Below are 1,153,433 nucleotides of genomic sequence, written 5' to 3' on the forward strand. Positions count from 1 at the left end.
TTAAAATATTCAGTATTCAATACAGTACATGTGGAGCGCATGTCTGCCCAGTGCTTCGGGAGTCAAACAGCGAAACTAGGATTTTTATTATTGTACATACAGTACTGTACCTTAGAACGCAAACTTGCGTCAATGCCGGCGCTGACATAAACGCGGACATTATAGTGATTTATTATGACCATCAAGTGGCAATGGGCCCTGTTAAAGAGACTGGTTTCTGTATATCAAACTGACTGCGCGTTTAAACCGCAAAATTGCGTCAATGTCTGCGCGTGCCCAGTGGTTGGATTTTAATCACTATGGAATGTGTGCCCCATGTCCAGTGGAGCCAAGCCATACATTAAGTAGCGCTATTTTATGGCGCATGCCCAGTTGTCTGTATTGCTAACAGTACTGTTGAATTTTCACACTAGTGCCATTCTGCACTGTCCGAGACTTACAGTACCGCACAGTATACACAATAGTAAATTCATTACTACATAAGGTGCTACAGTAGTGGACTAACAGCAGTTTGTAGGGCAGATGCAGAGCGCAAACTTGCATCAATGAAAATGCTGTCCTAGACTTGGTAACATTAGTAATTTAATATGTTTAGTAACTGATAGTTGACTGTGTATAAGAGAGGGGTCTCTATAGTACAAACTGACTCGGCGTTTAAACCGCAAAATTGCATCAATGTCAGCACAGTTTGCGTTGTGGTAACTTATAGCCAGTTCTGATGGTTTACGGTACAAATAGGATCTCTGATGCGTGCCCAGTGGCGGGGTTGCAATGCATTGCCAGTGGTGCTGCGCCATAGCCATACCCTTGTAGCACTATGGCTATGTACTGTACGCCATGGCGTACAGTATGGAATATCATACTGTACAGTACCGGGTTATGATTCACACACAGTGAAAGTGTGTTATTATTATTACACTGACTGTGTAATAATAATATTAAAAATAAAAAGTGTAACCTTGACTGTCTAATAAGCTTCCTGGTTTCGAACCCGGGTTGTACAGACGTCTGCAATGTAGAAGTTCGTTTTCTTACCTCTATGCTACAGACGCCTGAGTACTGTACTTCATCGTATGGTACTGTAGATGTCACATAAAGTACTGTAGAGGACTAGGAGAGACTTGTGAGCAAGGGCTTAGGTGATCCGTCTTGCGTACACTTCTCTCCTTATGTTCGAGACCTTTATAATTTAATTTATTTTTTTAATGTTCACTATAGTACTGTAGTTCAGTCTTGTTATCCAACCCTTACAAAAATCAATCTATTGTACTGTAGATGTGCCCAGCTACAGTACTGTAGTTTGTTGCTCCATACGGTACGCCATACAGTATACCGCATTGCTAGTTGCGCGCTACACTGGCGTATTGAGTCTCATAGCACTGTGCATGCCCAGTTGTCTGTATTATACGGTACTTACAGTACAACTGTAGTTGTAAGTATAATACGGTAGACATTGTAGTGATTCCCTGACTCTAGGAACTACAGTACAGTAGATGCAGTAGTCTAGGGGGCTAATGCCTAGCCCTACTGCATCTACCATTTTCTTGTCCCGCTGGTTAGAGACCTTTAAAGTACATACTGTATACGGTAATTTTATTTTGTTTTAAATCTTCACTAATACATTATCCAGAAATTCTGGTATTTCTATGCCACAGTACTTTGACCAAAAAGTCTAACCTTGTTAATAAAAAATAAAAAGTGTAACCTTTCAAGCTTCGAACCCGCAAAAGGGTTGTACAGGCAGCGTAATGTATTGGTTTGATTATTTACCATTACACTACAGCCGCCTGCAATACCAAGTTTGCACCTGGCTTGAGTGTTTCCTACAATACTGTACGTCATCGTATCTCAGGCGCATGCCCAGATCTACGTATACCCATTTAGCGCTTTTTTTTTTTTTTACTAAACTCAGTACATTTTATATATTAGGGGGTAAATGTACTAAGATGGTAGTGTTATTAAGTGATGTTGCCCATAGCAACCAATCTGATTCCAGGTATTACTGTACAGTATCTTCTAGAAGGTGCTACTGTAGATAAATGCTAAGTACAGTAGAATCTGATTGGATGCTATGGGCAACATACAGTACAGTAACTTCTTAAATAGAACTCCCATCTTAGTAAATTTACCCCTACAAGTTTCACTTTTTCCCCCCAATTTTTTTTCTTCCGCCCCCCAAAATGAAAGTGAATTTTTAGTGTGTTCTGACTTTTTTTTAAAAAAAAGTTACGCAGTTTACAGTACCTTTAGGGGACGTTGAAGGCTTCCCGCAACATTGCACCCCAATTCACCAAATTTTTCCGCCTGCTATTCATACAGTAGGCGAAACTTTTTAACATACTGTCTTACTGTACATTGCATTGACTTCCCGCCTACAGTAGGCAGAAAAGCTTTCAAATTGAATACAGCGATAATTTTACACCTGGCAAAATGACATAATCTCCGAAACTTTTTTTAGCCAATCCCGTGTTTTTGCTCCAATGGGTGAAAAAGTGCCAACCAATGTTCTCCCAACTGTCATCTCACAGGCTGTGTTTGAAAAATGACAGTTGGGAGCTGATTGACTGACACCTTATCACTTTTTTATCACTTCTCACTGTCTAACACTGCTTAGTACAGTAAATAGACCCCCTTGGAGCGAAAATACCAGATCGGCTAAAAAAAGTAAATAGACCACCCCTAAATTTAAAACGTCCCTCAGTGTATACAGTACTGTATGTCTACTGTACTGTATTCTACTGTAAGTGCCGGGCAGCTGTGAAATCACTGTGATGGGCAACAGGGATACTGTACAGTATATGACTGTGGGCGTCAACCCCCATCGGCTGGCGCGCCCCTGGTGAGTGAAATCCTGGCAAATAGGACGATACACCCCTGCATCTGTGTGTTATTGACTTTTTTTACCTTTTTAATGACAGATGCACGTGTTGGGTCTCAGGCGCACTTAAAGACTGAATTACATACAGTACAAACACCAATTGTATAAATTAATGACAATTTTTATTTAACCTACAGTAACATGCTTTACAGAGAGGGGGGGGGGGACTTGTTTAGCTTTCCACTCCTGTAGTCCTCTACTGTCACACGCTTCTTTCTTCTGCCGCTGGCATGTCCTGGAGTTCCAAGCTGGACACGGACATGACTACTGTACAGTACCTACAGTAGGAGGAAAGAGATGACGTGAGAACAGTCCTTCCTCAATGCCGACCGATACGCCCTACTGGACCGAGGACTGCACAAAAAGAGTTGGCTTTTAATTTAAAATCATCACTGGCACTTTTGGCCTCAGATTCAGAGTTTCACCTATACCAGGTGCAGACTCTACCGTGCATCAGAGTACAAGGTCCACTGTACGCCCTGAAGAAAGGAGGATAGGCAGAGACAAACAGACAGTAAAAGACAGACACACAGGTTCTCACCGGAGATGCTCTTGATCTTCATACTGCTTGATCCCACACACCCTGTACTGTAGGAGAGAGAATCCGCTGTTCAGGGCCCTTCCCTGCTCTAACAGTGTCACACTAATCCACTTCTCCACATTAATATATGCCCTAACTAACCAGACTAACAATTTTATGAATAAATACAGTAATTTGTATTATACTGTAATTAAGCCTGGTGGTGAAATACTGTAAGCAGTGCCCCTAGGCCCACAGCCCATAATATAACCATTAAAAAAAAAATACATGAAACAAGACAGTATTTGGGTGCCCCAGATGGAGGTGAACACCAGCTGTCTGAATACGATAACAAAGCACTAACATTACCAAAAATCTCACCTTATCCTGATGTCAGAGGGACCGCCGCTCCTACCATACAGTAGATGTACAGTAGAAGCCTGTCTTTCAATTCACGGTGCACCCACTACTGTACAGTACTGTATGTCTGCAACTATGGATGTGGATGTTGAAGCAGCCACTACTACTGTACTGTATATGAACTAAAGGAACCTGAAAACTTGAAACATCTGCATTACAAACGGCAACATCAAGCGCAGTAGCAGAAAGTGGCAGCTGCAGCACAATCTGTGACGATGCCAATGAGTGCCTTGGAACAGGGGTCAATGTACAGTAAAAGTAGGTAGAAGGAAAAGAGGAAAAGTATGAAGTACAGTACATAAGGCACAGTAAGGGAAAGTTATTGTAGACAAAGAGCTTATAAAATAAATTAGGAGAATACTGTATAATGTAGGGACAGAAAGCACAACCACAATACTGTACATACAGTATGGACACAGTGTACAGTACTTAGCAGTCCGGATCACAAACTGAAAAGAGGAAGTTAAACCCCTCCTCCACATTACAAATTATATACAGTACAGTATAAGCTACATAGCAGTTGCTTGACCGTTTCTTTCGATGACAACTGGTAAGACTCTATGGAGATGATCAATATAATTGTTACACTGAGCACGTGTCAATACTGTTCTCCAAAACTTCATTATCCCATCCAAAAGTTCCTGTTTAGTTGTTGGTTTCACATCAGACCTGATGAACCTCTTCAACTGTGCCCAGACCATTTCAATGGGATTCATGTCCGGTGACCTACAGGTAAGTAAAAAAAAAATATTCAGTCACAGTACTGTACTTTAGTAAAAAGTGTACTAGAATAATTACTGCTTGGTACTGTACATACTTTTTGGTACAATAAACAGTTAATACAGTACTATAGGACAATACTCACTCTGGTGGTGTGCGTTCCCAATTTATCCATCTCTCTTCCATGAATTTTGCTGAAGCCGAATGTTTGGGATCATTATCCTCGAATAATCGATGTCCTGATGGGAAGCATTTTCTCACAAATGGCACCATAGAGCAATCTACTATTTTTTCTTGAAAGAAGGTCTTATCCATGATGCCTAAAGAGATGAGAAATTGTCAGTAACAAGCGTACACTGTACAGGACTGTAAATAATTTTTAGAACAAACATTACCATACTGTAACTTTTGTAATCATTGCCACTGTCATTTGAGGAGGCTGCAGAAGGTGGTGGTGCTGGTGGTCGTGGAGGTAGGACTGTGGAAAAAGAACACTGTACTGTCAGTTTCCCTCAAAACCATTTTTAAACAAATAAACTGTACAAATTTTGTCCAGAGTCTCCATAACACCAAAAACAAACACACAAATGAGAGAGAGAGAGAAAGAGAATAGTGTAGAGTAGTGTGTACTGTACTTACTCCAAAAATTCACCCCACTGGGCCCGGCTGCTGCCAGTGGTGGTGGTGGTGGTGGTGGTGTCGGCGGTGGTGGCGCTGCCAGGGCAGGGGGAGCTTCTCGCCCTGTGGGGAAAAATACATGGCATCATTAAGGAGAATTTGAAAACAAGAGTTCAGACCTCTATTCCAAATTGGAGAGGGATTATGGTACAGTACTGTAGATGGCCTTAGGGAATTAGCTATTGATTAAAATACAAACCAATACAGTATACTGTACTACAAAAACTACTGTAGTCTGTGAAGCTGGCATTGGGCCCAACATAAAACTTCACACATACTGTAGGCTATGTGGGTGGCACTGTCGCCACCCCACGAGCTGTACAAGATGGCACATGCGCATGACACTGGAGCCCGAACCCAGCGGAGGACCCCGCTGAGGACTTTGCGAGACCTTGCCGGAGGGGTACGTATGGTATGAATAAATACAGTACCAGTGGAATTTTCCTTTGTATCACAGTGATACCAAACGAAATTTCCCCCTGGTATTTCCGTTCGTTTGTAAATGGGGCACAGAGTGAGAAGTGAAAAGATACCAGCCAATCAGCTCCCAGATTTCATTTTTCAAACACAGCCTGTGAGATGACAGTTGGGAGCTGATTGGAGACCCCTGAATCTGTCCATGACGTACAGTAATAATGTCAGACTTAAAGGGGGCAGGGCCAGCACAGAAAAATAGTGTGTACAGTACTGTAGGTTAACATAGATTTGGTCGACAGAGATTAGAATGGTGGATCAATCAACTTGCCGTTTGTTACTGTAGGTTTATTAATCAAACAAGCCATGTCGACCAATAGTGTGTAACCCTTTAGTCCATGTACAGTACTGTAGATTTAATCAGCCTGTCAATCAAATGTCTGCCAGTCATGTCAGTATGTGGTAACAACTGTCAGTCATCGTCAGATACTGTAGTATTCAACACCCTACAGTGCAGTGTACAGTAATGTAGAGTACTGTATGTCAGAGTCGTGCATTGTACTGTATTAATTATTGTACAGTATACTGTAATTCATGTGATTATACAGCAATGCTGTACTTACTTCGAATTATTCGCCTACGTATTCGCTCTAGGCGAGGCCTGTCCCTCCGAAGCAGGTCACTCCACCTGCGCTGCAGTGAGCGAACTCAGCGACGAACGACATATAGGCTATAGATTTCATTGCTCGCGGCTCTGTAGGCGAGCTCTTTGACTTGGTTTGTGGGGAACGCTTGGTCCCGCCACTTAACCAACACAAAGAGCTCGCCGGACGAGTAGCGTCTTGCCCTCAGAGAAGCCATTTTGACTAGCCAGTGACGCACGTCGCACATCGCACGACGCACGACGCACATTGACACTAATTCACTCGTTATGGCAGGCGTCTGTGGTGCACTGTAATGTAGTCATAACCGTAGTGGCAAAGTAGTGTGGGCATCACGGGATTGAAAAGTTTCTAAAGTCATGAAATCACTATCACTACATTGTCACAAGTTTGTGGTGTAATGCTATACACAGCACCGTCAGCCCTGTCTCTCATTCTAGACAGTAGATTCACTAGCAGTTTCTGCAGTTATGAAATCACTATTCTGTGGTGCTAAATTGTACGGCAACTTGAATATTCTGTACAGGCACATTCATAGCGGCACACTAGTTGTCCTAGCAGACGGGGGATGGTGTCCTTGGCAATTGTGACAATTCGTAGCATTTTTCAGGACACTAGGGCAGAGCTAACTGCTTACAGTAAATGGATTAACAAAGCTTCCTTTATTATGGTAATGTGAGGCTCTTTGCTTGCTTTGGGGGAAGGGACCTGATGCACTGTGTATGACTGTCGGCCCACTGGGCATGCGCCAGAAATCCCATCGCAACCCTCCTACTGGGCATGCGCCCGCCAGAGATGGAAATGCAACAGAATACAATACTGTACCGACTGCAGTAATACAGCCAACTGCGCATGCTCAGTGATAGCATAGCGCTACATGGCGTATGGCTTGGCGCCACAGATCCCATTGTACCCCCCTCCATTTGTAATCCATCGCAGATGGCTGACAGCGACCATAGCGCCAACCGTGTAATACAGAGAGCACTCTCTCATACAGATCCCACTACTACCGTACTTAGTGTGCAAGGTTGGAGCAGCATCACCAATATCATAAGTTTGCGATGCAACGCTATTTTGCGCTTCAAACGCACAGTCAGCTTTGAACACAGAGCGCTCTTTCACAGACGGAAACCACTCTCAGACACAGTCCAAGGGACGTAGCCATAGTGAACTCGGCTGAGACCGCATATGCGTTGTCGCATGTTTGCGTTTTGCGTTTTGGTCGCGCAGTTTGTGATGCAGAGCCCTGTCTCACATTCTAGACAGTAGATTCACTAGCAGTTTCTGCAGTTATGTACATACTGTACGCCATGCAGTAGTTTCACTATAGTGTTAGTGACAAAAAAAAATATACGGTACGGGATATTCTTTTCCAGGGATCGAACCCGGGAACATAATTCTACCAAAGTGATCACCTAACCACTAGCCCACACGACAGCTACAGTGAACCACAGAGAGTGGCCTCATCCTTGTGCACTCCTCCCGCTGCTGTTTTTTAATAAAAATTAAAAAAAAATTGTCATACTGTAATGCATCCCATATCAGTGAAAGCTGTGCGTGCATCTCATTAATCTACAGTATCGGTTATACCATGACAACAACTCTATATATATATATATATATATATATATATATATACCGTATGTATAATACAGTATGTGCAGTGATTTGCATCCTGTTATAAGATGTTACGTACGGTACAGTACTACAGTGTATACTGTATATGTATATTATGCGACATTAAAAATACAGTATGGGTTGTGCGTACATGAAAATGCTGTGAATGTGATATCCACCCAATTTACTGTAAGTTTAACATTATGGCATTCTATACAAGGCATTCAGTACAGTGGAGCACTCACCACCCAGCGGTTAAGCACTATATTACATGCAATTACAAAAGTGGAGCACTCGCCACCCAGCGGTTAAGCACTGTATTACATACCATAGCCACGGTATTCCACAAGTCCATGGCGCGACTCAGAGGCCTGAACGCCACGCCACAAGTCCATGGCGCGACTCATGCCACACCATGAGCAACAAAATAGCTGGGCAGATCTGTAGTGAAGCAATTTACTTTTGTAATTTACAATCTGTGTAACAATGGTGGGAATCATAATGATTAGATTGTAACATGTGTGCTTAAATTAAATACTTATACAAATACACAGGAGTGCAATTGGCACCACAGACGGTGTATTGGTTAGCATTACTTCCTCACAGCACTGAGGTCGTGGATTCAATTCCCACTTTGGCTCTAACTGTGTGGAGTTTGTATATTCTCCCTGTGCTTGCGTGGGTTTCCTCCGGGTACTCCGATTTCCTCCCACACTCCAAAAATATACTGGTAGGTTAATTGGCTCCCAACACAAATTATCCCTAGTGTGTATGTGTGTGTGAGCATGTGATAGGGAATATAGATTGAAAGCTCCACTGGGGCAGGGACTGATGTGATTGGCCAAATATTCTCTGTAAAGCGCTGTGGAATATGTGTGCACTATATAAATAACTGGTAATTAATAAATAAATAAAATTATTTGCTCTGAAATCTAGAAACATTGTGGCTGTCTGTTATTCTGCTGTATTATCTGTCTGACATCAAAGTGCAAATCTAAATCATGTTGTTTATGAAAGTGCAAAATGGTGGGGATGCCTATCTTTACTAATATGAACCATTTTTTTTCATGCAGGAGTGTGGATTTAAATTATGGATGCTGTGAGTATCATTGTACACCTATTTATGCATCTACACACACACTGGAGATTTCATTTTGGGGGATTCAAATATTAAAAGATATTTAAGGGCAGTGAAGGCACATTTAGGTAGGGGTGCCAAGTGTGGGGGGCAGGTGAGTTTTAAATAATATGGGTGCAAGGTGTGCGGTGCGGGGCTCCTCTGGACCCAGAGGCCCGTGTGCCCCGCACACCCTGCACTCATTATAGATACGCCGCTTGTGGGGGGGAGGGCAGATATTAATTACCCTGCCCAGGCCTCTTGGAGGGGCCCAGGCCAACTGCTGAGGGGGAAAAATGTCACCCTTTGCAGGCAGCACCCCCTCCTTGTGCCAGGCATTGTATTTTCTATTCATTTTTTTCAGACAGTGGCATGGACACCTCTCCCATTTTTGGTCATGCTCCCTCCAGTACTCGGGCCCCGCAGCTGTCTCAACTGACCTGCATTTAGACATGCATTTCATGCTTGGCTTAGTACTACAGAGTAATTTTATCCATACAAAAAGGCATTATTTATACATTATTGACGTGGTGGAAATCAGGTTTTGGCTTATATTTATTTGGATACCTTTAAAAAAACTGCTGTGCACTTCGTGGGTCAGAATTAGGGGTGGGTGTAAATCCTTTTGTGCAACTTAAAAATATGGCTGGTGCTGGTGCAAAAGCATTTTGTTTTGCCCATGTGCACAGTTTACACCTATAATTTGAGTTGAATGTATCTAATATTTGCAATGCCTTGCAATTGCAGAAGTATATCAGTGGTGTTCACATGTAAATTCAGTACAGTAAGAGACAGTGGAGACAACAATGCACCTCAGAGATGCATTTAATTTTGTATTTGCACCAATTTCAAAGTTACATCTTTAAACAGGTTTATCTTTACACATGACAAAGGCAAGGTTTGGAAGTGATGGTGATGATGCATTTTTGTGCTGGACATGGCCATAAGCTACATACATAGAAAGTTGAATATATCTATAGAAAGTACTAGTCAAAATATTTGCACAGCTGCAGAAATGTGATTGTACGGGTGTTACAATTTGATGTTTAGCTCAGGTCCTATTTGGCCAATGACTTATCTTGTTATATTTAAACAAATACAAAGGTGACTTATAAATGGGGCTAAAACACACAGTATTTTAGGCTAAAAATTAAATAGTTTAAATTAATGAAGGGGTATTCCTAAAGCGGTTGTAGAATGTACTTAAAGGGATGTTTCTACTATTTCCAACATATACATTTCCAGCCGAACCAATAAACCCGCAAACAGCTGTGCAGATTGGTTTTAATTACCTATTTAAAAAGCACTGACAGTTTGCAGCACTGTACATTCAGGGGATTATAACCCAAATACTATGACATTAAACGAAGGTAAATATGGCAATGCCCAAATGCATTTACAATCAATACATTTCAGTTTTGCACAAGGTAGATAAATTTGTAATTTGTGCAACTAGAAATGTATTGTGCACCTGCATATTTTGCAGTTAGTAGATGATTTGAAAACCTTTCATACAGATACATCTAGTCTCCTTGAGCGTTAAACAGCCCTTCTAGTCGCACCATGCTGTGGTGTGACTCTGTAGCATCTTTTCTTGTGATTTTTTACCTTCAAATACATCTTATGCACACAGTGATGCGAATAGTTAGCACAAGCAGCTTCTGCTGAGTAAAATGATATGCAGCATGCCTGTATTCTGTGAGCGACTGCGGGTGTATCTGCATGCGAAACGCTACGTTACAGTGTCAACGGCTGTAACACTGTAACATAGGAGCTGCTTGTGCTAAATATTCGCATTGCTGTGCGAATAAGTCGCATTTGAAGGTAAACAGTTGCATGACAAGATGCTCAGCGTTACCAAGTGACACGGAGCTCCCGCGTTATGTGTAGCACGACTTGTAGCGCACGGAGCATAGATGTATGTAGACACATCTGTAGCACAGACTTCTCTCCATTACCTGAATTAATGCACATCATTGAATTACTAATATATTTATAGTGCTTTAAATGTATGTCTGTTTGTGAAGAGTTCCTAACGTGTTCACACTGCGCATTCTCTGTAACTGTGTGCACATGAGCATGGGCAATACAGAGCAGTACACATTTTGATTGTCTCTATATCTACCACTGAAATGGCATAATTGTGCTATAACTGGTGTGGTGAGAGGGGTTGTCTCTCACCTGAATTGCCCACATTCCTGTGGGATCAGCTCACTCCAGGGGAAGCTAGAGTGAAACCTGTGCGTTCTCCATTAACAGTGGAGGTGTGGAATTCCAGGTTTTCACATTTACACAAACCCAACTGGAATAATCACTGGAGCACAGGAGGGATTTAAAACTCTCACACACCTGATGCTCCTTGCTTCTGATGCCGAACAAGCTGGCCAGGCGATAGGCCAGGGTGCCAGGAATTAGAAGGTCCACAGATATTGTAACTGCTGACTGTTAAGCACAAGGAGTGCTGGGACATTTACTTTTATGTCTATTTGCTTATTTTCTGTTATGTGCTTGTGTGTATCCAGGCCTATACTCACGTATGCTAAGGTGCAGTGTTTGCTGCCATTAAAAAGACACTGCTTCACCAAGTACCTGCCTGCCTGGAGTCCTCATTTCTATAACCCGTGTTACACTGGGTAGTGTTTGGCTGTTCTTACATAGGCCATGTGCAGTGAAGGTGTGTTGACACAGGTGTGAGGGGGGTGTCAGGGATGCTGCAAATTGGGGGAAGCAGTTTGCAGCTGTGTCAGGGGACAGAAGGGTAACGTGTGTGTGTGTGGGGTGGTCTGGGGTGCTGCGAATGGGTTGAAAAGTTTGGAGCTGTGTAAAGGGAGAGAGAGCAAGAGAGGGGAACAGGTGGGGGGGAGGTAGGGGGTTGGGTGGTGCCGCGAATGGAGGGAGGGGTTTGGAGCTGTATGAGGGTAAAGAGACCAGAAGAGGAAGGAGCCGGGTACAACACCACTAGTAACAGCAGTGCAGAGATAGAGATTGTGGTGGTGGCTAGTTCCGCCCCCAGGGCATCCTGCACTCTGTGCGGCGGCAACATCCTAGTTGCAGCCTGCTTATGGGATTGCAGTTGCGGCCTGAGACTCACTCTGAAAATGGTCGCGACCCATTGCTGCCTGCAAATGGTCCCTGCCTGACAATCATTTTGCAAATAAATATTTATTGCGACCGCCATCGCAGGACCATCGCGGCACATATGCAGTGTGACGTGTACGCATGCACAGAATAAAACATTGGCCATTTGTGAAAACGTCAGCATTTCGACTATCTCTGATTTAGGCCCAGTGATAATAGTGTGCAAAGTATGAACAGTGTTGCAATGCTTGCTTGACATTTTTTGTTTCTTTCTTCTCCCGAACATGGAAATATCCTGTTTTTATGAATGGGGGTAGATCAGAGATGTTACCAAAATAAATTGTTAGTGCCAGGTAATGTATCAATATATCCTCTTTAAAAATAGTTCTAACCATATAAATACATTACATGTGTAATGATACTAAACCAAAAAGTAAACACTTTACCTGTGCAGTAAACCATCACTGTAATGTTTCATCTATTGATTTGTTTGTTTACATACCATTCATTTTTTTAATTAATTAAGATGCTTAAGGGATAACAGTTTAAAATAAATAAGGATGCGTTCTGTAAAAAAGCAATTTGGAAAGCAATCAAAGAGATGTTTCATTAATAGACATTAATCAGTTGACTAATTAAGAAAAATTAAGAATGAAGTTTACCTGATGGACAGATCTTGTTTCAAATAAAAAGAAAAATGTATTTCTAAAGGCAATAGGTAAATATAAATATATTTTGTCACTATATTTTATATATATAAATATATATATATATACTCATACATATACACATGGGATGCAGTCAAGAAGGCGGCGGTCGAAATGGCGATCGCCGGCTTCCTGACAGTCAAATCCCAGCAGGGGACTATTGACAGGCATCAAAATCTCAACGCCTGTCATTATACCTACCCCGGGAGCCCGATGCCCGGCTTACCGTGCGAAGGTAGGTCGGGCGCCAGGTGCGGACAGCCGCGGGGGGGGTTAGATTAGTGGCTCCTGGGGGGGAGTTGGGGGGGAATGTGTGATTGAATTGTGTGTTAAAAAAATTACATAAGTTGGAGACAAAGATGGAAAGGATCCATAAAAGGAACATCTAGAAAGAAAAACAAATTTTCAATTTGTTGAGTACTTTGACCACCTTCGAAGAGAGGGTACTAAACAAGGGTCTATCATTTGTGCCCACCAATACACACAATTCATTTGAGTGGCAAGCGGCTATCCATAATATGGGCAGAAAAAGGAGATTAAAGGAATCTTATAAAATTCAGAGATATCATCAGTTATGGAAGAAAAACTGCATCCTGTTTCAAATAAATATATAAAATCTAGTTTTGCTCCACAGTCATCTAATTCTTCTATTATTGGATGATTCCGTGGAGAGATACATTAAGACTCCGACAAGGGTCTTTTCCAACCTAACTAAGGAGGAATTTCAAGCTGTAAAGAACTTCAGTGATGATAAATCAGTTTATTATACGTCCCACCGATAAGGGTGACAGAATATTGGTCCAGGATTTGGCGCAATGCAAAAAAGAAATTTAACAACAATTGACGAATGTGGACACATACGGAGAATATTAAGGGAGAACCCAACAAATAAATATTTCAAAGAGTTGGAGATTGCAACATTGCAAGCCTTGCTGCATGATAAAGCAGTTATCCAACTTCTAAATACTGTACCAGAAGTACACAAAAATGTAGACAATCCTCTTGGCAGACCAATCATTTCTGCCAGGGGATCATTATTCCAACCGGTGACAGAATTTCTGGATGCACTGTTACACCCTCACATGACAAGTCAGCCTACGTATCTAAAAGATACAACTACTTTCTGAAACCATTTGGCACAGTTTATTAACTTAAAGGAGAATGTCATATTTTGTACCATGGACATTTGCTCTTTATATACATCCATCCCCCATGATGAAGGCCTCGCCGCAGTTTGTGTGTTTCTGAGAAATTTACAGGAAGCATTTGATCTGAATTAGGATTTATTCCTACAGTTGTTAAGACTAGTTTTAATGAGGAGCTACTATTGGTATGATGAAGCTTCTACAGGCAGAAAGTCGGAAGCGCAATGGGGTCCATTGTAATGCCAAAATCTATATGTTCGAGCAAGAGAAAGTCTTTTTCTTTAACAATGAGGAATTCAATAAACATTCATCTTCATGATATGGGACGGGGAAGCATCATTATTTACGTCAATGATGGATAATATGAACAAACTGTCAACACCTATCAAATTCACGTATACATATAGCCATTCTTTGATGAATTTTTTGGACATGACGGTGAAGTTGCAAAGAGGCCAATTAACTATGTTGGTATATCACAAAGATACAGATAGGAATTCTTTGTTGGGCGCAAGTAGTCATCAGCCAAAGGCCCTAAAAAATGGATTGCCATAGTCTCAGATGTTGCAAGTGGCAAGCATTACCAGTGATCCATTAGAACTACCTGGGCCATTCGACAAGGTAGTGGATAAATTTAAACAAAGAGGCTACAGTTACAAATTATTGAGTGAGGTAAAAGAGAAGGATCTAAGAATGGACAGAGCAAGTCTGTTACAACCCTCTAGGCACCAGAAAAAGAGAAGTTCATCAGGACCACCAGATTCTCTACCTCTAGTCCCATCACACCAGGAGCACAGAAAGAGACGTCTTCTTTGGAGTGCAGCAAACTCAGACACAGCCCAGACAGTATACTATTTTTTGAACAAATAATCTTGCAATTACACTGTCTGTAGTCTCGACCCTCATACACAAGTAACAATATAAATTATATACTGCAGTGTAGATAGATTATATATTCTTGTGAAAAAAACAAGTGCAAGAAGTTCATGTTAACAAACATAGACAAGAGCCTGTTTACAGCACTGGATTGCGGGTGCTACTACAATATGTCAGTCTGACAAACAAACACACAGTAGCTTGTTTGCAGTGCACTGGATTGCAGTACTAGCTGCTAGTGTGTCTTGACTGAGATGCCTTCAGTCAGGACAATATTAAGGACCACATGGGCCTGGGGCTGAAAATGTTCAAGTGCCTATTAGAGAAACTGTGACCAGTGCTGTGTGGGTTTGGCCAGTGCCTGCATCAGCCTCAATGTCTCCCTAAATATGTAAAACAAATAAAAATGTTATAATTTTATGAGGAAAATACAATTTTTAAAATGTATGATTTATGGCTGACTGTGTGACCAGCAGGTGGCAGGTTATCATCATGCTGTCATGATGATGAGCCTATTTTTATGTGGAGGCCTTTAGCTGTAGCTCCATCCCCTCATTGTTAATCTCACCCTGCCTGCAGTCACTCTTCCCACCTACTCCATGTACCTTCTACAAGTCTCTCTAACGTAATTCTAATGGCATCCTAATAGCATCTTTTGAAGTGCAACTACAGCCCACACCCTCTCCCTACTTTCTGTGTGAATGGCGCCTGATAAGGAGGGAGGGACTCCTATATGTAATCAAAACAAGTGATACCCGAGATTTCCAGGAAAATTATGTTTTGCCTCATTTTGAGAGCCGAATTTGGCGGGAAGACCTAAGCCAGAACTCGATTCTAATCGGTAACCCCAAGTTCGGGTGTTTTCGGATTTCTGCAAAACCAAACCACTCATCTCTAATCAGAATTAATTGGGACACACTGAATGGTCAGAGCATGGGTACTAACCATCCAGTCACATAGTAAATCCTGGGTTTGTATTATTCACGTTAACATCACATCAATAGTGAGCTCATATTCTATTGCTGTCTAAAGTCAGTGTTCCTGTCAGATTCCAGTTGGTTTTGGCTTTAGTAAAATCAGCAGATTGCAAACCTACCGGGAACCCGCCCCAAAACCGACGATTAGTAAATATACCCCTAAGTGTCAATATAATTCAGGGAATTTAATATTGATGATCGAGGGTATGATGATCGAGGGTTTCTTATGAGGGTAAGGTAGTTTATGATCTTAAAGGAGTTCATTTTGAGGGGTTCTTTTGATAAGAGAGAGAGGAAATTATTGAGGTTTAATAATTATAAATGGAATTCATTATGATGTGGAGATTAATGATGGAATGAATCAGTTAATTCTGTTCAACTGGTTGTTAAGGTGAGGCTGAAGAAAGTATTGATTATGAGGAGAAGTTAATTATGAGGGGATTAATAACTATAAGGGGCTTAATTATTATGATGAGGGTAAATTGATGCTGGGAAATTTGATGTTGATTAATTAATTGACAGGCACCTTTTAAAAAAAGTATTATGCGTATTTTTACACATAAGACAAATTGAAGAATAAAAATGGTCATCCTGCACTTTTCCCACTGCTGCTGGAGAAAAATTGGTGACAATTTGCAACTCAGAGAAGGCAACATGGTACAGGTGACATGTATGGCAGAGAAGAGTCAGCAGGGTGGCTGAGGACCTGTACAGGCAGCTGCAAGCGAATGAAGCTGCTGGGCAGTGGAGAGCCTGACTGCCAATGTATGGATGCGAGGATACGGTTGATGTATGGATGAAGGGGCAGCTCTGTCATTCCTGGGCTAGTGACCAGCAGGTAAGATGTGTGGAGAAGAAGATAATGACTCTGTAATGCCAAGGAGTATTTAGGGAACATTTTATTTTCTGTACGAGTACACTGACTGATCCACTCTCATGTACCACTGCGCTTTACTGCACTCTATGCGTTAGTACAACATGCAACTGGTAGTAAGGGTCAGCTGTCCTTTGAGTAGCCTGTGGTGGGGGCAATTTATATATATATATATTTATATTGATATATATATATATATATATATATATAATTATATATATATATATATATATATTATATATATATTAGGGGTGTGCATCGGCCACTTTTCGTGTTTTGGATCTGGATCTTTCTTCGTGTTTTGAATCTGGAATGGTTTTGCCAAAACCACCCTTCCGTGTTTGGGTTCTGGGTTTTGTGTTTTTTATCTGTATTCTTTTTGGAAAAAAGCATAAAAACAGCTAAAAATCACAAAATTTGTGGGTTTTTCTGTTCCTATGCTATTATTAACCTCAATAACATTAATTTCCACTCATTTCCAGTCTATTCTGAACATCTCACAATATTGTTTTTAGGCCAAAAGGTTGCACCAAGGTAGCTGGATGACTATGCTAAGCGACACAAGTGGGTGGACAAACACGTGGCCCATCTAGGAGTGACACTGCAGTGGCAGACAGGATGGCAGTTTGAAAAACTAGGCCCCAAACAGTACATAATGCAAAGAAAAAAAAGAAGTGTAAGATGGAATTGTCCTTGGGTCCTCCCACCCACCCTTATGTTGTATAAACAGGAAATGCACACTTTAACAAACCAATCATTTCAGCACCAGGGTCTGCCACACGACTGTGGCTGAAATGATTGTTTTTTTTGGCCCCCACAAAACAAGCTGCCAATTAATCTGTCCCTGCACAAACTGGCTCTACGGAGGCAAGATGTCGTCCTCATCCACCTCATCTACCGATTCCTCACCCTCTTCAGTGTTGTGTAAATCCTCATCCACACCGAGTATTAATTAGTCCCCGCTGGAATCCACCACCACAGGTCCCTCTGTACTTTCTGGAGGCTGGTCTCCCTGGAAGAATTAATAATTCATTTTGATGAACATCATCTTCCCCACATTTTGTGGAAGCAACCTCTTACGCCTTTCACTGAAAAGGTTCCCAGCTGCACTGATCACTCTTTCGGAGTACACACTGGAGGGGGGGCAACTTAGGTAAAATAGAGCCAGTTTGTACAGAGGCCTCCAAGTTGCCTATTTTTCCTGCCTGTACAGGTACGGACTGTCTGACATGCCTACTTGGATGCTGTCACCGGTGTAATCCTCCACCATTCTGTCAATGGTGACAGTATCATATGCAGTGACAGTAGACATGTCAGAAATTGTTGCCAGGTCCTTCAGTTAGGACCAGATGTCCAAACTTGGTCCTGTCTGCCCTGCATCACCGCCAGTGGGTTGCTTAGGATACCTAAGTTGTTTCCTGGCAGCCCCAGTTGCCAGGAAAATGAAGAAGAAGCTGTTGACGTGTCACGTGTCACGTTCCGCTTCAGCTGAGTGTTTTCACCAGCAGGTCTTTGCACCTCTGCAGGCTTGTGTCAGCCGGAAAGAGAGACACCATGTAGGCTTTAAACCTACGATTGAGCATGGTGGCCAAAATGTAGTGGTCTGATTTCAACAGATTGACCACCCTCGAATCCTGGCAAAGCGAATGAAGGGATTCATCCACAAGTCCCACATACCAAGTGGAATCGCTCTGTCTTAGCTCCTCCTTCACTTTCTCCAGCTGCTTCTGCAAAAGCCTGATGAGGGGAATGACCTGACTCAAGCTGGTAGTGTCTGAACTGACTTCACGTGTGGCAAGTTCGAAGGGCTGGAGAACCTTGCACAACATGGAAATCATTCTCCACTACGCTTGAGTCAGGAGCATACCCCCTCCTTTGCCTATGTCATAGGTGGATGTATAGGCTTGAATGGCCTTTTGTTGCTCCTCCATCCTCTGAAGCATATAGAGGGTTGAGTTCCACCGCGTCACAACCTCTTGCTTTAGGTGATGGCAGGGCAGGTTCAAGAGTGTTTGCTGGTACTCCAGTCTTCGGCACGCAGTCGCTGAATGGTAAAAGTGGCCCGAAATTTTTTTTGCCACCCAAAAAGTCTCCTGCACGCCTTCTGCACCACCAAATTTATTGTCTGAGCAAAACATGGGACGTGCTGGAATTTGCCCAGATGTAATGCCCGCACAATATTGGTGACATTGTCAGATATCACAAATCCCCAGGAGAGTCTAAGTGGGGTAAGCCATTGGGCGATGATTTCCCTCAGCTTCTCTAAGAGGTTGTCGGTGGTGTGCCTCTTACTGAAACCGGTGATACACAGTGTAGCCTGCCTTGGAATGAGCTGGCGTTTCTGAGATGCTGCTACTGGTGACGCTGCTGTTGTTGCTGCATACGGCGATACATCTACCCAGTGGGATGCCACAGTCATATAGTCCTTAGTCTGCCCTGTTCTACTTGTCCACATGTCCGTGGTTAAGTGGACATTGGGTACAACCGCATTTTTAGGGACACTGAGGACACTTTTTCTGACCTCTCTGTACATTCTCGGAATCGCCTGCCTAGTGAAGTGGAATGAGATTTGGTACCAGGGACACACTACCTCCATCAATTGTCTAAATCCCATTGCACTAATGGTGGATATCGGATGCACGTCTAACACCAACATAGCTGTCAAGACCTCAGTTATCCGCTTTGCTTCAGTATGACTGCTGTCGTACTTCATCCTCCTCGCTAAGGACTGTTGGAGGGTCAATTGCTTAGTAAAAGAAGTAGTGGTGTTCCTACTTCCTCTTTGGGATGATGAATGACTCCCAACAGCAACAGCAGCAGCGGCAGCAGTAGGCATAGCCTGCAGGATCCTCCCGAGGAATCCTGGATAGGAGAGTCAGTCATGCCAGTGACATGGCATGCAGGACTACTTCCGATCCTGACTGAGGTGGAAATTAACGAGGAGGGAGTTGACGGTGTGGTTTGCAGGCGCTTGGATACAATAGGACAAAGGGATTTGGTGTCCCTGGACTGCTTACGGTCTTGGCCACAGTTTCTGAGCTTGACAGTAATGTTCTATGAACGTGCTGCAGGTGACGTATAAGGGAGGATGTTCCTAGGTGGTTAACATCCCTACCCCTACTTATTCCACCTTTACATATGGTACATATGACAAGACAGTTGTCCGGATTTGGATAGAAAAATTTCCAGACCGAAGAGGTGGAATGTTTGGTCTTCTACCCAGGCATGACCGTGATAGGCTTTTTCATCCAATGGACAACATCAGTCTCCCTTGGTGCCTGATTTAAACAAACCACCTCACCATCAGAATCCTCCTCGTCAACTTCGTCCTCAGCGCCAGTTACACCAATATCCTCATCCTGTTGTACTTCAACAGTGACATCTTCAATTTGAATATCAGCATGTGGACTGTGGGTGCTCCTTCCAGCACTTGCAGAGGGCATGCAAGGTGGAAGGAGCCACCTCTTCCCGTCCAGTGTTGGGAAAGTCAGGCATCGCAACCGTCGCCACACTTGGACTCTCCATGGGGATTTGTGATATCTTCTTAGAATTAGAAAGCACAGTTCTTAGCTGTGCATTTGTCAGCTTAAATTGTTTGCTTTTTGTAGTGGAAGGAGGGCTTCCATTGTCATGTGAAGCTGAACCACTAGTCATGAACATAGGGGAGGACCTTAGCCGTTCTTCCCACTCTGTGTCGTAAATGGCATATTGGCAAGTTTACGTTTCTCCTCAGATGATTTCAATTTATTTTTTAAGAACTTTGCCATTTGGGATTTTATATGCCCTCTACTATGACATTGGGCAGCGGCTTTGGCAGACAACGTTGATGGCATTTCATTGTCTATGTCATGACTAGTGGCAGCAGCTTCAGCACTAGGAGGAAGTGGTTCTTGGCTTTTCCCTATTTTATTTTTATCGGACAAATTTTTGTCCTCCATATATGTGATATTGATGCACGTGCGGCTAAGGCGCACGCAAACACAGAAAAAGATTTTTTCTTTTTGGAACGCACTTTGGGGGTTACACCACCCTTCAACAGATGAGCCAGCCGGCCCTTTACTTATGACACAGGCGCACGCTTGGCGCTACTTTGTTGATGCACGTGCGGCTACAGTGCACACAAGTCACAAACACAGAAAAAGATTTAGAAATTTTTTTTTGAGCGCACTTTGGGGGTTACACCACCCTTCAACAGATGAGCCAGCCGGCCCTTTACTTATGACACAGGCGCACGCTTGGCACTACTTTGTTGATGCACGTGCGGCTACAATGCATACTAGTCACAAACACAGAAAAAAAATATTTTTTTTCAGGCACTTTGGGGGTTACACCACCCTTCAACAGACGAGCCAGCTGGCCCTTTACTTATGACACAGGCACATGCTTGGCGCTACTTTGTTGGTGCACGTGCGGCTACAGTACACACAAGTCACAAACACAGAAAAAAAAAAATTTGCACTTGGGGGGAGCACCCCTGATGGACAGAGCACCCCCTGGACAACACTACAGCATCCCTTTAGTACTACAGCCTTTATGGAACACTGCACAACACAGCCCAGCCAGCCCCTATGGACTTTGGAGTGGACACAGCCCCTATGGACAACAGACTGCACAACACAGCCCAGCCAGCCCCTATGGATTTTGGAGTGGACACAGGGCCTGAATCAGACCCGCTCGCAAGCACATAGCACTTGCAAGCAGGTCGATAGTGTGTCAGTGCGCATGCGCGGCATGCGCGAGCCCCGAAGTGAGCGCAAAAAGCACTCGTTCCGTGGCTCACTACAAAAGGGACAGCTGTCAATGTTGATCGACAGCTCGCCCCATTTTGTAGGCATGGCGGGGGGGTGGCTTCACAAACGGAGGCGTTCCCAAGCGAACGCCTACCATTTGTGGACGGCCCCAGTGACATCACCAGTGATGTCAATGGGAGAGCTTCCAGCTCTATTAGAGCCGGAAGCTCTCTGGGGCTTGCGGCATCGAGACCCTACCGCAAGGGTCTCGACGCAAGCCCGATGGTCGCGATGGTCTTGACCATCGCGACCATCATCCTGGCCGCTTGCAATAGCTGTGGGTGGTCACCCACAGCTATGCGAGCGGCAAGGAGGTCGCACCAAAAAAAATTTATAGCGAGCGCTCTTTCAGAGCGTCCGTCTCTGAATAAGGCCCAGAGCCCCTATGGACAACAGACTGCACAACACAGCCCAGCCAGGCCCTATGGACTTTGGAGTGGACACAGCCCCTATGGACGACAACAGCAGCACAACTCCCACCCTCCCATTTCACTGTCCACAGCCGGAGTGAAAATTGGCGCCGACGCGGGGACCTTTTATTGAATCCAAATCCTGCGAGAATCCGACAGCGGGATGATGACGTTTTGCCTCGATTTCAGATCCGAGTCAGGCGGGAAAACTCGAACCTGACGGATCCGGATCGGATCGGGGGGGGGTTCAGATTTCAGAAATCCGAACAATAACAATGTGTTTTTGTGTGCATGTGCGAACGCTCTGTCCACAGCTTTGCCTGATGTGCTAGTTATTATGATGAGGGTTAATTATGATAGTAGTAGAAGTGCAACACTGACAAGACTGTAAGAAAGCCTGATGAAGAGGGGATGTAGGGTTGGAAGAGACAGAATTTGTAGAAAGAGATTAATGAGGAAAGGAACAGTGAGATGAAGTAGAATGAGGACTGGTGTCTAAGGAAAATTGTAGGGGATTGAAAAAAGTTATATTATGAATGACCACAAACTCCCTGTGGCCCCCTCAAAGAATATAGTGACAGCTACACAGGTCCATAGAGAGCTGGCCCAGGACCCATTACTATCGTGGAGGGGGAGTGGCCTAACCTCTGGAGGCATGGCCATGCCCCCTTCAGCCCGGCACAAATCAGGAGGAGGTGGCAGATCAGTGAACACTCCACCCCACATGCAGAGGAGAGCAGACTTACGCTGCTTCTCAGCGACAGCAGTCTCCTTGGTCTCCCATTGTAGCCCAGCACACAACAGCATGTTCTGGGCTGCTGACATTTAAGAAGGAGGGGGGTCGGCTTTGAACCCAGGCCCCCACCAGGCTCCTCCAAAAAACCCAGGCCCTGGTAATTAGTACCCACTCCCCTCCTCTCTGCGCTCTGACTGTGCAGACAATAGCAAAGACTCTGGCACAATGACAGACTCTTTGCTTCTTCTGCTGGCAACCTGGTAAGACCCTGCACCTGTTATAGATATTCAACTGACCTACATGTTGCATTGTACTAACCTACTCCCTTCCCTAGCTGGTGTCCCAGCAGTATATAAGCAGTATAATATATACAGTCAGGTGCATAAATATTGGGACATTGACAGAATTTTCATATTTTGGCCTCTATTCACCACCACAATGGTTTTGAAATGAAACAAACAAGATGTGCTTTAACTGCAGACTTTCAGATTTAATTTGAGGGTAATTACATCCAAATCAGGTGAATGGTGTATGAATTACAACGGTTTCTATATGTGCCTCCCACTTTTTAAGGGGCCAAAAGTAATGGGACTATCAACTCAAAAGCTATTTCATGGACAGGTGTGGGCTATTCCCTCGTTATTTCATTATCAATTAAGCAGGTAAAAGGTCTAGAGTTGATTCTAGATGTGACATTTGCATTTGGAATCAGTTGCTGTCGACTCTCAATATGAGATCCAAAGAGCTGTCACTATCAGTGAAGCAAGCCATCATTAGGCTGGAAAATCAAAACAAACCCGTCAGAGAGATAGCAAAAACATTAGGTGTGACCAAATCAACTGTTTGGAACATTCTTAAAAAGAAAGAACACACCGGAGAGCTCAGCAACACCAAAAGACCCGGAAGACCACGGAAAACAACTGTGGTGGATGACAATAGAATTATTTCCCTGGTGAAGAAAAACCCCTTCACAACAGTTGGCCAAATCAAGAACACTCTCCAGGAGGTAGGTGTATATGTGTCAAAGTCAACAATCAAGAGAAGACTTCTCAAGAGTGAATATAGAGGGTTCACCACAAGATGTAAACCATTGGTGAGCCACAAAAACAGGAAGACCAGATTAGAGTTTGCCAAACAACATCTAAAAAAGCCATTACAGTTCTGGGACAACATCCTATGGACAGATGAGACAAAGAGCAACTTGTACCAGAGAGATGGGAAGAGAAGAGTATGGAGAAGGAAAGGAACTGCTCATGATCCAAAACATACCACCTCATCAGTGAAGCATGGTGGTGGTAGTGTCATGGCGTGGCCATGTATGGCTGCCAATGGAACTGGTTCCCTTGTATTTATTGATGATGTGACTGCTAACAAAAGCAGCAGAATGAATTCTGAAGTGCTTTGGGCAATATTATATGCTCATACTCAGTCATATGCTTCAGAACTCATTGGACGGCTCTTCACAGTGCAGATGGACAATAACCCGAAGCATACTGCAAGAGTAACCAAAGAGTTTTTTAAGGCTAAAAAGTGAAATGTTATGCAATGGCCAAGTCAATCCCCTATCATGAATCCGATTGAGCATGCATTTCACTCGATGAAGACAAAACTGAAGGGAAAATGCCCCAAGTACAAGCAGGAACTGAAGACATTTGCAGTAGAGGCCTGGCAGAGCATCACCAGGAATTATACCCAGCGTCTGGTGATGTCTATGCGTTCCAGACTTCAGGCGGTAATTGCCTGCAAAGGATTTGCAACAAAGTATTAAAAAGTGAAAGTTAGATTTAGGATTGTTTAGTTTGTCCCATTACTTTTGGTCCCTTAAAAAGTGGGAGGCACATATAGAAACCGTTGTAATTCCTACACAGTTCACCTGATTTGGATGTAATTACCCTCAAATTAAATCTGAAAGTCTGCAGTTAAATCACATCTTGCTTGTTTCATTTCAAAACCACAGTGGTGGTGAATAGAGGCCAAAATATGAAAATTCTGTCAATGTCACAATATTTATGCACCTGACTGTAACTTATATAAAATGTTGGTTATCATTAAAATTTTACTAATTTCAATTAATATAGTTTATGGATTTCTTTTTGAATTTTTACATTTATGGGTAGTGCCTTATCCACTGACTAGAGCCAGGCAACACTTCAAGTAAAAGACAGTGGTGAGCTACAGTGGTGCCTGTATAGCTAACGAGTACCTTTGTTTTTTATACAAATCATCAAAAAATAATTTAAACAGTGCTGCATTAAAAAATGTTTTATTTCAACAATAATTTTGTTTTGTAGTGCGTCTGTACTAGCAGAGCTATCTAAGGCTGATGTTACCAGAACAGGGATTACTCTCTTGATGCTTGATATATAGGTTTCCTCAATGGTGCTTATTGCTAGTGGTAACCCATTATTATAAAGATTAATGCATACAAGTCCTTTTGTCTGCAAAACACATGCATTTTCTTCAACAAAAGGTTTTTTTGCCCTTTGAAAAGTCAGCTTGTGTTCTGTACCTAAAACCACTTCTTAAGAATGGGCCACTGCTGCCCCCAAACTAAAATGTGCTAAACATTCCCTGCACGTAACTGTTACTCAAAGAAGACCATTATACACCAAATAAAGGTATGTATTAAAAGAAGAAAAATGAAGTAGATAAAATTAAGATGTAAGGTTATAAGATAGAATACATATTAAAAATAAGGGATAATATGCAAAACAAAAAAACCCAAAACATTTTATTACTAGATTTAAAAAATAACATTATCATTATAGTGTACCATACTGTAATATGCAGTGCACTGTATAGAATATTATAATCAGTCACATAACTCCCTGCCCTGTTGGAGCTTACAGTCCAATTATTTACAGTACCAAACAAATACCCTCACTAGGGTTCTGAATCTCCAGATAGGACAGACCTCTTATCATTGCGCTAATAGAATGTCTAGACAAAGTTTTGCAGCACTAAAAGTAAAGCATCACTTTGGAATTTTTATTTTTTTCTTAAAGTGGCTAATTATAAAAGTGAAAAGTATTCCCCCAGCCCTCAGAATGAAATCAGCAATAAGATTTAAAAAACTACATGGTGGTAGATAATTCAGCGATCTCAGTTGCATATATATGCAAAAAAATGTCTAAGCCTCCAGATCACGTCACGGCTTCTCTGATATTGGAGGTCCCTAATACTTGGTCAAAGTCTGGGGTGCAGAACCCCAAAAAGCTGGGGAAGCCCAGCCACTCCAGGGAAGAACACCAGTGAAAGACTATAGTGTTAATAATTGTTAATAAGAATAAAATAAAATAATATATAGATAAAAATATATATGCTAAGAGAAAAAAATATAATTTGAAGGTGTTAAACTGCTAAATAATGTGTTAAAGTGTGCCATCCCAGAGTAGCCCAGCCACATCAACCTCAGGGGGCACCGCACCGCAAACTCATCCCCAAAACTGATAACTATATCCAATATGGGTCATGTAATTGCCCAATATAAGGTCACATGATAATGGCACATACCAATATATGTGAATTGAGAGCCAGCTTACCTTGGAGTCACCCATAAGTCCTCCTAATGGCACTACAAGAACCAGCATGCCCTCCAAACGCTGGTCCCATCTATGCTTCTCAGAACACCAATACATGTTGGTAGCTGCTCCATCACTTCAGTAATATCACTCAGATGCATGTAAGGGAGGGGTTATTCTATACAAGAAACAGCAAAAAATTATTCCCCCAGCACTCAGAATGAAATCAGCAATAAGATTTGAAAAACTACATGGTGGTAGATAATTCAGAGAAATCAGTTGCATATATTTGCAAAAATATGGCTAAGCCTCCAAGCCACGTCACGGCTTCTCTGATCCTGGAGGTCCCTAATACTTGGTCAAAGCCTCATGTTTTTTTCTTAATATCAGCAATCTCCGTACCATGCAGGGAGAGTTTACGTCTACAATACCTTGAAAAAGACAGATGTCATGGTCTCAAATATGGTGCCCAGAGCTGTTATTTCAGATTTGATCTTGTCCACAGCCTTTTTAAGATCTTGTTGAAAAGTGACTTTTTTCCCATCCACCAAAGTGGTGAGAACTGTTTGTATGTTAGGGTCCAACTCCATCTCTGTGAAGGAGACAGGGCGAGGTGAGTCAATTGCTCTGCAGGTGGCACCTGCTGTATGGATTTAAATGAAAATAGTTGGCATAGTGGTGGCAGCAGATTTCTTAGATTTATGAGACATGACAGGCAGAGATCTTGCACAACAAAATAAAGAAATTAAAAAAAATAATTGTCACAGACACAAATACAGGTAGGGAATCAGTGGCACGAATTCACTAGTAAACATCAAAGAGAAGGGCTCATGGTGGAATGGGACTAGGGCAGTATCACAGACACCATTAAGTGAAAAATATTGGTCACACAGATTACGCAGTCCCAGACAGGTAGCCAGGCCAATGCACCGCTGCACTACAGAGGAAGTCTTACAGGCCTACAGGGAAATCGGAGCTGCAACTGAGCCACCAGTGGCCTACAAAGTCAAGCAAAGAAGGCAAGGAGTCAGCGGCACCAACCAATTGGAAAATGCCAGCCGGGCTTCACACTAACCAATGGGGGAAGTGGTGGGCATTTTGAACCTACGAATGCAGCTCCATGAGAGAGAAGAGGAGAGGTAACTCATCGACGTCCAAACAAGGGAGGAAGCAGCCACAGATGTTGTTCATGGGTGCCAAGGTGAAATCCCGCTGCTCAACCATCACCTCCAGAGCAGGGCAGGGCACAACAGGTCCCGTGGGCACCAACAGAGGGGCAATGTAAGGCCATTGAAGGATTCCTGATAGAGTTGGAGGTAATTAGAGAGTCCCAGTCTTAAGCATGGGAAAGCCCCCAGTGGAGAAGGCACTCATCTGTGTCTAGAGGTGCGCTTGGGTAAGTTAGTCCAGGAGCTCACCCGAAGCCAGCAGATGCGGTGTTGATCTCCCACACTGGAGAATCAACAAAGCTGCTGGGCCAAAAGATAGCAGAGGCTACCACGTGGATGATCATCAGGGCTTCACTCCCAGGGACAGGAGGAAGGTCGGAGTCCAGAAGAAGTGCCTAGCAGGCACTCCAAGCACAAGACCAGCTGATGAAGGAGCAGCAAACAGGAGGTCAGTTGATACACAGCAGAAAACAGCTCAGCATGATGGAGCAGTGTGAAGGCAGGCCTACAAACTTAGGCTGCTAAGTCACGCCCCAACTGCTGTATTTATTAAAGTAAATAAAATCTTTATATTTATATGTATATAAGAGCGCAGCAAGGATGCAAGCATATGGTAATGAAATAAATCGTCATGTGAATTTTTCGAATACCGGGTGGCATTCCTGGCCACCTGGAAAGCTGGACAATTCTCCCGGAGGCTTGGGCCACCCTGCCACGGTCGCCCACTTCCCCTGAGAAGTGGGTGGCACAGGCAGCCGATGATGCGATTAAATGCAAATTGTGTCATCAGCCACCCACTTCACAATGCCAGTAATCTATGCATTGCATAGCAGCGGGTGGGGCTATGATGATATGATTGCATCATCATGCTCCCATGCCCACCCACCTCCACCTAGCCCCGCCCCCAGACCTATCCACCTCAGCTGAGTCCTATCCCCTGCAGTGCCAACCTGGCTGCCTCCTCTGGGAGGTTGGCAAGTATTCAGCATATGTGTGTGTATACCATACCACTATACTGTACTGCATGGAGAATCGTAGAAAGAAGATGTGTGGTGTACTGTATAATATATACCCATAGCATGGCTTCAGCAATTTCAGAGCACTGAAATACACTCTGTGCTTCTGAGAACATTTTAATCTCAATAACAACTAACAATGGTCATACTTACATACTTTTAAAGTCTCCTCTCCAGGAGATGCCTGAAGAGGAGATGCAGCATACCATTTTAGGGGACGGATTTGAGTCATTTTAAGCCCGCCCCCCCCTATGGATCGGAGATTTCCAGTATTATCTCACCATCCTGCCAATTTCACTAGGAGTTAGGCGGATGCGGGAGATTCAAACAACTCTTCCATGGGTGCGGGCTCTACCAGAAAAATTAGGAGTCTTCTGCACCTCCCTGGAGAGCAGGCAAGTATGCATCATAGAGCTGATGCAATACGTAATGGTTCCTGGGCAGCCATATTGCACATGCACAAGATCTCAGGACCTCATTCAGAGTCGGTCGTTGTGGCCGCACGGTCGTACGCATACAATGTTTTTCTTTCTGCGCCTGCGCACGGCTAGCAGTGCGCATGTGCGTACGAGCTCTACCGATCAAAAATACTGTCGGTCGTAGGGCTTCCGACACGGAAGTGGATTGCTAAAGTTGATTGACAGGAAAGACCTTTGTGGGAGTATACGGGGGTGGTGGTCTGCAAGCGGAGGCGTTCTTCAGCGTTTCCAGGCGTTTTAGGGGAGTGCATAAATTACCTGCTTCGTACGACCAAGAATTGCGGATGCATGAAAACGCCACTCTACGAACAGGATAATCATCCAGGCTAAGGTAGGAAAGGAGCGTCCGTAAGCCACAACAGTACAATCGTTAATCTGATGTTACCTGCGATGTTTCGATTTGGAACCACACAAACCAAGCAGCAAAGATTGCTGCATTGTAACTATTAACACTGCTAATTACCTTGTAACTCATTTCACTTGCGTGTGCATTAGGGAATTCGTAACACAAATGTTTATTTGTGCTTTTTAAAAATTTTTTTGCTAAAACAGTTTTTAAAACATCTAGCATTGTGTTTTGCGTAGCAGCCTTTTCAGATACCACACTTTTTAAACCTTGTATACATTGATATAGTTAAAGACAGATATTTTTGGTATTACATTTTTTTATTATTTTGAAACTTGCCTTTCATCACAATGTAAATAATATTTGTTTAGGCAACATTTGCATATAATTAAAATAATTTTTTTTAATAAAAAAAAATATATATATTTTATTTTAAAAAAAAAAGAGCTTGAGACATTGGTGACAAGAAATATGGGGACTGGACAACAGGTGAGGGAGGAGATATCCAGGGCTACTTGCGTCATTTGGGCTGGCTCGGAGGAAGAGGTAAGCTACGGACGGCTGACTGGCGTGTAACACGCCGACTGGCCTGGCCAGAGGTAGATGGGATTTCCTCTGGCCTAGGCATAGGGCTCTCCATACTTTCGGGGGTGGCTGTTGGGCTGCCAGAGGTGGTGGTCCTGGGAGGAAGGGAGTCTCGCTCCATCATGGCAGTTGGGTTGACCTGCTCCTGGGTATTGGCCAAACGATCTAGGGCCCCAGCAATGGTCTCCAGGGCCACCGCCACCCTCACCAGAGTGGTCTCCATCCTCAGAAGAACACATGTGTTCTCCTGAGTTTGGGAGACCAACCTGGTGAGGAGAGGCACTGCTCGGTCTGATGGTTGCCCTGGAGTAGACTCCACAGGGTCCCCAGATGGAGTACTTGGATCCTCCCCTGCAGAGTCTCCATCTGTGCTGGACCCAGACCTGACCTCAGGAGCAGGCACTACCGCCTCTGAGTCTGTAATTTAAAAAAAAAAAATGTTATTTGTTTTGCCCAAAAAAAAAAACATAGACGTTTGAGCTTTATACTTTTTGTCTAACAAAATAAAATTACCTTCTTGCACATGTGGAGCATTGAAGTCGGCCATGTCAGTGTCCATAGTGGACACGCCGACTATCTCCTCTTCCATCACACATCCCTAAGCCAACGTCTCCAACCTTGTCAAGGCCAGCTCCTCAGGGATGGGACTACCACCTGTCCCCGCAGCATGGTCCACCCTACTCCGTAGCTTCCTCTTCAGTTGGTACTTGAAATCCGTCCAGCTGTCAATGTTATTTTGGATATTTTAAGTGTTACTTTATTTAAATAAGATCAAGCTTTGGACTTAAGTACACTCACAATATCATTTTCTTACCGTTTTTTAATGACTTTCTGTGTTCTGTAGGTTGTCCCCACAGCATTAACAGCCCTGGATATCTCCTCCCAAATCCTGTCTTTGGCTCCAGCACCCATATTTCTTGGTGCATTGACTAGGTTCTCCATTGTCATGGTCACCAATGTCTCAAGCTCGATCCGTTTCTTGGCCTTGGCCTGCTTGGGGCCGCTTCCTCCTCCTCTACTGGTGGACTTTGATTCCCAGCACCTACAACAATTTTTAAAATAGTAAAAAATGTTGACATTTTTTAAGGGAAATATGACCAGTTCTTGTGTTGTGTAAAAAATGTGATTTGCACTTATCTGGCTCAGTTGGCCTCTGCTCACCATGCTCCTCACTTGACATTCTGGTAACCTGTGAGAGAGCATGAAGAATAATGCTTGTGCAGACTTTTTTATAGATGTGATCGCATCCCTGGATTGGTCACCAGTGCATCCTTATTTCCCTAACTACAAATGCACACCTTTCCTGCATTCCGTAATCACTGCGTGGGTTGTGCTAGATGTGAGCGCATCCCTGGATTGGTTACCCGTGCATTCTTATTTCCCTAACTACAAATGCACACCTTTCCTGCATTCCGTAATTACTGCGTGGGTTGTGCTAGATGTGATCGCATCCCTGGATTGGTTACCCGTGCATCCTTATTTCCCTAACTACAAATGCACACCTTTCCTGCATTCCGTAATTACTGCGTGGGTTGTGCTAGATGTGATCGCATCCCTGGATTGGTTACCCGTGCATCCTTATTTCCCTAACTACAAATGCACACCTTTCCTGCATTCCGTAATTACTGCGTGGGTTGTGCTAGATGTGATCGCATCCCTGGATTGGTTACCCGTGCATCCTTATTTCCCTAACTACAAATGCACACCTTTCCTGCATTCCGTAATTACTGCGTGGGTTGTGCTAGATGTGAGCGCATCCCTGGATTGATTACCCATGCATCCTTATTTCCCTAACTACAAATGCACACCTTTCCTGCATGTTTCAATAATTGGGGTTTGGTTTCTTTATTTAAGGCAAAGCCAAATGTTCCCTTACTTGTGGGTTGTAGTTGGAGTGTTTGGTGGTGCAGGAGGTTTTTGATAGTAGTTAAATTGTTTGAAGTTGTTTGAGAGGTGCTTGTGTGTGTTGATTGAGAGGTGCTTGTGTGTGTTGTTTGAGAGGTGCTTGTGTGTGTTGATTGAGAGGTGCTTGTGTGTGTTGTTTGAGAGGTGCTTGTGTGTGTTGTTTGACAGGTGCTTGTGTGTGTTGTTTGAGAGGTGCTTGTATGTGTGTTGATTGAGAGGTGCTTGTGTGTGTTGTTTGAGAGGTGCTTGTGTGTGTTGATTGAGAGTTGCTTGTGTGTGTTGATTGAGAGGTGCTTGTGTGTGTTGTTTGAGAGGTGCTTGTGTGAGTTGTTTGAGAGGTGCTTGTGTGTGTTGATTGAGAGGTGCTTGTGTGTGTTGTTTGAGAGGTGCTTGTGTGAGTTGTTTGAGAGGTGCTTGTGTGAGTTGTTTGAGAGGTGCTTGTGTGTGTTGTTTGAGAGGTGCTTGTGTGAGTTGTTTGAGAGGTGCTTGTGTGTGTTGATTGAGAGGTGCTTGTGTGTGTTGATTGAGTAGTGCTTGTGTGTGTTGATTGAGAGGTGCTTGTGTGTGTTGTTTGAGAGGTGCCTGTGTGAGTTGTTTGAGAGGTGCTTGTGTGAGTTGTTTGAGAGGTGCTTGTGTGAGTTGTTTGCGTTTTTTTCTTTTTTTGTTTTTATTTTGGTTTTGGGGGTTTTTTTTTGTTCTTTTTTTTGGTGGTTGTTTTTTGTGTGCTCCTTTATTTTTGGGTGGTGTTTTTTTTGTTTAATTTATTTTTGGTGTTTGTTTTTTGTGTTCCTTTATTTTTGTAGGTTTTTTTTTTGGTTCATTTCTTTTTGGTGGTTGTTTTTTGTGTTCCTTTATTTTGGGTGGGGTTTTTTTTGTTTACTTTCTTTTGGGTGGTGGTTTTTTGTTTTTTTACTTTTTTTGGTGGTGATGGTTTTTGTGTTCTTTATTTTGGGATTTTGTTTTTTTTATTGTTTTGTTTTTGGTGGTGGTATTTGTTTGTCAAATTTGATTGGTTCTGACATTTAACAAAACCCGTTAATTGTTGTGCTTGAGCCGGTTACTTGTTCGGTTTGGTTGGACGGGCTTTTGTCTCCTTTAAAACTCCAACATTATTTGAAGTCTCAAGTAAGTGTGCCAGCCTACTGCATTTACTTTTTTTTGGGGATCAACAATCCTAAAAAAATTAAATTTTTTGGTACTAATTTTTTTTTTTTTTTTAATTTATTAAAGGTGTTTAACTGTACATTTTGGACTTGAATCAGGTAAGTGTCTATTTATTCAAACCTACACTTATTTTTACATTTATTTTTAAAATAATTAAAAACATTACTTTTAATATTGTTTATTGATCTATTTGGTAAATTTGTACATTTAACAACAATTCATATTTGCGATTGTAAAAATTAAGCATGGTTTTAACAATAATAGTAGTAATATTGGTTTTTAGTCCAAAAATCTAAATAATTTTTTTATTCCCTCTAATTTTAAAAACGTACAACAAATACACATGTACAGTAGTGATTTCCGAAGATGGCACTGCCCGACCCTGTAAGAATATGCAACATTATTATAAAGCTAAGTATTTTTGCACAAATATTAAAAAAACACTCTGCAGAACCAATTTAAAATATAATTTTAACTTTACAGAGCGATGTTGGACAGCTAATAGTGGCCATGTTGCCCCCCACCAACCTTCCTCAGCCTCCTCCTGGGTGTAGGCATAGGAGGCGTGCAAGTGCCAAGATATATAGAACACGTGTCACCCTTTTTGGAATGCCTGATGATGTGGTTGTAACCACTTATTGCCTGCCTCCGAATATTATCCTAGACACTCTTTCAATAATAAAGAATGGTCTAGAAAGTCAGATTAACATTCCTACAGCAATCTCACCACTTACACAGTTGTTGGCGGTGTTACATTTCTGCACCTTAGGCTCCTTCCAAACCACTGTGGGGCTGGTGGATGGCCTCTCCCAGCCCTCATTTTCACGGATCCTGAGGCGTGTGCTAGATGCATTTTTCAATCATCTAGCACAGTTTATTAGTATGCCTTTGGATACGGAAGCCCTTGATGTGGTAAAGCAGAAGTTTTTTGAAATTGCAGGCTTTCCACACGTCATAGGGGTAGTGGATGGCACTCACATAGCACTTCAGCCCCCTGCATGCAGGGAACAAATATATAGGAACCGAAAACATTACCATTACCTAAATGTAATGGTGCTATGTGATGCCTCCCTCCAGATCCTCTCCCTGAATGCCAAATTCCCAGGCTGCAGCCATGATGTGTATGTGATCCAGCATTCAGGGATTTGGCCAAAATTAAGCACACTGCAAGCTGGTGACGCATGGATTCTTGGTAAGTAAAAATCCAGTATGTATTTCTAGTAATAGTGTAAACAGGTTCTCATGGTAAATGTATGTATCTTTTGGTGTCCCATTTCCATCAGGTGACAGTGGATATCCTCGCACGCCCTGGCTGCTGACTCCTTATTTGACTCCCACACCAGGGCCCCAAACTCACTATAATGCCATGTTTATTGCCACCAGGCAGGTGGTGGAGCGCTCTATCGGCCTTTTAAAGGGCCGGTTCCGGTGTCTCCATCACTCTGGTTGTGCACTCATGTACTCACTGGATATGGTTTCTCGCATTGTGGTCCTGTGTGGGATTTTACACAACATTGCAATAAGGAGTCGAGTACCCATGCAGCCAGAGGAGGCCTTGCCAGAGGATGGCCCCCCGGAGGAAGGTGTTGTGATGCTGTCGGGGGGGGCCAGACGCGATTATGTTGTTTCTCGTTTTTTTAGGTAGGCATATTTACATTTTTAATTAAAAAAAACACTTTTTGCAAATGTATTTTAATGTGTACCTTTTTCTTTTGTTTTCTTTTCCTACCAACCAAATCACAACACTTTCCAAAACCTGCAAAAAAAATGGAACCCATTGGCAATACCCTGTATGTCTAACACATTTTGCACGGATATCCCCCAACATGTTTAGTTAATTTGCCTTTTGTTTTAGTAATTTGTATGTTTCCCATTCAAAAATCTGTTTGTTCTTTACTATAGTTTTTTATGTTTGACTAAGCCAGATATTTTATTTGCCCACAACATGAGGACATTTGTTATGAAATTATTTTTACCAGTAAAAGCCTGTTGGCAACATGTTTGTTATTTAATAAATGTTTTCAATTAAATACAAATGTTGATTTTTGTTTAGAGGTGGATAATGTATGCAAACCCATAATTAAAAAATATACAACATTACTGCAAATGTTCTTAAGGTTTACTAATACATTTTTTAAGTTCTTACACTATGGAAAGGCACCCACCTTTGTTCACAAATTTGTTTACATGCATAATTACACCCTTTAATGTATGGCAAAAAAGAGGACAAAAACTTTATTTATTTTTTTTTGTGTCAGAAAAATGAAAAAATATGAAAACAAAAAAACTAAGCATCCTCCAAACACCCCGCTATTCGTTGGAGGCAGCAGTAGGCCTGCATTAAAAATCCTGAGGTCTCTCTGAGGTCCTCCCGAATTTCCCTCAGGATGTGGGTTAGATCTGTGGAAAATAAAAAAAAAATTGAGGATTAAATACTTCATTAAAATTATAAACATTTGAAAATTACACATTATTCAATGTACCAAAAAGTGTTTAAACACAATGATGTTACGGTGTGTTTGAAAGTATCAGCCACACAACATTATTAATAGGTTTCTAATTTTATGTTGTTAAACTAATTGAAAACCCTAACTATGTGGCATAAGTCAAAAACCACTATGATGATGTTACAAATAATGGGAGGTGTATTCTTAAGTCATGATGGCCATATCCTTAAAACACAATGCACGTATTCACTTCTAGAATGTTGTGGATAAACCTAAAATACAATGTGTTTGTTTGCTATGGAAAACATCACTTTGCCTAAGTACATTAGTACATTTTAAACACAGTGGTCACAACATCAACAAGGGTAGTCTGGTTCCTAGCACCTTGCCAAGTTTAGTGACATGTTTTTTAACATTGTAAAATACTAATCCGAATGTAATCATTATTTCCTAAAAATACAAAACATTTATAATAAACCACTAAACCTATATTTTTGGGGTCCACAATAAAAAAAAGGCACAGCTACAAAACCTAAGGTCGTAATTCTGAAAAATAGCATCACTGCGCTATGATTTGGAACCCCATACAGAAAATGTTTAAACAAAAATAGGTCATAAATTTGTACAAAAACATGGATAACAACAGCACCCAAATATAAAAAATTTTATAAAAAAAACATACCCTCAGAGTGCTCCGACAGCAACAGATGTGGGCAGAGATCCTTCCGGTGAAGGCGAATATTCGGGAGTGGGGGAATGGTTGACGGAGAAATGGTGCAGGAAAGATCCAAGGGAGTGGAGATTTGAGACATTTGGGATGAGTGGGCAGGGGAGGGAGGAATACTTGGGGAGGATTGGAAGAGGGAGGGAGGGTTACTGGGGGAGTATGGTGGTGGGGAGGGAGGGCTGGGTTGAGGAGATGCAGGTGAGGGCTGCAAGTTTACAACAGCATGTCTTTGCCTTCTGCGTGCCCTTCTCTGTCTCCGCTGTGCTTCTAAAATGTAAACATAAAATGCAAAAAAAAATTAGTTTAGAATTTTGGCTACACAATACAAGTACACTTTACACATTCTGGACAATAGGGACAACATACAGGAGGGTTTTTTAACATTGACTAAATACATTTTTAACAGTCCACTAATTATTACTTTAAAACAAACGCATACTTACATCTGCATATTTGTGCCCGCAAATTCATGAGGAGCGCAGGCGACCGGCGGCGCAGGTCCGACCAGTGCCTCTCTAATTGGGCAATATTGCGCATGTACCCCGCTGATCGGAGGGCTCGCCTCACCTCCGCATAGGCCGCCCGCTTTATGCGGTTGGAAATGGGCGGCACAGCGTGGGTAATCCGCCTGTCCAGGATGTTTACCAGGACAAGCAACTCTCTCCTGGTAAAGGCTGCGGCTCTCATGATGGCAATGGCCGATTTTACAGAAAACATGAAATATACATGGGGTACAAAAAATATGATTGGCTAAAATATTTACACTTTCCTCAAAAAAAACACTATTGGCCAATCCTTTAATCATGTGTCCCGAAAAATAAGGTCACATTTGATTGGCTACAACACGCAGTGTGCAATTGCAAACATAAGAGTGCAAATGATCCTAACGCAAAATGCACATGCATTTATAAAGTTAACACAATTAGCAAACCTACATTCACAGTTAATACACCTTACTTTGTTTTTAAAATTGTGCGAAAAAAAAAAAGGAGAAAACAACCACGAAATGAACAATAAAGTTTCTTGACATATCATAAAAAACTCGTTTTAAAGAACAGCAAAAGTTAAACACTTAATTAGATAATTGACAACAAGCTAATAACAAGCTGATTGATAGTCCATGTAAACATGACGTGACCATCAAAACAGCACACACGGCCGCAAACATCACAACATAATTAGCATACAGCGACTGACAGCGCCTGACTACAATTGACTCGTTCGTTCGTTCAGATTAGTCGGTAGCTAGAGGAGGTGCAGTGCTAACGAATGGGCGTCACTTTGTTTACGATCGCCCGGCCGTACGATCGGATTTTGCGGTCGTTGGTCGTACGACCGTGCGGCCGCAACGACCGACTCTGAATGAGGTCCTCAATGCCTGTGAACTGCACAAGTCGGGTCCTTTTAGAGGCAGTACAAACTGTAAGTGAGTGTAGCGCCATCCTCAGATGATGCTATGTGTTATCAGTCAAGCGAAGCCAGCTTTTTCTGCAGTCGCAACAGGATTTATTTACAAAGTGAGTGACAGGTGGTCAGCATTTGGGGGAGGTGACAGGGGTGGCTAGAAACCAGCAGGCGTGTCCGGGCCGTTTCCTGGGTGAGTCTCCCTTACTTTCTGGGCAAGTAGGAAAGTATGTCAATGGTACATTATGAGAACTCACTGTTTACATGAATAAAATTTACAAGAATGTGAACATATAGTACTTATAGTATAGTTTGTGTATGATTAGTGAGCTACAATTCAACACAGTAAGGCAGGATCCAAATATTTACACTATATTATACATTTACAGCCACTGCTTTTATTTTGTAGACATCTTTAGCCAAAATTTGTGTCAGTAGCATACTGTGATAAAGGCGATCAAATTTGCCTTTACAACCTGCATTGCCCCAGTCAACAGAGCTGCTGCTAGAGAATGACCTGTTGGCCATTTTAGCAGTGTTATTCTTTCTGCATATGGCTGTACTGACGTTATATGATGCATATGGCTGTACTGACGTTATATGATGCATATGGCAAAGCAGTCCCTGGGGTTGCTAATTGTAACATTATGGGATGTGATACCAGGAATATGAGCTCTTACATTTATATCCAGATGTTTTCTCATTGTTGCCAGGGCCAGTGTCACTCTTCAGTGAGAGATACTAGAAGATCACACTGTACAACAGCCTTTGATCACTCAAGAGCTAATTCCTAAAGACATATTATTATATTAGTCAAGCATTTTAGTGACAAAACTTATAAAACCCATTGGAACACACTATAAACACACATTAGTAATACTTGGATGTAGTTAATTTGCCAGCAGCCGGGAGGGTTAGGTTGAGGGTGCGGGAATGGGGGGTTAAGGTTAAGCACCACCAGGGGGAGGTTAGGGTTAGGCACCACTATTCAGCCGCCGGTATTTCATACCCAACCCGTAATACTAGTATTATGTGGATAAAAGAGAATTCAGAACAGGAGTGTGTGAGCATAAAGTTCATTCAAAATTACTTTAGTGCAGTATTATCTAAGCTATACAGTATGTCAGACAACTGTGTTCCTGTTTAAAATAGAACTTAGATAAATAGTGCTCAAATGGTGTTTAAACAAAATGGGGTCTATGCAGGGTTCAATGCAGCTTGGCCGCAGTTGCCTCCGCATTGCACTCACAAACCTGATCTAGAGTTGTACACATCTCTGCTGGTGGACAGTCCCTCTCTGTATGCTTTGTTTCATAGCCACGAACATTATCAGTGCACAGTTGTACTAACCCTATCCTTGGTGCAAAAGAAGCATTGAAAACTAATGTATTTACAAGACGTTCAACTTTTCATAGCCCAAAATTCCACCAACATGCCCTCACAGAACATAGCCTCTGTGATAATGTCCAGTTACAGCCCAGTGCTGCCTCCTCAGCCGCAGGTAGAGATGCGACTGAAATGTGTACAACTCTGCATCACCAGCAGTAGCAGATTTTATCTAGCAGCTGCAGGGAAGTACTGCACAGTAAAACCCAACACCCCAATAGCAAGCTGTCTGGCAGTGGCTTCCCTTTGGAAGTGCTCCTTGCTAATCAGAGAAGCAGTCCACGGGGAGGTGTTTTCTCCCCCTGGGACCGCCAGCCAGGACTGCAATTAGCAGGGAGCACTTCCACTGGGAAGCCACTCCTCTGCTATAATGGCAGCCCTATCTGACTTCTAGGGGCTGAAGCCAATTTGGGGACATGTGCGGCATCGTGATCCCGCGCATGCGCACAAGCCAGCTACACAGACTGCCAGAGAGCCCAGAATACCCAGAAGTAACAGATAGTTGCCAAACCTTATCACCTATACTTGTTTATGCTTGGTACCAGCGTCTGTGCAGTGTGAAAACATGCAAGATATGATTCACAAATGGATAAAGCAGGTCCAGATGCACAGGGGCGTAGAGAGCCACGCGGGGCCCCGGTAAAGAGGGGGCGTGGCCTAATTGCAGAAGGCGTGGTCACGCCCCCTTGAAAAAAAAGTTGTGTTTTGCAGCGCCGCGAAGCTGTGAGCCCCTCAGCCCGGTGCAAAGCCAGTGGGGGGCGCGATCAGTGTGATCGCTCTCCCCTTCAGGCATAGGAGATTGCTGTGGCTGCTGCTTAGCAGCCGCAAGCAATCTCTCACTGCAGCCCAGCAGCTGCTGCAGAGGGAGGGAGGGAGGAAGTGAGGGGGGGCGGCGCCAGACCCGGGCCCCCACCGGGCCCCTCTGGAAGCCTGGGCCCGGGTAAACTGTACCCACCCACCCCCTCTCGGCGCCCCTGCAGATGCATTATATGAGTATCAATAGAATTAGTTAGATACCTCAGCCACAGACTGTAATATTTATTATAATTCCTCTAATCACAAATGGACATCATGCTCTTGGAGAAAAAGTTAATAAACAGTCATTTTTGTGGTAGTTTTAATACTGTCGCATATAGCTGGTGATTATATTCTATCCATGCCATCCACTCTGCAAAAAGATTTTAGCAGTCCTGGGCTGATTAATAAAGATTGAGGGGCTTCTTCATCATCGATAAATGGCCCAGTAACCATGCGGAAATGCTAGTTTCCGCATATTTAGGTTACCGGGCCATTCATCATCAGGAGTCCCAAATGGACCACCTGATAACCAGCAAACTATGAAAACTGAAAGTTTTCTGAGTTTGCTTGCAAGAACAAGCGCCATCTTCAGATGGCGCTTGTTCTCGGATCCCCAATCCTTCCTACGGGAAGGAATTCCGGGGTTGTGAAGAGGGAGCCGAGCGGATCCCTCCACCTCCTTCTCATTACCTCCCCGGTGGCTTTGCGCATGCGTGACCTCAGGTCACACATGCGTAGCCACAACGACAGGGAGGAGGTAAGTAACGTAACTAATAACTACTTCTCCCCGCACTGGAGCAATGATGAATTGCTCTGGTGCAAAATTTCTACCGCTGCGAGTTGGATACTTAAGTATTCCTCTATCCTTCTCAGCGAGATCATTATTTAATCATCGGGGGCCATAAGGCCTCCAATGATGAAAAGGCCATTGAGTCTTTTGGATATATTTACTTAAACTTGTAAGATGATAGACAGGATCTGATTGGTTGCTATAGGTAACACCCCTACTTGTCTGTTTTAGAAGCTTTAGTAAATCTACCCCCGTATATTTTTAATCTAGTATTTTAAATGGGGTTTCCAAATGCTTGAGAATTCATAAAAAGCAAAAAGAAATAAATAAAAAGTGGAGATAAGTACAATGTATATATTAATAACATGTTTAGAAAAAAGAAAAAAACAAGAATGAGATATGAAGTAAGCTGTACATTTCAAAACCCACTTTAACCACTTAACTGACTAATATTTTTTCTAAAAATGTCCCCAAAATTTTAATTTTTTAATGATCAAAGTATGTAAATAATAGTTAATTAAACATGATTCGGTATATTTTTTAAAAGTATATGTATAAAAATAATACAGTGTATTAATCAGAAAAACATTTTTATTAAAAGACAAAAGCCAAAAATGTCATATCATAACCAGTACAATCTAAACATGGCAGGTATACCCCCTTCAGCAAAAAAATAAATAAATTGGCGGTAAAAAATCAAAAAAGGAAAAGGGGGACCCAAAAATAGACCCCACCTCAGCCTGTATAAGACAAAGAAATGGCTGTGTCATCCAAAAAAATTTGGGTTTCATACCAAGAGAAGTACTACGAAAGCACAAATGTATTTCTCGTTTTGGGGCCAAAGTAAAGGAGTTTGTAAAACCCTCCCACAACTGGAAAAAAGAAGCCGTCTAGCCAATCCATTTTGGAAGGTAAAAAATGATTTCGCCCGGAACAAAGAAACCGATGGGGGGATCTGCATGGGTCCACATCTGTAATATGCAGCTTTTTACTTTCCCCTCCACCTGAGACAGTTGATGGCATAGTACTCAAAATCGCCCACTCCACCGATAACGGAAGAGAATTAACTAGATAGGTAGATGCAAATCTATTGACCGACGACCAAAATCTACGCGTAAGGGGGCAATCCACATACAATGTATAAAGGTTGCATCAGAAGCCGCACACTTAGGAGAAACACTAGTATCTGACAATCCCATCAAGAACCTGCAGCGGGGAGAAATATATCCATTGTGATAAATTTTATAGAATAAAGGAATGAGCATAACAGGCTTTCCATGGTAACGTGGTGAAATACAGCACACTAAGTAGATAACACTGTAGATATTTTAGTATGATCTATAAGAGTATGCAGGATTTTATAATGAAGAGAAATTGCCCACCCCCCCCCCTCGGTTCCCCTTCCCCCATAGGTCTAGCCAATAATAGATCAAAGGAGGCTAGACCAGTCCTCTGGGGAAAAAGTCTGTATCATAGAACTCACATAGTACTGTGTCTGATATAATGCCAGAGAATGGGATTGAGGTAGCCCATATTTATCCACTAACTCCGCCACTCGATAAGGCCGACAGTTTTCAATGTCAACCAATGCTCGAACGTAAGGAATCCCCCTATCGGGCAACAGTGAGAAAGGTGCAGAAGCCTCCCCATTTTGAAACTCAGGGTTTAAAAGTAATGGGAGAAAGAGAAAATAGTGGCAAATTAAATTCCTTTGCTTTCTGGTAAAGTGCCAAACCCGCCACGCTACCATCAGCAGGGGTTCCTAATTATATCAGATAATTTTTGTTTATGGGAATGGAGGAACACCAATAAGTGCTGATCAGGTAAAAAATACTGATCCAGCTTTAAATCAGTATATAGATTTGTTCTATGCATCCAGTCCCGTAGGTATCTCAAAACTCCAGCATGGCTATACAATTTTAAATGATGTAAGTTAACCCTTCCATTGCTTGTTGGGTGCTTCAGCAAGCCTATTCGAGGACGTTAACTTTTCCAAATAAAGTCCCGAAATGTTTTATAAAAAACTTTTAATCCGCCTGTGAGTGCAGGATTGTCAACATCTGTTAGAGGTAAAGGAGTTTAGGGAAGTAGATCATTTTTAGTAAATGGATCGGTCACAACCCATGATTGTTACCCCTGCTGCTGGGTCTCTTATCATTCCTGTGGCCAGCCGGCTCACGTCCTGAACTCAGTTCATGAGTCCACTGTCATCCCAGTGAGACGCAGGCTTCATTGTTTCCGGCCTGCTAGGCCGCAGCTCACATCCCGCCAACCGCGGAGTACTGTGTCCCAATCACCTGGCCAATCCAGCCAATCTCTATCCAGTCTGAATAAGCCAGGACCATCTGACGCTGCTTATCCAATCCTGGCTAACTCCAGGGTATATATTCCAGCTGCTGGCTCTCAGTCAATGCCAGTACGTTGTCTAGCTCAGTCCTTACTGAGTGAAGCGCAACTGTACTCGTTTTACAGTCATATTGTTATCCTGCTGGTGCAGTTCTGTTGGTGTTTGCTGCACTCTCTCTCCACGCTATTCTACTCCTGTATAATCAGCATCTTCAGTTGCACAGGTAATCCCAGCTTGTTCCAGTGTGTTGTATCTGTGCTACACCTGTGCAAAGCAGGCACCTGTCTGCTCAGGTATATTGCCGTTCCTGCTTCCCTGGTTCCATTCCAGACTATTCCATAGCTACCATTCATTCTGGTGTTCGGTCTGTATCCGGTCCTGTCATCATTAGAGTGCTCCCAGACTATAGAGAAAACCCAGTCCAAGTCTGGTAAATACTTCTGCCAAGATCTGCCACTCAGGTGTCCTGGACTACAGAACCAAGTAAGAAGAGTGCTTTATTATTATCAAGTAACAACCCAGCTCAGCATGGTTAATCTACTGCTACACTTTTCTCTGCTACATACATCATACCATCAAACAACACCGACGTCCCTGGTGGTCTAGTGGGTATGATTCGGCATCTCTCTGCTGAGATCCGGGTTCGATTCCCAGTCAGAGAAGCATCTAACTACATGTCAAGAGGTCTGCCAGCTTTGCATATACACCTTCCACTTCTAACACAGACATATCCACCCGACTCTAGTTCCATAAACAAATACAAGCGTGACAGGATCCTACTTAAATAAGACAACATGAGGTGATGCCATCGGGACAATTCACCCACTACTTCTCGAATAAGCGATCTCATATTAAGATCATATACAGTCAGGTCCATAAATATTGGGACATTGACAGAATTTTCATATTTTGGCCTCTATTCACCACCACAATGGCTTTGAAATGAACCAAACAAGATGTGCTTTAACTGCAGACTTTCAGATTTAATTTGAGGGTAATTACATCCAAATCAGGTGAACGGTGTAGGAATTACAACGGTTTCTATATGTGCCTCCCACTTTTTAAGGGGCCAAAAGTAATGGGACAAACTAAACAATCCTAAATCTAACTTTCACTTTTTAATACTTTGTTGCAAATCCTTTATAGGCAATTACAGCCTGAAGTCTGGAACGCATAGACAACACCAGATACTGGGTTTCAACCCTGGTGATGCTCTGCCAGGCCTCTACTGCAAATGTCTTCAGTTCCTGCTTGTTCTTGGAGCATTTTCCCTTCAGTTTTGTCTTCATCAAGTGAAATGCATGCTCAATCGGATTCAGGTCAGGGGATTGACTTGGCCATTGCATAACATTCCACTTTTTAGCCTTAAAAAACTCTTTGGTTGCTTTTGCAGTATGCTTCGGGTCATTGTCCATCTGCACTGTGAAGAGCCGTCCAATGAGTTCTGAAGCATTTGACTTGAATATGAGCATATAATATTGCCCGAAACACTTCAGAATTCATTCTGTTGCTTTTGTCAGCAGTCACATCATCAATAAATACAAAGGAACCAGTTCCATTGGCAGCCATACATGCCCACGCCATGACACTACCACCACCATGCTTCACTGATGAGGTGGTATGTTTTGGATCATGAGCAGTTCCTTTCCTTCTCTTCTCTTCCCATCACTCTGGTACAAGTTGATCTTTGTCTCATCTGTCCATAGGATGTTGTTCCTGAACTCTAATGGCTTTTTAAGATGTTGTTTGGCAAACTCTAATCTGGTCTTCCTGTTTTTGTGGCTCACCAATGGTTTGCATCTTGTGGTGAACTCTCTATATTCACTCTTGTGAAGTCTTCTCTTGATTGTTGACTTTGACACATATACATCTACCTCCTGGAGAGTGTTCTTGATTTGGCCAACTGTTGTGAAGGGGTTTTTCTTTACCAGGGAAATAATTCTGTTGTCATCCACCACAGTTGTTTTCCGTGGTCTTCCGAGTCTTTTGGTGTTGCTGAGCTCTCCGGTGCGTTCTTTCTTTTTAAGAATGTTCCAAACAGTTGATTTGGCCACACCTAATGTTTTTGCTATCTCTCTGATGGGTTTGTTTTGATGTTTCAGCCTAATGATGGCTTGCTTCACTGATAGTGACAGCTCTTTGGATCTCATATTGAGAGTTGACAGCAACTGATTCCAAATGCAAATGTCACACCTAGAATCAACTCCAGACCTTTTACCTGCAGAATTGATAATGAAATAATGAGGCAATAGCCCACACCTGTCCATGAAATAGCTTTTGAGTTGATAGTCCCATTACTTTTGGCCCCTTAAAATAGGGAGGCACATATTGAAACCGTTGTAATTCCTACACCGTTCACCCAATTTGGATGTAATTACCCTCAAATTAAATCTGAAAGTCTGCAGTTAAAGAACATCTTGTTTGTTTCATTTCAAAACCATTGTGGTGGTGAATAGAGGCCAAAATCTGAAAATTCTGTCAATGTCCCAATATTTATGGACCTGACTGTAAGTCCTCGATACAATGTGGTAATTCGATTCCCAGATATTTAAGAGAAGTAGTAGCCCACACAACAGGATAAGAGTCACCCCATTGTGGCCTCACCACAGGTCCCAAATACAGTGCCTCTGATTATCCAAATTAATACTAAAGCCAGAAACTTCAACATAATCTAACAATTTAGCAATGATTTTGAGTAAAGTCTGTTCTGGATATGAAATATAAAGTAAAAGGTTTTTATCAAAGGCCTGGATTTTTCCTGGGAACCCACCCAAATGCCCTTAAAATCTGGCCAGGAATGGAGAATGCGCAATAATAGGTCAAAAGCTATATAGAATAAGAATGGTAATGGGGCCCTCGTCATTGTAATAATTATCAGGGTAGTGGTTGGCGCGCAGTATAAAAAGTGAAACAAATCAGAAAAAGGTCTACCAAAATCACGTAGTTCAAATGCCTTTTCTGCATCCAAGCTCAAAAGCATTGCCCCCAAAGGGGGTGAGGAAATGGAGTGAGACACAATAGTTGCCAAAGCCGTTCTAACCCCTTTTACCAAAAATCTACCACATGTGAAACCCAACTGATGATGCGTTAGGATACAAGGTAAAAATAGTTGAAGATGGTTGGCCATTATTTTGGTCAATATTTTGAAATCCTGATTCAAAAGTGTAATAGGTCTATAAGATGTAACCAATTCTGGATCTTTGGATGGTTTAGGTATAACTATAGTGTATGCTTTATTAAAATTAGGATAATGGAGATGGCCAACCAATATACTTAGATATAAAGTAGTGAGAAAAGGGACCAACTGTGGCTGTAACATCTTATAACACTCCCCCAAAAATCTATCAGGTCCCGGAGAATTATTATTAGGGAGACAGAAAATTACCTCAGAGATCTCTATCTCTGTAATATCTGGAGTCAAAATTTCCTTCTGGGTAGAAGAAAGTTTTGGAAGCCTCGTCTCAGTCAACAGATCCCAATGTAAGTCAGGAAGTTCCTGAGGGGCCCTATACAAAGATTTATAATAACGCTGAAATGTAGATACGATATCAGGAGTGGATGCCACACAGACTGATGTAGTAGGATTACGTAATGCCCTAATAAACTGGTTGAGGATGTTGCAACTTAGCCATATTAGCCAACAAGCGCCCAGATCTATTGCCCCATCTATAATGGCGATTTGTTTGAATCCGAGCATTGGTCAACAGGAAACTCTCCAGCAAATGATGATGTTGTGTATAAACCTCAAAGTTGCTTTCAGAGGGATCAAGCTCATAGTGCCATGCATACAGCTTATGTTACATAAGCTGTATGCATGGCACTATACAAGGTATCATACTTACTCTGTATTCTAGCCTCTTCCCAGCCTGATAGGCCATAATATGGCTCCTCATCAGCGCTTTTGAAGTTTCCCAAAAGAGGACAGAGTCCTCCCAATGTTCCAGATGGTCATCGACAAATTCCATCCAATTGGAATGAAGAAACTGTTTAAAGTGGTCAGACTGCCCAAGAAAAGACGGGAATCTCCAAAACCCACAGGACAATCCAGAAGACCTAGCCTGAACATTCAAAAAATCGGAGCATGATCTTATATGACTATTCTATGAATATCAGAGGAGAGTACTAAGGGAATCAGTCGGTCATCTACCAGTAGATAATCAATATGGGAGAAACACTTGTGTACCCGAGAGTGATACCTGTCAGTAGGATTGAAAAGTCTCCATACATCACACAAACCATGGAGCAGGATTATGCCCCCCGTTCCTAGATGAGTCAGAGAAGACTAGCGTCCAGAGCAATCAAGTGCCTCATTAGCTACACTATTAAAATCTCCCCCCACCAGCAAGTTCAGTGTGGGACGACCCAAAAATAAATTAGAGAGTACATGGAAAAAATCCAAATTAGGGGAATTAGGGGCATGTACATAAAGGAGGGTGTAAGGCTCACCCTGTATAAGCACATCTAATAAGATTTATTGACCCTCTAGATCACATAATAATGGAATAATCTAGGTGTTTGTGAAACACCACAGCCACACCCCTCTTTTTGGTATTAAAGGAAGGTGAGATACATTCCAGGAGCTGTGCAAGCACATATTATCCAAGGCCGCCCAATGTGTCTCTTGTAAAAATGCCATATCTGACCTCAGCTGTTTAAGATGGGTAGCCACCCTTCTACATTTGATAGGAAAATTCAACCAAGAGTTATGGCCCGTAGAGGATTGGGAAGAATCAGCAACCAAAGTCATTATGCTAACTAACTCTAATCCAAACAGTGAACCTATGCAGATACTGTAAACCACCATGCCATCCACCCATTCCAGCGAGAGGGGTAAGGAAGGGCAAAAAAAGAAAAGGAGAATGCCATCTGCCAAGCACAAACCCTACAATATACACAAATTGAAAATAAAAGAAAAACATTACACAGAAATTTGCTCTAAAAATCTCCATTTTCTAACTTTTTTCTGCAAACATTCAAACAAGGAAACGTGTTTCATACTACAATAAAGTATATTTAAATATTTGATTTAAAAAAATATATACCTAGGCCCCCATTGTAATTGACCACCCCACCCCACATGAAAAATAGGCCCCCAATGTCAAAATATGCCCTGCAATAGCCCTCCTAGTTATGATAGGTACCTGTGGCAGAACCCCACAATCACCCCCAGGGACAATGGGTGCCAAATTTAGTCCTCCCACCTCCCAATGTGTCACTATATATATATATATATATATATATATATAATTATTATTATTTATCAGTCCCCCCTGCTGCTGCTGCTGATCTCTGCACATGCATGTTCCCCTCCTCGCACTTTTACGATCGGCATATGAGTCAGAGTGCCGTTCGCACGGCATTCTGGGGCGCGATTCTGGAAGTGATGTCGGTGGTCACAGACCACTGCATCACTTCCAGGGTGGTCCGAGGAGATGGAGGAGATCTGTTCTGAACTTGTGCAGAATGGATCTCCTCTGCTAAAGCCAGGGGATGGAGCGGGCACACACATGTAGCACTTCTGGCACTGGTCACATTACATGCGACCACTCCAGTTAAGTGGTTAATAAACTACAAATTATCTTGATTTTATATGTGTTTAAATTTAAAACATTACCTGCTCTATTTAATACTCTAAAATGTGTATGAATACAGACCCTTCAACATGACCCGTTCCATTAGGTACAAAACTCTCTCTTAATTTATGATTGCAGCCACCTGTGGTGAAATACCCTTCTCATCAATTACCTAGTTCAACACAGGTGACTGCAATAATAAATTAGGTGGGAATTCCAGGAACAGAGCATTTTGTACTTGATGGAAGGGGTCATGTTGAAGGGTAGGCGAATGTTGTAATTAAATGTTGGCGCTCAAACGAGCCTCATATATGCTAAAGCTGTAGTAAACAGCAATGAATGGAGAAAGTTCAAAAGTATAGAGTCCAAAAGTTGTAGAAAGTATGAGGTCTATATATCAAAGTCAAAAAGCCCAATATCCTTCCGAGGATAAGACTACTCTTGGTGAAGACTATCACCGGCTATCACAAATGATAACCTTTCATTGAGACATTTTCAGTTCTTTCCCTTGCAGGGGGTGTCTATACAGTACTGTATATCATGGACAGTGGCAGTACTCACTATCCTTAAATTAAGGCAAAATCACTAGTAACATCTGACGGTTTGAAACAAATTTTTCATAAATCTAGTACTTGGGGAGTAATATAATGGTAATAGCTGTTGATTTTGTTGAAAATTGCGATTTTCAGTACTTGTTGGCAATTGACATATGCAATAGAGACTACAGTATATCGCTGAAAAACAATTATTTCCATACACAAGTTGCTCTGAATCCCGTTCCTGCCATGGAGGCGTAACCACATAATGGCAAAGGCCCACATATACACAATGGGCCGTGACCATGCCCTCACATATTGACTCCCCCCACCTCTAGTATGTACAATGTCTTGGCACACTGCCTCAATGCCCCAATCCGACAATGTCATGTTCAATGTTTCATGGAAATCTGTATAAGTATATAGGGGCATAAATATAGAATCAATATTGAATAATAAAGTAGAAAAGAAAAGAGGGGCATACCCGAAATAATAATTGTCCGCAGTCACACTCTGCCGGAGCATTGGGTTTACTTTCCAGGTCCATCGGCGATGGTAGTCAGATCTTGGCATTCATACCCTGATTTAGCTGGGCAGACGCTCTGTTCTCCTGTGTCAGTGTCCTACTCTGAGCTGGGTCTGCACTTAGCTCTGTATTGGCGGCACATCAATCTCTCCACAGAAGCATGCATGCGGTTCTCTTCCAGCATTGTGTATGTGGTCAGTGCTTGGCATCAAAATCAAATTCAGTCTCCTATACAAACCCCACGCTGGCATTAGAGCAATGCCAGAGTGCCAGGCTTACTTTCCTGTGCTCCAATGTTACTGTTCCAGACTCTTGTTTCTGACCACTTTCTGTTTGCTCCTTGCGAGCAGCTTTGCAATTCCGTCTGTAGCTGAATAAGGCCCATAGTATCCAATCGTGGGGTACAGTTCACTTCCAAATTCTGGAGAGCTCTTTACAAAAATTTAGAAATTAAAGTAAATCTGTCTTCTGTATACCATCCCTAAAATAATGGTCAAATAGAACAAGTGAATCAAGACTTAGAAAAATTAGTCAGAAAGCATATTACTGCCAACCAAGATGATTGGGTAAATATTCAGCAACTTATTCCCTGTGGCCTATTCTGCATTCTTTATTCAGTATGGTGTCACCCTGTTCTGCTAGAGTTACCAGCTTGTCCATCCATTTCACTTCTTGTTCAAAAACACTTTTTGGGTATTTGGAGCAAAGTTAAGAGAAACCTTATAAGAACCTATTCTCGTCATAAAGTCTTGCAGACAAAAAAAGAAAGAAGGTTCCCATGTTAGGCCCTGGAGCAAGGGGCCCTGGTTCAATGGTGGATGCAGAAGTGCACGCAGCAGCAGCATCTATTGGCTGTCGTCTGTCTTTGACTTTATGCAAATGCTGCTACAAAGTCCTTCCCTTGTGTACATCTGTGCAGCTGAATGTGGAATTTAGGTTCCTACCAGATAGCAGCAGCAGTGAGAGCCATCTCCATCAGGAGAAGCCCATGGATCGGTAAACCCAGTGTACTTACAGGAGTCTGATGAGTGGTAGCCGGTCCCTAACAAATTGGAAGAGGGCACATCAAGCCAAGCGGCCGGGATCGGCTAGTCACGGGTCTGGCCCCAGTGACCAGGATTACTAGAAGCTGCTTCCTGAGAAGAGTGAAGTCGCCCAATGGTATTTCTCTCAGTGGGACCCTGCTCAGCATCCTCCCTCTCAGCTGTACTTTCACCAGTCTAGGTGGGTAAGCATGACTTTGTAACTGATTGTTACTTCCATTACTGAAGGGCTCGCTTTTTTAGGAGGTGGAAGGTTCTCAGAGTTTGGCCAATTCTACTACCAATTTTGTATATATTCTATATAGTTTGTAGTTACTGTTTTTACATGACTATAGTGTTTGCTGTGAAAAATAAAGGTACTGTTGTACCTTCACTATTGTGTCTTTCCTGTGAAATCCAAGGGATTCATAAAGGAACTGGGCTACCGTGTGAGAGCTATAACTGCTGCCTTTCTCAATAGGTGATAATAATGCACACATAAACCTGATATGCTCTTATATATAAACCCCACTCTGGCACTATAACAGTACCAAAGTGACAGGCTCACCTTCCTGTGCTCTACCATTTCTGTTCCAAACCTGCCACTCCAAGTGACATGTACAATGACGCTTTCATGATAATTATGGGCGCTCATTAAACGCCGTTTTGACGCCCAGACACACCTGCGTTTGCACCACCACTCTCCCGTTCACAAGCACCTTCCCGTTACCACCCACAAACGGCACTGTCACTCAAAGTAGCGTCCAGTCTATGTACTGCGAGCACACGATTCCCGAACGCAGTGACTGGTTCGTGCATGCGTATTTTGCCGCATACGCATGTGCAGACGGGCCCATAGCGAGCGAACGTGGCTCAGGGTCCGAGTCTGAATCGGCCCCATAGAGAGTTCCAAAAAACCTGGACTGTTGTCCTGATTCACTAATTACGTAATACAATAATTCTCTCAAATTAGGAAAATCACTCTGGTAATTCCCTGATTCTATCTAGAATGGTCTAGTAGCAAGAGTTAATAAATTAAATAGCATATATCAGTAATTAATCAGGCCACAAAGCGAAAATATCTCAATTCATTATTAAATATGCAGCAATCTGCTGTAATTTCACACCAGCCGTATACATTCGTCCTCCATCCTTCAGCTCCTTAGTGCAGCGTTTATTTAAACCTGAGATAAGAGTAGGTAAAATAAGTTCTCACACTCTGGGTGCAATCGGACGATTGTTGCATTCTGCACATGCATCGCAGTGAGCGTGCATGAACCATCCACTGAGATCGCAGTGACTACGCAGACCCATTGCAGAGTGATTGACAGAAAGTGCCATTTGTGGGAGGTGGTTGGCGAAACGCAGGCGTGTCAATGAGTTTAGACGCCATGGCATGGGCATGCAAAAATTATCCACTGAAATGCCCTAAGCAGCTTGAGTACTCATAGCGTGCGACGAGGTTAGCAATTTCTAAGTAAGGTCAGAGCTTGTGCAAGTGTGTGTGAGGCTGCGATGGTACTCGAAGGTTTTGCAGTCTTGCTAATTATTACAGATATGTGTAAGGTAAAGTAGGCGTCCTTATGTAGTGCTGCGACGGCATAGCGATTGCAATGAATTAGCATACTATCGCAGTGAGACTGCGTGTGTAATCGCTATTGCAATCGCAGTTGCATTCCTTGCTGATTCAGGCTCTCTGTGTGTGCTTAGGGCCTTATTCAGACCCGCTCGCAAGCGGGTCGATGGCCGGGCAGTGCGCACACGCGAGCGAGAAATCACTCGCTCCAGGGCTCGTAACAAAACGGGGCGGCTGTTGATGTTGATCGACAGCTTGCCCCATTTTGTAGGTGGGGAAGGGGGTGGCTGGCCAAACGGAGGCATTCCCGAAGGAACGCCTGCCATTTGAAGGCAGCCCTACCGACATTACTCGTGATGTAGGTTGTGAGCTTCCTGCTCTATTAGAGCAGGAAGCTCACTGGGGCTTGCAGGAAGGAGACCCTACCGCAATGGTCTCGTCGCAAGCCCGATGGTCGCGACCATTGCGACCATCACCTGGCCGCTCGCAAAAGCTGTGGGTGGTCACCAACAGCTTAGTGAGTGGCCAGAAGGCCGGACACAAAAAAAAACACCCTTCAGACCTGCGAGCTGCCTCCAGCCTTAATTCTATACCTCTGTTACACCTGCATTGTGTAGCAGAATTTTTTTTTTTTTTGAGGACAAAACCCACATACTCTTATGTATCACCTTTTTAACACATAATATATGCATCAAATAGTCATGTCATAACAAATTATTAGTACAGATGAGGGAATTCTGTATCTTCAGAGTTCTATTTGACAATAAGGAAAAAATTATTGGGGCAGTTCTTACCCTCTGCTCAACTAACTGTCTCATGTATACATACATACATACATACATACATACATACATTAGGCATCAGCAAAAGCATTTTCTTTGTAAGTCACACATGAGACAGCTTTCATATGCTTTTGAAAAATACTTCAAACTGAAATATTCACAGATGAGGCAAATCTTATATACTATTGTGTACCTTCAATTAATACATTGCCTTATTAATACATTGCATATACACCAATGAATTAAGGACCTGATTCAGAGCCGCTCGCTAGATGCGATCGCTCGCATCTAGCGTATGCCAATTTGTCAAAGTGACGCCATGGGAAGTACTTGCTCGCCAAGGCATAAGCACACCCACTTTGGCGGTGCGAGCGATCGCTCTGTGTATGCAGACACCCACTAGCGTATGTAGAGACGCCCACTAGCACACGTCATCTCCAGGAAGTGTATTAAAACATTGGTACATCGAGCACCATCGGATGCGATCGCAGTGCTTGTGGTTACAAGCACTGCGAGGACTTCAGTGCATACTTGCCTACTTTTGAAAAAGCATTTCAGGGAGATTGTGAAAGCAGCACCTATGAGCGCGTGTTACAGTGGGCGTGTACTGATAAATCTGAGAGGCGTGTCCTAAACCTGACTTACATCCAAATGTAAACCAGCCCAAAAGCAGTTAGTAAGGTCTTTTTGTTGATGAAAACACACTAATACTTTTCAAAAATTCATAGGGATTATTGTGCCTTATAATAACCAATGCAGGGAAATGACACTAATGATCCCATTTGAGTGTATATATCTCTGTTTTTTTAATATAACATCTTCATAATGGGGGTAAGGATGAAATGAGGGAGATTGCTAGACTCTTCAGGGAGATTGCTACTATTTCAGGGAGTCTCCCTGACAATGAGGGAGAGTTGGCAAGTATGCTTCAGTGTAAACACCAGGCATGTGACGTGTACTGTGACGCTGCCTGTTAATTATGCACACCTTAAAAATGGTGTGGAAACACCCAGGCACGCCTGCATTTGCACCTCCACTCACCCGTTATTAGTGTCCTGCCCCTGTTACCACCCACAAATGGCCTCCCTGTCACTCATTTCACTGGGCTGTCTTTGCTGGTTGAGCGAGCGGGCTGCGATCGCACAGAGTAGTTCGCGCATGCGCAGAATGAAGCGTGCGCGTACACATACCATCGGGCCACTTGCGAGTGCACAGCGCTTGCGAGTGGCTCTGAATCAGGTCCTAAATAACATTTAGCATATTTCAACACAGACAGGAAAAAGGTGAATCAGACCACCAACTAATACGTTCCCTTCCTATATTAGTTTGTGCTAATGCAGTGCTGCATGTGATGGGGTAATGAGTAGTGGCAGGGGCAGAACTATGGGAGACAATGGAGGCACCTGCCGCCGGGCTCCAGCTCTGAAGGGGCACCTCCTCCATTGCCTACAACATATTCACCCCACTTATGGCTGTAACTATGTACCCGGAGTGAACCTTCATGGCTGCCCAATACATGGCACCACTTCCCGACAGCTGAGAAGCCACCATACACTAGTGGCGAGCTCCATGTCAGACCATTAGCTGCTTCCCTCTTCTATCTATACCTTGTCTGCATGTGAATTGCATCATTACAGTGTCAGCAGCTGTGATGGGTGGGGGGGCACCAAATTATAGCTTGCCTCTGGGTGTCTGGGATGAACTTACGCCACTGAGTAGTGGTCAGATACTCCTATGTACTATGAGCCGATTCCAGACCCTCGTAGATTATATAAAATATTTGTATCAGGTGTAATTGTAAGAGCCACCTTCAATAGTCTCCAAATTGATTCCTAGATCAATAATCTCCAAAAAGGGCAACACATTATCCATCTAGTACTTGTTTTCATGTCATTCTTTCTCTCACATATCTGTCTTGTGCGGCCATTCTCTCTTTTTTGTCTACATACTTCTTCCAACATATCTGGTTCTGACCAATGGCTTGTCTGACTACTTTTCCTGCACTTGTACTGATTACCCACCTTGTCACAATAAGTGCACACTCTGAGGGCCACGACCTGCGTGTCAGGCATATCAAAACCCAAATATGTTGTGAAGACCACCTCTGTTCTGGGTAACTCCAAACCTAGTTGGCAGTAGTCATTAATTAAATCCCTGAGTTTGCGATACCCGCCTTTATATTTATTACTCAGTGTAACTGATTTTTAAGTACGCGTTAAATATGATGGAACTAATTTACCTAAATGATATATTCATGTGTAACGTGGCAGAGAGAACACAGAAGGTGAAAAGCTATTTTTATTTTCATCTGTGACTAGAAAAATGCTGAGAAATGTTTTTGTATTTAGCTTGGATGCAACAAAGGGTCAGTGTACAGAAAACATCCTAATCAGTATCTTTTGCATGGCTTTTCTTGCTGAACTAAATAAAGATACAGCCATGCAATTCCAAGAATGCATTCTACCCTTTTTATAGATAAATGAACCAATACTACTGTAACACAATAGACTTCAACCGAGGTAGGCAACCCTTGGTACTAGAGATGTGCATCAACCCCATGTTTTGGTTTTAATTCTAATTCATCTTCAGGTTTTGGTTTTACCAAAACCGCCCTCGCGTGTTTTAGTTTTGGATCTGTATTTTATTTTAAAAATAATAAAAACAGCTAAAATCACATAATTTGGGTCTGTTTTTGTTCCTACAGTATTATTAGCCTCAATAACATTCATTTCCAGTCAATTTTGACCACCTCACAGGTCAGATTATTGTTTTCATCTAATTTAGGCCAAAAGGTTGCACCAAAATAGCTGCTTCACTAAGCTAAGCGACAGCAGTGGGCAGCACAAACACGTGGCAGTTCAACTTACAACATGGCACATCTAGGATACAGAGTGTCACTGCAGTGGCAGATACAGTCGGATGGTAGTTTAATAAACCATATGACCCCATATTAGAAGAAGAATGTTTTAATTAATCAAGAACTAGATCAGAGGCCTGATAGAGGTGCAGTATGTATGTAGTTGAAGGCAGGGAAAGGAAGGAGTGATTTGTTTGTAAATGTAATTTTTGATTCTGAAGCAAATTTATCAGGGAGGAGGAGGATCTGACGGGATCCGAGCCCGGGCTTGGGTTTTCACTCCAGGCTCAGATTCCAAATTGAAGCAAAACGTCATCAACCTGGCGGCGGATTTTGCAGATTTTAGATTCTTTCTGCATCTCCTGAGTAGCTGCAGGAAATGGGGCCAATATGCCTGGATGAGTAGCAGGTGATGGGTGGTATTGCAAGATACAAAAGAACATAAACGCCCCATTAAAGTACAGTGATATACTGTATACTGACTGTCAAACACACACATCTTGGCAAAGCCCATAGAAAAGTGGTGGAAGATGGAATTGTCCTTGGGCTCTCCCACCCATGCTTATGTTGTATATTAAAAAGGACCTTCACAGTTTAACAAACCAATCACTTCGGCAACAGTGACTTGTGGCTGAAGTATTTGGTTTGTTTGGGCCCCCACAAAACAAGCTACCAATGGGCAGATGGGCAGCTGACATTGCTGGCAATGATCTCTACAGACTGGCTCTACAGAAGCAAGATGTCATTGCTATTATCATCCTCACCCTCATCAGAATGTACATCATCTTCACACAATATTAATTAATCGCCGCTGGAACCCACCATTACAGGTGCCTCTGTACTTTGACATATTTGCCGGTAAAGGTCTTCTTCGTGGAATTTGTAGTTCATTTTGATGAACATCATCTTTTCCACATTTTGAGGAAGTAGTCTCCTATGCCAATCCAGGCTGTGCTGAAAACACTTTCAGAGTACACACTAGAGGATAGTCAGCTTAAGTAAAGCAAAGCCAATTTGTTCAAGGGCCTCCGAATTGCCTTTTTTCTCAGTTCAACGGGACTGTCTGACATTCCTATCTGTATGCTGTCATTAAAATAATCCTCCACCATTCTTTGAATAGTCACCATATCAGATGGAGTCACGGTAGAGGTGTCACTAATTTTGGGCAATTCTTTTATACCCAACCAGATGTCAAAATGTTGTGTTAACTGTTCTGTATCACCAGTGGGTGTCATGACCCTGCACTGGGATCCTCAGTCGGGGAACTGAGAGCCAGGGCACTAGGGTGAATAGGAAGCAGCAAGCAGGGTGGTTGGATGTACGTCTTCCTCATAAGCTAAATCCTGGTGTTGGCGAGACCTGTCCAGAGGTGCGAAGTCTAACCCACCGGTGGTCTTCACCAGTGACCCCTCCAATTGGTATGTGGGTTTCCCTGCAACCAGTGAACAGGTCACGGCCCTCTGATCAGGTACCTGGGGATTAACGAGGACACTAGGGCCCTCATTCAGACATGTTTGCAAGCACTGAGCACTTGCAACTGGGTCGATGTTTAGGCCCTGCGCACGCACAGCGACTGCACTGCGAGTGCACAAACCCTGGAACAAGAGAGAATTTCTCCCGCTCCGGAGCTCACTACAAAAGGGGCGGCTGTCGATGTTGATCGACAGCTAGACCCGTTTTGTAGGCGTGGCGGGGGGGTGATTTCGCAAACAGAGGTGTTCCTTAAGGAATGCCTGCCGTTTTGTGGGTGGCCGCACTGACATCAGCAGTGATGTCAGTGGGGAGCTTCCTGCTCAATCAGAGCAGGAAGCTCCCTTGGGCTTGCAGTTGCCGAGACCCAACCATAGGGTCTCGTCGCAAGCCCCGATGGTCGTGATGGTCTTGACCATCGCGACCACCAACCTGATCAACCGCTAAAGGAGGCCGCACTTAAAAAAACAAGCGACTGCCCTCATTGAGAGCGAGCGCTCGCATTTTGCGACCGCCTCTGAATGAGGGCCTAAGTGGGCCTAAGTGAGAGGAACGAGGTAATGAGACAGGCAATGGAGGATTATCTCCAGAGATAATAATGGAGAATATTACTGGAGAATAATACTGACTAATATCTCTGGTGAATAGGGCCCCTTCGACAAGCCCGGGCCCGGGTAAATAATACCCGCTCCCCCTCATCTCAACGCCCCTGCACAGTATTACACTGGAAAATCAATACACAAGTGTGTACTGAAAAAGTAGTAACACTGGAGATCTAGATGCTGAATGGTGCTGATATATAACACTGGAGATCCAGACGCAGGGTAGTACTGGTATATAACAAGTGGAATCCAGATGCAGGATAGTATTGGTAAATCACAATGGGGATCCAGATGCAGGATAAATCTAGTATATAACGTTGGGGATCCAGACACAGGAAAGTACTGGTAAATCACATTGGAGAATAACACTGAACACAGTATGGAGCCTAGACTGATACCCCAGCAAACAGTCACTGGAGTAGTGAAGTTGTTCAGGCAACTTCCTATTCCTGGAGTCCAACTCTTATGCTTAGGCAGCTGGTCATTGGAAGAAAGAATCAGCTGTGACTGCAGGACTACCATTGGAGGAAAGTACAGGCAGGTGATACAGATTTCATGGCTGCCCCCATGACAGCAGCCATGGAAAACCCCACAATGGAGCATTGCACAGAGGTCTTAGCAGGCCGGAGATAATACTCAGTGAGCCACCCACTGCTGCACCTGGCGTCTGACTACCTGGGAGATCAGGGGAAGCCGGTGCCGCGGTGAGTAGCAACCAATCCCAGGCCGCATCCTGACAGTAGGTCTGTTGGGAAAGCTGAGTTTTTTCCTGGCAGCTGCAGTTGTTAGAGAAACTAAAGGAGACGTTGTCATGTCACGTGCCGCTTGAGCTGGCAACTTGCTCACCAGGAGCTCTTTGAATCTCTTAATATCTTTGTCTGTCAGAAAGAATGACACGACATATGACTTAAACCTAGGATCAAGCATGGTCACAAATGTATTGATCCGAATTCAAGATGCTGACAACCCTTAGAACCTGGTGAAGCGAATAAAGGACCTGATCTACAAGTCCGACATACATAGCAGAATCACTTAATCTCATCTCCTCCTTCAGTTACTGGAGCTGCTTTTCCAAAAGTCTAATTAGGACAATCACCTGACTCAAGCTTGCAGTGCCTGAACTCACTTCACAGGGTTTTAGCACCTTGCACAACACTGAAAATATTCTCCACTGTGCTGGATTAAGGCACATTCTCCCTATGTGATGGCCCATTATGTAGCTTTGGATGGCTTTTTGCTGTTTCTCCATCCACTGAGCATATAAAGGGTGGAATTTCACCTTGTTACTACCTCTTGCTTCAGCTGGTGGCAGGGCAAATTGAACTGTTGTTGCAGGTGTTGCAATCTTCTACATGCAGCTTCTGAATGCCAAAAATACCCGTAATTTTTAAAAATTCTCCATTACCAAATTGATTGTGTAAGCCCACTTCATCTATCTCTCATATCTCACTAGCAGATCTGATACTAGCATAGCTGTCATGGTGTCAGTGATCCGCTGTGCAACTGGGTGACAGCTGTCATACTTGCTTCTTCTAGCAAAGGATTGTTTGACAGTCAGTTGTTTTTTTGAACTACTACTAATAGTCTTCTTGGTCCCCTTCACGCTCAAGGATCTTCCGAAGAATCCTGGATAGAGGAGGGGTCAGTTAGCTTTATCAAATTGGGTGCAGGACTACTTCCGATCATTATTGAGGATATTAATAATGATGGTGTTGGTAGCAAAGATTGTAGGTGCTTGGATCTTGCAGAAAGAAGGGAGCTAGCTGACGCTGGACTGCTTGTTGTTACCTTTTTAGTATAAGTTTCTGATTTTGCCAGAAACTTTTCATGAACACGCTGCAAATTATGTAACAGACAGGAGGTTCCTAGCAAGGGCGTATCTACCCCTTGGACAGGATGGCCCTTGCCAGTGGCACTGGGCCGAGGGGGTAGGGGCGCTATCTCTTCGATGTCTCTTCGATGTAAATACTGACAGTGCAGGATGTGAGGTATGCCGGGAAGCATAGTCCTAACCGCAGTTCTCTGCTTCCTCATGAGCAGTATGGCTTCCCAGTATCGCTGGGAGATGGACAACTGACACCACACTCTGGACAGAGCCAGGGACTGTGGGACCAGGAGGGAGGCCATGCCAGCTGCAGCTGAGACATGCAGAAGATTAAGTCTCTGTTGACCCACCAGGTGAGTGTGCCAGTAAGTGAGTAGGAGCACACACCCTGCCTGGAGGACCTTCTGAGACTCAGAGTACGAGTGCATGCTGATACTGCAGCATCTGAGATAGCAATCTGCTCTTATTTACTATATATCTTTCAATTACAATAGAAGAGCCTGAATTAATTATGTTTCAGTCACAATTAAAGAATAAATGGGAAAAGCAGATGCAGAATATGTGCACATTGTGACATTGCAGATATGTCCCTGATCCTTTACTATTCAGGTTACCAGGGGCGTATCTACCCCTTGGCCAGAAAGTTACTTGCCACATGCCGCCAGGGGGTAGAATCAGAGCTGTCACCAGGGGGTCTGCCAGGATTTATGTGTATAAGTGGCACTACTTATGGCATTGTGTATAAGGGGCACTACTACTGAGGCATTATGTGCATAAGGGGCACTACTACTGTGTGGCATTATGTGTATAAGAGGCACTACTATTGTGGACATTATGTGTATAAGGGGCACTTCTGTGGACATTATGTGTATAAGGGGCACTACTACTGTGGACATTATGTGTATAAGGGGCACTACTGTGGGCATTGTGTATAAGGGCACTACTACTGTGGCATGTGTATAAGAGGCACTACAACTGTGGCATTATGTGTATAAGGGGCACTACTACTGTGTGGCATTATGTGTATAATGGGCACTACAGTGTGGCATAACATGTATAAAGGGATCTACTGTGTGGCATAAGGTGTATAATGGGTACTACTTTGTGGAATAATATTTGTTCTTAACATTATAAGTACAGCCAGTCCCTTACTGTGCCAGGGGTGCTTGAGCCCCTAGATACATCCCTGGTTCCTAGGTGGTTAAAGTCCCTAACTCTACTTACCTTGGCTTTACAAACACTACAGATGGCAAGACAATTGTTGTTAGAATTTGGGTAAAAATAATTTCACACATAAGAGGTGGATTTTTTTGTCTTATGCCCAGGCATGACAATGGCCTTCATCTTATCATGGGCAAGACCTGCTTCAACTGGTGCCTCCCTTACACAAACAACATCCTCATCATCAACACCCTGTTACAGTCTTCTAGGACACTGTGTAAACCCCCAGAACCACAATGGTGAGGTCTTCTGCCAATAACAGCTACCCGCTGTTCCCTTAGAACTGAATATGTTCACCGGTACTTAGGTGGCCATCTGGACTTAAACCCAGAGTTACAGCGGGTTTACACAGATATCTTAGGAAGACCAGGGTATACATGACACCTATAAGAGGAGTGACAGGAGAACAGAAACTGCTGGTAAGGCTCGGGTAAGGCTAAAGAGTCAGGAGATGGCTATAAGAGCTAGAGTGTGACTAAAGCCGTGATGTGACTTTGTCTGCCATGATGTAGCTGATGGTATTGATGTGGACTGAAGTTACTGTGGTGCATCTAAGTTAGCTGTGATGCGGCTAGTACAGCCAGTGGTATTGGTGCGGCCTGAAGTGACCATGGTGATGCAGCTTGGCTGGTACAGCCAGTGGTATCAATGCGGCCTGGAGTGACCGTGGTCTGGCTAAGTTAGCCATGATGCAGCTGGTACAGCCAGTGGTATTGATGCGGCCTGGAGTGATTGAGTTGCGGCTTAAGTTAGCCATGATGCTGCTGGTACAGCCAGTTGTATTGATGCGGCCTGGAGTGACCGTGGTGCGGCTAAGTTAGCCGTGATGCAGCTGGTACAGCCAGTGGTATCGATGTGGCCTGGAGTGACCATGGTGCATCTAAGTTAGTCATGATGTGGCTGGTACAGCCAGTGGTATTCATGCATCCTGGAGTGACCGTCATGTGGTCTAAGTTAGCCGTGATGTGGCTGGTACAGCCAGTGGTATCGATGCAGCCTGGAGTGACCTTGGTGTGGCTAAGTTAGCTGTGATGTGGCTGGTACAGATAGTGGTATTGATGCGGCCTGAAGTGACCATGGTGCGGCTAAGTAGCTGTGATGGGGCTGGTACAGCCAGTGGTATTGATGCGGCCTGGAGTGACCGAGCTGAAGACACAACAATGCAGAGACAGAATCACACAGCAGGAACCGGAAGGCACATTTGGAGACGCTATAGCCGGCAAGGCCGTGAGGACACTGCTAGGCTTAAAAAAGGTGAAGCACCAATCAGACCCACGGACAATCATCCTGTGTTCCCAGTAACATGTGATGACATCCAATGTCCAGATCACCTAGCAACAGTTGGTGCAGTTCCCGCATGGCAGGCGGAAGTAGTAGGAGAGATCAAGTGTTGAAATGTGACAAATCGCACCGGCAACTTGTAACACACCCTCATCATCAACATCCTCATTAGTGCCGAAGTCAGCTACACAAATATCTCCCTCAACCTGTTGCACTTCCACCATAGCTTCCTCAATTCCTAGGTCAGCATCTTTTTGACTTGTGCTGCTCATTCCCACATTGGTAGAGGGGGCAGAAATGGCGGTAGGAGGCTTCTCTACGAGTATAGTATCAGAAAGGTTAGGCTCACACATAGTACTCATGGACACACTTCTAGAAGATAATAGCTAGAATCTGATTGGCTGCTAGGGGCAACATCACTTTTAAAACTCACTTCTAAAAACTCTCACTTTAGTAAATTTATCCCTTAGACTCTCCTTGGGATTTGTGACGTTTCTGAATGCAGTTTGTTCTAATGCCTTAGGGCCTGATTCAGACCAGCTCGCAAGCGCACAGCCCTCGCAAGCGGGTCGATGGTCCCCCACTGCGCATGTGCTGCCTCCAGGCCGCTCGCATAAGCTGTGGGTGGTCAGCGGGCATAAGCTGTGATGTGAGCGGGCTGGAGAAAAAAAAAATGCCCATCAGACCTGCGAGCTGCCCCCAGCAGCGAGCGGGTCTGAATCAGGCCCTTAGTGTTTTATTTCATCACTGATATACAGTTCTCATTTTTTGGACACCTCTTCTAGACTCAAAGTGAGACACTCTTGCATCATTATGTGAGACAGAAGATGGCTGACTGACAGCTGTTGCAGAACCACTAATCAGGAATACAATTGGCCAATTGTTGCATTTTGCACATGCATTGCAATGTGCGTGCACGAACCAGCCAGTGCGATCAGAATATCGATCGCAGTGGCGATGCAGACCCATCACAGAGTGATTGACAGGAAGTGCCATTTGTGGGTGGTGACAGGGGGGGTGTCGGTCGAATGCAGGCGTGCCAGTGCGTTTCAACACAGTTGCAGGAGCGTGTATAAATTATCCACTGTGATACCAGACGCAGCCTGAGGCCTCATAGCGTGCACTGAAGTAAGCAATTCCTGAGTGAGGTCTGACCTGCCTTAACTGTGCATATGGGTCTGATGTTACCGATTATTTCACTATGTTGCCAAAGTATACGGATGTAAGGGGAAGTGGGTGTCCTTATGTTAGACTGCGCTTGCAATGCGAATGCAAGCATTTTCATATCACTCGCAATGCGAATGCAAACATTTGCATATCAGGCTGCGTTGCGTGTGTATAAGCAGAATAGCAATCCTTGCTGAATCAGGCCCTAAGGATGGTTTGGTTCTAATGGTTTACCCAATGATGGTTACGTTCCAATGTTTACTCATCAATAGTTCTGTTCTGATGTTGGCTTGCTGTAATTGGCTACTATGTAAAGATAAGTACACACTTGTACAATCCTCCAGGAATCCAACTCCTGACCAGACTGTTGATACAATCCTGCTGGAGACCTAGACGCAGATTCTACACCCAATATATAGCTGGATACACACTTGAGCAATCCTCCAGGGATCCAACTCTAGATCAGACTGTTAATACAATACTACTGCAGACCTGGTCGCAGATTCTACACCCAGTCTACTGTATGATTACACAAATGTCCAATTTTGTCACAGATCTCAGATCTGTATCTGCTGAAAGGATTGGGTCACCGTATACACTTCTATATTGGTCTGGTGATTGAAGATCTGGTCTCCTGATTTTTCAGCAAGTTTGAAAATCTTTTGACAAGACCAGACAACAAGGATTGGATGAAATCAGTGGTCTTGTGAGCATACACATTCTACCAATGTCTGACCCACTGATTGGTCTGAGGTTGGATAGGATAAAATCAGACAAGTGTGTACCCATCTTACACAGATGTCCAATTTTGCAGCAGATATTATTTATTTATTACCAGTTATTTATGTATAGCGCACACATATTCCGCAGCACTTTACAGAGAGTATTTGTCCACTCACATCAGTCCCTGCCCCAGTGGAGCTTACATATATTCCCTACAACATGTACACACACACATACACACTAGGGTAAATATTTTTTTGGAGCCAATTAACCTACCAGTATATTTTTGGAGTGTGAAAGGAAAACCGGAGCACCCGGAGGAAACCCACGGAAGCACAGGGAGAATATACAAACTCCACAGTTAGGGCTGTAGCGGGAATCGAACCCACAACCACAGTGCTGTGAGGCAGTAATGATAACCATTACACTGTCTTTGCTGCCCATATATCAGATCTGTATCTTCTAAAACAACCTGCTGAAAGGATTGCATCACCCTACACATTCTTCCAATCTTTGGCTGACCAGCTGCCACTAACAGGCAATTGCGTAGTTACAGTAGCTGCAGGGAGTGTGGCTGGAATGGGACCAGGGCCACCTATGGGGCCCGTCCATCTCCCTGCACAGAGTTACACTGCCATCTCCTGAGCCCTTTCTAATCTCACTAGAGACATCAGCTATCACTGGCCCAGCCAGTTCCGCCTTCATCTTTACCCAATAACGGATTTATTAGTGAATCATAGCCTTCTTATATGCCACGTTGTATCATAAACAATTAGGATTAGAGAGACTATATAATTTTTAAAAATATATATTTTTCCATTTATAATAGTTATGTTAATTACCATTCTTTTAATCCTCTTGTCAGCTAAATAGTCAGATATTAGAACATTTACAATCAAAATGGATTAATTGCAAAATAATTTGCATAGGAAGAGGGGGGGTCTGTGAAAAGTTTGCTATAGGACCCTCATAGGTCTTGCTATGCTCCTGTGTCACAGGCAGGGGTTAAAGTGGGCCAGAACGGGGCAGAACTGCGTTCCGTCACCTCTATTTAAAGACGGAACTAGTTCCGCCTCCTCTGACCCACCTAACCCTGGCGCCGCAGGGAGGCTCCATTTGCTGGGCACCCACTGAGATTTTGTTACCAGTGGGCGCACGGCTCCCTCCCTGCAGCAGCAGCTGGAGACAGGAGCTCACCCATGAGCTTCATCTTCTGGGTCCCACTGTGTGCAGTGCACTATGAGAGAGACATAATGATGGTCTCTCCCATAGTTCAGACTGAGGAACAGCCAGGCGGACCAGACGGCAGCAGACGCAGGAGCAGGGCTTAGGGTAAGTATTCTTTTTTTTGTGTAAGCGGCTTCACAATAGGGGACATTACTACAGGAGGTATTACTCAGGGGGCACTACTACTGGGGGGCATTACTCAGAGGGCACTACCACCAGGGGGGGCATTACTCAGGGGGCACTACTACTGGGGATGTTACTCAGGGAGCACTACTGGGGGCACTGCTACTGGGGGCATTACCCAGGTGGCACTGCTACTGAGGGCATTAGTAAGAGGGGCATTACTACTAGGGGCACTACTAGGCACTATTACATGGGGATTACTAATGGGGACACTATTACATTACTAATGGGGGCATTGCATAGGTGGCACTACATAAGGGGCACCAGTCCTGGGGGCACTGCATAAGGAGCACCACTACTGTGGGACTGCATAAGGGGCACTACTACTGTGGGCACTGCATAAGGGGCTCTACCACTGTGGGCACTGCATAAGGGGCACTACCACTACTGTGGGCACTGCATATGGGGCACTACCACTACTGTGGGCTTTGCATAAGGGGCACTACCACTGTGGGCACTGCATTAAGGGCACTACTACTGTGGGCATTGTGTATAAGGGGCACAAATGTGGGCATTGTGTAAAAGGAGCACTGTGTGTCATACATGAATAAGAGACACTACTATGTGGTGTAATGTGAATCAAGAATGTGCTACAGTGTGGTGTAATTTGTATCAGGAATACTATTATGTAACCACGCCCCTTTCTTTTGAGACCACACCCTTTTTTGGCACACACCATCCCTTTAGTGACATTGCATGGAGGGGGGGCGGAGAGTTCCACTACTTCTCTAGGACCACTTTATGCACTGGACACAGGGATGAATTGGGAGAATTATTAATAACACCATGGTGATACTCAATAAAAGTAAACTTCACTGCTCTCCATTGATAACATTGAATCAAAGAAAAGAAAATACTGGAGATAATGAAAAAGAAATGTATTGTTAAACTTTTACTTTTTGTGCTTACCAACTGGCAAATTCTTTTATTGTAAATTGTATATATAAATTGTTTACACACCCTTATTGACATTGTAGGTTTTTATGATTTAAAGCCTAAATTCAAGATAAATCGTGTCGACTCAAGAGAAACACAAATAGACATTTAGGAAAAATAAATGGATTACACAAACTTACAATACACTGGATGCATAAGTGTTCAGAAAGTTATTTGTAGTTTTTATTTTCTTCCAAAAAAAAAAAAAAATGAGTTTGATTTTTACAAGAATTTTCTTGATTGCAAGATCACATTAATGAGGAAAAAGTCCTGTAATAATTAGAGATGTGCGCCGACCCCCGTGTTTTGGTTTTGAATCTGTATCTCCTCTGGTTTTGGATCTGGATTGGTGTTGCCAAAACTGCCCTTCTGTGTTTTGTTTTTTGGTTTTGAATCTGGATTTTTTTTTAATCATAAAAACAGCTAAAATCACATAAAATGGGCCTGTTTATGTTCCTACAGTATTATTAACCTCAATAACATTTATTTCCACTAATTTCCAGTCAATTTTGACCACCTCACAGCTCACAATATTGATTTTTTTTCATCTAGTTAAGGGCCAAAAGGTTGCATCCAACTAGATAGCCTCCTAGGCGGAATCAAAATTGAGTGATAAATAGAGTTGAGGACTGTGCAAAGATGATGGTTGGGGTACCCCTTGAGGATTGATAATTGATAATTGATACAGTCACTGACTGAAGGAGGAATTGATAGTTGATAATTGGTACAGCCACTGGCTGAAGTAAGAATAGTTGATACTTGATAATTGGTGCAGCCACTGGCTGAATTAAGAGTTGATGGTTGGCGCAACCACTGGCTGAAGTAAGAATAGTTGATACTTGATAATTGGTGCAGCCACAGGCACAACCCATGCGCAGCTATGTTGCTGATAAGTGCAGCTAACGCACGCACACACACAGAAAAAAAAACACTTTATTTTTTTGTACACTGGAGGGGAGCACACCCCTGATGGACAGAGCATCCCCTGGACAACACAGCAGCACTCCTTTATGGACTGCAGTGACACAGGAGCCACTGAAGCCTCCCCTCTTCTGTTTGCAGCACAGCTCCTATAGAGTATAGTGTGGACAACAATAGTTGATACTTGATAATTGGTGCAGCCACAGGCACAACCCATGCGCAGCTATGTTGCTGATAAGTGCAGCTAACGCACGCACACACACAGAAAAAAAAACACTTTATTTTTTTGTACACTGGAGGGGAGCACACCCCTGATGGACAGAGCATCCCCTGGACAACACAGCAGCACTCCTTTATGGACTGCAGTGACACAGGAGCCACTGAAGCCTCCCCTCTTCTGTTTGCAGCACAGCTCCTATAGAGTATAGTGTGGACAACACAGCCCTTATGGAAAACAGCACAGCACAGCCCTGGACAACAGCCAGCCAGCCCCTATGGAATACAGCCAGCCCCTATAGACAACAGCCAGCCCCTACGACAAGTGACAAGAGCAGTCAGCCCCTATGCACAGCAAGTCAGCAACAGCACAGCCGCTATGGACAACAAGAGCACAGCCTCTTCCTTGCTTCCTGTTCACTCTCCACAGCCGGAATGAAAATGGCGGCGAGCACGGAACCTTTTATACAATCCAAAACCCGTGAGAATCCAACAACGGGATGATGACGTTTTGCCTCACTTTCAGATCTGAGTCAGGCGGAAAAACCCGAGCCGGCTTGGATCCGACTCGGATCTGCAAAATTCATGTGGGTTCAGATTGCTGAAAAAACCGCCCTTGCGTTTTTTGGTTTTGTACCTGTATTATTTTTCAAAAATGTATAAAAACTGCTAAAATCACATAATTTGGAAAAAAAATTTGTTCCTACAGTATTATTTGTGAGGTTCTGGTTTTGTTATGGTGAGCTGAAATGATATGCAGGCAGAGGAGATATAATCCAGCAGAGTGTAAGTGGAGGCAAGGTGCAGGGTGATAGCAGACAGGCAGGGGGGAAGGTAAATGGAGGGTGCAAATAAGTCCAGCGGTTTGGAGCAGGCAAGGCAAGCAGGCTAGGTAGCGTTTCCAAGGAGGCAGGTAACGAGCACAGGAACTCTCTCTCAGCTGTCGCTGAGAAACATGTTGCACTGGCAATGAAGGAAGGCTCTGGACCTCCCTAAATACCAAGTGCCACACCGTGACTGGACGGAGAGAGCACATGACCCAACAGGATTGGACAACTGAATCACATGGCCGGAGGCAAGATGGCAGCGTCCATGCCGGGTGGAACGGAAACACCGCCAGGCCTCACCAGCCCAGAGTGACAATGTGCCCACACAGAACCATTCGCAGCCAATGCCCCTCGCCAAACACCAGCACCACCACCAGAAGCCCCCCACCACAGCGACTTCACAGGTATTACCCGTCGACCACCATGCCGAGAAACCTTGGTCGTGACAGTACCCTCCCTTATGGGTGGCCTCAGGACCTAGGCTTCTTAGGATGGGCAGCATGGAACTTCCTGATGAGTGCAGGAGCATGGATGTCTCGGGCATCGGTCCAACAGTGCTCCTCTGGGCCATAACCCTTCCAGTCCAACAGGTACTGCTATCGCCCTCTGCGTACACGAGAATCCAGGGCCTGGGTACCTCAAACTCCACGCCTCTTTCAGTCTGAATACGAGGGGGAACAGGGAGAACTCTGTGGAATTTGTTCAGCACCAGGGGTTTAAGTAGGGAAATATGAAAAGAATTAGGGACTTTCAGATAAGGGGGTAACTGAAGGCGATAAGCCACAGGGTTAATTATTTTGATGATGGAGAAGGGTCCGATAAAACGTGGAGCAACTTTCAGCGATGGAACTCTGATCCGTAGGTTCCGGGTGGACAACCAGACTTGGTCTCCAACTTGCATGCATGGCACCCTCCTATGCTTTTTATCCGCCTGAAGTTTGTAGCGGGAGGACGCCTTCTCCAAGTCAGTACGTACTTGAGTCCAAATAGATGCAAATCTCCGTACAGTATCTTCCATGGGTGGTACATCAAAGACAGGCAGGCTTTGAAATTCAGGAACCCGAGGATGAAGGCCGTAGACAACTTGGAACGGAGTTTGGTTGGAGGCATTATGTGCAAATTCAGCCCATGGTAGCAACACAGATAAATTGTCTTGAGAAGATGACATAAAAATCCTCAGGAAGGTCTCAAGGTCTTGATTAACCCTCTCTGTGGATCCATTGCTTTGCGGGTGATAAGCCATGGAGATGTTCAGTTTTACTTGTAAAACAGAACATAGGGCTCTCCAAAATCTTGCTACAAATTGAGCACCTCGATCAGAAACTATTTTGGTAGGAAGACCATGGAGACGGAATATGTGTTGGATGAACAGGTGAGCCAAGTCAGGAGCAGAAGGCAGTTTCTTTTGAGGTACACAATGGATCATTTTCGAAAATCGGTCTACTATGACCCAGATGGTAGTGTAACCCTGAGAGCTCGGTAGATCCGTTACGAAGTCCATGGAGAGTTGTGTCCATTGATGTGATGGAATAGGTAATGGCAACAACTCACCAGCTGGAGCGTGATGTGAAGATTTATGCTGGGCACAAGAGGTATATGGAGAAATAAACTCTAATACATCAGTCTTCATGGATGGGACCAATAGCCTCTCTTTAAAAAAAGTTCCAGAGTCTTCCAAGTACGTGAGTGGCCTGCAAAGCGAGAGGAATGAGCTCAGGTGAGGAGCTGCTTCCTTAACTCTGGGACCACAAAAGTCTTCCCAGTAGGAGGCTGTAACTGTATGGTGGCGAACACTCTTGACTCCAAGACAGGGGCATTACGTTGGATCTCTGAATTGTCATCACAGAGGAGGGATCTGGACAGAGCATCCGCTTTCTGATTAAGGGCTCCAGACCGGAAGGTCAGAGTGAACTGGAACCGAGCAAAGAATATTGCCCATCGGGCCAGAGGAGGGCTCACACACTGGATATTCTTGAGGAAGATGAGGTTCCTATGGTTAGTGAAGTGATTTAGCCCCTTCCAGCAGGTATCTCCACTCTTTTAATGCCAACTTCACTGCCAAGAGTTCTTGTTCACCTATAGCATAATTTCTTTTGACAGGAGAGAATTTCTTGGAGAAAAACCCACAGGGATGAACTCGATTGTCTTCATAACATTGGGATAGGACTGCTCCCACAGCTTCTGATGATGCATCCACTTCCAATAAAAAAGGCCTATCCAGATCTGGTTGTCGTAGAACTGGAGCAGAAATAAAGGCTTGTTTTAAAAGCTGGAAGGCTGTTTCTGCCTCAGGTGACCATAGGGCAGGATTAGCGCCTTTACGGGTCAGGGCTGTAATGGGAGTCATCAATGATGAGAACCCCTTAATAAAGCGTCTATAGTAGTTGGTGAACCCAAGCAGTTTCTGGATGACTTTCAAGGTTTGAGGTCGGCACCAATCCAAAATCGCCTGCACCTTCTTGGGGTCCATTTTTAGACTGAAGCCAGAGATGACGTAACCAAGGAATGGCACACTGGGTACACTAAAGACACATTTCTCCAATTTGCAATAGAGGTGGTTCTTCCTTCACATGTTTATGATTGTCCACTAAAGAAGACGTATAAATCAGTATATTGTCCAGGTAGACAACAACTGAGACATATAACAAGTCCTGGAAAATGTAATTAACAAAGTCCTGAAATACAACACGGGGCATTGCACAACCCAAAGGGCATCACAAGGTATTCAAAATGTCCATCTCTGGTATTAAAGGCGGTCTTCCATTCATCACCTGCGTGAATACGGATGAGATTATAGGCCCCTCTCAGATCTAACTTTGAGAATATGATTGACCCTTTAACCCTGGACAACAAGAGTACGTACTTGAGTATGTACTCTTGTTGTTAGTGATCAGTGGAAGTGGATTTCGATTCTTGACCGTTATATCGTCAAGGCCCCAGTAGTCTATACAAGGTCTGCAGCCACCGTCCTTCTTGCCGACGAAAAAGAACCCAGCTCCAGCAGGAGAGGTGGAGGGACAAATAAATCCTTTCGCTAGGTTCTCCTGGATGCATTCGGACATAGCTTTGGTCTCTGGCAAGGATAGAGGATAGGTGCGACCACGAGGTAGCATCTTGTCAGGCAACAGATCGATTGGACAATCCCATTCTCTGTGAGGAGGTAGGACATTCGCCTGTTGTTAGGAAAAAACATCAGTGAATATCTGGTACTCCTTAGGAATTGCTGGTGATATTAATGAAACTGTCTTTCTTACAGGTCGTATCTTGGGAAGACAGGATTTCTGACAGTCAGCCCCCCATGAAAGAATTTGCATTGAACACCAGTCTATCCTGGGATTATGCTGGTGTAACCAGGGTAGTCCTAAAATGATTTCTTGGGAAGCCTCAGGAATCACAAAGAACTTTAAAGACTCGGAATGGAGTGCTCCAATACGGACTAGTACTGGTTGAGTTTCTTTGGTGACCACTCCATTAGCTAGAGGCCATCCATCTACAGAGGTCAAGGAAATCACGTGAGTGAGAGATGAACAAGGAATCTGTAGTTTGTCAACTAAGCTGGAGGTCATGAAATTTCCGGCTGCTCCAGAATCTAGTAGAGCAGTAATGAAGACAGCTTCAGGCTTAAGAGCAATAGCTAAGACAATTATGAAATCTTTAGTATTTGGGGACGGGCACATAACTCCTAACTTGATGTCCCCAGGGTCAGTTAGGAACGGGCGTTTCCTGATTTACGGGAGCAGGAGGCCACCAGGTGACCCGAATCTCCAAAATATAGGCAGAGGTTTTTTAATATCCTCTCTGACGTTCCTCTTTCGAGAGATGGGTCTGCTTCCCCTGCATAGGCTCTTCATCTATAGGGGAAGAGGATGGATGGTTAGCAAGGGAGGAAGATGACCTTTGCCGGTCAGAACTATGCTTTTCAGCCTGATGTTCTCTGAAGCGCAGGTCAATCTTGTTGCAGAGTGAAATCATCTCGTTTAAGTTAGTGGGAGGTTCACGGGTGACCAGATCATCCTTTAGTCGGTCCGAAAGTCCATGCCAAAAGGCTGAGGTAAGGGCTTCCTCATTCCACCTGAGCTCTGATGCCAAAATTTGAAACTGTATGGCATATTGGCTGACAGGACGGATTCCTTGTCTCAGGGTCATAGTACTGGACGATGCTGATACGGTGCGTCCAGGTGTATGCCACTTTAGTTCTTGCAGTGGGAAAGTTATCAGGCTGTAAGGTGAAGTGTATATCACACTGATTCAGGAATCCACGACAGAGCTTAGGGTTGCCATCAAATTTGCTTGGCATAGGAAGGTGTAAACGGGGGGATACTCTGTTCCCAGTATTTCCAGGCACAAGAACAGGTGTAGTTGTTGATACCCCAGGGGTGGATAACGAGGTTTGCAGATTATCTTGTTGTTTAGACATCTCCTGTAGAAACTGAGCCATTTGGTGCTGCATAGCTTCCATGTTTTCCAAACGGCCAGCAATATACCGGAATAAATCCACTTCAGACAAATATTCCGTGGCCGGATCCATGGGGCCAGTGCAAACTGTGAGGTTCTGGTTTTGTTGTGGACCCGGGGTGGTGATAGGAGAGGACACAGAAGCAGATTTAAATGAAAATGTGGAACTTTTAATGAATGCTTTAGTAGAGATGAATATGGCAAAAGTAAAAGTCCAGGCAAAGCACTAAAGTGCACTTGGGAACTGTAGTGAAGCAAATGAGAGAATGTCCACATAGTGACAGGCAGGGAACAGTCCAGTATGCAGGTATGGTGAGCTGAAATGATATGCAGGCAGAGGAGATATAATCCAGCAGAGTGTAAGTGGAGGCAAGGTGCAGGGTGACAGCAGACTCAGGCAGGGGGAAGGTAAATGGAGGGTGCAGGTAAGTCCAGCAGTTTGGAGCAGGCAAGGTAAGCAGGCTAGGTAGCATTTCCAAGGAGGCAGGTAACGAGCACAGGAAATCTTTCTCAGCTGTCGCTGAGAAACACGTTGCACTGGCAATGAAGGAAGGCTCTGGACCTCCCTAAATACCAAGTGCCGCACCGTGACTGGACGGAGAGAGCACATGACCCACCAGGATTGGACAACTGAATCACATGGCCGGAGGCAAGATGGCGCCGCCCATGCCGGGCGAAATGGAAACACCGCCAGGCCTCACCAGCCCAGAGTGACAATGTGCCCACACAGAACTACGCGCAGCCAATGCCCCTCACCAAACACCAGCGCCACCGCCAGACGCCCCCCGCCACATCGACCTCACAGGTATTACCCGTCGACCACCATGCCGAGAAACCTTGGTCGTGACATTATTAACCTCAAGAACATTAATTTCCACTTGTTTCCAGTCAATTTTGACCACCTCACAATATGGTTTACATCCGGCTTAGGCCTAAAATTTGCACAAGCTAGCTGGCTGACTAAATTAAGCAGCAGCAGTAGGTGGCACAAACACGTGGCATTTCAACTTCCAACATGGCACATTAGGAAACATAAGTTTTCATTAATCAAGAGGCCTGAGGAAGATGGAGTATGTATGTACTTGTGTTGAAGGCAAGGACAGGAAGGGTTGATTGGTAGTAAAAAATGTTGATTTCGAAAGCAAAATTATGAGGGAGGAGGGGAGAGCATGGGTGAACAATATGTCCCATGTTTTGCCCACAAAATCAACTTGGTGGTTCAGAATATTATATAAGATTAAAGGGGCATGCAGGAGATGCTATCTGTGGCCATTAACATATCTGTACATTTTTGGCATTCGGCAACTGCATGTCAAAGATTGCAGCAACTGTGGCAGTTCAACTTCCAACATGGCACATCAGGAAACAAATGTTTTTATTATTCAAGAGGCCTGAGGGAGTTAGAGTAAGTATGTAGTTGAAGGCAAGGAAAGGAAGATTGGATTAGTAGTAAATTTTGTTTCATTTTTTGATTCCGAAGCAAATTTACGAGGGAGAGGAGGCATTTGCAAAAAATATTTAAATCATTCACATCAGTCCTTGCTCCAGAAGAATCCTTGAGCACTATGCCTGCTGCTGGGAGTAGATTTTCATCTCAGAAGGGGACCAGGAAGACTACTAGTAGAACTTTAAAAAACAAATGACTGTTAAACAATCCTTTGCAAGGGGGAGCAAGTATGACAGCAGTCACCCAGTTGCACAGCAGATCACTGACACCATAACATCTATGCATTTATTAGATGTGCATCCAATATCCACCAATAATGCAGTGAGTTTTAGATAGTTAATTGAGGTCCTGTGTTCCTGCTGCCAAATTCCATCTAGATTCCACTTCACTAGAAAAGCAATTCAAAACCTGTACAGGGACGTTAAAAAAAACGTAATTAGTGGCCTCCAAAATGTCATTGTACCCACTGTCCACTTAACCAAAGATATGTAGAAAAGCTGAACAGAGCAAACACAAGATTACATGACTGTAACAGCCCACTGGGTGGGTGTATTGCCTTCAGCGGTACCAACAGCAGCATAGCATCTAAGAAATAGCAGCTCATTTAGAGGCAGGCTTCTCTGTGTATCACCGGTTTCACTAAGTGGCATACCACTGACAACCTTTTGGAAAAACTCAGGGAAGTCATTGCAAAATGGCTTACCCCGCTTGGACTCTCCTTAGGATTTGTGATTTCTGACAACGCCACCAATATTGTGAGAGCATTACAGTTGGGTGAATTCCAACACGTCCCATGTTTTGCTCACGCAATCAACTTTGTGGTGCAAATGTAAAAGATTACAGGGCCATGCAGGAGATGCTCTCTGTGGCCCAAAAAAATTCTGGACATTTTCACCATTCAGCATGTGAATGTAGAAGATTGCAGCACCTGCAGGAAATGTTGAATTTGCCCTGCCACCATCTGAAACAAGAGGTAGTTACAAGGTGGAACTCCACCATTTATATGCTTCAGCGGATGGAGGAACAGCAAAAATCCAAAGCTACACATCATACTATGACATAGGAAGAGGAGGGGGAATGTACCTTACTCAAGCTCAGTGGAAAATACTTTCCTTGTTGTGAAAAGTGCTGAAACCCTTCGAAGTAGTCATCTGAGAAGTGAGTTCAGACACTGCTAGCTTGAGGTCAGGTAATTCCCCTAGACTGTTGGAAAAGCAGCTTGGGAAACTGAAGGAGCTGAAATGAAGCGATTTTGCTAAGTATATTGGACTTTTAGATCAAGTCCTTTATTCACTTCACCAGGATCCAAGGGTTGTTAGGATCTTCCAATCGGATCAATACATTTTGGCGACTGTGCTGGATCCTAGGTTTAAGTCATATGTTGTGTCTTTCTTCCCAATGGACACAGATATGAAGAGATGCAAAGAGCTGTTGATAAGCAAATTGTCAGCTCAAATGGCACGTGAAGCAGCGATGGTTTCTCCTTCAGTTTCTCCAGCAAGTGCATCTGCCGTGAAAAAGCTAAACTTTCCCAAAAGAGCCCACTGGTGATGCAGATGAGTCAACACTACCAATATTTGACATATGGTCGGGTCAAAAAGAATTGCCTACAATTAATGAGACCTCTACCATGACTCCATCTGATACGGTCACCATACAAAAAATGGTTGAGGACTATTTTACATTTTTTAATGATAGTGTCCAAATAGGCATATCAGACAGTCCGTTTGACTACTAGCAAGAAAAATAAGCAATTTGGAGGCCCTTGCACAAACTGGCTTTGCTTTACTTGAGCTGCCCACCCTCCAGTGTGTACTCAGAAAGAGTTTTCAGTACAGCCAGGAAGCTTGTCAGCGATCGGCGTAGAAGGCTACTTCCTCAAAATGTGGAAAAGATTATGTCCTTCAAAATTAACTACAAATTCTATACCAATTACATCCAAAAATTATAGAGGCACCTGTAATGGTAGATTCCAGCAGGGACAAATTAATATTGTGTAAAGATGATGTACACACTGATGAGGGTGAGGAATCGGATGATGATGGCGATAACATCTTGCCTCTATGTGCATGTAGAGGTCATTGCCAGCAATGTCAGCTGCCAATTGGTAGCTTGTTTTGTGGGGGCCCAAACAAACCAATCGCTTCATGATTGATATTGTTGAGGAAGGTGTTGGTGGTGAAGATGGCAGGTGCTTGGATCTAGCAGAGAGAAGGGAGATAGCTGATGCTGGGCTGCTTGTTGGTACTTTTTAAGCCAAAGTTTCTGAATTTTGAAAATAACTTTTTGGATGGATGTGCTGCAGATGACGTAATAGGGAGGAGGTTACAAGATGGTTAAGGTCCCTACCTCTACTTACTCTGGCTTTACAAAGGGTACAGATGGCTTGACAATTTTTGTCTGGATTTGGGTAGAAATAATTCCACACATAAGTAGTGTTTTTTTTCATCTTGTGCCCATTTTTTGTCTTTTGCGCGCCATTCCTTAACATGGGTAACAACTGTTTCTTCCACTTGTGCCTTATTTACACAAACAACATCCTCATCATCATCCTTATTAGCGTCAGCTACACAAATATCCTGCTTATCCTGGTGCACTTCCACAGAAGCATCCTCGATTTCTATGTTAGCATGTTTACTTGTGCTTACATCATCCTAAGAGGCAGAACCACCAGTCCTAAATAAAGGCCAAGGCGTTAGCCTTTCCTTGCTACTTTGTGTGGTTAAAGGCATATTTCCAATTTTATGGTGTTCTGCAGCTAACTTTCCCTTTGATGTTTTTTTCCTTACCACTGTAAAAGATTGGTTCTTTGATTTTAGATACCGACTTAAGCCCTGTATGCCCTTGGGCTTCGGCTTTAGTAGATGATGTAGATGGACTAGTATTGTCATGACTGGTGGCACTGGCAGCAGCTCCAGTACTAGTATGTGATTCCTGCTCTCCTATCAACTGATTGTTCTCCATATCAACAAACACAAATCAATTTGTAACAATTTTAAATATTACACTGTGGTATCAATGACCTATAGTGTCACAATATTTTTTATGAAGAAAAGAATAACACACTGCGCTACCACTTAGAAGAAAAGAATAACATTTCACTACCACTTACAGTGTCATAATATTTTTTGTGAATAAGCATAACACACTGCGCTATGACTTATAGTGTCACAATACATAGATGATAAACTGCGGTCTGCCCGGGAGTGTAACTGAACAATAACAATGCAGCTAAGTTGCTAACACACACACAAAAAAGAAAAAAAGATACATTTTTTTATTTTTTGAGGAATTATAATTTTATTTCAGTTTTATTTTTTTTACATGGGGAAAAGCATCCCTGGACGAGCAGCCCCTTGATGAACACAGCACCTCTTATATGGACAACAAAGCACCCCTGCGTAGAGCGGACGGATCCCCTGCAGAGTCACAAATATGTGGTTGATAAACTGCAGTCAGGCCAGCAGTGTCATCGAACAATAATAGCATAGCTACTAGCTAGCACACACACACAAAAAAAAATCAAAAAATATATTTTTTCATTTTTTGAGTAATAATAATTATCATCAATTTTAACTTTTTGTTTTTACACTAGGGAAGAGCACCCCTGGATTGACAGAGCACCCCCCCCCCCTGGACAACCCAGCATCCCTTTTATGAACTGCAGCCCTAGACCCTTGATTGACAGAACATCAGTGACACAGCAGCATCTCTTTATGTACTGATTACTGAAGTCCCCCTTAACGTACTGCAGCCCCTTTATGGACAACACAGCAGCAGCCCTTTATGTACTGCAACCCCAGCCCCTTGACAGGACAACAGTGACACAGCATCACCCCTTTATGTACTGATTACTGCAGCCCCCCTTTATGTACTGCAGCCCAAGCCCCTTTATGGACAACACAGCAGCAACCTGCATCCCCCGAGAGTACAACATAGTGACACTGCAGAACGTGCACAGACAGAGCAGCACGTCTGTTCTGTACACTCTCCACAGCCGGAGTGAAAATGGTGCCGATCACTGGGACCTTTATACAATCCAAAACCCGTGAGAATCGGGAGGATGATGCATTTTGCCTCTTTTTCAGTTCCGAGTCAGGCGGGAAAGCCAGAACCAAACTTGGATCTTACTCGAAGTTCAAGTGGGTCTGATTCCCGGAGAACCGGACCCGCTCATCTCTTAATGTATCTTATTTTTAGGCTTTAGGGCCTGATTCATAGTTGTACGCAAATCCGATGGTCTTACACTGTTGACATCTCTCTTCACATTCAAAAGCTACAATCCCTAGGTATTCAGGACACTGTATTATTCAGATTCTCATCCAGCTTCTTAAATCACTCTTTCAGAGTTTACTTCTCTTGCATACCTCTCAACTGTCCCATTTCCAGTAGGACAGTCACATTTTTCGGGCACTTGCCCACTGTCCCACCCGTGGGCTGTAGTGTACCACTGACAGTTGGGAGATTGGGGACACTTAGGCACAGCTGCAACTCTGCAGCAGTACTATGAAGCTGAGTGGATGCCACACGCATGCGCGTGGCATCCATTTAGTGCAGGGAGAGGGCTGGGGGCAGACCAGCAGCTGACGGAGTGCTGGGCTTGCCCATAGCATGATGTAAAAAGGGCTGTGACTTGCAAACATGCCCCCAAAATATACTTCACACAAGGGCGTGGCCTAGGAGCAAATAGGTCACGCCCCCTTTTCAGCACCTGGGCTTTTGGCATGCACAGCGGTCCTGACTTCAACATCCAAAATGTTGGGAAGTATGCACTTGATCCTCAAATTCTCTACTGCCTCATTTGGCGTACTACAAGGCTCAGTTCTAGATACTCTGCTTTTCTCTATCTATACCACCTCTCTTTGGAAACTAATAAGCTCTTCCAGAATCCAGTATTATCTGTATGTTTCATGTCTCAATTTTCCCTTCTGCAATCCATTTGTGTACCAGACCCAGCTTGATGATCATTCTTTGTACCTGCACCAGCCTGCCACATCTGGAGGTATGGCAGACGGATACAGCCTTCCATCTGCAAAAGCCCAAATCCCCTTGCAGGGTTCACTGGTAAAGATCAAAGACTCGCCAAGGAAGCACCAGCCTTCACAAACATTTACTGATGTTATATAAATGTGGCAAGCAGGTCAAGATCTGGTCTAAGCTACAGCCACCTCTAGCTGCTGTTTGCATCCACTGTGATGTCACAATGCAGGTCAAGCCCTATATAAAGGATGCCCAGTTACTGGCAGCCATTTTGTGGTGACATTTTGTCCTACATTGATACTCTCTGAGTAGTTCCTACTTTATTTAAAAAACTTTGGATAATGATTACTGATAAGGACTTTGGGTTACATCTTCCAATAAGGCCCTGAACAGCAACATCTCCAGAAAAAGAATCTGAATAACATCTTCAGGTTATGACAGGGGTGGGGAAATTTTTTTCTGTCGAGGGCCATTTTGATATATATAACATTATTTGCGAGCCTGGTGCAGGCAACGTCCTCTTTGTGTGATGTCACACAGGGCCGGGGTCACAATTGCTGGTGATTACAGCAATGCCCGGAGCATCCTGAGGATGCTACGGGGAGCTGTAAGGGCAGCAGTGTGACCATCTGAAGCGTCCTAAGGATTCTCCAGGCGGCACTGCTGCATAGATTCTGGCCACAGGGCACCATTCTAGGCACCCTGCTAGCCAGATTAGGCTAGCAGAAAAAAACTCTGTGGGCCAGACCAAATGACTCCGAGGGCTTTATACGGCCCCCTGGGCCTGAGGTTTCCCATCCCTGGGTTATAACTATAGAACAAATTTTGTCCTGTCACCCTTACCCCTTCAGACTCCTTCCTCCATTTTATCTGCAGTATTTAATTTAGAAACAGTGGATAAAGCAAATTATTCATCTGATATGACGCTGCATGACTTTTAAGATGGGTACACACTTGACCAATCCTCCAGGGATTTAGGGCCTCATTCAGAGGCGGTCGGAGGATGCAAGCGGTCGCTCAGAAACTGGGTGGCCACTTGCATCCTGACCGCCCGCCTCTGTTGCAGTCGTTAGGCTGTGGGTTAATACCAACAGCTCTAACGACCGCTCGGGTAATGGTCGCGCTGGTCAGAGACCATTGCGACCATCGGGGCTTATGACGAGACCCTAGGGTAGGGTCTCACTTGTCGTAAGCCCCGGAGAGCTTCTGGCTCTGTCAGAGCCGGAAGCTCTCCACTGACATCCCTAGTGATGTCAGTGGGGCCTCCCCCAAACGGCAGGCCTCCATTTGGGCTGCCACCCCCCCGGCCCGCCTTCCAAACGGGGCGAGCTGTCAATCAACATTGACAGCTCGCCCCCTTTGGAAAGAGACCCGCTACAACCAGCGCTGTCGGTCGTAGCGGGTCTCACGCATGCGCACGAGGGAGCCGGCTCCCTCGTGCGCATGCGCACTGGCAAAACATCGAGGCGGCCGTGCGGTCGTAGACCGTACGGCTGCCTCTGAATAAGGTCCTTAATGCTGGGTACACACTTGTCCAATACTCTGGGGATCCAACTTCAGATCAGATTGTTGATGCATTTCTACCGCAGACCTCATAGCAGATTCTAAATCCAAACTATGCGTATACACTTGTCCAATTTTGTAGCAGATATCTGCTGAAACAATCTGATGAAAGGATTGTGTCACCGTACACGCTCTTCCAATCTTTAGCAGACCACTGCCACTCACTGGGATGAATTGGAGAATTGGACAAACTAGACTAAAGGTGCCCATCCACTAGCACAAAAGATTTCGCACACACACAGATCTTCCCCTAGCAGCGGAGCCTCCTCACTTTTTTTCCTTTGTGTTTCCTCTGTGCAAATTTCTTTCACTCCTCAGTGCTGCTATTGAGCTCCAATTTCTGAGTACACCAGATCATCAGAGGTGTCCATCAGAGCTTAAGGCACATCCCCTCACAGTGAGAAGTGCATCCATTAGCTCTATTTCTGTTTTATTGGCTGCTTCGTGGCCCAGCCTCCAGCTCCAGGCAGTGTCTGAGGTGAGGCTGAGCTCTTACTGCCTCATCTCTCCATTTATTTCCAGGGATTGCTGCAATTTTGGTGAATTTTGTCTATAAAAGCAATCAGAATAATACAAAGAAGAAATGTATAAGTTATAAATATCATCTTTGTATTATTCTAATAATTTGGTCAAATCTCAGCAGTCTGATAGGGAGTATGACAGGAGAGCCTCTGCCTCCCCTGCCTGCACGTCCCTGCCGTACACACTTTTCCAATCTTTGGCAGATCGGCTGCCACTCACTGGGATGAATTGGGAGAAGAATTGGACAAACCAGTCTCAGGAGCATACACACTTCTAAATTGGTCTGGTGATTGAAGATCCCGTATTTTTAAAGCAGCAAGCATGTGGCTAAACCAAGCTGGTTATTACATTTAGCCCAAGGTCTCCTGATTTTTCAGCAAGTATCTTCTGACAAAACCAGACAACCAAAATTGGATGAAAACAGAGGTCTTGTGAGCGTAAACACTCTACCATTGTCTGACCAAATGTTTGCTTGAGATTGGATTGGATGAGAATTGGATAAGTGTGTACCCAGTTTAAGAATGGGAATCTACTGCAAAAATATTGGCTTAATTTATATTTCGCAATGGATTTCAAATGATTTCCTAATCAAGGGCCTGATTCAGCAGTGCACGGAAGTGCATTGCTGATCGCAGATTACCTATTATCGGCAATATGCGCAAGTGCAGAACGGGTCCTGCGTGATCACACGCAGGCCCCGGTATGCCTCTGCCTGATTGACAGGCAGGTGTTTACGGGGTGGTGCGGGTACAGCCTATGTTCCTAAAAATGCGGGTGTGCTGTTCACGTTTTTTTTTACGGGAGTGGCAAGGCCAGGATCTGAGTCCATGGATGCAAACGGTGACTGCGGCAGTGGTCCCAGGCAGCGACCTCAGTCGCAGTGTTGGGTTTCTCCATCCGAGAACTGCGACTCTGTAAGGACACAATCGGGGCGCATGCGTGGTGCGACTTAAGACACAGTAAGAAGAAAACATGTCTGACATCAGCAGTGTTTTTATCAGTGTAAATACTGATCAATTTTTCAGCAGTTACATATTGATATTCTGCAACCAATTTTTCGGAATCAGTACAAAATATATTGAAACAATCACTTTTATTTTTGGATTTGCCTCCTGTGGCCAGCCTTTCTCCACCTACTGTAGCAAATCTTCAGTTGGGCATGCAGCGTAGCAACAGCCGCTTGGGTGGTGGGCAGTTGCTTATAGTCTGTGACTGTGTCTATGAAGTGACGGTGACACTCAGCATTACACTGCAGAGAGACTGTCTGGTGATGGCTGAGTGCACTACTGATTAGGCAAGTTCAGGGTCAGTCAGGGCAGTCACGTAGGGGGTCACTGGTCGTGGGCACAGAGCAGTATTTGATAACAACAGCAGCCATCACAGCATTATTAGCAATAGGAGTGAGCTCAGCCAGCCCAGCCAAGATGAGAAGATGTCTTGTGCAGGGCAAAAATGGCCCTGCCCCCGAACATGTGATATCATGACATCACAATGAGAAGGCAGGCTGCTGTAATCAAAAACAGCTGAGTGCCCAGAGCGCCTTAAGGATGATCCAGGCAGAGGCTTTCTAGGCTGCAATGTGCCATTTCAGGCCCTGTGCCCTGGGTGGAAGCCCCACTCTCCCACTGCTAGTTATGGCCCTGGCCTTGCGTAGAAACATCAGAATCCATTAATGATTTGGAACTAGAGATAAGCTGTTCAGTTTTCAGTTCAGCGGACATCTGTGCTGAGATGTCAATGAAACATGGCGCTTTGCCTCCTTCTGAGATTCGGACTTGGCGGGAAGATCCAAGCCAAAACCATGCCGCTCATCTCTATTTGGAACCAATGTTTATGACTAAACAATGTTTTTGTGACTGATGTTAAAAACATTGCGACTACAGAGGTCTTCCTTCAATGTCTCACCCTCAGTCATTACCAATTTTGACATTGTTGCTTGAACTATATGCAATCTTGAAGTCAGGAGACTTGGGTAGAGACCCGAGACACAAAGGGTCTGTTTCAGAGGTGGACGCAGTTGCGACTGCATCTTTTGCTGCAGCCAGAGATGGATTTAAGACTCAGGTCGCCCCTAGGGACAATATTATTGCCCCCCCTTTTTCACAATTGCCCTCAGCCTTCACAGTTATGAGCAGATAAGCATAGTTACAAACCTGCCCAGCAGGTGTGACAGGCAGCTCTGCATAAACATCATGCAGGCTCTTCCTTCTTCATGATGGCCGGGGCTGGCTAGTCCCGAGTTAAAGACTTCCGTCAGATTGCTATTAGGCATGTAGCCCCAACCTCTCCTGCGTGCAAATTACCACCCACAACCCTCCCCCCACTGGTGCTACACCCAGGGCGGGCCCAAAACTAATTTATTTGGTAGGCAAATATATATTTTGGCGACCAGTGGTGGATCACAACCACATAACATATATATATATATATATATATGTGTGTAGACACATATGTACACATGCGTATGTGTAGCCGAAGGAAGGGGCGAGTACAGGGAGAGAGGGGGACGGATCTGTGATACCCCAGAACCTGGGAGTATCATTTAGGTATCATATTATAAATTCATAGGCATATATATATATATTAAAAGGATGGAGGGTATTAATGCAGTGTAGGTGAGAGAAGGGAGGGATTTAGTGCAGGGTGGGTGAGAGGATGGAGGGTATTAATGCAGGGTGGGTGAGAGGAGGGAGGGTATTAATGCAGGGTGGGTGAGACGAGTGAGGGTATTAAAGCAAGGTGGGTGAGAGAAGGGAGGGTATTAATGCAGGGTGGGTGAGAGGAGGGAGGGTTTAATGCAGGGTTGGAGGGTGGGTGAGAGGACGGATGGTATTACTGCAGGGTGGGTGAGAGGAGTGAGGGTATTAATGCAGGGTAGGTGAGAGGAGGGAGGGTATTAATGCAGCGTTGGTGAGAGGAGGGTGACTATTAATGCGGGGTGGGAAAGAGGAGAGGGGATAAGGATACTGACTAGTAAAAAGCTAGTGGCAGGGTAAGAAGTGAACAGGCATACAGGATGGGAGGGCAGAAGAGCAATGCTGGCTGCAGGGACAGAGGTGTGTGTGGGCAGTGCAGTACTAACGCAGGGGGAGATGATGGCATCCAGACTGGCTCCTTCCAGACACCACTGCTCTGTACGCCCTGGATGACAGTTGCTGGTCCCAGTGGTGTGGTAACGTGACCCTGCATGTGCTGTTCCTTCCCCCTCCGGTGATCCTGGATGTTCTCCCCCAGGCACGGCCGTCACTTCCTTAGCACCAGCCCCTTGACTTAAAGGGACTGACACAGGGTGGCAAATGGCGGACAGCAGCGTGTCAGGGCCAACGGCAGCATTGTCTGCCTAATAGATGGCCCTGAGTAATCACCCCCGGCCTGTTCTGCTTGTGTTGTGCCGGGCTGTGGCGTCCTCCAGGTGGCTCCGCCTCCCAGTACATGCTCCGGGGGCCAAGCAGTGCCAAACCTCCTCTGAGTAGAGGAGTCAGTGTCCGGGACAGCCAGGGGGCCAAGTGAGTGACTCACACTGTCACTGAGTCGCCAGACAGCGGCATATCAGCACCCTCTAGAGTGTGGCGCCATACCCAGTCGCGTACACGGCGTAATGGTAGGGCCGGCCCTGGCTACGTCACTGGTGCTACATAAAAAAAAGGATCAGTCACTCTGATGTGGGGGGGGGCCTCAGAGTCAGGGGTCCTGTAGTGCCGCCCCCATCAGGTGGTGTCCCTAGGCACATGCAAAAATCAACACTGTACGCAGCCGCGTCTTTATGCTAATGCCCAGGCCAATGATCCTCCTACTGAGAAGCCCGACGGCTGTGGCGCTAATCCGTTGCTGTGCGTAATAAGACACACCATCAGTCACACCATCAAAGATTGCACCAGCCCTATGGAGGCGCAAAATCTTTGTATGAACATGGCCGTCTTTGTCAGTGCAACAGCATCTTTATATGCCCGAGTCTGTCTAGCCACCCCCGTTACCACCCAGATACACCCAATGAAAATCACTCTCTCTGCTTCCAAATTCATTCTGCGTCACAGAGCGGTAATAACCATCGGCATGCATGCGCAGACTGAAAACATCGGTAGCTCATTTGCGAGATCGACGCTGCAACCTCCTCTGAATCTGGCCCAAAGCATCTGTTTGGGCCCATGTGCCAGTGCATTATTTGATTTATATGGAAATACCATAAATGATGAAAGTTGGAAGAGCCTCAGCCATCTCTAACCATGCAATCGGCACACTTCCAGTTACCTGCAGTATTTCATTATAACTTCCACATGAATTTCTAAGGCAGCAATCATAAACCAAATGATTAGCTTTTGTAACTATTAGATTAAGGACGGTCAGGTAATGTGAGAGGTGATGACACATGTCCTTACTACACTGCTGCAATGAATAGGTACCCTGTACGCGGACAGAGATGCCCCTCATGGATGTGTGACATTCCTCATGCTGCTGAGGCTGCTACTACCGGTACGTGGAGATAAGCAGCAGTTAGCGATCAGCCTGCCAGGCACCATCCCGCAGCGGCCGGGGCAGCCGGTGGCCGCTCACACACAGCACATCACGCGTAGTAGCCGTCCCGGCGCCGCTGAACCCGTTGCAGCTCTGTAAATAGCAGCCGGTGCCTCATCCCACTGTGTCCAAACACTGGAGCACGTCACGGACAGTATTGTTGTTGTTGTTGTTACTAGCCAGAGGCTGGAGCCGGGCAGGTGGGACGGGAACGTGATGTCACCGTGGATGGGCTTCGCCACGTTCTAGCAGCCCTCCCACGGAGGAGGAGAGGGCCGGGCTGTCACCGGGGGCGGGAGAAGGAGGCAGAGCAATGCTGAGCTGATCCCACGTGTGACGAGCTTCTTCCCGGCTCAATAATATTCTCTTAGCGGCTCCTGGCTTAGCTGCTGCTGCCTGTGTGCCTGAGAGGCAGTCACTGACCCACAGTCCCGGTACCGGAGTGCCCCTGCCTGTCTATGAGCCGGACTGCTGTCACTCTCCCCTCACCTCACTTTCCTGCCGCCGCCTCCTCTGTGGATTCATTTTTGGGGTTTTGTTTTTATTGATTTTTTTTTTTTTTTATTTAGTTAATTTTTTTTTAACTCTTTAGAGGGGACATGGAGGCAGATGGGAGCCAGGCCACCTCCGGGAGTCCGAGCGATTCTCAGCACGACCCGGGGTAAGTTGCATGGGATGGTAGATGCCGGTGCCCCGGTGCTCCTGTAGAGGGCAAGTGCAGCAGGGGGCGTGAGGGAGAGGGGGCACGGAGGGGCAGGCAGGGCATCCCCGCTGCTGCTGCCGTGTACCTTGCCTAGTGTTTGGTGCCATAGGAAGCAGGGGCCTCCCCTCTCCTGTGCACCAGCAGCAGCAGCTCACCCTCTCCGCTGTCTCCTATCCCTTCCTCTCAGCTCTCCCTCCTTGTAGCTTTTGTAAGTTACACGTCAAAATGGCCGATCTGACATCTGTGCTGACTTGTGTTCTGTTTTCCTCCCCTTCTAGTAAAATGTTTATCGGCGGCCTGAGCTGGCAGACCTCCCCAGGTAAGGCTGCTCTAATGCCCCTTTGTAGCTCTTTGTTACACGGTGCCAGCTTCCCCCTCTCCCCCTTCCTCTCTCTCCTCTCTGCCTCCCACTTCTCGCTCTCCTTATTTATTTATTTCTCTTTTCTGAGTCCTCTATTCGACCCCTATCGCTATTTGGGGCTCTATAACCGTGGGATGGCTGGGGGTGGGCTGTGCTTACCCATTGCTTATAGCTGTCATGTCTCCTGTTTGTGCACAGATAGCCTCAGAGACTATTTTAGCAAATTTGGAGAAATCCGAGAATGCATGGTGATGAGAGACCCCACCACAAAGCGATCCAGGTAATCTCCCTTTATGTCTTATTCCTGCCATAAGCATCTTTTAACTTCTTAACAGTCTGTTAGATAGATGTACTCTGGAGAAGTGGCCTAAGGGAAAGATGCAGTCTCCAGCTATACCTCTCAGCTGTCAGGCACACACCCCCTCGCCTCACTGCCTTCTCTCCAAATTCTCTCTCTGGCTGCTGCTCATCACCACACATTATTTGCTTTTTAATATGTGCCTCTGACTGTTTTAATGATGTTTGTTAATTATTATTATTTTTCCCCATTATGTCTCAGAGTAAGTGCCAATCAAGGATTCACTTTAGTGGTTTATAATCATCATTCTGGCCATTGCAAAAGTTGTGGTGTTAACATTACATTGATTTCTGTAACATTTTTATTTTTAACAAGTTCTAGTGGTGGTGTTATGGCACCTGAAGTTTTCTTCATGCTTAAAACTATTCCCATGGCATTATATCTTCCTAGATGTATTTTAGGACTACGTTTTTCTAAGATTTTTATTTTAGCATTAGTCTGTTGAAAACAAAACAAACAGTTTTAAAGAACAATTCAGTTGTCATAACTCAGCATATTCTCTGTTCCTCTGCCAGTTTACATACTACTGCTTTGAAAACACAAGAGCCTTTCACCTCTGATGTGGTGATTTTTTTATTTTTTTTATTTTAAACCTTCAAATGATTTATATTTTTTCTTTCTATGTTGTATCTGTGCTCAATGTTTAGCACTCATTGTCGTTTCTCTTGTTCTTTGTCTGATTTCAGAGGCTTCGGCTTTGTTACGTTTGCAGATCCTGCAAGTGTAGATAAAGTATTAGCTCAACCCCACCATGAATTAGATTCCAAGACGGTATGTTGTGCTTTATTATTTTTCAAATGAATGTCTTATTTTTGTCTTTTGTTTGTTTTTCTGCAATGTTGTTGTGCGTACTAGGCACATTTCAGGAACAAGTCCTTTTCCTGGTCCATATTGTTGATATAATGGTCAGGCTAAAGTTTTAGCTATATACCTTGTTCATACTATTCATCACCTGTACATTGCCACTGCTTTTAAATCAGCAATTAGACTTTAGTATTGGAGATCTTGGCTCTCTTGCACATAAATGTCAGATTATAAAACTCGTCTTGACCACTTGCGTTGCTATTCATCCCCCCAATTCCACCCAAAAAATGTAGTTTACTATAGTTTATCAAACCATAATATGGTTTGGGGTTAGGGAGTTAGACTAACATCGTACGTTTTTTATTTTTTCCTTTTCAACGTCATTTAATCAGCATCATTCAATGTTTGCTTTAACTTGTTTGTTGTGTTGTTAAAACCTACAGATCCCACTATGCATAGTCCCAATTTCAATCACTACAACAGGTCTGCCACTGCTGTCTGTGCATCTCGCTTATGTTCTCCTGTGTTTGCAAAGCAAAGGGTAAAAAAAAAACATAGGCTTTTCTGCACACTATTACCCAGTTTAATTATGCTTTAACAAAGCTTGGAAAAGGGACACTGACAAAAGATTTTCTGTTGTGCTGGTACCCTGCTTAATGAGGAGGGAAAGGTGAGCTAATTACACTGATTAGATAAAGGATTTTTTTTAACAACTGTTAAATGTCAGAATTTTAACTATGTATTCATGCAATAGATTTGTCCCAGATACAAAATAGAATCTAAGCACAGAGTGATGCTTATAAAGTAACATGTTTTATTTAGAATAGAAGTAGCACACAAATGACTGATATTTACTGTCCATCGTGGTGACTTTTAATTACTGATAAATGCACATATACACGTATGTATTTTACACCCATAAATGTGTTATCACCATTTTCCCAATAAACAGAAAACTACCTTTCTAGATCTATAATAAAACCTTTATTCTTCTCCAGGTTATACTTGTATACGTTCTAATATTTTCACAACCCTTTATGCTTTTTGTTCATTACATTTAATTTATAGCAAGTGATTTTGTTCTTTTAAATTAAGATGAAAACTTATTTTCTGTCCATAGACAAGATCAATGACCTTTTTTCTCATAAAAAAATAAAATAATAATAATTAAATAAAAATCCCCATTATTGTGAGAAAATTATTGGTAGGTAGTGACCTTTTAAAATTAGGCCCAGATTTACACTCTTACTGGACACTTCACCACAAGTGAAAAGCTAGTCTGAGTAGGTTGAAAAATCTAATGGTATGTTTGCAATTTTCACCACGTTCTTGATTATTGTTAATGTAGCGTTATTTAGTCTTTGACTCGTATTTCAACATTCAGTGCAGGAGGCAGCTCGATTGGTTTTTGCCACGGAGTCACCGCTCTTGTTTACGCTTGCGTTTAAAGCTTTGATTTTAGGTAATGGCCCACAAACCTCAGAAATAGTGTCATAGTATTTTTTTTTCCTAGAGGATATGTAGATACAGTAAGTAGAATTTGTCTGACTAACTCATTTATTACTTCGTAGAAGTATATTGAACTTAATAGTAGCAGGTGTTCAGGAGGTGAGTGATTTCCATGCAAGCATCAAAGACATTATATTTATCTTAATAATGTGTGTATATCATTTTTTTTTTTTTTTTTTTTTAAAGATACCACTACTTTCACAGTGTCCAAATGTGACACCAGACCACTATACTCCCTTTTGCGATTTAACAAAAGTAAAGTGAATGTTATATTTTAAGTCCTCTAATGTAAAGTCAGTTGCTGAGATAGTGAAATGTTTAAAAGTGAATGTCTAAATTACTCCATCTAATTTGCCTGTATGGAAAAATCTCACCTGTTGCATTCCCATTTTATTTTCATATTTACCCACCCCTTCTTGTTAATGTAATGTTGGTGGGAAGGGTATTGAAGTGTCTTGTCTCATGAAAGGAAGAGCAAGGATTAATGGCTCATATTTAAGGTTATATGTAATGTGGCCTGCTAGGTACATTAACACTTTCTAGCACTACAGAAGATTGTCATCTGCACTTTTACACCATGTGGCGGATTTATTTATCAGTAGAACACCACTGTCTTAGGCCTTTTTTGCTGATTACTTGTACTTGAAAAATCCTTCCTCCATGTTTTACTACTGGGATTAAAGTAATACTCCAATTTGTGTTTAAGCAGCACTTTATAAAGCATGTTTTTTTTTTTTTTTTTGAGAAGCAAAGTTGCTAGAGCCAAACGTGTGGCTGAATTTGTTACCCTATATGAAGTAACGGCTCATGTGGGAATAAACTGCACCTGTTGCGCTTATGTTGATCTATTAGAAATTATGGCCACAATATTAAATATATAGCTGTGATTTCCAAGTAAATTGTGGGAGGAAAAACCTATTGCAACAGATTTCTCTGTGGAGCTGCTTAGATTTGTGTTTATCTCAGAAACATTTTGAAGGCTTACACATAGCTCCTTGCCAGCCACAACATTTGCTTATTTCAAGTCCTCTAGGGAAAATCCACTTATTTATTACTAAACTGTTATAGACTGCATGTCGCTTTTTAGCAGAAGGGATTTATGTTTTGAAGCAGGTATTGGCATCCGTATTTGTACATGTTATCAGTGATTAGATGGAAACGGCAGCATTTTGCATTGTAGACAGCACAGAGTTGTGGCTGTGAAGGGATTGAGGGTTTTTACATAGATAAATCTGTAGGGTGAAGGTTTCTATCCAGAATTGTTTGAACATCCCTCTGCAGAATGGTGCTATATGAAGTACATGCAAATAACTTTAAGTTTTTAGCTGTGGGGCTGAAACATCTGTTCAGCACACTGAGCGAGAGAGAAAGCACTTTGTTATCAGAATATCACTGGGTCTCTTGTGTGCTCCGGAGTTCTAATTTTTCAAAACATTTTAATAAAGGAAATCAATGTCATTTCACTTTATAGCGTTTGTAGCAGGCTAGTAACCCCTTTGACTTTGTCAGGGCTGCAGAGCATTACAGTGTACGCTATTATGTCCTTCCAACAGTAATGTGATAAATGTCCATAATACCACCCTTAAATAAGAGCCATTAATCTCAGTGGTGAAAAAAAAAAAGCATGCAAGTCGCTCACTGATTTATTTTTTTATTTTGTCCTTCTCTGTGTTCCATCCCTTTCAGATTGACCCTAAAGTTGCATTTCCCAGAAGAGCGCAGCCCAAGGTAAGTAGAAGGATCAATAATAGGATTTTCGGCACACAGAGAGTCATTGTTACCAAGCAGTTCGTGTTTCAAACAGAGAATTGGAGATGAAAGCTTATAAAGCTGGAGCGCATGGCGTCTTAAGGGTATCAGCATATGGCTGGGAAACTACAGGAGACCTGTGTGGTGTGAGTCTCCACTTTAACTGCCTCCTTACTGGGCCAAAGCATAATTGCAAAATGACGTTTGCTTGAGACAGATGTGTAAATACAATTTGAGATTATCTATGATATATGTGAAAATTTTTGTAAAACTTGCTGTCCTTCAACATGACAGAAAATTTCTATTCATAAAATGTTTCGACATTGTCTTTTCAGGATTGTGTTTGTTTTTTTCTCTTAAATGTAAAACATTGCTGAAACGATGTATGCAAAGGGAAGTGTGATTTTTTTTTTTTTTTTTTTTTGACTGCGGCAGATTAAAACTTCACAGCCAAGCTTCATGTGTAAAATATCACACAATTTTGCTGATTGTGTCTCTGGAATTTAATTGATTTGGTATGTTAATGATGACATATAGCTGGCCTCCTAAATGTTGGTGGCAGAATGCAACGTGGACAGTAGATCTGAAGCCATTCAGTTCTTAATAGGCTTAGTCCTAACAACAGTAACCGTTTCATAGTTACATTTGTGTTTGATCTAGAAAACAATGAATAAGGTGGCCCTACATTTTTTATTTTATTTGTAAATGTCTGGCATAATTTTGTTAATGTCATGCTTTTTGATCCTTATTAAAGTTAAGCATATACTACATTTTTTTGCTGGTCAATTTTGTTGGCCAGCCTGGTTAGTTTCAACTGAATTAGTTGTAATTTGTGTGTGTTTGGCAGAGCGTATTTTGCATCCTGCTGGATCACAATTCTGCCCTTTACCATTTCAGCCTTTTTCATTGACGGACAGGAAATATATGCCCCCTGAGATTCTGATCGTTCTGCCTGCTAGAACCAAATGGCTGAATCTGTGGCCATTTGTTCTTTCATTCATTCAGCCTTTATTGGAATTAATCTTAGTGGTGTGGCCACAATATAATTTTGTGTTAAAGACTTGGCTGCCAGTGCCTGCTGTAACTTTCCAGCTGCCTTTGCAGTGAATAGGTGAAGCCTAATATTTCTGGGTATTGTTCCTTGAATACAAATAAAGTAAATATTTGGCTCTGCATCCTCTTTTGCACTTGTTCAGCAAGTCCTGTAACACAGACATTTGTAAAGAGATCTTGTCCTTAGTATACAGTATTATCCATTTCCATGCCTTAGCTGGAATGTCTCTCCTGGCGGTAGCTTGTTCCATGGTTACACTAGAGCAGTGGTTCACAAACAGGTTGAAATATATAGGTTCAGATAAATGTGTGGAGAAAGTTTTATATAGTTTTAAAATTGTTTAAATTATAGTTGCCTTTTCATATATGCAGAACTAGTTCTCTATTACCCCTAAATTTCTGTGACTGTCTGTCTGTCTCTACAGTAAGGGAATCTATTACCCTTGTTGCAGGGATTACGAGGAGGTTTTTTTTTTTTTTATTATGCTGTATAGTCCAGTGCTAGGACCCCCGAACTGTTCATGTTTTCCTGGCCACCTGTGGATCTTTAGAAAGGACCACATCTTAAAAATGTGACCGTAATGAAAACACCCGTGCACCAGCTAGGTTGTCTGGAAACCATGAACTGTTAGGTGTCCCGAGGACCAAGTTTGAGGAACACTGGTATAGACAATACGTGGTTGGTTAGTACATTTTGTTGCTTGGACAATATTCTAACATTGCTCCTTATCACAGAGTGATCGATGCAAATAGATAATTTTTCCATTTAGTGTGTTACAGCTGTATTGGTTTTTTTTTTTTTTTTTTAATATATTTCATGTTTTATATGCCAGCATAAAGTCTTCTGGACAGCTGTGAATGTTCCCCAATGTCAATGAGAGATTGAATATCCCAAGTACTGGCAGGAGCGTGCTCACTGGGCTCCTGAGACACATCATATTCTTTGTCTGCTTTCACTACATTGACTGTGAATGATCACATGAGCCCATTGTCACAGCAACTTCTGCCAGTATCTAATTTAAATAATGCCAGGGCTTTTATGACCAGAAAGATTCAAAACTTTTTTTCATCAATAATGGTACATGCTTTTATTAATAACTTTACATTGCACTTATGCTATTTCTCGGGCTGTACTACTAAATTTAAACTTTTACTGATCTAGACTATAAATGCCACTTTTTGTTTTCATTCTTGTAGGATAATGTCTGGTTGCAATAAACCATGCATAACTCTACACGGTATCATTTACTGCAATATTGACCTAGTTTTTATAGACTAAAACTCCATACACACGGTCCAACTTAAAAGAACGATCTAAACGATAACGTGATCGTTTATATCGTTCTTTTATCGTTTGATCGTTTATATCGTTCTTTTTTTTTTTCATCCCCTCTAACGACCAAACAATGGTCGATGCACGGGCACGGATGGTCGATATCTATCGACCATCTCCCATGCATGCAGGCCAACCAGGTTAGCCTGTTTCTTTCTAGGGACCAGCTATCGTTGATCGCGGGATCGTTAGGAGTTGGTGCATGTTGCTGGATGTTCAATATCGAACATCCAGCACGCGCAGGACGATCAGACAACGATATCTGATTGTTATCTGATTGATCCGTGTGTACGGGCCATAAGAGTGCCAATACATGCTATAGCGTTCCCGCTAGGCTGTTTTAGCGGGGCGCATGCGCCCGGCATCTGTTCTCCCTGTCAGCAGCGCTTGGGGGCTGCCCGGCATGTCCGTAAGTACCGGGCACGCCCCCAAGAGTGACGAAAAGGGTGACGCGTCTTATAGACATGCCCCCTTTTCAATGGCCACGCCCCCTTTCTGGGTGCGCGCACCTTCCATAGCTCCAACGCCATAAGGGCTCTATTTAATAATGATTTAATTTAGTATCACTGTGTTAATTATGAATATACTGTGTAGTGTTCATTCTAGCACCCTGCACCTGCCACAACCCATTCAGTTCCTCTTTCCTGCCTGGGATGTCTCTCTCTCTGCTCTCGTACTTCTAGCGCACTCTGGTCTGTATCTCAATAGTTTCTTGCAACATCTGAGTGTGCTAGAAGCATCAGAGCAGAGAGCGACACCCCAGGCAGGAAAGAGGAACTGCACAGGTGCAGGGTGCTAGAATGAACACTAACCTGTGGGTATTTGGTAGCACTAACCTGTCCAGTGCGCTGTCTTCCACCTCTGTGATGTCTTCTACCGGTAGCCTAATGCTTGTTGGTGAGAGGTTACTGAGTAATGGGCTCCTGCTTTGTGCTTCAACCTGGCATGGACCTGGCAAAGCTTGGAAAGGCTGTGGTGTATCCCCATTGCTGGCAATGGGGACTGTACCACTTAAACCATCGATAGATGGCATAAGCGATAAAGTCCTAAACATCGGTAAGCTCAGCTTACCTCTGTTCGCTAAATACAGAGTAGATGTTATAACACCTTTTTAAGGGGGAATTAAATTGTTTTGTGGTATTAATTTGTTTGTGGCGGTGGGCGTGAGAGCAGCAGATGCCCATTACTTATCGCGTATGCCAAGCCCGAATACACCGAGATTAGCTGAGTAAAGCGGCTAAACTAAACCCTGTGTGAAACTACTTGGCGTGCTGCCCAAATGCCCAAATTTGGGCAGATTTCTGCTTGCCACCTCAGGAGGGTGCACACAGAGATTATGGCCTCTGAATGGCACAAACCATTGAATAGCTCCTGGACACTTTAGACGGGAGCTGTGGCTGCGCAAAACAAATGAGCTCTATAGGGGTTATGACTCATTCCTTAATGGAGCCCTAAAAGATAGACTTCTTGATTTCTGAATGCAGAGTTCTCAGCAGGGCGGACTTGAGCATTGTATAGTGAATGAGGATGGATCATTGATTTATATGCTTTACAAATGGCAGACCTGTCCTAACTCCTGTCGTAACCACAATGTGAAGAGCCTTAGGATAATGCACACTGATTAAAAAAAAAAAGTTCACATGCACTTGTTTTAGTAGATTCTTTTTGGTCTTTACTCTTGGTATTTGTTTGACTTTTATCCTTTTTCCTTAGTGGGTTCATAGATTTGTGCCATTATTTATATTAAGTTCATACAAAGCACATAATTTATCTCCTTTTTTAATTGGGATAATTTATTGAACTATATAGATGGCGTTCTTTTCCTTGATAGGGCAATTATGTGGTTATCTTACTAATTAATGATATGTAGAAATGGCCGATTTGTCTGAGCACCATCGGCCAGGAATAGGAAAGTTTGTGACTAATGAAATACAATTTTGATGTACTTGCAGTTTATTGGTGGACAGTATTACGGTGTCTTTCTGTTTATGTTGCAGTGATGTTAAAACAGAAGTGTTGTGTATTTTTTTTTTTTTCATTATTACATAGCTGGAAAAACAGTATGTGCGTGTTGAAGGGACGTTAATAAAATGTGGAAAAGGTAGCTTCTGGTGTTTGAATTACAATGTTACAAAATAAAGATGCACAAAACATTTTTCACATTAAATATGCGTTGATCATAATCTAGTGTAATACCGTTTTATGCTTCATTCTTCATCCTAGATCCTACTACAACATTTTGTCTGTCATCGCAATAATATTTAACACTCTGTCTTTTGCGGCAAAAGGCAGGGACTGTATAGTAAGAGTGGCTGTCACTGATTCATAGAAGTACGGCTCTCCTTTATGTAAGTCAGTAGATCAATTCAGTACTGCACATACTATCAGTCTGGTTTTTGTATACCCCTAAAGTATACAGTTCTATAATACATTTTGTAATACCAATCTTGCATAGTAATATCCATCAGTAGTGCCAGGGATATATCTGTGGATGTGAACCAATATCATCCCAAAACTTATTTGGTGTTATCGCTGAACAAAGGATCATTTTAATAAATACAGTTTTCTATGTCAATGCCAATCATTATGTACAATAAAATATTCCCTTTCGTGTGATAACTAGTTAGCCATTAAACCAGAAACTTATCAACCGCATGATGAGACATTCTAATTAGAACATAAGACTAATATGGATCCTAGCTCCGCCCCCGAACTGCTGTTATACTGTTGAGGTACTTTTAGGGCATAAAAAATTGATCCGAACACTCACTATAGCAACATCATCATACTACTTAGGGTTTATTTCAGACCTCTTTAAATGTCAAAGTAATGATCAAATCTGTATTTACAAAGGCATTGCTTTAGGTGTGACACTTGAAACTGAAATCCCCATAAATTTCTATTGGGGATGCAATGCCGCCATATTTATTAACATCCATTGCATTTTGGAGATTGGCACCTGTAGCCTATAATCTACACATTGCATAGTTAGCCAGGAGAGGGTTCCATAGGAACCCCTCGGAAATGGCCACGGTGCATGGTGGTCTGTAGAATGCACATGTGCTGGTGGCAACAGGAGTGAAGAGGCCACGGATGCAGTCAGTACACTCCCATGACATTGCAGGGACGTGCTCCTTTCCGAGCCCCTGTCCCTACATGTGATTTTTGTTACATTCGCCCAATATTGTCACATCCTGCAATACGATCATGGGCGCTAATATGGTGCTCAGATTGCAGTGCAAATGCGATCATTAATAAATGGGCAGCACAGATGGTGTAATGGTTAGCGTTACTGCCTCACAGCACTGAGGTCGGTTCAATTCCCACCACGGCCCTAACTGTGTGGAGTTTGTATATTCTCCCTGTGCGTGGGTTTCGTGCGTGGGTTTCCTCCGGGTGCTTCGGTTTCCTCCCACACTCCAAAAGTATATAGGTAGGTTAATTGGCTCCCAACACAAATTAACCCTAGTGTGTATGTGTGTGCATGTGATAGGGAATATAGATTGTAAGCTCCACTGGGGCAGGGACTGATGTGAATGGCCAAATATTCTCTCTGTAAAGGGCTGCGGAATATGTGTGCGCTATATAAATTTCTGATGATAATAATAAATGGGCCCCTAATTAAACCTGATTTACCCTTGCAGATATAAACAACTACATACATTCGGTACACTTCTGAGCAGTAGACAAAGTTATTTGAGACTATGAAGTGTGGCGTCTTAAAATTCAGCATGCATACATAAGCTTTGGAACATTGATACTCTAAACCATTCCCTCATAATTTGCATAGTCTAGGTGTTTCTGCAGTAACCTCCTAAAATGTTTGTGCCACTCAAATATATAGTTATAGTATTGTCATTGTACCCCAGTGGCTTTCTCATGAGCCTTTTTCTTTTTTTTGCAGGGCTGTAATATGGTTTGTTTAGGCCCCTACCAGTGATATTATCAATAAGATATACTGACATTGTTATTGATAAGTATAATGTGTAAATACTCCCAGCAACAAAAGTTGTTAAACACACTGTAGTGCCCCCAGTTAAACATTATGCCACACAGGAACCCTAGTTCACATATGCCAACGTGCCTACACGCTGGTGATGTAGCTGCGTGTGGGGGCCCCTGGGCAACCGCCCTGGTAATCCTTCACTGCGTTTCGGAATAGATTATGAACTTCAGGTGCTCTCGAAGAAAGTAGTGTTCATGTGGAACAATTTTTAGTATAGTAAATGTGGTGTTCTACTGTATAGATCAAACAGGAATGTGATCTAGTGCCTGTTCTTTATAACACATGATTTCCAAAAGCTGGGTTGACACTCTGAAGCTTAGTGTCGAGAGGTGAGAGTTTTGCAGTCTCTGTTGTGTGATATTGTATTTACAATATAATGTTGCAGCATAATCCTCATCTGAGAAATTTGGGTCATAATGTTGAATTGAGCATGTAACAAAAAATCCTTAATGTGCAAGGTTTCAAAAAAAGTCACAGGTTGTTTTAGATGCATTTGTGCTGTAAGGGAGAAATCCAGCATGCTTCTCTGTTAAAAAAAAATAGATGTAACTAATTGGTTAAACAGCCTGAGGCCCTCTTACCTCTTCCTAAGCTCCAGCTAATATTAATTAGGGAGAGAGAGAAAAAGGGAGGTTGGGTTATTTTTGTGCTGGGCAAGGAGCTTGTGTTTTAGCTACGGATTATGTTGTCGGATTAGTGTTGTATTTGAAACATTTTATTCCTTAAAGTTACAGGTTGCAATTTCAAGGCAATAATGTTGCACCCGTTTTCTGGCATTCTCAATGGACTACATTAATGTTTTCTCGCGTTGATTAATTATTTTACTTAGATGGTCTGATTACATTTTGTGGTTGGATTTTTACTCTTGGTCCCTTTGTCGAAATGTTTCACATTTCATAATGACTTCTTGAATGCTGTCTATTGTAATATGTATGCATTTCTGCTATTTCTGTGAATAACTGCAACTTTTTTATCTCATTGGTTAATTCTAATTAAAATCCTGACTGGGTAATTGCAGCAGACATATATTCACTCCTTTTTAAACCTTGCCTGTCCCCGTTTGTTAACCCCTTAGTACATTGCCAAATAGGTTTAGCTTCTTTAGGCTAGTGCTGAAATCCCGCTGACTGAAAGGATAGAGGACTTTCGGGTGTTTGGATAAAGCAGTGCATATTGCTTTCCCCCACATGTGGATATAAGGGGACTGTAAAACTAGTGCTATTTACCATGTCAGGGCGAGCTCTAAGCATCTGTGATATTTCTAAAATTTATATTAATTTGCAGAGGAATTGGACAGAAGCACACATACTGTATATCCAACCAGATTTTTTTATTTCATTCACTAGAATGAGTTAAGCTAAAATAATAATAATAATAATTTTATTTATATAGCGCTTTTCTCCTAAAGGACTCAAAGTGCTTTACATATATCTGTGTGGTTTGGGTGCGGGATCCAGCTGGTGAAAATACCAACATTCAAAATACAGACAGCGGCATCCCAACAGTGAAAATCCCGACTCTCTTTTTTGTAACTATTATAACCTAATCCTCCCCTCCCGCAGCCTAAATCTAACTCTTCCACTAGTGCCTATCCCCTAAACCTAATACTCACCAACGGGATGTCAGCGGTTGGGGTTCTGGAGTCGGGATTCAGACTGCTGTCGGAAATCTGTCGCTGAAATTATGACCGCTGGGATGCTGACTACATTCTACCTGGGTAGTTGCTACATATTACTGGTTTGTGTAATGAAGCACAGAAAAACTTTACGAAACAAGGACCACTGGGAAAGGATGGGCAAGCAAATAGCTAACTATTTTATAAAAATATATTTTACATTTAAATTACCCCCAAGTAGCAATCTCTATGCAGGTGCGATTTTTCTTTTTTTTTTTTATCTGCAATTCTACCCTTTATAAACGTTGGTGTCAGATAATAAGGGTCATGCATAATTTTAATAAACCCATCTGTCTTTTTGCATAGTGAGAACAGATTAAAAACTAACAGATAAAAAAAACTCCTTGAACCCTCTGTTATAAATCTGGCGCTTCATTGAGTAGCTTTTTTTGGGAAAAAATTTGTTTTGCAGTTCACATTATATAAAAGTACTTTATTTTTCTTTTTACACATTAGATAAAAAGCTTATCAAATTCATATTTTTATTTGATGTAATAATGTTTAACTTCAGTGCTAGCTGTGTTTTGGTTGCCAAATAGCTATCAGATGTTTGGATGAATGGTATATGACCTCAATAAGTTGTGTTTATATCAGGACCGTTATAACAGACTCTGTTTTACTTGTATGTCTGTTAAATACCCTGCTAGCAAATAATTGGAAAGTGAATTTTGCTACCTGAAACCCACGAAAAGTGTACATGCCATGCAATTTTGAAAAATAAAATCAAATTATAGTGTCATTACATGACTAATTGTGATTTCTAGTTATTAAACAGAGATGATTGGTGATGATATGATTAGTTTCCTAAATTATTTAGGCATTATTTAAATAAGCTGTTGTCTGCAGAATCTCCTGTAACACTGAGCTCATCTGACCCTTCAATGCCAACGTACTGAAAGTGGACAGCTTGTTGATGTCACAGGATGTGTCTCATACCGCTTGTATTCCCAAAATTGCGGGTCTGACCCGGAGGTTGGAACAGGGTTCCAAACCGGAGCAGACCCAGAATTTAGCCGGCGCCGACCCAGGATATTCCTGAGTCGGCGCCGTTTACACCGGAGCCGGGTCTACAGTGACCCGGCTCTTCCAGCGTGGAAGTGGACGCTTGGCATGCGGCGCACTCCAAGTCATCGTGACCTGGATCGCGCCGTTTACACTGCAGGGTTTATTCCCGTGTTAAACCCTGCAAGTTATCTGTGTTGGATTGCTGGGTCACTCGACCCAATAATCCAACCCTGTCCCCTTTTACACCAAGGAGCTATCTGGGTTAACCCTGCAATAACCCGGGTTTTAGTTCTGGTGTAAAAGGGGTATTAGAAGCATAGTTGGCATGCTCCTGTGACTACATGGGATGTTCTTTACTATTAATATTCATTGTGAACTGCAAATGTAAATGTCTAGTTAATTATATGTTTACACCGATCAGCCGTAATGTTTAAACCACCTGCATAATACTTTGTAGGTCCCCCTGGTGCCATCAAAATAGCTCTGACCCATCGAGGCATGGACTCCACAAAACCTCTGGAAGGTGTCTTGTGGTATCGGGCACCAAGACGTCAGCGGCAGATCCTTTAAAGCAGGGATGGGGAACCTCAGGCCTGGGGGCCGTATAAAGCCCGCGGAATCATTTGGTCTGGCCCTCTGAGCTTTTTTTCTGCTAGCCTCATCTGGCTAGCAGGGTGCCTAGAATGGCATCTATGCAGCATTGCCGCTTGGAGCATCCTTAGGAAGCTTCAGACGATCACACTGCTCCCCTTACAGTTCCACGGAACATCCTCAGGATACTCCAGGCATTGCTGTAATCACCAGCGATTGTGGCCCCTCCCCGGGTGACATCACATGGAGGGGGCGTGGCCTGCAGAGGTCCAGCAAATAATGTTATATATATATATCAAAATGGCCCTCTGCAGAAAAAAGGCCCTGCTTTAAAGTCTTGTAAGTTGCGAGGTGGGGCCTTCATGGCTCAGACTTGTTTTTCCAGCACATCCCACAGATGCTCGATCGGAGTGAGATCTGTGGAATTTTGGAGTCAACACCTTGAAGGCTTTGTCATGTTCCTCAAATCATTCCTAAACAATTTTTGCAGTTTGGCATGGCACATTATCCTGCTGAAAGAGGCTACTGCCATCCTGGAATACTGTTGCCAAGAAGGGGTGTACTTGGTCTGCAGCAATGTTTAAGAAGGTGTTACATGGCAAAGTAACATCCACATGGATGCTAGGACCCAAGGTTTCCCAGCAGAACATTGCGCAGAGTATTACACTGCCTCCGCCGGACTGCCTTCTTTCCATAGTGCATGCTGGTGTCCAGGGTAGTTGAGAGCTCTGATGGGCTGGGGTACTGGGAGGCGTGACCATATCTTCTCTCCAAAAAAGCTGAAGAAACTACTCTGCAAAATGCACTCAGCACAGGGACAGGGCCACTCCAGGGGAGGGGGCAATCGGTACAACCACCCCCCACCTATAACATTTCTCCTCTCTGACCACTACCGCTGGCAGTGAGTTAAGACTGCTGCAGCAGAAGTCTCTGCTCTTTTACTGCCCGATGTGCCACTGCGCTGCTATACAGGTGTGGCCAGCGGTAGTGGGCAGACCCACTATCCTTGACCCCTCCAACCAACCCAGGCCCAGGTAAGTAGTACCCATACCCCTCTCTGTGCCTCTGCTGTTGCCATATCTTCACCATATAAACAACTCGCACACACCTGCCCGTCTCCTCAGGATGTAAAAGAAAACGTGATTCATTGAACAGGCCATCTTATTTGATTGCTCCATGGTCCAGTTCTGGCACTCACATGCCCATTGTAGGCACTTTCGGTGATCGACAGTGGTCAGCATGGGCACTCTGACTGGTTTGCGGCTACGCAGCAAGCTGCGATTCATTGTGGGTTCTGATATCTTTCTATTATAGTTACCATTAATTTTTCTGCAATTTGTGCCACAGTAGCACTTCTGTGGGATGGGACCAGACGAGCTACCCTTTGCTCCCCGCGCACATCAGTGAACCTTGGGTGCCATGATCTCGTTGCTGGTTTTCCCTTTGTACTTTCTTGGAGCACTTTTGGTAGGTACTAACCACTCCATGTCGGGAACACACCACAATACCTGACAGTTGAAGTTGCCCTGACCCAGTTGTCTAGCCATCACAGTTTGGCCTTCTCAAAATCGCTCAGATCTTTACGCTTGCCCATTTTTCCTGCTTCCAGCACATGAACTTAGTGAACTGAGTGTGCACTTGCTGTCTAATATACCCCACCCATTGACAGGTACGATTGTAATATTACAGACACACACAAACACACACTGGAAAAATACACATTTTTTAGAATTAAAATATTTTAAAATGGATTGATTGTATCAGGACACATAGCATGGTATCTGTACAGGATAGAATGGAAATGTAAAGATGCATTCTGTTTCATGAGAGGAAGAGATTCTTACGAAATGTATCCCCAGTGCATTAAATAAAGTAAATGATTCCCATCAACGACAGGATTACCTTGATCAAGAGGGTTTACTTACTTAATTAACCCAGATGCATATTCTCAATTGGAACCCAGAGTGAGTATGTAAGCATTAACGACGAAGTATGTGCCCAGTCATATTGAGATGAAGATGAAAAGGAGTGGGTGGTGGCCAGGGAGTACAACCAACTTTCTTCTTCAGGGTCCATAGGCTCCACAGGGAAACCTTGGGGTGTAGGTGATGGAACTGAAACCGGGCACCACACAGTTAAAAGCTTTCAGCTCCTGCGATGCATTGGTCCACTCTCCCTATACCCCGCCCCAGAGGCACTTCAGTTGGTAATGAGCCAAAGGCCGGAGGAGGTTAAGAGAGAAGGAAGACTGTTACACTCAAGAAATACACTCACAGAGAAGGAGACGGGAAACCGGTGACCAGCAAGATAGCCCATATAAAGCCAGGTGCGTCAGGGCTGGTGCCCTGTGGACCCTATGGACTTTGAAGAAAGAGAGTTAACAAAGGTAAGTTCTTACCATAACACTAATTTTCTTCTTCAGGGTCCATAGGCTCCACAGGGAGACCTTGGGGATGTCCCAAAGCAGTCCTTTTAAGGGTGGGGACTCTCCTGCGCTGAGAGGAGAATCCGGCGCCCAAAGGAAGCATCCTGAGAGGCAAAGGTACCAAAGGCATAGAACCTTAGAAAGGTTTGAACAGAAGACCACGTGCCCGCCTTACAAAGCTGAACAGCCGAGGCACCACGGTCGAGCTGCTCACCAGGGACATCAGATTAGTTGGTTCCCGGCCGGAGTCAGGTCACCATTACGCGGGATGCCTGCTTAGACAGCCCTTAAGCTATTATTTTTTATGATTTGATTTGTTTTGTTTTATCTTTTCTTCAACTAGAGCGCGCAGCAGCAGACTGTCTGAGGAAGGTCTGCGCTGCTGCTCCGTCACCCTTCCGGTGCTGTGACGCCAGTACCGATCTGGGGATCTCAGCGGGCATTCCGGGGGTCACCACTAGCCAGGGCCCCCGGAGAGGACCTAGACTGCAACCAGACTTTAGATGACAAGTAAGGCCGGTGACCCGCGTGTTAAGGCAGTCGATACCTCTGGTCTCAGGGGACAGAGTGTGGACGCAGGCCCCAGCCGTCGCGATCCTCTAGACCACCAAGAATATTTTGGTGCGGGAAACCAGCGTCCCAGGGGTTAATAAATAGCCTGGGGAGACTGCTTCCCTGTTTAAGCGGCTCCGCCCCTCAGCTCAGGGTGCCTTTCCTCTGAGGTCTGGCTTCTCTGAGCTGTTCTCACCCGGCCATGCCCCCTCTGAGGTCTTTTCTTCATGGTGCAGTCGCAGCTCTCCCAGGACAGCGCTTGGTCCGGTCCCCCTACATACCTCTCCCCAGGGTCAGTGTATGTAGCACTATTTCCTATCAGACACTGAGTCTGTGTAGTTGAGTGTATTGCCAATTTGCAGTAATTCCTGCATTGTATGTGACTTGTTCTAGCGCTGCCTGTCTGTATCTCTTTTTATCTTTATCTTTTCTATCTGTCAGCATATGGCTATACCCTCTCTCTGTTTCATGCACCAATACAGGTGGTGTTAGGGTGGTTCATAATAAATATATATATATTCTCAATATTGTGAGGTCTGTCACATACTGTTGTGTGATGCACTGCACAATATTTAGGCAGCAGGTCCCTGCAGCCTACCCAAGCATAAGACAGGACCAGTATATTGCCTCCCTGCTAGTATGAGTACATGCTCGTGGTTGCATTGTACCCAGTGCCATATTGTGTGTTATCTTACTTTGCAGAGATGTCCGACTAGGGTAATGAACATATTTCTGCACCCATTCTGCAATGCAGATTATGCACTGCAGGTTTCAGTGAGGAGGATTTGGTTTGGTATGGGTTATGTGTGAGGTGTTATAAACCACCGGGTGCCTCAAACCCCCCCCTTGGGTGATCTTTTCTCAGATGCTGGCCTCCATTGCGGGTTGTCTAGTGGTCCCGGCTGCTTTTTCTCCTATGGGGTTACCACAGCAGCCTGTCATTCCCTCGCAGGGACTACCGCTAATTATGCAGACCCATTCTGTGTCACAGCAGACTGTCATTCCCACACCGGGACTACCACAGGGTATACCTCCGCCATGGGTGGATATTTTCTCTACTTCAGTGCAGAGTCTGGCAGCTTCCTCTGTGGCCGTTCAGACCATGTTGCAGAGTGAGAAACCTGTACGGCCAGCTAAGTGTCCTGTGTTGTCATCTCAATCCACATAGCTATCGGAGTCTGAGATGTCATCTGATGACGGAGAAGCAGCTGACTCCTCTAACCCAGACTCCCCTTTGCAAGAGGCGGAGACTAAGTCAACAATTAATATTCCTGCCTTGGTGCATGCGGCCAGATCCGTATTGGATATAAGGGATGACGAGCCAGCCCCTAAATCCAAACTCCCTCTGTTTAAACAGATAAAGGTGACTTCGGCAGTATTCTTTATGTCAGATCAGCTAGTGGATCACATGGCTGCTGCCTGACAATCGCCTGGTAAGAGGTATCAACCTCAGAAACGTTTGGCCTCATGTTAGCAATTTCCTGAGGCTCATTGTAAAACGTGGGAATCACCCCCCTGCAGTGGATTCCCACGTTACACGATTGATTTAGAAGTGCAATGTTACCTATACCTTCCATTTCTGCCTTGAAAGATCCTACAGATAGGAAAGTGGATACTTGCCTAAAATCAATATACTCTCTTTCAGGAGTTGTTGCCCGCCCATCCATGGCTATCTCCTGGGTGGCTGAGGCTATAGAGAGTTGGGCCGATGCACTTGAGGACTCTTTCCCCTCGGAAGCTTCTGGAAAATCAGGTGTCACTGGTTGGCCACATCCGGGATCAGGCTGCATATATATCGGGGAGGACGCTCTGGATGCTAGTCTCTCGAACCTCCTCCTTTTAGGTTCTTTCGTCCCCAAGGAAAATTCAAAGGGCAGTCCTTTCCTAGACAGTCCACTGTCAAGAAGGCCACCAAGCCTAAGAAACAGGCCTGGAGCACAAGACGTCCTGTCTTCAAACCAGAAGATAAACCCTCAGCCTGATGGGGCGGGCCTCCCTCTGGGGGGCCCCAGAGTGGGAGGCCGATTTCTTCAGTTCACCCAGTGCTAGTGTCAAACCACCAAGGACACTTGGGTAAGAGAAGTCTCTCGGGTACGCCCACTCATTTCTTCTAAGACCTCCCGAACAGTTTTTCTGCACAGGTCCTCCTTCAGACAAGAACAAGGCCTTGCAGTTCCAGAAAGACATATGGTCCTTGCTGTAAGCAGGGGCAATTGTATCTGTTCCACTATCTCAACGACGGATTGGTTATTATTCTATTCTCTTTCTGGTTCAGACACCGAATGAGTCTCATCGGCCTATCCTCCACCTCAAATCTCTGAAAAAATTCTTCAGGGTGCCCAGGTTCAGGATGGAAACCTTATGCTCCATCATACTGGCTATGGGATTATATGGTCTTGCTGGACATTCAAGATGCATCCCATAACGCCTTCTCACCAGCGTTATCTACGGTTTGCTATACTGCAGCAACACTTCCAGTTTCGGGCCCGGCCCTTTGGCCTATCTACAGCTCCAAGAGTATTTACCAATATTATGGCTGTCATGGCGGCCTATCTGCGGAGTCAGGGTATCCGGCTACTACCATATCTGGACGACCTCCTCTTGTTGGCGAGTTCTCCAAAAGTGCTTCGCCACCACTTGCAACTGACAATTGCTTTTCTACAGGCGCGTGGGTGGTTAATCAATTGGAAAAAGTCCTCCCTAATTCCCTCAGGGGATGGTTCATTTGGGGGCCCTTCTGGATTCTCACCAGCAGAGAATCTTTCTGACTCCAATAAAGATTTCCACACTACAGAATGAGTACGCAGATGCCTCCGCAGTCGCCGAGTGTCAGTCCACTCGGCGATGCAGGTTCTAGGATCCATGGTGTCCATATTCAACATGGTGGGATATGCTCAGTTTCATTCCAGGCCCCTGCAGGGGCAGATCCTCTCCAGGTGGAGCGGATTACCCCACTGGATCAGGGGTCAGACGATGGTGCTCTCTCCAGAGGTGCGCCCGTCTCTGTCCTGGTGGCTACTGACGTCTCATATAACCAAAGGTCGCCCCTTTTGATTCCCGGACTGGACACTCCTAACAACGTATGCCAGTCTCTGGGGCTGGGGCTCAGTGACCGGTCCACATTTCTTTCAGGGCCGGTGGACAGCGGTCGAGGCATCCCTGCCTATCAACATATTGGAACTTCGGGCTGTGTACAGGGCCCTCATGATGGTAGAGCACATTCTACACAGAATACCCATGCAGGTTCAGTCCAGCAATGCCACCACAGTGGCTTACATCAACCATCAAGGAGGAACTCAAAGTCGGGCAGCAATCACGTTCAAGCAAGACGGAGGCACTGTCCTGCTGGTGGCTCCAGTTTGGCTCAGAAGTCATTGGTACTCAGATCTTCGGAGTCTTTCCATCGACACTCTGTTCCTGCTGCCTCAACGTCCGGACCTGTTGTCTCAGGGTCCTTGCCTTTATTCGGACTTGGATCGTCTGTCTTTGACTATGTGGCTCTTGAGACATCCCTCCTATGGTCCAAGGGATTCTCTAGCTCGGTCATCAACACGATGCTTAGAGCGCGTAAGCCTGTTTCTGCCATGATCTACCACAGAGTGTGGCATACATATTTCCGGTGGTGTTGTACCAGAGATTACGGCCCTCAGGTGTTTCGGATTTCCAGAGTTCTTGCATTCCTTCAAGTTGGATTGGACCTCGTTGAAAGTGCATGTCTCTGCACTGTCAGTGTGGTTCCAACGTAGAATTGCTCTGCTCCCGGATATCCACACCTTCCTCCAAGGTGTCCTCCGTATTCAACCTCCCTTTGTCCCCCCCCCCCCCCAGTGGCTCCTTGGGATTTGGCAGTAGTTCTTCGAGTTCTCCAGGGTCCTCCATTTGAACCACTAGATTCGTTGGAACTTAAGTGGTTAATGGCTAAGACTCTTTCTTCTGGTTATTGCATCTGCTAGGAGGGTGTCAGAATTGAGAGCGCTCTCCTGTCGTTCTCCCTTTCTGATATTTCACCAGGACAGGGCTGTGCTTCGCACTCGCCCTGAGTTCCTTCTTAAAGTTGTTTCTAGTTTCCATATTAATCAGGAGATGGTACCGGTCTTTCAATCACCAGACCTCTCAGCAGGTGAGGCCTCCTTGGATGTGGTCCGCGCCCTCAGGATTTATGTGGACTTCGGAAATCAGACTCCTTATTTGTGCTCTATGGATTTCACAAGAAGGGATGGCCAGCCAACAAACTAACATTGGCTAGATGGCTTTGTATAACTATCTCAGAACTTACATGCTGGCAGACCTACCTGTTCCAACTTCTGTTAATGCTCATTCTACTCGGTCTGTGGGTCCCTCGTGGGCAGCTCGCCGTGGCGCCTCAGCTGCTGAGCTTTGTAAGGCGGCCACGTGGTCTTCTGTTGAGACTTTTCTAGGGTTCTATGCCAATGATACCTTTGCCTTTCAGGATGCTTCCTTTGGGCACCGGATTCTCCTCTCCGCGTAGGAGCGTCCCCACCCTTAAAAGGACTGCTTTGGGGCATCCCCAATGTCTCCCTGTGGAGCCTATGGACCCTGAAGAAGAAAATTAGTGTTATGGTAAGAACTTACCTTTGTTAACTCTCTTTCTTCAAAGTCCATAGGGTCCACAGGGCACCAGCCCTGACGCACCTGGCTTTATATGGGCTATCTTGCTGGTCACCGGTTTCCCGTCTCCTTCTCTGTGAGTGTAACAGTCTTCCTTCTCTCTTAACCTCCTCCGGCCTTTGGCTCATTACCAACTGAAGTGCCTCTGGGGCGGGGTATAGGGAGGGTGGACCAATGCATCGCGGGAGCTGAAAGTTTTTAACTGCGTGGTGTCCGGATTCAGTTCCATCACCTACACCCCAAGGTTTCCCTGTGGACCCTATGGACTTCGAATAAAGTGCGTTAACAAAGGTAAGTTCTTACCATAACTCATTTTTTGGGGGAGAATTTATCAATGCAAACATAATGTTGCTACATTTTTGTTTGTGTGATCAACCCAGGCCACATGTTCACTAAGCAGCACTAAAACATATTTAGAAGTAATCTTTTTGTGGATGTTACTGTTCTTTGTTCACCTCAATCATAATTTTGATGGGTTAGATCACTGCTAGACCTTGTCTCTGTTTGTTTTATATTTTGTTTCTTATATTGGTTTTGGTTGTGTACTGTTACTGCATAATTTTTAACTTTTTGGATCTGCAAAATGCCTGGCTTTCCTTCCTTCCCTTTTTCATTTCTGTACCCCCATTTTTTCTTTTTGTCTTAATTTCTTTTTTTCCATAATAATTTTTATTGAAATTTATCTTTTCAGCACATGGACCGCGACTTTCGTTCTCTTCATTTTATAACTAATCTAGAGTAAACCTGGATTGTCCAATATGAAATGACTGATCTTTTATTGAATTGCAGCTATATGTGTGGTTTATCAGGTTTATAGTGTGATATCATTGTAATTCTTTCTAGTGACACTATGAGCCATATTCAATTTGGCTGCGAAATCGGTGATAATTTATCACCGATGACATTTTCGCATATTTTAATTATCCCCGTATTCAATTACGAAAAGTCTTTGTAAAAGAATGAGGATAAGTTTTCACCACTGAATAGGTGGTGAAAAAAAGTGCATAATTGGGGTTTAGGGGTGCAGGATTAAAAAAAATAGCCTGCACCCTTGGGAATGCCCCCTAAAAACAATCTGTGTAAAAAAAAAAAAAAAAAAAAAAAAAAGTGCTAACATCCTAAAGTACCCAAATAGATTCTAGAGTTGTTCGGGAGTATGCAGCAGGTGTTTTCTTCATTGCGGGGAGTAGCGGCAGGTGCATTTTTGAAGAATTTTTAAAAATGTGCTTGCACCAATTTTCATGTACCCCAAATTTGATGCACCTAGTTTAACAAAAAAAAAAGCCAAGTGCTCTTCTTCACCCCTTCTTCCCAGGCGGAAAAAAACACCTGCCGTGGCTATTTAAATACCATACACAGCTTTTGCAATAGGATTGCATGAAAAACATGGGTGTGCATAGTTGCGATAAGCAATAACAAAAACCCCATGAAGGGTGTGATAACTTACCGTGCATTAAGTTATCGCACCTAATTGAATTCTCTCTATGTTTGGAATGTAAAAAGCTGAACTTATAGGTCAATCCAATTGTACACGATGTACTTGCAGTTGCGAGTCATCACAACTGATTTGCCTAACAGTGCTCGCTGCCCCATAGGGCTCCAGGCAAAATTAAGCGAATTCGGTCTCTGACTGGGTCGCGAAGGGTGCGGTGTCATTGCTAGTGGCTGCATTTTAAACATCTAGTAAAGGCTTAACTTATACAAATCTCTGAATTTGTAATGAAGACATTTAAAAAAAGGTAATGACTCTGTCAATAATCTGATCTCATTCCATTAGTAAGATTTACTGATTTATTTGTTGTAATGTTAAATATGGGAGCCTATTTATCAAGCGCTTTCTTCATAAAATTATGTAAAAACTGCAGTATGTGATTTCACAGTACTCTCCTGCAATAGATTCATTAGCACTGCAATCGCAGTCCCCATTATCAATGGGGACTACGGTCTGACCCCTATGTACCAAACTCCAAAAAGCAAAGCTTTTCAGAGTTTGGCCCTGATGCTGGGAGAGCATCTGGCTGTTTCCGTAAACTGATACTGCGCTCATGTTCAGTGTCAGGTTCCCCAAATGTGAAAGACTCCTCCAATTTGTCGGGGAAGTAACTTGCAGGGACAGTGGTTATTGCTGCTGCTGTCCCTGTGGGTTCAGTTAAGTACTAACCGGGGATTTTTGCATTCAAAATTAAAATGTCAGCAGCGATACAGATTGTTAATAATCGCGGCAGTGCTGTCATTATATATAGGCACCCTAGTTATAACTAGAAAATATAGTATAAAGGAAAATTCTGTCTAATATTAGCACTCACAATATTATTCAACACATCTCAAAAATAAACTTGTTTTGACCTGTTTTTAATTAGCTGCTAAATCCTGCTGAATTAAGGATTTTGAATTCAGCCGTTCATTTATCCCAGCTGAGCAGTAAATGTTCAGTGGTTAAAGCAAAGTACAGTTGTATTTTATTAACTAGATCTGTTAAGGTCTATAGAGATTGATGGCATTTAATTAACGTTTTCAATCCCAAAAGACCATATTCTGTTTATTTGTGGACATCATGAATTGGAATATGTTGAATGTTGCTCTTGACCTACCCATGTCTTCAGGGTGAACTGCAATTGTGACACATGCAACCTTAATGTGATTAAATCTTTGAGCGTGTGGCTTAATACCTAATATATTAAGCCCAGAATGATTGATTTTTTTTTTTTTTTTGTCCAAAGTTCAGTTGAAATAAAGAAACCCTGTAAAAAAAAAAAGAGGCACTTGCTGTTCTTCAGTTTCCACATCATCCAATTGTACATTCTCCATTTAATTATCATTGCCCACTTTTATAATTCTTCTTGTATATAGGGCCTGATTCAGAGATGTACCCTAATGCTGCTGCGTCTGTGTATGCAGCTGCTGGATGAAAATATGCAAATGCTGCAGCCGCCTGTATTGGTATTTAGACGCCCCCCTGCAGCTTTGCAGATGCAAGCATTTGTGTACAAAACCGCAGCGTTGGTATCACAGTTCTGAGTAACCCTAAGGCCACTCAGAACGGCCGCGGGAACTGAGACGCTGGACCCATTTTCACTGTGTGCGGGATCGCAGATGCAGACTGTGGCACACTCACATTATCGCTCCACACCTGCATTCACCATTACCGCCCACACACACTCCCTGACTGTCTATCACACTGCGTGTTAAAATTTGCTACGAGCGGCTACAGTAATGTATCTTTATGCATGCACAATTTAGCAATAATCGCTCAACTGTAATAATATTGGCATTGCATATATGTCTGAATCGGGCTCATATTAGTCTTTTCTCTAAAGGGATGCATTAAGAATGGTGTGTAGACCTATTGGATCTTGGATAGATTGTAGTTACAGCAGCTGGTAGGATGAGGGCATATGAAACAGACAGGGGCATTGGCTTAACAGTATTTTAACGGCTATAAGTCAAAAGCAGATTAATACTGTGTAAAATGTCCTATTCATGGTTTGTCAACTTAAATCTACTGCAGCAGTTCCATCATGAAACAAGATAAACTTTGTTAGTTCAGTAGTATTGTCATATTGTATGACACCATACTACATAAACCTGAACGCAGACACCCATACCCTTATCTTGGGGGTAAAAAGAAAAGCCACACTTTCTCTTTCTTTTTTCTCAGTAGCTTGTTAAATTATGTAATGTACATTTTCTCAAAATATTTGCCTTTCTGTAGAACGGGAGTGGTTTAAGATTAGTGAAAAAGCTTGAGTCTGAGCCCTTACTTTTCTAGATGCCTTTGAGTAGTAGTTCATGATTTGTGTGTGTGTTTTTTTAATAAGACAGGTTGAGTCTCCCATATCCAACATGCTTGGGTATCGGAATTATCCGTATTTTGGAATATTTGCATTCCATAATGAAATGTCTTGGGAATAGGACCCAAATATACACAGAATGCATTTATGTTTTATATACACCTTATACACACAGCCTGAAGGTAAAGTTTATACAATATTTAAAATTGTGTGCCTTAAACAAAGTTTGTGCAGATTGGACCATCAAAAAGTGTGAGACTCAACCTGTATCAATACTACTATGTACTGAAATTTTTAATGCTGAAATATATCTTCCGTATCTTCCATCAATACTGTACGTTGCAATGCTTGGATCATAGGGGCCTGCAGTAATAATTATGGCAGGTCTGCAATAATTAACAATCCCTATTGTTTCAGGTATTCAGCATAATTGTCACAACTAAGGCCCGTAAGCCACGATCGGTGAAAAACTTTCGCTGATGCAATGTTTTCGCCTTTTTCCAAAGTATCATCCTATTCAATTCCAGGACGTTTTCGCATGTGCGAAAACTCCATAGGCAAAAACAGGCGAAAGTTTCTCTACCCAAAGACAGGAGAAAAGATGTGCAAAATCCCTATTATTATGTAAAAATGTGGGGACTTGGTTCAGAACCCTTTGGGCAAATCCCCCCCCCCCATATGGATTAGTTGGGCAAAAAAATATATATACATTTTTGGGATGAAAATGTAAAAAGCCTTTGAAAATGGGTTGTAAGTCTGTCAGGTATTTTGGGGTGCTGTATGGATGGGTCAAGTGTTTTTAGGGTTGCAGGTGGCTGCATCAGGTGTATTTTTAAAAGATTTTTCTAATACATTTTAGAGACACACTTATGGAAGTACCCATTTACATTGCTTTATTTCATTTTTCCACACTTATGCAAATATACATATAACAGCCCTTTGACTCAATATGAGATCCCTAATTATTTTTATTAGGGCTATTAATACACTTCTATATTGATTCCCCGGTCAGTTAAGAATTTTAGGGGGTACAGACTGATTTCCCCAAAACCTGTCCTTTCACTATTCGCTGCATTCGCACATATCCGTTTTCTCCTGTTTTACAATTAAATAGGGCGAAAAGCGGGAGCACACATTGTGTAAGTAGGCGAAAACTTCGCCTCAAAACAAGTGAATGAGGCGAAAACATTGCACTTATTGCCACTAACTGAATCCGGCCCTTAGTCGTAATCAGATGTGGCAATACTGCACTGATTAATTTGATATGCGACACTTGTATATCTGTGTGCGACTGAGTCTGAATCTGTATACAAAGTGGTATGGGTGCAGTTGCCGCAGTTTTTTTCCACGATGTTCCATTGTGCATCATATGTAAATTCAGACTCAGTCGCACCCAGATATACAAGAGTCACATATCAAATTATTCAGTGCAGAATCGTGAAGCGGTTTATCATATCCGATTGTGTGTAAGGTGCACATTCGAGCAAGAAAAAAAACGAGAGACACTAAACCACTCAGAACGGCTCGCCTGAGCCAGGCATCACATGGCATGTTGAGGCTAGGTGTATGAGGACACATCTGTACCTAGTCAAGCTGCCCATTTACTACTAAACACAGGACAGTGTTAAAATTGAGGTAAACAAGCCGCAATCACATCCTCAAAATTAATAATATATCAAGCCTTTTTTTTTACATAAATCGCTCGTTAAAATTCAGTTTCCACACTACTTTGAGTATCAGGCTATGTAGCAACAGCCTAATGCAGGAGATACACAGAAATCTCCTACAAAAGGCTAATTAGCACTGCAGACCACATTACCCATTATTCTCAATGAAAAATGCAGTCTTATTATGTACCAAGCTCCAAAAAAAATTATATTTTCAGATCTTGGTCCAGTAGATTAACATGGGGTTAACCATTGTATGCCAATGGGGGCATTCTCACAGAAAAGTTATCCCTCTTCCGCAGTCTCCGTCCTCTGCTTAAGTATTTCGGAAAAAGGCACTTCATGCATGCATGTGCGGGGTCAAAGTGGTGGAGGAATGTTTCATACATAAGACTCCTTGTTTTGTACAGGGTGGTACTGCAGTTGCTGCATCTGCATACATCAAATTCCAGAGCCACCCACATAACTTTCATACTACTTTTTATTTTATACAGGCCACAATTTATTTTACATATGTTCTCTTTCTACACTCACACAACCTGCTGACCCCAGGTCAAAATAGGGATGGACATTGAAACTGATGGTTAGCAATCATCGATGTTCCCAACTCCATCTAAATACTTTTTCCATCGAATACCGGGTTTGCAATGGTTGCCAGCCATTGGATGCTGCTTCCGATGCCCAACTGATGGCTGACTAAATTCAGCTGCAGATGCCCAGAAGTGGTGTCTGCAGCTCAGTGTACAGTATATGCGCAAAACTCCGGCTGCTTCTGTGCATGCCCACAGAATAACCATCGATGGTTGTACTATCGTATGGTTATGAGAGACAATGGCTAGTAACCATCTCATCTCATTGAATGTTTTGATATCTGAAGCCTGGCAATCATTTGATATCGGCCTTCTGATGTCCATCATTATGTCAAAATGCTGTGTGACTGAATCTTGTAGCCCACCAAGAACCTTTGCAATTAAGAGCGGTATCCAATTAGCCCTGAACTTGTCCGGGCACTAATTGACCCCCGCCATTGGTGGAAAACGAGGATTTTTCGCCGACTATCCCCGATTTTCGCTGATGTTTTTTTTCACCCTATCCTGTTATTTCGGTCTAAATAATAGTATAACTCTCCTGAAAACACAAAGGTGCCGCGATAAACTCACAGACCTATGTGTTTTCGCCCTTTTTCAGGTAAAAAAAACGGCAATTATCGTGTATTCTTTTTTGGGACACATCAGGTCCCCAAAACTTCCCCCAAAACTTTTTTTATTTAATCTTTTATTTTCATTTTTTTTAATTCTTTTTTTTATATTTTTATTTATTTGTAACAATTATAATAACATTGCAGATGTGTTGCATTGGTTTGCACTGCTGGCTTATTTTTCACTATCTGAATAAATGGAGCTGAAGATTACCTTATCCTGTTAGATGTAAAGCTGACCCCCAGATTCCATGTTTTAATGACAGATAAGTTGCTATATTTAGAAGGGGTTTAGGAGTTCCTTGCTGCTCATTTTACAACTTCTATCCCTGTAACTCGTCAGTGCTTGAAGTAACACGTCATCCTTCTGCCAGGCTGGCGTCTTTGTTTATATGAACACATCGCTCTCATTTAAATACTTTGGTGTTTGCTTAGCGAAACCTTCCTGTCACATTTGTTCTTTCTGGATGGTTGGGTGAAATCATGTGCTGCTAAGATATGAGCAATGTGGGCAGCTTTTGTTTTTGTGTTTTTTGCTTTGTGTATGAGGAAAAAATGAAAATAAGATTTTTTTTTTTATAAACAATTAAAATTATGCAGCTTGCTTATTGGAAATGTAGAGCTATAGAAAATGTGCAAATATTATCAGACTCCAATGTGCCCTTGTATCTCATGTGGAGATGAGCCAGCCTACATATCTAATCCCTCCTAGTAGCCGGGTACACTGATTGGGGCTGATGATACAGACTACCACACATTGTAAATATGTATAATAAAGGGCAGTGGGGAATACTACTTTCTTGTTCTTAAGTTTTGTACATACTGTATGTTGGAGTTATTTTTTTATTTTGTGTGGTATTGATATTTGAATATATTTTTCTAGGTTGTCTCTGTAATTTTTTTTATATCCCTATCCAGACTGTGTTTGAACTGGAAGGAAGCGCTAAGCAATTATTCAGTTCACTCTTTGTTTAATAACGATGTGAAAGTACAGTGGGTGAAATTCGTATTCACCAGAATGAGGGAGCATAGCATTAATAGTGCTGATTTGGGAGGGGCAAGCAAGCAGCAAAGAATGCCATTCATGTGTTTATGCTATCCTGCACAATGTACACTACTTATGTATCTGACCCCATCTCTTTTAGATGCTACCTTTAGCAGTAAATGACAGGTTTACAAGGGCAGATAATACCTTTTTTTTATATTTCCTTATGACCCTAGGAGTCTTATCCGAAGAACCATATATTGCGTTACTTGTATCCTCCTAATGACATGTGACAGCAGAGGTGATCTGTCAGTGATAGTCTAGGCCTTCACTTGTTATGGTTCTGTTACCGAAAGTCTATATTAATACTGAAACATTGACCTTGAGCTTCATAGCCTATTTCTCCATCGTTCACAAGTCCCTATGGTGCTGCTGTCGTGTGTGTGTGTGTGTATATGTATGTGTGTGTGTATATATATATATAATTAAATAATTTTTTTTTTCAAGGATCCGGCAGTCTGTGACCCCACTAGTTACTATAGCTGGTGCCCTCACAGATAGAAACACAAAGTAAAAAGGCAATGGTGCGGTACTCGGCGGGCGAAAGAAGGACAACTTGAATTCCTTTCTTATATATTTTGCCGGGTGCCGCACCATTGCTTTTTAATATATATATAATATGTCCAGTTAAACATTTCAGTAGTCTATAAAAAGTATGCATATAATCTGGAAATCTACATGTAGCTGAAAGACTGCAGAACATTTTATTTATGTAAAGATGTTTTCACCAATGAAGTTTGAATTCTCCTCTGGGATACTGGTGTCCTTGAATCACAGGAGGCTTTGTCCTTCTCCAGGCTGCAGAGTTAGGTCAGCAGAATACGGGTTAAGTATGTTGCAATGTCTGATTTGGCACATGCCCATGGAAAGTAGTGAAGGTTATTTGCTTTTGTGCTCTCATACCGACAGTTCACTGTCACCCCCTTCCGCCCTCATAACTGGAGTGGCAGGCACAAAAACTGGCATGTCTACTATTGTATTTTAAGAAAGAAGGTGGAATGGTTTTTCCCATAGTCGCACGCAGGATAATTAGAGAACTCTGGTCCTGCATTGGATCCAAGAAATCATTAGAGTAGCTCAGCTTTGTGTACTGTCTTCTGGCACTTAAAAGTCAGGGGAGTATGGGGAAAAGAGCCAACGTGTTCAGTTGTTAAATATACAATACAGTTGCGCTGATGTGAAATCTCAGTTGCTTTTAACTAGCAGTGAGACTTTTCCACCTATCCATCTAGCACTTTTGTAATAGCCCCACATCACTGCTACTGTTTAGACACAGAGGTCTGGCTCCCTAGGAATAGCAGGCAGTCTACAGGATACGCATGTGGGTGGAGGAAAATAGTTTCATATTCATTAGGTACTTTCTGTTTACACATTTGCAGTGAAGAAGCACACTGTGTAGCTTAAAATCTCATGTGTTTTTCCTTACTGGAAACTATTTCTATGAAGTCATGGTAGAAAAGCAGAGGGATTGGCACCAACTGCATAATAATAATACGACTGACAATTCTCTGTTCTAAGCCCTTTATAACAATGTTGCTGGCAGTGACTTGTCTGGTTGATGCCATGGCAGGGTTAATCGATGTGTTTGCCTTTCATGTTGTAGGGATATGTATTGTCACAGTTGTAGTTACTAATTGGTTAACCCAATGCAAACGGCAGCTGTGTGGTATGCTTTTCCTGGGTTTGCCTGTTAACAAATAGCTACTTGTCTAGAGCATGCAAATGTAAGCAAGCATTTTATCTTGTCCCACTGTAGATGCTTGTGCACAGCAGTTCAGAGGCATTGGGGTCTAATGTGCTTGTTACCCCGCAAATTCAATGTTTTAGTCATTGTAGTGTCGCTTGAACAGATTGATTGCTTTTCCGGTCACTGCACGTTTGGCGTGCTTCATTCAGCCTTCATTTGAGCTGCTGGGAGTGGGAGCTGTGACGTCCTTGGGTATCCGGCTTGGATGGAGATCAACATTAACCCATGCTGTAATGATTACACTAGTCTGCTACTGCAGTGTATACACTACAGCGTGAGCTCTGTAAGGAATGGCATTGCAGGCAGAAGGATGGCAAGTTTATTAACTTAAATAGTGCATCTTAAAATGCACAAACATTTTTTTGTCAATGAAAAATGTGTGGAGACTCCAAATTGTAAACAATATTTGGGGAAACAGATGTGTGGATTGAGTTCTATATATCCAGCACCTCCTCCTTTTATATAGTATTGCATTTTATTTCTGTTTACAGTATCTCTCTATTTGTATAGAATAAGGATGCATCTTACTCTTTGACATACTTTTCATTCATCACCTTTTTTACCTTTCACTTTTCCACCTCCTAGGCTAAGTGTTTTCCTTGTAAAGTGCTCAGCTTTCATCTGCCCTGGAGGGAGAGCACTACAAATGTCTTATCCATTCATGCTGGCCATTCAGATTGACAGGGCTCCTGGTGAAAATGTAACCATGCTACCAGTATAGCTGCATTATACAGACCGAATCATTGCTGTTTGCTCAAAGCACAGCATATGTGCGCCCATTTTTTGTCCAGTAGTGAAGCGGGAATCTACCCTGTCCTCCAAATTAAATATATATATATATATATATATATATATATATATATATATATATATATATATATATATATATATTAATATACCCTTAAACACCCGCACCCCCCCTTCGGAATTCTCTATGGAGATTTCCGGTTTTTTGCAATTCAGCCGTAATATAAGGGCACGTATGTGCCCTTATATTTTATATGTGTGTATATATAATATCATTTATTTTAATCATGTTTTTAGAATTCCTCAGTTTACTGATTTATGGAAACTGATGCGTTAAATGTATGGATCCGTATCTGTGTTTTTTTTTTTTTTCTTGTTTAGATTAAACAAACTCAAACCAGGAAACTTAAATGTCTATGAACGATTGCAATTGTTTCTCTAGTGTTTTTTTAATTTTTTTTTTAAATTAAAAGCTAAAAGGCATGTTCATAGGTGTGTGAAAATGCACATAAATACTACTTTGTATTGAAGAAATAACTGAGGCCCTTTGTGTGACTATAAAAACTGAGGAGAAGGCTTTTCTACATACTGGGGTGATCTATAGACCACCAGGCCAGGAAGAGGAACTGGACAGGAACCTATTGCAGAACATAAATAAAAGGGGAGGTAATAATGATGGGATGCTTTAATCTACCGGATATAAACTGTGAGGGGTCTTTTATTTTATTTTTTTTATTACCAGTTATTTTTATATCGCACATATATTCCGCAGCGCTTTACAGAGAATATTTGGCTATTCACATCAGTCCCTGCCCCAGTGGAGCTTACAATCTATATTCCCTACCACATGCTCACACACACTAGGGCTAAATTTGTTGGTGGCCAATTAGCCTACCAGTATATTTTTGGAGTGTCTTTTGCGAGTTCCTCTAGAAGTAGCGACATTTTGAATTTCTTGCAGGGATTCTCCAGCAATTGATGAGGGAGTCCAGCAAAGATGCAATATTAATCTGAATACTTACAAATGTTAACAGAATATTTGACATAAATGTGGGTGAGAACCTAGGACCCAGTGACCATCAAGCAGTTTGGTTTATTAAAGACAGAGACTGACTCATACCACACAAAAATAAAGGTGTTAGATTTTAGGAAGGCTGACGTTGTGGAGATGGGAACATGTGTAAGTGATTCATTAGCAGATTGGAGAAATTTGGAAGAAGTGCAGTAGAGGAAAAATTTTAAAGTGCAATATTAAATGCAACATTGATTTCTATCAAAAGGGTTAGGAAAAGGAAGCCAGTATGGTTTGTAAAAGAAGCAACAAGTATTGTGAAAGCAAAAAAGATGGCCTTTAGGAAAGGGATGTAGTTTTAATCCTGGCTGTGGGAATTCCGGACACCTGTCAGAATCTCAGCGACAGCGTCCCGACATTAAGTTAGGAGTAGACTCTAGGAGAGGGTTAAGGTTAGGTTGTGGAGGGGGGATGTTAGGTTTAGGCTGAGGGGATGGAGGGTTAGGTTTAGGTTGCTGGGCCGGTTAGGGTTAGGACACTTACCTGCTTGTGTCTGTATCCTAACCCTGTTGAGATGCCGGCATCAGGATTCTGACCGCTGGGATGCTGAGCGTCAGCATCTCGTACCCAACTCTTGGGAAATATAAGCAGACTCAGAATAATGAAGACAAAGAGATATATTTACTAAACTGTGGGTTTTTAGAAGAGCAGATGTTGCCCATAGCAACTAATCAGATTCTACTTATCATTTATCTTGTACCTTCTAGAAGATGTTGGCTAGCATTTAATTGGTTGCTATGGGCAACATCTGCACTTTAGTAAATATACCCCAAAGAGTTGTATCTTGTTAGACAGATGGAGGTTATAAAGGTAACCAGATGTGCAAAGGCACAAGCTGAAGAGGAAAGTGTCTAGCCAGTATGTAATGGGGGTAAAACTTTCTTTTAGGTATGTACAGTATATAAGTGAAAGGAGAAAAACAAAAAGTAGGAATGGAATAAGACTAAAGATAGAGAATGAAAGTCTTGTTGGGGGAGACAATATGTTAGCAGATCATCTTAATAATTATTTTTGCTCAGTATTCACTACAGAAAGAGGGGAAGGGGCCACAATTAAGTTGCAAGTATATTCATGAAAATGAGTTAAATATAAGTACATTTACAGAGGAGAATGTCTTGACAAAACTCAAAGTGAATAAATCAATGGGATACATGCAAGGATACTTGCTGAGCTTAATGGGGTGCTGGTAACACCCTGGTTATTAACGGAATTATTTGACAAGTCACTAGTTACAGGAGTAATTCCAGACTGAAAAAGAGCAGATGTAGTCCCACTGCACAAAAGTGGAAGCAAGGAAAAGGCAAGTTACTACCAGTGAGCCCAGTAGTAGTAGTAGGGAAACTGAAGGAAGCACTATTAAGCTGGGTACACACTACATGATATTTCGAATGATTTGGCAAATTCCGATGCATCGATATGACAAATCGTTCAAAACATGTAGTGTGTACTCCCATATCGCAATCCCGATGCACGCTCCCACCGGTCGTTGGTTGCATCCTCAGATCTTTTGTACATGCAGAAAGTTCTGAGGATGTCGCTAGCAATGCCATGCTGCCGAATGCAGCATGGCCCCCGCTACCCCCCCAGCGTTGCTGTGTCGCTGCCTCCGCCAGGTCTGTCGCTAACTAGGTCGGTACACACTAGACATAGTCTAGTTTGTACCAGCCTTTAAAATAAAATGTTGTCGAATATCTCAAATCCAGCAGTTTACAGGATTCTAAAACGCGTAGGGGAGATCATGTCAAACAAATATTTTTGACTTTTTTTACTGGGTGACTAAAGTAATGGATCAAGGGGGATGTGAGGCATAGGTGTATCTTATCTAGGCTATAGTAAGGCCTTTGACACTGCCCCACATTGCAGACTGTTAAACTCAAAAATGTGGGATTGGATTCTAAGATGGTGGAATGGATAAGATGTTGGTTGCCGGATAGAAAACAGAGTTGTAGTAAATGGAGTGTATTCACAGGATAGAAAGGTTACTAGTGGAGAACGCCAGGGATCTTCACTTTAACCAGTGCTTTTTAATATCTTTATTAGTGACATTGCAAATGGTACTGAAGGGAAAGTATGCTCTTTTTGCAGATTACACAAAGGTATGCAATAGGGTACAAGGAGGGGTAAAACAAATGATTGATGTTTTTGGTAGACTAGAGGAATTTTCAAGACTGTGGTAAGTACAGTTTAATGCCCCCAAAAAATGAAAAATCATGCACTTGGGTCTCAATAACCCAAAGGCTTAATATAGTATTATCAGCACTATAATGGAAACTACTAAGGAGTCACTATTTTAGGTGACTTTGAGGTTTGTAAGCAATGTAACAAGCAATGAGAAAGGCAAGTCAGATGCTTGGTTACATAGGGAGAGGAATCAGTAGCGGGAAGAAAGAAGTAATGATGCCACTGTATAGATCATTGGTACGGCCTCCATCTAGAATACTGGGCTCAGTTCAGGCCACATCTCCAGAAGAATATAAATGCATTAGAGACTGTACAAAGAAGGACAACTAAAATGGTGCTTGGCCTACATCACAAAACTTACCCAGAAAGACTAAAATATCTTAAAATGTATAGTTTGGAGCACAGAAGGGAATGGGGGATATGATAGAAACTTTCAAATATATCAAAGGTTTTAACAAAGTACTGGCTGAGGGAGACATTATTCAAAGGAAGAGAAGTATTAGAACACGAGGATATGTACTGACACTGGAGGGAGGTAGGTTCAAAGAAGATTTAAGGAAAGATTACTTCACAGAAAGGGTAGTGGATAAGTGGAATAGCCTCCCATCAGAGGTGGTAGAGGCTAATACAACAAAGCAATTTAAACATGTTTGGAATAGACCTATGAATATCCTTACAAACAACTAAGGATCAAATAGGATTTGCGGTTACCATAAGGTTAAAAAGGGCAGACTAGTTGGGCCAAGTGGATTTTATCTGCTGTCAAATTCAATTTTTCTATGTACAGAATAAGTAGCATTAATAGATAGCTAAAATGTATTAAATACTTGATATATTTTTGGAGAAAACATACTTCTCTAAAGTTGGCATTTTCACTTTTACTGATAGTATTGATCAGGTTGAGACGCTTTCTAATGACAGGCAAATCTTTTTGTTTTTCATTTTAAATAGCTGGATAGTGCATTAGCTATTGTAATACAGACACAGACAGGACAAATAACATGCTAAACTGAACTAAATCACATTGTGAGCTTTTTTTTCTGTGTATCTATTACACCTGAGATCTGCCAATGATGTGCTACAATTTACTTTAGATTAAACCTTTAGCTTGGCAGTAGGCATAACATTTATTCTTTTATCTTTTGAAGGTTTAGATGGAACTATCCTTAGAAAGTAGTTACGGTTGTTTGCAGTATTCTGTTGTTTCGGGTCACATTCTAGGGGTGTGGATTGAAAGATCTACAGTAAAAAGGTAGACAATGTCTAGATAGACACCAGATGTTAGACAGTCAATAGGTCGACCGGGACAAAAGGTCGATACACGAAAGGTCGACTGGACCAAATGGTCGACACAAAAAAATGGTCGCCATGTGTATTTTTTTTAATTTTATTTATTTATAACCCTAATCTTCAACCTAACCCTCCCTCCTGGTCCCTAACCGTCGGGGTAGGTGCCTGACCCTAACCGTCCCTTCTAGTGCCTAATCCTAACCCTCCTGTTAGTCCCTAACCGTCGGAGTAAGTGCCTAACCCTAGCCCTTAAAGTGGCAAATTTTTTATTCTGTCGACCTTTTGACCCCATCGAACATTTGTACATGTCATCCTTTACTGTGTCTACCTTTTAGCGTGTCGACCAAATCTGCTGTTTGCATTGCATGAACATATTTTTGCTGGTACCAAATGGTTTGGCCCCCTTTTAGTACTTGAAAAACCTAATATGTTTTAGGGTTTTCCCAATGCTTAGCTAAATGATTATATTGCAGGGATTTCAAGTCGACATTCTGCAGTCTTATTTCTCAAACAAAAATTTAAATAATACTTAACGGAATATAAATTTACAGGCTTACCTTGGATTGGAACAAGCCAAGGTAGGCCTGTAAATTTATGTTACTTTAAGTTTTATTTAAATTTTGGTTGAAAAATAAGACTGCAGAATGTGGACTCGAGATCTCCAAAAACAACCACCAAAAATAGTCTTACGATAGTAATATTTTTTATTTGTGCAACTGTATCTTATGTTAAGTCCTCTGAGGTGAGTGTGTCATGTATTTTGCCAGTGCTATTAGCATAACATTGCTTTTTCTTTTCTGGAATTTGTCATTGCTGATCATTCTTCCGTATGTCCTCCTGACATAGTTTACTAGTGAAATATTGACTTAAAATAAGAATGATCCTGGTTGGAAGCTAGTCACAACACAGCAAGGCATCCGAAATTGAAAGTTAACAACACACAGATCAATTCTGCCACTTGACCCAAGGACAATCTGTCTAATATCGTCTGAGATATTCCAGTGCATTTAGACACCTGAAGCTACTGCCATCTATCACCATTGTGTGTAAGCCTGTATGAGTACAGTTCTAATAGGATTTTGTTTTGTCCATATGCCCTGAGCCTCATTTACATAGCAGATTGGATGTACACATAAACTTAATATTTCCTGATCTGCAAATCTAGGTGCTTACCTGTACAAGTACACCATTCTTTCTCCACTCACCTGCAAATGTCAGCTCCTGCACAAATCCTACCATTTTGCTCTGCAAACCAATGAACTCGCTCACCTGAGCACAGTGAGGCTCATAGAACTATATTGCTGTGCTTTGGCCACTTTGCACTCTGTAAATTGCCTCCTTATGTTTTCCACTTCCCTCCCACTGTTTAATCCCTCTAAGTGCACCCATTCCTGCTCACGGTATGACACCTGTGGCAGTAAACCCTGCACCCTTATAGACATATTTGTTTTTTGCTTTATATTAATATTGGGAATGCTAAAATGCTTGGGGTTTCTGCCATGCTCAGACGGAAAGCTGTAATTGAGTTACAAGGAACATTTCAAAGAGAGGCCCTTGCAAGGTTCCTCTTTATTATAATACAGGTTGAGTCTCCCATATTCAAATATTCCGAAATACGGAATATTTTTAGCATGACTGAGAAAGTGAAACCTTTGCTTTCTGATGGTTCAATGTACACAAACTTTGTTTAAAGCACAAAATTATTAAAAATATAGTATAAAATGACCTTCAAGCTATGTGTATAAGGTGTATATAAAACATATATGCATTCTGTGTTTAGATTTGGGTCCCATTCCCAAGATACTTCATTATTTTATGCAAATATTCCAAAATACGGAATATTCTGATATATCCAAAATACCCCTGGTCCCAAGCATTTTGATATGGGAGACTCAACTTGTAATAATAATAATAATTAATAATAACAACAACAAGAAATCACTTGCACTTTCCCACAGAATCCTGTTTTGTACTAACAATGAGGATGGCTTCAAGCTGATACAAGGGAATAAAGGGCAGGATAAACTAATGTACAGTACCAAATAGAGATGCTGAGTGACAGTAATGAGATTTCCATGCAGGTGGAATGGAGATGGTTCCCATTTCTGTTTCCGATCTGTTGGGTTTTCATATATGCTTATTTGTGGAGGAGGAGAGAAAATGTAACTCGCAAATGCCCTCACAGGAAGTTGCTTTGCATGGCATGTTCTAGAGCTGTTTTTTGTTTCTATTAATATTTAACTTACATTATTAAATTGTACGATTTGTATTGGATGAACACCTGGATTGAAACACGTCTGTTGCTTGCCTAGCAATGTGGTGCTCTATAATAATCTAGTAAACCCTAGTTTGTCCATTGTCCCAAGCTTCAAGTTGGTTCTCTTATAGAGGATGTTACAATCTTCACTTTTGTTAAAGAAGGGAAGCCCTGATGTTCACTGGACTTAGGGCCTGATTCAGAGCCGGACTCTCTGACAGAGTGCTCGCTCTGAATCAGGGCCGGCCCTCCTGGCCACTCTCATAGCTGTGGGTGACCACCCACAGCTTATAGCGAGCGGCCATGATGATGGTCGCGGTGGTCAAGACCATCGTGACCATCGGGCATGCGACGAGACCCTTGTGGTAGGGTCTCGTTGCCGCAAGCCCAAGAGTGCTTTCGGCTCAAACAGAGCCGAAAGCACTCCCACTGACGACATCACTTGTGATGTCAGTGGGGCCGGCCCCAGACGGTAGGCATTCCCATGGGAACGCCTCCGTCTGGGCAGCCACGCCCCGGGCCCGCCCACCAAAGGGGGCGTGCTGTCACTCAACATCGACAGCACGCCCCCTTTGGTACGAGACCCGGAGCGACTGTTTGCCCGTCGCTATCCCGGTCTCGTGCATGCGCACGACGGAGCCGGCTCCGTCGTGCACATGCGCACTGGGCCACCATAGACCCGCTTGCGAGCGGGTCTGAATCAGGCCCTTAGACTGTTCTTTGATGTTGGCATATACAGAACATCCCATTCCATGATGTTGGACAGTTTTCTTGCTGCTCCTAATAATACTTCATCTTCAATAGGCCAGCATCTGGAAAATCGCTGATTTCAGTAGAGCAGGGGTTCTCAAACTCTGTCCTCAGGACCCCACACAGGTCACGTTTTGCATGTCACCCAGCAGGTGCACAGGTGTAATCATTACTCACTGAAACATTTCAAAATGTCCACAGGTGGAGTTAATTATTTCACATGATTCAGTGTGGAGACCTGGAAAACCTGCACTGTTTGGGGTCCTGAGGACCGAGTTTGAGAACCTGTGCAGTAGAGGATTTATTAAATTTTAAATATATGCCAAATAGGACATTTGTTATGGAACTCATGGTATAGGTATAATAGGTTGCCTGTATTGAAGTGTTCTGTCCGCCTAAATGGCTTTGTCCTAGAATGTGTGTTAACTTCAAATAATCACCTTGGACTTCAAGATGTTGCTGTATTATCTCTCAAACTGACACTGCAATTTTTGCACACCCAGCATACTTTTTGGTTATTGTGTAATCATTGCAAAAACAAACTAGATGGTATAAGATATTGTTACACAAACTGGGTTAGTGTATTTGTTCCCATTGTCCAAAAGGGGATACAGTACTTACCTCCACATTCTGTTACTTATTTTTGTAAATATAATCTTTAGGAGCTTATATTTGATATCTGTTTTGTGAGGATAATGGATTACACAGATATAATTTTATACAGTTTTTTTTAATATTGAAGCTTCAGCTGATTTTTTTATTTTTTTTTTTAATGCCAGCCCCTCACGGCGACACTTGGATTGAGCTTCATGCACGTTGCCAAATTAGGCAAGATCTGGATGTTTGGTTGTTCCCACTGGGCATTTTGGAAAATATCTACATGCAAGCATATACTATAGTTTGTCTGCTGTCATCTTCCAACTGCATTTACCAACATGTCCAGTAATGATCTGAGTGATTTGGTCTTGGGGACTGTTTTGTTATGACTGCAATATGGGGCCAGTTGTCTGATATCATTTCAGTTATTGTAGCATGGATGACCAGCTTTACTGTTTCCCTGTACTTCAGACAATAGTGCTTTAGTATTGTCACTAAATGATGGTGTTGTCTGTAGGTTACAATGTAGCTGCTGCCTAATTGAATGGTGCAGCAGATATAAAGGAACAATAATGCACACAAATTATGTTTGGAATTTTATTATTAAATTTGTAATGTTCAATGTAAGATGGCACCCTATACTTAAAAACACTGAATAAAAATACAATGTTGTCCTAATTGCTAATTATTTTATTGGTTAGCAGTTGTATAAAATGTTGTTAGCATATATCTTTCTCCAGGAAGTGGGATAATTTGTGTTTGTCACAGTGCTAGTTTGCTGCCCTAACACTTATTGTTATACTGTATATCCAACCCTGCTTTTAATACAGAGTGCATTTTAATATCATTATATAGCATCTAAAATGCTCTTTATTGTCAAAACTCAATACTGATTATCAGTTTTGTTTCTCCAGGAAGAGAGAGACCTGCCTAACAATAGTTCTGTTTATTAGTGATGAACAGTTTCCTATAGCATCACTGAGATTTTGATCTCCTCCTATGTGCAAAGCAAACACTTGCATATACAACTTGTCCCCTGTGAGTTTATTAGAGGAGCCAGATTTAGTCACTAAATGCTGTAGCCATGCGCCCCTTTCTGATCAATCCTACAGCTTGCTACGATGTTCTAGGTGGAACATATCACTCTTATTCCCAGGCCTGGAAACCAAGGTCAACCAGCTGCTGCAGTAATACGTGGAATGAAGTGAAGTCGCTTCATATTACTTGCACCCAAATATTTAATCTTACAGCAACCTCTGTGTCCTAGTTTGTCTAACAAGGCTCAGTTTGATATAAAAGCATGTTATTGCATTTTCTTTCTTTGCATGTATCGCTTGACAGTTAAATACATTTAATTTGCAACACTATAACTTTTATTCTGACTACTGTTACTATTGCATCTTAGCACAATAAATTACTGTGTGTTCACATAAGTTTATTTTGAGCTGCACCTCTATGAATTGAAAATAAGACTGATGTACTGTAGGCAGGGTTTATAAAAAGTACTAAATGTAATAGAAGTAATTTGTTTTATTGTTTGCAACTGCTGTATGCAAGTATTGTTTCCACAGCCAAATTAAGCTTAATCATATCCCTTGCTTAGTTCATTCCATTCATGTGTCTACCTACACTGAGTAATGGCAGCCATTTTGAAGTGTGAGCTTAATGATTCGTAATATGAATACAGCTTATCAATTCACTTGAAACTAGGTGTGCATATAAAAATCTCAACAGCTGTGTTCAAAATTCTCCAGAATGCATTTTACCTCTAATATTCTCTTTTGCATGCGCCACAAAAATAATTTTTTCTAAAGTGGTTTAGAATGGCCCTTTTGTGGCCAGTTTTAGTCTAATTTTCTTACACTACTGAACAGCAGGGGTTGAAATATCTGGTTACCATGGTGGTAGCCATTCCATGGTGATCTTCAATCTGTTGTAGAAACCTACTACAGAACAGCCTGGAGGGGTGAGGATTCAATGAGTTTTTGGCCTCCATGCCAGCCGTCCTAGATCTCACCATGGTCCAGGAGGGAGCTCAGTGATTCTTCCTAGGTATTTAATTTGCCAACAAGTGCTGTTTTAGTATAAAACCCCATCTATGCTACTTTAGGCAGGTGGGCAACATAGTACTGAAAACTACCGGCCTCTGGCACTTCACACAAATCGTGGGAAGACTCGGTAGGCCTCTGCTGGTATGTGATGACCACTGCAGGCACATACCATATCAAAGGTGGGCCTCGCTGGGTATATATCAAATTTAAATATCAAATTTTCAGAGTTGCTTGGTGATTAACTCAGGTGGTCATTTTCTGTTTTGTTGGTACATTCTGGGCAATGCTGGGTAAATGAGAGGTGCTGCTGATACACTTTTGCTAAACATGTTTGGTACTGTTGGTAACTGTTGTACAAACACTCTTGTGTGCATAGCATGATGTAGAAGTGGTTCTAACCACTGGCTACATTTTGAGAAATTTACTAAGGACATACTGTAGGTATCTGTGTTATCACTAATAGCTAGTGTTGTATAATGTATAACCATCATAATTTAAATCGAATGATATGAAAGAATAAAAGTAGGCAAGAATTGGCAGCTTATAGGGCTCTTGTAGATACAAAGTGATCCTGCATACATGGTGATTTAAATGAATAATTCCAAGATAAATATAAGCTTGGCATTATATGTAATGTTGCTATCAAAACCTTCATGAAATATGTTTTGGCGTGTGTGATTTTACATAATAGTGTCATTTTAATGTAGTCTGCCCTGAATTGCAATGCCAAAGCCAATTTTGCTTGATTGAATGACTTGCATCATTTCTGCAGACAAACCTAAGCAGTGTGAAATCTCTGTAATTGTTGTTGCCCAGCTGAAGAGTCTGTCATGGCTTTCTCCTCCCAAACCACACCTGCAGGGATAATGGTATAGCTTGCATGGAGTAATTGTATAATCGTAGTAATAATATGTTTTGACTAATAGTATCTGTGGAGTATTTAAAACCAGTTTCATTTTGTAATACAATGTGCTGCAGATCATACATTAAAAATTGTGTCAAATATCTGCTCCTATCAGTGACTTTCATGTGTGTGTGTTTCAATGTTTTGGTCTCCTTTAGTGTAACTTCTAAGCATGTGTGTTTTGATTGAAATGAGCATCCACATTATATATACATGTGCACAAAGATGGTTGTACATTTAACCATCGTGCTTTACTCTGTAAAATACCCCTTTTACACCGGAGCTAAAACCCGGGTTATTGAAGGGTTAACCCGGGCAACTCCCTGGTGTAAAAGGGGAGAGGGTTGGATCGCCGGGTCGAGTGACCCGGCAGTCCAACCCAGGTAAGTAGAAGGGTTTAACACGGGTGCAGCCCGTGAAACCCTGCTGTGAGAACAGCGCACTCCGGGTCACGATGACCTGGAGTGCGGTGCTAGCCGGCCGATTGGTCCGGCTTCAGTGGCGCTTGGAGATGACAACATCTCCAAGCGTCCACTTTCACGCCGGGAAAGCCGGGTCTATGCAGACCTGACTCCCGGTGTGAACGGCGCCGACTTGGGAATATCCCGAATTGGTGCCGGCTAAATTCCGGGTCTGATCCGAATAGAAACTCTCTTCCAACTCCGGGTCAGACCCGGAATTTTGGTGGAAAAGGGCTATAAATTGGGTGATTGCGACCCTAGTAGAAAGAAGTTGCCTCAATTGGAAACCTAAGCTTTTGCTAGGTGTACAGTCTAAAATGCTTGTTGTGTTGATCAGTGGCTGTCTTTTTTGACAAATACACATGCCGCATTCAGTCTTCTGTGACTACACTTTAGGTTAAGTGATTTGTTAATTTGTGCACTTGTTTCAAATCATTCATAAATTGGATTAAACACTCTTTGTATAACAACCATTAATAATCCTTCTGTCCTGTTAATGGTTGTAATTTAAGTCTCTCTAGGTACCCTGCTAGATGATAACCATTTTCAGTGGTATAGACCAGGCCTGACCTGAGAATATCTGGATATAGTGGAGCTGTAGTATTATGCTTTTTACCCTTTGAATGAGTAGTTTTAATAATTGTTCTTTTGAGGCCCATAAAGGATTTGCATGTTTGCAAGAAGGGTCCACCTACACGAGGATGGCATACCTAGGCATTCATGATAGTGGCACATTTGATTTGTGTTCTTGTCGAGCTATTACAGATGGGGCATGTAAATTTTTCTGCATCAGCCTTGCTGTGACTCCTTGTTTCAAATCTCCCACTGCCTTAGCTCAGGTCCGTGAATACATTACCACGTCATTCAGGCGATTTATAGAGAGATCTGAAACAGCTGCTAGTTTCTTGACCTTCTTTCGGGCTCTTGGCTGCAGTCAGAGCCTACTTACAGGTAATAGGCACGAAGCAGCACTGGTGACATAGTCTGCAAACAGCTGTTTTCTAAACTCTTGCTGGCTTGTTAATTAATTCACTAACTTAAGCTAGGCAGGTGAAGATTTGAAATAGTGGTTCAAATGTAAGCAACACAGTGGTGCCTCTATTATTAACAAGTACCATAAAACTTTTTATAAAGGACATGCACCATATCTGTAGGGATTGTCTGTATAAGTAAATTGCAGGAGACCTAAGACATAAGATTTCATATTGGCTTTATAATATGTCATCTTTTGTCCTTGGCCATGTGTTCTATGCTAAGGATGCTTCGGTGTGCTGTTAAATCAATGTCCCTTGTTTTGTTTGCTTTTCGCTAAGCGGTTCTGACAACTGAAATAATTTAATAGCACTGTTGGAGGTTTAATTCGTTCCCTGTATGAACATGTTCTGGTCTTTGTCTTGAAGGGCTAAAGCAGGGATCCTAACTAAAGTCACTTGGTAACCTGAAAACGGTATTAATTAACCCTGTAATGTGTTAACCATTCACAGTAAATCAAAATAACCTTGGTGTAATGGTTCGCATTACTGCATCACAGCACTGAGGTCTTGGGCTCAGTTCCCACCAAGGCCCTAACCTTGTATGTGTGGATTTTCTCTTCGTATTCCTTGTGAAACTTGTAATTTAGGTGATTACTTTAAAGAGGTATACAGTGTATAGAAGGGATATTTTATTATATTATTTTGCTGCTCCTTTTTGTAAATACTTTGCTGTATTGTTTTGAAATATGTCAGGTTTTACTTCTATATACTATATCATCAATCCTCTATGGCTTATTAATTTGAATACCCAAACTGAAGCAGTGGTGATTTCATACTCTCCTAAAATACATTGATTGTTTTACTTGTGCTGAATATATTACACATATTCAGCACAAGTATCAGATTCTAATGACCCAGTATTGTCTTCTTGTATGCTCTATACCTCTTTCACATAGAGATTTGTTTTGTTGTGTTAAAGGATCTACTCCGGGTCCAAATTGCTGGGACCTTGACCTTGGTCGCTACCAGAGTTAATCCTGGAACTGACCCGGGTAGCCTGCGATGTGAAAGGTGCAACCTGGGAATAATTTGGGATTAAGGTGCACTATGAAAGAAGTATAGGAGCTGTGTCTCGGATACAACCTGTATTCAATAAACTGGGAAAAGCAGGGTCGAAATCCCGGCTTTGCTCTGAAAGTAGTATTAGAGATTATTTATTCAAGGATGTTCTATGCTTGCTGTTTCCATTAATAAAAACATGCAATTTAAAATGTGAACTTTACAATAGTTAAATTGTGCAATGAATTGACAAATGGATGCAAAAATGGATTTGGCATTAGTGCAAGTTATTTTTATTTTTTGAGACGTTTGAGGACAGTCAACAAGAAAAAAAAGTAAAGTAAAGAACAACTCTGCTTTGTGGGGCACTCCTTGTTTCAAATTGATAAAACTTAACTTTTAATTAGTTATTTCACAGGAATCCGTGGTGTTGTGGGGTGCTCATGGAGGGAAACTCCTGATGGGTTCAAGGAATTGGTATGTAATGACTGCTGTCGGGATGCCTCCTGTCAAAATACTGACAGCGGCATCCCGATGGTTGGTATACTTACCCTCCCCCTTCTCCCCCAAATCCTCCCTTCTTGAAGCTTAACCATGACCCTCCCCATTAGTGCCTAAACCTAATCCTTCCCCCCTTAGGGCCTAACCCTAACTCCCTCTCCAGTAGTCCCTAACCCTCCCCCCTAGGGGTGTCTAAACCTAACCTCCCTCCCACCATAAAAAACCATAACCCCGCTATACTACCTAAGTCTACCCCCCCCTTCCCCACGGCTACCAGCTAAGACGCCCCAGATTTACCTTGTTCGGGCTGACGTCTGTCTGTGTTCCGGTGTCTGGCTTAAGATGGGCGTCGGTATTTCGGCGCCTATCTTAAGTCCCATGTTGGTATTCAGACCGGCGGCATGCCGTCCGCTGGTCTGCTAACTACATCCCCTGATGCACATTTCAGCATGAGGGCTTGAACACTAAGGCAAAATGTGCATGAGAGGTCAGGGGGTTCCTGCTGTGTGCACAACAGAACCCCGCCGCACCCCAAATTCCTGCGAGTCTCCTCAAGTACAACCTATTGGTACCTAACTTGTTTTGTACCTTATTGCTCCTGCAGGAGGTGGAACACTTTTTACTTATCTTTCTACATTTTCTACATTGTCCCACTCGTGTTTTTCAGTATACAATGATGTAGGTGTTTTTCCTGTCACTCTGAGCCTAGCATTAGACTACTGTATAATTGAAGAGTGGATGAAGGTATTAAATTCTTCTAAATGTAACATGAGATATTTACAACGTAACATGAGATATTTACATTTAAAGCTGAATTTGACATGAATTGGACATAGCACTTTTATCCACAAATTATCAGTGAATAGACTACCAACATTTAAAATTACATTGTTACTTTGATCCCTAGGTCATAACACCTTCATCCATTAAAAAATTTAATTTTTCAGAAAATTTACGTAACTCCTTCGTCCACTCACCTCTTCAATTGGTTAGAGCAACTTTGTTATTTTTTACAATGGCTCACACTGGGAGAGTAGGAGATATTGATTGCAATATATATCCACATAAGATTCTAATTTAAAAAGTGCTCCTATATTATGCTGAATATGTTATACATCCAATCATGACCTTTCTCTATCAGAAATAATCACAGACCTTCATAGTTTACAAATTGTTGTACGCAACTTTATATGTCACTTTACTTTTCTTTTATGTACATTAAAAGTTAAATATTATTTTATACTACAGGTATAATATTTGCTATAAGTTTGCCCTCAACACAGTGAGTACTCCTGGCTTCTCTCCGTAGTTACATATGTGATTTTTGCCTCGTAAGGAGCACCACCAGTATGTCATACCAGTCTAGTTCTCCTTATTAATCTGGTCTCATACTCTAACATTGTATCATTAAACACTAATATATATGTGTGCTGAGGCATTAAGATTGATTGCCCTTACTGGAGATAAGGGGCCTAGCTTAAACCCTGAAAAACAGCCCCATAGCATTATCCCTCCTCCACCAACATCACAGTTGGTATAATACAGTCAGGCAGGTAACGTTCTCCCGGCATGCCAAACCCAGACTCGCCCATCTGACTGCCAGAGAACCATGATTCGTCACTCCACAGAGCACATTTCCACTGCTTCGCAGTCCAGTGTCTGTGTGCTTTACACCACTCCATCCAACGCTTGACATTGGATTTGGTGATGTGAGGCTTGCATGCAGCTGTTTGGCCATGGAAACCCATTCTATTAAGTTCCCGTCTCACAGTTTTTGTGCTTACATTAATGCCAATGGAAGTTTGGAACTCTTCAGCTATAGAATTAGCAGAGCATTTATGCTCCTTGTGCCTTAGCAGTCATTGACTCCGCTCTGTGATTTTACGTGGTCTTCCGCTTCTTTGCTGTTGTTACTAAACGCTTCCACTTTCTAATAATTTAACTTAAGGTGTCCACCTATTGGACGATTTTTGGCACGATTAGCACGAAAACGATGCATCAGAATGATACAAAAAACGTGCAAATCGTGCAACTTCCAGGAATGATAACTATCCGATGCGCGGTCCCGCAGGTCATTTGCCAGATCTAGGTAAGATCTGAAGATACAACAATCTCCTTAACGACGCTCTATAGGTCGTTAGTCAAATTGCACAGTTTAGCAAGATATTGTCTGTCCAGGAGTGCCGGTGAGTTGCCCAGGGAGTTCAAGGGAAATAGTTTACATCGCATCTTTTGCGAGTCGTCCAGTGTGTGGGGGCTTTTACAGTTGACCGCGGAATATCCAGCAGAGATGAAATTTCACAAACAGTCTTATTGCAAAGGTGACATCCTATCACAGTACCACCCTTGAAGTCACTGAGCTCTCCACCCATTTTGTATTGCAAATGGAGACTGCATGGCTAGGTGCTTGATTTTATACGCGTGTGGCAACGGGTCTGACTAAAACACCTCAATTAAATAATTAACAGGTGTGACCAAACACTTTTGTCAATATAGTGTGTGTATATGTGTGTATATACAGTACCAGTCAAAAGTTTGGACAAACCTTCTAATTCAATGGCCTTTGTTTATTTAAATTATTTTCAACATAGTAGATTAATACTGAAGACATCAAAACTATGAAAGAACACACATGGAATTATGTTGTAAACAAAAAAGTGTTAAACAAAAAAAAATATATTTTATATTTTAGATTCCTCAAAGTAGCCCCTTTTTGCTTTGATGACAGCTTTGCACACTCTTGGCATTCTCTCAATCAGCTTCATGAGGTAGTTTCCTGGAATGGTTTTGAATTAACAGGTGTGCCTTGTCAAGAGTCGATCTGTGGAATACTTGCCTTCTTTATGTGTTTGAGACCAGCAGTTGCGTTGTGCAGAGGTAGGGTTAGTACATAGTGGACATCACTATTTTAATACTGTTTGTAATCCATATTATGGCACCAATCACTCAACTCAGTAAAGAGAAACGACAGTCATTACTTTAAGACATGAAGGTCAGTCGATATGGAAAATTTCAAGAACTTTGATTGTTTTTGCAACTGCACTTGAGGATACATTCAAACTCTATTATGAAACTGGCTCTTAGGACCACCCCAGGAAAGGAAGACCAAGAGTTACCTCTGCTGCAGAGGATAAGTTCATTAGAGTTACCAGCCTCAGAAACCGCTACTTAACAGCACCTCAGATTAGAGACCACATAAAGTCTCCACAGAGTTCAAGTAGCAGACAACTCTCAACATCAACTGTTCAGAGGAGACTGCGTGAATCAGCCTTCATGGTCGTATTGCTGCGAGGAAGCCACTACTGAGGATGAACAAGAAGAAGAGGAGAATTGTTTGGGCTAAGAAACACAAGGAATGGTCATTAGACCAGTGGAAATCTGTACATTGGTCTGATGCGTCCAAATTTTAGATTTTTGGTTCGAACCGCGTGTCTTTGTGAGACGCAGAGAAGGTGAGCGTATGGTTTCTGCATGTGTGGTTCCCACTTTGAAGCATGGAGGAGAATTTGGGATGGTGTGGGGGTGCTTTGCCGGTGACACTGTTGGTGATTTATTAAAAATTCAAGGCACACTTAACCAGCATGGCTACCACAGCATTCTGCAGCGCTATGCCATCCCATCTGGTTTGCGCTTAATGGGACCATCATTTGTTTTTCTATAAGACAATGACCCCAAACACACCTCCAGGCTATGTAAGGGCTACTTGACCAAGAGGGAAAGTGATGGAATGCTGCATCAGATGACCTGGCCTCCACAATAACCCGACCTAAACCCAATTGAGCTGGTTTGGGATGAGTTGGACCGCAGAGTGAAGGAAAAGCAGCCAACAAGTGCTCAGCACCTCTGGGAACTCCTTCAAGACTGTTGAAAAACCGTTCCAGGAGACTACCTCATGAAGCTGATTGAGAGAATGCCAAGAGTGTGCAAAGCAGTCATCCAAGCAAAAGGGGGCTACTTTGTGGAACCTAAAATATAAAACATATTTTGATTTGTTTAACACTTTTTTTTGTTTACAACATGTGTGTTCTGATAGTTTTGATGTCTTCAGTATTAATCTACTATGTTGAAAATAATTTAAATAAACAAAAACCATTGAAGGAGGTGTATCCAAACTTTGGACTGGTACTTATATATATTTTATCCCCCTGGTTCAAAATTTTAATATATTCCAGTACAGGAATACAGCTCCAAAGTTCTACCGTTTCGTTGCTATATATATATATATATAATGTGCAACGAAATGGTGGAACTTTGGCACTGTAATCCTGTACTGGAATCTGGAATATATTAAAAATTTTAACCAGGGGGATAGTTCACTGCACTATGCGTCCTCTTTGGAAAGGATGACAGCTCAGTCTTTTCAGTCGACTGTTTGGTTTGGGCGGTTTCTATTAAAAATGTAGAGAAAAAGGGGGGAAAGGGCAAGCGCCTGATAGTGTTAGTAGTTAAGATAACCAATCAAAATGACTTTACACTCTAATATATATGCGAACCCTGTATACGCTTGTTATGTAAGCGTATCATATAACAACTTGCGGCGATCACCAGACTCCAAATTTAGACGTCTTTCTCCTTTAACTCCTCTGTCCCGGACTCAATATACACCACATTCACAATATTCTGGCACCTTAGTAATGCAATTGATTTGCTACCATAGTGTAGTAAGCATCAACTTAGATTTATTGATAAAATACACATTAAAATTAACACAAGGTAAAAAATAAGGTGCTTATCTTGTAAAGTTATCTGTGGCTGGTCTCCCAGGGTAGGTTTACAGGGGTTCAGGGTGTCAAAAAAGGTAAGCGGAGATGAGGCTGGGGTCCTTTGGAGTCCAATCCCTGTAACTTTTTCAGATTATCAGTCTGTCCCTGATGTTTTTCCTGGAGAGAGTTGGCTACTTTGCTGCCCTTCTTGACACCAGGCCGTCCTCCAAAAGTCTTCATCCTGTGTCATGCCAACAGTTAAGCATTCTGAGACTATTCATGTGTGGGGTTGCTTCTCAGCCAAGGGAGTAGGCTCAGAAGTACAGCATGTCAGGGCGAATTGCAGAGGTCTTCAAAATGAAGGGTCAACACTGCAAATATTGACTCTTTGCATAAACTTAATGTAATTGTCAATAAAAGCCTTTGACAATTATGAAATGCTTGTAATTTTACTTCAGTATACCATAGTAACATCTGACAAAAAGTTCTAAAAACACTGAAGCAGCAAACTTTATGAAAACCAATACTTGTGTCGGAATCAGTATGAAATGCAGCCGGCGGTTCGATTCCCGGCAGCGGCAGCCCGACAGATGAACAGATCCCGGCAGCGGCAGCCCGACAGCGCTGGAAATCCCGATCATCCTCAGATAAGTAATAACTAACCTAACCTAACCCTCCTTAGGGGTGCCTAACCCTAACCTCCTCCCCAAGTGCCTAACCCTAATCCCCCTGTAAGTGCCTAACTCCCTCCTTCCCCGCTGCCTAAACCTAAGTCCCCCGGGGGGGTGCCTAACCCTAAGTCCCCCCCGGGTGTTCTAAACCTAACCCTCCCCCCCGAGGCTGTCTGCTCGCGGCGCCCGGCATCCCTTCGATCGGGATGCCGGGCGCCTGTCTCCCGGCGTCGGGAAAATGACAGGCGTCTAGATATAGACGCCTGTCATTTTAACCCACGCCGGGATAATTACCTTGATTTTAAAGTACCCTTACATGCATATCACACAAGAAAATCTACCCAGATAGTCTTTGTTACTATTGTAATAGTGTGTAATTTTTATTTTTTTGGGGTGATTTTTAATGTAAGATTTTGTTTCGTTTTTTTGTTAACGTTAAGAAATGCTGTAAATGTAATGTACATGACTGGATATGTTTCTTTAATAATGAGGTTTCCTTTTGACTTGAGTCAACATTTTATTTACTGTAGTTGATATCTTAAGCTGGCCACACACTAGACCAACTTGCATCCAACCATCCAACTTGTTGATTGGTTGGAATGAAAATCTGGTAAGGAATAGGAGTAAATGATGATCAGCAATTTGCTCCTAAATGCCAGAAAACAGATGAAAATGGCCGTCAGACAAGTTTGTTAAATGTTTGATCTAAACAATTTGTTCAAACAACAGTTTTTGTCCATTTTCCGGCATTTGGAAGCAAATTGCTGATTGTCATTTGCTTTTATTCCTTACCAGGTTTTCATTCCAACCAATCAACAAGTTGGATGGTTGGCTGCAAGTTGGTCTAGTGTGTAGCCAGCTTTAGTCATTAATGGCTATAGCTATATGCACCATTTGTATGTTTGGACAAACATGGAATGAATTTCACACCATTTTTCCTTGTCCTTGAAATATATAAATTGTATTTTTTAAAGCATTTATTTCAGGTGTATTTAAAATCACATACCTGAGCTTCATTTATGTTTTTTATGATAAATCAATGTAAAACTTTATTTTTACAATGAAATAAAATTTTAGGAAGCTGGACTTTCAGTAACATCTAGATAACAAGGGTACCACCAAATAAATGATGGGACACGTTTAAATTAGCTTCCTATATGTTGTGGAACAGGGTGTTATAAATGTCAAAATACAGTCGAGTCACATTATTATGACCACCAGCTAATAGCCAGAGTAACCGCCGTGTGCAGCACGGACAGCAGCTAGGCGGACTGGGAGTGACTCAATATGGTCCTGGTAGGTTGGCACAGGTATCTGGAGCCATGCTGACTGCAGTGCATCCCACTGCTGCTGGAGGGTGAACGGTGGAGTATCCATAGAGTGAACACAACGATCGAGGTGGTCCCACAGATGCTCACTTGGGTCCATGTCCGGGGAATTAGGGGGCCAGGGAAGTACTTGGAAGTCTTGGTCTTGCTCGTCCAACCACTGTCGGACATTTCTACTTGTGTGGCGTCGCATAGTCTTGCTGGAAGATCCCACCCACCTTAGGGAAAACAATCAGCATGTATGGGTGTCCGTGCTCTGCAAGGATGGATTCATAACCAAATTGGTTGAGGGTACTTTCCACATGGGCCCAGAGAATGCCATAAAAACATTCCCCAGACCATAACGCTGCCACCACCAGCTTTTGTCCTCCCAGCAATGGTTGCAAGGTGTTTGTTCTCCGATGTTTCTTGCCTGAAACGCCAACATTTATCCTTTCGATTAAGCCGAAAACGCGACTCATCAGAGAAGGCAACCCTTCGCCAATTAGCGCAGGTCCAAATATTTTACAGACGGGAAAATTGAAGCCTTTTTCGCCGATGCACATTTGTTGGCATAGGTGCAGTTACCATCTGTTTACTTCGGAGCCCCATTTGCCACAGGGTTTGCTGAACTGTCGTTTTAGACACACGTTTGGTGGCCCCCATGTTAGTTTTGACGTTGATCTGCTCCGTGGTAGCATGTCTGACTTTGACTCGTAGCCAACGTTCACCTCTAGCATCAATTGCATGTGGTGCTCCGCAGTTTCCACGTCTGTTATACTCAGTGGTGCCATTTGTCCAGTCACGATACACCTTCACCACAGTAGCACGCAAACAGTTCACAAACTGCACTGTTTCGCAAATATTACCATCACAGGCCTGAAAGCCAATTATCATCCGTTTTTGCAACTCTCCCCTTTTACCCATGACCGGAACGAGTGATGTGTGCAGACGGCCTATCGCACACCTTATATAGCATTCCCGCTAGGCTGTTTTAGCGGGGCACGGCGCCCTGCCCTCCTTCTGGAGGGCAAAAAGCACCCTGCCCTCCAGGAGGAGGGCAAAAAGCGCCCTGCCCTAACAGCCTGCGGGAGCCGTTCTCACCCGCGGGACGCAGTGTCCCGCGGGTGGACAAACATGCGCCCGGCATCTATTCTCCCTTTCTGCAGCGCTTGGGGGCTGCCCGGCATGTCCGTAAGCGCCGGGCACGCCCCCAAGTATGACGAAAAGGGGATGCGTCTTCTAGACACGCCCTCTTTTCATAACCACGCCCCCTTTTCAGACGCACGTGCGCGCACAAGATTGCCCTCTCTAGCTCCGGCGCCCTGCCTGCCGCCGGAGCTAGAGGGAACACTACTTATATACCCACCAAGCCAGCGCACGGCATGTGGCGTACTTCATGGGCTACGTGCTGCCGGCGTCAAATGTTGGAGGCGGTCATAGTAATGTGACTTGACTGTGTGGTTGTAGCAATAGTGCGTTGTTAGTGAGTGTTTATGCTCATGTGTGTAATAGCATATTGATGTTCTTAAAGTATAATGTAAGGCCTTCTTTAATTGATATTATGATTATTACTTACCTTTAATACGTCATTTTGCTCTGGTATCACTTTCCCAGCAAATTATGACGGGTGCAATGCACAATGTCACAGCATGAAAGATATTAAAAATCTGTTTTGTACGTCACGAGAAGACTCCCTGACAGCCTGCAGGGCTTCAAATGTGCCCTGAAAGTGCACCTGTTATCAAAGCCCACTAGCCATGCTCTCAGTCTTCACTCATGCCCTTTCATCCCAGTTTACCTCCTCTCCCCCCTTCTAGGGCACTGGGTCACTGCTATTGTTGTTTTATGTCACTCAGTTGTATAGATTTTTTTCATCCTGTGTATTGTCTGTTTAAACTTTATACACCTTTGCCATCAAAATCCCTGGTCCGATCCAGTGTTTTGGACTCTGATCAGACCCCGTTTCCACTGCACCCTCGACCTGGGTTTTTCCAAGGTCGGGACAGTTTCCACTGAACTCGGGTCAGCCCTGCAAAACCGGGTGTGGTATAAGATAGACACAGTAATTAGATAGACAATGTCTAGGAAGACACCAGATGTTAAACAGACAATAGGTCTACAGGGACAAAAGGTTAACACACTAAAGGTCGACATGTAAGAAGGTAGACATATACGAATGGTTGACAGGTCAAAAGGTCAACATAAACAATGGTTGATATAAAAAATGGTCGACACATGATTTTTTGTTGTTTGTTTTTAGCACTAAGTGCCTAACCCTCCAGTAAGTGCCTAACCCTAACAATGTATCTATCATTTGTGTCGACCATTTTCATGTCAACCTTTTGACCCTGTCGACCATTTGTACCTGTCAACCTGCTTTCATGACAACCTTTAGTGTGTCGACCTTTTGACTGTCTAACATCTGGTGTCTATCTAGACATAGGCCCGTATTCAATTTGTAGCAAAAAGCCGTTTTCATGTGTTTATGGCGAAACTTTTTCGTGGGTGATGTCATTTTCGCCTGTTTCGCTTTTACCCCGTTTTCAATTTGAAGGACTTTCCGCCTAGGCGGAAAGTCAATGCAATGTACCAGGCGCAAAAGTTTCGCCTATGAATAGCAGGCGGAAAAAAGTGCAGAATTGGTTTTGGGGTGCAACGTTGCGGGAATCCCCATTCAGCCTTCAGACAGTCCCCCAAAGGTAAACTATGTAAATTTAAAAAAAAAAAAACACTTAAGGACCCCCCCAAAAAATTAGTTTGAAAAAAGGGGGCGAAATAAAAAAAGTTGGGGTACAAAGTTAAAAACTAGCGAACTTGACTGGGGGGGTCCCCAAGTATGCCCCAAGTGTTTTTTTTTTTTTTTTTTTATTGCAGGTGCTTGCGGCAGGTGGATTTTTCACGATTTTTACAAAGACACTTTAGCAACTTTTAAATATGCTGACCCCCATTTTCAAGTACCCCAAATTTGCTGGGATAAGTTATTTTCAGAAAAAAATACTCCTGAATACTATTCTGCACCATGTATAGAAAAACGCTATTTAGTAGCTATTGAGCCCGTTTAAAAACCCCAAATACCTTCAGCGAGCCAAATCGGGGGGTATCATAGTGAACCCTCATGTCAGAGCATCTTTTGGGGGGTGTCAGACTGAGTTCCCCAAATCTGACAGCACTTTCCGCCTGTTAGTTTCGCCGGGTGCCATTTTCGCGTACTTTCATATTGAATACGGGGTAAAGCGGGTACGCGTGCGATACTTTTCCGCCTGCCAAACAGGCGAAGTAGGCGGAAAGTCCGGGCCGCAAAAAAGTATCGTGGCTCGGCTCATATTGAATACGACTCATTGTCTATCTAATTACTGTCTATCTACAGTCCGGAACCCTGCAAAACCCATGTATGTCATTAAAAATGCCTTTTTCATGCTCACAAAGATCTGGTCACAGAAGGGAGGGGCAGGGACTGCTCACAGCATTGCAGCAATGATGGCCGACAAGTTACCAGTGTGTAGCCTGGAGTTCCTGACTCTTTGCAGCTTTCTGCTGTTTGATGTAGCCTCTGAGTTCATGATGCAGCTTATGACACTGTGCCATCTAGTGCACTGTTATTTCATGAGGAGGAGGATGCAATTTCTGACAGATGGCTAATATTGTATTGTTTGTGTGTTATTGTTATTTCCCCATACAGCACTACAGACACTTTGTGGCATCATATAAATAAAGGATGATAATAAAATCAGTGTAACAGCAGTGACAGGTGATGTCCTAGCATCAACACCTTGACATTCAGGGACTGGAGATAATTGAGTGGGTTATTTGTAGATATTGCTTGAAAAACAAATGCAGTGTCATTGTTTTTAAATTAAGAATTATTTCAATTGCAATTAAGTAAATAATCAAACATTTTACCTATATTCAGATTATATTTAGAAAAGTCCTTTCAACAATATCCAGCTTTACTTTCTTTTTATTGACGACCCCAAAGTGACTGTGACTCGAGTCTCCAGCTAAAAATGTGGCATACTTTTCCTAGGAGACTGACTGTTAGGGGTGTAATGTCGCTCTGCAATATGTTTACTCGCACCACTGGTCATGTCATTGATAATATTTTTAATCTTGGCCTGTTTATCTCCTAGACATGGGGCTAAAATAAGGATGAAAAATTACCTTTATCTTGACATGAACACCTTAAATCATATAATGCACATGCATAGGTACAGCTTACATTTAACAGTGGTTTGGGGACATCAATCTAACTGAACCATGGTCTCCCATTACACAGTAATCCTTCAAAACCCTGGCTTTGGGCCTAGAAAACAAGTCATTTTAACGTGAATGCTTGGTGTTGGCAACAGTCCTGCACTTGGCAAGCTGGAAAAAAAAAGTAAAATAAAGCCTCAGCCCTTTTCAACGCAGACACTGCACTCAGCGACAAGGTCAGAGGTTTCGCACTTTGCCACACACAAACGCCTTGCGGTGTGGGAACAGTACCTGGCTTGCAATACAGAGAAGCTGCTCTGTCAGCCTTAGAAAAATATTTTTCCTTTTTCTTTTATAACCGTACATCATAAATATTTCTTTATACTTTCTTTATACAGATTTTACAGTTTATCAACCCTCCTCTGGCTTAATCTGTAAACCTTAGTAAGTTGGTAATTCGGAAATGTTGTGCCTGTGTCTCAGACCTGATCTAATTTTAAGTAACCTGATGATGGTCTACTATTTACCCTCTCCTAAATGAAGAATATTTTATATTAAAAAAATGAAAGGTTAATACTAGTGAACACTGAAATACACTTTGGAATTTTGGAACCTCAAGGACAGAGGCCCATTAAATCGTGACGGTTCCAGGAAATTTCCCACTGGGTAAGTAATTTTTTACTAAAGGTTTTTCTCTGTTTACTAATGTTAAAGACTAGTACAAGACTGGTTTTAAGGAGCTATTGAAATGTGTTCCCCTATATCGGAGGTTGGCATCTAAGGTCAGGTGGCATGGCTATGTTGCAAAGAAGCATACTACTGAAAACTTTACTTCTGCACCCCAGTAAGAAGTGCGTGTGACTCTTGTAGTTCACTCCTGCTCTACTGTGCATAAAAATACCTTTTTATTTAACAATATATCTATTTCCCTTATTCTAAAAATATAATGACATGATAAAAAGGAAATAATATGTAGAACATGTTAAAGGGGATGCCATTGGACAATAACAGTATGCCAAAATTATTAAAATGTTTTAAAAAATAAAAATGCTAAAGATAAAGAGTAGGCCAAATTATATTTTATTTTTCTGATTACTGATTTGATCAATTTGGTTTTCACATTACTTAAAATTTAATTAAACACGTCTGAAATGTGCACACAATGTGTAAAAGAAAGCTGTGTAGGGAAAGCGTTCTCTCGGCCTGCACTTTCATTTTATTTCACCTCCTTTCTTCGTTGCCAAGTGTCACTTTTGCTGCAAAGTGGTTTTCTAGCTATTTGGGACACTACATGACTTGTATCTAACCTATTGTTCTAACGTAAGTGCTGTTCTTCGGTTTAACCCTTTGACTGAACATAGAAAAGCTTCTCATTAGATTTGTAACTCCTCAATTGCCAGTATAGGGAAGGTAGGTCATGATGTGCCTTACAACTAAAGAATTTTCTCCCACCGTTCTCGATCTAACCAGTCATGGATGTCAGGCCATTTGTTAAATATGAGAGTCAGCCAGAGGATTTAATGAGAGCATAACGACTAGGGAGAGGGAGTAGAAGCGAAGGCACAAGTAAAGGTTATTCCAACAGAACTGAAATAATCTGTAATGTTTTCCATTGTTGGTGTAGGTGGTCATTGCCATAATAACCATAATCAGTGATCGCACTAATGCCAGTACAGACGGCTGACACATTACAAAACAAAGGTAGTCCGCTATCTCTCCTGCCTTATGCCGGCCATACACTGTGTGATAGGCACGTGCAACGCGACAGGCGATCCAACGTCCAACATATCGGGCAGTCCCCACACATGGTGCATTCGGGTGTCCGACCGCCCGATATACCGACTCCCCCCTCCTTCTCCCGCATAGCGCTGCATGGCATCGCACATTGCATTCCCGTGATCAACTGCACCTGCAGTAAGATCAAGGGGTGCGATGTACGACCCCACGGGTGCACGCTCGGTCCGACATCAGGCCAATACGCGGTGCGATATACCAGCCAAATCTTACCAATCAGTTGGATTGGCTGCTTTATCGCACCGTGTATGGGGACCTGGGTGGTTCAAAGGAAATAGTCCTACCAAAAGATAAATATAGCAAATATGTAGTAGGTGTAATTTTTTTTTTTCTGAGGTGACTTTTTTATTTTAATATAAATCTGAGCTTCAACAAAATGGCATTACTGTACACAGACATGATAAAGAAATAGGAAATATTCTGTCTCTAACTATAAAGTGGTCACATTTCTCGCTTTGTGTCCCAACGAAGTTTCTAGTGTATTGAACAAAACTGTAAAAATTAAGAAGTAACATTAATGCCCACATGTCTGTCCTCTGACAGGACTATATTAGTGCAAGGTCTACATATAATTTCAGATTTGGTCATTGTACACCCACATTGATCTTTTATATTTAACATTTGGGGCCAAATTCAATTGGCTGTTTAATGCTCGGCCGCAACTTTTTGCTATTCAGTAAAAAATGTGTGTTACTGCAACGTGGGTTTTAATGGGAGAAACTGAAGATTTTAGTTCACATCTCCAGGGTAGGTGGAAAGTATGAAAACATCCTTTTAAGGCAAAAATGTCGGGACGCTTTGCAGTACCCCTCCCATTGAATAATAATGTATTTTTAGTGATTTTTAAATAAGAAAATTACGGCCATTAAAGACATCATTTTTCACGTAGTTTTCTCTAAAAAGCAGAAAGGGTTAAATGATTTGGGACATGAATTAAGGTGTTGTATGGACAGGAAATGGGAGTTGCAAGTGTCCACCCCCCCCCCCCCCCCCTTGCCTAACATTTTATATAATTGTATAAACCATACTTTTAAAAACTAGTTTCAGGGAGATGATTGTTGCACTGTTTAGGGGGCTTGTCATGCACTGTCCAAATGGTGTGTCTAGCACCACCTATGGGCATATATGTGTATAATGTATATGGAAATGAGTGTATATGGGTGAGGGATGTATATGGCTGTATACTGTATATGGAGATGAGTGCATATGGGTGAGGGATGTATATGGTTTTATACTGTATATGGAGAAGAGTGCATATGGGTGAGGGATGTATATTGTTTTATACTGTATATGGAGATGAGTGCATATGGCTGCATAATGGATGAGCACTGTGTATGGATGATGGATATACATGGTTATATAATGTCACTGTACAGTTAATGTCCTATGTTTTTGATTGCACAGTATGAACAGCACTACCCATTATATTTCTATAGAAGAGTGCAGCTCCTGGGCCACCTCCTACTAAATCTAGTCCCCACCCTGCCCCAGCCACAGCTTTCACCTTTACTTCTGCAGCCTTCTGTCTGCCCTCCACCACTCTCTAGGATCTGGGACTATCTGCACCAACCAGCGGCTATATTCTACAGGTCATGAATAATATAGCTGTGTATGGCTGATTAGACACACACACAGTCAGACCGACACTGAGCAGGGGCAGGAAGTGTATGCCTGGGACACCCAGCTCTCCTCTGAGACACAGCATAGTGCAATGTACTTACATTACACCTCGCCCTTTGGTGTCAGTTCTGCTGGGCGGCTGCTAGGTGAAAAGTCACAGCAGCTACCGCTAATCACAACCCTCACGGTGGCCAACTTATTAAGACTTAATTAATAATTCAGTACAAAAAAGCCATGAGTCTTGATAGCCTCTTGCTTTAAAATCACTATACAGACATTTTACCACAAAATACTCTAGACCAGGCATGTCAAACTCAAAATCCCAACCGGGACGAATATTCAAGGTCTAAGAATGTGTGGGGAGCAAGAAAAAAAGTCTCAATAATATGCTCCAGACCCCATCTCCACGTGACATAATAATATGCTCCAGATCCTCCTTGTAGTAATATGCTCCACAAACACCAGCCCCACACCCCCAGTAATAATCTGCTTCAGATCTCCTCCCCACATGACCTAATAATATGCTCCAGATCCTCCTTGTAGTAATATGCTCCACAAACATCAGCCCCACACCCCCAGTAATAATCTGCTTCAGATCTCCTCCCCACATGACCTAATAATATGCTCCAGATCCTCCTTGTAGTAATATGCTCCACAAACACCAGCCCCACACCCCCAGTAATAATCTGCTTCAGCCCCCTCCCCCCAATAATATGCTTCAGACCCCCTCCCCACATGACATAATAATATGCTCCAGATCCTCCTTGTAATAATATAGTCCACAAACAGCCCCACACCCCCAGTAATAATCGGATTCATCCCCTCCCCCCCAATAATATGCTTCAGACCTCCTCCCCACAAAATGATATATTCTCCAGCCCCCCCTGCTCACCTCCGAACACATGTGCACTGAACAAGACTGTGCGGGGGCACAGTCTCCAGCCCCTGTCTCCCAGCCTCACTATCCCCCAGCCCATCTCTAAGCTTCACCATTCCCCAGATTCCACAGCCGTGTCTTCAGCTCCAACCCCCCCCCCCCTTACTTTACACTACACTAGTCAGGCAGACAGAGTTTTTAAAGTATAAATGTACTTATTGACTGTCACACTACTGTTATGCAGTCAGAATTGGAGGGACGGCGCTGGCTCCTGTTCTTGATTTCTGTCTGTGTGTACTGTGCAGGACTGCAGGCTGCTGCTGTGTGTGCAGAGAAAGCTGCAGACAGGTTGGAGGTGGGCCACGGACAGACTGGAGGTGGTACCGTCAGAGGTGACTGACTGCTCCGAAAAGGCTTATGGGAGGAGCTGCTGCGTGTGGTCATGCGCCGCAGCTCCCCCGTCGGCCATGTTTTTTAAACTAGTAACACTGTCTGATCGTAGCCGAGCTCCGATCACTGCAGCCAGGCCGGCTGAGCAGGGGTGAATGAAGGGCTCTGGTCTGGGCCGCGTAATATATGTATTTGGGCCCACACTGTCGGGGATAAACATTTAATGTTTATTTGGGCCGTATGTTTGACATGCCTACTCTAGACACTTATATGTGGAAATACACTTGCTGGCTGTCTTTTTCCCATTATTATTAGAGACACCTACAATTAGTTATTTTATGGCCACTAACCGCTTCTATACTCTTCTACAATGTTGTTTGTCACATTTCTAAGGTTCAGAATGATTCCCTACTTTTTCATGCTCTCCACTCAGGTCACATACTGCAGTATTAATGCTCAACAGTCCGTCGATCGCGGTAGCATGCTTGGTGAAAATAAACAGCGAAGTTCCCATTTATTTAACGTGTAACATCCCACTGCAGAACTCATGGCTAATTGAATTCAACCCAAGGAATAGTCATTTGTGGAACAGCACATGTTGTTTAGTTTAGAAAAAATGCATGCAAGACCACAGTCTGGTTTAGTAGACCGTTGATTTGTAAGGTGACTTGACACCGTATTGGTCACAAATTCATCTTGCTCTCCCTAGATACATTGAAATCTGCCTGTTAGCTAGTTGTAACCAGTGTTTGTCCCAGCATAATGTAATAATATGGATACAGGTATAAGTGTCATCTGTCTCTTCTCATGGTTCCTCCCCCCCCCCCCCCCATTTTCACTAACAGTAGGCATTCCCCAAAGTTATGTTCTTGAACCACCCCTGTGCTCCCTATATACATGCTTTTTAGGTGAACTCATCGACTATTTTGCCCTCCAATATTATCTCTATGCTGATGATACTCAGATATACCTTTCCTCCCTTGACATCTTCCCCTCTCTTCACACACACATCTACAACTGTCTCTCCGCTACCTCTTCCTGGATGTCCCTGTGCTTTCTTAAACTTAACTTGTCTATGACTGAGCTGATCATCTTGCCACCATCCTGCATAGCCTTACTTCCTCCAATTTCAGTATCAATTGATGGTACAACTATCTCCTCTAGCCACAAAGTTTGCTGCTTTGGAGTTATCCTGGACTTCTCCCTCTCCTTCAAACCACACATTCAGCACCTCTCGCAGTCCTGCTGTTTCCATCTCAAAAATCTTTCTAGGATTAGACCCTTTCTCAACTTGGATGCTACTAAAACCCTCATCCACTCACTGTTCATCTCCAGATTGGAATACTGTAATCTCCTCCTATCTGGCCTCCCAGACTCCCACCTCTCTCCACTCCAATCTGTCCTCAATGCTGCTGCTCGGCTCATCTTTCTCTCTAAACATTCTACATCTGCCTCCCCTCTCCTTCAAGCCGTACACTGGCGCCCCTTCCCCTTCAGAACCCAATTCAAGGTTCTTACACTCACCAAATCTTCTCCCATTTACATCTCCTGACCTCATCTACCTTCACACTCCCGTCCGTCCACTTCGCTCAACAAGTGCATGCCGTCTCTCCTGCCAACTGATTACTTCCTCACAAATCTCGCCTACAAGATTTTGCCCATGCTGTTCCCTACCTTTGGGACTCTCTCCCTCTACCTATCAGACTCTCCACCTATCTACAATTCTTCAAGCGGGCTCTCAAGACCTACTACTTCATCAAAGCCTTCCAGTTCTCATCCTAACCTACTGCTTCATGCTCATTCCTCCCTGTCTACCCCATCTGTGTCACTTCTGTTTGTTTGCTTCTCCCTTTTAGAATGTAAGCTCTCATGAGCAGGGCCCTCTTCCCTCATGTGCTTCTCCTTGTACTTTCTTCTACTCCTTACTCCCCACAAGGGCATCTAACACTTGATTGCTGACTCCCTGCTGCTTATTTTGAGTGTTATGATCGCTAATGCAGCAATGTGTACAAACCATGTCCTTGTCCTGTATTGTTTTTAACTGTAAATCACTGGTTTCTTGTTCACTTATTTATGTACTTTGTAAGGCGCTGTGGAACACTTGTGGCACCATGCAAAAAAAGGGTAATAATAATAATTGGCGCATACATACAGAAGCAATATAAAATGTTACATGTTGCTAGAAGTACAGCAAACATGTTCACGGATCAGCAGTTATTTGAGATTAATCCGCCTACTCTTAAACATGTATAATGGGGTGTCTTTGTTTTAATTATTTGCTAGCCCATTCCTAATGCTGTGTTTTTTCAAGGGAAATATTGCCTTTTCAATCGTTTTTTTTGGGAAATGAAATATTGCATTTGCTTTTCAGAAGGGTAAAGTGGTGATTTAAATATTCTTTAAGGATACATTTTCATACTTTTGTCTTTTCATATATACATTTTATAATACATATAAACTGGTCTGACTGTAGACACAATTGTTTTTACTGTGAGCCTAACCATTGGTATATTAAATTGCAGTGTGTTTTTCAGAGTACCGTATATACTCGAGTATAAGTCGACCCGAATATAAGCCGAGGTACCTAATTTTACCACAAAAAAATGGGAAAACTTATTGACTCGAGTATAAGCCTAGGGTGGGAAATGCAGCAGCTACTGGTAGTAATCCCCCCTCTGGTACTATCCCCAGTAGTAATCCCCCCCTGGTAGTGCCCCCAGTAGTAATCCCCCCCTGGTAGTGCCCCCAGTAGTAATATCCCCCCCTGGTAGTGCCCCCAGTAGTAATATCCCCCCCTGGTAGTGCCCCCAGTAGTAATACCCCCCTGGTAGTGCCCCCAGTAGCAATATCCCCCCCTGGTAGTGCCCCCAGTATTAACCCCCTCTGGTAGTGCCCCCAGTAGCAACATCCCCCCTGGTAGTGCCCCCAGTATTAATCCCCCCCCCTGGTAGTGCCCCCAGTAGCAATATCCCCCCCTGGTAGTGCCCCCAGTAGCAACATCCCCCCCTGGTAGTGCCCCCAGTAGCAACATCCCCCCCTGGTAGTTGCCCCATTATTAATCCCCCCCCTCTGGTAGTGCCCCCAGTAGCGATATCCCCCCCTGGTAGTACCCCCCCCAGTAGAAAGAAATGTAAAAAAAAAAAAAAACACTTACCTGTAACCCCGCTCCTGGTCCCGACGCTGCTACAGGCTCCTCCGCCGCTTTGCATAATGGGAGAGACGTCGTCATGACGACGTCTCTCCCATTACCCACTGCGGGAGCCGGAATCTGGCTCCCGCAGTGGGAGCAGCAGTAGCCGCTGAGAGTCTGACAGACTCCCAGCGGCTGCTGATTACACCAAACACATAGCTGCCGGCTCCGGCAGCTGTGTGTTTAGCAGTGTGTAGTGCTGACCGAACTCCGTCCGGTCAGCGCTACACACGCGGTGCAGGCTGTGTCACAGTGACACAGTCTGCACCGCGGCCCGCATGGTACGCTACTCAGCAGCGTACCATGCGGGCATGACTCGAGTATAAGCCGAGGGGGTGCTTTTTCAGCACAAAAAATGTGCTGAAAAACTCGGCTTATACTCGAGTATATACGGTAATAATAGTACTATATTTCTACTTCAGGGTCCATAGGGTATCCACAGGATACCTTGGGGGTATAGGTGTGACGTCAGTCGCAGGGCACCAAAGAGTTAAGCTTTCAGCCTCCCAGGATGCACTAGGTCCCCCTCCTATACCCCGCCCCCGGGCCAAGGCACCTCAGTTTAGTTTGGTGCCCGGCCGGAGTCGGGTGCACCTGTTGGAGTGGGGGCTAGAAGAGCCCCTGAAGCTTTTTCTTCATGCAGCTGTGGCTGCACATCTGGATGAACAGCATGGACAGTCAGTCCTGACGTCCATGCTGTCTTCCCTACACCCCGCCGGTACCAGAACGCCGGTACTGATCCGGGGATGCTGGTGGGCGTCTGGGGTCACAGCTAGCGGTGACCCCAGATGCTCCGGACCATGGCCGGATCCAAGGGGGACAGAGGTAAGCAGCGGGGTCCCGCGGTGGGTCCCCGCTGATCACATGGTCCTAAGTCCCCAGGCAGGGGGCTCCCTGGGGACTGGCTGCAGCGTGGAGCCAGGCGACCAACCTGCGCTTCCACTACCCCCTGGGACAGCGGACCGCAGCAGAGCGGTAGCGCTGCGGCGTCCCAGGGGTTAAATGCATGCCAGGGGAGCGCGCCTTCCCTGTCTCACAGCCGGCGTCTCCCCCGCTGCACACAGCCCTCTCTGCACTGTGCTGACTGGTCCTGTGTCAGCGCTCCTCCCCCAGGCCAGCTTCTCTCTGCTCCTCGGCGGCCATCTTCTCTGCAACGCATGGTGAACGCTGCTGGAAGTCTGGAAGGAAGCATCGTGGTCTGGGTCCCCCCGCATACCTCTCCTCCGCTGTGGCTCAGGTCTGTGTATGCAGCGCTGTGTCCTACCAGGCCCTGTGTCTGTGTAGTTGAGTGATCAGCGCTGTTAGTGCAGGAATTGTTATTTCTCTGCATTGTATGTGACTGTGCTAGCGCTGCCTGTAACTTTTCTTCTCTAAACTGTCAGCTTTATTACTGTCCCTGTTCTTTCTGCTAAAGCCCTTGCGGTGCGGTGCTGCAGGGTGGTCTCTCGCCTATTTAATACTTAATTGGTGAGAGAGGTCACATACGTGGTGCCATCATGTCTGAAAGTGATTTTCCCCTCCGGCTACAGTGTACCACGTGCAAAGTACCGTTAGCGGAGGGGGAGGGTAGCGCGGAGGGCCTTTGCCGGCAGTGTTTGTCCATGGCGCGGCCTCTTACGGTTACAGCACCGGTACAGGAGCCGCCCTGGGCTTGTTTCGCTCAGGCGTTAACGGCTTTAGTGGGCCAGTTAGCTCCGCAGCCCGCGTTTACTCCAATGGGTTTGTCCCAGCAGTCTGTGGTGTCGTCACCCATGCAGGGGTTCCCACGACAATTGGTGGTACCCCACAGTCTCCCTATTTCCCCGCTCCCGGGTTCTCAGGAGCCAGCGTGGGTTAACTCCCTGACGAGTTCTGTACAGCACTTGTCGGATGTGTTGCAAGGGGAGTCTGTGATGCGGCCTCATAAAAGGCCGGTGGCGTCTCTGTCCGCTCCTTATGAGGATGACGAAGGGACGTCTGATGATGGGGAGATTCTGGATCCTTACGATCAGGAACCTCTCCATACTAAGGACGCTGATGCTAAGTCCAATGTATATATTCCTGGACTTATTCGGGCGGTCCGATGGTGATTGAGGACGAAGTTCCCCCAGCGGCTAAATCTAAGTATGCCTTTTTCAAAGATGTGAAGGGCGATGCCACAGTCTTTCCTCTTTCGGGTCAGTTGGTGGACCATTTAGAGGAGGCGTGGAAACAACCTGGCAAAAGATACCAGCCGCAGAGACGCCTGGCGGTGGCTTATCCGTTTGCGGATAATTATTTTGCTAAGTGGGAATCCCCTCCACAGGTGGATTCTCACGTGACCCGTCTTGTCCGTAGTGCCACATTGCCGATGCCATCCATGTCCTCCCTTAAGGATGCTACGGACCGCAAGGTAGAAATCTGCCTGAAGTCCGCTTATTCCCTTGCAGGGGGGGCAGCACGGCCGGCTATGGCCATTTGCTGGGTTGCCAGAGCGATGGAGCGCTGGGCGGATTCATTAGAGGCTTCTTTTGAATCCGACTGTCCGGCCGAACAGGCGGAGTTGATTGGCAATCTCCGTGATTCGGCCACCTACATCAACGAGGCGGCTCTAGACATTAGTACTCTGGTGTCTAGAATTTCTTCAGCAGCGGTAGCTGCTCGTCGCACCTTGTGGCTGCGATCCTGGAAGGCGGACGCAGATTCCAAGAAAGGTCTGGAAGCGTTGCTGTTTACCGGAGAAGTTCTCTTCGGTCCGGATCTGGATAAGATTGTGGCCACGCTGGCGGCAGCCAAATCTGCTTGTCTCCCGTCGGCCGCTGCTCCTTCTGGTTCTGGACCATCGTCCTTTCGGTCATCTAGGGCCCAGGGCAGGCCCAAACCACAGTCGTTTCCTCGACAGGCTGGCCCTAAGAAATCGGTCAAGCCCCGGAAACAGGCATGGAGTACCAGACGTCCGGCCCCCAAGCCAGATGACAAGCCTGCGGCCTGACGGTCCGGGTCTCCCCTTGTGGGATCCCAGGGTGGGAGGCCGCCTGCTGCAGTTCTCCCGGTGTTGGTCGTTCACTACGACAGACACTTGGGTTCTGGAGGTGGTCTCCCACGGGTATGCCCTCTCCTTCCGGCACAGACCCCCGGCTCGATTCTTCACCACGGGTCTACCATCAGACCGGAACAAGGCTACGGAGCTGCGGAAGGTATTGCACACTATGCTCCAGGCTGGAGTTGTAGTGCCTGTTCCATTCTCCCAGAGGGGCCAGGGTTTCTATTCAAATCTATTTTTGGTACAGAAACCCAATGGGTCATATCGTCCGATTCTCAACCTCAAAGCACTCAACAAGTCTTTGCGGGTCCCGAAGTTTCGGATGGAGACCCTACGGTCCATCATTCTGACGCTGGAACCTGGGGACTACATGGTGTCATTGGACATACAGGACGCTTACCTGCATGTCCCTATTCTTTTGCGCCATCAAGAGTTCCTTCGGTTTGCAATCCGCAGCGACCACTTCCAGTTTCGGGCGTTACCTTTTGGCCTGGCGACAGCACCACGTGTTTTCACCAAGGTGATGGCGGTCATGGCGGCTTCTCTGCGGCTGCAAGGAGTCCGCATGTTGCCGTACTTGGACGACCTGTTATTGGTGGCAGGATCTCCAGAGCTCCTGTTACACCACTTGGACCTGACCATTGCACTGCTGCAACGGCACGGCTGGCTAATCAACTGGCAGAAGTCCACTCTAATCCCGTCTCGGAGGATTCTGCATCTTGGAGCCTTATTGGACTCGGGACAGCAAAGGATCTTCGTGACGGAGGACAAGATCTCTGCTTTACAGTCAAGGGTGCGCAGTTGTCTGCACAGCCGCCGGGTGTCCTTACACTCGGCGATGAGGTTACTGGGCTCCATGGTGTCGGTGTTCGACATGGTGGAATACGCCCTGTTTCACTCCAGACCTCTGCAGCACCTGATCCTGTCCAAGTGGAACGGGCTGCCTCAGTCTCTGAAGTTCCAGACGATTGTGCTCACCCCGGAAGTTCACCTGTCCCTTGCGTGGTGGTTAAAGACGACCCACCTCAACAAGGGACGTCCGTTCTGGGTTCCAAATTGGGTCCTGTTGACAACGGACGCCAGTCTTCGGGGCTGGGGAGCAGTTTCGGGTCCACACTTGTTCCAGGGCAGGTGGACGCCGACAGAAGCGGAGCTTCCAATAAATATCTTGGAACTCCGTGCGGTCTTCAATGCTCTCCTGCAGGCACAGCGGTTTCTCCAGGGTCACCCGGTGCAGGTCCAGTCGGACAATGCTACCACCGTGGCCTACATAAACAGGCAAGGAGGAACTCGCAGTCGGGCGGCTCTCGTAGAGGTCTCTCGGATCCTGGTTTGGGCGGAGCGCAATCTTCCGGCCATATCAGCGGTCTTCATCCCGGGAGTGCTAAATTGGGAGGCGGACTTTCTAAGTCGCCAGGACGTTCATCCAGGGGAATGGTCCCTGCACCCGGACGTTTTTCAACTACTGGTGGACAGGTGGGGTCTTCCAGAAATCGACCTCATGGCGTCCCGGCACAACAACAAGTTGCCGGTGTACGGGTCTTGCACAAGAGACGAAGGGGCGTCTCTGGTGGATGCTCTGTCCGTCCGGTGGACGTTCAGGTTCGCATACCTGTTCCCTCCGGTCTCCCTTCTTCCACGGGTAATCCGGAAATTCAAACAGGAAGGAGGGACGCTCCTGTTGATAGCTCCCGCGTGGCCCAGACGGCACTGGTTCTCAGACCTTCAGGGTCTGTCCGTGGACAGTCCTCTGCGGTTGCCGCTACGACCGGACCTTCTGTCTCAGGGTCCTTGTCTTCACCCGGACCTGACTCGGCTGTCTTTGGCGGCGTGGCTGTTGAGACGGCCATGCTGAGGTCCCGGGGGTTTTCCAGCTCTGTGGTGCGTACCATGTTACGAGCTCGGAAACCGTCTTCCGCGAGGATATACCATCGCGTGTGGCATACGTTCTTCCAGTGGTGTCGACCGAGAGGTTATGCACCGCGGAAGTTTCGTCTGTCTCGGATTCTCGCCTTCCTGCAAGCGGGACTAGATCATGGGCTTCGCCTTGCTCCTTTGAAGGTACAGGTTTCGGCCCTATCTGTCTGGTTTCACCGTAGGATTGCTACAATCCTGGATGTGCGCACCTTTATGCAAGGTGTTCTCCGTATTCAGTCGCCCTTTGTTCCACCTGTGGCGCCTTGGGATTTGGCTGTGGTCCTGAGGGCTCTCCAAGGACCGCCGTTTGAACCACTGGGCTCAGTGGATATTAAATGGCTAACAGCTAAGACTGTTTTCCTTCTGGCCGTTGCTTCGGCCAGACGTGTTTCTGAGTTAGGGGCTCTTTCTTGTAGACCCCCTTTCTTGGTTTTTCATGGGAACAGGGCAGTGCTCCGCACTCGGCCCGAGTTTCTTCCCAAAGTTGTTTCCCAGTTTCATGTTAACGAGGAAATAGTTGTTCCGGCCTTTAACTCACCGGGTCTTTCCGTGGGTGAGGCTTCTTTGGATGTTGTGCGGGCCTTAAGGACTTATGTTGACCGCACTTCTTCGTTTAGGAAGTCGGACGCTTTGTTGTCCTCTATGGCTTCTGTAAAAAGGGTTGGCCTGCTTCAAAGCAAACTTTGGCAGCCTGGATCCGTATGGCTATTTCTGAAGCTTATCTTCATGAAGGCCTACCGGTCCCTCCTTCTCTGAAGGCTCATTCCACTAGGTCTGTGGGTCCTTCGTGGGCAGCTCGACGTGGTGCCTCGGCAGTTCAGATCTGCAAGGCTGCTACGTGGTCTTCTGTCCATACCTTCGTGAGGTATTACAGGTTTGACACCTTCGCCTCTCAGGATGCTTCCTTCGGGCGGCGGATTCTCCTTTCTGCACAGGAGCGTCCCCACCCTTAAAGGATACTGCTTTGGGACATCCCCAAGGTATCCTGTGGATACCCTATGGACCCTGAAGTAGAAAATATGAGATATGGTAAGAACTTACCCTTGTTATCTCTATTTCTACGAAGTCCATAGGGTTCCACAGGACTCCCGCCCTGTCGCACCTGTGCTGCAGATGGGCTTTGCTCTGGTCACCGGTTTTCCGTCTCCCTCTGGTGAGAATGTGATTCTTGTATGTGTCCAGATCTTTGTTCTCTCTCTTCCTTCTCCTCCTCCGGCCTATGGCTTGGTAACTAACTGAGGTGCCTTGGCCCGGGGGCGGGGTATAGGAGGGGGACCTAGTGCATCCTGGGAGGCTGAAAGCTTAACTCTTTGGTGCCCTGCGACTGACGTCACACCTATACCCCCAAGGTATCCTGTGGAACCCTATGGACTTCGTAGAAATAGAGATAACAAGGGTAAGTTCTTACCATATCTCATATTTTTTGCATTTAATATGAGTATACCCATTGTGAATGGCTACAATTGTCTTTTCAGTATTAATAAAACCTAGTCTAATGCAAGGTATTTGAGTTTTTTTTTACTAATGTAAAAAAAAAAAAGCCTCTTATGTCACGGTCTGCAAGAGCTCTTAGTTTTATGCTGGACAGACTCCCACACACTCTCTCCCACACTCTCTCTCTCCCACACTCTCTCTCTCCCACACTCTCTCTCTCCCACACTCTCTCTCTCCCACACTCTCTCTCTCCCACACTCTCTCTCTCCCACACTCTCTCTCTCCCACTCTCTCTCTCTCCCACACACACTCTCTCTCCCACACACACTCTCTCTCCCACACACACTCTCTCTCCCACACTCACACTCTCTCTCCCACACTCACACACTCTCTCTCCCACACTCACACACTCTCTCTCCCACACTCACACACTCTCTCTCCCACACTCACACACTCTCTCTCCCACACTCACACACTCTCTCTCCCACACACACACACTCTCTCTCCACACACACACACACACACACACACACACACACACACACACTTTCCCAATATCTGAAGTGACGGTGGGCAATTGTCACCAGGCCCAGTAGCAATATTGTACGAAGGATTAACCAAAATTGCTAACATTAGGAAAATTGTGACAAACAAGCCACCAAATACTATTACAATATATACTACTGTACAAGTTGTTCAATTGTTAATCTAGTTTTTGAAAACAGCATTTACATTCCATAAGCCTTATTTTCTATATTTCATAGAGCAAAAAAGGTAATACTGTCTGTAAAAGCTTTTCTAATGGACTTTGAATATATATTTCTTGTATGTGTCATAAACACATTACATGTATTTGGCGGTTGGAGAAATATCTGTCCCATATGAGCAGTACATTTTATTTGCTCCTCTGGGTGCAATTGTTAGGTTTCTTCTATATTTTGCTTGTTTAAGCCCTGACTGTCACTGCAGGCTGATCTGTTCCTCAGGAGCCGTTCTGAAGGTTTTGTAATTGAGTCTTTTACCTTAGCGACAGGATATTATTAACCTTCTGTGAGGCAATTTACCTCATACTTTTGTTGGGGATAAGCTTTTTACGTCGCCTTTTTTTTCTCCTCTTTCCCTTCAAGGAGAAAGTTTTTAAGCATGGGGTGGTTTGACTTCTTTCAGACATGTTTAATAACTTACCAGAAAAACTAGTATTAGTATTTTGATACAGGGTATTGAAAGCAGAAAAAAAAAAGTGTTGTAGTTGGCACAAATCCACAGTGACAACCACAGCAAAATTGTATAAGAAAGAAGGCACTTTTTCCAAATAAGATGAAGTTTATTACTCACGTATACAGTAGTAACCCATGAGTTTGAGAATAGGACGCACAAGCAGCTTCTGACGATTAAAATAATGCAGCTTGCCTATATTCTGTGTGCTTACATCTGCATTCAAAATGCTACATTAGTGTAAGCGGCTGTGACACTGTAATGCTGGCCATACACCTGCACGACCAGCATACGATACGATTCCCCGGAGCTCCCTGCAGTCCCAGCGGTACGATTTGGTGTTCGTCTTTACACACGATCTGTCCTACGATCGATCCGGTGCCTCACGCGCTCATCTGGAAAATGTCATTGAAATGACATGAATGGGCGCACGATGCATCGCATGCACTAAATTTACAGTACGATCTACAGACGACATGGACAATATGGGCTGCACATCTGATCATTCGATCCGATTTAGGAGCTGCGGGAGCGCGCATTGGATCGTATCCTACTAAAAAAAAATACACGATTTTCACAAGATCCATCAAACAACTCATCGAAATCGTGCTGGTGTATGGCCAGCATTACATAGCATTTTGTATGCAGATGCAGTCGCACACAGAATAGGCATGTCACATATCATTTTAATCGCAGAAGCAGCTTGTTCACGAATAAGACTCATTTTAAGGGAAAAAGTTACTATAAGACGCTTAGCGCTACAGAGATGCACAATGGCATGGCGCGGCTAGAAGGGCTATTTAACATGCAAGGAAGCTAGATGTATGTGGACACATCTGTACATATCCTATTAATACAATTACACAAACAGATTATAGTAAACGCATTACACACACAGATATGCACATCATACTAATACTAGTGTTCACTCTAGGTCCGGCGGCAGGCAGGGCGCTGGACCTAGAGGAACGGCACTTCTGCGTGCGCCGAAAAGGGGGTGTGTCTTTATGACCTGTCCCCTTTTCGTAACTCTTGGGGGCACTCAAGGACTTGCCGGGCAGCCACCAAGCGCCTGGTGTGACCTCTGCTCTGCCGTTTTCCCAACCCACGGGACACTGCGGTCCACGGGAGGGGACAGAACCGCAGTCTGTTTCAGTGGGGCACCGCGCTGGAGGCAGGGTCTTTCTGCTCTTCAGAAATAGGGCAGGGCGCGAAGCCCCGCTGAAACTAGCGGGAACGCTACTAATACCATTTATACACATTATATCAATACCATCAAACACTTTATATTAATAGCAGCACAAACACACATACATTATATTAATGTGGGCCTTGTTTAAACCGTGTGGATGTGGTTTATATATAGTGTGTGCTTGTATATAGCCACTATAAACAGTGATATATGAAAAATTGTTAAATCACAGAGCTATAAAAAAAAATGCATTCTTGTCCATGCCACACAGTACAGAAAGCACCCCATTACACCCTGCCCCCCAGACACATTATTCAACATACCACATTATGCCGTCCAACAGTCACATCATGTCCTCCACTGCCACAGCATGCCACCTTGAGGTCAAGCTAGGCTTTTTGTGAACAGGGCTAAGATTCAGCTCTGTGCCCACCCACGCCAGGCTTGTTTGAATGCAGATGGCCACTTTGTAAAGGACAAAATGTTGCTGTGGTTCTGGAGGGTCTACAATTTTAAATGGAGCATGCAAGTTCCAGTGTCTCAAGACTCAAAGGTAATTGCTGCCTGTACTATACCACAGAGATTTGTAGTAACCACCATATAATACATAGACCATTGCAGTGACTACCATAGAATACATAAAACATCACAATGACAACTGCATAAAACAGAGAACTTAACAGTGACTGCTACATAATGCATAGAACATCTCAGTGATAGCATTGATTTGCATTTGATTGGCAATTCTCAATTTCCAAACAATTTTCACAGATTGATATGATTGTAGTTTGTGCTTGAATGGTCAACATTGTTGTTTTGTCATTTATGTTTTGTTAGCTTCTCTAATGTGGTTTTGTTTGCTTGTTGTCACTAAAACAGAAATTCGAAAGTTCCAGGTCTCTTCTGTGCTCCAGTTATCTTCAAAATATTTGTACATTGACCCATTTTGCCTTAGCTGTTTTTTCCACCTCTGCATAGGAAGACTAACTCACTTGTGCTTCTTGGTGGCCCATCCTAGCAAGTGCCCTTCTTGCATGGCGGTTCCATTTTGGTCACGCTCAGCTTGCCATACCCTCTCCATTTGTTTATGATGGACTTGCCAGTGCTTTGGGACATACTAACCATTTGAAATCTAATTATATAATTCCTTGTGGATGGTGAATTTTTTCTGACATTTTTCTTTTTGATCTCATGATGAATCTCCTGTTTGGAAATGCACTAACCAACTGTCATGGACAGGTATTAATTTTGAAATCAATTGAAACACATTCATTATGTAGAGGTGGTCCTCAGTCAGTTTGTTTTGTGACCTCTCAAGATTGTTTACTCTATCATGGTGTGTCTTAAGCTGGATACACACTGGCAGATATATTGGTTGATCAATTGATCGGCCAATATATCATGTGCCGGCCGTTGACTAGCGCATACTAGCGATACGTCTGTGAACGACGTTGTTCATAGATATATCGCGTTTGCTGTGCTGTACAGCCGATGGCAGATCTGCACATCATACTGTGTGTACTGGCGGTCAGCCAACCGCCCGTACACTTGCAGAAGAGGCTGCGGGGAGAGGGGCGCAACACGACCCCTGGACTGGGATACGCGGCCAGGTGACAGATGCTGGTTGTTTAGTTTGTATGAACAACCAACTTCTGCAGATCACTTGATGTGTGTATCCAGCTATACATCTAAATAAACATTCTTTTATACTCATAATTGTTTTTTCTTCTGTCTAAAAAACTGAGTTGTTTTCTTTCCTTTTATTTGACATCTGATCATTTTGTGTTGATTAATGACACATTTTACATTTTCTTACATAATCAAAATAAAATGTATTTATTCTTTAGTTTTTACCAAATGGGATTGATTGATTTTATATGCACTGTATACAGTGTGTCAAATAGCTACTACAAGTTGAGTCTCCCATATTCAAATATTCCGAAATACGGAATATTTTTAGCATGACTGAGAAAGTGAAACCTTTGCTTTCTGATGGTTCAATGTACACAAGCTTTGTTTAAAGCACAAAATTATTAAAATAAAGTATAAAATAACCTTCAGGCTGTGTGTATAAGGTGCCTGTGTACATACATGAAATTCATTTATGTTTCTTAAACTTTTTTTGATACAAAAAATTATAAAAAATAATGTATAAAATGACCAGCAGGCTGTGTGTATAAGGTGTATATAATACATAAATGCATTCTGTGTTTAGATTTTGGTCCCATTCCCAAGATATTTCTTTGATTATGCACATATTCCAAACAACGGAATATTTCGATATCCAAAATACCCCTGGTCCCAAGCATTTTGGATATGGGAGACTCAACCTGTATTTACTTTGGATGCTGTTAGCTGCATCTACCTCCTGTAATTGTAGCGCCTATTGAGATCTGTGGTACACCCTAAACGCTAAATGAATCTGAAAGGCAACATGTTCTATTCTAAATTGTATTTTGCTCTCTGGGAGTTATAAAGGTCAATTTTTATTAAAGTGGTCAATAATCCTAATAGTGACAGGCATTCTAGCAGAGTTCTCTACAGTGGACATTGGAGGAAACTGGGCACGTGATTATCTATTTTGCACTTGGCAGTAATACAAAAAAGTAATGTAAATTAAAATATGTTGTAGTGAGGCAGACTGGATGAGGATTGAATTTACTGTGAAAAACCGCTAATGTTTTTGTGTATACATGTGTAAGCTTTATGACAGATTTGATTCAAACCAACAATTAAGAAAGCAACCCAAATATCTAAACAGTTGCAGATTTAGAACTATTTTTTTTTTTTTTTTTTAAAAGACCATTTTATTGAGTGAATGAGGGACAATTAGCATATCTCCTACGCAGAGCTCTGTAAAAATAAATGACAATGGGAAAAAAAACATGCAAGCACCATAAACTAATAAGGAATATAAACAGTTCACTTATACATTCTAAGGTAGTTTCATCCAATTGTATAGTGTGTAAATAAGAATATAAGAAGGAAAAAGAAAGTAATGCTGGCCATACACCTGCATGATTTTGGGTCGATTGCCCGATTTTCTACGAGTCTTACGATGAATCGTGTAGAAATCATGTATTTTTGGAGTAGGGTACGATCGGATGCTCGCTCCCGCAGCTCCTAAAACGGATCGTATCTGCAGGTTCAGACACATCAATGTACTGTATGAGCTTCACAATAACCAACATAGCGTTGCCACGTCTACCTATGGGACTGAAAAGTAATGAGACTGCCTCTGTTTTTCTATCAGCCCTTGTACAATCTATAAAACAGCTTGTAAGCATTCTTCTTAATGCGTACACCTATAGAACTAGATGCCATGTTGGCATATACATCTTCCCAATTCTTACTATGTAAGGTTTTGCCCAGGTTGACTTCTCAAGCCACCTCATGTGGATCCCTTGTCTCTGAACAAGGTTGCATAAGCTGTGCATACAGTGCGTTGATAAGTCCTATGGTGCCCGTGCCCTGGAGGATTAAAGATTCAGTGGCAGTGAGCGACCTATGAGTGAGCCTCGTCTCAACGTTGAGGGAACATGTCAAATGTGTAAATATTTAAAAAATGAATGGCAGTTTCGGTTTGGCTATCTGTAAATGTGGGAAATACTAAATCACGAGTGAGATTGTTTAGCTATCAAACGTCGCTAACATGCCAATGTTGAAAAGTATTCGGACTACAACCTAGCCGAAAATCAGAAATGTCAAATAAGAGGATTATTGGGCTCGGGAGCAACATGGTAGCAACTGTTATCAAAATCCCATACGTCTAATGTATGAGATATGACGAGATGGTGCAAGGATACTTTAGGCTGGGTCAGCAGAGGGAGCCACAACAAGGAGGAAATATATGTAAACTATTTTTAAGAAATAAAAAAGTAATTTATCTTTTGTCTTCAGGTGGAAGGAAATTGTTCTTGACTTCCACATATATTATGTCAGAATTCTCGGTGGAGGTTATACATAAGTCAAATTACATTTTTTATAATGGATATTTTGACAATCGTCTCACCATATATTAACACTGCCTGAATTATACGTGCGCTTTCCGCTGGAACCTATCTTCTGCAATGTTGGAGTCCATATTGTTATACCGCCCAGGTTTGCCAGGATTAAATGCTGGTGGAAGGGGGTGCGGATAGCTTTTCTGAATCAATGGTTCCTGCCCTTCCAAGTGTGCATTGCTTTGCCACACAAACCAGTGGCAGAACAAAGGTGTCAGTAAGCTAAACAACTTGTTTTGAGCTCTGAAATCTGTTCTATCTTGCCTAAATTGGGAAAGTATTTATTTTTTATTTTTTTCTAGTGGCCTCAGCATCATTGGCCTGTAGTGGTGCAGTGATGTCAACAGGAGATGGACCAGACATAAATCTCGGTTTGCAGCCTTCTAATGCATTGTGCCCTCAATATATATTGATTTGGTATATGATTCTGTAGATGAATGGTATACTTTTTTTTTTTTTTCTTCTTTTTTCTACACGAAAATAGCAGATTTTGTTCGATTGTATATTCTAAACTACTGTTGGAGAAGTCTGTTAAATGGAAAATTACAACTTTTAGAACATTACCCATCCCAATGGGTTGCTTTTTTGTTTTCCCATTTTACATTATCACCATAGTGATTAAGAGTGTCTCCAAACTGTACCTTACGCCTGTGTTTTGCTACAGACCGGATGAGGTTGCAGGTAGCAGCTGTAGTGAATTCAAGAGAGGCCCTTGAGCATTGGGGGCGGGGGGGGGGGGGGGGATTTGCTAGCATTCTCATTATTGTCTGGGGTCACATGATATAGGAGGCAAACATCTTAACCATTGCAGTGTCAAAAGAAGCTGTATTTGTATTTTAAGAAAAATACTGTTCTTAGTCCTTCACAATCAGTAATGCCAGTTTTTTTGTTAGTATGCAGCTAGATTTTACTGATAATTAATTTTATTTCTTGAAGTGCGAACAAGATGCTGTTACATTAAAATGTGTTCTGCTTTTATCTTCAATTCTTTACTAGTAGGAATGGGGTTAACCAGTACATAAGCATTATTCTGTGACATTTTGAGCTCTGATTTCATTGTCTTTCCTGGCATAAATATTGTGTATAGTGATAATTATTAAGCTTCAGAGGGCAAATATTTTAAAGGAACCATTATATCCACTCTAGGGGAAAGCAAGAAATTTGATCTATTATCTATTGTACACCCTCTCTATACACTTTAAGTTTCTCCATGGCAATTCATTTTATTTGTTTTGTAAGCTTCATTCTTTCTGTCATTACAATTACTTAACTGAAATTATAATGAATTGCATCATACTTGTACACATTTACTACTTACTTTGGACATTACACCACATTGTGCTGGTTTAGAGTCTGGTGATTGGAGACATAAACTTGTGGAACTGACATGTTGTCCATTACCACCAACTATTGACCTATCAGATGTGGATAGAGTTTTTCTCACATAGGGCTCTATTTATTAACATTATTTTGACTAAAATAAAGTGAAAAAGGTTGTTTTGACACCCTTTTCACATTATTTTAGTTTCACCTACAGTTACTATAGGGCAATTGGAGTACTCCAACCCCTAAGTATCAGTATTTTTAGTAATCCGATTGCATTTCCCATAATTGTAATGGGAAATGTGATCTAGCTGGTAGTTACTAAAAATAAATTGTGAAAAAAATACCTAGGGAGGCCCTGTGATAATAACGCCATCTGGAGGTGGCGTTATCCAGGGTCTCCCCTGGTTACTGAACACCTGCTCTACTCTAAAAGGCAGAGCAGAGCCGGGAGCCGGCCCCAGTGATCAGATGTGTGGTCTAAACAGACCGCAAGCTGATCACTGGGGAAAAACAAAAAATAGTAAAAATAAAAAATTACCTGACTCCATGGACTGGTGGTCGGGGCTCCGGTGATGTCTTCCCCCTGGTCAGCTGGACTCCCATGCTGCACTGCGGCCTGGTCATCAGGTGATCGGGTCTCAGTGCAGTATGGGATATCACCTGACCAGAGGACATGGAAGACATCACCGGAGGCCTGGATCATGCAGGTAAGTGTAATTAAGGGAGGGGGCAGTCGCGGGGGGGGGAGGAGGGGTCGTGGGGGAGTCCGCGATTGCGGGGGGTGCGACTTAGCACCAGGGGGGGTAGCATTGGTGGCCAGTCGGCGCATGCGTGGGCACTTTGTCACGATATTTTTTGCGAAAATACCGTGACTAGTGTGCGGCGAGGATTCGCAGGGTCAGAGCTTTATCGCAAGCTCTGTCCCTGCAAGGGATTTGTAGTAAATCCCTGTGATATTGCCTGAATTCGCAATACGAATTCAGTCGGTAATTTCACACTACAATCTGCATTACAAATGCGGATTGTAGTAAATAGAGCCCATAGACCGTGTACTTTGTGAATCTAAAAATTGAGCATATTAATCTATGTAGAGTAGTAATTAATTGGGGAATTGTTATATTGTGTGTTGCTGATGTCATCATTGTTTATTTCTAAGGAGTCGCCAAACTCCTTGGGGCAAGACAGTCATGTTATAAATCCTACAAAATACAACATGCACATAGAACAGAACTAGTACACACAAGGTTGACGAAGGAGGTGTAAACATGACACAGGGTAGTGCTTACACTAGAACAGTGATTCTCCACTCCAGTCCACAAGTACCCCCAGCAGATAATCTGTTACGGATTTCTATTTGTGCAAACAGGTGGGGGATTATTACTGACTCAGCAAAACTGATGAACCTGTGCATAATTAAACAAATCAGAAAAACATGACTTGTTGGAGGTACTTGAGCACTGGATTTGAGAACCAATGGTCAAGAGGGAGATAACAATCGTATGAATTGACGAGGAGATTTGACACCATAGGCCTGTACATGTGTGGCCTGTCCACATACACAGGTTTTATTTTCACTTTTGATAACATTTCCATTCAAATAATATAAGGGCATAAATCATTGAACTGATATAATCAGGCAATAAATTTAGGGAGAACTGTAGTTTTTCTATTTTCAACAAAATACATGCTCTATCTTTAAATGTTATGTTATAACTATACATTAAATAGAAATCTTTTTGTGGGAAGTTTTCCTATAATGGTAAATTTACAAGTGATTACTGAACTATTAGCGTCACTTGTGTATTTTGTAGATATAAACTGTTGTAAATATCATTATATACATTGACTTCTAATGTCATCATTTCAGTGTTTATTCGGAAAACTTGTGTATTTGGGAATAATGAAACTGCTACTGTAAATTATACGTATATAAAAAGTGACCTGTACCGCTTGCCCTACAGCCTCATGCATTTATATGGTGACAAGTGTCATGGTAAACAGATGTAAATAAAGGAAGTCTAACTAGTCTGGACAACCTACCAATCGTAATAAAGTGAAAGCGGGTTGCCAGGGAGCGCAGCAACACAAAGAAAATTCCCTTCACATCCTAAAACAACAGCCAGCCTGAGTGACAGATCAGTGCACCAATCCAGAGCCTCTAATCCTGCAGCACCAAGGACACGCCCCCCGGACGACAAACCAATCGTGACACTCAAAAAATGGCTCTATGTTCGTGTGGGACAGCGCATGTCCCTGTGAAACTGGATTGCCCTTTTCACAATTTTTACGGGTAAGCCGCATATGTAGTGACCCAGAGGATCTTTTGGTCCAAATGGATAAAATGGTTTTGAAATGTATGGAAAGGGGGTATGTTAAAGTAAAATTAGAAACTCTAAAAATTAAAGTGATGAATATCCCTCGGAATAAGAGCAAAACTAAAAAAAAGATATTAAATCTATCTGGCCCAATAGATTTACAACTCGTAGTCATGTTATGCTGGGTTCACACTATACAGATATATCTGCAGATGATGGTCATTTATACACACTGAATAGCCATCATCTGTTTCTGGCCAGGCGGGGCAGGGACAGCCTCTTCTGCATGCGTACCCGTGCACACTGGCCGATGGCCAGATATATCTACCATCGGCTCTGCAGCACAGCAGACGCAATATGTCTCTGAACGATGTCGTTCAGACATATCGCTAGCACACACTAGCCGACGGACAGTAGATATATTGGCCGTTCAATTGATTGGTCAATATCTATCAGTGTATACCCAACTTTACTAAAGGGGCCATTAAGCCAATTATCCAAAGTGATCCAGACCTTAAGATGTTGAGAGATAAGAATTTGATGACAGGATTTCAAATAGGGAAGAATATCAGGAGTTTTGTGCTTTGTTTACATCTGGTTACCATGACACTTGTGACGTGGATCACAGGAAGGAGGGGGCAGGGCGCAGCTGCGGTGTGTGATGCAGTGTGACAGGTGTTCCACATGAGGTGATTACTAGGCTTATATAGGTGAGTGTTAGTCTTTTTATATTTGTACCCTGAGGAAAATACATTAAAAGGTATTGAAACGTCGTTATCCATATTGGCATCCTCTACATTGTTTATTTATCCCTGAGTGCCGTCTCAAGTCTATTTATATTTGTGTGTGTGTGTCTAATAATACAGTTCCAAATGATGCAATGGCACTCCGAGATTTGAATAAGTGCAAAACTGTATTAAAGTCATTGCATCATTTGGATATGTATGTATGTGTGTGTGTATATATATATATATATATATATATATATATATATATATTATATATTATTACATGTTGGACAATCTTGATTGGTGGACTCTAAACTTTTTTTGGAATTTTTAGCATTTTGTTCTTTGACAATACCCAAAGAAATTGATGATCGTCTGAGTCCACGAATAAGCATGGGGGAATCTCAGCTTAGATGTATGTCCCGCATTACCTGTGCTGACAACTAGGCCACAGCCTTTGTCTTATTCGTACTCACAGGACCCTATAGAGCTTTTTTTTGGTGAGAGCAGTATAAGAGTGGGGTGGAATTTTGTATAAATATTTTGTTTTTTTTTATTTACTCAGACCGTTATATTGAGCAGGCTTGAGCTGATGTGTGACAGGAAGGCATCTTGGGAAGCAGGAAGCCTCACAGACAAACTGTCATACAGAGAAAATGAGCAGTGTCCCCTAGTAGCATGCACAGGGTAGTGTTGAAGGCTTCTGTCTAGCTGTTGTAGCAAGATTGCGGTGGCAAATGATGTCTGTATTAAAAAAAAAAAAAATTCCAATATGGAGGTAAGCCGCTTCTCATTGAGCAGTGTGTTCAGATGATCTGATGGATATAAAATGGTTTATGGCCACCTCAGTGGATCCAATAACTGTAATTGACAGTTCAGTTCCAGCACAGGAGCACACTGCCAGCATCAATGGCTGATGGTGATTCAAGTCTAAACATATCGAAAGGGAAAGGGATTTCAGTCAGAATAGGTCATCATTCCAGTGTAATCTCTTGTAAAATATGCTGACTGAATTCTTACATGCAATCCTTCTTGTAATGTATAATAGATTTTGAGTGAGAAATAAAATGATGGAGCCAGTGAAATGTGTGGGAAATTTTCCAAAACATAATTTATCTCCAATGTCTCCTAGGAGGCCAATTTAATCTCCATAACTATACAATAAATGTGTTTAAATATATTCTCTGTATTAGTTTGTGAATAACTATATCAATGAATAAATAGGACACTAAGGAATAGATCCACTGCTTGAGCTACATTTGTGTGTATATCTGACAGTGAAGTTTTCCCAACAACGGAGCCCCCAACCTTTTTCTGATTTATGGCAGACTAAATTAAGTGACGTCATGTTCCCCGCTACTGTTTTTCCGTGTTTAACCAGTGGTGTATGCGGTGGGAATGGAGGAATTGTGTGAGTGCAGGAAAGCTGTTCTTAAAATGGAGATAAATTATCTCCGCTTTATATTTAAATGCAAAGCAAATATTTTTTCCACTGTCAGTCTGACTTTGTTTAAATACCATTATTAGCTTAACTTTCTGCTTTTGTAGCTTTGAAAACTCTTCCTGTACCTGACATCTAGCAGTTTTCTAGATGAATTCCATCCATCCCAACTGTTCTAACATAGGTGGAACAGTCCTGATTAGGAGGGACTGCGGGATAGAAGTTGCAGGGGTGAAAGGAAAGCCTAGTGTTCATTATGTACCAGTCACTCTCCCAGTGGGCCAACATTGGGAGGTATGAAATCCTCTAGCAAAATATATTTTTTTGGTGCTGAGTCTTGATGGTCACTGGGATAGGAATATGAGGTTTACTAAATACACCTGGACACTACTTCGGCATCATCTGCCTGGGGAACATTATTTAAACTTATCAGCATAAAAATAAATATTTGTGTCAGTCAATTCAAATCAAAAGATTTAGAGTATACGACATGGCGGTTTTGGCTGATAACTGAAAGTAGAAGTTCTGCAGGAGAGGTGTACGTTATATACATGTGCCTAGAGGCACCATTCAAGCCTGTTTTGCTCCAATAACAGTCAAAAAATATTCTACACAGATGTACATATTCTTTAACCACTTGCCTGGCATGGCCGCATCGTTTGATGGCATGCGACCAGTCAAACGCACACTGGGCGGCTGCCAGAAGATAATCTTCCAACAGCCGCCAATGGCAGAGGGACCTCTGCATCCCTGCACCCTCCCCCAGTGTCTGCTGTGCTGTCAATCACTGCTGATCAGACAGGACCCCCCTGTTTCTTGATGCCTAAAGCTGGCCACACATCTAAAGATTATCTGTCCAACCAGCCAACTAGTTGATTGGTTGGAATGAAAACCTGGTAAGGTATGAAAGCAAATGACAATCAGCAATTTGCTCCCAAACGCCGGAAAATGGACATAAACTGTTGTTTGAACAAATTGTTTAGATCAAACATTTAACAAACTTGTCTGACGGCCATTTTCATCTGTTTTCTGGCATTTAGGGACAAATTGCTGATTGTCATTTACTCCTATTCCTTACCAGGTTTTCAGTCCAACCAATCAACTAGTTGGCTGGTTGAACAGATAATCTTTAGATGTGTGGCCAGCTTAAGAAACTGATGATTTGACATAGTTATATAGTTTTTTTTTTTTTATATATATTTAATGGTATGTATATTTATAACTATGGAATACACTTCAGCTAAATTTAATTGTGCACTATTAATATTGGTGGTTTCAGAACAACATGAAAGGGTCCTTTTTTATTTTTTGTAAGAAGCTGCAGGTTTTTAAACAGTAACAAGTGAACTTTGATCCAGGTTTGGGGCTGTTCATGGTTTATATGGTACTATGCACAACACATTCATCTAACAAACAATAGCTTCAATCAGTATGCAAATAAACAATAACACTCCAAGTATTAACCTGTTATTTCCTATATGGTGACTGTGTAGGCTGTTTGGTTCATATAATTAGGAGAAAAAAAATATACTTTCTTAATGTTTGAGTAACATTTTTTGTTTTATTAATACCACCAATGTTATGGAACGCAAGTAAACTAATTTATATGTATTTTCATAATATTTTGGGATAGTGTTTGTTCCCCTCTCCTCCATTCTGAGAGTGGAGATAATGTTAACTGAGCTCCATTAACACAAGGAACTCCCCTGCTTGTTAGAGGATTGTTAACTGAGCTCCATTAACACAAGGAACTCCCCTGCTTGTTAGAGGATTGTATCCAATTAATCTTTTCTACTGTACACACTATGCAATCTTCGTGTAGATCAGAAGTTCCCAAACTCCGCTATTACTGTCCATGTTGTAAGGATAATCATGCTTGAGCACATGTGGCTCAATTAGTACCTCAGTCAATTTGATTTAACCATGTGGACTCTAGATGGATATCCTTAAAACCTGTACTGTAATGTCGGAGTTTGGGAACCTCCCGTGCAGATTAATCACTGTTCAGGTTTACTACTTCAGAGGAAAGATTGGACCAATATATCTTGTGGTCGTGCGATTGTGTATACACATTACACAATATGCACCACAACGTTCATTAAGTGCAGCACAGCAGATGGTACAATGAAATGAACGACGGTTTGGGCATACACATTATATTGTGTATAATCTATTGTTCCAAACGATGTTTGGATGGTATATTGGATGATAGATCTTATAGTGTGTACCCAGCTTTAGCCCTGAACAATGTGGAGGAGGCAGCAGCCAAAATTGCATCATTGCACACCCTTCTTTGACAAATGTTTCAAACACAAGAGCATAACAACTATCCCATCAGGAGCCGCTTTCACAGCACTTTCCGTGCATTGTGGCGCTGTTTTTTGAGCCTACCCATTGTCTCTGACTACACAGATGCTCTGCTGTGAAGTTTCTCGATCAGCTAAATGTAAATTATTTTTTTAGACCCATCTAAAAAATTCTGCTCTTAAAAGGGGCAATTAAATTCAGTGCGATACCGAATAGCCCCGGGGAGGAGTTCCTGGAGCTATTCAATTGACCGCACTATTAACTCCAACTAGAACCACTAATGCCAGTTAACACGCCTTACGCTGGGTGCTTGGTTGCGGTAACAGTCATGCTCTGACTAAAGTGCTGGCCATAAGGCTATTAGCGCCATGCTGCCAGAAAACCGCATCACAGCCAGCACTTAAGTCTATTTTCTGTGCACACCTTAGGGTGTGAGCAGAAATCCTGTAGTCGTACAGTATCAATTGCATAGATAGATCCGGGAACTCCTTCCTGGGGTGATTCAATTCTTCATTCCGCCGAATTGAATCACCCCCAATCTGACATTTCCTAGGTATCCTGCAATGGCCTTGTGTTAGAAGTGATTATTTAGGGGTACATGCCTTGGACGTTGCATGGCACTGGAACAGCGATTCTGCCACCGGATCACCACTTCTACACCCCCATACATGCAAACTGGAATTTAGGGGACCCGTCATTGCAATTTCTGCAATAGTGACAGCTGCGACCTATACAACTCCAGGGCCGCCTCCTGCCTTTGTAGTTGCTGCAGTTTTCCATGAGTTCTGACTACCACCATATTGCGGTACTACTCCTGGGTCATAGAGAACCAATGTGCGTCTGAGCTTCACAGGGCTTCTCCTAATTACATCTCCCACATCTCCTGCTCCTAGGTTGGACCTTCTCTCTGGAGTGTATGCTGCAGTAGCCTTCTTTCATGGAGCCTACCTCCTGCTCAACTCTGTGGGACTGGAAATGTGCTGTCCTCGGACTGCTCTGGCACCCTTGCCATGTCCTACTTATGTAATCTGTCTTGACTGAATGAGGCCCCCCCTCGATCAACTTCTGATATATATTATTTTCTACAGCATATACCCCCTACCTTGTGGTCATCCTCATTCATAACACCTGCACATTTATTTCACTTTTGCCTCAGGTATCCTATCTCTTCCCCAGAGCACATGTCTGCCTGCTCAGCTTCTGCAATTTCATAACTGCTGTAGATATATTCGCTTAATTTCTTACTATGTCAATCTCTAATGTCCCCTCACTCATCCTCTTCCAGTAAAACAAAGCCACAACGCTCCTGCACTTATAAACGCCGGAGATTGCCGCCTTCGCCTACTTGTGAATTGTTTGGTGGAGACTTCTTGCAGTGACCATATTTAGTGGCTCTCATTGCACTAACGCTAATACTATGGAGTTGATGTTGTGAGGCGAATCAAAGAAACCATGGAATCTATTGTTCAGAAACTTTTGTCTTAATTAAAACACTGGATGCACTAACCTCTGTCCCTGCTGGGATGAGTGTCCCTGCTTAGTGATTCCCAAACAAATGTTCCCACCTGCTATATCAAAAGCTGATACAGCAGTATGCACCAAGGTGTTTACTACATTTGTTTGGCAATCAAAAGAAACCAAAAATAACACTTTCTTGCTTAGTACAAATGAAGGAAAATGGTGGCATGGGTTTTCCTGATATTCAAGCTTTTGCTCAGGCAGCCTCTTTTCTCTATATAGCTGACTGGCTGTTACACCATAGTCATTTCACCAATATTTCTTTAGAGGAAGCTTCATTTTACCCTAATGTTCCAGCAGCTTTACTCCACCTACATATTCATATTGCTTTACATATATGGAAATTGTGTAATCTCTAAATATACAGATCTGTCCTGCTACATCTTTGCCGATCGAGCGCCAAACATGCGCACGCATTGCACCATTCGGTTACCCGCAGCAAAATACTATGGCGCGCACTACGATCGCGTGGCGCCATGTGCTGCGTACGCAGCAAAGATGTAGTAGGACACATCTGTAGCATGGTCCAAAGACTTGTCTGAGTTTGAGTGTAGCTGATCTACTTCACACTGTTAAAATCTGGAAAACCTCTAAATTGCAAGAGGTACACTTTTCAGTAGGACATATGTCTCATAGGCGAAGTGTCAGCCAATGTTTCTGGGGAAGATGGGCATTGTATGAAATGTAATGCTGCGCACGCAGATTACATTCAAAACATGTGGTTATGTCTGAAAATCCAACTAAATTGCAATAAAGTACTTACTTTCATTAACCATACCTTCCATTTACACCTTCTCTTCTACCCCTACCCTTACTCTTTGGTGATTTTAGTAGTTGGTGAACAACCTCCAATGTTTCACATCTCACATTAATAGTCACTAAAAGATTGTAGTTAAAGTTTTTTCTTAGTAAGCGGGATAAGAAAACTGTATCCCTGGTTAGTGAGATCCAAGCAAACCTTTCGGAACTCATATATTTGAACGGAGAGATACTTTTTCTAATATAGAACACAGTGTACAACGTTTATATGGGAAATGGGAGCCTTATATTTTATCGCTGTCCTAACCGGATTAGTAGACCCTTTGAGACGACCACATTATTTGTTATGCCAACTGAAATACGTTCTCTTGTATTGCTTGGTTTGCTCTTTATTTATGTCCCTTCTCCATACACCTGTCTTGCCATGTTATTGAAATGTTCAACTCAGGCATATGGATATTAGCCAAGCTCCTATAATATTTAGGACACTGTGGCCCCTATAGGATTAAAATTTTTTTTTTACATTTTTGGATCTGGTTTTTGTTCCCCCCTTCCCGACTGATCCTTTTGTTAGTATCTATCCCTTTTTTTACTAAAATAATTGTTGGAATTTCAGCCTTTTGGAATGTCTTTTACTCTTCATGCAACACCTGTATGTTTGTTTTTTTTTTAAATGTGATTGTCTGTAGTCGTTCACTTTTTATTCTTTGTACCGATACTGCCATGTTTTGTATTTTGCTATGCCTAAATAAAATGTTCTTTAAAAAAGTGATTGTCTAAAAAGGTGTTGATTTGTGCTGGAAATTGATTTATGCATTGGGAGGGCGATGGGAAGATGTAATGTGTGCTGTTGATCCAAGCAGCACAAATAAAACAATCTGTAAGCTTTCCTGAAAGACAGTGGGTTCTGTATAGTTGGTCAATAAGCTCAATGATGAGGGAGTTTGCTTGTTGTACTTGGTTTGTAGCTGCCACTTTAAAACAAAGCCGCTGGAACTGGTGATGGTTCTGCAGCTTATGTTGGATAATCCCTCTTGGCGGGGGCTTAATGTCAGGGCTTCCTGAACTCTAAACCTTGAGTAGTTCTCTCCTGAGGCCAGAATGTCCTGTATTATTTATCGTTACCTGTAACCTTCTGAGCCTTCCTTGCCTCCTCTTAAAGGCGGAAAGCGTACGCATGACACGGACGGCATTCAGGTGTTCTGTCCTATTTTTATCAGATAGGTAATTTTATTAGTGCTGTTTTTTTTTTTTTTTTTTTCAATTCTTATTTGTTATGTTAGCATGATGAAAGTTTTTTGCACAATAGAGGTTTAGAAAGTTAATGTATGTAATGGAAACACTATTTTGTCAGCCATTGTCTGTAACATGCTGGAAAGAGTCATCCAGTATAATGTCGGGTGCCTGCTACATTACGGTCATATAGCTGGTATTCACTGTAGCTACAAGAAATTTCAAATGGCGTCCCCAGTGTAAAAGCGATACAAGTTGTCTAGCTGTCACATCTGTGGCATGCTGTATGTTATAGTAACAGTCCATACGTTTTCTTTTTCCAAGTGCCGGAAGTAAAGCGAAAACATGTAGTTTAAAGGGATAATATGTAAGACTGAAGTACTGTGTCTGCGGTTTCACCTGTCACAAGGAGATTTTGTTGGACTTACTGTAAGCCTGCCTACCTGTAAGGGAGTGTGTGAGTTAGGTTGAGTTTTACACAATGTCAAACACAACCTCATTCACTTTAATTTTGGTATTTTCCTCTTGTATCTACAATCATACATTTTATATACTGCTGCTTATAGATTATAGGACATAATATTAAAATCTGGTTGTTACCCCGCTCCCATTAACTTCTCGTTCACATGACTTCTAGTAAACATTTACAGTACTACCCTTTCACATTTGGTCCACTGACTCTGCCAGTGCTCCTGTGTTGAGTATGTGTTAGATGTATTTATTTTTTCCCCTTAAATCTCAAACTATATTTTAAATGAGCTACATGCCTGAAACAGGCCTAATACTGCTTTAATAATAATTACATTGACTCTTTTAGGGGCCTATCATCAAGCTTTTTTTCCCCAATAAAATTATATAGAAACTGCAGTTCCTGCATAATTTTTTGTATCTTAAATATATACTAGAAGCCTAATGCAGGAGATTTCACAGAAATTTTCTGCTTAAGGCTAATTAGAGCTGCAGACCACCCCATTATTATCAAAGGAGACTACGGTCTAACCCCTATATACCATTTGATCCCATTGGTTTACACCATCCTCAGATTGAGGCATAAAACTACATGAATGTCAATATGTGAAATGTCGACAATATGGGAATGTCGACATTAGGGGTTAGGAACTAGGGGCAAGTTAGGGTTAGTCTATATGCTGGGGGTTAGGGTTAGGGTTAGTCTATGGGGTGGGGGTTAGGAACTAAAGGGAGGGTTAGGGATAGGGGAATATTACCCAGAACCGCCAATCCTTCAGAGGTCTGCGCTGGAAGTAACACTTGCGTGACCACCAGGACTCAGAAGTCGCTACTTGTGCCGCTGCAGCCATCGGGAGCAGGTAAGTTACCGCTTGTGCTGCCAAGAACAATATATTGACATTGTAACATGTCGATATTTCATCATTGTCAACATGATTAATGTCAACATTATGGCCATGTCATAATTTTCATGTAGACTGTATGACTGTCGTCATATCATACCACACCCATTGAACTTAATATATTCTATTTAAAAGTCTGGTCTCTTCTGAACCCCATTCCCACCCCCAATATTAAATCTTATTAGATTTTGAAATTAAAATGTATTCCTGGAAAAATCAATGGAGTAAAAAAACTAGGTTAATATCCTCCTTCTCTATATACCTCCCCCCACCTCCAGAACTCTTCATCTAATGTCTTTTATTTTTCAATTTATAGGTACTGTTAAAAGACTAATAGATATTAAAGCCTGTAGCAGACAGCCGATCTCAGGGAAGTCTAGCTGGCATTGTAAATAGTTATATGTGTATTAGCAGTTCAGTTTACTGCCGTCAGTTATAACAGCCGTGTTAGGGCAAATACCTTTTACGTTAGCAGTCTGTAGCCCCTTGACTTCAATGTGATGCGGTGGTAAGGGGGGAGGAGCACTCTTATACGAACTGGTGTTAAAGTTTCTATCTGGTATAACAGGCATCTTTTCATACGTGTAATTTGAAAAGTATACGAGTTACAGTATGAGAAGAAGTTTGTAAAAATAAAATATTATTTAAGAATATATAAATATATCATTTAATATGCTCCCAATATCACATCTAATAACATTACAGTACAACGACTGTCCTGCTGATATCCAGGCTGGTAGCAGTTAATGGAGAAATGTAATGGATTGTTAAGTTTTGGCAAGTCCTTCTGAATGAGTCCTGCTTTGCACAAATAAATCATATTGCCATCGAATATCAGTAGCGCTCTCCAGTTATGAGAGGCGTGGTGGATGGCATGTCTGATTCAGGTAACAAGAATGGCTCCTGGACAGAAGGACCCCTTGGGGGAGAGGAGGCCCTTTCCATTTAGTATAACTGAGGGGCACTGTTGAGAAGCAGTTGTCTAATGTGTAAACCCCATTAAGTTGGTCCAGATAACAAATGCCCCAAATAACATACTTCAAATAATAAAACAATAAACACTCATAGTACTGTGTCTCAGATCTATTCTCCCAAATTCTCTATATAATATATTGTGCAGTCTGTAAGCATGAAGTGCATGTGCTCCATTTCCCATAGGTAATAAAGTGCCTTTATGTTGTGGTGATCCCAACAGTGACATTAATATGAAGCATATTTTCTGTCTGTACCTATTACCCTATATTGAGCCAATACTCTCAGTAACAACTTAAGTTTGTGTTTTACTAGCCGGGTATATATGGCATGTATCATTATTATTATTATCCTTTATTTGTATGGCGCCACAGGGATTCTGCATTGCCTTACATATGAGCAAAACAAGAAAACAGTGACTTACAGTACAAAATAATGCAGAATAAGGACATGGTTTATAAACATTATGTATGCAAAGAAGCCAACATGGCAGCTTCCTGTCCTCCAATGGAAAATGTAGGGCAGCAAATTAATCCACATATAGAAATAACTGCATTGATAAATATTTCAGGAACAAAGAAACAAAACAGACAAAAAAATTTTAACCCGATAATTCAAAATGATTCATAACCTCTGTGATCAACTTCATATCCCGTATATATATGTGTTAGCTTTACTTCTTATCTTAAAGACTTATGTTTAAACATAGCATATGTGCGTTTTAAGAACAGAAGGTAATAGCAGAGTGTTGAATGTCAGAAAGTAATTGTTATAGTTCCTGTGTTGCTTAGTCCTCTGCATTTCCATGATCTATAATTACATACTTTAAAAATCACACCTGTATTTAAATTTAGCAATCAGCACAACACTTCTTCAAAATACATTTAGTTTTTTTCTTCATATTATTGACTAAAGCTATAATTTTTTTTAAAGTATTTTATTCTTCACTAAAGAGAAGATTACAATTTTGCAGATTGTAAATGCTCATTGATACGAGATTAACAAAACTTTTTTTTTAAATCTTGGGGGTTTAATAAATCACATTCAACATACAAAATTTAATTTTGTCACTTTTTTCCAATTTATGGTGGGATTCAATTAGCCCCGTTAACTGAACTGGTCCTAATTGATTGCAGGCCAGTATTCAATTAGCCCCGCTTATCCGCGATTTATTTTCGGGGGTCTCCTGAGACCCGAAGAGAAAGCCCCACCAACTGTGCAGTTATCGGGTGATAACTGGCAGTTAACTCACAGGTTCATGAGCTTGTCACGAATCCTGTGCATTAACAACCGATAACTTGTGTTAACGCACGTGTTTAACGTGCGTTAACAAAGCTATTGGGTGAATGCGGGAGGCTAATTGAATAGCCTCGGGCGTTAAAGCTCGAGGCTACCTCCCATTATTACCCGCAGTAATTTTACCACTGGTAATTGAGCTGCGTACAAAAATAGGCGATTCCAGGACAAGATCGGCAAACTCACTTGCCGTTGCTGGCGTCTCTATGCTAATGGAGTTGACCCCTTAAATGACTGCTCGGGACCTATGAGGTAAAAGATCTCATATATATATATATATATATATATATGTATATGTGTATGTATATATGTATGTATATATGTGTGTGTATATATATATATATATATATATATATATATATATATATATATATATATATATATATATATATATATATATATGCCTTCCAAGATGGCACTATATATTCTGAAAATATACAAGACTAGTTGAAATAATCACTAATTGAAAAATGAGACTCCTAGTATACATGATACTGTACATTACAAAAGTTTGAAAATGGATCAGATTATTAATACACAATAGGTCTGTTCACCTAAGCGGTTATGTTTTATTAAATATGCAATGGCTGAAATTTTTACAGTAATCATAATATGTGCCTTAAATATATTTTAATTTATCTACTTCAGAGGCCATTGCAGTGACGTTTTTCTTCTGTAAAACATTATATTCAGTCATTCTGCTTACAGTACAGCTCAGTGGATATTTTGGGTTCCTAAGAGTTTTGACAATGGGTCAATTAGGAACAACGTTAAGGCTAGCTGGACTTCTCTGTTCTAGAGCAGCATATATCATGGGGACTCACTAATACATTTATATGAAGGCTGAAATTCTCATTGCTTTCTTGAATATGTCCCTGGTTGACACTTGGCTGAATTCTTATTATCCGAGGTTCCTTATTCATAGCCTAAAAATATAAGTTGCACATTCTGAAGCAATATTAAACCTGCAGTAGTAATCACATGTGTGGGCTTTCGGTGCCCAAAACATAGTGGGTAGGATGCACTATAATCTATTATGTGGTCCCATCCCCGAAAATGCAGTTTTGTAGCAATTCAATTGTTTGGCTGCCCATTAATTATCAATTAGAGTTTAGTAGCCCAAACCAGGAGGGGATGAGCAGAAATGCTGGCGCCTGTTTTTGATCGCCGCTGGTGCTAACAATTGAATCGGCCCCTAAATGTGAATGAAACCAAATGAAGCAGTACAGCGATGAAACATAAAAGAAATTCTGTCAAGGTTGAGGAAACCTATGTAATGTAACCTCTGAGTGCTAATAACAAATGCATTTAACATATGGTTTTACTATCATTAAACGCTGATGCAACGCCTGCATGTCACCTCTGAAACATTATTCCTTGTGAGTCCGTATCTATCTGCCAATATACTTCTATTGCTGTTTCGTTTTTTCAGAATACTACTTGCTCCATTTCCATGCATCTCGCATTGTAAACTATGACAAATGTAAGTAAAGATCCAGGTCAAGCATGAATTTGACAAGTTTGCATCTGAGATTAGTTTTTTTTCCAGAATAAAAAAAACGTATCGAACGCCAGTGGGTATGTGTCTTATCTATAATCAAAGGCATGGTTATAGTAGGTGCAGAGAGTGCGGTTACTATGGGGCCCTAGCCGCCTCTGAGGCCCGGCCCTCTCTCTTCACAGAGTTACACTGCCATCTCCTGAGCCCCGGCTTTTCTATTCTCACCAGAGTGCTGCTGCAGGGCATCTGGGCCCAGAGCTGATACAAGCTACAGCCATCTCTAGCTGCTGCCTGTATGCATTGTGATGTCACAATGCAGGTCACAGCACTATATAAGGGATGCCCAGCTACTGGAAGCCATTTTGTGTTGACATTTTGTCCTACATTGATACTCTCTGAGTAGTACCTGCTTTATAGAAGCAATTTGGATAACGACTATACTTTGGATTATATCTTCTAATAAGACCTTGAACAACAACATCTTCAAGAGAAATAATCTGAATAACATCTTCAGGTAAGGACTATATGACAGGTTTTGTCCTGTCACCCTTACCCTTCCGACACCTCCCTCAATTTTATCGATGTGCAGCTTTTAATTTTGAAACAGTGGATAAAGCAAATTATTCATCTGATATGACGCTTCATAACTTAAGATGAGCACACACATACCTCTGAGGATCCAACTCCAGACCAGAGTATTGACACAATCCTACTGGAGACCTGGATTCAGATTCAACTCCAAAGATATACCTACACACCTGTCCAATTATGCAGCAGATCTCAGACAGTAGGTGCAGAGAATGGTGCTGCTACGGGGCGCAGGCCGCCTCTGAGTGCTGCTATCTAGCCGGATCCGCCTCCGACTCTCATCACTGATACCCCTTTTACAGCTGTCCAAATAACCCGGGTTATTGCCGTGTCAACCCGGGTCACAGCTCAGTGTTAAAGAGGTCAGGGTTGGATTCCCGGGTCCAGTGACCCGGCAACCAACCCAGGTAGCAAACCGGGTTTAACACGGGAACAACCCAGGTAGCAAACAGGGTTTAACACGGGAACAACCCAGGTAGCAAACAGGGTTTAACACGGGAACAACCCAGGTAGCAAACAGGGTTTAACACGGGAACAACCCAGGTAGCAGACAGGGTTTAACACGGGAACAACCGTGCAGTGTGAACGCTAACACCCTGTGGAGAGCCGGCTCACCTGTGCTTGGAGATGTAATTTCCAAGCACGGGCAGAAGAGAAGCCCGGCAGTAATCCGGGTCCAATCTGCAATGTAAACTGGTCTCAAGCTGTTGTGACATGGCTTAAAAATTGTGTTCACTGACCTGGGTTTTAGGTGTAAAAGGGGTATGACTGTTTATTAGAGAATGATAGCCACCTTCTACCACGTTATATCATGGTTTTAGGATTAGGAAGACTATATAATTTGTTTGAAAATATATTTTTAGTTTTTAATACTTGCTATATGCTAATCGCCCTTCACTGAATCCTGCATGTCCGCTAAATAGGGAGATGGTGCAAATATTAGATTATTTATTGTCACAATGGATAAACTGCTAAATAATTTGTACAAGTAGTGTGGTGGGGAGGGGGCTGTGGAAATTCTGCTATGGGGTCTCCATAGGTCTTGCTACGTCCCTGTCTATAATGTTAGTGACTATGTTTAGTTCTTGTTTGTGCAGTCTGGAAATATCCATAGCTGTTACGATGCAAGTGTTTTTTAGCCTTTTTATTCTGCCGAAATGAAAACAATAAAAACCAATCAGACACAAATAAAATGTGCCAAAAATGCTGCATGCATATTTTTCGTTTGACTTTCTGTGCTCATAAACTAGAGATGTGCGGGTTCGGTTTTACTCGGTTCTTTTCGCCAAAATTATAGCAAGTTCGGATTTATTTTATTGGCTATCCAAAACACTTGACAGCCGATAGCCAATAAAATGCAGTTTTTGAGATCTGAACATAGCCAAGTAAATCTGAGTAAAACCAAACCCGCACATCTCTATCATAAACATGTTTTGGATCAGTGCCTTGCCGGATGTAATACTTACGTCAGTATATTTTCAAACACCCGGTTACCTAGACAACATAGACGCTGAAGGAGAGCCTCGGCGCCGGAGACACTTACGGATTATATGACGTAGGGGATCACTTAATCGGCGCTAAACACAAGATCATTGGCTGAAATAAGATTATCCTGTTCTAAGATACGAGTGAACACACGGGGGGTGGGATAAGACGGATACAGCTGTTTTGTGTTAGGATTGAGTGTTTGCTGCTTGTGATTGATGAAGTGTAGTGTTTAAGAAAGGAAACCTCCAGGACTGCATTCACTTACTCACTTTGCCTTGATAAAAACCCCAGGAAGGGGTGGAAACGCTTTGGGTCATTCTTGTGGAACCTGTCACAGTGGTGGCCAGACCCCTCATTGCTGACTGGAATCTGTGGATATCTATGGAACTCTTCCATATGTACCTTTCCAGAACTTGTGCATAGTTCTGAAAGCCGTTATGGTAATTGTGCTTTTTTCTTCTAATTGAGGATTTTATATGTCATGTGTGTCTAATATGTTGTATGTGTCCATTGATTTTTAAAAGGAAATTACGCTATGTTTTGCTTTCTCTCCATTCTTTTGAGAGACACACCTTCATCTCTGCCTACTGGTGATATGATTAAGAAGATTTGAAGTGACTGAAAAGGCTTGTTATGAACAGAGGATTCACAATCATTGAAGGATAAGACATATAGTAGTTTAAAGAAACTGTGCAATAGGAATTGACTTTCCCTTTTTATTGCTTCACTATTTGAGCGCCGACATGATATCCGTAACCCAATTTGTGTGTAGAAAGTGTTTGATTTGAGGTTGTGGGAGCAACGTCACAGGTTATTTGATCTGTTGGCTGCTATAGCGCAGTGATATATACTCCACGACTTTTTATTTGTTATGTTTTGGATCAGTATTTATTCACCAGTATGCTTTGTACAGGCCACACCTCTTGGGAGCACACTGGATCACTGTATTGCAGGAAAGAAAAGACCTACAGTAGGCCCAAAACGTCTGACCGAATCTGAGCAGAGCATTTAATTATACAATAAATATATTTGTTCGCAGTATACAATACAGTGCTCCTAACTTTGTGGTAGATATTGTTATTTTTTTTTTTCGATTCGAATAACGTTACAGCTTCAAGTCATCAAAAACAAGTTTAACCACTTTAGGCTTTAGCTGACACGGTCGCTTCCCTGTGCCGTTCTGCTGTGTCCCCTAGCTTTTAAAGAGGAAATGCTTTCTGCACATGTGCAAAACGGATATGCTCCTGCTTGTGTGTCCCCCCCTGCAGTGATACTGGGGTCTATGACTGCCAACATCACTGCAGAAATCATGCCCCGGAATTCATGCATATGCATCTCTGGAGCATATGCATCGGGGACAAAAGTGTAAGGAGTAAGGATGTAAATTTAGTTCCCCTCCCTTGAGCATTTTCTGACTTGTCTCTGAAAGTGCAGGGGGAACTGATCAACGGTCCTCCCTGACCCAAGCTCTGCATGTGGGAAATTGTAAGCGGGAATGCCTCATATTTGTGTGAGATGGGGAATACAAACGGTGGGTCTCTGATGGCACTGAGGGAGTGTAATGCCCCATAAAAATAAATTGGAATGGCACTGGAGCATGGAGGATTTTTAGAATAATAATAAAAAAAAATGACACCAGTACCTGGGGTTGGATGGAAGGATGGGGAGTGTGCAAAAACTACCACTCGGTTGGTAGGAGGTAATACTAATGGGAGCACTTTTACACTTGGGGTGAGGGTCTATTGCCAATGGAGGAGGGCGGTAATTTTACAATGGGTATCTATGGATACGGGGCAGTGTGAGACACACCTAATCATGTTTTTTTTCCATCAAAATATATTTTTTTTAAATGTGTTTTTTTTTTTCTTAATTAAATAAACAATCATCAATTAATTAAGCACATTTTGTAAAAAAAATTACAGATAAATGGTTAAAAATTTGTGCTATTTATTATTGCCATGTGAGGAACCAAAATGATCTGCAGTGGGGGAAATGGAGTATACAAGGTAGACCTAATCATTCGGAAATTAGAGCTTTTTATCTAGTTGGTTTAAATGGTAATGTGTTTCTTTTATTTGAGAGGAGTTGCATTTATTTTATTATTTTGCTGACTTATCGGTGTACAACTTTATTTGTTTTAGCATTTAGTCAGTACTCCTACTGAGCATGTGTTTTATAATCTTTGTATGGCCCCTTTAAGGGAGATTTTAGAGTAGAGCGAGACTAGCAGCAGTTCATGAAAGGAGGAAATGAAGCATGTCTGCAAATATTTCAGATCATTTGTTTTTAATCTGTGCTACTGTAAATAACACTGTACTAGCCCACAACATTGTGAGAGGAGCTGGAGATTAAATGTTTTCAGCACCTTTGATCTGCTTAACCTAAAATAAATGAGTTGTACCCCCCACCCCCTGTAACATGCACACCTGAATGCTTCTGCGTCTCATTCCTGTTTTGATTACGGAGAAGAGATTGCCTTGCACAGGTTCCCTGACTACTGCATATAGGAGACTCGCACCTGAGGGGGCTTATAAATGTATGAGGCCTTATCAGCCTTTCGTCTCCTTGTTTTATCTTTGAACCGCATCAGAAGAGTGTTTCCTCTGGTCATTCTTTGGAAATCACTTTTTTGCAGGATAAGGGGATGTGACAGACCAGCTTAATAGAAATATAATTGAAGGTGCAATCTATGAAACCCTGTTAGATAAAAGAAACACAATTCATTTCATGGCACCTATTAGTTTTTTTTTTTTTTATATATAATGGTCTTTGCTTTCATCAGTATTTCATTGCTGCATTTTAAATGTCGACACATCTCTTCCAGTGCTGTCTATACAGAAATAAATTTAGGTTTTATTTTTGTCATGATTCATTTAGGCCTTGTTGACAAAAGTTTTTTTCTTTTGGGGGAGGGGGGGTATAACGTTTTCTTAATTGCTTTTTGTTCACTTACAATTTACATGTGCTTGCAGAAAAAATAGTAATGATGGGCAATGGGATTCTCTATTCCTGGTGTGAACACAAAAGGTCTCTTCGGTCTATTCCTACAGAGGAACATAACAAAATGTTGGTATCTGAAAAGGAATAAACATAAACCCCAAATCATTAAGTTTTGGAAACTGAGGTAGATGAGTGTATTTATGTTAAACTTAAAATACTTGGAAACGTTTTGCAGCAAACGATTTCATGAGACTTTTGTACTGAGTTTTTTGTGTGAAAATGCTTCAAGTTTTTGTAACAAATGAATTTAGTCCTTCATGATCTCTTAGATGAAGTATTGTTTTAAGAGCCAGAACATCAAAGAATAAACTCAATGGGCAAAATTTACTAAGCGGCGGGTTCTAAACTACCGCCGGTTTTGCTATCTGCAGATTCACTAAGGCCAATACCGCCGCAAAATCGCTGTCAAAACACATTTTAGAATAGAACAGGGCTGTCATTTAGAAATTGCTGCAAAACCGCCACCAAACTCCCGGGGTTTAGAACAGAATAGAACCCGCCATCAAACCGCCACCAAACCGCCGGGGTTTAGAACCCGCCGCTTAGTAAATTTTGCCCAATATCTTTGGGGATTTTATATAAAATTATTTTGTGAAATTGGTAATTGGGCTATCTGACCAGATTATCCCAATTAGTTCATATAGAGTTATTTATTTTTTTGCATTGCTCACTCCCCTGGGAAAACCAACCCTGGTGCCAACTGAAATCATGGTTGGGGGACCCCCTCTATGGTTCCAGCCACCTTGGCTGGCAATGCCCAGTGCTGTTTACCCAAAATTGGGGAACCCCCATGTCATTTTTTGACCTGATTTGGGGGTAACAAGCAATGGACCGAAAGCACCAGTTTTGGTGACAAATTAGGCAGGTCCACACACTTTTAGTTATTTGCTTACATTTTTAATGCCCTAAATTTAAAAATGATAAATAATCACACATGCAGATGTTCACATTTTAAACAAGCAAATATTTTTTAAAGTATGTCAAAGTAGGCAGACATTGTCTACCTACTTCTGTGACATCACATGTCGGAGAACAGTTGGATGGTCTGCTGAAAAAGTTGGATAGTTTGATGGAAAAGTTGGTTAGGTATATGGAGCACCGTTTTAGTCACTGCTGATGAAAGAATGTTCTCAAGTTGTATTGAACATGTCCATCTGTCCAATCACATTGCAGTTTCCATACACATGCTTAGCAATATGTTACTCTTAGGAACTCTTTGATAGAAGGGGTTGAGGCACAGGAGATCTACTTTGTGCCAAGTGGCATTACCACTTAGAACCAATTAGCTCCTCCCCCCTCAAGGGTCCCTAACCCCTAATGCAGCTTTTTTGTCCGGGTGTGGTATAACAGATTGACAGTGTATCAATAGGTCGACGCCAGATTGTCGACAGGCAATATGTCGACATGGACTAAGGCTGTCGGGGTCAAATGGTTGACCGTGTCAAAGGGTTGGCACATAAATATTTGACACAGAAAAGGTCAGCACATTTATTTTGTTATTTTATTCTTAACCCTCCACCTAGTACCTAACCCTCTCCCTCCGCAGTCTAACCCTCCGACAAGTGCCTAATCTTAATCTAACCCTCATTCTAATCCTAACCCTAAAAATCATGATCAACCACATGTCGACTTTTTCTGCGTCGACCTTTTGACCCTGTCGACCTATTGCCTGTCGACCATCTAGTGTTGACTTATTGGCTGTCTATACACTGTAGATCTTCCATCCAGTTACGGTTTTACCCCAGACTCAGTGGTTAATCGCTAAGGGGTGTATGTGTGCAGTAGGACCAATCAGATGCCCCACTTCTGCAAATTTAATACAATTTTCAATTGCAAGGACCATAATTAGGTAATATATAGTGTGCTCATCTATAGTAGTCACATTTTTACAGCACATATCTACCAGGGTCCTGGGACTGTTTAATCCAAATGTGCAGTTATGTGCAGTCTTACCTCGTGGATTCTTTGCTAACCAAGCATGAATCTCTGCTAACGGAAAGTAAAAATTATATGCCGTCTAGATTAACGTTCTAGATATTGAGTCAAAGCATTGTTTAAATATGTTCTTACTGCAAAGGCTTTTAGTAAAACCATTCATTCTTCCTTCACCATGATATTTATCATGGTGGGATATGCTCCTTTTTAGTTAATGCATTGGAGCAAATAGTTCTTCAATAAGCTTCTAGCTTGCCTTGATTATTTGTAAAAGCATCTGGCGTCGGAAGTTGATTGCTTCTCCTTGCACATACTCTGTTTTCCTTTGTACAGAATGTGTAATCAGCATAAGGGGAATGGGGGAGAGCTGAATATTTAACAGAGGCATCTCTCTGGTAATTTTAGCCTCTTCTGGGTATATATCTGTATTGGTTAAGAATTTCCAAATAAATTACCTAGGAAACTAGTTAAGTACTTTGTTCTAACAAATATATTATACTGTCCTTGTAAAGGTTTCCACCCAACCTATTAACAATTAGATGAGTGTGCTGTGTTGTTTCTGTAATTTAATGGGAACTAAAGCTCATCCAGTATAATGTATGGTATTTTTAGATGGTACTACTGTTTGTCATTTTTTCCTATGGTGAGCCAAAATACCATGCCAGGACTGTTAGTAAAAATATCCTCATCTTCCGTTAATAGGGTTAATCAGGTCATTCTCTATGAATGTCTGTCAAAGTTAAAACGATTGTACAGTAACCTTACATTTATTTATTTATTTTTTTTTGCATTTCTTTTTAACTTATAATAGTTTGATTTACTGGTTCTAACTTGATGGCACAGCAATATTGTGTATAGCACATAACTATATATTTGTTTCTTAAGCAGGGTACACCTATATACAACTAATTGGCTGATCGGCAAAATAATTGTGTAGTTGTATGCCGAAGCGTTGGCCGATAAACTGCTTCAAACGTTCCTGCAATTGACACATCGGGAGGTCGGGATCTATTCTGCTGTACACGCTATCGCGTTCCCAACCTCCCAATCCCGTTGAAGAAATCTGAAGGGAGCACACACTGAGCTAGAGAATGCTCATCGTGTAGGGGTGCACATCCATCCTTTAAGTGCTCTGCCAGATAAAGGGTTTATCGAATCGACAAATTATATCTTTTAAACTGAACATCCACTATACAATTTTCTGTCAGATATCTGTCCAATCTGGCTGGTTGGAATGACAACCTGGTAATGTATGGGAGCAAATGACAGTCATCCATTTGCTCACAAACACTGGAAAACAGCCAAAAATGGATGTTCAGGCAAATTGGTTAAAAGTAAACGCACAAATTGAACCAATTTGAACAATTTTTTGTTGTCCTTTTTTCAGTGTTTAAAACCATATGATCGACTGTCATTTGCTCCCATACATTACCAGGTTTTCATTCAAACCAGCCAGATTGGACAGATATCTGACAGAAAATTGTATAGTGGATGGCCAGCTTTAGTGTGTACCCAATATTAGGTTTATTTGAGAGAACCATTCAGGGATGACAAATCACAAAGGCCAGTGAGTATCGGGTGCTATGAACCAATACATACAGACCTATTTAAAGTGCAACTTTCAACAATGACCCTGTGTAGTCTGTCCACTCTTTATCGAACTGTATGGCAATTTATTTATTTTTTAAACTAATGGGCACTTGACGCAGAAATTCAAGTGTGGCGTCATTCTGGTGTGCATTGCTGCAGTTGGGCACATTTCTGCTCACAGCCTCCTGAGGAGGCGAGCAGAAACTTGCCATAAATTGGCTGTTTCTGTGCCAAAAGCAGAGCTTTAGACGAGGTTAGCTGCTATACATGGCTAAACCACATTCTTTTTCGGTACGCACACGTGGCTCGGGCTCCCAAGCGGAGCGTCTAAAAAACAGTTGACTCGCCCCCTGTGCGCTAAATTAAATTACATTCAGGGTGAAGCTAATTGCTGTAGCAACGGCAGCCGAATTCACCCCTTCGTAACCCTACCTCGCCCTGGACTCATGTATGCCCAATCTGTCAATCCCGGCCATCGTTCATTGAATCTTCCTATCTGTTGTGCTAGATTGGATGATTCAATGAACGACGAGGTACAGCATCGTGCAGTGTGTACAGCATGCGCTATTGTTACATCACATTGCATTGTTGTAAGGTGTGTACCCAGCTATAGAGGTGGTTTTGGTAATGTAACCACTATCCTTTCTTTAACTGTTGGATGGATACCTTGTGCTGCGTCATCTGGCCACCTGCTCAAAGTCAATGTTGTAGTTTTTTGATGCGTTAAGGGCCTTGCATAGACTGAGGACTGCATCCTACCACGGAGATGGATCTTCAGCAAATGTAGTCTCCAAATGCTCTGGATAACCCAATTAATTATATTCCTGCCGGAGGAAAGTTAACTTATTCGCAAGAACATATGTTATACAGGCATAGTTATAAGGAATGGTTATTTTTTTATAATTTTGAAAGAAAAAAATTAGAATGCTTTTTTTTTTTTTCCCCCTCAAAAAACCCCAAATGTATTTTAAAGTCTTGTGCATTTATCACCAGTTTCTTGTGCGCATATTGTAATGGCGACTGGACAAAGGAGGCAAAGCGCTGTAACCTTATACTAATCTGTGCAAACATGTAAGGGTCAATGATGGCTTCAAAACCAACCCAAGGACCTCGCCAACATTTGCACAGGGTTTCATTGAAAAGATAAGTGATAATACTGCAGCTCGAAGCTGAGGCGCAGAGAAATATTTGATGGGCAAACAATACTGCTAGGTGCTAAAATAAACATTCACAAAGTAAATAAAATCTTCTGACTGTGGTTTACTTTATGGATCGATGAATGTACACTGAATGGATATAAAAGAGAATTTGTGGAGCAATGTCTGTATATTCTCCATGTTACATCCTGTAATTAAATCTAGAAACATTTAGTGCTGTGTCTATGTATAGCTGAGATAATCATCCAGTTATTGCTGAACAACAATGTATCATAAAAAAGCTAATAATATCAAATCTATCCGAATTGCAGGCACTTTTCAGAATTTCATGGGTAGTGTCATGGGTAAAGCTTTTTCCTGTGCGTCGACATCTGGTCTTTTAGTCTATCGAAGGACTCAGACAATGCTACTCCCTGTATGATATGGCTGATGCCGGATACACACTAGACAATGTATGTATGTGGCGATATAGTCTGCGGCGAGACCTGGCAGGGGTGCCGACATTGGTATGTGTATACACACTTACCAATATCGGCCACAGCGTACAACGGCGCAGGGGGGGATCCATACTGCAGCAGCATTAACCCTATCCCCAGATAGAGCTGCATGTTCAGCTGACTGGGGATATCGTTAATGACCCGCGGGAGCACACATCGTTGGTCGTTCAGTGCATACACACTGAACAATGACGTTATCGTTCATAAAAATCGTCTAGTGTATATGCACCTTAACAGGTGGGTCATTCTATATCAAGGGGACCAGGTGTCCCCACCTGACCATCTACAATTTTGATAACATTTTACATGAAGGTTGGCACATATGTAAGACTAGCTCTGTGAAAATGGTAGTTCACAGTATGCTATAGTAGCAAATCTATTGCCCACAAAGTGGGTGTGAGTGCAACTGTCACCAACTCCGCAGTGCACAATTAGCAATCTTCAAAATTGTTTCACTTGACATAGAATGACCCAGCTGGTACTTAATATATAAATACAGAACAAATCAAAAGGTCTGTAGTTTTGCAAAGGACACGTGTTTGTGTGTTAGTAACTACTATTAGCCAGGTATATTAGATTTTGTATCAAAAGAAGCATGGCTCAAAGAATGAGTAGTGATTTGGCAGTAGCTACGTTGCAAATGTCACTGCTTTTGCATGTCAATTCTTCACCGGGCTGTATTGTACATTATATTTGCATATGCTTTTCTTTGCACTTTCTGCTTTTAGAGTTGCATGCTCTAGGTCTCAAATCTGTTAATCACTGCGTTAATCTAAGCATTCATAATAATCTCTTTCACTCATGGATAATAATGCTGTAACTCTCCTCCCCATTATGTTTCTGAGCTATCACAAAGTCTCCACATCTGCTTGGCATGGTCGTACCTTGCACATTCCTAGTGTTCACGTCTCTCTGAGTTCACAGGAAGCAGAATTGATTAGACACTGCATGCATGTGAATGTACAATGTGTGACGATAAATAGGGAAACCTTAGACTGTATGTCACCAACATGTTGAAGATATATGAAAATTTGCATGTCTAAATGTTATAGTTAAAACATGTTGAGCCGAAATTTGCATTATCACATGTGAAAAGTGCATTTTGTAGAGCTGTTCCTATTATAATGCTGGAACATTTTCTGTCCTCTGAAGTTTATGTACAGTCCCACCCATATACAAAGGTATTACATTGAGCAAGATCACGGTCACAGATTTAGAAAATAAAAATGAGGTATAAGAGTCTGGGAAAGCTGTTGATCTGTATAGTGGTTGTCTGCAATGTCTGCTTCACACCTGCTGTGTCTTCAGTACGGAGACGTAAGGGAGCAGTTGCTGTCAGCCTCTAGTGGCCAGGTGTCAAAACTGGAGTCTGCTGATAACTTCTACCTCTATGCAAACACAATGGCATTTGCTCCTACCAGGCATTCTTAATCCAAGAAGATACAATGCACAGTGCTCTGGGAACCCTGGAATGCCAATTTTATGGATTTGTTTGGCAAATTCATTTGTTAACCTGTTCACATGCTTAATGGTCTTCTCACTACATTATGTTTTAAAATACTTTGCTGCTGAAATGGTTACTGTAGAAGAAAACCCATCTTCTCGGCTGGCCAATACTCCCCATTTTCCACAGAATTATTTGTCATGGGTTTAAAGTTACTGCACACTTACACACTATATATGCACCACATTGATTTCTGTTTCCTTTCAGATACCAGGTTGTGATGTTAAGAGAAAACACACAAAACAGAGTGATTATATGAGAGCTGATGCAATTACTAATGAAGAAATCTATATATAAGATGTGTATTTGGTCTATTAGTACAGTGCAGGTACATAGTTAATGTTACCCACTGCATGCTCAAGCAAACTCCAAATGAGTCTTTTGGGAGATGTAACGCACTATACCTGAGCCTAGCTCTCTTGTCACACAGGTGATTACTTTAATAATAGAACAATGCAGCAGATGTGCTCTTTACTTTTTTTTTTCTTATCAAGAAGTTTACATGTATTAGTACAACCCAGTATTTATCATTGCTAAGCAGTGTGACATGGTCAGCTGTAATATTGTGTTAAAATTGCTATATTCGTAAAAATAAGACTGATTACACTACGGTTATAGTAGATGCAGCGAGGCAGTAAGGGAATAGCAGCTTTGCACAAACTGACTTTACCAGTTTTTCAGTTACATGCGGAACTGAGTGTTAGATTCTGTATATCAAGCAATTTTGTATGTAACCCAATATTGAACAACAGTTAGTCATATAATCTGTTCTTCTACAGTGATTAACGCTTAATGGCAAATCCATATGACATGCTTTCCAATCAAGTTGGGTGAGGCTTTAAACATTTACAGCTAGTCTTGTTTTAGGTATTACACAAATTGTTTAGTGTTTAACTGATACATGTTACATTTGTGTTAATCCCATATTGGTCTGTGTATGTAATGTCTATCATAGGGGCTGATTCCATTAGCTGTGAGGTTCTGTAGCTGTGTTTCTTTGCTCACCTACCACAATTTTGATAATAAACAGTCATTCTTGCTTGCATCCTTTGAGTGATGAATATTAGATAGAATATGGTGCTTTGGCATAGACGTGAATGCTGATTGAATTGATCCCAAAAATTACCACCTTTTGATACTTTTGATGTTCTTGCGATTTGCATTCTGACTATATGGCTAAATATTCAGCAAGCATGCCATCTCAAAAGTGCCCTAATTTGCCAGTTCCCATTGATGAGAACGATTTTGTTTTCTGGTGCATGTGAGTATTTTCACGTGGGGGTTACTTTTGGTTCATACTTGTGGAGTCGGCAAGTGCATGTATTGATTTCCCAAACAAGAAATGTGTACATGGTAGTTGTGATAAGGGTGCCACACTCTGACCGATATCCAACTGTACAACTGCTCAACTTGTCTGTTCAACTAAAATGGTACTCCATATACTAAACCAACTTTTTCAGCAGACCAGCCAAACAGACAACTTTCTGTGAAACCTGAATGATTTTGTAATGTCACGGAAGAAGTAGGACCTTGTCTGCCTGCCTCTGCTTGTTTAAAAATAGAGAGAAAAAAAAAAATATGTATTTTTTTAAATGTGTGTGGATAACTCCAATTTGTAATCAGTACTGGTGCTTTGAGACCAGTGCTGGTTACCCCAATATCAGGGGGAAAAATACTGGGTTCTCCATAAATTTTGAGATAACCAGCACTAGGCATTGCCGGCCAGGGCTTCAGGAATCATAGAGGGAGTCCCCCACCATTATTCCAGACAGTTACAGGCCAGTTGGCACCAGGGTAGTCTTTCACAGGAGAGTAGAGCCCACAAAAATGCAAGCGGTTCCCCCCCTGGGCTTAACCAGCCCTTGTGCCAATTGCTTCAGGGCTGGTTATGCCGAGGGGAAAACAACATGCATTTTTGCAAACCTGACACCCGGTAACCCAGTACACTGGGTATGCGGGTAATTAAATAGTTAATATTAGATAAAATGCTATGTCTTTTGAGAACTACAGGTCTCATCATGGCTTGTCACAGCCATCTGGTACTTGTAGAACCACAAATGCCAGCTTTCCCTGGCACCAGGGCCAGCTGACACCTGTAGTTCACCAAAGCAAAAAGACAGGCCGTTTTACTTTAAAAAACATTATAAATGAAAACAAGAATCTCAAGGATTTGACCTGAAATAACCCTGGGACTGCCATGTTTAGTATAGGACCTGAAACTATTGAGGGGTTTCCCGCAGCTTGGGGATCCCCCTCCATGATTTCACAGGCCAATTGATACCATGGCTGATAGGGAGATGGCTTCCACTCGCACATTTTACATGGGCCTGACTCCCCTGGGAAATCCAGCCCTTGGTGCCAACTGGCCTGAAAGTACCAATGCTGGTTACAACTCCACACTTTTTTCGTATAATTATTTAAACTCTTTGTTACAGTGCAGAAGTAGGTAGACAGTGTCCACCTATTTCTCTGACAGACCGTTCAGTTGGGGTAGAGTGCAGAACTTATCCTACACCGAAATTATAGTCTGCCAACTAGTTTTCTGCCTCTAGATGACTCAACCATTTTTGACAGTTTCTGCGCATGGAAGAGCAAATGGCCGATAATTTTTAGCTGCAACACATAATATCGTTTAAACCAGTCAGCTAGGCAGGAGAAAAATAGAGATATGAAAGACCGAATCAAGGGTGAGATCAAAGAACACAGAGGAAGCAGTAAAGCACATAAACCTGTACCATGTGGGTACTATAGTGCAATTAGTGTTCCATTACAAGGAAATGGGCTCTTAGGTGATAACCTGGAAGGATCCCTGAAAAGACAAACAACTGTTCCTGTACTGTACATTCAATGAATTAAATCGAAACATGATTTTTTGAAGTACCCTGTGTGAAACCGTTTGCACAGTTTCCCTAACGTAGACACTTAAGCAGCCCATACACGGTACATTTTTTTGCACAATTTCAATGGATCGTAACAATTTTGCATGTCGTGTGTTGTCTATGTACGTTTACAATGCCGATGCGCGTCCCCGCCGTCTTAGAGCTGGATCGTAGATCTTACGGCAAAACTGTAAGATTGCGATCTATCATGTAGGATGTGATACATATGCATATCGGGATCGTATGCTCGTATGTACAATCGTGTACACCATTTGACCACATCGTATGGAGAATTTCAAGGGAAGAATCTCAAGGAAAATCGTACAACACATTGTTACGTTTCTAAATTGCACTGTGTGTAACCGGCATTACACTTTGTAGAAACTATCTGTGTTGCTATGTAAAATGATGTAGGCTTATTTTTACTTCGCCCTCTGTCTTGATGGTGTGCCAAAATGGGTTTACACCATCACACACTGGATATCATTTCCAGCTCTAGTGGTTAACCTCACTAGGACACTCAGAATTCACTGGCTCAGGAAAAGTGTCCAAGACCAAATTAAATACAAGTTTATTTTTCTGCAGGTTCCAATTGAAAAGGGGAATTCTCAACTCCATATGGATAATGATTTAACATATTCAGTTAGGCTGTTTTATAATCTTGATTCCCTTTAGCTTCTTGCAGCGGTCATGAGTATTGTGTATTAATGGAATTCTGGGGTTTAGCTATTTAAAATATGAAATGTGCTTGTTGATTACATAAGTTAATTTTTAAAGCTGCATACACAGTAACGATTTTCAGATAATCTGACAGAAAATTGTTCATAAAATCGTTGGTAACAAAGTCGGTGTGTGTGTGTGTCTGTATATGAAGCTTAAGGCCCCCATACATCAAAGATTGATTGCAGCAATCGTGCAATTTGCAATCGATTGTGTGTAAAAATCTTTCCCTTTTTCAATCGATTGTGGCAATTCTGCAATCGATTGAAAAAGGGAAAGATTTTTATACACAATCGATTGCAAATTTCACGATTGCTGCAATCAATCTCTGATGTATGGGGGCCTTTAATACCCCTTTCAGACATCTTGAGATTCCCGGGAATTTGGCCTGCCTCAGCCAAATTCCCGGGAAGCCAAGTCTGTCTGAAAGGTACCTACCCGGGAACACGTTCCCAGGTAGCCGCCCCTGCAATCGACCAGGGTTTTTTTTTTTTTTTTTAAGTCCCGGGAAATTACCCTGCCTCTGTCTGAATGGTGCTACCCGGGAATTTAGTACTCCCGGGCAGCACCAAGCAGCTTTGACATGTAGAAGACAGCGCAGAGCGTCCTATAGGACGCTCAGCGCTGCTGCTTTGAGCCGAGAGCGCAGAGCGTCCTATAGGTCGCTCAGCGCTGCTGCTCTGAGTTGGCAGCGCAGAGCGTCCTATAGGACGCTCAGCGTTGCCGCTCACCACCCGTCCACACTCCCGCTGGACCACCACTACTGCCCCTATTGCGAGGGGCAATGCGAGGGGCAGGATGCTAGAAGAGGCGGCCCCGGGTCACTGGGGCGGGGGTTTCACGGGGTCACCAAGCTCGGCTCTTGGAGCCAGGTTGATGGCGCTGCGCTACAGTGGGCCTCCCCTGTCACTGCAGCCCAGGGACCCATTACAGAATGGCAGTACTGGCTCCTGCCTGGCTAGTCCCCCGCTCTCCCCTAGCACATCTCGGGGGACATGTCCGGATTAGGCTGTGGCGCTGACGTGTCAGAGAAGGAAGTGAGAGGTGGGGAATACATCCAGTGTGTATAAAACAGAAATACCCGGCTTGTGTCTGAAAGGGGTCTAACCGGGAATTTCCCGGGTAGACTATGTAGTGTGAAAGGGGGGTCTCCACCAAATACCCGGGATTTTACACAGGGGAAATTCCTGGGTCTGAGCAGGAAATTTCCTGGGTCGTATGTCTGAAAGGGGTATAAGTGTGTTCTTTAGGTGAGAGAATTAGTAAGCCACACCTGTATTCACTGTCAGAACTCCCTGACTTCTGTTAGAGGTTAGTGTATTCTTATAGACTGTCCCTATTAATAAACAGCACTGCTAGTACTTCTTTTTGTCAATTGCTCATGTCTGGTTATTAAAAATGTTGTTTAAATTTAAAAAGAATTCTAGTTTCTAACCCACCAAATTTGATTTAATATGTTGCATGAATTAAAAAGAATAACACTTATTTTTTTTAGAAACAGAGAGGAGTAATGGTGCCTATCCACTAGACGATTAAAATGAGCGAATGAACAATAACGATATTGTTTGATAATCGTTTGAAAATCGTTTGCAGATTGTTTAAAAAATTGGTCTTTTAGACATCTACCATCGTGCAAACATGCTGGTCAACCTGAAGATAACGTCAGGCTCAGCATGTTTGCAGATGATTGACTCTGCCTACACTGACCGACTGCTCATTCAGTGTAGGCACATCACAGACTGACAAACGACTGCACAATTACAATATTGTATTCGTGCAGTGTTTTGCCTGTCTTCTACTGGATAGGCACCTTAATGATGCCCTTCAGTATGGTTTTTGCAGCTATCTATAGGTGGTGATTACATATCTGAATGATGATAGAATGCTTGGTAGCCATATGAAGCACATTGTGCCACCTGCTGGCTATTAGAATGTTCTGCCCCTTAATGAGATTACAGCCATTGCATGTAGAAGTTTTGGATGAAGCATCTACCAGCAGTGGGAATCATTTTGAATCAGTAGCATTTAAAAACATGGCAACAATGTTTTGCATTCTCCCTGTTGATTGACACCGGGACTTTGTTTTGAACAGTTGATTAGAAATGACCTGGCTAATGTAGACAGACTGACTGTTTGCTTTGGTGCTCTTTATAATATACTTGTTTGTTGGCAGGTAGTCTTTATAAAACTGTGTCTTGTCTATTTCTGCTGTGCTTGGATAATTCTCCCGCTTAATCTCAGCATTTAATGAAGTCCTGTCACTGTCCTTCAGCCCCCACAGTAATCCGAGCTTGAAAAAAAGCAATGACTTTGAGGTAACACTGCAGTAGATTTATTTTCTAATGTGGATGTTTTAAAGGAAACCGCATTATTATGGCTTACAGTATGATGAGTTTTGGGCTATCCTTGCATATTAGAGGTTTGTTGCTTTAATATATAACATATGTACACCATGCTGTAAATTTTAATATTGGAAGTTACTGAGAAATTATTTGGCCTGTCATATAAGGTAAGGCCTTCACATTTTTTTTTTCACTTTGGGCTAAGGTATTGAAGCCATGTTAGTGTATAATACAAATGTTTACATAATGCCAATGGTTATGTAAACATTGGCATCAGAACCTTGTGCTACAACCAAAATAAACTGCTATATTTTAATTACCACCTTCTAAAGGCCTGAACTTTCTCTATGGGTTTTTTTTTTAATTTAGCATGAACTTTTTTTTAAATCTATATACAACTCTACCAAGTCCTAAAACTATTCTGTGTACCCATCCCAATTAACAAGTCCATGGCACTATTTGTGCCATACTTTACTTTGTCAGCAGCTGTTTAATTATATCGAGATGCAGTCAGGGTACCGGCGGGCTACTGTGGGTGGACATTGCACCATATTTTTAAATAAGCCCCAGTGAATGTCACATTAGTCTATGCTCCATGAGGTAAAATATAAGTCAGCGGAGCCAATAGAATGAGAATTTATGCTGAACACAAGGCATCAGGAGCTACCCTATGCTGTTCACACGAGTGTCAGTATAAAGAGAGAGTCTGACAAATGGCAGAAAACTGTAAGTGCATCATTTTCCTGCCTTTTTATATGAGCCACGGTTTACACAGCTGATCAAGCGAACAACAGAGGCATGCTGGCACCAGGATCAAATATCTCAATGCCTGCAAGATATTCAGAGCGGTTTATTCCAGTTGCGTCCTGTTTGAATCTTGGTGTGCGAAACTCCTGCAAAATGATCCAGGGGATAGATAGTATGAAGTGGTCAACTGTACGTTTCTTGTGAAGAAAATATGTAAGGTGTGTGCATTGCTGTCTTTTAACTGGAATTGTACCTGGAAAGATGTGTTTTTTTCTTTTTGTCAGGAGCCTGGAGTGTGTATAACTACCTTCTACCCAGAACTAACAATTCTCCTTGCTGCTTCCCAGCATGGCAGTTTACACCCTGTGAGATTATCAGGATGAGATGCAATTCAGAGGTTTTGAGTGAATGCTGCAAAATGATTCTGAAGTACTATAAATTCCAGCTCTTGTACCATGCAAACTTGGTGTTTCTTCACATTGATATTCTACCCTTAGTCCTCTCATGTATTGTCCATTACAAATAGAGGCTTCTTGACCATCTTTTTGCCATTCATGACATTCAGCTGAACTCTCTTGTTCTATTAAATGCTTGTTATTAGAATTGTTTTGCAGAGTGCTTATGTCATCACTCATTAGTATTTTGAAACACTGTGAATAGCTGAAACATGAGTATATTCTTCAAAATATTTTAGAAATATTATAGATTTAAAAATACAGCTACATCTATAATAACATTATCAGCCTCATGTTTTCTTTTTATTTTTTCTCTTTATTTGAAATCAATTGTTTTATCACACCCTATTGAGGTTGGGGTGCAATATGTCGCGCTCATATACACAGAGTTTAGCAGCGTATAAAGGCTAAATCCATCTAAAGTCCTGCTTTGGGCGCCCAAACTGCCGACTTATCGTACATTTCTACTCGCCTGCCTCGGGAGCTGCAAGCAGAAATGTGTGCTCCCGCGGCTGTACAAGCCCAAACAGAGCAACAACTGAATTGCGGATGAAAATAATGGAATTCCCCTCAGTGTGCAGATTTACTATCTCTTCAAAAAATCCTTGCCCTTAAGCCTCCATAGGCAAAAATGTTCACTCAGTGGGGGGGAATATAATTGGTTTTGCACACTCGCATTGCGCCTTATCCCCCGTCTATATTGACGGGCGATATTCATCACTGCACCCCCCTATCCCATGTCAGTAGATAGCAATAACCCTTTAGCTATATGACCACTATATAATGCATAATTCTTGACTACCACATAAAACAGAAAGCATTATTGACACCACATACTACAGACAGCATTAGTGACTGCAGGTGCCGGACTATAGATAGACAGTAAAAAGGTTGACAATGTCTACATAAATACCAGATGTTAGACAGTCAATAGTTTGACACACTAAAGGTACAAATGGTCGACAGGGTCTAAAGGTCGACATGAAAATGGTCACCACATGATTTACTATTTTTTTTGGTTCGGGTTAGGTACTTACCCCAATGGTTAGGGTTAGGCACTTACCCCAACGGATAGGGTTAGGCACCAGGAGGGAGGGTTAGGCACTTACCGGAGGGTTAGGTACTTACTCCAATGGTTAGGGTTAGGCACCAGGAGGGAGGTTTATGCACTTACCGGAGGGTTAGGGATAGGCACTAGAAGGGACGATTAGAGTCAGGCACCAGGAGGGAGGGTTATGCACCAAGGGGAGGGTTAGGGTGAAGATTAGGGGTAAAAAAAATAAATAAATCATGTCAGCAATTTGTATTGACCATTTTTTATTGTCGACTTGTTGACCCCGTCGACCATTTGTACCGGTCGACCTTCGTACATGTCGACCTTTTGTCCCAGTCGACCTATTGACTGTCTATCATCTGGTGCCTAGCTAGACATTGTCTACCTTTTAACTGTCTTTGTTAATCCACAACGAGTGACTGCCATATACTACACACAGCTTTTTTGACTGCCACATACTATAGACAACATTAGTGACCGTCATACACTACTGACAGCATTAGTGACCGTTATATACTACGGACAGCATTAGTGACCGTTATATACTACGGACAGCATTAGTGACCGTTATATACTACGGACAGCATTAGTGATTGCCATATACTACAGACCACATTAGTGACAGACATATACTATAGACAGCAGGTAGATTAAAATGAGAATTGCGGCCCACATGGGGAGGGCAGGGTTAAAACGTGTCATTTTAACCTGCTCCTTCACAGACCTGGGGCCTAATGAAGTGAGAGCCTGGTCCCAATCCCGACGAAGTCAGCTGCATCTCCTCTCCAGGGCTTCTCCTGGAGAGGAAATTTAAAAAGTAGGCAAGTATGAGTAAGTCTGGATGATGGTTAGTATCATCAGAGTGAATTTGAGAAGATGACCCTCTTTGTCATTTTAGGGAATGGAGAGAAGCGTTTGTCAGAAAACTCCTGTGTGCAGTTTATCTCTGTGCAGGCTGCTTCCTCCTCATTGCTCTTGTGTAGACGTCTTAACTTAAGAATCTACCATGAGACTTCCAGTGAACATTTTACTAATTGGATTTGTGCTGTTTCTGTGGCTTAGAGGCTATGCACATTAATTGAGCTCATCTGAAGGGGGATTGCGCAATCCTGCGATTGGATCAGAAATGCCGATCCGCCGGTCGGAAATGCCAACCAGCGACCATTGATGTTTCGCGATTCGTTGCTGGATCGGTGAAATTCTACTTGTGAGATTTTACCGATCTGCCATTCCCCAGAATGTTTTGATTGTGATCTGCATATCTGTGAAATCCAACATGTTTGATTTCAGCAATCCTGCAATGCCGGATTGCGGGATCGCAACATTGCGGCAACCCGTCGCTGATGTATGGGGGCCTTAAGACGTAGGGGTCTATTTACTAATCTTTGGTTGGTACCTAATCTCCGTTCACTTTATCACCTAACAATCAGCCCCTAACTGTCATTTTTCAAACACAGCCTGTGGCATGGCATTTAGGAGCTGATTTGCTGGTACCTTATCTCTGTTCACTTTATCTCCTAACAAAGCTTAGTGAATAGACCCCATAATCTTAATTGTGAGGTTGTTGGCAACATGTACATTAGTGCAAACTGATTCAATGAAAATAAATTATACCCAGTTTATAGGTAGCATTTATTTTGCTATAGCTTTCTACAGTAGTATATGTAATATTTTATGATATCACTACCTTTATATGTACCTATTGTCAGATGTAATATACATGTCAGTATGAACTATATACTGGTAGGTTAATTGGCTCCCAACAAAAATTAACCCTAGTGTGTGTGTGTGTACGCGCGCATGTGATAGGGAACATAGAGTGTAAGCTCCACTGGGGCAGGGACTGATGTGAATGGCCAACTATTCTCTGTAAAGCGCTACGGAATATGTGTGCGCTATATAAATAACTGGTAATAATAATAATGGTAATAATAACTGCATACTACTAGTTCTTGCATCAGCTAGTCAGTATATCATGACCTATTAGAATTTGGCATAAAACGTATTCTATTTTATTTATGTGGCACACATTACGCATCTCTTTACAGTGGATAATCAATCACATAAGTACCTGTCCTAGTGGAACTTACGATCTATATAACCTACCACATGTACACACACACTAGGGTTAAATTTTTTTGTTCTAAGCCAATTAACCTATTAGTATGTTTTTGTGTTGTGGGAGGAAACTATATGTTTTCACCATGTCTGGGTGGGTTTCCTTCAAGTACTACAAACTCCACACAGTGACATCTTGGAATTGGAACAGCAACCCCAGTTCTATGAACAGTTGCATCATCATGCTTGCCACATTTTATCATCTCCTCTTTAGCCGTTACTACATGTTCATACTGCAGATGTAGATGATCACTTATTTCTAAATGGAATTCTAAAGGGCTCTCTTGGTCTTCGTCATGTACTTGTGGCTGATAATTATTATAGTTCATTCAGGACAATTTTTGCATAAGCAGTACAGTGTGTTAGCTGGGTACAGAAGTGTTTCCCATGAGGGACTGACAGTTTATAAACATTCTTATTGTAAAACACCACTTGCAAGTTTATTTGATTTAAAATAAATATGTTGACCAAATGTTGTGTTTCTGAATGTTCCTGATGAATGGGGTTCTGAACAAGTTGTTAATCAGAGTATATCTAGTCACAAACAGTCCCTTGCCTTGAAGAATGTGCATTGTGTGATTGTGTTCTGGTCTTTGGATGGTGTTTGTACAGCAATAGTTATTACTAAAGCCGCCCATATACGGTGCGATATGCACTGTGCGACACAACGGGGGATGCGACGTCCGACATAGGGCCATATTCAATATGGGAGCGAAAAGTCTGTGCTGGACTTTTCGCTCCACATCGGAGGTTAGAGTGGGGATAAAGTATCGGGCGCGTGCCCGCTTATCCCCGTATTCAATTTAAAAGGAGCAAAAACGAGACCCGGCGAAATTGGATCTGCGAAAATAAACGGGAATTTTCAGAAAATGTGCCTGGGACTCCCCTAAAGATGTCCAGACATGGGGGATCACTATGGGTACCCCCATTTTGCCTGCTGAGGGAAGTCGGGGTTCGTAATAGCCGCGGCAGGTGCATATTTGCAGCTATGAAGAAGTGGTGAAGAATAGCACTTATGAATAGTTTTTTTTTTTTTTTTTTTAAATCTATTAAATTTGGGGTACATGAAAATGGGGGTAAGCATATTTTTAAGTCCCTAAAGTGCATTTTGAAAATTCTTCAAAAATGCACCTGCCGCTACCATCTGCATTCTTTTAAACACCTGCCACATACTTGGGAATTCCCCCTGAATTAATTTTGTTAGTTAAAAACGTGTTCCCCATATTTATTTTTTTTTAACCCCAAAATGAAATAAATTTTTTTGGGGTTTCCCTATTTTTTTTTAAAACTTTTTGACACAGTTCATTTTTAGAGGCTATTTCCAGGGGTGCAGGCTTTTTTTTAAGCCTGCCCCCCTAAACACCAATTCTGCACTCTGTTTTCGCCATGTAAAACATGGTGAAAACTTATCACCGGTGAAAAGTCTTTGAATTATCCCCGTTTTCAATCCCAAACATGCGAAAATGACGTCATCGGCGATAATTTATCGCCGATTCCGACTTTTCGCAGGCAAATTGAATACGGCCCATAGTAAGAAACTCCAATATAAAAATCAAAAACATTGAAACTGCAGACGTGTCTCACATTTGCAAGCCGCATGCACCAATACAAGTGGACTGTCTTAAGGTGCCCATACACGGTGCGATATGCCCCAGGTCAGCGCTGCATGGGATCGCACATCACATCCCCTGATCAACTGAACCTGCAGTAAGATCTGGTGGTGCCCATACACTGTGCAATAAAGCAGCTGATCCGACAGATTGGTACGATATCGCTGCTCTATCATACCGTGTATGGGCATATCATCAGACAGAGCGCGCACCCGTGGGGTCATACATCGCACCTCCAGATCTTACTGCAGGTTCAGTTGATCTGGGGATGCGATGTGCGATCCCATGCAGTGCCGACCTGGGGATGTAAGGTGCATATCGCACAGTGTATGGGCACATTAAGACAGTCCACTTGTATTGGTGCATGCGGCTTGCAAATATGAGACACGTCTGCAGTTTCATTGTTTTTGATTTTTATATTGGAGTTTCTTACATGTTAGCTTTGCTTTGAAATGATACTTTAATCCTTAATATTAGATGCGGTGTACTGTACATGTGATTGACTGTAATAACTTTCTCTTAAATTGTAACTTGGATGGATGTTTGAGCAATGCTCCAACCTGTTTTGTAGGAGATGAGAATATGTTGTCATATAGTAATTTCAATGTTTTCACCTTTGTCCTGTCTTGAATAGATGACTCTAATACCATATGGGCCTCTTACAATTTCTGTGATGTTCATTCTAGATTAACTGTTTTAGTTTTTGTTTTACCTATTCATTGTGCTTCTTTTGTGTTTTTACAATTGCTCTTAAACTTTTTTTTATTATGCTCACATTTGTAGTTTTGTGCAAATTGAAATGATAAACTCCTGCATTTTACTTTGTGATTTGTAATTGTGTTTACTACTTACCCGTTAAGAGAAGCTCAGTTTTTCAATGGGAGTCACTACTTGCTAGCTGTTCATTTTGCATAAAGTTTAATAGCTCCGGCTTCTTGTAGATATTTATTACACTGTTTTCTGCTGCTTTTTACATACTTTTCATAAGTTATGTCATCTGCCTGGAACATTGGCAAAATAACTTGTTGGATTGTTTTGTCCTCTCCCCGAAGGTGGTCTTGTGTAAGAAAATGGGGGTGTAAAGACCCATGTGTTGGACATATGAGAATATATCTGTCATACATGGATAGCATGTAAAAATGTTTTTGTTTCCATTTTTAAATCAATTCTAAAATTCACAACACTTTAATGACCTTTTACATCCATTTTCTGCTTTGTAGAATTTCCCCATCTCTGTTTCCTATAGTAGCTGGCCACACAGTCTTACCAGCAAGGCAGGGGGCATGTGCTGTTTTATAATTAACAAATGAGATAAAAGAAGGCAAGCAGTTCTTAATTTTTAATCTAACTAAATTAGATAGCAAAGAGAGCCTTTTCATTTTAGCTCTGGGTGCGTGGAGGTTCCATTCGATATTATGCAAGTTGGGGCCTGTTTGTAATCTTAGAACATGGGACTTTCTTGTTGTTGGTTTTGATTATAAAGATGAAGGTTCACCACACATTGTGCTCTATTTTGTTTAATGTGCATGTCACAACAGACTACAGCGTATTGCAGAGCTACACCGAAAGCAAATTGTCTGGTCCGCGTATGGATGAGAAAAGTCTCTCTCTAATTAGATGGCTCAGAATTCGTTTTAAGATGCTGCTTTTCCATAAATAATAATTGGAGGGACGTAATGAGAATGCAGCCAAGGGGAAGTCTCGGTGGAATGTGACAATGCTGTGCATGTAACCTCAAAGAAGGAAGCTTGATTGAACCATAACTGTGGCAACATGTTGCAGAGATTTTTACTTGATTTTGTTGTGACACTACAATGTAATGTGGCTGGTTCTGGGATGCTGAGTTAGTGGTGAAAGCTTTAAATCATTAAAACATTGGTCGTGGGTTGTACTTTTAAGTGGTTTGATAACTGCAGTTTTTTCTTCATAAGCTTTACATTAAAGCATTGCTCATTTCCCTTTGCTGAATTATGTTAGGATACAGAAGTGATGCTGATATACTCCTTAAACACTGAGCACTAATCTCACCACTTCAGTGGTAATTAGGAGAACTTGTGTATTAGGAATCACACACTGTACATTATTCTGAATATTAGAAGTCACCTCGGAAATCTGCAAACTTTATAAAGCACTCTGCCTGCAACTTTGTGTCTTTATATGGTTATGGAACTCCTTGACCTCTAAGTCCTAAATAATTTTATATGGTAATGGATACTTTATCCAATACGTTGTAGTTTTAAAATCTATCTATTATAGAGATGATCTTTCAAATACTTATTACAATACCGAAATTTAGAATGACCTTTTCAGGGTCCGAGTACTCTTCTTAAATAAACAGTCATTAAAATAAATATTACTTCCATGATACCTCAAAGAAAAATAAGCGGCTTCGGATGAACACGCCAGCCATTCATAGCTGCTGTATAAATGGAGTGCCCATCACCATTTTACCAGCCTCGCTTCTTGTGACTCACAATGGGACGGAGAGTGTGATCAGTGTTCATTCCACTTCATTTCTAGCGTGCCCAAAAAATAACTTGCTTACTGTTCAGAATGGATGCATTGTATGATTTTAATGTTTTGAGTATTTGGTAGTCCTTTTTTTCTTCTTACCAATAAGTTTGGCTATATGTTTTTGTTGCAGCTTTGCAATTGTATTCAGCTGCCACATCCAATTACCTTTTGCACAGAAGCTGAACACGACTTCTTAAGCAAACCAATTAAACTAGATTTTTTTTTCTTAAAACAACAATAAGAGAACAAAGATGAAGGTTCTTGTTATTAATTTGGTCTGAAGGTCTCCTAAGGCTGCATTTACAGTGGAGCAAATTTTGTCACCAACTATTAAAGCGATTTTCTGGCCCCGATTATTCCCTGTTTATATTCAGGAGTGCTTTATTTTAATATTGATTGAGCTGAACTTTTACACTAGTGGCAAAGAGGAAAACTGTACACTAAATTATACTACAACAGGGTTAACAGAGTTACACCTGTCACTTTGCTTGTGCCGAGCATCTTTTTTTATTTTACTTTTTCGGCGACTAAGACGCATCAGGAGACTGCACCGATTATTCTGATATGTGACACTTGTATACCTGTGTGTGACTGAATCTGTCAATGAAGAACAATGGAACTTTGCGTGGGGAAAAGCTGCGGCTGCTGCATAATAGTACTTTGTATACAGATTCATACTCCGTCACACACTGATATACTAGTGTTGCATAAACTTGCTCAGTGCAGTCTCCTGGTGAGTCTTAAGCTGCATACACACGTAAAGATTTTCTGTCCACCCATCCAAATAGTTGATTGGTTGGAATGAAAATCTGGTAAGTTATGAAAGCAAATGACAATCAGCAATTTGCTCCCAAACGCCGGAAAATGGACAAAAACCGTTGTTTGAACAAATTGTTTATATCAAACATTTAACAAACTTGTCTGACGTCCATTTTCATCTGTTCTCTGGCATTTAGGAGCAGATTGCTGATCATCATTTACTCCCATACGTTACCAGATTTTCATTCCAACCAATCTACTAGTTGGCTGGTTGTACAGAAAACCTTTGTGTGTATGCATCCTTAGTCTCATCACATTCGACTAAGATGCATTTTCACCTGAAAAAGATGCAAAAAAAAAAATGCTTGCGCGGAGCAAGCAGAGACGCATGGGAGCTGACGCACCAAGATGGACTATTTGCTACACCTTGAGCAACAGTGTATGAAGACACATCTGTAACGTCTTTGTGTGGGAAGTAAACATCTACTTTGACCTTCTTTATGTATTGCCTCCATGTGGCAGATTTACTAACTCTTGGGTTTTCAAGCTGATTAGTTTTTTTATTTTCTTTTTTTAAAACAAATTTTGTGGTATATCTTAATACAAATACAGAACAAAAGGAACATAATTGTCTATATCAGTAGCTAAAACAGTTGGAAGAGAAGGTAGACCTGGATCCAAAATCGAAGATATGAACCACAGTCCCTATGAACCTCTGCCAATAAAGTTGATTGGGGGGTCTTGAGCATATACACGGGTTTCATACCAAAGCTTACTCCAGAAACATTTCCAGAGTTGTTCCCTAAGTGAGGGTGAAAGGGGTGTCAGTGTAGCTCTTCCCATGCCTCAAAGAAACATTAAGTGAATTTCTCTTTTTGCAGGGAGACCTCCAACCAATCGGCCGATCATAAATGTAAAAAAACACAATTGTAAAATATGCTAAATCAGGTTTGTGTAGCATTTATAAAAATTGCCATTTTAAATTCATTGGTGAAAGCTGCCGATCTTCAGCTGTTTAGAAATCCTGACTGGGAGTAATCTTCCCCCTTGTGTAGCACATTAGTAGTGCTATTTCAGTTTCTGCTATTTAAATGATCTGATTAAGCCATCTTTTTCTCTCCCTCCATCAATTCAGAATTGTTTTTTAGAGAGGTAGGAAAAGGCCTAGTTTTATTAAGGACACCGCAACTACTTGCAATTAGGCTGATTACTCTGATATACAGGCAGTGCAGTTGTACTGCATGAACAGCACCAACTCAATCCTTTATCATTTTTATTATCATTTATATAGCAATAGAATATGTCATCCTTACACCGTTACATTAATATAAATTGTATTCTGACTTTAATGTATACTAATCCAAAATTTAACATAGCTGCTTTCAAATGATCCAACGACCCTAAAACTGATGCAGTATGAAAAATCACTGTCAATTTTATCTATACAACAAGAATTAAACTAACCCCTGCAAGCACATAGGTTTAATTCCACAATATTTCTAATGTCAGGAAACTGCTTTTTACTCTAGTGGATTTACACTGCCCAAGGCACTTAAACTGGAGCGATATCGGCCTGATGAGTCGTTCAGATTTAGGCGTAAACGACTTATCAGCCAGAGCGTTTAGTGTCTACAGCCAATCTGCACGCCTCTGCGGTCGGTAGCGATATTTTCTGGTCAGACGTGCTGCACATGTGACAGCAACAGCTAATAAGAATCAGGCATATTCTTATTGGTTGAGACGTTACTCTGCTTTGCCATCCCTGGCTGTCTGGGCAGGAGAGGCACCAGGCTCTGCTCAGCTGTGCCCAGCTCTGAATGAGAGGAGCATACAATGGGGGAGCCACCACCAGAGGAGAGTGAGGACCTGCCACTGGAGCTACAGCAGGTGAGACAGCGCATGGGGTGGCAGGGTGGTGGTCTCTGGGCATGGCGACATCCCGGCTGCAGCAGCTAACGCTAGATAATGCATGGCACCTCTTCTATATACCAGGGTGTATGTACATGCACCCCTCTTTATACCAGTGTGTAGTCACACAAACCCCTTATCTGTACTAGAGAGGGTATGCATATGTATCCCTTCTCTGTACCTGGGGGTATGCACATACTCCACCTCTATACCAGGTAATATGCACATGCAGTGTTACCAGAAGTCCCCCCCTACCCTTATATCACCATGGGTTATTTGCAACTGCCTTGTCCTGTAATAGATGGGGTACCCTCCAGTACTCCTTATGAGAGAGTTGTGAGCTGCTGCTGGGTGTTCGCAGGGAATCGGTATGAATGGCCGGCGGTTCAAATCCCAACGCCGGCAGACCGACAGCAAGGAAAATCCCGACGGGATTTAGGTAAGTATAACTAACCCTACCCCCCCTAATCCTAATTCTCCCTTAGGGGTGCCTAACCCCCCCATAAGTGCCTAAATCTAACCCCCCCCCATCCCCGCAGCCTAAACCGAAGTCTCCCGGGGGGGTGCCTAACCCTAACCTCCCCCCAGGGGTTTCCTAAACCCCCCTTCCCCTAGCCTAACCCTAAACCCAAGTCTCCTGGGGGGAAGGGGTGGGGGGTTGCCTAACCCTAAGTCCCCCTCTAAGCCCCTAACCTTTGGTATCTGCATAATGTTGAATGCAAAGTGATCTAGATAATGACCGGAAGAACAAATTTTATCTGAACATACTTTATTATGCAGTTGCAGTACTACACTAAACTTAGTTTTTTTTTCACCATGTGACAGACCTTTCCTAACTTGTGAGTGCACTTCTTCCCTTTTGGAATTGTTATGTTTACTCCACCCCCCAAGAGAGAAATGTTAAATGTAATTCTTATAGGTATCTGAAAATCTGTGACTGTATATTTGGTAATGTTGCTAGACGGTCCTACTTCTAAAGCAAACTGTAGATCAGACTCTGTACCTTTAAGAATTCACAGTTTTTTCCAGTACAAAGAAATTTGCAGATGTAATAAATCTGTGCCAGAGGAGAAGTCCTTTCAGCAGTAAAGGATTCATCTGCTGCCAGATTGTATGTTAAGACAATGGGGATGAAAGCTGTACTGCCCCGGAAATGATTAATTATGTCTGGCCAGACTGCACTTTCCTCTATCTATCCATCCTATAAAGGGTGAAACTCAGGGAGGAGAGAGGAAGCAGTAACTATTGATTGTGTATCCTACTAAAGTTCATGAGCGGGTGAGGCAGTGAAACCTTGGCTCCCAGAATACCCAGCTGCCTGTCTGCACCATATATGCTAAATATAACTTCTGCAGCATGACGCAAAAATAATTCTTCAAAAGGGTAAGGCTGTCTATTAGCAGTCTGGCTCTAATGAGATTCGCAAGACATTTTAACATAAAATATGCAGAGACTATTAGCGTCCTACCGGGCCCTTGTTTTGAGCTGAATATAGCAAGAGGTTAGAGAGAGTCATTGGGCTGTGAGGTGCCTTTTAAATGTTCCTCTTTAAACTTTCTGCAAGGTAGTTAGCAACTTTTACAAATCTTTTGAAACTGGTTAAAATTACAAATGTAGCATGCCAAAATCCTCATCTTTCAAGGCCCCTTTCTCGAATAAGATTAAAAAAAAATGCAATTAGCTCAATTTAGTAGGACCCATGTTAATTTTACTCATGGTAGTACATTGTATGGTAAAGTGGCAAATATACACGAATGGTGAGATCTTTAGTTTAGCTTGACACAAGCAGAAATAAATGTAATCTCTAACATATGATGGGCATGTACTGCCAGATAAAATGCCTATCAGACTGACACCTTGCAGACATTAGCAATCAGGTATGTATTACTTTTATTGTGAAATAGACTTCGGATTCAATCCACAAATCCCCCTCCCTGAATATATAGTCAGTGGCTATGACCCCAAAGGGGATGTAGTGTATATCCCTGAGGACGATATACCACCACCGGGCAAAATGCAGACGCCGCTATCCCCCTTACATTCAGGATACCGGCGTTGGAACCCTGACAGCTGGCATCCCAATTGTAAGACACTAGAGCCAGGTAAGTGTTAGTCGCAGAGGGGGGGGGGGTAGGTTTAGGCACCCCCTAGGGAGACTTAGGGTTAGGCACCCCCAGGGAGGGTTAGGGGGGGTAAGGGTTAGGCACCCCCAAGGAGGGATAGGTTTAGAGTGTGGGAAGGGGAGGTTAGGTTTAGGCACCCCCTGGGGGATTTAGAATTATGCACCACCCCCGGAGTTTTAGGGTTAGGTACCACTAAGGGAGGGTTAGGAGGGACGACGACAGGGGTGGGTTAGCCAACTTACCAGCCGGCGTCGGGATTCTGAGGAGTTGAGCTTCCAGGGTCAGGATTTTTACTCTTCAGCTGCTGGTATTTCAAAGGGGTAGAAGACTTTGCTTATCATCTGCTATTAGTGCTCATATTTGAATGAGTCCTATATCCACCAGTCACTAATTAAAACTTCAGGTGTGTTTTTTTTTTTTTTTTTTTAATAAACAGTAAATACATATTTTTTTCTTAACCTTTTTATTCTCTTGCTACTGTAAGTACAGTGATTTCTCATTCAGATGGTAGACAAAATGCACAATTCAGCAGGCTGTCAACTGAGCCGGTAAGACTGTTTAAAGAGATGATGATTGTGTGGGTATTCTTTGACATATAGACATTAGGCTCCAAAGTTGGGTGCCAGCCTTTTTGCCGTTTGTAGTTAGAGTGACCAAATTTAAAACAATATTTTGCAGAAAGCAATCTTCATTTTCACGGTTGTGATAGATTATTTTTTTTTATGTATTTATTTGATATTTACTATGAACGCTTGCAATTGTCTTTAAATAATCATAATGGGTACAGTGAATACTTGGTCATATATTTGATTTATTTAATGTAGCCACTCTTTTATTGGTACTTTGGTGATTCCTTTGTATTTATCACCCAAAGGCAGTGAAGTGATTTTGCAAGAGTTACTTATTGGCTGCAATCCATTATCTGTCATTGTTGTTTGGTCTTGGGATTTCTGAATTAGTATATTACAGCTTTAAATATAAAGCTCTCCTCTTGCGTATTTTAGAGCTTAATCTTCTCTCTGTATTTGTTTGAATTAGAATAGTCAAAGAAAAAACATTTATGAAAATCTCAAGTTGTATATATTAGTGGTGTTTGACATTTTGGGGCAGAAGTATGAAGATCTGGGAAGTGATAAAGTGGAGAGTGATAAACGACCAACCAATCAGCTCCCAAGTGTCATTTTTCAAAAACAGCCTGTACAGTAACATGACAGTTGGGAGCGGAGTGGCTGGTCATTTATCACTCTGCAATTTATCACTTTCCAGAGCTTAGTACATCTGCCCCAATATATTTTACTCTTATCTCTACTTTGTTGTGGCTTAATAACTTTGTTATGTGGGATTGCTTCTTGTTATGGTTCAAAAATGACAGCATAGAAAGCAGTTAAATAAAGGAATTCTTCCTCTGAACCCTTGACACTCTGCGGGAGGCTTTCGGAACAGAATCCATTTCCAATAACTGAGGGATTTCCAGACCAATCCTATAAATCCATATCACTGCAGATCAGCTCTCTGTGTGGTTACTTGTCTGGTCTTTTCAGTCACATGGATGATTGACTTCTCTTTATAGTTGTACGCTGAAAATTCTTCTCCTGTGCAAAATGCAGATCTTTGGAAATATTACATTAACTTGGAAAACAAATATTGTAGGTAGAATGAGAATTAAACTGAAAATGAGCTATTTTCATTAAACTAATAAAACTTAATACAGCATTATCAACTGTATTTGACTGTATATTCATTTAAGAGAGATGGGGGCCATTGTGCAGTCTCCATGCAGGCCCCCCTCTCTCACCAGCGCATGTGTGCAGTAGACTCTGGCATTGTGCTAGAGTCTACTATGCATGTGCAGATCTATGAGAAAATGGGACCAGAGCCATTTACCAGGTGATTTCTGTGGTGTCAGTGGAGAGGTAAGTGTAGTCTATAGGTGCAGAGTGTGCAATGTGGGTCCCCCCATTATAAATACGCCCATGGAGCTCAGCATCTTTCTGTATTCAGCCTTCATTCCTGCTTGTTCGTGATGTCTGTGGTTTAGATGTTTAATAGAACAACCTGTAGCCAATCAGTGAATGGGGGTCTGGAGACCATAGACACAATTATGATGACAATACACTGAGAGATAATCAGGTCTATTAACAACCATTTAAAATGATTATCTTTCAGTATATGGACATGAACGATATCTGCCAATGCTTAAATACTGCAAAAACTGTCTGTGATAACTTGATTTGATTTCCAGCATGTTTGATCTGCCAGACCGTCTTTCAGCAGATATCTTCATATCTTTAAGTGTACGGTACTTCATGATTGGCCGATTCTCCAGATAATTTCCTGATGATCACTTTTGTAGGCAGACAATACTGTATGTAATTCTGTCAATAGTACAAAAGGATTGAATATCTAATAATTAAAAAAGTGGGATCCCCCTAGCCTAATGATTGTTACCCCAATTTCAGAGGAAGAACAGACATGGTGTCCCCATGATTTTAGAGACACCAGCACTAGACTTGGACAGCCAGGGCTGGTGAAAACATCGACTGCAGACTTGCAGTGTGGGCATCTCCAACATGATTTCAACAAGCTCCTGACCATTTGGCACCAGGGCTTAATTTCCTAGGAGGTTCAGGCTTGCAAATATAAAAAAGTGCCTCCCCCCCCCTCTAGGTATTTTCATGCACCCTGTTTTAGGTTGGTGCGAAAACTGTGTAATTTATTGTGTCTTTGGTGCACTGCAGGTGCCAGGGCATACTGGCACTTGGAAAACTATAACACTCATGCCCAGGTAGCCATGGGAAAGCTTCATGTTTATTACTATGAAACTAGTTGTGAAGAAGTTCTGGTTGCTTAGTCTTCATTCGTTTTGAAGACTCTCAAGAGTCAAGTCACTTTTTGGGCGGTGATGAGGGGGGGAGTGGTAATTTATTTTAAATCTTCATATGGATGAACATTTGAAGATTCTTCAGGATCCTTTTGAAGGTTCTAATATCTTAAACAAGGGCTTAAGCTCTTATCTGCTGAAAAATATTAATGAATAGGGTCCCACAACAGCACAGTGTAATGAATGACTAAAAACTGTAATACCAGACATTTCTGTATGAAAGAAACAGCCGCTTGAACACATCAGTTGATATTCCAACCATTCAGAGGTATTCAGTATTTAGCTCTTCCAGGATTAAGAACAGATGTTGCATGTCTAATTTTAAAGTTTTCTTAAATCTTGGTAAATACACTTATACTCCAAAACAGAATATAAAGGAATGGACATGTTGCACACGAGATGTAGTTATAATACCGACAGTCGGGATGCCGGCGTTTAGAATGCCAGCGCTGAAATCCCGACACCTGTCAGAATCCCGGCGCTGGCATTCCAACGGTAAGTACTGGGATTAGGGGAGGGTGAGCGTTAGGCACTGGAGGGGGTTAGGTTTAGGGTGCGGTTTAGTTTAGGCACTGGGGGGGGGGTAGGTTTAGGCAGCCTGGAGGTAGAGGGTTAGGACAAGTGGTTTAGCTGCTTTTGCATTTGGGGCACGACATGTGTAAAAATAATGAGCCAATTACTCGCACCCATTCGACTGGGATTTGGGAGCCCAAACTGCATTTTCAGCAACGTACCCAATAGTTTACATGGGTTTAGCCGCTTGGCCAGTTATTCGCACTCAATTAACACAACAATTGAATATCGCCCCGTCAATTTATACAGGAGATCGGGTGACCATTTCATGGAGTTCTATCTAAGTGATTATTAGATGCCTTTTAAAATATACTACACGGGGGTCTTTGAGAACAAGCTTAGAACACTTTTTTCTGTGCTGTCTTTTTTTTTCAAATAACTGGGGTCTTCCAACATTTTACTATACGGCCATTTTATTAGTCTGTTGAGGGAAGAACATTTCTGCTGAAAAACTTTGATAACATTCATAATCAGTAATACAATGATCCTTTGTGCCATTTGTCACCACAGGTTTTACATTGTAAAGTTTTAGATTGTGGTATTGTAGGTGCTTTCCATTTTTACATTTCAGAATTGCATAATTCTTTTCACTAGGATACAGTTTATGGTATAAAAATGATAATGCCTGCTCTTGGTGGTGCTCCCATATGTTTTTTGGAAGCCATATCACCACATCAGCTGAAAAAGTGCTGAAGTAATTGTTTTCGTTAACCATAGGTCTAGTTTTGTGAGAACATCTAATGTAATAATTGATGTATACATATCATATCTGACAGGCTTGAATTTTGTAACTAACACAGAAAGGCAGATCCAACAAGCCGCATGGTTCTGCAGGAACCTTACGCAAAATATGCAGCTGCACGCATTTCCGGGAATTATGATGGAAGAACCTTTTTGCCTGCATCTCTGGGGGTGCAAGCACAAAGAAGCAAGGTTTGCCGGCAACAAATTCCCATAGAGTAAGGGAGCAGGAAGTAATGATGGAATCTGCCCAATAGACTAATCTCCCTTAGCGTCATTCTTATCTTAAGAAGCCCATACATCAAGCATCTATCGGGACAGTTTCCCCTTAGGCTGATGACTGGGTCGGTGATTGTCAAATTTCAAGTTGGACAGTTTCGATTAGCGGTTTCAGACCTAAAAATGCTTGGAATTGGCGAGTTGGGAAGTTTTAACATGTATTTTGGCAATCACCCGAGAAATTGCAGATCATCAGAGTTTACTGATTGGTGAATCGGATCGGCTTTGGGGATATATGGCCTGCTATACACAGATTGACACTCGTCCGACAATTTTGCCATCGGCGGTAAATGTGAATAGCATTCGATATAAGCTGATGACAAGAACAAATAATATATATATATATATATATATATATATATATATATCCACCCACAGTCAAGTGCATAAATATTGGGACATTGACAGAATTTTCATATTTTGGCCTCTATTCACCACCACAATGGCTTTGAAATGAAACAAACAAGCTGTGCTTTAACTGCAGACTTTCAGATTTAATTTGAGGGTAATTACATCCAAATCAGGTGAACGGTGTAGGAATTACAATGGTTTCTATATGTGCCTCCCACTTTTTAAGGGGCCAAAAGTAATGGGACAAACTAAATAATCCTAAATCTAACTTTCACTTTTTAATACTTTGTTGCAAATCCTTTGCAGGCAATTACAGTCTGAAGTCTGGACCGTATAGACATCACCAGACGCTGGGTTTCATCCCTGGTGATGCTCTGCCAGGCCTCTACTGCAAATGTCTTCAGTTCCTGCTTGTTCTTGGGGCATTTTCCCTTCAGTTTTGTCTTCATCAAGTGAAATACATGCTCAATCGGATTCAGGTCAGGGGATTGACTTGGCCATTGCATAACATTCCACTTTTTAGCCTTAAAACTCTTTGGTTGCTTTGGTGTATATAGTTGTGTGCAGTGAAACACCATTATTTTGCATTCTACTTTTTTTTTTTTCCCTACAAGTTAAAACCATTGACTTCATGGAGGACTTTAAATGATCTTCATGCATTGATAATTCACGTACTTAAAGGTTTGCCTCTATGTGTTGGTGGTCTGTTGTTGTTAGTTATTGAAGACAATACAGTACAAAAACACAAACATTGTTCTTATCATTAAGGAGCAAATTCCCTTTCGTCCAGGGGTGTCAAACTCATGGCCAGTCTATTTTTTTCTTTATATAGAGCTGCAATATTCTGTGTACACACCTAAAGATATATCTGTCCAATCTGTCTGGTGGGATGGAAAATCTGGTAATGTATGGAAGCAAATAATAGAAAATTGCTCCCAAACACTGGAAGACAGACAAGATATTTCTTCCCACCAGTCAGATTGGACAGATATATCTTTAGGTGTGTACGCAGAGATGCATATCAGCAAAATTGGGATAGGAGTGATAGGGATTAAATATCTTACATATATTCTACTTCTGGCGGTTTTAGACATGCTTAAAAATATCAGAAATCTGAAAATCTGTGTAGGAAAAATTACATTTGATAGCTTCATAATATAAATATATATATATATATATATATATATATATATATATATATATATAACACCAGATTTGTATAATTTGTTTATAGATTCTATGTTTCATTGGGGCCTATTCATCAAAATTACAATTTTCACATACTTTTGTAAAAATTAAGTGTCAGAGCTATTCATCAAGTTCCGAAAAAGCATTTTTTTCAGAACTTTTTGGTGTTACAGAACGACACTCTGAGATGGCGTTCAGCCCGCAATAATCTTCACAGGCTGCTGTGTACACTGCAGCTTGTGAAGATTTACAAGGCAGCCACAGCAAAGGGATCTATTCAGATCCCTCCCTGCTGTGTCTGCATTGCCGAGCCCGGGTCACTGCAGACAGCTTGTACAGCCTGCTGTTTACTTACCTTTGACGTCTGTGACTGTCACTGGCTTCCGAGTCCTGTGCTCTTCTGCACGGGTGCCGGCTGCGGCTTTTGCTGCAGGGACGCCGGGGGAAGCTTGCGCGGTGGCTACGAGGGGGGAGTGAGGCACCACCTGCATTGGTCATGATGAGAATAGGTGTTGGATACAGGCGGTGCCAGGGGGTGGAGGGGGCAACGGACTCCAGCGGCCGCTGGGGGAAGGGGGGCAGGCATGGACGGACACAGGTGGAAGTAGTGTTAAACTGCCTAGCAGCAGCGGTGGGGGGGAGGACACCAGTGGCCGTGGGAGTGAAGTGGGGCCGGGACAGACACCAGTGCCAGCGGTTGCAAGGGGGGCCGGGAAGGACACTGGCGGCTGGGAAGTTGAAGGGGAGACATGCAGCAGTGAGGAAATCCTTATGGATACCTCAGCTGCTTGGGGAAAAGTATCACTTTTCCGAAAGCTGACTCCACAAAAAGTGATACTTTTATTAGGGAGGCATGATGAATGCCTCCAAAACATCTTTTAAACTCGCAGCGAGTTTAAAACATAATTATCACTAGTGATAATTATGTTCTGATAAATAGGCCCCATTGTGTTTTAATATTTTATTTTAAAAAGTGGTTGTAAATGGGAGGAAAGCAACAAATATGAGATTGGAAGTTGGTGCCAGCAGAGAAGTAGAGCAGTTTGTGCAATAAAATGGAGATCAGATCTTACTTTCCTGTTATACAGATTCATCCACGCCGGATGGGCCTTCGATGCTGTCAGCATATGGAAATATTTCTAAATATAGTACTCATTTGCTGAATAATACCTCTCGACTGGGACTGCAATGTATTTTCCAGATCCTGTCCCAACATAAATGAATAATTACCAGCAGTTTGGCTTTAGGGGAACAGGTATATAAAAAAGTAGTTGAAATACAAATTTATGTTGTGATATTACTTGCTCTTTAATGTCAGTCCCACAAAAAATGTGTCCCACTTTGAATGGAAGAAATCTGTTTCATGTTTATACACTATTAGACTTGCTTAAAACAAACAAAAGCAAATAAATTTTTTGGCTTGGAGACTTAGGGGGGTATCCAATTAGCCACGATAACAATAAGTTTTCTCCGGAGAAAACGTTTCGGACCCGTCGCACGAATTTGCCGCTTATCGCAGGTATGCGCGCTTTCGTTTATCGTGCATGCTTATTGCCAAACTGGCGATAACACATTTGCATTATTATTCTGGGGTGTTGGGTGAAAATGGGGAAATCAGCCTGTACCCCAAAAAAGGTAAACCAATATTGGGTAACAGTGTTTGGGGTTCTTAAATTGTTTCAATTATGCATTTTTCCTATAACAGTGAAAACATTATAGCTATTTTATTGGCCAGATGTAATGCTATAGTTATATTATGGGTATAAAATGGGGGGGGGTGTATATTTTTGAGTAATTTCTGAAGATGGCGTTACCCACCGGGTCCAAGCTCCGGAATGTATCTGATTCCGGAGCTCGGTACATTTGAAAATGCAGACAAAACTCAGAAAATGCCATTTTCGTAGTTCTGCCCGCATTTCTATGCTTAGTACATCCCGTCCCTAGGCTTATACATTTTCATTGTAAAAAAATTACTATAACAGTATCATGTGCTATGTTTGCCCTAACTCTGACTCTTCAGGCTGGAATCCTTGCACTTTATTCCATTGTAACTGGTCTTATTAATGGCCTTGTGGCTGGTCGTTCTAATGGCAAGTAGGGACACCCATAGGTGTAGCTGTGGGATACAGGAATGAAGGGTTAGCAAGTTCTAGGGAAGTGAACACTGTTCAGATAGTACCAGAAGGCTTGTAAAAATTGCATGCTGTTATATCGGAGGCAGGTAATCTCCATGGAGGCAAAAAAACCTGATCTGTGTTGACTTAGGGTATTTCTTGTGCTGGGAGCTTTTTGCAACAGGAACTTGGCTGTGTTACATGTGAATAATTTTATCCTGAGTCCTTACTAAGGTTTGTTTAGTAGTCTAATTTCAGTTGCTTGTGGCCAAAAGCATTCAGTTATATGATCTGTTTACCATTTGGATGAAGGTGCCCAAGCGCTTCCTTGCATTGAATCCAGCTCAAATTGGTTGCACTGCCACACATGACCTGCATTTTTTCAGGTACTGGATGCCATTGAAAGTAAACCTTGTAAGAGTTTCCCAATTGGCAATGTTGGTAGAAGTCTTGGTCTAAGAACAGACCATCCCTTGCTGTCCAGAACCACTCCCAGATCCCTCCCCTCATGTAGATCAGGGTCTGGGGGACAAACATAATCGTATATCACACAAGTTTCCTTTACATCTGACTGAATAAATGCTATTATAGCATGTGTGTAATGCTGGGTACACTCTCTACAATATTCCAGGCTGAAGAGATGATTTCCGAACGTTCAGCCAGAGAATTGTTTAGTGTGCACGCAGTACCCAGTGGCTGACATTTGTTTGGATCAGCCTTATCTGATCAGAGCTGCATGCACAAAATTTTTCAAAACAATGATCCGATTTCTATATTAGCAAATCAGGTGTTATTCTATGATCTTTCTGTTCATAACGATCATTGACTAGTGGGTACGTAAGTTTTTAGACTGAAATATAATTGAGCAGTGGGTCAGATCACTGCTATACATCTAAAGGCCCCCATACATCAGCAATTGATTGCAGCAATCGTGCAATCTGCAATCGATTGAAAAGGGGAAAGATTTTTATATATAATCGATTGCAGAATTGCCACAATCGATTGAAAAAGGGAGAGATTTTTATACACAATCGATTGCAAATTGCACGATTGCTGCAATCAGTTGCTGATGTATGGGGGGCCTTGAGTTGTGTACCTAGCTTTACAAGTCTGTCCAGTTTTGCATAGCTGATTTGGTGACCTTATTTAAATAAATTATAATATAGTGTCGAACTTGGAAATACATCTGTCCTGTCTTTAATTCTCTTAATTAAAATACACATCATCTGTAGTTGACCTCAGGCAGCTGAAAGTTCACTCAATACGCTTCATTGCATTTCTTGAACCACATTTTTAGCATCCAAAAATAATAAAGCACCTGTGTTTCTAGACTATAATTTACATTTTAAAAGTGGACTGATGTTTTTTTCTTTCCCTGCATTACATGATTTGTGCCTGACTAGGACTTCTCTTATCTAACTTATCGTATTCAAATAAGCATCAACAAAAGGAAGACTTCCTGGAAAATGCTCCTTACATAGTAGCTCTGTGAGTCAATGATTACCCTCCCACTTGGTTTTTAAAACCTAGAACTGAAATGTATATAATCTCTTATGTATCCTGTTTTTAATAAAAAAAATTTTTTTTAATAAAAAAAAATAGTACGATAATTCTCTTCCTGAACATTGCTTCTTTACCCATTATTTGTCCTCCTTTTAATCCTCACAATTTTGGGGTGGCCAGGTGTTTAGGGTTCTGTGTATTGGTGGCCATCACAGGAAGCATTATGTGATTATCGTGACTGCAGTCTTTAGGTTCATATTAGCTGTCAGGTCTTAAGAAGCCATTGCTTTTGCTTTACAGCAACTAAAAGTATATAGGCAGAATATATTTTCAATGTGAGAAGTCCCACCACTTATCGCATGCATATGACAGCTGTTTCTTGCAGTGTGAGGGTTTCCAGGTTTATGATCTGGGAGTCCTTCTGCGCATGCGTAAGCCGCTGGGGACACTGGGAGGAATCCTATTGGTTTCTATTAGGCTACGCCATCTATACATAGCATTGCCTATCGATTACAAGCTCCAGAAAGTTTTGCTTTCCTGAGCTTGATACATATGTGAAATGCAGTCAAACTTCTGTTTTGGAGATTTGACTGCAGTTTTTGGAGATTTTACTGCATTTTGTTGCTAGTACATCCCGCCCTATGTCCTAGTGATGGCAGATGTGTTATCAATGTACATGGTTCATTCATTGATAGGTGAGGCCTAATTATTTCTTCTCCAGGGTCCATAGGCTCCACAGGGAGACCTTGGGGTGTAGGCAATGGGAACCAATCTGGGCACCACGCAGTTAAAGCTTTCAGCTCCCAGAATACATTGGGTCCACTCTCCCTGTACACCGCCCCCGAGCCAGGGGCACCTCAGTTTCATTGGTGCCCGGCCGAAGTCGGGTCACCATTTTGCAGGGGGGCTGTTCAACAGCCCCTAAAAGCTTATTGTCTTTCTTCTACTTTTACAAAGACTGGAGCGCGCAGCAGCAGACTGTCCGTGGGACGTCTGCGCTGCCACTCAGTCACCCCTCCGGTGCCGCGACATGAGTACTGATCTGGGGATCTCGGCAGGCGCCCCGGGGGTCAGCGCTAGCCAGGGACCCAGAGAGGACCCAGACTGCACCCGGACATCAAGGGACAGGTAAGGCGGGTCGCCGCTCATGGTGACCCGCGCGTTATGGCAGTCGATACCTGCGGTCTCGGGACAGACCGGAGGTGCTGAGTGGCTTCCCTGAGCTGCTCTCCTCCAGACACGCCCTCTCTGAGGTTCTCCGGCGGCCATTTTCTCCATAGTGCAGTCGCAATTCTCCCAGGACAACACGTGGTCCGGTCCCCTTGCATACCTGTCCCCAGGGTCAGCGTATGTAGCACTCTTTTCTACCAGACACTGCATCTGTGTAGTTGAGTATAGTGCCGCTTTTCAGCGTCTTTCCTGCATTGTATGTGACTTGTGCTAGCGCTATCTATCTGGGTCTTCTTTATTTTTATCATGGACCTCATGGCCTCTTCACACAATCACAAGTTACCAGTGTACGGGTCCAGAACAAGATATGCCGAAGCAAGCCTGGTGGATGCTTTGTCAGTGAAATGAACCTGCGGTTTGCGTAACTATTTCCTCCAGTCTCCCTGCTTCCTCGAGTTCTTCGGAAGTTCAAGCAAGATGGAGGCACTGTCCTGCTGGTGGTCCAGCTTGGCCCAGACGTCATTGGTACTCAGATCTTCGGAGTCTTTCCATCGACACTCCGTTTCTGCTGCCTCAAAACCTGGATCGTCTGTCTTTGACGTCTCTTGAGACATCCCTCCTAAGGTCCAAGGGATTCTCTAGCTCGGTCATCAACACGATGCTTAGATGGCGTAAACCTGCCTCCGCCAGGATCTACCAGAGTGTTGCATACATATTTCCAGTGATTGTCGTACAAGAGATTATGACCCTCAGGTGTTTCGAAATTTCCAGAATATTGGCATTCCTTCATGCTGGATTGGACCTTGGGCTACGCCTGGCCTCGTTGAAAGTGAATGTCTCTCCACTGTCAGTGTGGTTCCAACGTAGAATTGCTCCACTTCCGGATATCCACACCTTCCTCCTGGGTGTCCTCTGGATTCCACCTCCCTTTTTCCCACCAGTGGCTCCTTGGGATTTGGCAGTAGTTCTTCGGGCCCTCCAGGGTCCTCCATTTGAATCACTAGTTTTGGTGGAACTTAAGTGGTTAACAGCTAAGACTCTTTTTCTTCTAGCTATTGCATCTGCCAGGAGGGTGTCAGAATTGGGAGCGCTCTCCTGTCGTTCTCCCATTCTGATATTTCACCAGGACAGGGCTGTGCTTCGCACTCGCCCCGAGTTCCTTCCTACAGTTGTTTCTAGTTTCCATATTAATCAGGAGATAGTACCGGTCTTTCAATCACCAGACCTCTCGACAGGTGAGGCCTCCTTGGATGTGGTCCGCGCCCTCAATATTTATGTGGACCATACCAGTTCTCTTCGGAAATCAGACTCCTTGTTTGTGCTCTATGGATTTCACAAGAAGGGATGGCCAGCCAATAAACAAACATTGGCTAGATGGCTTTGTATGACTATCTCAAAAGCTTACACGCAGGCATGCCTGCCTGTTCGAACTTCTGTTAAGGCTCATTCTACTCTGTCTGTGGGTCTGTGGGTCTGTTCATCTTTGTAAGGCAGCCATGTGGTCTTCGGTCCACGCCTTTCTAAGGTTCTATGCATTTGATACTTTTGCTTCTCAGTATGCTTCCTTTGGGTGTCGGATTCTCCTCTCAGCACAGGAGCGTCCCCACCCTTAAAAGGACTGCTTTGGGACATCCCCAATGTCTCCCTGTGGAGCCTATGGACCCTGAAGAAGAAAATGAGTGTTATGGTAAGTGTTTGTTAACTCTTTCTTCAAAGTCCATAGGGTCCACAGGGCACCCTCCCTGACGCACCTGGCTTTATATGGGCTATCGTACTGGTAACCAATTTCCCGTCTCCTTCTCTGTGAGTGTGAATTTTGAGTGTTCCAGTCTTCCTTCTCTCTTATCCTCCTCCGGCCTTTGCCTTTTTACCAACTGAGGTGCCTCTGGCTCAGGGGGCGGGGTATAGGGAGAGTGGACCCAATACATCCTGGGAGCTGAAAGCTTTAAATGCGTGGTGTCCGGATTGGTTCCCATCACCTACACCCCAAGGTCTCCCTGTGGACCCTATGGACTTTGAAGAAAGAGAGTTAACAAAGGTAAGTTCTTACCATAACACTCATTTTTACAATTAAAGTCAATGACTTTTGTACCTTTTTGTGCAAATTATCATAAACTGTATTGTACATTATGAAAAAAATATGTAGAGTCACTTTAAGGAGAGCCTTTCATAATAGGCTAAATTTGTTGCTGTGGCACTATATAAGTGTATAAAGTAGATTTTGTCTCTACTCTGCAAAAAGCAATGAAAACAATATGACTGATGGGAATATGTAGAACTTGAAAGTCCTCCTGCATTGTACACTATCCTCTTGAATGCTTCCTTCCCTGATTTTGAGGTTGGAATGAGGAAAGTATAGAATGCATACCGACCTACAAGCAATGGTACTGCATTTGTATTTAGGGTGTGCTTTTTTTCATACTTGCCTACTATTTTTTACGCCTCCAAAAGAACCAGTGTTGCAGCTGGCCTCTGAGGGGGCAGGTCCGGGCGCTTTGTCTCATTGAGCTCCGTCCCTGTCGCGCCATAATCCTATAAAGGGGGAGGGTCTAAGAAGAGGGTGAGAGCCCAAAATTAAATGATTTTCGTAGAATTGTATGATATTGCCCCTGCCCCCTCCTCATGGATGTGCCATTCCTGGTATTATTCCTCCCATCCTGCACACTTCACTATGAAGTGGACGGGATGTGGGAAATCCACCTACTCTTAAGCTGGCCACACACTAGACCAACTTACATCCAACCAGCCAACTTGTTGATTGGTTGGAATGAAAATCTGGTAACGTATGGGAGTAAATGATGATCAGCAATTTGCTCCTAAATGCCAGAAAACAAATTAAAATGGTCATCAGACAAGTTTGTTAAATGTTTGATCTAAACTATTTGTTCAAACAACAGTTTTGGTCCATTTTCCAGTGTTTGGGAGCAAATTGCTGATTGGTTGGAATGAAAATCTGGTAAGGTATGCAATCAGCTAGTTGGCTGGTTGGACAGATAATCTTTAGATGTGTGGCCAGCTTTACTGTGGCCCACAGGACTACCCCAAAAAATTGTGAGTCTCCAGGATGTTCCTGGAGAGTAGCTACGTATGTCTTGTTTTCTATGCTCTCTTGTTAAAGGGTTTTGTTTTTTTTCTTCCTTAATAGTTTGCTAGGCATTAAATAAACCAAATAATTAACACACACGTGACAGAATCTGTTTGTATCATTGTTAAGCTGGGTACACACGTAAAGATTTTCTGTCCAACCATCCAACTAGTTAATTGGTTGGAATGAACATCTGGTAATGTATGGGAGTAACTGATGATCAGCAATTTGCTCCTAAATACCAGAAAACAGATGAAAATGGTCGTTCAGACAAGTTTGTTAAATGTTTGATCGATACAATTTGTTCAAACAACAGTTTTTGTCCTTTTTCCGGCGTTTGGGAGCAAATTGCCGATTGTCATTTGCTTTCATACCTTACCAGATTTTCATTCCAACCAATCAACTAGTTGGATGGTTGGGCAGACATTCTTTACGTGTGTACCCAGCTATAGATTCCACATATGAATCAGGCCCATAGATTGTAAGCTCCGTTGGGGCAGTGATTGTTGTGAATGAATACAGTGCAAAGTGGATTGGAATATGTGGCTGATATATAAATAATTGAAAACAAATAATACAAATAACTGTGCGGCCCATGGTGGGTGGGCTAATTAGAGAGCGACTGATGAACATGATGGATGTTGCTGTATCAAATAAATTACTAAAAACAAAATTGTTAACCACTGTTTTATTTTTAATAATTATTTAGCAAATAGCAAATATTCTCGTTTTATAAGAAACCTGTAGCAATTTGTTGCAGCAGTATTGTGAAATTAGCTCTTGAGTGGCTGCTGTTCATTGCGCGTTCACTGAACCGTGCTGAAAGTATCTTTGTCAGTCAGATTTATGTTTCATCTATAAAAATAGAGTAGATAACTCAAGGGACATTACATCACTAATAGTGAAAAACACCTTCATGATTCCCTGAAAAAACCTGCCTGTTCTGCAATGCAGTACTTTGGTAACCTGCTGTGTCCAATTGTCTTTTAATCATCATTTCATGCTACCTGAAAATTATATGAAAATAGAATTTGGAGAAATGCTATGTAATAGCCACTGCTGTAACTGTTCACAGATACCTAATGAAACGAGCTTAATAACCTTCTGAAGAAACAGCCATGAAGGCTAATTGTCAAAAGCAAATGCATCAGTGTCCAGCACAGAGACACTGTAGACAGCACTGTGATGCTTCATGTAAGAATGCCTCTGGCAGTGCAAGGCCAGTGGAGCTCTGTGTCACACTGCCAGTGACAATGGAAGCGACAAGGTTGTGGTTCTTTTAGTGGATGCCAGGGAACAGAATAAAGCGGCAAGAGCTGTCCTGGCAGTGTCGCCTCAATGCTTTCCTCTGCTTTTGTTTTCCCTTTTTTTAATATGGTGTTATCATTAGTTCATATTCCATAAGTGAGTGAACATAAAATGTCACCGTATAAATAGGATTAGGAAAGTGCATAAAGTCCAGCATATGAACACCTACCTCTTCTGCCACACTGTGCACACAATAAGCAGTTGCATATATTAGTACACAATTTAACATGTACACAACCATAAGGTCACGTGAGGGGCAGGATTTAATAGCCTCACGTTCTATAGTGAGAAGTTTGCTTTACGTCAACATGTATTTTGCAGGATATTTTCATCTGATATCCATGCGGTTCAGTTACAAAAGGCAAGTTGCAGGTACCGCACAATCATCGCACATTCTGCAGTGCGTGACCTATGCAAATTGCATGAAACTGGGGAAATCATCCTGAACCCAGAAAAGTGTATAGTAATGTAATACCCCTTTTACACCAACCGAATAACCCGGGTTATTGCCGGGTCAATCCGGGTCGATGCTCTGTGTGAACGGCTTCCAGAAAAATTTCCCGGGTTGATTTACCCGGGAATCTTACTCTGGTTGAGAGCATGGTTGAACACGGGTTGTTCCCGTGTCATGCGGCAGTGTGAACGGGTGCTACCCGGATTATTTTACCCGGCTACATTCTGCTATTAGCTGATTGGAGCTTCTGGGGCGCTGGCAGATGATGTCATTTGTCAGGGCCCTGCAGAGAGACGCACACGCCTGCCTAACCTCCTGCACACAGCCTGCACCACAGCCTGACCAACTCCCACAAAACGCAGGCTGATACACAGGCTGCCACAGTCAGAACTGCAGCCTGCACCACAGCCACACATGTGCTCCGTCTGCCATCATTGCTGCAATGCTGTAAGCAGTCCCCACCCCTCTCTTTTGCTGCCTTTTGTGACCTCATCTTTGTCAGCCCTTAAAAAAAGTCAATTTTTAATGACCTCTATAGGGAAAAGCAGGGATTACCCGGGTTCAGTGTGAACGGGGCAAACCCGGTAATAACCCGGGTCGAGTTGCAGTGTGAACGGGGTCTGAAGCCGAGTTCGACCCGGGATTGACCAGTGTTCAAATTCCAGGGTCGGACCCGGGATTTTGGTGTAAAAGGGGTATAAGATAGCAGAACAGTGTAGAAGGCTGTTTGTAGCCATTATCTATGTATTGGAAGCAGTTAAATGTCATCAAATGGTTGATTTTTACAACTGGTATAAATAATGTAACAATAATAGCCAGCAATTATATTTATTCAATTAGAAGTGTCTAGAGTATTTTGGGGTACATTAAAGTGTCTCTCCAGGGATTTTATTTAAAGTGTATATATGAGTTAGTAAAATATTAAATAAAATATTGGAAACATTGTAACTCCCTTCTTCAAGTCCATATGCCCATTTCACATTAATAGAACTCTACATACATCATGTAACCCAGTGATTACCAAACTCAGTCCTACATACGGGCAGGCGATTCCCGGTATTATCTCCACATCCTGCTCACTTCACTAGGAAATGGATGTGATGCAGGATATTTGGCCCCTTATCCGGGGGTGTGGGGGGCTGCCTGAGAAATCTGGAGCTTCTCGCACCTTCCGGGAGGGTAGGCAAATATATTTGAGATCAATTCCTAATCGCTCTAATCACAAGAAAGTCACAATATAACATGAATCCGGAAGCAATGAATTCACAAAGTACTTCTATTTTAAATATATAAAGATTGTGCTAGGTGGCCGACTACACACAAGCATTTTCTAAAGCTTTACCCTATTACCTCAGTGACTGGTTCACTGTTCAACATGGCCAAACACATGGGGGGGGCCACATGGTATGAGGTCTGGCTATTTGACACTGAAACTGGGTTTGCTGGGTGAATTAAGGGCTGACACTGACTGTGGATGGTATTGTGTTGGAGGACGATCTCCATCAGTCACTGGGGTAGATGTACGAAGCCTAGAAGCGGTATCAGCGCACGTTATGTGCGCTGATACCGCTTCTCCCCGATGTATAATTGGGGGTCTGGGCGGTAAATGACAGGGGCCCTATGTGCCCCTGTCATTGTCAGCGCTGCTGTCTATAAGATAGCAGCGCCGCGCATAAGGGCCATGTACGAACGGTCATACCGCATGACCGTTCGGCCGGCTGTAGCTGTCGTTATCGACAGCTACAGCCTGGCGCTAGCCTATCCCCACAGCAGTGACAGCGCTGTCCCTGCTGGGGCTGCTGCCGGCTCCAGGGCTGCACGCGGGGATCTTGAGATCTTTGTGAGATCCCGCACGTGCTCAGTGGAGCCGGCCGGAACAGAGACACAGCGCATCAGCACTAGGCTGATGCACTGCTGTCTCTAGCGGGTAGCTCCGGATCGGGGAGTTAACGCTCCCCCTCTCCGGCCGATGAGATGTTCTTACATCTCATCGGTAAAGAGGCGAAGCGGGAAGCGTTATAGCGGCACGGTAAGTGCCTCTATCATACATCTAGTGTTCCCTCTAGCTCCGGCGGTAGGCAGGGCGCCGGAGCTAGAGAGGGCAATCTTGTGCAGGCGCCCGAAAAGGGGGCGTGGTTATGAAAAGGGGGCGTGTCTATAAGACGCGTCCCCTTTTCGTCATACTTGGGGGCGTGCCCGGCGCTTACGGACATGCCGGGCAGCCCCCAAGCGCTGCAGAAAGGGAGAATAGATGCCGGGCGCATGCGCCCGGCGTCTATTCTACGGCAGTGACCGGGTCACCACATGTTTGTCCACCAGCAGGACGCTACGTCCCGCGGGTGAGAACGGCTCCCGCAGGCTGTTAGGGCAGGGCGCTTTTTGCCCTCCTCCTGGAGGGCAGGGTGCTTTTTGCCCTCCTGGAGGGCAGGGCGCCGCGCCCCGCTGAAACAGCCTAGCGGGAACGCTATACATCTACCCCACTGCGTCATTTGGCAATGTGCCTAATAATGAAATTATTGAAATCAATATATTGTTCTCTGGCATTGCATTAATTCTGTTGTCCCATGTGGGTGAGCATAAGGTGTCGGTTGTGGTGGATATCTCTCAAACTGTACTTCCTGTGGTTCTAATAGTTCGTTCTCCTTTATACCTGTTGAGCCACCAAGCTATCCTGTGATTCGTCTTTTTCCTCTTGTATAGATTTCACAGAGAAAATTAGTGTCCAAACAAGTCCTATATCAAAGAGACTTCAAACGACTTTTTCCATTATGTTGCACACTTAGGCCCTCATTCAGTGCCGGACGCTCTGAGCAGAGCGCACGCTCTGAATGAGGGCCATCCTCCATAATTATGGAGCGTCCTCCTGGACGCTCGTATAGCTGTGGGTCACCACCCACAGCCTATACGAGCGTGCAGGTTGATGGCCGCGATGGTCTTGTCCATCGCGACCATCGCCACTGCGAGCCAGGAGCCTGCGGTTGAGTTTCTCAACCGCAAGGCCCGGAGTGATTTTGGCTCTATCAGAGCCAAAATCACTCCCACTGACATCACTAGTGATGTCAGTGGGCCGGCTTCTGACGGTAGGGAACGCCTCCGTCTGGGAGGCACGCCCCCGGCACGCCCACCAAAGGGGGCGTGCTGTCAATCAACATCGACAGCACGCCCCCTTTGATCAGACACAACGAGCGAAGGAAAGTCCTTAGCTCGTCGCGTCTGGCGCATGCGCATGACGGAGCTCCCGCCGTCGTGCGCATGCGCAGTGCACACCATCGACCCACTTGCGAGTGGACAGCCGCTTGCGAGTGGGTCTGAATCAGGCCCTTAATTTTAACAAAATTGAACTTTTAGCAGGAGTCTAATTCTGACAAATGAAATGGGCATTGCATTGTTTGACTTTAAACTTTGTTTAAAGTCATGTTCACATTTTTTTTTATTTAAGTTGCCTTATTGTTGACCTGGACAATTCCAGTGCAGTGGTTTACATTTACAGCTAAATTTGGTTTACTTTGGAGACAGTCTGCCATATCAGAAGCCTACTTTGACCGGTATCCAATTAGCCCGATATTTGTCGGGGGCAAAACAACCCTGGCTTTTTCGCCAATAATTCCTGTTTTTCGCCGATTTTTTTATTTTACCCATATCCTATTATTTCGAACGAAAAAATAGGATATTTCTCCCGAAAACACACAGGTCCGTGAGCTTATCACAAATCCTATGTGTTTTCGCCATTTCAGTGATGAAAAAAACTGCACTTTTCGTGGATTATTTTTCGGACCATCAGGTCGTCGATAAGTGCCGGCGTCAGACGGCACATCTGGGCTGATTGGATAGCCCCACAACAATCCATTAGCAGCGCTGCTAATTGGATACCGCCATTTGTCTGAACTTATTGGCAGTAATCATCTACTTTTCCCTGATAATTTAACAGCTGGGGGCACTATTCCACTGAAGCATATTCATTTATTTTGTCTTTTATATTTTATCCTTTTTTATTTCTTTCAAGTATGCAATCTGACAATAGCCACTGAGGGGTATATTTACTAAAGTGGAGGTTTATAGAAGTGGAAATGTTGCCCATAGCAACCAATCAGATTCTAGCTAATATCTTCTAGAATAGTGATTCCCAACCTCTGTCCTCAAGGCACACTAATGGGGGGTATCCACTTAGCAAGTTCGCCAAGCGATTGCACGATAATAAATCGCAAATCGCGCATGCATCGTGCATGTTTTGGTCAGAAGCGACCAGCGATGCGCGTGCCCGCTGGTCGCTTCTGACATCCGACATCGCCCGTACATGCAGGTCAACCTGACGATCTCGTCAGGTTCAGCATTTGCGGGGATGAGGGATGTGCCGGGACTGAACGACTGAACGAGTGAACGTTCAGTCTAGGCACATCACTAGATATAGAAACGACAGCACGATTGCAATGTCGTAATCGTGCTGTCGTTTCTATATAGTCAAGTGGATACACCCTTAACAGTCCTGGTTTTAGTGATATCTATGATTGTGCTCAGATGGTTAAATTAAAATAACTCTGGTACTAATTAAGTCACTTGAGCTTAAGTATGGCTATCCCTAAAACCTGGACTGTTAGTGTGCCTTGAGGACAGTGGTTGGGAATCCCTGTTCTTGAAGGTGCTAGATGAATGTTAAGTACAATCTGATTGGTTGCTATGGGCAACATCTCCACTTCTATAAACCTGCACTTTAATAAATAAACCCTGAGAGGGGATGCAGTCAGGAAGCCGACGGTCGAAATGCCAATTTCCGGCTTCCAGACTGTCTAATCCTGGCAGGGGTCTAATGACAGGTGCCGAAATCCCGACGCCTGTCATTTTACCTACGCCGGGAGCCCGACGCCCGGCATACCAATCGGGGATGGAGGGTTAGGGGCTTCTGGGGGGGGACTTGGGGAGAGGCACCCCCTATGGAGGGTTGGGGTTAGCTTAGGGGAAGGGGGGTTAGGGTTAGGCACCCCTGGGGGGAGATTAGGGTTAAGCACCCCCCGGGAGACTTGGGTTTAGGCTGCGGGGAATGGGGAGGGGAGTGTAGGGTTAGTGAAGGGAGGGTTAGGGGGTTTAGGGGGTGAGGGTAAGGGGGGCGGGGTTAGGTTAGTGAATATTTCAAATACTTACCTGTCGGGATCTTCACTGCCGGTCTTCCAGCGTCGGTGTTTGAACTGATACCCCTGAGAAACTGTACCTATTACCCTATGTGTAGTGTTTAAATTGGCTGTCAGTGTTTTATCATTTATATTTGTGTGTGTGTGGTGTTTGCTGCAGAAGTTGACAATCAACTGCATCTTGATCTGGAGTGGAGAAATTGTGTTTTCATACTGGTTCATATTCTTTTTACCTACTTCGTTATAAAATTGGAATTTCCATGGGCACGAACATCTGTTACACAGAGAACCCTTTTTTTTCTTCTAGAAGTGTAGCAATGCTGTGCAAGGTACTGTGATATCTGGCAATACAGTCTGTTTTACTGCCATTTGTAGCTTTCGCTACTTGCTAATAATCATTTCTTATTAATACATAATAACTATTGTTTTTTCAACTGCTATCAGGTGTGACTGCTGCATATTATAATTTATAGAAGTGTAAATGACAGGCACTAAATTAAGAGCTGAAGAATAGGATCTTTGTGTGGGAGCGCTGCCTGCTTGTTATCTAATTTATACCCGTTTCATACAGCTGGAGCCTATCTCCCATTCACAATCACATGGACATTTTTATTTTATTTTATAGTGTGGTTGGGTTCCTTGCAATTAAGTTACACCACAAATAGGGAGGGAGAACAGGAGTAGGATTTACAGTTGGAAGCCACAGTTTCCTGTCAGAATCCTTCCCATAGACCCCCCACTGCTGCAGCAGTAAACAAAGGCTAGTCTTTCCTGAACAACCTTTCATTTCCCAGAAAATTGCTGAATAAAATACAGCAGACATCTGTTGCAGGCCAAACAGCATCTGACAGCTAAAGAGGCAATGCCTTGCTGTAGGGTACCATGAGATTTTCGTTACTATTCACCTCCTGCTTGTCCATGGAATTAGAATACTCTGTAACCAATCAAATGTTTACAGCTTCAGAGTATTTCAGCAAATGTGTGGGAGGCAATGATATGTCCACTCATTTGTCTGCTTATTAGTACAGGACTGTATGTGACAAGAGTAGTGTCATGATATGAGGGGGGCTGAAGTGTGAAAAGTTATAGACTAAAGATTTCTAATTGGGAAGAACGGTTTCTCCCAGCAGGGTATGCAGTCGGGATGCTGAAGGTTTAAATGCGGACCGTCGGCATCCCGACTGTCTAATCCCGGCAAAGGTCTAATGGCAGACATTGAGATCCTGACGCCTGTCATATTACCTACACTGGGAGCCCGACGCCCGGCATCCCGATCAAAGGTAAGCCACGCGCTGGAGAGGGTTAGGTTAGGGGCTCCCGGGAGGGACTTAGAGTTAGGCTAGGGGAAGGGGGGTTAAGGTTAGGCAGCCCTAAAGAAGGGTTAGGGGGTGGTTTAGGTTAGTTAGTACTTACCTTTATCGCAGTCGGGATCTTCACTGGTGCCGGGCTTGCGGCGTCTGGATTTGAACCGCCGCACATAGGTCTGGCGGTATTTCATACCGATCCCCTCAGCAGTGCAGGGTGGTAATGTGAAGCAAATGAATGTACCTTTGTGATATGAAGTTCATATATTCACCTTGTTTTCCCAGGAATTTTTACAATTGGTGTCCTTAATGATGACATATTCATTAGGGGGAATTATATTGTTTTCTTGCACCCAATCTCCGCTCTGAAGTGACGGGTAATATTCAATTGTTTGTTCTGACCTAAAAGCACTAGGTTTAGAAGTGGAAAAGGGCTAAACCCGTGCAAAGTCCTGAGAGCACTGAGTTTGGGCACCCAAAAGTTTGATTTTTCACAGATTTCTTCTTGTCATCTCAGGAGGGTACAAGCAGAAATATTGGGCACCTGCAGCTCTCGCGCCCATCGGCACAAGCAATTGAATTGCTCCTGTCACTTTGGACTGGAGCTGCGGGCAGTGCAAAACTTTGAGATTGAAAAAGGAAGGTGAGGAACAGTAGTAGTGCAACTAATGTAAAACAAATCGTCATTTAACTAATACAATGTAAGTTTTAGAATTTCATCCTCTGGTTAGACTGTGCTGACATAAGTTCGAAATGTCCCTGAATATGGTGATTTCCATTGAACTTACTAAAAGTTCTGTGCAGACACATTGTAATGTGCTAATATGTCACTCCCTCAAATAAATACTGCACATTAAGCAATATTTGCTGTATCCTGAAGATGATCGAACAAATTGTATAGGTTGATTAGGCATTCAGGTTATTGGGCCATTTACTGTAGATCTGAGACTAGACTAAAATATATGGACTCTGGCCAGGACTGTGTTAATCAGTGAATGAGACTGGAGGACAGTTTGATTGTTGCTTTTGCGTACCACTGATGCATACATATTTTTTGCTATTTAGTAATCCTACTTGAAATGCAATTGTTACGATTAAACTGACGGTTGACTTTTCTGATGATCTTGCAGATATATTCATACACATTCTTACAATCTACCTTGCGATCCGTGATCCTCATCTTTTAAATGTATTTGCTGGATAGATTGTGACTCGATACACACCCTACAGGTATCTGGTTACGCTGTTGGAGGGGAAACGGTATGATATCCCGGCTGCCGCATGTCCGGGAGTTCGAATTCCGGTAGCGGAAGCCCGACAGCGCTGGAAATCCCGATCATGGTAAGGTAAGTATTGTCTAACCCAACCCCCCTAACCCTCCTTAGGGGTGCCTAACCCTAACTTCCCCCCCTGTCCCTAACCCTCCCGGGGGGGGGTACCTAACCCTAAGTCCCCCCCCGGGTGCCCTAAACCTAGCCCTCACCCCCCCCCCCACCCTGGTGCCTGTCCGCTCTCGGCGCCCGGCATCCCTTCGATCGGCGTCGAGGAAATGACAGGTGTCTAGCCATAGACGCCGGTTATTTATCCCACGCCGGGATAAAGCAGTCAGGAAGCCGGCTGTCGGGAACACGGCAGCCGGCTTCCTGATTGTATACCGTTCTAGGAGCATAGGCTGAAGTATTGTACAGAATGGTTGCTTGCGCGTACACACTTCCAGGTTTGCCCGAAACTGTAACCTCTCATCACAGAAATATTAGGGCGAACATAAAACCATATCCGCAGACTAGACTTGTTTTCTGTGATAAAACATGATCATGGGTGTGTACACACTCATACAATACAGATGTGTCCTCACCCATATGTGGCATGAGATGTCTGGTGTGAGGGAATCGCTAGGTCTCGTGCAACTCTACTACCGCTATCGTCTTTTTTTTTTTTTTTTTTTAAATTTTGCCAAAAATGCATTTTAATCGCAATGCGGTATTACTAGTATGCACCAGGGGACTGCACTGATTAATTGGATATGCAACACTTCTATATCTGTGTGCGATTGAAGGGGAGATGTACTAAGCCTTGGAGAAAGATAAAGTGCCAACCAATCAGCTCCTAACTATCATGTTGCAAGCCTTGTTTGAGAATTGACAGGAGCTGATTGGTCAGTACTTTATCTATCTCCACTTTATTAATCTCAAAGGTTTACTACATCTCCCCCTGAGTTTGAATACGAAGATCAAATAAAACTTTACATGTAAAAAAGCCATGGCTGCTACATCGTAGCACTTTGTATCAGATTCAGACTCATTGGCACACAGATATACAAGATCTCTAACATGCATAGTGGAGCTGGCCAGGAGATAAGAGTGCATTAACACTGGGCAGATGCACTGTGGGTCTTGCACGGGTCGCGGTAGGGGGGAGTTTTCTAACCCCCCACTCCGGTGGCCAAGATGTTACTACATCTCAGCGTTATTGCTTCCTGCTTTGCCTCGCCTGACATGAACTCAATTGTGGTGGAGAGGTCCATTCGCACCCAAGATCCTGCACCTGCAAATATAAGGGAGCTGTGGTAAGCTATACAGACTGCATGGGTCAACATCTCTCCAAAGGTCTTGCATACACTAGTGGAATTTAATCCATGTGAAGTTGCTGCACTTTGCCAAGCTAGAGAAGGTCCTACACAATACTATGCCTCTATCCCATTACTTTTTACACTTCAGTGTGTGTGTGTATACATGTTTATGTATGTATATGTGTGTGTGTGTATATATATATATATATATATATATATATATATATATATATAATATATCTCTTGTAGAAAACATCTGTTCCCCTTACCATAAGTCCCATAGGACCCGGTCGCAAGTCTCGCACTTGTGCGCTCGCCGCAGGGCAGCCAATCACCCCGATGCTGCCGGCAGTGACTGGCTGCTTCAGCGCACACACAGTGGCTGCAGCAGCCAATCACCGCCAGCGGCACCTAGTCCTCCAATCACCGCCGGTGGCATTTATCAACCAATCACGGCCGACTGTGTCTCATCATCCAATCGCCTCCGCCTGTGTTCCACCTGACCTCCGCGCTGCTCCCGTTTTGCCGGATCGTGCATCCTCCTAACTAGTGAATAGATCCCCTTCAGTACAGGTATCCTGACGTCATCCTTCATCCATGTGACTGCAGTATCACTGTATCTGGCAGCAGGTAAATGGTATTTATATTTATTATAGTACAGTAGCAGAGACTGGTGTACCAATGTTATTTTTATACAGGTGAGCATTCTCTAATGCCCTGTAGTGTCCTGTTTGATTATATGGGCAGACTGACGTGTCCTATTATAATAATAGTGGAGCTAACTATTGTAACCCCTTCTGCTCTCCTGTGTAGTCTCCTCTCCCACCCCTGTGCCCCCTGTTCTCCTTTCCCCTTCTGCTCTCCTGTGTACTCTACCCTTCCACCCCTGTTCCCCCCATGTCTGTCCATGTCTTCTCCTTCTCTCCTGTGCCCCCTCTTACTCTATCTCCATGTCCATGTACCCCTTCTACTCTCCTGTGTACTCTCCAGCTTCATTGCGCCCCCTGTTCCCCTCTCACTGTCTGTACCCCTTCTGCTCTCCCGTGGCCCCCCTTATCCGCTCTCCATGTCTGTACCCCTTCTGCTCTCCCATGGCCCTGCTTATCCACTCTCCATGTCCTTACCCCTTCTGCTCTCCCGTGGCCCCTCTTATCTGCTCTCCATGTCTGTACCCCTTCTGCTCTCCCGTGGCCCCTCTTATCTGCTCTCCATGTCTGTACCCCTTCTGCTCTCCCGTGGCCCCCCTTATTCGCTCTCCATGTCTGTACCCCTTCTGCTCTCCCGTGGCCCCTCTTATCCGCTCTCCATGTCTGTACCCCTTCTGCTCTCCTGTGTGCTCTCCCCTCCCAGCCGTGCCGCCTGTTCCCTTCTCCCCATGTCTATATATATCTCTCTATTTCTATATCTTTCTCTATATCTCTCTCTACTTTGTACGGCGCTGCAGAACACTTGTTGCACCATTTAAATAAACTATAATTATAATATCTCGCTATCTTTCTATTGATATCTATAATATAATATAAAAGTTTTTGTCCCAATCTGTTCAATAGCTGTGAAAATATGCTGCTCCTTAAGCTCTCTATTAGTACTCTGCTTCAGATTTGTGTGGTGATAAAAGATTACCTCAAATAAGATCCAGATTAATGTTTATCAAACCTTTTTGTTCTGGAGCTTGTTTGATATTCAAGGAAAGCAGTATTTTTTTATTATTCCCCTTCAATAAATGTAAGCTTATTACAAACCTTTAACCGTTTTCTTTGTTTTTTCTCTTTTTGACCATCAGAGGGATTAGATTATAACAAACACAGCAGAGCACTGTTTTGTAGTTTTTGGTTTTCATGCTTTACTTTTTAAAATGTAGTCTAACGCAGTGACAGATTTTACCTAGGGGCTGCGAGACTGCGTCGTCCCCCCCCCCTCGAGTAAAATCCACCACCCACAGGGACTGCCTAGCAGTGACTGACTTCTCATTGGAAGCACTCACTGCTAATAACAGCCAGACAGGCAGTCCCAGGGGGAGGTGTTTTCTCCCTCTGGCACTGCCAGTCCAGAATGCAATAGCAGATAGAGTGCTTCTCATGGGAAGCCACTCCCCTGCTATTACAGCAGCCCTATCTAGCTTCTAGGGGCTGCAGCTGATGCAGTCCCTAGAAGCCAGCCTATATGCTAGCAGCGCCGGACTTGAGCCACACCCTTTATGTGCCACCCCTCGCTGTCGCCAGACTTAAGCCCCACTTCCTGGTGGCATCAACTGTCAATCACCGAGATGGCAGGGAGGAGGGGGCTATATAGACTGCAGCATATGACATGCAGCCCCCCCCCCCCCCTGTCCAGACATGTAAGGATCCACCACTGGTCTAATGTATTTTCCATAATGGCATGCCAATGTCTTCAGAGTTTTATGCCAAATAATATTTACTTAAACACTTAAATGTCTGTGTTTATAAATATGTATTATATGAAGCACTATACATTATAGGAGAAGGTTAGGCAGCTTTCTATATGCACTCTGTTGCACTTCTAAGTAATCCATCACATCAGTCCCTGCCGCACTGGGGAAACTCACGCAAATGTGGGGAGGACATAAAAACTCCACACACATAGGGTCTTAGAGGGGATCGAATCCAAGACCCCAGTGCTGTGAAGCAGCAAGAGAAAAATTTGTATTATGTAATTTTAATATGTAATGTAATTTCAGTGTAGTAAAGGATTTTGAAATAAGTCTTAATAAATATATATATATATATATATATATATATATATATTTATTTATATATATATATTATATATATATATATTTATTACACACACACACAAATAGTACAGCTATATAGATAAGTGCTTACAGTTGAAAATGCCCTGGAGTTTTACTGTCTTCGGTGTGTGTGTGTATTTTGTTTTAATTTGTTTCTTTAATTATTATTATTTATTCAGACTTGCTGAGGGTGGGATCAGGATACATGGTGCCCTAATTTCAGCTCATTTACATGTTAGAGAGAGCTGAGTAATTGGTGTTTAACCAGAACAAAAGAGGATCTGTTTGCAGAAAGAAAGGGAATTTTTCAAGTAGACCCTAATGCATATACAGGCTTTGTCTTTCCTCTCATTAGGAATTGAATAGGATGGCCTGGTAATTTGAATGTGGAAGGCACTGCTTTGGTTTTGATGCTTTCTGAGCTAATTGGTTTGAAAATTATATTTGATGTGGATCTGAGGGATGTTGGCAAAACGCCTTGTTGAGACATGGGCATCCTGTGCACATATTATTACAAGAGAGGCCGTTGTCATTGCCTGTTTACCTTGTCTATCAATGCTAGAGGATGCTGTGGAGACATAGGCAACCTAAAATACAGGTTCATGCCCTTTACAGTTGGAATGAAAATGTATCCATGGGAGGACATATCATACTATGGTACACACCTGAGCAGTCATTATACCCCTATGTAAGGAATGCTGTAATTCCCTCAGTATATGTCTAGTCTTTTGTGTTATGTCTACAAGTACATTTTCATGTTTGGCACTGACTAAAGAGAATAGCAAAAAGTTATGGTAAGAAACTGCTCTCTTTTTGGAAGTGGTAGATTAGCTCATTCCTCAGATTTTCTTCCATTTTGTTTCAGGCTCTTTAATAAAGTGTTAATATAACCCTACAATTTTATATCTGGTATATATTAAAGTGTTACAATATGATACGTTTTTATTGTACCAGGATGGAGTGACGTTTTAAGATTTCCCTGAAGGAAGGGAGGTATGAAGGGAATAAAATGTTTAGATTTTGTTTTCCAGCTATTCTGGTAGTCTAATTCCACATTTGCAGACATCTGGCAGTAAGATCTAGCAATAGAAACTGCACCTTATGTTGCCTATATTTCATATAGCTGCATCCCTTGTGGACAGCAGACTCCCTTAGGAGGTATTTCTGATTGGTTGCTGTTGGCATCATTAAAGGTGCTAGACGGACATTCTCTACTGAGGCAGTTTGTTAATATATTGATTTGCACATTTATAAAATGCTATTGTAGTATAGTATACAGTAGTCTATTCTGATTTTTTTTTTTTTTTAAAGAAATATTTACTTTCACTTGTAGCAAGGAAATATTGTTTTATGTTTGCTTTACCTGCGTAGTACAATTCAAATGTTTGCATAGTTACTTTCAAAACAAACTTATAATAATTTGCTCTTATTTTATGCAATATTATTGAAAATAGATACATAGATTTGTCGTTGTCACCAGCATACTGTTTTCCTATATTGCACTATATCAGGCCTGGTCAACCTCTGGCTCTCCAGCTGTTCTAAAAGTACCCCATCTTGTCCTCTCACAGTTTTGCTCTTAGAGGATGCTAAAACTGTGACAGGGCATGCTGGGGCTTGTAGTTTCATAACAACTGGAGAGCCACAGGTTGGCCAGGCCCGCACTATATGGATATTGAACAGCAATTTCTTAGAGAATGTCCTAGTCCTCAAATAGTAAAGTTTGGTAATACAGTTAAATGTTGATCTAGCTTCAGAAAAGGAAACTGTTAATCTGCTTGGTTGATGGGTTTTAAGGTGCGTATCCACTACGCAAGCTTACAGAGGGATTGCACGATTACAACATCGTAATCGTGCAAACGCCCAGTAATCGGCCGCAAATCGGGCATTTAAATGTCAAAAACAACCAGAAATGCGCGTGCCCGCTGGTCGTTTTTTACATCTATCATCGCCCGTACATGCTGGTCAACCTAGCACGTCAGGTTCAGCATGTACGGGGATGATGGATGTGCCTACACTGAATGACTGAAATTTCAATGTGGGCACATCACAGACGGAGAAACGACCGCACGATTACAATGTCGTAATCGTGCTCTCGTTTCTCCGTCTATTAGTGGATATGCACCTTTAGTAGGACAGATGGTTGGGGATGATGACTAGTGGTCTGGAGAGCCTATGAGCTCATTGATTTTTGTGACTGGCCCAGAACACCACAGTTAACACTCATCTACTATCAGTGTGTGGTACTGGCAGGGGGAAATAGAAAGAAACAAGTGGGTGAAAATGGCTTTAATGCAACAGCTTTTAACTGCTAGCTGAGATGATGTTTCTGAGGGTGGGGGAATACTAACTCAGGCAGTGTCCAGTAGGTGGGGTGCTACAGGGGATCTCAGGAAAGAAAACCGTAGGAGCGTTGGTTAAAAAAGGCCAAAAAGCAACAGGGGGGGCGAATTCTAAAGGTTAAATACTTTTCAGAATATTTTAACATTTTGTTACCGTGTTAAATACTTAATATGAATTGACTCTTTATCTTATCAAACTGTGCTAAGTCTCTGTGGAGTTTTACCTTTGAAGTGCTTTCTAATTTTTTGCCTACGGTTATAATCATTGGAATTCAAAGCCAACCCTGTTTAAAAGGGCCTTAATGGAGCCCCATGGTCTCCCCTGTGAGCGAAGTGTCCTGTGGCCAAGGATTATGGACTATATCATTATCTAGTCAGTGCAAATACAACATTTAAAATGACTGCTATTCACGTACATATATCTCTTATAGCAAGCCTTTTTTAAATTGAAAATGGTGCAGTCTTCATTTTATGTAAGCTGTTGAATAATGGAAAGATCTACGTGAACATAGAAATGTAGATAAAAAATATATTTTGACTTTTTGGGCATTGCGTGTTACTGTACAGATGTACAGAAACTAGAAAGCCATGAGTTTGGATGAGGCTCTTAAAGGCTTTTTTGTGTCTGTCGTTAGTCTTTCCCGAAACACAGTTTTTATTTCAACAAGAAAAGGGGATACAGAAAAAAAGGGAAAGAGGGGGATGGGGGTAAACAAACCTTGCCAAAAGGCAGGGGCAGGGTTTGCAAAATACACGCTATAGCGCGTTTTTACGCGGTACAAGAAACATGGGACCCAGTTTTTAAAACTATTCGGGTCCCGGAGGACGCACTGGCGCTGTGTGTAGCTCAGTAGCCAATCAGTGTGCAGCAGCGTCCCCTCATCCATTCACGTGGAGCACCATGCTCCCAGCCATTCTCCACACGGCGCCGTCCTCCCAGTCAATCACAGTGCAGCAGCTCCCCCCAGCCAATCACCAGGCGGAGCCATCCCCCATCGCTATGCAGTGGCGTCCTCCCAGCTATTCACAAGGCACTGCTGCCCCAGCCAATCGCTGTGCAGCGGCTCCCACCAGCCAATCACGAGGCAACACCCTCCAAGCCAATCGCTATGCAGCTGCTCCCCCAGCCAATCACTACGCGGCACTGTCTCCCCAGCCAATCACCGTGCAGCGGCGTCCCCCAACCATTCACCGTGCAGCGGGTCCCCTGCCAGAAGTCCGTGGGCGATTTGGCTGAAGCAGCGTTGGTGCCAGGACACTCTAGCAGCCGACACTCCTTCAGCCAGCTGAGCTCTCTATATGCAGGAGGTGGACAGCGCTTGGGGCAGAAGGGACCTGCAGATGGACAACAGTGACCCGGCCAAGGGTTCCCAGCAGAAGCAAAAGAGGTAACCACTAACCCAAGTTTTAGCTACCCTAACCCTCTCCATACCCCCAGCACTGCCTCAAGTATTGACTGCCCCTAACCCACTCCCATATTATGTAATGGGACCCAGAAAAAGTGGTGTAGGACCCCAAATTTTTAAAGTGAGTGGTCCCTGGGACCCACAATTTTTTCTTCTCACTGCGATCACTGCAGGGGTACACCGAAAGTACAGAAGAAAAATAAAACAAATGACAAGATCAATAATACGAGTACAGCAAAATTGGCTATAGAGCCCCAATATGGTAGACAGCAGTAAGGAATATTAATGAGAATCATCAATGGTGCTCAAGCTAATGGGCCTCCCATTGCCACCAGCCGACCTTTTATTAGCCCAATATTCACTTCACCCAAACCACCTAATTAATGGCGAAGTAGCCAAGGATGAATAAGGGTACGCCACGGTATCAAACTCAAAATGTGCATTCACCTTTTGACTCAATAGAATCCAAGGTTGGTACAACAGTAGACCAATGATATTCTAATAGCAACTAAAACATTGATTGCATATGACCCAAGATATACCAATCCCCTGAGGCCACATCATTGTGATATACGTGAAATAAGAACAAGAGTAGATAAGGGATTATTCTAATCTCAGTAACTCTAGCAATTGTCTCAAAACCCTCCTCTTTAGGGCACCTATAGCCAGACATGCCTAAAACACTCAAGATATATTACCTATTTGACCACAGTTCTGCCAAAAAAAGGGATGGCCATATTTTATGAAACCTATAAGATGTCAAATACAGTCTATAGAAGTAAGTCTAAAAAAACATTTTAGCATGGGTAATACATCTGGACGTATAGAAACAAGTGAGAAAAATAGAATGCCGATTGTCCTCCGAAATAGACTGCGAAAGGTTGGCTTTCCACTTCAGCTGGACCTGGAGTTTAACCTGTTTACCAAAGTGTCAATAAATTGTATCACCAAGAGATACCATCCCTATAACCAGCCGAGGTAAGTCTCGCTACAGTACATTGCAGAGTGGCCACTAATATAGGTGGGCCAGACTGTTAGCTCTGTAACCAGGGCCAAAGCTGGAGACATTTTATAAAAATCCTGAGGAGGAATCAGGAGGAAGCTTGAATGTGGAAAATGAGTACCACCTGACATCTCCCTCAGAGAAACTATTGAATTGTAGATTAGGGATCAGGTTAGCCACCTCTACCAAAGAGATGTTAGGGGAGGGTAAACTGAGATCCTTAGAACTGTGCACCACTCTATGCCATGCAGTCAAGTAATTGACACTGCTGTGGAACTACGTAGTTAAAGCTTTATGTCAAAGGCAACCACAATAAATTGTACAAAGCAAATGGATGTGTTAAATCCCATTCAAGTGCAACCCATGGCCTGGGACTCCCAACCTCAAACCAAATATACTTAGTCACTGTAGATTACAACTTAGTAAAGAGGGAGGTAGCATTCTTGGAATGGTGTGGAACAAGTAAAACAGTTTAGGCAAGAATACAATTTTCAGCACGTCGCTGCAGCTCAGTCAGAAACCTTGTGAAGCATCCATTCTGTAATAAGGAGTTTCCAAGAAAATGCTGATAATTACAAGAAACTATCTACTCTTCCTTAGTTGGGAACTGTTTTCCTAGATAACATAGGCCAGTATTTAGCAGCGGTAAATTACTGTGGTTAATTACCTCACCTGGAGCTATCCAATTATCAGGGTTTTAACCAAATCAGTGATGAGCCATTTTTCTCCCGATCGCGGCAGTGAAAATACATAGGTCCGCGACTTTTCGTGGATCCTATGTGTTTTCGTGAGAAAAACAGTTTTTGGAGGTAAAAGACGGAGCTTAATTGGATACCACGAAAAAAATAAATTAGCGAAAAAGACCCAAAAATTGTCAAACACCCCCCCCCCCCCCCCCGGTTTGGCATCCAAAAATATTTCCCTGCTATTTGGATACCGGACGCTCTGAATCAGGGCCCTCCTACCTAAAAATGGAGAGGCCTCCTGGCCGCTTGCATAGCTGTGGGTGACCACCCACAGCTTATGCGAGCGGCCAAAAAGATGGTCGCAATGGTCATGACCATCGCGATCATCGGGCTTGCTATGCTGGTCTCTTGCTATGCTGCATCGCGATCATCGGGCTTGCTATGCTGGTCTCTTGCTATGCTGCATCGCGATCATCGGGCTTGCTATGCTGGTCTCTTGCTATGCTGCATCGCGATCATCGGGCTTGCTATGCTGGTCTCTTGCTATGCTGCATCGCGATCATCGGGCTGTCGCTATGCTGGTCTCGAGCAAGCGCACGGCGGAGCTCCCTCCGTCGTGCGCATGCGCATTAAGGCACCATCGACCCTCTTGCGAGCGCTCAGCGCTCGCAAGCGGGTCTGAATTAGGCCCTAAGACCCTTACTTTGCCACGCATAATTATATGTATAAAAGGACATACTGGAGTACTCCTCCAGGACAGAATGCAAAGATAAGAGAGAGGACTCAGGGCTTGGGAGGCACAGCAATACATCATCCCCAAATAAACAATCTTTATGGGATGAACCATATAATTGGAGGCTTGGATAGAATCTGTAATTCTAATCATCTCTGTCAAGGACTCAATGACTAATTAAAATCAAGCGACAGAGCGGATATTTCTGACGAGTGCAGTTAGAAATAGAGAAAACCTGAGGACAGAAGACCATTACCAAAAATTCTAGCACATTGGTTCAAAATAAGAGCCAATATTGAGGTCGAGAGAATGCATTCTTCCTGGGCTTGGGCCGGGCCGGGCCGGGCCACAATCTGAGCCCCCAACATTTTGCGAGGAAAAAGTAGTAGTGAAGTATCGCAAAGCAGGTCTCCCCTTATTCAGGGAATTTAATCCCTTAACATTCAAGGCTAATAACCCTTTAACTATATTTTAGAAAGCAATGTAAAAATGTTGTACAACAACAATTATGGCAGTACCAATAAGTATGCATATAGTGTACCCAAAAATAGAGCGGGTATAGGGAAGAAACCAACCAGGAAAGAAACACAGAAAATTTGAGAACATTAATAAAATAGCCCCTAAAGGAGCTAGAGAAGGCCGCAAACCGAGGCAACACTAAAGAGCAAGCAGGGTTGGGGCCCCTCTCTCATCACTCAAAACTGATTAATGAACTGTAGAATAAGGAAGTATAAACTAGTTTAGACATGGAAATAAAAACCCCAATAGTTTGTCAACCCAGAGTCTCAACAGTGTCCAGGTATCTTGGTGAACAAAAGAACAACTAATGAACAATCCAGTCTTTGGACAGGATACAAACAAAAGGTTCCACAACCTGAAACACAAATGTTAGCGCAATACACAGAAACAATCAACAAAGCATCACTTTGATCACTCAAGGCCAGCACCGAAGCGTCCAGGGGTTGAGCAGGCTGGAAGTGGAAGTAATGCATGTATCTCTGGTTCGTGACCCAGCTCCAAGCTATGGGCGCACTACAGCCCCTCACTCCCAGCACTTTCTGGAGAACAGGTAGCGGATCAAGGATGGTTCAGACCTGTCTGCTGCCAGCAGCTTCAAAAACAGCAGACCGGCAGCGGGAACACAGCTAAGACACTTTGCTCGTTAGGCCACACCCCAAACAAATTTTTATATTATACATGTGTGGTACTTGTTATGAAATCCTTGGACCAACATTGCCATAGCCTTTAAATTGCAAGCATTTCCAATATTTTAAATACATAGGGCCTGATGCAGTGTAGGTAGCAAAATAGGCCTCCAGAAAACAAAAAAAATAGTGCACAAAAAAATTCTTTATTTCCAGTATGCAGAGCTGTAGACCTCTTGAGATGCGTCCAGTTCTGCATGGGCAATATATTTACCTAGTTTGCATCAAGTCATCATCAGTGTGAATTTGCACCCGATATATAGCAGGTGCAAAAGATACGCATTCTAATAGATGAACAGTACTATTTTTCAGTAGGAACAAGCAGGAACTCCTTTCCTGATCCTCTCATTGACTATGACGTAATGTCTGGGCCAAAATGTATTTTCAATAAGATTAGTGTTATTTTAAAGTCCCTTTTGAGTGTCTTCTTTTCTAAATGCTATATATATGTATGTATGTGTATGTATACGTGTGTGTGTGTGTTTGTAATATATATATATATATATATATATATATATATATAAAATTGTTTTTCTATAGCCCCACCGCCAGTAGTTCCACCCACAGTAAATTAGCCCTGCAAATGTTTATGCACATAATAGCTGTTGTGAATAGAACACTACTAATCTAAATTAGACACCGCCTTCCCAACCCTTTTCTGCCTCTCCATTTGTGAGATATGATGCATTCATAAATACTGTCCACCGAGCAAACGCACTTTCGCATGTGCTCATTTTCTGTGTGAAATACCCCACATTAATCTTATTATATTGCTTTCTATGCATTAGCCCCAAGTCTTTATAGTACTTGGTGCAAGAGGAATATATATTTTCTGGGTACTCGGCAAGTTAAAAGAAGTAGAACAGGATCTTAGTTTGTCTTCATCTCCTCTTTAATTAGTTTAAAAACCAGAAAGCTGTACTTAGTCTCCTAAATGTATTTGTTTTATTTTCTTGTCACTAGATTAAATCCTTATGAACGTTAAAAAAAAAAAAAAACCCCATCAAAGTGTGCTATTGGGGCCCAGCCACTTAGCTTTTGTCACGTGTTTTCTGAGCACATTTAGCCGTTTTTATAACTTATGCCATATGTAGCCAGGTGTTTGGATGATGTATTGTGCAGTAGGGCAGATGGACTCTACAAATCAAACTCTCAAGCTGAAACTGGAGAAGATTGGAAATGGCTAGCTGATGCAAAGTTCATGATATACAATATGCATTAAAAATGTTTCATGCTACCACATATTTACATAGTTGATTCCTTACGAAGCTTTTTCCATGATGGGTGAAATCGCTGCAAAATTCTTTTTTTTTTGTTCTGTAACAGTGGTCCAGAGGGAAAAAAAAAAAGAGAGAGAGAGCTGGCTATTCTTGCCACACAGTTTAATGTTTTTAATGAATAATCAGACACAGCTGTCTACAACAGGTACTGCTGATCTATGTAATCTCTGTAATACAGTTTGGACAGTGAAAGCAAACCTTTTTATTTTGCACATACATACTAACGCACGTCCCGCAGTGTGTTGCCAGAGCTAGAGTGACACTGTCGGCGTGTGTACCTGCCTGTCCATATCCATAAGCTGGGACACGCGTTTCGCCTGCTGTCAAAACACTATTCTATGACCTTTATTTTTTGCCCCATGAGACCTTTCTATAATTTATGACTGTATTGCAATTGCGTTATGTATCGTTTCCATTCCTAATGTGTGGACGTACCATGATTTGAATTTGGGTAATATATATCGTATACATGTGTATGTAAAAATGTTTTACTGCCCAGCATAATTAACCTGTTTGCTGCCCTACATAATCACCTATGTGAAGTATTTGGGATTGATGTGATCAATAATCGTCTCTGTTTTTTGGTTTATCAGGTTGTTACTAACAATTAGTCCTCCTATACACTTCTAAATAGAATCACTTACATTAGTAGTCAGGTTACCATATACTCTCCTGAACCTATTTAATTTGAGATATGTATAATCCGAGTTATGACTGAATGGATGAACTTAGGTTCATAAGAGGGGTTTGTGTTTCAGAATGAAAAGTTCTCTATTATTGCTTTGAAGATTTTCGCTTCACTTTTACATTTCCTCTTTGGACACATCTGAGTAGATGTACACATTGAATACAATGTCCACATAGGTAGGAATCATATTACACCTGGTCTTCATAATTCTTTCTATAGAAACAGAATTTTAACTGACTCGAATAAGTTAAATTTTAATTCATACAATATAATATAATAGTGCCCCAGAAAGAGTCTTCTGCTCTCTCCATTATATGAACACATGACAGCAGATAAGAATTCTTCCCATCAATGTTAGTGATGTTGCTTCCATAGATTTCCATCATAACACACATCTACAATCTCCAAACACCTCTTATTTCTCATATTTACTCATCACATACCACCATATGATGAAAACAGACACTCTTGAAAATAACCCAATAGCAACATTCACTGCATGATCCACAACCAAAAATGTATAACCATATCAAAGAAAATAAGACACATGGATACAGAGGCCACATACAGAGAAGAAACAGCGAGGATGTCCCAAAAAGTACAGTAGTCAAGAGGAAGAGAAAAAAGGTAATGTTAAAGAGAATCTATATAATAAAATATAGTGCTGATACGTTGGTGCATTCCAGACCGAATGTGCACGGCGCACACCAAAACAAAAACGTAAAACATTCTGAGCTCCCCGCAGCCCTGCCCCTCTTCCTCCATAACGTTTAAAAACATAATCCAGGCATACAGTTGGGCCAATGCAATAACATACACAGATCATGGAGCTGGTCGGCGTGCTGGCAGCTGGAAAAACTGAAGACTGACCTGCTGATGTCTTGAAAAAAAATGAAAGGGATAAAGGAGAGAAGAGCAGGAAAAAGGGGAATGAGTGAACAGATGCAGACACAGGGCCAGGAGAGTGAGAGGGGAAACATATTGAGACTGAGGTGGGGCAGGAAGAGAGGAGGCAAGAGAGACAGCGTAGTGGGAGAGAGAGTGAAGGGTGTCAGGAGGGAGAAAGCAAAATAGGAGGTTGAATAGAGAGGGATGGGGAAGAAAGATGGAGGAAGAGGAAAAAAAGGGGGTGATGAAGATGAAAGAATAACGGGAAAAACAGAATCCTGACGGTAAGTATTGGGGTTAGGGGGACGTTAAGGTTAGGATTAAGCAATAGGGGGAGGGTTAGGTTTAGGCTGCGGGGAGGGAGAAGGTTAGTATGCGTATCTGCTTCTGTTGGAATTTCAACCCATTCGGGATGCCAGCGCCGGGATCCAGAGTCCCGGCATCCCATGCCTAACCCAGGAAAACACCCCAAGCAGTGCAGAGGACAACAGCTTGTAGAGCATATTTGTAGAATTTATTATTTTGTCTATACAGAATTTATAAGATTTATATTAGAATACTCCTTCTTTCTTTGGTTATACTACAGCTAATAAAGCATGTATGCAAGTTTAAATCATTTTCAGATTGCCATCCATGTGTGAGATGTTTGAGACTGATGTGAGTTTGAGTTATATATGGTAACAGTGTATACCTGCAAGAGCGTTTCGTGACTGAAGAGAATCTGATTCACTCCCCCCTCTGTTCCCCAATCAGTGTCTACTGAACAGCAGGTTGTTAATGCTGTACAAGTTTAATTAGAGGTATCACTTTTCTGGCTTGTGTTCTATTCTTTTGTTTCTTTTTTTCCCCCTTTAATTGGGCTGCTCTTGTCTTGACAACTTAAGTCTTGTGTATGTAGAATGTGTACACCTTGATTCTTCCTTCTCGCAATAGGGAGCTTTCAGGAAATTTCTTTTATAATACTTCCAAGAGAGTGAGCTGCACAAATTGTATCTGAGCAGTTCTGACAGTGAGGATGCACAGGACATTATAAAGCGCCTCTGTTACAGGATAACAGGTAGAGGTTGCTGATGTTTTGTCCTGAAGGCTACTGTAACTGCCATTTTCATGTAGAAGAATCTGATTAAAGTATTTAATTGTCAGATTCCTGTGAAACAAATATATTTAATAAGATGTAACCTCTTTGTGTGGTCTCCTAAAAGTGCATAACGCAAGCTATGGTGCCCATCCCAGATAAGGGACTAAAACGTATCGCCCTTTATGAGATACCTTTCTTTGTTGTTTTAAATGTGTTGAAATTATATAATTTGTGGATTACTACAACAAATGAGAAGATTTGTAAAATGAGACCGGATACAGTTTTCTTTGCTGTACATGTGAAAAAGTGTTTAATATATTCTTATTTAAATAATATGTGGTGTTCACTGTAGGTGCAGGGTGCTGATCAATGAGGACTGCATATTAAAATTTTGAAGGGCAAAATTTTCTAAGTGATGTATCGCTACAGCTGTGTGTATGTATATATATATATATATATATATATATATATGTGTGTGTGTGTATATATGTGTATATCTATCTCTCTATATCTATCTCGATTTTTATATTTCTATCTATATATTCCTCCATTCAAAATCTTGCATTTGCCCCTAGCAGTATATTAGATCATGTCCGCTATGCTGCCGAGAGTCTGTTCCCAGCAGTGTTGCAGACATGATGTAGTATGCTTCGACCTTGCCGGTCAGTGGAGAGTCCAGAGGCAAGGTAAGGGGCATAGTAGTCACTCTGTGAGGCAGTGGAAATTTACTATATGGGGCCCCCACAAGTGTTAATCCGGCCCTTTGAAAGAGGTAGAGTGCACTTAGGCAAACAGATAATTTAACACTCTCCCTCTTTGGCAAACTAGATCTGAATATTCTGCTGTTGCAGGAACTTTCTTTGCCATGCTAAATGGGCGAAGCAGGTCCTGCCAGATAATGGGATATACATGGCTCATGATGCATCTTCCCCAATATATCTGAACAATAAAACGTATCTGCTGTGCTGCACGTCCAGCTCGATATATATCTGAAAGATGTAGTTCACAGGTATATTATGTTGTTCAGTGCATCTGCAGGTATGTACACACATCGTTTGTAGACTCTGTAGACAGTGTGTACCCAGCATTTGAGACCTAGGAGGATTATATCTTGCTCGACTGAAAGCTGAATACTGAATAGTATAATCCATATGGAATCCTATTAGCTAACATGAAGAGTAGTTGTATAGTTCTCATGAAATAGAACTAATTTGAAAAAAAAAAAATATATATATATTATATAAAAAAAAATATGCAAGAAAGCATGGCTGTTTGTCCTTTATGCATGGCCAGAGTTTTGAACCTAGCTCCACCACACTTAAATTACACAGGTTCCGGGGCTGGCTTAGGTTTTTTTCAGATTGCCACTTTCCACATGTGTGAAAGTTACAAAAGTATCCTTTTAACTTCACAGCCTGCGCAAGTTTCAAACTTTATGAAATGCAAGTTCGTATTAAATCCAGAGTTTGTTCTTTTGAAAGTGACTATATATACAGTATATTAGTTAGCCATCTGTGTTTGCCAGGACTTAACTAAAACTTTGTAGGCAACATAGCAAGATCTTAAAGGCCCCACCCCCAGGCCCCCTCCTCCCCCAAGGTAAAAAAAACCATCCATTTGCCAGCACACAGAGCCCATTCATGTTATGCTACACAGTGCCCATTCAGGTTATGCAAAAACAGTACCCCTGATACACATTATGCCATGCAGTAGTAGTGCCCCTTATACATTATGCCACACAGTAATGCCCTTTACACTACACAGTAATGCCTCTTACACTACACAGTAATGTCCCTTACAAATTACGCTGCATTGTAGTAGTGCCCCATATAACACATTCCACACAATAGTAGTGCCCCATATAACATATTATGCTACACATTAATTCCCCTTACACACTATGCCCCCCCTCCCCCCAGCAACTCACCTCCCTGTGTCCCCCCAGCAGCATCTCACCTCCCCCTTTGTGTCATCAGCAGCCAGCAGTTGTGGATTTGGTGCCGAACTGCCAGCTAATTATAGCTGGCGCAGCAGCAGTCATGGACAGACTGCACCGGTGCAATTTTAATCTGGCGTCGGTTGCAAGCCAATCGGAGCATGTCGACTAGCAGCTAATCGGGAGCTGCCACTGGTGATTGGCTGCCGATCTGCCAGCTCTGATTGTCTCGCGACCAGCTTTGCTGTCTCCACAGCTGGCGCCCCGGCAGGTAGACATGGAATCAGCTGGCGGGCCGGCACCAAATTAACACCACTGATACTCTGGAACCTCCTCAGTGCTCCTGACTGGCCTGGCCCACCTTGTGTTCGTGACTGGTTGCAGGAGGAGTGATGGCCAACAGAAGCAACTCAGAGGTCAGTGCGGGTCAATGGAATAGGGTTATAGGCAAGAACAATGTAAACAAATAAAGGCCGCAGGTGTACTTCAGAGTCTAGTCTTTAACAACGCCAGGTATCCCAGCTTGTTATATATGAACATAAAATCACATCTTAAAATAATCATTACTTTCAATAAAGACAAATAGCACAGGATATAACCTGATATATCCTGTGTTAACACTAATAACTCTGGCTTGTATACAAAGACATGAAACTCATGCAGAAACCACAGATTCCACATGTTTTACTGAAAAAAATATATACACAGTATGCCCCCTTATAGTCTGTTAAAAACTAAGTCCCAGAAATTTTATGAGAAATACGTGAAAATGCTAATTTAAGTTTATGTATACCTAAGAGTAGTCCTTTACATACAGTGGTGCTTGAAAGTTTGCGAACCTTTTAAACATTTTCTATATTTCTGCTGAAATTTGGTCCAAAACTACCTCAGATTTTCACACAAGTCCTAAAAGTAGATAAAGAGAACCAAATCGAAGAAATGAGACAAAAAACTTACACATGCTCTTTTTTTTATTTTTTATTTTTATTTAGGAAAATGATCCAATATCACATATTTGTGAGTGGCAAAAGTAAGTGAACCTTTAGACTTAGCAGATATTTTCAAGGTGAAATTAGAGTCAGGTATTTTAAGTCTATCTGATGACGATCAGGTGTGAGAGTGGACAACCTGTTGTTTTAAAAAAAGAACAGGGATCTTTCAAAGTCTGATGTTAACAACACATGTTTGTGGAAGTGTAGCATGCCACGAGCAAAGAAGATTTCTGAGGACCTCGAAATAAGACTTGTTGATGCTCATCAGGCTGGGAAAGGTTACAAAACCATCTCTAAAGAGTTTGGACTTCACCAATCAACAGTCAGACAGATTGTGTACAAATAGAGGAAATTCCAGACCATTATTACCCTCCGCAGGAGTAGTCGACCAACAAAGATCACGCCCAGAACAAGGCGTCTAATAGTTGGGAGGGCACAAAGGAACTCAAGGTAACCTCTAAGCAACTGAAGGCCTTTCTCACTTTAGCTAATGTTAATGTTCATGAGTTCACCATCAGGAGGACAATGAACAACAATGGTGTGCATGGCAGGATTGCAAGGAGAAAGCCACTGCACTCCAAAAATAACATTGCTGCCCATCTGCAGTTTGCTAAAGATTACCTGGACAAGCCAGAAGACTATTGGAGCAATGTTTTGTGGACAGATGCGTCCAAAATAGAGCTTTTTGGTTTAAATCAGAAGCGTTATGTTTGAAAGGAGAAAGGAGAACACTGCATTCCAGCATAAAAACTTCATACAGTCTGTAAAACATGGTGGTGGTGGTATCATGGTCTGAGCCTGCTTTGCTGTATCTGGCCCAGGATGACTTGCCATCATTGGGGGGAATTCAATTCAATGCGATGATGAATAGCTCCCAAAGCTATTCAATTCACTGAGCTGTTTGGGCTCAAAGGTGCCAGTCGCGCAGCTGTTTGCTGGCTTAGCGCGACACAGCCGCACGGCCGGCACTTTAGTCGGAGAATGACGACACTCGCGACTATACACCCAGGTTAAGTCGCGAGAACCTGAATTCTCTGACTTAACTAATTCCCGACCAGGCAAACAGCGCGGTGTATTGAATGGCTTCGGGAGCTCCCTCCCGCGGCTATTCATCATCGCATTGAATTGAATTCTCCCCCATTGATCGTACAATGAATTCTGAATTATACCAGAATATTCTAAAGCAAAATGTCAGGACATCTGTCCATGAGCTGCATGTTAAGAGAACGTGGGTCATGCAGCAAGACAATAACCCAAAGCGCACAAGTCATTCGAGCAAAGAATGGTTAAAGAAAAATAAATTTTAAGTTTTTTGGAATGGCCAAGTCAAAGTTCTGACCTTAATCCAATCGAAATGTTGTGGAAGGACTTTTGGCGAGCATTTCATTGGAGGAAACCCACCAACATAACAGAGTTGAAGCTGTTTTGTACGGAGCAATGGGGTAGGATTCCTCCAAGCTGATGTATAGGACTAATCAACAAATACCAGAAACGTTTAGAAGCAGTTATTGCTGCACAAGGGAGTTATACCAGATACTGAAGCAAAGGTTCACATACTTTTGCCACTCACAGATATGTGATATTGATTTTTTTTTATTATTTGTTTGATTTGGTTCTCTATCTATTTTTAGGACTTGTGTGAAAATCTGAGGTAGTTTTAGGCCAAATTTCTGCAGAAATATTGAAAATTCTGATGGATTCACAAACTTTCAAGCACTACTGTAGAAGAAATCTAAATGGAGCAATTCACGTCCCTTGGATCTAGTATAAATGCTCTGTAACCAGCAACATTACTCACTGCACCTTTAGGCCTAAATCACCTGCTGAACTTATTTGTTTGTTACTCTCTGATCCTTAATTGTTGGTTGTAATTGTTCATAGAAAAAAATTATCCAGGGAGTCCAAACTTTGACAATTATTGTAGCCACCAAGCCTGACGGGTTTCTCTTCTACTGCAGGATAATTGAAGGCATAAGTGCATTTAAAAGATGATCTATATGGCCATAGTGTTTGAAAACTAGAATTTGTTGTAGTGCAACATTGCAATTTGAATTTGATTTAAATGTCTGCTAAGTGTAGCTGGCTAACCACAGATCTGTGCATTCACTGATACTTAACTGGTTTGAAACCCAGTTAACATTCACTGTATGCGTTTAACATTCACCAACCTGCCTGTTGCACTTTGAGGACTTGGCCTTTGAGCACAAATAAAAGCATAATAAAAATACAAGCCTGTAACATCAAAAGAGAAAATAGACACTATCCATCTCCACTTGAAATCCAAAGTCTCTCTCTCTAGGTAGGAAAGGTCAACAACATTATAAGAGGAAAAACACAAGATTTTAGTCCTAGCCGTTTGCTCTGCCTCAAATTAACTTGTGTAAGAAGAGGTTGTAAGAATGTAATTTCAAAACACCTTCAATAAGTAATTATGAAATCATCAGTATTGGTCTTGTTTTCATTATAAGCGTTTGTGTATGTATATATATTATACTCTGTTAAACTTCAGCTGGACACATTTTACTTACGTACATTATTTTATATTTTGGGCTTTACTGGCTTTTAAGATGAATTGTACATATTAAAAATTTAAAGCACTCATTAAAAGTGGGAAAAAAAAAGAAAAATATTTAAATGCAATTCTCCAGAGCAAGTTTTTCCTACGTTCTGTTTATGATGTCATTGTGTTAATTTACCTTTTTGCCTCATTGCACCATTATTAAGGACCGTTAATCATGGTGATATGTCCAATTTCTTCGCTTTTCTTTAAGCTTACATATATCTATTCTTCCTATAGAAGAAGGGAGCGCCTTTACCAGGAAAGGTCTGGTCAGATATTCTTAAGGCGCGTATCCATTACGCGAGGAAAATAAGCGATTGAACGTTATCATTCAATCGCTCATTAATAGTGCAGTGAATATGCCGGGAACGGCGCTGGTCGTTGTCGGCATTTGTAATCGCCTGAACATGCAGGCCAACCTGTTGATGTCGACAGGTTGTGCATGTTCAGGGATAGGGGAGGGTGCCAGCACTGAACGACATATCGCTCAGTGTGGGCACATTATCCACTGCACAGGATGATGAACGATTACAATGTTGTAATTGTACAGTCCTTCCACTCTCGTGTAGTGGAATACACACCTTTAGAAGCTCAGTTTGTGATCTCTTAGTTTGTACATAAACTGCAGACCCAAAAAACATTTGTCTTTCAGCAGACAAAGCTCATGGTTTAATGAGGCAAGTTCAGACTTCTCACACGGGCCAATGATGCAGCCTTACCAATTAAAGCCATGTCAACTACAAGCCTCCATCTATTATCTTCTCTGAAATTTAGTTTGAAATCTTTGAGCTGCGGGTGTGTGTCACCATAGTTCAATCGCTGAAACACTGTTGCATCCTAGTGTTCAAAAATCATTCTTTTCATGTTCCAGCCTTTGCATTTACCATACGTGAGTTCAGTGGTATTACTGTTTTTCATGTCTAAATATATCCAACCAATCAATCAGGTCTGGCAGCCGTCACTGTTATGGCTGTCAGATTGAGTTAGATCTAGATGTGCTAAAACCTGGTGTCTAGTTTCTGAAGCTTGGAAATGTGCTATGCAAATTAGGTTTGCAAATGTAAAGTGCCAGCTGGTCTGACCCTAGAACAGCTAGTATCCTAGAGCTCATCAGTTCTAAGGGGCGGGAAAATATTTAAAGCAGAATACCAGTCCTTTAAAGCAGATTTATACCATTCATTTATTTTATGGGGGATTATTCAATGACAAGTAATATTTTAAAATTTAGTATATAATATGGACGTATTTTGATGTTTACTAGTTTAATTTCGTTTCAATTTGAAATATATATCAAAAGCTTTTCTTTTTTTTTTTTTATTTCTTTTTTTTAAGTATTACCGCCCAATTAACATTTCTTTAGTATTCTCTGAAAGAGAGCTGAGATTTGTAAGCCAAATAAATGTTCTCCTCCAGCCCTCACGTTAATATATAATGGACACTACACTGTCTGCCATATAAAGGCCACCATCATGATGCCATCATGGCTATCTCAGGTTTTCAAAGTCTCTTGTACTTTCAGGTGTAAGCAACATTAGACAAATATAGCCCAGGCCCCAGCTTTTCACCCCAAGCATTTAAGTTTAGCAAAAAGAAGAGTAGAGGCTGCTTTGTGCCACCCCTCTAATCATCCTAAAGCGGTCAAATGGAATTAAGTAGTAGTTGGTTAGAGATTTGAATTTTTTTGCTGTACACATAATTTTATATATGTCATTTTGTACAGAAAAAGTAATCTCAATGTTTCTGGCAATACTTCAAACTAGTTTCTAGTGCATTGGTACATTTCTTCCTCATGGACATTGGCTCTGCCCACAAATCATGCAGGCACGTGTAGATTGATGCCATAAAAAGGCAGTGGTTTGCTGAGATAAGTTGCAGAATGTGCAGATGAGCAGACCTTAGCTATTTAAAGGAGTAGGTATTTTAGTAAGTGCAATGGTGTGTCTAGTCCGGTGGTACACTGCAAAATCAAGATTTCATTTTGTAAAGTGAGCTTACTGATTGAGAGAGAGTATATAGGCAGCACAATTAAGGAGTCAATGTGTCCTAGACATTTAATGAGAAACACTTTGCACAATGTCCTCACATGCTTTTGATGTCATTTGTACTTTTGCAAGGTACACCCCTGTGGCTTACAGATGGGCCTCTTGAAAGCAGCGGTTGTACCTTGAACTAAACTGGGAGGGCAGTGTAGATGCTCCGCTGCAATAAAAACCACTTTGCGGTGTTTGCTTCATTAATAAGGTCAATGTACACTCTAAAGTTTAAAACTATGTTGATCATCTTAGAGTCAAAAGGCAATAATGGTATGTATGCTCTCTATATAAAATTCATTGGGAAATGGATTTATTTATTGACATTTATATAGTGCCAGCATATTCTGTAGCATGTTACATTTGGAAACAAAACAGTAATAAAATAGTAATAAAACAAGAATGGGTAATTACACAAAGAGGTCAGAGGGTTCGGCTTACAAACGTACAATCTATGGAAAAATGGTAACAGAGTTGCCCAAGTATTACCATGTAGAGGGCTGCTGTTATACTTGTGTTTGTAAGCTTATTACTATTAAAAAAGGAAAAAAATCACCCTATAGGTTTTATAATGTATTGATGGAATCTGAAGCAGTGCTGCATACAGGCAACCAGTTAGGCCAGGGTTGACTGATGGTGGCCAGTGCCGCTTCTGGATCTATAAATTTGGCATCTCATACCTTCTCATAATATTTTACAATTTTTGTTGTATTTGCCCCTGTTTTCATTTGGTTTGGGGAGCATTAAGTGGTGTTCCAGATCACCAACGTGGCACTCTCCCCTCAAGTCAAAATAGTTTTACATTTATATTCTTTACTTTCCTCAAAGTACATCTGTTTTACTTCCAATTTAAGTGAAGAGTAATCTTATTTATAAAAATGGTGGATTTTTAAAGTTATTATGGGATTTATGTCTGCATATTTTCAGTAGTTGTAGATTTGGACTTTAATATGATTTGTCCGGAACAGACTGCTTAGTACAAGCTTCAGCTAGCCCTACATTGCTTCAATCCTCTCCCTCATATTATGTTTTTGTTAAACATATCAAAAGTAATTTCGGCAGCAGTTTGTTATTGTATGAAAGTTGTGACCGGCGTGTTTAAGAATCTTGCTTCATAGCCTGTACTTGGCAGGAATCGTTCCCACGTTAGCCTCTAGAGCGCATAAATAAGTCTAACGCTCAGCATGTGGTCTGTGATTTATAAGTGAGTGAAAGATTTCTAAACTACTACATAAGTTATTTAATATGGAAAATAATGATGTTATAAGAATTGTCTGATAAAACCATAATGAAACACGTCTTGAGATCATAAGCAGTAGGAGGACTTCTTGGTTACATGTTTGTGTGATGATGCACAATACCAGTCTGGATTTTGCACACACTTAAAAAAAACATCTTGTCTGTAGTATTTGTGATCAAAGTGTATTTTGACCATTCACAACTACTCCCCCCTCTCCCCCCTTATATGCGCAACACATACAGGATCAGGTAAATGTGCCGGGTTGAAATATGCTGTTGATTAGGTTTCTGGAGGAAGTCTTGCAAGTTGTGTATGCGTAAATAACCATTCTTTTTTGTGTTGAGTAGTACAGTCCCTACTGTGATACTTTTTAAATAAACTGTGGCTTTCATCTCACATACCTTAATTGCATGATCCACAGTTACTTCCTTAGCTGCTTTCCTCAGATACAGTTTTCTCCCTTTTTTGTTATACAATAGAGAGAATAAGATTTTAGTCCCTTTTAAGCTGCCCATCCACTAGGCGATTAAACCTAGCGATTGAGCGATAACGACCGTCGTTATCCTTCAATCGCTTGGAAATCGTCCACAAATCCTGCAGTAAAAGGCCCTAAACAACCAGCGATGCGCGATTCCGTCGGTCGTTTGCGTCGTCCTGTTTTGCCCGTCAATTAGTCGTTATTGGACATCGTTATCGTTCCATCGTTCATGCATCGGTGCACGTTTTCAAATGCGGAACGACCAACATATATAGATTTAAATAAATATTTCAGCCCACTTTTATTAACAACTGCTTTGAAAATTGTTGGTCTATGGTCTTTGGTCGTTTTGTGCAATCGTTCACAAATCGTTCATGCACATGAACGATAACGATCATCAGGAATTGATGAACGATTTGTGAAGATCTTTTGATCTTTCAGGGACAAGTCTGCTAGTGGATGGTCAGCATTAAAGGCAAACTTTGGGAGACCGCTAATTTGCTTACACAAACTGTACATTTGAAACCACTGCATTATATGCATAATGCACAGGATTGTATTATATATAGTGTCTTGCAAGAGTATGATCTAGTTGTGGAATACACACACATATATACTCTGCACAGCACATATTTACACTGGAACATTTTGAGCGTTCAGACAACTATGAAGAATGGGTTTTGCAAATAGAAGTGGGTGTGGAGCAGACTGTGGTTCATGAAAGATTAAGAGCTTTGATAGCCTTAAGCCAGTCTGGCTATGGACATGTTAAACACATGGCCACAAGCAGAGAAGTAGTGTAATAGCTGTGCGTCAGTCACCAGAACAGGATATTGGTGTTCTGACTGCCTCAGGGTCGCAATGGCCTGTTCTTATTCAGTCATGCAATGCCTATTCAGCCACACTGAGGTACAAACACAAAGGGGTATTTTAGAATTAATTTTGTACAAGTCATCTTAAATTTTAAAAAATGGGAGTCATTAGTCATCAAAGATGGCAGAGTAAAACTGTCACACCTGTCAACTGCACAGAAATGAACTACTTGTTGTCTTTTTCGTAGTAAGGCCTTGTATTCATGGGCGTATTTTTAGAGCAATTAATGCACATTCTCAAAGCTTATTAAATTGATTCTCTAAAGCTGTGTTAAAGCACGGACAGAGTATGATTATGCTCGTAAAATGCATGTAATTAACGTCAGTAGTTTTAAGGTCTTACTTGGCTGAGATGTTTAATATCCTTCCATAGACTCCAATAGAATATTGTCTCAGTAGCTGTCAAATCTTACATTACTTGCTAGGCTTTACAGAGAAAAACTTGAAGTCATGGGAATAACTTTGTTGATTCAGCAAAAGGACTTTTAAAAATCAAATGTCAAAATGGGATGCCGGCCGTCAGAATCCCGACAGTGGAAGGCTGACCCGGGACTAAAGATAGGCGTCGAAATCCCAACGTCTATCTTTAGCCCGATGACGAAATCCCTGGCGGCCGCCATCCCGAACGAAGGTAGGCTGGCATAGTTAGCTCTTAGCCGCTGGAGGGGGTGGCTAGGTTTAGGCATCCCGAGGGGGTAGGGGGGGATTAGGGTTAGTTTCCCCCTGGGGTGAGGGTTAGGCTGTGGGAAGGTGGGGAATTAGCATTAGGCAACCCCCAAGGGCACCCCCGCCAGGCACCCCCAAGGGTTAGGCACCACTAAGGGAGGGTTAGGGGGATTGGGGAGGGTTAGAGTACTTGTGTGCCCCTGTCGGGATATGGCTGCATCGGGCTTCCGGCGTCTGTATGAGAACCGGCGGGTATTCAGTAATCAGTATTTCATGCAGATTCCGTCAAAATAATGTAGTAGGTGATGACAAAATTCTATAAAGTTTGTCATTTTCACACCCAATTTTGTAGTGAAAGGAACCATATTTTTTTTTCCAATATTATATCTGCTGAAAACTCGCTCGTCTTTGTTATTTGTATAAAATATAATTGAATACTTTTAAAGACAACTGAAAAAGTAGACATTTCCGAATCAGATAATGTATGATCTCCTCTTGTTTCTGAAGTACATATAAATAGTAGTATACCTTATGTTTACAGGTCCATTTCAAAGTGGTGCTATATAATCTGTAACTTTTTATTGTATTGTAAGTGGCAGCCCTGTATTTAACTCTTTTTGATTTGCTTGACTGTGCACATCACTGTCGAAAACTGTACCCCATGGAGCAAAAGAGAAATTTTAAAATGTTGGTGATGGATAAGTGTTGCCGTTCCTACTGCACTTTGTGGCCATTGCACACAAATGAATGAGTCCAGCTAGTTGGGTCAGTGCTGGTATACCAGGTGCTTCTTATATGTCCCATCTGCTGCTGAAGGGCAGCCAGTATAGTGCTTGGTAAAGTGGAACTTGTGATATGCCATGCATAATGCAGCCATACATCTAATCACTGATTCCCCGATGCCGATCCAGCCGCCGATTGGCGATTTCTCAGGGGATAGGAAAAATATAATATGTTTTTTTTTTTTTAAAAACCTGACTTGCTGATTCCAATAATTTTTGGGTCAGAATAAGCGAATCGAGATTGTCCAACATGTTGCATTTTGCCAATCAACCGTCCAATGCATTGGCAGAACAGGGAATTTGCCCGGTAGATGCCTGATGTATGGCCAGCTTAACTCTTATTGTTTTGGTCCTTCCCTAAAAATGGTAATTGTGGTGTAAAATGGCTTACTTCCACAACAATACCCTAGTTGGCATCTTTTGGAATAAAAAGGGTTAATTAGTATGGCACATGTAGAATGATGCCATGTTTAAATACTATTTTTTGCAAACTGCAGCATTTCATTAAATGCCTGTTCAATATGTAACGTGCAATTATGTCGTGCTGAATAGAGCAGTGACTTCATTTTGTGTCTGACTGCCCAGGAGGTCTAGCAGTAGGAATCTGTCACAGGCTCACAGCCCCCACCTCAGACATCTTTTCATTCTGCATCTGCCTCTGTTGCTGGGAATAATACTTGTTTTATTTCTATAGAAAATGTAATACTCATGCTGCTTGTTTAAGATGGTCTTTGATGACCAAGTGTTTGGGTGGATTTGAATTTGGCTTTAAAAATAAGGAACTCTGCTGAAAATTATCAGCTAGCAAAATAAATGTTGAATTCTATTCACTCGCACCACTTCAACTTCAGGTACTTAGTGTGGACTTTATGTATTAGGTTTGCATCTGTGAATGGTTCCTATTCTCATCTTTGAGAAATAATTGAGGACTGTTGAACAAATGTATATAGTGATGGTGACCACTTTTTTTTTTTTTTTTGTTTATTTTCTACAAAAAATAGGGTTTTATTGCTTTTCCAAAATGTATTAATAGGCAGTCCACTGATAAATCAGATTGCTCCAATGGCACCTTTGGTTTCTATTAACATCGCCACCAAAGCCAGCTATGGCAGCGAGATACGTTGGCCTGTTACTAAGGGTCTGATTCCGAGACGCACATAGTGCCCATTGCTTGTGCGATCCTGTATACACAGAAGTCTTGCGAAAATATCCTAATTACTCAGCCACCATCTTATGCACAGAGACACCCACCTATGGCATCTCACATCCTCCACTTACATACAAAGCGAAAACATCAGAAACCATATTCACACATCGAACCTCTGAGCAAGCCTATGTTGTCTCAGAACGAATGTCTCGCCTAAGACGCTGGGACTGTGTGTGAATTTGCAGAGACTCACTAAGGCACACCCAGAAAACTGTCGGGACACTCCTGCAGGTTTCTAGCCACCCCTCTTACCTCCCCAAATGCTGACTACCTGTCTTTCACTTTGTGAATAAATTCTCTCTCCGTCCACAGAAAAAGCTAACTTCGCTTGTCCAATAACACATATGGCCGTATTCAATTAGTTTCTCAATCGCACTACTTTTTTGCATGCTGAACTTTTCGCATACATAGCATATTTTAGCTGCAGAAACTTATCGTGCGTGCCTCCGCAATTCGCCGTATTCAATTCTAAAACACGCAAAAACGCAACCTGGCAAAGGCAAACCAGGTGAAAAGTACTGTCAAAATTGGGGAAATCAGCCTGACACCCCCTAAAAGATGCACTAATATTGGGGATCAATGTACATGCCCCCGAATAGCCCTAAGAAAGCTGTTTGGGGTACTTAAGGTGTGTCAATTTCTTTTAATTAGTGTCTTTGCACAAGTGATAAAATAAGTAGTCCTGTCAAATTTGGGGTACTTGATAATGGGTGCAAGCATGGTTTAAAGTCTCTAAAGTAAAGTTTAAAAAAAATGTAAAAACGCACCTGAAGCAAGCACCTGCGATCAAAAAAAACCTCACCCATACTTGCAGACCCCCCAAAAGTCTCTTTCGCTAGTTTTTAAGTTTGTACCCACACTTTGCACTTTTTCACCCCATTTTTCAAAGTAATTTTTTGGGGTGTTACTCTATTTTTTGACGCAGTTATCCTTTGGGGGGTTTTCCCAAGGGTGCAGAGTGGTTTTTACACCTTTGCACTCCTAAATAGCGATTTTGCACTTTTGGAATCCGCGATACTTTATCGCGGATTCCAACTTTTCGCGGGTAATTGAATGTGGCCCATAGTGTCAAGACAGCGCTATGCAATGTGGCTGTCCAGGAGCCATTATATATCGCATCCGATCTATGCTGATGCATACTTGCCTACTCTACCGGAAGGTGTGGGAGACTCACGTTTTTTCGGGATGTCCCCTGCACCCCCACAAGAGTGGGTGTATCTCCCACTTCCTGCCCACTCCCTAGTGACGTAGGCAGGATGGGGAGAGAATACTGGAGATTGTGGGTACCGTATGGGGGGAGTGGGACTCAAAATTAACAGCATTTTGCTGCAATGCAAAGAGCCCGGACCCACCCCCAAAGTGGCCAACTGCATTTGATCTCCGGGTTTCTCGAGAGAGGAGCAACTAAAAGTAGGCAAGTATGTGCTGATGCAATGCAGCCGGGAAGATATCGACGGAAGGGTGAGTTTGCATAACATCTATCCAGTAAATGTCTTTTTAATACATTGCTGTGCTAAGACATCCTGCACTGCTATGCTAAACAGCGAAGCAGAATGTCTCTTAGTAAAGAAATAACCAAGATGTAAATAAATCTCCCCCTAATCAATTGCTTGGCTTCCCTAGTATCTAGAAGCATCGATCTCTGGATCCTGGGATTTAGCCTCAGAAAGCCAAGGCTTTTAATCATTGGATTGGAGGCGCCAATCCTGGGATTTCGAGATTAAACCGCAGCGGCATATCCTCATGCAATTAGTGCAACTGCAGCTATCTTGTTCTTATGGCCCGTGCAGCACTGAGCTCTGCTCCTTTCTTGCCTGATGTCTGTGGTATGTTGAAGAGCCTGACGAGTGAGTGACTGAGAGTGACAGGTGAGGTCTGGGTCAGACTTCAGTGGGGAGGCCATGAATGTCTTTTATTTTTTTTCTTGTGGGGGCCATGAATGTCATTTTAATACCGGAAATCCCAGGATTGTGATTTTTGTTTTTCAATCCTAAATTTCGGGATTACAAAAATGAGGCAGGATTGACTTCCCTACTAGATACATGGCTATAATGTAAAAAGTACTTATTGGGGCTTATGGAACCTCATATAATGACACTCCATGGATATTATCATAGTAAAACATTGCTTATATTTATGTAAGGGGAAAGAATAATCAATGTTTTACCTACCATAATATGTGTGTGCGCAGACTCGCATCACATGAGGCTCAACCGGTACTCGCAATTAATTCAATGTGGCTCAGTGAGTACTGTATATTAGACCACGTCCATTGTATCCACAGTGCAACATGTCAAAGAATCTATTTGGTATGTTAACTGGCTTCTGAAAAAGTGTCCGTATTTAGAATGTTAGCTTCTATGGGTTTGGAACTGTATGTACAGACCTGCTTAATGTGATTGGCACTATATAAATAAATGATGATGATAACATGGATGCTGTGTTTATAGCTAATAATGTCTTTCAAATCGGGCCTCCCTTCAGAACAGGCAGACTGCAATAAATCAGTTATCCATATTAAGCTTTAATAGCAATTACCTTACAAAGCGGCCTTTCACAGCTGGGAATAATCAATTTTCAAAGAATTTATTGCTTTGAATGAGTGGCGTGTTTTAATTAAAGCAATATAGGTCTTCATGCATAAATATATAAATATGGCATTTAAAGATGAATGGGGAATGAATGATGGCATGGAGTTGAATTAGGAATCCAGTGTGGGCTACGTTCTATATACTTTATCACTAGCAAGAATTCCAGTCTCTGTACAGAAGCAACGTATTTTCTGGTGTTTATTACTCTGGGTCCCTTAATCCTTCCACTTTAAACTTGTTCTAGAGATCATGTTGGAATGATCATTTTATTAAAGCTGCAGTAGGGGCATGCTCTAGCACACAGGTTCTCAAACTTGGTTCTCAGGACCCCAAACAGTGCATGTTTTCCATGTGACTTGTGTGGGATTCTGGGGACCGAGTTTGATAACTACTGCTCTAGTACTATCTGACCGTCTGGATATTGTTGGCTCAGAGATCAGAGAGACGTAGATGTTTGTACACTATATTATATGTGTGTATGTGTATGTATGTATGTGTGTATATATATATATATATATATATATATATATAATTATTATGTGTGTGTGTGTATATATACAGTCAGGTGCATAAATATTGGGACATTGACAGAATTTTCATATTTTGTCTTCTATTCACCACCACAATGGCTTTGAAATGAAACAAACAAGATGTGCTTTAACTGCAGACTTTCAGATTTAATTTGAGGGTAATTACATCCAAATCAGGTGAACGGTGTAGGAATTACAACGGTTTCTATATGTGCCTCCCACTTTTTAAGGGGCCAAAAGTAATGGGACTATCAACTCAAAAGCTATTTCATGGACAGGGGTGAGCTATTCCCTCGTTATTTCATTATCAGTTAAGTAGGTAAAAGGTCTGGAGTTGATTCTAGGTGTGACATTTGCATTTGGAATCAGTTGCTGTTGACTCTCAATATGAGATCCAAAGAGCTGTCACTATCAGTGAAGCAAGCCATCATTAGGCTGAAAAATCAAAACAAACCCATCAGAGAGTTAGCAAAAACATTAGGTGTGGCCAAATCAACTGTTTGGAACATTCTTAAAAAGAAAGAACGCACCGGAGAGCTCAGCGACACCAAAAGACCCGGAAGACCATGGAAAACAACTGTGGTGGATGACAGAAGAATTATTTCCCTGGTGAAGAAAAACCTCTTAAGAATAGTTGGCCAAATCAAGAACACTCTCCAGAGGTAGGTGTATATGTGTCAAAGTCACCAATCAGGAGAAGACTTCACAAGAGTGAATAAAGAGGGTTCACCACAAGATGTAAACCATTGGTGAGCCACAAAAACATGAAGACCAGATTAGAGTTTGCCAAACAACATCTAAAAAAGCCATTACAGTTCTGGAACAACATCCTATGGACAGATGAGACAAAGATCAACTTGTACCAGAGTGATGGGAAGAGAAGAGTATGAAGACGGAAAGGAACTGCTCATGATCCAAAACATACTACCTCATCAGTGAAGCATGGTGGTGGTAGTGTCATGGCGTGGGCATGTATGGCTGCCAATGGAACTGGTTCCCTTGTATTTATTGATGATGTGACTGCTGACAAAAGCAGCAGAATGAATTCTGAAGTGTTTCGGGCAATATTATATGCTCATATTTAGTCAAATACTTCAGAACTCATTGGACGGCGCTTCACAGTGCAGATGGACAATGACCCGAAGCAACTGCAAAAGCAACCAAAGAGTTTTTTTTAAGGCTAAAGAGTGGAATGTTATGCAATGGCCAAGTCAATCCCCTGACCAGAATCCGATTGAGCATGCATTTCACTTGATGAAGACAAAACTGAAGGGAAAATGCCCCAAGTACAAGCAGGAACTGAAGACATTTGCAGTAGAGGCCTGGCAGAGCATCACCAGGGATGAAACCCAGCGTCTGGTGATGCCCATGCGTTCCAGACTTCAGGCTGTAATTGCCTGCAAAGGATTTGCAACAAATATTAAAAAGTGAAAGTTAGATTTAGGATTGTTTAGTTTGTCCCATTACTTTTGGCCCCTTAAAAAGTGGGAGGCACATATAGAAACCGTTGTAATTCCTACACCGTTCACCTGATTTGGATGTAATTACCCTCAAATTAAATCTGAAAGTCTGCAGTTAAAGCACATCTTGTTTGTTTCGTTTCAAAGCCATTGTGGTGGTGAATAGAGACCAAAATATGAAAATTCTATCAATGTCCCAATATTTATGCACCTGACTGTATATATAAATATAATATTTTAAAAATGACCGGCACTCCACATACATTATATGAAATACCTGGGTCTCCTCTTTCCCTTGGGAAAGCTGTAGTCTTGCCTTAAATGAGCCATCAAGATAAGCATTTTTAAACTTTTTAAGAAAATTATTGATCTTTGCCTATTTTTTATTCCAATTTTTCTTATGTCATTCTTTTTATGCTGAACATGGTTGTGCAATAGTTTTCTAAAGATTTTATTTGTCATGAACCACTTGAACTTTATTATTACTATTTTGTGTACAGTTTTAATGTGCCTTTTAAACATCTAAGTACACTGCCAGAACTATCTAAGCACTAGTCACCTTACTGCATAGAGGTCTCTTCAAACTATGAGAGATTTCACATTACAGAGGACCTATTTTACTCTATTAAATTCTATTTTTTGTTCTACATACTAATTAATTTCATTCCTTCTTTGTATTGATAATGTCTGAATAAATTGTCTTTGTTTTTACATGTATAATTGTTGAGTAGTCTATATTATTTGGTATTGCACTTTAATTCTTAGAGACGCCCGTCGCTGGACTCATTCACTTTTACCTTTTCCTCATTTAGGACTCACGCCCCAGTCCTTTTCACTAAGATTTAGCCAACACCTATTGATAGTGCGCTCTTTTTTACTATTGTTGTATCATCATCACTTATTAATTTTGTAATCGGCTGGCACCATCACAAATATATATATATATATATATATATATATATATATATATTTATATGTCTCCAAACATATGGGAGTATGAAAAAGGGGTTGTGGCCTCATGTTGCTGCCCCGTTCACTCTAGGAGTGTGCCCAGCATTTCCGAGCTGTTGGGCTGCCCCAATCTCATCCCCTGCTTAGGTGCCGCACATATGTACACTGCATCTATTCAGTATTCACGCACTGCAGTGCAGAGTAGCAGTGAACGAGTGCTCCTCCATCCTCCCCATGGCTGCTGTAACCTGCTACCTGTGGGTGGGACAGGTGCCCTCTGGAATGTAGAATAGATAACCTGCTGCAAGGAGCAGAGGCACTCACGGGGCTTGTAAACAATGTAAAGCTATTGGCTAAGTCAACATTTCAGTTTATTCAACTTTTGTCAGGAAATCACTTATATGCTTAGCTACTATGATAATTTTTCCTGGTGATTCCTCACAATTCTGAAAGGGGATCTGCTGTCCTCCTCTCCTCTGCCATACTGTATTTTACACAAATGCTTTGATTTCGATGGAGGTTTAAAGTGCTTCATGCCCATCATTCAGCTGCATTCTCATGATGAATATTAGTTAACCACACAATATGGCTGTCTGCAATGTGTAGAGGAGACGGGATGGTTTTGATTTTGCAACTTTAGTCAATTCAAATTAGTTTTCAGTGTTCTCCCCAGGCTGTTTTTTTGTGGGTGCACCACCCGGCAAGAATCAGCCTACCACCCGGCACTTTGGGAGCCTGCAAGTGGGGACAGTATCTGGAAGCTGTATAAAAAGGACCAGATCCTACAGACTTTGCAGCTTTTTCATAATCAGGCGACTGGGCCTCTAATAAGAAGATGAGAATTAATATATACAATGTTATTTCAAGTTTAAATCATTATAAGGTCAGGGTTTAAATCATTTTATTGCGAGGGCCCCCACCTGGCTACTTTTTGATACCACCCGGCTGAAAACAGTTTCTGGGGAGAACACTGGTTTTAGTTTTAGAGTCAGGCCTTCTATTTCTCCTCCAAAGGACATCAACCTTGTGTATAGTTGTATGTTTGATGACTTATCTACTTGGTTTCTTTGTGATTTATGCTATAATAAGCATTTTAAATTAGATAGCTGTAAAATCCTGGGAGTGGAAGTACTGTACTTTCATTATCATTTGATTTTTTTTTTCAATTGACAGCTATTGTTTACAGTTCTATTGTAGTTTCCGTAGACTAAAAACACACTTGTATATTTATTATACAATAGATTTTCAAAACACATATTTTTGCTGAGTTAGCCTGCCATATTTAAAAGGGCAATACAGGTTGAGTCTCCCATATCCAAATATTCCGAAATACGGAATTATTTTGGCATGACTGAGATAATGAAACCTTTGATTTTTGATGGTTCAATGTGCACAAACTTTATCTAAGGCACAAATTATTAATAATATAGTATAAAATTACCTTCAGGCTGTGTGTATAAGGTGTATATGAAACATAAATTAATTTCATTTCTGTACACAAACTTAGCATGAGCCACAAAATTATTGAAAATATTGTATAAAATGACCTGCAGGCTGTGTGTGTAAGGTGTATATAACACATAAAAGCATTCTGTGTTTAGATTTGGGTCCTATTCCCAATATATTTCATTATGATATACAAATATTCCAAAATACAGAATAATCCGTTATCCAAAATACCCCTGGTCCCAAGCATTTTCGATATGGGAGACTCAACCTGTAATAGTAAATGCAAAATCAGGCTTGTTTTACATTAAATATTATTGCTCTTTTAAGTCCGGCAGGCAGATTCTGCAAAAGTTTAGTTTTCAAAATCCACTACTTAGTACATATACCCCTAGATTTCAGAATAAAACTGTGCTACATGGAAGCAGTGAGGACTCCGTGTTGTGCCGCTTTGCAGGCATGCTATTATATTGTGTTAGCCATGATACATCCTTAGGCAAAAAAATACACATCTAAGCTTCTACCTTATGCAGATTGTATCCTGTAATGTATCCAGTTGATTACATGATATTACAAGTTTCTAAGGAGTTCAGTGATCTTAAAAAATATCCACACAATATAAAGAGGACAGGATACATTACTTGTTATCATACATTTTGATTACAAAATATGGAATAATTAAGAATGTGTTTATAGTTTTCAGACTGGCTTGGTCTATGGTGCTGTGGTGAAATGGTTTGAGAATTGTATGCACTCTGGATAGAATAGGAACATTAATGTGAAGAGACATTTTGTGCTGTTTGTAAAGCAAAGTCTTCAGAAAGGATTTTGCTAATTCCCTGATTGTGATTAAGTATCACTTTATAGGCTGGCCAATGTCTTTGTAGATCAGACACTCCCCTACAGAACATGCAGAATAACTGTACATTATATTATACAATAATACACCCATACAGTTGTGAAATTAGTTTATATTTGGTAACTTATAACTTTATAACCCACCTACCATCAAGTTATTCTGCATGTTAACCTTTACAGCTGCTTTGATGCTCCTCATTTCAAAAGTGTATTCCTTTACTGACAATTTTATACGAGTATTTTGTTGAATAGTAATTATTCACAAGCAGGGAATCTGTAGAGTTTATATGTAAGACTTTGCAAAATACAAAACCATTATTTCCTCCTTTATTTCCAGTGTTGCTCGCCCCTCTCACAGTGCATAAAGATGCAGACAGAATCAGGCAAGTGTATATGATACCTAAAATAGATAAAAATCAGAAATTGTATGTATTGACCTGTCACGTCCCTTCTCTTTCCTCATTTAGTTTTAAAATCCGTTTAAAACAAAAACAACAACTTTATTTAAAGTAGGCTTATTTAGTATTTTTTTATATCCTAAAAGCACGAAACTAGTCTTAATTTTGATGTATACAAAATCCATAAAGAAAACAGTTTTTTTTTTCTTATGAGATGTTGAAGACTCTCTTGTGTCATTCAGTGGGAATCAGAGCTTGACCAAGACTCCATGGGACCCTAGGCAAAATATCTTATTGGGGTCCCCCAGTCAGATCAACATACTCCTATTACTTTACCCTTACATGCCATTGGACCCCCAACCCCTTGCATACCATTAGACCTTCACACATGACCATAATATACACCCATATGTCATCCGACTTCTCCCCATGCCCAGTCACAAAAACTTGGTCTCTAGCTTCCCCAGCTAACTAGTATTGTATAGTGAGGTATCAGGCAGTGTACCTGTTGCCCTGGAACAATCTGAGCGCCATGTGTGGTGTGTCCAGAGAGAGAGAGGACTTCTCTTTTAAATCATAATATCCAGAAGTCGTTTCTCTTTCTGGTGAGGATTTTTACCCAGCACAACTAAAATCAAATTTCTCAGTTTTCTGTCAAGTGAGGGGCAGATTTATCAAAAAAGTCTATTGTTGTCAGCTATACAGTTGTGTCCTCATACATTTATCCCTTTTGCTGATCAATAACCCCTCCCTGGATCCACTCTTGGCCCTAGGCAGCCCTCTGCACCACCTTGTATATGATCCAGCCCTGGAAATAATAATTGGATAGCGTTTCGCAATCATTTTACCATTAATATTAGCTGTATTCCATGTCCGTCTGATATGCTTCAAAAAGGTGCATTGATTTTCCTTGGGAAATATTATTTCATTTAGTTGATTAAAGTGCAGTGGATTCAGCCATTAGGTTTTAGTAATAATCCTCTGGTCACCTGTTATATTTTCCTGTCCTTATCATGTAATGCTCTTCTATTTACAATTACTTTTAATTTTTTTGTATTTTGTACTTCGTATTTGTCCAATTTAAATTAATGTTGAACAATTAGTTGTTACAGGACTTTACCCGGTTTCTATGAAGTCGCAAATAAGTCTATTTTCAGAGCTCAATTCTGTACAGTTTCCGTGTGTTTATTGTGGTATCATCCTAAAGGTAGCTTGGGGACTGACCTAACGGAAATATATATGGTGACTTTCTGGGTGAGGTATGGCAACATTAGGCAAGGCCAGGTTCAGAAAAGAAAATGACTGAGCTCAGCAGATAGCAGGGTTTGCTAATAGCTTGCACGGAGCGAGGACACAGAATTTGATCTCCCATATACTCTAATTTGCTTACTAGCACAGGAAAATGTAAAGATCTGTTGGGTTATTAATTGTGGTGCTTTATTGCTTATTGCTTTGCCTGTTCATTACACAGAATCCTTTCATCTGCTGCCTTGTGTATGTGCAAAGATAGAGAGACCCAGAACTCACCAAAACAGATCATCTCAAAATGTTCTCAGTACTAATTTCCTACAAACAAACAAGTCCATTTGTCAGTTGGAGTCTTGAATGAGAAGATTGACATGCAGGAGAACAAGTTTATATGTTGTTAGAGCAATTTAAAGTGCACAGTCTGGAATGGTGCTTTTGACCCTTGCATGAGAATTTAGGATTTCCCTATATGGTGATTTCAATTAGCCGTGGTACTACACCGCTGGCTAATTGATCCCCTGGGCTAATTCAATTGACCCCGAAGCCCAAATTTAAAATTAGGGGGTGTGGACTTATCTCGGGAGCCGTGGCCACACCCCCTAGAAAAAAGTAACACAAGTATTAGTAGCACCGTGTGGGCTGAAGAGGGGGGTGCGATCAGGGTGATTGCTCCCCCTCACCCCTGCACAGGGGGAGCGCTGAGCAGCAGCAGTTTCCCTGGTCCCAGTGCGTCGGACCCAGGTCCCTCCATAAAGCCCGGGTTTTTCCCCTGCTTATCATGCTTTTCTTTTCAGGAGCTCAGCAGGTTCCGAAAAAAAATGCCCGATAACTATCTGGTTTAGGGCAGGCGCTGGCATTAACACATAGGATCCGTGAACTTATCACGGATCCTATGTGTATTCGCCCAAAAACAGATTTTTTTTTTTTGGGCGAAAAAGACGGGATCTAATTGAATTGCCCGAAGGCAATTCAAGCGTTAAAATCCTATTTTTCCATTGTCACTCAGATCCTTACATATTTTCCTGCTTCCAGCACATCAACTTCAAGAACGGAGTTTTCACTTGCTGCCTAATATATACCACCCCATGACAGGTGCCAATAAAGTGAGATAATCAATGTTATTCACTTCACCTGTCAGTGGTTTTAATGTTATGGTTGATCTGTGTATATCTCACCATTTGATACACACCACCATATTCCATAGTGCTTTACAATTGCAATTGTTTTTTTTCTATCCTCTTGGAATTAAAATGGTTTTATTCATAAATTACTGCTGGGTTGAAAAATATTATCTTTAAGTAATAAAATACCTTTTATCTTTTTCATCAAATAATGATCAGCTCCACACACTGCTTTAGTGTAGAAAATAAAAAAGGCTACTTATTCTTTCTTAGTAATACCCCTTTTCCACCTAAATTCCGGGTCTGACCCGGAGTTGGAACAAAGTTCCTATCCGGATCAGACCCGGAATTTTGCCGGCGCTGACTCGGGATATTCCCGAGTCAGCGCCGCTCACACCGCAGTCGGGTCTGCATAGACCCGACTTTTGCAGAGTGAAAGTGGACGCTTGGAGATGACGTCATCTCCAAGCGCCACTGAAGCCGGACCTATCGGCCGGCTAGCAGCGCACTCCAGGTCATCGTGAGCCGGAGTGCGCTGTTCCCATAGCAGGGTTTCACGGGCTATGCCCGTGTTAAACCCTGCTAGTTACCTGGGTTGGATTGCCAGGTCACTCGACCCGGCGATCCAACCCTCTGCCCTTTTACACCAGGGAGCTGCCCGGGTTAACCCTTCAAAAACCCGGGTTTTAGCTCCGGTGTAAAAGGGGTATAAATGGAGTGGGGGAGGAGGTTGGGAGAATACTATTAATATAATTCTATATAAAGATCTCTCATGCTACTCAAGCTCTTTCAAAAAGTAATAATGGCATTGCTGACCGGTTAACGATAAAGGAAACTTCATCATAGATACAATAGTATATGTTTCAATTGTTTATTGCTCCCGGGAGCTATTTAATTGTTTTGGGCGACCAGCCCATGACTGCACTTATTGCGGATTTCTGCTCCTACCCTCCTGAAGTACGAGCAGAAACTTATATAAGGTTAGGTTTTGGGACTGGTCGCCAGTGCAGAGCACGCCAGACACTTAGCACAGGAGAAGCCACTTAACGCGGCTAATTCCATGCATTAGGGCGCGAGAATGCGCTGGTCGTGGTCACAATTGAATATCTCCCGGTCAGTTTAGACTGAAGCGATAAACAATTGAATTATCCCCTTTATGTGTTGGAAATTGTTCACCTAATTTTACAGTCACATTAATTTATATCAACCTTTAATAAATGAATCTTACTGTGCATATATATAACATTCATAAAGTGTAGTCTCATGTATACAGATTGTTTCATGTAGTTGATAAACATAAAAATATCAAAAAGATTAAAGTTGTTTGTAGACCTTTACTGATCGAAATAAGTAGTGCTGGAACTTATTCTAATATAGTAACACTATCGATATCTATGTAGGAAATGTATAAGGGTAATCAAACATTTGAAGTATAATTTCATTGTTTCAGATATATATATTACACACACTTGTATTTATGGTATTGAACCATTCCCCTCGGATATTTTTTCGGGCAAATAAAATTGTGATGGCTTAACTACTGGGTCAGAGCATCTCCAAAATGGTAGGTCTTGTGGGGGTGTCCCCAGTATGCAGTGGTCAGTTACTACCAAGGTGGTGAACCAGCAACAGTGTCATGGGCGGCCAAGGCTCATCGATACATGTGGTGAGTGAAGGGTAGCCAGTCTGGTCCAGAAGACCTACTGTAACACAAATTGCAGAAAAAGTTCATGCTGGCTATAATAGAAATGTGTCAGGACACACATTGCTGCGCAGCACAGACCGGTCAGAGAGCCCATGCTAACCCCTGTCCACCACCGAAAGCGCCTACAAAGGGCATGTGAGCAGCAGACCTGGAGAATGGCACAATGGAAGAAGGTCTGATGAATCCTATTTTCTTTTACATCATGTGGACTCTGGGTGCTTGCGCGTAGTTTACAAGGGGAAGAGATGGCACCAGGATGCACTATGGGAAGAAGGCAAGCCAGCGTAAGGGTGTGGTGCACTGGGCAGCATTCTGCTGGGAAATCACGGGTTCTGGCATTTATGTGGATGTTACATTGACACATACTAGCATAAAGTATAGCCCTTCAAGGCTATGGCATTTCCTGATGGTAGTGGCCCCTTTCAGCAGGGTAATGTGCCCAGCAACACTGTAAAAACTGTTCAGGAATGGCTTAAGGAACATGACAAAGAACTCAAGGTGCTGACTTGGCCTCCAAATTCCCCAGATCTCAATCCGATCAAGAATCTGTGGGATGTTCTAGAATAACAAGTCCGCGCTATGGAGGCCCTACCTCACAATTTACAGCATTAAAAGGATCTCCTGCTAACGTCTTGGTGCTAGATACCACAGGGCACCTTCAGAGGTATTGTGGAGTCCATGTTTTAATGGGTCAGAGCTGTTTTGGTGGCATGAGGGGGACCTACATAATATTAGGCAGGTGGTGTTAATGTTATGGCTAATGGATATATATATTTGAGCATATATGTATGTACATGTAACAAAAAAAAAGTGTATGTGTGTATATATATATATATATATATTACACAGTATATGTCACAAGAATCACAGACTGGGGAAAATCCATCAGTAGCTTTTATTGCTTACCGCAGGCAGGTACACAGGATATGGCAGTTTCACAGGCAAGATGTCATACAAAGTCTTCCAATACAGCAATATTTCTTCAGTGGACTTGCAGGTCCAGGAACCCTAACACTAGTCACCCCCAGGCCTATAAGCTGGGCGACTATTTCATCGGCAGGCTCAGTTTCCCCAGTGTCTCTGCAGTTCTTAAACCAGCGTCTCACAGGTGTCTGTAATTAGCTGCCTTTCCAGTCACCGATTGAGGCAACACCTGAACTGGACATAACACAATCCTAATGCCTTTGCTCTGCCAAACCTGGGAGATATGGATATTCCACATTTACTTCATGTGGAATTATGCTGACCCTGTCACACACATATATATATATATATATATATATATATATATACATACATACATACATACATACATACACATACACACACACACACACGGCCAAAATTGCGGACACATTTTGAAATTTTGTTTATCAACTTCGAATGCTTATAAAAACTGTTTCACTTCACGCAGTGAAATGATTCATATATCAAATTAAAGGAAATTTTATGCTGAATTCAACACAATAAACAGAGGTCAAATATTTGCAGTACAAGGGAAGTTATGCCGTCAAAACAACACTTATAGGGGTATTCAATATGGGTGCGATAACATCGTTTTTTGTGTTAATATCGCACTTTTTAACTTTTTTGCGTTAATATCACTGGTTTTAGTTTTACACCGTATTCAATTTCAAAGACTTATCGCAGTTTTGAAAAGTCTTTGATAAAAAACGGTGATAACTTTTCACCATTGAATAGGTGTCGAAAAAAAGTGCAGAATTGGTGTTTAGGGGTGCAGGCTTAAAAAAAATAGCCTGCACCACTGAGATTGACATTTAAAAAAGAACTGTGTCAAAAAAAGTAAAAAAAAAAAAATAGGGACACCCCAAAAAATGAATTTAAAAATTGGGGTGCAAAAAAAAAAAAAAAATGGGAAAAAATTGTTAAACAATAGGGAAATAGGTTCAGGGCTATTCTGCAAGTATGCGGCAGGTGTTTTCTAGAATAGATTTATAGCGGCAGGTGCACAAATGCAGAATTTTAAAAACTGACTTTAGGGACTTAAAAATATGCTAGTACCCATTTTCATGTACCCCAAATTTGATGGGACCACTTAAAAAAACGAAAAAAATAACCTAAGTGCTCTTCTGCATCACTTCTTCAATGTCGGGAAAAAAACACCTGCTGCGGCTATTTAAATCCCCGACTTTCAATTAAAGGCTAAAAGGGGGGTACCCATAGTGTTCCCCCATGTTTTTACAACTTTAGGGGGTCTTACAATTATTTTAAGGAAAAATTCGTAACTTTACGCAAATCCAACTTCGGAGTTTCCCGTTTTTGTTAATTTTATTTTGAATACGGGAGCGCGCACCATACCTTTACGCAGAAAAAAAACTCCGATATGAAACGTTAACTTCGCAAGGGAAGTTAACCTTTCATATTGAATACCCCTCTTAGGGTGAAAATCCCTGTGTACTTATGATCTTACTGTCCTATCAGTATTTCGTTGGGGATCCTTTATTTTTCAAGACCGCAGCACACCGCTGTATATACACACACATATACACATTGTGTGTGTGAAGAGCAAATAAGTATATGGGCTGTGTCTTATCTAGGTTCACATTAATTGGGAGCAGATTTCACTCAGAACAGTTATGTATTTATCAGAAAGCTGGTAAGTTTGAATAGAAAGTTGTATTTGTGCAGCCATTTGTCTGTCCTCGCTCTCATTTGTCAGCCACTTTTTTACACGGGACTGTTGATGTCACATTTAGGCACAGGATGAATCAATCATAACAAATATGAATATTTAGTATCAATTTGTTTTGGTCAGAGAGAGAAATAACCATTTTCATAATATAAATAAATGTTTATTTAGCGGTGTTTGAACATTAACTTCACTTAATGTGTTGGCAATTGTGTATGCCAAAACTTAGATTAATGTTAAATTGTTATTGTGTTAAAGACATGGCAATGACAGCTTTCCTGTCAGATTGATTTTCACGCACATCTGACTTTATTTGAAGAAACTACATTCCGTCTTAATATTGCAAATGTACGTGGCTGCTGTAATTCTTGTGCACACAAAATACAGTTTTTCATGGCACACTTTTTACACTGTACTAAGTGGACCGACTAACTTCAGTCTGCTGTAATAGCATTTGTAACAGCTGGCTGCTTATGGGACTTAGGTGGAGATAGGTGGAGGGAGTAGCCTCTACTATCAATGCTCCTGGCAGCTGTGGTAGGACTTGCCTTATCTAATGTACAGATGTGTCCACATCTATCCTCCGTGCTCTACAAGTCGCATTACACATAACGTGTGAGCGCCGTGCGACACTAGTGCTGAGCGTTTTTTAGTCCAACTTTTTCCCTAAAAATGCGGTATATTCACAAAGCGGCTGTGACACTGTAATGTAGCATTTTGCATGCAGATGCAGTCACACACAATATAGGCATGCCGCATATCATTCTAATCAGCATAACCTGCTTGTGTGTCCTATAAGCATCACTTTGCCAATAAGATGCATTTTAAGGGGAAAAAAGTTGCACGTAAAGATGCTCAGCGCTACGGAGTCGCACTGCACTTTGGGAATAAGGCGCTTTTCAAGGTAAAAAGCCGCAGGGAAAGATGCTCGGCGCTGCAGAGTCTCGCCACGGCATGGAGCAACTAGAAGGGCTGTTTAATGCGCAAGGAGGCTAGATGTATGTGGACACATCTGTACTGAGGCCATGGCTGCTTTTATGGTAACCACAAATTGATAATTGTAGGGAATTTCAGTACATCAGATAAGGTGAGAGAGTTTGCTTCACATACACGGTTTACAAAAAATGAATGTAGAACGTCTGTACGTTTGTATGTGTGTATGTATATATATGTATATATATATATATATATATATATATATATATACTGTATATATATATATATATATATATATATATATACTGTATATATAATATAGGTGCTTCCTTAGTGCAGCTGGTTAGACATTCCTTCATAAAAAAAATAGACCGGCACTCCAAATTTCAATCATAAATGAAGTGTATTAGGTTTACATATCACCTTGTCAACGTTTCAAAGCCACGCACGGCTTATTCCTCAGGACATGTAGTGAACCATTGTAAGTCATTTGGGAGGGCATCCACACTAAAGGGTCACAGATTATCCAGAGTGCTAATCCGCAACATTGTATGTATGTATGTATATATATATATGTGTGTGTATGTATGTATATATATATATATATATATATATATTATACAGGTTGAGTCTCCCATATCCAAATATTCCAAAATACGGAATATTCCGAAATACGGAATAATTTTGGCATGACTGAGATAATGAAACTTTAGATTTGTGATGGTTCAATGTACACAAACTTTGTCTAAGGCACAAATTATTAAAAATATTGTATACAATTACCTTCAGGCTGTGTGTATAAGGTGTATATGAATTATAAATGAACTTCATTTCTGTACACAAACTTTGCTTGAGCCACAAAATAATTGAAAATATTGTATAAAATTACCTGCAGGCTGTGTGTATAAGGCGTATATAACACATGAATGCATTCTGTGTGTACGTTGGGGTCCCATTCCCAATATATTTCATCATGATTTGCAAATATTCCAAAATATGGAATATTCCGTTATCGAAAATACCCCTGGTCCCAAGCATTTTGGATATGGGAGACTTAACCTGTATATATGTATATGTGTGTATATATATATATATATATATATATATCAGTATATATAAAATGTATATCAACAGTGGTACAGCAACATTAAATATCACAAGTTGGTAAATAAATCAGAGTGTGATCTAATCAAGCAAAAGGCATTAAGCGGGTATTGCAGTGCATAAAAAAATGAGTGTGTAGATGACGTACTGTAGCTATAGGTACGGATACAAGGTCCTAAACCTCCCAGAAAGATTTTGACATCCCTCTTATAAATCTGGGTGAATACCCTTGACAGACAATGTGTTTGAGCATTGACATCCTGGAGTATACTTTTTTTTTATGCTCATACATACTGATTTGATAAATGCATAACAGTTTACTAATACAACACTTGTAACAACATTGCTATTAACTTAAAAATTGTATTTTACTTTTGTTTGACCTGCAATCCTGTAAATGATCACGCAATGTACTTGATGTACTTCACAAAGCTGAAATTTGGCTGACCAGTGGGTTTTGCATGTGTGACCATATTGTGGATAGTGGGCCCGAGTCAGACCCGCTCGCTAGGCTGCGTTCGCACGCAGCCAGCTGATTTTTGCAATCTGCGCATGCGTATGCATCGCAGTGCGCGTGCGCGAACTAGTCTGTGATCGGGAAGCGCTTGCTGCGCATAAACAGCTCGCTAGCTAGAGTGACAGGACAAGCCGCTTGTGGGTGGTGACAGGGGATGGTCCATGAAAACGGGGGAGTGGTGGTACGAACGCTGGAGTGCCTGAGCGTCACAACGCCGTATCAGAGGCGTGCATAATTAAGCGGCAGTGTCATAGCACACTGAAGCACTCACAGTGCTTGCGGTAGGGTATGGTCAGCCACAAGTGCTGCGATTTCTTCTGATGGTACTCTATGATACCGATGGTTGCATACACTTCCTGGACATGACGTGTGAAAGTGGGCGTTTTAAGACATGCTGGTGGGCGTCTGCATACACAGAGCAATCGCACGCTAAGACATAGTGGGCGTGCTATTGACTTGCCGTGCAATCTCGGATTTGCATACTTTTGTTGCGTGCGAATGCATCTAGCGAGCGGGTCTGAATCGAACACAGTGTTCCGTTGAGTGTCATCAGTGAAGATTTTGGGCAAGTAGCCATCTTGAACATTACAAGCATTATACTGCATCATATTCATAGTGTCATATGTTTACTATACTTGAATAGTATTTGAACAATGTCTATACTCTACACTTTTTACAGTAAGCCATGTTCATACACACTGTTCTTTTTGTTGTCAATGTGACACTCGTATGTATGTTACAGCAGCTTGGATATTTGTATATATATATATATCTATATATTTTTTTCTCTCTTTTCTCTTTCTTTCTTTCTTTTCTCTTTGTGTCTGTCTCTGCTTATACTTGATTATATTTTATAGTGTTTTGTTTTATACTTATACTTGCCGACATTCTGTTTGCCAGCCGGTTGGGAGCGCTACATGATGTTTGGGAGCCTCCCAGCCACGTAGCAAGTATGCCTTTACTATTGTACTATTTCAGATATCCTGACCTTTTCTCTGTTTTCTGTTTGTCGCATCTGCATCCCTTTGTGCCTTTTTACTTTCTTTTATACATTTATGGTTGTAGATAATGTTGTGATGTGATGTTTTTGGTCGTTTTTTGTGAGTGTCTTTTGTGTTCATCATAAGGTGGTATGTGATAAGTATAGGAAATATAGAAGTGTTTGGAGACTCTAGGTGTGTGTGCCGGAATTCACAGGAAGTAACATCATGGACACTTGTGGGAATGGTGAGAGTTTAGATCAATTGTCATTTACATTCTAACATGATGGCATCATTTTTTATATATATATATATATACAATGTCTGTGCGTGTAATCTATATATATATCTATATATATTGCAGGCTGAATCCCGGCACTCACCAGTCCTTTAGGTAATGAACTTGCTTCGGTGCCCTCCAATAGGGTGATAATTCCCCATAAATAATCCAATATATCCAAAAAGCGGCACTCAGAGACTTGAAAGTAGCACAAAAAGGACCCCCTCCGGGGTAACTTTATTCAGTCATGGTTGACGTTTCGGGGAACTTGTCCCCTTTCTCAAGACAACAATGCCGCTTGTGAGTGCCGCTTTTTGGATATATCGATCTATATCTATATATATCTATATATATATATATATATATATATATATATATACATACATATTTTAGGGATGTGCAGGCTCGGATAGGTTCGAGTTTGCACGTTGAGTTCGGATTTTTCCCTCCAAAAAAACGGAACTCAGAAAGAGGCTAAACGTCATCTTACATGGACGAACATCATCATTCCTGGACTTTTGTATATATATATATATATATATATATATATATATATATATAATATGTGTATTTGTGTATAAACGTGTGTGTGTAAAATTTCTTTTTTTTTGTAAATAGCTTATGTAGGGCTATTTAAAATGCTTTGAAATCAGTGATAAAGGGCTGTCATACAGCTTTGCGCTATTCATATAGTGTGATGCTGCAGGAAATTACAAAATTTCCTCCGCGTTCTCCCAATTTTCTTCAAAGATTACACAGGTAAGGGGAAAGCGACCAGGTGACCATTATATATACTGTGCATGGGCGTAACTACCATAAATGACATGGGCGTAACTACAATAGATGCATACCTCCCAACTGTCCAGCATTCAGAGGGACAGTCACGTTTTCTGGGACTGTCCAACCTGCGGGCCACATTGTCCCTGGGTGGGGGGGAAGTTGGGGGGAGCACACACCGCTGCTCTGAATCGCAGAGCAGTGGGTAATCAGAGTGAAAATATATTTTGTGCGCATTCACAGTGCGGGGGGCGGAAGTCCCGAATCAGAAGGGACATTTGTAGGGAGAAGGGACAAATGTTGCGAAGTATGTAGGTACAAGGGGTGCAGCTGCTATGGGGCCCAGAGGTTAGGGGGGCCCCATCTTCCTTGTCAAAGTTATGTGTTATATATATTTACACCATTGGTTGGTACATAGGGCCCCTTACAAAGTTTTGCTATCGGGACTTCAAATACCTAGTTACGTCCCTGATACTGTGGTAAGCTACACAGATGCAAACCTAATGCCATCTCAGGATGGCGTTATACTGTACTTGCCCGCGATCCTGGTAAAAGTGGTACTGTTCATGCACTATTTCTGTTTGGAACATGCTCAGTACCGAATGCTTATGTGTGACCTTTTTTCTCAGACATACCCAGTGTGGAGACAAGTTTTTCAGTTAAGTGCGCATGTGCAGACTGTCCTGCCCTGACACAGTCCTTGGTCAGCGAAAATCCCTACCAAGGACTTTTCAGAAATTTGTTGTGGGGCGAGGATGCAGCAATGCATGGGGAGACCACAGTAGGTGTTTCTTTTTGAATTAGTGGAAAATTTGTACAATTTTCACTACAAAGCCATATGAAAAGTACCAATACCTACTGAGAAATCTTTATACATAGAGCACTTAGTGGCTGTGTAGCAAGTATAAATAAAGCTGTAGGTAGCACTAATGTTTCAGTCTCCTCTAGTAGTAAGTCTGGAATTCAGCCTGTCCTGTTGAGAACTATCAATCCAATTATTCACCTGGTTTCCAGGCAGCAACGGCTGATTTTGACAGAATGTCTAACACAGATGCATAGCTATTATTCCAGTGCCACTTCAATAAGGAAGTGCTTCATTGTCCCCATCACATTGATGGAGCATGGTATCTTAACCTCACATGCAGTTTATTTTCATGTGCAAATAACACACATTCACAAAAACATACACACATTTATCACATTGAACATCATTTGAAGCATAGTCATTTGTACTTGGAAGCAGAATTTCCTTATCTCGTAGGTCAGTATCCAGAGACTGAGACTTCCTCCATTGTTTTAAGCTATAACAAGAATTGTGATTTCATTTGACATCTGGATTACCAGATTTTCCACCAGGTATTAAAAGTTATGTATAAGGCTGGTACAGTTCTAGCGCAATTTCTTGTTAAAATGTGTAACTAAGAGCAGAGCCAAAAACAATCACCACATTTGCAGCACACAGGTGTAGAACTGGACATGCCGGAAAATGGAATCGGTTTGACATACCGCCGGACGTGAACATCGCTTACCTTGCTTAAAGTGGAATCACACAGCTCTTTAATGCAGATTAATGAGGGGGGTGGTTGTGACTGCCATGTCCCACTATTATGCTGCTCGCATTGTGTGACATACCTGCATAGTACACAGGAGGAGATCATGTGATGCAGAAGATGGCAGCTCCAGGCAAAGGCTATGATGTTCAGTCTTATGGTGCGTACCACTGGGCGATTAAAATGGACGAATTAACGATAACGATATTGTTATCGTTCAGTTGTCCATTTTATTGTCCATTTTTAACATCAAAACGATGAACGATAACGACGACGCGCGTTCCCGCGGGTCGTTCGTCATTATCGTTCATCGAGTAAACATGCGGGCCAACCTGACGATGTCGTCAGGTTGCTGCATGTTGGGGAATGGGGGAGAGAGCCCGGCGCTGAACGATATCGTTAATGATATCGTTCAGTGGGTGTGCTCAATGTCATGAACGACATTGAACACACCCTGCCGGGGACACACTAGACGATATCGCTCATGGAGCATATCGTCTAGTGTGTACGCTCCTTTAGGGGTTTATTTACTAAAGTGACAGTTTTTAGAAGTGGAGATGTTGCCTGTATTCAATTAGCGGCGAAAAGCCGCTTTCGGCGAAACTTTTTTGCCAATGATGTAATTTTCGACGATTTCACTTATCCCCGTATTAAATTTTAGTTTCTTTTAGCCGGTGCGAAAATGCAGTGTAATAGGCGATAAAGTTTTGCCTATTAATAACGGGTGGAAAAAAGTGCAGAATTGGGGTTTTGGGGTGCAGAGGTTAGGAAACCATTATGCAGCCTTTGTACACCCCCTTGACTCTAACTGCATCAAAAATCGCAAAAAACCCACAAAGGACACCCCAAAATAGCACTTTGAAAAATTTCAAAGTGGGGGTACAACTTCAAAACCTAGCGAAATAGCCTTTGGGGGGATGTGCAAGTATGGGGGAGGTTTTTTAGTTTTTTTAATTGCAGGTGCTTGCTGAAGTTGCGTTTTTTGGTGCACTTTAAAGCTACTTATTTTGGCCAAAAAAAAGTTGCTAAATGCTATTCTTTACCACTCTCCCAAAGACACTAAATAGCTCCTATTGAGACCATTCAAAGACCCCAAATACCTTTTGCAGGGCTTTTCGGGGGTACCCATAGTGAACCCCCATGTCAGAGCATCTTTAGGGGAGTGTCAGGCTAATTTCCCCCAAAACGACAGGACTTTTCGACGATTTCGTTTTCACCGGGTCCCGTTTTCGCCAAATTGGAATAGAATACGGGGATACATGGGGACGCGCGCGATAACTTTTCGATTGCAAAACCTCCGATGGCGGCGAAAATTCCAGCAATGCCTTGTAGAAAATAGTAGCTAGAATCTGATTGGTTGTTATGGGCAACATCTCCACTTCTAAAAACTCTCACTTTAGTAAATATACCCCTTATTCTCTGTTTCTTTAGTTGTCAAGTGTCACTGGTTGTCCAGCTTTCAATAAGAACTGGTCTGTAGATGAAGGTTAGTGATGCATAAATTAGGGATGTGCAGGCTCGGATAGGTTCGAGTTTGCACGTGGAGTTCGGATTTTTCCCTCCAAAAAAACGGAACTCAGAACGAGGCAAAACATCATCTTACATGGACGAACATCATCATTCCTGGACAAAAGTCCAGGAATGATGATGATCATCCATGTAAGATTACGTTTTGCCTCGTTCTGAGTTCCGTTTATTTGGAGGGAAAAATCCGAACTCCACGTGCAAACTCGAACCTATCCGAGCCTGCACATCCCTAGCATAAATATAAGAATTGGGGCCAGTAAAGCTTAAAGCTGAGAAATGGACTGATGGGGCATAATGGGGAAAGTGCTTGGAGCCACAGTTGGCCTTCCATGCACTACATGCATTATCAGGCTGCGATTTGTGGATAGGCCACGTGAGGTAGCAGGCGTATAAAGCGGACACTCTGCTGTTATTATTTGTGTATCTTTTTTGATAGGGAGACTGCAGCTAGCCCCACTATCTATCTCTATATCTCTCTATCTCTAAATCAATCTATCTCCATCTCAGCATGTCCTTAATTACATTTTAGAATACCACCACCTGATGCAATCTCTGTGTTAGGTGTAGCCATTTTATGTACAGTATACTATGTTTTCTGTCCGTAGCAGATTTAAATGCAATACTTACATTTTGCTGTGTAAAAACAACAAATTAATAGGAGGGAGGTGGTGGTCTTTAATGCTATTTTAGTCTTTGACAGTGATTCTTATCAAAACTATTACTGTTTATGGATCTGTAATACATTATACAGTTACTGTGTGAAGAAGTAAAATGAATTATATCTGATTAATGAATGTGATTGAAGAGTCTGGACATGAAACACAATATGGTGATCAGTGTCACGTAAGACTTAAGATGCTTTTTCAAATTCTAACTGTATTTGTAAGACCTTGGTGTAGAAATGATGGCATGCCAAGTCTGTGATTAGGTAAACAAGCCTTAATGCCTCACCTAATATATAGATATGCTGGGAAACATTTCAGTTTATATGCAATTAGCTCCTTCTCAAGTCAAATTAATTTGAGTAATTTGAGATGCAAATAGAGCATTTTCCATTGAAGCTAACCGTCAAACTCTGTTGAAATGAAAGCAGGATAGGATTAGACTGACGTGTATATATTTTCAGGGGCTGTGAGGGTAAAGGACTAAAATCAGCAGCAGTTCAGTGGTCCCATAAATGGGGAGCAGGGCTAAATTAGAATAGCCGTGCTTTTCATCTCCTTATATATGAGTTTCACTTTTTGTTGGCCTAATAAATAATTGTATATTTATATAGCAATATTTTTTGCTATTGTAAGATTCCACAACAATATTTTAAGTGAAATAATTAGAAGCACTCCTACAAAACAACTCTCTGCGACCAATATATAATGTTCTTGGAACCTCAAAACCCTTGCTATCAATGTTGAGGTATTCTATTAGTCTTGCTTAGCCATCTCTTGTATGTTGCAACATCCTATTTGTAGTACAGCCACAAATGCTTCTCACTTCACATTTACAGAGTTTAATCGATTCAAATTGAAATCATTAATTTCTATGAGTGAGTTTCACGACAACACCCTCATAACGCTTACAGCAGCATTTTGGACGTGGCAAAAGCACTCAGTAAAAACGTTCTCCATTTGAAAAACATTATGATTGATCAGATCCTGTTGCAATAAGCACTTATTATAAGATGTAAGATTTGAAAGCGTTACTCTTTTCCAATGACATAAAAAGGCTATAAAATCGGTGCATGTGGGATTTAGGGTGACACCAAATTAGATTTATAATTTCGTAACTCACGCAGAGTCCGTTTTGTGGATGGTTCTTGCAATCTTTAGCACTGCACATGTTCTGTAGCTGAGAGTACGTATCTACGTGTGATTGAGAGTCGTACAGATGTGTCCTCATACATCTAGCCTCCTTGCACGCTAAACAGCCCTTTTAGTCACACCGTGGCGTGACTCGGTAGCGCTGAGCTGTGTCTTTATACCGGCGCAGAAATCCCGACAGGTCGGGATTCCGGCACCAGTGTCCCGACCGTCAGCATCCTGAAGGTAAGTATCGGTATACAGGGAGAGGATAGGGTTAGGCACTAGGGGGAGGGTTAGGGTTAGGCATCGGGGAGGGGGGGTTAGGTTTAGGCACTGGGGGGAGGTTAGGTTTAGGCACCGAGGAGGGGGAGGTTAGGTTTATGCACCGGGGAGGGGGAGGTTGGGTTTAGTCACCGAGGAGGGTGGGTTAGGGTAGGAGATAGAAAAGTACTCACCGTTAGGTTCTATGGGTGTCGGGATCCTGGCTGTCGGCATGCCGCTGTCAGTATTCTGAACAGTGGCATCCTGACAGTTGGGATATCATATACAATCCCCTGTGAGCGACTGCGGGTGTATCTGCATGTGAAATGCTACGTTACAGTGTTAACGGCTGTAACACTGTAACATAGCGTTTAGTATGCAGAAACACCTGCAGTTGCACACAGAACATAGGCATGCTGCATGTCATTTTAATCACCTGCGAATAAGACGCATTTGAAGGTATAAAGTCGCACTAAAAGACGCTCGGCGCTACTGAGTCACATAGAGATCCTGCTTTATGTGTAGCGCACAGAGGATAGATAAATGTGGACACATCTGTATGTCTCATTTGCATCTTCACTTGCCTACATTCTGGGTCCCCGCCAGGATTGCACTGTGGGGAGGGGAGTGAGGGGGTGTGGTGCTGCATAGGTGGGTGGTGCAGGGGGCGTACAAGCATGAATGCGTCATCCAGGCCACACCACCTCTATACAATGCCTATAATAACGGCATTGTAAAGCAGGGAAGGGACTATGATGAATCGATCCCCCCCCTGAACTGCCCACTTGTGCACTGTAATTTGGGGGGTGCGGGAGACTTGCCCACTCTTCTGTGTGGCCGGGAGCACCACCTGATTAGTGGTAGCCTCCCGGATTTCCTGGAGAGTAGGCAGGTATGGGATGATTGAGTGTAACTTGGTGGTGACTGGGTATACATGTAGGCTATGTCTAGCGAGGGCATGTAAATGGAATTGTGGGTTTTGTTGAGTTGTGTGTACAGAGAACCACCTAATTTCAGATGGATCTCTTACAGCAACGATAGGGCTGGTGCAACGACACACTGATAATGATATAGGCTATGAAACTAAGCATATGGCTAAGTAATGGTGCAGTTGTATAGATACATACAGACCAATATCAGTATTTATTTCTGTGCATGCAGTGCAAGTGTAATTGCGGCCAACTTGTGTGCAACTCAGAAACACTAAGGGGCAATGATTCAAGTTTTACTGAGGAAAACAATAAGAAAATAGTTTTTCTGTTACCTTAGGTACAGTTGTTACTGTTGGCATGTATGCTGATAACAGCCCTGTATGCAGAACCTGAAATAGCTTGTGCTACTGTACTGTACTCTACCTGTATCTTAGGGAGCAGTTCACATGAGCAACAGTATTTACAATAGTGATTTATGAATGGTTTAAATGTAACAGTCTGTTTTCTGAGTGCTTTGTTATGTTTTAATATTTTTCCTAATTTTCTTTTAAATTGATTGTGTGTAGGAACAGAAATATTCGGGCAAAATTTGGGTCTTTAGTAAATTACCCATTTGTACTAAATTAATGTCTTCTTTAAAAGGCCATTCCTTTGTTTAGTAGTTAGTTTATGTTGGAGGGTAGCATACTGTCTATTACAGCACTATAGTAGAAATATGAGTTACCCAGTGGTTTTATTACTCCACTATGACTTTAACTTTATAAATAAAGACTTGCGCCACAAATTGGCCACTGAGGAGCACTGCTTTCTCCCATAGTCACACGGGCAACCACCATAAATGACCTCTTACTGAGGCACTTTGTGGCGGGCTGCTCCCTGAGCCTAGCAGCTGAGCTAAGAGGCTTTTCCAAGCAGGGGAAGGGAGATGTGGAGTGACATTGGAGGGGGAGGTGTGGAGCACAGCAACTAGCTGGAAGGAATTGAAGTGGAGGATGGAGGCGAGAGTCAGGGGAAACTAGGAGGTGTGCAGGTGCACCAAAGGGGTGAAAAACTGGTTGCTATAGAAAATGAAGGACCAAGCAGTGAAAGCTAAAAGACATAGACATAAGTGGAGGAAGAAAAGGAAGAAGGGACTATTAAAAGGAGACAGTATGAAATATATATATCTATAAAAAAAAAAAAAAAACACCAGAAGATCACAAATTGAACTGAATTAACACTTGCAGAGTAAAACATTGAGGAACCCTTAGCCCCCCTTTTCCTGGAGGATCACACTGGAAAGGGGGAAATGGATTCTCTTTCAGCCCAACCCCTAAACAAACCCACACTTACGGTTACTTTAAAAAACCTACCTGAGATCTTTCACCCAGCTCATCAGTGTAGAATGTTAACCCATACATATGCATCTAGAACATTTTACATATAGAAGTTCTGTTTAAAATAACAATAGTCTTTATTTGCATGTGAAAATGAATGTTTTTGCACATCTATTGGTGATTCTGCAGTTCTGACCTGCCACTAAAACCAAAGATGACAATTCGGGTCTTTATGCCTCCTCCTCCAGATGCTCATGTGTAGGATGGGAAGACAGCTGATATTTCTCTATTGTCACATAGAAAAAAACAACAAATCAGCAGCCTGGCCAAATTCTGAAAACAACCTTTCTTATCAACATCCCTTCCCCTGCCAACGCTATTACCTACTGATTTTCAATTTCTGCTCTTCAGTGTTTGTGCACATTTCATATGGTGAAAGCTGGACACGTCTTTTTATGCTCAACGAACCATACAATAAATTATGAAGTAACAATTAAGCATCACTTAGCCAACAAAGAAGAATACATTTTCTCACAGTTGGTACGTGATGTGACTGAGTGTAGTCTGTTTTGGTTCACACGTTTGCATTGCCACATGAGCATTTATATTTGCTTATTCGATTGAGTTCTTTCATTTTAATTTGTTTTTACTTTTCTCTAGTGTATATTTTGACAAGAGATTCTTCTTATTTGTGCTCTAATGTACAAATCTAACATGCCAGGATATTTGCACAGTGGTTAGCATTACCGCTTTACAGTGCTGGGCCATGGGCCTGTTTCTAACCGGTGCACCAATATGTATGGAGCTTGTATACTCTCCCCATGTTTGCGTAGTCTTTCTCTAGATGCCCCAGGTTCTTCCCACATTTAAAAAACATACTTGTAGGTTAATTGGCTTCTGGTGAAATTTACTATAGTGTGTTTGTTTTTATTGGCGATGGGGTAGGTTATATAGATTATAAATTTCATGTAGCAAGGCAAGATGAGAATCTCTAAAACGCTGCGTAATATGTAGACGCTATGTAAATAAAGATAAATAGTTGTAGCTGTTTAAACTGCTTAATCTTCCACCTGGCCGAATGCTGGGCTGATTTAACCATACACATATTTGCATGTATGGTAATCACAGAGTACCATAGGCACAATTGGGCAATGTCCAAATGCCCTTGTTCAAATATGGTCATCATCTGACAACTCTGACTGAATGTATTGTTCACCCTGAAAAGTAACTGATGTCTCCGTAACACAGGATTGGATTAGATCTTTTTGACCATACGCATACTAAAATTTGGTAATAGTCTAAAACTGGCCATGCACTGTGCGATATGCACTGTGCAGCGCGATGGGGGATCCGACATCGACATATCGGTGGTCCCCACACACGGTGCGATCGGGTAGCCAACCGCCTGATATGCTGTCTCCCCCCTCCCCCACATGCTTAGCGCTGCATAGGATCACACATCGCATCCCTAGATCAACTGAACCTGCAGTAATATCTGGGGGTGCGATGTATGACCCAACGGGTGCGCGCTCTGTCCGATATCATGCCCATACACTGTACGACAAAGCAGCCAAATCGTACCAATCCGTTGTATCGGCTGCTTTATCGTGCCGTGTATGGGCACCTTAAAACAACTGCTTGGTGGTCAGACTTGCACAGAGCATGCACACCTTTACTATTGTTCCATTGTTTTGTTGCTAAGCAAGAAGGTTATTTCTTGAAGAGCTTGTGTGTAGTTCTTTGTGTATTTATGTTGCTCATATATGCCAAAACTGGATACATTTTTATAAAAAAATTGTTTTATATATACTGTATTTTCTGAAAAGTGTATGCTGTCCATAGAAACCAATCAGAAGTTTGCTTTACGTTTATAACCCTACCCCCCTCCCCAAACAACAAGAATAAAATACTATTTACATCAAATCTGGTGGATGTAACCAGGGCCGGATTTAGGTCTGTGGGGGCCCCTAGGCAACAAACATGTGGGGGCCCCTATTAAATTTGGATGAACTAGGGGTATGTGCAATAGGGACCTTATGCAGAGCCCACAGTAGTGTCAGTGCCCACAGTGGTAGTGTCCCGTGTGCAGTGCACCCAGAAGTAGTGCCCCTTATACAGTGCTCCCTATGCAATACCCCCATTAGTAGTGCCCCCTGTAGTCATGTCCACAGTAGTTATGCCCCCAATAGTAATGTCCCCTGTAGTAATGCCCGCAGTAGTGATTTCCCCCGAGTATTGCCCCCAGTAGTAATGTCCACCGATTATTTCCCTCAGTAGTGATGTCTCCTGAGTTTTGCCCACAGTAGTAAAGCTCCAAAAAACAAAAACAAAGCTAATGGTGCATACACACGATCAGATTTTTCCTTCAGATATGAACGATAACGATTTAAAAATCGTTCAGTCGTTCATTTCTGAAGGAAAATCGTTCATATCTGACATGCCTGAACGATGGACGATCAACGATGCGCGTTCCCGTTTGTCAGATAACGATATCTGACATCTGATGGGTTTGCAGTCAGACTTGGACGATTCCATTCATTTTAATGCAGTCAAAAATCGTTCAGTCGTTCAAATCGTTCAAAACTTTGGTAAAATCGTTCAAATTGTTCAAATCGTTCAATCTTTCAGTCGTTCATCTGACAAATCTGACAAGTCTGACAAATCTGACCGTGTGTACGCTCCATAATAGTTACCTTACCGCGTCCGCTGCCATCCAACTCTGGTCCGCTCGGCTGCTCCTCTGCACTATGGGAGAGACGTCATGAAGTCTCTCCCATAGTGCACTGCGGGAGCCGGAGCTCAGGAGTGAGCTCCAGCCTTCGGCTGCCGCTGTGGGGAGGGAGCCAGGCTCCCGCTGGTTACAAAATCTCAGCGGGCGCCCGGCAGACGGAACTTCCCTGCGGCGCCGGGCTAAGGTTGGCCCGGAGGTGGTTCCATCTCCTCCGGCCCACTTTAACCCTGATGGGTGTGGTGGCCCTTTACGTGTGGGGGCCCAGGGACGACTGCCCCTGTCGCCCCCCTGTTAATCCGGCCCTGGATGTAACATTCTTTTCTAAAGCTTTAGAACAACTTTCATGAGAGTCACTTATTTATTGTGTGTATAGGATTTTACATTTAAAATGGGATCTATGGATTTAGATCCAGATGACAAGCCATCAAGAATGAATTTGCTGGTAAATGCTGCAGGATTAGGATCATTGAACCCTGGGCCTGATTCAGACCTGATCACAAGACTGCGTTCGCATGTTTGAGATCTGCGCATGTTTAGTTCACGCACGCGCACTGCATCTTGTAGTCACTGCGATCGGGAAGCAATCGCAGCCAGTACACAGATGCTCCGCAAGCTTGAGTGACCAGACGTGCCGTTTGTGGGTGGTGACAGGGGTGGTTGATGGTAATGGGGGTGTGGTGGTGCAAACGCAGGCGTGTCTGCGTTGGAACGCCATTTCAAGGGCGTGCATAATTAAGACGCATCAGCATACGCGTCACGGCTGAATTACACACAGCAGCACTTGCAGTGCTTGCGGTAGGGTATGGTCAACTACAAGTGCCGCTTATGGGTCCGATGTTAGCCGATGTTACCGATTTGTTTAATACACTTCCTGGAGATGACGTATGTTACTAAGGGGAAGTTGGCGTCTTGTCAGGCTGGTGGGCGTCTAATTTCATACCGCGATCGCACGGCAAAACATAGTGGGCGTGCTAATGTTTTGCTAGCGATCGCGGGATTTGCATACTTTGCGGCGGCTGCGTGCGAATGCAGCTTTGCAACCGGGTCTGAATCAGGCATCCTGTACCAAATATTTTCCTGTTCAAACAACAGCATTTTTAATTCTGGTCCTAATAAAGCTATATGAAAATCACACTTGCATTTTTGCTTGTTTTTTTATTGTTTGGTTGCAGACTGTGTAAATAACACGCATTATGTAAGACTAATAAATTTTTCTAAGGCTGTACAACATCAAACCGTAGTCTGAATTACACGTTTTGGTACTTTCCACGCCAAAGATACAGCGGTTGCTCCCCTTGCCCCAAATACTAACCCCACCATATGTAATTAGATTGAGCTAACTATGTCTTCCTTGGATACAAATAATTAATGGGCCTAACAGTGCTATTTGTATGTGATATTTTTGTCCCACTTTGTTGTGATGATGATCTGATTAAACCATGTGCCTCTGTTTGTTATAGATGGTCACAAGAACAAAGAAAATATTCGTAGGGGGATTATCGGCAAATACAGTAGTAGAAGATGTAAAGCAATACTTTGAACAGTATGGCAAGGTAAGTCCCAGTCTATAATCTTCTGTTGCCTATTTGGACCGATTTCAGCTCTTGTCTTAACCATCATGACTCTACATACATGCTTACTGTTCTTCTTTGCTGCTATGGGACATGTTTTAAAACTTGACTTTTCTATAGTGTAGGGTGCACATATAATCTCCGTCTTTGCCAACTAAGATCACAACACAACAAAGAATCTGAAAACATTGCTACCTTCGCTGTCTTCCCATAAGAGTTTCATTATGTCTGTCCAGTGGACGTAATAGCGGGCAGCAGATACTTGGCTGAAGTGCTTGTCTGCTGTCTAGAAATATTTGATTGGATCCATTTCAGTGTATTTTCCTCAATTACAGGGTTATAACATAAATTGACATACTTAAAAATACACTACTTCATGAACTACAGTGTAGAGTACAGTTGGAGATATACTGTAGGTAAAAATGATCCTTTTTACACAGTAAGCCCATATAGAATTGTGTTCAGCTCTTGTTCTGGACATCCATTTGTGATTTCAGAGGTTTGGTTTAAAGGATGACTGGGTATTGTTATCAATAGCATCTTGTGTTCCAACTTAACTCCTGAGCTGTCAGTGTTAGCAGAATGGTTACCCAGCAATTTCTGCTTTGGTATTGTAGTACTCGAGTTTCCAGCATTGTTATTTTCTGGCTGAGCTTTGCATCCTGAATAAAGTATAGCACTTTCTGTTAATGAACAGAATGCAGCATTGAATTGTGAATATGAAACAAGTATTCCATTGTAGCACAAAGAAGGTGTAGAAGTCTTATTTGAGAAAAATTCAGGTTTTCAGCTGCAATTGTACTGGAAATATTTATTTTAAATCTAATGACTTCAGCATTCCTCTAAAATGAGTATTCAACATGTGGCCCTCCAACTGCTGTAGAACTACACATCCCAGTATGCCCTGCCATTATTTTACTATTAGGGTATGCTAGGATGTGTAGTTTCACAGCATCTGGAGTACCGCATGTTGAATACCCCTCCTCTAAAATGCTGTCATTTTTATAGTGTTGCATATTTTACATGTATTTAATCTCATGCAATTCTCGACTACGCTGTATTTGAAAATACACCAGATGACACACAGGTGATATCTATGTAAATGTTATGGGCTTTTAATGGAATTTTATTTCTATGATTTCTGGTATGTAGGTTAAGTAGACCAAGGTATTTCCCATCAGTCTCATTGGTTAGATCTATCATGCCCATAGCTGGCACAGTACAAGGCAGAAAAGCCCATCGCTTCTTTATTTGTAACATTAATATTGTGTGTGTCAGTGTATTGTGCTGCAAACTGCATCTGTTTTATCACCCATTAGCAAACTTACTTTGGAGACATAATGAGATTCCATGTTTTATATATTTATACTGCAATCTCAGATTTTGATTACTAGGAGCTGCCATGATGCTTTTTACCAAAGTTTGAAGAACAGTGCTTTAATAGATTACAGTATATGTCATGCCCCTTTTACCTAGGAGAGATCATAACCTATCTGTGAGCTCTGTAATACAAGTGCCCTATGCCTGCTTTATTGTCTGTCATGCTCGCCCCTAGGTAGCTTCCTCTTATATCACCACTGCATTTTTAATTATAAACTCACTGGAACTATAAGAGGCAGCTACGGCCCATCTCCAATATTTCACCTGGTAGTTGGCATTTTCATACTGTACTCGCACACTGCTATTATGTGCTCACCTTGCCAGTGTGAACTTGTATAGATTATTGTGGTGGTTTTGTTTTTTAACCTCTTCTGAAACCTGACAGATCATTTTGAGGCTGTGACGAGATTCAGGTCAGTGACGTAAGATGTGAGAGGGACTATAATGAGCAACAGAAGAAACCAGATATATTTTTTCCTGGTTTACATCCACTTTGAGTGCTTTTATGTGGAAACACAATGCCACTTGCCATTATAATCCTTCCGATGTAGGACACATTGGTTTCATAAAAACTCAGTTGTGATCAGTTGTTGTGATGTTAGAATTGGGAGACAGAGTTATTTCCAAGTCTTGAGATTATGTGAAATATATTACAAATATCTGCACCTGTACTGGTGTGCCCTTTATGCCAGTGATAGGCAACCTGATACACTTCCGTGGATGGTCCTCTCAACCTGCAAAAGGACCATACATTACCCTGAATCTCAGTAATAAATTAAACCACTATCTGCAATAACATACGGTATCAGCAGACATTTTAAACAAGCGCTACAGATAGCATAGAAATCTGAAACTAAGGATGGAGGGTGCTGGCAGCTGGAGGTGAGCGATTGGAGGGCCGCCTTTGCTCATCACTGCTTTATGCAATGATTGGCTTTTACACTTGTACTGACAGATGCATAGACTCATACTGTCTGGTTGTGTAGCTTTCATCCTGCACAGCGCATTACTGCATTAGCAGGTGCCTATTTCTGCTCAAAGTATTAAAAAAAGAGAATTGTGGTGTGGGGATCATTCTACGTAAAGGGAAGAAAGGTGCTGCAAAACCCCCACATACTTTATTGTACATACAGTATATCATACCACAACACGGGTAGCATTTTCCTCTGTGTACAAGAAATGTTCTGCATTTGTCACCAGGAGATGACAAGGACAGCTAAAGGAAATGTTTTAATAGAAAACATGAGGTGAAATGAATGTCTCTAGTGGGAACAGGAAAGAGCTGATATGCAGGTCATAGAGAGAAGCACATATGGTTTCACTAACTGGGCTGTGCTGCTGCAGGCAAAGTGGATGTGACTTTAAATCATTCTGGTTTTGTATTCCCCCCCCCCAAAAAAAATAATTAATTTAGATAAAGCTGTAGAATTCTCAATGAAATTGTATGTCAAAAGTTCATTAGAACTCTATACTTTCTTTTTCTGTCAAAAATCCACATTAGGCACCATGTCCAAAACGATAGTCAACCTTCTGAAATGCATGTTATATATGGAGTGGGTTTGTCTCAAGAACACACAATTGTATATATGACCCCGTTAGTGGAAACCGCATACGTTTGTGCAGTTTAGCTGATCATCATTGTTTAGGGTGGAGTACACATTTTTGTTGATGGTATAAATAATCTCTATAATCAAACTATTTGTAACTATATCCTTTTACAGCTGTCAGTGTATCCAAGAGGTTCAGTGTATCCTGCTGGGTAACCGGGCTAAAACACCTTGTTAATAAAAGGTCACTAGCCAGTGTAAGGGATTGAGACTGCAATCAGTGAGTGCTTAAGCATTGCAGATGAACACTTCACCTGCCTCCTCTAGTCTCTCCCCTGCCTGTGGATTGGACCAGTATTTAGCGCTTCATGATCACAGCTCTATTTTAGGACTTGTTGCAATATGCTAAACAGCCGCTCAGCATTGCAGTAGGTTTAGTGTCTCATTCTCTTTTCTTATTATTTTGTTAGTATGAATCATGCTTCACCCCACTTTACTGAAACGTCAGGGTTTTTAAAGATGTGTTATAGGGATGTGTATATAGGATATACATGTTAATATGCAGACAGTGCACTGCAGTTCAGTTTTTCTCAGCAAGACAGACAAGACACATCAGTGTATTACTTATATTTTGTGAAACTTAAATCACAGACATATACTGGCAGGATGTTAATATATCGCTCATCTTTTTATGTGAAAATGAGTTTATCCCCGATCACTTACTGTTTAAACCAGAGGTTCCCAAACGCGGTCCTCAAGGCTCCCCAACAGAATTTGGGAACCTCTGGTTTAAACTTTTTGGATTTTAGACTTCCTTCACAAAACCTGCCATTGTAAGGAAATGATGTAATCTAGTACAGCCAGGCATGTCTACATCTGCGCCCCCCAGTGTCTCTATCCCTGCTATAATTTATTCTTTGCTGTATATCATAAAGCAGAGATTAAAACTGCACGTGGTGTGAGCTGGCAGCTTCAAGATCAAATGACCTCGTCCGGACAAAGCGGGATGTCATGCTGCTAATCTAAATGGCGGTCTCTATCCTTCCTCCTCCAGGAAATGTTTAAGGTGGAGATGTACTAAGCAGGGGCTTAACCAGGTATCTGAAAGCCCCATAGCAAAAGTTTGTAAGGGCGCCTATGTACCACCCCATGATAAAAAATTTATATAACACGTATAACTTGGACCAGGAAGATAGGCCCCCTCAGCTCTGGGCCCCATAGCAGCTGCACCCCTTGCACCTATGGTAGTTACGCCCATGGTACTAAGCCTTGGAGAGAGAGAAAGTGGAGAGAAATAAAGTGTCAACCAATCCAACTTTAACTGTCATTTTTCAAACAAACCCTGTAACATGGAAGTTAGGAGCTGATTGGTTGGTACTTTATCGATCTCCATTTTATCACTCTCCAAGGCTTAGTACATCTCCCCCTCTTCACAGACCAGCTAAATGATGAATTTTAGGCCTGTATTAATTAAACTTGTTTTGACTAATTAGATTAATATTGGCTGGTCACTGGTGCTCCCAGTGAATGAGACATCTAGGGAGCTACAATTTGCAAGCGGGGGATTTTTGGGGAAGTCTGAAGAGAATTTCAGTCCATGTAGGTCCTGGGTGAATTTGGTGTATTCTGGTGTTTGTAGGGGCTTGTTGTGGGAGGTATGAGTGTAATGTGTGCATGTGTTGTGGCAAGCGGGACTATTTGAATGCTTGTGGTACTGGTACAGGGATTGTTGGAAATATTCTTCTGTTGCTGGGTTACAGTGTTAAACAAAAGAACTAGAGAAGACTATTTCCAGCATTACTTTTGCAGTCTTAACCAGGTGTGACAACACTAGATCCCAACACTGCAAATGAGCCACTGAGGACACTCCACTAGCCTAACTGGGATTGTACCTCAGCACCGCCAAAAATATTACAACTAGATACAGAACTCCTGCTTACTCTGAAAGGCAGCACACAAAAAGCAGCACAGACAATGTGCTTCTTCCAAGGTCGAATGGGTGTGGGCATGTAGGGCCAGAAGCAGAGTGAGTACTAGGTCAGGGTTGCTTAGCCTATTGTGTGTGTGAATATACTATGCACATGCCAGTCGTTTGGACGCACTTACACCTGCTCTTGCAGATTTACCTGTGTCTGACTCTTAAGCATGCTTGTGTCTGGATAAATGAGATGTGGCATGTTAACATAGGTCTAGTGTAGTAAATTTAGACCTCTTAAAAATGCATCTACTCCTGAGAGCGATATTTGTTGGTGGTTAGCGACAAGCGCAAATGCACTGATGATGATGGGTAGTCGGCACAGGCGATCTGATTGCAAATACTGATGCTGTGCTTTTTTTTCTTTTATCCATACACGAGTTGGGCTGTCTTTTTCTCCTGTATTATGGAGAAGTTTTATTGATGCCTAACAGCGAATGCATATTTTGCAAGTAATGCGAACGTTTCAAACCATTGGCTAAATCCAATTGTCTGCAATGATCTCGTGGGTGCAAATCATCTCGTCAACAGCCATGCAAAATTGTACAAATTCGGGCTCTGAGCAGGCAGCAATGGGTGCGAGATGAGTTGCCATTGCCGGCGTTTTAACAACGTGGCAGTGGCAACTCGCACCATTCGTGGCTAATTGGATAGACCCCCATGAATGTAAGTGTATGTGGCATATGCTTGATGTAAACCAGGTGCATATGTTGGTGATGTATGGGCAAAAATATGCTTTGGGTTTTTTGTGTGCATTTAAAAAAAATTTTGTGTGCATTTTGCCACTAGCTCAGCCGCTCAGAATAAAATAGGCCTTATTTTGCATGCTATAGTTTGCGACCACGCCAGGCTGTGCATTAACTGACATGGTTGCAAACGATCAAACAAAAATGGCAGCTGCTCAATCAATCTAGCAGTACTAATCAGGTGCATGAAAGGGAGGGGGTCATACTAAGTAGAAAAAGGAGTGGGGTTTAACCCCCTATTGTTCCTCAGCACACTGAATAATACTTGCAACAATATATGAAGACTATATGGTCATAGAAATTCAGATATATTGGTTGCATGCCTTTGCAAAATACATGGGATACTGCTAGGCCACGTCACGGCTTCTCTGTCACTTTCTGTCCCTAACACTAAGGGGTTCACATCTGGGGCGCAGTGCACCCCGAAAAACGTCCAGCCCAAGATCCCCCAGGGCATCACACGAAAAATGTCACCAGTTATGTTTGTATTTTATTCATGTAATATTTCACATATATTTTAACTCCTTTTTTCAACACTTATTAATTAGTCTTACACATCTATACTTTACACTGCACTGTCACTCTTTTTCCATTTTTCGTGTGATACCCTGGGGTGACAAAGGTGAATGCGTTTAGGCCATTGCTTTGTACAGGTCAGTCAAGTTCAGACTCTGCAAACCTTTTTCTTTTTAGTTTTGTGCACAGGGGCGTTGTAATGCAGAAACAGGAGGGCCTTCCCCAAATTGTTGCCACAATTCTGTAGAATGTCATTTGTATGCTGTAGCATTAAGATTTGCCTTTGCTGGAACTAAGGAACTAAGGGGGGCCCAGGCCAAGCCATGAGAAATAGATCAATTCTCCTGCAATCCATCAAACCCAGGTTCATCATTCAGACTGCCAGATGGCGAAGTGTGGTTCTTCACTCCATGCCAAATGCTTTTGCAGTGCTCAAAAGTCCAATGTCTGTGTGTTCTTTACACCATAAAGCAGATGTTTTGCATTGCGCATGATAAGGCTTATGTGCAGGGGATGTAGTCTGCATCCCAGCGGTCAGGATGCCCACGGTGAGAAACCAGACGCTGGAATCCTGACTGCTGACATTCCGACGGTGAGTATTCGGGTTAGGCTTCGGAGAGTGAGAGCTAGGGTTAAGCTACGGGAGGGTTATGGTTAGGCTGCCGAGAAGGTGGGTTTGGATACTTGCCAAATTTTGTCGGGATTCTGAGTGTTGAGATGCTGCTGTTGGTGTTCTGACCGTCTACATCCTGACCGCTGGGGTACCATACCCAAACCATGTGCAGTTACTGAAGCCCAATCCATGAAACCTACAAACAGGTTCACAGGAAGTTTGGAACTCAATAGTGAGTTTTGCAAGACAGACCGTTATTGTATGCTTCAGCACTCTGTGGCCCTGTTCTGTGAGTTTATTGGTTTGTGGCTGAATTTTTTTGTTCGTAGACATTTTCCACTTCTGGAATAACTGTACGTCGTTGACTGGGGCATTTCTTGTAGCGCAGAAATGTGACGACAGTGTTCCATTGAAAGTTTCTGAGTTCATCCATAGGACACAGTCTTCTTCTCATGTGAGACCATGGAGATTGCATGGCTGTTTGGCAATTTCAGACACTCACCGCTAAATTAAGCAAACACTAGGTATTTATTTTATTTAGTACCAGTTATTTTATATAGCACACACACATTCTGCAGCACTTTACTGAAAATATTTGGCCATTCACATCAGTCCCTGCCCCAGTGGAGCTTACAATCTATATTCCCTACCACATTTACACACACACTAGGGTTAACACTAGTACGTGGAATAAACCTACGCAAGCACGGGAAGAACACAGGGCCGTGGTGGGAATTGAACATGAGACTCTCAGTACTGTGAGGCAGTAATGCTAAACATTTAGGGGGGTATTTGTCAAAGACTGGGGAGCGAGAAAATTGTGAGATATAAAGCACTAACAAATCAGCTTCTAACTTAAATTTTACAAGCTGTGTTTGAAAAATGACAGATAGTAGCTGATTGGTTAATACTTTTTCTCTCACAATTTAATCTCTCATCAATCTTTAGTACGTAGACCCCTAAAATTATTAGTGTATATTTTCTTAAAATTATTTGTGAAGAAGGCTTTTGTCTATTCTTCTCAGGTCCAGAGATTCAACTTTTTTTTTTTTTTTTTTTGTTTGTCAAACCCTTTATATGATATAAATAATATTTACCAAGTATTCCCTAAAGTATGATACCTTATACCAAATATTTTATTTGAACTTGAGCCAAAGAAATTTAATTATGTTCTTTACTTTATTTATTGCTAATAAATTAAGATAATTATTGGTTATATTGAACATAAATTGAGGTAAACAACATGCGTCACATGTTTCCCAGCTTCAGTCCTCAGTAACCCCTAAGATCTATTTCACACATGCTGGTATTTAACCGGCTGTGAAATATAGTACTGCAGGGAAAGGACAGGCTCCTTTCACACGATACGGTCACGGCACGGTGGCCGTGATATAGCCGGAAAAAACTACTATGCATGACGGTGCCGTGCCGTGGCCGTGCCGTCCCTGCACGCCAGTAGTGTGAAGGAAACAATGTTTCCTTTCACACACACTGGCTTCTGCCGGCCGGGCTTGTGCAGCAGCTGCTGCGCATGCCCAATAGGGGAAAAAAAACACCTGACATAAAAAGCGGCTCAAAGCCGCTGCTTATGAAAGGCACTGAGTGCCAGAAAAAAGCCAGCCGGCTACCGGACGGTTCTTGCCTGACCGGCCGAAGCCGGCATGTGTGAAATAGCTCTAACAGTGCATGTTTTACAGATCTCCTGTGCACAGGTGTATTCATTCATTACTGGCCGACATATTTTAAAAGATCCACAGTTGGTGCTAATTATTTCACTTGTGATGCTGAGGAGATCTATACACCATGGACTGTTATAGACCAATTAAAGACCAAGTTTCAAATAAACCTTTTTGGATGTTTGTTAATTTTCAGCCTGTGCTCCAGCCTACAGTACCACTGCAAATCTTGACGATGGTACTATAGAATTCTAAACTATTTTAGTCCATATAATGCACTGTACACTTAGGATTGTGTAGAAACCTATGTATACCCGCAAATACTCTTGCATGGTATATTCTGCTCTATTGTATTTCCCAGGGCTTATTAAAGGTGAGCTAGCCAAGCACCCTCTCTCCCTCCCTCTTTATTTGCCAAAAATATCATTGTCCAAATACACTCTGCAAGACCACCAAGAAACATTGAAGCAATTACATACATGTTGATTTATTGCGTTCACTGACCAAATTGGAAGAGTCTTTAGTCTGGGTTAGTTTTTGCTCCATCTTTAGCTTAAGGTTAGGCTGGTTTTATGTAGTGTAAAGTAGTGAAAAATTAAGTAGTGCCCATTTTTCAGACTTGCAATCACACTTCACATGGTGAACTGTGTAATTAGTTTGGAAGACTTATGCTTAGTCATTGGTTTATCCTAATCGGCTTTGGCTTTTCCCAACAACAAAGTGAGCTTATTTTGCTAAGCTGAAACAACTCTGCTCCCTTTGTTCTTGTCTTTTATTGTCTCATTCCTTTCATTCTGTTTTCCTGCCAGAGTTTTGTTTCATTAGGCCTACAAGTCATTTCCAATCCAGTGGGCTGCTACAATCAGGCCTTTATAACTCAGCTGCCCTGGTTCCCATGTGCCTTCTGGGGTTGTGCCAAGCCTTGTCTGACATGACATTTTAACTCCTTCAAGCACAGGAGCACTTAGTTAATCATGTGCCCTCTTCCTGTCAGGAATGCCAAAGTGAGAGAACACTATCACTTCAAGCCAACAAAATTAGTTGACTCTATGTTGATAACTTATGAACAATTTTTCTCCACATGTCAACATCCGATCAATTAACTTGTATCATATTACAAAAAAAAGAGAGAACTAACAAGCATCTCTTTTGAAAAATAATACTTATTGCACTCACAGAATAATCTTACTAAACTAAACTGATGCAGGCAAAGATCCCAAACACAAAGCTTGTCCTTTAGTTTACTGCCTATTCTAATGGTGATTAACTTGATGACTTCAATTAACGGATAAGCAAGCAGATAGACTGAAGATCTTCCTACAAATGTTGGTGTTCACTCACCACATCATATTATTAATTGATGTTTAAATGTTGCATTTGTAGTTTAAAATTGTGCAACTAAACCAAGTACATTTCATCATTGTTACTGTAGCTCTGACATTAATGTTAAGTAATGCTGTGTGTATGAGTGGGTTATATTAGAGATGCAAGACTTATTTGTTTTTTTGTCAATGGAAAGTTTGTATCTCATTTAAGTTCATGTAACTTTTGTGCTTTTTTTTTTCCCTTGATACTCAAACTATTTAAGTAATCTTTGTAGAAATATGTATAATAGCACATTGCTGAACAGGAAAGTGTTAAGGCGGTGCAGATTGTGTATTAAACACTCCAAAGGTTTTGTCCCCTTGGGGCCCCTGGGTTCAGTTTATGATGATGTACTGGGTTCTTTGGAGTTTTTAGCATGAGAAAGGAAGCCTTTACTAAACGTGGGTTCATTTCATCGGCATTTGGAAAGGAAGCATGGAATGGAGTTTGAAGGGCCGGTGCCAGTAGGCGCAAGGAGTCGTGGTGTTGTGTGACTGAAAGCACAGTTCATTTAGTCTTGGCTCAGCTCTGCAGCAGAATTGTTTCATCTGCACAGACATTGATATGTAGATTTCTCCCTTTCAACCAGTAGTTGCGTGAGCAGAGAAGCATAAAAACGGGATAAAATATCACGAGTCCCAAACTGATTTGTTAACTCATAACATCACAAGCACATCAGGTGGGATAAAGTAGAAAGAAAACTCTGAGGCTGCACCTTTCTTTGGCCAGCAGAACAGCACTGTTTATGAAGAAAATGATCTGGAGATAGCAGCCATATTTCAGGGAAATACCACATTGCATCCTTTTTTTCTCGCTGCATTGATCATTAAATATCACAGACAGTAGCATTGTGGGTCATAGAAACTTGCCCCCCTTCCACAGCTCCTGTATTACCTCTTCACATTACAAATGCAAAAATAATAAAAAAAAATCCCTAAACAAAAAGTGGATTCCTTTCCTTTTTTTCAAGATTTCTTTCCATGAACAGCAAATTAGTGTGAAGTCCCTACTTTTTGAAGTAATATTTCCCCAGTGATGCTCTTTCTCTGTACTGTAGGACTGGACATCTGTGCTTGTTTATCATTCTAAGAGGAGGCATGAGGGTGAGGAGGAGTGCCCATAAGAAGCAGCAGGCTGCGTGGTCACACCCCGGTTAGAGCCTGTATTGTACTGCACAAACAGCGCCTCCTAGGGCCCCTCTAAGGAAATGGAACACTTCAGTAGAAATGTAGTAAAGTAACCGGGAATGCAACTTTAAAATGCTTTATTATCACTTCAGTGGGTAGTGGGTGGTGAATCTGTTTGTTTTACACTATTAATCCCCAAATGTCCTCCAAAGTTAACATTTATTTTTAATTAAATTATTCCCATATTACGAAATAGATATGGGAACACCCAATCCATAGAATTAGATCACTAAGTCATATTTCAATTGAAAGAAATAGTCATACACACATTAATATGAAAATACACGTCTTGAATTCTATGAATAACTTAGTTGGAACTTTTAATTACATTTACATTTCCTCAATGATCACATCAGTGGTAAAATTATTTCATGCTTCTTTATTTGTGCCTGTATTTTTTTAGTATATGAAAGTGGACTTATCTTATAACCTTGATCATAATTTTCCCAGTACTGCATTATCTCCTGCTATATCTCAGTACTGATTATTATTTACATATATAACACCTGCATATTCCGTAGCAATTGAAACTAAAATGAGACTATATCATAGACAGAAAGAAGTAAGAGGATCTCCCAACATTACATTACATTACTACCTGTCACTTGGTAGTACAAAGTGCACACAGTGTAATGATTAAACAGATGATTGGGATTGGCTTCTCATTTGGAAGGCACCCCCCATGTACCAGTCTATCATCTCTGTCCATCTCGACCATCAAGTGCTTGGACCAAGGAACAGATCTCTTGGCCTATGTGTTGCTGCTTTAAATGTAATAATAAAATTGATTTTTGACACACAGCCTTTTTTTTATTCACTTTAAGTAATTTTCCTCTTTGTTTTTCTTTAAAGCAATATACAGATGTCCTCTTGCATCCTTCCCGATCACGCTACAAACGTGCGCACATATTGTGCCAGGCGGTTACCCGCAGCTGCATATGCTACGGTACGCTATGGCGCGCACTGCGATCACACCATGCAATCCTATGGGGTCATGGGTGCGAAAGCAGTGCACGTATCCGCTCACCTCACGCCGTGTGTGGCGTGATTTGCCGGATATGCAGCAAAGATGCAAGATGACCGATCTGTAAGTGTCAAACTACAGTTTTTCAGGAAAGATTGTTTTGCAATAACAGCTCATCCAGTCCACTGTGGTATCTTAACATTTCACCGCTCACTGTATCTATTAGCCTAAGTTAAAATCAGGCACAGGCAACCTGTGGCACTTCAGCTGCTGTGAAACTACAAATTCCAGCATGTAATGCCAGAGAAGTCTTGTAGCAGGGCAAGCTGGGATTTGCAGTACCACAGCAGCTGGGTGCCACAGGTTGCCTACCTGTGGTTTGTATAACGACAGCATTCTCTGCAGTGCTTTACAGTTGTGGACAAATTAAACTCTGTGATAAAAGTATACAAAATAACTGTTATATTAGCAGACCAGGTTGTTGATCCCAGTCATATGGTATGTTAACCAGCTTAAGCAGAGGTGAATACTGCATGTACAGATGGGATGCAGATATTGTACATACAGGTTTATGGTAGTTTTGGCAGGGATGGTTTTATTTTGGAAATAAAAGCAATGCAAAGAGAAGGCAGTATATAGACATGCACAAGTAGGTGGGATGTACCAAGGGCATCTTACAAGTTAGGAAAATCTAAGTTTGTGCCAGATATATGCTTGAGACCATTACACTTCCTAAAGTAGAATAACTAATTTGTGTCCTCTTACACTATTGCACCAAACAGCCCTTCTCGAGTCAGACGGGACCTAGCGAGCCAACTTGCGCTGTTTTTTTTCTTTTTGCATATTTTTCGGTTGAACATGTGACCTAGTCAGAAACAGAAGCGACAAACTGCTTCAAGAGACTACACCGATGATCTGAATCTGTATATGAAGTTCTATGATGCAGTGTGGACGTGGCTATTTTCCGCTCCAAGGTCATGCTTCGTATACAGATTCAGTCACAACCAGATGTACAAGTGGCGCATATCAAAGAAATCGGTGCAGTCTCCTGGTGTGTCCTAGTCAAACATATGCAAAAAGACACCTGGCACTAGTAGAGTTGCACGGGATCTGCCTGCTCACTCGCCAGGCATCTTGCACCTTGTGATTGAGGCTACATCTGTAAATGACACAATCCACTGTTTGAGATTGTAGCTGCACGCCATAGGAAGGAATGGGTGAGTTCTGAGGGAAAACTATTTCCAAAACTCAGTTTGGTGGTGAGATCATGAATGTTGGTTTAAAAACTATCATAAATTAATAAGTTGTACCCATTAAAATATGTACATACCCAGTGTGTGATATCTTGAATTTGAATAGCTGGTATGGTAAACAATCTAAAGTTGAGGTTTAGTAACCTGCTGTATCTATTTTAAAACACACAAGTATAAAATAAATTTTGTGGGCAGTAGTTTGACTTGCTAAAATGTTAAGGAACATTCTAATGTGATTCTCAGTGATCTAATTACTGTATGTCTTATTTCTGCAATAAGATCCATGATCAAAGAAAATTTAAATGTACGAGTATTCCTTTATATTATCAATTATTCCTAAATGTCTTCATAAATCTATTATACAACACAATTGCATTCATAACATGCTTGCCATATAACGACCAACATGGGATCTGTAGGAAACTGCAGAACAGGATCATCAGTCCCCCCTGCTTCAGCTAAACTCTGTTCCTAGCTTTTTTTAGTTTAGGCACGTACACCCCAGAGTGCCATTTGCTTTGTGACTATGATGTTGGCATCATCCCAGGGGTCTGGAGCAGGAGGAGGAGATCTGTTATGCACATGTGCAGAATGGATTTCCTCCATACAAACGGGGGAAGCAGAGAGGCGGTACAAACGCATGGGATGTGACCTGGTTAAGTAAAGCACTCCAGGCTGCAGTCACCTACCATGTGTTAGTGCCAGGTAAGAGGAGGCATGTGCCGGGGTCACTATCCAGCGGCGCGCGCACCCTGGCACTCCCAGAAGGCCCTGCCATATCTAGGCAACATGTAAACAACCCTTCACCAATATAAACATTGACAGTCACACTAGAACACATGTTGACCATACTTTCCTACCCTCCTGATTCGGCCGAGAGCCTCCCGAAAATCAGGTGCCACTACTGGGCTCCCGGAAAGGCAGGCAAGCCTCCCGGCTGAAATGAGTAAAAATCCGAGTATTCTGATGGACAAGGTCACTAAAAGAAAAAAATTATATAAACATTGTAAACACGATCAATGTGTATATCTGACCAGGATTTTATTTAAAGAAAAAAAAAAATGAAGACTTAAATTTTAATTCAAACCCAAAGGGGCCATCGTATTTAAATAGTGAATCCATTTTGCCACCAATTTAAGGAGAGTTTTGGCTCCTTCCCCTCTCCTGATGGATCTAGGGTCTTGGTCTTTAATTTTATAACACAGAGCTGCAGTGGCGTATTAAGAGAGGAGGGTGCCTGCGTGCAGTCTCCATCCAGGGGCCCCTTCTATTTACCCGACGGCCGGGAGCACTCTGAGCCAGCAGTAGACTCTGGCACTGCACTAGAGTCTACTTGTGTCCAGAGTCTACTGCGCAGGTCACCGGGAAAATGACGTTGTAGCCATTCTCCTGGCAATTTCCTTACTGCTTATTGTAAAACGCCGGGAAAATGGCCACTGTGCTATTTTGCCAGTGTTTTGTACAGTGCTGCTACCACCGACACTGGTCTCTGGAAAGGTAAGTATTGAATAAATGGGTGCAGGGTGTGCATCGTGGGCCCCCTTGGACCAAGGGGCCCGTGTGCACTGCACACATTATAGATATGCCCCTGCAGAGCTGCAAGGTTATGTTTCATGTTTTTGAAGTGTCAGACTATGGACTGATCTTGTTCAAACTAATAGATGACCTATGGATGGCTATTCTTTCTTTATACTGCCTTGTGGTCATCCCCAGAAGAGACTACAAAGACAGCAAATTAAATAAAGCACAAACTTACTTGTGCAGGTCAGCACATTTTGTATATGTAAACTTTTACCAGAATGCAGGTGGGTAAAAAGACTCCCACTTTCAAAATACCTACAGATGATGGACCCAGTGCATTTATAGCAAACGGGTTTTCTACTTAAAAAATTGTGGCCATCAGATGATTGACATGGAAAAATATAATTATGAACCAGCCAGCCCTTGAGATTCGTACCACGGGAATGAATAGCCTGGCATCCATATAGAAGTTGAAATCATTAAAGGACACTACACTGATGTCAGGCTATTCACGCTGTTTTGACTTTTCTACAGGCTTTAAGGAGACTTATCTGATGGAGTTGTAGTGAGACCAGTAAATAGCAATTACAGGATTCCATTACACAATGGGTCATTACAACAGCACAATTACATAACAAAATGGCCAATGAGACCAGTCGTAATTAAAAAAAATATATATATTTATAAAGTGTATAAAATAAACAAAAAAAATATACAAATATATAAATTGTATACTAAATAGGTATTTAGGTCAAAACCACCATTACATATTTTTAAGTGTCCACATCTGGTATGATTTTCTTTTCAGGGTAATTATAGACATTTTTAGGTAGAAAACAATAGTGACTAAGTGTTTTTTGGTGTTCAATGCGGTTAATGATCATAAAATATTATTTTGTACATTCTAGATGTTCATATAAATATATTGACTGCCACATTATCCTGTAGTGAGATAAATAACAAATTTGTGTGTCCTTGTAATATTGTCTTTTCAATGTATAGTTCTGACCTCTACTATGGATAGAGACTGGGATGTAGTAGTACTAGGACAGCGTTTACTACTTTTATCCGTTTTATGTATTGTTTTAGTTAATTATCTTTAGACAAATTATGTCTTATGCCTTTAGCACAACAATAAACAATTTTACAAAAAGGTCACTCGCTCAGTGCACCCTAGATTACTCGCTCAATGTCACTATAGCTTTTTCATTGGGCATGTCTCATCTCTAGTGGCAGCAGGGTCAGTAGATCTATTTTACTGAACATGTTGCAAATCTACCATAGAGCCTTATTTCAGAGTTTTTACTTTCTTTTGCACATGTAGACAGTTTTATTTATTTTTGTCTGTAGTTCACTTCATTCAATGTATTTACTCATTCCCATGTTATGAGGAGCTTTTGGAGCACACAATCTGTAACTTATTCCCAAAATTCTAAACTACTTAAGTCAAATTATTTCAGTATGGTAGTAATAATCAGTAATATTCAGTCACACACACATTAATATGAAAATGCATGTCTCGAATTCTATGAATATCTTTGTTGGATCTTTTAATTACATTTACATTTCCTCAATAATCACATCACTTGTGGAATTATTTACAGCTACTTATTTTATGCCTTGTGTACACGGCTGAAACAGTCACTTGGATGATTCTGTACAGATAACAAGGAAAAAGAAAATCTGCTACCTTCTGTATTCTAACTATGAAATGCCATTCACAAAGTGATTGTGTATATCCTGTACTAGTTATCAAATCATTTAAATTAGTTTGTGAAACCTAGTCAATTATGTTTTATTAGCATTTTCCTGAGAATATTTCTTTGTATAAATTGTAGTCTTGCTTATGCAGTGTTAGTATGTATATAAAATGTTAGTTGCAGACCGTCTCAATTATATTTGTGGCAAACTGTGTTCTGGCTGTTGTCCATTCCTTCACATACTGTACACAAGGACATGGTCAGTGTTCTGCGGTAGTTTGGCTAAAATATCAGTGCCAAGATTGCAGCCATTGCAAAAGGTCTTTTATCCCCTCTGTACCCCACCAGCTCTACACGATTATGCTGCCTGACTATTCATTTTGTAAGGAACAGTGTGCATACGTAAAGTGCGTCACAACGTACTGCACTGTGCAAAACAACCTATTTGGGTTTTGTCTAGTAAATTTAATTCCATCAAGTATGCATTATTATAAAGTCTATTGCCATAATGATCCACAGGCTATATACTTGATTAATTTTAAGCAGATTACTCATCCTACAAGTTCTCGACTGCTTACCTTGGGGTGACATTATTGTTAAAGATTAGTGTGAATCCTGGTACTAGCAATCAGGCCTGCACATTGTACACTAGATATGACCAATCTATTTTAATTGCTTACACTCATAGCTAGCTCTAGTGAAGATCTTCTGTCCAAAAACAGTTTTGGATCCTTCTCCTCTTCTCTAATACTTACTCAGCAATTCCAAACAGTCAGCAATGTGCAGGTTATATTCTAGGGTCAGTTTCCTTTATTGTCTCTTTCTTCCCTGCTGAATAATAATAATAAATGGGGCATAAATATAAAAGGACAAAGTAGCATTTAATTTCTCCAGCAGCAGGTGCTTGTCTTCCATCTGAGGATGGTTGCCAACATCTGGTGCAATTGCCTCGGAAAACGCAGTAACAAGACGGCCCGCAGTTCAAACGGCGAGCACGCATCGCCTCTTTAATGATAACAAGCTGTTGGCTTTCCTTTGGAGATGAATTCCTCTCACAGATGTTTGTCTACTTTTGGCAATCTTATCACTGTAGCTTTGGTGATTATGCTCAACTGGAGACTATTACTGTAAAGGAAGTTTGAACTGCTTCCATTTTTTCATCACCCCCCCTTCACTCTCTATCCTGCTTCGAAGATATAATTTATATCAACAACTATAATGTTAGTGCTACTATTTAGAGCTGTTTTATTTCTCTAACCACAGAACTCTCGTTTACAGCAATAATGACATTCAGTCCTAGCAAATGTGTGTGTCGGCAGCAACATCGCACTCGGCTGTCTGCAACTGGTATGTGTGCTAATAGAATTGCTTTGACATTCGGATTTTGTACAGTGCTGGAATTTTAGAGGCCAATAAAACATGGTTTCATAGAATTGCAATTTTTAACATTGCATTATAAAAAGTAATAGTCTTTCCATATGTTTTTTCAAGGCCTATTTATAACAGTGTAAACAACTGTGTCTGTTGTGAGTAACGGACTCTGCTTGGGTGATGAAGAGGGTTCATACTTTTACTGTCATAACCAATAATGTACAAACATGAGACAAACTGATAGGATTGAAAGATTTACTGTGATGTGGCTCAGTAGAAATGCTATTAGGCCTTTTGGCTCTCCTGACAACTTTATCATTTAACTGTGAAGGGTTGCTTGCTTTCTAGCCTTCATTCTAGTTTTGAAATACTGTGAGGTGCTACGTCCTCATCCGTTGTTAGATAGCGTCCCTCTCTGTTCTGCTAACTGGTGGGTGTTGATTCCCTTTGTTCAGGCAAGTGACAAATCACATGTCTATTTCTCCATTGTTACTCAGCTGAGTTATGTTGGGCCACCTAAGAACCTGGAAAATGTTGATAGTTGACACACAAAAGCTGTTGTTCTTTACACATTTATTTCTGGAAGAGATGACTCAGTCCTGAATAAAGGTGATTGTCAGCACAGTTTGTGTCTTGAAATGGGGATCTGTCTTGCAATGAGCACATTTCATCTTTGTCTATAATGGTCTTTGTTCAAGATATTGAAGCATATTAATAATTTGGCTGTAACATAGTTTGTTTTATGTGATGTCATTGTATCTTGATGTGATGTATTTGTGAAGTTTTATTCTTTTGTAATGTATTTGCTGTTTAAAAAGCCCTCCATTGTTCAGTTGGATTGGTTACATTTTACTACTATGAGTAATAGCATGAACGGGGTTTTCCAACGTCCCAGAATGTGTGATCTACAGAACTCCAAGTGAATGCAATATGGTCCATTATGCAATGTGTTGCTGAGGAACATATGCTCTAACCCATAGCTGCCCTGTTTCTAGTAGGGTTAGCAAAATGATCAGACGACTGATCTATTTTCTGTACCTTTTTTTTGTGCATCAGTTACAAAAAAAACAGTGTCTCAAATATCCATATTAAAACAAAAGCATCTTTTTGTTAATTAAAAATAGGAGAGACTGGTAATCCAAAATATTTATTTTTTGCACATGTGAATTTTAAAGTCGGGTGTAGAAACCACAATAGAAGCCATCTTTAACGCATCACTTAACGTATACTGTGAGCAGTTTTGTTTTCTTAGAGCATCAAAATCAAAGCTAAATACATTGGGGCTAATGTTGAGTAATGCTAAAAAAAAAAACCAACGCTAATAAACATAGCACATTATTATCTATGTGCTGAGGCATATGCATCGCAAGGTATACATGGGTGCTGGTCAGGGGCATATCTATAATGGCTGCAGGGTGTGCGGTGCACACGGGCCCCCGGGTCCAAGGGGGCCCACACCGCACACCCTGCACCCATATTATCTAAAACATACCTTTCCGAGGTCCCGCGTCAGGTGTCTCAGAGCTGCACAAAATGCTGCCGCGGCTGTTTTTCCAGCGTTATGCGCGGTGAGGAAATTGCATACGCAGTAGACTCTGGGCACACTCAGTCGGATGCTGTACACCGGGGTGAGAGGAGGGGGTCCTCTGACAGGGAATGCACACGGCCCCCTCCTCTCATAAGGCGCCCCTGGTGTTGGTACTAGTAGCATGTGTGCCTGTTTTACAATAGGCATAGGTCGCAAACCCTTACATCTATGTTTTTCCCATTTGTTTTGTTTTGCTTTTGAATGAAGTTTCAATAGAACTACAACAAAAAGCCCCTCTAATTTAGCAGGTACAACTCCATCTAGTGCATGAAAATACCAGCAAAATAATCTAAATCATGCACATAAAAATATAATGTATCCACAAGCAACAAGGAAAGCACCTATGCATGTGATTTATTTTCTGGACATGAGCAGAACCGGTTTTCCATGTTTTGTGGTATGAAAACTGCCAGAGTCATGAGCCCCATTTATTGCTTTAATTCACATATAAAATAACCTGAAATTAACATACTATGTTGTAGCAATTAATGAATACAGAATGCATTCAGTTACTTTTTGGAAATGTAAAACTACTGTACGAGTTATATTTATTTTCTTTGCGGCCTATACTTTATCTGGAATTAGAGATGTCATTTTGCACAGCCATGTTTTACTGATCATTTTGAACATATCAAATTCACCCACTATGTAAACCAAGGGAAGTGGTTTTGTTAGTGACTACTCTTAATATTTTAAACTATTGTAGTGCATATATCTCTAGATTTTATTAAAAATGATTGTTGGTAGCACAGTTATGTAAGTGAATGATATATTCCTTTCTCTACTGAGGTAAAATGAAATGTTTTTCACCACACTCACTATTACTGACTGCTAGATAAATGAAAGATAGAAGCTGATTGTTTGCCACAGGCAACTTCTCTACTTTCTCTCTCGAAGGTTTGATTCCTCTCCCCTTCTGTGTCTTTCTCTCTTAAATACAAACACATAAACAAAAGAACAAGTAATGCTATTATCTATATGCAGGAGAGTGGTGTCCATTTTTTTTTTTTTTTTTTATAGTACATCTCCTGCTGGTAAATAGAACTGCTATCAGAAAAAGCCTCACACTTTTCTACCTGGTTTCATGGAGATTGCCAGACTCTCTCGGAAGTTTATGGAGGCTCCAGGACATTATTATTTGCTATATAGGAGGATTGGCACACAGCTCCTAGTATTCTCCACCTTATTACATTGTGTAGTAGTTCTCACAATGATTGTAGGAGACATTTGTTTGGCTTTTCACACAAGCTGCAGTAACTAATTTTTCTTTCTGGTTTTCAAGATTGACTGGAAATTTCTGGGTACAATATATCAATGATTCTTTTTAATCATAACAAAAACTGAAATAACCAGAGACTAACAATTATATGGCAGAACGATGACTGTTCTGTAGATTCATTGTGTTGAGATGAGAATAATCTCGAAGATCACTACTTGGCATCTGAGTAGCTATGGACATAAAGACTTCAGGTGTGGTGGTATTCTGTTGCTGATAGAGGCTACAAATATACGAGGGTGGTTCAATAAATAAGGTAAAACGACCTCATTGCAGAAATTTTTTCATCTTGTACATATATGTATAATCAAGAGTATGGCATTGGTACAGATTACTTTTCCGCTGACAGGATGTGCGTGAGTAATTTTCTCGAAGGTTTATTAAGATCTGAAGGGGGGCAGCATAAAAAGAATACCCAGGGATCCTTTGTTACCGGAGATTCCAAGAGAGTTTAGGAGACTATGAACCGAATCCCAAAAGGGGATAACATTTGGGCATGTCCACCAGATATGTAGCATAGTGCCTCTGTGGCCGCATCCTCACCAATAGGCTGGCAACGAAGAGGGTAACATTTTGTTAAGTCTCACAGTAGGGTAATACCAATGGTAGTAAATTCTTAGAGATTTATTTAATTTGAATACATTTGGAGCATTTTGCAATCTCCTCTCTCACATCTTCCCTCGTTTCTTCATCCGGAGGGGGGGGTCCAAAGATCTTTTTTTCATGAGTTCTTGTGGAGGGGAGGGCCACGTCTAAGAGGATATAATAAAGTTGGGAGATCAAGCTTTTGGTTAAGGGGTGATATTTACAGAGGTATTCAAAGGGAACAGAGGCATGGGAGGGTATGGAGTGTAAGAAATGGCGGATTTGCAAATACTCAAAGGGGTTGAGTACCTGGGATGGGAACTTCTGTTGAAGTTCCGCAAAAGGGGATCCATTGGTTTTGTTTGGGAAAATCTATAGGGAATTTAAGGCCAGCTTTGGGCCACGTATACACTCTTGTGATGGACAACCCAGAATGAAAAAAATTAAATATTGGATATTGTACTAGTAAATGGGTGTATTTGTCTTTAAACATTTACAGTGCTGATCTCTATTTTTTGACATGTAAAGAGAACCTTTATTCTTAAGGTGGCTTCACACTATACGTTGTATTGTACGATATATTGTTCCGTCGTGAATCAGAACGATATATTGTACACATCTTATAGTGTATACACTCGTCGTTTCCGGATGTCGGAATAGTTACATGCAGCAGGTAACGATACATCTCGCTATCATATGGCGAATCATAAAGTGTGTTCGCCGCACGCAATGTATGGTTACATCGGTCTCCGCATTACTGCTTCGCACAGCTGTATGGTAGCTTTACTCTAAACAATGGCGTTCTGAAATCTAACTTCTGTCTATCATATGCATTGTATTTTTAGGCTTATTGGGAGTAATCTCTTGTCCACAGGAAACTTGCCCAATAAGAAATGGCCTCGTAACCACCTGCTATTATCATGCCTTCTGGTCTCCTAAATAAACTGCCCACTCCCACAAGCTGACAGTCCTAGATATGTTGACAATACTGTACCATAATGAATGTTCCCCCTGCAGCTCTTGTAAAATTGAAGTTTTATGGCTGTATTGGTGTGAATGCTTATTTTTAAATCTGTTAATCCATTTAAACCCTGTTGATGCATTGGCTAACAACAAACTGCAGCAAAAATGTATTGCTTAATTTTCGGTTGGCTTCTTGCTGTAGTTACAATATTAAAAATCCATTAAATTTTAATGTACATCATAAAATATGTGCTCCCGTGAAAGCTAGCACGGATAATTATTTCTGATGAATAAACCAAAAGGACAAGTATGTGAGAAGTTCATACTGCAGCTTTCAATTTTTATTATATACATCTCCTGCAGGGGCAATCATTGGGATGTTCCAGCTGGTTATTTCTGCCGCCCAATTCTCCCAGGAGATGGCTGACGATAATGCAAACTTGAACTAACAGAAGTGCCAATGTTTTCCTTGCTATATTTGTTAATGGGTCACAGGGGAAAGTAACTCTCTGTTGTCCACAAGATTATAGTTGAGACCTGAGCAGTCTACAAAATAGATAAGTGATAGCATACGGTTGTCCTGCCTGGTTTTAAAATGTATTGTACTGTAATGTTTTTTGCAACATTATGGCACCAGGGAAGCAAATAAAAGTGGCAGCAAACATCGGAATGGGCAATGATCTCTGTTATTGGAGATTATTATTACACAGCATTGAACCACACAATTTCATTCAATGTTAGTTCTCCTTATATGGTAAATGCAAACTGTTGGTCTACTGATAGGCATGTAGAGATGGCTGTAATAATAATCACTGCACCGTGCCGCCATCAAAACGGACACCACTGGCTAATCATACTAAAGAATCCTGCCAAGCAGCCGTTCCACTCCTCATTCAATAATTCCAATAGAACTTCACTAAACCCATTTCTTTAACCCACTTCTCGCAGCAACAATGTTGCCTGAAGGATGATGGATCCCTGCTCGTCTTCATGCTTCTTTGCGTTTCCAGCAGGTAAAGAAGACGAGGCAGGAGTCCAATCACCATTACCTGCTTGTAAAACGATGTGTTTCCCCTGTTGTTGGCTTCCATATCCCAAGTTTTCAAATGCTGTAAATGAGCACATTTTTACACTTTATATTTAAAAGGATGATATTCCAGAATTCAACCTCTCATTTTACAAACCAATCTGACATACTGTTTTCCCAGCTTGATTTAAATTGTTCTCTACAAAGAGAATTTAAAGCTGCATGGTCCAGCTATTCAAGATTACATGTACTGGGAATAGACACTATTTTGTACACAGAGTGTGGTCTGTGTGATGTGAATGGTGACTCGATTGAAGAGGCTGGATATAAAATAAGCCTGCATGATGATTAGATTGTTCAACATGAAAAGCATAGTAGACCGTCATGTGTTAGTTTGCTTAATGATATGCTTTCTATGCAAGATCTGAAATGTTGAAAATAAACAGTACAAATTTCCTAATAAAAGCTTCCCTCAGACATATTTTCCAGGGCTTCACCGATCCTGTACTACAGAACTGGCAAATAAATTAAGTTAACCACCTGTAAATGGTGATCGTGTGTTTTGCGGATGAGTGGGAGGGCTAATCACAGTCTCTTGGTCTATATCATTTGTATAAAGTATATAAAAGCCAACTACCTCTAACTCTGCATCTAACAAATTGGCCCTATCTCCAGAATAATATGTAAATTACTATTGTTCAAATACTGAATTCCCAATGCTTTTCTATTTAATTAACGCAAAGCTGCTTAGCAATGGAAAGTACAAAACCCAATGGTGATCTGTATATGTAAAATAGGGTAATCTTCATATAATTATCATAACAGACCTACACATTCAGCATTGTGTAGCAGTGAGAGTACTTGTGTATAGTGCATGCTTTCTATGATATATCTTACAAAGAGATGTAAGTGATGACATCCCCCCCATGAAAACCTATTGTCCAGTGTTTTTAAATCATTTTTTTAAGCAATCTCACCTTTTGTTAATAAATATCAGCATATGTAACATGTCTTACCCTACTTCATACAGTGTGCAAGTAAACTTTATAATGGAAAAGAACAGGATGGAGCACTTAATGAATAAAGCCGAACGCTTGCAGACCGAGCCTGCCACTTGCCCAGTAACCTCTTTCCAATTAGACCCCTTCGATGGCCAAATTGAATTGATTCAGCCGCTTGAAGGTCTTTCATATTACACGTTAGTGGTTCACTCATTAAATAACCACACACAGGCACTTTTCATCTACTGACAGGTTTTTACAAACCTGCTCATTATTAATGATGAGATGGTTCTTGGGTGTGGTCTTTTTTGGGCTAAATAGTGCGTGTGTGCGTGTGCTCAGCCGGGAGCCTCCTGAAAATCGTGGGCCACTCTTGGCTCCCTGGAAGAGTAGTCAAGCTTGCCGGCCCCTCCAGTCAATTCAGCCACAAACACCTGCAGCGGGGAGGGGAGACTGATGATGCGATTTAAGCTGAATCGCATCAGGACCCCACCCCCTGCTTCAGTGCCGGATATCTCTGCATTGTGTAGCGGGGACGGGGCCAAAATGCTGCGATTTTGTGTCCACACCCTATCTCCACCCCTAAATGCGGTGTAATGTGCTGGGCCACACCCCTCTATGCCAGCCCCGCCCCCCTACTAAGCCAACCTGGCTGCTCCCTCCCGGAGGGGGCAGACAGAGTGTCGACGATTATGGTTTAACCTATATCATAGGATATATACATTATGTGTACACCAACATTGTTTTTAGTCATAGGCTCTTATAACGCCTATTGAAACTAGTTAAACACGCACAGTTGATGTCTGACAATTTTGACAAATTTAGGTCAGTGGTGTTTATGACCAATTAAAAATGAAACCTGTTTTGCTAAAAAATCCATTATATATGCACTGGAGTCAGAATGACAGATGGGAAACCTGGTCAGCTGACTGTACAGAGCACGCACAGGACCACAACTATGGGATGTGGGGGGGCGGCTAAGGGGGCACATGACCCAGGTGCCGGACTTGTGGGGCTGTAGGGGAGAGACTGCCGGGAGGTTAGGTTGCTGCTATTGTGGGTTTGGAGCCACATCCTGGCGCCTTGAGAGGCACAGAGACACCGTGGTGCCGGTCGCAAGCCAATCAGTGCTCGCGGATCAGCAGCCAATCACCAGAGGCTGCCGGTCCTGACAGTTCCCCAGCGTGTGACAGCCCCGTCCCTCACCCCCGCGAACTCACTCACTGCACGGCCCTGGCCATTACTGTGGCATAATGTGTTGTAAGGGGCATTACTGTGGCTTAATGTTTAAGGGGCATTACTGTGGCATAATATGTTATAAGGGGCATTACTGTCACAAAACCACACACCCTTTTCGTTCCTCTATGTTGTATTTTTTTGGGGGGTGGCGCCAAATTATGGCATTGCCTCGGGTGACAAAAATGCTAGTTTCAGCCCTGGCATACATGGCTTCATTTCATCATGCCATAACTGGTCATACAGGCCAGTAGCTGAAGCCACAGATTTGTGGCTGACTTTGGTGTGAAGCTTACCACATATCTGATCATTAATTCTTATGTCTTCCTGTGGTTTGGATGTGCTTTAAAAGAACCATCTTTTTCAGAGATGAGATATTGTGTTTTTCTTGCTTTCATGGTCGTCTGTATAATTGCAAAGGTAAGAGTATTATTGTAACAGTGGGGAGCACATTTCATTTCATTAAAATAGTCAAGTTCATTTTGTTGATGAGCTAATACACTGTATTACACGGTTTAAATGCCCTGTTCAAATTAATTGGTACATTTTCATTAATAATGTAGTAATAACAATGTTAATGTTCTTGATGAAAGGTGAGGAGAAATTATGTAAATAAAATAAAGTTGTCCATTTTTAATCAATAGCTGCTAGCCTACTGTGATTTGGTGGTAAGCTTGACACCCATTATTTGGTTTTACTACATTATAGCATACATTTCTGGATTTTATTGACAGTTATTAATGTATTAGTCATTTTATTGCCTACATAGTTTATTAAAAAACAAAATATAATCTTATTACAAGTTATGTGCAGAAATTGGGCACAGTAAGGGAACTTTATTAATAACTTTTTTGTTTCAATATGTGAATGACAGATTGGGTTTTTTATTGTTATTGTTGCAGGGTGGTTGTATAGTTTGATAATATTATTGTAAGTCAGTAATTTAGCATGTGAATACTTGATATTTGAGCAGGAACTCTGAAGAGCTTATTGTATGTACTGATCTTAAGCTGTGTCCACACCTATACAATCATCTGGTCAATCACCCATTATCAGCTGGTTGGCCCAATTATTGTAATGCAGGGGCATTAGCCGATAAACTGCTTAAACCACTCTTGCAAATTGTCGGATCGGGAGGCCGCACCTAATGTGTAATATTTAAGATGCCTGACCTCCCAATCCATTGAAGAACGTGCTCACTTTAGCTATTTCTAGCTTAGTGTGTACTGGGTTCACACTGATTGTATAAACACTCCGTGGATCAGAACATGTATCTGATCTACTGAGTGATCGACACTTTATTCTTACGGGGATAATACATCTAGGCTGTATCAGGGTAATTCCCTGTTCTGCCGTGGGTAGGGGTATCAGAAAAATTCAACATGTTGGACAATAGTGATTCTCTGATTCCGACCTGAAAATGATCAAAGTCAGCAAGTCGTGGATTTTTAACATGTTGAATTTCCTCAATTAATTTGATAGATCACCGATCATCAATGTCCACTGAGAAATCGGGCCCTAGCTGTATGGCTGTATTATTCTTCTAGCCAGATATAAAGAGGCCATTATAAAATGTTTTAGGGGCTTCTTTTCTGATTCCATATTGTGTTGCACCACTCCTATAAACTTGTCACAGCTATATGTGCCAGTTGTCCCTAAATTCCCAAGCTTTTTTCTTGGATTTGGTTCTATGTTTCAGCATAACTAATCAATTCAACTGAACACAATTCTCATGATCTCTTGTTATTCTCTAGACTATGTACACTGAAGTGCCAAAAGTCATAGGATAGCAGTATGTAAGGGTTATGGTAGGTGGCATCACTGTACTTTGACCTCTTGGAAATACCCAGACTTTCTTCAGTTGTAATCTGACATCTTGTGAGTCTGTTTGAACACTGGCTAGGCTTCCCATTGCAAGGTGACGTGAATTAATGGAGTTCAAATGGGGCAGGATATTTCCCGCCCAACGGAGGGGACATTTCATTTCTGAAGTTGTGCGGACATTCAACAATTGCTTGATCTACGGTGTCACGTGTATACCGGAAATACCTCATGGAAAGCATTACCTCCCACTCTGGAGAGTGCTGTGGCAGACCACAGATGCTTAATTTTCGTGACCAGTGTCGTCTGGCCAGAATTGTCCCATGAGGCCATGGACCCCAGTTGTCAACAATGGACTGTGCAGGCTGGTGATGGTTCCATAATAGTGAGGGGTGTGTTCATGTGGCATGGGCTGGGTCCATTGGTCTGACCGGTAACTGCTACGTTGAATTGCTTGATGACCATTTTCAGCCCTTCATGGACTTCATATACCTCAGTATCGAAGGAAAATTCCAGCAGGATAATGCACCGTGTCATCGGCCCGAAGTTATCCAGATTTGGTTCAAGGACCATTCTGGAGAGTTCTGATGAATGGTGTGGCCACCACTTTCGCCTGGAATGAACCCAATCGAGCATTCATGGGACATGGTGGAGAGGTCCATTTGCACCCAAGATCCTGCACCTACATATAACATGGATCTGTGGTAAGCTATCCAGATGGCATGGATCATCTCTCCACAGGTTTTCCATCCAATTGCGGAATTGATGCCATATCGAGTTGCTGCACTTCGCCGGGCTAAAGGGAGTTCCTACACGATACTAGGCATCCCATGACTTTTGGTACATCAGAGTATGTCAACATTTATTATGGATACATATTTATATAATAAGCAATAAAGCCTGTTCTTTCGGTCTGTCCTTTATGCACAGCCAGGGTTTTGGACCTCGCTTCACCAATGGCATGGTGGCGTAGTTTGACCAGGATTAGGTTTTTTATTAGGTTTGAACTTTGTCAGGGCCACACATTCTCTCACAAACCCTAAAAATGGGGGCACTCTTTAATTACACAGGTTTCAGGGCTGGCTTAAGTGGAAATTGGCAGTCTGCCAAAACCTGTTAGAAAGCTACAAAAGTATCCTTTTGACGTCAGTCTAAGGAAACTTGATGTCTCATGCAAGTTCATATTAAATCCGGACCTTCTGTATTTGCATGCGTAATTAGAACTTTGTTGGACATATAGCAAGATCTTAAAAATCCCCCCTCCCAGTGGTGAAAAAAAAACAACACAGAGCCCATTCATATTATGCCACACAGAACCCATTCAGGTTATGCCACATAGTAGTACCCCTTATACACATTATGCCACACAGTAGTGGTGCCCCTTACACTACACAGTAATTCCCCTTGCACATTATACCACACAGTAATGCTCTTTACAGGTTATGCCACATAGTAGTAGTGCTCCATATAAAACATTATTCCACACAATAGTAGTACCCCTTATACATTATGCCCCCCACCCAGCAACTCACCACCCCGTGTCCCCCAGCAGCCTCTCGTCTCCCCCTGTGTGCCATCAGCAGCCAGCAGGTGTGGATTTGGGACCGGGCCGCCAGCTATTTACAGTTGGCACACCGGTAGCCATGGACAGACAGCGCTGGAGCAATATGAAACTGGTGCCTATCTGTGAGCTCCAGTTGCCTCGCGACCTGTGGCACTGTCTCTCCATGACTGCCTGCCAGTGCGCCAACTGTAATCAGCTGCCGGGCCGGCGTCAAATCAACATTGCTGACACCGAGGCGCCCCTCGATGGCCCTCACTGGACCGGCCCACCTTGTGTGCTTGATTGGGTGCAAGAGGAGCGGTGGGCTACAGAGGCAGTTCGTGCACCGTAGTAGCATCACCCCTTGCATCCACGGTAGTTATGTCACTCTTTGCATGCATGTTAGCAAACAGTGGGGTCCTTTTCAGGATCAATGGAATGTGGTTATGTGCGAGAACAATGTAAACAAATAAAGGCTACAGGTGTACTTCAGGGTTCAGTCTTCGATCCGTGCAACGCCGTGTATCCCAGCTTGTTTGCAATATAAGGAAAGGCATTATTATACCCATGTTAAGTGATCATGGCATGCAGGAGGTAGTAGTGCACCACATGTGAGTTACATCTGCCCAGCAGGAAGTTATATTCAAATTATTGCAATTGCAGACTAACTAATCATTGCTGCTTTTTAATACCTATACTGTGTCTGATGTCGGTCATGTCATTTGATTCTCCCTGCTTTGTGCTACAGTTCACAAACCATCATTATCATCATCACCACTATTTTTTTCAGATAGCTTTATAGTATTATTCATTATTCAGTATTGTGTTGAATTTCACTGCAACTTTGCCGCTGTTATACAGCTATTGCCCCTCCTACATCTTTATGAAAGTAGTAGCAAAGCGTTGAGAGTAGTTATTTGATGAACAGCTTTGATATCTGTGGACCTGCCCATGTGTATGAATCAACCAATACAGACAGCACATTAAGCTGCTCACTGCATGTCAGACGTGATCATGTTTGTCATGCATTATTATTGCATTTTTAATGGCAGCAGGTAACCACCCTTAAAATAATTATGTATATCATTCAGCATAGTAATATGCAACATATTGTCAGATGCAGGCTTTTTTTTTCTTTATTAAATAAATGCAAATATCTGGACACCATTTTATTTTATAGTAAAGGTGACCCGTCCCGGCTTCACATGGGAGATATTTTGAATTAACTGCTATAATCTTTTTTTTTTTAACCTAGGTCTTATAAGATTTTCTTGTAGATGACATTAGTAATTTTTCCTACTGATGTCAACACGAAAAGATTTAGTTTTGACGTAACACGCAAAAGGGCACCATAAAGTTGTCCATGAGTGTCCACTTAGGTCAACTCCAGTCACGTTAGGTGTCTTTCCCTGTGCTTTATTATGATCTCAAAGCAATCTCTTACCGGGAATTGGTAAGTTTGAAATTAAAGAATCTTTTTTCACATAAATTAAATGGTAACTGTAAAAAAAGGAAAAAGTTGAGTTTTGTATCCGCTGGAACGCATATCGGGATAAAACCGGAAGTGATCAAATGACAACATCCAGTTATATGTGGAATGCACACCGGAACGCATCTGGTGTTATTACGTAGCTATCATATAGTATCACTCCGGAAGTTGTGTTTAAGGACTTCCTGACTTGCGCATTGTTTTGGAACGCATTCCGGGATAGATAGACTTAATGCACAATGGTAGACTAGAACACGTGGATCAACCTAACTAAAAGGTCTTTTTAATTGTTTAATTATTATAGCAGCTTAGGATGATTTATTGTATTAGAGTATATAAGGGAGAGATACTATATTTCACTTTCCACACACATGCTTCTGAAGAAGGACACACGTGTCTGAAACGTGTTAAGCTTTGTTCGTGTGGACTCTGATCGGTACTGTTTGATGGGATTTGAGGATGATGATCTGGTGATGAATGCATGATTCCCGGGAACTGTGCTATCTTGGTCCAAATTCCAACTGGACCCTGGGTAGGCGGAACCACAACCCATATCAGGGATGCTGGACAAAGAGTATTATATGCTTGTATTTATTTGTTACATTGTGAGTGCATTCATTATATTAGATTAATCCTTTTAAAAAAGGTCTCTGCACTAGCACTTTGGTTTTTGTATTGGCCCAACTCCTTTGCCTATGGTGTGGAAAGCGGGAGATAAACTTTTTTGTCTTCTAGATTGAACATATAGCCACTGAAGTGTACCTCAGCACTCCTATAAATTGTGGCACTAGTACTTTCTGGGCATGCATTATTTGGGAATAACCTGGACAGAATATCTACCTTAGTAGGGTTATTACTATCCATTATATAAATATTTGAATACATTCGGACATGTGTATGGTAACAGTGCCTTTGGTGACATTTTTTTAATACTATGGGTGGGATGTAATAGAGATAGTCTGCCGGCGGTGGCTTTGCCATGTAAATTACTGCAGTTTTAAAAAAACGATCGAGATCAGTCTGCATCCCGCACCTCCGGCAGACTCTCTCTCTATTACATCCCGCCCTATGTATCTCACTTATTAGGATTTTTGAGAAGTCCTTTTAAAGTGTCTATTATGCTGCTTTTCACTATTTTATTGCGCAAATTTTACTCTTATTGTATATATCAGTAAACAAGGCTTACATAAATTTTTCTGGAGAAACCAAATATGTATCAATTTCTACATGATATAAAATAAAGTCCATTGTGATATATCTTTAACAGTTTAGGCAGCGTAAGCCAGGAAAGCGCTCGGATGTCCGTTTTTCCATTGAGTTGCTTCACTAAAATAGCCACTGCTCAGTCCCCTTTTGTCATACATTAATGTTTCAGTTACCTAAACCTTCCTCAATAAATGCTTTATAGACTAGAGAAAAGTACATCAAAATCCGTCCAGTGGTTCCCGAGATTAGCCCGAATAAACAGACCGATGCCTAGGAGGGACTTTATAGTATTTTATATGTATAGTTTATAGAACCACTAACATAAAGTCATAGCTTCTAAAATGTTCTGACTTGGCAAATGTTATTACAAATGTAATTTTGACTTCTAAAACAGTGAGTAGCTATAGGAAAACTATCAGGCAATAGTACATATTTATAAATATTCAAATGAGCTATACCTTTCATGGAGGCTTGTAATTATTGGACAACGTTTTGCCTTTTGTCTTGTTACCATTAGACAGAGTTAAAGCTTTTGAATCAGTTCTGGAGAAGTTATTCACTGACATCTGAGCTGCTGCTGTTACCATTTGCATTCACAGTTATATTTCTGCTTCTCCGTTTTTATTTTTCTAATAACTCTCCCTCTTCCCTCCTCCCTTGGTATGTACAGTTAGATCCTGCAGTGTAAGTAGGACATCTGTCCTGTGAAATGTGAGTCTTGGTTCGTTCTACTGAGCAATTGTGTCCATGTAAATAGCACATGCTTACTTACTGACAAATAAGACCCAACATTAACATTTACTGGGCTGCAGATTAAAGTTGTCCTTTCTATTTCATACTTTAAAGATAATTATAATACATATGTAGTTTTATTTGTGTTAGTCTTTCAACAATTATGCATTAAAGAATAGTCCATGTCCTAAGGCATTTAAAGCACATAATAATGTGTAATATATCGACTTTACAAAATAAGGGTATGACGGATGCTGTAACTTTACCTGTAGTAGTACAGTACCATAATTCCACCAGCTATATTTAAATTAAAAATTCTGCTCCAACCCACAGAGAAGAGTCGGCTTTTAAAGCTGCACTAATCAGTATAAAGCATGCTGGGCTAGGGATGGCCATCAACCATTGATAGTTAGCAATCATCAATGGCTAACTGCTGATGGTCGCTTATTTTGCCATCAATGGCAGAGAGACAATGGTTCTCCGCCATTGATGGACAAGTAGGAGCAGATGGTTATTTTTTTTCTTGACAGGACTGAGCTTAACCCCACCCCCAACAGCCACCAAGCCCCACCCGTGTTTTTCATTTGTCTGTGGCCTGCCATGCCTCCAACAGCGGTGGCCATTGAGGGGTACAAACCTTTGACAATTCACCATATATGGTTTTTGTGCCATCGATGGTAATCACTGATAACCATCGATCGACACCCCACTGATGGCCATCCCTACGCTGGGCTTTACATGGAATGTTAGTGCTGCTTGAAATTTTCAGCTGCAATGTAAATATAGCCCCACCTCTTCTACCCAAAGCAGCCTCATAGCCAAGCCTCTTCCCAGCTTGTAAGACTTACTTCACATATTATTGTATACATGTTATATACAAAAAGATTACGGTAACTAATTAATCATCCATGGCAAATAATTTTTTTTAGAAAGGTGTAGAAATTGACATACAAGATTACATGTCAATATTAATGTAGAAGTTTCATCAGACATGCAGAAATCTGATTTTGAGAATAAGGGTGATGGCCTACTGCCTACATTTGTGGCCTTTGGACAGACATCTGAGAGTTTAAGAAACCTCTTTGTCCATACTTAATTTAACATGAGAACAGATTATTCCAGTACAGTTTTTCTGCCCTAGCCAATTTGGTGCCCTAGGCAAAATTTTGAGTGCTGCCCCCTAGCAGATAATCCCACCACCAATCTAAGGCCCCCATTTATCAACGAAGTATAACCCCTTTAGCGATCGTTAAAGGAATTATGCCTTCTTTTCTGGATTTAACAAACAGCGATAATCAAAGATTACCGCTGTTTGTCAAGCATCGCTCTTGCTATCTTTTAGATGGCGAGTGTAATGCGGCCCCTGTTGCTGCAATGAGGCCCAGTGGTGCCTTTACGGCTTCGGCGAAGCCTTTCGGGCACTGCCGGGTCCCCGTGTTATGCACATGCACAGACGGACTGTTGCGCATGCTCATAACCCCAGAGCCCTGACACTGGCAGCGTTAGGCAGCCAGCAGCCCAGCGGAGGAGGACTTCACAGGACCTCGCTGGAGGGTTAAGTATTGGTAAATACCAGTAAATTTTTGTATCACAGTGATACTAAACGAAAAATTGCGCTGGTGTTTACCATCATTGATAAATGGGGGTCTAAGTGTTTATATGTGGATGCCAAAAATATCACAGTGGCATATATATATATATATATATATATATCTCATATCATATCTATCTCTCTGTCTATCTGATTTTTTTCTTTCCCTTAACACTGTGCAGAGGATACCTGACACAAATCTTTCTCTTGATAAAAGGGGATAGAGTCTTACAGAGTCTCAGCAGGGATGGGAGAGGCTCCTGCGGAGGCTGCGGATGGAACAGCACAAGCTTCATTGTATATTTCTAATTTGCAAGATCAATCTTGACTCCTCTTCCGAAGCCAGGAAGGAACAAAGGAGTTCTCACCTCTCAACCCTTCCTCTGTGAGCCCTGACTACACAGCCTCATTCTCCCCACTGATGTCTCCTCCCTCTAGGAGGAAACTTAGGATCCTGCCGTTCACATTACCAGCCTGGCCATCCACTGCGCTGCCCGATCGGAGAGTTCCGATCGAGGCAGCGCTTGGGGAGAGAGTCTAGGTAGCTGCATCGGCACCGGGGTAGGTGGGAGCAGCGGCTAGCGGCAGGTGGTGGCAGGGGTGGACAGATAGACAGACAGAGCTGATCCCTGGATGGAATGCCCCTAGCATTCTTAGTCACCCCTAGGCATTTGCTTATAATGCCTATGCCTAGGGCCGGCTCTGCATGTATAGTAATGAACAAAGTCATGCTGCCATTGATGAACAACCTGGATTGATTTGAATCTCTGTCTTTCCTGAGCTTGGTACCCCTTGTGAGACACTTTACATCACATTCATAATCTTCTGAAGTTGGATGCTTGATGCCTGCAAGGTGCAGTCATGTAATTGCATGTCATATCTGAGCTAGAGACGAGAGAGTTTATTGATTTCAAATAACTCTAAATGGTCTGGGCTGTGTTTGCCAGTGAGATGAGCCCCTCTTAGTTTTTTTTTCCAACGTTTATCACAGGGAGCAGTTGGCTACACTTTTAATGCCTAATATGATGTAGCTCCATCTTGTCTGCTTTAGTAATTGGCCATTTATTAATAAATGAGAATGTAAAAGTCTTTAAAGTGCCTTGACCCATACTTCCTTATCTTGGCTCATGTGTCTGCCATATGGATGTTAAAGCCGTTTCAACTCTCATATATCAGATAACACGGTCTTCTAATTTAGGTGTGATTATTATGAAAACTTATTTTTTTAGAGACTCGAAAATGTTCATAGTAGAAGACTTTTTAAAAACAAACAAACAAAAAATAAACACTACAGTGATTTCAGTCTTTTATGAAATCTACATTATACTTAAGCCCTCTTCTACTAATAATGACTAAGAAAATGTCCACATGTCTTTCTGCAAACTGCAAAGGCCCCTTTCTCTTTGCTGGAAATTTCCAATGCTAAATCAGCAGTGCAAGTTATTTCATGGTCTGCAAGTTATAAGACAAAGGTTGCCGTAGAATCGAGAAATGTTTTGTTCTCCTTTCACCCTCTTTACTCAATCTTTAATCCAGTCAGTGCATAACACAGTGGAAATACATTGCGGCCTGTTCTAAGCACTGCAAAGGGCAGCATCAGAAGTATGGGTCCAATTCACCTCTCAATCTGAAATGATCTTGGGAGGTGAAGTGTGACTTAATTTTCAGGAGGTTGCTCACTCTCGTTTTTTTCCTGGGCAGGTCCGATGGTGTCACCTTGAGTTTTCAGATGGAGAGGCTTCTTCTTCAATTATTAACCATCTCTTCTGCCTTGCACAATGCTTGTATGTCTCTCAATACAGAATTAGTGTTCTCTTTTACATAAATGTAAGGATGATTGGTACAGCTATCCTCTTGTTCAAACACTTATGTTCTTGTTATGCATGGACTGTTTTTTTTTTTTCTTTTAGTACAGGAACGATTTATATCTTGGTAGTGTAAGGGCAGTTGGCAATTGCAATAATTGGAGCATTCCAGCAAATAATCCAGTCTGTGTTTCCCTTTACATATTTTCTGTCATTTCGATAACATACTTTCCTTAGCTCATTTCTAATACCAGCATCAGGAGTATTACATAATCTCTGCACTCAACAAATGCTTTTATGTTCTGCTGATGCTCTTACAGTAGGTGTACATTAATAGGATTTATGTACATGACTGATTTATACTGCAAGTGTATTATGTAACATACCATCAGTGACCTATCGGCCAAGTTTTGACCTAAGTCTGTTCTGACTAGCAATACTAGCTCACATTAGGACAAAAAGATTTAAAAAAAAAAAAAAAAAAAACATAACTGAGTGATGTAACTAGGCTGTGGCATTTTGTTGTTCTGTCCATTGCAGTCTGCTGGGAATGGAAAGTTATCAGAGAGGTTGATCAAGAGAGATGATTTTCAGACAGTGAAAAGTGTATAGAAACGATTTGGCAACAATAAGAGTAGCGCTAGCACTGCGAAGCGCTGGAGCGATGGGCATTCCTTCCGACATTAGAACGAATGCCCTTTGAAAGGGGATTGCCCGTACAAACTGGAATGAGTTAATGAACGATGGAATGATCATTGTTCCGTTCTTCATTAACTTATTGCAGGTCGCTAGGTTTGATGTACAGCACATCAAACCTAGCGACTGTCGCTAGCAACAGCGGGAGCATTGCACACTTAGTGCTGTAATGCAAGTTCTTCATGTAAACAAGGATCCAGGTTTACAACTTCGCTGGTCAGCATGAGGATCACTAAAGCTGGGTACACACTGAGCGATGTAGGCAATTTGTCGTTATGAAACGGCAAATCGGTCCGACATTGCTCCACTATGTGCACAGCTTTAGTGATGATCTTGCTGGCCAGCGAAGTTGTGAACCTGGATCCTTGTTTACATGAAGAACTTGCATTACAGCACTAAGGGCCTGATTCAGACCCACTCGCGAGCGGCTGTCCGCTCGCAAGTGGGTCGATATTCTGCACTGAGCATGCGCACGACGGAGGGAGCTCCGTCGTGCGCATGCACCAGACGCGACGAGCGAAGGACTTTCCTTCTCTCGTTGTGTCTGATCAAAGGGGGCGTGCTGTCGATGTTGATTGACAGCACGCCCCCTTTGGTGGGCGTGCCTCCCTGACAGGGGCGTTCCTAAGGGAACGCCTACCGTCAGAAGCCAGCCCACTGACATCACTAGTGATGTCAGTGGGAGTGATTTTGGCTCTGACAGAGCCAAAATCACTCCGGGCCTTGCGGTTGAGAAACTCAACCGCAGGCTCCGGCTTGCAGTTTCGATGGTCGCGATGGTCAAGACCATCGCGGCCATCAAACTGCACGCTCGTATAGGCTGTGGGTGGTGACCCACAGCTGTACGAGCGTCCAGGAGGACGCTCCATAGTTATGGAGGACGGCCCTCATTCAGAGCGTGCGCTCTGCTCAGAGCATACGGCTCTGAATGAGGGCCTAAGTGTGCAATGCAAATGAAACAGAACAGGGTTAAAAGCGAAAACATCCACATTGCCCAGCCTGATTGCCGAATGTCTCAAGTTTGTGCACATTTCGTTTTTCTCTTCCTTTTTTTTATTAAAGCGCAGAGTTTATATTTACCTGGTCAATATGGAAAAAAGTTAGATATGTGAAAATGTTTCATCAAATTAACAAATCATTGCACAATATTATTTCGTTTTTTAAATAAACCGTTACATTAATTATTTTTGACAGTAATTAATCAATTTAGACATCTCTTCATCCCTCAGTGTGAGGCACCAGGAGATGGGTGAAATGAGGGTAACACTCTATTAGAGTCTCATTTATCAACGGTTTTTATTCTTGTTATCACTCGTTACTAATCTTAAATGGTGCTCCAACCAATCAGCTCCTAACTCATGTGTTTGAAAAATGGCAGTTAGGAGCTGATTGGTCGGAGCACCATTTAAGATTAGTAATGAGTGTTAAGCAAAATATCTATCGTTGATAAATGAGGCTCTAAATGCTCAAATGATGTGAAGCTTACTTGCACCTTATACCAATATGAACTATTTTATACCAGTACATTACAGGCCAGCCACATGCTGCAGTGGCCTGTACAAAGCTTAACGGCTCAGTGCTATCAAATGTGCAAGATAAGTGGAGCCCAGTAGTAAATGTTTCGCTGGGGCCTGGGAGTCCTAATTACGCAGACGCTTACGAAGAAGTTAGAAGCCACCACACACAGCTTTCACCACCTCTTCCTGCCCACAATGAAGATGTTACTACAGATATCATACAGCGTGGAGGGACATATTTTTACTTTCTTTCTTCCTATCTTTTTGTACAAGTCTGGCAGGATCATTTCTCAGATGCAGCGGGCGACAGAGTTTTCCAGCAGCTGAATTTAATCACTTAGATGCAGAGTGCTGATAGACTGAATCCATTTAATTTCTGTGGCTCATGACTGGGAGGGGTGAGCGGATGAAGGGAGGAGAAGAAGGTCAGTGCAATTTAGTGAAAAACATTGGGTATTTAACACTTCCAATGCTGAATTACAAGACACTCTGTGAAATCAGATTCTACAAAGACACAAACAACTTTGCTAGAGTTTCTGGGGCAATTTCCTTTCCTGAGTTATATTAGCATATTATGTAGCCAAAAGCACAGCAGTAAGTTTTTCTTCATTGTGGTGTAAGGAATGAAGGGAAGTAGTTTTCCTGCTTCATGAGAGAAGAATGACTGGGATATATGGCACTGGTTTGGGTTCATTGTGACTTGGGGGTGCATGTACTAAGCAGTGAGTCAGCTCCCAACTGTCATTTTTCAAACACAGCCTGTGAGGTGACAGTTGGGAGCTGATTGGCTGGCACCTTATCACAGACTTATCACTTTTCACTCTGTCTCTTATCACTGCTTATTTCATAGACCCCTTGGACTCTGATGACTAAACCAGGACTTTTTAAATGTGTAATACCTAGATACAAGTTTAATTTCTAATTTGCCAATTAGTTATCATTCACAGGGCTAGTTACTGTAAATGTTTCTACACAATGTAGACATGTGTCCAGTATGAAAATTCTTAAATACAACATAAATGACCCATGCATTTTTAATTAGATTAATTTGGTTTATATGCAACATTAATATATATGTAGTAATCAGTAGGTTGGCATGGTCCTTGTTTTTACCTTAATAAATATGACCCCAGACAGATATTTATCTTTATCTGTCTAGATTCTGTGGTGTTGCTTAGCAACCTGCAACCTCTGAGTAATACAGAAAATTGTCATGCCTGTCTGATTACCCCTCTCATTTGATCCAATTACTACATACTTACAATATTTTAAGGGGGAAGGCTAGACTTGAAGGGCAATGAATATGTATGTTGTAATACACCATAGAGGTCTGCATTCTAAACTTTTTCATTGTACTTCTATCCCAAAGTGCCACTGCTGAACTCATGTTTGTAAGAAATAACATTTGCGTATTTGTCTTTAGAGTAAAAATAAATATAACCGTATTCTCCTGACATTTGTGATCATTGAAAACGTGCAGTTTTTGCTTTTTGAAGTGTTAAGGGCAGCACATGTACATGAACATCAAATAGCAGACTAATTCACTTTATTATGCAGTCATTCATTCATGGCGGCAACTTTGACTTTCAGGTATACGTACAGTCCCAAGAGACAGCGCCAATGTTATCTGGGTTTACAGCAATTTTCAGGATAAACATAGTGATTAGCTTTTTTCTCCTTGGCAAGTGACCATTCTAGCAATGTTCCGTTACATATGGTCACCTTGGCTGCTAAGCTCATTCATGTATAATAGTTTGAGTAAATACTTACATACAGTAATTGAATGAACTGAAATATTCTAAATCAGCTTAGCCTGACATATATAACAAAATAAAGGCATGCTCTTGTAAAATAACATTGATAAAAACATATATTTTTGAACTTTTTGGTCCAACAAACACACAAAAGTGCCACAAAGTTGAATTAAACAGATGACTAAAATAAAACAGCAATTTATATTACTCAGTCATCTACAGGGAATAATTAAGCTTTCAAATATGTCCCTTTCTCTGGTGCTTACAATCTAGTGGTCACTTTTTAAATACACTTTTCTAGAACTAGGTCGGGCATCCCTTTTATCTCCAAATCAGACAATCTTTGTGGCATGGATTCAACAAGGTGCTGGAAACATTCCTTAGAGTGTTAATGCTGGCATGATGGCATCAGCAGTTTCTGCAGATTTGTCAGCTGTACATTCATGCTGCACATGTCCCATTTTACCGCATCCCAATAATGCTATAATTGATTGAGATCTTGTGGCTGCTGAGGCCATTGGATTACACTGTACTCATTGTCAAGTCCATGAAACTAGCTTGAGTTAATATGCTTTGTGACATGGTGTATTAGTCAGCTGGAATTAGCCCTTAGAAGATAGAGTACAGTTGTTGTCCATATACATCCCTTTATGGACACAGTCTACCCGATAGGCTTTGGGAGTTAAACAATGTTCTTTTGGTATTACTGTAGGAAAACCTTTCCTACAGTAATACACCAGCAGAACTGTTCCCAAGAACAGATAGACCCATGCATTCGTGTTTATGTTAATTTCTGGCCCTACTACGTGCATGTTGCAGAATAAATTTAAATAAGGCCAGGTGACTCTTCACTGTCTTCAATTGTCCACTTTTTTGAGCTAGTGACCACTGTAGTCAGTTTCCTGTTATTAGCTGACAGAGGAATCCAGTGTGGTCCTTGCTTCTGTAGCCCATCCAGTTCAAGGTCTGACATGCTGTGTGTTCAGATATTCTTTTCGGCATACCACTGTTGTAATGCATGGTTATATGAGTTACTGTAGGCTTTCTGTACGTTTGAACCAGTCTGGCCATTCTCCCATGACCTCTCTCATTAAGATGACATTTTACGTAAACTAACCACTATGTCTGGCACAAACTTTCATTCTACAGTCAATCACTTAGATCACAATTCTTTCCCATTCTGGAATTTTGTCTGAACAACTAAGCCGCTTAAGGTGCATACACACGTAACGATTTTGTAACCAACGATTTTCTGTCACATTTTCCTTGAATAAGTGAATGATTTTTTTTTTGAAGTTTAATGAACGATTTTTACAACGATCAACAAAAAAATGTTCCTTCCCTTAATGAAAATAGTTATGTTGGACAGTCTTAAATGGACGATGAACAATAACTACAAAAGGGAGCGCACTTGAACGATTATTGTTCACCATTATAACGATTTTTTTGAAGGATCGGCCGATAATGACATCGTCATTACGCGTGTATGCACCTTTACTCAAGCCTGCAGATTTTTATGAATCAACTTTCTGCCACATGATTGACTGATTAGATATTTGCATTAACGGGCAGTTTGACGGGTGTACTTATAATGTTGCCACTGAATGTATGGTTCCTAACACACATGTACACAGATGCACACACCAGGGGTAACCCACGCAAACACGTAGAGAACTTGTGATTTTCACACACAGTGCACTATTCTGAATTGAAAACACGCCCCCAGTGTTTTAAAGCTGGGCATCCACTATACAATTTTCTGTCAGATATCTGTTCAATCTGGCTGGTTGGAATGAAAACCTGGTAATGTATGGGAGCAAATGACAATCGTCCATTTGCTCAAAAACACTGGAAAATAGCCAAAAATGGTTGTTCAGACAAATTGGTTAAAACACACATTTAACCAGTTTGTACAATTTTTTTTGTCCTTTTTTCAGTGTTTAAAACCATATGATCGCCTGTCATTTGCTCCCATACATTACCAGGTTTTCATTCCAACCAGCCAGATTGGACCGATATCTGACAGAAAATTGTATAGTGGATGCCCAGCTTAAGGCAGTACTGTAACACCCTTGCTAGCCAATATCCAAAATATCACTTACTATTGCCGTAAATGTAGATGATTGAAAAATTAAGTACATAACTCTCTTACCTGGGTTCATCACAGGTCCGTAACCAGGCATGCAATTGTAACGGTGTTCTTGAGTGGGAGGTCCAATCAGATGCCACAGAGCTGACAACCTCTGATTGGTAGTCGTTAGCGTATACCAGTGTTATTCAACCACTGTGCCGTGGCCCACTTGTGTGCCGCGAGCAGTTGTCAAGTTTGCCGTGGCGTTCAGCTCAGCGCACTTGTACTGTAGTATGATTTATTCCTGAGGAGGCCAATATAGTACGTTTTTTTCCTGTGGAGGCCAATGTGTGTGTATATTTTTATGTGGGAGCCAATGTTTGTTTTTTCATTGGTCACGCATGCCGCATAGCCGGATAGCGTGCCTTGGCAATTTTAGTATCTTGTGTAGTGTGCCTCAAGTTGAAAAAGGTTGAAAATCACTGGTGTATACCCAATGAATAGTATTTTTATAATGGTTTATTATTGGACCGTAGTGAGTAACCTGTGTGTATATACAGAGAAATGTGAAGAGTATATTAAATACGGTTTAATTTTAAATCAAACCAACAAAAAAAAACATTTTTTATGAATCTGTGGTTTTCAAATTCAGGCACCAACCAGGTCACTGGTTTGGTGTTATATTATCAAAATACAATCTATACTTCCACAGCATGTGTGAGGTCATTGGCTGGTTTGCAAGTGTTGAGAAAATGTGTATGGCCAGCACTGCTCAGCAGTTCAGGTCTGGGCATCACTCATTATTGGCACTCCACATGGCTGACCAGAGCGCAGAGATCTGACCTTTCAACGTGCATGCCGAATGCTCAGATTACAGTGATGCGTACGGGCAGCGCAAAACTACTTTACTTCGTAAAAAGTCCCTTGTATTGCTTATCTATTTGGCAAGACAATTAGACAGAAGGTGGTCCCATGTGATCCATTCCCCATGATTCTCTTTTTTCTTTTTGTCATAATACAGCATAACAGAGCTTTAAATAACACTATAACTCACTGCGTTTTTTTTCCATTTTCTGCAGGTTCCGTTTGGCTGTATTTTGACAATAGGCTTCTTGAAAGTGTATGGTCTCATTTTCCTAAGCGAAACAGAGTGTCAAAACACTATTACATAAAGCCACAATTTGTATGCCGTATTCTGCAGACTATAATGGTATCACTTGCAATGCCTGTGACAGTATTCCCTCAGTGTGTTCATAGCAGTGTGGGCAATGCTGTGCGTCACAGCTGTATGCGTGTCAGGGGCTGTACAGCTTTGGAAATCTGATGATGAGAAGACATGGCTTCCTAAAGCATGTGTAGGGGTAAAACCATTTGTAATATGGTTTTTGTACGTGGTGGCTTTATTTAGTTATAATGTGATTACTTCAAAATTATGTCTCACTGCTAAATTCCATTGGAAATATTAAACCCAGATAATAATGCTTTTTTTTTAATACCTCAGCTGATGTGAATTAGAAACTGGAAAATCCTTAGCAAATGAAGTTAAACAAGCAGAAGTCTGGGCTGTCTTAAACACTTTACTTTCCTTAGTGAAACTTGGCATGGATCCTGTAGAGCTCTATAGCCACAGTTACATTATTGGGACAGTTAACCCTTTTATATCTCTGCTTGTATAACTATAGTATAAAATGCATTAAAGCCCATTGGTAAAATTGTTTTTCTCAGAGGACATCTTTATTGATGACGAAAAGCTGGTAAGTTGTAAAGGCTGTTTTGAGACATATATAAAGTTGCAAGCAATAAATAAAACCCAATTATTTGTAAACTGATGATATCACGAATTGGTGACCGTTCTGTAACAAGGGGGAAGATGCGCTGCCACCTGTGGAACCAGCATTTGCTTGCAGTGCCTGGAATGGCACCCTGCAGCCTTGAGAGCTACCCAGAGTGTCCTTAGGACATTCTAAGGACGTTCCGGGTGCTGAGCTAATTTCTGCCACGCCCTCCTGTTCTGACACAGCCCTGATTGGTAAATGTTAATTAAATTATGGAGATCCCTTTTAAGATTGTGGGGCCTACTTATGTAAAATTGTATATACAGCCGCATTACGTATCCTCTCTATTTCACTATTTGTAGTGATAAGCGATGAATGACGGAAGGTAGTGATGACCATCCATCATAAACTGATGATTCGCAACAATCAATGTCTCCTTTATGATGGTGATGGTTTTGTCATTAGATTCTGGGTTTGTGATATTTGCCACCATCACTTGCTTCTTTTCAACGTGTGCCCTTCCTATGTGTAGTGAGGTGGTAAACTACTGGAAGTAACCCTGACCGAGTGGCAGTGGTTCTTTGCGCAAACCAGCTCTTCCTTATGCACATTTGCACAACTGTGCATCAATGGTTTAAACCATTAACTGGTTTACAAACAACTGTCGTATAACCATTGAAAAATTTCAACATGGCGGAAATGCTTCAACAATTCGATTTCCCCTTCCGATGGCTATACTCTACTGTAAATGCAGATTCAGGGTAGTGGCACTGGGGCATGTGCCCCACGCCCCCTTGTTGTTTTGCTGTGCTTGGTCACACACCCTGGTGAGGGAGGCAGGAGTCAATAGGAGAACATATAAGGAGGAGGTGCAAGCAAGCATAAGGCATATAATATACGGTTTATTAAGATTTAGCTAGGAACTCGGCTAAGAGGGGGGTGTTACCAGCCCCTCCAGACAGAGGTTGAGTTGACAAATGGTAATCTTGGAAGTAGTATATACCCCCATTGAGTACAGAGAGGAGGTGGAAGATCGTGTATGAAAAGGGGTCCATGTGAGAAGCATATGAAAAACACGTGCTGCATAGAACAAGATGAGTGTTGCTTAACACAGTAGAAGATCAGATAGAAAGGTAAGCCACCGGTGAGGAGGAGAGAGTTCAGTGAAGGTCACCTGTAGTGGGAATGGGTGAATTTCTTCATGTGAGTAGGTGATCCATAAGTGAACGAAGGGAGGATCCCCTGAGAAGTGCTCCCACAGTGAAGAAGTATTGCTGCAAAATGGCACCATGGCTTGAGGGGAACCCTGATGGAGAGAGTCCTGTATACATGGACTTTCAAAGCAGAAGGGATAATGTGGAAAATGCAACCATTTAATTACAAATGCTATTTTTTTTTTTTTTTTTTAAGAAGGATTTAAGGTATTGCAACAATTATTCATATTATGGTGCCCCTCCTGACTTTTTTTTTTGCTGAAATGACTGGACTAATTTATCAAAAAACTCAGCGCCTCCAATAAGCTATCACTATACTTAAAGGTCCTGTCCTAGCCTATTCTGTGCAGCCAACAGCATTTGGGATGTAGTTGAGATCCCGGCAGTTGGGATGCCGACGCTCAGAATGCCGGCGCTGGAATCCTGTCACCAGTCAGAATCCTGGTGCCTGCATCTCATCTTTAAGTATTGGGGTTAGGGGGACGGTTAGGATTGGGCACTAGGGGGGGAGGGGGCACCGTGCAGTGAGCATTTCTGTTGCTCACCGCACCCTCTGCTGACTGGTACTCTTATGCAAGTCGGGCCGGCCCCTTGATCAAGAATTTGAATTACTTAGATTAAGGGGTCAATCCTATTCCGTGCAAAGGGGTGCAGCCCGACTCGACCTTGAATTCGCTGCCCTATGGGGCTGTGAGAAAAATTTGGCTAATCCGGGCTGCCGTGATGACTTGCTTCGGTGAGATCATCGCAGCTAATAGAATTGACCCCTAAGAATGTTTGAGTGAAAGACAGAAAAAGAGAGGATTTCTGCCTAGTACTCTGCAGTGCCACCGTTTGTTATCATTAGCCCATGATTTTGTTAATTATACTTATGACTTCAAAATGATCTACTATAGTAAAGTTTAATTTTAAGAGTGCTTGGATGTTTGATAAATTTTGTTAGAGATAGTCTAATATGTTTTCTTAAAAATTAGAATTATTTAATCATATAAACTGTCTTGATCTGAGGTGTTTGTGTAGTTTCCATTGTATAACAGAACGGGAAAGTTCATTAAAGGCTACTGGCAGGGGCGTATTTATAATGGGTGCAGGGTGTGTGGTGCGCACGGACCCCTGGGTCCAGGGGGGCCTACACTGCACACCCTGCTCCCATATTTTTTAATACTTACCCCTCTGAAGTCCCGTGTCGGCTGTAGTGCTGCACAAAACACCTGGAAAATGGCCACCGTGGCCATTTTCCCGGTGATTTGCGCATGCACAGTATAGAAATCGCAGTGAAAATGGCCGCACCATTTTCCTGGTGACCTGTGTATGCGCAGTGGACTCTGGGCACAAACTAGTGCCCAGAGTTTACTGCTGCGGTGACGTGGCCGACCGGGGGGGGAATGCACACTGGCCCCCTCCTCTCTTTATACTCCTCTGACTACTGGCACTTATCCTCATTTATCTTGACAACCTCTAAGTGACACAGATCTCCACTCAGTGTTAAGCAGGGTACACACTATAGATGTAACAAACAATGCAACGGTCATCCAAATTTTACTACATACCAGCACACACTAGAGTGTACACAATATGCAATCTTCCAAATGATGGCACAATATATCATGTCGGGGGATTGCATCCAGTTACTTGTTTCTCCTGTACACTATGTGCGGTCGTGCATACACCCTACACAATGCGCACCACATCATTCATTGTATCGTCTCATCTGATGTGCAGCACATCATATCGGACAGTGCCATGAACAACGACTGTGAAAGATGAATTGGGCATACACACTATACAAGGAGTCCAATATATTGTTCCGATCCACGTTGGATGATATTGGACGAATTATCTAATAGTGTGTATCCAGCTTTAGAGAACACTCGCTTTGTAGAAGTGCACTGATCAAACATTCAGTCACACAATAAAAGATGAGAACAAATCCTTCCACAGGCAAGCTGTGATAATGCATGTCAGCTAATCCGAAATGGATAGGTTAGTAGATTAACTTTGTACTGTACAGGCTGAAATGCGCTGTATGGAATGATGGATCCCAATCCCATCATGGATTTTAGCCTACTGGTTACAATGGGCAAACAGACACTTCATCAAGCAGCTTGATATATAGCAGTACATGTTCATTACACAGAATAAGTATTATTCTGTATGATGCTGTCACACCACACAACTGTATGTCGTATACTGTTAACATATCTTTAATAATGTGGCTGCTTATTCCAACTAAGGCCCAATGTTCTAGAAATATAAAGAACTCTGAAGTCCAATCAGCATTTTCCTGTCACTGTATACAAAGTGTTTCTGGGTGTGAATTAATGCAGTTGGTGAGGACAGGTAGACTTGTGGGTTTCCCAGAAACAAGAATACATTTGAGTGGAGATTGGTAGCATACATAATGTACATTATTTGTATAAAATAAAATTTTGTATTGCTGAACCCCATGATAGCTGAATGTCAGCAACAGCTAAGAGACAGAAAGCCTCTCCTTAGGTAGCACAATTATTAGTACCTTTCTTAACAGCCATGCTGTCAATGGTTTAACCCCCCCCATACACGCTATATAACCTTAAGCTGTGTCATATACAGTACAGTATTGCAGGAAGAGCTGGCTTAACCATAACTACTTTGCATGCGTTGTGTTTCCTGACCAGTATCTATTTGGTCTCCCATTCTGTTCACAAAGAACTGCAGAGTAGAGCATTAAGATGTGTGACGGGCAGACAGCTTTGGAGTTGAAATGTTTTCCAAAGCTTATTACAATCATTCTAATTTTACTGTGAGAGATAAGAAACCTATTACAGTACACAATTAGTCAGGGCTTGCTTTTATGAGGGAACTTAGGGGATTGCAGTTCAGTCACCTCCCCCTTTCCCCACTGATTTGGTTATAAAGATCTCTGTGACTGTTTTATTTTTAATATTTATTTTTAATAAATCTCACTCTTGTTTTTGTGTATGTATAATATATTATATATATATATATATATATATATATATATATATATATATATATATATATGTTTACAAACACATATATACCTAAAGCTGGGTACACACTATACAACCTGGCAATCTTTCTGATGGTCAGAGCGATTTACCTTCTCCCCGAACCATGCAAGATTGCCAGTACACACTAGAAGATTTAATGAATGACTGAATGATCACTCGTTCCGTCCTTCGTTAAACTACACAGCCCTGCATGCGATATCTTCTGATTGCATTGTGTTACGTGCACATGTTATGTACTGTTGTTTAGAGAAATCTGGCTATTTTGGTGTGACTTTATTATTTTTATATAGGATTAACTGGGGTAAGTTTCAGACCAAAAACAAAACATTTGCTGGAACGCTTTCTATAATTTTGTGATATTCTTTTTTTATGAAATCCTCACATGCATAGTCATTATTCTGAGAAGTGTTCAGACTGTTATCCCACAGTAGGTACAAGAGAAAAAAATTAAATTGTGTGTGGAAAATACCCATTGGGATGGGGTAAATTACAGACATTCGTGGGCTAATTTTCAGACAGCTGTTTCATGGGCAATTTAAAGGGCTGTTATGAGCACCAACTGGGGAAAATGACAGACATCATTTTACCATGTGCCACAAATTCTTAATTTGGTTCGGACCACGGGGCTGTCCAGGCCAGTTCAGTAACCTGATGTTACGCAATGTAAATCAATTATTCATTGCTTATGCTGTATTGATTTGCAACAAAAACAAATAAAAATGTTTTTGGGTGAGCAGAGGGAAGCATTCTTGTTCCTTGTGTTATATTTTGATTTATTTACACTCTGGGTGACATTTTTTATATGGAAATAGTCATCCACATTTCCACTAAAGGGTCATGTATACAGAATGTGTATGAATGTATGTGTTAGATAGATCTATCTATCTATATCTATCTATCTATCTATCTATCTATCTATCTATCTATCTATCTATCTATCTATCTATCTATCTATCTATCCATAACGTATATACACCTATCAGTCATAACATTAAAACCACTGACAAGTGAAGATATTAACATTGATTATCTTGTTACAATGGACCCTTACAACAGGTGGGATACATTAGGCAGCAAATGAACATTCAGTTCTTGAAGTTGATGTGCTGGAAGCTGGAAAAATGGGAAAGTGTAAGGATCTGAGTGATTTTGACAATGGCCAAATTGTGATGGCTAGACGATTGGGTCAGAGCATCTCCAAAATGGCAGGTCTTGTGGAGTGTTTCTGGTATGCAGTGGTTAGAACATACCAAAAGTGGTCCAAGAAAGGACAAGCGGTGAACTGGCTACAGGGTCATGGGCGTCAAAGGCTCATTGATGCACGTGGGAAGCGAAGGCTAGTACGTCTGCTCCGATCCTACAGAAGAGCTGCTGTAGCACAAATTGCTGAAGAAGTTAATGCTGGCTATGATAGAAAGGTGTTACAACACACACTCCATCAGGTCCTGGCATTCATGTGGATGTTACTTTAACGCGTGCCACCTACCTAAACATTGTTGCAGACCAAATACACTGCTTCATTGCAATCGTATTCCCTGATGGCAGTGGCCTCTTTCAGCAGGATAATGCCGCACTGCAAAAATTGTTCAGGAATGGTTTGAGGAACATGACAAAGTTGAAGGTGTTTACATGGCCTCCAAATTCCCTAAATCTCAATCCAATCGGGCATCTGTGGGATGTGCTGGAAAAACAAGTCTGAGCAATGGAGGCCCCACCTCGCAACTTACCGGACTTAAAGGATCTGCCGCTAACTGTTCTGGTGGCAAGAGGTGAACCTTCACAATATTTGGCAGGTGGTTGTAATGTTACTACTGATATGGACATATTTTGTTATGGGTAATGCATGAAACATTATTTTTGTGCATCTGGTAAATTCTGTGCACTGCTTACCTTTATCAACACTGCACTGCTGTCTACAATGGAGTGGATTGTGCTAGTGCGTTATACATTTCTTGTTTCAGAAGTTGTCATTGCAGCAAATTTCTGAAACCACTTTAACTATACATTAGGAAATCCTACTCCTTCCGGGAGGGGGGGGCGTGATGCGGCAATAGGGGAGAGTGGCGGGTAGATGACAAAATATTGGGGAGGGAGCAAAGAGCATGTTCGCACGGTCGGGACATTGTGGCCCGCTCCCACTTCACAATGCTGAGATTAATTGTGAAGCCACGACGCGCAAATCGCATCATCGGTCCCTCCGCTGCAAGGGCTGTGTATGTGGATGCAGGGGGATGCAAGGGGGTGGTGGCCGACTGGGAGATTTGCCTCTTTTTCCGAGCGGCCATGAGCGCCATCTGATTTTCGGGAGAGTAGGCATGTATGAAGGATATAGATAAGCAAACAAATAGAAATTGCAAAATGCAATATACAGTTATAAGCAACAGTCATCCAGACATTTGCTTAGTTTGCATTAACCCCATGAAACCAGTGTATGACTGCATGGCAGCTTTGTAGGTGTGCAGTTGCAGTTGTTTGCTGCTGTTCTTTTTCCGAGATGCAGGTGATGCAATGACTTCTGTGCTGTGGTAGACTGGGGGACAGCAGGCTGATTTACAGGAGAGCTCTGGCGTTCTCAGTACTTGCAGACATGGGAAGTACAAACCACCTGTCACCGCCAGCAGGTCCTGACATGGAGAAGGCGTTCTTAAATCGCTCAAAAGAAATTACAGCCTGACTCTGCAAGCCAGTTTCCTGTGCAGCTGTTGATACTTCCAGATAATGCTGAGAGGGTAGATAAGTAAATACATTTTTGCTATAGATGTATGAGGGTATATATTTGAAACATTATTGTGTTCCTTTACAAACCTTTCATTTTATTTTCATTTTTTTTTTCATATTCATAAAATATTTTATACTTTAATTGGAGAATCTCCCAACAATGCAGCAAACGAGATATTTATTTCAGTATTTCACCTTACATATACCTAACTGCTAAAGCTGATCAGTTGCTATGGGTTACTTCATTGCACTAAAACCGAACCCAGTGACTGCTTATAAAAAATAGTACAAGCAGGATGCAGTTTTGTACACCGTATTGTAATAGTACTCACACTGCCGCTAGTTTCACTTTCGGCAAATATATCCAAGCCCTAAAGTGTGGTCAGTAAATGAATAAACGGGATTCAGTTAAGTTACCGATGGGCGGTATGCCAACTGCCGAAATCCCTGCACCGAAATCCTGATCAGCATGAGAAGACTGGCGACGGAATCCCAACATGGCTGGAGATGCTGATGCCGGAATCCAGCCACATGACATCCCGATAGCAAGTATAGCGGGAACGGGTAGGTGTTAGCCGAGGGGGGGGAGGGATGGAGGGCTAGGTTTATTATCCCCAGGGGAATTTAGGGTTAGGCTGGTGGGAGGGGGGAAGTTAGGGTTAAACACCACTGGGTAGAGGTTAGGGCTAGGCACTAAGGGGTTAGGGTTAGGCACTAAGGGGGCAGGGTTAGGTTTAGGCACTTATTGGGAGGGTTAGGGTGTGGGATAGGAAGGGTTAGTGTTAAGCTGCCCATCCACTAGGTGATTAAACCTAGTGATGGAGCGATAACGACGGTCGTTATCGCTCCATCACTTGGTAATGGCCCGCAAATCGGGCAGTAAATGGTTAAAAACGACCAGTGATGCGCGCGCCCGCTGGTCGTTTTTAACATCATTCATCGCCCGAACATGACTGTCAACTGACAGAAGCATTGACCCTCTCACACCTCCTTGAAGAAGGCACCTGTGCCGAAACGCGTTGGAGACCCTCACATCAAACCCGACACCGATCCAGGCTGACCTCCACTAAAGATCCCCATCCCCACCAGGGACCACCAGTGCAGAAAGCTCTCAGCCCACCCACCTGCTGGTCCGCACCGCTCACACCTCCAGTGACCCGGACCAGCCCCTCTCCCCCCCTGCTCCCAGGCGTGCTCAGCAACTCACTCCTGGCCAGGGGTGTCTCCACCGTCGATCCCCATTTCCACGAGGGACCGTCAGTGATAAGAGCATCCCGCACATACGGCCGCAAGTCCGCCCAGCCAACATCGCCAGTGACCAGCTCCATCCCGGTCACACTTTCCACATCCCCCCTCCTCCCTGGCTTTTTTTGAATCAGTATCCCGGGCAGACCCACCCCCCAGGGGTGGTCCCAGCACACACGCTGCAACCCAGCCTCCCAGCAGCTCACCCATCCACACCTCTGGCTCCGCACCACCAGCGGCACGACCAAGAGCCAATTTCAGCTGCATACTACGGTCGCTGACCTCCGCAGACCAATCAGAACAGCCGTGCACTTGCAGCACACCAGCAACACGCTGATCCAGCTCACCAACAAACCTGCAGCTTCCAACCAATCTGCAACGGCCGCAACGTCGACCTACATCACCACAACAAAAAACCTACCGGTAGGTAAGTACTGCCAAGACTCACACCAACACGCGGGACGCCACACAGGTGTTCCAACCCACTCTGCAAATCCCCCACCCCCCGAGACTTCCTAGACTGTCGACCATAGGTCCAGCAGGGGTGACGTGCAAGGTCACTGAACCGCACGGGAAGGAGCCCCCTAAAAGGGTACACCTACCTCCCCAGTCTCATCACCACTCATCACTGAACCCCACCCACCTGCCCGGGATCTTAACAGAGCAGCATTGTGACTACTCAATAAAATATTTTGCCCAAAATTACTGTGTCTCGCTGGCCTCATTTTGATCCTATTCCATTCCCCTTTTCACATTACTCCAAACTACACTCCATACCCAATCACACCCTCCTCACTCCCAAAACATCACCACCACCTGAAGAAACATTCTAATTAACACCACTCACAAACACACACAAGTCATCACCAGTACTAGCAGGAAGAGCGCACCTTACCCCCCCTACCCCCATACGTTTTCAGTGCGGGAAAGGTACTCCCACACAAAGGTGCAGCACCCCGAAACCACAACACACCACCCCCTGGTCAACGAGAGCGCAGTTCTACCGCCCATCTTCATATGACTGTCAACCTGATGACCGCCGTCAGGTTGCCATGTTCGGGGTTGATTGATCTACATACACAGAACGTCTGAACGTTCAGTGTATGCACTACACCCCGCGGGAGACGACTGCATCGTAATCGTGCCGTCGTCCCCCGCATCGTTAAGTGGATGGGTAGAATAAGGGTGCAGGAAAGGAGGGTAGGGGGTAAATAGGACAGGGGAACACTACTTACCGTTCCCCTGTCGGGATTGTCAGCATTGGGATACCGCTGTCAGTGTATTGACAGCCAGCATTCCACTTGTTGGTATATCATACACAAACCTAAACTACCAGAAACTGTTCTAATGTCAAAGAAGGTTGGTTTATTAGTGTATTTTTTTTTTATAATTGACTGACTTTAAGAGCACACAATATTCTCTGCATTTACAGACAACACAAGTTAATTTGAGAACAAATGACTGTGCGCACACTAATAATACAACTAGCATTATTCAGTTGTCCTCAAATTCTCTTGAATTGAAATGGACTGTTTTTGCTGGTTTCATGTCTGGATAAAGAAGATTTAACTTCCTGTTAAGCTAGATCTGTAGTATTCATCACATTTATATTATGGAAGTATAGCATTGTTAATTATTTTTCTAATCATCATGAGCAAGGATTTCTACAGGGAAAACACTGTATTGTGTACATTGAATACAAGAGAGGCTCCCAATCCCTTCTCTGGTTTGCTGGGTCAGTATTCAATAGCATCCTCCTAATTTCATCGTTCTACCTTACTATTATTTTTCTCTCTGTATAATTTGTTTTAATTTTAAGAATCTTATTAAGTTCCTGTAAAACCCTGATATTGAAGTGTATTATGCAAATTAACAATTAGTGAAAAATAAAGACTGTTGAGAGCTCTGCATATTTGCAAATACAGAAAATTGAACATAGAGTTAAGCCTACGTATGCCTATTTAAGTACTGCTTGCCATACAGGGACAAATGCAGGATTTCCAAATGTTTGATTTTAGAGTGAGTGTGGCTGGCCTATGAAGAAGAATAATACATTTAACACATAAAATGCTATAATCTGCCTCAGTCAAAGTGCAGTGCACTGTATGTAATATTTATTGTATATACAGTTCCAGTGATCACTGTTAGATGCGACTGTAGGGCCTGCCCACCTGAGGGTTTTTTTTTTTTTTTCTCCGGGTGTGGTCACCAATCCTCAATCTGCTTTTTTGGAGCGAGTGGGGCAGTGATTCCCAAAGTCCGGTCTCAGGGACCCTTAACAATGCATGTTTTCGAGCTCTCCTGGTTGGTGCAACCATTACTGGTTCACATTATTTCAATTATGATACTGAGGAGATCTGTAAAATATGCACTATTAGGCGTCCCTGAGGTGCACGTTTAAAAAACGACTGATCTCTAGTATAGGCTGAGGGATAGTCTAAAAATGTAACTTTCTGTGCCAATTATATTATATAACTAACATAAGAAAATAGGTAAAAGTTAAACATTCCATAATAAATATACATACATACATAGTATAACCAGTAGAGAGGCAGAAATGAGTATTTTAAACACACATTCTCCCACCTCATGTTTAGACATCTGTCTCTTCATGCTGGTAGCTGCTTTCTGTCCTCTCTGGTCTAGTTCGTGCTTTGAGATCTTAGGTGCACACACCACAAACTTGGTAGGATAAGCTGCTGCCACTGGGCATGTGCAGCAGCTCCATTCCACCACTTCCCAGTGTGTGCAGTAACCTCTATTTAGTCCATATGCCTTGACCTAGGGCTATTCAGCTTGAAATGCGTTGGTCACAGGGACAGTGGACTGGTACTATATATTCCACACTCACAAACTTGTCCTCTCTGGTAGGACGCTGGACTCTCCATGTCCTATTTATAAGCAGTTTCTTATACATGTCATTTATTGACACGTTTAAAATATATCACACTATTGTCGATTATCCCTCTTTTTCTATGTTGGATTGGAGTAACGGGACCGTAAGGAGGGAAAATACTGATCTTTAAGTGGCTAACATTCAAGAATCCCCAAGTAAGGGTAATCTCTAAAGGGGAGTTATTCTCACCTGACCCCAATAAAGTGTCTTTACCCTGCTAACACTGACTGTCCCTACTAGGGACACTGTATTTATATTGAAAGATATACACTGTTTTCCCATTTTTTTTCCCCAATATATTTCACAACACATTAAAAATGGAGATGAAGAAGAAGAAGAAACACAGAAGTGGTTTATAAATTAATTAAGGGAAGTACTTTATATTTAATTTTCCCCCAAAAGTTTTTGTGTCTAGCTCTTCACAAGTCATATTCTGCTAGCAGCTGTCTAAATCCTTGGGATTCGTTATGTGAAGGAGTAGATCTCAATCTGGTAGTGGACTGTGACCTGTTTAGTGTGAAGCCTAGGGCCATAACATAGTTCTCAAATATTAGCACTGCACCTTGTTGTAATATTTTGAGGACTAAGCAGAATTTCCTGCAAAATTGCAGTTAGTGCTTATTTGGGGCATATAGAAGAGACCAAGATCACCTCAGTATCGTCTAAGCGACTGACCAGGATAAGGTACCGACCTTCGACATCTGCATGTTTATTAGTGAGCACAAAGGGGCAAAACAATAGAACTGCCACCTTAGCCTTCTTATGAGGTCCATTGGCCGTGAAACAGTGCTGTGTCTTATCACTCCTGTAAAATAACAGTATTATGAAACATTTGTACATCAAATGATTTAAAAGACGAAAACATTGCAACAAACAAACAAAAAAACACTCTAAGGTGCGGAATACCAATTTTAACAATATCAACTGCAATAGAAGCAGCAATAGATAACTGTGTAACTCACAGCCATAACAAAAAGTGGTAGCACCCCCAACCCAGGAAGGTTTGCAATGATATAACAACATAACGAACAGGTTTAAGTCCATCAGAAAAGAAAATACATTAGTGGACATAAAAATGTTCGTACTGAATTACCTTGTAACATAAAGATTACATGTTCAAACAGAGTCATCCAGGCGGCCCCACTGAGGACCAGTCCGCAGAGCAGGAGCAGGCTGGTGATGAAGCACCAATTACGTTCCAAGAGAGAGCATTTTGGTACCATCATCAGGGGTAATAATAATAGCAGTGTACCCATTGTGATGTTGCAGATGGTCTCGTGGCTTGAAGGATAGCTTCTGTAACATGGAAGTAGTGCATTCTCATAAGGGTATCTCAAGGTGCCCCGTCTGGTGTGTTTTTGGCCTTCAGAACAGTGCGTATATATGTTCAATGAGCAAATCAGAGGCATGAGTAGGATTGCAGCAGCTTCTGGAAAAACTGTGATGCAACATCTTGAAGCCCAGCGGAGGAGACATTCAGGGATGTGCCCCGTATTTTGAGATTGTTCCTACGGGACCTATCTTCCAGATTGCTAACCTCGTCTCTTAACGCAACATTTTTAGCTTGCATCAATTCGTGAAGAGTGATAAGGTCACTGAGAGACAACAACATAGTCCATTATGATCTCCAAGTGGTATGTACGGCTCCCCATATCGCCAACAGTCTGCTGGCATTTTTGTAACTACTCAGATCTCCACTGTCATCTCATCTTTAAAAAAGGATTAGCTTTTTATTTTCCCCACTGTGAGAGGCTCTGCATCTCCTATGTTAGTTGTCCTCGAAGCTGATAGTGGGGGCAAGCTCCAACCCAACTATTGAGGTGTGGCCTTTTCTCTGTGCGTCCTGGGCAGCAGACTTCAAAACACTGGAAGCTTGGCGAGAGGGTTTGAAGAAGCTTAGTGGGGGAACAGATTTAGACAGTTTCTGTTTTTTGGGCACCATGTCGTGGCGCTGATGGAAATGAACAAAGGTGTATCAACATTATGGGGCAAGCTTGTAAAACAATGGGTCCAGCATAATCAATTTTTTTATGCACCTACATGCAGTTAGTTAAATGTATGCACTTTCCACCTTAAATTTTGTATTGCATAATTAAATGTTTTTTTTTTTTTCTGGGATCTAAAGCCAATTCCATTGTTCTGAATCTGTGTCAAAAAGTGGTGGTTTCCAATAGAAAATTTTAGAAATAGATTGCACACCTCTCCAATTTACAAGAAGACTATATTTGCTATTTAATCAGCCACCATATTTTTATATTTGCATTATTGTGCTCTAAAATTTCTAAGCAACCTTTGTCTCTGGACTATGTTTTGCAATGTGATGCTTGACCAAATGTATTGTTTTTAATAAATTGTATTCAGATTCTGTTTCCGTACAGTATAGAAGTAGCTCTATTAATTGTCTCTCCATCATAATTCACAATTTTTGGTTAAGGTGCCACATTTATCATGAGTGGTTTTTTAGTAAACAAAGTTGATGCATCAACTATGTGATAGGTCCACTTTCAAAACTGATAGTTTGTGAAAGAGTTGTGATTTGTAGAAACATATTAATGTAAAAAAAAAGGAAATTGTTTTTAATAGCAACATATTAAATGATTTTATTGCAGCAAAGCACCAAAGTAACACGATTATATGATGCTATGGACTTATAAAACATAAATGTGCTAGCTCTTTAGTCATTCAAGTATCATAAGGTTTCAGTTCGTATTGTATTTATTTTTGTGGGATGCAGTCAGGATAACGGTGGGCGCTATCCTGCCCGCTGACAGCCCGATAGGGGACTATAGATAGGCGTCGATATCCTAACGCCCCACTACAGAATACCAACACCCGGCATATCGAATGAAGTGGGTGTCTTAGTGTCTAGCCGTGGTGGGGGGGGTTGGTTAGGTTTAGGGACCCCCGGGGGGACTTAGAGGGTTAGGCACACCCCGGTTTAGGGTAGGGAAAGGGGGGGTTAGGGTTAAGCACCAGTAGGGGGGTTGGGGTTAGCCTCCGGGAGGATTAGGGTGTGGGGAGGGTTAGGTTTAGGCACTAACGGGGGGGGAGGTTAGGGTTAGGCACCACAAAGGGAGGGTTATGGGGGGGGGAGAGGGAAGGGTTAGATTACTTACCAGCCCCAGTCAGGAACTAGGTTCAGCCGCCGGCATGAAATACTTATTTAGTCACATAAGCATGCCTAAAAGTTCCCCACTGCTTTCATGCTTATGAATTTTTGTGTTTGAGGAGAAGTAATTAAAATGACGTGTTTCATTCCATAAGGGCTGGTTATTGGTACATTCCTGAGGTGTGCGTCTAGCCCAATATAGTAATGCTGCCTTATATAGTTCGCTGCTTTTATGGTATTAAAGTAAGACACATTTGTTCTATATCACTTGCGAGTGAAGAGAATTGTAATTTCTACCCAGTTAATGACTTCCGCCCATATTTGCTTTTAGTTTCTCTACCATTCGGCAGGGCCAGAGGTCCTCAAATGCTGCCATAATGTTCGAGGTGTGATGTTATGCACTGGACACTACACTTAATAAAATTTTTGTGTTTGACCTGTTATTTATAAGGAGGTCACAGCCCCTCTTTTCAATCATGTCTTTCTATTTTCTGCTAGGACCTAACTTTTAGCTTTAGAAGTCAGATTTTGAAGTAGTTTTCTGTTCAAAAGATTTGTTTTCTGTCTGTTTAGTACTTTTTAGTGGCGCCAGCAAAAATACAGCACATAAAAAACACTTCCGTTATTCATCAAGCTGTTTGTTGTAGGTGAGTCAGTTTAATGAGAAATGGCAAAAATCAAAGCTGCAGGGCGGCAATAGTTATCACGGCTTAGTTTGATTTACTACCAATTTATGTGTGGTTAGATTGGCCCATGGTATAGCCATTGTATGTCACCAGCAAAATGCCATTAAATATTTAAACTTTTGCACCCTACTATGTGTTTCTACCGTTTAAGTGCCAAGGAGTATTGTGTTACTTCCTTATGTTGAAGTGTCACTAGAAGATAAGAGAAAAAAAAAAAGAATTAGAATTTTCCACTGTTATGGTATTCTCATTGCAAAGCTTTTGTCTTTGCCCTAACTGCTAACTTCCTCCCCCATTACGTTTCAGGTGGAAATATAAAATTGTACTCTAGTAAGTATCGGGCTGTTCTCGTACTATGCACTGTTTACAGAATCCCACTGGTCAGCAGCCCTGGCTAGGGAACAATTTATTTATTTATTATTATTTTTTTCAATCTACTATATAGTGGTACTGGCTACTTTTATGGGAATATATAATAGGTGTCATAGTATACCATAGCCCAATTTGTTATATTTTCTGTCATGTGTTTATACTTACCGGTAAGTGATGTTTAGTTCAACTGAGCACCAATGTGACAGCAGCTTCACATGACCTGTAACACACTATTTAGAATGTCAGTTCCATATATAAATAAAACAATCTCATGCTTTAAGCTTTCAAGCTGCAGAACTGCCAAGTGTGTTTGTTCCCAAATAACCCTGTGAATTATGCCATGTAATTAACTTGTGAATCAATTTGAAATCACAAAACTCCTAAATCTTTGTAGACTGACAACATTTCATCGTTTCCTCACTTGATGGCAAGGTCAATTCAAACAGCTGTTCAGTCATAATTAGCCAACCCTGACACCGTGGGTAGAGCTATTGAAAAATTACAGGGGTCAATGGCTCACCGACTTAAATTTTAATAGGTACATAAAATACAAAGTGCTGACTTATTAAAAATTAATCCATCGGAGAGGCTGTGTAGGCCTTTATAGAAAAATAGCACTGGGAAAGAAACCTTTTGGTTGGGGAAAAACAAGTTTGTTACCTGTTTTGCAATGTGCAGTCAGGTGGAGAGCAAAGGAAATGCTAACTTATTCCTTTATCCATTTAATTAATGTTAGGTTTTGTTTACATAAAAAGCAGGCCTGTCACTGCCGCTACACTCCAACCATCACTGGATTAGTGAACATTGTTCTCACAGGAACTTTGTGCACATCTTCGTAATTCAGTCTCTGCTACTTCCTGCTTAGCTGCTAAAACAGTTTATTAAAATAAAATCTGGCACACATCTCCGCTGTACTGCTGGGATTTCTGTGGCTGTAGGTGTACAGTCTATAATACTTATAGGTGCCTTCTGTTTGAATATATTTACATTTATTTTATTGATATAAAATGTATACATGACAGTGAACTAGAATTCAGACCTCACTAGAAGTAAATGTCTCTTGCTATTGATAACTGGTAACCATTTAATACAGGGGCGGCTAGACAAACTGGTTGCGATCTACTAAGTAGGGAAATTTGTGCGGGCAATAGTAGGCACGTGCCCCAAAAATGGGATGTGACCTCACAGAAAGGGGCATGGGGACTGTCCCGCTAAAATCAGGATGGTTGGGAGGTATGCAGGGAATGGGTGCCACCCACCCATTCAGGGAAAGAGTGCTAGCCACCCAGCCAGGGCAGACTGGGAATGGGCTTTTTTTTACCACCCAGCCTGGGAATGGGTGTCTGTCATCCAGCCAGGGCAGACAGGGAATAGGTTTTTTACCACCCAACCAAGGCAGAAAGGGAAGAAGGCAGACATAGACAGCTACATTAAGATGTACTATAAGAGGCATCAAAAGTGGTGTGGCAGCGGGTACCCACCACTGGGACAGACACTGAGCTGTGGGGCAGAGGAGGCTGGAACCAGGGACAGTTCTAAACACACATCCACTCACTGTCACCTGGAACTCGGTGGGCTGGTGTCAGCGTCTCTTCCGCCCAGACCAGTCTCTGTAATGCAGCATATACAAGCTGCAGCTTCACTGCACAGCAAGCCAATAAGAATCAGGCTCATTCTTATTGGCTGAAGCTTCACTGCACAGCAAGCCAATAAGAATCAGTCTGATTCTTATTGGCTGAGGCTGTCACAAATGACAGACGACGGAGACATGACAGCTGTGGCTTCAGCTAGCTGCGGCTCCGAAGCAGCTAGCCAGTGAGAATCGGCCTCATTGTTATTGCTACTGCTAGACGTCCACAGTGATCTACTGGTCGAGTGTCCGCGGTGTTCCGGTTAATCGCAATTGACGCTTTGGCCACCCCTGATTTAGGCCAGTATCCAATTAGCCCCGAACATTGTTCGGCCAGCTGGCGCTTATCGGGCATTGTGTTTCACCTGCCTCAGGCAGGCGAACCAAAATCCTCCCCAAAATTTTTTTTTTCATCTCGTCGATCGCTTTGTGTATTTTCTCATGAAATCGGGACATTTTTCTCACGAAAAACAGGACTCTAATTGGTTAGCCCAATAATGACAATCGGGCAAAAATCGTGATAACAGCAGTTTTTTTTTGTGAGAAAAATGATCGGTGCTGATTGGAGACTATTACTAGTTGGATCTCTTAAAATATATAAAAGTACAGTAGTTCCATGTGTAAAATGATCCGTGTTCTGCGATATCAGTATTGCGCTCACCAGTTTGTTTCTGTAGTATTAAAACCAGGCGTAACTAGAGTTTTTGGAGCCCAGGGCAAATTGTAAAATGGTGACTACTTATTGGTTCTTGTGTGAAAGCCACACAGGGCAAACATTGCATCAGTTGCTGGCGTGGTGCATTGTGGGCTACATTTGCATTTATGCAAATTACCTTGTGAATAGTGCATTGTGATTGATGTGGTGTTTGCACTCTTATCCTGCATGGTTGACATATGGGAAACAGTGGGTGGTGATTGGTATGTGGTGGGTATTGTGGTGGAAGAGAGACATTAGAAAAAAAAAAGAAAAATTATATAATCTCTCGAATTTTAAATGTTTACTGACATATAAGAAGCCTAACATTCACTAGCAAATCAATGGATGAGACTAGTAAGTGCAGACTTGTAAGAGCAGAGGAGGCGGAGGCAGATCAGTGATTGGAATACTCACTACTGATGTATGAGAGTCATGCCGGAGACAGAGCCGGCGGCGCCCCCCCTCCCTCTGCTGGTCCTGCCACGGCACCCAGTGCACGTGCCCCACCCATGAGAAGGTAATTGGCAGAAGCCAAAAGAAGGAGGAGATTAGGCATATAAATGAGAGCATGGAGGCACCACGGAGGGAAAGGGTTAAAGGTCATTTTGCTTTTTGGTCATGTTCTTTTAAAATTATTTAACATGTGCAGCTTTCCCTCCCATGGTACAGTCTTCCTCTGCACCAAGGGAGATACTGAATCTGTCAGCAAAGGTATTTTCAATTCTGTGTTGCTGAAGTGAAACGGTGGCTTGATGATATGTTCGGATATAGGTCATACAGTGCTCTAGGGGTGGATTGGAATGAAAAATCAGACCAGGAAATTTCCGGAAGCAGCCCTAATTGCCGAATTGAGAGAGGTGTCTGACAAGGTGCGGAATCTTTCTTTTGGAAAGATCAACACTTTAGACCAGCGTTTTCAGCGATTGTCAAGTATGCTGTGGCGGTCAGCTAAGCACACTTGCACTATAGTCTACTTTATTCCTGATGAGTCCAGTGTAGTGTGTTTTATTCCTGATGAGTCCAGTGTAGTGTGTTTTATTCCTGAGGAGGTCAGTGTAGTGTGTTTTATTCCTGAGGAGGCCAATGTAGTGTGTTTTATTCCTGAGGAGGCCAATGTAGTGTGTTTTATTCCTGAGGAGGTCAGTGTAGTGTTTTTTTATTCCTGAGGAGGCCAATGTAGTGTGTTTTATTCCTGAGGAGGTCAGTGTAGTGTTTTTTATTCCTGAGGAGGTCAGTGTAGTGTTTTTTATTCCTGAGGAGGTCAGTGTAGTGTTTTTTATTCCTGAGGAGGCCAATGTAGTGTGTTTTATTCCTGAGGAGGTCAGTGTAGTGTGTTTTATTCCTGAGGAGGCCAATGTAGTGTGTTTTATTCCTGAGGAGGCCAATGTAGTGTGTTTTATTCCTGAGGAGGTCAGTGTAGTGTGTTTTATTCCTGAGGAGGTCAGTGTAGTGTTTTTTATTCCTGAGGAGGCCAATGTAGTGTGTTTTATTCCTGAGGAGGTCAGTGTAGTGTGTTTTATTCCTGAGGAGGCCAATGTAGTGTTTTTTATTCCTGAGGAGGCCAATGTAGTGTGTTTTATTCCTGAGGAGGTCAGTGTAGTGTGTTTTATTCCTGAGGAGGTCAGTGTAGTGTTTTATTCCTGAGGAGGTCAATGTAGTATATTTTATTCCTGTGGAGGCCAATGTAGTGTATTTTATTCCTGTGGAGGCCAATATGTGTGTATATTTTTATGTGGGAGCCAATGTGTATGTTTTTTCATTGGTCACGCACGCCGCATCGCCGTATAGTGTGCCTTGGCAATATAAAAATTTTGTGTAGTGTGCCTCGAGTTGAAAATCACTGCTTTAGAACTTCTTCGCATCACTATTAAATTGGTAGCAACTCTATTTAATAATTGGCATAATTCCCCTAACCACCTGTCATTATTTGTCATCCCTTATCAACTCCACATTACATTAATATTCCCACTATATAACCTTACTAGACCTCACTACAAAAACTAACAAGACTCGCACATTAATATCATCTCACACACACACACACACACACACACACACACACACACACACACACACACACACACACACACACACACACACACACACACACACACACACACACACACACACACACACTATATTACTACAAGAACACACACATTATAATAATACCAACCCACACACACCGGTGCCGGAATGCCAAAACTTGTCAGAATCTTGGCGCCGGCATCCCAACTGCTGTAGTTCTAAATGTAAGTAGCGGGGTTGGGGGAGGGTTAGTTTAGGCACTAGGGGGAGGGTTATGGTTAGGCACTCAGGAGTGAGGGTTAGGTATAGGGTGTGGGGAGGGGGAGGTTAGGTTTAGGCACTAGGGCGAGTGGTTAGGGTCAGGCCCCGGGGAGGGAGGGTTAGAATACTGACCGACAAGTGTCTGTATTCTAACCCTGTCGGGATTCCGAGCGCCAGCGTCCTGTACCCATCCCATAATAATACCCTCACACAAACGCATTATATTAATGCCATTATATTAACACCATCAAGCACAAATACACAGGCATATACAGTATATCATCAGCATGCGCAGAAGCTCAGGACGCAATCGTGGCAATAATGAATTAACCAAGCTGGCGACTGTGATGAGCCACCAAGAGGCTGCGGGGCATGGCCGCTACTGGCCCAGTGAGAATTGTCCACCCCTGTGTGCTCACAGAAAAAGCCATCTATATTTTCTTTTTAATGTCTTGTAAATTTGTATTAGTTTAGTTGCAGGTAGATGTGTATATGCAAATCCACTGGCTTTCCATTGTATTTGTGATACTGCTGTTTTGTCCTTGCACTGATTGTATTGTATATGGACATACTTCTGTGTTACAGGTGACTGCAGTATGCACATAACAGAAGCTAATACATCTGAGAGTTAATTTAACAGCTGTCGTTTGCTGATGCGGGTACCCTGTAATTATTCCTCTATCCATAGTACTTTACAGTAATGGTTTAAATGTGAAATGTTGAGATTATTGTTCTGCACACCTCTCTAAACCCACTAGAGAAGTCAGCAGGGGGTTAAAACTCTCAAATTAGGCTTCCTGAAACTTTTATTTCACATGCATACTGAAGTTTACTTGGCAAGGATCTTTCCTCAATCTTTATCTCACTTTAGTCTGTATCCTGCGGAAGACCTCTGTATATTTTCCACCATACCTTTCTTTGCTATGCAATCTTTTGTGGGTTGTTATTTCTAAACAGGACACACTGCAAAACTGCATCAATGAACTGTGTTACAGCATTTGCAAAGTATGCTGATAATGATTGTTTGATACCATTCTCCTGGCAGGTTTTGAAAGGCCAACACCTTAGAAATTTCTGAAAAATGAATGTCTTATCCACAGGTCCTTCCTGTCGGATGCTAACCTCTTCTCTATGAAACCTGCTTCCTAACAACAGATTAATATGCTGAGCATAATGGCTGCACAGCATCTTTTCTTTTGTATGCATATATGACCTAAAGCAATGTGGCCCATTGTAAGCAGAGGCCATGAATTCAAACACGCTGCTCGTCTTTTGAAATCTGTAACGGATATTGCAAATGCCAGCAGCCAGTTCCACCAATATACTTCTTGCTGTGTTTTGTCGCAGGAAATAATGAGAGCATCTGTAAATAATTTAGATGCCTACCTCACTTGCCTTTGTTTGCTAAGATTTCTCATATACCCTACTTGGTATTTTATATGCATTTAGAGAGCTTATCTTCATAATTTTTGTCTGCCAGACTGTCTCTTGTGCCTATTGTTCTGTCTCTACTACTCTAAACAGTTTTTCCAAAGCCGTGCCCATGCAATAATGCATTTTCCCTCTCCTATGTTACTGTGTAGCTCTGATTTCAACTTATAGCATAGTGTTCCATTTGTGTGAAATGAGCTTGTCTATCACTGATTGATTGTATATTATGTTACGCAACACAGAGGTGAATTTATGACTGACTTGACCTCTGCAATAGGAAATAAAAATATCTTGCTTTTTTTTTAATATATATTTTCTTTGACCTGTGCACAAATCACTACAGCCAATGCCAAAAGTTTTGAGAATGACACAAGTATTGGTTTTCACAAAGTTTGCTGCTTGTGTTTTTAGACCTTTTTGTCAGATGTTACTATGGTATACTGAAGTAAAATTACAAGCATTTCATGAGTGTCAAAGGCTTTTATTGACAATTACATTAAGTTTATGAAAAGTGTCAATATTTTCAGTCTTGACCCTTTTTTTTCAAGACCTCTGCAATTCGCTCTGACCTGCTGTCAATCAACTTCTGGGCCACATACTGGCTGATGGCTGCCCATTCTTGCCTAATCAATGCATGGAGTTTGTCAGAATTTGTGGGTTTTTGTTTGTCCACCCGCCTCTTGAGGATTGACCACAAGTTCTCAATGGGATTAAGGTCTGTGGAGTTTCCTGGCCATGGACCCAAAATTTCGATGTTATTTTCCCCGAGTCACTTAGTTATCACTTTTGCCTTATGGCAAGGTGCTCCATCATGCTGGAAAAGGCATTGTTCATTACCAAACTGTTCTTGGATGGTTGGGAGAAGTTGATGGTTGGGAGAAGTTGCTCTTGGAGGATGTTTTGGTACCATTCTTTATTCATGACTGTGTTCTTAGGCAAAATTGTGAGTGATCCCACTCCCTTGGCTGAGAAGCAACCCCACACATGAATGGTCTCAGGATCCATAGTGAATATACTTTTCTCTATTCTGTGGTAGACCTAATTAATTGGAAGATTAAAATTAAAAACAAACAAAACAAAAACAACACTTATGAAACCCTAACATAATGAATGGTTGTAGGCATATTTCTAAGGTATTCATTATATGATTATTAAGTGCCTTGGTATAGTATAATTTACTGATTTAAATACATTTTTACGCTGATATTTGCTCTTAAGTCCAGTCACCTGAGAATGAAATAAGGCCTGGCATTGTGTGTATATTTACACATACTTAACTTTGTTAGTAGTATCTTCACTTTAAACTTCCATTGCCAACTATGAACTTCATTGAGTTGCTATTAACTAATATTCTGAAATGTCTGACTCTCAAAGGGGTCTTGGGCCATTAATCTGAAAGACGATAATATGAGGATATTGCATTTGGTAATAGTACAAGAAAACTTAATTTACTCATTTTCCATTATTTTGTCTCATCTGATTTTATCTTCTCTGCCCACATACTCTTCTATTAAAAGAGATACAAGCAAGAGAAGTGACTGAAGGAGTGTGTTTGTGCGTATATGTATGCATAGGGTGCCAGCAGATACAGGGTTAGTAATCGCTTATGAAATAAATCTCGCTACCTTGGCTTTTCACCTATGGGGAGTAAATGATTCTGTACCTTCCATAAGAAACTGTACCTTCCAAACACTGGAGACACCACAGAACACCCCATTGATCGTTAACAACATAGGCTTTTTAAGCTAAACAAGAAAAACAATTATTACCTTTTTTTTCCCTCTACTTTCTTTCAGCTGCTTTTCTTTTACTGTAATGGAGATTTAGAATCCATCACAGTTTGGCTATTATTTCTGTGTAAACCGTGTCATGCCCTATTGCACCAGGCAAACAGTCAATTTTTTCCATTACACTTAGCTTTGAATAACAAGATTGCTGCAAATCAGAGCCAAGGGGAAAATGGTCCTATTCTACACCTTTTTGGCAGTGATGCAATAAAGAATGGGTGAACATAAGATATTTACTATGTTTGCATTTTGGGTAAATCTGTCTACAATTTTCTTCATCTGATTTCTTGTATTTCTATTGGATATGTCCTAAAATTTAGACAGTAACTATGTGAGATGTAGTCAATTATTGAGTGTTTAGCTCGTTTAAGATCTACAGACTTGAATTAAAGAAAAGCAAGCTCATACTGATGTTCTATCAGTCCACACTTGCCAACTCTCCCTGACTGCCACGGAGACTCCCTGAAATAGTATCAATCTACCTGAAGAGTCTACCACTCTCATGGTGCATACACACGGTCAGATTTTTCCTTCAGATATGAACGATAACGATTTAAAAATCGTTCAGTCGTTCATATTTGAAGGAAAATCGTTCATATCTGACATGCCTGAACGATGGACGATCAACTATGCGCGTTACCGATGGTCAGATAACTATTTCTGACATCTGATGTGTTTGCAGTCAGACTTGGACGATTCCATTCATTTTAATGCAGTCAAAAATCGTTCAAATCGTTCAAAACTTTGGTAAAATTGTTCAAATCGTTCATCTGACAAATCTGACAAGTCTGACAAATCTGACCGTGTGTATGCTCCATCACTGATTGCACCTTACCACAATTTATGAAGCTATTATAAAAATAAAAAAATATGTATATACATTCTAAAAGGGTAATTATTATAGTTTCCCTGCATTAGTTATAAGGCACAATGATCCCTATGGCAACATTAATTTTCTGAACAGTATCAGTGTGTTTTCATCAACATGTAGATCTTACTAACTGCTTTGGGGCTCATTTACATTTGGATGTGAGTCAGTTTTATGGAACACCACTCAGATGTAGCAGTACACACCCACTTTACTGCCGCACTCATAGGTGCTGCTTTCACAATCTCCCTGAAATGCTTTTTCAAAAGTAGGCAAGTATGTATTCATCCCATATGTGGGTCTTGTGCTCTATTGTTAAAGACCACTCAACTCCTTACATAGGAATGAGCATACTTTGTGGGCAGGTAGTGGCAGGTTTAAGAAGAAAAAAAAAACACATGGATGCTTTAAGACAGGTACCAGCCTGCTTTGAGGTATTTGCCAGGTAAATTACACTAACTGGCATCATCCTGTTTTGACGCATTGTACTTTAAAAGTCGTACAGGACACTGTATTCCTTATACATAGGACAATTGAAACAGTCCCAGAAAATCACCACAATATTCAATTGTCAAGATACATAACTTAAAAGTGAAATATTAAGGAAAATTATGTTTTTGTGATTCGTTCCTGCTCTTCCTAAAACTAATACCTTATGCTGGCCATACACTAGTATGACCAGAATAAGATAAGATTCATCTTACAATTTCCCTTGAACTTCCTGGCATGTGCCTTCCCCCCCCAAAGAGCAACCAGCCTCGGGCTTTTAGTGACCCAGTGCTGGATGGGTAACATAAGGGGGATAAACGATATAGGAGTCCCCCCTACTCTGCTCAACCAGCACTGGGCTCTGATCCGGTCCTGGTTCTGGAAATACAGGGGGAGAAAATGCATAGGGTCGCCCTGTATTTTCCAGAACCAGGACCAGACTTTTTCTAGCAGGGGGCTAATGCCACAGCCAGGGGAGCTGGCCCTGACCACTGATCAGCACAGGCCGGGGGATCCCTGGGGACCCCCCGCAATAAAAGGGTCCCCCCCCTCCAAGGCACCCCAGGCTGATAGCCAGGGGCTATCCTCTCCACCCCTGGGGCGGTGGGTGCCGGGTTGATTATGTAGTGTAGTGCATTTCAAATAGTTAAAAATAGTCTTTTGCTGTGGAACTGCAGGTCCCAGCAAGTCTCCCCCTCATGCTGGTACTTGGAAAACCACAAGTACCAGCATTCCGGTCATTACAGGCCCGCTGGTACCTGTAGTTCCACAGCAAAAGCAATATTAAAATAAACACAGGGCACACACACACCGTACACAGTATCAGTTTATTGAACATACATGAACACACATATGTACACATACTCAGCTATGTATCCCTGTAGCTATCTGTCTCCTTCTCCAGTAGAATATCCATATGGTACCTGTGAAAAACATCCATACTCACCGTCTCCTGTGTGACGTTCGGCTCCTCTTTGGTCCAAAGTAGGCATCCCAGGACTTGGGAAAATAAAAAAACGCTTAGCGCGGACCCACGTACTTCTTCCCGAATGAGAGCTTAGCAGCGGGATTTCACCATGGAAACCCCGCCGCCAAGCGTTCATTGTAGTCATTGGTGGGAGCTGTTCTTTGGCTGAGAGAGGTGGGGGCTGACCTCTCTCAGCACTCAGATACGGCTCTACAAAGGCTAGAGCAGTGTCTGAGCTCTTCATTCGGGCGGTAACAATCATTATAGTTGTTACCAAATGCGTGGTCCGTGTTTATTTGTTTTGTTGTTTTACCAATACCATGGATGCCTATGGGGAGAAGGGGACCAGTCCAGGTAATGTAGGTGAGTATGTGTGAGTGTGTATGTATGTATTAAAACTTTACTTTCACGGTGTGTGTGTATTGTCTTTATGTAATAATTTCTTTACAGGTGAACTACAGGTACCAGCGGGCCCTTAATGCCCCGCATGCTGGTAGTTGTGGTTCTCCAAGTACCAGCTTGCGGGGGAGGCTTGCTGGGAATTGTGGTTCTCCAAGTACCAGCATGCGCGGGAGGCTTGCTGGGACCTACAGTTCTACTTGTAGAGACAGTGTTTACTATTCTTTTTTTACACTACACCACATAATCAACCCGACACCCACTACCCCAGGGGTGCCGTGGATAGCCCCGGGCTATTAGCCCTGAAGGGGGGGTCCCCAGCTCCCCAGGGATCCCCAGCCTGGGCTGACTAGCGGTCAGGTTTAATGCTTCAGCTGGGGGGCCCGGTGAAAGGGCTCCCATGGCTGTGGCATTAGCCCCCCGCTAGAAAAAGTCCGGTGCTTTTTCTGGAAAAATGCAGGGGGGACCCTATGCGTTTTTCCCCCTGTATTCCAGGACCAGATCAGAGCCCAGTGCTGGTTGTGCAGAATACAGGGGGACCCTTACTTCGTTTGTTCCCCTTATTTTGGCAACCAGGGCTGGTTCTGACTAGCGCGATCCTGGTTGTGCTTACATACGGAGGACTCCTACGTTGTTAGTCCCCCGTATGTTGCCCAACCAGCACTGGGTCACTAAAAGCCCATTGCTGGTTGCTCTTTGGAAGCGGGGAGGGCATGGCGTTCTTTTTTTTTTTTAACACTTTTTTTTTTTTCACAGATGCACGGATGGTTCTCACTGAACCGTCCCTGCATCTGTATTTATTTTATTAAAGACAGATGCATGCATCACTGATCTCCCCATGCGTGCACCAGTTTTTTTTTTTTTTTAATAAATTACGCCACTCGGACGCACGATGCATCGCATGCACAAAAAACATGGCACGATCTGCACACGATACGATGGATAATATGGGCTGCACATCTGATCATACGATACGTTTTAGGAGCTGCTGGAGCGCGCATCGCATCGTATCTTACCTTAAAAAACTACACTATTTCTACACGATTCATCGTACGACGCGTCGAAAATCAGGCAATCTGTCCAAAATCGTGCTAGTGTGTGGGCAGCATTATGTCTGTTAAGTTATAAGCGATTATGTTTGCTTGTGTATACTAAGAATGAGATTTCCCAACAAATCCATTGTAAAGTAAATATGGACCCACTCTTTGAGGTACAGTTGACTTCCAGATATAGATTGGCGGGTAATGTGTTTTTTTTTTTATTATTATTATTTGACAACAATTCTTTATACAGTACACACTGAGAATATGTAGTAATTAAGTCTCTGTGCCAGCGGAGCTGACAATCCATGTTCCCTACCACATGGAGACACATACTAGGGGTACTTTTTGTTATAAGCCAATTAAACTACCTGCATTTTTTTAAATTGTTTGAGGAAACCCAATCACTTGGATGAAACCCATGAAAACACAAAGTGCCCTTGTTGGATTTGACCCCAGTGCTGTTAGACAACAAAGATAAACATTGTGCCACTGTGCAGCAATTTGTACAAGTGTTGTTAAATGTGTTTGAAAGAATAAAATATGGTTTAATATTGTGTAATGTTTTTGTAAACCATGTAAAGTATTGGCATCTGTGCTGTTGAGGTGGTTGCCATAGAAACAAATTTTAGGTCTTGACCATACCTGTCAGGCGACCCCATGTGGAGCGTTTTAGTCCAGCGGGATATATAGTACCATTCCTAGGTTTCAAATGCAGAAGAGAAAAACCATATCTAGATCTTTATTCATCTGATTGAAGTGGACATCGTAATCCCCAATTTTTGAATTGACTCAGTCTTTAATACTAATTGTGTTTTCAATTGATAAAAAAATAAAAAATGTGTAGAAACACAAGACAGCTGGAGTCTTGAGTGTGTTTTCTTCCACCATAACAGTAAGGAAGGAGAAGGATGCAGACACTTCATGGTCGAGTGCTCTGAGTTTGGACAGTGGTTAGATTCCTTTGGGAGCATGTTGAGATCTTGCATTTGGAGAGGACAGGATATTCTGTATAGTTATTGTTTGTTTGCAAACGGAGATCTGGAGGGAGGGAGAACTTACAGAAGTTAGAAAGAACACTAACAATATGGACACTTTTCTTTCATTAATTAGTTTTTATTTCCTTTTTATTATTATTAATACCATATCATAAGTGCAGTACATAATTTCATAAGTACTCAGCAAAATAAGCAAACAAAAAAAAATATCACATTAAAAGCACAGACAGGGGCAGCTTGCCCTTGCATTTGTATTGTACTTTTTTTTTTTTTGTTTGCCTACACCAAATCATTATCGTTTTGGTGAACTCACCCCTGCCATGGTTGCATGGGGGACTCTCTCCCAACATTAATTACAGGGCTACTGTAAGATAAAATCCCTGACACAGTGTGTGATAAAATAATATCCCTAAAAAACTTTTGACTGAACATGTCTTGTAATGAGTTGACCACAACTGAATAGTTCTAGAAACCCTTGATATTTACCTAAAAGCCAAGCCAAATTCTGGATTCAGTTCATCAATAATATTTCCCTTTTCAGTTCTTTGTGATGGTCATTTTTAATTCACATTAATTGAAAGAGTTCTAGAATGTTAAAAAAGGCAAAGCTTGTAAACACTACTATCGCTACTGGACATATGCTTTCTTATCAAACTTTTCTGAGTACAAGTTGAGTCTCCCATATCCAAAATGCTTGGGACCAGGTGTATTTTGGATATCGGAATATTCAATATTTTGGGATATTTGCATACCATAATGAGATCTTGGGAATGGGACCCAAATCTAAACACAGAATGCATTTATGTTTTATATACTGTACACCTGATACACACAGCCTGCAGGTAATTTTATACAATATTTTCAATAATGTTGCGGCTCAAACAAAGTTTGTGTACATACATGCAATTCATTTATGTTTAATATACACCTCAGACACAAAGCTTGAAGGTAATTTTATACTTTATTTTTTAATAATTTTGTGCCTTAAACAAAGTTTGTTTACATTAAACCATCAAAAAGCAAAGGTTTCACTTTCTCAGTCATGCAAAAAAAAAAAAATTCTGTGTTTTTGCAATTTTCTGTATTTCGGGAATATTTGGATATGGGAGACTCAACCTGTATAGAGAAAAAAACAACTAGCATGATTACATTAAAATATTTTTGGTGCTGCTTTGTCTTTGCTTTGCTTTACTTAGAGCTCTGGTTGACTTCTGTGTGGACTAGTGCCAGCTTATAGGCCATAACCATGAGTGGAATTAATTGACAACAGAGGAAATGAAAAGAGAATCATTTCCTGACACAGGGCACTTCCGTCCACTGGCCTGGTGGGTTATTTTCCTTCCAAATAACTAGAGAATGAATATCTGCACGTGCTGACAGTCCCTGTGTGCTCAGTTCAGGAATGATTTAATTGTCCTTCAGACATTACAGAGGATATTTTTTTCCCCCCTCAGATTACCATGAAAACAAAATCGACTTTTTTTCCCCTTGCCTTTTTCTAAGATGTTGGACAAGTGTAGATATTTTTTCTACCTCTGTGAACCCTGCAGCACTTAACAATCTCAAGAATCTTTGTGTACATATTCAAGTTGCATCCCTGAAGACTGTGGCAAATTAAGTTATTAACCCTGTGCCCTTGAAACCACATTTTGGCAGTGTAGATTTTGGTAACTGATAACAATGTTTGTTGCCTTCATTCTGCTGTGTAGGATTTGTGTTTTTCTTTTCTTTTTTTTCCCCACTATGCAGAATATACATGTAAATCGGTTCAGCTGAAAGCCAACATTTACTTAATCTGAGGCAGTGGAGGAACACGTGATTATCTAAGGGCATCTCTGGAAGGGACAACAAACATATAGAGATTAAGAGCAAGTAACACCTAAATCTAAGTAGCAGCTTGTCATTTTCAGGAGCCAGAAGATGGAAGGTACAGGAGAGAGTCCCAAATGTAGGTGGCTGCTCTCTCGACTGAGTTGGCCCATCCCTGCATTTTCCTGAATGAGGTGGGCGGCCCTGGGTTTGGATGGCGCAATTTGCATTGAATCTCATAATCTGTCTGCCCCCCCCCCTCCCCCCTTCACAGTAAAATATTGCAAATGACCGCTATGAACAGCAGAGCTGGGGCCACTGTGTCACAATCACAGCACCACGCTCCCACATGGCTGTTAAAAGCTGCAATTTGTGGCATATTAACAACAGGTGGTGGGACCACAATGACACGATTGTGAAACCACAGGGACACAGAGAAAGTCAGTATGTTAGTAAGTTTCCTGACTATTGTAATTTGTTTAACCTTTTAACTATAAGTAAAGGCCCCCATACATCAGCAATCGATTGTGGCAATTCTGCAATTTGCAGATGATCTTTTATAAAAATCTGCAATGTATGGGCTTCACAGATTGCACACAAAAAGTGATTGGAATTGTTAAATCAGATTGTCCAACATGTTGGATTTCACAGATTGATTGGGGCTGTAGATTGCTAGTGTATGGACATGATCAGCAGATGTGCAGACCATTACTAATAAAATGATGGGACTTTCATGATTGGCAGATCTGTGTTTGCTGAAAATGATCTGCAAGTGACTGAAAAAGATCTGTAATGTATGGGCACAGATTGCTAGATCTGGAAATCCAAAAATTGGGCAACAAATCTTCAAATTGTTCAATTGTGGTTTTTCAGATTGCTGATGTATGGGGGCCTTTACTCAAGAAACACTTCTGTACTATAAATGCTTGGATTTAGGAATCATTTAAATTAGTTTTTTAGAATGTTTATTTATTACCAGTTATTTATATAGTGCACACATATCCCGCAGCGCTTTACAGAGAATATTTTTCCATTCACATCAGTCCCTGCCCCAGTGGGGCTTACAGTCTATATCCCCAACCACATGCACACAAACATGCTGTACACACTAGGGTTAATTTTTGTTGGGACCAATTAACCTACCAGTATATATTTGCAGTGTGTGAGGAAACCGGAGAACCCGGAGGAAACACACGCAAGCACAGGGAGAATATACAGTTAGGGACATAGTGGGAATCGATCCCACGGCCTCAGTGCTGTGAGGCAGTAATGCTAACCATTACACTGTCTGTGCTGTCTGTTACTGAATTATTGCCTGTAAATATAATCTTTGTTTCATTTTGTACTCCATTTTCTAATGTGGTTTTTCATTAATTTTATGTAGAGATTTATATGCTACTGTCCTTTATAAAACAGTAAGATGTCCACAGATGTGTCCTTATGAAGCTTTGTTAAAAATACTTATGTCACAGTTACTGGCCATTCGTAATGTGCAAGTTCTCTCAAAAAAATGTCTGTCGCACTGTCTTGTTTTTATATTCAGAAGATTTTGAACAAAACTTGAACATCCCAAAACAGTTAGCGTGATCGATTAGAGTAGAGAGAGAAACTGAATAGTACCACATTTATCTAAAAGATGGACTTTACTTTTATTTTTGCTTTCCTTTTTGCCTATAAGGTGTTTAAAAAAAAAAAATACTTTAAATGCCTCTCCTCATAGTAATGCCCTCATAGTATCTCATCTCCTATTTAATTCTTCCATGCATTTCTGTATGCACCTAAGGCGCTCTGTGGTTAACAGTCTGACAGTTGGCACAAACCCATGATAGGAACATTTAGGAGGTATCAAATTTGTTTTTTTGTTAATCATTGAGAATGCACCGATGGTTGCATAAGAGATTGGACACAATGAGTTAAAGAAAGATACCATGAAATGTACCTTTTTGGGTATATTGTGCCTTTATCCTCTACGTCTACTGTGCTTGGAGTTTTAAACTTTTTAAAATGTTGACACGTACTTCACAACAATTTATTTCCATCAGTGTTTCAACTTCCACTCGATCTCTCTCCCTTGTCTCTGAGCTCCCTAAGGTCATCCTTATACGGCCACCAATCTCGAGTAGTTCTAATCGGATCATATTGCTATAATTGTCTATCCACCCCCGCCCGTTTCCTCAGTCCCATCCATTTATTCTTTAAAATGTTTTTTTTCATGTAAGTTACTTTGCTCTCTTCCTTGCAATTGGTTGTATCAAAATTATTATATCTATTTAAAATAATAAATCTGATCATGGTACTTGACAAAAGAGAAGTAGAGTATGCATGCTTTAACATGTCCACAGATTGCATACATCTGACACATATAGAAAGGGCCATGTTGCCCACCATTCTCCACTCACAGTGGCATAGTTTAGATGATCTGGTATGATCCTACTGTTATATCTGCTCCTCTATTGCCTAGTACAGGTGACTATAATAGTAAGAGGAGATGGAAGATAAAGACTACAAAGCAACTAGAAATAATTATTTAAATGAAGCTATTCTCTCATAACCTGAAACACAATATAAATGTGCCCAGGCAGCTTAGGAGTGTGTGTGTTGGTGAAAGGATTTATGTGAGTCCATCTTACAGTGGCAGCACTTCCATTAAGTTGCACATTGTATTTGGAGCAGTTTTAGTTCCTCTGTGTCCTCTCCCTTGAAAGCTCCTATTTATATTTTCCCATTGCATATGCAGTTAGTGCAGCCAAATAGTAGTGTGGTACATTTTCCTACTACATTCGTGTTTTGTTTTGTTTTTTAATCCTGTTTTAATTTAGTGTTATTTTTGTCTGCAATTTTGCTAACACGTGTACTATTGCCACACCTCTGGACGCTTTCATTAAGACTTTATTATGCAAAATCCATTCACTACTCCAGCATCTGATGCTATATTTGTGACACTTCATGTGCTTTGTCATATTCTGTCTATCCTGGATTTTGGAATCAGTATGATTTTCCGGCAGACGGGATGCCGGCAGTCAGAAGACAGACAGCGGCATCCCGATGTTGAAAATCCTGACTGGCCGGTAAGTAGCTTAAGTAGCTTGTCATATATGCAGTGTTTCTACACATTTCTTTTATTCAAAATTACCAACTAATTTCTTACACAGTGTCTGCATAAGACTACACAAATCATATCATTTTCAAAAAGAAAGCCCACACTTTTAAAATCCCATGTTCCACAATTGATGATCAGATAATTATTCTTTACTGTATCTTATGAATATTTTGGGTAAAACATAAGCCTATATTAAAGTTCTAACAGATTATCTTGTGAGCTGGATATTTCAGCTGTACTGTACGTCAATAAGACATAAGACCCAAGAAATACATGGGTACTTCCCAGGTCATTCAATCCTAGAAATTACCAGGTCTTAAGGTGCGTACACACTTGCCGATATTTTGGACGACTGAACGTTATTAATATCATTATCGTTCAGTCGTTCACTATATATATGCAAAAACGATGAACGATAACGATCAACGATGCGTGCTCCTGCAGGTCGTTGGTCTTTGTCGTTCATCGTTCGAACATGCAGGCCAACCTGATGATATTGTCAGGCTGAAAAGGGGGGGGGGGGTTAACCCCCTATTGTCAGGCTGTTGCATGTTCGGGAATGAGGGAGGAAGCCCAGCACTGAACCATATCGTTCATGATATCGTTCAGTGTTTGGGCTCAATGTCATTAACTACATTGAGCACACCCCTTTCGGGGACACAGTGACTAGACTATGTCGCTCATGAAGCGAATCGTCTAGTGTGTATGCCTCTTTAGTGTAAGACCCCCATTCACACTACACCAAAACTCAAGAAATTCCACGGTCTGATATGTTCACACTAAGGGCCTCATTCAGACCCACTCGCGAGCGGCTGTCCGCTCGCAAGTGGGTCGATGGTGTGCACTGCGCATGCGCACGACGGAGGGAGTTCCGTCGTGCGCATGCGCGAGACGCGCCGAGCGAAGGACTTTCCTTCGCTCGTTGTGTCTGATCAAAGGGGGCGTGCTGTCGATGTTGATTGACAGCACGCCCCCTTTGGTGGGCGTGCTGGGGGCGTGTCTGCCAGACGGAGGCGTTCCGAAGGGAACGCCTACCGTCAGAAGCCGGCCCCACTGACATCACTAGTGATAGAGCCAAAATCACTCCTGGCCTTGCGGTTGAGAAACTCAACCGCAGGCTTCTGCTCGCACTGGCGATGGTCGCGATGGTCAAGACCATCGCGACCATCATCCTGCACGCTCGTATAGGCTGTGGGTGGTGACCCACAGCTATACGAGCGTCCAGGAGGACGCTCCATATTAATGGAGGTGGGCCCTGATTCAGAGCGAGCGCTCTGGTCAGAGCGTCCGGCTCTGAATCAGGGCCTAAATCTGGGTCTGTCCTGGAATATGGTGTGGATTTAAAGGGGATACTTTTTTTTGTTTACAGTAACGATTAGAGTAAAGGTCACAAAGTTTGTTTGTTTCCAATGTTTTTTTTTTTTTTTTTATTGAAAACCAATACATTTTTACATTACAATATAAGAAAATTATGAATATAGCCTCTAGGAAGTTTCGGTCTATATAAAGACAAAATTTTCACATAAAAAAGTTAGTTAGTTGCTCCCCAGCCATGTGGTCCGGATGCCTGCAGTTGATGTCATCTGCAGATGCACGGAACAGCCAATGAGAACGTTTTCTTAAAACCCGGGTCTAAAAACCTGGGTTGGATGCATTCACACTAGAGCCTACCCAGGTTTTACCTGGGAAAAACCCTATTATAGAGCAAGGTCATGGACCCAGGACTTCAAACCGGGTCGTTTCTGTTCACACACAACAAAAACCCGGGTTGATGCACGTTCACGTCCAAACACCTGGGTTTTTACTGTCTGAAAAGGGTATTAGTGTATTGTCTATAACATCCTAATCACAGCTCAGCCACATCAATTTTAAGACGAAGGGGGTCTATGTAATATTAATCATGGTACTGCCATGATTATTATGTATCCAACTCACAGGTGATATTTTAATTTTTGAATGAAAATATCCCGCTACAGTATGTACAAAGGGGAACTCACAGGGACAGCGATTGCCTACGGGTCATATCCCCGGCATTTAGGAGAAGTCTTCCACAGATGTAATAGACTTCTCTTGGGGAAGGTGACACTGTGCATGCGCAGTATCAACTTCCGGAGCTGGCCGGGGTCTGCGGAGGAGAGATCGGAAGATCTCTCTCCTGCCCCTGGAGCTTCCATAGGCTTACAGTAGTTTATACCATCTGAAGATGGTGTACACTACCAGGGCTAAACTCCAAAAAGCTTAGCCCTTTGGAATTTAGTACATAGGGATCAGATCGTAGTCCCCATAATAATAATGGGAACTGTGACCTGCAGAGCTAATTAGCACTGTGTGGGTATCCAATTAGCAGACTGGGCTATCCTATAAGCCCCGAAGTGCCGCCCTATGCCGACACTTAGCGTGTATATTTTTGGGACCTGATGTGTCCCAAAAATAATCCACGATAAGTGCTGTTTTTTCACCACATAAAGGGCGAAAACATATACTGTAGGTCTATCTTGCTGATGTAGAATAAGCAATCCTGTGTGAAAGCCTGTGTGATGACGCAGTTCCGGCTTATCTTCCCACCCCGCCTTACCACTGGTCTGCTCCTCTCTAAAAAGTTGGTAAGTATGAAGTAATTTCCAAGACTGGAGTGGAGGCAGCATTTTTCGATGTTTGGGAGAGCTGTAATTCTAGGCAATGTCTGTAGCTGAGTGATAGATTGTTGCTGCCAGGCTAACACATCAATGTTTATTTTACAGTATAATTGCTTGAGATTTTAGTCAGTATATTTCAGCTACACATTACCATTGGAACCATTGCAAGAGACACCAATCACCTTAAATGATCCATAACCTCCTATCAAGACATTTGTATCCTATTGAAACCCCCCCCTCCCCAATAATGACTAACTAAAAAAAATGCTAATGGAAATATTGAGAACCTCTTATGACAGTGCTGGCTCTATAATCAGCGCAGAATTCTAAGAAACCATAATTCCTAAGTGGTGGACTTTTCTTTGTATTGTTTGGCTTTGTGCTGACATTGTTTGCAGGAACACCTAACTGTACTCTTATCTTAATAATGCTTTTATACTATTTTATGCAGTGGATGGCATTTTACCTCTATCCATTTATGTGCTCTGTAAAATTTGTAAAACAGAATTTTGAGGTAAATTTCAGTAAACTGTTAATAATCACAATGCGAGTGTTGACATGCAGTCATTTCTATGTGTCCGTTGAGATTTTTTCTCCCACTCCTTTCTTTACACACTGATTGTTAATGGATTCAACGTCTAGCCAGCAAGTGGAAATCAGCCTGCTTAGGAGACGTTCAACTCTTAAGTGCTTGACAACTCTGATCAGCAATGCCTCTCCTTTTAATGTGCTTGTTGCATCATATTGAAGCTCAGAAAATAGCCTTTCTCGTCTGCCTTTCTAGTTGCAAAAAAACCTCACGGTTTATCTTGCTATTTTTAAAGATTGGTTTGGAAAAAGCAGTGTCCTAAACAGCATGGAATAGGAGTTTCTGTAAAGTAACATGCTGGGTGGGTGTGACTGTGTTTTTGGTTCATAAGTGCAAAACCTGGTACATTGGAAGGGTTATGTCTTAATCTAGATAATACATATTTAGAGGTATATTTACTAAATTGAGAGTATGTAGAAGTGGAGATGTTGCCCATAGCAACCAATCAGAATGTAGCTATTATTTTCTAGAAGGTGCTAGTTAAATGTTAAGTAGAATCTGATTGGTTGCTATGGGCAACATCGACATTTCTAAAAACTCTCACTTTGGTAAATATACCTCTAAGTGTAGCATTGAGTAAAGTAGCAGATTTCTTTGCATTGATGCTGCAATTCATTTCTGTAAAGCAGGTTTAGGAAGTCTGTGTGGTTCTTCACTTGGTAGCATACATTGCAGCTCAGCAACTACTACATTATAGAGACGTTCTTACTCTTTTGAATAAGGAACTTCATTTTCTTTACTGTTTACATTTACACACACATGGCGAAATTTTACCTGATCTGGCCGATTCCGATGCATCGGAATAACAGAGCGTGTAAAATATGTCCTAATCGTGAGTATGTCCCCACTGGTTGTACATCGCATCTTCAGATCTGCCGTGCTGTAGGGCAGATCTGCCAATCTGGGACATGATGCACTGAACAAAAAGAAAGGATACGCGATGTATCGATTGTTCATACACCAAATCGTGAGCAGGACTGCCGGGGGAGTTTCAAGGGAAATCGTACACATCACCGGATCGGCAGCACATCGCCATGTGTGTAGGCACCATAAGTATGTAATGATATGAGTCTATTAGGTGCTTGTACAAAATAATATAAAAAGCAATAAAATGTAGCTGGTTGTACACAAAATTGTCAAACAGAGGAGTACTTGGGACTTGCTATGTACGGGGTCAACATTTCCTGTCATGTCACACATATGACATGACACGAAAAGATTAAGAAAACCTAGAAAATGCTTTAAATCTAATGTCACTTTAGGTTGGCTCTGATTTTATGTGGGATGTTAAACTCAGTAGTTTGTACATACAGGTCATATGGTGAAGGAAAAGGGAATGCAGTATTTCTCGGCAGAAGATTAATCAAGTTGTCTTGTAAATGTTCAGAGAACATTTTTACACTGAACAATTTCTGGGATGATTGTCCTTTGGATCCGTTGATTACTCTAGATGTACTGCTAAAGCACAGAGGTTAGGAATTAGAGCTCTTAGGAGAAATGGGACATCGACAAGCTCAGTGTTGCAAGTCAAATACATTTCTGTATCGATCAGACATTTATGGGGAACCACTTGATTAACCATTTAGAAGTCCAAGTCCACCTTTTTTTTGACTGAACAGTTAAATATGTGATTTGCTGGAAAAAGCGGAGCGGCTAGAATCCTGTAATACATTGAACACTGCATTCTTTAAACTATTCAACTGTTTTTGGCAGTCACTTTTGCCAAGAATAACTTGGACATTTGTATCCACATTTTTTTTAGCTGCTTCATTCACAAAATAATCACAATTTATTTAAGCTTTCAGTGTACTGTCTTTTTTTTTTTTTTAAATGGGGTATTTCACAATGTCAGCTGGCAGAGCTGGTAGAGGACTGTAAGCTGCAGTCAGAGCCAACAATGGCACTTGGATTTATGTCAAATTGTGTGTACCGTAAGTGTCATTGTGCTGTAGATAGACGTAAAGGCCATGGCTTTAGTATCTTGTCTGATTTCTGTCTGCCGTCTGTCTGGGAATTCTTTCATATTGCTGGAATTTCAGGAATTTTCCGGGAGTTTATCTATAATCTGTCTTCTATCCAGGGTCATATCAAGAACTGGCATACACTGGCCTTATGGATGGCTTGTTTGGCAAGCTTAGCTTGTCTTAGGTTTTACTGTATTTTACACTAGTTTCATTGAATTTCCTACACAGCAACAAGTGTTTATGTACACGAAGACTCTTTAGCTTCATCACTGACACAAAAATAAATGTTACATTTATTTGCTTTTGTATGTATTCTAATGTAGTTCTTTCCATTATAACATACTATGATCTCAGTGAGTTTGGTATTTTGCTGAACTTTCTGACATAATCCTGCATTTTACAGCATGGTTGGGCTACAGAAAATGGGTTTGAACTGTTAGGTGTTGTTTTACAAAGAAGTTGTTTCCTGTGCTGCCCCAGTGAGCAAGAATTGCCTTTACAGCACATTGCATCAGGGTCCAATTATAAAACAATGATTTAAAAAAAAAACAAAAAAAAAAACAATAATGCCATAACTGATTATGCACAGGGAATGTACACCTAACTGTCTGCTGTGATGTTTACTGCTGCTAAGGGAAAACACAACACCTGGGAGCAAATGTGTAACTAGCTATGGCCTACTGATTGTGCGTGTTTCTGCATGTTTCAGTTTGGTTTGGTAAATGCGGGCTGTACAGAATGTTGCTATGGTGCCAGATCTTTCTAGTTATGCCTTTGCATGGGATGAAGGATCGCGCTGAGCGAAAAAAAATTGGGGTCCTAGGGACGCCTCACTTCAAAAAATTGGGTTTCTTCTCCACTGTTTCTGGGTCCCATCTTATTGGAGATGAGGGCAGGCTGCAGTTGGGACAGTTCTGGGGGCAGGTAGCAGATGGGGTAGAGCTGGGGGGAAAGGCAGGGAGAGGTTGGTGTAGTTCTGGGAGTAGAGGGGAGTATCTCTCTCTCTCTCTCTCTCTCGTGATGAAGAATAGAGGAAATTTATAATCCAGCATAAAGATGTATAATGTCTGCCTGACTTCGTCGGTTTTTGCCTTTAATCTAGACTATCATGGACCTTGTGGGGTGTTCCCAATATGCAGTGTTTAGTACCTACTAAAAGTTGTCCACTGAAGGACAACCGATTAACGGACGTTAGGGTCATGGGCGCCCAAGAATCATTGATGTACTAGCAATGGTCCGATCCAACAGAAGAGCTTCTCTAGCACAAATTGCTGAAAAAGAATGCTGGCTATGATAGAAAGGTGTCAGAACACACAGTACATGTGTGTGACTGATTCTGTATACGAAGCACAACAGACCTTGGTCTGGAAAAAAGCCATGGCTGCTGCATCGTAGCACTTCGTTTACAGATTCAGGCTCAGTCGCACACAGATAGAACCCGCGAGACTTGGCTTCCAACAAACGTCTTTCAAATGTTATGTCAGTTCAATCGCGACAGGATATTGTTCCACGTGGAATATTGAGGTTAGGTTTATGAGGACACATCTGTACTTATTAGAACATCATTAATGTATTGAAGTTACTATACCATAAGCGCCCTCTTGGTGTTTTTTTTGTGTATGTGATTCATTGTAGGTCCGAACTGACGGGCCTAACGAGGAGCAAATTCTTTGTTGAAAATAATTCAACTTGCACAAACAGGGACAATTTAAATTTTTAGTGCATGATAAAGGTTTATTTTTTGTGATACGTATGCTTGGCACTTACTGTGAGATGTTTGAGATGATAGAGTGGGGTGTGGTATAAGAGATAGACAGTAATTAGTTAGACAGTGTCTAGATAGACACCAGATGTTAGACAGTGAATAGTTAGACAGGGAAAAAGGTAGACAGGGTCAAAAGTTCGACATGAAAATAAATAAATGGTAGACTTTTTTTTTTTTCCCCCCTAATCTTCACTCTAACCCTAACCCTCCCCTTGGTGCCTAACCTTAACCCTCCCTCCTGGTACCTAACCCTAACCGTGGGGGTAAGTGCCTAACCCTCCAGTAACTGCCTAAACCTAACCCTAAATTAAAAAACAAACAATAAAAAATCATGTCGACCATTTTCATGTCTTTGACCCTGTCGAACTTTTGTCCCTGTTTAACTATTCACTGTCTAACATCTGGTGTCTATCTAGACATTGTCTAACTAATTACTGTCTATCTATAGTCGGGAACCCGATAGTGAGTGAATGGGCACCTCGGGATGCTTTGGGCATTGCTGTAATCACCGGCGATTGTGCCCCTTGTGACACCACACAGAGTGGTGTGGCCTGCGAATAATGTTATATATATCAAAATGGCCTTTGGCATAAAAAAGGTTCCCCACCCCTGGTTTACAACATGGTTTTAATTTGTTGTGGTCACACAGTGTATGGTGGTCTGTACGAACGTGTAGATCTGTTACCTGTTGCAGATAAAGCAACAAGCAGGGGATTGTTTACCATTTATCCAAAAAGTATGTTTTTGTCTTTCAGAAGTACTAGCTCGCTGATTATATTATCTACTCTTTTTAAAATAAGTATCGGTCTGCAGTCATTGAAACTTTGTACACCTTTTACTTTTGTTGTCAGTGAATGTGTGGTGTAAATGTCTCAATATTTTACTTTTCTCAGCACTAAGACACATCCTGTATCGGTGCTTATCACAGTGATAGAAGATGTGATGGCACCGCAATACAGTATAGTTAAGTCACCGGAGAGGTATATACTGATACAATACTGTATGTACTTGTCATTGCGTGGTTCTATTGCTCATTTGAGAGCCCCTAAGGCCGTGCATGCTCCTTAAACAATGACACCATCGGAAGACGCTTTGGGACTTGGGAGCTCTTGGCAGCGAACAGAAGATGAGCATAATGATGGCATTGTGTTTTTTGACAAGCAACGAAAAGCTCCGTTGTTAGGTTTCCCGCTATGGCGCGGACAATATTACACAATCTTAGGCGCCGCTGGATACATTTTTGATTTCTCCACGGAATGCATGTTGTTAAATATTGACTAATTGCAAAAGCTATTTTTGTCAAAAATACATAAAGAAGGATTTATCGTATCTTGATAGATTAGCTCCTGTAGGTCTCGTTTTGTAATAGCAATGAATAAGATCCAGCAAAAGTAATGTGTACCATGGCTACTTATTAAGCTTAAGCTGTTTCGATATTACTATTTCACACACATGCTTGTAATTCTGTACCTCTTAAGTGCAATCTAATAAACTGTATAACTACCCGTTAAAGCATCACCACAATGGTGGTTCTTTTTTTTTTTTTTTTTTCCATTACAGGATGGTAATAACAGTAAGTAAATTGAAAAAAAAATATATAATATTTTATATATATATATATATATATATATATTACATCTATTACTTGAATATAGCATTTAGCCACTAGTCACTATATTAGACTTTTATCTTTTTTTCTTGTTTTTGTTTTTTGCTTAATGAAGTGGAACTGAAAACCTGGGTCTACGCTTTTACTTGCACTGCGCTTGCGTGAACTGACTAGCATGTAAATACCCCCTGATGCTAGCCCGGTGAAGTGTTAACATCAACCTTACTATTAAGGGTCAGTATTTCTGGGGCCACGTTGTGTCTATTAGCTGCTTTGTTGAGATTTCAATGATATAATTTAGCACTGACATTTAAGTCTGATATGTAATTATCTTATATGTCATACAGACATAAGTATCTTGATCTTAATACATTTCTATTATGCCCTATACAGGCATAGGGGGTGAGTCAATCATTTCCTTAGCCATGCGAATTAATGGGCGCCCAATGTAACAATTCAGTTGTTTTGGGTGCCCATTATTTCTCACGCTTGTCACACCCAATTAGACTGGTTTTAGTTACATAAAGTGGCTAAACCCGTCTAAAGTCATGTTTAGGGCACCAAAACCATGGACTTATCGCAGATTTCTGCTCGCCACCTCAGAAGGGTGCAAGCAAAAATACTGGTGGCTATTGCGCCCAAACAGAGCAACAATTGAGTCATCCATTATTCAGATCAGATGGCGAAAACAATGCCCCCTTTAAATACTACCTATACAACATGACTCAACTAAGACTAGACCACTGTACATTGTCATAATATAATTCTAATAAGCAGAGAACTGTATCCAGCAACCAAACAAGAACAGCAGTTCTCAGGTTCGGTATAAAAAGATCATATATGTTCAAAACCTGGGACTGTTGCTGTAAATCTGGGACACTTTTCAGTCGCAGTCCCCAGTAAGAGTAGGGGGATAGCTGCGATACAGAGTGAAGGTACTATCTGTCCAAGGACATAAAGTACCAACATTACAATGACCGAACAACAGGTCTATGCCCCACTAAATGTTCTTGTCAAAACATGGTTTATATCTGCTAAAATAATGTTCTAGTATTTGATATCTAGCAAGATAATCTTCTGCAGGCTACAGTACTCTGTTAATATAACCTTGTAAATGTCACTGGCTCACATCCTCCTTTATATACTGCTGGTGCGTAAATGTAATGTATCTTATTTTCTATTTATTTAAATTGCAATTGAGAAAAATTTGTCCACAGTTTCATTCACTAGGATTAGCTTTACTTTGTTATCCATTACTTTTGCCTAGGAGCAGCTGCTTTAATTTTGGATATTTGTAAAACAAGCTTGTGAGAGGGTTAACGCTGTCCTACATTATTATTAAGTAACCATTAATCAATTGCTGTCAAACAAGCATGGAACTCGCTGACTGGTAACTGAATACAACCCGTTAGGCCAGCACATGGGTTAATGTGGCGTTTCTATGGTTTCCTAAAAATGGAGGACTGTAGGTCACACATTGGACAGAGGCCTCACATAAAATGTGTGGATTCTTGTGGAAAGCAGATAATGCATTAAGTACAACCTTCAGCCGAATGATAAATTACCTCTTTATATGGTGTTGTCCAGGGAGATCCACTGCACAGGGAAACTGAAAAAGACATTTAACACTAGCTAACGTCTTTTGGAAATAAACTTTCTATATCATCTTCACACTTGAAATGATCAAATTCTTTATTTTTTGTTCTCCTTCCGGTTTGTTTTCAAAAGGTATATTAAGTTTTTCTATATTTTCCACGTAACGTTGTCAGTAAGCTATAAAGTGCCGTTGCTGCTGTCTGCCTGCAGATGCTGATGAGTTCAGAAAGCCAGTAGGGACAGCAAAACAATACCAAGCTGTAATATCCTGCTTGGAAATACAAGCTGCCCATTAGTGGTTTGATGTTCTGTGCATTCATCTGCCCCAGCCTTCTGTGTAGACAGAGACAGTATGCATTATGTTTTCTTTTCTAACATCACCTTTGAGCATACAGTGCATTCTTTTCTCTGTCCATGTTATTTACTTATAAGATATCTCCATTCCCTACAATGTTACTATAAATGTATTTAGAAATAGGTGGCTAAATTGGCAATTTAAGATTTTTAATTGTAATACCTTTGTAATAGTACATTCACATTGCTAGTACTGGTTTCACTCCTGGCAGTAGATACTGCATAAACGGATAAGAACCATAACTTGTATTAGGGATCACTAATCACTGTATTAAAAGAAGTGACTATATATTTGAAGTAATAAAGAACACATGTTCGACAGTGAACTCAAAGTGAGCTATTTCTTTAGTCTTTGGTCATCTGTTTTCTACAGTCTGTTGTGCTAGGCTGCTTATGCTTCATAAGGAGCCATGATCCCTATTGTGAGTTCTCAGGGTCTAATTAAGAACCACATGACCTTGGACTGAAAATGTTCAAGGGCCTATACTGAGTAGGGGAGGAGGTGTGACCAGTGCTGTGTGGGTGTGGCTAGTGGCACCTGGGTTTGTACACCTCCTACACCAAATGCATAATTTTCTGGGAAAACTAGAAAAACTATTTCATTACTTATGATTTATGGCCAGCTAGTCAGCGCATCATCATGCTGCTTTGGAGTTCCATCCGCTCCATTGTTAATCTGGCCCTGTGAGTTCTGTTGGAGTTCCGTCTATGCTCGCTTTATCCAAAATTGACAACTCCAAGTGGCATGTATTGTTAAAGAGGTTATTTTTATGCTTTATGTGCTTATTTTCATTTACCACCTTTTAAAAGAACCTTCAAACACATGTAATATTTTGACTATCACAAAATTATTTTATTTAGGATGATGAATTGGCAAAAGTACAAATCGTCAGTCACTGACCTTTGTAAACATGTACCTGATTTCGTAGGTAAACACTTTTTTTGTGATCCATGATAGCACTATCAGATGGAAGAAGTCTAGTGGATTATGAGTATTCATTGCAGAGTATAGGTTTGGTGCCATGTTGTTGTTCTGTCATTTATCGTTTCTATTCTACAAGATAATGATCAGGCTCATGTGTTCAGAGACTAATTTGGTTGGGGTAGATTGGGATGTAGGCGGAATCTCGGCAATCGGGATGCCGGTGGTTAGAATCCTAGCTCCAGAATCCCGACAGCTGTTTTCCTGATGGTAAGGGTTATGGATAGGCTGCAGGATGGTTAGGGTTAGGCTGCAGGAAAGGTGGGTTAGGGCTAGGGGGAGGGTTAGGATACTCACAAAATTCTGTTGGGATTCTGACCACCATCATCTCAACTGCCAGGATTCTGTACCCAACCCATTTGATTCATAGACGCCTGTACATGAGTTAATGTGATCACTGATATTTATAGCTCTCTACTTCTGTCTTCCTATATGTCTGTTTTTTTTTCCCTCACTCTTTTGTCTCCACCCTTGTTTTCTCTCCATCCCTTTTTCTTTCTCTCTCCCCCCTGTTACTGTAGCCTTTGTAGGTGAAAAGAGTTAGGATGTGATGCTACAGTATGTGATAAACTGGTACTCAGAAGTACGTTTTACATTTTTGGAGAGTTAAGCATAACATATAAGAGGTGTTACTGTTACCAGGGCTAATACCATCCTGTTACCTAGATTTATTTTTCCCTCAATTTCAAAGGGTTCATTCAACAAACTCCACAGTCAGTTTCCGTCACCCAGGAAAACCTTGCTGCAAAATGCATGCAGAATGTATTCCATACTTGCCGACTTTTGGGTGGCAATGGGGGCCGGGCCTGACGGTCCGCTTAATTAAGCCCCTGCCCCATCATGGTAAATTGCCGCGATTGGAACAAATTGAAATAGGGGTGGGACCAAATGACGCAATTCTTGCAGAATCGTATCATTAAGCCCCGCCCCCTTCACGGGAACCGCGATTGCCCTGGAAAGTCTCCCCCATTCTGCCTACTTCACTAGGAAGTGGGCAGGAATGCGGGAGAAGTGCCTACTCTACCGGGGGTGCGGGGGATACCCGAAAAATCGTGAGCCTCCCGCAACTTCCGAGAGAGTAGACATGTATGATGTATTCAAATATATGCACACAGCTCAGCAGCACTTCTTCAGTGGTGGTATATGCACACTGTACGTCGTCACGATTATAGAAATGTTTACTTCACTTGCTGCAATAATCAAACCTTAGATCAATAATGTGTGTGAGTGGTCTGGTCAAGCTCGCACAGGGTGGTAGTGAAATGTCAGATACTGGTGGATGTTTCTCCACTCTGTGCCATGCTGTGCGAAGACACTTTTATTGGCCCCTTTTTCTATGAATTTAATATAGTGCTCTTTGCTCTTCCTACGGCAAATCACATTTTTAGACACAGTATGGCCAATGTAATAAAAGACTTACATCATGCAAGTAACACGTAACAAAGACTGTTCCGATGCCGTCCTGCTTTCATCTTTAATTTAAGACCAAAGTGAAAAGCTTAAATAACTGAAGGGAATGGGCACACAATGATTGAAAGCTGGACTTTGAAGTGATGATTTGTTCTTGCTACTATACGAATTTCAGGTGTATTGATAAACCTGTGTACTATACATGTAGGCGTAGATTGGTTTTCCAGATGTGTATTGAAACACTGTATGTAGACAAATATGTGCATTTTGTGCAGATAGATAAGCAGTTTGGGTCTGCATTTTGTGGGGTACAGTACATATAATGTTTATATAATGTAGTGTTTAAATCATGTTTAGTACTTGTATTTTACATATTACCAAAGAGTCTAATGTGGACAAACAACCAAATCACCAATTTACTATTGCAAAAATACAAATTAAACAGGGAGAATTAATACTATGTCTTGGGTCACAAAGCACCAGCAGTGAGCTGAATGTAAAACTGATCTATGCACTACTAAATGTACTTGTTAGCATGGTCTATCTATTAAATGAATGTCATAGTAAACATACCATCCATTTGTGTAGCGGATTGAGAATTGTACAACAGTATGTCCTAATACAAATATTCAGACTTTGATAACAGGAGAAAAAGGTAGAGGTGCCAGTTCCAGAGCATTATTGAGTCATTGCATAAAAGTTTGATATATGAAGGGAATGTCCTCTCACTCCCATCATTAATAATCATGAAAAAATGAAAAGAACAGAGCTTTTTGGCCTCCCAGTATGCAACTGTCAAAATACTATCATGAATCCTGGTGAATTGTACTGTGTAGTAGAACGTATACTGTGCATCTGATGAGACACAATACATTTTTTTTTTCTTTACTACAAATTCATTGGATTTTAACATGAAGGTTTTCCTGGATGGTTCAAGTAGAAGTAATGGTGCATTTGATAGCTACACGTAGATATTGAATACATTTATTATGGCACTTGCCGAGGACTCTTCCATTCTGTAGCCTTGGTAGCCTATAATTCAAAAGTTGAAAGCAAGCATCCCATATATAGGTCCTTTATGTTTGGGCATTCCCACCAGCAATGTGGAGGAGGCCCACATCACAACACTAGGGGAGCTGAACCCATATTTGCCAGTTACTGCAAGTAATCCTCAATAGTATTCTGTAACTGGGACATTCACATTGTATTAAATCTTCTCCTGTCTCATGCCATAACAATATGTAGCTCAATATTAGACGAGTCCATAGGCTCACCATAAAGTTTTTAAACTTCAGGGAGACAACTGTTGTTCCCTCCATTTTATTACTTATTTAATGTTAAAATTCCTTCAAACATGTACAGCCAGGGCCAAAAGTTTTGAGAATGACTGTGTATTGGCTTTCACAAAGTTTGCTGCTTCTGTGTTTTTAGACCTTTTTGTCAGATGTTACTATGGTATACTGAAGTGTCAAAGGCTTTTATTGACAATTACATTAAGTTTATGCAAAGAGTCAATATTTGCAATGTTGACCATTCTTTTTCGCGACACCTGTCAATCAACTTCTGAGCCACATACTGACTGATGGGCGCCCATTCTTGCCTAAGCAATGCTTGGAGTTTGTCAGAATTTGTGGATTTTTGTTTGTCCACACGCCTCTTGAGGATTGACCACAAGTTCTCAGTGGGATTAAGGTCTGGAGAGTTTCCTGGCCATGGACCCAAAATTTTGATGTTTTGTTCCCCGAGCCACCTAGTAATCACTTTTGCCTTATGGCAAGGTGCTACATCATGGTGGAAAAGGCATTGTTCGTCATGAAACTGTTCTTTGATGGTTGGGAGAAGTTGCTTTTGGAGGATGTTTTGGTACCATTCTTTATTCGTGGGTGTGTTCTTAGCCAAGGGAGTGGGATCACTCACAATTTTGCCTGAGAAGCAAGCATTCATGGTCTCAGGATGCTTTACTGTTGGCATGACACAGGACTGATGGCAGCACTCACCTTTCCTTCTCTGGACAAGCGTTTTTCCAGATGCCCCAAACAATCTGAAAGGGGGTTCATCAGAGAAAATAACCTTACCCCAGTCCTCAGCAGTCCCTGTACCTTTTGCAGAATATCAGTCTGTCCCTGATGTTTTTCCTGGAGATAAGTGGCTTCTTTGCTGCCCTTCTTGACACCAGGCCATCCTCCAAAAGTCTCTGCCTCACTGTGCGTGAAGTTGCACTCACTGCCTGCCTGCTGCCATTCCTGAGCAAGCTCTGCACTGGTGGTGCCCCGATCCCGCAGCTGAATCAATTTTAGGAGACGGTCCTGGCGCTTGCTGGATGTTCTTGGGTGCCCTAAAGCCTTCTTCACAACTATTGAACCTCTCTCCTTGAAGGTCTTGATGATCCGATTAATGGTTGATTTAGGTGCAATCTTACTAGCAGCAATATCCTTGCCTGTGAAGCCCTATTTGTGCAAAGCAATGATGACTGCACGTGTTTCCTTGCAGGTATCCATGGTTAATAGAGGAAGTACAATGATTTCAAGATCCACCCTCCTTTTAAAGCTTCCAGTCTGTTATTCTAACTCAGTCAGCATGACAGAGTGATCTCCAGCCTTGTCCTCGTCAACACTCTCACCTGTGTTAATGAGAGAATCACTGACATGTCGTCAGCTGGTCCTTTTGTGGCAGGGCTGAAATACAGTGGAAATTTTGTTTTTGGGATTAAGGGCCTGATTCAGACCGGCTCGTGAGCGCTATGCGCTCGCGAGCGGGTCGATGTTAGGCCACTGCGCATGCGCACACTGGAACTGGCTCCGATGTGCGCTTGCGCGAGACCCAGCTAGCGACGGCCGCTCCGCCGCTTCGGGTCTCGCACCAAAAGGGGGCGGCTGTCGATTTTGATCGACAGCTCGCACCGTTTTGGAGGTGTGGCGTGGGGGTGGCTTCACAAACGGAGGCATTCCCATGCGAACGCCTGCCGTTTGAGGGCGGCGCCACTGACATCACCAGTGATGTCAGTGGGAGAGCTTCCTGCTCTATTAGAGCCAGAAGCTCTCTGGGGCTTGCGGCCACGAGATCCTACCACAAGGGTCTCGTTGCAAGCCCGATGGTTGCGATCGTCTTGACCATTGTGACCATCATCCTGGCCGCTCGCAATACCTGTGGGTGGTCACCCACAGCTATGCGAGCGGCCCGGAGGCCGCACCAAAACAAAAAAAACCTGCCTGATTCAGAGCGAGCGCTCTTTCAGAGCCTCCGGCTCTGAATCAGGGCCTAAGTTCATTGTCATGGCAAAGAGGGACATTTCAATTGCAATTCATCTGATCACTCTTCATGACATTCTGGAGTATATGCAAATTGCCATCATAAAAACGGAAGCAGCAGACTTTGTGAAAACCAATACTTGTGTCATTCTCAACTTTTGGCCATGGCTGTATGTGTTAATTTTGTCAGGATACAATTAACCTACCAGTATGTATGTTTGGTTTTTTTTGTGTGGGAGGAAACTGGAACATACAAACTTCACACAGTTTGGCCATGGATTGGGACTTGAACTCGTGACATCAGGGCTGTGGGACAATAATGCTAACCACTACACCACTGTGCTGCCCCCTACGTAACTACATACAATGTAGGAGATCGGAGATAACTGGACCGATAGGCTTATATGACATGGGTTGCTATTTTGGACTTAATATTTAATACCTCTTTCCATTCAAACTTTTCCATAAATCAGCTTCCTGTCCGTGATGGAAGGGTGGATTAATGAATTAAGAGTGTGAGCAGTGAACATGTGTGTGTATAATTTAACCTTTTGGGCCTGATCAGAGAAGCACGCAATATGAACACAATGCTGATATTCACGTAGTTGAGCAATTATTTGCCACTATGCATGCACAAAAAAGTTCTGAACACCCCTACGACGCACGCATTACACAGTGAGTGAGGAGCGTGCAAATCAACGGTGACAGACTCAGAAAAACTAAAATTTTAGGAGTTTGGCACATAACGGTCTGATCTTAGTCCCCACTGATGATAATGGGTACTGCGATCTCCACCAGTAGTTAGCCTTTTGCAGTAGATTCTGTGAAATCTCCTATGGCTATTAGTACACAGCGGTGATACATAAGTTTGTGCATAATGTTATGAAGAACTGCCTTGATAAATAGGCCACTAAACATCACTTTTTGAAAAAAAAATAAACTGCTCCATTTATCAATAGACCTAACCCCTTTACTACTTACTAAAGGGGTTATGTCAGCCTGTCAATATTTAACAAACAACTGTGTGTCACTACATTGCGGTCTCCATTGCTTCAGCGAAGCCTTCCAGGCACCACCAGGTTTCTGTGTCAAGCGCATGACCTAGAAACTCGTCGCTGACAGTGATAGGCTGCCAGCAACAGAGCTTTAGATGACCCTGAGGAAGGAGAGAGTTTCTGGACCTCACTGGAGGGGTAAGTAATGATGAATATCAGTGACTTTTATATGTTGCTATCACTGCGATACTAAATTAAATATGCAGATGGTACTTAAATGTAAACAATGTGGTTGGGTCCAAAAAATAGTATCACATTTAATATATTTCCATAAACATTCAAAGTATATTTGATAAATATTAAAAATTAAAACTTTATAATTGAGGCTCAAATTGTTAAAACTTTCCAAAGACCGGACTATTCAGTGGAAGTAGTTATGTCCATTCTACTTGTGCACTTTAAAGTCAGTCACCTGTAATAGTATACAAAGAAGTGATATTCCGGTATAAGTCCAGCAAAGTAGGAGAGGTATTACTCAGTTTATGAGGTGTCGTATGGATCCTACTGGCAAGATGCTGAAGCCGTAAGGGTGCGGGAGGATGGCTAATATTATCTAATAAATTATGCTAGTCCGGGAATGGTAAGAGTGCACAGTGGGTGTCTTGTTCAAAGTGTCAGTGCAAGGGCTCAACATATTTCAATGTGGAAGTACCAACATCTTCCTCAGGAGCTTATCCTTTTGAGGAAGATGTGGGTACTTCCGCATTGAAACTCTTTGAGACCTTGCAGTGACAATTTGAACAAGACACCCACTGTGGACTCTTACCATCTCCGGACCAGCATACTTTAATAGACCGGTCTATGAAACATTTTAATTATTTGAGTCTCATTTAGTTGGTTTTTATTTTTCAAATTTATCAAATATACTTTGAATGTGCAATTAGTGCAGCAGCTCGTAAGGTTATTTTACAAGTATGGATACACCCTGAACTGCCATCTTTGTTCTTATTTAAGGTTAAACTCTTTTATCTTTTCCCGGATGGAATGAGTGGGAGTAGTGTTGGAGGGAGACAAGAAAGTGGAACAGGTTTTTGGTGTGTAGGAAAGCTACATTACAACTTTATCCAGTGCCATTAGATCTCAACTCCACGGCTCATTGTCCAATACTGTTTGGTATATGTCCCGAATGTTAGAGGGTGATCCTCCCATTGCCCTCTAGTTTTTTCTTTCTCAATTGGTTATGAAGGATTTAAGGGGAGGGGGCGAGCACAACCCTTTTTCTTTTTTTCTTTTGTTTATTGTTTTTTATCAGCCATTATTGCTGTACATTAAGATGATGGTATCATATATTTTGTTTCTTGTTCTCTGTGAATCGTCATCGCCTTAAAGGTTACCCTTAACCTCTATACTGTTTTGTTTCCAAATCTCATATTGTAACAAAAGTCATTTGAATTACTGATTTTATACAACTTCTTTTGTGTTATACCTTTTCTGACAATGTGATACACCTATCATTTATTTGTCATATGCAGTTTTAACATTTTATTTGTCATATGCAGCTGTAACATTCATTGCTTCGATAAAAGTACATTTAAAAATAAATATATAAATATATATATATATATATGTAAAAAACAAAAAAGAGGGGCACTCACCAGGCTTGTAAAAAGTTATTCCAATTTTAATTCACATAATGTAACTCACTTGACGTTTCGGTCACAATCTGTGATCTTCTTCAGGAGTAGCAACACAGGTTATAAATGAACAGCATCTGCAACAACGGATACAGGTTTTTTTAACAAGCCTGGTGAGTGCCCCTCTTTTGTTTTACATAATCAATTCAATCAATTTTATTGACCCAACTGTATTGATTACGTTTATTTTTATTGTGCTGCATATACCCATAGAGCTGTTCTCTTCTATTTTATATCTGTACTTGTATACAGGAAGTTTAACATAGCAGCTGCAGGCAGCGCCGATACGGCCTAGTGTTGTATATATTTAATCCGCTGGTATTTAGATTTGTTGGTAAATGGGGATCAAAATATTTATATAGTATATATATGTGGAGAAGCATTAAAATATCATTTTAAATGATCAGTGCTGTCAGAAATGTTACATCACATATAGATGCCCAACATATATTTCAATCTCTAGAGATTTTCATTAGATAAATGTATATAAATGTAAATATACTGTATATATAATTTTATTTATCTTTGTCCAAGAAGCAACAAAAGTACAGCTTACTAAATCTGGGACCATGATCTTCCTCCTATGAGCTTATAAACCACCCCAAGCCTTTAATGTGACCTGCTATAAAACTTCTGAGGGCTTAATTTTATTACATTATTTTATATTCAAATGTTTCATCCAGAGATTATATAATAAGTAACATTTATGTAGCCGATCACATCAAAAATGCATACACAATACTGCTTTAGTTTCTTTGACCTTTGTGGCAAATCAGAGCCCGTAATGTTTCAGTACTGTTTGTTTCAGAGCTCAGCCAACACACCAGCTCTAATTGTATGATGTGGACTTGAAGTGGGTTTTTATCCTCAGATGCAAATTACTTTCAGCCTCTGATAAACACTTCTCAAGGGAGGGGTGCCAGTACCCTGTAATGAGTTCTAGAATTGCGCGATTTTGGCTTAAAAATAAAGATAACTTATGTTTATTTAAATAGATTAATATCTTCTGAGATTGACCGATACAACAAAAGTGAAAACCAAATATACAAATAAATGTTGTCCAAGAAGCTTTATTGCATGCTAACGTAGATATTTTTGCATAATTTGGTTAAAGGACAGAAGTTAATTTCTATTTAAGTAACATAGTGATAGGTGATTTGCCATATGCCTATGCTGACTTGCTTTGCACTGTATTTGGTTTGAAGTTACCTCAACTCGAATATTTGTAAAAATAGTTATTAATAGGTCATTGTAATGTGATGTAGTTATAATCCCGACTCTCGCGATGTCGGCACTCAGAATGCCGGCGCCGGAATCCCGACACCTGTCAGAATCCCGGTGCCGGCATCCAGACAGTAAGTAGTGGCGTTAGGGGGGGAGTTTGGGGTTATTGTTAGGCACTAGGGGGGCAGGGTTAGGTTTAGGCCGCAGGGAGGGAGAGGGATAGGATACTTACTGACGGATGTAGGTTGTCGGGGTGCCGGTATAAGGATTCTGACTGCTGGTATCCCAAGTGCCAGCATCCTGTAACCAACCTATGGTAATAAACATTGTTCTAATTTCTGCAGCAGTTTTAAGAAAAGCTGGCTGGACCATGGATGCAGTGGGTTGGGTTTTGCCAATGTGTGCCAAACTGTAAAAAGAGTAATGAAATAAAAGGAATCTAATGCTGGCTACTTCTTTCCTTTGTTAACACTGAACCAGTTTTAGGACTGGTCACTTGCATTTTTTAATTATCATCTCCCTTGGCTTTTTTTTTTCTCCTTTTGTGTCAACAAGTTTTTATACTGTGAACTTGCTCTGCCGTTTTCATTGAGACACTGAGAGTGGTTTGTAATAAGAGTTTCATGTTTAATTGGCCTTTTGTGGTAATGTAATTACTGTAAAGTAAAGCTGCACTGGGATCTCAGTTTTGGCTGAACGTACTGAGCATTGCTAACAGGAGAAAGCTTGCTTAAATTTTCACTTTGCCAACAGCAGATTGTCAACTGAATTGAAAAGTGCTGAGTTTTATGAGTAATCTCAAGTAATCTTCCTGTCTGCACATGTGGCAGATGCTGCAGCACTTCAGGTTAAGAGATAATGATCACATCATGAAGAAGAGGAAGCTGTTGTGCTTCGTTAGGTCGACATATAGATCCTGACATTATGTAGTGAGTTTTTCACTCTGTGGCAGCTGTAGGTTTTTTCTTTTTTTCCTGGTATAATTTTTTTTTTAGCCCCCAACCATCATGAGACTGTACAACTGGTATCTGTTGTTAAAAATCAATTTGGTACTTTAGTAGGAATACTCTTATTATTATAATCATAGTCTTCACTTTTGTTTTCTTCTACTTTAAATGCTGCTTCATATGGACAGCCGTAAATACTACAAAGAGCTATAGCTTACAGTAACACACAACTGGTGTATGTATTTGCTGACAAGATGGCCATTTAAACATATGTTGTAAATTACATTTCACGTTATTTTGTGGTGTCGTTTTTTATAATAAAAGAAAAAATAAATAATCTCAAATATGAAATGCTGCAAATTTGTAACAACTGGCAACTTCAGGAAATTTGGTTTGGTTAAAAGTGGTTCCTTATAGAAGTGCAAAATGAATCCCATGTTGACTAAAATGGGTTACTGCTTCTTCAGCTATAAAGATCCTCCAGATGGTGTTGGAATTACACAATGTAGTAAATATGCTCTTTATATTATTTGACTTACTGATGTGTATAGATGAGCGGTATATGACCTTTTGGGCCATTTAAAATGGACAAGTGTGTCTTGCCACAGTAAGAATAGACTACAACTGACATTTTTTATCCCCCCCAAAAAGCAGAGAACATTGTATGCTTTGCCAGCTGGCCCAGATTACCTACTTCTCCAGCACATTAATCAATTAAAACCTAATAATGACTAAATGAGATAATAAATGCCATGGGAAATATGGTAACTGATTGACATTCAGCATTAAACACAGCCTTATGCCACCCACACATTACAAGTGCCATGTGCCCACCAACATTTCATGCAGTGTTCGTATTCTCATTGCTGTGCTTAAAATGAATGTTCTGTGTACAGAATCCATTTTAACATTTCATACTTTATACTAACATATTTTTATGTCTTATCTCCTTTTTTTAAAAAAATTTAAAGTAAATATAATGCACCCACTAATTTTCTACAAAATGTATCTAGCAAACTGATATTTTGCACTGTATATGTGTTATCCTTGACAACAGCAATATAATATATCCAGGCTGGTTGGTTTTGGAGCTACCTTTAGAAATTGCAAGATGGGGTGGCTTGTTAATTAATTTTAATATAAACATTCTAAAATATTACCATAGGTTAGAAACATGCTGCTAATGAACAACCTGATTTACTAATTTTGATCCCTTTTTGGTCAGAATCCACAATCTGCATACATTGCAGATATTTTTGAACAATTATCTGCAGAACAGGGAATTGCCCCAATAGATTGCTGATGTTTGAACCCTTTAATCTTCTCCTTAATAGCCAGAGCTCCACAAAGTCTGCGTAGTGCCTTTTAAGATAAACATAGAAATATTCCACAATGTTTGTGTATATACATATTGCTGGATTCTACGGGGAGTATCAAAGCATAAGTATAATACACAACGACTGACAATAGCATAAGTAACAAACATTACAATAACACACAGACTAGGACAGCTAACAAGGCCAAGGTTAGGAAAACTTGATGAAGCTTGAAGGAGCATGCAGTGGTGAGTAGTGGATGCGTGTCGATTCAATACTCAGTGATCCTGTGCCCAACATATGGCTGAGTAAACTGTTTCAGTCACTGACAATAGAAGGATACAAGTAAGGGTGTAGCTATAGTAGGTACAGAGAGTGTGGTTGTCACGGGACCCAAGCTGCCTCTGGGGCCCAGCCCTCTCCCTGCACCTAGTGACACTGCCATCTCCTGAACCCCGGCTTTTCTATTCTCACAAAAGTGTAGCTGCAGGGCATCTGGGCCCAGAGCTGATCAAAGCTATAGACATCTCTAGCTGTTGCCTGTATGCATTGTGATGTCACAATGCAGGTCACAGCCCTATATAAAGGCAGCCCAGCTACTGGCAGCCATTTTGTGGTGACATTTTGTCCTACATTGATACTCTCTGAGTAGTTCCTGCTTTATTTAAGAGACTTTGGTTAACTACTACTGATATGGTCTTGGACAGTAACATCTTCAGGAAAATGTGAATAACATCTTCAGGTAAGAACTATATAAAGTAACACCGGGTTATTGCTATTTCAACCCGTGTCACAACTCAGTGTAAAAGAGGCCCGGGTTGGATACCCGGTTCGAGTCTCCCGGCAATCCAACCAAGGTAGAGAGAGCAGGGGAACAACCTGTGTAACCCTGCAGTGTGAACGGGTGACCCAGGTTTTCAGACATTGGTCTCGTTAACACCCTGTGGAAAGCCAGCTCTCCGCTGCTTGGAAATGATGTAATCTCCAGGCATCGGCAGAGGAGAAGCCCCGACAATAACCCAGGTCCAGCCTGCGGTGTAAACGGGTCACAAGCCGCTGTGACATGGCTTAAAACCCTGTTCAGTGACCTGAGGGTCTCATTCAGACCCGCTCGCAAGCGGGTCGATGTTACCCCAATGCGTATGCGCATGACAGAGGGAGCTCCGTCGTGCGCATGCGCGAGACCCGGACAGCGACAGCCAAGCTGTCACTCCGGGTCTCGCACCAAAGGGGGCGTGCTGTCGATGGTGACTGACAGCACGCCCCCTTTGGTGGGCGTGCCGGGGGCGTGGCTGCCAGACGGAGGCGTTCCCATGGGAACGCCACCGTCTGGGTCCGGCCCACTGACATCACTAGTGATGTCAGTGGGAGTGATGTTGGCTCTGATAGAGCCAAAATCACTCCAGGGCTTGCGGCCACGAGACCCTACTGCAGGGTCTCGTCGCAAGCCCGATGGTCGCGATGGTCTTGACCATCGCAACCATCATCATGGATGCTCGCATAAGCTGTGGGTGGTAACCCACAGCTATGCGAGCGTCCAAAAGGCCGCTCCACATTTAAATAGGACGGCCCTGATTCAGAACGAGCGCTCTGGTTAGAGCGTCCGGCTCTGAATCAGGGCCTGAGTTTTAGGTGTAAAAGGGTGGGTATGACTGATTTATTAGTGAATCATAGTCTTCTTATATACCATATTATATCATGGTTTTAGGATTAGGAAGACTATATCATTTTTTTTAGAAAATATTATTTTTCGCCTATAATATTTGCTATATGCTAATCGCCACTCAATTAATTCTGCATGTCAGCTAAATAGTTAGATGGTGCAAATATTAGGTCATTTATAATCACTATGGATAAACTGCAAAAATAATTTACACAGAGGGGGGGGCGTTGCTATGCCTCTGGATATAAGGCAACAGATCACTGGGTACTTAGATTGTGAAATAGAAGATATAACCGTTACTAGCTAGTAAACTACAGGGACAGTGCTTTATAAACATCTAGCATCAGTTGAATTTAGTTGTAGACTTATTAGGATTACTGTATTAGTTATTTATCCATTTTAAATTTGCAGAATTTCCGTGGTTTTTCCAGTGCCTCTTAAAACTGTGATGTTATGAAACTGTGATGTTAAAACCTTGTGTAGGTTTATATATAATAAATATATAAATATATATATATATATATATTCGCTCTCTTTCTCGCCCTCACTTTCTCGCCCTCTCTCTCGCGCGCTCGCCCTCTCTTTTTCTCTCTCTTTTTCTCTCTTTTTTTCTCTTTTTCTCTCTCTCTTTCTCTCTCTCTTTCTCTCTCTCTTTCTCTCTCTCTTTCTCTCTCTCTTTCTCTCTCTCTTTCTCTCTCTCTTTCTCTCTCTCTCTCTTCTCTCTCTCTCTCTTTCTCTCTCTCTTTCTCTCTCTCTCTTTCTCTCTTGCGCTCTCTCTCGCTCTGTTTTTGCCTACTTTTGAAAACTAGTTTCATGGACACTATAGACAGTATTAGAGTGCCCACGGGTGTGGCAGGTGAAAACAGAAGTACTAAAAGTGTGGCATGTTGCCAGAAGGGGTTTGTGAATGGGTGGCATGATCATTGGCATTGCGTCCAAGTCAGAATCAGCCCCAGTATATGACTCTGGTTGACTCCCAGCCGCTTCCTCGCTGTCACTCTCCCCACCAGCACTGCTCTCCACACTGGACCAGCAGCTCTGCCAGTCCAGAAAGCTGCAATCCCTTTCAGGCACTCCTCACTGATGCCAATAGTGGATGCTGGGGAAGTTGTCTTCTGCCCTGTCTGTGTGGTGAGGTGGGAGCTCCACAAGGCTGTGCAGACGCACCCCTCCTGCCCCCATTGAAAGCCCTGTATCAGATGTGCTGTTTTGAAGAGCTCACCTTACTCCTGCAGTCACCAGTGACTAAGCTCTTGCCAACGGAACAAGACTGCAAGTGTCCCTGTACAGTCTGGGGGATCTGGTGACTCTAATAATGCCAGGCTTCGCCATGACGTCCTCTCATTCAAGCTCTGCCACATCTCATCCGACAAAGCATGTGCGGAATCCAGGATTTTAATATAACTTTACAGGGCAACGGGAGACTCCACAGTGTGTGTGTGTGTGTATGTTCATGTGTGTGTGTGTATATATATATATATATATATAATAATTAATTTGTATGTGATGGTTGCTGGCATACATGGAAGTGAGGTTGTGCAGGATCATTTCAGTTTCCATACTTTATAAGTATTAGGTACAGTTGAGGGATAAATTAATGTGAGTCGATTTCCCAAGCACAGTGGGTTTAAATCATCTTTATAATTGAAGTAAAAGTTCAGCAACTATCCTGGGCCAGTTGGTGCCAGAGAAAGGAAAGAAAATAATATGTGCTGCGGAAATGTTCAGAAACACTGCTCTGGATGAGGCCCAGGATGCTTTCAGTGAATCCCTCTAATTAGAGCCTGGAGAATGTGAGGAGCGGGGTTTGAATTATTGACACTTAAGGCAGATGTGTTTTTGATCCTTATGGTCCGCTTGGGGCTTAACAGGAAGCTCAGTAAAGACTGTAAATTTTCTATTTAAGAAAGGAAAAACCCACACACGCATCTTGTCAGACCTAATTTTATATTAAAGTTCTGATTTGCTGTGAAAATGGTTTACGTTAAACATTGCCTTTTAGTTATGGGAGGGGGACCTGCTACTTCCTAGAATAAATGAATGATAGATTTTCACTCTCTGGGGGCTTTTCATGTTGGGTCCGATCTTACATAGCAGTTATGTTTTATAGAGCTATTCGTCTAACATCTTATCTCTGTACTTTATTTTTTCTGAATGAAATGTTCAACTTCAACACATAATGGAAATAGTACCATATACAGTACATTGTAATGTTCTTTTAAGACCACTGCTGCTATATTGAAACCTCCGGTAAAGTACTAAATTCTATTCCTAGATTGCAGTGACTAATAAACTAATGTAAATAAACAATTGCCTCTACTGTTAGTATAATTATTACTGGATTATAGTGCTCGTAGCTAGGGGTCATTAGGTCTATTCCTTATATTTTCACTCCTCAAATAAAACAACACCAAATTAATATTCACCCTGTTTCCTGATATATCATATCTCCACTTTGCAGTTAGATTTAATATTATGGCTTCATATTTATATATATTTTAAGTCATCTATGTGTCAGAACCATAAAACTGACATTTAAGACTTTCAGTGACTTGCACGATGCTTAAGGCATGTGCATGATTGCAAATCATAAACTCTAACCATGTGCTCATTAAGCTTTAGTGTTACCTTTGCTGATTATATGAAGTATGTCTAATCATGTATCTTGCGTGCTGTCTGATGCCAGTCTTGCCTTCATCCTCTGCGTGTTACAGATTTACATTTTCTTTTTTTTCTTTGTTGCATACTGTATGTTAACTTTTTGGTGTGTATGGCATTATTTCTGGAGATCCTTCATCTTTGTTTAAAGCTGCCCATCCATTTAACGATGCAGGGACGACTGCACGATTACGACGCTGTCGTCTCCCGCGGGTTGAACTGCATACACTGACTGTTCAGACGTTCAGTGTATGCAGATCAATCATCCCGAACACGGCGTTCGTCAGGTTGACCATCATGTCGGGCGATGATTGATATTAAAAGCGACCAGCGGGCGCGCACATCGCTGGTCGTTTTTATCCTTTTACTGCCCGATTTGCGGGCGATTACCAAGCGATGGAGCGATAACGACCGTCGTTATCGCTCCATCGCTAGGTTTAATCACCTAGTGGATGGGCAGCATAAATGTACTGAGCCAGGTGTATTGTGCTTACTAGTCTAGGGACTGTTTATTCTTTTTATTTATCTGCAAACTGCACAGGAGCCTGCTTTATTAAAAATATTTTGTATAACTGGGTTTTTAATCATTTGTTAGGGAGGTTTGATTTCCGGACCTACTCTGTAAACTGCTTGACATCTTCAAATAGAGAATTGTGATACTGTATGTAAATATGATTAAATGGTGCCTAACTCTAACACCATCTTTTAACTATATATTTAATGAGGCCCTGCAACATTTTTAAGGTACAGATGTGTCCACATACATCTATCCTCTGTGCGCTACAAATCACATTATACATAATGCGTGAGTGCCGTGTGACTTGGTTGCTCCAAGCGCTTTTCATGCAACTTTCTACCTTCAAATGCGTCATATTTGCACAGTGGTGTGAATGGAACGCCCAGGCAGCTGCTGCTCATTAAAATATGTGGGATGCCTATGGTCTGTGTTAGACTGTGGGGGTACCTGCATATGAAATGCTATGTTAGTGTCAGTAGCTGTGACAATGAGACCTGGCTTTTTGCATGCAGATACTGTACATACGCAGTACACAACAATCGGCCGTCTGCATGTGTAATCGCAATAGCGATCCTTAATGAATCGGGCCCAATGTCATTTAGTTTAATAAACATATTAAACAGTGAGGAGGATAGTTATCCTTAGTTATAGCATGACACATCTTTTATACAACATGAACTATCATTTACTTTTTATATGTGAGGTATGTATATTCTTTCCAACATGTACAGTGTTAAAACTTGTGTTTAATTTCCTGTTTTAAGCTCTTGGTAAATGGAGTGATGCAGAGTACTGTAGCATACAGAACCAACAGCAACAAGTGTAATAAGAATAGTGATATCATACAATGCACACACTTATTTTTATATGTTGCACTTCAAAGGTTCTAGTGTTTTGTAAAACATGACAAAGGATATTATGCTCCGGGGATCACTAATGTATTTATTCTGATCGTTTGGTTTGAACTATTCTACAAACACAAGAGCCACACAAAGCATTTAAAAACAAAAAAATGAAACATTGGTGTATTTCTGTTGTCCAAACTCTTCACCTCTGAAGGGGCCTCTCTATGAACTTCTGTGCCAACGAAATGCCTTCAGAAAACATATTGCACCAATAATGCTGTACTGCTCAGTAGTACACGGTTCTATACTACAGCACAAATTACACTTTGTGGGATTGAAAACTACTCTCAATTGCAAACCTCTGTTGGGCCACACAGTGTACTGTTTTAGGACGGTTGTCACGTTTCTTATTTGATTTTAAAGATTACTCCCAATACAATGCCCAGCTGTATAACATACAATATTTCCAGAAACTGTGCATGGACATACAGTGAAATATTACATTCCATAGAGTCAGGACATCGTTTATGGGAAGCAGTCGGGAAGCTGATGGACGGAATCCCGACCGTCTACTTCCTGACTGTCTAATCCCGGCAAGGGGTTAAATGACAGGCGTTGATATCCCGACGCCTGTCATTTTACCTACGCCGGGAGCCCAACCGAAGGTAAGCCGGGCGCGTACAGCCGCGGCGGAGGGAGGGTTAGGTTTAGGGTTCCCGGGGGGACTTGGGGGTTAGACACCTCCCCCTCCCCCCCCCGGGAGGTTAGAGTTAGGAACCTTGGGAGGAGATTAGGGTTAGGCACCCCCGGGGGAAGGTTAGGGTTAGGCACCCCCCTCGGGGACTTGGGTTTAGGCGGTGGGGAAGGGGGGGTTTAGGGTTAGGCACTTAAGAGGGGGGATTAGGGTTAGGCACTTGGGCGGCCGGCGGTAAATCATATGTATTCCTCGTTTATATAGATGGATATGTGAACAGTTTTGAAATGGTTTCTGTGCACTAACTGTAACTGGGCTCTAGGTCTAGGATACACAGCTTGTGGTGATATATAGGAATTTCTGCATGTACAGTATGATAGTACACAGCACTGCTGTAATATTGTTTCAGCACCTGGATCTCACGTTTCTGAATACATTCAATGCGTAAGAAAACAGTTTTTCTTTTTCTTCCCATCCTCAATACACTTTGTTTGGAAGATCACAAAGCTAAATTAGAATACAGTTACATATCCCCATATTTATTAAAGCTTGGATTAACTTGACATAAAGTTTTGTCTGGGGAGTCTTTTTGCCATGGCTCAGGGAACATTTCTATGTGACAGTAATAGGCTAAAGTTAATATACTTCAATGATACCAGAATCTGTGTTATAATGCAGAACAAAAGGGTTTATTTGAAGCTGAATGACAAAAGGTGGAATTATCACTGTGAACAATCCGCTGAGATCTGAGCTTAATTATGGGAGGCTGTGTTATTCCAGCATAATAAAGCCAGTCAGTAGAGCAGAGTTAGAGATGGTAGGGGCGGCCTGTCAATCAGAGCCAATGGATGCACATAATTCCAGTACAAGCGAAAAATATTAGTAAACAGAAGCAAAAACTAGCCATGGGAAGTGGTAAGGAGGGATATTCCCCAACTGGCATTGAGATGTACAAAGAATTTCGATCTTGCATTTTGCTGATGTGATTACATTCCAATAGGCACCATTGTGAACAAAGGATAAAACTGTGTGTGTAACTATCCATGTGTGTAAGAGTCTTAATTTATTGCCAGTTTCTGACCCTCCAGCTATGCCCTAAATATCGATGCAGCTAAAATATTCTGTACTCCCCTTCACATCTATTGAGGTTAAACTTGTAGCAAAATGGTAAAATCACTCTCCAGGTCAGGATCAAGCAATGGTTTTCTGTTTGTGTGCCAGACGTTAAATTTTGCAAACAAACAAAAAAAAATCATCCTCTAGTGCCGCCACCATTGCAACATATACAAACAGAGAATTTTTTTTATAAATTTTTTTGCTATTTTGTTTAGTTAATAGTTTTATTATTTATGTGGTAGTATTTAAAACACCACCTATTTATTTTTTTTATATATATTAAATTGATTCCTTTCTGAGTATATTCCATTAATATTTGTAATGATTTAGCACAGTTTCCAGACTCACTCTCCCCTTTATACAATTATTTCTGACAAGCCCATACACTCCTGTTTTTTTTATGATTTTGCAATGTTTTCTCTTTGATAATGCGAACACTCTTCTGATAATACACACCCGCCTGCCTGCATCCCTACAGCTACCCTTTGGCTTGTTTCTTACATGCTCCACTCTTATTTTTCTGTTCTTCACATTTTCTCTTGTTCACGGGCTGCAGCCAGGCATTACTCACAGTAACTTTATGTAATGAAGTTGCATGTGCTGCAAAAAAGGAGGAGCTAGAAGAAGGTAGTTGGGCCCCAGGAACATCCTTTATTGGCTTGCATTATTAAAAGTAGCAATGCAAACTGGTTGTCCATGTATTAGGTACCAATTCTTTATTTCCCTCTGTGCCCTTGCATACACCAACTGCACTGTCCAGGTGCCACTTCCCCCGGTTTCCCCCATTACACAGATCCCTCAATGCCAGCCAGTTTACACAAATCCCCACTGTACATATCACTGAACCCATCTTATTGCCAGCAAATTTGCAAAGTGTCCCCTGCAGATATTACTCATTCAGAGCCTACAGCACAAACTCATTGCTAGACAGTCAATTGCATTGTAGGGTTTTATTTTAGAAACCCACCTTCATTGCCAGGCACCCTTCACATACACCCAATTGCATAGACCTTCAGAATCTGCAATTTCCCTTTTTTTTCCCCAGAACCTTGCACAGACTTACCATCCTTACCTCCCCACCATAGTATCCAGATAAGTGGTGTGCTGGACTTGGTGGTTTCAAACAGAAATCCAGCATGTATCTGTAGTTATCCTGCTTCTCTTTACAGTTCATCATTGTTACTCAGTTATGTGACGTCGGTGTGCAAAAAAATCAGCAACTGGAAGAAGTGGGGACAGGTTCTGTATTGCGCCCGGTGCTGGCGCCTCTCTGTAGTGCAAGGGCCAGGCACCATTCCTGCCTCTCAGGGGTGGTAAATGACATTTCCTATGAACCAATATTTCTCACCATCAGATTTTATTCTTATGTTTTGAGAGGCTGGTTTGATTCCTGTTCCTGTCGGATAAGTCGGTACATACAGGAAATATCTGCACCTTCAGTTAAATCCACCTGTATTTTAAACAGGCAATGCTCAGCATTCTATACACCATTGTATATCTGAACTAATGTTTTGGACTAAACAATGTTATATGACCAATGTTGAAAAGATCAGTATTACCAATGTTTGCTTCGATGTCTCATCTCTACCACCAGGACAGCAGAAGATGCAGCCCCTTAGTATAGTCATGGGTGCCACCAAATATAGCCAGATGTTGCCAATACCTGCTGTATGTGCTTGGCTGCACCCTTTGTTTCTAAGGGTGCATGCTGTCAGATTAGTCCATATAGTTGTGCTTTAATATTGCCTTCTGCCTGGTACCTTTAGAAATACAGCTATGTTTAGAACTGATCCATATAATTGCACCATATGGATCCATCTGTAGCGGGTAAGCTCAGACGACCAATGGGAGACACAGATGATGCAAACAAGTAAGCTTTTTATTCCAGGCTTGAAAAGGCGTAGCCAGTGTAATGGCGTCTTACATAAGGCAAACACAGTTCAGGAACAATAAATCAGCTTACATGAGGCAGCAGTTCAAACAAGCAGAGTATTCACCGCAGTCATGGTTCAGATTGTCCAGCATAGAGAGAGCTGCTGAAGGTGCAATCTCTCCCTCACATTTCTGCTGACTAAACTTACCAGGGTTTTATACCTTAGCTGGTCTTAATTGAGATAAGGGTGTGGTTCCTCTCTGGCTACAGAAAGGTTAACCCTTTCCTCAGAATGTGGGAGAGACTCACTCTGTCACATACCACCCCCGTTAAAGGGCAAACCTAAATCGCCCCTTGCGGAAGTCCGACTCCCCAGCCCAGTTCGGGACAAAAATAGCATTCATATATACATGTCCCGCTCTGTGCCAGACTTCAAAAGAAAAAGGCTGACAACCTTGTGAGTCTTGTTAGATTTTTCATAGATTGTAACCATTTTAACGGTGCATGATCAGTAACCACAGTAAACCTGGCCCCACAAAGATAATATCTCAATGAGTCAAGAACCCATTTTATAGCGAGGCATTATTTTTCTATTACAGAATACCTGGTCTCTTGTGGGAACAACTGTCTACTAAGATCTAGAATCGAATGTTCAATGCTATCAAACTCCTGACATAAAACTGCCCCCAAGCCCACATCGGAGGCATCTGTTTGTACGACAAAATGCTTGGTAAAATGTGGAGACTTTAAAACCGGGCCATTACACAAAAGATGTTTAATTTTGGTGAACGCAGACTGACGGTCCCTAGACCACTCAAGTTTATTTGGAGCAGAATTTTTCAAACGATCTGTTAAGGGAGCTGCTAAGGTATAAAATGGAGGCAAAAACCTCCTGTAACAGCCTGCTAAACCCAAGAAGGACCTTAACTCTTTCTTGGTAGTTGGAACTGGGGCATCAGCTAGTGCCTGTACCTTACTCACAAGGGGCTTCAGACACCCACTGCCCACCACATACCCTAAGTTACTTGGTTTCATTTTTACCTAGAACACATTTCTTCAAATTATCAGTTAAACCTGCCTCTCTCAAAGACTGAAAAACAGCCGTAAGCCTATTAACATGGGCATTCCAATGCTGACTATATATGACAATATCATCCAAATATGTTGCAGCATAATTCTGATGAGAACGAAACACCCGATCCTTTACCCTCTGAAAAGATGCCGGGGCACCATGGAAGCAAGCCAAAAGGCATTGTTTTCCACTGAAAGAGGCCCAATGGAGTAGAAAAAGCAGTTTTCTCCCTAGCTTCCTCTGTCAGCTCAATTTGCCAATGTCCCTTCGTAAGATCAACGGTAGAAATATATCTGGTCGAACCTAACCTATCAAGCAGGTCATTGACCCTTGGCATTAGGTAGGCATCAAATTTGGACACTGTTTTAACTTTGCGGAAGCCTATGCAGAATCTTGTAGAACCATCTGGTTTCGGGACCAAAACAATGGGGCTACACCAGTCACTAGACTACTCCTCAATTACCCCTCACTTCAACATTTCTTGTATTTCCTTGATTACCTGCTCTTGTTTTTCCCTTGGAAGCCTATAGGGTCTTTGTCATACTACTACTCCAGGTGGGTTTACAATGTCATGTAAGACTAATTTGGTCTTCCCTGGTTCATCAGAAAAAACATCTGAGAATTCAGTAACAAGGTTTTCCAAGGTAGCCTTCAGCTTGTCTGAATTCAAAGGTTCAAGTGGTGGAAAGGCCCCATCATACTAAGAACCAAGGTCACCTTGGCCATTACCAGGGTCTACAAAAAACACATTTGGATCCTTCCACGCTTTCAACAGGTTAACATGGTAAATCTGCCTACCTCTACGGGAGTCAGGTTGAGAGACTTCATAATTTACTTCACCAACCTTTCTAATTACTTCAAATGGCCCTTGCCACTTTGCTAGTAATTTATTTCCCTGAGTAGATAACAACAAAAGTACTTTATCCCCATGTGCAAAAATTAGTTCGGGCATTACGGTTATACAGAAGTTTTTGTGCCTCCTGTGCATTTACCAAATTTTCCCGGACCAATTGACCTAGTAGGTCTATGCGATTACGCATCTGGACCACATATTGAAGAATGCTTTCTCCCTCTATTAGTTGTTCTTCCCATGCTTCCCACAGAAGGTCAAGAACACCCCGTGGCTTCCTCTCATAAAGAAGTTCAAAAGGGGCAAAGCCAGTAGAAGCCTGGGGCACTTCTCTGATTACAAACAACAAATAGGGTAGAAGCTCATCCCACCTTTTTTTCTGTCTCTATAAACTTCTCTGACATAGACTTTAGTGTACAGTTGAATCTTTCTACTAAGCCATCCATTTGGGGATGATATATGGATGTTCTGACAGATTTAGTTTTTAACAACTTTAACACCCCCTGTATTAACTTAGACCTAAAGTTTGTCCCTTGGTCGGTAAGAACTTCTTTAGGTAACTCAATCCTGGAAAACCGCTCTAATAACTTAGTTGCTACCTGTTTGGCTGTAGCGACCCTTAAGGGAAATGCCTCCGAATAACGGGTGGAATAGTCAACCACAACTAAAACTAACTTATAGCCTTTAGACTGTGGTTCAATCGGACCCACTAAATCAACCCCTATTTTTTCAAAGGGGACTCCTAAAATTGGGAGAGGAATCAGCGGGGCAGGTAACGGCTAGTTTACTGTTGTATTTTGACACTCTGAACAAGCGGAACAGAACCGTGAGACCTCAGCATAAACACCTGGCCATCTTATTCCGTCCCAAATGACCATCCCAAGGACCCGGGACCACCAACTGTCCTCCCCCGTTTGTGCTTGTCTGGTCAATATAAAACCCCTTTAAGCAACACAAAATGGGGATATTTTACTTCTGTTACATGTGACAAGAGGACACCATCCACTGAAAGAACCTGTTCAAAGGCCTTTTTTAAAGCAGGATCTTCCCGTTGGGCCATTCTTAAATCAGGTTGAGGCGCAAGGGGAAGTGTGAAGTTCATTATTACTACTTAATTGAACCTCCGCATTATTCCCCGAGCTACGAGGATTAGGCAGGCTGCTAGACACATCAGTGTTCCTAAACCTCTCAGCATTACCATGGACTTCAGCATGCATACGCACATAAGTAACAAGAGGTTCATCAAAATTATCAGATACATTGAGATGAACAGAAACATCAGCATTTACAGGCACATTGTGAACCGTAACATGGGAAGAGACCTTTTTTCCCAACAGAACATAACAGCAAGCCAGTCTCTATGATCCCTTCTCCTTTTGTTTCTTAGATTTAGGGGCCTTTACCCAAGACAGAAATAAATCAGGGGAGAAGTGGAATGTCTCTCTAAGGGCTGCTGCAGGCACCTGTTCCTCTGGCAGAACAAGAGCCCGGACGGGAGGCCAGTCACCACCTATTAGCACAGGGGCTGGTAACCAAGGGCACACACCCACACGTAGTTTAACAGTCTTTCCCCTGATTATCAGGGACCATGGCAACAGGAAAGGCTCAAACATCTCCATGCACACAATGGATGCGGACTAGTTCATGAGGCAACAACAACTGTGGGGACAACCAATCCCTTTGTATCAGCATAGTAGCAGAGCCAGAGTCCACCAAACCCTCGACCAGTCCATTACCGACTTGCACACGTACCTGTATTCTAGGTGGAAGACGGCAGGTCTCTATAGCTGTAAAGACACTGGAAAAAGAGCAATCCATCTGTGGACACTCCCATTCTTGATGCCCACCACGGCAAGAGGAGGAACACACTTGAGCTAGAGTTATGGGGACGTCCTACACTGTGGACCTCCATCTTCTGGAAAACGGGCGGCCATCACCCTCCCCATTGAACAACTTCTGTGCCGAAAACGCTTTTTATGTGAAGAGATGGGCAAAGCTGTGGGCCTCAATTTCCCCGAAGCCATCGCCTGCGAAGGGTACTTTTGCCTATCCAAGCCCATACATGGGGGCACCTTATCCTGAGACCTCGCCCGCTGTGGAGACAGACTGGGAGCCTCCGGTGTAATTAAAGAAGAACGTTTCTCCATACCATCCTGCTCCGGCAAGGCATTTTCTACTAGCCAGACAGTGGAATCCAAATTCTCAACTCGATGCAGCTGGACCCAGTGAGCAACTTGGGCAGGGAGAAGTGTAACAAACTGTTCCAAAGTGACTAACTTCACCAGCCAGGCAGAATTATGTAGGTCCGGCTGTAGCCATTGTTCAGGAACAATAAATCAGCTTACATGAGGCAGCAGTTCAATCGAGCAGAGTATTCACAGCAGTCAGGGTTCAGATTGTTCAGCATAGAGAGAGCTGCTAATGTTGCAACCTCTCCCTCACATTTCCACTGACTAAACTTACCATGGTTTTATACCTAACTGGTCTTAATTGGCTACAGAGAGGTTAACCCTGTCCTTAGATTGTGGGAGAGACCAACTCTGTCACACCATCCATAATGTGTTTTTGTCTTCTAGGATCAGGGGCAAATTAAGTATCCTTGGTCTGCTTTGTGTATGAATCATTTATGTACCCCATAAGCCTACCTGCTTCATAACGTGGCAGTCTTTCTATGCCAAGTTCTGTTGGGTTTCGTATACAGACTCAGTCGCACACAAATATACAAGTGTTGCATATCAAATTAATCATTGCAGTCTCCTGGTGTGTCCTAGTCACATCTCATTGTGACCGTGACGCATTTTCGGGTGAAAAAGATGCCCAGTGCTGGCAGTCGCCCAGGACCTGGCAGCTCACTCGCATAAGGCTTCTCGTGCCACATGGCTTATTGAGGCTAGGTGTATAAGGGGCTGGAACAGGAGATGATGTAGCAGAAACTTTGACCTAGATTTCAGGCATGTAAAACTTTTTTTTTTTTTTTAGTTTTCTGTAACATCTCAAAATATGTTGTTTCATGCTCAAATGGAACACATGGTGCAATCTACTGTATGGTCTTTTACATTATTACACATAAAAATCCTGCAAGTGTTTACACATAAAATCATGTCAGAATAGATGTTTGGGGTCTGCAATCTATATGAAACACAGTACACTTCAGCGAGTGTAGGGAAGTTTAGAGAATAATATATATTTGATTTTCATGAGCTTGTATTGTACATTACAGGTTATAGCAGCATGTTTCTCTTGCTTAGTGTCTGTTTAACACCAGACCTTTATCAGCCCCACAGTCTGCTAACCCCAAGCCCAATAAATGTAATGCATTGTGGAAGTGAAACCGTTGGCCGCATGCAGAGTTTGTATTAGGGAAACCAAAGTACCTGCATCCTGTCCAACAGAGGTTTTTCTAGGAGACCATGGGGATCTCTTAAGCACTTGAGTGGTCAGAATATCTGCAGTGTGTTTTATGGCCCTACAGCAGTGAAGTACTACAGTGTTTTGCCAATGACATTATTTATGACATGTTCTGTTGAAATACAGAGCGTGTGGTATAGTCTGACTAAGCACCACTTAGATCTTTTTGAATATTTTGTACTTTTAAAACTTACTGTAAGTAAAATTCGATGAATTATCTCAATATTATTCACTATCCTTTGTTCTGGTGATTGCAATTATGTGAAATTAATGTGCTTCAAGACCATAGTGCTACCAGGTTACCAGAAAAGCTACAGACATATTATTATTATTATTATTATTATTATTATCGTTTATTTATATGGCGCCACAAGTGTTCCGCAGCGCCTTACAAGGTACATATCCAAAAAGTGACTTACAGTAAAATACAATACAATGAAGGACAAGGACATGGATAATATACATTGATACATAGGTGGCCATAACACCCACATAAGCAGCAAAGCATAGGCACCAAGTGTTAGGTGTCCTAGTGGTGAGTAAGAGGTAGATGAACATATAGTAAGGAGAAGCACAAGAGGGTAGAGGGCCCTGCTCGCAAGAGCTTACATTCTCAAGGGGAGGGGCAGACAGATGGGTGTGATACAGTTGGGGAAGACAGGGAGGAGGGAGCATGTAGTAGCAAGTTAGGATGAGACTTAAGGTGGGTACACACTGCACAGATATATCTGCAGATGAGGGTTGTTCATACACACTGAAAGGCCATAATCTGCTTCTGGCCGCGGGTCCCACTGGCCAGGGGGTGTGTCCCGCCCCCCTCCCTGCGGCATCTGCTGCATGTGTATGGGACACACTGGTCGATGGACCGATACATCTGCGGATATATCTGCCATCGGCTGTGCAGCACAGCCAACGCGATATGTCTGTGAACGATGTGCACCAGATATATTGGCCGATCAATTGATCGCCCAATATATCTGTCGGTGTGTACCCAGCTTTAAGCTGCCTACACACTATACAATTATTGGGCCGCTTTGCCAATAATCGGGTGATCGGCCTCATTCATTGTATAGTGTGTATGAACGATCATTTCAGCGGTTCACCTATAAAACGGATAGAAATCATCCACAAACGCATTCCTTCGATTATCCAATCTGTCGGTCAATACCAAAAATCCCGGCCACAATTTCCCAATATCCTGCAGTGTGTGTGCATTCTCGATAATCTGTGCATATTTTGCTTTTTCCTGATTACCTAATCATCCTTCTATGCGTACTTATGCAAATACACTGTGAAATTTGCTGGGTATTTCTTTTAATTGTATATTGTGTAGCACAGATATCGGGCAGTTATTTTGCTGAAAACTCGTCCCAATTGTCGGCATCATCAAAAAATCTCATAGTGCAGAGGTTCCCAAACACAGTCCTCAAGGCTCCCCAACAGTTCAGGTTTTAGAGAGACAGTATCTATGGTTAAGCACAGGTGGTTAAATCAAATTGACTGAGATACTAATTAAGTCACCTGTGGGCAAGCATGGATATCCTTAAAACCTGGACTGTAAGGGTGCCTTGAGGACTGTTTGGGAACCTCTGGCATAGTGTATACTTACTGTAGCTTTAGCAGTCTATTTATCAAGCATTTTTTTTCCAGAAAATTGTGTAAAAACTGCAGTATGTACAAATAGCCTAATGCAGGAGATTTCACAGAAATGTCCTACAGAATGCTAATGAGAATTGCAGATCGCAGTCTCCATTATTATCAATAGCGAATACAATCTGACTCCTAAACTAAGCTGGTCGGAGTTTGGCCCATTAGTTTATACCATCTTCAGGTGGTGTAAACCACTTTAATCTTGTGGAAGAATATTTGCAGAAGAGAGATCTTCCAACCCATCCTCTGCAGTCTCCGAGCAGTTCTGCGAACTGACACTGTGCACATTAAACTTTAGCATTATAATAAAATGTGCTCAACTTTCCCCATGCTTCATTCATCAGTTATTGTAAGCTAATGAATATTATGCCTAATGTACATTTTTCCTTTCAGAGAATCATGCCCATCAACATAACGTTTTCTCTTAAAATACCACTGTTCAATAATTATAATATTGTGCCACCAAAGCTGGTTCTAGGTGACCATTATTTCAGTCTACTTCAGTGGCCTCACTGTTACCAGATGACAATACATTATAGCACATTTAGGAGATTTGCAGCATGTTTGACCAGATGACAAATCTGCAGCAGCTGTGTGATGCTATCATGTCACCATGGATCAGAATCTCTAAGGAGTGTTTTCAGCAATACTAGAAAGATGTACTGTACCTAATATAGTGCTGCTGAGTGTTTATATGCATTTGTGGGAAGGGAATGAAAGCCAAGGACCCTCATGCAAATTTTGCATTAACGTGCATCTCTGCAGTACTGGAGAGCCGGAGCAGTGAGGATGGGCTGAGGAGAACCTGCCAGGAGCCTCTATTCGTTTACTTTATCTGAATATACTGTAGTATGACTTTTTATTGAGGAAACATTTTATAATTGTCTGGTAGGATAGCCTCAGAGAGCACTGTAATTTTCCCTCTACTCATGATATGTATTACGCTATTATAGTTGTTGGACACGGATACAACTGATGACAGTGCAGCCATAGTGCAGTCCAGCTTTACACAGGATGTGAGAGATAAGTGGCTGTTTCAGTAGTCTTCAGTGCCCGTCATGCCCGACTTCCTCATAGTTTTGGGATGCAGTTAATATCTGTTCATGGCAGGTAAATAATACCAGGTTTTATTTTCATTACCAGAAGATAGGATCTCATTGGTATAAGGCCAACAAATTTTTATTTGCTTTGGCAAAACCCCCCCCCCCAAAAAAAACCTCTTTCCTTCCCAGCGCATAACAATGTCCTTCAATTTATATTGAAATCTAGCCTTACAGATTAAAGATGTTGGTACTGAGGGGCCGATTCAGACCCGGACGCTAAGCCGCGTTCGCTCACTGTGGGCGATAGTTGCCCGTCTGCGCATGCGGCAAAATACGCATGCCCGAACCAGTCCGTGCGATGGGGAAGTGCTCGCTCGAAGCCCGCAGATGGGCCGCTCCTTTGAGTGACAGTGCCGTTCGTGGGTGGTAACAGGGGAAGGTCCGGGAAAACGGGGGAGTGAATGTGTGAACGCAGGCGTGTCTGAGCGTCAAAACGGCAGCTTTTGGGCGTGCATAATTAGCATGTCAGCGTCATTGTACACGTCACCTGGTAGCATTTCAGCCTGCAGTGCTTGCGGCGGGGTAGGGTCTACCTTAAGGGCTGCGAGCAGCTCCGATGGCTCTCGATGTTACTGAATAATCATACACTTCCTGGAAATGATGTGGGCTAAGATAGAAAAGTGGGCATCATTACACGGGCGGGCGTTCACTCTGCCGTCGCTCTCCAAGACATAGAGGGTGTCCTTTAGCCTGGCTGCGCGATCACGGCATTTGCATATTCGCCCCCTGACTGCTGCGAGAGAGCGCAGCTTAGCGTCCGGGTCTGAATCGGCCCGAGTCTTCTAATAATTTGTGTTTGACAAACTTCAATACTTACCTTCGGGATGCCGGCACCGGGATTTTGATTGGTGTCGGGATTCTGATCTGCACCCCGACTGCTGAGATGCCAACTACTTCCCACTTCACAGCTGCAGGTTATTGTAGATGGAAAAGTACACGGGTGATGTTATTTATAGCTCATTAAATTATTAGGTTTAAAATACCATAGTTTATGCAAACTAGAAAAACAAAAAGATCAAATTTGTAACTTGGCCAAATCATGTTCCACCGCAGGTGGGGCAGATTTAAAATGTGTAGAGGTGTGAGGGGGAGTGTACTAGCTCATTTAAAATTTTTAGGGCTGTATTCAATTTGATGGCGAAAAGTCCGAGGTCGGACTATTAACCATCATCGCAGGTTTTCCTGGGAAAAGTATTGGGCGCGTCACGGCGTATCCCAGTACTCAATTAGGAATCTGTGAAAACGGGACTCGACGAAAAGGTAAGTATCGAAAAGATCTGTCACTTTTTGGGAAATCAGCCTGTCACCCCCCCCCCACCAAAGATGGTCTGACATAGGGGATCACTATGGGTACCCCTGACTTGGCCTGCTAAAGGTATTTGGGGTTTTTAAACGGCCGCGACGGGTGCTTTAATGCATCTTTAAAGAAGTGGTGAAGAATAGCATTTAGCTTCATTTGAAAAAATAAATAACTAGTCCCATCAAATTTGGGGTACATGAAAATGGGTGCAAGCATATTTTTAAGTCCCTTAAGTGATTTTTTAAAATCATTAAAAATCCACCTGCTGCAACCAAGTGCATTCTAAAAAACACCTGCCGCATACCTGGGGACCCCCCCTGAGTCTATTTCGCTAGTTTTTTTAGTTTGTCCCCCAACTTTTTGGTTTTTCGCCCCCAAAATGTAACCACTTTTTTGGGAGTGTCCTATTGAACTTGTAAAAACATTTTTGACACAGATTACTTTAAGGGGACATTCCAAGGGGTGCAGGGTACTTTTTTTTTTTTTTTTTTTTTTTTTAAGTCTGCACCCCAAAACCCCAGTTCTGCACTTTTTTTTCACCACCTATTCAGTGGTGAAAACTTATCCCCGGTTTTTGACAGACTTTCGCACCTGCGAAAATTCTTTGAAATTGAATATGGGGATAAGTGAAAATGACGCCATCGGCGATAAATTATCGCTCATAACGGACTTTTTGCTACTAATTGAATACGGCCCTTAGTCTTTGTTTGTTAGCACAAGCAGCAGTGGCTGCATTAGGGGGGTGCGAGCCACCCTGGGTGACACCATCCAAGGTAATGACACCTTGGTGTCATCCCCTTGGATGGTGTCACCGAACAGCAATGAAATCAGAGAGGCTGGGGGCTGCCCAACAGTTCATGGAGCTTTGGGCAAGCCCCCCCAGTGTGCCAAAAACATGGGGCGTGACACGTGATCATGAACCCATCATGGCATACATTAGGGGGCGTGGCTTTGCAGACTGCTTGCATTACAACATGCATTTGCATGATTGCAAGATTCGCATTGCAAAGCTGCCTGTGTGCATTCAGAATTCCGACAGCAGGGATTCCAACGATGAGAATACCGGCGCCGGCATCACCAGGGATGAAACCCAGCGTCTGGTGATGTCTATGCGTTCCAGACTTCAGGCTGTAATTGCCTGCAAAGGATTTGCAACAAAGTATTAAAAAGTGAAAGTTAGATTTAGGATTGTTTAGTTTGTCCCATTACTTTTGGCCCCTTAAAAAGTGGGAGGCACATATAGAAACCGTTGTAATTCCTACACCGTTCTCCTGATTTGGATGTAATTACCCTCAAATTAAATCTGAAAGTCTGCAGTTAAATCACATCTTGTTTCAAAGCCATTGTGGTGGTGAATAGAGGCCAAAATATGAACTTTCTGTCAATCTCCCAATATTTATGCACCTGACTGTATATAGTGTGCACACACACTGTATATATCTACAAAATGAGATGGGAGACAGAAGCATCCATTCACAAATGCACTGTGCATGTTGTCTGTACATAAAATACATGATCACAGTGTCAGTATAGCAGGAGTTTTATCTTGTCTCCATCATGACTGGCTCGTGAGCAAACCATTCACAAAACTGATGGCGGGTCAGTGGAGCTTCTGCCTGGCGTGTGGAGTGTATCTGACAGCACAACATGGGCCATGTGTGTGCTCTTTACTCTTGTCATAAGTACTGTACTAGTAAAGGCTGTCACTTCAGCAATAGTTAGGTGCATGTGGCAGTGAGTAGATGTGATAAGTTACAATTATGTTTTTTTTTTTGTAGTTAATATTTTGAGAACTTTTTTTTAATAGAGAATATATATTAGAGAAAAAAAAGTAAATTAGGTTCTTGTTTTATCTAGAAAGACATAAATATACAGAGATAATCTTCTGCCATGCTAGCTTTGATACAGACATAAATGGATCTTTATAAAGTAAAGGCCCCCTTACACGGTGCGATATAGCAGACGATCTGACGGATTGGAATGATATTGTTGCTATATTGTTCTGTGTGTGGGTATGATATCGGCCAGTGCGCACTCCCGTCGGATTGTACATCGGACCTCCAGTTAATTCTGCATGTACAGTTGATCTGGTGGGAGCGATGTACGATCTCATTTGGCGCTATTCGCATCGGTTATCGCGCCGTGTATGGGGCCCTTTAGGATAGTAACAATATTATCTTAAGTTACCCTTCTGAACTACTTCACCTATATTTTCCAATGTAATCAGCTGTCATTTCCCACAACAATGTGGTGCCTCTCATTTGTATGTTTTACAGAAGTATAGATAACTTTCTTTGATTTCCATATCTTCAAGATTTGATCCTGGCTGCTCCTATTGCACTCCCCTATGGTGGCTGCACCTATTGCGCTCCCCTGTGGGTGCATCCACCAACACTAATGGTGCATACACGTAAGGATTTTGTAGCCAACAATTTTCGTTAACGATTTTCGTTCAGATTTTCCCTTTGAAAACGATTTGTAGAATGATTTTTACAACTATGAATAATGTTCCTTCCCTTACTGAAAATCGTCATGTTGGACAGTCTGAAATGGACGATGAACGATAACTACAAACGGGAGCGCGCTTGAACGAATATCGTTCGTTATAACTCAGAAACTGAACGATTTTTTTTAACGATACGACGTCATTAACGACAAATCGTTCAAAAAATTGTTACGTGTGTATGCACCTTAACACTACTTTTGTCACATTACATTTCAACACCACAATTCTCTATAAATGTAATTCTGCCTCCATGTATTGATCATATTGTTCACAATAAAAATGACTATATAAAATTGCTTGGCTCGTGCCCTCAGCTCCCCCTGGTTAAGGACCCCCTGGAATATAGAGTGATGATACTTGTCAGAGATGTGTATTGGTACATGTATAGTGCACAGTCACAAACTTTAACAGAATGTTTGCAATATATATGTTTCATTTTAATTTGCTTTAAAATAATGTGTATATTCGCCATTTACACTTCGCATTGTGTTACTACTGACCACTAGATAACAGATATTTAGTGCATATCTTTATGGAGTAAGGATATTAAACCGATCACTTTGAGAGCTTAATTTATTAGATGAGTAAATTCTATTGTTGATAACCAATCATGTCAAGTGCTCACAATATCCCAAAACATTGAGACTTTCAAACATTTGTTACTATTTTCCCCTTTATGGTTGAAAGTTCCAGTGTGCGATATCAATTTGAAGAAATGTATAGAAATCTGTGTGTGGATTTTGAAGTTGGACAAGTATTGTGATTCACACAACGGCAGTTATTGTCCTTCTCCCATTTAAAACCCCAATGACCAGTTGCTTCTATTTTTTCTTGCGGCTCTGACACAACTCAATTACCAGCAGGAAAGGTAACAAAAGAAACGATTGAATCTGGCAGGAAATAAACTAAAAAAAAACGTCTTTCATTACAGTGACTGGGATAGGGAGAAAAAAACTGAGCAGGGTTTATTTTTATTTTCTCCTCTTTGCTAATAAATGACTCTCATATATTGCAGCTGAGACTGTTGTCACTGTCTGACTGTGTCGATTGTTTTCTTTTTACCATTGGCAACAAAAAAGCCCTTCATGCAATGGGAGGCAGGTAATGCAATCCCTGTGTTATCAGCACAGTATTCAGTAGATATTTGCGGGGGAACAGTTGAACTCCGAAGCTCCCCTCCTTTCACACAGGAAGCTCCACTGATATCAGGGACTCTGCTTTCACCTTTGTGTTGTCTTCCAGCTGTCTTTGAAAAGTCATTGTACTGAACTGCAGTCATGGTTTAGAGAACCAAACAAGACAGTGATGGTTTCTGGACAGAACAAAAAGCCATTTAACAAAGACTCCACTGTTTGAAGTATGCATTACTTTTGGTAACAAGTACTGTAATATGGTCTTTCTGTGACTGAGATTACACTGATCAGGTTCAACTGTAGTTAACATATAATATGCTACTAACCTCCTAAATATGCCTAAATTTGTTGGATCATGTGAACATATAACCCAGTAGGAGGCGCTTTGTGCCGTAAAATATGTCTACCAAAGAGCTCCACAGGGCTGTCTTCTTTTCTGTACACTGTAAACACTCCATAACAAAGCAAACATTGGACAGCATTGATTTTAAACCTCTTAATTATTAAAATGTTTGTCTCCAACATAACTCTATTTATATTCAAATATGTTATTAGAAATCATTAAATGTCTCTAAATTACAGGTGTGTATGTACGTGTGTGTATAAATATATATATATATATATATATATATGTGTGTATGTATGTATGTAGATATCTATAGATAGAATATATATTCATATATATATGAATATATATTCTATCTATGTATATAATGTGCGTGTGTATGATGACCAGTTTGCTGTTGAATAGGTAAATCAAAGGTGAAAACCCCATGCCACCAATAGTAAGTGACATAGCAGGGCAACAAATTGATACAGGCTATTATCACTTGTGTAAACTGTCTCCAGACCATAAATTTCACTACTTACAGTACAATGAGGACAAGCTTTGAACGTGTCATCAAGCTGTTCTATTTGGGATGTAGTTTTTGGGATGCATTCCGCCGGTCACAATCCTGACAGCGGAATGCTGGCTAGGGAGTTATGATAGGTGTCGAAATACCGACGTCTATTTATTTATTACCAGTTATTTATATAATGCACACATATTCCGCAGCGCTTTACAGAGAATATTTGGCCATTCACAGCAGTCCCTGCCCCAGTGGAGCTTACAATCTATATTCCCTATCACATGCGCACACACATACACACTAGGTATAAATTGTGTTGGGAGCCAATTAACCTACCAGTATGTTTTTGGAGTGTGGGAGGAAACCGGAGTACCCGGTGGAACCCCACGCAAGCACAGGGAGAATATACAAACTCCACACTGTTAGGGCCATAGTGGGAATTGAACCCATGACCTCGCCTATCATAATCCTGCCGCCGGAATGCCGCGGATGACATCCCGAATGAAGGTGAGTCCGGGGCGCCCTTAACATTAGCGCCGGGGGGGGGAGGGTTAGGATTAGGGAGTCTTGCGGGGCTAGGTTTGGGGGGGATATTAGGGTTAGAGCACCCCCAGGGAGAGGTTAGGGTTAGGCACCCCCCCGGGAGGGTTAGGTTTCTGGAGCGGTAAGGGGAGGGTTAGGCACCCCCGGGGGTAGGTTAGCGTTAGGCACTAGGAGGGGTGGTTAGGGTTAGGCACTACTAAGGGAGGGTTAGGGGGGGACCGGGGAGGTTACGGTACTTACTTTCCTCTGTCAGAATCTTGATCCTGTCGGGCAGCCGCTGTCAGGATTTGAACCGGCTAAACAGCCGCTGGCATTTCAATCCCATTCTGTTTTATTCAGCGTATACTGAGCCACTGTTGCTGGGGTCCTATTAAAACTCTGATGCATTTTTCTTCTAATGGTATAACAGTTCTATAGCAATAGATTACTAGAGTACTAATGTATGGGTGAAAAAAAGCCTTCGTAAGAGAAGGGCCAGGCCAAATATTATACTAATAAAAAAAGCTTGTAAAATAAAGGTTTATGTGTATGGTACAAGATGCAAAGTTGTTTCCATAATAGTATTAGCAGTTAGTGGCCAGTACGGGAAAAAAAAAAAAACAACAACTAAAGACGACCATTAGATTGGGCAGTTATCCCTTCCACATTCCAATGTCCTTAGGTAAATGTAATTCTTTTGTGGAGCGGCTTCTGAAAGTGGATCCTCACTATTGGTGTTTACTGGTCATTTGAGAAATATTCTGTGTAGAGCCTTCATTTTAGATTTAACTATTCGCTTTATCAGCATTGCTAATAATTATGTTCATTATAGATAGACGTTAATCCTGCAGATGATTTGGTTACAAACATTATTGGTATTTTAGGTTTTAAATAATAGTCACAGCTAAAGCAGAATATCCATTTCCTTGAACGTATTTTTCTATTTATCATTTCCAACGGCTTTATGCAAGTAGTGTACAAACGTGGTCAAGGGAATGCGCATCTATGTGAAGGGTAATTCTGTGTATAATAGAAATGACCTTGTGTTAGTTGAGTCATTTCACAGCCGAAGTGGCAGATTTCTTGCAACTCTGATGTTGTGATACGTCACATGGTCAATCTGTTAAACTAATGAAATATTGTTTTCTTTCTTTTTTATTATTCATTTTATTATTTCTGTGTAAAGAAAGAAATATACCTTCTATCGTCAAATGATGTGTGTACAAAATGCATAATGAGATATATATTCTATGTTATTTTCCCTTGTGTTGAATATTGCATACTACATATTTGGTAGCAGGGGAGTCTTGTGTCTTATACCAGGGGTTGCACTGTATCTGTTTGCTATTAAGGTATGCTAAAATTGAGACGGGGCATGATGGGATGTGTAGTTCCATAGCAGCTGGGGGACCGCATGTTAAATACCCGTGGCTTGAACTGTGGGCCTTGTCACCACATTGAGCAATCCTCCTGATCAAATCTATTTTATTATTACATTTTATTTATAGGGCGCCACAAGAAGTCTGCAGCACCATACATACAGTAAAGGGTACACAGAAAATTACATTACATTACAATACAGTAACCAACTTATAAACAGAGCACAAGTAACAATTAGCAACACAATTCTCCATACACAATACAGCTGGGAAGGTGAAGGCTGTCATAGAAGTGCTAGAGAAGAAGGCTGAGAGACAGTGGGGAGGAGGAGGACCCTGCTCCTAGGAGCTTATTTTATGCTGATTCACGTCTGCACCGTTGTCTTTTGCATATCATACTGACCCACCTCTTCCTCTTCATTGGTCATAGAGTGGAAAAGGGACAGTAACAGACTCTAAAGCAAGTGCATGCTGTGCAATGTGTGCTTAGCTTCTAAAACGGGGAAGCAGTGTGTAGAGGAGTTCCTGTGATAACAAGATGTGATGAATAAAAGGGGTGTGGGACTGGAGGCCATTTATGGATGGTATTTGTTTTTCCACTTTAACTTGTCTCCACATGTTGTCTACATGTGCATGACTACTTGTTACTTCACAGTTGGTAGGTATAGTCAGGGCAAGCTAATCCCTAGGAACAAAACATCTTTAGAGCTTTTGGTCGACTCGAGCGCTACCCTTGCAAAGCAGGAAACGTTTGCATTTCACTTGCTGTGTTGGAAATAGGAAGAATGATTTTACTGCTGAACATGTTAGACATACTAGTTTACAATTAGATCTTACCAGGTATGGAGTCTCTTCAATTCACCACTTAGTGCAAATATTCGTAAAATGGAATAACTTTTTTGGATTCTTATTTTATGAATTATAGTGACCCACCCCGACTTCGCACGGGAACAATTTCATCTCGCCAAAGCCCCTTGCATCTTATAACAACCTACGCCATATCACCACAGCCCCCTGAATCTCACCACAACCACCTGCTTCTCACTCCTGCATCTCATCAGTGTCACCACAACCCCCACTGCTGCTGCACTGCAGCTGGCTGGAGCCCAGTCACTGGGATTTGCTGGGCTTCCTGTTGAGCTTCCTCGCCGTGGTCCCCTTGTTTGAGAACAGGGTTGACTTCCATGTGTTGCTGAGCGGGAACATAATACTGGAGAGGGAGCACTGCACAGTGGAAGAGTGGTGGCCGGAGTCTGCCTGCAGGTTCAGCGTAGGGATGGACATTGGACTCCAGTAGTTACTAGCCATCAATGTTATTGTTCCAATGGTAGTGTTTTACCATTTGATGGTGGCGGTCCGATGTGTGCTACCATCAAATGGTAATCATTTGTTGGTGTTCTGATGTTTTTTTCTCTTTTTTTTTTTTAGTCCTGATAGCTATGCCTCCCCTGGCTCCTTCCTGGCTTCTGTGCCTGCATTAGGGCATCTTTATGGGTTCATTGGAGGCGGACTCTCACACTCTGTCTGCCCCAGACGTGATCTTGCTCAGTCCATAACTCCCTTCCCTTTCTAGGCCGCATACCAAGTAACAGGGCACATCTCTGATTGGCTCTCACCGTCTGTTGCTGTTTCAGCATCATGGCCAGCTCCAATACAGAAGCGTGGTGCAAGTTTTTTTTTCTGTGACTTTGCTTCACTAGAATCATCGCTGCACAGATGAATGGTTCATACACCTAAATGAACAGTTGCATCCCTATCCAGAGTGCTGAATCTTTTTTTTGGGGGGGGAGAGAGAGAGAACGAGAACGAACATTTTATCACAGCATGCATTGCTAATAGTGATGTTATACTGTGGGGCATATTTATTAATTATTGGGACTTTGTACAGTTAAATATTTCTTATCTCTTTGTATCGCTGCAATAAAAAATTGAGGATCACTGACATATATGAGTTTGAAGTGAAGTTATCAGTGATAGTTATTTTATTTTTGGCTTTGGGACCTGTCCGCACTACTGCACATGAATTGTCGTCAGACCACGCAATTGATGTAGAGGAATCTTACTTCTCCCTCTCCCTGAAACTTGAGTGATCTGTAGCCCATAGGCTACAATGGCTTACACTATTTGCCATTTGCTACCAGGACCAAACTTGGTAAATTTGGCATGTAAGGAGATTTATGGGGGCTGAATTTGCAGTTGGAAATGGGAGACCTCAGCAGATAAGCATACTTCTGTATGTTTTAATAATTAATTTTAATGGGAATTATCTTTATGTGCTGAATATATTGTTGCAATATCTTATTTTTTATTATAGCAACAAAAGTTAAATGACAAATGCGCTGAATGCCATAGTACTAGACAGGGGCGTAACTAGCACAAAAAACCTCATAGAAACATGGCACTGACAAGGAAACAGACTGTGGGCCCCATAGAAGCTGCACCAATGGTAGTTGCGCCCTTGGAACTAGAATATTTATTGTAAGTGATTTATAGAGCTCCAAACTAGTATTTTCCCAGCACCCTAAATCTTTCTGCTTATGCCCTGCCCTTCCTTTATTGTATTAGTGGTTAATATAACCCAGGTACCATTGAAAGAAATTAAAATGAATGAAATGAATAACATCAATGGACAATGCCCCTTTCTAAACAGGCACTTGAAGTTCAGTTAGCTGTCCTCTATACATGAATAGTGGCAGTCCCTCCTCTGGCATCCTCTTCATTTTGTATCTGTTCTGACCCCCTATTGAAACTTTTGAGGAGTGTCCTCTCAGGCCAGTTCCTTGCAGCAAAATCAGTCGTCTTCTGCCTAATGCAGATATCATGATGAAATGTCTTTGATTGCACAGGGCACTATACTGTATATAGCTTGTGAGACATACAGGAAACACATTATTAATCATATGTTTGACTGAGATGAAAAACTATGGAGAAAAGGGGAGCATGTTTAGATTAATCTATCTTTCCTTTATCCACAGGGGACACTGGAGTCTAGACTGGGGGGTATAGACGGGTGCAGAGTGGAGACGGCACTTTAAGAATTTAGACGGGTGACTGGCTCCTCCCCTTCATAGCTCCTCACCTCTACAGTTTTAGAAAAAGTGACTCGAGGGAGCCGGTACCTGGGCACTCGGAGCATAGTTTTGTTTTAAAAGTGTGTGTATGTGTGTGTGTGTGTGTATGTGTGTGTATATATGTGTGTGTGTGTGTGTATATATATATATATATAATATATATATATATATAATATATATATACATATAGAGGCTGGTGTAAACTGTGATTTATCCTGAGTGCCGCACTACAATTGATGGATTTGTATAGCGGGAGCAACACTTGTGAGGGCACCGGATTCAGGTATTATCGTTAGGTGGTTGTGCAGGGTTATAGAGATTTTGCTGTATATATACCTTCTGTTTCCTTATGGCTGGATTATCAACTTTCCAAAGTTGCAGTTAGTCCCTTCACAGCATCTCTTATTCCTGGGGATGATTCTGGGCACCACTCTTCAGAAGGTGTTTCTTACAGAAGACAGCTGCGGCAATCAAGGAATTAGTCAGACTCCTCTCAACCTCGGAGAGTCTCCGTGCATCTTTGTATCAGACTTCTTGGAAAGATGGTAGCGGCTTTTGAGGCCTTAGAGTTCGGTCGTTTTCACTCTCGGACCTTCCAACTGGACCTCTTAAATTGACAGGGAGTAACTCGAAGCCGGGGAGCCATGAGGAAAGTATCCCGCATCCTCCGTTGGGCAGGAAGTCACGCGGCGGCGCTGTCAGCAGTATTCATTCCAGGTGTCGACAACTGGGAAATGGATTAACTAAATCACCAGGTTCTCCATCCAGGCGAATGGGCTTTTCATCCTCATGGTCTCCAGGACCTAATTCAGTGCTGGGGCAAGCCCCAGATCGATCTCATGGCGTCCAGGAAAAACAATCAACTCCCTCTTTATTGCTCCCGAACCTGGGATCCGGAGGCATTGGTGGTGGACGCGTTGACAGCTCCGTGGCCCTTCCAGTTTGTTTATCTGTTTCCACCTTATCCCCTTCTGCCTCAAGTGCTCAAGCGGGAGAAGGTCAGGGTCATTCTGGTGGCTCCGAACTGGCCTCGTGGGGCTTGGCTCACACCTAAAAATGTTTTTCGAAACAGACCCTTGGCTGCAGTCTTTTTGTGCAGACCTCCTTCAACAGGGTCCTTTTCGCTACCCCACCTTACACAGACTGCATTTGACGACGTAGCTGTTGATCCCGTGATCTTGAAGCGGAAGGATATTCCACAAGCAGTTATCCCTACTATGATCCACGCTCGGAAACCTGTGACCTCGGTCCATTATTACCGAATTTGGAAGGCCTATGTGGCATGGTGTGAAAGAAGGGGGGGTTCATACCTTGTCCTTTCATTTGGGCCGTCTTTTGGGTTTCCTTCAATCAGGTCTGGATGGGGCTTCGCTTGGGATCATTGAAGGTTCAGGTTTCTGCTCTCTGTTTTCCAATGCAAATTGGCATAGATTCCCGAGGTTTAGACCTTTTTACAGGGAGTCCTTTGCATTCAACCACCCTTTGTTCCTCCGGCCCCTTTAGTTCTTAATTTAGTTCTTTCCTATTTTCAGTCTTTGTGGAGACTGTTGATTTAAAATATATTTCTTGGAAGATGATTCTGTTGCTGGCCTTGGCATCAGCTAGGAGAGTCTCGGAGCTTGGAGCGCTGTCATGCAACTCTCCTTATCTAATTTTTCATGCGGATCAGGCAGTCCTCCGTACTCGCCCTGCCTTCTTGCCTAAGGTGGTTTCTTCTTTTCATTTGAACCAACATATTGTGGTCCCACTCTTTCAAGAGGATCTTCCATCCTCACGTTCCTTGGGTGTGATGCTTGCCTTATGTATCTATGTAGACTGAACTGCTTCATTGCGCAAGTCCGATTCCTTGTTTGTTCTGTATGAAGTGGCTAAACGAGGGTGGCCTGCTTCTAAACAGGTTCTGGCATGTTGGATACGACTGGCTATTCATCAGGCTTATTTAGCAGCATCTCGGTCCCCTCCATTTCAGCACATTCTACGCGCTCTGTTGGGTCATCTTGGGCAGCTGCTCGAGGAGTTTCTGTTTCTCACTCCGCCTAGCGGCTACTTGGTAGGGGACTCATACTTTTGTTCGGTTCTACCGGTTCAACATTTTTGTGGCTTTTAATGCTCAGTTTGGCCGTTCAGTTTTGCTGGTGTCACAGCGCTCTCCCTCCCATCTGGGTGGCTTTGGTACGTCCCCACAGTTCTGACTCCAGTGTCCCCTGTGGATGAAGGAGAAAACAGGATTTTGGTACTCAGTTAAATCTATTTCTCTGATTCCACAGGGGACACTGGACGCCCTCCCTGCGCTGCTGTTCTCTTGTTTTTGTTGTGGTGTGACTGCTGTTCTTGCAGCTTGTTACTGTTCTTAACTTTGTATTCTGCTTGTCTTCATTTTTCCTCCTTCTCTAAAGGTTCTTCCTCTCGGTCTCCTCTAGGCTCTTTTCTAGAACTGAAGAGGTGAGTGGCATAGAGGGGGAGGAGCTAGTCACACTTCCAAATTCTTAAAGTGCTGTCTCCACTCTGCACCCGTCTATACCCCACAGTCTTGACTCCAGTGTTCCCTGTGGAATCAGAGAAACAGATTTAATGGTGAGTACCAAAATCCTGTTTTTGAAAGTGAAATTTCTCCAGCACCGATGATGTGGCTATATCACTTTGAATTGTGAATTATTGTTTCTGTTTCCTTCCATTAGTCTTTTAAGTAACTCTTTTTAAAGTTGTGTGTGTGTATATATATATATATATATATATATATATATAATATGTACAAATGTGTCCTCCATCGTTGTTGCTGCAGTCGCGTTAAAAAGCCCTTCAGGTCACGCCTAGTCGTGTGCGAGTTTACTCATGCCAAGTGTCTTTTTGGGCTGCAGTTTTCCACACCATATATATATAACCTAATAAAAATTCTGATAAGGAATTGAAACGTGGACCTTGACTTGCGGAGACTCCGTGTCCTTATTTCTTTTGACCGCCTTAGTGCCACCTATATTGCTGTGCACTTTTGTATTGGTGGAGGAAGGCACTGGCCACAGTTGCAGCTTATTAGGTTATAGTACCGAGTATTTGGAGATATACATATATACACATTACACACACATAAATGTATGTCAAACTTTCAAACCATGTGAACTGTTTGGGTTCAAGACTGTGCTATTCTATGATAATTTCATGTATCGGAAACCACCAGTAGTGTCTGGCTGGGAGGCCTGCTAGTCATTGAGTCACAATTTTGTCCCTTGGGATGGTTGTTCGATATATCCTTGACATAGAAGGTTTGTTGGAAGGACATGTTAAACCTTAAACTATTCCTAGTGCCACCTTTTGGAAGTCTCAGTCTAGCTAAATAAATGTTTTCATATCCTTTTTTACTAAATGGGACAGACCAGATTTGACTTTTTGAGATGTGGAAGGAATGCCAGCATTCGGGATCCTGGCGGCCAGATCCCCAAGCCGGCATCCGGCCAGAGATAGAATACCGATACTTTGTTGGTCGGTATCTTAACCATCCCCCTCTGCCTACCCTAACCCCTCCCTCCCTGGTGCCTAACCCTAACCTCCTCCCCTATTGTCTAAACATAACCTCCCCCTCCCCGCCCCTAAACCTAACTTTCCCCTCTTAGTCCCTAACCCTCCCCCTAGGGCCTAACTCCTAATGCTAACCCTTCCCCTATCCTATACCCGCTACTTTCCTTCGGTATTCTGCCAGGTGTCGGGATTCCGAGTCCGGCATTCTAACACATCTAAACAAGTCTAATCGATGTGCGGCACATCCTACAACAAAGGATTATTGGACACTAACACTGGGAAATGAAACATTAATAGTATTATTTTGGGTGACATAGATACGGGGAGCCCATGGAATAAAATTCTAATAACTTTCAGTGCTTATAAACCATCTGCAAGTGTGCAGGTGGGAAAACTGATGTTTTTGAGGAGGAACAAATGTAAAGATTAAAGGACCACTCCAACCACATTCCATTCCCCACTTGTCTGACAGGCCCAGGTCACTCTCTTATTCACAATCAGTGAAGTAAGTGTCAATGCATACCTCCCAACAATTTCTTTTCGGCACCTGTGTTGAAACACTTTTTTTCAGTTATTTTAATTAAATTTTGAAAAGAAAAATAGTCCATTACATACATAACAAGGTAGTTTATAATAAAATACAGCTGGATATCTTAAATATTTGTGTAGATAATAAGTTGTTGCAACACTGATGGTCACTTAGAACATACAAATAGAAGAGCAAAGTACTGTAAATTGGTTAGTGGAGATTCACCTGGTACCACAGAGTAGTATGTAATGTAATTACAACAAAGAAAGTGATAATATAACAATATAATAAAGGGAGAGTTGGGGGGGGGTGTCAAACGGGTGGCAAGTTAGAAGCCGTCTTTGCCAGCAATTGGAACCATAGTGTGAGGTATCAATCAGTAGAGAAGTTAGTATTTGTCGGAGTAAGTACCATTTAGTATCTTCAAATATCTGTAACGTATTTGTAGCAGCTTCAAGAGATTAAAGGTAGGGACCCCACTTTTTGTAGAAGCCAGGGGCACCCCTCTCTACATCAGGGATGATGGATTGTCGTTTAAGAAACAACTTTCTTATCAATGAACTAGTTCAACACAGATGCCGGCAATTAAATTAAGAAAGGATTCCAAGAACAGAGAATTTTGGCCCTCCTGGAATGGGTCATGTTGATTGGTATGCAATGGCTCTGTGAAGCTCACATTTATGCGAGCCAAGCAGATTCAGAGACCTGACCTTTTTTGGATGAAGGTAACCTACACATTTAGCATGTTTGGTCAGGTTATGTTCAACCATTGATGATCGTGTCACTTTGAAAAGGTACAATAAGCAGTATAGGTGGTTAAAAGCTATACATACCAAATTCCTTATAGTTATCCGTAATAAACTTATGTAGAATTACAGAGCCAGTATTGGAATCCCCTGCACCGTGCATCATTGTATACATATGTCTTTACATTGTATTTCAAACCTATAATTTGGAAGTAGAGGGACTAGGAATATGTGTCCAAAGCAAATACTGCCTTTTCAAAATGAGAAATTGTGGGAGCTATGCATATATGACATTAGGTCACGAAAAATATGATACAGGCTTATTCAGGAGTTGTCCATTAGTAGTAGTTGTATAAATATTCTATTTTATTTCAAAACTAAGCTAAAAGTTCCATAACTTTGTATATAGGCAAACAACATACAGGTTAACATGAACAATATAGAGTTACAGACAATGAACAAATTGACATAGATACATAATTACAACTTGAAAAATGCATAATTACATAAGACAGGAGTGAGGGCCCTACTCAGAAGAGGTTACGTTCTAAAAGGGCAAATTGGGGACATAGAGTGGGTGTGGGAAGCAGGGAATTGGGGTTCAAAATAGTTAGTAGTAGGTGTGGTAGGCTTTTTATGGCACATTTAAAGGCTGAGAGTCTAGCTGAAAGTATGATCAAGGTAGGACATTCTAGAGGTTGGGAGCAGTGCAGGAGTGAGAGAAAGTTATCTGATGGAGGAAAGCAGCTAGTCATTGGCTGAGCAGAGTTGGGGAGAGGATGTGAGTGGAGGTGAGATTGGAGATATAGGGGAAGGGAGATGAGTTTGAATTTGATATAGTATAGGCAGCCACTGTAGAGTCTGACAGAAGAGGGGAGGTAGCAGTATGGATTGGTGAGTGAGGGTTGGCCAGCGGAGTTGAGGATGGATTGAATAGATGCTTGAGAGAGTTTGGCAATAGAGAAGGAGGTTACATTAATCATGACAGGAGATAATAGTTTTGGTGGCTTCTCGGGGTAAGAGGTTTGAATCCTGGAATAGTGGTGGAGGTGAAAGCAGCAGGATTGGATGAGAATCTTAGTGTGGGGAGCGAATGAGAGATGATATGAAACTGCACCTGGATAACAGGCATTTGAACTAATTTCGGAAGTGCAGAGCATGTCTACTGCAAATATCTTGCACCAGTTTGTGTAGGTCGCAAGTTCTCAAACTTGCTCCTCAGGATCCCAAACAGTGTTTTCCAGATCTCCTCACAGAATCACAAGTGAGATAATTAGCTCCACCTGTGGAACTTTTAAAATGTGTCAGTGAGTAATGAATACACTTGTGCAGCTGCTGTGTGACCTGGAAAACATGAGCTGTGTGGGATCCTGAGGACAGAGTTTGAGAACCTCTGGTCTAGGTGGTCCGCCGAGCACACATCTAGTGTCTGCTATCTTAAGATGTCTTCACAAACTAAAATTATCCTAGACTTGGAGGGAGTAGGAAAAAAAGCATTAGCATCATGTCCAAAAGCCAACTTTCTACCATGCATGGTTTAGCTCCGCTGTAAATACCACCATTTTGCTCTTCAAACTCATGTGCATTGGCAGAAATCAAAGAGCACAAAGAGAGGATTTTGCACTGTACTACAGCATTTTTGTGAGTTTTAAATAACGCGTTGTTATGTAAACACAAACTGAAAAGATCATATTTAACATATACAGTCAGGTGCATAAATATTGGGACATTGACAGAATTTTCATATTTTGGCCTCTATTCACCACCACAATGGCTTTGAAATGAAACAAACAAGATGTGCTTTAACTGCAGACTTTCAGATTTAATTTGAGGGTAATTACATCCAAATCAGGTGAACGGTGTAGGAATTACAACGGTTTCTATATGTGCCTCACACTTTTTAAGGGGCCAAAAGTAATGGGACTATCAACTCAAAAGCTATTTCATGGACAGGTGTGGGCTATTCCCTCATTATTTCATTATCAATTAAGCAGGTAAAAGGTCTGGAGTTGATTTTAGGTGTGACATTTGCATTTGGAATCAGTTGCTGATGACTCTCAATATGAGATCCAAAGAGCTGTCACTATCAGTGAAGCAAGCCATCATTAGGCTGAAAAATCAAAACAAACCCATCAGAGAGATAGCAAAAACATTAGGTGTGGCCAAATCAACTGTTTGGAACATTCTTAAAAAGAAAGAACGCATCGGAGAGCTCAGCAACACCAAAAGACTCGGAAGACCACGGAAAACAACTGTGGTGGATGACAGAAGAATTATTTCCCTGGTGAAGAAAAACCCCTTCACAACAGTTGGCCAAATCAAGAACACTCTCCAGGAGGTAGGTGTATATGTGTCAAAGTCAACAATCAAGAGAAGACTTCACAAGAGTGAATATAGAGGGTTCATTACAAGATGTAAACCATTGGTGAGCCACAAAAACCGGAAGACCAGATTAGAGTTTGCCAAACAACATCTAAAAAAGCCATTACAATTCTGGAACAACATCCAATGGACAGATGAGATAAAGATCAACTTGTACAAGAGTGATGGGAAGAGAAGAGTATGGAGAAGGAAAGGAACTGCTCATGATCCAAAACATACCACCTCATCAGTGAAGCATGGTGGTGGTAGTGTCATGGCGTGGGCATGTATGGCTGCCAATGGAACTGGTTCCCTTGTATTTATTGATGATGTGACTGCTGACAAAAGCAGCAGAATGAATTCTGAAGTGTTTCGGGTCAATATTATATGCTCATATTCAGTCAAATGTTTCAGAACTCATTGGACGGCGCTTCACAGTGCAGATGGACAATGACCCGAAGCATACTGCAAAAGCAACCAAAGAGTTTTTTAAGGCTAAAAAGTGGAATGTTATGCAATGGCCAAGTCAATCCCCTGATCTGAATCCGATTGAGCATGTATTTCACTTGATGAAGACAAAACTGAAGGGAAAATGCCCCAAGAACAAGCAGGAACTGAAGACATTTGCAGTAGAGGCCTGGCAGAGCATCACCAGGGATGAAACCTAGCGTCTGGTGATGTCTATGCGTTCCAGGCTTCAGGCTGTAATTGCCTGCAAAGGATTTGCAACAAAGTATTAAAAAGTGAAAGTTAGATTTAGGATTGTTTCGTTTGTCCCATTACTTTTGGCCCCTTAAAAAGTGGGAGGCACATATAGAAACCGTTGTAATTCCTACACCGTTCACCTGATTTGGATGTAATTACCCTCAAATTAAATCTGAAAGTCTGCAGTTAAAGCACATCTTGTTTGTTTCGTTTCAAAGCCATTGTGGTGGTGAATAGAGACCAAAATATGAAAATTCTATCAATGTCCCAATATTTATGCACCTGACTGTATATATAAATATAATATTTTAAAAATGACCGGCACTCCACATACATTATATGAAATACCTGGGTCTCCTCTTTCCCTTGGGAAAGCTGTAGTCTTGCCTTAAAGAAGCCATCAAGATAAGCATTTTTAAACTTGTTGCTTTTTAAGAAAATTATTTATCTGTGCCTATTTTTTATTCCAATTTTTCTTATGTCATTCTTTTTATGCTGAACATGGTTGTGCAATAGTTTTCTAAAGATTTTATTTGTCATGAACCACTTGAACTTTATTATTACTATTTTGTGTACAGTTTTAATGTGCCTTTTAAACATCTAAGTACACTGCCAGAACTATCTAAGCACTAGTCACACCGTTCACCTGATTTGGATGTAATTACCCTCAAATTAAATCTTAAAGTCTGCAGTTAAATCACATCTTGTTTGTTTCATTTCAAAACCATTGTGGTGGTAAATAGAGGCCAAAATATGAAAATTCTGTCAATGTCCCAAAATGTATGCACCTGACTGTAGGTATGATTTTATTTATTTATACATTTCACTTTGGTTTTACTTTAATATCCCAACTGTCCTAGAGCAGAGCTGACTGCCTCAGACTCTGACATAATCTCCTCATACACATCCACGTCCTCAGGCCGTTAATGCTTAAGCAGCTTTGCCTTGAGACACAGCAGTGTTGCTTGAAGCTGACGCTAACCTTACTCCTGTGCATGAAATAGGAATACATTTTGCTGATTTTGCTATTGCTTGAAGCCCAGACATATTTGCTGTGTTGGCAGGCCGTGTGCTGACTGCTTGCCTCGCTGTTGGTGTATGACTTAGCAGAGCCCGTGATGCCTTGACACGTCATCCTACATCTGGCGAGAAGTTACTTGGTTTTAATAAATCCACAGGAAAGAACAGAAGGTTACAAAAATAGATGTGATAAATAAGCACAATGATTTGTCACTGTATACTTGGAGCCACTAGTTATAAAGATATTACAGGGACTCGTGTTAACCAACAGGCATACGTTAAACTCTAAACTGAGCATACTTTTATTCAAAGTTAGTAAATATTGTATAATTGAGAGAGTACATTTAATTTAGGCATTTATAAAACAAACCATTTAATATACATAGAAATTGCTGTCTGCATTAATAGAAATTTGTATTGTCTTCAAAAAACCATCCAATGTTTTTTATTTTTTAAACACCTTTTTAAATATGCATTTTATAGTCCTTGACACACACACACACACACACACACACACACACACACACACACACACACACACACACACACACACACACACACACACACACACACACACACCTTCCAACGGTCCTGACTGGGTCAGAAGGTTGGGACGTTTATCCCATTCATGACTACGCACCTGCCCTAGTTGTATGCAGTATACAAAAGGTGGCTTTTAGGGAATGAACATGGTGCCCCAGCATGGCAAAATTATGGGTAACGTCCCATCATCATGCGTGACTCCACCTTCTCGTACATTTTCCCCAATTCCTCAACTTGGAAAGTTGGGAGGTATTTACGCTACAGATCATTATTTCTTTTTCCTTCTATCTCTGGATTGCAAACCAGAATGGTCACAACTCAGAAGGGGGGTATGAAGTGGGAAGATGTCACATTGCACAGATAGCTATCTCATTACATCATGTGACTGCAGTTGTTGTGGCAGTCTGACCTGTGCAGGATTCTAAATCATTAATAACAGGTTAAATTAAAGGAACATAAAAAAACCCTGGTATTTCTATATATAGCTTGCCTCAGTGATTTATGTGTAAAGTAACAAAACACCTTTTTTTTTTTTTAAATTTCATGAGATTGCTGCTTTGCGATTTTATGACTGATTATAGCTCTGAGTTTTTTCCATTATGTTATACTTTGAAAGTGAGTAATGGCATACAATGGACAGGGCCTGTTTCTTTGCAAAAAAACCCAGCATAAAAACAGGTGATGCCATCCTGTTGTACAATAAAAACAAAGACCTTAGGCATCAGTGTAGGATGTGGACCTTAAAATCCGTTCAGTAATTAGTTGTAGGTGGGAACCTTTTGTCTGCCTAAGGAGATTCTTTTTGCTGACATCAAGGCATTTGGAGTGGATGATTCCTATGAGCTTCTGGGCGTTTTCCCAGTGAATGAATGGTACTTTAAATAGTATTATCCAAACAAACCTTCCATCGAAAATAAGATTAAAGCATTTCTGTTTTTATGCTTGTAATCTCAACCCTAGGCAGGAAACGGGAAGACTGATTTCTCAGACAGTCTGCAATGCTGGAAGCATTTGTCTTTGTTAATTTACATGGATAGCAGTGGTAAATCTAAAAGAGCATGCTGGTGGCTTTGAGAATTCACTGGCGTATTTCATATAATAACACCTGACAGTTTACCAGCAGCTAATGTAGATTTTCCTTTCACAAAGCCAAATATTGTGTGTAAGATGAACCTGTACAAATAGCTTGCAGATTTAGGCCATAGTCTCTCCTTAATGCAGTGGTTCCCAAACTTTTTAGAATCACGGCACCCTAGAGTATCAGCATTTTTTCCATGGCACGCCTGGGGCAAAAGTTTCTTATTGAGAAATTCAGCAAAACTTAAATGAAGTAAATTGTGCTTATAAGTCACCCTTCTGTTCAGTCACGTGGTGGGTGACAGGGCATCACTTTTTTTTTTTTGTCCACTTATTTTTTGATTGGCAGCAGCCAGCACTGGTTTTGCCTATCACAATGACTAAAAATAATTTTATTTGTACTGGACCACCAACCCAAGGCACCCCTGCAAGTGCACGGAGGCACCCAGTTTGGGGACCACTGCTCTAATGACTTGATGAGGGTGGGAAGGAAATAGAACGTGCTAGTCAGGGCACACATCTGTCATGCTATGTGTCACCCTGCCCTCATCTTATTTTCTATTATTTAGAACTCTTCGCTTGGCATAGGAAATATTTATTGTATTAGTTTGTTTTACTTTTCCTTCCAATGACCATTGTAGCTGATTTACTTCCTGAAATTGATGTCCTATTTTGCAAGTACAATGATTTTTCACTTCTAACCTGGTTATCGTAGGTAGCTAGGGCCGTTATTTATTATGTCTTAAACAAAAAGTAATTAGATTACAATTTTTGTCCGGAAAAGGAGATCACTGGGCTCTGTTAATTTCATTACTATCACATTAAGTAATCTATAACAATTACATCATTATTGTATTTCTATTGACATAAGGGCTATATGCATTAAGTCTGCCAGCCTCTGTTGCCTGCATTGTCTGTACAAGCATTAATCAATCTTGAGTAGCATTGCGATGTACATTCAGTGGGTTTGCTATGTGCACTGTATCTGACTGATTGATGGGCAACGCAAAGTGATCAGCAACACAAAGTGAAGCAATTTAGCAGTGATGTGTGACCCCGAAGAATGATCCTTTTGCAATCTATTAGATCTTTTCTTGTCCAAATGCAGTAACATTGGTCTGGATATGGGGCCAAGCACCTACTAGCCCTTGTGTGGCTCCCTTCAATTTCTGGATGCATCTAGAGTAGTCAGAATTGATGTTTACAACAGCATTGGCCCTATCCAAAGGCTTGTGTTTATAGAGTGTGACAATTCTTATCCTACTGATTGTGAGCATGAATCAGAGTTCCACAGACAATGGCTGTTTGATTTCTGCTAAACAACAACTCCAAGCATTCAGTGGTTATAATTTTGTAGTAGCTGGGGAAGTTGTCTAATTTAAATACAGCATTGATGATTTATATATAATAAAGAAACTTTAGCTACCTGCTGTATTATGGATGGCTTGAGTTTATCTATTAAACTCCAATATCTAGATTGAGTAACATACTGATGTAGTAGGCTTTTGTCTCTGTAATGTGGTGTGAAATTATTTTCCTATATTAAGATGTGCAGAGGAACTGTTAGGATTATTACAAATCTTGTCTTCCCCAGGTTTATGTATTTTTGCTCTCACATGGTGATGAAGATGTGTGTTCTCGTTGGTTTCTTCCTCTTGTGTTCACAGTTTTAGGTTGGAGCTGTTAACCCAATTAGTGACAAGCAGCTCCTACAGTCAGTGTTATGTTACATGGTTGGTGTGCAGGTAATTTTTGTAGCTGTGAACAGGTTAAGTAGAGTTTTTATTTGGCCTAGCTACATGAATTGCAGAATTCACTTATGTTGCCTGAGACTAGTTATGGTCAATTTGTAATGTTTAAAATATTTATTCTAAGTCTTTGTCTTCAGAGGATCCTAATTACTTCTGATTAATGCATGCCTTAAGCTGACTTGAGCATTGGAGCCTCATCCATAGTATTTTCAGCGATATATAGGACGCAGGAATTGGCCTGCTACCGGCTGCTGCCTTCAGGCACCGTTCATCTCCTGCTATGTTAAGATGGCAACAAAAACTATTATTAAAGCAAATAATTGTATGTCTCAATGCTACTCTAATGATAGACTATGGTTCAGGTCAATCCTTAGATTTCTACCTCTAACAAAATCATGTAGTTTGTAGGTGTTAATGTATGTTAGAATGGTGTGTGACCCATGAAATGTGGTATGGATTATCCAAAAATGCTAGGAAATTTTCTTCAAAGTTAATACTCCCTTTGCTATCATCAGCAATGTGAAGTTCAGTCTTAAGTAGCATTATTTAGTTTTTTGTTTTTGCAGATCAGTCTCCTGCTCTTTTATCTTTGCAAAACAGTTTGCAAGGTCGATATGTATTTGGGCAAATGTTTGCATACAGCCTTGATTTTCAAATATACACATTTTTATATGGGGTCTTCTGTATTTTATTCTTTGATACTAGGAAAGTGTCCATACTATCTTCTGAATTATATTTTCAGCAGTATAGATATATGCATGTTTTACAGTCACTATTATTTTATGTGATGTAGAGATCCAAATCCTTTACCAGTAGCAGTCTTCTGGTTTTCTGTAAACATTTACAAGTCTTCTTATTTATTAGTATACTAGCTGATATATCTGGGTGGACCCCAGATATTTTTATTTCCTTCATACCATCTTAACATATATGCTTACTTTATATTATGCCTCTGGTGTAAAGGAGCGTGCTAGTATCAAGTTTAAGGCCCGTATTCAATTTGGAGCGAAAAGCCGTTTTCACGTGTTTTTGGCGATGATATTTCGCCAGGCTGAAAAGTGTCGCTGTATTCAATTTGAAAGACTTTCCGCCTAGGCGGAAAGTCATTGCAATGTAATAGGCAAAAAAGTTTCACCTATGAATAGCAGGCGGAAAAAAGTGCAGAATTGGGGTTTTGGGGTGCAACGTTGCGGGAACCCCCGTGCAGCCTTCAGCACAGTCCCCCAAAGGTAAACTGTGTTAATTTAAAAAAAAAAAAAGCACCCCAAAAAAATCACTTTGAATTAGGGGGTTAAAAAAAATGTCGGGGGACAAAGTTAAAAACTAGTGAACTTGACTCTGGGGTGGTTCCCGAGTGTGCCCAAGGTGTTTTTTTCATTGCAGGGGCTTGCGGCAGGTGGATTTTTCATGTTTTTTTAAACGTAACTTTAGCAACTTTAAAATATGCTGGCCCCCATTTTCAAGTACCCCAAATTTGCTGGGATAAGTTATTTTCTGCAAAAAAAACCCCTTCAGAATACTATTCTGCACCACTTATACAAAAACGCTATTTAGCAGCTATTGAGCCCGTTTAAAAACACCAAATCCCTTCAGCAAGCCAAATCGTTGGGTACCATAGCTAACCCCCATGTCAGAGCATCTTTTGGGGGGTGTCAGGCTGATTTCCCCAAATCTGACAGTACTTTCCCCTTGTTTAAGTTTCGCCGGGTCCCGTTTTTGCCCACTTTTAAATTGAATACGGGGATACACAGACACGTGCGCGATACTTTTCAGACTGCAAACCAGGCGAAGTAGGCGAGGCGAAAAAGTATCGCGGATCCGCTCAAATTGAATATGGGCCTAAGTGCGGTAAACCCTGAAGACTAACTTAAACAGTTGCCCGGCCGCCAACAGTTTGCATAAACCACCATAAGTAAAGGGTTGTGACATGTCAAGAAGGTACTCAGCGGAGCTGGTGTAGTTGTCCCCCTTGCTGTCGTGGAACATGATGGAGAACTCCTCCCAGTTGTTCACCACGTGCCTCACAATTAGTTCACGCACCTCCCTAGCTATTAACTGAGTGTTATACATGAGATAGGAGAGGGACCAGAACAGGCAGGCTCTGTCTCCTGTGATGAGGACAATGGTGTGAGTCACTCTCCCCTTTAGCATTCAAAAACTCAATTGCCATGTTCGAGAAAATTAAAAATACAACGAAAGTGAAGCATCCAAATGAAAACAACTTAGTCAAATGTTAAGTCCTTAGCAGTGACGACTAAAGAGGTGGGGCTGCAGCGCAGTCCAATATCCAAATAGGGGAACCACACCAACTGTCACCCCAAATGCTGCCAAACCTCACTGGCAGTTGGTGTGACTCCCCTATTTGAATTTTGGACTGCGCTGCAGCCCCACCTCACCATGGGGGTGCCTAACCCCAAACCCCCCCTCCCCTAGCCAAACCCTCCCCAGGGGGTGCCTAACCCTAAGTCCCCTTGGGGTGCCCTAAACCTAACCCTCACCCCCTGCGGTTAAGAGAACTGTTGCCCCGGACTTACCTCGTTCGGGCCTGCGTCGTCAGGATTATGATGGGCGTTGGTATCTCAACGCCTATCATGAATTCCTAGCCGGCATTCTGCCGTCGGGATTGTGACCGGCGGCTGCATAACTACTTACCATATTTAATATGGACTAACCAACCAAATTGGAAAGACAAAGAAGAGTTATTACTCCTACATATGTTATAACAAAATAGTTTTTTTTAATCACTGATATTGTATACTTGCATGAAACAAAACTCCTGGCCTCATATTTGGTGTAATCACATTGGCCAGCCTCTCCTCTGATCCAGTGATCACAGGGGACTAAACGGCAATTAAACGGATCCCTGACACCGGCCAACAGATCAGGCAAGATTTACACAACTGTAGTTGCCCTTGACTGAATTGCATATGCCCTTGTATTAAGATAAATGAAAATGTTTGAGTGTTTTTCTTTCCATAAGATGTCATGTAAAAAGGAATTTACTGTAACTGTATACTGCGTTCTAGCTTTGTCTTTGAAGTTGTGTATATTCAATATTCTTTAAATTGACTCTTTAAAATGCTACATGCACATTTTTGCTCGTGTGTGTGCATATATTGATGTAGAAATGTTTAATTGCGAAGTGTATTTATTTATAATGCTCTATACCTGACCGAGGAAGGAAATTATGCGGGTGGACATGTTTTCCTGTTTATTTTTGTTTTGTCTCCCATATAGCATATGCCCTGGATATAATGGATGGTTGCTTTTGTGATACTGCTGCTGCTATTTGGGGCTGGTGAATACACTTTACAGTTACTTGCTTTTGTTTTAGTAAAAAAAAGGGGAGTGAAAGATAAGAAGATATAATTTTGCTTAGGCAAGAATATACAATCACAGACCTTGACTGGTTTCTCCTTCATGAAGTCTCATACAAGCTTTCTCTTTGATTCACAGAGAAGCGTGAGAGCTGAGCTGTTCATGCAGGGATTGTATTTTTCCTTTCACTCTTTTCAGGCTTTGTATGGTTTGCGTAGTCTAGTTTCAGTCCTTACTGCTCTGCCAACACATTGATAGGTTTCTGAATCGGGAAGAAAAGACTGTATCCATACTCCATTAAAGAGCAATCACTTCTTTCAGCCCTTCCATTCAATGTCTTTTAACAGTTTTGTATTTTGTTTTACCAAGATGTTGAATATTTGAGGTTTTTTTTTTTGTTTTTCAAGCACTTGATCGCATTTAACCTTTACATACAGTTATATTTTTAGGGTTTCATATGATCTCTGTTTAGAAGAAAAAGTCCCATTCTTTTAAGTATAATAGTTGCCCTAAAGGAGAAAGGTGGGGAAGAGTGTACAATGGAACTCAAGCAGAAAAGTTATGTATTACAGTGTGTGGTTAAAGGGGTAGGGGGATCATGAAATAAGTAAATTAACAAAATAAGAATAATGGCAATATTGGATACATCGCATTGCTTGCATGAAACATCAAAGTGGCGGAAGAGAAACTGAAAATAGATTTACTTTTTCAGAGAGAATGGAGGCTGGCTGCTTTTCAGCATATAATACTGTGCGGCATTTGGAGCAGTATGTGTATGTTGTGTCATACTTGCCTGCATTTCAGTTCTCCCCTCTGGACCTCACCCGGGAGAGGATGTGCAGCTGACTGCTGATGGGGACAGCGATGGACAGTCCTAGTCATGCCTGCCCCCTTGCTGCATAATGTTGCAAATCGCATGTATATGAAGAGGGGGTGGAGCCAAATGATGAAACTGTAATAGAATCATGTCATATTGGACCCTCCTCATACTCAGTGGTGTTTTGTTTCTCTTTTTAAGCAATAAAAAGCGCAGCTGGAGAATCAAGTGCTGCTGGGAAAAACCAAAAATTCCACTATGTGGTCACCTCTCCATTTTGTTTATTATCTAATAAATGTATTTGCAGGCAGATAAAACAACCAATATATTCATACCACAAAGAATATCAAAATCAGCATATCAATCTAGTGAAGATCCTGGTGAGATGTTACAAAGGACCCCGAAATCCTCTCAGGTTAGATATGTGCTCAGGCTTTTGACCCTACACGTTTCGTCATCCAGGCTTCGTCAGAGGGCTGCTGACACATGCACAGAATTGGTCATGCGCAGACGCCCCACCATCTGATTTGTACGTAAACCATTGGAATTCCATACAAATCTGAATCAGGCCCAGTATACAGAAGTGTAGTAAGGAGCCATGGTGACCGGTGCATGCCTACTATGCGGCCAGATGCTGCAGTTCTTAACCTGCAAAATCTACAAGCCACGGTAGAAGGGCATCGCCTACAACCTACCTGGAGGTGTACAGGCAACAGTTCAGGTGACAAGGTAAGCACAAGGAATGTATGTGAGGTTGAGCGCTGGCTGGATAGATATCTGAAGTCTGGCATTGAATGGTGGCTGCACTTCCAACATCAAATCCATTGCATCTCAACCATTCGATGGTGTAATCTCTGATGGTTTTACTGTGCACATTTGCAGAAGCATACAGAGCTTTGCTCTTAAGCACCCTTGTCTCAGCTGTCAACACCACTTCCAGGTGTCAAGAGCTGCACAGAAGCTGTAAGGTATCGGAAAGCTGCATTAAATGGCAGGCAATCATTGAATACCTGCAATTTGATTGAAAAAGTACTTCCATTGAATCGAGGACATCGATGGTTGCTAACCATCGGCTTCTGATGTCCATCTCTAGACTGGAGCCTGTGCCAGTGTGTGACTGTAAACGTGCTGGCTGGAACTTACTTATGCCGCTGCCCTGTAGGTGGGCAAACACCGCCCACTGAATTCTTTGTGGCAGGAGTTTGTGTGACATTTAAGTGAGCTATAGTTTATAGCTGACTGTTGTCAGTGTGTGTGGCTCACCCAGACTGTCTGGATGTCTCCCTCCACAGCCGTCGGCGCCCAAATCACCTGCTTCAGGTGCTCTACCCACACTATGCCCATGACTGTATATCAATTACCAACTTTACAATGATGTATGTACACAGATTATTTAACATTTGAATAAAAGATAAGCCTGGTTACCCACTGCATCAAAACAAATGCATGTTATAAGACATGGGTATTATATACAATTCACATGTGAACACTGTGTATTTAGCAGAATTATTAGGAAAAAGATCAAGGAAAAGATATTAGTTTTGGTCATAAGGGCCTGCATTTAACCGCTACAGCATAGTTTCTCAGTGGTCTATTTACTATGCCTTGAATGGAGATAAAGTACCAGCCAGTCAGCTCCTAACTGCCATGTCACAGGTGTTTGAAAAATGACAGTTAGGAGTTGGTTGGTACTTTATCTCCTTCCAAGGCTTAGAAGGTAGACCCCTTAAACTTGGTCCTCAGGACCCCAAACAGTGCATGTTTTCCAAGTCTCCTCACAGAATCACAAATTAAATAATTTGCTCCACCTATGGATCTTTTAAAATTTGTCAGTGAGTAATAAATACACCTGTGTGACCTGGAAAACGTGACCTGTTTGGGGTCTTGAGGCCCTAGTTTGAAAACCACTCTGCTACAATGAAGGTTACATGCCGCCCAGTGCTGCTTTTTGTGATTCGAGGCTACTTGTAACTTTGGGTTGAGCAACTTAAATCACACACAACTGTCCTTATAAAGATTTATTTAGTGAAATACTATATCTTGCTGGAATTGAAACATATATTCATTGTATTTTGAATCGAGTTACTCCATGTAGGATATGTTTAATGACCTACCAGGCCAGCAAAACAAACATGAAATACTTCCTAAAAGATATGCCCATTGTTTAGGAGCCACATTTCCTTTGCTGTGGAGTTTGTCAAATGAGCTCTAGTTTATAGCTGTGTTTTAGCTTATGGCTGATGTTTACTTTTTTAATGGTATAATGAATGTGAGCTTTTATTCCCAACCTGCTGCTGTTTTGGAAATTTTCTATTTTTTAAGCATGTATGCTGTGTTTTTAAAAGGGCAGTGTGCAATTTTTATTTTCAGGTATATATTATTTTCATTTCAACTATTTTCAAACAATACAACCAACCAAAAGGACCATCATAACTAAAATAATCTAAAACGCTAAACAAACCTGTTATGCAGAGCACTGTTAGAGATTATTTTATTTACAGTTACTTCTATAGCGCCAGCAGGTTCTATTGTGCTTTGCAATTGGGAACAAAATAGTCATGAAACAAGACTGGGTAATAACAGACAGACAGTTAGTCCCGTTCATTTAATGGGAGTGAAAGAGTGGTAGCCCGTTAACACACTCAATCCCTGTTATGAGCAGCCTGCGGGCTTCCTTCGGTGCTAATGAATAAACCTGGGGGATCAATTGGCCACTGTTGATTGAATTCCCCCCCCCCCCCAAAGTGGTAAGAGGGCCCTGCTTGCAAGCTTTCAATCAATAGGCCAAAAAATGCGTTGTGTAAATTTTTTTTCTAGAATTCAGCTGCCAATATCTCCAAAGAAAAACATTATTTTAGTATGACGTTAGTATAGCTAACTATCCAAGTGGACACCATCACAATCATAAAATAACAGATTTTAAAGTTACTTAGTTCCTGTGATAGTCATCTAAAATTGCTTTCACAAATCGCGCGTTAACATTTCCGCCATCTTTGAAGTATAATAGCAAAAAGAAGCATAACTGATTTTCTTGAAACAATATTCATTAAAAAGAGCAGACTTTAAACTACAACATATATATTTTCTGGATAGGCTTTTTGCCTCAGAAGAGAGAAAAACAGGCTTTAAAGTTGGTTCACTTTTCAGCTTACGCAGTACTTAATATTATGGACAATGAGGCATGTTTAAATGACTCTCACTACAGTATAAGGCAATGAGAGTTTGAATCTTGTAATTAGGCACAGCTATACAACTTTTATTGCTCATTTTAAAAATATTTATTTGGACCGATGAAGACTAATATTTTTTGTTAAGTTAAGATGAAAGGTATCAAGAAAAATCGGTCACGACTACTTTGACCCGATTTAGTATAAATTGTTAATTTGCAATAAAACTTTAATGTGTTGTGTTGGTCCATGGTGGCTTTGCCACTACCACTCCCTAAAGAGATGGTACACAACAAATTTTTTGGCCTATTTTGACCTCATACTGTCAATAAAGTACTTTTTAGAAGACTTGAGGCAGCAATTTTTTAATCCGCATTAATAAGCATGTGCACTTTCACAGCTATTGCTCTCATAGATCTGCCACAGCAATTACTTGAACATTGCTGATTTTGCACCGCGGAGTCTGTGACAGTTTCACCTACCTCCACTACCAGGGCCACAACTCCACTACTACTGCATACTGTGAACTGAAACTTTATAAAAGTTGGTTCTATCTATCTATATATATATATATATATATATATATCAGCTTTCATGCAAAATTTCAACAAAATCGGAGATGGTCAAGTGGGGGCCCCTGGTCCACTTGACATTGATTGACCCTGTAGTCAGTTGAAGCCTGGATAATCACTTTTAGTCTGAGGACCAAGAGTTTTGCAAGAATCTTGACCTCCGTAAGGGCTGTATAGAATTAATCTTTATCTTTCTTAGGAAGTACTATGATCTGGACTTTTGACATAGAGGATAAAAAGATATCCGCATGTTGTGCATAATTATCTAAGAGTTTTAAAATAAAGAGGGTTCTTCATTTCTTATATATACCCCTTAGAGCAGTGTGTCCTAAACTTGGTTCTTAAGGCACACTAACAGTACTGTTGTAATGAGGGCCATACTTGAGCTCAGGTAACTTAATTAATAATCAATTTAGCCACATACCAAAGGGGCGTGGTCACTGAAAATGGGGCGTGCCAACATGACACGCCACCCATTTCTCGTCACTCTGGGAACATTCCTTTCCATTCTATATGCACCTTACCTATACGGTAGTTTCTCACAACGTGGATCCTCTGAAGAAATGTATCCTCCCTGGGAAGACAACTTCTTCAGTCGGTATTCACTATTCATGTAGGTCATATCAACCGGAAGATGTCTGTTTGTGTAGGAGTATTAAGAAGGTCATCATCATTTAATAGCGGTTCAACCAGACTTGTTCCACCTGTGTAACTTCCTTCCCCCTGTGTCTCTCCGCCACACAATCTCCCCCTGCAACGTCTCTCAGCACACCATCACCTCCCCCCCTGCATAGTCTCTCAGCACACCATTGCCTCCCCCCTGCGTGGTCTTTCAGCTACACCATCGCCTCCTCCCCTGTGTGGTCTCTCAGCCACACCATTGCCTCCCCCCCCTGCATCGTCTCTCAGCCACACCATTGCCTCCCCCCTGCATAGTCTCTCAGCACACCATTGCCTCCCTCCCTGGGTCATCTCTCAGCACACCATTGCCTCCCCCGGTGTCATCTCAGCCACACTATTGCCTCCCCCCCTGCGTCGTCTCAGCACACCATCGCCTCCCATCTGCATTGTCTCTCAGCACACCATCGTCTCCTCCCCTGTTTCATCTCTAAGCCACACCATAGCCTCCCCCCCTTTGTCATCTCTCAGCCGCACCATCGCCTCTCACCTGCATCGTCTCTCAGCCACACCATCACCTCCCCCGCGTTGTCTCTCAGCATACCATCACAGATACACACACACTGAAAAAGATACACTGACACAGATCAGATACACACACATACACTGACACAGATCAAATACACACACACTGACACAGATACACACACTGACAGATACTCACCTCATTCACACAAATTCACCCCCCTGTGGCAGTCTGCCCGCGGCAGTCCACCCCCCCTCCCCCTCCCGAGCAACAAAACGAATACTCCCCTGGCTGCTCCGAAGCTGAGAGAGTGCCGGGGAAGGAAAACACTCTGGCACCTGGCAGCTCTCAGGATGGGAATGACTGCCTGGGAAAGGCTACGCACTTCTGCTGCAACTCCCCCTACAATCAGCACCAGCAGGCATTACATTACGTCCTCTTCCTTGGTTCAGGTGCAATGGTGGCGGGGGACCCCTCTGCTGTGCCAGCCACGGCGCCCAGGGCACGTGCCCCGGTCGACACCCCTAGTTACGCCACTGGTCCTGAAATACTTGAAAATTAAGCACTTTAGAAATCTGGCTAACGATAGCAAAAGGATAATGTTTCAACCAAATTGAAATGGTAAAATATAGAGCTTCTTATGGTAGTTTCTGTAAAATATATAAAGAAAAAAAAATTCTGTGTGTACAGGGATTACTTTAGAACTAAAAACGTCCTAGGACATATTTTATTAAAAATGTTTTCAGTAAAGGGCACATAATAAGTTCTTTTGTATGAAAATTATAAATTGGTTTAATTATTATTCTCCGTGTTTCATTATTCTGATCCAAGTATTGTGGCCAAACTCAAGGGAGCATTCCAGGAGGGTTAGTGTAATTATAGAGACCAACAAGCCTGAAAAACTCCTGGTATTAGCTCAGCTATAGGAGCCGCTTCAGTAGTTCAGCAGCTTCAACCGGAGTTGATCTGAAGCCCAAGTGATACAATCCTCTTCCCAGATACACCAATTGGAAAATTGCAAAATGCCCAGCTGGTGGAGAACTAATGCCAAATTTCCTGTGGATGCCGTGATTTTGTAACAGTCTGCTTTGCTGCATAGCTTTAATCCTAGGAATACAGAAAAGGGAAAGACACACTAATACGTTTTAAGATTGAAACAGAGATGTCTATAAATATTTTGTAGTACAAAAACTATGAACCTGATAATATAGCCAGTGCTTGTTCTGTTGTACAACCTAAATCCATTAATAGTTTTTTCAATATTCCACTGTTGTCTGTAGAAGTTTAGCAGTGTTGTCAGTGCAAGATTAAGCTACTGAACTGCATTTAGTATTTGTTGTTTTGCTTGCTTAGTAAAGTCGTAAATTGTAAGTTTTGAGGCCATCAAAATGAAGCCACAAGAAAATAGCTATAAAGTATATGTCTCCTGGACTATGCAGACAAACATGATAAAATCTGATAATGGTATTTTTTTTATTTTATTTATTTTTTCATAATTATCTTTAAACACTATTTTATATATTTGCTGTTTCTATTGACAATTTATAAGGGAATTCCTCTCCAAGGTATTACCCTAATAATTACTTTCTCCTGCTCAGGAGTTTCTTTTCTATTATTATTAACAGAAACTCATAACTGTGAATTGTATAAATCATGTAGTGTGTCTGTGTAGAAGGTGCAAGTTAGAATTGGGCTTATCTGGTTAGATATTGGATCCTCCCCACAATTCTTTAATGAGAGATTGTACTGTATATGGAGAGAATAGCCAAACAGACGCTAACTAAACTCCTAACTTTACCTGTCTTTTGCTCACTAAATATTGTCACTCATCAAGGCATCTCTTCCTGGAGACTCCACATCGGTGATACCTCTAAGCTTCAAAAAGGTTGCAATTTACCCTTAACCTCCATAATAAGTTAAAATAATACACTAAATCAAAAAAAGATACACCTATTTGTAATAAAATAGCAGACATTTTAAACAAGTCTTGCGCCTACTTCCCTACTCTACCAGAATATCCACAGCAATCCTGAGCTTCTAGTTCTCCCTGACTCCCAGGAGAGCAGGGAACTTTCCCTGATGATATTGGCCCATCACGATATTAATTAATTTGACACTCCCTCCTGCAGGGGAGTTCCCAATAGTCAGCAAGTATCAGTTTACAAACTATAACAATCAAATCTGTCAATGAATCAGGTATGAGCTGGGGGATTATTATTATTATTATTATCCTTTATTTATATGGCGCCACAAGGGTTCCGCATCGCCTTACATAGTACACAAACATAGTACACAAACAGTTGAGCAGAACAAGAAAACCGTGTCATACAGTTTAAGACACTAAAAGACAAGTACATAGTATATAAACACTGCTGCAACAGAAGCAGGATGGCAAAAGTCACGGGTTAGGTGCTTTTGAGTATAGAGCAGATAATATAAGTAATGAAAGGATAAGCACAAGAGGAAAGAGGGCCCTGCTCGTGAGAGCTTACATTCTAGAGGGGATGGGCAAACAGACAGGGGTGACACGGATGGGGTAGAAAGTGAGCATGGGACAGAGGGTTAGGATGACAGATGGCTGGATTCCTATTTTATAGTATGTGTGTAAGTCATTTGAATTAATATTTACGCCACTGACATTCTACTTTAAGAGGCAGTTTTTGTAGGTGTCTGTGGAAAGCCATGGCTGTTATATCAGTTTACGTGAAGTCTGACGGGTAGCTGAAGCCACTTCATGAAGGGCCATTTAGAGAGTTTGGTTAACGTGTGAACCATCAGTCTCAGGTAAATGTAGAAATTGGTGAAAGTAGTTATTGTAAAGAGATGTTCAGATGTAAAATAATAAGTTGTGATCAAGTGTGAATTCTATAAGGCACATTTATTGATTTGGAGGGTGATGGGAGACATGAGGTTTGCAGGATATTTATTCCATAGTAAATCCGCTGTATGTGTGTGGGGCCTGGATTTGGTGATATGTCACCAGATAATAAAAGCAGAAGGATGGAGAAGTAGATATAGTTGTAGGTGTGTAAAAGTTTTTTATAGTGACACAATGAGGCTGTAATTGTCAATTTTTGATGAAAAGAAATCTCATTAGTTTTTAGAGGAGGTGAGTGACTCAATAGGGCGGCAGTGTGCCCAGAGAGGGGAGATGCAGGGAGAGTTAGGGATGTTATATCCTTAGAGAAAATACAAAGGAGGGAGTTAATAAAAAGAAATGTGTAGTACATGGTGAGTTTTCAGTTTGTTATTTTTAGACACATTTTAAAGCAATCAGTTTCTTAATCTGAAATTTGCCTTAGATGTTGGTCAATGTTTGTTCAACTGTTTGATTAACTGTTATGTAATCACACTTTGTGCATTTAACACTTGGTGCTTTTAACCCCAGCTGCAAACAGCTCCAGCTCCCCCTAGACTGAATATAAAGGAGTGGTATCCCTTGATTAAGACAGGCTACAACTGGCTCAATTGGTCTGCTGATCAAAGGAGATAACTTGCACCGAGTTGGAGCAAAAACCAGGCCAGATATATACCATAAACTATGCTTCACTGACCAATACAGACTACAGAGGAAAATGCAGGGGATGCAGATGAAGACTCAGAGGGCCGCCTTTTGTCCCTTACTGCTCTCTTCAGCTACTGTAAATATTATTATTGAGGAAAATAGTTGCAGCAATCTGTCCAATAAGACACAATTTTTTTTATTTTACTTTATATATGAAAAAAAAAAAAAAAACACCAAACACAGATTAACAACACACAAGTATAAAGATCCAGAATAAGATAAGGATATCAGTGCTTGCAGGGTCAAACAATAATCTTTTTAATATTAAGGGCTGTATTCAATTAGTGTTGAAAATAGCACTTTTCTACAAAAAAGACGGCTAAATTTTTGCCAGAAATACAGCAACAGGCGAAAAAGAACTGGAGAAAAGTTTTCTCCATCCCAGACCAGGAGACAAAAAAGCAAAATCCCTTTTTGCGGCTAAAAATGTGGAGATTTCTTTCAGAACTCTTTGGACAAATGATAAATTACTGGAAAAAAAATTGTAAGTTGCGTACTTTGGCGAAAAACGACCCCACAAATTTTGGGTGAAAAAAGATAGTAAGCAATTTTTCCCCAGGAAATGACCGTTCCAGGTAAATTGGTGATACGTCAAAATGGGTGCAAGTATATTTTCGCGTCATAAAAACGCAATTTGAAAAGCTTTAAAAAACTCCTCCCGCATGTGTATAAAACACTTGATGCATCCATACCGCACCCTGAAATATCAGACCCAATACGTTAAAACAATTTTCAACTATACTTTTTTTCGCCAAAAATTTGCTCGGCCATAGTACACAACTTACGATTTTTTAACGGTAATTTATCATTAGGGGGGTGTTCAAAGGGTTCTGAAAGAAATCCCCACATTTTAAGCCAATAATAGGGATTTTGCTGTTTTTTGTTTTTTTTTCTCCCGGTCTGGGATGGAGGAAACTTTTCTCCAGTTGTTTTTTTGCCTGTTTGCTGGGAAAATTTTGCAGGTTTTTTGGTGAAAAATGTCCGTTTTCGTCAATGGCGAAAACAACTGTCGTTTTCGCCGGTAATTGAATATGGCCCAAAGCTGTGATTATAGAATCCCGTTTTTGTTAATATTGAGCAATTGGCGAAACATTTTTCTACTGAATATTATGTGGAATGCAATTTTCCTTTATGATATTAATAATTATTATAGAGGAATGGTGACAATAGTCACCAGCTGTGCCATGTTGAAAGGGTCTCATGTCCCTGTGTCTGACTGAAGTATTTGAGTGTTTAGATACATCCGCTTGACCTCATAGTGCCCTGCCTTAACAATATGGCAGATGTGGTACTTATAAGGTTATCTAGAATTATGCAAATAATTTTCCTATTTCTAAATATAACTACCTGTGTTTGGTTTTCTAATAATCTCAAACTTCCATCTGTATTAAATCCTGTGCTTTTCTTCTAGGTTGAGGATGCCATGTTGATGTTTGACAAAACTACCAATAGACATAGAGGTAAGTGCTTTATGTTAGCTGTCTCTTTCTTGTGGCTGATTCATTGTCTGGACTGAGTAGTAGTCTTTGCTCTAGAAATTACGTCTTATGATTTGTCGGTTTGGTGTACAGAGAGAAGTAGCTTTCTTGTTAACTTTCGGCTTGGTAATTTTGATAACCTGTTTCTACTCAAGTTGTTTTTGTTCATAGCAGCTCTGAGTTGGTAAGATTTAGATAGGGTGATTTGGAGTGACAACAAATACTAACTCCACCTGTGTAAGTGTTTTCTCTATATGTGTAATTGTTTATATATATATATATATATATATATATATACAGTGCTCGAAGTGGTAATTTAGAGGTGGGGGTATGGAGATTGAATCTCCCCCCCTATGGCCCCCTGCTTCTATATCACCCCACTGTACTTCTAACCCCCCCTTCACACTTCTCCCTGCCTGCTCCCCTCTCTCACACCCTACCTTTACTGATTCCCTCTCTCTTTCACCCCCTACAATGGTTATCCTGTCTCCCCCTCTCTCTATTCCCTCTGTCACACCCTCCCCTCTCTCTAATTCCCTCTTACCTGCGCTGCTGGAGTGGAGCCACCGGGATCCTCGGGTCTTCACTGCAGTTTTTCTGGTGCTGCTACGAGCCAATGAGAAGCTGCCATTTGGCAGCTTCTCATTGGCTGGCGGGTGCGAGCCCTGCGATTGGCTGGCGCCTGCGAGCCTCGTGATTGGCTGGCAGCCGCACAGTGCGTGGTGCTTACAGTGCAGCCGGGACCAGGTACTTTGTCCCGGCTACATGTCAGCGCCTCCGCTGCCGCGATTGAGATGTGTCCCCTGCGGGACACATCTCTACACATTGCTGCTGCTGTTCCAGCGCTGGGATCCCATACTGGATCCCAGCGCTGGTGCATTCTTGAAGTGGGGCCAGGAAGTGGCGGTATGTCATACCGCCGTATACCGCCCCACTTCGACCACTGTATATATATATATATATATGTTATAGTCCAAGAAGTCGGTTGGCACACACAAATAAAGATGTAGTAAATAAGGTGCACTCACCAGGGACTTTTTCAAAAGATTTAAAGGCTTATTTATTCCTTACTGCATAGTACAAGTCGTCACAAGTCGACGTTTCAGTTAGTGAGGGTAACTTTCTTCAGGACAGACTCCCAAACCACCAAGAAAGGCCCATGCTACACAGTGCGTTAAGCCTCCTTAAATAGTCCCATGCATAATTGCTAGCCACACCCCCAGCCAAGTGGGTTGAAACCAATCCTCATCAAAATACATAATAACAGACCAGCCTACCTATTGGTTAACCTTAAAGAGGAATTCCAGCGCTATCGGGACTTCATAGCAATCCGTCAAAAGTGTTTGTACAACAAATAGCCAAATTGCGGCAAACATCGCTGCACTTCCGGTTTGCGTTCCACTGCAACCGAAAGTCATCAAAAAATGCGTTCCACGCAAAGGAAGTGCGTTCCATGCACCGGAAGTCAGGTGTTTTTCACCTCAAAAACCTCAAATCTATAGTAATCGTGTCAGTCCAAAGTACAAACTATATTTTAAAAGTATTAACAGAGCTACCTATATGTATTCAAAGGCATTATGCACAAATAGAGAGCATGACATTCTAAGAATTGACTATTGCAATACCTGGGATAGAAGGGAGGCTCCACAACACAGTGTGAGTGTAGGAAAAAGAACATTAAAATTTTCCAGCAAATATGGACATAATGTGCATTAAAAATCACAGAAATTACTTAGGGTAGGATAATAGTATACATTAAATCAAAAACTAATTACACATATTAACTAATAATCGTAATAAAGAACAACAAACAATACACAAAAAATTCCCAAAATATTCACAGAAAAAATCAAAAGCTTATATATAGGAGTTTCCTATATATGCAACTGTCGGTGGACAAAAAATCTCAGACTCCAATCACTCTTAGATATTTAACCCAAGAATATGTTAAGATGATTGTATTCGTTGAGTCCTTCAGGCGATACCATATCAAGTCTGTGTATCCACCTTCCTTCCTCAGGAGAATCAGCCCACGGTCACCACCTCTTCTCAAGGGTGGCAACCGGTCAATCATCATGTCTTTTAAAGACAATATCTGATGCTTCATATGCAAAAAATGTACTGCCACTGGTTTGTCAGTATTCCCCTTCTCATAGGCCAATCTTCTATCATAACGGTGTTGTCATTCTCTCACGGAAGGTTCTGGTGGTTTTACCCACATACATTAAACCACAGGGGCATTGTAAAAAATATATGATGTGGTCCAAATGGCAAATTAGTCGATGTTGTATTAGAAATACATTTCCACATCCCCATAGTGGAGAACTATTTCCCACCAGTAGTGCTCTACAAGTTTAGCCAATTAGCCTTATTGGTGGTTGTTAATTCCATGTTAGTTCTATATAACTAACCTTCAAGTTAGGGCCACGGTGTACACTCGGTAAAGGTGGAGTCGTCCCCACTTTGCCCATACTGTTATCAGTGCCAACAAGTGGCCAGTGTCTCCTGATTGAACGTTGTACTGTGCGTAGCCTGGTATCACATTTGACACCAAGGATCATTCTGTCACTCTTTGTCAATCGATCATTGGTTACATTGTTACTTCCAAAGATCTTCCTTGCCCTGGTGAGGCAACTATCAACAACTCTGCTCTTGTATCCTCTTGCCAAGAATCTTTGTCTGGTTTCCTCCAAATGAAGTTCAGCCAGATCTATCTCAGAGTTGTTTCTTGGAACACGCAAAAACTGGGATGTCGGCAATTTACTCTTTAAAGCATCTAGGTGGTGACTCGTAGGGGTCAAAAGTGTATTCCTATCTATTACTTCTCGAAACAGAGTGTGTGCCAGCTGGTTGCTTTTCTAAAAGACCAAAACATCAAGAAAGTTCATCCGGTCCTGATCGGCTGATGCTGTAATGCGTATTGCACTTCGTAGGCCGTTAAGGGTCTCAACCATCAGAGAAAAGGAGTCTTTATCACCACGCCAAATGACAAAAATGTTATCAATAAAGCGTTTAAAATATACAATTTTGTCTCCAAAGTGGGGAATAATGTTCATTCTCATAGCGATCCATAAAGATGTTCGCGTATTAGGGGGCCAAATTGGACCCCATAACGGTCCCCGACAGTTGCATAAAAAACTCTTCAGCATATAAGAAGTGGTTATTCTCAAGTACCATCTGGAGTAGGGAGATCAAAAATTCCACAGGAGGACCTGAATGTTGTCCTCTGAGGGAATTGAGGTGGTACGAAAAATTCTGACCAGAGTGACGTATTACAGTATAAAGACTACATACATCTAATGTTTCCAGTAAGCAATCATCAGAAACAAATGTAAGTGTCTTAATTTATTTTATTTATTTATTACCAGTTTTTTATATAGCGCACACATCTTCCACATTAGTCCCTGCCCCAGTGGAGCTTACAATCTATGTTCCTTATCATATGTGCACACATATACATACTAGGGTACATTTGTGTTGGGAGCCAATTAAAATTATATAATTATATTTTTGGAGTGTGGGAGGAAACCGGAGTACCCGGAGGAAACCCACGCAAGCACAGGGAGAATATACAAACTCCACACAGTTGGAATGGTGGGAATCGATCCCGTGACCTCAGCGGTGTGAGGCAGTAATGCTAACCATTACACCGTGTGGACATATCCCTTGTAAAAAATCCCCTGTGTCTTTAATATAACTGCTGATAGATTTTACACAATCTTGCAGGTAAAAATCTACCAGCTGAGCCAGTGGCTGCAGGACCGACCCTCAGGTGGAAATAATCGGCGCCCGGGGGGGTCCACTAAGGTTTTATGGACCGTAGGGAGGGTGTATAGGACAGGGCAAACAGGATGATCAACCGTAAGAAATTTATATAGAATTTCTTCAACCCACCCATTCGACAGAGCCAAACAAAGTAAATTGTCAACTCTCCTTTTAATGTTCAACATTGGGTTATGAGTCGGTTGACACACACGAATAAAGATGTACAGCTGCCTGAATTGCTTCCCCAATGTTCCATCCAAGGTAACATCAAGATATATCCACAGTAGTAAATAGGGTGCACTCACCAGGGACTTTTTCAAAAGATATAAAGCTTATGTATTCCTTACTGCATAGTACAAGTCGTCACAAGTCGACGTTTCGATTAGCGAGGGTAACCTTCTTTTTGTCCACCAACAGTTGCATATATTGGAAACTCCTTTGAGTTTCTTAGCTTTTGATTTTTTTCTGTGAATATTTTGGGAATTTTTTGTGTATTGTTTGTTCTTTATTATGATTATTAGTTAATGTGTAATTAGTTTTTGATTTAATGTATACTATTATCCTACCCTAGGTAATTTCTGTGATTTTTTTTTTTTATGCACATTATGGCCCTCATTCAGAGGCCGTCGCAAGAAGCGAGCGCTTTCTCTGAATGAGGGTGGCCGCTTCACGTTTCAAGTGTGGCCTCCTGGTCGCTAGCTAAGCTGTGGGTTAACACCCACAACTTTAACGACCGACCAGGTTGATGGTCGCGATGGTCAAGACCATTGCGATCATCGGGGCTTGCGACGAGACCCTAAGGTTGGCTCTCGGCAACCGCAAGCCCCAGGGAGGTTCCTGCTCTGATCGAGCAGGAAGCTCCCCACTGACATCACTGCTCATGTCAGTGCAGCCGCCCACAAAACGGCACGGAACGCCTCAGTTTGTGTAGCCACCCCCCCGTCCCACTTACAAAACGGGGCGAGCTGTCGATTAACATCGACAGCCGCCCCTTTTGTAGTGAGCTTCTTAGCGAGAGAATTTCTCTCTCGCTCCGGGGCTTGCGCACGCGCAGTGCGGCCGCTGCCCGTGCGCAGGGCCTTAACATCGATCCGGTTGCGAGCGCTCAGCGCTTGCCACCGGGTCTGAATGAGGGCCTATGTCCACATTTGTTGGAATATTTTAATATCCTTTTTCCTACACTCACACAGTGTTGTGGAGCCTCCCTTCTATCCCAGTTATTGCAATAGTCAATTCTTAGAATGTCATGCACTCTATTTGTGCGTAGTGCCTTTGAATACATATAGCTAGCTTTTGTTAATAGTTTTAAAATATAGTTTGTATTTTGGACTGACACGAGGTTTGAGGTTTTTGAGGTGAAAAACACCTGACTTCCGGTGCATGGAACGCACTTTCAGTGGGTGGAACGCATTTTGTGATGACTTCCGGTTGCAGTGGAACACAAACCGGAAGTGTCGCGATTTTTGCCGCGATTTGGCTGTTGGTAGTGTAAAAACATGTTTTTACACTTTTGATTGATTGCTATGAAGTCCCGATAGCGCTGGGATGCCTCTGTAAGGTTAACCATTAGGTAGGCTGGTCTGTTATGTATTTTGATGAGGCTTGGTTTCAACCCACTTGGCTGGGAGTGTGGCGAGCAATTATGCATGGGAGTATATAGGGAGGCTTAACACTGTGTAGCATGGGCCTTTCTTGGTGGATTGGGGAGTCTGTCCTGAAGAAGGTTACCCTCGCAAACCAAAACGTCGACTTGTACTATGCAGTAAGAAATAAATATGCCTTTATATCTTATGAAAAAGTCCCTGCTGAGTGCACCTTATTTACTACTGTGGAAATATATATATATATATATATATATATATATATATATATACACACACACAGTCAGGTGCATAAATATTGGGACATTGACAGAATTGTCATATTTTGGCCTCTATTCACCACCACAATGGCTTTGAAATGAAACAAACAAGATGTGCTTTAACTGCAGACTTTCAGATTTAATTTGAGGGTAATTACATCCAAATCAGGTGAACCGTGTAGGAATTACAGCGGTTTCTATATGTGCCTCCCACTTTTTAAGGGGCCAAAAGTAATGGGACTATCAACTCAAAAGCTACTTCATGGACAGGTGTGGACTATTCCCTCATTATTTCATTATCAATTAAGCAGGTAAAAGGTCTGGAGTTGATTCTAGGTGTGACATTTGCATTTGGAATCAGTTGCTGTCGACTCTCAATATGAAATCCAAAGAGCTGTCACTATCAGTGAAGCAAGCCATCATTAGGCTGAAAAATCAAAACAAACCCATCAGAGAGATAGCAAAAACATTAGGTGTGGCCAAATCAACTGTTTGGAACATTCTTAAAAAGAAAGAACGCATCGGAGAGCTCAGCAACACCAAAAGACCCGGAAGACCACGGAAAACAACTGTGGTGGATGACAGAAGAATTATTTCCCTGGTGAAGAAAAACCCCTTCACAACAGTTGGCCAAATCAAGAACACTCTCCAGGAGGTAGGTGTATATGTGTCAAAGTCAACAATCATTAGAAGAGTTCACAAGAGTGAATATAGAGGGTTCACCACAAGATGTAAACCATTGGTGAGCCTCAAAAACAGGAAGACCAGATTAGAGTTTGCCAAACAACATCTAAAAAAGGCATTACAGTTCTGGAACATCCTATGGACAGATGGGGCAAAGATCAACTTGTACCAGAGTGATGGGAAGAGAAGAGTATGGAGAAGGGAAGGAACTGCTTATGATCCAAAACATACCACCTCATCAGTGAAGCATGGTGGGGGTAGTGTCATGGCGTGGGCATGTATGGCTGCCAATGGAACTGGTTCCCTTGTATTTATTGATGATGCGACTGCTGACAAAAGTAGCAGAATGAATTCTGAAGTGTTTCGTGCAATATTATATGCTCATATTCAGTCAAATGCTTCAGAACTCATTGGACGGCGCTTCACAGTGCAGATGGACAATGACCAGAAGCATACTGCAAAAGCAACCAAAGAGTTTTTTAAGGCTAAAAAGTGGAATGTTATGCAATGGCCAAGTCAATCCCCTGACCTGAATCCAATTAAGCATGCATTTCACTTGATGAAGACAAAAGGGAAAATGCCCCAAGAACAAGCAGGAACTGAAGACATTTGCAGTAGAGGCCTGGCAGAGCATCACCAGGGATGAAACCCAGCATCTGGTGATGTCTATGCATTCCAGACTTCAGGCTGTATTTGCCTGCAAAGGATTTGCAACAAAGTATTAAAAAGTGAAAGTTAGATTTAGGATTGTTTAGTTTGTCCCATTACTTTTGGTCCCTTAAAAAGTGGGAGGCACATATAGAAACCGTTGTAATTCCTATACTGTTCACCTGATTTGGATGTAATTACCTTCAAATTAAATCTGAAAGTCTGCAGTTAAAGCACATCTTGTTTGTTTCATTTCAAAGCCATTGTGGTGGTGAATAGAGGCCAAAATATGAAAATTCTGTCAATGTCCCCATTATTTATGCACCTGACTGTATATATAAAATGGATTTTCTGGCACTCACTACATTACATACTGCGGAATTCTGACCCCATTGCCCTCCGTCACGAAGATGATAACCACTGTTTTCTCCACAAAGTCACACAATCGGTGGCACTCAGGGATTGAAAGAAACACAAGACCACCAGGTGGCAAAAAAAATATATATATTGAGTTTCACATGTATTGTGTAAATGAGAAGTTGTGCACCAGTGACTCTTACTGTAACCTAAAGCCAGCGACGGCACAATGTGACTGCATTATACATCGTGCCGTCCATACACACTGCAGGATGCAGTGGACGACGGCATGATGTGTAGTTCCATGCTACATTTAGCAGATGGGACGATGCGATAACTGACGCACAATCGGGCGTACACACAATGTGATCCACGATATATCGTTCCAATCTGCGTCAGAACGATATATTGTGCAAGGGATAGCATAGTTTGTTCCCAGCTTTAAGATCTCAAACCATGATGTTTATGGTTAGTCTACCATAATCTTCTTTTTCAAAGTTTGTTTTCAAAACAATGAATAAGCTAATATTTTACATTTTATTATGAGTTTGTATAAACACCCTTATGACTAAACTGCTGTGTATAATCACAATTCTCTTATAGCAGTAAGGTAACTTAGGGTGGGTACACTAAAGTGATATCGGCATGATATGTAAAATTGGAATTACTTATCGTGCGGATCGCACAGTGTGTACTCTATCGCACCATCCCATGTACCGACATTAGGGTTGTTCCATCTGACATGCGGCACATTAGATGGAACAGCCCAGATGACAATGCCATGCAGGTGAGTGGAGCGGGGAAACGATATATCGGGTGGTTGTACACCAAATTATGCAGTGTGTATGGCCAATCGCTATATTGTTAGATTGGGTACCTAGTCTTACTCTTACCTATTTTTAAATAAAAACATAAACAGATTGTGCCAGACCTATTAAATGAAGGAACTATCCTGTATATAGTATAGATCTAGAGCTGAATTTATTTTCTTTATACTGGACAATGTCCATGGCCAGTTATCCTGGAGAAGAACGACAAACAAGAAAAACAAAACTCCTTATGGGGCAATATTATCAGAAATCTATTATAATAAAGCTTTTAATAAATGTGATTACAAATTTTATAGTGTAAGCCACTATATAATTTTTAATTATATTTATTAAAAGCTATATTTTATTATATGTCTGATAAGATTGCCCCACAAAGAAGTTTACTTATCTTGTTTGTTGTTCGATTATTCTATATTACTCCTGGGTACACCACCAACTTATATAATTGTCTTCCATAACCCTAGTTAGGGATCTAGACAAGGGCATAGTTATAGTAGGTGCAGAGAGCACAGTTGCTACAGGGTCCAAGTTGACTCTGGGGCCCAGCCCTCTCCTCGCACCTAGTTACACTGCCATCTCCTGAGCCCTGGCTTTTCTATTCTCACCAGAGTGCTTCTGCAGGGCATCTGGGCCCAGAGCTGATCTAAGCTACAGCCATCTGTAGCTGCTGCCTGCCTGCATTGTGATGTCACAATGCAGGTCACAGCCCTATATAAGGGATGCCCAGCTACTGGAAGCCATTTTGTGGTGACATTTTGTCCTACATTGATACTCTCTGAGTAGTTCCTGCTTTATACAAGCGACTTTGGATGATGATTACTGATATGGACTTTGGATTACATCTTCTAATAAGTTCCTGAACAGCAACATCTTCAGAAAAAAAATCTGAACAACTTCTTCAGGTAAGGACTATATGACAAGTTTTGGTCTGTCACTCTTACCCCTCAGACACCTCCTTACGTTATATATGCAGTTTTTAATTTTGAAACAGTTGATAAAGCAAATTATTTATCTGATTTGACGCTACATAACTTAAGATGGGTACACACATACCTCGGAGGATCCAACTCCACACCAGACTGTTGACACCTGGAGACCTGGATTCAGATTCAACACCAAAGATATACCTACACACCTGTCCAATTATGCAGCAGGTCTCAGACACTAGATGCAGAGAATGTGGCTGCCACGGGGCCCAGGCCACCTCTGAGTGCTGCTGCAGGGCATCTGCTCACACTGGCCCAGTCGGCTCCGCCTCAGTCTCTCCTCACTGATACCCCTTTTACAGTAGGTCAAATAACCTGGGTTTTTGCCATGTCAACTCGGGTCAGTGCTCAGTATAAAAGGGTCCAGGGCTGGATTCCAGGGTCGAGTGATTTAGCAATCCAACATTGATAGTGAGCAGGGTTTAACATGGGAATTACCCGTGTAACCCTGCGATGTGAAAGGGTGACTCAGATCCTGTTAATACCCTGTGGAGAGCCGGCTCACCAGTGCTTGGAGATGCCATCTTATATATACCATATTATATCATGGTTTTAGGATTAGGAAGACTATATAATTTTTTTTTTAATATTTTTAAGTTTATAATACTATATGCTAATCAAGATTCATGGTAATCTACATGTCAGCTAAGTAGGCAGTGCAAATATTAGATTATTTACAATCAAAATGGATAAACTGCAAAATAATTTGCACAAGGAGGCCCTGTGGAAATTTTGCTTTGAGGTCTCCATAGGTCTTGCTTCTCCCTGTATCTACATTATTAAATTGTTCTCTTATGATCGAAAATACAGATCTTACACACGACTAGATTTTGTGCTCAATCTCTTTCTCCTTTTGCATTGAAAGTGGAGAAAAAAAAAAAAAAATGGTACATCTACGTAAATAAACGGAGAAGATAGGACACAAGAAAATGGATGCTACTCTTCAGCACACATATGTAGTCCTTCTCCCCAGTGTTTCCTCTGTGGTCAAAGGAGAGTGGTGATGAAAATTGTGTTGTCATGCTGTACTCTGCCATCTGCTCCTGTGTTTATGCTCTAGTATTGAGACCATGAAATCACCACTTGTTCTAGGAGTGAGTTGTCAAGTACAATGTCATTTAAAAAGTATATTACATTTGTAGTTTACCACTAACTCATAGGCACCCAGGCCTTCTGTGGGGTCAGTGTCGTGATGGTTTGCCTGTTTTACACCTTAACAATGGACTTTCATAAGATAGACTGCACTAGCTATTCAGCATGGCTTGTGCACTTTATGGAGGAAAATCAATCCTCTCCCAAGGGCGACCATGATGCCTGGCTGTACACATTACCTCTTACTATGGTTAGGAATATGTGCTCATTTCCCTGGGCACCTCTATGCATACTTGCCAACTCTCCTGGATAATCGGGTGACACTTGTGACATCCCAAAAGAATAAGCTAGTCTCATGGAGCTGGCTGCAGCCGTCCTCTTACTGAGTGAAGTGGGTGGTCTGGGTGGCCAATGATATGCACTTAATCATGTCATCGTGGCCCTGTCCCTGGTTCTGAGTACTGGGGACTCATGACCTAATCTGAGAGAAGTGGCCACGGCCCCTCCAGAACTCACCACTATATGCCGGCCGCACACTGCAAAGTGGGATATTTGTCCTTCACAGCAGCTGACCTGGGGCTCTTCTAGTAAGGCTGGGCCCAGGTAATCAGTAGCCCCCCTTCCCCTCTCACACAAATATACAGGGGAACACGGGGGAACCGTGGTGAAGTATACTGTGTATGCACAAGGTTCCTAGCTTCTGTCTGGTACAAAAACATAATTCGTAACCTTAATTGCCACACCACCTGTGAGTGGGTGATCAAAGTTGGGTCAGTTTCTCTAGTCTATCTCTCACTTCCTGGGAAATGGGGTGAGGCCTGCAAAGAGAGAGGGAGACCATTGCTTGTGATTGTAAGCGCTGTGCTATATGCTGTTTTGAAAGTTGAACACTTTGCCTTTCCACCTTGAGAGAGGGAATAGTATGTTGGTTAGAGCCGGATAGGCTAGGATTTGTTGTTCATGTTTTGTTTATTTTGAGTTCTCAAATAAAACTAGCCGTGGATACATGTACCAAAGCCCTGGACTGGCGCGATACTGAGTAGCTGCTGCATGCAATAAGCACACAGAAATCTTTGGTGAGAATATGTGAACTTCTGTTTCTTCATGTCAGTATACATTTGAACAAACCAATATCCAGAATTTAACTCTATCAAAATATATATATATATATATATATATATATATATATTATACACACACACATATGCTCTTATCCACATACATCTATCAGCGCGCTACAAATATATATATATATATTTTTTTTTATTTATTTTTTTCCCCTTGTTTCATAGTCAAGATCTGTTGCTACCCATGTACCAGAGCCACAGCTTAAATATTTTCCGTTTTATATAAATTGTAGCCAGGGAATGGGCATTTCCTAGTTTATAGCAATTCTATAAATCATGGGCTTTAATTATTCCTTTCTGAGTTTCATGAATGCAATGTATTCATTTTGTTGTAGCATAATGCATTTCTTTTTGGGTTGTCCATGATTTACAGTAACTGTCATTAATACAGAGGCTTCTGTCGACTGCTTGCTCCATGTCTGCATTCCTCAAGGCAAGTACTTTTTATCAAGAGCTCATTTGAGAAAAAAAATATTATCTATCATTTTGGTAATGTGCAGGCAACCCAAATAAACCATTTTTAATTTGTCAGTAATTTTAGTTACACCCAATGACTGGATGATTCATTCTTCGCACTGCGTATGTATAGTAATAGGGAATATTTTACTTGTGCAAATAGGGCAGGTGTTGACAGTGTTCATGGTGCTCTGTTGGGAAGCTGAACAAAACATCATATGATGCATCCTGTTGGATAGTGACCCGGGATAATTTCTTTAATCCTTCATACATTTTTCTAATCTGCCATAATGAAATAGGTGTATAATAATTTGAGCACTATGAAATGTAGAATAAAGCATAAAATACAGATGCAGATAATGGACTGGTTATAAAGGAACGTTTCATTAAATTATAGCTTGCATTCCTATTTTCAATGTAAATCACAGTATTTAGTCCTTGTGCACACGCTTGTTTAAATTAGAAATTAAAATGTGTATTTATTTACTTCTTGCAGTTCTCCTCCTGCAAGAAGTAAATACGGTTTGGCTAATAGATGCATAATGTTTTCTTTTTCATACACAGTATAGATTTACACACAAATAAAATTAGTACCTCAAACGCTGCAGAATTTTAGAAAATGCAATCATGTAAATACTGCCAATATAAAATAGTTGTATAATATTATTAAGACATCTGTGTCATAATATAGATTGTAAGCTTGTGAGCAGGGCCTTCCTACCTATAAGTCTGTTATTACCCAGTTTTGTTCAATGTTTCCAATTGTAAAGCGCAACAGAATATATTGTGCTATATAAGAAACTGGTAATAGATAAATAATACAATTGTATAATAATGTCTTAAAATACAATACTCATCATGTGTCCTGGTTGTATGTTGGAAACCAACTGTTCAAATTAATAGGGGTATCAGAATTTGTAGTAATATTGGAGGGGGGGAGGGGTCGCAGAAGTATTATGTCCCACTCTGATTTATGAAGTGTTGCTTTGCCTTTTTAATGATGATGATATTAATGATTGTTTTTACCACTTGTGACAAAGTTCCCATTCATTTCAGTGGTGTTTCCTTCACATTTAAATCACTGGGAACATTGAGTCTGACTCTCTTCTTGAGTGTGTTGGTGCATTCAAATCTGGTTTATTTTGTTTACCCATATTTTCATCAGCATTAATTATTTTTACTACATCAGTGGCATTCTAAAATCTTTAACTGATTGGCTAATTAATTTGTGTAGAGTACACTGATCGCGGTGAGTGACACAATATGTGGCTTCCAGGGACCCTCCACTTTAAAAAATGGGGTACTACTTGACCTTTTCTGGGTCCCATCATAATTTATGCTTTAGAGCTCCACATATGTCTCTCAGACCTCCCCACATGCCACCACACATGCCCCTAAAATGCCCACCTGATACCCCCAACAGCATCAGATATCCCCACATGCCCCTTAAATGCATGTTTTAATGCCTCTATGATCTTACAGGTGATATGACTTGTCTGTTCACAAAACCCATAGTGAATAAGTAGGCTTACCATATCATCCCTTTAAACTGGGACACTCATGGATTACACAGGTTATGGTTAGCTTATGAATAACGCTTTAGGTATTAAGAGGCATATTTATCAAAGTATGTATGTGGTATATCCTAGAAGGCAACCATTTTCTGAGGTGGTATATAAATATTAAAATCTACCGGGATGTGTATACAGGAGACCACAGAAGATATTCCAGATATCTGCTGCAATGCCCCAGTCACCTTGATAGGGCAGGCAGAGGGGGCGCCTTTCAGAAAGTGACACTCCGCGCGCCCTTGGTGCATGCCCAAAAAAGTGGTGTGGTCATTTAGAAAAGGGGACGTGTCCTTGAGATGCGTCCCCTTTTCATCGCTGTAGGGGCCATGCCAAGCACTCAAGGAGATGCTGGGCTGCTCTCAAGGCAAGCTCTCCCTGCAGTGTGAATACATGCCATGCCGGTCACTGTGGCCCACGAGTGGGGATGGCTGTTTTAGCTTTTCACTGTATAGCAGGCCTTATTCACATTATGTCACACAGTAGTGCCCCTTACAACACATTTATGCCACGCAGTAATGCCTTTTACACATTTATGCCACACAGTAATGCCCTTCACACATTATGCCACACAGTAATGCCCGGTCTTTACACATTAATGCCCTTTACACATTATGCCACACATTAATGCCCTTTACACATTATGCCACATATTAATGCCCGGCTTTTACACATTATGCCACATATTAATGCTCTTTACACATTTTGCCACACAGCCATGCCCGGCCTTTACACATTATGCCACATATTAATGCCCGGCCTTTACACATTATGCCATGCAGTAATGCCTTTTACATATTTATGCCATACAGTATTGCCCTTCACACATTTTGCCACAAAGTAATGCCCGGTCTTTACACATTATGCCGCACATTAATTACCTTTACACATTATGCCACATATTAATGCTCGGCTTTTACACATTATGCCTCACATTAATGCCCTTTACACATTTTGCCACACAGCCATGCCCGGCCTTTACACATTATGCCACATATTAATACCCGGCCTTTACACATTATGCCATGCAGTAATACCATTTACAAATTAGTCCTCACAGCAGTGCCCAGCCTTTACACATTATGCCACGCAGTAATATCCCTTATACATTATGCATCCTCCCCTTCCCAGCAGCCTCTTACCTAATGTGTAACACTAGCAGACCTCACCTGCTGCCTGGGAGCATCAGCAGGCAGCCGCACCAGCCCGCGGCACTCAAAGTGCTGCTGTCGTACGAGTCTGGCTCACATGCGGCGCCAATCTGAGCTCGCGGACTGGCAGCCGCTGCTGATTGGCTGCCTATCCGCGAGTGCCAATTGGCTCACGACTGGCGCCTATTTGATTGACAGCAGCACTTTTAGCGATGCGTGCAGGGAGGCTGGGCCGTGTCATCGGAGACGCGATGTGCCACGGCCAATCCCTGACAGGGATTGGCAGCGGCACAACGCATCCCCGGGGACCTGGCTCTTTTTTAAAGGTGAGTCCTCAGTCTTTATCACAGGGTAAAATACGCGATATAGCGCATATTTGCAAACACTGGAGTGTATCTGCAAGTGAATCTGTAAACTATTAGATATAGGATAAGAGTTAAATCTGCAACATTTACATATATTTGTGTGTGTGTGTGTGTGTGTATGTATATATATATATATATATATATATATATATATATTTGCAAGGAAATAGTCTATAAAAACAAATCCAATGTAACTCCATTTTCATTTATTCAGCTTCATGGCCTGACTGATATCTTACAGATCATTTTTCTTTCCCCCCCACATCGCCCCATTCCTTCAAGATCTTCTTTTCACTACGTTGTCCAATAACTACGGCTTTTATTAATAGTACACATCGTTATCAGAAATTTGCAGTACATAAACTCTTCTGTTGGCAGCTTTGATGTATCTTAAGTTGGATTCACCTGCTGTGTTGTCTGGCTAGTTGCCCAATATCGATTACAGTATTGTAATCTTAAACAGGATTTTCTCTCTTTTTTTTTTTTTGTCTTCACTTTCCCTATTTGTTTACAAATGGCTACAGTAACCTACAAACACCCTGACAAATCCAAGCCAGCAAGCACACAGCTTATTTTAATTGATGGATTTATTTAAGCATTACAAGCTGAAAATTTTGGGTGTGGTATAAAAGATCGACCGTGTCAATAGGTCGACATCAGATGGATAACAGGGTCAAAAGGTTGACACAAAAAAGGTCGACATATTTTTTTAAACCCTAATCCTCACCCTAACCTCCCTCCCCTAGCGCCTAACCCTCCCAGTGGAGCTTAACCCTAACCCTCCCCCTAGTGCATAGCCATAACCGCCACCTTCCGTGGCCTAACCCTAAGCCTCATCCTAACTATCATGGAAATCCATGTGTCAACATTTTTTGTGACATTTTGTCTATCAACCCTTTGACCATGTCCATCCCGACCTTTTAACTGTTGGCCTAAGTCCATGTCAACTTTTTGACTGCCAACCTTTTGATCTATTGCCTATCGATAGATAGTCAATAGGTTGACACCATATATCTACACAGGGTAGATCCTCCATACTGAACATTCCATCTTAAAGACTTCATTATTGCTTTAGTATTGGGGTTTTTGACGTTTCCATTTTCTAGTTGCACAGTGAAAGGTTCATGGGAAATTAAAAGCTGCACAAAACCTGCCAACATTTAACAATATAAAATCTAACTTCCTCAGGCCACCAGTAAATGACCAAACTGCCCAAGCAGTGCTCTCTTTTCACAAGGCCACAACACCATACCCTAAATACAAATACGGACCTGCTTAATTTGGAAATATTAGGTAGTCTGCTTCACAATGCAGCTCTAGGGATTTATTTACTAAGAGTCTGCTTATAAAACCCGGTGCTTCCAATCATTTTTATGCCCAATATTTAAAAGGGGAGTTATTTTACTAGCCATGTTCTACTAGTAAAATAATCGCCCTTTTAAATTTTGGGCATGACCACGATAGGAAGCGCTATTTTAATCAATAAACTCTTTTGTTTGTTCTGTATGTAAACCTGGTTTCTGTTGCTTAACAGAGCATCTTATTCCCAGCAATTATTACAATTTAATGTAAAGTAATTATTGGAAATCTCAGATGGAACAATATTAATTCTAGACTAATGGCTTTATCCTTCTGCCCGGCATTGTCTTTGTTATAAATAACTTTGATACATAGACAATAGTGCTCTGTTTGTGCTTAAAAAGATTGTTGGAATAGATATGTGAAAAATTGCTGACACAAAAATTTTGAATAAAATTTCTCAATGAAGCAGGAAGTTTCATAGAGGTGCATACAGAACTAGCCCATATGCAGCAGCTCATCCTTAAAAGGTGGTTTAAAGTATAGAATCCAGAGGTTTTCCCTGGTGAAAAATACTTGATTTTTTTATTGCCACATTTTTTTTTCCCACCAGTTTCTCTAACATAGCTGCTCCGGCGATACTTTGTGTGAAAAGTGTTGTAATAAACATTGAATTGATTATACAGTGACAAATTGTTGGGTAATAATTATAGGTTTGCGCAGCCTATGTTTAAAACATAAATTTTAGAAAAAGAATACACAATTTTCTTTGTGGGCAGCTGCAACCAACTAATTTCCCACACACACATCACATTGTGAGCGCCAGAGTTAGCCTAATTTTTTGTCTTTAGGGCTATATGTGCTGGCCACACACGCTGAGCACATGGTGTCAGGACTTAAATGTTGAGGGGGCATGGCCACCAACGCCGGGAATTTCAGCACTGCCCAGAGCATCCTCAGGATGTTCCTGGGGGCTTAACATTCTCCAGTGTGCATTCCTGGAGTGTCCGGGCTGCACTACAAAGCAATTCTGGCTGCAGGGTGCCATTCCAGGGACTCTGCTAGCCAGATGCAGGGGCTGTGGGGCATCAACAATGTGGCACTGCTTGCGCACCCCTGGTTACGACACTGGATAGGAGGGCGGCAATACATATAATCTCTCCAATCCAGGGTCCCACACTCTGCTCTTGTGTGATCATGCAAGATAGCTGGTTTGCTCCCATTTTCTTATTGTCACAAACTTTCACAGGTGCATGTAAAAATATTTTTGCATTAAGGTTACTTGGGGAAAAAAAGAAGCTTACTATCAATACTGCAGTCCTAGGAGCAAAATCCTGCCTTAACTAGAGCATTTTTATGTCACTGGGATATCATCTAGTTAAGGAAAGCATAACCTACAGATGTGTCCCCATACGCAGTACAGCACGAGATGCACAGCGTGACTGATCTGCACTGAGTGGTGTAATGTAGCGTCTTTTTCTTTGTTTGCAGCTTATTCGCATTGCAGACGCAGTGAAACACCACTCAATATGTACTAGAGACACTGGGCTGTGACTTTAACTGCACAGGAATTAGTTTTAAACATGTATAAAGGCACAAATGAAGCACAACGGAACTTTGCGTGGAATAAAGCCGTGAGTGCTGCATCGTAGTGCTTTGGAAACAGATTCAGACTCATTCACACACACATGTACAAATTTTGCACATAACAGTAAATTGATGAGTGCACACTAGCTAAGTACTGGACCAAAGAGTGAAATATTTTGGCACCTAACTAGTACCAGTAGTGTTCGAGAACCTGCAGCAGTTAAAAAAGGAGAAATTGCAAACTCCACAAAAACACACAAAGAAAAAATATATAACTGCGCTGGTAGACCAACTGAAAAATCTCTATTTAATAAAATGATGACATATATCCCAGATATATATATATATATATATATATATATATATATATATATCCATCTCTATATATATTTTTTTTAATTCTCACATATAACAGGCACCAAAACATAAAAAAAAAAATCAAGTTCATAGATCACATTAGAATGCAGGAAACCTCCTTCGATCTTAATTAAACTTGTCTAAGGCTAACGCGTTTTCGCTGAGCAAGAGTGGCAGCTTTTTTATATGTGTATATGCATTTATGAACATGAATATATACTTGCATGTGTGTGCAATATATATATTTCCTTGTGGTTGGTATTAAAAAAAAGTCTCCCATATCCAAATATTCTGAAATACGGAATATTCCGAAATACAGAATATTTTTGGCCTGACTAAGATAATGAAACCTTTGATTTTTGATGGTTCAATGTACACAAACTTTGTCTAAGGCACAAATTATTAAAAGTATTGTATAAAATTACCTTCAGGCTTTGTGTATAAGGTGTATATGAAACATAAATGAATTTCATTTCTGTACACAAACTTTGTTTGAGCCACAAAATTATTGAAAATATTGTATAAAATGACCTGCAGGCTGTGTGTATAAGGTGTATATAACACATAAATTCATTCTGTGTGTATATTTGAGTCATATTCTCAAGATATTTCATTATGGTATGCAAATATTCCAAAATACGGAATATTCCGTTATCCAAAATACCCCTGGTCCCAAGCATTTTGGATATGGGAGACTCAACCTGTGTGTGTGTGTGTATGTGTGTGTGTATATATATATATATATATATATATATATATATATATGCGGAACTCAGACGTTTCAATAATACAACGGTTTTCCTATGGTGCGGTGACCGCAGGAGGACAGTTGTGTATTATTGAAACCTGCCGCTTATACTTTATAGGTACAGCATCTCTGCATCTGACACGTTTTTGGTGGCAACGGGGTAAAGTAATCATTGTTATTAGTGAGTGCCAGATTTCTGGATTGTATAAATATATATCTATAGATATATATTTTGGCATCCGTGTATAAAAACTAATTCTGGGTACACACTTGCCGAAATATCGGCCGTTCAATTAATTGAACGGCCAATGTATTTGTGCACCTAGGCCAGTTTGTACACACGGGTTAGGTATGAGATGCCAGCAGTCGGAATCCCAGAGGTCAGAATCTTGACTCCAGCATCCCGACAGGGTTAGCATACCGACACTTGTTGGTCGGTATGCTAACCCTAATCCTCTCCCTACCCCAAACCCTAACTCCCCATCTTTGGTGCTTAACCCTAACCTCCTCCCTAGTTCCTGAACCTAACCTCCCCCTTCCCGCACCCTTAACCTAACACTCCCCCTTGATGTCTAGCCCTAATCTCAACCTCGCTACTTACCTTCGGTATCCCTGCAGTCAGGATTCCGGCGCCGGTAATGTAAGCGTCGGCATCCCGATCGCCGTGATGCCGAATGTAACCCATACACACGATATGTCCGTGAAAAACGTTGGACGGATAGGAGCAGGATAAAAAATATATTATAAAAAGAAAAAGTAATTATGTGAATGCAAAAACACTGAGGAAGCCCTCCACTCAAAAAAATAAATAAAATTGAAATGAAAAAATGTCCTTATAAAAAAAAAAAAAAGTTTAAAGTTCAGTTCATCCTTGAAACCAGAAGGACGTATTGTTTTAAATTTATATTCTCTTTGAAACCATTTTCTGTTGCAATCGCCCTCTCTCCTTTAAAGGTTTAATCTGGCCAATCGGCAAGAAGCAAAGTCTTTTACAGGATATATATACAGTGATCGTGCTGACAAAATATGTGGGTCCCAGGGACCCTCCATTTTAAAAATATAGGGTCCTATCTGACCATTTCTGGGTCCCATCATAATTTATGCTTTAGAGGTCCCCATATGTTCCGCAGACCTCCCCACATGCCACCACACATCCCCTTAGAATGCCCATCTGGTATCGCCAACAGCATCAGACCTCCCCACATGCCCCTTAAATGCCCCCAGTGGTAATCTCTCCCCTTATTCAGTGCCCCCAGTAGTTGACCCCCTATGCATTGCCCCCAGTAGTAGTCCCCCTATGCATTGCCCTCAGTAGTAGTCCCCCTATGCATTGCCCCTAGTTGTCCCCCTGTGCAGTGCCACCAGTAGTAATCCCCCCTAATTCAGTGCCCCCAGAAGTTGACCCCCTATGCATTGCCCCCAGTAGTGGCCCACCTATTTGCCCTTTAGTGACCTGGGCCTAATGCCCAGGTCACTCGCACCTATTTGAGGGACACTTGATCCCAGCACGGCTTTCCACAGCAGCATCCAATGAGAGTCTGACTGACTCTCATTGGCCGCTATAACAAACTTTAAACAGCAATCGAGCACTTTCTTGTATTTGTCTTTACTTTTTAACAGGGTATTTTTGTTACTTTATCTAACTTTATTTTACTTTTGGGCTTTAGTTATATATATAACACATGTAAATTCTAATATTTTGTATGTGCTATGATGTGCATTGACTAGTTTCAGAAATAGAATTTTAATTTTCTTGTTAGATGGGATGGAGACATTAAACCACATTGTGTAATTGAGCTTCCTAAAGTTGTTTAATAGGCCTCTGTCAGCATTGTGATTTACATCATTTTTCTAGTTGAGCTTCCATGTGTATCTTCTAATGGTTAATCAGTTTTGAGTACATGAATTGTTATTGGTAGAATGTTTATTGAAGGTCACTTGTCTCCTTCCTGTCTGCAGAAACATTGTGTTTCACTATTTTTTTTTTTATATTTCTGTATACAATCTAAATTGACATCCTCTGTGTTTTATCCAGAGGCATATATATTGGGCTGTACTGTAATAGTTCTGTTGGCAAGGTTGAGTATCTAATAAAGGTGATTGCCATTCAGTTGACTAAAGCTGGCCATACACTTAAAGATTATCTTTCCAAGCAACCAGCTGGTTGACTGGTTGGAACGAATATCTGGTAATGTATGGGAACATACTCCAAACATTAATGCCACTTTTATGTTCTGTAAAGTACATGCAGCACTAAATAATAGCTGAAAACACACTACATGCATTATCTTTTAATATTGACTGTACACACTCTAGTCATTCAATAAGTTGCTTCAAGTAGTACTTATCTCCCACAATGTTTTAAAGTAGTGCTGTCTTAAAACAAACTTACAGTTATCATACATAGTTTAATGCATGGGTGAAGGTGATCAATACGGTACATATTCAATTGTATTAGTAGCATGCATGCATCCAGTTCCATAGAAATAGATTATCCCCATTTTGGAGAGTTTGTATCTGCAAAAAACTAACTTGTATTAAAAAAATACATAACTGAGTAGTAAGTGTATGATCCTGTAACAGTCCACCAAAGCAGATTGTAGTGTAGCTTCTTGAAGGTGGCAGAACACTGCAGTGTGGTGATACAAACTGTATTATTACGCAGGTTGAGCTCCCTATTACTCTGCGTATACTGAATTCTGGAAGATTGTCGAACTATCTTGGATGCGTGAGAAATCACCCACTATACTAGAGGTATTCTTTCAAGGTCTGCATTCAAGCAGAGTTGGGAAGTGTGCTTTAAAACCAATTTCTTAAAATATTCTATTATAAACCCAGTATCCTAAATTCATCACATAAATTTGACACATATATTGTCCTCTTATTTCTGTATTTAAAAACTGGATATTTATCAATTTATTTTCTTTTTCGGCTCTACACTACTATGGCAGTGGCTGCAGAATGTTTCTTCTCCCTTTCATTTACATAGAATGCCATTGACAGAGGAGACTGGTAACAAGGCAAGACATAAAAGAAGCATTTATGGAACAATTGTTCTGCATGGCTAGTATATAGTTTGATGGATTATTTTATTGGATGTTTATTGTCAAAGGTCCACTTTGGAGATCTCATTGCATTCACAAGCTCTTAAGTTTTGTGCATGTAGAATTTCACTGGAGCAGTTATAATATGTCTAGTGTAGATTTATCTGAAATATTGTGTAAAAGCTGTGTTAAATCTATGAAATAAAATGTCCAGCTTATGAGCCAAAACATATTTTTTAAATTAAATTTAATGCTGTGCTTTTCCCCTATTAGTTATATAAATACAAAGAGAGCAGGGAAATGATCCGATGTTACTGTCGAACAGTGCATTGTATGGCTGGGAAATGTGTTTGATGTCCCTTTTGGCAGACATTACAGCAATCAAATTGTGGTTTGGAATGTGAGGTTAGGATATAAATCTATGCAATTGACTGGTTCCATTACTTGCAAAACAAATACGCAAGCCAGTGAAATGTTAGGTGCCTGCAATGGTTTAAGAACAAGTTATATCCAATTGGATAAAGCATGTGGTAACAGGGCCGCCATCAGACGGGGATTGCCGGGACTAAAGTCCTGGGCCCTAACACAAAGGGGGCCCAGCCAGCTGCAGAGTGGATAATCGCCGGGGGCATTTTGAAAGTGGTGCCGGCTGAAAACCAAGCGTAGCTCGCAGATGGGCAGCCAATCAAGAGTGGCCACAACGGTGGCTACTGATTGGCTGCCGGTCCGCGAGCTCAGATTAACTCGCGGCCAGCACCAAATTCAAACAAAATGTCGCTGCCTCCCGGGCCCTGTCTCTGTCCTGGTGAAAATAGTGTGAGCAGCAGCCAGTCCGGCTACTGCCAGCCAGGGGGGAGAGGCTGGGCCGGGAATATCAGCCGGGGGAGAAGGTAAAGCAGCAGCGGGGGAGGGAGCAGCTACCTACAGCCGCGGCCAGCCACAGTGAAGAGGAAGTGCTCAGACGGGCAGGAGCAGGAGAGGCTGCAGGGGATCAGACTTCCCATCCAGGTACAGAGACTCCTGCTCTCCCACCTTTACTGTGGTTTCCCACTTTTACCCTGCTCTACCAATTTTACCTTGCTCTCACATTCACACCCTGCTCTCAAACCCTCACCCCACTCTCACCCTCCCCTCTAAATTATAGATTAACATGTTAACACCCAGCCCAAACATGGATATTTTTTTTTATTTGTTTACAGCCCAATTAATGCCTTACCTCTGCTATAGCTCCATCCACAGTATCCACAGCAACACCCACCTCACTATCTCTGATGGCAGCCCTGTGTGGGAATACTGTGTACAACAGTTAACTTGACTTACAGTGGTGTTTGCACTATTCGTAGTGGTACAGAAAAAGATAACCATAGTCATTGGCATAATTACCTGAAGAGCAACTCCTATGAGTTCTGGCAGTGGCAGCTGTCACCTAAGCTGACATGGTCATTGCTATCTACTGTGAGTCCTGCACTCAAAACACAACAGTCCATAGTCCTCATGGAACATAATGAGCTCCCAAATTGAGTTCTGCTCAAAGTGAAAGTGAACTTTGATTTCCCTCTGAGCAGATAGTGCAGATAGGGCTGGGTTCGTTCAGGGAGTGATGAGGAATTCCTTTCTAGAGGGTCTAATAGGGTCTGATGAAAACTTGCTGTGGAGTTCCAACAATTTTCTGTTTATGCCCTAAGGGTGCACACAATCAAATGTTACAGAAACAAGAAGTCTACATAGCAGTTTAATAAATACAAAGATTTTAAATAACAGATAACTGCCATTACGGGTAGGCGTGTTTAGCTTGAGATCCGGCGTCCACTCAATTTTTCACACCTGCTGGGGGCTTTTCTTTACTCCAGTGGGCTTGTTGTGGCCCCTCGCTGTTCCACAGACCTCCAGAGGATCAGTTTGGGTGCTTTCCCAGCCCGACTGGCTGTATGGATGAGAAGCTGCACCACTCGTCCTCTCCCTCAAGAGATGTCGGGAAGTGAGCAGCGGCTTCTGATGGCCCCGCAGAATGGTGCACCTGCGAACACAGCACCTGACCCATACTCAAATCCACGGACACCAAAGACCCATGCCAGACACCACTCCTCTGAAGACATCATCTTGGACTGTGGCTATAGTTTGTGGAATGGCCCAGCTTGATACCCAATCGCCAGGCAGGCAGCCTGCACACTCTCCCTCTCCATCTGTGCTAGAGCCTCCACAGTTACCTCAATGTATATCCTCCAGCGGCACCTCGAGTCTCAGGCCTATGTGGACGGTCTCTAGCACTCCTTCTCTAGGACCCAGCCACTGACTATAGCTCTGAGGGCCCCAGGGAGGCACTGCTACTTATGACCTCACTACTGCCAGGAGGTCTACTCAGCCTGGATGCCAGGACTGCAGCTACAGCACTGACAGACAACACAGCTTACCCTTTACCACTGCAGGTCCTGTTGCCCTTTTGGACCTACTGCCAGCTGGTTTAGTGTCAACAAGAGGGCCAGCCTTTGTATATTTCAAGCTGCGCTATACAGACAACTTGACCCATTATTGTACACTAGCCATTCTCCCGTGCTACCCTGGCCTGCATCCTTCACTACTTCTGCTTTACTGGGCCCTAGTGTTCTACTACTGTACCTCCCCCACAGACATCATTCTCTACTGACAATTTATTCAGTCCAAGTTCTTCAGTCCAAGCTGCAACCTCTGTTACTAAACCTCCATCTCTCCACCAGTTTTACACCCTCTATTATTCTTTAGTCACTCGCAATGATGGTAAAGGGTGACTGACCCGTATTTATGCTTTAATCAACTATCCTTCACCAATTGAACTCTTCAATATGGAACTTCTTGATTTTCATACGTGGGCTTTTTTTTTTTTTCTCTTTTTTACATATTCGATTCTTCATTCTCTGTTTAGGACTATTTTTCTGCCTCAGCATTCCCAAAGACAGAGAATCACATGTGAAAGGCTTCCCTCAAATATTTCTCCAAGAAAGCACCCCCTGACTCTGGCTGAGCCATCTCCACACAGCCATCAGATTCAGACTGTGGTGAGAAGGACCCCCTTCCTATCATCTAGATGCGACTTTCTTTTCTTCAGGAAATGACAGACCTCAAATCCTTAATGCATACCAAAGTTCAAACTGCCCTGCACTTGATATGCTCTGAAAACTCCTAGATTGGTGACCACACTGTTCAAGTTTAATGACGCCTAGATGATGTTGTGTCTGCCAAAAACACTCTGAAAGCAGACCTCTCCCACATTCAGGGCAAACTGCTCTCAATACAAGACAACTAGGAGTACATGGACAATTGGACGAAGCAAAGCAATCTAAAAAAGATAAGTTGAATTAGTTCACCCGTATCTCAAATAATTGTTTCCCCCCATGCCCCTAGGGTTCCTGAGGATCAATTGCTCCTGTAGTGCACCACTTTATGACCACATTATCTTTCTTCTCTGACTTTACTTGATTAATGCTTGTTGTCATTGGTAGCACCTCTGTCTACAATATATATAATGTGCTACTGAATAATACAGTTTTCCCATAACCTTCCGGTTAATATAGTTGATGATACAGTAATGTGTGCAGGTGTTTTTGTATCTCTTTGAACTCCTGTATCACGCCTACAGGGTCCTAAAGCCAAAATGCAGGATCAATCTAAATCAAGGGATGTCATAGTACAAGTTTATTACTATCATTCTAAGGAGGTGGTTCTGCATGTGGCCAGGAAGTCCAACACCTGAAATATAAAGCCTATAATCTGCAAATGTATCAGGATTTATCTCCAGCTATACTTTCCCATCGCCTAGTGATACTCAGGGATAATAATGTCCGGTACTGCTGGGGTTTCCACTACCTCCTTTTCCTTTTGGCAGCAAGATTGTCAGCATTAGGCAAGATCACCCTCCGTAGCTTAGGCCCTGCTGCACAGGATCGGATAATTTTTAGGAGATTCCACCAACCTCTTCCACACCTCTTTCCAACCTCCTCCAACTACTTCTCCCCCTTGCTCAGGAAACCCTTCTACGAGAATGGTCCACACCTTCTTGGCCAACGGATCGAGTTGTTCCGGATACTAAAAATTGTTAAAGCAACTTTTTCTTCTGAATGCTCACATTGCCTTAATTGCAGCACGCTTTTTAGACATATAAATGGTGACCTTTTGTGACTTTTGCTATTCCCTAGGTCTCTGTTGCTTGCTCTCGGACTCTCCCATGTAGACCTAAAAGATCTCAAGGATATAGATGGTACCCATTCTGCTTTCATTGTTACAGTTGCTTAATGTGATTTTCTAGTATGGGCACTGCCCCTTCTTATAACTTTTATCTTATGCTTTCCTGTGAAAGCCAATACCATGCATACGTATTCTCGTTGTTCCTTTATATTGTGGTTTTTAGATATACCTAGGTCTCACCATTAGGTTTCTATTTGATTGAGTGATTTTTTTTCTTAGTACTATTCATAGCCTTTTTTAAGGAGGGACAGCTTGATTCTGGGAGACCTTGCTGTGCCATATTAATTTGGAGAGCAATTGTAGAAGATCAGAAATTTCTGTTATCTGTACCATAATGGAGGTTTTGGAATAATATCAAAAATGACCAAGGCAGGTCAAGTACTCTTTAGCAGGGGCGCTCCAAACAAAGTAAAATATAACTTTAAATATTATCCAACAAAATAGCGAACGTCAGAAAACATAAATATTTTGCACAAATAGACATGCAAAATAAAATCTTGGGATATAGTCCTGAGTTTATAGATTTAGAGTTATGGTACACTAAAGATTAAGAAAACATGTCCCCCTCTGGGGATCAATTTTACTCGAGTATGTGTAATTTATATCTTATTTTCTGTGTACACAAATTTGTGTGTAGCAAATATTTTCAGCAGAATGAGAACCCCAGTGTTTCTCCAACTGTTTTATTTCAGCAATGCCTCACTGTAATAAACAGCCGGTCATGCGTGCCACTGGAGTGTGGTGATTTCTGTTCTGCAACAAAGGGTTACCGTGCAGACTGCTGCTCACAGCAGCTTATAACAATAGGTGGGAAAAGCTGAGTGGGTAAACTCTGACGATCTCACCACTCCTTCAGGTAACAAAGCAATAGAAGGATTTTCTTTTAATTAGGTTGATTAATTATGAACCATAGAGGAAGAAGTCCTGATTCAGCCAGAGTATTTATATACGAGAAGCTTGGAAAAGGATGGGGGGCTTGGGAAGGCACCTGACACCTGGAGTTTAACAGGATGCCTGCCATTGGTCCTCCTGAGGGATGCTATGGGAACATTTCTAAATAAAGCTTTCTAAATATGGCTGCACATTTCATTATGTCTCATATTTATATGAACAAGTTGTCTTACAGTAGTTTTGCTGCGTTTACATGTGTTAATGAGTAATTATGCACTTGGATGGCTACCTCATAAGTTCTTTTTGTTTACCTTTCCACTGTACCTTAATTGATAAGGGTGCATTTGTGGCCCTCTGTCACTGTTGGTGGCGGTAGTCTTCGAGTTGATCTGAGTTTGCGGATTTTCTCCACAGAAATGTATTCTCCTGTTCATGAAATGGTTAATGTTGAGATTATTTAGAGATTCAGTGAAGATGGGCTTCTATAGTATTCCCAGTAGATAAAGGTGCTTTCATTATGTCAGAATTGATGTCCTGTGCCTTTGTGAACAGACTGTGACATACTTTGCCGTAACATTGCTGAGCCAGTGGAATCTGACCTCCTGCTAGTTAGTGATCATCCCATTCTAAAACTATCGCTTGAAGGTCAGACTGTGAAACCATAACCTGTGGTGCAGTTTGTAAAAATTAAACTGAGAGAAGTAAAAACAGTTAATGAATAGGGAATATTATTGTGTATGTTTCATAACACAAGGGGAAAGTCATTTAGCATTGAAACTTCTCTGCCTTGGAGCAATTCTGTCACCTGCACGCAACGGCACAGCACAGATATCTAAGCAGATAAAACATGATTCAATTTACTATATTACAGCAATGGGTGCGAAGAGGGGAGACTAAGGCCACCCCCTAACTGTTATTGAAAAATCGGAAAATATATTGCATCTTTGGCTTTACTATACCATAACTTTTGATCAATGCTACTTTGAAAAAAAAAAAAAAAAAAAGCTCTGTATACCATGCAAAATGTTTGGCTCTACTTTGTTTTGGCTGTTTGGATTTTTGCAGCACCACATGGTTGGAAAAGGTATTGTGTGTGTCGGTGACATACAACATGTTGGATTTCCCTGATTTCCGATTCCGACTTAAATACGATCGGGATCAGCAAATCAGGGATTTTTAACATGAAGAATTTCACTGAATCCCTGATGAATCAGTGTTTATCGATGGCCGCCGATTGTTATTTCCCACCAATATTGTATATTGCTGCGTAATATGTTTCCTGTTTGAATGCTGTAAGCCTGTTTGCTTGTAAGAATGGTTACACGTGTTGGTGTGAAGGAAACAGGATTGGGATTTTATTGCACAATGTTTAAGCAATGTCTGCAAACTTTTCGGTGCAATGCAAAGCTAATTTGTGCCCCATCTGGGGTTTAAAGCTTGGGAGGAAACTGTAAATATTAAAATATCCATTACTTTAGTTCTTTTCTTAATTACAAATACCACATAGGTAAAATTGTACATTTCCTTATGCTAGGGATCCAGAAACTAATGTTTTCAAGTCCTTTGCTAATAGAGATGGAATCGGCTGTTTGTCACACACAGTTTTCTGAGTTTTCCTGGATCTCTGTAGTTATGGTGAGAACCATGCAAGACATATTTGTGTCTAATATGTATTTGTTTTTCAGGTGCTTAACTTTCTCATGTGGAAAACAAACAAACAATTGTTTGGATATTATATTAAATACCGATGTAAAAATTACAATATTTATTGTTTAATTTTAATATTAATTTTGTAATCAACAATAAAATGTAAACAAAATACACACATCCACATGGATCATTTACCAATCTCATGTCACTATATATTCGTAAGTTTAGATATATTATAGACTAGTAGTCGCAGAATACTGTATAATAAACGTGCATGCAAGTACTCCTGTGACAATTGTGATAGTAAAGTAGTGGTTTTAAGTTTACTACTGTCTTTCCTGGAACTGTCCGTTCCAAATTCACTATTAAGGCTGATAAAACAATAATTTTGTATGCAAGTAACTAAAAAATATAGTGGTCGCTCACATCAGCTTAATGATATTGCACAGGTGCTTGTAAAGGGCGGGGTCTACTCTGAACCACAGAAGAAAGGGGTGTTCCCTCCAGCACACTGCAACAATATCAGCAAAAAATACTTGAACCCTACATGATAATAGAAATTCAGAGCTATTGGTTGCATACATTTGCAAATATATGATTAAGCGCTGGGCCAGCGTCAAGGCTCCTCTATACTGGTGACCCTAACATTCAGGGGTTCACGTCTGAGGCACAGGGCACCCCAAAAGAGTCCAGCCAAGGACCATCCCCAGGGCATCACACGAAAAAGGGAAAGAAGGTGATAGTGAAGTGTAAAGTATAGATGTATAAAGATAATCAATAAAGTATTAATATAATAAGAATTCAAATTACATAAATAATAAACAAACAAATAGGTGATGAAAAAGTATCTATGTGAATTAAGTGGTGATGCCCTGAAAAAGGCCCAGTCAGAGCAACTCCAAGGGCATCACGCCCAAACGCTCACCCCAAAATAATAAATGCTACTTAATAGTAGCACCCACTCTGGGTCATATAATTACATATTAATGTACTGCAAAATAACAGCACATATATATAAATGTATAAGCCGAGAGCTGACTCACCTAGGAGGTAACCCAGAAACCTCCAAATGGCACTATACGGACCAGCACATCCTCCCAATGTTGGCTCCCTTCATAACTGTCAGAACTGCAAATAAAAAATATAGTGGTCGCTCTGAATGTCTATTATCAGGTAGGGTTCAAGTATTTTTTGCTGATATTGTTGCAGTGTGCTGGAGGGAATACCTTTTTCTTCTGTGGTGTATACAAGTAACTTAAGATTTGTGGCATTTTATTAGTGAAGCAGGCATATACTTTGTGTATAATTCCACTTATATAGTTAAAGGCGACTAGCTTTATCCACAGACTTTCCAATTCATGCATCATTGAAAACACTACTTGATACTTAGCATCTTCTGTAGACATAAACCACCTTGTGGTTGGCCACCCCTGGAATGTCAAAATGATAGCTGTGCTACTTGTTCCAATGTACAAGTAGATGTAATATTATCTGCAAGCACTTTATGTAATATACAAATCAAACTGGACAGTCCAAAGGTCGTCAACTAGAGTATGCAATAAATATGAGGGTACACACTATGTGTGACTGATTAACCTAAAGGCCCCATTACATCAGCAATCAATTGTGGCAATTCTGTAATTTGCAATCAATTGTGTATAAAAATCTGCAATGTATGGGCTTCACAGATCGCAGATTGCAACCAAAAAGCGATTGGAATTGTTGAATCAGATTGTCCAACATGTTGGATTTCACAGATTGATTGGGGCTGTAAATTGCTAGTGTATGGACATGATCAGCAGATTTGCAGACCGTTACTAGTAAAATGATGGGCCTTTCAAGATTGGCAGATCAGTGTTTGCTGCAATCGATCTGCAAATCACTGAAAAAGATCTGTAATGTATCGGGCAATCAATCTTCAAATTGTTCAATTGTGGTTTTCAGATTGATGATGTATGGGGGCCTATAGTCATGCTTGCCAACTTTCCCTGATTGTCAGGGAGACTCCCTAAAATAGTAGCAATCTCCCTGATTGCACCTGACCCCCATTATGAAGCTGTTGTTTTTTTAAAAATAGAGATACAGGTTGAGTCTCCCGTATCCAAAATGCTAGGGACCAGGGGTATTTTGGATAACGGAATATTCCGTATTTTGGAATAATTGCATATCATAATGAAATATCTTGGGAATGGGACCCCAATATACACACAGAATGCATATATGTGTTATATGCACCTTATACACATAGCCTGCAGCTCATTTTATACAATATTTTCAATAATTTTGTGGCTCAGGAGGGGGGGGAGGGGGGGGGGGGAGAGAGTGATCTGCAGGAGACAGAGAGTGAGCATATCAGAGGAGTTGTTTGGCCGGTGAGTTTGTCATCTACCACTTTCATTGTGTCTCTCCCTCTGTCCTGCCTGTGTTTTTGTCTGTTCTATCAGTGAGTCTGGGTCCTGTCTGGTTGTCATCCAATTTTGGGAGTGCCACCTGCACAAGCTAGGTTGCTTTTATGATGCCAAATCTCAATCCACCACCAAACATGGTTATGTGTTATATTGGCTGTGATTGCTCTGAAGTTTATAGTATTTATACTACAGCAGTGGTGTCCCTCCCCACGGTGTCACCCGGTGTGGGGAGAGGTGTCTTGAGCGCGGCATAGTAGTGTGCGCCCCAAAAAGGGTGTGTGGCCAGGTGAGAAGGGGCGGGGGTGTTGCCTCGTGGCCTGATCCCCCGTGGTCCCGTTCTTAATATTGCTGGGGGAGGGGGGGGGGGTGCAGGGGGTGCTGACTGCCTTGTGTTGCAGTGCCGGCTCCATCACAGTGTCAGGAGTAGGGTGCTGCACTTCGTACTTCAGTGCATCATCCGGCTCCTGTCACTGTGGGGGAGTGTCACCCTCGGCACCCCCCTTGTAACGCCACTGTACTACTGTAAGTGCTGACTAATATGCTAGGTAGCCATGAAAGTATAAAGTAAAAGCACTTGAGCTGCAGTCCCAGTCAGTGGCATCAACCACATATGGATGTAGAAAGAACTATGGTTTCTATGGTATCATCAATGTATCTTGTTGCATACTTATTGCAGTCCTGTACATACCTGAAACATACAATGGGGTAGATGTATGAAGCCCAGAAACGGTATCAGCGCACGTTAAGTGCGCTGATACCGTTTCTCCCAGATGTATGATCGGGGGTCTGGGCGGTGCGCCCCTGTCATTATCGGCACTGCTATCTACAAGATAGCAGCGCCGACAGCCTGGGCTATGTACGAACGGTCAGATCGTCTGACCGTTCGGCCGGCTGTAGCTGTCGTTATCGACAGCTACAGCCTGGCGCTAGCCTATACCCACAGCAGGGACAGCGCTGTCCCTGCTGTGGCGGCTACCGGCTCCAGGGCTGCACGCGGGGATCTCGCGATACTTGCGAGATCCCGCGCATGCTCAGTGGAGCCGGCCGGGCATGACACACATCGCATCAGCACTAGGCTGATGCGATGTGGTCTGCAGCGGGTAGCACCGGAGGGGGGAGTTAACGCTCCCTCTCTCCGGCTGGTGAGATGTTCACACATCTCACCGGTAGTGCTTCCTGCTTCGCCTCGGTAAAGAGGGGAAGCAGGAAGCGTTATAGCGGCACTTAACGTGCCACTATAATACATCTACCCCAATGTGTGGTAGATGCAGCTAATTTCACTAAATGTAAAATGTTATCTTATAGTGTCATTTTTTTTTTTTACCCTCTTAACCACCTAACTGACCATTTAAAAAAAAAGTTACATAAAACGTGCTGTTTTTAAAAAAAAATGGCATTAAGTAACAATCTTTTTAAAAGTATATTTAAAAGACTTAGTGGAAAAAAACAAATACACCTAGAGGAGTCTAGCACATAACCCCCCCCCCCCCCCCCCCCCCCAACACACCTCTCCCAGTATTCATGGGTCTCTATTGAAACATTAACCCTGGTCTCCCTAGTGGCAATAGATTCCCAAGTAACAATAGATCCCCCAGTGGCTTTAACCCCAATAGTAACAGATCCCCCAGCGAGGCCAGCAGAAGGAAATCAGTTCTGAACTTGTGCAGGACTTATTTCCTATTTTAAACGGTAGGGATGCAGCAGGAGTGAACGGTTTCCATGCGACTTTGCCAGTTTGGTGGTTAAATATACCATTAATCCCACTAAATAACACTGTGTGAATAAGTAACACTTTGAGACTCAACCATATATATGTGGTATATAGCAGTTTAACAACAAAAAATGTCTGTTTTAGTCTTATTTCTTCAGTTTTTCTTTACTTTGTTCCTATATGAAGCATTCAGATACCCCCTGTAGATATCCTGCATTTGTGCCGGAGGCTTGTCATTCAACTTGGCCTTATGTAGATTTCCAGATGCGGAGGGAGCACCTTGGGCGGTGTAACAATGACACCACTTGTGGGGTTTTTCCGCTTTTTCTGTCTGTGCTTCTGTAATATCAGCTCACTTGAAAAATATTATGTTTTTGATTTGTTTTTTTTCTGTACCAGATTAAGTAACAAAAGATAAATTATTCTTGGATGCTCAGTTCAAGTGACTGGATTGCTTCCAGCCTATACTACATACAAATAGTGGTAATCTTTTCACCATAAGATCCCAATAAAAATCTTCAGGTTTGTAGAATATTATCTGGTATAGTGTGATGTCAGCCCAGTAGCCTGATAATGGCTGTGATATGATAGCAGGTAACCAGCTTTAATCAGACTACTCTTTTTGTTCCTGTTCAAGAGTTTCCAAACAGCTTGTAGTGGAGTTCCTGTAAAAAAAATATATATATATAATTAAGGGTTAATTTTTTTTTTCTAATTAAATAAACTGCATGTATAATTACTTTTGCATCAAAAATGTAGAATTTAAAAAACATTTGGTTAAGACAACAGTGTGCATTCTTAGGGGGGATGTCACTATTTGTAATGCTGGTGACATGCCGCATGAGAGTGGTACACTGGTAGTGGTGTCACTTCAAGGCCACAACATCGCTCCCCTGTAGTGGAGCGCAATAAAACAAGTAATGTTGCTCTCCCGCAATTATCTGTAATGTGCGCAGCAGCACTTTGTGGTTCATTTAATCCCCCCCTTAGAATAATGTAATGTAGTCCTTACCGAATATTTTTTTTCTCAGTTTTATAATTTTAATGACAAACACGTTTCTGCATTTATCTACTACTTTCACTTTAAGAGCTTGCAATGGAGACTATATGTAATTTTGAAATTGTTCACTTAAATCACTAGCTGTTGATAGTGGACATAATGATGATTGACAGTATAATTAAATATGTGCTAATGCCACCAGCTGTCCTATCAGCAGATACTTATTAGCTTGTCGTAGCTGGATTGACCCACAACTGAATTTTTGCTCCAAATACTTGTTGCAGCACCATCTCTAGACAATATTTTTACTTTAACTGTATGTGAATTAGTCCAAAAAATTAGATATGCAATATGATACATTTTCTCCTCTTGTCCCAACCTGAGCAGGTATATGAGAGTCTTTATTCTAGACCGGAAATCGGACAAACTTGCACCAATGGAACCGGCAGCTGTGATGTGGAAACAGGGAGCAGCTGTGATTATAAAATTAGTCATTCTATAAAAGAATTGGTTTGATAAATAATAAAATGGTGTATTAACCGCAGATGGCTACAAGGTCACAGTATGTTGATTAAAATCATAAAACGGGGCGTAAGCAGAGTGGTTTTTCCGGATGGAGGGTGTACACTGAGTGACTTCTCCAAGTGAGACCTCTTGTGGGGAGTGTGTTGTTTTTTTTTACCACCGCAGTTTTCGCTCACTTGATAACATAACAATATTGTGCTTGGTTTTTCCAGTAACAAATAAAGTAACAAAACATTTAGTAGACAACATTACTGAATAAAATAATTAATTACAGTATATCCCATGCAGTGGACCTTCCTGTTAAGTCATCTCACAATGGTTATTATTCTGCCTTGCCTCTGCATGTATTCATCTGTATAGAAACTGTTGTTCTCTGCGCAGTATGTGTGGGAAAATGTACATTACTGTATAACATAATCAGAATTATTTTATGTAGTGGACTTGCTGATGCACATTGTAATGGAACCATGGCCGTTTTATTGAAAAGCAAAGGATTATATTGAATGCCTACGCAGTGTGGAACTATTCCTGTTAAAAAAAAGCAAACATGATTTAAGAATAGGAAACAAAAATTGGAAAAATAAGCATTAAACCTAAAATTTAGAGACAAATTCTACTGAGATTTTTTTATTTTACTTAAAACGTAATGACTTTTTGATATATAAAAAGGAATAACTTAAGTATGTTTTTTATTTTAGTTAATTTTCATAGATCATTATAAAATAATGGTTTAAGCAATCCACATGTAAACAGAATAGCTGTTATTAGAATTTTATTTCTGTTTTAGTTTGAGCAGGTTTTTGTCTATTGTGAATCCCTTTCTCATTTTTACCATAATTAGCTCGGTATCCGTGATAATCTGTAAGATGCGAAAATGCAGCGGTTTTCTGCAGCTGACATGGCTATCTGATGTAGCTCTTATTGCGGAGTATAGTGCCTGTATATCTGCATGCAGCTGTTGTTCAACTGCAACTCCCACCATGCTGTGCTAAAACAGTTTGATTCCAGCCAACAGATAGAGATGGGGAGCCATTAGTATCCTGCATTATACAATGATGTATGTTGAAGGAATCTTGCTGGAGAGGTCTTTGTCCTCTTGTAAATAGACAAACTTTTAACCTCGCTTCAATGAAGGGTTAAGTAAAGACTGTAATTGAACCATTTTTCTGCTTTCCATGTCTGTCCTCTGTGACTGTGGCATTTAATTTATCAGCGAAAGGCATCAGCAAAGGGAATATGAGTAAATAGAACTGTCGAGAACGGCAGGTCATTTTTATTTGACTACGGTGGGTTTAATGAAGTCTTGTCTTTATAATTCATTATACCTTGATAATACATTTGAGTTCTCCCCTAATGATGCTAGTTAAACCGTTCACACTCTTGAGCGGTGTGAGATGGAAAATGCAAAAGCACTTTGAATCACAATAACATGATTTCCAACCACCAGGGTCTATGTAATAAATTATATCTTTCTTTTTCTTTTAATGTCCCATTGGCCCTGTGTAAATGTTGCTGTAAAAGGCTCTTTGATAGTCTAGTTTGTTTTTTACAATCATTTCAAGCGTGCATCAGTTGAGTTAGCCAGATTTATAGCTGCAGTATGTGGTTTGGGTCTACAATTGTAGTGATTTGTGTTTATTTTCAAGGCACATTTTGCAGGCTGTCTTCCACATCTGACAGTTTCTTGCATACCATCAAGAAGAAACAGACTAATCTTCTTTAGATTTATAATCGTATATATTACTGTTCTTGTCACAGAGGAGTTACGCTCTAACTAAATAGTAACTATTTAAAATATGTAGGCCTATATGCAGTTGTCATATGCATGTGTTATCAACATTACAGAAGTAGTTTTATTCTGTGCCAGGTTTATGGATCTCCCTAATCCCTATCCTTTTCCTGATTGCAGTGGGTTTATGTAATTGTACATGCAGCTAAACACGAGCATTGGCCATGGTGGACTATATGAATCCAATAGGGTCACCTCGTGGCAGTGGTTCCCCTTGGTTCCCACATACACAAGGAGATCAAGCTGCCAATTTGACCACGTGCCAATCAGGCTGGTCCAACTAAAGGTGCACATACATCATGTAGCAATGCGATCGGAAATGCCGATCTTCAAATCGGGAAAATCCAACATGTTGGATTTCTGTGATCCTGGGATGCTGGGTTGCGGATCGCTGCAATCCGTTGCTGATGTATGGGCACCTTAAATCAAGATGACCACAATTGGTTTAGGAGTGCATATGCGGTCAGTGCCTATTCACATTTTTTCAGTGCTACCAATTGGCTCCTGAAAAATCCTAATCAGGTGTTGATCAAGATTAGCTGTCTGCTAGGGCCCAGGCAAGCTATAATTTGAGGTTTATTAGGTCTAAAGCAACATAATTGTAGAATTGAAGCTTGTTTTGAAACCATACGTTTGATCAAGAAGGTGTTCTTAATGGATCCATGTCTTTATTAGGGCATATGATCTTATGATCAATGAAGTATTTCATGTTTCAAACATTTATGTTTGCAAATACATGTTTTATACAGATCAAACACTTTGGGGGCAGGGCTGGATTAAGGTCTGTGGGGGCCCCTGGGCAACAAACTTGTGGGGGCCCCTTATGCAATGTCCCCAGTGGCCAGGGCCGGATTAAGAGGGGGGCGACAGGGGTGGTCGTCCAGGGGTCCCCATACACAAAGAGGCGCCCACCTCTAGAGCATGCAAGGGGGGGTTTCTAAGAAGCTAGAAATCCCCCCTGACGGACCAATTTCCCCTCCTATGTCTGGAGGGGGTGGAGCCAATATGACAAGCCCTGCCCACAAATGACCTACAAATCGCGGCATTACGGCGCGAGGGGGCGGAGCCTAAGGATGTGACCAGCAGCAGCATAAAAAGTAAGTGTATATATGTACTGTTTTATTGTGTATATATGTGTATGTATGTGTTACTGTGTGTGTATGTATGCCTACCCTCCAACATGACCCCTTCCATTAGGTACAACATGCTCTGCTTCTGGACTTCCCACCTTGCAGTCACCTGTGTTGAACTAGGTAGTTGATGACACAGGTGTTTCACCACAGGTGGCTACAATCATAAATGAAGAGGGAAGTCCAGGAGCAGAGCATTTTGTACCTAATGGAACGGGTCTGTGTATGTGTATATGTGTTAATGTGTATATATGTGTTAGTGTGTGTATATTGCTATGTGTTTGTGTATACTGTATATGTGTGTATATGTATGCATGTGTATACTGTATATGTGTGTATGTATGTGTGTATACTATATATGTGTACTGTTTAATTGTGCATATATGTGTATATATGTGTTAATGTGTATATATGTGTCAGTGTTTGTACATACTGCTGTGTGTTTGTTAGTGTGTATGTATGTGTTTGTGTGTGTATACTGCATATTTTATTTATTTATTTATTAACAGTTTCTTATATAGCGCAGCATATGTGTGTATACTGTATATGTGTGTTTGTGTATATACTGTATATGTGTTAGTGTGTATGTATGTGCGTGTATACTGTTTATATGTGTATTTTATATATAGCATATGCTTGCTACATACATATATATATATTATATATATATATATATATTGTGACACAGTCAGATTAGGGGTTCCCTCTCCTGGGTAGAAGGACTCCTTTCTTACACACACCCACAGCAGCAGGGAAGCAGCACACCAGTCTGGATGCAAGTACAAGCTGGTCGGCGCCAGTCTTTATTGTACAATGTCAGAAATAACATAAAGAAAACATAAACATAAATCCTAGCCCTGTCGGGGCACTACCTTCACAGGTAGTTCCCTCACTACCAGAACCTGGCAGGGCCTAATGCCCTCACCAGCAACAAAAGCACAGCACAACACTTAGTTAGGTTTTTCCAGTGTCTCTGAGCAAACTCCCTGTCTGCTCTCCCAGGTGAGACAATCAGCCCTCAACACACTAGGCTTATATTGGCCACTCTCTGGTGGAAACCCTAACAAGCCTGTTACCAGGCTGCAAGATCCAAAACCTGGAGTGGCCGTGGGTGGAGCCCTCCCTCTCCTCTCACCCACAACCCCCAGATCCCAAACCGGCTTTTCAAAAAGCCGAGACTCAAGCCTGCTACACTGCAGACTTTCTCCTGGGGATTTTAAACACATATGACAGGAATCTGGGATAAATGTCCCTGCCACAGACCACTTTACCAGTGATCCTATCACATATCCCCCCACTTTGTTTCGACCTATGGGGCGGAACAACTGAAGCCCCCAAACAATGAACGCGTGACAACGCGTCTGCTTTAAACAACAGGCCCCCTGGCCTGTGTTCCACCGAAAATTTAAAAGTTTGTAACGCCAAGAACCATCTCGTATTACTGTCCTTATTTTCGGACATCCACGTTATGGCCAACGCCTCCTTCTCCACTGTGGCATCGGGTAGGCATCGAATTTTGAAACACTGCTCAACTTTCGGAAGTCATTGCAGAAATGCACACTCCCGTCGGGCTTTGGAATCAACCCAATGGGACTTGACCATTCACTATGTGATTCTTCAATAACCCCTAACTCTAGCATATTTTTAATTTCTTTCGACACCGATTCTCTTTGTGCTGCTGGTAACCTATAGGGCTTTAGATTTACTGGAGGGGCTCGGTCGGCCGACAGTACCGTTCTATCTTTCCAGGGCTTTAACAGATTTATATGGTATATCTGTTCTGGCTTTCTTTTCCCCGGCTGGTAAACTTTGTAATTGACCTGTCCCACTCTTTCTAAGATTTCAAAGGGCCCTTGCCATTTAGCCAAAAGTTTATTTTCCACAGTGGGAACCAACACTAACACTCTGTCCCCAGGAGCAAAGCTGCGTAACCGAGCATTGCGGTTGTATACCCTCTGCTGTGCCTGTTGAGCCTGTTCCAGGTGCTCTCTCACTATCGGCACCTCTACAATAGGCAATGGAACTAGTGGACCCTTAAAATGTGGTCTGGGAGCATGATACTGACACTCAGGGCAGGATGCGTAGAAGTCAGATATCTCTTTATGAAGCCTGGGCCAGAAAAACCTCTGCATTATTCGCTCACTGGTTTTCTCTACCCCTAGATGGCCTGCCGTTATATGACCATGGGCCAGGTCCAACACTGTTCTTCTGTAGGCTTTGGGAACTATTAGTTGTTCCACAATATCTTCCCCCTTCTTAGTCACCTGATATAACAAATCCTGACACATTACCATGTGGGGATAGGACAAAGGACTATCAGGGTCTACGGGTTTACCATCAACTACTTTTACATTCTCCCTGGCTTTTACCAAAGTAGGGTCATTCAACTGCTCCACGGCCAAGACCTCTCTTCTGACCTCTAAATCAGGCAGACGATCCACTGGCCCAACAACACTTCCCACCTCAATGGGAGGCACATCAGTTGGCGGGCCACCGTCACGCTCCGCATTCTCTAGTTCGCCATCCATAGTAGGAAAAGGGAATAACTCTGACTCAGAAGAAACTCCCTCCTCCACTATATCGACAACCTTCTCAAGTGGACCGGGGTTGTTCACTTCTGGAACAAAACGGCTTTCCCACAATTTCCAGAAGTGAGAAAAGTCTCTCCCCAATATTGCATCGTACATCAGACCAGGCACCAAACCCACAGAAACTATAGCAGAGCCACATGGTGTCTCGATGTTCACCTCGGCAGTAACATAATATCGATTATCCCCATGTATGCAGGTCACACCAACAGTTTTCCCCTTATGCCTCAAGGGGTTCACCAGCTCAGCTTTTATAAGTGTCACCAAGCTACCAGAGTCTAACAGTGCCTCTACTCGGTTGCCATCTACAGTGAGTACACACATGTGCTTATCAGTCTCAGCCTGCCGGTCAGCCATACAGGCTGTCTGTGCAAAGAAAGACCCCCTGCGGTAGACATGAGCAGTATCACATTGCATAGGTTCAGTTGTAAGTGAACAATTAGCGGAAATATGGCCGAAGTCACCACACCGGAAACACTGAATCATATTAATGTCTTGTCGTTTACGGGGCAAGAACCTTCCTGGCCTGGCAGGCCTGTCTCCAGGTTCTACACCCTCAGTATTAGGTACATTCCACCGCCCAGCACCCTTCTCCCCTGGAACAGTCTTACCAGTGTCGCTGGGAGTTCGCCGGGGCACCATCGGGGCTTGGTGGGGCATACTCCTCAGCTCCTCAGCCGCCACGTACCTCTCCACTAGCTCGACCAACTGGTCCGCGGTCTTAGGGTCTGCATGGCTCACCCACTTGCGCAGAGTCGCGGGTAATCGCAGGTACCGGTCCATCACGACCCTTTCCACGATCTGTGGTCCCGTCAGCATCTCGGGCTGTAGCCATTTTGAGGACAGATGGACGAGGTCATGCATCTGTGAACGTGGAGGCTTGTCCATATGGAACTCCCAGCGGTGGACCCGTTGGGCACGAACAAAGGTGGTGACTCCCAAGCGAGTTAGGATCTCCTGTTTTAGTTTTTTATAGTCCTTGGCATCAGCCAGGCATAAGTCGAAATATGCTTTTTGTGGCTCCCCAGACAAAAAGGGTGCCACCAGACTTGCCCACTGCTCCTGGGGCCAACTCTCCCTTTCGGCCGTTCTTTCAAATGCGGCGAGATAGGCCTCCACATCATCGCCCGAAGTCATCTTTTGGAGGAAGTGACTGGCTCGTACGGAGTGAGTGGTGGTGGGAGGACCAGTATTAACATCCCTGGGCCGGGCGACCAGGTGCTGTACTACCTCTCTTAAGGCCTGGCGGGTTTCCTCAATGGCGACCTGTTGAAGTCTGTTAGATTCCTGCTGAATTTTGTTTGTCTCCTGCTGAGCTGCTGTAGCTTGAAGCAAGGCCTTAATAATGTCCTCCATTTTGTCCTGGGGTGTAGGTTGGAAGCTGAACCTTGCCTCTCTGAGCATTGGCTGACGCCTCCTCTATGGGACTCCAAGGACACAGTGTTATTTCCACACTCACAAATTGGGTGTCTGTCCCTTTAATTTTTAAACGGAAAGTTTTCCTCTCGCTGCAACTGCAGCTGCATTCTCCACCATATTGTGACACAGTCAGATTAGGGGTTCGCTCTCCTGGGTAGAAGGACTCCTTTCTTACACACACCCACAGCAGCAGGGAAGCAGCACACCAGTCTGGATGCAAGTACAAGCTGGTCGGCGCCAGTCTTTATTGTACAATGTCAGAAATAACATAAAGAAAAATCCTAGCCCTGTCGGGGCACTAACTTCACAGGTAGTTCCCTCACTACCAGAACCTGGCATGGCCTAATGCCCTCACCAGCAACAAAAGCACAGCACAACACTTACAATTAGGTTTTTCCAGTGTCTCTGAGCAAACTCCCTGTCTGCTCTCCCAGGTGAGACAATCAGCCCTCAACACACTAGGCTTATATTGGCCACTCTCAGGTGGAAACCCTAACAAGCCTGTTACCAGGCTGCAAGATCCAAAACCTGGAGTGGCCGTGGGTGGAGCCCTCCCTCTCCTCTCACCCACAACCCCCAGGTCCCAAACCGGCTTTTCAAAAAGCCGAGACTCAAGCCTGCTACACTGCAGACTTTCTCCTGGGGATTTTAAACACATATGACAGGAATCTGGGATAAATGTCCCTGCCACAGACCACTTTACCAGTGATCCTATCACAATATATAATGTATGTAACCCCCCCCCCCCCCCTGAAAATCCTGTATTTGCCCTGCCACCCTGTTCCCGGATGGGGGCTGAGCGCTGATCTGTGTTCTGAGTGCAACAGCACAGTCAGCGTTGCCACATAGAGCCCAGAGCAGCTCCCAGATCCCCTCATCAGCATTGCGTGACACATCATGTACGTGACGCTGATTACTGATGTCGGGCCTCAGCAGCTGCTCTGCGCTCTATGCAGCAACACTGACTGTACTGCTGCATTCACAACACAGAGCAAGAAGGTAAGTAATCAGGGAGGGTGCGGGTAGGCTCCGCAACTTAGTTGCCCCAGGGCCCCCACAAGCCTTAATCTGGCCCTGCCAATAGCAATGCCCCTTATGCAGTGCCCACTGCAATAATGCCCCTTATGCAGTGCCCCTTATATATTGCCTCCAGTAGTGGTCCCCCTATACAGTGCCCCTTATATAGTGCCCCCAGACCCAGTAGTGGTCCCCCCCTATGCAGTGCCCCTTATATAGTGCCCCCAGTAGTAGTCCTCCCTATGCATTGCCCCCAGTAGTAGTCCCCCCTATCTTATACAGTGGGGCCAGTAGTTGTCCCCCTATGCATTGACCCTAGTGGCACCCCCCCAGTGCCCCCATTAAGTGGCCCCCCTATACAGTGCCCCCTGTAATGCTCCCCTATGCAGTGCCCCCCCTATGCACTATGGGAGAGACGTCAGCATTATGACGTCTCTCCCATTGTCACACACTGCAGGGGGGGGCCGGAAGGCGGAGCTCATGAGTGTGCTCCAGCCGGCTCCCTCCGTTGACGCAGCAGCCAATGAGAGTCTGTGTGATTCTCATTGGCTGCTCTAACAAATACACAGCTGCCGGTGGCGGCTGTGTGTTTGTAACTGTGTAGTGTGGCCGCTCTCACTGCCGTCTACACAACACTTGCGGGGGGGGGACACTAGTGGCGGGTGCAGGCTGCACCGCTGCTAGTGGAGGCCCCTCCATGTGTGGGGGCCTGGGGACGACCGCTCCTGTCGCCCCCCCCCCCCTTAATTTGCCACTGGTTATGGTCATAGAGATGAGGAAAGTCTGGTTCCAAGGCTAACACGGGTATTGCTGTTAGTACTGCTGGTAATCAGAAATGCCATGAAAATTCCCAGCTATCCATGTGTATCTTGATACATGCACATGCTATGAAACATCCTTACCCAAATTGTCATTCCCTTAATGTAATGTGTGTCAGAGGCAGCTCAGTGTGTTGATATTGGTAGGATCTGCAGGAATATGTCAGTATATACATCCCTGGTGGATTATGCTTGGATACATTGCACATACACTATTTTGACACAATTTCCACAGGGTAATCTATTCAGAAGATAGAATGAGGTCGCAACAGTCATGCCTAATATATGGGTTAATGATGTTACTACCAGACACTGGTCATATACTGCATGAGTATTTCAAAAGGCAAAATAAATTATTTCTGTCTTAAAGATTTATTGTATGATTATTTTCCATATATGTATTTTTTTTATACAAAGCCTAGTGTTGTACCTTGTTAGCATCCGCATATCTCTTTTCTTGCCTGTACACAAAAACAACTTATTAACATAATAAATTAAGTGTGGAAAAAAACTCCAAGGTAAATGTTACATTTGCCACTTTGAAATGATCAATATTCTTATATGTTTTGAATATTGCATTTAAGATGAAACCATAATTACAGAGCTTAAATCTGCTGTCATTTTATACTTTGACAGTAGTATGTCACATGGTGTGTAGCTCCTACTGGCTACTGTGGAATATTGACGCTGACATCTGCATATCATTTGGTCTAGAACAGTGGTTCTCAAACTCTGTCCTCAGGACCCCACACAGTTCACTTTTTGCAGGTCACACAGCAGGTGCCCAGGTGTATTCATTACTCACTGACACATTTTAAAAGAGCTACAGATGGAGCTAATTGTTTCACTTTTGATTCTGTGAGGAGACCTGGAAAACATGCACTGTTTGGTGTCCTGAGGACTGAGTTTGAGAACCTGTGGTCTAGAAGACGAGCCATAATTATAATGTAGAATTCAGAAGCCAGTCAGGTTAATCTGGAAGCAGTAGAATCTCTTAAGCAGCTAGGAAAAGTACAGTGACCTCTATAAAACTTGGTCTCTAAATATTTCTTTAATTAGCAGGGCACTATGGGAGAGTATTTAGAGACTATTTTAAACTTGGTCATATATCTATCAGTTACATTTGTTAAACCATTTCCGTGGTCACAAAGCAAAAGTGCACTACAGGTACCTCTTATGGTCAGATCCCTTCATAGTCCATCTCCCACTGAAGTACAAGAATGGTCATTGTAAGATTGGGTAGTGTTGCTTCTCAGAGAACAATATGACCAGCCATTTGTGGATATGTTGCCCTTACCTGATATAATCTGTGGACCTAAGAATACAGTTGCATTGGAAATGTCTTCCTCCATTGCCTCTGCAAGGATAATGCAGACTATTTAGTTATCATTCATCTGATCTAAAAGATTGGTGAATTTGAAAGACCTGGATTATGTAATAGAAGTAGAGATGAGCGGTTCGGTTTTGCCTCAGTACTTTCCACCAAATTTGGTTCTCAGAAGGAGGCAAAATGTCAACTGTAACAGACATCACAGCACAGATGTCTGTGAAAGATGACGTTTTGCCTCGCTCTGAGATCCAAATTTGACAGGAAGATCTGAGGCAAAACCGAACCGCTCACCTTTAAGTAGTAGTAGTAGTAGTAGTAGTAGTAGTAGGCTAAATATCTTTTGTTCCCATGACCTACGAAGTAAAATCTCTCTGCAACTTTAACCTATACAGAAATATGGTGCTAAGCTTTTAGCCCGCCTGTCGGTGCTCATAAGAATGTGATCAAATTTAGTTGCTTTAGGAAGTCTCTTGTCTGCTTTGTGTAGGGACTGGAGACAACCAGACAAGCTTCAGTGGGAACGAATAAAAGAACATTACTTTGTGAGCACAATCTTCTGTTACCAGTCACTTCTCAACAGACGTTCAATCAAAATGCTAATAGGAAAGGCAACATGGGAACGAGGTTATTGTAATACTAATTGATAGGATAGAGGATGTGTTTTGATAAGTGCTGCTGAAGATATTTTTCTGAAATACGATTCTCTTTAATTACAAAGACCTTAAATATAAAGAACACATGACTCATTGGCATTATCCTTGGTAATGGTTTAAAGACAGTATCCAAGTTAAAAACAGTGAAAGGAGGAAAGACCTACTTTAAAGTCTGCAAGAGGTGGTGCTGTTATTTAAACTTTAGTTCCTGATTTGCATTATAATGAGGATTGTTATATCTGCAGCACTCCAGTGGAAATATACACAGTCATTATTTTATATGCACTTGGCTTCACCTTTTTATGCTGAAGCAGTTATATAAAATGTCTCATGAACTGAGCAGGAAGTTACTTAATTGTAACAGTTAATTATTATTAGGATTTTATTATTTTACCTTGAGTGTGTTATATTGTAGGAAGAGGAAAAGTTGTGACCTAAGCAGTACAGGATGTTTCAATTAAACATTAGATGGATCATTATTGTTGGATCTTAAATCTAATGTTGAAATATAATATAAATAAGTTGTGGTCATCCTTCTGGTTCTCTGTGGCATTTACTTATAAAATCAGAGGAACTGCTTATTGATCAGTGTTGGACCGGAGCATGAAGGACCCATTGGGGGAATGCAGTGGGTAGGGTCCCACTGGTGCATGCAGAGGAGGAGTCTGAGTACCCAGAAACCTCCTACACTGGCTGCATGTGGAAGGCCGGGCCAATATGGCCAACCCCCCCTCCCCCCCCCACACACACACACACACACACACACTCTTTCCATATACCCATGAGTCCTGGCATTATGACAAGAGGGGCGGGGTCTGAGTACTCAAGGTGTTGGCCCCCATCCTGCAGAAGCTAGTGCTTCAGAATAAAGGGAGTGTCCTCATACACTGTGGCTTCAGTCATGCCATAATCTTTCACAGACATCTCAGCACAGATGTTCATGAAAGATGACATTTTGTCTCACGCTCTGAGATACAAACTAGGTGGGAAAATCTGAACCAAAACCGAACTGCTCGTTTCTAACATATATACTATGTGTATGTATGTATATATATATGTGTGTGTGTATATATATATATATATATATATATATATATATATATATATAAATATACTGTATATGTTAGAAATGAGCAGTATATATACACATACATACACATACCAATCAACCATAACTTTAAAATCCTCATTATAATGCAAATCAGGAACTAAAGTAGGAAGCCACTCTTCTGTATTTCAGCCAGCCCTACCCAGCTACTAGTGGCTGCAGCTGGTGAAATGTGCATGCGCGGCTCCCCACCGCTAGTGCGTATATGTTCCGGTCCCAGCGCCTGTCTGATCTATTACGCAGGTGCCGGTACCCCACTGGGAGGTATCTCCACAGTCCCTCCTCCCTCGCAGCAGCGGCAGCCCCCCTCATCCAAGACTCTATAGCTATTTTTCGTGGTTTGGTCTGGGCCCCTTAGTATCAAGGGAAGAGAAATCTTAATGCTACAGCATAATATGACATTCTAGAAAAACTCTGTGCTCCTAACCTTTTGACAACACTTTTGGCAAGGTCGTTTCATATTGCAGTGTGGCAATGCCATCATGTACTAAGTCAGGCCCTATTAGAAATTGTTTGATGTGGAAGAACTTGACGGGCCTTCAGAAAGACCTGACATCAACCCCAATGAATATCTTTATGGCAATTTGGAATATGTCCAGGCCGTCTTGCCCAAAACCTGTGCCAGACCAGACTAGTTATTTTGCTGAATGGATGTGTATCTCAGAAGCTGTGTTTCAAAATGTAGTGGAAAGCCTTCCTGTAAGAGTGATTCTATTACAACAGCAATGGTGAGGCTTAAGTTGGTAATTTACTAGAACATTCATCCAATCATCCAACTAGTTCAGTGGTTCCCAAACTTTTTCACTTCATGGCCCCCTTAGTATCTCATTGGTTTTTCGCGGCACCCCTAGGCCAAAGTATGGCCATGTCAAAATCCTTAAATGTTCGCAGACTTTGTGATGTTGGTTTAAGTGTCAAATAGCGCTGCTTATAGCACATTTGGCACTTATCACCTCTTCTTACATCTCTCCCACTGTTACTGACTATGGGCCTGATTCAGAGCCGCTCGTAAGCGGCCGTTCGTTCGTTCCGAGCGATGTTTGCCCAACTGCGCATGCGTACGGATCGTAATACGCATGCGCAAACCAGTCAGTGCGGCCGAAAATCGTTTGTTCTCTAAATAGCGAATGCCTGATAATATGAGTGACAGGAGGAGGCGTATGTGGGTGGTAACAGGGGAAGGTGCTTGAAAACGGGGAGTGGAGATCCGAACGCAGGCATGCTTAAAGGTCAAAACGGACGTTTTATGGGTGTGCATAATTAATACAGCAGCGTCACTGACCACGTCACTGGGTTATTTTATAGTCAGAACTGCTCGCAAATATGTGGTAGTAAAAACCAACCACAAGAATAGCGAGTAGTTCATACGCTGGTCGATGTACTCGATTAATCTAATAAATAGCGGACATGACGTAGGATGCGAGCGGCCAGGGGCGCAGTTATCCAAAAAACGACCACAAGTTTTGTTCGCTGGTTCAGACATAGCGGCGTGAACAGACTGCAAAGAGCGAACGGTTCATTTGAATAGCCAGCCCTTTTTTCTGAGCGAACGACCGCAAATAGCGTCCGGCTCTGAATCAGGCCCTATATTTAGCACTGGTGTGGGATGGAAGGTAGTATTGGGGACCATGGTAATGATATTATTACATTATTATATATATTTTAACTGAAGATATAAGTGCAAAAGTAAAAAGTATGTAAGTCTTATGCACTTTATATCTATTTAAAACATCTATAACCATGTAATAATACATTTACCATGGTCTGCAATTCTCCCACCCCACACCAGTGCTAAATATACAGATTATTTAACAATTAAACACATGATAAAAAGTAGGGTTAAAATAAATATTAAATTACATATATGAAATTGTAATAAATAATAACTACACTATCACTACACTTCAGGCACCCTCTGTGTGACAAAATATCACTAACCTAAGCAGAGGCAAGGAGCCACGCAGCCTGCAGGAGAAGAAAGGAGTCCAGAAAGTGTAGGAGGAGGCGGGGCCGTACGGCTCTGACTGTGACTGTCAGCGAGACTGTTAGAGCCAGCAGCAAAAGCAAAGCATGGAGCCAGCCGCCAGCTGCATAGAGAGGCAGCGAGCACACACCCCGACCAGCTTACTAGCTGCACTGTCAAACCATCCACCCACGGCACCCCTGCATAAGCGCCGCGGCACCCCTGGGAGCAGCAGCGCACACTTTGGGAACCGCTGAACTAGTTGGTTGAAAATCTGGTAATATATGGGAGCAAATGACAATCATCCATTTGCTCCCAACGCCCGGGAAAAAAGCCAAAAATGGTCGTTCAGACAAGTCGGTTAAATCTGTTTGATTTATTTAACAAACTCGTCTGAACAACGGTTTTTGTCCAACTAGTTGTATGAAAGTTGGTTTAGTGTTTGGGCAACTTAACTCCATATTAATGCCTTTGATTTTGGAGTGAGATGTTCAACAAGCACATGTGGTTGTGATGTTCAGGTGTTCACATACTTCAGTGTATGTTCACAAGATAATGCATTTATTTACATTTTGAATCTGATACGTACTTTTACAGAAGTTCTAAAACCTGCTTTCAGTATGAAGTAGCTATTGATACTTCATTATAAATGACTAAGAACTAGTGATATCACTGACACGTGACATGGTTAAGTCACTAGTTCCTAGGACTAAAAGGATAGCTATGGGTTCTGAGAACATAGCTCCTGCTGGCCACCATACAGTGCATAAGCCACTATTTTCCCACGGCATATAATTGTATGAATGGTGCAGATATGTTTTTGAATTGTATTAATATTAATGCCCCTCTCTATCTGATTGCCAGCTTTTGCAATATTTTAAATGGCAAACTGTTCATTTTTACATTTTCTTCATTGTTTCATTGCTTACTGTTATTCATAAAGCTGGTTTTCAGAGAGTGTAATTGATATAAAGGTAAATGTACACTCTGATTTAAACTTGCTGTGTGTATTTCTTACTGGAATAGAGCAGGTGATGCTGATTAGGGGAGGGGAACTAGCCTTCCTTTCAATTTGTCAGGTTTTTTTTCTTTTCTCAAAGACCTGCCAGGGAAGAAAGGGCAATTAATAGGCTTGAAGTCATTTCTGATGTGTCAGTATTTCTGCCTTGCTTCCAAGTGATAATGTTCACTGGCTTCAGGCCTCACGGGAGCCTTCCATCTTATTAACTTGTCTAGGAGACACAGTGAGTGGGGACAGTGTGGGCCACTGGTTGACATGAAACAAAGATTTGTGTCGTGGAGAGCGGTAAATGCTGGGTGAACTGAGGGAAGGTAAAAAAAAAAAGTACTGAAATGGAGTAACACTGCTTTTGTTAACCAAAAGAAATGCTTACACACCTTGTAGCCTATACATTATTTCAGTATTTGGAATTGATAGATGCACATGAGATTGCTTGATTTATAATGAATCTACATACATTTGTGAACTAATTTTGAGCTGAATTCTGCAGGGTAAAGCCATCTCTGGAATTATGTATGTATGGGATCTGTTGTCCAGAATGCATAATACTTTGTGTTTTCCAGATGTTTTTTATTTTCTGCAATATAAAGCACTGTGCTTAAAATGTTATTACTTACACCTAGAATTGTCCAGTGTCTTTTCCTGCACTATTCTAGCATTTACCTTTTATTTGATTGTATAGTAGCTTTAAGTGACTGTAGGAGAATTAATCTGCCACTCATATTCTTACATTATCCTTCCTCCTAAATATCATGATTTCACCTGGACTGTAACAGTTTGAGCGCTCTGAGCCTGATTCAGAGCCGGACGGTCTGACAGAGCGCTCGCGCTGAATCAGGGCCGGGTTTTTTTTTTTTTTTCAGAATGGAATCCTGGCCGCTCGCATAGCTGTGGGTGACCAGCCACAGCTATAGCGAGCGGCCATGATGATGGTTGCAATGGTCAAGACCATCGCAACCATCGGGCTTGCGACGAGACCCTTGTGGTAGGGTCTCGTTGCCGCAAGCCCCAGAGAGCTTTCGGCTCAAACAGAGTGGGTCTCGCGCATGTGCACGACGGAGCCGGCTCCATCGTGCTCATGCGCACTGGGCCACCATCGATCCGCTTGCGAGCGGGTCTGAAACAGGCCCTCTGTCCCACCTGTCCTGGTTGTGACGGAAGTTTTAGAGAGATGTCCCAATCTCCACTGAGTGGTGTATTAAGAGAGGAGAGGGCCCAGTTTCCCGTCCCAGGGCCTCCATCTCTCACCGCAGCGATCGGCAGCGGACTGACCGCAGCAGTAGACTTTGGGCACTAGTCTGTGCCCAGGGTTTACTGTGCATGCGCAGCTAACCATTGGCCACGCTAACCGCATGGTAACCGTATTCCCAGTGATTTCCCCATTGCGCTGGAAAAATGGCCGCGGCTGACATTTTCCAGACCAAATATGGGTGCAGGGTGTGTGGTGCGGGCCCCACCCGGGATCCAGGGCCCATGTGCACCGTACACCCTGCACCCATTATAGATACGCCCGTGTCCACTGCTCTGCTATTTATGTTTGGATAAGGGGCAGACTAGGACTATTAACTGCTAGGCCTGCCCCCACTGTAATACACTCACTCATTGTGCCTGTCCCCACTTTAATGCACTCACTCACTCATTGTGTTGTGGTCTCTCTGTCCCGATTCACTGTGTTTTTTTGACATGAATAATTACTGTGCAGTATTAATTATTTACTCCTCTTAACAGTTTTCTGAACTTGTCATCCAAAGCAAAGTGCCCCCCACTTACTTACATTCTCCCCAATGGCACTAATCACCATTGGGAAGTCCTGAGGGTCTTCATCAAAGCATACCCTTCCACCACATAAACATGTTACCAGGTCTCTGTCCCTCCCACCTCAGCCATCTCTACCTTGCTTACTTCCTGCACTCAGGTCCCCCTCTACACACTTATGCCTCATGTCATCTGTCCGTCTCCCCTCTCCCCTAGATTGTATGCTCCTAGGAGCAGGGTCCTCCTCCCCACTACATAATATTTTTGATTCTTTAGCTTCAGATCAATGTTACCATGAGACATATTTACTGACTTTATTTTCCTCTCTGGGAGAAGCCTGGAGGAGAGATGAGGTGGGCGACAACGTTAGACCCCGTCCCTTCTCAGTAAAATGCCAGAAATTATGCATATTTATATATGGGTGGGGCCAAATGAGACAATTCTCATATAATCGCATCATAATCGCTGCACCCTGTACTCACGGAGTGCCGATCCCCAGAAATATTCTCCCCATTCGGCTCATTTCATTAGGAAGTGGGCAGGATGTGGGAGAAGTGCTTACTCTTCCTGGGGCGTAGGGGGTTACCTGAAATATCTTGAGCCCCCCCGTTGGTTCTGGGAGAGTAGGCAAGTATGCCTTGTGATAATATAAAGAAGTAGGGATGCAATTAGGCAATATGACTAAGTAACACATTTAAGCGGCAGCATATATCATATCTCCCTTTAAATATTAACCATCTAATTTGTATTTAAAATACTACATACTAGCCTAAACCACACTGTGTAATCTTAATGTATAATATCCCATATTTATTTGAAGCCTGCAGCTTACTTTAATATAACAAGCTAATATTGAAGACAAACTGATTGCTCTCCATTCTTTCTGCTCTTCTCATCTTGTACTCTCTCTCCTGGTCCCATTTCTCCCCCTCGGCCCCTGCTCTCTATGGTCTCTCCTCATATGTCCCCCCTCTGTGTCTGTCTCTCTGCCTGTTCTCTCTCTCTGTCTCTCTTTATTCTTTCTTATATGTTTGGTACATATTACTTGTAGCATTCCCATTCAGTGTAATATTTCTTGTGAATTCCAAAAATAAATGTTAAATATTGTCATGTGTTTAACCAGATATAGCACAGGAAAGTGGATTTTCTTTGGTGATCCAGGAAACTTGTGCGCTATTCCAACTGTGCACCTGTCTACTTCTTAGGTTATTTCTGTCAGTCGGACACATTGATTGTAACTTTTGATTTCACTAGAGACGCACTAACTTGAGTCAGACCTGAACTCCTCTGTTCTTCTAGGATGACATTTAAAATCGTTTGAACTGTCATAACTCCTATCATGATTCATGGCTCAGGCTACGATTTGGTGGCACAGGAGTATATACCACTTGCTTGCCCTTCATGCATTTTTGCTGTGAATAGCTTTGTCAGAAGCGGATGTGTGAGCTCAATTACCAGGCACGGTTTCAGACTTTGGTACAATTTCCTGCACATTTTATTCCACAGTTTTGAGTGGAGAATACAGGTATAGCTCACTCACATGTGTGAAATGAGTATCAGTGCAGCACTCCGTTCTTACAGTACAGGTTGAGTCTCCCATATCCAAAATACTTGGGACCAGGGGTATTATGGATAACGGAATATTCCGTATTTTGGAATATTTGCATATCATAATGAAATATCTTGGGAATGGGACCCAAATATACATACAGAATGCATTTATGTGTTATATACACCTTATACACAAAGCCTGCAGGTCATTTTATACAATATTTTTAACAATTTTGTGGCTCAAGCAAAGTTTGTGTACATACATGAAATATATTTGTTTCATATACACCTTATACACAAAGCCTGAAGGTAATTTTACACAATATTTTTAATTTGTGCTTTAGACAAAATTTGTGTACATTGAACCATCAAAAATCAAAAGTTTCATTATCTCAGTCATGCCAAAATTATTCCGTATTTCGGAATATTTGGATATGGGAGACTCGACCTGTACAAAGGAAATCAAGAAATATTGTAACAAGTCACACATCTTATTACATTTATTTGAAATGTTCAAGTGGTACAGTTACTATTTTTGCCGATATTGGGCTCACATTTTTTTTTTAATAACCGTCATCGAATAACCCAAAACAATTTACTTGTAAATGGTTTCAAATAGTTTATGCTGTTGTTGAGCACAGCGTTGCTGATGCTATTAGTGTCTACATGTTCTTTTTTTACTTTTCACGACTTGTGAACTACGTATTCCATTTGTGTCATTGCTTAGAATCCCTTCATCCATTCCTTGCACGTCCATGTGTGTGATGTGTGTACCCGTGCCACATTGTTTACTCTGCTTTCTTCTGCCTCTGGCCGCACAGTCAGCATGTATATGCCCTTCATTTACAACTGCTGGGATGGGATGTAATGCTTGGTTTGATCTGGGATCTCTTTTGATTAGGTGGCCTGGGATAGGTCTGTTCAGCCATTCTCTCTTTGGCAGACCAGCAGAAGCCTACAAATCTGAGTAATCCCTTCAGTGTCACACAGCGTCTGTTACATTGCGGGATGGAAGAGCATTACAAACTCATTTCTCTCGTTTACTCTGAAAGCTGTACATGAGCGCCTTGAGTGACATTGATTATAATTGATGAATTTTGACCTTCAGGAAAGACACTCGCTTATCATAGAGCCTTATTCATTTTTTTTTCAACTGTTAACTGTGCTGCTGTGAATGGTGCAGAAATGCTGACAAATAAGTCCCTTCTCCGATTTGTGGTCCTCAAACACAATAAAAATGGGATGTGATCACCAGTCACTTTATAGCGGAGAGTGGGAGAAGGCTAAGGGCAAAAACTGCACAAGCAAAAATTCATATTGGGTTTTGCAATAAAAGCTTTAATGTATAATATACACAAATATAAGTTTTATTTATTAAATACTTTTAAAGTTAGCACGAAAAAAAGAAAGCCTGAAGTTGCCAGAACATACATTGTATATAGCAGCATTTCAGATGTTCCGTGGTTCAAACGTATGAAATAAAGGTGCTTCATGTTCAAAATCAGAACATATTATACACTGGCTATTGTCATATCCATAGGTTGTATAATAAGTTTCCCATTCCCTTATGCCCTTTGAAAGAGAGCCATGCTCAGGCAGAGTGACTCTCAGTGCTCAGTGGTTGAGTAATGGATCAGGAATTTTTAGTAATGGTTAACATGGAGTCACAAAAATTTCCCTGAGTCTCCTATTGTTTTTTATTTATGTGAGTGTATGTATAGATAGATATATATTATATTTTTTCTTTATTTTATTTTCTGATTTAAGAACCAAAAAAATACTATAGATAAAACATCCTATAAAACAATGATGACCAACAGACACATTACTATGTTACATTTCTAAATCTGCCAGTACGACTGCCTGCCCTGGCAGCACACTTGTCCAACTTATGGAGTGCCAGGAGATGCACACCGCTACATACAAAGGTGCCATTCTTCCTACTGCCGATACTTGTTTTTTTGATATAATGAGGTCACATGCAAGTTAGAATCGGGATTTTAGCAGCATTCAGAGCCGTAACTAGACTTTTTGGTGCCCTGTGCCAGAAAGAGCATTGGTGCCTCTGTCCCCCCCCCCCCCATTTTTTAAGTTTAAGATAGTGCACCTGAAAAAGGGCCATGGCCTCATGGGGAGGGGCCAGGGAAGAGGTAGGGGGACCAGGAGATGCTATGGATAAAAGAAGAGTAGCCTACAAGTGACAATGATAATGAACAGGATAATTTACAGGCTCAAACAGCGCCCCTTGCCCTGTTTGTGCCCTGTGCCACGGCACTGGTCGCACTACCCTAGTTACGGCCCAGGCAGGATTGTTCAGATTTTTCAGATATCTGAGTAATAACACTTTGTAGGTAGATATTGGAATATAAGAAGAACCAGTGCGTCCATCCCCATCATTCGATAGTGTTATTACAGTTGTCCATAGGAATGCAAGCTTGGAAAATGCCCACCAAATATGCAAGGTAGTACTCAGAGCAGCATTACATCTCCCGCAGAACACAGACACATTTTGGGAGAATTTATGAAGAAAGATACGGGATCCTGTACCATCTGAGAGAAGAGATATGGGTTAGTTGGAATAGTTTGGTTCATTCACTATCTCCAAAAGGTCTAGGTCTATATAACTTGGCAGTGCGTCAAATACGCCAGGATAATATATACTGCTTGCAGTATTACTTCTCTCCCAATCCTTATGAAACCGTTTAAGATCTTCAATCCATTGTTAAACTTTAAAAATAAGTAACCCTGAATTGGAACAGGACAGATTCCACAATTCAAGATCCTTCAGTCTGTGTTGAGATCTTCCTTCCACTCCTAACAAACTTGCTACCTAGGCATTACACTTTTTCTATTGATAATATCAATTTCAACTTATTTCCTCTTCTGACTAGAATTAATTCAGACCTTAGGACCTGACATCTCGATATTACTCCTGGCTAGGAAGAACTAATATACTGAAAATTAATATTCTAACTGGATCCTATAGGTCTTCCATGTAGTACCGAAAAAGGTTCTTTTTCTTTACATGCCTAAACTCAAAAAGCCACAATATTTTGCATATATTCAATATAAGAGGAGTTACAAATGCACTTATTTGTAGGATATCATCAGTCAATCAAGTTAGCTAAGTGCTGGCTTGGAAGCCTTTCTGATGTGTTAAGCATTGGATAATTATTGAAAACCTTTGCACCTAAACACCCATTTATATCATTCCTTAAATAAATTATATACCTGTGTTTTCTCATTCTACTCTGGGTCCTACCCTGGATTGTTGGCACAGACTGGGCTTTCTGAAAAAGATATCCTCTTCTTTGTCTCCCCTTACTTCTCTCAATTACAACTCTTAGGTTTTTTTTTTTTTTTTTTTTACATGTGTTCACTTATTACAGTATGTTGTGATGCTACCAGTGGGTGTATGGTTACGCTCTTAGGTCCTTGCACCTCCATTTGATGTCAGTGTCTCTGATTATGGCCATTTTTGTGTAACCATTTTGAATTGCTCTTTGAATTAAACTAGTTACACCACTTTCAGACAGGAAAAAGCCGAGATCCCGGCTCTTACCCGGCATTTTTTGGAATATAGTTGTTTTGTCAGTCCCTGCCTGCATTCCCCTTCAGACAGAAGAGCAAATTATCGGGTCAAACATTTGAACCCGGAAATTGCTGATTAAAGGTGCGTACACACTGAGCGATTTAAATGAACGATTGCGACATCGTAATCGTTTACTCGCTCATTAATCGTGCAGTATAATGTCAAACAGCCAGCGATGCGCACTCCCACTTGTCGTTTTCGACAACAATCATCACCTGAACATGCAGACCAACCTGCCATTAACAACAGGTTGTGCATGTTTCGGGGATGAGGGAGGGTGCCTGCACAGAAAGACATATCGTTCAGTGTGGGCACCTTATCCCACTGCACAGGAAGGTGAACGATTGTACAATTAAAATGTCGTAATCGTACAGTTCCTCCTCCTATCTTCTAGTGTGTGCACACCTTAACACAGGTATTTCTTCTGTCTGTAAGGGTCAACCCTGGTTGAAATTCCTGTGTTTAGGGATACTGAATTCTGCCATTAAACATGCGGAAACAGTAGTTTCCACCTTTTTTTAAGGGCGAACTGATTAATAGATAAACTGCTTAGGCTCTGTAGAGTAGGGGAGAAAATCAAAATGATTCAGATTTTTTTAATCCTTTTGAGGTATAGTTACTAAAGGTTGATTTTAATCTATTTAAAATCCATCAAAATCGATTAACATTGATGTTGTGTTTCTCGGGTTAAATCACACATTTACTAACAGACAATTTTTTTTTTTTTTTTTTTTTAAGTATTAGTAAATGTGTGATTTAGCCCCAGAATCACAACATCGATGTTAACCAATTTTAAATCGATTAAAATCGACCTTTAGTATCTGCCAGAGAAGTACAAAGTGCTTAAAATTCCCACTTACTGGTGTAATGTACGCGAGGAGGCCGGCTTGTGCTAATGAGCAAAGAATTAGTCATTCAAAATGATTTTCAGTAATAAGCTATGAGAGGGGAAAGCCGCAAGCGTTTGAACTAATTGATATTTCTTTTTAATATTCAACACAAATTAAACTGCATCCCATAATCTTAAGAAGATCGGGCCTCACGTGGCGTTATGTTTTGGCTTCTCTTTCCTGCTGTACAATCTGAATATCAGACTTCTAATAACCTCATTTCATTCTGGAAATTAAATGAGGTATAGTCGGATAGGTGCCTTTTTTCTGTTTCCACACGTGCTGGTCCCTAGAGGTAAATGGGGGGCAGCACTATCTTTATGAAATTATAATAAAACCTCATTACATGAGGATATCACTTAGAATGTTAAGGTTCCCCTTACTGTGTGGAGCTGTATACCAAATTCTTCTATCTAATTGGCTATTGATTAGTTGGGGGACAGGCACTGTTAATGTTGGCCTTGAGGATGAAATTATCTGCTAATTCGTATAATCTTACAGGTGGTTAGTGCACCATTTAAAGGCAGAGTTTTTTTCTTTTTTTTTTACATTTCTTTTTACTTTATTTAAGCAAATAAGTAAAAATGGAAAAACACAGCAGAAACCCACGGAGGAGACTCTTATAACACTTTTTTTTTTTTTTTCATCCTGCACAGCTATGCCTAGCTAGCAAGCGCAGGTGTTGAGGTTAATAGGAATGTATTTCCCAGTTGGCCATTTGCTGGAGGGATGTCTGGGAAGGCTCTGTAGGTAGAGATTTCAAGTTGGGATGAAAGAGGTGGGGGAAAAAAGACTGATATTTGTGTAACTGAGAAGACATTTTCCATTATCTTTTAAGAAGAGAGAGAGAGAAAAACAGCTTAAATAAGACTTTGCCTAGAAACTGATTACAAATCAGTGGTCTGTTCACAATGCTAGGCTTTGCAAAGTGTCTGTGTTGGCCTCCATTATTGACTCACTTGGTTGATGCCTGAGGTTTTATTCCAGAATATCCCTTAAATGATTGGTTGGGTTCAGATGTAGTGATCGCAATGGGTGTAACATGTGACTAGTATCTGTCCCTTGCCACTCAAAGTATTCCATGACCACACATGCTCTGTCATCCTAGTAGACACCCTACCTGTTGGGGGAAAAAAAGGCAACATGGGATTAAGATGAGTTCTGCATTAAGTAGCCATTAATATTGACCTTTTCTTTTAAGGCAGTAACTGCACCCATACTATGTAGGGAAAATGCATCTCACAACGTAACAGTACCGTTAGAACCGCTCATTACAGAAAACAAGCAGTCAGGGCTGTGGAGTTCTTTAGGTTGGTATCACACATGCACTCTTCCCTTTTTTTTTTCTTTTTAGAATAGGATTTATCTGACCTTTTCTTCTTCCCCTGCTATGTAGTTTGTTGCCTGTGTTCTTTGCACTATAAAACTTACAAAGCTGTATTGCTAGGTGTGAGGATTAGGTCCAAGTCTAATATCCTGGAGTTCTGTCAGAACATGTTGGTGAAACAGGCTACTCGTGCTACTGAAATATCTAGTCAGTGTGTCAGCAGTTGGTAGCCTGTTCTACCTGGCACTTTCAGATAATGTGTGGTTATCATGATCATGGAGTATGCACATTCACTGGCTTTCCCTTTGCTGATAGTAATATTGTTCCTTTCTGACCTAACTTTAGACCCTGCTTATGAAACGTTGGGCGTTATCTTGGTCTCTGAAGCTCATGCGACAATCACCCTTTTTGGAGCCATGCCATGCTCTTCAGGTGCCGAACACCTAAATAGTCCAGCATCTTATTCATGGCTCTGACAATGCTGGGATGTTAACTAAATTAGCACACTCAGTTACCGAAGTAATTGCACATTTCTGTCCACTTCCTGTAGTTGAGGTCATCATCAACCTTGTTATCCTAGTATGCAGACTGATCACCTTTACATGCTTTCGGCTGGTATACAGGAGTGTTAATAATTTGCCATTCTGTGTACATTCTAAAATCTGACAAGTGTGTGTAAATTCTAATAAAACCAGTGTAATATAATTATACATTTTGTGTTACTTGTTCACTTGTAGTCAATTTTGAGGTTGTCTACACCACTCTCAGGTGATATGCAGTGTATAGTACACTGCTGCAGGGAGGCTTTGAGAACAGGATAAAAGTGAGGACAAAGTACAAGGTTTCAACTCCAATGTATGCAGGCCTTTAAGAAACATCAATGCACTGCCTTCCTAAGTTGTGTCAATATAAGCCTGTAGTGTTCAAGGGAAACCATGTTAACATATTGAGAGCAAATTAACCCTTTATATTGATTTTATCTGTACAAGGCTTTAAATCCTCTTGCAATAACTCAGTGCAGGGCATTATGATTTGTGTATATTACATATGGACAAAACATGTAACAATGTTATGGTGCCATGATATTGTTTTTTTCTCTTTTTGTGGGGTTCTGGGGAAGGTTGGATTTACTTTCCATGGCCAGATTGTTATTGATGAATGTTTTCTACCATTTGTTTGAGGAGCAAACAGTTATTTTTGCTGTTTGCTCCTCAAATTATTTAACTTATGCTACAGGACAGATGTAACTTTTTGCTATTCCGTGAATACACATTAAGAAGAATATTCCATTAGTTCTCATTCATTTAAACTTGATCATATTTGGTAACTTCAGACTGCTTCTACCCTTTATATTCCCTGTAACCTTTTATTTTTGTCATCATTAAAAACACTCCAAAGTTCCCCTTTCCCCTTAGCTTTCCATTAATTTGCAGGCACCAAGCAATATTGTCTTTGTCCTCATAAAATTCCTATAATTAGCACAAGTTTGCAGTCTGGCCGGTGTGATTTGGGTTAGGCAAAGGTCGTAGGATACACTTAGTGGGTCAATTTACATGTAAACTCTTTGTTTCCTCATGCCATAACAGATAAAGACTGTATGTAATTACTTTGATTACAGTGGTTGCGGAAATGACATGAGGGAAAAGAATGTAATAGTTTAATGCAGGGCTCAAATATTCTTAAGTGCATATTGAGGTCCATAAACAGTGGCCTGGCCCATTTTCTCAATATCATTTAGGGACAACACTTTTTTTCCCCAATACAGATTTAAATGATTAGTGCTCTTTAAGCCCTAGCGCTTGGCTATGTTCTGTCTTTTCAATATGGGTACTAATAAAGATACTGTGCTAGTGTCATGACAACCTGAAAAACAAGGGCTACATAAAAATTTTACTAATGAGAATCCTTTGTAATCAAGTGTTTAAGAAAAGGCTCTTAGGGCCATATTCAATTAGAGGCGAAAAGTCCGTTATTGGTGATAATTTATCGCCGATGACGTCATTTTTGCCAGTTTAACTTATCCCCATATTCAATTTCAAAGACTTTTCGCAGGTGCAAAAAGTTTTTGTAAAAAAACAGGGATAAGTTTTCACCACTGTTTAGGTGGCGAAAATAAGTGCAGAATTGGGGTTTTGGGGTGCAGAATAAAAAAAATAAATAGCCTGCACCCTTTGGAATGTCCCCTTAATGTAATCTGTGTAAAAAATGACAAAAAAAAAATTCCTTAGGACACCCCAAAAAAAGGTACTTTCATTTTGGGGGTGAACGAAAAAATGCTGGGGAACAAATTTAAAAACTAGCGAAATAACCTCAGGGGGTGTCCCCATGTATGTGGCAGGTGTTTTCTAGAATGTGGGTGGTTGCGGCAGGTGGATTTTTGAAGTTTAAAAAATCATTTTAGGGACTTAAAAATATGCTTGCACCAATTTTCATATACCCCAAATTTGATGGGACTAGTTATATTTCCAAAAAATCAAAAGGATAAATGCTATTCTTCACCACTTCTTCACAGGCGCATTTGTGCATCTGTCACGGCTATTTAAAAACTCTGATTACCTTCAGCGGGCCATATAGGTGGTACCCATAGTGATCCCCCATGTCACACCATCTTTTGGGGTGTGACAGGCTGATTTCCCCTAAAGTGACAGGACTTTACGATACTTACCTTTCCGCTGGGTCTTGTTTTCGCCGGATCCTAATTGAATACGGGGATAAGCAGGCACGCGCCCGATACTTTATCCCTGCAAAAAACGGCGATGATGGCGAAAAGTCTGACCTCAGACTTTTCGCCTCAAATTGAATAAGGCCCGTAGTTTATTTACAGTGGCATATCTCTGTTTTTGAGTAAGTTATATCACTTAACACTGCATTAGTGTGTCACAGCAGACTCCCAGACCCTCTTACCGCACCAGGTGCTGCCAGTTCATCAGCTAGCATGTTCCCACTGGTCATACTTTCCAAGCCACACATTCTGTGACAAGCATTGTCTCTGGATGATGGCGTTTCTCCTGAGGTTGACGCACCTTGTGCGCCGCTATCTTGCTTTTGGTCAGCTGACCTAACTCTTCTCAAATGATCTGCGCTACCAATCACCATAGAGAGCGCCCTATTTAAACTCCTCCATTGCACTTGCACAGTGGCAGTACAACTTGTATTGTACTAGTTCCTGGTTCCAGCGTCAGCAGCTCTGACCACTGACTCCTGCACGGAAGCGGCTGTGCAATATCTTCCAACTAAAAAGCAAATGCAGCAAAAGGTGTCTGTAAGAAATGGATACCTCCTGCATGCATCTGAGTAGACACTGCCTCGGATCACCATCGCGACCATCGTTGCTGCTTTGGCCAGGTTGCATAAGCTGAAACTTTCCCAGTCTGGCCATCGGAACTGGGCAGCCGGATCCAGGAAGACTGCCTCTGAATGGTCCTTGTTTCCGTCCCACTCTGCCCCCCAAATGCCGCAGCATGTCAATCATGCAGTGGCTAAGGGGGTACTGTGAGCGATCATGCAGAACCCATTCTGCACATGCGCAGAACCCCAACAATCAGATGTATGCAAACCATTGTAGAACAGCTGATACATATATATTTGACATGAAACTTATGGGCTATATATTTGATGGGATCTAGGTACTGTGCCTGACATGAATTTTGAGTTTCTAGCACTACAGTATGTGATATTCCTGTGTATTGTTTATCCTGCCGCATGAATGGCTACCTCACCAGTTGTGGACAGAATGAACAATATGAGGAATTGATGATTAATTTGTTCGTCTTGCTCATTATATTTGTACTGTAAGTTGTATTTCCTCATTGTTGCCATTGCTAATGCTTAATAGGTTTCACCCCGTCCATTGGCCCCTGAATTTAAATAGCATTCACATTTAATAAATGCACCCCACCAGACCTGACTTCACATTTATAGTTTTGCCATTTAATAAATAGACCGGTCCCTCTCCAACACATTAGCCCTAACATTAACTTCTTTTCATTTCAAAAATAGACCTATTCCTCCCACCATTAGCCAACTAGCTTCGTCTTTTGTTGCTGTAGCGTTTGCAACATAACGCTAATTCCGCTACAAAGCCTTTCCCTGGTGTACAGCTGTGCGCCCAAATGTGCAGGGACTGAAACATTTACTTTCAGCATCTCAAATACTGCTTGGTGCATCTTTAAACGCCACCATCTGTTCTCTGTCTGAGCATGGCCTCCAATGTTAGCAATGAAGCAATTTTGTACGGAACCACTTTTAGCGCCACACCTGAGAAACTACCATCAAGTGCTTCTGATTTGTCCTAACAGGGGAGAAACTTGAAGTTCTGTCTCTAGGTTCTGGGGCTCATTATTTTACCTGCAAGATCTGAGAAATTATGCATAAAAAGACAGACTGTCGGCTTCTCAGATCCACTGCCTGCGAAGAAACGGCACTAGGGAAACAGTGGCAACATTGCGAAGACCATCGGACATCTGAGCAGTGAATCTGCGCCCGAGGATGCAGTCGTTGACTTTCTCATACCCCCAAAACTGCGTTGACACGCCTCCATTTTGAAAAACAACCCATTACCGCCCAGAAATGCCTGCAACTTGTCTATCACACCACGACGGGAGCTGAAGCACATGTGCACTGCGGCTCCAGCGCATGTGCAGAAAAAAAAAAACATTGGTCATTTGCAATCGAATCGGGACAGCATTCACCTCTGAACCAGGCCCAATGTCCTTGGGTTAACAGGCCCAAAACAAAACATTGATGACTTAGTAGAGGGTAAATACGTATTTCAAATGTCCGTGTTTAAAATAAGAGTAAATAAAACCAGTGTTCTTTTCAGACTTTCTACTTATGGCCCGTACACACACGGGTCGATCAGACAATGATCATATATCGTCTGATCGTCCTGCATGTGCTGGATGTTCGATATCGAACATCCAGCAACATGCACCAACCCCCTAACGACCCTAGAACAAACAGGCTAACCTGGTCGATATCGACCAGGTTGACCTGCATGCACGGGCGATGGTCGATATTGATATCGACCATCCGTGCCCGTGCATCGACCATCGTTTGGTCGTTAGAGGGGTTGAAAGAAGGAACGATATAAACGATCAAACGATAACGATATCGTTTATATCGTTCTTTTGAGTTGGACCGTATGCATGTACCATTAGTATGAAAACTAGATTAGAAATTCTATAATAACCAATATTTTGTTTTAGTTTATTTGCAATATTTTGTTTTGTCAGTTTATGTGATGAGAGAGAGAGATGCCCATCACGCAATACAGTACTTTAAATGTTGCCAAGCCTGATCTGGTTTTGCAGAACTCTTGCACAAGTAGTCCGTTATGAGTTAGTGTTGGGAATTGACATAATATTTAAATAAGAGCCTCAAGGGAAACTGCATGCTTATGTTACAAGGAGAAAGTCTGCACAGTTGTGGTCTCAGTCTATTGAACTGGCATATAATTACCTCCACTCAGCACCACAGTTTGTCATCCAGCATCCATCAGTAGGAAGGCGTTGTGGAAAAATGACTTTTAGAGCAAGAACTTCAAAAAATATTAATAATGTTAATGATCTCACTCTATAAATAGGGTTATCCTTATCAATGGCAAATGCACAGTAGAACAAAGGCAGCTGCTCGGGGCTCTGGAGTGGTTTTGGAATGATTAAATTAATGATTATGGCATGTTACATTTTTTTAAGGTAATTTCAACCTGCAGAGGAGACGCAGTGCGATGGAAAAGTATCTCGGATGCAACATAAAGGGCCTCTTAAATTTAAAATGTTCAGATATGAACCATTAATGTTAAATACATGATGTTCTGTGTTAACCTGATATTTCCACTGCAGCTCTCCTGAAACGTAAAATATTACCGATGATACCATTGTATAACGCTGAAGCCCATCTACTGCTTTAGGACACCAAATAAAATCTAAAGCTGGTTACCCACTCACATTACCAGTGACCCCCACATATCAAATGCAATTGTGTTTGACAGATCTTCAATTCTTTCTTAACTAGCACACACTGTACTTTAATAGTGCACTACACTTACTGCATACAACCCATTAAAATACGATAATATACTTCAGCTTCTGCCCAAAAAAATATAAATAAATTCAAACAGTATGTTTTCTTACGATCATCTTGTGGTTGAAGGTGGATCAAGGTGCAGTATTATATACTCTTCATTGTAACTTGTGATTGCTTCTACTTAAGGTGCGTGTACACACTAGACGATGTTTTGCTCGATTTGCCCCTATTTCGACTCATCGGAACAACAAATCGTGTAAAATATGTCCAAATCATGAGTGTCCTCTCACGATCACAATGCCGATGCGCGTACCCGCAGCTCATCCGTTGTATCTTCAGATCTTGCCTACAGCGGGCAAGATTTGTCAATCTCGTACACGAAGCACTGGAAATCGCTAAGGATGCACAATAGATTGTTGGTCAGATTGGATATTTTTAAGCACCATATCGTGCCGGGGAGAGTTCAAGGGAAATTGCTCACGATATTGCATCGTGAGCACGTTGTCTAGTGTGTACGCACCTTTAGTCTTCCCAACCTGGTCAGTGGAATGAAGGAGCTCTAGGAAACAAACCACTATAGAGAGCAAAGCCTTCTGTTCAGGAGGAGACATGGGCACTTTAATACAAGCTATAAGTACAACTATATTTCAAAATGACAACAAATACCAAAAAACTGTGTTTGATGCTAGCATTCTGTTAGGGTTTCCCATGGAAAGTAGTATTCTGCTAAATGTAATAATATGGTAGTGTGCAATGACTTATTACTGTGTGCACATTAAGGTGTGTAATTGCCACAGAAACACTGTCAATTATGAGAATTTGCAGTGGATGAGACTGGCACAACTCAGTAGGTATTAACTATGAATAAGAAACATAACATTCCACATTGTCTCATTTCATTATTCAAATTTAAGGAAACTGACATAGATTGGCTGAAATGATTGAAAAACGAGTGTCAGATACTTTTGTGATACATTTTTGTATTGCATCATATAAATTGGTAAAGACAGATTATACTGTTGTTTTATTTAACTTTTTAAATCTGATTTTTTTTTTCTTAATTTGAAAAGTGCGCTTTCACTGATACCAATGTCTCTCTCATTCCTTTATGGAAATTAGCCCATATATTTTTCCGGATTCATATGTATGTCATCTAGCCGCATGACAAACTGTGGGCTAAGACAGCTGTTTGTATTGGTTTTTGATTGCTTACTTGGTTGTCAGTTTATCTATCAAGCTGCTGTAGCACTTGATTATTGCTCTCTTTCTCTTTGTTTCCTTTGGTTCTACAATTATTAGCAATGTACGGCTGCACATGTTACCAATTATTACCATAGAGCAGTGGTTCTCAAACTCGGTCATCAGGACCCCACACAGGTCACGTTTTCCAGGTTACCAAGCAGGTGCACAGGTGTATTCATTACTCACTGACACATTTTAAAAGATCCACAGGTGGAGCTAATTGTTTCACTTTCAATTCTGTGAGGAGACCTGCTAAACATGCACTGTTTGGGGTCCTGAGGACCGAGTTTGAGAACCTGTGCCATAGAGCAATATGTCAGGTTTTCCTGCCCATCTCTATAAGGGTCAAGGAAACATTTTCAGTGTTGGTGATTGTGAGGTGTTAGATAGTTGGAATGGTAGCACTACACAGTCATCACCGCTAAGTGAGCACCCTTGCATGTTTAGCTTGTTATATTGGCTACAAGAGGTTCTAATGGGGAAACACTAGACTTTCTCACTTCTATCAGGTATAGTACTTATTGATTGTCAGCTGGATTTACCAGATAAGATACAACAATCAGATTGCTGACAAATGAGCATCGCCATTTTGGGTTGACCTTACCTTCTCCTTAACATTATTCTTAATCAAATTACAGTGCAGAAGTGACTCATGTGTAATACTATAAAGCTACACGAATTGCAAGCACATAGGCAACCAGTTGTCAATGCACAATACTGTACCTGTGGGAGTGAGATCAGTTCCAAATATAGGGATATTGTACGATTCAGGGGCATTTCTATAATGAGTGCAGGGTGTGCAGTGCACACGGGCCCCTGAGTCCAGGGGGGCACACACCGTGAGCCCATATTTTTAATACTTACCTCCCCGGAGGCCACCATCGGCGGTAGCAGCGCTTTTCAAATCTGCTGGAAAATTTTCCCTGCATTTTGCACATGTGCAGTAGGGAAATCGCTGGGGAAATGGCCCAGAGTCTACTGCCGTGCTCAGTACGCTGACAGCTGCTGGGGAGAGAGAAGGGGCCCCGGACGGAGACTGCACACCGGCCCTCTCCTCTTTTAATACGCCCATGGCCTGATTGTGTGGGACAGTGGTTCCCAGAATGTGATATAATTCATTCTATTCCACTGAATACTTCATTGTCAGTTTGGGGTAGAATTGGACATTTAAGTTTAAAACCAGGTGAAGCTATTGTATTGTGAGAGAGTTTGTAACCGTCACAGATGTACAAGTTGTGTGAGGTCACAGAGCTATAGTGGTGTCTTATGCCCATAAGGACTAATTTTCACATTTTGTCTGTGTCACGGAAGTGAATTTTAGAAAGAGATACTGGAAATCACTTCTAATGTAGTAATGTTAACTTTAAATTATTTAAATGCAGTAAAATACTGTATACTTCTAGTTAATGTAAATCACTTTTATCTGGAGATGTAGGGTTCTCATTGAAGACTACAAAGGCTATATGTGTGGATTCTCTAAAAATTAAAACCAAATTTACCTCCCTGTGGCCAATTGTGAAAAGAATATAGAAGGTGTGCTTAAAATAGGCAATCTTCCTCCACTATAAATTCATCCTTTCATCAGCACTGTCCCTTTCACTTGTCAAGCAAACGTACTTAAGGTCTTTAATAGTCACCATACCTTCTATTGATGCTGTTTGCTTCCAGTACGGCCTTCGTTCTAATGATGACAAAATGTACCTCTCCTATGCTGACCACTTTCCTTATGTACTATTTAATGTAACAAACTGTTTATTTCCTATCTCTACTTGGGTACCCCGCCCAATTCTATCTAAAGGGACCTATCCATTACCCAACTTTGTGAACAATCTGACCAAAACCAGGAGGTTTTGGTCGCATTGTTCACAAAGTTGGGTAATGGATAGCCGGCAAGGACCAGTGATGCGTGTGCATGCTGGGTCCTTGCCGTCCCCGACTTTCTACTGAACATGCCTGTCACCCTGATGACGCTCGTCAGGTTCGGCATGTTCAGATACAGGAGGTCGGGATCCTTCACTGAATGATGTTCAGTGCGGGCACCGCACCTCGGCGACTTGAAGGTCTGAAAGCTAGACGATCAGACTTTCAGGTCGCGTAGTGGATACCCCCCTTAAAACTTAACATGTCCAAACAAAGCTTTATAATTTTCCTTACTCACAGAATCCTAATTTCCCCTCATATCTCCCTCACCACCAGTAACACCCCACTGTTGCCTTGGTATCATACTTGACTTCCCTTTTTCTTTTCTTTTGTAACTCACAGCCAGTCTTTCTCACAATCCTGTCACCTCACATATGTAAAAGTGCCAAATTATGCCCCTTTCTTACCCAAAGTGCTACCAAACTATATTATTTTATCCTCTCCCACTTTGACTACTGTAATTTAATACTACAGGTTAAGTCTCCCATATCCAAATATTCCAAAATTCGGAATATTCCGAAATACAGATTTTTTTTTTTTAGCATGACTGAAACCTTTGCTTTTTGATGGTTTAGAGTGCGAATAGATAGCTTCTGCTGATTAAAATGATATGCAGCATGCATATGTTCTCTGTGCGTCTGTGGGTGTATGCATGCGAAACCCTACGTTAGTGTTACAGCCGCTGACACGCTAACGTAGCGTTTCGCATGCAGATACACTCGCAGTCGCTCACAGAACATGTGCATGCTGCATATCATTTTAATCAGCAGAAGCTGTTTGTGCTATCTATTCGCATCGCTGTGTGAATAAAACGCATTTGAAGGTAAAAAGTCGCACAAAAGATGCTTGGTGCTACTGAGTCATGCCTCGGCATGGCGCAAATAGAAGGGCTGTTAACGCGCAAGGAGGCTAGATGTATGAGGACACATCTGTACACAAACTTTGTTTGAGCAACAAAATTATTTAAAATATTATATAAAATTACCTGCAGGCTGTGTATATAAGGTGTATGTAATACCTAAATGCATTCTGTGTTTAGATTTGAGTCCCATTCCCACGATATTATCATTATGGTATGCAAATATTTCAAAATACGGAATATTTCAATATCCAAAATACTTCTGTTCCCAAGCCTTTTGGATATGGGAAACTCAACCTGTATCTTGCATTCACCTCATCCATCTAGTCCCCCTTCAATCTATTTTAAGAGCCCAGCAAGACTAATCTTCCTCTCATACCACTCAAAATCTACCACTTTGCAAATCACTATATTGGCTCCCAGTGTCCTTCAGAATCCTGTATAACTTGATCAATTTCATCAGCACCACATCTTTGTCCCTGTCATCTGTATTTGATCCGTGCGGGGACACTGGAGCCTAGTTGAAGCTGATTGAGCTTTAGTGCTACTTCTGCTCTGGTGTGCCCAGGACCAGAGTATCACTAGGAATATGGAATCACCCTTGAACCAGAACCCTTGAACTGGAATTACGGAGTGGACTCCACTGGAATGAGTCCCTGGAAGTGATCGTGACAAACTCAACCTCCGCACCTGAACCCCAGGAGCTAGAGGCTGGCACCCGCTACTTGGAACTCTGTTTACAGACAAGTCTGGAATCACGAACTCAGGACTATGAGCCTGATTCACTATGGTTCGCTATTCTGCTTATACGCACGCACCGCAGTTGCTAATATCAGCAGTGCTATTTCAATATTTGCATTCACATTGCGATCGCATCCTAACATGAGGACACCTGCTTCCTATTACTCACATCCGTATCCTAGGGGCACATAGCGAAACAATTGGTAACATCGGACCTATATGCCCAATTGCACTAGCCCTGGCCTTGCTCAGAAATTGCTAACAGCCATGCATGCTATCAGTGCTTTGGCTGCTTATAGCCTTATTTTAGGCACATCCCTGCAACGGCGTTGAAATGTACTGGCACGCCTGTGTTCACCCGACCACCCCCCGTCACCAGCCACAAACGGCACTTCCTGTCGATTACTGTGCTCTGAGTCTGCGTAGCCTCAGCAATTGCAATTCCCATCACAATTGCTAGTTTGCGCACGCGTACTGCAATGCATGCGCAGAGCACAAACATCGACCAATTGCGTGCATATTAGCATCTGCGTTCCTTGCTGAATCAGTCCCTGAGACTAGAGGTGGAGAACTTGGACCTGTGCATCCGAAGATACCCAGACCCCACTCCCCAACACAGAAATGGAACCTAAGATTCAACACTAGCCCAAGCTACCAGATGACCAATACTCCGTTACGGAATGGGATTGTATGGCAATACAGCCGCCGGTTCAAATCCCGACAGCGGCTGGTCTAAGAGAGGAAATCCAGACAGCGGAGATAAGTACCCTAATCCTCCCCCTAACCCTCCTTTAAGGCTGCCTAACCGTAACCTCCCCCCCTAGTGCCTAACCTAACCCCCCTCCCCGCACCCTAAAACTAATCCTCCTGGGAGGGGGGTTGCCTAACCCTAACCCCCCCCGCCTTCCCCTATCCTAAGTCCCCCCCGGGGTTCCCTAAATCTAACCCCCCCTCCCCCCGCAACTAAAAGGACAGGCGCCCGTACTTCTCTCGTTCGGGCCCGCGTCGTTCTGCATTCCGGCGCCGGGATTATGACAGGCGCCTGTATCTTGACGCCTGTCATAAATTATTAGTCGGCATTCCGGCTTCGGGATTGCGGCCGCTGGTCACATAATTATGTCCTCTGTTACCAGACACCTACACCTAGGGTGTGCTAACAGGTGGACTGGTTTGAGGGTTAGTTTCAAGATAGGGTTAGATGGAGGCAGAGTATTGCTGAGGACGGATGCTGAATGGTGAAGTAGAGTCTTTGCTTCCCTGAATGGAGGAATCCTTACAGCAATGGAAGCAGCAGCTGGTGGACTTGCTGTAGCACTAGTGGAGTCCCAGGAGTGATGCAGATGACAGAAGCGCAGAAAGCGCTCACAGGAAGGCAAGGATATTTGCAGATAACAGGAGTGCTTGCTGATGCACACAAATACTTGCAGGTGACAGAAGCGCAAGCAGGTGCACACAAATACTTGCAGTTGACTGGAACATTTAGAGGATAACAGGAGTCAACTGTGGATAAGCAGGAGCACTTGCAGGTGAACACAGGAACAAAACAAATCAGCTGAAGGCTGGAGCCAGGGAGAATCCTCTTTCTAAAAAGTGTAACTCACTGGTTTATATAGGATGCTCTCCCTCTCCATTGGTAGCCATGATCATGTGAGCACAGATCTTCATATGTGACTGGATGAGAGTGTTCACCTGATTGAATCTAATATGGCCGCGCCCATGCATTCAGAATGTTTGTATACAAATGGACAAATGCCACCGGTGACCAGGAGAAGCATTGGATACAATGATATAACAACATCGGACAGGATAAGTAAGGCCGAGACGCCAATGTGTGACATGCTACATACATTTCAGATGTCTTCTTGAAATACTCTCCTCCTTGCACTAACTCTGACCTGTGCCCGGTCTCGCCTTTGGTAATCACCTCTGACTTCTCCTATGCTTCTACCCACATATGGAGTTCTCCCTTCCATGCTTGATAAGACTCTCCTACACTACTTCCTTCATATGTTTACATTTTCTTTAGAAACCCATCTCTGAAATATAGCCTATCCTACCACCTATACTCCCTACATTGGTGAAACTACAACTCTCTTAATTTCCAGTCTAAGCCATACAGATTCCTTTTGTTTCAGCTCTGCCAAATATATTGTAAGTTCTCTTATGAGCAGGCCTTTACTACAATTTGTTTTCATGTCTACATTTATTTGTCTACTTTGTTTGTCCCTGTGTTATGTACAGTATGTCCTGTTTTTTCCACTGCCTACTATGGAGCATTGTGGTGCCTTACAGATAAACAATGTTGATTATAACAGGAGTGGATATTAGGGCTGATGCTCTGTAAACAAGGACAATGTTCAAGGGTTGTATATTTTTTTAATTAGTACTGGATTAATGTCTATGTGTTTGAAACCCAAAAGTTTGTTATAGGGGAGCGCATTATGAGCCGTATTCAATTTGAGCGGACCCGCAATACTTTTCCGCCTCCCGGACTTTTCGCCTACATAGCGTGTTTTGCAGGCGGAAAAGTATTGCGCACGTGCCCGCGTATCCCCGTATTCAATTTGAAAGTACACAAAAACGGGACCCGGCGAAACATAAACAAGCGGAAAGTCCTGTCAGATTTGGGGAAATCAGCCTGACACCCCCCAAAAGATGCTTTGCTAGTTTTTAACTTTGTCCCCCAACATTTTTTTTTTTTTGCCCCCAAATTCAAAGTGATTTGTTGGGGTGTTAAGTGTTTTTTTTTTTCATTTTGACGCAGTTTACCTTTGGGGGTGACTGTCTGAAGGCTGCACGGGGGTTCCCGCAACGTTGCACCCCAAAACCCCAAATCTGCACTTTTTTTTCCGCCTGCTATTCATAGGCGAAACTTTTTCACCTATTACATTGCATTGACTTTCTGCCTAGGTGGAAAGTCTTCCAAATTTTATACTGCAATACTTTTCCGCCTGGTGAAATGACGTCATCGGCTAAACTTTTCCGCGGATTCCGGCTTTTCGCCTCAAATTGAATACGGACCTATGTATAGAAACCTGCATTTATTTACAAGTAGATAATCATTTTGCTATTTGAAATGTCAGACAATATGCTAATAACTACAATTCCAAACCCGGTCAATTATCTTTATTTCACTGAAGAAACAGCAAGTGCAAAAATCGCAGTGGCAGAAAGAATTGAGTTTTGTCTTTCACTTAACTTGTGTGTTTAACTGATTTATTGGCCAATGTAGTGCTTGGGGACTCATTACAGTTCTAGTACAGTTATACTGTACGTTAATCTAATTTAGGTTGAAAATTCAGCATTGTATCCACCAGGTTGTGCCCTACATTACTGATGGTTTTCACCCCATTATCTCAAGCTTGCTTCCTTTTTTTATTTTATTTAATTCTGATCAGTTTTGCTAAGCATTATTAAAGTTTTAAAGTGGTAGAGTTTCCGAACTCCCCAGAGGGCAGGTAATTATCCTGCAAGCATGCTTGCCTGTCTGTAAGGTGGACAGAGACGTGATGTAATTACACACTTTGCATCATTGAGTCATGCGCTCCTAGTGATAAGTCATTGTGATGTGGTTAGTGTCATTTATATCTTCATTCTACCCACTTGAGGACATGGATGGTGTCACCAACTCATGCCCACCTCCTTCGCATATCCCAGTGAGCCCTTATAAACAGTAGGTAAGTATGTTTTAGGCTTCCTTTAATCATTTTAAATGAAGTTGTTTTGTTGGTAGCTACATATTTTGGATCTCCTCACAATATGACAATTCTATATTTTTGTGCTCTGCCAAAGATTGTAATACCTCTTCCCCAAAATAAAATGCAGAGGTATTTTTGCTTTCAGCCACACGGAATAATGAAATGTCGCTCCTCATGATCATTGACAGCTGTAGAGGAAATGTACCTTTACACAACCCGTTTGCACTTTAATATATATTAACAGCGCCTTTGGGATAAATCCAATCAACTCATCTGCAAGCTATTATCTGGCTGTCATTGCAGATGACAGAAATTAGGTTTTAGAACTGTGTTTATGTAGTTGACATTTTTCATAGTTATGTCATCTGTATATATGCATCAGTGAAAGTGATTACTTTAATGCAATGTATGATTTTGCTTTAAGCATACACATAATTGTCTTATTTTCTCTCATGCTGTTAGGACTGTCTTTCATGTCTACTTTACCTCACTCATTCTCTTCAGGCAAACCTCTCTCTTACAGAATGTCAATGTGTGAATAAATAAGCGAACACATTTTAGCCGTGCACCAGTACTTGGCTCTGGTGAATGGGCACTGGTGTGTTCCGCTTACACTGTGCTTTTTCCCTCCTGCGTACATATTCATCCTGTAGCTTTTTTTTTCTTTTTTTTTTTCTTCTTTCGTCTCTCTTTCCATTTATCCGTTGTCACTTTCATCCTGACTGCTTTGATAAGCATGTTTGCTCTGAGGAAACTGATCTTATCTCTAACCTTGCCTATGGTATGGAACAAAGAACCTTTCCTTCAAATTAATTAAAAAAATATATATTAGAAAATTATAAAAAAAATATTGGCATGCCATACAGACCCTTGCTTAATGGATAATCCACTCACTGCATGTTTTGATGCATATGCTAAATAAGAGATATTTGAGTGATTTGTGTAAAGGCTTTAAAAAAATGAAAGCTACAGTACTGCTATACTACCAAAAATGTATATAGACAAAATAGTATATAAACACTACGGCGCACGTGTGACTTAATGCATGTAATAACCAATATGAGTAATTGGGGCTATTGTAAATTGCTATTGGCATGAAAATAGAGTCGTGTGAAAACCTTCATAAAATGCACAGTTTAATAAATATCATAGGCATAATGACATGTAAATGTTATAGATAAATACATAAATGTATATAAGATAAAAAGTGTAGTATATAATCAGAGGTAGTTCTCTCACATGGAAAATCAATCGTGTGTTGTTAAATAGTCTCGTATATAGTTACCAGTACCACTCTCAAGTATTGTGTGCAGGTGATAACCCAGCTGGAAATAATCTCTACAGCCTGTGTAGTCCTTCAGAACTTTTGTGGAGAAGGCATTTCATATAAAGGCCTTTGATAAAGCTGTCAGGTACAGAGTAAAGCGTCAGGCTCAAAACAGAGGTTCCACACTTTGGATTTACTGGATTTTCGTAATTACTCATATTGGTTATTACATGCATTAAGTCACACGTGCGCCGTAGTGTTTATATACTATTTTATCTATATACATTTTTGGTTGTTTTTGTCTCCCAGAGAGACTAATCTGGTATACGGCAGCAAATTTAAGTGTGTTTATTGATTTTTATACGCTTTATATATTTATAATTACATTTATTTTTAAATTATCCAATTGATTTTTTGGGTGAGACCCACCCTCAGTGACCCTCTTTCAGCGCCTTATATACATATATATAGTACTGCTATACTGTATGCCATGCAGTAATAAAAGCCCTGCAGTCACTGGTACATTTAGGGACGGATTCAATTAGCCATGAAAAGCCACAGCTTGGTGAAAAGTTTCCAAATGGTACCGTGCTATCCTAATAGCCGCGGCTTTTCACACATGTGAATTTTGCGCAGCTAGAAGCAGTGAAAAAATGTGCAAAACCCCTGTTTTGGGCTAAAAATTTGGGGAATTGGTTCAGAAACCCTCATACACCCCCCCCCCCAATGACTAATTTGACAAAAATACAGTTTAAATTTACGTAATTCCCCCTAATACATGTAATTTTTGGGGTCATAATGTAAAAAGTCTTGGAAAATGGTAGTGTGGTAGGTAATGGGGGGCTGTATGGATGGGTCATGTGTTTTTGGGATTGCAGGTGGCTGCAGCAGGTGTATTTTTTACTTTTTTTTTATAGTACCCTAAAATAACACAAAAAAACACTTGGACCCAGTTTTATGTACCCCTAATTATAACTGCAGCAGGGTCATGGGTGACCTAGGCTCATTGGTGCGCATGCAGTGTGAAGTCTAGCCTGCTTGGTCCTATCCCACAGAAGAGCTACTGTAGCACAAATTGCTGAAAAAGTTAATGCTGGCTATGATGGAAAGGTGCCAGAATACACCATGCATCGCAGCTTGCTGTGTATGGTGCTGCGCAGCTGCAGACCAGTCAAAGTGCCCATGCTGACCCCTGTCCATTACCAAAAGCACTTACAATAGACATGTAAACATCAGAACTGAACCATGGAGCAATTGAAGAAGGTGGCCTTGTCTAATGCATCACATTTTGTTATACAAACTGTGGACGGCTAGGTGCATGTGCGTTATTTACCTGAGGAAGAGAAGGCACCAGAATGCCTAATGGGAAGAAGGCAAGCTGGCAGAGGCAGTGTTGTTGGTGCTCTGGGCAATGTTCTGCTGGGAACCCCTAGGTCCTGGCATTCATGTGGCTGTTGCTTTGACATGTACCATATACCTAAACATTGTTGCAAAGTTGCAAACCATGTACACCCCTTCATGGCAACAGTATTTCCTGATAGCAGAGGCCTCTTTCAGCAGGATAATGTGTCCTGCCATAGTGCAAAAATTGCTCAGGAATGGTTTGAGGAACATGACAAAGGTCAAAGTGTAGGCTTGGGGCTTCCAAATTCCCCAGATCTCAATCAGAGGATCTGTGAGATGTACAGGAAAAACAAGATAAAGCCATGGAGGCCCCACTTTGTGACTAATGGTGCGTACACACTGGGCGATTAAAGTGGACGACTGAACGATAACGATATCGTTATCGTTCAGTCGTCCACTTTATCGTCCATTTTTAACACAAAAAAGATGAACGATGACGACGACGCGCGTTCCCGCGGGTCGTTCGTCATCCTCGTTCATCGGGCTGACATGCAGGCCAACCTGACGACCTCGTCAGGTTGCTGCATGTCAGGGAATGGGTGAGAGAGCCCGGCGCTGAACGATATCGCTAATGATATCGTTCAGCGGCTGTGCTCAATGTCATGAACGACATTGAGCACAGCCTGCCGGGGACACACTAGACGATATCGCTCAGGGAGCATATCGTCTAGTGTGTATGCACCTTTACAGAACTTAAAGGATCTGCTGCTAACGTCTTGGAGCCAAAAAGATACCACAGGGCACCTTCAGAGGTCTTGTGGGGTCGTGTTTTAGGGGTGCGAGGAGGACCTACACAGTATAAGACAGGTTGTTTAAATGTTATGGCTGATCGGTGTACATTTCACCAATATAATTATGTTTAGGAGGGTAGTGCACTTTGTCAGTTACAGTGCCAGTCACATCTCACACCTAGAATAATTTAAGGCCACAAGAACACATGATTTATTTGTATTAATGTGTACTTTGAGCACTGCATTAACACCCATTTAAAGAGCTAATCTGATTAAATTAATAGAGTGGGACATGTACATGTTGTATCGTTTTATACATATTTTTTGGAGGGACTGACAGGTTAAAATGTCTCATCTCCTATGATAGACCTAAAAAACAAAACACACACAAAAAAAAGTACACTGCATTTTTTTCCAGGTAGTTTGAATGTTTTTTTTTTTTTATAGATGCATATTTAGTGCAGCATGATTGTACATTTTAGGTCTTGCGTCCATGGGTCTCTTAGTTCATCATTCATCTTGTCCATTTTTTGACAGGTGAGTAGAGGTGGCACAGAGGATACCCACATAGGGATTATAGAGGCTTTTAGTGCACATGGCTGATTTATCAAAACATACAGTATGCTGGAACATGTTGTTCGGCCATGTGTGGGGTACTGGCCTCTCTCCTTAGAGATCAGTGATCTCAATATCTCTGTTCATCCTTAACAAAAAAAAAAAGCAGACGAAGGGAGAGCTAGATTTAAAAATATCCATGTGCACATAGCCTTAAACAGCTAAATGTAACAAGAAAGCAGATAAGTACAGTTCCACAATTAGGCTTCAGCACAGTAGACAACTACACTGCTGTCCTTTTATTTTCCTACTGTCCTACCTTCCTGTGAACTGATTATGTAGATATGTCTCTGCCATCTTCTTTGCATTCCTAACTATACACTATTCAGAGTGCACTTCAAGCAGAATGTCCATATAGTCAGCTGGAGAAGTAGGTTACTGTGATGTCATATAGTATATAACAGAGTCACCAGCTTGGATCACTTTTGCTTTCCCAGCAGTGACAGTAAAACTTAGAAGCTTTACTTAAATTACTTGTCACCTGACTATGAAGGTTCCCCTGACAGCTTGTGTTAGGACACAGGAGCTCATTGCAGTGTGATCGACGCAACCTTCTCTTAAACTGCCCCAGAGCCTAATGACGTGATAATCCGGCCCTGCCCCTAAAGTGGTCAGCTGCATTTCCACTCAGGGCTTCTCCCAGAGAGGAGAAACCAAAAGTATGCAAGTATATCATTACCCAATATCATAATATTCAACACCCACATAATCCTGTGTATAGTATGACCTACAGTAATGCCCTGGTCCCAGTTCATAGTAAACCCAATAGTAGTGCCCCAGTCTATAGTATGCCCACCCACGTGTAGTCTCCAACATACTTGCCTACTTTTGAAAAAGCATTTTAGGAAGATTGTGACAGCACCACTTATGAGCGTGTGTTAAAGTGGGCGCGTACCAATACATCTGAGAGGCGTGTCATAAAACTGATTTACATCCTCATGTAAATGATCCCCAAAGCAGTTAGTAAGATCTACTTGTTGATGAAAACACACTGATACTATTTAGAAAATGCATGTAGCCATAGGGATCATTGTGCCTTATAACCAATGTAGGGAAATTATACTAATGATCCCATTTGAATGTATATATTTCTGTATTTTTATATATACAACGACTTCTTAATGTGGGTAAGGTGCAATGAGGGAGATTGCTAGACTCTTCAGGGAGTCAGGGAGATTGCTACTAATTCAGGGAGTTTCTCTGACAATCAGGGAGAGTTGGCAAGCATTCGGTATGAAACACCGGCTGACGCATGGCCGGCAGTTCGATTCCCGGCAGTGTCAGCCCGACAGATGGAGAGATCCCGGCAGCGGCAGCCCGACAGCACTGGAAATCCCGATCGTCCCTAGGTAAGTACAAACTAACCTAACCCTCCTTAGGGGTGCCTAACCCTAACCCTAATCCCCCCTCTAAGTGCCTAAACCTAACCTACCCCCTTCCCCGCTGCCTAAACCTAAGTCCCCCGGGGGGTGCCTAACCCTAACCTCTCCCCAGGGGTGCCTAACCCTAATCCCCCCTTCCCCTAGCCTAACCCTCCCGGGGGGGTGCCTAACCCTAAGTCCCCCCCGGGTGCCCTAAACCTAACCCCCCCCGCGCGATTGTCCGCTCATGGCACCCGGCATCCCTTCGATCGGAATGCTGGGCCCCGGTCTCCCGGCGTCGGAAAAATGATGACAGGCGTCTAGATTTAGACGCCTATAATTAAACCCTCGCCGGCATAAAGCAATCGGGAAGCCGGCTGTCGGGCCGGCTTCCCGACATTGAATCCCGTTGGCAAGTATGGTCTCCAAGCATACGCAGTCCCTAACTGTTCCCCATTTTTATATGGCCCCTCTTCAGCTGGCTACTCCCTCTGTATGTCTCCTCCTTGGCTCTACTACAATTACATCAGTTGAGAGGCACATACAGTAGTAGAACTAACAGCAGATGTGACCTTAATCACATCAGTGGAGCGCTAGGAACATCTCTCCCAGCAGCATTGCTACAGTGCTTCTTCAGTATGGATGCCAGTGTGATTTGGGTACAGGGTTGGCCTGCCTGGATGCTCCAGGAAGTACTCTTTTGAGTGATGGTGGGCCATCTCCCACACCTTATGTCATGATATCACATTTTGGGAGCTCGCATAGGGCGGCACAGAGCCCTGCTCCGGCATTGCCCTGCACCCACTATAGTTAGTGTAATTGTTTTCATGATTGCGAATAGTATTAATTTTACCATTCTGTTAATAGCACATAATAATATCAATACTTCTAGACAAAAGTACTGAAAGAAGTTTGATGTAATTACTTGTGTCTTCTTGTGATTGAAGTTTTTAAATCAATTTCTTTTTAATGACCCCTTATCTGAAAATATGAAAGGGGGGTGTTATAATTTTAATGATTGGGCCTTAGGGCCCCAATGGTTTTGTGATTATAAGCTACAGAGAAGCAAGTCTGTCCCTGGCTGAAAAGATTATTCAAAAATAACAATGCATTGTCTTGCCAAGAATTAAGTGGAAAATACTATTTTCCCAACCGCTTTATTGACCATTGCACATAGAACTTAATGCTCCATTGTTGTTTTAAGTAAATGAGTCATTGCGCTCGCGGTGGTAATCAGCCAGCTTATTCAATTTCAATAGATGACCATATTGCTACACCGTACTTTGGCAGCCATTGCGGTACTCCTTCATTCTACAACAAATAACCAAAAACTTATGGTGTACCACTGAATTAAAACATTTAAAGGTGTTATATTCTGCTGAGAAGACAGTGTTCAGGAGCATGTCAGGAATAGATTTGATGCAGATTACTGGATATACTAAAATTAATATTGATTACACCTCTGGTACACAGATTCATATTGCATTCATTGATTATATGCACTTTTTTTTTTAAAGTAGCATTTTTTTCTCAGCTTGAAATGCTTTGCTTTTTTATTTTTTATCACTGTATATATATGCACTTTATTCTAAATGTTTATGAATTTACGCTATGCACCTTAATATCTTTCTTGGTGGTATACTTTAACCCTGAAAATGCAATAGGGCAGTGACAAGAAAGTATACAGATAATCTTCATTCACACTAATTTTTCTTCTTCAGGTTCCATAGGGTTCCAAAGGGATACCATGGGGATAATGTGGTTGTAGTGATACAGGCACCAAACAGTTAAAGCTTTCAGCTTCCAGAATGCCTCTGGTGCTCCTCCGCATATACCTCACCTCTGGCCTCAGGCATTCAGTTGTTTGTAGAGGGGACTGCTTAGGCAGTTGTAATATCTGATTTTATGTTCTATTTAATATTTTGAATTAGCAGTGCTGAGCGTCTGAATTGAGATGCATGCACTGCGACTCCGTTTTACCTCCACCCGTGATTTTGGTGGTCACGGCAGAGCTTGCCAGCAGCGATGCTAGGGCCACGGACTGCAACAGGACGCACGGACATGTCAGGTAAGGCCATTCCTCGCTTACAGGGAATCGCCCGCAGCAGTCCTTGCTTCCGGCGCAGAAGACTAACTGGAAGCCACCGCAGTGAGGGCCCGGAGCTTCCGCATCCTCACTAGACCACCGGGGCCTTATCGTCTGATGCCGGTGATCGGCAGCAGATGCTTCTGCTGCCATGAGGCCAGTGTATCTGGTTGGTTGATGTAGCTTGGGGAACAGGGCTGGCCCTAGGCATAGGCATTAAAGGCAAATGCCTTCGGGCAACTGGAATGCCTAGGGGCATCCCAAGCCTAGGGCCAGATGTAATTTTTTTTTCTTTTGAGCTGCTCGGGGGCGGCTAATCCGAGGCAGCCAGGAGGAAAGATCAGGAGGCTGCAGCAGGACACTCAGTCTCACACAGGCAGGAAGTGTATTTACTTTCACTTTCTGCCTGTGAGGCTGACGCGAGCTACTGCAGAGTGCAGAGGAGAAGCCAGGCAACACCCGCGGAGCTGCTGACAGACCCGGCTCCACCACACAGGATAAAGGTAAGAGCTGGATGAGGGGAGGCAGATACATTTGGGGAGTGGAGGCTGATGGCACTACTATGGGAGGGGGAGACAGACATATGGAGAGTAGGGGCTCGGAGTTGATGATACTGCTATGGGGGAGAGGGAGATATATACATATGGGAGTGGGGATCGATGACACTGCTGTGGGAGGGTGAGACAAATACATGGGGAGTAGGGGCTCAGAGCTGATGATACTGCTATGGGGGAGGGGAAGGCAGATACATATGGGGAGTGGGGGCTGATGGCACTGCTGTGGGAGGGTGAGACAAAGACATGGGAAGTAGGGGCTCAGGGAGCTGATGATACTGCTATGGGGGAGGGGAGATAGATACATATGGGGAGTGGGGGCTAATGGCACTGCTGTGGGACACCCTCAAAGACATGGGAAGGGTGAGACAAAGACATGGGAAGTAGGGGCTAAGGGAGCTGATGATACTGCTATGGGGGGAGGGGGAGGCAGATTTATGTGGGGGCTGATAACCTGTTACTGGGGGGAGGCAGAGACAAGGGTGTGTGGGAGCTCAGGGCTGAGGACACTGCTATTGAGGGAAGGGCAGAAGGCAGAAACACATGGGAAGTGGTGGCTCAGGGTGGACTCCTTCATCCACATTGGAAAGAAGGGACTATGATGTCACGAGGATAGAAGGGGGTGAGAAGTAACAACAAGATGCAACCATCGGCTACCATTCTACTGAGATGTGCTACAACAGCCTACATGGGTGTCCTGTAAACTTATATGCAGAAGGTGGGGTATGCCTGTACTGTGAGTGATGGGTGCTAACTGTGCTGTGCTGCTGAGGGGTGATGGGTGCTGTGGTGTGTTGCTTGGCGAGAAGTAATGGGTGCTGTACTGGAAGAGGTGTTGGGGAGGGGTGATGGGTGCTGTGCTGTGAGGCATACTGTGCTTGGAGAGTGGTGTTGGGTGCTGTGATCTGTGCTGGGTGAGGGGTGCTGTACTGGGCGAGGGTTGCTGTGCTGAGAGAGGGTTGTTGGGTGAGTGGTAGTGGGTGTTGTGACCTGTGCTGTGTGAGGGGTGCTCTACTGGGTGAGGGGTGATGGGTGCTGTACTGTAATCTGTGCTGGGAGAGGGGTGCTGTGCTGTAATAGATGCTGTGAGGGGTACTGTGATGGGTGCTGGGAGAGGGCTACTGTACTGGATGATGGTTGCTGTGCTGGGTGAGGGGTGCTGTGCTATAATCTGTGCTGTGAGGGGTGCTGTGCTGGGTGAGGGATGTTGTGCTGTAATCTGTGCTGTGGGGGTACTGTGCTGGGTGCTGTGTTGGGTGACGGGTGCTGTGCAGTGAGGGAAGAGGAGTGCTGTGAGGGTAAAATTTGCCCTATAGAATGCCTTCTGCGGTGGGGGTATAAGGAACTTTCTCCTAAAACCTGTCCTTTCTTTAGTTACAGCAGTGTGCTGAGAGGGGCGCTGTGAGGGTAGAAGCTGGGATTTTCTGCTGGGGGCACAAGAGGAAATCTTGCCTAGGGCACCAAATTGGTTATGGCTCTGTTAGGGAAGGTAGGCTCACCCTCGGCAGAACCTCCCCCGACCCAGATGCAATGCCTTCAAAGGTTTTCATGCATCTGGGTCGCTCCTCCTACCTGCCTCGTGTATATGAGACACTCATAGTCCACTATCGGTGCCCTGCTATAACTGTTTGTCTCAGGAGGTTGTAGGTCAGACTCCCTGTATACCTCTCCCATGGGTCAGGTATATCGTGCTTTATATCCTACCAAGCATCTTGTTTGAGTAGTTGATTTAGAGCCCATTGCAACTAAATTGCATATGCATTGTCTGTGACTGTTTGCTAGCTGCTGTATTGATACTGCCTTTTATTTCTGACTGTCAGTTATAACTATCACTGTTTGGCAGCCCTATCTGAGCAGGATGTTAACCTGGATGGTTGTGTAACCTCTATTGTAAACAGCTACCTGTTCAAGCCAGTGCATCTAGAGCTCCAGCGCTAGAACCACCCGGGTGGTATCAGGTTTTGTTGCACTTAGTGGACAAAGTCACAGAAGCGCGGGCTCCGGCTGCAGTATTTCCCAATGCTATGGGGTATTCACAGCAGTTGTATCCTTCTATGTATAAGCCCCCTATGATTTCCTGTTGGGTTAATTCTACTGCTCACTCTAGTCCCAGTACGCCGCCATCTATAGCTCCTCAGCAGCCAGATAGACAAGTGGTGGCAAAGCAGGGGCATAAGAGCGGTTTCTATCAGTTGCCTTATGATGACCTGGACTCCTCTTCAGATTCTGACTCTGAGTTCTGGTGCTTACTCAGTAGAAGAAGACCATAGTCTCTTGTGGATGTCCTCTCTCTGGTGAGAGTGGTTAGATCTGTCCTCAGTATAGAGGAAGAGGAGGCCCCACCAACAGCCAAAGTGGTCTTTAGGCATCAAAAGTTGGCTAAGGACTATTTTCCTGAACAGCTGACAAATCTTATGTCTGAGGCATGAAGTACTCCTGGGAAGCATTTTCATGCTACAAGGAATATAACCTCTCGGTACCCATTTGCACTTGGTGAGAGTAACAAATGGGAAGTTCCCCCAACGATAGACACTCATGTCACAAGGTTGATTAAGAGCGCTACGTTACCCTTTCCTGCAACACCCTCTTTAAAAGAGGTTTCAGATTAAAAAAAAAACATGACAGTCATTTGAAATCAATGTTTTCATTATCTGGAGCTATTACCAGACCAGCTATGGCTGTAGCCTTGGTAGCGAAAGCTATGGAAGAATGGACGGCAGCTCTGTAGGGTACTATACCTGATGCTACCAGAGACTGGCATTCTTTTCTCTATCAGATGCGAGAAGCAGCTGTGTATATGGGGTGATCGGTCATTGACGCAGGTATTTTTGCTTGTAGGGTCTCGGCAACTTCGGTTGAAGCCCGAAGATCCCTTTGGCTAAAAACCTGGAAGGCGGATGCAGGATCCAAGAAGGCTCTTGAATCTTTGCCTTTTGCGGGGAAGGTACTGTTGGGACCAGAGCTGGATGACATAATGACTTCTCTGGCAACACCAAAGTTGGCTGAATTGCTGCCATCCGCGACTGCCCCTAAATTTAGGCAGTCGGCAGCTTGGTCCTTTTGCCCACAGAGTAGGGTGAAGGGTCAGTCCTCGTCTAGACAGAGTCATGCCTGCAGGACAAGTCAGCCCAAGAAATCTTGGTCAAGCAAATGTACTGCCTCCAAGCTAGATAGTAAGTCTACTGTCTGATGGGGTGGGCCTCCCCCTGGGGGGGTCTCAGGGTTGGAGGCCAACTCTTACAGTTCTCCCAGGCCTGGTATCAGACAACTACGGATGCCTGGGTTCAAGAGCTGGTTTCTCAGGGTTATGTCATCACGTTCCTGAGGCATCCCTATCAGAGGTTTGTGGATACAAACCTTCTTTTAGACCCGGTAAGGGCTTCGGCCTACCAGGAGTCTATTGGGGCCTTCCTAAAGTCAGGAGTCATAGTCCCTGTCCATGTGACGCAACAGGGAAAGGGCTATTATTCAAATCTATTTTTGATTCAAAAACCAAATGGGTCACATCGCCCTATCCTGAATCTGAAGTCTCTCAACAGGATCATCCATGTGCCAAAATTCCGTATGGAAACCCTACGGTCAATTATGCTGGTGATGGAGCCTGGGGATTTTTGAGATTGGTGGTAGATCAGCAACATTACCAATTTCAGGCTCTACCATTCGGGCCGGCCACAGCCCCTCGAGTATTTTCCAAGATAATGGCAGTCATGACGGCTCATCTCAGGCGGTAAGGAGTCAGGATGCTGCCATATTTGGACGACCTCCTGATATTAGCACATTTTCAGGAGATGTTACAATGTCAATGGCTGGATAATAAATTGGAAAAAGTCCTCTTTTTCCTAAACCCAGCAGATGGTGCACTTGGGGGCGCTGCTGGACTCTCTGGGACAGAGGATTCTTCTACCAGAAGACAAGATTGTGGCACTACAGTCTCGTATGCACAGTCTTCTCTGCAAGCAGTGTCAGTACACTTGGCGATGCAGGTACTGGGCTCCATGGTATCGACATTCGATATGGTGGCTTATGCCCAGTTCCACTTCAGGTCCCTACAGAATTGGATTCTGGCTAATTGGGATGGTCAATGTCATCGGATCAAGTCCCAGATGATCCGCACCTCGCCAGAGGTTCGGCTCTCCCTCGCTTGGTGGCTGGAGACGACTCATTTAAACAAGGGTCATCCGTTATGGGTTCCGGATTGGGTACTTCTCACCACAGACACAAGTCTGCGAATATGGGGAGTGGCGACGGGTCACCGCACCTTCCAGGGAAGGTGTACGGTGCAGGAAAGTAACCTACCATTAAATATATTGGAGCTTCGTGCAGTGCATAGAGCGCTCATACTGGCGCAGGACCTCCTAGAGGGCAGGCCTGTCCAGGTTCAGTCCAACAACGCGACAGCAGTGGCCTACATCAATCATCAAGGAGGCACATGAAGTCTGGCTGCCATGAAGGAAGTGGCAGAAATTCTGCTGTGGGTATTCATCCCAGGTGTTCTCAACTGGGAAGCGGACTTCCTAAGTCACCAGGACATACACGCCGGAGAATGGGCTCTTCATCTGGATGTCTTTCAAATCCTGGTGGACAAGTGGGGATTATCGGATGTAGACCTCATGGCGTCTCATCACAACCACAAGGTCCCCAGGTACGGGTCCAGAACAAGGGACCCCTCAGCCGCCTTTGTGGACGCTTTGGCGGTGAGGTGGGACTTCAGTTTAGCATACCTGTTTCCTCCAATCTCCCTCCTACCTAGAGCCGTCAGAAAGTTCTTGCAGGAAGGCAGCAGGGTAATACTAATAAGCCCTGCCTGGCCCAGGAGGCATTGGTTCTCCGATCTGGTATGTCTATACATAGACAGTGCACTTCCACTGCCTCTATGGCCAGATCTGCTAATGCAGGGTCCCTGCCTATACCAGGATTTACCTCGGTTGGCTTTGACGGTATGGCTCTTGAGTCTTGCATCTTTAAAGGCCAAGGGTTTTTCTGCCTCTGTGATCCAGACAATGCTGAAGGCAAGGAAGCCTGCATCTGTCCGCATCTATCACATAATCTGGCATTCATTTTTTCTTTGGTGTTCTCATAGAAAATATGACCAAACGAATTTTCAAGGTATCGAGAGTACTTGCTTTTCTTCAGGCTGGATTAGACTTAGGTCTTCGCTTGGCTATGTTGAGAGTCCGTTTCTGCTTTGACCTTTTGGTTCGAGCGCCAGATAGCCCCTTTGCCGGATGTTAGAACATTCTTACAGGGGTTTTTTTGGCTGCAATCTCCATTTCTCCAACTGGTGGCATCGTGGGATTTATCCTTGGTTCTCAGGGCACTGCAATGTCCTCCCTTTGAACCCTTGAATATGGTGGACTTGCGATGGTTGACTGCAAAGACACTTTTTTTTTTCTCCTTGCTCACAGAGTTTCTGACTTGGCAGCTCTGTCATGTTGTTCTCCATATTTCATTTTTCATCAAAATAGAGTGGTCCTCCCTACTAAAGTGGGTTACCTTCCAAAGGTTGTTTCCCGTTTTCATATAAATGAGAAAATTGTAGTCCCGGTCTTTCAGTCTTCAGACCTGTCTACAGGTGAAGCTTCCCTGGATGTGATTCAAACCCTTCGTATTTACGTGGATCGTACCAACTCTATCAGGAAATCAGATTCACTCTTTGTGTTATATGGATTTCACAAGCAAGGCTGGCCAGCGAACAAACTTTGGCTCGCTGGCTGCGTATGACTATTTCTCAAGTCTATACACAAGCTGGTCTCCCTGTCCATAACAAGGTGACAGCACATTCCACTCTGTCTGTGGGGCCATCATGGGCAGTTAGACATGGCGCCTCGGCTGAACAGCTGTCCAGACCTTTATCAAATTCTATGCATTTGATACTTTTGCCTCCCAGGATGCTTTATTTGGGTGGTGGATTCTCCTCTCTGTGCAGGAGCACCCCCACCCTTAAGGGAACTGCTTTAGGACGTCCCAAAGGTGGATTCTGTGGACCCTATGGACCCTGAACAAGAAAATCAGCGTTATGGTATAATATACCTTAGATAACTCTTTTCTTCAAGGTCCATAGGGTCCACAAAGCACCCTCCCTGACGCACCTGGCCTCAGTTGGGATCTGTTCTTTTGCTTTTTTTTGTATCACTTATTCCCTCTTCGTATGTTGAGTGTTTCTTGTGTGCAATGTACTTCCTTCTCTACTTTCCATCTCTTGCCGTTAGGCTTGTTTACAAACTGAATGACTGTGGCTGGGTGCGGAGTTTATAGGGAAGAGGGCCGATGCATGCTGAGATCTACAAAGCTAGAGCTGTTCGGTGCAATGGATCGTTTCCACTACATACCCCAAGGTAGATTATGTGGACTCTATGGACCTCAAAGAAAATGAGTTATCTAAGGTATGTTATACCATAACTCTGATTATTTCCAAAACAGAATTAATATTTCCACCGGCCAATGGTCACCAACCAGATATCTCTATCACTGTTGATAACTTGTCAATCAAGCTCACTGACTCAGTGTCATTCTTGACTGTGAACTGTTATTTGTTCCCAACATTCAATCTTTCCAAATCCTGTTACATAAATCTAAAAAAACCTATCCAAGCACTTTTTTTTTTTTTACACATGGGCTTCAGTACCATCGGTGAGGCTTTGCTGATCCCTCAGACAGTCAGTTCTCCGTTTGCTGACGTTAACTGTGTATATTTATAGCTTAAACAAAGAAGAGAACAATCGCTGCTTTTGGCCACATTATGCTGCTGGTGAAAGATAAGTCTTGCTGAGGAGGGTGGTTATTGGCGGAGGACTAATGGTACTAATGCAATAAATAATGATAATTATTGCTGCCGACTAGCCCCCTATGATAGACCTATTATAGCCTACATGAAACAATCATACACTATTCACAGTACTAAATGCCTCTCAAATATGTTTTTTTTTTTTTTCTCCAAACAAAGTGAATAGTAGGAAGAACTTTAAACAGCTTGCTGCATCCTTTTGAATTGCTGTAAATTATTTTTGTTGTATCCAGTGCAGGATAGAACCTTTTTAACATATCACCACCAACAAATTACTGAAGCTGTAGTATTGCAACAATTTAACTCCTCTGCAATCCAGAGGTTTTACTTTGTTTGCAACCATGAGCTACTGTAATTATCAGCAGAAAGATTCCATATATTTAGTTACATTCTAACACCCCAATCTGTACCAGAAACATCAACTTAATGCAGTGGTCTTCACAGTATTTTAAAGATAAAACAATAAATAACTTTATTTTTACCCAAAGCACACACTCCCAGTGATTCTTTACATACCAAATACCCCCATTCTCTTTAAGCATTATAGTGCACATAACTTATAACTTGTTTCCTCTTCATTTCCTCTTAAGGGGCCTCTACATTACACGACCTGAAAAACTGAACGACTAGCGTTCAGTCTTCAGGTCCCCGGGTGCGGTGCCCCCACCGAACGGCGTTCACTGAACGTCATTCAGAGCAGGATCCCGACCTCCTATCTGGGAACATGTGGAACCTGACGAGCGTCGTCAAGTTGACCAGCATGTTCCGTAGATAGTCTGGGTCGGAACGGACCCAGCGTGCATGTGCATCGCTGGTCCTCGCCGGCAATCCATTAGACGGCTTTCTAAACAATGCAACCAAAACCTCCTGGTTTTGGTCGGATCGTTCAAAAAGTTATGTAATGGATAGGCCCCTTGAGTCTCCTGTCCTACTATGTATGTGGCTGCTTGCTCCTGGCTCATTTACATGATAAATTTCATGATGCTAAGACCAACCTTCTGCACCACGGGAGGTTTCTGTCCTCCCTGAGCTCGCCTTAGGACACCTGCGTTACGGTTTGACAGGTGTACCGCCCCAGTCAAACTCCCCACCTGCATGAGACTGCCTGTCTGCTTCCGGCTCCACACCATGAAGCCAGGTGGCTGATGGGACTTTGTTTTAATAAGCAAATGCAGTATCCAGTGGGACAGGGGGGGAGAATGGGAAAGCACATTCTCCTCTCCGTGCTCTATTGATTGGCCAGAATACAATCTGAAGCAGGTTGGAGAGCGGAAAAGTACAATATCCTCCCCTTGCTCTGCTTCTTGCCCCAAGCGCGTCCTGGAGCGGGGGGTGGGGGGGGGCGGGGTTGGGGGGAGTGCAGAAAACCACACTCTCCTCCCCTTGCTCAGCTGGGATCATGGTCTTTGTGCGTGACACACCAGGGACCAACTCGTGACACACTAAAGTGTTATGACATAGGGCACTGCCTTAATGGGTGTACCTTCTGTGTCAATAAGTAATTTCAACCAATATAGAGCATTGATTCTCATCCTCTGGTGCATTTTAGATTAAATAGAGAACTGTAGTGTAGTTATTTGAATTTAATGGAATACAAATTAGCATATTTGAAAGTTTGATATAAGGGATTTCTTATTTATATAATTTGCAAGCATGATTTGTATATAGTACTGTATTCTTAATATTTTCATTGTGTTTTCTACAAAGTCAAAGGTTTAACCACAGTGTTATACTCACCACAGGCAGCTGAAACATATCCAACAATTGGCTACCTAAATAGGAGAACTACCAATGTAACCAGCTATTAAGGAAATGCCAAAAGCCACAAGCTGTAGTTGCTGCCATTTCAATTGGAGAATCACATGATTGTAAGGATGGCCCTGTCTGGCCTGAATGTCAAATGATTGCTTTTAAATGTAACCATACAGTACATATGTAATATTCCTGCCCACATAGGCTTGTGTGCGCACGGCTTTGGAGAGTGAGAGTGACTGTAATTTAAGCTATTCAATTCAAGTTGATGTCTCTGCTTATTATCTTAACTATTTTTTACTTTAGTGCAGTGGTTCCCAAACTGTGTGCTGTGGCACCCAGGGGTGCCTCAGCTTCATGGTCCAGCACCAGATCAAATAATGTATGGTCAATGTAATGTAAATATGAGGACATACAGAAGTGCAGACCTGTCCACCACCACATAACTGACCCTAATGGAGCGTACACACGGTCAGATTTGTCAGACTTGTCAGATTTGTCAGATGAACGACTGAACGATTAAACGATTTGAACGATTTGGACGATTTGACCAAAGTTTTGAACGATTTGAACGATTGAACGATTTTTGACTGCATTAAAATGAATGGAATCGTCCAAGTCTGACTGCAAACCCATCAGATGTCAGATATCGTTATCTGACAAACGGGAACGCGCATCGTTGATCGTCCATCGTTCAGGCATGTCAGATATGAACGATTTTCCATCAGATATGAACGACTGAACGATTTTTAAATCGTTATCGTCCATATCTGAAGAAAAAATCTGATCGTGTGTATGCACCATAAGGATGACAGGTCAGCACAATTTAGTTAATATTTTTTTTCTCTGAATTTCTCATTAACTAACTTTTGACCTAAGGGTGCCTTAAAAACAATGCTGATACTCTAGGGTGCCGTGATTCAAAAAAGTTTGGAAAGCACTGCTTTATTGCCTACAAATCCTCAGTATAGTGATTATGCAATCAGCATATAAGGCAAATAAAAGTATTTGGTAGCCAAAGCCTAACGTTAATGTTTCTATACTGTAATATTAATTGTTCACTTAAAGGAAGCTTTATGACAGGTTCTTACTATAAATATTGATGACCATATTTAATAAGCCTCCAAATTTCACTTTACATTAATGAGTTCTTAGAAATCTGTCGAAGGGCTTTATATAAAGTAGAAGCCATGGGTGCCTAAAGTATGAATTGATGTTTGAATTTTTTACTAGTGTTAATTATTTCTTGTCATAAGTCTGACAGTTTCAGGTTTTTCTTCCCACTTTTTTGTTTGTTTTTTTTTTTTTTTACACAACTGCCTGTAAATTGTTGTCCCTTTAATCGTCATTATACTCATTTCATTTTTTTTGTATTATGAAATATGTACCCCTGTAGTAAAAATGCAGGTCAGTTTACCCCAAAATATTTCAGATTATTCACTTATTACTATTGGATGTGCATGATTTATTTTAAGCTTTGGTATTTGGCAAACAATATATATCAGACAAAATAGGTATATAGCTGGCACTGAATCACCATCCTTGCAGTCATTGAAATTTCATACTGTATAATACAAGGGTTAATCTGGGAACAGCTGTAGCTGCCATTCAAAGTTGTGTAATAAAAGTGGTTTGTAATGTATACAGTGCATGGTTTGCAATGAGCTTTTATACGCAGTACTTTTAACATAAATTAATGATTTGTTACCTGGATTTCAGGTTACCATTGTTACTATTTGTTTCTCTCTGAATCACTTCCCCATCCTCACAATTTTGTAGCATTCTTCTGCCCCATTTGTCCTTATTTTATTTTCTTGAATAACAAGTTTGGATTGGAAACCGTTTTAAATTACAAAATTTCCTGATTTAATCTAACTAATCTTAACTGGCTAACATTTTTTTCCAAAAACCGCTTAGAAATTGATTTTTTTTTTATTATTATTGAATTTGGTCAAGAATATTTAACACTTATCCAACACAGTTTTATAAAGAGAAAAAAAATAATAAAAAAATAATTAAAAAAAAAATATATATATATATATATATATATAATTTTTAAACACAATTTACCATGAAAATTGCAATTTTTATGATATATTAGCCATGCACTTGAACTTTAAACTATTTAACAATTCTGAATTGGTCTGTACCGTATCAATATTCTTTATCGATATTGGTTAACCATAATTAAAGGATTCATGGAACCATTGATACTAATTTTGATTCTCACAAAAAAAAAATTTTCATTGATATATGGTAAAATCCTTTGCAGCCATTCCGAATCAGCGGTACTGTATCAATATTCTTGATCGATAAGAGTTCACCATAATCAAAGGATTCATAGAACTATCGATACTAATATTAATTCTCAAAAAAAAAAATGTTTTCATTGATATGTTGGAAAATCCTCTGCAGCCATGCACTGTGACTGGGGGCATCAAGTGCTGTATTTACAGTACTCCCTCTGTGAACCCATGGCTCCTCCCCTAGTAGCTAGCCCAGCAGGCGTGCATACGTTACACAAAATGTGATAGACTCCTCCAAAATGCCAGGAAAGTAGCTCGCAGGGACAGTGGTTTTTCGCTACCGCTGTACCTACGGACACACTTTAGTACATAGCAGGGATATTTTAATTCAAAATGTAAATATTTGCTGCGATACAGAGTGCTAATAATCGTGGAAGTTCCACAATTATTAATATATAGGCCCCTTTATCTTGCAAGTGGTGCAGACATATGACACTACTTGGTGGTGGGATATATACTCTCTCCTCTTGCAGTATGGCAATCAGGTGTGGACTCTCCTCCCACATTACTGTAAAAGCACTGCTGCTGCCCTCTACATACAGAATGGATTGGATCCTTGGAGAAGCATTAAAATCTGTTTAATATTATAATAATAGATAAACCTGTGTTTGATCAGGCAATAGGTATGTAGTGATGGCATATCCTGACTGACTGAATGGAGGCAGGTCTGAACAATCAGGTATCGCCTTCAACACAAACATATTTGGATATGTTTTACCATGGTTCATGGTTCTGGTCATTTCACATCTTACATAGAAAGGACACTATACCCAGGGCTGGATTAAGAACCATTGGTGCTGAAAATGACCTATTATGGCCTACTATGATAAGCTACACTATAAGCCTCAAAGTCTCTCTAAAAAAAAGTAAATGTAGAAAAAATGCAAACTGTTATGAGGAAAATAGAAATACAAATTGAATACTAATGATTTATGGCCAACTGTGTGGCCAGCTGGGTGGCTGGTCACCATCATGCTGTCATAATGATGGGCCTATTTTTATGTGGAGGCCTGGAGCTTGTGGTCCCATCTGCCTCATTGTATTCTGGCTCTGACTAGACCTACACAGCATGACATCATCATATAATGCTTCATCTTCATGGAACCTCTGAAATCACAGTATTATAGCCTGGGTGGTATACAACTATTACAGCCTGAGGCACTTTGTGCAGAGACTATACTGTACCTGTTGGTAAGTAACAGTTTCATTTCTAAAGGTAGATTATAAAAAAGTATTTTATTATGCATAAATAGAATACTTTAACTGCCCAAATGTAGGCATCATTGTAAGTCAGTTTTATTACTTTATTACTGTATGTCATTGAATAAATATTTTATGTCTGAAAATCAGGGACACTGGGTAACTATGCTATCATAATCTACATTTCCTCTATGCCAACTGATGTCAGTTTATATTTTACCTTTGTAACTACAGAGTTGCACTTAGCATGATATCCTCTATCTAGCTGTTCTATAGGATTCAGTATGATGCGGCCGGCGGTTCAAAACCCGACAGCGTGAGCCCGGCAGGGGTGAAACTCCAGATCATCCTAAGGTAAGTATTTGCTAACCTAATTTTACCCCCTAACCCTCCCTTAGGGGTGCCTAACCCTAATCCCCCCTCTAAGTGCCTGAACCTAAAACCCCCTTCCCCGCCGCCTAAACCTAAGTCCCCGGGGGGTTGCCTAACCATAACCTCCCCAGGGGGTGCCTAGTCCTAACCCTCCCTTCCCCTAGCTTAAACCTAACCTCCCGGGGGGTGCCTGACCCTTACTCCCCCCAAGGAATCCTAAACCTAACCCACCCCCGCGGCTGTCCGCGCCCGGCTTCCCTTCGATCGGTAAGCCGCGTGTTCGGCTCCCGGCATAGGGAAAGTGACAAGCATCGGGATTTCGATGCCTGTCATTTAACCCTTGCCGGGATTAGACAGTCGGGAAGCCGGCGGTCGGGATTCCATCCATCGGCTTCCCGACTGCTTCCCGTTGTGTATCATACTTGCCAACTAGTATCAGGGAGACTCCCTGAAATAGTAGCAATATCCCTGATTCCCTGAAGAGTCCAGCAATCTCCCTGATTGCACCTTTCCCCATTATGAAGCTGATATATGAAAAACCACAGAGATGTATACATTCAAATTGGATCATTAGTATCATTTCCCTACAATGGTTATAAGGCACAGTGATCCCTATGCATTTTCTGAAAAATATCAGTGTGTTTTCATCAACAAGTAGATCTTACTAACTGGTTTTGGGCTCTTTTACATTTGGATGTAAATCAGTTCTATGACTGGCCTCTCAGATGTAGCAGTACAGTCCACTTTACTGCCGCGCTCATAGGTGTTGCTTCCACAATCTCTCTGAAATGCTTTTTCAAAAGTAGGCAAGTATGGTGTGTAGGTAAATGAATGCTGGGGAGTGAAAAAAGAGGAATAATCAGATGTAGTTGGCTATATTGCTGTTATCTAGTTCTCCACTTAAATTGAGCATTCTGGTTACTTTGTATTCATAATGTAGATGATTTATGCAAAGCATAGAGTAAGGGTTGTAACTATTGTGCATAGATGATGGCCTGGTTCCCTTTGAAAATCTAACAGGGTAACTTTGAAGTCATGCATGACATGTAATGTCCTCAGGTAATGACAGACACTCCATACTTCAGGCTAGTGGCTATATTGACACATCTCTGTCATGGCTAATAACAAATGGTGGCAGGGTATGTCCACTTCACTTTCCCATTCTCCATACTACTGTTCCTGTACAGTCATAACTATTTTAAAACACTTACACTATTTGATTTGAAAGGAGACTTGGCATATCAGAGAGAATAATCTAATTACTATCAAGTCAGTTCAGCAGCTCCTTTTGTGTCCCGTGATTAAATAAGTGGGGAAATGGCTTGAAAATTAGGTGCTAGAACGACCCAATTACATTCTGTAGCTTTTTGTATTCAATTTCATAAACAATTTTGCTCTTCGCTGGTTAATCAGTGAATGCCTTTTTCCCTGTTTGAAAAGCACTTTTGAAATTATAATGCAATTAAATTGTGTGTGGATGTTCTGGCACAGCAAGTGTGAAAGCTGAGGGGTTGGCAGGCCGCCATGTTGTACCTTGACAGTAATGAGTTCCTGAGCTGCCAGCTTGCAAGTGTCATTCATAATATTGTCCATGCTGGGTTACTGTAAAGTTCAGGAATATTAACCTATCCCAAGCTAACAAAACATACAACATGCTGCCCATGTGCCTTTATCAATTCAAGCTCTGGTTAGTTAAAATAAACACGAGGACACACTCGATACTGTATGTACATATGTGCACACATATGATGTGAACACTAATACACAAAGCACACGTTTTTGCACCATTTATATTAATTATATGTTGTCACCAAACATATTTTCTACTTCAGGGTCCATAGGGTATCCACAGGATACCTTGGGGTATAGGTGTGACGTCAGTCGCAGGGCACCAAAGAGTTAAGCTTTCAGCCTCCCAGGATGCACTAGGTCCCCCTCCTATACCCCGCCCCCGGGCCAAGGCACCCCAGTTTAGTTTGGTGCCCGGCCGGAGTCGGGTGCACCTGTTGGAGTGGGGGCTAGAAGAGCCCCTGAAGCTTATTCTTCATGCAGCTGTGGCTGCACATCTGGATGAACAGCATGGACAGTCAGTCCTGACGTCCATGCTGTCTTCCCTACACCCCGCCGGTACCAGAACGCCGGTACTGATCCGGGGATGCTGGTGGGCGTCTGGGGTCACAGCTAGCGGTGACCCCAGATGCTCCGGACCATGGCCGGATTCAAGGGGGACAGAGGTAAGCAGCGGGGTCCCGCGGTGGGTCCCCGCTGATCACATGGTCCTAAGTCCCCAGGCAGGGGGCTCCCTGGGGACTGGCTGCAGCGTGGAGCCAGGCGACCAACCTGCGCTTCCACTACCCCCTGGGACAGCGGACCGCAGCAGAGCGGTAGCGCTGCGGCGTCCCAGGGGTTAAATGCATGCCAGGGGAGCGCGCCTTCCCTGTCTCACAGCCGGCGCCTCCCCCGCTGCACACAGCCCTCTCTGCATGCTGCCGACTGGTCCTGTGGCAGCGCTCCTCCCCCAGGCCAGCCTCCTCTCTGCTCCTCGGCGGCCATCTTCTCCAGAACGCATGGTGAACGCTGCTGGAAGCGCTGGACGGAAGCATCGTGGTCTGGGTCCCCCCGCATACCTCTCCTCCGCTGTGGTCAGGTCTGTGTATGCAGCGCTGTGTCCTACCAGGCCCTGTGTCTGTGTAGTTGAGTGATCAGCGCTGTTAGTGCAGGAATTGTTATTTTTCTGCATTGTATGTGACTGTGCTAGCGCTGCTGCCTGTAATCTTTTCTTCTCTAAACTGTCAGCTTTATTACTGTCCCTGTTCTTTCTGCTAAAGCCCTTGCGGTGCGGTGCTGCAGGGTGGTCTCTCGCCTATTTAATACTTAATTGGTGAGAGAGGTCACATACGTGGTGCCATCATGTCTGAAAGTGATTTTCCCCTCCGGCTACAGTGTACCACGTGCAAAGTACCGTTAGCGGAGGGGGAGGGTAGCGCGGAGGGCCTTTGCCGGCAGTGTTTGTCCATGGCGCGGCCTATTACGGTTACAGCACCGGTACAGGAGCCGCCCTGGGCTTGTTTCGCTCAGGCGTTAACAGCTTTAGTGGGCCAGTTAGCTCCGCAGCCCGCGTTTACTCCGATGGGTTTGTCCCAGCAGTCTGTGGTGTCATCACCCATGCAGGGGTTCCCACGACAATTGGTGGTACCCCACAGTCTCCCTATTTCCCCGCTCCCGGGTTCTCAGGAGCCAGCGTGGGTTAACTCCCTGACGAGTTCTGTACAGCACTTGTCGGATGTGTTGCAAGGGGAGTCTGTGATGCGGTCTCATAAAAGGCCGGTGGCGTCTCTGTCCGCTCCTTATGAGGATGACGAAGGGACGTCTGATGATGGGGAGATTCTAGATCCTTACGATCAGGAACCTCTCCATACTAAGGACGCTGATGCTAAGTCCAAAGTATATATTCCTGGACTTATTCGGGCGGTCCGCACAGCCTTGGTGATTGAGGACGAAGTTCCCCCAGCGGCTAAATCTAAGTATGCCTTTTTCAAAGATGTGAAGGGCGATGCCACAGTCTTTCCTCTTTCGGGTCAGTTGGTGGACCATTTAGAGGAGGCGTGGAAACAACCTGGCAAAAGATACCAGCCGCAGAGACGCCTGGCGGTGGCTTATCCGTTCGCGGATAATTATTTTGCGAAGTGGGAATCCCCTCCACAGGTGGATTCTCACGTGACCCGTCTTGTCCGTAGTGCCACATTGCCGATGCCATCCATGTCCTCCCTTAAGGATGCTACGGACCGCAAGGTAGAAATCTGCCTGAAGTCCGCTTATTCCCTTGCAGGGGGGGCAGCACGGCCAGCTATGGCCATTTGCTGGGTTGCCAGAGCGATGGAGCGCTGGGCGGATTCATTAGAGGCTTCTTTTGAATCCGACTGTCCGGCCGATCAGGCGGAGTTGATTGGCAATCTCCGTGATTCGGCCACCTACATCAACGAGGCGGCTCTAGACATTAGTACTCTGGTGTCTAGAATTTCTTCAGCAGCGGTAGCTGCTCGTCGCACCTTGTGGCTGCGATCCTGGAAGGCGGACGCAGATTCCAAGAAAGGTCTGGAAGCGTTGCCGTTTACCGGAGAAGTTCTCTTCGGTCCGGATCTGGATAAGATTGTGGCCACGCTGGCGGCAGCCAAATCTGCCTGTCTCCCGTCGGCCGCTGCTCCTTCTGGTTCGGGACCATCGTCCTTTCGGTCATCTAGGGCCCAGGGCAGGCCCAAACCACAGTCGTTTCCTCGACAGGCTGGCCCTAAGAAATCGGTCAAGCCCCGGAAGCAGGCATGGAGTACCAGACGTCCGGCCCCCAAGCCAGATGGCAAGCCTGCGGCCTGACGGTCCGGGCCTCCCTTTGGGGGATCCCAGGGTGGGAGGCCGCCTGCTACAGTTCGCCCAGTGTTGGTCGACCACTACGACAGACACTTGGGTTCTGGAGGTGGTTTCCCACGGATACGCCCTCTCCTTCCGGCACAGACCCCCGGCTCGCTTCTTCACCACGGGTCTCCCATCAGACCGGAACAAGGCTACGGAGCTGCGGAAGGTATTGCACACTATGCTCCAGGCTGGAGTTATAGTGGCGGTTCCATTCTCCCAGAGGGGCCAGGGTTTCTATTCAAATCTATTTTTGGTACAGAAACCCAATGGGTCATATCGTCCGATTCTCAACCTCAAAGCACTCAACAAGTCTTTGCGGGTCCCGAAGTTTCGGATGGAGACCCTACGGTCCATCATTCTGGCGCTGGAACCTGGGGACTACTTGGTGTCATTGGACATACAGGACGCTTACCTGCATGTCCCTATTCTTTGGCGCCATCAACAGTTCCTCAGGTTTGCAATCAGCAGTGACCACTTCCAGTTTCGGGCGTTACCTTTTGGCCTGGCAACAGCACCACGTGTTTTCACCAAGGTGATGGCGGTCATGGCGGCTTCTCTGCGGCTGCAGGGAGTCCGCGTGTTGCCGTATTTGGACGACCTGTTATTGGTGGCAGGATCTCCAGAGCTCCTGTTACGCCACTTGGACCTGACCATTGCACTGCTGCAACGGCACGGCTGGCTAATCAACTGGCAGAAGTCCACTCTAATCCCGTCTCGGAGGATTCTGCATCTTGGAGCCTTATTGGACTCGGGACAGCAAAGGATCTTCGTGACGGAGGACAAGATCTCTGCTTTACAGTCAAGGGTGCGCAGTTGTCTGCACAGCCGCCGGGTGTCCTTACACTCGGCGATGAGGTTACTGGGCTCCATGGTGTCGGTGTTCGACATGGTGGAATACGCCCAGTTTCACTCCAGACCTCTGCAGCACCTGATCCTGTCCAAGTGGAACGGCCTGACTCAGTCTCTGAAGTCCCAGACGATTGTGCTCACCCAGGAGGTTCGCCTGTCCCTTACGTGGTGGTTACAGACGACCCACCTCAACAAGGGACGTCCGTTCTGGGTTCCAAATTGGGTCCTGTTGACAACGGACGCCAGTCTTCGGGGCTGGGGAGCAGTTTCGGGTCCACACTTGTTCCAGGGCAGGTGGACGCCGACAGAAGCGGAGCTTCCAATAAATATCTTGGAACTCCGTGCGGTCTTCAATGCTCTCAAGCAGGCACAGCGGTTTCTCCAGGGTCGCCCGGTGCAGGTCCAGTCGGACAACGCTACCACCGTGGCCTACATAAACAGGCAAGGAGGAACTCGCAGTCGGGCGGCTCTCGTAGAGGTCTCTCGGATCCTGGTTTGGGCGGAGCGCAATCTTCCGGCCATATCAGCGGTCTTCATCCCGGGAGTGCTCAATTGGGAGGCGGACTTTCTAAGTCGCCAGGACGTTCATCCGGGGGAATGGTCCCTGCACCCGGACGTTTTTCAACTACTGGTGGACAGGTGGGGTCTTCCAGAAATCGACCTCATGGCGTCCCGGCACAACAACAAGTTGCCGGTGTACGGGTCTCGCACAAGAGACGAAGGGGCGTCTCTGGTGGATGCTCTGTCCGTCCGGTGGACGTTCCGGTTCGCATACCTGTTCCCTCCGGTCTCCCTTCTTCCACGGGTAATCCGGAAATTCAAACAGGAAGGAGGGACGCTCCTGTTGATAGCTCCCGCGTGGCCCAGACGGCACTGGTTCTCAGACCTTCAGGGTCTGTCCGTGGACAGTCCTCTGCGGTTGCCGCTACGACCGGACCTTCTGTCTCAGGGTCCTTGCCTTCACCCGGACCTGACTCGGCTGTCTTTGACGGCGTGGCTGTTGAGACGGCCATGCTGAGGTCCCGGGGGTTTTCCAGCTCTGTGGTGCGTACCATGTTACGAGCTCGGAAACCGTCTTCCGCGAGGATATACCATCGCGTGTGGCATACGTTCTTCCAGTGGTGTCGACCGAGAGGTTATGCACCGCGGGAGTTTCGTCTGTCTCGGATTCTCGCCTTCCTGCAAGCGGGACTAGATCATGGGCTTCGCCTTGCTTCTTTGAAGGTACAGGTTTCGGCCCTATCTGTCTGGTTTCACCGTAGGATTGCTACAATCCCGGATGTGCGCACCTTTATGCAGGGTGTTCTCCGCATTCAGCCGCCCTTTGTTCCACCTGTGGCGCCTTGGGATTTGGCTGTGGTCCTGAGGGCTCTCCAAGGACCGCCGTTTGAACCACTGGGCTCAGTGGATCTTAAATGGCTAACAGCTAAGACTGTTTTCCTTCTGGCCATTGCTTCGGCCAGACGTGTTTCTGAGTTAGGGGCTCTTTCTTGTAGACCCCCTTTCTTGGTTTTTTATGGGAACAGGGCAGTGCTCCGCACTCGGCCCGAGTTTCTTCCCAAAGTTATTTCCCAGTTTCATATTAACGAGGAAATAGTTGTTCCGGCCTTTAACTCACCGGGTCTTTCCGTGGGTGAGGCCTCTTTGGATGTTGTGCGGGCCTTAAGGACTTATGTTGACCGCACTTCTTCGTTTAGGAAGTCGGACGCTTTGTTTGTCCTCTTTGGCTTCCGTAAAAAGGGTTGGCCTGCTTCAAAGCAAACTTTGGCAGCCTGGATCCGTATGGCTATTTCTGAAGCTTATCTTCATGAAGGCCTACCGGTCCCTCTTTCTCTGAAGGCTCATTCCACTAGGTCTGTGGGTCCTTCGTGGGCAGCTCGACGTGGTGCCTCGGCAGTTCAGATCTGCAAGGCTGCTACGTGGTCTTCTGTCCATACCTTCGTGAGGTATTACAGGTTTGACACCTTCGCCTCTCAGGATGCTTCCTTCGGGCGGCGGATTCTCCTTTCTGCACAGGAGCGTCCCCACCCTTAAAGGATACTGCTTTGGGACATCCCCAAGGTATCCTGTGGATACCCTATGGACCCTGAAGTAGAAAATATGAGATATGGTAAGAACTTACCCTTGTTATCTCTATTTCTACGAAGTCCATAGGGTTCCACAGGACTCCCGCCCTGTCGCACCTGTGCTGCAGATGGGCTTTGCTCTGGTCACCGGTTTTCCGTCTCCCTCTGGTGAGAATGTGATTCTTGTATGTGTCCAGATCTTTGTTCTCTCTCTTCCTTCTCCTCCTCCGGCCTATGGCTTGGTAACTAACTGAGGTGCCTTGGCCCGGGGGCGGGGTATAGGAGGGGGACCTAGTGCATCCTGGGAGGCTGAAAGCTTAACTCTTTGGTGCCCTGCGACTGACGTCACACCTATACCCCAAGGTATCCTGTGGAACCCTATGGACTTCGTAGAAATAGAGATAACAAGGGTAAGTTCTTACCATATCTCATATTATCGTATCATTGCTTTGTCAACTATAACTGTCAAAATAGACCGTGGATAATTTCTCGCAGTAAGTAATATGGATGGTTTCACCTCATTGGTAGAATCAGGTGTTTAAGGCTGGCCATACATTGCCCCATAATAGAGCAGACCAGCCATCTGAATGTACGGTTTGAACGATTATGGGTTCAGTATATGTTCCTGAGCGATGATTGTTTGCAGCCTGATAACAGCTGAATCTTTTGGTTTGTTTCTCAGATCTGTCCAGTCGACCCGGTCATCATTCAGCCAACTTCAGGCTGTGAATGGAGATTGCCTCCATACATTGTGTAATGTATGGAGCACTCCACCTATTGGGTAGTCTGCTGCTCTGCTGTTTGCTGGTCTGCTGCACGATTATTGCCAGATTGTGTATTCAGATGAGCAGACTTGAATGACTATGTGGTCCTTATCTATCTTCAAGTTCTGATTTTATTTACCTTATTATGCCGGTGAAATATTCAACTTTCTTGTTTGTTCGAGGTAAAATATGTTGATTTACCATGGCTATGCCTGCCATTTTTCAGTCATATGGTGGAAAGAGTGACATATATTGTTTTTTGACTTGACAGTGGGTTACTGATACTGCATAAATTATCGTGACATATTTTATCTTTGGAGTAATCATTTGCTCTTTTAAAAAATTAATATAATTTTTTTTTAACCAATTTATTGCTGTTGATATTTTTGTTTAGTTTATTATTTTTATTTAAAATGGTATAGCAACCCATGTCAGTTTATTATTTGTATTAAGATTTCCACATACATATTTTTAATACATGATAACTGTGGCTAGTATGGTAGCAATGTGATTAGTATTGTTTCACAGTGTTAGGGTTATAGTCCAGTACTCAGCTGTATGAAGTTTGTATGTTCTTGTGTGTATTTGGGTGTCTTCATATACCTCCCACAGTGCAAAAACACACTGATAAGATAATTCACTACTGACAAAATGAACCATAGTGTGTGTATTTCTGTGGTGGGGAATTTAGTCTCTAAACATTTACGTAATAATATACGGATGATATGTACAGTGCTATATAAATAATGTTATTACATAACTCACCCTAAACAAATAAAGTACTGAATTGTTCCCCAAAAAGCATGGAGGCCACAAAAATACTTGGACTCTCTCATATAGTCAGTGGGTTGCCTGTTAAACACAATAACCAGCCAACTAAAGCTATGCTCCTACATTACAGTCTTACTATATGTAGGAGCAATGGAAGCACGGTGCGTGCTCTAGACACCCTCTCCTTGGAATGCATTACCACTTTGATGCTGCATGTCCCACTCCAATCAGCTTCTTTCCTTAGCTGATAAAAAGAAACAGGAGATGTTACCTCCACTTCTTCCTGTTTGGTAGGTGGCTATGTGAGCGGAGATGGTCAATCATGTGGACATGTTATGGGAGTGGTGCTGAAGTAGTTGTGAACTCAGGAACTCCATCACTCACATTGGAGGCCATACTCTGATGAAGAACCTGCATCAGGCTGGTGTCAGTTTTGATGGTGTGACCGATAGTTGCATCCAAAGACGCTCAAAGTCCTTGCACATTCAGAGGCACGGCTGTTAGTGGTTTTTGCATAAATTTGCAGATGCAGTGTCTGACACAGATTCAGGCCCCCATTGTTTTATGTACCCCCTAACAATTGGAGCCCTAGATGACCCCTAAGGTTCACTTAATGGTAGCACAAACTCTGGCCATATCCACTTTTACAGGAGTAGCATTAATTATTGCATGTACCCTCTTTATCTCCATGCAGCTAACTTTTCTTTAGCTGCATGGCTGTAATGGTAGGGTGTTTTATCCTCATCCAATCAATGTTGTATTTATGGCAGGAAAGCTGAACTTGGATCTTACCAGGGGAAGTAACATCAAAGAGAACCAGAGACAGCAGTGCTTCAATGGCTTAGCAATATATCTGAAAGAGGAAATTAACCCCATGTAGTTGAAAGTGCATCTATACACAGACTGTCAGGACAAGTTGAAGTCTTTCATGTTTACCGAAACTGGCTTCCTTCTGTCGATCTCTTTTGTCGAGATTTTTAATCAGAGCTATTTCCAGAATGTCGTGTTTTACGCTTTCCAGACACTTTCTGGCTTATGTGGATCAGAACACACGTGAAGACGAGACACAGGAAGGACATGTTTGCTTATTTTCTACACAGTAATTGGTATGCTACCATATATGTATGATAGGTCTGATGCCAGCCACTGCCTTCTCCCTTACAGAGGACTGTATGATAGGCGGCTTTTAGTCGTCTCAGTGAAATCCATCTGTGACGTTTAGTAATCTGTTACAGGAATCATGGCACCAACCTTGAGGTTGAGGGGAAAAAAAAGACATCATGATGGCGTGTGCTTGTATATGACATCAAGGGTTTTTTTTTTTACACTTTCATACTTTGCAATGACCAGAGACGCTCGACACTTCTTGGAATCAGATGCACGTTTTATTTTGCATTCAGTTTAGTAAGTAATCTGTAAGAGAACAATACATTCTCGTGTTCTGAGTATTTTTTTTTTGGTATGCAGATCATCTCCTATTATTTGTTCAGAACTGCAAAATATATTTGTCATATTTATATAAATATTAATAAATGTATCTTAGTAGGAATACTGCTTCACCAATATCACAATTGCACAAAAGTCTGACGTGTGCAACATACCTTACGGGTACTTTATATAAACAGAATTACTGCTTTTAATTCATTAGCTCCCTCTGCTGGCCTATTCTCAATGGCCTGTGAGTCTTCAAGGTATATTAGAGATATTGGTTGTCTTTAGTATAGGTAGTGTGAGTGGGGCCAGTTTAGGGAGTGAATGGAAGAGAGTTAATAAACTGCAAATGGTAATGGTGATCGCATTGGCTGCTATGCTTTGGGCCCTGGTCTCCATATCAGCCAATGCAGTTGCAGAGGGGCCTGGGACCCGGGTCCTAGAAGTAAGTTATGAGTTTTACTCTACATATTGTTTTAAAGTGTTCACACACTATCAGATTTTGGGCAGTTTGCATGATATTGATAGGCCATCCACCAGTTGCCTCCCCATTAAAGCCCCCAGCATAGCTGTGTGCACCAGCGATAAGTGATAGAGAACACAATTTTCAACAGGCCCAGGAGTTGGGACTAAAATCCTGGCTGTTGGGACAATCCCTTTAAATCAGGATTGTTTCCCCTATATTGGAACAGTTGAAAGATATGCTTCTGGGTATGTCTCCGACCCTTGACTCTGTTGCTCTGGTCATGGGCTGATAAGCAGTATTTATCCAAGCTTTATTCAAGTAGTATTTGGATTCAGCAGCCAGTGAGAGCAAAATAATGTACTTTACATTCAATGACATTAGCTTTGGTGTCAGTGACATCTAAGCAATGTGAGGAGTAGAGAGAGCTCCAATTTAGTATTCTTTTCCTGATGTATCAAAGTCTAATCCAGTCATTTTCTAAGCTGATCTTTTAAAATGGTATATCCGTTTTACGAATGGTTTCCATCGTTGTATGTGGATCATATTAGCCATCCCAGAAGTATGAGAAAAACCATATGAAACACAATGCAGCTATGTACTCAGCATGATCTGGTTTTTATTTTTCATATATTTTTATACTTGTAAACTGTTTATATATAAGGGGTGGCCATAATCAAACTGCCCATATTCAAAGTCATCTGTAGCTCGATCCGCTGAAAAAATTTTTGCGACGTGAACTCATATGGATGTACAAACATAACCCTGGCACCATGTAGATTAAATAAAGATTACAAAGTTAACTTTTTATGTGTAATCATACTTATTATTTATAGTATTTTTGCTCTGACTTTTTATTTCAGATATATCCTTGCTGACTTCTTTGCATTTATTGTGTTCATTATGTTACAATGTCTATTGTTTTAGCCCATTGATATGATTAGACTGATTTTTTAATTTACGACATGATTCACCCGGACACCATGTCGACTGAACATGGCTGTAAGGCTTTCTCAGAGCAGGGCAGCAGGTCTGTTACTTATGTGTGACACACTCACTGCAACTTTCGGCACCCTCTGCTTTTCATTTATGGAATAATGAACAAGTTTGTTTATTGTTGCTCCTTTGTCCTGCTTGAGTATAATATATAGTAGTACTATACTGTTCATGTGCGACATGACAGCAGGCGCCGTCGACTGATCTATGGGTAATCTTGAAATATTTGCGGGTGATTATCTACATTTGCGCCTGTTGGGCTGCTGTGTTTTTCTTTGCAGCCCTGATTGCTATAATGATTTCTATATTTAATACAGCTGCACTGAGCGCAGCATCTCTGGTTTATATGTAGACAGAATACCGCAGTAAGGTCCTCTCCGAGCAGGGCTGCATGTTGGCTACATGTATGGATCACTGTCACTACTCTGTGCTTTGTAACTTATCTAATACTGATTGTATCCTTTATTGTTGCTTTTTTATTTATTTATATGCAGATTAACATTGCCATAATAGTTTATAGGTAGCACATAATATGTATATTGGGGTGCACTCGTCAGACTTCAAACAGCAGCAGGGATATATTCACAGTCACCCCAGCATAAAGTCAACTGTTACGTTATATATTCACACATGCATGCACACACTAAGCAAGTGTAATTTATAGTCTTCACATGAACCATATCTCCTGACCTCTATGACTGTGCCTGATCTGTTTTTGTATGACACAATTTGACTGTTTCATACTATTTTTTTGTTGTTGTTTTTGTATGAGTATACAGCACTCGGTGTAAACAGTGTAGGAGAGCTAAATATATTATAATAGCTTTTATAAATCAAAGTGGCACATTGTTGTCATTGCTTCAAGGGGAGAGTTATGAAACTTGTCATGACAGTCATCTACACCCCACCTCTCCCCATGGTTGCAGCAGCTTGTCACCCATAGGGCCTGGTTCATTGGAACAGCGTCATTTTTTGTGGACATATCTTTTACATGCATTGAAGTGACATAATTTTCAGTCCTTGCGGCCTGTATTATTTTAATCTTCTGCTCCCGGAGTGGCCTGCAGTGCATTATGGAATGCTGTGTTGCCGGCATCCTTAGCAGCCAAAGGGCTAATTGAAGGTCTCTCTCTATCTCTTTCTAAACGCACATCTGTCAAGATAACAGGGAAAGCAAAATACTTTTTGTTCTCTACTGAATGACTGTGTAAAGTGCCACCTATTGTGTCCTTGAGATCCTGGTTGTTTCTCTTGTGCAGTGATATATTCAAACAAAAGAGCTGACTTTAGATAACAGTTCTTTTGGATTAAGTGGCATATGGTTTTGAAAGTGGATTTTTTTTTTCTACTGTATTTATTTCTGAAATTGGCCAATGCTCGATATGTCAACTATAGTCATTTCTGTTTGTCCCGGAACTAGCTTCACAATTAAAATTATTAATAACCCATTTATGGCCTATGGTAGTTTGCACCTGAATGATTGGAACAATATTTGGATTTTTGTCCTGTTTTGGCTTTATTGCAAATTACCTTTTTTGTTTGTTAGTCTAATGAAGCAAATCTTAAAGTGTAGGGGCTTGGGGAGAGGATTGGGTGAGAGAAAGGGAAACATTGACAAAATCGTAAAGAACACAGTTTCTGGATTCTTCCAATAGTTACTTTTATGTAATTAGTTTAGAGGCAATGTCACTAACACCTAGCCATAGTATTAGAATGCCAGATATACATCAACATATTTGTGATGTAAAGCTAAGGGCCATGGTTTGGGGGCTTCCCCGTGTTATTTTTATTACTATTATTTTTATAACAAGGAAGACCATGACGAGTCACCTTATATTTTAAGTGCAAATGGGTCCAATGCTGATTGGTTCAGTAGCAATGACTAGGTCCATTTTACTTGTCTTTTAGCAAGGCCGGCATTGGGTTTCCTGCAATGTGCAATTATGTGGTCCTAGGGATTTGCTTTTCCAAATTTAGAAGCACAAAGAACTTTGCATTTACATATGCTGTGACCATGGGGTCTGCAATCACTGAATATGGATCCTATTTCCTCCTTGCTGTCACTGACCATGTAGATCCAGACTTTACTGGTGAATGTGAATAGCATTATTTGTGGTACTGTTTATAAACGATACTTAGCTACCAAATATATATACAGCAGGAGCAGCAGTGGCGTAAGTTCATCCCAGACGCCTGGAGGCAAGTTATCATTTAGTGCCCCCCTATTCCCCATATTTACAGCCCTAAATGTGGTTAATATATTGTGGGTGATGGAGGAGGTGCCCCTTCAGTGCAGGTGCCCGGCGGCAGGCGGCTCCATTGTCTCCCATACTTCTGCCCCTGAGGAGCAAAGGTGTGAGATTAATTATGTACTGAAACTGTTCAAAAATGTTAATCAGTGGCAGCTTGAAATTCAGCATTTGTAAATGAATGTTAACTAAAACTTGCCCATTAAGGGTCATATCTATTTAGCCAGAGTGTCACATAAGGAGTGTAGTGACTAGTCAGAGCATTTCCAACAGGTATCAATCCAGGTGGACAAGATCTGATGAGATCGTAGCTTTTCTTGTATAAGCAACAATTTAATGCCTTAAATGCACATTGTGTTACATTCTCTTTAGTCAATCCTTCAAATGACAATGAAACCTCTATCCTTTTATCTTTCCACTCAAAACTATCCCCTCTGAAATCATGTCCTATTATGTCATTATAGTCCTATCACTTCCCAAGGGGTAAATTTACTAAAGTGCAGAATTTTAAGAAGTGAAGTTGTTGCCCATAGCAATCAATCAGATTCTAGGTATTATCTTCTATAAGGTGCTAGATAAATGTTAAGTAGAATCTGATTGGTTCTTATGGGCGACATCTCCAATTCTATAAACCCACACATTAGTAAATATACTCCCAGGTGTGGTAGTGCACAGCACTTTGACATTTAACATTTGAAGGCCTGGAATCACCCTTGGACCCCTATCGCCACCACTGGACTTTCTGGTTGTCACTGACATCAAGATCTGTGTTGTCAATTCTTAAGGCTTTCATTTTAAGTGTTCTCAGTCATTTAGCGAATGGACCTTCTGAGGAGTGTTTGCTTTGTATCAGTATTAATAGTAGGAAGTGTTAATGCTTCGCTGAAATGTGTCCTCATACACCTAGCCTTAATACGCCATGCAGCACTAGACTCCTGGCATGAGTGAGCCGCTAGGTTCCGTCTAACTCTGCTTGTGCTGAGTGTCTTTTTTTTTTGTATCTTTTTCACCCGAAAATGTGTCTTAGTCACAAGCGGATGTGACAGACCGCTTCACAAGACTGCCCTGAATTTGATATGCGGCAATTGTATATCTGTGTGCAACTGAGTCTGTATACAAAGCACAACGGACCGTGGCGTGGAAAAATAGCTGCATCCACTGCATTGCAGCACTTCGTATACAGACCGTGGCTGGGAAAAAAGCTGCATCCACTGCATTGCAGCACTTCGTATACAGACCGTGGCTGGGGAAAAAAGCTGCATCCACTGCATTGCAGCACTTCGTATACAGACCGTGGCTGGGAAAAAAGCTGCATCCACTGCATTGCAGCACTTCGTATACAAACTGTGGCTGGGAAAAAAAAGCTGCATCCACTGCATTGCAGACCGTGGCTGGGAAAAAAGCTGCATCCACTGCATTGCAGCACTTCGTATACAGACCGTGGCTGGGAAAAAAGCTGCATCCACTGCATTGCAGCACTTCGTATACAGACCGTGGCTGGGAAAAAAGCTGCATCCACTGCATTGTAGTACTTCGTATACAGACCGTGGCTGGGAAAAAAGCTGCATCCACTGCATTGCAGCACTTCGTATATAGACCGTGGCTGGGAAAAAAGCTGCATCCACTGCATTGCAGCACTTCGTATACAGACCGTGGCTGGGAAAAAAGCTGCATCCACTGCATTGTAGTACTTCGTATACAGACCGTGGCTGGGAAAAAAGCTGCATCCACTGCATTGTAGTACTTCGTATACAGACCGTGGCTGGGAAAAAAGCTGCATCCACTGCATTGTAGTACTTCGTATAAAATGGGTGCAAGCATGTTTAAAAATTGCAAAAGTTAAGTTTTAAAAAACGCACCTTCAGCAAGCACCTGCATTAAAAAAAACACCTCCCCCATACTTACAGACCCCCCAAAAGCTTATTTCGCTAGTTTTTAAGTTTGTACCCCAACTTTGTACTTTTTCAAAGTCATTTTTTGGGCTATTAATTTTTTTAAGGATTTTTTTGACGCAGTTATGCTTTGGGGGGCTGTCCCAAGGGTGCTGAGTGGTTTCCCGACGTTTGCACCCCAAAAGCGCAATTCTGCACTTTATTTCACCACCTATTCATAGGCGAATCTTTTCTGCCTATTACGGTACATTGCATTGCGTTTTCGCGTATTCAAAATATATTTGGAATTGAATAACTTATATGCATGCCCTAAAAAAAAAAAAATCATCTTTATAATTGTAGTTTCCAGTAATTATTTGTTGCATTTTTTTCTAAAAGTGTAAAAAAAAAAATTAAAAGCCATTCGCTGAAAATTAAGGGCCATATTCAACTAGACACGAAAAGTCAGAAAGGTTTCGCCTGTCCGACTTTCCACCTACATCACCAGTTTCAGACACGAAAACTTTTCGTGCACGTCCCCGCTTTTCGCCCTATTTAATTCCAACACATGCGAAAGCGGCACAGGCAGAAAGTACTGTTAGATGTGGGGAAATCGGTCTGTACCCCCAAAAAAAGATGCACTAACATAGGGAACCAATGTAGATGTGTACTAATACCCCTAATAAAAGTGTTTGGGGTAGTTTAAATTGCTTCTTATTAGCGTCTTTGCATAAGTGGTGAAGAATGGTATAAAGCAGTATTTTTTGGTGAACATAAGTAGTCCAGACAAATTTGGGGTTCTTGAAAATGGGTGCTAGCATATTTTTATGTCTGTAAAGTGAAGTTTTAAAAAACATGAAATACCACCCTCATGCATGTACCTGCAATCCCAAAAACACCTCACCCATCCTTACAGCACCTCAAGAAGTCTATTTCGCTAGTTTTATAGTTGTCCCCCCACTTTTTCCTTTTTCGCCCCTGCAACGAAAGTACTTTTTTGGGGTGTTTTGAGGTAATTTTTATTTTTTAACTGATTTGTCCTTTGGGGGGCTGTCCCAAGGGTTCTGGGTGGTTTCTCCACGTTTCCACCCCAAAATAAAGATTTTGCATTTCTTTTCACCTGCTATTCATAGGCGAATCTTTTTCGCCTGCTACATTGCATTGAGTTAGGCGAAATCGTCCTGGAATTGAATATGTAGATACTTTGAAAACCGGTGGAACGTCTGAATCTGCGGAAACTTTTTGCCAAATGGCACTTTTCGCCTCTAATTGAATACAGCCCTATGTTTTGCTTCTAAATATCAGCAATCAGCATTACAACATGGACAAGTAAAGTAATTTATCATGGTTGGCACTTATTTATCTTGCTACATGATACCGCAGACTCTAGTGATAACAGAGGTGAAATATGTTTTTAGGAGCTGAGCTGCATGCTTTACTTAATAAAACAAATCCTGCACTACCAGTATGTATCGTTTCCTCAGACACATTCTAATGAACAGGCCATGTGCATTTGTAGCTGTCTCCTTTGTGGAGCTTACAGTCTTTGGTAAGTTAGCTATTTTGCGCTGTGAAAGGGGAGTGTATAATTGGTTGTGTTTTGCTGTGATCACTGGGTAGAATGCCTATCATCTGTCAGTCTAGAACAGTTCCATGTTCTCTGCCCATCCTCTTCAGTATAGCTCAAGTCTTTGAACTCGGGCCTATTCCATCAGTTCTTTGTACGCCACAGGCAACTTTAATGTCCTACCTCTGTAGGAAAGAGAGCATAAACATATTGTTCTGTATCCGATCTCTGAAGTGTCATTCAGTCAGTTGCTTTGATGTTAACAGATGTTCAAGGACAACTCTAGGTAACGATGTTTGGTTTAAGTTATTCAGGCTATCATTGGCTGTTGTAACTTGTAACATCTCTCTGCTGCTGCACAAATCTAAATTCATTTTGGAATATGCTGTAGGTATGGGAACTTGTTACAATAAAACAAAGTTTTTTTGTGCTTTTTTCCATATTGTAACCTTATTGAAATAATATACAGAATGGAAATTTCTCATGTCAATGTGTAAGCCCATTACTGGTGCATGTAAGTGAGGGGTTAAACTAGACTCTAAAAAAAAATATATATATATAAAACACAGCATAAATATTCCCCCAGTACACTGAATATAGCCCATCATAATGAAATTTTCATTCTACCTGATAATAGCAATGCAGAGATCTCAGTTGCATACTGTACATTTGAAAATGTATGGTTAGCCACCAGGCCTCGGGAAGGCATCTCTGTTCTGGGGGTCCTGTGCTACATAGTAATAGCACCTACTTTGGGTAATGTGTTAATGTATTTCTCATGCTTGAGGCTTCCGGTGTCTCCCTGAACATTTTAATCCATAAATGAAACAATATGTACAGCCTACCTGGTGCCAGCATACATTTCCATGTATCCTGTTAACTTTTACAATGTTAGTGTTACTGCTAGGAGCATGTAATTCCTCTTACTACGGGACTATACTGGTCTGCAACTCCTTAATAAGAATAACTCAAAGTATACAGGAATACTTTTCTTTTTCACCAATATTCTCTATCCCAGGATCCCCCAGGAAAAGAGGTAGTCCGATAAACTGTTAACCCACAAATTCTAAATAGAGATTAACAGAAAGTACTGAACTGACCTGCACCAATTTATTTAACATATTGCCGTAAAAAATGTGGGCGCACATTTACACCCTTTAATTTCAAGAGATGCCTCCTCCATATTAATAGCATATATATGTATATATATATATATATATATATATATATATAATCATCCAATAGGGGTCAGCACTCACACCAAGCAGTAAGTGGGAGGCACATATAGAAACTGTTGTAATTCCTACACCGCTCGCCTGATTTGGATGTAATTACCCTCAAATTAAATCTGAAAGTCTGCAGTTAAAGCACATCTTGTTGGTTTCATTTCAAAGCCATTGTGGTGGTGAATAGAGGCCAAAATATGAAAGTTCTGTCAATGTCCCAATATTTATGCACCTGACTGTGTGTGTGTGTATATATATATATATATATATATATATATAATATATAGCTTTTTTGTAGCATTTTTGACCGTTGAAATTCCAGTTTGCCCTATTTTGTGTACCCTACCCAAAATCCACAAGACGCTGGTGGATCCCCCTGGGAGGCCAATAATATCGGCTAGGGGTTCTATCTTGCAACCTGTGGCTCAGTTCTTGGAATTTTAATTACAACCAATTGTCAAGAGTGCCACAACTTACCTTTGGGACACTGGTAATTTATTATCTGATTTGAGAACACTTACTGATCTTCCACCTGAATTTATGCCGACAACATTAGACGTCTGTTCCTTATATACAGTGATTCCCCATATACAGTGTATTGAGGCAGTTAAAAATGCACTTTATGAATGACCATATAGTGGCCCCCCAATACAGTTTATGTCGAAAAAGGTACTAGAGTGTAATCATTTTCTGTATCAGGGGGAACACTATATTTAATTAGTCGGTACTGTGATGGGTTCGAATTAAGCTTTGGCCTATTCGAACATTTTTATGTATCAGTATGAAAAAGAACACATACTGAGCACATTTCGTGAGCAGATCTTTTATTTTAAAAGATTTACAGACAATGTCTTTTTAATCTGGTTAGGTGATGAGGAGTCCTTTAACACCATGGTTTTGAGCCTAAATAGCCTGTCTAGCCAATTCGCTTTACCTCTGCAGTAGCAATGCAGAGGTAAAGCGAATTATTATTATTTATTACATATTATTTATATAGCGCACACATATTCCGCAGTGCTTTTACAGAGAATATATGGCCTTTCACATCAGTCCCTGCCCCAGTGGAGCTTACAATCTATATTCCCTACCACATGTACATGCATATACTTACACATAGGGTTATTTTTTTCTAGGGTGCCAATTAACCTATCAGTATATTTTTGGAGTTTTTATATTTTCCATAAGTGGCTAATCCACTAATTTCATTGATGTTACGATATTTAAAAGCACAACTGGGTTGGAATATACTCTGTTTCGGAAACCTACCGATAGAAATACCCTTTTATGGGTGAGTAGTCCCCATCCAAATTCACTGAAGTCAAACCTACCAATCTCACAGTGCCTACGTATTTTAAGGACTAATTATGACCATAATTTGGCTGAAATACAAATACAATAATGTTGTGAGAGGTTTAAGGAGCGTGGCTACAAGGACTCACCAGTACCCCTGTTAACCCTACGACACAGGACACAGCATCTCACCTGGGCTCGTGATGTCACAATTGGACCCTGGAGGACTGGCAACATGTGGCGAGGTCCGATGAGTCACTGTTCCAGTTGTTTCAAACTAATGGTAGGGTTTAGGTGCGGCTCAGACCCTATGAGGCCATGGACCTCAGGTGTCAACAAGGCACCCTGCTGGCTGGTGGTGGTTCCATAATGGTGTGGGGTATGTTCATGTGGCATGAGTTGGTTCCGCTGGTCCGCCTGAACACGATAATGAGTGGTAGCCACTACTTTCTTTTGCTTGATGACCATGTGCAGCCCTTCGTGGAATATTTCAGCAGGATAATGCACCATGTCATTGGTCCCAAGTTGTCCAGAATTGGTTTGAGGAGCACTCTAGACAGTTCTGATGAATGGTGTGGTCACCACATTTGTCCGACATGAACCCAATCGAGCATTTAACGGATGTGGTGGAGAGATCCATTCGCACCCGAGATCCTGAACCTACAATTAGCAGGGAGCTGTGGGAAGCTATCCAGACGGCATGGGCGAACATCTCCAGAGATTTTCCATCCATTTGTGGAATCGATGACCGTTCGAGTTGCTGCACTTCGCCGGGCTGGAGGGTGTCCAACACTGTACTAGGCATCTATCCTATGACTTTTGGCACTTCAGTTTACAACAAATACAAGTCCTGACCCGGCACTCCAGCTCTGTCTCTGCTGCCATTCTGAGTGACCAGAAAGGTGATGTTTGCATGATCTGCTTCCGATGCTGCAGTGTTTGCAGTTGTGGACAGCTGAGATGGCTCAGGTGGGCATCTCAGTACAAGTCCCGGCCAGTTCTGCATTAGTATATTTTTGCACATCATTAGCTTACAACTCTGCATCAGCCCCTTAATCATTGCATCCCTGGGAATGTGGTTAGCTCAGAGGTTCCCAAACGCGTTCCTCAAGACACCCCAACAGTTCAGGTTTTAGAGATATCCATCGTTGAGATCAGGTTGTGAAATTAATTTGCGGTACTAATTAAATCACCTGTGGTCAAGCATGAATACCCTTAAAACATGGACTGTTAGGGTGCCTTGAGGATCGAGTTTGGGAACCTCTGGGTTAGCTCATGAAATGGACCCCTGTCGTGTCAGAAAAATAAAAAGGCAGGGAACGTTTGTTTATTTCTAATAGGGTTAGTCATACCTACCGACAAAAGTCATCCTGACATGCTGGAGCCACTGGATACGCCGTGCCAGGTAAGTCACCTCTAGCTCTCAAGAGATGTTTTATCAATATTCTAATCATCTCAACATCGATATGATGAATGTCAAAGTCGACATGTCAATTATGACCATGTCGACATTCTCATGGCAACATTACATTACCACACCTTTCTCGTAACATCGTGCGTGACAAAAATGGGTGTGTGACCTAATTACCATATGCCATGCCCCCTATGGCACGCCTCCAAATAACGTCAGGCTGGGGGGGAGCCTCGCTGGCTGGGCTTCCCCCAGCCCTCTCCCATCACTGAATGGATGCCGCGCGCATGCGCGCAGCATCCATTAAGACTCCGGGGAGGTCCGGCACCACTGCACAGGTGCGGCGGTGGGGGTCCCCAACCTCTCAATTTCACCACCCGTGGGCCACCTCGGCCCACAAGTGGGACAGCAGGACCGCTGAAATCGGGATGTTAGGGAGGGGTGCGCCCTCTATGGGTGGCGCCCCTGTTCGACCGCACTGGTCGAACACCCCTAGAGCCAGCCCTGGCCACTGCTTCTCTCTAACACCTCAGCAACTTTGGCCCCCTGTTCATTACTACAGCTACTTTATCTCAAAAGGAATTTGAGCGTAAGTAGGATTTCTGTTATTTATGTGTTTCATTAGTTTTAAATAGGTTATAATTTTCATATACTTTGGGGCATATCCAATTAGCCGCGCTGGTCGTGATTCAATTAGCGGGGATTCCACACGCGGGTGTCGCTGAGACCCCGCGCTCGAGTCCCCGCTGTCGGACTTTACCTTGCACCTCATGTAAGTGCGAGGTGCCGCCCTATTCGGCCTCGCGCGAGAGGGTATACCACACTGATTCCGCAGTTCTTGCGGAATCAGTGTGTGCTCGCGCGGGAGTCCCGATCTAATGACGCGGGGAAATAGCTATTTAATTGAATAGCTAATCCCTGCGTCGTGGGACTTTTGCCTGTCAATTAGCCTTGGGTGGAATCCCGCAGCTAATTGGATATGCCCCTTTGTATCTCTCTAGCAATTAATCCTCTTCACTCATGTGCTTTTTCTCTTCCTCACATATACTATAATTTCTTCCCCACTGCCCACAGTATGTACTTTGTAAGGTGCTATGAAAACCCTATGCTATGCAGATGGAAGACCTCTGCTGACTTCAGCTAGTTATTTTTTTTTTTTGTGACATTGCAGCTTGAAAGAAGACATAATCCATTACACACTCTATTTGTATTTTGTGGATTTTAGGCCTATAATCTGCAAATAGAGCTAGAATGATGCAAGTCATCTCATTCAACTGTGTAGTGTAGTGAGACTAGAAATACTACATACTTAAGGACAAAATCTACTTGTCAGATGCTCAGAATTTCGCAGCCAAATTGTGGAATACGAAGATTCTGTGTTATATTGTTGAAAGTTCTTATTTCTTTAAGGCCGTTATGCAGTAAAAAACACTTACTGTGTTATTAAATATTACTAATACTTTAATTGTTATATAGAACTAAGTAAAAAACTAAAAATGGTTCTATCAAGTATTTTCTGAGCAATCCTGTTATCTGAAGCCACAAAGGCAAAAAACCAACATAATAAATATATATTCTTTATTATCAAGGTAGAAACATTTTTTTTTAATTTTATACAATTTGTATTCATTTGATAAACGTACCTACAACCCACCTTCCTTTCCAGACTGCATAATTGCAAGCACGCAATATAGGTTTTATCATATCATTAAATGTTTAACTGGGGATTTGCCAGTGTCGCTGATCCTAATGTTTGTATTGGCTGGATATGATTCCATTGTCACGGGCATGAATCTTTTTGTGTTACTTACAGGCAAGAATAGGTTGAGTCCAAATAACTTTCAGTTCAGTAAAAGTAGCAGGTTGGACTCATTACATAGATCTTCTGGTACTATAATATATTCCGTGCCATCTTTCCTCACTAAATATGGCTTTACTACAATCAGACACATGAAGCTTTAACGGAGAGAAAAGAAAGCCTTTATCCTCTGCACAGATTGTTTATTCTCTTTGTGCGCACCTCCCATGGGTCGAAACACAATCTTAAAATATGTGATTTACAGCACCTGCCAAAACCATTTGTATTGTAAACAGTTTTAAAATGTCAGGGTTCCACTTTGGGTTTTTTTCACCTTGCAAAACATTTAATCACACTTGCTGTAAACTGGTTACATTCTAGATGTAAGGAAGTACAGCCACTGTTCATCAAATGGTCACTGCTACAACAACAAACAAACAGGGGCGAATAACTAAATTGAATACTTTGTCAACAGTATAGAAATTGAGATATATGTAAAATGTATAAGAAGTAGTATGTATTGATATGTGTCGTGTCCAAACACTAGTTTTAATTCCTTTCGGAAGCTAGAATAAGGTATATGTGTGTACAGGTAATCATTTTCTTTTGTAATGGCTTATAGTCTCTTCTGCTACATAGCTTATTAAGCAACCTCCTCTCTGATTATATGGGAATGTGTGAACAAACTAGGGCTACATTGATTCACAGCGATGTATTTATCCTCCGTAGCAATTCCCTAACAGCTCCAGGAAGGCTTAGCAGCACAAGAAGAGATATGACCAGGCAAGTTGAGAAAATAAATTAAGGCACTGTCAACTTTCCTTGTTTCTCCTTTCATTATTAATAGACAGAATGGGGCTCATTTATCAAAAGGAGGAAAAATTAATTGACACAGGCTTTAATATCATTATGCTTGGCTTGTCTGGTCACATTTCTTCATTCTGTGAAAGGCATTTTATTAGTTTACCAGCGCCAGCTGCCACAGCACTGCTGTATGCACAAAACAGGTGCATAAATAAGACACCTCTGGATTAGGGAGGGGAGTTTTTGCTGCTGCATGCAAAGAAGTCTCCCTCAATCATATGTTTCAGAGGGTTGTACCTGATTCCATCCTATTATTAAATATTTATTGGCTTTAATGGTCTATATATGTGACAGTGTTTTGGAAGTATGTGATATTTGTGAGTGCTGTGCTAGCAGTGTAACCTATGAAGAATCTGTATTATTAGTAAGCCTGCAAATGTAATTGCAATTTGCTGTCTCCATTTTTTTTTGCGTGTGGTGTTATAAAATGTCGTTTTCAGCATATTACATGCTTCAGATGAAAGAGAGTCTGTCTTTTGTTTTTTTATATGGATAAATCTTATTGGTCACAAGCTGTAGTATGGTTACCACCTGCATTGTGGTGAATGTGAGAAAATGAGCCACAGAATGTGCAGTCAGTACTGGTTGTTCAGTAAAACGTTATTTTCATTAAGAAAGTATTTCCAATATTTACTTAATAGTTTGATAAATTAAAAACAAATTACATTTCCACTCATGCACTGAGTATCAAAGCATAGATATCAGAGCCTGCAGTTATACAAAATTGTCAAATAAAAAAGTGAAAGGCTTACTTTCTAACAATCCTAAATAATTTTTTCAATATAAATGAATCCATGTTCAAAAAATGCAGTGCCCAACACTGTTAAATTTGTAAGTAAGGCCTACTAATGTAGCTTATATATCAATGGAAACTGATATACAGTAGCCTCAACCTTATATGCTTTTTACGCAGTACTATACAGAGAATACATTAGTCTAAATTCACACACATACACACACTAGGGTTAATTTTGTCAGAATCCAATTACCCTTCCAGTATGTTTTTGGAGTGTGAGAGGATCGGCATCTGCTCTGGAATAGACCTCAATATCCATACTTTCCAGGAAGTTTCGGGAGGCTCCTGAATTTTTGGGTAGCCCCCCACACTCCCGGAAGAGTGTCCAGATCTCCCGCATCCCACCCACTTCTTTGTGAAGTGGGCAGGATGGGGAGATAATTGCCAGTAATCGCGGCTCCATATGAAGGAGGCGCTGCTAAATTATGCAAAAACACGTCATGCGGTCCCTTGTTCATGGCAGTTTACTGTGGTGATTCGTGGCCTAATGACATAGGAGCCCAGCCCCACCCCCGAAGGGAATCTGTATGTGATGCCGCCAGATCTATTCCCAGCAGGCCAAATACCGACGCCGGAAGCACGAACAGTGAAGATCCCGATTAGGGCTGGTAAGTTTTATCCCGGTGTGGAATTTATATGTTCTCCCCTTGTTTGTGTGGGTTTCCTCTCACATTTTTAATACATACTGATTAATTGGCTCCTGCCAAAAAATGTAACCCTAGTGTGTATGTGTTTCTATTTGCTAGGGAATATAGATGAAATCGGTATGTAATGCCGGCTGTCGGGATGCCTCCTGTCAAAATACTGACAGCGGCATCCCAATGGTTGGTATCCCGACAGTATACTTGCGCTTCCCCCTAACCCTCCCTTCTTGTAGCCTAACCCTAACCCTCTGCACCTTAACCCTCTCCACCCCGCACCCTAACCCTACCCGTTAGTGCCTAAGTCTCCCCCCTTAGTGCTTAACCATACCCCCCCAGTGGTACCTAACCCTAAATTCCCCCCCCAAAACCTAACCCTAACCCTGCTACACTGCCTAAACCTAACCATACCCCCCCCCTCTCCCCCGCTCTAACAGCTAAGGGCGCCCAGGACTTACGTTGTTCAGGCCGGCATCAGGATTTCGGTAGGCAAAGGTATTTCGACACCAATCTTAAGTCCCGTGTCGGACTTTCAGCGTGGGGATTCAGACTGCTAGCATGCCGTCCGGCGGTCCGATAAGTACATCTCGTATAGATCTTCTGCGGCAGGGACTGATGAGAGTGACTAAATATTCCCCCTAAAGCATTGCACAATATGTCTGCGCTATATTTCTGTTAATAAATATTGATGTTTTAGTTTTCATACTGGTGTATTATGAACAATGACATGTTTTAATATAGCCACTGTAGTAATGATAGAATGTGTTATACACTTGCAGAGAAATACGTACATTCTCACTCCCTTATCTTGCTGTGTGCCAGAGTCTGCACTGACCATGTGATCCAATAAGCACAGCATTCTCAGAAAAATAATCACATTTATATAGCACCTTTTATATGCCACTAAAAGATTTCTGTTTTAATTTAGGAGGTTGATTTTTCAGTAATGGTTGACTTTCACTGTGCTTCAGGCTGCCTTCAGAGAGCTCGCTCTTTTTTGTTCCCCCTCATGTTTTATTTGTTTAAGTATTGAGCAGTTGTTTGGAAAATGACAGTGTGTTGATTTTTAAGAGGGAATCAATACGCAGAGTTGGAGCTGCCTGCCAAAAGCCTTTCCATGTGGCTTTGTCTGGCAGATTCAGGGCCTGGATGAGTAAATACACTGCATAGCTGATGGGTAGGCAGCAGGCATCAAACATCCTTTAACTGGGCCAAATCAGTCTTCTTTTTGATGCAGCCGTGGAGAGGAAAACAAGCGTTCAGATCACAAGCCTCAAACTTTAATAGCTTCTTAAAGGCCTCAGGATGTCCCGATGAGGTATTAAAGGAAGTAATTCAGGAAGAAAGGGACAAATAACCATCTCCGGATGCTGGTTGACCCTAGGGGTTGACCGCATCAGGGTGTTCAAAGACAATGCAGGCCTGCACTGATCCAAGGAGCTCTTTATTATTACACTGACTGCTTCCCTGTGAGAGCAAGACCCTCATTTCCCTGCCGTGTCTCCTGACCCTTATAAATAACAGGCAAGTTAACGCCTTGTATGCTTCAAGGCACTTGCAAACCACTAAATAGTGTTGTGTGCGCTTGGTGAACCCATTAACTTTTCCTCATTAGTTCGGAAAAGAATGCAAGTCATTTTTCCCTCCATGGCTGTGTTGGTTATGAAGGTGGTGTGGTTTTTTTTTTTCCCCTGGTGGTTTGTGCTATGTAATTTATAACTTCTTTACGTTTTTGATGTGCACTGCTGTGACTTGTAAAGCACCAAAGCAGTTATTCTTAATGGAGAGAACATTGACAGTTAAAGATAGATTCATACAGTTAGATCAGTCAATGATTTTATATTCCTTTTTTTTTTCTCTTTAGTACTCCGATGAAAAAGGTATTTTAAATTGATGATGATTTTTATAGTCAAGCACTAGAACTGCCATATTCCAGACCAGTGAATCTGGAGGAGAATGTTTATGCCGTGCTAAGTAAACTGCTAAGGTTTATGTACTGTATAAAGAAAAACCGAAAGAATAAAAAAAAGTGAAATAGCCATAAACTCATCCTGCTAGCACGCTGCAGATACAGCAGTTCTCCTGTTTTCCAGGTCTGTATCTTAAACACAGCTAATATAGTATCCAACCAAACTGTTCCTTTCCTGTGCTAAAAATTAAATCAAACAAAATAGTAACAATATGACATACTTGCCAACTCTCCCTGATTGTCAGGGAGATTCCCTGACATAGGAGCAATCTCCCTTACTTCCTGACGAGTCCAGCAATCTCCCTGATTGCCCCTTACTCCCATTATGTAGCTGTTACATATAAAAAAAGAGAGATATATATTCAAATGGGATCATTAGAATCATGTCTCTGAATTGGTTATAAGGCACAATGACCCCTATGGTTACATGCATTTTCTGAAAAGTATCGCTGTGTTTTTATCAACAAAAAGATCTTACTAACTGCATTGGGGCTAATTTACATTTGTAAATCAATTTTTATGCTACGCCTCTGATGTAACAGTTTACGTCCAATGTACCGCTACGCTCATTGGTGTTGCTTTCAAAAGTAGTTAAGTATGCAATACAGGTTGAGTCTCCCATATCCAAAATGCTTGGGACAAAGGCTATTTTGGATATCGGATATTTTCCGTATTTTGGAATATTTGTATACTATATTGAAATGTCTTAGGAATAGGGCAAAAATCTAAACACAGAATGCATTTATGATTCATATACACCTTATACACACAGCCTGCAGGTAACTTTATACAATACTTTCAATAATTTTGTGGCTCAAACAAAGTTTGTGTACATACATGAAACTCGTTTATGTTTCATATATACCTTATACATACATACATACATACATAATATAAGTCATTTTAAACTTTATTTTTAATAATTTTGTGCCTTAAACAAAGTTTGTGTACATTGAACCATCAAAAATCAAAGATTTCACTATCTCAGTCATGCTAAAAATATTCCGTATTTCGGAATATTTGGATATGGGAGACTCAACCTGTATTATCTCGTCATTAACATCAATCATATAAGAGAGGCTGCTCCTCTTTATTGATCCTCCATTATTACATGATCCAAATGGGAGGCAGTTATTAGACCAGCGGACTGAATGCCGCCAGTCTAAATACCGACGCCTAAAGCCCGACACGGGACTTAAGATAGGCATCGAAATACTGATACCTATCTTAATCCCGATGCTGGAAGACAGACAGACGCCGGACCGATCGAGGTAAGTCTGGCGCATCTTATCTGTTAGCCGGTGGTGGGGGGGTTAGGTTTAGGCACCCCTGGAGGGACTTAGGGTTAGGCACCCCCAGGGGAGGGTTAGGCTAGGGGATGGGGAGGTTAGGGTTAGGCACCACTGGGGGAGGTTAGGGTTAGGCAACCCCCGGGATGGTTAGATTTAGGGGATGGTTAGGATTAGGCATCCCCGGGGGGACTTAGGGTTAGGCAACCTCCCAGGAGTTGTAGGGTTAGGCACCACCAAGGGAGGGTTAGGGGGGGAGAGGGGAGGGTTAGAATACTTACCAACCCCAGTCGAGATATCCTCCTGTCGGGCTTGTGCAGTCGGTATTTCAATCCCAATCCGATCCAAATAATACATACACCACAAATTTAAAGAGGAGTATGATTAAAAATGACTCCTACTGATGCTTCTTCTTTGGTGACATACCTTGTACTATGCACTCTATTGTACTTATCTGAAGTAATTTTATGAAAACAATAGTTCAACCGCATAAATGGTTCTTCTGTAATCAACCAGAAAGGTAGGAAAAGCATTCTTGGTTTAAAGCAGTCCTTCTTGGAATTTTATGAAAACAATTTGGATCAATGGATGTATATCTCTTTGGATCCTGGAATCAGACCCTCATACCAAGAAAGCACCTGAAACAAAAGGTCATTGGCTACATGTTAGATATTTTGAAATGCTTTATTCTTAAATAATTGGTATTCATTCTAAGAAATGCTTACATAAGATAGCATAAGAAGCAGTAATGCCCCACTGGTGGTGAGATGTAATTAGCCTTCTGCCTCACCCTGGCTGGGTGTGAGCTCACAACATTGGCCAATACCACGTAGCGGGTATAACCGAAACTTTACCCAACATGTTTCATCCTGTAAGCAAGACTTCTTCAGGGGTAAAACAGATAGTAGATGGAAATGTAGCTGAACTATTCCACAGCATTTACAGCTTAAATTCCAATAGTGAAGTGTGATCTCCAGTGAGTCTGTCAGCTAACATAGTGCCTTTTGAAATATGCCTTCTGACAGGGGCATATTTATAATGGGTGAAGGGTGTGCGGGGCACACGGGCCCCTGGATCCAGGAGGGCCCACACTGCACACCCTGCACCGGTATTTTCTAATACTTACCTCTCCGAAGTCGGGTGTCGTAGCCCATTTTTCTGGCGCTTGTGCAGTGGGTAAATCACCAGGAAAATGGCTTGGCGCTGTAGACTCTGGGCACAGACTAAGGCCCAGAGTCTACTGATGAGGCGCTGCGATAAGTGCGCTGCTGGCTGTCAGAGAGCGAGGAGGGGGCACCAGACAGAAACTGCACATGGGTCCCCATCCTCTCTTAATATGTCCCTGTCTCCTGACTCGCATGTATGTGTTCACAATCTGTATCATCTGAGAATTTAACAAATCCTTCTCATTTACAGTGCACATAAAGAATGTCTGCTCTCCAGGAGTGTCACTAAGACTTTGTGGGCCTCATAGCAAAATTTTGAAAGGGCCCCATTGCTTTTAGAGAGAAGGCAAATTGTGCTTTCTTGCCATCTTTATGTTCAGTTATGCAGTGTTGAGCATGGCCTCCATTCGGCCATGCTACTTCTGATCAGCAGTTACCTGCTTTGGGGAGGAGGAAAAGGCACAGTTGGGGATGGCGGTGGGGGCACAGTTAAAGAAGGAGATGGGGTCAGACACACATGGGGAGATGGGACAGTAGCACAGTGGGGTCAGAGGCACAGTAGGGGAGGGATAAGGGTAGAGGCACACATGGGAAGGTTCTGTGTTACTCTATTACTGTGCAAGAAGGGAGTGTAGGGGTTTGGGACACATGTGAATAGAATGAGTCCAGCAATATAAGTGGTCTCTAATGTGAAGCCTCCTGTGAGAGGGAAGCAAGGGGAAAATTAACTTCTATGTCCCCATTTAAAAGCTTTTCTGTAGCTTCTACTAAACACTACGTCATTGTCAGTCAGGGGGCTGTAGGCGCGCTGAAGTCTCTGGCAGCAAATTACTCCTTAGTAACAGGCAGACTTCTGCCTTTGACTCAAAAGCAGTTTGCTGTTGGGACCATCAGTGCCAGTGGTCCTGACCACACACATTCTCACACACACCAAATTCAGTTCAGCTATATCATCTAGTGGTATGCCATGTAGACCTACTTCTGCCATGTGTAGCTCCACCCCCATTCCAGTGTACCTCCACCCCATGTAGCCTTGCCCCCCATGGTGACATAAAGGAAGTCACCAGGGTACGGGGAAGGAGGGTTGTGATCATCAGATAAGCTGCTTTGAGTTCTAATTGTATGGCTTGCGATGCAGTCGCTGTCTTACAGGTTGAAGACTAATAGATGGGACCACTGGCTGCACAATGTGCTGAATGAGGTGAGCTAGGTGCAGGGGAAGCCTGTAGGCCTCTCAGGGGGGATAGGCAGAGAAGGCTGGCTGGTTGGACTGTGGGGACAGTGCAGAGAAGCTGGCTGGACTGGGGGAGGACAGTGCAGGGAAGGCTGGCTGGACTTGGGGGGACAGTGCAGGAAAGGCTGGCTGGACTGGGAGGGGATATTGCAGAGAAGGCTGGCTGGACAGACAGGGGACATTGTAGGGAAGGCTGGCTGGACTAGAGGGGGGTTGGCACAGTCAACATACCTGCTTTCTTAGTTTTCCTGATAGAGAGCGGGCCCGGGTGGCAGCAGCGAGGAATGCACTGAGGCAGGCCAGGGAGGAGGAGAGCATCGGTGCTGCGGCTTTTGAACAATGACGCCAGCCGCGAGCCGCTCCTGATTCGCTGCCGTTCCACGAACTGTGATTGGCTCGCACCCGGCTCCATTGTTCAAATGCAGCAGCGCCGATGTTCTTCCTCCCAGCCTGCTGCCCAGTGCATTCCTCGCTGCTGCCACCCGGGCCCCCCTCTCTCTCCTGGCCCAGGACTGGAGTCCTGGCAGTCCCCCCCTGATGGCGGCCCTGGCAGTAAACATTTTCCTTGCTTAAAGCAATCAGGCCCAGAATGTCAATAAGTATACTGAATATGAATTTTCTTCTGACGTTTAATTATTTACAGGTGCAGTTTTGAAATTAAAATATATAGCTTGCAGTTCCTTTTCCACTTAAATAAAATCACTACATTTCTTCTGTGATGCATCATTTATTTATTTATTTTTATAGATCTATATATATATATATTTTTATATAGCCTACACTTGCTCTTTCTTCTGCTGTCTGTGGAAAGATATAGCTGTTAGCAAGTACTTGTGACAGTGACACCCACAGAATAACTTCTGGTACTGTACGTAATTTATTATTTATTTATTACCAGTTATTTATGTAGTTCACACATATTCCGCAGTGCTTTGCAGAGACTATTGGTCCTTTCACATCATTCCCTGCCCCAGTGGAGCTTACACACTATGGATAATTTTTGTTGGGACCCAATTAACCTACCAGTATATTTTTGGAGTGTGGGAGGAAACTGGAGCACCCGGAGGAAACTCACGCAAGCACAGGGAGAATATACAAACTCCGCACATTTAGGATCATAGTGGGAAACGAACCCACGACCTCAGTGCTGTGAGCCAGTAATGCTAACCATTACACCGTCTGTGATATCCATGCTTTTAAAAAGTCTTACTGTCTACTAAATTTCCCCTTCATCCCTATCTCCCTCTCTTTTTTTTTTCTTCTCCTCAGTCTCCCACATCCATTTTATTTTGATTTGTCACTTTTCACTTTATCGTCTTTCCGATTGTTCCCCATTTTTTCAGTACCCCCTCCCCTTTTTTCTTAACTGTTTTGAAATTATATCCTTATTTTGGTTCTTTTATAAGTTTATACTGATTGACTGGTGGGTCCCGGGTCTACCATGTAGTCTACCACTCAGTTGTATATTTTTAATATATGGGTGTCTTACCTTTTGTCTTATGTTTGTACACTATTGTTATGTATTCTTGGTTGCCACTAAGATTTTAATTGACATCATCAGGACTGTTGAGTCAGTACATCAAGTCAGTACATCAAGTCTTCGACTCCTTTATTTTACTTCTGTCCAATTTCATAAATGGCAAATACCTTTTTACATGCATTCTATCTAGTCTACAATAGGTTAATTAAATCTCTGTAATACATTATTTCATTAAGGCTCAAATAGTAGTTTAGGTCATGAGCTAGTAGAACAATGCATGTGAATTACCACAGCAGAGTAGGTTCATTATATTGCAGTGTAATATATGACAGCTGCACGTGGTAACTGGTAATTATTGCATGTAGTGGGTGGCGGCAGCTTCGATTAACTACTGCATGGTAGTACCGGGTGATGGTGGCAACATGGGGTAGTTAAAAATAAATAAATAATTATTTTGCCAAACTCTTCTTTGGACAGAAATAGTCCTTAAAATATTGAGAGGAATAAATTAGTTCCTATCCAAAAAAATGTGAGTGAACACTTCTGCCAACAAGTAATTTATTATTAATTACTCTAGAGCTGGCATGTCAAACTCAAAATACCAACTGGGCCAAATATTCAAGGCCTAAGAGTGGGTGGGCTGCAAGAAAAAAAAAGTAAATTTACTGACTATGGGGGCCCCATAGCAAATTCCTCAGGGCCCCCATAAGTTTACCTATACAGTGCCCCTGTAGTTGTGCCCATTTTGCAATGCACCCTGTAGTTGTGCTTCTTATGCAATGCCCTCTGTAGTTGTGCCCATAATTCAATGCCCTATGTATTAGAGCCCATTATACAGGGCCCCAGTAATGCCCCTAGTAGTGCCCCTTATGCTGTGCCCCCTCCCAGTATAGAACATGCCCTACTCCCCTGTGCAGTACTTGCCTTTCTACATGCTGGTTGCTTGGCACCACTCCAGTCCACGCCGTCAGCACTCCCTTGTAGGCTCTGCTGCTGACTGGGTCTAACTACATCCAAGCCGGCAGAAGCAGGCTCCTCTCATTGCGGGTGATGTCATGATGTCACCCGCTCACTGCATCACTGGAAACGCTGGCCTCTGAAGTGATCGCTTCAGAGACCAGCGTTCCCAATTTTAAATACAGTAAACACTGAGTGGAACTGAGTGAGCCACATCATATATGTATTTGGGCCCACACTGTCGGTCTGCATAAAATGCTTATTTGGGCCGCGAGTTTGGCATTCCTGCTCTAGAGTATATGACAAAAGGGTAATTAAATACATAATTCCACTGTCATGTATTCTCGAGTAAGTAGTCACAATCCTGCTAATCCTCACCCCTGCTGTACCAACTTTAGTTTAGTACTCCACACTTGTCCCTGGCCTGTACTTGTACCACTACCAACATTATTAGTATAATTTTATGTGTTACTTACACTCACACAGATCAGCCTGGAAAATATACACTCAAACTTTATTTTACTATGCAGCTAGATGTTTCCTGTTTTGAACAACACTTTGTTTCAGAACAAACACTGCTGTGCTGGTCTTTTTTTTTCTTTCTCAGTTAATACTTTATCGGCTTTCTCCTCTCGTCGTTTAGTTATTTTTTTTTCTTCATGATAATTATCTGGCTTGTGTATGAAGATTCTTGAGACTGATATGGAAGAGGAAGCAAAGAGTTGTGGTATGGTACATCATTCAGTATGATAATAATTAAAACGTAATTAGAATAATTAAATTAGCACTTACATGTTACATATTTGAATTTTCATAAGAATAAACAGTTTCGGTCAACATCTAATATTCATACTATTTGGGTCCTCTCTGGAACGCTGATTATATTAGTTTTCACATTTTCTTTGAATTTCTCCCTCTATATAAATTTTAATATATTTTACATTGCTAATTTACAATAAACTATTTATTGGTTGAAATAATAAGTTATGTTTTTGTATGATCATAACAGATGATGCACCATTCCATAACACCTTGCTTTCTCTTGTTTACGATTTTGTTGATGGTAGTACCTCTCTTACAAGTTATTTATTATAATATATGACAGTTTTCCAGTATATACACCTCTGCAATATCTTTCTTCCTCTTTATGATATGGGAACATGCCAGGGAAAAGGGGAATGAGGAGTTGTGACGCCTGTACATGCGTTAATGCGATCACCAATATTTATACATTTTTATTTTGAAGCTGGAGACAGTACATTTGCATTCCACAACCATGGACATTATTTCTCTCACAGTGCTGGTGGAGTTTACCGAAAAGTAACATTTGATTTGGAGGAGAGATATTAAACTGTGTTTGAAACCCTTCCAATTTATACAGGAGGAGACTGGCATTAAAGGGAGATGTACTATAGTGGCACTCACCATGCTGCTATAGCTTTTCATGTTTTGCCTCTCATCTTGGCCGCAGGAGTGGGGGAGAGAAAATTCCCCCCTCCGGTAATCCTTGCTTGTCCCGCATTGCTTCAGCCTAGTGCTGATGTGCTGCATCCTGCCTCCTGGCCAGTTTCAATGCCCATGCATGGGATTTTGCAAACATTGCGAAATCTTGTGCGCAAAAGGACTGCTACTGACGTCGCTGCTCCATAGCACACATACTGGGAGGTAAGTCTGCCAATATATGAAGACAACAAAAAGCCACAAAAGTGAGCTTATAGTTTTTGTTTTGTTTTTTAGTAAAAAAAAAAATTGTTAGATGTTTGCAAATACTACAGGGAAAAGTGATTTTCTCTATGGTATCTGCTTTTATATATATAATATATATATGATCGATGTAAGTGTCAAACAGCATTGGTTATAGTGCTTTTGACACTTAACTCTCTGTACTTCTCCCGTTAAGTTTGTAAATATGTTGTGCAACATTTAAGGTTCATGTGCTAGAGGAAGAGTCGTGTAAATAAAAGTGGTTTATTTTCACAATTGATGGACTGGTGTACAATCTTTGAACATCTGCACTGTACCAACATGTCAACATTTGTGTCCACCCACTGCATATTTACATGCTAAGAACCCATGTATTAGAGGGCTCTCTGGTCAGGTCTTTTCCAACCAAAATCTAGCCGTAGCTTAAGAGGAAGGGTTTGTCATGGTCTATGGCACACCTTGCTTACATACTCTCCCGGAACCAACGGGAGACTTCTGTTTTGTTGTTTGCCCGGAAGAGTGGGTGCTCATCCCGCATCCTGTCAACTTCCTAGTGGAGTGGGCAGGATGGGGATGAAATTTCAGGGAATTGTGGGGAGGGGATGGGGCCAGTATAACGCAGTTTTATGATCACATGATTTGGTCCTGCCCCTCTTCATAGACATGCAATTTGTGGCCTTTTACCACGAGGGATGAGGCCTAATGATGCTAATAGCCAACCCCCTCACCAGCCTCTCCTCTCTTCTCTTCTCCCACAGAGGAGGATGTCAAAGTAGGTTAAGTATGGCTTACAGTATATGCCAGAGAATTGACAGATCTATTTTTGCAAAGTATGTAGCAGAATCTGTAGAGTCTCTTAAGTAAGCTAGTGGCCTTTTAAAGCTGCCCCACCACCTATTTAAAATATTCTACTGTGACTTCAAACCGACCTGGAGACTTGGGGGCTGCTGCATACAACTTTTTTCTCCCCAGGTACCGCGCTACTTTTGCAAAACAAAAATGGCAAATAAAATGTATTAAATTCTTTAAGTGTTGATGGAAGGAGTATGTGAGTGAAAAAAACAATCATGAGCGATTGCAGATTCCCTATTTAGTTTTCTGCCCAGGGTTGCAAGAGAAACTGACTCCAGCTTGGGGGATGGGGCATATTAGTAAAATCTTTTTATTTGTAGAACAGCTTTAAAGTCACATTCTGCTATTGTCCTGCCCTGGCATGTTGTGCGACTGGAATTTATTTATACATTTGGATCTCTGTGACGGCTTACTCCACTTAAGTTAAAAACAATAAAAAAAATGTGAAGTATAATATGCACTCCAAATAACAGTAAATAATAATATTTTTGCTAGTTAAGTAATTCACTCTATTAAAGCTGACTTACTGTTGCCTTTAAATCTGTAATGTTGTAAATCCATTTTATTATAAGTTTTCTGTTACCACAGGAATGTTTGATATTACAATGGTGGTACAGGTTGAGTCTCCCATATCCAAAATGCTTGGGACCAGGGGTATTTTGGATATCGGAATATTTCGTATTTTGTAATATTTGCATAAAATAATGAAATATCTTGGTAATGGGACCCAAATCTGAACACAGAATGCATTTATGTTTTATATACACCTTATACACATAGCCTGAAGGTCATTTTATACTATATTTTTAATAATTTTGTGCATCAAAAAAAGTTTGTGTACATACATGAAATTCATTTGTTTCATATACACCTTATACACACAGCCTGAAGGTTATTTTATACTATATTTTTAATAATTTGTGCTTTAAACAAAGTTTGTGTACATTGAACCATCCTAAAGCAAAGGTGTCACTTTCTCAGTCATGCTAAAAATATTCTGTATTTCGGAATATTTGGATATGGGAGACTCAACCTGTACATATTTTTGCTTTGTATCCTGTTGGTTTATTATTGTATCATGTGGCATATTGCTTAAATTACTGCCTGATCTTTTGTGTTTTTACGTAAAGCAACATTGTAAGGCTGATGCATCCAAAAATATTGTTACATTTTTAATGTAATAAACATAATTTTCTTTTATAGGTTTTGGCTTTGTAACCTTTGAAAATGAAGACGTTGTGGAGAAAGTCTGTGAAATTCATTTCCATGAAATAAATAACAAAATGGTATGTTTCTTCATAAAAATTTTCATTTGATTTAACCCTTGATAAGTTTTAGATCTTAAAAATATGGACATAGACGATGGTATTTAACTATTGCATAATTAACGAGGCTTAAAACAATGATCTTTCTAGTTTTTCTTTTTATACACACAAGTTATGTGAAACAGTAAAAATGTATAAAACTCTGGTGCCCATACATGCTTTAATTCTGCTGATGAAATAAGTTGCTATACACCTAAATGGACACTAATGGTGCATGCACACGGTACGATCAGTCAGTGATAACAATATCGCTGACTGATCGTCCTCCACCTTCCTGGTGTGCTGGATGATCGTTATCACTAACCCACCAATGACGGGCCAGCGAGATCGCGGGTCCTGATGTAATTTGGACTATATCGACCAGGTTGGCCTGCATGCACAGGTGATGATCGATATCGTTATTGTCCATATGTGCCCGCGCTAGTTCTGAACGATAATGATATGGTCGATATCTTTATTGTGTATTTTTATCGTATTCTGTGTATGCGCCATAAGGGCCTTATTCACAGTCAGTCCTAAGTGCAAGTTGATATACCTTTCAGTCTCCACTTAAATTGGATTTTATTACTGCATCTTTTCACAAACTGCATATTTTTTCTGTTTTCAAATATGACTTGAGACTATCAGGGACTAGAGGGCTGAGACAGGTTTTGGAATAGGTGTGGAATAGCGGAAAGGGGGTGTTGATGCAACTGCCGTCGGCTTGAAGTTGCAACAAAAGATGCAGTAAAGGCCTGGCAGGTTAGTCATGTAAAGACAAACATGACAGCCAAAACCCCTGAAGAGGTCTGACTTGCATGAGCTCTGATGTAAGTGTAAAATATGAGTTTACACAAATAATCATTCAGACTCTATTGGGTACTTATCTGCTCTGTCTGATCATCTTCAACATTTTCTGTACTGAGTCACTCCTCTAGTTAGTCTCCTCTCAGCCAGGTACGACAAGTTATTGGAGCTGCAGCCAAGGGGAGGAAGTCGCAGCTCACTATTTGCATCTGTGAATAGGTCCCAGAGATGCATTTTTTTTTTTTAATTTTAGTACAACTATGAATAAGGCCCTAATTGTTGTTTTTAAATCCCAATGGACAATTCATTGTGAAAATCCATGTACAGTTTACTAAAATAATATATATAATATATATATATATATATAATATGTGTGTGTATGTATATAAAATCTATATTTATAATTTTAAATGTGTAAGCTACTGTAATACTAATTGCCCTTCATAAAAAAACTACCACTTTTACATTCTGTAGAATAACTAATTACATGATTGTTTATATTGAAACAAAAAAATCAAGTTCACAAGGGGGATGCAGGCCATGCCGGGTGACACCGTCTGAGGGGGTGACACCAAAATAGCAGAGCTGCTCTGCTATTTTGGTGTCACCCCCTCGGATGGTGTCACCGAACAGCGATGCAGTGGGGGTGATGGATGATGCTTGCATGTGTGCATCATCCACAATGTACTCAGATAGGATAGGGGCGTCCCAGGAGATCCCAGTGCACTGGGCAAGCCCCCATGTGACAAGGTGCCCCAAGCCCCTTACATGACACAGACACACATCCAAAATGGCCCACATCAGGGGCGTGGCCTTGTAGGCATGATGTCATGCCCCCGATTGCACGTGCGTGCCAATGAGGTAGTAAGTACCGCACTGGGTGTCACCACATCCAGTGATGCCTCTAACTAGGGATACAAAAATGGTTGTAATTTTGCAATTATAGTTGTGGAATTTCTTTATAGAGGTATAGTCTGATTTGATCAGACCTAAAATGTCCCAGATTTGAAACTGAGACTATCAGGATGTCTCCATCATCTGTTTCAGACCCCACTTTTTCTGACAGGGTACTGATATTAAAAACTCCAGTTGAGGTACTGTAGGTCTGGTCATAAGCCCAGTCTACAGTGATCATGTTTGCACATTATAATCTTTAGCCCAGTTCAATATAAATTCAGTATAATTTTTAGCCCAGTCTCAGCACTGTGGAAGGGCTTCACAAGCCATACATTATTTATAAAATTATATTAATAGTATATTTTATTTTAATTCCCATATTTTGCTTTATTTTAACTTTTTTTTGTGCTTCTTGCTTCTTCGAGCAGTGCAGTTATGTATGCATTGTATATTGGCCTTGTATGTGTTCACAGAGTATAAATTCAATAATGGAGCTTTTAGAGCAGATAAGATCAAAGCAATCTTCTTAGCATATGCTGGAGGCCTGACTCGATATTTGACTTGCTAATTCTTTCCTAGGGCACGGAAATAATATTGTTCATTTTGTTCTTACCGTTACATACAACAAGAAAAGAAATACCTTGCATTAACTCTATTTAAATCCTTTTTCTGTTCCCCAATTCTACTGGATTATGGTTTCATTAATCACACTAGAAAGAAGGACCTTTCAGCAGGGGTACCTGTGCTTAAGTAACTTAGAACAGCAGCAACATTTTATTTAAACAAAATATCTTTTTATTATGAAGGAAAGTTAATTTATATCTTGTCATCCAGTAGTGGTGGGAATGCTTCCAGGGTTATATAATTAAATAAAAAATATATTTAGGTTGAATAAATCTGTAACACTCTTTTTATGTGGTCTGTAAGGTGTTTAAGATGTATTTTTCCAATATGTTTAGATGTCAGGTGTGGTGAGTAGAATGTCCAAATGCATAAAATAATCATGTTCCGGCATGACTTTAGACTGGGGCTGCATATATCTTATAAGGCCAAACACAGATCCAATCCAAAGAATGCCACGGTTGGCAGTGTGATGCGGCTGGGCTGGTACCTGCTGCTTGGCGGAAGGTAGGCTGTTTTCCTGATAACTTGGTTAAATGTTCTTCCAGGCCAAACTTCAGTTTTCAGTTGGTTTACAAACTACACATCCACACTTTTCCTCCAACCTTTATCTGGATATTTCCTCTATTAGTTAACTCAAGATTTATTGACCATGTTATTTTGCAGAAGGTAATTGTGTAAAGTTTATTAAATCATTTTAAGTCTTTATGATTTCTTACAAGTTTTTCAGGAGTTGCATCATATTATAATGCCAAATCATGCCCTAAAACAAGTCCTGTTCTCCTCTCATTGTAAACTTCAAGGTTCACACCAAGGTAAGTACTAGATGCATTCATTTGTAATTTCTTCTACAGGTTGAGTCTCCCATATCCAAAATGCTTGGTGTATCTTGGGAATGGGACCCCAATATACACACAGAATGTATTTATGTTTTATATACACCTTATACACATAGCCTGATGGTCATTTTATACTATATTTTTAATAATTTTGTGCATCAATAAAAGTTTGTGTACATACATGAAATTTATTTATGTTTCATATACACCTTACATACACAGCCTGAAGGTTATTTTATACTATATTTTTAATAATGTGTGCTTTAAACAAAGTTTGTGTACATTGAACCATCAGAAAGCAAAGGTTTTACTTACTCAGTCATGCTAAAAATGTTCCGTATTTCGGAATATTTGGATATGGGAGACTCAACCTGTATTAGTACTAATTGTGTAGGTTAGCTCCTTTACGTTGCATTTATACAGAAGACATTGGCCCTCATTCAGAGCCGTACGCTCTGAGCAGAGCGCACGCTCTGAATGAGGGCCGCCCTCCATAAAAATGGAGCGTCCTCCTGGACGCTCGTATAGCTGTGGGTCACCACCCACAGCCTATACGAGCGTGTAGTTTGATGGCCGCGATGGTCGTGACCATCGCGACCATCGAAACTGCGAGCCGGAGCCTGCGGTTGAGGTTTTCAACCGCAAGCTCCGGAGTGATTTTGGCTCTATCAGAGCCAAAATCACTCCCACTGACATCACTAGTGATGCCAGTGGGCCGGCTTCTGATGGGAGGCGTTCCCGTGGGAACGCCCCCATCAGGGAGCCACGCCCCCGGCACGCCCACCAAAGGGGGCGTGCTGTCAATCAACATCAACAGCACGCCCCCTTTGATCAGACACAACGAGCGAAGGACTTTCCTTCGCTCGTCGCGTCTGGCGCATGCGCACGACGGAGCTCCCTCCGTCGTGCGCATGCTCAGTGCAGAACATCGACCCACTTGCGAGCGGACAGCCGCTCGCGAGTGGGTCTGAATCAGGGCCATAGTTTTAAGTTTCCAAGTACAGTAAACTTTGCTGTTGAGCAGGTGCATTTGAGTACACTATGCATTGTCCTGTCTTAGCGGACCTACCTTCATGCATTTCAAAGACTGTCATTTATTGCATTTTATGGTGCATACACACGGTCAGATTTTTCCTTCAGATATGAACGATAACGATTAAAAAATCGTTCAGTCGTTCATATCTGAGGGAAAATCTGACATATCTGACATGCCTGAACGATGGACGATCTACAATGCGCGTTCCCGTTTGTCAGATAACAATATCTGACATCTGATGTGTTTGCAGTCAGACTTGGACGATTCCATTCATTTTAATGCAGTCAAAAATCGTTCAATCGTTCAAATCGATCAAATCGTTCAAAACTTTGGTAAAATCGTTCATCTGACAAATCTGACAAGTCTGACAAATCTGACCGTGTGTATGCTCCATTATATGCTCATCTTCAATAAATATAACTTATACAGCCCAAGGCATACTCCTAAATAGAGCATTCGGTTAAATATACCGCGGTAGGTGTGGGTTAGGTTTATGTCCTTCAGGGGGGGGGGGGACTTAGGGATAGGCACCCCCCGGGAGGGTTAGGCTAGGGGAAGGGTGGGTTCGGGTTAGGCACCCCCGGAGGGAGGTTAGGGTTAGGCATCCCCCCGGGAGGGTTAGGTTTAGGGTGCGGGGAGGGGGGTTAGGTTTAGGCACCCCTGGGGGAAGGATAGGGTTAGGCACTAGGGGGGAGGTTAGGGTTAGGCACCCCTAAGGGATCTTCACCCATCGGGCTGCCGGCATCGGGATTTCAACTGCCGGCCTGATGTCCGGCGGTCATACATACCGATTCCGCGCAGTACATGTGTCAATTTGCTACCTTCAGAGTAGTACGCAAACCCAGTGATTGCAAATACGTGCTATAGTGCATATTTTACTCTTAAATGAGGATCAGGGTCTCAATTTAACAGAATTGGTGGATGTCATGGGAGGTGCCAGGCCCTACAGCCAATCCCATGGCCCTGTATTTCCCTGGCCCGTCCAATAGCTGGGCTGCTGGAAGGACTATAAAAAGTGGAGGAGGAGCCAACCATTGGCACCATTCATTCCTGGATGCTGTGGCACCCGACATATACAGCTCTGGCACCCTATGTATACAGAAGGCGACTCAGCACCTCTGTAGACTCCTCCTTCTCGGTCTCTGCACACACCTTCCCCGACGGTCATCCGGTGACTCTCCCGGCTGCAGCAGCAGTGTTGTTGCCCCCAATTTCATCATGTTGGTGGGGCCAGGCCTTTTCAGCAGCCTGCTTTCCATCCCCGACTCCTTCAGCCAGCTCTGCACAAAGAAAGTCAGTGAGGTGGACACTGCCCAGGCCAGTAGGTAGCTGGAGCTCTACAGCCAGGTCCTGAGGGACAAACTAAGGCTACAGCTCATGCTGGATGAGATAGCTCTGGTGATACAGACGGGAGCTCCCAACTGGAAGAGGTAGCTACTTTACCCAGTGCTGCCTGCCTCTAACCCCCTCCTTGCCCCAGTACTGCCCCAACTGCTATCTACCTTACCCCTGTCCTTTACTTTGGTAAAATCGTTCATCTGACAAATCTGACAAGTCTGACAAATCTGACCGTGTGTATGCTCCATTATATGCTCATCTTCAATAAATATAACTTATACAGCCCAAGGCATACTCCTAAATAGAGCATTCAGTTAAATATACCGCGGTAGGTGTGGGTTAGGTTTATGTCCTTCAGGGGGGGGGGGGGACTTAGGGATAGGCACCCCCCGGGAGGGTTAGGCTAGGGGAAGGGTGGGTTCGGGTTAGGCACCCCCGGAGGGAGGTTAGGGTTAGGCATCCCCCCGGGAGGGTTAGGTTTAGGGTGCGGGGTAGGGGGGTTAGGTTTAGGCACCCCTGGGGGAAGGATAGGGTTAGGCACTAGGGGGGAGGTTAGGGTTAGGCACCCCTAAGGGATCTTCACCCATCGGGCTGCCGGCATCGGGATTTCAACTGCCGGCCTGATGTCCGGCGGTCATACATACCGATTCCGCGCAGTACATGTGTCAATTTGCTACCTTCAGAGTAGTACGCAAACCCAGTGATTGCAAATACGTGCTATAGTGCATATTTTACTCTTAAATGAGGATCAGGGTCTCAATTTAACAGAATTGGTGGATGTCATGGGAGGTGCCAGGCCCTACAGCCAATCCCATGGCCCTGTATTTCCCTGGCCCGTCCAATAGCTGGGCTGCTGGAAGGACTATAAAAAGTGGAGGAGGAGCCAACCATTGGCACCATTCATTCCTGGATGCTGTGGCACCCGACATATACAGCTCTGGCACCCTATGTATACAGAAGGCGACTCAGCACCTCTGTAGACTCCTCCTTCTCGGTCTCTGCACACACCTTCCCCGACGGTCATCCGGTGACTCTCCCGGCTGCAGCAGCAGTGTTGTTGCCCCCAATTTCATCATGTTGGTGGGGCCAGGCCTTTTCAGCAGCCTGCTTTCCATCCCCGACTCCTTCAGCCAGCTCTGCACAAAGAAAGTCAGTGAGGTGGACACTGCCCAGGCCAGTAGGTAGCTGGAGCTCTACAGCCAGGTCCTGAGGGACAAACTAAGGCTACAGCTCATGCTGGATGAGATAGCTCTGGTGATACAGACGGGAGCTCCCAACTGGAAGAGGTAGCTACTTTACCCAGTGCTGCCTGCCTCTAACCCCCTCCTTGCCCCAGTACTGCCCCAACTGCTATCTACCTTACCCCTGTCCTTTACTTTGGTAAAATCGTTCATCTGACAAATCTGACAAGTCTGACAAATCTGACCGTGTGTATGCTCCATTATATGCTCATCTTCAATAAATATAACTTATACAGCCCAAGGCATACTCCTAAATAGAGCATTCGGTTAAATATACCGCGGTAGGTGTGGGTTAGGTTTATGTCCTTCAGGGGGGGGGGGGGACTTAGGGATAGGCACCCCCCGGGAGGGTTAGGCTAGGGGAAGGGTGGGTTCGGGTTAGGCACCCCCGGAGGGAGGTTAGGGTTAGGCATCCCCCCGGGAGGGTTAGGTTTAGGGTGCGGGGTAGGGGGGTTAGGTTTAGGCACCCCTGGGGGAAGGATAGGGTTAGGCACTAGGGGGGAGGTTAGGGTTAGGCACCCCTAAGGGATCTTCACCCATCGGGCTGCCGGCATCGGGATTTCAACTGCCGGCCTGATGTCCGGCGGTCATACATACCGATTCCGCGCAGTACATGTGTCAATTTGCTACCTTCAGAGTAGTACGCAAACCCAGTGATTGCAAATACGTGCTATAGTGCATATTTTACTCTTAAATGAGGATCAGGGTCTCAATTTAACAGAATTGGTGGATGTCATGGGAGGTGCCAGGCCCTACAGCCAATCCCATGGCCCTGTATTTCCCTGGCCCGTCCAATAGCTGGGCTGCTGGAAGGACTATAAAAAGTGGAGGAGGAGCCAACCATTGGCACCATTCATTCCTGGATGCTGTGGCACCCGACATATACAGCTCTGGCACCCTATGTATACAGAAGGCGACTCAGCACCTCTGTAGACTCCTCCTTCTCGGTCTCTGCACACACCTTCCCCGACGGTCATCCGGTGACTCTCCCGGCTGCAGCAGCAGTGTTGTTGCCCCCAATTTCATCATGTTGGTGGGGCCAGGCCTTTTCAGCAGCCTGCTTTCCATCCCCGACTCCTTCAGCCAGCTCTGCACAAAGAAAGTCAGTGAGGTGGACACTGCCCAGGCCAGTAGGTAGCTGGAGCTCTACAGCCAGGTCCTGAGGGACAAACTAAGGCTACAGCTCATGCTGGATGAGATAGCTCTGGTGATACAGACGGGAGCTCCCAACTGGAAGAGGTAGCTACTTTACCCAGTGCTGCCTGCCTCTAACCCCCTCCTTGCCCCAGTACTGCCCCAACTGCTATCTACCTTACCCCTGTCCTTTACTTTGGTAAAATCGTTCATCTGACAAATCTGACAAGTCTGACAAATCTGACCGTGTGTATGCTCCATTATATGCTCATCTTCAATAAATATAACTTATACAGCCCAAGGCATACTCCTAAATAGAGCATTCGGTTAAATATACCGCGGTAGGTGTGGGTTAGGTTTATGTCCTTCAGGGGGGGGGGGGACTTAGGGATAGGCACCCCCCGGGAGGGTTAGGCTAGGGGAAGGGTGGGTTCGGGTTAGGCACCCCCGGAGGGAGGTTAGGGTTAGGCATCCCCCCGGGAGGGTTAGGTTTAGGGTGCGGGGTAGGGGGGTTAGGTTTAGGCACCCCTGGGGGAAGGATAGGGTTAGGCACTAGGGGGGAGGTTAGGGTTAGGCACCCCTAAGGGATCTTCACCCATCGGGCTGCCGGCATCGGGATTTCAACTGCCGGCCTGATGTCCGGCGGTCATACATACCGATTCCGCGCAGTACATGTGTCAATTTGCTACCTTCAGAGTAGTACGCAAACCCAGTGATTGCAAATACGTGCTATAGTGCATATTTTACTCTTAAATGAGGATCAGGGTCTCAATTTAACAGAATTGGTGGATGTCATGGGAGGTGCCAGGCCCTACAGCCAATCCCATGGCCCTGTATTTCCCTGGCCCGTCCAATAGCTGGGCTGCTGGAAGGACTATAAAAAGTGGAGGAGGAGCCAACCATTGGCACCATTCATTCCTGGATGCTGTGGCACCCGACATATACAGCTCTGGCACCCTATGTATACAGAAGGCGACTCAGCACCTCTGTAGACTCCTCCTTCTCGGTCTCTGCACACACCTTCCCCGACGGTCATCCGGTGACTCTCCCGGCTGCAGCAGCAGTGTTGTTGCCCCCAATTTCATCATGTTGGTGGGGCCAGGCCTTTTCAGCAGCCTGCTTTCCATCCCCGACTCCTTCAGCCAGCTCTGCACAAAGAAAGTCAGTGAGGTGGACACTGCCCAGGCCAGTAGGTAGCTGGAGCTCTACAGCCAGGTCCTGAGGGACAAACTAAGGCTACAGCTCATGCTGGATGAGATAGCTCTGGTGATACAGACGGGAGCTCCCAACTGGAAGAGGTAGCTACTTTACCCAGTGCTGCCTGCCTCTAACCCCCTCCTTGCCCCAGTACTGCCCCAACTGCTATCTACCTTACCCCTGTCACTGCCACCAGCACTGCCTGTCCCTAACCCCCTTCTTGCCCTCCATACTGCACCAGTTGCTATTTACTCGAACTCCCTTCTTGCCCCCAGTGCTACTCCAATGGTTATCATCCCTTATCCCCTCTTTCTACCCCAACTGCCACATGCCCTTACCTCCATCTACCCACTCCCTATCCCAACTGTTCCCTGTCTCATCTCCCAGTTCTACCCAACTGCTGCCTGCCCTTAACCCCCTCTACCCCAACTGTACCCACTCCCATCACTGTCCCAACTGTTTCCTGCCCTCACCCCCCTCTCTGCCCCCAGGACTGCACCTGTTGGCTATGTGAGATCAAGGCAATGTATTTATAAGCATCAGCCGTTCTGAAAATATGAGTGTCTTCCCATGTGTGGGGCATGTGGGGTGGTCTGATGCTATGTGGGGAGGCATATGAGGAGCATAAAAGCATCATTTGTGATGGGACCCAGAAACAGTGGAGTAGGGCCCTAATATATTAAAGTGAGGAGTCCCTGGGATCCAAACATTTAAAAAAAATTTTTAATGCAATGCGCTCACTGAAACCATTAGGTTTGCTTACTACTCTGAATCAGATCCAATGTTTTCTAGTTACAGTAGAATTTATAACTAAAATTTAAACTTTAAAGCAGGCCCAAGTGTTGCTTTCTCATCCTTGCTCTTGCAATTTTTTTGTTTCTCCCCTGCTGGCTCCTATCCGCACGTACCCAAATAAAATGAATCTACTTTGTATTATAGCACCGTATGATGAAAGTTTTGAAACTTGAAAGGGATGATGAAAGGGACCACTACTGGGGGCATTGCATAGGGGGGACCACAGCTGGGGGCACTGCATAAGGGGTACTGTATAAGTGGCACTACTGGGGGCACTGTATAAGGATGCACTAATGGGGACACTGTATAAGGGGCACTACTGGGAGCACTGTATAAGGGGCACTACTGGGAGTACTGTATAAGGGGGACTGCATTGGGGGACTACTACTTAGGGCACTGCATAGGAGGACCACTACTGGGGGCACTGTATAAGTGGCACTGCATAGAGGGGACCACTACGGGGGGCCATGCATAGGGGGGACCACTACAGGGGGCCCTGCAGAGGGGGGACCACTACTGGGGGCCTTGAATAAGGATCACTGCATTGGGGGGACCACTATTGGGGACACTGTATAAGGGGCACTGTATAAGTGGTGCAATTGGGGGCACTGCATAAGGGGCAATACTGAGGGCACTGTATAAGGGTGCACTACTGGGGGGCACTGTATAAGGGTGCACTACTGGGGGCACTGTATAAGGGGTACTACTGGGAGCACTGTATAAATGTACTACTGGGGGCACTGTATAAGAGGCACTACTACAGGGTTTCTGCTCCTGGAGACATAGAATAAGGGGCACTACTACAGTGGGCTTTACAAGAGGGGCACTACTACTGGGAGCATTAAAGCGTACATGGAATCAAAACAAATGTTCCCAGAGTAACGAGAAACGACATGCCCCCATTTTATTCAGTCACCATGCTCCTCCAGGCCCACTTTTTTGGTGCACGCACATACTTTGGGGGGGGTGCTCCATTTTTTAACTTGCCCTGAGCTCCAAACACCCTAGTTACACCACTGCATTCAACCATACAGTACTTCTGCTGACACTAATGTAAAGCTGGATACACACTATAAGATATCGTTTTGACGCGCATTGGAACAATATATTGTACACATTGTGTAGTTTGTTCCTCCGATTTGCACAGCAGATGGGACGATAAGATGTACGATGCGGTGCATTATATGTAGCATGTAACAACACATTGGGCCGTAGTATACTGGATCGTGCATTGTGTATAGCACATTCGGTGTATTGTTACATCACATGGCACCATTGCTGGGTCACACATCATATAGTAAGGTGTTGGGGTGAATACCTTCTGCTGCCATCTGTTGATGCCCTCCGTGAGAATACTATATATTTGCTACAATCACCCCCCCGTCATAAGCGCTCCTTTACTTGAGAACACACGGGACTATACTATTACTGCTATCCGGGTGAGCAGTGCCAGCGGTTACTGCCTGCTCGGCGGGTCTCTTATGCCGGAGGCATAAGAAACCCGCCGAACCAATTTAACAGCCTGCTATCGAGGTACTGCTCAAATTCACACATGCTCTTGTGGATAAAATTACTAAGAGATCGAGACTGAACCTTTCCTTCTTACAATTAGAAGGTGAGATATTTAAATTACGGGCATTTCACATCATCTTGTTCTAACCTCTGGAGAGATATTACTACAGACTATTTATTAAATCCTCCAGAAAAATCTAGATCCACTATTGGAGAAGGTTGCTTTCTAATTTACAGTTTGCCAGCTATCAATTGTTGTATTGATGTTTTTATTTATTAACTATTGCTTTAATATACTCTGTGTGTTTTAATACATTATTCTTTTATTTTGTCTATAAGCACTACCTCTGTTTTATATATCGTATAGTATGTACCCAGTTTAAGTTTGATATCGTGACTATTTTATCAGTGAGATGTAGCTCCCCACAATGTAAAAGTATAAGCGCTGGACAATAAAACTTAAACAAAAACCTTGTCAACAGTTGTACCGACTGCAAAAACAATCAACTAGAGTATTACTAGATTGCAGTATCATAAACATTTATGTTTTAATATATATCATTTTATGAGCTGTTACTTTGTGTTATGTATACAGTATAATATTTTATTGGTACATTGCTGTTTTACCTTTTATTTCCTATGGTTTATTAAAAGAACTAAATAAACGCATCAAGCTGCTTAGTTGCTCGGATTTTGTGTCATTTTAATGTTCACATTGCTTGTCATTTTGTCCCTCTTATGTTTACATTTTTTATTTTTTTAGAGATTGACATTTTGAGGCTTTTATCTTTCAGTTGGTTACAATTTGAAGTGTTACCTCTCAGACACCTGTGGAATATAACTTGTTCTCCTGGTGGAGTTAGCACGGTCTTTGTTACTGGCGATCAACCAAGCGAGATATTGAAGTTGTTATGAGAGATAAAAGCTTTTAAAACTGGTGTAGGTGTCGGTACATTAAAGAAAAATTGTTAAACCACAACAGCCAAAAAATAGGAATATTAACTACTGAAGGTGAAAGAAAGTCCAGCAATAGACAGGCTATGGATGACAGACCACAGTCTAAGACAGAATCACATTACATTGTAAGATGGATCTCAAATCTATAATTCCCACTAAACCTTACATTCAAATGAATCAAATACGAAGAGGCATCTTGAACAATGTTATGGTATATAGGCCTTTTAGTAATTGTAAATGGAAGGCCTTATTAGATTAAAATTGTTTACAGCTTTAATATAAGCTATTATTCTCAGTTATCACGACTTTTTAATTTGAGCTATCACATTTTAGGTATTTAGGCCCTTTAATTGTTATAGTCTGTAAAATTGTCCACTTCATGAGCAGCAAAAGCACCAACATGATGGAGATATGTTATTATGACTGCCATAACTAGTGTAGGCTACAGGACAGGATGTGTGGAAGATATTGCTGCATATGTTGTCTGCTGAAGAACTAGTATTGTGCAGCTTAGGGAAAAACCCTGACTATACACAGTCACAATTTAATAATGTGCAAGAGCAAAGACAAAACATAACACTGCGTCTGAGTGTTTTACCAGTCAAATGTCTGTGACTTTATGCAAATCCCACTACAAAGGCCTTACCTCATGTTCATCCGGGTGTATGAATGTGCAAGGACTGAGACGCCCACATTGAGCAGCTGTAGACGCTGTAATACTGTACTGCTTAATGCGTCTTTAGGCAGCATGATCAGTTGCAGTATTTAAACTTGCATTAGTTCTGTGACAAGTGTAGATTTTGCATCAGAGTATAACCTCCAAGGTTGAGCGTTTGTGTATGCAAACACGTGACAGCCTCGCGACTCTCCCATAACACGCCTATAAGATGTACCATCTCTGTGCATCTGTTTAACCTCCTACCAGTCACCGCCCAGGAACGCCCAGCTCTTCTCCAAGACAATTCGGTTACCGCGCCTCTCAATTGCAACAGCGCCTTTGTGTGTACACACTGAGTGACGCATGCGCCGTAGGAGTTTTCAGTGATTTTTGCACAACCACAGTAGCAAATCACTCATCTGCATGAACATTGCATTGTGTGCGATTCTGAAACAGCCCCATTGTTAGCACCTGGGCACTCATTCAAGTGTCATGAGCTGTCCCTTTGCTCCAGGTAATCTCAGATATCATAGGCACATAAGTTTTAGTTGGAAGATCTGTTTCAGCAGGCGCACCGTTTTTTAGTCTTGGATGAAGATGGGTAATGCAAAAAAAGAAAGGGGGGAACGTTCATTTACCTGTGTGTCTCACAGTGCCCTAATGGCCTGAGCACTCGGCTGCAGCAGTTTTAAAAAAAAACACCCTGATCTTAACAGAGGAAATCATGCTCAGTAAAGACAAGGACCTACGAGGCATGTAGGATCAGAGAAGTACAGGAAAGCAGCTGTTGTGCACATTTTTTTTAGGTGGAGTAAAAATACACTTCACATTTTTAAGGAGTATTTTCCTTGCCAGGTAGCAGATTTTTCCAGGAGTAACTTTTTTTTTTTTTTTTAGCAGCCTGTAGTATTCTTATAGTGTGTCCCATACATTTGGCAAATTTGATCTAATTGTATCTTTTCATTAATTAGCACAGAATTGCTTTATGCTTTTTTGGTTGAGGTGAAGTGGCCACGATGGTTCGCTCCACATGCAAATGTACACTTCCTTGGGCAGTCAGATCTCTGGTCAGTGGTTTTCTGCTCCCAGCCTTAAAAAAAAAAAAATAAGGATTGTCTGTCGGTACACCAAATGTGTTAGACATTTTGATAAGGATCTCAAATAAAGTACACAGCTCTTTAGTTACCAGAGGTGGCTGATTTTACCTATGGGCTGCAGCCCCCCAGTAAATATACGCCACCCTCATGCGAGACATTAAGTCTTCTGGCAGTGACTTCCTATTAGAAGTACTAATCGCAGCCAGACAGGCAGCCCCAGGAGCAGGTGGATTCTCCCCCTGGGACCGCCAGTCCTGACTGCGAATAGCAGAGAGGGCACTTCCAATGGGAAGCCACTCCTCTGCCTTTCCGTCTGCCCTACCTGGCTTCTAGGTGCTGCAGCTGATGCAGTCCCTAGAAGCCAGCATTTGTGTGCATTTAGAATATGAAAAAACATGTTAAAATTTTTTTTTTTTTTTTTTTTTTAATGGTAGAGGCCATTGTTATGTTCTAGGAACATCTCCCCTAATACTGTGAACCGTGGGAACAATCTAAGTACAGTATACTTCTGCTGATTCCATTGTTAGGGTCCTAGCAGTTAGATGAATTGGAGTGCTAAAATCTATCAAATTATTTAAAAAAAAAAAAAAAAACACCCTGGGGCGTCCTTTGACTACTTGCGGGCACGTTCTATCTCCGTACTTTAGGCAGTGCTCCATTTGTGTCAGGTGCTGTAATGCTGTTCCTCTTTATGCACTTACTTGTCCTATGACACCAATCACACACTGAGCCGTAGCACATGCTTTTTCATATTCAAAAATGTCACCTGTGCTGGAAATTATTTACTTTGTAAGCATGAATTTTATCCATCTGTATAAGAATGGTAACTTCTGCTGTGTGAGATCAGCTAGCTTATTGGTCAGAGTTGGTAGTAGGTTATTTCTGCAGATTCAGTCTACTGACATTTACTGTGTGACATTGCCATTGATCTGTTGTGTGCGTTTACTTGTACTGCTCTATGTTCTGATGAGTGTCTTGCTTCAGCTCTTATCCTGTCAGTGTTGGTTAATACTTAGTTGCATTTATCTTTGCTTAAAAGGCACTGAGAACACTGCAAGATCAAATATGCATCCATTTTGGCTGTCATTTTGATTGCATATACTAATCTGGTGTCCACCTTGCAGGCTATGAGCAGATTTAAGGGGTTGTATAGCTTTGCCTACTTTAGTTTGTATTATTATTATTCTTATAATTCCTTACTATAAGTATAGTCCTACAACAATAATGTTCATCCCTTAATCCTTTTTCTCCTCTCTCATATAAATTTGGGTACATTTTCCCAAATAACTGAAGGAGCACGGGATGAGCATGATACTTCGGAGGGGAACTCATAAAGTAGGCCTTCAGTATTTACAAAGGGAATATAACAAATATTGGATTAGAGCCAATCTAAACTGGATGTGCACAAGCGAAGGTTCTATACATCCATACAAAGGATAATGAATCACTCACAGACCAAGAGATGTTTTTGCTGAGTTGGCCCAATCTCATTTCTTCTCTTTTCTCATTTGTTGTTTTTCCTCCAATTGAATTTGTCTGCATTATCTTGACGTAATATATATTGTGAGCAATATTCTCATTAAGGAGGCCCTTTAATTCCACATGATAAAAAAAGTCAGCTGTCATCCATCATATAACACATTCAGGGGCCTATTCATCAACACTAAATTAACGTTTTTAAGGACAGGTGAGCGGAAGGGGGTGGGACACAAACTTACCGCATGTGTAGGCAGTGCTGCGCATGCGCTGGATTAACGAATTTAACAGCGCATGCGCAGCACTGTTTCCAGCTGCGGTAAGTTAGTGTAGAGAGGGATAACTATCTATTTCCTGAAAAGCTGTCATCGCAAAAATGACAGCTTTTCGGAATAGATAGTTATAGGGAGGAGGAATGATGAATTCCTCTGGTAATTAGGTAGAACTCCATGCGAGTTCTAAACCTAATTACCTCCAGGGAAAGTTTAGTAATGATGAATAGGCCCATCAATGATTTAAAATTAGTGTGAACAATGAGAAGGAAATAAAAGGCACACATTTATGTCAAGTCACCCAGAGCTAGAACATACTCTGTTTGGACAGATGAGATGTTATTTACGGGTTGCATACAGCTTGGCAGATGACCACTAGTCTGTGTGTGCAGTCCTCTTCTCAGCCCAAGTTCTGTCTCATTATGCAGGGCCTGATTAAGGGTTCCAGCCACTCTAGGTAATATGCTCGTAGTCGTAGCACCACCATCACCAGTGTTTAGGTTAGGTGTCTGTTCCTGACCAGGGCCCTATCTGTGTGGTGTTTGTACTTTTTTTCCACACAAAACACTCTTTAGAATTCCAATCGCAAATAGATGAAGTTCATTACTATCACTTCATTATTTTAATAATTATAATTTTCTCTTTGTTGATTTAAAAAAACTGGTTTGTTTGCCACAGTCTTTGCTTGTGTGGTCTCCATTATGCTGAAATGTGTCCCACACAGGATAGCATCATTAAGGTTATGTCAGGGCCGAAACTAGGATTTTTGTCACCCGCGGCAAGACAGTAATTTGGCGCCCCCCCCGGTCCATCATAAGATGGCCTTTTCTGACATAACTAATATTTTTGGGATGGATTTAAAATTTAAGGTTTTTTAAATAAAACCATCAAATGTCCAAATTATTTTATTAAAATACAAATATCGACAGAACAAACACATTACACTTGATGCCACATACAGTAATTCCATTTACACATAATGCCCCCCCTGCAGCAGTCTATAGTAATGCCCCCTGTAGTAGTGCCCCCTGCAGCAGTGCCCCTATCGTAATGCCCCCTGAGGTAGTGCCCCCACAGTAATGCTTCCTTTAGTGCCGCTTGCACAGGGAAAAAAATATATATAGTTACCTTAAACCCCGCTCCTGCCGTCCGCCGCCGTCTGGTCCACCCGGCTGCTCCTCAGAACTATGGGAGAGACATCATGCCGTCTCTCCCATAGTGCATGTGGGGGGAGCCGGAAGCTGGAGTTCAGGAGAGAACTCCAACCTCCGGCTACCACTGCACTGCAGGGAAGGAGCCGGGCACCCGCTGGTAATAAAATCCCAGTGGGCGTCTGACAAATGGAGCCTCCCTGCGGCGCCGGGATGAGGTGGCCTGTGGGACACTGGCGGTGGTTGCAGTGGCGCAGTCGGATGCAGGGGCTATGGGCTCCTAATCCGGTGCACGGAGACCTCCAGCCCCCCCTAGTTGCGGCCCTGGTTATACAGTATATACATAAATTATTGTTCCCATCTATTCACTATCTAAATAGTATCCAGAATGGGATTACTATTGTTGTTTGAATAAATAGGTGAGTTTTGAGTTATTAATCAAGATCCCCTCAAGCACCCATGTTTTCATGGAAGCCACCTGCATGTGTGGAGAAAAACTGGAAAGAGATGCTTTTGCTGTGTGTGGAGTGACAGAAACTACCATGTGGGGCCTGTTCTATGGCCCTGATTCAGAGCCGGACGCTCTGACAGAGCGCTCGCTCTGAATCAGGGCCGTCCTTATTAATTTTTAGAGTGGCCCACAGCTATAGCAAGCGGCCAGGAAGATGGTCGCAATGGTCAAGACCATCGCGACCATCGGGCTTGTGACGAGACCCTTGTGGTAGGGTCTCGTTGCCGCAAGCCCTGGAGTGCTTTCGGCTCTATCACTCCCACTGACACTCCCACTGACATCACTTGTGGGGCCGGCCCCAGACGGTAGGCGCGCCCCCGGCACACCCACCAAAGGCGTGCTGTCACTCACCATCGACAGCACGCCTCCTTTGGTACGAGACCCGGAACGACTGGGCCAACATCGCGAGCAGGTCTGAATCAGGCCCTATGGCCCTCATTCAGAGCCGCACGTTAACAACAGTACGCTCGTTGCGTTCCGATGTTGACTAACCGTGCATGCGTCGGTGTTACACTGCGCATGTGCGTACGGAAGATTGCGAGCTTTTTTTCTCTCGTTCCTAAAATAGCGTACAGGAAGTGACATGTCAAATGTGATTGACAGAACAGGGCGTTTTTGGGTGTTGACGGGGGTGGAGATGAAAAAACGCAGGCGTGGCGAGGCGTTTTTGGGGCGTACATACATTAGCAGATGCGAACGTCAAATGTGTTCGGACCGTCTCATACGTCACTGAAACATCCGCTTTCCCTTCAAAATGCTCGCACAGCTTAGGGTCAGGATTACTCGACCACATTGGCGATGGCCTTCTCCTCCGTCCCGAGACTCCACGATGGTGCAGCGATTAATCGCGGCTGGTCAGTAAAGTAATTAGTGTTGGATTGAAATCCGGCTTGGTATGTGTTTGGAAAGCAGTTTATTGGGATAGCACAAAAGCGTACGCAGGTGGAAATCATACCTGCTAATGTCATGATTACACAATCAATTAGCGTACATTTTTGGGGTTTTATTTTGGCCACAATTTGTTGGTTATGGCCTATTGTAACAATAATGTCATCATCTTTTAATTAGCTCCCCTTCTTTTTGGTTTACTGTGGAATTTGCATCGCTATGTGATTTTTGAAACGTTCCTTAAAGAGGCCTTTTTTTTTTTTTAAGAGGGTCAGTTTTTGCCTTTAGGGCCAGGATTAAATGTAACCCATTTGTACAATAATGTCACAATACAATGTCAGTTTTTTGATTTTAATTTATTGTTTAAACACAAACAAATTGGCCTAATATTTGGTTGCCTTTTTTTGTGGCCAAGATATTTGATCCAAAAAAAAAAAAATCATAACTGCTAACATAAGCGTAAATACAAAATTTAAAAACATTTCACAAGAAAGGAGAGGGAAGTTTTGACCAGAAAGGAATATGAGCCAAGCACAGAAGGAGTGTGGGAAAAGTCGCCATTGCTGTCACCGTTTTCTCGCCCGTTTGGCTGGGTGAGGGTGGGCGCCAGACCGGGTCCGGGATGCCATCGGGCTGGCCTGTCCAGAGGCAGATGTTGTGGCCTCTGGACTAGGCACAGGGCTAGGCACATTTGGAGGATTGGCTGATGTAGTGCCAGAGGTGGAGGATCCGGATGTTCCGGCAGGAAGGGAGGTCGGCTCCACCATGTGCTGGCGAACGAGCTGCTCCAGGGCATCGGCGATGCGGATGTTGGCCCTGGTATTTTCCGCCAGGGCCTGAGCAATGGTCACGTTGGCCGCAGCATTTTGCTCCAGGGCCTCAGCCACCCGTATCAGACTGGCGTCCATCCTCTGCAGAATCTCCGTATGGCAATCCGATTTAAAATTGAGTTCTGTGAGGAGGCCCACTGCCTGCGAGGGGGCACGCCCTGGACTGGCTTCTGCAGGGTCCTCAGCCGGATGTACTGGTTCCTCCCCTGCAGAGCCAGCAGAAATTCTGCGGCCAAGGCTCCCCTCTGGAGCAGACTCATCCGCCTCTGTCTCTGTTAGGAAATTGTAGAAAAGACTCACATTAGAATCTACATATTGGCACAATAGCATTTCAGAGTTGGTGACATCACAAGACTTACCTTGGCCAACATGAGGAGCCGCAAAGTCTGGCATGTCCGTATCCATGTTGGACACGCCAAACACCTCCACAGCCTGCACACACCCCTGTGCCATCTCTTCTAAGTCTGTCAACTCCAATGACACAGGGGTGGGACCCCCACCTGTCCCCCTTGCATGCCTAGCCCTGTCGGCAAGTTTTTGTTTGAGACGATATTTGAAGTCTGCCCATCTGTGGAATGAATTTGGAACCATTATCCTTTTTTTTACAATGGGGTTTGTTTATAGGATGGGAAAGTGTTTACTTACCGCCGTTTGACATCCCGGGCTAGACGGACATAATCACCCACCCTATTGACAGCAACGGCGACCTCCTCCCACATTCTCCACTTCTGGCTTTGGCTCATATTCCTGGCTGCCTGGGGCAGGATGTCAACGCACTTCTGGATCAAAACCTCCATCTCCTTGCTTGTGAAATGTGGCTGCCTTTTTTTTTTGGCAGCTTTGGCGGGTTGACTGGGGCCAGCAGTCTCTTCCATGTCATCCTCCTCACCTATTTGGGTAAATATTCCGATTTAGCCACTTCACAACTTGACCAATATATTTGTTTGAAAATAATCATGGAGACAAAATGCATGAAGGCCTTACCGCCGGATTTTTGGCCATTGTTTCCCTGGTCTGAAGCCATGTTTCTGCTTCCAGAATGAAAAAAAACAGAAATTCAATGTGATTTCGTGACGTATTTATACATGCGTCCTTTGTTTGCGGCCGCATCATTGATTGTGCGTCCCTATGATTCATCCTTAATTTGTGCAGGAAAATAAACACTATTTATGGCTTGGTGTGTGTGGAGTCGAGGTGGGGTTGTTGGAGTGTTGTCGGTTAAGTTGTTTGGATTTGGTTGTTTGCGGTTGGAGGATTTGGCAGAGTTGGTTTTTTGTTTGTTTTTGCTACAGTTCTTTTGTTTTTCCGTTCGCATTTTTTTCCTTTTTTCCACATCCTTTCCTGATTTGGTAAGTTTTGTGCAGTCAAATTTGTGGCCAATTGGTGTCGTCTTCTGTTTTGTGGTTAGTTAATTTTTTTAACACTCATTTCATCTTTTTTATTTTTTTTTTGTTTTCGGACCCAAAGAAGTTTTTTTGGGAAATCTTATATATTCGAGTTGGGTAAGTCCATTTTTTGTCTTGCATTTGCGAATTAATTACCGCATTTTTGACTGTTGGTGTAGTGACTTGCATTTGCGAAATTATTTACGCAGTTTTGACTGTTGGTGTAGTGACTTGCATTTGCGAATTAATTACCGCATTTTTGACTGTTGGTGTAGTGACTTGCATTTGCGAATTAATTACCGCATTTTTGACTGTTGGTGTAGTGACTTGCATTTGCGAATTAATTACCGCATTTTTGACTGTTGGTGTAGTGACTTGCATTTGCGAAATTATTTACGCAGTTTTGACTGTTGGTGTAGTGACTTGCATTTGCGAAATTATTTACGCATTTTTGGCGGCTTATTCATCATGTAATCCAGTTTTGCTTTTCCCTTTTCCATTTTTTGGGTCCATTTGAACCCTATTTGACGTACGGTGTGCAATGTCGTTTTCATCGATGGCCAAATGTGTGTTTCCGCTATTTTCTGTGTTGGCTTGCAACAATTTGAATTAAAAAAAAACACCCTCTAAATTTTTGAAGTCTCATTGTTGGCTTTTTTACAGTTTATACGTATCATGACAATACCCCGGCATGTAAGCAGCTATGGATGGTATCAGATAGCTAAGTTGTTTATTCTTACTTTTGGGGTGGGTCAAAAGCCTTACATTGTAAACTTTGAATTTCAGGTAGATCTGGGGCGAATTGTTCTGGCCCTGCTCCCGGAAGACGACCAACCTCAAACTCGTCCCAGGCGCAGGCATCGTAGGCATGCAAGGCCCCAGATATTTCGAACACGTGTCACCCTTTTTGGAATGCCCGATGATGAGGTTTTAAGACGCTACCGTCTACCTCCCAAAATCATCATAGACACTCTCTCATTAATAGAAAGTGATCTTGAGCGGCAAATTGACAGTCCAACAGCAATACCACCACTGACGCAATTTATGGCGGTGTTACATTTCTGTGCCTCAGGATCGTTTCAAACAACGGTGGGAATAGTGGCGGGCATCTCCCAATCCTCCTTTTCCCGGATCCTGAGGGCAGTGGTGGAGGCACTTTTCAAGCACCTCCATCATTTTATTAAAATGCCTTTGGATATGGGTGCCCTTAGTGTGGCCAAGGCCAATTTTTACCAAATAGCTGGCTTCCCACACATCATAGGGGTTGTGGATGGTACTCACATACCACTTCAGCCTCCAGCACGGCTGGAGGCAATATTTAGAAACAGGAAACACTATCACTCCCTGAATGTATTGGTGGTATGTGATGCCTCCCTCCAGATCCTGTCCCTGAATGCTAAATTACCCGGAAGTGCTCATGACTCCTTCGTCATCCGGCAATCAGGGATATGGCAGAAATTAACCAACCTACAAGCTGGTGATGCGTGGCTTCTGGGTAAGTGGAGACCTTTAGTACATAACAATGTTAAGCTTGATACACAGTGTTCCTGATGTGGTCTATTTTTGTTCACAGGAGACAGTGGATACCCTTGCATGTCCTGGCTGCTCACTCCTTATTTGGCTCCCACACCAGGGCCACAAAGTGCGTATAATTCCGCACTTACAGCCACCAGGCAAGTGGTGGAGCGCTGTATCGGCCTTTTAAAAGGCCGATTCAGATGTCTCCACCGCTCTGGTGGCGAGCTCATGTATGTGCCGGATATGGTGTCGAAAATTGTGGTCCTGTGTGGGATATTTCACAACATCGCCATAAGGAGTGGTGTCCCAATGCAGCCAGAGGATGCCTTACCTGAGGATGGCCCCCCCGAGGTTGGTCGAAGGTCAGTATGTGGGGGGGCCATACGCGATGATGTGGTGGCCAGATTTTTTAGGTAAGTTTGAACAAAACTCCAGTGTTTATACCTAATGTGTTTGTGTTTTTTGGCGAACATCTAATTTATTTTTATTTTTCTCACCATCTTCTGTTTGTTCACATAATCTTTGGCACTCCAACGCTCACTACTTCCTGCTACCCTTACCAAACCTGGATCTGGTCCTTTTGGGCATATATTCTGGAACCCATATCGCAACGCCATGTTTGTGGAATCATGTTGGCATGGTCCTTCGTCAACCAGTTCTTGATTTTGTGTTTTTATTTAATTATTTCTTGGTATGTGTTGTATTTGAATTTATCACTGTGTATTTTTTTTGGGAGTGACCACTTTGTTTTCTCTGTTATGTTGTGAATAAATGTTTGAAGAGTGAAATGGTCTTCCTTTTTTGGAACGTTAACAGCAAGTGTAACCAGGTTAACACAAGTTACATTTGACTAAGGGGTAAACCAGTACTGACGCCAGTTGAGCTAAACTGAAATATGTTTTCAGCTTCCCAATCCACACCAAAAGGAAGCCTGGCCCAACCTTGGGATTTGTAAGATTGGCCTAAGCAGCTTGCGCACCAAGTAGGAACCTGGAAAATGTAGAAATATGTAATTGACACTACACCCAAAAAGGGAAATGACATTGTTACTGTTATGTGTTTCTTGTGTCTGTTTGACATACAAAGACAAAACACAATCTAACTTTTAAAAAAGGGAAATCCTTGCAGGAACAGTCTACTTATGTCAGGCTAAACTATCTTGGTTTTGGTTTTTAAAAATGAGCCACAACGTATATTTGTCTTAATAAATTTAATTGGAAAATAGAACAAAAATAAAAAAACTAATGCCGAAGGAGGCCAGACAGCCGGTCGAGGGCCACCAGAATGCCAATAACATGTTGGCGCATCTGCCCCACAACATCCGCCACCTCTTGCCGACGCCTCTGTTCCTCTGTGGGTGAGAAAAGTGTGTGGGTTAATACAACAATAGGGAATCCACAGACAAAAAAAAAAAACAACCAAATCACTCCTAAACCCAAAAACAAAAATAAAAAGGGTGGCCTGGCAAAAATACAAGGCCTAGGTACAAATTCCCACAGGTATGATATGTGTATGTTTAAATCACCAGGAAGAGGTAAAGGCAAACCTTCACAATCAACAAAAGTCAAGCCACAAAAACACGAAGAAAGGCACGACACATGATTACATACAAACAGTTTGTGCTTTAAAAAAAAAAAAAAAAAACATACCGGGAGACACAACGGGAGCTCCGGGCAAACCTCCATGATCCTCCTCGGAGGATCCGTCATTACCCAAAGAATGGGGCGGAGTTATGATGGACTCCGGGGAGGGGGTAATTGGAAGAGGGGTGGGTGGAGGAGAGGGGGAAGTGGGACGGAGGGGAAGGAGGCCCGACATTTCCGGGAGAGGGTCTGGGAAGGATGGGGAGGAGTGGGGAATAGGGGAAAGATTTGGGGTGGAGTGTTGGCTGGGGGTTGGGGATAGTGGGCGGGAACGCCGTCTGGACGGACGGTGACGGCGGAGTCTTGGCTGTCCCCCTAAAATATGTCAAAGAAATTGCGTTTAGTTTATGGACAAATCCGGGCAACCAAACTAAAAAAAAAAAAAAAAACAAATAGCAGTAGAATTAATAAATCAGAAATAGAGGGGAAACATGCACACGCAGATATGAGTACAAATAATAAATAGAACAGACAGGAAAACATGCACACGCAGATATGAGTACAAATAATAAATAGAACAGACAGGAAAACATGCACACGCAGATATGAGTACAAATAATAAATAGAACAGACAGGAAAACATGCACACGCAGATATGAGTACAAATAATAAATAGAACAGACAGGAAAACATGCACACGCAGATATGAGTACAAATAATAAATAGAACAGACAGGAAAACATGCACACGCAGATATGAGTACAAATAATAAATAGAACAGACAGGAAAACATGCACACGCAGATATGAGTACAAATAATAAATAGAACAGACAGGAAAACATGCACACGCAGATATGAGTACAAATAATAAATAGAACAGACAGGAAAACATGCACACGCAGATATGAGTACAAATAATAAATAGAACAGACAGGAAAACATGCACACGCAGTTTGCCCCACAAACACAAACATTAAAACCACAATACATAACACTTACTTGCCAGGATCTGCATGCGAAAGCATGCCAGCAAGCGGGGCGTTCGCCGTTGCAGGTCGGACCACCTGCGCTCCAGCTGCCCGATGTTTCGGCGTGAACCGAAGGACCACAGGCGGGACCGTACCTCCGCATACGCGGAGCGCTTCTGCCGGTTGGTCATGGGTTGAGGCTGGCTGGTGATCCGGCGATCCATGACCTCCGTAAGCACCAGCAGCTCGCGCCTGGTGAATGCGGAGGCTCTCATGATGGCAATGGTGTTTTTCTTAAAAATCATTTTTGATAAAGTGTGTAAAAATTTTCTGATTGGCTAATGTATTTTGGAAATTAACAGGAGCAATTTTATTGGTTAGTGTATGAGTCATGTGTTCGACAGGGCCAGAAATCTCTGGAGAGTTAGGATAGGCTTGATGCAGTGACATGCGTAAGCAAATTTAAATAAAGAAATGAACCCAGGGAAATATGCGGGGATCCACAGCAATAGTACAATTGTTTAATTGTGGTTCACATGTTTTTTGAACAATAAAAGCGAATGTTTCATCCGTACGTATTCTGCGGGTAAACACAAACACGGACAAGAGTAAAGTTTCTTGCATTGTGTTGAAAAAAACAAACAATTAAGCTAATTGATACATTGATTGGCATGATACGATTGATGGAGGTAGGCAGAATAAAGGAGCAGGTAATCGACATCTGACAAGGCCACTTCCTGTTTATACTTGTGCGTGCGTTCCTTTCAAGCCATTTCGGGGATGTACGCTCGCTATTTTGTACGCTCGTTAGTTAGAGGAGGGGTCGTCAGAGTTTTGGGAGGAATTTTAGATGCGAACGAAAATGCGAGCGAGCCATTGAATTTAAATATTTTTGTACGTACGCCTAACGTACGTGCGCCCGCTTGCGAGTGGGTCTGAATGAGGGCCAATGTTCTTAGTGGTAGTATTTTCTTACTATAGTTCATTGCTCTTTTTTGATGCAATAAAACTCTTCAAACTCTTACCTTTGCTATTAGCAGCCTATTTGTACTTATGGTACAGGCTTTGCCCATTAATGTGAGATTGATCACATAATTCAATGATGCAGAGTGAGAATTAATTTTATTCAAATTAAAGTATTATGTGGATGGGGACTTTCTCACCTGGTTGTCAGTGAGATCAGTCAGTGTGCCTGCTTAGAGCTGTGCAGGCAGCGTGGTGGTCACCCCTTCCTGTCACAAGCTCCGCCCCCAGATTACATGAGGAGCTGCTGGAAGAAGCCCAATAAGTTATCTCTGTAATGGCTTCCTGATAAAAATAAAGTGTGTGTGTGGTCTGTTACTCTGGGGATCTCAAAATCGCTTCTGTAATAGTCAAATTAATTGCGGACCTACAGTACATACAAACGAGTGATTTTATACAGGTTGAGTCTCCCATATCCAAAATGCTTCGGACCAGGGGTATTTCAGATATCTGAATATTCTGTGTTTTGGAATATTTGCATAAAATAATGATATATCTTGGGAATGGAATACCAATATACACACAGAATGCATTTATGTGTTATATACACCTTATACACACAGCCTGCAGGTCATTTTATACAATATTTTCAATAATTTTGTGGTTCAAACAAAGTTTGTGTACATACATGAAATTTATTTATGTTTCATATACACCTTATACATATAGCCTGAAGGTAATTTTATACAATATTTTAATAATTGTGTGCCTTAAACAAAGTTTGTGTACATTGAACCATCAAAAAGCAAAGGTTTCACTATCTCAGTCATGGTAAAAAAAAAAAAAAAGTCTGTATTTCTGAATATTCCGTATTTCGGAATCTATGGATATGGGAGACTCAACCTGTATAGATAGATTTAGATATCACATGGGTCCATGTGAGGTCAAGGGGACTGAGGAATGTTTCAGTATGTAAAGGTGAGGAGTTAGTTATTCTTGCTTATTATAGAAGGCTGAGTTCTGACAATCAGAAGTGCTCACTGTAGATTGTAATAGGTATTTATAATGTAACACTGCTCACTTTGTATTCTACTGTAAAAAAACAACTTGTGACTGCACACTGATACTACAAATTTAGTAGACCTCAGTTGGCAATTACATTAACAAAGATCCTGTATAATTAATTAAACAACTATCAGTTAGATCTAACAATTGCAAATTTATTTCCTCTTTACATCAATTGAAATGTTTCCTGCTTTGATCAGATCCCAGCTCAACTATTAGACAATTTTATACATTTATTAAAGGGGTGCAAATACCTTTGTGCTTCTTTCTGTAGTAAAGACAATAGAATCCTTTTATTTTGCCGACTTGTCCTGTTTTGTATAGTAGACTGAAGCTCAGTTCAAACTATTAAAAGAGCAACACACTTTGGTTGGTATAGGACCACAGTGAACCTGTATACTAGTAATAATTATAGCAGCTAATGCCGCGTATCCTTTAGGCGATTTTAATGAGCGATTGAACGATTACGACATCGTAATCGTGCACTATAATGTCGGAAATGACCAGCGATGCGCTCTCCTGCTGGTCGTTTCCGACATCAATCATCGCCCGTACATGCCAGTCAACCTGCCGATAACGACAGGTTGTCCATGTTCAGGGATGAGGGAGGGTGCCTACACTGAACGACATATCGTTTAGTGTAGGCACTACAGGGGATCAGGAACGACTGTATGATTACGATGTCTTAATCGTACTGTCTTTCCTCAGTCGCCTAGTGGATACGCGGCTTAACAGTGAAGAAAAATGCTGAATAAATAGTGTTGATTTTTTGTTGTTGGTGTGTGTGTGTGTGTGTGTGTGTGTGTGTATATATATGTGTGTATGTAATATATATATATATATATATATATATATATATATATACACACACACACCAGCAAAAAAAATCGAGAGAGAGATGCAGTCATAATGCCAACAGTCATAATGACGACAACACCATGTCGACCGTTATGGGGTCGATATTGTTGAAATATTGGCATGTGAACTCTCAGCATTCCCAGAGTGTTGACATTAGGAATAGGCTGCGTGGTGGGAAGGTTAGGGTTAGGCACTAGGGGGAGGTTAGGGATAGACTGCAGGTGGGACGAGGTTAGGGATAAGTGGAGAATACTCACAGGAACTGCCGCTCCATCAGATGTGTGTGCTGGAACTGTTGCACACGTGACCACCGGGACCCGGATGCTACCGCTGGGACCAGGTAAATCACCGCTAGACTACCAGGAAAGTACTGTTGACATTCTATCATGTCGACATTTCAGCACTGATGAATGTTGATATGCTAAGCATGTTGACATTTTGATAAATGTCGACCTTATTTATCTGGAGAACCATTGAATGGACTTTGATGCAGTTTTCACTATTCTATAGAGCATTTGTCAAGGAGGATTTATGTGTATGAAACATTAATTAATGTATGACATGAGGGAGCCGAGCCGTGATGATTTTAGTGAACTAAGTCGATGAAAATACGGATGACGAGCCCTTTCTTGGCTTACTCTGCCTAAACTGTTAGATATATCACAGCAATTTACTTTATTTTATACCATGTAGAGATTGATACATATTATCTGTTTTTTCTAGAAATATTAATGTAAGTTCTGTTTACTGATAAAAAATTTCAGTTTTTCTTTTATTTTTTACAGTTTACCATTTTTTACAGTTGAGTTATGTGAAAATTGATTCTTTCATTTCAATAGAGTCCAGTTCCCGGTAAGAGTCGGCTTTGGCATGACAGTAAAATAAAGCGCAGGGACAGACACTTAACCTGGCTATAGTTGAACTAAGTGGAGACTGTTTTTTTTCACTTGAACAACTTTACGTGGCTCTTTTGCGTGTCACGTCAAAACTGAATATTTTTGTTTTGACCCCAGGAGAAAAAAGACTAATATGGTCTTTATGGCAATCCTATACAAGGCAACCTAATAAGACCGCGGTTAAAAAAAACTATAGCTGTAAATCCAAAATCGCAAAAAAAAAAAAAAAAATATATATATATATGTATATATAGGTCCAGAATCCGGCTCTCATGTAAAGGATATCGCAGAAACCCTGTTGCCTACCATTTTGAGCAGTGTTTTCCAACCTATGTCCTCAAGGGACACTAGCAGTCCAGGTTTTAATGATATCCGTGGTTCAGCACAGATGGTTAAACTAAAATAACTGAGATACTAATTAAGACACCTGTGTTCAAGTATGGCTATCCCTAAAACCTGGACTGTTAGTGTGCCTTGAGGACCGTGGTTGGGAACAGCAGATATAGAGTGAAATAACAAGTCTCCAAGGTGGCACTTGGATTTCAACAGGATGATCAAAGGTACTGTCGTGTAAACCAGTGTCCAACATTTTGTTTTTTTTAAATCATCACCTCTGGGCATATTGTGTGTCACTGCTGGGGGTGTGACCAGCATGAGGGTTGTGTGACTAGTGATGTGAGAGGGTGACCAGTGTTTTTGGGGGGGGTCTGCACAGGATGCAGTCAAGATGCTTCCCGACTGTCAAATCCCGGCAAGGTACTAATGACAGGCGTCGAAATCACTCCGCCTGTCATTAGACCTACGCCGGGAGCCCGACACCCGGCATGCCGATCGAAGGTATGCCGGGCACGGACAGATGCGGGGGGGGGCTTAGGTTAGGGGCTTCCGGGGGGGTTAGGGTTAGGCTGGGGGAAGGGGAGGTTAGGGTTAGGCACCCCACCGGGAGACTTAGGTTTGGGCTGCGGGGGAAGGGGGAGGTTAGGGTTATGTACCCCTAAAGGAGGGTCTGGGGGGGAGAATAGGGTTAGTTATACTTACCTTTTTAGCTGTTGGGATCTTCACCCCTTCCGGGTATATAAATAGTGCAATTTGAGAGTCTGAATTAAGGGAAACACCCCTTGTTAATGTGACCATAATGTGATAAAAATAAAATAAAATGGCACTTTAGTGATGATGCAAATGTGAAACCCCTCAAGGTGCCTACACACTAGGCGATGTGCTGATGATGCGATATCGTGAGCTATTTCCCTTGAACTCTCCCCAGCACTCCAGGACACGATATGATGCTAAAAAGTGTCCAATCTGACTTAAAATCTATCTATTGCACAAAATCGTGTTTGAGATTTTCAATCTTGCCTGCAGTAGGCAAGATCTGAAGATGCGATGTACTATCAGCAGGTACACGCATCGTGAGTAGACACTCACGACTTGGACATATTTTACACGATTTGTTGTTCCGATGCGTCGAAATCGGGCGAATCATGTGAAATATAGTCTAGTGTGTGGGCACTCAATAGTGAGAACTAAAGAAAGAGTTACTAAGTACCATACATATATAATTATACATATTATGGTCAGTACTTGGCCGAGAAAGATCTCTCTGTGCGCGTTGTGGAAATTAGGTGTGACATGCACGCGTTTGCCACAGCGACAGGAATGAAAAGGGGCAGGATCAAGGGGGATAAGTATAAAGAGCCAAGGGATGGGGGGACAGGACTGGTGGAGTAGCAGAGGTGACCCAGCAGATGATATATAACATGTAAGTTACTTGACTTAAAAGAACATTTGGGTTTATGTATCAAAGCAGTGAAAAGTGTGGAGAAGTAGGCCATAGCAACCAATCAGCACCTACCTATAATTTTAGAGACTGTACTCGATAAATGCTACTTCAAAGCTGATTGGTTGCTATGGGCAATTTCTCCACTGAGTTACTTCTCCACGCTTTTCACTGCTTCATACATACACCCCATTATCTGCTAGGTATTATTGGTAATGCCTACCTGCGCTCTGACTTATACAGTGGGGGATGTGTATTCATTCAGCAGCGGTACCTGTAAGGTAACCCAAACCTTGTAGTTAATAATGGTAAATGAAGGAGGGTACTGCGCTCGAATGAAGGGATATTTAGTGAGTGTTCCCAAAGAAGAGAGGTTGACAATCTGTCTGTATGAGACAATTTATTAGGAGTCACACTGCTCCTTTGTTAAAACAATGGATATATGTCCATAGGTATATATATATTAAGGATACAGTTTGTGGATGAATGTCTGTAACGTTGGTGGTTTCCACTAACTGGTCTGACTGTCCCAAACTTAGGGTGATTACTTAGATAATTGCAGTGTTTCAGTATATAACATGCAGTGTGGTACGTGCTGTTTGCGCAAAAACAGGGTGAGTCTGGCTTCAAAAGTATTAAGTTCTCTACGCGAGGTATGTAAGCAGTGTCTGGTGGGGCGGCGTCCCGTGTCCCCCAGGTGCACTTACTTACCCTCTACGTCCTTGTTGTACACCTCCAGGTGTACTTGATCTCTTCCGCTGTGTCCTCCTGGTCTCCGATGTTCCGCACCGGTGTCGTGCAGTACACACTGTGCCCTGTGAGACTTCCGGGTGTCACATGTCGCGTGATCTTACGGCACCCAGGCTCAGCGGGGGTATCAGCGGCTCCACTCGCTCCGTCACACACAAGATGGCGCACAACTTCACTCCTTGAGAAAGGCCCGGAAGGCCGATACGCGGCGGAGTTTCATATCCACAGACCCCTTATCTAACATAGAGACCGCCAGACACCTAATAAGGAATCCGAAGTCTCCTCGCGACGGAGCGAGTGGAGCCGCTGATACCCCCCGCTGAGCCTGGGTGCCGTAAGATCACGCGACACGTGACACCCGGAAGTCTCACAGGGCACAGTGTGTACTGCACGACACCGGTGCGGAACATCGGAGACCAGGAGGACACAGCGGAAGAGATCAAGTACACCTGGAGGTGTACAACAAGGACGCAGAGGGTAAGTAAGTGCACCTGGGGGACACGGGACGCCGCCCCACCAGACACTGCTTACATACCTCGCGTAGAGAACTTAATACTTTTGAAGCCAGACTCACCCTTTTTTTGCGCAAACAGCACGTACCACACTGCATGTTATATACTGAAACACTGCAATTATCTAAGTAATCACCCTAAGTTTGGGACAGTCAGACCAGTTAGTGGTAACCACCAACGTTACAGACATTCATCCACAAACTGTATCCTTAATATATATATACCTATGGACATATATCCATTGTTTTAACAAAGGAGCAGTGTGACTCCTAATAAATTGTCTCATACAGACAGATTGTCAACCTCTCTTCTTTGGGAACACTCACTAAATATCCCTTCATTCGAGCGCAGTACCCTCCTTCATTTCCCATTATCTGCTAGTTTACACCCATGATGAGGCATGAGGCTGTGTATGGACGGTCATTAAACTTTGGACTTCTCCCTTAAACTTTTCAGCTGGTCCAGTAAGGAGGAGGACTTGGAGTGTGTGTGTGGTGGAAGTCGTGGGTGCAGCAAGGGAAGGGAAGGGGGATGTCAGTGGTGCCACGAGGGGGGTAGACTCTCACTGAGAGTAGTTGATGGGGGAGTTGAAGAAGAGGGAAGGAAGCCAATGGGAGTGAGTAGGAACGTATGAAAGCAGGAGAGGTGAGAAGCTGCTAATGTAAGAACAAGACTAGTTAGAGGGGAGGAGGGCTCACAGAAACTAACTAGCCTCTTATAGTGTTCTTGTTGGTGCCGGTGTAGAGGGAAGCGGGCCCTGAAGGAGCTCCCACCCCTGTGTGTATTACAGTGTGACAGCATGTGGTATATATCTGGTGTTTGACTTTGGAGGGTGGAGAAAGGTGTCAGTGGGCGGGCATTCAGTTGGACTGCTACAGGCAGACTGCTGTAACAGGGATAAAAATTTTCTTGTCTACAGTAGCACCGATTTTGTGGGCCTATTTTGATGTGGGCCCACTCCGTTCGCCCCAATGTTAAACTGGCTCTAACTTACCATCTGTTCCCAGCACAGTGTTCCTCCTTTCTGTGTGGCTTCTCCTGTTCTTAATTTTCCCATCAAATCCACCCCATCCTATTCTCCTTCCCTACTTCTCCACTCCATCCTCCCTCTTGTCTGGTAGAAGTCTGGCATTTTGACTTTGAATGGTTCGCAGTGGATATATGCTGTGCAGCAAGTAGAACACAGCACTTCAGTTGTTGAATAAACTACAGCATCTGCTTACCACTGTTCAATATTAGTCCTAGAGGAGCATCAGGTGCAGGCAAGGTTATTTTATTAGCTGAAAGGGTAGATTATTTATTACACAATTAATAATAATAAAAGTTTAACTGCAATTTCCATCAACTGGTTGAAAAGCACAGATGTCATGGAAAGTCTTATGTTGTCTCTGAACGTTATACTAGTTCAGTGTTCTGCCTTTCAAGCATTGATTTCTTTAGCAATTAGTATCCTCCTTTTCACAATAGATTGTTTATGAAGTGAGTTGAGAATGAGACACTGTTCGCATTTCTCACTTTTCAGTTTAAGTCAATATGGCATTTAATCACAGGAGCAGCTCAGGCCAAGAAAACCCTTTTCGCTATCAGCTGTTTCTTGAACTACCATAGTTGTTTTTATTTAGTTGCTTTAAACGTGTGAAGATTTTGTCGCCTGCATCATTTTGTTTTAACTATTACAGCATGGTGTGTGCAACTGCGCACACAGCCTGTAAAGCTTAACTACGGTCAGAAGTTGTAACGTTTTAAATTGTCTGAATGCTGGACAGATCTGCTAACATCATATCCATTCAGTACAATTTCTGGAGGCTTAATTTCACACTAAGCTAGTGTTGGTCACATTTTTGGACTTGGTGATTTACTCTAAAGACTGAAAATCTTTTGCAAGGTAGGGACGGGGACTGTATTGCCAAAAATGTCGATATACCAGGGACCCCAGGTGTCTCTGAGACAGGGGTGCAGCTAAATATCAGAGGCCAGAGATGCACCTATATATTAGGGACCATGTTTTGCTGGATTGGCCTGTTTTTAGCAGCTTCTGCTTTGTCTCTCTGCCTTTGCTTTTTGAACCAGTCCCCCAAATGCTATGGGCAGGGACAGGGAAGTGCCCCAGGCTCTCAAAATCCCCGATCACCTCCAATATCTCACACTCGCTGCCCACCTGCTTCCTAGAGTAGTTGAGGGTCGGCAGCCGGAACAAGGCTCTTCTGGGCTTAAAACTGCCACTGGCCAGAAGCAGGAATCGCTGTCTGGCTGAAGATGGAAAGCAAGAGCCATGCACAGCTGCGCGGTCGCCCCACTATAGGGATGGTAGTGGCGAGTGAGTATTGCGGGTTGGATCTGCGGCCATACCGTCCCTAGGGTACCCCGCACACCTTATGGCCCAGGCCTCAGCCAGTAAGGATCATCCTAATTCTTATTGGCTGCTGCTGTCACATGTGACAGCCGTCGGGGACATGACAGCCGCGGCTTCAGCTAGCCACAGCTTCAACCAGCAGCGACTTTAGCGCAGCTAACCAATAAGAGTCGGCTTGATTCCTATTTGTTGCTGCTGGACGTCCATAATGGTCAACCACTTGATCGTGATTGACACTATGGTTAGGTATAGAATTGGGTGCTGCAAAGGACCTCTGACGTCACACCCACGTGACCCACGACCAAAGGGGGAAGGGCAAGTATCAGAACGGGGGGCCTAAAGTGGCCCCTCGTGGGCTCTCTTTGCTCGCCGCGCTCCGGGCATGGTGGCTCGCTACGCTCGCCGCAAAAATATATTCCCCCTCTATGCCTACGTGGATGGTACCACTGGAGCGGTCCGGCCCTTCTGCAGCGGTCACGTGGTTGTAACGTCAGAGAAGTCCTTTCTCCAACTAGGATCTAGCAGCAACCTTGACCACTATGGCCACCCCTGTTTACTAAACCATTGATGAGTTTTACTTTCAATACCATGGCTGATAACATAGTTTGCTGTTACTTAACTTAAAATAATGTGTAAGGTCTTAAAGAGAACAATGGTTTACACTAAATTACAGATGCTGGTGATAAGATAATTTAAAATTCTATATCAGAGTGGCAGAATGTGTAGCCTGAGCAGAGGGTAACTATCAATAATGTGCAGGGAAACAAAAAGAAATAAATCAACACATTGAGAGAGATGATTACCGTTTCCTCCACTTAAGCTGCAGATGCGGCACTGTGTAATCAAAAAAATGGACAATGTATCCCCTACAAAATCCTCAGCCAATTCTAATGAATAACCTCCTGCACTGGGTTCTACTATAATTAAGCCTATGATGTTCACCTACTATGGTATGGTACCTGCCCCAGGCTAGTCAGAGCAGGGATGGTGCCTTTAGAGGGACTCTTTAAGGTGCATATCCGCTACACGATGAAAGAACAATTGAACGATAATGACATCGTTATCGTTCAATGGTTTATTATACTGTGCAGTGGATAATGTGTCCACACTGAACGATATGTCATTCAGTGCAGGCACCCTCCCTCATCCCCTAACATGCACGACCTGACGATATCGTCAGGTTAGGCAGAATGTTCAGGTGATGACAGATGCCAACAACGACCAGCGGGGGCGCGCATCGCTGGTCGTTGCCGGCATATTCACTGCACGATTAATGAACGATAATGATGTCGTTATCGTTCAATCATCCATTTATATTGTGTAGTGGACATGTGTCTTTAAAGGGTATGCAGTCGAGAAACCGGCTGCCTTAATACAGACAGCCGGCTTCCCTGCTGCTTATCCTGGCGTGGGATAAATGACCAGCGTCTATATCTAGACGCCTGTCATTTACCCGACGCCGGGAGACTGGAGCCCGGCATCCCGATCGGACAGCCGCCGGTGGGGAGGGTTAGGTTTAGGGCACCCGGGGGGTACTTAGGGTTAGGCTAGGGGAAGGGGGGGTTAGGGTTAGGCACCGTCGGGGGGAGGTTAGGGTTAGGCACCCCCCCGGGGGACTTAGGTTTAGGCAGCGGGGAAGGGGGGGTTAGGGTTAGGCACCCCTAAGGAGGGTTAGAGGGTTAGGTTAGTTTATACTTAGGGACGATTGGGATTTCCAGCGCTGTCGGGCTTCCGCTGCCGGGCTCTGCTGATCTGTCGGGCTGCCGCTGCCAGGAATCGAACTGCCGGCCATGCGGCAGCCGGGATTCCATACCGATTCCCTTTTAAAGTGCTAATTTGCGATAAAAGTTGCTGCAGAATAATGGAGAGGAGTCCCTAAGACATTTAGTAAATGAATGCGGTTCCAGTGAAATATGTAAGAGGCACCCTGTGCACCTTGGTTTGCATTTAGTGATTTCATTTTCTGGAGCCTAGTTTTGAAGAGATCAGGAGTTTGACCCAAACTTGTGGACTTTGAGACTTAAGCTAGCTACACATTAGACGATGTGCAAACGATGCAATGATCATCCCGATTTCCCTACATCCTCAGAACAAACAATATAGTTTGTACACACAATGCAATCCTTCAAACGACCAAATGATATATCTTGCATCATTTGGTAATTTCATCTTTAACTATATAACATTAACATATCACCTGGTTATCCAGTTGGGTCTACACACTATCCGATTTTAACAAAATCGCTAAAGATATCTTCTGATTTGCCGTACATGTACAGCAGATCAGAAGTTGCGATGAACGACGCATGGGAGCACGCAGTAGTGCGCACGCACTGTCGTTCCAATTCATCTAAAATCTTCAAATCGTCCAATTTATCATCTGTGTACCCAGCCATTGGGTAATTAGAAAGTTATGGATCCCTTGAATGTCAAGTCTCAAAATCATTGCAATAATAAAATAAATAAAAACTACAGAAGCACAATTTTAAAATACATTACTTTAATAATACACAATTCTTTGCTCACCAATTCATTAAATATAAAACAAAACTCCTTTTTTTCCCTCGATCTGCCAATACAAATAGTGAACTTCCTCCATAGAAAAAATACCCACGTGTACTCCCTATGACCAACTACAACAAATGATTAAAACCATGCGCCCCCAGTGTTTTCCTTCTCCAACAGGCAATCGCAAACGGCTAGCTTAGGAAACCGGATTGTTACTGTGCTAGGAGTTTGTTGGTTCGGGTTGGGTTCCCTTGGATATAGCTGTATGGGCTGGACTGTGAATGGAGCTGGATGACTTAATTAAGCTATTTCTCAAGCAGGCCACTAGGAGTAGCAGAGGACTGATGTTGCAGAGTAGGTATTGAGAACAAGTGCAGGATAGCCCATGCTGTAGCAGTAAGTAGAATATTTTGGAGCATATTGCAATTATACTGGACCTGAGTGCTGGGAGCACAACTGAAGCAGAACTGAGTGTTGGAGTACTAATTGAGCAGGCTGTAGTGAAATGCTGTGAAGGCAGTACTGGAGTAGATTGCTGGATCAGGTGTTCTGGAACTCACTGAGGCAGAATTCTTGTGAAGTAATTACTAGAGCAAGTGTGCTGGAACGCAGAATGCTTGTAAAGTAATTACTGGAGCAAGTGTGCTGGAACACACTGAGGCAGAATTCTTGTGAAGCAAATACTGGAGCAGGTTTATGGGCAGCATTGGAGCAGAATGCTGTGAATCAATACTAGAGCTGATTTTCTAGATAACACTGACCACAATTCTCAGAAATGCCACAGGCCACCAGCCGGGACACAGATGGCAGTAAGGTGACACCGCCGGACCATGTTACAGGGAACTGCACTGTGTTGTGTGACACACGTTGCTAATGTTGTTAATTTAAACTATAAGCAGCTCAAACAAAATGTATGTGTCCTTGCTAATCTAGCCTCAATACGCCATACAGCGCAATATGTCTGGCGTAAGTGAGCTGCCAGGTGTAACTGCTAGCTTTGGGATTCTTTTTTTATCGAAAAATCATCTAAGTCGCAATTCGATGCAACTGGGACGCATCAGGAGACTGCCCTGATTAATTTGATTTGTGACACTTGTATATCTGTGTGCGACTAGAACATTTTTTCCTTATGTGCCATATTCCTAGTTTCCAATATATTTGTGGCCCATTTATTTATAATAATAATTGCAGGGGGTGTTGCCTAATGAGAAATGTCATGCCCAAAAGCCACTCACCCCATTTTTTCATGTGGGGGCGTGCCCACAGCTCCAGGAGATGATAGCCATGCCCCCAATCCCTCTCTCCAGTGAATAAGCACAGCGAACATGTGAATGAGTATTTTCTTACCTATATGATTTCTCTGCAGCGGGAAACCTCTGAAGAAATTGATCCTCCTTGGACAGGCAGTTTATTGAGTCTGTGATCACTATTAATGCTGAGATCACATGGTCCAGAAGCTGACTGTTTGTGTAGCAATAAAACTAATATCGTCATCATGCAACAGAGGTTCAACTAGATAATACACAGTAACAGATGTTTTGGGGCAGGACAAAATGGGAGTTTATTGAACAATTTTGTATTCATAAAATATATTTGCTCATTTGGTACTATTTGCATCAGAATATGGTTTCATTAGAATTGTTATCTTACTGAAGGTGCCCCAGTGTTTTCTTCTAATAGTACTAGCGTTCCTTCCGTCCTATATGTGTGTCTCCAGCACCATCGCCTTGGTGTGTCTCCAGCCTATCCCCTCTCATGTGTTTCTTCAGCGATATCACCCTGCGCCTCTTCAGTGCCACCCCCAATTCTCTCTTGCACCATCCACCTGTGTCTCCCCACAGTGCTGTCCTCCTGCATCTCCCAGGCGCCCTCATCCTACGTCTCCTCAGTCCCAGAATATCCCCCTCCCCACAGACAAATAATCCTTTCCCCCGCCCCTAGTATAGCAGACCCACTCTCCCCCAGACAGATCATCTCCCCCACCCCGAGTATAGCACACTCCCACAACAGACAGATCATCTCCCCCGCCCCTAATATAGCAGACCCCCGTCTCCACAGACAGATCTTCTCCCCCACCCCTAGTATAGCAGAGCTGCCCTCCCCACAGACAGATCATCCTCTCCTCTGCCCCAAGTATAGCAAAGCCCCTTCCCCCAGACATATCATCCTCTGCCCCTAATATAGCAGACCCCCGTCCCCACAGACAGATCATCTCCCCCACCCCTAGTATAGCAGATCCTCGCTTCCCACAGAAAGATCTCCCCCACCCCTAGTATAGCGGAGCCCCCCCTCCCCACAGACAGATAATCTTCCCCACCCCTAGTATAGCAGAGCCTGCCTCCCCACAGACAGGTCATTATCTTCCACACCCCTAGTATAGCAGAGCCCCCCTCTCGTCATAGACAGATCATCATCTCCCCCACCGCAAAGTATAGCAGACCCCTCCCCCACAGACAGATCATCTCCCCCTGGACTGCAGCCAGTCCTGATTGTCTCCTCTCCACTCTGCCCCCTCCCCAGGCTGTGATTTGAAACTTTAACTTGACACTTCACAGCCTAGGGAGGGGAGAGTGGAGAGGGGACGATCAGGCTGACTGACTGCTCTCACCGGCCCCACAGCCCCACCGCAATTTACCCCCAACGCGGCCACGTCAACCACCATGGTCCCACGCCACTTCACCTCACTCCTCGATGGCGTCACGGAGTGTGACGCCGACTGTACGCTGGGTGGGGCTTTAATAGGAAGCTGGCCTCTCCTCGCAAGAGAGTCTCAGACACGGCCGGGCACACAGTACTGACAGGCAGCCGGGCTGCTTGTGTAAAACACACAGGAGCCGGCCGGGTGACGCGAATCGGGGGGCGGGGCCTCAAATAACAAGCCGCTCCACAACCAATTGGCCCACCGGGATTTTTCCCACAGAAAGTAATGTCCAATCCGCCCAGGGTGTGGGTCTAGGATGTAAACTTTCCCCAGTGTAAGTAAATTAATGTTTGGGCCATAAATCATTTGATTCTGATCTGTTTTATTGATGTTAACACAGTATAAAAAACACCTTCCTGTCTAACTAGTCTGTTTCCCTGCATGCTTGTCACACCCACACAGATGTAGGGTGGACACTGTCAGATAACATGTTTGTCAGACCAACAGAGATTTTATCTAACCAGCTGAAACCATCAGATAATGTGACCATACATTGAGATATATCACAGTGTCTGGACACGATAGCTGCGGTCCTCCCCTCGTGAGGAAACATTTCCAGATTCACAGGAGCAATATCAGCCAGTCAGCTGCGGCAGCACATACATTGCCGGATGTGGCAGACCATCTAATTATTGGATCTTTTGGACATGTTAGACAATTTTAGCATATCCAACAAACTATTAGTGCTCAGTCTTTGCAATACACTGTTCAATTATCTGGGTGATCCACCGATATGTGCTGGATTGACCAATATGAATTCCTATTTAACCTTTATACCATAATTTCGCTATTTAGCGTTGTAAGTCGCACAAGAAATAATTGCTTTCCAGACTTTGATTGTGGTTCCAAAGCACAAAAAGATATTATTCACCAAAAAGCATATAAGTTACACGCTGTGATCTAAATACAATTAGCGCAAACAAATTATACAATCACAAGGTACAGTCGATACATACGAATGCGCTCTGGATCCAGATTTCCCGCCATCAACTATGAAACCTCCATCAACAGAAAAGAAAGATGACTAACTACCAGATCCAAGGTGCTTGCATATAAACCCTTGCAGAGATAGGCAATACAATAGAACAAGTTGGCATAATCCCATTGGTTCTTCCTCCTGGTTCTTCTGTTACGTTGCAGTTCATAGGTCAGTTTGTATTGTAATAGTTCAGCCTCCAACAGCCCTTTCTGTCCATTTTCCCGCCGAAGAACAAGTCTAAACTGGCTAATAAACATTAAATTACAGAGTACATTTCAATGCCTATCTCTCTATGATCCATAATTCGCAGACGCATGTTGCGATCTCCTTGCCGATGGAACCGGAAATCTGCAAATAAACAGTGGTTTAGAATAGCACCAAACACTGGCTACTTATCATGTACTAAACACTAGATATCGAAATACCTGCATTTCACAATAGATTTAATAACATATAAAACCTTTAATATTAACCTTAATGCTAGGGAACCTTTTTGTATAAGTATGCAATGTTTCAGTGAGGGGATATTAAGAAAAGACGCTAGTATGCGTTGTGTGTCTATCTGTTTGTGGAGTACACCATGGTACGTGCTTTGCGGGGTTGTTCATATTATATGTAGTAATGTACGTATTAGTATAATGAGGACTTTTAACCTGGGGCAGTGGCAGACGTACGACGCTAATAATCATAACAGCGCCATACCCAGGGTATCCTACAGTCTCTACTATGCGTGGTGCGTTTTATGTGTAGAGTGCTTTGCTAAGCAGCGCAACTGTGCGCTGCGCATCTTGTATATTATATGTATGTTTTAATGTGCGTATGGGGTATGGTAGGACTTTTTAACAATATGCGGTAGCAATGTAATCGCACGATGCTAATAATAGCATATTAGCATCACACATAATGGTTTCATGCTGAAGACGCAAGATGGCGTCATCAGGGGCAACATAAAATGGCGTCGTACAGATTTTTATTTTACAATTTAGGTCTCAGCCAATCATCCGGCTTCAACACCAAGTAATTGTATAGGCATAAGCCGTGTGAACACAAGGCACCCAGAGCTCTTCATTTCTCATATTAAATTCCCCAAGCCTCCAAAACCTTTATCCAGCTCTGAGAATGCCACACACAAAACCTTGCCAGTTGAGGCTCTGCCCCATTTTCCAGCATGGATGACTAGGAATCTACGCCTTCAAAGGGATCTGTACATATCCGATTAGGCTACAGAAATAAAGCGGGATTTGTATACCATGAACTGTATGTTCTGTCCATGTCACCTGCACATACAGCAATGTCTGTCATCTTCTACTTGTCACCTGTACTGTACATACAGCAGTCTGTCATCTGCTATGTCACTCACTACATGTCACCAGCACATGCAGTAGTGTCTGTATACATAAACACACATATATATATATATATATGTGTAATATACAGTCAGGTGCATAAATATTGGGACATTGACAGAATTTTTATATTTTGGCCTCTACTCACCACAATGGCTTTGAAATGAAACAAACAAGATGTGCTTGAACTGCAGACTTTCAGATTTAATTTGAGGGTAATTGCATCCAAATCAGGTGAACGGTGTAGGAATTACAACGGTTTCTATATGTGCCTCCCACTTTTTAAGGGGCCAAAAGTAATTAAGTAGGTAGAAGGTCTGGAGTTGATTCTAGGTGTGACATTTGCATTTGGAATCAGTTGCTGTCGACTCTCAATATGAGATCCAAAGAGCTGTCACTATTAGTGAAGCAAGCCATCATTAGGCTGAAAAATGAAAACAAACCCATCAGAGAGATAGCAAAAACATTAGGTGTGGCCAAATCAACTGTTTGGAACATTCTTAAAAAAGAACGCACCGGAGAGCTCAGCAACACCAAAAGACCACGGAAAACAACTGTGGTGGATGACAGAAGAATTATTTCCCTGGTGAAGAAAAAACACTTCACAACAGTTGGCCAAATCAAGAACACTCTCCAGGAGGTAGGTGTATATGTGTCAAAGTCAACAATCAAGAGAAAACTTCACAAGAGTTGAATATAGAGGGTTCACCACAAGATGTAAACCATTGTTGAGCCACAAAAACAGGAAGAAGAGATTACAGTTTGCCAAACAACATCTAAAAAAGCCATTACAGTTCTGGAACAACATCCTATGGAGAGATGAGATAAAGATCAACTTGTACCAGAGTGATGGGAAGAGAAGAGTATGGAGAAGGAAAGGAACTGTTCATGATCCAAAACATACCACCTCGTCAGTGAAGCATGGTGGTGGTAGTGTCATGGCATGGGCATGTATGGCTGCCAATGGAACTGGTTCCCTTGTATGTATTGATGATGTGACTGCTGACAAAAGAAGCAGAATGAATTCTGAAATGTTTCAGGCAATATTATATGCTCATATTCAGTCAAATGCTTCAGAACTCATTGGACGGCGCTTCACAGTGCAGATGGACAATGACCCGAAGCATACTGCAAAAGCAACCAAAGAGTTTTTTAAGGCTAAAAAGTGGAATGTTATGCAATGGCCAAGTCAGTACCCTGACCTGAATCCGATTGAGCATGCATTTCACTTGATGAAGACAAAACTGAAGGGTAAATTACCCAAGAACAAGCAGGAACTGAAGACATTTGCAGTAGACGCCTGGCAGAGCATCACCAGGGATGAAACCCAGCGTCTGGTGATGTCTATGCGTTCCAGACTTCAGGCTGTAATTGCCTGCAAAGGATTTGCAACAAAGTATTAAAAAGTGAAAGTTAGATTTAGGATTGTTTAATTTGTCCCATTACTTTTGGCCCCTTAAAAAGGGAGAGGCACATATAGAAACTGTTGTAATTCCTACACAGTTCACCTGATTTGGATGTAATTACCCTCAAATTAAATCTGAAAGTCTGCAGTTAAAGCACATCTTATTTGTTTCATTTCAAAGCCATTGTGGTGGTGAATAGAGGCCACAATATGAAAATTCTGTCAATGTCCCAATATTTATGCACCTGACTGTGTGTGTGTGTGTGTGTGTGTATGTATGTGTGTGTATATATATATATATATATATATATATGTGTGTATATATATAATATAGCTTTTTTGTAGCATGATGTGGATTAGGTAATTTGATGGTTGCTTCATATGTAAATCCATCCCTTCACCATTGTCCCACTGTCTAGGTAGGAGTAGTGATGAAGTAAGATGTATGGAAGAAAGACTGTCCCTGACCATTGCCCTGAGGGTGTTTGCACTATACAAGTATTGGGCACAGCTGGGTGGGAGCCATGACCCGTGCTGTGTTTTTGAGTGGCTCAGTGGTGCTGGTGGGAGCATCATTCAAAGTAATCTGTTTGTGAGTGTGTGGTTTTTTTTTTTAACCATCCTTAGTGACTGTTAGCATGTTGCCAGGGAGCTCGTAACGTCGCAAGAAGAGGTTGGCATTGAAATTCTTCTTTCGTGATATAGAGCTCTTCTCCAATCCTCACCTAGATGGAGAAGAGCTGTGCCAGTTTGTCTCAGAGCACTGCTGGCACTAATCTCGTCACTTCGCTGGGCCAGCTCCTGATAAAGGGTGGGCACTCTGCCCCACACACCCGGAGCAGCACCCACAGGATGGCCCCCACACCCAGCTGGGAGCAGGTAACTGGCCTGGGGGATCATGGGTACAGTATGGGGCTCAGAGGGTGTGAGATGGTGTCTTGGAGCTGGGATGTCTGAGGATTAGTTATACTGCAGGGCCCGAGGATGACTCAGAATCTTTGGCCAATGTGGGGACTGTATGGGCTAGGGTACTTTGTAGGGTAAGGGTGCTCTGACTTCAAGTGGGGCTTTTGATTGGGGGGGACAGGGCTCTGCATTTATGTGAGGCTGTTGCTGTACAGTGTAGGTACTCTGGGCTTTGACAGATGCTCAGCCTTGTGAGTGCAGCCAGGGGCATAGCACAGGGAGCCAGGGGCATAGCACAGGGAGTCAGCTGAAGCAGATCAATATATCATATATGGTACAGTTCATGAGTGTGACAAATGGATTTATGGGGCAGTGACCTTGATACATGTGGAGTATGGGTGTTCCTTGATTTTTTAGGATGTGGATAAGGTTGGATAATCCTATGTGAAGAGATTGGCAGGAGGTAATGGGGGCTGCTGTAGGTTGGGGGCACTGTGGACTTTGTTTGGTTACATTGATGTAAGTCTGCATTATTGGAGGGTTGTAATTACCATTGTGACATCTGTTAAACAGACAAGAGTGGGTGTTGTCTAGAGGTATAACAATTTCTGGGGTGTTTCTGGGCCCCACTAGGTGGGAATATATGTGAAATTTGGGGGGTGAGTTTGGGCTATCTTGGTAATGAATTGTGTGTTTATTTGCTGTAGGTTTTGGGGTCTCAGATGTAGTGATGTACTAATCTCGCCTAGTTTGGTGTTGGTTCCGCCTACATGAGGCCACTACTAGAAATTTTCCAGGGCCACTTTTAGATCCCAATCCGCCCCTGGTCCAGACTTTACATTGCAAACTTCTGGAATTTTCCTCCTGGCCGATAAATGGCATAAATTGTTATTATTCAAACTAAAGTCTTCCCCTTGCTTCTCAGACATTCAGTCTAATTTTCATATCCCTAACAAACTTCTTTTTCCAGTTTATCAGGAACTTTTTTTGCTTTCTCTATTGAATGTGTAAATTACAGGCAATCCTCCACAAAGGGCTTTGTCTCCATGCCGTGCTTTATGTGGAGATTACCTCCTTGGATCCAAAGTGAAAGATCCACATGAACTCGCATGGGAGAGAAATTTGGAGAAGATTAGGCAAAAATTCAGGACAACACTGCCACAAGATCCATATATGTGAAAATAGAAGAAAACTGCTATAAACTTTGGTACTACGTTTCGGTAAACCTTAAGTAATTTTTTTCCATGCCACGCTCTGTTTGGATAGGCTATCCTATGGATGGCACCTTTCTTCATATTTGGTGGCAGTGTCCTAAGCTCTCTTCTTTATGGCGGGACATCAGGAGTCTCATGTTTGCAGTTTTAAATATTGATCTCCTTTTTCCCAAATGCCTCCTCCTCCAGTTGAATGTACCTACTGTTGCTTGTCATCAAAACATATCGATTCTACACATCCAGATACTGCCACTTTTCTATTTTGCAGTGTTTTGGAAATACCTCTCCCCCATCCATGCTTTTAAATCTAAGTTATGGCACACTTATCAAGTGATATTCATGACATGCATCATCAATTCAAATCCTTTCTGAAAATGTGGGAATCATGGGCTCTTTATAAGAACATCCAGATTCCTTTCCTTTGACCATAGAACGATTCGTATTTGAATGGTTCTTTGGTCTCTGTTTCCTTTTTCACCCTAATCCATCTTTGATTCCTCACCTTATGATAAAAATAAATAAAAAATGTGTTTAGCCTCACAAGTGTTCATTTAAAAATGCAGATTTAAAAAAAAAAGGGCAAGGATTTTGGGGCATATGCACAATTATGTAATAATATTTTTTTTAACAGTTCTATAATTGTATTTTCTTTTAAAATTAATTATTTTAAATGGTCATTATAGACAATTGGAAAACTTATAAAGTAGGAAATGAGACAGTGTTTTTGTAAGAACCAATGAATTTACAGTATAATGAAAAGAAGAAAACATAAAATTTATTGACAACTTTCTTGGAATGTTTGATGATATTTTGAAGAAGATCCATGGGTCCCTATGAATTGGGGATTCCAGCATAGAATCTAAAAGGCTATGGGCCATGTCTCAAAATGGGTTGATTTTTTCGGCATGTTTACCATTTATGAGACATTTTTCCCCTGTGGCCACAGTTCCACAAGCTTTTGGGATCGGCAGTCTTGCTCAGCCTATCTGGTGTGTGATACCTTCTGTAATAAACTTTATAAGAGGGTTTCCTTTATTTTGATAGAAAATGAACTTTTAGTTGTTTCCGCCCTCAAGTTCCCCCATGCATCCTTATCCGGTGGAGGACCCAGGTCTCTCTCCCATTCTAGTTCATATGTATTCTTGCCAAAGTACAAGTACTATGCTATAAAGGGGGAAAACCTTGGTTTTACATAAAGGATGGCTATAGCTTAATGTTTGATCGGTTCGGTTTTGGTTCAGATCTTCCTACCAAGTTCTGTGCTGAGATGTACGTAAAAGATTAAGTTTTGCCTCATTCTGAGTTTTCAAAAGTAGTTATAGTTCCTAGGGGGAGATGTACTAAGCCTTGGAGAGATAAAATACCTTCCAATCAGCTCCTAACTGTTATTCTACAGGCTGTGCTTGAAAAATGACAGGAGTTCAATGGTTGATACTTTATCTCTTACCAAGGCTTAGTACATCTCCCCCTTAGTGTTTTTGTTGGAGGGAGGCATGATAAAAAGTGCAGACGACGTATGAAAGAAAAGGGGTGAAGGATATTTCTGCCAGGAGTCCTTCAGGACATTCAGCCATTGACTTGTTATTAAAGTCAGCTGGGAATTTAAAGCAAGCTTGGAACCAATTAGAGAATCTGGCAGGAAGAGAGTCCTAGGGAAAGCCTGGGTTGTGTTATGGTGCATACACATGGCACGATCTGTACCACCAACAACTTGAAAGATATAAACATAAGAAAAAGTCTCAAGCGCTCCAAGTGTCAGGGGCTATATCAATGTTTCATAGGTATGATTGTCAATATAGTGTCTGTTTAAATAAACAGAATAAACTGTCACACAAGTGAGTCTATTTCAATTTAAATGATGCTCAATCTCTACGGAAAGATGATAATTCAAGTGTGGTTTCTTTTTCACAAGTATATCAAAATCCAAAAAATACTCAGTCCTTCTGTATAGTAATAGTCCAAAATGTTGTATTCTTCAAAATGTCTGGGTATTTCACTTCTCACTGTAGTGGCTTCTCGCTATGACTCTCCTTCCATTCATATAGGTTCTCAGCCCAAATATATGAAAAATAAAAGAAGGGATGCCAACATAGCATAAAACCATTTACATTTATTTAAATAGTACAAATAAAACGATGGCTGCGTACCGTTAAAGACCTTTTAAGAAAGGCACAATGTGGAACATATAGGGGTATTTCGCTCCCCCTATAGAGCACTACCTTCCCCAATGCAGGTACTTGTCGGTCAGCAGTCACTTTGGTCAGAAAACACCGACTTGAAAGATATCTTTCCATGATCTTTCAAAGATATCTTTCAGTGAAGTCATCATGCCACTTCTCTGAACAGGCAAAGTTGACGAAATCAGCCAAGTTGGCCTGCATGCATGGACAATCAAAGATATCTTTATCGTCCATGCGGGAACGTGCATCATTAGTCGTTGTCAGGTTGGTGACTGCAAAAAAGTGAATGATATTCATATCGTTCATGAAAGTCGTGCCGTGTACGCACCATTAGATTAAATTTAATAGTTGGGGATAAAGAGGAAGATAAGGGTCCATGTTATTTACGTAAACCATACATCTACAGTAGGGGGTATGCATCTACAGGATGTTTGATTCGATATCCACCCAGGAGTTTGTAGCAGTTGAGGAATAAAATACTACAATTTGGGAAAAGTGAGCTGCTAGGTTACATGGCATGATATCTGAGAGGCCTTTTACCACTTTGGTTTTGTTTTGTTTTTTTAAAGTTAATGTTCTGGTGGTCTAGAGTTCCAGATGAATTTTGTTTAGTAATGAAAAGGTGACTATTGAGAGAGTTTGAAAAAAAAAAAAGAGGGAGCCATTTGGGTATAATAATCATTTTGACAGCATTGATCCTGCCCAGCCACAATATGATCTGCCTGCTCAAGGCAGTTAAGTCGACCTGAAGTTTGGCTAAACATTGGAGAATGTTTTCTTGTAAAAGAAGGTCATAGCTAGAGTTATGAAGACCTTTTAAGTACTTAATTTTGTTTCCTGCCACTTTAAATATGAGTAGAAGGCATTCTCAATACATAGGTAGTGCAAGGAGAAGTATTGCTTTAGTGTTAATTCTAGGAGGGCACGGGGGCAGGATGTCTGGCTGGGAAATGTGCTCGGAAAGGTTTTATAAAGATTGTGCAGAGAGATACTTGGGTGGGTGTCAGGAAAATGTCATATGCAAACAGAGCGATTTTGAACTATTATCACTAATGTACACCACTCAGATGTCTAGGTTTGATCTCATATGAGCAGCTAATGGCGTTATCACATGGACGAAGATGACGTTAGAGAGTTGACATCTGTTTGTGGTACTATTTCTAAAAAATGACAGGAAAAAAAATCTGATTTCATTGATCAAAACCATGACTGAAGGATGTGTTTATTGGGACAGAAACATAAAGTCCCAGGAGATCATAGCAAATGTGTTTGGGGTTTTTTTTTAATCTAGGGCATATTTGGCAACTCTCCTGGAAAGTCCAGTAGAGTCCAGAATTTGGAGGGGCTCTCCCAGCCTCCCTACAGAGTTGGGCTGTCTACCCGTGCAACCCACTGTAAAATACAGCAAATAGCTTTAAAGAGCAGGGAGTGGAGCCTCAATGACAAAAATGCATTGCCATACTCCCCCTACAAGATCAGAGCTGCTTTGCCCTCTCTGAGACTTTCCCTGAAGTGGCACAGAGAGAGGTCGGCAGGTATGACATAAGGAGAATATAATAGCTGGATTTGATTCAGCTGGTTAGCCAATATTCTTGCCAAGATCTTGTCATCAATATTTAGGAGACAAATATAGCAATTATGGGTGTCTTTAACGTCCTTATGGATTGCCACAATCTTAGCATACAACATTGCATTAGATATGTGTTCACACTGGAGGACTTCATTAAAGAGAATGCAAATGAGGGTGCAATAGATCAGTTAATTTTATAATATGCTGTGGAAACCCCATGAGGTCCAGATGTTTTACCTGATTTATGTTCTTTAATAGTAAAATTCATCTCCAAGATGATCTCTCTGCTCAATTGGTTTAGTGATGCAACTGGGTAATTTAGGTAGATGGGCTGTAAAAACTTGTTAAGGGTCTCCACAGGTCAGTCAGGGGAGTTAGATTAGCTGGAAAAGTTATATAAATTAGTGTAATAATTTTGCAACCCGTTGCAAATAGCCTTAAGGTAATTTATTTAATTTTAACGGTTAAATTATAAAAGCCACTGCTTATTAAATTTACCCCTTAGAGGTTTTTATGGGCAGCATGTTTTTTAATCAATCTTAATGCTAAGACCTTATCTGTCTACTCACCCTTTTTGTAGAAAGGTTGTTTCAGCCATTGTAGCGTTTCACCATCTATTTATAAAAAAGCAGATTCAGTGCTGCCTTCACATTAGCAAGGTCTGAGAGTGTTTTTGGATCGAGGTTCTGTTTATGCTCGATTTCTAGTGAGTGAAGCTTGGTGGAAAGGTTTAGTAGTCTCTCCTGGTTGAGTTTTCTATTAAATACCCCCTCAGAACTGTTTTATGTGTTGTCCAGAGTTTAGCTCTGATAATGTCAGGCTAAGCTCTAGCAATGTTTTACAGGAGAGAGTTTTTGAGGCGCTATGTCATGAAATGGGGACAAGAGGCAAAACCAGAGAGTTCAGCCAACCAAGGTCCGGGTGTGATCCAACCAATCCATCTGGTGGACATGGGTGTCCTGTAGTTGGAGAGCTTAAATTGTGGCTGAGCAGGATCATGTGTATCCTAGAATGCAGTGAGTGGTTAATCACTGATATAAAAAAAAAAAAAGTATGATTGCAGGTAAGTGTTTCTCTATTCCTCCAGGAATCATTTAGAAGGAGCAGGAACTTCAGTAGTTTCATCAGCACTTCAGATGTTCAGTGATCAGATTAGTTTGAAATAGTAGCCAAAGGTGAAGATCTGTGTAAGAATTGCATTAACCAGTCTTTGGCCACAACAAGGTCACCTTATTTCACATTAGCTATACAATTTTCATTATAAAGAAGAAATGTTGTGGGTTTTGATTAAGGGCATAAGTGTTAACTAAAGAGCAAGGTTAGTTGTTTAATTTGGTAGTTTCCTGTGTTTCTTAGATGAAGCAATTTAGTCAAATTATTTGAAACCCCAAAAACTAATCTGTATGGATTAATCAATGAAGGTTTTACGGACCTCTTGCTGTTGCTAACCTCAGGTTATTGGTAAGGGTTATATCCATCTTATTATCTAATGTGTAAGCTTGCCCTCTGTCGCATGCTGGTTGTTTAAAAGCTTTACTGCAAGATCGCCTTCAGCATTAACTTGATTCTTCAAATGCAAGACAAAAACGATGTGTCCCTTAGTCTAGATAATCCTTAAAATGCAACTATGAAATAAAAAGGGCTTTTGATGTCTATTTGAGAAAAGAAGTACAAAAGCAGAAGAGCATTGTATGCTCTAGGCACACCACATGTGTGTAAACTGAAATATTTTCTGCCCCCAGCTTTCGCAAAGCCTGAGTTGTCTTACTTACCAGAGCTTGTTTTTTCTGATAGCTATACAGTGCTGTTTTCAGCACACACACTACAGCAGTGGTTCCCAAACTTTTTTGAATCACGGCGCCCTAGAGTATCAGCATTGTTTTCACGGCACCCCTAGGCCAAAAATTTCTTATTTTTTATCCACCTATTTACATTACATTGACCATAAATAATTTGATTTGGTGCTGGACCACCAACCTGAGGCACCCCTGCAAGTGTCCCGAGGCACCCCAGGGTGCCATGGCGCACAGTTTGGGAACCACTGCACTACAGTATATATATTTCGTTTTTACATTGCTTGAGCATTTCTTTATTTAACATTAGAAGCACTTTGCAAGAATAAATCCATTAGCTGCCGGTTGTCTGATTTGCTTTACAATTTACTGTTTAAGTGAATGGGTTAAAGTGCTAAAGAGGCACAGCTGATTACATCTTGCAAAAAACTTAGTCTGTGGAAGATCAATTATGGTCCATTTAGTGAAAGAAAAATGCCTTCAGAAGGTTAGTGGGAATGGAGATACTAAATCTGTCCTTACTCCATGCCGAATAAGTGGTTTGATTATAGTGTACTGTAGTATAAGGAAAAACGTATGCTTAACTTTTTCTTTATGCAAATCGGACACTTGCATGTTTTCATAATTTGCTATTGTGATGCCCCTTCTCCTAACGTTCTGCTTTTTATTGAGTGTTTTTACTTATTGATGAAGGATACTTTTCACTTGGTGAATACGTCATTCATGTAAGCCGTATAGAAAAGCTAGAATCATTTACACCAGCTTTGAGGAGTCCAATGGTTTTGGTGTCATGTTTATTAAGTCCACTTAACTTTATTTACTTTGTAAATGTACAAATAAGATATTAAGATAGAACTTAGTAACAGATCTTTACAGCTTTGTGTTTTCAAAAGGAACAGCAGGTGACAACGTGCAAGCTGCCTCGAAAGGCCAAACTATCTTAACCTCTTATAGCACTTAGTGTGTGCGCTAAAGAAACAACTTCACAACAACAGTTATCTTGTGAGAGTATGGATGTCTCACTGTGTAGTGATTCCTCCTTTATTAGGAAGTGTGAATTAAAGACCTATGTTGATGTTTGCTCCTACAGCTCGGTTTTCCATATAGCATTCTCTAGTCATTGTACTCATCTCTGTACATCTTCAGCAAAGTGACCAATCTCTTAACCACTTAACTGACGTGGTCGTATGGGATGCCAATGCAGCTAGCCCTCCCTGGGTGGTGCCTAACCCTAACCTCCCCCCGGTGGTGCCTAACCCTAGCCCCTCTCCCCGCAGCGTAACCCTAACCCACCCCGGGAGGTCCCTAAACCTAACCCCTCCATCCCCGGCCTAACCCAAACCCACATACTTACCATCGAGATGCCACTGGTCGGGATGTCGACGTCAGTATCTTGATCTCTTCGGGATGGCGGCATCTGCATTCTGATGGACGTCTGGATTCCGGCGTTGGTATATTGACATCCGGCATCCCATCCGCCAGCATCCTGCTTGACTGCATTCCCTGGTTTAAATACTACTTTTGATTACTAGGAGATTATACTGTATTTCCTTTATTTACACAGCTATACAACTGGAATTGATTTTGTCAAGTTAGAAGAAACAAAGTTTTGAATGAATAAAATAATAGCAGTCGGCGATTAACGTTATTAACTAAGAAAAAACACTCTGAATATGATATGGCGCTGATAGCAAATACCTATCTTTCAGATTATAGTGGATAGAAATAGAGAATAAAGAATAAAAAAATACTTAATCCTGTAATATTGGAAATTTGTGTCGCAGTATGCCTTTCTTATGGTGATTTAGATGAGTCCACCGTAACTCCCATATCATAAACCAGGAAATGACTCGTATGCGGAGAAAAACACAAAACAGTGGAACAACTATTCACATAAATATTTTCATAGATTGAAATCATGAATTTAAGACAAGATGCCGTGAACCGTAGAAAGGGTGGCGTACTCCATTCACATGACAGTGGGTATACACCCCGTGTGTAAAGGTTTCTTTTTACTTTCCCAGGTGATAAGCTCATAAGTATGGAAATGAGTGCAGCACCTCCAAGAAAAAAAATACAGAGAAGGGCGTACCCCACTCACTTTCTGCTGGTGCTTGGAAAAGTGTATATTGGTTTCTTTTCCAGATAGATTTTCCTTATGGTATCCACAATGAAAAAAATACTTTCACCACTTTCAATAGTGAATATATGACATCATGAAGCTTGAAATATTTGTTGAGCAAAAAATAAATAAAACTTATCACAGTTCTTGGATGTACAGTTCCAACTAAACAGGCAAATCAGAATAGATGGAAAGGTAAAAATAATATAACCTGAAGTGTGGTTGCAAAGTGTCCGGACCGCCACATACAGATTATAGATCCAATGAGTCCAGTAAAGTTCAGAAAAGGTCATCCAATGTAGACTGTGTCCCCTCCACAGTAATGTGTTGTTTAAGCTAAAACACTGTACTTTTTTAGATGATAGATACATTTATTTTGTTCAACCAACCATATTTACACTTTGCAGTATGGACCCAAAAAATAAGGAAAAATAAGTATCAGAAGAACATTGTATGTGGGGATTAACTTGTTTAACCAGCTTGGTGTCTACATACATATACAAATATAATAGATTTGCCCGTTTCCTTGTTCTAGGTACTACATATTAGTGCACCATTGTGCTCTGCATTACATAAAACATATTTTCATCCAAATATAAAAATACCATAGAACACAATTGAACACTCATTATAATATATAGGATTATACACTGTTTCTTATATAATTATTATTAAATCCCTTGTTTTGTGAGGCAATGCCATTTTATACCCCATAATTGTGACCACTTATCTTAGAATGCTTTGACTGTACAGTATTCTGTTCACAATGGATTGCCTTCTTTGTATTCATTTTAGCTCACATCACCTTGTTTTGGATTCATGCAAACAAACCAAAAGTGAGAAATGGGCACCTAAAAGAAATAGAAAGATTGGAGATCTAAAGAGGGAAAGTTGGAAATTGCAGAGAAGCAGAGAGTGCCCTTTTTGTCTGTTCCTTACTAAATGAGAACGTATAATATATCATATGAATATACTTATGTTACACATACAGGCTGTTTTCTTACCATTTATAGAGTGACTTACTCTCCAGTCATTTCGTTGAGTCATATCTTAATGGACTTTTTAGACATTGCTAGTTGCTTCATTTCTTGACTGATAGAGCTGTGGTTGAGGCTCACTGCACTGTGACTGACATGGTGTCTCCTAAGCATTGGATCCTGAGTTACACAGAGGTGGTTTACTGGTTAGTGAAACAGACTTGCTTTGTCTTATCAGCTTTGATTGACATTGTTGTGACTTTGTTCTCTGCTGTAACCTTGCTCGTTGGACACATTGTGCTATTGTGTGACTCTTCTGGTAAATTTATGCTTTACATCGGTTACTGCATATACATTGTTTAATCATCAGTTTTGCATTACTTGAGAACATTTCATATTCAACTTGAAAATAAGATATAGATTTCTGCCTATTAGAATAAACTTGATAATGCTATTTTCTTTACACTGTACGTGAAACTGTATCTGTTGTATTTTAATCTTTGCTTGTCATATAAATAGTGCCCTGTTGCCTATGTATGTAGCAAGAAAAATAAAATAGGAGTGGGATGTTCCCATCTATCTGTGGGAGAGCTAGAATTGTAGTGCTCTCTATGCAGGGATTCCAGAAGCTCTGCCTGTTACCTAGACTGCAGGACTTCTCACTTTGAAGACAACGTCCCCATCTTCTGTGTTTCAGACTGGAATGTGGCATATCACTGGGATTCTGGAGTAGCAGCTGGAGGTTTCACAAGGAATAAACTTCAATCTGCTGTTCCCAAGGTCGTAACTAGAACTTAGTGGGCGTCATAGCAACATTTTGAAGCTGCCCTCAATGCTTCTAGATAGATACCTCTCTCTGCAGCAGTTTGTTTTATTCCCCATTGTAGTGCCCTGGTTAATTTTATGCCAAATGGAGAGCACTTGTTCACATTTTCCCACACAATGCCCCAGTTCATATTTTGCAACATTGTGCTGCCCCTGAGTTCACATTGTGCCACATTGTAGAGACCCCAGTTCATAGTATGCCAAGTTTTAGTGTCCTCTGTTCAGGTTATGCTACATTGTGGTGTCCCCCAGATGACATTATGCCACACAGTGTCATTGCTATTCACCTCACCTAGTCCACTCCCCTGCCCCTATCCTCAGAATATGTTTGATAAGCTTGTGCTTAGGCCCTTGACTTCTTGCATGATGCACTTGTAGAAGATCCACTGTGAGGCTAGTAGAAAGAGACTTGGGGGCAGTCTAAAAATGACTCTCCATGATCTAGTGTATTGAACACACAAGTATCTATGTTAGTAGTTTGTAGACGGTTCCTTTCTGTAGTGAATTCAGTATAGTGTCTACTAAACACAAACCACATTCAGAAAGGTGCATGGGGAGACTGGTCCCAAGGGCAGGCTCCATAATTACCTAGGACCCCCTGCACCCACTGTAGTTACTGCCGCACAAATTAAAAACAATGACATCACATCACTTATGCAGTGTTTTACCAACAGGCATTTACAGGTACCATGTCTTAGGAAAGGCGTACATATAGGGAGACTGGCAGTTGGTATGAGCAGGGTATACACAGGATTTCTATAGGGGGGTTTACACACACATACTTTGTGTGTGTGTGTATATATATATATATATATATATATATATATCTATCTCATACACAGCAATGCACTTCAGCGCAGGTAATCCTATAGGTCTCCAGATAAAATTTCAAGATGTATTTGCTGCTTTATCCTTAAATTTCCTCTTGCCAGGAGGATCCCAGAATTTCTAAAAGATGCAGATAGTAGGAATAGCGCACTCGTGAGAATAGTATAAAAAGTATAATTTTACTTGTAATAATGCTCACATACATCAAGGTTAAGAACTTTGTACATAGCCCAGTAATCAGCTCTTCTCAGCTGGCAGATCTTAGTTGCCACCACTATAGGAGCCTCCGGGTCAGCGCTGCTTCCGGAGATAGCAGATGACTTCAGCATCTCACATCAGTTTAGACCACGCGTGGTCACACATATGTATGTCACACATACATTAAACGCACATATATATATATATTAGGGGTGAGCGGGTTCGGATTTCTGAAATCCGAACCCCCCCGAGCCCCCCCGATCCGAGTCCGATCCGAGTCAGGCTCGACTTTTCCCGCCTGACTCGGATCTGAAATCGAGGCAAAACGTCATCATCCCGCCTTCCGAGTCTCGCGGGTTTTGGATCCTATATAAGGTACCCGCGTCGGCGCCATTTTCTCACTCGGCTGTGGACAGTGAAGAGGGAGGGTGGGAGTTAGTGCTGTGTAGTGTAGTGTAGTGTAGTGCTGCTGTTGTCCACTACTTCAAAGTCCATAGGGGCTGGCTGTGTTGTGCTGTGCTGCTGTTGTTAATAGGGGCTGTGTCCACTACTTCAAAGTCCATAGGGGCTGGCTGGACTGTGTTGTGCAGTCAGTTCTCCATAGGGGCTGTGTCCACTCCAAAGTCCTGTGCAGTGTCCCAGTCCTAAAGGGGTGCTGTAGTGTTGTCCAGGGGGTGCTCTGTCCATCAGGGGTGCTCCCCCCAAGGGCTAAAAAAATAATATATTTTCTGTGTTTGTGAATTGTGTGCGCAGTAGCCGCACGTGCATCAACAAAGTAGTGCCAAGCGTGCGCCTGTGTCATAAGTAAAGGGCCGGCTGGCTTGACCGTTAAAGGGTGCTGTAACCCCCGAAAGTACACTCCAGTCCAAACCAAAAAAAAATTATTTTCTGTGTTTGTGAATTGTGTGCGCAGTAGCCGCACGTGCATCAACAAAGTAGTGCCAAGCGTGCGCCTGTGTCATAAGTAAAGGGCCGGCTGGCTTGATCGTTAAGGGTGCTGTAACCCCCGAAAGTACACTCCAGTCCAAACCAAAAAAAAAATTATTTTCTGTGTTTGTGAATTGTGTGCGCAGTAGCCGCACGTGCATCAACAAAGTAGTGCCAAACGTGCGCCTGTGTCATAAGTAAAGGGCCGGCTGGCTTGACCGTTAAGGGTGCTGTAACCCCCGAAAGTACACTCCAGTCCAAACCCAAAAAAAAATTATTTTCTGTGTTTGTGAATTGTGTGCGCAGTAGCCGCACGTGCATCAACAAAGTAGTGCCAAGCGTGCGCCTGTGTCATAAGTAAAGGGCCGGCTGGCTTGACCGTTAAGGGTGCTGTAACCCCCGAAAGTACACTCCAGTCCAAACCAAAAAAAAAAATATTTTCTGTGTTTGTGAATTGTGTGCGCAGTAGCCGCACGTGCATCAACAAAGTAGTGCCAAGCGTGCGCCTGTGTCATAAGTAAAGGGCCGGCTGGCTTGACCGTTAAGGGTGCTGTAACCCCCGAAAGTACACTCCAGTCCAAACCTAAAAAAAAATTATTTTCTGTGTTTGTGAATTGTGTGCGCAGTAGCCGCATGTGCATCAACAAAGTAGTGCCAAGCGTGCGCCTGTGTCATAAGTAAAGGGCCAGCTGGCTTGACCGTTAAAGGGTGCTGTAACCCCCGAAAGTACACTCCAGTCCAAACCAAAAAAAAATTATTTTCTGTGTTTGTGAATTGTGTGCGCAGTAGCCGCACGTGCATCAACAAAGTAGTGCCAAGCGTGCGCCTGTGTCATAAGTAAAGGGCCGGCTGGCTTGACCGTTAAGGGTGCTGTAACCCCTGAAAGTACACTCCAGTCCAAACCTAAAAAAAAATTATTTTCTGTGTTTGTGAATTGTGTGCGCAGTAGCCGCACGTGCATCAACAAAGTAGTGCCAAGCGTGCGCCTGTGTCATAAGTAAAGGGCCGGCTGGCTTGACCGTTAAGGGTGCTGTAACCCCCGAAAGTACACTCCAGTCCAAACCAAAAAAAAAATTATTTTCTGTGTTTGTGAATTGTGTGCGCAGTAGCCGCACGTGCATCAACAAAGTAGTGCCAAGCGTGCGCCTGTGTCATAAGTAAAGGGCCGGCTGGCTTGACCGTTAAGGGTGCTGTAACCCCCGAAAGTACACTCCAGTCCAAACCTAAAAAAAAATTATTTTCTGTGTTTGTGAATTGTGTGCGCAGTAGCCGCACGTGCATCAACAAAGTAGTGCCAAGCGTGCGCCTGTGTCATAAGTAAAGGGCCGGCTGGCTTGACCGTTAAAGGGTGCTGTAACCTCCGAAAGTACACTCCAGTCCAAACCAAAAAAAAATTATTTTCTGTGTTTGTGAATTGTGTGCGCAGTAGCCGCACGTGCATCAACAAAGTAGTGCCAAGCGTGCGCCTGTGTCATAAGTAAAGGGCCGGCTGGCTTGACCGTTAAGGGTGCTGTAACCCCCGAAAGTACACTCCAGTCCAAACCTAAAAAAAAATTATTTTCTGTGTTTGTGAATTGTGTGCGCAGTAGCCGCACGTGCATCAACAAAGTAGTGCCAAGAGTGCGCCTGTGTCATAAGTAAAGGGCCGGCTGGCTTGACCGTTAAAGGGTGCTGTAACCCCCGAAAGTACACTCCAGTCCAAACCAAAAAAAAATTATTTTCTGTGTTTGTGAATTGTGTGCGCAGTAGCCGCACGTGCATCAACAAAGTAGTGCCAAGCGTGCGCCTGTGTCATAAGTAAAGGGCCGGCTGGCTTGACCGTTAAAGGGTGCTGTAACCCCCGAAAGTACACTCCAGTCCAAACCAAAAAAAAAATTATTTTCTGTGTTTGTGAATTGTGTGCGCAGTAGCCGCACGTGCATCAACAAAGTAGTGCCAAGCGTGCGCCTGTGTCATAAGTAAAGGGCCGGCTGGCTTGACCGTTAAAGGGTGCTGTAACCCCCAAAGTACACTCCAGTCCAAACCAAAAAAAAATTATTTTCTGTGTTTGTGAATTGTGTGCGCAGTAGCCGCACGTGCATCAACAAAGTAGTGCCAAGAGTGCGCCTGTGTCATAAGTAAAGGGCCGGCTGGCTTGACCGTTAAAGGGTGCTGTAACCCACAAAGTACACTCCAGTCCAAACCAAAAAAAAAATTATTTTCTGTGTTTAGCCGCACGTATATATCAAATCGATATAACATAAATGGAGGACCAAACTTTCTCCGATAAAAATAAAATAGAGAAAGATCAAGAACCACTTCCTCCTAGTGCTGAAGCTGCTGCCACTAGTCATGACATAGACGATAACATGCCATCAACGTCGTCTGCCAAGGCCGATGCCCAATGTCATAGTAGAGGGCACATACAATCCCAAATGGCAAAGTTCAGGAAAATGACCTTGAAAAAGACATTTAAATCAGCTGAAGAGAAACGTAAACTTGCCAATATGCCATTTACGACACGGAGTGGCAAGGAACGGCTAAGGTCGATCCCTAGTATGTTCATGACTAGTGGTTCAGCTTCACATGACGATGGAAGCCCTCCTCCCACTAAAAAAATCAAAAGAGTTAAGCTGGCAAAAGCACAGCGAAGAACTGTGCTTTCTAAGAAGATATCACAAATCCCCAAGGAGAGTCCAAGTGTGGTGGTGGTTGCGATGCCTGACCTTCCCAGCACTGGACGGGAAGAGGTGGCTCTTTCCACCATTTGCACGCCCCCTGCAAGTGCTGAAAGGAGCACCCACAGTCCACTTGCTGATATGCAAATTGAAGATGTCACTGTTGAAGTACAACAGGATGAGGATACTGGTGTAGCTGGCGCTGAGGAGGAAGTTGGCGAGGAGGATTCTGATGGTGATGTGGTTTGTTTAAATCAGGCTCCGGGGGAGACAGTTGTTGTCCGTGGGATGAAAAAGCCCATCACGGTCATGCCTGGGCAGAAGACCAAACATTCCACCTCTTTGGTCTGGCAATATTTCTATCCAAATCCGGACAACAACTGTCTTGCCATATGTACCATATGTAAAGGTGAAATAAGTAGGGGTAGGGACGTCAACCACCTAGGAACATCCTCCCTTATACGGCACCTGCAGCGCGTTCATAAAAAGTTACTGTCAAGTTCAGAAACTTTGGCTAAGACCGTAAGCAGTCCAGGGACACCTAAATCCCGTTGTCCTGTTGTATCCAAGCGCCTGCAAACCACACCGTCAACTCCCTCCTCGTCAATTTCCTCCTTAGTTAGGATCGGAAGTAGTCCTGCAGGCCATGTCACTGGCATGACTGACTCTCCTATCCGGGATTCCTCCGGAGGATCCTGCATTGCTACGCCTACTGCTGCCGCTGCTGCTGCTGTTGCTGCTGCTGGGAGTCGTTCATCATCCCAGAGAGGAAGTAGGAACACCACTACTTTTACTAAACAATTGACCCTCCAACAGTCCTTAGCGAGGAGGATGAAGTACGACAGCAGTCATCCTGAAGCAAAACGTATAACTGAGGCCTTGACTGCTATGTTGGTGTTAGACGTGCGTCCGGTATCCGCCATTAGTGCAGTGGGATTTAGACAATTGATGGAGGTAGTGTGTCCCCGGTTCCAAATCCCGTCTAGATTCCACTTCACTAGGCAGGCGATACCGAGACTGTACAGAAACGTCAGAAAAAGTGTCCTCAGTGTCCTGAAAAATGCTGTTGTACACAATGTCCACTTAACCACGGACATGTGGACAAGTGGAACAGGGCAGACTAAGGACTATATGACTGTGACAGCCCACTGGGTAGATGTATCACCTTACGCAGCAACAGCAGCAGCGTCACCAGTAGCAGCATCTCAGAAATGCCAGCTCGTTACAAGGCAGGCTACGCTGTGTATCACCGGTTTCAGTAAGAGGCACACCGCCGACAACCTCTTAGAGAAACTGAGGGAAATCATCGCCCAGAGGCTTACCCCACTTAGACTCTCCTGGGGATTTGTGATATCTGACAACGCCACCAATATTGTGCGGGCATTACATCTGGGCAAATTCCAGCACGTCCCATGTTTTGCTCACACAATAAACTTGGTGGTGCAGAATTTTCTGAAAAGCGACAGGGGCGTGCAGGAGACGCTTTGGGTGGCCCGAAAAATTTCTGGCCACTTTCGCCATTCAGCGACTGCGTGCCGAAGACTGGAGCGCCAGCAAACACTCTTGAACCTGCCCCGCCATCACCTGAAGCAAGAGGTTGTGACGCGGTGGAACTCAACCCTCTATATGCTTCAGAGGATGGAGGAGCAGCAAAAGGCCATACAAGCCTATACATCCACCTATGACATAGGCAAAGGAGGGGGTATGCACCTGACTCAAGCGCAGTGGAGAATGATTTCCGTGTTGTGCAAGGTTCTCCAGCCCTTCGAACTTGCCACACGTGAAGTCAGTTCAGACACTGCCAGCTTGAGTCAGGTCATTCCCCTCATCAGGCTTTTGCAGAAGCAGCTGGAGAAAGTGAAGGAGGAGCTAAGACGGAGCGATTCCGCTCGGCATGTGGGACTTGTGGATGAAGCCCTTCATTCGCTTTGCCAGGATTCCAGGGTGGTCAATCTGTTGAAATCAGACCACTACGTTTTGGCCACCGTGCTCGATCCTAGGTTTAAAGCCTATGTGGTGTCTCTCTTTCCGGCCGACACAAGCCTGCAGAGGTGCAAAGACCTGCTGGTGAACACACTGTCAGCTGAAGCGGAACGTGACACGTCAACGGCTCCTTCTTCATTTTCTCCTGCAACTGGGGCTGCCAGGAAAAAACTTAGGTATCCTAAGCAACCCGCTGGCGGTGATGCAGGGCAGGCAGGACCAAGTTTGGACATCTGGTCCGGACTGAAGGACCTGGCAAAAATTTCTGACATGTCTACTGTCACTGCATATGATACTGTCACCATTGACAGAATGGTGGAGGATTACATCGGTGACAGCATCCAAGTAGGCATGGCAGACAGTCCATACCTGTACTGGCAGGAAAAAGAGGCAATTTGGAGGCCCCTGTACAAACTGGCTCTATTTTACCTGAGTTGCCCCCCCTCCAGTGTGTACTCCGAAAGAGTGTTTAGTGCAGCCGGGAACCTTGTCAGCGAAAGGCGTAGGAGGTTGCTTCCACAGAATGTGGAGAAGATGATGTTCATCAAAATGAATTATCAGCTCTTCCAGGGAGACCAGCCTCCAGAAGGTACAGAGGGACCTGTGGTGGTGGATTCAAGTGGGGACGAGTTAATACTTTGTGAGGATGAGGATGTACACACTGAAGAGGGTGAGGAATCGGTGGATGAGGAGGATGAGGATGACATCTTGCCTCCATAGAGCCAGTTTGTGCAGGGACACATTAATTGCCAGCTTGTTTTGTGGGGGCCCAAACGAACCAATCATTTCAGCCACAGTTGTGTGGCAGACCCTGGCGCTGAAATGATTGGTTTGTTAAAGTGTGCATGTCCTGTTTATACAACATAAGGGTGGGTGGGAGGGCCCAAGGACAATTCCATCTTGCACCTCTTTTTTTTCTTTGCATTATGTACAGTTTGGGGCCTAGTTTTTCAAACTGCCATCCTGTCTGCCACTGCAGTTTCACGCCTAGATGGGTCACGTGTTTGTGCCGCCCACTCGTGTCGCTTAGCATAGTCATCCAGCTACCTCGGTGCAACGTTTTGGACATAAAAACACTATTGTGAGGTGTGAGGTGTTCAGAATAGACTGGAAATGAGTGGAAATTAAGGTTATTGAGGTTAATAATAGCATAGGAGCAGAAAAACCTACAAATTCTGTGATTTTAGCTGTTTTTATGCTTTTTTTAAAAAAAATACAGATCCAAAACACAAAACCCAGAACCCAAAACACGGAAGGGTGGTTTTGGCAAAACCAATCCAGATCCAAAACACGAAGAAAGATCCAGATCCAAAACCAAAACACAAAACACGAAAAGTGGCCGGTGCACACCCCTAATATATATATATATATATATATATATATATATATATAACACACTCCCTTACCTTGCAGACCTGGCAGGCTGGCACCATGTCATCAGACCCCTCCCCTAGCGTGAGACTGCTGTGATTCACAGAGCAATACGAAGGGGGGTGGAGCCACATGACATTAATCTAATGGAATCACATCATATTGTCTCCGCCTCCTGACGATTGACCTGTAAATTGCGGCATTTTGCCGTGAGGGGGCGCAGCTTAAACGCATGTTGCCTGCTCTTGAGTCTGTCAGGGGGGGTTTCTGGTTACTCAGAAGCTCCCTGCGTGCGTTACTGATGCCAGTGGTCAAAAGACCGACAGCGGCATCCCGATGCTCAGAATCCTGCCGGGCTCCGTAATTATTCTAATCCTCCCCCCTTAACCCCCTACCCTAACCCCCCTTCCAGCATCCTAACCCCCCCTTCCCCCACAGCCAGCCCTAACTATCCCCGTTAGTGCCTAAACCCCCACTTCCCCCCGGTGGTGTATAAACCTAACCCCCCACAGCCTAACCGTTCCCATTACTGCCTAAACCTAGGTGGTGGTGCATAAACCTAACCCTAACAATCCCTTCCCCCAGTGGCGCCTAAACCTGCCCCGCTACACTTATTTTCGGGATGCTGGCTGATGTGATTCGACGTCAGCATCTCAAGTGATTTCGGGATTTCTGCCCGTGGGTCGGGATATCGGCAACGGGATTTTGACCAACGGCATCTTAACTACATGCCCTTAGCAAATATGTATAGACACTGCAAGTAGAATGCTGGTTATTCTGCAGCTGCTTGCATTACCATGCATGAGGTCTTTTGTTGTCACATGTACAGGCAGTCCATTGGCAGATAGCAGATGCAAAAATGCTGAAATGTAATAATAATTGCTCCATGCACATTGTAAAATATGTGAAGAAGTAGTGTTTAATTTCTTCAGCTATGTTTCTGTAGAGTTATTCATACATATGTACATGCCCGCGCACTGCTCTTGGGAACTAACCCTGCAGAGTGGGAATGTGTCCACATTTGTAGGATTCCAGACGTAAATAAAAATCCGCACAGAGGAGAATGTATAAATAGAATAGTGCTTGTTACAGTATAGGCATTATTTGTGTGTCTCACATGTGTATTACCACCTAGGTACAGCATTTTTCATTCTAAGTTGCCCTGGATTGGAACCCTGATGCCTACATGCTGCAGTTGTTCCCAGCTTCTGTCTGCTCTGTAATATAGAACCAGCAAATCCTTTAAACTAACCAAGTTTCAACAGCAGTGAAATAAATCTATATTTTTTCTTAAAAATGTGTTCAGCAACAGCATTGGTCTGATTTCTATGGCCATCCTTCATTTCTTCTCTCGTCTCCTCTTTATCATTGGTGATTGCAATAGCATCTCCTGTTTGCCTCACAATTAGTTTGTATTCTGCTTCAGATTCGAAGTTGCTTTTCTATGTTGACATGTGTCGTCTGTTTATAAATGTTTTGTGTCTGGTCTCGTATTCTGCGAAAATCCTAAACGTCGCTTGTCTTTCTGATATCAGCAGTTGCCTGTTATGTGGTTGCAGAAGCTAATTACTGGGTGACTGTTTCTGACAGCGCTAATCCAAACTGCATTTTCTTGTTAATTGTTGATCCAGCCAGAAGAGATTGTATTATTATCCTGAACGTTTTTTTGTAATGAAAGCAAGGGAGAAGTGGGACAAATGACTTTGTGATATTTAGAATGGTGATGTGTAAAGGCTTTGTGTATGCATTTGTATACACAGTTTTTCTGCATCAGGATTATTTTTTTACTTCTTGTGACAAATTTGTATTAAAATGCTTTCTGCACAAAGTTCACCTGTATTCTTTATGTCCTTACATCTGCAATCAATTGTGGCAATTCTGCAATTTGCAATCGATTGTGTATAAAAATCTGTACTGTATGGGCTTCACAGATTGCAACCAAAAAGTGATTGGAATTGTTAAATCAGATTGTCCAATATGTTGGATTTCACAGATCCATTGGGGCTATAGATTGCTAGTGTATGGACATGATCAGCAGATTTGCATACAGTTACTAGTAAAATGATGGGCCTTTCAAGTTTGGCAGATCTGTGTTTGCTGAAAATGATTTGCAAATGACTGAAAAAGATCTGTAATGTATGGGCGCAGATTTCCAGATTGGGAAATCCTAAAATTTGTCAAGAAATCTTCAAATTGTTAAATTGTGGTTTTCAGATTGCTGATGTATGGGGGCCTTTACTTGTGCTGTTAAACAGATTTTAACACCTGTACTATATTGCCATATTTTAAAATGAATGCCAAATAGCTGAAATTTTGTTAGTACAGGTGCTGAAATGGGTTCTTAAAACATGCTCAATGCTCTTTACCTGGACGGAATCGGTATGGAATCCCGGCTGCCGCATGTCCGGCAGTTCGATTCCCGGCAGCGGCAGCCCGACAGATCAGCAGAGCCCGGCAACGGAAGCCCGACAGCGCTGGAAATCCTGATCGTCCCTAAGGTAAGTATAAACTAACCTAACCCTCCTTAGGGGTGCCTAACCCTAACCTCCCCCCCCCAGTGCCTAACCCTAATCCCCCCTCTAAGTGCCTAACCCTAACCCCCCCTTCCCCGCTGCCTAAACCTAAGTCCCCTGGGGGGGTGCCTAACCCTAAGTCCCCCGCGGGTGCCCTAAACCTAACCCTCCCCCCCGCGGCTGTCCGCTCGCTGCGCCCGGCATCCCTTCGATCAGGATGCCAGGTGCCTGTCTCCCGGTGTCAGGGAAATGACAGGCGTCTAGATATAGACGCCCGGCATTTCACCCTCACCGGGATATGACAGTCGGGAAGCCGGCTGCCGGTATTAAGGCAGCCGGTTTCCCGATTGTATACCACCTGGATAGTCCAAAAATGCTATAAGTGAATAGACTTGTGCACAGGGAAAAAAGGGATTATGCCACAAGGGGAACATGCTGTCTGGGTTGTCTACAAGTTGAAATGTTCATACACAAAAACTCCATATAGAGAGCATTAAGTTCAGGTGGTAAATGGTCTAGTTTTGAAGGGGTGCTATGTTTGGGGTCAATCCAAAATAGAGCATAGGGAGAAAACTTAAAAGTAAGGGCTGCCTCAACTTTAATCCCCAACCTAGTGTGAGAATCAGCGTGTGCCAAGACAGCATAAATTTGCATTGTGAAAATTAATATTTTCACACAAATTTCTCATTCTGCTCTTGCCTGGGAAACCGGCTCCAATAAGAGCCCGTCCCAGAGCTGAAGCAGAATGATAGCTTAAGCTAGGTTTAGGGTTAGGCACTAGGGGGAGGGTTAGGGTTAGGCACTAGGGGGAGGGTTAGGGTTAGGCACTAAAGGAGAAGGGTGCTTAAGCTATCACTCTGATTCATAGTTAGTCCTTGGTGCACTCTGGAAAGATCCCTTATACACTAGCCTTTAGGCTACTATAGTCTAACACCATCTTCAGATGGCATTAGTTATCGAGATGAAGCTTCGAAATGTGGTAAATCAGGCTTCATAGAAGCCTATGAAGGCTTATTTGCAGTCCAATATCTGCTGTGGTCCCTCCATGGTAAATCCTGGGGATCCTTAATATTTGCTGGTACCACCCGACCACAGAATTGATATAGTCTCCAAAATACAGATGTGTCCACGTACATTTATCCTCCTTGCGCTACAAGTCATGCTATGCAACTCGTGAACATCTTTTTATGCTACTTTTTACCTTCAAATGCATCTTATTTGCACGGCGGTGCTAACAGAACACACAAGCAGCTTCTGCTGATTAAAATGATATGCAGCATGCCTATCTGTGAGCAACTGCGGGTTTGTGTGCATACGAAATGCCACATTAGTGTCAGCGGCTGTAACACTGTAACGTAGCATTTCACATGCCGATACACCCGCAGTTGCTCACAGAACATAGGCATGCTGCATATCATTTTACTCAGCAGAAGCTACTTGTGCATTCTATTCGCACCGCTGTGCAAATAAAATGCATTTGAAGGTAAAAAGTCACACAAAAAGATGTTTGCTGCTACTGAGTCACGTCACGGCATGGAGCAACTAGAATGGCTGTTTAACTCGCAAGGAGGCTAGATATATGTGAGGGGAGGTAGTCAGCATCCTAGCGTGCGGGATGCCAACAGTCAAATTCCAGGCGACAGAAGCCCAACGGTGTTGGGATCTCTGCTCCAGTATCTTGACCGCCGGCATCCCGAAGGTAATTATCTGGGGTTAGGATAAGGCACTAAGGGGGGAGGGTTAGGCTGTGGGGAGAGGGAGGTTAGGTTCAGGTACCAGGGAGGTAGGGGTAAAGGTTAGCGTTAGGGTCCTTACCTGATGGTGTCAGGATTCTAACTGTCCCGGCATTCCCATACCCAACCCGTATGTGGGCACATCTGTAAGGTAGTGGCTTTTTCTTTTTTACAGCTGCCACTCAACCTAACCAAGAGATGATACTTGTGTTTTGTTTGTTTTTTCTCATGTCATCATGCACCTGCTCATTCAGTGTTGGGTGGTCCTTGAATTGTGTCCTCAAGGTACAGCACTGTCTACTTTGATAGCTGCTAATTCCCCTAATAGGACAATTGCTTGCTAGTAAAGCTTGGGCTGCTAGCTCACTGATGTAAAGGTCATATACTGTGGTGGTCCTCCATGTCCTGTGTGCCCCCAAGACCCCTACCCCACTGGGTGCAGTACATGGTGCTTGTAGTAAGCAGGACAGTTACAGGAAGACCTGTGATTCTGATATAGAAATACTACTATAGTATTTCTGCCGTAGTATTCTATTTCTTCATATACCTGTCATAGTTTACTGGGGTCTTAATAGGTCAGACTGGCAGCATATTTGAATGAGCTGGGAAATGTTACTACAGTGGTAAGTGAATTTTATAGGATGGAGACTTTACACAGAATCTATGGGTTTGCGCGTGTAAACGGCAGTTTAAATTAATTGCTCCTGGCGTGATACCCGTAGCTTTTCCACACGTGGCAAACCCTGCACATAATTTAATCCCCCATCCCCTTAATATGTATGTATGCACATTCCAATACAGCTGAAATCAATGTTCAATGTGATTCCGATGTGCTGTTGTTTACATGGCTTTATGGTGGATGCATAGTGGAAACAAGTGTTCTACTCGGTCTATAGTCTTCTATATCCAGTATATTAATATACCAACTTTGGGTTGAGGGGAAGGCTCACTGTTGTAGTGTTATCACCACAATCTGTCATAGCCTCATGCTAGTAGCGGCTATTGCAGGAGAACCCCATGTTGTTCGCTCCCCTGCAATTGCTGCTATCAGTCCAGCCTCCATAAGTGTTCGGGATTTTTATATTCAAAACTTTATTTATTTATTTTTGCAAAGGTCAGTACCGATGAGGGTAATATACTTGCAACACATTCGTCTACTTAGAGGCCTACCTCTTTTTGTATCTATCATCTAAGTATATTGCAAGTATGTAAATATGGCTTTACTGTACTTGGCCTACATTAACCCGAGTCTTCCATGCACTGTTCTGCCTTTCCAGGCACAACTAGAGGATGCACAAAAAGCATGATATGAATGCAGGCTTAGTCTATGCTCACATGCACAATACGAAAAAGTGTATTTTATGCCTAAAAATTGCCTCCATGTCATACTCTAAATGAGCCCATTTGTTTTCTTATTTCTTTGCTGCCCAGACCTGAAATCTCTACCACTGAAGAATGTTGCCTGTGTGTTTCATAACATTCATGTTGTGGTCTTCAAATTATTTGGTTGGACTACTTAAAGTACAGTACAGTCTTTTTTTATGAGAATTCGATATTAAATTATTGTGGCAATTAGGCTTATGAAATTATTTTAGTAAATAAGCTAAAGTCAGTGGGGCCTTTTATTCCTTTCAAATTAAATGGCTTCTGAAACATCACGCTGATACCGTAATATTTTAGTATACATGAAAGAGGCTATAGGGTAAAGTGCATGTCTCACAGGATCCGCCCTGTGTGTTGTATTAACACTTTACTCACACAGGTACATTACCCCAATCAACTTTCATGTTGTGACTCCTACTTGGAGGGAGGAGGTATAGAGGGTTTTTCATTCCCACATACCTGTCAAAGGATGCCTGGCAGACCCTAACAACACCACAAAGATTGTGAAATATGGAGGTGTTTTGAGAAATGTATCAAAGACAATATTTCACACATCAGGATGTGTCGGAGAACAAAATAAAATGGTTTTCTCGCTTTATCTCTTCTTTTGTGCTTTTGGTTTTCCTGTGTGAACAGTGGAAAGCGAAGGGTAGGTGTGTTTGTTTTAAATCATCCTATTACAGTGAGTTAACCTCTGCTGCCTAAATGAAAATTGTATAAACCTGAGATTTCTTTTGATGTAGTTGCTTGGTAACAGACAGCAGGTATCTGTAAAACAATGAATATGCTGTCACTGATAGGGGTATTAGGAAACAAGATGTTTAGCCTTACTTTGCTACATCCCGTTATTTTTCTGTTCTCATGTAATGATCACTTAGCATTATATACAGCTCTCTTACATGTGACTGCTCTTCACAAGCACAGTAATCTTTCCCAGGGCATCATTTTCAAATACAGTAACTTCACACTCTTGGCATATGACTATCTGTAATGAGATCTAATGCTAAAAATACAATTAATAGAAACTACATGAGATGATTCAAACAAGACTTTCAACGAGTTACTGTGTTTTAAAAAAATGATCTGCCAATCCTGATTCAAATTATGAACTCCAAGAAAATCCCATCTGTCATTTTTCTCTGAACCTGGATAATGTTTTTGACAGAATATCATGGCAAATTTTTAATCATCCCTTGCAAAAATCTGGCTTTATCCAAAACTTTTTGAGGTAGATTTTGGCCTTGTCTTTCATCCCCAGAGCTAGAATAAGTCATTATTGTAAAATTGCAGCCTGATAAAAATAAAGTTATTCACGTATGATGTGCACGGCGAGCACCCCTGCTCCCACTGTGTGCGCAGTGCACGGCAGGTGTGATATGCGTGTGCCACAGCCGCAATGATGGGACAGACGACCACCCAGAGTAGTGGATAGTGGACAGGACGGTTGACGTGATTTGGCAGATGCCGGACCCATTAGGGACAGAAGAGAACTGGGAATGGGATAAGTATGTCAGGTGGGTGCAAAGCTTCTTCTATCCATAAATGCTGACATCACTCTGATCTTCGCTATGACTGGATGTGCTGGTCCCGTAGCTTACAATGGAGGCTGTACACTTCCGCGATTTATAGTAAGGATGAAAGTTTTGCTTTCTCGAATATTCAGTAAAAAACATAATGCCATCTGTATTTGCGAAATATGTCAACAAACAATCGTTTACTCCTTAACGAGACAGACCTTCACCACTACACGATCTTCCCCGGCATATCAATTAGTATAACTATGGAGAGAAAAAATACAATACAAAATTTTACAACAGCAAATCACGTCTCTTTTTAAATAGAGTCCAACACTAACTTGAGACCTCACCAGTGGTGCACCAGATCTTTTGCAACAAGCGCATTTTTCGTCTGAATGTGCATCTTAGTTGCAATGCTTTGCGACAAGAACACTTCATGAGACTGCACGGCTTATGATATGCAACAGTTGTATATCTGTGTGTGGCTGAGTCTGAATCTGTATACGAAATACTACGATGCAGCAGCTTGTTTTCATGCCAAGTTCCATTGTACAGATTCAGACTCAGTCACACACAGATATACAAGAGTCCCATATAAAATTAATCAGTGCAGTCTTGTGAAGTGGTTTTGTCGCGTCTAGATGTACCTACAGTAAGACGCACATTTAAGTGAAGAAGATGCTACACCACTTGGCGCAGCTGCTGTAACTTACGCCAGGCATCTTGTGCTGCATGATGTATTGAGGCTTTGCAGGTGCTTATCTTTAATGGGTGCAGGGTGTGCGGTGCACACGTGCCCCCGGGTCCAGAGGGGCCCCGCACCGCACACCCTGCACGCATATTCTTTAAAAGTCACCTGTCTGTGGTCCCGCGTCGGGTGTCAGTGCTGCACAGAACACCGGAAAGACTAGTAGACACAGTAGACTCTGGGCACACTCTAGTGCCCAGAGTTTACTGACTCTGCGGTGGCTGGCCAGCCACGTCAGGGAGAGAGGAGGTGGCCCGGCATGGGAAATGCACACGGGCCCCCTCCTCTCTTAAGATGCCCCTGAGGCTAGGTGTATGAGGACACGTCTGTGGTCGTACATTTTGTACAGATCCCAGCAAATCATTGTCCATTTCAACACCATGGCATTGTTGAACTTGGAGACCAAATGTTTGGCTCGGACCTTTCCAAACTGTTTAGACCAGCCAAAATTGTAAAGGTACAGGGGAAATGTCGGGTCGGGTAAATACACTGCCATATGTGGCCGACCAATGATCAAATCAGTGGGGAGATTTCTCATGCCCTATTGTCTGATCATCGCTGATCGGTCGGGACCATACATTATGCGATTATTGGCCTCATCCGCCTATAATTAGTGAATCAGGCTGATAATTGCATAATCTATTGCCGGCATTACAATAATAGCTGCTTTGCCACACCTTTTTGAGTGTTGTATTTTTGAATATGCACCAACCATACATTGTTTCTTATTCTGTACTCCCCATCACTTCCCACTCCCACCATCCTATATCTATTCATTTCAGATATGTCTGATGCTTGTTAAAAAACAATTATTGTGACCTGTTTTCTCCCATGTTAAATGTTCTCTTATGTATTTTTTGCTCTACAAGTGTTGATTGAAAACAATATTAATAATAAATGAACAGAAAAGTTCATTTATTAATTTATTATTTCATTTATTCATTTATTAATTTGGGTTCACATCTGTAGTACTTACCTTTCGTTGATCAGCACATGGCATTTTTTCCCCCAAACCAATGGCTCCCAACTGTAGCGAAACAGTCCCATTTTGTGGACCTCGTAAGGGGTGGAGTTTTGAACAAAACTGGTCCAGATTTCAGTGGATTGGGGCAGAGTTTGGCAGATTGGTGGTGGGGCTTATTTGTAAAGCTGGGTGCACAATAGATGATATGTCCGATTCCGTGGATCTAAGCGACATATCGTGTATAGTCTAGTGTGTACCTATGATTTGTGCACTCCCATGGGTTGCTAGCGACATTGCCGATGGTGGATGCCACATGTAAGTGTATGCACTTGCCACATGCTGGGTTTCGTCGCCAGTGATGTCGTGCTGGGTACACATCGGTAAGTGTGTACCCAGCATAAGACTTTTGTGTCTAAATGTTGATACATGTGTTCAGAATAACATGAGATGGAGCTTAGCTTTTGCATGATACATATAGTAAATATCTGTTTTCAGACATTTCCAGATTGGCCTGTGTTCTGCAGCAAAGTGGAAACATTTAGTTAGCCAGGTTATAACTCCTGTCTTCCTGCTTTGTGACTGTTTTGTTATGACTAAATATTGCTAATGTCTTAAGGTTTGTTTAGTTTGTTTTTTTACACCTACAGCATATTATTTTGTGTTTGCATAATTATTGAAAGCTGTACAATCTCATTTTTAAAGTATTCACTAGGAGATGCTGTCCCATTTCATACCAGATAAAACAATTCAAGGAGATTTAGAGATGTGAAGCTCCCAATTGTGCTGGTTATATTATTTTAGAAGACACTATGAATAAGGATGACTTTTTAATGATCACTAGTCAGTAATTGCCTCGTTATAAGGTGACATTTAAACCTAAATTATGGTGAACTACGATAAGAAAATGATCACAATGTCAGGGAATTATCTTTTTGTGGCGGCTGTACAATAGCAGGTATGAAAAAAATAACCCCTATTAAACAAGCAATGATCATTAACCAGACAAATGCTTTAGGGGAAAGAAGTATAGAGTTGGAACGGGTTCCTTTCGCCCTGCATTCACTGCCTGGATGATAAAACACAGCAGTGCACTGTTCTCCACTGTGCGTACAGTGTGTAAGGGATGACACACTGTCTAGTGTATCATAAACCAGTGATTAAAAACACAGTTTGCCAAGTAATCGCCTTGTGTGTTTTAGCTATTTAAAAGTGAGATTTACATTTCTTGTGTAATGGAAATAAGTTTAGATAAAGAGATTTGACTGTATTACAAATGAAACACCGATTGTTCCAGACAGCGTTTTTTACTTTAAACCAATAGGGTTTCATCATTTGTGTGCAGATTTATTTTAATAAAAAATTAAATGTGCTGTTTGTATTAGCCACGTCATTCCTGTTCTGTGGAAGCTCCAAGTGTATACAGAGAAAATATTTTGCCCCAACAGTTGGCTTTCAATTAGCTGACACCTGTAAATTATTAAACATTGTCAGTGTTTATGGATAAAAGACTTCAACTTTTGCGATACTGAGTTTTGGGAAGTGGTGGAAAATGCAGGAAATGTCATGGAAGGGGGAGGGTCAGGGGAACAGCTGTACATTTGTATGTCCATGGCATATAGGTAATATTGGCGGAAAAAGGAGCTGATAAGGGGAAGGGGCCGATAGGGCCAGCTGATGAGAGCGGTTAGTATCTAGTGGCAAAGTGTACAGGTGAGATGAGAGCAGCTAATTTGGGATCATAGTGTAGATTGAGACAGTCATGAGTTTTGTAGCAGTGTGGATAGCGTCGGGTGTGGTGTGTGAGTTGTAATAAAAAGGTATGTGTTCAGAGAGCGTATCTGGGGGTAGTATCTGCTTGGATGTGTTTAGGATTCCATGTGTGAGGAGTCTTGTAGTTGGGAATAAATGTAGGTCTAGAAGATGCAGTAAGTATTATTGAAGTGAAAACTTTTATCCTTTCCCTGCATTTGATCCTAACTCTAAATTAGGCTCTTTTTGTTTTCGAGGTTGTGTAGCCCTTTAACTACTTTGTATCTGTAAGTTTATAGTTGCCAATATTTGTAACTGTCTCAGATTTTCAGTCACAAACTATGATAAAAACTGCAAATAATCCAAAGAATATAGCACTATAAATAGGTGAGAGCTATATTTGCATACACTGTAAGTATGTTATTTTCAAACTATTCGAAAAGTAGCCAGTTACCTCCCTTGTTGTGGAAAGACAAATAAGAACGTAATAAAATGCAGTATTTTTCTTGTGCCTTTCGCATTGCATTGCTTCTTGACATTTTAAGAGAATTAATTTACATACTATCATCTATCTATCTTTGCAATTGATAGGTTGAATGTAAGAAAGCACAGCCTAAAGAAGTCATGTTTCCCCCTGGAACGAGAGGACGAGCGAGAGGTCTCCCCTACACTATGGATGCATTCATGCTAGGGATGGGAATGCTGGGTAAGTTATGTTAGTTTGTCAGATACCGTAATTGCTTTACTATTGGTAATCCTAAAATACAGCTGTGCTCATTCTACAAATGTACAGTGTGCATAATGATAGCAACCCCTTCTGTAAATCCAATGAACATTAGAAGTCCTAGATGAGTTCTCAGTAAGGTGACCTTGAATTTCCATAATTGACGGTATTGGGTGCATTATTCCTTATGATTGCTCATAATGACAACTGAAATGATGACCTCAGCCCTGACCGCTTAAAAGGAATGACATCAGAAATCACTGTTTATATATGTATTACATACATGTGCGTTCTATGAAGACAAATATTGATAGTGGTTTTGAATAATTTAATGTATTTAATTAATTTTATAGTTGTCTTCTAATTCTATTTTGTTGGCATTTGTTCCTTGGTGCAATCTGTTCTCAAGAAAGGGATGCCCTCTGAGATATAAGATACAAACCAACCTGAATAGTTTGGCTTTTAAAGGGTTGATGTTGATTATGGAGAAATAATGGATGGAAATGAGGGTTGAAATTTAGCAGAGATCAAAATACTTTTTTTTTTTTTTTTAATTATTAATTCTTAAGTTTATTTTATCTCTTTTTTTTTTTTTTTTATTGCAAATGTAATGCACTTTGACCCCTATTGTTAAACATGCATTTTTTATTATTATTATCTACAATTCACCAACATGTAACCTATGGATATCATATTATATATCATACTTTACGTAGTTTGGTGACAGAACATCCTCAGTTGTCTGAAAATCAGTTTGACCATTTTAAAAGTTCCTTGTTATGTATCGGTGTCCTCGTGGCAGAAGGATATTTACATTTGTCCATTATTTATCAATTGTATGGTGTGTCTCTATAATTTGTTTGCTTCTACTAACACTATGGGCCATATTCCATAGGCTGCAAGAATAGCAAAAAACCCGCACCTGCAAGTTTTTTCCTGCAGGTGCGGGTTTTTTGCTATTCTATTAGGTGCGTGTGTTTTTTATTCTCGCACCTCCTGAGCAGGTATGATTTTTCCTACAATCGATGATTTTAGGTAAAATCACGGGGACTTGCTGTGACCCCTCCCCGAGGACTAATTAAGCAATTGGAAGTATCCAATTAGCTTAATTAGTCCTTGATTACTTATCTTCCACAGCGCTATCTTCTTCATCCTGCGTGAGTGTGTGTGGTGTTTGTGTGTATGAGTGTGTGTGTGTGTCCCGGTGTCAGTGTGCCCCCCCCAGTGTCACTGTGGCCCCCTGTAATCATAATGGGCGCTGGAAGAACTACATCTCCCAGCAGCCCTTGTCCCACCGATCTGCTCCTGGAGCCTCCCAGGAGCCCCCGGGATTCCCAGCAGCCCCCTCTCCAGGAAGAAGGGAGACGGGAAGCCACCGGGGACCGTGGAGACCACCGGTGACCCCCGGGCAGGTAAGTGACTTTTTTCTATTTTTTTTTTATTTACACGGCGCGTAGTTTTCAGTGATGAAAACCCCGCGTCCACTGTTTTTTTAATTGAATCCCGCGGGTATCGGGAGCGCACATACCCGCGGGATTCCGAAATTTGTCGTAAGGGGCGCAAGGTTTTAGCCTTGATAAACCTCGCGCCCAATTGAATATATCCCTATGTATAATGTTATTGTTTTCACCTGATAATAGTAATTTCATTTAACAGTATATATAGAAAATGTAAGTGTATATTTATTTTATACTTTATAAGGCAGTGAAATGTTATTCCATATGTGAAGCGGATTATGACATAAAACATAATATAAATAACGCGAGAGTGGGGTTGCTGTGGGTCCCAGGCCACTTCTGGGGCAGGCTCTCTCCCAGTACCAAGTTACACTGCCATCTCCTGAGCCCTGGCTTTTCTATTCTCACCAGAGTGCTGCTGCAGGGCATCTGGGCCCAGAGCTGATCTAAGCTACAGCCATCTCTAGCTGCTGCCTGCCTGCATTGTGATGTCACAATACAGGTCACAGCCCTATATATGGGATGCCCAGCTACTGGCAGCCATTATGTGGTGACATTTTGTCCTACATTGATACTCTCTGAGTAGTTCCTGCTTTATAGAAGTGACTTTGGATAACTACTATTGATATGGACTTTAGATTACATTTTCTAGTAAGGTCCTCAACAGCAACAATGTCAGAAAAAGAATCTGAATAACATCTTAAGGTAAGGACTATACAGATGTGTACAGATGCTACAAGTCGCGCCACACATAACGAGGGGCTCCGTGTGACTTGGTAGCGCCGAGCGTCTTTTGAGCTAATTTTTACCTTCCAATGCGTCCTATTCGCAAAGCAATGTGAATAGATAGCACAAGCAACTTCTGCTGATTGAAATAATATGCGGCATGCCTATGTTCTGTATGCGACTGCATAGGCATGCTGCATATCATTGTAATCAGCAGAAGCTGCTTGTGCTATCTATTTGCATCACTGTGTGAATAAGACACATTTGAAGGTAAAAAGTCGCACAAAAGACGCTCTGCGCTACCAAGTCACATGTAGAAGTCCTAAAATAGTCAGCTGCTGTCAACTGAACTGTCCTTTTAAGTGATTCTTGTTCCTCTTCTGGTTCTAGAAAATGCTGTAGCTTTTGTGCTGCACAGGGATGCTTGACATTTTTTACCAGCAAGTAGTAAGTGTGTGTCTGGTGCAGTGCCGTAACTAGTGCCTGGTGCAGGCCACGCCGCCTCCACATGATGTCATATGGAGGGGGCAGGGCCACAAATGCAGGGAATAACAGCAGTGCCAGACCATCCTCAGGATGCTCTGGGGGCTGTAAGGTCAGCGGTGTACACGTCTGAAGCATCCTAAGGACACTCCAGGCGCCACTGCTGCAGAGATTGGGTTCCGGACTGTAGATAGACAGACAGTAATTAGATAGGCAATGTCTAGGTAGCAGATGTTAGACAAAAGTTCGACGGGGACAAAAGTTTGACGTGTAAAAGGCACTAGAAGAGACAGGGTCAGGCACCTACTCCAACGGTTAGGGTTAGGCGCCAGAAGGGAGGATTAGATTTGGTGAAGATTAGGGCTAGAAAAAAAAAATCACCCTGTCGATCGTTTTTACCGGTCAACCTTTTACATGTCGACCTTTTGTGTGTCGACCTTTTGTCCCTGTTGAACTATTGTTTGTCTAACATCTGGTGTCTACCTAGACATTGTCTAACTAATTACTGTCTATCTCTTATTCCACACCCGCAGAGATTCTGGCACCCTGCTAGCCAGAAGCAGGGACCATGGGTGAGTGGTGGTTCCACCCACAGAGGTCTGCACTCTGTGCGGTGGCACCTATCGCACTCCCCTAGTTGCGGCCCTGGTCTGGTGTGTTTTTTCTGCACACATATTCCTCATGTCTGACTGCAGCTGCACCCACCAAGGAGGCATTGGAGACCACCAAATGAGAAACAGAAATGACAGGGGCAACTGCAAACAAACTCGCTCAGAATGTATTCAATGGCTAGATGAGCAGTTTCTCACTGCCATTAAAATGTCTTAATTGTTTTATATTTGTGAATAGTCTTATGTGGGAGACAGGACTCAGCTGATCATTAATTGTCATGTATGTAGGTGTGTGTGTATTTATATATACACACACTCTCCTGTAACTGGAGCCTGCATATTTCTAGTCACCTTAGACCGCCACGTCCCCTATATACACCTCCCTGTATATATATCGCAACTTACATGACTAACGTCTTGGTGCCAGATAATTACAGGACGCCTTCAGAGTCCATGCCTCGATGGGTCAGAGCTGTTTTGTGGGCACGAGGGGGACCTACACAATATTAGGAAAGTGGTTTTAATGTTATGGCTGATCGGTGTATAACATCAGGGATTTTTTTCAAAATCTTGTATCCCCTAGTAGGAAATATGTTTGTTTGCAGATAAACTAGGGATGGCCATCGACCACCGATGTTTTCAAAACATTCATGGTGGCCGGCCGATGTTAACTAGTTTTGCCATCAGTGGCAAAGAATCAATGGTTCTACGCCATCGATGGATGAGTGTGAGACTATCTTTTTTTTTTTTCCTTGACAGGATGAAATTTAGCCCCTCCCCTGGCATATGCTAAGCCAAACTTCAATTTTTGATTGGCCCACTGAGCCCCCTGCAGCGGTGGCCATCGAGGGGGTGCACATCATTGTTCACCGTAGATTGTTTTTGTGCCATCGATGGGCCTATCGATGGCAACCATCGATGGACCCCCTCCTCCCAATGGCCATTCATAAGATGAACATTTATTTCCACATGGATGATCAGTTCATGCAGCTTATTTCCTATAGTCTAAGGTTAGAAGGCTGTGAAATCCGTTTGTGGTATTTAGACACAGTAGTTTTTGATAGCTGTGCTTTCCCCTGAACTAGGCATGGTTAAACGAGGATACTATTGATGTCAATGAAAGAAGTAATCATTTATAATTGGGCAAATCTCATTTTCTTTTCAAACTAGCAAAAAAAAAATGTGGTACAATTTGTCTAATGCATTATTATTACCTTTTATAAAGCACCAACATATTAGGCAGTTTTAGTAAACTGTAGCACCTTAAAGAGACATACAAACTGAACATGGATAGCTTCATGACCCAGCACAATGTGGCAGCAATGCTAACTAGTGTTGGTCATAATGCACCCTGACATTTCTGTACTGGCTTATACTGTAATGCTGGTCTGATGCATGCTACAGCTCAGAATGGATTCCCAGGATTCCTCTAGCCTTAATTTGCAAGCAAAGCCTTCTCTATTTTATGATAACGCTAGCTCACCTGGCAATGCGCGAGCCTGGATCTCTTTTTGTGTGCCAACCAACTGGCATTTCTGCTTCAAGAATGGTCTTAAAGAGTCTCTTCCTTGTAAATGATTAACATTTCCTCTTGGGAAAGCCAAATTTGCATTTAAATAGATATCTTAAATAGACTATTTTACTCTTATTCACCAAAATAGAATGATGAAGGAGGCAGTATGTTCATTCCGACTTAAAACGATCCTTTCTCCTGGATAGAAATTGAGTCTCACATTTATTCTCATCTCCTAATGTAGGTTTGACAGCTCCACAGAGCTTTTTGTGAAATGACTTTTTTTATGTGGTTTATGTGGTGAAAGAATTGTATAATGACAGAAGCCTGTTAAATGTGTATAAAAATAAAGATAATATAGTGATTAAGTCCACCATTCTCAAAAACTGGGTACCATTACTCAATGTTTATAGGTTTCTTTTTAAATACTTGTGCAAAATTTAGTGTTCCATATTTCTCATCCAGTAGAAAATCCATTTTGCTCCTATGACGGTAGAAAAACTCGTCCCAGCTCCGAAAAAGCCACTCTCCTGCTCCATGCTTAAGGCTTATGTATTTCCTGCTGTTCTATACTCCCTCCTGTGGTATGAGTAAAAAGGAAAAAAGTTTAAACCTTAAATGAATCGGAATTTGAATGAAATTGTCTCACGTCTCGTATGTGTAGTGATGTAACCGAGCAATGATACATAAATACATATATGAGAATAGTGATGACTGGTGATTCCTACAATCAATGACATCTCAGGGGCAGGGAATCTGTGGCACTCTTGCTACTGTGAAACATCCCAGCATGCCGTGACCCAGTTTTAGCCCTTACAGTAAAACTGTGGCATACTTTTTTTCAGAGGCACTGGACTGAGGCTCAGACTGCATGACATGGACACTCTGGGGTCCATTTATTAATGAATGCATTTGCGATGCGATCTAGCACCCATGATCGCATTGCAGGATGCCTTAATGTACTAAAGGGCACCCGCAGGGACAGGGGCTCCAAAAGCAGCCCATCCCTGTGATGTGCTGGGAGTGAAGTGACCGCGTCTGACTCTTCACTCCTGTGCCGGGGATCCTGCGCATGTACGATATACAGACTACAAATGCGCGGCAGCCATTGCCGGGGGAGATTCCTGTGGAACCCTCTCCCGGCTAGTATTGCTATGTGTAGCCCATAGGCTACAGAGGCTTACGCCATCTTCAGATGGCATAAGCTGTGGGGGGACCAAGTTCTGAAATTCGAAGCATTTTGAAAGTTGGTAAATCTGACAGCATCGCATCCCCCATAGAAACCTGCTGGCGGAAATGGAAGGACAGCAGCAGATTTTGGAGATATCTGCTGCAGTCCTTCCATATTGCATCTGGGAGAAATATATTATTTGTGCTCATCACCCCAAAAATGGGTGTTTTCGGGAAATACATTGCAAATATTAAATGATTAATGTGCCCCCCTGTCCCTGATCAGCAGCAGGACAACTCTGTCACTGATCTGAGCTCTGCTGCTGTTGTGCGCTGTAGTGCGGCGCAGGGAGGGCTTGTGAAGGCTTCCACTCTGTCGCAGTTTACAACAGTATTATGCACAGTATTTGAACCCCAGGAAGGGTGTGTGTTGCAGTTTGAGTAGCGTCTATTTGCAAGCTGTGACAGGACACCATTTTTTTCCTATCTACAGCAGCACTGCAGATCCTTAGGGCAGCACGCCTATTATCATGGGGGACATGAAGCTGCAGCACCACCCGCCCCATTGTTAATTCAGCCCTGCTAAGACTTTAAGCAAGTATGAACTGCATGACCCCATTCTAGGGGGAGCAGAAACAAAGTTTTTCTCTGCTTGTGTTCCACCTTCCCCATCACCATACTCTGATGCTAGCACATAGTGACATCAATGTACATCCTCCTGCAGTCATTGAACTAGTAGCACTGCAAATTCTACTTCCAGCAGCTAAGGCATTTTTGTATCTGTTATGGGTGCAGTGTCTGTGATGCCCACGGACCCCTGCACCCATAATTATATTTACCTCTCAATAGTCCTGTGATGGCTGGCACTGCAGAGCAGCAGAAATTACTGGGAAAATGGATTTGCGGTCATTTTCCCGGTGTTTTGCACATGCATAATAGAGAAGTATTTCCGGGAACATGGCATAGGCGCCATGTCCCTGGAGTCCTGCAATTATGCAGTAGACTCTGGCACAAAACCTGACTGAAAATTTGTGTGTAAAGTACAGATTAAAAGTTACTTGCAGTACTGCAAATTATATTGCAGGGAAATTCCCTCAAAATGATGGCCCTGTTTGCTTTTAGGCCTGATAATGACTAGTAGACTGTAGGTAGTGCATTTTCCACACTTACACTTTTCTATTTGTTTACATTTGGTTGACATCATACTTGCCGGCTATAACTAAATCCTAGAACGGAGATGCGAAGGTAATTTTTAAGAAAATGTAAAGAAATTGTAATTTGTTTTGTTTGTTTTTTAAAGAAAATACAAAATCTCCACCTATTTTGATATTTTTATAAAGTATGATAAAACGTAACCTTTATTTGTTATAAAATAACAAGCAAAATAATTGTTTATAATAGGGGTAGGTAATGTGTGACACTCCAGCTGCTGTGAAACTACATATGCCAGCATGGTCTGCCATAAGTTTGTTGTTATGGCATGCTAAAACTGTGGTAGAGCATGTCGGAATACAGAAGCTGGCGTGCCACATGTTGCCTAACCCTGGTCTACAATATCCAGGGCATGCCATTTAAGCAAATGTAATAACATTAATTTCAAGTCATTTTCAGTCAACTTTAACCGCTTCATGGCTCACAACATTGTTTTCGCCAATATTGGCCAAAGGCTACTGCGAGCTGGCTGGCTAAACTAAGTGACAGAGCAGCGGCACAAACGTGACCACACATGCGCACTTGTCTCACTGCTCCGAAAGGAGCAGTGAAACACTTTGGGGAGACAGCAGATTTTCGGATCGCGACAAGATGGAATGTTTTCGGACCCTGATAATTAACATAATGAATAGGCCCCTTAATGAGACAGAATATTAGTAAATTTAAATACACAAGGACAGGAGGAACAGGTAACAAGTGATCTAAACAGCAAACTAACCGAGACGTAAAGAGGCCACCACCCATCTTCCGTAATGAACTTTTGCCAACTAAATAATTTTTTATTAGTAGAGGAAGGAGAGGTGTAATAGTGGTAATCCAGCATTTCCATCTGAAAGCTGCATTGAACCTTCTTCATGACAAGGGAAAGAGTACGGGCCAAGTAACTTTTCCACAATGTGCAACGGCAGCTTTAACATAAGGATATCGCCCAGGATATATCTATGATGATACGCGGGGACAACAGATTGGCAACACAGTAGAAGTACAATATCAGGGGTTAGTTCAAGAGAAAGTTGCAAAATCTTAAATATAAGGTTTTCCAAAAGAGAATAAGGACAGGACAGTTCTAGGATACATGATAAACATTAACCACCTGAATGCAATTTTGTACTGCCTGTCTGGAGTCATGAAGATTTTATGGAGCAATTTAACATACATCTCTATATGATATATGTTAAAATTATTTACGCACTTAGATATTTTAAAACTAATGAGTGACTTAGTCTCCTCCACTTGTCTCCCTCCAACTGCACATATAGATCTGCCTCCCAATTAAGTTCAGTAGGAATTTTCTCAGGAACTTTTTCTTACCGTAAGAGGTTATACAGTATGTTATACCACCCTTGTGCGAGGCAAATGTGAAATGAGTAAAGATGTGTGAAGGGAGGGACTGGGGAAAAGTAGTGTGGATCCAGTTTCGAACCTGGATAAATTTATAGAAGTCCCTGCGAGGTAAGTGACAAGTTTCACACAGCTGAGTGAATGATAGAAGGACGTTATCAGAAAATAAGCCTTAAGTAAATAAGTCTTAAGTGCAAATACCATTACAGCAGTGGCATCCCTCCCCACGGTGACACCCGGTGCGGGGAGGGCTGTAGCAAAGAAGGGGTGTGGCCTCGCAGACTGAACCCCCTTTTTAGTCACTCCTGGAGGTGTGGACTGCCCCCGGGGACCACTCTGTGTGCAGTGCCGGCTCCCTCACTGTGTCAGGAGCCAAATGTTGCACGTAATGACACCCGGGTGTGGTCTGCACCCTCCTTGTGACGCCACTGCATTACAGTACAAAGCAAACTGGTAATTGGAAGGTAAGCCTGGGGCTGGGGAAAAGTCCCCAAAGCATCGATATTATTTATTTTCACTATTTAAAGACTATTTAGTCACCTGTGTGGAAAGTGGCGAGTGATTTGAAGAAAGCTGAATAAATAGCAGAGATGCATTAGTAGTTATATTTCCTCCAATAGCTGATCCAAGTCTTTCCTAGCGCAGTTAAATCTCTACAGACTTTCTGTAACAGGACTTGCTTAGAGCTGCTCTTGACATTTTCACTTAGATCCTGCTCTGCTCCCTGGTCATATGTACCTAAGATAAAATAAGCACAATTCGTATGCGCAAACTGAAGGTGGAGGTTATTTATAGAGAGTTGCTGTTAGAGAATGACAACTACTTCCTACTGTATGTATTTTAGAAGAAGGAGCTTAGAATTAATTATCATGCTAGTGCTCAAGTGTAAGTTATAGGCAAATATTTATCTAAAAGACATCTGCACAAGTAATTGCACAGTAGCTTTCTGACAGTACAAGATGACCTTCAGGTGTGGTATGAAAAGTCGAAAGTCAGAACGTTGACATAGGCTTTAGGGTGACAACCAATATGTGGAAATTCAAAAATGACGACATGTTCATAATAAAATTAAAAATAATAATAAAAACAACATGTTAAATGTCAACACTATGAAAATGTCAACATTTTAACCTTGTCGACATATTGCTTGTTGACCTAAAGTCCATGGGTTTCGACATTCTGAACGGATCCCGATGTCAGGATTTGTTAGGAATTACATTGCTGACCGTCATCTATATAAGAGGCTCAGCATCCTTATATTTGTTAGCTAATTTTCAGAAACAGTCCAAGATATGAAAGATTTGTCCTTATTTGTCAATATTAAACATATGCACAGAACATATGCTCTTAATCTGTTTATTGCAGGGGTGGGGAACCGTTTTTCTGCAGAGGGCCATTTTGATATATATAACATTATTCACCGACCCGGTGCAGGCCACACCCACTCTGTGTGAGATCACACGGGGGCGGGTCCACGATTGCTGGTAATTACAGCAATGCCCGTAGCATCCTGAGGATGCTCCAGGGAGCTGTAAGGGCAGCGGTGTGACCATCTGAAGTATCCTAAGGACGTTCCAGGCGGCACTGCTGCATAGTATCGATTCCTGCCTGTCTATATCTTCTAAAATTGTCCCTATTTAGCGTTATGAGTCGCACAAGAAATAAATGCTTTCAGACTTTTGAGTGTGGTTCCAAAGCACAAATATTAAAACAGATGGTTACACACTGTGATCTAAATACAATGAGTGCAAATAAATTATACAGGCCCAAGGTACAGTTGTTACATACGCACGCGCTCTGGACCCAGATACCGGCATCAAAATAGAAACCTCCGTCAACAGCAAAGCAAGCAGACTGGCATCCAGGTTTTGAGAGCCCACATATATACTCTTACAGAGATAGGCAATACAATAGAACAGTTTGGCATGATTTCATTGGTTCTTCTTCCTGGTTCTTCTGTTACAGTATAGTTCATAGGTCAATTCGAATGGACACAATCCAGCCTCCAACAGCTCTTTGTGTCCTGTTTCCCGCTGCATAATAAATCTAAGCTGGCTACATTACAGAGTACATTTTAATGTTTAACTCTCTATAGTCCATAGTTTGCACATGTTGCAATCTTCTCACCGATGATACTGGAAATCTGCAAAGACACAGTGGATCAGTACAACACCAAACACGGTCTGCTTACCATGTACTAAACCTTAGATGTCAAATTACATTTATTTCACAACATTAATAATACTGAATAAACCTTGAATATTACACTTTAATGCTAGGGAAACTTTTATGTAAGTGTGCAGTGTGTAAGTATTGGGGTTTTGGGAAAAGACGCTAGTTAGCGTTGTGCGACTACGTGTTTTTGGAGCACACCATGGTACGTGTTTTGCAAGGTTAATAATTTTATATGTTTTAGTGACTGTCTGTGTTTATATGTTGAGGACTTTTAACTTCTTTCTATTGCGTGGGAATCACACGACACTAAAAAATAGCATCGCCGTATGTACTTATAATGGGCGAGATTCACTAAAATGGCGTCTCATTGCCGTTCGTAAAATGGCGTCTCATTGCCATTCGCAAAATGGCATAGTGCAGATTTAATTTTTAAACCGATCCTGTCTCAGCCAATTATCCGGCTTCGACAATAGATTCTGGCTACAGGGTGCCATTCTAGACACCCTGCTATCCAGATGAGGCTAGCAGAAAAAGCTCAGAGGGCCAGACCAAATGATTCCCGGGGCCTTATACGGCCCCCGGGCCTGATTTTCCCCATCCCTGGTTTATTGGATGCAGTGGTTACGTTACTGGCCATTCTCTGGTCTTTATAATATTTAAGAAGTGTTGTTTTTAAAATGACAGCAGTTACATCATAACCAAATTCAGTGAACATGTCATAACTATGAATGCAAGAGTGAAACTAATGACATGCATTGGTGTACCACTACCTGCACCACTACAAAGTGCCTAATCATTATTTAGAAAAGTTGGCAACTTTGCCTCCAGTCAGTGCGGCAGGTTGTAATTGTGACATTCTTTTTAGAGAATGGGGTGGCTCTGTCACTGATAGAAAGCAGCATATGCATAACACCTTGTGGTGGCAACAAATATCCTAACTCTTCAAATATTTTATATTTTAACAGCTTCTTTGCTCTCTATATTAAGCAAGAAAAATACAGTCTGTCTTATTTAAAGTTTTGTTATCCTTATTATATATGTTTCAGCTTATATATAAATGTAAATAAATGATTATAGGATTGTGGCACGTAACAGATTATTTTCTAATTGTTTATTTTAAGGCTGGATCTTGGTATAGAAATCTAATGCTACAGTGCAGAGATCTGCAACCCACGGCATGCGTGTTAACATACATAGGTGTGAGCATAAGTAGCTTTCCCTATGGCCCTGGGATTTTCTCTTTGACTGCTACATGATCATAGAGAAGGGCTGTGATGCTCCAGTCTGTGACCACCAACATATCACGTCCTTTGTGCCTGCCCCTAAGTATGTTGTGCGATTGGCATTTTGAAGCGCCAAATACAAAAGTGTGTAGAGGGGAGTTGAAGGTCCACTCTGCTGTCGATCCCACTCTTATGCCATACTTGCCTACTTTTGAAAAATACTTTCAGGGAGATTGCAGCAGAATGCCAAAAGGCGTTTCTAGCTCCACCTATGGGCATATATATTCCTATAAACTGAGACCCTAGCTCCCCCACTGACATTAATCTATCTCTGCCCTACCACATTAACATTACTAGATGCCCTCCACACACACACATTACTAGATCCCCTCCACACACATTACTAGATCCACTCCACACACACACACATTACTAGGTCCCCTCCACACACACAGGTTAGTGCACTCACCTTGGGACCGGGCACTTCTCCTCCTCCAGCCTCTCCACCAAGCTCCCAGACCCAGCCACCACCGAACAGCGCAATCTCCACCAGACCAGAGCTTCTCTCTGCACCAGGTCAACTCCAACAGGACTCCTCCTCCACCATGTCACAGTGCCCGTGGCTCCCATGTGCAGGTAGGAGAGGGGGAGGGATCCGTTGCTACGGCCACTGCCACTGGAGACAGACACTGGTGTGTGGTCTGAGTCTCCATGCGGCTGCTCACAGATGCCCGATACCTGCGCTGCGCTGTCCCGATCAGTGCAGCGCTACTGATCAGTGCAGAGTTGCTACCAGGCTCCGCCCGCCGCCACTATCGCGCCCAAGCACACTCTGTGTGCGCACTGCTGTATAGCGCCGGCCACCGCTACCCACAACCCCGCGGTGGCAGGCCTTTAAGTAACATGGCGTCACGTGTCGTGTTGTCCCCCCGCAGGCCCCGCCCCCTGACATTTTCAGAATCGCGCATGCGCAGTCCAGTTACTTCCAAAAACCGGGAGTTGAAGAACAATTAAAAACCGGGAGCCTCCCACTAAAATCGGGAGGGTAGGCAACTCTGTCTTATGCTATGAGCTCTGCACTCAAAGGGAACCAATTTGTGATCATCAACCTCCCCGAATGCATAGCTCAGATCCACTCTACATTTACTACTTCTTGCTAAGGGGGGAACAAATCCCCTCAGAGTAAGATGGCATGTGAGATAGATGCATACTTGCCAACTCTCCTTGAATGTCAGGGAGACTCCCTGAAATGGTAGAAATCTCCCTGACTCCCTGAAGAGTCTTTCAATCTCCCTGATTGCACCTTACCCCCATTATGTAGCTTGGAAAAAATTAAATAAGGTATATATATATTCAAATTGGATCATCGGTGCCATTTCCCTGCATAAGGTACAATGATGTATTAGTGTGTTTTCATCAACAAGTAGATCTTACTGGCCAACAACTGCTGCTTTAGGGCTCGTTTACTTTTGGATTTAAGTCAACTATGACAAACCCGTCAGGCGGAACAGTACACGTCCATTTTAACGCCGCGCTCATAGGTGTAGCTTTCACAATCTCCCTGAAATGCTTTTTCAAAAGTAGGAAAGTATGACTAGATTAATGCGTTCTGGTTTTAACTACATTTTTGTCAGCATACTTTAAGCAAACCTTTGCTGACCCTGATGCAATGGCAATTTTAGTATTATCTACAGTATCAGCAAAGTATCTCAAATCTGGCCTCTGGTGGGTTTCCATAGGCAAACGCAGGGGGGTTTCCGGTTGCCAGGAAACCCCCTCCCCAGCCCACACCATAACCACAATAGAAATAGTAACATAGAAGAACATGCAGCATTAGTAATATTCTATTAAGTATCACAAATGAAATAATTAGCACCACCTGTGGGTCTTCTAACATGTGTCAGCTAGTAATAAATGCACCTGTGCATCAACTAGGAGATCTAGAAAACATGCACGGTTAGGGGTGCACTGCTATATAGACCATCAATAGGGTTAATTATTAATAGCACATAATAATACACTATCCAGTGCATAATGAGACCAATGTGTACATATTTGTCCAGGGCAGTACTAGGTTGTTACGCTGCTCCCCCTGACTCCCAGACTTGTTCCCATGCTCTGGAATGGTGCCCACATCTGAAACAAAAACATTCAGCTCAGGCAGGATGGCCCAACTGCCACATATAATGGCTTAGTGTGATCACTGATCCTGTTTATGCTGTAATTATGACAAAAGTTTAAAACACTTTGTATGATGCATATTAAAGCTGGATAAGTGCTAATTATGCCCTGTTCATGGACTGGCCACTCGTAAAATCAAGCATTTGGAAACCCCCCCCCCCTTTAGAAATCCTGCGTTTGTCACTGGTTTCTTATCATTTAGTTCTATGTCGCTTCTCAAGCACTGTCCAATTCCACTGTGTTTCAACTCTGAAGGAACAGCAAATGTGGTCATACCTCACAGTGGTCCTATAAGACCAAATCTAGCCACCTAGCACTGTGATCAGTTGGCGGCTTCCCTTGTGGCCTATACTGGGATTTGTTGGCTGAATAGAATTACGAGCACCCTCGCAGGCTGTTAGCAGTCATCTTCAGCTTGCAGTTATAAATTGTGTGTGATGTATTTTCTTCATGTGCTTCCCACCTTTCTACTATGCTGACCTCTCATTTGCCGGCACCTCTTTCCCTCCATAATGATTCTGACATTCTTGGCAAAAGTGTGTGTAAAGACCAATATTCAATCACTTTAAAAAGAGCCCTCCCCTGTCAGTGTAAGTTAGGAAAGATGAACAGAATGATGGTTCCAAAACTTTTATTTCAATGAAGAAATGTTTACCAAGTAAAATAGTGGAGCATATAACCTAAAAGTACTGCACTTCTTATACATGTCTAGCAGGAAGGATCAACAAACTGTTGCAGGTGCAAGGATGCACTTTCTTTCCTTTTATTAGCAATAAAGTCACATACACAAAAATTTGAACCTAAACACTTCAGCCACTTACAGAGGCAGCTGCAGACTTTTTATTTTTATATGTAATGTGTCTATTAATTTTGACTTCTGCTTTCTGCAAAGTACCTTTCAAAGTGGTTTGATTACAATCAAATCTTAGTGAATGCTCTTTTTTTAATGATGATTTGATTTGCAGTAGTGATGTAAGATCTCCTCACCCTGGGAATGGTTTCAATTCCGGAGATGTTTCATTTAAGCAAACCTGTAAACTGCGGATTGGCTGGAGCGTTCCATTTTATATACAGCTGTACTAAAGAGGCGCATGCCACGCATATATGTAGCATGAAGACGATTCTATTTAGCTTGCTGGAAATGTCACACTTCCAAGTCTTTTTATAAGGTGAAATAATAGAACTATTACTAAAGTTAGAGATGTTGGTAATATTATTGGATAGTAGTGTCATAACCCTAATCCAGCTAATTTAAATAATACCAGGGGCAATAACTGGTTAAGAGATCTCTTTTAGCCTCTTTATCTTACTAGGAATGGCAGTTTTGAAGAAGGTTATCCATGCAGAGCTGTGATTTCTACTTATTTTTAGTTTAGTGACAAGACATAATTATTGTGAGAATTGATCATTCCCTGGAAGTATTGAAGCAAACAAATTGTTCAGCGGCCGGTGCAGGATGAGCATAGCTCCTAATGGGAGCAGTGAATAGGTCATCCTGACCATAATTTGGCTTGATGAAGCATCCACATGGGCATGGTGTTAATGTGCTATTGATATTCAGCCAGCCAATTTCCCTGCACAGACCAGGGCTGTGACTCGTTAGTGCAGAGCCGGGCATCACAGAAGCAAATGATGAGGAAAATTGAAGTAATGTTGTATTATAAATTTATGATTTCATCTGCCATGACCTGAAAGATGTTCAGTGATTGGGCTTATGATTAGACTCGTCAGACACAGAAGCAACACATTTTATCTTGGTTAGGCTTGCAAGATGGTGCCCAGATAGAGCGAAGCAGCAGGAGAAAAAGTACTGTGCTGTGCCTGAGAGCAGGCACTGGTTACACGTCATGTATGAGCATAATACATCCTGTGGGATTTTTGTAGAGAGCAAATACATGAATATTTTCTGATAAGGTTTCGCTTTGCTCTTAAATCATGTGTGAATTAATAAAAAAGAATATCTAAATGATTTTCAGCATGTAATATGTGACATTCTGAAAATCACATTGATTTTAATGTGCAAATAAACGTCCCACATACAAGTTAATAAAAGCAAACTAAGGGGTACATTTATCAAAGTTCGATTTTGCATTCGATTTTATGTTCAATTTAGCTCACCTGAAATCGAATGTAAAAATCCCAGTCAAAATACCACATTTACGGAAATTCGATTTTGGCAGCCTTTTCTAAATCGAATTCGATTTTGTTAAATTTTGAATAGTGATTTTGCATGCCCATGTCCAAATCGAACTTCAATCCCCAAAATAATAGACCTGCCTCATGCTGTAATTTTTATCATGAGCAGGTGTGAATTACACAGATGCATTTACAGATCAGTGAGATCCATGCATGCTTTTGTGTATAAAAAGATTGTAAAGTGTTAAAAAATAAATAAATGACGTGGGTCCCCCCCCCCCTAAAAGCAAAACCAGCACCAGGCTTTTCTGAATCTGTCCTTTTTTTGGAAATACAGGGGACAAAAGACGTAGGGGTCCCCTGTGTTTTCTAAAACCACCACCAGACTCTTTCTAGTGGGGGTGTAATGCCACAACCGGGGTACCCTTTCACCGGGTGCCCTGGCCAAAGCATTATACCTGACCGCTAGTCAGCCCAGGAGGGACTAGTGGGACCTCCTCAATAAAGGAGTTCTCCCTCTCCAGGGCACCCCAGGCCTGGGCTGAAAGCCCAAGGCTATACCCGGCACCCCTGGCCGGTGGGTGCCGGGTCCATTGTGTATAAAAAAAAGCCTCCCCTGCATGCTGGTACTTGGAGAGCCACATGTACACCAGCATATGGGGCATTAAAGGCCCACTGGTACCTCTAGTTCACCTGCAAAAGAAATATTAAAATAAACACAAAACACACACACTTTATTTATTATTTATTTATAACTTTATTACACTCACATATACACACCTACAATACCTGTACACGTCCTCTTCTCCTTTTTATCATCCACGTCTTCCTAAAACAAAAAACACGAAGTCCTGAGCCACGGACATAAGTACCATCCTCTGAGGATGGTACAGTACTTCCCGAATGACTGCTCAGCTGTGGCATTTTACTTGGAAATGCATGGGCTGAGTGTTCATTGGCTGAGAGAGACGAGCCTCCGCCTGTCTCAGCCGGTGAATGGTTCCCACCATTGACTACAATGGTGAGAACCGCTAGGTTACTTTAGACTTGCCCGGAGCCAGTGCTAGGGTGTTTGGTGTCCCCCTGCAAATTAAACATTTGCACCCTCCTATAAATATGTCATCTTGACATGTCTCTCTACACATGGATGATATTTTATAGTTTTTATATATTTTATTTGTTATAGTATTTTTTATATAGTAAATACAGAGAGTGTGCACCGAAGGCGCCCGTCAAAAATAAAGAGGCGTTTTTTCCCGGGGAAGGGGCGTGATCACACAAAAGTACCAATTCACATTACACCGCACAGTAGTGTATGATTTTCACATTATATCACAAAGTAGTACTCCAGTCCTTACCCCTTTTACATGTTACGCCACAGTAGAGCACCTTATACACATTACTCCATAGAAGAGCCCCTCCTCCTCATCATCATCATTCCTCCTCATCATGATTCCTCTTCCTCCTAATCATTTATCCTCCTCCTCATCATTTTTTTTATTAATAACATTTGCAGGCTGTTGCAGCACTCACTAGTGCTGCACTGCTTCTGCACTGTCCCTAGCTTGTGCTGCACCAGCTTGTAGACTGTCAGTCAGTCTGTCTCTCCGTCACAGTGCCGCCTCTTCTGCTCCGGCAGAATGGCTCCTCTGCAGGGCCCTGTTGGTCTGGACTGTGGAAAGGCACATGAGGGCACTGCTACTATTATACATCAGCCGCCTGCCTGTCTTACAGTTTGATGGCCACAGCGGCAGCCAGCAGCAACAGTGGACACAGCAGTAGCAGACGGGGAGAGCGCCTCTCTAGCCTGGCGCCTACCTGCAAAGCATGCCTTTGCTGAGTGTGTTGTGCCGGCCTTGGACTTGCCTACCTACTTTGTACTTAACAAGGAGCCCTGTAAAACACCTTGGGTATTTTTTATGTCTTCTTATTGTCGTGCATACATTATTTCCTATTAGGCAAGGGTGTATCTGTAGTGGATGCAGGGTCTGTCTGGGTTCAGGGGGGCAAAGACCACACACCCTGAACCCATAGACTACGCCTTCCCCTCGTTTGATGCCACAGAAATCATGGGGAAAATGGTGTCAACACCATTTTCTTGAAGATTTGCGCATGTGCAGTAGTCAAGTCACCAGGACTATGGTGTTGACATTATTTCTCGGGAGGTCTACACTTGCATAGTCTACTCAGTGTATGCGTCGGGCGAGAGATGGAGCCACATAAGGACTGCACCCAGGCACCTTCCTCTCTTAAACCGCCTCTTCAATTTTTGTGTTTATACTACACTACAGATGTGTCCTTATACACTTAGCCTCAATACACCAAGCAGCGAGAGATGCCTGGCGCTCGTGAGTGTTGTAGCATTTTTCTTCCACTAGAACGTGTGTCTTAGTCGTTTGATGTGACAAAACCATTGTGTGCGACTTAGGCACCCCAAGAAGGGTTGTTTGGCACAACTTCAGCAATAGTGTAGGAGGACACATCTGTACTATCATTTTATTCCCTCCTGTATATAATTGAAAAACTGCAAACTCTATGATATATACACATTTAAGTGTCAGGAGCTGTATCCATACAAAAATATTTAAGAGAAAGTTGTGAACATGAGGAGTGCATTTTTTACTTATGCACAGTAGTCTTCCTATCTTTAAGCCAATTTAAAAAAGCCATTCTCTTAGCATTTAATGGGCGGAATTCAATTGATTTTGCGGCCCGCATCTCCCGTCTAAAGTGACAGGAGATCGCGGGCCGCTATTCAATTGTGCCAGCGTTTCACGCTGATCGCACCCAAAGTGGTCGGGTTTAGCCGCATAAAACGGCTAACCCCGACCAAAGTGCTGGGCGCGATCGCGAAAAGTGCCGTTTGGGCGCCCAAACAGGACACTTTTCGCCGATTTCAGCCCGCACCCCTCTGGGGCTACGAGCTGAAATTGAGCGCTAGCAGCTGATCGCACCCGACAGGAGCAACAATAGAATAGCTCCGTCGGGTGCGAAGGGGGGAATAAACAATTGAATTCCGCCCAATGACTGATAACAGCAAACATACTGTACTCAGCCTAAATTGTACATAAAATCTATACTAATATTATAAGAATCTTATGTCTGTCTGTTTGTCCGAAGTTGGCGCCAAAACTACTGAACTGATTTTTATGAAAACTGCATCATTTTGCAGTGAAAACGCCTAGAAATAACCTGCACATTGTTCCATCTCGATCTATCAAGTTAAACCTGCGCGATAACAAAGACAACTTTTCTTGACATCATCAATGCAAGATGTAGGTGTGGCACCATGCATGTGGCCTCTAAGGGGTGGGGGAGAGGTGATTTGGGCCCCCTCGTTCACTTGAATAGGATAGGTTACGGAGCAGTCTGTGCACAGGGCACACAGTGACATCGGTCTGAGTGGTGGGTGATTAGGATAGGCTTCAGAGCAGTCTGTGCATAGGGCACAGTGACATTGGTGTGAGTGGTGGATGAATAGGATAGGCTACATAGCAGTCTGTGTACAGGGCACACAGTGACATTAGTTTGAGTGGTGGGTGAATAGGATAGACTACAGAGCAGTCTGTGCTCAGGACACAGTGACATTGGTGTGAGTGGTGGGTGAATAGGATAGGCTACAGAGCAGTCTGTGCACAGGGCACACAGTGACATTGGTGTGAGTGGTGGGTGAATAGGATAGGCTACAGAGCAGTCTGTGCACAGGACACAGTGACATTGGTGTGAGTGGTGGGTGAATAGGATAGGCTACAGAGCAGTCTGTGCACAGGGCACATAGTGACATTGGTGTGAGTGGTGGGTGAATAGGATAGGCTATATAGCAGTCTGTGCACAGGACACAGTGACATTGGTGTGAGTGGTGGGTGAATAGGATAAGCTACATAGCAGTCTGTGCACAGAGCACACAGTGACATTGGTGTGAGTGGTGGGTGAATAGGATAGGCTACAGAGCAGTCTGTGCACAGGGCACACAGTGACATTGGTATGAGTGGTGGGTGAAGGTGCTGTTACCACCAGTCTATATAGCACTTCTTTCACGTGAGCCACTCCCGCAACAGGGACCCTATGCAAATCAATACAATTATAACACCTCACATAAAAAATAATGTTGTCAGAAGCGATTTCATTGTGGGCGAAGCGAAGGGAACAGCTAGTAACAAATAAATCCAAATCTCTGCAACGTATCTAGATTCAATATAAATAATTTGGATGTCCTCACCCAATCAGAGTGATCTGAAGCATTTTGTCCAGAGGACTATTCTGTAGAATACATCAGGTCAGTCTTGGCTGCCATTTCACTTTCTGGGGCCTATTCATCATGACATAATTATCACTAGTGCGAGTTTAAAAAATGTTTTGGGGGCATTCATCATGCCTCACTAACAAAAGTATCTGAAAAGCTGCTCTTTTTGCGGAGTCAACCTTTTTGAAAAGTGATACTTCCTCCCTACAGATGAGGTATCCATAAGGATTGCCTCACTGCGTCTGCCCCCCTCTCTATTCCCCGCTGTTTGTCACCCCTGCCCCCCACGGGGCCTCTTGCTTTTGTATAATTTAAGTGATGATGAATGGACCCCTCTGTGAGATAGATTTGTAAGCACAGTGAGCATGGTCTATTGATGATAACACCTCAAACATTGAGCTTAATATAAGATTAAGGACATTTACTGCAAGCTCATAGTTGCCAGTTGTACCCAATTTCCAAGGACAGTCCATGGTTTTAACAATTTGTCATCTGCAACTGTATTGCACGTAATTTGTATAGATGCATGCACAAATGCTGCTGCAAACTGCCATTGGAAACTGTTCTAAGATGTTGGCAACTATGCAATATACCTACCATTTTTAATGGAGAGTGGTTTTTCTATTTTCAAGGTATTCATTTCCATGAAAACTGGGAAGTAGTCATCTGTGAAATACATTTTCATTTTTCATGGAGTGTCCTAGATCATCTTTCAAGTTGCTGCTTTCTACCTGTAAAGTGCATTCACCATCTCCTCATAACCCATTCTAGCATGAGCTCATGACCGTCGCCTCAGAAAACTGAAAATGTACGAAAGACAATAGTTGGTCAAATAAAATGAGAATATTTTTCTTTCTTTATGGCAATGTTGAACAGTGTTAGTTCAAGACGGATAGAATACAAAAGGGAAGTACCACTGTATGTAGTATAAAATATGGCTAAATACAGAAAGATACAGTAAATTGAATTAGCACCACTGTCTATAAATATATCCCTGAATAATATTTTTGAGTTTGCGCATTTGGTTAAATCTGTGCCCTTATTTTAGTCCCTATTTAGCATGGTAATATTAAAAACATTTTTTTGTTCAAATGGTTTTTGTGTGTATTTTTTTCTTCTTAGTATTTAATTAATTTTCAATAAATCTATTTACTGTGTTATAATTAGTACTGCATGTTTCATTTGAGCATATGCTATTTTCTCTTAGTACTTTGCTTGTTGGCGCGCGTGCACCAGTAAATACAGTAACATATGTTGTTTCTGGTATTGTTTAGAGACTTTCTTGACACCAATATGTCAAATAGAAAATTATTCCTTAAATAAAATTGAGGGAATTTTTGTTTGATATATATAAGGAGTGTGAGACATGTTATGTTCTAATAGAGATTATATTTAAACTAAGACTGTACAGGGAGGTATACTTTAGTAAATACCATGCATACTGTAGTGTATATATTGTCAAAATGCAACATGTGACTAATCATAAAGGTCTTGACCCTGAGTCGTATACAATACTTATATTTGCACAAATGGTCAGTGTTATTCAACTGAGCATTCATCCAAGTCCCTAAAATGTTGCACAGTGAATGCGTCCCGCAGTGTTTATGCACAGAGTTGCTGATGTTATTGAGATGCACAGCCTCAGAAATGTATTGGGCATTACTGGCCGGTGACTGGGAGGTGGTTATTCAGATGCACAAAGATGCGCTGTCTGATGAGTGTTGCGGGCATGACGCATAACTGTTTGCGAACTCAGGCGCTTAATCACTTACTAAAGAATGCACAATATGGGTGTCTCCACCCCTTACACCGTCAGACACATGCTTATACACCAGGGCAAGGGCTGAGACTACCATTAACATAAAGACGCAGGCACAACTACGGCAACAGTCACTGAAGCAGCAGCGTACAAATCAAAATCAGCCACAAAGGGTTTATGTGTCATTGGTTACATATGGTTGGTTAAGGGCATACTCATACTGTAACCATATTACTTTATTATAACGGTCACTTCATCTGTCTGTAATTAGTGCAGGTGAAAAAGCCACTTTTACTGCCATTGATAAAATCAATTTAATTGAATACATTAATTAGTGCAGTGGTTCCCAAACTTTTTTGGCTTACGGCGCCCTAGAGTATCAGTATTTTTTCCATGGCACCCCGGAGCCAAACGTTTCTTATTGAGAAATTCAGAAAAAAAATAAATGAAGTAAATTGTGCTTCTATGTCACCCTTAGGTTCTGTTATGTGGTAGTTGACAGGGCTGTACTTCTTTTTGTCCACACATTCTTTGATTGTCAGCCATTAGCACTGATTTTGCCTATCACATTGAATAAAATTAATTTGATTTGGTACTGGACCACCAACCCAAGGCCCCTGCAAGTGCCCTGAGGCACCCCAGGGCGCCACGGCACCAGTGGCGTAACTATAAATTTTGTACCCCCATGCCAAAAAAGTTTCAGGTTCCCCCCCCCCCCGCCCAAAGATCAAACACACCCAAAGACTACATTTAAGGTATGTGGTTACATGATACAGTAACATGCCTTACACATTATGACACACTAAGTAATGCCACTTATAACACAGTGTGCCACACCGGAATTCCCCTTACAACACATTATGCCACACAGCAATGCCCCTTACACATGCCACACAATAATACCACGTATAACACATAATGACATACAGTAATGCCCTTATAACAAATTTATGCCACGCTGTAATGCCCCTATTTCACATTATGCCACACTGTAATGCCACATACAACACATTATGCCACACAGTAATGCCACATACAACACATTATGCCACACAGTAATGCCCCTTACACATTATGCCACACAGTAATGCCCCTAATAGCACATTGTGCACACAGTAATGCCAAATACACATTATGCCAAACAGTAATGCCCATTACATCCCACCCTGACAGATCTACTTCACCAACCCTCCTCTCTGCTTCTGCCAGTCTGTCACCTCAGCTCAAGACAGGTTACCCAGTTTTTATGTCCGTGTAGAACCAGATTATTGGGAACATAGTTTATAACCTGTAAACTGCGTGTATCAAGTTAGTGCCCCCTATACTAGTGCCCCTTTTATTCAATGCCCCCTGTAATAGTGCCCCTTATGCAATGCCCCCTGTAGTTATGCCCATTAAAGTAGTGTCCCTGTAGTTGTGCCCCATATGCAATGCCCCCTATACTAGTGCCCCTTATGCAATGCCCCCTGTAGTAGTGCCCATTATGCAGGGCCTTCTGTAATTGTGCCCATTAAAGTAGTGCCCCCTGTAGTTGTGCCCCTTTTAGTAGTGCTCCCTGTAGTTGTGCCCCTGCTAGTAGTACCTCTTTTGCTAGTGCCCCCTGTAGTTGTGCCCCTTTTAGTAGTGCCCCCTGTAGTTTTGCCCCTTCTAGTAGGGCCCCCTGTAGTTGTGCCCCTTCTAGTAGTTTCCTCGGTAGTTGTGCCCCTTTTAGTAGTGCCCCCCGTAGTTGTGCCCCTTTTAGTAGTGCCCGCTGTAGTTGTGGGCTCTCCTGTAGTTGTGGCCTCCCCAAACCTCTCTCACTCCCCCCCGCCTCACTTACCTGACTTTGCACGCTGTTATCCGGGCTGTCTAAATAGATCCAGCAGACGCGGCCGCGCAGGTTCCCCAGCACTGCATTACTGGGAACGCTGGCCTCTGAAGTGATCGGAGGCTTCCTTAGCCTCCGATCACTTCAGAGGCCAGCGCTCACAGTTGTAGTGGCGTAACCACTGCCCCCGGCGCCTCCAAGCCACTGCGGGGGCAGTAGTTACTGCACGGCACACAGTTTGGGAACCACTGAATTAGGTTTTTAGGTTACTAGAGTAGTAGGTAGTCCCTGGTACTCCAGTGAGTGGGGGGGTTATGAGGACTGAGTAGTGGTGGTGGAGGTTCAGTGGTACATGTAGGTTCTGAGAGCATGCTTGAAATTGTATGACAGATGGGACATATGAGTAGTGTGTAGGGGGAATTTTGTGGTTGGTTTGAGGGAATGTGTTAAGCTGGGTACACACTGACAGATATATTGGCCGATCAATTGATCGGTCAATGTATCTGCTGCCCGTCGGTCAGTGTGTACCAGCGATATGTCTGTGTATGATGTCGTTCACAGACCGCCTTTGGCGGTCGCAGTGTCCAGGGCTCGCAAGCCTGAGTAAGCTGAGGCTTACTCAGCTGGCCGGACCCATCGCTGCCCACCATTAACCACAGATGGCCGCTATGGTTATCCCAGCCTGCTACCTCCGTTGCAGTGCTTGGATCACAAATGCAGCAGGGGTTGTCATACACCTCCTGCTGCATTTGCATTATTGCAAGGATCGCAATTAGAAAGCTGCCTGCGTGCAGCGTTCCAATTGCGATCCTTGCTGAATCAGGCCCAGTGATACAGTGCATCCAGAAAGTATTCACAACACTTCACTTTTTACACATTTTGTTATTTTACAGCCTTATTCCAAAATTTAATAAATTCATTTTTGTCCTCAAAATTCTACACACAATACCCCATAATGACCATGTGTAAAAAGTTTTTTTGCAAATGTAATAATAATAATAAAAAAAAAAAAAATAGAAGAAATCACATTTACATAAGTATTCACACCCTTTACTCAATACTTTGTTGATGCACATTTGGCAGCAACTACAGCCTCAAGTCTTTTTGAATATGATGCCACAAGCTTGGCACACCTATCTTTGGCCAGTTTCGCCCATTCCTCTTTGCAGCACCTCTCAAGCTCCATCAGGTTGGATGGGAAGTGTTGGTGCACAACCATTTTCAGATCTTTCCAGAGATGTTCAATTGGATTCAAGTCTGGGCTCAAGGACATTCACAGAGTTGTCCTGAAGCCAGCCCTTTGATATCTTGGCTGTGTGCTTAGGGTCGTTGTGCTGCTGAAAGATGAACCGTCGCACTGGTCTGAGGTCAAGAGTGCTCTGGAGCAGATATCCATCCAAGATGTCTTTGTACATTGCTACATTCATCTTTCCCTCTATCCTGACTAGTCTCCAAGTTCCTGCCGCTGAAAAACATCCCCACAACATGATGCTGCCACCACCATGCTTCACTGTTGGGATGGTATTGGCCTGGTGATGAGCGGTGCCTGGTTTCCTCCAAACATAACGCCTGCCATTCACGCCAAAGAGTTCAATCTTCGTCTCATCATAGTCTGAGAGTCCTTTAGGTGCATTTTGGCAAACTCCAGGCGGGCTGCCATGTGCTTTTTACTAAGGAGTAGCTTCCGTCTGGCCACTCTACCATACAGGCCTGATTGGTGGATTGCTGCAGAGATGGTTGTCCTTCTGGAAGGCTCTGACAGGCTCTGACAGAGTGACTATCGGGTTCTTGGTCACCTCCCTGACTAGGGCCCTTCTCCCCCGATTGCTCAGTTTAGACGGCCGGCCAATTCTAGGAAGAGTACTGGTGGTTCCGAACTTCTTCCATTTACGGATGATGGAGGCCACTGTGCTCATTGGGACCTTCAAAGCAACAGACATTTTTCTGTACCCTTCCCCAGATTTGTGCCTCGAGACAATCCTGTCTCTGAGGTCTACAGATAATTCCTTGGACTTCATGCTTGGTTTGTGCTCTGACATGCACTGTCAAGTGTGGAACCTTATATAGACAGGTGTATGCCTTTCAAAATCATGTCCAATCAACTGAATTTACCACAGGTGGACGCAAGCTGTAGGAACATCTCAAGGATGATCAGTAGAAATAGGATGCACCTGAGCTCAAATTTGAGCTTCATGGCAAAGGCTGTGAACACTTATGTACATGTGATTTCTTAGTGTTTTTTTATTTTTTAATTACATTTGCAAAAATCTCAAAACTTTTTACACGTTGTCATTATGGGGTATTGAGTGTAGAATTTTGACGACAAAAATACATTTATTCCATTTTGGAATAAGGCTGTAACATAACATAAAATGTGGAAAAAGTGAAGCGCTGTGAATACTTTCCAGATGCATTGTACATTTCCAAACTGCTTCTAATAGACTGCCACAGTAATGTTTAAAATAAAAATCATGGGATTGCCACTTTAATCGTATATCCTGTATTGGCACCCCAAGGGCGTAGCCATAGTCTGTGCAAACAGTACAGTTGCTAGAGAGCCCAGGCTGCCTCTGTGGCCCGGCCCTCTCCCTGCACCGAGTTTCACCCACTGCCATCTCCTGAGCCCCGGCTTTTCTGTTCTCACCAGAGTGCTGTTGCAGGGCATCTGGGCTGATCTAAGCTACAGCCATCTCTAGCTGCTGCCTGCATGCACTGTGATGTCACAATGCGGGCCACAGCCCTATATAAGGGATGCCTAGCTACTGGCAGCCATTATGTGGTGATATTTTGTCCTACATTGATACTCTCTGAGTAGTTCCTGCTTTGTTTAATCTACTTTGGATAACAATTACTGATATGGACTTTGGATTATTACATCTTCTAATAAGGTCCTGGACAGCAAAATCTTCAAAAGAATCTGAATAACATCTTCAGGTAAGTACTATACTATAACAAGTTTTAGTCTGTCACCCTTACCCCTTCATACGTTACATGAAAACTGACTTTTATTTATCAATTGAGTTGCGAAATGAATAGAACATATAGTCAAGACATTGGCAAAGTTAGAAATAATGATTTTTTTTTTTTTTAAATAATAATTTTGTCCTTCAACTTTGCTTTCGTCAAAGAATGCTCCTTTTGCAGCAATTAAAGCATTGCAGACCTTTGGCATTCTAGCTGATAATTTGATGAGGTAATCTGAAGAAATTTCACCCCACGCTTCCTGAAGCACCTCCCACAAGTTGGATTGGCTTGATGGGCACATTTTGCGTACCACATGGTCAAGCTGCTCTCAGAACAGCTCAATGGGGTTGAGATCTGGTGACTGCGCTGGCAGACAGAATACCAGCTGCCTGCTTCTTCCCTAAATAGTTCTTGCATAATTTGGAGGTGTGCTTTGGGTCATTGTCCTGCTGGAGGGGGAAATTGGCTCCAATCAAGTTCTGTTCACAGGGTACGGCATGGCGTTGCAAAATGGAGTGATAGCCTTCCTTATTCAAAATCCCTTTTACCTTGTACAAATCTCCCATTTTACCAGCACCAAAGCAGCCCCAGACCATCACATTACCTCCGCCATGCTTGACAGATGGCGTCAGGCACTCTTCCAGCATCTTTTCACTTGTTCTGCATTTCACAAATGTTCTTCTGTGTGATCCAAACACCTCAAACTTCGATTCGTCTGTCCATAACACTTTTTTCCAATCTTCCTCTGTCCAATGTCTGTGTTCTTTTGCTCATATTAATCTTTTCCTTTATTGGCCAGTCTTAGATATGGCTTTTTCTTTGCCACCCTGCCTAGAGGGCCAGCATCCCGGAGTCGCCTCTTCACTACAGACGTTGACACTGGCATTTTGTGGGTACAATTTAATGAAGCTGCCAGTTGAGGACTTGTGTGGTGTCTATTTCTCAAACTAGAGACTCTAATGTACTTGTCTTCTTGCACAGTTGTGCATCGGGGCCTCCCATGTCTCTTTCTACTATGGTTAGAGCCTGTTTGTGCTGTTCTCTGAAGGGAGTAGTACACACCGTTGTAGGAAATGTTCAGTTTTTTGCCAATTTCTCGCATGGAATAGCCTTCATTTCTAAGAACAAGAATAGACTGTCGAGTTTCTCATGAAAGTTCTCTTTTTCTGGCCATTTGGAGAGTATAATCGAACCCACAAATGTGATGCTCCATATACTCAACTAGCTCAAAGAAAGGCCAGTTTTATAGCTTCTCTAACGAGCAAACCCATTTTCAGCTGTGCTAACATAATTGCTCAAGGGTTTTCAAGGGTTTTCTAATCATCCATTAGTCTTCTAACTCGCTTAGCAAACACAATGTACCATTAGAACACTGGAGTGACGGTTGCTGGAAATAGGCCTCTATACACCTATGTAGATATTCCTTTAAAAACCAGACGTTTGCAGCTAGTATAGTCATTTACCACATTAACAATGTATAGAGTGTATTTCTGATTAATTTAATGTTATCTTCATTGAAAAAACAGTGCTTTTCTTTAAAAAATACAGAAATTTCTAAGTCACCCCAAACTTTTGAACGGTAGTATAATTATTTAGAAAATATATTTTTTAATTTATAGTTCTTCTTCTTACTACTTACATGCTAATCACTAGTCATTTAATCCTGCATGTCAGCCAAGTAGGCAGTGCAAATATTAGATCATTTACAATCAAAATGGATAAACTGCAAAACAATGTGCACGTTGTGGGGGGGGGGCCTGTGGAAATTTTGCCATGGGGCCTCCATAGATCTTGCTACGTCCCTGCTTCCTACTTTAAAAAAAAAAAATATTCAGGAAGATTGTGGAAGCAACACCTAGAAGCATGGTGCTTAATACTGCTCTGTCAAGAGGGTGTCATAAAATAAAACGGAGTTACATCCAATTGTAAATGAGCACCAAAGCTGTAACAAAATTGTAACAGCTGCGTGCTGGGGAGGGGGATGCTGTGTGCCCCTCAGCCCACCTCAGATCAGCAGCGAGCAGTCTCACACTGCAGCCCAGCGGCAGCGTGTGCTAGGCTGTTGACAGGTAAGAGGGAGGGGGGCGACTTCGGACACTTCCAACAAACCCGGGCCCAGGTAATTAGAATCCCCTCCCTCTCTCGGCACCCCTGATTGAAAATGATTGGCTCTGTCAAACTGAAGCTAGACTTGGATTTATAAAGTTCCAAATTTTCTGATTAACGAGAATTTGTACTGCTTATCTCTGTAAAAAGAGAATAACAGATTTGGAGTATGTGAGTTAACAAATTTAAAAAAATATATATTTATACTTTATCTTTTTATTTTTCAGCCAAGTGCACAGCATATCACATTCAGTTACCTTAATACATGACTTTTTGGTCTGATTCTCCTTTCCAGGACTTCAGTGTTATCATTTTATTTGTTATTTCATAAAGTGTATCGCGTTTCACAATCTAGCACTGATATGTTAACTATGGTACTTTGGGCTCCAGGGATAAAGCATTACTAGTACCTTTATCTCAAACTGTCAATAGCTGTAATGCAAAGTACATGCATTCTAAGCTCTCCAAATGTCACCGCAAACCTGTGTTGTGTTTAGCTTGAGCACTTGGCATTTACTCTTCCAACTTGAAGGTGTGGACATTTATCTGGCTCAGGGTGCCAAAGTGCATTTAATTACTGAGTGTGAAAAGTTAGCCATTTCTTTGGATTCAAGACAAGGAAATTAACCCTTTCTGTGTGTTTCTAGTAGCTGAAAGTTGAGCTAGGCCTTGCCAGACATTGAAATTTTGGCCTAAGCCTCAGACTTAGATTGATTGCGGAGGCGGATACTAGCAATATTTTATTACCTCTCTGGCAAATGCAGGCAGCTGGAAATCTTTTTTTCTCTGGGGAATTGTCTTTCTGCTTCATTTACTGAAATTGTGGGCATTTCGTTCTTACATGAATGTTAGATGATGTTGACACAGCTCTTATGTGTGTCTATTCTCAGTGTTGACATTTGTGAACCACATAAGACCTCCAGAGTCATGTGATCACTTATGCGTCAGTGTTGACAATGATCGTAGTGTCCTGCTTACAATGAGTCCAGGCAATCACATTTCTACTTGTGTTGAGCAAATTGTACATAAACTGAAAGTTGAAAATAGTAAAAGAAAGATGTATATACCATAGTTTAAAAATAGTACCCATAAACAAGAAACACCTGTCTGCTCAGAATTGTTGTTTTGAGGGAACACAAAATAAACCGTATGTATATGAATAATCAGAGTCTGTAGAAACGAAAGAAAAACAATCCAATAAACCTTTTTTAGTTTACATGAAATTACAGTTCTTTGATCTCTGAGTTGCTTCTGATGAGATTACTCCTTGAAATTACTCCCTGAAAGCTTCGATCTTCCTTTTGGAACAAGGCTTAAGCGAACAGGTGTAACTTGAAGTGACAAGCCCAGCATTTTTAGCAGAGCCCAGCCTTTCTCTTATATTACTTTGTTTAAACACATTTTACCTTTGGTCATTACTCATTTCCTATGGGATAATGTACCCCATACTGTAAATTATAATCTTATTCTAAATCAGTGTTGACATCCATTACCATACAAGGGTACCGAACTCTGAGGTAACTACTTATATATGTTATGACTGAAAGTAAGAGTGCGATGTTTGTTATATTGCACAAATTTCCTAACGAATGGTGAAGTGATGACATCAGACGTTGCTATCTGTACATATATTATTTACTTCTCAAGTGGTGTGAACGGGTTGGGTACGTTATGTTGACAAGAACATTGCTGTAAAAGCAGCATGTTTACAGTTATACTGCCGACAGCCGTATAATGCTTTAATAAGCAAATTAATGGGGTTGATTTTTGTGGTGCCAGGGTTATGGTGCCGACAGGAGCATTGTCTGCAATGTTCTTGTCAACATTATGACCGCGTACTCTGTGGACGCGCACACATAGTGATAGCTACATTAGTATTTAAAAAAATAAAATGAATCAAAAAAATTCCAGTAAATTTGAAGTGGTAAATAAAATGTTGCCAGTTACATGATCCTAATTTTGCTATCTGTTATGTGTTACAGGTTACCCAAATTTTGTTGCAACATATGGCAGAGGATATCCTGGCTTCGCCCCAAGTTACAGCTACCAATTCCCAGGTACTCTCTCTGTTGTGCTGTTTTGTAGTGCGCAGATTGGTGTGCAAGTATTGTGTATGTGTATGCATATATATACAGTTTGTGTCAGTTTTGAATCTACATAACTACAATTGCATGGTACAGTATATGTCACAATAAGCAGTTGAAGAAGTGATATTTTATGAGGTCACCATAAAATATCACTTTTGCCCTTCTGCTCCATGGGTTTGTGTCCTCCCTGAGCTCACCACCCTCACTCATCTGATGGTTAACAATATGCAAGTATTTAGGTGTTGCTCTTGTAAACTGAAGCAGGTAAATATGTGCATTTGTTGTAGATATTTTACATTCTCTTTTGCATCGTATGTGAGCAGTGGTCCTGTTAAGCCATTTGAGTTTGTATATGAATACTATGTTTTGACAATGGCAAATGTAAATTTAGTTATTATATAAGTCATATAGAGAGATCAGTATGACTGGGTAGTTTGTGACAGCGGTACACCTGCCAAACTGTAATGCAGGTGTCCTAAGGCTAGCTCAGGGAGGTCAGAAATCTCCTGTGGAGCAGAAGGTCAAAAGCTCTTTTCTACTGGTTTTTATTTAAATGTATGGTTCTATATTGTACATTTATTTGAGTTTTTGTAAATACTAGCCCTAGTGTTTACATATAGAGAGGAAATAATTCCTTAATTATGTAACAAAATGTGTAACTATGATACTCTCCAGCAAATTTCATATCTTAGAATAGTGTTGCTGGAAAGTGCATCTGTCAAGCAGTTTTGAAAAATGGAATTTAAATAATCCAGCCTAAGTGAAAGTCAATTTACAATGTAAAGTTGTTAGTACATATATCATTTTGTTTGACAAAAACTGCTATAAAATTGTGCTTTACTCCTGTCTCAAATGCCCCAGGCATTACTTAAATTAGCTGCTGGTGTACAAAGTGACCCTGAGCTCATGTGACCATTCAGAGTTAATACTTTAAAATTGATGATGTCACATGATGTGTCTCAGGAGCCCAGTGAGCATGCTCCTGCCAGTACTTGGGATGATCACTCTCATTATTACTCATGAATATTCACAGCTGTCTAGAGGAAAGCTTACTTCACATCCTGGAATGTAAAAAGGTGAATTTAGCCTAACACTGTAAATGTAACATCTTTTAGTTATGTGTTGCGTGTTTAATGTGCAATTGTATGTCATGTATAGGTGGCATGTACTCTTTGAAAGGCTTTTATTGGAAATCTTTCCTTTCAGTCTGGTAAATTTGTAGAGTTTCAACCACCTAACCTCTTACAATAGGTCTATTTTAGTAACAGTAGTATGAATAGTTTGATATACCTTAAGCCATCATTCATATGATAGAATATACATTTAATGTGCTCTTCACCTGCATTCAAGACACCTTTTGTATTTAGACAGACCATTTAATGTATATTACAAAAGTGTGTGACTTATGCAGGGGTGTAGTGAGAATGTTGTGGGCCCCATAGCAACATTTTGAAGGGGCCTCTGCCCCAATGCTTCAAGGAAGACACCTTTTTCCATATCAGTTGGATTTTTTTATGTACTGCCATAGTTAATTGTATGCCCCGTAGTAGTGCCCTAGTTTGTTATGCACTATAGTAGTACCCTAGATCATATTATGCCCCATAGTAGTGCCCTAGTTCACAATTATATCACACATTGCCCCAGTTCAGCTTAATCCACATTGTAATGCCCCCAGTTCATAGTATGCCACATTGTAGTACTACCAGTACACATTATGGTACATACTGCCTACAGTTCACATTATTCCACATAGTGTTCCCAATCCACATTATGCTACACAGTTCATATTATGCCACATTGTAGTGTCCCCAGTTCGTATTATGCCACATTGTAGTGTCCCCAGTTCATTGTATGTCACTATCTAGTACTGCCAGTACACAGTATGGTACACACTGCCTACTGTTCACATTATTCAATTTAACTGCTCCCAATCTACATTATGCTACACAGTTCATATTATGCCACACTGTAGTGTCCACAGTTCATACAGATGTGTCCACATACATCTTACTTCCTTGCACGTTAAACAGCCCTTCTAGTCGCACCATGCCGTGGCGTGACTCGGTAGCACTGAGCATCTTTTTGTGCGACTTTTACCTTCAAATGTATCTTATTCACAAAGTCAAGTGAATAGAACACACAAGCAGCTTCTGTTGATTAAACTGATATGCGGCATGCCTATATCTGCATGCGAAATGCTACATTACAGTATCACAGCTGCATGCAGATACACCCTCTTTGTGAATAAGATGCATTTGAAGGCAAAAAGTTGCATGAAAAGATGCTCAGCTCTACCGAGTCGTACTGCGCTCACGTGTTATGTTTAATGTGGCTTGTAGCACACGGAGGTAAGATGTACTGTATGTGGACACATCTGTATTATGCCACATTGTAGTGTCCTCAGTTAATATAATGCCACATTGTAGTGTCCCCAGTTCATAAAATGCCACACTATAGTTCCCTTAGGGCCTGATTCAGAGTTGTACTGTATTGCACAGCTGCTGTGCAATACTGTAAATAGATGCCTCCTGACAGCACTGACGCATCATCAGATCTTTTGCAAGACCATTGGCAATCTGAGTAACCCTGATCAGGCTATGGCTTGGGCGATCTCGCAGAGGGAGAGCTGCACATTAGCATGCGTATGTCTCTCACAATCTGTTTTGCGTACAACACTGAGTCAGGCCCTTAGTTAATATTATAGCACAGTTCCCACAGTTCATATTATATCTCACTGTAGTTCCCCCTGTTCATACTGTTGCCACATTACAGTGCCCCAGTTCATATTATGCAACATTACAGTGCCCTCCAGTTCATTATAGAAATCCATTATACACATCATCCTTACCAATAAAACGTCCACAACACACACCTCTACGCCTTATCCTGCATATGGTATGAGCATATATCCCATTGACATAGTATTGAATCTCAGTTTATTTGCTGATGATGATGCTTCAAATACTTCATCCCAATTGGAAGCTTTTGAATCTTACCTGTGAGCCCCACATCTGATGGGCTTTTAGGGCTGAGAAGATTGCAGTTTCCTATGAGGGGAGGAGGGGGTGGGGACCAACCGGCTCCTACCTGCTGGGAATACTTCCTAATGCACCAAGCTCTGCTTTGAGTGGTCATCTTTCAGCAGCCTATCCCTTTCTGAGACAGTTATAATCTTGAACTCAATCCCGCCCCCAAGCTCACTTCACAAAAGCTGTAATCAAAGAGAAACCTGCTCTGCCGGGCTCACTGATTAGCTCAGCTGTGCCTGTAAGGATGAAACATATGTGCATTAAATGGATCTTATCAGTGTTAAGCTTTACTGAGATGGAGAGAGAGAGAGACTACCAGCTATATGAGCGCTGGAAAGTCCCCTTTTCAGGCCAGGCAGCTGGCTGGACCCAATTGGTTAGCAGACAATTCTGGGAACTTGGTAGACCACTATATGACCTCGGTCTGGGGCCCCCTAAGTCTCTAGGCCCCATAGCAACAGCATCCACTATAGCTATGCCCATGGGCTTATATATTTGTATTTTGACTTCTCTGGCTAGTCCTGCTTGGTCTTTACTTTCCTTATTTTAACATGTTGTACATATCTATATGACTGTGAAGTGAATGAGAAGCGCAAAGTTAGTCAGATGTCCTAAAGACTTCACAATTAGTCAGACACTTAACACACTCCTAAGAGCAGGAACTCCTGGAGAGCACTTAACCATGCAGCAAGATGGGCATGGGACATGATGTGAATCCCATCACGGAGCCTTGATTATGCATTTGCTCTCCTCACTTGACACAAATAATGTTATCAATCCCTACACACCTCCCTTTGTCCTAGTTATCCTCTACATCTGAAGCAAGGTAGGAAAAGTTGGCAAGTACTGTATGTCTGAAGTGTGCCTGTAGAATTGCAAGTTATAATAATACTAAAACTAATTGCAATTTAACAGTTAACACACCATATTTGAGAAAAAACTCCCTCCCCTTCTACAACTCTGCATTTGAGTTAAAAGTACTTGTTGAAGAGTACTGCCCTGTTGCTTGGCCTTGTAAATTCTCATTTTCTTCCTTAGACAAATGAGTCTGTCTTCAGAATTGATAGCTTTATATTCTAAAGATGGGTACACACTGGGCGATGTGTACCGGGACGAAATAATGAAAGACTGATCAATCACTCGTTCCGTCCTTCATTAACATGAATTGGGCTTCATGCGATATTGTCAGGTTTGATGTGCAGCACATCAAACCTAACGACGTCTCATGCGAACGCGGGGGTGTACATATCGTGCTTGCACACTGCACGATATGATGTTACAATTTGGCCAAATGATAATGACATCATCCCAGTGTGTACTCAACATTTACTGTTCGTACAGTTTGTCAGTATCACATAAGATTTCTCCATACCTGCCAACAGGTCCAAATTTTCATTTGACAGTCGAGTTCAAAACATACTTGCCTGGAGAGAAGATGCAGCTGGATACTTTGGGGGGGCAGGGTCAGGCTTTCAAGTCATTAGGCCCTGCCCCTGTTGCTGCAAAATGCAGCGATTTGCGGGTCCATAGGGACGTGTCTACAAAGACGTGATTGCCTCATTTTAACCCCACCCTCTCCCTACCGCAATTCACAGTGGTATTATCTTCCCATCGTGCCCACTTCACTAGGAAGTAGACTATACTTGCTGACCTTTTGTCTGCCTCTCCCGGGAGGTCGGCACTGCGTGGACCCGCGCTCTCTCGGCGTATGTGGGTGGGTCTGGGGGCGGCAATGGCCGGTGCTCAGGTTAGGTGGGCGGGTCTGGGGGCATCACTATGCAATCTCGTTATTGTAGCCCCACCCCCACTATGCAATGCCAAGATTACCGGCATTGTGTAACGTGGGGCGGAGCCATGATGACGTGTTTCACAGACAAGTTTGGCGGGTGGCACTAGCCCCTGGGAGACTTGTCCACCTTTTCGGGTGGTAGGGAGTGCCATCCATTTTCGGGAGCCTCGTGGCCATTCTGGGAGGATAGGCAAGTATGAAGTGGGCGGAATGCGGGAAATACGGCCAATCCTCTAGGGGTGCAGGGGAATGCCAAAAAAATCGTGAGCCTCCCGCATCTTCTGGGAGTGTAGGCAAATATGGTTCGAAAGGACATGAGCTAGTAGGTTTGGTATTTGGCAGATAAGGGCATGGTTTGTGGAAATCAGGGAACTTGTGTAGTTTAAACTGATATTTTCATTATGCTCCTTCAAGTGCATTTATTGGTCATATTCACACGGAATTTGCGGCATTCAGACTTTTTTGTTAGATAACCAGGAGGAGACAACCTGTAGAGCTATGATCCCTATTGATAAATGCACTCACCTTACTCCTTTCTGTCTGCTCAATAAAATGTATGAAGCAGTAAAACATTGTACATCTAACATCTCTGCACAAGCTAGGTCATTTTAAATTGAAAAGGGGGGTAGCATTACTAAAGTTAGTGCCTTGCCAGTTGGATATATTCTTCTAATAAAGAAATCATGCCCTTGGGCAATATGGGGGCTTGGTTCCCTTCTATAGAAACTACACCAAGATTTGCCTATTGGTTACCCAAGCATCTGGGGTGACTGGCCACACCCCCTCTGGTGGATGACCACACCCCTTAAGAAATGGGCCCTAACACTGCATTCCCCCGGTGGGCCCTTCCTGCCCCAGTCCGACACTGACTGATGCTGTTACATTTTATTTTACAGCTTCTTTACTAATCACATTATTTTAACTTGCACAAAATACTGAATTTATAACCCATCCTGGTACCGAAGTTCTGTAATGATTGGTGTCTTTCACATTCTTACATTTCCAGTTTCTTTATCATAAAACGCTTTTGCACATTTCTAACTACCCAAGTTTAAAAAAATATATTTTCAGTCTCCTAAATGTAGGTAGCTGCAGGAATGAAAGGTCTCTATAAGGGAACACTAAATGCCCTAGAGTATTAGCATTTGATTTTTCATGGCACAGCTAGGCTAAAAGTTTCTCCTTGATAAATTCAGCAAAAATGTACTTAAGTAAATTGCATTTACTTGTCAACCCTGTGGTCAGTTATGTGGTGGACAGGGTTGCGCTTCTGTTTGTACACACATTTTATGATGGTCAGCCACTAACACTTGTTTTGCCTATCACATGGATCATATATAAGTTGATTTGGTCATGGACTGCCAGCCCGTGGCACCCCTGCAAGTGCTCCACGGCACCCAAACCACTGATATAAATGTAAAGCCCTCTGTTATTTTCTAGCACTAGTGGCCCAGTGCCCTCCAAACTGGGTATAAGAAGATACCTGAAGACAACATCCACACTGAGGTGGCACTCAAAGATGTAAAGCAAAAAGACAAACCTGTTGGATTTCACATTTCGGAGATGTATTCTCATTGTCATCCCTGCATATATACATACAAACATATTACATACATACATACATACATACATACATACATACAATTAGTGTTGCACATACACAGTGCTTTGTATAACTGTTAGTAGACAAGAAACTGCAGTGTAGATGACTTTCATTGCATTTTGTTAATCTGCTGATGACTTAGGACCTTATTCAGCAAGAATCGCAAGAGCTAAGACGCACGCAGTTGGCCAATTTCCGCGATCTGCGTATGCATCGCAGTGCGCGTGTGCGAACTTGCCACTGCGATCGGGGATGATAGCGCAGTGTGTACGGAGACCCATTGCAGACTGATTGACAGGAACTGCCATTTGTGGGTGGTGATGGGGGGGGTCGGGCGAACGCAGGCGTGTCAGTGCGTTGGGATGGCGTTGCAGGGACGTGCATAAATGAGTCACTGCAATACCATACACAGCCTGAGGCCTCATAGCGTGCACTGAAGTTAGCAATTCCTGAGTGAGGTCTGACCTGCCTTAAATGTGCGTATGGGTCCGATGTTACTCTGTTACCAATTGTTTCACTATGTTGCCCAAGTATATGGATGTGAGTTATACCCCTTTTGCACCAAAATCCCGGGTCCGACCGTGGAATTTGAACACTGGTCAGTCCCGGCTTCAGACCCTGTTTACACTGCAACTCGACCCGGGTTATTCCCGGGTTTGCCCCGTTTACACTGAACCCGGGTAATCCCTGCTTTTCTCTATAGAAGTCATTAAAAATGGTCTGCTTTAAGGTCTGACAAAGATGGTCACAAAAGGCAGCAAAAGAGAGGGGTGGGGACTGCTTACAGCATTGCTACAGGTTGCTGTTCTGGCTGTGGCAGGCTGTGTATCAGCCTGCATCTGTGGCTGCTGGTCAGGCTGTGGTGCAGGCTGCAGTTCTGGCTGTGGCAGGCTGAGTGCCTGCCTACTTTTGTGGCTGCTGGTCAGGCTGCTGTGGTGCAGGAGGTTAGGCAGGCAAGCGATGGCTTCATGTGTCTCTCTCTGCAGGGCACTGAGAAATGACATCATCTGCCAGTGCCCCAGAAGCTCCAATCAGCATCATTCAGAGCTAGCCGGGTCAAATAAGCAGGGTAGCACCCGTTTACACTACCTCATGACCCGGGAACAACCCGTTTTCAACCCTGCTCTCAACCAGTGTAAGATTGCCTGGTAAATCGACCCGGGTAATTTTTTTGGGAGCAGTTCACACAGAGCCTCAACCAGGATCGACCTGGCAATAATTAAATATTTGTTTGGTGTAAAAGGGGTATAAGGGGAAGTGGGCATCCTCATGTTAGGCTAAGATCGCATTGCAAATGCAAACATTTGCATATTACCGCTGATATTAGCAACTGCATTGCGTGCGTATAAGTGTGCATTGCGTGCGATCTTTGCTGAATCAGGCCCTTAGTCTGGTGTATTGTGAGGGAGCAGATGGCACTTTGGGCATATTCCTATTTATACCACCTCCGAAATCCTTCCTGAAGTCACCAACAGAATAGTTGTGTTTGGAAGTTACATAGCCACACAGTCCACAGTGGAAAGGTTTTTCATTTGATCAATCAGTGTGTTTTTAATAGAGGCTACTCAAATATACAGGATTTATTTTAACTGATAACTAGCTATAAAGGGGTTAATAATACTGTTTGGTCCTTAATTAGTGACTAGATGATAATTCTGCAAATGTATTGCATTGTTCTGTAGTAGTGAAGTAGATTTAAATTTAGTGTGTGATACTAGAGACACTTGTGGATTTTAATTCTCCTATATTATGTTTGGATTAAATAATTTGCTTTTCTATTAGAGTAATAATCTGTAGTTTAAACTGTTTTCTACCTGAGCTGAATACTCAGAGCTTCATAAAAATCTGTATTATAGAAGTACTGCTGAAAATGGTATATAAACCAACATTATTCTGTATACAGGTGCTACATTGACACAAATCCTTGTGTCTAACGGTCATAGAGGCGTCTGACACTTGTAGTTCTTCTGCTTCATATTAGGAGTTCTATTTCCAGAAGTTTGGTGTCTGCATACAGAGCTGTTTCAGTGTCCATGGTACTGAAGTAACCACAGGACATGTGACTTTAAGAATAGACATGAACCACAAGAAAACATTACTTGGATCATTTTGATTTTTTTTTGGCTGCTAACTTCCATTTTTGCAATCAGCATGTACTTCCCTGGAGAACTCAGTCATATTTCTAAACATTTCTATATGCAGCTTAATGTGTGTACAATGGATGCAGAAGCAGCAATGTATACGATTCTTAAAATATCAGTTAATAACTTCCAAATTAGACAAAACTGTCAAGCTTCAACATGGAGGCTTGCTGCAAAGCTATCTAAGGAGTAACTTATCTTGGGAGTGCATGCTGTGTAGATGGCACTTATGGATTAAGCAGACCACAATCTTTGCTGTGTGACACTTTGTCTAGGCATGTCGTCAAAATGTCTTAACATTCTTAATGTTGACAGTTATGATGTACATTTTGACAGGTAAAGTGTTAACACAGGTGAAATGTCGACTTTATGGTTAGGCTGTGAGGAGAGGTTAGGTTAGGCTATTGACATACCATACCCATCCCGAACACAAAGAAAAGATGGATAAAATTAAGTAATTACAATAACAATAGAACAATGGTGTTTGTTGTCGATCAGAGTAAATACAAAAGTTAGAATTGCTGGTGACATTATAATGCTACCACTTTGCTTGCTCCCATTAGCACAGCAGTAAACCCCTTGTTAATTTATTATGCCTCTTTTAGAGCTAATTGCTAAAAAAAAAATGATGCCTTGTGCTATAAACAAATAGTCTGCAAAGTGAAATGAGAACAGCAATTAATAGAGCAAACTGCTAAATGATGTCCTAGAAACTGAGAACTGAGTGACAGAAATCAAATTGAGAGAAGGCACAGGAAGCCAAACTCATCAAACTGGTGTACACATGGGTTGGGAATAATACACCGTTGCTCACGTCATGCCAAATAGCCCCTCATGGCGCGAGGTCCCGGCCGACTCAGCCGCACTGAGCATTTTTCTCACTCACAATGTGCATCTTATTCTCATAAATAAAATAACTGTGATAAAACTACATTGCTAGCTTACACTGATAAATTTGATGTGCAGCATCTATACATATGTGTACGTGTGTAAAACCAATTCCTGTGTGATTAATGACGCAGCCTAGCATTTCTAGTACACTGTAAATGGCTTTTCGCTGCATGTGAGTATAAGACTCAACATTTAAAAAGAAGTATGGTACGCTACTCCTCTCAGTCACATTGTGCATCTCGCACCGTATGGCTATAGACACTAGGGGGCATATTTACTAGAAGTGGAGATGTTGCCCATAGCGACCAATCAGATTCTATCAATTTATTATAAGTAGAATTTGATTGGTTGCTAAGGGCAATATCTCCACTTCTAAAAACCCGCACTTTAGTAAATATACCTTTAATAATATATGTCAAACATTTACTTTAAATTGTCTTTTTACGGTATGTTAAAAGTTTGTTAACATGGTGTAGAAAAAAGCCACCACTCCAGCGTGGTATATTTTGAGCAAGGTTGTAGACAGGTTTGAGACATCTCGAAAATCCTGGCGCAAGGAAAATAAGCTGCAGGGGCTTGCAAGAAAGGTGTCCTATTGCTGGGCAATTAGATACTACAGGAGGAAATCAATGTGATTATCTGAAACGCAGGAAGAGGTTGAATATGAAGCATTGAAGATGGCAACTGCATAATTAGCAGACACCTTGGTTTTGTTTTGACATGTCCTTTAGGAGCTGTCATCATTAATAGCTGCTGAGACGTGTGAAAAATGAAAGTCCTAATACAGTTTTGTCATGGAAAGAAGGGCTGCTGGCCAGTGATTCTGCTATACAACTGCTTGTACCAGCTCAGCTTACTCTGTAGAAAACGCCTTCAGTCACAATCATAGTCATTTGAAGGATGGAGCCTCAAATGATGAGTGCTTTATTTGCTAGAGTGATAGCATGTCACTGACACTACTATCAGATTAAACACATTAGATGTGATTTTGTATTGGTTGGAAACTATGCTATATAAAGAAACACAAAATGTGTTTTGCACTGAAAATGTATTAGACACCTGAGATGTTTCTCCCTGAATGCCTGCCCAGAATATCTTTGAAAACCTGGAGTAATTGCTACTGACACACTCCCATCGTTATTGCCGGCCTCAGCTGGTTTTGTCTACATAAGAATTAACTTTTTCTTTGTGCAATATTAATTCCCTGGATTATAGTCTTATGCACCTGACCTTCAAAGACTTGCTTATTACTTTCAGGTTGTAGGTGTTACCAATGTGTACATCTGCTGCAACCCTATAGCCAGCAGATCCAATCTATGCACAAAATATGCCCTTTAGTATAGAGTCTAAACACAATCTAGGAATATACACTCTAAACACAATCTAGGAATACAGTTTAACCACCAGGTGGACACACCATTCTGTATGGACCAACCAGGTGAAATGTGTATTACGTGAGTCCAACAATAAAGCATCCTGAGACCATTCATGTGTGAGGTTGCTTCTCAGCCAAGGGAGTGGGATCACTCACAATTTTGCCTAAGAACAAAGGCCCTCATTCAGAGCCGTTCGTTATTTGCGGTCGTTCGTTTAAAAACAAGGGGTGGCTATTCAAATGATCCGTACGCACATTGCAGTCTGTTCACACCTCTAAGTCTGAACGAACGAGCAAAACATACGCTCGTTTATTTGTTAAAAACGCCCCCTGGCCGCTCGCACCATACGTCATGTCCGCTATTTATTAGATTAATCGAGTACATCGACCAGCGTATGAACTGCTCGCTATTCTTGTGGTTGGTGTTTGCTACCACAAATTTGCGAGCAGTTCTGGCTCTAAAATAACCCAGTGACGTGGTCATTGACGCTGCTGTTTTAAATATACACACCCATAAAACGCCCGTTTTGACCTTTAAGCACGCCTGCGTTCGGATCTCCACTCCCCATTTTCAAGCACCTTCCCCTGTTACCACCCACATACGCCTCATTCTGTCACTCAAAATAGCAGGCACTTGCTATATAGCGTACAAACGATTTTCGGCCGCACTGGTTCGCGCATGCGTACTAAAAAGCGTACGCATGCGCAGATGTGCAAACATCGCTCGGAACGAGCGTACTGCCGCTAACGAGCGGCTCTGAATGAGGGCCAAAGTCATGAATAAAGAATGGTACCAAAACATCCTCCAAGAGCAATTCTCCCAACCGTCCAAGAACAGTTTGGTGATGAACAATGCCTTTTCCAGCATGCTAGTTATCATTTTTGCCTTATGGCAAGGTGCTCAAAATGGCTCGGGGAACAAAACATCAAAATGTTGGGTCCATGGCCTGGAAATTCCCCAGACCTTTATTCCATTGAGAATTTGTGGTCAATCCTCAAGAGATGGGGGGACAAACAAAAACCCCAAAATTCTGACAAACTCTAAGCATTGATTAGGCAAGAATTGACAGCCATCAGCCAGTATGTGGCCCAGAATTTGATTGACAGCATGCCAGGGCGAATTGCAGAATTCTTGAAAAAGAAGGGTCAACCCTGCAAATATTGACTCTTTGCATAAACTTAATGTATTTGTCAATAAAAGCCTTTGACTCTTATGAAATGCTTGTAATTTTACTTCAGTATACCATAGTAACATCTGACAAAAAGGTCTAAAAACACTGAAGCAGCAAACTTTGTGAAAACCAATACTTGTGTCATTCTCAAAACTTTTGGCCATAGCTGTACGACTGAGTCTCTCAATCAGCTTACGATGTAGCGTCTACAGCTTTTTTCCACTCCAAGTTCCTTTGTGCTTCATATACAGACTCTGGTGCACACGGATGTACAAGTGTTGCACATCAAATTAATCAGCATAGTCTCCTGGTGCATACTATTCGCAACTTGGGCTTTTTTTGTTTACTGAAAACACGTCTAACGCTAGCAGACTTGCAGGGGGCCTGGCGGCTCACTCACGGCAGGCATGTCGCGTTGTGTGGTGTATTGAGGATAGATGTATGAGGACACATCTGTAGGTAATGAGAACAGGAGGGAGGAGTGCCCTGCTCATGGTGCTCTAAAGGGATGATGCATGATTATGAAGCCTTTGTCATATTCCTTTTTAAAAAATTCATCTTTCCTAATAAATCGAGCTTGCACCATACAGTAGTTTTGCATTGCATGGCAGCTTAAAGCTTGGAGCAGCAGAAGGGGACAATATTCTCTCAGCCATACGGTGGAAAATATATATTTTTCTTCTTTTGTCCCTTCATAAATTAGATGCCTCCTTCTTGTTATAGCAATGATACACTTTATAAAGGATATGTAATTGGTAACTGGTCATGCATAGCCTTGCTTCATTATCCTTTCTTTATGTAAAGGAAATGCTGCTCCAAGATAGTTTTGTAATATGTTGTGTAAAATCAAATTGTAATTTATTGCACTAAAAAAAGGTTGTTTTTTTTAAATGTTTTTTTTTTTATAATGCTTTTCTTCAATATTATGGTTAGGAACACTTGAAAAAAACGCATCAATATTTTCTCAATAGCTTTTGATGTTTTCTTCGATTATTTTTGTTATATAGAATAAGAAAAATAAATATGTTAAAAGCTCAAAATTGCATTAAGCCACAGTACAAAACACATTTATGCATGCCTATGTGAAGCCACTGATTGACATCCAGACTTTTCAAAAATCAATATGCTTTATAAAGATTGTGACCAATAACTCTCTATGGGGTATATTTACTAAAGTGCTGTGTGTTAGAAATGGAGATATTGCCCATAGCAACCATTCACATTCTAGCTATTATCTTCTAGAAGGTGCCAGATAAATAAGTAGAATGTGACTGGTTGCTATGGGAAACATCTCCACTTCTAAAAACCCACATTTTACTAAATATACCCCTATGTGTCCTGACTGCATTACCCATATCAGGCAAAATAAATTGGCCACCCACCTCTGATAAAAAAAAAAAAAAAAAATAATACATAACTAGTCGCTGGAGCTCAAGTCTAGCACCAGGATTGGACATCTTTAGTGTGGTCAGCCAATGATGACCTTAAATGGTTGAGTATCTGTGTTTTGTTACCAATCCTAATTGGCATCTGACATATGGGATCAGAGGTTGTTTTGGGCTCCTACACAATATTATTAGTGGCCTGAGTTTAAAAGTATATACAAGGCAGAATTGCTGTGTGTATATAATGTTAACAGATGCTGCAATCCTGTCTCTGTGTCAGAGAGGCAAGCAACAAGATCACTGTATCAGGCCATCTATTTGGATGCTGAATGACTTCAGTCAGAACTAGAGATGTGCGCCGACCCCCGTGTTTTGGTTTTGGGTCTGTATCTCCTCTGGTTTTGCATCTGGATTGGTTTTGCCAAAACCTCCCTTCCGTGTTTTGTTTTTTTTGTTTTTTAGTTTTGGGTCTGGATTTTTTCTTAAATACATAAAAACAGCTAAAAATCGCATACAATAGGCCTGTTTTTGTTCCTACAGTATTATTAACCTCAATAGCATTTATTTCCACTAGTTTCCAGTCAATTTTGACCACCTCACAGCTCACAATATTGATTTTTTTCATCTAGTTAAGGGCCAAAAGGTTGCATCCAGCTAGCTGGCTCAAAACTGAGTGATAAATAGAGTTGAGGACTGTACCCCTTGAGGATTGAAGAAATGATAGTTGATGATTGATACAGGCACTGACTGAAGGAGTAATTGATAGTTGATAATTGGTGCAGCCACTGGCTGAAGTAAGAATTGATAGTAGGCGCAGCCACTGGCTAAAGTAAGAAAAGTTGATACTTGATAATTGTTGCAGCCACTGGCTGAAGTAAGAATAGTTGATACTTGATAATTGGTGCAGCCACTGGCTGAAGTAAGAATTGATAGTAGGCGCAGCCACTGGCTGAAGTAAGTAGAGTTGATAATTGGTGAAGCCACTGACTGAAGTTAGAATTGATACTTGATGATTGGTGCAGCCACTGGCAGAAGTTAGAATTGATAGTTGGCGCAGCCACTGGCTGAAGTAAGAAAAGTTGATAATTGGTTCAGCCACTGGCTGAAGTAAGAATTGATTGTTGATGCAGCCTCCGGGCTGAGTAGTAGTGGAATACATAGCTATGATTAGGAACCAGTCCTGCAACAGCCTTGAGGGCTGGAAATCTTGGCAAGTTGCGGCCTTTACAACCTTGAGGGCTGGTGAGGAGTGACGACAGGTGGCCTTTGGGCCGTGAAGCAGGATGCGGCCTTTGGGCTGTGTAGCAGCCTTGAGGGCTGAGAACTCCTGGCGGGATGTGGCCTTTGGGCCGTGTAGCAGCCTTGAGAGTTAGAAACCTTGCTTGAATGTCACTGATGTGCGACTTGTGCCGCCGGGTTGACACAAGAAGTAGTACACTGGCTTGCATACACTTGACACTAATGTGCAGCTTGTGCCGCCGGGTTGACACAAGCGGCAGTATGCTGGCTTGCGTACACTTGGCGCTGCAGTGTAGCTTGCGCCGCCGGTTTGACACAAGCAGGAGCACACTGGATTGCAAACACTGGGTGCCGAGGTGCGGCTTGTGCTGCCTGGATGACACAAATGGCAGGAGCAAAACAATGCAGACTGGGTAACTGGATACTTGACTTGAACAGGAGACTCACAGCAGAACCGGCGGAAACACGTGTGAACGCTATCACCGACACCTGAGCAACACATCAGCAAGGTAGAAAAAGGACGACACACCAATCCTGTTCCAGCAGAGGTGATGTCAGCCAGATGGCCACCCCTTCAATTTGGTGGTTCAGAATTTTCTTTAAAAAAAATGAAAGGGGCATGCAGGAGATGCTGTCTGTGGCCATTACAATTTCTGGACATTCATAAACCATAAAATTAAAAATGTCAGGCAGCAATTCCCCAAACAACACATAATGCAAAGATGAGAGGTGCAAGATGGAACTGACCTTGGGCCCTCCAACCCACCCTTATGTTGTGTATATATGAAACAGGACATTCACAGTTTAACAAACCAATCACTTCAGCGACAGGGACTGCCACTTATGGCTGAAATGATTGGTTTGTTTGGACCCCCCACAAAACAAGCTGCCAATGCGCAGTGGACATTGGTGGCAATGATCCCAAACACAAACTGGCCTTACAACATAGGTAAGATGATCAGATGTCGTCATCGCCATCCCCATCAGTGTGTACATCCTCTTCTTCACACAATATTAATTCATCCTCGCTGGAATCCACCATTACAGACGCTTCTGTAGTTTTTTTTACCTAATTGCTGGTAAAGGGTAAAGGTCTTCCTTGTGGAATTTGTAATTCATTTTGATGAACATCATCTTTTCCACATTTTGGGGAAGTAACCTCGTACACCGATCACTGACAAGGTTCCTGGCTGCACTGAAAAGTCTCAGAGTACACACTGGAGGGTGGGCAACTTAAGTACAGCAAAGCCAGTTTGTGTAAGGGACTCCAAATTGCCTCTTTTTCCTGCCAGTAGTGAAATGGACTGACATGCCTATTTGGATGCTATCCCTAAAATAATCATCCACAATTCTCTGAATGGTGACCGTATCAGACAAAGTTACGGTAGACATGTCACTCATTGTAGCCAGTTCTTTCAGACCCAACCAGAAGTCATTAGTTTTTGCTGACTGATCTACATCTCCACCAGCAGTGGGTCTCTTAGGAATATGAAAACAAAAATTGGGAGCGCTGTAGTGCACGTATGAATGTATTTAATGTCTAAAATATAAAATATCAATGTGAGCACAGAGATAAAAAAACAAACCCTATAGGCACAATATAATAATAGTAAATATCTGACCTAATGGATCTAGGTGAACATGAGTAGCTGATAACACTGCGCATGCACGACGGAGGGAGCTCCGTCGTGCGCATGCGCCAGACGCGACGAGCGAAGGACTTTCCTTCGCTCATTGTGTCTGATCAAAGGGGGCGTCGACCCACACCATCGACCCACTTGCGAGCGGACAGCCGCTTGCAAGTGGGTCTGAATGAGGCCCAAGGTCCATTTAGTGCTGCTGAAAAATAGTCACACACACACAGGCCAATAGCGATCATCTGCAAACCATAATTGCCAACACGCCCAATAATGAACCTATAGATAATTTTTTTATTAACCTTTATATGGCACCACAAGGGTTCTGCAGCACCTAACAAAGTACAAAAACAGTTGAGCAGAACAAGAGAATATTGACTTACAGTACAAGACATTGCGGGACAAGTAAGGTATATAAACATTGCTGCAACAGCGGTCTTATCATTCAAATAAGTGGCAGAAGGCAAGGGTTCTGTGCTGTTGTAAAGAGTATGGAGTAGATGACATAAGTAAGGGAAGGAAAAGCACCTGGGAAAAAACGGCCCTGCTCGTGAGAGCTTAAATTCTAAAGGGGAGGGGCAGACAGACAGGGGTGACACAGATGCTGTACACAGTGAGTATGGATGAAGTGGGTCTTGAGAGCCTATTTGAAGTTTTGTAAATAGGTGGAGAGTCTGATTGAAAGAGAATTCCAGAGGTAGGGAGCAGCACGTGTCTGACTCTGTCGTAGAAGGAATCAGTTGGCAGGAGAGGCGGCATTCATTTGAAGAGTAAAGATAGCAGCTGGAGTATAAAGGGAGATAAGGTCAGAGATGTAAATGGGAGAGGAATGGGTGATGGCTTTGTAAGTAAGTGTGAGAAGTTTGTGTTGGGGTCGGAACGGGAGCCAGTGTAGGGCTTGTAGAGGAGAGGAGGCAAAAATAGTACGTTTGGAGAGGAAGATGAGCTGGGCAGCAGCATTGAGGACAGATTGGAGTGGAGAGTGGTGGGAGTCAAGGAGGTCAGATCGGAGGAGGTTACAGTAGTCCAATCTGGAGATGACCAGTGAGTGGATGAGGGTCTTGGTAGCATCCAGGATGAGTAAGGGTCTGATCCTAGAATGATTTTATGAGATTGAAACTGCAGGACAGCAAAAAGTGCTGAATGTGTGGTTTGAACTTTAAAGGAGAGGAGAGGAGTCAAGAATAACTCTAAGACGGCGCACTTGGGGGCTAGAGGAGATGGTTGTGCTGTCAATAGATAATGAAATTGTGAGAAGTGAGATTTTGCGAAGAAGAGTATCATCAGCATAGAGATGATATTGGAAGCCAAAAGAGCTAATGAGCTCACCTAAAGAAGACTTGTAGAGGTAGAATAGGAGAGATCCAAGAACAGAGCTTTGGGGGACACAGACTGTTAGTGGAAGTGAGGGGGAAGTTGAGTCATAAGAGGAGACAGAGAAGGAACGTTCAGAGAGTTAGAACAGCCAGGGGGGGGTGCAGTATCACATAGACCAAGGGAGTGAACGATTTGCAGGAGGAGAGGGTGGTTCTGTACACTGTGTCAAAAGCAGCAAAGAGGTCGAGAAGAATGAGCGGAATATACTGTCTCTTGGACTTGGCAGGAAGGAGGTCATTGGTGACTTTCGTCAGGGCAGTTTCAGTTGAGTGGAGAGGATGGAAGTCAGACTGGCATGGGTGAAGCAGGTTATAAACAATACACTCAAGGAGCTTGGAGGCAAAAGGGAGGAGAGAGATGGGTAGGTAGTTGGAGAGAATGTTAGGATCAAGGGTAAGTATTGCTTGAATGCAATGATGAGAGGGAGAAATTGAGGAGGTGGGCAGGATGGCAACAGGCAGGAGAGAAATAGCAGAGTAGGTGGGAGGGGAAAAGGTCAAGGGGGCGGTGGGGGGGCCAGATGAGGCCCATGACTTCAATTCTAGATAGAGGGGATAAAGAAGTCAGAGTTTATGGGATGAAGTAGACTGGCAAAGGAGGAGACGAAGTACTAAGGGTCTGGTGGGATATGATGTTTTGACGTATTGCAGTAAATTTTAGAAGTGAAGTAGGTGGCAGAGTTATGGAAGAGAATGAGGAGGGGTGGGCAGAGAATGGAGTTGAAGGTGGGGAAGAGACACCAGGGGTTAATCATGCACTGCAGTCATTTAGTGATAATAGGACAGTTGCTAGAGATCACAGTGTATTTGCTTCTTCTACATGTGCAGTAATAAATTAAAGAGGAGAGGTTATATCTGAACAAAACACTGCATTCTAATCAAAGCTAAGTAAGCTTTTCTAATGAAATAAGATGAAACATTCCATAAGATTTATACACTACATCTATTGAATAACAAACCTAATTACAGTCTAGCAGTTGTGCACTATAGATGAGGGGAGGCTCCATTCCCTTCATAGCTCTTAGTGGCTGCTAGGATTGACATATGCAGTGTAGCCATACCCCCACAGCCACATTGGGACCCAAATGAAGGCGCTCACCTACTCCCCCGCAGCTCTCACTGAAGTAATCCATTGCCAGCACACCTACCTATTTATTAAGGTACCATGCCCTTCACCTGGCCTCCAATCTTACCATGTGTGTCACTTTAATTGCATACATTAGCAGGTTGCACAGTTGCTGATTTGAGACACAAAGTGGCCAAGAGGCTGGGGAGGCACAGGAGGGCATGGAGCTGGAAAAACAAAGGGGGCATGAGGCTGGAGAGGGCATTGAGGGATGGGATGGAAAAACACGGGGGATGAGGCTGTATGGCGGCCACAATAGCTAGCAACTCGGTGAAAGACAGGTCCAAAGTACTAGTCATTTGATGTATTATTCTAACAAAACAGCAGCTCCCACCCTCTTGGATGAGGGGGGCTGCCGCTGCTTGTGCTGCCTGCACTGCTCAGCACTAGTCCAGAGAGGAGGAGACTGCCCTGGGCTAGCCGGGTCCTAGCACCTGCGCAATATATCTGGCACAAGCAGCGGTGGGACAGTTTCTACACGGAACACCATCTTCTATGGAAGCTACTGCAGTCCCTAGAAGCTGGGGACGGCTACCCGAAGGCAGAGGACTGGCTTCCCACATGAAGCACACTTTGTTAATTCCAGCCCAGACTGGCAGTCCTAGGGGGAGAAAACACCTCCCCTGGGACTGCATGTTCTGTGTATGATTGGCAGGTATAGCTTCCAGTAGGAAGTCATTGCCAGTCACAGTGCAGTCAGGAACCGCATCTGGCTCACTGAGGTGATGGATTTTACTGGGGGGAGTCTGGTCTAACAGTCTGGGGCTACTAGCTATAGAAAAGAAAGAATTCTTAGTAAGTGGCGCACTAAAAGCTGCCCATAAGTAGATTCACACATGAAACCTCACCAAGTTTATAAGTTATTGCTAACATGGCAATGTCACATATCAATGAGGTAATTTCCTCTGAGTAATCATTGGCTGTTCTACTTTTAAATACTGGGCTATTTCACACTCTTGGCATGTCTTGATAAAGGCCAATTGTGGGCTGAAACACGTCGGCAAACAAGGAGTGTGAACAGCCTTTTTATACTGCAATCAAATGGGTATGATTTATTAAACCTTCAATAATATTTCCAACCCTTTTTTTTTGGACTCTGTATTTTATTGTTTGGTCTGTTTTTCATACTGAATTTATTAAAATAAAAAATTTGGTGTGGATTCAGTGCCCCCAGTAGTGGTCCCCTTATGCAGTGCCCTCAGAAGTGGTCCCCCCTCCTACGCAGTGCCCCCAGTAGTAGTCTGCCTATGCATTGTCCCCAGTAGTAGTCCCCTCTATGCAGTGCCCCCAGTAGTAGTCCCCCTATGCAGTGCCCCCAGTAGTGCCCCCAGTATTAGTCTCCCTATGCAGTGCCCCCAGTAGTCGACCCCCCTATGCAGTGCTTCCAGTAGTAGTCCCCCCTATACAGTGCCCCCTGTTGCGCCCCCTCCAATACAATACCGCCAGTAGCGGCCCCCACTATACAGTGCCCCCAGTATTAGTCCCCCTATGCAATGCCCCCAGTAGTAGTCCCCCCTATACAGTGCCCCCTGTTGCGCCCCCTCCAATACAATGCCGCCAGTAGCGGCCCCCCCTATACAGTGCCCCTAGTAGCAGCCACCCCCCCTATACAGTACGCCCAGTAGCGCCCTCCCTATGCAGTGTCAGTGCCCGTGCCCCTTACATACACACACAAAAAAAACCACACAACTTACCTGAATCCCCGCTCCTGCCGCTGCCGCCGCTGTCCGCTCCTCCCAGCGCGCTCTGCACTATGGGAGAAACGTCATGACGTCTCTCCCATCACCCGCTGCGGGGGGACCCGGAAGGCGGAGCTCATGAGTGAACTCCAACCTGCTCCCTCCGTGGACTCTGTCTGACTTTCATTGGCTGCTATAACAAACATACCGCCGCCGCTGGTGGTGGCGGTGTGTTTGTTACTATGGAGTGCAGACCGCTCTCTCACTGCAGTCTGCACTACACTTAAATACTGTGGGGCCCGGGGGACACTGGCGGCGGGTGCACCGGCGCTGTTGGATGCTGGCAGCTATGGGCCCCTGCACCACAGCGGGCCCCAGTGCAAGCCACTGACTGCACCGCTGCTAGTTCCGCCACTGATAAGTAGGGCACGTCCTTTTATTTGCAGATATTGTCTTAAATTCGAAAGATACCTTTATGTGTTTCGCACCCCCCTGATTTACCAGTGAGTGGGGTACGACTTATAAATATCTTTGGTGGCATTCTTAGGGATGTGATATTTTTCTTATAACACAGCGGTGGAAAAAGAAACCTTTACATGTACAGTATTACACTTTTAAGTGTGAGGTGGGGTACGCCTGCAACCACATCTTATTTATTATTTTTTACACAGAGGGTGTTTTGTTTATTGATCCATATTAGAAAGAGATTGCTCTACACATGTATATATATTTTTCCATGACACTATACACTTATTGGAGAATATAATCAGAAGGATAGTTTGGAGCAGTGGCAGATTTTATCTAGGAGCTGCGAGGCTGCAGCCCCCCCCCAGTAAAATCCTCCACTGTCAGTGACTGGAGGTGGCTTCCCATTGGTAGCCTCACCTGCCAGTCATGCACAGGACAGGCATCCCCAGGGGGAGGGGTGTCTGCCAGTCTGGGCTGCGATTAGCAGAGAGCGGCTTCCATTGGAAACCGCGGCTCTGCCTTTCGGATTCTCGGAGCTTCAAACAATGCGCTGATCCCTGTGCCTGCCAGATTAATTGCACAGACGCCGGTACCCGGCCGGCCATGGCCAGACTAGCCGCAGTGGCAGCGCCCCTTAGGTAAGAGGGTAGGAGCCGCTGCTGGTCTGGACTATTGCTGTGAATATCAATTGCAAAGGTCGTTTTTTGATGCTTGATTTGACAAATAGGAGATGATAAAAAGATACCTTTATGTGCCTGACACCTCCCTGAATTACCAGTGAATGGGGTACACCTTATAAATATCTTTGATACTCTTGGACACGGAATATGTACTATACAAACACGGTGGATACTATATCCTATCCTCTTTATCACAGAGGGTGTGATTCACACTGGGACAAATTGTGAAAAAGACTGTTCTACAATATATATATATATATATATAATATGGTGCAAGGTGTCACAGCGCCCCAGGCAATCTTCTTAGCCTACCGCCCCTCACTCCGGGTTTTGAAAAAAAATTCTTACCTGCTTCTGGCTGGCATGGCTGCAGTCCAAATCTACAGAAGATGTCTGATGCCAAACGCTGTCCATAATCCACTGCTGTAGTAAGATTTCTAGGTGGAGGTGGGGGGAGACTACATATTAGGACAAAGTGGAAGGCAGCAGTAAGAAGACACTTACCACATCACTTGGTCACTCAGCCGAATTGCACTGGAAGTCCCATGTGGAGCTTCCAGGTGCAAATTCAATGAAAATGAAAAGAACTTTTCAAAATAATAAAGCATTGTTATCCTACAGTACTTCACCGAGCTTCTTACTGTTACCTAACAGGTATCCATCCATCTATCCATCTGTTTATATATCTATATAAATATATATAATATATATATATTATATATATATATATACGCAAGTGCGGCTCGCAGGGCTTGACAAGATAAATGTAGAATAAAGCAGATATATATCAGGGAACACCCATAGATTATGGGCACTGACACATTGGATATATCTGCCAAATTCTACTTTATTTCGTCAAGCCAAAAGTGCTGCACCTGTGGGGTCTATACGTGATTTTGGTCTGTGAGGGCACTGGGCGCAGAATACTGTGTGAAGTGGTTATCTTGGACGTTTTAGTCCAACAGGTCTGGCACTCACAGTAAAATTACAATACAGTACTTCATCCAGTGCCCTCACATGATGATAATATATTCCAACAGGAGGTGCGGCACTCGGTGCCTACGGTAAATGATCCACAACGCAGCAGATGTAAGCTGACGTTTTGGAGCTTGATTTGATAAGTGCGAATATTAATAAAGCACTAAAACGTACATCTGCGTTGAGGATCATTTACCGGAGTCCACGAGTGCCGCTCCTCTTGATGGAATATTATATATATACAGTCAGGTCCATAAATATTGGGACATTGACAGAATTTTCATATTTTGGCCTCTATTCACCACCACAATGGCTTTGAAATGAAACAAACAAAATGTGCTTTAACTGCAGCCTTTCAGATTTAATTTGAGGATAATTACATCCAAATCAGGTGAACGGTGTAGGAATTACAACAGTTTCTATATGTGCCTCCCACTTTTTAAGGGGCCAAAAGTAATGGGACTATCAACTCAAAATCTATTTCATGGACAGGTGTGGGCTATTCCCTCGTTATTTCATTATCAGTTAAGTAGGTAAAAGGTCTGGAGTTGATTCTAGGTGTGACATTTGCATTTGAAATCAGTTGCTGTCGACTCTCAATATGAGATTCAAAGAGCTGTCACTATCAGTGAAGCAAGCCATCATTAGGCTGAAAAATCAAAACAAACCCATCAGAGAGCAAAAACATTAGGTGTGGCCAAATCAACTGTTTGGAACATTCTTAAAAAGAAAGAACGCACCGGAGAGCTCAGCAACACCAAAATACCCGGAAGACCACGGAAAACAACTGTGGTGGATGATAGCAGAATTATTTCCCTGGTGAAGAAAAATCCCATCACAACAGTTGGCCAAATCAAGAACACTCTCCAGGAGGTAGATGTATATGTGTCAAAGTCAACAATCAAGAGAAGACTTCACAAGAGTGAATATAGAGGGTTCACCACAAGATGCAAACCATTGGTGAGCCACAAAAACAGAAAGACCAGATTAGAGTTTGCCAAACAACATCTAAAAAAGCCATTACAGTGCTGGAACAACATCCTATGGACAGATGAGACAAAGATCAACTTATACCAGAGTGATGGGAAGAGAAGAGTATGGAGAAGGAAAGGAACTGCTCATGATCCAAAACATACCACCTCATCAGTGAAGCATGGTGGTGGTAGTGTCATGGCGTGAGCATGTATGGCTGCCAATGGAACTGGTTCCCTTGTATTTATTGATGATGTGAGTGCTGACAAAAGCAGCAGAATTAATTTTGAAGTGTTTCGGGCAATATTATATGCTCATATTCAGTCAAATGCTTCAGAAGTCATTGGACGGCGCTTCACAGTGCAGATGGACAATGAACCGAAGCATACTGCAATAGCAACCAAAGTGTTTTTTAAGGCTAAAAAGTGGAATGTTATGCAATGGCCAAGTCAATCCCCTGACCTGAATCTGATTGAGCATGCATTTCAGTTGATGAAGACAAAACTGAAGGGGAAATCCCCCAAGAACAAGCAGGAACTGAAGACATTTGCAGTAGAGGCCTGGCAGAGCATCACCATGGATGAAACCCAGCGTCTGGTGATGTCTATGCATTCCAGACTTCAGGCTGTAATTGCCTGCAAAGGATTTGCAACAAAGTATTAAAAAGTGAAAGTTAGATTTAGGATTGTTTAGTTTGTCCCATTACTTTTGGCCCCTTAAAAAGTGGGAGGCACATATAGAAACCGTTGTAATTCCTACACCATTCACCTGATTTGTATGTAATTACCCTCAAATTAAATCTGAACGTCTGCAGTTAAAGCACATCTTGTTTGTTTCATTTCAAAGCCATTGTGGTGAATAGAGGCCAAAATATGAAAATTCTGTCAATGTCCCAATATTTATGGACCTGACATATATATATATATCAATCAAATTCCTAAATCCCAACTGAACATTGATATATTCCCTTCATTATCTTCTACAAAACACACCCACACAACATAACACTATCCCCGAATAACTTAAACATACCCCAATACAAAATTAGTACACAACCCCATAATGATAATACACCCCCACCCCACACAATATTATTATACACCCCCTTAAGTTAACATTAATAGACCCCCAAATAATATTAATATATATCCATCCTCCACCGTCACCCGGCAACCATGTGCGTGCACTCCAGCACTTCCCGGAGGTAGCCACGAATGCTGGGGATCTGTCGGACGCAATCGGCGGCAGCAGCCAAAGGAATCCTCTCCGGGAGCCACTGACAGGGAATATGTATTCGGCAGGTGGCACTAGTGAAAAGAACTATATATATAATAAAAGAAAAATGCAAACAATAAAAGAAAAATACACCATAGTGAAACAAAAAGATAAAACATCAAAACAATATCCAACATATGTTATATGAAAAAAAATAATATAAATGAATAAAAGAAAAATTGAGAAAATGAAAATATATAGTACGTAATACATTAATATGAAAAAAGTTTCCTGTAAAAAATACTAGAAGAGTGTTCCAATTCACTTTGTCATTTAAGCCGTTTGGATGAACGGTATCAAGTTTAAAAATCCATCTTGCTTCTTTGTTCAGGAGGATTTTAGCTCTGTCACCCCCTCTTGGAGACTCTTGTACATGATCAATTTAAACATATTTCAATGATGTTAAACTGTGTCCTGCAGATTTGAATTGACGGGCAACGGGCTGATCAATGTCTCTCCCCTCAAGTGCCAGTTTAATGGCCGAGCGGTGTAAAGCCATGCACTCACGGAATTTCCTAATAGTCTGATCCACGTTGCACCCCGAAATGTAGCTGAAATACAGTCACCTTTATTATGCATTTAAAGTCTCTAAGTGCCCTTCCTTTCTCTGGAGTGATATTATGCTTTTTGAAGTGAGCACCAGTGCATATTGAGTACTTTGGGAGTGCCTGCAGATATATATATATATATATATATATATATATATATATATATATATAATATATGATTTGTCTCTTTTTTTAGGTTACCATACATATACTATGTTACAATACATTTACTGGAGGGTCGGCTCCAGGCACGCTCCGTGTGTGCGGTCGCACAGGGGCGCGCCGGGGTCCGGCTGCAGAAGATCCCCACCCTCGACCCACCTGCTATTGTTATTATTTTATGTTCTGGGGGAAAGCGCAGTGAGGGAAAGGGCAGGGGGAGCACGGGACGGCGCTGGGTGCCGAGACACCTAGCACATACTTACCGACATTTCTGCAGCCCCCTCTGGCAGGGGACTGCCAGGTCGGTCCAGCAGGGAAGGTGGGGGCAGTCCAGGTAGACGGAGCATCATCAAGGCCCCAACCCCCTGCTTTATAATGTCGATATTACCGGTATTATAAGGCAGGGGATGGGACTACGATGACGTGATTCAGCACAAAACGCATCATCATACCCCCAAACCGCTCACTTTTGTGGGTAGTGGGGGGGGCGCTGGGTGCCGGCGGCCATTCGGGGGGACTTGCCTAGTCTTGTGGGGTGCCGGGAGCAGCACACGTTATTCTGGAGGTTCCCGGCAGTCCCAGGAGAGTAGGCAAGTATGACCTAGCACCGGCCCTGACTGGAGCACATGAGAAGGACATTCTAGACTACTGCTGAGATCTTCGACATCCATCATAAGGAACGTATGATTTTGTTTCATTGTAGCACAGATTGTATTGAGTCACACCTTTTGTTTTTTTTCTACGGGGCTACTAGCTGTTCATAAGCTATGATTTGTAGCTATTTCGAGTCTGAGGTCAATCATCCATACATTTTTAATATTTAAAAGTGGTTATAGATGCAATACAAATGATTGTATTCGTGTACAACAGGTTCATTGTATAGTTACAGCACACGTTACAATCTTTTTATTGTTTTTTATTTATAAACATGATCATAAAGGATGATAATATAGTTTTTTCGGGCCCTTTTGATCTGACATGGCAGGAACACATTTACACTGGATCACAATCCTTTTGGATTAAAGTTTTCCAACTATTCCTATGGGTTTTTTGATAGATTATCTGCATTTCGATTATATTCCCACTTCCTCTAGATCCTTTAATATATCATTAAACAATGAGCAGATTGTATGATTAGATTGTTGTGTGTGGCCAGCTTTGCACTGTAATCAGTCACTTCAAGTATGGCACTGATCTATTTTTAGCTTTCAAGTACATCCTGGAGTTTTATCTCTGTACCAACCTTTATATGTCATCCAGTCTAGCCTGGAAGAAAAGGCTTGTCTAAATTAACCTTTGTTAATCAAGCATTCTCAGTAAAGTATTTGTTCCCTTCTAATGTTACAGTCCTGAGTATAGTGGGGATAAGATGTATGAAGTTCTCATTAACATGTCTAAATCATTGTTTCGGAGCACATAGTTGACTAAGCCTCTGCAGTACATAAAGCAAAACATTACATGGTAAAATGCCTGTCATTTGAGGGCTTATAAACTGTTGTAAAACGCTCCTCACTTGAGTGTGATTATAATTTCTCATTTTGAAGATCAGAAATTAATTGTACATGAAAGAAATGTTTTAAACTGTTTTATGTAAGAAGATTATTACGACCTGCTATGTTGCTGGTCACAATCACAACCAGGGGCTGGCTGGCAACTTTTAGCCTGGGGGGCAAATACCAGCACCTTGTGGAGCTTGGCCCCGACAGGGTAACGCCGTCTCCAGATGGCGTTACCCTATAGTAGCCTATAGGCTAATATTCTTCTTGAGGGCGGTGCTCCAGATCCCTCTCTGTTGGCCCTTGAGAGCCGCGCATGCAAGTGTGTGCTGAGGACCCGAATCAGAAAGCAGTGTGATAGCGTTACACTATCACACTGCTTCCAGCTCTACTCCAGGGCAGGCTCTTATCGGAGCCCGTCTCCTGGCAAGATGATTTTAGTAAATTTGCATGAAAATATTAACACGTTGCGAATTTGGGTGTAAAATATTTATCACATCTACATAAAAAATGCGGATTGTGATAAATGAGTCACTTAGTAACAGACCTGCCATCCTTAGGTTCAGTTTTGTGGCGCTGAACACGAAGAGTGGACGTGTATGGGGGAGGAGGGTAGATGTGTAGGGGGGAAGAAGGTGGATTTGTAGTAGGGAGGAGGGTAAAAGTATAGTGGGGAGGAGGGAGCATGTGTGGGGTGGAGGTTGGGGATTTGTAGGGGGGATTCTTACCTTATATACAAGCACCAAGTGAACATGATACCTCGACGGAGCGGGACCTCCCACCCGCCCGTCGGCGCATACCAGTGACGTCTCTGGTATGCGCCGACGGGATGGTGGGAGGTCCCGCTCCGTCGAGGCAGCATGTTAACTTGGTGCTTGTATATAAGGTAAGATGGTTGCATGTTGTTATACAGTCAGGTGCATAAATATTGGGACATTGACAGAATTTTCATATTTTGGCCTCTATTCACCACCACAATGGCTTTGAAATGAAACAAACAAAATGTGCTTTAACTGCAGACTTTCAGATTTAATTTGAGGGTAATTACATCCAAATCAGGTGAACGGTGTAGGAATTACAACAGTTTCTATATGTGCCTTCCACTTTTTAAGGGGCCAAAAGTAATGGGACTATCAACTAAAAAGCTATTTCATGGACAGGTGTGGGCTATTCCCTCATTATTTCATTATCAATTAAGCAGGTAAAAGGTCTGGAGTTGATTCTAGGTGTGTCATTTGCATTTGGAATCAGTTGCTGTCGACTCTCAATATGAGATCCAAAGAGCTGTCACTATCAGTGAAGCAAGCCATCATTAGGCTGAAAAATCAAAACAAACCCATCAGAGAGATAGCAAAAACAGTAGGTGTGGCCAAATCAACTGTTTGGAACATTCTTAAAAAGAAAAAATGCATCGGAGAGCTCAGCAACACCAAAAGACCCGGAAGACCATGGAAAACAAGTGTGGTGGATGACAGAAGAATTATTTCCCTGGTGAAGAAAAACCCCTTAACAACAGTTGGCCAAATCAAGAACACTCTCCAGGAGGTAGGTGTATATGTGTCAAAGTCAACAATCAAGAGAAGACTTCACAAGAGTGAATATAGAGGGTTCACCACAAGATGTAAACCATTGGTGAGCCACAAAAATAGGAAGACCAGATTAGAGTTTGCCAAACAACATCTAAAAAAAAGCCATTACAGTTCTGGAACAACATCCTATGGACAGATGAGACAAAGATCAACTTATACCAGAGTGATGGGAAGAGAGGAGTATAGAGAAGGAAAGGAACTGCTCATGATCCAAAACATGCCACCTCATCAGTGAAGCATGATGGTGGTAGTGTCATGGCGTGGGCATGTATGGCTGCCAATGGAACTGGTTCCCTTGTATTTATTGATGATGTGACTGCTGACAAAAGCAGCAGAATGAATTTTGAAGTGTTTCGGGCAAAGCTCATATTCGGTCAAATTGGATGGCGCTTCACAGTGCAGATGGACAATGACCCAAAGCATACTGCAAAAGCAACCAAAGAGTTTTTTAAGGCTAAAAAGTGGAATGTTATGCAATGGCCAAGTCAATCCCCTGACCTGAATCCGATTGAGCATGCATTTCACTTGATGAAGGGAAAATGCCCCAAGAACAAGCAGGAACTGAAGACATTTGCAGTAGAGGCTTGGCAGAGCATCACCAGGGATGAAACCCAGCGTCTGGTGATGTCTATGCGTTCCGGACTTCAGGCTGTTATTGCCTGCAAAGGATTTGCAACAAAGTATTAAAAAGTGAAAGTTATATTTAGGATTGTTTAGTTTGTCCCATTACTTTTTTTTGCCCCTTAAAAAGTGGGAGGCACATATAGAAACCGTTGTAATTCCTACACCGTTCACCTGATTTGGATGTAATTATCCTCAAATTAAATCTGAAAGTCTGCAGTTAAAGCACATCTTGTTTCATTTCAAAGCCATTGTGGTGGTGAATAGAGGCCAAAATATGAAAATTCTGTCAATGTCCCAATATTTATGCACCTGACTGTATGTCCTGATGAAAATGCTGTGATGTACAGCATTGAAACGTTGACTACTTTCAGCCTTGACTACAGTGATTCTTTTGACCGCATCTTGAGAGTGCCAAACCATGTGTCTTGTGTGTTTGTGTGTGTATATATATATATATATATATATATATATACACACACATATATATCACCTGTAGGTGATTTGGGCGTTTATACATACTGCATTTTGTTGGTTGTGATTCCTGTTGAAGGGCTCTGTTGAGTCCGAAAACGTTTGAGCGTTATAGCACCTCTATCCATATGTGAGCAGCTTTTATGTGCATGAAGAAACCTGGTGTGTGCCCCTTTTTTTTTTTTTATTTCTTTGGATTTATCTGTGCAAGTGTATTTGGGTAGACACCCCAGTGATTGCTTACTTATTGAAGATGTGAGTGCAGCCGCACTTTGGGTGTATATGTATGTATGTATGTATATATATATATATATATATATATATATATATATACTGCATATAAACAGGTATAGGCAGTGTGGGTGAACAAATAGGCCCATAGGTGCAGTGAGCAGGGGGTTAGGTGTGAGGCAGTTAGGTGGGAGGTGTGTACATGGTGCCACCAGCAGTGTTGGGCAGCAATCACTCCCCCTCCTAGAGAGAGAGACAGTTACCGGCACTAAAGTTACTCCTCTGGACGGGGGGATATAGCAGCCACCAGTCCGACTTCCGCTAGTGCTGCCGCTGCAGCTGTCCCCGGCGGCTCCTTCTGGCACCCGGAAGTGCCCACTATTTGGAGCAGACGACCGCTTCCGGTTTACATTCCATTGGAACGCAAATCCTGGAAGCGCACAGCCGGCGGATGTGAGCCCGTCCTGCCGGCTGATGTGAGCCGGCCAGATAGGCAGTCCGGCAGAGGACCGGCCGGCCCTAATACTGCACAGTTGTACCGGCCCGGGGGGCTGGTGGCATCCTACCCCCCAGCCAAGCCCACCCCTGTGTCACAACATTTTGAATTTGAGATGGAAATTAACATGCAGCTATGCAAATTGTAGTTCACCATTCAGTAAGTGACATTTTATCTCTGTTCACTAGTATACAATTGTGTGGCGGGGTAGGGTTGGCCATCGTTGGGTTAACCATCGATGGTACCATTGGTGGTTGACAATGATGGAATGAAACTGTCGGCGGGGAACCATCAGTGGTTTCGCTCACCAGTGGTAATCCATATTACTTAACAGCTAGTGGGCCAATCAGAGGTTGAGGTGGGGCTTCATGGTTCACTTGGGGGAGAAGCTAAGCTCCATGTTCTGGTGCCAGACAGTGAAAAAATGTGGGGCCCTGTGCCATCGATGATTTAAAATCTATGGCTCTAGATTGTAAGCTCCACTGGGACAGGGACTAATATGAATGACCAAATATTTTCAGTAAAGTGCTGCGGAATATGTGTGCGCATATATATATAACTGGTAATAATAATAATGGGTCTTCACCATCATGAAACTATCGATTATTAACCACTGATGACCATCCCTATTGTGGAAGGGGGTACGATTCATGAGGTCTCCAGTGTGGGGTGGAAGGTTTAGGAGATGGGAGTTAGCAATTCATATTTGTAGGACCTTCAATGTGGTGGTGTGCGGGAGGTGCCGATTAACAGGACCTTAAGTCGTGTTGGGGCGGGTGCAGGATCTCTGATTGGAGAGTTTTGAGTGTATACCCATATGATTGCTACCATTAACTAAGTTGGAGGACATCATTCTCACCCCGGGGTGACGCCACCGTGAGTATGAACACAGCCAAGTCTGACACTCTCTCCCTCTCATGGGGAACACAGCTGGCAATGGGAGATCCAAAGAATGCGACAAGTGTGTTTGGTGGTTATATATGAAAAAGGTGGTTACTTTGATTAGTAGAAACTTTAGATGCATTTTTGTTATTTTAATCTCCAATTGATGTTCTATGCTTTAATTTCTGAGTACTTTAAGACATTAAACTGACAATTCCAATACATACTGGAAAAATGGGTGTTCTAAAATTAGTATGTAACCACATATTAGCAAATAATTTTTTTCAGAAAACATAAATCCTGACAGGCTCTTTAATATGAAGGTTGTATGTCTTTTATACTGTATTGACATGTTATTTATTATATAATACAGGTTGAGTCTCCCATATCCAAATATTCAGGAATACGGAATATTTCGAAATACAGAATAGTTTTAGCATGACTGAGATAGTAAAACCTTTAATTTTTGATGGGTAAAAGTACACAAACTTTATTTAAGCACAAAATGATAAAAAATATTGTATAAAATTGTATAAAATTACCTTCAGGCTTTGTGTATAAGGTGTATATGAAACATAAATGAATTTTATATATATATATATATATATATATATATATATACAAATTTTGTTTGAGCCACAAAATTATTGAAAATATTGTATATAATTACCTGCAGGCTGTGTGTATAAGGTGTATATGAAACATAAATGCATTCTTGGAATATTTCAATATCCAAAATACCCCTGGTCCCAAGCATTTTGGATATGGGAGACTCAACCTGTAATAATTTATTATATAAAGTATTATTAAAACAAAATAGCAATAGGTAGAGTTTAGGGGTAGGGGTTAATGATAAGGGGAATAATACTCACTGGAATGCTGTTCCTCAGACGTCTCTGATGGAACTGCTTCTCACATGACCTCTGAGACAATGTTGGAGAAACCGCTGCCTCCAGGACCAGGTAAGACACCACTAAACCACAAGGGACAGTTGTTTGAAAGTCTATCATGTCGACATGTTTATCATGTCAACATATCCGTGTAAATATGATGAATGGTGACATGCTGTATGTCCACATTCTCGTGTCAACCTTATGTATGTTGACATAACTGTCGACCAAACATACCAGACCTTTTACAGCTGAAGTAAGAAATGTATCAATCTTGTAAATGATTGGTTGTTGTCCTGATATTTAATTAATTTGAAAGATAGTTTAGACATTGTCAGCAGAGTAGTAAGGTGACAGCAGATAGTAAGAGCAGAGTAGTATGGTGACAGCAGATAGTAGTAGCAGAGTAGTATGGTGACAGCAGATAGTAGCAGCAGAGTAGTATGGTGACATCAGATAGTAGTAGTAGAGTAGTATGGTGACAGCAGATAGTAAGAGCAGAGTAGTATGGTGACAGCAGATAGTAGTAGCAGAGTAGTATGGTGACAGCAGATAGTAGCAGCAGAGTAGTATGGTGACATCAGATAGTAGTAGCAGAGTAGTATGGTGACAGCAGATATTAGTAGCAGAGTAGTATGGTGACAGCAGATAGTAGTAGCAGGATAGTATGGTGACAGCAGATAGTAGTAGCAGGATAGTATGGTGACAGCAGATAGTAGTAGCAGAGTAGTATGGTGACAGCAGATAGTAGTAGCAGAGTAGTATGGTCACAGCAGATAGTAGTAGCAGAATAGTATGGTGACAGCAGATAGTAGCAGAATAGTATGGTGACAGCAAATAGTAGTTGTAGAGTAGTATGGTGACAGCAGATAGTAGCAGAATAGTATGGTGACAGCAGATAGTAGCAGAGTAGTATGGTGAAAGCAGATAGTACTAGCAGAGTAGTATGGTGACATCAGATAGTAGTAGCAGAATAGTATGGTGACAGCAGATAAAAGTAGCAGAGTAGTATGGTGACAGCAAATAGTAGCAGAATATTATGGTGACAGCAGATAGGAGTAGCAGAGTAGTATGGTGACAGCAAATAGTAGCAGAATAGTATGGTGACAGCAGATAGTAGTAGCAGAGTAGTATGGTGACAGCAGATAGGAGTAGCAGAGTGGTATGGTGCCAGCAGATAGTAGTAGCAGAATAGTATGGTGACAGCAGATAGTAGTAGTAGAGTAGTATGGTGACAGCAGATGATAGCAGAGTAGTATGGTGACAGCAGATAGTAGTAGTAGAGTAGTATGGTGACAGCAGATAGTAGTAGTAGAGTAGTATGGTGACAGCAGATAGTAGCAGAATAGTATGGTGACAGCAGATAGTAGTAGCAGAGTAGTATGGTGACAGCAGATAGGAGTAGCAGAGTATTATGGTGACAGCAGATAGTAGTAGCAGAGTAGTATGGTGACAGCAGATAGGAGTAGCAGAGTAGTATGGTGACAGCAGATAGTAGTAGCAGAATAGTATGGTGACAGCAGATAGGAGTAGCAGAGTAATATGGTGACAGCAGATAGTAGTAGCAGAGTAGTATGGTGACAGCAGATAGTAGTAGCAGAGTAGTATGGTGACAGCAGATAGTAGTAGTAGAGTAGTATGGTGACAGCAGATAGTAGCAGAATAGTATGGTGACAGCAGATAGTAGCAGAATAGTATGGTGACAGCAGATAGTAGTAGCAGAGTAGTATGGTGACAGCAGATAGGAGTAGCAGAGTAGTATGGTGACAGCAGATAGTAGTAGCAGAATAGTATGGTGACAGCAGATAGGAGTAGCAGAGTAGTATGGTGACAGCAGATAGGAGTAGCAGAGTAGTATGGTGACAGCAGATAGGAGTAGCAGAGTAGTATGGTGACAGCAGATAGGAGTAGCAGAGTAGTATGGTGACAGCAGATAGTAGTAGCAGAATAGTATGGTGACAGCAGATAGGAGTAGCAGAGTAATATGGTGACAGCAGATAGTAGTAGCAGAGTAGTATGGTGACAGCAGATAGTAGTAGCAGAGTAGTATGGTGACAGCAGATAGGAGTAGCAGAATAGTATGGTGACAGCAGATAGGAGTAGCAGAGTAATATGGTGACAGCAGATAGTAGTAGCAGAGTAGTATGGTGACAGCAGATAGTAGTAGCAGAGTAGTATGGTGACAGCAGATAGTAGTAGTAGAGTAAAGTGGTCAGTGATGTAGTTATGATGCCGGCGTCGGTAACCCGACACTAGTCAGAATCACAGCGCCTGCATCCCAAGTGCTGACATCGAGACTGCAAGTATTCGGGTTAGGGGGTTAGATAGGGATTAGTGTTTGGCACTAGTGGGAGAATTAGAGTTAGGCTGTGGTGGCGGAGGGTTAGGTTGCATTTTGGATGACAATTTTTGTAGACAGTCTGGATTAAAGTATAGCTCAGCCATGTTTCTTTTTGTTGGTAATCAGGCTCATCTCACCACCACCTTTTCTATAAATTAACACAGCTCTTAGATGTTGCTATGAACCGCAACAAAATGACCTTAAAAACAATTTGGGGCTACAGTATGTGTCATACAGTAGAATTATGTCAACATAGTCATTAAGTGCTTTGACCTGTCTTTAACATTGACATCTATGACATGTAAATTGCAGGTGGAATGCAGAATTCACAGTATAAAGTTCAGTTATCATGGCCAATACTAACTTTCTGACAGAACAGAAATACCTCCCGCCTATTGCACATACAGTAACTGCAGTTTCATTTTAGTGCCTAACCGAAATCAATGTATTCTGTCTGCAGAGTGTAAGTGTATCTCAAACTACTACTACACAGTGTTGTTAAGCCTCCTTCAGCCCTCATTTCCATCCGTCCATGAAAACATCCATGCATACTTTGTTTAGAAAAAAGGGACTGGCTATGCAGAAATCTGCATGCACAGAACACATCTCAATGAATACCGTAATGCCCTCTGCTCCACGGACAGTATGCAATACACAGCAAATTATACAGTAAAGCTCACACTAGCGGAGTTAAAGTGAATTTTACTATTGGGAATATTTAACTGGACAATGTAATGTATATTTCCAAATGTGCATATTTTATCATGTGTCACTTAGGGGTTTATTTATAAAAGAGAGATAAGCCCATCTATGGCTTCTACCTATCTGTTATGGGGTTACTTTTGGCGAGATCCTGCTGGATAAAATTATTTGCTGGAGAAAGCTGCCCATTAAGAAGGATCATGTTACGACTTTGTCGCTGCAAATCTTTTATCGCCAACTTATGATTGCAAAGGCAGCAAGTAATAGCAGATAATGGATTTATTCAAAACATTTTTAAAAAATTATGTTTTTCCAGTTTTGAAAACTTTTTATTTTTTTAAATCTAGTCCATTGTGCCACTGCTGAGTCACACCTGCACAGATGCATGCAGGCTGGCTGGCGAAATACTAAGCTGCCTCAGCGACATTTATCAGTAAATTGTCGCGATGCAAGAATTTCTGTTGATGGAGCTTTGTGTAAAATTTCCATTTGTATATTTTTTTTAATTCTTCTTGACAAAATCTCTGCATATAGTATAATCACTCTAACAATCATTGTGTGTATTCAGCTGCTGAGCTCCCCTTCCACATCATTGACCTCCTAAGAACATGTTTGTATTTAGGCTTATATAAAAGAGGATTTTTTTTTTCTCCTTTGCTTTGCAGAGTTCCAAAGACAAAAAGGAATGAAAACTCATACTCACAGACTGCAGTGAATGTTAATGAAAGCCTGTCAGTGTGTAGTAATGTTTCACAATAAACAAAAAGCACATAGAAAAAAAGAACACACTGTATGCAAATGGTCTGACTGAGTCCTGCCGCACACTGATCTTTTCTCACTCCCAATTTTTATTTATAAATTGTTAACACACAGACCACAGACCAAAAACTAATTGATTTGCTAAAAACTGACCTGTTCTCTTTTAAGCAGCTCTAGTTAACATTTAATTAAGCAGTGACATACATCTGCTTATACTACTACCAATGATAATGAAAATGGTTCTAAAGTATAGAATATTATTTCTATGGTTTTAGCTCTTTGTATGACCGTGGTAAAATTCAGTTACTAAGGTTGCATTCTTTACAGAAATATACCTATTAATAGATGCCAGATTCATTTGCTTTTTGGTCACATTTAGTTTTGATGCAGAAGTGTCCTGATACACCTATCCTTATTGCACCATATGACAAAAGATGCCTGGTGCAATTCCCGTGCTGTGCACATCCTCAGTTTTGCTACTTTTTCACAATGTTGCATGTTAGTTTGCATATGGTGTACTAGGTACATTACTTGGGATTTTTTTGTCGCAAGGGAATTATATAGTCGCAGATATTATCGGAGCTGTCTTTTGCCATTTTACACAGACTGCATACTTTCTCCTCAATCTTACTTTGCTTATAGTGTACTAGTTACTAAGGATTAGTATTTTTTGTAGCGGAGGAACAAATTAAGCATATCGATGCATGGCACAGGTCACTAGTATCGGACCTGTCTTTTGCCTCTAAACCATTCATTGTGCTTTTTTCCTCCATTGTGCTATTTTTTCCTCAGTTTTGTTTCTCAGCTCGCTTAAAGTCCGGGGCAAGATGGGGTCGTGAAGGGGGCAAGTTGAGGTTCCATTGGCGGCGTTTCGATGCCATTACAACAGCATTTCTACCCCTCGTAGCTAATTTAATTGACCCCATAGGTACTTAGGATTAGTGTTTTGGTGCAGCTCAGTTTCAAAGTAATTGGTGCGCTAAACTTAGCTATTCAATGTGATTTGAGGATAGGTATATGCGGACATAGCTGTAGGTGTACTTTTACTTTGGGCGCCTGCACATGATGTTTTAAATGTATCCACTTCCGAATCAAGCCCAAAGTGTTGATTGGTGCATGCCCTCTTATAAAATCTACTCACTATATTGTGTTATTTTGATCCATGTTTTTCATCAAGGCCTTTATAGCTACCAGTAAGAGGTTATTTTAGCTGCAGTTTGAGACAGTATTGAACTGCATTGCATCAGTCCATACGGCAGCTCGAGGACACATTCAGGCCCGGACCTACTACCAGGGATTCGAGGGATTTCCCATTGGGCCTTGGTGCTTTATAGCCTCTTAACCGCAGGAGGGTGTGGAGTAGCGCTGGTCATCAGCTGGCTAGTTTGTCAACGTGCGCACACACACTGTGTGTGTGTAGCACCTGCTTGCTGAGCTTTGAATGACCTGGCTGCGGGCGGGTGTGTGGTGCGGGCGGCAGTCTCCATCTGCACTGTCTAAGCCACTGATTCCATTTACCGAAATCAGTGTTGCAAAGCAAACTAAATAGCCAGAATATTGAAGCAATGTACTAAAAAAAATATATATAAATAACCTGTCACATGCAGGGATTGACATTTTGTTTATTATATAGTGCCTTTTATGTTATAAACTTAAGGATGCACTTATTCCTTTACCATTATTGAGTATTCTGTTGAGTATCATACTGTGCTATTTACTTTTCCTTGCTATGTTCCTTCGTATAGCTCCCCAGCCAAGTTTGGCAATTTGCATAGATGCTTCCCAGAGGCACACTGGTACATGATGAATGGTTTTCTGTACAGATGTGTCCTGCTACATATTTGCTGCGTATGCAGGTACGTGCACTGCCATAGCGTATGCTGCTGCGGGTAATCACATGTCATGATGCATGCGCACGTTTGTAGCGTGGTCGGCAAAGATGTAGCAGGACAATCCTTTTAAAATTCCCTCAGGTTTTGATTGGTAGGTCACATGGTCATAGTTACTTCATACATTACTGATTTTGTGTAATTGAACAGCATAATAATTTAATGAGCCTAATAATATGCAGAGTTAAAATTTTACTCTACAGAGATTCTTATTAAATTGATATGTTGGTTTACGTTACCTATCAAGAGACATTCTCTCTGTAATTCTGCAACATTGTAAGTGTGCCAGCCACTTACAGACGCTAAATGAATTCTGTTTAATGCAAAGAGGCAATTCTCAGGTTTAAGCTATATACCGGTATGCTTCCTGCATCATACAGGCTTGGGAGAGTGCCAGTAAATGAATTCTGCTCTCGGAAATACTGCATTCTGATTTATCCAAGCCAGTGCTTATAAAAGTATACAGGTATTAAAAGTAGGTCAGTTATCATGATTGCAAGCACCATAAGCACAGTATTTCTGCATTGAGGTAAACTGGTTTATACAGTACATCACCTATAATTTTAAGCTCTGATTTTCCAGTTGCACACGTGCTATTAAATGTCCAGAAGGCCATTTGCAGTGATGTACAAATGCGTGCTGGAAAAATAAATCAGATTCAGTTTTTAAATAACATTATATTTGTAAATGCCCAAGGTTTTTTTTGTCATGTTCTGTTTGTCAGCAAGGGGCATGCATTAGTTGTTTTATTTTGCTCTTACTGCCAAATAATGTCAATACCTAAAAAAAAAATGGAAAAATGTGCTGCCATTGTGAGGTGAGGAAGAGAATAAACTTCTATTGTGGGGATACAGTGAGAATATGTTACTACGGGGGGGGAGGGGGGAATATGCTGACACTGGGGGGAGCTGCAGAATGTGCTGCTAGTGGGAGGGAGAGGGGGTGATATGCTTCCACTGGGGGAGAGTGGAGAATGTGCTGCCATTGTGAGGAGAGGAGGAGAATGAGCGTCTGCTGTGTTTTTGTCCATTTACTGGTGTTCGGGAGCAAATGGTCGATTCTCATTTGCTCCCATACATTATCAGATTTTTGTTCCAACCAGCCAGATTAGGCAGGTCAGCTAATAGCGCAGAGGTTCCCAAACTCCGTCATTACAGTCCAGGTTTTAAGGCTATCCATGCTTGAGCACAAGTGACTTAATTAGTACCTCAGTCAATTTGATTTAGCCATCTGGACTAAAGCATGGATATCCTTAAAACCTGGACTGTAATCTACTGTTATAGTGTATACCTAGCGTTACTGTCTTTACGACAGAAAACATGTTATGGAATCTTTTATTTATGTTCTTGAGATGGACACCTTATTTTTTTTGTTTATATGTTGGTTTATGTATTTGTAGTTAGGATGTAAGTCTTGTGAGCTACATGTTTTACAGTATATGACTATATATAATTTGTTCTACAAGCACTTTGAGCCGTATTCAATTAGGCTGCGAAAACGGGTGATGATGTCATTTTCGCCTGTTTCAATTATCCCCGTATTCAATTTTAAAGACTTTTCGCAGGTGCGAAAAGTCTTTGTTAAAAACAGGGATAAGTTTTCACCATGTAATACATGGTGAAAAAAAGTGCAGAATTGGGGTTTAGGGGTGTAGATAAATAAAATAGTCTGCAGCCTTTTTAATGTCCCCTAAAAGTAATCTGTGTAAAAAAAAAATGTTTAAAAAATCCTCTGGACACCTCAAGAAATGTCCTTTAATTTCGGGGGCGAAAAAAAAATATTGGGGAACAAGTTTTAAACTAGCTAAATTGATTCACGGGGGTCAACAAATATACGGCAGGTGTATTCTAGAATGCGGCAGGTGCATTTTTGAAGAATTTTAAAAAATAACTTTAGGGACTTAAAAATATGCTTGCACCCATTTTCATGTACTCCAAATTTGATGGGACTAGTTATTTTTTCCCCCCAAAAAAACCTAAGTGCTATTCTTCACCACTTCTACCAAAACCGCATTTATGCACCTGCCACGGCTACTTAAAAACCCCGACTACCTTCAGCAGGACACAAATCGAGGGTACCCATAGTGATCCCCTATGTCAGACCATCTTTTTGGGGGTGCCAGGATGATTTCCCGAAAATTCACAGGACTTTTCGATACTTATCTTTCCGCCGGGTCCCGTTTTCGCCGGATCCTAATTGAATGCGGGGATAAGTGGGCACGCGACCGATACTTTATCCCTGCAAAAAACGGTGATAAGGGCAAAAAGTCCAACCTCTGACTTTTCGCCCCATATTGAATATGGCCCTTTTTGTCAGTTGATTACCTAGAACTTCTAGCTAGGCAGGACTACCTTACTGCAGTGCTCCGTAAGTCTGTATCTCTTCCTGATTGCCAGTTACAATTACAACAAAACAATATGAAATAATGTGAATTCACATTGTAGCATAAGGGGCCGTGAAGCGACAACACCAGCTTTTGTCAGCTGACTCTGGATTATAGGACATCTGATGCGGGGAGTGGAGCGCTGTGCACAGCCTGATCCTTGGCAATACGCAGCTAAGAGGCTTTTAAAAATGTTACAAGAGTTGTCTCACTATCAACACAGCTGGTGCTATGTAAAACCAGTGCAATATTTCCATAAAATCATTCGGTAGATCACTCCCTGATGGTCTGTAATGAAAACAATAACCATTAAAAGCAGCTTTTCATGTTCGGGGAGAAAAATCCCCCTCTGAACTGTGGAATATGAACATATAATTCCAAATAAAGACAAGCAGCTTTCCTGTGAGGCAACTGTTTCAGTATGTACGGCAATTTCCAGCATTGACTCTCAGGCTGATTCCATGAGACCTGTCTTTGTGAGCATGCAGAGAGAAAAAAACAAAAAACAAGACTGATATTTAACACAATTAATCTTTCATTTCTTGCAACCCACGACCATGTGATTGTTTTGCCAGTGGATAACAGTAAAATAGGACTGTATATACTGAAGTTAGTTTCAGTAAATACAAGAAGTAAAATATTGCGGGTAAGGGGGGAATATCATCAATAAATACTCTATAATGTCAAATAATAATAAAATCCAACTCTAAAGTATTTTCTTAATTTCAGATACGAGACCTACATGATTAATTACATAGACTTTTGTTTTTACTCTTTGTAGAAGCATTTACGGCTCTGAAGCCAAGTCCCCGGCAGCTTTGTGCAAATGAATACACCAATACTCCCCTTCTCTTTGCAGTATTGCTTGAGTTTAATCAGGTTGGATGGGGATTTTTATGAATAGTAATTTACAGAAGACTCTACATATTCTTATTGGGATTGTGCTCTGGCCTCTGACTGTGGCATTCCCAGGGCATACTTGCCTATATTTGAAACGGCATTTCCGGGAGATTGTGAAAGCGACACCTGTGAGCGCGTCGGTAAAGTGGGCGTGTACTGCTACATCTGAGAGATGTGTCGTAAAATTTACTTACATCCAAATCTAAATGAGCAGTTAGTAAGATCTACTCGCTGATGACAACTGATACTTTTCATGACTTGCTCTTGTATTGTGTTATACAAAGAGGTTCCATATAAGCATACTTGCCTACTCTCCCGATTCGGCCGGGAGCATCCCGAAAATTGAGTGGCGCTGCCTGCCCTCCAGTAAAGTAGGCATTTGTAATAGGCATTGTGTAGTGGGGTGGGGCCAAAATGATGCGATCATGCTATCCCTATTATCTCTGACCACGTCCCCCTGTATCACAACACGCCCCCCCACTTGGCTGACCTGGGATTGCATGTTGCGGTCACAGTGCGCGCCATAGTGTGAAATAAGTCATTTTTGTTTGTGGTAAAAAATTCAGAATAAATTTTTTATGCATTGATGTAATAAAATTCAATGTGAAGACATGTGAAAGGATATGCATACTTTACAGCCACTGTACCTACAGTAGGTTCTCTCCCATACACCACCACACATATACATGTAGCACTAATATTGTTGCTTCTGTTTGTATGTCATCCGATTTTAATTATACCCCTTTCACATCGAAATGCCGGGTCGCACCCGGGAGTTTGTACACGGATCCATCCCGGGTGCGACCCGGCTGAGACCCCTTTCAGACTGGCGACCTGACCCGGCTTACTGCCAGGTTGATGACATCACTGCCATCATGTGCTGAGCTGGCGATTGGAGATGAGATCCTATGCTGTAAATGGGACCCGGGTCGCATCGACTCTGGTTACCCGTTCACACTGCATCACGAGCTGGGATGAACCCAAGTTCAACCCTGCTCCTTACCAGGGTTGAAATTCCGGATCGCTCGACCCGGGTTATATTTTCCTTGCCCTTTCACACTGCACAGTAACCTGAGTTGCTGCACGTTCACGTGCAATAACCCAGATTTTGCTGGCAGTATGAATATTGCATCCTTTCATTAGCCCCATTTGTATTTTGAAAAAGTCAGAGAAAGACAAATGTGTAATCTAAAGATGTTTACACGCGTAACAATTTTTTGAACGATTTAACTATAACGACGTCGTTATTGTTAAATCGTTTAAAAAAAATCGTTCAATTTTTTGGGGGGTGAACGATGAACGATAATCGTTCATGCGCGCTCCCGTTTGTAGTTTGTAGCTCATCGTCCATTTTGACTGTCCAACATAACGATTTTTGTTCAGAAAATCGTTCATGTTGTACAGAATGAACGATGAACAATGTCTATTCACTGTATGCATGATTACAGAATCATTCATCGTTCATGAAAATCGTTGACAAAATCGTTCAAAATATTTTAGTAACCAACGATTTTTATAAACGATTTTCGTTCACTTTTTCAAGTGAAAATCTGAACGAAAATCGTTGGTTACTAACATCGTTACGTGTGTATGCAGCTTTACACTTTGCAAGGTTATGGTTCTCGGGAAAAATTGGTTTGCTACAGCGTGAAGATATTATAGCGCTTACCTCTAGCATTCCCCTGACATGTAAATCAGCCATATCTGCTGCTGAATAAACAAAACAGATCTGACATTCTCTAACAAAAGCATTGTACATATATTGTTATATATGTATTTTCATTTCTTTTTAGCCCAGTCCCCTCTGCTGCCTATAGACTATTAATCTGTTTTCTTTTAGAGTAACAGGTTTTCAGTACAAGATATATGAAAACTACGAAGAGTTAATCATTCTGGTGTCACAATGCTGAACACTTTACTGGGACACTGACCAGGGTGCATTTCTTTTTCTTTCACCTTTAAATGGCAAAATTGCCTGCTGTTATCCTTAGAACATCAATTCAAAGGTTAATTGCTCTCAATTTATTGCTCGTTAGCCCAAACACACCTACAGGTCTGCTCAGCTACTGATAGATTGCAGAATTCTGAAGCGATGATAGTGTAACCCCCTTCAGTCTCATTAAATAAAATATCTTGCAATTGCATAGAATTCAGGAACATACAGTTTCTGTGGCCAGAGGGTATCCTATTTAAACTGTTTATTAGACTATTTCGCTGAGAAAACACATACATGCATCAATTGTAGTTTTAAAGCATGGAATCCTATATTATAATGAATGACTCTTTTAAAATGGCACAGTACAGTATCTATAACATTGAATTATTCTAATTATTCTATTATTCACTGTAGCTTAAAACAGCAGCAAGAGGGTAAAGGTTAAAAACTAATGAACCCACAGCTACTTTGTATATCAATATGGAATTCATAATAGGACAAAGGAAAACTTTCTAGCATTACTTTAGATGCTTTAGGGGAATTATAAAGCGCAAAGGTATACATTGTAAATATGCTCTTTTTTTTTTTTTTTAACTAGAAAGTATAAATTTAATATTTTTGAAAAATAACCAACATTGGCTACGATGCAAAGAAGTAATGGATAACAGACTTATATAGCAAATAGTATTAACTGTAATAATAACAGGCAATGAAGAAAAGAAAAGGGGAGGGAGGTAAATCCAGAGACAATGAAACTACTGATATACACAATAATAAACAAAAAAAAAGAAAATCTGCTCATGTAATATAAAGCATAAAATAAAAGGCAACAGGAATCCAAATCATGTACCACAAACCAAGGTAGAGGAACATTGCTGATCACTGTATCCTGGAACATTTTGGATGTAGAGAAATAGTCAAACCATAATCTCCATTTAATCAATGGAGAAGAAGTGGAAGTAGACTTCTTAAACCCAAGGGTCTCCATATCATAACACTTTTGTACATAAACAACAATTTTAGAGCGGGTTGGGGAATCAAGTTTTCTCCAATATTGGGCAATAGCCGATCTGGTAGCAATAAGGATCTGGCCAGTTACATATCTACAATGTGATTGGAGGGATCATGGATAATGGTGAAGTAAAGTCGTCTCTGGACGTAGTGGAAGTGTAATACCTGTAACTTTAGAAATGAGACTAAAAACTTCAATGTAAAGAACCTGAAGTTTTGGGCAAGTCCAAAAGGTATGTAGAAGGGTACCAACCTCACCACAATTTCTCCAATGGAGCCTAGAAGCATTGGGCCAGAACCTATGCATACATGCTGGAGTGAGATTTATTCTATGTATCAGCTTAACGAGCATTTCCGAATGATTAATGCATTTAGACATTGTAAACACATTCTGGAATATCTTCTCCCACTCTTCGTCTGAAAGAGAAATGTGTAGATCCTTTTCCCATTTGGTTTGAACATATAGTTTGTCTTTTTCATTAGGGGCTAAAAGATATCTATACCACGTTGAGATAGAACCCTTTAAAGAGGCGGGGGGAAGGGCTGGAGTCATGGGACCTGTTTGTAAAGTTTGAAGGAAGTGCCGAACATGGAGATATTTATAGAAATTATGAGTAGAAATACTATATTGAGATTGTAACTTTGCAAACGACTTGACACCAGTACTTTCCAGTAGGTCAAGACACTTACTCAACCCTAAATCTGACCATGAAGCCAAGGAAAGGTTCGGGATAAGTTTAACCACAGTCTTTAAAGATAAATGAGCTGAGGGCAACCCAAAAGCACCAGTAATTTCAACCATCTTATCCCAAGCATACAAGGTATCACGAGAATTTTTCAAAGTTGTATCTGGTAGCGGCCTGTGTCCAGGATCTAACCAAAGGAGATCCTCTAAGAGCAGGGGATAAGTCCAAAAACGCTCAACAGTCACCCAGGGCTTTAGGAGATGTAGGGCGAATTCAAGTAGAGGCGAAATCGACCGTTTTCGCCATCGTTTGCGGATCGGATGATATATCGGGCACGATCAGCCGATTTGCGGACGATTTCGCCAACAGCCTAAAAACTGGAGAAAACTTTTCTCCAGCCTAGGGCAGGTTAAAAAATTAGCAAAATCCCTATTTTTGGGTAAAAATGTGGGGATTTCTTACAGAACCCTTTGGACAGCCCCCCTAATGATACTTTAGCGGAAAATAATGTGTAAGTTGCGTACTTTGGAAAAAAATGGCCGCTGAAATTTCGGATAAAAATATTTTTTTTTTCTGTGAAAAATGCGTTTAACGTATTGGGTCTGGTATTTCGGAGGGCCATAAGGATGCACCAAGTGTTTTAAACAACGCACGGTGCTGGCGCAGATGGTTTTTTTAAACTGCTAAAAAACACCTGCGTCAGCCACGAGCGATGTTTAAAACACTTGGCGAATCCTTATGGCCCTCCGAAATACCAGACAAAATACTTTAAATGCATTTTTCACAAAAAAAAAAATTGACCGAAATATCAGCGACCGTTTTTCGCCAAAGTACGCAATTTACAGAATTTTTTTTTTTGCTAAAGTATCATTAGGGGAGCTGTCCAAAGGGTTCTGTAAGAAATTCAAAATTTTTACACAAAAATAGGGATTTTGCACATTTTCCCCCTTTTTTAAAATGGAGAAAAGTATTCTCCATTTTTACATGAAAAATCGTCGATAAATTATCACCTATGCGATAATATCGCTGAAAAATCGGCGATAATTTAGCAGCTAATTGAATACGCCCCGTAGTGGTAAACTAGTCAGAAAGCTGTGCCAGCAAGCTAGCAAGTTGGTAAAACTCTAATTTGGGTGCAGCGAAGCCCCCTCTTAATTTAAATCTAAACAAGCAAACACAAGAGATTCTGGCCCGTTTTCCCTTCCATATAAAGGAAGGAATAAATGGACGCGGCAATATATATGGGATGGCCCGATAGAGAGTTAATAATTTCGGTAGGACCATCATTTTACAGTAGAAATGCATTTTAAAAAACAAAATGTGTACTTTACTAATTGACCCAGTAATTTCATAAATGGCTTCTCCATTCAATTCAGGCTTTAGCCAGAATACATTCATTTAAATGCCCAAGTATTTTGGAGATTGAACAATGTCTTTGCTACTATCACTATGTATTTTCCAACCACTGCCATATAGAACGTGAATCTGAAAGACTGGCTGCATCAACCAGAAATGGAAAGTGCCAATTTTGTAATTAGCAGTTGTCAGCCACTAATCGCTGTAGCAGAAGAAATATTGATTGTAATAACATCTGACTGCAAACGGGCAGCTTGCCTGCGTGCAAAGCCTCAGCATCCTCTCTTGCAAAGAAAGGGTTTCCTCAGTGAAACTGCAGCCCGTCTGCCATACTTTTATTTATCTTTCTTGTTGACTGCAGAGAGCAGTGGCTGCTTCAAACCAGTTAGGTGTTAAATGAAGTCTCTTCATGCATAGAGCACAGTGACTTGACTCTACTAATTTTCAAACTTAGTGAAATAGAATTTAATAAGCTCCATAGAATACAGCATTTAAAGACAAAGCAAATCACTTAATGTCACTGTCTCAGTAATGCTGGGAAAACACTAGATGATGTGTGTACCCAGCGTCTGCAGATGCGACTGGACGATATATTGGGCGGTTGCTACACACTGCACGACCTGGTGTATGACCGCACAATATGTTGTTCCCCCTGCTGCATCCAGGAGCATGGTGTCGTTCCTCAAAGCTTCAGATAGCCTGCACTGCAGGCCGAACTGAGCTTACGCCGAACGATGCGCAGGAGCGCGCAATAGTGCATACACACTGGTTGATGTGGATGATTTGTCGTTCCGATTCGTCAGAAATTGGCAAATCGTCCAATATATCGTCTCCTGTGTACCCAGCTTAAGACACAGAAATGTAAATGACAGAAATGATAAGAGACTTGCATTTCTCAATGCCTTGTTATGTTGGGCTGGCATGGGCTTTACATCTATATGGCCAAGAAATGATGTTACATATGAATATCGGTCACCGGTCTGGAGATGCACTGCAGTACACCAGGCGTCTGTGGATGTGGGTCTCTTGTCACATGGTTATCTCATAGTATATGATAACAGACTGAAACATCGGATTTAAGACACTGACAATCTGCTTCTTTATTTTTAAAGTCCAGGGAGTGCAGCCCTGCTATACCTGATACCGTGATACGTGATGTATATACACAGACACACACACACCATAGTCAGAGAGAGCAAAAAGTAGACCACACTCTATAACAGTTGAACTAAACAAAGTGTGTATATGGTGCAAGTCAGCAACGTTTCAGGCACAAATGGTCCATTCTCAAGATGTTTTTAAAGCTTGATATGGCTGAACTAGTTACGGTGCTGCCGCTGCCAACAGCATTACCAGCAGGCCAACCCAGGTACTAATAATGAATCAGACAGACTCATTATAGATCACTGCCGGACGCTGCAATAAGGGCAGTAACAAAGAAGGAGCAGTGCCCATCGCCGGCTACTCCTCTCTGAGTCTGTCCTCCTGCTGTTGCTGCCGGGGATCTGATGTCCCCATCGTGAAACTAGGGAGGAGAGGAGCCATCCTGCCAGCCCTTGCCAGATCTGTCTATCTATAGCTAGCTATCTATCTATCTATCAATCATATCTATCATATCTGACTTTCACCTGAAAATGCATCTTCGTCACAATGTGATGCTACTAGGATGCACCAGGAGATTCTGCTGATTAATTTGATATGCAACACTTTTATATCTGTGTGCGACTGAGTCTCTGAATATGTGTATGAATTGCTACAATGCAGAGGTAGCGGCTTTTCTCCACGACAAGTTCCATTGTGTTTCATGTACAGACTCAGTCGCACACGGATATACAAGTGTCACATATCAAATTAATCAGCACAGTCTCCTGGTGCATCCTACAGTAGCATTTTCAGGTGGCTCCCTCATGCCAGGTATCTTGCACCACTTGGCATATTTAAGATAGATGTATGAGGACATATTTGTAGTTCTCTATATATTTATTTACTAACTTTTATATTATGCACACATATTCATCAGCGCTTTACAGAGTATATTTGGCCATTTACATCAGTCCTAGCCCCAGTGGAGCTTACACACTCTATATTCCCTACCCAGAGTTGTCAAGAGCAGGGACGAGTCTGGTTAATGGAGATGTGGCCAAATCAGGGTGGTGTGTTCACGTCCACTTCCCATATAAAATACAAAGTAATATGGCCAGTGCTGCATGCTACAGGGGGTACCACGATTGCTGTCGTTGGCACCGCGAGCGCTGTAGTATTCCTCTCTCTCCAGGGTCACCATTGGATGATCTGCTACACTCTCTAACTCACACATCCATGTCGCATGAGGATCATGTGACATATGCCTGCCTCCTGGTGCTCTGGCCAGCCAGGTTCCTGGGGGAAGGACCGAGCTGCGCTGCAAAAGGGTGTTAATATTCCCCTCAGCAGTTCAGCCTGCCTTATCATGGCCCTACTATGTGCACACCAATGGCCCCTTCAACAAGCCAGGGCACAAATAAACAGTACCTGCCCCCCCCCCCCTTCCTCTTGGTGCCCCTGTTCCTGTATACACACAAACACACACTAAGATTAATTTTTGTTGGGGGCCATCTTACCTACCAGTATATTATTGGATCTTGAGAGGAAACCAGATTACTCAGAGGAAATCCACGCAAACATGAGGAAAATATAACAACTCAAACACTAAGGGCTGTGGTAGGAATGAAACCCAGGACCTTAGTGCTGTGTGGCAGTAATGCCAAGCATTACACCAATCGTGCTGTTCTCTTACCCTACTATTGATTTTAACATTTTCAAAGTCATATAAAAATCCACATTAATAAAGTGAGGTTATAATGCTGTATTACGATGTTTCTAAGCTGTAGCTGAGTGTACAAACCTTCTTTATGTTAGGACATACAGTTTTGGTGATTGTTACATAAATAGCTTCTTGTCATCTCTGCTCCTTTATTCAAAATGAAGTTTAAAACCGTAGTAATTCCATGAAATGAATGGGCACTCAAGAATGACATAGCTCTCCAAGTGCTGAAGTTGAACTAAAGATGTACCTAGCAGGGTTGTAAGCACTTAATTGTTATGTCTGAACAGCCCAGTGTATATCACAGCAGGCCTGTTAAATTACCGTATTAGTTGCCAGTGGTGCCTCACTGAGAAAAACAAAGCTTTGGAAATGGCACTGGTCATGAATGATTTGTGTTGTGTTGTTTATAGTGTTCTCTGTAACATTATTTTCCTAAGTTTATTATTATTTCAAATTTTCTACTCTTCTTGAATTAAGGAAGTTAGGTATATTCTAGTCATCAGACTGTATAGATTGAGATGAGAAGACAATTAACTATTACCAATGTATCTCAAGAATTTAAAAAAAAAAAAAAACAGGACAATGGTTCAGGTCAGGAGTGTTCTCATTTTTTTTTATAATGGAAACATTGTTTTGTAATACAGCATTCCATGACAATGCTATTAATGTTGAAATTGGCTTTCTCTCTTATGTAAAACTCCACTAGTACAATGAGATCGCAGCTTATTAGAAGATTACATTTTTCATTCCTTTCCTAAACATGAACTGAATTACCATGAGTCTGTGAGTACCAGGATTGGGGAGACATGACAATGTTAGTGGCTACACTGGGCAATGCCCTACTACTGCAATGCTGTCACCAAGCCCCACCCCCTCGCTGGCAAAGGGAGACTTTTAGGCGAGTTTTCCCCCATATGAACTCTACAGTGCTGAGAGGTAGTGTGACTTGTCCTTAGCATTTTGAAGGAAGAGACCCTTAACACTGTGTATTTAACTCCTTCAGTGCTGTCCCTCCAGGGAATCCAGTTTAATAAAGTTCCCTCCTCCATGAATTTACCATTCGGTCAAATGGGAGCTCCATTGGGGGGGGGGCATCAGCAACACATCTGATCAACTAGAGGTGGGGGAATGCACCCATGGTGTGGGGGGCTGCACCGTTGCTTCCCCGTGGCACCACCATTTGGCTTGCAGAGTGCCAGGAATGACACCATCCTGGACTCTGTAGCCCTTCCTTTGTCTTGCCAGCACAAGGCAGAATATTGTCCTGCGTCTGTGTGTTTAAAAGAGGCAAGCTATAGTAGTGCTGGATCATTGGAGCTTTTAGGCCCCCTGCTGGATTGAGCAGCACTCAGCAGTAAGTAGAAAGGAGTTATCTTATTGTACTCCTCCCAAAATTTTATATTTGTCAGACACAATTCTAAGAAAGAAAAATCTTTTTAATAGTAAGTCCTAAGGCATGTAAAATACAATTGCACATCCCACACATTTTTCACAATATATACTAGCTATATCATCTCTGTGAAGTGAGCAAATTATTCTGTACAGTATAGGTTCATTTTAACAGATTGTTTCCTGAAGTACAAGAGAGAGTGTTATGACGGTGATTAATGAAAGGCATAATACAGGAGGGAATGTAATTGAAATGACAGCTGGGAGCTTCATGTATCGTCCGTGTTATGATCAAAGGCAGTTAGATTTGTTAAAACAAAATCTTACTCCATTTCTGTTTTTTTTTATTTTTTACTAAGCCATTCTCCACTTGGGCATAACATTTGGTACATTAATGTATTAAAATATCCTACAGTTCGCTGTACTCTTGCCACATTGCAATGTGGTAGCCTTACTACAGTCACTGGAAATTTTGTTTTGCATATTATATTTTTTTAAGGCAAGCAGCATAAGCAAATGCCCTGTGCATAAACATGCACAATTTCACTAGACAATTTGGAAAACGACATGACTAAAAATATGTGGACACATGAGCATCACACACAAATGTGCTTATTGGACATCTCATTCCAAAATCATGGACATTGATATGGAGTTGGTTCTCCATTTGTTGCTGTAACAGCATCCACTCTCCCGAGAATGATTTGGAATAGTGTTGCGGGGATTCACATCCATTCAGCCACAGGATCATTATTGAGGTCGGACACTTAGGCAGGGTTTTAAGGTCTAGTTCTTAGTTTGGGTTCCAGTTCATCCCATAGGTGTTCATTGGGGTTGAGTTCAGGGCTCTGTGCATTCCAGTCAAGATCTTCCACACTTCCAACTCCAACTTAGAAAATCATTTTTTGATGGACCTCGTTTTGTGCATGGGGGCGTTGTTGTGCTGAAAAAAGAAAGGACCTTCCCCAAACTGTTGACACAAAGTTAGAAGCACACAATTCTTTAGAATGTCACTGTATGCTGTAGCATTCAAATTTTATTTACTGGAACTAAGGGGCCCAGGGTTAACCATGAAAAACCGCTCCAGATCGTCATTCCTTTTCCATCAAACTACAGTTGCCGACACACATCTAGCAAAGAAGCATTCTCCTGGATGGACCCAGCATAAGATTGGTGTAGGAATAATATAAGCATATATCCCAACTGTCCGGAATCAAGGACCTTGAAAGAGGCAGTGTTTACATTAAAAATTAGAAGAATATCGCCCCCCAAATTTGGTCAATTTGGTAGGTGGGATTTGGACTGTATTAAGATGAATCTGATTTATTTATATACGAGGTCTGTCTAAAAAGTTCGGTGAATGGTCTGATATATAGCTGTATGCAACGCTTGCAACAAGGTTGCTCATGCGCGCTGATATGCATGGACATGTCTAGACCTGTTCAGGACACACTGTTGAAATGAATGCAATGGCAGTGCGGTGGCGGCCTCGGGCAAACCCTGACTAGGGGCAGGTCCAGACATGTTCATGCATGTCAGTGCGCATGAGCTGCCTTGTTGCAAGCGCATACAGATATATCAGACCATTCACCAGACCTCATGTGTGTATATATATATATATATATATATATATTATACATACACATACATACATACATGCATACACCAGTGTAGTTGCCCACTGTGCACAGAGGGAAAAAGCAGGCATGACCATGTATTGTTTACTGAATACAGTTTTGTAACAAATCCGAGAAGTGCTGCCTGCTTATTCCGTCTGTGCACACCACACAGCGGGGAATTATACTGGTATAACTTACTTAAGGAGAACACCCTGGATCGTTCCTGGACTTCGCAGTGTGCCAATCCTCATGTGTGTGTGTGAATGTGTGTGTGTATATATATATTTTTATATATATATATATATATATATATGTGTGTGTGTGTTTACCGCAACATCAACATTTCAAGGCTCATAGACTTACTTTTCATCAGGACATCAAAGAAAAATATCAACTTACCAGATCTATATAGGACAGACACAGCGTGCAACCTCCCTACACTGCCATCGGGAGCTCGGGGGAGCGGGTATCCAGCGGATGACGTCACCATTGTCAAGGCAACCCCCAGTTTGCGCTCCACCCAGGAACGCAGACCAAGTATCACCACGGCGCAGGTGCGCCCCATCGCAGCAGATGTCAGGACCATCAAGGACACTCGTTTAAGGAACTGGAGAAAGAAACAGCAGATGTATACTATAAAGTTGTAGCTATTACTGTGAAGAGAATATGATGAAGGAAAATAAAGTGAAAAAATAAAGAAATAGACAAATAAATGATAATAAATAGAAATAGACAGACACCCATGTGTAATTACACTGTAGCAGAGAGCAATACATACTATAGATACACATAATGAATAACTAACATATTGTCACAAGTATATTAAGGTACCAACTGCAATGTGTCAAATTAATGAATTCCAATTAATCTTCTCATTTAAGCCATACGGGATAATAGTATTAAGGACCTGATTCAGACCCATTCGCTAAGACGCGATTGCTCGCTGCCGAGCGATTGTTGCTCAGTGCGCATGTGTCTAATTCCCAGTGCGCGTGCGCAAGCCAGTCTCAGCGTTGGGGAATCGTGCGCTCGTAGTACACAGACTGCCCGGTACTTTGAGTGACAGTGCCATTTGTCGGTGGTAACAGGGGAAGGTGCTTGTAAACGGGGGAGTGGTGTTGCGTACGCAGGCATGTCATGCTGACAAAAGCGCAGTTTAAAGGGCGTGCATAATTAGCAAAGTAGCGTCATTGTACACGTCACCTGCATGTATTTCAGCCAGCACTTATCGCAGTGCTTGCGGCGGGGTAAGGCTACCTCAAGATGGCTCTCGTATACCACATAGGAAGTGTCGCAAGTGAGCACATATTTAATATCAAATTTTCTACACTATTGTTGTATTTGTAGCAACCTGGTGGTTTTCTGTATACATTGGGTAAGCTTGGACCGTTGAAGTCTGTTATATCAGTATGCACCAATCTATCATGCAGATGCAGATTGCTACTCCGTTTAAAAGCAGTGACAGGATGTTTGTTCTTGAAAACTTGCATATCACGATCCGATATTATAATTGGCCACAAAGCACGAGTAGCCCTGCCGACTGTATAGTGACTGTTCTATGGAATAATTGCAGACTGATCTCTAGTTACAGGATTTAATTATGTTTCCCGAGGCATCTTCAACACCTTCTCCTTCTGGGCCAGTAGCAAATTCTTGTAATATCCTCTAATCAAAAACTTGTCAATCAACCTGTCAAGCTCTGTTGTTAGTATGGTAACATCACTCGTAATTCTTGCGGTCCGCATCATTTGTGACAATGGAAGTCTTCTTTTGAGAGCTGCAGGGTGGTGACTTGAAGCCATCAATGGAGTATTTCTATCAGTAGACTTGTAGAAAATGTTTGTGGATATTCTGTTGTTCGTAATTGAAATTACTACATCTACGAAGTGGACCTCTGTATAACTGTACTCATATGTAAATTTGAGGCTTGAAGAAGGGTTGATTTCATCCATTTAGTGATATGAAACTATTAATACCCCCATCCAAAAAAGCAGGACATCATCAATGTACCGCTTGTACATAAGAATGTGGGACCGTATTCCCAGGTCACTAAAGAATAGTTTCCGCTCTTCCTCAAACATGAAGATATTAGCATACAATGGGGCCACATTTGACCCACATCGCAACACCTCTTAGTTGTAGATACAAGCCACCAACGAACAAAAAATAGTTCCTGTATAGTGTGAGTTCCAAGAGTGTCAAAAAGAGATCAAGGTCAAACAATTGCGTAGATAAATTGTCGGTCAAAAATGTTTTCATAGCAAGCAGACCAACTTCATTTCAGGTATAGAGATTACATACATCGATACAACCCATCAAGGTATTGTCTGGAACAGTCCCCATGTCCTTCAGAATATTCAACACCAGTGTTCTCCCCAGGCTGTTTTCTGCGGGTGCATCGCCTGGCAGAAACAGCCTGCCACCTGGCACTTTCCCCCGCTGACCCCCACTGTGGAACGCTGGCCTCTGAAGTGACCAGAGGCTAAAGAAGCCTCCGATCGCTTCAGAGGCCAGCGTTCCCAGTGATGCACTGCGCGGGTGAAGTGAGGAGCCTGCCCCGCGTGCCTGCTGGATCTAGTTAGATCCAGTCAGCGCGAGGGAGCGGCGAGTGGACAGCAAGTAAAGGTAAGTGCTGGGCTGGGACCAGGACCAGCCTGGAGTCACTGCATAAGGGACACTTTAAACCTGGTGGCACTGCATAAAGGGGCCAGCCCGGGGTCACTGCATAGAGGGGCCAGCCCGGGGTCACTGCATAGAGGGGCCAGCCTGGGGGCACTGCATAAGGGGCCAGTCTGGGGGCACTGCATACGGGGCAAGTCTGGAGGCACTACATAAGGGACCAGTCTGTGGGTACTACATAGGGGCACTACTTCAGCCAGGGGGCACTGCATAAGGGCAAAGCTAAACTACAGGGGGCAATGTATAAAGGGGAAAACTACAGGGGGCACTGTATAAAGAACACAAATACAGGGGGCACTACATAATGGGCACTTTTGACTGAGAGCCAGTGGGGGAGCAGCCTGAGACATGTCGGGCTGGATTGGTAAGGGAGACACCCCTTTTACCGGCGCGCGTATAATTGCGAAGGCCCCCACCCGGCTACATTTGGATGCCACCCGGCTGGAAAAAAATTCTGGGGAGAACACTGAACACAGTTGTAGTGTCCTTAAGGTAAGTGTCCTGCTTACCTATAAGTGGTTGTAGGATCCAGAGCAGCTGAGAAACTGGCTGATAATTTGATTCTCAAGCCGATATTATCGGTCTACCAGGTGGTTTCTTCTTGTCTATGATACTTGGGTATAGTATATAACACTGGAATTTTTAACTCACTTAAGGAGGTCAACCCGGATCGTTCCTGGACATCACAGAGTGCCACTCCTCATCAAGATTTATATTTGGAATGGTATTACTGTGCTTTTTATTGTTCACGTCACAAATAGCACAGCGGACTTTTATCAGGATGACAACAGGCGACCCTCACGCTAGTTAGATACAATCCAGTTGCCTAGTTACGACCAACTAGCTGGCATTGGTCACCCATCCCACAAGTACAGACAGTGCTTTATCCTCCATCCAAGCACTACAAACCAATCACAGAAAATAACAAATCCGTTATCCCCATGTGATGCACCTGTGTGTTTGTGTGCTGCAAGAGAAACCCAAAGGGAATTTAACCCTGTCTGCACCCTGTTCCGGCAGACTCCTTGGGTTTTTACTTATCCCCCTGTAGGAGAGGTGTGACAAGAAAGCCTCTTTGTCACAATGGACCTGATTGACTACGGATCGCTATTGCGATCACAGCTGTGATACTCACGGAGGACTGTTGCGAAAGTGTTTATGAATGTAATCGCAAAGCCAGCATAGAGACGCCCAAAACTGCTATCTCACATCCGTAATACCTTGAAGTCCTGCGTATACATCGGTAACATCGGCCCCTCACGCAGAATTACAGCAGGTCTAACCTTACTCAGAAATTGCTGACTTTGTTGTACACATTGAGTACTCAAGCTGTGTATGCCGTTGCAGTGGCTAATTTCTGCACACCCATACAATGGCGTTCAAACGAACAGGCACGTCTGCGTTTCTCCGACCACTCCCACGTCACCACCCCAAATGCTGACCTCCGGTCATTCGCTCTGCGATGGCTTTCTTTCTACGTGAGAGATTGCAGAGCGAACGCAGTGCTAACTCACATGCGCAGTGTTGCATGTGCAGTATGCACCATAAACCATTCTGCATATGCTGTTGCAGTTGCGATCCATGACAAATTAGACTCAATATATAAAAACATATATTTTACTGACTGACCTGAAACTCAACTGTAAGTGCAATTTTTATAAATGCTGACTCACGCTTTCTAAAATCCCCATCCCATCTCTCTTGCTCCTACATCGCCTCACACACTTTCAAACATCACACAACCTATTGGACCCACTTTAGTCCAGCTTTCGATCCCAACGCTGCCTAGAGATTGCACTGACTAAGGTGGTCTATAAATTTGTCATTGCTAAAACTAAAGACCATTAATCACTTCTAATGCTCTTGAATCTCTCTGCTGCATTTGACACTGTTGACCACTCACTTCTCATACAAACATTGCAATTCCTAGTTCTTCAGGATACTGTCCTCTCCTGGTTCTCATTATAATATCAAATCGCTCTTTTAGTGTTCGTGTCTCTGCATCCACCTCGTCTCTGTTTCCTTTATCAGCTAGAGTACCAGAAGGCTTAGTCATACGTCCTCTGCTCTTCTTTTTATATACCAGTTGTCTTGGAAAACGAATAAGCTCCTTTGGATTTCATTATCATCTTTATGTGGCTGATGATGATTGTTGGCACCATACAGTACGTGGATGGTTTATGCATACCTCACAAACATCCAGTTTTGTCGGTATAGTCTAAATTTAGGAACATTGCCCTGCTGCCTCCCAACATCAGGGCATTTTTCCTGATTTGGGAGGTGTTGCACTGCCACACACTGTGATTACAGGTGTGTCTACGGTGTGTGCCCTAAAAAATTTAACTATTCTGTGGACTTTGTCAAGTCCCCATCTTGCTTGGGAGACCTCCAATTTTGGGAGATGTAGTTGGAGTATGTCAGAAACTGCTGAACTCCTGGGATTTTCAGGCAAAACAGTGACTAGAGTTTACAAACTCTCCACCAGCCTGCAGGGGTTCAAACATGCGCTGAAAATGCACCTGTTCATCAAAGCCGTTCTTACTATCTTAACTCATGCCTGCTGTACACTCTCCTTATCTCTACCTTGTGCACCTCCCAGTTTGAACATTGACACAAATGCTTAATTTAATGATTTCTTTATGTATTTAATAACTATCTTCTGATATGAAATTATATCTCCCAACCATCCTGCTTTTCATGGCACATTCCAATTTTGAAGGACTAGTCCAACATTTTTTCAGGATTCACGGGAGTACTGGGGTTGTTGCTGTGCTGCACACTGTGGCGGCAAGTGTCTCCACAGCATGCAACATTAAAATGAAAATGCCTGTTTGGGGGCATGGCCACATCCCCATTTTTCCTCAACGCTAGACCCTGTTCCGTCGTGGAGATCTATGATGATAGGAGGTACGCTTTAATATATTGGTTAAATTGAAACAAATTAAACACACACAGACACACTTTCACTGTCAGTAAGGTTTTTTTGCACTTATATATCAGTTATAGCAAAATAAAAGTGGAAAACAATAAATGAGTTTCTGTAACGGTCCACAAAAGGAACAGTGTACACGCGTAAATATTGCAACTACATAAAGAATTCAATTAGAACCATGATATTTAAACACCTAAGCAAAAAGTGTTAAATAATGAATATTCAGTAATAAATTGTATCAGTTTGAGTAGCAAGTTCTCAATGTATATAACAATATCAATAAAGTAACCATTAACTGCTTGAGCAGAGGGTAAGAAAAGAGGAGAGAAAAACAAGATGAGGCGAACATCTGTTTCTACTGACCCTGTGTGCTTGGGAAAGCAGTGAACAGGGAGTGAGAGCACAGATGTGCCACTTCCCAATCTGGAAAAAAAGATGAGATGATTCTGCTTTTGGACATGTTCGTAAAATAAAAGACCCTATTGGGAAAACCAGTGCAGAGTTCAGTTACTTCCTATAACAATGAGGGTTCACCTGAGATGAAAAATGTGAGAAACAGGGGTCAAAAAAATAATAATATACAATGTGCTGCTTCCACCTCTAAGATGCAAAAATCACACAGCAAAATGTATCTGATTCATTGTATATAATATACCAAAAACATTTCTGTGACCAGAACTTCTAAGATGCAATAATTAGAAAAGAAAATTGTATCTATATGTATAAGCCAAGAAGAATATTTTTGTAAATGGCAAATAATGAAATAAATGCCTCTCATACAGTGATCTCAAAATCCATTCTATAGGATTAGTAAATATTCCCTAATAGTTTTGAACGTTTCTACATAAAAAAGTGTGTCTCTATTGGGGGGAAGAAACGATATAATCCCAGCATTCAAAGAGTCAAGGCATATACTAAATAAAAAATACAGGATGGTACCGGTCTTAGGTCCGGGTGCCAGTCTATACTCAGACCGGCATCGATAGTCTGGTAGACACGCGTTTCGCGGGGTGGCTTGTTCACGAGTGCCCAGCCGACTAAGTTAAATGTTCCCAATACTTAACTAGACTTGCCTTTGAATAGTAAAATAGTTGTCTGTGATTGACAAATTACTGGGCCAATCTGCAGTAGTAGTACAATTGGCCAATCCCAAGGAATCGGGAAATAATGTTATGCTGCTCTGTAGGAGTGGATGGACAAGGGTTTCCCCTCACCCTGTGGACAGGATTTGTGGTTGCCTCCGTAACCTGTAACTCTAACAAGGGGGCTGTAATAGGCCTACATCCTCTGTTTAATGGACAGACAGGTTGGTTCATTCATAATACACATAGTATGTTGATACCGAGAGGTTTCGGGGGGGTTATTTAAGTGTTGTAAAGCCGACTCATGCTAAGGTTTCACCCATTCTCCCGGCGGCATTTGCGGTTGTCTAAGCAACCAGTAACTTTAAAGAGGGCTGGATGGAAAAGTCCCTTTTCTTTGACGGCAAATAATATTGTCCAATAAATGGTCCACCACCAAAATAGTTATGGCAAACGTCCTAAGTGGCCCAATACATTATACAGACTGGGTTGATTGGCAGTGCTCCATCATGCTGGAAAAGGCTTGGTCATCACCAAACTGTTCTTGGATGGTTTGGAGAAGTTGCTCTTGGAGGATGTTTTATTCATGGTGTGTGAGTGAGCCCACTTCCTTGACTGAGAAGCAACCCCACACATGAATGGTCTCAGGATGCTTTACTGTTGGTATGACACAGGACTAATGGTAGCGCTCACCTTTACTTCCCTGGACAAGCATTTTTACAGATACCCCAAACAATCTGAAAGGGGATTCATCAGAGAAATAACTTTACCCCAGTCCTCAACAGTCCAATCCCTGTACCTTTTGCAGCATATAAGTCTGTCCCTGATGTTTTTCCTGGAGAGAAGTGGCTCCTTTGTTGCCCTTCTTGACACCAGGCCATCCTCCAAAAGTCTTTGTCCTGTGTCATGCCAACAGTAAAGCATCCTGAGACCATTCATGTGTTGGGTTGCTTCTCAGCCAAGGGAGTTGGTTCATTCCCAATTTTGTCTAAGAACACAGCCATGAATAAAGTATGGTACCAAAACAACCTCCAAGAGCAACTTATCCCAACCATCCAAGAACAGTTTGTCGACGAACAGTGCCTTTTCCAGCATGATGGAGCACCTTGCCATAAGGCAAAAGTGATAACTAAGTGGCACGGGGAACAAAACATCGAAATTTTAAGTCCATGGCCAGACCTTAATCCCATTGAGAACTTGTGGTCAATCCTCAAGAGGCTGGTGGACAAACAAAAACCCACAAATTCTGACAAACTCCAAGCATTGATTAGGCCAGAATGGGTAGTCATCAGTCAGTATGTGGCCAAGAAGTTGTTTGACAGCATGCGAGGGCGAATTGCAGAGGTCTTGAAAAAGAAGGGTCAACACTGCAAATATTGACTCTTTGCATAAACCTAATGTAATTGTCAATAAAACCCTTTGACACTTATGAAATTCTTGTAATTTTACTTCAGTATACCATAGTAACATCTGACAAAAAGGTCTAAAAATACTGAAGCAGCTAACAGTGAAAACCAATACTTGTCATTCTCAAAACTTTTGGCCATGGCTGTAGTATTGTATATGTATTTTATCATCAAATTAAATAAATTTTTCTTTGATGGGGATTGTAGTACTCCAAGAGGCAGATGTACCAGCTCAGATGCACAGTGTCTCTGAGAGCTACTTTTAAAACATTGGCAATAATACATATCTGATCAGAAAGTGTGTGATTGACAGTATCCTTCTGAAGCCTTGGAAGCTGGACCTGTCAGGATAGGGGCTTTGCTAAGGATTACTACATCTATAATATCTCCAAACTATATTTATTTCTCAAATGATTATGAAAATTTAATCTCTGGTTTTTAAATTGATTTTTTTTTTTTAATTTAAAAACCTGGATTCCTTATTAAAAATCTAATTGAAGTAGCATCCATGTCTCTAATTTATCTTGCAATCAATCATATTGATAAAGTTTACTATTATGGAAGTGCTTAAATTATTATGTAATATGTTGGCAACCTTTATTTATTCTCATAGAAAGTGTCTGTCAGACGTGCGGGTTATTGGCTGATAATCACATCAGACATTAACGTCTATGGGATCACCTAGTTTGAAAGATGGGACTCTTTGCAGGTGCCAGGATGGGTGAGAGAGGGGACAGTAAAAGATCACATAATGTTAACCACAGCTTCATAAATAAAGACAAGTACATTCCTGATTATAAAAATGCTTTTTATTTTTAAGTTAATTTGCACTATTTTAGCTTAACCCTAAAATTGTTCAAAAAATGGTCTGTTGACATTCACAATGTTGACATTATATCATGTCAATATTGTAATTTTTGACTTACTGATTGTCTGTATTCTGAACGCATACTGGTGCAATAGCTATAGGCAAAATGTTGCATAGGAATTCACTCGTGGATCTATGTGCAGAATAGTGCTTGAGTGGCCTAACTACATCTTTACCATGGTTGGTCCCCCAAATTGTTTGTTTTTCTTTCAGAAATTTAACCATGTAAATTGGAAATCTTTGGTTTGAAACATGATCAGCAGGCCTGTGTTATAAAATGTAGGACAATTGAAGTTTGGTTTATTTTGGGTGAAACTGTTGCCCAGTATGGAATGTAGAGGGGTAGGTAAGACGTGTATGGATCTTCCTGTGCCAAGTCTGTAAAAAGTTGATAATCTGCCTATCCATGAATTATTAGGAAGTATTAAGAGTAATTTCCATGGTATATGTTTTGTACATTTTACTTAATTGCCCAGTTAGCTGAGTGACATAGTGATACGCAGGCACGGCCTGCGCTACCACTAGGCAAATTTAGGCAGCTGCCGGCCACTGCAGGGCGCCGCTGGATTGATGTCTAGCGTGGACCACACATAAGTGCAGACTGCACTACACTACTAGTAACAAGCACAGCCGCCGGCGCTGGCAGCTGTGTGTTTGTTTTAGCAGCCGATGAGAGTCAGACAGACTCTCTCATCGGCTGCTGCGCCCACTGCCGGAGCCGGGCTGGAGCTCACTCATGAGCTCCATTTCCTGGTTCCCGCAGTGGGTGATGGGAGAGACGTCATGACGTCTCTCCCATCATGCAGAGCGGGCCGGCCCGGGAGGACGCCGGACGGAGGAGCAGATGCCAGAGGGGGGATTAAGATAAGTGTAGCTATCGAGGGTGGGGTGTGCGTAAGGCTGAAGAAATGCCTTGGGTGCCAAGAAACCTTGCACTGGCCCTGTACGCAGGCTTGTTTCACATGGGTAACAGTGCTGTCCCCACCAAGTAAAACTTGAAGTTGTAAATATCTCTTCTTGAAGTGATGGGAAGCATTTCTGTCACGTTACAGTTTTGTGCATTCAGTGTTTTTACAGCTGTGGTGATAGTGACATTTGAGATTACCACTGCTTTGCAAGAAATGTATTTTTATAATAATGTTTTTTCATAATAATGTTCCAAACCATGAACTAAATACTTTGGCTAATTAGATTAAACAGATTTCATAAGGCAAAAGAAGATGAGCATGCTTAGATTTTTAATATGCTGTCTTATTGTAAAAGAATGTAGTTTGTCAAATGGATAACTTTATCTCAGGATGTAGATATACGAGTTAATTCACTTTAAACTGTGGGTTACTGAATATTTGAAATAACACAATTAAATTAGGCAGAGTTGCATGTCGTAGCCAGACTCATTTTTGGTAAACGCCACTTCTTAGTGTTTTTTTGGTCCACTATAGTGTAATGCCACTTGCTTTGAGGTTTACTAAAAGATTCTTTTATGGAGCATACACACGGTCAGATTTGTCAGATGAACGATTGAACGATTTTACCAAAGTTTTCAACGATTTTTGACTGCATTAAAATGAATGGAATCGTCCAAGTCTGACTGCAAACACATCAGATGTCAGATATCATTATCTGACAAACGGGAACGCGCATCGTTCATCGTCCATCGTTCAGGCATATCAGATATGTCAGATTTTCCTTCAGATATGAACGACTGAACGATTTTTAAATCGTTATCGTTCAGATCTGAAGGACAAATCTGACCGTGTGTATGCACCATTAAATACGATTACAGATCCTGACTGCCTAGCCCAATTTCTGATCAGCACTGCTGGAGAGACAGGACCATTAATCCATATTTTTTATGGTGGTTGCCCAGATCATTTGAGTCCATTCCAACAAGTCTCGAACTAACCTGTCAAAAGTCTTCTACAAAATTGTCTATAATATCATCCATGAAGGCAACTGACTTAAACTCTACATGATATTTATTTAAAAAAATATAAAAGTTTCCTGTTTAGCTTTCTTAAGCAGTAAAGGAATGATGAATGATTGAGTTTAATTGATATAGAGTTATTGATGCTGTACTGCCAACCTCCATTTACTGCTCTCACTGGGACAGAAACATATCTGTTTTAATGATAGGTTCTCTTATCAAAATAAAATCACAGTATTTTCAGCAATACAGGGTTGCTTTAGTGCTACCATACAGAGAAAGATGCTTGAGCATGATAATTTCCCTGTAAAATAATGAATGGATTGTCAATTCTTCCTCCCTTTGTTCTAAGCTTTTTGCATCCACATTTAAATCCACAAATGTTCTTTTACATAAATACAACATGCTGCTCTGTCCATTGTCAGAGACTAGGGGAAGCTTAACAAGTTCATAACTATAATATAGTGGTGAGATGTGATCCAAAATGAATCCTCTTATGTTTGTCCCTCATTAAATCTTTGAGTATAAACTCTTTAAATACAACAGATGGTTATTTGCTGCATTAACATAGCTCATTAATTCTAGTTACTCCCAAGCTACTGGTAGGGAGTAGAGCTGCATACAAGTAAGCCTGCTTCATCCTGGTGCCCACTTCCCAGCATCTAAGCTAGATAACCAAATAAAAGGACTGAGGGTATAATACAACAATTGTAATTTTGAGCAGCTTAGTAAAGTGTTTTTACGTACCTCACGAATACAGACCATTTATACATTTAGCTAAAGATATTAGTGTGCCAAAAGTTGCAATTAGTTTGGAAAAAAAGTAAATTAATGAATCACATTTAGCTATCGACTACCACAGACAGGAATGCAGGTGGAAAAAAAAAAATCAGTTGAAGCTATCCAAAGCTGCAGTAAGCTTTTGTCTTAAATCATCACTCCAGCACAAAAATCGGTAGCCTTGTATACTGTACTTTACTAGCTAATGTGTCCAGTTTCACCCAGCTAGACCTCAGATATTTTCCAATTCCATTTTCTTCATCCCATTTTAACTTATATGCTTAGTTCATTTTATGTCTTCTTTGACAATGTTTTTTTTTGTGGTATTTAATTAAACCCCGATTTTTACGTCAGAAAATTTTCTGTTTTTCTCACGATAACACATAGGGGTATATTTACTAAAGTGAGAGTTTTTAGAAATTAAGATGTTGCCCATAGAAACCAATCAGATTTTACTTACTGTAACATTTAACTAGCACCATCTAGAAGGTAATAACTAGAATCTGATTGGTTGCTATGGGCAACATCTCCATTTCTAAAAACTCTCACTTTAGTAAATATACCCCATAGAATCTACAAAAAGTCATGGACCTATGTATTTTCACTGCCGTGACTGAGAGAAATATGGCTTCTTGTCACGGATTTGGTTTTACCTGCCAGAGGCAGGCGAAATAAAATCACCAATAAGTGTCGGCATCGGGGCTAATTGGAATGCCCCGGGCGTGGTAATTAGCCACGGTAGTTTACAGGGGCTAATTGGATACCGACCTTAGAGGTGCAACATTATTAGCCGAATGAAGGCATTAAAGAAAGACTTGAAAATTTTTAAAAAGTTAACTTTGCTGAAAACAATATATATTGCTCGTCGGCTGTACAAACTATATATCGTCTAGTGTGTACCCAGTATTACTGATCAAAATCATAGTAAAATAATGAGTTCCTGGTGTTTTCCTTTGCTGCCAGCCAAGCACAAGCTGTTAACACACTTGGATGCTGGTTATTGACTGGCAGTGAGGGCGAGTTCAGGGAAAAACTGCTTTGATCACACATGAATGGAGTTAGACTGAATCTAATTTAATATGGTGGAAAACAATTTGATTGCTTTGTTCATTCATATTAAAGGGGTTTGTACCTGGAGTGTACACTCTGTGAATACCTGATGGAAATGAATGGCCAATTGAAATGAATGGAAAACTTAGCTGGTGCATCAACAAAAATCGGATGAATTTGAAAGTAATTCACCATTTGAAATATTACACAGTGTAATAGATTTGTCCTCCTTAAACATAAAAACATTTTCCTGCAACACTAAAAGATACCTGTGCTGCTCTTCCTCAAAGTAATGAAGTATTTCTAACTTTTTTGTAAGTTAAGAAAAAATATTTGCAATTTCTGAAGAACTCTCCAGTGTACAAGGAGATAATTAGTAGGAATGTATGCCTATTTTTCTACCAGAAGACAGTAGAAGTTAATAACATTATGTTGCAAATTATTTTATAAATTTGGAAACATTGTTGCTGATGCAGCGAATGCAAGTTGGCCTCAATTGCTCCCGCATTGTGTGCAGGGAAATAAATATATATTCATCCTCGTGCAGAGTTGTGGGTATCTCTGTGCTTGGGTCGGGAAGATTAACTGCTTGGTCTTTCAGTTCAGCTTGGTGTATAAGAAATAAAATTGATTCAAAATATAAAATAAAGGAAATATTTAAAAGCATTGCACACTGGAAAAAATGCTTTATTCAAATAATTTTTTACATTTGTTTTTGTTTTTCCTCTGTTATCACCATCCTGAGATGTACAGTAGATTGCTTTGCCATTGGGAAGCTTATCTTCAACGAATCACTGGTAGAAACCCGTCAATGTATAGTGTTAAGTCTGACGAACTCTTCTCATTAGTGCTTTTTATTCTAGTAGTAATTTTGCAATAAGTCAATACCATTAATTTGTGAAGTACCCACACAAATTATGCCCTGTTTTTCTCAGGACTTGGGATTTTCCTTAAATACCATTGGTTTGCTTATATATTTACATTTACTTGTATAGCGCTTGCATATTCTGTTGTGCTTTACAATTGGGAACAAAACCGTATAAAAAACAAGACTGGGTAATAACAGACAGAGAGGTAAGAAGGCAAGCTTACAATCTATAGGGAATTAGGCATTGGATATGAGGATACGTGCTGCTTATTGCAAATTGGTCCATCCAGATTGTAGTTATTAGGCTATATGATCTGTAACAGAGCACTGTTGGCCAGGGGTCCATGGGATGTGTGAGTGTACAAAGAGAATATACAGTACAGTTGTGTCCTCATGTGCTATTGCCGCTGTCATGCCAAACAGCCCTTCTCGGCACACGACTACTTGAGCTGAGCATCTTTTTTTGCTTGAATATACATGTGAGTTGCAATGCGATGTGACAGAACTGCATAATGAGACTGCACTGATTTCATATGCGACACTTGTACATCTGTGTGCGAATGAGCCTGAATCTGTATACAAAGCGCCATGATGCAGCGGCCACGTCTTTTTTTTTTTCTTTTTCATGTCACATTCCGTTGTGCTTCATCTGCAACTTTGTACATATTTACAATGGGTTGTGTACAGAATCCTGACAACATTTGGTTAAGTATTATAACCCTTACCCGAACCCGTCACAAAACCCACCTTTCCCGCAGCCTAACCCTAGCCCTCCCCTCCAGCAGCCGAAGACTAACCCTCCCCTTATTGCCTAACCCTAATACTCACTGTAAGGATGTCAGCGGTGAAGATTCTTAAGCCGGATTCCGACTGCTGTCTGGATTCCGGTGCCGGGATTCTGACCGCCGGCATCATGGCCATCGGGAATAAGTGTATGAGGACACATCTGTACGTAATGTTATGTGAGGACTGTGTGGAGGGGAGGTAACTAGTAGAATAGCTTATGGGACTTATGTTGATGACTCTGGAATTTGATAAGCTTGTTTGAAAAAGTGTGTTTTTAGGTAGCTCTTGAAGTTTAGAAGAAAGTCCTGTATCTGTGAATAGCGGCAGGAATTGAGTGTGGATGAGTCGCAGATCCTGTGCGGCGGAGAGTGGTCGGCTTAGGAGATATTAAATACCCCTTTATACTTACCCTGCCACTTCAATCCGGGTTATTACGGTGTCATCCCTGGGTTGCGTCTCTGAGTAAAAGGGGCCACGGTTGGATTCCCTGGTCTAGTTACCCAGCAATCCAACCTGGGTAGCTATGGTAAAGCTTTGAAGGCTTTACCATGGTAACGACCCGTCTAACCCTGCAGTGTAAATCGGTATCCTGGGTCGCCTGACCCAGGACACGTTTACAGCATGGTGAGATCTGGATATCCTGGCAGGAGAGAACTGCACCCTTTTTGCAGTGTAAATGGCGCCGAGCCGGGAATAACCCGGATCAGAGCTGCTTTGTGAAAGGGGTCTGTCCCGGGTCTGACAGACCCTGTAGTCTGATCATCCTGCATGTGCTGGATGTTCAATATCAAACATCCAGCAAATGCACCGACCCCCAAACGACTATAACGACCCGCGATGAACGATCGTGGGTCCCTGTAGTAACTAGGCTAACCTGGTTGATATCAACCTGGTTGGCCTGCATTCACGGGCGATGGTCGACCATTGTTTGTGTTTTGGAAGGGCCCAAAAGCAGGGCGATTTGATCGTTAACGATATGATCGATATCGTTCATATCGTCCTGTTATATTTGACCGTGTGTACACACCATTATAGTGATGAGTTATGAAACTCAATCGCTTTGCTCTGTACTGTCCTTGGTCCATCATCTAGCTGCTGTTTTGGTAAACTCCCCATTTAGAATGCCTATGTTCCTAATCCCTCATGGTCAATGACACCATTGTTATGAAGTTATGTCAATTTCAGAATGTTGCTTCTGACCTATTAAATAATATCACTTAAATCATTTAGAATAGTTTCATTTATTATCATGGATTGTCATATTGAAGATTCTTAATGCTAATAGATGTGTATATTGACTTAAAAATGTTTTTTTGTTTATTAACAGCACTTTTACCCTGTTTAAATGCAAGTATGTCTTATTTAATTCATTTCCAGTAGTTTAGCAATAGTAGCCTAGATGTCTTGTGTAATTCTTATATCAAAGGTAGATATACTTTTTTGTTCTATGTATATAAATATAATGTATATTTATTTTATTTATATATATATACATGAATATATATATATATATATACACAGAGTTTGTGTGTATGTGAATATATAATATATATATATATATATATATATATATATATATATACACACACACATATACATCCATACAAGGGTGGATCAATAAGTAAGGTAACAAGACCTCTCACGTGTGTAATGTTCTCTATTTTATTCTAATTTATCACTGGGCCGGGCCAGAGCAGGTAGACCACTGCTTCCCCTCACGGCCTTAGACTGCGCCTCATATCAGTCATCAGTTGTAAGATGGTGGGGCTGGCGGAAACATGGTCAAATATTGAGATGCGTAGTGTGATCAGGTTTCTGCATCTAAAGGGCACATCAGCAGCTGAAATTCATCTGCATCTTGTTGAGGTGTATGGTGATAATGTCAGGGAAACGGGTTTGGTGCACTGAATTTCATAACGGCAGAACAGATGTTCCAGATGTGCAGCGATCTGGCTGGCCAAGCATGTCCATTGCGGCGCTACCATTGGGAGGTACTGGACCATACTTCCTACAGCCCTGACCTAGCACTGAGTGATTTCCATCTCTTTCTACTATTGAAGAAACACCTGGGTGGAAGGCGATTTGCAACGAATTGTGAAGTTCAGCAAACCGTCTTGTCTTGGCTTCAGGCGCTTGACACTGATTTCTTCTATACCTGGATAGATGCCTTGGTGTACCGTTGGAACAAATGCTTAGACAAGTGAAAAAATAATCTGTACAAGGCCATACCATTGATTATACGTATATGTTCAAATTGAATACATTTACGTAATGAGAGGTCTTGTTACCTTATTTAATGAACCACCCTCGTGTGTGCGTGTACAGATGTGTCCACATATATCTATCCTCCGTGCACTAAAAGTCCCGTTACACATAAAGTGTGAGTACTCTGTGACTCGGTGTATCTGCATGCGAATGCTATGTTAGTGTCAGCGGCTGTGACACTGTAACGTTTCATATGCAGAAACACCCGCAGTTGCACACAGAATATAGGCATGCTGCATATGATTTTAATCAGCAGAAGCAGCTTGTGCGTCCAATTCACATTGATGTGTGAATAAGACGCATTGGAAGGTAAAAAGTCACATGAAAACATGCTTGTTGCTACCGAGTCACGCCACTGCTATAAGGGACGTTTAATGTACAAGGAGGCTAGATGTATGTGGACACATCTGTATGTATGTATATGTGTGAGTATGTACATATACACACACACACACATCGATCAGCCATAACATAAATCCACCGACAAGTGAAGTGAATAACATTATCTTGTTACAATGGTACCTGTCACAGGATGGTATATATTAGGCAGCATGTGAACTCTCAGGTCTTGAAGTTTGTTTTCGAAGTAGGAAAAATGGGCAAGCATATGTGTCTGAGTGACTTTGAAGGGACAAATTGTGTTGGCTAGATGACTGGGTCAGAGAATCTCCAAAACAGCAGGTCTTGTGGGGCATTCCCAGTATGCAGTGGTTAGTACCTACCAAAAGTGCTCCAAGGAAGGACAACCGGTGAACCAGCGACAGGGTCTGGAGTGCCCAAGGATCATTCATGCATGTGTGGAGAGAAGACTAGCCCGTTCGGTCCTATCCCACAGAAGAACTACTGTAGCATAAGTCGATGATAAAGTTAATGCTGGCTATGATAGAAAGGTGTTGGAACAAACAGTGCATCGCAGCTTGCCCATGCTGACCCCTTTTTATTGCCGAAAGCACCTACAATAGGCACATGAGCCTCAGAACTGGAAAATGGAGCAATGAAGGAAGGTGGCCTGGTCTGATTAATCACAATTTATTTTAAGTCATGTGGATGGCTGGGTGCATGTACGTAGTTTACTTGGGGTAAAGATGGCACCAGTATGCACTATGGGAAGAAGGCAAGCCTGAGCAAGCAGTGGAATACTCTGGACAATATTTTGCTGGGATTTCTTAAGTTCTGGCATTCATGTGCAAGTTACTTTGACACAAACCTTCTACCTAAACATTGTTGCAGGCCTAATACACCCCTTCATGACAACGATATTCCTTGATGGCAGTGGCTTCTCTCAGCAGGATAATGCGCCCTGCCACACTGCAAAAATAGTTCAGGAATGTTTTGAGGAACATGACAAAAGCACAAAGTGTTGACGGCCTCCAAATCTCCAGACCTCAATCCAATCGGGCATCTGTGGGATGTGCTCAAAAAAACAAGTCTGATCCATGGAGGCCCCATCTCACTACTTACAGGACTTAAAGGATCTGCTGCTAATGTCTTGGTGCCAGATGCCACAAGGCACCTTCAGAGGTCTTGTGGAATCCATGCCTCGATGAGTCAAATCTGTTATGGCTGATCGGTGTGTATAAGAAGAACAAAAACTCATGTTTAGTTTGCATGCATAGATGTGTTTCAAGATTTGTTAATTGCCGCCATCTTAATAAGTGCTGATCGCCATGCCTAGTATAAGTATACTGCTTTTATAGAAGAGAGCCCATATTACTACTAACTGTGAATCTCTGAAAAAATATTCAATCCCCCAAAAAATGTTTTTGTTTTTCTAATCTGATTGAAGATAAAAGCCATTGTGTGCGAAAAAATAACACTTATGGTCTGGTTCTGTTTTGTTTTTTTCTTTTATGTTGATTTTTTTAAATTTTACATTTATAGTAGCTAAAAGGTAAAAAAAATGTATGGCCCAGATTATTACAATTTGTGTTTGCTTCTTCTTTTGCATTCTTTTCTTGTAACAAAGAATAGAATGGGAAATGAAGCCAGGCTGCTTACGTCCTCGCAGTTGCATTCACCTAGATTAGTGTTCAAGGAAAGGCATTCTCTGCAGCTGCCTCTGTTTATTCAGGATGTGGAATGTCTCCAGTTGTAGCTACTGTTTCGCCGGATTTGTTTCATTTCCATTTATTTATTTTTTTTGTTTTCTTTTAGCCATGCAAAATAATGTCCTTCACCTGGAACCTGAAAAATGTAAAGACGTTTGTTATACATTAACACCAACAACTTAAAAAACTAATAACATTAGACATACAGCAAATTTCTTTTGAAATAGGTAGTTGCACAAACCACAAATTAAAAGTTCCTTAATCCAAGCAATATTAAGTTGAATTCAAATATATTTACATGTGTGATAATAATACAAACACTACAAATAAAAAAAAATAGAAGTAAGCATATGTCATCTACTAACAGATGTATGCTCACATATGCAAAACTGCTCACAGTGGGTAGATGAGTTATCACCTGTCTGGTATAAAGAATTGGATGATCGTCTACTCTGGATGGATCATCTGACATAATTAATTAGGAAAGTAGAAGCAGGCTGTGTGCTATAAAGCAAGGGACAGCAACGGGGTCAGTTTTTGGTTTTGTTTATTAAATTCTATTTAAAAGCTACGCATTGATTGATAATGGTTTCACTTTACAGATGAAATGCATTAGACAACTAATCCAGAGGGGATGATATTAGAGCTGACCCAATCTTATAGTTGTAGTCCAGTATTTATACTGTGGCCATATAACAACAATCATGTTATGCTGCTTTATTATTATAGCCTGTCCTATGGAAGCAAACATTTACTGGAAAAATATTTTTTTGGTAACTAGTAAAGGTTGCACCTTACAGCACAATCACACAACAAAGAAGACATGTTAGAGCAAGTACACATAATGTAGTAATGGAACAAGCTGTTAGCTGTTGTTCTATAGTCTTTCTGCTTCTCTTTCTGGACAGGTTTCCCTGCAGCAGCGGCCTATGGACCAGTAGCAGCAGCAGCAGTGGCGGCAGCTAGAGGATCAGGTAGGGGGCTTGTAAACTAAGTGGGTTATCCCTAGGTAGAAGATTGCATGGTTGGGCTATATTATTTGTCTGCTGCTGATCCTAGCCAATCATTTCCTTTGCAAGTTAAAGGTGAAGCATCAGCTTTGATGTGAAGGGCATTCTGTCTCTCACAATGAAATTAGAAGTATTACAATTCTAACTCTGTGTGTATATTGAATACATTAAGAGATATATTATAATTACATAGGATTGAAATAAACCTATACATGCTGTTTCTATAACCCATTTCCTAATAGACTTTCCAAAGTTTGAAATAAAAAATATTAGGTAAAAAAAAGAAACTCACAAAAAAAAAATCCTCCCCACATTAAGACAGTTTGTCCGGTCTTAGAATGGCTGCTGTTCCTTATAATGTACTTAATCCAGTGGATTGCATTTGTTATTTAGGATGTGTGGACAGGAAAATTAACTCATTTATTTTCAAAGTATACAAGCAAGTGTAACGATGTTATCTCAAACACTATCCATAGAACATCAAAAATAAATAATAATTGTAGCCCAGCCACAATCTAATAAACATCAGATAAGTACATGTATTAAAAGCATTTTTACAATGTTTCCTGTTTTGCTTTACAACATATTTGTACCCTTCTATTTGTTCTATTTGATGCTGCGTTGCCAAGTTGAAAGTAACATTAATCATTAAATGGGATCTCCAGTTTATTTTGTTGATATTTTGTCATTTGTTTTCCTGCAAGTGGCAGCCGCATACATCAGAGAGCCCTCTACCACGCATATACCCCTTTCACCTCTCACCACTATTCCCCCACACTCCTATACCTATAGACATTAATCCCATTTCAATCTGACTGTGTTCTCCTTCCCTAAGGACTATAAATCTGAAACACTGACAAACTACCATCTCAGGCAATTTTGGCAACAGCTTGTCAAAGTTAGCCATCAAGGTCTTAAATTGTTACTACACACCAAAGCATCATAACATTATTTTATAGGGTTTGGTAAATTTTGTCAACATTCAGAATGATCATTGTGTAGACCGTGAACATGTCTACATTTACCATTCTGAATTTGCCAGGATTCGGAAAGATGATAGTGATGAAATGTCAACATTGTCAGAATGTAAACAAAATGGTTTCTATGGTAATGTCAACATTTTGACAATGGTGACATTTCATATCTCTATATTCTGCCTGTGTTGATATTTTCCAGATGTCAACATTTTAACAACATCATAAATGTCAACATTGTCACTATCCGCCTTCTGGCTGCAGTCCATTTATACACTTATGATTTTGCATGTGTAGACATCGAAACACTTACTGATAAAGCACACAGACATTATATAATGCAATGCCTATAAAGAAGTACACAGTGACAAGTATATGAAATGGAGCACTTGAGCAGACAATTTTGTTTTCTAGTGGTGAACTTGTACCATAGATCTCAATTTACAGCATTTTGAGTTAGGTCTGAACTATGGCCATCAAGTGGCTTAACACAGCTCATCACTACCAGGGCCCGTATCCGCGTCACACCCATATTTAGAGATCCCAATCGATACCTTACATTATTATGTTATGTCACAGCAGTCACCCAGATCAGGCCAGGCTGCGGTGGTGGGTCTGATCATGACATATTGAATTTAATGTTTAAAAATGTTACATGGCACTTTGCAGGGTTCTGTAGCACCTTGCAAAGAGGGTTAAAATATTCAACAGATGTACATTAGACAATTCCAGACAAGTTTATTTATGTATCTCACTGCGATGATATGCTAATTCATATGCTGTCGCAGCACAACATAAAGACTCCCACCTTACCTTACACACATCGGTAATGTTTAGCAAGACTGCGAAATCATCGGTAGCATTGAGTACAATCGGAGCCTTTTGCACACTTGCACAAGGTCAGACCTGCATGGCATCGCAGTGGATAATTTATGCACACCCCTGCAACGACGTTCAAACGCACTGGCATATCTGCCTTTTGCCGATCACTTCCCCGTCACCTCCCTCAAACGGCACTTCCTGTCAATCATTCTGCAATTGGTCTGCGCAGTCACTGCGATCGCAGTGGCTGGTTCATACATGCGCACTGCAATGCAGGGACAGAACGCAATGGTTTGCCGATTGCATGCGTAATCGCAGTTGTGATCCTTACTAAATCAGGACCATAATTACAAAACTACAACCCACAAATTGCATAGAGTAGGCAATAGGGATAGAGGGTCCTGCTCGTAAGAGCTTACATTCTAAGGGAGATGTGGGTGGACACAGAGAGGGTGAGGGGAAGATAGTTGGGGGATGTGAAGACTACAGCGCTAAGGCTCATACACATTGGCCGACTATTATGAGCAATATGATAACTAAATCGTTGAGCGATATATCTTTCTAAACGACAAATGATGCGCCCTCCCGCGGGTCATTAACGATATTCCCAGTCGTCTGTACATGTTGCTCAATTTGGGGATATCGTTAGCATGACCCCGCTCCCCCCACACCGTCGTTCGTCATTGCGAGCATCAGCAAGTGTGTATGCACTTGTAGATGCAGGCACCCCCGCAGGGTCCATAGCTGGCTAGGTGGCTCTGTACACACATTGTCCAAGCCAGATTAAGGTCCACATGGGCTGTGAGCTGAAATGTATGAAGGGTCTATTGTGTGCTGCTGCAAGGGGGGGGTTTGTTGGATTAGTGACGTGGGGTAGTGACCAGTGATGTAAGAGTAGCTCTCTCTCGGAACCTTCCACCATATCTCTCTGATTGCCCCCTCAAAAGCTGTTTCATTGCCCCATCACAGCTCTCGCTACTCCATAACACCTCACTGGTTACCTTGCAGCTCACTCCCCACCCACATAGCTCACACTGTCCCCATCACACCTCACTGGTCACCTTGCAGCTCACTCCCCACCTCACCTCACGCCTCATACTGCTCCCCTCCCACTGTTCCCCTGACACCTCAAACTGCTCCCCTCATGTCTCAGAGCCCCCTCATGCTCTTGACTTCTACCATCATTTCTCTCACTATTCTAATTTCTCCCAGCACATCAATTCAAATACACACACAGTTACCCTAATTCTTCCCCAGCAATCTCACGCAGAGCCTCTCATGTGACAAGTCACACACACACACCTGTCTAACTTTACTCTCAAGTCTTACTTACAAACAGCAGGGAGCAGTCTTTCTGGCATCAGCTCCTCCTCTCCCTCCGATAGCAGCACTGCTCAGTCCCGTGTACCTCTGTCCCCATGCTCAGACTTCACCCTACCTCCCCTCTGTAGATCATACACCTCTAACAGTCCTGATTCCTACTGCAACAGTGGCCTCAAAACCTTGTAATGGGAGATACTTGCCCCCCCCCCCCTGGCCAACCCATCCCTGGACAATGTGGGTCTTTTTTCATGGGCACCTGAAGCTGCAGCTTCACCCGTCCCATTGTAAAGCTGGCCCTGGGAGTTTAAAGTTGAATGAAGATATGAGAAGTAAGGGTACATTTGGAGTTAGATTAGATAGTGTACAGCAGATTCCTTTTTTTGGTGCTAGTAAACATTATAGGCTGCATGCTACCAATATAATAAAATAATGAAATGTCCACAAAAGGCAGGAAAATAATTCAGAATGAGAGGCTCTCGGACATTCGGGTAACAGTGACATGTTTGCACCTGCCATAGTGCTCACACAGGAGGCCATACTCAAATGGAGAAGCTGCACCTACCATAGGGCTCACACAGGAGGCCATACTCAGATGGAGAAGCTGCACCTACCATAGGGCTCACACAGGAGGCCATACTCAGATGGAGAAGCTGCACCTGCCATAGGGCTCAGACAGGAGGCCATACTCAGATGGAAACGCTGCACCTGCCATAGGGCTCAGACAGGAGGCCATACTCAGATGGAGAAGCTGCACCTACCATAGGGCTCACACAGGGGGCCATACTCAGATAGAGAAGCTGCACCTACCATAGGGCTCACACAGGGGGCCATACTCAGATGGAGAAGCTGCACCTGCCATAGGGCTCGCATAGGAGGCCATACTCAGATGGAGAAGCTGCACCTACCATAGGGCTCACACAGGAGGCCATACTCAGATGGAGAAGCTGCACCTGCCATAGAGCTCACAGGAGGCCATTCTCAGATGGAGAAGCTGCACCTACCATAGGGCTCGCACAGGAGGCCATACTTAGATGGAGAAGCTGCACATACCATAGGGCTCACACAGGGGGCCATACTCAGATGGAGAAGCTGCGCCTGCCATAGGGCTCGCACAGGAGGCCATACTCAGATGGAGAAGCTGCACCTGCCATAGTGCTCACACAGAGGCCATACTCAGTACTCAGATGGAGAAGCTGCACCTGCCATAGTGCTCACACAGGGGCCATACTCAGTACTCAGATGGAGAAGCTGCACCTACCATAGGGCTCACACAGGAGGCCATACTCAGATGCAGAAGCTGCACCTACCATAGGGCTCACACAGGAGGCCATACTCAGATGGAGAAGCTGCACCTACCATAGGGCTCACACAGGAGGTCATAGTCATACGGAGAAGCTGCACCTACCATAGGGCTCACACAGGAGGTCATAGTCATACGGAGAAGCTGCACCTACCATAGGGCTCACACAGGAGGCCATACTCAGACGGAGAAGCTGCACCTACCATAGGGCTCACACAGGAGGCTATACTCAGACGGAGAAGCTGCACCTACCATAGGGCCCATACTCAGATGGAGAAGCTGCACCTACCATAGTGCTCACACAGGAGGCCATACTCAGATGGAGAAGCTGCACCTACCATAGGGCTCACACAGGAGGTCATAGTCATACGGAGAAGCTGCACCTACAATAGGGCTCACACAGGAGGCCATACTAAGACGGAGAAGCTGCACCTACCATAGGGCCCATACTCAGACGGGGAAGCTGCCATAGGGCTGCTGCAAGTTTTCATTGTACAAAGATGCACTGAGACAGATATGCACCATCACAAGACGCTGTAAGTCGGCGTCTACGTATATAGAAAACATATCTAAAGGGTAAGTCACAGTGCTTGTTAACATGGCAATGTAGTACAAGGTATTTTATTAACCACCTTTAGCATGAATCTAAGATACTGTATGTCATGGCAGCACAGGATGCCAGCAGTGCTCTCTTTTCATCCACTACAGTTTAAATTAAAAAAAATTAGAGCGGGGAAAGTAAACGCTTGCATCACAATATTACATTACATTCTATCTTTCAACCATATCTGCCAAAGTATTTTTAGACCTATTCCTAAAAATCATATAGGAACAAACACTCATAAAACATGCCAAAGGCTCACATTTCTGGCAGAAAATAGATTAAAAAGATAATAAGCTACATGTGTAAAGTATATTTTGTTATTACACTGAGAGTCCATACTGTATGTACATGAGTACATGCCTGGAGTTCCCCTTTAATGCTATACGTTATATTGCTGGTGATCTGCTCTGTCTACTTACCCTGTAAAAACCTTTCTGCGTAGTGAAGACGTCAATACATATTTTGCAATTGAAACTTTGCCAGAGCTTTACCAGTGTTCTCAGTAATAAAGACAAGTATGTCTCCTTTCTGTGCTTCACATCCTTCCTGCCTGTCCCATCCACTGTTCTTTGGCAAATGCAATTATTTTGTTTGCATGTGATCTGTTCCCTGTCACTGTCTTCATCTAAACACTTCTAATTCCGCACTCGCTTTGTAAAAGGGGGGATTGCTTCCTGTATACGCATTTACCACACACAAAGCCACTCTCCTTCACAGTCTGTGTATTACCAGCAACACTCTTTTTTTTTTTTTTTTTTTTAAGGCTAATTAACAAGGTATTTCCTGCAGGTTTCTTTACTTTGCTAAAAGATCTACAGCTTTTCTTGAGATAAGCAGCTTATTGAACTGCTGTTTATGCTGGATACACTGAATATTGGTGTATAAAGAAAGGTGTAGTTCATACATTAAAAGCACCAAAATTGCATCTCATGAGTAATACATCTTATTAACTACATTTGGCTGTTTTTAATAAGATAATCACCTCAGCAAGGCACTATTATAACATGGAGCTGTGCTGTGCAGTATTTTTTTGCATGAATTTATGAAATGAGCAGGCATCACTTTAAAAAGTTATTACTGTTCTCTACACATATGTATTTTTGATGCACAAGGTATTTAAAACTGATCTGGTATATTTACAAGTTCTCAGTCACATCACTAGGGCCATGACTGAACAGTAGCTGCTGGCATAGCTAGGCATACTGTAGGTCATTAGACAAAAGCAACTGTACACATGGAATTTTAGAGACTGTTGTGGGCTATATTATGCAATGAGTCAGCCTGCTAGTACTTGCTGATGGCCAGTGTTAAAATTGCTGACAGCTCTGTCCTGCCTGAGATGGTAGTGACACCATAATGAGAAGAGGTGTGAGTGCCATTCGATTTGACAGGAGAGAGAACTCTCTGTAACATTTTTTTTAAGTTATACTTTTTAAAATGTATTTTTCTTTGTCAGTGTGTTCTTCCCTTAACTTGGGTACACACTTTTTTGATTGCAGGCTGATCGGGTAAAACTGTCCCCAGTGTGACCCCCTGTCAGCTGCCTGTGAGCCACGTACATACTGTGCAGACATACAGTAGCACAGTGTGTACAGGCTTCTATGGGATCGGGAGGTTGAACCGATAATTATTAAACTATACATAAGATGCGACCTGCTGATCCAAACTGTTGCAGGAGCGTTAAAAGCCTTTTATCGGCTAACGCCCCTGCATCGGGACAGCGTACACACCTATACAATCCAACGGCCGCTCTCTTGATATTGAAAGAACGGCCCGACGATTGTATAGGTGTGTACCCAGCTTAACACATAGGATTTTGTTCCATGCTAAGAGTGCAAGGATCTTAAAGGATAATTTTAACCAAGTAGTAAATTTTACTCAATAATCGCCATATCTCCAACTACACTAGCAGACCCATGTTCTTTTCATGTAGGGATGGTCAATCGCAAGTGGTTTTCCCATCGATGGCGGACCACTGATGCTGCACCATCGGCGGTGATAGCCTGATGTTGAGGAACATCAGAGGCCATCAGTCCGAATGTAAAGGTCTGTGCATGCGCAGGACCCAGCTATCAATGGTTTTCTGCCAATGGTTTAAAACCATTAACTTGGCCATCACTAGTTCCATGGCAGGGACCTGTGGAGTTCAGGTGTGATCACGCTTGCCAGTGCTTTATCGCATTCTCCTCCCATACTGACGAATAGACAGGTGGTGCATTTAAAACAATCAACTTGGCCATCACTAATTCCATGATAGGGACATGTGGAGTTCAGAAGAGATCACCTTGCCAGTGCTGCATTGCATTCTCCTCCAACACAGGAATAAATAGAAGGTTCAGTGACCTGTGGCTCTGCACCTTTGTCTCAAATGAACACAGTGCTGTTTGAATTTGAAGCCTTCTGGGTTGGCAATATCAATGGAAGATTTTGCTGTGTTGGTGAAGGTGAGTTTTTCCAAAATGCCATGTTCTTGGCATGGAACCCCATCACTTCTGCTGTTGGGAGGTGGCTGATAAATAAAATATACTGTTTAGCTGAAATTATTCATTAATAATTCAAATAACACTTAAAACAAAGCACAACCTCCATTCCATGCAAACTGGCACCACTTGCAGGATGCAAAAGTATTAGATACATGATGGTTGGGCTTTTTTGAAGCTGATGATTAACCATTACTTTGTGTTTTTGTTGTAGCAATAGATACCCATAATTTCTACCATGTTTTTTTTTTTTTTTACCTATTTCCTTTGTTGTCATGTATATGTCTGTATGCTATAGATGTCCCAATGTAGTAATACCTTTATCCTGTAGTTTATGAAGACTGTGTTATTTCAATTTGCTTTTCAGTATCTACTTTTGTGTGTCAGTTTTGAAAGTTTGTTTCTCTCTAAATATATGCTTACAAAAATCATGTCGAACCCTACTTTAATGCCAGCCCTTGGGACTTGGCAGGTAGAAAGAGCAGATGGGTGTCCATAGGCACTGGAAATGATCAATGCCAGCTTTTCCAAATGTAAATCTTCCAGTGGGCTATATAGTGATGATTTCAATAAGTAAATGTCATTTCTATATGCAGCTTCTGCTTTGAGCTTGTATGGCATTATCTATTATTGATCATACTGCTAGCACACTCAAATATTATAGGAATCTAAACTTCGAAACTGTGGGAACACGTATGAAATTGTAGAAAATAAGATTAATTCCGTGGTTCATGCATGCCATGTACTAGCTGCAAGTAGTACTTCTATGTCAGGAACCCATGAGCTGCACTTTCTACTTGCTGGCCAGTAATATAGGGGGTATATTCACTAAAGTGAGAGTTTTTAGAAGTGGAGATGTTGCCCATAGCAACCAATTAGATTCTACTTAACATTTAACTAACACCTTCTACAAGATAATAGCAAGAATCTGATTGGTTGCTATGGGCCACATCTCCACTTCTAAAAACTCTCACTTTAGTAAATATATCCCTAAGCGTCTAAGCTGGATGGTGAGTGTGAGCAATTGAGCAATTACGTTTCTGTTTCTCTCTTGCTTGATTGAGGCTGCTGTGAGAGTGAGTGTCTCTGAGGCATTGCTTCCAGCCTCTCTTACACTCGGACCTGCACACCACCTCTCAAACACTCTTCTGAGCACTCTCAGCAGGAAGGTTTGTGCACACATTATAATTAACCCTCTTTCCATGTCCAGCTTTCTTTTAGTACCAGCTGACTGCATGTTTTGCTTGTGCAAAAAAAAAAAACCTCATTAGACACTCTCAAAGTCTTTAAAAAACACATACTTTATTCTGTTCATCCACTTTGTGTATGTGTAGTTGACTTGGTGTAATGAGTAGTCGAAGGCTTTAGAATAATCCCTGTCCCACTTTTCTGTATAGTATACCACTTCCTTGCTTGCTAGAGTGTCTTCTGTACTGCACTGGGTGCATGAACTGTTCTGTCGTTAGTGTACTTCAGTAGAAGTTGTACAAAATGTTAGTTTTGCGTACAACAGTACTTTGATATATCTTTTTGTTACAAATAAACATTCAGCCAGTGTGTTGGTTCGACCCGTGAGTACATTTGTCACTGGTTTAACAGTACAAATGGAACATAATTGCAGTATATTCATCAACTTGCCAATAGCCACAATTACAGCTCTCCGTGCAGAGAATGAACACATAAGCGCTTCTAACTTTTCAGTGGTTAAACAGCTCATTTTGCTAACCAGGAACATGTAGTTGTCTGGTCTCTATTCACAGACCTAATGATTTTGCATCTTGGCATTAGAGCGTTATTAGTAATGTATGCACTTGAAACTCCTGTGGCATTACTAGATCAGATCAATTAAGGGTTAACCTTGTAACGCTTTGAGCTAATTCAAATTATCTTTAAGCACATCAGGACGTCTATGTGTGGTTGAAGAACGGACGGCTGTAAATACACCAATATATCAATGTAGAGCATATAGTAAAAGCACATTATGTTACATTTCAGTCTCAGAACTCTTTTCCTCAAGCTATAATTTGTCTTTGCTAATGAACATACTGTAGAAACCCACCTCATAACATGTCCCATTACTACAAGATGAAAATGTGTATATGTGGGGGACAACATTAGAGTAAAAGCACATTCATGATACGCAATATTATTGGTCTGCATCACTTTTTTGTTTACCTTCCGGGAACATACATCATAGGTTGTTGCATTTATGACCCAGTGCTCTCCCTTACATTTATCAATGAGTAAATATAACACGTTTCAAATTACTAATTCATTTATTTTAAATGAATTCTGATTTTATTCATGGTAGAGTGTACAGCATATTTTTGTTTCTTGGTAGCAATTACAATCAACTAAAGCAACTGAATTTAATTTAACAAAATTGTATTCTCTTCAGATAGGTGCATGGCAACTATGTAAAGAAAGGATCTAAGAGTGCTCATACTCATAGGTCATATTTGCCTACTTTTCAAAAAGCATTTCAGGGAGATTGTGAAAGTAACAGCTATGAGCGCGGTGGTAAAGTGGACTGTACTGCTACACCTGAGAGGCGTGTCATAAAACCGACTTACATCCAAATGTAAATGAGCCCCAAAGCAGTTACTAAGATCTACTTGTTGATGAAAACACACTGATACTCTACAGAAAATGCATGTAGCCATAGGGATCATTGTGCCTTATAACCAATGCAGGGAAATGATACTAATGATCCCATTTGAATGTATATATTTCTGTATTTTTATATATATATAACAGCTACATAATGGGGAAAGGTGCAATCATGGAGATTGCTAGACTCTTCAGGGAGTCAGGGAGATTCTTTCTATTTCAGGGAGTCTCCCTGACAAGGAGAATAGGCAAGTGTATCATGGTGTGGCCTTCCTTAATCAAAAGAATAAATAAGTTTATTTCATGCATACGTCAATAATAATAATAATTAAAAAAAAGCTTATGAGATTACTCCATCAATGTAGATATATTCATTGATTTTAATTTATTGTAGCAGCCTTCTATCCTAGTGTTAATCTGAAAAAAGCCAAATGCAGACCGCTCTAGTGTGGCATTATTGTAAATGTATTCACAAAGAGATACATAAAATCTACTCTCAAACAATCTTACAAAATAAATTGAGCCTTATCTTGAGTCTCTAGAATCAGTTTGGAGATGGACAAGGCTGAAGTCCCACTGGGTACAATGTATGTCCTGAACCTTGGGAATAGACCAGGCTTTATTCTATATAATAAGCGAGAAGGTGTGTCTGTTTATCCTTTATGCATAGCCAGAGCTTTGGATCTAGCTCCACCACATTTGGCATGGTGGTGTAGTTTGACCAGGATTCGTTTTTTAGTCTAGGTTTGAACTTCGTCAGGGCCACACAGTCTGTCAAAAATCTGTGTGAAAACTACAAAAGTATCCTTTTAAGCTCACAGGCTGAGCAAATTTTATGACTCATGCAAGTTCATATTAAATCCAGAGTTAAGACCTCCCATACATCAGCAATCGATTGTGGCAATTCTGCAACTTGCAGATGATTGTTAAAAAAAATCTGCTATGTATGGGGTTCACAGATTGCAGATTTCAACCAAAAAGTGATTGGAATCAGTAAATCAAGTTGTCCAACTTGTTGGATATCATAGATCAATTGGGGCTGTAGATTGCTAATGTATGGAGATGATCAGCAGATTTGCACACTGTTACTAGTAAAATTATGGGCCATGTAGTTACGCCACTGTTTGCATGCATGTTAGCAAACAGTGTGGCAGAGTTGCCTACCCTCTCGTTTTCCACGGGAGCCTCTTGAATTTAGGTGAGAGCTTCCACTACCCCGCAAAGTAGGCCGAATCACCCGCATTCCCACTGCCCCATATAAAAATCCGGACTGCGCATGCGTGAGTTCGGAGGTGAATGGGGCAGAGCCTGAGCTTGACTGCGTCAAGATACAGGTGCGTACTCACCATGGCTCACTGATGCAGGGAGTCAGGAGTGTGTTTGCTACTGGGCCCGGAGATGACTCCTCATGCACCCACATCACGCACTGGCCAAACACAGACAGACTGCTGGGAGAGACTGATGCTCCCTGCATTCCCTGGCCAGCCAATGATAATGGAGGACATAGGGAGGAGGAGCCGACCCCGGAGGTCTGAAAAGCTGAATGACACTGAGTTTTTCAGAGCTCACTGTAGCTTCTGAAAAATCTATTGATGTCAGTGCCACGGAAGAGGGGAAGGGGAGATCTGTTAATGTGTGTGTAGGGGATTGAGTAATGTGAATGTGTGTGTGTGGAGGGCATCTTGTAATGTGAATATGTGTGTATAGGGGATCTAGTAATGTGAATGTGTGTGGGGGGGGCATCTAGTAATGTGTGTGTGAGTGGAGGGGATCTAGTAATGTGAATGTGTGGAGGGGATCTAGTAATGTTTGTGTGAGTGGAGGGGATCTAGTAATGTGAATGTGTGTGTGGTGGGATCTAGTAATATGAATGTGTGTGTGGAGTAGCTCTAGTAATGTGAATGTGTGTGTCGAGTAGCTCTAGTAATGTGAATGTGTGTGGAGGAGCTCTAGTAATGTGAATGTGTGTGTGGTGGGATCTTGTAATGTGAATGTGACAGGGGGAGATGGAGTATTAATGTAAATGTGGCACGGATATATTAATGTTAGGGTCTCAGCTTATAGGAATATATATGCTCATAGGTGGAACTACACACACCTTTGGGCAGCATGACGCATTCTGCTGCCATCTGCAATCTCCCTGAAAGTATGCAGTGCGGTCCTTTTCAGAAACAATGGAATGGGGTTATAGGCTAAGACAATGTAAGCAAATAAAGGCTGCAAATATACTTCAGGGTCCAGTCTTCAACCCGGGCAATGCCGGGTATCCCAACTAGTAGATAAAAAGCACCAGCATATTTTTTTTATTAATGTATGCATGGAATTTACTTATTTAACGATTTAGTTTATTTTATAAATATTACCTTATGAGTGCACTTATATGCTTTTTCGTTTTGTTGTTTCTCTGGGGATTTTTTTAGATATATTCCCTTTTTATTATTATTTATTTATTTATATGGTGCCACAACTGCTCGCCGGTGCCTTACAAAGTACATAAACAAATAGGTGACCAATGACTTAAAGTAAAATACAATGCAGGACAAGGACATGGATAATGTACATTGCTACATTAGCGACCATAACACCCACATAAACGGCAGAGCATAAGCAACCAAGTGTTAGCTGCCCTAGTGGGGAGTAAGAAGTAGATGAAAGTGAAGTAGGGAGAAGCACAAGAGGGTAGAGGGCCCTGCTCGTAAGAGCTTACATTCTAAAAGGGAGTGGCAGACAAACAGCTGTGACACAGATGTGGTAGACTAGGAGGAAGGAACATGTAGCAGCAAATTGGGATGAGAGCTGGAAGGCTTTAATGAAGCAGTGGCTCTTGAGAGCCCGTTTTAATGATTGTAGAGAGGTGGAGAGGGAGAGCGTTCCAAAGGTGGGGAGCAGCACGGTCAAAATCTTGGTGGCGGGAGTGGGAGGAAGTAATCAGTTGTCATGAAAGGCAACGTGCATTAGTTGAACAAAGTGGACAGACATGGGAGTGAAGGGTGATGAGATCAGACATGTAAATGGGAGAAGATTGGGTGAGAGCTTTGTAAGTGAGCGTGAGAACCTTGAATTGGGTTCTGAAAGGGAAGGGGAGCCAGTGGAGGGCTTGTAGGAGAGAGGAGGCAAATGTAGAGCGTTTGGAGAGGAAGATGAGCCAAGCAGCAGCATTGAGCACAGACTGGAGAGGAGAGAGATGGGATTTGGGGAGGCCAGATAGGAGGAGGTTAAAGTAGTATAATCTGGAGATGACCAGTGAGTGTATGAGGGTAAAAGTAGCATCCTGTGTGAGATGGGGTCTGATTACCATCATATTGTTTTTGCTTTTGTTGATTACTTTAGACTAAAACTGCACTTGAGCTTTACACCTCGCAGTACATCACCAGCAAGCTTCCTAAAACATTTAAAATAATGAATTATATTTTTGCAGGCAATGTAAGTTACCCAAGAAGAGTCTCTTACTGCAGTGGGGCTGGTGTAGACTGGTACCTACAGTATGAATTATTAATTTCAGCTCTACAATTTAGCCTTGTAAACCCATGAAGCAGTCACTAGAAACATCTGAAAACAGATATGTTTGTTTCTTCCTCCCTCGAAAAAAAGACAAAATTCTGGGGGCACTTTTGAGTAGTGGGCAAATGCAGGTGCAATTGCTGTAGAGGTCAGGAAATCTTAAAATATGTTGAACCATGAGTTCCCTGAAGAAGATGTAAACTCCTCAACGTTCCCTTTGTTATTTAACCAGGTTGTTTTCTTGCACATACTTTGCCCACCTCTTATTTCTCCAGCACTTTGTTAGTTTCCTGCAGCGTAATTGGTCAGCACTATATGGTGGCAGCATAGCAGGACCTGTACAACCTATTTTGCTTTATTAGTATGGCTATAATTTGTGGCAGTTATATTACACCTATTGCACAAGATTGGAGCTACCAATTTATAGTCTGACATCCATTTTATTTTGGAAGCAAGAAAGTCGTAGGTTCAGTGTTTAAAATGCTTGTGCTTCTAAGGGCACAAGTGACGCATTATGTTTTAGCAGTTCCACTCTGTGGGCCTGAATCGGATTAGGGAATAGAGTAAGATACACACTAGGCGTTGTGGTCACGATGCGATATCGTGTCCGATTTCCCCTTGAACTCTCCCCGGCAGTCGTGGGCACTATTTGGTGTTAAAAACTGTCCAAATTGACCCACGATCTATCGTGCATCCTAACTATTTCCAGTGCATCGTGACTGAGGTTGTCAGACCTTGCCTCCAGCAGGCAAGATCTGAAGATGCGATGTATGACTAGCAGGTACACGCATCCGCAGAGTGAAAGTGAATGGACCCTCGAGATTAGGACACATTTTACACGATCTCTTGTTCCGATGCGTCGGAATTGGGCGGATCGAGTAAAATATTGCCTAGTGTGTAGGCACCTTTAGATTTGGGAGGGGGTGTCCATACTGACATCTAAATTGCAGTGTAAAAATAAAGCTGTCCAGCATTTGTGGGCTACAGGCAAAACCAGCCAGTATTTACCCCACATGCAAAAAAAAATGTTTGTATTTGCTCCCCTTGTATGCAACATGGTTTGTCAAGATAGACTGTTACTTGCTTACTCTATTCCCGAATCTGAATCAGGCCCTGTGCTCTCACATTAATTTCCTTATGTACACAAGTTGTGGGAATTGCTTCTATCAGAATCATCTTGAAATGTACCTGTCCTTGTCCATTTACTTATTTCACAAGCCACCATCTATGACATGTCTTCTTCTTCACTTGTGCAATTGTCATCAGCCCTGCTTGATTTGGAGTCAGTCATATCCTGTTAACACTGTGCAATGCTAATGACACCTGATAATTAGATGCACAAAGGTTCCTCAGCCTTTAGGTTCTAGTGATTTGTAACAAAATAATTGAATAGCAGAGTAAAGTAGTAGAAAGATGTGAAATATCATGGCTACATTACATATATATAATGGGGATGTAGTCAGCATCCCGGCGTTCGGGATGCCGACGGTCTGAATACCGGTGCTGAAATCCCAACCGTTTGGGATCCCGGCTCCAGTATCCCGACCGCGGGCATCCCAAAGGTAAGTATCGGGGTGTTATGGGGAGGTTAGGGTTAGGCATTAGGGGGGGTTAGGGTTAGGCACCAGGTAGGGAGTGTTAGGATTAGGGTGCGGGGAGAAGGGAGGTTAGGTTTAGGCATTAGGGAGGGAGGTTAGGGTTAGGCATCGAGGAGGGTGGTTTAGAGTAGGGGTTAGAAACATACTTACCGTGACTTCCTATGGGTGTTGGGATTCTGACTTTCGGGATGCCGCTGTCGGGAATTCTGACCAGCGGCATCCGGAATTTCATACCCAACCCCTATTTTGTACATATCAATTCCATAACTGAGTTTACAGTGTCCATAACACATCCTTATATTTTGAAAAATTATTGTATCCTGCGGGTGGCCTGCTGCTTTATTTCCATCCATTTAAAGTGATTTTGCCCAACACTATTTTTCATTACTTTGGATACATTCTTTTTTTGTTGTATTATCAGTCAGAATAGGGAACCTACAGAGCCACTGCTGAATGTTGTTGTTTTAATACCCCTTGCTCAATTTACAACTATTCTGCCATTGTGCTGCTGATTTCTGAGCTTTCCAAAGGCTCTCTTTCCAGCCTTTCATTGTTGCCATTTCAAACAGAACAATCATTTCTATTTAAGAATAGATAACAAAACAAATTAGGGCTATTTGTCAACTGTTTAGTGAGAGAGAGATTTTTTTGGTCTTCCTTCTAGCACCCTGCACCTGTCATAATCGGTCCAGTTCCTCTGTCCTGTCTGGGGTGTCGGTCTCTGCTCTGATGCATCAAGCACACTCAGCTGATTCAACAAACTGCTGAGATTACGTAGTTTGTGTGCGAGAAGCACCAGAGCAGAGCAAGACACCCCAGGCAGGAAAGAGCAACTGCACGGATTGTGACAGATGCATGGTGCTAGAATGAACACTATATATAAGCTAATTACTCTCAGGCTGCTGTTCTTGATTTTATCGTTTCGGGTTTATTAGACTCGTCTGATAACTAGTCTACTAAACCTGAAACGTTAAAATTACCCTCAGGCTATTATTGTTGATTCTATTTCCTTTGTGACAAGTCCGATGAGTGCTGCTTTAGCTGCTAATATATATATATATATGTATGTGTGTGTGTATGTATGTGTATATATATACATATATAACGTTATAGTACGACTGGCACTCCTCCAAACCAAATCAGCTACCCGGGTGCACTTTCAAATGACAAGGTAATATACAGGATAGCGGCAGCACTCCAAAATAATGTTTTCACACAGCGATCAGCAATACATGGGAACAAACAGTTTGCATTGCTGATCGCTGTGTGAAAAAATTCCTTTGGAGTGCTGCCGCTATCCTGTGTGTATGTGTGTGTGTGTGTATATATATGTGTGTGTGTGTGTGTGTGTGTGTGTGTATATATATATATATATATATATATATACAGTATATATATGAATTTATTTCTTTTTTTTCATTTTGTGTTGTTGCTATATATTAAATAAACCGTGAACAGACAAGTAAAACCCTCAAATATATAATTCAGTTGCCTCGTGGCCTTCTTTCACTGCCTGCTTTTATGGAATTAACCCACAGCGTGCGGCTGCTTCCTCTTCAGCTGGTGAGCTTCATTCACTATTCATACTTCATTTATACGTTGACATTTTAGTTCCTCAGTAAATTTAAACAATTTTATTTGATGTTGGTTACTCAAAGGAGGATTGGAAAAGCCTAGCATGTCATGGAATCCATCACCCCCATGTGCTTTATGGTCTGGCACTGTGTAGGAGGTATTTTCCAAATCCTTAAGGAATATAACCAGCCTCAAAGCCCCATAAAAATTTCAGTAGCATTGCAGGATGTATGATCACCCGTTGCGCTGCTAGAAATGACCTCCGCTTTAGGTGTTTCACAGGTCATTTGCTTGAACTGTAAAGTATAACAAAAAACTGACTCCATCAATAATGTAGCAAAAGCAGGAAGTCTGTGCTCTTTTTACATCACCTGAAGTGTAATTGGTGTCAGAACCTGATGTGAGAATTACCGTAAATACATGCAAAATCTAAATAAATATAGGTGCAAAGCATCATGCATCATTCACTGGATAAACTCTACGATTAACATGGAGTATTTGTGGTTCTTTAGTAGCCTACATTTTTGTCCAAAAATACTTGCCCATCCACCACGTCAAGATGAACCCCATCAGATGGGTCCCTAACATCCCCAATACTAACACATTATGTCAGTATATCCAGGACACATATTACTTATTCTTAGTGCTTAGAGTGTGCACCTACATTTTCTTTGTCCTGTATTTATAAAATATAGTAAATGATGTATGTTTTTTGAACATGTTCTTGGATAGTATTTATAGACACTTATTATTTTCTGGTTCGTCATACTTTGCCCTGTTATGTAGTCATGTGTGACTGTGTAGTGATCTTTAAATGAGCCCCGCAATCTCTTAATTAGCATGCATTTACCAAATATCACCTTTAATTGACCTGGACATAATAACATTCCATTAGTCTTTAAGGGCATATTATAGGTCTGCTGGGTGCACAGCTATGACAAAACACACTCATAATCTCATTCAGTATAGAGCGGCCTGCATTGTTTTCCTTCCTCTATCAATCCCTGCATGAAAAGACTCCAGCCTAAAATTAGCAGAAATGATAGCTAGTTAATGTATTACAGTGAAGAGCCCTTAGCTTTGGTTTCCATGGCTCCCAAGATTGGCTCATTTGTTTTGTAGATGAGTAATTACTACACAATTAGAGTTGGCTAAAAATAAAGGAGCCCTTTGTTCCTGGCTATTCATTAATATTAATAAAAGATCTGTCCAGGCAACATAGTAAACAAGGAATGCAAATGTGTCTACCCCCTGGCAGGATAGCTGTAGATTTATTACTTCATGGCAAGCAGACTCTTCCGCCTGTCTCTTGATTTCATATTTACTGTGTCATATTCCTGTGATACAATACGCATTACAGAGGAGATCCACTCACTGCATAACAGCAGATTAACCATTTACTTCTGTGGTCTCATTTATGAGAACACATTTTTTCAGATTCCACGCTTGTAGTAGGAAAGCCATTACAGACATGACATCTTGCCTTGACACTCTCAAGATTCTATTACTTGATCTATCAATTGCCTAATTTCCCTTGAAAAGCTTTCCCAGTGCTGCCTTTCTTAAGATGTTATTTGCATTGAGGAAGTTGGAATTACCAGTAACTAGTGTTTATTCACACATTGCCATAAAGCACAGCATATAATAATCTATGCTTTGCCATTGTGCAAAAGATATATGAAAGCGCCCTTTATAGCATGATTTTTCTTTGGTTCCCGAGTATTATAAATACTACTGTGTAAATGAGCAGATGTGACAATGCAATGAACAACCGTCGTCAACAATGCATCGGGTGTACATACTGTATGATGTGTGCAATATATTGTTCCATCCACGTCGAAACTACATATCGTCCAATGAATCTATAGTGTATTCTTAGCTTTAGACCAGGGGTAGGCAACCTGTTTCACTTCAGCTGCTGTGAAACTACATATTCCAGCATGTTCTAGCCCAATTTTAGCATTCCTTAACAGCAAAACTGTGGCAAGACATGTTGGGATGTATAGTTCCACAATACCTGGAGTGCCACAGGTTACCTACCCCTAAGTTAGACTCATATGTGTATGAACTGCAATGGGGAAGCCGATGGACGGAATCCCGACCGCCGGCTTCTCAACTGTATAATCCCGGCAAGGGTTAAATGACAGGTGTCGTGATCCCGGCGTCTTTCATTTTCCCTATGCTGGGAGCCCGACACCCGGCTTACCAATCAAAGGTAAGCCGGACACGGACAGCCGCGGGGGGGGGGGGGATGGTTAGGTTTAGGGTTCCCGGGGGGGACTTAGAGGTAGGCACCACCCCCGGGTGGTTGGGGTTAGGGCTAGGCACCACCGTGAAGAAGTTAGGCACTCCGCCCCCCGGGGGACTTAGGTTTAGGCGGCGGGGAGAGGGGGGTTAGGTTTAGGCACTTAAAGGGGGGTTATGGTTAAGCACTTAAGGGGGAGGTTAGGGATAGGCACCCCTAAGGGAGGGTTAAGGTTAGGGCCTAGAATAGGTTAGTGAGTACTTACCTTTCGACGATCGGGATTTCAGTGCTGCCGGGATGCCATGCGGCCAGCAGTAAATCATACTGAATCCATAGCAATGCATCCAACTCTACAGCAGGAGCAACACGTGCAGCGTAGAGATGTAGCTTGAAACTGTTGAGTATCATATGCATAACTCCCATTACCCTATTTCTACACAATACAATAATGTTATTCATTCATATAAACAACACAGTAGTTAGGAAAGTGTTATTAATAAATGTATAAATACAAAGTAAATTAATTTAAATTATACAAACGTCTGTTATTTTCTCCATTTAAAAATCCTTAACATATCAGTTAATAGACCACCGTGACTTCATATGATATAGAATCCACACTAAAGAATTAAGTACAATCTGTTAGAGCAGTAAATCCACAAATCTAATTAGTGCTGCTGATCATCTTCCTCATCATTGAATCTCATTCTACCAGCCCTCCGGCACCCGCACCAGTGACTCCTCCTGTCAAGTGTTTGAGGGTGTGCAAGAGCCATCATTCTTATTTTATTGTCCAGTATAACAGAAAGCAGGCAAAGAACTATGGTATTCTAGCACTGGCCACCAATTCTGACGTGCAATCTGATTGCTGTTTGTCTGGCTCACAATCCAATTTCGCCCAATATGATGATATCTGGCACTAAGATTGCTTCTGGCTAACACTAGACCTATTAGTGTTGTCAGAAAATGACTTCACAACAAACTGATAGTGGTCACATTCTGAACCACTTTAAGAATCAAATCAATTTCAATCAGGCTATTATTGAATTATAATCTGCAATACAAGCCCACTTGTCTGATACCATTAACTGTGTTGTAAACTCTGAGGCCGGAATGGGATTGAAATGCAGCAGATGCCCGACAGGATCAAGATCCCGACAGGGGCAGTTAAGTACCCTAACCTCCCCTGTCCCCACCCTAACTCTACCTTAGTGGTGCCTAACCCTAACCTCCCCCTTTAGTACCTAAACCTAACCTACCCCGGGGGTGCCTAACCCTAACCCCCCCCTAACTGCTCCCTAAACCTAACCCTCCATTGGGGTGTGCCTAACCTCTCCCTGGGGGTGCCTAACTCTAACCCTCCCCCTAGGGATGCCTAATCTCCCCCCCCCCCCCCTTTCCCAAACCTATCCCTGCTAAATCCCTAGTCGCCATTCCGCTGTCGGGATTGTGACCGGTGGCCTTGTGGCCACCGGTCATATGACTACTTCACCTGAGGCCAACCTTATGGTGGTGTCAAATAGATCCTTCTGCACACTGTTTTTATTCATAGTGTTAAAAATGTTTTCAGCAGCTCATGCCATATAGTGTGAGTTAGCAAGCTAGAAGATTGCTTTCACTGCCTAGATTGGCCCATACTCTCCAACTCTCCCTGATTGTCAGGGAGAATCCCTGAAATAGTAGTAATCTCCCTGACACCTTCAAGAGTCTAGCAATCTCCCTGATTGCACCGTACCCCCATTATGAAGCTGTTATAGCAAAAAACCCCAGAGATAAATACATTTAAATGGGATCATTAGTATAATTTTGCTGCATTGGATATAAGGCACAAAGATCCCTATGGCTACATGCATTTTCTGAAACGTATCACTGTGTTTTCATCAACAAATAGATCTTACTGACTACTTTGGGGCTTGTTTACATTTGGATGTAAGACAAGGTTAGGACTCACCTCTCAGATGTAGCAGTACAAGCCCAGTTTACCACCGCGCTCATAGGTGGTGCTTTTACAATCTCCCTGAAATGCTTTTTCAAATGTAGGCAAGTATGGATTGGCCTCTTTACCTCCTGTGTAAAACTACCTACACACTATACAATTATTGGGCCAATTAGACAATAATCGGGTGATCGGACTTATTTATTGTAGTGTGTATGAACGATCGTTTTAGCATTTCATAGACAAAACGGTTAGAAAATATCCACAAACTCATTACTTCAATTATCTGTTGTCGGTCAAGACCGAAAATCCCAGCCACAATTTCCCGATATCGTGCAGAGTGTGTGCAGTCTTCATAATCTCCCCGTATTTCCTATGCTTTTTCCTGATTACCTCATCATCCTTGTGGGCATACATATGCTAATTCACTCTGAAATTTGCCAGGTATTTCATTTAAATTGTATCGTGTTTAGCACAGATATCGGGACCGGCATTTTGCATAAAAATCGTCCCAATTATCGGTATGATCAAAAAATCGTATAGTGTGTACCTAGTCTTTCACACCAGTCTGACAGTTTAGCATTAAGGGTCCACCTACATGGGGAAGGTTTGATACACACTCTGTAAAATAAAAATATTTCTGTTATCTTGGTTGTTCTAATCAGAGAAATCCTTAACCTGCAATATACAGCCTACACAGTGCCTGCATGTCAGTGACACTAGTGATTTAAAACTTTTCATCAGCATTTAAATGTCCCATTACACATTTTTATGTAATGGACCATTCATTAATAGGGGTCCGATAGGGTCACATAATATTCAGCACACATATAGACAACAGGATAATTAATTAAATGATTATTTTGTGTTCTTTTCATGGCACAAAGAGCAAATTAAGCGCCTCTAGAATTTTTAGTATTCTGTCATATTACAGAGAACAGGATAAATACAATGATAATCTTCATGTTCTGTCATAATCCAGAGAACAGGATAAGAACCCGGTATAATACACAGAATGTGATATTAGCAGTCTGGCCTTGACATAAAAAGATGAATTAACAGTTTGCATCTTAGAGATGATTCATTTAATCCTATGTGTGATTGTTTTAGATCCTAGAAAATGATATTAATTCTTTTGCTAATGCACATTGATGGTCTATCTAGCTGTCAAGGATTAATATGTCTTTAATTTCATTTCATTTTGCTTAAAGCTCTAGCGACATGTACTCTGTCCAATACAATACGTTTTCCAATTGTACATTGTATTATCTTGTTTTTAACATCATTGGGATTTGGCTTGGAAAAAATATATAGAATGGTTGTTTTATTTTAAAATATATCCACTGTACTGTAGGTCATGTTCAGAACATCATATTATAATGAACAACATTATAGCATAAACATATTTTGCAGCACTTTACAGTTGGGAACAAACACAGTAATAAAATGCTGTTTTAACAAACAGTCAGTGTAGTAAGGGGGCCTGCTTCTAAAGGTGCGTATCCACTAATAGACATAGAAACGAGTACATGATTACGACATTGTAATCGTGCGGTCGTTTCACCGTCTGTGATGTGCCTACACTGAACGTTCAGTCATTCAGTGTAGGCTCATCAATCATCCCCGAACATGGGCAACCTGACGGCGTCGTCAGGTTGACCAGCATATTTGGGTGATGATAGATGTCAAAACCTACCAGCAGGCGCAAGCATCGCTGGTCATTTTCAACATTTACATGGCCGATTGAACGATAACGATGTCGTTATCTTTCAATTGGCCTGCTTAATCGCTAAGTGGATATGCACCTTAAATTTACAAACAATAAAAAACTAATTTTCACAGTCTGGCTTGGGCCATTATGCAATGGGAAAAGTGCTTGGTAGTCTTATACAGTATACTCCAGTTACACAGAAAAATTGGCTTTGGGCGTCAGACTAAGGGCTTGTTTCAGACCCGCTCGCAAGCGGGTCGATGCCAGGGGAGCCTCGGAGCGAGCGAGAAATCACTTGCTCCGGCACTCGCATCCAAAAGGGGCGCCTGCTGAACGACAGCTCGCCCGTTTGGTAGTCGGGCCGGGGGGGGGGGGGGGGTGGCTGGCCAAATGGAGGCCGAAGGAACGCCTGCCATTTGGGGGCGGCCCCACTGACATAACAAGTTTTTGCAAGAGGTGTCCAGGAATGACAACAGGTGATGGGTAAATGTGAGAGGCACAGATGTTGGGCCAAGCATAGGGATTGTGATGGAAGATATTAGTCCAAGTGAACAATTATATTTTGGTGCAGTTTTGTTAATGGCTTTTCTTGATGGTTATAGTATTTTCTATCAAAATCTGTAAAATACAAGCAACCAATATAGGGATTGGCAGCAGGGCTGTGGAGATGTTATGCCAAACCTTTGACTCCTTTATTTTACTACTGATCAAGTCCTTCATAAAGGGCAAATGTATTCTTTACATGCATTCGATCAAGGCTATAATTTGACCCTTAGGGTAATTAAATCTGTGCAATACATGATTTTAGTACAATTCAAATAGTAGTTTAGATCACGAGATAGTAGAAGAAGACATGTAACCTATGACAGCACGATTAATTATATCGTGGTGTGATGTTTGCCGGCTGCATGTGGTAACTAGTGATTATAGCAGTGTAGTGGGGGATGGCAGAATGGGCAGACATTGCAGTCTAGTCGTGGGTGACAGCGGCAGCATGGGTTATCTATAATGGCAAAATATTTTCTTACTCTTATTTGGACAGAAATAGTCCTTAAAATATTAAGGGGTCTATATACTAAGCAGTGATAAGTGACAGAGTGAAAAGTGATAAGTCTGTGATAAGTGCCAGCCAATCAGCTCCCAACTGTAATTTTTCAAACACAGCCTGTGACATGACAGTTGGAAGCTGATTGGCTGGCACTTATCACAGACATCACTTTTCACTCTGTCACTTATCACTGCTTGGTACATAGACCCCTAAGAGAGAAACTATTTACCGTATATACTCGAGTATAAGTCGACCCGAATATAAGCCGAGGTACCTAATTTTACCACAAAAAACTGGGAAAACTTATTGACTCGAGTATAAGCCTAGGGTGGGAAATGCAGCAGCTACTGGTAGTAATCCCCCCTCTGGTACTGTCCCCAGTAGTAATCCCCCCCTGGTAGTGCCCCCAGTAGTAATACCCCCCCTGGTAGTGCCCCCAGTAGCAATATCCCCCCCTGGTAGTGCCCCCAGTATTAATCCCCCCAGCTGGTAGTGCCCCCAGTAGCAACATCCCCCCTGGTAGTGCCCCCAATATTAATCCCCCCCCTGGTAGTGCCCCCAGTAGCAATATCCCCCCCTGGTAGTGCCCCCAGTATTAACCCCCCCTGGTAGTGCCCCCAGTAGCAATATCCCCCCTGGTAGTGCCCCCAGTATTCCCCCCCCTCCCTGGTAGTGCCCCCAGTAGCAACATCCCCCCCCTGGTAGTTCCCCCATTATTAATCCCCCCCCTCTGGTAGTGCCCCCAGTAGCGATATCCCCCCCTGGTAGTACCCCCCAGTAGAAAGAAATGTAAAAAAAAAAAAACACTTACCTGTAACCCTGCTCCTGGTCCCGACACTGTTACAGGCTCCTCCGCCGCTTTGCATAATGGGAGAGACGTCGTCATGACGACGTCTCTCCCATTACCCACTGCGGGAGCCGGAGGATGGCTCCCGCAGTGGGAGCAGCAGTAGCCGCTGAGAGTCTGACAGACTCTCAGCGGCTGCTGATTACACCAAACACATAGCTGCCGGCTCCGGCGGCTGTGTGTTTAGCAGTGTGTAGTGCTGACCGAACTCCGTCCGGTCAGCGCTACACACGCGGTGCAGGCTGTGTCACAGTGACACAGTCTGCACCGCGGCCCGCATGGTACACTACTCAGCAGCATACCATGCGGGCATGACTCGAGTATAAGCCGAGGGGGTGCTTTTTCAGCACAAAAAATGTGCTGAAAAACTCGGCTTATACTCGAGTATATACGGTAATTCCTCCAAAAAACTATTGCAGAAAAGTTATTGATTAGCTACTGTAGATTATGAAAGTATGGTAATTAAATAAATACAATACATTATTTCACTGTCTTGTATTCTCCAGTAACCCATGCACAATGCTGCTAATCCTCACACCTGTCCATGCAGGTCATGTCGAGATCATGGGTGATCATGTCCATGCGGTACAGTGGTCCTCTCCCCTATTCTAGCTCACAGTGGTGCAGCCATCTTTCCAGCTAGGTACTCTGGAAGATGGTACATGTGCAGAAGAGCGCAAAGTTTGGTGCTGCATCATTCTCACCCCATTATAGATATGTCCCTGCTGTGCCAACATTAGTTTAGTACTCCTCACCTATTCCTGTACTTTACTGTACTACTGACAACATTATTAGGGATGCATTTACTAAGATGGGAGTTCTATTTAGAAGTGATGTTGCCCATAGCAACCAATCAGATTCTATTTCTCATTTATCTAGCACCTTCTAGAAGATAATACCTGGAATATGATTGGTTGCTATGTGCAACATCACTTCTTAATAGAACTCCCATCTTAGTAAATTTACCCCATAGTATCATATTACAGTTTGTGTTACTTACACTAAAACAAATCGGTCTGGACAATGGACACTTCCACTTCACTATGCAACCGTTTTTTTCCCTGTTTTAATCAATAACCTTTTACAACAGATAGCAAACACTACTGTGCAGGTCTTTATTTTCTTTGCTCTTAAAATTATTGCCTTTTAATGGATTCTGAACTAAAAGGGCTACCACAGCATTTTGCAGCCCCATGCAGTACCCTCTGTGGGAACTTCTGCAACAGTGTTGGGAAGAACTTCCCAAGCAATATTTGATTTTCACTGTAGAAAAAAATGCCAGAACTGTCTTCAGTGGTTATATTTGCAAAAGGGTACTTTGAGTCAAAAGTTTATAATAGATTGTTAAACTAAATGATTCATATATATATATATATATATATATATATATATGTGTGTGTGCGTTCAATTGTTTTTTCTTGGTCATATATTTCTCGTTTAGACTACATTGAGACATTAAATTGTGTAAATTTTAATAAAAAATTTTAAAATGGTGGTGTTCTAAAACCTTTGGCCATTAGTTTACATGTAGCAGGATTTAACAAAAACAGTTGGATGTGGTACACAAAGGACAGTTGTGAGTCAATGATAATATCTGAGAGCAAGCTTTAATGTTAAGGTTTATTTTAGTGAAGTCAATAGAAATAGTAGCATTTCTTAGCTGTGGGGAAGATAATAGTTTTTGGCTTTTGCAATCTCTAATGGACATGCAGATGTAGTGACTGAAAGACATTCAGTAATATGGACCGGCACAGCTGGACAAAATGATATATTTTGGTGACACTGAAACTCACAGGTTTTTTTTCTGAAAGAGTGGTGATCTAAATAGAGCAGATCAAAGAGAACCTAGGATTGAGCCTACAACTGGTGGATGAAGTGGAGAGGAGGAGGAGCCAGAGAAATTAAAATAGGCAGTTGTTGTTGCATAGGTTAAATTAGATCCAGGATAGGGCAGTATGCTGAAGAACTAGGGAATTTAGGTTTTCATAACAACGTGAGTAGGTGATGGGATTAGATACAGCATAGACATCAAGTAGATTTGAAAGAAAATTTTGACCTTTAGGTTTAGTATTGATTAAATCATTGACCACGTTAGTGCTGTCACTTTGGAGTAGTTGGATTGGAAGACATAGGAGGTCATTCAGACCCACTCGCGAGCGGCAGTACGCTCGCAAGTGGGTCGATGTTCCCCACTGCACATGCGCATGACGGAGGGAGCTCCATCATGCGCATGCACGAGACCCGACGAGCGAAGGACTTTCCTTCGCTCGGAGTGTCTCATCAAAGGGGGCGTGCTGTCGATGGTGACTGACAGCACGCCCCCTTTGGTGGCCGTGCCGGGGGCGTGCCTGCCAGACGGAGGCGTTCCCAAGGGAACGCCTACCGTCTGAAGCCGGCCCCACTGACATCACTAGTGATGTCAGTGGGAGTGATTTTGGCTCTGATAGAGCCAAAATCACTCCTGGCCTTGTGGTTGAGAAACCCAACCGCAGGCTTTCACTCGCAGTTCCGATGGTCGCGATGGTCAAGACCATCGCGACCATCATTTTGCACGCTCGTATATGCTGTTGGTGGTGACCCACAGCTATACGAGCGGAGGACGCTCCATATTAATGGAGGTGGGCCCTGACTCAGAGCGAGCGCTCTAGTCAGAGCGTCCGGCTCTGAATCAGGGCCATAAGCTGGCCATACAGTAGACCAACCTTCATCCAACTAGTTGGATGGTTGGATTGAAATTTTGTTAATGTTTGCTAGCAAATGACAATCAGCAGTTTGGCACAAAATGCCTAAAAACAGACTAAAACTGTTTGATCTGGTTTTATCCGTTTTCCGAAGCTTGGGCGCAAATGGCTGAATGTCAGGATTATGGTTGGGTAACAGGATACTATTTCATATTGGATTTGTGTCTTGAAAGAGGAAGCAAGCTCTGGGCAGTGGTGGTGGTAAGAGGGTTTAATCTTGGACAATTGATAAGGCACTCTTTGCATCATATTCCCCTAGCCCTTTCAAAGACTAAACCCTCTGAAATCCCAAACACTATCCTATCCTATATACTATCCCGGGACACTTATTATGCTTGGATAGCTATCATTAATACCCCTTTCAGACATACGACCCAGGAAATTTCCTGCTCAGACACGGGAATTTCTCCTGTGCAAAATCCCGGGTATTTGGTCGAGATCCCCCTTTCACACTACAGCGTCTAACCGGGAAATTCCCAGGTAGCACCATTCAGACACAAGCCAGGTTTTTCAGAGTTTTACACAGAAAATCACAGTTTTGTCATTTTAAGTGGACGCTTTGCTGGCACACATTAATGAGGTCATGCAAAGGTGGGGACTTGCTATAAACACCTGTCACTCCTCTCCGAACACCCGGCACTGCACTCTGTCCCCTGTCAGCACCAAATTCACCCTTGCAGTGCGGGTCTCTCTGCAGCATGTATGGCAGCTGCCCTCCTCTGCAGCTATTCTTCTGTCTGCTGCCGGCACCAAAATCAGCCTTGTAGTCCTGATTTCTACCCACCATGTGTGGTGTCTGTTCTCCCCTCTCCGGCAGCCGCTGATGATGTCATCAACAGGCAGCCGTGTCCGGCCAATCACAAACTGTTTGGTGAAGCCCGGAAGTAAATTCCCGGGTAGCACCATTCAGAATATAAGCAGGGTCATTTCCCGGGACTTTAGTTCTGGGAAATTTCCTGGTCGATTGGAGGGTCGGCTACCCGGGAATGTGTTCCCAGGTAGGTACCTTTCAGACATACGAGGCAGACCAAATTCCCGGGAATCTCAGTATGTCTGAAAGGGGTAATAGAGAATAGTTGACTCAAACTATATGTATGCAACTTTTCTATAGGCCATTCAGTCTAGCTTTATGCTGGCTGATTAGCAGCAGAGAGTCATGAAAGCTATAATTTTGACAATAAACCTCCCATCTCCTCTTACGTAAACAGTGGAAGTCATTCTTTTTTTTTTTTTTTTTTGTTTTGTCAAATCCTCCTATACCTCACTTCTTCCAAATTGTCCTGTTGCTGTAATGTATTATTAAATGAATACCTTGTCTCCTTCCTTCTTCATACAGATGTGTCCTCATACATCTTGCCTTAATACTCCACATAGCGTGATTTTCCTGGTGTGAGTGAGCCACCAGGTCCCGTGCAACTCTGCTAGCATCGGGCATCTTTATTTGCTGAAAATGCATCTAAGACTAGAATGCACCAGCAGACAGTGCTGATTAATTTGATATGAGACATTTGTATATCTGTGTGCACCTGAGTCTGAAGCACAATAGAACTTGGAATGAGAAAAGCTTCGGCCGCTCTGTAGCACTTCGTATACAGATTCAGAGACTCAGTCGCACACAGATATACAAGTATCACATGTCAAATTATTCAGCACAGTCTGCTGGTGCTTCCTAGTCACATCGCATATTCTGGAAAGAAAAGACGCCTGGTGCTAGCAGAGTCTCACAGGCCCTGGCATGTGTAAGGACATATTTGTACACACTGATTCCAGTAATGTCCATATGACGTCCACATTCGCTATGCAGTAAAATAAACCAAACTATGGATAGTGAACTCTATAGTACTCTATGCAATACTAGCTTATGACACCTTATCCTTCGTTGTTTTTGTATCATGCAAAGCCACGCTAATGTCTTTCTGGAAGGATAGGTAAATAAGGTCACATCTGTGATGTAAAGTAGATGTAAGAAAAGAAGATTTTGGCAGTGTTTGATGGTGTGACTTGTCTTCAAGTGGGCCTACCCATTTCACTAGAACACAGAGTAGCAGTGGCATGATGATGTGTCATTACATACCCGTCTTGGGATGTAGTCAGCATCCCGGCGTGCCGATGGTCTAAATCCCGACAGAGACTGGATCCCGGCTCCAGTATTCTGACCGCAAGCAGCCCAAAGGTAAGTATCGGGGGATAGGGGATGGGGTTAGGCACTAATGGGGGAGGGTTAAGGTGCAGGGAGGAGGCGGTTAGGTTTAGGCACTAGGTGGGAGGTTAGGTTTAGACACCAGGGAGGGGTGGGTTAGGGTTAGTTGTAGTATACTTACCTGCGGGTGTAGGGATTCTGACGGTTGGGATGCCGCTGTCTGTATTCTGACCGGTGGCATCCCTACTGCTGGGAACCCATACCTAACCCACCTGCCTCATAGTGCTTACTTGGACAGTGCAATTTGAGTCATGTACACATTTGGCATAGTTTAAGTTCGATTTAGAAGAATTGCCTACTCTCTGTATGAAGCCATAAGAATTGTTCCCATGATGCAGCTGTCTGCTGGACATACTGCCCCAGCATTCCTTTGCTCATTACCTTGTATAGCAGTGCTCTTACAGTCATTAGAGAACTATGCTTTTATGTGTGTGGCATTATTACACGGCAGAAGAAATAATGGACTTTCCCTTTCTTGTTTTTGTAACATTCTGAGTACCTGATCTCTGCATAAAAGACTCCATACTGTATCTGTTTTTTTTCCCTCTCAATCCCCCCTCCCTATTTTATATTATTATGTTTGCTGAGTGCCCATCTCCTTTCTTCTGCTCTGTTGAAAAGATCAACAATACACAATGTGACAGGAAGCTGATTTTTATTTCTCTGCATTTCTCCCTAACGTAAATAAAACGTTTGTTCAGATTTCACCTCTGAGTCAGGAGGGGGATCTGCAGCTTGTGTGTTGATATTGATGTCTGAGTTTACAATACCCATGCCACTGAGGAAGCTTGGACACAAATGCCACATGTAATTTTAAAGCAAAGGGAGGGAGAGAAAAGCCACGTCTGTGCCCCTGCAAACGTATTAACTAATGGGAAAAAGCTTCCGTGAAGTCGACATTTGTTTGTTGCTGAGGATCTAATTAGAAACACGAGAGGGAGCTGGATGGCTGCTTTGCTTGGCTAATTAGCAACATGCACGAAGACCACTTTGAACTTCAAGGACACAAAGCTATTAGCGCTTACATCAAAAATGGATTAAACCTCTGTGCTTTTATAATGATTAAAGATGAGCCACTCAAGTGGAAATCATTCTGCATAGGCTGCGACAATAGCCTTGCTGTCTGATTGCAGCGTCTCATTTTTTGAATGCGTCTATGGTAGGTTGTTTAGCCCTCCAACCTTGGGCAGAAGTGACACCAGAAACTTGTTTTAGGCAATAAATATTGAACATTGGAAAACAAAAACTGCTTCAATTGAGACCGAGCTTACTTTATTACAGTCACAAGTTCATGCTACAGTGAATACATCATTGAGATCAATTTCCTTTCATTTTGCTTATGGCATGGGTATGGTTGCCACCTTTGTTTGCAATATAAAGAAATATAGAAAAATATGTGATACAAAGGGTTGTCGCTGTACTCTGCAATGGGGCTACTTTATGTCCCTTTCTATTACACCACAAATGTGTATAAAATACAGTACACTCGCGCTCTCTCGCTCTAGCTCTCTCAATATAACATATCTTATAATAGTACACATAAGAAGCATAACATCATTGCTAGTAGTATATTGAAAGTAGAGTGAACTATACACTCAAATAATTTACCTAACTACATTTTCTACTTTGCCCACAACATAGATCACTTGCCATCATTTCAGAGATTGTGCCCCAGTTTCACCACTTACTAATAGTGATAGACCCTTGCCGCACAGCCGTTCCTGCAGGCAGTGTGACTGAAATTTCACAGTACAATGTGCAGCCTCTCACGCTGCACGCAGCTGTGCATAGAGGCTGAGATTGCTTGTCACTCTGGTCGCGGAGGTGGAAGTTTCAGCTCCGTCTCACACAGGCACCGCTGGCAATGCGGCACCGCACTACAATTTTACATCACAGACACAGTAGACCTAAAAACAGGACAAAGTACCTTTCAATTCTTGGACGATTCTTTATAATACAGGACGGGTGGTAACCCTAGGCTTGGGTGTTTTGCTTTATAAGAAAGAAGAATAGCACCTTTTGATATTTTTAGTTTTGCAGCTCAGGTTTTAATTCGCATCTCAGTATATTCAAATATTTACTAAGGTCAGATAATTATTTTATAATCCATGGATGTCACTCTTGTGATTAAAAGACTAATTCCACATTTAGTAAGATTTTAATTTAATAAAATGTGACGCCTTTCTTTTGTGCTGTAAGAACCAATAAAACAAGCTTGGCCTCCATAATAGAGGAGCTAATCTATAGAACAGGCCTAATCAGAACATTATGCCAGGCCCCCCCCCCCCACCCACAGCCACCCACAGCCACCCACAATCATTATGTTGCTTTAGTACCAGTCCCTCTACTAATTGCGCTGGGACTTATACATGTTATACCTGTTGATTGGTGAGATTTGGGAGGGGTGCTGTCAGAAGCCACTGATGCCTATTCTGCATATTTGGTCCTCCATTGTGAAGACTTCATTCCCTTACAGACATACACTGAAGTTCCAAAAGTTGCCTAGTATCATGTAGGACCCCCTCCAACTTGGTGAAGTGCAGCAACTCAACGTGCCATTGATTCCATAAGTGGACGAAAGATAGCTGCTCCCTGATACTTGTAGGTGCAGGATTGTGGGTGCGAATGGACCTTTCCACCACATCCCATAAATGCTCGATTGGGTTTATGTCAGGCGAAAGTGGTGGCCACACCATTCATCGGAACTTTTTAGAATACTTCTCGAACCATTTCTGGACAACCTCGGACCGATGACATGGTGCATTATCATGTTGGAATATTCCATCGTCGTGGGGGTAGATGAAGTGCAAATGGTCATCAATGACATGTTCAGATGGACCAGCAGACCCAACCCATGCCACATAAACACACCCCACACTATTATGGAACCACCACTGGCCTGCACTGTGCCTTGTTGACAACTGGGGTCTATGGCTTCTTGGGGTCTGCACCACACCTGAACCCTACCATCAGACAAAAACAATTAATCAGAACATACCACATGTTGCAAGTCCTTCAGGGTCCACCAGCCCAGTTAAGGCGCTGTGTCCGTTGTCGTAATATTAATGGGCACTTCGGTGTGTCTTCTACTCCCATATCCCATGGAAGCTAAAGAACGATGCAACGCTGGATATGCATCTTGTACCTCCTGCATTGAATGTGATTTGAGTCCATGTCATTTGTCTGTTACCACAGACAATTCTGGCCAGACGCCGCTAGTCACAATTATTAAGCACCCTTGGTCGGTCACAGCGCTGTCCATGGTGGGTGGTAATGCTTTCCATGAGGTATTCCCAATACACACGTGACACCGTAGATCGAGAAAAGTTGAATGTCTGCACAACTTCGGAATGGGATGTCCCATCCATCGGGCATCCACTATCATGCCCCGTTCCAACTTCGATAATTCACTTCGCTCACGAAATGTCAGATTACAATTAATGCAGGTCTTGGAATTTCCAAGATGAGACAATACAGTGACATCACCTACCATTACCTTTATATAATGCTATCCCATGACTTTTGGCACTTCACTCTACATGTGTGCTAATTTCCAAACATATAGTGGATCTTTACCTGTGTATTTTTATATTATATATATGAGAAGTTGTTGACACCTGATGCCAAAGGGGGTTTTTCCATAACTTTTAGCTTTGTAGGCACATATTGTGATATTGGGCTGATATAATTTTATTCGCAGACTGACAACTGCTATGTTTTCCAATAAGCCTGTGGAGATAGATTATACCATTATTGAGTATTAGTAGTGGTTGGAAGATATCCTCTAAATGTATGCAGCCATTTTCTCATGCTGTTGATTTGGCTTTGGAGTTCAGCAGCAGGACAGTATGAACAGCCATGGCCAAAAGTTTTGAGAATAATAGAAAAATAGTTTCCTCTGGAAATATGGAGCAGTCTTGATCAGAAGCCCATGTTATCAACAAAAGTAATTTTGAGCTATAAATGGAAAGAAATACCTTTAGGAACTAATTTGCTCAGCCATACTACAGCCATGGCCAAACGTTTTGAGAATGACAAGTATTGGTTTTCACAAAGTTTGCTGCTTCAATGTTTTTAGACCTTTTTGTCAGATGTTACTATGGAATACTGAAGTAAAATTATAAGCATCTGGTCTAGAGTGATTACTTGTGTACGGAATACGGGTATCCAGATTTCTTTAAAAATCCCTACAGATGTGTCCTCATACATCTAGCCTCATTGCACGTTAAACAGCCCTTCTAATCGTGCCATGTCGTGACTCTGTAGTGCCGAGCGTCTTTTTGTGCAACTTTTTACCTTCAAATGCACAGAGAACATAGGCATGATGCATATCATTTTAATCAGCAGAAGCTGCTTGTGCTAGCTATTCGCATCACTGTGAGAATACGATGCATTTGAAGGTAAGTTGCACGAAATGCACTCTGCGCTACCAAGGCACACTGAGCTCTGGTGTTGTGTGGCGCAACTTATAGCGCATGGAGGATAGATATATGTGGACACATCTGTACTTGCCTCTTTGTTCTTGTCCTGGAGATAACTCATTCTGCCCATTACGATTATACGTGAATAATCTTTTGTATTGTCAATAATCGTTTAGCGTTGGCTCGTGTATGTATTGCCCGAACATGGATTGTTCCAGATCTCCCTTCTTTTCCCTCTTGGGTGGCTTTCGTCAACATAACTGTTTCTCATGAACGTTTTATGTACCAGAAGCAAAAATGCCAGCTAAAATTTAATAAAGTCTGGTCCCTATGGCAAGATTCCTGTTATTCTCTCGTCACCCCTTTTCATGATTCTGCTTGAAGGTTCCAAGATTTTCTTTGTCTCTGTACCTCTGCCAGTCCGCAACTTACTTGATTTCTGCTAAACTTAGTTTTTTTTTTACTCTATATTTTTGCTATGATACTATGCTCAGATATGTGCTAGTTTTTATAATATTTTTTGGTTTTTTTTGTTATTTTTTATTTTGTAATGATTGAAAATTTCAATAAAAATACTTGATCAAAAATAAAAAAGGGGAATATTACCCTGTGGGGGAATCTGTGAAATTGTACATGTTAAAAAACCCTGATTTGCTGATCACGATCATGGTTTGATCGTGTTCTGCAAATCAGTGAAATCCAACATGTAGGTGCAGGTGTTCCAGGGGAAGCCAGAGGCGGCTGGCTGTGCTCTTCCAGGTTACAACGCTCTGGGTAATGGTCCTGTCTGCCCCTGGTAATAATGGTGTATGTATTTGCTAAAGCAGTGCCTTCCATCCTGGGAGTTGGTATACCATAACAAACTGGATGTTTCACATGTGTAGGTTGTGTTTTGAGATATTCCTTAAATAGTAATAATTCTAATCAAACTTCAAAATGCTTTGGTCTTTCATGATCATCTGTCAGTTTCTGCCTGAAACTGCACAATAAAACCTCAGAAAGGTTTGGTAAACATATAAACAAACAATGCAGTCCACGAAATTATGATTAAGGTTACATTTTCTTGTCGCTAGCTACTGTATTCTGAGATTTATTTATTTTTTCCCTTCCATTACTTTCTCTCCCTTTTTCTTCCCATCTCCTCCTGTCCTTCCCCCATTTCCTTCCGTCTTCCCCTGACTCTTCCACATTTTCCTCCCTTCTCCCCCTTCCCCCTTTTCCTCCCATCTCCTCCTGCCCTTCCTCCTTTTCCTCCCTTCTCCTCCTGCCCTTCCTCCTTTTCCTCCCTTCTCCTCCTGCCCTTCCTCCTTTTCCTCCCTTCTCCTGCCCTTCCCCCTTTTCCTCCCTTCTCCTCCTGTCCTTATCCCTTTTCCTCTCATCTCCCCTGTCTTTCCCCCTTTACTCTTGTTTCCCACAAGTTTCTTCACCCTGTTTTTGTTCCCTGTTCACCCCATCTCCCCATGTTATTCCTTACTGTACTCCCATCTCCCCATGTTCTTCCCTGCTCTGCCTTATGCTGACAGCTACATTGTAGCTACTGCATCATGCAGGTATGATTTGGGGTAGGGTGTGGGAGGTGGCAGCTCGTATGACCTCTGACTTTGTGGGGTGGAATGGGCTTTGTGGTGTGGTGATTAGGGATGTGTGGGAAATATTGATTAATGGGTCCTCCGGTGAGGAGGTGCCGATTAGAAGGAACTCTGGCAGATGAGTAGGGGGTTTTGTCGGAGGTGCTGATTTGTGTGACCTTCGTGAGGGTGTGTGGGAGGTACCAATTTGAGGAGAGGCTTTGTTCATTAATCCAGTGAGAACTGTCAGGGGACGGAGAGGTGGGGCCTCCTTGCAGCTATCTTATTGCGCATCTTATATTGTGACTCTATATGTTGAAGGTGGATGGAGAGGGAGTTGGTACGGGTTTGGAAATCTTTCTTAGCTTTGGAAGCTATACTAATCAGATGCCCTGTAGAACAGCTTTATGGGCTAACCAGAGAGTGGAGGGAGAAGTGTCTGGAAGAGCATTTAATTGAAAATAATCCCTAAGTAGGGTATTGACACGGGTGATCATATCGCGGGAATGAAGGATAGTGTCATTTAAGCACCATGTCATTGGACGAGGGCGTTCAGAGATACAAGAGAAGTCAGCTGAAACAGGAGCGTGATCAGACCATATCAAAGGATGGACACGAACATCCTCAAGTTGTAGGGCTAGGTCGTGGCTGAGCAGGATCATGTCTATACGGGAATAGGAGTTGTGGACAGTGGAGAAAAAAGTATAGTCTCGAGTAAAGGGCTCTCGAACCCGCCAGGAATCATAGAGAAGCTGGGACTTAATGAGATCAAGCAGCGCTTTGGAGTTACGGAGGTCTGCCCCGCTGGAGTTGGTGGTCCCCGAGGTAGATCTATCTAGTGCGGGGTTCAGTACTGCATTAAAGTCACCAGATACGATACGGGAGCCCTGCTGTTTACGAGAGAGGAGGGAGTCTAGTCTGGTGAAAAAAGCTGGCTGGACTTGGTTAGTGGCATATATATTAACAATGGTGCAGAGAGTATTGTTAAGAGTTCCCACAAGAATAAGGAAGCGGCCATCTCTATCTTCGTAAGAGTCGATCATATCAAAAGTGAGGTGGCGGGCAAAAAGGATACCAACCCCTCGTTTTTTCTGCCTAGAGTCGCAGGCATGATATGTGGTGGGATAGGATTTAGAGCGAAGTTCTGGATGGAGATTTCTCAAGAAATGGGTTTCTTGGAGGAATACTAAATCTCCTTTATATAAATTAAGAGTGGTAAAATGTTTGCTACACTTTTGGGGGCTATTGAGTCCCTTCATGTTGAAGGAGAGTACCTTAAGACCCATGCGCGATGGTCGAGAGACGAGCTAGAAAAAAAAACAATTGAAGGAGAGGTAAGCAAAGGTGACACGTCATCAGGCATATAGGAAGGAGGGGATTTTCCTGTTTGAGAAAGAAGGAAAACAGGTGAGGGAAAAGGAAGGTAGGTCAGCCAAATGGTACAGAAGTCCAAGGCCATGGGCGCTGACAGAGGGGAGGTGAACTATGCACTAATAAAGCACATAGGTCAGCAGATGGGTACGAGACCCTGTGGGGGTGTGGCAGAAGTGGACTGTGTATCCATAGCGATGTCATAGAGAGGAAAAAATGAATAAATATAGGGCCCTCCCACAAGCCCTAAATATAGTAAATATACAGAGAGAAAAAAAAATACAACATCGTACAAGTGGAGTATAGGGAAAGAGAATAAAAGAAACAAAAAAGGGAAGGAGATCAGAAAACAATCTAAAAAGGGGAACATATTAATGGGAAATACAATAAAAGCAGAAACACAAAAAGTAATAGACAAGAAATTGCAATGAATTTAGGGATAAATCATCCCAGACACAACTGAAATACAAAGTAATAAACAGAATTTGTATATTCATGAACATATACATATAAACAATCCAACAGAGTCTCAATAAGACTGTAATGAGCGAACGGCTAAGATATATACGTATATAAATATATCTTATACTCATTGTACTGGGGTCCTATCAAAACATAATTACAATTCTGGACACAAATAGTGAGACTATAATATAAAATATTCATAATGGGGGACGTCCTCACAAATGGAGGGGCCCCATCATGAAATCTCAAAAATAATACGATAATAAACCTTTTAGAGGGTTTCAGGGATTAGAGTGGAAGACGCAGGAACAGTAGACCATTCAGATGGAGGGGGGCGTCGAGTCGGCTGTCGAGACCTTTGAGGGAGGGGGGCGGAGGATGTAGGGACAAGTTCTTCGGATATACCCAGTGTTGAGAGAAGAGGTTGAGCTTCAAGGAGAGACCGAGCCGTATGTAGTTGATTCTGGTGCCATATTAGTATGGGGTAACCCCAACGGTATCTTATGTTATGGTGGCGAAGCAGGGTGGTAAGAGGCTTAAAGTCCCTACGTTTAGCAAGAGTCAAGGGGGAGACATCTTGAAAGACCTGGAGAGTAGCATCCCTAAAGGTGACCGAAGGGAGTTTGCGGACTTCTCTCATTATTGACTCCTTGGCTGTAAAGTAGTGCATACGTAGGATAACATCTCGAGGTTGGGAAGAAGATTGAGAGCGCGGTTTTAGTGCACGATGGGCTCGGTCTAGGAGCAGGTGATCTTCTGGAGTAGAGGGAGAGAGTTGCATGAACAGTCCTTTGAGATAGAGGTCAAGGTGGGGGAGCTCGACGTCTTCAGGAATACATCTAATGCGGATATTGTTACGTCGGGCCCTGTTATCTTGGTGGTCTTGGCCTACTTGAAGCTGAGCAACATCGTGGCGTAACTGTGTGAGGTCGGTGTCATAAGATTGCTGGGATGTAACCACCTCCTCAACTCTACGTTCTAACTGGTCTGTTCTGGAACCAATGGCAGATATTTCTGCTTGCATGGTATGAAGAGCCTGAACAGACTTTTTCACATCTTTGAGTTCTTTGAACAGTATAAGAGAGTCCCTGCGGGTTATGGGAGAGAGGTCATCTTCTTCCGATTCAGAGTTAGAGTGGTCAGGAGCTGATTCTGGCGCTATATCTTTAGCTGCAGACAGGGATTTAGGTTTCGTGAGGTATGGTGTAAGATCTCCTGTGAGGGGTTTCTTCGTTCTGGACATTATGAGCGTTGGTATATAAAAGGGCGTAAAAGAACGTAAAAAAAAAACTCCAAGTTGTCTAATGATTAGGTGTGGGAGGGAGTGAGGTTTCAGTTAGTACATGTTGTAGCTGTCAAGGCGGGAGTGTAAAATATATATTACTGTATATCAATCTCTTAGTAGAAGCCAAAAACAGGTTGAAAGATCCGGTATTATGGCAAATAAGGAGAGCATTAGAGATGCAGTAAACAGAGTCCAGCAGATTATAGACAGGATATACCAGCACAGGTGCTGTACTATGAGTCAAAAGCAGTCCCGAAGACAGAGGCTCAGGTGAGGTAGGAAGGAGGGTGCAGGGCAGGGGCACAAAGCCTAAGCAACAGGCTTGCAGATTGGTGTGATGAGTGCCACTTAGAGAGAGCGCAGCCCGTCAGCAGAGGATCAAATCCAGCAGGAGGGAGGCAGCCAGCACAAACATCAAGAAGGCCAGTGTGTTCTGGAGCGCAGGCCGGCCTCACTCAGGGCTGATAGACAAGCACTCCCGGATGGACCCTGGGTCCTTCGTTAGTGCCGGGGAGGGAAGCAGCTGCAGTGAGGGTCACAGGACCGGGAAGATGGCGGCCTCCCGCGATTCGCGGGCCCGTTTGCCAGGGCCCCCTGGAGGTATAAGTGGCCTCACCTCAAGTTCTCACTCCCAGCGAAGGTCCGGAGGGTGCAGAGGGGCCGTGGCTCCGTCCAGCGGCAACCGCGACTGCTCCGGTCCGCGGATCTTCAAAATCGAGGTCTGGGCCTCCGGTAGTGGTGTAGGCCTCGGTTACTCTGGGGCTGCAGAAGACCTCCTGGTTCCAGACAGGGGATTAAGAGGGCTGCAGGCTCTCAAGCTGGGCAGCTAGGACCGATAAAGGCCGCGGGATCCAGCAGAAATCTGGTGCCTGTAAAGGTAATGTAGGGAGCTTCAGAGGAACGCGTCCACTCCACTCGGCCAGCAAGCCACGCCCCCGATCTGACCAACTTTTGAATCTCACCGTGTATGGCCACCTTAAGCCTCCTAGTCACAGAAGCCTTGAGTCAAAAATACATAGATTCGAAAATGTTATGTATCTACAGCGTGAATAAACGCAATTTGAGACTAAAGTGTTTGAAAATGTGTGTACAGATGTGTCCTCATATACACCTAGCGTCTATACACCATATAATGCGACTGAGATGCTCTGAGCAGTGTAGTGTACAGTATTTTCCTTTTACATTTTGCATCTTTTCGCATTGCAGATGCAGTGAAACACCATTTAAATTGTACTAGAGATGATGGGCTGAGACTTTAACAGCAGAGGAATTACTTTTAAACACGTACATAGTTACAAATGAAGCACAACGGAACTTGGTGTGAGAAAAAGCTGCGGCTGCTGCATCGTAGCACTTTGTCCACTGATTCAGACTCATTCTCACAGATGTACAAATGTCGCACATCAGATTGATCAGTGTAATCTAGCAGACAGGGCCGGCCCTAGCCCAAATTTTTTCGTAAGCGAGTATATTTTTTGGTGCCCCCAGGCATATTATTGTGCGTGCCCAAACAAATTAAGGGGCCGTGGTCTCATGGGAAAAAGCCATAACCATGACACACACCCCTTTCTCGTCACTCTGGGAACAGTCCTTTCCATTCCATATGCACCTTAATGCAGTCCCCCCAGTAGTGCCCCTTATACAGTACCCCCAGTATGCAATGCGCCAAGTAGTGGTCCCTCTTATGCAAGCCCCCTGTAGTGCCCCTTCTACTTTGCCCCAAGTACTGGTCACCCTTATGCAGGCCCCCAGCAGTGATCCCCCTATGCAGTGCCCCTTATACAGTGCCCCCAGTAGTTGTCCCCCCTGTGCAGTACCCCTTGTGCCCCAGGAGTGGTCCCCCTTATGCAGTCCCCCAGTAGTGGTCCCCTCTATGCAGTGCCCCTTATACATTGCCCCCTGTAGTGGTCCCCCCTGTGCCCCCAGTAGTAAGCCCCTAATAGTGGTACCCCTTATGCAGTGCTTTTTAAATAGTGGCCCCAGTTGTAGTTTGCCCCCCCAAGTTCAGTGCCCCCAGTATTGCCCTTTCTATAGTGCCCCCAGTAGTGGTCCCGCCGATGCAGTTCCGCCAGTGGTAGTCCCCCCCTCTATGCAATGCCAATAGTAGTGGTCCCCCACTTGTAGTTCCCCTAGTAGTAGTAGTTCCCCCCCCCCTTGTAGTGCCCCTAGTAGTAGTAGTTCCCCCCCTTGTAGTGCCCCTAGTAGTAGTAGTTCCCCCCCTTGAAGTGCCCCTAGTAGTAGTCCCCCCCATTGTAGTGCCCCTAGTAGTAGTCCCCCCTATGCAGTGCCCCCCGATGCAGTGCCCCCAGTAGTGGTCGCCGATACAGTGCCCCCAGTAGTAGCCCCCACCTTGTAGTGTCCCTAGTAGTAGTCTCCCCCCTTGTGGTGCCCCCAGTGGAGGTCTCCCCCCTATGTAGTGCCCCTAGTAGTAGCCCCCCCCAGTAGTCACACACATAATAAAAATAAAAAAAAACCCACTTACCTGAATTCCCGCTCCGACTCCTGCTCTTGCCGCTGCCGCAATCTGCTCCTCCGTCCATCCTCCCGTGCCGGCCCACTCTGCATTATGGGAGAGACGTCATAACGTCTCTCCCATTACCCACTGCGGGAGCCGGAAGTTGGGGCTCATGAGTTAGCTCCAGCCTGGCTCCGGCAGTGGGCACAGCAGTCAATGAGAGTCTGACAGACTCTCATTGGCTGCTAATTAAAACAAACACACTGCTGCCGGCGGCTGTGTGTTTGTCACTGTTTAGTGCTGGCTGAACTCCGTCTGGGCAGCACTACGCACGTGGTTCAGCTGTGTCACAGAGACACAGTCTGCCCGCGGCCCGCATGGTCGCAGCTGAGGCGCCCTCCACTATGTGGCACCCTACTCAGCTGCGTACCATGCGTATGCATAGAACCAGCCCTGCTAGCAGAGTAGTTTTGTCGGTTCCAGTTTAATTTATGCAAGTAAGATGCACATTTTGAGCTAGACAGGCAATTTTGAGTTGTCAGGGATCATACATTCTAATGCTGGGTACACACTGAACATTGTTGGCACAATATATAGTTTGCTGCCGAATCAAAGCAACATATCTGCCGCTCAGTGTGTATGACCAATATGAGCGCTCCAGCGGACTCTTGCGTCATCGTCTGATTGACGATTTTCCACGTATCGAAAGCGGCGCCGTTGCAGATAATGAAGGACGGAATGAGGTATAGTTCCGTCCTTCATTACCTCGTTCTAATGTGTACCCAGGATCCAATATTTCGGGCCAATATATCGGCTGGGCATACATCGCTCAGTGTGTACCCAGCTTAAGAGGGGCTCTTTGCTGGCTGCAACTTGAGCCACAGTGTATCAGGACACATTGTAAGACTGACTCTGAATAATGCCCTTTATGAATATAACCCAATCCTTCCAGTAGTATCATACAGGAATCCCGAGACCCAGACCCACCCTCTCCCTCACCCTGGTTCAGTAGCTACTCACCCCAAAGTAATGTTTGCTCCTCTATGCATATGCAAACCAGAAAACCTTAAAAGTGTGTAATCTGTGTTGACCAGGTGTAAATGCAGCTGATTAGTTGTTTGTGCAGCTTTTGTTTTGAATACTTTCTACTTTTACATTTCTTTTTCAGGCTTTTATGCCTGGTAAACCAACCAATATCTCTATTTTAGGCCTGAGTAATGGACAATCATACTGTTGTTGTTACTTTTTTTTTTATAGTTACCCTTTTGAAAATGTGTTAGGTTTAGGTAAAAACATGCTTGAGGCTAATAACTGATCTGAGGGCAAAGCATTTAACCAATTTGCTAAATGATTTTGAAAACATCACTTGAACATTGTCCATCTTTTCTTGGCAATATTTGTATTTTATTCATGCAAGCAGTAACATTGTATATAGAAGTCCTTTGTCACTAAAATCGTAACATTTTTCATATATTTGTTTTCTTGATGAATACTCTTTAATCTACATTTAGGAACCATTTAACAGATTTAGTTTCTAATTGTGTATACCAATGTTGCTAAAATGTGTCGGTAAAGAATAATCAGAACCAAAGATATGAAAATGAAAGCTTCTGTGCTTTTAAGAGAAGAGGCCTGTGCATGAAATTAGAGAAAAGCTGAACTACAGTATACAGCCAAAGGAACAAAAAAGGCAGAAAGTTATTTTTGTAAGAAGATCCTAATTTCTCCCCATCTGCTCACACCTTTTGATTCTCAGCATGTGCAGTCTTCCTATGTGACTGTGTTATTTCACTTGGCTTACCACCGGAGATGGCATCTCTCGACCTTTAATTAGAAGCTAGAGATAGAGTCGCAACATGCTTTATAGAGGAAGGAGAAAATAGATGTGCATAGCTGCACTGAGGATTGGCCGCTAGAAGAGGTTGTTGGTGTTTTGTGTTGGAGTTGAGAAATAGCTTCTTGGAGGGCGGTGGCTTTTGTCTTCCACAGACTGACGCCACAGGCCTGAGCTTGTTTTATGCATCAGACCAATTATGCTTATGAGGTGGGGGGTGGCAGGAACACAAGTGTTGGGGACAAATTTCCTCACAGCGCTTGCCTGGCAATGCACACAGTAAATAGTAATTTCCCTTTGCTAAATGAAAAGGAAAACAATGTTTTGAATGCGCTCTGTTGGAAGGAATAAAACTCATATCCTGATCTGTAAATTGTATGCCGAGCTCCGTGGATGAATAAATTATTTATAAGAGAGAGACTTGTGAATGGATTCAAGTTAACAAAATAATTAAAAAACTTCTTGCTCTCAACTACCATGCAGCTTATAATTGGGGTTTTGACTGTTGCTGATATTTGCAGTAGTGAACTTTCAAATACTTGTGCGGAATTCTGTAACAGTAGAGAAAGTGAGGTGAATTTCCTTTTAAAACTTTGGAAAATAGCTCTGTTTCCTATAAATAAGTTCCTCTTCTACATTTCTTTATAGTCAAAAAGTGGTGGCACCTTTTTTCTTTAAAGATGAAGTGACTTAACATCATTTTAAGATTAGTTTACCTCCACCTTCTGCTTCCTTCACTCTTCTACAACCCCCAGTGTATGGAGGCAGGGCTAAAGACTGTGGCATAAATACAGCCTCTATGAGTCATACTGGGCTTTGCTCTGCTCTGGTGCACCACTGTGCATGCACAGAAGATCAAAACGGGAGCCACTGAACTTGGTGCCAGTATCGCAGAGAGACCCCCATTGTTATGGGTACCAATTGATCATGCGTAGTGAGGCTATGGTTAGCCACATTGCAGGAAGAAGTATGACAGCCCGCAACAAAATAAATTCTCAACAAATATTGGGAGTGACTGTATGTGATATTTGTTATGATCCGTTACATGATCTCATGGTCAACCTTTTGTTTTTAATCTGTAATCATAGTTTTAGTATGAAGTGACAGGTGTGTAATCCAGCCCTATCAGTTTTACATACAGCACTTATAAAACTATTTTTTTTAACACTTATTCTTTCTTTTGCACAGTTTAATATTTTAAATAATATTTTGCCTTTCTATGTGTTTAGAGGGGGAAATCAGTTGATATTTTAATGTTCTAAATAAAAGTTATGTATTAATAGATTCTATGTTGCCCAAGTGCACCTTTTTATTACCTATTTTTTCTGTTTTGGGCTGAATACTTCCCAAACTCACATGTATTTTTTTTAATTCTTTAAATGTGCACTGTAAACATACCTTTTCTTCAGAGCCTCCTCCTAAATCTCCACTGTTCTGTTCTCCCCATTCTATGCTTCTCTCCAGTTTACTCTCCAACTGTTCACCCCTTCTCATAGCAAGGAAGTTCTCTCGGCCAGGGCCCTCCTTCCTCATGTTCCACCCCAGCACTATCCTTACTTCCAGTGCTCTCTTGTCTCCCAGTCCCTTTCTGCAACTCCAACTCTGTGTGCTCACCACTCACTTTGTACAGTCTCAATACTGTAAGTCCTGAACTGCCTTCCACTCACCACTTTCCAATACAGTTACAGTGAGTTTCTCAACCCTCGCCAACAGGGGCGTAACTAAAACTCTGTGGGCCCCATATCAAAATTTTTAATGGGTCCCCCCAAGTCAGGTATCCACCACAGTGGTAATGCCTAGTGCCGCACTAGAGGTGAGTTTACCGTTGACTATCATTTGTATGCAATGTACAAACCTTCTCCTGCACAAAGCCTATTAAGGCAACCAATGTCGCTGGTATGCCTGTACACTGTGTGCTGCTTTACATATGGTAACAGCTATTACCACTGCTGACATTGGGCCTGGACACCATCATCTGCAGTGAAGATTCATTTCTTGCTGCAGATGGCAGTGTCCCTGCCCGGGGGCAGCAGCGGTAATAACCAGGTGTTGTGGGGAGCAGTTTCCGGACCCAGCCGCGTCCTCCTTGATTCAATAAAGGACTAATGCGGCTGCGGTCTGCGGGTCAGCAGCGGTAATAGCCGGAGGGCCCGGGCCCGGGCCCAGGTGGTGTGGGGAGAGCGGTTGCCGTGCTCTTATCTGCCTATGTGCACCGTCTCCTCTCCTTCCTGGACCGTCACTCGCGAGATGATGACGTCATTGTCATTATCTCGCGTGTCTTCTAGCAGGCGGCTGACTCCTTCTCTTGGCCGGGCCCGCCTCCAGTGCGGTTTAAACCTCCAGTGGCTGCCGCATAACTACAGTGGGTACAGGGGGCCCACACCAGATTAAATAAACTTAAAATTTTAAAAAAATAAGATTGCTTGCACTCAGGCCCCCCCAGGCTGCAGGCCCCATAGCAACTGCACCCCCTGCACCCTATGTAGTTACGCCAATGCTCGCCGAACTGTCCACATCCTATCTAGTTTACAGTATCTGTTTATTATACTGAATTGTTCCAAAGATATGCCAGCCATTACTGTACCAGTGATGTGTCAGTTTCTCTGTTACTCTATTTTCCCTGTATGGTGCTGCGGAAAATGTGGCTCCTTAAAATAAAAAGTGACGATAATTTGTTGCAATTTTTAAAAAGGTTTGGAGGGCCACTAACATTTTACAAGGCAGGTAAAGTGTTCATTGTCTTTTAAACTCAAACTCTAAAATACAACGAACACTTGTCTTGAACATTCATCCTATTAGTTATCACTGACTACTTTTAGAGACACATACACTATCAATTGAAATGCTGCTTTTCTCTTTCCGTATGCCAACTAGTATAAATATTTACATACGTTATTTTACTAATAACTAAAATACAACTGTTAGTTGTATTTTAGAGCTTTCTTGCTTTCCCTCTTCTCCAAACATAATTCCTCATTCATAACAAGTACAGATGTGCCCACATACATCTATCCTCCGTGCACTACAAATCGCATTACACATAACGAGTTAGCTCTGTGCGACTCCGTAGCACCATGAGTATCTTCGTGTGACTTTTTCCCTTAAAATGCATCTGATTTTCAAAGCAATGTGAATATAATGCACAAGCAGCTTATGCTGATTGAAATGATATGCGGCATGCCTATATTCTGTGTGTGACTGCGGCTGCATCTGCATGCAATATGCTATGTTACAGAGTTAGTGGCTGTGACACTGTAATGTAGCATTTTGCATGCAGCCGCAGTCGCACCCAGAATATAGGCATACTGCATATCAGTTTATTCAGCATAAGTTGCCTGTGCATCCTATCCATATCGCTTTGCAAATAAGACACATTTTAAGTGAAAAAGTCACACTAAGAGATTCTCGGCGCTACAGAGCTGCACCACGGCATGGTACAACTAGAAGAGCTGTGTATTGCACAAGGAAGTAAGATGTATGTGGACATACAGTATCTGTACACCTCTAGACTTTGGTCACCTTGGGACACTATTAACACTTTGATGGAAAAAGAATAGCAGTGATCTGTGCTGTACACACTGACAATGGAGTGGAGGGGCTATGATGTACATACCGAGAATGAAGTGGAGAGGCTACGATGTCAGTGCACACTGACAATGGAGTGGAGAGGCTATGATGTACACACTGACAATGGAGAGGCTATGATGTACACACTGACAATGGAGAGGCTATGATGTACACACTGACAATGGAGTGGATGTTCTGTGCTGTACACACTGAGAATGGAGTGGAGAGGCTATGATGTACACACTGAGAATGGAGTGGATGTTCTGTGCTGTACACACTGAGAATGGAGTGGAGAGGCTATGATGTACACACTGAGAATGAAGTGGAGAGGCTACGATGTCAGTGCACACTGACAATGGAGTGGAGAGGCTATGATGTACACACTGACAATGGAGTGGAGAGGCTATGATGTCACACTGACAATGGAGAGGCTATGATGTACACACTGAGAATGGAGTGGATGTTCTGAGCTGTACACACTGAGAATGAAGTGGAGAGGCTACGATGTCAGTGCACACTGACAATGGAGTGGAGAGGCTATGATGTACACACTGACAATGGAGTGGAGAGGCTATGATGTACACACTGACAATGGAGTGGAGAGGCTATGATGTACACACTGACAATGGAGTGGATGTTCTGTGCTGTACACACTGACAATGGAGTGGAGAGGCTATGATGTACACACTGAGAATGGAGTGGATGTTCTGTGCTGTACACACTGAGAATGGAGTGGAGAGGCTATGATGTACACACTGAGAATGAAGTGGAGAGGCTACGATGTCAGTGCACACTGACAATGGAGTGGAGAGGCTATGATGTACACACTGACAATGGAGTGGAGAGGCTATGATGTACACACTGACAATGGAGTGGAGAGGCTATGATGTACACACTGAGAATGGAGTGGATGTTCTGTGCTGTACACACTGACAATGGAGTGGAGAGGCTATGATGTACACACTGAGAATGGAGTGGATGTTCTGTGCTGTACACACTGACAATGGAGTGGAGAGGCTATGATGTACACACTGAGAATGGAGTGGAGAGGCTATGATGTACACACTGAGAATGGAGTGGATGTTCTGTGCTGTACACACTGACAATGGAGTGGAGAGGCTATGATGTACACACTGACAATGGAGTGGAGAGGCTATGATGTACACAATGAGAATGGAGCGGAGAGGCTATGATGTACACACTGAGAATGGAGTGGATGTTCTGTGCTGTACACACTGACAATGGAGTGGAGAGGCTATGATGTACACACTGACAATGGAGTGGAGAGGCTATGATGTACACACTGAGAATGGAGCGGAGAGGCTATGATGTACACACTGAGAATGGAGTGGAGAGGCTATGATGTACCCACTGACAATGGAGTGGAGAGGCTATGATGTACACACTGAGAATGGAGTGGAGAGGCTATGATGTACACACCTACAATGGAGTGGATGTTCTGTGCTGTACACACTGACAATGGAGTGGAGAGGCTATGATGTACACACTGAGAATGGAGTGGAGAGGCTATGATGTACACACTGAGAATGGAGTGGAGAGGCTATGATGTACACACTGAGAATGGAGTGGAGAGGCTATGATGTACACACCTACAATGGAGTGGATGTTCTGTGCTGTACACACTGACAATGGAGTGGAGAGGCTATGATGTACACACTGACAATGGAGTGGAGAGGCTATGATGTACACACTGACAATGGAGTGGATGTTCTGTGCTGTACACACTGACAATGGAGTGGAGAGGCTATGATGTACACACTGAGAATGGAGTGGAGAGGCTATGATGTACGCACTGACAATGGAGTGGAGAGGCTATGATGTACACACTGAGAATGGAGTGGAGAGGCTATGATGTACACACCTACAATGGAGTGGATGTTCTGTGCTGTACACACTGACAATGGAGTGGAGAGGCTATGATGTACACACTGAGAATGGAGTGGAGAGGCTATGATGTACACACTGAGAATGGAGTGGAGAGGCTATGATGTACACACTGAGAATGGAGTGGAGAGGCTATGATGTACACACCTACAATGGAGTGGATGTTCTGTGCTGTACACACTGACAATGGAGTGGAGAGGCTATGATGTACACACTGGCAATGGAGTGGAGAGGCTATGATGTACACACTGACAATGGAGTGGATGTTCTGTGCTGTACACACTGACAATGGAGTGGAGAGGCTATGATGTACACACTGAGAATGGAGTGGAGAGGCTATGATGTACACACTGAGAATGGAGTGGAGAGGCTATGAGGTACACACTGACAATGGAGTGGAGAGGCTATTGTATATGGTGAAAACATTTCATGTCACAAGATAATCTTATATTTTCCTCATACTATAGGAATTGCAGGTGGAGATAATAGAAATACTGCATTAGCTGTTTAAAATACGTGGAGAAGCTGTTTCACTGCCATTGCTAGCATCGTAAATGTATATAAATCCATGCATAAGAACTAACCCATTACCAGTGAGAAAAACCAGCTGGACAGTTTATCACAATGATCATATAAAAATACATTGTTGCTCCCATTCTACACTATGGGCCTGATTCTGAGTTGCACGGAGGTGCTTCTGCGTCTGTTGCTGCTGCCGCGTATTATGCTAACAAGTGATTTCTTTAAAACTGGGATTGCCACTTACAGTGCCTTGCACCTGTGGAAATTCATCTCTGCGCATCTTTAGACACACCATCGCTGCACCATCGAAACTTGGATCAGCCGTATGGCAGGTGCAGTTTCTCTGTCTGAGTTTCTCCGTCTGAGCGGCATTGCATCTTTGGACACAACCGCTGTTAGTGACACACCCATGTCTACCTAACCCACCCCCCTGTTACCAGTCAGGTATGCATACTAAGATATACACGCATCCAAATTCGTTCTGCATCTCCGTTCGGTAACAATCGGGACGCATGCGCAGGGCAACTTAGATGCATGTGCAGTGCTTATAACATGGCCAGCTACAGTACATGAACATCGGCATGCGTGAGGTTAGCGTGCAACTTAGTACCAGGCCCTATGTGTGCATAAGGCGCATTTATATTTCAGTTTTTATTTAGTTCTTTTTTTTTTTTCTTTTGCCATAAAAATATTTTAAAATTGGGATATTGATATAAAAGTAACATTGTTTGGATTTAATTTGACAGTCCCCTAAAGCTGGGCATCCACTATACAATTATCTGTCAGATATCTGTCCAATCTGGCTGGTTGGAATGAAAACCTGGTAATGTATGGGAGCAAATGACAATCGTCCATATGGTCACAAACACTGGAAAATAGCCAAAAATGGTCATTCAGACAAATTGGTTAAAACACACAAATTTAGCCATTGTGAACAATTGTTTTTTGTCCGTTTTCCAGTGTTTAAGACCATTTGATCAACTGTCATTTGCTCCCATACATTACCAGGTTTTCATTCCATCCAGCCAGATTGGACAGATATCTGACAGATAATTGTATAGTGGACGCCCAGCATTAGTTAGCTCCCAGTTTTACAGTGTCAAAACATACCTACATTTGTTTCAGCACGGTCTGTGACTGTATCAGGGGTGTACTTCAGTGGTAGTAAATGTGTTTTTGTTACAAGTGACCACTTAGGAAGAAATATGTATCTTTTTATGTTAGCTGAATCATTTTATTGCAATTAGAATTGAGATCATATCAACCGGATAAGCACCATTGTGTGCAGTTGAGTCCCGATCACTATATGTGATATCCACTTACCTTTTCCCTGTTCACACTTGCAGACTGTACGCATGACATTGCTGGTACTAAATGTTAACCTTACTGTGAAACCTTATCTGTTGTCCAAACTCTCCCACATTCTGTTGAATTTTCCAAATGTCTATTTTATATAATTTAAATATGATTGCAAGGAGCAGTGTATGGCAAGGGCTGGCTACCTATATGTTTGTCATTTTACATTATTACATTTTTACTGAGTCACAATTGAGAACTGACAGTGATGGAGTCAATATGTCTCTAGGAATCCCAGATTATGGTTTCTATACCTCGCCCGGCGACCAACGGGCCACGTTATCGTTTGCGGATTACGGTTCCATGGGGCCTCGAGCGGCTCAGATGCTTCGTAGTGAGCATGCTGCTTCAGCAAGTAACTCCCCCCTACATCACCTTCCCAGCCCGGATCAGTTTAAGAGCCCAGGTTTGTACAGTCTTTCATTATTTGGGGTGGATGGGAGAACAAATGTCACATCGTTAATTGCAACACTGAGATTTTGCATGTCAGATATCTGTTTTCTTGTTGTAACTTTGGTGTAATCCTTCTGTCTCAGCGTGAGTGAATAACTGCCGATGCTCATCTCAAACTGTTGCATGTGCATGCACTTTGGCATTTCATGGTAAAAAGAAAATGTGCTTATAAAGAACATCTCATACATCCAAAACCATATGTTTAGTTTTCCTTTGAATTATTACATGATGTACTAGATTTTTAGCAAATGTACATGTTTTTTTTTTAACTGGCAGAGCTATAGAGAACTTTACATTGTCATGTTGTTTATTATTTCCAGCTGTCACTCAGTGGTCTTACTATGCAGATGTAACAACTGTCAATTTGTCTTCTAACACTGGATGATCTCTTTAATTTTCCTTATTTTCGTCATGCTGCTGCTTCAAGAAATGCATTATATCAAGTGTGTTTCCCAAAGGGTAACATTAATAATCCCTGCAAAGCATTTTATTTGCCACCAGTTGGCGCATGTGAGAGGAATGGAAAGTATTCAGCACATGTTACTGAGATTTGTGAGTCACATTACTATGTTTGTGTCCTGGTTGAAATGACTAATTCAGCATGATGTGGTATGAACAGAGGTAACTCTGTCACTTGTAGAAAAGCACATGAAGCTGAATAGAGGAAAACTACAAGTGATTGTTAGTTACCTCAATTTAAATTGCTGCACTGTACAATATAAAATAATTTGTAACTCAACCAGGGATAGATACATTGGTCTGGTTTTCACTATATCACTGAGACTGGAAAAAATCCTAAAAATAAATAAATAATAATAATTAATAAATAATAATAATAATAAATAATAATAAAAAACAAAAATCACCCACACACTCACAAAAAATGAATGGATGCAGCAGACTGAGTGAAACCAGGTCTCTCCCCTCGCTGAATGCCACTCACACACAGTTTCCTATGCTGGCCAGTTGTGTTTGGTTGGTTAAATGGAGTATTGAGGAATACTAAATTTAATCTTTTAGCAGTGATCGTTCATAGTGAGCACATGGGTTGATGGTTTTTATTTTTTCTTATGGAGATTTTTCCAGGGTTTTTTGACTCTCCAAACTGGACTACATTAGGAGGTTACAAATATATTTTTTCATGTTTAATACAAAGGGGGGTATCCAATTAGCCGCGATTGGTGAAAAATGGGAATATTGCGCTGATTAGTCCCGTTTTTCGACAATATTTTTTCCCCCCTATCCCAATATTTCGGACGAAATAAAAGGATATTTCTCCCGAAAACACACAAAATCCGCTATAAGCTCGCAGACTTATGTATTTTTCGCCATTTAGGTGGTGAAAAAACTGCACTAGTCATGGATTATATTTTGGGACACATCAGGTCCTGAAAAATACCCACAATAAGTGCCGTCGGCTAATTGGATAGCTCCGCCACGATCAATTAGCAGTGCTGCTAATTGGATACTCCCCCTAAGTTTAATACAGTGGTGAACAAGGGTTTTGGTTAGGTTTTTATTTATTAATTGAAGGTTAGTGTAAGTTTTTTGTCTAAATTTGTTTTTTTGGGTGCCCAGAGTTCAGGTGTTGGGGGATGACAACTCTCGCTATCAATTAGTTTTTAAGTGATATGCTTTACATTTGCCAAATGTTTATTTACATGTTAGCAATATGTTTGCGCTATTAGAATAATTTTGAATGATTCCATTATGATGAATTTAGCATAGTCATTTCTATAGACTTAAAATGTATTCATTCTGTAGTTTTGGTTGCATTTGCACAAGGAATTCCTCAGTGCCTTTTTAGAAATAAAAACTAGGAAAATGCCATACTGACTCAACGCTGAAAGTTTGCTGTATTTTATCGAGCAAAGGTTTATCTGAGAATGGAATGTCGACCTTTCATGTCCAGCGCTGGATACATTTGCAAGGATGCTCTTAGCTCACTTACTGTAGTAATTTATAAGGCAGTGAGGAAGATAAGCGATCCCAGGCACTTTGTGCAGCATCAGTGTAAGTAGATATATGGTGCAGAACAAATCCTTAACTGCTGATATGAAGTAGAGTGCTAGATTATCTCAACATAGAGTGAGTAGACTAGAGCCTATCTAGAAAACTAATACCAACTAAAACTGCAGCATGTAATGTATGAGCATTTCAGTGTGCACAATATACAGTAAATCCATACGTGTAGGTTGTGTCCTTTTCTCTTGTTTATACATACAAGGAATGCATAACATATCAACAATTGGCTCCATGCTCTATGGAACTGTGGCATATAGCCAATTATTAGTACTATAAATGACCAAAATAGGATTGAGCAAAGTTGGATTAACAGTGTACTAAGCATGGTAAGCCACATAGTGTAGGGGAAAAAAAGGAGGTAGATTACAGATGTGCCCAGCTAGTTTGTTGCTCCATATAGTCATGTAGCACGCCCTGCATCTCGCACCACACAGTAGCCTTGAGTCGCGCCATTCAGAATGTTTCGTAACAGAACGTAGTGTAGCACTGGAAAAAAGTCAAATCATGTAATACAACTTTTTGTCCAGCAGGTGTCACTTTTCCTAAACTACACCGCCCATGCGTCAGAGTTCCAATGCATTTTCTTTATCACCGCCTGATGATTGACTGACAGAAGCTGTAATTGGTACACTATAGTACAACATTTTGGTCATGGAATCAGTGCTGTAGAAGAATGTGCAATAAAGTATTACATAATAACAGTACAGTATGTGTGTGAGTCCTGTACATAATTTTTTTTTTTTGTCTCATGGGTTCAGACAGTGGTCACAGGCATGCACAGCTCTCACTGAGACGTGATGAATGTGTTTAAATGTACTGTACTAATAAGGCATGACTCTGTAGCGCGAGTGTCTTTTTATCTTCAAATGCGTCTGAATCACACAGCGATGCAAATTAATAGCACAAGCAGCTTCTACTGATGAAAATGATAATTTGCAGCATGCCTATGCTCTGTGAGCCAGTGCGGGTGTATCTGCACACAAAACATAACATTACACTAAGAGCCACTGTAACATAGTGATTTGCTTGCGGATACACCCGCACTGGCTCACAGAACATAGACATGCTGCATATAATTTTAATAAGCAGAAACTGCTTGTGTTAATAAGACGCATAAATGACGCTCGGCGCTACAGAGTCACACAGCACTCCTGTGACCTTAGGCTCAAAACATTTCTCTCGACATCCCACAACTTGGCATTTCTGCTATACAGTAGACATTGTATTGTACACATAACAGGGGGAAAATGTTTCATAAAGATAGATCATGTCAGGTTCAGTAATTTTAAGTACCTTTAAAACTTCTAAGAACTCTACTGAACTCAAAGCATTTCTCTCAACATCCCACCGCAGTACAAATTTTATCAGTGGAGCACTCGCCACCCAGAGGTTAAGCGCTGTATTACATGCCATGGCTTATCTTTCGTTGTAGAATCCCACCACGGTACGCCACAGTACAGCCCTCACATAACGTTCCATGGCGCGACACAGGAGGCCTGAATGGTGCGCTATGAGCAACAAGCTAACTGGGCCCATCTGTACATGCACCATATACTGTAGCAACAGAATAAATACTGTGTGTTAATCCCAGTGGTCTGATAGTCCAATAACTTTATCCATGCTGCGCTCCAATAACAACAGATCACTTGAATTACATGTAGTGTTTGTCACAGAAGCTAAGTGAAGTGGTAACAGACACTATTATGAAAAAAAGTTTTGGCTTTTAAGTATCGGTTTGTCATGTAATGACAATAAAATGTCTACTTACTGTTTTTATCTTGGTTTCAATGGTCTAAAATTATTGCGTGACATACCCACTGTGTCTCTGGCTGAGCTTTCCGTAGTAGCTGGGGCAGTCGTTTGAGCTATTGCTGGCCGCAGTGTTGCATCCCTTGACAAGAAACATGGCAAATTGGGCAAAAGACAAGCAGACCAACATTGCATAGATCCAGTCATTTGATGAGCATAGCAAATTACCGGAATTCAAGATTCATGGTCAGGTGTTGCTCCTACAGTTCTAATTATGCCAATGTGATTATTAGCTAATCAGACTTTTGTTCTTGCCTCTTCAAACTTGATTATTAAATGTTATTTGACTGGAGAGATCCATTTGTTTATGTTTAGCCCTTATCTATAGGGAACTCTCCACATTCTTTGCAGCACAGTAAAAATCAATTTTAAATAATGCTTGGCATACACTATACAATTATCTGTCAGACATCTGTCCTATCTGGCTGATTGGAGTGAATATCTGGTAGTGTATGGGAGCAAATGACAATTTGCTTACAAACACTGGAAAACAGTCAAAAGTGGTCGTTCAGACAAATTGGTTAAATCAAATGAATTTAACCAATTTGAACAATCAGTTTTGCCCATTTTCCAGAGTTTGGGACCATTACCAGGTTTTTATTCCAAACAACAAGATTGGACAGATGTCTGACAAATAATTGTATAGTGTATGCCCAGCATAAGAAAGATAATCTTGTCGTTCTGTTATGTAGGAACATTTTATTCCAAGAATACAAAGAAAATTTTCTCCAAAACCTTAACTTGGCTTTGTTTCAGCAGAGTGGTATTTGTAGTGTCATTGTTATAGGGAAAATGTTAATTCTTCAGAATATATCAATGTTTAGGCTTAGAGGGAGATTCAATTGTTTTTTTGCATGTACAAAAGTATTGGGCACCAGACGGAGCTATTCAATTGTTGTTCCGGGCCAAATGTTCCAGGTTTAGCCGTGGGAAGCCGCTGAATCAGTCTGAACTACTGGCGTGCTGTTGACTTCGCACATTTCTGTTCGCCACCTCAGGAGAGTGTGAGCAGAAATCTAGGCACACGTGGCATTCATGCCTGATCGTAGCAATAATTGAATAGCTCAGTCAGGTGCCAATTACTGCAAAATACAATGGTATCCAGATGGAAGATCAGCAGTCAATAGGTCGACACCAGATGGTCGACCAGCAATAGGTCAACATGGTTGACAGGAACAAAAGGTAGACTGACAAATGTTTGACAGTGCAGAAGGTTGACAGGATCAAATGGTTAGCATGTTTTTTCAAGGGTTTTTTAGGGTTAGGCACTAGTAGGAGGGGGAGGGTTAAGTCTAGGCACGAGGGGGAGGATTAGGTTTAGGCACTAGGGGGGAGGGTTAGGGTTAGGCACTAGGGGAAGGGTTTGGGTTGGGATTAAATTACAAAAAACAGGTGTCAACCATTTTGTGTTGACCGTTTCAACTTTTTGACCTTTTAACCCTGTTGACCTTCTGCGCGGTTGGTCATTTGTCAGTAGATCTTTTGACCATGTTGATCTATTGCCTTTTGACCATCTACTGTACCACACCCAAATACTTTAGAATTCTCCCCTTAGAGTAGGGGAAGATGGGGCTTGTTACAAAAATACAGAAATTCAAATATCTCAAAAAATCTTTTTTTTACAACCAAACACAAAAATTTACAAACAAAACCATATTCTTTCTTCTATTTAAATTGGGTGTAAGTTAAATCCAATAATTATTATTAACAATGAAAAACATAGTTTTGGTAAAAAAATAATTGTAACAATCTGCCCCCGACGAGGGTAAGTTGTTACGGGGTTGGGGCAAATTGTTACCGATAAAATTATCTATACAAAATCTTAATATAATAGCGTTCATTAGAAAACTTTGTACGTTTATCACAAAATCACATTTGGCATATATTAGGTATATAGTACAATCAGGGCCGCAACTAGGGGGGGGGGCTAGTGGTGCACGTGCACCGGGAGGGGATTGCGGGGGGGTGAAAAAGCAGACTCTGCCATCTGAAAATGGCCGCCGCCGAATAGGAGACTAATGCTAGAGGTCCTTACTGGACCTCTAGTGTCTGTCTCTTTCTTGGCGGCGGCCATTTTTGGATGGCCGTTTTCAGCAGATTCCATGTGTACTAGCCGTCCGCATGGACTCTGCTGAAAACGGCCATCAAAAAATGGCCGCCGCCAAGGAAGAGACGGATGCTGGAGGTCCTACTGGACCTCTAGTGTCTGTTAGCAGAGCGCAATGCACACTGCGTTCCCGGAAGTGCCGGGAACGCTGGCGCTGCAGGGAGAGGATGCTGAGAGCTGCATCTTCTCCCTTCAAACCCCCCTGGCAACGAGCATAAACCCCCATGGCAATGAGCATGGAACCCCTGACAACAAGCATGAAACCCCCTGGCAATGAGCATAAATCCACTGACAACAAGCATGAAACCCCATGGCAACGAGCAGGTAATTTTAAAGTAATTAGAAGCATTACTGTGGGGCATAAAATGGTGTCGGGCAAATATGTAAGTGGCACTTTGGTAATAGGCATTATAGTGTGTGGCATAATGTGTAATGGGCATTATTGTGTATGGAATAATGTAAGTCACTATACCAGGGACGTCTGAGTAATGCACTGCCTTATGGAGGAGCAAGGACAAAATCCTGGTACGGGAACGGAGGGGGGGCGCAAAATTGCTGCCTTGCACCGGGTGACAGATATCCTAGTTTAATCATTTGTCATTACATTTAATTGGTACAGATGGTTTATTCTTTATAATTAGGGATGTGCAGGCTCGGATTAGTTCGTATTTGCACGCCGGGTTCGGATTTTTCCCCAAAAAAATCGGGTCTCAGAAAGAGACAAAACGTCATCTTTCATGGACAAACATTATCGTCCCTGGACAAAAGTACAGCCCAACTGATGACCAGTATCCTGGAGGCTAATACACAAAGCTGAACTAGCTCTGCTGAACCATCTTTAATACAGACCCCATTTGTGCTACCAGTATTCAGTACAGAGAATTCTGTTGAAAGGTATACGCCATCCTGGTGACGGGTTTAATGCCCACTCTTGAAGCATAAGGCCTGATTCAGAGTTGTACGTTATTGCCACCACAGCTGCTATCCTGTACGCAGCTGCTGCGCGAAAATATGCAAATGTCTCAGCCACCCACCAGGATATGTTTTGAGATGCCCGCAGACATCTTTGTAAATACAAGCATATGCGTACAAAGACAGCATGGGTTGCAGATCAGTCGATGTTAGCAATCCTGAGTAACTCTGTGGTCGCGCAGAATGGCCACTGGAACTGAGCCATATTTCTTGTCTACTGGATCGCAGATGCAGGATATGACACACAGCTGAAATGGTTGCGACATGCCTGCGTCTTTAGCCGACACTCCCTATTACCTCTTCCAAATGCTCCATGATTGTCAGTCACTTTGGATAAATACTTGCTGTGAACGTCTACAGTACTGTACCTTGAAGCACATGCCGTTCGACTCAGACACATGCGCAGATGCTTGATAATCGCTCAACTGAGAAAACATTGGCATAGCGTGCATCTCTGAATCAGGCCAATAGCACCTTTAACAGTTAAGACAAGATGGCAAGCCACACAGGTTTACACTTAAGCAGCAGTTGTATTCAGCTGTGCAGACCTAGGTTAAATCTTGAGATTGAGTCTATCCTCAAAATGCGTCATTCAAAGCCAATTATGTGTATTGGTACCCAGTTGGGCAAAACCTCTAAAGCAAGGTGAGGCATAATTAATGTGCTGTACTCATTTTATGTCATTGGCCCTATTGTGAGTGAACCTTTTCTGAGCAGTGTTTTTACAAGTAATTGCTCATGTATACAGTAGCCCATACTTTTAGTTATAATTTCTCCCCTGTGGGAGAGTTCCTGGTGGGAGATGGAGCTAATCACTGAAGGGAATGGGCTTATGTGCTACTCGTCATTGGGCCCTGCGCCGTTTTGGTGTCATAGTTCTTAGAGGGAACAGTGGGGTCAAGATGATGAGAATTCCGTGTAGCCATAGCAAGGTAACCATTGATTAAAACTCATGTCACGCATGTGTTACACTGTGTGTACGCAAAGAGGCGCAGTTGCGATTGAAATGCTTGGAGGACTCTAATCAAATGCACAAAGATGTGAGTGTTGTATCACTGGTTGCAAACTCAGGCACCTAATCGCTCACATTGGAGGCCATACTCTGATGGAGAATCTTCACCTAGGTTGGGACTGGTCCAAGTTTCGATGGTGCAGCCAATAGTTGTTTTTAAAGACCCACCAAACAGTATTACAGCATCTAAAGATGCTCAAAGTAGACATCTCAGCAGGGGCTGTTTAAGAGAGGAGGGGGGTCCCGTGTGCACTCTCCATGCTGGCCCTCTCCTCTCTGCAGTGCAGTATACTCTAGCATTGTGCCAGTGTCTACTGCAGATGTACAGGTCTACTGTAATATGGCGTCTGCAACCTTGGTCCTGGAGACTTCTCTACTGCGCATGCAGAAACCTCCGTAGCAATGGCCACTGTGCCATTTCCCAAGTAATTTGTACTGCTGTAGTGCCGACACAGGACTAGGGAGAGATGAGTAGTAAACCCTGCACCCATTATAGATACGCCTATTCGTCTCAGTCCTTGCACAGTCAGGCACTTGCATATACACCAGAGGAAGGGCTGATGCTAGCATTAGCATAAAGTCACTGACACGGCAAAGGACACTAAACGGATGCAGCAGCATGCACTCAGGATCAGGTCCATAATGTCTTGTACAAAGTTTCAAAGATTTGTCAAACTGGGTGCTTGGACTGCTTTAAATGATGACCATTTGTTGTTTCATAAAACAGCACTCTAGGACTGTCAAAGTTTTGCTCAGGTATTAGTCCGTTTGCAATGAAACAATTCTCTCTACTATTAAAAAAATGCCCATTTGTATTACTCTTTATATGTGCATTTTGAAAGCAGAACATTTAAAGTACAATGTTGAATAGATTGTTAGTCTTCTCATGGCACATGTGGGCCAAATGCACCTGTGATCACTTATAACTTAATAATCATGGCTGTGATAGATGTGCATTGAAGAAGTAGCAACAGACAGTTTATTAAATCATGTTTCCATTTTCCTTTCTGTAACATGATAGAATTATCAGTAAATGTGTCTTCCCTACCTCCTACAGGTATAGTTTTCAACCCTGTTATTTGTTTACTTAATGTGTTGACTTGAACACCAACTACTCCCATGGAAAATGTAGAATATTATGAATGTGTAGGAGTGATTTTGTCACAGGCATAATTTCCGCATTCAGCTCTGTGATAAGTGCGAATGAATACAGCATTATATGAGCGTTCGATGAACTAAAATGACTTCACTCCGTTATCACTTACTTTAAATTATGAGGTATGACTATAAACACACTCTCCAGCATAATTTTATTCATAACTTGACATTTTACTCTTACAGTACAAGTATTTCTTACATGTTCAGATGATTTTAAAAGCAAAAATGTGTTTCATATGACTTATTTCCTAGCAGAAATGCTATTATTGATTGGATTCATCAATGTTGGAACAATATATACAGGTTATTTTAATACAGTTTATAGCTATGGCAGAAAATGGCACTTATGTCACTGATGTTATACAGAATATAAGTTCAGTATTTTCAAAAGTAAGGTTAGTTGTCATTTACCTAGTTTTATTACTTGTGCTTTGTGCTGTAGCAACTGAAGCTTGTGCAGCAGGTACCAGTCACCCTGTTTGGCTCTGCATAAGCCACTGACACCATTCGTTTTGTCTGGTCAGCTGTCAATCTGATGCGCAGCTGAACAGACACTTCAGCGATGCTCAATGCTTTTACTTTCATACTAAGCGCAATAACTCCATTCCTTCTTACAGGACAGTGAACTAATATATTGCTCTCCCTGCTGATTCTCTTGTCTTACATGGTTCAAGAGACTGGTTAAAGATCAGGCATATCTTATATCATGAAGCTGACTGTACAACTCCTGGTCACCATAGTCATCCCAGTCTATCAGTGCGACTATCACTCATCAGTTAGTTTACTGGAACTGCAGAATCATGTACACAATGGCCAGACATACAGAGGTGGACATATTTGTTGATACCCCTACAGTTAATAGAAACGGTGTTTAATCCCTATTGAAAAGTCATGCCATTAAAAGTTTTTGTCCCATGTACTGTATACTGTACCTGCATAACTTTGCTATGTCATAGAATAAAGCAAAGAAACTGCAAAAAGAGATAAATTATTACCTATTCTCCAAAGACATTCTAAATGGCCTGGACAGATTAGTTGGTATCCCTTTAGAAAAGATAATATGATTATAGTATTAATTCAAACTAATTAGTATCCTTGAATTAGCATCACACATCAGTGGCGCCACTGGGGGAAAGGGGGGTTGTAACACCAAAAAGGCGTCTCCTCCTCAGTGACCAGGAGCCGGGCACCGTACTGAGATGTTGTTGTGCAGCTCCCGGCCCCTAAGGAGGAGCCGGCAGTGCAGGGAGAGTCTCTAGGGGCAGTTCGGCATCTCCAGGAGTGCTGGTCACACCCCCAGAGCGATGAAACGCATGTGCCGCGAGGCCCCCACCATGCCACATGTCTTCAATCTTCTAATCAGTCATCCATACTATTTAAATAGAAAAAAGTAGTCACTCTGCTGTTTGATGTCACCATGTGCACCCCACTGAATATGGACCAGAGAAAAGAGAGTTGTCTAATGAGATCAGAAAGAAAATTATAGACAAGCATGTTAAAAGTTAAGGCCATCTGTTCAGGCAGCTTTTCCTGTGACTACAGTTGAAATAATATTAAGAAATGTAAAGTCCATGGGACTGTAGCCAACCCCACTGGATGCGGCCATAAAGATAAAATCAACCTCAGATTAAACTGAAGAATAGTGATTTTGGTAGAAAAATAGCCAAGGAAAACATCCAAGAGATGCAAGGTGAACTCCAAGGTCAAGGTACTACAGTGTCTGATCGCACCATCCAATGCTTTTTGAGCAACAGTGGGCTCCATGGAAGAAGATCCTGGAGGATTCCACTTTTGAGAAAAACATAAAAAAGCCAAGCTGGAATTCACTCAACTATATATTGACAAAGCACAAAGCTTCTGGGAGAATGTCCTCTGTCAGAGTAGAACGCTTTGGCTCAGCCGCTGCATTGTTGTACAGCAGTGGCTATGCTAAAATACAGTATGCAAAAGCCGCAGAAGACGTCTGGTGTAAAAAGAGGCCAACTGGCAGGCTTTTGTGATCTGATACTTCTTCCAAAGATGCAGCATCGGATCATCTGTGTGAACACCGTTCATCTGAGTAACCTGAGGGTTACTCAGGATGGCCCTGTATGTCACTCTTCCAGGGCCAATGAAGCTGCATCCAAGGACACTGGTCTCGGCATGCCAAAAAAACGGGGCTGACATGCTGCCATTTTCTGTAACGCTCGGCATCGCCGCCTCTTCCACGTCCCCAAACGGACACAGCATGATTTATCAATTTTGCTGCGGCTTAGGGGGCATTATGACAGTCATTGCAGACAGTGCAGATCCTCGCATGCGTAGATTGGCAAATATCGCAGGCATACATAAATCATCAGGTTTGCGTGCAGTTCTGAGTCAGGTCCTATGTATACAGTGAGAAAATTAAGCTTTCACAGAAAAGATCATCATGCCTACATGGAGGAGACTTGGTTATGTTTTAGGACTTTTTTGCTGTGTCTGAAACAATGTGTCTTGAATCTGTGCAGGGCACAATGAAATCTCAAGACGATTAAGGCATTCTGGAGCTAAATGTACTGGCCAGTGTCAAAGAGCTCTGTCTCAGTTGCAGGTCATGGGTCCCCCCACAGGATAATGATCCAAAAAACACAGCTAAAAGCTACCAAGTATGGATAAGGACAAAACATTAGACTTTTCTGAAGTGGCCTTTCAGGAACCCTGCTATGCATCCTAGCGAACATCTATGAAAGGAGCTGAAACTGCAGTCTGGAGAATGCACCCATCAAACATGAGACAGCTGGAGCAGTTTGCTCAGGAAGAGTGTGCCACACTACCTGTTGACAAGTGTAAAAGTCTCATTAAGAGCTACAGAAATAGCTTGCTTGCAGAGATTGCCTCTAAAAAGTTGTGCAACAAAATATTATTGTATATTAAGGATCCCGTTATCTCTGTCCATGTCACTTTCATTTGTTTTTTTATTGTAAATAATACTTTAAAGTTATTTCAGAGAAAAATATTGACACTCTACTTTTTTCTATGGAAGGCTACCAACAAATTTGTTTATGTCTATATGCAGTATAGTGAATTGTTGACTGCAAGATCACAAACATAAGTCTGAAGAGGCAGGAAATATTGCATGGAGGCTGTTGGGTAACATGTACCATCTATATAAAGCTTTACCTGCATTATATTTAATGCAACTAATAACAAGCTTTTGCCTACCTCTATTCATATTACATACCATTCATTGGGGTACAGAATCTATCCGGTCTCTGTCCAATGCCAGTTCATGGGCTTCTTTGGAAGATTGGTGGTAGGACAACAGAAAATGGTGGTGCCTAACCCTAAATCCCCCCAGGGGGTTCCTAATCCTAACCCCCCTTCCCGCACCCTAAACCTAAACCTCCTGGGGGGTGCCTAACCTCCCCCCCAGTGGTGCTAACCCTAAAACCCCCTTCCCCTCCCCTAACCCACCCCAGGGGGTGCCTAACCCTAAGTCCCCCCAGGGGTGCCTAAAGCTAGCTGTGGATAACAGTAAGGGCGCCCCGGACTTACCTTGTTCGGTAGGGCGTTCTTCTGTGTTCCGGCGTTGGGGTTAGGATAGGCGTCTGTATTTCGACTCCTATCTTAAATTTTGACTGGCGGCCTCTGGTCATTTAACTACATCCCCTCCAAGTATTCCATCACAGTTGCTTGTTAAATCCATCTACTCTAACATATGTTTTCAATGCTTCCTTTAGGTAGCAAACCAAGGCCGGAGCTGTGACCTTTGAGCTATGCTCAATTACGTTCTTTTGCATATTTGTTATAAAATGTTTTCTCAGACCAAGTAATTGTCTACTTCTTACTTTTTAATATCCTCTGAAATTCCTCTCTTCAATAAGCAGAAACCGTTTCTGTCTTGAAATCAGATTTATCCTGTGTTAATATTTCTTGTTGTGATTTGTTCAAGAACTGGGGGTAAATGTAATAGCCTGTGGACTGCAGGCATCGGTGAGTCCCCTGCAGATTATTACATTTAACCCCTGGTGTCTCAGCATTTCTACCTTTTACCCATTCAGAATGAGTCTGTTATATGTGAATGGATTTCTTTTTTTCTATTTCTGAAAGCACTCTTAGCGAATGGGCTACTTTGCACCTCCTTTTGTGCTCTGCTTTCAGTGCTGTATCTTTAAATATTTCACATTTTTCAAGGTGCTTAGCCATGACTGCCAGTTGTACACCCTCTGTAACAACCTTAACTTCACACCGTGTTCCTTCCAGAGTCTCTTTTTAATACCACCTTTATCAACTGCACGATAATTGTGCAATCCAGGTGACCAAACGACTGGTTTGAGCAATAATCATTCAGTGTGTGGAACTGAACGATCATCTTTCACAGTTAAAAAATGGCTCAAAGACGGTCTGGATCATTTGATTTGATTTTTATACCCTTCCATACAGTCAACCATGGTCAGCCAAGTTCAGACATTGTGTAGTGTATGGATGTGCTCCAATTATCGGGCAGACTTCTCCGTCACTGTCACCTGCACAAGTATGCTATGTATGACTAGCTTAAGAAATAGCTACTCTCTAACTTTTTTCTATATTTTGTTCTTGAATGCAGTTTTCTGTAGCAAACGTTTGCTTTAAGCCCACACTTTTCTTTTTCAAACATGTCTTTTTTTCCTCTCAAAATATTCTTTCAATATTCTTTAATACAAAATTTGGTGCATATGATCAAACTCTTCCATAGTTGCATAGTATAATACAGATAGACCCAGCACCACACTTTGCCTTGACCACAAACCTTTTTAGTTTTATTTTCTATTTGTACTTTAAGGGACTGTGTGCATGAGAAAGTGTATATATTCACTTATACACAGAGTTGTAAGCACCTTTGTGGCTGGACCACTCCTTGTCCATATACTGCATATTATAGCTGTCATCATCATAAGGAAGCATATTGCACCTATACTTGGTGCAAAAGATGTACATGGACACAATTGTATTTATGCTTTAGGCAAATAGGCATAACATACAGTTTTGTCAATGCTCCTTCAAAGAACAAATCCTGTGTACTGTAAGAACACCTTGTTCCAGTCCATTCTACGCTGTTCTACTAGACTGCATACTCTAGCTTAAGGTTTGCATCTGTCCACAGAGAGATCATGACACACTTGAATGATGCAATCTTTCTACTTTGAAAACAGTTTTCTTTTTCCTGCCCATGTTTTATCTGGACTAAACACAATATACACAGACAATAACTTTTCCTTGCTTGAAAAGTAGGAAAACTTTGATACAACATTTGTTTTGACTGATAAAGCAGTCATGCCACAACAATAACCAGCTTGTGTCACAGTAACTTCTCTATACACAGGCTCTGGACCGTACCCAACTCTTAAGTTGCAAATTCACACACTTGAGACTGACACAAAAATATAGATTTATTTCTCATAACCCTTTATTTTTGACTGAAAACCTCTGAATGCTTTTGCACCACGACAATAATCTCGTTATTGAAATACTTTCCAGGTTTTCAATCTCACTGTTTTTAAAACATGTTGCTTTTTTGTACCAATATTGCACTTTTGGTATTCAAGAGTGGGGTCCGCAAAGGACACAAAGTTGCCTTGCTCTGGCACTGCTTACCACTATTTCTCTCTGGTGGTTGAACTCCTAAACTGCTGGGTTTATTATATTTTGAGGACCCCTCATCAGACAGCTATTATAATTATCATCTCTCTCCAGAGACAGGACGAGACACCTTCATAATAGGAGGCGTTTATAGATAATATTTAAGTTGGTCCCTAACCCAGTGGAGCTTACAGTCTATATTCCCTACCACATACACACTAATTTTGTCTGAAACCATTAAATCAGCATACACCACAACAGAGGAATGGGAGCTATCCTGCCACTGATGATGATGGGATATGAAGGCAAACAATTGCCTGTGACTTTAGCCTAGGGTTGGGAATACAGAGGTTTGACCCTTGGGAATAAAGCTTCCAGAAAAAGCAAAGTGGGTTAAAGTTTTAGATATAAGTTGCCACTATACACTATCAAAACTATTTTTAGTGTTAAGAGACAAGAAGATCTTGAGAATTAGAATTGGGTCACAGTGTGTATGTGTATTATCCCTTACCTGCCTACTTGGGACAAAGTCCACCTGGTTATAATGAACCAGGAATGAGATTACAGAATTAGTTCTATTAGAGAGTATTTTGGCATTTCATTTAATGTCCATATTCAGCAGGGAGATTGGTCCATTAACTGGCACAACTATAAATGCACATACATATATCTTACTTCCTTGCATGTTAAACAGCCCATCAAGTCACGCCATGCCGTGGCGTGAATCGACAGTACTGAGCGTCTTTTTATGTGACTTTTCTCTTCAAATGCAGCTGTGACACTGTAACGTAGCATTTTACATGCAGATACACCTGCAGTTGCACACTGAATATAGGCATGCAGCTTTGCCTATAAAATGCTTTGAAGGTAAAAAGTCGCACAAAAAAGATGTTCAGTGCTACCAAGTCACACGGCACTCGCGCAACTTGTAGCAATCGGAGGTAAGATGTATGTGGACACATCTGTATCTGTGCCTTTTTTTGGAATTATAATTATGCTAGCCTCTGGGAATTTCTTGAGTTCCCATCGATGTTGCAATTGAAAAGTACAGTATAAATGGGGACATCAGAACATTAATAAACAGCCCTGGAACCATCAGACCTTAGAGCATTACCCAATTTATGGTTCTTCACAATAAATTTCCTCCTTCTCCATCCAAGTTGGAGAGGGTACCTTTAGGAAGTTGAACTCCAGCTAAAAAATCATCTGCTATCTGTTAACCGAAGCAGATGTGCACTATGGGAGGTTATACCGTTTTAAAAACAGTCTTTTAGGCATCCCAGTAAGTTATAGAGGAATCTCAGGTATGTCATTCATTTAAAAATACTTAGAGATTATAGATTTTATGTGTGACAGAGTTACAAGGTCATAAAGCAGGTATTAATTCATTCTATAGGATACTTTAGGGAACGTAATGAAGGAGGGGAGATCCACCAAAATAAAAGCATAGTCAGCCCAGATGATGGGATAGATCCCAGGTTTGATAAGTTTGAGTGTAATATTGCGGCTAAGCAGGATTATGTTGATCCTTGAATATGTACTATGATCAGGGTCAAAATAAAACTTGTAGTCCCTTTTCCAGAGGGTCAGTGACTCTCCACGATTCATAAAATCATTTAAACCCTTAGAACTCGTAGTGTCTATCCTTCAAATGAAGGATTTAGAGGGCAATTCTACCCAGGTTACAAACATGAACAACATGAAAATCTTTGCTTGCAATCAACTATCCCTGACAAACATGAGCTAGTAGGGAACCCAAATTGTTGAAAAATATGTTAGAGTTTGGAGCTTAGGGTGTAGTAGGAAATGATTCAGTTTACAAATCAGGATCAAGAAACTGCCATCTCAAACTCCATGAGTTTCAAGGAGGTTGAGATTTAGATAACAGACAATTTTTGGGATCTACTATAATTTCCAGGTGCAGATGTTTATTGAAATGTGTTCCCTAGTGGAAAGTTAAGTGTTTCTTTATTGAAAATCAGTTGTCCATTCATGGACCAGAGGGAGGCGTGTAATTTAGAATGCTTTTGATGAGTGTTAAGCAGCTTTGGAGCAGAATAAATTAGCCACTGGTTGTATTGCATGGTTGCTTTCCCCAGTTAAGTGTCTGGAGCTATTAAATTGGAGACCCAGGATAAACCCATAAGTAGCAACGAGGCATTAGTTACCGCTTATTTCTGTTCACGCCTCAGGAGGGTGCTAGCAGAGATGAGCTTTAACTGCTGCATTAAGTTTTGCCTTTATCAGTGGGTTCATAGTGTATGATATACATAATCTGGTATCCCAGAGAATTCCATTGTATTTTACAAAATGCCAATGTTTGTATATGTTTGAGTCAATGTCACACTTGATGCAAAGCAATCATTGTATTTATGTTGATGTCCAATTAATTACATTAGTTTTGAAGTGTAAGCATTAAAGTACATTTTTTATAGACTTTAAGAACAGACAATATGTTTCCCTGAACTATTCATAACATACTCGTGCCAACTACACATTTTCCTTAATGGAGAAGAACTGCAGGTTGAATAGGCACAAATTAGTTGCCTCCATCAGAAACTTCTGTGAATTTTGGATTTAAACTTAGATATTGTAGTTGGTGAACTTTGCTTCCATAACAGGGCTTTAGCTACTTTTGCAAAAATGAGGATGTGACCATCCATACTTCTGTCATGTCATGTTGTAATAGACCTGCCCCAACGGTTAGAACAAAACGAAAGCTCAAAACCTTGGTAATAAGATGTGTATATTATATCACCAGTAAGTCCACAGTAACCAATCTTTAATATGAGAAGGCCAAATCCTATGTTTCTCTGGTGTGAGTTGCACTCTATTGACAAGATTAATAAACATTGAACATAATGTACATTTCACCCTCCAGGGTCAAGTGGAGGGCTATATTCAGGTTAATATGGTTTTCCTAAAATGTGATACCCTCTTTTGGATTAGAAGTCATTCTTTATGACAGAAGGGTAGAATGAGACCTAGATTCATTACTTATGGGGAGGGGGGGAAGAATCAGTGTTGCTTCTTGAAAAATTATTAACAAATGTTTAGATAGTTGACTGTAATGTCTTGTAATTTTGAAATGCAATAATGTAATTTCCCAGGAAATTATCTCTGAGTGACTATACCACAAACATACCAGTTATCTAAAGAGAGAGTCTTGAATAAAAGGACCAGACTAGACCAGGATAAATTGAGTATCCAACAGTCTTGACGTTGATTTAAAAGGAAAACTAATTTGTACATTTGTTTATTAGGTAGCATTAAATGTTTCCTATCAAGCCATACCTTTTTTGTTTCCCAATAAGTGCATCCACGACTCACTAAAATGTATTGTTCCAATTGCTCAAGAGAATTCTAGATATAGAGCTGAAGAGAGACAACTGTTAATTGCTGCCAACCTACCCATCCATGAGACCTCATAGTATATCCAGTTCTTCCTGCAAGCTTATGCAAGAACAGCTAGGATAAGAATACCCAGGTTTATTTAGGAATTTGGTTTACCGGGCAAATTTATATGTAGCTTGCAATATGTGGAGCAGGTCCAGGGGACATTAAAGGGAAAGGCCTCCATTTTAGTTGTATTCCACTTATAATCGGCTAAGCAATAAGAATCTAGCAATGAATGAATAAATAGCGGCAACGAGGTCACAGGATGAAAAGCCTAATGAGTAGTGTTGTGTATTGTGGTGCCCTCTATGAAAGATAAACAAATTATTTCAGTCAGTTTTACAATCACAAGTACAAAAATGAAGGGGGAAAGGTGACAACTCTGTTTAGTTCCATTGTTAATAGGAAATCTGTTGGACAGTGAGCCATTGTTGAATACCTTGGTTGTGGGCCAAGCAATACAGACCTGAAATCGCTTACAGAAATCTTCTGGGGATCCCAATTTTAATTAACACAGCTCTCATGTAGCCCATTGAAGTCTTTAGAAGGCTTTTCTGCATCAGGAACATGAGAAGAGGACCCCATTCTAAACATACCTGGGGTTGGAACCTTCCCAGGCTTTATTTTCCGTATTATCTGAGCTGCAAGCATTTCCTAAGGAAAGGAAAGGAACCAGAGAAGGTCCCCGCACAAATAAACTCACCAGAATTGTAACTAATTAATCCTGAAAGGCAAGGCATAGCAAAAATGAATTAAATAACTGTCCGATCCAGGAGCTTTATCTTTTTTCAAAAACATGTGAAAGGGAATAGAATGGGCTCCTGCTTCGACCGGGTAAGTACTGTATATTGAGTGTTAGAAGAACCACTATACAAAAGGTAAGGATGAGATACTTTAGAGGTCCTATAAATCACCAGTGGTGGTGCTGCCCAAGAGTAAATTTTAGCAGATAGAAAACATATAAAGTTAAGTACTCTGATGGAGGGGCACTCTTATCAATATTCCAAACCGATATATGGAAATTTAAGTAAAATATTATAACATTGAACATACAACAAACAAAAAAAAAAGAAGTTATACAGAGTGTTAAAACGTGAAATGATAAGGATCTTGTACTGTTTAGGTAGTCCGACCGTGAGAGAGAGTTCGTGCAAATACAAGTGACTATAGTCACAAACCCATAATTAACCCAGGTGAATTAAGCTGCATTTTTCTCTCCCAAATTTGCTCCCCCAAAATTAAGACCTATAGCTTACTATACTATTATAAGATTAATACTGATAAATAGGACTTTTTTCGGGCTGCACCCACCCTGTGGAATGCCCTCCCACGCACAATAAGACTATCCACTAGTTTCCAAACATTCAAGCGTTCTCTGAAAACTCACCTCTTCAGACAAGCTTATCAGATTCCAGGACCGCCCACCTAACCTTTTATAGCTCCCTTTCTAATACTCTCTTCTTATAGTAAACACCTATCACATCTTCTCTTTCTTCAATTTAACATCCTCCTAACCCTAGGCCAACTTTCCAGTGTGATTGGATTATACAACCCACCAAGAACATCTGCAATCGGGCTGGACCAATTTGCAATATGCAGCACCTATCCTTGTGTATCAATACCTATTTCCCTATAGATTGTAAGCTTGCGAGCAGGGCCCTCTTACCCTTATGTATGTCTTTTATGTATGCATGTATGTCTTTTACAACCCAGTATAATGTTAATGTTGATTCAAATTGTAAAGCGCAACGGAAATTGCTCCGCTATATAAGAAACTGTTAATAAATAAATTAAAATAAATCTGAAATTTTCAATCTAAATATTTCCCTTAGCACTCTGTACTTTAAAAGGAATTTTGGTGGCAATCCCATAAACTTATTTATCTAGGGATATATTTGACAAAACATTACTTAATTATATGATACTACTTTTCATAACCTTATCGCGTCCATTCAATCAGATCTTTCCGCTTGGAATAAAACTATAACTTTCTGGTTTGGCCATAATGCAGATGTTAAAATGAATGTGTATCATTATATCACATTACACTATCGCTGAGTCACATATAATATAGTGTGTACCCACCTTTAGTTCTCGATTTGACCTTCCCAGTACTGTCTTTTGGCAATATTTGGCACTCTTGCCCTAAAATTCAAATTTATTTGCAATGCATCCATGAACTTATTATGTCTGTAACTGGCATTCATATCCCTAAACTCATCAAACAAATCCTAAATTCCAAATCGCTTCACATTGGAAGAACCGTGTCCCCCTCTCCTTTTTGGAGACATCAATGCTATTTGGTCAGTTTACCGTATAGAGCAAATTACCGCCACTCTGCATTTTGTTAAAATTTGGTCTTAGTGGACTGACATTGTGAGGCTGAACCACATTTTATAAAACATTTAAGACTTGCCTAAATCTGTACCCCTATCTTTAAAAAAAAAATACACCTGGTGTAATTAAGTATTACTTCACGGAACAGGACACCCCTGCACCAGGGCTACCCATGCTGTTCTAAGAATCCTAACATTACACCTTTATCCTTTACCCATGCAAGTCAGGCATGTATTTTGGAGACCGTTTGTGACATAGGAATCCACAAGTTATTGCAATATAGATTGGTTTGCTATCTCTCCAACACTTCTATCCTGCAAATTTGCACTATAATTTATTGCAGAGAGAAACAAATTCACCCATACTGTACTTATGTTCATTTTAATTTTCTCATAAATGTGGTTGTTTCTTTTCAGTGTAATATACGTCTACATTGTGCATCCTATGATCAATATTCTACTGTGATTGTGTCTAAATCTCTCAGATGTGTTTGTCATACCTACTGATAATACTTGGTCATACTAAACAAGGCATTCTTTAAGGCATAAATGTAAATGTATACATCTAGGGTTACATCTAGGTTTGTAATATATATGAATTGAGAGTTCCTGATACAAATAATTATTGATTTGTATCTAATTGCCTACTCAGTATTACATTATCTTTGATATCTAAAAAACTACCTTAACCCTTTTGTAAACTGCAGTACTGGCTGTCTGAGTAACTGTCATCAGCTGTTTAATGCCCTAGCACAAGAAGTTCCCCAACGCGATCCTCAAGGCTTCCCAACAGTCCAGGTTTTAAGAATATCCATGCTTGACCTCAGGTGACTTAATTAGTACCTCAGTCTGTTTGATTTAATCACCTGTGCTCAACCATGGATATCTCTAAATCCTGAACTGTTGGGGTGCCTTGAGGACCGCGTTTGGGAACCTCTGCCCTGGTGGCAAACAGCTGAATGCAAAACTAACTGCAGTTATCTTTCCTTAATTTTCATGTGGATAGTTGCCAGTACACATCTCTCACATACCATTCATTGCCGTTTTATCACACAGTGAGCAGCAGAATTTGGGAAGCAATCTCTCGCTATCCTACCATTCTTTGTGTATCAGCACTGATTTATGTAACTTTAACATCTGCTTTATATAGTTTTTCAAATATTTATATGATGCAGCAATAACCCTAAGGAAGTAATACCTATCAATTACACTTGGTGCATTTTAAATGTGTATGTGACCATTGGGCCTGATTCAGACCCACTCGCGAGCGGCTGTCCGCTCGCAAGTGGGTCGATGTTATGGACTGAGCATGCGCACGACGGAGGGAGCTCCGTCGTGCGCATGCGCCAGACGCGACGAGCGAAGGAAAGCCCTTCGCTCGTTGTGTCCGATCAAAGGGGGCGTGCTGTCAATGTTGATTGACAGCACGCCCCCTTTGGTGGGCGTGCCAGGGGCGTGCCTCCCTGACGGGGGCGTTCCCACGGGAACGCCTCCCGTCAAAAGCCGGCCCACTGACATCACTAGTGATGTCAGTGGGAGTGATTTTGGCTCTGATAGAGCCAAAATCACTCCGGAGCTTGCGGTTGAAAACCTCAACCGCAGGCTCCGGCTCGCAAATTCGATGGTCGCGATGGTCTTGACCATCGCGACCATCACAATGCACGCTCGTATAGCCTGTGGGTGGTGACCCACAGCTATACGAGCGTCCAGGAGGACGCTCCATGAAAATGGAGTCCGGCCCTCATTCAGAGCGTGCGCTCTGCTCAGAGCGTACGGCTCTGAATGAGGGCCATTGTCACTTGTTTTATATTTGTTAATTTTTTTTTCTTTAATTTTCAACACTCTAAAGTATCGCGATCAGACTGTCTAGATGGTTTTGAATATGTTATCTTTATAATTTCACGTTTCAGCACTGTAAATATCTTCTTTGTTATATCTTTTAAAGGTGCCTACACACTAGGCGATATTTTACACGATTTGTCCGATTTTCGACACATCGGAATGACAAATCGTGTAAAATATGTCCAAATAGTGAGTGTCCACTCACGATCACGATGCCGATGTACATCGCATCTTCAGATCTTGCCTACTGCAGGCAAGATATGCCAATCTCATACACGATTTTGTGCAATAGATAGATTTTGTGCACAGATCTTAAGTTAGATTGGACACTTTTTAGCACCATATCGTGTCCTGGAATGCTGGGGAGAGTTTAAGGGAAATAGCACACAATATCGCATCATGAGCACATAGTCTAGTGTGTATGCACTTTAAGTGATATTTAACATTTCCAGCCCAGACTCCCGATCACAGGTTGGGGTTTCGATCCCCACTGGAACTTGGGGTATCAGGGATTCCTGCTTACCGTCATTGACCGCCTGTCACTGACCCCGCCCACTGTGCCGTGGGTGTAACGATGTTGCCACCAGCAAACTCTACTATCAGCGTTTAGAAACGCTTTTTAGGTACACTCAGGCTTCCCAATGGAAGTATCTATCAGTTTATCATTTCCAACCTTAACACATTCACGCTTTAGAAAGTGACATCCAAAAGGGGCTTCTAAAAAACAAACAAATTGTCTTTCAAAGGAAGTGCTGTAACTGAAGGGTTTGGCCATATGACACTATTCACACCTTCACACAGAAACCTTCCAGCCAGGTCTCACCTGGAGTTAACTGACCACAACAGGTATTTCTATTCATCAGACCTCCTGCTAGGAAATGACAATCAGCATCTAATTTCCTGCAGTCACAATCTGGTCATGTGTTATACAGGCATATCCAAGAAGTGCATTTTCTTTACAAAATATACATGTAAAATCATACATTGTAAATACATTCACATTTCATGCCTGTGCACAGCATCAGGCTTTGCACCCTGCAGCACTGGAGCCCAGGATCTGCTGTCCTGGCTCAGTGCTACACATACCATTTTAAATGCGTTTTTATTTTTAAACACTCGGTGCCTTGCACCTGTACATTTTAAATATGGCGCCTAGCGCCCTCTAAAAATGGCGCCGCAGCAAGAGGGTTAACCCCTTCAGTGCTGCGGTGGCCATTTTCTGCACATGTGGTCGAGCTCCAGCCACAACATCCTTATATTAATATAATTTATGTTTTAGACCAGTGTTTCCCAAACTCATTCCTCATGGAGCACTAACAGTGCATGGTTTCCATTTTTCTTATTTGGTGCACAGGTGCAATTATTACTGGCTGACACATTTTAAAATATCTGTAAAAGTTTAGAGATAAAACCGCACCAGTTTCATATATGATAAAATATCCACAGGCTAATTGTTTTACTTGTGATTTTGTGAGGAGACCTGGAAAACATGCACTGTTAGTGCTCCCTGAGGAATAACTTTGAGAAACAGTGATAAGAGTGCTCATCCAACAGAATACTTTACTATACAGGTTGAGTTTCCCATATCCAAAATGCTTGGCACCAGGGTTATTTTGGATATCTGAATCAGGGCCATAACTAGGGTAGTGCGACCTGTGCCATGGCACAGGGCTCCGCAGGGCAGGGGGCGCTGTTTGGGCCTGTCAATTTTCTTGTTTATTATCATTCTCATTTGTAGCTTCCTTTTCCCTTATCCCCAGCATCTCCTGGCCTCCCCTATCTTTTCACTGGCCCTTCCCCAGGAGGCCATGGTCCTTTTTTGGGTTGTTATCTCCCTTTTTAAAAAATAGGGGGGGGCGCCAATGCTCTTTCTATCACAGGGCACCAAAAAGTCTAATTACTGCTCTGATCAGAATATTCAGTATTTTGGAATATGTACATACCATAATGAAATATCTTTGGAATGGGAGCCAAATGGAACACAGAAAATATTTTTGTTCTATATACCCATTATAAACAATGCTTGCCGGTAATTTTATACAATATTTTCAATAATTTTGTGGCTCAAACAAAGTTTGTGTACAGAAATGAAATTCATTTATACACACAGCCTGAAGGTTATTTTATACAATATGTTTTAATAATTTTGTGCCTTAAACAAAGTTTGTGTACATTGAACCATCAAAAATCAAAGGTTTCATTATCTCAGTCATGCCAAAAAATTATGTTTTTCGGAATATTTGAATATGGGAGACTCAACCTGTATCTATTTTTTTTTTACTTTGGTACAGCCAAGGGGAGTTGAGGGAAATTATGGTCAAGGACTCTAGTGAAAGTAGTACATTCATATCTTTCAAACGTCCTTGTGTACAAGTCTTTATTGTCTTAAAAAATCCTGACTGATTGCACACCAGGTCCATGGCTAGAGCAACATACATATTCATTGTGTGAACAGTAAAATGAAAAAAAAAAAAGAAGAGCGAACACTATCCACACGTCTATTAAAAACAGAAACACACTAATTAAGATTTTCCTTTTATTTATCTTTAATTGCTTTTGTTTGCCTACAATCACCGCTTTTCTTTCAATAGCAAGACAGCTCAAATAACTGGTGGGTTTTTTATTTACAGTCTGCTTGGTAACTTGTACATCCCAACCTCTTTCCACCCCCTCGACAAATGGGTGGCAGTGTCAGTGAGATTGCAGTATTTAGGTGCTTATTATATGCAGGGGCCTATTTTGCGAGAATAAATGTCCATATACCTTCATACACACATTTACCAGGAAATTTATTCAGAACAACAGAAAATTAAAAGATGAAGTCAGCTTGGTGTTTATTATATTATTTAAGGTATTTTAAACTTTCTGTAAACTGAGCCTGAGAAATTGTAATATATGTACAAGCAATCATTGAAAATAACATTTTTAGATATATGTTATCCATTAACTAAACTGGCACATTTTTTTTCTAAAAACCTCTCAGAAATTGTCAGAGTGAATTAGGTGAATAACGTGTATATCAACTTATCTAAAATGATTTCATAAAAAAAAAATGTTTTTTAATATTTGTAAAAAAAAATATATATTAATTTTTAAACATCAGATCACCACCACGGAACATCGCGACTTTAATTTTCACAGTGGCTTCAGGTACACTTTAGGGGTTAAGGGGGGGATAATTAAATTTTTCCCCAGCGGCTGCTAATCTCTACAGCCGCTGGGTGGGGGGTCCTGCTGTGATGACTGATCAGCAGTGATTGGCAGTACGGCAGACACTGGGGGAGGGTGCAGGGAAGCAGGTCCCTCTGAGAGCAGCAGCTGGGGCAAGATTCTCTTCCTGCAGCCGCCCACACTGTTTATTCGACTGGTCGAAATATTGCGACCAGATCAGATAAAGCACTGCCTGGTGTGGTCGGAAAAATGCGACCATGCCAGGCAAGTGGTTAATTATTCCTTTATGTACACACGTTTTCAGACACAATGTCTACTGCCCATTAAAGCTTAAAACCTTATGAACCTGTGACACAAGTGATTTGTTTAAGGTCACATAAATCTGTCATGAATTGAATCAAGGTTCGTGGTGTCATTATTAGGGGAAGGACACTGTTGTGTTCTGCTTAGGAATCATGGTATTCCACAGCTCTTTACTTAATGACAATATGCCCACTTGTCACATAATCCTCCTGTAAGATCCTGTAAGATGTGCAGTCTTGAGATGTCCAGCACCTCCACACAGCGTGTCTCATAGCACTGTTGTGTCAAACAAACACTTGTACATACCTCCCAGCATACAGTATATGGTTTAGTTGTCAGCGAGTAAGGGTATGTGGCATGGCATATCATATTGGGACATGCCCAATCTTCAGCCTTCTCTCCTGAAAACACATCTACAATGCCACAAGCACCTGTCTTACTGCTATGTGTTGCATGAGAGGGCTATCACCTAGTGGGACATACACTGATGAACCAAAACATTATAGCCACTCCCATTTGTAGCGAATGACTATCTCGTAACAACGGTGCCTGTAAAGAACTGAGATATTTTTAGACAGTAAACTGACAGTCAATATGTTGAATGCAGAAGATATAGTTAGGTGTAAAGACCTGAGTGACTTTGATAAGGGCCTCAATGTTATTGACAGACGACTGGGTCAGAACATTTCTGAAATGGCATGACTAGGAGGGGATACGCAATGTCAGCTGTGGTGGGTATCTATCGTCAGTGGTCTTAGAAAGGAAAAAACAAATTGCCAACAGGGTACAGGACGGCCAAGACTCATCAAGGTGAGAGATCAACGAAGGATATCCCTTCTGGCATGAAGGACTACTGTGGCACAAATAGCAGAACATTTTAATGATGCTGATTAAAGTAATGCATCATGCAACACAGTTCACCAAACTCGGCTGCTTATGGGGCTCTGGAGCTGGAGGCCAGTCATAGTGCCCTTGCTAACCCCTGTGTATCTTCAAAAATGCCTACAATGGGTGGATCAGAGGAAGAAGGTCACTTGGTCTGATGAAAATGAAGGATGAGCTGCGCTAACATTAATAATTTGTATATTGCAGAAATAGATATAATATATGGCTTGGTTGTGTTAAAATAGAGAACTACTGTATTTAATGTTACATTACACAGATAATAGAGATATACCATATAAATATCAGTATTGAATGGAGTCACTAATATGATTAAAATGGGACATCATAAGACCATAAGTCCAGGAGTGTTTACATTTACATTACTATATCAAAGGTGAGATCTGCCACAATGTGGAGTATTATTAGAAGCCACCAAGGGGAATGCGGGAACTGTCCTGTGCTCCCAGAGGCCAAATACCCCCTTTCTACTGGCACCAAAATGTATATTAGAGATTACCCTGAATATTGATAGGTGTCTGAGGTATGTGTAATGGTTTATAGTTGTATTTTATAACTGGTCATTCATCTGAGCAAGCAGCATACCCAAGCCTGATACATGCTATCTTAAGTGGGCAGGGGTAATGTGACATGATAATGTGTACATTTTGATAAACCCCAAATCTCACCATCAGGCCTGAGGAATGTTGCTTAATTTATGTCTGATAGGTTGCCAAGGTAAGAGCATAACCATGGTCTTAGCAACTCATACAACTAGAGGGCACCAGTCATGTAGGGAAAAAATTGTGTCTCTGTGGACCACCAGCTATTTAGTTACTCAGGTACAGATGTAGCCATCTACATCGTTGACGAGATGCGTGTGCACGGGTACACGCAACGCGGCATAGCGCAGCGACTAGGCACGGGCCGCATTAACCCCATGGAAGTCCATGGCGTGCACACGCACGTCGTAGATGCGGACACACTAGTCACGCCATGTATGTCGCGATCTGCTCACATCATGGGATAGATGAGCGTGGCTACATCTGTAGCAATCTGAGTTAGAAGCTATCTGCTATTAAAACATCTGTAATTAATATGTTGGATCTCAGCTTCTTGCAGATTTTGATAGGTGGGTGTAAATGTGACTACAGATATGCCCTCATACACTATTGCTGCAATCGCACCAAACAGCCCTTTTCTGTGTTCCAGGTCTTGGCTTGCTTTTTTGCCTGAAAATATGTCTTAGGACCGTATTCAATTAGACGCGAAAAGCAGAGATCCGCGAAAAAGTATCGCCAATTGCGTCTTTTCGCGTGGCGGAATCTTATCTCCGTATTCAATTCCTTAGTGCAGTGTATTAGGCAAAAATTTTTCGCCTCTGAATAGCAGGTGAAAACAATTGCAACATTTTTATTTTAGGGTGCAAAGGTGGGGAAAACACTCAGGACCCTTGGGACAGCCCCCCAAAGGATGACTGCGTCAAAAAAATCCTAAAAAAACTTAAGAACACCCCAAAAAAGTACTTTCATTTTGGGGGCGAAAAAGCACAAAGTGGGGGGACAACTTCAAAAACTAGCGAAATAAGGTTCTGGGGGTGCTCTAAGAAGGGGTCAAGTGTTTTGGGGATTGCAGGTGCTTTTATGAGGAATTTCACTTTTATTAAAACTTCACTTTATAGACATTAAAATATACTAGCACCCATTTTCAGGTACCCCAAATTTGCCAGGACTACTTATTTTCTCCAAAAAATACAGTTTTATGCCATTCTTCACCACTTGTGCAAATACGCTAATTAGAGGCTATTGTACCAACTTAAGTACCCCAAACCGTTTTATTAGGACTATTCGGGCACTACTACATTGATCCCCAATGTTTCTGCATTATTTTTTTTTGGGGGGGGGGGGGGGTTCAGGACTTCCCCGGTTCTGACACCACTTTCCGCCTGTTCTGACTTCACGGGTCGCCGTTTTCGCATCTTTTGGAATTGAATACAGCGAAGAACGGGGACCGCGCACGATAAGTTTCCGCTTCCAAAAGACGCGATGTAGGTGAAAAGTCCAGCAGGCGGAACTTTATCACAGAAGCAAAATTAATTGAATACCGCCCGTAGTCACAATCAGCTGCTACAAACTGCTTCACGAGACTGCACTGATTAATTTTAATATGTGACACTTGTGTGTGGCTGAGTCCTAATCTGTATACGTACTGCTACGATGCAGCAGCTTTTTTCCAAGATACGTTGTGCTTCGCATACAGATTCAGACTCAGTCACACACAGATATACAAGAGTCACATATCAAGTTAATCAATGGTTTTATTGCATCCGATTGCGACTAAGACGCATTATTCTACGAAAAAAGAAATAGATGCTACAACTCTCGGTGCTGATCACTTACGCCAATCGTCTTGCGCCACATGGCTAGGTGTATGAGGACACATTTGTAGTGTTGGCGACCATTTGCAATTATTCTATGGGCACTAGTACGTTTTGATTACCCTCAGTGCCAAGGTGGGTGGAAGTGTCTGAACACATGAAGTCTCTCTTTTGGTTGTTGAATTATTAGAGAGTATAATTGCCATGAACCAGATGCGTTCATGGTTGCCTGCATGAGCATCAGTAACAGGAAATTCTCCCTGTAATTTTGTTTCATTTGCAACATAATGGTTAATATTAGAGAGAGGCCCTTATGTATTGCCGTATAAGTATATTACATTTCCCGCAGGCCTATTTCTCTCCCACCATGCCATTCTCTGTCAGTGCAGTCAGACTGAAGCAGCCTTTTTTATTCTGTTTTGTGCTCTGCATTAAAATTCTACTGGGCAAATGGATTGCCTTAGTATGTTTCATAATATTAGATTATTATAGTTTCACATCTGCTAAATAAATTGACTGCTTTCTACGTAAGCTATTGAAAGCTGCTGTGCCCTTAAGCAATGTTAGATGTTATCTAAAGAGTTGAGCTGCTGTTTTCACAGTGTATATTTAGAATTTATTGTATTAAGCTTTTTCTGTATGATATACCAGATCACAGTGAAAGCACAAACCTATGTTTTTCTAGTTTCTTTATATTTTCTTTAAAAACAAACCGCTTTGAACATTTGTATACTATACAAATATTCCGTCGCTATTTGGTGATTGTTAAATATATACAGTAACATAAGTTTTCCATACAGTGTACACTGCCAAGTAATGTTTTAGAGAGATTCCATACAGCTGGATTTCTTTGCTCATGCTAGCCATTACGTTTATCAGTAGATCCACCTGTGTGCTAAAGTCATGGTAGCACCCACTCCTAAGATATACAGTATATGGGAAAACAACAGAGGTTTTCCCATTATGTTTCATAGATGAATAGTATATAAAATTTATAGTGATTTCGTTGGGCTTCTTACGGTTGTGGATTAAAAGATCTACAGTAAAAAGATTGACAATGTCTAGGTAGACACCAGGTAAGACAGACAATAGGTCAACAGGGACAAAAGGTCGACATACTAAAGGTCAACAGGTACAAATGGTCGATACAAATAAATGGTGGACACAAAAATGGTCGATACGGTACATGTTTTTTTTTTTTTTTCTAGCCCTAATCTTCACCCTAACCCTGTCTCCTGGTGCCTAACCGTCGGGGTAGGTGCCTGGCCGTAACCGTCCCTTCTAGTGCCTAACGCTCCGGTAACATGTCAACCATTTTTATGTCGACCATTTGTACATGTCAATATTCTTACCTGTCGACATTTATGGTGCATACACACGATCAGATTTTTCCTTCAGATATGAACGATAACGATTTAAAAATCGTTCAGTCGTTCATATCTGAAGGAAAATCGTTCATATCTGACATGCCTGAACGATGGACGATCAACGATGCGCGTTCCCGATGGTCAGATAACGATTTCTGACATCTGATGGGTTTGCAGTCAGACTTGGACGATTCCATTCATTTTAATGCAGTCAAAAATCGTTCAATCGTCCAAATCGTTCAAATCGTTCAAAACTTTGGTAAAATCGTTCAAATCGTTCAGATCGTTTAATCGTTCAATCGTTCATCTGACAAATCTGACAAGTCTGACAAATCTGACCGTGTGTACGCTCCATTAGTGTGTCTACCTTTTGTCCCTGTCGACCGTTTGTCCCTGTCGGTCTATTGTATGTCTAACATTTAGTGTCTACCAAGACACGTCGACCTTTTTACTGTAGCTCTATCAACCGGATACCCTCCTTACACCTCAGTCCAACATTTTGTCTCATGATTTTTATTCCCCTGATATCTTTTGATTTTACATTGTATGGCCTCTTGCGATTGTTTATTGTAATCTTCTACATTGGTCTCCTGATTTGAGTATACAATATACATTACACATTTATTTTAATTGCCGATGTTTAAGTAAGTTAAAGCCATTGCAAGTTTTGAAATGCAACATATGTTGCTGCAGAAGACTAAAACTGGGTACACACTGTCAGATATATCGGCCGATCAATTGATCGTCCCATATATCTGCTGTCCGTCGTACAGTGTGTATGCGCGAGATGTCTGTGAACAACGTCATGCACAGACATATCACAGCCAATGGACAGATATATCTGCAGGCATATCTTTCCATTGGCAAGTTTATACGGACAGTCTGCCACCAGGAGGGCAGCGAACCCGCGGCAAGCAGGATCCGCCTCCTCCTACACACTAAACACAGATGATGGTGGTTCAGTGTGTATGAACAACCATCATCTGCAGATATATCTGCAGATCACTCGATCTGCAACCCTTGATCATACAGCTTGTTCTGCCCAGTTTGTCTTCTTACGTATGTAGCATTCTAACCATGTCACTTGCAATAAAATGTCAGATCAGCTTAAGATGTTCCGTTCACGGTCTGTAAAATGGTAGTGTCACATGCAGTGCATATTCTGCATCACTGAAAGAATCAACATGCATTGTCAGATTAACTAACTTTACAAAGTCGATAACGAAAGTAACAGGTTTCTAAAGAAAGATCTAACAGCGCTATAACTGAGTAAGCACTGACTTCTTTGGATATGATGAATATATGCCTTATATTTTAAGTTACAAAGATGTTTAATATGAATACAAGGGTGTTTGCTACAGGTTACCTAAATTCTCTAATCTATATTTTGATGGCTGGTGACTGCCATAAGAATGTTTATTAAAGTTGTCAGTCAGTACTTTTCTGTATAAATTGAATAGGATCATGAATTTTTAAATATTCACAGAATGTGTTTGTTGTCATTGTCTGTGTAAGCAGAAAAAGGAGTTTAGAAAAAAAAAGCTAGTCTTCTGTCCAATATATTACTGTTGACAGAGTATTTTAAGATTTAAAAACTGTTTACATGTGTGACAGTCTTTCAAAATATATTGAAGTTTGCAACGAGCAAACTTTCAATGATTTTCCGATTAATTATTATTGTGATATTTGTGGTCAGGAATTATAGGATTAGGTTTTTAAACACATACATGCATATTGCAGCTGATTAATAAAAAATTTTTAAAAAAAATGTTTTTTTTTCCAAAATTTTACAGCATATACATGTAAATATCACATTTGACTCTCCCAACACAATTTATAACATGAGTTTATTATAAGACAATGAGTCGTAGATTTGACCTTTTATAATAATGTACATATCCTACCTCTTTCAATCAATTAACAACTCATCTACTGCATTATCAATGTGAATAGATAAAGCCCACCATGTGTTGATGAACTTTTTATGAATGAATAATCAAAAATGTATAGCCAGTAGTACCAAACTAGTTTCACGTTATCAGATTGAACACACTCCATAATATTATGTATTCAGATCCTTTGAAGTTTGCATGGTACATGAATGCTGTCTCCACATACCAACATATTGCAGGAGAAATGAAAAATAAAATACAAACTGCATGTTCATAGAATGCAATGTTTAAATATTCCTGTTGTCTGTTCTGTAGTGCTCTTAATTCCTCATAACCCATCATGAGAGTCCATAGAACATTGAATGATTGCTCTTTCAACATGTATGTAATCAGGTTTCCATTTTAAAGCTTTTCTAGTGGTAGTGTGAGCTAATGTGTCCATTGAGTATGTGCTCCTGTTCCGCATGGCCTTGATTAAGTGTTAGAGGTCAAGCCAAGGTTGCTGTTTTATAGTGTTTGGCTGTTTTCTTTATAATAACACAGCATGCTATGCTTCTGCCCTCATACTTGGCTTTATTCTCTGCACACTAGTCCTGAATAGCTACAGTGCTCAACCGAATTATGGCGCACCCGCTTCCCCGGCAGGCACCAACCCAGCTCGACCAGGTGGATTTCCAGGGGCCAACAGCCCGGGCCCTGTCGCCGATCTCTATGGAGCTGCCAGCCAAGACTCTGGTGTTGGTAACTACATTAGCGCAGCAAGTCCTCAACCGGGCTCTGGCTTCGGCCATGGAATTGCTGTAAGTTTCCTATTTATTAATTTTTATACGTTAATCTATGACTCTGGATAATAGATATTTTTGGTTAAGCAGGGGTAACATAAGCATTCCCTGTATTGCTGAAATTCAGTAAGGTAGACATCCACTGATTATCATGGGACATGTCGCTAATATCAGGTGTATAACCACCTATTACTTTTGGATACATAGTTCTACGCATGTGACATTTACAGCTGAGAAAAAACTTTTTTCGTGAATTTCAAACTCCTAGACCCAAAGTGTTACTTTAGTTTTTAAGCCCCTTCCAGGACCAGAGCATAGAGAAATCGGTTTCCATCTGGTTATACATATTATATATCTATTTCACTTGTGTTATTACAAACACTAGTAAGTGCAAAGCTTACCATCTCACAGAGAATGGGCATGAATGTGTAGACTTTACTAGACCAACATTCATCTCTATGTAATAATGGGGACATAAAGAAAAGAATATGGATATCCTTTCTCAGTTTATTAGAGGTCCTCCTATTTTTGTAATAATGAAAATGATAAATGGGGGTTTTACACACTCACTACTTGGGCAATGAGTAAATGACATACACATTTTTTGTATTTATATGGCTCACTTAACCTATTGACACAAAAAAGTATTGTTTTATATTAGCCACTGAGGTTACTAATAGACCTGTTTGAAAACTGCACACTTCACTGCCCAAGCTGTCTCTTGTATTATGAAAGTAATAGAAAACCATTGGCTGATATCTGTTCATCCGTTAAGGTCACAATGAACATCTTTTACCCAATATTTGGTCTCAAGCCAGGGTATTTAACCTTTATTGGCCACCTTGATAAATGACTGATCATATCTAAGCAAGATATGTCACATAGTTTTTCATACTCTAGACTTACACCATTGCCCAATGGACTAGTGGATGAGGAAGTGTAAATTTCATCCTTTTAATGCCCAGATTTTACAGTACTGCTGTACAAATTGCTGCTCATGTTCTGATGGCAAATCATTGAGACATTTCTGATCAAATTTATATTATAAATTACACTCCAGGGCTATAGATTTGCTTATGACTACTTGAAAATATTAACTGTATGGCTCACTGTATTATCACTATACCAAAAAAAATATACTTTTTATTTCACCACGGCAAATAAAACACTTGTATTGTTAATCACACATTTAAAACATACATGCAAAGGTTTATTAAAATGCCGCTGTTAGCACTTCTTATATTGCAATTATTTGAATCTTCATACAGTTCATGGTGGTCCATGTAATTGTATTCATCTTCTATAAAGCTTGGGTGCCAAAGTGACAGTTAGACAATACACATTCCATGCCATCGGGACAGTGGTACAATAAGGCAGGATACAGCTTTACACTCATTCTCTGCCCAGTCAGGGAACGTGATTTGCAAAATGGTAAAATTGTCATCCAGATACTTAAAAAACAAGTAAGCAATGAAGGTGCTGGATGTCTAGAAAGTGTGAGGCCCGAGAAGCATGAACTCACCCAAGTTGAATGATCTCCTACGGTTTGTGCTTCAGGTGTCTTTGTCCTCCAAGCACCTCTATTTATATGAGGAGGGAAGTAGACCAATAAACCCCAATTATCTGAAGTCTCCCCCATCTTTACAAAAAAAACAACAACAGAAAAAGTACTTTGTTGAAATATAGTAAAGGGATTTCTAACATTTGCATGCATTTTTGTGTTATATTGTGTAACTAATTTTAAACTGTTACATTTTACTATTGTAAGGCTTCAAGTTAGTCACTAATGTATCTTAAAGCCAATAATAAAAGTACATGTTGTTCTGCTATGCTGCAGTGATCGGTAAATCTGGATGGAAATGTATTGGCCAATTTGCATGCATTGTGTTTCAGACCGCAAAGTGTTCTTGTTTGCTGTATGATGGCATGAATGTGCATTTAATTTTTTCAGAAGCTGCCAACCATAACCCTTTATCAGTGATAAATGAAAACAAATACCTATATTGCATGGCAAGTGGAAGATAGTGATTAGGAAATTAAACTTTCAAATTAAGATTTTTGTTGTTCTTTGTACAAGCAACTACAGTGTGTGCATTTAGAAAAGCTGCTTAGAATTCAACTGTATAAGGAAAGGGGAAATTGCTGCTTTTCCTATTGCCCAAAGTAGTGGATTTATTTAAGCTATTCTCCCATGGCAGGGACTGTCTGCAATCACCTGAAAGCTTATTGACCACCGTGCGACAGTCCCCCTTAATTCTCCAATCCTTTTACTGCATATTTGAGGAAACTGCAATAAACCATTTACGATCTATAAAAATATATAGAAATATAATTTTACTGGTGATAATTTGCTTTTTATTTTTGTTTTATTTATTTTTTTCATTAGTTGCCATTTTGATATCGTTCACATTTTAATGGAAAAGGACGCACAGAAATACAGTCGGCGTTACCGAGTCACACCACGACATGGCGCGGCTAGAAGCTCAGTTTAATTTGCAAGGAGGCTAGATGTATGTGGACACATCTGTATTTTGCACTAATCCGTAGATTCCCAATTAAAATTTGAACCAGAAATTCAGTCACAAAAGATTCTAACAGCCTTTGGCACATCTGCTGTCCTTGTGCTATACCACCCATGCCCCAAGCTCGTGTTATCAAGTTCCCATTTTCTAGCATATATTAGGGGAAAGAAATCACAGTAATAGAGAATTATTTGTTGTCACTTTCATACTATTATTATTTTAGTCACTGAATCTTATGCATATGCATCTTCTGTATGCATTTAAATGCAGAATGTGTTATATTTGTTGGGTGCATCATTAAGTAAGTAGTAATAGTCTATATAGTGACAGTCGTTCTTGCCATTTGCACCTCAGGAGTAATAAACACAATTGTTTTGTGCCCTTATGTGTAAGCAAGTTTGAATACAGTAATACAGTACGCAGTGTAGCATTTATTATTGTCTACTGGCTTACGAAAGTTTGATACACTATTGATTCACAGCTTAGATCATTGAATTTTGTCACAGCAGAGCTGATATTACACACTAGCTTCTGAAGCTTGAACAGATAAGCATCGGTGATAACAGGGGAGAAGCATAGTGCATCTTTATTATTTGGAAACAGAATGGATATTAACTTGGTATATTGAATAAAAGGGAATTACATAGTAGTCAGAGCCTCTATTCCTGTCCCACTCCCCCATCCATATACATATATATATTTCTTTTTATTATTATTATTATTTATTTCCACTTTTATTTAAGCAAACATGTTGCCACACTAGATGTTCTCTTTTCTATTGTGCCATCAGCCAAGCTCACTGTACAAGACACAATAGACATTTCTACTTTTGCATTACCGTTTTATAATACTTCATCTTGCTGCAGTTGTTATTGTTAGAGCCTTATGGGGCCTATTTAAAGAGTCTCATTTAACAATGAAGCAAACTCAGACAACCCAAACCTGCTGTGCACAGTAACTAGAGTTGTGTAAGCCTCATACTTTTATAGGTATAATTCTCACTTATAATAAGAAAAAGTAGTTTCCATTGCTTCCTGTTCCTTTGTTTGTTTTTTCTTCTTTTAGACTTTCCATACTGGATCTCCTTATAAATAGTACCTGCGTTTTCTTGTACAGTTTCAGCTCAATCACTAACCCTTTGAACCTGGTTATATTCCTCTTCCGATTATCATGCCACCATAGTAACCTTAAAACCTCATTTAGTTTGTTTGTACTATCAAGTAGGAAACATTAGTATTCAGCTACTGTAACAACAACAGTACTTAGGTAATTTATCCTCTCAACCTTCCAAACTTGTCTCATTTCATATCTCACCTAGCGGAAAAACCCTCTGTGCCTCTGAAAGCGTGACTATGGTGACCTACGGGCTGCTCAGATGAAAGTACAGTATAATACTTCTCTGAAGGGCCTTCACAATGCACAGTTGAGGGGAGGTTGGCAGCGTTTCTTAGTGGAGTTTTCCTTATGTTTTGTGATATTGTCTTAGAAAAGGTTAAGCCGTCTGTTTTGCTAAAACTCCCAGCAGCCACCACTGCTGCCTACCTTTAAAGGCAAAGTGTTTAGAAATGGCACAAAATGTTAATTTCTTTCCATTGCCATTATTTATACATCTGTGCTGTGCATCGTTAAATACATTACCTACAAGTGTACAGCGTACAGAGTGTAAAATGCACATTCATGCCAGCCTCGCAATATCTAGCAGAAATGCAGATGTCTGTTCTTGCTGAATAGGGTACTGACAAACTCAACAATTGTACAATTTTAGGGGCCTTTGATTGCAACGGCTTTTACAAATGGATACCATTGAAACGTTTCAGGTGGTTGGTTGCCATCTCACTTTAAGGTATTCTAATTTCTATCATTGTATTTTATGGAAATATATACATGTAAATTGCTGTCTTCTTCATTCCTTTATCAACTCATAAACATGTCACCATTCTTTTAACCTTTTGGTGCCTAACATCTGTGTCGCCTTTCCTTCTACTGTTGTTCGCATTGGATAAATCAAAACTCATTACGCTGTTCTGTATTGATCATCAAAGATGACGGTTTGTATGTGGTAAGGTAACAGTAGGCAAGGGCTGTGCACCATTACAACATTTATTGTCCATACCTACACCCATACCTATGAGCTCACAGCCTGGTGATGAGATTTGTATTGTCCTTTATGTGGTGTCATACGATTCTGCATTTTCTTTATTATAAGGGAGACAAATTGAACATTCCTAGATAACAATGCACACAACATACATTTAAAAACAAATATTTAGCGGTGTAATAGAAAAAATGTGGCCCAAAATATACATATGGTATATAGCACTTTTATTTATACACCTACATACTAGCTTAGTAAAAGAATAAGACATCCCCATTATTAGTAACCCTCTGCTAAATCTTGTTAACACTTTTAATTAGATAAGCTAATTTTAAAATGTGAGATGTTTTGTCAAGAGTTTAATTTCAGCAATCCTCTTTTTGTATAATTCATAGCTTCCTAATCACCTTCTTAATATGTCCGAAACTTGTCTTTTTATCTAAACAAAAACCATATTTCATCTATGAATGCTGAAATCATTTATGTATTCTAATAAACACTGTACTTTTCTAAACAAAGGCTGACAGCTTCGTTCCAGTGCTCAGAGAATGCCACACTGCATAATTAAGCAAAGTGCCAATAATGCAGTCAAAAGATGACATTTTTCCTTTAATAACTATGGAACAATTACTTGAAACTAAAAATGTTTAAACTACAAAATTCATTTTAAGAAATCACCTTAGCATAGCAAATAACATTTTTACTTTTTTCTATTTAATTATGTATGTGTCTTTTTGCTCTTTGCCATTTCATTTACATTAAACTGTTTCCACTCCAAAAATCAAGTACAGGTATTGCCATTTGCAGTTTATAGTACACTACCAAATATTGCCTTTACCTGTATACTATTATAATTAATAATAATCACTTTTGTATTATTCAGAGTGATAAAACTTAAAAATTGTTGCTGTATGGACAGGGCTGGTGCAAAGTTTTCATGCGCCCTGGGTAAAGCTTCACCCTGCCACCCCTGCTCCCCCAATATCCTGTGCTAAGTACCTCACAATCACACACACTTCCACAGTTTATTTTTAAAATATTATTAAATGTATTAACAAGAATGCTTATGTGAATGTGCATGATTGCTATCTCCATGTGTCATAAATATGCAGGAAACACTGGTGATGAGCCCAGCTTGCTCATACCAGGTATGTACTGTTTGAGACATTTAGTAGGATGCAGATCATCTCTGTTACATCAACTGTGTTAACCAGAGGCGCTGGGGGAGATGGCTGGTACTAATTACCCACTCCTGGAATAGCTAGAATGGCCCGGTAGGGGGGGGCGGCGTCGGATCTGCCTCCACCCTCCAACCTGTCAGCAGCCCCTCTCCCAAGCCCAGTACACCCCCCCCTCCCCCAGATGTGCTCCTGGCTGAGGTGCTTACGCCTCCACTCTCTCCAGCGCAATTAGACACCCCATGAAAATAACCAGTGCCCAGACTAACTCTCTGGGCCGGATGCATACATACATTAATAGTGTTTTTAAGTTATATGTATGGTGGCACTATGTTTCTGCATATTAACACATGCTATACTATTAAAAAGATGAAAGAAAAAAAGTCTAAAAAAACCTTTAAAAAAAAAAAGTAACGTTCCAAGACACAGCCCAAACCAACAATACAGTGTATTTAATTATTACACAATTCACAGAATACTGTAGAATGTGAATTTTATGAGTTAAGTTTGTGAAAGTAACAAAGTAAAAATAAATTCACACAAATTCTTTGAACAAAAAGAGCTCTCCTTTTCTCTGTATAGTCATACCTCCCAACAGTCTCGTTTTTCAGCCACTGTCTCGCCCACAAGCTGCAGTATCCCATGGACAGGAGGGGAGATTGGGGGGACATCCTGCCACACACAGTCACGCCTCTGAAACCTCATACACCAGGGGGAGTGGCCTTGTATGTATGAGGCCATGCCCCCATTTCACAGGCAGTATTCTTATGCAACTTTTGACTTGATCTCACTGGCACTACCAATGGTCTGTAATAGCAAATCATAAGCATGGTTATTTTCTAGGAGAATGAGATGGTGCATGTTGCAGTTGATGCAAGGTAATTTTGATATATGGTGACTAATTTCTAGTTTTTGCTACTACATTTTAAAATAATCAGGTCTCCCTTGAGGTAATGTATAAAATTGGGAGTTCACATCTAATTTATGGTTTAATCTTTGTAATAGAATTTGCATTATAGATGGTATAAGGCTCCTGTATGATGCTTTCCAATGGTGGACACTAAATCACTCTTGGTAGCAAGCTAAAATATATCCATGCTCCATCTCTTCACCACAAAATAATGACTTTCAATAAGATAATCATTCTTTAATATGAAGCCCTAAATCTTGTGAAAACATGCCATTGTCGCAGGATTTAGGGCACGTGCCTTTTTGTCAAAGCTCCCCTGCTGGTGAAGACTCTTCTCGCCAATTGCAGGCATTAGCCTTCACCTAGGGGCTCCAGTATTGTCCTTTTATCGTGTGCTGCCGCGGTACAAGTACTTGCTACTGTCTTCTGCTAGCTAATGGCATCTCACAATGGCATTAGCCATAGGTGACTGCAGATTTTCTATATCTCTTATTTTAAATATTTTTCTATGATTTATTTTTTTGTTTTGCTTTTTAAATTTTTTTTTATGTACCTGGAATGGTTCCAGTGTGTATGTGGAAGCCGATAAGACAGCACATGTTTGCACCCCTGGTAAGCCGTAAGCTGCAGACCGGTTCCTTATGTGACTTTTATTCATAAACCTCAGAAAAGATGGCTTTCTTTCGCTGATCATTTCTAGGGGGCCTTAATAAATAGACTCCAAAATTAGTTTGTTCAGTATTTCTGCCTATTACCAAATATATTTATAATTTACACAAGTAGAGATTGTAAACTGCTGCAGCCACACAGCTAACCTACTAAATATTGCACTCGTCATCTCAACATGTTTTTAACTATCGAAAGAAACTTACAAGGAATGCTGGTAGAACAAAATGTTGAGCGATAGTTGCGAAATGTTTTGCTCATATTACCATTATATCTTTATCAGTTGGCTATGAGATGATTTTATCATTATTTATCAGTTCTTTTTAGTTGTATACTGCAACATGGAATAACCACCTTATTATGCTAAGCATGCATTATCATCTCCGTCTCTGTATTCGCTGTAACAAGGTGCCACACAAATGCTAAAAGCGATACTGTAGAAGCGTCTCTTTGCGCCTGCCAGTGAGAGCACTGTTAAGCGATTACCTTAAAAGAAAATAAAGCAATAACCAGATGTTTAAATTCATCACAGGTTATTTCTTTGTAAATTCTAGTCATTTTGCATAAATGCCGGCATTCTTGTTTTTCACAATGCACTTCAAGCACCTCTTTCAGGAATAAAACGGAGCTGCAATTTTTTCGTGAAGTATTAAACTAATTTTCTCTTTTTGAAACTACAATAATATTTAGGCTTTTGGGCTGCTTCGCACATTTTGAAATATTGCTCTGCTACAGACGTTTTGAAATGACAGAGTAGCTGATTTGATTCTGCCTGTATGTTTTGTACATACCATTTTTTTCACCCATAAATTACAAAGGGGACACATTTTCTTTTAGCAGTTTCATAATTTTGAGGTTAGGGGTTCTGTTGTTCTTTGACCTAATATTTAACTGACAATGTAGGAGATGGCTTTACAGAGCCATTGCCATAAGGATTTATAAACATGTATGCTTAATATTTCTATGTGAAGATGAAATTCGTTTAACTACTTTGTGTCCTTTTCAACTGCTATCATCTAAATATAACATACTATACACACACATGCACACACAAATATATATATATATAATATAAAAAACAAATGTACTTCCTTTTTATTCATCATATCTGAAGCTCTATAAAATGATTAAAGTGCCCTTTTCTCATGCTTCTTAGCATGAGAAAAGGGTAGCTGCTGTTTAAAACAAGGCAGAAACTGCTGAGACACACTCAAATCTCTGCTTCTTTGTGTTGGGCAGAATGAAGGTGCTGGTCCCATCGCTTACAAATGAGGTCCGGGCAATTGCGTAATTTAAAGAATATAGTTTTTCAATGCAAAACTTTTATGTGCACTGTAGACCATTCTTTTCCTGCTTTCTCAACACTGTGGGGTAGATGTACACCTGTGTATGAAATGATTGGACGACAACACAAATAATTATCAATAATTCATATATTGAATGACTTAATGCTCATTCTGCAGTCTGCTTCTGTGAATACAATCTTCAATAGCTTAGAAACTTAGATCAAAATCAGTATCACTAAATAATTATATACAAGAATGGTTAATTATTTGCCTAACATTCTCTTGAATTGATTTATCTCATTCTTTCTCACTTCCCACTCACTGTTGGCTTGATTTAACTGCATGTTACTCCCACACCAACATTAGACTATGATTTTGGTTTGTGGATTTTCACAGTTGAGTGCAGACATATTTAATTTGCCTAATTAGTATTTGTCAGATATGTTTTAAGTAAACAAATTAATTTTTATTTTTCCAAGCAAGGTAAAGTGTGAAATTTGTAATTTTACTAGTAGATATTAGTTGATCCTTCCCTGGAAGGCCATATGGTAGCTAAGTAATTAAAAAATAAAATGGATTTTTAATAAGTATTGTTGGAAATGCTAGTTTCACAGACTTGCTTAAGCCAGATGTAAATAGGTAAATATTCTTGGATAACCTGATATCATAGACAAAAAACATTTTTTAATTAATCATTTTCTTTTAAGTACAATTTTGGTACAAAACTATAAATGACCACTGCTTTGTTAATGGAATATTTCAAAACACTTCTTCCTTCATAACTTCTCTTTGTTAAGCTCAAATGTGGATTCTAATGAATGTTTACTTGCTTTGTTCCCCAACTGTATGTTAAAATATGTTGGCACGTGATTCAATTTTTATTTAAGCTTCAAGCAGAGTTTTACTAAAACGTGTTTATGAAATAAGCCTAATGGTTTTGAATGTATGAGGTGAAAGTAGTATTGATTTCTAGGTAAATGTGTAATGTAAAACCCACAAATAAAACTGATTAATATGATTATCTGTTGGTAAGAAATACATTTGCAAACACTTTTTATTTGTTCAATATTTTGTAACTGACTATTGTACATTATTGAGAAATTCTTCTGTTTTCCCTACTGTAGAATTTGTCTGGATGCCCAGGCAAGACCGGGCGAAGTTTCTGAATGGTCCCACATTTGGATGATGTCATCAGACCTTGAGTACTAAATTATCAATAGTACAAGATATAAACACAGAAACACAACTGAAGATGGCATTCTAGGGACTGCAATTGTTTCAATCTCGTCATCTCATGAACCTGCTGTGCTATATAGAAATTGCAGCTTTTTCTTTACAAAAGAACTTTGTGCAGACATGTATTGCTTTTGTTGTTTTGTCATTTTTATTTTCCTTTTTGCATTGGGATTGTGGGGATACATTTAATTAGCCCTTATGTTTATTTTTAATATTGCATTTAGTTAAAGCTAACCATAGTAGAGGTGTTTTGTTTGTCTTTATTTTCATTATTATTATGGCTCAAAATAGAGATTGAACTTTTAACACAACTTCGGTACCAATCATGTAAGAAGAAGAAAAAAAATACGTTAAATAACCCTCTAAGAAAATATATATAATGTTGGGTTTTAGCACTTGATAAAAGTTATTGTAGGGTTTTATTTGGTACTGAAGAAAAGATTCAGTTTCATGATGTACATAGTGTAAAGAAGGAGCAGCTGACTAAGGTAATTATGTAGATTTTTTTTTGTGATGTCTCCCTTTGTTAAACTGATTATATCTATTTTCGGCAATAACTTAAGGACAAGAAATTTTTGAGTCCTCGGTTTTCTATAAGTGCTTTTTTTCTTGTTAAAAGAGGTGATATTCTAAGGTTTTCTGAAATTCATTCTTATAACAAACAGAAGTGCTGTAAATAACCTTCCATTAACTACATGTAAACTGTTAGGAAAGAGAAATAAAAAAAAATATATATATATTTTTTTTGTGAGGGCAAGCACTCTACAGCATCTCTAAACAATGCAGGGGATAAAAAACAGCATTGTAAAAGTTTAAACCCTGAATGAGTTGCCAAGATGTGCCCTATTAGTTAGATTAACACTGTTAAATTTGTTGTGTAGGTGTTTAGACCTGATAACTGTACTTGTGTCATACCAGCATATTACCTATTTAAACTCTGTGCACAGCTTAAAAGTCTAGTTCTATTTTTGTTGTTTTAAAGATAAGAAAAAAATTACCCAGACTGAAAATTAAGCTACAATTTTAATATTTAATGTATTTAACATTTGAAGCGCATCATGTTTTTTTTATATATATTTTCAATTAGATCAAATAATTGTCCAGTCATTTCAGCTGCTCTATGTATTTGTAGTCCTTTCCTTGAGTTAAAACTTTTTTTTTGTCTCCTATGACTGACACATGCCATATAGTAAAGGCATCATTCACCCTATGTTACTTTATATTCATTGTGTTCTCTTAACTAATTAGGAATACAAACCATTTGTTTTAATACCTCAGTGCTCTAATTATCACAATAGAGGAGATAAAGAATAATTTATTATAGAACTAATAATAATAAAGGTATTGAACATCATTGCACTGTGACTGGTAGGGAAAACTGACAATTTCCTATTTGCACAAGCTTATTTTGGCTGTTTTATATTTGGTCCTCTCCTGGGGAAGCTTATGAAGGATATTTTAATTTAATTTTTAATATCGATTAATAGGCCTATAACAGCAACAAAGAAATACAACTTGGTATACATGGCATTAATGTACTGTTGTATGACTATTTTTTTTTTATATATAATATATGCCAAGTTTATTTTAACTGTTACATATATAAAATTGGTACTTTTTTTTTCATACAGCCAGTACAAGACACTGAATGCTACATTTCTGAAACAAAAGCTGCTGCACTCCTATTTTTATAAATGTTAATAACAGGTAGTAATACCATGCGTAAATTAGAATCAGTATAGCAAATAAGTGAGGGAGGGAAAACATGCTAACTTAAAAGGGTGTTTTATTTTTTTTATCTTTGTTTATGATCTACGATTGTAAGTGGAGTCAGTTTTCATTTCAACTAAATCTATTTTTTTTAACATTAAAATTCAATCATTTAAAAAAAAAATCAAACCAAACCGTTCTATGTAATAAAAAAATGAAAAATAAAAAAAATAAAAACTATTCCCCAAAGTTTAATCTTTAAAGTCAGGGGATTTTTTTAAAAGCTAATATTTTGTTATTGTTGATAATGTACTGTACTTCCATATATATATATATATATATATATACACACACATATTATCTTTTCATTCCCTGTCACCTCATAGAATATTCTTTTTTTCCTCACCAATATCTTAGCAGTGTAAATAGTGGCTGTTGTTTAAGTGTGCTGTCCTGATGCTAACGTAACAAATTAATTTTCTCCTATTCTTATAATGAATATTGGTAGATGTATGTAATTAAGATTACAGAAAAACATAGATGTAGTTCTTCAGATTTAGGACCAGTAAGGATAGAACTTTCTCTAATTTAAGTGATTTTTTTTTCTTTGGATCAGTTTTGTTTTTATATATTTTTTTGTTTGTTTATTTGTATTAATTATTTGTTATTTCATCAATCTGATGTGGTTTCAACTAACCAAAGGTCTCGCAATGCTACAAATGCTGGCAATCTCTAATAAGCATTTTGCAGATCTCCCTACCCTCCCTTGATATTAAAGGGGAATGCCATACTACCTTAAATGCTAATGCTATATATGCAAAACTGGATTTTTTTTATTTATTTTTTAAAGAGGGAGGCATGGTATATTAAATGATTTTACTAAGAGAAAACAAATATTTTTTTAAGAATGCTCAGAAGAAATTGATAATTTGTGTGAATATGTTTTACATGTTTATATACCTTTTCAAGAGTCCCTTTGGCCCATAGCCCATAGATTAATTGTTGAACATGTTCTGTTTCTTAATGTAGCTTCCTAGACCAAGGTTTGCTTCAGTCCCCCACTCCTATAATACTTTCATGGTCTTGTAACTATTCTAGCACAATGCTTTTGTTGTCTCTTTATTTTACCCAAGGACAATGGGTCGTGTCTCCTATTAACTGTAATCAAATCTTATAAAGATGTGTCTACTTAACGGATCCCAGGCCTACAACTGTTCTTAATGCTTTTCCTAATGGAGACATTCAAGCACTTTTGCAATTAAACACAATTATCTACCAGGGCCAATAAAACTAAGGAAATCACAAGACTCTGCTTTACTTAGTATATGACTACACATACAATTTATCAATCCATCACTCCTCACTACCTGCATCATAATATCTCTATTGCACCTGCCCACAAAATGATGATCAGTGAAGTTATTGAGTGTCATGTCTGTACATTGAGCATTCTTGGCATAAGAATCAATCTGGAAATCATTTTAGGAGTCACATTACCAAACTACCTTTTTATTAGAATTATTTTGCTTTATCACATGACCACAATGATGAGGCATGTGCAGTATGTTCAAAAAACCTAGGTGCAAATTTAGGATGTTATATTTTCTTCAGTTTAAATTTTCTTTTCAGTTTTTTGTTTGTTCTGAAGTAAACCAGACTACACATTATTTATCCACTATTTGAAGACATACATTTGGTTATATGTGTTACTATGATGGAGCTGGGACAACAAATATTGTTGCTTCCCAACTCCAGTGTATCTGGTACTATATTGGTGTTTGAACTTTCTTTAATGAGAATGAGCAGGCAATAGTAGTTTCCTGTATATGATTTGTGTATGCAAATATATAGAAATAACCACAGAGGGCATTATTCCAATATTTATATGCTCACACCTACATTTAATACCATCTCCATATATTCCTTTCCATATTCTGCACTTTCTTCTGCTGGAACTAAATGCATGGCTTGAATGCTAAATGCAGCAAGTTATTGTTTAAGGTCATGTACAACTGGAGGACAACATATTGTCGAAACCTGTTTTAGATATTAGCAGAAAGCATATTTTTTATAGCTCAAGCTTATAGTTTGCATAGTTATTAGGTTTGTATTGTCAGACTCACAGTCTGCTGTAAATTTGTTAATTGCAGAAACTCTCAATAATGATGAATAATCAGACGTTTGCTGCTTGTTAGGGAGTTTACAGTTAAATGTTAAATATGGGTGTAATCCTTTGTTACATAACACGGCACCACACTGCACTAATTTTTGTGCGACACAGGAGCAGTTAAGAAGCTGTCCACATGTGGCTAACCCCTTCTTAAGCATATACGTAACTTATAATAGTGGATTCTTACATAGTAGTCCCACCTATTACTTGTATCTCACAACTTATGAAAAAAGAAAAAAAAAAATACCGCAAGCCATTCATACTGCTTCAATAGAGTCAGGATCGTACTGGCACACAGCAGTACAGGGGAAATCCCCAGTGGGTACAAGACTGTTCACTAGAATTATACATTGTTACTCTATTAGAGGGTCAGTTACCTGGCATAGCAGGAACATGGATGAACCTGGGTGTTTGGTTTGTTTCAATAGAAACTACACCAAGTTTTGCTTTCCTTCCAATCAAAATAAGCAGTTGGGTTAACAGATCATGGGCTCAATTAAATTAACTCACCCCTGTGAGTAAGTGCCACACATACTGTATGGTAGCTGCAGACTAGCTGATTTTTGTTCACAGACCCATAGGGCTGCATACAAAAATCAGCAGATCCGGCTGGCATTTCTGCGGGATGTAGTTAAGACCGCTGGTCTCTATCCCGAAAAGCGTCGAAATACTGACGCCTATCTTAATCCCGACACCGGATTCCAGGAGGACGTGTGCCCGAACAAAGGTAAGCCCCTAATGTTAGCCCCGGGGGGGAGGGTTAGGTTATGGGGGGAGGTTAGGGTAAGGCACCCATAGGGAGGAGGGTTATTCTCAGGCACCACTGGGGGGGGGTAGGCACGAAGTGGGGAGACTTAGGTTTAGGCACCAATGGGGAGGGATAGGATTAGGCTACAAGAAGGTAGGGTTATTGGGAGAAGGGGGAGGGTAAGTATACTTACCCGACCCCTGTCGGGATACCAACCATCGGGATGCCGCTGTCTGTATCTCGACAGCCGGCATTAGATATTCATTCTGTTTCTGCACCATTGCAACAGCAACTTGCCCTCCTCTCATGCAGGGGCGAGTAAATTGAATCGATCGCCTAATGTTTTTCTTGTGTGCATATTGCAAAGTACACTTTAGTTGTAATAAAAAATTAAAAAGTCATCAAAACTTAAGTCATCCAAGTGGTAAAAAGTTAGTTATTTGAACCTTTTTATTCTTTTATTTTTTTTTTACAGTGGGATGTATTTGGCCTTTACTAGACCTAATGCAGCTCTCATTTGAGTTTTAGACACCAGCTGGTGTGTATGGGGGGTCCACCTTCATATTTATATGACAGGATCACCACCAAGATTATTATAGATTATACTGAATTATATATATATATATATATATAATATCATACAAACTCGGCAGTTTGTTTTGCTATACATTTAGGCTACTTTAACCGTCTGAGGGCACCTGGGCAAGTACAATATTACGCTGTAGACTGTCAGCTGTACATTGTTTATATATATATATATATATATATATATATTCAGTTTAAGGACCATGATGTCATCATTTACGAGCAAAGCAAGCCTGCAATGGTGCAACGGTTAGTGTGCCAGCAATCAGGTGATCCTATAGACTTCGGCGCTTTTTAATGACACACAAAAATCTGCTCTCATAACACAGTGAAAGCTGTCTGATAGGTAGTAATTTAAGTTGTCTTTTATTCGGTACTACATTTGAGACAAAATGACAGCACTTCTACCCTCACCAGGGTCCAATAGCTGAAGAGGATCTAGGCTCAACCAAATATATATATGAGCAGACGATGCACTGTAGTATCCAAGTTGTCTACAGGCCATGTCCTCTGCAGTGGTTTGCCAAGCCTCTCTGGTGGCTGGTCACACCCCTTAGCTTGGGCCCCTACCACTGCATTTCCCTGGTGGGCCCTTAATGCACCAGTCCGTGTGTGACTAGAGTACGATGGAAGAGCTTCCCAGAAGCACTGTTAAAGCCTATGGATGGTCTAAGATCTGTTTAAGAAGCAGTTACCCAAAGTAGATTTTAAACCCAGAACTTTATTTTCCATAATATTAGAACTTCCTATCTGATAGGTCTTTCTATAATTAAATTGTTCAGCTGCATTAAATCTTATTGTATCACAATTAGAAAAATCTCTGGCGACAGCTGCTATATGTTTAGTTCCCTACTGGTAATAAAACACAGCTACATGCTTCTACTGTACTGTGAATGACAGATCAAATTAAAATGACTCTGCATCGGCAATTGCATACACACTTGCACGATGCAGGGGTCGATGGCGCTATGCAGGATGCCATGCTACATTCGGCAACGCTGCATCCTACACAATATCTTCTATCCAGAAGGTATCGCATGTGATCACGGGAGCGCGCAAATCGGGCATGCACACTTAACAATATGCCCAAGTTGTTAATTCTGATTTGTCTGGAAACATTAAATCGGACCGTTATCGTGTAAATGTGTACCCTGCTTAAGAATAAATAATCAACCTGTTACTGTTGTTTACCACTTGTAAATATTTAGAGTAACAGTATTGTAGTTGAATTAAATACTGTAAGTAAAAAAACCATGTAATTATATTAAAAAAAAAATAAGTTGAAGAAACCAATAAATTAAACCTTTATTTAGTCCAAAAATAAGTATTACACTCCAACATACAGTATAACACAAGTATCAAGTACAAGAAAAACTGACTCAAACCGAAAAAGGCTACTTAATTACTACTCTGAAATACCTATCAGATGGGTATCACAACTGTGTTTTGAGAGCAGATTTTGGTGTGTCATTAAAAAGCGCTAAATTCTATAGGATCGCCTGATTGCTGGCACACTAGCTGTTTCCAGAGCAGGTCATACTCACGAATGCTATATGTACTGTTTTCCACCTAGCAGATACATTTAAAAAAGAAAAAAAAAAACATACAACGCTGACAGGTACATTTTGAAGGGTTGTAGACAGTAGGCTTCCAAATGCTAATGCATTTTTAATAACTTTGATAAAGAATTATTGTAGATTAAATAAATCTGTTTCTCTGCTGGTTGGAGATATAATAGGTATCATTTTAGTTGAGCTAAAGTATGGTTAGCATATGTTTTTATATATATATTGTGTGTATATATAATATAAAACTGATCACTAATGTAATTTACGGCTGAGGTGTGAGCGTGCACAGTGGGAGCCGTGGTTCCCTCAGCAGACACCAAACAGATCACCTGGAGAAGAGGACAGGGACAGAAGGTAAGTATAATGGGAATGGACTGAGGTGATCTGGCAGATACCAGGTCCCAATGGCGTCACCCACACTGCCCGGGAGTCAGGAGAGGCTAGTGGCTAGGCAAGTGTCATACACAAGGGGGCACGGCATTGCAGACACCCAGTCATGCCCCCTTTCACGTGTACGAGGAGTCCAAAGTAGTGCACCTGGTGACACCAACTCAGGTGATGCCACTGCCAGGTCCATTTACTAGTTTAATATAAGCTTAAGAAAAAAATATTTTAGGACTCTTATCTCAACATGTAGTTTTCAGTGCAACTTAAAAGAATGACACAAACCAGCAGATTGCGGCTCCTACTGACCCCTCCTACTGGTCCGGTCGGTTACTGGTTCCTCCTTCCCTCACAGCAGGGGATGTTGAACTGCGATTCATGTGTGCAGCCATGCTGCTTTCACTTCCATGTGCAACTGACCAGTCCCATTTTTGTATGTCTGGACAGCTGTGTGCATTAACCAATCCTAATCAGGCATCTTAGAGGCGGCCTGTTTAAACAGAACTTAACCATTCATTCTCTTAACTTCATCTAACCAACATTGTCAGCAGAACTATGGCCAGGGCCATAGCTGGGCACAAATGCGCCCTATGGCTGGCCACCACCTGAGCGTGCGACTTCATGATGTAACGCAAATGGGGTGGGGCCGGCATCATCTGTAAGTGCATCGCTGACTGGGAAAAATGAAGATGCCTGGTCGGCATCTGGAGCATCCACACGATTCTCCGGACGACACTGCACAAGTGATCCTGGCTGCGCTGCTAGCCAGAAGCGGGGGCCGTGAGGGGAGCCCTTGCGCTCTGTGTGGTGGCACCTGTCGCACACCCATAGTTACGGCTCTGACTGCGGTTCCTGAACATCCTTGTGCTCCTCTGGTCCTACCTATTCTGTAATCCTCCTGGAAATACTAATTTTGAGGCAGTAGTCTATTCCTGACTTCCCTGTGTTTCAAGGTACACTTGTATCGCCTCCTGGAAATTTTCTGGTTGATCTTTCAGTGTCTGCTCCAGCAACAATCACAGTGCCCAGTCTATCTCACTGCTCCTGCAGTCCAGCAATTACACCTGTGTTGTAACTCTCGCTGTGCTCCAGCAGTGCCCACACTGCTCAGTCCCTCACTGCTCCTGCAGTCCAGCAATTACACCTGTGTTGTAACTCTCGCTGTGCTCCAGCAGTGTCCACACTGCTCAGTCCCTCACTGCTCCTGCAGTCCAGCAATTACACCTGTGTTGTAACCCTCGCTGTGCTCCAGCAGTGCCCACACTGCTCAGTCCCTCACTGCTCCTGCAGTCCAGCAATTACACCTGTGTTGTAACCCTCGCTGTGCTCCAGCAGTGCCCACACTGCTCAGTCCCTCACTGCTCAAGCATTGCCACATCTACTTTAACCCTCGCATCTACTGTATAGTGCATGGTTTCTCACTGCTCGTGTAGTATAGCAGCTACACTTGTGCTTTAACCCTCACATCTACAGTGCATAGTCTCACTGCTCCTGCAGTTACATCAGGGCCTTTTTTTTATTTCACTACATATCTTAATATGCCATATTTGATATAACAACTATCAAAAACGTAATACTTTTTCTGATTGCTCTTCTGAGTGAACGGCAGCACACTTTATCAAGGTAAATTCATCCCTTAAATTTGTAATCCAATGTGTATAGACCCTACAGTATAAGTGTCAGGATAACTCTTAATAAGCATAGCTGGGATTATTCTTATCCTAAAATGATATCAGCATTAAAACCTAAGTGTGAAGGGTTATCTTATTGAGTCTGATGCCGAAATGGACGTACAGCTGTTTGTGTGGTGTAAAAACCTACAAATTTGTACTGTATATGCACAAAGCAAACACAGGGTGCATACAGTACATCTACACTTGTGACTGAAGAGCTGGGACAGCTAAGGGAAGAAATGGTCTAACGTAAGCCAAGTACAGAAGGGTCTGTTTGCATAACTGCATATGGATGAAGACCCTCAAGGAGAAGCAGATTCACCACCTGTCAGTGCCTGAGGGCTGGTGCAAATACAGGTTGGTCATGATGAGGGTTGCCAGCAGTAGCTAGCTAGTGTATTGGATTATGGCAAATTCAGCTCTGAAACTGTTGATTTCCTCGTTGATCGTACATAGTCCTATAAACTAATAATAAAAATAATATTTTTTTAGCTGCTTTTATTCCTATGTGAGATCGATGTTATAGCTGCTATAAGGCTAATAGTAATAACAATGCATTTTTTCTCCTGAAAGCAAATGTGAACAAAGTTTTCTTGTGCTTATGACCTGGTTGTGTCTATGCCTATGTGGGTGTATAACTGACGTAAACCTGGCGCATACGCTACAGGTGCAGAGCAGGACACATCCTGCAATGTAGTGTTACTCCGCGTATGGACGTAGATACGCTAATTGTACTTCTGGCCTTATTTATGCCTAAATTACAACCTACCTACAGTACGTCCAAGTCGGAATCAGGCCCATTGAGTATGTATGTACACTGGCAAGATGTGCATCCTTTTCTGTATGACCGCTTTGTGTCACCTCTTCCCCAGTGTGTTATGTGCTGTTATTCTGTATAAGTGGTAATGAAGCTGTGATTGCAGGTCTGGGTGTGACCACAGCTGTATAATGTGCACTGGCAGGTTTGGAGCTACTGTAGTCTTACTAGCAGTGATTTCTATGCATCTGCTTTTCTACACGGACTCCAGTTATTCTCCATACACTCTTTGCTTTGAGAGAAGTGGTTGATTTCACTGTGGATTTTTTGTATTAGTGCTACCTTTAAAATTAATGTAGACATTTCCAGATATTTCTGGAGGGCAATTTGTATAGAACCAATTTAGCAATGGATAACATAGATGTAATATTGAAAAAAAAATAGTTAATGAAACCATGTTATTGTGAATATGACGAAGATTTCTGAAGAACAATAATCTTCTAAATACAAGCACAAAGCAAAGTTGTTTATTTGTAATTTTAGTTTTTTTTTATTAAAAATGTGCAAAAGTCTTAAAATAAAAAGTTTCCTGTAGGTTGGCTCTTTTGCCTGAATATAAGTATATGTTGTAGACCAATCAGAAAAAGCCAGGATGACATATAGTGCCCGTAGTTTTATGCCACCCTGCAATCTGTTGGCTATGGGCTTTATGGCAGCTGTAAGTCTTCAACCCTATGCACTAGCCACATGATAGCTCTAGATTATAAAAAATGTCTCTCAGAATCTATAACCAGTACTGTAGATTGTACGCCTAAAAAAAATATAATTTTTGGGTGCACCGGTCATAGCATTACACATGACAACAGCTTACACTTATTGATTAGACCATTTATTGCACTCCTTTAATCAATTCACAAGGTACAGTAAGGTGATAGCATCAAGGGATTGCAGCCTGTAGTGCTTGCTTGTGTCTGTATATTTGGTGGTCAAAGCATCAAGGGATTGCAGCCTGCAGTACTTGCTTCTGTCTGTGTATATATGGTGGTCAAAGCATCAAGGGATTGCAGCCTGTAGTGCTTGCTTGTGTCTGTATATTTGGTGGTCAAAGCATCAAGGGATTGCAGCCTGCAGTGCTTGCTTGTGTCTGTATATATGGTGGTCAAAGCATCAAGGGATTGCAGCCTGTAGTTCTTGCTTGTGTATGTATATATGGTGGTCAAAGCATCAAGGGATTGCAGCCTGTAGTTCTTGCTTGTGTCTGAATATTTGGTGGTCAAAGTGAAATATTGCCACTGTTAGTGGAGTACATTTGCATCTATTCTTTATTAGTAATTACGAGCAAGTAATTGCAGTATCAGGAAAAGTATGGGTCATATATTGTCAGTCCATGTAAGACATAATGAATAACAGGTTAGACTACTTTGCATCAAAACTAAAAGGTTCAGCATAGTTAGAGACATCTCTTTTGTTACTTACTGGCAATTCACTGCCTGTATAAAACCTCTGGCTTTCTGCTCCGTTCCAGCACTACTCACTGGTGTAGAGCACAAAGGCACTGGGAGACTATGACTGGGATTGACATGCTACTAAGGCTTATCCGTGGGCCTATCTATAATGAGTGCGGTGCACATAGGCCCCTGGGTCCAGGAGGGCCCACACTGCACGCCCTGCACCCATATTCTATACTTGTCTTTTCCCTGATGCCGCTGTAATAACCGTGAAAATGGTGCAGGGGTAATTTTCACAAAGACCTATACATGCGCAGTAGAGAAATCACTGGGTTCTGCTCATGTGCAATAGACTCTGTCATGGTGCCAGAATCTGCTCAGCGTATACGCCAGCAAGAGGAAGGGGACCTGTACAGAAACTGCACGCGGGACAATTTTTTAAATTTCATTAATCCCGACTGGGTCTATTTATTTGTTAAACAACCAGTTTTATTGATGTATCATCTGAGCTGGTGAATCACTAGATATGGTTAATATTTATCTCCGCATATAGCTAACAATGCACACTAAATAGTTTGGTGTAAAAAATATTTGATTCAACAAAGTACAGCTTATTTGTATTTGCTACCTATACATATAGCATGGACGCATATAAGGGTAAGTGTAATAGCCTGCGCGATGCACGCATCAGCATGATCCCAGCGAGACTGACCAATATTTTAAGGAGGCAATCTTTTAAAAGGGAAAACCAGGTTGGCTTTGTGTTTTTAAATGATTGCCCCTTTAAAACATTGGCCAGATTTGCTGGTATCTCACCGATGCCTCTATTGCTTTGGCTATTACATTTCCATCATATGGTTGATGCGTTTCATGAAGGGGTATGTCTGCTATAGATTACTATAAGGCTCTACCCACCATTGATGTCACTTGACTGGTTGCTATTGGTAACCCTGTAATTTTATACAGGGGCTATGCCAGGAAACGTGTTACATTGTCCTGCAAAGTGTCACACCAGTGAATGGAGCTTGTATTTTGTTTGCATACAGTTAGACTTTTAGATCTGTAAAAAAACACTAGGCAGCGTTTGCGTCGTTATGCCTATAAGTGACACCTACTGAATACTACTGATAATGTCATACCAAACATAGATCTTAAATCATGACTGGCACACCTATGTTAAAGAGTGCCTTTTTATAGATAAATGCACAAGCAATACTGGACATCTGTTGCACTTTAAACAAAATAAAATAATAATCTGTAAAGTACCTTACACTATAGAGTTTAAATAACTCTTTGAAATTAACACTGTTTTTTGTTTTAAACCACTGTATTAAGTAGAGACACAGACTTCTATGCATTTACGGCATGTAGTTAGAATACCGACGCACGGGAAGCCATCGGACGGAATCCCGGCATCGGAATCCCTAAGTACTAAAGACAGGCATCTAAATACCGACGCCTATCTTTAGCCGGACGACAGAATCCTGACAGACAGCTTCCCGAACAAAGGTAAGCGTGGAGGGTTAGCTGTTAGCCACGGCGGGGGCGGGGTTAGGCTAGGGGCTTCTGGCGTCGGCATTTCAATTTCACCCAGCGGCTGAAAAGCCGCCAGGATTTCATACCCAACCCTTATTTACAATGCCTTCCAAATGTCACACTGAAGCACTTAATGAGACCACGTTAGACAAACCTCTAGATAACAGTCTCCCTAACAATCATGTGGCATTTCTGCTTTTGGAGCAAAGATACAAAGAAAGAACACCATAAGCTAAGTTAGACTGGTACAGACTGAAAAGAATAACCTAGAATATTAATGTTTCTTTGTAATTATCTTGCTTGACATGAAAAAAGCCCTACTTAATTTTGCGTACTGATATAATACTAAGCACGGCATTTTGGAATGCTAATGAACATAATAAACATTAACATTGTATTTTCTACAATACAACAAATCTCTTGGTAATAGGAGACAAACATGCCTTTTCTGAAACGTTAGCTGGACCAGACTAAATTCTCATTGAAAAACAACCCATAAATGAGCACGATCTCCTTGGTTAAAATAAAGCTTGACGCATCATTTTTTTCTTTTTAGGCTCTATGATGTTCATTTTAAGTTGAACTTGTAGCTTGGACTTTAAGGTAGCATGGCTCTGTCTCTATCATCTATTTATCATTGTACAGCAGTTTACAGCTGATGAATGAGGCACATTGTACTAGACTAGTTCAATTGTCGGGTAATTGTTGGTAATGATGACCTGAAAGGTGTACTAATTTGTATTCTATTTTGTTTGTTTGGTTTCAGCTACAATAAACATGTCATTTTATTCTTAAGTGTGAATGAGGGCTAGGGACATACAGTAGCCACACAGATGTTGTACATGTTTGCCATAAACACAACTAAAGCAATATTATTTATTACATCAGCAACGAGTCATTCATGGTTTATGTGTGATGTATAACTGTTTACAAAACACTAACTTGTATTTAACTAGTAAAACATAAGTGTCTTGTGTGGTATTCCTTTGAAGGTGATATTTTCAAGCCTATTACTGATTGTCTAAGGAACTTAATAAATCTGTGATGGTACCAATGGAATTTTGCTGTTATCAAGATACACTGTACATACATTCATGTTTTTGACATCCTACAACTATTCATGAGTCTTCAAAATCTGCCTGTTCAAATGTATAAACACTATGATTTCTGTATGTTAAGCAATACTTCAATATACTGTAATGACTTTACCAAAAAATAAACTGAAACAAAAAAAAAGAAATGTAAAGTTTCTACGTAACCTAAGTTGCCCACCCAAATGTTACTTAAATCACTGAACAATCAGAATGTACTGTTCTTTAGATAATTTACAAATTATTTAATTTATTTTCAATTATTTATTTTTTTTCGATCTAACAGGGTAGATAGGGAATAAGAAGAAATACAGGAGTCACCAATGCTTACTCTGAGCTGCACTAAGCACCCAGTGCAGGATATGTGTGCCTCTTATGGAATGGAGATAGGCTATAACATCTAGAAGCTAATGTACATTGGAAGCTCTAGATCCCAAGCTTTTTCTGGATGGAAAGCTAAGCATCGCTGGTGGGTCTACGTATCTCAACACAAATGAACCTTAATGGCACTGTGGCAGACCTAGCCCTTACTTTTATACTTTAGTATGAACTGATGAGAACTTTGGTAGTGATTATTTTTTTTATATATATACTTCTGTATGTATCTATAAATATATATATCTCTCAAGCATCGCATCTTTCAGGTCTTTGTGTATGGCTTCTTGAAGCCTTGTTGTAAATTACTATGTGGATGGGGGTCTCTCACATCATAGATGTGGAAAGTATAATTTTATATTTGTATTTTCAAATAAATAAGTTTGTGAAAGGTTTCCATCCTCTACTGTGGTCCAGAAATCAATATGTTTGTCTGACAAAAAAAAAGGTTAAATAAAATAAACTGTTTTGAACATGTGTTCTGTGTGATATATGATTCACATTGTTATTGGTTGTATGATTTATATTGTTATTGGTTGTATTAAATGAAAATGTAACCATGGTTTTCGCACAATACAACTAGGAATTTCATAGCAGACCTCCTGAAATGACCACATATAGACTAATATTGTTGCTGTCTTACATAATGTATAGTATTAAAAGAAATAAGAGTCTGGATAATGTTGATATTGATGCCAAGGGCATGCAGTCATCTGTTTAATCTGCTGCTTGGTTGCACTAACCTGATGTATATTTTGCTAAAGCAGAAGATTAAACTGAACTTGAGTGTGCTTTGCCACATTCTGCAACATGGGTGACAGCCCCAGTTAGGATCTTATTTACAATAAAGACACATAGTAAATATTACTAGGATGGCATCCAATATGGGTGTGTTGGGGGGGGGGGGGCATAGAGTTCTTTATCATGTATTAGTTTAAGAAATGTCCCCGGATACACTTCTATGATGGGCGAGGTGGAATTGGGAAGCACTTGGAGAGTCTCCAAAGTATGCTGGATGTGTGCTGAAATATGTAACAAACATTCAAGTGAGAAAATGCAGTGGTCTACCAGTCATATATTGCATAGTAAACACTTCGCAATGCTCTTTCCTGACACTTCAGATGGTGTTTAGGGTCCAACTAACATGTTTGGCTGCTGGAGTTTTGGTCTCCATAATATCTCCAGCCTCTGAAAGTGCTGCCTACCTGCCTTGCCCAGAATGTGACTGGGAGGAGACCAGAATAGTTACTGCACAGACTTAGGGCAATTGGGCTTGGTGTGATCTTAAGGCACATTTGGATCATAAAGTGTCATCAGTTTCATATTCCCCGATCAATCCTTTACATATGGCAGTTGTGGGCATTCATTTGGAGGCATATTTTTTGCAGCGTTAGTTGACTCACTTTTAAGTCCATATCAAGAAAATTAGTTGCTAAAATCTCAGTGAGTCCCTTCAATCCTGGGAGTTGATTCAATTTCAGACCATGTCTGCAATGTGCCGTGGTAAGTATGTGGAAACGCCAACAACTGCATATCAGGACCTACAAAATATTTGCCACCAAAGCTTCTATAGCCCCGTCAGGTCCTCTAACCTACCTTGTTATGGTTAATACAACCACCGTTCCTTACTCACAGAAAGAAATCACTTTTTTTCTTAGAAATGTAACTACAATATATTCTCATCAGTCCCTGCCCCCAATGGATCCTACAATTTATATTCCCTACCACACAATCACACACAAACACTAACATTCATTTTGCCAGAAGCCACTTATCCTACCAGTACAGTATATGACTGTCCTTATACCCTTATACATTGTATCCAGCAGTGGCAACTTATAGCAAGGATCTGGAAGTCCCATACTAGGTAATTTGCTTGAGAAACAGTAAAGTTATTGCTAATTATCAACTTGTTGAATGTGTCTGAATTTTGACGGTGTCAACATAGTATCGACACTTCAAATGTCAACTTTTAGACATGGACAATGTCCACATTCGGCACATTACGAATATTAACTTTGGTATTCCACACCTGTTGTAATGTAATGTAACTTTGTTGTATACTGTATCTTAAGTCATACAGAGTTGAATATTGTGAAATCATAGCTTACAAATATAAAATTTATTTCATCACGTTATCATGTGCTTTGCTTAATATAACATGAAATATTTTAATATTAACTGCTGTTTATAACAACAGTCGAACAGTTATAATGTTTATGGTGGCAATGTTATGTATATGTCTGCAGTTTGGGGATTTGCAAATGTTCCATCCATTCATGCACAAACAATATCAATAATTTGCTATAATCAATCACAATAACTAATCATAGTATGTTATTTGCTTTTATACTTTATTAATTTTCATTTAAAAGTCACCACATAGGGCAGCAGTGCCATACAAAGGGGAGCAGATTTATATTTAACAATGATTACATGATAAGACAGAGCAAGCAAAAAAGGATGATATATTGGAAGCATATCTGCACTGTGAAATACAGAAGATGTAATACTAGGTAACAGAGAAACATTGAGGAAGGAAGGGGCAGGATGCAAAGTTGGAAAAGATGGGGGCCTGCAGGAATACAAGAGGATGGAGGGCACTGCTTGAGAGAGATTGCAGACAACAGAGTGGGGATTATCCAAAGGTGGTTGTCACAAGTGCCGGTGTGTGGAGAGTTGGCAAGTAGGAGGAGGACTTGTAGGGTTTGATGAACAGACAAGTTTTTAGGGCTCATAAAGAAGATATTGTGGACACCTCTTGGAAACACACACACACACCTACAGTACACACACAAACACCCCTTTTAAAGATCTCTATAATAATTATATAGTAGCAAGTATTTTATAAAATTGAATCAGAAAGTGGAAGAGAATTTCCTTTGAAATAGAGATACAATTACATTATCTGCACTTACAAACATACATGAATCAACTTCAGTTCTTTTACATGCAAGACTCAAACAGATGTGGTTTAAAACAAGTGAACTAGTCTTGTCAAAACTAATTCTAGGTTTTTACTTTCTTACGAGAAGGAAATAATTCTAAAGCAATGTATGAGGTAGCTTTATGTATCATCCTCTTCAGTATGGTAGTCGTGCCACTTGAACCATTTAATGGCGAGGAGGTAGAATACTCACACCCTATTATCCATTTCAAAATTCCTTTGTATCTGCTTCTATTACTGTTATAGTAGATCTATTATTGTCAAAAATTGAGATACAGCTGCTAGAACAGTGAGCAAAACATGTCCTATCACATCTGTCACTGGGAGGAATCGCATTTGGATACAACTGTAGCAGGATTCTTTCTGTACTAAGGGTTATGACTACTCTGGTTGCTCGGTAACCAAAGCTGTTATTTGATGCCAAAATGGTATTTATAACCGAACAATCCCAAATATGTGTGGTATATCTCCTAACTGCCTACAGTGCCTCCAACAATATTGGATATGGAGGGCCAGATTAACAGGTGTTAAGGTGCGTACACACTAGACAATATTTTAAACGATATTGTCGATTACGACATGGTTAAAACAAATTTGTTTTACTATATAGATATAGTCTGTGGATGAATTTTATGAACATTTTAGCATGATTAATACATTTAGATGTTTCGAAAACATTTTGAACAAATTGTCAATAACCTCTTAAGATCCACACTTTAGTTGTGATGGGAGTTCATCACTCTCTGTTCTACTAATAATAAATTGTACCACAGCATGGTTCCTCCTTTATGATGACAAAAGTCTTGCTAGAACATGTGGAGGAAAATGTTCTACTTCTAATCTAGAATTCGCAAAGGCAAATCTTGGGATTCCATGGTGCGTTTTGAAGTACTTGTAGAAATAATTGTAGTCAGATTTTGTGAGACTCCTGTGTATGTATGAAGGACTATAAAAAGCCATCATCAGTAATATCTTATTGAGTTACTGCTCCACTATAATTTTTAATAGAGATATAATGTACAATGCTAAGTGGAGGTAAATAGTAAAAAAGTTATTTAAAAATTTAGAAATGACAGTAGTTTGTCTCTTTCTTTTAAAGTGGCCAATGTAGCTTTATAGGTATTAGATGAGTGGATTCTGGCTTTCTGTGAAGGCCTTATTTAAATCTAATGGAAGAGATTCATGCCCATTCCGAGAGCCTCCCAGGATGTACAGTAAAAGCATCTGATCTGAACCAGTCCCTAGATTGGTGAATAATCCTGCAATTTAATAACGTACATTTGGAAATGCCAGACCACTTTGTAATTTTGGTAATGACATGATGCTTCTGGCCCGTTTGGCCTTTTTTTTCCAAATATAAGTCATCCTAGCCTTTTTAGAGCTGTTTTATTCATTGCAATGCAATAAGGCTTTCTATTTAACAGGGATTTGGATAACAAGGTAGTTTAATAATGATGTTTGCCAAGCATATTTATATTACCCTTAGCGGTCACTAAATAAATCTGTAGGAATGCTAAATGATACAGCCTGTTTTAGAAGAATTTAGTAGGAGACATTAAAATATTTGTCCATTATAAAATGAAGTGCCAGCAATGAAGTGGCAGGCTTGGTTATAAACCACAATGTCATCTGCAGAGATACCTTATATTGTAAACCATCAATGATTCTGATCTTTGCCACCACTAATGTTATTGTCAGAACAAAATAAGAAGCAAAGAGGGCATCCCTTTTATTTTATATAGATTAAATAAATATCCTTCTTGAGGGATTCAAATTAGAGATGAGCGGTTCAGTTATGGCTCAGATCTTCCCATCAAGTTCGGCTCTCAGAATGAGAGAACATTATTTTTCACAAGCATCTCAACATAGATGTCCATGAAAGATGACGTTTTACCTTGTTCTGAGATCTGAACTTGGCGGGAATATCTAAGGCAAAACCGAACTCATCTCTATTTCAAATATAATGTTAAAATGGAATTGAGAAACCTGTATCCAATCCCAAATTTATACCAGATCACTGTCATGTGTACAATGGAGCATATCTAAGGCTTTTTCACCTGTAGAAGAAGCAGAGCCTTAATTTTTTACATACAGCATACATCCAAAATGTTGAAGACTCTCTGGTTAGTGTCCAGGGCTTCCAATTACAAACTCCAGTTGATCCTGCTTTACCAACTTTAGGGTTACAGGTCCAAGTCTGTAGCCGTAATTTTTGTATACATTTTTATACCTGAAATTAGTATTGCTATCAAGCGGTAATTCTGTACTCATGGGTCTTTTCATGGTTTCAGTAATTATATTAAATCAGGCTGTCACATTTCTCCAGGGAATGAAGATTTATTGGTCCAGTCTCAGAGCTTTATCTTTGTGGACTGACTCTATGGTCCTTCATACTTCTTTGCTGTCCAATTAAAGTTACGTTTATTTCTTGTTACCATGTGGCTTAAGCTCTTTCCCCTTAACATCTTGTCTGAATCAGAATGCATTTAGCCCTCTCTGATTCAACAAAGTCTTTTAGACAAGCAAAGTACTAGGGAAAGGTTTTATGCATTTCATTTTACTCTCTAAAGGAGAGATGTAGCAGACCTAAAAAGGACAAATGGAAAACTAATTGCAACCAATCAGCTTCTAGCTATCATTTATCTAGTATCTTCTATAAGGTGATGGCTAGAAGCTGATTGGTTGCTATGGGCAACACCTCTACTTGTTCCCATTAGACGGTTTAATACATCTCCACTTGTCCTCTCCTGAACTCCAGCTTCCGTCTCTCCCCACGGGCACTATGGGAGAGACGTCATGACGTCTCTCCCATAGTTCCGAGGAGCAGTCAGCGGCGGACGTCAGAGCGGAGTTTAAGGTAAGTAATGTTTTTTTTATTTTTCTGTAAGTGGCATTACCATATGGGCACTACAATGGGGGTATTACTATATGGGCACTACTACAGGAGCATTACTATATGGGCACTACTACAGGGGCATTACTATAAGGGCACTGGTGCAGCGGGAATTACTATGGTGGAATTACCAGAGGGGTGCCAAATTACTGTCTTGCCCCGGGTGACAAAAATCCTAGTTTCGGTCCTGACTTTAGTAAACATCTTCCTTACTAGTTTTTGTACTAATGCACAGAATTTCTGTAAGTCCGTGATCAGTTTAAGGCAAAGGTTCTCAAACTCGACCCTCAAGGCACCCTAACAGTCCAGGTTTTAAGGATATCTATGCTTGACCACAGGTGACTTAATTATTACCTCAGTCAATTTGATTTAACCACCTGTGCTAAATCGTGGGTCTCTAAAACTGAGCTGTTGGGAAGCCTTGAGGACTGCGTTTGGGAACCTCTGGTTTAGTGGATGGTGCAAAGAGGGAACTAGAATTGTGAAAGAGGGAAGAACTCTAATGCAGAGAGAGTTTATTTTTTTTTCTTACCTCCTCTTGCTGCAAACACTTTAGACATTCCAAACCCTTTTCTCCAGGCTCTGATGTAATTTTCAGTGCACTGCTGGGTGGCGTAGGAGCACGTGCCACTTGACATACTAAGACGATCCTGTGGGGTTGTATGGGGGAGAGGTCCAAAAAGTTAATAAAAAGGAGGGACAGATCTGTAACAGTGTATTGGTTGCTGGAGGCTGGTCCATAGGGAGGTATCTGGAACAATCAAATTGTTCGCTAGGCACAGGTGGGTTGTGGTAAGCAGGTACCTGGATCGACTAATGGGTGATCCGGCCCTAGAGTGTGCCTGCCTAATTGTATGCATATTATAGATCCCGTTTAGCAGCTAAGTAAAATAAATTACAAAGCAAACTAATCCATAAACAATAAAACATGTAGTATCTACTTAATGATAAGCGAAGATAGGTAACATTTTCAATCAGCAGTGTCTGCAATTGCGTCAGCACATCATAGCAAACCATTCCAGTTGCTGCTCAGTAACATCCACCCAGTCAGAAGTGGAGATGGGACTGAGATACATACATTTCTGATAGAGGGCCTGATTCACTACGGATCGCTATTGCGATCACAGCTGCCATTAAGCACATAGACCCGCTGCGAAAATATGCTAATGAATGCAATTGCAATGCCGTCGCAGGCCAACCTAAAGACGCCCACTACCTCTTACACACATCTGTAATACTTTGCAAGTCTTTGAAAACATCTTTACCATCAAGTAACATCGGAACCTCACGCACAGTTACACAAGGTCAGACCTTACTCGGAAATTTCTAACCTTCCTGTATGCAATGAGAGCTCAAGCTGCGTATGCCATCGAAGTGGCTAATTTATGCACGTCCCTGTAACAGATTTCAAATGCTCTGACACGCCTGTGTTTTGCCTAACACCCCCCGTCAACACCCCCAAACGCTCACTTTCTGTGAATCACTGCGATTGCAGTGATGCCTTTACGCACTGTGATGCATGCGAAGTACACATTGGCCATCTGTTTGCATAATCGCAATAGCAATCCAAATGAATCAGGCCCAGAGTACGCACTGTGTGTTACCACAATGCACTGCAGAGAGCATTTTTGTGACTGCTTTTACACTATAGAGAGCATTTTTGTGGCCACCATGCACTTCAAAGACCATATTTCTGACCACAATATAATACAGAGAGCATGTGAATGACTAACATATAATAGAGAGAGCATCTTAAAGACTGCCATATAATATAGAGGGCATGCAACTGACCACCATATAATACAGAGAACATGTTCATGAATACCAAATAATACCGAGAGCACGTCAATGGCTGCCAAAAAATAGAGAGAATGTGAATGACCTCCATATAATGCAGAGAGCATGTGAATGACCTCCATATAAACAGAGAGCATGTTAATGACCGCCATATATTACAGAGAGCATGTGAATGACCACCATATAATACTGAGAGCACGTGATGACCTCCATAAAATACAGAGAGCATGTTAATGTCTGCCATATAATACAGAGAGCATGTGAATGACCTCCATATAGTGCAGAGAGCATGTGAATGACTTCCATATAATACAGAGAGCCCGTGAGTGAGCGCCATATAATACTGAGAGCACGTGATGACCTCCATAAAATACAGAGAGCAATGTGAATGTCCACAATAAAATACAGAAAGCATGTGAATTACCTCCATATAATACAGAGAGCATGTGAATGACAACCATATATTACAAAGTGCATGTGAATGACCTCCATGTAATGCAGAGAGCATTTAAATAACAGCCATAAAATACAGAGTATGTGAATGACTGCCATATAATGCAGAGAGCATGTAAATGACCTCCATATAATGTAGAGAGCATATGAATGATGACTATACAGCACATAGTAGTTCTGAGACTGCCACATAATATTATCCCCTCATCCTAAAAACATTGCTCCTAAAAATTCATTAACTACTTCAGGATGATTATAGCAGCCCCAATCACCTTTACTGACCACCCCCCATATAAACAGTCCCTTATCCACATCAGTAATTCCATTCAGTCATTACTGTACATCCCTCTGTCTAAAAAAAAACCCACCATGTTAATTAATCACCCAAAATACATTAACCTCTTCTTCTTAACTGACCATCATAATAAAACCACACACAACTACCTTTCCCCAGCTATACCAATTACCCCCCTTCTCCCCTTAAAATTCAACTTACATGTTACTGTTCTGTTCTCACTGTGAACTCTCATGAGGCTGCAGTTGCAGATCTCTACTTGTCAGAGGAGCATGTGATGGGCTCCTCCAATCAGAGATCATCACATGCTCCTCCGATGCCTCTGCAACTTCTCATGGGTTCTACCCAGTAGTGCAATATCACTTCCACTGTGTCCCCACCTCCGGAGCCCGGACTGAGAGACTGTTTGTGTCAATCACAGTCAGTCACGTATTGAGTCTGAGACCGTCTGTGAGTGACACAGTCAGACTCTACTGCTGCTGGCACCGCTGCTCACGGTCACCCCCTCTTCTATTTGCAGACAGACCCCCCCTTCCTGCTTGGCGGCAGGCAAGCCACTAGGTTCTACCGGGCTCTAGGCAGTCGTCTGTATTGCCTTGTTGCTTTTACAGCTCTGATTGCTTGTGCTGTGGATTCTTTTCTTATTTTGTCTGTTTTTTTGTTTTATTAGTGGACAACCTTTTGCATTTTTAGCTGCAAAATACCCTCGGAGAACTTGGAGAAACACATTTATTTTTCTTCCTTACATGTTCCAGTGCACAGATTTGCCAGCTTCTCAGCCTTGTTTGCGTTGTCCAGGCAGATTAGTAGTAAAATTTGTGGCATTCCAAAAGGAAAAAAAGAGGTTGGTAGGTGTGTCTGGATGAGCTCATAACATTGTGTCCACTTTCTTGAAACTCTAAAATATATATATATATATATATATATATATTTGCCAAACCAGTTGTGGTCGGATGATAGGTCAGATTACAGTACATTCAACTTCAGAAAGTTTAGCAATCAGCTGATGCCTATTATCACTTTTTTGAAAAACCTTTTCTTACAAATAGTCTCCTCAGTACATCGATAGTGTGCACTGCTGTTTGGAAGAAATTGGAAAGTCTTAAGGCAATTTGGAATTGGCGTCTACCAGTACTACGTAGGTGTGTGTTCAGAATCGCCCAATTCCACTTAATGTCTGCCCAAACAACATGGGCCTTTCCAATAGGTGTAGGCATGTCATTTGTGGCATATTGTGTATGTGCTGACTCCTTAAGGAGAATAGAATCATTTGTAGCAGAGTCATTTGTCAAACTAGTTTGTCTATTTCCAACAACCAAACAAGTGTCTTCATATTGATCAGTGTGTAACTTTTGCTTAAGCACTGAAGCTGTCAGTGCAGATGGAAGACCAACTCTCAGCCCTGACATTCATCCACTTTCAATTATAATACATTGTGGCAAGGGATAAACAGAGGTAACTGTGACGTGCTTAGCAGTCCTTCCATGCTCCGTAACTAAGCAGTATAAACTGTGTAGGGGTCTCTACTGGTCTTACTTTAAATCATTGCTGAAGAGAGAGAAAGATTCTGTGTGAGAGTAAACACATTCTGTTAGTGGATTTTCCCAGAGGTTCCGCAGTCAGGACAGCTGCTATCAACCATCAAAATTGGCACTCACAAATGCCCTTCGGAATTCAATATAGTCGAATTAGACTAAAGGCAGTGTTGCAAGTAAATTGTCTTTTACATGGGTACTAACTGACACATTTTAGTTCACTCAATACACACTATGCTTCTCTTTGTCTGTTTGTAACTTTTCTCTGCAGTTGTTCTGTGTGTGAACGAGACACAAATGCTAATGGCATGAGGTGCGGCATCACAAGTCACTGACAATGGTAGGCCAGGGACACTCACATACAGTGTATGCTTCTGTAAATGCCAACTATCAAGGCCAATGCTTACCCTGCCTAACATACAATTGGTATATCACACTAGCTGCAGTAGGTTTACTAGTAATTGGTCTACAGTTTATTAGTTTCAGAACAGATCGTAATTACTACTATTTTTAGGACATCGTCACATCTTGAACCTTTCTCTGTGAAATTGAATAATTTGTGCATCAACATTTTAGAAGCAACCTACAGACGAGCCTGTTACAGTAATATATAGTCCCTGGTAAGGAGCAGCTCAGACTCTTCCTGCATCTCTATTTATAGAAAGGCCAATGTTACACCATGAATTGGTCACTAGAGGGATTTCGTAGTAATTTTACATTTAAATTTGTCACAGATTTGCAAACTGACATTGATCTTGGCTGGTGGAAAGGTTTTGTGCAAGGACTCCAGTAAACCTTAGATAACATACTTCATAGTTCTGTTTAAGCTGCCTCATATGCAACCTTTATATAGATAGAAATAATGGTACTGGACGAGCATTAATGTTAGTGATGCTATTCTCATGATGCATTATCCTTATCTTTAATGTGCATGAGTATTATAATACATTCTTTAAATACAGGTGGTGCGCTCTCTAATACTTCGTTTGGTTTGTCCTCTGTTGAAAACAAAAACAGAATGAACAACATCGGACAGGGAATCAAATCACAGCAGATCTCCAACGCCGCCTCCTCCTTCACTACCCAATCCACTGTCTGTTCATTTCCCAAAACTGTAGATGATGTAATTGTGCTACTGTCACCACTCAGCCTGTCAGCTAGTCCCTCTTATCCATATTCCCTCTCATCTTCACCACTCCCTTCTGTCCTTAATACATGTCTATACACCTAGCTCATCTCTTCAACATTTGCATTAGCACATTCCCCTCAGCCATCAATCCTTGGTCTATCTGCTATTCCTATTTACAGCCGATATCTCTCTTAACCTCCATCTCAATTTGAACGGCTTCATACAACCACCGTGCACACTTTTCTTTTAGTCTCTCCTCTTACTCCAGCTTGTCTCTCTGAAATTGGACTTCATCGCCACATATTTTACCAAGACGAAGCTCAGTAAAGTGACCAATGACCTACTTATTGTTAAATTGAAGGATTACTACGCTACTCCTCCTCTTTGACATCTCCAGTCATTGAAACCATGGATCTCCCTCTTCTCCACTTTGTTCACTCTATTTGATCACACATTTCAATTTTCTGTTGGTTTTCCTCTTTCATTTTCTACTACTCCTTCACGGCCTTGTCCTTTGGCACATCTCCCCATCTTCATTCTGTGTGGGTCCCAAAGCCTTTGTTCTCAGCACTCTACTATTATCACTGTATGGGATATATGTAAAAGGTTCTGATTTGCTGAAACCGGTGTGATTCCAGCAATATAGCAACTACATTTAAAACTGCAATTTGTATTAAGTCACAATAAATGTTGACTAGTGTCTGCCTAACCATTGGGGAGGCTTATACAATAAATAGGGCCTATTGCCTGCTGGTGGCTTGGGCCTATTGATCGGCTAACCAATGGGGAGGCTTATACAATAAATTATTTATTTATTACCAGTTATTTATATAGCACATACATATTCTGCAGCGCTTTACAGAGAATATTTGTCAATTTACATCAGTCCCTGCCCCAGTGGAGCTTACACTCTATATTCCCTACCACATACACACTAGGTTTAATTTTGTTGCAACCCAATTATCCTACCAGTATATTTTGGAGTGTGGGAGGAAACCCACACAAGCACAGGGAGAATATACAAACTCCACCCAGTTAGGGTCATACTGGACAATAAATATGGCCAGGGCTGGATTATAGGCGGGGCTTTAGGGGCAGTCGACCTGGGGCCCCCGCAGATAGGGGGCCCCCACACTGTTCCCAGACATGTCACTGCTACAAACATGGAGAACAGTATTTAGCGGTCTCCGCTCTGGTCCTCTTCGGCGGCTCAGCTGTTCCGTAAACAGCAGCCACCGAGGAGCTTCACTAGTCAGAGCCACTGAAAATCTTTTCTATGCTGAAGCCTCGGCAGCTTGGCTCTGACAGTCAAAGTCTTGCGAAATGATGATGTCAAGTCTCGTGACAGTTTGACTGTCAGAAGCCAATAAAAAGCTTCACCACATGAAAAGCACATCAAGCAAGATAAACAATGTGCCCCAGCTTTTTAAAGAAACCATTATATGTATTCTCTACGCACTCTTGATGTAAGTCTTTGGTACGCCTAATTGTAAGAAGATATTGGTGGTGAGGCCCTTTTCTTCTTACCTGGTGGACATCTTGAATTATAGAAGTACTATTCCCACCATCATCTCTTTTCATACACAAGGGGGACATATACGTTTCATCCATCAGTACTTCAAATTTGAGTTGTTTTTTGTTTCTATTTTTATGTTTCATTCTACGATTTGGAGTCACATTGAGGGAGAGGAAGGAGTTGATTTGACAACCTTGGAACTGATCCCCTTTGTTTCTGGACTTTTCTGTGGGTTTGTTACCATTAGTCTGTTTTATTATTCTGTGTGTATTGCCTTGGATCTTCTCTTAAATTGTATTGTATTTCATTGTTATTTACCTGACTGGGCAGGTTTCTAGGAGTGGGATTGTGCTGATACAGTTTGTTGCACCAGAGTTCTACTTATCCATTTTTTCTATGTAACCCAGTAGTTTTGTATAGTACCCTATTTTTTTTGCCGTAGATTTAAATTTTTTACTCTGTTATCACACTATCAAACATGTCACACCAAAAAGATAGATAAAGGAGGACACCTATGTTATGTATAAAAAATCCTTTGAAATGAGATGGGTAAATGTTCCCTTTATTTTATTTTTTTATCTGATCCCATATATTTCTTTACCATTGATCCTTTTAATAAAATATGGACTATGTACTCCCAAAATTCAAATTTGAAATATTAAAGGAAGCTGCACATCAGATTCTTACTATCATAATTAAATAATTGCAAACATGCTACAAAGGAAGTTGTGATGGCATAATTTACAATAGGAAGGAGTAATCGGACATTTATCATGAAGGGAGGGTGTGACAATAAGTGACAAGGTCAGTCTCGTCTTGTCACATCTGACCAGCACTTGTTGCACAAGACTCTCCCAAGAGTTGTACCCCCATTGCTTTTTACCTTAGCAGACCAGTAGTGGGGAGGGTTCCATATTCTGCTCCTTTGACTGGGAATGTGGCTTATTACTGACATTAGGGAGCAGCAACCAACCGCTTCACAGGAAAGACTCTGGCCCCGATTCAGAGCCGGACGCTCTGACAGAGCGCTTGCTCTGTATCAGGGCCGTCCTTCTCTTTTTTTAGAGCGGCCTCCTGGCCGCTCGCATAGCTGTGGGTGACCACCCACAGCTATGGCAAGAAGCCAAAAAGATGGTCGCGATGGTCAAGACCATCGCGACCATCGGGCTTGCGACGAGACCCTTGTGGTAGGGTCTCATGGCCGCAAGCCCTGGAGTGCTTTTGGCTCTATCAGAGCCGAGAGCACTCCCACTGACATCACTTGTGATGTCAGTGGGGCCGGCACCAGACGGTAGGCGTTCCCATGGGAATGCCTCCGTCTGGGCAGCCACGCCCCCGGCACACCCACCAAAGGGGGCGTGCTATCACTCACCATCGACAGCACGCCCCCTTTGTAACGAGACCCGGAGCGACGGCTTGCCCTTCGCTATCCGGGTCTCGCGCATGTGCATGATGGAGCCGCCTCCGTCGTGCGCATGCGCACTGCCCCAACATCGACCCACTTGCAAGCGCTCAGTGCTCGCGAGCGGGTCTGAATTAGGCCCTCTGTCAGCTGCTTCATTTCATGTCAGCAGCTGTGTCTCCATGTAGGGACACCTGGGGGCATTTAAAACACTGGATGAGTGACATTGTAACCATTTTAATATTTTAGGTACTACCAAACTATTGGAGACCTAGGACCTCATTCAGAGGCAGTCGCAAGAAGCGATCGCTCTCTCTGAATGAGGGCGGGCGCTTCTTGTTTTTTGGTGCAACCTCCTGGTCGCAAGCTAAGCTGTGGGTTACCACCCACAGCTTAGCTAGCGACCAGGGTGATGGTCACGATGGTGATCTCCATCGCGACCATCGGGTTTGCGATCAGACCCTAAGGTAGGGTCTGGGCACTCGCAAGCCCCAGGAAGCTTTCTGCTCCGTCGGAGCAGGAAGCTCCCCACTGACATCACTGATGATGTCAATGCGGCCGCCCATAAAACGGTAGGCATTCCTAAAGGAACGCCTCCGTTTTGGAAACCACACCCCGGCCCGCCTACAAAAAGGGCGAGCTGTCGATCAACATCGACAGCCGCCCCTTTTGTAGCGAGCTCCGGAGCGAGAGAGTTTCTCTTTCGCTCTGGGGCTTGCGCACGCACAGTGCGGCCGCTGTGCGTGCGCAGGGCTACCCATCGACCCAGTTGCAAGCACATCGGTGCTTGCGACCGGGTCTGAATGACACCCCTAGACACCATCTAAGTCCGCTTAATGGTAATGCTTGTCCTATATGTTCCAAGAGAAGTGCATAACAACAGCCCTTTTAGTGCCACACTGAGTCTGCCACACAGTGTGACCTTTTAGAGAAGATAAGAGAAGCAAAAGAAGAGAGAGACCTGCGTGGAGTCAACTGTGTAAGCCTGAAAATGAACACTGAAATGCATTTTGACTGTAATTATAATTATTATGCAAATTAATATTTTCACTGGAATATTAGCCTGGAAACACTGGACCTAGGCCAAAAGCTACATTCTGTTAATTTCTCAAAGGGTAACAAGCCTTATCTCCAGTCTTCATTAACAAGATTTGCTTAGAGGGAGAATTGGAGGAAGTGCAATGGTATGGGGAGCAGTGGTGGATTTCTTTCAGAGGCTGCAGCTCCCCCAGTAAAATCACCACCATCGGTGAACCCCTAGCATGTGCGCTGGTAGTGACTTCACATTGTAAGTGCTTTATTTTGCTAATTGCAGGCCAGAGAGGCAGTCCCAGTGGGTGGTGTTTTTACCTCCTAAGACTGTCAGCTCAGACTGCGATTAGTGCTTCCAGAGTGAAACTCCCTTATATTCCACCAGCCCTACCTGACTTCTAGGAGCTGCAACCAATGCAGTCCCTAGAAGCTATTTTTTTGTTGCCATGTGCAAATTTTGTTATTTTTTTCCCGCACATGTGCAAATGATTTTGATGGGCAAGCAACTGGACAGACACAGTGGCAGCACCCATCGAGTCATGCCACTGATGACAACTCTTCCATATTACAGCACTTGTAAGACCAGCAAGGAAAAATAACACAGTTTTTACAGTTAGGTTTTAGATGAGGCGATAAGGTAGCACAGTGGTTAGCAATGCTACCTCACAGCACTGAGGTCATGGGTACAATTCCAAGCAAGGCCCTAACTGCGTGGAGTTTATATATGTTCTCCATGTCTTTGTATGGGTTTCTTCCCCCAATCCGAAAACTGCCAGGTTTATTGGCTTCTGACATAAATAAAATTAACCCTAGTGCAATGTGTGCCCAGGTGGTATAGAATATAGATTGTGAGCTCTACTCTATGTGATTGTAAAGCGCTGCAGAATATGTGTGCACTATATGAATAACTGGTCATAAATAAAGGTCTGCAAATGATTTCATTCACAGACTGGTTTTAGAAATACCAGCCTGAGCCACCTCTGGCATTTGGGATTAGCATAGTTTTTATTCATTCAAAATAGCAGTTGGATTAGAAGCTAGTTTAATATTTAAACTATAGACACATGTACATCTGTTTTTTTCACACCTTTAAACAAATGATTAAACAAAGACCATTAATAATGCATTTTACGAACAGTATTTTTCATATTTGCTGGCTAAATGATTCATCACAAAACAAAATAGAAGCTAAAGGGAAATTGACAACTCTTTTAGTGCTCAATAGCGCTGAAAAAGCCCATTCACAGCTCATTTTACATTACAATGATGTGGCTCATGCTTCATATGAAATTACATTTAACCAAACTCCCAAACAGAATTATTCTTTATTTTACAGCCCCTAATCAATCATTAATTATGTTAAATTTGAAATACTCCTCTAATGTAATTGTGTGATATAAAAGGGCATTTTTCAATTTGTGAACCTGCTTTGCCACTGGTTAACCGATTATTTTAGGGTAATTTATCCCTGGGCATAATATAGGAACATCAGTTCTCCTTCAGTGCCACTCAAACATTATTAAATATAGAGATTTTCTCTTTAACATGCAATACTGTGATTTATTTAATCTAGCTATGCTAGTTGTATCAGGAATTAATGCAAACCCAGAATACAAAGAGAATCCTCATTGAGAGCAATTGAAATGCCATCAGGGACGCGTGAAAAGAGATAAGCAAAGTGAGATGGGGATGTTCCCAGGTGGGAAAGATACCTGTGTGTTCTGCACAGATCTGGGGGAGCTGGCAATGTAATCACACTCTGCGATAATGGAAATGCAGAAATGAAATGTTTTGTCATAGTATCAAAATCACACATTTGAAGGAGTCTGTGTCACAGCCTGTTTTTCTAATTTAACATAAGAAAAGAATCCCAGGAGGAGGAAGGATAAACAGTAGGAGGAACACATTTCTTTTTTAGCCATAATAAAGATTTTAGAAAATATCAATGTCAGGTCTTTATTTCCTCAATATTAGAACATCAACTTACTATATATTGCATATGTGTTAAGACGTACTTCACTTTTAAGTTGCACACCTGTCATTATCAATTCTCTATGCAAAATACCAATTGTAGAATGGACCCCCACACACATAGCTAATCTACTGGCCTAAAATTAACTAAAAAAAAAACTATGTTTGAATAGTGTTTAGGTGGCCAACAGCTTTAATGCTTTTCCCTTATATGAGCCAGTGGTTGTATAAAGCATTTTTGGGCTTTTCTCCAGCATTTTAGCTGCAGGAGGCAATACTGTACTTTTGTTTTCTCTTTATTCAGTTACATTAAAAGTTAATAGAAATCACTGATTAACCATCTTTTAATTTCTCCCCTCTTATCCTTACAGGGGGGGGGGGGGTGGCAAATATGGGAGGACTGGCCATGCCCTCTCCATGAAATTTTTTTAAACACAAAATAGTGCTCCATGCTCGGGGGAGGGAGTGTGGTGTGCGCGATCACCCCCTCCTGTAAAACTTTTCCTGTGCCCACTACTGTTGCCCGCTGTGTGGCCTATTGGGCAGGGTCCCAGCGCTACAAAAGTACGGCAAATGTTACAAAGTGAAAATGTGTGAATTTTTTTGTGCTGCTTTTCGCTTTGTTTTTTTAAATAGACCCATTTATCACTCTGTGGGGCGAATTCAATTAGCTGTGAGACTTACTACAGGCTTTTAGCTCCCTGGTTAAGAGCCTGGAACTATTCAATTACTGTCCACAGTAAGCCCTGTGTCAGGATGTGGCCTGGGATCAGCTGCTACTCACCGCAGTGCCGACTTCCCCTGATCTCCCTGAGTATTATCACCGGGGTCTGCTAAGACTTCTATGCGATGCTCCATTGCGGGGTTTTCCGCGGCTGCTGTCATGGGTGCAGCCATATTGTCTGTGTCACCTGACCGAACCTTCCTCCAATGGTTGTCCTGCGGTCACTCAGCTGATTCTTCCAATGACTAAGGGTATAAGAGCTGGACTCCAGGAACAGGAAGTTGCCTGAACTACTGCAGTGACTGTTTGCTGTGGTATCGTTCTAGGCTCCATACTGGGTTCACTTCCAGTGACTCTTTCCAGTGTTATTCTCCATAATGATTTACCAGTACTATCCTGCGTCTGGCTCCCCAGCGATTATATATACCAGAGCTATCCTGCGTCTGGATCCCCAGCATTATAAACCAGTACTACCCTATGTCTGAATCCCCACCATTATATACCAGTGCCACCCTGCGTCTGGATCTCCAGCATTATATATCAGCACCATTCAGTGTCTGGAACTCTAGTGTTACTACATAGTGCTCACCTGCGTACTGGTCATCAGTGCACCTCTCTACACGTTACTCTTCAGCCTGCATACAAGTCCTCTACAGTTGATCTCCAGTGACTTCTATAGTGCAAATTTGCATAGTGATGTCTAGTATCTCTCTCCAGTGCTCACTGGTTGCAGTGAAATCCACATCCCAATTGGAGAGATCACTGGTGAAGACCACCAGTGGGTTAGACTCCGCGTCTATGAACATGTCTCGCCAACACCTGGATTTAGGATTTAGGATTTGAGGAAGACGTACATCCAACCTCCACGCTTACTGCTTCCTATTCACCCTAGTACCCCGGCTCTCAGTTCCCGACTGAGGATCCCCAGTGCAGTGTCATGACTCCCTGAGAGTGACCTTAATGTGGATATTTGAATTTTGTTTGCAACACAGGAGGGTGCAGACAGAAATCTGCGTTAAATGCACCCTAGGGCATAGTCGCGTGCTTTCTGCATGTGGTAGTTGCATTGAATTTCCCCCCTGTTTCAGAAATGAAAGAGAGCACAGAAAAGTAATTAATTTGGCATTCATTCCCAAGCTAATCTGCAGCAGGAGAAATATTATACAAGTCTCTTTGCATCTTAGACAACAGCCATTTTAAGCTCCATCCCTGCTAAAGACACTGACAGGTAAGGGCAATGCGCTAGTTTTCATTAACAGAAATTCAATGTGCTGTGACATTTACTACTACCATTAAGATTGACAGTGTAGCAATTGTATTGTGCCAGCCAATCACCAGATGAGTTCTAGATAATCACTGTAATGTTTCCTATATATCTGGCATTATATACTGATTGCTGAGCTGAACGCTGTGCCATGGATATCACAACATTGAGCACAGTGCTGGATCCTTAATTATTCTGCCACCAACATAGGGAGTTTGCAAATAAGGACAACCTGATAGAGCATTGTCATAGGGCTTTGCTTTACTCTATTTCAAACTATATCTTATGTAGCAGCTAGTTTCAAGCTGGAATCTCAAGTAAGTTTTTGGACAATGGACCTTTTTTTATTTTGTTGGGATAGTTTGAACCTTTAACAACCCAATTTGTATTTCCAACCTATGTAAAATTCTATTAGTATGGGATTTTCAATAATAATATATAATATAATATTTCAGGTATTTAGTGAATATTTTGTAATGGACAGAATTTGGAGTCTGAGCAATAACTTTCTGTTTCAGTATTGATCATTACAAACAACCTCCCTTCTCTTCAGAAATAAGATGTCAATACTGGGATGTGAAAGTGTCAATGTTTGCTGAACTCTGACTTTATTCTTAGCTAGAAAGCTGTAATCTCTGTAGCACACATGCATCATATCAGTACTTGTCTCTGTTACTGCAGAGTATTAGCCTAGAGAGAGATATCAGGAGCTCTCAATCAATAAGAAGAGAAAAACCTTCTCAGGAGCTTGGGCTGTTATTGTATTTGGTCTCCTCTCTGTGAGATGTGATACACTGCACCTTCCTCACAACCTCTTCACATCAGTAACCTAAATAAAACTTTCTTAATGAAAGTATCTGAGGTTCAGCAGAGATCTGACGTTCTCAATCTTTCCTGTACTGTCCCAAGTAACAGAAGCTTTCCTAATTGTTTTATGATGCCAAACAGATGAAATAGTAATGTACCTGGAAATAAAATTAGTGGAACATATGTACATAAGGTAACTGGTGTTTTTTTATGCAAGTAGTATTACATGTGTTGCATATGGACAAAGAAAATATCTGAGTAAAAAGGCAAACAATTTTAAACAAAAACTGCATAATAATACACGTGTGTACATCCGAATACTGAGATAGATACATTTCATAAAAATAGTCCCTGTGTATCAACACAATCAAAATTACTTGGAATGTCCAACTTACAGTGAAAGATATACTCTAAATGAACAAGAAAGATAGAAAAAATAAAAAAAAGACCAAGAAAGAAGAGAGAATAATGGAGAAAGATGGAGGGGATATGTGAGGAGGACCACTGGGGCTCCAATAAGGTACTGGGCTATACTCCACTTACTCGAAAGGAAGGACTAAGGTGTGCCAGCAAAGGATTTGTATCTGTCAGATTCACAGAATTCCAACCATGGGAACCAGATCAGCGAATAATTCTGAAATGTAACAGGAGAGGACAGTAACTGGTGTTTTATCCGATGAGCAAGCCTTTCAAATTAGTTTGTCAGACTTGTTAGCTCTGCCCTTTGGAAATGTGACACATCAGCCTGAATAGCAATATTGCTCGTAAGATTACTATATAATACAGTATGTGAGGCACAATGTAAACGTCCTTTTTACACACTGCACAGAAACATTGTAACTTCCAATCTGTGGTGCAGAGAGAATACACTACAAGTGCTCTTGTGACTTCACACAATTGTTTATAGATTGTGTACATGTTTGTATAGAAATTACCTGTTAGTAGATTTTTTTGTGGGCTGATGGGCAGGACTTGGCTCTCCTCACTGCTGCTGCCTAGCCATGCGTAACACTGCAAAGAAGAACAGAAGGCAGACTATGCCTGTCGTGGGTTAGACCGTGAGGCCATGAGTGGATTGTGGGTTCGTTTTTAGGTTTGGAGTCACATATTACAAACCCCTTTGTGAAGAATTTGCTCTCCTGCCCACCCTTTTAGTTTTGCTTTGGTTGGTTGTTGGCTATTTCCCATTTGAGGGAAGTAATGGCAGGTCATTCAGCTCAGTTGTGCACTCATTCTTGACTGAAGTCTGACCCACCCCACCGGGGCAGCACTACACATTTCCGGGTGACTTGTTATGTTGCAATGCACCCAACTCCACCCATAATGCATGTTGTGTGCTTGTGTTGGTGCATTGCTGGGCTGTGATGATTATTAGTCATCCTTTCTTGCCACCATACAGTCTTTAAACTGTTGATCTGTTAAATAAATAGCTAACCTTTTTTTTAATGATATTCCTGTCTCTGTGTCGTTATGTTATTTAAGGTTGAAGGATATGGGACCTATATACAAGACACACGTTATCCGTGTACTTCACTTTAGCAGGGAAGGTGGAAACTGCACGTAAATGAAGGTATCCTTGATTATATACTGCACCTTGTATCTTAAATCATGTAAAAGGACAACAAATTGACATCACCTGGAAGGTGGAAGAAATTGTTACTTTTCTGAAATACTGTATTTTTGTTTTATTGAATAAAAACTGCCAAATCCTGTAGATATTTTTTTTAGCATTCTTTGCCATTCTGCTTTATTTAAAAATACCTATCAGGATAGAGGAAGCAAAGAACTCACAGGTAATGCGCTATTGTTATAATCTTTTGCAAATGCAAATGGCGACAATATATTTGTAGCCCAGTACACATGCGTAGAACAGGCTCTGAGCAAGCTGACAAAGCTCTGGATTGTGGGAGAAAGCAGAAAGTTTCTGCAGCTGCAGCTTCCCAGTGTCTTTTCAGACACCCAGTGCCTCTCCAGCTCCAGTCCATTTCTGTCACTCCAGCAAAGCCCTCCAGTATCTCTCCAGCTTCAGCTCCTTTCTGTCTCTCCAGACCCAAAGGTCTCTCTAGGCCTCTAGTATCTGTCTAGCTCCAGCTGCCTTTTGGGTCTCCTGCTCCTGACCTATTCTATATATCCATCAAAGCCCCCCAGTGTCTCTTCAGCTCCAGCCAGCTCCTTTTGTTTCTCCAGCCCAAGGGGCTCTCCAGCTTTGCATCTCTCTGGCTCCAGCCCACATACACTTACCTTCTTCTTCTTTGTCTTCTGAATGTTCCTCGTCCTCTTTGCACTGCAGCTCCTTTGCCTTTCAGTGGTGCAGCATGGCATGATGCACGTTGTTCTGCAATAAACAAAAAAAACTTATTGCACTGGCCACCAATGCAAGAATATTCTGCAACAGCAGCTACTGGCTTACCAGATTCCGTACATGTCTGCACCCGATCACAGTAACAGTGCAGCAAGTGGTTTCGGAAAGTGATGGTATGTCACACCACTGAATACTGCCCCACCTCAAGCACTGCAAACACTTTTCACTATACTAGATATGGAGAAACAATATGGCTTACTATCTCCAGCTAAAAAACTGGAGAAAGCTATTTTTTTACAAATAGCCCTAAGTAATGGTTATCAGAACCCATATTTCTACAAGAGCTGCTATATCTAGGACAGTACATTGGCACATATGCTTGTTTTAGGAGGCAGGGTGCTTCTTCCTTTTCAAACTATGGTGGATGCAGAACCAAGTGTTCAGCTAGGATCGCTCCATCCACTTACTCTGACCATTCTACTCCAGTGCTTTGACAATCATATATCTGGTGTAATAAATTCTACAGTATTGCTGTGGTATCCCAGGGTGGTAGTGTGGTACAGATAAGTTAGGTATAAATTAGGGGTGGGCAATAAGCAGCCCCCAGCTGTTGTAGAACTACACATCCCACCATGCCCTGCCACAGTTCTGCTATTTGGCCTTGCTAAAACTGTTGTAAAGCATGCTGGGATATATAGTACAACAACACTTGGAGGGTCGCTTATTGTCCACCCCTGGTATAGACGGTACTTTACAGTAGGCACGGTAGCTCCAGTGGATCTTCCTTACTTTTTTCAATGACTCCAATAGACTTTCCTTATCAGACTACAGCAGAGAGGCTAGGCCCATACACAGTAAAATTACTTGACATGACTACCTTGGTAGGCAGAATAATCTGGCAAATTTATTATAGGGTGTAAGATGACGTAGGTCCAGGTATAGGGTATGCAAGCAATAAATATCAGCATACAAATGACATGGAACTTCACACAATAAAGAATATGCAGCGAATAAGTAGAAAGCAATTGTATAACCAGCACACTGTCTCTTTCTCTTGTCATTCAAACACACTTCTAAACTATGGCTGCTGCAACACTTCTTTAATTACAGGTATGACTAGGAAGAGAATGCAATGCCTAAACTACTTCAAAACATTATATTCTGCATCCTCATGGTAACTCTCACACATTTATGGATAGAATAGCAAATAGGATCTTGTTATGTTACTATGCAAAAAACCATAAATACCCCAAACTGATCAGTCACTTACTCAATAGGTGACCACAGAAATATTTGTTGGAGAACTCTCTAGGTGGTCACTGTCCTATTAGATATATATGTGTAATCGACAATAATTAAAAGATTAACATCTAATGCTGTTTGTCCTGAATACACAGAAAATAATATCTTATTGTAGCAAGTATATCTTGATTCCTGAGGTCACACATATCTTAAGAATTCTAGCAATTACAGTCAGGTGCATAAATATTGGGACATTGACAGAATTTTCATATTTTGGCCTCTATTCACCACCACAATGGCTTTGAAATGAAACAAACAAGATGTGCTTTAACTGCAGACTTTCAGATTTAATTTGAGGGTAATTACATGAATCAGCTGAACGGTGTAGGAATTAAAACGGTTTTTATATGTGCCTCCCACTTTTTAAGGGGCCAAAAGTAATGGGACAAACTAAACAATCCTAAATCTAACTTTCACTTTTTAATACTTTATTGCAAATCCTTTGCAGGCAATTACAGCCTGAAGTCTGGAACGCATAGACATCACCAGACTCTGGGTTTCATTCCTGGTGATGCTCTGCCAGGCCTCTACTGCAAATGTCTTCAGTTCCTGATTGTTCTTGGGGCATTTTCCCTTCAGTTTTATCTTCATCAAGTGAAATGCATGCTCAGTCGGATTCAGGTCAGGGGATTGACTTGGCCATTGCATAACATTCCACTTTTTAGCCTTAAAAAACTCTTTGGTTGCTTTTGCAGTATGCTTCGGGTCATTGTCCATCTGCACTGTGAAGCGCCATCCAATGACTTCTGAAGCATTTGATTGAATATGAGCATATAATATTGCCCGAAACACTTCAGAATTCATTCTGCTGCTTTTGTCAGCAGTCACATCATCAATAAATACAAGGGAACCAGTTCCATTGGCAGCCATACATGCCCACGCCATGACACTACCACCACCATGCTTCACTGATGAGGTGGTATGTTTTGGATCATGAGCAGTTCCTTTCCTTCTCCATACTCTTCTCTTCCCATCACTCTGGTATAAGTTGATCTTTGTCTCATCTGTCCATAGGATGTTGTTCCAGCACTGTAATGGCTTTTTTAGATGTTGTTTGGCAAACTCTAATCTGGTCTTCCTGTTTTTGTGGCTCACCAATGGTTTGCATCTTGTGGAAACCCTCTATATTCACTCTTGTGAAGTCTTCTCTTGATTGTTGACTTTGACACATATACACCTACCTCCTGGAGAGTGTTCTTGATTTGGCCAACTGTTGTGAAGGGGTTTTTCTTCACCAGGGAAATAATTCTTCTGTCATCCACCACAGTTGTATTCCGTGGTCTTCTGGGTCTTTTGGTGTTGCTGAGCTCTGCGGTGCGTTCTTTCTTTTTAAGAATGTTCCAAACAGGTGATTTGGCCACACCTAATGTTTTTGCCATCTCTCTGATGGGTTTGTTTTCATTTTTCAGCCTAATGATGGCTTGCTTCACTGATAGTGACAGCTCTTTGGATCTCATATTGAGAGTCGACAGCAACTGATTCCAAATGCAAATGTCACACCTAGAATAAACTCCAGACCTTTTACCTGCTTAATTGATAATGAAATAACAAGGGAATAGCCCACACCTGTCCATGAAATAGCTTTTGAGTTGATAGTCCCATTACTTTTGGCCCCTTAAAAAGTGGGAGGCACATATAGAAACCATTGTAATTCCTACACCGTTCACCTGATTTGGATGTAATTACCCTCAAATTAAATCTGAAAGTCTGCAGTTAAAGCACATCTTGTTTGTTTCATTTCAAAGCCATTGTGGTGGTGAATAGAGGCCAAAATATGAAAATTCTGTCAATGTCCCAATATTTATGCACCAGACTGTATATCTCAAGTCTATCTAGCACTAAGCATTATATATATTTATAAAATCAGAAAACTCACCATGTTTAAACACTCACAATAATGTATAAATAAATAATGTTTGGTGACTACCTTGCCTTTAAAAGCCATTAGCTGGCTGGTGAGCTTTGAACCAGGTAAAAAAAATTTCAGTTTAAACTATGTGATAGCAGCTACCAGGTTTCCATCAGTGTGACAGATAGTGTAGGACCTGCAGAGAAGTGGGGTCCCGTGATGTGGGCTGCAGGCTTAAATGCATTGATCAATCCATGAACCAAAACCCCATTATTTATTTATACATTATTGTTAGTGTTTAAACATGGTGAGTGCTGAGTTTTCTGATTTTATTTATTTAAGCAATGTGGTCACATGCCACTTGCACCCCATTCCTGGGATTGGCGAGTGCAGTGGATTTCTGACTTTTTATATACGTATATATATATATATATATATATATATACACACACATACACAGACACATTACAATATATTATATATATACATACACACACACCATATATATTGTAGCATGGGGTATAGAAATGAGGAATCCAGACAGGCAGGTCCTCGGTGAGGCAGTGTCTATTACTGGCACCAGACACTATACCTTAGCATACGTGAGTCTAGGCCTGCACACATACAGGCACATAAAATAAAATAAACAAACATAAGTCTCAGCCCTTTGTTTCATAAAACGGAGGCATGTCACTGCCGTTGCAGGGGAGGGAAGAAGCCAGAATCTCCATCGGCTGACAGAGATTTCCTGGCCTCTTCCCCTAAACTGTGACGGCTGGCTGCGGAACCCCATGGGTCACCGCAGCTGGCCGATGGTACCCAGATTAACTGATGCTGTGTTAGACAATGCAACTCGGTTAAGTAATGCACAGGAGGCGTGATGCCTTCTGACGCATTACCATATCTGCAAGGGTCGCAATCAATTTTCACAGGCAGTTAAGCATAGCTACCCAGCAGCAGTGACAGGCAGTTTTACATAAACATGAGGCTCCATCCCCTTCTTGATGGCAGGGTCTGGCAGATCCCGAAGCTGCATGTAAATCACTGCCTGCAGCCCTCTCCCCCTACTGGTGCTACAGTACATAAAAAAGGATCAGCTACTCTGAAGCAGAGGGCAGGTGTCAGATGCTTATCTAGAGGCTGGCCTGAGAGGTTGTGTACAAGTTATAGGGGTTTACACTCATTGATTAGTGCTTTGGTGTTTACCCATGACAATTATCTCCTCCTCTCTCAGACTGCATAACAGCTGATATATTGCAGATTCCTCTGCTCTGAACATCGGGTCTGACTTCTCCCCTGTTTTAGCGTCTATATATTTCACCAAAGTGCCTGTCCTCAGTTGATCGCCTTGACTCTCTGCTTCAATCCTCCACTCGATCTCAATTACTTTACGTGTCTAGACCAGATTAACTCTACTAAACTGCGCCAACAGCTCATCTCCTCCTCTTACTTTTCTTAGGTTCCCACCACCCCCTCAGCCCTTTTTCTATGGTTTGGTACCAAGTCATGCCACTGCACTGCACTTGCATTCAGCTGTCACTCTGTCCAGGAGCATGTAGCTAATTTTCAGCTTTGGCTTTCAACAGGGACTGCCTGGGAGACACAGTTATATTGATACACTTGCAGTTCTGGATTTCACACAAGGGTAAGCTAGCAGTGTTGGGAGCAATTCAGTTCTCATTGATCAAATAGCCTGTCACAGCCCGCGATAGAGACTCCTGGGGAGTCACTGAAGGGGAAAAGAAAATAAGGGATTGAAGTACTTGTGACATGGAGTGTGCTAGGGAAGAACAAGACGATGGAGGGCTCCTACTGTAAGAGCTTACATACTAAGGACAAAGGAGGAAAAGAACTGGAAAAGACACATGGTGAAGGAGGGCTGGTATGCCCTCTAACTGGAGGATAGAGTTCCACAGGATGGGACACCTTGAGCAAAATCTTGGAGGCGAGCATGAAAGGAAGGGACCATGGTGCAGAAAAGGTGTTGATCAAAGGAGGAATGGAGAGAGCAGGAGGAACTGTGAATAAAGAGGAGTTTATAGATTTATTGAAGAAATAAGTGGTTTAAGGCTTTGTAGTTGAGGCTGAGGAGTTTGAACTGAGGGCCTGATTTAAACCCAGTCGCAAGTGTTGTGTGCTCGCAACCGGGTCGATGGTAGGCCAGTGCACATGCGCACGACGGAGCCGGCTCCGTCGTGTGCATGCGCGAGACCCGGATAGCGACGGGCACTCCATCGCTCCGGGTCTCGTGCCAAAGGGGGCGTGCTGTCAATGATGAGTGACAGCACGCCCCCTTTGGTGGGCGGGCCAGGGGCGTGGCTGCTCAGATGGAGGCGTTCCCATGGGAAGGCCTACCGCCTGGGACCAGCCCCACTGACATCACAAGTGATGTCAGTGGGAGAGCTTACGGCTCTGTTAGAGCCGAAAGCTCTCTGGGGCTTGCGGCAATGAGACCCTACCACAAGGGTCTCGTCGCAAGCCCGATGGTCGCGATTATCTTGACCATCATCATGGCTGCTCGCTATAGCTGTGGGTGGTCATCCACAGCTATGCTTGTGGCCAGGAGGCCGTTCTGAAAAAAAAGATGTCCGGCCCTGATTCAGAGCGAGCGCTCTGTCAGAGTGTCCGGCTCTGAATCAGGCCCTGTGTTCTGAGCAAGATAGGTATACAGTGAAGCAGGTTGCAAATGGGGTAGGCAGATACCATACAATGGGAGAGGAAAATAAGAGAAGCAGCTGTGTTAAGAAATAACTGAAGATTTGTGAGAGAGGGAAGTCATAGAGGAAGAGGTCACAGTAGTCTTTGCGGGAAATGATGAGTGCATGGATGATAGTTTTGGTGCATCAGGAGTGAGGAAGGGACAGATTTTGATGATGATCTCCACTTGGGAAGCTGCAGTATAGAAATTTGACTGGGTTGGGTGCAGGATATTGGCACTCTGGTTGCCGGCTCTCGGGATACCAGCGGTCAGAATGCGGATGCCTGCATCCCGACAGGGTTAGGATAACAACAGCTGATGTTAAGTATCCTGCACGTAAACCTAACCCTCCCTCCCTGCACCCTAAATGTAACCTCCGCCCCTAGTGTGTAACCCTAACCCTCCCCCCTAATGCCTAACCCTAACCTCCCACCATAGTCTCTAACCCTACCCATCTGTGAATAAAAAACAAAAATCTCTCCAGTGCCTGAAACTACCAATGTGCTGTAACAACCTGCTGCAGTTAATTAAGGAGAAAAATTGCCAACTGCACAAAGATACACATTAAAAAGAAAAAAACTGCACTGGATAGAACAGCCACCAATTGACACTGTATAATCAGTTATTGTAACAATAAAGATATTTTGCTACACAGTAGAAACAACTGACTAGTCCAGGGGTGGGGAACCTTTTTTCTGCCGAGGGCCATTTTGGTATATATAATATTATTTGCGGGTGCGGTGCAGGCCACGGGGGTGGAGCCAAAATCTACGGTGATTAAAGCAATGCCCGGAGCATCCTGAGGATGCTCCATGGAGCTGTAAGGGCAGTGGTGTGACCGTCTGAAGTATTCTAAGGACACTCCAGGTGGCACTGCTGCATAGATTCTGGCTGCAAGATGCCATTCTAGACACACTGCTAGCCAGATGAGGATATCAGATAAAAGCTCTGAGGGCCAGACCAATGATGCCGGGGGCCTTATACGGCCCCAGGGCCTGAGGTTCCCCATCCTTGGACTAGATGATTTTTTGTGTTCAGTCTGGAATATACATGGAATCAGCGCTGCTGATCATACAATGAACTAGCATATAACATAATGACACATAAGCATGATGTATGAACCATAAGAATGGTAGTGGATAAAAGTCCAGCTGGATATGTATAAACGAGGTAGATGAAATCTAAAAGTATAGACCGGATAAGGAGAAACAGAGGATCATGTAAAATTGACTGCTTAATTCCATGTGTAACATATGAGAGTTACCTTCCTTATACCCCTTTTATACCAGAGCTAAAACCTGGGTTATTGCAGGGTTAACCTGGGTAGCTCTTTGGTGTAAAAGGGGACAGGGTTGGATTTCCGGGTCGAGTGACCCGGCAATCCAATCCAGGTAACTTGCAGGGTTTAACATGGGAATGACCCATGAAACCCTGCAGTGTAAACGGCGCAATCCGGGTCACGATGACCTGGATCGTGCCGCATGTCTGCCGATTGGCCGGCTTCAGTGGTGCTTGGAAATGATGTCATCTCCAAGCGTCCACTTCAACGTCGGAAAACCCGGGTCACTGCAGACCCGGCTCTGGTGTGAACGGCACTGACTCGGAATTATCCTGGGTCGCCGCCGGCTAAATTCCGGGTCTGATCCGGTTTGGAACCCTGTTCCAACCATCGGATCAGACCTGGAATTTAGGTATAAAAGCAGTATCAGTTTCATAGCACAAGAATCGGCTGCTTTAATAAATTCCTTCCATCACCAAAAGACTTTGCTACTGATCCTGTGTTGTTGTAGCGCTCTGCGGCAACTCTCTGTGTTGGATCCATCCCGGACCTCAATGTCCTGCTCATTCTCACCGCTGGGTCCCACTGGCTATAGTATTGGTACCAAGTGCTGTAGCAGTAAGCACTAAGGCATGCAGCATGCCAGGATCAGCAGATATGCCACGTCTTAGTGAATCGCAAACCTCAATTTAGTGTGTTTGGTGGGAAGGAAAGCCTCTTGAGCTCAGTCTGGACAATGTGTAGGTAAGCAAGGCAGCAACTAGTTTCGTCCAATACTTTGGACTTTTTCAAGCTCAATGCCTTGCTGAGTGATCCCTGTGGCATTTTATAGGGGTTGTCCATACTAATTAAGTAATCCTTGGAATCCATATGTACTCAATTAGAGTCTGTTGACACATCACTCATCAAATTGTCTTTCTGACATTCAAAAAACTCTTTATATATTCCTCACATATGTATACTATAAGGTATTTAAAAATATTACTCGTATGAGCAATACATCCTAGTTCATAAGAATAATAGTGATAAAAGACAAAAGATATTTGTATTCATTATTCTGAATTGGTGGCTGTCTGCACACACATAAAAAATAAAAAAAACCTTTTCACATTTAAAGGCACATAGATGTAGTTATAATGGTAATGTAAATTATCAGTGAATGCACTTGGTTCAAAAAGTAAAGTATTCACAATAATAACTTTTTTTTTATTTTTTAAATTGAGTAAATTTTTATTGGTTTATAGAAATACATTAACAAATAACCAAACTAAATATATATACACATATACATAAAACATATATATATATATAAAAAAAAAATACCACACTATACAAATATTGGAATATTGTCAAAAATAACACCTGAAAAATTGGCAAAATCAACTAGACCCCAACAAATTCTCAACTTATCACACAGCACATTACCTCCAACAAAGTAATAATCTACCTAATTATCCTAACAATAATATACCGGTCAATCATTAGGCAATGCACGGGCATAACAGGATTTAAGCCAACTGCTCCAGATACGTTCATACTTCTTCTCAGCTTTGCGACAAATAAACACATGTTTTTCATGTTCAACAGTGGTACGGACCAAGGACAGCCAAGCATTATAATCTGGTCCTGTAGGAGCCATCCACGACCGAGCCACACATACCTTAGCTAGTGTACACATATTGACAATGTATTGTTTAAGATATCTGTCCACTACCTCATCGTCCATAGAGCCTAAACAGCACGTCAATGGCGTAGCTAAAGTGGGAGCAATACCTGTATTGGACAAAACTCTCAGAATCTTATTCCAAAAAGTGCTAACCACCGGACAATCCCATAGAAGGTGCCAGAAAGTACCGCTACTAATTTTACACTTAGGGCATATATCAGATGCTCTCCCCCCAAATCTCAGCAAACGAACAGGAGTTAAATAGGTACGGTGTAAAATAAACAGTTGAATCTGTTGAAATCTTATAGAAGTTGTGGAAATACGAGGAGCTTCTAGAGCATTATCCCATTCCGCATCACTTATAAGGCCAATATCTCTCTCCCACTTTGATCTAAGATGTGGTAAACTATCCTTATGATAAGAAGACAATATATAGGGACCTAAAGATAAAAGGAATGACTTCAATGGGGATATTTGAATTAGAGGAGGGCCATCTGAAAATTGAGCCGAGAGAGCATGCTGTAATTGTAAATATCTATAGAAATATGATTGAGGGAGATGATGAGCTTCTTGGAGTTGTGCAAATGATTTAAGAATTGAAGTGTCATATAAATGACCCAATGTAGTTACACCGTTAGAACCCCATGTCACCTCAAGCTGTAAAGAGGCCAGTTCAGGTAATATACGATAACTACATAGAGAAGTGTCTGGATCTAATCCCGTAAACTGTAGAATACTAGATACCAATTTCCATATCTTAATAGCTTGCATCAACAGGGGAGGGCCTTTCTGTATAATTCTACCCGCAAGCAAGGCCTGTAATGGAGTAAAGTTATTTACCCAACAGAGAGGGAGAGTGACAATGGGTACAGTCAGATACAACCCCCTAAGAGGAAGGATAGATGATTTGTCCCAGTTTATCTTAAGACCAGAAAAAATACTAAATTGTTCTATGACTTGAAGAACCACAGGCATAGCTGTTACATAGTCAGACAAAAAAAGTTATAAATCATCTGCATATAAGGAAACTTTGTCCATTCCATTAGCCAATTGTAGACCTATAATATCATGGTGAGAACGTATAATACAGGCTAACGGCTCAATAGCCAATGCAAACAGGGTTGGGGACAAGGGGCAACCCTGTCTTGTGCCCCGAGACAGGGGGAAGGATGGGGAGATAAACCCATTCACTGACACCCTGGCAGTAGGGTTTGCATACATAAGCTTTACCCATTTCAAGAACACCGGCCCAAACCCAAAACATAACATGACCTCCCACAGAAAGGGCCACTCCACAGAGTCAATTGCTTTTGCAGCATCTAATGACACAATAACAGAGGACGATTCTTCGCCATGGGAGGCCTGTAAGTGAGTGTGCAGCCTTCTAATGTTCTCCGACGTTGACTTGCCTGGCATAAATCCTGATTGGTCTGGGTGAACAATCGAAGTAATAACAGTGTTTAGCCGAATAGAAAGGATCTTAGCCAAAATTTTGGCATCTGTGGGAATTAGAGAAATTGGCCTATAGGAATCAGGCTATCTAGGGTCCTTCCCGGGTTTAGGGAGCACAACAATTATGGCTTCAGAAATAGATGGAGAGAACAAATTATCTTCATAGAGCCCATTAAACAGATTTAAAAGTCTTGGAACAAAGATACGAGCATATTTTTTATATATCTCTATGGGAATCCCATCAGATCCGGGTGCCTTGTTACCGGGAAAGGAACTAATCGCAGCATCTACCTCCTCCAGGGTCAACGGGGCATCTAAATACACCCGAGCCTCGGATGACAATTTTGGAAGCCTAGCAGAAGCAACATATAATGACAAAGCATTCACGTCCTCAGTGAACTGTGTTTGATATAAGTTTTTATAAAATAAACTAAAAACCTCTGCAATATCTTGTGTAGATGTGACCATAGAACCCTCAGGCCCAATTAGTTCCGAGACAACAGCAGAAGGACGATCAGCTTGAACCAAATGTGCCAAAAAACTACCAGTTCTGTCAGCTGCATATAATATAAATGAGAATGGAATAACAGTCTACGGTTCATTCTATCTGTCAAATGATCAGTCCACTCTGTCTGTGCAGTCAACCATTTCAAACGTGAAGATTCCAACCTGTCCCCCAAGTAATCCAACTCAAGATTTCTACCTGCCATCTCCAAAACACGTTCTTTTCCCCTATAAAATGTTTTTAATTTTGCTACCCTTTTGATCAGAGACCCACGTAAATAGGCCTTGAAGGCGTCCCAAACATTAGCTACAGAGGCAGATCCCACATTGTCAGTGAAATAGCCATCCCACATAACTTCCAGCTCTGAACCTGCACCCATTTGAAGAAGCCAAGAGGGGTGTAGTTTCCATAAACGGAGACCTCTAGGACTACACATATTCAATTCTACTAGAAGTGGGGAGTGATCTGAGATTCCTCTTGCTTTATATTCAATGTTAGTTATATTAGGTACAATAGATGGGGACACCAGGGCCAAATCCAATCTAGAGAAAGAGTGATGCGCGGAGGAAAAACAGGAGAATTGTTGTACTCCAGGGTGTTTAACTCGCCACGCATCAACCCATCCCAAGTCAGTTACAAACTTAGCAAAGCCCTCACCACCTTTAGAAAGAGAACTTGAAGACTCACGCCACTTATACATAGACTGGTCCATTATATTATTGAAGTCTCCCAAACAGAGCACTGGCGTAACTGGAGAACGGGCCACAAATTCAGCAGCTTTTTTTAAAACGTCATATGAAAAAGGAGGGGGGATGTACACTGCTAACAATAAAATGGGCTTAGAATACAGTACACAATCCAGAAACACATATCTGCCATAAGGGTCAGTTTGGACCGCAGTAAAAGAAAAAGGGACAGATTTATTAATAAGAATGGAGACACCCCTGGATGATGAAGTATGCGAGGAGTGATAAGCCCATCCCACCCATGGTCTTTTTAGAGCTAGTACCTTACTCCCGACCAAATGCGTCTCCATTAGACAAGAAATATCAGGCCCATATTGCTTAATCATTTTAAAGACCAAAGAGCGCTTTAAACGATCATTAACCCCCCGGACATTCCATGTTAAAAGTTTCACCATTGTAATACATTGAACTATAAAGCATAATTGAAGTTACCTTAAAAATAGTGTGGTACAGAAAAAATAAAAAAAAACATTTGTAAGAAAAAGACTGGACAACCCATCCAAAACCACCCCCCACCCTGTATACCCACCCGAACTTAGGCATACTTAAACCCAAAACTAAACTAAACTACACTAAAACCCACAGGATACAACTACTCGATCCTTATAGGCGTAAAAGGCACTGGAATAAAAATAACCACCAATGCAACGGAACTCTCCGGCCATATTTTGACCGAAATATCAACATAAACAACAAAAGAAAAAGAAAAACCCTACCAGGAAAAAAAAAATATATACCCAGTAAGGGGAGCGGGACATAGAACAATATCCAACCAATATCACAACATAAATATTATTATAGAAATATAAATATTGGAATATCAGAAAAAGGCCTATTTAATGTCGTTATGACACTAGCAATTTCTGGCCATAAACAAATATAATCAGCAAATGCAATCAGTACAGTCATTCCGGTGCCATTTGCCTGTTCCCAGGAGATCTCCGGTCCAGCCACGCCGCAGCCTCCCGTGGTGTAGAGAAAAATTTTGACTCTCCATCCGCAACCACTCACAGCTTAGATGGAAAAATCATGCGTACTGAAGATTTAAATCCCGGAGACAACGCTTTATTGGAAGGAATTTAGCTCTGTCTTTTTGGACATCCATTGCGAAATCAGGGAACATAGAAATTTTTACACCGTTGCGTTCCAGTGGCCCTTTAACTCGAGCCAATTGAAGCACAGTATCACGATCCTGGTAATGAAGAAATTTGGCTATAAATGTACGCGGTGGAGCGCCAGGCGGCAGGGGACGGGTAGGGATCCGATGCGCTCTCTCCATAGCAAATTGGTTAGTAAATGAGTCTCTGCTATATGTATCTCCCAACCACTTCTCAAGGAATGTTTCAGGTGAAGACCCCTCCTCTCTTTTCGGGAGACCAACGAACCGCACGTTATTGCGGCGCAGTCTGCCCTCCATATCGGAAATTTTATGCTGCATTGCGGACATTTGGGATGTCAGGGAGGCCACTTGAGCCCGTAGTGGGGTCTGGGAATCTTCCAGATTAGATAGACGTGTTTCTGCCTCCCCGACTCTTTCGCGGACCTGCTGTAGACCTTGATGAAGAGAAGATATATCGGATTGAACTTTCTCAATCTTATCTGCCAATTTAGTCTCACAGGAGGTAACTGCTTCCAGCACTTGTTGCAGCGTAACTTCTGGTGATGAATCTGACCCAGATGCAGCAGGGGGAGGTGGGGTCACAGACTTGGATGTACCCTGGGGATCACAACACACTGGGGGCACAGGAGTAGAGGAACGGGCAAAGCGTTCCAGTTTTGCAGCAGCAGCAGCATGACCTGTTTTCCCCATAGTATTAATATAATGTAGGAGAATAATGTAGGAGACTAGTTATAATATATAAATGCACAGGTAGTGACAGAGCAGCAGCAACAGGCAGAGATTCCTCCAAACTTAGAAATCACTTACAAGGCAAGAAGTGTTGCTGAGTCCCACAGTTGCAGAGCTGACAGTTCTCCACACAGAGCAGGGAGAAATAGTGATGTCTGGCAGAACTCCGGCAGTATCAGACTCAGAGATAACCTCCCTGACCCTGACTCTAAACACAAGCCAGGCAGGAGAAGCAGACCAGAAGCTCCCAGCAAAGCCCCCTTGTCAGGCACAGACAGGCTGCATAATACAGAAGCCAACAGGAGAGGAGAGGCCTGGGTGCAGCTCTGGAATCACAGATAGGCAGGCCCAGGGAATGCAATGGAGGCCCTCAAAAGCCACTCTCCTCACTCCACACAGCTCCAACCAAGTCAGCAGGTCCCTGGCAAGGTATGTGAGAGACAGCAGGGTAGTAACGTTGATATAGGGGTCTCAGGAGGGTTAAGCAGGATTATCAGCCGGAGAGCTCAGAGTCCCTGTGTCCTACACTATTGCTGCCGTGGCCACGCCCCCCACAATAATAACTTTATGTATGCTTTAAATAAGCTTATTTGGGGCTACTCAGACATTTCTTTTAGTGGGATAACATATCGGCAATAATCAGAATATACTTATAAGTATTTATTTATTCAACCATGTTGTTGGTAAATAATCTACTACATGCTTTATACACAGAATAGGAAAAAATATATTAGGGAGAGGCCAACAAGCTAAAAAAGGTAAAATGAAAGAGGCAAGAGGAAGAAGAGCTAGTTATAAGACTAACCCTCCCCCTAGTGCCAAAGCCTAACCCGTAACCCTTATCCTAACCACACTAATTACTGTCGGGATGCCGGTGGTCAGGATGTTGGTGCCGTTATTCTGACTGGTGTCGGGATTCCAGCATCGGCATTCTGAGAGCTGGTTATCTCGACAGCTGGGATAATAACTATATCCTAGTTGACTGAATAAGGGAAGTGAAGGAGAGAGAAGAGTTGAGGGTTACACAGAGACAACTGACTTCAGGAACAGATGAGAGGGTGATGTGATCAACAGGAAGGGAGAGAAAGGTGGAGGTACCCTGGAAGGAGAAAAAACTGTAAGTTTGCTCTTGGCCATGTTAAGTTTCAGGAAGTGCAGGGACATTCTGGAGGAAATGGCAGACAGGTAGCTGAAGATGTGAGATAGGATGAAGGAAAAGAGATCAGAGGAGTAGAGGTAGATTTTATTATTATCATCAGTGTATAGATGGACAGGGGTAGACACAGAAAAGGAGTGATTGTGGAGTTACGACTTGATCTATAATAGGGTAGAGTCACAGAGGCAAAGTGGAGAGTGTGGAGGAGTGGTGGGTGGTTGAAAGTGTTGAAGATGGCAGGCATATATAATAACACTAGACATAATATAACAACATGCAACAATTAGGTGGGCACTGTTGCCTCAATTATGAATGTTGGAAATCTCAACAACAACTATTTATGGTGTATGTTTTCAGATTAATTAAAGGTAAGACATTGCATTGACTCAGGATTAAGTATGTCTGGTAACAGTAATCTTTGCTTCTCTCTGTCAAAAACACCTAATGCAAAGTCTGACCACCTCCTAATGTCTGACCATTATCTTAAGCCTGATACATTCATAAAATCATTGCACACAACATGGCTTTCAGCAGCCATTTTCTACACTCCCATTACAGTCGGGGCAAGTGCCTAACCCTAAACATCCCTACTAGAGCCTAACCCTCCAGTAAGTGCCTAATCCTAAAAAAATGTAATAAAAACATGTGTCGACCATTTTGACTTTTTGTACCTGGCGATCTTCATCCTTGTCGACCTATTGTGTGTCAACCTTTTGACCATATCAACCTTTTGTACCTGTCGACCAATTGTCTGTCTACCAGTCGGTGTCTACCTAGTCACTGTCGACCTTTTCATTGGCTACTTATTGACTGCTATTCCTGTATAGCATTCCTTCTAACAATTCTAACCAGCCTAGGCTTTTAAGTGCTTAATCTTTATCTACTCAATTTCCTTTGAAACTGTTTTATAGACATGTTCCCTTTATAATTATTTATCTCTTTTGTGTATTAAGAAGTCAAAGAAGAAAATAATTCTTCTCGTTATTCTAGTTCCTCAAGAATGCTGTGAAGTGCCAAAAGCAATTATTTTATGTGCTAAACAAGTGCCACATCAAATAATTTCCTCGTGCAATGCAAAGATTTCTAGTTTATCTTTTCCCTTTTCTGACAAAAGTGTTTTTTTTTTACAGTCAACTCCTGTGTCCAAATGACTATATTTTGGTACTAATTTCCCCTGATCATTACTCCTCCTTTGTTCTCCAGTCTGAAGCACCATTTGACATAATACAGCAGAACAGTTGGTGCATTTTGTATTCAAAAATATAAAACACTGACCTATTGAATTTTGCGACTGAAGCCCACTTATAAGTACAATTACAGTCAGCTCTTAGAGTTTGCTGTATGCCAGACTGAAAAAGCTGGATTTTACTTGAATGTGTAATAAATATGATGGTACAGTTACATTAATTTGGGGGACTGCTCTGGGCAGTAATATATCATCTGCAAATGCTATTGGCATCATGTACCCACTCCAGTAAAAAAATTTGGTGCACCTAGCTATCAATGAAGAATAATACAGACTGAGTAAGACCTCTTTACCTTTCTTACAAGGTATTTTCATGTATTATTATTAGGGATGTGCGCCGCCCCCTTGTTTTGGTTTTGGTTTTAGGTCTGTATCTCCTTCAAGGTTTTGGATTTGGATTTGGTTTTACAACCTTGCGTGTTTTGGTTTTGGATCTGTATGTTTTCTAAAAAATCATAAAACAGCTGATATCACATTATGTGGGCCTGTTTTTGTTCCTACAGTATTATTAACCTCAATAACATTTATTTCCAGTCATTTACAGTCAACTTTGACCACTTTACAGCTCACAATATTGATTTCATCCAGTTTAGGCCAAAAAGTTGCATCGAGTTAGCTGGCTGAATAAGCTAAGCGACAGCAGTGGGCGGCACTAACATGTGGCAATTCAGCTTCCAACATGACACAGGGTGGCACTGCAGTGACAGATAGGATGGCAGTTTAATAAACTATAAAATTTAAAATGTTAGGCAGCAATGCCCCAAGCAGCACATAATGCAAAGAAAAGAGGTGCAAGATGGAATTGTCCTTGGGCCCTTCCACCCACACTTATGTTGCATATAGTAAACAGGACAGGCACAGTTTAACAAACCAATCACCCAATCACTTCAGCGGCAGGGATTGCCAATTGTTTGTTTGGGCCCCCACAAAACAAGCTACCAATGGGCAACTGATATTGCTGGAATGATCTCTCCGTGCACAAACTGGCTTTACAGAAGCAAGATGTTGTCGCCATCATCCTCCGATTTCTCACCATCTGATTCCTCATCCTCACCAGTGTGTCCAACATCTTCACACAATATCAATTCGTCCCCACTGGAATCCACCATTACAGCCTCAGATGCCTCTGTAATTTTTGGATGTAATTGGCGGTAAAGGTCTTCCTCATGAAATTTGTAGTTAATTTTGATGAACATAATCTTTTCCACATTTTGAGGAAATAGCCTCCTATGCCGATTGCTGACAAGGTTCCCGGCTGTGCTGAAAACTCTTTCTGAGTACACACTGGAGGGTGGGCAGCTCAAGTAAAGCAAAGAAAGTTTGTGCAATGATCTCAAAATTGCCTTTTTTTCCTGCCAGTAGTGAAACGGACTGTCTGACATGGCTATTTGGATGCTATCATTAAAATAGTCCTCAACCATTCTGTGAATGGTGACCGCATCAGATGGAGACAGTAGAGGTCTCATTAATTGTAGGCAATTTTATTTAGACCCGACCAGATGTCAAAACTTGGTTGTATTGACTCATCTGCATCACCATTGGGTCTCTTTTTGAGAAAGTTTAGTTTTTTCTTGGCAGTCGCACTTTCTGGAGAAACTGAAGGAGGAGTAATCACTGTATCATGTGCTCTTGAACTGACAATTTCCTTACCAACAGCTCTTTGCATCTCTTCAGGTCTGTGTCCGCTGGGAAGAAAGACACAATGTATGACTTAAACCTAGGATATAGCATGGTCGCCAAAATGTATTGATTTGATTGTAAGATCCTGACAACTCTTGGATCCTGGTGAAGCAAATAAAGGACTTGATCTACAAGTATGACATGCTTAGAGGAATTGCTTTGTTTCAGCTCCTCCTTCAATTTCTCAAGCTGCTTTTCCAACAGTCTAATGAGAGGAATTACCTGACTCAAGCTGACAGTGGGCCTGATTCAGACCCGCTCGCGAGCGCTGAGCGCTCGCCAGCGGGTTGATGGTGCCCTAGTGCGCAAGCTGTCGCTATGGGTCTTGCACCTTTGGTGGGCGTGCCGGGGGCATTGCTACCCAGACGGAGGTGTTCCCATGGGAACGCCTACCATCTGGGGTCGGCCCCTCTGACATCACTAGTGATGTCAATGGAAGTGCTTTGGCTCTAATAGAGCCAAAAGCACTCCTGGGCTTGTGGCAGCGAGACCCTACTGCAGGGTCTTGTCGCAAGCCCGATGGTCGCGATGGTCTTGACCTCGCGACCATCTTTTTGGCCACTCGCATAAGCTGTGGGTGGTCACCCACAGCTATGCGAGCGGCCAGGAGGCCACTACAATTTTAGGTAGGAGGGCCCTGATTCAGAGCGAGCGCTCTTGTCAGAGCGTCCGGCTCTGAATCAGGCCTGAACTCACTTCACAGGTGACTACTTCAAAGGGTTTCAGCACTTTGCACAGCACAGAAAGTATTTTCCACTGAGCTTGAGTAAGGTACATACCCCCTCCTCTTTCTATGTTATAGTTCCTCCATTTGCTGAAGCAGATAAAGGGTGGAGTTCCACCTTGTAACTACCTGTTGCTTCAGCTGGTGACAGGGCAAATTCAACATTTCTTGCAGGTGCTGCAATCTTCCACATGCACCTGCTGAATGGAGAAAATGCCTAGAAACTTTGCGGGTCATGAAAAGCATCTCCTGCACGGCCCTGTCATTTTGAAAAAAAATTTGCACCACCAAGTTAATAGTGTGAGCAAAACATAGGACATGTTGGAATTCACCCAGCTGTATTGCTCTCACAGTATTGGTGGCGTTGCCAGAAATCACATATCCCGAGGAGAGTCCAAGCGGGGTAAACCATTTTGCAATGACTTCCCTGAGTTTTTCTAAGAGGTTGTCAGCAGTATGCCTCTTAGTGAAACCAGTGATGAACAGAAGAGCCTGCCTCAGAATAAGCTCCTTTTTCTTAGATGCTGTTGGTGCCACTGAAGGCAATACACCCACCCAGTGGGCTGTTACAGTCATGTAATCTTGCGTTTGCCCTGTTCCACTTGTCCACATATCTGTGGTTAAGTGGACAGTGGGTACAACAGCATTTTGGAGGACACGTTAAGTTTTTGTAACGTCCCTGTACAGGCTGGGAATTGTTTTTCTAGTGAAGTGGAACCTAGATGGGATTTGGTAGTGGGGACAGAGGACCTCAAATAACTGTCTAAAACTGCACTAATGGTGGATATCAGACGCACATCTAATACCAGCATAGATGTTATGGTGTCAGTGATCCACTGTGCAACTGGATGACTGCTGCCATACTTGCTCCCCCTTGCAGAGGATTGTTTAATAGTCAATTGTTTTTTAGAAATTGGTTTTAATCCCGCACTAGTGATACCATGTATAGAATGTCAAGTATGTTCTATCTTATGGTCAATAGGGTATACAGTATGTGTGAAGTAAACTCAGCTGTTAATAAACTGTTTCCTGATGGGTAATATCATCTATAATAGGTTTGATACAATTATTCCCATCAGAGCAATTATGTGGTGTGGTGCGCTTTATATTATTCACACAACCATCATATATAAGTAGAATCACAATACTGTTAAAAATATCATAATCTTTATTGATTTCTTGCTAAAAGAGTTTCAAAGGTTCCATGTATTAGGCAAATATTTAAATTTCACACAAAGTGCCAAATGTATAGAAAAAAAATAAAAAAAGTAATGTGTAAAGAAAGAAAATATCAAACAGTGTATTAAACCTGTATCTCCATACCGCTGATTATTATATATATATTTATTACTCCTAAGGAATGGCTTCCAGTGTCTCTATGGTTTGTAATATAATTATAGTATGATCTGTCTATCACATATAGTCTTTTTGTCTGCTTTTCACTCGTATTATGACTGAGTTCATCTGCAATGGGCTTACTTCTTTGCAGTTATGATTTCAGTAACAAATTATATCCTATTGAAAGTTTTAGTCACTTTTTGTTCAAATAATATCTATTCAGTAATAATTAATAGTGTAGTGTGTATGTATTATCGCTTACTCTGTGAGAAGTGTAGGTTATGCTGTCTCATTATTAATAACAATGTACAAAGTATTAATGCTAAATTGTGTGTATTCACCTCAATGTCTCTTCCTACTAATCCCATATCCTATAGTATCCCATGTGGTTTAAATTAGTAGTTACTTTCATTGTTAATATTTCTATGTGTGGGTACTGATGAATATTGATATCCAAATGTATCCAAATATGGGTGAATAAACATACACAAATGTACACATCCAAATTTATGATCATGTAAGAACTCTCCATGTAAGTAAATATATAATTTGTATGTATAGGAAGAGTAGATGGTATTCTTAACCTAATTTTCAATTGTGTACATTAATTATAGCTATACCTCTATTTCTGGGCTATTAGTCCAAGTACAGTGTATGATAATGTTCAGTAATATTCTTCCTCCGCAATCTTATTTTCACCCCATTTCAGGATTAGTGTATAATCCATCCACATTGTCCTGTATTATTAGATGATTTCCCATGTAAATAATAACCAGGACCAATCCTGTAAATTGTTGATTTATGACATAGTTATGTATTTTAATGTTTGTTATTGTTTGCTACCCTAAATTCTAATAAGGGTAAACTGTTTGGCTACACTTGTAAGGGTCTTGTATTTAGATTGATCTGATTCAGCATTTTTGACATTCCTAATATGCTCAAGGATTCTCTGCTTTACTTGTCTGCTGGTCATGCCTACATATTTAAGACCACACATACAGTACAGGCAATATATGACTCCAATTGTGTTCCAATTAATACATTACTTTATCTTGATCTTATTCCCATATCTGTCCTTTGTCTTTTTTCTTGGGTCAATATATTTGCATGTTTACCTATACCAATATTTTTAAAAAAGGCATATTTAATTGACAAGCACATATGTGTAATGTAATAGCTCCAACGGCTTATTACCAGGAGCTATATACAAATGAAGGGAACTCAGTAGCTGCATACACCAAAGACTGAGGAACATAACCAATAGAGAGATAAGAGGCAGCATGAGATTCAAATGGACCAATGAAGACATGACCCGGAGGATAAATGAGGACGGACACTGGCACTTGGGTTAGAACTGCCTTGAAAAAGCAGCCCCAGACGAAACGCATGTTGACGTTTCTCACTCATACCGCTGGTCTCATGTAATTGTAATTTGGATGGCTCATGAGAAGTGATCTTACACTATATAGACTAGAGTTTATGATTGTGAACTGAGAGTAATAAAAGTGTGTAGATTGTATATATTCACACTATCACGGAGCTGAAGGAAAAATGGCACTCACCCCCCGAGCAGAGAATGTGAGACGGAGCAATCCAGCTCAGTGATTACTCTAACTATCCAGGACTATAGCTCAGTAATTACTACAATCAGTTATAACTACTGTATCTTTCAGGAGTAGATGATAAACATTACTATTGTAACATAACATTACCATCTGCAACAAGAAGTGACATAAAACTTCCAATAGGATACAATTTGTTACTGAAATCATAACGGCAGAGAAATGAACCCATTGCAGATAAACTCAGTCATAAAACGAGTGAATAGCAGACAAAAAGTCTGTATGCGATAGATCATACTATAATTATATTAAGAACCATAGAAACACTGGAAGCCATTCCTTATGAGTAATAAATATATATAATAACCAGCAGCATGGAGCTACAGTTTTAATACACTGTTTGATATTTTCTTTCTTTACACATTACTTTTTTATAAAAATTTCTATACATTATTAACTTAGTGTGAATTGTTTTTTAGAACTACTACTAGTAGTCTTCCTGGTCCCCTTCTGGGACAAAGATCCACTTCCAACAGCAGCAGCAGGCATAGTGCTCAAAGATTCTTCTGAGGAATCCAGGATAGGGGAGGACTATGTTAGCCTTATCAAATTGGATGCAGGACTACTTCTGATCATGATTGAGAATATTGTTGATGAAGGTGTTGGTGGTGAAGATGCCAGATGATTGGATCTAGCAGATAGAAGGGAGCTAGCTGATGCTGGACTGCTTGTTACTTTTTTTATCCAAAGTTTCTGAATTTTGCAAACACTTTTGATGGATGCGCTGTAGATGACGTAACAGGGAGGAGGTTCCTAGATGGTTAGGGTCCCTTCCTCTACTTACTTTGGCATGACAATGGGTACAGATGGCTTGACAATTGTTGTCTGGATTTGGGTAGAAGTGATTCCATACATAAGTGGATTTTTTTGTTTTATGCCCAGGCATGACAATAGGCTTTTCCTTATAATGGGTAACAACTGTTTCCACTGGGGCCTTATTTACACAAACAACATCCTCATACTCATCAACAATATCCTCATCATCAGCATCCTCATAATCATTAGCCTTATTAGCGTCAGCAACACAAATATCCTCCTCATCCTGGTGCACTTCCACAGAAGCATCCTCAATTTCTATGTCAGCATGTTGACTTTTGCTACTCCTCTTTGAGTACAGTTTTGAAAAGGTCAGGCTCACACATGGCACCCACTGACACACTAAGGGATTTCTGAGCACACAGTTGGTTCCTGTGCCTTAATGATTTTCATTTTTTTGAAAAGTGTACAGGGAAAAGGGCTTACATCATCATAAGAGGCAGAACCACCAGTCATAAATAAACACCAATGACTTAGCCTTTCCTTGCCAATTTGTGTGGTAATAGGCATATTGCCAATGGTATGTCTTTCTGCAACTAACTTTCCCTTTGATGCTTTTTTTTATCACTGTAAAAGATTGATTTTTTGATTTTAGATGCCCTGACTTAAGCCCTATATACCCTTAGGCATCGGCTTTAGTAGATGATGTCGACGGACTAGTATTGTTATGACTGGTGGCACTGGCAGCAGCTCCAGCACTAGTATGTGGTTCCTGCTCTCCTCTCAATTGATCGTTCCCCATATCAACAAACACAAATGAAGTGGGGTACAGCACAGATGTCAATTTGTAACAATTTTAAATATTACACTGTGGTATTTGACCCACAGTGTCACAATATTTTTTTTGAATAAGAAAAGAATAACAAGCTGCTCCACCACTTATAGTGTCACAAGATTTTATTTATGAGTAAAACACTGCGCTACCACTTACAGTGTCACAAGATTTTTTATGAATAAGAATGACACACTGCACTACTATTTATAGTGTCACAATATGTGGATGATAAACTGCGGTCTGGCCGGCAGTGTCACCGAACAATAATAGCATAGCTAGCATACAAAAAAACCCTGAAAAAAATATTTATTTTTTATTTTTTTGTGGAATGCTAATTTTATTTAACCTTTATTTTTTTTACAGTGAGGAAGAGCATCCCTGGATATGGCAGGCCTTGGTGAACAACATAGCACCCTTTATGGACAACAAAGCACCCCTGCGAAGTGTGGACGGACCACCTGCAGAGTTACAAATATGTGGATGATAAACTGCGGTCTGGCCAGCAGTGTCACTGAACAATAATAGCGTAGCTACTAGCTAGCACGCACACACAAAAAAAGATCTTTTATTTTTTATTTTTTGTGGAATGATAACAGTGTACAACAAATTAATACTTTTAATTTGTTTCCTTTCTAAAAATAGTCATACATTACTAATTTGAGGTCAAGAAAAACTAAAATGATTTCAGAATGTTTTTACTAGCTCTATGTTTTGAGCTATACTACTTGCACTATACTGTATGTACATTAGTAATATAGTCACAGTGAAAAGCTATTTTAAAATAATCTGATATTTTCTTGATAGAAAATAAATAACAGTTGTTTTAATTCAATCAATCACAAATAAGAACACAAAACAAAACAAACATACAGCATACAAAACAAACATACAGTATACGAAAGTACTATCTAATATAGTGGCCTATTCATGGGGGTGCTTTCTCTTTGCTTGTCGCTTGTACTCCTCTTCTGGGGCATCTCTTGTCACTGTCCAACCGTAGTGATTCACCTACCCTGATATCTTTGTTCCATTGCTGAAATGTCTTGGTGGAATCGCTCACTATGCTTGTCACTCAGTGCACCACAGTTATCTTGTGTGGGTAATTCCGTGAATCGCATATATTTGAATAGGGGAGGGGACAAATAACTGATTCATTTAATTGGGTCATTAGGCCCTGCCCCCTCTGCGCAGAACGCAGATTGCTGGTAAGATTCTCTCCATTCTGCCCACTGCACTAGGAATACCCCTACATCGTCATAAATGGGCTATATCAGAACTCAGAGCTATCTGAGAGCTTTAAATGTCATATTCATTCTTTGCATGCTGAAATCAATTAAAAGTAACTATTTTCACTTCAGAAACATTTTCATTGTTGTGCAGTGTAATTATTAATTTTAAATAACTTTTTATTTCTTTTTACACTGGGGAAGAGCACACCTGGATTCACAGAGCACTCCTGGACAACATAGCACCCCTTTATGTACTGCAGCCCTAGCCCCTTGATGGACAGGACAAACAGCAGCACCCCTTTATGTACTGCAGACCCCCTTTATGTACTGCATCCCCAGGACCTTTAAGGACAACACAGCTGCAGCCCTTTATATACTACAACCCCTTTATTGACAGGACAACAGTGACACAGCAGCACCCTCCCTTTATGTACTGCAGCCCCAGCCTGACAACCCTTCAACAGACAGAGCAGCACAGAGCATGTCTGTTCTCTGTACACCTTCCACACCCGAAGTGAAAATGGCACCGTTCACTGAGACCTTTATAGAATCCAAAACCCGCGAGAATCCGACAGTGGGATGATGACGTTTTGCCTCATTTTGGATTCCGAATTAGGTGGGAAAACCAGAACCGGACTCGGATCCTACTCGGATCCTCTATATTCGGGTGGGTTCAGTTCTCACAGAACTGGATCCGCTCATGTCTAATTATTATCATTGTTTGCTGTATTTTTCCTTTTCCACAGAGCTTATGAACAAGTTGGGGATTTATAATTGAGGATAATAAATCTAAATTAGGAATGTCCTTCAAAATGTGAAACCTCCAAAAGATGCACAAAACAATTTAAATATGTTGTCTTGCAAGCTCACTTACTGTGTCTAGTTATGGGCACAAATAGAAATGATGTAACTAGTTCTTCCACTGGTTGTTCGAATCAACATAAAAATTTCAAAATTTGCAGATATTTCTTGAACTTTTGTGAGCTTGAAAAATTCAATTACAATTTGAAATGACAAATGTATTCAAATCTGTTTGAGGATACACAGAATGTTCATCTGTCTTTTGGTTGCCATTTTAAATTCTACACCATTATTAGATTGCAAGGTTTTTGATTTGGAGGACAGTCACAGACATTACTTATAGTCAAGGCATTGGGTGTGACTCAAAAGTGAAACTATTTAACAAGTTTTGTGTGTGCTATGCACAGCACAAGGGGAACAGTGGGCATAGCAGCGGGGCCAGAAGAGTTAACTGATGATAGTCACAACCTCAGCCCTACTTTACTCCAGGCTGCCAGGTGCTGCTCTTTCTGGTTTTCCAGATTAGTAGAGAGTAGTAAGCAGATCTTCACTTGGTGTGGGGTTTTGGCTCCTTCAACCTCAATTCCTCATCATGACCATATAGCTGTCTTGGAGGAAGTATTGTTGAATGTGAATTAGCTAGAGACCCTTTCAAGATTCCTTCATCTTTCTTCCATAGCAAGTACTTTACTGTAAATGGTCACAAAATGGCATGTGCACTGGCATATTTCAGCTTGTTCACATGTGACTTTCTGGATTCTTATGAGACCCAGACCATCTCCCCCATAGGGTCTCTAGTGTTAAAGTATGTGTTAACATGTTCTAACATAATGTAGATTTAGATGTCACTAAAGTCCAAGTCTATGTTATAGTATGTGAATAGATGCATTTGTTATGGAATAAAAATAAAAGAAACATTTTTTTTACTCTCCCATATATAAACTATGCCACCAGACCTCTCCACATGCCCCTTTTGTGCCATCAAACTCCTCCACATGTCCCTTATATAGCAAGAGACCACTTTATATTAGAGATGAATGGTTCGGTGTTACAGAAATCCAAACACACCTGAACTTAGGGTTTCTGAGGAGAACCGAGATCCAGCTCGGGTGTTCCCACCAAGTTCAGTTCTCAAAACAAGGCAAAACATAATTTTCCTAGAAATCTCTGATCTTACGTGTTTTGGATTGCATGTAAGAGACCCTCTCCTTCTGTATGTTTGTTTGTCAGACATAGTAGCACCTGCAATCCAGTGCTGCAAATAGGCTGTTGTATATGTTCATTAAAGTTGTTGAAGTACATTATGTATTGCGCTACTGTGCAGTCTCCATGATGCTCCTTTATAGAGACATCAGTACCTTACCAAAATGGTGACCATTTGGCATTCTGCATGCATGGAGCCATCTTGTCACTGTGTTAGATTGCCTTATTAGGACATGGACATGTTCCTTTTAGCTCCACTGAGCGCCTGCGATATATCCACTGTATACCTGCTGTCACCAGTTGTATATGTAATGCTACCCATATACATCACTGCTTGGGGTTCTGAATGTTTCCACTCAAGCTCCACTGCATCCACATACTGAGTGTATGTAACAGTGAGTATGGCTGTACTGGTTAAGTCCTGTGCTGTTTGGTGACTTTGAGAATCCGCTGGTGTAAACTATTACTCTGCTTATATCATCGCCAAATAGTACACACATATTCTTCAAAAGTGAGAAGGATATCTAATCTATCTACACTGCAGTATATAATGTATAGTGCCAGTTTTTTAGAGGGTAGAGACAGTGTGATTCAAGATTCCTTGTCCAATAAATAGTATATTGTCTGTGCTGTGTCTGAGTTTGCTGCAGTCTTTTAAAAACCAATTTGAATAGTATTTCAAGAGTGTGTGTCTTGGAAAGGCAGCGTATATTACTGTACTTACTCTTGGTTTTGTCGTGTCCACGTTAGCTGCACCCCCAAACAAAATGAAAGTGGAAATAATACTTTTTTTTTCTGGTGTCAAAAATATCTGCAGACTTTTAATAAAACTTCATGATAAAGGTAACAGTCCCTCATTTCACTATCTCATTGTACTTTCACTTGGTGTGGTGACAGTTAAGTTCAACTGCAGCAGCTAGTTTCACTCCTGTCCTGTTGTAAAAAATTAAATTAATCATGTATCAGTCAATAGAAGAATATCAACCCAGTACTAGTGCTGGCAGTCATAGTACTACAACATCTACTTTTAAAGAAGGTCAAGAGGAAAGAAGGTGTAAGAAAAGGCACTTCAAATCTAAAAATTATTTCACAATCTAAAAGACAACATCAACTATGCTGTGAAATGTTATAGCTGAAATGTGTAAAATTGCCAACATGCCATAAACCACATGAAGTGGCAAAGAGAGGCTCAGACCATGGCTTTATTTGTGATTTGTGTTCCTGACACTGCTCTTTCATGCACTAGTAAGCCTAATGCAAAAACACTGTCAGGCATCTTCTGTAACCTTGCATGTGCCACCTTCTCACCCTGAGTCTAGATGTGTCACCTCTAAAACAGGCAGATCAGTGCACAAAAAGGGGGTAAATTTACTAAAGTGAGAGTTTTTAGAAGTGGAGATATTGCCCATAGCAACCAATCAGATTCTAGCTATTATCTTCTAAAACATGCAAGTTAAATGTTAAGTAGACTCTGATTGGTTGCTATGGGCAACATCTCCAGTTCTAAAAACTCTCACTTTAGTAAATATACCCCTAAGGATGAAGAACAAACTGTGGTCCTAATTCAGACTCGCTGGCAAACGCTGAGCGCTCGCAAGCGGGTTGATGTTGGCTCACTGCGCATGCGTACGACGGACTCGGCTCTGTCGTGCGCATGCGCGAGACCCGGATAGCGACGGGCAAGCCGTCGCTATGGGTCTCGCTACAAAGGGGGCGTGCTGTCGATGGTGAGTGACAGCAAATTTTACAGATTCCTGAGGAGAGTCTAATGGTGTATACGAGTGCTATGTGTGAGTCTCACATTTCTGACACTCAACCCTCCTTACACCATCTAAATCAATCAATGCTGTGCCTGGCTTCCATTAAATACTGCATCTCCATGTAACTGTGCTGGTTTCAGGCCTCTGATCTAGTTCTTGATTAATGAAAACATTCTATAGGGTTGTATAGTTTCTTAAACTGCCATCGTGTCTGCCACTGCTGTGTCACTATGTTTCATGAGCTATATTCTTTTAAACTGCCATGTGTTTGTGCTGCTGCTCTGTCACTTAGTTTAGCCAGTCAGCTCGCTGCAGCCTTTGGCCAATATTGGTGAAATAAATATTGTGAGCTGTGAGATGGTCAAAATTGACTGCAAATTAATGTTATTCATGTTAATGATACTGTAGGGACAAAAACAAGTCAAATTACATAATTTTAGCTGTTTTTTTTCAGTTCTACAAGAACTAGGAAACCAAAACAAAAACTATAACACTTGAGAATGGTTTTGCCAAAAACAAAACATGACGAAGATTTAAAACCAAAAGCAAAACACGGGGGTTCTAACACATCTCTAATTTAATTTTCTAATAGTTTAATTTTTGTATTATATACTATTGTTTATTGTATCTAAAGGTGTAACTGTAATCTAGCACTGCTAGTTGTTTAGCATTCCCCCCAAAAAATCTATACAGTAAATACAGAATATATACTGTATATTTATATATAAAGTATGGAAAAAAGCTGCGGCATGCAGAGACTGATATCAAATAAGTATATTAACAAGTATCACAAAAAGATGACAACGTTTCGATGTTCTAAGCTCCTTTGTATATAATTATTTCTATCTAGTTATCATTCATTAATATAGTCTGCGCTGTACAGCAAATATATAATTTACACCAGTGCCTGCATCATTGGAGCTTATAGTAATTAGTATAATTATTAGTCATATAATTAGTCATCAGCAGCAGGTGGCCCAGCAGCCCTTCTCATGAGGCCTCTGGCCTTATTCTCTGCTTTATCTTATAGAACAGAGAATAGGACGGGAAGGGCGCAGTTTGCTTCCAAACCATGTGACCTCTGTGCAATGAATACAATTACTGTTGTACATTTAAGAAGTATTACTAACACTTTGATTATCTAATCACTTGTTTTAAAAAATAAACAAAAAACACATCTTCTTTTCCAATAGCTCGTTTTCCAAAAGGAAACTCATTCTAATCGGTAATCCCAACTAATGCACAATGACATTGAGGTTGTTTTGAATTTAATTAAATGTAGAGTTTTACTTTCCCAATGTAATGAATATGACACATCTGCACACAGTCGCCTACAGTTCTGTCAAGTGTTGATGGCTTTAAAAACTGTTGACTAAGTACTAATAGATTTCTGAAAGATTGTTTTGGGTAGCTGCAGCGTCACCTAGAGTGTTTATGTTACATTATGACAAATGTGACTTAGAATTGGTGCTAAAATTAGCACAATGGAAATTAAACCTTTTACATCAGTTCCGCCTCAGAATAGCCTTTAAACATAATTGTTGAGAAACAATGAATACTGAAATTTATTGCTTAAAATAGCACAAATTTAGGCTTCTATTATACAACTGACAAGAAAAAGCCAATTATGCGTACATTTCATATCTAAAGCACATGAAAAATGCATTTATCATAAAAATTGAAGAACAAACTGTTTCAAATAAACAGTAATCATGGGTAGTAATGTGCATATACTATAGTTCACAATTCAACACACTTTAGCTTCAAGCTGTAATAGTTATAGAAGTATCCCTTATATACTAGTTTTGCAGGGCATGCATGTAAAAGCAATTTTTAATATTTTGCAGTTGGCAGCTAAGTGTATGGCAGGCTATACACAGGGGGGGGGGGATTAGATCCAAAGACAGGTGTTTAATTTGCAGGAAAGACTTTCCCTGCACTTCCTAATACTCAGGCAGTAAACCTAGAAACTTAGAAGAACATACAGTCCTCTACAAACGCTTCAAAAAAATATTGAGAAAATTAGAGATGTGCGCAGATCCCCGTGTTTTGATTTTGGTTCTAAATCATCGTCATGTATTGGTTTTGGCAAAACCACCCTCAAATGTTTTGGATGTGGATTTCTTTACAAAGTGATAAAAACAGCTAAAATCATGTAATTTGGACCTGTTTTTGTACAGTATTATTAGCATCAATAACATTCATTTCCAGTTAATTTTGACTACCTCACAGCTCCATCTACAGAACTGTTTTCCTCAATATTGGCCAAAGATTGCAGGAAGCTGCAGGCTAAACTAAGCGGCAGAGCAGCGGCACAAACAAGCCTCTAGAATGTTTTCAATAATCAAGAACTAAGCCTAAAAGTAAAAGCCTATTAGAAAATATAATATATCACCAACACACTTTTCCAAACAGCAAATCATAGGTCTGAGGTCAGTACTGGTGATTGGAGATAGATTACTATTTAGTCAAATGTAAAGCATTGATTGATTATGAATTATTAGTTGTAACTATAAAGTAACTTAAAGAGATGAAAAAAATACTAAAAAACCAAGCATCCAAATGTGAGTTTTCAAACACACTGAATCCAACAAGCAAAGCTCCGGCCTCGGGATAATAGAAATTGATCATTTTTGAAAGAAGAAAGTATAGAGTACTTGTTTGTATGGATAGTTTTGGTCACTTTGATGCTTTCTATTAGATAAGAGCAGTGTTTGAAAGATTCCCACTGTGCATACTGGCTGGGCAGTCTGCACAGAGATCTGTTCTCCAACCTGATGTGCTCCTGTACATGTGACTGCAGCCATCTTAGTACTGTGTAAAATGACATGGTGGGAGACAGAAGTCTCCTGCTTAACTCCATGTGAGAGACCCAAGTGTATAGCTGCATAAAACTGTTCCTGCATCCCTGCACCACTACCTGCTTGTGTGCTGTATAAGGACCCTGTTCCACTCATGCTTCACTCTATTACCAGTGTTCATGTAACAGTGAGTACTACTGTACCTGTTACCTATCAATAAACCAACACCACTGGCTAATTAACTGGGCTCTTCATAGTTTGAGTCATCTGCTGGTGTCTGCCTATATAACTCTGCAGTATCAACACCTGCACACACATCTTTTGCAACAAGCACTGCAAAAGATTGTTAGACAAATAACATCCCATAATGCTGCATTATCTGCCTCTGCTAGTAGTAAATTAGCAGCTAATATGCAGTAAAATGTAACTAAAATTAGTCTGAACTGCGGTATTGAATTATTTAGTGTTTGTGGATAACTAAGGATTATAAGCACTGTTTCATCTAAAATGAGTGAAATGAAAAAAATAGTTGCTAATGTAATTTTCTATGAAGTTACTTACAGATTGTGAGCACATTGTGACCTTTCATTATTTAGACTATCCAATTCCGAATATTGATAGTCCTGTACAATTGGTCATGTTTTACCCTTTGTTTTACCTTTTGGAAGAGTGTAGACAGAAATAGTTATTTAGTATAAAAAAAAGTAAGCTATTAGACCACATAGCAACAATGCGGACAATGCGACAGATCTACAAATCTTATATATAAAATTCATTGGTCTGTTAGATTGTTTATTTGTGTGGATTCAAACACCCCTGTACTGATTGGGATGAAAACAACTCGAGGTGTTCCAGTTGGAACCTGGCCAGCTAGGACCTCCCGTTGGTGTACGCTGGGCAGAACTTTGACTAGGGAGCCTGTTCTGGGCCTTCCACTGGATGGATTTGGATAATAACTTCACAGAGGGGTGGCAATTGGTCTAGGATGCCTAATAGAGTGGTTGGGGTCCTGGTAGGATCTCACGGCGGAGGGACCCAGGGAGCCTGTTCGGGCCTTCCACTGGATGGATTTGGACAACATCACATAATAAAACTTAATAACTTGAAAAGTTAAACGCGGGCAATGTCGGGTACTTCAGCTAGTATATATTAAAAAGAAGAGCGTAGCAATGTTAAATACAGTATTCTGTTTTGTTTGTTTTATTTCTCCTTGATCAAGGGAGAATTCTCTCAAAGACCTGTTCTTCGAAGTGCATGCATTTCAAACAATTGGCAGTACTTGTTTAAAAAACAAAGCCATTATTTAGTGCAAAACATTTGCATAGTGTGTAATCCTTCCAGTCAGGGGCATCGGAACGATTTTATGTTGGGGGGGGCACCGCCTCCGCCCCACTCCCTTTCGCGGTGTTCAGGTACCTGTCAGTGCCAGAGCTCTCACACTGCCCACAGCACCTCAGCGTTCACACTGGCCTCCTGAATTCCACCTGCTGCTGTGTTCCAGTACCTGTCAATGCTGTAACTCTCATGCTGTCCCCAATCCCGCTACTCACCCTCCACTGTACTTCTGTTACTTTCCTGTCCTGCAGTTCCCATACTGCATACAAGTCAATTTAACCATTGCACTCCAGCCTGCAAGTATACCACTTCAATTTACCTGTGAACTGTTGGCTGTGAACTTATCCCATTATACCACTGGGACATTGCATGCTAGCTGTTTATGCTGTTCTGCTCTGTGCACAGCAGTTGTCCAGGTTGTAGTTATACTATTCTGCTAAGAGGTATTGGTTTCCCTGTGCTGTGTGCTGTTGTCTTGAGCTGGTTCAGAGAAGGGTGCTGGTTTCTTCCAGGGCTAGGGTTCAGTGTGAGGTATACAGTCTGTACACAGATGTGTTCAGTGCTGTATTACTTTTCCAAAGTCTCAATTTATGAGTTCCGCGCTGGTTCTAGTTCCAAGTCTTGCGTTAGAGCTGTACCAGGATTGCAGTTCTGAGTTCCTATCTACTGATACTATGCTATTCTGAGTTACTGGGTTCCCATTGTCACTGGAGCATTTCCCTGGTCTTTTTGGCCTCCTTAGGTTGCTAGGTGAGGAGGTTCCCAGTGGTCTGGATAATTGCCTTGGTTCCAGTTTAACATCCTTGCATATCACAAGTCTGTGGTTCCTACACTGGCACTAAAGTTCCTGTTTCCCTGGTTATTCTCATGAGCAAGAGTTACATAAACCTCTCTATTTTATCTGTACCTCTGTTCAGTCCAAGGGTCCCAAACTGGATCTACAGAATTCTTAGTCCGTTACACAATGTAAGCGTGTGTGTGTGTGGTGGTGTCCCACTCTTAATCTGCACCCCAAAACAATTATCCAGTGTAACAAAAAATAATTTCTTGGCTGGTGTCAAAAATAAAATCAATCATGGATCATTCTTTAGATGAGCAGGATCAACAACTCAGTACAAGTGCTACAGCTGCTGCCAGTCATGATAGTACTTCAACATCTACTAAAGGAGAAAAAAAGGTGTAAAGGACACCTAAAATCTAAACAGTATTTTACTGTGTGACTCTCATTGGCTGCCAGAACAAACACACCGCTGCCGGGTAATATGAGTGTACTACCCGGGGCCGGCGGCGGTGTTTGTTGTGTAGTGCAGACTGCACTACACTATGTAGCCCAGGGGACACTGGCAGTGGGTGCAGCAGCGCTGTTGGCTGCAGGGGCTATGGGCCCTGCACCACATCGGGTCCCGGTGCAAGCCAATGGCTGTACCATCGCTAGTTCCGCCACTGGCTATCTGCACGTCAGGAGAGCTGCAGTGTTTGCAGCTAGGCATTTTAGTGTCCTGTGCCAAAAAAAACATTGGTTGCCCCCCTATATTTTAAACAGGGATAGTGCGCAGCGAAGGCATGCACCAAAAATAAAGCCTCACCGGGATGGGATGTGGCCACATACAAAAGTACCAGTTCACATTACACTGCACAGTAGTGTCTGTTATTCACATTACATCACAAAGTAGTACCCCAAACCCCTTTATACATGTTACGCCTCACAGTAGTACCCCTTATACATGTTACACCCCACAGTAGAGCCCCTTATACACATTATGCCACACAGTAGTACCCTTATACACATTATGCCACATAGAGCACCTTATACACATTACGCTACATAGTGCCCCTTATACATGTTATACCACCCAATCACAGCCCACACTCTTACTGCCCCCATTTATAGCTATCACTGCCCCCAATCACAGTCCACATTGCCCCCACTCTCACCACCTTACTTATATCTATCACTGCCCCCAATCACAGCCCACACTGCCCTTATCACACATCCCCCACTCTGGCTGGCTTTCATGCTACAGAGGCACTTGGAACATTGTGCTGGCCGGCCAGTTCTGCCCTCAGGGCTGTTTTCCGCTCTGTGTGGCGGCACTGGCTGCACCACCCTAGTTACGGTCCTGGTTTGCAGCTGGTCAGAGTTGACCTACATGCTGCATGACTGCCTGATGTGCGTCACTGTTACAAATTTTTACGCATTTTGCATGTCGTCGGACAGATTTTGGCAGTGGGTGTAAAGCTATTTAGTACTTACGGATAGCTACAAATCTTGGCACTTATGTAGGTTAAAGGATATAAGGATTATGTAGGTTAAAGGATATATTTAAATGTCATTATTTAAAATCCAACTAAACTAACACTGTGGCTAGTCCAAAAGTCTGTTGCTATGCTGACATGCTAACCACCAGAAAAAAATCAATATATAAAAAGGACTACGCTAGTGTTTGGTATCAATAATAATGTGCTTGATCGATTTCAATAAAACAGGTTTCTCTAAAACCAATATGGATACTTACTGTAACAAAGACAAATTACACTTAACATAATCACAAGAATCCATAACTGATAGTACATAAGACCACTAGTAGTACAACATTATATCCAGCTCCTACCACACTTAAAAATATATGGGTAGCGGGCTTAAGTTAATGATAAAAGTTCATAGTAAAAATAGTCCTATATATGAAAAATAGGATATAATTACCTCCGCTTATATGTCACTTGTGGGTATCTTTAAAAGTAGTACTGGTGCTTATCAATGTATGAAACACACTCTCCCAAAAGTATCCTCAGTGAGCTGGGGGGGCCGTGTTTTGTGGAGTCTTATATTGTAATAGTGGTAATGAATTTTGAAGTTTGAACAATAAAGAATGTATCCACACTGTGCAGTTAGTAATGAAGCAGACCTTGCTTGAAGTGGTGGTGCAGCAGTCAGGTGTTGCTGATTCTTGATAGCCGGTGGGGACCAAGGAATCCTATGATCCTGCCTCCGTCCACTGCAATAGTCATCAGTGTATTACCGTTAGGCTTGTCCACACTACATGACTGCTCACTGCACGAGCTCTTCAAACAAAGGTGTTGTCCGATCAGCCTGGTGTCACTGCTCCAATGATGCACCTGAGACACACTGAGATAACCCACAAGGCAGCAGGGGCTGGATATAGATGTTTATGACTAGCGCCAAATTCCCTGTAAGATCCAATAGATCCAGACGTGTAGCTGGGGACAACAGGGGCCTTTCAACAGTGTACCCAGAGAGTAATTGTGAAGAAACTGAATGGTTCCAGCGCTGTCTTGAGATCTGTGTTGATGATAGATTTGATCTTGTTCCCGGTGTATTCCGAAATATGTAAAAAAATATAAAACTAATATTGTGTGATACTGTTAAATGGAATATGTTATATTCAATGAAATTGAAAATGCACTCACCATTTGTAGGTGGTATATGAGTATTGGACCAATTTCCACCGTGGTCCTACGGTGGTTGCGAGATGCAAAGTTAATCTGATGTGTTCTTGGATCACTCAGGAATGTTTTTTTAGGGGGAGGGAGTGAGACGTAGGTAAATGACTCCTGACTCTAAATATTTCTCAGTGTCATTGGCTATTGTTCCCGCCCCCCTTCCCCCTCATTTCCCTTATTCCTGTGTGTAATTTTTGATCTTATATATATTGATACGAAGTCAGATGCATGAGTTATTTCTAAATCCCTATATATGGAATGCAGAAGTGATGTAAACATTTGCTCTGTAAGAGCTGTTTTGTTGCTATATATGATCCTTGGAGTTGTAATTATTTCTAGATGGATTTTCATGTACTGACAATAGTGTGATAAGTTTGAATTTTAAGCACTTCTCAATGCTATATAATAATTTTAAATCTCCTTTATATTTCCATCAGATTATCCCTTAGAAAACAGTGCATTTTTTCTTGCAATTTTTGAGAATATATAAAGAAAAAAATATTTTTATTTCTCTATTTTTTTATATTTACATTTAATCTTTATTAATATTATTATTTATTTATATTTATTTTTATCCTTAATTTTTAGTATTCTAATAAATAAATATTTTACTTTATATGTAAAAAAACAAAAAAAACAAAAACAAAAAGCACTAATCCATGGCACTCACCATTCCTAGATTTGGGGTGCAACATGGTATGTGACCACATTGTTTAAATACAAATCACAGGGGATCTGCACTCACCATAATAACTAACAATAATAATAATAATAATACACAAATAAACTGGGGTTTTGGTTCACGAATTGATCAATGCATTAAGCTTGCAGCCCTATATATATATATATATATATATATGTAAAATATTTTTTTATGGTTTTAACTAGAACGGTGGTTTTGGATTAGGTATACATTTATATATATTCACTTAGTAATTTGATAAATTGCTTACTATATAATATTTATCAGAGATGTTAATCAATGGTAGTGATTAGAGTAAACCATTGAGGTCCTAGAAACAGTATAAAGAACATTTGGCAAAAACAAAAAAGTATGTACTTATAGAGAAATGTACATGAGGTACATAGGGGGATGCTTATATATTGTATATTGGGATGCTATCAGTATGGACTTGATACATGTTCTTGAATACTTTATAAACACCTGTGATATACAAGCTTTAATCACGGCCCTGCCATAAACCCCTATCAGCTTTCCCGTGTGCTTTGACATGCATGAGAAAACATATAGCACAATATCGGGGAATGGTGATCAAGGTGAGAGATGGGACACAGCTGAATATAGTTTGATCCAGACATTATTTAAATGGCAGGAGGGCTTAGGAGCTGCACATACCTTACTTCCTGAGGAAGCCGCTGATCTATAAGAAGGCGGAGAAACTCGTTGAAGTGAATACGGTGAACAAGCCGGGTTTGTGTGATCACACTACTTTGTGCCAGCTCCGTTTTGGCAGGACACTATTGATTAGCAGCATCAAATTGGACTTATTTCAAGGATAATATCTGAAATGAGCATTCCACGAGATGGATCTAATTTAAATGTGAGTGTACCACATATTTTTAACTACCGCATCTCTAGTTAAATCACTTTTTTCCCCTATCTCATTAAAGGGGATGTTTTAACACAAGCATAAAGCCTAATTAAACTTTATATCGGATCCGTGGATTGCAATATTTTGTGCTTTTTCTACCTATTGACGAGGACGGATTACAAGAGCATATTCTCACTAAATCGGACATTGGAGTCTATGTTTATGCAATTTTTTATGTTACTAAATGACAATTTTGTTTCAACTACCAGTCTCCCAGCCTGAGGAAGCAGACAGAGGCTCTGTGAAGTGCGTTGCTAGGTAACCATTCATTGGTTCTCTTCACTCCTTCATTAATTCTTTTAGTATATTTTATTTTATTTTTTTTCAATTTTTTTTTAATATATATTTTTTATCGTGTATCTTATAAGACTTTTTAGATTATTGATGTAAATTAGGTTACACCAATTATGTACAAATACAATTATTTTCTGTAAAAAATACAGCAAGTAGATTTTTTCATAAATAGTCTTTTGGATTCAAGGACCATAAAACCCATATAACCCATGGACATCAGTTGTTAAAAGTAAATGTCCAAGGCTTATATCATACCCCTCAGAAGGTGAGTACACTACAGAATTTTGTAGGACTTTTTTGGGGTTTACTGATTTGAACTATGGAGGCATGTTACATTTGTTTCGTCCTAATGACTGACACTGTTCCTGAGTGATCCAAGAACACATCGGATCAATGTTGTATCTCGCAACCACTGTAGGACCACGGTGGAATTTGGTCCAACGCTCATATACCACCTACAAATGGTGAGTGCATTTTCAATTTCATTGAATATTACATATTCCATTTAACAATATCACATGATATTAGTTTTATATTTTTTTACATATTTCAGAATACATCAGAAACAAGATCAAATCTATCTACAACAAAGATCTGAAGACAGTGCTGGAACCATTCCATTCCTTAACAGGGGCTGGATATTGACCTTTTTGATGCTTTTCGCTCCGATCCTGGAGCTCTTTCAAGACAAGGGTAGCTGGTCAAATCTCTTTCCTTTTATTCAGATCTTAATAATTAAAGTCTATCAGTTGGAATTAATTGCCTCTGTCATGTTATATTTAACTTGTTTAGAGAAACCATTTATTTTAGAGATATATGCAAAGATATACAAAAATATACAAATAAACTTATTTACAAAAGGACATATGATTCAAGACGACAATTGATTTGTAATCGATAAGTGATAATATAGTAAAAATAACATAATAAAATAAGCTAAAATGCAGCATGGTATACTTTGTTCGTATTTTACATTAATTGTATTTTTGTTAACTCACATTTAAGGTGCGTACACACGGTACAATTAAAATGGACGATATGAAGGATAACGATATCGATCATATCGTTATCGTTCATATTGTGCACTTTTCAGTGTCCAACCACCTGCGATGCTCGGGCACGTATGGTCGATATCAATATCGACCATCGACCGTGCATGCAGGCCAACCTGGTCGATATAGACCAGGTTACTATAGAGACCCAATTGTTGATCACGGGTTGTTATAGATGTTGGTGGTGTGCTGGATGATATCGATCATCCAGCACACCCGGGAGATCAAACAACGATATAGTTATCGTTGCCGATCTTCCCGTCTGTACGCACCATTATACTACCATGCCCCATTTTGGCATAAATTAAATTTGTTGATTAAATAAATAATTTCTTTATTTCAATTTGTTTCAAAGTGTGTGCAGAGAGAAACATAATAATAATAATAATAATAATAATAATAATAATAATAATAATACCACCTAATGGCACAAGTTGAATAGAGCATCCACTGGAAGATACACAAAATACATATAATACAGATAAAATAAAAATAAAAACTAATATATAAGGAACAATCTACAATATTGCTATACAGCTCTGCACAACCAATACATAAATTATTTGTTTAGGACACCCTCAATTTTAACCAAGAAAAAGAATAAATAAGCACATTATACACATACTCCTGCATGCATAAATACAAAGGAGCATAACCATGCACATAAGCAATTACAATGTTTCCGGATATCCCTGTCTTCTGAAGTCATTTAACATGAATCTTCCTTTATTTCACAATTCCGTCTAATTTGAGCAATTGGTTTTTTGGGTATATTTGTTATCCACGGGTGATAATGTCCGCTTTGATGGTGTAAATAATTTCCCACCCCTACTGATTTTCTAAAATTTGAGGTTATCACTATGTTAATTTCTCCAATAGAGCAAGAAACATCCAAAAAATGAATGTGTTTCAAATCAAAGGTGTGAGTGAATTTTAAATTAAATATGTTCGTGTTCAAATAATTAACAAACTCAAGTGCTAAAATCATGACCCCCATTCCAAATAATAAACAAATCGTCTATAAAACAGCCAGAGAGGACCAGATTATGGGCAAAATTTACTAAGCGACGGTTTGATGGTGGGTTCTAAACCCCAGGGTTTGGTGGTGGTTTGGCAGCAGTTTCTAAATGACAGCCATGTTCTATTCTATTCTATTCTAAAATTTGTTTTGATGCCAGTTTTGCAGCGGTTTTGGCCTTAGTAAATCTGCGGATAGCAAAACCGCTGCCAAACCACCACCAAACTGTCGGGGTTTAGAACCTGACGCTTAGTAAATTTTGCCCTATGTCTGTATGGGCCACTCCAGGATATTTCTCTTTGAAATTACCCATATAGAGATTTGGGTAACTAGGTGCAAACCTGGTCACAATGGCCATCCTCAGTGCTTGTAGATAATAAGTGGAGTCAAAAAGAAAATAATTGTGCATTAAGATAAATAAAATGGCTTCAAATACAAGGTCACTGTGTTCTTCTGCTAAATTAATATCTTGATCTATGAAATGTTTGACTGTCTCTACAATGAGCAATGTGGGTATGCAAGGCTTGGACATCCAGGGTAATGAACTTCCACCCTGGTCCCCACTCAAGTCCTAACATTTTTGTAATATATAATTAGTATCTTTGATGTAAGATTTAAGATTGACAAAGTGACTCTGTAAGTGGACATCCACAAAATGTGATAAATTCGAAGTTAATGAATAATAGGTCTGTTCTGAATGACAAATCCCACCCCCATTATCCCTATGTTCGGCTATGCTTTGGAAGGTATTAGCATATTTTACCAACTGCAATCCGTAAGAGAATGCAGTTGCGATTACATTAGCATAAATCACAAATCTCAGAGGAGATTCTAATGCTGCGTATCCACTAGGCGATTAAAATGAGTGATTGAACGAAAATGACATTGTTATCATTCAATCACTCATTAATCGTTCACAAATTGGGCATAATATACAGGGGACAAATTACATAGGGGTCCCCTGTATGTAGCACACCAGTACCGGGCTTTTCAGAGCTAGTCCTGGTTGCCAAAATACCTTGGACAACAGACATAGGGGTCCCAGTATTTAGCGCAACCAGCATTGGGCTCAGCTGAGTTGGTCCTGGTTTTGGAAATACAGGGGAGAAAAAGTGTAGGGGTCCCCTGTATTAACCATAACCAGCACCGAACCCTTTCACTGGGTCCCCCGGCCAAAGCATTACCCCTGACTGCTAATCAGTTCAGGCTGGGGATCACTGGGGAGGTGGGGACCCCCCCAATAAAGGGTGCCTGGGGTGCCCTTCTCCAGGGCACCCCAGGCCTAAGCTGATAGCCCGGGGCTATCCCCGGAAACCCTGGCCGGTGGGTGCCAGGTTGATTATGTAGTGTGGTACATTTAATAATAGTAAAGATATTGTCTTTTGCTGTGGAACTACAGGTCCCAGCAAGCCTCCCCCGCATGCTGGAACCACAAGTACCAGCATGCGGGACATTATGGACCCGTTGGTACCTGTAGTTCCACTGCAAAAGAAATATAATAAAAAGACATTACACACACACCGTGAAAGTACAAGTTTATTAACACATACATGCGCAGTCACTATCTCAATTACTCACCTATTATCCCTGCATGCATCAAAACACAGATGCCTGCACGGATTAGTGTGATCCGTGCAGCAAGCACCTGTGATAAAAGACACAGATGGATGGACGGATCAGTAAGATCCGTCCGTGCATCTGTGTTAAAAAAAAAGAATGAAAGTATTGAAAAAAAAAAAAGTGAAAACCCTCCCCAGCTGAACCAGCCCAGGCTTTGGAGATCCAGTACTGGTTGTACTAAATACAGGGCACAAACAATGTAGGGGTCCCCTATATTAAGTGCAACCAGCACTGGGTTCTGAGCCAGTCCTGGTTCTGGAAATACAGGGAAATAAAAATGCATTGGATTCCCAGGGCCGGATTATAGGCGGGGCGAAGCGGGCGGTCGTCCTGGGGCCCCCACACATAGAGGGCTCCCACACATTGGCACACTTCCCCCACTACATTTACAATGAAATGACTGCTGACCCGTGCTCTGCATTCGTTGGCTCAGCTGTTTTTTACAGCGGCCGCCGAGGAACTTCTCCACAGTCGGGGTCTCGCAAGATTATGTCATAATCCCGCGAGACCAGGACTGTGTGTCTGTGATGCTGCTGAGAGGACGTGAGTGAGACACCCAAGGCGCTCTTTCACTCATTGTTATCCATTCCTCAGTGGCGCTGCCAGCCTGCTGCAAGTGACAGTAAGTTCTCACTGTTTGTTCCCTCTGTCCCTGCCTGTGAGAAAGAGCTAGAGAGGCAGGTAGTCATGTCACATAAATTTATTTATATAGATCTATGTAGATTTTATATATCTATATAAACACACTGTAGATCTATATAGATATATCTATATAGATCTACAGTGTATATATATATATATGGCTCTTAATCTTCAAATGGGCCATCAAGACCCATTTCTTCCTCAATGCTTTCCAGCGCTCATCCTAACCCACTACTCTATGCTCCTTCCTCACTATCTAGCCCATCTGTGTCACCCCTGTTTGTCTGACCCTCCCCTCAGAATGTAAGCTCTCGCGAGCAGGGCCCTCTTTCCTCACGTGCTTCTTCTTGCCATACTTTTACTTTCATTCACAATGGCACCTAAAACTGCTTACTGACACCCTGCTGCTTATTTAGGTGTTATGCAGCATTGTTTATAAATCATGTACTTGCACTGCATTGTCTGTACTGTTAATAGCTGTTGTCTTGTGTGCTCATTTGTTTCTGTACTTTGTAAGGCGCTGCGGAACCCTTGTGGCGCCATATAAATAAAGGATAATAATAATAATAATAATGTGTGTATATATATATATATATACACACACACACACTATATATATATATATATATATATATATATATAGATCTATATATATAGTATATAGATTGATGCTCAATCCTGCTGTCTTATCCATTTGTAACGGAGTGCCGATGTTGAGCTATATATATATATATATATATATATATATATATATATATATATATATATATACAGTCAGGTCCATAAATATTGGGACATTGACAGAATTTTCAGATTTTGGCCTCTATTCACCACCACAATGGTTTTGAAATGAAACAAACAAGATGTGCTTTAACTGCAGACTTTCAGATTTAATTTGAGGGTAATTACATCCAAATCAGGTGAACGGTGCAGGAATTACAACGGTTTCAATATGTGCCTCCCACTTTTTAAGGGGCCAAAAGTAATGGGACAAACTAAACAATCCTAAATCTAACTTTCACTTTTTAATACTTTGTTACAAATCCTTTGCAAGCAATTACAGCTTGAAGTCTGGAACGCATAGACAACACCAGACGCTGGGCTTCATCCCTGGTGATGCTCTGCCAGGCCTCTACTGCAAATGTCTTCAGTTCCTGCTTGTTCTTGGGGCATTTTCCCTTCAGTTTTGTCTTCATCAAGTGAAATGCATGCTCAATCGGATTCAGGTCAGGGGATTGACTTGGCCATTGCATAACATTCCACTTTTTAGCCTTAAAAACTCTTTGGGAGGACAGAGCAAGGGGCAGGTATGTGTGTGCGAGTGTATATGTATATTTATATATCCATTTACACAGATATGTCCAGTTGCATCTTTACCCCTTGTGAAGCGCAGCTGCAGGAAGATTAGCTTAGATTTATTTAGCTTATGCTATACCCCTTTTACACTTGCAGCAATAACCTGGGTTATTGCACATGAACGTGGATTGTGAAAGAGACAGGTCAAGTGACCCAGCATTTCAACCCTGGTCATGAGCAGGGTTGAAAGCGTGTTCAACCCTGCTCATGATGTAGTGTGAATGGGTAACCTGGGTCAATGTGACCCGGGTCTCGTTCACTGCGTAGGAAGAGCCAGCGCTTGGAGATGAGATCATCTCCAAGGGTCGGCTCATCACGTGATGCCAATGACGTCATCATCCCGGCATTAATGCAAGGCGGGCTGTTTGGCTGAAAGGGGTCTCAGTCGAGTTGCACCCAGGATGTGCGCCTGAACATACAATCCTGGGTGTGACCCGGCCTTCAGATCTAAAAGAGTAAATCAGTTTATGAGCAGATTCCATACTGCGGACTATGGGCCTGATTCAGAGCCGCTCGTAAGCGGCCGCTCGTTCGTTCCGAGCGACGTTTGCCCAACTGCGCATGCGTATGGATCGTAATACGCATGCGCGAACGTCAGTGCGGCCAAAAACCGTTTGTTCGCTAAATAGCGAATGTCTGCTAATATGAGTGACAAGGGGAGGCGTATGTGGGTGGTAACAGGGGAAGGTGCTTGAAAACGGGGAGTGGAGATCAGAACGCAGGCGTGCTTAAAGGTCAAAACGGGCGTTATATGGGTGTGCATAATTAATACAGCAGCGTCACTGACCACGTCACTGGGTTATTTTATAGTCAGAACTGCTCGCAAATTTGTGGTAGGAAAAACCAACCACAAGAATAGCGAGCAGTTCATACGCTGGTCGATGTACTCGATTAATCTAATAAATAGCGGACATGACGTAGGATGCGAGCGGCCAGGGGGCGTAGTTATCAAAAAAAACGACCGCAAGTTTTGTTCGCTCGTTCAGACATAGAGGCGTGAACAGACCGCAAAGAGCGAACGGTTCATTTGAATAGCCACCCCTTTTTTTGGAACGAATGACCGCAAATAGCGACCGGCTCAGAATCAGGCCCTATGTTTTTATTTTGCCCAATACAGAAATATTCAACAATTGTTTTTTATATGAATATTGTTGCATTTGTGTTCAATTAAATATATAATACATTTTATTACATTATTTATTGTTATAGTGCTCTAAGTATATGCTACACACTATACTATTGTTATATTTGCTTCAGTGATTATAGTCATTTAGCAGAAGCTGCTTGAATGGTTAAGGAGTTCATCAGTATAATTAAAATATATATTAATTTTATATTGCATTATTAGCGCCAAAATTCTTGCATTTACTTATTTCTGTGGGATATTTGTGTATCTGAGTCTACTGAGGATGTGATGATGAATGTTTAGGACAAAAAGTTAATAAAATTCAGGAGAATTAAGTTGTTTGTGTCCATGTAAGTCAGCCACCAGTGGCAATTCTTGCCCATGATATGAAGAAGGCAATAGTGATGCCTGGCAATAAGACACATTTTGTGTGGAATTTTTTTTACCTAAATCCTGACACTTGTCAAGCCATCTGTGCCATTGGTGAGGCCAAAGTAAGTAGAGGTAGGGACAATAACTATCTAGGAGCCTTCTCCCTGTTACGTTCATACAATTATATTGGTAAAAATCTCATTAACAAGCAATCCAGCATCAGCTGCCAGCAGCATGTATAGATCCAAGTATATGCAATCTCTCCAACCAACACCTTTATCATTTATCTCCTCATTAATAATAGGAGGTAGTCCTCCTGCATCCAATTTGCAAAGGTTAACTGACTCCACCCCTATCGAAGATTACCGAGAAGAATCCTTCTGGCTAGGGCTGCTGCTGGGGGTGAATCTTCATCACAGAAGGGGACCAAGAAGACTAGTTGTTTCAAACAGCAATTGACTTTGAAACAATCATTTGCAAGAGGGAGCAAGTATGAAAGCTGACATCCGGTACATAGTGGATCACTAAAGCCATGACGTGTTTGCTAGCATTAGATTTCCGTCCTATATCCACCATCAATACATCTGGTTTTAGACAGTCAGTTGAGATCCGGTGTTCCCGCTATCAAATTCCATCTCAATTCCATTTTACAAGAACAGCAATTCCTTGCCTGTATCAGGACATTAAAAAGACTTCTTTCTTGGCCTAGAATATGCCATTGTGCCAAGTATCACTTAACTACACGATATGTGGACAAGCGGTACTAGTCAAACAAAAGATGATATGACTGTGACACCCCACTGGGTGGGTGTATCGCCTTCAGCAGCAGCAGTATCTAACACCCAACACCAGCTCATTCACAGGCAGGCTACTCTCTGTATCACTGGCTTCACTAAAATTCCTTTCACACTGCCAGCAAATAACCTGGGTTATTCCACATGAAGCGCAGCAACCTGGGTTACTGTGCAGTATGAAAGGGCCTAGTTGAAATAACCCAGGTCGAGCGACCCAACATTTCAACTTGGGTAATGAGTTCAACCTGGATCGCGCTGCAGTGTGAATGGGTAACCTGAGTCGAGGTGACCCGGGTCACGTACACTGCATAAGAAGAGTTGGCGTGTGGAGAAGATCTCATCTCCAAGCGCCGCCTAAGTGGTGATGTCATTAATAATGCCGGGTCGGGCCGCCAGTCTGAAAGGGGTCTCAGCCGGGTTGCACCCAGGATGGACGTGTGTACAAATCCCGAGTGTGACCTGGCATTTGCGATGTGAAAGAGATATTAGAGGCATACATGCATCAACCTGTTGGAAAAACTTAGAGATGTGATAGCCAAATGGCTTACCCCACTATGTTTCTCCTCAGGGTTTGTCATTTCCAATAACACAAGTATTGTAACATTATACGAGCATTACAACTGGGAGAGTATGAACACATACCATGTTTTGCACACACAAACTTGGTGGATTTGAATTTTTTAAAAAATGACAGGTGCGTGCAGGAGATGCAGTCTTTGGCTGGTAAAATTTCTGGGCATTTTCGGCATTTAGCAATTGCATGTAGAAGATTGCAGCAGCTGCAAAAACAGTTCAATTTGCCATTTCATCAACTGAATCAAGAGGTAGTAACCATTTGGATTACACCCTTTGTATGTTTTAGAGACAGGAGGAACAGCAAAAGCTATCCAACCCTACACTACAAGCGAAAGGGAGATGACGAGGAATATACTGAAATAGTAGAGAATACCTGAAATAGTAATCAATGAAGTGAGCATGAGTCAGGTGATTCTGTTAGTTAAACTACTGGAAAAGCAGCTAGAGAAACTGAAGGAGAAGATTCAATGAAGCAATTCCGCTAAAAACGGGGGTACCCATAGTGATCCCCCATGTCTGGACATCTTTAGGGGGGTGATAGGATGTTTTCCCGAAAATTCCCATTTTTTTCGCCGCTCCCAGTTTCACCGGTTCCTGTTTTCGTGTACTTTGAAATTGAATACGGGGATCATCGGGCACACGCGCTATACTTTTCCACCTGGAAAACAGGCGAAGGAGGTGAAAAGTCCAGCAGGCAAAAAGTCGGGACTTTTCGCCTCAAATTGAATACGGGCCTAAGCATCAATGGAATGGTGGAGGATAATTTTAATGACAAGGTACAAATTAGCATGTCACACAGTCCCCTTGAATACTGGGAAGAAAAAGAGAATTTGGAGCCCCTTGTACAAACTAGATTTGCTTCACTTATGCTGCTCCCCCTCCAATGTGTACTCAGAAAGAGTGTTAAGCACAACTGGGAAGCTTGTGAGCAATCGGTGTAGGAGGCTACTTCCTCAAAATGTGGAAAATATTATGCTCATAAAAAGGAACTATGAGGAAGACCTTTGCTGCCAATTACAGCAAAGTACAGATACTTCTGTAATGGTGGACTCCAGTGGGGATGAGCTAATATTGTGTGATGATGATAATGGGCCTGATTCAGCATGGATCGCTAACGCGATCGTAGATGCGATTATGTACACAGTTCTGCTGTGAAAATATGCTGTTTGCAACCACTCAGCCAGCATAGAGACGCCTACTACTGCTTTCTCACATCTGTAATACCTCGCAGTCTTGCGTATACATTGATAAAATTGAGTAACATCGGGCCCTCACGCACAATTTCAGCAGCTCTGACCTGTCTCTGAAATTGAAAGTCTCATAGCACGCAATGAGTACTCAAGTTGCGTATGCCGTTGCATTGGCTAATCTATGCATGCAACGATGTTCAAACAGACAGGAACGCCTGTGTTTCTCTGACCACTCCCCCGTCACCACTCTCAAATGCTGATGTGCCGTTACTCACTCTGTGATGGCTTTCTATCTGCATACGTAATTGCAGTGCGATCGCAATGCTGTCTTGCGCACATGCACTGAGGTGCATATGTATGCACAGTACACACCAGCGGTAGATCTGCGTACTTGGTAACAATTGCGTCCCATACTGAATCAGGCTCAATAACACTGGGATGTGCGCCGACCATCGTGTTTTGTTTTTGTATTTGGATCTGTATCTCCTTCGTGCTTTGGATCTGGATTGGTTTTGCCAAAACCACCTTTGCATGTTTTGGTTTTGGATCTGTATTTTTTTTTCAAAAATTGATAAAAACTGCTAAAATCACATAATTTGGGCTTTTTTTGTTCCTAGGGTATTATTAACCTCAATAACATCAATTTCCACTAGTTTCCAGTCAATTTTGACCACCTCACAGCTCACAATATTGTTTTCATCTGGTTTAGGCCCAAAATTTGCACCAAGCTAGCTGGTTGACTAAGCTAAGCGGCAGCAGTGGACGGCACAAACAAGTGGCAGTTCAACTTCCAACATGGCACATAAGGAAACATATGTTTTCATTAATCAAGAGGCCTGAGGAAAATGGAGTATGTAGTTGAAGGCAGGGACAGGAAGGGTTGATTGGTAGTCAATTTTATAAAATTTTTTGATTCTGAAGCAAATTTATGAGGGAGGAGGGGAGAACATGGGTGAACAATATGTCCCATATTTTGCCCACAAAATCAACTTGGTGGTTCAGAATAGTTTTTAAAATGAAAGGGGCATGCAGGAAATGCTGTCTGTGGTCATAAACATTGTTGGCCATTTTTGGGATTCAGCAACTGTATGTCAAAGACTGCAGCAGCTGTGGCAGTTCGACTTCCAACATGGCACATCAGGAAACAAATGTTTTTATTATTCAAGAGGCCTGATTGAGTTGGAGTATGTTGCAGTTGAAGGCAGGGAAAGGAAGATTTGATTAGTAGTGCATTTTATTAATTTTTTTGATTCTGAAGCAAATTTATGAGGGAGGAGGGGAGGCATTTATAAAAAATATTTAAATTATTCACATCAGTCCTTGTCCCAGAAGAATCCTTGAGTGCTATGCCTGCTGCTGCTGGGAGTGGATTTTCATCCCAGAAGGGAACCAGGACGACTACTAGTATTACTTTAAAAACAATTGACTGTTAAACAATCCTTTGCAAGGGGGAGCAAGTATGACAGTGTCACGGCCAGGGTTTCTCAGCATGGTGGTCACCGGGTATTACCTGTGAGGTTGTTATGGCGGAGTGTCTCTGGCAGAAGCCCTGGTGTTTGGTGAGGGGCATTGGCTGTGCGTGGTTCTGTGCGGGCACATTGTCACTAGGCCTGGTGTGGTCTGGCGGTGTTTCTGTTCCGTTGGCGCCCATGCGTTTGCCCAACGCAAATGCAAAGTTTAAGATGTAAGGTTAAGTCATATGTTGTGTCTTTCTTCCCAACAGACACAGATCTGAAGAAATGCAAAAAGCTGTTGGTAAGCAAATTGTCAGCTAAAGCTGCACGTGATGCAGCGATGGCTTCTCCTTCAGTTTCTCCAGCAAGTGCATCTGCCGAGAAAAAACTAAACTTTCCCAAAAGACCCACTGATGATGCAGATGAGTCAACATAACCAAGTTTTAACATCTGGTCAGGTCTAAAAGAATTTCCTACAATTAATGAGACCTCTACCATGACTCCATCTGATACAGTCACCATTCAGAATAGTTGAGGACTATTTTAAATTTTTTAATAATAGCATCCAAGTAGGCATGATAGACAGTTCATTTGAATACTGGCAGGAAAAAAAGGCAACTTGGAGGCCCTTGCACAAACTGGCTTTGCTTTACTTGAGCTGCCCACCTTCCAGATTTTCAGCACAGCCAAGAACATTGTCAGTGACCTGCGTAGGAAGCTACTTCCTCAAAGTGTGGAAAAAATGATTTTTGGATGGATGCGCTGCAGATGATTTAACAGGGAGCAGATTCCTAGATGGTTAAGGGTTTCTACCTCTACTTACACTGGCTTTACAAAGGGTATAGATGGCTTGACAATTATTGTCCGGATTTGGGTAGAAATAATTCCACACATAAGAAATTGATTATTGTTCCCAGGCATGACAATTGGCTTTTCCTTATCATGTGCAACAACTGTTTCTTCCACTGCTACCTGATTTACACAAACATCCTTATTAGCATCAGCTACACAAATATCCTGCTCATTCTGGTGCACTTCCACAGAAGCATCCTCGATTTCTATGTCAGCATATTCACTTGTACTTACATCATCATAACAGGCAGAACCACTAATCATAAATAAAGGCCAAGGCCTTAGCCTTTCCGTGCCATTTTGTGACCAGAAAGGCATATTGCCAATTTTATGTCTTTCTGCAGCTAACTTTCCCTTTGATATATTTTCTTTACCACTGTAAAAGATTGGTTCTTGATTTTAGATGCCCTGACTTAAGTCCTGTATGCCCTTGGGCATCGGCTTTACAAGATGATGTAGAGGGACTAGTACTGTCATGAGTGGTGGCACTGGAAGCAGCTCCAGCACTAGTATGTGGTTCCTGCTCTCCTCTCAACTGATCGTTCTCCATATCAACAAACACAAATCAAGTGGGGTACAGCACTGACATCAATTTGTACCAATTTTAAATATTACACTGTGGTATCAATGACTTACAGTGTCACAAGATTTTTTTATGAATAAGAAAAGAATAACACACTGTACTACCACTTACAGTGTCACAAGATTTTTTCTGAATAAGAAAAGAATAACACACTGCACTACCACTTACAGTGATGTCATTATGTTTTATATATAAAACATATATATAAAAATTCCAGTGGTTGGTGTTTGACCCAGGAACGTATGACGATTTTAACAACCTCTATGTCTTCAAAATGTTGAACCCGGAGACAGTATTTGAGAGGGCCAAACAGCTGAAAGTCAGAAGGGGCCACATCAGGACTCTATGGTGGATGTGGCATTATTGCCCACCCCATTTTGGCAATGGCCGCAGATGTTGCCATCGAAGTGTGAGGTCTGGCATTGTCGTGGTGTAAGATGACATTTTACAGTGGAATTGTTCACCTTTTTTTGCGGATGACTTCTTTCACCTTCTTAAGTGTAATAATGTATCGGTCACTGTTGATTGATTGGTTTGGTTCCTAGTAGGGGTGTGCACTGGCCACTTTTCGTGTTTTGCGTTTTGGATCTGGATCTTTCTTTGTGTTTTGGATCTGGATTGGTTTTGCCAAAACCACCCTTGCGTGTTTTGGGTTCTGGGTTTTGTGTATTGGATCTGTATTTTTTTGAAAAAAAAAAAAAAAGCATAAAAACAGCTAAAATCACAGAATTTGTAAGTTTTTCTGCTCCTATGCTATTATTAACCTCAATAACATAAATTTCCACTCATTTCCAGTCTATTCTGAACACCTCACAATATTGGGCCTGATTCAGACCCACTCGCGAGCAGCTGTCCGCTCGCAAGTGGGTCGATGGTGTGCACTGCGCATGCGCGCGACGGAGGGAGCTCCGTCGTGCGCATGCGCGAGGCGCGACGAGCGAAGGACTTTCCTTCGCTTGTTGTGTCTGATCAAAGGGGGCGTGCTGTCGATGTTGATTGACAGCACGCCCCCTATGGTGGGCGTGCCGGGGGCGTGCCACCCAGACGGGGGTGTTCCCAAGGGAACGCCTACTGTCAGAAGCCGGCCCACTGACATCACTAGTGATGTCAGTGGGAGTGATTTTGGCTCTGATAGAGCAAAAATCACTCCGGGCCTTGCGGTTGAGAAACTCAACCACAGGCTCCGGCTCGCAGTGGCGATGGTCGTGATGGTCAAGACCATCGCGACCATCAACCTGCACGTTCGTATAGGCTGTGGGTGGTGACCCACAGCTATACGAGCGTCCAGGAGGACGCTCCATAATTATGGAGGTGGGCCCTGATTCAGAGCGAGGGCTCTGGTCAGAGCGTCCGGCTCTGAATCAGGGCCATTGTTTTTAGTCCAAAAGGTTGCACCGAGGTAGCTGGATGACTATGCTAAGCGACACGAGTGGGCGGCACATGCACGTGGCCCATCTAGGAGTGACACTGCAGTGGCAGACAGGATGGCAGTTTGAAAAACTAGGCCCCAAACAGTACATAATGCAAAGAAAAAAAAGAGGTGCAAGATGGAATTGTCCTTGGGCCCTCCCACCCACCCTTATGTTGTATAAACAGAACATGCACACTTTAACAAACCAATCATTTCAGCGCCAGGGTCTGCCACACGACTGTGGCTGAAATGATTGGTTTGTTTGGGCCCCCACAAAACAAGCTAGCAATTAATCTGTCCCTGCACAAACTGGCTCTACGGAGGCAAGATGTCGTCCTCATCCTCCTCATCCACCGATTCTTCACCCTCTTCAGTGTTGTGTACATCCTCATCCTCACAGAGTATTAATTAGTCCCCGCTGGAATCCACCACCACAGGTCCATCTGTACGTTCTGGAGGCTGGTCTCCCTGGAAGAGTTGATAATTCATTTTTATGAACATCATCTTCTCCACATTTTGTGGAAGCAACCTCCTACGCCTTTCGCTGACAAGGTTCCTGGCTGCACTAAACACTCTTTCAGAGTACACACTGGAGGGGGGGCAACTCAGGTAAAATAGAGCTAGTTTGTACCGGGGCCTCCAAATTGCTGACATGCCAACTTGGATGCTGTCACCGATGTAATCCTCCACCATTCTGTCAGTGGTGACAGTATCATATGCAGTGACAGTAGACATGTCAGAAATTGTTGGCATGTCCTTCAGTCCGGACCAGATGTCCAAACCAGCCCTTGACTTATGACACAAGCGCACGCTTGGCGCTGCTACTGTGTTGATGCACGTGCGGCTACTGCGCATACATTTCGCACACAAACACAGAAAAAAAGAATTGTTTATTTTATGTGGAGCGCACTTTGGGGGTTACACTACCCTTTAACAGACTTATGGGACACAGGCGCACGCTTGGCGCTGCTCCTTTGTTGATGCACGTGCGGCTACTGCGCATACATTTCGCACACAAACACAGAAAAAAAGAATTGTTTATTTTATGTGGAGCGCACTTTGGGGGTTACACTACCCTTTAACAGACTTATGGGACACAGGCGCACGCTTGGTGCTGCTCCTTTGTTGATGCACGTGCGGCTACTGTGCATACAATTCGTACACAAACACAGAAAAAAAAGAATTGTTTATTTTTGTGGAGCGCACTTTGGGGGTTACACCACCTTTTAACAGACTTATGGGACACAGGTGCATGCTTGGCGCTGCTCCTTTGTTGATGCACGTGCAACCACAGTGCACACAATCACACAATTCATAAACACAGAAAATAATTTTTTATTTTTATTGGAGAGCACTTTGGGGGTTACACTACCCTTTAAGAGATGAGCCAGCCAGCCCTTTACTTATGGGACACAGGCGCACGCTTGACACTGCTCCTTTGTTGATGCACGTGCAGCCACAGTGCACAAAATTCACAAACACAGAAATTTTTTTTACATTTTGTTTGGAGTGCACTTTGGGGGTTACAGCACCCTTTAACAGTCAAGCCAGCTGGCCCTTTACTTATGACACAGGCGCACGCTTGGCGCTACTTTGTTGATGCACAAAATTCACAAACACAGAAATTTTTTTTAAATTTTGTTTGGAGTGCACTTTGGGGGTTACAGCACCCTTTAACAGTCAAGCCAGCTGGCCCTTTACTTATGACACAGGCGCACGCTTGGCGCTACTTTGTTGATGCATGTGCGGCTACAGCGAACACAATTCACAAACACAGAAAAAATATTTTTTTTATTTGTTTGGAGTGCACTTTTGGGGTTACACCACCCTTTAACAGATGAGCCAGCCGGCCCTTTACTTATGACACAGGCGCAAGCTTGGTGCTACTTTGTTGATGCACGTGCGACTACTGCATACACAATTCAAAAACACACAAAAAAATGTTTTTAGTATTTTTTTGGAGTGCACTTTGGGGGTTATAGCACCCTTTAATGGACAAGCCAGCTGGCCCTTTACTTATGACACAGGCGCACGCTTGGCGCTACATTGTTGATGCAAGTGCGGCTACTGTGCACACAATTCACAAACACAGAAAAAAATATTTTTTTATTTGTTTGGAGTGCCCTTTTGCGGGTTACACCACCCTTTAACAGATGAGCCAGTGGGCCCTTTACTTATGACACAGGCACACGCTTGGTGCTACTTTGTTGATGCATGTGCGGCTACTGTGCCCACAATTCACAAACACACCAAAAAAATTTTTTGTCGTTGTTTGGAGTGCACTTTGGGGGTTACAGCACCCTTTAACGGACAAGCCAGCTGGCCCTTTACTTATGACACAAGCGCACGCTTGCCGCTACTTTGTTGATGCACGTGCTGCTGCTGCGCACACAATTCACAAACACAAAAAAAAAAAATTAAATTTTATTTGGAGTGCACTTTGGGGGTTACAGCACCCTTTAACGGACAATCCAGCTGGCCCTTGATTTATGACACAGGCACACGCTTGCCGCTACGTTGTTGATGCACGTGCGGCTACTGTGCACACAATTCACAAACACAGTAAAAAATGTTATTTTTTTATGGAGTGCACTTTGGGGGAGCACCCCTGATGGACAGATCACCCCCTGGACAACACTACAGCACCCTTTTAGGACTACAGCCTTTATGGGACACTGCACAACACAGTCCAGCCAGCCCATATAGTCTTTGGAGTGGACACAGCCCCTATGGACAACTGACTGGACAACACAACCCAGCCAGCCCCTATGACAGCAGCACAACACAGCCCAGCCAGCCCCTATGGACAACAGGAGCACAACACAGCCCAGTCAGCCCTTATGGACTGAGTGGACACAGACCCTATGGACAACAGCAGCACAACACAGCCCAGCCAGCCCTAGCTCCCACCCTCCCTCTTCACTGTCCACAGCCGGAGTGAGAAATGGTGCCGATGCGGGGACCTTTTATAGAGTCCAAAACCTGCGAGATCGGAAGGCGGGATGATGAAGTTTTGCCTCGATTTCAGTTCCGAGTCTGGCGGGAAAACCCGAGACAGACTCGGTTCCCAGTTCGGCTGGGGGGGTTCGGATTTCAGAAATCCGAACCCGCTCATCTGTAGTTCCAAGTAATCGCACCTCGGCAATCCCAGAAGAATGTGGCCATGACTTTGTTTACGGATCGCTGTGATTTAAACTTTTGTGGCCTAGGTGAACTTGTGTGTTTCCATTGTTTTGATTGGGCCTTTGTTTCTGGGTCATAAAGGAATACCCAGGTCTCATCTCCTGTAATGACATTTTCCAAAAACGTCTCAGGATTGGCTTCAAAGTTGGTCAAAAGGTCAATGTAGACTTCCACCCTATGGGCCTTATGATCCCTGGTTAATTGCTTTGGAACCCATTTAGCACACACTTTACGATATCCCAAATCATTGATTAGTGTTTCTACAGTGCCATGGCTACATTCAAGTTCATCACTGATATCTCTGATGGTCTGATGGTCACACGACGGTCTTTCTGAATCATGGCATCGACTTTGTGTTGGTTCTCTGTTGTCACTGCAGTTGATGGTCTACCACCACGAGGTTTGTAGCACATGGACGATTCTCCTGATTGAAAAAACTTCATCCACCTTCTGACATTGCTATGGTCATTTGTACGCTCACCATACACATTTTTCAGTCTTCTGTGGTTTTCTGTAGCACTGCAGCCTTTATTTTCCAGAAATTCAATGATGGCTCTTTGTTTCATCTTGGATTCCATGGTATTTCTTGGACTACCTAGACAAAAATACATATATAGCTAGCAGACATATTAAACTACAAACGGACAAAGTTTCAAATAAATGTTGCATATTATTTTAGAGTTATGAGCATTTAGGCATTACTTTTTGGACAACCCTCGTACTATGTGACTTCTTTCTTTTCCCTAAAGTCAAATCTGTATTCACATTAACCCGTTTTGCATCAGTTAATGAGGTAAAGAAGAAAACGTCAGAGCTGTTGAGATAGCTGACAGAGAATGAGCTACAGTGCAGCTATCACCAAAGGAAATAAAAATGCAGCAATGTGTGGCTGCAGAAGGGGAGTACTTAGAAGGGGAACCGAGTTAAAAAGTACTTAATATAATTAAACATAAAGGATAGCATCAGTCTTGTTATTTAATAGCCGCACCTTGTAGATAGCCTTTACTCTATATATTCATATTTTGCAAGGAAGGCTAAATATACAACTTTTCAAGTGGATTATTAGCTCTTTCACAGTAGCTTGATATATGTTTCTTGTCCTTGGTTTGTGTGACTTAGTTTAGAAAAGGTTTTATGAGAGACAATACACTGCATCACTTTATGAATGGACTTTATTTCTCCTCCTAAGGTCTGTAATATTGTAGTAAGCATTGTTTGTGAAAATACGTTGGCTTTGAAGCAATGGAAAGAACAGTGGACCTCATTCAGAGGCGGTCGTTAGATGCAAGCGGTGGCTCTGAATAAGGGCGGCCGCTTGCATCTTGTAGTGCCGCCTCTTGGTCGATCGCTAAGCTGTGGGTTACCACCCACAGCTCTAGCGACCGACCAGGGTGATGGTCGCTATGGTCAAGACCATAGCAACCATCAGGGCTTGCGACGAGACCCTAAGGTTAGGTCTCGGCACTTGCAAGCCCCAGGGAGCTTCCTGCTCTGATCGAGCAGGAAGTTCCCCACTGACATCATTGCTGATGTCAGTGGGGCCACCCCCAAACGGCAAGCGTTCCGTCGGAAACGCCTAAGTTTGGCCGGCCACGCCCACTGCCCGCCTCCCAAACTAGGCGAGCTGTTACTCACCATCGACAGCTCGCCCCCTTTGGTGCGAGACCCCTAGCGACAGAGCGCCCGTCGCTAGCCGGGTCGCATGCCCAGTGGGGAAACATCGACCTGGTTGCGAGCGCTCAACGCTTGCGACCGGGTCTGAATGACCCCCATAATTTTTCCAGAACCAACCACAAGATCCCAGAAATCCAGCTGAATACGGATTTAAAAGATATTTCAGCAAACTTTAATCCATTCTCATTGCATTCAGTACTCAAAGGTATTAATGTAAATTGAACTCTACAAAGATATAAAAAAAATTTTTTGTACATGTTTAAATCATGTTTTCAATCATTTTTAATACATAACTGTACTTTCTCTGCCCATTTTAGTGGAGAAATCAGGAATATGCTTTTCTTTTTCTTATGTGAAGAAACTCAAGCATGAAGTATGAAATCTTTCAATGCAAAAGGAGAGGGCAAAGGAGGTATTTTGGAGATTACGGCTGAACACAACACAGAGAAGTGAGTCAGTTGATAAAAAAATGTCCGGCGCACACACATGGCCTTTGAAAAATACTGCTCTAAAGTATGCTACCATCTTAAAAGGGGTCTTTAAGTACATGAATCATCCCTCTTACTAAAAACTAGAACATGATGCAAAGCTTACAAAGTATGGACATTTTTATTACTCACAGTCTTAAAACTTTTTTTGATTTGCTTCCCATTAAAAATATATTGCAAGGCAATTATTGTATTACAAAAGGTTATCCAGTAGAGAACTTGCCCACGCTTTCCTAAAACATTTCATACCATTTTGTATATTACCAATAAATCACTTTTAAATTAACCAAATATCCACCCACTAAGGCACTGCATATCAAAAGCCTTCCCTTTCACAGATATCTGAGATCTCAGCCTTAACTGCCTTAACTGATTGTGGCAAAAGAGACATGGATCACTTATCATATATTACAACTACTGTAACCAACCAACCAACCAACCAACCAACCAAAAAAAAACCAATCACTAATACATAATGCCAGGGCTGGCTCTAGGGGTGTTCGACCAGTGCGGTCAAACAGAGGCACCACCCATAGAGGGCGCACCCCTCCCCAACATCCCGATTTTAGCGGGAAGTGGCCAGCGGGTGATCAAATCGGGAGTTTGGGGACCCCCACCGCCACAGCTGTGCGGCGGTGTCGGACCCCGGAGTCTGAATGGATGCTGCGCGCATGCATCAGTGACGGGAGAAGGCTGGGGGAAGCCCAGCTAGTGAGGCTCCCCCAAGCCTGAGGTTATTTGGAGGCGTGCTATGCCTCCAAATAACCTCACGTAGGGGGCATGACCTATTGTAATTAGACCACGCCCAGTTTACAGTGCAGGTTGGATACAGTGTGTGTTGGATACAGTGTGAGTCAGTTACAGTACGGGATACAGGACCTCATTCAGAGTCGGTCGAAGCGGCTGCACGGTCGTACGGGAAAAGGGGCCGGATATTCAAATGATTCCCTCGCAAGTTGCGTCCCTAAGTTCGGATCGGTAGCTGGCCGACCAAGGGGAGGAAGCTGTCGGAATTCAAAAAAATACGCCCCCTTCTCGTACGCATTGCACGTCATCTCCGGGCATATAAGGATTAATCGAGACCATCGGGAACCATCAAAACTGGTCGTAGAGCTTAAGGTTGACCATACCCTCTCTTAAGCTCTACGATCATGTCAGTGTAAAAACCTCCCATGTCACATGTGCCATGACGCTACTTTGTTAATTATGCACTCCCATAAACCGTATGCACTCCCATAAAACGCCGTTCGCATAATTAGGCATGCCTGCGTTCGGATCTCCACTCCCCCGTTTTCAAGCACCTTCCCCTGTTACCACCCACAAACGCCTCCATCTGTCACTCAAAGTACCGACCTGGCTGTGTTCAAGGAGAGAGAAATTTCTGATCGTAGCGGCTAGTTTGCGCACACGCATTGCCAACTTTACGCATGCGCAGTATAGTGAACATCGGTGGCGTACGACCGTGCGGCCGCAACGACCGACTCTGAATGAGGTCCACAGTGTGGGGGTGGGGCGGCGGTGTCCATGCGTCGATATCTTCCTTCCTGTGCTCACTAAAGACCTTGGGCAAGCACTTATTGGCTGAGAGCCGTGACAGTGCCCGCTCATCTCTAGTAAACATGTAGTATTGCAGATTATAAACTCTAATAGGGATATTTATGTTATTAATTATCACATTTTCATTTTTTGTATTATTATGTGGGCTCTCCTTCATATGTTTACAGCCCTGACAGTCTCCACATCTATGGAAACCTTTTTCCAAACTTATGGGTTGAAGGTAGGGCACTTTAAACCAACTTGGATTTTAAGTTGGGGGCATTCCAATATATATATAGACAGGCAGTGGCGTCATGAGGGGGTGCAGGCCGCACCCGGGTGTCACAGTCAGATGGGGTGACACCAAAATGCTGGCTCCCCTGCAGTGACAGGAGCCAGGTGCTGCAGCGTGATATTCTCCTGCAGCACCCGGCTTTTGTCATAGAAGAGGAGCTGACAGTGCAGGCAGCCCAGTCCACAGGGGCAGCCCAGCATCTCTGGCAATGGTGGGCTTCCCCCGGAGTGAAATCATCGGCATCTACCATGATGCTACACTCCTTTATTTAAAGCCACGCCCACTTTTCAGAAGTGGGCGCACAGGAATAGTCATAGTGCGCACCGGGTGTCACCAGACCCGGTGATGCCTCTGTAGACAGGTCTTTCAGGAATGGTCTGATCAATTATTGGGTCTTTCCTTAATAAATTCCAATGTCTTTGTATTACTTTTTCCATTGTTTTATATTGGTCATTATACTCAGTGATAAACACCCACTGAAATGTATCATTATTTTTTGCCTTATTCTGTTTAAACACGTCTTTCCGTTTAATTTTTTTTAACTATTTCTATAGTATCTGCAATTGATGTTTCATCATAACCACTGGCTATGAATTTCTCCCCCATTTCTTTTGCTTTTCTCAGTAAAGCCATTTTCGTCTGTGCAATTTCTTTTAAGATGCTTCAATTGTCCACTAGGGATGGAGTTCAACCATTTTTCATGGTGCCAACTATTTGTTTTGATATATGATCCTGAATCTGTGGGTTTTGACAGTGAGTTATCTAGAAAAAACATTTTATATGTATGCATGAAAGTTTTAAAAAAAGAAAACTTTTATGAATTGAACCGCCCCTTGATAAATAAAGTATCGGGGGTGGGTATATATACAGTATATCAGACCCAACATGTACCTTAGTGTGTCTTGAAAAAAGTACCATTCAGGACTGAAACACATTGACCGAAAGTACATGCTGTGTCCTTGTATCCGCTAATGCTGGGTTCACATGGATCGATCTGTACAACCAACGACTTGCACGATATCTTTGAAATATATCTTTCAGAGATATCTTTCAGTGAACTCATCCTGCCACATCTCTGAACAGGCAAAGTTGACAATATCATCCAGATTGGCCTGCATGTACGAACGATCATAGATATCATTATCGTTCATACGGGAATGTGCATCATTGGTCGTTCACTGCATAAAAATGAACTATATGAACAATATATCGTTGAAGGATATTGTTATCGTTCAACGATATATTGTTCATATTGTTCATTTTTATGCAGTGAATGACCAATGATGCGCATTCCCGCATGAACGATAATGATATCTATGATCGTTCGTACATGTACCTTAAGTTATCCTAATCCATCGAGTGGGAGCACTCTGGCCAGATAGAGGAAAGAGGATAGAGGTAGAGATAGAAAAGGAACAGTCAGATAGGTAACAAGTAAACCATGCAGGGTAGATTCACAGAACAATGGAATGGAGAGTTTGAAGGAAAAGTGGGTGATTGACAGTGTCAAAGCCAGCAAATTAGTCAAGAAAAATTATAATGGAAAGTGACCATTGGCTTTGGTAGTGAGAAAAACATTGGTGACCTTAGTATGTGTGGTTTCAGTAGAGTGAAGAGGACAGAAGCTAGATTGAAAAGGGTCAAGAATACAGTAAAAAGAGAAGAACAAAGTGATGCAGAAATAAACTCAAGGACCTTGGAGGCAAAAAGAAGGAGCGATTTGGTGGTAGACTGAGAAAGAGTTAGGACCATTTGAGGGCTTCTTGAGGATGGGTGAAACAAGTGCGTGTTTGAGGGATGAAAGGACAGTGCCAGATGAGAGGTATAGGATGAAGAGATGTTCTAAAAAGAATGAATACCATTCAGATGGATTTCTTGCAGAAATGCTACATCTGCTCCTTAACATCAAAGAACATTTAAAACCAGTGTAGGTTTTTGGAAGGAATTAACATTAACATTGTTGTGTTTGTGGGTTAATGGTGTAAGGAGGCTGTTATAGGTTAACGTTAGGTTGAGTCTGGTGTAAGGGTTAATTTATGTGACTGGAGAATGTTTTCCAGTTGATTATATGAGGTTACTGATACATATGGGACTTATGTTATATGAGGATTGGTATGCTTATAGGATTATTGTTATTTGGTGTCTAGTGTGTGGATAGTTAATGTTATGTGGCTGCTGATGTGTGTCTGGGGTTAATTATGTGTGTATATGAGAGGGTTAATGTTATGTATTGACTGATGAATGTATGTGCTAAATGTTTTGTAGGGACTGATATTGTGGGGTTAATATTATGTTGGGACTAGTGGGGGGGTTAATGTTATGAAGGGTGTTGATTATGTGGGACTGACATTTGAAGTTTAATGTTGTACAGGAACTTTTGGGAGGATTAATGTTATGTGGGGGACAGGTAGGGGGTTACTGTTATGTGATGTGCAGACTTGAGTGTGTGTTCATGGGGAGGTTATTGTTATGTGATGACTTGTGTGTTTGATGAGGTTAATATGTGAGGAACAGAGTATGTTGGTGTTTAATATTACGGGCCTTATTCAGACCCAGTCACAAGCGCTGAGCGCTCGCAACCGTGTCAATGTTTTCCCACTGGGTATGCGCACGTCGGAGCCGGCTCCATCGTGCGCATGCGCGAGACGTGGCTAGCGACGGGCGCTACGTTGCTACGGGTCTTGCACCAAAGGGGGCGAGCTGTCGATGGTGATTAACAGCCAGCCCCGTTTGGGATACAGGTGGGGGGGTGGACAGCCAAACGGAGGCGTCCCCGACGGAACGCTTGCCGACGGAACATCATTGCTGATGTCAGTGGGGAGCTTCCTGCTCGATCAGAGCAGGAAGCTCCCTGGGGCATGGGCTTGCTGAGACCCAACCTTAGGGTCTCGTCGCAAGCCCCGATGGTCGCGATGGTCCTGACCATCGCGGTCATCAACCTGGTCGCTCGCTAGAGCTGTGGGTGGTAACCCATAGCTTAGCTAGCGACCAGGAGGCCGCACTTCACACCAGAAGCGGCCGCCCTCATTCAGAGCGACCGCTTGTATCTAGCGATCGACTCTGAATGAGGGCCTATGTGTGTACTGGTGTAGGCATTTCATTTTATGTGGGGAGGGTAAAGCTGTGAGCGCTGGAAATAAGAGGTTTGGCCCATAAATATGGGCTACTATTATAATGTGTATGTTACTTTGAATTCAGGGCTTTTTGATTTGAAATTAACATATTTATTAAATGTGAAAACTACCAATTAAATGTGGTTGTAGGCTCATAGGCCTACCTATTAAATATGAAGGCTAATTAATGTTGATAGTTATAGTACTATCAACATAGAGTAGTTATAGTACTGTATTTGAGATATGATGTTAAAGTTTTTACTTGGGGGGGTTCCTATGAAACTTATAAAAATGTAATGTTGAGACTGGATTGGTTAAGGAAGGCCAAAATATTAGACATGAGTGCTCCTTAGTTAATGATGTAGTTTTCAAGGAGGTGAATAGTATTATCGCTTTTCCGAACATGGCCCATGTCAGTACTAAATGGAGAAAAGTACTTTTGGCCTTTGAAAAACAACCAAATAGTGATTTACAATTAATTCCTCCCTACTTCAAATGTCAACTAATATCATCGGCCTGATCAAAGGGCCTCATTGAGAGATGTACACAAACCCAGATGGAGTGAGAACTACGCATGTGCAGATCTCTTTCTGCGGGATTGCTCTGGATGGCGCAGTCTGATTGACAGGCTGTGCCCATTTGGGGGTGGAGTGGTTGGCCGCGACAGGCAGTGCTGCAGAAAACTGGAGCGTCATCCATTTCTGGGCCTGCTGAAGCCAGTGGCTCCTTGGACACAGCTTCACTGGCTTCAGCAGCATGAATTCCCCATTCATCCTGAGTAATCTGAGGATTCCTAGCAGAGCAAGTCTAACCCTATCTAAAAAAACGTGATACATAAGGATGGTAATAAGACTATGGGGATGTCTTGAAACATTTTTTTTTTATGCTGTGTCTTTGCATTTATTTAATTTTACTTTATGTTGCAATTCATGCCGCCTAGCATGTTTTGGTTGCCAAAGCTTGTAGTCCTGAAGCCAGCCAAGTAGGGAAAATGCACATCACTTTTACACTGAAGCAACTGGAAAGACAATATAGAGCCTGTGTGAGTACTGTACATATGAGAATCTTGTAGTCAGCATAGTAGAATTTACCACTCTTAGGGGGGAATTCATTTGTGCCACCAGGCATTGTGGACGCGTTTGCGATGCCTGCGGATGATTAAATTGACATCTCTATGATAGTGTGAGGAAAAGCTGGGTACTAGTGGCGGAACCAACATGATTGCAAGAGGTGTGGTAACTGTGTGACCTGGCAATAAAGGGTATCCTGTTGCAATAGTGATTGCTCTGCCCCTGCCCACATCTGCTTGCACAGAGCATGCTCAGTAATACCCAAATGAGACTTCACTATGCAAGCCCTTTCTATGCACTAAGGATTCTGGATTTGAGCTTCTATACACTCCTGCCTATACCTTCTAATATCCTTCCTATAAACGTCTAAGGATGACGCTATTTTGCGTACGCAGTCATACAGTAAATAAAGACTCCAGACCTTGAACCTGTGGTTCCAAAGCACAAAGTATTATTCAAGTAAAAGTACAGTCAGTTACACGCTATGATCTAAGTACAATTTAGCGCAAAGAAATTATACAGACCCAAGTACAGTTATACATACGCAAGCGCTCTGGACCAGATCCCGGCATCAGCAAGATAACCTCCGTCAATCAGCAGTCAGCAAGAAGACTAGAAACCCAGGGTCAGAGCACACATATTTATACCCCCCCAGAAATAGACAACACAATAGAGGAGTTTATTGCTGATCCCATTGGCTCCCAGTGCGGGTGCATTTGTTACAGGGCATTTAACAGGTTGGTTCAAATGGACACAGAACAGCCTCTAACAGCTTGTTGCCTCCTCTATTACCCCTGCATGCAAATCTAGGCTGTTGGTTTCACAAAAATACATTTTATGTCTTTACGGTCCATAAGTTGCGAACGCATGTTCCGATCTTCGCACCGTTGATACCGGAAAGCTGTGGATAAAGTGCGGTTCAGTATAATATCAAACACGGCTTACTTATCACGTATTAAACCTTAGATACCAAAATAGTCTTTATTTCACAGCATTTGTAATAAATGAATAAAACTTGGATCTTTTACTTTATAGCTATGGAACCTTTTGTGTAAGTGTGCATTATGTAAGTATTAGGGATATGGGAAAAGACGCTAGTTAGGTTTATCTGATTTGGGGCAGATGTGCACGCATGCAGCTAATAAACAGCGTTCGCATGCATGTTATTGTGCATTCGCTACTGAGCGTCATGTTAGCAGTGCAACTGTGCGTAATGTGCGGTGTTTTATGCATGAGATTCTATCTATGATGGACTTAACATATATATATATATATATATATACAGACACACACACACATACATACACATCTCATTCCTTACTTACAGTTTCAAACTGCAATGCAAATGTGGTACCCCCAGCTGTGAAGCTGGGGCCATTCTGTCTGGGAGTGGGACTAAAATCTGTTTAGGATTCAGATAAATTCAATTGTGTAGATCAATGTCTGGGTTATATTACAATTGCCACAACTATACTTGTCTATATACAGGGATTCCCAACTTGTATGTAAAACACTCACAGTATTCTGGTGTATTATCTATTCTATTTACTTTTCTCAGGAGGCAGGCTGTTTTTCTAGTTGTTTTTGGTAGATTATCAAAAACATTGCCATCTGTACTTAGCTTGTGAGTTGTAACTTAAAATGGCGCTGGTCGCAAAATGGCGTCTTGCAGATTCTTATTTTTAGGATGGAGTCTAGCTGCCATTCGCAAGATGGCATTGTGCAAGCTAATTTTTACGCTGATTCCGTCTCAGCCACTAATCCAGCTTCGACAGCACATTCTCAGAACAGAAGTGTTGGGGTCATGGTGGACTGCATCACTGGCCACCCCATCAAAAAATAATTTGCAGTGACCAACTATGTAACTATGTAGGTGACTGTCCTTGTAATGTTTCACCCCAGCTGGGCTCCAAAGATTCCCTTATGGCACAGTGTCTCAAACTCTAGTGGCTGGTGGACCACTTGGAGAAAAAAAAGACATAATACAGAACAGGGTGTGAACAATGTCATAGGAGGCAATATTTACAAAGTTAAGCCATTTGTAAGTTGCCACCTCTCAGTCGGTTTCAGGTGAACACTTAAAGTGGCACTAACAATAAGGGTAAAGTACGTTGGGCTTTACACTTAATGTTACATTTTCACCTGAAACTTGCTGAGAAGTGTCAGCTTACAAAAAGAAATACAGATGGAGCCAACATTATTTCACACAGTTGGCATGAGCTGCATCATGCTGAATGCATTGACACATTTGCCTCAGTATGACATACGGCAGATCTTATCATCTATGCAACAAAATGTACACAACAGACAATGCTTTCCAATGTCACAGATATCCTGCTTTCCTCATTTTTTTCATGGGGGCTCCAAAACTCTGTAACCTTTACCAGCTCCCATCGCCCCCCACCTCGTACATCACTCTGCTCCCTAAAAAACGCATCTGTGTGAACAAGCCCTAAGAATTTTCTACTTCTTTGTTAATATTGTTCAGCTATAAATTGATATTGCTGTAGAGAAATAAATGTAGAATAGTCAGACAGCTCTCTTCTCTTTAAGCTATAAATCACTTTAGACACTCATCTCATACTAACGTGGGCTAAAGGCGGGTGACTGATCTGTACGCAGACCACAGTTTCATGACTTTTATGGATATTTCTCTCAACTCCAGAATGAAATTGGTTTCACAATTTGAAAACCACTTCAAGTATAAAAAGATAAATAATGCTCTATTATACTCGTGCGGAAGGAGGGATATTTTACCGGTGATTGGCTTTAAAACCCAGATGGTATCCATTCTTTTATCCCTCTCATTTCAATATTATCTGATTGCTGGCAATTTCATACTGATTACATAGTTAACCTCCGTATTATATTATGGAGAGAAAAAAGTCAAACACTAAAACAAAATCTTTGTTGTAAAGTGAATTTTGGAAGAATAGTCCGTTCTGGGCCTAGTTAGAAATTTGCTAAATATGGTAGTAGAGATGCTAGACACATTTTATAATCAGTTCCTTGATTGCCTGCCCACAGACTGTGCCATGTACGCATTCGCTGATGGCTGTTGAATGCATATTGTGTTAAGAATTGAGTGTCTTAAGTAAATAAACATGAGGCATTATTTAATTAAAAGGATTGTTGCCACAGAAAAAACAAAATTGTGTAGTAACTGGAAGAGTCAAATTAAGACTTCATGGGGCCCTATCAAAGATCCTGCATTGGGGCCCATCTCTATCGATCCATGTTTACAGTAGTAGAGCTTTTTGCTCTTTGATAAATTATCTTTTTAGTGTATGCATATTCAATGAGGAATCCTAGTGTTTCAAAACCAAATTAGTGCATTTGCTATTGAGATTTTCAACTTAATGAATAGGACCTATAGGGATATAATTGGCCGCGGGGCTTTCCCGTAAAAATGTACGTGGGCATCGCAACCAATTTTCTATTACTATGGATATGCAGGCTCCGGATACCCTAGGTATCCATTAGAGAAAAATAGGTTGCAAAATTATTATGGAAAATCCTAGGGGATTTTTTTTTTTTTAATGGTAAACAAAAAAAGCAAATAAGAGTAGAAAAAATGTGATTTTCAGGTAATTTAAGGCCAATGAAAAAATAAAAAATGTAAAAAAGATAAAGCAATTATTTTTAATTTTAATTTAGGGTGTAAAAATTTACAAAAAAAACTTTAATTTGGGGTAATTTGAGGCCATTATTGGTTTTAACAAAAAATAATGACATGTAATTATTAGACTAATTAGGCTAATTGAAAACTTTGAATTGGCTAATTAGCCATTGGGGAGGTAGGGGTCAAAGTGGTTCTGAAGGGGTCCCTGAAATTTTTAACTGAAAATAGGGTTTTTTAATTTTTTTGGGGGGGAGGGGGGCTGCAAGAAAATAGCCACAGTAATACCTATAGAAATTGCTACATCAGATTTTCTACCCGACAATTGAATAATGAAAACCTCGCGACTACTGGAATTTTTCTTTGTCTGCAGTTGGATACTGTATGCCCAATAATTTATCAAAAGGTTCATAATCTGTACCTCAGACACAATTATTAGAAAGAAGAGATTGTGCTTACTTGCTATATTCAGATACTGTTATGTGTTGTTCAACACAATTATGTCTCAATTTATCCATGTAGCTTTTGGTCTGGTCTCAGATGGCGCTGATTCCCAGCGCCCTGCTTTTTTCTATGGGAAGGAGTTTCAGATTTGGAGGAGGGATCTGAGCCTGAACATTTTGCAGCCTCCGAATAGCTTGACCTTTGGCTGTGTGTATGCATGACCTCAGGTTACGCATGCACAGTCGGTAATTAATATATCGCAGGGACAGCTGCTTTTCGGAGCAGCTGTTCCCACATTGGAGCACTACTCAATTGCTCCGGTAATTATGTATCCACCACAGCAACTCGTAGAAAATTTGGATACTTAACTATTGGGGGCTGGATTAATAGGCCCAAAGAGAGCAGAAGAGTATAAGAGCAAAAAAAAAATTGTTTTTTGAGGGCAAATGGTATTAGAAGATTGGGGATAAATATGATAAAAGTGATTACAGGAGACAGGCAGATAAAGGCGAGAAAGAAAAAACAGACACTGTACTATTTTACTACTAATATACTACTGTGCTGCTTTAAAATAAAATATGAACAGCAAAACACAGGACCTCATTCAGAGGCGGTCGCAAGAAGTGATCACTCTCTCTGAATGAGGGCGGCCGCTTCTTTTTTTTTGGTGCGGCCTCCTGGTCGCAAGCTAAGCTGTGGGTTACCACCCACATCTTAGCTAGTGACCAGGGTGATGGTCGTGATGGTAATCACCATCGCGACCATCGGGGCTTGCGACCAGACCGTAAGGTTGGGTCTGGGCACTCGCAAGCCCCATGGAGCTTTCTGCTCTGATCGAGCAGGAAACTCCCCACTGACATCACTGATGATGTCAGTGCAGCCGCCCACAAAACGGTAGGCGTTCCTTAAGGAACGCCTCCGTTTTGGAAACCACCCCCCCGGCCCGCCTACAAAAAGGGGCGAGCTGTCGATCAACATCGACAGCCGCCCCTTTTGTAGCGAGCTCCGGAGCAAGAGAGTTTCTCTCTCGCTCCGGGGCTTGTGCACGCGCAGTGCGGCCACTGCGCGTGTGCGCAGGGCTACCCATAGACCCGGTTGCGAGCACATCGGTGCTTGCGACTGGGTCTGAATGACCCCAACAGTGCTTAACAATAAAAAACCCAAAGAATACTCACAAAAGGACAAACCAGATGGAAATTTACATTGTTTTCTGCTGTTAATTTCCAAGTTTCTGTTTCTATTTTGTTTTTCTTTAAACGTCAGAACAGGGCATAAAATGAAGAGAGGGTAGGTTAAAGATAGACAATGGTTCACATACAAAATTAGAGATAGATAACCAGATGGGGAAAAAGATAACGACAGGCACATAAATAGGGTGGGGGTATTGGTGGAGGCACACATGAGGGTGAGATACATACACATAAATGGAAGCAAACAGAAGGGGGTGACAGACAGGGGAGTGATAGATTTAGACATGCACATTGTTGGTGTTCGAAACATGAATAAAACAGGGGAGAAGTGATCAGGAACCAGGATTAGAGGGAAGAGGTCACAACTTGTGCCCAGAAGCAAGGTATCTGATCAGAATGTTGACACCAGAATGTCAACAGTCAGAATATTGACATGGACTGTAGGTCGACAACCAATATGTCGACATCCAAAAACATTGTCATGTTCACAATGTCGACATTTAACATGCTGACACCAGAATGTCGACTTACATTTTTTTGCCTACTGTTAGGGTTCAGCTAAAATAAGTAAAAAACTGTATGTTGACATTATGAACATGTTGACAATTTTTGAATGTCGACATATTGGTAGTCATCCTAAAGACCATGTCAAGATTCAGAACCTGTTGACATTCTGACATTCTAACTGGATACCTGGCAGCATATTGCCACTCTGATTGAGAAGAGATGGGCAGAAGCTGGGCAGAGACAGGAATGATATAGCCGGAAGATGGGTAGAGACAGGAATGATATAGCCGGAAGATGGGTAGAGAGAGGATGGAGACAGGAAGTAACTGGGCAGGGAATATAAAGCTAGAAAGGAATATGCATAATGGTGCATACACACGGTCAGATTTAACAAGACGATAAGAATGATAATGATATCGATATATCGTTATCGATCATATAGTCCAGTTTTTGGGCCCTTCCAACCCCCAAATGATGGTCGATGCGTGGGCACGGATGGTCGATATTGATATCGACCATCGCCCGTGCATGTAGGCCAACCTGTTCGATGTCGACCAGGTTAGCCTGGTTACTATAGGGACCCGCGATCGTCGATCGCGGGTCGTTATAGTTGTTTGGGGGTTGGTGCATGTGCTGGATATCGAACATCCAGCACATGAAGGACGATCAGACACTGATATCTGATCATTGTCTGATCGATCCGTGTGTACGGAGCTCTGAAGTGAGATAGGTGTGAAAAGAGGAGACTGAAGCTGTACAGAGAGGATAGGAGAGACAGGGGAAGATACATCAAGGCAATTTTCATAAATATTTTGCGAAAATTGCACTTTTCGCATGGTTAACATGCTATTTTGTTTTTCAGTATATGTATTAATTTGTTAAAGCATTAGATATCTGCCACGAAAATGTTAACACTGTAAAATATTGCCAAACACCGCTTTTCTTTTTTTCTGAAAAGTTATTTTTTTTTCAATGTATCATGCACAGAAAAGGATTTTCAATTTCAAAGTTGATTGCTTTAGTTTTCGTTAACTTTTGATGGCTAGTTAGGTAGAATTTCATAAAAATGCATCCCTTCCTTGAATCTTTGTGTTCCTCCTACTATCCCAACATCGGGGGGATATCTTTTTGTCAATACCTACAGTATACACCTATCTACTTTCATTTTAGCTAAGCTCAAAACTGTCCTCATTAGTTATTTCACTACCCACTACAGGGTTAGGAAAACTGTGGCACTCCTGCTGCGGTATAACTATACATCCCAGCATGTCCTGCCACAGTTATTCTCTTAGGGAAGCAATGCATATTGGTAGCTGCTCAATCACCTTAGTAATACCACTCAGGTGCATGAAAGGGAGGGGTTAGTCTATACAAGAAACAAAATAGGTATCCCCCAGCACTCAATATGATATCAGCAATAAGATATGAAAAAACTACATGGTGGTAGATAAATCAGAGATCTTAGTTGCATATATTTGCAAAGATATGTGTAAGCCTCCAGGCCGCGTCACGCCGTCTGATACTGGAGGTTTCTACTTCTAGGCTAAAGCCTGGGGCGCGGAACCCCAAAAAGCCAGCAAAGGCCAGCCACCCCAGGGCAGCACACCAGTGGAAAACTAAACTAAAGGTGTTAGTAAGTGTTAATAATATTATTAATAAGTATATGTGTTAGGGGGTGATACATAGGTGAAGGGTGTAATTGAATTGCTAAGTAAAGTAGTATAAGTAGAAAATACTAATATTGGCCTACTTTTCTGGGGGCTGGGAGTGCAACCCGATATTCGGGAGACTCCCGGCCATCCCGGGAGAGTAAGCATTTATGGGGTAGATAATACCCGCAGGAGTTGTACAGATATGAAAGAGACCTGCAGGAGACTCACAGAAAGAGACAGGTCGGAACTGTGCAAAAGGGAAAGATACATGCAGGAGCGTTCAAGGGGGGTACTAATTACCTGGGCCTGGGTTTGTTGGAAGGGCCCATCTGATGCAGCCCCCCCTCCCTCTTACCCGCAGCAGCCCAGCACATGCTGCTGTGTGCTGGGCTGCATTGGGAGACTACTCGCTGCTGCTGAGCAGGAGCAGCAGTCTCCTCTCCTGTGAGGGGAGGTGATCACACTGATCGCTCCCCCACATGAATTTACACCGGGTTGAGAGGCTCAAAGCGAAGTACCCTCCCCACCGCTGCAAAGTTTTTTCTTTTTTTTTCTTTTTAAGGGGGCGTGGCCACGCATTCCGTGATTAGGCCACGCATCATTCCCCAGGGCCCAGGCCGTTTCTCTATGGCCCTGGATACATGCAGGATATGTAGTGATTGAGGGAAAAACATATGGCAAACCCTGCGGCTAATTCGATTGCCCCCATAATGATGTCACTGGTGCTGTGCTCAGAGCACAAGCAAATGGTAGGCCAAGGTGCAAAAATATTCTTTGGACCGCCCTTTACATCCCCCTTTTATTGTTTTATTACTAAGCAGATCATGCTAAATACACACATACTATATGTAGTTTCTGAATTACCTTCTCCACTAGACTGCTCAGACATCAATTTATTGAAATGTTTTACATAATGTATGAATAAAAATAAGCATGTATCCAGGACCGGAGCATCCATTATGCAGCTGTAGGTATCTGCCTAAGGGCATCGGGACCTAAGGGGGCGGATTTCAATCCTAAGTCCTCCATGCATATTGATATAATAATGTCTGTTGCCCATTCCTTGTGATCAGGGCATAGTGTCCACCTTAAAATTATCAACAAAGTGTGGCTACAGAGTTGATGAAGTCATATCTTCCATTAACAAACTGGCTTAACTTGCCATATTTGACCACCCCCTGACATAGACCACAACCACAAGACATAGTCCACCAGACCACCTATTCCCAGCTCCTCCTGCGTGCATAGATCTCTTACCACCCCCATTTTCCCACATAGGCCAGTCAGTCATCTCCCACCCCAGGCACAGAAGGGATGGGTATGGGATGCCGGTGGTTAGAATCTTGACCCCTTTATCCCAACAGGGTTAGAGTCCAACACTTGTCGGTCAGTATTCTAACCCTCTCTCTACCCTAACCCTCCCTCCCTGGTGCCTGACCCTAAGCTCTCCCCCCTGGTGCCTAAACCTAGCCTCCCTCTCCTCGCACTCTAAACATAACCCTCCCCCCTTAGTTCCCAACCCTAACCCTCCCCCTAATGCCTAACCCTAACCCTCCCCCCAAACCCGCTATTTACAGTCGGGATTTCAGCGGTCGGGATGCCGGCAGTGGGATTCTGATAAGTGTCCGGATTCTGGACCTGCCGTTCTGAGTGCCGGAATCCCTGTGGTCGGGATATTGACCGCATCCCACACAGAAGACTCACCTGATATATGGGTCTAATTACCTGCCTATTGGCGGGCACTCTGCAAGCTCCGGTCTCCTCTATCTGCTGTTTTGCACTTTTGTTGCTGCTGCTCCTCTGGGAGTTGGCCAATGACGTTGTGATGCTGGATTGGGTTGGAGTGCTGTCACCTTCACTATTACAGCCTTGGTCCAAGGTACATTGATGGGATCGTTGTCTGCCGAATCCGATGCTTAGTCCCACCCAGTTTGCACACCTATGTTGCTATTGTATTTTGGCCTGCATGCATGTATCACTTGGGGCTCTTAGTTTTGTGTAGAGGTAGACCAGAGTTGATCATATGTGAGTGCTATAAGGTAAAGGCACGTACGTGCAAGTTAAGGAAGGCCCTACAAGATGCAACTTATTTTCCACTTCTTTTTGCCGAAATTCGCTAGGCGTCCCCTAACAGTACCATTGGACACATGTGCAGGCTGAAAGCATTGGTCGTTGCGTCCGATGCCGCAACAGCCTCCACCTCTGAATCAGACCCATAGTTTTGTCTTTAACCATCAAAATAATCTCCAATTTTGCTTTATCTGAAAAGTAGATCAACTTGCTAGCATCATTAAAAAAAGAAAGTATGAAGGAAAGAAAGAAAAAATAAAACCTTTTTTTTTTTTTTAAAGATGCTACTGTAGCAAGTTATTCTACAGTCTCTTCCAAAAATTAAGAAACATGAGTGCTAGCAGTGAACACATTGTTTGTTTCAGGGGGATAATATTTATTTTAGACGAGTAAAATTAGGTTAATGGATTGCTATAAAATAATGTAAGAAAGGCTGGTCATTGTAAATCTAAGCAACCTCCAAACACACAAAAACTGATTGTGCCAAATAAGTTCTGCAGCCCATTAGTGTCGTGTTGATATGGGAGCAGCAGTTACTTAACCTCAGTCATCAACCGACATTAGGGAATTATGAGAAGTTGGTAAAATGGGTGGTTTGTCTTTGTGAACAGCTGCAGGCGTCTTTGCAAGGTATTATCAAGTGCCCCTGCGAAAATATAAAAATTTTCATATAAACCAAAAGAAATAAAATATAAACCTTCGTGTTTTGCCTCCCAGCTACTAAAATCAAATCACAGTCCAAGTAGTGTTGTGAAATAAGCTAAATTTGCCTTTCCCCAGTTGGCTGTCAAATTAGTTATCTGATAAAAAAGAAAACAGTCATACAAATGTGATTTACTTCCGTTTCCTCCAGTCATAAACATTTATGTCTAAAGTGTAACAAGGAGTTTAAAATCCAACTATGTTTTATTGATGTATGAGGAAACCTGCTACAAATGTTTTTTTTTTTTGTATTCGTCTTTCAGCTGTAGAGGATACAAGAGGATTGTACCTAACAGAAGGTTTCTGTCTAGGGGGCAACAAAATGGGAGTTCTGTTATTTTCAGATCTACTTTGTTAAATCTACCTCTAGAATCTGATTAGGATCGTGTTCTTATAAAGATATGAAGGTACAGTACATTATGCTGTTCTGAAGGAACAGTAATATTCTCAAATATATATGTATAGTTCCTTTGCTGGGATAAAGTTTATTACATTTCAAATTGCTGATGCTGTTATTCAAATGCTGGTGTAGGTTTCCATAAGCGTTTTCATTTCATGACCAGAAACTAATGTGATGAAGAGTAAGTTAAGTAAAACTACTCTATAGGAAATAAAAATATCTTTTTTTGTGTATTCATTGCATTGTACTGTGAGTTACGCTATGGGGAACATATCATATTTATTATAAAATGCAGCAAGCCCTCAAATATTAAAAATTTTTACCGTGGCAATAAGGATTCTTTATTCATTAAAATCTGATAATATAAATAGCTGGTGATCAGGAAAAAGTAAAGTGATTGCATCAGTGAGCACTTTACTTCCACCTGTGGACCCCCTTGTGGCTACTGCTTATTTGTGGCTTTCCAGCTGTGCTTGGGCCATAACTAGGGGTGTGTGCCCTGTGCCATCACACAGTGCGCAGGGCCCTGGGGACGGTACCATCAATGCCCCATGGCACTGCTCCGGGCAGGCATCCTGCAGCCTGTAGAGCTGTCCTGAGCATCCTCAGAACTCTCCGGGCAATGCTCTACTTGCCAGAGCTAGCAGCACCACCACCACCTAGGCGTGACATTATATTTCAACAAGCCCGAGACTGGGTAATTTCTCTGCACTCCTGATTCCATTAAACCTTCCCTTTGAAGTTAAGCTCATCCCCAGAGCCTCACTCAGCTGTTCCAAGATACAGTCAGTCTGCCCTCTCTGTAACTATACCAGTTTAAAATGGGAAAAACTGTGGCCAGCTTACCTGTGTAGAAGTGCTGGCACTTGTTGCTGTGAGAGAGAGACTCTGCCCCCACGGTGTCCTCTAAAGGAGAGGGACCATAGGTTCTCTTCCGGGCTTGAAGGAAAGATCCTGAAAAGACAAAACCATCCAGGTGAGTTCTGCAGAGCAAATAATGCCGTAGGTTGATACTGCTTAAGAGGCTTAACACTTTGCAGCACTACACTATGGGCCTGATTAATAGATTTATGCTAATGTAATCACAACTGCGATCTCTCACGGATTGCATTTGCAAAAATATGCTAATGCCATCCAAAGCTTACCCTAGCATAGGGACATCCATTGCTAACTTCTCATATCCATCCGACGACATGCAAAAGTGTAAACATAATGAACACTGACGCAGATCGGACAGCTACGCAACTTCTGAGAAATGTCTGACATGTCTCGAACACAACATCTCTCCTGACATCTGGAGCCCTCATGATGCAAAGGAGATCACAATGACTAATTTATACATGAAACAGCTTTTAAACGGTCCAGACACCCCTGCATTTACCTAGCCACCCCCTTTTTTTCCTCCCCCAAATGCTGACTACCTGAAACTCACTTTGCAAATAAATCTTACCTGCAAGCGTAATCGCAAACCAATTGCTGTGCTTGTGCAGTAAAGCTTGCATGCATGCACAATGGCTAAAAATCGCTCAATCTGCATAAAAATTGGCATTGCGTAAACACACCTCCCAACATGACCCTCTCCAGGAGGGACACAATGCTCTGGTGCTGGACTTCCCTGGTAAGAGGTGGGACTGTAGCACAGTCCAAAATTCTAGTAGCATTGTGTCCCTCCTAGAGAGGGTCATGTTGGGAGATATGCCGTAAATCTCTGAATAAGGCCCTATGTTCGACTGCCAGTCCTCATTGTTATTATCCTTTAAGAATAGACTAAGGGGTATATTTACTAAAGTGAGAGTTTTTAGAAATTGACATGTTGCCCATAGCAACCAATTAGATTCTAGCTATTATCTTCTAGAAGGTGCTAGTTAAATGTTAAGTAGAATCTGATTGGTTGCTGCGGGCAGCATCTCCACTTCTAAAAACTCTCACTTTAGTAAATATACCACTAAATCAATGTCACAAATCGGGGTCTTAGCATCCCTTCCAGACTCAGACATTCATTCATTACAGTTTCCAAAACATCACAGGGACACCTGCCTGTGATTAACTAATGTACCTGTGTGCTCACCTGGTCAGCTAGTCCAATGGCCAGTGACCACCTCCTATATAAACCAATTCCTGTGTGCAACCCATTGCCTGAACAATGTGTTCCTACCCCGGATAGTTCAAGGCTCCAGGCTTACTCTGTATCCTGTGTTCATGTCCTCTGTGACTTTGTTGCTACTTCGTTGATTCTGCGTATTCACCATCTATGCTGAGTATTGCTCACCTGCTGGCATTGCAGCTTCCACACTGCATACAGACTTGCTATCCATCTGCCGATGTGTTTCCATAACTTGTCAGTGCCACAACATCCACGCTGCATATCGACCTGAGGGCCTGACTCATCTTGGATCGCAAGCATGAATTCGCACACAGCCTGCCGATTGTTTTGATCTGCGCACGTGCAAGCAGTGCAGTGCGCCTGCGTGAAGTGGTCACTGCAATCGCAAAGCGTTCTCGGCATCACAAATTGATTGACAGAAAGTGCCGTTTGTGGGTGGTGACGGGGTGTGGTCATGAAAATGCAGGAGTGCCAGTGCGTTTTTAACCTCGTTGCAGGGGCGTGTATAAATTAGCCATTGCGAGACCCTTTGCAACCTTAGGTCTCACTGCGTGCAGGAGATGTAGCAATGTCTGCAGGAGGGTCAGGTCAACCACTAATTGTGCGTATGGTTCCGATGGTTGTGGATGGTACCCATGCAAACACACAATCAAGTAGCAGGTGCCATCCATAGCATTGATTGTAAGCACATAGGTGCCGTGTAGGTGCATATATTAGCACATTGCAAGTTTGTTTCAATGGTATGAACGCAATGACATTTTTACTTTATGTACACTGAAGAGTTTCTTGCTGTTATGTGTTTACAATTTGCTTTGAAATATTAGTGACTGGAAGTTACCATCATGATTCTTTTTTAAAAACGTTCCACATTGTGCATTACAATAGTGGAATTGCAAACTCGGGAATAGTTTTAGGAATCAAATGTGTTTGTCTTATAGTGCTCCCCTCCTGCTGCTGTGGAACTGCACATTCCAGCATACCGTGGCACAGTAATTACATGCCTTCATAGCAATACTGTGGCAGCTCATGCTTGGATGTGTAGTTCCACAGCAGCTGTAGGGCCACTACACAGCTGTAGGGCCACTCTTAATAAATACACTAGTGAATTTGTCTAAATTGTTTGTAATGCATATATAATAGTACTATTTTTTTTATATATAAAATAACAATCACAGACATCATTTGTTTCATTGGTTTAAATTTTTTATTATTAATAAAAAAACAGACATAATGTCCAAAAATTAATAGTTCATAAACAATCAAAATATATGTAAATAATAATACAGTAAATAAAAATGTGGCCATTTTCAGATACACGATTTTTGCAAGAATTTGGAAGGGGTACACACTTGCAGATGTGTGATGTGACATTTTGACAACTGTGGCAGCACCAGATGTACCTGCTTCACTTCCTCCAAAAAAATAATCACCTACAAATGTGTCTGCCACAACTTAAACACACACAACATACAGTATGATGGCAAGATAGTGATACAAGTTCAAAGTATTAGTAAGATGGATATGCATTACAGAGGAAATAACCAGATTTCATAGTAGGCCAAAGTTCCAAAAGCTCATGGAAGGATCTGGATTGAAATTTGCAACAAAAGTAATTCTGGGCACTGACGCTTCGCAGCGCACTCAGGAGATGCAAAATCCTGGATCCAGGTCGACCGTTGTGTACCCTGGCCATAGCTGGTTCCTGGCAGGACAGGGCACTGGTCCCCCTCGTTGGAGCAATCACTTAGGCCAGGAAGTCGATTTTTTATCTCCCTGAGATCTTGCTTGAGGTTTGCTCCCCCATGCTGGTCTGGATTGATTGGGGCATGGTCTCAATGGCTGCAGTCTGTCGGTAGACTGCCTCCCTAAGCCCAGATGACTTGGGCAAGGGTGGCAGTGGTGGATGGGGGTGACACAGATGAAGGAGATTGTGCCCCCCCCATCCGACTGCAGCCTTTCAGCCTCTTCATCTCCAAAAAAAACAAAAAACTTTTTGGAATTGACACATAAAGAGACAGATACAGAGACAAGTCTACAAAATAATTTTCAAGACACAGGATGTGGGGCATCTTTGGTAGGCAACACCAGATGTAATAGGTGTGCATCTGCCAACAATCTCCGTTTCAAGGTCCCCTCAATTTGTAAATCCTGCGGGGTCAATTGCAAGATCTCAGGGAGGGGACCCCCTGGCCCATTTTCATGCTGGATCCGGGGTTTTATCTTTCTCCTAAGTCAGCTGCGAAGGTCACTACATTTAATTTAATATATATTTTTTTAAATTATAAACATTTTCTTTGTATTTGAAAAGATCACTGTTATACATTCTTTACAACACATGTTTCTTTGTTTTCTAAAAAAAGGGAAACAAACCAGGTATGAAAAACATTAACAGTTATGATACTATGGGCTGTATTCAATTAGAAGCGAAAAGCCGTTTTCGCATGGTTTTAGCGATAATTTTGCAGGTTTTTCTACTCCGTATTCAATTCCATTATTTTCGCCTATGCGGAAAGTCAAGGCACTGAAATAGGCGATACTTTTTCTCCACAGAGTAGCAGGTGAAAATAAGTGTAAATCAATATTTTGGGGTGCAGATGTTGGGAAACCATTCAAAACCCTTGATACACCCCCCCCCAATGGACAATTCACCCCCCAAAAAATTAAAAAAATTCCAGGATCCCCACAAAAAATGCCTTTGAAATTGGGGGAAAAAAGACAAAAGTGGGAGGACAACTTCAAAAACTAGCGAAATAAGCTTCTGGGGTTGCTCTAAGAAGGGGCCAAGAGTTTTGGGGATTGCAGGTGCTTGTAAGACGGAGGAATTTCACTTTTTTAAAACTTCACTTTAGAGACATTACAATATGCTAGCACCAATTTTCAAGCATCCCAAATTTGATGGGACTACTTATTTTCACCAAAAAATACTGCTTAATGCCATTCTTCACCACTTTTGCAAGGACGCTAATAACAAGGATTTTAACCAACTTTAGTACCCCAATTAGTTTTATTGGGGCTATTGGAACACTTCTACATTGATCCCCAGTGTTAGTGCATCTTTTTTGGGGGATAAGGCTGATTTCCCCAAGTCTGACAGTACTTTCCACCTGTTCTGTTTTTGCCGTTTTCACCTGTTTTGGAATTAAATACAGCAGAAAGTGGGGACACCCACGATAAGTTTCCGCGTCTAAAACACGTGATGTCGGCAAAAATTCCGGCAGGCGAAACTGGTTTAAAAACCTTTTTTGTGTTTTTTTTATTTGTAAAAAATGTTACCTTTTCTGAAGGTATGTTGTGGTACAAGCCCCGGAGTGCACAGAATTGATTTTGTTGCAAATTTCAATCCAGATCTGTGCCTAAGCTTTAAGTGGAACTTTGGTCCCACTATGAAATCTGGTAAGTGCCTCTTGTAAATGCATCTTATTTACCATCCTACTAATACTTCCATCTTGCATCTTGCCATCTGATGATTCAGAATCATCGTCCGCAGTCAGGGGCGGATTGGCCCACCGGAAAGTTGGGACATTTCCAGCTGGGCAGGTCAGGACTGAGCTGGTCTGGGCTGAGCTGATCCCATCCCCACCCCTCCCCCTTGCTGCTCTGCGGGCCGATCCACACTGCTATTAGAACACAGCTGCTATCGTGCAGCATGTACAGAAGCTCATTGCAGTCAGAGGCAATATAATCAGCTGTGCAACTTAACTGCTGACAGCTGTGCCGCACATGACACTGGCACTGACTGCAGCCACGGTACCTCACATTTACAGTGGCCGGCCCCTCCTCTTCCTGCTCCTCGTCTAAATGATACTGCCTGCCTGGTGCCTGTGCTGCCTCTCCTCACCACAATGTCCTGGCTCCCTGCTGCTGCTTTTTACAGTAAGAAACAAGAAAACCAGGTACCATGGGGGTGCTCTGTGTACTCTGGGGTAATATGGGAGGGGGTCAGGGAATACTGGACTGTAATATGGGGGTGCTGTGTACTGGTGGATGATATGGGGGGCTGTGTATACTGGTCTGTAATATTGGGTGCTGTGTGTACTGGGGATGATATGGGGGGGCTGCGTATACTGGTCTGTAATATGTGGGTGCTGTGTGTACTGGGGGGTAATATGGGAAGGGGGGCTGTGAATATTGGACTGTAATATTGGGTGCTGTGGGAACTGAGGGGTGATATGGGTGGGCTGTGTATACAGAATTGTAATATTTTATGGGGTCTGTGTATACTGGAATGTAATATGTGGGTGCTGTGTGTACTAGGGGTAATATTGGAAGGGGGGGCTGTGTATATTGAGTGTAATATGTGGGTGCTGTGTGTACTGGGGGCAATATTGGAAGGGGGGCTGTGTATATTGGACTGTAATATGTGTGCTGTGTGTACTGAGGGGTAGTTTGGGGGCTGTGTATACTGGAATGTAATACGGGGCACTGTGTGTACTGGGGGGTAATATGGGAAGGGGGGCTGTGTATATTGGACTGTAATATGTGGGTGCTGTGTGTACTGGGGGTAGTTTTGGAAGGGGGGCTGTGTATATTGGACTGTAATATGTGTGCTGTGTGCACTGAGGGGTAGTATGGGGGCTGTGTATACTGGAATGTAATACGGGGCACTGTGTGTACTGGTGGGTATTATGGGAAGGGGGGCTTTGTATATTGGACTGTAATATGTGGGAGCTGTGTGTACTGGGGGTAATATTGGAAGGGGGCCTGTGTATATTGGACTGTAATATGTGTGCTGTGTGTACTGAGGGGTAGTATGGGGGCTGTGTATACTGGAATGTAATACGGGGCGCTGTGTGTACTGGGAGTAATATGGGAGCTGGATGGGCTGTGTTTCTCTAATATGGGAGTGCTGTGTGTACCTAGGAGTAATATGGGAGAGGGAGGGTGGGCTGTGTATACTTGAGTGTAAAATCAGGGCGCTGTATGCTATGAAACGTATTATGATGAAGGGCACTGTGTAGATTGAGTGGGATTATGTGGGGTGCTGTGTACACTGAGTGGTATTATATGGGGTTTTGTGTATACTGAGTGGTATTATGGAGGGTACTGTGCCTACTAAGGAGTACTATGGCAGTGATGTTTATAATTAGAAGAGGCTATAAGAGGGCAAAATTAGAGTGTCATACGTGAGCTAGTCCGACCACGTAATGGGGTGGGGCGAGCAAAACGCAGGGGATGTGTCTAAGACTGAAAATTAATATGCAGCTGAAAGACCCTGGCATGTTAGTGGGAGTCTGAATACAAATTCCCACTGCTGTGACAGTTCCGCTGCATACAAATTCTCAGTCACAAAGGAATTTGTGTTCATTTCAGGCCCTAAGTGGAGAATTTATGAAGCAGTGGCTTCTGTAAGATGCTGCTTCCCGGCAGGTTGCGGGTATACATTTAAAAGGGCACCCGCAGTCAGTGTAAAGCCGGCGTGCTTAACACTGACTGCGGGTGCCGTTTTAAACACTTAAATGCTTCTGGAAGCCGCTGCTTCATAAATTCTCCCCTAAGTGTCTTTTGCACAGGGGAGGTTGGGACTTTGAGGGCAATTAGGACCAAACATATTTTTACTCCTGAGCCCATCAGTTGCTAGTTCCAACTCATTGTATAGTATAAGTGAAATGGCCGAGGGGGAGCTGGTGCGCATGCCTAGCAGCAGCAGCTCCTCCCATGGGCCTTCACTCAGCTCCATGAGCCACTCCTCATGGTTCCAGCAGCAACTCTGAAGGTAAGGTGCAGCTGGCACTGCAGTTCTGACTGCATCACACAGAAGTGACACAGGGCAAGCGTCACAGTCATACTGCATACGTGCAGCGATAGGTTAGCGGCAACAGTTGTAGCGAGGACTTAATCGCGAAGTGATTGACAGGCATAGGCCTTTTGGGGGAGTTAACTGCCAGTGGAACCAAAAACACATGCATGTCACAGCCATTTTCTGGGGCGTGTTTTACCCTGCACTTCCATACACAATATGGCCATGCTGCGCGACTATACAGCTATTCAGAATTTTGATCATTGACCAATCTGCGACCGATACTGCATCTTCGTACGCAGCTCCTGGGATTAGCAAAGCCACCAGTGGACGTCTCAATACAAATAAAGTTGGCAGCACCATTTGCAAATATTTGCACAGTAGCTGCGTACAGATTTGCAGCTACAAATGTATCAGTGTACATCTCTGAAGCAGGCCCCAAGGCAGTAAAAATTACATAATCTAGTAGTTTGTAATAATATTTAACATATATCTATATATCTCAAAGACAAAAAGAAACGAGCCACAGCTAATGTAGAATGTTAAACGCACAATGGGTTACTTAGGAAACATCAAACGTACATCAGAAAAGTTAAAGACTGGCATATCAGGGGCATACAAGCCAGTCAGTAGAAAGTACCGTGGTTCTGTTTTCAAACCAGGAAGCAGCTTCCGATATCATCTAGACGTGCTTTCTATTAACAGACTTGTTTGCCCCTGATATGTATGCCAGTTTTGAACTTTTCTAGCAATGGGCTTGTGCAAGATTCACCAACTGATGGTGGAGTATAAAGATACACAAAGCATGATTGCAGCATCTATAGACATTGAAAGGAGGCACGGCTGTACACCAGGGAAGGGCTTTGTAGTGGCAATAGCTTAAAGTCCCAAAATCAACTGCAGCAATGGACACAAGGAAGACCGCGACTGCCTTTGACTCACAATCGGGCCTGATGAGGAGTGCCCAGCCCCCTCCACAGACCCCACCTCCTCTAAAGACCTACCCCTATTGGGGCTGCTTTCAGAAATTTCCCGGGCTGGTTCTCCATCTCAATCCGCCCATGTCCGCAGTTGTGACAGACATACAGTATTTTGAGGTGATGTATTTGGAGAAGGTGGAGGAGGAACTTCTGGTGAGACCACAGCCACAGTATCAGCATCCACATCTGCAATTGTGTCCAAAGCCAAATTTGCATCTGATACTTCCCTTCCAAATTCTTCCAGAAAATTGTGTATTACAGAATAGCAGTCTTCCACAGAGTAGTAGTCTTCCTCCATGACTGCCAAAGTACAAAAAACATCCAAGGCTATTTATAGGCATACAAGGGATTGTAGGGATGTGCAGGCTCGGTTCTACTCGGTTCCGTTCGGTTCTTTTTACCGGATCTTATTGGGTTTCAGCTGTCACGAGTTTTCGATAGCCAATAAGATTCGGTAAAAAGAACCGAACGGAACCGAGTAGAACCGAGCCTGCACATCCCTAGATTAAAGTGGACTGGAACGGGTCGGAACTGCGTTCCATAACTTCTATTTGGAGACGGAACCAGTTCCGCCTCCTCTGACCCACCTGACCCTGGTGTCGCAGGGAGGCTCCATTTGCCGGGCGCCCGCTGAGATCTTGTTACCAGCAGGCGCCTGGCTCGCTCCCTGCAGCGGCAGCCAGAGGCTGGAGCTCACTCATGAGCTCCGGCTTCCGGGTTCCCGCTGTTTGCAGTGCACTATGGGAGAGGCGTCATGATGTCTCTCCCATAGTTCAGACTTAGGAGCAGCTAGGCAGACCAGACAGCAGAGGACATGGGAGCGGGGCTGAAGGTAAGTATTATTTTTTTTTTTTGTATAAGCGGCTTCACATTACTACAAAACTACAGGGGGCATTACTCAGGGGGCACTACTACTGGGGACATTACTCAGGGGGCACTACTACTGGGGACATTACTCAGGGGACATTACTATTGGGGGCAATACTCAGGGGGCATTACTAGGGACACTACTACTGGGAGAATTACTATTGGGGCATTACTCAGGTGGCAATACTACTGGGGCATTACTATTGGGGGCACTACTACAGGGGGCATTACTACTAGGGGCACTACTATTAAAGGGGGATTACTAATGGGGGCATTGCATAGGGGCACTGCATAAGGGGCACTACCACTGTGGGCACTGCATAAGGGGCATTTCCGCTGTGGGCACTGCATAAGGGGCACTACCACTACTGGGGGCACTGCATAAGGAGCACCACTACAGTGGGCATTATGTTTAAGGGGCACCACTACAGTGGGTATTATATGTAAGGGGCACTACTGCTGTGGGCATTGTATAGGGGGCTCTACAACTGTGGGCATTGTATAAGGGGCATTGTGTAAAAGGGGCACTGCTGTGTGTCATACATGAATAAGAGACACTACTATGTGGTGTAATGTGAATCAAGAATGTGCTACTGTGTGGCGTAATATGTATCTGGAATACTATTATGTGACCACGCCCCTTTCTTTTGAGACCATGCCCATTTTTTTCTGGTGCTCGCTGTCCCTTTATTGACATTGCACCGAGGGGAGTGGGGCGAGTTTCACCACTTCTCTAGGACCACTTTAAGCACTGGGCATATGCATAGCAGGGAAAGTGCGCCTGCTTACATACGCAATCAACATGCATACATTCTCAACATACCTATAAAACCATCCTCCCAAGTTAGACCCACTTTCACTCACATCTCCAATATGCCGCACATGCGCAGGACTGCTCTGGCACTAGGTAAGACACCTGTTGTGTGGTGATTGTAATTACACATGGAGTTGTCTGTAACTAGAAATAAACAATAACTACTGTTTTGTCATATGCAGCCATTTTTATGGGGACAGCCAATCAGATAGCACCAGAGTTTATATAAAGTATGCATACTGTATTAATCGCCATTGCCATCATGAGAGCTGCATCCTTCAGCCGCAGAGAGCTGCGCATACTAGTTCGGGTCATGGACCGGTGACTGGGACCTGTTGCGCCATTTGTTGCCTTCGCGGAGGTGTGGAGGCACCTTCACAGGATTGGATGCTGCCGCACCACTGTGCAGATGGAGAGGCGGTGGTCTGACCTAAGGCGCCGCACAACGGACCTCCTGTCCTGCTTCCGGGAACTCAACACCCGGAATAAGTATGCCTTGCTATGTATATGCATATTGCTAATATACGTGAGCACCTCGCGGGTGTTCTTTTGCTTGCTACTGTGTACATATATGTGATGCTGGACTTGTCTGTCTTTTTGGGTCTTCCATTTTGTCTTTTCAGTGGCCATTTTGTTTTTCTTTGGCCATCTTTTTTTTTTTTTACGAGTGGTGTCCTAACACATTAATGTCAGCTATACTATAAAATGTTATTTGTTAGTGCTTAATTGTGAGTGTGTCTGTCTGTGTGTTTGAGTGTTTTTTTGTTTCCTCAATTTTTTATAAATACATATATATATATTTGTTTGTTTGGAAAACTTTGCCATACAAATTTTAAAAGTCAAAAACACAAAAATTCATATTATTTCTCTCCTAGCACAAGAGCATAGAGGTGGCCAGATAAGGAGGAGAAGAAGACCAGATGCCCTATCCCCCCCCCCACAAATATCTCCTGCCCGTGAGCTGAATGTGTATTCTAAATGAGATAGATGTATGGAGTGAGAAGGATGTTGGAACCCAATGGGATTGTTGTGGTGACCGAATGGGAAGATTGTGGGCACTGAGTGGGATGTGGGTGCCACATAATTGCTCAGACTGCATGTGTGTATTCCAATGAGCACACAATTGTGTGAATTAGCAGCTCCACCATTTTGTGATTGACAGCAATCTCACTCTGTGAGAGTGCTGAATCTGTAGGTAACCACGGGGCTGGTTCTGTTTTGGGGGGGACCTCACATCAATTTTTTTTAACTTTTAGCTGTTTCATTACTTTTTACAGCCAGATACATGCAGGCATCTCACTGATGTCTGCATGTATCTGTGTGAGAACGAACTGCTCATGCTGAAAGTGAAAGCATGAAGCAGTTCTATGTTGTCGGGGATTTGCAGTTCGTTTTGAAGTGTGATTTGCCGTTCGATTTGTGCATGAACATGCCAAATCGAACAGCAAATCACTGTTCAAAACCGACTCAAATCGAATTTGTTTTGCAAATTGCAAAACAAATCGAATAATAGTAAATCTGGCAAAAGCACTAGTTTTGCCACATTCGATTTGAGTCAGTTTGAGAAGAGCTAAATCACTCTTCAAATCGACCTTTGATAAATTTACCCCCATGTCTGTTCTGTACACTCTCCACAGCCGGAGTGAAAATTGCACCGATCACCGGGACCTTTATAGAATCCAATACCCGAGAGAATCTGACAGCGGGAGGATGACATTTTGCCTCATTTTCGTATACGAATCAGGCAGGAAAACTCGAGCCGGACTAGGATATAAACTCGGAATTGCAATGTTCAGTTGGGTCCGGTTCTCGGAGAACCAGACCCGCTCATCTCTACTTTTTACTTTTATATATTCACTGTATTCAGGGTCTGATTAAGGATTCCATATGCCTTAGCCTAATACAATCGCAGCACCACCTTACTCCCTCCCCCTCCTCCACATATACACCCAAACTCTATGTATCTAAAGATGTTTGTGAAGTATAAATGGGACATGTGAGGAAGAATCTGAAGCTAATCACATGCAGCTCCCCAGCCATTCCATATGGCGCTGCGGCACAATGTGCATAAGACAAAGATTTTAGCAGTAACAGAGTCACATTAGTGCAGCCATCTTGATATTACTTTGATAACTGCAGGTCTTTCCCATCAACACCACCTCAGGTCGGCCAGATAGCAAACAAGTTGTGTAGTGGTCAACCGCTTTGGAATATATTTTACTTAGGCTCTTCAGCCACCGACAACATGAAATAATTAGGTTTTCATTTATTCCCCCCGGCTGCTGTTTTAGTGGTGCCCTCCTAAGTCCTGGCACCCTAGTCTTCTCCATAATCAGTCTGGTTGATCAGGCACTGAGTGTATCTGGCATTTACTGGCTTTAGAGTTTGGTTAAATGTAATTTTGCAGAAACTTGTTTATGTTAAGTAGAACAGTTGCTAATTCAAGCTAAAATGTTTCTCAATTAGAAAAAATACCAAAATGAAAGGTCACTAGGTTGAATTGTAACCAGAACAGTCAGATAAAAAGCTGCGGTTTTCTGGCATATGGAATCTATTTCTGAGGATTTATTCCTGCAGATATCGACAGTCAGGATCACCTGCTATCATTTTTGATCACTAGTGAAATGACATCATGCTTCTGAAGAACATCCTCATAAGACAATCAATACTATGGAAGCCGCAAACTTGAAATGAACTCCACTCTCAGGAGGTTATAGTTATCAAGCTAGCAGCACGGTGTTCATGCAAATGTTAAAGATTAAGTGGCATTCTAGTGCTGTCCATTTATCACATTTGCACTTTAGTTATTGTTTATCAATGCAAATCCCGTAATTGTGACACAAATGCAATTGACAAATAGCCCTTAGATACTGAATAGAATAAGGGAAGACATTATTTTAGCTCTTGATCTTGATAAATATCTCAGAGGGTATAACAGTAATTCTATATTTCTTTCAGAGAATATTCAACATATTGATTGCTTCAGATTTGCCTAGTCCTATGTTATTAGTACAAATTGTATTATAACCAGTCCTTGCATGCAAACCAGAAACACTTAATTAAACCAATAACAATTTATAGGTATGATTTATTTTTCAACAAAGTGCAGTAAGCATTTGCAAAATTGATAGTTTTTTTTTCTCGTTTATGTTTATGAAGTTGTAAACAACCTTCTGACCTCGTTTAGAGTTCTTGGATGCAATATACGTCTAAAATTTCACTTTTTAGACTCCCACTTGAGACTTTTTACCAGAAAATGACTTTGCAGTTGGATTCTTGAGTTTTCTATATCTCCAACAGTGGCGTGTCTATAATGGGTGCAGTGTGTGTGGGGCACAAGGGCCCCCGGGTCCAGGGGGGCCCCGCACCGCACACACTGCACCCATAGTTTTTTAAACTTACCTGTCCGAGGTCCCACGTCGGGTGTCACTGCTGCTCAGAACACCGGAAAAATGGCCGCCGCGACAATTTTCCGGTGTTCTGCGCATGCGCAGTAGACTCCGGGCACACTCTAGTGCCCGCAGTCTACTAATGCTCCGGTGGTTGGCCAGCCACGTCAGTCGGCTGCCAGCCACCAGGGAGAGAGGAGGTTGGCCCCACACGAGGAGTGCACACTGGCCCCCTCCTCTCTTAAAACGCCTCTGATCTCCAACATACCTCATTTCTATAGCATTAGAAAAAAAACTATCATTGATGAACACAGAGATCGATTTCATCAGGATATCTTCAACATGGAAAAGCGGTACCAAGGAAAGTGGAGCCCACCTCATACTTGTCTACTTTTGAAAACTAGTTTCAGGGAGATTATAGATAGTAGTAGTATTTGGCGCGCTGTTGAGGGGTGAGCCATACTCCACCCAAAGGGCATGTCTACTACTGGGGGCACTGCATCGGGGGCGACTACTGCTAGGGGCACTGTATCGGGGGGGACCACTACTGTGGGGGACACCACTACCGGAGGCACTGCATCGGGAGGACTTCTACTGGGGGCACTGTATCAGGGGAGACCACTACTGGGGGCACTGCATCAAGGGGGACTACTACTGGGGGAGGACACCACTACTGGAGGCACTGCATTGGGGGGGACTACTACTGGGGGCACTGTATCGAGGGGACCACTACTGGGGCACTACATCGGGGGGACTACTCCTGGGGGCACTGTATCAGGGGGGCCACTACTGGGGGCAGGACCATTACTGGGGCACTGCATCGGAGGACCACTACTGGGGGCACTGCATAGGGGGGGCTACTACTGGGGGCACTATATGAAGGGCACTACTGGGGGCACTGCATAGGGGGGACTACTACTGGGGGCACTATATAAAGGGCACTGCATAGGGTGGACCACTACTGGGGGCACTGCTTAGGGGGGACTACTACTGGGGGCACTATATAAGGGGCACTACTGGGGGCACTGCATAGGGGGGATGTCTACTGGGGGCATTATATAAGGGGCTTTCTACTGGGGGCACAAGTGGCACTGCACAGGAGGACCACTGCTGGGGGCACTGATTAGGGAGGCCACTACTGGGGGCACTGCATCGGGGGGCACTACTACTGGGGGCAATCTATCAGGGGACACCACTACTGGGGGAACACCACTACCGGAGGCACTGCATCAGGGGGTACTACTACTGGGGGCACTGTATCGGGGGGACCACTACTGGGGGCACAGCAGTGGGGGGGACTACTACTGGGTGCACTTTATCTGGGGGGACCACTACTGGGGGTGGGACACCACTACTGGAGGCACTGCATTGGGGGACTACTACTGGGGGCACTGTATCGGGGGGACCACTACTGGGGGCGGGACCACTACTGGGGGCACTATATAAATGGCACTGCATAGAGGGGACCACTACTGGGGGCACTGCATAGGGGGAGACTACTACTGGGGGCACTATATAAGGGGTACTGCATAGGGGCAACCACTACTGGGGGCACTGCATAGGGGGGGACTACTACTGGGGGCACTATATAACAGGCTTACTAATGGGGGCACAGGGGGCACTGCACAGGGGGACCACTACTGGGGGCACTGAATAGGGAGGACCACTACAGGGGGCACTGTATAAGGGGCACAGCATAGGAGGGATCACTATTGGGGCCCTGCATAAGGGGCACCACTCCTGGGGGCACTGTGTAAGGAGCACTGCATAGAGGGATCACTACTGGGGGCCTGCATTAGGGGGACCACTACTGGGAGCACTGTATAAGGGGCACAGCATAGGAGGGATCACTATTGGGGCCCTGCATAAGGGGCACCACTCCTGGGGGCACTGTGTAAGGAGCACTGCATAGAGGGATCACTACTGGGGGCCTGCATTAGGGGGACCACTACTGGGAGCACTGTATAAGGAGCACTACTGGGGCCTGCATAAGGGGGACGACTACAGGGGGCACTGTATAGGGGGGATCACTACTGGGGGCCTGCATAAGGGGGACCACTACTGAGGGCACTGCATAGGGGGGACTGTATAAGGGGCACTGCATTAAGGTGCATATGGAATGGAGAGAATTGTTCCCAGAGTGACGAGAAAGGGGTGTGTGTCATGTTGACACGTCCCATTTTGCCGGGTGTGTACAGGAGATATGTCTGTGTACGAAGTTGTTCACAGACATATCTGATCTGCTCTTTAGCACAGCAGATGACCAACATATCTGAAAGATATACCGGTCATCTGCTAGTGTGTATGGGCGATCCACCGATTGCCCATACACATGCTGCGGCACTCGTTGGTGATTGACAGCTCAACTGGACAGGCGATTTAAATGCCTTGAACTGTCAAGCCCGGCACATCTTTTAACCTTGCTACACACAGGTACTGGCACAGCAAAATATAGATCCTGCAGTCATTCTCACCCTCCCTGAAAAATCACACAGGAGTAACTGCTGCTGCTCTGAGTCTCTGACTACACTGGCACAGCCTTTCCTGCTCACAGGACACGGAAGTGTAGAACAGAGCTCATGTGCGGGAATGAAGGGATCTCTGTTATGCCTCTGTTATTTCATTTTCCGGGGCAGCGGGAGGTTCCGCAGCAAAGTGGGAGCTAGGCAACCATGGCCCACCTATGTTGGCAGACTATTGCTGGACACTGAAAAGAGATGTTCCTGCAGCAAAATATAGCCAAAAGTCGTACGCTTCTTCATTTTAAAGGTACATTTATACATAATAGTGGCCATATTGGCAAAAAAAGTGTATACTGATTATAAAATTTTATTAATCTGTTTCTCAAAAACTATGCCTGATAGAAAAATTCTAAAACCAGATTTGAATTCAGCGTCCAAAATAGTGTAAGTCACCTATTTTACTTTATGGGACAGAAAATTATTAAACTGTTGCTAACCCCTGTTATGGATGGAAGATTTTGTTTATTTTTTAAAATGCTGAAAAATATAAAAATAAAATATCGGTTTCTTGGCCAGGAATGCATCTTACACTAGCAGGCCAGGACTAGTAGCTTGTTACTTAGGGCAGTGGAGGTCGGGATATGGCCCTTTCTTTGCACATTGTATAAATCATACTTTGGGATCTATGTGCTAAAAATGTTCTAATTGTTGAGAAAAAGGCGCTCTTGCTTCGCATGTTATCATTGCCAAGCAGGAGGCGACTAATGCAATATGTACTAAAAATAGCCCCGCCAGGGAGAGTGAACGTTAAGTCACCTCCCTCAACGGTGTCAGCAGAGACGCATTGCGTGTCCTGACTGCACTATGATTTGGGCATATTTTACACAATTTGTCGCCACGATGTGACGGAATCGGGCAAATCGTGTAAAATATTGCTAATTGTGTAGGCACCTTAACTCTCTCTCTTCCATTCTGTTACAGTCTTCAGTCCCCAGTTGACACTATTGACCAATAAATACTCGTAATACATACACAGAATCTGTGTCACAGATGCATTCTAATAGCAGCCAGCTCTACCTGGCTTTTCACACCATTTCTCTTCATGCTGATTTTAACATTTGTCATTTAGCTAAAAAGCTTGCGTCTCCCACTTTGGGCCCATTTCATCTTTCTGTGTAAGTACCGTAAAGAGATGAAATTACACCATTGAAACAGACATTTGGCAGGCAACACAGCATAGGAATAACTAACTAGTGAACCCTGCATTTTTAAAAATATAATAAAGCATTAGCTAATAGGACATGTAATTGTTTGTCTTCTCTCGCATGTTTTTGGTTCTGATTACTCTAGACGGAAAGGGTTTGATGAGCTGTGAAGCAGGCACAGCTTTTTTACACAGTATTTAGTAGAGAAAACAATTGTATGGAGTCAGTCCAGGTAATGAATGAAGATTGTCATAGCATAAACATCCCACAAATTGGCATCCTGAGATATAGTACTCAGTCTGTTATGTGCATGAAGAACAACTTAACCCTAAAATAAATATTAGCACAGAGGGGCAATTTTCTGTTCTTCTGAGTGCCTCACTGTGCAGATCAAGATAATCTTGTGGATTACAATACACTATCTCCAGCCACGCAGTTGTAGTAATAGGACATCGATAGAAAACATTGGAAGTACCAATGTCAAAAAACATTGAATACAAAACATTATTTAGATACAAACATTGGTTCTCTGGAACCGATGTTAACTGATGTTTCTATTTCTTTTTAAAGCAAACTCTATACTTAAACATATAATAGACTAATACACTTTTCAAATAATTCTTAGACTATGTCTATCTTCATGGAGGCAAATAGTATGTATATATTATATACATATATATAAAAACAAGTTCAACTAAAGCTTGTTCACATCGGAGCCTCCACAGCTCTTTGTGAAACGCGCGTCATCAGCCAGCGCCGGGACCTCGGGTATCACAGGGCCATGTGACCCGGCTACCGACGGCGGCTAGACTATTCAGCGGGACGCTGCTCCCGATCATCCCTCCACTGCCAGTCCTCTAACTGGGCAATCAGGTAATTCTGTCGGCCCCCCTCATCCCGCTGTCACCGGTTATACCGCCCTACACTGCGCACTCGCAACAGGGGGATACCGGAGTCAGCAGGGAAAGTAGGAACCGACTGCACTTTCCCTGTCTCTATTCCTTCACCCTGCACCCAGGAGGTCTCCGTCTCCCTCTGACCCGTTCAATACCCACAGGGGTAAACGGAGCTAGGGGTGAGAGGTCTTCCCCCAATAAGGTGGGGGTCTTTTATGTCTATTACTTTTTATCTGGATAGAGTCAATATATTGTTACCAACTATACCTCATAAAATACATTCGGCAATATATTACATGGGTATGATTATAGAGGCTATTAATTGCCCTTTCCATGTGTCCTTGATATTGGATAATGCTGAATATAATTAATGTACTATATGTGTACCTCTTGACAGGGGTTGATTACAAGGATACTAACAGTGTCATTATATATAAACAATATAATGTGTATATATGGATATAATAACATAGACCATTATTTGCCTGGTTTCCCTTATAACTCAATATTGGATATTGCTGATTGCATTATATGTATACTCCTGACAGTGGGTAAATTATGAGGATGTGAATAGTCCTGCTGTATATAAACCACATGAATAATTGGACTATTATTTAAGTCTTAATATCTTGGTTTTTCTAGTAATATATTTCACTTACTACCTTTTCTTGTTCAAAAAATGGTCTAATAACATTAATACAAGGGATAATGGTGTGTTTAACAATTTGTAAATTAATCACTACTTAATGGTGTAGTAATAGACCCTTATTTTGATTAAATTCATGAGCCAGTTTCTACATTCAATACTCCTAAAGGGAGTTAGTGATCTGCAGCATTATATGCTACAATTGCGAGCAGATTTAACATATGTGTGTCTTTTTGTCTAATTAATTAAAAGTTAAGTTTTATGCAATATAAATGTTTAATGTAATAATTATCCATAATTAAGAGTGCATCAACTAAGGAAAATTATTTTTTTGAGTCATATCTCTTATGACTCAACACGAACTATATAAGTACTTTCTGTACTTTTCCAATGGTGCACCACCAGCAACTTTATAGGCATTATTAAGGAATTATACTTTAGTATTTTCTTTTTAAATTATGCTGGTCTTTGACTATTATAGTGACTACATTGTAAGTGTTATTTTTGTCCTGTGCGGTCTCTAAAAAAACCCCCCTCCCCCATGATATATAAAAACAAGACAAGAAGGCTCTAATAGTGTAGTATATAAGACACCGTTTGGTTTTTCAGAATAAGTAATGTGCGTACATTTAATTTGTATAATTACGCTTATCTCAATTCCAACCAATGTTACGATGAATCAGGACACGGTTTTCATATAGTTTCCAGCATCAGAATGCAGCCCAGCATCAAGACAAAAACCAAGAGAAATTCATAGGGTAGTATATCCAAACTTTATAGATTAAAACATAAGATTAAGAACATGTACAAGATAATGACTTGGTTTATGGCATATCAATCAAGAACAATTCACCCAAACCAGGGATCCAGAGCATTCCAACTGAATGGTACCGAATTCAGGAAACCTCCGTGATATTGTTGTGGACTTGAAAGATAGTAGACAGGAGCCTCGTATTATCTTTCATTTATTTTTTTCTCTCTGTCTCTTCTCCACTGCTTCCCGGCAACTTGCAGGTGAATATTTTAAAGGGCACTCGGAGTCAGTATAAAGCACGCTGGGCTCTCCCCCCCCCCTTCTCCCCTCCTCTTTGGGTCTGTCCTGCACATGCAGTGAGTGCCTGACAGTGATACCTGTGAGGCTGACTGCTCAGTTACCAGTAGCTACAGCAGCCAGACACCCCAGCAGCCAACCAGTCTTCACTGAGAGCAGCACCAGTGACAGTGAGCCAGGGGTGGGACTATCTTATGAACTGCAGCTGATTGGCTGTCCAGAGTGTCTGTCTGTCACTCTGTCAGCCACCACCCCCAGCAGCAGCATGCACGCAGCAGCAATAGCCCAATCAGTGTGTTTTGAACTCTCTTCTTAAGTTGTGATTGACTATAAAACAAAAAATAAGCAGTTAATAACTGCAATACCTGGCGCTAAATTAAGGTTACACTATACATCCGCTGCAAGTAATAGAGGTCTAGTTAGGACTCCAGAATATGCTTCTAAACAGATAATTAAAAATATTACTGCGATTGATGTACAGTCGTTCTCAATATATATAAAATTTTATTAAATATTCAATATTGCTCTCTATTATGTAGACAAAAAATAGATATTTAATTATAAAACATTATCACAAAACATAACATTTGCACATACAACATTTATAATATTAAAATGGTATCTAGTCACGCCTAGAGCGACTTCTTATACAAGCTGACTAGTGAACTCTTGGGATGCCAGTGTTCACGGATTTCATCCACACACTATTCAGCCATTATTAACAGGCTTGCTGGCTCATTTGTGAGACTGCTATAGTGGAAACAAATTGCCACATATTTTCAAATGATACTTACCTATGAACCAAAGTGTTACAAAGCATTAAATGCTGTTTGGACTTTAGTATTCTAACGATCCTATGAAAACTTTCCATTCTATTTATATTTTTTTAAGTTTTTATTTAATTTTTTAATTTTTATTTTTGAAGTTATGTGTTTTTTCACATACATATACAGTATATGTATTAAGAAGTCATACTAGACGTGACTAGATACTATCTTAATATTTTAAATGTACAAATGTTATATGTTTTGTGATGTTTTATAATTAAATATCTATTTGTGACATTCAAACAAGCCTTTTTTGTCAACATAATAGAGAGCAATATTGAATATTGAATAAAATGTAATATATATTGAGAACGACTGTATATCCAGCGCAGTAATATTTTTAATTGACTATAAAACAAGGTGAGAGCCAGCTGGCAGCTCAAAGCAGTGACAGCACCACACAGTGTCACAAAAAAAAAAAACATTGGAAAAGCAGGGAAATATATTGAGGGAGAAATCTTGCAATGGTGATGAAACACTACATCCTAAACAATGCAGGGTTGAACATCGAACATCAAAACCATCTGACCGATGTTTCCGATGAAACATCAAATGATTCCCATCCCTACTCAACCGTGTCTCAATAGAGTGCAATTAGTGAAGAATCGTATGCCCTCTGCCCATTAGGACATGTGCTCAACTATGCTATTAGGTTAGTAAAAGTTATATTTGTATATTATAGGCTGCTTACTACATATCTTATGCTTGAGAGATAGTTACAATGTGAATAATGTCCATTCTATCAAAATAGATTACTGCATGTGCCTGTCTTCCTGGTGGCAAGATGTCTTTTTGCAAATACATTGACAGACGTAATACATAATACTGTGGTAAGTGCATTTTCCATTAAGTGATCATCATTCTGAAAAACAAACAAACAAAAAACAATAGAGATCTCAGGATATCTGGTGCATTTAACAATCGGCCACTCAATATGTCTGGTCTGACATCACAACTGGGTGGGCATTTAAATTTGCTCACCCAAAATTTATATGGAACAATGGCAGACATTTGTATAATTTTATATAAAGCATTGCTTCATTCACCTTGCTTCACACCTCTATTACCAAAATTCCTGTGGCATGCCGCAATAATATCCTTTTTTGGGACACATATGAAGCCTGGATTGCTATTAATAAATGCTTTCAGGGCGACCCATTTTCTACACTGTATCTATACCCTTGTGGGAAAATCTGACCTTTCTTCCCTCCCTAGATAACCCAGACTACAAAGCTTGGCACTGTAGGGGGATCCTGGCTATCAAAGACGTCTTTGACCCTGACATTTACTTTCATTTGCACAATTCCAACAGCAATTTCACCTAACCCGTTCATATTTATTCAAGTACCTTCAAACCCAACATTATACCCAATCGATTACTGACCCTTTAGGCTTTACACACACCTTACAGGGTGTCTTCGCCCTTAGTCAAACACAGAAATCTAAAATCCGCTGTCTTTATCCGGATCTCATCAAACTAGATGGCTCCCTGTGGTGAACGCTCTCTGTTACATGGAAATATGAAATACCAGACTTGCCTGATCTTGGGGAAATGCTCCCATATACCACAAGCATCTTACCGGCTTTAAAGTTGGCTCGTTTGCAGGAAATCAATATTCAGGTACTAAATAGAACATATAGCTCACTCTCACAAATAAAACACTTTATTGCAACCAAAATGGGTTCATACCTTAAATGCAATTTCCCTTTTGCTTCACTTTCTCATAATTTACGGTCTTGTGGAAAGATCAGTAAGTTCTGGTATAAACTCCTTGATCACCTGGCTGTGTCTCTTCATATTAAGCTTTCTAGGATGGCTAGAGCCCTACTCTTTGCAGACTTCTTGGTCATGGTGGCCAAACTATTTTTTTTTTACAGCATTGGATCTCTCAGATTGTCCCTATACAAGAGGAATGGAAGGCAGCTTTACTGGAGGTCCTTTATCATGAAAACCGCATGGGTACGTTTCATATTGAGAAGGGAGTGACATCCTGTCACAAAAAGTGGGGTGTATATATCAACAGACTGCCAACCCAAACTCAGAAGCACATATGGAAGGGTTTCCTTATTACATCAACACGCCTGAGATATTAGTGGTGCTTTGACCTTTTCATTTATCCTTCCTCTTCTACCTAGAAGGGTTTCTCATCATTCACCCCCTTTTTAACCACTTAACTGACGATTTAATTCCCAGAAAACTGCTCAGAAATGGTAGTTTTTTTTATTACTTAATAAAGTGTAAAATATATTTTTAATAATATATTTAAATATTTTATTTAAAAAAGTATATACAGTGTCCTGGGAGTGTTTTGCAACACTTCCCATCCCTACCTGACCATAGGCCCTTATTATAAAATAACTACCCACCTCCTATAGGCAATAGACCCCCCAGGTGTCATAAATCCTAATAATAATATCCCCCCACACCTCTTTAATAAAAAATTCCCTGTTTTCTAAACCAACCCCCCTTGTAAAAAGACCCATTTTCTTTGCCCCCTCCTCCTCCCCTGTGACAAATATAATTTTATTTTTGCTATTTTACCCCCCCCTCCAGAGTCATACTACTCATAATTAGCTGAAGCACTACTGGTTGCGGTTGCATTACAAAAACGATGTTGCCAGTTAAGTGGTAGCACTTAGTTGTAGACCCTTATGGCATTTTTCTATGTCCTATTTATTTATTTACAGTATTTGACTCAATCCAATTTATATTTGTTCATGAATTTGGTACCATGAATGCTGGTGTTGGATTTTAGTTGTACACCTCCCTAGTTCTCTAAAAAACATACAAAACGATAGCAGCTTTTGATACATGGAATTTATTGTAGAAATGTAACACAGTCACATGTTTTTAAGTACAGCTCATGTTTACACATTTGTGTACTACTGTGTTTCTGTATTGTTTTATGCTGCCTAATAAACAGATTCTATTAAAAATGTGCTCACCCAGTTGTGATGTCAGAGTTGGCAGTCCCTGCAGCCATTGTACAGGTGGTCAGTGGGTCATCCGTACACACAGACAGACGTACCGATATATATGCAAGATATATCGGCATTGGCTGTGCTGTAGGGCTGACCTGATATGTCTGTGAACTATGTCATTCACAGACATATCGGGTGTACACACCCACCGATGCACTCGTGATATATAATACGTCGATCGAACGAACAATATATCAACAAGTTTGTACAGCTGTAGTATAGGTAGACTGTTGCATCACCCAAAGCTTGTCAAGAGGAGACTCCCACATGGAGCTATGCAGTAATATAATAAAAGAAGTAATCTTATGCATATTTTAAAACCTCAAAGGGGTAATTAGAGATGCATAAACAAGCGGCAATCAGCTATTATTAAAATTCCCATGTCGAGGACCAGTAGTTCAATCTACTCTGGGAAAAGAGACTTTTCTTCCCAGTCAGGCAAAGAACACCAGTGCTGCCAGGCTAGTGGTGGTCAGAAGGGGAGAAAGAGGATCTGGAGTGTCAAAGTCAAATAATTGGGTATGATTGCTTTACAATTATTATCTGACGATATAGTCATCTATAGTCTGATAACGAATTACTTGGACGCTACTTTGCGTCCATGCAATCCAATGTGCACAAATGCGAATGCACACATATATTCACATACACACACACAGACGCACATATGCGAATGCATATGTATAAAATGGTTCCCAGACATTATAGATAATAACCAGAGTTATTAAAGGTATTGTTAGCTAATAATTATTATATAAGATGTACTTAAAAGAGATCTGAGGTTCAGAATACAGTGGACATGTCATGTTTGGTATCATACTAAACCCCTGTTTATTTGCAGACATCCATTTCTATCGGCAAAGAAGTCGCATCATGCATCCCCTAGTTATGGATGATAGGGAGTTACTGAATAGAATGTTATTACTTGTATGCAGTGTTGTAGCCAGTTTTAACCAGTTCTTCAGCGGGAAGCTACACAATGTGACTGTTGGAAGACTGAGACATACCCCTAATGACACCATATGAACTGACCAATGACCAGATTGACCAGAAGCAAGAACGAATGAAAACCTGTCAATCTGTCCCTTTGTTAACTCTGAAACCTGTAAGGTATATAGGCTTGTGTCCTGACCCCAGTGTACCTACATCTTCTTTGCAACCACAGACTTCTTGACTGAATGATTGTATACTGGGACCTGTGCACACGCGTATGCAGGGCCGCCATCAGGGGGGGACTGCCAGTACTCCTGTACCGGGCCCGGACAGTTGAGGGGCCCGGCAGCCGGCAGAGTTAAGTAAGTGTTAATTATTCACCCTCACAGGACAGCTGAGGTGCCGGAGAGTTCTATGAGTGACTCATCACACAGGATGAGTCATTCATTAATCAACAGTCCAGCCAGCGCTAGCAGCACACAAGCCAGAGCTATAAGATGCTGGATTCCCCTGCGGATCTGTGATCCACGCTGGAGTCTGGAGGTCAGGTGTCAGCCCAGGAAGAATGCTGCAGAGACAGTCACAGAACAGTAAGTACAGTAGTACAGGGATCTCATTTCTTGTGTCTGCAGCTCTATGTTCCCTCCCTACCACCTTGATGTCACTGTCTCCCTCCTCTGTCAGTTCTCTGCAAGGTCTGTATTTGCCTCTGCCTCCCATTCAACAAGACCTGTGTCATCCCTTTTTCCACTTCACATTGTGCCTTTGCCCCCTTCTACTACCCCATGTGTGTCTCTATCTGACACTGCCCATATGTGCCTAGACACTCCTTCCCTCCCTTCTGAGTGCCTCTGCCCCTCATCCACCCCCCATGTGTGCCTCTGACCCCTGTCACTTGCTTTCTTCCTCTGCATCACATTCCTGGCCTGGCCAATTTGTGGCTCTCCAGCTGTTGTGAAACTACAAGTCCCAGCATACCCTACCACAATCAGCTGGTAAAGCATGCTAGGACTTGTAGTTTCACAACAGCTGGAAAGTTGAAGGTTGGTCAGGACAGCATTATCCCATATTTCTCCCCATCCCATCTGTTCCCCAACCTTCTTCTCCTATCTGCCATCAGCATTCACTTTCCTCTTATGTCACCTTTCTACCCCCTCATCTTCCACTTCTCCAATCTTTATGTCTTTCATTCTCATCTTATTAATGTACTACATAGAACCATGGCCGTCGTCTGGCGAACAGAAGAGGCATGGATGAAGGGAAGTGCAACCAAGTTCAACGCCACATAATTAAATCTAAAGATAGCAGGTAAGTACAATTTTCATTGATTAGATCGCTCAGCACTTTAAACTACACCTTTGCACCCTCAGAGCTTTGGGAGGAGGGGGCCCTGCATTATCTACTTGTACTGGGCCCCATGATTCCTGATGGCGGCCCTGCGCGTATGTATCGGGCTGTGCTATTGTTTATTGTATTGCTTTTTACTCTAATTGTTAAACTTACATCGTGTTACCACTTTTTACATAAATAACTTTTTGTGCTTTGGAACCACATGATTAGACTGGAAAGCAATTGTTTCTTAAGCGACTAGCAGTGCAAAATAGTGACTGAACAGCATTCATAGGAGCCTGGCGCTTACATAATACCAAAGAAGACACAGGGTGCCATGAGTAAGCGGCAACATCCTGCACGTCCATTTCAACTGATACAATCAGAGCCCCTGAGGAAAACTGATTGTATCAGTTGAAATGGACGTTGGGCTACTGCAGCTACATTACCTGTACATGACTGACTACTGATGTTTATGTGAATAAACAATTCACCAACTAAATGTGAGTGCTGATCTTTCAACTTTTTTCAGCATTGGAGAAAGTAAGTGTGGATATACATATATATATATATATATATATATATATCCTTTAAGAATCAAATATTTACTGCTGCAGTCTATATGGAAATGTAGGTTAGGTAACTTGAATAGATGAATAGAAAGCCACACTAATGAATAAAGTAATAGCACTGGGTTGGGTCCAGATCTACCTCTGCACTGGACAGGCCCTTACTGTACTTGGCTTATGCTTGCCGGCCCTTTCCCTGCCTTGTTCTACCTCTCCAAGCATATGGTCCCAATGTAAGGTTCAGCCAAATTTTGGGAAAGAACATATACATACTCATTTTAGGTGTGAGCTGCATTACAGCAATATATGTTTAATGCAGATAATACATGCAAAGTCCATCTCTATACTGTATGTCTCATATACGTATGCTAATAAGAGGTGTGAATAAAAATTATGATTATAGTAACCAAAAGGAAGCCTGTAATTGGTTAACATTTCAGTATAAATTGCATCCTATTGTTTAGTATTCCAGTAGCCATGGACTGATCAGTAGAGGAAGTATCAGCAGGGTTGCACAATTGGAGAATCAGCATCGTTTAACCATCCATCGCTGGAAGACCATCACTGTTTTGAAACATCTATGGTTTGCAAACATGCACAGGAGACTAGAAGTTTGATGATCTTCTTCCCATTCAGTTGATATTAGACTTCCTGTTACATATACAACTTATGAGAAAATATGGAAAAATAGTAGCATTAATGGGGCGAACTTGAATATAATAACGTGATTCACTGGTTTAACATATAAAAACATGTATTAATTCAATTAAGCTAAATAATTTTTGAAGTCACGCAGTCCTCCCTTCACAAGCATAGACATATCTCTTAATAGATCCGAATACTTGAATAAGTTTGAGGAAAGATAAGCACCCTGTTTAGTGATGGAATATTGCTAGTTCATCAGGGTTTAAAGGAGAGGAGGGGGCATAGCCAGGAATGTGCCCATCAAAATAGTAGCTTATGGCAGTAATAAGGGGCAAGGCCCCTACTAATCATTATAAATGGGAAGCAATCGGGAAGCCGACTGCCTAAATATCGGCAGCCGGCTTCCCGACTGTCTTATCCCGGCATGGGTGAAATGCCGGGCGTCTAGATGTAGACGCCCGCATTTCCCCGATGCCGGGACACCGGCGCCCGGCATCACGATCGAGCGGACAGCCGCGGGGGGGAGGGTTAGGTTTAGGGCTCCCGGGGGGACTTAGGGTTAGGCACCCCCCCGGGAGGGTTAGGGTTAGGCTAGGGGGAGGGAGAGTTAGGGTTAGGCACCCCCGGGGGGGACTTAGAGTTAGGCACCCCCCCAGGGGACTTAGGTTTAGGCAGCGGGGAAGGGGGTGGTTAGGGTTAGGCACTTGGAGGGAAGTTAGGGTTAGGCACCCCTAAGGAGGGTTAGGGTTAGGGGTGTTAGGATAGGTTAGCAGATACTTACCTAGCCACGATAGGGATTTCCAGTGCTGTCGGGCTTCCGCTGCTTCGCACTCTGCTCCTGTCGGGCTGCCGCTGACAGGTATATCATACCCATTCCTTATAAATAGTCTGGAAGAGGAGCAATCTTCCTCTTTTACAGTTTTGGAACCAGACTGGGCTGAGTATCACTGTTTATAATTCATTGCTGTCATCTGCTCCACTGTATTCCTGTAGCTGTTGCTTTACTTTCCCACTTTCATCCAGCTTAACCCTCCCCCTGTGTAATTAAATAGAAATATATGAAAACATATAATTCAGGCGCATAAATATAAATTTAATGTTGTGACTAATTTAAAAAAATAGTGCTAAAAAGAAGCAGCTCCTAATCGTGCTATATCTGTAATTAACACCTTAACTCTCTAGATCAAAAAGCCTGGATCTGTAGTTAATATACTAACTGATTATTGGCCACTTTAAATGCCTATCAATTTAACTGATCCAGACAAGGAGTGCTGATAAAAATTACAATTTATTATATAATGTATGAACACGGTAAATATAGATAAAAGAATAAACATATAAAAAACACACACATATATACAGTAGCAAAGCTGATTCCTAATAAATTAATTTTGTAAATGAATATATGGAGACCACCTCTGCAGAAGGTGTCTCCTATGAATTTAATTATAGGACCATCTGATTCATCATATGCATAGAGCTGTCTCTGATATCAAAAAGAAACAAGGGTTAACCACCAGTGTTGTTATAGATGATTGATGTACATCTCCAGGTAGTAATAGACTTCTGGACTTTGTATTTAGTACCCAAACTTGTATCGATTGTGAATGACGGCAGGATTTGATACAAAGTGTCCTGATGGATCAACCCACTGTCACCGCAGTATGGAATAAGTCTCAAATAGAAACATCAGGGTCCGTAAGGAAAGGAATAAAATACTTGCTCACTTAGGCCCTCATTCAGAGCCGTACGCTCTGAGCAGAGCGCACGCTCTGAATGAGGGCCGGGCTCCATTTTCATGGAGCGTCCTCCTGGACGCTCGTATAGCTGTGGGTCACCACCCACAGGCTATACGAGTGTGCATTGTGATGGTCGCGATGGTCGTGACCATCGCGACCATCGAATTTGCGAGCCGGAGCCTGCGGTTGAGGTTTTCAACCGCAAGCTCCGGAGTGATTTTGGCTCTATCAGAGCCAAAATCACTCCCACTGACATCACTAGTGATGTCAGTTGGCCGGCTTCTGACGGGAGGCGTTCCCGTGGGAACGCCCCCGTCAGGGAGGCACGCCCCCGGCACGCCCACCAAAGGGGGCGTGCTGTCAATCAACATTGACAGCACGCCCCCTTTGATCGGACACAACGAGCGAAGGATTTTCCTTCGCTCGTCGCGTCTGGCGCATGCGCACGACGGAGCTCCCTCCGTCGTGCGCATGCTCAGTCCATAACATCGACCCACTTGCGAGCGGACAGCCGCTCGCGAGTGGGTCTGAATCAGGCCCTTAGTGACATGCATTGATGGTGCTTACCGCCGGCCGGCTGGTAGGGAGGAAGTTTCAAACCGTGTGCCCAAAGCAGATGGAGGTCCACGTTAGTCACTCACGTGCCTTTGTTGTTAGCTCCGTACTTGGGTCCTGATTCAGACTCCTGGCCGCTCGCATAGCAGTGGGTGACCACCCACAGCTACAGCGAGCTGCCATGATGATGGTCGCGATGGTCAAGTCCATCGCAACCATCGGGCTTCCGACAAGACCCTTGTGGTAGGGTCTCATGGCCGCAAGCCACAGAGAGTTTTCGGCTCTAACAGAGCCGGAATCTCTCCACTGACAAAATTCGTGATGGCAGTGGGGCCGCCCCTAAATGACAGAGGCGTTCTCATGGGAACGCCTCCATTTGGGCAGCCACCCCCCCCGGCCCGCCCACCAAAGGGGGCGAGCTGTCACTCAACATCGACAGCTCGCCCCCTTTGTTGCGAGACCCGGAGCAACGGATTGCCCGTCGCTAGCTGGGTCTCGCGCATGCGCACGAAGGAGCCGGCTCCGTCGTGTCCATGCGCTGTGGGCCACCATCGACCCGGTTGCGAGCGCTCAGCGCTTGCAACCGGGTCTGAATCAGGCCCTTGGTGTGGCCACATAACGGACCCTGGTAGTTGTCTTGAGTGCTCTGTCTTGCAGAAAATGGGAACAGCTTGCTGCTCTTACTGGCGGTTTCATCAGAGGGTAAATGTACCTGTGTCCTTCCATTCTGAGCTTCTAGTGAAGCTGGCTCTTTCCCCTCCCCCTGCTTTCATCCCCTTCCCCACCATGCCCATGACCGCTTTTTGCCCCCCCTCCACTACACTCCCCCCCTCCACCACACTCCTAACCCCCCCTCATCCGGCAGCCACGCCTCCCCACAGGCACGTACCGGTAGTCAGCCCGCCTTCCTCCCCTTCTCCGCGCGCGCCCTGGGAGACTGGGCAATGGTGATATATTGCCCCCTCCATGCATCGCCTGATGGGAGGCTTCGCATACAGCGGGTGCGGCCCGGCGGGCAGCCTGCCATGCAGTGCCTTCCTCCCCTCTTTAGTGTGCATACCGGGAGACCCAGCGCTGGTGCTCTGATCCCCCTTTCAACAACAGCCTGGCCTTCGGGGGCTCTGCAAGCGGCCGGGCACCCCCTGCCGGGCTGTGCATGCACACCCGGCCCAGGCCTCCCCACACTCCTCCTACCGCCTGGCCCTGCCCACTACAACCCAGCGGCCATTTTAACCCCCATCCAGCAGCAGACCAAGGCCATGATGGCCTCTGCTATCCCCTGTCCCCACGCAATAAGCCCCATTACTCGGCGCAGGGGGCCAGTGTCTGCTTTTCCCCCTTCATACCCCCCCAGACCACTTAACATGCCTCAATACCCAGCCTCCCCCCCTCAACGCTGGGCTGCCCACACACTGGTAACAATGTCGACATGGCCTGTACGGCATTATGCACCCACTCCCAGTCACCACCCATTGTTGCGCCACTTGTCTTGCATTCCAGTGCAGCATATACCCCCCCAATACTCCCGGGCACCACCATTTCACCGTCTTGATTAGCTGAAAGAGGCCACGCCCCATGCTTACACCTAACGTGTTTTATTTCAAGTCCTCAGGTTGCCGTCTAGTAGTCTTCCAAGGTTCCACAGGGGGTGCCTTTGGCATTCCAGGATGTTCAGAAGGTGACTCAAGTCGTGGTGGGCGCTCCGCGCAGCGAGGGACAAGCGTTAGTGGGCAGTCGGTCAGGGCTGGGTCTTCATCCACCGGATCACGAGAGCATGTTTTTCTCTTTTTGAGCAGTGTTTTACTTTTCTTTGCTGTGTATAGTGATTCTTCCAGATACGCCGTAGCCCCTGTCAGTTTAAGGGATATTTGCGCAAATGATTAAGGGTAAGCATAAAAGCCCAAAGAGAACTAGTACTACATTAGCAGCTAGGGTACGGGTTGCAGTGGGGGATGGGGTCCATTGTGCAAACGCAGCTCTACTTAGGTGATTTGGGGTTAAAGTTATGGCAGCCCCTACTGTGTGGAATTTGTTATGCTACCATGTACTCTGGTTTCAGGGAGCGGCTTAGGTAAGGCAAGTTGTTGAGCATGTTTGCCAGTATGGCGGATGCTAAAGGTATGAACGGGCAGCATGATTGGCATAGTGGCTAGCATTGCTGCCTCACAGTACTGAAGGTTCAGGTTTGAATCCCAAAATGGTCCTATCTATGTAGAGTTTGTATGTTCTTCCCCGGGTAGTGCACGCTGGCTCCTCTACGCCACTCAGACAACATTATCTAGGTTTTACTTTACAAGGGTCTTTCACAACTGTTTGATTGCTTTAGATTTGCTGCTAGATCAGTTTGGCACACAATTTTATGGATTGGGGCATCAACCTTCATGACACCTCCTGCTTCCGTTGACGCCTTAAAACATTTGGGTCGATGGTAGTCATCAGCCTACGAGAATTAGTTGTGTGGCGATAAGTAGCATAGATAGCAGCGCTTCTTGTGAGTTTGTTGGGAAACCCAGGGGCCCTATGCCTACTGCCGCTATGGATTTTGAAGGGCTTTTCAGATTTATCCTCAAAGAGGTTTGCTGTTTTTTCACCTTTAGATGGGTCACCCAACTATTGTTTTCCTTCCCTTGGCTAGGCTGTTTTATATGGATTGTATTAAGCTTTCTGGGCATGATTAAACCCCGTTTTGCATGTTGATAGGAATGCTTACTGTCGGGTGTGGTTCATGGAACTTTAATGTATCTATTGGGCTAATGAGCATCCTTTAGCATTCCAGGCCCCGCATTTTTTTAGGTACTAATAAGAATCAGTGGGATATTTATGGACAGCGGAAGATAGATTTGGGATCCCGATTGGTGGTACATTTGGGGGGGACAATGATCTGGGTACTTGTAATTGCATTGCACTTATACTTGCTATTAGGAAGGACCTGCAAATAGTCTACTAAAGATTGCCAGCAGTAGGGTAGGCTGGCGGGAATATCTAGTCCGGTCACTAATGGACTGCTGTGTTATATTGGCAGCTTCGATTGCCTTACAAGGAAAGGACTTTTTATAGGCCCAATGGGATACACATCACGGGCGCAGGTCTAGAGTCTTATATTCAAAACATTGCTGTCTTGCTTGGTGTGCTATTATTTCCTGATGGGTGGCGGGGCTTGGCTCTTTGAGCCGAGCTTTGGCTGGAAACAGTGCTCCTGGGTGGCCTATTATAGCGTAAGAGTGCCTGGGCAGCATTTGCCTTTTGATAGCGGCAAGTTGGTCATTCCTCCTAGGGGGGGACCGGTCCATCATCTTAGGGAGGGGTCAATTCTATGCCAATTAAGGGTGAATGGTTCTACCTCAGGCCAGTTTGTGCCGGGTGAGGATCCACCTCTTATTTATTTAGTCATATATAATGGCCGGGCTGTGGCCTTGGAGCACTGCTTTTTACTGCCACCATCTTTCTAATTACAAATTGATCAATACATTTTGGCTGTGTCCTCTTTTAATTCCACATAGGTATCCGTGTGGTTATTTCTAGTTAATAGTTAGGTGAGTGAATTAGCATAATGTAAGAATCAAACAATGAGTGACTAAATAAATACAAATACTTGATTAAGTTTGAGGAAAGATGAGCACCCTGTTTAGTGATGAAATATTGCTAGTTCACCAGGGGTTAAAGGAGAGGAGGGGGCGTAGCCAGGAATGTGCCCATCAAAATAGTAGCCTTTGGCAGTAATAAAGGGCAAGGCCCCTACTATTCATTATAAATAGTCTGGAAGAAGAGCAATCTTCCTCTTGTCCAGTTTTGGAACCCCACCCACCCATCTAAGCTGTTTTGTATGCAACTCTTGAAATGTTGTTGGACTGTGCAATTTTCAATTTTTCCTTCCAACAGGTGGAGGTGCAGCATGGCGGGAAACAGTGCTCCTAGGTGGCCTATTATAGCGAAAAAGTGCCTGGGTAGCATTTGCCTTTTGATAGCGACGAGTTGGTCAGGGGGACCGACCGGGCCATTATCTTACGGAGGGGTCAATGCTATGCCAATTAAGGGTGAATGGTTCTACCTCAGGCGAGTTTGCGCCAGGCGGGGATCCGCCTCTTATTTATTTAGTCATATGTAATGGTCGGGCTGTGGCCTTGGAGCACTGCTTTTTACTGCCACCATCTTTCTAATTACAAATTGCTCAGCAAATTTCGGCTGTGTCCTCTTTTAATTCCACATAGGTGTCCGTGTGGTTATTTCTTGTTAGTAGTTAGGTGAGTGAATTAGCATAATGTAAGATTCAAACAATGGGTGACTTAACTGTCCTTGCATTCAAATGAAAGTGCTGACTAACCAGGCCAGTCAACCAAATGCAAGATTGCTCCGCCAGAATCAGGACAGTTATCAGAATGTTCTACTCCTCCTACCAATTCTTGAATCTTCGTTACCTATGGATCCTCTTGTCTTAAGTCCAGTTGGTGGTTATCTGGGCCCTGTTTGGAAAAATTAGATAGGTACATGAAACATTGACAGCCTAACAATAAGTGTATATTATTTCCTCAACAAGCCGCAAAGTTCATTCAATAGCACCTACATATAAGAACTAGGTCTCCCCACCTGCAACGAGCCATGGGGTTCACATTTGAAAAACAAACATACCACACCTCCCCTCCCCACAAAAAAGCCCTGACATTCAATAACTTGTACTCAAAGTTAACACAGAAAAATATTTAATAAATGGGAATACGAACCTTTGTATATGAGTGTAGAAACATCAAAACAAAAGTTTCAGCAAATTACACAGAAAGTTTTATTTACCACAAACACATAAAGTAGTTTAAACGCAATATTAAACAAACCATACAGTAACTGTGTTTTACCCCAGTTTAAATAATTTGTATTAAATTCCAATTCATTGTCAGGTTAGGAGAAAATATATTGTATAATGCTTTAAGTAAATAACATTTTGAGATTATGGGCCTGATTCAGAGATGGTTTGTGCTCCACAGTGCGATGGAGTATACGAGCGGTGAGACGCCCACTTTCCAGCTGTGTGGTCTGTGCAGTTGCGGTGGAGATTGTAAATACTCCAACATCGACACAACATTGGTAGACATTTGTGGCAGCCCAGGGTCTACAATAACTACTTTTCTTTAATCAAACTAAACATGGCGTCTGAAGCTGTTTATTTGTGATTGGTAACACAGTAGCATTCCCAGACACACCCATGACCCTCCCCTAACACACTCATGAAACGGCCCCGTTTTGCGGTCACTTTAGGTCACCTCCCAGTCAGTGGCATCCCTCCCCGTGGTGTCACCCAGTCCAGGGAGGGATGCTTGGTGCACGGTGAAGCCATGCGCTGCCAAAAAGGGGGCGTGGCCTCGCTGGAAGGGCCGAACTCAGTGGTCCCATTATTACTGGAGGAAGGGGGGGAGGTGCGGACTGCCATGTGTGCAGTTAATTATACAGTGCAGCACTCGGCTCCTGTCAGTGAGGGGTAGTCTGCACCTTGGTGTCACTCCTCGGCGGGTGACACCCGGGTGAGGCCCACCCCCCCTTGTGATGCCACTGCTCCCAGTCTCCACCTTGATAAACTCTGGGTTCGCAAACCCTTTCTTAAGTGTTAGAGATACCTTACACTATTGCCAACGGCATCACTCACATTGGTTCTAAAACATCGCTCAACTGCGTATATATCGGTACTGCGTCCATCTCTGAATCAGGCCCTATATTCATGTTAATTCAAGTGTTTAATTGAAGTTTACATTTTAGATATGGAGGGTGTATAGAAAATACATTTACATGGTGTTTCTGCATGAACAGAGTTTTTTTTAAGTCAGAAGTCACTGTTAATGAATGCTTAATATGAATCTCTGCAAAGGCTAGACTTATACCAGTCACACTGGAGTCTAACTAGCCGCTCTACCCAGCACATATTTAAGGAACTGTTGGCCAGATTCAGAGTTGGGAACAGAGTAAGATAAGGCAAGTAACTGTGTACCTGGACAAACCATGTTGCAATGCAAGGGGTGTAAATACATACTTTTTTATTTTATTTAATGCAGCGTAAATACTGGCCGCTTTTGCATATTGCCCACAAATGCTGGGCAGCTTTATTTTTACACTGCAATACATACATGCCTACTCTCTCGAAAGTTGCTGGAGGCTCCCGATTTTTTGGGTAACCCACCGCACCCCTTGAAGAGTAAGCATGTCTCCCGCATCCCACCCACTTCCTAGTGAAGTGGGCAGGATGGGAGATTTTATGGGGAATTTTTGTGTCCGCGAGTAGGAGGCGGGCTAAAATGATACAAATCGCCTAATGACGTATACAGTCCTGCCCCGCCAAACGAACATGTCAACAGGATCTCCTCTCCGGGCTTCTCCTGAGGAGGAGATCTATAAAGTCGGCAAGTACAGTATGCTGCAATTTAGTTAGTATGTTACTTCTGCCCCCCCCCTGCAATACAGCATAGTTTTACCATGCACACTTACTTGCTCTTTCTTACACTACCAGATCTGAAACAAGCCCTGTGTGTACCTTTATTGGATTGTCTTACTGACCCAGACCCTCCTAAAATCTGTGTCTGTGTAACATGTAAGGGCCTATTTACCAATGGGGTTTTCATAAAATTATCAAGAAACTACAGTTTCTGAATAATTTTATGCAGCCCAGCAATGTAACAACAGGATAATGCTGGAGATATACCAGAAATATACTGCAAAATGCTAAGTAGCAGCTCAGATCGCAGTCATTATCAAAGTGGTTTACAGTCTGACCCCCTACGTACCAAACTCCAAAAAGCAAACTTTTTTTAGAGTTTGTTCCTGCTGGTTATTATTATTTATTACCAGTTATTTATATAGCGCACACATATTCCGCAGCGCTTTACAGAGAATAGTTGGCCATTCACATCAGTCCCTGCCCCAGTGGAGTTTACAATCTATGTTCCCTATCACATGCTCACACACATACACACTAGGGTTAAGTTAATGTTTGGTGCCAATTAACCTGCCAGTATATTTTTGGAGTGTGGGAGGAAACCGGAGTACCCGGAGGAAACCCACGCAAGCACAGGGAGAATATACAAACTCCACACAGTTAGGGCCGCGGTGGGAATCGAACCCACGACCTCAGTGCTGTGAGGCAGTAACGCTAACCATTACACCGTCTGTGCTGCCCTGGTTTATATCATCCTCAGATGGGGTGATCTGAATTATGCCTATAGAGCAGTGGTTCTCAAATTCGGTCCTCAGGACCTTACACAGGTCACATTTTCCAGGTAACCCAGCAGGTGCACAGGTGTATTCATTACTCACTGACACATTTGTAAAGATTCACAGGTAGAGCTAATTATTTCACTTGCGATTCTGTGAGGAGACCTAGAAAACATGCCCTGTTTGACATTCTGAGGACTGAGTTTGAGAACCTGTGCTACAGAGACAATTTCAGAGGAGAGGCGTCTTACGATCCCTCTCCTGCAGCCCCACGAGGCATGCGCAGTGTCAGTTTCCCTGGCGTAGTCTATCAAAAATGTGAAACACTCCTCCGATATCCCCGGGATGTATCTCCAAGGGACAGTCGTTATCGTTACCGCTGCAGTTTTGCTATTTTTAGTTCATATGCCCCATAAAAATAAACTATGGTATTATAAAACTTTTAGTGGTCCATTTATCAAGGTGGTTTTTCACAAAATTATACAGAAACTACAGTCTCTGCATAATTTTAGGTATCACTGCTTTATAACAGCCTAATGCCAGAGATTTTCTAGAAACTAATTACCGCTGCAGATCGCATTCCCTGTTATTATTAGTGGAAACTACAGTCTAACCCATATGTACCAAATTCCGAATAGTGAAGTTTGGTATATGCTGCTTTATTCCTATGGCGGCATTCTCATAGGATATGTGTTTAGCTAAATTAGGTGATAATCTCAATATGCATCTAGCGGCTTGGTCTAATTTGGGTGCAGACACAGTTAAAAATAAATGTAAAGTCAATCTAAAAGAATATTCCATCCTAAATTAACAATAATGAGATTCTGATTACTTTATGTTCATAACTGTCACTTCAGTTACAACCCCATATCAATATTCCTCTAACCTTTGTCACCTTCTCACAAAAGCGCCATCTACCGTTCGCTGTTTATACGTTTTGACAGAATTTTCAAGGCTGCAGTTTGGCAGTAGAATTGCTGGCAGCACATATCATTTTTTTTGTGTGCCTCAATGAGTTTTTCTTAATGATCCTTCCTTTCTTAGTAACAAATTGATTGAAACAATATTTTAAACAGTTCATTTAATCTAAACTGTAATTGAATCAAATCCAGACGCTGAAAGCAAAGCAGGTGTTACATGCAGGCAAAGCACTGGCAGTTTCTTGGATTATTAGTTTCATTTATAAACATTTGCCTTTTTGTCTTTTAGGTCAATGTTGCTGCATAATACAGACTGTTATTTTTAAAGTTAAGTTTTAAGTGCATATGATGCAAAACAACTGATAAGTATTGATCTGTTTAACCACTGCAGCAGTAGCACACAATTTTGCATCATATGTGTGATGTTCTTCCTAGACATTACAGTATGTGATAAGTACAACAGATGATCGAGAAGGAATGGAGGATTAATTCCCCCCCTTTCTCACTCCCAAATAAAAAAAAGATAAGAAAAAACTCAACTCTCTACAAAACTTCAGTATTCCATGTCAAAGAACATATCTTGGAACAATACACTTTTGTCATTTTTAAAGCATGACATACATTTCTTTTAGAGTAATGTCATTATCTGGTGACCCCTGTAGCATGGAGGATCAGCCAAGTTGATCTCCTTCTATTTTATTTTACTGGTTGCAGTATAGGTTTGGCATGAATTATACTTGGCGCACCATGTAACTAGCACTCAGCTGTTATGTTTAAATGAAAGAAGGATGCTCATTTGCACACCTGCCAGAAAAACAGAAACACAAATATTGATTTCCTCCAGAAAACCCTGCCACTTGTGGTCTTACCCACCATGTATGGTATATATAAGTGTAATCTTATGTGGGACAATCATTGTAATATACATACATAATGTACAGAGATACTTTATTTTATACTGTACATCTATAGAAAGTTGTTCTCACAAATGTTCAGGTTGAACATCTTTATCAGTCATCATACTATCGATTCCTACCTATCTATACACTCTAAAATTGTCCCTATTTAGCGTTATGAGTCGCACAAGAAATAATTGCTTTCAGACTTTGATTGTGGTTCTAAAGCACAAAAAGTTATTATTCACCATAAAAATAGATAGTTACACACTGTGATCTAAATACAATTAGCGCAAACAAATTATACAGACACAAGGTACAGTTGTTACATACGCACGCGCTCTGAATCCAGATCCCGGCATCAAACATGAAACCTCCGTCAACAGCAAAGCAAGAAGACTAGCATCTAGTTTCAGAGAGCATGCATATATACTCTTACAGAGATAGGCAATGCAATAGAACAGTTTGGCATGATTCCATTGGTTCTTCTTCCTGGTTCTTCTGTTACAGTACAGTTCATAGGTCAATTCGTATGGTCACATTCCAGCCTCCAACAGCTCTCTGTGTCAATTTTCCCGCTGCATAACAAATTAGACTGGCTGCATTACAGGATACATTTTAATGCCTAACTCTCTATGATCCATAACTTGCAGACACATGTTGCGATTTGCGGAAATCTGCAAAGACACAGTAGTTTAGAATGACACCAAACACGGTCTGCTTATCATGCACTAAACCTTAGATATCAAATAAGATGTATTTCACAACATTACTGATAATGAATAAAACCTTACATATTAACCTTAATGCTAGGGAACCTTTTTATGTAAGTGTGCAGAGTGTAAGTATTGGGGTATTAAGAAAAGATGCTAGTTAGCGTTGTGCGACTATGTGTTTTTTGGAGTACACCGTGGTACGTGTTTTGCAGGGTTGATCATATTATATGTTTTAATAACTGTCTATATTTATATAACGAGGACTTTTAACATCTTTCTATTGTGTGGGAATCGCACGATGCTAAATAATACCATCTCCGTATGTACTTATAATGGGCGAGATTTGCTAAAATGGCGCTAGGCGGCCAGTCGCAAAATGGCGTCTTGTTGCCATTCGCAAAATGGCGTCATGCAGATTTAATTTTAAACAGATTCTCTCAGCCAATTATCCAGCTTCGACAATACTTTTCTTTTGGTACATGCACATAGGCCTTGGTTTCAAATATTGTAATGTGCTACAAGCTACTTTATGTTTTCACTGTTTATATGAAGTTTTCTCTGTAGTCTTATTGGGAATAAGATTTTGGAGAATACATACTGTCATTATTCATTCATCCACCCAATATGTCATTGGTATAGTATATCTGGATGATAAAAAAGTAAATGCCCACTCTTCAGAGATGTTGCTTTCTTTTTGATACATCTTTCTGTTCAGTGTTGTATGCATGTGTTTTGACACTTGCATATTCTGTCTATTTAGCTACACATAGTAAGTTTGGCAATATGCTAAATGTGTTGCTTAAATTAACAAGGTATCCTTCAATGGTTCATTATACTTGGTGAGAAGCAGGTATACTATTTTGTATCTTGACTGATCATCAATAAGCCCTTCCTACATTCTCAAGTCCAGTGGTTGTTCAATTCTACCACTACTAGTTTGTTGAAAAATAAAGTTATCATTTTCTGTTTCCAGCAGCTAGTGCATTTCAACATGTGGCTGCACTGATCAATCTGTATATTCTTATTGACATACTCTGTAGTTAACTTCATTATTGCAATGGAGTTTAAATGGCCTAGACTTTGAATGTTGCAACATTGATTTGCTTTCTGTGTTTCTTGACAGCAGACTGTGCTGAAGATTACATATAATACATTGTTTAGTGATATCTTTCTGATGAATGAAGAAGTGACTGGGTTATGAAGGTAACCTTCCCATATTCCTTCTGAGGACATATGCTATTCATTAGCTGTGGTAGCTCTTTCTGTATTACATTGTCTGACAAGGTAAGAGCAAAAGCTTTTATTGTTAGTCATACGACTTGTGGTTTTAAAGTCAACACACTAAGCACCCTAAAGTGATGCACTGACACAGGTGTTGAAGGCAGCCACAATATATTATTATCTAATGAATTATAGCCTAAACTCACAAGCATGGAGATTACTACCATTAATGCAAAGGGTGCAGCTGCTATGGGGCTCAGAACTGAGGGAGGCCCATCTTCCTTGTCAAAGTTACATGTGTTACATCCATTTTCCACCATTGGGTGGTACATAGGGGCCCTTACAAACATTTTGCTATGGGGCCTTCAAATACCTAGTTACGCCCCGCTCACAAGTTACATAACTCAGACCAGACAGCACTGGTCTAGATGTCTGCGGCATTAAACAGATGTACGTTACATGCACAGTGACAGTGTATCAATCTCTCAACCTGCACACATTGTTTAAATTAGATTTTTCAATCTTTAACTTCAAAGAATAAACCGGGTGACTTCAATAAGGCTAGTGTAAGCTGAATAACAAAGTAATAAAATACATCCAAGTACAAGAAAGTATAACATTAATGGGTCTATTTGCTAATCTGTGTCGATAAGGTTGATTTTCTGGCTCCATTCATGATGATATAAAACTATTTTCTGCTGCAGTTTACTAATAAAAATTAACTTGGCAGTTGAGTCACTCAGTGCCAAGTCAATTGTAGCTGGCAGTGGTAACCCTGAATTTACTGCTTTGCTAGTCAATGGGGAATGCATAAATTGACTTTGGGCCTGATTCAGAGATGGTTGCAATGCCATCGCAGCTGCGATCTCTCACGGTTTACAGTTGCAAAAATTTGCTAATGACTCACTCGCCATCTAGTGCTTAGACACCCACTGAAAGCATCTCACATCTGCCAGTCACGTACAAAATTGGAAACATTGAACACAAATGAGGCGGCCATGAGCCTTCTCAGTAAGTCTAGACGACTTGCAAATGATGCAATGTTGTCAACGATTTCTCCTGAACTCCCGGGAAAACGATCTAGTGCAATCTTACCAATGACCAAACGATATATCGTGCGTCTTTAATGACTTCCAAATCGTTAGATTGTTAACGATATATCGTTTGCTTTCCAAAACACATGACGACCATCTTAAAGATTTTTGCAAAATGTAAATAATGGGTATCTACATTCTACAGGGTATATAAAGCAAGTGTCATTTTAGCTCTGTGCAGTTCTGCTCTGTGACTAGTGAGGCTTGGTGTACTGTATACATGCTGAATGCTGTTCAAATGTTACGGATTCCTAGGCTGTTCCATGTAAAACCCTAGAACCAAGGCTAATGAGGTCTTCTGCCACTAACAGCCACCCGCTGTTCCCTTAGAACTGGAAGATGTTCACCGGTACTTCTGGACTTAATACTCGGGGTAGTAGAGTTTTAAACTGATTACCTTCGGAAACCAGAGAATAGCAGGAGATACTGGATACTGGGAGGAAAGTCAGTAGTATTGCTAGGAAGCCGATGGTGCGGCTATGAGAGCCGATGATGTGGCTAAAGCCAGCAGTACAATTTGAGGAGTTGATGAAGTGGTTTGGAAGCCAGTGATGCAGCTTTGAAAGCCAGTGGTGCAGCTTTGAAAGCCAGTGGTGCGGCGTTGTACGCCGATGGTGCGGCTAAAGCCGTGGGTACAATGTGAACAGTTGATGCAGTGGCTTGGAAGCTAGTGATGTGGCTTTGAGAGCCGATGGTGTGGCTAAAGCTGGCAGTACAATTTGAAGAGTTAATGTAGTGGGTTGGAAGCCAGTGATGCAGCTTTGAGAGCCGATGGTGCGGTTTTGTATGCTGATGGTGCGGCTAAAGCTGGTAGTACAATTGAAGAGTTAATGTAGTGACTTGGAAGCCAGTGATGCGGCTTTGAAAGCCAATGGTGTGGCTTTGTATGCTGATGGGGCGGTTAAAGCCGGTAGTACAATTTGAAGAGTTAATGTAGTGGCTTGGAAGCCAGTAATGCGGCTTTGAGAGCCGATGGTAGCTTGAAGGCTGACAGAGCGGCTGGAGAGCCGGTGGGGCGGCTTGGAAGCCAGCAGCGACCAGGAGGCTGACGGAGCAGCTGGAGAGCCGGTGGAGTGGCTTGGCAGCTGGCAGCTGCCAGGAGGCTGATGGAGCGGCTGGAAGCCGGGGCAACAGCATGAGCTATGACCAGGAAAGATAAGAACGCTAACTATGCAGCAGAGCTGAGAAATCCACAAGGAACGCTATAGTTGGCGAGGTAGCAAAAGGCCAGTGAGTACAAAAAGAGGAAGGAACCAATCATGCCATGCTGTAGCAGCACGTGACATCCTGCGGTATCCAGATTGCCTAGCAACTGATGGAACTGGAACCAGACTGCCAGAAGGAGGTAAATTGCTAGAGGGAAGCAAGGCATGAACGAGACTTGTAAAAGTACCCCGCTTGAAGCGTTGTTGAAGAACCCCCAGAACCCGGTTTGTCAGGAAAATCTTGGAAGAAAAGTCACTTCAGCCTAGGAGCATGTAGGGCACTCTCAGGGACCCAGGAGCGTTCCTCCGGGCCATAGCCCTTCCACTGGACCAAAAACTGCAAACGACCCCCGGAAATTCCAAGATCTTCTCAATGACAAATTCATGTTGACCGTGGACCACAATCAAAGAAGGTCTGGATGGACACTTGGGCTTGAATTTGATGGTGCTGAAGACTGGTTTGAATAAGGAACAGTGAAAGATGTTGATGTCGAGAGACTTGGGTAATTGAAGCTTGAAAGCTACCAGATTCAGGACCTAATTTCTGAGTAGGTTGATGAAGCCTGATGTTTTTCATAGAAAGCCAAACCAAATCACCCTTTTTAAACACACATGCCTATCAGCAGACTCCTTGGACCGGAGAGAGCCCTTCCGAAGGCTTTGATGAACCTAGCTCCAAATGTGACGGAGCCGAGAGAAAAATTTTACTTTTCTACGGTGTATGTGTTCTGTGGTTTTTTAATATTGCTTTTGTTGTGGAACTACAGGTACCAGCAGGCCCGTAATACCCCGCATGCTGATACTTGTGGTTCTCCAAGCACCAGCATGCGGGGGAGGCTTGCTGGGAACTGTAGTTCCACAGCAAAAGCCAATATTTTAACCTTACTTGTACCACACTTTACACAATCAACCCAACACCCACCGCCCAGGGATGCCAGGGATAGCCCTGGGCTATCAGCCTGGACCTGGGGTGCCCTGGAGAGGGGGAACCCTTTATTGGGGGGGTCCCCAGCTCCCCAGGGATCCCCGGCCTGGTCTGACTAGCGGGGTGATGCTTCAGCTGGGGGGGCCCGGTGAAAGGGCTTCCCTGGCATCACCCTCCCAGCTAGAAAGGGTCCGGTGCTGGTTCTGGTAAATATAGGGGGACCCTATGCATTTTTTCCCCCTGTATTTCCAGAACCAGGGCCAGCTCAGAGCCCAGTGGTGGTTGCGCTTAATACGGGGGACCCCCTACGTCATTTGTCCCCCGTATTTTGGCAACCAGGACTAGTCCTGAAAAGCCTGGTGCTGGTTGTGCTTCATACGGGAGACCCCTACATTGTTTGTCCCCTGTATTTAGCACAACCAGTACTGGGGCTCCAAAGCCCGGAGCTGGTCTGTGTTTTGTTTTGGGGGGGTCACACCATTTTTGTTTTTTACACAGGTTTTATTTTTAAACACAGAAGCACAGATGGGTCTCACTGATCCCATCTGTGCTTCTGTTTTGTTTTTTTTATTAAACACAGATGCAGGTATTACGGATATTCCAGATCTGAGCCTGCATCTGTGTGCTGCTACCTCCCCCGGGTAGCAGCACACAGATGCTACACCACCGCCCGCACCGCCAGCGCCCGCACCGCCACCACTAACGCCCACTACCGTCCCTGGTTCCCGGCCACAGCTAACGCGCGCTAACCCCTACCTATCTCTCCCCTGCATCCCGCCCGCAACAAACGTCAGCTTACTTGCCCCCCGGTCCCGTCCCCGTCCCCACTACCGCTGCAGAGTTTAGCCATCTTGGAGCACCCAAGTGACGCCACAGTGAGTACACCTGCTGAAAGCTCCTACTGAGGCTGCGCAAGGAATTGAAACTTCTTATCTGTAAAATGGTGGATTTGTGAAGTAATAGTTTAAAAACTGTAACTTTCTCAATTACCTGAACCCCAAAAGGCCCTATTCTGGAACAATAGCTACTTAATGAAACAAACCCCAAGTCTAAATTCGCCCCCTACCCTGAGTTATGGCTTCCCAAAAATCCCCCATAGAGAACAGTAGAAAAGTGGTCCTAATTGAGAATGTCAGAAAAAAGTGACAGTTGGAGCTTTAGATTACTCCCAAATCCTAATTTTTTAGGTTTTTGCCCTGAAATTTTGCATGCAGTACCGAGCAACAGTTCTACCCGTCTGTACCAAATTTCAAACTGGTACCTCCAATAGCTTTTGAGGTGTTTCCCCTTAAACAACCTGCCCCCCCTTCGGAATTCTCTATGGAGATTTCCATTTTTTTCTATTCAGTCTTAATATAAGGGCACGACCGTGCCCTTATAATATATATATATTATATATATAATGCGCTCCCCCTAATTGAAAAGTCTAGATCCGCCCCTGGTCCTGGGTGACATCAATGTCCAGGTCAGGGGTTGAAGTCTAGTTCCCTACAACCAAGGAGAAATGGAAAAGCATTGCTGAGGAATTTGAATGAAGGTGGAACTTCCCTAACTGCGGTGGAGCTATAGATAGCAAACATATGCACATAATCCCAAATGCCAACACTGGATCAGCATTGTTCTGACGGCTGTGGTGAATGCGAACTACAAATTTCTGTTTGTGGATGTTGGCAAGAATGGTTGTGCTTTGGAACGTGGGTCATTCAAACAGACGGCTTTCTACGAGAAGCTCATCTCCAAAAGCATTAACTTGCCATCTGTTGAGGAAACAAAACACGGCCTAAATTTAGTGTTTGTGGCTGACAAGGTCTTTGCACTCCATAAACACATTATGAAGGTGTATGCGCGAAGGGGACTGACAAAGGAGAAGCGCATTTACAATTACAGGCTTTCCAGGGCACGCCAGATTGTGGAGAACGCGTTTGGCATCCTCAGCAATCGCTTCTGCATCTGCTGCACAGCCATCAAACTGCGTGTGGACCAGATAGACTGAGTCGTCTTGGCATGCTGTGTCCTGCATCATTTTCTAAGGCGGAAAACCATGACAACAAGCACAGCTATGCCAGATGACCCAGAACAGCCAGAGGACTTGGATCGGTGGTCGTCTGTGGCAGCAACAGAGGTTTGTGAAACGAGCACTGCACATGCAAAACAGGTCAGGGAGGAATACCTGACCTATTTTAATGGAGTTGGGGCAGTACCATGGCAGGAAGACTGTCTAAAATAATCTAGAGAGGACAAATTTGAACTTTATTATGGATTGTTAAACATTTGGCATGGTGTGTTTGCACTGTGTCTCCACTCACAATATCAACACTTGATGTTTCCCAAAATCTTCGGCTTCTTCTCCCAGCACAGGATCGATAGAGATTTTAGATGGGTGCTGAGGGTCCTGGTCCAGGGTGAAGCGTAACAGCTCATAATACCAATGCATTGGATGGTAGATTTCATCCTCCCCTGCTCCCAATGATTTGGAAGCTTGAGTTGTTTTGTGCTCTTTTAGGAACACTGTCCGCAAATTTGGTATTTTTTATGAACCCAGGCAATGGAGGCTGCACTGTGGTGACTCTTGCTGTAATCCGCTAATTCTTGGAGGGCAGTATTTTTTGTTTGTTTGTTGGAGTAGTCTTTCACCTTCACTCTCCAAAGACACTCCTTCTCTCTGTAAAGGTCAATAAACCCTGTCCAGAATTCGTGCTCTTTGTCTATAGCTATATCTACCAGAAAGAATAATATTAGTGTATACAGGAACTCATTGCAAAAAATATTTGAAATCAATTAAACACAGACAACAAATCGCTGTCTGGCTACCCCCAGTAAGGGGGTGGCCAGATTTTTTACTTTTTTGCAAAAGTTTGTATATATTTTGACTGGTTTTAATGCTGTTTGTAAATATTTTTACTGTTTTTAATGTTGTTGGAGTAGTTTATTTATTTTTATTTTTTTATGAAATTACTTTTTTTTAATAAAGTTTTAATATGCATATAATTTAAACTGCTTTTAATGTTTACAGCAGTTCACGTTTTGCATGTCACCCAGCAGGTGCATAGGTGTATTCATTACTCACTGACACATTTTAAAAGATCCACAGGTGGAGCTAATTATTTAATTTGTGATGCTGTGAGGGGACCTGGAAATCATGCACTGTTTGGGGTCCTGAGGACCGAGTTTGAGAACCTGTGGTTTAGAGTGCCTAAAAAAAAACCAACATTCATTCACACAAAGGTCATTGCATTTTTTTAAAAAGTTTACAGTAAAAAACGCCTTATAAATAAAAGAGCAGTGGCCTGTGTGTGAATGAAAATTATTAGTCAACATTACACCAGGTTCAATAGGGTGCAATATATATACGTATATACATGTCTAGGTAACATTGTTGGTCTGCAGTGTTTTACCCAAAGTAGATTTGGGGTGCATGCGTGGACATAACATACCTGAGACAAGGTATTTTTTTATTGTGAATTACACACAACGGAAAGCCCGCCACGAGTCATAAAGAAAAGGAAATGGCGGTCATTGGTTTGTCTTTATAGAATGAGTGGGAAGCTTCTGGACACTAAACACAATGCAAAAGCAAAACTTAACTTGCAACTGAGGGCCTGATTCAGAGCCGCTCGCTGTTTGCGAGCGCTCGCTCTGAATTAGGGCGGGCATTTTGTTTAATTATTTTTTCACCTGCCCGCTTGCTAATCTTGCTAATCTGTGGGTGTCTTGTAGCGAGACCCGTAGCGACGGAGCTGCCGTTGCTGGATGGGTCTCGTGCATGCGCACGTGGAGGTGGCGCATGCGCAGAGGAGGACCATCTACCTGCACTTGCGAGTGGGTCTGAATCAGCCTCTGAGTCCATAAATGGTTTCAGAAATTTAAAGCTTTGACTTAAACATGTAATATATCAATAGAGCAAAGCAGTTATGCTGGGTACACACTGGCCGATATATTGGCCAATCAATTGATCAGCCAATATATCTGCTGGCCGTCAGTCAATGTGTACAGACGATATGTCTGTGAACCGCGTCGTTCACAGACATATCGCAATGGCTGTGCTGCACAGTCGATGGACAGTTATATCTGCAGACTTATCTGTCCATCGGCAAGTGTGTACAGGCGGTCTGCAGACCGCCTGTATACACACAGCAGCAGCTGCGGGGAGGGGGACGGCCCCGCCCCCAACCCGCCTCCCTGTCAGCGGGACCCGCGGCTGTCGGATAGTTAATGGCCTTTCAGTATGTATGAATGACCATCATCTAATGATATATCTGCAGATCACTCGATCAGCAGATATATCTTTCCGGTGTGTAACCACCATTAGACACTAGACTATGTGACAGTTCAAAGTGGATGACTAAATAGGATGACCTGAGCATGGACTGGGTTCCCTTCTTATCTCAGCTTTTTTATTGATAAGGTGTAAATAGATAGTTGCTGGAATCTATCCTGTAAGATCTATCGGTCTCCAGGAGTCCATCCCTGTGGTGAGTGCTGGATGTCTGTAATACAATTAGAAAAAATACTCTATCATCTAAAAGGAGTGATTTGTAATGCTGTACAGGTCAAATTAGGATGTCTTTCAGGGTTTTTGCAAAGAAGAGAGCAAGGTAGTCTGGGCTAAACTGTAATTTTTTTTTATATAATTCTATGTACGAGGGTGAGTTAAAAATGATCCAAACTCTGCTGTAAAATTTATTTTAATCAACCTTTAGAAAATTCAAATACATTACTTTTCAACATAATCTCCCTGATTTTCAATACACTTTGTCCATCTGCAGTAAGCTTTCGTATTCCCTCATTAAAGAATGTTTTAGGCTGAGCTGCAAGCCTCGAATGCACCGCTGTCCTCACCTCTTCATCTGTCTTGGATTATTGCATAAGCAGAGCCACGGCTGATTTGCAATTTATTTGCAAAATAATCCACTGTCACTGGTCTATCCAACAGAATCAGTTCACATGCACGCTCAATGTTCTCATCAGTCGTGGGTGTGGACGGGCGTCCGGCTCCTTCTTCATGGCTGACACTTGTGTGACCTTCTTTGAACTTCTCTATCCATTCATACACACTTCTTCATGACAAAACACTTTCTACATACGGAGCACAAAGTCTTCGATAAATATCGGCACCAGACACACCCTCAGACCACAAAAAAGAATCACTGCACGCTGCTCTTCTTTCGTGCATATCACAAGTGAGGCAGCCATTTTTTCTTGCACTGCATTCACAAATGAACTGACATTACACGTTCACACCTGCACAGCAGTGACTGGGGAGACAGCAGTCTAGTACGGAAAGCGTTGATAAGACAGAAGTTTTAATATAACTGGAGTGCGGATAATTTTTGATTCACCCTCGTACAAGGGAAGCTAGGGTCAGTTAATATTGGGGCAGAGGTTTCACTCTTTTGTATTGTACATTGCTGAGGATAGAGAGAATCCCCACATCCGGGCTTTTAGTAGCTTGTGCTCTCCCTTCATGAGAGACATAGGTGTTAGAGAATCTTCTGGTTGTAGATGACTTTGGTCAATGGTCACATTTCTCTACACTTTCAGGTCTCGAAACAAAGATTTGTGATTGCTGCATTTAATTTGATGCTGTAAAAATGAAGTTGCAACTTGGACACAATATATAGACTAATCACCACATAGCAGGAGCAAATTTCTTAACTGACATTAATAGTAAGCTATGAAAATGTTCTAATTAATTAACACTTGAGATAAGATAAGAGGGTGATAATTTTCATGTACATGTATAGTTTGTTAATAGATCACAACTTCCAAAACAAAGAAAGTATAACTTGAGATCCATAGAGCTGAGATATGCATGGTGTGACATATTCTATTTATAAGTTGTTTAGTAAGCCAGAAAAGTTTTCTTCAAGTAAGAAAAAATAAGACAACCAAGTGATTTGTTTCTTGCTTCACTATAATAAAAATTACATAATATACAGTTTTAAGAACAAGTACAAGTTTTAGGAACAAATTAAATGTTATTGCTATTAGATCTAGTTAATGTAGAAAAGTGCAAATTGGGAGCTCACCAGAGCTATAGTAGAGCTCATATCTGCCCTATGCTGGTCCCAAACCCGACATATGGAGGGGGTGGGGCTGCCAGGACCAGGAAGAAGAGTAGGGCCCACAACACCCTAGGAAAACTCCAGAACGTTTTATTTTTAGGCTGCTGGGTGTCATTCCAGGCACTCTTCTAGTCATATGCAGGTGACATTACCTAGGTTCTGCTCCCTGGGGGTAGCATCAGTTGCACATCCATAGGTATGGTTCTCATTCTCACCATTCATGCACTGTTACCTTCTATCACGCTTAGTCCTGGAATGGCACTAGTAGGTAAGAAACAGAGGGCCTGATTCAGACCCGGTTGCAAGCGCTGAGCGATCGCAACCAGGTCGATGGTGGCCCACAGCGCATGCGCACGACAGAGTCGGCTCCGTCGTGCACATGCGCGAGACCCGGCTAGCGACGAGCAATCCGTCACTCTGGGTCTTGCACCAAAGGGGGCGAGCTCTTGATGTTGAGTGACAGCTCGCCCCCTTTGGTGGGCGGGCCGGGGGGGTGGCTGCCCAAACAGAGGCGTTCCAATGAGAATGCCTGCCATTTGGGGGCGGCCCCACTGACATCACAAGTGATGTCAGTGGAAAGCTTCCGGCTCTGTTAGAGCCGAAAGCTCTCTGGGGCTTGCGATGGGCGAGACTCTACCACAAGGGTCTTGTCGCAAGCCCGATGGTCGCGATGGTTTTGACTATCACGACCATCTTCCTGGCCGCTCACAACAGCTGTGGGTGGTCACCCACAGCTATGCGAGCGGCCAAGAGGCCGCTCAAAAAAAAAAAAGCTCGGCCCTGATTCAGAGCGAGCGCTCTGTCAGAGCGAGCGGCTCTGAATTAGGCCCAGTATGCGTACATGTCACCTAGCTCAAGAAGGAGACCAAGGTGTTCTCTACCAAGATAGGTATAACATCATAACTGGCACAAGTGATTCAGACACCCAATTTCATCTATAATCCATCATATTCTTAGTACCCATGCATGTACAACAATCACACCTGGTTGACCACAACACTACAAGGAAGAAAGTGATACCCAAAATTCAGAGTAAGTGCGAAGAGTATAATAGCATAAAGAACTTCCGGCAATACCCCAATGACCAAATCTGAATCTGGAGTTAGATGGCCCCTGGTGCCATAGGTATTACAGGGGCCAAATGCATCAGGTATAAGAGGACAGACTAATAGAAAGAGGAAGAAACCTTGTGTATGTGTGATTCGTGGTATAGGTAGATGGTTCCTCTGTCTGCAAAAGCTTTCTGTTACTGCGAGGGAAACCAAAAAATGCTCTGTGCATGTTTTCACTTTTGGCTTCTTCACAAATGCAGCCTGGCCAAGGATGACCACTGCAGCTGATAAGTGTACAGTGCACCAATCAGATGCTTAGTACAGGTAGTTGATAGGGGCTGTATCCACATTTAGACAGACAAAACGTAGGCACCAAAATGTTGACTGACAGAATGTCGACATAGTCAAAATGTTGACAATCAAAAGGTTGACCTGGACATAAGGTCGACAAGGTTATAAGGTCGACAGTTAAAATTTAGACTGTAAAAATGTGGACATTGACAAATAAGTGTTAACAGTCAAAATATTGACAGGTTCAAAATGTAAATATCCAAAAAGTAGACACAGTTAAAATGTCGATCGTCATAATAACAGTGAACCACAATATAGACATAGCCGCACCTCATGGCTTGCATCGATATTACTGCTAAAAGTCAGCATCTGAGACGCCTCTGAAAGCTGGCTGTGGGCAGGAGAAATAGTTATACTTAAGAAAAATTAGCATGGAGTTCCCCCAAAATCAGTAACCAGCCCTGAACTTGGCTGGTATTGAAAAATAGTGGGAAAAATGGAGTGAAGGCTCCCGCTATTTTCCAAAAACCAGCACTAGGCTGAACCAGCAGGGGGAGCGGGGGATGCTATAACAGAGAGATACACAACATGTGGTCCTCCTGCCATAACATTAACCAGCCCCAAACTGGTCAGCCCAGGGTTGAAATCCCTAGGGAATTCGGGACCTCATCCAAAAAATGGTGTCCTCCTTCCTGAGGGACAACAGGCCCTGGGCTGTGGGTGCGGGAGTAATTAATTAATTAACTTACATTGTTCTTTACAGTTGAGAACCACAAGTGCCAGCATGCTTGGACATTAAGGGCCTGTTGGCGCTTGTAGTCTGCCTGTAAAACAGGTTCAAATAAAGACAAGAAACCAACAGCAAGTGCTACACTATGTAGACAAAAGTGATTGGACACCCCCGGGCAAACGAAATGCATACCATGCATACCATTGCACACAATTTTCAAATGGCCACTAATGTGGTGGTTTCGACAAAAACACTTTGTAATGAGGCCCATGCATTTGCAGTTCTATGGAAACAACAAATGTTTTTATTAGGACAACAATGCCACCTGTCTTGTTTCCAGGGCGACGCTAGACTGGTATACAGAAAATTCAGTAACTCGGATTGACTGGCCAGCTCAGTGTCCAGATCTTAACCCCATTGAGGACCTCTGGGATGAATTGGAGTGATGGTTACGTTCTAGGCTGATTCAACCTTCTTCAGTGTCATAGTTGGTCACTGTACTTAAGGCGGAATGTCAAAACAAGGAAGAATAGTCTAGCCACTGCATTTAAGGAGGAAGAATAGTCTAGCCACTGCATTTAAAATAGATTGTATGGGCAAACTCTGTTTAGGGGAATATCAGTAAGAAGACTATTGTAATAATCAGTGTCCAATCACTTTTGTTTACATAGTGTATTTTTTTTAATTAAAAAACACTAATCCACATAGGCTTTTTTCACCACTTTAATACTCACCCTTAATGCCCGGGAATGCTTGAATTTGTAAATCTACAAGTGTCATCATGCTTGTTGGGGAAGATTTGCTGGGACTGTAAAGAACAATATTTTTAACTATTTTACTACTATTACCCATGTACCCAAGGCCCAGGGAATGCAGAGGAAGAGCCCTGGGGGACCTCTGTTTTTTTTTGTAGTCCCAAGTTTCTGAGGGATTCCAGCCCTGGCTGACCAGTTTGTGGCTGGATAACACAGACAGGGGAAACCCATGCTGTGTGTCTTCCTGCTATAACGGGTTGGGTATGAAATACTGGCTGGTCAATAGTCGTTGATTAAAAAATCCTAACATGCAGTGGCGTAAATTCATCCCAGACGCCTGGAGGCAAGTTATAATTTGGTGCCCCCATCCTAAAAAAAAAGGGAAAATAAATATGGTGCATATCTATCTATCTATCTATCTATCTATCTATCTATCTATCTATCTATCTCATATCTATTTATCACATATGCACAAAAACATTAATATAAAATAGCCTTAAGTGGGGTGAATATATTGTGTATAATGGAGGAGGTGCCCCTTCAGTGCTGGTGCCAGGCGGCAGGCGCCTCCGTTGTCTCCCATAGTTCTGTCCAAGCTAACATGGGCATACCATATTCCTCCCCTCTCCCCCCTAACCCTAACCTTCCTGGGAGGTGCCTAACCCTAACCTCCGCCCGTGGTGCCTAACCCTAACCCCCCCTTCCCACACCCTAAACTTAACCCACCTGGGGGGGGGGGTGCCTAACCCTAATTTCCCCCTGGGGGTCCCTAAACCTAACCCCCCCATCCCCGGGCTAAGTCTCATACTTATCTGGATCCTTCGGTCGGGATTCCAGTGGTTGGGATGTTAACGCCGATATCCTGATCCCCTTCGGGATAGCGACGTCGGCATTTTGCTGGGCGGTGGGATTCCGGCGTCGGTATATCGGAGGCCAGCATCCCGTCCGCCGGCATATTGACTACATCCCAACTTTTCTATATATCAGTTGTCTACATTATGTCCACGTCGCTTAATAAGGGGCCAAAATGTGCACTGTGTGGGTAAGTTGTAATAAGTGCCCAAGGACCTTGCGGATTCCTGCAGACTGAAGATCAAAGGAGCAGCATTAGGGTGCTTTGTTAGCATTTTTTAACCTTTCACTATTGCTGCTGCTCTTTGCTGCTGATGCCTACTGTCACTTTCCATCTCACCGCCTTTTTGATTCCGCTGCCTGAACTCACTTTTTTCTTGATTGCAGTGTCTTCTCCCTCACTTGACAATTGAATGCTACTCAACAGCTAATATAAGTAAAGGTGGGGGTTGCAGAGCCAGTGACATGGCAAGCTGTGATTGGCATGCTGCTGTGCCAACAGTCAAACAATCTCTTATCAGTCATGCCAAAGGGGCGATGGCGACTTGCAGTACGTCCGAGTTTCGATCTTATTTGGGCGCATCTGCGGCTGTGTTTCTGTCCGCCAATGACTGCCTGCTGACTAGGATATACGTCCTATGTAAGTATCAGCCTGTCTAGGTATCTCCATGCATCTGCATGTGTCCAAGGAGCTTTGCCCACTGTTTCTTCAGCCACAGTCATCATCATTAGTTTCCGGACTTACACTTGCTCCATGCTGGGCACAAAAAGATACATCAGAAACAGGTGTCCTATGTCTGGCTTCATGCTAAGAATGAGCGGAGAAGTTGGCCTATGTGCCTTAGACAGTGACCGCCCAGTTGCCACCTGGATCCACCCATTTAATGAAAAGAGTGATCCTTCAACTTTCATTCTCGATCTGTGTGCGAATGGTGTGGAGCATGAGCAGTCAGCAATTGCTTTCTATGGCACATGGCCCTCTGCAGATATCTGTCTGAATTTGGACTTGCTGCAGACTTAGAATCAGGCCTGTTATGAGCAAATGTAGTAACTTGCAAATACAATTATCCATGGTACTGGAAATGCTCATGGTGATGACAGTTGGCATCTGCACAAGCTGTAAATGAAGCACATTGCACTCACCTCTTGTGGGTAATGGAAATCTCTGAAGGGTTTATCTTTGTATGTTTTATTCTGTTGTAATTATCAGTTAGTAAATTCTGTTCTGGGGGGAATAATCTTGTCAATATCCTTCTGGATAAACCTCTTTTTATAATTTGCAAATGGACTACATGAAAACTCATCAAGACAATAATTTTGTGTTTCACAGTACTATTTGTATTGTGGTGAACTACTGTATATTAGGGCTTGTGTGCAGTGATTGTGATGTGTGACCAACTGTTCTAGTATTGGACACAAGGGTTATGTCAAGGTATCCAGCCTTTGTATCATGTATTGTCTCGCAATCAACTGACACCCGATTAAAGTGCCCTTTACCATAGCCCACCTCCCTTAGAAATCAATACGTTTATTTTTTAATTGTCGAAATCAATACGTACCATTTTTTGATTGTCACCGAATCTTGTGCATGAGTCAGAAGCTCTGGCTAATTGGGAGAGAAGGGAACCTGACAATTAGGTTAATAGAGAAAGCACCTCAGTAAATAGTCAGATGGGGGTTAGGACTTTACTCTACCTTTCTTATGTGGAGTCTTTCACATAGGCTATTTGAAACCTCTGTCAATATCACTTGTATATGACAAACTTAATCCAGCTAAATAGTAACAGGTTATTGGTCTATTCCCACCTTGAAACCACAGCACGTAGTCTCTCTGCAGGCTGATTTTCATTTCTTTTAGAACTTCCCAGTGAGCTCCAATCAGTTGACACTAGCATCAATATAGATGTCTAGGGTGCACACAGATATGTAATTCATTGAACTGCTGGGTCTTCTTAAAGCTAGAATGGGCATGGCAAATCAGACAAATAATTCAAAGCAGTCCATTTTGGCCCGAAGACAGCAAAATTTGAGAACAAATATTTAAGTGCTTTAATTGTCAGTAAAGTATCTGAACATAACAAATATTGAGCCCCAATGCAAGGTACTAGCTCACTACTTAGCCCCTCTCTAACCAGTGGACAACTAATCTGCTTACCACTTCTTTAGTGTTTTTGGCACAGAAACACAAACACCTACTTGTATTTCGCTCCACAGCTAGTCATTATCTCTCTGTCTCTTTCTTTATGATTCCCTGCCTATTGTAAGACACACAGTGGCCCCTCACTTAGCTGTATCATAAGCTTTCTCCTCCAACAATTCTCTTCAGCCTCTTTCTGTGCCATTTTCTCAGACATCAGACCCCTTACTGAGCTGTGGGTACGTGTGGTTACACACCTTTTGAATCTTTTGGAAGAGGGTCCCAAAAACCAGGCACTGAACATAGGACAAACTGGCACCACTAATGGTGCATACACACGGTCAGATTTTTCTTCAGATCTCTATGATAACAATTAAAAAAATCGTTCAATCCTTCATATCTGAAGGAAAATCTGACATATCGTCAGATCTGTCAGATCTGTCAGATGAACGATTTGAACGATTCGCTTTCCCGATGGTCAGATAACGATATCTGACATCTGATGTGTTTGCAGTCAGACTTGGACAATTCCATTCATTTTAATGCAGTCAAAAATCGTTCATCTGACAGATCTGACCGTGTGTATGCTCCATAAGCCTGTAACCATCACACTTCCCTTCCCTAGCTTACAACCTTTGGAGTGAGATACTTTGGAATGAAGCCATTTATGCCAAAAGTCCCTCATCCATAACTTTACCAGTGTATTTCCACAAGTACGAGAATATCCTTATTTTCCTATCTTGAGCTCTCATCTTTTGTTGAGGACTTGGGAAGTTTGCATGTCCGTGGTTTCTCAATTGATATCGGAATCGGTATGATTTACCGCCGGACCCATGCCTGGCGGTTGGAATCCCGACAGCGGCATCCAGGCAGAGGAGGAAATCCTGATCGTCAAAGGTAAGAATATGCTAACCTATTTCTACCCCTAACCCTCCCTTAGGGGTGCCTAACCCTAAGCTTCCCCCCAATGCCTAACTCTAATCTTCCTCCCCAGTGCCTAACCCTAATCCCCCCTCTAAGTGCCTAAACCTAACCCCCCCTTCCCGCCACCTAAACCTAAGTCCCTCGGGGGTGCCTAACCATAAGTCCCCCTCAGGGGTGCCTAACGCTAACCCCCCTTCCCCTAGCCTAAATTTAACCTCCCGGGGGGTGCTTAACCCTAGGTCCCCCTCGGGAACCCTAAACCTTACCCTCCCCCCCATGGCTATTTGTGCCCGGCGTCCCTTTGATCGCGATGCTGGGCTTCGGGCTCCCGGTGTATGTCTAATGGCAGGCGTCGGTATATCGATGCCTGTCTTTAGACCCTTGCCAGGATATGACAGTCGGGAAGCCGGCTGTCAGGATTACGTCCAGCGGCTTCCCGACTGCTTACCCTCATATCAATTGCTGGCACTAGAACAGTATTTCTTCAGTCTACTGTAAACTACTTCTGATTTTACATGCATTATTATTGCTATTTTAAATGCAACTCTCAAAGAGTATCAGCAGCTTTAATAAAAACAATGGGCCTGATTCAGAGCCGTTCGCTATTTGTGGTCGTTCGTTCAAAAACAAGGGGTGGCTATTCAAATGATCCGTTCGCAAATTGCAGTCTGTTCCCACCTCTAAGTCTGAACGAGCGAGCAAAACATACGCTCGTTTATTTGATAAAAACGCCCCCTGGCCGAACGCACCATACGTCATGTCCGCTATTTATTAGATTAATCGAGTACATCGTACAGCGTATGAACTGCTCGCTATTCTTGTGGTTGGTGTTTTCAACCGCTATTTTGCGAGCAGTTCTGAGTTAAAAAAAACCAAGTGACGTGGTCAATGACGCTGCTGTATTAATTATGCACTCCCTTAAAACGCCCGTTTTGACCTTTAAGCACGCCTGCGTTCGGATCTCCACTCCCCGTTTTCAAGCACCTTCCCCTGTTACCACCCACATACGCCTCATTCTGTCACTCAAAATAGCAGGCCCTCGCTATATTGCGTACCAACGATTTTCGGCCGCACTGACTGGTTCGCGCATGCGTACTAAAAACCGTACGCATGCGCAGATGTGCGAACATCGCTCGGAACGAGCGTACTGCCGCTAGCGAGTGGCTCTGAATGAGGGCCAATGTTTAGTAAATATACTGTACAGTAACTCTATGGCCCTCATTCAGAGGCGGTCGCAAGAAGCGATCGCTCTCTCTGAATAAGGGCGGCCGCTTCATTTTTGAAGTGCGGCCTCCTGGTTGTTAGTTAAGCTGTGGGTTACCACCCACAGCTTAACGACCGACCAGGTTGTTGGTCGCGATGGTGATCACCATCGTGACCATCGGGGCTTGCGACGAGACCCTAAGGTTGGGTCTTGGCAACCGCAAGCCCCAGGGAGCTTTCTGCTCTGATGGAGCAGGAAGCTCCCCACTGATATCACTGAAAATGTCAGTGCTGCCGCCCACAAAACAGTAGGCGTTAGCTAAGGAACGCCTCCCTTTTGGAAACCACCCCCTCGGCCCGCCTACCAAACGGAGCGAGCTGTCGATCAACATCAACAGCCGCCCCTTTGGTAGCGAGCTCCGGAGCGAGAGAGTTTCTCTGTCGCTCCAGGGCTTGCGCACGTGCAGTGTGGCCGCTGCGCGTGCGCAGGACTAACCATCGAGTCGGTTACGAGCGCATCGGCGCTTGCGTCCAACTCTGAATGAGGTCCTATGTGTGGGCACAGTCTCCAGGGACAGTAATGTTAATAGTGAACAACAGGAAAATTAGAGTTCAGTTTTGGGTCCCTGTTGCAACAGAATGTCCAGTGCTGCTTGACACTTTGTGACAGGCCTGTTGCTTTATCCTGGGTAAGCTCTTCCAGGCTCCATTTAGAGTGCTGGTCCTACTAGAGAAAAAGAGCAATAGTGGCTCCGTAGAGGCATTTATGTGTTTTCCTATCAGCTCCTCCTCCACTGAAAGCACTTGAGGACCCTTCGATGTGACAAAGGGAATCCTTGTTTGTAAATCCCAGCTCCAATCAGCACAGGTACAGTATGGCAATGGGGATTACATCACATTCTGGGCTGCAGGCCTCCCATGAAAATCAACCACTACTCCCCAGTAAGCCCCCAGTCTCCATGTACTGGCAGCTGGTAGGCCTCAGATTGGAACTGCTAGTTGCACACTGGATTGTGAGAAAAAAACTCCTCTTCCTGGGGCTGCCTGTATGGACTGCTGTTAGCAGAGAGCACTTTCAATGGGAAGCCACTTCTCCATTTAGTACACTACCTGGCTTCTAGTGGCTGCAGCCGATGGACACACCTGCAGGGCCGGTGCTACCATTAGGCAACCTTAGGCAGCCGCCTAAGGGCGCTGACCACTGGAGGGCGCTGCTGAGTCCACAAAGAAAAAAATTAATGGCTTATAATGAATTGGTGGCAGTGTTATGGGGTACATTATGATTTTGGTGCTCTGCTGTGTGTAATATTTTATATGGTATATTATGAATTTGGGACACTGCTGTGTGTCATGTTATTTAACTGGGGAGACCGATGTGTGGCATATTATGAATTTGAGGTAGCAGTGGCGGTTGGTGAAATGTTGCCTAGGGCGCCCGGAAACCTTGCACCGGCCCTGCACACCTGACTGCCATCCCAAATGAACTTCAACACGCAAAAAAGTGGTACATAAAATAAAGACAGTAGTCCCAAACTTCCCTCACTGGTTTATTGAATTTAAGCCATAAGTGAAGATGAGCAGCACATAGCAGAAAAATTTAAATGTTTTATTCAACAAAAAGGGTGGTTCTCAATTTGAATGTGATAGCTGCACTTTTGCATTGTGTAAGTATTTGGCACTTCTAGTTTGTTGGGTTGTCTCCTGAGAGCAGGAAGCGCGCTACAGCGTTGAGTATATTATATGGGTGCAGGGTTGGCGACAGTGTAGTCCTCCCTCTACCCAAGGGCACATATGCACCACACAGCCAGTACTCATTACAGACGTGCTACAGCCTGAGGGTAGGTATGCACCTTGATAATGCACTATGCAGCACAGGTGTAAAATCAGGGATGGGTACAGGATGCCGGCGCTCGGGTTCCCGGCGGTCAAAATCCCGATGTCGGCATCTCGACAGGGTTAGGATACCGAGACCTGTCGGTAGGTATCTTAACCCTCCCCATCTCCCTACCCTAACCCTCCCTCCCCGGTTCCTGAACCTAACCTCCCCTCTAGTGCCAAACCTAACCTTCCCTCCCCGCACCCTAAACCTAACCTTCCCCCCCTTAGTGCCTAACTCTAACCCTCTCCCTAACTCCTAACCCTATCCTTCCCCCCAACCCCGCTACTTACCTTTGGGATGCCGGCGGTCGAGATGCCGGTGGTCGAGACAGGTGTTGGGTTTCTGATGCCATTATGCTAAGCACCGGCATCCTCTGTGTAAAATCAATGTGTTTTGCGCTGTGCATTAAGCATATTTTTTAATTGATCTTTTTTGTATTTATTAATTAAACTGACCCATGACAGTGATTCAGAGTTGTACGCTGATTGCATCGTTGCTGCTTCCTTAGCTGCAACAGCAATGTGAAAATATGGTAATGCCACAGGAGGCGTCTGAAGAAGAAAGACACCTCCTTCTAGCATCGCAGATCTGAGTGCTGCATCCAAAGATACAGCATCGGATCACTATTGGCCATCTGAGTAAGCCTAAACTTACTCAGAATGGCCAACGGAACTCCTCTGCCAGGGCCAGGAAATCAGCATTGGAAGATACAGATGCAGACTCCCCATGGCCACCCCTCCCCACCCCCAAAAGGCAGCTCCTTGTCAATCAGGCTGCGGCTTAGGGGGCACCACGTGCAACAACGAAGGACACGTTCTGCACATGCACAGAACGGGTTCTGCACATGTGCAATCCTCCCATCATCGTAGTTGTATGCAAACCATTGGGTTTTCTTACCTCTATAGGTGCATACACAAACACGATTTAGTTAATGAACGATTTTAGTAAACGATTTTCTACCTTGAAAAAATGAACTAAAATTGTTTACTAAAGTTGTTCATTTACTATGTTCATTTAAATGTAATGAACAATTTTTTAGAACTGCAAACGATTTTTGCATATTCCGTTACTGAAAATCGTTGAGTTGACAAGTCTGACTGAACTACAAACTACAAACATGAACGCGCATGAACGAAAATCGTTCATCGTTTGACTCAGAAAGTGAACGATTTTTACAAACGATTATCGTTAAACGATATAGTTTAACGATAATCGTTCAAAAAATCGTTGTGTATGTATGCACCTTATGAATTAGGCCACATTTTGCTTAATCACAGCTTCATATTGAAATGTGATTTCAGCTGCTTTGTTTTAATGTTTGTATAAATGTGTATTTCTCCCAGATATGGTTGCCCCATATTCATGAAACAAAGTTTGTGGCCAATTGCCATCATGTCTCTATACATTTTCTGCATATTGAACAACATTAGCACTGAGGCCCTGATTCAGAGCCGGACGCTCTGACAGAGCGCTCGCTCTGAAACAGGGCCGGGCTATTTTTTTTTTAGAATGGCCTCCTGGCAGCTATAGTGAGCGGCCAGGAAGATGGTCGCGATGGTCAAGACCATCGCGACCATCGGGCTTGCGACGAGACCCTTGTGGTAGGGTCTCGTTGCCGCAAGCCCCAGAGAGATTTCGGCTCTAACAGAGCCGCAATTTCTCCCACTGACATCACTCGTGATGTGAGTGGGGCCGGTCCCAAACGGAGGTGTTCTCATGGGAATGCCTCCGTTTGGGCAGCCACTCCCCCGGCCCGCCCACCAAAGGGGGCGTGCTGTCACTCAACATCGACAGTACACCCCCTTTGGTACGAGACCCGGAGCGACGGATTGCCCGTCGATATCCGGGTCTCGAGCATGCGCACGACGAAGCCGGCTCCGTCATGCGCTCTGGGCCACCAACGACCTGGTTGCGAGCGCTCAGCGCTTGCGACCGGGTCTGAATCAGGCCCTGAGTCCCATATTTACTGGCCAGATGTCAAACCTACGTTAATTAGGGATCTAGTAGTGTACAATATGCACATGTACAAGCTAGGGTAGCTCTGCTGCCTCAGTTTTACAAATTATGACATTTAACTGTTCCTTATTAATGTTTGGCAATATTGATTGCATGGCTCTTGGGGATTTTGTTATAATGGAGTTTGAAGTGTGGAACCATGAACTGATCCTATCATCCACTCTTCTGTTAGACATTAATTCATACCGTACTCATTCAGACTGGACTTCGTTTGCAATTGTATCCAGCACAGATTATCTGCAATACATAACAATCATTTTTAAGTTGCAAAAACATTTAACCTTTTACGTGCGTTTTTCCCTTTCTAGTGTACAGTATGTGTGTGTGTATATAATATATATATATATATATTATATATATATGGTATGTATAGTATATGTGGTAAATGGCCTCATTCCTATTTTTTATACGTTAAATTGCTCTTACTTTTGTGTTTTCTAACAGGAAATCCATCCTTTGAATACTTACAAGTAATATGCTTTGATCAACTAACGTGATAAAATTGCAATCAGTGCTCTAGTCAAAAAATCAAGTCCATTTAGTTCATGAATCCTGAAAGGAGAATTAATTGGAGCTCATGACACTTGCTGATATTAAAATTTTAATTACTTTTCTACTGTACATAGCTAAAAACAATTTGTTTTGGTTTGATGCGGTGTTGTTCACCTCGTTTAAGATTGGCTGGTTTGTGAAAAGTTTAAAACATAAAATGGTTGTTTAAATGAGTTGCAGTGATGCTCCTGCTAACTCAAAGGCTGTGATGAGTTGAAAGGAAAAGCATGGATATTAGCAAGCAGTACATATGGGTGCCACCAACTATGTACTTTTATTGCCTATAATGCTGCCTGTTCCTCTTTGGCTTTTGCTTCACACTGACAAAGCTTGGCAAAAAGACAAGAGGTACACATTAGGGGAATTCATCAGCACTATGGGCCTGATTCAGGGTTGCACGTAATTACATGTATGAAAATAGCTGTGGCTTTCCACCTGTATTCAGAGTCAGATGGATCTATGTGACTGCATGGCCCCTATACATCCACTTGTCCTATTATCAGCAGCAGCGGCTGCTCCTACCCTCTTGGACAAGGGGGGCTGCTGCTGCTTTGAGGAGGAGGGGGACTGGGGAGATACTTACCTCCCAGTCGGGTCCCGGCATCTACGTAATAAATCATACAGGCGCATGCGTACTAGCGGCGGGGAGCTAGTGTGCATTTTCTGAGTTTCTAATTGTCTTCATATCAAATGTATTATTCAACAATTGTGTGTTCATCACCTCCACTGGTCTTCACAGTGTTTCATCATTTGTGAACTGGCTAATATTTATTTCAGAAATGCCCCCAAATTATGTAAATAATAGCTATTTAAAAGTCATTAAGTACTTATATTTAACAAATTTAGATTTGTCAACAAACTTATACTTAATCAAGTTTATTATTTATATAATTTGATAAAATAAAAAAAATCAACAATTTGGGGAAAATATATAAAGAAAAGAACAGGAGGACAACCATTCAGCATGCAAGCTAAGAGCCTCCTGAGCTCCCGAATAAAGCACATGTCAAGTAATATTTGGAAAATTTATACTAAAAACACCCACCTATAAACAACAAATGCATTCCACACTGGAACGCTGAACGTCCGGTATCGGTCAGGCATGCACCTAAACAAACATGCAACGGGCAGATCCACCCAGCGGAAGTGACAAAGCAGGCAAGAGTGGATTGCTGGTAACTTCGGTATAAACACTCACCGGGGGCTGTATTAACTCCAATAGTGGGGCCATGAATGCCAGAAGTGCGTTACCTCACTATCATTGGAGCGACTCCTTGAAGTCCATGCATGTCACATAGCCTAGTCCTAGCAAGGTCCATGCTAGGATCGAAACATCAGCTTTACAGGCTGCATTTAAACATATGAATAAATAAATAGAATTTTCCACTGCTAGAAGACTGAAGAGTGCCCTGCTCTATCTATCTATCTATCTATCTATCTATCTATCTATCTATCTATCTATCTATATATATATATACATAATAGATCATAATAGATACACACACACACACATATATATATATATATATATATATATATATATATATAAAATGCACACTGCTCTATACCAAACAAATTGAGGCTAATTGTTCTCTTCTGGCATCAAGCTTCCTCCCCATTGTAACCTTTTGCCACTTTTTATGATTCTATGTCAATCAGCAATTTACCCTGGGTCTCAGTATTAAATTTAAGATATATAAATACAATTTATTGGTGCATATAAGTGGTATGAACAAAACAGCATGCAAGTCAAAAGAATCAAATATAAGATTAATACTCAGCTTTTAAATGTGTAAATATTTAAAAATGTCCTTGATATCTGAAAATCATCTGAGGAGAATCCGTCATTACTACTTTTGATGCTCAGAATCGATGGTCAGTCATCGCAGAATACTAATCACAGACACATATCGAATGGCTCCCTGCTTAGTTAAATTTGAATTTAACACAGTTCTGCTTATTTAGCTATATTTTCTTCTGATCTTCTAATTGGTATTTGTCCCATAATGCTTAGTGTGCCAAGTTACAGACAACACCTGTCTTATATTCAAGGTCTGTGTGTACAGACTCCTCATGGCTTCATACAATATATTTGCAAGTGCATGTAGAAATCACCAGTTACCATTTAACCCACTGGTGACACCCATAAATCTTAGAAGAGAATTGCTTAAATCACAGTACTTACAAATCAAACATATCATCTCTGACCCCTTACAGACAATCCAGGACATTGAGGCCATGGGGGAAACATTTATATCTAGAAGTTATCTTCCAGCTCTAATTAGAGAATCAATTGAAGAAGTAATGGCCATTATGAGGTAATCACTACTTTCTTATAAGTCTCATACCAAGAAAGAAAAATTAATTCCACTAGTTACTAAGTTTAATTACCACTCAACACAAGTGGCAAGCTTAATCCCTCTGGAGTAAGAATCTAGACCCATCAAGAGCTATCAAAGAGGACAAAACTTGAAGTAATTTCTGGTACATCTCCTTAAAAATACTACATCTGGAATATTTCCATCTGAAGCACCCAAAACCATCAAAATATGATGCTACAAATGCATTAAACACACTACCTTCCAGACCATGCTGACTGGCAAGACTAATCATTCATGTCCCTTTAACATCAAGCATTCTTTAGCATGCTTGAGTATGTTTGTTGTTTATATAATCATTTGCCCATGAGGATTCTTTTTTTGGGAAAGACTAAGAGGACATTTTGTGAACGCATGGTGCTTCATGTCACTGTCATTTATAAAAAGTCTTAATAAATGGCATGAGTGAGAATCCAGTGGCGGACCATTTTGCAAGACATAAACGCACTTTGAAATCAATACATCATATGGTTACTTGCCATGTACCAATACTTACACAGGGGTAAACCACTATATGCTCCTTCTACTGAATGACTACATTCCAAATTAACCCACAAATTGGGCACTGTGAAGCCTGCTGGACTAAATGAACAACTTTGTCTTTCTTGTTCTATAATCTTATTTAGACATGTATTTGTTATATTTCTAGATCAAGACTGCAACACTTTAATTAAATCTTATTAATGTATTTCTGCAAATGACCCTCTTGATCCTGTTTGAGAGGTGTCATGTCTAAAACTCATTAGTATTGTATAATATTGAACATATGTGGCAGTTACCACTATTTTTAATCTTTTTTATGTATAGTATCATGATTTGGAGCTGCCATACTTGATAAAGTTGTTTTATGGCAACTGCATCATTATGAAGTCACTAAGATCCGTTATTTGGAGCTATTTTTTCATTTGAGAAGTGTTTGGATGCACTTGCTTGAGAAAGGATTACTGATATCTGGAGCGGTTCTTGTTTTGCACTAACAAACCTTAGAGTTTATGCACTTGGAGTTGTCTTAGTTTCGTAGACTATTGCTATTATTATTATTATTAATCTCTGGAACCCATACATATATCCTCAATTTTGGACTGCCCATCTATTGCTGTGAATATACTGTATTTATACATAGATCAGCCATAACATTAAAACCACCTTTCTAATATTTTCTAGGTCCCCCTTGTGCTGTCAAAACAGCTCTGATCTGTCAAGGAATGGACTCCACAAGACCTTGGAAGGTGTCCTGTGGTATCTGGCACCAAGAGGTTAGCAGCAGATCCCTTCAATTGTAAGGTGGGACCTCTATGATTTGTTTTTCTAGTAAATCCTCCAAATGCTTGATTGGATTGAGATCTGAGGAATTTGGAGACCAAGTCAACACCTTGAACTCTTTGTCATTTTACTAAAACCATTCCTGAACAATTTTTGCAGTGTGACAGGACACATTTTCCTGCTGAAAAAGGACACTGCCATCAGGGAATACTGTTGCCTTTTAGACGTGTATTTGGTCTGCAACAATGTTTAGGTAGGTGGTACATGTCAAAGTAACATCCACATGAATGCCAGGACCCAAGGTTTCACAGCAGAACATTGTCCAGAGCATAGTGTATCCTGGTGCCATCTCTTCCCCAGGTAAACGACACACACGCACCCAGCCATCCACATGATGTATAAGAAAATGTGATTCATCAGACCAGGCCACCTTCTTTCATTGCTCCATGATCCAGTTTTGATGCTCATGTGCCCATTGTTTGCAAAGTAAATGCTTTAGCATTAGTAGAGTATAGACACCTGACATGATATACACCAGTGTGTCTTGAGGAAGAAGATTCGGTTACCGAAATGTAGAATAAAGACACTGCTTTTTCACCAGCAAGATAGAATCTGAGTGCCACCTTCATTACTTTGACTACATTGGGAGATTCTCTCCCTAAGGAAGGCGCTGGAGCAAATGACTTCCATTTCAAGCCACTGGAGTGCAGGACACATACATTGATATGTATTGAGCACCATGTTTGTGCAGTTTTGTGTCTAGATTTTACCTAAATAAATATTTTATTTTAGCCTTATTCTCACAGTGCATTTTTTTAGTATTTTAAACTTCTCTTGCAAATTTTTGTGGAACTTGCTTTTTCCCTTCCTTTTTTTCAACCAAAGCACTGGCTAATAATGTATTGCTTGTTATCAATTGTATGCAAAGAGAACTTGTATGCACCTACTGTAGCACCTTTGAACTGGTTTATATTTATTTATTTTATTTATTAACAGTTTCTTATATAGCGCAGCATATTCCGTTGCGCTTTACAATTGTAAGCATTAATAGAACAAAACTGGGTAATAACAGACAGATATATAGGTAGGAAGGCCCTGCTCGCAAGCTTACAATCTATAGGGAAATAAGCATTGATACACAAGGATAGCTGCTATATATTGCATTTTGGTCCAGCCAGAATGCACAGTTTCTTGGTTGGCTGCATAATCCAGTCACACAGGAATGTCGACCAAATGTCATGAGGATGTGAGAGAAAGACGATGTGTGAGATTGTGTGTGGACTGTAAAAGGGGATGTAATTAAATATGGAAGCTATGAAGGTTATGTGGGAGGTTCTGGAATCTGATAAGCTTGCCTGAAGAGGTGAGTTTTCAGGGAACACTTGAAGGATTGGAGACTAGAGGAAAGTCTTATTGTGCAAGGTAGTTCATTCCATAGAGTGGGTGCAGTGCGTAGAAAGTCCTGTAACCGTGAATGGGAGCAAGTAATGCATGGGGATGAGAGACGCAGATCTTGTGCTGAGTGGAGAGGTCGGGTTGGGAGATATTTTGAGATGACTGAAGAGATGTATGTTGGTGTGGTTTGGTTAATAGCCTTATGTGTAAGTGAAAGTATTTTGTATTGAATACGATAGAAAACCGGCAACCAATGGAGGGACTGACAGAGTGGGCAGAAGAAGAAGAATGTTTCGCAAGGAAGATAAGCCTTGCAGCTGCATTCATAATGGATTGTAATGGTGATAGCCTATTTTTGGGAAGACCAGTAAGGAGGTCATTGCAATAGTCAATGTGAGAAATAATAAGTGCATGGATTAGAGTTTTTGCAGTGTCTTGTGTGAGATATGGTTGAATTTTGAATATGTTTTTTAAATGTATGTAACATGACTTTGAGACAGATTGAATGTGGGGAACAAATGACAGTTCAGAGTCAAGGATGATATGGTAATTAATTAATTAATTAATTAATTTATTTTAATATCATCTTCTTAAGCACTATTTTGATGCTCTATATCAACTACATTTTTACAAAAATATATATACATATATATATATATATATTTATACATATCAATGTTCTAGGTTATCTTGCTCAGTAAAATGGTCATTGGACACTCCATTAAGCATCACCATCTTGAAAAAGCCACAGCAGTGGCTGAAATGCATCACTGTCTCCTGCTGTCTCCTGTATGCTGATAGCGGTCACTCACTGCACTGTACTTGCACCGTTTATCCATGCAGGGCCGTAGCTAGGGTAGTGCGGCCGGTGCCATCGCACAGGGCACCACAGGTCAGGGGTCGCTGTTTGGGCCTGTCAAATTTCTGTTTATTATCATTCTCACTTATAACTTCCTCTTATTTTATCCCCAGCATCTCCTGACCTCCCCTATCTCTTCCCTGGCCCTTCTCCATGAGGCAATTGCTTATTTTTGGGTGCATTATGTCCCTTTGAAAAATGAGGGGGGCGCCAATGCTCTTTCTGGCACAGGGCACCAAAAAGTCTAGCTACGGCTCTGTATCCATGACTTGATTTTGTTCTTGGCTGAAAAAGAACTTTCATTCGCTCTCCTCCTTCCACACTGGCTGAGAAGCAAAGATATCAGGTTGCTGACAATAACTCAGCCTTTCTAGTATTCTGATTTTGCCCAAACTCCTATGCGGAGAAGGTGAACAGGGAATATAAGACTTGCTGCTACCTGTGGATTATTTCATTGTCCTCCCGGGGTCCCGCTGAACCCAGGCAAAAAGGCATTTAAGAAACAAACCGGATCTTCACACACCAGCTTGTGGTCACTCAATAAGGTTTCTTTGGGAGTGCTCCTATCTATCGGTAATTATTATTAAGTGCGGTCTCCGCTATTCAGCATATGTACTGTCTCTAGTGCAACGTGTCACTCCTGACAAATGATTAGAGTGAAAGCCATAAAATGTTTGCTGAATGTTAATGCCGATGAATGCTGCAACAACTAAGGCTATACGGCAATACGCAATATCAAAAATATACATTCACGGCTTTGAGATTTTTTTCAATTGATGACCCTGTGTTTTAAACAAAAAAAGAGATATCTAGTTTTTTTACTCTAAATAAGCTTATGATTTTATATGCCATTCTTTGTAAAAAGCCTGTCACGGATGACTTCCATATAACTTGTCAAAAAATATACAGTATGATCAAATTGAAAAAATAATGATGTTCAAGTGAGACATCATAAAGTATGTGCATGTATGTAGTTTATATCTAGCTTCAGCAAACATTATTTCTTGAGATAAGAAAACCTAACCAAACCTGTTAGAGCTGAGATGGCTAAGTTAATTTACTGTCTCTGTTATAAAAGTTTAATAGACTGAGACAGCACCCTACTTGCAGAAGCTGCTGACACCTGCCAGATAGCTTAAGCCGCCCATCTTTATCATATGTGTCAGGCTGAATAATTTATCATGACAAAAGTGAAGAGCATTAATGTGCAGCTTCTTATTCTAACAGTGTTTAGCTTTAGTGGCCGTCTAGAGATCACAGGTTAGTGCAAAGGTGATGTGTTTCTTAAATATATCATGACTTACAGGGATTACTTATAAAGTTTTTCTAAATCATTTGTGTTCAAGTAAATCGTATTTATGATATTTTGTGTATAAGACAGAAAAAGTAAAGGTCTTAATCTTAATGAATTATTAAAACCCAAAAATATATATTTTAATAACTACTTTAAATTACTGTCAAAATAATAGATACTTGAATCTAAAGTATATGTAGGCCCGAATTCCCAGAGAGATGCAGACTGCTCAATCTACGGATGGAAATAGGTACAGATTGTCATTTCTTTTTTTATAAATTCTTTATTTTCAGAGAAAATAATTTTGTTATATCAAATAACAGTGGTACATAGTCTATATATTTTTCTGTTTTTCAATATTAGTGCATATAAACCTTGCAGATGGAAATCAGGAACAACAAAACATACATTGAATATTAAAGTGCGTCTCCTGAAGAAAAGCTATATCCGCCCTGTCCATATGCAGAGTATGTAGAAGACTGGATCTTTTCTCAGGTATATTAAGGCCCTTTACATCATTAGAAAAAATAGATAATTTAGCCATAGTCAATATTTGAAAAAAGGGAAAGATACCTGTATCGTTGGATGCCGGGGGAATGGGAGGGAAATAGTGAACATGACATCTAAGCAGGTCACAAATAATTGGGACCCACCTAATAAAATATTATATAAACAGTGTTTGCCTAAGTCAGCAAAATATTTTGAATAATAGGTAGACAGAAAGATCAAAAGAGCTCCTACACCAAAAGAGAATAGCTGCTCAAAATTTAGTGGAACATATATGTAAATGAATAACAATCTCAATGGGGTATAGTATCCATTCGCAACCAGGATAATGTAGCAAATAACATAGGATTAGCGAATATTCCATTTATAAAACCGTGAGTATAAAAAGGATATTCAAGACAGCATTAGAGACCATGATCAAGTAATTTCCTCGCCCTCAGCTGCAGAGTCTCTGCCGGGTCTACGTCTGGAATCTCTGACACGCTGCCAAGTCTCCTTGCGTGGCGGTTGAGGGACGTGCGTATCAAAAGGGACTAACCAATTAGGTACCGAAACAGCAGACAAATTGAGAGAGGAGCAAAACTGAGGTATGTTGTTGGGTTCTCGGAGTATATGAAGCTTCCCCTCATGCATAACTTGAATGCTTAGAGGAAATCCCCAATGAAATGTAATGTCTCGCTTGTGAAGTTCCTCTGTGAGTGGACGAAGCAGGCGCCTCTGTTGGAGTGTGTTCCAGGATAGGTCTTGGAAAATCTGCACAGGACATCCATTAAATTCAATTTCCTTTACTTGTCTAGCTTTTCTCAAAATCTCCTCTTTCACAGTATGATAGTGTAATCGGCAGATAATGTCTCTGGGTCTTTCAGAGGGCATACCTTTAGGGCGCAAAGCTCTATGTGCCCGATCAAATTGGATCCTGGCGTCTGGATCAGCATGCAGGAGCTCATTAAATATTTTAGTGAGGGCATCTTCAATTCCAGACTGATTGATATCTTTAGTAATCCCACGTACCTGCATGTTATTTCGTCGGCCCCTATTGTCGACATCGTCCAGACGTCGTTGCATCTCTATCATTATACGGGAGTGACGTGAAAGTAACCCGTTGATATCCCCAAGCTGAGTGTCAACAATTTCCACAGTTTCCTCCCACGAGACCACCCTCTCCGCCACCTGAGTAAGATCCGACCGAATAGAGGAGATATGAGTCTGGACTGTTTCCTGTATCCTTTTTTCCAGTGATTGTAAATCTTGCTGAATGTCCTGTCTAGTCGGTAAGACTTTAAATGTTGCAATATCTCACCCATATCGGAGGAACTGGTAGGGATAGATGGTGTCAAATGTGGCGAGCGAGATTCTGGGGTAGAGCCGCCATCCATACTCCCAGTAGCCATATGTGGAGAGGTAGGTCCCTAAGAGACACCAGCAGCAGACGTAGAAACACCAAATAGAGTTTTAAATGCAGTATTAGATGAAGACTTATAGGGGTATTCAATATGGGTGCGATAACATAGTTTTTTGCGTTAATATCGCACTTTTTAACGTTTTTGCGTTAATACCACTTGTTTTAGTTTTACACCGTATTCAATTTCAAAAACTTATCGCAGTTTTGAAAAGTCTTTGATAAAAAACGGTAACTTATCACCATTGAATAGGTGTCGAAAAAAGTGCAGAATTGGGGTTTAGGGGTGCAGGATTAAAAAAAATAGCCTGCACCCCTGAGATTGACATTTAAAAAAGAACTGTGTCAAAAAAAGTAAAAAAAAAAATAGGGACACCCCAAAAAATTAATTTAAAAATTGGGGTGCAAAAAAAAAAAAGGGAAAAAATTGTTAAACAATAGGCAAATAGGTTCAGGGCTATTCTGCAAGTATGCGGCAGGTGTTTTCTAGAATAGAATTATAGCGGCAGGTGCACAAATGCAGAATTTTTAAAAACTTACTTTAGGGACATCAAAATATGCTAGTACCCATTTTCATGTACCCCAAATTTGATGGGACCACTTAAAAAAATGAAAAAAAAAACCTAAGTGCTCTTCTGCATCACTTCTTCAATGTCGGGAAAAAAACACCTGCTGCGGCTATTTAAATCCCCGACTTTCAATTAAAGGCTAAAACGGGGGTACCCATAGTGTTCCCCCATGTTTTTACACCTTAAGGGGGGTCTTACAATTATTTTAAGGAAAAATTCGTAACTTTACGCAAATCCAACTTCGGAGTTTCCCGTTTTCGTTAATTTGATATTGAATATGGGGATAAGCGGGAGCGCGCACCATACCTTTACGCAGAAAAAAACTCCGTTATGAAAAGTTAACTTCGCCAGGGAAGTTAACCTTTCATATTGAATACCCCTCTTAGCTGGGGTGGCTGCGGGTCGTTTGGTTGTGCTCCGTTTACCCATGAAGGAACATATTAGAAGAGATATACACAGAAATAAATAAATAGACTTCTAGGCATTGCATAGGATGGGTGTCATAATTCACATTCCCCTCACCATTATGTAGCTATTTCATGGCAGCAGCTGTTAGGACGTGGACTACTTATTCCAGCATCCACAGGGTTTAAGACAGCCACCCATCCAACTTCAGCAACTATGCCAGGGTGATGTAACTGTAACAGACCTCTATTTGATTCCAGCTATCAGCACAAGACAGAGGCCAGGACCAGCAGCAGACCTGGCAGGGCAGCTAGAGAAGCAGTGATGATGGCGCAGAGCAGGGTAAGTAGACAGTGCCCTGCACAAGTATAGCCAGTCTCCACTTGACCAGAAGCACAGTGACCGGAAGATGTATATATAGAGTACGAAAATGGCTCCATTCACCGCCACTTTCCAGGACTTCCAGGGGTTATTTAGTGTTCCTCCTATGCCCCCAGTCAGGCAGCAGGAGGCTATAATGAGGAGGAGTCCCGCAGCGATGTCCGGCGGCAGCCGCAACAACGCCGAGCAGAGGCACGGCTGCAGCACTGTAACTCGAGGCCGCAGCTTCCGGATGCTGTGTAGGCCGCGATGTTGCAATGGCCCCTGACGTGCTACCGGAGCCCGGAAAAGAGGCCAGCGGGATCTCAGGGCAGTTGGCTACTCAGGGCAGATCAGAGGGGACGTCAAAGGCTGTGATAGTGGGTCCAGAAAGGTTTAAGCTGGGAGCTGCTCTTAGGTACGTCCACCTCACTTGGCAAGCAGGCCACGCCCCACAGATTATAATTTCTAACGTAGTTTAGAGTTGTATAAACAGCCTTAAAGAGATTGCTGGAGTTACCCAGCTGGCAAAAAATAATAATTGATGTTGTTGAACTGAGTGTAATAGAGTGCCCCTCAGTTCAAATACCAGGAGATTGACAGTTATACTACCCTTTGGCAGTGCCCTGGAGTACCACTGTCATTTTGGGGCATATATATTAAAGAGTATTTGCAGTGTTTGGGGGGTCTTTGCAAATATTAAGGATCCCCAGGACTTAACATAGAGGCACCGCAGCAGGGATCTACCATGATCAATTCATTTCTGACCACAAAGCAGCCCCCATAGATTTCTATAGGGCCTATAGTTAGATTTACCAAACGGTTGTAGTCTATGGACTATAGAATACAATCAACTAGATTTTGGTGCTGCATTTCTTAATGGTTAACTAGCTGATGAAAGCTTTAGGATCAACCAGAGCACTATGATAAAACTTTGTTTTCAGAAGGAAAAGTATGCCTACTTAAGAAATCATTGTACGGTTTAATACTGAAATATGGTATGTCAGATGCAAAACCAGTATATACTCCTGTCAACAAAAGTACAAAACTAACTAGGAACATGTTGCCATGTTGCCAACTGCAGAATCTGAAATAGAGGAGATGAGAGCTATCCCATACCAAAATGCAACTGCGAGTCTGATGTATACAAGTGTTGGAACTTGCCCATACTTCACACATACAGTGAGCCGCGTCAGTCAATTTTAATTGAATCCTGGAAAACAGCATTGGTTAGCAGTAAAGAAGATCTTGAGATACCTAAATGTTACTAGCTCATTAAAACTTTCAAAGACTTTAGAACTTGAAATATTCTGCAATGCAGATTGGGGAGTAGATGAAGATGATGCGTTCTTATAGTGGATACTTAGTTGAATTAACAGGCACATTGATAAGCTTGTCGAGAAAGAAACAACCAACAGTTGCTTTATCTTCAACAGAAGCAGAATATATGGCTTTGACTGAAACAGCAAAAGAGGCACTTTGGATTAAAAGTACTTTAATTGAACTAAAAATGTTAAACCCTAAAAAAGCTATCAACATCCTATGAGACAATAAAGGAGCTATAGACATTTCTGGTAGTACAAAGTACCATGGCAGATCAAAGCATCACTTTTAAACATAATTTTATTAGAAAACTTGTCAATAATTAGTTAACTACTGTGAACTATGGGGGTCATCCAGACTCCCTCGCGAGCAGCAGTACGCTCGCAAGCGGGTCGATGTTCCCCACTGCGCATGCGCACGACGGAGGGAGCTCCGTCGTGCGCATGCGCGAGACCCGGGGAGCGACGGGCTTTCCAACGCTCCGGGTCTCGCACCAAAGGGGGCGTGCTGTCGATGTTGATTGACAGCACGCCCCCTTTGGTGGGCGTGCCTGCCAGACGGAGGCATTCCCATGGGAATGCCTAACGTCTGAAGCCGGCCCCACTGACATCACTAGTGATGTCAGTGGGAGTGATTTTGGCTCTGATAGAGCCAAAATCACTCCAGGGCTTGTGGCAGGGAGACCCTACCGCAGGGTCTCCGTCGCAAGTCCGATGGTCGCGATGGTCAAGACCATCGCGACCGTCTTTTTGGCCGCTCGCATATGCTGTGGGTGGTCACCCACAGCTATACGAGCGGCCAGGAGGCCGCTCCATTTTCATGGAGGAGGGCCCTGATTCAGAGTGAGCGCTCTGGTCAGAGCATCCGGCTCTGAATCAGGCCCTATGTCATGAGTGAGCAAAATATTGCTGATATACTCACTAAAGGACTTAAATCACAAGCGCTGAGTGCATTTCATGAAAAATGTGGGCTGAAATTTAATGACTAACGGTGTTTGCTATCATTATTGCTTAATGCTTTTATGTTTTATTACAGGAAGATTTCAAGAAAGTTTAATGCTGGCCATACACCTGCACGACCAGCTCCCTGGCAGTCCCGGCAGCATATTTGTTTTTTCTTAGCACAGGATCTATCGTATGATCGATCATGTGCCTCACTCGCTCATTAGGGAAACCGTCATTGAAATGACTTGAATTGCTGCACGATGGATCACATGAACAAAATAAACAGCACGATCTGAACACGATAGGATGGAACATATGCGCTGCACATCTGATCATAAGATCCGATTTAAGGAGCTGCGGGCGCGCGCATCGGATCGTATCTTACTAAACAAATACACGATTTTCACAAGATCCATCATATGACTTGTCGAAAATCGGGCAATAGGCCCGAAATCGTGCAGGTGTATGGGCACCTTATGATATTCAGACATCTCTAAGCAAGGGGAAGTGTTGATATGTAGTTAAATGGTTAATCGCTATGTGCTGTGTCTTAGCTGTGTGTGTTATTGTGCATGACTCACCAGTCTGAATAAACATCACGTCATTGGCTCTATAAAAACTATCTACTATATAAATATGTGTGTGTGTATATATATATATATATATATATATATATACACACACACACATATGGATGTTGCAGTACTTCAGAGTGTATATGTACAGATCCACAAACAGTCACATTCACATATACACAGAATCACACACAGATGCACCCATAGTCACACACAGACATGCCCAGAGTCACACACAGAGGCCCGTATTCAATTAGAGGTGAAAAGTCGGAAAAGTTTTACCTGTCCGACTTTCTGCCTCCTTCGCCTGTTTTGCCCAATTCAATTCCTAAACAGGCGAAAACGGAAAGCGGCAAATGCGGAACAGGCGGAAAGTACTGTCAGAATTGGGGAAATCAGTCTGTACCCCAAAAAAAGATGCACTGACATAGGGAATCAATGTTTACATTACCTTTCTTATTAGCGTCTTTGCACAAGTGGTGAAGTATGGCATAAAGCAGTATTTTTTGGTAAACACAAGTACTCAAATTTGGGGTACTTGAAAATGGGTGCTAGCATATTTTTATGTCTCTAAAGTGAACTTTTAAAAAACATCAAAACCGCACCTGCTGCTGCACCTGCAATCAGTCATGCGGGCCGCGGGCAGTCTGTATCACTGTGACACAGACTGCACCCCATGTGTAGCGCTGACCGGACGGAGTTCGGTCAGTGCTACACAGCACAAACACACAGCCGCTGTAGCCGGCAGCTGTGTGTTTGCTGTTATCAGCAGCCGCTGAGAGTCTGTCAGACTCTCATCGGCTGCTGCTGCTCCCACTGCGGGAGCCATCTTCCGGCTCCCGCAGTGGGTAATGGGAGAGACGCCGTGACGACGTCTCTCCCATAATGCAAAGCGGCCGGAGGAGCCGGTAGAAGCGTCGGGACCAGGAGCGGGAGTTTCAGGTAAGTGTTTTTTTATTTTTTTATTAAGTCTCTCTCTACTGGGGGGGGACTACTGGGGGCACTACCAGGGGGGGATTACTATGGGGGCACTACCAGGGGGGGATTACTACTGGGGGCACTACAAGGGGGGGACTACTACTACTACTGGGGGCACTACAAGGGGGGGACTACTACTACTACTGGGGGCACTACAAGGGGGGGACTACTACTACTGGCGGCACTACAAAGGGGGGGGACTACTACTACTGGGGGCACTACAAAGGGGGGGACTACTACTGCTGGGGGCACTACAAAGGGGGGGACTACTACTACTGGGGGCACTACAAGGGGGGGGACTACTACGACTGTGGGCACTACAAGGGGGGGACTACTACTACTGGGGGCACTACAAGGGGGGGACTACTACTACTGGGGGCACTACAAGGGGGGCTACTACTGGGGGCACTACAAGGGGGTACTACTACTATTGGGGGCACTACAAGGGGGGGACTACTACTAGGGACACTACAAGGGGAGGGGACCACTACTAGGGGCACTGCATAGGGGGGAGGGGACTATTACTAGGGGCACTACATAGGGGGAAAGGACTACCACTGGGGGCACTGCATCGAGGGACCACTGCTGGGGGCTCTATATAAAGGGCATTACTGGGGGTACTGCATAGGGGGGGACTACAACTGGGGCCACTATTTAAGGGGCATTGCATAAGGGTTACCACTATTGGGGGCACTGCATGGGGGGTGGACTGCTACTGGGGGCACTATATAAGGGGCACTGCATAGGGGGTACCACTATTGGGGGCACTATATAAGGGGCTTACTACTGGGAGCACAAGGGGCACTGCATAGGGGGGGATCACTACTGGGGGCACTACTGGAGGCCTGCATAAGGTTGTTCTCTCCTGTGGCACACGGGGGCACTGCATATGGGCACTATGACAGGGGGCTGCCCCTAATCTTTATTTTTACCTTACATTAATTCCATATGGACCTGCCTCCTCCCTGAAACACTAGAGGGGGGCGGCGCCATAGCACGCACGTTCTTCGGACACCCTGGCTGCACGCTACTCCTCTGCCAGGGCCGCCTGCATGCATTTGCCCCCCAGGCTAAAAGTTGCCAGCCAGTCCCTGCCTGCAATCCTAAAACACCTGACCCATCCTTGCAGACCCCAAGAAGTCTATTTTTCTAGTTTTCATGCTTGTCCCCCCACTTTTACTTTCACCCCAAAAATGAAAGTACTTTTTTGGGGTGTTCTTAGGTTTTTGGCCAGATTTGTCCCAAGGGTTCTGGGTCGTTTCCCCACATTTGCACCCTAAAAAATAAAGATTTTGCACTTCTTTTCACCTGATATTCATTGGATATTCAGTGGGTCGATGTTCTGCACTGAGCATGCGCACGACGGAGGGAGCTCCGTCGTGCAGATGCGCCAGACGCGACGAGCGAAGGACTTTCCTTCGTTCGTTGTGTCTGATCAAAGGGGGCGTGCTGTCGATGTTGATTGACAGCACGCCCCCTTTGGTGGGCGTGCCGGGGGCGTGCCTCCCTAACGGGGGCGTTCCTAAGGGAACGCCTCCCGTCAGAAGCCGGCCCACTGACATCACTAGTGATGTCAGTGGGAGTGATTTTGGCTCTGATAGAGCCAAAATCACTCCGGGCCTTGCGGTTGAAAACCTCAACCGCAGGCTCCGGCACGCAGTTTCGATGGTCGCGATGGTCAAGACCATCGCGGCCATCAAACTGCATGCTCGTATAGGCTGTGGGTGGTGACCCACAGCTATACGAGCGTCCAGGAGGACGCTCCATAGTTATGGAGGCCGGCCCTCATTCACAGCGTGCGCTCTGCTCAGAGCGTACGGCTCTGAATGAGGGCCTTTGTCGCCTATTACATTGCATTGAATTTACGCTTAGGCGAATTCCCCCTGGAATTCATTTTGGAGATAAGTTCCGAACAGACAAAATGCGTCAATCGGCAAAAAGTTTTCGCCGATTACGGCTTTTCGCGTCTAATTGAATCCGGCCCAGAGATGCCAAATCGCACACAGACACACCAAGATTCACATACAGACACACACAGAGTCACACACAGACATGCCCGAAGTCACACATAGACATGATCATAGTCACAAAAGGATACACCACACCCAAAGTCACACACTGGTATAGAAGACAGCCATGATTTTATATGTTTGTTCCCTTTTGCTCCATATATTTCATGAGTAATGCATATAAAGGGCCAGATTCAGACCCGCTCGCGAGTGCATAGCGCTCGCAAATGTGTCGATGGTGGGCCATTGCGCATGCGCGCGAGCCCCGGAGTGAGTGTTGATCGACAGCTCGCCCCATTTTGTAGGCGGGGAGGGGGGGTGGCTGCACAAATGGAGGCCTTCCCAAGGGAATGCCTGCCGTTTGTGGGCAGCCCTACTGACATCACTAGTGTGATCTCTAATGGGGTGCTGTGTGAGGGGGGCAGTGCTGTGTGAGGAAGGGCAGAGTGATCTGTAAGGGGGAGCTCTATGAAGGGGGGCAGTGTGATCTGTAAGGGGGTGCTGTGTGTAGGGGGATCACACTTCCCCCCTACACACAGCACCCCCTTACAGATCACACTGCCCCCCTTTATAGAGCACCCCCTTACAGTCACTCTGCCCTCCCTCACACTAGTGATGTCAGTAGTGGACTTCCTGCTCTATTAGAGCAGGAAGTCCACTCGGGCTTGCAAGACCTGAGACCCTACCACAGGGTCTCCTCGCAAGCCCGATGGTCGCGATAGTCATGACCAGGCCGCACGCACAGCTGTGTGAGCGGCCTGGAGGCCGGTCAAATAAAAAAAAAGGGACGCCCTGATTCAGAGCGAACGCACGCACGCACGCACGCACGCAAATAATGTGCGCCTCTGAATCAGACCCAAAGAGAGAACTGGAAAAAATCTTGATGTCTTTAGGAGATGGAAAGTGGTCATATGAGAAACGTCTATCATTGGAAGATTATTGGAAGTAAAAACCCTTTATAAGAGGAACTGTTGGCATCATTTTAGGGTGACTGACTTTCATATATTATACGAGAATTTGATATTGGTTTTCTTTGCGCATTGACAGCATTTCATTATGTGCAACAAGTGCAGCACAGGCCAAGAAATTATTTTGGTGCCCCTCCACCTGCTTCCTGCTTCCATAGGCTCAGACGCATAGTTCCACCATAGTCTCACACATACGCTGCCCACCATAGCCTCACATACATGCTGTCCCCCATAGCTTCACACATACTCACCACCCCTATAGCCTCACACACGTTGCCCCCATAGCCTCAAACACACACTGACCTCTATAGCCTCATACACCCACTGCCCCTTACAGACCACACTGCTGCCTCACACAGCACCCCCTTACAGATCACACTGCCCCCCTTCATAGAGCACCCCCTTACAGATCACACTTCCCCCCTACACACAGCACCCCCTTACAGATCACACTGCCCTCCCTCACACAGCACTGCCCCCTCACACAGCACCCCCTTACAGATCACACTGCCCCCCTCACACAGCACCCCCTTACAGATCACACTGTCCCCACACACTCCCTTCTCACAGATCACATTGCCCCTCCCCCTCACAGATTGCACTGCCCCTTCACAGAACACACAGTTCCCCCTGACACATCGCAATTTCCCCCCTCACAGATTACACTGGCTCCCACATCAGATCTCACAGACGCCCCCACTCTAAGATCGCACTGCATCCCCCCACCCCCTCACAGAATGCACTGATGTCTCGTGTCCATAGAGCACAAATATCTTCCTCCTCCCCCCCTCTCAGCCTCTCTCACTGCACAGTGGCTCACTTACACACTGTCCGTGCTGTGCAGCCTGCACGCCGTGCTGCACCCCGCCCCTCTGCAAAGTTTAAAAAAGAAAAAAAAGGGTCCAACAAACAGTGTGCCCTGTGTTGCTGCTGGCTCTCACGGCAATGCAAACAAGGCACCGACCGTGAGCCAATCACAGCTCACAAAATGACAGCCAATCAGTAGCGTCCGCCCCTGATTGGCTGCTGTTTTGTGAGCTGTGATTGGCTCGCGGCCAGAACTGTTTCACTATGGTAGTATGCAGTCTGCAGTAGCGATAGGCAAAGCAATACATTGAAATGAGTTGAGCCACATGACTCAGCTCAGTGGTGTGTCTTGAGACAGTGGGCAGGATGAACTAACACAGTGCAAAACTTACTGCCAGTCACCGCATTTGTACTGATCGCAGATGACCTGTGAGTCCATTTGCGCATGCTCAGAGTGACGCGGCGGCCGCGGGGCATGCTGGGAGGGATCCGATCGGGTCCCTCATAGCAGCGCGATGTGGTAGAAGCCCATAGGCTTCTATAGGTTAATACCAGCAAAAGCTGACGTTACCCACTGCATCGGAGCCCGGCGGCCAGGACAATAGTGGATACGGAAAATACGGTAAACCCCCGGAAACAGGGTTTTTACAGCATTTTCCGTTTAGTGCATCTCGCCCAGTGTCTCTGCACATGGCTATTTTGAAATGCAGTCTGCAGAGAGAGACAGCTGGCAGTGCTGGGACTAAGGCCAGCTGCTTTAAGTATGAGCAACATACATATCACTCACTGTGCCTACCAACTCACTGCCTGTCCCTGAGCTACATACAGTTCTGTGTGCAGTGGCGTCAGGGCCATCTCTTCCATTGGGCTTGTTGGGCAGTTGCCCAAGGGCCCGAAGCTTGTAGGGGCCCGCCAACCCGCCCCCCTGCAGCCGCGGACAGTTGGTAAATTTGTGATATTTTTATAAGCCGGCAGCCGGTGCACTGTATTTTGATCTTACCTACCCCTCCCGGTGACGAGTACTCACCTCAGTCCCAGTTTAACTTCATCCGCCGGCTTCAGACCAGTCTCTTTGCATGTGTGGGAGATCTGATGGGCATGCAGGAGGGTTTAATTTTATTGACCATTTAAATTTTTTTCCCGAGAATGGGTGGGTAGGGGCCCCATTGCATTGCTTTGCCCAGGGCCCACACTGCTCTGTTAAGACAACCCTGAGTGGCCCGCACAATATTGGTGGTGTTGTCAGATATCACAAATCCCCAGGAGAGTCTAAGTGGGGTAAGCCACTGGGCGATGATTTCCCTCAGTTTCTCTAAGAGGCTGTTGGTGGTGTGCCTCTTACTGAAACCGGTGATACACAGCGTAGCCTGCCTTGGAACGAGCTGGCGTTTCTGAGCTGCTGCTACTGGTGACGCTGCTGTTGTTGCTGCGTAAGGTGATTCATCTACCCAGTGGGCTGTCACAGTCATATAGTCCTTAGTCTGCCCTGTTCTACTTGTCCACATGTCCGTGGTTAAGTGGACACTGGGTACAACCGCATTTTTTAGGACAATGAGGACACTTTTTCTGACGTCTCTGTACAGTCTCGGTATCGCCTGCCTAGTGAAGTGGAATCTAGATGGGATTTGGTACCGGGGACACACTACCTCCATCAATTGTCTAAATCCCACTGCACCAATGGGGGATACCGGACACACGTCTAACAACAACATAGCAGTCAAGGCCTTAGTTATACGTTTTGCTTCAGGATGACTGCTGTCGTACTTCATCCTCCTCGCTAAGGACTGTTGGAGGGTCAATTGTTTAGTAAAAGTAGTGGTGTTCCTACTTCCTCTCTGGGATGATGAACGACTCCCAGCAGCAACAGCAGCATCGGCAGCAGTAGGCGTAGCAATGCAGGATCCTCCGGAGGAATCCCGGATAGGAGAGTCAGTCATGCCAGTGACATGGCCTGCAGGACTACTTCCGATCCTGACTAAGGAGGAAATTGACGAGGAGGGAGTTGACGGTGTGGTTTGCAGGCGTTTGGCTACAACAGGACAAAGGGATTTAGGTGTCCCTGGACTGCTTACGGTCTTAGCCAAAGTGACTGTACTTGACAGTAACTTTTATGAACACGCTTCAGGTGACGTATAAGGGAGGATGTTCCTAGGTGGTTAACGTACCTACCCCTACTTATTTCACCTTTACATATGGTACATATGGCAAGACAGTTGTTGTCCGGATTTGGATAGAAATATTGCCAGACAAAAGAGGTGGAATGTTTGGTCTTCTGCCCAGGCATGACCGTGATGGGCTTTTTCATCCCACGGACAACAACTGTCTGCCCTGGAGCCTGATTTAACCAAACCACATCACCATCAGAATCCTCATCGTCAACTTCCTCCTCAGCGCCACCGGTACACCAGTATCCTCATCCTGTTGTACTTCAACAGTGACATCTTCAATTTGAATATCAGCAAGTGGACTGTGGGTGCTCCTTCCAGCACTTGCAGAGGGCATGCAAATGGTGGAAAGAGCCACCTCTTCCCGCCCAGTGTTGGGAAGGTTAGGCATCGCAACCGCCGCAACACTTGGACTCTCCTTGGGGATTTGTGATATCTTAGAATGCACAGTTCTTTGCTGTGCTTTTGCCAGCTTAACTCATTTGATTTTTGTAGTGGGAGGAGGGCTTCCATCGTCATGTGAAGCTGAACCACTAGTCATGAACATAGGGAAAGATGGCATATTGACAAGTTTACGTTTCTCCTCAGATGATTTAAATGTTTTTTTTTAGGTCATTTTCCTGAACTTTGTCATTTGGGATTTAAATGCCCTCTACTATGACATTGGGCATCGGCCTTGGCAGACGACGTTGACGGCATTTTATTGTCTATGTCATGACTAGTGGCAGCAGCTTCAGCACTAGGAGGAAGTGGTTCTTGATCTTTCCCTATTTTATTTTTATCGGACAAAGTTTGGTCCTCCATTTATGTTATATTGATATATACGTGCGGCTAAGGCGCACACAAACACAGAAGAGAAGAATTTTTTATTTTTTTTGGCGTGCACTTTGGGGGTTATACCACCCTTTAAGAGATGAGCCAGCCGGCCATTTACTTATGACACAGGCGCACGCTTGGCGCTACTTTGTTGATGAACTTGCGGCTATAGCGCACACAATTCACAAACACAGAAAAAAAAATATTTAAATTTTTTTTGGAGTGCTCTTTGGGGGTTACACCACCCTTTAACAGACTTATGACACAGGCGCATGCTTGGCGCTGCTCCTTTGTTGATGCACGTGCGGCTACAGCACACACAGTTCACAACACAGAAAATAATAATTTTTAATTTTTTTTGGAGTGCACTTTGGGGGTTACACTACCCTTTAACAGACGTATGACACAGTCGCATGCTTGGCGCTGCTCCTTTGTTGATGCTCGTGCAGCTACAGTCCACACAATTCACAAACACAGAAAAAAAAAAATTGAAATTTTTTGTGGAGTGCACTTTGGGGGTTACACCACCGTTTAACAGACTTATGACACAGGCGCACGCTTGGCACTGCTCCTTTGTTGATACACGTGCAGCTACAGTGCATACAATTCACAACACAGAAAATAAGAATTTTTTATTTTTTTTGGAGTGCACTTTGGGGGTTACACCACCCTTTAAGAGATGAGCCAGCCGGCCCTTTACTTATGACACAGGCACACGCTTTGCACTGCTCCTTTGTTGATGCGCGTGCAGCTACTGCGCACACATTTCACAAACAAACACAGAAAAAAAGAATTGTTTATTTTTTGTCGAGCGCACTTTGGGGGTTACAGCACCGTTTAACAGATGAGCCAGCCGGCTCTTTACTTATGACACAGACGCACACTTGGCGCTGCTACTTTATTGATGCACGTGCGGCTACTGTGCACACATTTCACACACAAACACAGAAAAAAAGAATTGTTTATTTTCTGTGGAGCGCACTTTGGGGGTTACACCACCCTTTAACAGACGAGCCAGCCGGCCCTTGATTTATGACACAGGCGCACACTTGGCGCTGCTACTTTGTTGACGCACGTGCGGCTACTGCGCACACATTTCACATGCAAATACAGAAAAAAAAGAAGAATTGTTTATGTTTTGCGGAGCGCACTTTGGGGGTTATACCACTCTTTAAAAGACGAGCCAGCCGGCCCTTTACTTACGACACAGGCGCACGCTTGGCGCTGCTCCTTTGTTGATGCACGTGTGGCTACAGCGCACACAGGGCCTGATTCACACCTGCTCGCGAGCGCTGAGTGCTCGCAAGCGGGGCGATGGTGGCCCAGTCCGCATGCACACGATGGAGCCGGCTCCGTCATGTGCATGCGCGAGACCCGGATAGCGACGGGCAAGCCGTCGCTCCTGGTCTCGTTCTAAAGGGGGCTTGCTGTCGATGTTGAGTGACAGCATGCCCCCTTTGGCGGGCTTGTTGGGGGCATGGCTGCCCAGACGGAGGCTTTCCCATGGGAACGCCTACCGTCTTGGGCCGGACACTTACATCACAAGTGATGTCAGTGGGAGTGCTTTCGGCTCTGTTTGAGCCGAAAGCACTCCAGGGCTTGCGGCAACAAGACCCTACTGCAAGGGTCTCGTCGCAAGCCGGATGGTCGCAATGGTCTTGACCATGGCGAACATCTTCCTGGCTACTCGCTATAGCTGTGGGTGGTCACCCACAGCTATACGAGCGGCCAGGAGGCCGCTCTAAAAATCAAGAAGGACGGCCATGATTCAGAGCGAGTGGTCTGTCAGAGCTCTGAATCAGGCCTACAATTCACAAACAAAGAAAAGAAGAATTTTTTTTTTTGAAGTGCACTTTGGGGGATACACCACCCTTTAAGAGATGAGCCAGCCGGCCCTTTACTTATGACACAGGCGCATGCTTGGCGCTGCTCCATTGTTGATGCACGTGCAGCTACAATGCACACAATTCACAAACACAGAAATAAATGTTTTTTGCACTTGGGTGGAGCACCCCTGATGGACAGATCACCCCCTGGACAACACTACAGCACCCCTTTAGGACTACAGCCTTTATGGGACACTGCACAACACAGCCCAGCCAGCCGCTATAGACTTTTGGAGTGGACACAGCCCCTATGGACAACTGACTGCACAACACAGCCCAGCCAGCCCCTATGGACAACAGCAGCGCAACACAGCCCAGCCAGCCCCTATGGACTTTGGAGGAGTGGACACAGCCCCTATGGACAACAGCAGCACAGCACAACACAACACAACACAGCCCAGCCAGCCCTAACTCCCACCCTCCCTCTTCACTGTCCACAGCCGGAGTGAGAAATGGCGCAGACGCAGGGACCTTTTATAGAATCTAAAACCTGCGTGATCCGGAAGGCAGGATGATGACGTTTTGCCTCGATTTCAGTTCCGAGTCAGGCGGGAAAACCCGAGCCGGACTCAGTTCCCGGCTCGGATCGGGAGGGCTCCGAGGGGGGGGTTCAGATTTCTGAAATCCGAACCCACTCATCCCTAATATAGACACACTTTTAATTCCAAAAATGTGGGTGAAGTGAGTATAATGAATCAGAGTATAAACATTAACAGCAAACTTGTGTTCTCATGTAAACATGTCTACACAGTTAGTTGTGATGGTAATCCTATAAAAGAGACTTTTATTAAGCAGAACTTTACCTACCACCCACCAATGTTATCTCATATTATCGCATTGGGTAGTAGTGTACACTAAGACTTTTGCTGTTAATGTGTATACCCGGATTCATTATACTCACTTCACCCACATTTTTGGAATTAAAAGTGTTTACTTTATATCATTTCACATCCTGTATTCATTTATTATTTAGTCATCACACAGAAGGGGTAGAGCGCAGTGTTACCTTTCTATTTCATATACTTAAGATCAGGGAGACCTATCTATTATCTGCAGTACACCCCGAACACTTTAGTCCATTCCAGTACGCAGGGCCCCCCACCATTAATGGTGGGAAACCATCGGAGCTCCACCGTCAATGGGAAAATCATTAACCATTCTGTTTCTCTAACATACTCCTTACAGCTGTCCTCCATTGCCTTGAGAAATGTGACAGACGTGCCACTGAACAGTCGTGGCAGTGATTCTTTGTTATTTATGGTGAAAAAAACACAAATTCTGTCAGGTAATGTATTTTTTCAACCACACAGTCTGCGCTAAGAGTCACTGCCAAAAGACTTCTTCTGCCTCTGTTAATGAGATAGAGATAAAGTAGTCTCTTACTGCTGTCAGTGATTATCGGTTATGGTGAAAAAAAAATACCCTATTTCTGTCAGGCAAGTGGAATAATTTTATTCTACCTCAGAGTCTGAAGTACGAGTCACTGTTCTGCTCTCACTATCATCTTCCTTTTGGCCTGATAAAAATTAGACAGACAGCATAACCACTCCTACTTTTAAATAATCCAATCTAGATCTGAAAAATTGTGTGTATTGTAATAATAGGAGAAAATTGGTAAAACTGCAATGCAAAACAAATAATAAAATATTATTACAATGCAAACATTAAACATAACTACATACTAAAGGCCCCCATTCATGGTACAATTTTTTAAACGATTTGGTCATTTTCAATCGATTGGAACGACAAATCGTTTAAAAAGTGGCAAGTGTGGGCATGATAATGATGCAATGTGCGCTCCCGTGGGTCGTTCGTCGTGGTCGCTGATCTCTTCAACATTCAGAAAGATCAGTGACCATGATTTGCATGACATCGTACCATGTGTATGCATGCTGGGACGACACAGATGATCGCACGGATCAGGGAGATCCGTGCTAAATGCATCTGTGTGTCAATGACACAGATGCTCGCACGGATCAGGGAGATCCATCTGTGAACAACCAGCACCAGGCTTTGCAGAACCTCCTGATTGTGCTAAATACAGGGGACAAACGATGTATGGGTCCCCTGTATTAAGTACAACCAGCACCAGGCTATTCAGAACCAGTCCTGGTTGCCAAAATAAAGGGGACAAAAGATGTAGGGGTCCCCTGTATTTAGCGCAACCAGCACTAGGCTCTGATCCAGTCCTGGTTCTGGAAATACAGGGGAAAAAAATGCTTATGGTTCCCCATTTTTTTTTAAAGTTTTTACACAGGTTTTAATTTTTTTTAACACAGCAGCACAGACGGATCTCACTGATCCCATACATGCATCTGTGTTTATTTTTTTTTACAAACAGATGCATGTATCATGGATCTCCCTGATCCTTGCATGCATCTCTCTGCTATCACACACGATATAATGGATATGCAAATCATTAGATCATGTACAATAGATCTGTTGTACACATCATGCACTGGAGCTGGTGGGGAGAGTTCAAGGGAGATTGCTAAAGAGATTGGATCATTAGCCAAATTATACCATGTGTACCCAGCTTAAGTGCTGAACTGACAGCAGATCTATGGTAGATAATGTGAATAAAAATTCTTGCCATCAATGCTGTGCTGAGGGAAGAAATAAATGCACCTGTTTGCTGATTCCATGTGAGATCTAAGATGGAGATCTCCACTATCTCCTATCCAGGGTGCATTGGGAAACTTAAAAAAGTTATGCTATAGCAGGGTGACACTAGGAATCCTTATGGAAGTTTCTAAATGATAACTCACTGTGGGGTGCTCTATTCCACAGCAGTGTCCACTGTGGAATAGAAGCTAAACATCAGACAAGCATTGCATAGATCACTATGATGTATATGTTTCAAATAATACAAATAGTTAAAAATGTAAAACAAAAAATACAAGGGGTCCCCCACTAAATCAATAACCAGCACAGAGGTTCCCAAACTCAATCCTCAAGGCACCCTAACAGTCCAGGTTTTAAGGATATCTATGGTTGAGCACAGATGGTTACATCAAAAGACTGAGGGGGTCATTCAGACCCGCTCCCGATGTTATCCCAATGCGCATGCGCACGATGGAGGGAGCTCCGTCGTGCGCATGCGCGAGACCCGGACAGCGACAGCCAAGCTGTTGCTCCAGGTCTCGCACCAAAGGGGGCGTGCTGTCGATGGTGACTGACAGCACGTCCCCTTTGGTGGGCATGCCGGGGGCGTGGCTGTCAGATGGAGGCGTTCCCATGGGAACGCCTACCATCTGGGTCCGGCCCCACTGACATCACTAGTGATGTCAGTGGGAGTGATTTTGGCACTGATAGAGCCAAAATCACTCCAGGGCTTGCAGTCACCGAGACCCTACCGCAGGGTCTCGTCGCAAGCCCGATAGTCGCAATGGTCTTGACCATCACGACCATCTTTTTGGCCGCTCGCATATGCTGTGGGTGGTCACCCACAGCTATGCGAGCGGCCAGGAGGTCGCTCCATTTTTTAGGTAGGAGGGCACTGATTCAGCATCCGGCTCTGAATCAGGCCCTGAGGTCCTACTTAAGTAATGTGCCCAAGCATGGTTATCCTTAAAACCTGGGCAGCTGGGGCTCCCCCTTTTTTTCAATAACAAGAACCAGGCTGAAGCAACTAAAATGGCAGCAGTGCTGGCACAAAAAAACATGTTCAGATAGAGAAATTGCATCTGCCACAGGGCTGGTGCAAGCTTTGATGGTGCGACCGATGGATTAGCGCTGCTGCAAGTGTTCATCTCTGTAAGTTCAGAATCAGTCACAACATTGGTATAAAAACACAGAGGCCACTGTGGTAAAAGATGCACCGTATCTGCATTTACTTTTGAATTTGGCCCATTGGGCACTAAGTGAGAGGTCTGAGGTATACAAGTTTGTCCAGCTGACTTTTAGAGCAACCCTAGTCAAAGAGAACAAATGGATTTTAAGGAGTCATACAGGACTACCATATTTATTGTACCAGCACTGAAGTTGATCATCTTTTTCCCTTACAATGTGAAAACATACAATGCAAACATAAAATATAACTACAGTACATACTAAGTACTGAACTGACAGTCGATCTATGTTAGCAAATGTGAATCAAAATTCTTACCATCGAAGCTGTGCTGAGGGGATATATATGCACCTGTTTGCTGATTCCATCCGTAATGTTTAATAAAACTGTGAACATTGGTACAATCAAGTACCATCGCAACCTCACACACACTTGCACAAGTTCTGACCTTACTCAGGAATTGCTAACATCACCCCTGTCACCACCTACAAACGACACTTCCTGTCAATCACTCTGCGATTTGTCTGCATAGTCACTGAGATCGCAGTCCCGATCGCAGTGGCTGGTTCGCGCACGTGCACCGTGATGTATAAGCATGCGCAGAACACAACAATTGGACGATTGCATGCGTATTAGTAACTGCATTCCTTACTGAATCAGACTCTCTGGCCAAAGTTATTCTAGCAAGGACATGGCTGGGGATTGAGCCTCTTGACTTTCACAAATGGGTTTACCTGGTCAATGATGCAGTCAACCATGCAAGATATCTATATACCGCTGGAGTGGCCCTTTCTAAATATCACAAACTTTGATCTCCTTGCTACACGTCCAATTATGATGTTATCCTGTCACATGACACTTTAGGGGGGTTGCCGGTACTCTGCGCTTCTACTTCTCTTTGTTTTGTGTTATGCTGTTTTGTATCCCATTTTGTGTCTTACCCTTTACATGCAATTACCATTTTGCATCTCTGTTGTATTCTTTTGTCTGTCTTATTGTGATTCTTCCTTGTCCGATCAAATGTTCGGAGCTACTTTATGGTCTCTGTTTAATTTTCATAGTAATGCTTTTTTTCTTTCTTTGAAAACAATCAATAAAATATACTTGATATAAAAAAAAATATTGGATTAGCAATGTAACAGTCACACGGAAGTTTACTGTATAAATACCATTTGCAAGTAAAGACAGGAAGCATGGAAAAGATGTAGAGGAAATCTTTTTCACTAGAACCTCTCTATTGGCTGTACTGTAGTTGAAGCACCTCTGTCTTTCTGAAACCAACAGAAAATTCAGCTCTGCTAAGGAATATTGTATTTATTTATTTGTGCAATAATTAATTGGGGCCATATGAACCAGGTACTGAAAATCCTTATTACCAGCATGTATGCAGAACAACATGTATTGCAACTCTGCTATTAACACAATGGCATCACACAGTGGCCAGTGACAAGAGTTACAGTGCATTTCAAGGACAGAGCACCCTTCACCAGACATAAAATGCAAGTTACTCATGTCACCTGCCACAATGACTAAATAAAATGTTATTTTCACTATATCTCTAGAGTGTAACTTCACATTCATATTGTGTTACTTTATACAGTATGGTACAAAGTGAAGGATGGAGAATGCTAACATTTTCAACAAGATCTGTACTCTTTGTGCTATTTATTGGACAAAAAGATACTAGAATTAAATGGTTCCAGTATTATAAGCATAGGATCATTACAAAATTAGCACAACAAATGATGAGCTACACCTATAACATGTAAATAGAAAAACAATACTTTTTATCAGATAAAGAAAAACAATGCAAGGAACGCAGTTGCTTATACGCAAGCATTCGGTCGATTGTTGCGTACTGCTTATGCATCGCGCGTGCACGAACTAGCTACTGCGCTCGGGACTGTGATCACAGAGGATACGCAGATCCATGGCAGAGTGATTAACAGGGAGTGCCGTTTGTGGGTAGTGACAGGGGGGGGTGATCGGGCAAACGCAGGCGTGCCAGTGCTATCAAATGGCGTTGCAGGGGCGTGCATAAATTAGCCACTGCGATATCGGAGGCCGCCTGAGGCCTCATAGTGTGCGCTGAAGTATAACCAATCCTGAGTAAGGTCTGGGCTTCATTAACTGTCCAATGTTACTCAATGTTATAGATTGGTTTCGCTATGTTGCCCAAGTGAGTAAGGGGAAATGGGCGTCCTTATGTCAGGCTGCAATCACAATGCGAATGCAAACATTTAAATATCACCACTGATATTAGCAACTGCATTGCGTGCGTATAACCAGAATAGCGATCCATAGTGAATCAAGCCTAATGTATGTTTAAAGAGGGGTTCAAATATTATAGCTGTGCACATATAAATGATTAAAAAGCACAATGATTACTTCAGTATGCATCCTTGTTTATCAATATGCGGTTATGCAGAGTGGTGCGTACACAGAGATCCGATTCATTTCAAACATACTCTTTCATCTACTATAGGAGGGGTGTGAGTGGGTGCTGATAATGATGGTGGCTATCTAACCAAGCATACGGGTAGGAATGCTGTGACCACATAGATGCGCACATCTCTGAATTAGCCTAATGTGTCTCTCATAAGATGCTCTTAAGTCTGATTATAAAAATCATAGTAAGTATTTCAAGTGACTGAATTCCACCTGCTGCTCATTTTAATAAGTGGTTTACTTACCTAGGCATGTTTCCATTTGTTAGAATGATAAAAGTAATAACAGAGAGTAGGAAATATGTAGTTATGCAATAATCTTTGCATCAATACCAAATATTACTTGTTTATTGCAGTTGAGAGACTGCAAAATGAAGGTGATGCCTTGCAAAAGAACAGTGAAAATCACTATTGCATTTCACTACTAATCTTTGCTGATCACTGGAATACAGTAGATCATTAAGTATCAGTGTCCACTCTGCCAGCAGTGATTCCAAGCATGAAGTTGTTTGTCTATTTTTAGAGCTAATCAGCAGTGAGAGGTGTTTTGTGAAAGGACAAGTCCCGCATGTCCTCATAACTAAGCTGCTATGGGCCTGATTTAGAGCTGCACACTAATGTTGCTGCTGCTGCGATTATTGCAGCTGTGTATGTTTGAAAATACACACATACACAGACACGCACACATACACAGCATTGGATGCAGATCAGGCAAACATAGACTGTTTGAGTGAGTCCATTGTCACTCAAAATGGCCGTCAGAACGGAGATGCCAGAGCCATGTTTCCTGCATACAGGATCGCAGACACAGTATGTGACACGCCACGCCAATACGGTCAAGACATGCCTGTGTTTTTATCTGACACTCCCCGTTGCCTCGCCCCAAATGCACCCTGACTGTCAATCACACTGCAAATAAAGACTTGCAACTACGGTAGTAACGCATGCACAGTTGCAAAAAATCACTCCATTTGCAAAAACATCACAGCATGGCATAGAACTCTGAATCAAGCCCCATCATCTACTATTAAGCATCTGAAGCCGGATAGCATCTTAAAAATCAGCACAAATAAATGATTAAGAAAATCAGCTAAAGTGTGTGACTGTGAGCAGGGCTTGTGCTACCACTATGCAACCTAAGACTGTTTCCTAAGGCACCAAGGTTTAGAACCTGCCTAAAACACTTAATGAGTAATATAATGTCCCTCAATCAATGTTTTCATTTTCCCCAAAGAACACCCCATATTAAATTCCATCGGGGACAGGGTTGGAGCAACAGCCAACAGCTTCTCACCTGTGAAATGCTGGCTGCTCCATCATGTCAGTGATGGGTGGGAGTGTGATGCTGTGCTATAGGCTATACTTAGCTGCCCATTTAATCCAACAATAATGGACAGCATGGTAAATGTGGTTGGGATTACAGCCCCTAATCTCATGTCCTTTTTGTAGGACTGCCAAAACTAATCTCAGTCCCTGGTTAGGCTTCTTCTCGAGGCTCATACTCTCCAGGCTGTGAACAGAGCTCAAATATAAGCCAGTGCTGTGTGGACAACCTATGATAAGTGTCACTATACAGATCAATAGAAATCTAATGATTTGCATAGTTTCTTACTCCAGCTAATATCTTGGCATGTACTATATGAAGCAGAAGCCTTAATCGGCCCCAACCATGATGATCACTGCCAGGCTACCATCGGTGGCCAAGTTTCCACTTCACATCTATTTCTACTCCACTGTCTTTTAGTATGGTGGTATAGGTATGCCTTGCCATCCCAGCAGGTTACACAAATAGGATGTTCACACTCTCGTCTTTTTTGCTACCATGAAAGGATGTTGAATGCCTTGATTTTGCATACTAGAAGAACAACCATCAGAAAGTAATTTCAATTTTCAGATGTGAATGATGGAGGCCAAATACTTTGTCTAGTGTTAATTTGACTTTCCACTAATAGTCAAGCTAAAAAATAAGGTATTACATCCTCACTCCATGACAAACACCAGGAGCTTCGCTCATCTATAGTATTTAAGACAATGTTCTGATGCAAGGCAAAAAACTGAAACTGCATTTATTTCAGCTACTGATACTGCTTCAGTTAATTTCAGTAGAAACTTTACTTGTTTTTAAAGTGCAAACTGATACATCATATACTGTAATATATATTTGAAAATATTGCTTAAACTAGACATAGTACAAAATATTATTGAATAAGAACCATGCTTTCCATTATTTCCTCTTTTCATGGTATTCTCCGTGCACCAGTGCAAATTTTGTATGTACTATACATATAAATAATATATATATATATATATATATATATATATATATATATATATATTTACTGAAGTGCCAAAAGTCATGGGATAGATGCCTAGTATTGAAGTATAGTGTTGGACCCCCTCTAGCTCGGCAAAGTGCAGCAACTTGACGTGGCAATGATTTCATAAGTGGACAGAAGACCCCTGAAGAGATGTGGCCGTCTGAATAGCTTACCACAGCTCTCATATATCTATAGGTGCAGGATCTTAAAAATAAAGAACTAAGGGCCTGATTCATCTTTGGGAATAGAGTAAGATATAGCAAGTACCTCTGCACCTTGGTAAAACCATGCTGCACTACAGGTGGGGCAGATGTAAAATGTGATTAGATTTGGGAGGGGTGTGTCCAAACTGAAATCTAAAGTGCAGTATAAAAATAAAGCTGTCCGGCATGTGTGGGCTACATGCAAAATCAACCAGTATTTACCCTGAATGCCCCCCTTGCATTGCAAAGTGGTTTGTCCAGGTTCACAGTAACTTGCTATATCTTACTCTATTCGAAAAGCTGAATCAGGTCCAAAAACCAATGGGCACTGGTCATCCCTGTATAGCGATAGTAGCACTCATGGACTGTCATCAGCAGCTGTTCTAAATAAGACTCTGCGAGCTTAAACAACATACTACAACTGAATTGGAAAAAAGAACTGCGCTCTATCAGTCAATCAGTGTTTAAAAAATATTAAGTCAACATTCCAAATGTAATAATAAAACAATGTTATTTATTGAGATCTAAATTAGACACACTATTGCATGGGTCCCAGCAGATAAAAGAGAATATCGCACATACAGTCAGGTCCATAAATATTGGGACATTGACAGAATTTTCAGATTTTGGCCTCTATTCACCACCACAATGGCTTTGAAATGAAACAAACAAGATGTGATTTAACTGCAGACTTTCAGATTTAATTTGAGGGTAATTACATCCAAATCAGGTGAACGGTGTAGGAATTCATCTGAAAATTCTGTCAATGTCCCAATATTTATGGACCTGACTGTATATAAAACAAGAATGTACACAGTAATATGAAGACATATTTGGACAGTCTGTCCCTTTCTTTAATCTAATGTTCTAAAGTCCAAATAGCTGAAGAGTTAAAAGAACAAGGAAGCACCGTTCCCATCCAGCACAGTGTAAATTATGGACAGCGGGTATACATCAATGGTGTCCTTAGTGTTAATCAATGTGATGTGTACTTTCTCACCCTCGGGGCTGCACAATGATTCTGGTATAGTCTCCAAGTAGCCCAGTCATTAAAGTGTCCAGAGCTGGTAACATGGATGGCTAGTTAGTCCCTGGCTAGTTAGCTTCCAATACCAGCACTGCACTTACGCTGTGTAATCCCGGTAAGACTGACGTATTTTTTATTTGTTCTGGTGACGAACACAGTCTCACGGAGTTTATCACTGGACTTATCGACAACACTTTTACCAATTTAGCACTCGCAAAGTTTCCTTCTTAGATATCACCCTTACCATTGAAGATCAAACAATTGTCACTAAAGGGGCACATCCACTAGACGATCTACTCCCTGTCCAATCTCTAAACGATTTTCCCTTGATTTTTTCCCTTGAAATTTTATCTTTCAGTCTGAACAATTTGCAAACGATTTGCAAACTATCTTTAATAGATCAAGTGAAATTGACCAGCATGTTCAGTCGACTGACGAGACGAGCAAACGACCAGCGGGAGCGCGCATCCTAGATCGTTAACGACCAAACACTGCATGATTTATAAACGATTTTTAAATGACTGAACGATAATGACGTCGTTATCGTTCAATCGCCAGCTAAAATCGTGTAGTGGATGCCCCCCTTAATACTTTCAGAAAATCAGTGGATACCTTCCAATTTTTAAATTTCAACAGCAGCCACTATATGCTATGGTTAAATAAAATTCCCAATGGCCAACTTAGAGTTAGAAGATACTGCTCCAAAAGAGAACATTTTAAAGAACAAGCTGCAGAACTTCTAGAAGCTTTTAGAGAGAGGAATTATCCAGGAGATTTGTAGGATAAAGCACTCCAAGAATATAGTAAACTCAATAGGAACTCACTACTCCTTCCAGATAGCAAATATAAACTCAAAAATGAGACAACTAACAAGAACATACCCTTCATCTCTACATTTAATAACTCCTCAATTCAAATCAAAAAGATTATCTCCAAAAATGTTCCCATTCTTCTGTGTGATATTTAGGAAATCTGACAATATTGGAAATGCACTTACTAAAAGTCATTTTGTAGATAGGAGACCTACTCAGAATTTAGAACAAGCCAATACTTGGGTCCCTGAAAAACCTGCTGGCTGCTTCAAATGTAGTGCACAGAGATGTTGGACATGTCAATTTATCTTTCATAGAACAAACTATTTTAAGTCCAATAAAACTGGAGAGATAGTCAATATTAAAACTTTCATCAATTATAACAGTACTCATGTTATTTATATACTTGAGTGCAACTGCTCGCTACAATATGTGGGGAGAACTACAAGATGCCTCAAAACTAGCTTTTTAGAACACAAACGAAACATTGTGAAATCTCGGGGTATGCATAATATCTATCAACATTTTTTTGCTAAAATACACCAGAAAAACCCAGACGGCTTGAAAATTACAGGGATAGAATTTATTAAACCAACAGATAGGAGTGGAGATAGGTATCATAAATTATGTATACGTGAAAACTATTGGATACATACATTACGAACACTGCATCCGGATGGTTTAAATTAAACCATAGAAATCGATTTTTGAGGATTCCAATAAATTAATAAATGTTCCCTTCCATCTGAATATACTGTATACCTAAGATCTAATGTAGGATTCCTTCTAGTTTTATTTTACACTTATTTCAGAATGCTGTTCTATTACCATCATAATCTCTACATTCTTAATTATATGGACTGATGTAGTAGTAATAAACAAAACAAAGGATACCAATAATTACTGATATAGAATACTATGGCCCGTATTCAATTTGTGGCGAAAAGTCCAGACTTTTCGCCTCCTTCGCCTGTTTTCCTGGCGGAAAAGTATTGCGCGCGTGCCTGGTATTCCCCGTATTCAATTTCAAAGTAGGCGAAATCGGGAACCGGTGAAACTGGGATAGGCGAAAAAAAGCGTGAATTTTCGGGAAATCATCCTGGGACCCCCCTAAAGATGTCCAGACATGGGGGATCACTATGGGTACCCCCGTTTTTGCCTGCAGAAGAAAGTCGGGTTTTGAAATAGCCACGGCAGGTGCATAAATGCGACTTTGAAGAAGGTGATGCAGAAGAGCATTTAGAAGTTTTTTTGGGGCAAAATAACTATGGCCATCAAATTTGGGGTACTTGAAAATGGGTACAAGCATATTTTTAAGTCCATGAAATGATTGTTTAAAATTTAGCAAAAATGCACCTGCCACTACTCCCGCAATGAAGAAAACACCTTCCCCATATAAGGGAACCCCATTGGACTCAATTCCACTAATTTAGAAGTGTGTTCCCTATTCTTTTTTTTAGACCCCAAAATTTTAAGGGGGCATTCCCAAGGGTGCAGGCTAATTTTTTTAAGCCTGCACCCCTAAACCCCAATTCTGCACTTTTTTATCCCCGTTTTTTAACTTTGACTTATTTCGCACCGGCGAAAAGTTAATGTAATTGAATACGGGGATATTGGAAATAGGCGAAAATGACATCATTAACGATAAATTATCGCCGATAACTGACTTTTCGTCCCATATTGAATATGGCCCTATAAGGTAAAAGCTAAGTGTAAAAGATGAATGGAACCTTAAGATTCCAATTAAAATACATATTGGAACTAATTTGATTGTTGATTATTATTTAGATGGGTGAGTTGTTTTGTATTAATCACATATGTATACTAGCACTTACAGTATGTTACTATAAAATTTGAGATAATTATTTGTGGAGATTTACTATATAGATGTATAGTTATGCAATGAAGGGGTTAAACTTCCTTATAAACAACCTTGTTTTCTGTGCTTTTATTGGATCTATAGATGTATTATGAATATAGACTGCTTCACATTAATCCTCTGACAATGTAAAGATTAGTAATGTAATGATTATGAACTTTGGGATAACATTAAGATTTGTGATATGGTCTGTATTACAATAATGGAATATCTAAATACTTATAAGTGTTTTTTGAGGATTACCAGAGATGCAAGCAAGTTCACCTGTATATGGAGTTAAAGTTTTTTTATTGCTGTGTATGTACACAGGGCCTGATTCAGCAAGGAAAGCACGGATGTGTACGCACGCAATCGGCCGCTGCGAGAATATGCTAATGAATACATACGCACGGCAATCGCAGCAGAATAGGCAGACGCCCAGCACTACATACTACCACCCACTTCCCCTTACTTGCGTCCTCTATACCTGGCTTGACAGCGTAAACATCAGTAACATCGAGAACCTTCGGACCCATATGCACAATAGTGGTTGACCTGACCCTCCTGCAGACATAGCGAGACTTCCTGTGTGCAACTAGTCCTTAGGCTGCATCTGCCGCCGCAAGGGATTAATTATGCATGCCCCTGATATGCCGTCCAAACGCACAGGCAAGCTTGGGTTTGCCTGATCACCCCCCCTCACCACCCACAAATGGCACTTCCTGTCAATCACTGTGCTCTGGGTCTGCGTAGCCTCTGCAAACGCAGTTCCCATCGCTATAGCTAGTTCGCACACGCGCACTGCGTCTTATACGCATGGCAGATTGCAAACATCGGCTGAGTGCATGCGAATCAGGTCCACAGTCATCAATATGTATACAAATGTCATTATTTATAAATCTGAACATTTCCAATGAACCTGTGAATTGTAGCTCTATTTGGAGACTGTTTCAAAAGGAACAACTACAGGTGTATTTGATTATTTGGTTACCTCAGGGAGAATAAATAGGATCACCCACAATGCAGAGGTTTAAGGAAGGGGACAGACTGTCAATTCTGGACAACTTGGGACCAATGGTATGGTGCATTTTCCTGCAGGAATATTCAACCATTGTGGGGGTACATGGCTGCAAATGGTGAATCAAGCAATGCAACGTAGCGGCTACCGGTCAATGACAAGTTCAGGCGGACTGGCGGACCCATCCCATGCATGTTCAGGCGGACTGGTGGACCCAACCCATGCCACATGAACACACCACACACCATTATGAAACCACCACCAGCCTGCATGATGCATTTTTTAACACCTGGGGTCTATGGCCTCATGGGGTTTGCTCCATACCCAAACCTTACCATCAGCCCAAAATAAATGGAACCATGACTCATTGGACCACGCCACATGTTGCCAGTCCTCCAGGGTCCAATTAGTCACGAGCCCAGGTAAGGGACTGTTCTGCTGTCATAGTGTTAACAGGGGAACGCTGTTGGTTCTTTTGCAACCATGGTACCTCCTGCATTGAATGTGGTTGTGATTTGAGCCACAGTTGCTTGTCTGTTACTACAGGCAATTCTGGCTAGATGCCGCTGGTCAAGATCATTAAGAGCACCCGTGGTCGGCCACTGCGCTTTCCATGGTGGGTGGTAAAGCTTTCCAGGAGGTATTCCCGGTACACACATGACACTGTAGATTGAGGAACATTGAATGTCCGCACAACTTTGGAGGTGGAATGTCCCATTCGTCGAGCACACACTGCCATGCCCCATTCAATCTATGCTATATCACGTTGCCTTGCCAAGAGCAGCCTAGCCGGTGTTCATACTGACTCACAAAATGTCAGATTACAACTGATGCTGGTCTGGGCATTTCCAAATCAATGTACATACTGCTATCCTATGACTTCAGTGTATATATTTATATATATATATATATATATATATATATAGCACTCAGTTTATATAGATAGGTATATTATGAAGATAATTAAAGTAAAAATAATTGCTTTAACATACAGAATGTCAGCCTACACTGATTATCACCTGAACACGTGTAAAAAAATGTAGATAAGTTAGCAAAGCGGGAGGTGACCAAAACAAATGAATACATATAAATTATTGCACACCATTAATGAATACTTGCTGTGATGACTCATTCTTAAAATTCTTTGATTTATGCTCTAAAGATGTGGATGCCTGAAATAAAAGTTAGACATAAAGATATATTTATTAAAGTGAGAGTTTTAAGAAGTGTAGATGTTGCCCATAGCAACCAATCAGATTCTACTTACCATTTATCTAGCACCTTCTAGAAGATAATAGCTAGCATCTGATTGGTTCCACTTCTGAAAACTCTCATTTTAGTAAATGTACCCCATAGTGTATTACAGTAGATATAGACAAAGTTTCAATGCAACCAAACGATAGTTAATGCTTGTACCAAAGATCAAGCTGTTTCAGGCATATAACTAATAATTCCGTACAGGCTTCTAGGAAATTTTCCAACTAGCACATTGTGAGGATGTTCAGGAGCCAAAGATCATACATGAATGCTTGCTGTGACCACACACTCTTAGCAGAGATTGTTTGATTTAGTGCTTTACAATCATGAATGCCACAAATGAAAAAAGGGCTACAGTAGACATAGTGGGGCTGATACTGACTTGGGAGCAAACAAGAAAAATGAGTAACTTTGCACCTTGGGAAAGCCATGTTGCATTACAGGTGGGGCAGATTTAAAACATGCAGAGGGATATAGGGGTATTGTTATCAAAGTATATTTGCAGGATATCACCTGGTACCCACAAATATTAAGGATCCCTTTGACTTAAAAAACAGGGATCGCAGCAGATATCTCAGATAGCTGTCATAGTCACTCCATTTTCATCTGCAAAGCCGCCCCCATAGGTTTCTATGGGAGCTACTAAGCTGTCGAATTTGCAAAGCTAGGCCCTGGCAGCTAATGCTGCTGAATTCTTATTTTCCATTGGTCAAAGCCGTGCTGTAGCTCTTTATCTGTCAGCTGTCGCAACAGCTCCGTTGTTTTCTTCTTTGCCTCAGTAACTTATGCAAAAAATTTTACATTAGGGAAAAAAAAGAACTCACACGATGGCGAGTATGGAGCAGTGATGTGCGGTCAGGTGAGGCAGAGCCTTTTCTGTCATACTTCAGTATACTCCAGAGTTTTGACTATAAATATTATAAGGAAAATGTAAAGGCAATATTATAAATATCTTCTTTGTATTATTTTAATAAATTTTATAGTCAAGCCTCTGGGGTAAACAGTGTATGGCTGGTGAGGCACTGCCTCCCCTGTCTACCTTTTCCGCACATCCCTGCTCAAAACACACCAAATTTCCAGCACTATATACTGCTGCACCTTTGTATAATGTCCACATGAACCCTCAGGTTCATATATGTATCTGTTATTCTGACTCTGATACCAGCCAGTGCCTCCCCAGCCATTAACCTCACCGCATGGCACTGGTATGGAGGGTGTTCTAGAACTGCAATCTGTTTCTCTGCTGAAAACTGAGTCACAGAGAGAGCTGTGTGGGCTGGTGCATTGTCCTAATGGAGGATGAAACCATTTTTCCACAACTCTGGCCTCAACTCTGGCCTTTTTCTTCTGATTCTTTCCTGCAAAGTAGCTAGAACATTTTTGTAGTAATGTTGATTCACTGTTGTGTTTTTGCTCGTACCCAGTCTTCTAAACTAAACACCCGTCATATCAAAGAAAACAATTAACATGGCTTTGAATTTGGATTTGCTTTGACATGCTGGTGCTTTCCAGTGCATGGACTTGCGTTTTGTCTTTGGATTGTACTGGAAGATCCATGTTTCATCACAGATAATAACATTATCAAAAAAATGTGAATCCACTTCAGTTTGTTCCAAAATGTCTGTAGAAATTCGCTTTTGATTTTCTTTCTGCTTGGCAGTGAGAAGCCTAGGAACCAAACGTTTGTCATGTTAAGATATTGATGCAAAACTTGCCTAACAGTTCCTTTGTCGATGTTTACCATTTCTGCTATCATTCGGATGCTGAGTCAACAGTCAATTTAAACAGTATTCTCAATTTCTTCCACATTTTCATTTGTTATTGATGTGCAATGCCTTCTGGGACACCTCCTCCTTGTTCTGTAAATTGCAGCAAGTTCAATCAAGTGGTTTATTAAAATCAGGAAAATCATATACAACAAGCAGTCCAGCATCAGCATCAGCTACCAGCAGCATGGGTAGATACCAGCACATGTAATCTCCACTGCCTTATCATCAACCTCCTCATTAATAATCGGAGGTAGTCCTCCTTCATCTAATTTGCAAAGGAAAACTGAGGGCTTCATTCAGAGGTGGCCGTACGGTCTATGACTGCACGACCGCCTCGATGTTTGTCCAGTGTGCATGCGCACGAGGGAGCCGGCTCCTTCGTGCGCATGCGTGAGACCCGCTACTACCGACAGCGCCGGTCATAGCGGGTCTCTTTCCAAAGGGGGCGAGCTGTCGATGTTGATTGACAGCTTGCCCTGTTTGGAAGGCGTCACTAGTGATGTCAGTGGAGAGCTTCCAGCTCTGACAGAGCCAGAAGCTCTCCGGGGCTTATGACAAGTGAGACCCTACCCTAGGGTCTCGTCGTAAGCCCTGATGGTAGCGATGGTCTATGACCATCGCGACCATCACCCTAGCGGTCATTAGATCTGTGGGTGTAAACCCACAGCCTAACGACCGAAACAGAGGCGGCCGGTCAGGATGCAAGCAGCCGCCCAGTTTCTGAGCGACCGCTTGCATCCTCCGACCACCTCTGAATGAGGGCCCGAGTCCCTTAATGCAGACTAGGATTCCCAAGAAAGATCCTTGAGAGCTACGGCTGCTGCTGTTGGAGGTGAATCTTCATCACAGAAGGGAAATAAGACTAGTAGTCTCCAACAACAATAGTCTGTGAAATAATAATTTGTAAGAGGAACCAAGATTGACAGCCACCATCCGGGTTGCACAGTGGATCACTGAAACCATACCAGCTATGTTAGCATTAGATCTGCATCCAATATCCGCCATCGATGCATTTGGTTTTAGATGGTTAATTGAGGTCGGGTCCATGCTACCAAATTCCATCTCAATTCTATGAATCAACTCAGTGCCCCAGAGAGGAACATTATGGTATCTAGTCAGGCTTAAAAGTATTGCCCACCGGAATGGTGGAGGATTAGTTTAATGATAATGCACAAAGAAGCATCTCACACAGTCCCTTTGAATACTGGGAGGGAAAATAAAGGCAGTTTGGAACCCCTTGTACAAACTAGCTATGGTGTACTAAAGCTGCCCAATCTCTAGTGTGTACTTGAAAAGAGTGTTTTTCACAGCTGGAAACCTGGAACCTTGTGAGATATGGGTGTGGGAGGCTACTTAAAAAAAATGTAGAAAAACTGATGTTCAACAAAATGAAGTACAAGTTCTTTGAGGAAGACCTTTGCCGCCACCAATAACAACAAACAGACTGTAACAGTGGAGTGGGGAATTAACTAATATTGTGTGATGATATTAACAAGAGTGATGAATGTGATTATGAGGATGATGAGATCTTCAACTTTGAGAATGTTTAACACTGTTAGTCTTAAGCCAATTGACAGCTTGGTTTAACCAAATCCCTAAAATGTTTTCTTTTCTGATGGGCTCAAACAAACCAAGCACTTCAGCCTCAGAAGTGGCAGTACCTGTTACTAAATTGCTTGGGTTTTCAAACTGTGCATGTCCTTTTTAATATACAACATAAGGGTAGGTGGAGAGCCTAAGGACAATTCCATCATGCACCACTTTTTATTATGGGCTTTGCCAAGATTGTTTGTGTTTGAGTGGTAGCATATATTACTGTACTCACTACTTACTGGGAGTTTTGGATTAATGCAAACCAAATTCTGATTGCATGAGGACAAAGTTTCACCACTATGCTCCTGTACAGTGAATGTGAATAGTGATGATGACAATAGTAATATGTGTAAACTATTTGGTAGACTATAGACGTCAGCAGATTATGTTAGCCAACCCGAATTTATGGAAATACTAATAGGCTCCCTCTGATAATGCAATGTTCTTTTAACGAATATAGATTGTCCAAATTGCTCATTTCAGTTTTTCCTTCACCAGGAGATGTATCAGTTTCAGCTTCTCAACTCTCTTCTGAAGGTCACGACAGCAGCATACATCTCATTCTGGACAGCCACTTGTTGTCACAGGTATATAGGCCCCATTTCCTGCAGCTTCTCCATAGATACAGAGTATGCAACATCAATTACAGCCTAAGTTGTGATAGACAAATCAGTCCCCATTAATATAGCTTGTAATGCTTGTGTAACTTCTGCCAACCATTGCTCAGTTTGCATTTGAAAACTCACATTTTGACTCATGGTTTTTAATAATTTGTTCCATGTTTCTGAGTTACTTTTTCTTATACTAAATAAATGCTTTACCTTCCACAAAAACTCCACCTACAATCACCTGTACTGGCCTAGGCCCTTTGATTTACTGTTTGTATTCAGTTTGCATTTGAAAACTCACATTTCTAAGATTGGTTTAACTTTTTTTTCCATGTTTCCGATTTACATTTCCTTTAGTTTTCATAATGATTTAATGCTTTACCTTCCACTAAATAGTACTCCACCTCCAATCACCTGTACTGGCCTTGGGCCTGTGATTTTCTGTTTGGAGTAACTTTGATGGTAATCTAATTTTCTACTATGTTTTTCCTTTTAGGCTATTAGTTTTTGATTAATGAAAACATTCTTTATGGTTGTATAGCCTATTAAACTGCCACCCAGTCTGTAGCAGAAAAGCTAATTTCACATTAGAATGGGCATAACTGCAAATTATATTGTATTGGTAATAACATGTATTTTTCCCTCTTGTACAATTGTATGTAAGAATCCTTTGTAAGGGTCTGTGTACTCTAATCAGCATGAGTTTGTAAGAAGGTCTGTCTTCCTGAATCAGCCATAGATATGTACCACTGTATCTGACAAAAAAGAAATATGTCTGTGGCATTATATGACAGCTGGCCAGGCCCTTGCTAAAACAGTCATTAATAGCCCTGTGTTATGTTTGGTTTGGGGACAGTGGTCAAAAGAATGGATGGACCAGGGAGACACAGTCTCCGAAGATGTGAATCTCTTCACCTAGTCACTGGGCACGTTTATTGACCCAGGCCTGTTTCCAAAACTTCAAATGGAGCTGAATGTGTAATTAAGGAACCCCTGGTTAGGTGGCCAGGAAACCCTGAGCTTCAGCCAGCTAGACAATCCACTCTAATCTGAAAAGGGTTAAAATCATAGCCAGTGAGGGGGGTGCCTGGAAAGCAGGCATAAATATGTGAGTCAACCCTGGCCCATGGTTCATCCTGCATGAGGCTATCGAAGGATACAGATGATCCAGAGTTTGTCACTGGGAAGGCCTAATCCCAGAACCATTTAATCCACCATGACCCGAATGGTTTGTTTCTCCATTTATTATTTTATTTTCTGGAAAGTGTGAGTAGCTGTGTGATTTTTTAACATTATTATATTCTTTGTAACTTTTTGTACATAAGATTTAAAGACATTATTGAATTAAACATTAATTCTAGTTCTGGATATGTGTTTTTATGACCCAAGGCCTTATATGGCTCATGTTACCTATTTTTCTAAGTATTGATAATTGTGTGTGCAAGTAAGAACAGAAGCTCACCTTATGCTTAAGCATTATATTCTTCTTCTGCTGGTGGCAGTTACCAGGTTTAGTTAACCACACATGCTGAGGTAACATGTAAAAGTCACGGGTGGCGATTCTCAGATTGTCATATCTGGAGGGTCGGCCCACAGGACCTTGACACTGTCTGCCACTGTTGTGCCACTATGTATCATAGATGTGCAATAGTCTTTTAAACTGCCATGAGTTTGTGCTACTGTTCTGTCACTTAGTTTAGTTTATTGGTGAGAACATTGTGAGCTATAAGGTGATCAAAATTGCCTGGAAATGACTGATGATGATAATATTGTAGGAGCAAAAAAGAGGTCTAAATGAGATGATTTTAGTTGTTTTTATTCATTTATAAAGAAATCCCAAACCAAAACAATTGAGGGTGGTTTTGCAAAAAACTAAATACAACGATGATTTAGAACCAAAGCCAAAAACACAGGGGTCTGCACACATCTCTAATTTAGAAAATGTGGAAGAAAAACAAAAGTGGAAATTAAAATCAGGCAAGGACTGCTGCAATCCCATTTGCACAGCTATCTAGCAAATGCAGTGTGCATGTGGCTGTACAGTAATTTGGGGTACCTAAAGCAAAGAGCATTCACAGATTGTTTTCCCTTACTGTAAATAGCTACAGATAATTCAAGTAAAAAAAATACCTTTTAAACATTACCTGCACTGCCCTATTTATGTGTAAATGACTCACAATGGCGGTTGTTTACAAATCTCATGGATGAACATTACTTTGTTGCTGTACTGTAACTATCTAGATTGCCCAATGCATCTACTTAACAGTGGATGCTTGGAGATGGCTCTGCCTGTGTTCACCTAGTAAGCTGAGAAAGCTGAGACGCACACTGTTCAGAGTGTAAAATAACCTTACATTAAAACCTTTTTTTATTAAATACGACTTTAATTTTTTGCCTACAATAGTTGAAGGCAGTAGCTCTTTGTGAATATCAAAACTGTTCAGTACACTCAAACACAAGTACTCTTATCAGCTTTATCTGCTCCATGCCTAGAGTGGGTCTGGATGGAACAATTCCCTTAATAGTGGGTTCTTCTATTCCAAGTGGTCAGAGAGGCTCTGCATGTCCTGGATAGGAGAAGCCCAGATCAGTTCATAATCAGTAATTTTAGGGTTTAGAAGAAAAGACTCAATAAAATTTACTTTAGTCTTTAGGCTGAGTATAGATAATCTGGCAGAAATAAAGCATTATCTGTCTCAGGAGAGGAGTGAATTTCCATCATTGTACAGCTCTCTTTTTATGGCACCATGCAGTGTACAGACACATTCGTCATGTAGAAATAAGAGCTCAGAGGACAGAACAAAAATCCTTCAAACAGTAGAATTGTCAGAGTTTGTTGAGAGTCCCAACAAATGGGACAGGAATTCAGACATCTTCTGCATTAGGGTTTTGAAGGGAAAACTACATTTTCTTCCACACATATATTATTATTATTAGAGGTGAGCGGTTCGGTTTTGACTGTGATCTTCCCGCCAAATTTGGATCTCAGAAGGAGGAAAATCATCATCTTTGTATCTTTGTCTGTGAAGGTGTTGTCTTACCTCATTCTGGCATCCGAACTTCGCAGGAAGATCCGAGCCAAAGCTGAACCGCACATCTCTTATTATTATTATTATTATTATTAGTATTATTATTATTATTATTATTATTATTATTATTATTATTATTATATGTCATCATTGCAAGTATCCTTTTATAATGTTCCAAGACCCCTATCCCCCAGGTTCCCCACCTTACCACAGACCTTCAGAAAATATTAACACCACTAGTGTCAGTACAATGATTTAATATCATCCTCATTCCAGTTCCAAAAGATCAGCAGACCTAGAGGACAAATGTACTAATTTTCCTCATTACAAAGCTCTTAGAGAGCTTTCAACTAATTATGGACTTAAAATTGCTGAACAGACTCATCAGGTACATTCCATTCTGTAAAAATGCTACGTCACAGAGACTTCCTAGAGCTACAGGAGACCCACTTTCACCATCAAATTGCAGTACAACATTTCATGTTTCTCTACTGCTGTCCAGGGCAAAAAGGTTCAACATATTCAATTGTCACCTTTGTACTCAATTTGGCACCAAGGATATTAATTTTTGAAGTAGTAATCCATTTGAGGGAGAGGAGTATAGGACTATTTATCTATAAGACAAGCCAGTCACAAAACAATGTTGTATCTTCTGCATTATCAAGTCAGTTATTGCATGGATGGTGTCTCTGAGATGGATTATCTGTTTGCAAACTGCAGTGCTGGTTCTTCATTTTTTTCTGGATCATCAGTAAAAGCATTCTTAGCACAGTGGAGCAGACAGAATCTGGCTTGGATGGCAGAAAACTGGAAATAACTGGCCACAGATGTCAGATAGATGGATGGGGAGATTTTAGAGTCCAATAAGGGAAAGTGGTCACAGGAGGAGAGTGTTCTTTCCAGATAACTGGACCTTCTGGCAATTTGGAGAGCACTACAACTTCAGGATAACGGGTTTGGCTGTGAAAATCAGAATGGATTAGGGACCAGCAGCAACATATCTGAACAGACAAATGGGAACAAGGAGCACAATATTTACTTATCTAGCCAGTCCAATATGTTTATGGACAGAAATCTATCAGCACTTCCTGCAATATATATATCGGAGTCAAAGATCCAATGAATATCCAGCAATAAGTCTAGATTCTGCTTCTAATTTGCCTTGGTTGTTATTCCCAGGGATGCTTAGCAGTCACAGCAAAGAATACCAAACTAAAAAGTTTTTTTTCTTGTCTTGTATAAACAGAAGGGAGCTAATCCTCTGACCAGACTTATTTAAAGCTGGTCTGTATATTTCCCTGTAAGAAATATAATCCAGAGGGTCATATCTGTGTCAAGATCAGTGCTATGTATTTATGATTGCTCACCATTAACACCGGTGGATGTGGATCTCAATATTGAGGATCCTGTTGATAGAAGAGCTATGCCAACTTCCTTTCATGAAGACTCTCCTGAGACAAGGTCCTGTTCTATATCAGTACATCAGTACATGGACACTGGCTGCCTGAAAGCTGAAAAGTTACCTTCACTTGCCAGGAGAGGTCTTCTGCATTAGTAGTGAATATTTAAAATAATAGTTTAAGGAGGTATATGTCCAGAGTCTATCCAAGAATACGGAGACCATTTATAGTTTGGTGGAAGAGTAATAACAAACAGCCTGAGGAAGTGTCTGTTTCTAGTACCTGGTGGCATTTTTGACTACAGGTTTTTAGATGCATCTTATTCATGGGCTGAATGTAAATATCTCCATCTTACACATTGGGCCTGATACAGAGATGTACGCTAATGCTGCCATGACTGCATCTGTTTAAGTAGCGCACCTGCATCTTTGGGCTCATATTGCAGCCAATGGGATCCATACAGAGACGCCCTCTGGTTCTGGTGCTAAACTGCCATTGTGTGTTCCAAGATATACAATTGGTCACACCATCGGTCATTGCACCAGCCCTATGAAGCTGCAGATTATCCATCTGAACATGGCTGCCAAAGTCAGTGCAACTGCAGAAAAAGATGCAGTTAGTGACCACAACATCCCTCGCCTGGCTAGCCACCATCTTGTTACCACCCAGGAACACCCACTGAGATGGCCTTTTTCTGCATACAAATTCATGCCAGGTACCCTGGCAGTAACCATTGGAACACATGTTTAGTGTGACTCAGACGCATGCGCAGACTTAGAACATCGGCCGCTTTGATCTGACATCGCTCCTGCTTCCACCTCGGAATCAGGACCACAATGTGGTACAGTTATGTTACAGACAATTTCTTTTTAGATGCTTCATTAAGGAAGCATAAGATCCCATATCCTTATGAGGAAAACAGTTAGAGACCTTCATGGACTGTGTCGTTAGTTATCTTTCCTTCATGACTTCATTATTTTTTTGCTGTTTTGCTGTTAGCCTTGATTTCAGCCACGGAAAACAATGAGAGCCATAAATTGATTGCAGCTCAGCCAACATTGCTCTTGTATTGTGTGCACAGAACTATGGCCCTCATTCAGAGCCGCTCGTTAGCAGCAGTACGCTCGTAGCGTTCCGATGTTGTGCAACCACGCATACGCCGGTGTTACACAGCGCATGTGCGTACGGCTGATTGCGATCTTTTTTTAAGTCATTCGTCGAATAGCGAACAGGAAGTGACATGTCAAATGTGATTGACAGAACATGCCGTTTTTGGGCGGTGATGGGGGTGGAGATGGGAAAACGCAGGCATGTCGAGGCATTTTGTGGGCGTCCCTAAATTATCTCATGCGAACAGCAAATGTGATCGGAACGAGTCATACGTCACTGTCTGATCCACTTTCCGCTCAAACTGCTCGCACAGCTTGTGGTCTGGTATACTCTACCACAATGTCGATGGTCTCGTCCCCCTCCTGGTGCCTCTTCGATGTTTCATCGATGTTTCAATTTTAGCCAGAAAAACAATCAACTTTGATTACAAAACTTGCTTGTAATGTGTTTAGCAACTAGTTTTTTTTTTGTAGCACAAAACCGTACGCAGGTGAAATACTCAGCTGCTAATTTCTGGATTAGACAATCAATTAGCGTACCATTTTTTTTGGAAAATTTTATTTCAGATTTTTTATTTTGGTTTTCTGTTATTGCAACAATATTGTCATCATGTTTGTGTTTTTGCCCCATATTTAATGTTCCCGGAAATTTCACATCCCTTTTTTTATGGAAAAGTGTTCCTTTAAACTCCGAAATGGTTTTTAACCCTTTAGAATCTGTTTTTTTTTTTTTCTTTTTGGGGCCGAGATTACCTAAAAAACATTTTTAGAATAATGTCACAATACTATGGAGAAGATTTAGAATTTTTTAATTTTTTTACACATTTTTTGTTTTTCAAGGCCATTTGCCAGTTTGCAGGTCTGGATAACGTCACAAAAAATGACTTAATTAAATAAAAAACAAGAGTGGCAAAAGGCCAAAAAAAAATTACACACATTAAAAACAATTCACAAGAAAGGAGAGGGAAGTTTTGGCCCTTAAGGAATATGGGGCAAGCACAGAAGGATTGTGGGAAAATTAGCCAGTGCTGTCATCGCTTTTTGCCCCGTTTGGTTGGGGTAGGGAGGGAGCCTGACCGGGTCCGGGATGTCCTTTGGCTGGCCAGTCCAGAGGCAGTTGTTGGGGCCTCTGGACTAGGCAGAGGGCTAGGCACATTTGGAGGGATGGCTGTTGTTGTGCCAGAGGTGGAGGATCCTGATGTTCCGGCAGGAAGGGAGGCCGGCTCCACCATGTGCTGGCGAACGAGCTGCTCCAGGGCATTGGCAATTCGGATGTTGGCCCTGGTATTTTCCGCCAGGGCCTGACCAATGGTCACGTTGGCCGCAGCATTTTGCTCCATGGCCTCCGCCACCCCTAGCAGACTGGCGTCCATCCTCAGCAGAATCTCTGTGTGGTGATCCGATTTAAAATTAAGATCTGTGAGGAGGGCCACTGCCTGCGAGGGGGATTGCCCTGGACTGGCTTCTGCAGGGTCCCCAGCCGGATCTACTGCTTCCTCCCCTGCAGAGCCAGCAGAAATTCTGCGGCCAAGGCTCCCCTCTGGAGCAGACTCATCCGCCTGTGTCTCTGTGAGAAAAATGAGAAAAGAGGAACATTACAATCTACATATTGTAACAAACACATTTCTGAGTTGGTAACATAACAACATTTACCTGGGACAACATGAGGAACCGCAAAGTCTGGCATGTCCGTATCCATGTTGGACATGCCAAACACCTCCTCATACTGCACACACCCCTGTGCCAGCTCTTCCAAGTCATTCAGCTCCAATGACACAGGGGTGGGACCCCCACCTGTGCCCCTTGCATGCCTAGCCCTCTCTGACAGTTTTTATTTCAGCCGATATTTATAATCGGTCCATCTGTGGATGATAAAAAAGCATTATTCCTGCAGTATTTGGGCCTGTAACCACTTATATTAAAAATGTAGTTTTTACGTACCGGCGTTTGACATCCCGGGCTAGACGTTCAAACTTACCCACCCTATTGACAGCACTGGCTATCTCCTCCCACATTTTCCACTTCTGGCTTGAACCCATATTCCGATCTGCCTGTGGCAGGGTGTCAACACACATTTGTACCAAAACCTCCATCTCCTTTCTTGTGAATTGTGGCTGCCTTTTTTTTTTGGTTTCTTTGGTTGGCCTACTCGGCCCAGCAGCCTCTTCCATGGCATCCTCCACACCTTTTTTAAAAAACATTTTTTTCATCTACATGTCCAACTGTCTCTAAATTTGGGTTCTAATTAATCCTTTAATCAGAAAGAGACAAGTACTTACCGGGCGCCTCTTGGCCATCGTTTTGCTGGTCTGTAGCCATTTTGATCCAAACAACTTGAACTACACCAGACCGTTTTGGATTTTCCGTGACGTATTTATACATGCGTCCTTATTTTTATTACGCATCATTGATTGTGCGCTCCTATGATCCGTCCTTAATTTGAGCGGGAAAATAAAGACTATTTATGGCTATGGGCGACTCGAGGTGGCGGGTGTTGATTGTTGGAGGTATCGTGTGTAGTAGTGGATTGTCGGCGGGATTAGTGGTTGTGAGGCGGTTTTTTGGAGGTGGAGTTGGTAATATTTTTTTTTTTGGCTATTTTCCGTTCGTTTTTTTTCTTGCGGATATTTTGTTTGTTGTTTTTTTTTGGAGTAAGTATTTTTTTCAAGTCCTTTTAAAAATAAGGGATCTACAAACCGAATTTCTTCATTTTTATATTTAATTTTGTTTTTGTCAGTTATTTTGGCTTGGCCCCATAGAAGTTTTTGGACTGTGACTTATTGTTCGACTTTTGGTAAGTTTGTATTTTTTCATTATTTGAAGAATTTGATGTGTTGGTCTTCGCATATATTTTGAACATTAATGTCTTATTTATATTTTTTGCTATCATGTATTAACACTAAATATAGCGTAAGTTATTGGCAAATATATTTCCTTGGTTTTTCAATGTCAAAATGCGAACTATTTAGCGCACTAATGTTTCCTTATTCTCCATGGCAAAATGCGAACTATTTAGCGCACTAATGTTTCCTTATTCTCCATGTCAAAATGCGAACTATTTAGCGCACTAATGTTTCCTTATTCTCCATGGCAAAATGCGAACTATTTAGTGCACTAATGTTTAATTATTCTCCATGGCAAAATGCTAATTATTTAGCGCACTAATGTTTCCTTATTCTCCATGGCAAAATGCGAACTATTTAGTGCACTAATGTTTCCTTATTCTCCATGGCAAAATGCGAACTATTTAGCGCACTGTTTGTTTCGGTATAAATTTGCCCATTATTGTTTGTCCTCTCAATGTAGGGTTCATTTTCTAAATAATGTGTGCTCCCCCCTATCTTTTAATGCATTTTTGGATTTTGAAAAGAATCAAATATGGCCCACAAAAAAATCTAACCTGAATTTCAATTTTGGAAATTTATGTTGGTGCACTCATGACAATACCCCGGCATGTAAGCATCTTTGGATTTTTCACCTAAGATAAGTAGATTTTTGGCTTTACATTTTCAAAAAACATTAACTACCTGGCTTCCCATTTCAGGTTGATGTTGGTCGTATTGTTTTGGCCATGCTTCCGGAACCCGACCAACCTCAATCTTGTCCCAGGCGTAGGCATCGTAGGCGTGCAAGGCCCAAGATATTTAGAACATGTGTCACCCTTTTTGGAATGCCCGATGATGAGGTTTTACGACGATACCGTCTTCCTCCACAAATCATCATAGACACTCTCTCATTAATAGAGAGTGATCTTGAGTGGCAAATTGACAGTCCTACAGCAATACCACCACTTATGCAATTAATGGCGGTGTTACATTTCTGTGCCTCAGGATCCTTTCAAACCACGGTGGGAATAGTGGCCAGAATCTCCTGAGGGCAGTGATGGAGGCCCTTTTCAAGCACCTCCATCATTTTATTAACATGCCATTGGATATGGGTTCCCTTAGTGTGGCGAAGGCCAATTTTTACCAAATAGCTGGCTTCCCACACATCATAGGGGTTGTGGATGGTACTCACATACCACTTCAGCCTCCAGCACGGCTGGAAGCCATTTTTAGGAACCAAAAGCACTATCACTCACTGAATGTAATGGTGGTATGTGATGCCTCCCTCCAGATCCTGTCCCTGAATGCAAAATTACCCGGAAGTGCACATGACTCATTCGTCATCCGGCAATCAGGGATTTGGAATAAATTAAACAACCTACAAGCTGGTGATGCATGGCTTCTGGGTAAGTGGAGACCTTTAGTTGTAACCAATGCAAAGCTTGATACACAGTGATCCTGATTGTTGGTTTTGTTTTTTCACAGGAGACAGTGGCTACCCTTGCACGCCCTGGCTGCTCACTCCTTATTTGGCTCCCACACCAGGGCCACAAAGTGAGTATAATTCCACACTTACAGCCACCAGGCAGGTGGTGGAGTGCTGTATCGGCCTTTTAAAAGGCCGATTCAGATGCCTCCACTGCTCATGTATTTGCCGGCTATGGTTTCGAAAATTGTGGTCCTGTGTGGGATCTTTCACAACATTGCCATAAGGAGTGGTGTCCCAATGCAGCCCGAGGATGCCTTGCCTGAGGATGGCCCCCCCGAGGTTGGTCGGAGGTCAGTATGTGGGGGGGCCGTACACGATGATGTGGTGGCCCGTTTTTTCAGGTAATTATTGACAAACATTAACTTAATTGACACAATGTCGACATGTACCATTGTAATGTTCCTTTTTGAAATTAAATTTATAATTTTAACTTTTCTTGTCTTCCTTTACACACCTCGACAAAACGATGCCTACTACCTGCTCCACTAAATTGTGTACATGTGGCCACATTGGATCTTACTTTGGAAACAATTATTTCATCGCCTCATTTGTGGCTTTATGTTGTCCTGCTACTTATTTCATCAGTTCTTGATTGTTGTTTTTTTGGGGGGATTTTGGTGTTGGGGTTTATGGGGATTGTATTTTCACTGTGTGAATTGGTTGACACAATTCACTTTCTGTATGTGTTTGGTGTGTATTATTTGTTTGTTTGCCATTAAAAAGACTGTTTTTCACTAAACTCTAGTCACGTGTAACCTGGCACAAAAAAGGCCAACTTTCGTAATGCATAATCCTGTAATGTCTGAAATGTTTCCGTGTTTGAACCTGTTTTTTGACTTATCCAAAACCTCAAAGGTATTATGTTGAATCAGTAGGTTTATAAAACTAGGCCTAAGCTGTTTTTATGTTAAAAAAACATTACCCACCCAAAGAAAAACAAGAAAAAGTTTGATTTGGTAATAACCTATTGTTATGTTGAGGTGTTTAATGTGGCAGCTTACATACTTCCTAGCGCTTTGTACAATCTAATTTACCTTACTTTAAAGAACATAATCAAATAGTGGACTTATGGAAGGCTAAACAATGTAATTGTTTCAGACAATGAATGAGACTCGTTAAAATACAACAAAATTTTATTATACAAACAATAATTTTGCCCCCCAAAAAATGGAAATCAAAAAATTAGCGGCGAAGGGCCGCCGCCATGTGGTCAACGACCACTAACATGGCAATCATGTGGCCACGCAAGGCGGCCAATCCTTCCTGGATACAATGCATCCGTCTCTGGTCCTCTGTTGGTAAAAACAAAGAGAAAAAAGCAAAAATCTTACATTAGAAGTGTAAAAAACCAATTCCGCCCAAATAAAAAGTGTAAACAAAGATCCAGTTGTGCTGAAAAAAACAAAGTAATGGAAAATGCAAAGATGGCAGAAATACTAAATTACAAATGAACACACAAAAAGGCAACCACAAACAATAAGAAGTAGCCTTGTTAGGGTAAACAATAACTACACAAGTATGAGTGTTTGGACATGTGTGATATGTATCATGGCTAAAAAAAAAACACATTGTCTAACAAAATAAAAAGGTCAACACGACAAATGGTTAAATTTAGAACAGGGAAACCTACCGGTCATCGGGATTTGGGGGTTTGTAGGCCCAACATCCTCCTCTTCCTCGGAGGTGGAACAGTGACATAGGCTCCATGGAGGGGAGATCTGTGAGCAGGTTGATGGTGATGAAAAGTGCCGGGGGGGAGGGGAGGGTGAAGAAAAGAGAAAGGGGGGGGAGTGGAGTCGGGAATTTGTGGGGGGCTCCAAATTCCAGAGGGAGGTGCCTCATGAAGTGGCCGGTCAGGGGTGGAGGGGGAATTGGGAGCAAATTGTGGAGTGTCTGCTGTGCTGGGCGTTGGACTGAGGGCCCGAGCCCGGCGTCTGTGCCTGCGGCGATGGCGGATTCTGCGTTCAGCCCCTAAATGAGTAGCGGAAAATGTTTGTAATTTATTTGGGGGTGGGGGGGTTGGGCCAAAAAATTAACAACTACACAAATGTTAGAACATTTTAAAAATTTAAAACATGCACACGCAGGCCTTTCAATAAAATTACAACAGGGCGAGAATGAAAACATGCACACGCAGGCCTTTCCAGAAAATTACAACAGGGCGAGAATGAAAACATGCACACGCAGGCCTTTCCAAAATATCACAACAGGGCGAGAATGAAAACATGCACACGCAGGCCTTTCAAGAAAATTACAACAGGGCGAGAATGAAAACATTCACATGCAGATAGGGCCGCAAAAAATAAAGGAAAACAAACAAACAAATACTAACTTTCAGCTATCCGCTGTCTAAAACAGGCCAGCAAGCGTGGCGTGCGGCGGCGCAGATCCGACCACCTGCGCTCAAGCTTCTGGCGGTTGCTGATGGGGGGAGGCTGGCTGGTGATCCGCCGGGCCATCACCTCCGTTAGTACCAAAAGCTCCCGCCTGGTAAACGCGGAGGCTCTCATGATGGCAATGGTTGGTTTTTTAAAAAACAGTTTTAATAAAGGCCAGAGAAAAAATTTGATTGGCTAATGTAGTTGGTAAATTAACAGGAACCATTCTATTGGTTAGTGTATGAGTCATGTGTCCTCCAGGCTAAAAAATATAATGTGAGTTATGATAGGCTTGATGCTGTGACATTCGTAAGGTAATTTAAATAAAGAAATGTAAAAAGTAAAATCTGCCTAGCACAAACACAGGAAAACAAGAGGCTCATTGGTTCAAACATGTATTTTTTAGAATGATACACATTGTTGAAACCGTACGTATTCTGCGGGAAAAATGACACACGGATTAAAGTTTATTGAAAATGAAAAAAAAAACGGATTGCAAACAGGTGAAGAACAATTAAGCTAATTGATATATTGATTGGCATGAAACGATTAAAGTAGGTATGCAGAATGAACGAGCAGGTAATCGAAATCTGACAGGCCCACTTCCGGTTTGTACTTGTGCGAGCGTTCCCTGCAACCAAATTGGGAGATGGACGGTCGCAATTTTGCTCGCTCGTTAGCTAGAGGAGGGTTTGGGAAACTTTGGGGCGGAAGAATAGCTACGAGCAAACTTTCGAGCAAGCGCTGGAATTTACATTTTCTCGCTCGTTCGGTGAACGAGCGTACTGCCGCTAATGAGCGGCTCTGAATCAGGCCCAATATGTGTAAATTTGTCTGCGTGCAGAGCTATATGCATATTTGTTGTGCACCTTTCCCTTATCCATACACTTAAAGGGAGATGTATCAAGGCTTTTAAAAAGTGGAGAAGTGAACAAGGGGAGAAGTTGCCCAATGCAACCAATCAGCTTCTAGATAGCATTTGTCAAGTACATTCTATAAAATGATAGGGAGCTGATTGGTTTATATGGGCAACTTCTCCACTTGTCAATTTCTCCACTATTTTAAAGGCTTGATACAACTCCCCCCTCTGTATGATAGATGTTATTATCATCAGTGTCCACTTGCACCAATCTATAATTGGTGCAAATGATATGCCTGTAAACAGGTGTATTTAAGGTGCAATAGGTGTATTCCTTCCAACATAATGACTGTACAACTGTCATTATGCCCTCACTAACCTTTTCCTTTATGAGAATGCTCCATTATAGCAGAATTAAGCCCCTTAGAAGCAATTATAGAACAGTTGAAATGCATTGTTTTTGTTTGGCCATTACTTAGCTATGCTTGGCTTTAGAGCAAAAGCAGCGATAAAACATACAAGATGCGCTATTCAAGCAGAAGTACTTTCATATCTGCATTAGCCCCATAGTCTCTTTCTAGCAAGATTCCTTGTTTGTTCTATGGAGAAGAAACAGTCAGGTTGATCTTCTAGGTTCTTCCTTAAAAGAATCTCACAAATAATATCTTTATTAATTCTGTGAATGAGAGGAAAGAGCTCATACCCTGTACAGGAAGAAATGTTTTCAGGTTTACCAGAAAACATCTTCAAACTTCCGATACGATAACCACCTATTTATTAAGTCAGCTAGAAGATCTAATGGTAATGAGTATCCAAGCCGACCCTTGCTCTAACATGCCCCCTCTGAAGTTAGCCCATGGCGAACACACATTCTCATTCCTGTTACACCTCAGCAGCCACAATCTAAAATACCTCTTCCTAGCTGTAGTAGCATGTGCTCATATTCTTAGTATGTGCAGTGCAAATCATGTAAGATATGCATGAGCGCCGAGAGGGGGGGGAGCGGGTACAATTTACCAGGGTCCGGGCTTGCTAGAGGGGCCCGGGTCCGGCGTCTCCCCCCCCTCCCTCACAGCAGCTCAGCACACAGCTTGTGTTGGGCTGCAGTGCAAGACTGCTCGTGGCTGCTGCAGCAGCCTGAGCAGTCTCCTATGGCTGTGGGGTGGAGCGATCACACTGATCGCGCCCCCCTGCTTAGCGCCGGGTTGGGGGGTTACAGGGCCACCTCCTCAGTGCGCAGCCCCGCTACAAGGTGCCGCAAAAGTAATTTTTTAACATTTATTTTTTGTCAAGGGGACGGGCTCTCTATGGCCCTGAAGATATGCTCCATAAAAAGACATACATTCAGCTCTGCAACATGAAAGTACTGTCTGATGGATTGCTAATATATAGCTTTCTGCAAGTTTGCACTTTGGGCCTGATTCAGATTTGGGAATAGAGTAAGAAAGAGCAAGTAACTGTGTATCTTGGTAATACCATGCTGTATTGCAGGCGGGGCAGATGTAAAATGTGCAATGATATAAATTTGGGAGGGGTGTGTCCAACCTGAAATCTAAATTGCAGTGTAAAAATAGTCAGTATTTACCCTGTATGCAAACATGTTTTATGTATTTGCACCCCTTGCAGTGCAACATGGTTTATCCAGATACATAGGGGTAAATTTACTAAGATGGGAGTTCTATTAAGAAGTGATGTTGCCCATAGCAACCGATCAGATTCTACTTCTCATTTATCTAGCACCTATTAGAAGATAATACCTGGAATCTGATTGGTTGCTATGGGCAACATCACATCTTAATAGAACTCCCATCTTAGTAAAATTTACCCCATAGAGCAAGTAACTATCTACTATTCCCAACTTTGAATCAATTACAGTACTTTGTGTCTATTCTTTTGTGATCCCCCACACCCATGAAATATTCCCATGTAATGTAAAAACATTCCTTAAATCAACTTTTAAACACAGATTTTTTTTCTTCTGCAATCAAGATGTAGGACCTTTGGCAATTTATGAACTTCACAGTTTGCAATCACTTGGTTGGTTGCTTAGCAGGTCTGTAGTGACTTTATAATGTGCAACCTATAGAAAAAAAAATCACTCCAAATCTCCAGACTTGAAAACATCACATATATTTGTGGTATTGTGGGACATATCTCCTGCACATAAATGTCATGCGTGAGGCTCCTACTCCTATTTGTCATTTATCTTGCTGCTCGCAGATGACCAAACTTCTGTCACATGCTACCCATTAAAAAAATAGATGGTAGATAGTCACATTTATATCTGCTAAGCAACTGTTTAAGAAAATGCTGAAGGGTATGAATGTGTCATCCAACAATTTGAGCAAATAGTTCTTCTGTTGTGATGGTGGGAAATGACAGTGAAAACATGCATCATTTATTTATGTAAACAGGATTGCGAAGAATTACTGCACAGCATCTGAGAAGGAAAAATAATCATGGCTCCATTAGTCAACTGAAACCATTAGAACGGCTGTTAATTTGCATTTTAAAGCTGTATTTTTTTCTTATCTTGTAAATTTCTTATCTTATGTAGGGGGACCATCTGCAAAGGCCAGAAGGAGCTTTTTCCTCTTTTGTTGATAGATACATTGCTATAAACAGCTCTGAGGAAATATTTGTCAAGTGTATAGATACTGTTATTTAGAGATAGTATTAATGTTACTATACATGTGGTGTTGCAGCTTTTGTATAAAAATAGAAGGTAAATAAATGTTAATAGTGTAATAATAGGACAACAAACACCAAACATGGGCTGCTTTCATTTACTACACAATGTATCAGGAAACCAATTAGCTAACAGGCGTTTCGTTGAGCTTATAATGTTACTTGAGTGTCAAATGAATCACCTTTAAGCATGGCAATTAGATACATATAATAATTAGATAAAAAATAGATTACACAATAGATACATCAACTGAAAATAGTCATATGTTTATGTAATGCATAAATTCGTATGTGCACTGTGATTATAGGGTGCAAAACACTACTCAAACGTTATGAAGGTGCCTTATTGCGGAAGATCCTACGAAAAACAATACAAAGGTAATAATGCCATACTGTTGAGGACTATTATGGGAACCATATTTGTAGTGATAATTGTATTATATAAATCTCATATTATTAAAGATGATCCCTTTGAGAACAACACAAAGGCCGGTATCCAATTAGCCCTGAACATTATTAGGGCGCTAATGGATCCCTTGGGGCTATCCAATTAGCCCCGAAAGCCGACACTTATCGGGGATTATGTTTCACCTCCCTCAGGCAGGCAAAACAAAATACCTGAAAACAGCCTCATTTTCATGTTGGCGATCGCGAAAACACACAGGTTTCACAGACCTGGTGTATTTTCTCACGAAAACGGGACATTTTTCTCACAAAAAAACAGGTTCTAATTGGATAGCCTGATAATGACTGTGGCTATCGGGTTACGGCGATTCATCAAAGCCACATGTCCTGACTGTATGTATTTTGTGTGCCCTGGGTAAAGTGTGTGTATTATTATAATTCCCCTAAAGTATATATTTCAGGAATGTCTGCTTGCTATGACTTGGGACCTCTGTGAAGACTGTAGTGCACCAAAGACTCAGAAACTAATGATCAAGTGCCACGTAGCCTTTGAAGACAAAGGGACGAAAGGAGTGTTTTTGCTCTTCACCGTAGGGGGCCAGTGTTCCAGGCCTGTGCACAGACAGTCCAGCTCAGAGTATAGTTTATCAGTTTTACTGCCATAAAAAGACCTCTCCAAGTCAGGGAGATATATGACATCCTGGCTGACATCTACACAGATCTGTGTAGAACAAAGGACAGTGGTTTTTGAGCCCAAAGAGGGTGGGGGGTGCTGGGGGAAAGGGTGCTGTGGAACCATAAGAGCCAGCCACCACTGATTCACAGTGTTCAACCTTCAGGGAGTAGCTGAGAGCTAGGAGTGCATCCCCATCTTGGTCCCTGGTGGTCTCCCTCCACACAGTTTCCCTAAGATTTCAGCGTAAGATAACTTAGGATTCTGATTCTTTATAATTTTCTGTTACCTGAATAATTCTGTGCATTTATACATGTATATCTTCTTTATTCACCTGTTTTTCTTTGTAATTTAACCCTGGAGATATTTTCTCAATAATTCCTAAAACTTTATCAGCGTTATCTCTGTGCTCTAATGAATTCCCATGCCTGGAGAAGCCCATGCTACACTTGTGTAATAATTGTGCGTTTAAGTGAGATTTAAGTGTCTGGCGAACATAAGAGAGCTATTTTAATACTCTTCGTGGTGGCAGCTTAAGTAAAACCCACGTCACAACCACCCAGCTGCGTCAGGTTGGCAAGGTGTCGTGACAATTGCCATCGGGCAAGAAATGCAATAATAGCCCGATGGTCGGGTCTAATTGGATACTGGCTAAAATGATTATATTTCCCGTAGATTAATGCCATTATATTAAAAGCCTTAAATAACATATAAATGTAAGAAACTTTAAGCATATAATATATCTCCATTAATACTTGTAAAATGTGTCTTATTGTCAAACACTTTGTAATTGAAATATATACATAACTTTCAAAATGTTGATGCATTAATACAAAGGACTTGATTAAAGAACAGATATTACTATACATTTTATAATTATGTTTTACGATATAAAGAATAAAGTGAGTGAATTTCATATTATCCGACTTAGAAGGTATTACAAATACTTTTATATAAAGAAAAAAATACCCTTCTAATAAATCTCCAATGTTAGACATAAAATGGAGAAAATCAAAGGCACAGGGTAGTATACTGTATGAAAAGCAAAAATAAATACTGTAACATTAATTAAGACCATTGGGGGGCCAAGGAGTTAAGACAGCCATCCCATCAGGTTTATGGCAGGCAATAGCTGGATCATTACGGCAGGAAACATTTCATGTGAAACTAAGTAAATCCTGTTGTCGGTTAAACTCCCAGTTTTGCATAAATGAGGCATCATCAATAGAGTGTGCTGATAGGGTTTTGACCTTAATGAATAGGACCCTCAATGTATAAAATGTTTCCTATTCAGAAGCTTAGCAAAACTTATTAACCACTTAACTAACATGGTTGCATGAAACTATTGCCGATCTCTGTACGCCAAATGCAGAGATCAGCTGGAGGACTGATGACCAGTCCCCATTGTGACCTGCTCCACTGCTCTCTGTATTAGGAGGAGGGAAGGGGGGAATCTGTGACCACTGGTGGGTTAATGCTCAATGTTCATGGAGATGTTTAATCACTAGGGGGTGGATAGTTCTATTACTTTGGCAGTATATTTTCACTGGTGGGGTGTAATGCTTCAAGGCTACATTTGGGCATTAGGGGGTACCACTGGTGGATCTACTGTATTAACAAGGGTGTGGTAATGTCACTGAAGTGGGGTATATAATGGGGCATATACTGTAGAAACTGGAAGGGTGCTAGACATCCCATAGACATTTAATTCCCCAAAATATTTAAATATGGTTTGAACCACATATACCACTCAGGGGAAATAACATGTAACAATAGCAATTCTAGAGAGTACTAGTGTCCACCATTTATGATGAGGAGGGATGTGAACTTACTACCAGACTAGCTCTCGTACTATTGTCAGAGCTGGGGGCACACTACTAGCAGCATGGTGCTGGTGACAGAGGTACAGAGAATTAAAGCATGTAATGACCACACATATGTAAACAGTCAGGGCCATTATCTACACAGAACTAAACCGTGTTATGACAGATCATTAAAGGATGTGTAGTGCCATGACAGTGGTGGATTAAGAGAGGAGGGTGCTCTTGTGCAGCCTCTGTTTGGGTCCTCTCCTCTCTCCATGGTGCAGATGCAAGTAGACTGTGGAACTGTTCCAGAGTCTATTACGCATGCACAGATCTCTGGGAACATGCCGTCCACGCCATGTTCCAGGCGATTTCTGTACTTTGCATGTGCAAATCTCCAGTAAAATGGTGGCCATGGGTGCAGGGTTTGCAATGTGGACCCCATGGACAGGGGGGCCTGTATGCACTGAACACCCTGTACCCATTAGAGATACAACACTGTGCCATGACTAGATATTGGATGCTCTAACCCATCCTGTGTCCTTATAGCATCCCTTGCCATATCTAACGTGCACTCATGCACTCACACCAGAAGCATTCCCCTGCTCCCCCACCATCCATGTCACCACGACCACATAGCATCTTCCAAGAGTAATAAAGTCAGAGCCGTCTACACCTCACCCCCTTTCCATCTGGAGACCACCTACTTGCGGCACTACAGCTTGTTTAACAAATTTGTGGTTTTGGTAGTATTTACACAATGGACCTCATTCAGAGTTGGTCGTTGCGGCCGCACGGTCGTACGCATACGATGTTTTTCTTTCTGCGCCTGCGCACGGATAGCAGTGCGCATGTGTGTACGAGCTCTACCGATCACAAATACTGTCGGTCGTAGGGCTTCCGACACGGAAGTGGGTTGCTAAATTTGATTGACAGGTAAGGCCGTTTGTGGGAGTATACGGGGTGGTGGTCTGGAAACGGAGGCATTCTTCAGCGTTTCCAGGCATTTTAGGGGAGTGCATAAATTACCTGCTTCGCACGACCAAGAATTGCAGATGCATGAAAACGTCACTCTACAAGCAGGTTGATCGTCCAGGCTAAGGTAGGCAAGAAGCGTCCGTAAGCCACAACAGTACAATCGTTAATCTGATGTTCCCTGCGATGTTTCGATTTTGAACCACACAAACCAAGGAGCTAAGATTGCTGCATTGTAACTATTAACACTGCTAATTACCTTGTAACTCATTTCACTTGCGTGTGCATTAGTGAATTCGTGACCAAAATGTTTCTTTGTGCTTTTTAAACAGTTTTTTTCTCAAACAGTTTTTAAAACATCTAGCATTGTGTTTTGCGTAGCAGCCTTTTCAGATACCACACTGTTTAAACCTTGTATACACTGATATAGTTAAAGATAGACATTTTGGGGTTGACATTTTTTTATTTTTGTGAAATTTGCCTTTCATCACAATGTCAAGAATAATTGTTTAGGCAACATTTGTATATAATTAAAATAAAGAAATTAAAATAAAAAATAAATTTTGGGTTTAAAAAAAAAAGAGCTTGAGACATTGGTGACCAGAAATATGGTGACTGGACAACAGGTGAGGGAGGAGATATCCAGGGCTACTTGCGTCGTTTGGGCTGGCTCGGAGGAATAGGTAAGCTACGGACAGCCGACTGGCGTGTAACACGCCGACTGGCCTGGCCAGAGGTAGATGGGATTTCCTCTGGCCTAGGCATAGGACTCTCCATACTTGCGGGGGTGGCTGTTGGGCTGCCAGAGGTGGTGGTTCTGGGAGGAAGGGAGTCTCGCTCCATCATGGCAGGTGGGTTGGCCTGCTCCTGGGTATTGGCCAAACGATCTAGGGCCCCAGCAATGGTCTCCAGGGCCACCGCCACCCTCACCAGAGTGGTATCCATCCTCAGAAGAACACATGTGTTATCCTGAGTTTGGGAGACCAACCTGGTGAGGAGAGGCACTGCTCGGTCTGATGTTTGCCCTGGAGTAGACTCCACAGGGTCCCCAGATGGAGTACTTGGATCCTCCCCTGCAGAGTCCCCATCTGTGCTGGACCCAGACCTGACCTCAGATGCAGGCACTACCTCCTCTGAGTCTGGAATATAAAATTAAAAATGTTATTTGTTTTTCCCCACAAAAAAAACCAGAGACGTTTCAGCTTTATACTTTTTGCCTTACAAAATTAAATTACCTTCTTGCACATGTGGAGCGTTGAAGTCGGCCATGTCAGTGTCTGTAGTGGACACACTGACTATCTCCTCTTCCGTCACACATCCCTGAGCCAACGTCTCCAACCTTGTCAAGGCCAGCTCCTCAGGGATGGGACCACCACCTGTCCCCGCAGCATGGTCCACCCTACTCCGTAGCTTCCTCTTCAGTTGGTATTTGAAATCCGTCCAGCTGTCAATGTTATTTTTGAAAGATTAAGTGTTATTTTTTAGAAATAAGATCAAGCTTTGGCCTTCAGTACACTCACAATATAATTTTCTTACCGTTTTTTGACTTTCTGTGTTCTGTAGGTTGTCCCCACAGCATTAACAGCCCTGGACATCTCTTCCCAAATCCTGTCCTTGGGTCCAGCCCCCATATTTCTGGGTGCATTGATTAGGTTCTCCATTGTCATGGTCACCAATGTCTCAAGCTCGATCCGTGAAAATGGAGGGTTTCTTGGTCTTGGCCTTGGCCTGCTTGGGCCCGCCTCCTCCTCCTCTACTGCTGGACTTTGATTCCCAACACCTTCAAAAATTTTAAAAATAGTAACATTTTTTAACAATTGTATGGGAAATATGACCAGTTCTTGTGTTGTGTAAAAACTGTGATTGGAACTTACCTGGCTCAGTTGGCCTCTGCTCACCATGCTCCTCGCTTGCCATTCTGCTAACCTGTGAGAGAGCATGAAGAATACTGCAGACTTCTTTATAGATGTGATCGCATCCCTGGATTGGTTACCCGTGCATCCTTATTTCCCTAACTACAAATGCACACCTTTCCTGCATTCCGTAATCACTGCGTGGGTTGGGCTAGATGTGATCGCATCCCTGGATTGGTTACCTGTGCATCCTTATTTCCCTAACTACAAATGCACACCTTTCCTGCATTCCGTAATCACTGCGTGGGTTGGGCTAGATGTGAGCGCATCCCTGGATTGGTTACCCGTGCATCCATATTTCCCTAACTACAAATGCACACCTTTCCTGCATTCCGTAATCACTGCGTGGGTTGGGCTAGATGTGAGCGCATCCCTGGATTGGTTACCCGTGCATCCTTATTTCCCTAACTACAAATGCACAACTTTCCTGCATTCCGTAATCACTGCGTGGGGTGGGCTAGATGTGAGCGCATCCCTGGATTGGTTACCTGTGCATCCTTATTTCCCTAACTACAAATGCACACCTTTCCTGCATTCCGTAATCACTGCATGGGTTGGGCTAGATGTGAGCACATCCCTGGATTGGTTACCCGTGCATCCTTATTTCCCTAATTACAAATGCACACCTTTCCTGCATGTTTCAATAATTGGTGTTTGGTTTCTTTATTTAAGGCAAAGCCAAATGTTCCCTTACTTGTGGGTTGTAGTTGGAGTGTTTGGTGGTGCAGGAGGTGTTGGATAATAGTAAAATAGTTTGAATTTGATTGCGAGGTGCTTGTGTGTGTAGTTTGTGAGGTGTTTGTTTGAAGTTGATTGCGAGGTGCTTGTGTGTGTAGTTTGTGAGGTGTTTGTTTGAAGTTGATTGAGAGGTGCTTGTGTGTGTAGTTTGTGAGGTGTTTGTTTGAAGTTGATTGCGAGGTGTTTGTGTGTGTAGTTTGTGAGGTGTTTGTTTGAAGTTGATTGCGAGGTGCTTGTGTGTGTAGTTTGTGAGGTGTTTGTTTAAAGTTGATTGTGAGGTGCTTGTGTGTATAGTTTGTGAGGTGTTTGTTTGAATTTGATTGAGAGGTGCTTGTGTGTTGTATATTTATTTGGTATTAATTTATTTTGGTTGTGGGTTTTTTTTGTGTGTTTGTTTTTGTGTTTTTTTGTGTGTGGTTTTTTTTTGTGTGTGTTTGTTTTTGTGTGGTGTTTTGTTTTTGTGTTTGTTTTTTGTTGTGTTTTTTTGTGTATTTGTTTTTTTGTGGTGTTGGTTTTTGTGTTCCTTTTTTTGTGGTGTTGGTTTTTGTGCTCCTTTTTTTTTTTGGTGTGTTTTGTTTTTGGTGTTTTTTTTTTTTTTAGTAAAATTTGATTGCTTTGGAGTTTTAAAAACACCGTTAGTTTTTGGGCTTGTTCCGGTTTTTTTTGTTTGGTTGGCCGGCCTTTTGTCTTCCTAAATCCAACGTTATTTGACGAATCAAGTAAGTGTGCCAGCCTACTGCATTTTGTTTGTTTTTATTTTTGGATCATCAATCAGAATCTTCGTTTTTGTATGTTTTTTAATCTAATTTTTATTCTAAATATTTCTTAAAGGTGTTTAACACTCCTTTTTGGTCTGGAATCAGGTGTCTATTTTTTCAAACATACACTTTTTTTTGTTTAATCTATGTTTTAAAACCAAATTTTTGGGGAATATTGTTTATTGTACTATTTTTAAATGTTAATTTGGTACATTTAACAACAATTCATATTTGCTAGATTAAAAATGAAGCATGGTTTTAACACTAAAAGTAGTAATATTGGTTTGTCCTTAAAAAATGTTTTATTTTTATTTTTTCCCTCTCATTTTTAAAACGAACAACAAATACACATGTAGTGATTTCCGAAGATGGCACTGCCCGACCCTGTAAGAATGTGCCCCATTATTAAAAAGCTAAGTATTTTTGCACAAAAATTCACAATACACTCTGGAGAACCAATTAAAAATATAAATTTAACTTTACAGAGCGATGTTGGACAGCTAATAGTGGCCATGTTGACCCCCACCAACCTTCCTCAGCCTCCTCCTGGGCGTAGGCATAGGTGGCGTGCAAGGGCCAAGATATATAGAACACATGTCATCCTTTTTGGAATGCCTGATAATGTGGTTGTTACCACTTATCACCTGCCTCCTAATATTATCCTAGACACTCTTTCAATAATAAAGAATGATCTAGAAAGTCTGATTAACATTCCTACAGCAATCTCACCACTTACACAGTTGTTGGCAGTGTTACATTTCTGCGCCTCAGGCTCCTTCCAAACCACTGTGGGGCTGGTGGGTGGCCTCTCCCAGCCCTCATTTTCACGGATCATGAGGCGTGTGCTAGATGCATTTTTCAATAATCTAGCACATTTTATTAGTATGCCTTTGGATTCGGAAGCCCTTGATGTGGTAAAGCAGAAGTTTTTTGAAATTGCAGGATTTCCACACATCGAGTACTCATGCAGCCAGAGGAGGCCTTGCCAGAGGATGGCCCCCCGGAGGAAGGTGTTGTGATGCTGTCGGGGAGGCCAGACGCGATGATGTTGTTTCACGTTTTATTAGGTATGCATATTTAAATTTTTTGGAAAAGAAAATACAATTTTGCAAAATGTATTTTAATGTGGCCCTTTTTCTTTTGTTTTCTTTTCTGACCAACAAAATCACAACATTTTCCAAAACATGGATAAAAAATGGAACCCTTTGGCAATACCCTGTATGTTTTTGGACTACTAACACAATTTGCATGGATATCCCCCAACATGTTTAGTTAATTTGCCTTTTGTTTTAGTAATTGATATGTTTTCCATTCCAAACTCTGTTTGTTTTTTACTATACTTGTTTAGGTTTGACTAAGCCAGATGTTTAATTTGCCCAAACCATGAGGACATTTGTTATGTGTGAATCTGTTATGTTTTTTTTTTACCATTAAAAGCCTGTTGGCAACATGTTTGTTATGTAATAAATGTTTTAAATGATGCAAAAATGTTGTTGCTTGTTTGTTTTCAAAATTTGTAAGCCATTTTGAGGTGTATAATGGATGCAAACCATAATTGTAAAATAACATTACTGCAAATTTTCTTAAGGTTTACTAATACATGTTTTAAGTTCTTACACTATGGAAAGGCACCCAACTTTGTTCCTAAAAATTTTCCCATGCAGAATTACACCCTTTAATGTGTGGCAAAAAAGAGGACAAATGTTGGAAATAACACAACTTTAATTTTTTTTTTTTAGAAATGTCATAAAAATGTAATAAAAAAAACTACACATCCTCCAAATGCCCCACTATTCTTTGGAGGCAGCAGTAGGCCTGCAATAAGTAGCCCAATGTCTCGTGCAGCTCCTCCTGAATATCACTCAGGATGTGGGTTAGATCTGTTGAAAAATTGTTAAAAATGCAGAATAAATACTTCATTACAATTAGAAACATTTGAACATTACACATTATTCAATGTACCAAAGAGTGTTTAAACACACTGATGTTACGGTGTGTTTGAAAGTATCAGGCACACAACATTATTAATAGGTTTTTACTTTTCTGCTGATGAAAAAATTTTAAACCCTAACTATGTGGCATAATCCAAAATCCACTATGATGATGTTACAAATAATGGGAGGTGTATTCTTAAGTCATGATGGCCATATCCTTAAAACACAATGCATGTATTCACTTCTAGAATGTTGTTGATAAACCACAAAAAAATTTTTTTTTGGCCTATAAAACACATCACTTTGCCTAAGTACATTAGTACATTTTAAACACAGTGTACACAACATCAACAAGGGTAGTCTGGTTCCTAGCACCTTGGCAAGTTTGGTGACAGGTTTGTGGACATTGTAAAATACTAATCCAAATGTAATCATTAGTTCCTCAAACTCCTAAAAATATTTTAATTAAAAAAAACAAAATTTTTTGAGGACCACAAAAAAAGGGCCAGACAATAAACATAAGGTTGTAAGTCTGAAAAACAGCATTACTGCGCAATGATGTTAAACCCCATCCAGCAAATTAAAAAAAAAAGAAAAAAAATTAAACAAATACATGGCTAACAACAACACCCCAAAAAATAAAAAACAAAAAAACATACCCTGAGAGTGATCAGACACAGCAACAGATGGTGCCGGCGAAGCTTCTGGTGAGGGTGAATATTCGGGAGTGGGGGGAATGGTGGAAGGGGAAATGGAGGTGAAAGATCACAGGGAGGGGATATCTGGGACATTTGGGATGAGTGGGCAGGGGAGGGAGGCAGACTTGGGGAGGATTGGAACAGGGAGGGTTACTGGGGGAGTATGGTGGTGGGGAGGGAGGGCTGGGTTGAGGAGATGCTGGTTTGAAGCTTGTCTTTGGAGACGCCATGCCCTTCTCTGTCTCCGCTGAGCTTCTAAAATGTAAACATAAAAACACAAACATAAAGTTTTGAATTTCGGTTACACAATACAAGTACACATTCTGTACAATAGGGACAACATACAGTAGGGTTTTTTAACATTGACTAAAATAATTGGCAAAGGAACATACTTTTGTAACAGTCCACTAATTAATACTCTTAAACAAACGCATACTTACGTCTGCGTATTTGCAAACACTAATTCCTGAGGAGCGCTGGCGACCGGCGGCCCAGGTCCGACCAGCGACGCTCTAATTGAGCAATATTTTGGTGAAAGCCCGCTGATCGGAGGGCTCGCCTCACCTCCGCATAGGCGGCGCGTTTTGCCCTGTTTGTAATGGACGGCACAGCCTGGGTGATCCGCCTGTCCATTATGTTGACCAGGACAAGCAGCTCTCTCCTGGTAAACGCTGCGGCTCTCATGATGGCAATGGGCATTTTTACAGAAAACATGAAATATACATGGGGTAGAAAAAATATGATTGGCTAAAATTTTACACTTTCATCAAAAACAACACTATTGGCCAATCATTTAATCATGTGTGCCGAAAAATAAGGTCACATTTGATTGGCTACAACACGCAGTGTGCAATTGCAAACATAAGAGTGCAAATGATCCTAACGCAAAATGCACATGCATTTATAAAGTTAACACAATTAGCAAACGGACATTCACAGATAATAAACCTTACTTTGTTTTTAAGATTGTGTGAAAAAATAAGAACGGAGAAAACAAACACGAAATGAACAATAAAGTTTATTGACACATGAGAAAAACCTCGTTTTAAAGAACAGCAAGAGTTAAACACTTAATTAGATAATTGACAACAAGCTAATAACAAGCTGATCGATAATCCATGCAAACATGACATGTGACCATCAAAACAGCACATACGGCCGCAAACATCAGAACATAATTAGCATACAGCGACTGACAGCGCCTGACTACGATTGACTCGATCGTTCGTTCAGATCAGTCGGTAGCTAGAGGAGGTGCAGTGCTAACGAATGGGCGTCACTTTGTTTACGATCGCCCTGCCGTACGATCGGATTTTGCGGTCGTTGGTCGTACGACCGTGCGACCGCAACGACCGACTCTGAATGAGGTCCAATATACTTTTTGAATGAATCAACGTTGGGGTTGGCCCAGACTCACCGCATTATTTTAGTTGCCAGAGTCTTTGCTATCCCCTGTGCCAGCATCATCTTTCTCAGAGCATTGCCAGAAAAAATGGCACTTCTAGCAGCAATTAAAGATAGTGGGCATAATAGGTAATTGTTTGGTTGCAGGATGTGTGGGAGCCAGAAATGTTGAACTTGTGTAAGAATATGATGTACCTCCCCATATTAATTATATTGTGTATAAACAATACATTCCATCTTAAATCAAAAAAGTTAAATAAGTGCTTTATACTTTTACTCTATTTACAATTTTAACAATAGTAATCCCCCCACATTCTAATTAGCAATGTATTTACTAGGCTGGAACCCATGTGTACCCCAGTGGTGGATCTTAAATTACAGTGGAACCCTACTCGGTTTGTTCCCTGTAATTTTAGGAACCAGAACTGGCTGACCAGTCCGGGGCTGGTTAGCCTTTGGGGGGGGGGACCCCACGTCAATTTTTTTCTTAAAATTAAAACTTAATATATAAAAAAATAGACAAGCGGTCTGCACATAGGCCCTGATTCAGAGCCGGACGCTCTGACCAGAGCGCTCGCTCTGAATCAGGGCCCACTTCCATTAAAATGGAGCGTCCTCCTGGACGCTCGTATAGCTGTGGGTCACCACCCACAGCATATACGAGCGTCCAACAAGATGGTCGCGATGGTCTTGACCATCGCGACCATCGGACTTGCGAGAGAAACCCTGTGGTCGGGTTTCTCAACCGCAAGGCCAGGAGTGATTTTGGCTCTATCAGAGCCAAAATCACTCCCACTGACATCACTAGTGATGTCAGTGGGGCCGGCTTCAGACAGTAGGCGTTCCCATAGGAACGCCTCCGTCTGGCAGGCACGCCCCCAGAATGCCCACCAAAGGGGGCGTGCTGTCAATCAACATGGACAGCACGCCCCCTTTGGTGCGAGACCCGGAGCGATGGAAAGTCCTTCACTCGCCGGGTCTCGCGCATGCGCACGATGGAGCTCCCTCTGTCGTGCGCATGCGCAGTGGGGAACATCGACCCACTTGCGAGCGGACTGCCGCTCGCGAATGGGTCTGAATGACCCCCATATTTTACTGATATGTGCAGCCTGCTTGTTAGGGAGAGAAATTCGGCCGGTGAAATCGGGACTTCAAAACGGACAGGATCGACTAAATACACCATCAATCAAAACGATCCTCTCAAAACTGGGAGCTTGGTAAATGCCCAATTTTTAAAGTGAAAAAAAAAACCGGACGTTTTTGATCGATCCAATCCGAGTTGAAAAGCGGGACAAATCGGGACCAACACAAATCTTAGTAAATTTACCCCTTACAGTACTTTATTATTTCTGGAATGATTTAACAGATTTCTTCTTGTGTCTTGAACTAGTATTAGAATTAGAAATTATACGGAAAAAAAGTTGCTTGTGCCGAGTACCTTTGAGTACCATCAGAAAATAAGCACTGATTGCACAGCTAAAGATACTTAGGGGTCTATTCATGTAAAATTCTGAAAATGTTTCACTATATATCACATCACTTCAATGCGATATATAGCTTTATTTACACGAAATTCATGAACATGCACTTGGTCATCTAAGTGGCGGGAGTAGGCACAGAATGAGGGGGCACTGTGGCAGCGAGCAGTCAGGAGGAGGTGACCCGGCATATGCATATGTTGGGTCACCTTCCAACTATATAGCGGCGGTGGGGGTAGGAGCAGAGTGAGGGGGCTCTGGGGCAACAGTCAGAAGCAGGTGTCCCGGTTAGGTCACCTAACAAAAATATAGCTGAGGTGGGGGTAGGATCAGAGCAAGGGGGCACTGGGGCAGCGGGCAGTAAGAAGGAGGTGAACCGGCATTTGCACATCTATATGCCCTGGGCTCCTCTGATTAGCTGCTGTGGATATAGAGGGCGGGGAGAACAGGAAGACAGCAGTCTTCATTGCTCTTTTCCCCTAACAAGCCTCTTTACACCATCCTGAGGTGGCAAATGGATTTTGCGAAGCGAAATGGAAAGCAGAGTTTTCCGTGCTTCTATTAATCGCTCTCCCCATACTAATGTATGGGGAAGTGATAGCTACACTGATCAAGGGAATGCTGGAGAAATCAAAGATTTCTCCACAGTAACCCTTTCCCTGAATGGGGTGAAGCAGTGAAAAGCCCTGTTATCACTGATAAAGAGCTTTTCACTGTTATATTAAATAGACCCCCTGTAGTGGTACATGTAACAAGAAATATAATGGTAGTAGATGGGGGGTGAATTATTATTTTAGAAGTATTACTAGTTAACCTATGGAGATACTGTAGTTAAAAACAGTTAAGCAAATGAATTAGCCTTTTAAAACCACACAAATAAGGGACTGTTGTCGGTAGTGCACAAAAGCAGACTAAAAATATTTAAGATTATGTAGATTACAAAAATAAAAAACAAAATCTATATGGGGTTGATTGTGTTTGTTTGTTGTTTCTTCATTACGGAGCTTGTATTTTAGCTACCGTACAGTATGCATATACTTAAGTCATTTTTACTGCCATAGATGGCATGCATGGGGAATGCTGTGTTAATAAAAGTGCCTATTGTGATTGTTCACGTGTCTCTTAAATCTACATGCAGCTTGTAAGTGTAAGATGTAAGAGTTATGTTTAGAACAGTTTCAAGTAATAAAGTATACTAACACTAAGTTCATGGTAACAATTTAAATGCATAGAATTAAAAACAATGTATATAAATCTGGTTGTGTATAAAAAATGAAATGTAAAAATACTGAGCTAAATAGAAAGTGCTATAGCTTTAATGGAAAATACAAGGGGCACCACCACATGCCATCCCACGCACCACAAACTAATTGACATGACATATTGACTGGCACTATTCCGGTGATCGGAGAGCAGGAGTATGCATACCATTGCAACTCAGCAATAATTACTGATTAAAAGCCAGTTAAAAGGCAATGAAGACTGAAACATAGATTAACCAAACGACCCTCATCTACAGCAAAGCCATAGATAGATGGGAAACCATTATGAAATCATCACTTAAAGTGTCTACAAACATTAATAACTACTTGAAAGTCTGGAAGATTTATAGCATCGCTACTGTACTCAGTCCATAGATGCTGTGTTATGTTCCTTCTGCATAAAAATGCCTTCATTATTGGCTGCAAGTGCTGCCCAGGGAATTGGGAGTTCCAAACCACTACCGACGGAGCTATTTTTAACCTTCATAATTGAATCCATTGTTTCATATGTTTTAAATGGGAAACAGCAGTGCTTAGTAATATTAATAGTCTACAAAATTCAACAATACCAATATGTTTTCAGTGCTGTTATGCGCAGTGAAATGTTCATTAGAGCTAAGGTTATAATAACTGTTTTACTTGCTCTATAATTTAGAAGGTTTTAGTGTTTGTGTGAATATTGTTTAGCTAATTTGTGGCTATTATCTCTGCAGTCACTTTGAGGCACCTTAGTAGATGGATTTCAAGCAAGCCGCTAATCTGTTTTTTTTTCACAGCTAATTTATAGTCCTGCACTAGATGAATCATAAACAGCCAAGACACAGAAAGTACATAATCATGTTTAATTTCAGTGTTCAGTTATTGTAAACACGTTATTTAATACAGTATTAATCAGAGAGTAATGCTGGAGTTTAGTTTATCAGTTTTTTTCACATTTGACATAAACCTGTATGATTAATGAATGATTAGCTTTGCTTTTGCTACCTATATTTTGCTAAATTTAAGAAATATTACTTTGCCTCCTATTCAATAAGTAAGGTGAAAGGAATTTAATTAGGCAAATTTTTTTTGCTTTTGTTGATTCTGGTTCGTTACATTTTTATGAAATGGAGCTAGACATGGAATAGGGTCATGGTCGGACTGGCCAGGCAGAGGGGGGGAGCGGAGTTAGTCCCCTGTGGACCCTGCTGACTTTGAACACACTCTCTACCATGGGAGTGCGGAGAGCCCTTAGTGCCAATACTCATGTTTATGGCTGTGGAGGCCATGGATCTTTTCAACTGCTACAACCGCCACACTTTTTCTTATTTTGGGGCAGATGCATCCAGCTGTTCTCATTCATTCATTCTAGTTACTGCTGAATTGCAGATGTAACAAGCCAATCCCCTCTCCTTCCCTCCCAGCCAATCAGAGACTGAACATCCCAAACCTGACCCCTCCCAGCTCGGTCCCGCTGGACGATAACGACATCTTTGGTTGTCCGTAAATGCTGGCCAATTTGGACGATATTGTCAAGAATTGCCTGTTCAGATATGTGGCTGAATGACATCACTAAAAGATATCTATCATAGATATCATTCAGTTTGCACACCCAATATCGTTTGTCCTGCATTACAGAAAGTTCAAGGGAAATCATTCAGCGATATCGTTGATGGAGCACATTGCTCCATGTGTTCCCGGTGTTAGGAAGGAGCTGTGGTCCTGCTCCAGTGTTCCTGACTTGGGGGAGGGAGGATTTCACCGTTCAAAAGATACATTTGTTCCATAAAACAAAAGTGTCATACATTTTGTTAGGAGAGTAGGTGGAATGAATTCTCCACATGAAATCACTTAATGGGAGCTGAAGGACCCTTTTATGGATGCCCCCTTAACATTGTAAAGGATTGAACTTTGGCTTGTGCAGTTGACATAATGATACAGTTTAACTTTTTGTGATAGGGACTTTCTTAGTCAAACAGATTATTTATTCACTATTAACTAAAATTGATGTGGCTGTTTTTTTATTTAAAAAAATCCCTTCAACAAATCTGTCCTGAAGGAACTTAACAAGAAATGTGTTTTCACCCTTTTATGTGACTTCATTTGTACTTTATATTATTCAAATTTCTTTATGTTTTATTCCACTATTTATTAATTTTATGGCATATTACACAATAAATGATGTTATAATATAAGGTTTGGTCTATTTATCCATTTAAGCGCAACCATTATTTTTTTTATATGTAAGGTTACCAATTTCCCCTATTTGAACGTGGTTTCTGCTGTTGTATCTATGGGCCTGGTTTATAGATAGACACAATGTCGATGCTGCAAACAATGGAGCAGTTTTTTGTCACTGCGCATGCATTGCGATGGATTAGTGATGGCGGTCACCAAGAGTATTTCTTCGTAAAGGTAGTTAGTGTTTGGGAGAGGTAACAAAATGTTTAGAAAATGCAGGTGTGTTGGGACTGTTTTCTGGGCATACTTTAGTGAGGCTCTGCAAACTTGTTCACAGCTGCATAGGCCCCAGTGTCTTAGAAGAGCTGCTCTATGTGAGACAACATAGGCTTATACAGAAGTTCAATATGCACCCGATGTTTCCAACGTTCCCACTTTTGTGCATGAGCGGTGGAAGTTAGACTTCAGAGGTGGGGTCTCAGTGCACAAGTCGGCAGCTGAGCCATTTGTATATTTTTGCAAATCCGCTGTGTACGGAGTTGCAGTAATTATGGGATTTGCGTCCATCTCTGAGTCATGCCCTGTATTCCTAATAAGGTTTGGCTTTACCTTCTTCAAGTGCTCAGTTTTAACTTTGTACTCAATAATGTAACTAACTAACAAGCAGAGATGAGTGGTTTGCTTCCCACGGAAAGATGGAAGCATACCACTCAGGGGTTACGATTGGATCTGAATCCCGGCTCAGGTACTCCCGCCAAGGATCCCAAAATGAGGCAAAACATCATTGGTACCTTTTTTTTTAAGAAAATCTATCACTGTAGTATATTGTTTATCTGCCCAAAAAATACTCACTGTGTCTGAGCTAAGGCTGCTGCACCCCAAGAAGACCTCTTTGTGTTAAGTATTTTTTCCTGTTATAAGGCAAAATTGCAAAATAAAAAACATTTTTCCTGTTTTTTTTCCAGTATTTTCTAATTGAATTGAAAATATTGTGTATTTCAAGCAGTGTGTGTTGAGACAAGCAATGCAGCATATATTTCTGTTCTGTGTGCGCTGGTATTCCCCCATCATCTGCACCCCAAAAGTTCTTGGCTGGTGTAAAAAAAAAATCTCCATTCTTTTAATAAAAATGCATGGTAAGGGTAACTGGACCTAATTCAGACCCGCTCGTGAGCGCTGAGCACTCGCAAGCGGGTCGATGGTGCCCTAATGTGCATTCGCACGACGGAGGGAGCTCCGTTGTGCTCATGCGCGAGACCCGCATAGCGACAGCCAAGCTGTCGCTATGGGTCTCGCACCAAAGAGGGCGTGCTGTCGATGGTGACTGATGGGTGCGCCCGGTGCGTTGCTGCCCAGACGGAGGCGTTCCCATGGGAACGCCTATCGTCTGGGTCCGGCCCCACTGACATCACTAGTGATGTCAGTGGGAGTGCTTTTGGCTCTGATAGAGTCAAAAGCACTCCTGGGCTTGCGGCAGCGAGACCCTACCGCAGGGTCTCGTCGCAAGCCCGATGGTCGCGATGGTCTTGACCATCGCGACCATCTTTTTGGCCGCTCGCTATAGCTGTGGGTGGACACCCACAGCTGTGCGAGCGGCCAGGAGGCCGCTCCATTTTTAGGTAGGAGGGCCCTGATTCACAGCGAGCGCTCTGGTCAGAGCGTCCGGCTCTGAATCAGGCCCTCTGTCCCTGCTTTCGCTATCTCATTGTTGTACGTTCACTTGATGTGTTGGCAGTTGAACAAATGAAGCTTTATTCCTGTCCTAATGTCAAAAATAAATCCAATCATGAATCATTCGATAGAAGAGCAGGAGCAGCAACCCAGTACTATTACTGTGGCTGCTGCCAGTCATAGTACTTCAAAATCTGCTAAAGGTGTTAAAGGGGATAGAAGGTTTAAGAAAGGGCGCCTGAAATATAAACAATATTTCACAGTGTTAAAGTCTGGCTGAGGAAGTTACTCTCTCTCTCCATTTAGATGTTTCTCACATACCCTGTCAATTTTATTTTTTTTGTTTGTATTTGTGGTTTTGTTTGTTTCTTGTTACTTTTGACATTTTGTTTTTGTTACTGCATTCTAACCTATTTTCCTTGAAGAGGAGGCAATTGCACGCGATGTACTCATGGGTGCGAGTCATCACGGCAATGGCTGCACTTTATGGCAGCCTGAATTCACATAAAAGTGGTCGCAGCCCCATAGGGTTCAGAGCAAAATTATGTGAATACGGGCTGGAAGCGGGCCGCGAAGGGTGCAAGGCGTTGGTGCTTTGCTGGCGTTTTAATGCCATTGCAATGGCAACTCGCACCCTTCGCATGTAATTGGATTGACCCCATAGCCTGGCAGGAAAGCATTGCTCCTCATAGACATGGGAGTTAGTTGTGGGGCAACTCCCTTATCATGGGACGAGTTCTCTTAACACAGAAGTGACACCTTCTTAGTAGCTAGGGAAAGTATTATTAAGCTAATTAGGATGGGTAGTGCCTTCTCTTTTTGGCCACCCATTGTTTATCTATTACCTAATAAAAGCTGTGACCTTAGAACACTCACATCTAGCAAAATAGATATTGAGATCAAGACCGCAATCGCAGTGGCTATGCAGACCCATCGCAGAGTGATTGACAGAAAGTGTCATTTGTTGGTGGTAACGAGGGGGTATTCGGCTGAACGCAGGAGTGCCAATGCATTCACACGTCATTTCAGGGGCGTGCATAAATTATCCACTGCAAAGACATACACAGTGTGAGGTCTCATAGCGTGCGTGGCTGTTAGCAATTCCTGAGAAAGGTCAGGGCTTATACAAGTGTGCGTATGGGTCCAATGGTACTCGATTGTACCAATGGTTTCGATATTCTGCTAAGTATTCCGGATGTGCATATGGTAGAATGGGCGTCCTTATGTGGTGCTGAGATTGCATTGTAATCGCAGTGGTTTGGCTTGCTATCGCAGTTGAACTGCCTGCGTATGCAGTATTGCAATCTATAGTGAATCAGGCCCATACTGTAGATACAAATAACAATTATTTAAGCATTCATCAATCTTGTACCTGTGATCTACTTCATACATACTCAAAAAGGCAAATTTACTAAGCATTAGGTTTGGGGTTTTCTGTGATTTCTTGTTGGATTTGCACATTGGATATTTACTATATAGAAATCCGATGGAAATTCACAGAATAACCCGACTTTAGAAAGCAATAGACCATCGGACCGACTATCAATTGAATGGGCGGTATATTTTGGGGAGCGTTTGCTGTTGTGTACCAGGGATATGTCTGTGAACCACGTTGTTTACAGACATATCTCGTCGATGCCCAATATACACTATATGGACAAAAGTATTCGGAAGCCTGACCATTACACCAACAGGCACTGTAATGACATTTTATTCAAATACATATACTTTAATATGGAGTTGGTCCCCCTTTTGCAGCTATAACAGCTTCCACTCTTCTTGGAAGGCTTTCCACAATATTTTGGAGTGTTTCTGTGGGAATTTGTGCCCATTCATTCTGTAGAGTATTTATGAGGTCAGGCACTTATGTTGGACAAGAAGGCCTGGCTCGCAATCTCCAGTTCATCCCAAAGGTGCTCGATGGGGTTGAGGTCAGGGCTCTGGCCCTGATTCAGAGCCAGTTGCTCTGACAGAGCACTCGCTCTGAATCAGGGCCGGTCTTTTTTTTATAGAACGGCCTCCTGGCCGCTCGCATTGCTGTGGGTGACCCACAGCTATAGCTATAGCGAGCGGCCAGGAAGATGGTCACGATGGTCAAGACCATCGCGACCATCGGGCTTGCGACAAGACCCTTGTGGTATGGTCTTGTTCCCGCAAGCCCCAGAGAGCTTTCGGCTCAAACAGAGCCGAAAGCTTTCCCACTGACATCACTTGTGATGTCAGTGGGGCCGCCCCCAGACGGTAGGCGTTCTCATGGGAACGCCTCCGTCTGGGCAGCCACCGCCCCGGCCCGCCCACCAAAGGGGGTGTGCTGTCACTCAACATCAACAGCACGCCCCCTTTGGTATGAGACCCGTCGCTATCCGGGTCTCATGCAAGCGACCGGGTCTGAATCAGGCCCTCTGTGTGGGTCATTCAAGTTCTTCCACACCAAACTCATCAAACCATGTCTTTATAGTCCTTGCTTTGTGCACTGGAGCACAATCATGTTTTAATAGAAAAGAAAATTGATCTCAGACTGCACATTCTGGACATATATATATAATTGGAGGTGCTACCTGTGGAGACCATTGATATATACACAAAGAAGAAATACAGGTGCACAACTCCAAAATAATAATTAATAATTAATTTGGAGTTGTGCACCTGTATTTCTTCTTTGTTTAATAGAAAAGAGCCTTCCCCAAACTGTTGCCACAAAGTTGGAAGAAGAGTATTGTCTAAAATGTCTTGGTATGTTGAAGCATAAAGGTTGCCCTTCGCTGGAGATAAGGGACCTACAGTAGCTCAAACCCTGAAAAACAGCCCCATACTGTACCATTATCCCTGCTCCACCAAACTTCACAGTTGGCACAATGCAGTAAGACAGTTCTCCCGGCATCCGCCAAACCCAGACTTGCTCATCTGACTGACAAACAGAGAAGCTCCACAGAACACGTTTCCACTTCTCCACAGTCCAGTGTCGGTGTGCTTTACGCCACTCCATCCAATGCTTGGCATTGGACTTGGTGATGTGAGGTGTCGAAGTCAGATACTTGGATAAGATCGCTTGCAATTATTATCTGACGATCTAGTTGTCTATGGTCTGATAAAGAGTAAATCGGATGCTACTTTGCGTCGGCGCAATCCATTGCGCACAAATGCGAATCAACCATACACCTACAGTGATTCACACAATGCACACATACAGACTTATATGCATACACATAGACGCTCGTATGTGTATCCACATGCGTACACATAGACGCTCACAGGCGTATTCATATACATACATACTTATGAACATTTCCTATCAATGCACAGACGCACATATGCGAACGCATATGTATAAAATGGTTCCAATCCACAATAAGTAATAAAGAGAGTTATTAAAGGTCTTTTTAACAAGTAATTATGATGAAATGTGTACATAAATAAGATCTAAGGTTTAGAACATAGTAGACATGTCATGTTTGGTATCACACTAAATCCCTGTTTATTTGCAGACATCCGTTTTGTCGAAGTCGGATGATTGGCTGAGACCAGATCTCAAGTTAATATCGGGCAACGCCATTTTATGTTGCCCCTGATGCTAATATGCTATTATTAGCATCGTGTGACTGCATTGCTACCGCATATTGTTAATAGTCCTACCATACCCCATATGCACATTAAATCATACATATAATATACAAGACGCACAGCGCACAGTTGTGCTGTTTATCAAAGCACTCTGCACATAAATCGCACCACGCATATTACCGACTATACGCAATATCCCCACACTGACGTATTGCATACTTACACAAAAGGTTCCCTATATTAAGGTTAATATTAAAGGTTTTACTTGTTATCAATTATGTTGTGAAATGCAGATATTTGATATCAAGGGTTTAGTACATGATAAGCAGACCGTGTTTGGTGCTATTCTAAACCACTGTTTATTTGCAGATCTCCGGTTCCATCAGCAAGGAGATTGCAACATGCGTCTGCGAATTATGGATCATAGAGAGATAGGCATTGAAATGTACTCTGTAATTTAATATTTATTAGCTAGTTTAGACTTGTTCTTCAGTGGGAAAACGCACACAAAGAGCCATTGGAGGGCTGAACTATTACAATACAAACTAACCTATGAACTGTATCGTAATAGAAGAACCAGGAAGAAGACCCAATGGGATTATGCCAACTCGTTCTATTGTATTGCCTATCTCTGTAAGGGTATATATGCAAGCTCTCTATTTCTGGTAGTTAGTCATCATCTTTTTGCTGTTGGTGGAGGCTTCATCGTTGATGCCAGGAAATCTGGATCCAGAGCGCTTGAATATGTAACGACTGTACCTTATATTTTGTTTAACCTTTGCGCTAATTGTATTTAGATCACAGTGTGTAACTAAATGCTTTTTACTTGAATAAGAACTTTTTGTGCTTTGGAACCACAATCAAAGTCTGGAAATCAATTATTTTGTGTGCGTACGTGACTTGCAGCGCTAAGTAGCGACTATTAGGCATCAAATAGAGGCTTGCATGCAGCTGCTCGGCTATGGAAACCCATTTCATTAAGCTCCCGCTGCACAGTTTTTGTTCTTTCATTAATGGCAGTGGAAGTTTGGAACCCTTTAACTATGGAATCAGCAGAGTGTTGGCGATTCTTACGCACCATGTGCCTTAGCAGTCATTCACTACGCTCTGTTATTTTATGTGGTCTTTCGCTTCATGGCTGAGTTTCTGTTGTTCCTAGATGTTTCCACTTTCTAATAATATCACTTACAGTTGACCGTGGAATATCCAACAGGGATGAAATTTCACGAACCATCTTATTGCAAAGGTGGCATCCTATGACAGTACCACGCTTAAAATCACTGAGCTCTTCAGAATGACCCATTTTGTATCACAAATGTTTGCATATGGATACTGCATGTTTAGGTGCTTGATTTTATATACCTGTGGCAACAGATCTGATTGAAACACATTAATTCCATAATTAACAGGTGTGGCCATATACTTTTGTCCATATATTGTGTCTGCAGATAAATTGGAGCATGGTGCTGTGTGTATGGGCGTTTTTTTTTGCATGACTGAGATAGTGAAACCTCTGCTTTTTGATGGTTCAATGTACACAAACTTTGTTTAAGGCACACAATTACTAAAAATATTGTATAAAATTACCTTCAGGCTGTGTGTATAAAGTGTATATGAAACATAAATGAATTTCGTGTATGTGCACGAACATAATTTGAGCCACAAAATTAATTAAAATATTGTATAAAATGACCTGCAGGCTCTGTGTATAAGGTGTATATAACACAAAATTGCAATCTGTGTGTAGAGTTGGGTCCTATTCCCAAAATATTTCTTTATGGTATGAATATATTCCAAAATATGGAATATTCCGATACCCCTGGTTCCAAGCATTTTGGATATGGGAGACTCAACCTGTATTAAATTGGAGAACAAAGAATGTGTGGAGGAGTGGTTATTTAATAAATTAATACAACAGCCGGTGTGTGTTTGGTCATTATTCTAATATTTTTTTTACAGGCGGACCACAGGTGCCAGCGGGCCCTTATTGTCCATGCACTTGCGGTTTGACAAGTGCCATCATGCCAGGGCAGACTTGTAGGCCATCTGTAAGAGAGAATATTATTAACATATTATTGACCATTACCCCTGCACCCACCACCACCAGGGTTCGTGAAGGAGCCCTGGATTGAAGGTTGTCCCTTGGGAGTGGGGACCTAATTTTTTTTTTTTTGGGGGGGGGGAATTCCCTAGGGATTGCACGCATTTTTGATTTTTGATTTTTTTTTTTAAACATTTCTTTACTGTTTAACCTAATAAAGTTTGCAAATGTCATAGTGATCAGTGCAGTGCTTTAAATCCGCCGCAGATTGAGGTTGGATTTGATCAGAGAGTGTTATATCCAACTGAGTTCTAGAAAGAAGGTATACAATGTGCATTTCAGTCAGACTTCTATTGACATTCAAATCCAATGGTTAGTAAATACTGGATTTTTAGACAGCAATGCAACAGCAGTATCCATCGGATTGAAAAACAGGGAGAACAGAATCTTAGTAAACTTACCTCTAAGTGTATTGCTTAGATACAAATATCAGCACATGTTTTACATACTGTAGAAACGAATAGTAACATTCAACATTTGTCAACATCCAAGTATTATACATATAAAAAATGGCAAACGAAGTACACGGATACAAATAGCAATTTACATTTGTCAGCAATGTTGTATCTGTTTAACCATCTTAATATACATTCCATGTATTGTACATAAATACATATAGGAACACATACTGCACATAAATACAAATAGCAACATTCACAACATCAAACACCTGATATTTGTCATCAGGTAAAGACAAAATTATACTATCACATGGCAAAAATATGTAGTCTCAGACTTTTATAGGATCAATATGTGGATTAGTTAAAAACATTTTAAAACAAGATAAATATTCAAAGCTGTTGGATATAAATTTTTTATTTCTCAGTGCCCCCCAAAAATCTCCTTTGCAGAGTTGGTGCCAACACTAGCATCTAACAAGATTTTCTCTATCCCTCAAAATATAAGCCTACTCAAATGAAATGGAAATATTTAGATATAATGTAATCCTATTGTTATATTTCTGACAATCTCTTTCACTCTAGAACCAAGTTTCTGTTTGGCATATCCAGTATACTGTAGCTTAGAATTACATACTATATACACAAGTTGTTTACCAAATAGTAATGACTGAAGATTTTAATTAATCTTCAGCTTTGGCATGTCAAATAGTGCAGTGTTTTCATTTGTAAGCATCTTAGGTTTATTGGGTAGCCAGGTAGAAGACATATGTTTTTTTTTTAGATTTCACTACTGTAATATTTTTTTATTATGGCTCAAATCACATCTTAAAAACATGCTGTAAAAATGCTGTCATTTTCTAGGATATTTTAATCTTTTTTCAACACCTGTTCAATCTTTTTATGACCCTAGTTAAATTGTATTAAAAACGTGACAGAAATCATTTTTCTACAGTAGTTTCCAAAAGATGTTCTTGTCTTTTTACATAATCCTCAGATACATTTTTTGGTATAGCCTTATCTTATCCATATTTTAGGCCATATTAATAGTTCCCAACATCAAATAGATCAAATCTAATACGGGCGCAAAACAATAGAAAGGATCACATAAAAATCAATACATCCCTTAGATGTTGAGTATTGTAGTTAAAGTCAAATATTCTTTGAAGAACTCTTTTTCCAAGTAGATGTCAACCTCGGTATAAAGAGATTTTAATAGTGTAATAATTTAAAAAATAAGGTTCATGAATTTACACCCTTTAATGATACATTAATGATAAATTGTGAATAAAACCTCCAGTGTGCTCCAATCCATAGTGTGCCCCCTTATGGTAATGCACACAAGGAAAAGTTGTATGAAACAACTTCCCACAAAATTCTTGGATGAATCAGCACTCTACCTGCAATCATCCCTCACAGATTTATAATGGGAAGAAAACACCAAATAGTCTAAAAAGATTTTTTTTTTTTCCTCCCAGCATAAGTAACAGAAAAATGCTAAAAACAAGAAATGTATGCTGGAAGGATATATAAAAAAAAACCTTGGGTACTATTCCTAAATGTCATTTGTCTTTCTTTTTGGAAAACACAAAATATTTTTAGTGGTTACTATCAGCCCAAAGATAAGGATTGGCATTAGTGGGCTTATGGTAACTACTGTAGATTTAAAACTCAATTATGTCAATATCAAGACCAACCAGCTTGTTTGGCAGTAGTGAAAAGAGGGTCACCACTATGGTGTACCAGGTGTAACAGTTAACCATTGAGTCTAGTCTGACTCCTTAGCTGGCATCTGATGACTGAGCACAAATGGGTACACTCCTCCCAGTCAGAATGTACTCCAACCTGGGGACATTGCACTTGTGGAAAAACATGGCTAGTTTCTAGCACAGCAGAGTTAATAGCAGCATACATTGAGACATAGCCAGCAACCAAGCTATCTAAATCACATCAAACAAAACCTTTGTAGGCATATTATCCAATTCCCCTACTTCTCACAGTCCACTAACTGCACTCTAATCTAGATACATCCTGGTCACTACAGAGTGAATTCCTCCCATCCCTCACTGAAATAGTCTTCCCAGTACTTAGGTCCTTTGAGCCCACAGGCTCTGGATGAGATCTTAGAGAATGTATACCCACAGCTTGAGTATGTACTGTAGGTTTCTTTTTTTTTGCTTTCTTCTTCTGATGTGCCCTGACTTAATACATTTTTTTAAAATTTATTTAACAATTTATAATTGGGAAATACAAGTACACGCCTATGAGAGTAAATTTACAAAGAAAAATAGCACATAGCAATGTGATAAGAATAAGAATAGGAATGCACAGTTTGAACAGTTTAGTTTAAAGGTGGTGTTATCCTCCTACCAATATACTGTAGACTTAAATGTGTTTGTCTTGATGAGGAACAAATGAGAATTTTTACCATTTCTTGTACCTTTAAGGTAATAAATATATTTAACATAGCTTTTTTTTATGATTTCTATTATTTCACTTTGTTTTGTTTTTATATATATATTATTTTGGAATTTTTCACAAACCACAATTTTTATTTTGTTTTCCCATCATGTTATTGAATTATTATTAACAAACAAAAAACCCCACAAAAATAATAAATAACAATATTTTTCTGAGACACTAATAGACAAAGGTACATAGATAATGTCAAAGGCTTGACTTTTGCCTAATTAACATGAGTGTAATTGGTACCAGTGTATAAAAATATTTAATACAAACCAAGCAGTGTACACTTTTATTGTTATTTTTTCATTGGGTAGATTCATCGTCCACAGTAATCCCTATTAGATGGAGAATAAGGAGATGGATATCCAACTAGTCATGCACCACATCCCACTTCATTTTATAATAACCACCAGCAGCAGACATCACTGCAAAAATTTACAAGGCTTTTTTGTCTCTGAAGAGAGGAGAGTGCATATTTTACACGTACAGTATAAGCATATTTAATACTCCACACAGTGTACTCTTTCTATTTTCGGATTGCTCATAAAGAAAACACTAATTGAGGATACTGACTCATAATTACATCTGATACCTTTGAAACTAAGGATCCCAGTGTGCCAAAATACCCCAATTTTTTTTTACAGACTTTTCATTGGACATATGTTAAAAAGCATCTTTCTTCCTGACTGTATCTCATGATCCCATGAAATTGTCTCTCTGACATCCATTCTGGCTGCTTCCTCAGATGAGGTAGGTTCACACACCCACTCTTTATCATCTGGTGGGTATATTGTGAGAAATTGCTCCTGAATTCAAAATGTTTTAGAACATCAAAGGTGGTGATTTTTTAACCCCCAAACCAAAGTTGGAAATAAGTCGATAATTGGCCCACAGTAGGTGTCCAACGATATTGCATTAAAAGGCAGTAGTACTGGTTTGCCTAAAAAACTATTTTAATAAAGATAAAATAATTATGTTAAATATATATGTTTCTGTCTTAAATATTTTTTCATAATCATACCGGTAGCCAATGTGGAATCTTCCTTTTTTTTCACTAAATAGAATTCTGCAAGTTGATTAATTTGCCAAAAATATCTAGGCCATCTACTTTCAGAATGATTACATAGGGCCGAAGAGTAGTATACAACATATTCTGAAAGGTTGCTGGACAGATTGCTGTTATTATAGGTTTGCCTGCAACATTAATATGAAATTTGTTCTTATTTGGTAAACAATAGAAAATGGCTATGCTGGGTTGCCTATTCATTAGGCAGCCATTTTTTTTATAGAGCTTTTCAGTAATCATGTGTTGGCTCTTTCTCCGAATTGAAATATTCTACCTGATAATAGTCTATAGCATACTCCATCATTACTGACACAAATGAAAAACCATAACTTTGTTCATTTTTGATTCAATTGCTTTCAATTCCATTAAACTGTGCTTCATAATTTTAAGCAATTATAACTCATTCTGAAATGCTCGGTGAAAAACATATATCCTCTTTGGTAAACTGGAGAATATTAGATTTAGGTTTTCAGGGGAGTGTGGATAAAGTCACGCTCCAAACAGCATGTCATTTAAATTGAACCAATTATCATCTGAATTGATGACCTTATTGTTTGCATGTACTTAATAAGTTGATCATATCTGGATCTTTCCTTCATAGTCTCCAGTGGTGCTCTTCTGAGCATTTGTTCGCAGCATCCCAGGTAGTCTTCGACGAATTGCCCTCCACAATCGGCTCATTGTGTCACAATAGCGGACAGCATTCACATTATCTCCCTTGGTGTGGAAATCAACAAGAAACACGCCCCTTGTAGTCCCAAAACCCATCACAATTACCTTTTTTGCTGATGTAGTTGTTTTCAATTTCTTTGAAGGTGGGGATGATGCGTGTTTCCATGTCATGGATGCTTGCTTTGTCTCTGGTGTCACAAGATGCACCCACATTTCATCACCTATAACAATATGCTGCAGTAACTGCACTTCTTCCTCATGGTACCACGTCAAGTGCATGAGAGACAATCCCATCCTATTGTTTTTGTGAACTTCTGCGAGTTGCTTCAGTACCCAGCGTGAACACTTTTTCCAGTGCCCCAGTTGCTCAGGAACAATGTTGTGCACAGTACCCACTGAGATGTTCAGTTTGTCAGCAATATCACTAACTCCAATGTGTCTGTCCTCCTGAATCAGACCTTCAATGCAGCACAAATTGTCATCTGTGGTGGATGTGATTGGCCGGCTGGATAGCTGCTCATCTTGAACATCTGTCATTGCCGTTATCAAAGGCAGTGCACCAAACCGAAACCTGTTTCCATGACATGACGTTATCACCGTACACCTCGACAAGTTGGCTATGAATTTCAGCTGCTGATGTGCCCTTTAAGCGCACAAATCTGATCACACTATGCTCCTCATATTGCACACTATGCACCTCACACTATGCACCATGTGTCCACCAGTCCCGTCATCTTACAACTGATATTGGGACAGTATGACTGAAATGAGGCGCAGTCTAATGGCAGTAAGGGGAAGCAATGGTCTACCTGCTCTGGCTTTGTCGGAAATTAGAATGAAATAGAGAATATTACACACATGAGTGGCCTTGTTACCTTACTTATTGAACCATCATATAATGAAGTAAGTGTTGTGGTTCTGTATGTCTTTCTGGGGGAGATGTATTAGACCTTCTATAAAGGACAAGTGGAGATCTTGCCCATAACAAAATATCAGACTCTCACTATTATTTTATAGAATGTACTAAATGTCCACTTGTTTTGCATATTGACTCTCCATTTGGTCTGTCTTCTCCACCACAGCAAGCTGAGATTAATAAATTCCATCAACTTCCAGGTGTATATGAAGTGAAGTAAAACATTGTATATTTTGTAGCTTCTACCTGTGTTCAGCTTTTTTTGTATTTATGGATCTGAACTGTATCCAAGGGGTATATTTACTAAAGAGTGGGTTTGACTGCTGAATTAAAAACAATATTTATTATAAATGCTAAATCAGACTTGTTTTTATTTTATTGCTATTGCCATTTTAAATCCAGTGGTTAAAGCCACCAATAATTGTTGGCTTTGAAAACCTGCTGTTTAGTAAATATACCCTCTAATCTCACAGCCTCACTGTAAATTCTTGTCTTTCTATTCATCTGAGTCCTGGGTATGCAGCTTTTCTTTCCCCATTGTTTAGCTTGTCTCCACCTTGTGCTAATTTTGTTTTTATCTCCTCGTTTCTCTGCCTTGGTCCTCCCACCATTGGTTTACCCTGATATGATAATGACATTCCCTGTGCTATTCCAAGCCCTGGAGGCATCTGAGTACCTGTCAGCCACTCTGAAGAAAAAGGCAGTGGCTAAAGACCCAAGGGCACACTGTGTAGTTAATGTCTTAGTCTTGTTTATATCAATTATTGTGTTAAGTTGTTCCAAGGAGGGGTAAGAACAAAGTATAAGGGTTTGGGCCTTTCTTGGGGCAAGACTTACAACAGTGGGGCCTCCAATAAAGTGTGGGCATGCCATTTCATGGTGAAATCTCATATGAAGAGGGCTAGAATATTAACAATGAGGTGTTGCCATACTCCTATTTACCCTAGTGCTGGGCCCACTATTTCTCCGGGTGGCCCTGATTGTGTCTGTCTAGTTTGTTTTTCAATTGACTGTTCATATTGACCTTTGCCTAACATCTATTCATTCCTGTTTTTGCCGTTCCTATACGCCTGCTCTGGATTTGGACATAATAGTCTTGCTATGACCTGTCGGCATAATCTCCCAAACTACTCAAAAGACTATTCTTAACAATATCAATTAATGACTGTCTAGATGTGGCTTCTCTTGGTTACTATATCAGTCTTAGCACGAACATAAAATATAAGCCTCTTCTGCATAATTATTGGTCATTACACCACTATAAAAGCTTAATTTATTTAATGCACTAAAAACATACTTGTAAATATATATATACTTTTTTTTAAAACAATGATTACCAAAATGGGGGTAATTAAACCATTAACTTCTTAGGTAGAAAATATTAAGATTTGTGAATCACACATTCAATAAACATAGGTGGTTTTAGAAAAATCTGCATTTAGAAGATGATCTATCTACATGTATGTATTTATTGATAAAAGTAATAGCCGGAATATTTTGTGCTTTGGAATATAAGAAATATGTATAGATAGTTCTGTACTTACTCACACTTACGTGATTTTAGATAGATTCTCATTTTAATTCTTTCTTAGTCTGCTAGCATCCAGAAGTCTGCAAGGCACTGGGTGACAGATGCACCATGTCATTCAAACTGACATAAATCTTACAATCTGCTTTTTCTTTCTTAGCATTTTGAAGAAACCAGAAAAACATATCTTTCATCTTATCACCAAAGATCGCAATTTAAGCCTCTTCCTTTTAAAATAAATGTAAAAGGAAATATCCATTTAAAATGACTGGTCCCTTTAAGTGCCCACATGCGTTTTTCTTTCCACCAAATTCACTCTTGTGCTTTACTTCCTGACAGCTTTGAAAATGAACCTAGCCTAAAATCATCATTTAATATTGATTTTTTTTCATCTTGACAGGTCTGCAATGAATGTGTTCTGACTTTTGCTGAAATCAGAAACCTTCATTTCTACTAAAATCACTATATTTGTTTATTTCACTCTGCTTGGCTGTGTTTTACACAGCTTCTTACGGCTTCTACTTGCCTATAGTTCTTAAACTGCAGATGTAATCAGAATTCTGGACACATCCATGCAAATTAGCACATTCTGAGTCAATTCTTTAGCATCTGCCCTTTGCAGGGATATCTTAAAGCATTAGCTTTCTGCATTAAGCAGTTTGGATGGTTAAACCTGGGTTAAGGACATACACAGACAAAGAGGCACTTGGGAATACCAAAGACACCCTACCGAAGCTCATCAGTCTAATTCCAAAACAGTGCATTATGTAATAGATTTTCTGCTACATTTATTGTTTTGACTTAAGAACTTAATTCTTTATGCACAATGATCTATGCATGAAGATTTAGAACATCTGGCATTGAAACATTTTGAGTTATACGCTCCCAATGTGATTTAAAGTAGTATAGCATTGAATTGTTATTAATTGTGTTGCGGTTTATTTAATAAAGTCTTACACCGTACACCAGCTTGGTGAAACTGTGTTTGCTTCCAAGGGTCAAGGTTAAAAGAACATTTTGTCAAATTTATGAGAAGTGCTTAATTTAGAAGCAAACATTCAACCATTTTTTCATGATAATTAATATAGATACATGGTGGACAAGTTCTAATATCCACATAGTGAATTAGCTGCTCTCTTGATTTGGTAAACATTTAGGGGTCTATTCATTATACTTAATTTCTACAAGAGCATGTGAAAATTAACATTTTCACCTCCTTTTGTAGAAATTAAGTTTTCGGGCCATTCATCAAAAAGGTAATGCAGGAGATATTACAGATATCTCCTGCTTACCTTTCTCTCCCGGAATGGCCCGCTTTCCCCATACACTTGTTTGGGGACAGTGGCCCTGATTCAGAGCCTGACGCTCTGAAAGAGCGCTCGCTCTGAATCAGGGCGTCTTTTTTTTTTAATGGAGCGGCCTCCTGGCCGCTCGCATTGCTGTGGGTTGCCACCCACAGCTAATGCGAGCGGCCATCATGATGGTCGCGATGGTCTTGACCATCGCGACCATCGGGCTTGTGATGAGACCCTAGTTGTAGAGCATTCATCATCTTCAGATGGTGTTTACGCCCACAACCTGCTCCTTCCATATGGGAATGAGTCCCGGGTTGCGAAGAGGGATCCATTTGGATCCCTTCGTCCCTGTCAGGCTCCTTCCACCGAAGGCCGGGGCTTTTGTGCGCCTGCGTGACCTGTAGGTCACACATGCGCACTAGTTACACTGCTACAAAAGGAGCAGTAAAAAGACTCGTCACACAGCTCTATTCCGGATCAGTTGTCTCCGCAGCGGAGCAATGATGAATTGCTCTGGCGCTCGCGTTGGGATGTAGTCAGGAAGCTGGCTGTCTAAATGCCGACCGCCGGCTTCCCGACTGTCAAATCCCAGCAAGGTACTAATGACAGGCTTCGAAAACCCGACGCCTGTCATTAGACCTACGCCGGGAGTCCAACGCCCAGCATACCGAACAAAGGTAATCCGGGTACCGGGCGCGGACAGCTGCGGGGAGGGAGGGTTAGGTGTCAGGGCACCCGCAATGGGGACTTAGCATTAGGCACCCCCCTGGGAGGGTTAAGTTTAAGCTAGGGGAAGTTAGGGTTAGGTATCCCTGGGGGGAGGTTAGGCATCCCCCCGGGAGACTTAGGTTTAGGCTGCAGGAATGGAGGGTTAGATTAAGGCACTTAGAGGGGGGTTAGGGTTAGGCACCCCTAAATTAGGGTTTCGGGGGGAAAATAGGGTTAGTTATACTTATCTTATTAGCGATCGGGATCTTCATCCCTTCTGCTGTCGGGAGTAGAACCATCCGGCCGGCGGTAATACCTACTACGCATTGAGTAGGAATGTAAATTATCGGGGTCCGCTCGGCCCCCGATAATTAAGATAATGAATAGAGCCTTAAAACCATTAAATATTCACAGAAGCCGTCTGCTTGTACACAGTGATCTGGGGAGTGAATAAATGATTTGCTAGAGTTGTGTACAAATCCCTACACAGGTGTCCACATATTGGTTATTCTTAAAGCTTTTTCAATTAATTATTACTAAAACATTTTAACTGTTCTAATATTTACTTTTGTCTTCATTTTGTTTCATTAGTAAATTCGTTTTCCATTTATATCTAGCTAGAACGAAATATTCCCCAATGTTGTCAGTTACAAAGGAAAATGTGCATAATACTGTATATTCTCAATTTCTCTCTTGCCTTTACATGAAATTTATACTGCAAATTTGAACCCATCTGAGACCAGAATTATTTTGGAAAGTACTACAGCATTCATATTAGGGATGAGCAGGTTTGGATTTCTGAAATCCGAACCCCCCTGAGCCCCCCCCGATCCGAGCCGAATCCGAGTCAGGTACGAGTTTTCCCGCCTGACTTGGATCTGAAATCGAGGCAAAACGTCATCATCCCGCTGTCGGATTCGCGCGGGTTTTGGACTCAATAAAAGGTCCCGAGCGTCTGTGCCATTTTTCACTCCGGCTGTGGACAGTGAAACAGGAGGGTGGGAGTTGTGCTGCTGTTGTCGTCCATAGGGGCTGTGTCCACTCCAAAGTCCATAGGGGCTGGCTGGGCTGTGTTGTGCAGTCTGTTGTCCATAGGGGCTGTGTCCACTCCAAAGTCCATAGGGGCTAGCTGACCTGTATCCCATTAAGGGCTGTATTCCTAAAGGGGTGCTGTACTGTTGTCCATGGGGTGCTCTGTCCATCAGGGGTGCTCCCCCCAAGTGCAAAAAAAAATATTTTTCTGTTTGTGTGCGCTGTAGCTGCACGTGCATCAACAAATTTGCGCCAAGCGTGTGCATGTGTCATATGTAAAGGGCCGGCTGGCTTGTCTGTTGAAGGGTGGTGTAACCCCCAAAGTGCCTGAAAAAAAAAAAAATTCTGTGTTTGTGACTTGTGTGCGCTGTAGCCGCACATGCATCAACAAAGTAGCACCAAGCGTGCGCCTGTGTCATAAGTAAAGGGCCAGCTGGCTCGTCTGTTGAAGGGTGGTGTAACCCCCAAAGTGCCTGAAAGAAAAATAAAAAAATTCTGTGTTTGTGTGTGCCTTAGCCGCACGTGCATCAATATTACATAAATGGAGGACAAAAGTTTGTCCGATAAAAATAAAATAGGGAAAGATCAAAAACCACTTCCTCCTAGTGCTGAAGCTGCTGCCACTAGTCATGACATAGACGATGAAATGCCATCAACGTTGTCTGCCAAGGTCGATGCCCAATGTCATAGTAGAGGGCATATAAAATCCCAAATGGCAAAGTTCAGGAAAATGACCTTACAAAATAAATTTTAATTGTCTGAGGAGAAACATAAACTTGCAAATTTGCCATTTACGACATGGAGTGGCAAGGTCCTCCCCTATGTTCATGACTAGTGGTTCAGCTTCACATGACGATGGAAGCCCTCCTCTCGCTAGAAAAATCAAATGAGTTAAGCTGGCAAAAGCACAGCAAAGAACTGTGCTGTCTAATTTTAAGAAGATATCACAAATCCCCATGGAGAGTCCAAGTGGCGGTTGTGATGCCTGACCTTCCCAACACTGGACGGGGAGAGGCGGCACCTTTCACCATTTGCACTACCTCTGCAAGTGCTGGAAGGAGCACCCACAGTCCACTTGCTGATATTCAAATTGAAGATGTCACTGTTGAAGTACAACAGGATGAGGATATTGGTGTAACTGGTGCTGAGAAGGAAGTTGATGAGGAGGATTCTGATGGTGATGTGGTTTGTTTAAATCAGGCACTGGGGGAGACAGTTGTTGTCCGTGGGATGAAAAAGCCCATCACGGTCATGCCTGGGCAGAAGACAAAAAATTCCACCTCTTTGGTATGGAAATATTTCTATCCAAATCCGGACAACAACTGTCTTGCCATATGTACCATATGTAAAGGTGGAATAAGTAGGGGTAGGGACGTTAACCACCTAGGGACATCCTTCCTTATACGTCACCTGCAGCGCGTTCATAAAAAGTTACTGTCAAGTTTAGAAACTGTGGCTAAGACCGTAAGCAGCCCAGGGACACCTAAATCCCTTTTTCCTGTTGTATCCAAGCACCTGCAAATCACACCGTCAACTCCCTCCTTGTCAATTTCCTCCTCAGTCAGGATCGGAAGTAGTCCTGCAGGCCATGTCACTGGCATGACTGACTATCCTATCCGGGATTCCTCGGGAGGATCCTGCATTGCTACACCAACTGCTGCTGCTGCTGCTGTTGCTGCTGGGAGTCGTTCATCATCCCAGAGAGGAAGTAGGAACACCACTACTTCTTTTACAAAGCCAAGTAGGCATGTCAGACAGTCCGTACCTGTACTGGCAGGAAAAAGAGGCAATTTGGAGGCCCCTGTACACACTGGCTCTATTTTACCTAAGTTGCCCCCCCTCCAGTGTGTACTCCGAAAGAATGTTTAGTGCAGCCGGGAACCTTGTCAGCGAAAGGCGTAGGAGGTTGCTTCCACAAAATGTGGAGAAAATGATGTTCATCAAAATTAATCAAGGGTGGCCAGGACGAGCTAGGTGAAGGAGGCTGATTTTACAGCTCCTAGGCCCAAATATTCTGAATCATTATCCTGCTCCCTCTGACTGGGCTCCCACTTTGGCACATTGTTGATTACTTACCTCTCCACGCTCCTGAAGTCCCTCGGTCTGCCAATTCCTTCTGGCTGCTGTGAAGTGAGAGCAGTTACTTTCCTCCTGCAGCGTCTCTTCATCGCGGGTGCCATTTTGGATTCGGGTGCGACGGCTGCTGCAGCTCCTGGCTCAGGCGCTGATTCCAATACCCTCCTGTATGAAGTCCTGGGCGGGCATGTAGTTGAAGGACCATGCGCCGGCCAGTCCACGGATCTATGTGGGCTTCTGTGGACCGGGCCTGGTCGCCATCTTGTACTTGGCCTGGATATCTGCTGTTGCTCCTGTTTCCTTTGCTGGAATTCTATACATGCCGGTCAGTGCTCTCAGTAGTTACAGAGGTGGATAGGTCTCTCCTGATGGTGTGTAGATTGCTGGTGATCCTTGTGAATCCACAGTTTCTGAACCCTGCCACCAATTTGAAGTGCTACTCTGCGGCAGTAGGGGCTTGCAGGCTGATGGTGGACTTTCTGCTGGCTATCCTGAGTATCCTGGATTGCAGTGCCTGTTGATTTTGAAGTATTGTATTATACTATTATCCGATTTTCTAATACTTTCCTGCTTTTACGATTATCTCCTGAGATGGCTATGCCTTCTATAAATAATATGGAACTTATCCTTAAAGCCATCACCAACTCTGAAGAGAGGCTCATGGTTCAGGTGGCGAAATTGCACTTTGAGTTATCTCTTTCATGTTATGATTTATCACATTCTGAAGTTCAGAATACTGCTATGGAGGCCTGTGATCTCGAATTGGAGGGTGGTGATTCTTCAGGTTTTGTTTGCCTAACCACTTTCAAGCCTCAGACACCAATTGTCGCCAATATTGAGTGTATCGCTAGTACCCAATCTTCTCCCTCTCTCCCTAAATGTGTGGACCTCACTTTGCCTGCAATAAAGCAATCCCTGGACTTATCCTCCTTTGTGATTGGGTTTCCTTTCAAGTTTGACAATCTCTCTATCCCTGGATACTTAGATTTTTCAGTGACTCCTCAAGAAGTCTGGTATATATTCCTATTGGCTGTGATGGAGTGTTATGATTTGCCATTACAATACTTTCTGTATTTTTATGTTTGTTCTTGGGCGGACTGGGCCGAGATTTTATTTATTTTCATTACTTTCCAGGCAGCTGAAGCTTGACCTGATTAGCATATTGGAGATTATTATATTGCTGTGTTACTGACGCCTTTTCTGTTAATTGTTTAAATAATCCGCTGATACCTGCTACAGTATGTATGTTTTATTATTATTTTTTTATATATATATACACACGTATATCCGGTTGTTCTGCTTGTTTAAAACTTTAGTGTATTGCCTAGTTTATGTACTGCTTTACTATGTCTGAGGGATCTTATTCGCTTTTTGTGCCTGGGAGCTGGGCCATATCTAGCTTTTGGCTATATAGTATTTTGCCCTTGCTGGGTGGGGGGATGTTGGTATTTAGATAGGTTAGCTTAGTTAGTAGTGGGGTAGAGAATCAGGGGATCCAAGTATACCTAGATTGGGGTTAGGTCATACAGGGTGGGGGGGTTAAGGGGAGGGTTGTTTTGGGATTTTCTGGGGGGGTTCATATATATTATTTAAATTATTATTTTCTTTTCAGTATTACTCCTGTTATGTGGTATAATACATACTGCCTGGATAATATGTATGTTTATAAGACATATCTTATATAGCCTTAGATTAGGTGGGCTCAGATGGCGCCTATGAGTCCACCCTATATTATCCGTATGGTTTGAGTTAGGTATGTCTTTACATTTGCTACTTACCATGGATTATGATTTCTATACATGTACCACCTGATTGCTTATTATTGTGTGATCTACATTCTATGTCTGCTGATATTATTATTCTGTAATTTTTTTATATAATATTTGGTTATGTTTCAAAAATCTAATAAAAAACTATAAGATTAAAAAAAAAATTAATTATCAATGCTTCCAGGGAGACCAGCCTCCAGAAAGTACACAGGGACCTGTGGTGGTGGATTCCAGCAGGGACGAATTAATACTCTGTGAGGATGAGGATGTACACAACACTGAAGAGGGTGAGGAATCGGTGGATGAGGAGGATGAGGACGACATCTTGCCTCCGTAGAGCCAGTTTGTGCAGGGACAGATTAATTGCCAGCTTGTTTTGTGGGGGCCCAAACGAACCAATCATTTCAGCCACAGTCGTTTGGCAGACCCTGGAGCTGAAATGATTGTTTTGTTAAAGTGTGCATGTCCTGTTTATACAACATAAGTGTGGGTGGGAGGCAGTGGCGTAACTAGGGTCTTCGGAGCCCAGGGCAAATTTAAGACTGGAGCCCCCCACCAAGTTTAGCGCGCCTTAGGCGCGCGTAAAAAATGGGCGTGGTCAAATGCCGAAAGGGGCATGGCTATTGAAAATGGGGCGGGCCAACATGACACGCCACCAATTTCTTGTCAGTCTGGGAACATTCTTTTCTATTCCATACGCACCTTACCTATATGGTAGTTTGTCACACTGTGGAACCTCTGAAGAAACACATCCTCCCTGGGACGATAGCGTCTTCAGTTGGTATTCAATATTCATGCAGGTCACATTGTCTGGAAGATGCCTGTTTGTGTAGGAATATTAACAAGGTCATCATCATACGATAGCATTTCAACCAGACTCCTTCCCCCTGCGTTTCTCAGCCACACCATCATCTCCCTCCGTGTCATCTTTTCTTAGCCACACCATCGCCTCCCCCCCTGTGTCATCTTTCAGCAGACCATCATCTCCCCCCCTGCATCAACTCTCAGCACACCATCACATTCCCCCCGCGTTGTCTCTCAACACGCAGACACACTCACACACATACACACAGACATATACACACACTGCCATAGATACACACAGATACATAAACACTACCATAGATACAAACTAACACAAATACACACACACTGATAATATACATACATACTGACATATACACACACACACACATATACATACCAGTGATTGCGCTGAGCGTAAACATTTGTGGGTCCCGGGGACCCCTCACTTTAGAAAATTTGGGTCCTACTCCACTGTTTCTGGTTCCCATCACATATTATTGGGGGTGAGGGCAGGCAGCAGTTGCGACATAGCTGGGGGCAGGTAGCAGTTGGGGTAGAGGGGGTTAAGGGCCAGTAGCAGTTGGGATAGAGCTGGGGGGGGTAAAGGCAGGGAGAAGATGGGGTAGCGCTGAGGGTAGAGGGAAGTAAGGACAGGTAATGCTAGGTGTAGGGAGGGCGTAGGTGCAAACAGCAGTTGCGACAGTGCTTGGGGGGCAGGGAGGAGACAAGGGGCAGGCAGGGCTGGGGGTAGGGTTGGGGCAAGGGTAAATAGCAGCTGGTGCAGTACTGGGGGACAAGGAGGGGGTTACTGCATTTCACTGCCAATAGACAGAAGGGTCCCACCACACATTGAAAGCACCCTGGAACTGCAGAAACATGTTTCAGCAAACACTAGCACTACACAGTAGGATCCCAGCAAACACTGGCAGCACCCTGGCACCACACAGAAGGGCCCTATCACACACTGGCACCAAATCGAAGGGTCCCAAAACACATTGGCACCACTATGGCACTGCACAGAAGGGTCCTCTCCCACCACACACTGGTACTACACAGAAGGGTCCCAAAACACAATGGCACAACCCTGACACTGCAAAGAAGGGTCCCACCACACACCGGTACTACACTGGCAGCACTCTGTTTCTAAACAGTAGGGTCCCAACACATAGTGGCATCGCAAAGAAGGCTCACAGGGGGAGCACCCTGGCACCACACAGAAAGTTCCCACCACACACACTAGCAGCTTGGGGATGACTTCAAGCTCATAAGCACCCGGCAGCCTGTTCTTGGGGCCCATGAACTCGGCAGACAATATTGGGCACAGCTGGGTCTGAGGATCGGCCCAGGAAGAGAAGGGGGGATCCGGAGTCACCTAGCCAGTAGCCGCACAAGTGTCACATGCCAGCCAGTGTCGCATGTCAGTGCTGCCCGCCGTATGCGCGCAGGGTGTCAGGGAACAGGAGGCAGGATTCGGTGCTGCAGAGATCTTGAGTAGAGAAAGCCTGGCAGCGTCACGTGACCGGGAGACGGAGACTCAGATGCCGATTGGAGGAGAAGACGCTGCCGCCCATGGTGATTGGTGGGGTAGCTGTTTAGGATGTAATTGGCCCAGCTGCTGCAGCGGTGGGCACACAGTGCATTCTTACAGGACCCAGTCATTTATAAAATGGAGTCTTTTGCGAACACTGCATACACACAAACACTGACACATATATACGCACACACTGACAAATATACACATACACCATGACACATATATACACACACAAAGCCTATACAGACACACACACAAAGCTTATACAGAGACATTTACACACACAAAGCTTATATAGAGACACTTACCACACACAAAGCCTATACAGAGACACTTAGACACACACACAAAGCTTATACAGAGACACTTACCACACACAAAGCCCATACAGAGACACTTATACACACAAAGCCCATACAGAGACACTTACACACACAGCCTATACAGAGACACTTACACACACAAAGCTTATACAGAGACACTTACCACACACAAAGCCTATACAGACACACACAAAGCCTATACAGAGACACTTAGACACACACACAAAGCCTATACAGAGACACTTACACACACACAAAGCCTATACAGAGACAATTACACACACAAAGCCTATACAGAGACACTTACACACACAAAGCCCATACAGAGACACTTACACACACAAAGCCCATACAGAGACACACACACAGCCTATACAGAGACACTTAGACACACACACAAAGCCTATACAGAGACACTTACACACACACAAAGCCTATACAGAGACACTTACACACACAAAGCTTATACAGAGACACTTACACACACAAAGCCTATACAGAGACACTTACACACACACACACACACACACACACACACACACACACACACACACACACACACACACACACACACATAAACTTTATACAGAGTCACTTACACACACACAGCCTATACAGAATCACTTACCACACACAAAGCCTTTACAGACACACACACAAAGCTTATACAGAGACACTTACACACACACATAGCCTTTACGGACACACACACAAAGCTTATACAGAGACACTTACACACACACAAAGCTTATACAGAGACACACACACACATAGCTTATACAGAGCCACTTACACACACAAATGCAGCCAGCAGCCCCCCACATAAAAAATGAACACCCCCCTCCCCTCCAGTGGCAGTTTATCCATTAGCCACCCTCCCCCCTTCTCCCAAGACATTACCTGTAGTGAGAGCGGGCAGCTGAGATGGAGAGCGCCGGGGAGGGAAGAATCACTCCTCACCCAGCGCAGACGGCAGCTCTAATCCAGGACTCCAGCAGATCAGGAGGAGGGGAGGATAGAGCTGGTAGGAAGGCTGCCTAGGAGAGGCTGTGAGCCTCCACTGCAGCTCCCTCTACAGGCAGCCAAGCCAACAGCAGGCTAGCAGGCACACTTGCCTGCTCGTTAAAAACCGAACTCAGGACACAATGGTGGTGCGGGAGAGGGTGTGCGGGTACGATGCCCTGGCCGGCAGCGCTCCCCTCTGCAGAGCTTGCCATGGCGCCCAGGGCACGTACCCCACTCGCCCTGCCCTAGTTACGCCACTGGTGGGAGGGCCCAAGGACAATTCCTTCTTGCACCTCTTTTTTTTCTTTGCATTATGTACTGTTTGGGGCCTAGTTTTTCAAACTGCCATCCTGTCTGCCACTGCAGTGCCACTCCTAGATGGGCCACGTGTTTGTGCCGCCCACTTGTGTCGCTTAGCATAGTCATCCAGCTACCTCGGTGCAACCTTTTGGCCTAAAAACAATATTGTGAGGTGTGAGGTGTTCAGAATAGACTGGAAATGAGTGGAAATTAATGTTATTGAGGTTAATAATGTAGCATAGGAACAAAAAAACCAACAACTTATGTTATTTTAGCTGTTTTTATGCTTTTTTCCAAAAAATACAGATCCAAAACACAAAACCCAGAACCCAAAACACAGAAGGGTGGTTTTGGCAAAACCAATCCAGATCCAAAACACGAAGAAAGATCCAGATCCAAAACCAAAACACGAAAAGTGGCCGGCGCACCCCCCTAATTCATATATGTTGCCTAGGTGTGTGGCCATGGATGAGTTTCTGATATGAAATTTAGACAAGTCGCTTCATAAATAATTACCTATAAAATGACTTTCTATGGTCTTTTGGCATATTTATAAACTGCTGTTACATCGCTGCATGTTCCCCTGAATATCATTCTGGAGTGGGGTAAACTGGATGGTGAATGTAAAGCATCAGCCAGAAAATGAATGCCATGTTTGTAGTATCTATTGGATGGACACTGCCACAGTATATCTAGATATGGGATATCCTATCACCCTTCTCCACATTTAAGACCTTTCACTTTTCCAACACAAGATTACTAGTGTGGTTGTTACTGTATGTGGGAGGTACAGTACTAACCTATCCAAAGATATGGTTATGTTAATGAAGACAGGCTATGTCATAATGTAAAGTGGGAAGTGATGGCAAGTGGATAGCCACAGAGTCAGATAGTGGGAGGAGAAGGCTTCTCAAAAGCACAAAGTAGTGATGAGAGGTTCCTACTAAACTGGAACAAAGAACTTAATGAAAAATTGGCCTTAGACATTAATATTTACTACAAAGTGAATGGTTCACGTGACAAGCAACAGGATGCTAAAAATAAACTTAGGATTAATACCATCATAACATAAGAGGTTACTTTACTGAGTTCTCCTACTATATACAGTATTACATGAATGTTTCAGCATTTCCCAGATACAGTATGCCTGCTTATCAGTAGGCACACCACAAGGATGGTACATGGTATTTTGATTATACACCACTACAGTATTGCACTAAATAATACCTGATCAACTTTAGTCTGATGGCTGCTATACAAAGATGTGGCGATGACTTTGCCCACTTACCACACATCTAAAGAATCTTCAAGTTAAAAATCATTAGGCATTTCCTTCTCTTGTGATTGTTGAGAAAAATGAAAATTAGTCTCCTTGGAACGTCTGCAAGGCCATGATACCTTCTTCTCCAAGTTGGGATTCTTCCATTAAGCAATACAGCACTCCGCAACTTCAAGGATTCTGGTAGAGTTTAACTGTTCTATTTATTAGTCAATATGTTTGCTATAAATCTACCTCAAAAGGTAACTCGCCCTCATGGTAAAAATGTGACTGCTCTTGTTTTAAACTATATTAAACTGCCAGTTACTATGATTGTTACCTCAAAATGCAAATTCCTGACATACTGTACCTCTCTCATGGTTATGGCTGTTGAAGAATCTTTGAAGCCATTCTATAGCGTTACACAGTATTTTGTTTCAGTACTTCATACCCTATGTGCCACAAAACAGTGGTTTGTGCCGACTTACTGGGCCTCCTCTTCTGAGCTGGCACTATTCTAGCCTCACTGCCAGGACTGCCATCAGGGGGGTTCAGTCTGAACTAACATAATAGAATATCATATAAGAGAGGATTGGTGTAGAAAGAAACGTACGCATATAAAGTAATGAACTCTTTGCATCTCCTAAGATCTGTGTCAATTGGAAAGACAATACACAGAACTTAAACTTCAAGCATGGTTGCCAAAATGTACTGATCCGATTGCAAGATGTTGCAAACCCTTGCAACATATACAGAGTAGCCTGCCTGTGAATGAGCTGGCACTGAGCCTGATTCATTAAGGGTCGCTATTGCTAAAGCATATGCAGATGGCCGATTGTTGCATACTGCACATGCATATGTATCGCAGTGTTCGAAGGCACCACTGCAAATGCATTGCAATCACACAGACCACGGAGAGCCATCGCAGAGTGCTTGACAGGCAGTGAGCATTTGGGGGTGGTGACGGTGGAGTGGACGAAGAAATGCAGGTGTGTCTGTCCATTTGAACGCCGTTGCATGGACGTGCATAACTTAGCCAGTGCGAATGCAAACGCAGCTTGAGTACTTACTGCGTGCAACGAGGTTAGCAATTTATAAGTAGGGTCAGGGCTACTGTAATTCTGCTTGAGGAGCCGATGGTACTCGATGTTACTGATATTTATGGAGGTTTGCAAAGTATTACGGATGTGAGATAGCGGTAGTGGGAGGCAGTGGTTGTCTCTATGCTGGCATTGCGATTGCATTCATTAGCATATTTTCACAGCAGACCTGCATGCGATTATGGAGCTACAATCGCAATAGCGATCCTTAATGAATCAGGCAGATTATGTGTTAGATGCTGCTGCAGCTGAAGGCAATACACCCACCCAGTGGACAGCCATAGTCCTGTAATCTTTAGTTTGACCAGTACAGCTTGTCCAAATATCTCTAGTTAAGTTGATAGCTGGTACTTTGTCATTTGCTAGTCAAAAATTTACTTTTTGTTTAATATTCTAGTACATTTGAGGAATTGCTGTTCTGGTAAAATAGAATCTGGTAGCATGGACACATGACTTTATGTAATATTCTAAAACCAGATGCATTGATGGTCGATATTCAACGCAGATTTAATGCTAACATAGTCAACATAGCTTCAGTGATCATCTGGCTGTCATACTTGGTTCCTCTTGCATATGAATGTTTTACAGACAATTGTTGTGAAACTACTAGTCTTCTTCTTGGTCCCCTTATATGGTGAAATTTCACCCCCAACAGCAGCAGCTGCCCTAGTTTGCAAGGATTCTTCTTGGGAATCTTGGCTAGAGGAGGAGTCAGTTTGCCTTAGCAAATTGGATGTAGGATTACCTCCAGTCATCAATGAGGAGGTTGATGATGGTGGAGATTGAATGTGCTGGTATCTATCCATGCTGCTGGTAACTGATGCTGGACTACTTTTTTATTATTTTACATGATTTTCCAGAGTTTGATATATAATTTTAATGAACTTGCTGCAAATGACTTAACAGTAAGGAGGTGCCTATATGGTTAATGTCGCAACCTCTGCTTACTTTGGCTCTACAAATGGTGCAGATGCCTTGGCAAATATTGCCAGGATTTGGGCTAAATGATTCCACATGGAAGAGATGGCTTTCTTGGTCCTATGCTTAGGCATGACAATGTTCTTCTTCTGGCTGACTTACAACATCATCCTCCTGAATTTAATCAACTTGTTCTTCTCCAACGCATTCATCGTCAACGTTATCTTCATTAGTGTCAGATACACAATGAGTTGACAAAATACAAACTTTCATCTTTACAATAAAGACAAATGAAAACAAAAATGTCTGAAGTTATACAGCTTACACATGCAGTCAACATTAAGATTGAAAGTGTTGATAACAGTACAGTAACAAAAACAGTGATATTCGTAGTCAGAGAGGCATGATTGCAAATGAACATATATTTCAATGGAAAATCTCTATCTTGAGTAATGTATGTTTGTCCCAAGACACATATATGCATAGTAAAAACAATGGATACAGACATACATAAGGATTTCTAGGCTATACCAAGAGGCTAATTGAAAACAGCTTCTCAAGGCAGCTTTCAAATCAGGTGATAATGTACATACATGGGGTATCCAGGTGTCAAATATTTTCTACTTTTTTGTTTTGGAAAGCCTCAGTCCAATCCATCATAAATAAAAATAATATTCTATGAAACAATAAGGACTTTGTGGGTGGGTCTGGGGCTATCCATTGAGATAATATTGTGTTTTTGGTGGCAGTCGCCAATTTAGCATGCAATATGCGAGTCCCTTTCAGAAGGTGCATGTTAGTGTTATTGGAAGATATATTCCAGAACAACCATTTCTTGGAAACTTGAAAATCAATGTATAGAGTAGGGGTGTGCACCGGCCACTTTTTGTGTTTTGTGTTTTGGTTTTGGATCTGGATCTTTCTTCGTGTTTTGGATCTGGATTGGTTTTGCCAAAACCACCCTTCCGTGTTTTGGGTTCTGGGTTTTGTGTTTTGGATCTGTATTTTTTTTAAAAAAAGCATAAAAACAGTTAAAATCACAGAATGTTTGGGTTTTTCTGCTCCTATGCTATTATTAACCTCAATAACCTTAATTTCCACTCATTTCCAGTCTATTCTGAACACCTCACACCTCACAATAGTGTTTTTATGTCCAAAAGGTTGCACCGAGGTAGCTGGATGACTATGCTAAGCGATACAAGTGGGCGGCACAAACACGTGGCCCATCTAGGAGTGACACTGCAGTGGCAGACAGGATGGCAGTTTGAAAAACTAGGCCCCAAACAGTACATACTGCAAAGAAAAAAAAGAGGTGCAAGATGGAATTGTCCTTGGACACTCCCACCCACCCTTATGTTGTATAAATAGGACATGCACACTTTAACAAACCAATCATTTCAGCGTCAGGGTCTGCCACATGACTGTGGCTGAAATGATTGGTTCGTTTGGGCCCCCACAAAACAAGCTGGCAATTAATCTGTCCCTGCCCAAACTGGCTCTACGGAGGCAAGATGTCATCCTCATCCTCCTCATCCACCGATTCCTCACCCTCTTCAGTGTTGTGTACATCCTCATCCTCACAGAGTATTAATTCGTCCCCGCTGGAATCCACAACCAAAGGTTCCTCTGTACGTTCAGGAGGCTGGTCTCCCTGGAAGAGTTGATAATTCATTTTATGAACATCATCTTCTCCACATTTTGTGATAGCAACCTCCTACGCCTTTCGCTGACAAGGTTCCCGGCTGCACTAAACACTCTTTCGGAGTACACACTGGAGGGGGGGCAACTCAGGTAAAATAGAGCCAGTTTGTACAGGGACCTCCAAATTGCTTCTTTTTCCTGCCAGTACAGGTACGGACTATCTGACATGCCTACTTGGATGTTGCCACCGATGTAATCCTTTAACAGACAGACCCACGCTTGTCGCTGCTGCTTTAAGGATGCAGGTGCGGCTACAGCCCACACATTTCACAAAGACAGAAAAAAAAAAAGAATATTTTTATTGTTTGTGGAGCGCACTTTGAGGGTTACACCACCCTTTAACAGACAGACGCACGCTTGTCGCTGCTGCTATGAGGACAGTATCATATGCAGTGACAGTAGACTTTTCAGAAATTGTTGGCACGTCCTTCAGTCCGGACCAGATGTCTAAACCGGCCCTTGACTTATGACACAGGCGCACGCTTGGCGCTGCTACTGTGTTGATGCACGTGTGGCTACATCGCACACAAGTCACAAACACATGAAAAAAAATAGTTTTTTATTTTTTGGAGCACTTTGAGGGTTACACCACCCTTTAACAGACAGACGCATGGTTGTCGCTGCTGCTTTGAGGATGCAGGTGCTGCTACAGCCCACACAATTCACAAAGACAGAAAAAAAAAAGAAGAATATTTTTATTGTTTGTGGAGCGCACTTTGAGGGTTACACCACCCTTTAACAGACAGACGCACGCTTGTCGCTGCTGCTTTAAGGATGCAGGTGCGGCTACAGCCCACACATTTCACAAAGACAGAAAAAAAAATAAGAATTTTTTAATTGTTTGTGGAGCGCACTTTGAGGGTTACACCACCCTTTAACAGACAGACGCACGCTTGTCGCTGCTGCTTTGAGGATGCAGATGGAATCTAGACGGGATTTGGAACCGGGGACACACTACCTCCATCAATTGTCTAAATCCCACTGCACTAATGGCGGATACCGGACCCACGTCTAACACCAACATAGCAGTCAAGGCCTCAGTTATACGTTTTGCTTCAGGATGACTGCTGTCGTACTTCATCCTCATCGCTAGGGACTGTTGGAGGGTCAATTGTTTAGTAAAAGTAGTGGTGTTCCTACTTCCTCTCTGGGATGATGAACAACTCCCAGCAGCAGCAACAGCACTAGGAAGAAGTGGTTCTTGATCTTTCCCTATTTTAGTTTTATCAGAGAAAGTTTGGTCCTCCATTTATGTTATATTGATATATACGTGCGGCTAAAGCGCACACAAACACAGAAAATATTTTTTTATTTTTGCTGGAGAGTAGTGCACTTTGTGGGTTACACCACCCTTTAAGAAATGAGCCAGCCGGCTCTTTACTTATGGGACACAGGCACACGCTTGGCACTGCTCCTTTGTTGATGCACGTGCAGCCACAGTGCACACAATTCACAAACACAGAAAATATTTTTTTATTTGGTTTGGAGTGTACTTTGGGGGTTACAGCACCCTTTAATGGTCAAGCCAGCCGGCCCTTTACTTATGACACAGGCGCACGCTTGGCACTACTTTGTTGATGCACATGCGGCTACTGCGCACACAATTCACAAACACAGAAAATATTTTGTTATTTGGTTTGGAGTGTACTTTGGGGGTTACAGCACCCTTTAACGGCCAAGCCAGCCGGCCCTTTACTTATGACACAGGCGCACGCTTGGCACTACTTTGTTGATGCACGTGCGGCTACTGCGCACACAATTCACAAACACAGAAATGTTTTTTTATTTGGTTTGGACTGGAGTGGACTTTGGGGGTTACAGCACCCTTTAACTTTCAAGCCAGCTGGCCCTTTACTTATGACACAGGCGCACGCTTGGCACTACTTTGTTGATGCACGTGCGGCTACTGCGCACAGAATTCACAAACACAGAAAATATTTTTTTATTTGGTTTGGAGTGTACTTTGGGGGTTACACCACCCTTTAACGGTCAAGCCAGCCGGCCCTTTACTTATGACACAGGTGCACGCTTGGCACTACTTTGTTGATGCACGTGTGGCTACTGCGCACACAATTCACAAACACAGAAAAAAAATTTTTATTTGGTTGGACTGGAGTGTACTTTGGGGGTTACAGCACCCTTTAACGGTCAAGCCAGCCGGCCCTTTACTTATGACACAGGCGCACGCTTGGCACTACTTTTTTGATGCACGTGCGGCTACTGCGCACACAATTCACAAACACAGAAAATATTTTTTTATTTGGTTTGGAGTGTACTTTGGGGGTTACAGCACCCTTTAACGGTCAAGCCAGCCGGCCCTTTACGTATGACACAGCGCACGCTTGGCACTTCTTTGTTGATGCACGTGCGGCTACTGCGCACACAATTCACAAACACAGAAAATATTTTTTTATTTGGTTTGGAGTGTACTTTGGGGGTTACAGCACCCTTTAACGGTCAAGCCAGCCGGCCCTTTACTTATGACACAGGCGCACGCTTGGCACTACTTTGTTGATGCACGTGCGGCTACTGCACACACAATTCACAAACACAGAAAAAATATTATTTTTTTAGCACTTGGGGGGAGCACCCCTGATGGACAGAGCACCCCCTGGACAACACTACAGCACCCCTTTAGGACTGGGACACTGCACAGGACTTTGGAGTGGACACAGCCCCTATGGAGAACTGACTGCACAACACAGTCCAGCCAGCCCCTATGGACTTTGAAGTAGTGGACACAGCCCCTATTAACAACAGCAGCACAGCACAACACAGCCAGCCCCTATGGACTTTGAAGTAGTGGACACAGCCCCTATGGACAACAGCAGCACAGCGCAGCACAGCACATGACTACTCTGCACTACACTACACTACACTACACAGCCCAGCCAGCCCTAACTCCCACCCTCCCTCTTCACTGTCCACAGCCGAGTGAGAAAATGGCGCCGATGCGGGTACCTTATATAGGATCCAAAACCCGCGAGACCCGGAAGGCGGGATGATGACGTTTTGCCTCGATTTCAGATCCGAGTCAGGTGGGAAAAGTCGAGCCTGACTCGGATCTGCCTCGGATCGGGGGTGCTCGGGGGGGTTCGGATTTCAGAAATCCGAAACCGCTCACCCCTAGTATAGAGTGTGATTAACATAGTCTTGGAGGTTGTTCTAAAACATTTGTAAGTTAAGGTAGTCCCAGAGACAGTGTACTACATCTCCATTGGGAGCTTGACGTTTATAGCAATTAAAATTTGGTGCATCTCCAATTAGGAATTTTAGCTTTGGCGTAAAGTAAGCCTCATGTACAATTTTATGATTTCCATATGCGAGATTGACACCAATAATTTGTTAATTTTAATGTATGATGTCAGAATGGTTTGCATAGACAACTCTGGGAAATCTGCAATCCATTTCATTAGGCCTATCGTACCTGATTCAATATTAAATAAAGCCCTTGAGTGAGAATAAATGTAAGAGGTCGAAATGCTACCCTGAGTTCCACATAGCGGAATGCAACATCTGTCACAACCCGGGTCTGTTCTCCTTGCCGCCGAGTGACTTACCTATTCTGCCAGCGCTCTCTGTCACACCCTGGTCATACAGGCTGCAGCATTTCCCGGCCTGCTAGGCCTCAGACAACATCAAAGCCTGTGCTAAAATTCTATGATGACAAGTCCCGATCAGCTGACTGCAGCATCCAATTGAGTGACAGCCTGAGCCTCATTGTACCACCTGACTCGATTCAGCCTATCCTGGGGAACCCAGGGGTATAAATCCCAGCTGCTGACTCTACCTAATTGCCAGTACAATGTCTAACTTCAGGCTCTACTGAGTAAGCGATGGTGTGCTCCTATAGCATTCCTGGATTTCCATTTGTTCCTGTTTGCTGCACAGATTCCTGCAAGTGTTCTACACCTGTGGCAGCTATTCCACTGGCTGCACAGGTAATCTCAGCCTGTTCCAGTTACCTGAACCCGTACCACACCTGTGTACTGTATATACCATCCATGCTGCACAGTGAGTTTCTGCTGGTTCCTGCTCCATTGGTGCCATTCCTGGTATCACTATCCACTACCCATTCCGGTGTTCAGTTTGTATCCGGTCCTGCTACCATCTGAGTGCTCCTGGATCCTGGACTACAGTGACAACCCAGTTCGAGCCTGGTAAATACATTGCTAAGATCTACCACTGCAGCATTCCGGTTTACAGATACAAGTAAGAAGAGTATTATTATATGTTATTTACAGTAACAACCCAGTAACAGCCTGGTCAATCAACTACTACACTCTTTTCTGCTATACATACCAATCTGTCTCCAACACCGAAGTCCCTGATGGTCTAGTGGGTACGATCCCGGATCTCTCTGCTGAGACCCAGGTTCGATTCCTGGTCAGGGAAGTGTTCTCTACCTCCTGCCAGGAGGTCTCCCCAGGCCTTCCAGCTTCTCTACACACCTCCACACACCCATACAGACTTTTCTCAGACACCGGGTCCACAAACAATACAAGTCTGACACCATCCAGTCCACATTCCAAATCAGTTGTTAGTTTATGTAAAACTTTCTGAGTATAGCTCACGCCTGTACAAATTGAAACAGAGAGATTGATAATCTTGGGAATTTTTCCTGTAGTTGAGCCCTCGTTAATAGTTGCAGGGAATCAACATCAAGAAATTGATAGTATCGTAAACCACCCTTGTACCATGAATAAAAGTGTGCAGAGATTTTATGCAGGTGAATGGCAGAATGTTCCCATAAAGGAGAAAAAGTGAGGAATATTTAGACAATTTCATATTAGAACGAACAGCCCTCCATGCCTCACAGGTATTGTAAATCAATAAATTATCATTAACCTCCTGGGTAATAGAGCAGAACACATATATAAGAGGGAAACCAAGTTTTGGTCTGGTACCAAGGCCTGCTCCACTAAGCTAGAAGTGCACATAGCTACGCTCCTTATCCAATCAATGCCAATTCTATAATTAGCTGCCAAAGGATACTGTTTGAGGCATGGAAGATTTATAGCCCCCCGGTTCTGGCCTTGCGGCCATTTCCCGGCCCAGATTAATTTTTGTAAGGTTTTATTCAACAATCCTAGATCTTGTGTTGTCGGTCCTAACAGTAGCATTTGGAGTACATATAATAATCTATGGAAGCAAATCATTTTATAGAGATGACACCTACAGTACCTATATAAGAGAGTGGCAGGTGGGCCCATTTGTTAAAATCAAAATAGGTCTTCCGCAAGAGTATTGTATAGTTCACATCATATATCTTGGAGGGAACAAGAAGGAATGGTGACCCCTAAATAAAAAAGCTATCTCTAGCACACTGAAAGGGAAAGGTGACACCCCAGCCCTGTTTTGCCTCTGAAACAATTGCCATAGCTAGCCATGGTTTTTGAAAGGTTCAGCTTAAAACCTGCTTGTCCTCAAAATTCTGGAGTTTCAATATCAACCTAGATATCACCTCTTTTGGATTTCTAAAATACACTAAAAGATCATCAGTATATGCTGAGCATTTAATCTTTTTTTGGTCAAAATTACTACCTCGCCATTCATCCAATGCAAAGCACCTTCCTTCCAATCATGTAGGGCCGCATAATTGTGGAGAAGAAGAATGCATTGGGGCTAGAAGGAGCATAAACACAAGCAAAAGTGAATCTTATACAGTCAGTCACTCACAACCTTTAAAAATAAATATATCCCAATAATCTAAAATAAAATCACCCCTTGTGATTGTGTTGGAATCAAGGAACTTCTATAATCCTGAACACGTGTCCCATAAAGAATTAAGATCCCCTTTTTTTCCAGTGAGATTCCTGGAGGAACACTACATTTGTGGGAACATCTCTTGAGATGATGTAACACTTTTTTCCTCTTGACTGGTGAGTTTAATCCCTCCACATTCCACGTCAAGAATTTCAGAGATTTTTTGGTCAAAGAGTTTATGGGCTCTACATGGTTTGTGGTAGACATAAACCAACAACCTCTCTCAATATTGCAGACATTAGGTATAATATCTTTGGGCCCCTCTTCCCATCCCAGCAAGCGGGGCAGGGGTAACCTCTATAACATTTCTGATATTTTCTAAGTCAAATGAAAATAACATTGCAAGTCTGAACATTATCTAACTCATCAAAACAATTTCTAATTTTACGAACCCAGTATGACACCCAACTATGGTGCCTGATATAAAAACTAACTGTTCTTTGTAAGAATGTAGAAACCTGTAGTGATAAGATACAAATATCTCAGCAATCACCGAAACACAAACAATAAAAGGACTTGGTAGCATTAATAGCAGCCAAAGAAAATATCTGCATTATAAATACAAACACTAGAGACAGTTAGTATGATTAATTAGCATTTATAATTAACCGACATCTCTAAATCAGTCATTATCATCTTGAGTGGAACAAGGAGATGTAGCACTCAAGGATTGAAGAAAGTTCTGTGCTGTTTTGGGAGTATCAATATAGAAGGGTTTGCTTCATAGATGATGCGCAGCTTTGATGAATAAAGTACTGTAGTGCAAATCGAATCCCTTTACTGCATGAGTCCTTACAAATGGGAGTAAATTCTCAACTGCGAGCAAAGACTTGAAAGGAAAAGTCCTAAAACAGCAATAACTTGGCACCTTCATAGCTAAAATCTGGTGTCTTGTGGTAAGCATCCAAAATTTTCACCTTGTCCAGATAGTTCAGCAATTTGAATATGACTGGGCGCAGGCGTTGCTGTTGAGAAGATTGGTGTTTGGGCCCAACCCTGCGCTCTCTCTACTAGAATCTGAGAATTCATCGTAGGTAGGCCCCAAGCTTCAGGGAGGCAGGAGGAGACCAGATGGAGAAGATCCCGTAGTTTAACAGACTCCGGTAGGCCAATAAGCCGCAAGCTGTTTCTCCGATTACGATTCTCTAGGTCTGCTAACTTGTCGTAAAGAGCTGCAATGGTAAAATCATGAGAGCTAAGTAATGTTTCCGCTTACGTAATTCATCTTCCAGGGTGGACACTATCACCTCTGCTCTGTTAACCTTGTGGAATGCTGCCATAGTTGTGCAGAGGCTGAATTTACTGCTTCCGTAAACATGGCAAGTTTGATGTCAAGTAAACGTGATATTATATCCAAAATCTCTTTTGCCTTTTGCAGAGAAGATGAGTTGAATTTTTGTGACTCAAGTATTGTTTCCAGTGGGTCATCCCTTCTTGGGGAAACTGAAGAGGATGAAGAACAAAAAGGGCTGCTTTATGTTTATTCCGACCTGCTTGAGAGGATCTGGTACCCCTTTGTGTCTTAGTCATGTACTTCTCTATGATTATAGATAAGGAAAGCACCAGTTACTTTATAAATGTAAGTCAAAATAAGCCCTATAGCTCAAGAAGCAGAGTCCAATAAGAGCAGAGCTTTCACTATATTGATTGCTGTAGCAATGCTGTTTGAATATTCCTGTTAGGATCCCTATATCAAGTGTCAGCTTGCAGTGTGTCAGCAAGGTGGAACAGCTCTTATGCCCAAGTGAAGGAAATCACAGAAGATGCCTCTCTGTTCCTTGTATCACCTCAGGAGGGGATCAGTAGCTGGAGCTTGCCCCAGATGCTGAAGCAAGGGCCCCATTAGCCATGGCCAGAGTGATCACCATGGGCACCGAGGTCTGCAGCCGGGAGCCGTTCCAAGATGGCTGTCACTACAAAGGCCTGCAGGGCCAGACCGGTAGTTATGGCGTACTGTAGCTGGTAATGGTATAGGTGCTTTCCCTGGGTATATCCCTGGTGGGCTCCCCTTGCTACCTGCTGATTTGCAGTGGCTTAGGTGAGCTATAGGTGCCGTTGTGGGACTCTGTGCTGGGAGCTCAATGAAATGCATCCGAATCTGCCAGCACACCCACTGGAAGTTTCTGATGTACTTTTAACAGTAGCATCCTCAATTTCTATGTCTAAATCACCATCATTACTTTTACTTTTACTCATCACATTTACAGAGGGTTCAGAAATGAAGGAAGGGGGATTCTCTGATATATCTGAACTCAGAGTGAGAAGGTGTTACATGTGAGGTTACAGGAGATGCCTGACTGTGATTGGCCCTGACTTTTGCAATAGGCATTCTCGTACATGACAGACCAGTAGCAGGACCACAACTTGCAAATAAAAGCCATGGTCTGAGCCTTCCCTTGCCACTGCGTGGTGTATAGCATTTTCACCATTATACATTTTACGTTTTTCGGCAGTAGATTTTCCCTCCATAGTTAGAGGTAATGATTACTTAATGAGTGATAAACATTGTTTAGATTTAGAGTTCCCTTTCTTATGGGTTGAGTATGAAATCCTTGCTGTCAGGATGCCGCTGGTTAGAATACAGACAGCGGCATCCCGACAGCCACCCATAGGGAAGATAGGTCACTGTTTTTCTAACCCCTACCCTAACACAGTGTATAACCTCCCCCTAGTGCCTAAGCCAAACCTCCCCCTCCCCACATCCTAAACCTAACATCCTCTCCCAGGTGCCTAAACCTAACCTCCCCCCTAGTGCCTAAACCTATCCCCCCTAGTGCCTAAACCTACCCCCTTCCCACACCCTAAACCTAACACCCCCTCCCCAGTGTCTAACTCTATCCCTTCCCCCAGTGCCTAACCCTAACCCCGCACCCTAACCTCCTCCTGACACCCCAATACTTATCTTCGGGATGCTGGCGGTTGGGATACTGGTGCCAGGATCCCGATCCTTTCTTACAAATTCTTATCACCCATTGACCTTCTTTAAATGTACATGTTGAAAAAGTAGTATGACTGTCAGCACTAACACAGGATTTCTCCTGTTCTTTTATCAACTGATCGATGATTGATTTTTAGACCAAGAAAGGAGCAAAGCTACTGTAGTAGACCTTACCTGCCTAAACCAAGTAAATGTACAATGAGATAGGGAAATTAGAGACTTACCTTTATCATGCAGTTTTGTTAAAAGATTTGAAATGTTTTTGACACCAACATTGTTTTGCCACTTTATTTTGGGGTGCATTTGACAGGGACACAACCACACCCAGTAAGTACAGTAATATATGCTGTCTTTCACAAACACTCTTGAAAATATGATTTAAATTGAATTATAAAAAATTTGAAATGTATTTCGACACCAGAAAAAAAATCCCACTATAGTTATTTTAGGGTGCAGCTGATGTAGACATGACCACACTCAGTAAGTATAGTAATATATGCTGCTTCTCCAGAACACACACACTTGAAATATGTTTTAAATTGAATTATAAAATACTTGAGATGTTTTTCACACCAGAAAAAAATAAATAAATTCCAATTTAATTATTTTTGGTGTGCAGCTAATAAGGGCATGACCACACCCAGTAAATACAGCAATACACACTGCCTCTCCAAAACAAATCTTGAAATATGATTTAAAGTAAATACTTGAAATGTTTTTTATACACTAGAAAATAAAAATATTTTTTTCTGCTCTAATCATTTTGGGAACATGACAACTCCTACTTTGATTAACAGTAGAAAATTCACAGTACATAATTTTTTTAAATTTGAGTGTGTATTATTTTCCCAAATCAAGAAACGGCAAAGGGACACCAAATTTGCCCTTGTCTCTGCTAACATTTTTATGGGGGAGTGGGAGAAGTTTGTTTATGGTACCAAGTAGAATCAAAAATAAAATTTTTGATTCTACAATTGGTTGGTAATGTAAACAAAGGTATCAGTACATGTCTACCTTTTTAAGCATACTGATGCAAATAGTTTCATACTGTCTTGAAGTTGCCATATTCCAATTTGGAAAAATAACATCCCTTTTGCCAAATTTTTACATTTAATGAAAAATTGTAGTAAGATTGATCCATATTGGAATCAGTCACAATTGCTTGTTAACAGATTCATAGAAAGGGACTATGATGCTACAAAAATTGAGAAAGCATGATTATGGGCCTCCAATAAAAACAGAATGGAGTTATTATAAAGGAAGCTTCCATTAGAAACAAATACAAAATGTAGTGGGAGACCTTTCATTACACAAAATTAAAAGAGAAAATAAAAAGATATAGAATATTCTAGCTCCAAGTAAGCTACTGTAATGTCATCTAAGGGAAATTGTTTCCCTTTAAATAATAACAACTTCTTGGCGAAGATAATTGGTTGTTATCCTTGCAACAAATGCATTTGTTGCAAATATATGGAGAAAAAGTATTTTGTATGGAAAGGGGAAGATAACAGATGCTATTTCCTTAAAGATTAGTAACTTGCAATACAAACTTTGTAATGTATAGAATTATGTGTGGATGCAGTTTGTTTTATATGGGAAAGACAAAGAGATGTGTTAAACGGAATCGGTATGTAATGCCGGCTGTCGGGATGCCGTCTGTCAAAATACAGTCAGCGGCATCCCGATAGTTGGTATCCCAACAAGGGTCAGGTAAGTGTACTTACCCTCCCCCCTTCTCCCCCTAATTCTAACCCTCCCTTCTTGTAGCCAAACCCTCCCCACCCCGCACCCTAACACCCCCGTTAGTGCCTGAACCTAAGTCTCCCCCTTCGTGCCTAAACCTAAGTCTCCCCCTTAGTGCCTATCCCTAACCACCCCCAGTGGTGCCTAAACCTAGCACTCCCCCCTAGGGGTGCCTAACCCTAACGCCCCCAAAACCTTACCCTGCCCTGCTACGCTGCCTAAACATAACACTTTCCCCCCCTGGAGGCTACTGCTAAGGGCGCCCCAGATTTACCTCGTTCGAGCTGCCGTCCTTCTGGATTCCAGTGTCGGGATTAAGATAGGTGTCAGTATTTTGACGCCTATCTTAAATCCCGTGTCGGACTTTCAGTGTCAGGATTTAGACCGGCGGCATCACGGCCACCGGCTCATAAATACATCCCGTGTTAAACTATGTATAAAGGAGCATCTTAGAAATATAAAATTAAGACACATGGGGGGAAATGTAATAGGGTCTGAGTTTTGTGTGCAGGACAAACTCAGACCTTCTCGCACACTTAAAGGTGCGAGTTTGTCCCACAAGTCAGCAAATAAAGGGACTCCCCATCTCCAGGTTACTTAAGGCCTGGGGTTATAGCCCGGGGCTATCCACGGCACCCCTGCCGGTGGATCCTGGGTTGATTGTGTAAAAAATAGATTGAATAATATTGTCTTTTACAGTAGAATTAGACTTCCCAGCAAGCCTCCTCTTGGAGTACCAGCATGTGGGGCATAAAGGTCCTTCTGGTACCTCAAGTTCACCTGCAAAAGAAATATTAAAATAAACACCGGACACGTACACCAAAGGTTTTATTTTTCACAATCTCCCTGAAATGCTTTTTCAAAAGTAGGCAAGTATGTATTAATGTACAGTATAATGTAGAGTATAAAATTATAAAAAAAAGGCAAAATTCTCTCACCATAGCCATGTAATTTTTATTTTACTCAGTACTGATATCAGGCTCACTGTATTCTGTTTTACTTGCTGTGATTTTGTTCCACTTTTAAACACAATTTCCACATTTGACTGCTTTTAGGTTGTTGCAAAATATTATGACCAATAAACGTGAAGCCCTTTTTTAGCATTTAGCTTCTGAACCTGCTGTACTTTTAATAGCATCACGTCAAAGCACAATATAGGTGTGAAAACAGCTTTTAGTAGTCTTAGAATCTAATAAACTTACTCACTGTACTTTGGGGATGTATATATATAGAAAAAGCCTCAGACAGAAAATGGAGAAGGTTGTTAAATAATGTACACAGTAGGACTTTCAAAGCATATAAAATAGAGATGCTAACCTTTTCCAGGCATGTAGCAAAACTATGGTGCATGCCATCAAGGGCTTACACATACAATTTTGAAAACAAATGAAATACATATTTATTTGAATGATTCCTGTTCACGCTGTTACAGCCAAGCTCTTGTATATTCATAACCACAGCAACAAGACACCCCAGAGTTGGGTTATTGCCCAGCTCATTTTATACAGTTTCCAGCTCTGCAAACTCCGCAGTGTTTGTGCCAGATGACTTTGAGTGCACAAATAATAGACGCCTTCTAAGATTAACAGGCAGGGTGTACTCCAGTCTTCATACGCTATGGAAAATCAAGAATATTGACAAATGGAACTAGTTCTGTAGCTTATATTTACACAGTAATCTTCCAACATTGCTATTATTTCTCTTAGGATAAAAGAAAACAAGGGAAAGATGCCACAGTTCATTTCCCCCCTTTAAGGCCCTGTGATAAAAGAAACTGACGTTTCCATCCATTTGGTATTAATGATCTAAGTGACATGACAGACTAGCGTTAATATCATTATATATAAACATAGTGGTAAATGCTCTAGTGGCTGATGATTGATAGTGACTTAAATGCATTTTAAACAAATCATACTTACATTGTATAAATAACGATATAGATTGGGATTAAATTTGGTCAGCTTTTATTTAATAATAAACAAGTATGATGGTGAAAGGAAGAATGGCCAGATATCAGTGAAACCATTCAAATAAAGCAGTTTCCAATTAAATACAATTTTAAAAATGGGTCATTAATCCTGTCACTGACAATAATATGTGTGTAAGAGGTCCTATGACCCAAATTATTGGCACTAAGATAAATAACCTGAACCCTTGGTAGCCCAAAAGCAGAGGCTGTCCTCAACAAACAATGCTTCAGGGAATCCAGCACATGCCACAGAAATGCCACCATACTTGATAAATGCTAGAAAAGATAACCAAGGCCAAAGGGATCTGGTTAACCATAAAACAAAGGAATGGCATCTTATCCATACACCTTTAATATCCAATCTTTGACTTGTAAATGATAAAGATAACATTAGGCTATCTGCATAAAATAGGAACAAAACCCCTCAACTGAAAACTATTAACCAAAACAACCACAACAAACAGAATAGGGGGTGGGAGATTACTTAATTTGACCCAATATGATATTCTAAAAAAATTACCAGGATGGCAATAGCTAATCAGCCCTCAGTCAGGGAATACAAATCAATATCCTTTGAGGACACCTGCCATGGTGGTGACGAGCATCCAAATTCCCAAGTTAGAACACTCAGGAAGCAAATAATTTGCCTAAATAGACATAGCATTTTTTTAACTGTCAGGTTGCCAATACTTAAGCACCATGAACTTGTGGACTGATGGACCTGCTGAGGCAGCAGCGCTGATCTGAAAGGGTTGAGTATCGAACTTTGCATGATGAATCACAGAGTGCCAGGATGGAGTGCCAGGATGGTGTGTTAATCCTGAAAACACACCTGAATTGAAATTGGTGATCAGAGAACCATCTGTGGGCCTAATTGAGAAATGTACACTATTCCAATATTTTTGCAGTTTGAGTTACACGGCGCATGCGTCAAGCTTGTACTGCCGTTCCTCGCAGTGAAGATTTATTCGCAAAGTGATTAACATGCATGGACAAATTGTGTGGAGGGTGGTAACTCAAACACAGGTGTGTCATGACCTGCACAGAATATACAGTTTGACAGACTAACTCATTGGAATAGAACAGGGAAGCTGCTGCGGTCTTCACAGGTGCAACCAGTTCTCCTACACGGAATACTCCATGAATGGCCACCACAAGGGTGAGATTAAATAAAAAGAAATTATACTAGAACAGGACAATCTTTTAAACAGACAAGTAAATCAGGACAAATGGGGCACCTTCAATCATCCGGGTCAGGGACCACTCTCACTTACCCTTTGAGAGCCTTCTAAGTAAAGAAACGTTTTGCGACATCCTGTAGACAGCTTTTATCAGCTATTCAACAAGCTTATGAGTAACAACCATCCTGGATTTGCCACAGAGTGGTTCCAAATAAAAAATAGCATCAGTTGATCCCAACAGTTACCTCTAGGGCCATGAAGGTCAAAAAATGTTTCCACTCCAATCAAGTGGATTTATAAATCCTTTAAGTCCCAGGGGCAACCAATCGGCCTTCCATGCTAGCCTGATAACCTGCCAACAATAAGAAGGGCACATGTCATCAACCAAGGAAGTGTGGAGCAATAATTCTCTCAACCTACCACACTGAAACCTAGAAAGCTCACTGGCAATTACTAGCCTGGAAAACAAAGTTGCAGGCCAGACAATGTGCAACCTGTTGAACAATTAGATGAAACACTGCCAGTTGATGGCCTGAACTAACCCCATGTTGTCACACCACACTATAACGTTTCTATTCCGCAACCGCTGCCCCCACAATTCTAGTGAAAAAGCTCACGCTGGAATAAATTCCTCATCAAGTTCCTTCGCCCACTCTGAAGTCCATGGGACAGTGTGGAATATCTAAATAAGCCCCTAAAATCCATTGGGCCGGCTTCTTCGATTTGAAGCTGGAGCTGCATGCTCATTAAAGCTGGTGGGGACCAAGGGGAGTCTGCTGAACTGCAAAACAAAAGTGTCCCTTGTCCTGATTTCAAAGAAGAAACAAATAAATTGGTGTAGCCTGTTCAAGCTTCTTACAGAAAGCACACAAAATTGAATAAATCCTAACAGTGACTTGGCTTGTCAGAAGGTTATTTCCCAGCTGTTAAACCAAGGCAACTTAGTCACCTTTCACCTGGAAAGTGTTAGCAGCACTTTCTGGGCCTCATTCAGAGGCGGTCGTAGGATGCAAGCGGTCGTTCTGAAACTTGCATCCTGAACGGCCGCCTCCATGTCGGTTGTTAGGCTGTGGGTTAACACCCACAGCTCTAACGACTGCTAAGGGTGATGGTCACGATGGTCAAGACCATCGCGACCATCGAGGCATACGACGAGACCCTAAGGTAGGGTCTCGTCAACCTTAAGCCCCAGGGAGCTTCCTGCTCTGTTTGAGCAGGAAGCTCCCCACTGACATCACTGATGATGTCAGTGGGGCACGCCCCCGGCCCACCCAGCAAACGGAGCAAGCTGTCACTCAACATCGACAGCTCGCCCATCATGCGCACTGGAGCAATATCGACCCGGTTGCGAGCTCGTAGAGCTAACGACCGGGTCTGAATAAGCTCCTCTGTATCACTCTCAATGCCAAGGCAAGACAACTTGTGTGTCTGACCCTCAGTCTTATCATGCCCAATAGGGATGCCAAATTCCATAAACAAAGTTAATATGGACAACAGTAATCTTGTGCAGTGGGATGATCCAGCAAGAATAACACAGAGGAAATTGTGAATGTAGTGTGCTACCCCATACCCACAGAGACACAGTAATAAAGGTATGTTTCTGAGTAGTTGAGAAATACACAATAAAAACCAAGCACCCCATAGTCAGATGTTTATAAATTTAGAAGCCATCCTTGAACTCCATAAACTGGAAAGAATCCAGAATAAGGGACATCAGGCAAACTTCAAACTCAACATATAGCTTAAGCTGGGTACACACCACAGAGATATATAGGTAGATAAACTGATCTGCAGACACATCAGCAGATGATGGTTGTTTATACACACTGAACAACCATCATCTGCCATCTGGCCGTGGGTCCCGCTGGCCGGGGGTCGCGTCGCGCACCTTTCCCTACGTCCTCTACAGTAATTGTACGGGTGGTCGGCTAACCGCCCTTACACACAGCAGGATGTGCAGATACATCTGCCATCGGCTGTGCAGCACAGCTGACGTGATATGTCTGTGAATGATGTCATTCACAGATATATCGCTGGTACACACTGGCCGATGCACACACGTTATATTGGCTGATCAATTGATCAGACAATATATCTACCAGTGTGTACCCAGCATTTGTCATAAAGACACCAATACCATTCTACACTGTAACAATCCCACCTCCCACTCACAAAGACACTAGTCCAACCAAATGGATATGGCACTGATGTCAATCAGAAGTGGAGCTCTACTTAGAACCCCCTGGTCCTGTGGACTCTCTTTTAAGGGTTCTGCCATGGGATTTAATATAACTAATCTATAATGGGGTGAAGGGCACTGCAGTTCAAACAAAAGTGTTGAGAGTCCACTGCATGTTTTTGAATGCATAACATATGCCCTTTGACAGTCTAACTAATGTGGGATGGAGGGTGGCAACTGGGGATGTTGAAGCAGCTGCGATTCACAAGCTACCTCTAAAGGACTAAGTGGCATTGAGCCACACCTTGAGGTTCTTCCTAGATCAATTATGACTAATTGTCCTCTGAAATTCATAATCCATGTCAAACCATAGAAACCACGAGCCAAGCAAAAAAGACTATGTATCAGATGCAGATACTTTATCACATTCAAGTACTGGCTCTCGTCTCTTAATAACACGTCAATAAGATGTACAGCTCAATGTACATACAACCTATGTGCATCCTCACCCATGCCCTCTTTCTTTTTGTTCAATGTACATACAACCTCTTTATTTTTGTTCAATGTATATACAACCTATGTGGGAATGCAGTTTATATGCCGACGGACAGGATGCTGGCAGTTGAAATACAGATGCCGTAATCCAGCCGCCCGGCATAATGCTGACTCCGAAGGACATCAGGATACTGGCGTCAGCATCCCAACTGACGGAACGCAGAACGTCTGGATGGTGGTAAGTATGAGCAGTCAGACGGGGATGGGGGGTAGAATTGGGCACCCCTGGGAGGAATTAGGGTTAGGCTACGGGAAGGGGGGGTTAGGGTTAGACACCACTGGGGGGAGATATTGGTTAGGCACCCCCCTGGGAGGATTAGGTTTAGGGTGTGCGGGGAGGGGGTTAGGGTTAGACACCACCAGTGGTAGGTTAGGATTAGGCACCCCCTGGGGAGGTTAGGGTTCAGCACCACTAGGAGAGGGTTAGGGGAGAAGAGGGGAGGGTTAGGGTCCTTACTTGCGCCTGTCGGGATTCTCAACATTCGGCCTTCCTGCATCTGTATTTAAACTGGCGGCATCTCATACAGATTCCCCTATGTGCATCTTTACCCATGCTCTCTTTCTTTTTAGCTGCAGCCAAGGCTTTGCTCACTTTGGTAGTAGGGGCAAAGACATCATGCGCCAAATCCTTTCATGCAGCTTTGGGCAGAAACCACATAGCACTACAGTATTTGCACAATGAATGACAGGTCTTCTACCAAGAACCTCACTGCTGCTAGAGCACCACTGTGATATTGCAAGCACCCCCTGTGGCCCCCCTTTCCTACTAGCCTTTACACAATGTTGCCCAGAACCGCTAGAGCTGTCACTTAACGTAGATGCAGGGATCTGCAGTCAGGGTAGGCATACTCCTGAGAATTGATATAAAAATGAATAGAATAATAGAAAGAAGATATTTATAACTTATAAACATCTTCTTTGTTTATTGTAATCATTGTTATAGTCAACACTCACCAGTGTTAATATTAAAGGAAGCATCCCCAGTCATTTTGACAATGACCAGCATGCCCATCTTACAAGTAAACCCAGAATGAGAGCCCAATGACTGCAGTGGGCTGATCTGATCTTCCTGCAAGGGAGTCACATTATTTGCCCACAGTGGCTAATCACAATCCTCCATACACTGCCATAGAAATGCCATACAGCTGCCACCATTTCATCACTTGCAGTGGTTAAAATAAGGCCCAGGCTTGTAGGAGTGGACTGCTGCATTCAGTGGGCCACACAAAACTGGGAGCTGGCCCTCAGCACCAGTACACATTTGCCTAAAAAAACCCTCCTCATAGGCCGCCTCACAGAATTACTTCTTGAGGTATGAGAGCCAGCTAGATCTTGTGATGACCCCTCCGCACTCGGGTGTGGACCTGCCACAGGTCCCCTAGAATGACAGCCTGAAATGTCTGTCTTACTATTCCGCATTACGCCACCAATAGAATAGAAACTGAAAGAAAGCTACAAGGAAAATTGGATGGCTAGAAGAGTTAAGAAATTAAGACAAGGTTCAATATAATTAAAATCAGTGAAAGCACAACAACACACTTCTCAGACCACCAAAATATTGTCAAGGGCCTATGACTTTAAACCTAATTCTAAGCTCCACCTACATAACTGTCATTGGACAATAAAGATAAATTAGCTGCAAAGGAAACCACTATTAACCAAAAATGACATTTATGCAAGTCGGATCAACCTTGGGATTTAAGGGCCACTAGGCTTATATTCAGCACACCTTTATCCTTCCTCCTAGTAACAATAATTGATGCACTTTATAGTTATAGAGAGTTACAGCCATCCTACAATTGTGTACAGATGAACATAACTCCAAAAGATATTGTAAAATTGTAAATATTTGTCTGTCGTGTTAAAAGCAACAATACACACAAACCAAAAATACACACCATACCATTATGTAAAGGACCACTAATGCCTACTATTGAAATTTCAAGATACCAGCAATAAAATTAAATTACATTGTTTAGTGTTAACCTGAATTCCCACTGCAGATCTGTTGCAAGGTAAAGTTTAGGATGGTCCAAAAATAAGTGTGACAGTGTCTTAATGGGATTTAAAATAGAGACTGCAGTCATCAGAGGTATTGTGTTATTTACTGGCCTTGTATCTGTGCATGAATTAACCAATCCACATAGTACATTTCTGTAAAGCAAGTCTGCCCTGTTAGGTACCCTTCTCCTAACATGCTAATTTGTTGGAGTGAAATAGAGTATCTGGCAATATTTAGTTAACTATAAACAATCCGGTTATTTCATGTTTATTATTAAAAAATTTTTTTGAGGGTTATATATGTTTTCAAGTCATGGATGCCTACATGCGCCTAGGAGGAGCTTTCCTGGACGCCTGGACTTATGAACAATAAACTAGAAAATGTGAGATTGTGGAGGGTGTTTATTATTATTTTAATAAATCAATTTGCTGTGTGTGCTTTTTATACTTAATTACTCAATGGGACACTATAGTTCCTAGCATAGCTTTAAACATGCTGTGAAAAAAGCATATTTAAAGTTATACTAGTGACACTGTTAATATTTTAAGTAGCATTTAAATGTAGTTGGCATAATGCAGTGTGCAGTGGCAGTATGCAGTGTCTACATAATGTTTGTGGATAACAGATCGCTTACCATCTATAGGGATAAGTAATATAGGTAACATTTGAAGTGGATATACAATCTTTGTGAATAATATCATATTAATGAGATTGGCTCCTCCCAGATATAATAGCAGAAGGTATTTTCAGCTCCTTATCTTATTTTTATATGGATGATAATCTACTAGAAATCATTAGGATCTACATTAAGCCGGTTGGTAAATGTGGCTCGCCAGGAAATGTTGTAGTGGGGCCTGGCAACCCACAGCTGGGGTTTCATTGCTCTACTTTCATGAGTGAGCTGGTGACTAGTTCCACAACTGGTTTATGTCACTTAGCGGGTGTGAGGCCAGTCTAAGGTGGGGTAATGCTTTATTGATTTAGATAATAAGTAGAGATGTACAGTTCGGTTTTCCTGAAATACGAACACACCTGAACTTATGGGTTCCGAGTTGAATCAAGTCCCAGTTGGGAATCACTTTGGGATTCCTAGTGGAGCCAAGTCCTGGCGCTGGTCTGTTGTCCGTTCATAACTCAGATTTAATAACCAAACTCGGGTTTTGGATTGTATGTAAACAGGTCTAAATTACATGATCTCGCTGTTTTTATTGATTTTTTAAAATAATTTTTCCATCTCTAAGAATAAGGTACTGGTGAAACTTCTTTTAAAGAAATAACTGTTGATATCATTACCCTCAAGTTTAAATTGCCCCAATGACTTTCTAGTTAGATTATATGGGAATATTACTTTTTTTTTCTTACCCTTGACTTGAATGAATGCATAGAGTTAACAGCTGTGTAACATGCAATCCAGATCCATATCTACCACACACGTAAATCTGCTCAAATTGATTGTCAATGAGACTGTGTAAAAAAAAAAAAAGGTTGTCTCTGAGGAATATCCTCTGCTATATATATATATTGATCAGAATTGCTGGTTCAGAATCTTGTTGTTGTATTATATGATTAAAAAGCTATCTGTATAGAGAGGACAAAAGCAGGGAGATCACACTGCGCAGATAGAGAAGTGTGACATGGTGAGGACTCACCTCAGGGACTTGCTCCACAAGGTTGTTATTCACAAAGAAGCTATCTTTAAGTTATCACTTGCATCAGCCCAAGGTGTTATTGTCTGGAAGTCAGTCCCCAGTGAAATGCTGCAGAAAATGAGTGTGACAGTGAAACTAGTCCAACTTTCTAGTTCTTTCAAAGTTAACAGTGACCCTTTATCTTATTTTAAAATGAAGCAAAATTAATACCTCATTTTGCTTAATGTACATTATAATGAAATAATAGCTGAAATAGTATTATATTTCTAGTTTTTCACAGTATTTGTTAATATTATACAAAGTAGGAGGTAGTACCTATATTTAACCTAGACTGGGTTTTCTTTGTGCTCTAGTGTTGCACTCATACTGTATATTTATCACGCAGAAGAATTTCTTTTAAAACATTAATTTACAATAACATTTGTAAATGTTTTAATTCATCTAAATCAGTCATTCCATGTCAAATGGACCAGGGGTCCCCACCTGACCATCTCCGCTTTTAATATTTGCACCCATCCCCACTTTGATAGTTTTCTACTATTGCATATTGTGAACTAAGGCCCTGATTCAGAGCCGGACGCTCTGACAGAGCACTCGCTCTGAACCAGGGCCGAGCTATTTATTTTTTTAGAACGGCCTCCAGGCCGCTCGCATAGCTCTGCCTCTAGCTCCGCCTTGAGCTCCGCCTTGACGGGTTGCCGACACCTGCTCTCGGAGAGTGGTGAGACGCTCCGGAACTCTCTCCGCGCTCACCACCGTGTCCTGGAGCTGCGCTGCCCGCGTCCGGCCGCCGATCTCCTCCCGACAGACTGTGTCACCTCCTCACGACGGCGTTACCTCAGGACTGACTCTCAGTCAGGTGGGCAGCGCTTTTTATATATCCCATCCGGGGCTCCAACACGCGCCGGCTCTTCTCCCGCCGGAGTCGCGCGCCACAGCCCATAGTTCTCATAGCAGCTGGCCAGCCTTGCTCTAACATACAGGGCTCCCCTGTACAGTTCAGTGGGGGAGTCCTGCCTCGTGCCCCCTCTCATAACGGCCACAGTGTGAGTCAAAAGGGGATAGACCACTCCTTCAGGGCAATAGGGCACTGTACTTTCATAATAAATAAAGCAGGGTAATTTCAGACAAAGTATTGCATTCAACATAAACATTGTGAAACACCAACAAGGCATCAGTAATACATCATGACCATCACTTTTCACAAAACCTCAGGGATTCTATAAAGCGGTACTCTCACAGTTTGGGGGTACCACATTCCCCCCCTCTAAAACATGCGTGACCCCACGCAGAGTTATATATCACAATTGTTATTTTTAAAGTTCACATTTAAAATTGGTTGGCACCAATGGCGATGTCACCGTTGGTATCTTTGGGGTAATCTTCCCCTGGTGCTTCTTACTGAGCGCCTGAGTCCTGAGGAGGTCAGATCGGTTGTTGGACAACTTGGAGACTTCTCGGTTTCATCAGAAAAGATCAGCATGTCTTGACCCCTTGAAGGTTCACTGGAGCTACAATGGACAGGCCAATACATGCTCATCAATAGATTCATGTAATCAACTGGTTTTTCAGTCTGAAGAGATTCTGACTTTTGCGGGTCTGATTTATACATGTCCATACAACTAGCAGTTGGATGACGAGACTCTTTAAGTAGATCTCGGTGAACTAGATGTCTGTGACTGCCATCCTTTCTTTGGATAAGATACAGAGCTATACCCTCTCTGGGTTTCTCAACTATGGTGTAGGGGGTCTTTTCCCATTGATAGTCTAATTTGCTGGTTCGATGATTTTTTCTCTTCCAGACTTGACTCCCAATGGGTAATGGTTCAGCATGGGCATGGAGATCGTAATTTCGTTTCTGTTTATCATGCGCTCTCTGACTTTGTCGATTTACCAGATCATAGGCTATTTTTAACCTAGACTGATGCTCAGCTACCCATTCCTGTTGATGGTGGGAGCCTTGCGGTTCCTCTAAAGACACTTATAGCTGTATGTCTGCAGGTAATTGGCCCTGTCGCCCAAATAACAGGTAGTATGGGGTATACCCGGTGGTCTGGTGTACGGTATTATTGTAGATATAGACCAATTCAGCCAGTAGGGTAGGCCACTCGTTTTGTTGTGGTAGGGGAATGGCTCTGAGAAGGTTGATGAGGGTCTGATTCATTCTCTCACAGACACCATTCCCTTGTGGATGGTAGGTGGTGGTTCACATTTTGTCGCATCTGTACAATTTGCACAGTTCCTTGAATAGATGCGATTCGAAAGCAGACCCCTGATCTGTCAGAATTTTCTCGGGGTAGCCATATGGTCGAACAAAGGCCCTCCAGAATATTTCGGCTGTGGTTTGGGCGGTAATGTCCCGTACTGGCAAGATAACAGCATACTTGGTGAAGTGATCCACTATAGTGAGGGCATATTGATAGCCTGTTCGGCTTCTTTCCAATTTGACATGGTCAAGGGTGACTATCTCCAAGGGACGACAAGTTACAATAGGATGTAAAGGAGATTTTTGTGAGGTCGGTGCTTTCTTTTTCAAGGTGCAAGGGACACATTCTTGGCACCAGGTTTCGATGCTTTCCCGCATATGTATCCAGTAGAACCGTTTTCTGATGGTGGTTTCCGTTTTCTGATAACCAAAGTGGCCAGAACCATCATGATAAGTCCTTAGAATGGTCTCTGCCTCCACCCTCGGTACCACGATCTGGGTTATCGGGAGATGTGTTTTAGGGTCAATGCTTTTTCGAACTAATAAGCCGTTTTGTACTGTCATCCTTTCTCGTTGTCTCCATAGTTTCGAAACTTCCAATGGAGCACTTTGTCTTTCCTGCTTGGATAATTGCCTATGATTTTGGATTAAGGTTACGATTTGCTGGATAATGGGGCTACTCCTTTGCTTTTGTAGCCACAATCTTCCTGTCTCATCATTTAGAGGGAAACTATTGGGCCGATTGTCAGAAGTGATAGTATTCTGGACTGAAGTACTCTGAACTGGCTGAAAGGTAGGCATTTCAATTGCTTCTTCCGTGTCTTCTGTTTCCCCTTGTTCGTTTTGGTGGGATATCCTGGATAGAGCATCAGCATTGACATTCACTCGGCCACTTCGATATTGGATGTTGATTTGGAAATTAGCCAATCGGGAAACCCACCGTTGCTCAAGGGCCCCTAATTGTGCAGTTTGTAGATGAACCAATGGGTTACAATCAGTATAGGCAACGACTGGAGTGGCCAGGAGATAATTCTTGAATTTTTCGGTGACCGCCCACACCAGTGCCAGCAATTCCAGTTTGAAGGCGCTATAATTGGCGTCGTTTCTCTCAGTTCTTTTTAGACTCCTGCTGGCATAGGTGATAACACGCTCTCGCCCCTCCTTCTCCTGTGATAGAACTGCTCCTAGACCTTGATTGCTGGCATCTGTATACAGGCGGAAGGGGCATCCATAGTTGGGATAAGCCAACAAAGGTGCTTCAGTCAAGATGATTCTTAGTTGATTGAAAGCTTCCTGGCACTTTGAGGTCCACTCTATTGGGAGATTTCTTGTGTGCCCCGAATTGGGGACTCCTCTTAAGAGTTCTTGGATTGGGGCGACAATCTCTGCAAAATGTTCAACAAAACGCCGGTAGTACCCGATGAAGCCTAGGAATCGTCGTACATCTCTGATGGTGCGTGGGATAGGCCATTCTCGGACGGCTTGGATCTTGTCGGGGTCAGGTGAAATCCCATCAGCTGACACGATGTGCCCCAAATATGATACTTTCGGCTTGAGAAGATGACATTTGGATGGTTTCAATTTGAGTCCATACTTAACAAGCTGCCCGAACACTTCTCTTAAGTGCTGGAGATGGCCTTGGTAGGTTCGGGAAAATACGATCACATCGTCCAAATATAACAGAACCATTTCAAAATTTCTATGGCCGAGACAATGCTCCATCAGCCGTTGGAACGTTCCGGGGGCATTACAGAGCCCGAAAGGCATTCTTAGAAACTCAAATAGTCCCATTGGGGTCGTAAAGGCGGTCTTTTCCCTATCCGGGGGAGCCACCTGCACCTGCCAATATCCACTGGTCAAATCAAGGGTGGAAAAGTATTTTGCTGTCTTTAAGGCTGCTAATGATTCCTCAATCCTTGGGAGGGGATATGCATCTTTATGGGTAACATTGTTAAGTTTTCGGTAGTCGATACAAAATCGTAATTGTCCATCTTTTTTCTTTACAAGGACCATCGGGGCTGCCCATGGGCTATGACTCTCTGTGATGACTCCCGATGCTTCCATGTCTTGCAACATCTTTCTTACTGGCTGATATAAAGCTGGGGCAAGGGGACGATGTCTTTCTTTAATCGGGCTAGCATTCCCGGTCGGAATGTGGTGCATGATACAGTCAACCTTCCCAAAGTCGGAGGGATCTGTACTGAAGGCCTCTGAACATTCTTGAACCACTTGGAGAACTCCTTCCTTCATGTCAACTGTCGTTTCTTCATCCCCAATTTGAATGGCGGTCCACCATGGTTCCTCCACCGAGTTTTGATCAGTTTTTGTTGTCATACTGTGTTGCTTGATAACGAACCTTGGGTCAATAACATCCTGAAAAGTGACTTGAGACAATTTAGCTATAGGATGATGCTTGAAAAGTCGGATATGATGGTAATGAGGATTTAGAATATGCAGTGGTACGCGCCCATCCTGGATTTTCACTAACGATTTGGCCACAACTAAATCTTCTCGACCTTGGGTCTCATTTGGTTCAACCATAGCCTCGTAACTGGTCCCTTGGGGACCACAACGCGCTTTGGCCCAGATTACAGTTTCTGCATTGGGCTGGAGAATTATGGGTTGACTGTCTGCCACTCGGACTTTCCCTATTTCTCCTTCTGAGTTGGCCAACTTCTGGTGACCTTGGATGACTTTAATAGTATGCTGCAGGACTTGGCGTTCTGTCGTTCTCTTCTGATAGAGTTCGGCCTTTAAGGCCATAATAAGCTCCTCAGGGCAGTTCTGAAGGACATTCATTCCAATTATGACGGCTACGGCATTGTCGTCTTCCACGTTGGTAATGATACACCCTTGTTTTGGTAGAATTGCCCTTCCCACTTGAATGTCTGTTTCCCAATACCCCTGGCAAGAGATGCCCAGGCCGTTACTGGCAATCAGCTGTAGCCACGTGGGTGGCGGAAGAAAAATAGGTTCATTTTTCCAATATTTCTGATAGGCTTTGGACTGTATGGTGGTAACTTGGGACCCAGTATCAAGCATAGCGGGCATTTCTATTCCATTCAAACGAACAGGGACAACTGGACAACGCCCCACATATTGTGGCCACCATTTCTCTGGAGTTGGATCTATTCGACTTGTGACCCCCGAGGACTGTTCTCCATCCTCGGGGCATTGGAGTTTAAAGAATCTGCTGGGGTACAATTCCGCTCAATGTGTCCACTGCGATTACATTTGCGGCAGATTGGACGTCCCATTGAATCGAATTGATCTGTTGGTCGTCGCCCGTTGGAGCGGGGTGGAGCCCACCAATCAGAAGTTACTCTTCTTCTTTCCCGGCGCCAGTTTTCTTCTCTAGGCTCCCCAGTATGCTTTGTGATTTTTTTAATCTCCTGACACATCTCAGTTAGTCCAGCCGCTAACTTCTCCACCTGACTTGTCAAAGTTTGTAACGGATCCACAGTGGTGGACTGAACGCTTTGGGCCAAGTTCCCTTTTATCGTAGTTAGACCCCCTACAGATGCATCTCGAGCTATTTCCTGAAAGCCTGGCATCTCAGGGAACATGACATCATCGCTCCTGGCAGATCCCACCATTTTAATGGAGGCTTCTTTGAAATCAAGAAAAGTGCTTCGTGGCATTTGCATTCGCAGCAGACGTAATTGTGCTCTAGTGCTCTCCCCTCGAGACCCCTCAACAAATTGATTGACTAAGGTTTCATCAATGTGTCGCACCTCGGTGGCATCCACAGCTTGGATTCGACGCAGCGCTTCTTGGAGGCTCAGTGCAAAACTGCGGAGGGACTCCCCAAACTGCTGCTTTCGGGTATAAAATTTCATTTTTAATTCTGACACAGTACGGATATCGAAGGTATCAGCTAACCTTTGTAGAATTTGGTCAATATTAAGCTTTTCTTCTCGTGGCCAGGAAGTAACTTCTCTCAATGCGGACCCTTTTAATTGTCCAATTAGTATTTCAACTTGCTGACGGTCTGTTAAAGGATATAATCGGAACATGCTCCTCATTTTATTTTTAAACTCCCTTAGAGAATTACCTTCCGACTCTACATCTTGTTCATCCCCTGTATATGTTGGGAGCCAAGGGGCCCCGAAATAATATGGCATTGTTATAGGGTTTAATTGTGCCATTGCCGGACTTTGTTGGGATGAATCTCCTGCTGAACATTCTTGTGACATCTTGTTTTAATTTCAGGTTTCGTATCCTGTTCTTGGGACGCCAATTATGCAACACCCCCCTAAAGTGTTACTGCCTCACAGCACTGAGGTCGTGGGTTCGATTCCCACCACGGCCCTAACTGTGTGGAGTTTGTATATTCTCCCTGTGCTTGCGTGGGTTTCCTCCGGGTACTCCGGTTTCCTCCCACACTCCAAAAATATACTTGTAGGTTAATTGGCTCCAAAACCTAAAAAAATTAACCCTAGTGTGTATGTGTGTGAGCATGTGATAGGGAACATAGATTGAAAGCTCCACTGGGGCAGGGACTGATGTGAAAGGCCAACTATTCTCTGTAAAGCGCTGCGGAATATGTGTGCGCTATATAAATAACTGGTAATAAATAAATAAATAATAAATAAAATAAAGTGATATCTGATACGGCAGTGTGTTAGGAATGTCTTACCACGATGCCAAATAAATTTAACTCTGGAACGATTGCTCTTCTGGAGATACCACAACAGGTTTAATGTCGTTTCAAAGAGTAACAAGGGAACAAATACAATACACAATACAGCGCGTATGACTCAATACATTACACAAATCACATATGCATTACAGTAGTGCACTACAGTAAAGGGACACTTGTCCAATGAATAGTTTATTATACTGGAACAAAGACTCCTTCGCAGTTGTCTATCTGCAAATTAAAAGGGTTAACCCCGTGCTTCTAGTCGTTATCAGATTTCATGCAATAAATATATCATTACTTAAATACCACAACAGTAGTAACATGCAATATAATAACCTTTTACTATAGTACAGTCCCCAGATGGCCGGCCAACTAAGTTATTAACGATGGTGCACAATTGTTGCTCTAATGAGTCTACAAGCTCATGAGAAATGCAGATGGTTTGGGTTAGTTAATTGGTTAATCCCGTTACTATCTCTGCATTACTGTATTGACTCCCTTCCTAAGCCGGTTTGGTTTAATGAGGCAGAGATTGCTTCCTGCGCTATACTGTCAAGAAAGTGTCTACTTATAATCCTGTTCTGGGCTGTGAACACTGTTGCTAATCAGTTTACAATCCTCTGTTCTCTGTGTAGAGGTTAAAAGGTCAAGGTTGCATGGAGATGAACATGGGTGGGCTTGGGAGTATCTTTGCAGAATAACAAGGGATGATGATTTGACTGCACTTCGCTAAAGCTGCACTGGTACTGGCTTGCAGAGCTTAATAAGGGTGTGATGAAAGCAGTATAATTAACTGAGGTAAGTATTGCTGAGGGAACTTGAGAGCAATCCCTAAAGTCTGCGGAGCCTGTAATCTGACTGAATAAGGCAGCTGATGTTATGATGTTTTTACTGTGACTATAGCTCCTTCCATATCACTGCACTATATAGGGACCTTTTATGTCTTTGTTTTCCACTCCTAAGGGCTTTTTGTAAAGTACGGCAAGTCCCTTGGGGAGCTGTCACTCACCATCGCTCCTCCACCCTCTCTCCGATAGATTCACCTCACAGATCCTCTATCTCCGCCTCCGGACTTAGCAGGGAAGCTAGGGAGGGCTGCCTTGAATACCCCTGTCCGCCTCCAGCTCTGCCTCGAGCTCCGCCTTGAGCTCCGCCTTGACGGGTTGCCGACACCTGCTCTCGGAGAGTGGTGAGACGCTCCGGAACTCTCTCCGCGCTCACCACCGGGTCCTGGAGCTGCGCTGCCCGCGTCCGGCTGCCGATCTCCTCCCGACAGACCGTGTCACCTCCTCACGACGGCGTTACCTCAGGACTGACTCTCAGTCAGGTGGGCAGCGCTTTTTATATATCCCATCCGGGGCTCCAACACGCGCCGGCTCTTCTCCCGCCGGAGTCGCGCGCCACAGCCCATAGTTCTCATAGCAGCCGGCCAGCCTTGCTCTAACATACAGGGCTCCCCTGTACAGTTCAGTGGGGGAGTCCTGCCTCGTGCCCCCTCTCATAACGGCCACAGTGTGAGTCAAAAGGGGATAGACCACTCCTTCAGGGCAATAGGGCACTGTACTTTCATAATAAATAAAGCAGGGTAATTTCAGACAAAGTATTGCATTCAACATAAACATTGTGAAACACCAACAAGGCATCAGTAATACATCATGACCATCACTTTTCACAAAAACTGGGTCGTTTTAACCTCAGGGATTCTATAAAGCGGTACTCTCACAGTTTGGGGGTACCACACATATGCTAACTTTAATGTCAAATTGTATCAAAATTGCAGGTGAGGATGATCTTCAAAATTGGTCCACTTGACATGGAATGACCAAAATAGGATGCAAGCTGGCCCTTGTGTACCCACCTATAAGTTACATTTCGCTGTTCCATTTGCTCAGTTTCCAATAAAATTATCATCATACAGTACTAGGTGGCCTATTTATCATAATTTGCATGAACATCCCAAAAATGAACATTCCTTATTGCTGCATATTGCGGCAACTTAGAAAGTAATTTTGGGGCAATTTATTATGAGGTTCTTGCCAGGACACGGTATCAGATAAGAGCGATGAACTGACTGCTGATGCTATCAGTTTACTTCCAACATCAGAGTCTCAGCCGCACAACTGCGCATACATGGCCAAATCACTGCACATGTGTAAAGCATCTCTCATATCTCTGGTATCTCCTGCTTTTTAGCTTTGGTAAATAGGCCGGATACTTAATTCTGCATTAAACATGTGGAAACAGCTCTTATCTGCCTTCTTTAAGCCTTAATTTCACTTAAATAATTCCATCCTGTAAAATTAGAGGAGGGACTTACTTCTCTCATGGTCCAGAGCCTGCTGATGGCCACTGCCTGCCATAGCAAGCAGTCTCCTCAGGTCCGGCCCGGGACTCCAACGCCTGCAGCAGGGTCCAGCCAGCAACCAGCCCCAGCCTTCTGTGCACACGTCGTCTGACTTGCCCGGCCCATTACAAATCAAAGGAGCCACGGTCTCCCCTTGTGATGGTATGTGCAGGCAGCTGTGTCACAGTCTGACTAAAGAGTTTAAATTTACATGTCGCTGGCTGTGTCAGGATGCCC

The 1,153,433-nt window shown here is 42.2% G+C and overlaps 2 protein-coding genes across 4 annotated transcripts; one reads left to right on the plus strand and one right to left on the minus strand.

Moving 5' to 3' along the window:
- Positions 1-85,967: 85,967 nt before the first annotated feature.
- MSI2 (musashi RNA binding protein 2) lies at positions 85,968-848,551 on the plus strand. 3 transcript variants are annotated; one of them, XM_088456130.1, is made up of 16 exons: positions 85,968-86,314; positions 86,635-86,675; positions 86,916-86,997; positions 87,762-87,846; positions 91,075-91,116; positions 294,557-294,649; positions 447,695-447,743; positions 578,277-578,359; positions 651,952-652,066; positions 683,174-683,248; positions 754,057-754,095; positions 754,859-754,924; positions 805,454-805,630; positions 838,498-838,706; positions 842,976-843,053; positions 848,470-848,551. In XM_088456130.1, the coding sequence occupies exons 1-15, from the start codon at positions 86,253-86,255 to the stop codon at positions 843,015-843,017; spliced, it is 1,260 nt and encodes a 419-aa protein (XP_088312256.1). In that variant the 5' UTR covers positions 85,968-86,252; the 3' UTR covers positions 843,018-843,053; positions 848,470-848,551. The 3 variants fall into 3 exon arrangements, with proteins under 3 accessions (XP_088312256.1, XP_088312257.1, XP_088312258.1); XM_088456131.1 differs by lacking the exon at positions 754,057-754,095; XM_088456132.1 differs by lacking the exons at positions 754,057-754,095; positions 754,859-754,924.
- Positions 848,552-1,149,335: 300,784 nt separating this feature from the next.
- Positions 1,149,336-1,150,355, minus strand: LOC148477842 (uncharacterized). The gene has a single exon (XM_088456107.1). The coding sequence runs from the start codon at positions 1,150,353-1,150,355 to the stop codon at positions 1,149,336-1,149,338; it is 1,020 nt and encodes a 339-aa protein (XP_088312233.1).
- Between the last annotated feature and the right edge of the window lie 3,078 nt (positions 1,150,356-1,153,433).

The sequence above is a fragment of the Taudactylus pleione genome, unplaced genomic scaffold (assembly GCF_031769625.1).
Source record: "Taudactylus pleione unplaced genomic scaffold, aTauple2 ptg000687l, whole genome shotgun sequence".
Taxonomy (NCBI): domain Eukaryota; kingdom Metazoa; phylum Chordata; class Amphibia; order Anura; family Myobatrachidae; genus Taudactylus; species Taudactylus pleione.

What these genes read in the sequence shown, in the direction of transcription:
- MSI2 (XM_088456130.1), top strand. Translation starts at nt 86,253, where the DNA reads ATGGAGGCAGATGGGAGCCAGGCCACCTCCGGGAGTCCGAGCGATTCT. An exon ending in ATGAAATAAATAACAAAATG is followed by an intron (nt 578,360 to 651,951) that starts GTATGTTTCTTC and finishes TGCAATTGATAG; the next exon opens with GTTGAATGTAAGAAAGCACA. An exon ending in GGCGGCAGCTAGAGGATCAG is followed by an intron (nt 754,925 to 805,453) that starts GTAGGGGGCTTG and finishes ATATGTCTCTAG; the next exon opens with GAATCCCAGATTATGGTTTC.
- LOC148477842 (XM_088456107.1), bottom strand. Translation starts at nt 1,150,355, where the DNA reads ATGGCACAATTAAACCCTATAACAATGCCATATTATTTCGGGGCCCCT.